General features: G+C 41.8%; 1 protein-coding gene, 1 long non-coding RNA gene and 1 pseudogene across 14 annotated transcripts; 2 read left to right on the top strand and 1 right to left on the bottom strand.

The window, feature by feature from the left end:
* The first annotated feature begins 160,185 nt into the window (after positions 1 to 160,185).
* LOC146805735 (uncharacterized) lies at positions 160,186 to 166,761 on the top strand. Its single transcript, XR_014967892.1, has 2 exons — positions 160,186 to 160,663; positions 164,978 to 166,761. It is a non-coding gene; the product is annotated as an uncharacterized LOC146805735 (long non-coding RNA).
* Positions 166,762 to 184,147: 17,386 nt separating this feature from the next.
* Positions 184,148 to 930,623, bottom strand: ROBO2 (roundabout guidance receptor 2). Of its 13 annotated transcripts, none has more exons than XM_085623028.1 (31): positions 929,902 to 930,623; positions 858,325 to 858,651; positions 452,977 to 453,134; positions 442,215 to 442,335; positions 432,178 to 432,316; positions 394,684 to 394,811; positions 358,787 to 358,911; positions 350,326 to 350,497; positions 323,035 to 323,240; positions 322,441 to 322,522; positions 320,413 to 320,578; positions 319,248 to 319,414; positions 313,384 to 313,505; positions 302,436 to 302,667; positions 286,936 to 287,060; positions 280,647 to 280,818; positions 259,738 to 259,920; positions 257,390 to 257,416; positions 256,234 to 256,281; positions 253,417 to 253,456; positions 250,864 to 250,994; positions 243,650 to 243,931; positions 243,189 to 243,314; positions 239,288 to 239,441; positions 233,440 to 233,700; positions 226,907 to 227,115; positions 214,458 to 214,640; positions 204,310 to 204,480; positions 200,461 to 200,709; positions 195,785 to 195,982; positions 184,148 to 187,088 (listed from the first exon to the last, which is right to left on the bottom strand). In XM_085623028.1, coding segments are annotated over exons 1-31 (4,761 nt in total). In that variant the 5' UTR covers positions 929,957 to 930,623; the 3' UTR covers positions 184,148 to 187,086. The 13 variants fall into 13 exon arrangements, with proteins under 13 accessions (XP_085479154.1, XP_085479153.1, XP_085479152.1 ...); XM_085623027.1 differs by lacking the exon at positions 256,234 to 256,281 and adding an exon at positions 256,661 to 256,729 and having other exon boundaries at positions 243,650 to 243,916; XM_085623026.1 differs by lacking the exon at positions 256,234 to 256,281 and adding an exon at positions 256,661 to 256,729.
* On the top strand, positions 339,296 to 349,067 carry LOC146805737 (anillin-like; annotated as a pseudogene).
* Positions 930,624 to 1,153,433: the final 222,810 nt, after the last annotated feature.

Below are 1,153,433 nucleotides of genomic sequence, written 5' to 3' on the forward strand. Positions count from 1 at the left end.
CCAGCCTCTCGTAGTCTGGTGATTAGTGTGCGGTGGGAGACGGTGTCGAAGGCTGCGGACAGGTCGAGGAGAATGAGGGCTGTGGAATGGCCCAGGTCCAAGAGGGTGCGGATGTCATCTGTGGCGGCGAGTAGTGCTGTCTCAGTGCTGTGGTTGGCTCAGAATCTGGATTGGGATGGGTCGAGGATGGTAAGTTCTTCGATGAATTGTGTCAGCTCTCTGTTGACTGCTTTTTTTGCCACCTTGGCCGCGAAGGGGAGAAGTGAGATGGGCCAGTAGTTTTTGAGATCGGTGGGGTCTGTCGTGGGTTTCTTGAGCAGGGGCCTCACTTTGTCGCGTTTCCAGTCGTCAGTGAAGTTGCCTGTTTTGAAGGTGGTGTTGATGGTGTGTTGTAGTTGGGGTGCGATGGTGTCCACTGCTCTGTGGTAGATGTGCGGGGGGCAGGGGTCGGTGGGGGCCCCCGAGTGGATGCCTTTCATGGTCACAGCAGTGTCCAGTTGTTCGTTCAATTGGAACTCATTGCGGGATTGACTATCAACTATGAAAAATCTTATGCCTTCCCATTCGGTCTCAATATAACTGACCAATTTATACAATTCGGACAACGTGAGATAACTATAGCCAATTACACTTTCAAGTATCTAGGGATACAGATATACAGAACAAAAACTGATCTCATAGAAGGCAACCTACACAAGGTGATCCGCTCACTGAGGGCACAGATAGCGTTCGGGACTTCACTTCCACTATCGATAGCGGGACTCTTGGCGATATCTAAAATGGTTATGCTTCCACTTCTATTGTACTATTTTGAAAATCTTCCAGTAGTAATCCTGAAAACTGTATTTACAACCCTCAATACATTACTGATTTCATTAATATGGGGGACGAGCCGCAGACACCTGAGCTTAACAAAGTTGCAACTTCCGTCACACGCTGGGGGAATGGGTGCCCTAGCTTTTTATGCAAACAGTTTGGCCTCACAACTGCAGTGGTTATCGTATTGGTTGGCTGGTCTTAACTTACAGGAAATAGCATTTTCAGACCGTACTTTAGCCAAAGGTACACTGCACAGACTTTTCTCCCCGAGTGGAACATTGCCACATGCAGTGGGTACGCTTCTCAGAACTGCATTTGCATATTGGAAATGGGCATTAAAATACACCAATATTCTCCCTAAATTTGGTCCAAATGTGCCACTATTAGGTATCCCAACTAACTTAGGCACACTCACCTCTCGTAAGTTAAGCCCCTGGTTGCAAGCCAGGGTAACAACCATAGGTATATTGGTATATTGGTGTTGCATTTCTCGCAACACCAATATACCAATATTCAATATATGATTGCACAGAGAGCGTATCTAACACCGCACAAAATACATGCCATTTTTCCTGCAATTCTGCCACGCTGCCCTAGATGCCCGGATCAAGACATGGCCTTGTAGCATATGCTTTGGGATTGTCCCGCTTTGAAAAGTTATTGGGAGGGTATACTATCTGTCTTAAAAGAGGTCATAGGAGAGTTCGGATGGTCTAAGATTGAGGCAAGTATACTAGGCCTATACAAAAGACGCTAAGAACTGAAAGAGCAGGCCAGATTCGCGGACTTAGATTTACTCCTTGCTATACGAGGTATTACTAGACAATGGAAATCCCTAAGACCCCCCACATTACTTAGTTGGAAGGAGGAAGTGGAGAGATGGGGACTGGCAGAAAGTGTGGCGATCCATAGAGAAGAAAGAAAAGGCATTAGAAAGGAACCAATAGCACTGCACTGGGACCAATTATTGGAATCTTTCAAAGTGTCTGACACGTTTACATTACAGGTTTATATATATGAGACAACCTGAAGTGAGCAACGACATCACTTGATAGTCACTAGGTTCCAGAGACTTTACTGCCTTCGATTGCTTGCAGTATAAATGCCCTCTCGCTACCTGGACTGTATATATGTTATATAGGTGAACCTAAAGTTAAATCCTGGATTAATCCTAATTTATTACTGAGTTTGTAACACCTCTGTTAAGGCTTGTCAGAAGGGGGTGAGGGGAGGGAGTTAATACAACGTATTTTATTGTGTAGATAATTTATTAGGAAATTCTACAACTTTTTATACTGTATAGCGTGAAGAAATTGTAACTACAGGGATATACACTATACCGGTACCAGAAGACATGGAGTCATTATGGCCGAGTGAGGGCACGATTTGTAGCGTATGTTAGAAAATATGAATACTACCTTGTCCGTATATATACACATGTCAAACTGTAATTGTAACATTGAACGTTTACTCTTTTTGTACTCTTCCCGGAGAAAATCAATAAAGTTTGTTTAAAAAAAAATGTATCACACTCATACAGCCACTCTTGTCCCCAGTCACTCACCCATAGAGCCACTCACACAGCCAGTCACACACTCATACAGCCACTCACACAGCCACTCAATCACTTGGATAACCACACACACACACACTTACACATACAGCCACTCACACTGCCAGCCACTCACTCATGCAGCCACTTAAACACCCCATTAGTCAGTTATACAGTCATTCACACACCTAGTCACTCACTTATATAGACACTTACTCACCCAGTCACTCACTAATACAGCTACTAAGATACGCACTTAGTCACCCATTGGGACACTCAAAGATTCTTTCTTATACATTTAAACACATACAGTGTATCTTTTTTGAAACCATGAAGGGTGGTTCGAATGATAACCTTTTGTTTTGCTTTGGATTTTACATACACCCCCGCAACACACTGCTTATACCCTCACATATTACCCACTGATGACATGTTCAGTGACATCACTGATAACAGCTCAAATTGCATCACTGATGACATCATCCAGTGATTGTGAGTGATTCCTAAACGTTTATGAGTGTTAAACATATATACAAAGTTACTATAAAAGTTAAAATGGTATACTTTGTGTAATACTATTTCTAACATATATTATATGAGTGGATATGTGACTGTGTGTATCCATGTGTGAGTTGTCACGAGGGTAAGGATTATACAAGTTCTCCTGAATAGCTGGATGATGACTTGCCATGGCACTGGACGGGCGGAACCCTGCAGGACTCTCAATCCCTTGTTTCTCACCTGCAGACCGCTGTGCAAGGCCAGGCGGGTGAAACTGAGACATCAGAAAATACCACCATCAAAGAGACAGAAAGGAAGTGGGAAACACCTCCCATAGGGGATAAGGGACGCAGCCCCATTAAATCCCCACAAGTCTCAGACACAAGGCGTAGGTCAGACGCCGATCTCAGGAATAAATGGTAACTTGATTGAGAGAATTGAGACGCAAGTCCCGCTAGAGGAGAAGATGCTGAAAAACAGGTTATCGGAGCAGACCGTCCCAGGGGAAGGCGACGAGGTGGAGATGCTGCGGGAGAGCGGGAGGCCACCAGAGCTACGCTGTGCCCCGCCGCGCTCCAGGGGAAGCGTGGCTCAGCCAGGTACCATCATGACTCCTGGGGAGGCATGGAAGATGGAAGGAGGGAGGATTCTCTTTAGGAAAGGTGTAACAGTATTATGGGTACAGGGCATAGATGCTTACTTCTTTTTTCTTTCTGCTAAAATATGTAAAGTATCCTGGGTGGGAAAGAACGGTGTGGGAAAGAACTATATGCTAATGGGCTATTTTTCCCCTTTTTATTACAGTAAACTTAAGGTTTTTTAAGTGAATTTCAAATATTTTTTTAATTGTATTTCTTAAATATTACGTCCATGTAACCTTTAGTTATTTCAATGAATTTCTAAGGTTTTTTAATGTTGTTTCCTAACTATACCATTCCTGCAACCTTTCTTTTTTTAGATCAATTTCTAAGGTTTTTGAATTTTATTTCCTAAATGTGACCACTCACCCTTGACAGTGAATGTGTGAGTGAGTGCCTGAGTGTCTCAGTAGGTCTGTGAGTGGGTATGTGGGTATCTGAGTAGGTCTGTGAGAGGGTGTGTGTCTGAATGCTCTCTCTTTTGCCTTCTTCTGTTCTGTTTGGCCTTTTCTGTTTGTTTTTCTGACCTATATTTTGCCTTTGATCTCGTTTTTCTGCCCTCTGTTTTGCCTCTTTCTGCTCATTGCTGACTTTTATTTTGCCTCTTTCTGCTGGTTGTTCACCATTGTTCTGCCTCTTTCTGCTTTTTTCTGAAATTATTCTGCCTCTTTCTGTTCATTTCTCACCTTTTTTTGCCTCTTGTGTTTAGTTTCTGATCTTTATTCTGTCTCTTTCTGCTTATTTCTGACCTTTTTTGCCACGTTCTTCTCTTTTCCCGGGACCACGGGAGAATCCACAAGACCCCTGCCATCCCAGGCGGCTCCCTGCCTCATGTGGGTGCCGGCACTGCTGCTGCACAGAGGGAGCTGCTGGAAAGGCAACTCACCTCCTTCTCTGTCCACATGACTGCGGGCAGGAAAAGAGATAATTCCTCCACTTCCAGTGGGCAGGAGCACTTTGACAGCTCCTGCCTGGTGGAAGTGGAGTGTTTGCTTTGACTTGGTGGGAGCTGTGAGCTCCAGTCAACCTAAAGCAAATAGATATGTCCTGGGGTGAACCAGCAGGTCCAGTGGTGTGGCGATCCTCAGGTCTATGTATGGCTCCAGTAGGAGGGCCATGCTGCTCCCCTCTCTTGATTTTCAATGGCCTGCCCTAGGGCGATGGTGGTCCCCTGGACCGAGAATAGCTCCCCTCCTTCAAAAAAAGGAAAAAAAAGCCATGGGAAGGTGGTGATCCTCGGGCGCAGGGGTCCATTTGGCCCCACTCCATATTTAACTTAGCCCTGGGGAGGTGGTGGTTTCTGGGGTTCGGGGGGGGGGGGTCAGTGAGGCCCTCCATTCCTTTGTTTTTTGGCCCGGTGAAGTTGTGGTCCCAAGGGCTTGAACCCGTCCTTGGAGGGGGGGTCTGTACTAAATAAAGTCCAGGGGAGATGGTGTCTCGGGGCTCAAAAGAGCCCATGGAGGGGGGTCCAGGCAACCCCCCTCCATTATATCCTAAAAGCCCTGGGGAGGAGGTGGTCCCTGGGACTTAGAAAAGTCTCAGGAGGGCAGGCCCATGCAGCCCCTCATTTTTTTAATCCTGCATGTCACTGGGACCAGGCCCACCCGAGGGCTAAACAGTAGAGAAGCGTGGGAGCCTGCACTTTTTTTTCGGCAGGAGCAACTGATCCAGCGTAACTCGAGCTGAAAAAGTTTTTGAAAATGCTTTTTTTTCCTGCGGGGTCCAAATTGGGCCCCAAGAGCATAGTTAGGGGATCAGCGTATTCCTACCCTGCTCCTTTTTCTTTTTTGTAAAAGTTTTTGTGTGACTCGACTGAAGCCAAATCTCAAGAAGACTGCCAGCACTTGATTGAAATGTTGGAAGACAATCGGATCTCAGCACTTGGACTGTGGGATCCTCGTAGGAGCCACGTCCCTATTTATACAATTACATTTTAATATCAAAAACCTCTGAATGTATACACTGATCTGACAGCGTCGGTGTGGTTGGCCGGTGCAACCTCATCTACTTTTTCTATCAGGCGGGGCACGCGGCAGGGCTGCCCCCTTTCCCCTCATTTATTCGCACTGGCTATGAAATCATTGGCTGCGTGGGTGCAAATCGATGCACAGGTACGGGGATTTGAATGGGCTCCGGGACTGTTGGATAGGATCGCATTATATGCGGATGATGTCCTTTTCTTTCTCACAACCATAGACAGGACGGGGCCGCGACTACTGCATATTATGCAGATTTTTGGGGATATGTCTGGACTGTATATGAATCCCCGTAAGTCCACGTTGTGGATTCTGGTGGATCGGACGGGCGTGGGCGTGTGGGTCTCCTTGGTTCAGCAGGCGATGGGGGGGGGCTGAAGTACCTAGGCGTGTTTCTGTCGGACGTGCCCGCGGTCTTATGGGAGCGTAAGCTGGTTCCGGTGTGGAAACAAGTACGTGAAGACCACAAGTCCTGGTCCCGTATGCCTCTGTCAATATATGGCAGATCGGCTATATTTAAGATGGTGGCGCTTCCCTGGCTCCTCTACCAGCTACAAAACCACCCTTATCAGATCCCGCCCCGATGGTTCCGACAGTTGAATGCAGCACTAGGGCAGTTCTTATGGGAGGGGGGAAGTGTGCGGGTAGCCCTGCGAACGTGCTTCTTGTCCACTTATTGCGGGGGGCTAGCGTCCTCTGACATTCACTCATACTATCAAGCCTCACATCTGCTGGTCCTCAATGAGTGGTGGTATGGTAATCGGGAAGACCCAGCATACGCGGTTGAGCGGCAACTTATGGGACACCACTCGCTACATACGATTCTCTACTCTGCACCGCTGCGGGGTTCGCTGCAGTCGGCTACAAGGGTAGTATTCCAGATCTGGAGGCAAGCACTGTGACGGATTGGGTGGTGGAACACGCTGACTCGGGAGACTCCCCTTTGGAGTAATGGGCGCTTACCACAGCTGGTGGCCCTGCAGGGCTTCCGGGGTTGGGATAACATAGGTATCTCGATCCTAGGCGATGTTATGAGGGGGCTGATGCTCAAATCCTTCCAGGACCTCCAGAAAGAATTCCTCATGCCATAGTCCCAGTTCTATCGATAGCTTCAATTTAGACACACCCTGTCCCCTAGCCTGGAGGGCTTGGAGTCCTTGCCAGAATTTAGCCCACTGGAGGCAAAAGCTTTTATGGGGGACCTGAAGGACCGCAAAATCTCCCAGATTTATCAGCCCCTAGTTACCCATTGCTCCCCCACACTACAGAAACTCCGGGGGATTGGGAGGGAGATGTAGGTCCTTTGGAGGAGGAGGACTAGACCAAGACCCTGGCTGCTCCACAGGAGGCGGCCATAGCAGTACGACTTCGCCTAGTCCAGTTCAAGTATTTACACAGGGTGTATTTTTTACGAGTGTGCCTGTGGAGGGCGGGGCTGATAGCCTCTCCTATGTGTCTTCGGTGCAGCCGCGAGGAGGGTACACTTATCCACACTGTTTGGCATTGTCTTTCCCTAGATCGTTTCTGAAGGGGGGTATTTACCTGTCTCTCTGAGGTATTGGGATCGGATCTCCCCCGCTCACCGCGGCTGACTCTGCTTCATGTTATGGAGGGGATAGGAGGCAATATTTATAAGCAACACCTAATGCAATTGGGCTTTACTATAGTGAAAAGGGACAAAGCCAGGGCGTGGATGACGCCGAGGTCCCACTCCGTGGCTGCATGGAAGAATGGCCTGGACTTCTGTATGGGACTGGAGCACCCCATCTTTGTTCCTAGGGGTGTCCACACAAGCACTACAAGCTTTAGAAACGATGGGCGGATTATCGAGACCTGCTGTTGGAACTGATATCAGCAACAGAGGCTCACCCTCTGGGATAATTCATGCTTACATATTCGGAGTGCGGAGGTGCTGTGTGGGTGGGCACCCGGAGGGGTGGACGCTCTGTTTTATTCACATGCTTTGGTCAGGTTATGAGGGCTTAGTGCAATCGGCAGGGGGAGGGTTGGGGCGGGAGGGAGTTCGGGCAACTTTCATATTGTTATCTATGCTTTTCTGTTCTCAATTGAAAATGTCAAAGTCATTATTCTTTTGTGATTGGATTGTGCAGTTGTCTCTGGGGTACAGAGCCCTGCCATATCTGTGCATCTTGACAAATAAAATGTGTTTGGAAAAAAAAAAACGAAATGGATTAACACCAATTTACAAAAAGGTCGTTTTCTGCACTAACAGCCACCTTTCTGCTAAATTTGGTGTAATACCATTCAGCGCTTCAGGCTGCAGTTGTGTCTAAAACTCCTATCGGAATTTACACGGCAAATACAAATTATTTCGGCTACCCCTTTTTCTTGGACCCCACTTTAAAGAATGCCTTGAACCTTTCCATGCACAACAAGAATCACCAGGACACTTTTTCAGGAAAACACAACTACATCCCGAACCACTTGACGAAATTACCCCAAATCAGGATAATGCACAGCTCTGATTGGTTTCCAACACTTCAGCCAGGAAGTATTAGCAGTCAGCTTGGGCCTCAACTTCACTGAATCCCTTCCCCCCCAAAAAAGTAAAAATAAAGAAAAGAGGGGAGGGTGGTAATACTCTGACCCTCAAGCCATGGTCTTGAGGTCCCTTTGCGACCCCACCACGCCCAAAAAGCACTTTAAAATTTTTTTTACTGTGAGGTCACAATGAATTTTCTGTAAAACAAATTTGAAAGCACAAGCGTGAGCTCCAGTCCTTGTGTTTAAAAAATTCTCCATGTGGGCTAAATCCTGGGGGCGTATGTAATAGTAGACAGGGTGCCACACAGATTCTCCGCAGCCCCAGGAACAGCCACTTCCCCTGGACAATGAAATCTTGAAATACGGGGTCAATGGCCCATACCAAACCCAGGGACCACCACCTGCCCAGGGAAATGTTTTATAGAAGTGTGTGGGTCCTTCGCTCGTGTTTATAAGACCACCTACATTGGCCAGGTCCTGGGGTCATATGTAATAGTATGTAGGGTGCCCCCCTTGCAGCCCCGGGGACTGCTACTTCCCTGGGGCAAAGTTTTATAGAAATGTGGGGGGCTCACAGCCACGGGGACCACTTCCTCCCTGTGGCATATTACAAGAAAGGAAGGGGCCGCGCAGCCGCCCCTACCTGAGCCAAAGATGGCCCTGGGAACCACCAGCCCCCAGGGCCAGCTCCTGCTATGTCCCAGGTTGCCCACAGGGCATACCTGTTTGCTATGGCTTGGCCAGAGCTTTACCATTCCCGCCAAGCCATAGCAAACTGTGCTCTGCTTTGAGCAAGTGAGAGCATTTTGCTCTCACTTGCTCAAAGTGGAGCTCCATGTCTTTGACACAGAGGGAGCTGACTGTTAGCAGCTCCCTCTGTGTCAAAGCAATGCCGGCTCCTGCAGGAGGCTGGGAGCCCGCAGGGACCAAGGGGGCCTTGAGGCTCCCCCACAGTCCCCATAATTGGTAAGTGCCCTGGGTGGGACCAGGGCACACACAAGTAAGGCGGGACCCCAGGGGATGGGTTCCCTGGGGCCAAAAAGCAGTCACCCTCCCATCAATTTATATAAAAAATGTTTTTTTTTTTAAAAGGCTAGGCCCCGGGGATGGGGTCCCCGAGGACGATATTGGCCCAGGGACAGGGGCACCCATCCCACATTCAAACCAGACCTGGCCTGAGGGATGGTGTCCCCAGGGCTTAAAATGGCCCAGAGAAGAGGGGGCCACAAAAAAAGAAAAAATTACCAGAAAGACGCCTGCCACACAACTGGTTGGGGAATGAAGTTCCCTTGGCTGCAGAAGGTCTATGTAGGCCAACTAGCACACCTGATACCTTCAGTAATTCCCAAACATGGGAATTGCTGCGAGGACTTCGGAGCCAACACCCCATTTTTTCACCATTCCACAAATGCACCTCCAGGTGCACTGCTAGTTGAGGGATGAACTCTCCTTGGCTCAAGAAGATGCTTGGGGGCCAACAAGCCCTCCTGTTAACCACAGTAAGCCCCACACAGTGGTACTGCTGAGAGGTCTGTGGAGGCCATGTCTCCTTTCCCCACCACTCTGCAAATGCACCTCCTGGTGCACTGCTGGTTGGGGGCTGAAGTTCCCTTGGATGCTGAAGTTCCCTTGGATGCTGAGAGCCCTCCTATTACCTCCAGGAAGTACTACAACGTGTGACTGCCCTGCCATAGCAAACGGCAGTGTCCTGGGGGTGGGTACCCCGGGACATTGCAGGAGCCGGCCCTGGGGGGGGGGGTTGGCGGTACCCAGGGCCATCTAGGGCTCCAGGAGGGGGGCCATGTGGCTCTCCTCCCAACTGTTTAAAGCCCGAGGGAGGTGGTGATCCCCAGGGCTGCTACGGACCCCTGTATTTACATATTCAGTGCCCCGGGGAGGTGGTGGTCCCTGGGGCAGTGGGGGGCAGGAGCTCCCCACACGTACTTTTGATTTATGTTGCCCTGGGGAGATGGCAGTCCCCGGGGCTGCGGGGGGGGAGTGACCCCCCACATTTAAACATTGAAGCCCCCCATCCAAAATGTAAAAATGCCCTGAGGAGGTGATGGTCCCTGGGCAGCACCTATTTTATTATTTTAGCCCCAGGGAGGTGGCAGTCCAACACTTCCTGGTTTGGAGTGTTGGCAGCCAATCAGAATGAAGATCGTGATCGGGAGGGTTCGCAAATTCTCGTCAGTCCTTAGATATCAGATTTATATTTCTCAGGAACTACTGAATGGATTTACACCATTTAAATAAAAGAGTGCACTCTGGACCAAGAGCTACCTCTCTGCCAAATTTGGTGTAATTCCATTCAGCAGTTCGGACTGCAGCCGCAACAAAAGTTCCTATATAATTTAACATGGAGAAAACGCGTTTTGGGACCCCCTTTTTTCTCAGCCCCAGCTTGACGAATCACCCCGAAACTTTCAAGACAGGAGCTGAACGGAGTACCCCATTAGTTTTGAAAAGATTGGTCAAACAGCGCCAAAGATATTGGCAAATCAAAAAGCGCTTTTCCTATGGAAACTAGGTCTTAACTATCGACCACCAGTAGGTAAGATAAATATGTAAATTAATTGCATTTATATAGCACTTACTACCAGTAACGAGGCGTCAAAACACTTTTTCTTTGAGTAGTATGCTAATCCAGAGCCCAAAGAATATCATTAGTGAATTAGTATAGGGAGATATGAAATTAATTTGAGCAGTGAACATGTGAGTGGTATGTTCCTTTACCCATCTCTTTTGTTTTCTGTTGGAAAGGACTGCTGTAGAATGAAGTGCGTAGAGATGAATATAACAGTTGGAGAAACAGCTGACTGGGTGGAGCAGTGGCTGGCACTTTATGTTATGGAATGAACTTCATTTCTGTTTCATCACGTCACTGTGTCTGTAGTTCGTACTTCTTCTGAGGAGTTATACAGCACTACATTTTGGCAACGATTTGGCCTGGACCATTCATTCCACCACACCTTCAACATGTTTTATGCTTCAACTCTCATTGTGATGTGAGAGGCTTCTACTTGACTCTTGGCCTTGAGTTATTATTATGTTTTTTTTTAAAGTAGCCTCATACTGTGCAGGACTTTTGTGTAAGACATTTCTATCCTCCGTTTACTTCTCTAAAGTTGCTGTGGGTCACACCGAATCTCTCATGTGTGTGCGCCTGTTTTTGATTTTGATCCAGCGTTTCAGTCACTAACAAATGTTATCATCTGGACCCAAATTCAATGCCCTACAGTCCCTTTCACGCTGGGTGAGTTTAAACCAAACTTACCAATTTGCTCATTTTATTTATACTTTCTTTGGCGGTGAAATCTTTATAAGTTAATCAAGGTTTGCCAAAATAATATTAGAATTTCAAAAATAGAATAATAGAATAATCTTATCATTATCTACTGGCGGTCGCCAGTAGATAGTTATAGTTAGGGCCGTGTTTCCATAGGAAATCTCAAAATTCTATTTTGAATAACTTTGGCGCCGGTTGACGAATCCTCGCAAAATTTTCAAAACTAATGGGTCGCTCTGCTCAGCTCCTACCCTGAAAGTCTCGGGGGGATTCGTCAAGCGGGGGCTGAGAAAAAAGGGGGGTCCCAAAACGCGTTTTCCCCATGCATTTTCCCATAGGACCTTTAGTTGAAGGTACAGCCTGAACGGCTGAACAGAATTACTTGAAATTTGGCAAAGAGGTAGTCCTCAGGTCAGGCATGTGCCTTTTGCATATATGATGTCAATCTGTTCAGTAGTTCCTGAGAAAATTGCATTTAAAAGCACATACATATCTATAGCCGTGCACCGTCCGCGCACCGTACGCGCACGGTGCGCGCACCCTAACGTGCGCGAGCGTAATTCTGATTGGTGGATTCATGACAGTCAACATTCGAATCGGTCGAAATCAGGAAGTGTCGGCCGCCATTTTGAGTGTTGTGTGTGTGACAGGGAAAAAGAAAGGTGGAGAATGTGAAAAGGGGGCAGGGTAGAGAGTTCCTGACCCCCTAGCCTTTGTCAGGGGGTCCCTGAAGGACCACGAAGGGTGAAAAAAAAATTTTTTTCATTTTTTTTAAATCGCGGGGAGCTAAAAACACAAGTGGAGAACGTGAAAAGGGTCAGGGTAGAGAGTCCCTGACCCCCTAGGCCTTCTCATGGGGACCATGAAAGACCTCTTAGGTCTCAAAAAAAAAAATATATATATATCGCGGGGTGCGCGCACCGGTGGCATAAAAATATTTAAAAAATAGATTAAAAAATCAAGTTTAAGTGTTTAGAAGTTGGTTGGCTCTAAAAAGAGCCGTTGTGTTCATTGAGTGTTTTTTGGTACCTACAAGTAAGTACAGATGCAGAGTCTAAAGTTCAAGAGGAAGACTCTGTTGCCTTCATCTGTGAAATGACCAATTAAGGAGGGGGACCCCAAAATAGTCCTAGAGGGCCAGACCAACGGGGTAATGAAGTCAAAAGGAATCAAATGCGAAATCAGGCCCTCATAAATATAGGGTGGGCCCAAAGCTAGGGTCCCAAATTCAAGCAACACTAATCAGGAGCTGAAACCACACTAGGAGATACATCAAACATGAAACGAACAACAAAGAGTTCAACATGTTGGTTTGATATAAAAGAATAAATTTCAAGTTTATTTAGTTATTTTTTCGTTTGTGGATACACATAATTCAAATAAACTGTTTTTATATATTTTGTTTGGAAAACAACATTTTTTTTATATATAGTGCAATTGAGTGATATAAAAATTGACAATACATACAATTGGTATATAAAACAGTGACATGTCCCACTCAACATTCAAAACATACATACCCACAATCATTCATCACAACTCAAAGACAGTGAACCAAAGACAGATAATTGTATGTATTGAACATCTTTCAAGGAGATCTGGATGCACTCAGAAGGTGTCTTTCAGTAGAATGGCAATATGAAAAGAAAGATAGTTGTAAAATGGAGGCTTACATACTTTTTCTTAATAAAAATAACTCATTGGCTGTTTCACACCATTCTACACTAAAAACTAGGCTGTATGTTTAAATTTTAAAAAGCATGTTTTGTATTGGTTCAGAAAAATGTGTTCCCACAGAACATTACTTTGGATTTGCTGTTAGGTTTGAAAAGTCAAGCATTCTTGCTCTTTGGATTAGAAACATTGTGTGCTGAACTTCTGACCTCTCTGCTCACACCAGTGTTCCATGACCTGTTGCTATGGTAGAAGGCAGAAGTCATGTTGGGGGTAGGGATCATTTGGAAAGGGTTGAAATTTGCAACCAATAGAAATGTGTGTTTCTATTTGAAAAAATGTGGGAAGCACTGTGATTTGAAGTTAACATGTATATGTGTGAAAAAAGAGAGGGAAACATTGCCATTTACTGGTTCTGCTGAGAGGTGTACAGTTCAGAGATTCTGGCTCTGATAATCTGCTGTGTGAGTGCCACATTTCTTTCTCAACTAACTACTTTTAAAGGTGAGTTATGAATTTGAGAGGGGATGTATGTGGTGCATTTTGATAAAAAAAATGTAAATGAGATTCTTGTTTTAAAGTTGTGTTTTACATTTTATGTTTTGGAAGATATTTAACTGCCTTGAAGTTGTCAGATATTATGGAGTATGTCTTCACCATAAGTAAAGGTGTACTGGTATCACCCGGGAATATTGTTTTCCGCCTAGAATCACACCATGAGTCTGTGTGCACAAAGGAATTGTTGTCAGAGATTTAATTTGTGGTGGTCTGGTTCTGTAAGACTTGCATTCGTAGGAAAGGGGCAGCTTGTTTTCTTGAACTGTGATGGCTAGCATTCAGCAGAAATCACTATCTCACAAATGAGAGGCAAATCCTAATACATTTGAAAACAACAGGGTAGATTTTCCTTCCACGCCTGCCATGGGTGAGGTAGATCCTACATGTTCCAAACTGCAATTAACCCTTACCCCACATGTACTCTTACATACATCTGTACAGTCTTCGTGCAGTTCTGCAAGCGTCCATGCAGATCTCTTTTGCACCTGACAATACACCGTCTCCAGAAGCACACTCTTAGCACACAGGCAGTTGCTTCTCCTGCACTCCCATGCTAAGTATTCAGCACTGTGTGGTATTTTAGATAGTAGTGTGTAACGCTAACACATTCAACATCACCAAGGGTCACTTCTTTTGCTCTAGTCTAATCACTCACTCAGGTTCCACATGCTCATGCTCTCAAGTAGCTGTTAGGACATGTGCGGTTTTCTGCCTCTCTAAACTATAAGGAAAATGTGTCAGGCTCTTACAGTAATTATCACTTGCAAAACCACAGCGGTAAATGTGCTTTGAAATTGCCAATGAAGAATCGTTTTCTGCCTAGAATCACACCATGAGTCTGTGTGCACACAGGAATTGTTGTCAGAGATTTAATTTGTGTAGCTTTTATTGTGTAAGACTTGCACTCGTACGAAAGGGATAGCTCATATGATATGTTTTGAAAAGCTCATAAAAAATACAGTAATATATTTTTTTTTTAGTTTCTTTCAGGTATTGCTGAACAAGACTGAAATAAATTAAAGATGCCTATAATATCAAGAAAGAAAAAAGAACAGCAACAACATCTATATTTGAAGACAACTGGACAAAAAAAATTAGTTGAAGAACCTCATGTTGGAAAAAAGAAAAAGCCTTCTGGTAAGCAGACTAAGGATTTTATTTTAAATATCCTCAAGCCAAGAAAAAATTAAAAAAATATATCCACTGGAAATAGTGTTTCAAGTAGAAAACAACAAGACAATCGACAGAATATACTAAATGCTAATGTACAAACAGAAGTAGGAAAGAATGACTTAAAAAGAAAAATAGATTTTAAAAACATTTGTAGAAAAATGTTTGAGAGAAGAGTGATGTTCAATTTGCTAAAGGATGTGAAAAAATATAGGAAGAAAGCCACATTTTATAAGAAAAAGAAACATATTGAATCAATTGTTGCCAAGGCTTTGGAATTAAAAAGAAAACTATTCATTTTAATTTTGAACAGGATCCGTACATTAGATAAATTAGTGAATGTAATGAAGTCAAAAAGCAAAAGAAAAAGAGAAGTGAAAAAAACAAACTTTTGTAAAGTGTTCTTAGGAGAATGGAAGCATAGTTCAAGTACTGAACCATTTTTTAATGAAGAGAGTTATCTTCAAAGTAATAGTTTGCTGCATGCAGTTGACACCAGTGGTTGAGCTTATGAAGTTAAGGATGGTTGTGTAATGGAAAAGGAGAAAATAGTTCCAAGAAATGAGGAAGAAGTGTTAGCTGATGAGGTTATGGGGAGACGTCCTAAAGCACCAGTGTACACTTGGAATTGTAGTAGTATTTGTACTGTACGACAGGAATCTATTGATAAATTTCGTGACTTTCTAAGAGAATATAGTAAAAAAAAAGTGTTAAACAGAAGATTAAGGTGCTTCAAAGACTAGATCCATGCAGAGTGAGAGAGAATACTGGTTTGCAAGGACATTCTCTGGCTTGTCTTTCTAGGCAAGTTTGTCAAAGTGTTTTTCACCATTTTAGGATGCTGGCTGTTCATCATACTGAAATGAGAAAGTTTGTGAGAAGATTGTATTTTACTAAAGTTACATGAGTTGAATAATGCTCTGTTCCGTGGATCTGTAACAGATGTGAAGAAGGTTTGTGAGGATATTGAGTTTTGTTACTTTGGTCCAGAGCAAGAAAGTGCAGGAAATGACACAGTTATTGAAGAAAATGTGGAAGAGAATGTAGAACTCACTGTTAGCAAAACATTTGAAGATCAAATGACAAAATTTACTATCATCTCTAATGAAAGACCAAATATTACTTGTATTTGTTGCCGGAGAAGCCATTACAAAAATCAAACAAGGAATGTTGATCTCTATAAAAAAAGTGAAAAAGAAAATAATTCTAAGTGGATGGATTTTGCTACATATTTATTTCTGGAAGATTGTTTTGATTTGGGTGAAGATCACTGTATTTGTAAATACTGTTGTAACAAGTTAGAAGAAAATAACATGCCTGCTAGAGCTGTACATAATAATTTAGAATTGGTTGATATTCCTGCAGAACTTAGTGATTTAAATACGTATGAGTCTATAATTATTCAATGTGTCCATCCGTTTCAGACTATAGTTCGTATGGAGCCCAAAACAGGCAAATTACCTCCTACAGATTTACAAAGAGGTTTAAAAGGAAGAGTTGTCTATTTGCAATTAGATTTAAAAATATTGAAAGAATTGATGCAGATAGTTTGGAAACTGAACCATTAGTTATTCTGGTAAATGGTGTACCTACAAAGAACAAGAAAATTTGGCAGGAGCTGGTGGATGTACGAAAAGGACAAAGAGCAAATTTATATTTGAAAAGAAATAATAAATGGTATGAATCAATTTATATGGAAGAAGATGAAGAAGATTTACTAGCAGACACAGGAATACCAACTGGGCAAATTGAAAAAGTGGATAAGTCAAAAGAAGAAGAAATTTATGAACATTTCAGCATACATCCTCTTCATTCTAAAGAAGTTATGGGAAACACTATTGATCTCTTTGAGATGAAAAAAGCAAAAGGAACTCCTGTGAGTGTATGGGAGGAGAGCTTGGAAGCTCGTTGTTTTCCCCAGCTGTTTCCTACAAGAAAAGGTGGACGATATGATGAACGTCCAGTACAGATTCCTGCTTCTAAGTATCGGACTACAAGATTATTTGCAGAAGATCCAAGATTTCGTCAAAGTATTCCTTATTTGTTCCATCTTTTATTTGAAAGTGACTTATCAGCACTATCTTATGCAGTAAATCACATCTTGAAAACTGGAGTACATCTACATAATGTGTCTGCAAAGGATTTTATGAACAAAGTGCAACAGCGAGATGATCATTTGGAATCTCAATTGATTAATCTAATGGCTTGTCAGCGTGGGATTAATGAATATTGGTACCGACGCCATGGAGAATTGAAATGTATGTTACGGAATTTAGGAACTCCTACATGGTTCCTTAGCCTAAGCTGTGCAGAGTACGCTTGGGATGATTTACTGGATTTTCTTCGAGAGGCAAATTCAAATATTGAAAATATCCAATACAAGACAGCAGGAGAATTGTGCTCATTGGATCCGGTTAATGTTTGCAGATATTTCAATCATAGATTTGAGGCTATGATGTCCTTCATCTGCAATTAAAAAAATCCCCCTCTTGGAGAAGTTGTGGATTTCTTTTGGAGAAAAGAGTACCAAGCAAGAGGTGCTCCACATATTCATATGCTGTTGTGGATCAAGGATGCCCCAAAATTTGGAACAGATTCTGATGATGCAGTTTTATCTTTCATTGAAGGATATGCAACATGTGCTATACCTAAAAGCACAGAAGAAAAAAACTTAAAAGAGCAAGTTTTACGTTTCCAAAGTCATCGGTGTGGAAAATACTGTCAACGAAAGTACAAGAGTAAAGATAAATTCTACACAAAATGTCAATTTGGATTTCCACGACCTGTTCTTTCAAAAGGAAGAGTAAACAGTTTTATGTCAGCTGTGCGACATACTATTACAAGAAAATCACCTAAGAATACCTACAACCTAAGAAGAAAAGAAGAGTCAAAATATATAAATGACTACAACCCAGTCATTTTATCCATGTGGAATGCTAATATGGATATTCAGTATGTAGCTGACAGTTCTATTGCTGTTGCTCGGTATGTCACATCTTACATCACTAAATCTGAGAAAACGGAATTGAAAGAAATGTGGGAAGAGATTTCTCACGAGAAGACTGTCAGTAAAAAGCTATACAGTTTCAGTTTAACGATGTTATCGCATCGAGAAATTGGCTCTTACGAATGCTCAGATAGGTTATCATCTGCAAGTCTGTACTCCAAATCCAGAAGAATAATTTGGGTAAGTTTAGGCCTTGCAGGAATGCGAAATCGGGTACTGAAATCTATTCGAGAAATTGAATATTTAGCAGAGTACGAACCAGAAAGTTCAGACATTTTAAGAACAAACATGTTGGACACATATTGCCCAAAGAGAAGTCATCATCTTGAGAACATGTGTCTCTATGAAGTGCCGCAGAACTACATTTATAAACGGATGCCACAGAAGACATCAACAATGGAAAATATAAAGTCATTGGTGAGGAAGGATGTTTGGTAAAACAAACAAAAGGAAGTTTGATTAATCACAGGAAGCTGAGTTGCGACACTACTGACAAGAAGGAATTTTACCACTTAGCACTTTTACAGTTGTTTAAACCATGGCGCTCAGAGGATGAATTACTTGGACATTTTCAAAGCTATGAAGATTCCTTTAATGCATGCAAAGATACCATTGAATGCAGTACTTTCACAACTTATGTACGAATGTTAAATGAAGAAATTGAACAAGAAGCAACAATTGCAGCTGAAGTAGCTAGAGAAAGTTCTCAAGACAGTCAAAGCTCTGGGACGCTCAGTCAAGATCCCCTAGGACAACCAATCGTAGAAAATGAAGCTGCAATAGCCATGACTGAAGTGGAAACAGCTATGAATCAAGCTCAGGAAGATTTAATAAACTTACCAAATTTGGAACGGCAACTGAATGATGAACAACAACAAATTTATGAGGAAGTCACAAAACAAATTGATCATGGATTACTACATGAAAATAAAGAGTGCTCATGCACATCATTTGAACCAATCAGAATGTATGTGAGTGGACAAGCTGGAACCGGAAAAAGTTTCTTGATTAAAGTAATTAGAAGCTACCTACAGAAAAAAACTGATTCAACTTTGTCTTGTGTTGTTACTGCTCCAACTGGGTTAGCAGCATATAACATAAAAGGAATTACCCTCCATCGTTTGCTAATGTTACCAGTAGGGTTTTAGGAGACAAGGGTACCCCGATATGTGAACCTGGGGTGATAATGAAGAGTTAAGAACAATGGTTCAAGTATGGCCCAAAAGGGTCCGATAGAAAAGGTGACCCAAGCAGGGTCACTTGTTTTTTAAGAGAAGTGAAATCAATTCCGTAGGGAGCAGGAGACAAAGTACATAAAGGGTCATGTAGGTCAAAAGAAAACAGGTATTTATTTAACCCCTTGCATGCCCGCCCCTTTCCCCGCCCAGTGCCGCGCTTTGCATTAGCGGGCGGAGTTCATGACGAGCTGGACTCGTCATGGGCACAGCGCCACCGCAGCCCATGACGAGTCCAGCTCGTCATGGGCACTGAAGGGGTTAAACAAAGTCAATTTTAGAATGCTCACATAATAAGAAAGCGTGGTGTGAAATAGTGATAGTAGTTTTAAAAAGACATCGCATTGACAACAATATAGTAGTTGAATTCCATAATTGATCTTTACAACTTATAAGGAATTCATGTTGTGGGGTGGTCGACGGCGTTTCGAACCCAATTATTGGGGTTCATCTTCAGGACAGTGGTGAGCATGTATTTTGAAGTTAAACTGCCCGTAAAGTTCCTAGAGTCTCCAAAGTGGGAGGCAGGGGCTTCAAAGGTTAATGATTTGAAAACAAGCAGCTTGGCAGTACATAGATCCGCCTGGAGAATATAATTTTCTTTAGAGGGGCGACAGGGCAGTGAATGGGAGCCTGAGGCCGAGCAGTCAGAGACGTCCTGCAGCTGTTGGGGCTGGCTGATGAATGCTTGTTTTTTCCTCTTTTAGTGTGTCCTCCATTCGACAGCACGCATCGAAAGAGGAAAAAGCCTCTTGCGATTATTTTTGTGCAGGAAGGTGTCCCTTCCTGCACAAGATCAATCTCCCCACCACGCAGGCATCCTTGTACCATGGTGCAAGGGAGCCTGCGCCGTCGCATGGCTGCAGTTTGTACGCCTGCGCAGGGGAAGCATAGAGATGCGACAAAATAAATCGTAAAAAAAAATTTAATAAAAAAGTTTAAGTGTTTGGATGTTGGTGGGCTCTAAAAAGAGCCAATGTGTTAATTGAGTGTTTTTTGGTACCTATAAGTAAGTATTGATGAGAGTCTAAAGATCAAAGGAAGACTCTGTTCCCTTCATCTGTGAAATGTACTCTTGCTCTTTGGATTAGAAACATTATGTGCTGAACTTCTGACGTCTCTGCACACACAAGTGTTACATGATCTAATGCTATGCTAGCAGGCAGAAGTCATGTTGGGGGTAGAAATCATTTAGAAAAGGTTAAAATATGCAAAAAAAAGGAAATGTGGGTTTCCATTTAAAAAAAAAAGTGGAGAACGTGAAAAGGGAGCAAGGTACGGAGTTCCTGACCCCCTACCTTTTGACAGGAGGTCCCTGAAGGACCATGAAGGGTAAAAACACTTTATTTTATTTAAAAAATCGAGAGGTGCACGTCGGGGAAAACATTTTTTTAAAAATGATTAAAAAAAAAAGTGTTTAGATGTTAGGTGGCTCTAAAAAGAGCCGTTGTGTTAATTGAGGGACAGAGGAAGGAAAGAATGGCAAAAATTATAGGGTGTCGCACGTGTGCTGCTGTATCTTGATCTCTATTAGGGGAATGCTGGTCTCCCCCAAAGCAAGAAGAGCATTACACGTATTGCACCGTATATGCACCCTCTCAAACAGAGGGTGTATGTCCAGAGGAGCAGAAGAAGGAGAAGCTGCCACCGCAGATGAAGTGCTCGGCTGAGATGCCGATGATGTACTCGGCTGAGCTGCTGCGGATGTGCTCGGCTGAGCTGCTGGAGGGTTTTCTCTAGCAGCTCGAGCATAAGCCACAGGATGTACATCCCTAACGTGCCTCATCATAGTGAATATACTAAAAGAGTACTTCTTTTTAGGATCTCCTCTTGATAAGACACAACCACAAAGAGTGCAGGTGACTTTGGGAGCATTGACTTTCTTCTGCCCCTGTGGAAATGTAAAATATTGCCAGATAAAAGAATCTTTCTGTTTCCTCTGTCTCTGTCTCACAAGAGTCTCCTGCTCACTCCCAGAAGATGACTGCTGCTCTGCCATTGTATCACAAAAACAGTTCAGCTCCTTCTCCCAGGGAATCAGAAGAAATAATAAGGGGAGTGGGTGTGGTGTTGGAAGTTTCTGGAACTGAAACTACTATAAACTAATGAAAAGTGTTGTTTCTAGATCACATGACTTACCGTGCGTGCACCGTATGCTTACGGTGCGCGCACGGTACAAGCACTCATGCGCGTACGTAAGATGCGCGCATGCGCGTACGGAGCCCGCGCGTCTGACGCACGCGCACATGCGCATTCGGAGCACGCGCGGATGCGCGTACGGAGCACATGCGTACGGAGAACGCGTGCATTTGCAAAAAGAACACGCGCGCATGCGCGTACAGAGCACGCACGTACGCATCACGAACGAAGTACGCATGCGCACGTAAATCACGTACGCATGCGCACACGGAGCACGTACGCATGCAAGCCACGTGCGCGCACCATACGCGTACCGTACCGTATACGGTAAAAACCCTATAAAAAATAAAAATGTTTAGAGATTTATAGAAAATATTAACTATGCTGTTCAATTATATCTAAAAAAATTTTTAAATAGCTGAGCCACTCCATATTGCAGGATACAGTAAATCTATAATTATATACATAGGTAGCATATTGTAAAAAAAATATATATATATATAATAAAACAATGAAAAATTAGCATTTAAAAAACCTTGCAAATTCACTAAAAAAACCATAGGTTTCACACACGTTATAGTTAGGAATTAGCATTTAAAAAACCTTGCAAATTCGCTGAAAAAACTATAGGTTTCACACACGTTATAGTTAGGAATTAGCATTTAAAAAACCTTGCAAATTCACTGAAAAAACCATAGGTTTCACACATGTTAAAGTTAGATGAACATTTCACTCGTAAAAAACCAATGAAATTCCCCCGTTATAGTTAGTTCAGCTAACTATAACTCGCGCGCCCGCAATCCACTGCTGATGACGTCACATATTACATCACTCATGACCTCGTCAGTGACATCACTCATGACATCACTGATGACATCTCAAATGACATCACTGATGACATCACTGATGACGTCATCCATGTGATAAGTTACCACATCTTCTCACACCCTGATATAACCTTTGATACACCGACTCAAAATTTAAGAGTTTCATTCTCAAAACCATACATACTGCAATACCAATAACTACATACCCACTTATTAACTCTTAGGTCTACATACACCTCCACTCATTCACCTGTACAGTCACTCATACTTACAGTCACTCCATACAACACTAAAAAAAGCATTTATACACCTATCTAGACACTCACACACTACCAATCATCCATAGATGTACACTCACACCTACTCAGTCATGCAAAAAATCACACTCCCATTTACTCACCTATGCGGTTATACACACTCAAGTTCACTTACTCATAAAAATAGTATCACATTCTTACGCTCTTATAGAATCATTGATACAAGCACACACTCATCCATACAGCCACTCTCACAATCACACACTCTCACATGTACCCACTTATATACTCTTACACGCATATATGCTGCCTTTCACATATGTAGTTAGTCACAAATGTACCACTGAGATAAACATTCAATCCCTAATACACCCATACATACACTCACTCAACCATACAGTCCATCACAGATGCACTCTTAAAACCATGCACCCATAGAATCACCCACTCACACATCTATGCATAGAGTCACACACACCCTACCCACACAAACACTCAGTAACCCATACAGATACTGACACAAACAATCAATAACTCATATAGACACTTATATAGGTATTCACAAAACCATGCCACCACTTACACACCAACATACAGAAACATACAGACATTTACACAGTTTAGTCACTAGTCTGCAGTAAGATACATTTAATGACTCACTTATAGAGTCAGTTACGCACAAAAGAAAATCACCCATTTACACACTTGTACAGCCACTCATTCTTCAACAGGCCTTTCCCTATATATATTAAACATATTAAAATTGTTCAGAAACACATACTCAATGGATGATGTCATCAGTGATGTCATCAGTGATGTCATTTGAGATGTCATCAGTGATGTCATGAGTGATGTCACTGACCATTTCATGAGTGATGTAATATGTGATGTCATCCGCAGTGGATTGCGTGCGCGCGAGTTATAGTAAGCTGAACTAACTATAACGGGGGATTTTCATTGGTTTTTTACGAGTGAAATGTCCAGCTAACTATAATGTGTGAAACCTATGGTTTTTTCAGTGAATATATATATATATATATATATTCAATGAAAAAAACATAGGTTTTACAGATGTTATAGCTAGGAATTAGCATTTAAAAAACCTTAGAAATTCACTGAAAAACCCATAGGTTTCAGGGATGTTATAGTTAGTTGGACATTTGACTCAGATAAAACCAGAGAAATTTGCCAGTTATAGTTAGTTGAGCTAACTATAACTCGCGCGCCCGCAATGCACTGCTGATGACGTCACATATTACATCACTCATGACATGGTCAATGACATCACTGATGACATCACTGATGATATCTCAAATGATATCACTGATTACATCATCCAGTGAATGCGTGTTTCTTTAAAATGTAAATATGTTTTATATATATATATGTCAAAGTGTATTGAAGAATTAATGCATTTACAAGTGCCTAAAGGAATTATTTTGTATGTGTGTGACTGACTGTATAAGTGAGTGATTGAACGTGTCTTACTGAATGCATGGGTTAGTGACTAAACTGTGTAAAAGTCTGTATTAGTCTCTCCATTGGTGTGTAAGCAACTGCATGGGTTACTGAATACCTACATGAGTGTCTATATAGGTTATTGATTTGTTGTCTGAGTAGCTGTATGGCTCCCTGAGTGTCTGTGTGGGTGGGTGGGTGTATGAGTCTGTGCATAGATGTCTGAGTTGGTGATTCAGTGGTTGTATGGATTAAAAAGTGCATCTGAAAAGGGCTGCATGGGTGAGTTAGTGTGTCTATGGGTGTGTTGGTGAGTGAATAAATGTCTCAGTGGTATATCTGTGACTAACTACATATGTTTTAAGCCACTATATGTGAGTGTTGGAGTATATAAATGAGTATACATGAGACTAAGTTATTTCAAGAAGGGTGTATAAATAAGTGTCTGCTTCTATCAGTGATGGTATAAGACAGTAAATATGTGTTAGTATCCGTAAAAATAAGTGATGTGGTATGTCTAAAAATAACGAAGTTGGTGTGTATAACTGTATACATGATTAAATGGGTATGTGATTCATTCTTTGCATTACTGACTAGGCGTGTGAGTAACTCTATGGATGAGTGGCAGCATGTTACTGCATGTATAGATGTATGAGTGCATATTATAGTCCTCTATAGATGAGTAACTACATGTATAAGTGACTGGATGTGTGTGTAGACCTAGGAAATAGTGAGCGCTATGTAGTATATGGCATTCTTCTGTGTATGGTTTCAAAAATAGCAGTTAGCATTTTACAATGGATGTATCAAAATTTATATTAGAGCATCAGTATGTGCATCGGATTGTCACGTGCATGGTGTCATCAGTGATGTCATTTGAGATGTCATCAGTGATGTCATCAGTGATGTCACTGACCATGTCATGAGTGATGTAATATGTGACGTCATCAGCAGTGCATTGCGGGTGCATGAGTTATAGTTAGCTCAACTAACTATGGCGAATTTCTCTGGTTTTATATGAGTCAAATGTCGAACTAACTATAACGTCCCTGAAACCTATGGTTTTTTCAGTGAATATAACTATTAATGACTCTAATAAAGGTAAACTTGTTTGTAAGTTACAATGCTTTATCCAAATAATGTGATTGCTCCTCAAGTGCAATACAGCTCGAATCATAAATCACCACACAAGAGAATATCATTAGCAAATATTATAGCAATAATGCATCTCAAATGTCAGCGCAATGAGTGAGGGAAAAGCATACAGACAAAAGAAAAAAGAATAAGTAATTTGCAATTAGTTATGCAAATTCATAATAATCATATTAACCAACTTACAAGAGCTAAGAAATCTGAAAAGCTACCCTCTGGCCATGAGAGCAAGCTAGACCCCTCAAGAAGAGTTAAGGAGCAAAGTCAAAGAGTCAGGATCAGCAGAACAGCAGCCAGCCCATGGAATAAAGAAAAAGAGCATCTCAGCTCTGTCCTCTCGCAAAGTAGGAAACGCACTCACAAATACCACCCCTTAGTACAGATAATTATACCCCAAATTCACTACAAGTCCAACCCCCATTCGATCCAACTCACATAGAGAAAATATTTTATTGGCTAAAATAAGTGGTGTCACACCACTCCTGACATGACTTCAGTTTCAACAGTTCTTTGTTATAACTATACACATCATTCAGCCTTCAGTAGTAGAGCTTCCATATCAACCCTCTGCCAGCTGTTCATATTCATCATCCAGGCAAAAGTATCGAACTTTATTATGAAATGTCCTCAGGCCCGCTCTGGAAGGAAGTTCCACTTTCGTTGTATTCATTGTTTTCTCCACACAAACTTGGCCATCATCAGAGGCACACTAAGAACAATTCTTAGCATAGATTTTCTCCCCTTCTACATTTCTAATATCACATGTTAACTCAAAAATGCCTTTCAGGCCTTTTCTGCAGGGCACCAGACTATACTTCTAGGAAAGACAAATACATGCATTAATTATCACTTTATAAAACTCTATAATCAAAGACAATTTGAACGCTTTTATTTGTTATCATTTTCTTTATGCGCTGCACATTTATTTTCTATTTATTAGGGAAAAATAAACTCTTGACGTCTGTCTTATTTTCTACATCAGTCATGTGCATTTGCGTCCTACTCCATCTCTCCCAGCATGCACCTGCGCAGTTTTCATCTTTTCCCTTTTGGTCTTATTCTATTAGTTTCACACGTTTCTTGATTAGTATTTGTCATACAGAAGGGTTCGATCGGAGCAGGTTTTATTTCGCGATAACCCTGCTCCATCAATCCCCCATTTGTTGGCGATCAAGCCATCATAAAAACACAACTCAAAAATCTGATTGTCATCATTTATTCCACTTAGAAAGCATTAGTTCTCTTTTGTTTCAACATAACCCCATCTATATCTTTTACTATTTCATAGATTTTTCCTCTTCTGTCTTCCAATTCTATCTCTTCTCTCTTTCTTGCTCTTTGTTTAGTATCCAGTGTCTGTTTCTTGCACTTCCAACTCTTAAATATTAAGATAAGCATTAGTAACCCTGTAGCTACAGCAATTATAGGCATTAGTATTTTCCCTAATAAGCTACTACCAAAGGTAGAAAACCAATTACCCACTGAGTAGGAACCCTTACCAAGTTTCTCCCAAGTACCATCAACCTTCAGTTCAGTTAAATCTTCCCGCAAATGTGTAATATTCTTAATATATCCCTTCAGATTCTTACTTTTGTCAGGGATATAAGTACAGCACTGTTGAATTTTCAACATGCTACAGACTCCACCCTCTTTTGCCAATAATACATCATGCACAAGTCTACTTTGTAAGAAAATAGATCTTATAGCAACCATTTTATTATCAATCATCAAAAGCCCTCCAGCAGTGTCTGTTGATAAACAATCAACCACTGTAGAGAATTTCTAATTTTATGTGAATTTATAATTACCCCAACTGAAGGTATCAATGCTCCAAATATATCACCCACAATTTTTGCAGCACTAATTCCCCTTTTATTTCGTGTTAATCCACATTTTATTTCATGACTTGTATCTACATGATACACTTTTGGAAAAACGATTCCCATATAACAACATCCGTACCAATGTGCAGGCAACCTATAATTGGCATTTTTACCACACAAATAATATATTCCAGGGAAAACAGGATCCGTACCACCTTTTATTCCCCAACCTCCCGTAACTCCGAAAACATGATCACACTCACTGGAACCAATTAAATAATTCTTAACTCTGTTTTAATCTTAGTAAGCAAAGCTTTCCACTATGGTGCCAGTCCAGAGTCACTGCAGTATGTCTCACCCTTCTTGTAATCACCTTCTCTCAAAAGCCCATGGAGGTACACAGGACTTTTGCTCAGTAGCTTTTTCCTTAAAACTCTGTCTTCTATCTTCTACTAAATTCATAAACTCAATCTCCTCTTGACGTAAATTACAGGTTAAATTATTACGATGTGCATATACAGTATCTATTGTTTTAGTCGTATGAAAAAATTCTCCCATACACTCAGCATTTTTGGCACTATTTAACCTGTTCATATTCTTTCTAATTGGCACTTCAGAAAATACTAAATCATAATTTGAGTAGTAATACTGCAGATTTCCTTTCTCATAGAACAGACTGGTTAGTACACTACATGAAACGCCATATGTTAAAGGTAAGTGATGATAGGTCACTCCCTCAGAAACACACAAAGGTAATTGTATGCACACATAACAATCTCTTGCATCCATACTATCTACGTACTCATACAGGAGTTTAGTAAAAACATTTAATGAAAAATCATTAATGACGTTATCTTGATGATATATGTTATCACTAGTTATCTTTTCCATATTAGTTTGTGGTTCTTCTTTAAGATTACCCACATCTACTTTTTCACCTAACACACTATTAGTAATATTATTTTTAGTAGGGTACATAAAATAAGGCACAACAATAATTAATGTTAACCAAACAAACATTAATAGTAAAACACTTATGAAGCAAGCATTAATACATCTACGTTTAATACTTCGGTTTTGATATCCAGTCTCTGTTAAATCTGCTTTTGCCATTTTCTATTGTAAAAATCAAAAAAATTGAAAAATCAAAAACTAGACTAGAACTATAACAAAAGAAACTACAAATAAACTGATGTATAGTGTATTCAATCACTTCTTTAAGCCTTTTTGCTTCACCCTTCTCTTTTGTTTTTTTATATCTTCACAGCCTTTAACTCAATCCCAGTGTTGATTTTCTGCACTCTCCAGAGTGATTTTTCAATTTTCTGCACCATTATCCTAACACAGTTCATTTAGGGTGGTGTAGCATTCCTGAAGTAAAAGCCTGGACACAGGAAGGCTGTGTATTGTAGATTTATTCCCATAAGAAGATCCCATCCGTCATCATACAAGCAGCAGCATCAACTGATGCTCAGCTCAAGTTACAGCAGGTTCTACATTGACTCACTATGACATGCATAACATTCTACAATAACATGAGTACAGCTAAATAAGGAAGGAAGCATGTCAACATAAGATACCAAGCTATAAAGGAGCTATAAAGGTGGACACACCACACACTTCACTTCCTTAACAAACAACAACGTATTACAACGAAATAAAATCAAACATAATCACTGAGATAACCAGGATGTTTGATTGACCTAGAGGAGCAACAAGTACTCCTCATCCCATTAGTATTTTTATCCATTTTCACAGGAGAAGTAATATTACCAGAATTTGCATTAAACCTTCCATCGAGTTTTCCCTTAACAACCACAACCTTAACAACGACAACTCTGTTTAGATTCCAAATGCGACGAACCTGAGTTTTGATAGCATTATTAAAATCTTTAATGACCAGAAGACGCTTCATGAATCAAGATTGAGAATTACCACCAAAACCAGGACGTTTAATCATGACCCAATCACCTACATTCAGTTCAATTTTTTTACAGCTTTCAAAATAGCTTTTCCTTTCAGTGGCTTTCATCTCTTCCCTCTTTTGTACATCACAACCATCACACACACTTTCTTTTCCCTTGGCTAATTCATACTTGTTAACCCAAGAAGGATCTAAACATGTATTAGGTACACTAACACGGAATAATATAAAAGGAGTTTTCTCAGTGGTGCCATGACGAGACATTCTGTACGCCTCCACTTTCTTAAGAACCTCACTTCTCCAATCGAGGGATAATGAATTTGCTACGGTAATAGTTTCTTTAAGCACTCCCAACCATTCCATTATATTCGGGATGATAAAGTGAACATGTTTTATGTACTATACCTCTCGAGGATAAAAACTCTTCCATTTCTCTTGAAGTAAGTTGCACACCATTGTGAGTTAGAATAGACTCAGGCATACCTTCTTTGGAAAATAACTCTTTCAAGCACTTAATTACCTGTGCTGAATCTATCAAAGACAAAAATAATACTTCTGGCCAACGAGAGTACATGTCAATTATGACCAAAAGAAACATTTGTAACCCAACATTATGAACATGTCCAAGAATATCCAGAGCAATGTCCTGCCAAGGACTTGAATGATGCTTCCTCACAATCATGGGTTGTACACGGGGAGATTTGGATTCATCACTCAAAGTGCAAGGAACACAATCTCGCACCACACGCTCCACAAGCTTGTCCATACCGGGCCACCAATATGACATACACAATCTTTCCTTGCTTTTCGTAAGACCCGCATGAGCTGAATGAACCATATCCGCCAATTCATTCCTGAGACTATTGGGTGGAATTAACCTGGTACCCCGAAACAACAAACCATTCTCAACAGATAACTAATTCCGTATATTCCAAAATGGTTTTGAACAAATGAAATTAGCTCTGTTCCTGTGGAGTCAATGGCTAGCTCCTCACTCCACATCTTCTCTGAAATTATATCATGATCGACCACACACACCCATTCATTACTTCCTTCTGACTCCTCACCCTCAGGAGAATCTCTAGGGATGAGACGTGATAACACATCAGCAACTCCATTGTCAATGCCCAGAATATATCCCAGTGAAAAACGATATTCTTGCGAACCAATGACCCATTTAGTGATCCTACTTGAAATCAAATTGAGACCTTTTTAGGTCTCGCCTGAGCCAGCGCATGCGCTGCACTGTGAGACATTTGGTAAGTGGGGTTTTCAAAGTGCTACCACACGCTTTTGCTGGTCTAGCGCTTGCGGTTACGCACACGTGCACGCGACCACCCGCCAGCTTTCAGCGCCCAAGGCGCCATCTGGAGCGAAATCACTTTCACTTCTGCTGAGCGCGCACCACTCGCATGTTTTTTTTTTTAACTTGAGGCGCGCGCGCGATCTCATTTGGGCTCCTGACTCACTTCCCCTTTCCCTCTCCTCCCCAGACCGGTCTCCGCCACATCTTTTGTGAGAAAGACTTGAATAAAGCTCCAATGACATAGGGAACGTGCACTGCACCCTTCACTGTGCATACGCTCTCCTATTACTCCTTTTCACTGCCCGCTCCGTTAACGCACATCACCATATTTACCACCAAATGCTCGCATTTTACACTCCCCTGCCCACTTCTGCCTCAATTGGCACCTCCCCTTCCAATCCACACCATCCAGCCTCTCTCGTGCACCCTTTCTCGCCACTGCCCCCCCATTCCCCCTCATTGAAATCGGTACTCCTTATAATTTGTTGCATCGTCTTACTGTACAGATAATGCTCCAGATACACCCCAGCCGCCATCTTGATAAAAAACAAACAGCCCTTTCCGGCTCCCGCCCCTCTTCCATTCTCTATCTTCTCCGCAGGTGACATTACTTCCGCACCTCAGAGCGCGAGCTTACCGCCTTCTGTTTTTTCGGGCAAGATTTTCCCTTCGTTCCTGCATATGAATAATGAGCATCCTTTCAGGAGGGGCGTGGCCAGTTTGTGTCATTTTGGAGCTGTGTAGGGACTAATCAAGGCAAACTTGTATACCCGTTTTCCTATTTATTGTTTAAGTATTGATCTAGATTACAGTTCATGTTCGATTAAATATGAATGCTAGTTTAAATACATGCTTAATTAACTGCGGAAAAAATCATAGGCATTGGCTGTTTGCAAATGGCGGGTTTGTTTGAGTGTCATGCCTTCCAGAAATTGAATTGTATTAAAGTTAAACCCTCTCTGAAATAACACATCAGCCAGATCGCCTCTCAGCATTTCATTATGCAAATTATGCAGATGGCCTGGCTACAATTTAGGCTGCAATAATCTGCTTTTCTTTGGCTGAGAAACAACTGCAACTATGTAGCAAGCAGGCTGCAGTTTCCTCCACCCTCTCTCTCTCTTCCTCTACCCTCTCTCTCTCTACCTCTCTCTCTCTTCCTCCACCCTCTCTCTCTCTCTCTTTCTCTCTCCCTACCTCTCTGTCGGGTGTCCCCGCCCTCATACAGACGTTATGAAGAGGACTCACCTCCGTGCCCCACTTCTCTCCCCTTTTCTCAGCCCCCGGATGAGTACGGGAGAAGAGTGTCGCAGACAGCGAGTAGTCTTTCTCTGAACTGGCCCTTTAAGGAGAACGAGGAAGGTGAAAGCCCCGCCCCCTTCGGAGACGTCGGCCAGGAGTTGAAGCCATTTAACCCGGAAGAGGACGTCTATGGAGAAAACGCCAGGAACCAGGAAGCTGAGGTTTCGGATGTGGGAGACGAGCGAAGCACTGTTAGCAGAGCCGAGAGAGTCGTTCCCAAAAGTTTTGAGGAGGACGCATCGCCCCACCACGGCCTCGGAGGGTTGTGGCTCCAACAGGTGCATTGCCGTTTCTATGGGCTAAGACGCGGGGAAGGGTTACGGGCTCCCCAGGGGAGAACAGACACTCAGGGGAAAAACCTTACATAGACTGGGCTGCTGATTCCGGGATTTCCCTTCTGAACCGCTCACTCTTGGGTGTTGGGATCTACCCCTCCCTCACATTGTGGGTCCTGCTGTGTGTTATCTCCCTGCACTTCCCCTCCCTTGGTTGCGCAAGTTCGAGAGCACCATGCCTCATACTGGTTTCTCCATTTCCCCTGTATGTGCCATGCCTGAGCCGGAGAACGACTCGAGGGACCCGAGATTGACTACAAGCCAGGAAGACCTTCTCCAGAAACCACAGTACCCCGGAAGAACGTCGACGGATGACCCAAGAAACCCCAACTCTTGATGTAACCTAAACCAACCCTTACGCATATTCAAACTCGTCTGGTCTCCTCCATGACCCAGCGTTTACTGACACTCTCTCTACCTCTCTTCCTCCACCCTCTCTGTCTCTACCTCGCTACCTCTCTCTCTCTACCTCTCTCTCTCCCTCTCTATCTCTCTCTCTCTACCTCTCTCTCTCTACCTCTCTACCTCTCTCTCTCTACCTCACTCTACCTATCTAACTCTCTCTCTCTCTACCTCTACCTCTACCTCTCTCTCTACCTCTCTCTCTATCTGTCTCTCTACCTCTCTCTCTCTCTCCCTCTCTCTACCTCTCTACCTCTACCTCTCTCTCTCTACCTCTCTCTCTCTACCTCTCTACCTCTGTCTCTCTCTACCTCACTCTACCTCTCTACCTCTCTCTCTCTCTACCTCTACCTCTACCTCTCACTCTACCTCTCTCTCTACCTCTCTCTCTACCTCTCTCTCTCTCCCTCTCTCTACCTCTCTACCTCTACCTCTCTCTCTACCTCTACCTCTCTCTCTCTACCTCTCTACCTCTCCCTCTCTCTACCTCTCTCTCTACCTCTCTCTCTCTACCTCTCTCTCTCCACCTCTATACCTCGCTCTCTCTACCTCTCTCTACCTCTCTCTCTCTACCTCCCTACCTCTCTCTACCTCTCTCTCTCTACCTCTCTACCTCTCAATACATCTCTACCTCTCTCTACCTCTCTACCTCTCTCTACCTCTCTATCTCTCTCTACCGCTCTCTCTCTACCTCTCTTTCTCTACCTCTCTCTCTCTCTCTCTCTACCTGTCTCTCTCTACCCCTCTCTCTACCCCTCTCTCTACACACCTCTCTCTACACACCTCTCTCTGCCCACCTCTCTACATACCTCTCTCTCTCTACACACCTCTCTCATTGCCAATAGGTCTTGCCTTTGGGGCCTTATAAGTGTTTAACCATGCAACAGTTAATGTTGTTGCACCAATGATATTGTGCTGCATAACTAAATACTTCTAAGGTCCCAAAAGCGAGACCTATTCGCTATGCCAATGCTTGTTATTAAATATTTCCACTAAGGGCTTGTGGTCAGTACAGACCTCAAAATCAATTCCCCAAAGAAATTTCTTTAATTTTTTAATGGCCCAAAAAACACAGCAAGAGATTCCCTTTCCACAACCGAATACCTTGTTTCAGGATCTTTTAAACTACGGGATAGAAACATGACGGTTTGCATACCAGATGGACCATGCTGCTGTAAAACTGCACCCAGTACTTTTTCACTAGCATCAGTGATAAGAATGGGTTTAATCGTGGGGTCAAAGCTCTTAAGTGAAGGAGCAGCATTCCATTTTTCTTTAACACTGGTGAATTCCCTTTCACAAAGTTCCGACCACACAAAATCAACACCCTTGTGTAACAGGCACCTCATGCTTACAGTAAAATCAGCAAAATTCTTCACAAATTTAGCGTAATACTCCACCATACCTAAGAATTTCATCAATTCACTTTTATTAGTGGGAGAACTCATATTTTGAATAGTATTAATCAGATCACTCTAAGGCTTGACCCGATCACCAGTTATATTGTGCCCTAGGTAATTTATGGAATCAGATCTGAATCTACACTTTTCCATTTTAATTGTGAGATTGCAGTCACACAATTTTCTTAGGACCATCCTTAGTCGAGAATCATGTTCATCCACATTATCTCCAAAATGAATATGCCATCCTGATATATGCATACCCCTGACAAATCTTTAAGCACATTCTCCATGGCACGCTGGTAAACAGACGAAGCTGAAACTAAGCCAAATGGCATTCTAATAAACCTAAACGTCCCAAAAGGTGTTATGAAAGATGTAAAGTCCCTACACGATTCTTCTAACTCAGTCTGATGATTAGCGGAAGTGAGGTCGATAGTGCTAAACACCTTTGCCCCTCCAAGTAAAACCAGCAGTTCTGTAATGTTTGGCAAAGGATAGCGATCCACAATCACACACTTATTTAGTTGCCTCAAGTCAATGCAGAGACGTAGGTCTCCATTGGTTTTTCTGGCAGCGACTACCAGAGCCAACCATTCTGTACCCTCCACTTCTTCAATGATGCCACAACTTTTGAGTTTGGAGATCTCTTTTTGCATATCATCCCTCACTGAAAGAGGTATGTTTCTTACCTTGCAACATACAGCATAATTTTTCAATTTAATTTTGTGTCGATATACTTTCAAACATCCCAACTCATGTTTGAAAACACCAAGAAATTCTTTCTTAAGATCATGTACAAACTCATTATCACCAGATTTCACCACTGAGTACACCTTATCCTTAATTTGAATGGGATGATCAGTATTAGGATCAAGAAACATACCTAAGTCACCTTGGTGAAGCCAAATGATAATAGTAGCACCCTTCTTGGATACATAAATCTTTCCAGATACCAGTCTGTTTTTATACTCAATCAGACCAACGAAATACCCATGTAAATTAATAGGCTCACCCCCATAAGTCAAAGGAGTGATGTCAGGCTTTATGAGTGAAATCTTGTTTTTCAATTTTGTAATATAAAATTAATTAGAGACAATAGTGATCTTAGCACCCGAATCAAATAAAAACGAGTGGTTTCCCCTTCAATGATAATACAATCAAAAGGACAGTACTTCTTATTAATTCCATTCTGAACTTGTATCACAATTTGCCCACATTCAAAATCATCAGCACATGTTTCAGTTTTCTCACCCTTGTAAATCTCCACATTTTTAACTCTCGGAACTGATGTACTTTTGCACATCACAGAAGAATGACCTTTTCTTTTACACTTAGTGCAGGTTTGACCCAATGCTGGACATTTTTTATCATTTGCGAGATGACCCGTTCTACCACATCTGTAACATCTTCGCTCTGTCATTTTTCCTTTAAATTCCTCTTTATCAAGGAGAGGCTTGTATTTACATTTTCCAACCCACTTTTGGTTTTTATCTTTAACCACATGTATCTTGACATATTTTTCATTGTCCTTTTTTATCACTGCAACACATTTCAATGAGTGTTCAATTCTTTTAGCTTTAGTGAAAAATTCTAAAGTAGGTTCATCACGCAGCCAAAGTTCTTTCCTGACTTTTCCCATGTTGCATCCAAACATAAACTGATCACGAATACGTTCATCAGTTAGATTTTCAAACTTACACAAAGAGGCAAGTTTTCTCAAATCAGTCACATATCCTTCTATAGTTTCTTCATCTCTTTGCGTTCTTTTAGCAAATTGATATCTTTCCAAGATAGTACTAACCTTAGGCAAATAGGGCTTATCAAGTTTCTTAATACAGATCTCATAATCATTTAAGTCCCTTGCTTCCGCAGATGTCAGATCAGGGAGATGATCAAATACATCTTGGCCTTCTGAGCCTAAACAGTGAAGTAGTAAAGAGGACTTCCTCTCAGCACTAAGAGAAGGCCCACAAACCCTGGCATATCTCTCAAACACCACTTTCCATTTATTCCATTGTATGGGAGGAACTCCAGGACTAGAAAGGAAGAAAGGTGCTGCCATAACATTTTGTATGGCACTATCTTATGAACACTCCAATTATCACAGACTGTAGTTGCTAAGTAAATAATAAATAATTAATAAATACTTTGCAATTTACAGAACACCGTAATAAAATATCAAAATTGCAAGCAATAGCAAACCCCAACAGCTAGTCAAAATGGGTGAGCATGTGGCGAAACTCCAATCCAGAAATGTGTGCTGAATTTATTCCCTTTAAACATGAAGCTTCGAGAACCATAGCCACTGTACAAACTGCATAGGAAGCACAAAAGTGCCCTTCTCATCTCTCAAGCAAGATCCATCCACAAACACCACAGAATCAGATTCTGGCAATGGTGTGTCTTTTTTATCTGGCCTTGGCTTTGTACACAGTTCAGTCACAAAAAAACTTCAAAAACCTCTAAGCTGATCTTTATCATTCAAATGGCTGGCCACTAAGGCTCATGCATAGAACATGTCCCCAAAATATCTACTAAAACTGTAGTGAAGACTGGGGTCTGCTTGCACACATTGCTATGTTAGCATAAGCGTTTTAGAAGTTAAACGCCATCTTGCCACTTTGCCGCTTTTGCACACGATACTACAGATAACTGTTATTATAAGTAAAACTGCTTGCTTGCATTTTCTTAACATGAGAAAGGTCTGTTTTTTACATCCCTAGACTTACACCGCGACCTTAGTCTGAACACTGTGTGCAAGAAGCCTGCAAGGTCAAATAACAAGGTATGCTGTTGAATTCAGGTTGATTGGCCCACGCTCTAAACACAACAAGCACACAGCTGCAAATATCTGAAACTCGGGTGCCTTTAATATTGCATTGCATGCATGATACTGGCACTTGGAGAAAACCTTTCCACCTACAGAGAGCGTTGCTGATCCTGTGATGTGATTCACCTAAGCTGATCTTGGAGGTATGGGGTTCCCCATTCAAACCTAGAGACCTTCTATTATTATAAAACTAGCTTCTAGCCAGGGGAGGGTGGTACACTAGGCGCTATAAGACCTGTTTCCACTATCATTATAATATGATTTCTCCCTTTGTGTTTTATGGAATTGTAACAAAGTTGATTGTTTTATTTCTAATCAGGTGTCTGCTTATGCTAGCCAAAATACTGCATCTTAGAGCACGTAGTTAAAATAAACATTTTAAACTTTTCCGTGTCTCTGATTACTCATGTTGGGGACTGATATGAGAATAAAAACGAAAGAGTGTTCTTGATTCCCACTATTCATGAGAGCAATCTAAGTCGCTTGTTCTGGGTTGTCTAATCATTGGTAGCTTTGCTGTAGTACGGAGGACAAATGAGACACTGATGCTAGCCGGATACGGGTTCTGGGTACTGAGGTGAGTTTTTTGGTACACAACAATTCACTGAGGTCCTGGTTTCCTGCGCCTAGTTGTGTGCATGAGCAGAATCCCTGCAACATGGCGCCCATGTTTGGTCTTTTATTCGAGATGCTTTCGTTGTGCTTATATTTTTCCACAACTCCCTCACTCCTGTTTCCGGTTGACAGAAGTGACAGATTAACCTACTTATATGAATGCATTATAGGTTCATTCAAGCTTGATAATTTAAAAGGTTTCTTTTTGAATTACAGACCCTTTTGGTGCTACAGTTTAATATAGATTGATTTTCTTCTCTACATCCTTATGGCTGAAGTTGCTATTGCAGCGCATAGCCGCGAACTGCTCCGCCGTCACCTGACGCAGTTTGGGGTGCCCGAGATGGAATGTCATTAATCTTTGTAGTGAGTGCTGATGCAGCGTTCCCCTATGAGCTTTTCTACACTTGGGTTACGTTTCCTGAAGTGGATGTGGATGATAACATGTTCCACTCTTACACTCCTACGGCAGTTCCTGTGAATTACACGCCATATAGGACACAGGAGATTCCGATTTCCGCATGGCAACATCGTATTTGGTTTAATGGCGCCCTCCCCCACACCGTAACTCCAGTTCGGTTAGGTCCCTTGTTCATTCCTGGGGCCACTTGGCCAGTCTTGGCCGGGTTCACACCTCATCCACGTTATTTGCTAGCCCCAGTGGACAACTTACATCAGCTACATACCGCCTTGATTGCGGTACATAGGGCTTTGGTGCAATACATCTCACACGATCTCCAGGTGGGGGCACCTGATGTTGCGACGCAAACAGTTGGACCGGCCGGGATTTCCATTAGTCCCGTCATGGTTAATTCGGTAATGGGCAAGTGCCCCCAGAATAAGGACGATATGCCTTATTGGCTTGCTGAGAATTTGACCAGCTGGAAGTAGTATTTCCTAATACGACTCCTGTGGAAAAAGACAGGATTATTACAATTAGTTTGCAGAAAGACTTAGTACCTGAGGCGACCGATTGTGAGAACTGGGGTAAAGTATTTGCAGCAGTCTACGCAAAGTGATTCGGCACACCATCTATGACTGTACTGCTCTTCGTAATTAAGCGTGTTCAGGATGAGCACGATCCGGAGGCGGCGGTCGAGTTGGGAATGAGGCTTGTTGGTGTGTTTGACGTAGTTGCTGATCTCATTCTTGCTAACGTCAAGGGAGATGCGGTTAATTTTCAAGTGTCGAATGAGCTGCGCCTCGTCGCCGATAAACCCCGGCAGTTGCCGAAGAATATTGCGGAGGCTTATAAAACCATTGGCCGCAATAGTTTGGGTGTTAAGCCTTTTGCTAAAATAACAGCACAGCCGCAAACTCAGACGGTTAAGTCCATTAAAGACGACGGTTCTGTTTATCCTAAACAAAATTGGAAAGCTAAAAAACAGGGGAAGCAGCAACCGAAACAGAAACAGGGGTCACGTCCTGCCTCACCAATACCAGTGTCTACTGAACGCACATATGAATTGCGTGATCGCACAATATTTAGGTCTCCTGATAGATTTCAGGTTCCTGATCAATGTTCTCCTCGTTCTTCACAGGAAACATCGGCCCCACAAGCCAGTGGAGGTGAACGCGGCAGGGGTCGGGGTGCCCCACAAGGACGTGAGTAGCTCCACCCGGCTGATGGTAAAGGCAAGCAGGACGACTTTCCACGTCAACGACCTCAGTTTACGAAAAATAAGGTTGCTGCACTAACAGCGAGGTATGCCACAGATAGTGAGAACACAGCTTTGGAACCTGACATGGGCACTAATGCTGCTAGACAGCGCAGCAGAGGTTACAATAGTGCGGCTAGCACTGCGTGCGTATCTGAAGGCGACAGCAACTGACACGTTCATTACAGTAGAAACTGCTAACATTAGAGTGGCTCCCCCTGACAGACTATAAGATATAGTACTTTTAATTGAAGGTGACATACAACGTACAATAAAAGGTATTTTTGGGGAAAATCTGACCTCTACATATGACATTTTGGTAGCGGAGGCGGACTGGCCCCCACCATTCGTTTTGGCCACTCCGAGAGGGGAGGAGGTAATCTTCCCATCTTTTGCACACACTGTGCCTAAGGAGCAGGCGCAGAACTTTGCTGAAGAGTGGGCTCAGGTGCTTGCACCGGCGTTGTACCGTACTCAGGTTGGTTGGGATAAATTTTCGCCATGCCATGAGATTCCGTTGCTGTCAATGCCACAGCCACAACCCCAATATCCCATGCACCAATAAGCGAGAGCTCACGTCATGGAAATCCTTGAACAATTAGAATATCAAGGCGTAATTGAAACATGTGTGTCACCTATGAATAATCCTCTTTTCACTGTAACCAAACCTGATGGGTCGCACCGCCTAGTTTTGGATTATCGGCATTTGATCTCTCATTGTCAGACGTGCGTGGTACAGAATACCCACAGTTCTGCCCTGGTTGATAGTCTTGTGAGAAAAAGGTTTAAGACCACACTTGACATTTCAAATGGCTTTTGTAGTCATAACCTGTCCTTTATTAGTAGTTAATGGACAGCCTTCACTTCTGGCGGCAAACAAAAGTAATTTAAAAGATTAGCCATGGGCTATAAAAACAGTCCAGGCGTCTTTGCCGCACGTGTCGTCTCTCTGTTGGAGAGCATTGACCCTGATGCGTACTCGTATGTTGATGATATTTATCTCACAGACGACGAATTATGGCCGCATCTGTGTCACATTGACCGCATCATTGTTATGTTTGCGGACTTCGGTTACAAATTTAACTTTGCAAAATCACTCATTGCAGAGTACACAGTGTTGTTTTTGGGCTATGAGTTCAACAATGAAGGAAGAGGTTTAGCACCTCACTTCCTGGAGAAATGCGCATGTTTGGGCGCTCCGACAACTCTGAAAAAACTCCAATCCTTGCTGGGTTTTTTAAATTTCAGGTGTACTTAATTCCCGATTATGCCCAGTGTATCAAGCTGCTAAATGCCTTGGTACAACCTACTTCTACCAAATCTTGCTGGCTGCCTGAACATTCAGCTATACTGCACTCTTTGCAAGCTGATCGTCTTGCATCTAAATACTTATTGACACGTGATAACCACACAAACCTCGTAATAAGAATTGCACCTGGCGCAGTGGGTTTCACATACTTAACATTTAATGAGGGTGACACAGTCCCTATTGCTTACAAATCACACTTGTACACTTCGGCTGAAATGCGCTTTTCCACAGTCGAGAAAGTATTGACTGCAGTCCAGATGACGATTCTGAAAGAGAGAGCGCTGTCGCAGGGGAAACACATGTTGGTTGTCACACTGTATCCTGCCCTTGAGGCAGTGACGAAGGCCAGTGTACCGAATTCTAAAGCTTTGCATCCATGTTGGATACAATGGGCCACTTCCTTGACATCTCCGGATGTCATGTTTATCTTTGATTCCTCATTGCAGACTCAAGAGTACTTGCATTATGAATTTGTTCATCCGGCTTCTCTGTCCATTCGCCCGCTTGAGGATTACCATTGTATCATCTACACTGACGGTTCGGCGCAACCGGCGAGGGGATCTAAGCATGCTTATTCAGCGACCTGCGTAGTAGTGGCTGGTACCATTGTGAATGGAGAATTCAAGTCAGATGTCGTGCACACGCAGACGTTAGGAGACTGTACCGCACAGTTGGCAGAGCTACGTGCTCTGGTGCTTGCAGTACAGTTTGCTGATCCCCGTGTGACTACTCTTATTGTAAGTGACTCTTACTACTGTGTTCAGTCTTTCAACGACAATTTATTCTTTTGGACTCTAAATGAATATCGAGATTCCAAAAGGTAGCACAATCAAACATAAAATGCTTTGGGTTTGAGTGGCAGAACTTTAGTCTGCCTCTCCTGAATGTAATTCATACTCTTGGTCACCAGCGCATAGGAAAACACGCTGTTGGTAACATTTTAGCTGATGAAGCAGCGAAAACTGCAGTGGCGACATATCTAGTGGCAACAGTTACAAGATCCAAAAGTAAGATTGATGATGACATCTTGGCAGCTATTGCTGCAACAGAGAAGGGAGGTGTTTACCCTAGAGCACGGGTACTCATAGTACAGCCCGCGGGCCGCCAGCGGCAAGGCAAGCCTTCCTTGGCAGCCCGCGGACCTTGCAGGCAACATACCTCTGTTTTTTTATATCGCCGGTTGCAGCAGCGCGGAGCTATGGGGGCCGGGCGATTCTTTTAAAAACCATTCACTTGTTAATAAGGCTTTGTTGTATTTCACCTCTTCTTAGCGCCCCTGCATCTCCACTCTGATTGAGTGGAGATGCAGGGGCGCTTTTGAGTGGAGATGCAGGGGCGCTAAGAAGAGGTGAAATTCAACAAAGCCTCATTAACAAGTGAATGGTCTTTAAAAGACCTGTGAAGTACTTGGGAGCGGCGGCTGTGTGTGTTCCAGGGAGGCTGTCTCAGCGCGGGGTGAGGTGACAGGGACTGCAGGGTGTGGTGAGGGGGGGCAGCAGCTAGTGAGAGCAGCGGGTGAGTTTACAGCGGAAGGAAGACAGAGTGCGACAGAGGGAGGGAGAGAGAGAGGGAGAGGGGGAAGACAGAGAGCGGGAGACAGAGAGGGAGAGAACGAGAGAGAGGGAGACAGACAAGGAGACAGAGGGAGAGGAAGGGAGAGGGAGGACAGAGGGAGGGATGGAGACACAGAGAGAGGGAGACAAACAGAGTGAGGGAGACAGAGAGAGAGAGAGACAGAGAGAGAGAGGGAGGGAGACAGAGAGGGACGGAGACAGAGAGAAAGAGAGACAAACTGATTGAGAGAGAGAGATAGAGAGAGGGAGGGAGACGGGGAGAGGGAGAGAGACGGAGAGAGAGGGAGACAAACAGAGTGAGTGAGACAGAGGGAGGGAGGGAGACAGAGGGAGGGAGGGAGACAGAGAGAGGAAGGGAGACAAGAGGGAGGGAGACAGAGGGAGGAGGGAGGAGGGAGGAGGGAGGAAGACAGAGGGAGGGAGACGGAGGGAGACGGAGGGAGGGAGAGGGACACCGAGAGAGAGGGAGACAAACAGAGTGAGTGAGACAGAGGGAGGAAGGGAGACAGAGAGAGAGGGAGGGAGACAAGAGGGAGGGAGACAGAGAGGGAGGGAGACAAACAGAGTGAGTGACAGAGAGAGAGGGAGACAGAGAGAGAGGGAGGGAGACGGAGGGAGGGAGACAGAGAGAGGGAGACAAACAGAGTGAGTGACACAGAGGGAGGGAGGGAGGGAGACAGAGAGGGAGGAAGATGGAGGGAGGGAGACGGAGGGAGAGGGAAGGAGGGAGGCAGAGGGAGGGAGAGGGAGGGAAGGAGACAGAGAGAGAGGGAGACAGAGAGAGGGAGACGGAGGGAGACAGAGAGAGAGGGACAGAGACGGAGACGGAGGGAGAGGGAGACAGAGAGAGGGAGACAGAGAGAGAGGGAGACAGAGAGAGAGGGAGACAGAGAGAGAGGGAGACAGAGAGAGGGAGACAGAGAGAGAGGGAGACAGAGAAAGGGAAAGAGACAGAGACAGACAAGAGCAAGACAGACAAGAAGGAGGGAGACAAGAGGGAGGGAGACAGAGGGAAGAGGGAGGGAGACGGAGGGAGGGAGACGGAGTGTGATGGAGGGAGGGAGAGGGACACCGAGAGAGAGGGAGACAAACAGAGTGAGTGAGACAGAGGGAGGGAGGGAGACAGAGAGAGAGGGAGGGAGACAAGAGGGAGGGAGACCGAGGGAGGGAGACAAACAGAATGAGTGAGACAGAGGGAGGGAGGGAGACAGAGAGAGAGGAAGGGAGACAGAGGGAGGGAGACAGAGAGGGAGGGAGACAAACAGAGTGAGTGACAGAGAGAGAGGGAGACAGAGAGAGAGGGAGGAAGACAGAGGGAGGGAGACAGAGAGAGAGGGATACAAACAGAGTGAGTGAGACAGAGGGAGGGAGGGAGGGAGACAGAGAGGGAGGGAGACGGAGGGAGGGAGATGCAGGGAGAGGGAGGGAGGGAGGGAGGCGGAGGGAGGGAGAGGGAGGGAAGGAGACAGAGAGAGAGGGAGACAGAGAGTGGGAGACGGAGGGAGACAGAGAGAGAGGGACGGAGACGGAGGGAGGGAGACGGAGGGAGAGGGAGACAGAGAGAGGGAGACAGAGAGAGAGGGAGACAGAGAGAGAGGGAGACTGAGAGAGAGGGAGACAGAGAGAGGGAGACAGAGAGAGAGGGAGACAGAGAAAGGGAGACAGAGAGAGGGAGGGAGACAAACAGAGTGAGTGACAGAGAGAGAGGGAGGGAGACAGAGAGAGAGGGAGGGAGACAGAGGGAGGGAGACAGAGACAGACAAGAGCAAGACAGACAAGAGTGAGGGAGACAAGAGGGAGGGAGACAAGAGGGAGGGAGACAAGAGGGAGGGAGACAAGGGTGAGGGAGAGGGTGAGGGAGACACAGAGGGAGGGAGACACAGAGGGAGGGAGACAGAGAGAAAGGGAGAGAGAGAGAGAGAGAGAGAGAGAGAGAGAGAGAGAGGGAGAGAGACGGAGAGAGGGAGAGGGAAGGAGAGAGAGGGAGAGGGAGGGAGACAGAGAGAGGGAGACAGAGAGAGAGGGAGACAAACAGAGTGAGTGAGACAAACAGAGGGAGGGAGGGAGACGGAGGGAGGGAGACAAGAGGGTGGGAGGAAGACAGGAGGGAGGGAGGGAGACAAGAGGGAGGGAGACAAGAGGGAGGGAGACAAGAGGGAGGGAGACAAGAGAGAGGGAGACAAGAGAGAGGGAGGGAGACACAGAGTGAGTGAGACAGAGGGAGACGGAGACAGAGGAAGGGAGACAGGGAGGGAGACAGAGAGAAAGAGGGAGGGAGACAGAGAGAAAGGGAGAGAGAGAGAGGGAGGGAGACAGGGAGAGGGAAGGAGGGAGATGGAGGGAGACAGAGAGGGAGGGAGACAGAGAGAGGGAGACAGAGGGAGGGAGGGAAACAGAGAGAGGGAGACAGAGGGAGGTAGACAGAGGGAGGGAGACAGAGGGAGGAAGACAGAGGGAGGGAGACAAGAGGGAGGGAGACAAGAGGGAGGGAGAGGGAGGGAGGGACTGAGACAGAGAGAGGGAGGGAGACAGAGGGAGACAGAGACAGAGGGAGGGAGACATGGAGGGAGACAGAGAGAGAGAGGGAGGGAGGGAGAGAGAAAGGGAGACAGAGTGAGAGAGAGAGAGAGAGAGGAAGAGAGAGAGAGATAGATAGAGAGAGAGAGAGAGAGAGAGAGAGAGAGAGAGAGAGAGAGAGAGAGAGAGGGAGAGACAGAGAGAGGGAGAGTGATAGAGAGAGAGAGAGTGATAGAGGGAGGGAGGGAGACAGAGCGAGAGAGATAGATAGAGATGTGTGAATGCTGGGTCTGGTGGCTCAGTAGACGAAGGCATCCGCTGCAGGGGCCTGTGTCCAACCTCATGGTCACAGTTTTTTTTTCCTCTAGCCCTGCCCCCTCCCCCACTGCCCCCGCCCCCACCGGTGCGGCCCTCGGCCACAAACCACACTGTAAATTTGGCCCCCGAGAAAAAGTTTGTGAGTACCCATGCCCTAGAGGTTTCCCTTCTAAATACTTTTATCATTTAAGTCCTAATAAAGTTCCCTATGTGAGAATTAACGACGTTGGTGACAGATTGGTTCCCAACGCAGACCGCAGGCCTTCTTTGATAAAAGCCGCTCACGAAGGTATGGCCTCGGCTCATGCAGGCGTCTCAGTGACTGTCACTATCTTACAACAACGTTACTGGTGGCGTGGATTGTATAAACAAACTTGTGACTATGTCCTTACTTGTGGCATTTGCAAGCAGATTAAATATTCAACTGCTGCGCGTCCACCTCAGACACAGTTGTACATATCTAATAAGCCACTTGGGTGCGGTCCTTTCTCCTCTGATACTGTGTATAGGTTTATCTTAGTTGCAGTGGATTTGTGCACACGTTTTCTATGGGTTTGGCCGCAAAGAAGTGCTGATGCTCGAACTGTCATCAGGGATTTGCGTGTCTTTGTAGGAATTTTTGCATGTGGTACCCTTCATTGGGACCAGGGTCCAGCGTTCGCCTCTAAGGCGTACAAGGAAGCCATGAGGTCTCTGGGGGTCCAAGTCAAATTTTCGTCTCCATTCCAGCCTATGGGCAATAGTGTTGTGGAACGAATGAACCGTGACTTAAAGCAATCCTTGACAGCTAGGGTTTTAGGCACTGGCAGAAACTGGTTGGCCCATTTGTATACCGTATAACGTGCACTTAATAATCTCCCAAGAAGGTCTCTGGGTGGGCAGACCCCATACGAAATGCTCTTTGGCATAAAAATGTTTGTCCCGGACTTTGATGCTCTAGACATGGCGGCGTCGGCCGCACCCTTTGACGTAGATGATCATTCTGCTGTGTTACAGAATCTACAAGAGGCTCGAGACAGTCTTGCAAAGGAACACTTGCCCTCCACAACTGATGCTGCACTTCAGATTTCGGTAGTTGGCTGGCTACCTCGAGTTTGTGACCTGGTCCGTGAGAAGGTGGAGAACAAGAAGGAGTTTGGCCCCTCTTATCGTGCACCTGTTCCAGTGCTTGGCATGCAGGGTAAAAGAACAGTCATTTTACCTCCACTTCCTGGTCGCAAGGATAACAGGTACATCTCCATTGACAATGTCAAACTAATACGAGTGGCCAATTCTTCTTAGTATGACTCCAGCGGTCTCTTGTCCAGCGATGCTGAGAAATTCTGTTTTGGCTCCGGCAAATACAAACAGGCCTGACATTGCCATCGAGATACATACAGTTACTAATCATTTATTGACTCCACCGGCTGGTGGTCCCCATGAAGATACTGAGTATGCCCATCCCACAGATGTGTCATTGCCTGGTGTGCTATCAAGTGCAGTTGACCAGTAACGTTTTTCATTTGACACTAATTCAACAACATCCAATGCCCCATCGAACATTTCTGTTTTTGCTGTTTGGTTTAAAAGACATTTTTTAACTCCCCCTTGGACTTACATTTGGCTGGTGCTCATATCTATTTTTTTGTCCATGTCGATTGGATTTGTGGTTGCCTTATTTCGTCTAGTGCATGGACATTATCTTAAAGAAAGATCTGCAATTAGAATAATTAGTGGAACTTTGGCACCCCACTCCTCATCGCACATAATGAAGAGGGACCAAACTTTTGTTAACATTACTGCCTGGCCTGTGCTAGATGGGATTGTGTGGGATGCTGTAAAATTTCAAATTCATGGCCCTACGGAGGTAATTAATGCCCCCAATGTACTTTGTGTTTCTATGGGGGACATTGTGAAACAAAACATACGCTCTGATGATTGGAATGTCCAAGCCGTTGAGGCTCTTTTTTCTGATTTGAAATATTATGCTGCTTTTTATGCTGAAGATTTGTGCTTAGACTCAGCAAATTATGCTGATTTATTTTGTTACCAATACTATGGCAATCATTTCCTGCATAAAGCTAATACATTTAGAAATATGGTTAATTATACACAATGGGAACACTGCCCAGCTCCCATTGAAGGTAGTTTGAAAACTCTATTGAAACAATTTACATATTTCACTGATTTTAGTCGATCCAATCCTGAAGCCTTTTATTTCAAAATGAGTCCTGGGTCTACTTCTAAAGTTAGACTCACACACACAAAATTATTGTATTCAAAGCCCTTTTTGGATCAATTGGCTATAGGGGGCTATGAGCTGTGGAAAGATACCATTGATCTTAAATCTCTTTGGGGTTCTAAACGCTGGCAGGTGCAGGGCACAGAAGCTTTACATCGTGCGTGCCTCATCCCTAACCACATGTTGTTTTTGAATTCTTCTATTTCACAAACTACTTGCTTTAGATTGGCTACTTCTAAAAAAATGTATGTCCCTACCATTCCAGATCTGGGTGCTTATCCTACATGGAACAATCACCCAGTTATGTCCCTTGATGAATTGCAGTCCCTAATTACAAGTACCTCCTTCAATATTTCCAGCTTGGATCCTCAAGGATGGTTATTATGGTAAAAAAGTTCTGATTCATGCCAACATCGCTTTCTGGGTCTGGCCCCAGGCTATACACAGGTTAGGGTGGACCCCCGTTTTGAAACCTCCCATTCTGTTACTACCTATTCAGTAGACAAATTATGTCAAAACTGGCTTAAACATTACACCTTAGCGTCAGTTAAACTTCATTTGTCCCAATTGACTGACAATGTTGATTTGAATGACTTTGTTAAAGGCCCTGTAGGAGGCAGGTCCAAAAGATGGGTTTATGTTATTTACAATGAAGTTTGGAAATTATCTCAAATTGAAACTGCTTCCAAATTGAGGGCTATTGATCAAGCTAATTTGGAAAAAGGGGTTGCTGTCATTGATAATAGCATTAATACCCTTTCTTCCAGAATTTACACATTAGATAATATTGTTTCATCTGTTGTAGATATTGTACAGGATGACATGTCTGTTTTATACCATGGTCAAAATCAATTGCAATCTATAATGCAGTTGGCATGGACTTTACAAACTTTGAAGGCTGAGAAAGTTCCCTGGGACTACATGAATACGTCATCTTTATTTTTTCCGTTTAATTTGACTGATAAACAACAATTCATGTCCATGAAGGATTCTACATATCCGCTTTTGCATATTGAAAAGTTGGAACCTTTACCATTTTCTGTGGCCGAAACAAACTCGACTGTGTGGCTTATTCATGGGTTAATAACACTACCTTTCCCCTTGTTTAAGTTCAGTTAATGTATGAAACACTATGTCTTAGGCAGATATGAACCGTTAGGTACCGCTTTTCTCCATGAAGTTTGGTCACTCCCATTCACATGCAGGTGCCTGAGAGAGGGTACAGAAGTTTATTTAAAAGGTGAGGAGTACACTTCTACACCTGATCACTCATTAGTTTGCAAAAATATACAATTGCATGGCGCGTGCAACGTTCACGAGGCCGAATTTGGCTTGCATTTTAAAGGGAAATCCTGTGCCAGCTATTACACCTACTTTCACATTACTAGCTTTCGGTAGTTATTTGCTTTTAAATAACGATTCGCGTTGCGGGATGCTAGTGGGGATTCCGTACATTGTAAGTGTCTCCCAACGTGTAGCTTGTTGCAAAAATGTGCTTTTCCCACCCCAGCATGGAACACTCGATATATCCATCTGGCCTTCCATACCGACCTTGAAAGCAAAGTTCAACAAGATGAGCAGAATAAGGGCTCTATTGTCCCAATAAGAAGCCGCCCTAACTTCCTCTCGTGAAACATTTGTCCTTCATGTGGCTAACACCCGCACCGAGGTGCATGCGCTTTTAAATACTGATCTCCCACTTCATTTCGGTGCTTTGATTCACACCATATTCAATGCCTCGTCAACAACTGGCTTGGTGCATTTTTTCAAAGTTGTGGGCTCTGGCCTTGTGACCTCATTCCAAACTATATTTGGTGTGATACCGGCATTTTTTCATTCTATTTTTTCCAGCATCTTCGGCGGGCTTCCATTAATCCTCGCCTTGGCTGCTGGTGTGTTGCTGTTGGTTTGTTTGCTCCGCACTGGCTGCACAATCTGTGTCACACAACAGCCTGCCCCGGCTGCTCCAACTTCGCACCCGGATGCTTGAATTCTATGGAACACTACCTTTGGCCTCCCTTAAGTGTAGTCTATGGATTGTCCTTCCAGTTCTCATACTTTACTTGCATGCAACCTGTTTTCCATTGCCTAGAATGTTCATTTGAATGGGCTCTGGATTTATGCATCTCAAATATGGCGTTTCCTGCCCCAGATTATGATCGACTAATGAGTCCCTTAGTGGCTCATGATTTGGACTATTCTGGTATCGGGATTATGGCCTGTGCGGCTGCGTGTGGAATCCTAGGAAATTGGGATATATGTGCAGCGGCCCATGACTTCCTGGCACAAAGTTATCTCGAAGAACATGCGAGTTGTCCTCTGATGGTGCTAGAGGTTCCGGCTATCGAAGAACATGTATGTTCATTTACTTTATTAGATTGGATGGCTGAATCCTTTGCTGATGATTACAATGACTTCCTCTTTGAGGCTGTTGCAACATACTGTGCCGATACGTTGATGGACTGAATTGGAAAGCGTCCATCTTCAACACATACTACCTCCAATTTTCATTTTTATTTTTATTAAAGTTTGTTTGCCTGACACTTTCGAACTTTTCACTACCAATTATCCGGTTTGGCTAAAATATGAACTTGGTTCTGTCTCACTCGAATGTGAACTCTGCGTTCTTACATTGCTTACCTATCTTGTTTGTGGTCCGATCAAGGGAGGGTGTAGTGAAGACAGGGGTCTGCTTCCACACATTGCTATGTTAGCATAAGCGTTTTAGAAGTTAAACGCCATCTTGCCACTTTGCTGCTTTTGCACACGATATTACAGATAACTGTTATTATAAGTAAAACTGCTTGCTTGCATTTTCTTCACATGAGAAAGGTCTGTTTTTCACATCCCTAGACTTACACCGCAACCTTAGTCTGAACACTGTGTGCAGAAGCCTTCATGGTCAAATAACAATGTATGCTGTTGAATTCAGGTTGATCGGCCCACGCTCTAGACACAACAAGCACACAGCTGCAAATATCTGAAACTCGGGTGCCTTTAATATTGCATTGCATGCATGATACTGGCACTTGGATAAAACTTTTCCACCTACAGAGAGCGATGGTGATCCTGTGATGTGATTCACCTAAGCTGATCTTGGCGGTATGGGGTTCCCCATTCAAACCTAGAGACCTTCTATTATTATAAAACTAGCTTCTAGCCAGGGGAGGGTGGTACAATAGGCGCTATAAGACCTGTTTCCACTATCATTATAATATGATTTCTCCCTTTGTATTTTATGGAAATGTAACAACGTTGATTGTTTTATTTCTAATCATATGCCTGCTTATGTTAGCCAAAATACTGTACGTAGTTAAAATAAACATTTTAAACTTTTCCGTGTCTCTGATTACTCATGTTGTGGACTGATATGAGAATAACAATGAAAGAGTGTTCTTGATTCCCACCATTCCTGAGAGTAACCTAAGTCGCTTGTTCTGGGTTGTCTCATCATTGGTAGCTTCATTTCATGTACTTAGTTTCATGAATGGCTTAGTGTCACAATTATTCTAGCATGAATAAATTGGACTGACAAAATAATTTCAATATGGACAAATAAAATATTACACATAAGAAAAACACAATTACAGCAACAACATTAGCAAAGAAATATCATCTCTCCAGGAAAGAGTGATATGAGTTTGGGGAGGCAACTAGTAGATGTTTGGCCAAGAAAATTAGATGTAAGGTGATCAAAAACACTATTACGGCAATTGAAGACTCGACAGGTAAAATAGTAGAAACACTAGAGGAGATCATGGAGGTATTCCGGGCTTTTTACGAGGGGCTATATTCTGAGAATATCAATACCCATGAGAGGCTGAAAGAGATCAATAAGGATCCGTACAGGAAAATGTTAAATGAAGAGGATCAGAGGAACCAATTATTCTGACCAATTACTCTGAAAGAGCTTGATGAAGCTGTGGGTTCTTTAGCAACAGGGAAGGCTGCTGGACCCGATAAGCTCCCGCTGGAGTTATATAAAATATTATCAGCAGAGATACAATCAGATATGCAAACAGTATTCCAGGAGGCACAGAAGGGGGGCGCTCCTGCGTTGTGGGATTGAGCCAGTATCATTATCTTCCTAAAAAAAGATAAGCCAATCTCACTTTTAAACTGCGATGGGAAGAACTACACAAAAATACTGGCCACATGACGCTCTCGAGTGATTACGCCCTTAGTCTAGGTCCACCAGCATGGATTTATACCAGGGAGAGGCACGGTCAACCACATAGGCAGAGTTACTGTATTGTTAGACTCTGCCAATGTACGGAAAGCGCCATGTGGTGTGATTTTATTGGATGCAGAGAAAGCGTTTGACTGTGTCTCCTGGGAATTCTTATGGCCAATAATGCGGTGGCAAGGCTTCGGAGCTGGATTTATTCAGGCAGTTAGAACCATGTATAGATCCCCAATTGCTCGGATCTGTGCACTGGGGCGTGAATCGAACCCTGTACCTCAGGGTGTACCCGACAAGGCTGTCCCTGTTCCCCTCTGTTATTTGCTTTATATATCAACCCGTTCCTGAACATGTTGGAATTCAGTTTAAATACACTTACCCGGAGTCCCTGGCAGGAATGGGCTGATATATTAGCATATGCAGATGATATAGCAATAGTATTCTCTGATCCAGCCACAACCCGAGTAGAGACGGAACAACTAGCCACAATATATGGGAGGAGCTCAGGCTATAAGCTAAACCGACCAAAACACAGGTTATATGCACTGATCAAGTATTTTTTAATGATCCTAGAGTTACGAAGGAGGCAACTTATCTGGGGGTGCGTCTAACTGCAAGTCTGGATACGATGGTTCTGTCCAATTGGGACCCCATGTTATGTAAGATTTCAAAGGAATTAGACAGAATGAGAGGCCTGCACATGTCGATGCTGAGCAGATGTAACTTCCTTAAAATGAATGTTTTGCCAAGGGTCTTATATTTTTTTAGAGCGATCCCTTTAGAATTTGTAGGGAAACAGATTCAGAAATTACAATCTATATGTAGCAGTTTTTTGTGGGCCCAGGGCAAACCCCTTTGAGCTTTGAAATGTCTGACCCTTCCACGATCACGAAGGGCTGGGCAGTTCCAAACTTCCAGTTCTATTACTGGGCATGTATGCTACAACGTATGGGAATTCTATTAGTTGGGGAAGGTGAGGATAGTGCAGATCTTTCAGATATTATTGAGCCCCCAAACAGAGAGGGGTTTGTTTAAGATCCTGGAGACAAGTTCTTTTAAAAAGACCCGCTTCAAGGTGGTCCAGGATGCCTAGAAGGTGTGCCTCAGATTTGTAGATATCTGCAGATTGGCAGGGTCAATTTTTATACCCCCACTGATGCCCCAGCATTACTTCCCGCCATCTTTTCGGATGCTATTATGGGCAGATGGAGAAGCAAGAGAATTCAGACCATTGGTGAATTAGTGGATATTAGTGGTGTTAGGGCATACTCTTCGTATAAGTCTAAGCACGATCTGCCTAAAGCTGATTTTTTTTTTAAATACCTGCAGATTCGTGATTATTTGTTAAAAAGAGGGGATATATCACACCTAGCACAGAAAAATGACTTGCTTGAAGTAGTGAGTGGTCGGGGAAGGATTGGTAACCTATATCAAACACTTATCACCACACAAAATGATGATCTAGAGGCACAGAATGCTAAATGGAACATTAGGCCATCCATTGGAGGAAATATCTTACAGGAGTCTATCACGTTAGCCGGTAAAGTTTTAATCTCCTCCAGTCTTAAAGCACAACAATATAAGACCATGTTTAATTTATATTATACTCTGGCAACAATTGTACGTTGGGGTGCTTAAAATGAATATAAATGTACTCGGTGTGGGAAGGATCAGGCAGATATAGTCCACATGTTCTCTACATGTCCAGAGTTGAAACAATTAATAAATATGATGCAGACCTTCCTGTTGGAAGTTACAGGGGCACAGATTGTGATAACCCCTGTAGTTATGCTACTGGGAGTTTTAGAAGATGATGTGTCAGCACAGGGAATGTATACATTTACATATTTACTATATATCGCGGTTGCAGTGGCTAGATTATGCATAGCATCACTGTGGAGGCAGAAAGAACCCCCTACCTTTGAAATGTGGAGCGGAAGGTTATATGCTATATGTAAACACGAAATGAGTTTATATGCTATTAAAGGGCTACAGAGACGGAGACTAGGTATCAAGATTTGGGGGGCTCTTATAGAACATCTAACACCAAATACAGATTATAATCTCTGGGAGGTTTTTATGTGATACTACTAACATATCCACTCACCCTTTGAAACAATCTATATATTTATAAATGCAATAGAAATTGGAGGAAGCATTTGACCCTCGTGTTTTAACTACTGAGATATTATTTTTCTCTTTATGTCTGGAATGATCAAACTGGCTTATTTTCTTCTTTCCTGCATTTTTTTCTGTATGTATTTTGTTTTTGCAAATGGCTATTGGCTAACCAAAAAAATTAAAAAGTAAAAAAAAAGGCATAGAGACAAAAGAATAAAGAATACGTCATTTGCAATTAGTTATGCAAATGCAAAAAAATCATATTAACCAATTTACAACAATTAAGAAATCTGAAAAGCTACCCTCTGGTCATGAGAGTAAGCTAGACCCCTTAAGAAGAGTTAAGGAGCAAAGTAAAAGAGTGAGGCTCAGCAAAACAGTAGCCAGCCAATAGAATAAAGGAAAATAGCATCTGACCTCTCTCCTCTTGCAAAGTAAGAAACGCGCTCACAAATCCCACTCCTTAGTACAGATAATTATAGCCAAAATTCACTACAAGTACAACCCCTAATCTATCCAACTCACATAGAAAAACATTTTATTCACTAAAACAAGTGGTGTCTGAATCACACTACTCCTGATATGACTTCATTTTCAACAGTTCTTTGTTATAAACTATACATGTCATTCAGCCTTCGGTAGTAGAACTTCCATATCAACCTTCCGCCAGCCGTTCATATTCCTCATCCAGGCAAAAGTATTTAACTGTATTATAAAATGTCCTCAGGCCCGCTCTGGAAGGAAGTTCCACTTTCGTTGTATTCATTGTTTCCTCCACACCACCTCGGCCATAATCAGAGGCACGCAAAGAACAATTAATAGCATTAGATTTTCTCCCCTTCCACATTTCTAATATCCCATGTTAACTCAAAATTGTCTCTTGGGTCTTTTCTGCAGGGCAGCAGACTATACTTCTAGGAAAGCCAAATACATGCTTTAATTATCACTTTATAAAACTCTATTATCAAACACACTTTGAATGCTTTTATTTGTTTTCCTTTTTCTTAGTGAAAAATAAACTCTCAACCTCTTTCTTATTTTCTATATTAGTCATGTGCAATTGCGGCCTACTCCATCTCTCCCAGCACGCGCTTATGCAGTTTTCATCTTTCCCCTTTTGGTCTTATTTTATTAGTTTCATATGTTTCTTGATTAATATTTGCCATACAGAAAGGTTCGATCCGAGCTGGTTTTATTTCGCGAAAACCCTGCTCCATCAATTTCTTCCAGCTTGCGCTGGCAACCTGCTTTCTGCCGGCACTTTGCCAAATGCGGTAAATCTGGTCAACTTTGCTGTGTGTAAGACCCAACTGTTTCCATCATTTACAGCTGATTCAACTGAGGTCTCTGTTAGTTTCCTCTGACATCAGCAACCCACTTCCTGCCAGTCTCGCCTCAGCTGCCTTACACACACAGCGTTCGCTTCAGCCTGCATGTCCTTCGCATTCCTGGATTTCCAGCTGATGCCAGCGGAACATGCTCCTTCTCTTGTGCCTCAGTCTGCTTTTGGTACTAACATTTGCTTTGATCTGCAATCAGTGTTTTTTATTCTACTTACTTCGGCTCTGCAATTACAAAACTGTACTGTTTCTTTGACCTGTGCTTATATAGAAGCAAATTTTGCTGTGTTCTGCATTCAACAGGATTGTTAACCGCTCTTTCTCTGCCTCGTGACATAATTTCCTGTCTCTTTGTCACTGAGACAGAAAAGGGACTGGTGGTGTGGAAGAAAGAACTGAACATAAAAAGAATTGCTTTATTTTATGTGTTCTTGTTGTTTTTAATAAATGTTATTTATTTCTACTGAAGGGATCTCGGGTACTCTATTGAGTACCGGTGAAACCATATTGCAAGATTTATTTTATTTTTACATTTATCTCTATTAGTCTATACCATGCAACCTGTTATTCTCCTAGTGTATGGTCCTAATGGAGGAAATTATTTAAAAAATATTTACAAGTTTGTGGTACCAATTTATCTACAGAAAGAAGAACATCTCTATTACTGCATAGTTTGGGCACGGTGTTGCAAAAGCTACTTAAAACTTTACCTGACATTGGTGGAGGTGATGGTGATGGTCCTTTATATTATTTTGATTAAGGCTTTGTTAAGTTTGATAATCATTTTCTACCACAAAAATCTATTATTTTAGAAAGATATTATTTTGGGTAGTGCAAACAAGCTGATGATAAATCTATTGAGGAAACTGTTACTGTGCTGCGCAAACTTGCTTCTACCTGTAAATTTTCTGATAACGTTGAAGAACGTATACGTGACCAGTTTATGTTAAAATGTAATTCAGATTACGTTCATGAAGAACTCTGGTCAAAAAATGATCCTAAACTCTCAAACGTTTTAGTGATTGTAAAACAGGTGGAACACTCCATTCAATTTATTAAGGAATTGAAAAAATCTAAAGAAACTGTCTCTTCTGTGAGTTCTGTTGCTATAAAATCAGCGAAACAAAGTGTAGAGGGAGGGAAAAGTAAACTGCTGTGTTTTAGATGTGCTTCACCTAACCATGTGGCTAACTCCAAAGATTGTCCTGCCTTACGCAGTGTTTGCAATTTATGTAAAAAGATAGGAAACTTTGCCAAATGCTGTAAATCTGGTGAAAAGTCTAAAACCAGAGTCAGTAAGGTGGGTCTAGGTGGTTAGCAGGATTTTATTTTGCATGTAAATTGTATCACTATTAATACCCTGTGGATACTGTTGAACTCAATTGTATTCACATTCCTATGATGATGGATTCTGGTGTGAAATTATCTTTGATTTCTGTCTGATTTTTCCAAACATTTTTAAGGAAAAGTTCAGTTATTTGATCCAAATGTGACCCCTTGCAGTTATAATGGGAAACCCATTGAGTTGGTGGGATATTTTGAGGCCAATATAACATTTCTAGGAAATGAAACATTTGGCAACGTGCACATGCCTGTGAATGGGGATACAGTGTTAAGCTGGGCCAATCAAAAGTTGCTGGGAATATTTCTTGATCCCAATTCTAATCCCCAGACACAAATAGGAAAAGTTTATACTTTTGGTGAACTTCTCTTACAGGAATATCCAGATGTGTACTCTGCCAAAGTACGGTATTTTATAGGATACAATCATCAGATCCATTTAAAAGAGGATGCAGTACCTGTCATCTGTAAAGTAAGGAATATTTCATTTAGTTTGCATGGGGCTGTTGAGGTAGAATTGAAAAGGTTACAGGGGGAGAGGGTCATAGAAACTGCTGAGGCTTCCCTGTGGATTGCCCCTGTGGTAATTGCTTCCAAGAGTTCAGGCAACATCAGATTGTATTTCGAAATCCGCCAATTGAACAAAGACGGTATTGCGGACAGATTCCTATTACCTAACATTACGTAGTGGATTAGTATACTTGGAAAAGTACTTTACAATGTTAGATCTTAGTGCCGCCTATCATCAAGTGGAGTTGTGTGATGAGTCCAAATACCTAACAGCATTCATAACACCGTTTGGTGTTTACAGGTATAACAGAATGCCGTTTAGTCTTTGTTCAGCAGTGTCTGCTTTTCAGAGACTCATGACCCGGTTGTTTGGTGAGGTTTCTGGCATGCAATTTTTTCAAGATGATATACTTACTTTCACTGATTTGTTGGAGGAACCCATGATTAAAAGCAGAGAGGTATTGGATATTTTCTGTTCTGAAGGGATTACACTCAAGTATGGAAACAGAAAATGTTGTTGTTTAGGAGACGTCATTAATGAAGAAGGTGTCAAACCCAAAGCTGAAGTAGTTGACAGCATTGTACAACTGATGCAAGCCACAAAAAAGAAGAGATACAAACTTTTCGGAGGATGGCAGAATTCTATGCTCATGTTCCAAATTTTGCTAAGTATTCTTATGCCATCGGGGGTTATTTAACAAAGGTAGTAATTTTGAGTGGACTCCTTTTCAAGTGGAGTTTGATGACACAAAACACGCTTTATCTTCAGCACAAACTTTGAAGAATTTTAAGCTAGGTTTGCTGTGTTGTATAATAACAGATACCAGTGTCAATGATCTTGGATGTGTACTAAAACAGATGAAAGGTGGAAAGGAAGTAACCACTGCATTTGTTTCTAGATCCCTTAGGTGTGGAATCACAGTGTTCCACCATAGAAAAGGAAGCTGTGTTTTCTAGTCTCACAAAATTCAAGCAATGTTTGTGGGGTGTGTGATTTGCTGTACAGTATGACTACTTTACAAAAAAGTGTTGGATTGTGTGTTAGCATGCATTTGCAAATGGATTGTTGGACAACAACATTTTCAATTTATGATAAAGTACATTCCTGGTGTGGAAAATAAGTCTGCTGATTGCTTGTCAAGAATAAGAAATGATATAGAAGATTCAGAGGTTATACCAGAAGCATGGTGGGTGGAAGATAATGTGAAGGTGTGCGCTGTGACGGATGGATGTGTTTCTGTACAGGAATGGTTAAAAGCATTGGAGTCAGATGAAGTGTTGAAAGGAGTATGTGATGATGTATTGTCAGTATTGGATACCTGGGCCCATGATGAAAACTTTAAAAGGTTTGATAAAGTTTATGGAGAGTTAGCTGTTGCTAAGAGTTTTCTCTTGAGAGGTTGCAAATTAGTACCGCCTTTAGGGTTAAGGGATCATCTAATCAAATTGTCCCATAAAGAACATTAAGGGATAAGTAAAACCAAAGAGAGACTTGGAACTGTTTATTGGTGGCCAGTTGTGGGTCTGGTAATTGAGAGAATAGTTAGAGAGTGTGTGTGATGCAAAGTGGCGGACAAGAGTTACTGCGAGTAAGACCGAGAACGCTCCTGGTACACCCCTCTACACCACATACATAATGACCAAGACCGAGAAGAAAATACCTGGAGGAAATCATATGGGAAGGGATTAACACACCCTTGCAGAAACTCAACCTCCCGTAATAAGCAGGCCTGTTTCTTTAAACAGTAGGCTGACACATCAACAGAGAAGAACCAATCGCTGCTGCAGAGAGGAAGAGAAAAAGTCCCCATCAGCAGTGAGGAACTGCACATGTCCGGAAACAGGAGACCGGAGGAAGGAAGATGCCTGTTCGATGAAGAGGAGCACCTTCAGATGCCAAGAGCCGGAAAAGACGCCGCGGACAACGAGGAACTGTAGACCAGGTTGACGCCACAGAACTGGTGAAGCGAAGACTGGTGGTCACTGACAAGCCTGCCGCAACTCAGGAGAGTTGCAGCGTAGCAGGTGAGTCAGGTTAACTGGGGTTGGATGGTTTTTACAGGGCAGAGGTAGGGGTATCTCACGGGAAGGGCACGGGTGGTGTAATGTGAGAGTATCTTATGTTTTGGGTTAGCATGTAGCAAGGAGTTCCGCACCACGTTTTCCTTTATTACACTCCCCCTTTTTTGTTCACATTAAAGACCCACATACAGAGTAAATGCAGCACCTCTGTTTTATGAGCATTTCAATCTCTGAGTTAATAATACTACTGACATTAAAGAAAAGTTGGCAGAATATAACCCACAGGGGTATATGCTACCTCCTTTCATGTTATAAGGTTTGTTTTGCTTTACTTCAACACATTATTTTCATAATTGTCTTTCTTACCGGCGAAAGTCAAGGTAAGGAGCTGAGCCTTCTTCAGGAGAAGTCAACCCTGTATATGGGAAACTCCTCAGAGTGAAAGAGCAGACCAACTCTCAGGTTTATTAATAATTTTTACACAGGTGAAGGGTGAGGTGAAGGGCAACATAGATAAACCAGAGAAAAACACCACACTTACCGCTACTCTTTCTCTTTCTCCGAGACTTCGGGCCCATTCCCCTCATTGAGGTTTCCTAAAAGGAAGAATAAAGAAGAAGAGTCAGTAACCACAACCTGTTTATGAGTGTAGATCTGGAAAAACATTCTTAACATTATTTTGTTTACAATCTGGACCTTTAATAAAGCATCACTGAGAATAAACAGCCGCCTCCTCGTCTATACATCCGCCCATCCCTCTCACAGTTACAAAATAAGAACACCTCCCTTGGTGTGCCGTGAAATAGCTAGGGAGGTTTAGGAGGTGGATGATTTATACATACTGGGACCACTACATTGTGGATCCATCTGTAAATATTTACGCTTTCCAGAGGGCCTGAAATTATTGTCACAACAGATGTTACCACAACCTCTGTGGTTAAGTTCCTTACTGAAGCAATTGCTTGAGAAGCCAACCCGAAGCAAATACTTATAGATAATGGTGTGCAATTTACTTCTAAGTTCATGAAAGAATTCTTAGATTCACGAGGAATTAGGCACCAAAGGTGCACCTTGTGCCATCCTGAGGCAAATGGCATAGTTGAAAGGTTTAATAGAACTTTAAAAGAGACTAGTCAAATTGCCAAACTGAAGGGGGTAGATTGGTTAGATGTGGTAAGGTGCAGAGTGGGGGAATATAGATACACACCACACACCACTACAGGTTTAAGCCCATTTGTTCAATTTAGAAAACGTAATCCACCGTGGATGGATTCATTTCAGAAGTATCATCCTGTAATAGCTAATCTAATGAAAAAAAGCAGTCAAACAAATGAATATCAGAGTGGGAGATGTGGTTAAAGGGATGCTGCCTAGATTTTTAGGTAGCTCATCTTCTCAAATTTTAGTGAACCTCGCAAGGGAAAGTCTTTAAAGGGGCAGTTCAAGTAGATGATGGACGAATTTGGGATTTCAACCATGTGGTTTTGTTGTCACAGAATTAAAGAGCATCTTTTTATTTTGCTGTTATCCTTCATACAATGCATTTTGTTTGCATATTTCATTTTTTTAAACATTTGCTACTGTATTATGAAATGTAGAACTTTCTCATGTTTTTTTGTTTATTTATTCTTTGGGTTAGGGTGGAGGTGTGTGGTATTTGTGTGTTATTTTTCACAGTGGTATGTTCCTTTCCAGCCTCTCTTTTGTTCTCTTTTGGAAAGGACTGCTGTAGAATGTTGTGCGTAGAGATGAATATGATAGCTGGAGAAACAGCTGACTGGCTGGAGGTTCGTGTTACAGAATAAACGTAATTTCTGTTTTATCACATCACTGTGTCTGCGGTTTGTACTTCATCTGAGGCATTATACAGCACTTCCGAAGGGTTTGCCTGGCGAGGTGTTGAAGTGCTTTTCGGTGGGTAGCACACTACTCCGGATCCCAAACAGGATTAGTGGGAAATTAGTATTGGGAAATATGAAATTAATTTGAGCGGTGGACATGGTAATCTGTTAGTTGGATTGAAAAGGATAGTGGAGGGATAGAAGAGGAAAGGTCTAGAATTTTGTTTTGCAGCTCATAGGAGTAGGAGGAGGTTTGGGATGAGGAAAGGGGAGTTGGAAGTGGGAAGAGTCAGAGGGTATGGTTTAGAAAGGCTTGTTTGGGATATCCGAATAGTAAAAGAGGTATGAGTTGATGCAAGGAGTGGTAGAGGAGGGAACAGTCTAGAAAGGCTTATTTTGGGGGTCATGGTAGTAGAATGGGGTTTGGGATGAGTCAGAGATTGGAGCTAGAGGACGTATTGAGAGAGGTATAGGGTGAGATATAGGGTAGTGAATTGGAGATGCTGAATTAGAAGTAAAGTATTAAATATAAGGATACATAAGCCATGGAAGGTATATGTATAAAGAAGGTAATAAATGTAGATTTAAGTTGTATTTAATAAACTCAGACTTTAAAGTGTTGCTGTACTTTAAGTTAATTTGTTTGTTTTCATTTTATTTTTTGCAATTCAATAGTGAAGCAGTTGTAGTTAAATAGTTCTGATAAAGATGTACTTATTTATGCAGGTACCTATATATATGTTAAACATAGAATATTACCATATGTTCTATGTACATTTGTAATGCAGAACTGATGAATATTTATAACTATAATTATTTTGCATGTTTATACAAAGCAATACACATTGTAGGTACACATATATAGTCCAAATAAATGTTTCTTTACACAGGGATATGCTGTATATTTATGTTTGAGTATGGTGGTTATGTGGGGGAGAGCCAACTCTTGAGTAGTCATCTGACGATAAAGTAGTTATCTGTGGATCTTATGTTTGGGGTAAAAAGTTCCATAGTTTGGTTGCTTGAACAGAATGATGTGCCACCTATGTTTTTTTAGGTTGAGCCTAGCAGAGTGCATGCACTGCTCTTTGAGGCATGAAGTTCTACTCTGGTGCCATAGACCACGCCTACCACTGTCCATTAATTCCATCCTATGCCAGTCAAAATTGCTTACTTTTCTTTGGCGAAATGCTGCTTGTTGTCCCGCCTTTGGGTGTGTTGTGATTTTGGTGGCGACTGCCCTGGTCACATGTCGCCATACTCATTGCTTAACATAGTGTGTGTTTGCCGCACTCCTTTTTTACGTTGAATGGTCCCGCGCTGTGCCTTGTTGTTTGCCTGGCTCTGCTTGTTTGAGCACTGTTTCATCTTTCTTCACGCACGCTGGCTGTCATTCATAACAATAATTTATGTACATTTCATAGCGGGGAGGGGGGCGATTACGCACCTTTAACAAGCCTGTTATTATTATTGTTTTTTTTTAGACAGGCTATTTTTCCAGTCAGGCTGATTTTCACGCTGGTTTTGGAAGGAACAATAAACCGCGATCTATTAAGATGCACTACAAACCTGCATTTCCCTCTCTGCCGCCAGTCCCTCCCAATATTCCAAAAAGAAAATTACATATTTTACTAAGGTTATAATTGGGCGCTGTAAAATAGCATAGGTTCACTGTAAATGTGAATAAAAAGGCGTTTTTAATGTAAGAAAACGCCTGGCTGAGATGACCTGCACTCACTATCAATTTCTTCTAAAAACAGACAGGGTAAAGAAATAGAATTTTTTTGTGTATCATGGGGTCAAATTTAAGGTGATTTTGGGAGGCCTGGAGTCTTCATAATTATCAAATGTTCTGAGGGCATGGGTGCTCCTTGCTGCATGTAAGTGGTTGTTTCTCTTCTCATGCACCCCAGTCCCCTCCAATGTGTTGGTTGTTTGCCTCCTTCCCACTCCTCGGAAAAGAGCTTGGTGGGAAGACATGGCCCTCGGGGGTAAAACACACACACACATGCACACACATATGCACTCATGCACATATGTGCATGTGCACACACACAGACACAAGCGCACACAGACACACACATACAGACAGACACGCACAGATAGACACAGACTCACACAAACAGACACACAGAGAGCCAGACAGACAAACAGATAGACACATAGACAGACACACAGACACACACAGACAGACACACACAGACACTGACACACAGACACACACACAGACAGACACACACACTAACAGACAAACACACAGACACATAGACACACACACACACAGACACACCGATAGACTCAGACACTAAGACAGACAGACACACACAGACACACAGACAGAAACACACACACACACACACAGACAGACACACACACAGATACACACACAAACACACAGACAGGCACACACAGACGGATATACACAGACAGAAAAAAACACACACAGACACACACACACATATGAACACACATACACAGACACACACAGACACAGACACACAAAGATACAGGCACACAGACAGACACACACAGACAGACACACAGACATACACACAGACAGACACAGGCACACAGACAGACACACAGATAGACACACAGACACACACACAGACAGACACACACACACACACACACAGACACACAGACACACAGACACAGATACGCAGACACACAGACAGACACAGGCACGCAGACTGACACACACACAGACACACACAGACAGACAGACACACACAGACAGACACACACACAGACACACAGACACAGATACACAGACATACACACAGAAAGACACACAGACAGACACCAGCACACAGACTGACACACACACAGACAGACAGAAACACAAAGAAACAGACAGACACAAACAAACAGACACACACACAGACACACACACAGACACAGACACACACACACACAGATACACACACAAACACACAGAAACACAGAGACACACACACAGACACAGAGACACACAGACATTCACACAAAGAAACACACACACAGACACAAACACACACAGAATCACACACACACAAAGAAACACACACACAGACACACAAACACAAACATAGAAACACAAACACACACCCGAAGGCTCCGGGTAACTTCACGTACATGGCTACTTGCCAATACATATCTTTTTAAAGGGGCCTTGTGAAATGCTTGAAACAGGCCCTAGGCACTTTAGACTAACATGACATCATAAGAGGACCCTCAAGACAGGTGGGGTTTCCACGTGCTTCACAAGATACCCAGACAGACACACACACACAGATAGAATCAGACACACAGACAGAAACACACACAGACACACACACACACACATAGACAGACACACACATACACTCAGATAGACACAGACAGACACACAAAAAGACACATGCACAGACACACACACAGATACACACACAGACACACAGAAAAACACACAGACAGATACACACAGACAGACACAAACACACACAGACACACACACACAGACAGACATATGAACACACATACACACACACACACACACAGACACACACAAACACACAGACACACAGACACACACAGACAGACAGACACACATACACACAGACACACTCACACAGACACACACACAGACACAGATACATTGGCATACACATAGACAGACACAGGTACACAGACAGCCACACAGATAGACACACAGACAGACACAAACAGACAGACACATACACACACACAGAGACAGACACACAGATACAGACAGACACACAGACAGACACCGGCACGCAGACTGACACACACACAGACAAACAGACAGACAGACACACACACACAGACACAGAGAGAGAGAGAGACACACAGACACAGATACGCAGACATACACACAGACAGACACACAGACAGACACCAGCACACAGACTGACACACACACAGACAGACAGAAACAGACAGACACACACAGACACAGACAGGCACACACACAGACACACACACACACACACACACACAGAAACACACAGACAGACACAAACAAACAGACACACACACAGACAGACACACACACAGACACACCCAGACACACACACACAGAGACACACAAACACATAGACACACACACAGACACACAGACACTCCCACAAAGAAACACACACACAGACACAGAATCACACACACACAAAGAACACACACACACACACATAGAAACACAAACACACCCCCGAAGGCTACGGGTAACTTCACATACATGGCTACTTGCCAATACAGATCGTTTTAAAGGGGCATTGTGAAATGCTTGAAACAGGCCCTAGGCACTTTACACCAACATGACATCATATGAGGACCCTCAAGACAGGTGGGGTTTCCATGTGCTTCACAATATACCCATGTCACTGTGCACATGGACAAGTCGGCATTATGCCCAGACGTTTACTTGCATCCTCATCACACACAACAGCCCCCCTAAAATGCCGTGTCTGGGAACAGGCAGCCACCGTTAGATGCCGGACAAACATCCAAAGACGCAACAACACACAGAGTTCAATGGACTAATTTAAAACCTGTGTGTTTATCCCTTGGTTACTACCCACTAATTTTATTCAAATATAATCCGATCAATACTCATACCACTCAATCCTAGAAATTCCATCCAACGGCCACTGTAGCCCAAGCAATAGGAACAATAAACTGTCAAGAGTAGAAGTAATATACAAAATTCTTTATTAAAAATATTTTAGACACATGTATATTGTACCATCAGTGCAATAAAACTTATATTGAAAATCTTGTATTTTAAAACATGCACAACAACGCAATGTGGGACACATTGGCATACCAAAACACCCAGGAAAACTGAACATATGCAGCTGAAGGCGATCTGTAAAAGAATTTCAATGCAGAAAAGCGCAATGCTCAAGAGTGTGACAGTGCATACACAGTACATGAAACAGAACACTGTACCGTGGAGGGGCACACAGGGGATACAACAGAACACACAGAGTACAACACAATACATCAAAGGTATCAGAAGAAAGAACTGCTGCAGAACTCTAGATACGGTAAGTAAATGGAATACAGAGCAAGAAAATTAAAGCCGTATGCAGTGACCTGTTGTTAAACACAGCATCCAATAATGAATGGAAAAACAAGAACAGAAGCACAGCAAAACATGCCGTGATAATACCCCGTATGGTGTAAGGTTAGGGACCGCGGCCTCCAGCATACTCTGGAGCACATCCATATGGACTGCAGCCCCCAGCACACCCTACCATCCATCCATACATACTGTGGTCCCCAGCACACTCTACACTCCATCCATACGGACTAAAGCCACCAGCACACTCTGCGGCCCCATCACACTCTACGCTCGATCCATACAGACTAAGGCCCCCAGCACACTCTGCAGTCCATCCATATGGACTGCAGCCCCCGCACACACTACAGTCCCTCCATACGGACTGAGGCACCCAGCATACTCTACAGTCCATCCATATGCACTGAGGCCCCCAGCACACTCTGCAGTCCATCCATACTGACTGCAGCCCCCAGCACACTCTGCAGCCCCCAGCACACTCTACTCTCCATCCATGCGGACTGAAGCCCCCAGCACACACTACTTTCCAACCATATGGACTGAGGCCCCAGCACACTCTGCTGTCCATCCATATGGACTGCGCCCCAGCACACGCTAAACTACATCAATAAGGACTGCGGCCCCCCAGCAAACTCTACAGTCCATCCATACTGACTGAGGCCCCCAGCACACTCTTATAAGGTCCCAAAGGCAAGACCTATTGGCTATGACAATGCTTGTTTTTGTATTGTGGGATTTTGAGGTGAGGTGCCAATCTAGAGTGGAGATTCCTTTGTTGAATGTATGTGGTATGCGGTTCTGTTCCATGTATCACTTTGTGTCTGATACAAAGTCACTTGAATGTGGATCTTCTGACAACAGGTAATCAATGTAGGGCCTTCAAGAAAGGGGAGATGTGAGTTTGTGGCTTAGATATGTAAGAGTATTCTGCCAGCAGAGTTCTGAATCTGCTGTAGTCTTTTCATAGTAGTTAAAGAAGATCCATGGTAGAGGCTATTGGCGTGATCGAGTTTAGACAGAACAAGAGATATAGTAGCTGGACCTTGTGAGTAAATTCCAGGTGGAGGGAGGATGCATTGCAGAGTTTTCATAGTAACAATGCTTGATCTTTCTAGTTTGTCCACTTGGGCATGCTTTGATAGCTTGGAGTCCATTTTAATCCTGAGGTTTCTTTCCTCCTTTAATACTTTAGGCGGTGTTCCCAGATGGTGAGGTCAGGCTGCGAGTGGGGCATTATATATATATATATATATAAAGCTCCAAAAACTTCACTCAAAGGATGAAGGAGACCGCACTCAGCAAGTTTTCTCGATGCGATTCTTTATTTCATTATATCGAGAATAATCAAAGCAGCAGTAACACCAGGACGCGTTTCGGCGTTCGCGCCTTTTTCGACTGAGTTACAATGTGCAGGTTACGTGAGCAATATTATATCCGGTTCACATGATCTAGTTCCGGTTCACTTTAACATAAACATAGTGAAAAGACTGAAAATACAGTTTTAATCGAACTCATCGCTCACTTGAAGAAATACTATATATATTTTTTTACATCACCAGTATATAATTTATAATTCATTATTACAAGTGAGAGCAGCATTTTTGGAACCAAAATAAATAGTTAGGCAGGCGGTTAGTTTCAGGCAACTTATTACTCTAAATGGATCAAGCCAGCCTAAAATAATTAATTCAGGATCCTACATTTAACCAAAGGTGAATATTTACATGTGATTCATCTCAACACAATTGAGCCCTGTATGGGCATACAAAGACAATGATATATTCAACACAATAATACAAGAAAAACACTCCTCCGTTTTAATCCCCAAATATCAAAAGATTATACCATTTCAGCGTTTACCTAGGTGACATGACAATTCCTCCTCTGTATTCAAACCATAAGGTGTTGTGGTTTGGAGGTCAATAATAAAGCGAGATTCTAATCTCCTCAACCTTAGTTCCCGATTTCCCATTCTGTCACTGACTGGGACATGATCGAGGCAGAAGAACGACAATAGATTTCTGTCACTATTGTGGTGTTGTGCGAAATGTCTCGCTACAGGATATGTAATGTCCTGTTTTTCAATTGCTCTGGCATGTTCTAGGACGCGCTTTTTTGTGGGGTGGATAGTGCTGCCAATATATTGCTTAGGGCAGGGACATGTAAGGCAGTAAACGCAAAATGGCGTATTGCAAGTCATCAATTTGTTAATTGATCTCGGTTTTTTCATACCGGGGACATTGTATGAGGATACCTTTTTACTGTTCCTACATGCCTTGCATTTCAGACAAGGGAAGAAACCGGAGACTTTACTGATTGGTTGGACAAAAGGAATAGGTTCATAGTGGCTGTTAACTAATTTATCCTTTAAGGATCTACATCTTCTGAAAGTTATTTGTGGGTAGGGTGGTAACATATCGCCTATGATTACATCTGTCTTCAATATGTGCCAGTTCCGGCAAAGAATCTTTCTCAGGGTATTTGTCTCATTTGAGAAAGTTGTAATGAATCTGCAAATTTCTGATGTTGTTCTAGTCTTAGCACGATTTGTGTCTAGTAGGGATTGTCTTGAGATATATATATATATATATTCACTGAAAAAACCATAGGTTTCACACATGTTATAGTTAGCGGAAATTTTACTGATAAAAAACCAGTGAAATTGCCCCGTTATAGTTAGTGCTGGCAACTATAACTCACGCGACCGCAATCCTCTGCTGATGCTAATAGTTTATTTAGACACTTATTTGCCCATGTCTTCTTCCATACATTTTTAGCTATACATATATTACAAATATTTTTTTTTCATAAAGACACATATGTCATCAGCAGAAGATTGCGGTCGCGTGAGTTATAGTTGCCAGCACTAACTATAACGGGGCAATTTCACTGGTTTTTTGTCAGTAAAATTTCCGCTAACTATAACATGTGTGAAACCTATGGTTTTTTCAGTGAATTTGCAAGGTTTTTTAAATGCTAATTCCTAACTATAACGTGTGTGAAACCTATGGTTTTTTCAGTGAATTTGCAAGGTTTTTTACATGCTAATTCCTAACTATAATATGTTTGATACCTATGGTTTTTCCAGTGTCTTTGCAAGATTTTTAAAATGGTAATTTCTAACTATAATGTGTCTGATTCCCAAATTCATTTAATTTGTATGGTTTTTTAAATGCAAATTTTTTTATGTCATTTTTTGTAAGCCTTTTTATATAATAATTTATGTACTATATCCTGCATTATGGAAAGGTTTTTTTTTTATGCATTTTTTTCCGTGCGCGCACGGTACGCGTAATTCCGCGAATTTCGCGGAATTTCGCAGACTACACCGTGCGCGTACGCTACGCGCATAAGGCGATTTTTCAAAAAAAAAAAAAATTTCATTTTTGCCCTTGAGGGTCCTTCTGGGACCCCCTGACCAAGGCTAGGGGGTCAGGAACTGTCGAGCCTGCCCCCTTTTCACATTATCCACCTTTTTTATTCACCCCCCTGACAGTGCGAGTGAGAAAATGGCGGCCGCCGCTTCCTGGTTTCGACCGATTCGAATGTTTACTATGATCTAACAGCCAATCAGAATCGCGCTCGCACACGGCACCGTACGCGTACGGTAAGCTTACCGTAAGCGCACGGTAAGCTGCCACAGATATATATATTGATTTAAATGCTATTTTCTCAGAATCTACTGAACAGATTTACACCAAACCTACAAAAGGCACTTCCTTGACCTGAGGACTACCTCTCTGCCAAATTTCAAGTAATTCTGTTCAGCCGTTCGGGCTGTAGCTGTGTCTAAAGGTCCTATGGAAAAATGCATGAGAAAAACGCGTTTTGGGACCCCCCTTTTATCTCAGCCCCCGCTTGACGAATCCCCCCGAGACTTTCAAGGTAGGAGCGGAGCGTAGCGCCCCACCTATTTTGAAAAATTCGCGAGGATTCGTCGACCGGCGCCAAAGTTATTCAAAATAGAATGTTGAGGTTTTCCTATGGAAAAGGGGTCCTAACTATAACTACCTACTGGCGACCGCCAGTAGGTAATATATATATATATATATCCCTCCAGAGTTTCCCAATGTTGACGCCGGCGCTCACTTTTGGGGCGGTGCAATCCTTCCGACAGGGAACAGTCGGTTTAAATATTTAGAAAGAACAAAGGCGCTGCCAGTCGACAGCACCCTTCGTGATATAGGAATGCACTCACTCATGTGCTTTAGTTTCAAAGGCGCTTTATTTACAAAAACGCTCCTTCACCCAACGCGTTTCACCTCCACCTGAGGCTTGATCCCGTGATCAAGCCTCAGGTGGAGGTGAAACGCGTTGGGTGAAGGAGCGTTTTTGTAAATAAAGCGCCTTTGAAACTAAAGCACACGAGTGAGTGCATTCCTATATCACGAAGGGTGCTGTCGACTGGCAGCGCCTTTGTTCTTTATAAATATATATATATATATATATATATATATATATATATATATATAAATATATATATATATATATATATTCACTGAAAAAACCATAGGTTTCACACATGTTATAGTTAGCGGAAATTTTACTGATAAAAAAACAATGAAATTGCCCCGTTATAGTTAGTGCTGGCAACTATAACTCACGCGACCGCAATCCTCTGCTGATGCTAATACTGTATTTAGACACTTATTTGCCCATGTCTTCTTCCATACATTTTTAGCTATACATATATTACAAATATTTTTTTTTATAAAGACACATATGTCATCAGCAGAAGATTGCGGTCGCGTGAGTTATAGTTGCCAGCACTAACTATAACGGGGCAATTTCATTGTTTTTTTATCAGTAAAATTTCCGCTAACTATAACATGTGTGAAACCTATGGTTTTTTCAGTGAATTTGCAAGGTTTTTTAAATGCTAATTCCTAACTATAACGTGTGTGAAACCTATGGTTTTTTCAGTGAATTTGTACGTTTTTTTAAATGCTAAGTTACTTTACGCCATTCGAGGTGTGCGCGCCCACTTAACGCAGTGCGTTCCGTGCACGGTTTTTATCAACTTTAATAAGCCCTGTACATTTGGTGGCCTTCGGCCACCAAAAGCACAGGGGGTGGGGTCAATGTGGATAGTGTTTTTTTTATTTCGATTTTATAATTTCATGTTGCCAAAATATAGTTTTTTTACTGATGTAATAAGCCCTATACGTTTGGTGGCCTACGGCCACCAAAAGCACAGGGGGTGGGGTAAGTGTGGATAGTGTTTTTTTTATTTCTATTTTTTACCGTACGCTTACGGTAAGCGTACGGTAAGCGTACTCGGCGAAATTGCCAAAAAAAAAAATAAAACCGTTTTTGCTCTTGGGGGATGTTTGGGGACTCCCTCAACATGACTATGTGGGAGGGAGTTGTCAAAACAGCCCCGTAACATGTTTTTGGGCATCATGTTTGATAAATAACACTCAGTGCGAGAGACAAAATGGCGGACGCCGCTTCCTGGTTTCGGCCGATTCGAATGTTTACTAAGATCTAAGAGCCAATCAGAATCGCGCTCGCGCACGCCACCGTACGCGTACGGTAAGCGTACCGTAAGCGTACCGTAAGCGGGCTCAGATATATATATTGATTTAAAGGCTATTTTCTCAGAATCTACTGAACAGATTTACACCAAACCTACAAAAGGCACTTCCTTGACATAGGGACTACCTCTCTGCCAAATTTCTAGTAATTCTGTTCAGCCGTTCGGGCTGTAGCTCTGTCTAAAGGTCCTATGGAAAAATGCATGGGAAAAACGCGTTTTGGGACCCCCCTTTTATCTCAGCCCCCGCTTGAAGAATCCCCCCGAGACTTTCAGGGTAGGAGCGGAGCGTAGCGCCCCACCTATTTTGAGAAATTCGCGAGGATTCATCGACCGGCGCCAAAGTTATTCAAAATAGAATGTTGCGGATTTCCTATGGAAAAGGGGTCCTAACTATAACTACCTACTGGCGACCGCCAGTAGGTAATTCACTTAAAAAAACCATAGGTTTCACACATGTTATAGTTAGGTGGACATTTCACTCGTAAAAAACCAATGAAATTCCCCCGTTATAGTTAGTTGAGATAACTATAACTTGCGCGCCCACAATCCTCTGCTCATGACGTCACATATTACATCACTCATGACATGATCAGTGGCATCACTCATGACATCACTGATGACATCATCCTTGTGATAGAGTGGCGGTCGCGCGAGTTATAGTTATCTCAACTAACTATAACGGGGGAATTTCATTGGTTTTTTACGAGTGAAATGTGTACCTAACTATAACATGTGTGAAACCTATGGTTTTTTAAGTGAACTTGCAAGGTTTTTTAAATGCTAATTCCTAACTATAATGTGTGTGAAACCTATGGTTTTTTCAGTGAATTTGTACGTTTTTTTAAATGCTAAGTTATGTATTTATTATTTGATTTTTTATTTAATTATTTTACAAAAACGACGTTTTAATTTTTTTTACAAATTTTTTTTAATGGTTTTTCACCGTGCGCGCACGGTGCGCGCACGGTGCGTGCACCCCGCGATTTTTTTAAAATAAATTTAAAATGTTTTTTTCTGCCTTCGGGGTCCTTCAGGGCCCCCCTGACAAAGGCTAGGGGGTCAGGAACTCTCTACCCTGCCCCCTTTTCACGTTCGCCACCTTCCTTTTTCACTCTTGCACTCAAAACAAACAAAATGGCGGCCGACACTTCCTGATTTCGACCGATTTGAACGTTGACTGACATGTAACCACCAATCAGAATTACGCTCGCGCACGTTAGGGTACCCGCACGGTGCGCGGCTATAGATATTTATGTGCTTTTAACTGCAATTTTCTCAGGAACTGCTGAACAGATTGACTCCATATATGCAAAAGGCACTTCCCTGACCTGAGGACTACCTCTTTGCCAAATTTCAAATAATTCTGTTCAGCCGTTCGGGCTGTACCTTCGACTAAAGGTCCTATGGGAAAATGATTGGGAAAACGCGTTTTGGGACCCCCCTTTTTTTCTCGGCCCCCACTTGACAAATCCCCCCGAGACTTTCAGGGTAGGAGCTGAGCGGAGTGTCCCATTAGTTTTGAAAATTTCGCGAGGATTCGTCAACCGGCGCCAATATTATTCAAAATAGAATTTTCAGATTTCCTATGGAAACACGGTCCTAACTATAACTATCTACTGGCGACCGCCAGTAGATAATATATTGAGAGAAGATATGACATCTATATTCTAATTTTACACTGAATGTAGAACTGTTGGTAGTTTCTCGGCAACTTTACCATGTGTTAAGTCTGTTGTTTATATCTATGCACGAAGTAGTCACTTTCTAGAGGAACTAGTGCATGTGTTGTAATTTAGCTACTGTTGTCCCTAAGCGCGTCATGTGATCAAGCTCGCGGACGCGAGTTAAACGCGTCAATGGCGGACACTATGTCCGATGATTTTCTTGGATACTACAATGCCGAATAAACCTGCACCTGCATTGAACTACCTTTTGTTCCTGATTTACTGAGCGAATTCTGTCTTGAGAGGTCCTCGCCAGATTAACCCCGCTTGAGATCGTATGCAGCGGGGCTGGAACAGTTTCTTGATATATATATATATATATATTCACTGAAAAAAACAAAGGTTTCAGGGGCGTTATAGTTAGGAATTGGCATTTAAAAAACCTTAGAAAATCACTAAAAAAAACATAGGTTTCAGGGGCATTATAGTTAGCTGGACATTTCCCTCGTACAAAACCCTAGAAATTCCCCCGTTATAGTTAGTTCAGCTAACTATAACTCGCGCCCCCGCAATGCACTGCTGATTACGTCACATATTACATCACTCATGACATGGTCAGTGACATCAGTGAATTTCAAAGGTTTTTTTAAATGCCAATTCCTAACTTTAACGTGCATGAAACCTATGGTTTTTTCAGTGAATTTCAAAGGTTTTTTAAATGGTAATTCCTATCTATAACTTATCTCTGAAGATATCATGTTTAATGATTTTAATTGGATTTCTATATTTTTCAAATTCAGTGTGTCAATTTCATTAATTATCTTTTTTTTTAAATACTTTTTTATCACCATTTTTTAAACCTATTTTTTCAATTAATTCTCTTAAAAATTAAAAAACATTATTTGAACTTAATGGGTTTTTCAAACATATTTTTTTATATTTTTCAAAATATTTTTTTAACTATATGTTCAAAACTGTATTTTATATATTTTTTTCAATGTTTTTGGATTCGCGCACCCTAAGCGCACCATTCCTGATCCATACGCGATAGCATCCGCGCATGGTATGCGTCGGGTACATGTTTAGTACGCGATCGCAATGCGACCGGTACGCGACTCCCAGCCTATACGCGACACGTTCGATGTACGTAACGCGACGTTTACGCGCTTCCGCGATGCGTCATCTGCGTCTATGACACGGTAGGTGCGCGGATCCCGCGAAGTATTTAACATTTAAAAAAACATATGTATGTATTTCATGTGAATATTAATTGAAGACAAACTCTAAACTAGTCTTAAAACTATTTTTTTTTTACATCCAATCCTATAAATTTTTTTAATTCAATTTCACGGATGCGCGCTGGGTGCGTGCTGCGTACGCGCAGGGTGCGCGGATCCCATGTGACCTGCAAAAAAAGAGATTTGATTGGTTCATTACACTTCTTCTTCTAACTATTGAAAGACCCCACTCATTTCAATCATTCTTCTTTGACCTTCTTTAGAGCACCATCTCTTTGGAGAGAAGAAGATTTTTTAGACTAAGTTTACACTTAGCTCTAACTTTTTTCAACCAAAAATGGCTTCAGGGCAGCAGGCATCACCTGCATCACCTCATACTTCTGAGGATGAAATTTTGCTGGAGGCACCACCCAAAAAACGTTTTTCTTCAGTGGTGTGAAAAATTTTTACTTTTCCAGAGGGGCAGAATAAGACCAATGCCACCTTGGTCACGTGCAAGATTTGCAAAAGAGTCCTGTCGAGAGGGGATCCTAACAAGAAATACTCTTGCGGCACGGCAAGTATGATGAAGCACATGAGGACCCTTCATCCGAACAATCTTGCACAAGAAGAGTGTGAGAAACACTCCTGCTCCTGCACCATCCACCTCATCGCAGCGGAGCACATCAAGAGTGCATCCATCAGCCCAAACCTTGGACATCCGTCCTCAATTTAAATTTTTAAAAGTGCTCTGCACTAAGTGCAATAAGACTTTGTGCGATGGTGAGCAGTCGATCGATCTGATCTGCCGCCGGCAAGAAAGTCACATTTGCTAGTTTTTTTGTTTTTTTTATTGTTCCCTGAAGTTCATTGTTTGGTTTCTCCTGTTTTGTTTTTTGCAGAAAAACCAAAAAAAATTAAAAATTGTTCAGAAAACCCCCAAAAAATTATAAAAGAAGAAAAAAGAAAAAAAAAAGTTCTTGTAAGAACTAACTTTCCTGGTTTAAAAAAAGAGCTGAATTTCTTTGTTAGTGTTAGTTTAGATGAATGTATGTGTAGTATGTAATAGACTGAATGAATGCATTAGTAGCGTATGGTGAATGTATAAGTGCAGAACTATGAGGAAGTACTGCAGCATCACACAGTAACCTCTTTAACTGCAGTGTGCTGTAGTACTTCCGAAGCACAGGGATGCAACATATGTACATAAATATGTTGCAAATCTATGCTTCTCTCTGCACGGCTGCTTAAACTGCAGCCATGTGGTGACACAGGCACCCTTGCACCATAGTGCAAGGATATCTGTGTCATGTGCTGTTTGTTTTTCTGCAAGAAGACACACCTTCCTGCACAAAAACAATGAGAAAATGCATTTTTCTTCTTCAATGTATGCTGAACATTTCAGCATGCATTGAAGATATACAAATGTGGAGAAATTAAAACAATTCTCCTTGTTGTGCTTTCCTACACCAATTTTAGAATGGTGCAGCATTCACACACATATCGAGATTTATGATTTCTGATAAATCTAGACATGTGTCTTGTTCTATGAGTATTAAGTGCAATCATGCACAACAACACTTATAGAACACCCTTTCAATACAAAGTGGTGTGCATGATGAGGTTATATTTACATGGAGTATAAAAAGTGCACAGAGTGCCTTTTCCTCTCTTTGTAAATATGAAAGAGTATCTTGCATGATAACTATGTTACAAAAAGTGACATATTTCCATTTTCACATTTCCTTGCGAATGATAGAAGGTAAGCACAGAGTTTTGTCTGCAAAGATGTTCAAAGAAGAATGATTGAAATGATTGCGGTCCTTCAACAGCTAAAATGGGAAATATTATGAACCCCTCAAATCTCTTTTTTTGCAGGTCACATGATATCTGATTATGGTCAGATTTCAAAGCTACATAAACAGAGTGTATTTAGAAACGTGTTTCAACTTTGAAGCTTCTTGCAGGCCTCTTCATTCTACATATTGAGACTTAGTTAAACTTACCTTCACAGTAATAGGAATAAAAAATGGTATACCTTTTTTTCTGTTTTTCATTCAAATATAAATTCATATAAATTGCTTATTTTAAAATTCGATCTGTGAAAGAAATTATAACATGTAATAATACATTTTTTACAACACAGCATAATTTCCACAAAGTAATTTTTTTGCCTTTTTTGCTGTTCTCCGAATATATTAAATTTCACTAAAAATAGTGAATTTAATCGTACTCATCACTTAACAGCGGGCAAAAAAAACACAATCTCAAAAATTGTTGAAAAAAAAAAACATGCCATTCTCAAAATACAAATCACAGAAATATAAAATGCACACAGCTAACAAAATGTTTTAACTTTAACTTACAAAAACTGTAAATGATGTCGCTATAAAATATTCACCAAATCTAAAGTTGAATTTTTGGAGGATGCCCCACGCCCACAACGTTTTCCTTCAGTGATGTGGACATTTTCTACTTTTCTCGAGGGGCAGACAAAGACCAATTCCACCTTTCTCATGCGCAAGATTTTCAAAAGAGTTCTGTTATGAGGGGATCCTAACAAAAAATACTCATGCGGCACAGCAAGTATGATGAAACACCTAAGGACCCTTCATCCAAACAATCTTGCACAAGAAGACTGCAAACAGATTAGAAACACTCCTGTTCTGTATCTGTAAAAAAGAATCACAAATAAATGTATATTAATAACTTTCAAAATTATACTATTCCTTTACTGTACAAACACATTTTATATAACTACTGACTAACAAACTATAGCCCTGAACCACAAGTGTGACAATGGTTAAAACACTACATGCATAGTGCATACTACTTTGAAGAAGTTCATGCCTTAAAGCCTACCTCACTAAAACTCTACATGCTAACTGACTAAATTATTACAGTACTATAAGGAGACACACTCGGTGAGTGACAGGGTGTTAGCTAGAAGAGTATGAATACTAACTAGGGAATTGAAGGTGTGAAACACAACTGTGTAGGTGATTAGAGGACTGCATCCATACTGCATAGGCATTTAGAGCAGTCCATGTGCTAAGGCCTGGCTCACTGCATGACTACTTGGGTACTGACTGAATGATTAGAGTACAGCAAGGAGAGTGCCTAGGTGAAGTTATAAGTGCTAGGCTTTTCGCACAGGGAATGGATTAGTACTTGGTACTGAATGGGTCACTAGAGGAGTGCAAAGGCAGTGACAAGATGTTTGCTGGACTGTATGGATACTGACTAGTTAATTGAAAGTGTGAAAGACAAGTGTCTAGGTGGTTAGAAGACTGCATGCATAGTGGATAGGGGTTTGAAGCAGTCCATGTGCTAAGGCCTGGGTCACTGGATGAGTACTTGGGTACTGACTGAATGATTAGAGTACTGCAAGGAGAGTGCCTGGGTGAATTTATTAGGGTTTGGCACAGTGAATGGATTATTACATGATGCTTAAAAAGGTCACTAGAGGAGTGCAAGGGGAGTGACAGGGTGTTTGCTGGAAGTGTATGGATACTGACTAGGGAATTGAAGGTGTAAAAGACAAGTGTATAGTATGTTAGAACACTACATGCATACTGCATAGACATTTGAAGCAGTCTATTTGGTACTTAGAAACTGACTAAATAATCAGACTACTTCTAGGACAGTGCTTGGGTAAAACTTTTACATTTTCAGTTCTGCCACAGTGAAGAGAATAGTACATGGTACTGTACCTTAGTGTCAAACCCTGACTCATTTTATCAATGCATAAGCAAAGACTTGCTTCTAATGCTACTAAAACTTGACAACATGACAGGTTTTAAAACAGTTATCTGTCAGCAAATACACGATGTTACCAAATGCTTCTCTCACAATCCTTACCCAAATGCAAACAGACTCACAGTGTGATTTTAGACAAGCAACACTATCCTAGGAGTTTACCAAAACCCATTCACTAGAAGAGTTAATGGTACTGCACACAATCTACATATTTAAGTACAGCGCATCAGTGTCAAAGCATGACTCATTTAATCAACGCATAAGCAAAGACTGGATTCTAATGCTACTAAAACTTCACAACATGACAGGTTTTAAAAAAGTTATCTGTCAGCAAATACATGATGTCACCAAATGCTTCTATCACAGTGATCCCAAATACACACTAACTCACAGTGTGATTCTAGACAAGCACCACTATCCCTAGGAGTTTACCAAAACTAATTCACTACAGTGCAAGTGGTAAGGGAACTGCACACAATCTACATATTGCAGGACTGCACTTTTCTGTCAAAGCCTGACTCATTTAATCAAAGCATAATCCATAACTGTCTTCTAATGCTACTAAAACTTCACAACATGACAGGTTAAAACAGTTATCTGTCAGCAAATACACAATGTTACCAAATTCTTCTCTCACAGTGGTTCCCAAATGCACACATACTCACTGTGTGATTCTAGACAAACAACACTATCCCTTGCACTATACCAAAACACATTTCTTCATCTAGAAGAAGTACTACATTTTAGTATAGAAACATAACATAACTCATTTCACAAATTCATAAACAATGACTGGTTTCTAATTCTACCAAAATATAAAAACAGCACAGTTATCTGTCTGCAAACACATAAAAAACACAAATGCTTATCACAGAATGGTTTCTACATGCACACACACAGTCAATAAGATTGTAGAGAAAAAAAAGTACTCACTACACTTTAGCAGGAGAAATACATTAGTCTGACATACTTCCCCTCACAATTAAATAACTCATCTTTCAAGTTCTTTTGTAGATTAAGAAGTATATCAGTCACTCACCATATTTTCTTTTACAGAATCTCTGCACTGTGCACCTCTCAGCAAAAACAAAGAATGGAAAAGTTTCCCTTTCATTTTCCACACATATACATGTAAACATCAAATCACAATCCTTCACACATAAACTCAAAAGCAAACACACATTTCTATTGGTTAAACATTTCAACCCTTTCCAACTGAAATACATTTCAACCCTTCCCCCAATCTGCCTTCTGCCTGTTATCATAGAAACAGGTCATGGAACACTGCACTGAGCACACAGGTCAGAAGTTCAGCACACAATGTTCCTACACAAGAGAGGAAGTGTGCTTCACTTTTCAACATATCAGCTAATCATATATAATATTCCTTACAATCTGTTTTTGTTAACCAATAAGAATCATACCTTTAAAAAACAGAAATATACACCCTACCTTTCAGTGTACAAAGTAATCATACAACCAATGATTTCTTGTCTTTTTTTAAAACAATTCTGTGGATCCGTGCACCCAACGCGATAGGATGCGCGCACCGCGCGCTTTTCGATGTTTTTTTTTTTTTTTAAAAGGGGGCCCCAGGGGGTCCTTCTGGGACCCCCTAAGCACCTCTAGAGGGTCAGAGTATTTTTACTCTGCCCCCTTTATATGTTTTACACACTTATTCCCCTTGCTTCTTCAGCCTCGCTTCTACCGAGGCAGAAAATGGCCGCCAACAGTTCCTGGTTTCGAATGTAGAGAGACACTCGACAGCCAATTAGCATTCAGCGCGCGATCGGGAGGGTGCGCGCTCGGTTCGGGGAGGGTGCGCTCACGGTGCGGGTAGGGTCAGCAGATCCTCCCCAGCCATAGATATTTATGTACTTTTAACCAGGGGCGGCTGGTGACATTTGAAAGTGGTGAGGCGTAAAATTGTCATACTGCACCGCAGTGAGCGAGCATAGCGAGGAACAACCGTTTGAAAAAAAGGGTGGACAAATGGTGCATTTTCTAGCAAATTTGAGAAAGCAGGAAGGTTAATAAAGCAATTGTGAAAGTGCAGTTATTACATTAATAAAGAGATGTCACTAATTCCCTATATGGTAAAAAATCCTAGTTCTAATATACGAGGCGGCCTAAAGAAACCTTTATCAGCAGCAAATAGACCACCAGAGACTCAAGCAAGCAGCAGTCAGGCACACAGTGAATTCTGGTGATCTTTCACGACTTTTTTTAGAGGAGACAGACCTACAACTCTTTTGTACTTTAGCACTAGACAACACAATATTGACGTTTCATGCAGTTGTATACAAAAACCGTGCCAGGATTATCGGCACAGCAAGCCAAAATACATTTTTTCTTTGGCACCTCCCTACCAGCAAAATAGTGACATTTACAGCTCCCAGATGCAACACAGTACCCTTTTGCTATCTGTTAGCACTGTAAGGCACCTGTCTTATCTCATCTTAAGGACGGCCTTTAAGTAAGGAAGGGCCTGCCCTTAAGCTGCAATGGTGGCATTCCGCTCTAACACAATCTAATATATTGCTTTGCCTGCTCATTATATGACTTGAATGAATTTCAATGACTGTAAACAAATGTCAATTTCCAGATTACCCAAAAGGGAACCGGAGCTGGTCCCCATGCAAACTGCACAGCCACATGTACAAATGAATCAAATGAGTCAAACTTTCATTTTAATCCTCTGTTTACTCTCTGTTTAATCCACTGTTTGTCACATTTTATCCATTCATTTTACACATTCAAATTACCCTGCAAGGGTTTTTTTCAGTAGCACAAGGGAGTGAACGTTTCCCCAAGTAACGATTTTAAAAATACCCAATGCATTTTGGGAATGTTCCCTTCGTCAGGAACATCTACAATATAATAAATACAGACCATCAGTATCAAAATTTTGTTCCAAAAAAAATTAAAAACCATGATTAAAAAATCACATACCACTGCATGCTTTATGTAAACTATGCCTTATTTATTACCATTTATATGTTCTACATAAAAAACAGCATAAGTTAATACCTACTGATCATCTATTGCCTGCATCATATCTCTTCTCAAACAACTTTTCATGGTTGAACGCCCTACAGCATTGTCCTTGTACCCTCATATGTCCTGAAACAGCTTTACCAATGCGTTAAATTACACTGTGCCACCTCTTGTTTACCAATCAATCCCTTGCCTTAACAAAACCACCTCTCTCAAAACAATCGATTGACATATGCTTACTGTGACTAATTTCTTTGAACTGCATGTCTGATGCCTCATGCACCAATAAAACAAATTCAAACTCTTGGCAGCGCTGGTAACGTATTTAATCCCATCTCCTTGTATTAATCTTTCTTCAAGACAAACCGCACTGCTGACAGTGGCAACTACTAACTCGAGCACGCTTAGTTTTAAAACACCCTCCAATTATCCACACGTGTGTATGTTAAAGCAGAGCTGCGTAACTTGTTCCACTTGACCCTGATCTTTCCCACTACCTTCCCATTAATACTACATGTCCCAGCATGCCCCATTCATCCTCCCACTTGCAATGCCCAATCACCCTACATGCCTGGTTTCAACAAAACACGCCAACATCATAGGTGCAAAAATGATGAATATACTGTAAATATCAAAACCGATTCTGCAGTGTTCAGTGCCAGTTTAACACAATGTCCGTTTTCACAGACCCTGCATGATGATGTCAACAGTGACACTCTAACAAGCACCGTTTCAACATATCTTCCTAAAAGGCTGCCTAAAAGGCTTAGGGAATACAAGAGTTTAAACCCTATAAAGATTAAAGATCACCAATCTTTGCCTTTCTTGCAAGCTTCACACGGCTACATTGGAAGTACTGAGAGGAAAGAGTGGCTCGCACCTACCTTGCACTCGCAAAGTACGGTGTTTTTTCAAAACTCGACTGGGGCGTAAGACTACTTTCCACTTCATACAGCAGAATTGTGAGAAGTAAAAGACGCGCGTCTTTTATTCAAAACACTCCACTGGAAAAAAGCAAGAAGGCGACTCCCCACTTTATGCGGCAGAACTCTGAGGAATTAAAAAAAACACACATGTCTGTTTTCCCCCCAAATATACGTTTGTCTGATATTATGATGTGGCAATTAAACAGGGGGCACATTGTAAAAACTGGGAGCGAATGAGCTGAAAGTGAAACCAAGGAGTCTCGCCCGTCGTCTGCTTAGACTGGCACAGATTAGCAGGAGCACAATTATGAAGTCCAAAAATAAACAAGTTTTAACCAAAGGCCAGGCCCCACGAGAACCCAGGAGAGCTTTCCCTAGCTAGGTACTATTCAGCAGAGGAACACCGAAAGGAATGTTCGCAATCTCTCACGGGACGCAAAATCAAGCAGGAAGACTCCATACTATATAATTAATGGCCGCCCCCATGCCCCAATTCTGCTCGGTAACTTCAAAGTAAACCAACCTGCTGGCTGCTGCGCGCTCGTTTCAAACCACCACGGCTGCAGGCGCCTTTCTTTTTCCGGCGAAAACAACAATTGATGGACAGAATGCAGAACAATGTCATACATTCACCCCAGTACAGAGATCTGGGCCTAAATCCATCGTTTTTTTGCTCACCATGCCATTCCAGTTTGAACCCAGCCATATGCAAATCAGTCTTGACCCTGTGCCCCATGGGAACAGTCCAGCCCGAACTGCCAAGCCAGGTCCTCCCTGGACTGGAAATAAGCATCCTAGGACCGGTTTCGGGCTTTCAGCCCTCGTCAGCCAGGATAGCCTGATTCCAGTGGCATGGAGAGCAAGGGACTCACGTCTGAGCATACCCTTCCCACTCGGGGTGACAAATGCAAAAACAACAATTGATGGACAGAATGCAGAACAATGTCATACATTCACCCCAGTACAGAGATCTGGGCCTAAATCCATCGTTTTTTTGCTCACCATGCCATTCCAGTTTGAACCCAGCCATATGCAAATCAGTCTTGACCCTGTGCCCCATGGGAACAGTCCAGCCCGAACTGCCAAGCCAGGTCCTCCCTGGACTGGAAACAAGCATCCTAGGACCGGTTTCGGGCTTTCAGCCCTCGTCAGCCAGGATAGCCTGATTCCAGTGGCATGGAGAGCAAGGGACTCACGTCTGAGCATACCCTTCCCCTCAGACGTGAGTCCCTTGCTCACTTTGCCACTGGATTCAAGCAAGCCTGGCTGAAGATGGCTGAAATGCCAGAAACCGGTCCTAGGAAGCTTGTTTCCGGTCCAGGGAAGGCATGGCTTGGCAGTTCGGGCTGGACTGTTCCCATGAGGCACAGGGTCAGACTGATTTGCATATGGCCATGTCTGAACTGGGGTGGCAGAGTGGGCTAAAGAACGGTGATGGATCAACCCCAGATCTGTTGACTGGGTGTGAGTGTTTGATTGGTTCTGATGCTCCGTCCATCACCACCCCCTTTTGTACCGCTTTGTTCGCCATAAGTTGGCAGGGTATGCTCAGACGTGAGTCCCTTGCTCACTTTGCCACTGGATTCAAGCAAGCCTGGCTGAAGACGGCTGAAATGCCAGAAACCGGTCCTAGGAAGCTTGTTTCTGGTCCAGGGAAGGCATGGCTTGGCAGTTCGGGCTGGACTGTTCCCATGAGGCACAGGGTCAGACTGATTTGCATATGGCCATGTCTGAACTGGGGTGGCAGAGTGGGCTAAAGAACGGTGATGGATCAACCCCAGATCTGTTGACTGGGTGTGAGTGTTTGATTGGTTCTGATGCTCCGTACATCACCACCACCCCCTTTTGTACCGCTTTGTTCGCCATAAGTTGGCAGGGTATGCTCAGACGTGAGTCCCTTGCTCACTTTGCCACTGGATTCAAGCAAGCCTGGCTGAAGACGGCTGAAATGCCAGAAACCGGTCCTAGGAAGCTTGTTTCCTGTCCAGGGAAGGCATGGCTTGGCAGTTCGGGCTGGACTGTTCCCATGAGGCACAGGGTCAGACTGATTTGCATATGGCCATGTCTGAACTGGGGTGGCAGAGTGGGCTAAAGAACGGTGATGGATCAACCCCAGATCTGTTGACTGGGTGTGAGTGTTTGATTGGTTCTGATGCTCCGTCCATCACCACCCCCTTTTGTACCGCTTTGTTCGCCATAAGTTGGCAGGGTATGCTCAGACGTGAGTCCCTTGCTCACTTTGCCACTGGATTCAAGCAAGCCTGGCTGAAGACGGCTGAAATGCCAGAAACTGGTCCTAGGAAGCTTGTTTCCGGTCCAGGGAAGGCATGGCTTGGCAGTTTGGGCTGGACTGTTCCCATGAGGCACAGGGTCAGACTGATTTGCATATGGCCATGTCTGAACTGGGGTGGCAGAGTGGGCTAAAGAACGGTGATGGATCAACCCCAGATCTGTTGACTGGGTGTGAGTGTTTGATTGGTTCTGATGCTCCGTCCATCACCACCCCCTTTTGTACCGCTTTGTTCGCCATAAGTTGGCAGGGTATGCTCAGACGTGAGTCCCTTGCTCACTTTGCCACTGGATTCAAGCAAGCCTGGCTGAAGACGGCTGAAATGCCAGAAACCGGTCCTAGGAAGCTTGTTTCCGGTCCAGGGAAGGCATGGCTTGGCAGTTCGGGCTGGACTGTTCCCATGAGGCACAGGGTCAGACTGATTTGCATATGGCCATGTCTGAACTGGGGTGGCAGAGTGGGCTAAAGAACGGTGATGGATCAACCCCAGATCTGTTGACTGGGTGTGAGTGTTTGATTGGTTCTGATGCTCCGTCCATCACCACCCCCTTTTGTACCGCTTTCTTTTTCCGGCAGCAACTGTGTCCCGGAAATAGGAGCTGCCAAAGTTGCGTAGGCGTAGCTAGCCGACTCCCCTGCACTGTGCGCCAGCCTTGCCCCTTACCATTATCCTGAATGGCGCTCCACTGACCGCGCCCTGGGCCTACTCCTTAGCGCCCCATTTGAAAGCCATGCCCTGCCGCTTTATTCAGCCACTCCCACTAGGCTGATGTCACCAGCCTCCTCGCTTGCCTCGAGGGCGAGGAATAGTCCTCGCCCAGCTTTGCACATGCGCTTTTGCGCAGGAAGCCTACGAGACAAGCACAAGAAAAAGATTTTACATAGTTTCACTGAAAATATGTAAAATCTTTTTTTTGTTTCACGGGGGAGCACTAAGCAGTGAGGCTTCTTTTAAAACTGCTCCATGGTGTTTATTGAACACCACAGAGCAGTTTTAAAAGAAGTGATTCATTCTCTCTCCCTTTGGTTTTCTCGATGCTGGTAGGTGAGGCAACGCCCCCTACGCCCCTTAATACCAGCCGCCACTGCTTTTAACTCTAATTTTCTCAGGAACTACTGAACGGATTCACACCATTTATGCAAAAGGCATGAGTCTGAACTGAGGACTACCTCTTTGCCAAATTTGGTGTCATTCCGTTCAGCGGTTCAGGCTGTAGCTGCGACAACAGATACTATGGGAAATTGCATGGGGAAAACGCGTTTTGGGACCCCCCTTTTTTCTTGGCCCCCGCTTGACGAATCACCGTGAAATTTTCAGGATACTGGTGGTAACTGAGTCTGACTAACCAATCCTAGAGCCAGTGCTATGTTAAAAGACACTCAGAATACAGTGAAAACACCTACATACACTAGGGAACACTATGCGTTGGGGTCCCCCTGTGATCAGCATGACCTCCCTGTAAGCCCCTAGTATATAATAGGGCAGGGGATTAAAACTACCTCTTAAAACGCGCCACAGGGCGTGTTTGCATACATCACCTCAGGCCCCGTCACCTCCCTTCACCACTGTGTAAACACGCCCTGTGGCCGTTTTTAGTTGGGAGATTAAGTCCCCTTGAATCCTGAAGGTCCCTAGGGTCCAACTAGCCCACTAGGTACCTCCAGTATGCGCCACAGAGCTGTGTTGCAGAGAGGTGTATAAAGCGGCACGGCCTGGACCACCTCTCTGCAATGCAGCTCAGTGGCGCTTACTGGAAGCACCTGGTGGGCTAGTTAGCCCCCAGGGGCCCTCATCGTGAGATCTGATTGGCTGTCAGTACTTCATCCAAGAAGTGTTGGCAGCCATCTTGGGACCAATATGCATGATAGAACCTCGTTAAAAAGCATTGCAGTTAATAGAAGGTTTTAAGACTTTAGTTACATTATAAATCAATTGTTGATGGTACCATACTCATTTTAGGAATTTGGTGTGTGTTCTAAGGTGATTTTACTATGTGAAAAAGCCTTCTGCTGTGATATCATGAATCATGTTTGAGAGAAAACTATTTTCTCATGATTTTCCCACAGAGGTTTGGAAGGTGATCTATAAGCTAAACTGAGAGCATATTTTCTGTAAATTCACATTATCTTTCTCAGTCATGTGAGAATGAAGTCTGACATTCTCAGTAAAACATGTACATCTAACAAGGGCATGTACTGTCAGTTGATTCCTTTGTGTTCTACTGCAGCTTCCCAGAGTGTTCCAAAGAACTAGAGCGCTAACAGTCCTACTGATGATAAACGTATGGCACACCTGAAGCCATCTTGATTGGAATAAAGTGGTAACTCTTAAAACATTTAATTTAAAAAGGAACTAAATGAGGGGGTTCATTTTGCCATAGAAAGTATGATTAGTGCTGCAGAAAGCAACATTAGGGCACATTTTGAGTGACTTCTCAAATTCTCTTCTATTTCATTACAAAATTCTGACATGCAGACTGAAACATGCACTTTGAATACCAGCAGCAGACTTCCCTGGTGAGCAGTAGCTTTACTACAGTGATCTAATGAGCAACTAGAGTGCTACCATTCAGAATTTATGGCAAATGTGTGACACATCTGAATGCCTTCTTGATGGAACCAAAGTAAACAAGCATTGAAAATGCAATAGGTCTCGCCCTCGTTTAAGTTAAAGCAATTCTGTTTGTAATTAGGTGGCTTTTTAGCTTTGCTTTTATTAGTGTTTTTCAAACTTTCATGTACATAACATGCATATGGATGTATATATGTATATGTATGCATGCAGTTATATTTGTATTTATATAGATATGCAGATGATATATATGAATGTATATATATACACACATACATATATATAAATGCAGATGCATATATATATACATATATATGTGCATATGTGTGCGTGTAGAGAGGTAGAGAGGTAGAGAGGAAGAGGTGTAGAGGTAGAGAGGTAGAGGTAGAGAGGTAGAGAGTAGTACAGAGAGATGTAGAGAGAGGTAGAGAGGTAGAGAGTAGAGGATGAGTAATAGAGAGTAGAGAGTGAGTAGTAGAGAGTAGTAGAGAGAGAGTAGCAGAGTGAGTAGTAGAGAGTGATTAGTAGAGAGTGAGTAGTCAAGAGTAGTAGAGAGAGAGTAGTAGAGAGTGAGTAGTAGAGAGTAGTAGAGTGAGTAGTAGAGAGTGTGTAGTACGGAGTAGTAGAGGGTGAGTAGTAGAGTAGTAGAGAGTGAGTGGTAGAGAGTAGTAGAGTAGTAGAGTGAGTAGTAGAGAGAAGTAGAGAGTGAGTAGTAGAGAGAGTAGTAGAGAGTAGTATAGTAGAGAGTGAGTAGTACAGAGTGGGTAGTAGAGAGTGAGTAGTAGAGAGAGTAGTAGAGAGTAGTAGAATAGTAGAGAGTGAGTAGTAGAGAGTGAGTAGTAGAGAGCGAGTAGTAGAGAGTGAGTAGTGGAGAGTGAGTAGTAGAGAGTAGTCGAGAGTGAGTAGTAGAGAGTGAGTAGTAGAGAGAGAGTAGTAGAGAGTGAGTAGTAGAGAGTGAGTAGTAGAGAGTAGTAGAGTGAGTAGTAGAGAGGGAGTAGTAGAGAGAGAGTAGTGGAGAGTAGGGGAGAGTGAGTAGTAGAGAGTGAGTAGTTTAATTTAAAAGGAACACAATGAGGGGGTTCCTTTTGCCATAGAAATTATGATTAGTGCTGAAGAAAGAAAAATTAGAGCACATTTTGAGTGACTTCACAAATCCTCTTCTGTTTCATTAAAAAATTCAGACATGCAGACTGAAACATGCACTTTCAATACCAGCAGCAGACTTCCCTGGTGAGCAGTAGTTTTACTACAGTGATCTAATAAGCAACTAGAGTGCTAACATTCCGAATTTATGGCAAATGTGTGACACATCTGAATGCCTTCTTGATGGAATCAAAGTAAAAAACCTGAAAGTATTTCCTACTGAAGAGACTGTAGTAAATGAGGAAATTAGGAAACTTCATAACAAATAAGTCTCCCAAGATGGCCACCAGAGACAAAAGAGCCCAAATGTAGCACAAATATCACCCAGATGTAGCCCAAGTATAGCCCAAAGACAAAATGTTCCAGAGTGTTCTAAAGAACAACTATAGTGCTAACAGTCTTACTTATGACAAAACTATGGCACACCTGAAGCCATCTTGATTGCAATAAAGTAGTAACACTTAAACATTTAATTTGCAAAGGAACAAAATGAGGGGGTTCATTTTGCCATAGAAATTATGATTAGTGCTGCAGAAAGAAAAATTAGGGCACATTTTGACTTCTCAAATCCTCTTCTATTTCATTAAAAAGTGAGAGAGTGATTGGTAGAGAGCAGTAGAGAGTAGAAGAGTGAGTAGTAGAGTCAGTAGTAGAGAGTGAGTAGTAGAGAGAGTAGTAGAGAGTAGTAGAGTAGTAGAGAGTGAGCAGTAGAGAGTGAGTAGTAGAGAGAGTAGTAGATTAGTAGAGAGTAAGTAGTAGAGAGTGAGTAGTAGAGAGTAGTAGAGAGCGAGCAATAGAGAGTGAGTAGTGGAGAGTGAGTAAAAGAGAGTAGTAGAGAGCGAGTAGTAGAGAGAAAGTAGTAGAGAGTGAGTAGTTGAGAGCAGTAGAGTGAGTAGTAGAGAGTGAGTAGTAGAGAGAGAGTAGTAGAGAGTAAGTAGTAGAGTAGTAGAGAGTGATTGGTAGAGAGTAGTAGTGAGTAGTAGAGAGAGAGTAGTAGAAGGTAGTAGCAAGTGAGTAGTAGAGAGTGAGTAGTAGAGAGTGAGTAGTAGAGAGTGAGTAGTAGAGAAGTAGAAAGTGAGTGGTAGAGAGTAGTAGAGTGAGTAGTAGAGAGTAGTAGAGAGTGAAGAGCAGAGTGAATAGTAGAGAGTGAGTAGTAGAGAGTAGTAGAGAGTGAGTAGTAGAGAGTGAGTAGTAGAGAGTGAGTAGTAGAGAGTGAGTAGTAGAGAGTGAGTAGTAGAGAGTAGTAGAGAGTGAGTAGTAGAGTGTAGTCAGTCAGTGTCAGTCAGTGTTAGTCAGTCAGTCAGTCAATGTCAGTCAGTCAGTCAGTGTAAGTCGATCAGTGTCAGTCAGTGTCAGTCAATCAGTGTCCGTCAGTGTCAGTCAGTCAGTCAGTGTCAGTTAGTCAGTGTAAGTCAATCAGTGTCAGTCACTGTCAGTCAGTCAGTGTCAGTCAATCAGTGTCAGTGTCAGTTAGAGTCAGTGTCAGTCAGTGTCAGTGTCAGTCAATCAGTGTCAGTCAGTGTCAGTCAGTCAGTGTCAGCTAGAGCAGCTCTGCTGACCTGGTTCTCTGGCTCTAAAGCAGCTCTGCTGATCTGGTTCTCTCCCTCTAGAGCAGCTCTGCTGACCTGGTTCTTTCCCTCTAAAGCAGCTCTACTGACCTGGTTTCTCTGGCTCTACAACAGCTCTTCTGTCCTGGTTCTCTGGCTCTAGAGCAGCTCTGCTGACCTGGTTCTCTGGCTCTAAAGCAGCTCTGCTGACCTGGTTCTATGGCTCTAAAGCAGCTCTGCTGACCTGGTTCTATGTCTCTAAAGCAGCTCTGCTGACCTGGTTCTCTGGCTGTAAAGCAGCTCTGCTGCCCTGGTTCTCTCCCTCTGAAGCAGCTCTGCTGACCTGGTTTCTCTGACTCTACAGCAGCTCTGCTGACCTGGTTCCCTGGCTCTAGAGCAGCTCTGCTGACCTAGTTCTAAGGCTCTAGAGCAGCTCTGCTGACCTCGTTCTCTGGCTCTACAACAGCTCTGCTGACCTGGTTCTCTGGCTCTACAACAGCTCTGCTGACCCGGTTCTATGGCTCTAAAGCAGTTCTGCTGACCTGGTTCTCTGGCTCTAGAGTAGCTCTGCTGACCTGGTCCCTTGGCTCTAAAGCAGCTCTGCTGACCTGGTTCTCTCCCTCTAAAGCAGCTCTGGTGACCTGGTTCTCTCACTCTAGAGCAGCTCTGCTGACCTGGTTCTCTGGCTCTAAAGCAGCTCTGCTGACCTGCTTCTATGGCTCTAAAGCTGCTCTGCTGACCTGGTTCTCTGGCTCTAGAGCAGCTCTGCTGACCTGGTTCTCTGGCTCTAAAGCAGCTCTGCTTACCTGGTTCTCTCCCTCTAAATCAGCTCTACTGACCTGGTTCTCCGCCTCTAGAACAGCTCTGCTGACCTGGTTCTGTGGCACTAAAGCAGCTCTGCTGACATGGTTCTCTGGCTCTAGAGCAGCTCTGCTGACCTGGTTCTCTGGCTCTAAAGCAGCTCTGCTGACCTGGTTCTCTCATTCTAAAGCAGCTCTGCTGACCTGGTTTCTCTGGCTCTAGAGCAGCTCTGATGACCTGGTTCTATGGCTCTAAAGCAGCTCTGCTGACCTGGTTCTCTCCCTCTAAAACAGCTCTGCTGACCTGATTCTCTCCCTCTAAAGCAGCTCTGCTGACCTGGTTCTATGGCTCTAAAGCAGCTCTGCTGACCTGGTTCTCTGGCTCTAGAGCAGCTCTGCTGACCTGGTTCTCTGGCTCTATAGCAGCTCTGATGACCTGGTTCTCTCCCTCTAAAGAGCTCTGCTGACCTGGTTCTCTGGCTCTAGAGCAGCTCTGCTGACCTGGTTCACTGGCTCTAAAGCAGTTCTGCTGACCTGGTTCGCTGCCTCTAGAGCAGCTCTGCTGACCTGGTTCTATGTATCTAAAGCAGCTCTGCTAACCTGGTTCTCTGCCTCTAGAGCAGCTCTGCTGACCTGGTTCTCTGGCTCTAAAGCAGTTCTAGTGACCTGGTTCTCTCTCTCTAAAGCAGCTCTGCTGACCTGGTTCTCTGCCTCTAGAGCACCTCTGCTGACCTGGTTCTCTGGCTCTAAAGCAGCTCTGCTGGCCTGGTTCTCTGGCTCTAAAGCAGCTCTGCTGACCTGGTTCTATGGCTCCAAAGCAGCTCTGCTGACCTGGTTCTCTGGCTCTAAAGCAGCTCTGGTGACCTGGTTCTCTGGCTCTAGAGCAGCTCTGCTGACCTGGTTCTCTGGCTCTAAAGCAGCTCTGCTGACCTGGCTCTCTCCCTCTAGAGAGCACTGCTGACCTGGTTCTCTGGCTCTAGAGCAGCTCTGCTGACCTGGTTCACTTGCTCTAAAGCAGTTCTGCTGACCTGGTTTGCTGCCTCTAGAGCAGCTCTGCTGACCTGGTTCTATGTATCTAAAGCAGCTCTGCTGACCTGGTTCTCTGCCTCTAGAGCAGCTCTGCTGACCTGGTTCTCTGGCTCTAAAGCAGTTCTACTGACCTGGTTCTCTCCCTCTAAAGCAGCTCTGCTGACCTGGTTCTCTGCCTCTAGAGCAGCTCTGCTGACCCGGTTCTCTGGCTCTAAAGCAGCTCTGCTGACCTGGTTCTCTGGCTCCAAAGCAGCTCTGCTGACCTGGTTCTATGGCTCTAAAGCAGCTCTGCTGACCTGGTTCTCTGGCTCTAAAGCAGCTCTGCTGACCTGGTTCTCTGGCTCTAGAGCAGCTCTGCTGACCTGGTTCTCTGGCTCTAAAGCAGCTCTGCTGACCTGATTCTCTCCCTCTAAAGAGCTCTGCTGACCTGGTTCTATGGCTCTAAAGCAGCTCTGCTGACCTGGTTCTCTGGCTCTAAAGCAGCTCTGCTGACCTGGTTCTTTCCCTCTAAAGCAGCTCTGCTGACCTGGTTTCTCTGGCTCTAGAGCAGCTCTGCTGACCTGGTTCTCTGGCTCTAGAGCAGCTCTGCTGACCTGGTTCACTGGCTCTAAAGCAGTTCTGCTGACCTGGTTCGCTGCCTCTAGAGCAGCTCTGCTGACCTGGTTCTATGTATCTAAAGCAGCTCTGCTGACCTGGTTCTCTGCCTCTAGAGCAGCTCTACTGGCCTGGTTCTCTGGCTCTAAAGCAGTTCTACTGACCTGGTTCTCTCCCTCTAAAGCAGCTTGCTGACCTGGTTCTCTGCCTCTAGAGCACCTCTGCTGACCTAATTCTCTGGCTCTAACGCAGCTCTGCTGACCTGGTTCTCTGGCTCTAAAGCAGCTCTGTTGACCTGGTTCTATGGCTCTAAAGCAGCTCTGCTGACCTGGTTCTCTGGCACTAAAGCAGCTCTGCTGACCTGGTTCTCTGGCTCTAGAGCAGCTCTGCTGACCTGGTTCTCTGGCTCTAAAGAAGCTCTGCTGACCTGGTTCTCTCCCTCTAGAGAGCTCTGCTGACCTGGTTCTCTGGCTCTAGAGCAGCTCTGCTGACCTGTTTCACTGGCTCTAAAGCAGTTCTGCTGACCTGGTTCGCTGCCTCTAGAGCAGCTCTGCTGACCTGGTTCTATGTATCTAAAGCAGTTCTGCTGACCTGGTTCTCTGCCTCTAAAGCAGCTCTGCTGACCTGGTTCTCTGCCTCTAGAGCGGCTCTGCTGACCTGGTTCTCTGGCTCTAAAGCAGATCTGCTGACCTGGTTCTCTGGCTCTAAAGCAGCTCTGCTGACCTGGTTCTATGGCTCTAAAGCAGCTCTGCTGACCTGGTTCTCTGGCTCTAAAGCAGCTCTGCTGACCTGGTTCTCTGGCTCTAGAGCAGCTCTGCTGACATGGTTCTCTGGCTCTAAAGCAGCTCTACTGACCTGGTTCTCTCCCTCTAAAGAACTCTGCTGACCTGGTTCTATGGCTCTAAAGCAGCTCTGCTGACCTGGTTCTCTGGCTCTAAAGCAGCTCTGCTGACCTGGTTCTTTCCCTCTAAAGCAGCTCTGCTGACCTGGTTTCTCTGGCTCTAGAGCAGCTCTGCTGACCTGGTTCTCTGGCTCTAGGGCAGCTCTGCTGACCTGGTTCTCTGGCTCTAAAGCAGCTCTGCTGACCTGGTTCTCTCCCTCTAAAGAGCTCTGCTGACCTGGTTGTATGGCTCTAAAGCAGCTCTGCTGACCTGGTTCTCTGGCTCTAAAGCAGCTCTGCTGACCTGGTTCTTTCCCTCTAAAGCAGCTCTGCTGACCTGGTTTCTCTGGCTCTAGAGCAGCTCTGCTGACCTGGTTCTCTGGCTCTAAAGCAGCTCTGCTGACCCGGTTCTCTCCCTCTAAAGAAGCTCTGCTGACCTGGTTCTCTGCCACTAGAGCAGCTCTGCTGACCTGGTTCTCTGGCTCTAAAGCAGCTCTGCTGACCTGGTTCTATGGCTCTAAAGAAGCTCTGCTGACCTGGTTCTCTAAATCTAAAGCAGCTCTGCTGACCTGGTTCTCTGTCTCTAGAGCAGCTCTGCTGACCTGGTTCTCTGGCTCTAAAGCAGTTCTGCGGACCTGGTTCTCTCCCTCTAAACAGCTCTGCTGACCTGGTTCTCTGGCTTTAAAGCAGCTCTGCTGACCTGGTTCTCTTCCTCTAAACAGCTCTGCTGACCTGGTTCACTGGCTCTAAAGCAGTTCTGCTGACCTGGTTCACTGCCTCTAGAGCAGCTCTGCTGACCTGATTCTATGGATCTAAAGCAGCTCTGCTGACCTGGTTTTCTGGCTCTAGAGCAGCTCTGCTGACCTGGTTCTCTGGCTCTAAAGCAGTTCTACTGACCTGGTTCTCTCCCTCTAAAGCAGCTCTGCTGACCTGGGTCTCTGGTTCTAGAGCAGCTCTGCTGACCTGCTTCTTAGGCTCTAGAGCAGCTGTGCTGACCTGGTTTCTCTGGCTCTACAGCAGCTCTGCTGACCTGGTTCTCTGCACTCACGATGCACGCACCAGACTTCACGAAAATATATTTAAAAATAATATACGTTTATTACAAGTACAAATATATAATTTTTATGAATATCTTAGATAATCTCTTGCCCCAATATGTATTTTAAAGACACATACATATCATTTTGGAACATAAATGTTTTCTTGCGGGAGTCGCGCACCCAGCACGCCCCAGCACATTTAGGACGTCACGCGCGACCCGCAACCGCACAAGCATCTCGTACCGTAATGCGCATGTGTCGCGAATGTGCGGGAGCAGGAGTCGCGGACCGGTCGCATACCAATCGCGCATATCACGTAATATTAAATGTATATGATGTAACTGAAAAACACGCAGCCGTCGCACACCGTTCCCGGATCCTTCACGACTTTTCTAAAATGGCGGCTAGAATGCGCACACCCACCGTGATGTGTACGCTTTGAGTGCGCGACTTCGAAAAAAATTGGAATTTTATTTTTTTAAAGAACATAATAGAAATCTATTAAAATAAAGAATGAAAACAAGAAAATTAATCAATATTTCAGTTTGAATTTAAAAAAAAAATTGGGGCAATTTTCAGAAAAATATTTAATGTTATTTAATGAATAAAAAATGTATAAATAAACAGTTAAAAAAAACTGTAGAAAATCAGTACAAAAAATAGGTATAACTACTATCACACTTAAAAATTAGCATTTAAAAAAGCTTTGAAATTCACTGAAAAAAACCATAGGTTTCAGAGACGTTATAGTTTGAAATTAGCATTTAAAAAAGCTTTGAAATTCACTGAAAAAACCATAGGTTTCAGAGACGTTATAGTTAGAAATTAGCATTTAAAAAACCTTAGAAATTCACAGAGAAAAACATAGGTTTCAGGGGTGTTATATTTAGCTGGCCATTTCACTCGTACAAGTGACGTCATCAGTGATGTCACTGACCATGTCATGAGTGATGCAATATGTGACATCATCAGCAGTGCATTGCGGGCGCACGAGTTATAGTTAGCAGAACTAACTATAACGGAGAAATTTCTATGGTTTTGTACGAGTGAAATGGCCAGCTAACTATAACACCCCTGAAACCTATGTTTTTTTCTGTGAATGTATATATATATATATATATATATATAGAAGAAAAACAGAAAAAGTCATCTTTTGCATTGTAATTTCAATGCTTTCTTATTCCAAAGCAATGTTTCAAAAAGTCATGAATAAATATGATAAAAAGTAAATAGAACAAGGTCTTAAATAAGGGTACTGTGACGTTTCACAGGTAAGACGTGAATATTTTCACAGAAAAAACGTGAATCGAGACGATTCCTTTTCCATCATTCCAACTTCAAATAACAATAAAAAACACAGTTTTGCGTATCGATACCGAAAATAAAAACTGCAGTGGAGCAATGGGCTGTACAACTACAGCGGACACATCCTGATATATTTTGTATCAGTTCTGATCTTGCAAGTGTTTTTTTATCAGCTATTAAAAAAAATACAATTTGCGGTCTAATGAATATCTTTTTATCGAATAAAACACATGCTAGCAACACAGTCAATGTATTTGCATTTTTCGCTCGGGGTTCTCAGCTGTTACTATCAAGTCCATTACCGGAGAAACACAGTCCTGGGAGCTGATAGGTACAGTTCATTGACAGCTGTGATGTAGGTGATCTATTGGGAGCAACCTCGTTGAACACATTGACGAACTTGCTGGAGTGTTAGTTTCGGTTTTGGTCGAGTGCACGCACCTCAGCACGGGCCCTTGCAATGAATTTGTTGTTTACAAAAAACGGAATGAAAAACTGTCTTTTTGTAATTGCAGCTAGACCGCGCTTAAATTCCCATTGCAGCGTTTTCAAGGCCGGTAAAATGACGCAGTTATAATTGATATATTAATTCACGTCCCATGTAATGTTTATGTTTTTTGCATATTTATACAGCGCGATCTCGACCCGAAGGTATTGGAGCGCTTTACATGAGCACCATATTTACATGAAACAATTAAGCACGATATTAAGTGATTTGCCCAGAATCACAGAATGTGGACCGACCTCGAGGCTCGAACTCTGGTTTCCAGCACCAAAGTCGGCAGCGTAGCCGACGGACCACATCCTTAATGTTTGAGTAAACTGAATAGACCACGCACACACCGATTTTTCTCTATTGTTTGTCCTAAATCGTTAGAGTTTTAAAAACACGACTACACTGAAGAACGGAAGTGTTAGTTTGATGTTATTCGAGTCATGCACCGTAGCATTCCCCTAACTGTAAATGTTGCTTGCAAAATTATAATGAAAAATATTCTCTTAATTTAATGACGGAGACCTCCCTTCAGTTCCTGTGGAATTGCATTGTGCTATTTTAGCGCCAGGCTGTTGAAATAATGAAATTATAATGAACTTTTTATTCATGTCGTGTAGATTGTTTAAATTAATTGAACAGAGCACGTACACAAAAACACACTTGAAATAATCGAAGTAATTGGTGGTAACAAGTGGTGTTGGGCGTGGTAAAAACCAATTAAAGGTGCAAATTGACAGCTTCGGATGTATGTATGTTCGGGACTCTGCCTTAAGCTGTTCTGTTGTAAGCTTATTGGAGTGGCCTGGTAGAGTGTGTTGTTGTGAGCACTGTGAAATAGTCCTTCATTGCGCCTCTCTCGGCCTTGTGATAATTAATTAGCTAAAATCTGATTCTCTATGGATCGAAATTGAAGAGCTGCGATGTTCCGAGTTCACCCCTGCAAAATGTGGCATAACATGTAGATTTTGGTGCTTACCACATCAAACGTACAACACACAAACCCACACAACAAATGTATCTGGGGAAAATTGTGGGGGTGCGATGTTTGCTGCAAAACTTGGACTTTCATCATGTATGGTAACAGTGCTTGCCACACGCATGACCACTTCAGAGGCTGCTCTTAATGAGGGCCATAGTATGTACCTGACTTACATTTTATTGGTGGTTAAGCAGGTCTGGACATTGCAGGAGCGGGGGTTCTTGTATATCAAACTTCAAGAATAATCATTAAAAAAAAAAAACACACCACCAGCACCCCATTGGTCGTATGCACATTTGTTAATCGCCAAAGGAGCTACCAATATACATTTATTTCCATAAAGAGTGAAGACCTCTTGGGACTTCACAGGAAATGACAACGAGAATGGAGGTCACGTACTGGGCCGCTGTAGCTTCCAGAAGCCGGAAACGCCTTATGGAAGGAAGGGAAACAGGAAGAGTTGGATGAAATTTACGAGTCGAGAGAAACCCGATACAGATACCTTTGCCTACAATGCATAATCATCAATCAATCATTCAGAACAATACTACAGTTGGAACTCACCTTGATAGGACTGGAAGTGGGACCTCGATTGTGAAGTTGTGATGCCTCTCCTGTTATTGCTGCACGTATATGCAGGAGGAAGAGCTCTTGGTACTGAAAATCAGCGGAAGCAGTGCGACGTGCCTAACTCTACAGAATCTTGCTGAGTTTTTATGCAACCCCATGGAATTCTGTAGAGTGAAATTCAACAGGTTCTGGCCACCTGTTGAAAGGAGAGTGTTTTAAGTGAGAACAGGCCCTCTTGGGGGAAGCTCAAAACAACAGAGGCTGTTGCGACGACCGGGGGACTTTACTGTTACCCACTGGTGCCCTGCCCTACCTCTCCAGCTGCTGCCGTTCCGGACCAGGAAAGCTGCGTTGTCCCTCGCCATTGCCGCCACTGCCGCCACTGTATCGCCCAGGGGAGACTACAACTCCCAGGCGCCTGAGCGCCCGTTGACGCCAGTTACGCGCCCGGAGGCGCACAAAAGTCCAAGGCTCCCTCCGCGTCACGGGACGCGCGCGGGCGGCGCCGGGCTAAGCCCGGGCAAAGGGCGGGCCGTCTGTGGCCGTCAGGGGCCGCGGGAGGCTGGGCTGGGCCGATTCTCTTGGTTCCCGAAACAAGGCTGTCAATTGCTGCTTCGTATTTACAAGAGGACTGTTGAGACAAGTTGAGGGAGGGGGCTTGAGGGTTATCCACCGTTTGGCACATTGAGCCCCAGACACAGGGACCCCATCTTCCAGGAGTCCCTGCGCTGACATCACCTGCACCTGGGTGCTCACTTTGTTTGCCCCGCCCCCTGAACACCTCCCTCCTATATCAGGATTAGTACTCACACGTTGAGCACACGGGAGCAGCCCGGGACAAGTCTGTGGCCGCCCGTGATTGGACGAGGTTGGACTGGACTACAATTATTGGTTTTCTGTCCTATCTTATTTTGGATCCCATCGTAGAGGGTATCCATCCATTAATACAGATTGTGGTTTCTTCTAGGTATTGTTTGCCTCAATATACTTTAATATGTCTTTAAGGTCTGGTAAAGATCGTACAGTTCAACTGCAAACTTCTAAGGGGATAGTTTCTGGACCGCTTGATGCCTTCATAACTCGAGCAACTGGGATATTAGAAAAAGAAATAGCAATGGCCGAGAAAAGACTTTCCCTAGATTTAGTCAGTGGTAAGCGTTCCTCTTTGGGTGCCCTTGCTACAATTTCTAGCCCTGTGGCTCAAGTCCTGTCTAATAGCTCATACTCAGTAGCGACTGAGGCACTAACGCATGTTGAAGGAGAAGGGGTGGGTTCTCTACATTCTGTAGACAATATTGATTCGAGCTTGGATGATACTCAGAATAGCGGAGATAAAGATAGGGGCTCAGATAGTGTGGACATAGTTAATAATTCTGAGTCTAATCCACCGGTAGTGGTTGATCCTTCGAGACAAACAGCCCGTAAAAGGAAAAAGGTCCAGAGCCGTCAGGGGGGGAGAGATCAGAAGTTGCATACGTTAAACGTTTCTAACAGTACTTGTGCCGTTGGTTCGCTGTTGCCCACTGCTCCGCAACTCCCCCCGGTACTTCCCAATGTATTATGCCCCTCTCTAATTCCCCTTGGTTCATCAGATTCATGCCCTACCTGTCTTAATAGCGATGAAATCCTGTTGGTAAAAATGGAGGCTATGTTTAAAACTCTCCTGCTTCCCGTTCTGGAGCGAACCAGGTTGATGACCGTTAAAATTGATGCTTTGGAGTCTGTAGTGAACACGAATATGCGCTTGCTTCAGAAGTTATCCGTCCCCTCCACAGTAGCGGGGGCTTCTACTTCTCAGGCAAGTAAAATTAAGTGTATAAACAATGATAGCTCTGGTAAAGCAACGGGGGTTGTAGCAAACAAATCTACAGCACTGGGGGGTTCTGGGGACAAAACTAGCACTGCTGATGTAGGTATCTCGGTGCAGGAACCCAGAAAGGCCACCTCCAAGTTAATTGCGCAACGGGTTCAAGCAGGCTGGTCGGACGACAGTGCAAACGTCGCCCCTAGTACCTCTTCCCAGCCTTCCTTAGGAAAGCCAGCCATTATTCGTAATTCCAATACCCATACTGGGGGGAACGCTACTAAGAATGTTCACCTTCGTACAGATTTACCCCCCGAAGCAAATCAATATACCATTGTGCTAACTGGGGTAGCACCTGTAAAGGAGGGTAGTAAAGAGACTGACAGGGACCTACGCAACAAAGTAGTATTCTGGCTTAATAAAAATCCCCCCCTCCCGCCATCAACTTCAACTGAAATTCTATTCGTGAGGAGAGTAGATTGGGTGGGTCATGGGACCAAAGATTTAGAGGGTGATTGTATCTTGGTATCGTTTAAGGACCCTTGGGTGGTAGAGTCTATTCGAAGGGAAGTAAGGTTTGCAAGACTGGGGGATGTACAAACTCTGGGGCTTGCTTACTTCTATCCCGAAAGACACTTTAAATTCCCATCAGGCCCCCCACCCATGAGATTACTAGATAGGAGGCGTCCAACTGTCAGAACACCTTACCTCCCCCAACACCCATTACTTTTCAATCGCTACGGCCCCCTTTCCGATCTAGAGGCCATTGATTGAATACATCCACCAACTAGGGTGAACAGTATTGTTGAGTGTTGTAGGAATGTGGTAACTAGGCCTGAAAGGGTGGAATCCTTCCCTGGGAATGCTGAAGAGGGGGGCTTAATGATAAACTTTACAGGGGGGACGGTTGAAGCGTCCGCTGAGCATATTATAGAGGCAACCGTGGGGGTGGATAGTGCACGTATGGTTCTCAGTCTGGAGACAAGGGCAGAACTAGTGAGGGAAGTGGAGAACCCTGCTATTACTGTGCCAATATATTTTATACAAACAAGGGAACCCGAAAAATGGCTAAGGACCACGGGTATCAATTATATATGTAGAAAACAATGGTCCTGAGCAGACACTAAATTTTACATAAAATTAAATATAGACCACAATGGGTTACTATACACATCCGATGTCCAGCCGGACAGGGGATTTTTATTTTTCAGATACTAAAGGATATGGTCAAGGATAATGAAAACACTACATTTATCGTGGGGCACAATCCTGCACCCTACAGCATGGGGAACGTGCGGGGGAAAAAAGGAATAACAATGCAGACAGTTTAGGACAAACAACAGTTACAGGCAAAGACTGAGAGCCGTTGCAACTTGCAGGCATAAATGAAGTTGTAGCAAGTTTGACAAAATAGAGACCACAACGAGTAAGCACAATGGATATTTGTGGCACTATTTTTAAAGAGTCGACGTTTCGATCCCAAGCTCATTGATTAACGGGATCATCTTCAGGACTAAATTTATAACATTTGCCTGGTTTTTAACGCCTGTCAGAGTAAAGAAAACAAAGAAAATAGCTTGTGTGAACAAGGGAAAACTTAGAACATATTAAGATTACTCGAAAGTTATAGCATGTCAGAAGGTCAAGGTTATCAATTGTGCACATGGAGTTGTGGTTAAAACGATCGTGCTCGGGCCTATTCCGGTCAAGTGAGTGGGGATTTGTTTGTGAGTGTGCTATGGCAAGCAGGATTTAATAAGTGACATTCAATGGGGGAATGATGAATGACTGGAGGTGTTTGGAAGTTTAAGGCATCGGCGGGCTACCTAGTTTCTACGTAAAAATGGTTTAAAAACTAGAACCACGTGAGTTATTAAAGGTGTGTGAATGTGCATTCCGATCGTGAGCGGCATGGGGGACAGTCGTATTTATTAAAAAATAAGAACCGGTATTGGGAGGACATGAAGTTATGAGAAACACGTAACCGGGGGTGTTAACCATTACGGAATGGCGCGTGACTCAGTGAGAAAAGTAAGTGTAACATGTATGCTTACCCCAATTGAGGACATAGGGGTATCACATATGGCAGGTCAGAGTGGAAACTGACAATGAAGAACAGCGTTGTTGCTTTTGGTTTGGTCGCTGTGAAAAAAGTTACATTGCGGTTGGATTTGGTGTGTCATAATCGATGTGGGGTTGGGATGTAAATGAGTCTAGGGCACATACCTTGCAGTTAAGGTTTCTATAAAACTTAGTGGGCGCTGGAGTGTGCTGCTCCTTGCCTGGATCGGCTGTTGGGTAGTTAGACTGTGGTGCAGATGGGCCACATTTCAATGCGCCAAGGTATTGCTTCAATATACTAATATGTTACAGTCCAAGCTTGAGGGAATTGAAAATAAGGGGAGGTTTTAGTCAAAGGCTGCCTAAGTGAGGAAAAATCCTTAAAACAGTCAATTACATCGGGGTGAGGGGTTGTCTTACCTGTGGAGAGATACAGCAATGGAGATCTCTGTCCTCAGCAACAATGTGCTGTGTAGTAACTGGCTCAATGGCAGGCACTGGGCGCTGGTGCGTAGTGCTCTCATTTAAATAGAGCGGGAAACCACTGAAGGACCTCAGAGGGGTGCCAAAAGGGAGGTAGGACTATGGATTGGTGATAGCTGTGTGTAACAGCGGTGGCCATCTTGGGTGAGTGAAAAACCAAGTGCGGTTAGTGTCAAGTGCAATGCAAGGGCGTGCGTAAGTGTCAATGTGTGACAAAAAAGGAGTAATTTACGCATTAACTTATTACAGTTATTTACAGAACATGCTTGGGATAATGGCCTGCACAATTGGAAGTAAAATTTGAACATGTACTGACGAATGTGGTATATACAGTTGAAAGTCAAAGTTTGTGGCATATACAGGTACAAGTCAAGGTTAAGAATTTTCTCAAGAGATCAACCAGAACAACCAATTAAAATCCAAGGTGTTGCAGTATGGTATTAGTCAATTCATAAGATGGTAGTCCAGTCCTCATTCCTATTCAGGCCATTTTTGATTGTATCAAAAAGGATTATTGCTTTTAGTTCTTCACGGTTTAACAAATGGGTCATGTTGCCTCCTCTCTGTGGCAATTTGAGTACCTTCAGAATCGTCCAGCGGATGTCATCTTCGTTGTGTTTGGCATCCGTGAAATGTTCCACCAGTGGTGCGTTGGGTGTGTTACACCTGATACGACTTCTGTGCTGTCCAATTCTTGTCTTTACTTTTTGTAACCTGGCCAATGTACAGTTTCATGCAAGGACAATGTATTAAATAGATAACATTGCAGGTATTGCAATTAGAGAAGGCATTCGAATTAACTGTAATGTTATTGGCAGTGAAACTTTTGCCTTCAATCGTAAAATCACAAACATTACAACCACCACATTTGAAATGTCCTAGGATAGGAGAAAGACCCCAAAAAGAATCAAGTGTTACATGGGGGACAGTGGTGGGAAGAGCTGCTCTTACCAAGAGATCTTTCAAATTTCTGCTTTTACGGAAAGCGAATAGCGGTCTTTCAATGCTAAGACTACCTGCATTACTGACTGGCCAGTGCTGAATTATAGACTTTCTTATTTGGTTGGATACTGGTGAAAAGGTAGTGACGCAGGCTATTCTTTCCAGTTCACGTTTGGGTTTGGGAGTCAGAAGTACATCACGAGGGCAGTACCATGCCCTTTTGGATGCATTTTTTACTATCCTCTTGGGGTAACCACGATCTTTCAGTTTAGATGAGAGAGTGGCTGCCTCTCTGAAGTAGTCTGCTTTGGAAGAGCAGTTGCGCCTGATTCTCAGAAATTGAGAATATGGAAGTGAATCCCTCAGGGCCCTGGGGTGGTTACTTCCGTATCTGAGCAGCGTGTTCCGCTCAGTGGGTTTTCTGTACAGGCGTGTGAGCAATTCGCCTTCAGAGTGGAAGATTGTCAGGTCAAGAAAGGCAATGGCAGATTTATCAGTGGAGATCGTAAACGATAGGCCTGAGCAGTTGTTATTTAACCAATGAAGGAATTGTTGTAGTGCACTGATATCATGTCTCCAAATGATAAAAATGTCGTCAATATATCTTCGCCATAGGCAAATGCCTGGGAGGAATGGATTTGTGTCAGTGAGAATGGAACCTATCTCCAATTGGTCCATGAACAGAATCGCTAAGGTGGGGCCAAAAATTGCGCCCATAGAAGTCCCTTTGATTTGTTGGTAATACAGGTTATCAAAAGTGAAAAAATGTCTTGTCAAACAGATTTCTAACAGTTGTAAAATGAATAGGGTTGGAACAGTATGGGGGCGGGGGCGGGAGTCAAGTGTCAGTACATGTTCAAATTTTACTTCCAATTGTGCAGGCCATTATCCCAAGCATGTTCTGTAAATAACTGTAATAAGTTAATGCGTAAATTACTCCTTTTTTGTCACACATTGACACTTACGCACGCCCTTGCATTGCACTTCACACTAACCGCACTTGGTTTTTCACTCACCCAAGATGGCCACCGCTGTTACACACAGCTATCACCCATCCATAGTCCTTCCTCCCTTTTGGCACCCCTCTGAGGTCCTTCAGTGGTTTCCCGCTCTATTTAAATGAGAGCACTAAGCACCAGCGCCCAGTGCCTGCCATTGAGCCGGTTACTACACAGCACATTGTTGCTGAGGACAGAGATCTCCATTGCTGTATCTTTCCACAGGTAAGACAACCCCTCACCCCGATGTAATTGACTGTTTTAAGGATTTTTCCTCACTTAGGCAGCCTTTGACTAAAACCTCCCCTTATTTTCAATTCCCTCAAGCTTGGACTGTAACATATTAGTATATTGAAGCAATACCATGGCGCATTGAAATGTGGCCCATCTGCACCACAGTCTAACTACCCAACAGCCGATCCAGGCAAGGAGCAGCACGCTCCAGCGCCCACTAAGTTTTATAGAAACCTTAACTGCAAGGTATGTGCCCTAGACTCATTTACATCCCAACCCCACATCGATTATGACACACCAAATCCAACCGCAATGTAACTTTTTTCACAGCGACCAAACCAAAAGCAACAACGCTGTGCTTCATTGTCAGTTTCCACTCTGACCTGCCATATGTGATACCCCTATGTCCTCAATTGGGGTAAGCATACATGTTACACTTACTTTTCTCACTGAGTCACGCGCCATTCCGTAATGGTTAACACCCCCGGTTACGTGTTTCTTATAACTTCACGTCTTCCCAATACCGGTTCTTATTTTTTAATAAATACGACTGTCCCCCATGCCGCTCACGATCGGAATGCACATTCACACACCTTTAATAACTCACGTGGTTCTAGTTTTTAAACCATTTTGACGTAGAAACTAGGTAGCCCGCCGATGCCTTAAACTTCCAAACACCTCCAGTCATTCATCATTCCCCCATTGAATGTCACTTATTAAATCCTGCTTGCCATAGCACACTCACAAACAAATCCCCACTCACTTGACCGGAATAGGCCCAAGCACGATCGTTTTAACCACAACTCCATGTGCACAATTGATAACCTTGACCTTCTGACATGCTATAACTTTCGAGTAATCTTAATATGTTCTAAGTTTTCCCTTGTTCACACAAGCTATTTTCTTTGTTTTCTTTACTCTGACAGGCGTTAAAAACCAGGCAAATGTTATAAATTTAGTCCTGAAGATGATCCCGTTAATCAATGAGCTTGGGATCGAAACGTCGACTCTTTAAAAATAGTGCCACAAATATCCATTGTGTTTACTCGTTGTGGTCTCTATTTTGTCAAACTTGCTACAACTTCATTTATGCCTGCAAGTTGCAACGGCTCTCAGTCTTTGCCTGTAACTGTTGTTTGTCCTAAACTGTCTGCATTGTTATTCCTTTTTCCCCCCCGCACGTTCCCCATGCTGTAGGGTGCAGGATTGTGCCCCACAATAAATGTAGTGTTTTCATTATCCTTGACCATATCCTTTAGTATCTGAAAAATAAAAATCCCCTGTCCGGCTGGACATCGGATGTGTATAGTAACCCATTGTGGTCTATATTTAATTTTATGTAAAATTTAGTGTCTGCTCAGGACCATTGTTTTCTACATATATTACTGTGCCAATGGCCCAATTTTCCAAAAGTAATGTAACAACTCCATATGATACACTAAAGGTAGCTTCCTGGAATGTGGCTGGGATCAAGGGTCGGCTACACTCTAGGGAGTGGTTGGAATTTATAGATACTTTCGACATTATATTACTCCAGGAAACTTGGGCAACGGTTCCAATCCACAGGGTTGGGTTTATTAATTTTTTTAAACCTGCAATTAGCGGTAGCAAAGGGCGTGCTTCAGGGGGGTTACTGATTTGGGTGAAGCAGGCCTTGGGATTCCATCTGTCCGAAATACTTGTAGAACATCAAGACCTTTTGGGAATTAAATTGAGTAAGGTTGTCCATCGGGACCTGATTATAATTAACATCTATGCACGAGGCCTACCTGGAGGCCGCTGCCCTGGTATTGTTGACGTAGTGGACAGGTATTTCGATGGGCTGGGAAGCGATAATCTTCTTGTTTTAGCGGGTGATCTGAACTGCACCTTTGAGCCGCTTCAGGCAGTTGGGGACAGTTCGGGGTCTGCAGAGGATGCTGTCTGGAACATTCCGGATTTATCAATTGATAAAATTGCTAAAGGGACCGAGGCTGCTTTGAACTGGATGGCCTTATGTTTGAAAGGGGCTTAAGGGCAGTTAATGGTCGCTCCACATCAGATCAATGCGCCTGTGATACTTATGATAATGGTCTAAGGAAAAGCCGCATAGATTATATTTTGTTAAAGTTGGAATTCTGGCAATACATGATAGACATGGAAGTGGTATCCCGCCCAGAAAGTGACCACAATCCGCTGTCACTTAGACTAAGGCTGCCGGGTATCAATAGATTGAAGGATCCAGATACTCTTAGGACAGGAGAAGTCGCCCTGACCAATGATCGAAGAAGGCTGAAATGGTCTAAGTTAGTGGCGGACGTCACTCTCTTCGAAAGTATCAAAAATTTGGTCACCAATACGGTGAACGAACCCATGCCCATTGTGTCTGAGGGGGCCGGTCTTGATTACGTTATTGAGTCTCACGAATGTTGTTTTGAGCAGCTTAAATCTCTTTTATCCATTCCATGTTCAAAAGGCCCGTTAAAAACACTTGGTTCCCGTCAGAAGTGGTATAATGGGAAATGTAGGGAGGCTTATAGTCAACTAGTTAAAGCGGTCAAGTCTCGGGCTATGATTGATGTCAAGCTAGCAAGGGTACAGTATAAAAAAACCCAGTGGGATGCTAAAAGAGAGTGGGAAGACAGGCACTGGTCCGACCTTTTGGATGCATCTACATCCAATAACCAGACTAAATTCTGGGAACTTGTAAAGTGGGGCAGAGACCCAGATTCCCAAACGCCTACAAATCATGTTTCTCCCGAAACCTGGGTGGATTTTTATGCTGCCCAATTTAGGTCTGAGAACTCGGAATCTTCTACAATGTTAAGTAGTGTGTATACATTGTCTGATCAAGGTGGGGTCCTGATCTTCACAGAACATGAAACTGAATTAGCCTTGGGCTTGACTCAGCGGGGGAAAGCACCGGGGATGGACTTAATCCCTGCTGACCTGTTTAAAGCCAACCACGAACTTTGGGTACCGTATATTACCAGGTTAGCCAATGCAATTGCCAAAGGTGCTAGAATCCCCAAGTCATGGAAGGGGGCTGAGATCCTTCCAATTCACAAAAAAGGAGATCGGTCCAATCCGGGCAATTCCGCCCGATTAGCCTTATTGATTCTCTTCAAAAGGTCTTTGCAAGGATGGTCTTAGGTAGAGTTCAGGGTTGGATGGTTTCTGAGGGCATCTTGTCTCCCATGCAAGCAGGCTTCAGATCTGGTACCAGCACCATCGACCAGGTGTTTAGATTTTGTCTGATTTACTGGAAGGTGGCGCTGTTGGGCGGGGGAACAATCTTCGCCGCGTTTATTGATCTGAAAGCGGCTTTTGACATGGTGCCGAGGGCTAAACTGTGGCGTGTCTTGAGAGACTTAGGCCTGCCCATGGAACTACTTGATTTAATTGTTAAACTGCATGATGACAACTTTGCAAGGGTTCGGTGGGGAGGTCAAGGACAAGTGACGAACAGCTTTCCGGTAACACGCGGGGTCCGTCAGGGGTGTGTTTTGGCGCCCACACTCTTCCTGTTATTTATTGACCAGGTAGTACATTTTTTTAAGGCTTTCCCCACTGACGCTCCTTCCCTGGCCGGGACGAGGTTCCCCATGCTTATCTTCGCTGATGACACTCTGCTCCTCTCTAAGACCAGAAGTGGTTTACAGCGGGCTCTGAACCGCTTTGAGGAGTTCTGTGTCATCAACGATCTGAAGGTAAACGTAGGCAAAACTAAGTTTATGGTTCTTACTAAGAAACTCTCGGTGCGGAGTTCGGTAAGCATGGGCGGGGTTAACTTGGAACAAGTTGAGCATATGACCTACCTAGGGGTGACCCTAGATTTTCGCTTACGATGGAAGGAGCAGGTGGTCGAACAGCAGCTAAAACTGGCCCGCTTAACTGGTTGTCTTCTTCGGGAGCAAAAGAGATCCATTACCAAACGTGTGCACCCAGCGTTAAAAATTTATGACACAAAGATTAATGCTGCTATTTTATATGGTGCGGATCTCTGGGCGTATATGGATCTTTCTAGCCTGTTTAAAGCACAGTGTAAATTCTTACGGAGTTTAGTGGGGCTACCGCAATCCACTCCATCCATACCTCTTTGTCTGGATTTAGGATGTAACCCAATAAATGAGATGGCAAGGTTCAGATTGGTAGCCTTCTGGAGGCGGATTTGGACTTCTCCCGACCTTGCCCTTTTTGCTAATGAACTTGCTGAAGTTAGGTCTATTGAGGGCTCCGGGAGAATTCCATGGCTACGTACGGTAAAAACCATTTTGGTTGAAATGGGAATGGAACAGCTGTGGGTGTCCCCAGGAACCAATGTGTTTCCCACCAAACAAGAATTTAAAGCTCTGTATTGGGCCTCAGTTCGACAAACCCTAGTGACTGCCTCTAGCTCTACCAGTCTAACAGGAAGGTTCCTGATTAATAAACTGGATCTCTCTCGCGAGAGTTACTGGGATATTATTACCAGGCCACTCGACAAGAAACTCTATCATCAGTTCCGGGTGGGATCCCTGCCTTTGAATTCATTCACAAAAAATTGGGCTTCTGGAGTAACCGAATTTTGCCAATGGTGCCCGGGCCATAAGGAGACTGAGGGTCATCTTTTATTTGCCTGTCCCATGTATCAAGACCCACGTAGAAAATGGATAAAACCTCTGTTCCAACCCCTTACCTGCAGTAGGTCTGCGGAGGCCATTCGGGTATTAAAGACCAATACCTCAGAGTTGTTCGTGGTGAGCATAGCGAAATTTCTTGGCTGGGTTTGGATCATTAGAGCTAAAAAACAGGTAGAAAAGATTTCTCCTCTGAATTATATTTAAAACATTATTTCTCTGATCTAACGTTGGACATTGTACATAGTATATTAAGACTGTTATATTTATTGTTTTTATACTTTTAAAATTATTTAGACGGGCTGTCTTTGTATTATTGGGATGTTTAACAAGGGTTTAAATTTATTGATCTTATTGTGTGTAAAAATATTCGTAAATTGGACAGTTTATCGTGATTGCAAAGTGTGAGTAGTTTGATAATTGGACCAAACTGTATGTGTTGATTTTGCTGTCTTTTATGATTTTATTATCGAAATAATGACTTGAAAACCTGAAACCTGACAACGAGAATAAACATGAGTTTAAAAGGATTATTTAACTAATTAGTTCAACTAGATTATTAGCTTATCAAGTATTCAAAATTAGTCATAATTCAAATAATCTAAAAATCAATATTTCAAAATAAGATAAAATACCACATTTGCAAGAATTACAAATAGTATCCAAAATATCAGGTGCAGCTGGTAAAGTTTGAAAAAGGTGGGCGTAAAATGAAGGCGCCAATTTCCTGTAAGTGAGTGAGCATGAGTAGGCATAGGCTTAAGAAACATGCAGGCTGTAGCTTTTGCTGAAAGAGAGCCTAGGCCCTGCAGGTAGGCATAGTATTTGGTTGACTGTACAAGACTAAAATTAAATCAACAGTTTTAATTTAAAAAAAAAGACAAGAAGTCAAAGAAGCTTGGTGGTGGGTACTTTTAAGACAAGTTTTATGGGGGGACCAGCACATCACTCTTGAAAGATGAACATGACGAAAAACCTGTATTATAGCTAACCCTTTTAAAAATATTCTCAAAGGGAACATCATTGTTCTACTCTTTGGCTCTGCAAAGCGATGTGGTGAAAGACTTTCAAATCATGTCATTAGAAACCACACACAGCCATTTAAAAATATCAGCCATGACAACGCCAAAAATCTGTTAAACTGCAAAAGAAAAGCTCTCCCTAAATTGCACATATTGACTTTCAGCAAAGCACTAAGAGACAGCAGTCGAATGTTTTGCGCACCGCTCTGCTGTCAGTTTTACAAGTCCAACCCTTCTCGTACAGCTTGTGTTCAGATTCGGCACTGCACCCTTGCTCTGCTGATGCACCTCCTCAGATGGTTAATAGAACCGGCAAGTTGCGTGCACCACGCGGTGTCATTTCACTAGTGCATTTGTTTTTAATTAGTGAAACCCATTTCACTGGCGGAATGGTCTTCTGACAGAAAATAAATGCTAGCGTACAGCACCAGGTAGTCGACGAGGGGAAAATCGACATTGAGGCTGGTGAGAAGTCACATTGGTCGCACATAATAAAATGCACACATATAGGCAACCCAAACTGGAAGAACATGCCAGGAGTTGCTGATAGAATTGTGTCACAGCGTCCTGTCCAGTGCTTGAAATGAAAAAATAGAAGTGCAGGTACTCTGTACCAGAGTACCCGCTTGTTTACGAGAAGTGCCGGTACTCTCCAATCAAAAGTATAGCATTTCTCTTGAGAAGTGCCGGTGCTCTCCCTCTCAAAATAAAAAAGTGCTGGTACTCTGTACTGTGCAGTACCGGCCCATTTAAAGCACTCGTCCAGTCAGCACTGACATTTAACACTGGAAGATAAGGATCAAGCTAGCTTGGAAAGGATGAACAGTGCTGGAGTAGTTGCTCTGCATTCATAGGGATCGTGCAGATAACCAGCTAGGGATTCACATTATCTTGACAATATGAACAGCGCCAGGGAATAGATTTCAGGGCTCAGCTTGCCTCCTTCAGCCTCTAATCCCACCCTCTCACAACTGATCATAAGATGGGGTAGGCTCAGTGAGGCCTGCTGATCCCACCTCACTCTGTGGCGAGTAGTGAGGGGGGGATGGCTTGGCTCCAGTCCCTGATGGACATGAAGCCCGTAGACTTGCAGGGCTTCAGGCAGAAATGCCCAAGGACAAACTTTCCACTCAGGCCATAAGAGGGTGGAGCTTAGCGCAAGAGGCAATGATTTTGCCGAGCTGATGACCTCAGAGGCCTCAGGGTTTGAGCTCATCAGCCTGGCAAATGGTAATTGATGCAAGCTTCACAGAGATAGCTCTGCATGGGTATCAGAGGACTCTTTAAAGAAGGAGTGTTTGGAATGCGGATGAGTTATTTTAAGTACTGCCCTAAAGCACACCATTCATTTAAGGACAGTGGATTTAAAAAAAACAATCATTAAAGTAAAAGCTATTTTGGAGAAGAGAATAAAGGTGGTGGAGCCCCAGAGCCCACAGGTGGGAACGTCCCTTGCTAAATTGCTGCAAATGTGTCCCATATAGGAAAATCACTAATGTAAATTAAAGAAGGTTTGGGTGAGAATGCCATTTAAATTAAACAACATTAGGAAATGTGTCAGCTTCACAAAACCAAATGAAGTTTCCTGATGAGAGAATAGGAATGCATTAGCATAAAGCCTTAGCATTCAGGCAATGGAGATTAGCAGATGGTCTTCTCAGTTGTAAGTCAGCAAGCATCTCTAAGATCTTCACTCTCTAGCCTGAGGAACACACGCTATAATAATTCAACAAAACACTGATTGCAAGTTCTCTCTTCATTGTCACTCCTGCAAAACAATGAGTCTTCACCAAACTCTAGGAGCAGCTGAATTCCCCAGCTTCACATGTCTTCACAATGGTTCAGACATAGCTATGTCCTTGAGTTGTTTCTCTGAACAGAGTCTTGTGGTTCAGACAGCTCATCCGCTGAGACGCACTTCCTTGCATCTTCCTCTCCTCCGGGTGAGAACCTTGTTACTATCAGTCGTCTAATATATCACAAATGCCTATTCGCTAGCTAACAGAAGACTTCTGAAAAAACATACAGTATCTGCAGTGGGACGAAAAAGAAAAACATCTTGTGCAACACAACTAAATGCGAGAACAAGCCTATTAGCCTTAAACATGTAAAGTCAACATTCAAAACAGCATCAGGATTTAAGCTAACTTAGTTCATTACAATATGTTAACTGAAGTGTTTGTTTAATGTGGGTAAGTGTGATTACCTACTACAAATTATGCTTTCAATGTGTGCGTATGTTATTTGATGTAATTTGTACTTTACAATTACATGTGTTTAAGTTACAGAATGATTAATTTCACTCCATCAACACACAGACTAACAACCATGCGCAAAGCCAGTAGATCTGGCACTGTCCGCAAGCCTTTGACAATTATTATTTTGTTTTCTTAGGGTTTTGCAAAACTTTATTTTTAGGGAGGCTGCTGGGCCCTCATGAATGTTTAAAAAAATAATTGGCTTAAGGCAAAAATATTTTTTGATCTCAAAAGAACACAAATGACCATAGAAGACCCTGGCACTGAAGGGACCACTTTGTGTGGATATGCTCCATTTGAAAGGGCAGCATGTCCTAACTCACAGAGAAGTTAGTCAAGTGGCTGACCCACTGTCCCAAGATTCATGCTGGAGTGGGTGGAAGAAAAATGTGCATGACACAACAGATAGAGAGGTTTGCAAAGAAAGACAGCAAGGTTTGCAAATACTGCCCTATGCTGGATACTGTAGTGGGAGGAAGCAACATGTGACGGTCACAAGAACAGACCAATGGATGAAGAGAGCTGTCTGAAAACCCCTTTAAATTGGTATTTTATACATATTGTATTAGTAAAATCAAAGGGGCTTGGCTAGAATCAATCAATCAATCAAGGAATTGTGAAGCCTGCTACTCACCCGTCAAGGTTTCAAGGTGCTGGGGGGGGGGGGGGGGGAGGCAGCTCCGAGTCAGCCAAAGAGCCAGGTCTTGAGGCTTTTACTGAAGGTGTGTAGAGTGGGGGAGTGTCTGATGTTGATTGAGAGCTCGCTCCATGTCAGTGTTGCGATGTAGGAGAAGGCACTTCCACCCACTCTGGCTCTATGGATGTGCATGGTTTGGGCGAGGGCGAGGTCGGCGGAGCGGAGGTTTCTCTTGGGTACGTGGATGGAGACTCTTTCATCGAGGTATTGGGGTCCAGTGTTGTGGAGGGATTTGTAGGCATGAGTGAGTAGCTTGAAGGTTACTCTCTTCTAGACGGGGAGCCAGTGGAGGGCTCGCAGGTGTTGGGTAATGTGTTCCAGACTCGTCCTCTGCATCCCATGGGATGCCGAGGACGAGTCTGGCCGCGGTGTTCTGGATGGTCTGGAGTCTGTGGAGCAGGGATTTGTTGATTCTGGCGTAGAGCGCATTTCCGTAGTCCAGTCTGCTAGTTATGAGTGCATGTGTGGGGCTCTTTCTGGATTTGGTGGATCCATTTGAAGGTCTTACGAAGGATGTGGAGGGTGCTGAAGCATACCAATACAAAACCAAACATTCCCCCAGTGTATGAGGTACACTTGTACAGTCACACCTCTTCTTATTACCTCTCTGAATGCCAAACGAGTTCTGTTTGCTATGGTCCCTTGCTCACTTTGCCACTGGATTCAAGCTAGCATGGCTGATGAGGGGTGTTACCCAGAAACCAGTCCCAGAATGCTTCTTTCCCGCCCAGGGTAGACCTGGCTTGGCAATTTGGGCTGGACTGTTCCCATGAGGTACAACGTCAAGACTGCTGTGTCTGAACTGGGGTGGCGAAGTGAGCTAAAGAACGATGATGGATTCAACCCAGATCTGTGACTGGGGGTGAGTGTCTAAACTGATTCAGCACTCAACCCATCATCTCCTTGTGTTCGCTTTGTTTGCCCTAAGTTGGCAGGGTATGCCCAGACGTGGGTCCCTTGCTCACTTTGCCACTGGATTCAAGCTAGCCTGGCTGATGAGGGGTGTTACCCCAAAACTGGTCCCAGGATGCTTGTTTCCGGTCCAGGGAAGACCTAGCTTGTCAGTTCCGGCTGGACAGTTCCCATGAGGCACACGGTCAAGACTGATTTGCATATAGCTGGGTCTGAACTGGGGTGGCGGAGTGAGCTAATGAACGATGATTGATTCAACCCAGATCTGTGACTGGAGGTGAGTGTCTAAAAAGTTTCAGCGCTCCGTCCATCTTCTCCTTGTGTTCACTTTATGGACCCATACACAGGCCTAACTTTCTACCAAGTGTAGTGAGTCTAATATTATGCAAAAGTATCCACAACACAGCATATCATCTACACTGTTATATGTATAATTGCTGTTGCCTGAAGTTGCTTGCAGTACAAGGTAAAATAAGTATTGATCTTTGGGCTATTGTCACACTATTACAACCTGAAACAAAATCTTCATTTCATTTGCTTCACCATAAATATAAGTATGTTCTGTGAGAGAGGCCCTGGCCACATGGAAGTAGAAAAGTGTATATATGTGCAGTAGAAATTACCATAGCTTCACCAACATCATACCTTAAATATTCACAAATAGAAGCTCTTTAATGTGCCGATGTCCCACCAATGAGTTACTTGGCTGAACTCAAGACTTCTCCCTTTATAAGGTACTGTGCAAGGACAATGCAAAACTTCAACCAAATGAGGCCAACAAGTCTCATGGCTTCAGGTGTTCACATCATACAATGTTTTAGCTGCAAAGGACTTCCACGTCGCACTAGTTTCAGTAAAATGTGTCTCCCTTCAAAAAGTTAATTATCTAAACCTATATGTAGGAAATGATTAATGTTTGCGTAGCGTCCTGCCAGATATTTGTCCTATCTGTTTTTGCTGACTGTAGAACTCTGTGCACTTTAAACCTCCTAACTAGTGGTAAAGTGCATGTACTCTTCCTTTCAAAATGATGAAATTGGTATACCCTAATTGACTTATTTACTACAGAAGAAATCAGGGAAGCCCTGGATCAGGTAGGCTATGCTGCACTGATTATGTTGGATCTCTCTGCTGCCTTCGATACGGTCCATCACGATCTTTTGATGGATCATTTGTCGGCATGTGGTATTCAGGGCAAAGCCTGGAAGCTAATAAAAGCCTTCCTAGCTGACAGAACACAAATTGTGTCCTTGGATACATTTTGCTTAAAACCTTTCTCCCTACCATGTGGAGTGCCGCAGGGGTCATGCCTTAGCCCCACTCTTTTTAATGTTTACGTATCTTCCTTGGCTGCCTTGATTAGATCTTTTGGCTTTTATCTTACTTCCTATGCAGATGACACGCAAATTGTTGTGTCTCTGCTTCCAGGACAGGAACTAGAAAAGAGTAAGAGGTTTCACGACTGTATGAAATCAGTTAATTTGTGGATGACACAGAATTGCCTGAAGCTTAACTCAGGCAAGACGGAGATCATCATGTTTGGAAACAATGCCAATTTTTGTACTCCCGATTGGTGGCCGGAAGAATTAGGCACCTTCCCTAAACCCACTAGGAAAGCTGAGAATATGGGAGTCATAGTGGATAACAAACTCAACTTTGCTGATCAGATAAATGCTGCTGCTTCAGCCACCTTTCATTCTCTTAGAATGATCAAGAAAATAATGTCTTTCCTGCTGGTGGACAGTCAATTTACAGTTATTACATCTCTCATTCTGTCAAGGCGGTACTATTGTAACAGCCTCTACCTGAACATTCAAGAGCAATACCTAAATAAACTCCAACTTCTGTAAAACATGGCAGCAAGACTGCTTAACGGCACACCTAAATTTGTTTCTGTTTCTAAGCAAATCACAAGACTTCATTAGCTACCAGTTAGAAAACGGGTGTTAAATCTGTATGCACCATTTTCAAGGCCCTCCAAGGAATAGGACCAGAATATCTGAAGCAGCAGTTTCAATAATATACTCCTAAAAGAACTCTTTGCTCCTTAGGAGCTAAGATGGTGACGGTACCCCCATTGAAAAAGCAATGTGGTGAGGGAGAAGTTTTATCACCTGTGCCGCAAGGGCCTGGAATTAACTTCCCTTCCATCTAAGAACTGCCACTGACCTCATGGCATTTAGGAAGGGATTAAAAACCTGGCTTTTTAACATGTAGTATCTCCATAATAATCTGCGCTCAGAGGGTAGTAGCCAGCGCCAGGACACCTCCGGGTAACCGCTGTGCTTCAGAAATATAAATAATATAACATAACCTTTAAGTCCCTACTTTATGGTACAAAATATAACCAGAGTCGGTAAGGTAACTGTCACTAGTGAAGTATAGCACCCATTCACCCATTGTGTCATCCACTATGGTGACAGTCCAAAGCATGGCTTCAAGTCTACCATTTCAGCCTGACAAAAACAGCTTTTAGCCATTTTGATAAGTCTGAACCTTACTTTTAAATATTAGGAACTCACCCCTAAGTAGGCCTTAAGCCAGGGTGTATTCATTTAAAAGTAGGGTATGTTAAAATGTAATGGTATACATGTCCTTACAGTGACTAGGCCCCAGAAGCTATTTTAACTTTAGCAAGGCTAGCTGTTCCATAGGAAAAGACTGGGATGCATTATTACATTTAATAATGCTATCTCCAGCTTGGAAAAAAAGTAATTTAATTCTTGGACTCTTTTCTAATATGTATTAGAAACCCAATTTACTGGTGAAGCTGGGTTTTAATAAATATTACGTAAAGATTACTTTTAAAAAGTCACCTTTTCCCTGCCGAAAGCATGTGAAGGCTAATTTGCATCCAGCTGCACTCCTTTGAGTGCTGAACTTTGAATGAGATGTGAAAATCTGCTTCCAGAGCAGAGACAAAGGTTTGAATGTGGGGAGGTATCTTTGTTCCTCTCCCAGGATGATAATTTGGTCAGTGCCCAATAACGTAAGACCTTCAAAGGGGTCTTCCCTGTCCAGGCAGATGTCAAATGATACCTGCACAAGTCCCTTCTATGTTCTCCCAGGCAGCTAGGCTCCAATCACTGAGTTGTGAAAACTGGTTTAAAGTTACCACAGAGGAGGGGTTGCTCATTTCTCTGACACAGCCACACATCTGAGGTGGGCACATTGGGTTTGCAAAAGGGAGACTTATTTTCACCATCTTATATTTAGACAGAGAAGGGAACTGTTGGATTGTTTGCAATAGCTCCACCAGGTAATGGGTAGGGTTACCCCTGGGAACTTTTACCCCATTACCCCATTATTTAAGAAAGACCCAGGAGTCTCCAACAGTCTCAGGCTGATCCCAGGCATAAAAGTAGCATCCCCGTACTCTGTACAGAAAACTGCAGGATCATAGGAAGATCAGAAGAGGACTGAACATGCTGTCTATGACCTGCAAAGTGACCTGAAGAAATTTACTTGCTCTCCCTCTTGTACAAAGAATTGGACTCAAAGTTCAAAAGGCTGGCTTCCTATACAAGCTAAAGGGACGCAACAAGCTACAAAAGGCCATTCCTGCAACTGTCCAGCTCACTAGTTCTGACTGCACCAGAATTGGTTCCAAGTCGCCCTTCCACATCCACTAAACAATGTAAAACTGAGCCCCGTCTGCAATGAGGAGACAACCTGGCCAGTCCTAGCCAGCTATACACCATATCCAAACTTAGCACCACTGAATGTTGCAGACCTTCATGCTCTTTGCACAGGTCTAGTTAGACTATTCAGATGCCCAACACAGTTTACAATGTGTACAAAAACAGCTACCCCAGTGAGGGTTGTTAGTTAGCTGTGTCTGCAATTAATCTAGTCACTATCAATGCAATTATGGGTAAAGTTTCTGCGAGACAGGAGGAGATTCCGTTCTGCATTGCACAAAAAACACAAACCATCATGAAACAGTGTTTCCTTATATAGGCCCCAAGACATTCTCACAATGTGCCTACCACATGGTATTGTTCCCCCAGTAGAAGACTGTGCAATTTGAGGCACAGTCTTTGCTGCCATACATACCATTACATATAGTACACCATCTATTGCTGTTTGCCTGAAATGCTAAAACAGATTCAATATGAATACAGGGCAGCCGCTGCCCTGGATTTATGGATGAAAGTCATCGGAAACTTTTGAGTTTCCTCAATTATTTTAAGTAATATTAATGGGGAGGCAGCAGCACTGACAGTATGCCAATGTCTCGCACAGGTTATTGTTGCAGACCAAGAGCACGAATTACCAAAAATTATTACTGAAACCTATACATCTAAGGTCATGAAGATTTGGGAGTCAGACCTAAGAAGCCTCAACTTAAGGGCAATTCTGGATAATAATCCACCAAACAGGCACCAGAGTTTTTACACAAAAAAGTGCTGGGACAAACAAAAAAATTGAGATAGAACAAAAACACGGGGTGATCTCCACAACCACAGCCCACTGAAAAACATTATAATTCACATAGCCATGATACACGTAAACAGACTGATAGGTATCAGTATCTTGATGAACGTCCTTCTTTTTCCTTTCAGGACCCACTCGGAGAGAGGACAACATCCAGAGCTCAGGCAAGAAGAGTATGTGAATCTGAGAAAGGACTCACAACTCTCATCTGGCATCATCATAAAAAAGGAAGAAAGTTTCCACAACAAAATCCCAATTCAGAAAGATGAAAGTGGCAGGTATTTCCACTAAACCTGCCACACATATTGAGAACGCATCTTCAGAACAAGATGCAGGCACTGACACTGATAGACAGAACAAAAGAGGTCATGATAGTTCACTGGAATCTTCAGGAGGTCCTGATTTCAAGAGCTACTAATGAATTTATTCAAGTTGAAACACCAGATCAATGGGTGAGACCTCCCGATAGACTGTATGATTTGGACATCCAAATTGAGGCTGACATACCACGTTCGAATAAAGCAATATTCTGGGCAAAATTAACAAACAGCGCTCAATCAATCAATCAATCATAACATTTGTAAAGCACACTACATACCCTGGGGGGGGGGTGTAGAGGCTGAGTCGGCTGTTGAGGTACGTTGGTCCGGTGTTGTGGGGTGCCTTGTGTGGGTGGGTGAGGAGTTTGAAGGTTATCCTCTTGTTGACAGGGAGCCAGTGCAGGTCTCTCAGGTGGAGTGTGATTTGGCTGCGGCGAGGGATGTCGAGGATCAGGCGTGCGGAGGTGTTCTGGATGCATTGAAGTAGTTTCAGGAGTTTGGCCAGGGCTCGTGCGTTTCCGTACTCCAGTCTACTGCTGACGAGGGCCTGGGTGACCGTCCTTCTTGTTTCGGTGGGGATCCACTTGAAGATCTTGCAAAGCATGTGGAGGGTGTTGAAGCAGGAGGAGGAGACGGCGTTGACCTGCTTCGTTGTGGAGAGGGTAGAGTTGAGGATGACTCCTAGGTTGCGTGCATGGTCGGTGAGTGTTGGGGTTGTTCCTAGTGCAGTCGGCCACCAGGAGACGTCCCAGGCCGAGGGGGTGGATCCGAGGATGAGGACCTTCGTCTGACATTCTCTTGGCTGAAATGGATTGGCTGCCTGAGTTTGTAACAAAAGATCCACAAGGAGAAGATGCAATTATACACCTTCAGTCTTGGGATAAGGACTCACCTTATCACGTTAGACACATAAGGTCCAGCCTATAAGTGCAACCACAATACCCAATTAAAAATGAAGGAAAACACCCGGTTAGGAATATTCTCTTACAATTAGAGTATCAAGGCATCATTGAGTTTTGCATTTCAGCAATGAAAAATTAATTATTTCTGGTAGCCAAACCGGATCATTCCTATAATTCAGTCTTAGAAAACAGACATTTGAACAGTCACACATTAACCTTTACAGTCCAATTACAAATCCCAAGCAGCACTGATAAACAACATAGAGCGATAAAAATACAAAACCACTTTAGACATTTCCTATGGCTATTCTGCCCCAATGTAGCACCTGAAAGCAGGGGCTTATCAGCCTTTTCCACTCTAGGAATCCAGAGAACATTCTGCTGACTTCTGCAGGGGTATCAAAACAGCCCTCATGTTGTTTTCTGCCTGGGTAACATCAATTCTACATGACAATGACTTGGAAGCGTTGTCTTATGTTGATGACCTATACCTCACAGACAATGACTTAAACATACACTTAGCCAGAGTAGATTGCATTGTTTTGGAATTTGCTGAGCATAGCTATAAATTCAACTTTCACAAAAAAAAAGATTGCTTTTCTCAGTGGCCTCTTCTTGGGATATGAGTTGTCTAATGAAGGCAAAAGCCTTGAATCACATTTCTTATAGAAATGTGCTCTACTTACAATCACCAAATACAATCAAAAAGTTACATTCACCTTTAGGTTTTCTTAGCTTTGGTAGAAGATACATACCAGTCTGTGCACAATGAGTTAAATCATCGTACGACTTAATTCCGCCTGATATTTCAAACAAACATTGGACTTCCGAACACACAGATATTTTCAGAATACTGAAAACTGACTTGCTTGCCTCTAGACACTTACACACTCGTGCCAACATAACTAACTTCGTGATCCACATAATTGCAGGATGCACTGGATATACACGTCACCTTTAACAAGGGTAACAGTATACCAACTGCATATAAATCGCATTTATACTGAAATGCATTTTGCATCAACAGAAAAAATACTGAATGCAGTTGAGACAGCTGTTATAAAGGAAAGATCATTGGCTCAGGGGAAATGCATAATTATGGTTAATCCTGTCACCAATGCAAGCTTACCTAATGAAGAAAAACCTAAAGCAAGATGGATACAAGGGGCCACCTCCTCAACAGCTACTGATGTTGATTAAGTCTTCGACCTTACCTTGCAAATGCAAGAGTTCTTCCAGTATGAACAAGAATACCCTCTGCCCAGTGATGTTTTGCCTCTTGATCAATATGATTTCATAATACATACTGTCGGTGCCCACAATTAGTACTAAGCAACAATATTCAGCTACTTGCGGTGTCATGAAAAATGGAGAATTCCATCAACAAAATCCTTTGCACAGTCCTTACAGGACTGTACAGCTTTAATGGCTGAACTAAAAGCTTAAATTCTGGCAGTAGAAAATACATTTCCTGAGCTCCCCACAGTTATAATGTGTGACTCTCAATATTGTGCCCAGTTCTTTAGTGAACATTTACATTATTGGCACTTGAATGGACTCAGAGAATCTAAAGGAAACACCGTCAAGCACGGATTGCTTTGGGGAAAGGTGACACATTTTAAAGAGTGTTTGCCACGGGCTCATGTAATTCACACACTTAGTCATCAGCATATTGGCATAGATGTTGTAGGGAATTCACTGGCTGATGAAGTCGCCAAGTCAATGGTTCAAACTGCTGCTTTTGCTGCAATTACTCATTCACACACGAGGGCGGATGATGATATCATGGTTGCTGTCAATGCTTTATACACTGGCACTTCATTAAAAAAAAGACGAGAAAAATAACCATCAAAATACTCTTACATACTGATGTGGAAAGCGTACACTTACACCCTAATACTACCTCCCTTGTCCACTTAAATCCAAAGGGGTAAAGGTAGTCGGAGGTAAAACAGAGAAGTTTTATTATTACGCTCCAGTGGGCACAAACCAACATAGGATTAGCATGTCTTGGAAGGGAATGAACACTTGAAACAATTCTCCTTTTGTATTTACACTATATAACAAACAAGTATGCGTGCAGACTCCACTCCCCACCCCTAATCCATTGAAAATGTCCTTCCAGTTATGCATACAAAAAAATAGCTAATCACACACATTTTCAAGGTAAGCAATGTGAGAGGAACTCGCAGGGCTTGACTAACTGCAAATTCTATTGAAACAGCCTATGGTGTCCCATCTTACGATAAGCACAAATGATTAACAGGGTGTAATTATTTTAGGAACCATTCAGTACTTTCCAAGGGCATGGCGAACAAGAATATGAACAAGTCAGCTCATACATGGAAAAACTCCACAGACAACGATGTACAAAAATGTCAGGTAGATACACAAATGGCTGAACTTGTGTTCATATCATACAACCTTTTTCTCAGTAAGTTCCCAAAACATACTTTTTTCTCACATTCCCAGGGTGGGTGATCATGTGATACCCAACCAGGATCGCAAGCTAGAATTAATCATAGCTGTTCATGAAGGATTAGCATCTGCCCATGCTACAGTTTCCTTCCTACAGAAACACTATTGGTGGCATGGTTTGTACAGGCAAACTAAATGATAAGTCCTTAGCTGTAACATTTGCCAGCAAGTTAAAAGTTCAACTGCAGTTCACCAACCAACAACATCCTTCTCATTTCAAACACATGTTTGACATGTGTCTATTTGAATCAATACTGACCTCTGAATTCAGAAGATGCGTTTAAATGTATTCTTTTGGGCATAGATCAATTTTCGAGATTTCTATGGGGGTGGACATATGAAGTAGCAGCATTTTACTCAGACAAGGGAGCAGTGTTTTCCTTTAAGGCTTACCGGGATATTATGGGAACCCTGGGTGTTGCTGTGCATTATTCCTCCCCCTATCATCCTGAGGGAAATTCGATTGTGGATAGGAATAGCAGTGACTTAAAGCAGTCTTTAACAGCTAGAGTATTAGATGCAGGTGGTAGTTGGATGCAGTCCTTGTATGGAGTCCAGAGAGCTTTAAATAATCTGCCTAGATGATCCTTGGGTGACCGGACTCCCTATGAAACCCTCTTTGGGATCCAGATGTACGTTCCAGATCTCGATAACCCTGTCGCAGTTGAGTCAGATATGCCTTTTGACATCAATAAACACTTCACTGTCTTACAGGGACCACAAGACTTCCAAGATGAGCACTCAAATGAAATTTCTAAACACTGTTCCACTGAAGACGTGAAAGCACAACCAGTAACTTGTGCCTGGAATCCTAAACTTGGGGATCTAGTTCGAGAGAAGATCACAAAAGGAAAATAATGTTGCCCGTCATACAGAGCACCAATGGCAGTCCTTGGCATTCAAGGTACCAGAACTGTGGTTTTTTCACCGCTTGCTGGTTGTAGAAACAGTTTATTTCCATTGATCTGATTAACCCCTACCATGTGGCTAATCCTAAACAGTAGGCTATAAGGACTCCCTGGTAGTTTCTTGTCTCCTCTCACTAACATACAGGAAATCCATCTACAAACACTAAGTAATACAAATATTGCTTCTCCCTGGCTGGGGACTTCAGATGCTGAACTTTGCTACTTCCTGTTACTACTACTGATACAGGATACACATCAATGTGAACTTACAGTTTTTTACTGCTATTCCTAACAACAAAGGTGATTATTACCAACCACCTTTTGAGGTATCCACCAGTTCTCCATTACCACATGAGGTTCCTGTTTTTGCACAGACTGCCACAGGCTACTTTGCAGATACTGATGATTTTTCTTCTGTTTCCTCACATACTACACTACATGGTGCAAGTGCATTTGTTCTTTGGCTGAAACAGACGTATCTGATTCCTCCATATTCCTGGATTTTGATTTTCATATCACTACTTTTCCTCCTCACATTGATTGAATTTGTCACAGTATTTCTCTTGCTTTTAAATTAGCATTACCTTCCAGAATACTCTCCTGTAGAACTGGTAGTGGAGGTATTGAAGCTTCATTCATCTTCACATAAAGTGAAGCTTTGATGGAATTGGGTAGGATAAGGCTCCATTTAATATTATTGTTCCTGTGGAAACTCTAAAGATTTCTCATGTGTTTAAGGTGGCTATGGATGAAATTATTACTCCTGGATCCATCTCAGATGAATGGGATTTGGACACTTGTTATCATCGCTAAGTCCATCACTATTTACACAGAGCTAGTACTCCATGTATAGTTTTAAATTACACACAATGGGAACATTGCCCGATACCATCAGTGGGTAGTTCAAACACATATTTGAAAAAGTTTGCATATTTTTCTAGTTACAACCCTTTAGACCCTGACTCATTTTATGTTTTGTTATGTTATGTTAGCCTCCATTTATAACGCTTACGGCTACTCGAAAGTGTCCCGGCGCGAAAGCCAAATGGTAGAAGAGGGAAAAAGAAAAGACCTAGCAGAAGATTACTTAAATAGCAGTGTTTTTAACTGTTTTTTAAACACCCTGAGGCTCTCAATGTTTTGTAATTCAAAGGGCAGGGCATTCCAAGCCCTGGTCGCTTTAACGGAAAGAGAGCTACCGCCTAACCTAGTCTGGCGGAACCTAGGAACCACAGCAAGGCAAGGATGTCGAGACGGCTCATAGAACGAAAACCGTCTCCTAAGGTATTGAGGCCCCACCTTGTAGAGGGCACCATGGACTAATGTCAGAGCCTTGACCCATAATCGCTGCTCAACCGGAAGCCAATGTAGATCTCGAATGTTCTGACTAGTACTGGATCTGCCTGGCATACCCAACAAGGTTCTAGCCATCACGTTCTGGACAATCTGTAGTTTTTTTTAGCTGCTATGCCGGGAGACCAATGTACAGGGTGTTGGCATAATCTAACCTTGACAAGATTAGCGCGTGAGTCACCATTTCCTTAGCCCTTTTCGGTAAAAGAGTTAAAAACTTCTTTAGGAGTTTCAGTGTGCCGAAGCACACACCCGCCAGTTTGTTAATCTGAGGCAGAAATCTCAAATCCTCACCAAACCAGACCCCCATATTTTTTGCTGGACATCCGGAAGAACTAGGCATAGGAAAGCCCACAGGCCAAATATCTTCTCTATAATGTGGGGGGAAGGAACCATAGAGGAGAACTTCCGATTTTTCCTCATTGCACTTCAATTGGGCCTTTGCTAGCCACTTAAAGACCTCAGCAAGACAATTCTGAGCAATGGTCGGAGAGGAGTCCATTTGACTCCACGTGAAGAGGAGCTGGGTATCTGTGACAACCGTGCCAGAAGTTGTTGGTGGGGCACGGTGTCGAACGCGGCAGAGAGATCTAAAAGCACTAATTCTGCTCTGCCGCCAGCATCAAGACACTCTCTAATAGCCTCCGCCATCTCAACCAAGGCCATTTCAGTGCTGTGGAATGCCCTGAAGCGTGACTGGGCAGGGTGGAGGGCACCCGAGGTCTCGACAAACTCAGAGGGCTGCTTATGGGCAGCTTTCTCACATACGTTTGCCACAGTTGGAAGAAGTGAGATAGGACGGTAGCTAGCCGGGATTGTGGAATTAAGTGAGGGTTTTTTCAGCAAGGGAAGTAGTGTCGCCTGCTTCCACTCAAGTGGGATCATAGCGGTCTGAAGGGACATATTAACAATGTTGTTCACTTCCGGGTTGACTATATCCGCAACTGCCGCCAGTAGCCTTGCTCGACATGGGTCAGTAGGAGGGCCTGATTTGAGCGATTTAAGAATAGTAGGGGGTGTCGGACAGGGGAATAGTAGAAAATGTAGCCAAAGAAGGGCACACTAAACCCGGCCTCATAAATTTAGGATGGAGCTGAATCTCCTGAGGCTGGTTGACGGGCCCAAAGGTATCCTGTATGGCTTTATTTTTTGTCAGTAAAAAAACTGAAAGCTGTTCGCACCAATCATTAGATCCAGGAGAGGTCCTCTGTTCAGCCCTGGGATCAAGGAAGCTTTGAACAATTGAGAATAATTATTTTGAATTATTTTTTGATTGGGCAATGCGCTCTGCAAAAAAATGACCTTTGGCAACCTTCACCATAGAGCAATAGTTGTTCTGAGCATTCCTAAGGGCTGATTTAGCTAGAGGACTGTAAGCCCGTCTCCAGACCCGTTCTAGCTTTATACATGCAGATTTTAGTTTTTTTAATTCCTTAGAAAACCAAGGTTGGGACGGAGAATTTCTTGCTTTTTTGTGACCAAGAGGACCAGAGAATTTCTCCACTGCTCCGGCCAGTCCTAAGTCTGCCAACTGCTTCCAGTAAGTCCCCTGACATATCTGGACGTGTATCGGCCAGGACCCCACCAAAAGCAGCCGGTTCAATACAAAGAGGAGGTCTAACCACAGGAGCATTCATAGCAGAAGTGGAAGGCTGAATGGACCAAGAAACTGGAATTAAAAAATGATCCAACCAAGTGGTCAAATACCATTAGCGGAAAATTAGAACAGATACCGTCAATAGTATGACCACCACTATGAGTGGGGGATTTGATCCACTGTGTCAGTTGGCCAAGTTCCAATGACTCATTAAGAGTATGAGTACCGGGAGCTTCTCTACAATCAAAGTGAATATTAAAATCTCCAAGCAATATATATTTCGAGTATTTTAAAGCTCTATGCACAATGGCTTCATCCAACATTTTGAGAAAAGAACTAGGGGACCCAGGGGGGCGATATATAAGCGTACCTCCCATCAGAAAATGAGGAGAAATAGTGAGGGAGAAATCCAACACTTCGCCCTCCATAAAATCCTGGGAATTCCCCTGCGTAAAAATCCAGTTTTCCCTATAAACAACCCCAACCCCTCCACCTCTCCCTGTTTTTCGATTCACCCTGGCAATTTTAAACACCATAGGGATAGCCAATGTAATAACCAGGGCGGAGCAATTATTTAACCAGGTCTCGGTTATAAATAAAAGATCTAGCTCGTTATCAACCAGAAGCTCAAAGATGTCTGACGCGTGCTTCACCATAGAGCGCGCATTAATCAGGGCTGCTTTAATATTTTGCCCGACCAAAGGGTTAGAAGGAGTATGATTGGGTAAGGGTGTAGAACCCCCCCGTGCGACGAAAACCAAAATTACAGTTCGGACAAATACATTCTATATTTTCAAGCACGGTCCAAACATGAGCGCACCTGCTCAGAGACTCACCAATTAATCCTAGTTTCTCCCTACTCCAGAACTTGCGCTCCGCAAGCGCCTGTGGTGGGAAGCGGGCAGCGCGGCTGGCGCTGGCCGCTACCGGGACGCGGACGGGCGCAGACGGGCTTGCCTTTTATCATAAGCTTATCCCATTGCCAGCAAAGAAAAATATGCTGACTCAAACAAATTTAATCTATTCAGATCCATTTATTTCCCATTTGGCTATAGAAGCCTATGAATAATGGAACGAAAAACATTGATTTAAAATCATGACACTGGCAAATACGGGCATTGCTGATTTATTTAGAGCTTGTCTGATCCCTAGACAAATGATTTTTCTGAACAACACAGTGCAGCAAACTACCTGCCTAGGTCTGGCTAATATTAAAGAAATTACCACAAATGACTTTCCCTCTATTGCACATTTTGCCAATTGGTAACACCTTGCAAATTTTATAGAACAGCTCAATAGTAATGGTGCAGAATGATACTTATAATTCTTCAATTTCAGGTTCAGATGGGTGGTTAGTGTGGCCAGTTGACTCTAATGGTTTTAACCCACATTTTTTAAATTCCACAATAGATTTAAAACTACCAGACCAGACCCCTGTTACATGCAGTAACAAGATTCAGGAGTGTTTACCACCTACAGAGTAGGAAAGTTCTGCCAGCAATGGTTACAGTATTTCACCTTATCAGCAATTAAAGAACATTTTTCTCTCCTTTCTGATGACATAGATTTACAAGATTTCTTGTTGGGTCCTAGGCACCATGTTCCAAATGGTTCATATATGCAACTTACAATGAAATATAGAACTTTTCTCATTAGGAAGCCGCTGAACACTAAAGACAAATTGACAGGATTAATTTGGAAAAAGCATTGGCTGTAGATAATGGGATGACTACATTGTTGACTCGTATTTATTCCTAATATAGTATCATCTACATTCGATATAATAATAAATGACAAGTTTCTCCTACAGCATGGACAAAGTCAGCTGAAATCGATTATGCAATTGAGTTGAACATTGCAGGTTTAAAATCAAACCGTGTGCCCTGGAAATATCCGAATGCAACAGAAATGTTTTTGCCTTACAATTTAATACGCATACAAAGATTAATGGCAAATAAAGACTCTACATACATAATCCTTAACATACAGCATTTAGAGGAATTGCCTTTTACAATAGCTAAGACACCATCTGCTGAGTGGCTGATCCATGGTTTTATCACATTACTAATATCAACATTTCAGTTTATATCTTGTCTGAAACACTTTCAAGTAGGCAGATATGAGGCTTTAAGGGAGTTCTACTCTTCGATCACAAATGTTTGAGTGGGGAAACTGAGGGGCCGATTTACAAGCCCCTTAAGCTACTTTTGCATCACTTTTAACATGGGAAAAGTGACGTAAAAGTGACGCAAGGGGCTTGTAAATATGCCTCTAAGTGTTCATCTGCTGAAACAAATGTGAAACTTTGTCCGGCCATTCATTAGTTTGCACAAAGGTGACACTTCATGGAAGGTGCAATGCATCAATGGTCAATTTGGTGTGCTATCTGAAGAGCGTCCTTGTCTCCTTAATTTGGCCAGTATACAATTTACAAGTTATTTGATCCTGTACGACCAATGTTTTTGTGGGATGAAACTGGGAGTGCCATATGCGGTGACTGTTTCTAGAGTCGTGACTTGATGAAATAATGGTTTATTTCCACCTACACAGGAGATGAGGGAATTTACTGTTAAGCTGTTAAGGTGACTGGAAGCCTTATTGTTTCAGAAGAACGTTGCCTGAACATCTGCTCCTGAAACTTTTGATCTTCAAGTTACAAGGTCTTCCTCTAAAGTACAATCATTATTGCACACAAACCTACCACAGCATTTTGATGAAACTGTACAATGCATATTCCATGCTTCAAATATCGCAGGAGTGGCATACTTTTTTAATGCAATTGGGTCTGGCTTTGTTAGCACTTTCAAGACAGTATTCGGAGTTATTTAAATCCTTTTCACACTCTATGGTTTCCAGCGTATCCAGAGGCAGACCACTAGTGTTATTCCTGCTTTTTGCTATTTTGGTCCTATGTTTGTTTCTCCGCAGTTGATATTCCACCCCAAAGCCAAATGGTGATGTACTTATCACATGCCGTGCTGTGTTGTGAATGTACGATACAGTGTCTCTACTCCAGGAATTGAATGACAATATGGTACTTGTTCTTTAGACATGTGTGGTTACACTGCGTGCATCATGTGTTCCGCTGTCTATGGGGCTCTGTAGAGAAGTGCCTCATTTTGCATAGTAAGCCCCCAATATTTGCCTGATGCCTGATAAGATTTCAAACTGTAAGTGCACTGGGTCCCTGCTAACCAGGTTTCCAGTGCCAGATCTCTTTCCCCAAACACTGTACCACGATCGGCACAATTTCAGCTACCCTGTAAGTCCCTCGTAAATGGTACCTCTGTTACCTAGGACATGGGTACTGAAGAGGGTTCTCTGGGGTTGCAGCACTGGTTGTGCCACCCCAGGACCCCTTCACAAAGCTATGCCTCTGCCATTGCAGGCTTCGTGGCTTGGTGCAGGAAAATTGGAAGAGTCAACATAGGATACAGCCCTGTGTTTCATGCCACCCATACACTGCATAAGATATAGGTAGGTCACCCCTACTGCAGGCCTTTAGCTCTAAGGCAGGGTTTACTATATCCTATGAGTGGGAATAACGGCATGAGCAGATATGTCCCTACAATGCCAACTCCATTCTGTGATGTTGTAAGTGAACAGGGAAGAGTAGATGGGCTGGATACTTGTCAACACATGTTTCCAAGCTCCAGGATGGCTTCAGTGATTTCTAAGATGTTTGGTACCAAACCTCATGTCTTAATAAATCCTCACTGATGCCAGGGTTGGATGTATTAATACATTCACACAGGAGACCCATTTAGAGGGTCCCCTGAAACATAATCAAACACTAGTGGGGTCTCTGGCCATTTTTTACCAGACTGCCACCACCAGACATGTTTCTGACCTCATGGAGTGATAACCAGCACTCTCAGAAGACAGGCACAATACTCCTCCTCAGTGACGTAGCTAGGGGGGCAGCACAAATTTTGAGGCCAGCAGCCACCCTTCCCGCTCTTACCAGCGGAATCCCCCGCTCTAACCTGCAGCATCGCTAGCACCCCCACTCTTACACACGGCTGCGGCGCAGCCGCTGCAGGTATCACCAGCACAGCCCCCCGGCTCTTACATACCGCTGCAAGGTCCGCCACCGGCAGCAACTAGTCTAGCTGCGCCACTGCACTTCCCTCAGGACAGAATGGCCTTACCATGCGGAAAGCTACAAAGGCAATTCCGCCTTTGAAATCCAACCCAGAAACCCCCAGATAGCCCACTTTCCTGCTCCACTTTTGGCATGAGGAAAAGTGGGAAAATCAGTTAGATAAGAAGGAGGGTCACCCCTCAGCCTGCATCACTCATAGGGCAGGGGAGGTGAGGTGAACACCTCTCATGAAATTCCACCTTCTTGAGATGGTTAAAAAACGTCCAATCAGGGCTAGGATAGTGCCTCTTCTCACAGGAAGTGGCCACTAGAGGATATAGACACCCCAAAGGGAACTATCCATTGGCTACTACCTGTCTCCCCTTGTAACACCCCCAAATTCAAATTTAGGTGACTCCCTGCTACTTGAACCTTAGATTCATCAGACCAAAGAAGAGCAGGACAAAGAAGACCCACTGCACAAGAAATTAAGCCCTGCTGTAGAAGAAAAAGGCACCAAACTCTGCCAGCTGCTCCAAGGACTCAAAAATCGTTGCCTGCTGTGTCTTCATGAACTGCAAGGACTCCAAGAATGCTGAAGCACCTACACCCTTGGAGAAATTTCTGAGGAGCTCCTTTTTTGAGTGAAGGTATTGATGGTATCACTCCCCTGCACACCACAGGCACCGACCCTGTGAAGCCTGGTTTGTTGACTTCCTGTCCCGCCTACGACCTCGACACAGCACCAAAGGAAGAAGAGGTACAACAGCTCTGGAGAGTCAGGTTTGCCCATCCACCAAGGTTGGGGATGCCAGGACCTACCGGAGCCACGGTGTACCAATACCCGGGGTACCAGACCCCAAAGGTAAAAACCATGAAGAAGAGTCCACTCCATAATCCCAAAGCACCAAAAGCAAGCACCCAACGAGTGGCATAGAGACACCCGAGACTCACTTCCTGAGTAGCCCAGCTGTCCTGAGATCACCTCTCTAATTTGGCAGCTCCTGACCGTTAGGACCCTAAAGACGCACAACACCCGGCTGACCTGTTCGCTCTGCACCCAACCCCACTGGCCCCAGCATCTACTAACCAGCTCTGCTCTCATGGTCTCCAGGCCTCTGCAACCTCCTTCTTCCAAGGAGACCCACCTGACTTACCTGTAAGTCCTCCTGTGCAGTGCATTTTCAAGTGGCCCCTTGGTCTTTGCATACCAGTTTCCAAGACCCTCAGCACTGTGCTCCCACTTGATCCGGGATGCTTCTGAGCTTCTCCTGCTGGAACTTTGGAACTGGTCCCCACATTGACCTAAAACGAGGAGGTGAACTTCGTGAAAACACTGCCTGTTATATTAATTTTTCTTTATTTTCCCCATTGATTCCTATATTGCGTATCTGTGCACAGAAGTGATATATTTTCCAAATGTTGAAAATTCGTAGCTCCGAAAGTACTTACCTTAGAACTTTGTTCTTAGTCTTAAAAAATATATGAGAATCAACTTTATTTTTGAGTATGTGTCTTATTTATTGCCTATGTGAGTACAACAAATGCTGAGCACTACCCTCTGATAAGCCTAACTGCTCACCCATACTACCACAAAAAGAGCATTAGATCTATCTGCTTTTACCTCTATGTACCATTTGGGGATTCTCTGGACTGTCTCCACAGTGTACTTCTTTTTAGTACACTATAAGCAGAGCCAGCTTCCTACACGCCCTATCAAGTGTGCACTAAACCTTGTATGTCTTGCAATGCAACTTGTACAATCTATGGATATGGATCTGTAAAAAATCAATTCAGAGCTCATCTTCGGTGGTGTCCTATAAGATTGCCGATGCAGCCCGATGCTTACTATAAGCTATTATCTGCAGCCAGCATGAATGCTTCAGCTCATGGCATCCTGGGATCTGGCTCTCCTACTGCAGGTATGCCATTGGCTATCACACCATGAGCATTGACTGTTTGGAATGGATATGACTATGTTTATCCTTTTGAATTTGCTCCTCAGGCCACTATGGATATATATCGTCTGTGTATGCAGGTTCCTTCCTGGATCTCTCTGACTCTCTGAACATGTAAAACATTTTGGAAGACTCCTAGATTTTTAATTCGGCCCCTTGTTTTTAATAGAAATTGCCTTTTACTTGTTTTTATTATTTGCTCGCTTTTACATTGACATTTAATTTTTAATGGCTTTCATTTGCTTTGGCTATTAAAGTACATTTATAACATTGTAGCCGACATTTTAGGTTAGTTGTACACTTTTAGCTGAGTCTCACTCTGGCCAAGGAGAGAGGTGTAGTTGGGCGTAACAGGGCCTGCTCCAAGTCTCCATTTTAGCTTCATGTTTTAGCTTAAAATAATTTTTTAATGGTGACTGCGCTTACATGATACTGTGCTGAGAAAAAATTATACATGTAGTTAATTTCTTAGCAGACATTATTATCATGTCATTTGCACACTCTGTCCAAGGGTAGGCACATAATACGCAATGTCCTTGTATTTATTTGTTCGTTTGGAGAAAGCTTTACGGCTCCAGACTAACTATCACATCAGCTCTGTACCTTTGACACAGTGCGATTGGAAGAGTGCTTTTATTATATAAACAGCCTTTAAGATTTACTCGAAAAACTGGTTATTATCCTGCATGTTGTCCATTAGTAAACAGTATGATGGGCAAATTTGTATGTCAATTGTTCTGGAATAATATTGTTCAAAAATACGATGTCTTTAGTGAAAAAGAAAGATGCGAGTACTTTTGGAATAAACACCAGTAATGCTCCTGTAGATTATCAAGGTCCATATTATGCACACCCAGGATTTTATTTTCTATCTGATGGAGCTTATTATAATGTTTATAACGGTACAGATGATGTTGCTCTAGGAGTTGGTGCTCCCTCTCGGCTTGCCTTGTAAGTACAGTAAGCCAAGTATGAGATGGGTTGAAAGAACGTTGACTGCAGAGTTCTGTGATGGAGTGACAGATTTGGAAGTCAAGAATTATAGTAATGGTATCACCTTTGTGTATATTCCTTCCTCCATTATTACCTTTGGTGGTACCGCAAAGTCAGGGGTGAAAAAGCTAGAGAATAGTTTGGATGTAAGCTGCAGATACTGTCTAACTCCACAGTAGCGGTTTTGCGCGACATCACCACCCAATTGGAAAGTATGCGGGCATATTCCAAGCAAACTAGTTATGCTGTTGATTTCATCCTAGCTAAGAGCGGGAGTGGGTGCACGGTTGTAGGTGACCAGTGTGTAGTTGGGATCATGAATATGGAAAAGAACACTACCCAACACATTTTAGACATCCTAGAAAATGGAGAGTGGGAAATGGAGTATGTCACTTTTTGGTGGATGGGGTTGGATCCCTGAAAAGGTGATTTATTTCATTGTGATTTTGATTGCTTGCTGTGTCCTGGTCCAGTGTCTCCCCTTATGTTGCTCTTATTGCACCACCCTTCTCGCTCCTAAAAGAATATCGATTCATGACACCTATGTAACGATTATGATTCACCATGAAATGTTGATGCATTTATGTCACAATTACCTTTTCCCTGCCCCCTACCTACACGTTATCACTTAACACCTACCCCTTTCCCCTTTTCCCTTCTGCACCTAGAGCACTGTAATATATTGCACTAAAATAATATTGAGCAACAGTGTTGCCTTCATGTGTTAATGCTTTGAATACAATCGCATTAGGGATTCTATCCCCTTTTTAAACAAAATAAATTGGATTTGTCCTCAATGAATTAGTTCTATGTATTGCTACTACTAACTATCGTTGATATAAAGGAGTACGTTAATCACCTCAGAGGCAGGAGTTTGAGACTGGTATTCTAGCCCAGGGTAACCTCAGATGCACAGCTGTGGCAGACAGCACAACCCATTAATGGTGTCACATGTGCCATGCTTGAGTCAATCTGGTATGCTTCTGTCGGTGCCTGTCTTACAGATCCCGAAACACTTGAGAACATTTGTTGAGGGTGTACCTGTCAATTTTTGAGCAACACAATTGAGCAATATGTAATTTCACAGCCCTTCCAGTGACTTATGTTATGATATTAGTACCCAGCTATGCATTTTTGATGAGCAGCATCTGCCACAGGCTGCAGGCTGATTTTGTGGCCTCACACTGCATTTTCTGTTTCAATACTGGGTGCCCCAGTCCCACCTGGGGCATCTACAGTTAGGGATTTTGTTGGGGGCCATGAGAGGTAGGCCCTCTTAGCCCCTGTCGGCTTTCTACAAGCCTTCCTGGACCAGCATAGGAGTGGCACCACACTTCTGCTCCAACCTTGATTAGTAGCAAACCTACTTGTCTTTGGCTACAACATGGAGATGGGAGCCTCTTTGACCTCTCCTGACTGTGCTGGTCATGTGCAGTAGGCAACATGTCGTAGAGCCCTGGCTCCCCAGACAAGAATACACGGTCCGGCAGTGCATCTGGCATTGGTCTCTTCTCTTTGGATTGGATTGGCTCCAAGGTATATGGGTTCCCATGTCAAGGAGAGATCTCAGGTAGGGGGCCTATACACATCCCCTCTGCATCCAAAATTAAAAACATTGGGTTGCACCAACCCACGGGAGGCTTGGCCTTTTGCACTGCAGAGCACTATGCACTTTATTCTACTCCATCGTCTGGTCCTACTGGAGACTATACTTTAAAGACGTATTTCCTGAGCCCCATATGGCAGATTCTCTTCATTTTGGTCTGGCTTTGCGATGGTGACCATCCCTAGTCACTGGGAGCACTTTCCTGAGGTCTCCTGGACTCTAAAGGGTTGTTTCTGTGGAGAGCTTGATTTTTCTGCTCCCTGTACCAGACATGTCCTCTGTTTGGCCTCTTGGTGCTCTCTCCTGCTTGAAGGGCATTTTTCAAAGCCCTACCACAGCCTACCATCAGAACACTTTCCCTGCTACGCTCCTCAGGAGCCTCTTGAAGGGTACCTGTGTGTCGGTGGAGTCATGTGTCAATCCACAGACGTCCCAGGAAAACCATTGAGGGTCACCCAACAGGTGCAATTCCCCATTTGTTCCTCATGGGGTGTAAGGAGGCAGAGCTACTGGCCCTGTATTGACTTTGTATTGAATTCTGTAAATACATTCCCAAAAAATCTTTGGCCATCCACCATGGGCCCAGCACCAATCCCCAAAACTGAGATCAAAAGCCTTGGAATCTGGCTGGACCAGAATCTTACCTTTAAAGCACAGGCAAGGAAAACGGCCGCACTATGCTACGGTTTACTGAGAATCATTCGCAAAACCCTTCCACTCCTACCTAAGATCGCAAGAAGACTAGTGATCCAGGCTCTTATTTTGTCCAGACTTGATTACGGAAATGCTCTGTATTTAGCTGCCCCAAAGGAGGTGATCTTAAAACTGCAGGTAGTGCAGAATTGCGCTGCTTACTGACACCCCTAACCGATGTTCAGCTAGACCTTCTTTACATGCCCTCCACTGGCTCCCAGTACAGGAGAGAATACACTTTAAGGCTCTCTGTATAGCCCATAAGGCACTGAATGAAGGAAAGCCTATAATTACAAACGCCATGATCCGCCCTTATAGGGCTAATAGGAAACTTCGCTCCAATGAGCTCCATCTTGCGATGTTTCCCAGGATCAAGAAGGCGAGAAGTGTCGGAAGGCTCTTCTCGCCAAATGTCGCCAAACTCTGGAAGGACCTCCCGCTACATCTACGGAGGGAACCGATCCATCTAAAATTCCGGAAACAACTCAAGACCTGGTTTTTCCCCTAAAGATCGGCGCCCACAGCAACGTATAACAGCGCTGGGATGCCTTCGGGTAGCCATGCGCTATACAAGTGCCCATACAATACAATACAATACAATACTCATCTTAGTATTAGGGGTCAGCTGAAGTTAAAGTCCATTGTTGCAGTGGTAACACATGGCTTCTCCTTCCTGCTGGGCATTCCTTCACCATCGTTCCTACCAGGTCCAGAATCTTCTTCTCAGTCTCTATGTTGTGCTGGGGTTTTTAGAAGGGGGTTGAAAGTTCTAGAATCCAGGCACCCTAGGCCAATCCTAGGGTGCCACATCATGACTCTACCCCTGTCCTAACCCTCCTGTACAGCATTCAGCGACATTTTAAGATATAGCTTTCAACTGTTTTATGTAAAGACCTTTCCTAGGAGCTCAGCTCTGCCCCCATTGACATAGTTGCCTGATCTTTTTCCACAAGTTTCAAAGGTGGGGGACCCTTTAATGTTTGGAGCCAGAGGTCCGGCCTTCCAACTTTTTTCCATGGGCTTGGTTTTTCCTTGCCCAGTTGCAGTGTGAGTTGTAAACTAGCAGATATAGATTTCCTCCACACCACTTTCTTTTCCATGATCTAGGTGAAGCACTGGTAATTACTCTATTGCGTGGAGAGGCCTTCGGTCCTTCGCTGGCCTGCAGAGTAATTAAATTGACCCAGTAGGTGGGACTAAGGCCTGCAACATGTTTATGAATGAACCAGGGAAATATGAAAATCCTCAAAGTGCCATAGAGAGGGAGGATATGATGAAAGGGTCTGTGGAACTGTACTTGGGATGCATGTTTATCCTAAGATTCATACCTCACTGCACCCTGTAGTCCTAAGTGGGGCAAACCAGTACTTTGGCTCAGATTTCACCTATAATGTGGAATTCAGTTAAGCACCACAGACGTTTAGTAAACATTGCAGACCTGCATTATGTATTCCCACTCACATTATAAGGCCTACCTCAGGTCAGCATAAACACTTTAAGGTTCCCTTCTCTGACAGGCTACCTGTGTGCACATGCCCTGATGCGCAAGATGGTAGTGTCACACGTGCAGCACGCATACATATGAACTCATGTGTTCACGTGTAACCAGCCCGGAACTTATTACCCCAGCTGCATAGCAGCAGCCTTCTCTTAGGAGGCTGAAACTGGTGGTTTACACTCTTAGTCCATTTAATGTGAATTTACTGTGACTGAGACTCAGGTAGTGAGACTTACTAAAAGTAAAAGATGGGTTGTCAAAAGTGAAAAATACAGGGGATTAAAGGGTCAGAAACCATTTGCTACATTAACCCATCTGTCACTCCCAAAGGCAAAAGGGGACACAGGCAGGACATTTTAGAAATGTACCTCAGTTGGCTGATCCAAAGACACCCATAGGCGCTGGCAATCTTTCTATAATGTTAATGTGCCACACATGTGTAGTGCTACATGCAAACATACATTATGAGATTGTGGTGACCATTGTCTCCATTTGTATTAATTGACTCCATTTTGAATGTACATCATTTTGTGCTCTTGTATGATTTTGTTTTGTGCCTTCTAGCAGCTTCAGAGCGGGATGTTCTCTTTTTTCACAACAAAGAGCAAAACAGCCTTGCTAGGAACAGATTGCGTGGGTTGAGCATTGAAAAACATGACAGAGGACTGTACTTTTCTGTCTCGGATCCAAAACAATGAGGCTTGGCCAGCTTTAATCTTGACCTCAACACAGACCAGTACGGTCAGTCTTGGGTTTGCAATAGATGAAGGGAGGGGGAATTTCTAGAAGTCTCTCTCCATGTTAGTAAAAGGTATTAAAGACAGAAAATCTTGGTGCGCAAACAAAAGCTCACCTGTGAAGTGGACGCACTGTCACAGGGACGTGCTGTCCTACTGGGACTTCTGGATGACTGAAAATATCTTCCCAGTCAAGCTGACCAGAATTATGTGTTTATCTCAATGGGTGATGTATAAGCTATACTTTTCATTGCTCTGTGATGTTTCCTTTTTTTATTTTATTTTTTTATTATTTTATTGCCACAAACATAAATACATTGTCACAAAATAAAATCAGTAATAACAAATCGATAATCATTCACAGAGCACAGAGGAGCATTAAAGGAAAAAGAGAAACAAAACAACCACATTATAAATATAGCTGCTTACAATCAGCGATATAGAGGATCACAAATAGCAGCTAATTATTTAAGAAAAATACATTAAATCCTTAATCCCATTGAAGACAGGACCATACCCTTCGAAATTTTAGGAAAGACCGAGGGCCTCTAGCTTTTACTAATGCAGTCTCCAGTTAAAAAATCTCCCTCAGCAAAGACCAAAATGTGTTAATGCTTGGAGACGCACTATGGATCCAAGAGCGAGCAATACATAAACGAGCACAGGCCGAGATGATAGAAGCGAAAGATTTCGTGAGACCACCAAGCTCTGAGAAAATTCCCAATACCAACTCATTCCCAGAGACCGGATTGTCATAGCCAACCCAAGTTGCAAGAGTAAGAGTTATATTAGACCAAAAATCCTTCAACATTGGCCATGTATTAAATATATGGTGTGAATCTGCAGCGCATTCTTGACATTTCGGACAGTGCGTTTTAGTAGTAGTTGGATTATTTGCCCAATTAGACATTCGCTCAGGGGTATAATAGACCATAAAAATAATTCTATGTTGCAGTAATTTCAGATTGACGGATGATACAGCTAAATCTATAGTTTGAAGGGATTCCTGTATTTCCTCTTTAGTTATGTCACAACAAAAAATCCGGCTTAATTTAGCCCCAATTTGTATGCCATTGTCACTCCCCCCCTCGATAAATTTTTGGTACATTTTACCTATAGTTCCTCGTCCACTAGTACCAAAAAATGTAGGCAAGATCTCAGAGGGATTAGATAATTCTGACAATCCCCAACCGCGAGTGAAATAATCCCTAATTTGTAAGTACTTAAAAAAATTAGTTTGAGACATATCGAATTCTTCTTTTAATGATGAAAATGTTCGAAATCCCTGTTCTTCATATAGCTGACCCACCCGCACCACACCCTTAGACTGCCATTCCTTACCAATCTGATCGTAGAATATATTGGGAAATAAACGATTCCCCATAATACAGTATAACCATGTAAGTCAGGTAATAGATATACCTTACTGATTTCATGGCATATATTAGTAATGTCCCTAACTACCTTAAACCGTTCCCGCTTGAAATACTTGGGATCAGATGATTTATACAGTAGAATGCCGGTAATAGGTCCACAAGCCAACTGGTATGAAAGCCAAGTAGGGTTAGTATTGATTCCTCTGAGTAAACTCTGTATACGCCCTGTGAATGCAGCCCCAAAATACAACTTAAAATCTGGGAGCTTAAATCCACCCTGCTTATATGATAACTTTAAGTATTGAATAGCTCTTCGGGCCCATCGATAGCCCCAAATAAAGCTGTCGACTACACTGTCAAGATATTTAAAAAAAGTTGATGTACGAAAAAAGTATAAGAACTTCGGGAGAACGTTAATTTTGACCACATTACATCTCCCATATGCTAAGAGGTAACCGATGCCAGCATCACAGCTTTGCCACTACTTTCGTCAGCAAATCTTCGTAGTTTAATGAAATAATATCATTGACTTAGCTGCTAAGACTAACTCCCAGATAGGTAGCTGTCCTTGTAACCCCGAGGGTTGTTGAGAGAGTGTCTAGTTGGAAATTTAGTATCGTCTGCGTTTTATTCACATTTAATTTATAACTGGAAAAAGAACCGAATCGATGTGCTTCATATGTTATTGTAGCGATAGCTTTAACTGGGTTAGCCAAAAAAATCGCAATGTCGTCTGCATATGCGTTTAATTTTAGATTCGTCTCATTTAAAGTAACTGGAGTGATATCACTATTTGGCATTAGGTGCTTGATAAAAGGCTCAATATATATGGCAAACAATAGAGGACAGCCCTTCCGTGTGCCCCTTTGAACTGAAGAAAGATGAAGAAAAAACGTTAAGTTTACTTGTGGCTGTTGGGCGATTATACAGCTTCTGTACTGCCAAGATAAACCTTTGGCCGAGACCTATTAGAGTCATAGATGCCCATAATGCTCCCAAGTCACCCGTTCAAAGGCTTTCTCGGCATCTAACATCAGCATCCCCATCTGCTGGCACAGTTGACCGGAAACGTCAAATGCAGCAATTGCCGTATTAATATGAGCAGCAGTATCTCTTCCGGGGACAAAGCAGTGTTGCTGCTCTGAGACTACTATATGTATTACCGGGGCCAATCGTACAGCAAGAATTTTAGACAAAAGTTTACCGTCAGCATTCATCAATGCTATTGGTCTATACGAGCTCATATCATCGATCGGCTTCCCCTTTTTGGGGAAAACAACAATATTGGTCGCGTTCCAGGAGGAGGGAACTTCTTCTCCTTGCATAGTAGAATTACACAACCTAAGGAAGATAGGAATCAATATAGTTTTGAAAGTTTAAAAAAATTCCACCGGGATCTTGTCCTCGCCAAATGCTTTGCCAGCTGGTAAGGCATTAATGGCTTCCTCTACTTCCCTCACATCAAAATCTTCTTCCAATGGCTCGGATAACAACGGGGTAAAAACAGACATATCACACTCCTGCATGTACTCTAAGACAGTATGCTGGTCAAAGCTGCCCGAGTTGCCATATAAGTTAGCGTAGAACAGCCTAAATTGTTCGACTATATCCGTAGCCCTGGTATAAGTCAAGCCGTCCACCCCTTTAATCATTTTGACAGTTCTAGCCCTTTGATCCGCTATTTGATTAGCCAATAGTCGGCCTAACCTTTCACCATATTCGTATTGTTTAGTTCTGTACTTATAATAATTATTAGCAACTTTATCCCTCAACCATCTCTTTAACTTGGCCCGTACTTCAACAACCTATTGGTATATCGACTGTTCAGCCACATCCTTTGCGGCAATAGCTGTAGCATGCTGGCGTTCCAGATCGAGACAAAGCTTTTGCTCCTGCTCCCACTGGCGCAGGCCCTGCCGATTTTGCTTGATAATATATTGTAAAGTGACCCCTCTAACATAGGCTTTTAGGCAATCCCACACTATTGCAATTGACGCTGAGCCCAGATTATTATCTATATACTCTTCATATATTCCACATACTTCCACTGTTTCCTCTTTGGAATCCCATCTGATTTTCCGGAAGTCCTTGAAAACCTGGCTTTTCACATGTCCGTTTGCTGGGTCTAATGTGAATTGCTAGCGGTTACATCATCTGATATCTCCTCCGTCGATCCAGTTCCGTAGCGCCTTGATGCCCCTGGGCTAAGTTTGCGCTTTATAAGATTTATATTCATTCATTCATACTCCAAATTACTAAGAAGGTGTCTGGGAAAATTGAAATCCCTAATTGGCTCCTGGACTCTTGGCTGTATCTGCGCTGTTAACATGACCGGGTTATGATCGGAAGTAATTTTTGGACATACTTCCACAAGTGCATTTTCCAAAATGGAGTAATTAGCAAATATCAGGTCAATCCTGGAGTAGTGTTTGTGTGACGAAGAGGAAAAAGTATAACCTGATACGTTTGGAAATAGCCTCCTCCAGGAGTCTTCTAACTGATGCAAGTGGAGAAGCTCAAAGATAGTGTAGGAGAGTAGGATCTGCACTTATGTTGCCCCCACTTTTTTTCTGATGTATACACTGGTTTCTGGCTATAGTCTGGCTGGGTCCCTGCTAATCAGGGCCCCAGTCTCTCTGTTCTCTCTAAACGACTTGGTGTGCATATTAGATGCACTAGTGATTGGATACTGTGATACCTTATGAGCCCCTAGTATATGGTAACTTAGGTACCTATGGCATAGGCACTTCACAGGCCTACCAGGGACTGCAGCATGTATTATGCCACCCCTGGGAAGCATTCTCAATCTGACACCACAGGCCTGCTACTGCAGCCTGTGTGAGGTAGTGTTAGCACTCCTCACAGAGATATAGGTTTCTACATCTCACCATACACACACATATAAACCTATTAGCCACCCCAATGGCAGGCCCTATCAATCCTGAGGGCATGGTGCATGGTTTACAATGTGAGGGGGTGCCTCTGCCTGAGCAGGGCCCCTCTGCAGCTACCAGAGTCTATTCTCTATGGCTGTTTGTGGATGCGGTTAAACCATATACTCTTAAGTGCATTAAAATGCTAACTTTGGAATGACTGCATCAAAACATGTCGTGTTTGGTGTCAAACAACTTGGAATCATACCCCCACATCAGTCCATGATGTGGGAGCATGATCCCACCCTTCTAGAGGGACAACATGTAAAACGACAGAAATCCTATAGAGCCCTGGCATCACAAAATGGATGCCACCAGCACAGACACTGGGCTGCCCTCCTGCTGCTGACTGAAACTCGCAGTGGAGGAAGCCCAACAATAGGCATCTTGTCACAGGGAGGTGTCACCACCTTCCAGACAGGATTTAGTGTATTGGGGCTTGGTGGGTGCACTTCTAGAGTGCTTTGAAGTCCTGCACTGGTGGAGCAGTAGGCTTCTCTGTGCATATGCCAGCTCAAACGGGTTCAGGGGCTACCTGTCCCTGCTCTGGCACAACACTGGACAAAGGGAAGTGAGTGTAACCACCCCCTACCCTGACCCTCCCGAGGAGTGGTCATAGAGCTAGTCCCTCCCCTATCTTCACTATAAGATAGCAAACTTTGCCATTGCAAATCAGATAACCCTGGACGACGCTCTACAAAGAAGAATCCTGGCCCTTCAACGTTCCACTATCTTTGGAAGACAGAAGAATCTCCCTTGGAGTCAAGGAGTGACTCCCCTGCTTGGCAGGCACCAAAAACCTTTATCAACAGTTGCCATCTTTCCCGCTCCCGCCGGAGTTCGAAGTCCCTGCAGCCCCAGAAGTGGATTTCCTGACTTCTCGATGGCCATTGTGAGTCCCCAGCAGAGCTGTGGCAAGTGAATCCCACGAGTGATGAGGAACAGCAATACCTGGGGACCGTGCACTATTGTCAAGTGCAACCCCTTAACGACGTTCAACGAACTTGTGCATTGGACCACTTGTGGCCCAAGCCTCCAGCAGGTCTTGCAGCGAAAATCAGCAGCCTACCCCATCCCGAGTGACCGTGGGCTCTTGTGAAGGATTTCCTGAAGCGGCGTCTTCGTGATCCCTTGCCTGTTGGCTTGTGGGTCCCCCGAAGACTTTCTTATCAACTCAAAGGGCTCCCCTGGTTGCTCCAGGCCTGCCCTCACTTACCCTTGCTGGGTGAGTCCCTCTGACCTTGCTGGTCTGCACCATCGACTTTCTTCACTCTACACGAGACTTGCAGTTGCTAAGACTTGTTGGCTCCAATTCGGTTGTTGATACCGCCATCAGCTGCAGACGTTGTGGGACACTCCGATTCCAGCTGCTGGTCATTGTCGAGCCTTCCTGGACCTCGTGAGCGAAGAGTCAAAACACCATTGATGACCTGAAATCACCCAACATCTGTGGTCATCCATCTTCCTGGCCACCGGTCACTGGCAAGTGACTTTGAACACTGTCCCTTCAATTTTCAGGTCTTCAGCATCTTGAATCCACCCTTGGATTCCACCGGACACTTCTCCAGTCGGCGCAAGCAGCAAGTCTTCTTTGGTCTCCATAGAAAACAGCAACGCGATTCAGACACCAAAAGACACCTATGCACCCGGCTTCCCTGGGTGAGGTAACTTGTGCACTCCGGTGCCCTAGTCTGTGTTGGCCCTTGAATTACTTACCTTGTAATTTGCTTGCTTGTAGACTTCCTCGAAGTACCCTAGAACTTTAAAGATCAAACTGCGACTTGCACCATTGTAATCAATAGGGAACCCGCGGCTGTGTTCACACACTGCACACGTCTCCCGTGGGCCTGTTACTTACCTGCTAAACACTGCAGTAGTGAAGCCCCAGCGATTCCCCAGGCCCTAGGCCTTGTCATTTTGCAAGTCGACACCATTTTTTTTGTATATGGTCTGGTACGCCCCTAGGGCTCCAGTCATATTTGTGCTTACTTTAATGTGAAACGTTGACATTTGAATGTGTATCTGGCTTCTAATCTCATAAAGAGATTAGTAGAGTGTGTCTAGAAATAAATACATATATATTTGGTATATATACATGTGTGGTGTCCTTTCATTTGGTAATTCAAGAGATTATAAGGTAAAACAAGCTGCTTTACATTCCTCTGAGACTTAGCCTGAAGGCTGCTCTCCACAGCTACCACTAGGAGAGCTTCCTTTAAAAGGTTGTCTTAAACCTATCTACCATAAGAGTCGAATTGGACTGGTGCAAGGTGGCCACTATAACTAGTGACCAGCATATGCCAGGCCAACTTATCACAGATAGCAGTTCTAGTTTTACACATTCTAGCGCGGGCAGAAGTATTGGTAGTGTCAATCTTCCTATCGAGTATACAATTAAAATCAACCATCACAATCAGTTCACCAGACCACTCCAGCAACTTGGAACTCAAATGATAAATAACATCTGGACAATCAGTATTGGGGCCATATACCATGCATATAGTAACCTTCCGCTCGTGGATCATGATTTGAGAGACGACCCTTAGGGTCAGCAAGTGATCGAAGAACAACGGCCTAAATTTTAACAGAGCCACCCCACGAATAGAAGTTGTTTGCGACGTACACACTATGATATCATATCCCAAATGCTTTAATAATGCTCTATCTTTGTATGCAATATGCGTTTCCGCAAGACCTAATATATGGGGCTTAAAAACACGTATCTCTTCCATTACTCACTGTCGCTTTCCAACCTGGTTGAGACCTGCCACATCCCAACACATACATTTAAATTCCAACATTAATTAATATTTGTAAGCCCAATCGGATCGTCAGTATCCAAAATATCATACTTCTCCCGCTAATGCTCTGCACAGGTAAGAATATCTAAACAATCTAAGTTGTGGCTTCCCCCCTCCCAAAACTCCCCGCCCTTCCACACCCTTCACCCACCCCCCAGTAACTTTGAAAAGGAATCGCCCCCTTCCCTGCTGTCCCATAATGACAGCATGCTGAGGACGCACTCTCTGTAGCCCCATCAGCCCCTACGACCTTCACCATTTCCAACACCGTACACCAACCTCCCAATATGACATTTGTGCCTCTGAAAAACAAATCTGATAAGCTAAGAAAGAGAAGAAAAGAAAGAAAATTCCTTAGAAGTATCAATAAGAGTATCAACAAAAAGTATCAATTGAAACAAAGTCTCTTTCACAGGTAAAGCCTCTCTTATAATCCTGTTATTACTGCATTAGGATTTAGGACTTAAAATCATTCCTTGCCGACTGTTTGCCATTTTGACAGGGTTTGTTTGGCATCCTGCTCGTTAAAAAAAAATATATTGTCAACCATCCTTTAAGATCATTAGACGCGCCGGCACTTGTAGAAACACCTGTGAACAAATGGTTTTGAAAGGGTCCATTAGTTGGCAAAGCTTCCAGCGCTTGTCCATAGTTACTTTACATAAATCAGAGCGCACAAAGATAGACATTGCATCCACCTTGACTGGGGCCGTTGGACATGCCTTAAAGTAAATAGCTTTGTGCAGGAAAAAATTACCCAAAAACACAAGGATTGGTCGAGCAAAGTTAGTTTTAGATTGGCTTGCCTGGAAGGTTGATAATGACAATGTCAATCTGTGTGCTCTTTGAACTTGAGTGTCCATATCCCAGTCTACTAGGTCCGGGAAGGCTTTTTGGAAGAGACTAACTATGAAAGCGCACAGATCGTTGCCTTCCCTGCCCTCTGGAATACCAAAAACCCACAAATTCTGGCGTCTCTGATGACTTTCCAGATATTCAAACCTCGGTTGCATTAACGTCAGTTGAGAGTCCTGTGTTTTTACAAGGTTGGCTGTACGCGTATTAGCTTCTTCCACGGCCGCTACTCATTGTTGTAGATCAATGACTTCTGAGGAAAGCTGGCCTACATTAGATGTAACCTCCGCCGGAGCTGTCGGCTTTGGCCTGTTGGTAGTATTCCTGGGCTTCTGCTCTCTGAGTACTCAATGCCAGCATAATGCCAGATAGAGGGGCCTCCTCTCCCATTAATTCCTGGTTCTTGATACCCGATGCGGGCAGACTTAATGATGGCACTACAGGGCTAGAGGCAGGGGAGAAAACTGAAGACGTTGATGATGCACTGATGGGAGGAGCTGATACAAACTTCTCAGGTACAGTCACAGAAACTTGCCGCTCATATCCACTCCAGCCCCTTCTCCGTCTCCCTCTAATATTTTGATAGGAGAACAGACAGAATTGCTGATATTTGATAGCCTTGAGATAATAGTTTTCACCTCACCCGGTAGATGACACCCACTTACGCAGCGGGCTGATCCAGACCCCAGCCTTAGTAGTGTTCGCAGAAAACCTCCTTTACTCGCCCCATTACCTCAGTCACTTGTTGCGTTGCCCCCCGTCCACGCCCTTTGCCACCCTTAGGCATCTTGAGAGTATTGAGATTTTGATTTTTAGGACCCTTCACCCTGCCTGGGGTATTGCATGGATTGCTCCCTGAGCCCTGTGCCAGATCGCGCTGCTCTGTATCTAACTCCATAGGGGTCCGGGCCGTTGAGATTAAGGCTGTATCTACAAGATTACCAAGTTGTTCAGTAAAAGCCTCTGGGTGATTAATAAGATCTTCCGCATGTGGTCTAGTATAGCCGATATGTCCGGCAGCTGTATCGATAGTGGTTATTATATTTACAGAGCGATCTTTCTCAACAGAGTCTCCCAATATAATACCGTTAGCCAGGCAGCCCACTGCTGGTTCGGCTGTCTTACCAGTTCCGGGGTAGTTGGAGGCATCAGTTGCAGCAGGAGTCGAAACATTTGTAACAGATGCGTGGCTAGTGTTATCCAAAATAAGCGAGCCAGCTGCACCGCTCCTACGCCCCTGCACTGCAGCGTTTAGCACCACAGCCATTGCAAAGCCCGGAATGGAATTCTCGGATCCGCATGTACAAAGTATTTCAGTCGCCCCCCCAGATTGCAGCAGCTTCAAGATGGGTTTCCAGAGTTGTGACCCGGACCCAGACCCATCCTCTGTTCTGTGCCCGCTAAAATTATCATCAACAGTCATTGCAGTATGTACAGCTAGATTTGTCTCACCTGATGGCAAAACGGCAATGCTGCTCTCATCATTATTCCCGAAAGCCTTGTCCTTATCTTTAACCACAGCTCTCGAAGATTGCCCGCGGAAATTGAGGCAATTGCAATGTCTGAAAAACCTGTAGCGGAGCCGAACGGAAAATCCACCGCACAGCGCGGCTTTCGTAGACCCTTCTCCTCGCTGTTGAAATGAGGCACATTAGTTAAGTTAACATGCGGGAAATGCTCATTCAAGCAAAACAGAGCCTCAGACACAAAACATTCTTTCCCCAAACGAGCGGGAGGCTAGCGTGAGTCAGTCGAGTCGTCAATAGCAGATCACAGGAGCATTGACGGAGGAGGCACAGAAAGCATCCTCACGCGCGCGGCTTCAATCCGCCATCATCCTTTTCCAAGCGTTCAATCTCTGTGATGTTTCCATGTTGTGTGTACATGCTCTTTATATCTGATTCTTACTTTTGACTGTGCTTATTTCTTGCATTGGACACTTATTACTAATATGTGCATGTGTTTTACTAATAATACCTGCTTGTCTTTTATCTCATGCATTTGACTGTTGGATTACTTGCAAGTGTTTTATTATTACTTGCTTGCCACATATATAAATATATATACATTTGCATGTTGCTTTACCTGTTTCATTTGACATCTGGGAAAGTCTTTCTGTTAGAGAGTGTTGCATTAATAAAACCCCTGGCTTTATTTTCAAACTGCCTTTGGATTTGCCTCATTTTGTGAGTGCTGAGTCTCCTTTCCAAGTGTTTCTTCCTGCTTTACCGAGTTTCTCATCTTGGGAGTGTTGAATTTCCTTTATTTGGGAGTGCAAAGCAAGACATTTTGGTAACAGGAGTGGGGCACAGTATGATTTTAAAAGGGAAAGGGGTAAATGTTTTCTAAATAGACTAATGCAGATTTCCAGTTGTCAAATATGATATTGGGGTTGGAAGACACCTCTTATGCATGTAGAGCAGATGAAGGGCAAGCACAGGCATTTAAATGTTTGCGGATCATTTCCTTTGAAGTGGAAAAAAAGTTTAACATTTCATGGAGAAAAGTTGGATTATTTTGAGTGCTTTTCATAGAATGTATGAAAAATGTTAGAAAAAGAATGTGACCAAATACAACAGTAGTTGATTGAAGCTAAAAACAATTCTAATATGTTAATGTGTGAAAAACAATTGTTACAAGATAAACAGGAGATATACCAGACAGCGCAAAAGCGAGATACCTTGTGTGACAGTATGAATACCAGACTTTTCAGATAGCCTGAGTGAGTCGGAAGAAAGGAATGTTGTCCACGCATAGCCAGTGCTCCAACAAAAGCTATAGGTTAATTCAGAATACCCACAGGAGGTTTTAATGAATTCTCTGCAGAAGTGATTTTAAACCTAGAAATAAATGTTGCAAAGTTTTGTACGCTCAGCACTGACCTCACTGTACAGGAATATTTTAGGAATTATAGAGAAGATAATTAAATAAGCCTGTAATAATTAGTGGTTCGTGAATGCATTTACAAGTATCCTACAGAGTCAGACTGGGCAGTGAATGATAAACCTTGGTTTACATTGAGAGATGGTATGCAGAGACTTAAGGAAGAAATGATGAAAAATTGTATTTTTAAACACGATTCTGAGTGGGGAGAGTAGCAGCAGTGTGCTTATGAGTAGGCAGAAGAGGCTATACAATATGCTTTAGATGCGTGGTCAATACAGGAATGAGACATTAAGTTACATGTGACAGCCGAGGGAAAGTATGGCAGTTTGAGTATGTGGCAAAAACAAGGCAAGAAGAAGGTGCTCCTGGACTATTGGACTAAAACATTGCCAGATGCTAGAGAGTGGTATACTGTCTTTGAAAAACAATTGCGGGTGTGTTACTGTGAAGTGAGGTAAGGAGTTGTGGCAAGATATGGGGAAAATGTTAGCACAAAGCACAGTCACTATGTATCATGTAGTTGCCTGCTGTCCCACTACTTCACTAAAATGCTGATTTAATTCCCTTGCAGACAAAAAGGCCAAAATCTCGGAAGCAGGGGTGGTGATGTAGGCTTCTGATTTGGTGAGAATGGCTAAATAGGCACACCAAAAATGTGGACACCTGGGAGAGAAAGCCACTAACAGGAAGGTAGAGCCAGAGAATAAAGGGGTGCATATTTTCCTAGATTTTATTAGAACTGTGATTCCTATTTGTCAGCATGCACAACACAGACCAGTCCCACAGATGGTGAGGGGCCAGTTGCAGAGAGGATAATTACCAGCACATATATAGCAGATTGATTGCATTGGGCCTATGCCAACTAGTTAAATATGTACATATTCAGCAGGATATGGAGGGTTAGTCAGAGAGGAGGCTGCCCCAGCCCTTCTTACTTTGTGATAGGAAGGAGGATTTGGCTCCACTAGCAGGAACCTAGAGGTCAAAGTGTGGGTAGAATCATTAAATCAACCCCCAGAAGTAGCAGAGATCATTGCAGATGGAAAAGACAATATTTTGTCATCAGACCAGGAAAAGGAGAACATGCGCTATCTGAAACATTTTACTTGCAAGAATAGTTATACTTGTTTCTTTCCTAGATCATACTGCGGAGTGTCAGCATGTTGAATGTCCTGCCCTGAGTGTGTTTGGTTATGTCTGAGAAGGGCCATGAGTGACCAGGAACCCCCAACCCTGAAGTGACCACCTAACAACGCAGACAAACACCTTTTGCTGAACCAACAAGATGATATTCTAGCACATATTGCTTTGCACAGGTCATATTGAATGTGCTAAAATGAGACTGACTCAAGCTTATTGCTAAAAATGAAATGTGAGTTCAGCTTGATAAAAATGGTGATTCCAAGACAGAATATATAAGACTGTCCTCGTACTTTTGATTGACAAATGTGAAAGGATATTGTTTTAAATACAACAGGAGGACCGTGTACATTCACGCGGTTAGGACTGATGATGTTTCCATTAAATCCAGTATTGCATACCCAGAGTACAAGAGAAACAGTTCAGCTTGATGTAGGTGGTGTTTTATCATTCTGAGATTTGTTTATTGTCTAAAACAGAATATATAAGCTTAGGCATTCTATAGTAGAAGTTCCAGGATTAGCTATTTATAACATTAGGGGCCAGATGTACAACAGTTTTTTGCAGTCTCAAATGGGAATTTGGTCCGTTTGCGTCTGCAAAATTGGTCTGTCCCATACAAAAAACATATTTTGCAAGTCGGTAGCCTTTTACCAACTCGCAATATATGGTTTGCAACTGGAAGGGACGTGCCAAGGGCGTGCCTTCCTAATAGCAAGTCTCACACCAATGTATGATTGGTTTGTGACCACATTTGCGATCGCAAAACACTAGCAGTTTACCACCTACTTCAAGTTGGTTGTAAGCCACTCACAAACGGGGTTCCCCAGGGGACCCTTTTCCCTTTGTGAATCGGTGTGAAAATATTTTTCCCAGGGACCACTGCCTGCCCTTAAAAAATGTAACTGAAAAGTTTCATTTTCTTTTGTCAAGGTAAATGGGCTGCATTTAAAAACAAAAGCCCTGTTTTAATTAAAAAGCAATCACAGACATGGTGGTCTGCAGACCACTATCACTGGGAGTGCTAGCCATTCCCAATGGAGTCGCAATTTGCGCTTGCCTCATGAATATTGATGAGGCATGTAATGTGCGACCCCTTTGGGAATCTCCAACATTTTCTGAGGCACTGTTGTACATTCATTTTAGCGAGTCTCAAATTGCAAGTCGCAATTCGGTGCAATTTGTGAGTGACTAAAGTGAATGGTCGACATCTGGACCCAGGACACTTATAGGTTAGTTATTATTAGATATACATGAGTTATTTTAGGTGGAAAGATTATAGCAATATGTGTTATTATTTTATTATGTCACTGTTTTAATATGTGCCCAATTTAATATTCATGCTTTCACCCAAAAAGTTGATTTTAGATATGCATGTAATGAGAGTCAAAGGTCAAGGGGTAGAGTGTACTGATACATGCAAATATATATTTTGAGAATGTGGAGACCATTGACTCCATGTGTTTTAATTGAATGGATATCATTTTGTGCTCTTGCATGATTTCATGTTGTGCCTTCCTGCAGCTTCAGAGGGAAATTTTCTCTTTTCACAGCACAGAGCAAAACCACCTTGCTTGGAACAGAACTCTGTGGGATATGCATATGAAAGCGTGAAAGAGGAATGTCATTCTCTGTCTCTGAGTCAAAATATGGAGGCTTGGCCACCTGCCGTCTTGACCTCGACACAGACCAATACGGTCAGCCTTGGTTTTGCAATAGATCAAGGGAGGGGGAATTTCTAGAAGTCTATCTCCGTGTTAGTAAAAGGTATTAAAGATGGAAAATCTTGGCGCTCAGACAGAAGCTCACCTGTGAAGTGGGTGCACTGTCACAGGGATGCTCTTGCTCTCCCATTGAAACTTCTGGATGAATGAAAAGGGCTTCCTAGTCAAGCTGGCCAGAATGAAGTGTTTATCTCAATAAGTGATGTATAAGCTATAAGTTTCATTGCTCTGTGATGTTTCCATGTTGTGTATACATTCTCTTTATATTTAATTCATGCATTTGACAGCGCATATTTCTTGCATTGGATGTCCATTATTATAATTTGCATGTGTTTTACTATTATATGCGTGTGTGTTATCTCATGAATTGGACAGTTGGATTACTTGTGAGTGTTTTATTATTGCTTGCTTTTACACATACATAAATATATATACATTGGCATGTTGTTTTACCTGTTTCATTTGACATCTGGGAAAGTCTTTCTGTTAGATAGTGTTGCATTAATAAAACCCCACACTTTATTTTTAAACTGCCTTTGGATTTGCCTAATTTTATGAGTGCTGAGTCTCCTTTCCAATTGTTTCTTCCTGCTTTACTGAGTGCCTCATCTTGAGAGTGCTGAATTTATTTTATTTGACAGTGTAAAGCAAGACCATATGGTGTCTGTCACAATTTAGCTATATGTTGGCATGACACACAAGAGAGCTGAGAAGTGGATTGGTGGAGTTCTAGGCAGAGATACATCATGAGAATATGTGCTGTATAGACATTAAAACAATGTGAAGCAGTTCAACATTTGCACACACTCAAGTTTCCCCATCACCAAATTCATTTCATATGTAGCAGAGCCACATGGCACTGCATTGAATGAGGTGTTGTGCCACACTGATCCCAGCATCAATTCCCTGTTTCTTTGTGCACAATGTACCCAAATTGTACACCTATTCAAAGGATAGTTAACACTACTCAGGGGCAATCACTTGCATCACTCATCATAGTCCGTGCTAATCACTGCTGTATTAAAACCACTGTTGATACAGAGATAGCTGCCATTCACTTATGATATACACTCACAAAATAGGTATGATATACTAAAGGGCACAGAATACGAAGGGGAGAATATGGTTTAGTCCCAAAAGGACAAGGTTTTATGGGAAGGGTGGCAAAAAAAGAACAGAAATACGATGGAGAAATGCTGGAGAATGGTGTATGGGGCATGGGTAAGGGTACTGACAAAACTAATGTAGGGGAAGCACAAGAATTATGGAAAATACAAGATCCTGTCCCGTGACAAAAAACTCGCATTCACTTAAAATATGTCCATGACTTATCTGCCACACTTGCTGGCAATTATGAATGTTCTCAGGGTAGCTGTAATTATTTTAATGAATGTGAGAGAATGTTTGGATTGGGTGTGATGTGCTATAGATAGGAATTGTATTTTTCTTATGAAGATGTGTTAGACTTGGCATCTTTTGGCGTGTTTCCCCTGAGTTTTTGCTCTCTGACCTCCCGTTTTCACTCTGTTTTTACTGTTGTAGTGTTTCTGCGCACTTTTCTCACTGCTGATCAATGGTAAAGTGCAAGGGCTCCTGTGGTAAATTGTGTTATGGATTGGTGTTTCCATGATTGATATTTGATGTACTTGTTAGTCCCTAGTAAAGTGCACTGAGTGTGCCAGGGCCTGTGAATCAAATGCTACTAGTGGGCCTGCAGCACTGATTGTGCCATCCACGTAAGTAGCCCTGAAAAGGTAACTCAGACCCGCCATTGCAGACTCTGTGCGCAGTTTGTATCTGCCATATCAACTTGGCCAGTGCACACACTTGCCAGTCCCTCACCTTCCCTTTTCTTACATGTCAGCTTAAGGTAGGCCCAAGGAACCCCTGTGGGCCGGATGCAGTGTATGTGAAAGGTAGGACATGCCCTGGTGTGTGTGGCATGTCCTGATAGCGAATTAAGGCCAATTTTGTTTTTCGCTATTGCAAGGGTACCTGTTCCCCATAGGACAGAATGGGGAGTTTGTTTATACCATCTTATGAACATAACTGGCCTAGGGAATTAGGTAGGAAAATAAAGTTTAGTATGCGTGAACTCAGAATCTAAAGATGCATCTTTTAGTGAAGGTGATTTTTACATTCTGTGTTTGAAAATACCAATTTTAGAAAGTAGGTATTTTCTTGCTCAGTCATCCCGTGTGCCTCTGCTGGAATGTGGATTGCCTGTCTGGGTTTTGGATGACAGAAGGCTGGGGAGCAGGAGTGGCTCCAGATAGTCTACGTGGGTCAGGAAAAGGATGAATAGACCGGGGCTTCAATTGGGGAAGGGGGAGTAGATTTCCTGGCACCTCAAAGGGCCTGGTCTGCCTCTGACCATGCTGTCTCCGCCTCCTGCCAGGAAGTCACACCAGAGAAGGCAGAACTGTTTCTGGCTGGGCACAGACACTCTCTGCCTAAGAGACCAAAGGATTTTGGGATATAAATATTGGGGCCCAGACCCCTGAACTTTAGAACTCTTTTGGACCAAGAAGACTGCCAAGAAGAAGAGCTGGAGAAGCTGTGAGGAGGAACTACCACTTTGCTGTGTGCTTTGCTGTGTTGAGTTAAAAAACAGGAATTCCCTATGTCGTTATGAGTAAAAGAGAATATACCTCTATCTAAACCAAAGAGTTAGATGCTAAAAGATCTAACGGTGTTCATCAACCACTGTGTGCCTCTATCAAAGAAAAACTTTATAAAACTTTATTAAAAACCTGCAAATCACAGTAACACAGTACAGCATACGTTTGCACAAAGAAACTCATTCGATTAGATCATGAGTATATGCAAGAAACAATTTTATTCCAAAAAGGATATTTAATCATAAATCAATAGTAATCTTCCTCCCAATATAGTTTACAATCTGAGCATATCGGAAGCCTAAAAACATTAAAAATCGAAAATCTTAAAAACATTAAAAGTTTACTGTGTTGGCCTGCACCTGCAGTGGCTGCTTCTGTCTTGGGCAGTGAAAGGACTGGACTGGACTTTCTGCAATCTACTTTTGTGAGTTTCTGCAAGGGCTTGCGGTAGAGCTTGCCCGCTGTTCAAGAAGTCTCAGGAACAGCAAAGACTTCAAGCTCTTCTGCCCTCAGCACTGGGGACTGTGTGTTTTGTACTGCAACAGAAGAAAAAGCAACTCGATGACGTCTACGACGCAGCTGCTGACTTCGTATCCTGAAGGCACTGCAGAGGGCACCGCCGCAACACCACACCGGGACCATGGTCTCACCAACGACACCTGCTGACACCGCCATGGAGTCCCTGCTCGCACTGCAACCTGTGGGCACTGCCCTCCGCAACGCCTTACATCACGGCGACTCATTGGTATCCCCGACAATGACGCTCCACGCCTAAATCTGCACCGTGGTACGAGGGCACCGCTAGTAAAGTTACATGATGCACCGCCCTCATCCCGCACCGCAGCCTTGGCCTGCCGGTGCCATCGACTCCAGACAACAGCGCTTCAGCAACGACAACGACGCTGATTGCACCGCAACCTGCCAGTACCGCGATGAGCACCGCACTCACAACGCACCGCGACCCTGGTCTTACCGACGACGCCATCTGAAGCCGCCACCGAGCCACAGCTCGCACCGCAATCTGAGGGCACCGCTGCACTTCGCACAGCAGCACCCAACGCCTGTCGACGTCAGCACCCCTGGCTTCAACCGAGAGGAGTTCGATATGTAACACGTGTGACTTCGAGGGCCCCGACGACTCCTGTCCCGACCTCTGGTTCCGGTGCCTGCAGATGCCGTGCTTTCAGAAGGTCAACAAGAGGTCGCCGACGGCCTGCATTTCTAAAAGGTACTGTTTGCGGATATTCCCTACATCGTAGCTGGCCCGCGACGCCGCGGTCAGCCAGAACTGTTTGGATTTGTTTGCTCACGACGCCTTGATAGCCCTGGATGGAGCTATCGACATCAATGAAATGTTTTCAAGCATATTTTGATAACTGAAGACTTTTAAGTACTGTATTTTGGATTTTTATCATTGTTGGTCTTGTCTTAAGTACATCAAAATATTGGATATTTTTCTAAACTGGTGTGGTCTTCTTTTGTAGTGCTTACACTGTATTACTGTTGGTTATGTGCAAATGCTTTACACACTGCCGCTAAGATAAGCCTGACTGCTCGTGCAGGGGTTATTTTAGGAGTGTAACTCCCTTATCTTGACTAGAGTGGTGGTTTCTGCCTGGCTTTGGCACATGCCCTAGCCTACCAAAAATCCCATTTCTAACAAGATGTTTGTGGGATTCTGCAAGCTCAGATACAAAAGCTTTTTGCCCAGAACACTCAGCCTCCACATCTTTGAAAACCTCTGCAGATACACAGAGAGAAGTGGTTGGAAACTTTGGGAAAGTTTCAGGGTCATCAAAGACACCCAGCCTGAGGTGGCGGAGCAGCGATGAAAGAGTTGGTGCCAAAATTTAGGAAGGAGCAACTTCACCAAAAGGGTCATTGTGTACACAGAGCTCTGTGGGAAGTGTGATCTCACATCGTACTTGTCAGACCCCATTCAAACTTCCATAGGGCTTGTGAGGGACTAACGGGCCACAACCGTGTCGGCTGAGGTAATTTACAACTACTGTTCTGGAGCCTGTCCTATTATTGCTTGCAAACTGGGCCAAGCACTTCCCTTTCAGAGCTTGACTCTCAGCGGTAGCGATGACAAGCAGTCACAGGTTTCTCAGGGAGGTTAGTTTGAGGGTACTTCAGCTTAGCACTCAACATTACACCTAGCAACCCCATAGGATGATTGTACTGCCCAGTGATTCTCTTTAGAAAAATACTAGAACTGTATAATCCCAAAAAGCAGAATACTACAAACAATAGTCACATTACATTATCTACCTGGTTTGTGGTGTGAATAACAAATATCATGCCATTCATTATTGGATCACAATATACGCACTCTAGCTCCCTGCCTCCCCTGTCCTTGGGTTTGTAAGGTTTTTTTATTGGGGTATAGTCTCTAGATTTAGATGCAGAGCCGCCTGAACGTCTCTTCTAAGGTGTTGAGTTCTTCAGCACCACAGTTGCCAGGTGCTAACTCCGGCATGGATTACCTTGAGGCAACAGTCTTACTTTTTGGGGTAGTGCTTCTCCCAACTCTGGACACTCTTGGTGACAGTGCAGTGTATGCTACTCACAGAGGGTACCTTGGCAGGTAACACAGAATTGTATTCTTTAGTTCTCGGTACACTGGAGTGTATGGTACTGGGTCAGTGATGCTGTGGTCATGCAGTCTGTGATCACTGGCACACAGTGGGTGCCACAAAACAAGTATCTATCCCAACTTCAGTCAGGGTGGCTAATTGGGCACACTAGACACAAGCGCCTTGGTGGCCATAATGGGAATAATATGAGACAGTTTGCTCTGCACACTTCAGAAATCCAGTGGATCCTCAGACAGTTTGAAGATAGATTTGTGAGCCTTATCATGCCAGTCACACAGTCTGTGAGTCTGTGCTGGACAGAACCCTGCACCAAGCTCCTTACCAGAACAGGTTGCATAGCAGTCCATTTGGTACAGTTAGCTAGCAGGGGTTATGGATTCTCGGTCTGACTTTGCAGAACCCACATAGGTTTGTTTCCCATTCATGTGTCGGTCTCAGGCTGTTTTCCAGACTCAGGGCCATATGTAGGTAAATATAATTTACCGATTCCTAAATACCGAACTTTACCGAATCGGTATTTATGAATCAGAAAGTTATATGTAGGTAATCATTCGGTAATAATTACCGATTCGGTAACATTCGGTATACAAGAATCGGAATTTACCGAATCGGTAAATACCGCGGTGGTATTTACCGAATCGGTAAAATCCGAGTTGGTATTTACCGAATCGGTAAATTCCGAGGTGGTATTTACCGAATCGGTAAATACCGAATCGGTATTTACCGAATCGGAAAAACGAAATCACATGACTGGATGAAACAGCCAATCCAGTGCAACCAAACTCCACCCAACCAGGAAGTGGCCACACCCAGGCAGGTGCAAACAATCAACAGACTCTGGAGAGGCTGGGAGTGCAGAGGAGAGGCAGGGAGCCAGTGCCTGATTGTGCAGCTCAAAATCACTATGTCCAGCCAGGAGAGACAGAGAGATGGAGGGGAAAGGAGGAGAAAGCAAAAATTTAGCCCCAAGGAACTCCAGGTGCTAGTGGAGGAGGTGGTGAAGCAGCACCAGAAGCTGTTTGGGAGGCAGTCCCTGCAAGTGCCAGAGTCGGAGAAGCGGACTATATGGCTTGGAATCCAGGCGCAGGTCAATGCTGTTGGAGTGACCCCCAGGGACATTGAGGTACTTAAAAAGCGCTGGTACGACCTGAGGATCGTCACAAAGAGGAAGATGGGGGAACTGCAGAAGGAGGCCAGCCGGACAGGAGGTGGGAGTAACAGGGCACCTGCCCTTACCGAACTGGAGGAGCTGGTGCAGTCCACAATAGAGCACGAGAGTGTCGTGGGGCTTGGGGATGCCGACAGCTCTGCCAGAGCCGCCACCCAACAAGGTAAGATAAATGCACAGCAATGTAGCCCCCCCTACCCCTATCCCACATCCCCCATTGTGAAATGAGTATCCCACTCCAGTCCATGTGTTAGTGCAGACTGGCAATGCATTATGGGAGATGTAGTCAGGGAATCCCCAACCATGAACTGAATAGCACAGAACAACAAGGCATGGTACACACATTAGCCAAAAGCAGGCAGAGGACAATGTGAGAGTGTTACAGAAATTTATTGTGATGCTTGCAATGCAGGCCTTCAGGTACACTGAGCTGATGTTGCATTTCTGTCCACAGATGTAACATCGCGCAGGACTGCAACAGGAGAGAGGGCACACCGGCAAGACAGTACAGGGCTGGCCAGCACAAGTTCTGCCCAGATATCATTGCCACAGCCAGCATCACCACTACCACAGCCAGCATCACCACTACCACAGCCAGCATCACCACTCATGCTTGAGTCACCGGCCACATCACCGCCTGCATTTGTGAGGTCGAGGAGGCATGCAGCTGCCAGGTTGCGAGTGTTGGAGACCTCATCTGACGACAGCAGGGGCCCGGATCCAAACACCATGCCCCAGGATGGGAGCCATGCCACTGTGCCCTCCACCTCAGAGGGAGCACACACGGGTGCCAGACGGCGCCGCAGGTCGCGGGTGTAGAGTCCACCAGCACACGTTGACAGCCATGGGGTGATCTCGGGGCTCGAGGGCAACATGCTGAAAATCCAGCGCCTACAAACAAAGGCAGTGATGTCAGTTCAGCGGCAAATGCGGGGACTGAAGTCCACTTTTGACAACATGGACAGGGGCATCAGCGCTATGGCGGTGGGGATGAGTGACATGGCAGCGGGCATGCGGGACATGTCCCAGTCCATCAAGCTGTTGTGCAGCAAATATGATGCAGACAGAGCTGCACGGCACCGGGAACGGCAGAGGAGAGACAGTCACACCAGGGCACTCAACCGGCTGGCAACTGCCACGTCACTACTCTGCAGGCGCTCAGTGGCTATGCAGGAGGGCCTGACACACTGCAGCAGCGACGTTTCTAGGGGGATGGTGCAGGTCACCAGTGCACTGGAAGTGCTATTGACAAGCCAGGCGGCCACAACTGGTGCTGGGGATGCTGCGGAAAGCATCGAAACCAGCAGCAGGAGCAGCATAACCCCCCCGGTCCCAGATACACGCAGGAGCAGCAGGCGGCATGGGGCTGCCACTAGTGAGGAGGCACAATCAGTGGCATCCCACACTGTAGCGCGTGGCCGCAAACAGTAATGCTGCACGGCATAGCCTAAGACAATTGGGTGACGTAACCCTGGACGTGCTAGCAGTCATTACGCAATGTTGCCAGAATTGCATTTTCTTGGTGTTGTGGCGTAGTGCCGCATTATTAAACTACGTCATGACATCCAACAACTGGCTGTGTCCCCTTACTTACTCAGAAATAGTTGCATGTGATCTCTGCCCGTCTCTCTCTCCCATCTGTTGCTGTTGGCACTCCAGCTGCGTTGGCCTCTGGCTGACCTGACTCATCCTCATTGTCCTCAAAATCTGTTAGTTCCACCTCTGTACCTCTCTTCGTGGCAAGGTTGTGCAGCATTGCACAAGTGGCAATGATCTTGCAACAGATGATGGGTGTGTACTGGCGTGCGCCTCCGCTCTTGTGGAGGCAGCGGAACCTGCTTTTCAATAGTCCAAACGTGCGCTCCACCACGTTGCGTGTAGATTTGTGTGCCACGTTATATCGTCTCTCACTCTGGGTTGATGGGTGTAGGTAGGGAGTGAGGATGAATGACCGCACGGCATATGCACTGTCGCCTAGGTGAGTAAAAGGGAACCATCAGTCACATGCCTCAATACACTATGATTTGCAAGTATCATGGGGCATCACTGTTACTTACCTAGCAGGTATCCTTCTCCAAATTCTCCGGCAAGCAGTCGTGTGTAGATCCCACTGTTCTGGAAGATGTAGGAGTCGTGGGTGCTCCCAGGAAATTTCACAACAATATCAGTGATGATGTTCCCTGCATCGCAGATTACCTGCACATTGATGGAGTGGGTGGACTTTCTGTTCCTGTAGATGTGCTCAGTGGCAGCTGGTGAGCAGATAGGGATGTGTGTGCCATCAATACAGCCAATGACATGGGGGAACTGTGCCATGTGATAAAAGTCAGTTTTAGTTTTCTGCAGTTCAGCCTGTGTGTTTGGGAAGCTGATGTAGTGGTGCATTCTCTGCATCATGGCATCCAGGAACTTCCTGAAGAAACGGGACAGGCAACTCTGGGATACACCGCCCACCGCAGCTATCACCCCCTGGTAACTGCCAGATGCGAGTAGATGTAGGCTGCAGAGCACCTGCACATGTGGTGGTATGGCATGCGCCCTTCTTGTTGGCTGGTCCAGGAGTGGGTGCAGGTCCCTTATCAGGTCCATGATGGTTTGTGGGTGTAGCCTGTACCTTTCATGTATCTCAGCGTCAGTCTGTTGGAAGAGTGTGATGCGCTGTCTGTAAATGCGTTCCTCCCATCTCCAAATCCTCAGACCTGCTGCCTGTAGACGTAGGCGCCTTGCAATGACATACAGAGCGGCCATGTTATATGCACTGTTGATGCTTACCACCTGCTTTCAATCTGTGTTAATTACCGACTCTTAATTACCGAATTTCATGGATTTCTTAATTTCCGAATTTACCTACATGTCTTTTTCCGTTTTACCACTTCATATTTACCACTTCATATTTACCGAATCGGAAAATATGTATTCGGTAAATAAGAATCGGTATTTTAGAAATCGGTAAATATGAATCGGTATTTACCGCTTCATATTTACCGAAAATTGGTTTTTGGCCTCCTACATCTCACTTGACTAAATACCGGTCGGTAACGGGATATTTACCGAATTTCGGCCGTTACCGACCGGTATTTAGCTACCTACCTATGGCCCTCAGTCTTTGTCTTGAGTAATGCTTTTCACAGCAGGGCTGTCTCCTATTTAGTGACCAGTTTGCACCTTAACTTGATACAGCTGCATCTGACAGTGATCAGAAAGTGAAACAAAGAGGCCCCTCTAAAGGACCCTTCACAACCACACATGGACTTGGCAGTCTCACACTTCACCTCTGCTATCTGCCAAATGGCAGTCTTAGGAAGTCTAATAAGCAGCCCTCTGTATTAAAAAGGCCAACATTTATTTTTTAAGGGAAGGGCTTGTCTGGATTCCCTCATATCAGAACATAAACAACATAACATTTAGTACACAGAATCTTATGAGTGATGTGGAATATGCGACTGTTGTTACAATTACAACATGTTGTTTCTTTGGCAAGTCTGCAGATAGAACATTGTCCACACTTAAAAGAACCCCTGTTGTATTTTTTGCCAACTGTGTTGCACCATAATTGTGCCTCGGTAGCTTGGACTCATAAGCAACTTAAGTGTTTGTCCTCTTCGAAATGTGATGGTCGCTTTCTTATAGGTATTTTGTGCAAGAATGTTGTACTCCCTTAATAGGTGCCAATGTCTATTCATTACCTTACTGATATAGCCGTATTACTACCATAGGGGAGAATTGGTCTAATCATCTCCTTTTTGAGGTGTGTTTCTAGTGTCTTGTGAGCCAATGTCTTTGTTCTCTCCACTTTTGCAGCCCTGCTGCTTGCTTTCCTGATTGTTTGTTTATCATAGCCTCTGATTATAAATTTCTGTTTAATATCAGCTACGTTTTTGGTAAAGTCATCATCCGTGCTACAATTTCTCCTGGCCCTTACAATTTCACCTTAGGGTATTGCTTGTAATTGGTGTTTCGGGTGGGTGCTGCTGGCATGTAATAATGCGTTACAGGATGTGTCTGTTCTAAACATCCTACTCATTATTTTTGAATCATGGATGTATAGTTCAATATATGTGGGGGTCAAAATTCATTGTGAAGGACATGTTGTAGGGGTTGTCGTAAATTGGCTGCGATTAAATTAGCGTTAGCAGAATCCATCTGGTATTTAGAGGCTATTTTGTACATTTTGTGGAATCCATTTTGTATTTCTGGCAGCCATTTTGTTTACCCTTGTGCTCTGTTTAAAGGACTGGTTATACTTAGACTCTGCTACCCTGCACATGCGCAGGAATATCTAACTGTCCATGCATCTGTTTTTAGTCTGTAACTATCAGGTTGTTCCTACCAGAGTCAGCAACTGCTAGCTCCTCCTTTACTGTCGACTGTGCATTTCTGTATGACCATCTATGTATGTAACTATTTCTCATGTATGCTTGCACCGCCATTTTTCTGAGCCCCTGTGTGGGTATAAAAGACCCATGGTTCTTCTACTCTGTGTGCTACCTTCATTCAGCACCACAGGGTGCTGGGTGAATGTGGTTCCACCTCATGAGGTATTAAACTCTGTATTTTCTATTTCAGTTTCTGTGCCAACTTCTTTCTGATAGTCTGAGGACTCTGTGCAGAGAAGGGCGAACCCCTTGCACTGGTAGGCCTAGCTGAGGCCTATTTTCTACAATTGGTGCCTCAACGTGGGACTCATCGGTGACTCGGATGCCCAAAGGATTGGTCGCGACGAAGGATTGGAATCTCGCTCTGGACGTGATCACTGCTCGATAAGACCAGAGTCTTGGCATCCACGGCGGCTTTTCCTTTCTTTCTGATCTGACCATCCAGGTGGCGCCGGTCCTCGACTGAGATCTCTTCTGTTGATTCACCGTGCAGTGACCATTTGGTCGATTTTAGAACTTGGCAGGATGAATCTGGACACCAAGTGATTGGTAAGTGTCCTTCTGCGGCGCTTGCTGTTGGTTTTGATGCCTGTGATTGGTAAGGTAGTTTAGTAACGCTTACTGTGGCTTTGAATATGGTATATTTTGTGTTGGCCAACTTGGTTTGTTTTGACATATGTGACTTGCAATTCACATAGGCAGGTAATGAGGAGAATTTTCTCTAACTGAATTGATTTGAACGGCACATCGTACTAAAGGTACCTTAAGTGCTACTTTGATTATAATATTGCATATTATGCACTATTTTTGGCATGCCTGTCTTTAGCACACTTCAAAGGATGTGTTGCTTTTGGAATGGTACCAAAATGAGACTTGATGAAGCACAACCGCCCCCCCCCCCCCCGGAGGGCACGCCTAATAGTGATATGTATATTAAGTATGGTCTTTCTTCTATAATGTACAGCGCATTATGGAATAAAAATACTTGTAAGTGGTGACTAGTACCCCGAGGAACTAAATATGTACATAAAAGGATCCTGGTCTGTGCACTTAGTAACATTCATAAGTGATGAGATGCAGAGCGTTTTTCTGGTGTTCTGCCAGCCAAATCTGGTGAATATGACTTGCAACTAGTATTTACAAATGGTTTGGTTTAAGTACAGTCTGTGGGCTGTCTTTTGTTTCTGTCTTAAGTGTTGATCTGTGGGTTAAATGTGTGTTTAAATGTTATGGTGTGGTAAATTGTGTTTTGGATGTTGCTAGCACTGGAAAAAGCGTGTGATTGAATGACTGTGAATATGTGAAAGAATTCTGAGAGTGAAATTGTTAAGGAGTAAATTTAATTTGGTCTCATCACCATCAATAAGTCGCAAAAGGAAATTGAGAGGGGTGTAGCTAGAGAAAGAGCAACCCCTGTGATTTGATGACACCCTTAATGTACAAAAGTATTAATGAAGAGTAATAAGGGACCGGTTAAAAGTTTAGCTTGCAAAAATTGTGGGTATTTCGAATTTGCAAATTGTTCCTATGCAGCTTAGTGTTCTTGGTGGTTCAGTGAGCCAATGTGCTGGGTCCACAGGGTTGTAGGTTCTAATTTAAGCTGAACCTGCTAATCTGAGAATTGAAAATAAATGTATGACCCTTGAAAAGAAATTGTATATCAAAATTAATTTTTCCATAGGGCAAATTATTGCAGTTTAGATGAAATTAGGAAGGCTTTTTGTCTTTGACAGCTTCGGGCTGTGCGAGGCAGATTTTGACCTTGCAGCCTGTAAGGTGGGGGCTAGAAATAGGAGCGACTGAACCAGGAGGTGAAATCACTGCTTAGAAAGCTTCTCTGACATGAAAATGTGTAATGCTTACAGCAGGACAGCCTTGGAGAGAGGTGGGGGCCAGGAGCACTCGCTGTGGCCCGGTTCTGTGCTGAAGGGCTATTTTTAGCTTCTCTGATAAGACAGGGCAGCTGAGGAACGAAACTCAAGGAGCCTTCCTCGGCCCTATTTTGTGCAAAGACCAGTTAGACTTTCCATAGAAAACTGTTTTTATTTTTTTTAAACTGTTGCATTAATCCTAGACAAAAAGTGAAATGATGCTCTTGCTTGAAATTTTAAGGGCTATATGCCTATATAAAAACGATTTTCCCATTGAGAATTAATTTTCTCAGTGGAAATTGTGGCGCAAAGCTAACATGGACTATCAGATAAGAGTTTTACCTTTAGAAAGTTAAAATTAAGATGACCTGTGTGTCAGAAGCGACACAGTCAGTTCAGCTGACAGCTGGTCATCATAAAGATGACCTACTGTCATATGGGGGTGAGTAAGGCAAGAAAATCAGTTATTGATTTTAAGCATGACAAATTAAGCAGGCTAAAAAAAAAAAAAAAAATTGTGTGTTTTACAATAGACTAAATTCAGATACAAAATGTCACAGCATTTATCTTTTGTATAGGGTATTCAAAGGCATTCACATTATACAGAACGACAGAGTTGTGTTGGCTTGAAAGGTTGACTTGAAAGGCGTTTGAATTCGACGCCTTTACGTGTCAAACAGCTGTGTCAGCAAGACTATTTCCATTCTCTGCGGACTCCGGCCACAGAGAACAGCTAAAGTCAAACACGGTGTAAAATGCGGCATTTCAGACTGCTGTTTTAAAAGTTAGAAATATAGTTTCATTATTTTTGATAAGCAGAGGACAGATTGACAGTAGGGATTTCTTTTGTTAATGCCTTTTTAAATAAGGATAAGAGTGGTTTTTGATGTTACATAATAAAAGTGGTGCAGATTTAAAATGATTATATTACAAATGTTATCTAACATAGGTGCATTCAATTCGTTTTTTTACTATTCATAATGCCTGAATCATGATGCTGTGACCTCCTAGCATCCAAATTGAATTTAAGCCATGCTATACAGCAATAGGGGGTCAATTACATGTGAAAATGTCACTTTATCCAGGCGTACAAAACTCATTTTTATAAGGGCATACATTACACATTTCTGATGCCACATCTCTGGGATATGTAGAGGACATTCTGGGGATGTCTATTATGCAAAAACATTGTAGGATATTAATTTTTAAGTGCCCTAAAAATCAAAGTCGAAATTGAGTAAAAATTCACTATTTAAATCCAGTCAGAGCAGCTTTTAAACTGCCTTAGGCTCAAGTAAATGCACATATGTAAGCATAAGACTTCATAAGCTGACATCTATATTGCTCAAGCACTCAGCACACTGATTTTAAATATACCTATGTACAAAAACTGGCAGAAGTTATTAAGATTACCTCTGAAATTGCTGGTAGACACACATTAGAGTGGGTTTTGCTGTTCTGCCTTCGGTCTCTAGGGTCACTTTGACTTGGGAGCACCGCATGACAACCTTGCATACAAGATGGAACAGCTGCATAGGTTAAAGGCCGAACTCCTACATTTAGAAGCCTGGCAGGGCACGGCTTCACATGAGCTTTGACATTTCGACATTTGAAAGACGAAATGGCAGGGGAAGAAAGAGGTTTTTGCTTACCTTTTTGGCAAAAGCAAGTTTTTGTGTGCACTCAATGAACATAGTATATGTGACCTCTCTTTAAAAGACAATGGCTCTGCCATATATATATGGTACCAATGCTTTTAGGGCTGAATTCAGGAAGCAATGGGATTTAGTTTGAATTCATGCGGCCTCATGTTGCACTAGTACATTTGCTAAAGGAATATGTTCTTTGGCTAGCTGAAATGTGCTATTTAGCTCCTCAGAGTTTGTTTATGCCCAGTTGCTACAAATTGGGGTTGATAGTGTTGACAGAATGAAACCTGGTACAGGTTTCTTACTGTCAAAAACTGGGGAGAGGAGGCTAGCTCCTCTACAAATTAAGGGTAGGCAAATTTATGTGTACTCTCTCTTTTTCTTAATTTCTTTCGAGCCTGTCTAAACTGTCTGTGAAATAACCATGAGACATTTAATTGGCTATTCAGTAATACTGTTTTAAACATTATTAGCATTAATAAAACGAATAAATATATGTTGCTATGTTACTACCCATCCTCTCTGATGGAATTATGAGAGGATGAGTAGTCTAGATTGCTGCTTCCTTATTTGATCTTTAAGGGGAACTAGCTGTGGGTAGTTTTTGTTTGAAAATTCTCAGGTGACAACACCACTATTGTTTGTTATTCTCATGCTACATACAGTTTTGCAAGGGCATTGCTAGTTTTATTAGCTAGTCTGTGTAAATAAACTAACAGTCCTTACTAGAACTGATGTTGCATAGTTTGGATTGTGAAAAAGTAGACTGCAGGGAAGAGGGCTATGCGATCCTTAGCAAACATTTTTGAGAAAAACATTGTTTTATAGGAGTCTGTTAGTCACAAGATGTTCCACTGGAGAACGTGTACCCATTATGTTGAAGTTTTTAGTTCTTTATGTAATAAGAATCTTTGTTAAATTAGCAGTGTTAGATTTTCCTGTTGCTCCTATAACATGAGAGCATGGTCCTGAGTATACAATGTAGGTGCTTTTATTAAGAAAAATCATTTTAGAAGTGTCTGCAGTCCTGTATAAGTAATGCAAAGTTTATGAGTATAACATTTCCTTTTTCTTGAGGGTCTTTAGAAATGAACACAGACTTCCTTGACTGCTTGGGATTGGGTGACGTATTACTCTTGTCAGTTCACTAAAGAGTTCCTTTTATACTTGCCAATAGGTTCAGGCTGTTGTTTTATTTACTCTCACATATATGAAAGTGGTTCCAGGGTGCCTTGTTAATATATGGGGTGTCCCTAGACTAGGAAGTATTCTGAGACAATCCTCTCTGTTGATAGATTATTTCTGTGCCTTGTCTAAAGACCTTTTGTTCTGTCCACCAATAGATATTTGCTGCTTTACAACCATTGCCAGAGGGGCGCGGACATCAGATCCAGCTTGAGGAGTCAGCACCAGTCCAGCTTGAAGTCAAAGTGAAGGTAACCAGCACAGGCATTGCTGGCAAACAGGACCTCAGTGAAGGTAGAAGGCCGGAAGCACTGGGATGAATGTACCCCTGCTACTATCTTGGGCGAAAGACGGGGTCACAAATCAGAAAGGAGAAATCGTGGATCAAGCTTTTGATGCCCAGCCGAGAGTCACAGACCGACCAGGAAGGCGAGAAAGTTTTTGCTTGAGGTAACCCCCTTTGAAACAAGGGTTGCTTCAGAGATCCTAGCATCAGGCCTCTGAATCCTGGTCCTAAAGTGGCTGTAAAGTTTTCACCTTTGTTGGCCAAGAGATATGGCCCCAACGAAAGAGCAGTGTGCCAGCAGAGCAATACAGGAGTTAGGGAAGGACTGGAGTTCAGGGTACAGGTGCTGTGTCTCTGGTGCCTGTTAGATTGAAATGAAGAAAACTGGTGCACTGCCTGAGACACTGGACAGGATCGCTGAGCGCATTTGCCCTGGTGGGTGATTGCCCTATCCTGAAAGAAGAAACTTTTCCCTTGAAACTAGGCCATGATTCCTGAGTTGTGAGTTGTGCAGCTCCACCGTGGGAACAACAAGAGCCTGCCTGTGAGGCTCAAACGGACACAGGGAGAAGACTCCCCTCTGGTTGGTTGTACAGCGGCTTTAATTTCCCAAGGACTTCTTTTTCTTTTTGTTGAAAATGTACCCCATTGATCGTCCCATTTTTGAGGAGGAGAAACCCTTTGCAGCTCTTCGTCCTAATTCTCATGGTCCTGTGTAGTTCTCCTGGTCCTCTGGATCCAGGATCATTTTTGTAAATAATATGTCTAACTGCTTTAATGTTTGTATTGGGTATAATGATAGATACTCTAGCCCTCATAAAGGAAACACTGGAAAATTCTAGCGAAAATGTTTTTGAAGTTGAAATTGATGGTAACTGAAATGCATAGGAGCCTTGAAAATGTTTTTACTGGATGGGTGTAGGATTTGCTTAGGACAAGAAAGCTAATAATTCTGTTTCTTATAATAGTAATTACTCTCTCCTGCTATCTGTATGACCCAATTCTCTGTTCCCTTTGTACTTCTGTTTATACCTCATACATACCCGCTTAACAATATTTAGAATGAGAAATGCCCACCTAGCAATGAATTAGGATATTTATGAAAAAAAAAATTTTAATTAAAAATTAATTTGCATATTTTTCATTTTCCTACTGGATTATGGGAGATGTCTTCAGCTAACGCTAAAAGGGTCGTCTGTCGTAAATTGGCTGCGATTAAATTAGCGTTAGCAGAATCCATCTGGTATTTAGAGGCTATCTTGTACATTTTGTGGAATCCATTTTGTATTTCTGGCAGCCATTTTGTTTACCCTTGTGCTCTGTTTAAAGGACTGATTATACTTAGACTCTGCTACCCTGCACATGCGCAGGAATATCTAACTGTCCATGCATCTGTCTTTAGTCTGTAACTATCAGGTTGTTCCTATCAGAGTCAGCAACTGCTAGCTCCTCCTTTACTGTCGACTGTGCATTTCTGTATGACCATCTATGTATGTAACTCTTCTCATGTATGCTTGCACCGCCCTTTTTCTGAGCCCCTGTGTGGGTATAAAAGACCCATGGTTCTTCTACTCTGTGTGCTACCTTCATTCAGCACCACAGGGTGCTGGGTGAATGTGGTTCCACCTCATGAGGTATTAAACTCTGTATTTTCTATTTCAGTTTCTGTGCCAACTTCTTTCTAATAGTCTGAGGACTCTGTGCAGAGAAGGGCGAACCCCTTGCACTGGTAGGCCTAGCTGAGGCCTATTTTCTGCAGGGTTGTCATTCAAGTGGCGCTTAAAGTCTTGTAACTGTACCATAGCATAAGTATATCGTCTATGAATCTGCCCCAGTAGTGTATATTTTCTGTCCACCGAGAACCCGTCCGGCCCCAGACCCTCTCATCCTCAAACCAACCCATGAAGAGGTTGGCATAAGAAGCAGCGAATCTGGAGCCCATCGCAGACCCACTGACCTGATGATACCACTTTCCTTCAAAGAGGAAGGTGTTGTTAGCCAATATCAATCTTATCATCCGAAGTAGCTTCTCTGTGTGTGACAATCATTGTGCTGGTCTTTTGTTCAAAAAGTGTGTAATTGCTATCATCCCAAACTCCTTCTGTATATTGGTATACAACGATACCACATACAGTGTGACCAAAATCATCCCCTCCTTCCACATAACATTACTCATCAGGTTGAGAACATGTTTGGTATCTTTGATATGGGATAGTAAACTCACAACTAGGGGTTGGAGAAAAACATCAACAAATTGAGATAGACGTTCAGTTGGTCCACCAATGCCCAGAGCAATCGGTTTTTCATGTGGAATGGTGTTTTTTTATGCCAGCGTGTGTAAGCATGGGTCCTTTGGATTGTCAACGTTCAGAAACAAATACTCCTCAAATGTAAAAGTCACAGCTCACACCAACTTTTGACATTCTGATTTATTTCATTTGATATGCGTAGTATAGAGTTGGTGTCCAGGGGGCAGTAACAATTTCTATTTTCTAAATGTTGTAGTCAGTTCTATTCATGATGACCACACAACCCCCCTTGTCTGCTTCCCTTAAAATCAAAGCTGTAAAACAGGGAGATCCTAAGTATACCTTTGCCTCTCACACGCTCACATATGACAAACAAGTGCAATATAGGATGTTTCAATTTCATGGCCTTGAAATGGTTCCCCTTAATGAGGGTTGGTAATCGAGAATTGCAGCTGAGACGAAGGGAAGCAATATGGAGCAGTATATCAGGGATTGAACATTGACCGAGAATTACCGAGAATTACACTATTTTTTGGGTGACTAATATCGCCATGCCCAGAGAGGGCATGTGTGGTACCATTTGAATACCTGGAATAGGGATATTTGGTCTCTATAACAGGACCTTTAGAGTATAGTTGCAGAAATCACAATATACCAAAGTAATATATATTTGGATGTTTCTCTCCATTTATGAAGTCTATTATAGGAAGTCACTACTTCTGAATACCTTCTGGCCCAGTTCAGACACGTGTGGAATAGGGATATCTATTTTTAGTGGAAGACATAAAAAACATAAAAGAAGAAACAAAATCTTCATCATTTCTTCCATGTTGCTTAATTGTACTATACTTTAACTTGACCTGGAAATACGTCTGCTTCAAACATTTTAAATTGTTTTGTTCAATCTTGTATTGATGTTTGGGGAAGTAGGGTGTATCTCCCCCCTTCTTTGAACACACCTCAAGATACTACTTGTGTTGGTCAGATAAACATTGATTATTGTGATTTCTATATTTGCGCTCGATACTCCTTGCACCATTCTCAGTATTTTTAGAGTATGGCTGCAGAAAACACTATATATCCAAGTAATTTTCATAAATTGTCGCTCCATTTATGATTTGCATTATATGAAGTTACCACTTCTGAATACCTTCTTGCCCAGTTTGGGCACATAAGGGCACTATTTGAATGTGGTTGCAGAAAACACTAAGTAACCACGTAATTTACAGAACATGTATTTAAATGACCCGAATCGGGTATCAGATCGCTTTACATAGCACCAGCTGCATTACATGAGGACACATTCATTTTTGTTAGGCATAGGTAGATAAGTGATTTGCTCAGAATCACAGGATGTTCAGCGTCATTGCTGAGACTCAAACCCAGTTCCCCAGATTCAAGGTCGACTGCCTTAGCCATTAGGCCAACTCCTCTCCCTCCTAGTTATCTTATATAATGCTGGGTGTTCTGACCTGGCAACTGTACCTGAAAATGAACATATGCTTTTTCATTCTGTATAGGATTCATGGAACGTATACAAATATAATATTGATAGAAACAATTGTGTTAATGCAGGAGTATATAAGGTAATACCTACACTAATGGAGGACTAACTTTTCTCACACTATCCTTTCCACAGAAGGATTGTATATATCTAAATAGCATGTTTGAGGGACTTAACAGCCCCTTTTTCTCACCTTTCTTTCCTTTTCTCCCCCTACCTTCTTTTAATGCATGTTTACGCACTCTTTACGCATATTACTCAAATAATGGACTTGGTGAATCAATATTTGTCTACGACCTTGATCCATTGAGGATACGCCTACCTATGAACCCGATTTACATGTAATTCGGTGTCAAAATATTCGAGACAGTGCTCCCCTATAATGTGGGAGTTCTTACTGTGCAAAACAATATATACATCTTATCATATATACCCGCATCATAGATAGAATTTTATATTGGACCCTTCTCCCAGGTTCAGGTAGAATAAAGCGTATTACGGGGTCTACATGGAGGAATATCCATGTTATGGATCGCCTGGATGTAGGTTCAAATCTATTATTTCGTTTAGATTAATCTTTATAACAGAATGGAATATGATTACAATTGTTATATATACACATTGTGGGGAAAGATTTTCCACTTAATTGTATACTACTTTCCTGGTACTCTAAGATGGCCACCACCTTCTCATCCCACATGATACTACTTCCTGGGATGGAGGACGTCTACTGTTTCCACACTACTTATTGTGGAAAGCAATGGTGGCCGTCAACCACGCCAGTCTCGCGTACTCTGCGGACCCACCGGATTGAATGATATTTACGGACTAGCTTGACCTACAGTAAGTATACCCGACATGATTAATTGGTCATAGGTTAATCTTTTGGGCATGCCCGGTAAACTAGCTTCACTTTACCTGTGGCACCTATCTGCCACAATGGCACACACCAGAGTCTGTCATGAAGAATGTATGGAGCTGTGACTTTATAACCATCCGGCTCACAGGCAATTTCTTCCCTACAGCCCTTTCTGCCACAATGGTGCGCACCAGAGCCTATCACCAGGATTCTGTGGAGCCGTGACCTTACTCGCCCGGCTCACAGGCGAATACTTTAATTTCTCACTGAGGATGGTAGATGTGGCCATGATTTATTGCCACTACTCCCACTATTACTGACGTGTGGCTACAGTGATAATTTAAAATACCACACCTCTGTGAATTATGGATGTTACAAATAATACTGTGCTTAGTGATGTATACCCCTGACACATGATATGTATTGTGGTAATTTTGATATTGTACAATTTTTGCGTTAAGCCCATGAGGCTATCCCTGTGATTTTGCTTAAGTGTGGACCTAGTCTGCGTCCGACCTACGTTTTTCGGCTAGCTAGACCACAGATATTTCTTACTTGGCTTATACGAGACACAGTATTTTTGCATATAAAATCTACCCATATGGTGCCGCAGCCCACCCTTTCACATAAGATTAGTATTGTTTTACCTTTAGATCTACTTATATTCCTGGGTTTGAGATAAGAAAAGAACAATGTAAGGTAAGATACCGGCTATGTTGCCTCTTATCTTAAGTGATATACATCTTGCGGGTACTACGTTTTCTTTAATAATCGTTCTCCATTGCAGAATACGTACTATCAATGTAGCATCTGATACCCTGGATTCTAACACTGCTTGGTCTTAGTTGACTGAGTGAGTATAAGACCTTCTCTCTCCCACCAGATCACAGACCAAATGGAGTCACATTGGATTGCATGCCTCCACTCATTATGTAAGAAGGCAAAAGTATTAGCAAGATGGGGCCAAATTACACCATATTCACAATTGATCTCTACCAGAAGTAGACACCTACTCAATTAGAAGCAAAAATCTCTTGATAATGATGGACACTCTTTGGGGAAACTTTAGGGTCAACTGACCCAGGTGATGGTTAGAGTAAAAAGCCGAATGAGACTCTTCCTAAATATATATTTATGTTGTAGATGCTTTGCCCTGAAGAAGTGATTGAAACAACACTCAACAAAACACGTGTTGGCATAAGGGCATGTCTAAGACGATGGAATAAAAAGACTTCTGAAACCACAACCTCAGCCTGGAATTTATGTGTGCTTGGAGGAACTGTGATTTCGACTTTCTGCACTCTGTCCTTTTGAGAAGGATTGGATGGCTCCTTCTCCTCCTGAAGCACCAGAGGATATATGGACTTTTTGAATAACTATATACTTCTAACTTTTCTTAAGACCAATTGGTAGAGTGCGCCTGTTGAACCTAGCCATTGCTCTCTTTTGTTTTAGGATCTGGCTCAATGTCTTCAACTTTAGGGAGGCTGGAACTCACACAGTCAGGTGGTGCACTGGAGTGTTCCAGTTGCTGCCCCTCTAGTGGTCTCTTTCTTAAACTGAATGAATCACAGAGTAATTTAAACGCAGCTTAGAAAGGAAATGAACAAGAATCCTCTGTAACCCATTACCCTCCTCTGCACCCATGTAATTAGGTAAATGCAACAAAAGTACAAGGATTTCAATGATGATAATTGTGGTTAGATACGCTGATTAGATCAATGTTGTACTGTCAGCTATTGCAGAAACTTTGCATGCCAAATTTCCACATGCAACTTCCTTCTCTACTGCTAGATTCTTTTGTACATGACACTACCTTCCGCCTTGATGGGTAAGGAAATCACAGACATCACTGCCCATGCTGCAGATTTCTTTGCACCAGCCTAGCAGTAGAGCATCAGCAACCACACACATACAGTGCAACGTAACGTTTACTGAACAGAAATGCCTATACAAGCACAGGAGAAGTCTCTGTTTCTTACCTATTATATATACAGTTCCAATGTTTCATGGGCTTACGTCTAACACAGACTTATTGAGGGGCAAAATACTGATGTAGATTTTCAGTTGGAATAGATATGATTTTTTTTTGTTCTCTAACATTTGCTGGCACGGAAATGTTTTGTTAAATTTAATCAGTTCAACCTGTGACTTACATTAGAGGTCTTCAGCCTGCACCAAATTCTTTTTCTCTGCAATAGATCTTTGCCACCATATTAGAATTGGAGCATCAATAAAAAGAAAATCTCAATAGACATCATTAATTTAGGTATTTAGTTCAGTCAATGATGAGAGATTTGGATCAGTTTGAAAACCTTTATTTATTGACAAGAGTTTAGTGTATTGTTTAGGTCTCTTTATTCAAATCAGTAAAATAAATCTGTTTAGAGAAATATCAAGAAAAGACATAGAATAATCAAGTAAATTACACTGTGTTCCATTAAGGAAATGAATCCCTTTTCTACTCTAACCTTCCAGAACACATAATGAGTCCTTTGGTAAAAGAGCAAGATTTAAAGGAGCATTGAAAAAGAATCAGGTTGAAGCTGAATTCCTCATGAAGAGCAGTGCAATTGCAGTAACAACTGTTCAAAGTTAAGCTAAGAAAACATTCACAGCAGTAGACATAACCATTGCAGAAAATAGACACCCACAAATCATTAACCGACAGAGATCACCGTTAGACGTAGGTCACAGTGAATAGCGTAAAAAGTGCTGAGGGAAAAAGGGATAGTCGCAGAAGAATGGCCTGGCCTGAACTGGACAGCACTGCCTGGACTGCCGACTGCCTTAATTATAACTAGGAACACGTATATTATAAGACATATCTAACAATCCATGCTGGTGTTAGGTCATCTTAAACTAATGAAGACAGATCATCTGGTGGTCTGCTGCTTCTTCCTTCATTCCCATGGTAAACGTACGAAGTCGGCAAAGCACCATCTAAAAGTGCCAACTTAGTTACTAAACTTTCATGTGTGTTAGCTTCACTATGTGTTCCCGCGAGAACACTGCAGTCTAAAATATTATCTATCCAGTATTCCACTGTGCAACAATGAACTATTCTAAAGGTAGAAACATTCTAGTTATAACCTATGATATTAGGTCATGAGATTCACATCTTCATGTAAGCATTATTGTTTCAATACACTATTTAGCATTCAGCATTGTGAATATGTGGCAGCTAGAAATCGAACTAAATACGATGAGAACATGTACCTTAGGCAAAAAGAAATACATTTTTAAAGTCAACGCATACTACAGAGATGGCACGTTTGAACACGTCAAGTTTGAATCATTTATCCAATCATATTGCACAGTTAAGCATTTCCTTAAAGCATGTATTTATTAAAGAATAAAATTAACTGAAAGATAGAAAATGAAAGTGGCCTAGTCTGGCCTAGTAGTTTAATTACAATAGAAATGAGTGTGTACTGCGAAAATCATGATACACGTACATTTTGCATTTTTAAGAAAAGGCACATTTTCCCTTGTTTCATTCTATGAAGCATTTTCATGTTAATGTCTAGTGTAAATTTGGGCATTTATTTCAGCTAAATTCTTCTACCCTATCACATTTGAATATCATTATCAGCTGATTCCTTCTATCTGTTTCACATAAATGGGGAAGATGCGCTTTCTGAATGTCACTATGGCTATTGAGTTTGCCTCTGCTTTAATGCTAGGGATGCACATAATTGGAAGGGTAAATTCAGTATTTTGTGTAGTACAGACATGCCCTGTCTGATGATTACTCCCATTCATATTTTCCAATTACTAATTGGCTTGCTCCCATGGGGCCTGCAAAAAAAGATAACAGATACAGTCATTACAACCAATCATACGACATCCAGGCAGTTTTGGGCCTCATCAAAACCATATGTATTGTATGGATGGGTTATCCAAAAGCAAGAGTCAACGAATGGTCTGGAATTACAGGAATAGATATATGAATCAAGTCTTGGGGTGTGTGAAGGTTTTGGGAATGAATCACGCTTTAAACACTGGCAGCTTTGTATCACTGTTACACCCATAGGTGCCATGAATTTCTTGTTAGCCAACAAGAGTTAGTTAATCAGACCTCATTAATTCAAAGACATGGACAAAGTGAAAGGAAGAGTCGTAGTCAGTCTTGCTCACTTTGGAGTGCATCTTCTCTCGAAACTCCCAGTTCCCATCAGTTGGCGATAATCTCGGTCACCATTTTCGGAGAAGATAAAGGGCCTTATTATGAGTTTAGTGGTCCTACTGCAGCACCACCCCCGCTGCACTTGCAAAAGAACCACCAAGCCCGTGGTGCGCCACTCACCGGATTATGGGTTGAATCCTGGGAGGGCAGGCAGTGCTGCAGTGGTCTCACGGTGGAGGCTGTGTTAGGCTCATAGGAGAGACTTAACAGCAGACCGCTGCTGTGACACAGCACCAAAACCGCCATATTCGCTGCGACAGATGACATCCACTCCCTACTTGACAGAGGAGAGACTGTGGCCCTCATTCTCCTGGACCTTTCCGCTGCATTCGACACAGTCTCACATTGTACCCTAGCCCGCAGACTCCATGACACAGCGGGTCAGACTCCCCCCTTCCCTCTCGAAACCCACACCGACCACCTGCGGAGTCTCCCAAGGATCCTCTATCAGCCCCACCCTCTTCAACATCTACACTGCCCCGCTCACATCCATCGTCAGATCACACAGACTCAACATCGTGTCATATACAGACAACACCCAACTTATCTTCTCACCCTCCAACGAACCCATCTCCAAAGACAACTTCAAGAAGGAATGGAAGAAGTCACCAGGTGGATGAGGAACAGCTGCCTACAACTCAACACAGACAAAACCAAAGTAATCATCATGGGCCCACATCCCAATACCAGGAATGACACCTGGTGACCCCCAGTCCCCGGGAGCCCTTCCACCCCCAAGGACCACGCACACAACCTCTGAATCATCCTGGACTCCGAACTCAAAATGGACCACCAGATCAACGCTGTCACCTCTTCCTGCTACCACACCCTCTGCCTACTCCATAAGACCTTCAACTGGATCCCCCTCGAACACAGGAAAACTGTCACCCACATCCTCATCAGCAGCAGACTGGACTACGGCAACGCACTTGGGATCAACAAGAACCTCATTCGCAAACTCCAGAACGTCTAGAACGCTGCCACCAGACTAGTCCTCAACCTACAGTGCCACTGCCACATTAGCCAACACCTACACTGGCTCCCCGTCAAGAAGAGAATCATTTTCAAGCTTCTCACCCAAGCCCACAAGGCCCTCCACAACACCGGACCCGCCTACATGAACCACCGCATCTCGTTCCACTCACCCCAAAGATCGCTCAGCTCAGATCTCCCTTGCAATGGTACCACGCATAAAGAAGACCAGAACAGGAGGAAGCTCCTTCTCCCTCCTTGCGGCCAAGGCATGGAACTCCCTCCCTCTCCACCTACGACAGACCCCAACGCTCCCCAAGTTCTTGAAGGACATCAAGACCTGGCTCTTCAACTAAACACTGTGAACTCTCAGGAGCTGCGCAAACTCCCTCCCCACCCTCAGCACCTTCAGACCCTTTTGGGTGAGTAGTTGTGCTTTACCAATCCCCTGATTGATTGATTGATTGATTGATTGATTGATTGGCATAGCCTCCAGCACTTTCCTACATGGTGTGGCATGTGCCATGTCGTGCATGCAACACTGTGCATGAACGGGGTGCATTTCCTTGGGGGCACAAAATGTGTTCCCATGCACCCCAGGCCAGAAGCAGCAGGGGCCCCCCTTAGTTGCATCTCTGCCACCCTTTACATGGCGCGCTCACAGCCATGAAATGGGCGGTGGAAATGCAACTCGGAATATGCTCGGCGGCATTGCAGTGGCACCGCAAGCATATTCCCGACCCTTTCCACTGTGTTACTGCCGCAGAATTCTGGATCCCTGCAGAGGTGGCAATCCTGTGGCTGTCTGACCGCCACACTCGAAATACAGCAGGTGGAGCTGCAGTGGTGGCGGTAGTCTGACCGCCACTGCTTTTATGCCAGTCCTAGAACTGCCAAACTAGAAATAAGGCTCAAAGTCTTAGCTGTTCACAACCACTAAATTGTAGATTGCTCTGTGGAGGAAAGATTGGAGGTGAGGTTTGATTCATTCACCATTAGATCTGGTTCTGAAGGCACATGGAGATAAGGGAACCCTTGAAGGTTCATCTGAGACGTTTTCACTGGAGGATTGTGTGTCTATGTTCCTCTTCTACATTGCTATAAAAAATAGAAGCTCCTGATGTGCTTAAATAAACTCTAAACAAAACAATGCTTATATTTTGATTATGTGATAGTCCTGAGTTAAAACTCACAGGAAAGAGTTTGGATATTCAGCTCTGGATTCCTAATAGTTATGTGTTTGAGTAGGTACAAGTCATTTCTAGATCATTTATTCATTACACATTCTGGATTTTTGAGAAGCTTGGGAATGTCTTGTTTTGGCACAATTTGATATTTTGGTTAATTTGAAACAAGACTGCAAAAAGTCATGAGGTTTGAGAATTATCATTTTCTCACAGTGATTAACTTATTGAATTTGGGGAAGAGACTAATCTTTAGGTCCAAGATATTTCCTCTTTATTGGCGAAATACATAAGATTTAGACAGAAATGACCATCAGTTCTTCTCAGGAAAAGGCTTAAGTAATTTCAGTTTGAACAGAATAAAACAGAGCATGAATCAAGAAAGAATGTAATTCATATTATCATTACTTTTCAGCTCTGTCATGAACACAACATTGGATTTCACTCGGAGGGTTCCTCGTAGCTGAAAGAAGGTCAGAAGGTTCACCAGAAGCTTCATATTTTCACATTTCTCTTCCCTTTTCCTGTGGTATTATGCCTCTTCTCAGAGTTAACTCAAATGATTGGGAGTTGCTGAAGACATTTACTTGGCGTCAGTTTTCACATTCTCAACCTTGTGAGGTCCCTGAAGTGTGGTAAAATTCATGACACATTGAACAGCCCAAGTAAATCCAGCAGACATGAGGTTCAAGAACTTTAGCATGGAAGAAATTGGAAAATGTTGCAATCTCTACAATTGGAAGAAAGTGAGGCCAAAAAGAAAAACAGTGGTTCTCCTGGAAAGCCACAAGCTTAACAATCCATTTTGTTTTCAAACAAACTTTATTGGGGTTTTGTCATACATCATATCATGGTTGACCGGCATGAATATGTTTGCAGTGTCACTCAATACTTCAGTGGAAAACACAGTCATTATTTCAACATTTTCAATTGTACAACCGCTATATAGTACAGTAGAAGAGTACATTCCTCGGGGAATGATCAAGCATCTATCCGACAATAGCAGTAAAACCATACAATTTGAAACATTTCAACATTAGATTACCCCAACCCTAACTAATGAGCTGTAATGTGGAATGGTAGTGCTATTATAGGATTAGTGTCAAAGTATGAATAGGGTTGGGGGATGGGGAAGGGCGATTGACAGGGAGGAAGCTCATTAACAGGAAGGGCATCAGTCTAAATATCCCAGTAGGGTCTGCTATGTGGAAACTGGGGAGGAAGCTCTGAACGATTACAGCAGTCTGGTATGCTCCCTTCATAGTGTGCATCTTTATAATCTTAATCTATTTAGGCCCTGAAGGATTCCAAGTAGTGATCAATTGTCAAAGTGATTGTATTTTTCTTGAGCCCATGATATTTCTTTGTATGCAGGACTCTGCCTCCAGTGCACAACCTCCTCCTGCCAACTGGCCCACCGTGGGGCGTGAGGTGACTTCCAGCATCTAGTGATTTGTTGTTTGGCAAATAGAAGGGCAAAATCCATAAAACAGGATAAGGTTTTATGTGTGGGTTAAACCCCACTAGGCAGTGCTCCACAGAGTCCAGTGGGGGGTAAACTTAACAATGCATTTACTATTATAAAAAACAAACATTGTGGGAGGGGCGGAAGCAATTTCAAGTTGGATTTCAACTACAGTTGCTTTGGTCACTTATTCTCAATGCCCACCACCAAAATAAAGGGAATTACTTGTTACCAAATGCAGGGGTTAACCCTAGTCCATATACATATCCTTGTCCTAATCTCCAAATAGCTATTCCTCTGGGAGCCCATGCGAGAGATTTTGGACATCCACTGAGCGGAATCCTTTTTTTCCCCCAACTTTTATTCATTGAATGGTTAACAATGCATAACATTTAAGTATACAACCAGATAGGCATAGGGAAAACATAGAAGACAAGCAGTATCAAACATGATGGTATAAAGTTAGGATGAGGAAAACATGGGAAGGAGCTGGGGAACCCACCAGTAATCCAGAGGAGGAGAGCAAGAAAATGACAATGCAGATGTGCTGCACAGGAGGGGTGCATAGACAAATTCCCCACCAACCAACACAAGTGAAACACGACAATGTCCTCAGGCAAGCGTGTAAAACCACTTAGGCAGATGAGGGGACACTAGTGGTGGTAAGATATAGGGGGGAGGTCGGAGGAATAGGGAAGGGCGGGAAGAGGGGTATTGGAAAATGGTCCTCTCTCAAGGGTCACCGTAAATATTTTGTTCTCCGCCGTCTTTTATTGGCCGTCTTTTTGTTGGCTTTAGGACTCTGGGCACTTTACCACTGCTGACCGATGCTAAAGTGTACGTTTTCTCTCTCCTACATAGGATTTACTTGTAAGTCCCTTGTAAAGTGTTATACCATATTTTTCATGGCCTGTAACTTAAATGCTACTAGTTGGCCTGCAAAGCAAACACAAGGAGATGATGGACGGAGTGCTGAAACTTTTCAGACACTCACCCCCAGTCACAGATCTGGGTTGAATCTATCACGTTCTTTAACTCACTTCGAAACCTCAGTTCAGACCCACCTATATGCAAATCAGTATTGACCCTGTGCCTCATGGGAAATGTCCAGCCCGAACTGCCAAGCCAGGACTTCCCTGAACCGGAAACAAGCATCCTGGGACCAGTTTCGGGGCAACAACCCTCGTCAGCCAGGCTTGCTTGAATCCAGTGGCAAAGTGAGCAAGGGACCCATGTCTGGGCAAACCCACTAACTTAAGGTGAACAAAGCATCCTGGGACCGGTTCCTGAGTTTCACCACTCATCAGCCATGATAGCTTGACTCCAGTGGCATGGAGAGCACAGGACCCATGTCTGGGCATACCCGTCCCACTCCGGGAAACAAATGCAAAAGGAATAATTGATGGACAGAATGCATAACAATGTGATACATTCACCCCAATGCCATTCCAGTTTGCCCCAGCCATATGCAAATCAGTCTTGACCCTGCGCTGAATGGAAACAGTCCAGCCCAAACTGCTAGGGCAGGTCCTCCCTGGACTGGAAACAAGCATTCTAGGACCGGTTTCGGGGTTTCACCCTGAATAGCTTGACTCCAGTGGCATGGAGAGCACAGGCCCACGTCTGGGTCGTACCAATCAGGGTAACAAATGCAAAAAGAACAATTGATGGACAGGATGCAGAACAATGTCATACTTTCACCCAATACAGAGATCTGGGCCTAAATCGATCTTTTCTTGCTCCTCATGCCATTCCAGTTTGAACCCATCCATATGCAAATCAGTCTTGACCGTGCGCCCAATGGGAACAGTCCAGCCTGAACTGCCAGGCCAGGTCCTCCCTGGACTGGAAACAATCATCCTTGGGCCAGTTTTGGGGTTTCACCCCTCATCAGCCAAGATAGCTTGACTCCAGTGGCATGGAGAGCACGGGACCCAAAATTCTGGGCATACCCGTCCCAATTGGGGTAACAAATGCAAAAAGAACAATTGATGGACAGAATGCAGAACAATGTCATACATTCACCCCAGTACAGAGATCTGGGTGTAAATCAATGTTTTTGTTTTTGTTTCTCCGAAACCAGTCCCAGGATGCTCGTTTCTGGTCCAGGGAAGACATGGCATGGCAGTTCAGGCCGGACTGTTCCCATGAGCCAAAGGGTCAATACTGATTAGCATATAGCTGGGTCTGAACTGGGATGCCAAAGTGATCTAAAGAACGATGATGGATTCAAACCAGATCTGTGACTGGGGGTGAGTGTCTGAAAAGTTTAAGCGCTCCATCCATCATCTCCTTCTGTTTGCCCTATACATCTGAGGTCAACATGTTTCGACACTTACCTTCTCTGTGGCTGCTTGGCCTTCTGAATTTTGACACATCTACAGGTCCTTTGTGGATAAACACGTATCCAAAGTTTCCTATGGACCAAGTTGTTTGAAACCTTTTAAAAGTCATATTCTTATTACATGTATGTTGGATTTTTGTCATTTTGGTGTATTACTGTGTGTTTTGAGTACAAGTACTTTACACATTGCCTTTGGGATAAGACTTTCTAATCGTGCCACACTACCAAGTGGGTGAGCAGGGGTTATCTCGAGTGTGTATCACCCTTACCCTGACTAGAAGCAAGGGTCCCTGCTTGGACAAAGGTACCTACCTCTGCCAACTAGAGACCCCCATTTCTAACAACACCTGTATGTATTTTTTTAATATTTTGGTTTGTTATCCTATTTTGGGCAACTGTAAATGTGTTTGAAGGCAGCTTGCCCAAATATTCATATCCAATATGCTGATTTAGATGTTTCATTAAATTTCTAAACTATCAATATTTCAGACATATGCATTGCACATTGGTACACTACTGCTTGTAAGTAGGATTGGCTGAAACAAGATTACAACACTTGAGTTTTGTGGCAATTAAAAAGGTAATAGGTAAAGGTATTGCTTACTGTCAACTCCGTACACAACGGTGTGGATTTTCAATATCCTCAATCAGCAGGATCAGGGGCACCAACTGATAGATAGGATTCATGGTTGTGAAGGTGAGTAAAAGTGAGTTTGTGCCTTATATCCATCCCAAACCACAAACTCAGGTGAGGTAGCTTGACAGCCACAGTCACGTTTATGGAAGGTTACATCTAAATCAGGCCCTTAGTCTCTTATAGATACCCTCTGTAACTTATCTCAACTTCCACTGTAAAGCATCATCCACCTGCAAAGTCCTACTCTGATTCAATCTACAAAGAACTATTAGACATCCTTTACAAAGATTCTTACTGGCACCACTGTACCACAAACCACTTGGGCCATCTCTTTAGTACCCTGTAAAAAAACCTTTTCTAAACCCCATCAAGATCCTCTATTAAAAGCTGCATTTATATCTCTCTCTTCAAATGTCCATCCAAATTACTCCTATAGAGGCCCAGTAAAAGGCTTTATTTAAAGCCACAACCAGCCCCCATTTTCAGATTTTCTTCCTCACCCCTTTGTGTAGCCTCCTTACAATGCTTATTACAACCCAACAAATCTTAGTCCTCACACCCTCTACAAAACTGTACCCAAACATTCTCTACAAAGGCCCCCCTTACCCTTTCTTTGAAGCACCGTTCAGAAATACTTATGAAAGCCCAATCAAGATATTCCCAGAAAAGTCAAGGGCTTCTGCCAACTGTTCAGATCATTTCTATAAAAATGCATTGTGCCACTTTTTAAAACCACATTCAAGTATCTTTCAAATCATAGTTGGGATTTTCTCTAAAAACTCACATCCAGCCCGTCTTGAAATCTCAATCCGCACTCACCTCTGGAAAGCCCTGTTTAGTCACATTTAGAAAGCCCAATCCATTTGCTACTGTTGAAAGATAAGTTCATTACCACTCTGTTAAGGGCTATACTCATTTAAAAATTCCCATCAAGTCCTAAAACCCCAATCTATGTGCCATTTTGAAATGTAAACGAAGTCTCCCTTGAAAAGTCCTATTCTGTTCCCTCTTTTAAAGTTATAACCAGTACACCTTCTTCCAACTTATAGTTGTCAAGTTTCTCAGGTTCATATGCAACACACTATAGGGTGTTTTTGCTTTCTCTGACTTGTACTCCTATTTTTTAAAAAGGCAAAGCAAGGGAGCAAATCCCAGAACGCAAAGAAAACACTTAAGCAGCCAGTCATGCATAGACTAGTAAAACCTGACAGGGTTGCATATCCCCCTCAGAACCCAAGTAAAAAGCCCCATTCGCCCCAATACAAAGACCCATTCCTCTTCAAGCCCAATCCAAAGTCCCGCCTTCAGCATAATCCAAATGTGCAGAGGGAGAGAAATGCTAGACAGCAAGAAAAGTGTGTTAGTCTGAGTTCATACAATGGTTATGTTTCCAATATATGCAAAATGTATTCATGTATAAATAGTGTTAAATATTATAACGGCCTGAGATCAAATTAAAAACCCAGACCATGTGGGAATTTTCCATGCTATATTTTCTTTCTTTCAAATATTTATTTGTTCCCCACAATGCACTAGTCCTAGCAGACAACACTATAATATTTAAGAAAGTCATCATATACCCACAATGTGATGAGTAAGGTGCAAATCTACACCAAAGAAGCATTGCCTATTTAGTTACCTGAAAAATAATCACTAGAATAAATACTACAGGTATCTGCTAAACCCATGTAATATTTAAGAACATTTTAATATTCAGGAAAAATAATAAAATCTTTAAATTATTTTGCTTTAAAAAATCCTGTCTGATAGCTTCTTTACTCAATCTAGGGTGCAAACCTTCCTTTTTAATGAAAAATTGTTTTTATATCACTTTGCCTATGCGTAAATGAAGATATGAGTATTAACAAAGATTTGATCAGGTTAACCTTGAGGTCAGAGAAGCATTCATACTGGTTGGATTCCAAGCAGGAAGCAACTTCCTGGTGGCCAAAGAGCCTGTCAAACCATACTTGTTGTTCATTGTCAAAATTCTACAATATAAAAACAAGCCTTCTAACAGGCCAACCCTCTTAGGAACTTGTTTGGCGTTTCAACCATGCTCTTCAATCTAACATCTCTTCCTAAGACCGGAACATTTGAAAAGAGCAACCTATTTTCAACTGTATGAAAGGTATCCTGAATTTATTGATGGATATACCCTTAAATTCCTAAAAGTAGATCGTGTTGAGCCTTATCGCATCAGAAATTTCAAGTAACTCCACAAATATACCCTGCTCAACCAAGGTTGAAGGCATACAGTTCCCATTCCTCCACTGAATATGATATGACCAACACTAAAAGCAGTGAGGCTACACTTGTACCACTGATTTCCATACGATCTGTCACACCATTTTGGTAGACTTTTCTATTTCATTTTCTTAATCTATTCTCCTATTTACACCAAATGTGTTTTGATTAGCATAGAGTTCTAAATGAATCAATGTATAACCATTACTGAAAAATGGTTACACATAAAAAGTGGGTGAAAATGTTTGCTAAGGATTGAGACAAAGACCACAACTGTTGCATACACACCATTTTAGATAATGTTTTACGTACAACAGAGTTGATAGGCCAGTGTTTCCTGCAAAGTGGTGCAGGTGAACAGGACAGTGGTAGTAGAGGAGGAAAGGAAGTAAATCACTCCTGATTATGGTGGAAATGATTGATGGGTATAAGGTAAACAATAAGTTATTTTGATCTTGGTGGTAACAGGTGCACTTATGGCACAAGCATGACCAGTCCACCTGTGACAGCACCTCAGAGTTTTCATTTGACAGGCATCTAGCAAGCACAGCGTCCGTGTGACAATGCAGATACCCAGCTGGCCCTCTTTTCTGCATTACTATTAACATGCTGTGAAAGTGGCCATCGAAAACCATTCATGGACATTCTTCTTGCACTTAAAAACAGCATTCATTGTTCACACAGCTAAGAGTTATTCAAGCCAACCCCAATCTAGCCATTACAGAACATCACCCTTCACTGTTTAGTAGCAATCCAAGACATATTTGTGCCTGGACTAGTCACAATGATTACTCCTTCATGTTAGGAGGTAAAACCTAGTGTGAGGTAAAAACAGTCGTTCCAATACTCTCAGCAATGTAGCTGCCCTAGCAACTGTCTACCTTTATTTCTCTGATGCCTGTGTGCTATTTATGTTTCCTCTTCAAGGATTGGGGAATGGAGACCTTTAGTAAAATAATGTATCCATCCTCAAACTGTTATTTTCTAACCATGAAGAAAATAGCTTCAGGGATAGTTATGGTGTACTAGAAGCTTAACGAGCTTCTGGAGTATTTCTCAAAATCTCATCTGGGCTAAGACATAAATGTTTCACATCAAAACCCTTGGTTACTTCCCCTAAAAGATGTAGCCTCTTATATCATGTATCATTACGTTGAAAATTCTCCATACAGTGTCTCACTATGCAGATTTTAAAAGTAATAAAGGTCAATAATTAATTATTTATAGTAATAGTACAGTATTATTTAATGACTCGCTATTCTATGATCACCTAGACATAAATAAATAGGTAATATAGGGAACATTGTTTAACACATTTTTCAAATTGATAGAAATTGGTAGAAATAGTTAATAGAAATATAAAATATATCTGGCAAAAATCATAATGAACTATTTGGTTTTCAAAAATATTTTATTTTTAGCTAGTGTTCCATGTACGAGAATTTTTTTTCGTTTTATGAATATCATTTTTTACAGAACATGAGAACTAAACTTGATAACTTTTTGGACAAAGACATGCAAGTGAGTTCAAAATAGTAATTTACAGAAAAAGAACAGAATATAAAACAAAAATCTTGACATGGGGAGTTCCCAGCCGTTGTTTCCAGCACTTCAGATATCAATGTCCTCAAATAAATGTTATCCTAAAAAGGCAGCACATCAATGCATACAGGAATCCAGCCATACTGAATGAAATAATTGTTTGTCTTAAAATTCTGACTCTGAGTTTTCAGCTGTTACCCAGTGTTCTAATGTTGCCTTCAGGCAAGCTGTAAAAAATAGTTAAATATGATAATGCAGTTTTTCTGATTTTTGAAATATTTTCCAAATACCAGAGTACTGACTATCGATTACACTAAAATAAATACAATAAAATAATGTTTCCTGTGAATTCTTTCAGTCTCTTTGCACTCCTAATCAGCATATGTTTTAACTGATTTCAACAGTGAATTCCATTTAGCAGCAGAAAGCGCCAATCCAAAAATGTAAGTTATTATAACTTAGCAATATTTAGCAGCAATTGACATATCTGTTCAATTGTTCTTGGGGAACACAGAGTCTGTACTATATGTTTCAATATCAGGAGTGGCACAAAGTATTCAATTAACTTCAGCTAAAGCAAACAATGCTTTTTGATTCAGGTATTATATATTCACAAGACAGTTGCACTTGTTGCACTCTCACTGTGTCATGTCTAAGTCTCACTCAAAGGTCTGCTTAAATTATACTTGAGATTTCATGGCCTTTGATTCATTTCTGCCTATATCCTCATTCATGTTATTTACATCTTCCATACCCTTGCTGATTATTCGAGCACAGTTATCATAGATTTTAAACTTGTAGCTTTCTCAAATAATTGTACAATATGGATTATAGACTGCATTGTTTAACACCGTTTTGCCAACAATGACACATGAGATGCCAGCAATATAAATGTAATATTTTAGAATATTACTGGAACATCTTTTGTGACAGGATTACCTTTCTTACACTGTCAAGTAATCTTTTCTTAAACACAAAATAAGTGCTGCCATAACATCCCTTGCCTTTAATGGTACAGTATTCACAAAATAAGACAGAATAAAGACAAAGAATGCTTCTTTTTTAAATAGTCAATAAAATAACAAAATAAATTGTGTTGTGGTTCCTTGGAAGCCCACTGTACAAAATAGAAAATTAAAGAAAACAGTATGCATCTACCTGATGCTGGAGACATTTTTGTTATATACAAATGACACCTTGTAAAGTGATATCAGCAAAATATTACGAAAAATAAATATACAAAAGCAGATGAACAATTTAGTGAAAACCATGGTACCGCACAGTTTTAATACTGACACACAATCACTTCCCAGTGGAATAGATAAAACACATATCAGTTTACTGGAATGGCTACACTAATTATATAGAATACAGAGAGTAAGGTGTTTAACCAAAGTCTATGAATTGTTTTCAAATTATTAAACTCCCTCTGTTATAATCTATGTATATCCCCTTTCACACCAAGCCTTTTCAAATAATTCACATTGCATCCCACTTCTTTGCTTTTTACACTTGAGTATGCCAACACACTGTGCTGGTTTATCTGATGGGTCAATTACTTATATTATATTACATGGCAAATTACAATTGATCTGCATTTTTATACTTGGTTTGTATGTTTTAATTTGCAATAAAATGTAATTTAGGTACTGCACTCCAATTGAACCTAGTCTACTCTGACAATTCTTGTATTTACAAATACGCAGATTTTAAAATTAATCTATTTTGTTTTGCATTATAAGAAAATGTAAATTTGTTTGCTGATTAGTAACTTAAAACGTAATGCAAGTGATATATACAATCCATTTTTTAGGGTTCTACGGTTTACTACTTTTTGTTAATACATTTGATTAAAATAACTAAAATGCATTGTTTACTATAAGAGACAATATCTTGGTGAAACACCTTATTCCCATTTCTTTATAGGATAATATTAGGATTAAGTTACATTGGGCAGATAATAAAACAGGTAAAAGTTTAACATCATTCAATGATCCATCCAGCATGGCTCCCTTTCACTGATATTTCCATATACAATGGAAACATATCTTCCCTCTTGTAAATTCCTTTACTTCTTGTAATTTATATTTGCATTGTCTCTCTTTCCTTTAAATGTATGAACACGCTCTTAGTAGCACATCTGAATCTGTTCCATGTCTTTCCAAGACAACCATTTGTTTTCATTGTCAGCACTGTCATCTGCCTATTTCTATACATCAGTGAGAAACCATCTCATGTACATCCAGCAATATCCAATAAAGCTTACAGTACATATACTCCTTTCACATTCAGTCTTTTTCTTCATCATGTCCCTAGGAGTAGAGTTTTGTGCTTATCAACAAATAAAATTGCAGTGCAAACTTTAAAACATAAAAAGTTACACAGTAAAACATATGTTATTATATGGCAACACCGCCTATTAATTCACATATATTACAATTGAACAATAAGAACAGACAATAATATGCACATTTTTAAAAAGAGGGTGAGCTTGCATAGCGATGCAACTAAAGAAATTATATACACAGGGGAATCCTTTTCATCCAGGAGGGTGAATTTCATGTGTCTCGTACAATCCGGACAAGAACGATTTAAGGTGGATGGTGTACTGAAGAACACAAGTTTAATATCTGTGGGATATGTGTGAATGTGTGTCTTTACATTGCATTTACAGTTCTTTAAAAGTACATAAATAAAGAAAATGTTCTTTGAACTCATCTTGTGACATCACTTTAATGAGTTCATACGTGTGGTCCTTCGGAAAAACTTGGAATGAATTGCATCAAGTACTCTGTAAACAAAACAAATAAAAAAAAATGTTAGGTAAACAACAATACATTATTAATATAAAATAATAATTCTATTATTACGACCCCTGTCTCCTTGTACTGTACGCTTGCTATAATGGTCATAGTAATAATCTAGACTACAACCTGTTGTGGGTGTACAGATTATCTCAGATAATGTTTTACACTGTACGGTGGTTACTTTTTACTACCTCAAAATGGAAAGATGATGTCAAAACCAAAGCATAGCAGCATGGCTCAAGTTATAGATTAAATAGCACCATCATAATTTGAATATCTATTCCGTCTTGAATAAATATTTTAGAATCATTTTAAGGTTGTTTTACCTGACTTTAAGTAGGAAATGTGAGTTATTATCTTAATATATCTTTTTCATGAACATTGATACTGTGAAATGCACTGCTAAAAGTGAGCAACAATTCGAAACCTCTATATTTTCAGCAATATGATTGCATTAAATGGAACAACAGTGTTCAAAACTTTGAAGCTAGTAAAAAGAGATAATTACAAAGATAAGCCTGACCATAAAGAAAAAACTTCATTAGTTTCATTGTTGGCATGACTACACTGAAATTCCATATGACATTTTTACATGTGATGAGTGACAGTATTACCAGTTGCATCAAAATTGTTCCATGGTTAATGCAGAAAATACCTTATAACAGGACTCTTATTGGTATTTCATGAAGCACATTGAACAAATAGAATAACAGCTGAGCCTATGCTGGTTGGGCCAGCAGAAACCTTTACCTGACCAGCGCACTGATATTGGTACATCGGTCAACAGATGTCAGACTGGTGTTGTATTAAGGGCAGATGTTTTTACATAATTTTTTCCTAGTTGGGACTTCCAACGAAAGCCTGAAGAAAAGTAACGACCCTGACTCACTAAGAGAAAACTCCCATTAATTAAGAAGTAGTATTTTCTTTTCAATAATAATCTCCCTTTGTAGGAATTTGTTACTGAAAAACAAAGCACTTTCTGTGGGGTGCCATGAACATGGAGCCCACAGAGCAAGATTCAGTGCCTTCAACTGTCTTCAACAGTGCCCTCTTATGGTGGCTCTGCAAAAGATACAGATACAGAGATGGCCACCCATCTAGAATATATTTATACATAAAAAAGGTTTTACTCTTCTATGGTAGTGGAGTACATTCCTATGCTGATCTGACAGATTACAATATAATTAGATTATTGTGTTTTAGGTTTAAAGCTATAATAAGCTATAAAACCCCGCCAAAAGGGAAACAGCCCTCAGCAGTTTAAAAATATAAACACTGATATACACCTGTGCAACCACAAACTAAAATGCCATTGAAAGAATTGAAAGAAAGAAAAGCGAGAAAAAAAACTGGCCCATTTTTTTTTTTTATGAAGGGGTCAATACAATGTACAATTATTGTATAAAGTAACAGCCAGAAAGACTTGTCTAAGATTATTCTGCTTTAGGTTAGTTGTTTAGGGATGTTGCTAAAATATTGTTTCTTCTTCCTTTTACTTCCTCCAGTTTGTGAGCTTATTTCAAAAGTGAAGGGTTTAGAACCATTTTTTAAATCTGCTGCAATTACTTTATATACTGTACAAAATATGGGACTAATAAAGTTAGATTTAATCTGTTTATTTATGGATAAAAATGGCTGGTTCCTAAGAATATTGACCAATAAATATAATACCACATAAACACATGGAAAAAGAATGGGTAAATCCCTTTGATATATCACTGCAAAGAAAACAACATGTTTTTTGTAGACACTTAAAAATGCAGACACTGACTATTTTGGTGGTTAACCAGCTGAATAGATAAGCACTGTTTTCAAAGGTTTTGAAAAATGCTGACAAAACACCACTGAAATTCACAAAAATCATTACTAAAAACAGAACAGCATAGGTATAGCCCACCAAATGATAAATAAGGCAAACTCTTCTGGTGGTCCCTATGGCAGGAAGCAGAAAGTATTTCTGCCACTGTCAGATGTCTTCCTCTATTTCGATGTTTCAGTTGAAAGTAGGAATTTTTAAACAGCAATCTAGCACTTCATGTGTGGGAGAGCCTAAAGCAATTTCTTAAAGGCTCACACATAACCCACATGTACTACATCGTCAGATGAAAATTATTTGTGTGCCTAGTTACACTGATATAATACCATAATTCCCAATTAACTAAAGTCCAATATGGTAACAGGCCCATTTGCAGCTAATGACCTTTCCAAAATCCCTCAACACCAGATCCTGCCAACCAGTCAAGCTGTGTTCATGTAAAATGGCTATTGAGACATTTTTCCTACAGTATCCAAAAGAACCAAGTCAGGCAGTGGTTTCTCCAGGAGCCTTCTCTTTAATGTGGTGGGGCCCATGAATGTCCAGCTTTGTGAGCTCAAGTCAACCCTCTGCTCTGATGATTATGTGTATTTCTCTAGTTTTCATTCTTTGGTCAATAACTGTCTTTCTACAAGATCACCAAGAGCTATCAAGTGAAACTTGAGCTTACAGTCAGAGTTTGATGACTGCAAAATACAGAACAGTCTGTAAAGTTGTCATGTCATTTGTTTTGCTAATATTTCTTAAGCACTGTAATTCTGTCAGTGCTGTGTCCATAGCAGCCTGCTCAGCATGTAGTCCTAAGGTTCTGCATTAACCACAACATGAACCCTAGCAATAGAGTTAGTATAGTGATCTATGCAGTTTAACCCTGGAGTAAAATGTTATTGATCCAATTATAGCATAACTTGCACCAGCGTAAATTGTGTACCTGTTGATAACATGGCATTTTTAGGATATATAGTCAGTTGCAAGTTACAGAGTTGAAAAATATGTTGACAACTGCTAGAAGAATTTGAACAACATAGGTGCAGTCTGTACTGTGCCACTGTGATGATACATAGCTACAAATGTAGAACAGAAACAAACAAATACATGATAGGCAGTGTGATATACTCATGTATATGTGCTAGCTTTTCCCAAAGTAGACACATACTACTAATACAAAGGAATGTAAGATGAGTTTCAAGCTTAAAATAATTGATAGAAGAATATGCAGAAAAATAAAATGACAAAACTAGGTTTGAGAACTGGCATATACATCATTTTTGCAACCTAATGCATAATGCAACAGCAGTCTACAATTCTCATCTTGCACCATAATAGTTAATGATATAGGAACGTTTTTAAATTTCATTTACTAAATTTAGAGTATCTATCCTCCTGCACAATTCTCAAATTGCAGGTGAATATGGCTGGCAAAAGATAGATAGAAACCAGTAAGAGGTTGGTACTAGAGACAGCTTTTTGGATATTTGCTAAATCCAGGAAGGTCAAGTGTTTTCCACTCATGCTGAAAAGGACAGTTTCAGAGAGAGTGATTTTGAATGCAAAATTTGGAAAATTATACGACAGTCATGTTGATTTTTGATGAGCAGAGACGGTTACTGGCCTCATTTAGTGTTTAGTGAAATGGGATAGGAAACTTCTATAAATTAGTAAGTCTTCTGCTATGGCAAACTTGTGGTTCCTCAGGGGGGCAATTAAAACCCATTGTTTTATATGTGAAAATAAGGTCAATGTCTATCCTTAGACTACTGCAATTATTTAGCTCATTTGTGCAAGCTATGGCTTTGAAAATTGGTTTACTGAGTACAGAAATGTATTACACATTTTTCTGAACTCCTAATCAAAGATAATCTGAGCTTACTTGCCGAAAATAAAAGAGATTAGTAATTTTTATTTGGAATTTATTTGAGGTTCCCAGATAAGACAGGCTAAAGGAATAAAAATGCATGCAAAATGTAAGTGTTATTATGTCTGCAGTCTTAATCCAACTGAAGATAACCAAATATACAGGTCCCCATATAGGCTGGAAAACATTGATTTGGTAGAATCCAGAACTTGTTGAAGACCTATAGAAACACATTCAAACTACCCCCCTACGTGTCTAAAGTATCTAATGATCTGGTGGTTTAGAGGGTACAAGCCACTACCAGAATCATTTTTGTTCTAAAAAAGATATTTGATATTTATTTTTATAAAGCATGACATTTGCCCAAGGGCGTCTTGGTGCTTCCTTCTGAAAAAACAAGATATACCATACCATATGGAAACCCACATCTTCTTAGAGAGATGAAAATACCCATGCAAAAAGCAATAATATATTCTCAAAAAATCATATTTGCTTAATATTTAATCTAAAAGGTGAAGTAAAATTGATCAGATTGACCTAGGAAGCCTTTTTGAGCAGTATGACTTCTATTTAATGTAGCTCCCAGTCTTAACCTCATTTTTAGGCTCGATTACCCAGCCACAACAATTTGAAAACTTTCAGATGCTCAGCTGAGTTTGTATGCAGCTATTAGTATAAGCTATATAGAATGTCAGTTTTTACTCATTGTTTAATTATGTTGTACGTACTATATATTGTAACATATACTTAATGCTACTTGATGCAAAACAATTTTTTTGTTGCATTTGCACTGTTTTTTTTTCATCCAGTGAAATGCAGTAATGCTAAAGTGACCTTTAACAAACATTCATGGAAAAAAAAATCAGATTGTGATTTTTTCATAAAAAGTAATAAAATAGATAACCTTCAATGCATACCAATTTTATTTGAACCCGATTTACAAGTGTTAAGGACACTTCATCTAAGATTCATTGCTAGACTCGGTGATCTCAAATATCCTACAGTGAAAAAACAATAAGAAATGTAATTGGAATTAAAATTGATATGGCATTATTTAGCGTATAAATTTGAAGATAGTGAATTTGTCACACTGAATATTCCGATTTCTGTATTATATTTTTTTTAAAAGCGTAATGGTATATGTTGAAATATCTTTAAAATTGCCTTTTGCATTTTATTTCATTGACTTTAGTGCCCTCTCTTCTATTGGGCGAAAGGCACTTGGCTCAAGTCATTGTGCAAAGTAGGAATGTGGGTAAAAATGGTGATACATTACTCCTGCCTTAATCTGTGCTCTCAGCTGTATGCTTTTTCAACGTGTGTTTATACCGCACAGTGCCTCTGTGATTTGCACTTTCACAACAATTCTCTGATAATCTAGTAGAAGCCTTTCTTACAGCAACTTCTCCCCTCAGGGTCACTAGTTCTCTTCATCACAAAGAACAGCACTGGAAGTATGCATGTATATTTGTATAGCACAAACCTAGCCAAAAGGCAGTGGAGGGCTGTGCAGGGTCAAAGGTAATGGTATAATCAACAAGAGGTAGGAAGGCAGCTGGATTAGGCCAGCAGCAGAAGTGTATTTTTACCATATTGTGATATATTGGTCTTGAAAATGGTGTGCCTTCAGCACTTTCCTATATTAGAGGAGTGTTGGGATGGTCCTGATGGATAAGAGGGTGTTGTTCCAGATTCTATGTGCATAGACGGAAAGGGCCTATTGCTTTGCTATTTAGTTAATTCACTTCTTTGTCTCCTGTCTGATGGTATCCTGGCTTCAGGTGTGCTGAGAGCCACCAGAAATAGTGAGCTTGTCTGCAAGATAACAGAAGTGCTGGATGTAATGTTCTGTAAATAATGCATGTGGTTTTGACAATGGTGCAGGCCAAAAAGGGCAGTGAATGTATTTCCATCAGTTTTGATGGAATCATATTTCTTTTGGACCCTGGAAGAAACGTGCTTTGGAGTGTAGAATGTCCTTAAGGGAGGCCAAAGTGGCATCTGGGAGGCCATGTGTCAGGTCATTACCATGATCCAGATGTATGAGTATGAGTGCTGGAACAATAGTTCTGAAGCTGCTTTCTGTAGAAACACTTTTACTTTTTTCCGAAGCGAGAACTGGTCCTGGGTTGTCTTTGTTTTTTGCCAATGTTTTAATTGAGGGCAAAGTTTGGTGTCTACAGTGACTTAAAGTGACTTGGCATTCTGTGAAAGTTGGGTTGTGAAGCTTTCAGGTTTCCCAGGTTGCTTGGTGTTCTTGGTAAATAATTCTATTTTGGTGGGGCTGAGCTTCAGGTAGGCACTGGACATCTAGGTCCAAGAGAGGAGTATGAAGTGTTTGAAGCATTGGATGTCTAGAGCAGAGGAGACTTTCAAGTTTATTTGTGTATCATAGGCAACTCCATGGCGGTTAAGGGTGGAATGGCTGACTGTGTCAAAAGCAGTTGAGAGGTCCAGCAATATCAGTAGGCAGCTGCCATCTTCATCCGTGGTCAGGAGGTTTACCATGTGTGAGGTAGCCAAATGTTTGCTACAGTGTGATATATCTGCAGTCAGATTGGTAGTTGTGCAGGAGCTGGTGAGCATTGATATGGTCTTGGAGATAAGCATAGACTGCTTTTTTGATGATTTTGCAGAAGTGTAGGTAGGTGATTGGACAGACAATTGTCATGCTGTCAGGGTCCAGAAGTGTGATTAAGGTTCTATGATGGGGACAATGCACTATCAATAGAAGGCATTTTTATTTGGAAGGGCTACCCGGCGGATGAGTAGAAAGGATTTAGGAAGAGGGTTGTGGGGTCACTGGTATAGGAGGGAAGGCAAATCAGAAAGAGGCATGAACAAGGGCTCTGCAAGCTTCAGGTTCTAGGTCAACACTTTAATTAGCTTTAGCCTAACAAGACCTCAATGCCATGGCCATTTCTGTGGTGCACCACTGTATCTAATCAGCAAATACATATCACCTTGGTAAGATCTAGTTTTGTACAACACTTTCGTATTCTAAAATATTCTTGGCTAGAGTCGAATTTTGCTAGTGGAAAAAAAATCAACTTACTGTTGAGAGGTTCAGATTCAGTTCTGCTTTTTAAATTAGCAAAATCAAGGGTAGTTTATTCACAGTCCATTCTGACAATCTGTCCGTCTCTCATGGCAATATAACTTTCTACTACTCCGTTTTAATACTTGGTATCAAAAGTTGGATCCCCAGTGTCATCATAGTGCTATCTGGCAGAGAGCAAACATCTTGTCTGATTTTTGTAGGCACCGTCTCACTGCAGCATTCACCACTGGCTGGACCTTCGTCCAAGCCAATATTTCTACTCCTGTTTCAATAACAGCATAGACAAATGGATTTTTCATGTTGTCCATGGCAGTACACACACACCTGATCATTCAATGGACCATACCACTTCTTGTTACTCACAGAGGTACCATAATTAACTCTACTGTCATTTCAATGATTTCACTCCATGTGCTAGTAGATTGCCATGTTCAGGCTTTTTTTATCCATTCATCCCCAAAACAAAGAGTTCCTCTGTGAAAGATTAGATTCCCCAAACTTCTCCACCTCAATAACCATTCCATTCTATTAGATACCTTATCTTAGTAGACTGTATGAAAAGGAAAAGCATGTGGGGAGTATGGTAGAGTGCAGTTAAGCTGTGGATATTGTACAAGGGAACTTCAGTGACAATTGTCCAGCCTGAATAGGGTGGGGTGAGTGTCGCTCTGACATAGCAGCCGAGCTGGAAATGGACCATCTAGTTGCATCAAGTTCCTAACAACAGAGTCAGTTAATGCGCCACCATTAAAACCAACAGATTGGATGGGGGGGGGTCTGCTTAATTCTCCTTCAGAGAGACTGACCTCTTTTTCTCTTTTTCATTATTTATGTACTTACAGAAGCTGATACTTTGTAGCAGTGCATTTGTTTTCTAAAAGCAATTTTGATGAAAAGACTAAACGTAAACTTTGCAGTCTACAGCCATATTTAAAAAGACAAATATTCAACAGCATACTTGTAGTGGGCCAACTTTTAATATTCTCACAATTAGACTAATTATTTGTATTTGGTAAAACACAGTTTTGCATCAGGAAGAAGGTAATATCTAGGTGATATTCTTGAAATTAGGGAGCCCAAGTTCTCCTGTCTTGCAGGAAATCTTACCCTTGGCCATGGAGAGAAAAGAGGAGATTGCTCAATTCTAAATAAAGTTAGTTAATAATGCAATTAAGAAAGACATTTATTTTATTGCATTAGTTGGTACTGTGCAAATAAAGAATTTTAGGTATCTATGAAATGAAAGGCATTCATTTTATAGTAATAGTTTGAACTGTATCAATTTTCCCAGAGAAGCCCAAATTATGTTTTTGCCAGTGCACTAAACCAGATTAAAGGGAACTTATTAGCATGACTATATTAAGTTAAAGTGTTGATTGGACATCTGTGGGCATAAGAATAGCCAGGAATGGAAAGTGTTTTGTTCCCCATACACACTCCTTAAGAAAATAGCCATGCTAATAAACTTTGCACAATTGATTTTATATCTGGTAAATAAGCTAACGTTCATTATTTGGGATGTACTTAGGAGAAGACAGCTTAATAAACATGTTATCATTGAAGTGTGTGCATTTGAAAACCTTGCAACTGAAATTAATATGTCTAATGACATCACTGGTTCTCATGCCTATTGTTACAGTCTCTCAAGTAGTAGATGCCAGAGCATACATCCCTACTTGTTTCCATTCAGCAGGAGGATAGTTCTACATAACAAACCATTAATATTAAAAAAGACATAGGTTCCATTGTACATTGCTTTCACCCAAGTGAAAAACTAGATTCAAAGTCAATCTCTCTGAGGGAGAGCATACAAGGCATCATATGATCAATAATCAGATCAAATTGTAATGCATTCACAATAGCACAAGAGGCTTTGCATGCCAACACATACACCTGTATGTTTTAATAGTTGCGAATATGAAAGAATCACATATTGGACACTCACATAATTCACCTCCAAACTGTCCTTGATTGTTTGTACCCATGTATCCAACATCAAGGAAATCATTAGCACTACGCTGGTGACTTCGCAAGATTTCTCCTTTTCGGGGTCCAGTTGATCCTTTTGAAGAAGCTGTCCCTGAAGAGCTGTGCCCACCGGGTGATGGAAAACAGGGTTTACTGTATGGCATCAGGGCCTCTTCTGCAAGAAAATGTAAACCTTGAAGTTCAATGCTTAGCCCTCGGAGTAAAAACTGCTGTAAGGTGGCATTTTGTTTGAACAAATTAGTCTAAAAATTTAATGAAATAGGACCCAATTTCACTTCAATAGTAAGCCGTTTCTTGTTTCCTTAAAAGATGACACAGTTTGCTCAACACCATCCTAAACACACTTTCTTACTTCCCACCTTCAAACTGGGTGGCTCTCAAGAAGAACTCTATATTTTGAAGTATATATGGAGAATTACTGAATGAAAGATGTTATATTTAGATTTGTGATCATATAAAATGTTCTAACATATTAAGAGATCAATACAAATACACCTGATTCAACCTTAGGTGCTGAAATAATGGAATTTGCAGCTGCAAAATGAAGTTCCTAATTCACAGAATCAACCCCCAAATGGGATTTACAGACATGGATATTCAGCCATTATTGAGGATTTTCTTTATAATCTAATCTACAACTTTGATGCTGAAGTGTGGCCATTTAAGTATAGGCATAGGTCTAAAAGCAAATGCTGATGAATATCCACAAACTCATACATTTGTAGATTCTCACCAATGCTTGCAGGTAGTTCCCCACCATGAATATGCTTGTAGACCTACTCCTGTGAAGATCAGAAATACATTTATATTTGGGGTGGCATAATGCAGGATCACCCTGGGGGTCTATTTATTTATTTTATTTTAAAGGTTTTATATAGCTCTGGCTAGACCCGGAGGTATCAGAGCGCTTTACATGAGTATAAGATCATAGTTGCAGGTTACATCTTTACAAAGGTTACACAGTTATTAGAGCATGGCAACATAGTTACTTGTAAGGTCGAGATAAACAATAAGCACATATACGTAAGGGAAAAAGCAGGCAAGGGGAGAGATTCAGGGGAGGGGGTAAGGAGCAGGGGAAGTAGACAGAGAATGAAGGAGGGAAAGAGGAGGGGAGGGGGAGAGACACAGCGTGGAAAGAGGGGGGAAGGGCGATGGGGACACAAACCGGAAGACGAGTCAAAGCTGCGTCCAAAGTCCAGTAAGCTGTGATCATAGGGGAAGTGGTATCATTTTCCCATCTCTATTGCAAGAGGCTCCCTTTACGCAGTGGACTCTCTCAGAGGGGTCTCTGAGACTCCAAGGCCTACATACTGGATCCTTCCCCAAAAAGGGGAGAGGGAGTGCTTTGGCAAGGGGGGCCATACCATACCTCAGTTGTGAGTGGCTCCCTTGGCGCTGTGGACTCTCTCAGCGGGTTCGCTGAGACTCCACAGTATAAATATTGGATCTTTCCCCAACAAGGGGAGAAGGAGTGATTAGTCAAAGGGCACAAAGGACAGGGCGCTTCGTGGTGTAGCAGGTAAGGGGAGAGATTCGGGACATAGGAGCGAGCATTTTACATGAGGAACACTAATGTTACAATTTTACAACAGTGACAAGTTACATAAGTATCATGAAAAGCATTTAAAGAACATAGGGGACAAGGTTAATGGAGCAAGGAAGGATAAGGGGATAGGGTAAAGGGGTAGGAGGAAGAAAGGACGTAGAGACAAGACGAGCAGCGCAGGGCAGGACTGGCACTGCAGGCCGCACCCCTTGCCGTGCACCCAGCATCGTGCAGCGGGGGCTAGTTAGGGCGCAAAAGTTCACAAGTGTCAGCAGGAGCTTCTGCATCCCAAGCAGCCGGCCAGACCTGCTAATTATGTGGCCATACAGGAAACCCCGAGCCGGGAAGGTGCGAGGGGCCGAGGCGGCCGGCAGTGCGCAGGCACGGGACGAAGCAATCAAGCTCGCGGGCAGGGAAGACAACCAGTAGTTTGTGCAGCACAGGGCAATGTCGACACCACAATTAGCGCTCAGTGCAGTTGGCGATGTTCAGCACATTGGTGGAGGTGTTATACTGCGAGGGCCCAGCATTACTTGTAGGGGCTCACTCCTGTAGTCCAGTCAACCTCGGTACTCGGTGAGATTTGCCAGCATTAATGAGATACCTGCTCCTTTGAACGAGTAGTAACATCTTCTTTGTGTGTACTGTTGTCGTGGGGCTATTCGTTGTCAGCTTGGGAATTCGGAGCCCTGGGCGGCCATCTTGTGGTTGGCACCGGCGAGGCACAGCACCTAGAGAGGTCGGTCTTGGCATGCAGGGTTTTCGCACTGCATCAGACTCAATTTAGGTTAATTTCATGAGTGTGCAAAGGAAGGGGGGCTCTTCGGCGTAGTTGGGATCGAGACTGAGCGTTTTTTTATTTTTTTAGGGTGCCGATTTTGAGGCCTTGGCGGCCATCATGGAGTCAGGCACAGATGAGAAGAATGGAACTTAGCCAGATCAAGTCTTTATTGGTAGGGGGGGGTCGCGCCACACTTGGACCGGGTCATAGGCTGACCCATGGGGTATTGAATCGCTTGCCGAAGTACTTACTGGGACGATCATTCCCAGAGCGATTCTGGTTGCCGTTTCTCTTGTTGGCGCAGCCATCCTGGAAACAGGCATTACTATGGAAACTATGCTCTGTCGCAGTGGGATTTCAACAGACTACGTTGGGCCACCACGTGTCTTACGCGATGCAGGGCTTATTCCAAGGGCCAACCCCGAGGCTCTCTGTACAGGCCTCACCGCACCCCCAAAGGGGGGGAGGAATCACACGCAGTGGGCTGGCTGTGATTTGGGTTTGATCTGGACCTTCGGCGATTTTTGCGCCTTTTCATGTAGGGGACCTCTTGGCACAATGTGTAATTACTGGCAGTAGCAGTCTTCAGTGCCGGTTATATGAACAACTCAAGCTGCCCATCCTTCCGCCTCCTCTCAATACACTCCCAGACGTTGTCCAGCATTCACTCAGGGGCCCTGGTGCAATGGGTTATCAATCTCCTCGGCCCCCCGGGGCCTCTTTCAGCACAGACTCTGCTTCTTTGTGCCGCACCTTACCCGATTGTCTGTCCTATGTGGAGGTGTATTAGTAAAACAAAATCCTCATGGAGGAATCTAAAGGATTCACAGTAAAACTGCTGTCTCACATTGCACTTCTAAATATGGAAATGCACCCTGTACATTTTAATGCGTATACACATTGAGAGCTCTATTAAATCCTTGAGTCTTATAAAGGCATACCCATGGAATTCTCTTTGAAGTCCATATCAGTAGGATATTTTCCCTAAATGGGAGCACACACTAATACTCTATTTTTTACTTTTATTCTTGAACATCTGAGAATCAGTCCTTATATTGTATGCATACAGTATTATTACATGTCAATCAATCAATCAATCAAACATGTGAAATTATGTACTACATTAAATGGTCCTAGTGAATTACAAAATGGTGCTGCTTCCAATGCAGATCACAGTGTTTCAGGAATCTGTAGTTTGGAGTATTCCAAGTGATAAAGAAACGCCTTTAGAGTAGACCATTGCTGGTGTGGTGAGAAAAAACACTTTCATTTTGGTCCACTGTTATATCAAAATCCACAGTCAAATAATTCATTAAGTGCAGATTATTTACAGGTGACTGAAGCCCATATTTCTACAGCTGCATGAGCTTAATGTACACAGTGTTTATTTTATTTCTTATTTTACATAGAGATAGTCCTACTTGGATGCCTTTTCAAAGTGAACTTTCATGAGTGGAAAGTTGATGTTACAGAGCAGAAAGATTAAAACAAATACAATAGCGATTAGAAGTTTGCAGGTTCTGGCACCTACATTTGACATGGGAGCACCAGTTGGGATGCAGACCAAAGGCAAGTTTAAAAGGGTGAATTTTATGGGCTTTTTTTATCTCCATATACATGGGTAGAAGCAGTGAGTTACAGAGGCATGGTTCTTGTAAACAAATCATTCTGCTTCTAAAATGTAAAAAAGAAAGTCTTATGAGCTGTTTATTTCCTTTATTTTTGCATACGTTGAGAACGTGGGCTAACTGGCTCACTGTCCCATATGTTCAATCCTTTTTATGCAGATTTATTCCACATTAGGTTTTCTGAAAAGTGTGGTGACTAGGTATTTGTATACACCAAAAATTATAGCATTGAATGGCAGGAAACATTTCGATTGTTATTCTATAACTATTAATTTTACACTTTCTGAAGAATGACCACTCCTAATAATCTACTTAATCTTTTTCTGTGTATAGTAAAACTTGCATTGCATTGCATGGGTACTCGGAATACATTTCTGCATGTAGATTGCATACATACTAATGCATGTGAATCATCAATGTGTTAGGTATGGCCATGAGATTACTTTATCAGGCATATGTTTGACTTTAAGGCAGCAATCTATATGTAAGTTTAATCTTTGCATGTTGATGTTTTAAAATATTTAATACTTTACAGAGAATTTAAGAAAGAAGCTGAAAATGAATTGGGTAAAACAATATTTCTAGTGACTGAACAACTTTATTTTTGGTATTAAATAGTTTAAATAACTTTTAAATTCAGTGTTTTACATATCAGAAACCATATGCAAACACACCTGAACCAAATGCCTGCCTATGTTGGCGTTCTGTTGAGCCCAGCCACTCCTGGGTTTGCCGCTGCCGTTCCAATGACGTCCTGGTATTGCATTCCATAGATCCCTTTGAATCCTCTATATTGCATGTATGCCTTTCCAGGGAGCTCCCTTTCCTTTGTGATGGCCCTCCAAGATTGCCACTCTGTTGACCAGGACACATTTGCTGTCGCAAAGCTTGACCTGGTGGAGGATCTGGTGGTGGTGGAAGATCTGAGAGGATAAGAAGAGGATTGCAATTTATGATTTTTCAGAAAGAATCATAAGGATCAAAAGCAAACAATTTTTGGCAGCAAAGGAAATGTAAGAAAGGATGATTAGGTTCAATACAAATATTACTACTGTCAACATACAAGGGTAGGCTTACATAGTAAGTTAGACCTCGATTAAAGCAATGATAATATACTACTGTGTACATACTAGTATTACTAAAGGATTCCATGATTTCATGCAGAAAAAGCTTCAGCTTGCCAATAAATGCAGACAGGTACTATAGTAATATGAATAGGCATAATAAAAACTCGATTTGGGATATTAAAGTACATTTCACAAAACCTTTGTCTAGAACCTGGAGGTAGTATTGTATGTCTTAGCTGCATGAAATACCAATCGGGTGCAACGTCAAGATATAGCAAGAACTCAACACCTCATTCTTTGCATTCATGAATCACACCCTCTCAGCAACTATGCCATATTCTCAGTTCATATTTCACTAAACAAAAGACACATCGGGAGATTGTTAGAAAACAGCCCTTCATAGTTCTCCTCAATTCCCACTTTTTCTAAACAGCCAAACCTGCTGCCTAATAATCTTCCTACCAAGCATATGCTTAATTACTTTTGACTTCTTATGTCCATCAGACATAATAGATCTGGTCTAGCAACCTCTTCCTTGATGCTAAATTTATGATATATTAACTTCTCCCCTAACAGAATGGCTCATTCCTACACTGGCAGGAGACTTTTCCCAAATGGGTAATGCCTTTCCTCAACGGCGAATATAACCAGAAAGCACAGTGCAGACACCTTTGAGCACTACATACTTACTCCTGCTCTGCCTACACTGTCCAACATCTTTGAGCTCATTTTTGCTTCTTTTGTGTGTTTGAAGTCATGTCCCACCTGACTTCAGGGCAAAACCGGTTTTGGGTTACTTGTGTTACAGTTTAAAAAGGACCTGGTCTTCCCGTCCAGGTTGAACTATTCCTATTGGGGCAAAGTCAACACTGATTTGCATATATCTGGGTCCAAACTGAGGTGTCATAGTGGGCAAAATAAATATGGTTGGGAATTCGATCTCGAGCTTTTGCCAGTGTTTAGGCTTATTGCAAGCATTTCTCCCATCACCCTGTGGTGTTGGACCTCATTTGTTTCCCACTTCCAGTTGAGAAACTCCTTCAAAAGTCCTTCCTAGCTGCCCCTTCAACATCTGAATGTGCCTCAAAACTAGTCTTGCCTGGAATAAGTTGTACATAATAAATAAATGAAAAAAACAGAAAGAGCAAATTTAACGCTCTGCAGTGTATTATACGTAACGCATAAATAAAACACAAGTACTAATATTAATAAATATTTGTATGCTTTAGTTATTGAAAAAGGTTGCATAGTCCAGCGTAAGTTGAGTCCATTTTAAAAACTATGCAGTCTTTCTTTTCAACCTTTTTTCGTAGTGAATCCAGTTTCCTTTGTCACATAGAAGCCATGGCACTCCCTTCTGTCCACCATTTGCTGCCATGCTGTATCTGAGTTTGCTAGTGGTTAAAGTAGATTTAGTAACTGAGAGAACGGGATGCTCTCTTCAAATGAGATCCTAGCACATAATGTACATTCCTGTAGATTCTACCAAAAGGGGCTCCAACTAAATGCAGGAAATATGTATGGAAGATATTTGGTATGAACGTAAAATAAAAGAAATACATATGTTTTGATTTTACAAGGATTTGGACCACTCTTAACAAAATACAAGAATACTTATGTAATTCAAATGCACATTGTGGGAAACAGTGAGGATGTGTGTATTTACAGGCCTTTATGTGTTGTAAATCCATATATAAATGTACTAAATAAAACATGCCACAAAAGGAATGTAATAAAGAGGCCAAAGGTGATACACATAGAAGCAGAGTTTCTTTGAATTATGATAATTACACTAAGAAGTGTCACTCTTTGTTGCTTTCATTGCGATACAAAATGTTGCTGCTTCTTTCAGGCAAACAAGGCTTAAATGTGCGCTTGTGTATGGTCTTGTTTGTGTGTTAATATTAGTGTTGTCAAATGTATTTTAGATGGTCTACATCATAACCAAGAAAGTCAAGGCATCAAGCAGTCACATATTTAAGGTGGGCAAGACAATTATTTGTGCGAGTTAACTGATATGGTCATGGGGTCAAGGACTCAGCACTGTTTATCTCTCTGGCTATCAATGACATAGACACTTATCTATGAAGTAACTCTCCCAAGAACATTACCTAATTTACAGAGGGCAATAGAAAATCTTCAGGTAAGTAGAAGGGCCTCACTTTCATTTTTTTAAAGATTACACAGTAAATATACAAATTGAAATTGGGATTTCTGGATACAGATGAAAATAAAAAGTGAGTAATCAATATTTTCCATTAGCTTATTATGAAAGAAGAGATAAAAGATGGATCCATGTTGGCGCCTACAAATCAAACTGTACTTGGCTTAAGGTATGGCTGATGGGCGGCTGTCTGTCAGGGTGACAGCGGACATTACCTCTATAACATTTGGTCACACTCCCAACCAAATGTACAGATCACCGTTGGCCCTACAGTGATCTATATGCTGTAATGGCAGCTCCAGAAAAGGCACAAAAGGTTTGCTGCTATTTTTCTAACAGTCGGGCACCAAACAATTTTTGTTATTCAGACTCCGAAATGGGAGTTGCTTCAAGAAAAGAAAAACACAAGTGGCCATCTCACCCTGGAAGCTTTCCCCAGGTTGTGGGGATAATTATCTTTTTGTTGTGATCATGAAACATGGACAGAAAAACAGGACATTTTGCCATCCTAATGGTCAGCTGGACTGAGGGTTCGGCAGACAGAGTATTTCGTCACATATGTGAGAGTACCCTTATCCACCAAATTCTAAGCCATACTCCTAAATTCTTCAGAACCATGATGGTGCTAGGTTTATGCAAACAATTCTTTCTTTGGTATCAACTTTTTTCAAATTCATGCACCATTACTGAGATCAGCAGGGTAACAATTACAGCACATTTCTGATAAAGGATTTGTTGGGAATTTGTGTTACAACACTGAGTAGCAAAACATCTACCACAATAATGTTTGCTAGTTTCATGGACCATCCATACACAAATAGGTAATCTTAATGTGGGATGCCAGTTTCAAAGGAAGAGGGAATGTAACAAAGTATGGACAAGAATATAGTTGCAACTGGGGAGCATGTCATCGTCAAAAGATGTCCTGGAATCAGGAGACCCAACTAAGCCTGCACTGCATTTAAATCAATGCACAATTTTGACCCAAGCTGCATAGCCTTTGAGACGTAACTGCAATCCTTCATACAATCTCCTCGACGTATGTCAACAAGAAGCAAATTTCACTCATTGCTCTGGGTTCTAGGTTTACAATTATATACGTTGAATGATATTATAATATATTTAATATCTTACATCATGTACACCATGTTTGTGCTGGCTTAGTGTATTATCCCACTACATTGTTTTCTACATGTGAATCACAACTGATGCAAAGTTCTACCTCTCAAATGTCAGAACACGAGCAACGTACTAATGTTGTTTCACCTAGACAAGAGCACCAATAAACTTACCATCTGTCAATGCATCCCTTCGATGTGGAATTGGAGGCTGCTCTAATCGGTTACCTTTGTGTTTCTTAGAAGGCCTGGGCCTCTGGCTGAGATTCAAGGCTGAACTGTTGTTACTGTCATTTGATAATGGACTGGTTGGTCGAGGTCTATGTGAAGAAGAGTAGCCTTTACCTACAAGAAAGATAGAAAGACCTGGTTAAGAGCTCTGTATTTGTAGTCATGATGTAAATATTATGATTTTGTTTTATGTAGCACTTCATACCGCGTGTCTACCATTTGTGTTGTAGCAACAGTGTTTAATTTTACCCAGTTAAGTGGCCTTTGAACTATAAAGTCTAAGTTAGTGTTACCAGGACTTGAAGCTTTAGCTTGCACACATCAGAGATGAGCATTAACTCACCAAGACATCTTTATCAGCATTTTAACAAAACTATATCAGATGTGAAAACATTACTTTCTATAGAATACAATTTGCAGATTTTGTACAAAGTCCAACTTAAGTGTCCACATAGTCCAACTTAGGTGCGCACAAAGCACCATTAACAAGGATAAACTGACGACCATGACTTAAAAGAATTAGGAATGGCTAATGTTTGACAATGCAGGTGCAATTGTGTATTTTCCGCCAGCCTAGAAAAATCTGTAAAGTCCCAGGATACACATTTCTACATGGACAATTTTTCACCTGTTTGAAATTTTGCATGCATAAATTTTGCGATTCTCAGATCTACTGGAAAACTAGGATGTTATTATTTTCTAGAAATACTCTTTATTTATGAAAGTCAGAAATGTACTCCACACTTAAGACTAATCCTGAGAGAATTTGTTTTTTGACTTTCATACATGTTTTTTCATGAAGCGTGATACATGGAATAGCTCGCCAGATGGAACATGCTTCAAATGTTCTAAAAGTGCATTTGCTTTCTTTCCACTTGCCATCCCAACTTCAGTATCTAAGTGCACTGCTGTTATTATTTGTCACCTACAGTTTGCCTTTTCAAGGGATTTTGTGAGATAGAAGATGGTCAATTAACTAAGGCATTTAAGAGTACATGAAATAGTACTACAGGAGTACTACTTCACATAATGCCTTTATGAATCGTCACTGAAATGTACTACTCATATTAGCACAAATGCAAAAAGAACACAATGTCTTGCAGTTTTTCTATCTGTATATGATCATTACCCTATACTCCTATTACACTTCCATTTTAGATGTTTTGGGGCCAATTCACAAAGTCATTTATGAGTATGTGAGGTAATATTACACTATCTTTCCAATTTAGATGTTTAGGCCTAATTTATAAAAGCATTTAGGAGTATTCAAAGTGGTACTACAGGATACACATACTCATAAATGCCTTTGTGTATCAGGAGTACTGCTTCACATTCTCATAAATGCCTTTGTTTTCAGCATAATTTGTTTTTCTCATCAAATTTCATTGTTCATCTATGTTCTACAGGCCACAATGAATGAATGAAAAAAATGTGAATATGATAGGTTATTTTTCTACATCTAGGTTCATGGTGCGATTGACTGTACCAAAATACTCAAATTAATAGATAATAATAATATTTGCAAGATTACTATATACCGGTATCTCACATTGGCCATTATAGATGCAAGGTAGTGGAAATGTCTACATCAGCAGTTTATCACAAACAACAGGCAATGGTGTTTTTTTGTTCTATTGGTTATTTATTTAAACAATTATGATCTGTTTTTCTTACCAGATCAGCAGGTAGAGATCATTTCATTTCTGATAAGAAATATCTATCTATAAGAAGTCCCATCTGCCTCTGGTGTGCTTTCACTTTTTTGTTTACATTTCTGTACTTCTTGACATTACTAAGGGCCAGATGTACGTAGTTTTGCGAACAGGGCCGTTTGTGACCACAAAAAGCCATTTGATATGTACCAAACTCTATTTTGCGATTGTGTAGTTGATTACTGAATCGCAAAATGGGTTAGCGATTCGGTATTAGGAAGGGGTGTGTAAGGGCATTCCCCAAATTAGCAACTTTCACTGTAATGTGTGAACGTTTTACAACCACAATTTGGTCACAAAATATTTGCATTTTAACCACCTACTTTGCAAACGGAAAGGGGTCCCCTGGGGATCTCTTCCCCTGTGTGAATGTATGTGAAAACATTTTTTAAGAGCAAGCAGTCATCCCAACTACTGCCTACTCTTAAAAAATAAAAATACAACTTTTCATTTTTGTTTTTTAACCCCTTCGCTGCCGCGGACATTCCGCTGCAGCGCTGGGGGGGGCAGGGGGGCAGCGCGGTGGGCCTGTGCTCATGACGGAGCCGCTCCGTCATGAGCCACAGTTGAGCTGTGCTCATGACGGAACGGTTCCGTCATGACTCCGCCCATTTGCGTTGTCGCCCCGCACAGGCGGGGAAACAGCGCCGCGCAGGCGGAGCGGCCGCCAACAGGATTGTCATGACGGAACCGTTCCGTCATGAGCACACGGCAACCGTGGCTCATGACGGAACGGTTCCGTCATGAGCGGGGAAGGGGTTAACAAATCACATTTTCCTTTAAGTTAAGTGGGTTGCATTTAAAGAAAAATAACTTTGCTTTATTTAAAAGCAAACACAGACATGGTGGTACATTCATGATTTATTGATCTAGAAACATCTGTTCACAAATATATTTTCTTGTGAAGAAAACTCTTCTCTGTACAGTACCATTAAAAATGAGGCAAATTTTATCCTGTTTCACTGGGACACAGCATTCCATCTTACAGTACATATGTGTACTATTAAACTGAAAAACTATCTGGAAGTTAAATATGAATGCGCACAACTGTTTGAGTGTTTGCACATTCACTTTGCCAGATCGCACACATTTCCACCCCAATCCTAAATTAGCATATCATTATTCTGACATGCTAGTAGACATTCACATTCATACGAGCAATTATGAAAATAAATATTCCATCAGTAGTGATTTTGTGAACCTGTATCTGAAGTTTTGTAAATTGCTGATTTTATATAGTACAGTGGAGTTTTGATAAGCAAAAGAGTATGAATAGAGCAGGCAATAATTTCACTCAAGCTCTTATGGTTTTCTCCTAATATCTGCCCGAGTCCCTGGTTGACTTAGACTTACTACAATTGTTTGATATGCTTACCCCCTGGTTTGACTCCCCGATTCACTCAACTCTATTGTAAATCCTTAAAATTGCTACTTGGAAAAAGAGTACATCAAGCCTGAGAGATCCAGTATAAAAGCAATGTAATGCGGGACAAAATAAGCCTTCAATTCACAATAAGAATCTCTGTGGAATATGGTTTGTGCTTTAGGAAGTAATTTTGGACTATTCACAATGTCTGTGATGATCTCAAACGCCACCAAGAAGGGGTACTTAGGCAAACTGATATTGTAGGTTCCAGCTTCATGATAAAACATAGTATCTAGGTAGTACTGTTACTACAGATCAAATAACATTGAGCTCTCATTTTATCACTAGGAAATCCATTATCTTCTGTGTAAAATTATTGCAAGTTTAACTGGACATAGATGTATCCACCTAGTAAAAGTTTAAAGTGACCAGAATGAGCATTACTTAGAAGACCTCTATGACACAATGTGAGGTTTTGGAGGTATGACTAGATGTTACACCTACAGCAACATCTTCTGGGCCAATACACACTTTACATAACACAAAACAGACAACAGAATGAGCAAGGACAAAAACCATATCACTAAGTTGATGTTTGTTCTATCTTGAACACAACCAGAAGTTAAATCTCTAGCCAACCATACCGCAAGTTTGTATTTAACCAAATGCACCAGTGAGTGAGCCTCAACTGAATCGTGACTTGCTAAGAATCACATGGAAATGAGATAGGAATTTTTCTGAGATTTTTACCTTCTCCATTCACTTCTGAACACATGGGGTATTCAATCACTTTCTATTGGAATGTTTAAATCTGTTTTTTTGGGCTTTGACCTTTACTATAAATTGTTCTTGTTATCTAATATGAAGTTGAGATTTCTCATTTATTTAACACCTAATTTCAATATACACTGTCTGCTGTTTGGTAAGCTTCTACTGACGGCATTACTTTTGATGGACTATACATTATTAAAAAATGTGTAGATCTTGGGTTGGCATGTTGTTTCATACTTTGAGTGGCTTTATTATTTTTTAGATTTACAAAAATGAAAGACTTAAAACAAAACAGGGTTGTCATATAAGGGTCATGTTATGCATACGATGGTCCCCCTCTCACAGAAGCTTCTGAATTTTAGATGAGAAGTGGCACTAATGCAGAACATCCACGCCTTACTACCTACTGAAGGAACTTTGAAGGAATTTAAGGTTATATAGCTTTTCAAAATTATACATTTTTGTATGTCTTTTTGTAGAAAACAATGCCATCAAAGACAATTTTGCATGATTACATTTCCTGTGATGTCAATAAAAGTCTCAAAGGACTTGGTGTTAACCCATTGTCTTGGGCAAATAATACTTTTGAGACAGACTTCATCATACAGTTCATTTTCATAAACATTTCTATCACTGACAAATATCTATCAATCAATATAGACTAATAGTCAAATCAAATCTAATTATTGACTGCACATTTGCTTATTTTGGTACCTATTGTTGTGTATCATTGAACAGTCTCATCACATAAAGAAGACGTTTGTGACAGATTGGATGTGACTATTTTGATTTGTAAAGATGTAAGAAAGTTCTGTAGAACAAAATTGGTTCAAAATATGATAGTTATATATATCGGATATTAGATAGTATAAGTGGGTGATGATATACAATGTAGTAGAATCTATGCATGTTCTCTACAATGGCATATTTCAATAGACCCTCCATTTTAAACTCTTCATGGAGTAGTCAATGTTTGGCGGCAAGACCCTTTATTGCTAAGTTTAAATTTCACAGGCAACAATTCATATAACATTTACAATTTTCTAAAATTTGACAGAGTGAGAATGATGCCTTTTTCCTACTGAACTACCTTAAAAGAAGACCCATATTATGAATAAATTACATAGGCAATCATTATGAAATTAATAGGGGAAAGTTCCAGGTTGGTTTGCATTCAATTAACTGTTTCAATTATATTAAACTATGCAGACAATGAATAGCACATGTAACACAAAGAATACTGAAATGAAAGAGTAAAAATGAAAGCCTTTTTTGTTAAAATGTCAAATCTGTTTGCATGGTTTGCAAAAAGCAAGTGCTCAAGGTGCACAAGATTTCACACAAAAACAAAAAGATAGTAGGTGGTAACTATTTCTGAATGGAACGGACTGTTTTTTAAAAAGTATTTAAAAAATATGACTGTTGTAATAACATATTTATGGTACTTATGAAACCAAAATCAAAAGTCTCTTTCTCTAAAATTGTATGTGTAAATAAAGTCTCTTAACCTACTTGTGTGCAGTTGACCATTAAGTGGTATTGGTCAGACATGTCAGATTTCAATTAGTCTTTGGGCAGTTACATTATAAACCTAATAAATCTTGTCAACACAGTTTGCTTATTAGGTTGAACGATAGGAGCATTGTCACTGTTTCTCATTTAGTTATCCCTTTGCAACAATACCTTCCACTTTTTCAGCACAAGTAGGTTCATCAAGTGTGGGCATACTTCTGAACCCTCCACCCTCCACAAATAACAGTTAGTTTTGACCCACAAATAATTGTTATCAAAGCTTCCAATATGGGTCCATCAGTTTTCAGGGTTTCCATCCATGCTTATATTTCATGTTTCTAGGGCTTCCAAGTAGATTGGTACAACTAAGGGTTAGAAGAATATAAATCTGAACATGGAAGACTGTTTGGGTCAACTGGCACAAAGTAAACAGTTCAAAACATCCTTACCAAACTTAAATGTACACTGATGGGGTACTAGCGGATCGTTTTATAGATAACCCTGAATTGTGGGCCCCACTTCTGACCAACATCCTGAGAAGTGTGGCAATTGTGGCAATTGCTCCCCAATTCCTGGTTGGGAGCAAATCTAATTTCCGTTTTTAGAAAAGGTAATCGGTCCGACCTCCGCTGTTACCGCCCCATTTCTTTAATAGATACTACTGGCAAAGTTATGGGCAGAATTCTCCTTGAACATCTTGAGGCATGGGTAACTTAGAAGGGTTTTTCTCACAAAACCAGTACAGGTGTAGACAGGATTTGGGCACCTCAGAGCAATGCCTTAATGTCCACCTGGTTATTAGTAAATATACCATGACGAAGAGTGGCTCGATTCACCTTGGTTTCATTGACTGAACCTTTGCATTCGACTGGATGGACAGAGGGAAACTCCGGGCCAGGATGTTGACTATAGGATTTGATTCTGCTTTGGTCATTTTATTGCTTCTATGCATAATGGAGTGATGGGTCAGGTGAGGTACAGGAAGAATGGTGAACTTAGTGACCAAATTGAAATGAAACAAGGTGTAAGGCAAGGGTGCGTATTGGCCACTTTTTATTCTGAATCTATATTAATCATCTTGAGGAGTTTCTAAATGCAGAAGTGGTCGATGTTACAAAGATTGGTCCTAGGAAGCTACCTGCTCTCCTATATGCTGATGATTGTTTTTTAATTACAAGAGCTGGAATAACCCTACCAAAACCATCAACTTGTTCCATATTTTTATAAATGACTTGGACCTAAAGACAAATACTACAAAGTCCCATGTCATGGTTATAGGGAAGACTTCCTCTTCTCTTATGACCCAATACGTTAATGGTGAGAAACTTTCCTGTGTTTCTTCTTTTTCATATCTGGGTGTTTGGATGTTTGGAGCTGGGGTCAGGGGCAACTGCAATGTGCGTGCCTTCCAGATTTCAGAAAATAATTTTTGTGCAGATTGCTGTCTGTCCCCAATAGTCTTCCCATACATCTCTGCCATGCAGAATTGGGACTTCCCCCGATTGTAGATTATGTTAAAGCAGCACCCTTTTTATTATTGAGAGTGATATGGGCTAAGCAAGAACCCCTGTATAATCTTGCCCTAATTAATGACTGTAAGACCTTAGACAAAGTACAGAACCTCCTGTGGTTACTCTAAGTAAAGGAGAATTTGGCCCTGTTGGGGAGAGAGGACAGTTACTCTAATCTATCTTAACAGCGTCTATCCCATAAAAGCAGCTCAAACACGATCTGTTTGCTATATTTTCCTAACAAAGGCTTGAGCATGAGTCCAAAAAGAAGTGGGTAACATAATTTTTACCCCTTAATACTTACATGACCCTGGTATAGCCCACTTCCTGGTCTCTTAACACAGTTCTGCGCACCATGATGCATAGTTTGACTCTTGCTATCCAGTATTGGCTCAGTAGCTTTTACATTTTTTTTTATTTTGTAAATTATACACTGTCCCCCCAACAACAGTCCCTGATTCCCTTATTGAGGCAGGCATTTGAATATTAAAAGTTGCAGACCTGTGTTATGTTACTTTTTCACTTTTCCAGTCGAAGTTTATTTTCCTGATGGTCTATACATTTTTATCTGCTGCCATCCATCTGAGGACGTTAGTGGGGAATTAAATAATTGTATCTGGCGTTTCCTTTAACTGGAGCTTTCTGATAAAGGAAAGGTAGCATTTTATCTATAGAGTAAAGTTTACTCTTCGTATTTTTATTTGCACTATGCACTATTTATTGGCTACTCATTCTATTAGATTGGGTTCGGTTCTGGAATGGTGAAACAGTACTTGTTTGTACTCTGTTCTTTTATAAAATGATGATTCTGGGCTGTGAATACCTTTTTGGCATGTGATAACTAACTTTCTTGTTTCTTTTTTTCTGTATGAATGTTTTACAGATTTTATTGTTTTTAATACATTTTAATCTTTGATTGAATGGTTATACTTTTTTCTATGTACCGAATAAAAGAAGATCTGATCCGATAAGGTTCTTTTTTTAAACTGCAATCATGTTACACATTTTAGGCAGTTTTCCTGTATGATATTCTCAGACTTAAAAGACTCAACCAGAAAACGTGCCTGTTAAGTGTCTGACATTACTAATAAATCGACCTTTAACAAAGCCATTTAAATGTTTGATTGCCACTATCTTTTTGAAGAAAACAGGTATGTCCCAAACATACAATGAATTACTATGAACGTACATGAATGTGGGAGATAGTTTATTTCCCATTCTACTCCAGTCAGGCTTCCATTTGAAGCAAATGATTGAAATTGCTAAATTGTAGTCTGAGGTTAAATTAAAATCCAGGCCAACAGCATAGCTAGTTATCATATCATTCTGACCCGTACTTTGGGACCAGCCCTCAGTTTGCTCAATAAGTTAAATTGAACCCTTAACTCCAAACCATTGTCAATCAAGACACATGCAAATCTTACTGAAGATTTTCTGACTGCTTGAACAGTTTATCCTTAGGACTTAACACATTTAAGGCTTGAATGTTAAGATGGAGAGCTAAATAGACTTAACTTTGAGGGTCTCCTGATAGACACAGTATGTTTCATTATAGTCCATGGGCCAGAGCATGTCCTTTACAGTGAGTAATAATAATAACGAATTCAAAATACAGTTTTAGCCTCACAAAAACATGTGCATCTATGGCACAATTACCATGCACATTCTTGACTGTTTCAACACTGTCTTATAGTACTAGGATCTAAAGTTGTGAACACATGCTCAAACACACTTTATCAGTTTATGAGCCCATACTGTAGGATAGACTGACACAGTTAACATATTTAATTATTCAGTTTGGTTTGTTGAGTTCATCTTACAAAATCTCAACAACTTTAAGTTTAATTGCTGAGCAAGACTAGATTTGCAAACGTGAGGAGAGAGTTTGTGTTATAAAGAGTGAGTGGCTAGGAAATGGTGTTAACACAAGTGTAAGAGAAAGGGATAATTTGATGATGGGTCTGTTATGGCCTAGAAAATCTTCCATCTACAAAGCGCTGCTGACAGAGTGTCGCACTCTGGTTGAATGTAGAGTGCATGTTTATCAGATAGAAATATATATGTGATGCTACTTCTTGTTGATAGACAATATGGCACAATACAGATCTAATGTCACTAAGATACATATGTATAAAGATGAGTAATAATGAAAACTATCAGGATGCATTTTAACCCTTGGTATGGAAAATGTGCAAACACACTGCAGCATTAGAAACAATGTAACCGTGTTCAAATGAGAAAGTTAGCTGCATTTGAAGGGATTTTCAGTATTTGATATGATTATCAAATATGTAAGACTCTTTTGCATTCTCCTTCAAAGGCATATATATTAAATGGTTTTATGTAAAACTTAGCTATCAAAGAGGAAGACGTCCCTATTTTCATGTACACTGCACACAGAATTGCTTTCAGATAATGCAGCACTTGAGTAATAACTCAAATCCAGAAATACAATTACTGCACATTATGATTTTGATCCAACATTTGCATCAACCAACAACAGCAAAAATGCATTTGTCTTTACGCATGAATTAGAAAATAGCATTTGGTTGGTTGGGGTAAATGTCAATGTATTATTGTCCTGCACACCAACAGCTCTTCATATTCTCACCCATTGCGCCTAATTTTCTTTGTTAATATTTTGGCTAGCCAATCCGTCCTTGATATACATTGATTACATTTGCATGCAATCCATTTGTCAAACACCCAATATACACAGTATGCTACTTTCAAAGTTATGGGTCAAATAAGAATACAAAATTCAATTCACACATGTTCATGACTGCACAATTCATGCTTACATGTCCACGAACAAAAGTAAACCATCTTATAAAGCAATGCACAATACTGCAGGAAGGTGATATAAAAGCTGTGTAGTGTTTTATACATAAACTTTTAGGGGCATGTTCAATAGCAAAGGATAAATGCTTTACTGTGAAAAAAATAATATAAGGCAGGGTAAAGCATAAGATACGGTCCTGCTTCTTATGACGACCAATACATAAAAGCAGAAAATATGCTGGCAGACAGTTTGATTGTATCATCCCTCACTTTAGACAATAGACAGAAAATAAGACAAGCTTTTGATTTCAGTGTAAATGTCCATTCACCAAATGCCATGCAAGTTAAATCAGCGTAGCTGCAAGAACCAGGAAAGCAAAGCTTCATAAAATTAGCAGCATCCCTCATGCTGAAAACACCAACTTTGAACATACAAACCTGTTCTTGTCAAGCTTGTTCCCTCCAGCTTAAACCCTGCTTTGTCTGCCGCTGCTACCAATGCTTGTGCAAAGCTTCCGCTGGTAAAAAGTGTTTCATCAGAGGAGCTACCTACACTAGACCTATGACTAGAAAAGTTACGGTCCTCCTCAGATGCAGAACCCCATCCGTTTACCATTGAACCTAGAAACAAAGGCAGTGGCGTGGGTGAGAGTCATACATGTATATCCATAAGAATTGCAAACCAAAATCTCAAAGGAGATAGAAGTCTTAAACTAGTATTAATTTGTTCAGTTCAAACACATCATAGTATTGTCACCTGTTAGTTTGTGAATGTGTGTTGAATATTTGCAAAAGGCTTTCACCGGTCACTGTACAATGTAGAAATGACTACTTTTTCCACAATAGTACAAAGAGCCAGAGACAGGAAGACAAAAAAGTACTTTAGTTATAGCAATCTTCCATGTATCTGATGAGTGCATATAAACATAAAAAATGTAAACATTATCTAACTGTAGCAGGACCACATAGTATTGTAGGTGTACAAGAATTATATACTAGTATACTAGTAGTGCTTCTAGGATATGACATGGGCGACAACTTAATAAGCTCCTTCTTACAAAGGGAATCAGGCTCCAAATTTAAAGATTTATGAACTAAAGTAGTTTGTCTGTTTGTAACCTTCTCTGGGACAAAACTGTTTCATTTCACAAACATAATAATTTGACTCTTAAAAATGAATTTCCCACCACTCAACTATGTTTCTAGTTTGAATCATATCATTATGAATGTAGCATATCGACACATTGGATGGACTGAAATTGGTAGAAAGTTGAAGGTATTGTTGATGGCACATATAAACCTTGCTTTAATTATCTCATTTTAACCTATTGCATCAATGAATACTTATGAATGACGCAACAGCACTGAAACTCAGAATTCTGGAGTATTTTGTTATGTCTTCCTCTTGCTGTGTATCAGGTACATTTATGTAATATCTGAATGCATATGTCAGTGCAGCCCACAGGACTTCCTTACATTAGTCAGTAGCTGATACGGTATATTAAACAGACATGTGGAGTGGGAGTAACTTTGTATTACCCCATACTTCAATCAACCTTCAAAATGGGTTAAAGAATCAATTTTCATTTGGTTATGTTCTTTACATAATTATGTACTCTAAAATATTACAGAATATGTGATGCCTTTCAGTGCTTCTAATCATTCTATTGATACTCATCAATGTCAATGAGAATATCCGATTTTAAAAAAAATAGTTGTAAAAACTGCCAACAGCCCCCTATCTTATGCACCCAACTATTGTTTTTTCAATTTAGCCCAGCTGTGTTCACCTTAACTATCTGTACAAATGAAAAGAACTTAAAGTGATATTTTTCGAACATGTTGTCTTGGTGTTTTATATTATGCATTGATTGATTGACTCAATTAGTCATTATGGACAAAATCCATATTGGCCTTGGTGAATTTGTTGGTGGGGTTCAAATGCAAGGTGAATTTGGTGATTTGTCGGGGTCTACAATGATCTAGCTGGGAAAGTCACGTAAGAAATAGGCCTAGTGTATAGTAATTTTGTGGAACTGAGATTGGATGTTTTTAACAGCTTTGTAATCATGCCATGATATAATACAGTAATAGATATATCTACTCTGTTGGGTGCTTCTGTAATCTCTTTTTGATAAGCAGAATAGGCATTTCCTAAAGTATTTAACAGTGCTTTGTTGTCATGTATTGCTGTGAATAATACACAATATTGAAAGGTTGCTGTTCTTCTTGTCTTTTTGACCTCAGATCTTTTCTTCAGGCAACAGCTAGGTCCATTTTATTGCTCAGATTTCAAGATATGATATTAATAAAAGACTCTGCACTATATTGAGCTCTCTATATGTAGGGTGTGTAGACCACAATTAGAGTGGGCAGAAAGAGTTGTACACTTGTATTTTGCCTATGCAGTGGGTGATACAGGGTTTGCCGTTTTTATTTTTGAAAAATACGTGCAGGAATATATGAAATGAGCTAAAAATTTAAAGTTAGATCAGTGAATTCAATGCTCCCCACTGACATATTATCTGATTTGCTGGTCACAAGTTTCAATTATTATTACTACCTGTGTTAACGTTATATGACAAGAAAGCGATATTGTGCACCTGTATATCTTGCTACTAAAATAAGGAGGGGTGTCAGTCCCAAGTAAATCTAGAAACCATAATATAGTCTGCTTGTTTTTGTCTTAACAGTTGTCCTCTAGGAAGGCTTAACTGTTGACATCTGTCAGATTAGATGGGATCTAATGAGCCCCCTGCATCTTTAATGTTGAGCTTTGAAAGTACAATCCAGGTATTAGGCAGTGGCGTAACGAAGGTTTAAGGGCCCCCCTGCAATGTACATGGAGGGGCCCCCGCTCCAGATTTAATCTGGAGCGCTCAGGTCTGAGTAGTGTGCTGAGGAGGCCCCCTGTAGCTCGGGGGGCCCCCACAGAGCAGGGGTTGCAGGGGGCTGTGTTAGGCCCTGGTATTAGGTATGCAGTTTTAACACAAATATTTGAATGTTTCAATTTAAATATTTTAAATTTAAATTACAGGTTTATGTTAGAATTGGGATTTCAGGAGCTCTCTAGTGCATCATTGGGTACATCCACCTTTCACGGATAGGCTATCAAAAGCTTAAAAACAATTTTCATTTGGAATATGTGAGTCTGAGTAATATCCATATTGAACAATGTGCACATGTGTGGGATTGAGATCCCATTAGAGAGATCCTACAAGATGTTTCTCACTACATCCCTGATTTCTAATTCCCAAAATGGAGTTTCATTGAGCAGGTGATATAACGTGAAGTTAACCTGTTCATTTATCGTGCACTAGAGATCTATAAGGCTGTTAAATTAGAGTATGGAATGTGTGTTGTTTAAAGAGACTGCAAGCAAAGTGGATGGCAAAATATGAGCATGCCACACCTGAACACAAAGTAATGCGGGACTTTTCTTTTGCATGGGAAAAAGGTCCATTTTTTGATCCTATGACTGGTGGCTATATCAACAAGCATTGGCATAGCCAATAGGTCTCGCCTTTGGGACCTTATAAGTGTTTAGCCATGCAACAGTTGCATAACTAAATACTTATAAGGTCCCAAAAGCGAGACCTATTGGCTATGCAAAGCGGCCGTGCGGCCGCGAAAGTGAAAGTAATCGTGGTAAAAGCGCGGCGCGCGCACCCGCGCACATGCACTGTAGCTCTAGGCTGGCCTGGTAGCACTTTTTAGAGCCCTCTCAATAAGTCTCGCCAGACCAGCGCATGCGCTGGGTCAGGCGAGACCTAAAAAGGCAGTGAAAACTACTCTGTGTGGTTTCTGGTTTTCAGTAGGCATCAGATTTAGTCTAAAACTGAAGTGTTTATTATTCTCATAAAATAGTTCGAAATCCATTAATGACAATATTGTAAACTGAAAGCAAATAATTGTAATAAGGAGCACAATAAACTAACAAACACATCATGTGATGTAATTAGGCTAGAATGGTCTGCCAGTGTTCCTCGGTTCTGTTTCAAAATCTCTGCAGACTCATGTGCCTTTTACGAAGCTTAGTGTAAAGTCTGAAAAGAAGTACACATCAGCAGAACTTTTAGTGCTTTAACTATATCTATTGTTATCCATTCGATAATTTACTGTGTTGCCTATCTTGTTTAGTTTCCTGAAAATCGTTTACCTTTTGGAGTTTGTTATTCAGTGATGAGTAGGACATCACTTTTGGTGTCATACAGGCTCAACCAAGTTGAGCTGATTGATTTTTCAACCACCTTGATTAACAGATTGATATAGAGTCGAGCTAGCTTATGGCAATGAAATAGTTTAAAAACCACTAGGTGTCATCCACATAGTTCTGGAAATCTTTTCTAACAGTCTCATAAACTGAAGAAGTGGTGGCACATACATCCTAAACAATAACATGGGTAAATATAACCCATTCATAACCCCGCTTAAGACCCTGGACGATAAAGGGCATACATCCGCAACCCTTATCTTGCGTTGTCTCCGACACCCCGCCATTATCCTTTTTGGGTCAATAGGTCTGAGTGGTTCAGGGGGTTGAAAGCGGCTAAGAGATTGAGAAACAGCAGCCACGTCACATTACCGCCATTTGTTATATCCAACATAGCTTCTTGGATCTTTTACTAGGTGATTCTGCAGACACAGGCACCAACCAAAGTGTGAACAAAACACAAGTTAAATGGTGCCTAAACTGAAAATACTTGTTTGTTTTATACCAACCACATTGTAGAGCTAAATCAAATGAAAAATAAACTGAAAATACACGTATGCAAATCTCAAGTAGTATTGACTTTCTATCACAAATAACCTTACCTAGAAATAATCGGCTGAGGAATAGCTGCATCTTCAAACCAGGAACACATTTTGTAACCATCTCCACCTCAGATAGGGCAAATCTAGCAGAATAAACACCTCAATCACTGCTTTGCATTTCAAACGATGCAGCCAGGGCCAGACTGGCTGAAGCAGGCATAGGGCATTTGCCCAGGAGGCTTGAAGGGTGGGGCCGGTTTTGAAGCAGTGGGGGCGGGTTCTGTTGCTGGGGGCCGGTTTTGCAGCAATGCTGCAATATCGACCCCCCAATAACAAAAGCAGCAGTGCTGGGGCCCGGTTTTGTTTAGAAGCACTCCTTCACGCCCCCATTCCCTACGGGGTGGGGGCCGGTCCAACAAAATTGCCAAGCCTGCTTTGGATTCCCAGTATGTACCAAGATGCAACCTTATTCAGGTTAGCGTTAGCAAAGAATTGACAGATTGTTTTCTACACCTGCGAATGGAGAAAATGTTCCCCCTCACCACTGCTCCGCTCTCACCTTTCTCTGCACTGCCGTGTTTATGCGCGCTTCTGCAATACCGCTGAATGTGATATTGTTCCCTTTTCAAAAGGCGATTCTTTCTGCTCTCAAAAGAGTGCTGATGCTTTTACTGCATATGTTCTACTGTCAATGCTTCAAGGCCATTTCAACAATGAAGCGACTAGGCTGCTGGGCCTCACAAATCCAAGTAGCACTGCATTGAAAAGTGTTTTTGAATAGAGCCCTTTATGCAAATACATGTATTCGAGCTCACATATTTTTTTTCCAATTCTGCGCCCATATTAAATGTATATCTCTTATATTTTGCTTTTCCGCATATTATCATATTCTGTCTCCTAGCTGTTAATTTATTAGTGCGTCTACCTATCTTTATAATACTTTGCATTTTGAATTTTTCAGAATATTATCATGTTGCTATCCCCTACATTTTAATGTATTAGAGTTAGTGTGATTGTCCTCAATAGGACTCAAATTACGATTATAGCGATGGTCAGTCTTGATCCGTAAATGAACCATAGCCACAGGGCAATGATTATCGTTTCAAGTTTAGAAAACAGACTGCATTATGGAAAGGAAGAGTGTGCGCACAGAAATGATACACGCAAACTGACCATACCATTTTCAAAAGAGAATCAATAAATGCATCTAGTTGTCTGATATCTCACTGCGGGAGTCAGGACCAAATTATATTTAAGCGTTTAATGAAAACTAAATTTATGTCACTTAGATATATTTATTTGTGTTTGCCTCTTCAGTCACACTGAATTCCTTTTATTGCTGAAAGCAGGATATTTGACAAATGTATTCAAGCTGCTAAGGCAGGAATGCACCCAGGTCGTTTACATAGTTGCCAGAATGTTGCTGAGCAGTAAAGTACTATGATAAAGTGGCATCTTGCTGTGTCTCTATTACATCTTCAGCACTAAAATTAAATTACGATCACTCATCAATTCATTTACATGTCGTTTTATGCTAAATCCTTCCATGCTGATGAATGCGTATCTCTGGATCCATTAAGCTAGAGTAAAGTCTGTGCTTTATAATATGACCCTGCTAATTGTTGCATTACCATTTTTATGAGATGCAAAAATGGAGAAGAGCCCCATCTTCTGAACACATTTTAGTGCAGAATTCACATTCTCTGTAATAAATGCAAGGCTGCTGGCTCAAACATAACATATATAGTAATGTGCATCCATAATCAAATCATTACATTACTGACCTCTAGATCTGTAATACTGTAAGTCTACCATCTGCCCAATGTCATCCTCCCTGGAATTTTGCTGTCTGTAACAATCGCACTGCTACAAAGATGGGCAAATCCTTCTCCCTTTGGAGCCAGGGTGGTACTGAGTTGGCAAGAATGCATAGGTCACCTCTCCACAGCTTTTGTTGTGCTAAAAATGCAGGTTAAAATGTCACCCAAATGCATGTGGGCAGTAACTCCGCTTATGGACTGCTCATCTTTTAACTTTGGTCTGGGAAGAAATGGTAGGGTCATTTGATTTGCCTCAAAAACCGATTGTTCAAAGTTATTACACTTTTTCTCTGCCTGGAGAAATGCAGGTCTCACATGCTAGTTCACCACAATGGGAACCTACTAGTTCAAAAAGCTAACAAGCCCAACTGCAGTGGCTTGGAAAGATCAGTATAGCATACCGGCTCCATGTTAAACATTTATTTGTGACTTAAAATTCAAAAATGACAAAAACAACATGTACATTTGTACATTTGTCAAGTAGAATAGCACACAGATCATGGAAGTGTAGCTATATGCATACAAGATGGAAAATGTTAATTCGGAGTATGAATATTGTGATTATAGATGGAGTTGGTGTATCATCAACACAATGTCAGTTGTAAAATAATACATAATGAGTTCAAAAGCTCTCCTATTTGGGCTAGGTGACCTCATAGATAATACTCACTGGGGCCCTGGCCAGCCTGATCTCTTATGTGTGGAAAAACATCAGAATGTGCATTGATGCTGTTGACATTAAGGCTGGTTTTATGATATTTATTACCTCAGAGTCTCCGAAGGAGGGATAATCTTCAGTTTAGGATAGATGACACAAATACCTTGTGCAATCTCCTCTCCTATAGCTACCATCGTGTACTGCAAGGACACCACGCACCCATTTAATCTCAAGCTACTTAAACCACATGTTATTTTAAAAGCTCTAATGGAAGATCCATCTGTGTTTCTCCACCATTTGTCTACATACAAATTCAGATGTAGACAGTGCTTAATTTGAGCCGGAGCTTTCCGGTGCTGAGCACCGGCACTTAATTGGTTTCCAGTGCTCGGCACCGGCACCTAATTGTCAACACCACACTTAGGGCAGTCTGCCACATGGTGCCGCTGGTCATGTAATTTAGAGACGAGCAGTATCACAGTTATTTAGGAAAACAATATACATTATAAAATTACTAACACCTGCCTCCCCAGCCATACCTTTAGCTTTGGGGACCTGGAATTATCTGAACTGTCGCATTAACATGCAAGAGAGATGGTTATTAGTTGTTTTGGCAGAGAGGACAGGGGCGATGGGTGGTGCAAGCTGCAGTGGCCTCCTAGTCAGAGCCCTGGCACTTAATATTTTACAAATTAAGCACTGGATGTAGATTTGTCGCTATCCATCTTATAATAGACAAGAATACTTTGACATCTGTCATTAGAAATAAGCAAGACCACTGCAAGTTAAATTGAAATATCATCTATAAAATATAGTCATTTTTGAGTTTGTCATAAATGTGAACCACGGGGCTGCCTTCTCCAAGTTAGTTTCTACACCTAAAACTTTGTTCATCAGAGACCTTCCACTCAATAGGACCAGGCTCTCCCAATTGAGTAAGTTAAGAGTCATTCTCCTCTAAGTACATTAACATATTTTTCAGTCATGCCAGTTCCAGTGTCCTACAGACACGAACTGTGAATTGTCACCATTAAGAAAAGTGGCAACCTCAATTTAGAGTCTCTTTTGCTTCCCTATTCCCATGCTTTGTCCTCAGTCTAATTTCTACAGCCATTGCAAGATCACACTAGAGCTCCGCCACAGACACACAGGTCTCTCATGTGCATCCACTGCATGAATGATGCAGATTGCAGGACACCTGCTCACCTAACTGGCTAGTGAGTGGGCAATATCCTGTTGTATGATCTTTGACTACCCAAGACTGACAACCCCTCCAATTCCTGTGAATGCCTGTGCCCAAAAGCTGACCAACCACAACCCACAACTCTAGTTGTGTTTGAGATTCACTTTACATCACCCTAGGCAGGCTCACCAGGAACTAGGGCATAGACAAAGGTTCTGACAGTGCTCATTGTCCTGGAAAACAATTTGGCTTGCTTGCAAACGCACTAGAAAAGTATAGTAACGTTCCAGAATTCAACTATTTGCTCTCCTTTTTTCTCACAGGCACTGAACAACTGATGGACTTACTGGAACTCAAACAAGGTCTTTCAAACTAAGAAATCTGTGGATGTCATGTGGCAAAGTAGTAAGAGGCCACACAAATTCTGAGGAAAATGTTTAATGCAAATATCGAAGCGTCAATGTGTCGCGCTCAAACTGATTTCAGGGACTTTCTGTCAACCCACAGAGAGACACATGAAAGTAACACATGGGGCTAAAAAGTCGGAAGTGGTACTGAAGGTGTCCTACTACAAGGCAACAAAAGTATCCTTGCTAAGTACATGTAGGAAATTATGGGATCAAATTCCAGGATTTACCTCTTAGCAACAAAAGGATCAATGTTTGGAATAATAGTGAAGCGATAATTATGGTAGCGAAGTTATTTATGCATGATTTTGGCAGACTGAAAATGAGGCAAGGAGAACTCGTATATTTCTATGCAGGCTCTCACAGACAAAGCTCAGTGACAAGGTGACTGATATGTACTACATAACGCTACATGTGTCTGCATTTGTATAGGATGTGTGCACAGTACAACAGTGGGTGTAAACTGGGGGGGGGGGGGCTGTCGTTTTAGCCCAGTTTTTCTATGAGTAATATGAATACATTTTACAAAAATTATATCTATTCTTCAAAGTACACAAGTCAGAGTGCCCACATGAATACTGTAAGCAAGGTGTTTTCTCACAAACAAAAGTTGCGAAAGGTAACTCACTGCTCATCTTATTTGTTTACGGTTCATAAAACAATGCAGTGAAAGTTACTTGTGCATCACATGTGGCTGTGGCACGTTGAGTTTCACAATTCCTGCACAACATTTTCTGCTCCAATCTGTCTCTCGCATTTGTAAATTAATTGAAATACACTAAATCCAATATTCATATTTATGCCTGCATGCCTTTGCCACACATGTTTTTACCTTAAATATGCTTTTACAATGCATGCCATTACCACGCATTGTTTTTATATATAAAAACAATGTATTTGTGGGGGGAGACCCCCCACACTCCCAACTTACCTTAAATCCGTGGTAACGGCATGCATTGTAAAGGCATGCACGTGCTAAAAATATGAGTGCTACAAAATGTGTGGTAAAGGCACAACGAAGTAAAAACCTCATTGTAAAGGCCGTTTCCTCATAAAACAATGTCTGGGCCTAATGAAAACAGGGTTTGAGGCCTTTCACTTAATGTAGGCCACTGATATCTGCTTTGATGATGAGTGTCCCTTACACAGTCTCTAATTGACACCACCAGACACCTCTGGATAGTGAAGGTAGAGCTCTGTGCATTTAATAACAGCAGTATTTGCTTTTACCAATCAAGATGCAGATGAGTATAGCTTTCTTTCCTTTTCTGTTGACCCTGTTGTACTACCTGTTGTCTTAAATCTATGGCTTATGGTTTGAATCGATCATTGCTAAATTGATTTACCCCAGAACATTAGGTGGATATGGCATTGCCCATAACAGTAAAGCAAGAATCACAGTGTAGAATATTGCCATTTTCTGTTCAGTTGAACAATCAAAATCACATGCATTTGTGAAATGCATTTATTATTTGTTATATCTGAGAAATAACTTTAAGGCTGCAATAGTAACACTGTAATGGCTGCACCTGTACCATCCTATTTTTCACAAGTACGACTGCATGGCTCCCTGATAGGTGGAACTAGTGTGTCCCCTTCAGTTAAAAATCAGGTTAAGTACAGCTCTGTTTAGGGTCTGCTTCTTTAAGTATTAGGTAGGTAGTAGTTTATTGTTGATTAATTAAAATCTTACAATATTAGAAAAGAGTAAAAACACCATGAGGGAAATCAATTTAACCATAATTATAAAATCACTAAACATTAAAAATAATTATTACATATTTACATTTGTGAGAATCCGACAGAGATGATATGATTAAAATATTACATTATGTCAGATGTATATTGAACTACTAATTTTGCCGCAATCTCAATATAGCACCACAAGCAGACAGTACCAGGGTATGTATATCTTGATTTTCTAAGCTTTAGAAGTACTGGTGACCTTGACTTTAAAACACCTGTATAGTGTTGGGCACACCCTTCTCAGTGGAGGCCTTTCTGGTTATGGAATGGAAAATCTGTACATATTGGAACTTTACATCTATATTTAATTCATAGCATAGATCTGCCTTGTTTAACATATTTTCTCATGTTGAAAAGAAAGAGCAATGCAAAACGTATTGTCATTATCTTTTAATATATTACTACCGAAAAGCTTTTACTGCATTCATAATGAAAATTCTTCAGAACTCTGAGTAAGATATGCAAAAATATGCGGAATTCATGCCTGTGGGGGATTATGCTAGGAATTCAGGCAAAGTGGCTTAACATACGGGTCTACTAATAAGCCAACACTCTGAATTCAAGAATTTAAACTTTAACTCTGCAGCCTTAGGTTGTGGCAGGATTTTTACTTGCAGTAGTGTAGCCGAGGTTGTTAAATCTTAATTACGGTGGCATGGAGTCTAGCCTGAGGGTCAGGGAGAAAGAAGACGCTGAATAAAGTAGTCCAACATTTAATTGAGCAAGGGCCATAGAGGAATCATATAGGAGCCGGTGCTTCATCACTGTCACACTGTCTCTTCCCTCTGTGGGGGTTGGTGGCTTTCGCTTTCTTGTTTTGTTAAGAGGGCAAAGTTCTGCAAATGTGTACAGCAAGTGATTCAGGGCTGAGGTGCAATCGGATGACAACATGGTTATCTCTTCCCAGTTAGCCATCCTGTCCCTAAGGTAAATTCTGAATATTTCGATTTATGGTCCACCCTCCAGACACAGTATTTATCATCAATAAATAGACTACATATAGCTCTGCACAATATGTGTGTGGGTTTTTTCTCACTATAACTCTACATGTCAAAGCCACTTTCTAATAATATTTGGCTACAACGAGTGTAAAAAAATCGTACATCAACAAATGTTAAAACACATACTGCTGTATTTAACCTCCCTGGCTGTTTCATTAGTTTCAAGTTTATTAATTTTAAGCATAGGTATTTAAAACCATAGCATACACCTTACATTTAACATAAAAATTATTCTAAAAACATATACATCAAACACATTTCATCAAATATTATTTTACACAAGGTATAAAAAAGGGGAAAACTTTTATAAAAGCATATACTATTTGTAAAATGTAAGCAGTTTTATATATATCAAAGAGAAGTCTTTTTATAATTGATTCCGGGTACCAGGAGCTATTTTGTATCCCTAAAGTGCACATGTGCTGTGCTATATTTAAAGTGCAGTGATTTTAGCAGTATTATGTCCAAAACAAGACAAGGGATTAAAACGAATCCAATATGGCAGAATAAACTTCACAGACGTTATACAATCTCATGTTTGATGAGTTGGAGTGTGCATGAATCTTTCTAAATTGATATAGACAATCTGACCTAATGGACAGAATGAAAACTATACTAGGCTCCCCCATATTTGTTTTGATTTGCTCTTGCAGTATAAACAACATTTACCAACAGTCCTATCAATCTTTTAGAGAGGGCTTTCCCTTCCTATGTGTAATCTGCAATCATAATCTGAAAGTAAAATGCGCCCCATAATGTGGCATGAAATATGAATGCAACTGCTGAATATATATATGTAAAAAAAAGATTCCACAAGGATCAGAACAGTACTGAATGTGATTAGACAGTACACCACATATGTGCTCAATTGACCCTTTTTCAGTGATATTGACAAACCTAACTATTGAAAGAAATGACAATTTACTTAGTAAATAGTTGTATTCCTTGAATATCAAAAACTGCATCTTAGAAACGTTACATCTTCCTTTATAATTGGTTGTTTCTTTAATTCAAAAAAATATACTTGCTCAATGTCAAAGTATTTTTCAAGTGGAATAATAGGCTTGCTTCGCCAGCAGTGTGAACTTCGCATGAAAGCCTCGGATAAAATTGAGTTTCCTTTCATGTATTTAAGCTTTTTAAAATGCATGAAATTTCTTATCATTTAACAGCTATGCAAACGTAGTACCAAATCCTGTTTTGCTTTAACTCCGTGTTTGATACTAACGCACTATAAATGTTAAAGAATTAGAGCAGCATGCATTTCTGAGCAAACATCCTTGCATTCAATATTTGCTGATTCTAGTGAGTACTCACCAGTCACAGAGCTGTCGAGATTGTCTGTGCTGGAACCTGGTGTATGTTCCAGACCTCTCAGTGGCCTGGTGACTTCTAGGTCTTCCTCTTCAATGTCGTCCTCTTCGTCATCTGCAATGCTGGCTTTCATTTCCGAAAGAAATGCTCCAGAAACATATCCAAGGGGTGGAACCGGAGCTAGAGGTGGCTGAGAGTTACTTTGAATATGCCTAAAACAGAAGAAAAAAACATGTGGAATGGACATCATTTAACAGCTCTCCATGTTGAACCCAACGGCTTGAATGAAAGCTTGGTTTAGGGTTACTCTTGCCATGACCCTGTATACTTTATTACAAGAACAGTATTCATGGAAATCGATTCAACAAAATGCCACGACGATATCAAGGGAAGTGGCATCATATGACCTATGACTCTGAATTACACAGGAATTCATGTCAAGGTGCCATAACCCGGATAATAATAATAAATAAAATTAAAAATAATAATTAACATTGTAGAAGTTCCATAAAGACAGCAAGAATAAAATAATAGCACCACACAGACACCTTTCTATCTTAGACATCACCAATGTTAGAATGCTGACATGATCATTGGCGGAGGGGCATAATACTAGCCCTCAGTTGTAGCGAACAAGTGAAAAACATGAGACAACCATTTTTAAGCAGTGTTCAAATGGGGATTCTTACCTCTAGTCTGTCAGGGCCACTCTGTGGTCATGGTAGCCCTCCCTTATGAAAAGAATGACCTCAAATGGGCTACCAACATTTTACCAATGGAGCCCCCCTAAACCAAGAGCATCCTCAGGTTTGGCAGCATCAGCACTTTTTGTCTGACTCCCACATTCACAGGCACTCACTCTCGCTAGCATTCACTTGAATTCATTTAGTCTCACCCATACGTCTTCACTCACTATCACTTAGAATCACCCTTACTCTAAATTATTCTGACTTATTCTCATTTATTCACTTATTCACGTCAGTCATTCACACTCACACTCTAACACTCCCTCACATTCATCCTTGTTTATTCCTCTCATGTTCAATCTCAATTACCCATTCTCACTCACTTAGTCATTCTTAATCTCACTCACTCATTGCCACTTACTCTTACTCACTCCTATTCAGATGCTGACATCCAATCTCACTGATTCTCACTGTCAATGACTTGCATTCACTTTAACTCCCATCTGTTCACTCAGATATACACAAATGCACACTGTCACTCTCACACGAACACATCTGACCCACATACATTCAAACTATTTTGTACTTATCGCTGCTGCCACCACACATTTTATTCCAGTTCCTGGTGCTCCATTTTGGTATTTCCCTATTAGGACATAACAAATTATTATTCTCTATTAGTATAATATAAAATGGGCATAAAAGTGACCTGCCCCTATGTTCTTGGCATTGATTTTGAGATCTCTGTAGCCAGGGGTCACAAAACCAGTGCCATAGGTCGCAAATGGCAAACCAAGGGCCACAGCTGTAAGCCCTGGTGACCTATAAATGGCATCCATATACATTACATCCTGTGGCACCTGTAATAAGTTGTACAGGATATCTATTAAGCTTGTTACAGGGTTAACCCATCCGCCAAACTCTAAATTAATCAGGCTCTATGTTCCAAAAGAAGTTTAAAACACATTTTGATATGTGGCTTCATTGAGGGCAGCCCTAAGGAAAAAAACATGGGAACTTAAAAAAGCCAATATGGAAAGGGAATAGCTCAAAGTTTTCTCCCTGCTCAAGCAAAAGAACCTCGCTGGATTATGGAGACACATAAACCAGCTGAGCGGTCGAGGGGCCCTGAGAGAAAATAGCGTAGCTGAAAAAGACTGAATGATATACGTGAAGCAGCTTTATGTAATTGCACCCACAAACATGGCCAGCACAGAGGGGACCAGCCGCGGAGAAGGACTAGCCGGTCTAGCCAGTGCAAAGCTAGGAGACATGACCATCAGCGCTGGCAGCTCGCCAATGGAAACTAGATCCCAGGATGCACCACACTGTACTCCTGCAGTATGGACAACCCCTCAAATGGTCACTAAGACCATTAAGATCATGAAGAAAGATGGGGCACCAGGGCTCAACAGGATACCAGCACCGGTCTTTACAATGGCTCCCGATTTCTGGGCAGCAACCCTAACTCCGCTCTTTAACTACACCTTCTTGACAGCCATAACCCCTGATTCTTGGAAGGGCTCAATATTGGTACCCATTTTCAAAAAGGGGGATTGACTCAAGCCATCAAACTACAGGCTTATAGCCCTGCTTAACATGGAAGCAAAGGCATATGCTCGCCTTCTACTGAAGGACTTGGAGAAGTGGGCCGAAGAGAAGAGCATAATACCCTTCTACCAGACCGGATTTAGGTCACAGTCATCAACCTTGGACAACGTATTGGCACTGACCTATTTACCATCTAAGGCAACCTTAAGGAATCATCCCCCACTCTTCTGCTGTTGTGTGGACTACAGCACATCCTTCGATAAAGTGGTTAGCAAAAGATTGTGGTGGAAGCTAGAAAACTGGGGCATTCCACCAAACCTCTTGAAAGCAATCAGATCACTCTACGAAGACACCTGGGTGAGGGTTAAAACCAGTGGCCGCACAGTGTCCCCCAAAATAAATACGGAGAATGGGTTGCAGCAAGGATGCGTGCTGGCCCCCATCCTTTTCAATTTATACACAACAGACCAGGGGGAGGACCTAAAAGGAGCAAATCTAATACTTCCCAGAATAGGAAGCGTGAGGTTGCCGGTGCTACAATACGCCGACGATACAGCATATTGAACCATACAAGGTTGAGCCTACAAAGAGCCCTACATGCATTAAATTGTTTCAACAATATGAACAACCTGACTGTCAATCAAGGGAAAACCAAGGTGGTCATTTTTGGGACTTATCATCGGAAGAAGTACGCACAATGGCAAATGGAAAATCTACAAATCAACACGGTGGATTCATATAATTATTTAGGAGATTGGCTGATGGAGCGGGCCAAGGAGAAGGCCCACCTGAAACAACTGTGCTCCAAGGCCAGCAAGGTCATATACGTACTAAAACAACTAAGCCATCGCTTGATCAGCCCGTCTGCTGGTCCAATACTAACTATCCTGAAAGCTAAACTATTACCAGCTATTAGTTACGGCCACAATGTCTTCCCCGTACGACTGTATGCCTCCCTCAACTCAGCCCAAGTAAAGGCATACAAATCTGTGCTACATATTACAAGGTCAGCCAGGAACGCAGGGCTAAGACTGGAGCTAGGCCTAGCAAGGCCAGACCTGACATGCCAGGGGGAGATTATTAAGTTATACATAAGGCTACTCAGAGCCCCGGTCCACTCTCTGAAATACCATCTGAGAATAATCGTTGAGGGGTCAGGCATGGCCTGGCATATCAGCCTAGGAAAAGCGCTTAAAACTTTGAAGATCAAGGAAGAAAGCATACCACGGCGGGACATCCGCCTGAATGCTTGGAAAAAATCCATTAAGTACATGAAACCTCCTTTGATCTGGACACTAAATCTCTTTGTTCAAGCGCCCACTTAGACCCTCTGAATAACTCCTGCAAAGCACAACCTTACCTAAGTGATGCTCTCACCCCACTGGCCCGAAGCAAAATCCTTTACATGAGACTAACTGTATTAGGAGTTGCCGATTTTAATCTTGCATGGGCCCGTAAGGGGGAATCTACAAATTGCAGACTTTGTCCCTATATGAGGGAATCCTGGCTGCATCTCCTATGCTGCTGCCCGAACTTTAATAATGACCGCTGGCGACTCCTGCGTCCAATCTGCATTACTAGTGGAATAGAGTAATGCAGCGAAGCGTCAGCTTTGTGTCCATCTTCCACCGACACGACGACACTAGCAAGACTGGCAAAATTCATCCATCAAATCAGGATTGCCCCAAAAACTGCCAATGAAAGCACCAAAACTCTGGTGAAGGACACCGCAAATCTGGCGAAAGTAAGCTTAGTGTCCTTAAAACATCCCTAGCCCGCCAGTCTAAGACAGCCCCAACACCTGCAAGGGCGAACTGGAATGTAAGAGCCGTTGTCCATTATCCTGTATAGCTGTTTACCTATCGAGGCTCAAAGGGAATTTCACGAAAGTGAGCAACGCCACACGGCATTGACTATAAACTCGGGGGAGGGACGATCGTGTTGTCACTGGGGTAGGGCGCTTAATTTTATGTAAGACAAACAGAAGTTTTTAGCATCATTGTTTTAGTTTTTATATGCTGATTGTTTTTAACTGTAATGATTTTAATTAATTGAACAGTTAATAAATAAGTAGAAATAAATAGAAATAGCTATGTGGCTGTGATCACAAGTATGACAGAATATCCAAGAAATGGGAGTTTGAAGAATTATCTGGGGTAATAGTGGCCCATCCTTTTAAATAAATCCTTACAAGTTACTATGTCTTCTATAGCATAACATGATGGCAAGAATATCCTGTCAACATTCACAATACAATTTAAAGACAAACTGGCTTTGTATGAAATTGCTTTCACTTTTGGTTTCACCGATTTGTTCTATTTGTTCTTGAACTCTACTAAACAGTCCCAGACAAAGTATGCTCACAATGCAGCCCCTGCCACATTAGGACAGACCAGGCATGACTAATAATAGCTATCAAATTGCAAAGTAATTGTAGAATTCTAGACTGCGATGTTCATTTACGTTCATGATTGATTGGTAATGTTGCCAGCAACAGTATTCTCAGATATAGTAATAATGTGTATGGCTTAGATACTGGTTTTGTCTGTTTATTGGGCCACTATCTTTATATATTTTGTGGCTATGCACTCTGCATTGGAAGGATGTGACATCCACCATTCTTTGGCCAATGCGTCACCTCCACCAAATTTCAATAGGACCCTTTGTCTAGTACACACCTTGCCTACTAACCAATGGGGCACCCTTGCCACATACTGTCTTGTCTTTAGTCAGCTTTATAAGCTCCATTAAAAATGCCTCAATGTAGAAATCCTGATCTGTCAAAACCAGCAATTACAAACTGGTCTCACATACTCAGATCATTCATAATCAGGTATACACTAATTATCAGTAGCTCCCATGATGCACAGATTGAGACATTTTGGATGTGAAGGTTCAAGGTTTGACCACTGCAAAGTCTCAAATTGTGTCAAATCATTACTTCCCCCCCATGGCTACTTGTAGAGTACATACTCACTGTCTTTCTAATTTTCACTGATGTAATGATTTTCACGAACATTAGCACTCCTTATCAATTCTATACATGTTGCGATATTTTTCATATGGAAGTTTTCCTTTATTATAATAAATGAAATGTGGAAATTTACATTTATTTATTTTTTAGTTGTATCTTTTTGGATAGGTGTTCCTCTCACATCACACAAATATTCCAAGGACTACCTGCTGATCAGAGAATATTGTGCGTGAAAAACATTTACTTCTCTAGGTCCTCCAATTGGACAATTTAGGAGCTCACATATAGGTAGTATCAAGGCGTGGGCCTGTCACATTCCCTTTGGCCAATTATTGTGTGGGCAATTGCTGTCTTACACAAAAGTATAGAAATGTAAAGCAAAATGAGCTAAGTCTAATAGAAAAACTAAAAGACTGTTTTTCATTATTATTGGCTCTAGTTAATATGCATTAGAGCATTCAGGTGATCAGATACTAAACTGATGATAATAGATCTATTAACATTGAACCAGTTTTGAAACAAAAAATCTCTGCTTGTCAATTAGATATGAAATTATATATCCATACTCATTACTTGATATTTTCTTTCTGTTGCAAAGGAATACTTACCTGTTTTCAAAATTACAATGATTGAATTATATTACTTATGAACAGGGCCACTGGAATTATGCGATTGTGCGGTGATTTCCACATAATTTTAGATTTTCCCCATTTGCCACATAATCTATCATCTACTGCATTATCTGCAGATTTTGACAAAACAAATTGTGTTTCTAGCTCAAATGGTTCAAAAGTTTCTAAAAATGGAGCAATGTGTTGCCACGCAGTGGAAAGCACTTTGTAAAGCTGGACTGGCCACCTTTCTGTTACTTATTGCTTTAATTGGGTGTTAAACTGGGACTAATGAGCTGCAACCAATGCTCATACAGTGTTACCAAGTTTAAAAATGATGAAATAATGAAGTAATACTGTTACAAAATGTGCCACATTATGCTACATAATTTTCCATTTCTTGCCACCAAATGAACTCATGCCTTATGCAAAATTTGGCCCTCTCCTGCTGCATAATTCCAGTGGCCCTGCTTATGATAGAGGTGATAATGCATCAAAAGGTATTTTGCAAATGGTAATTGAAAATTAAAGATTTTCCACTGTATTTCAGTAGCTATTAGGTGGAAGGTTGCTAAAAGGAATCCATATGGAGTACTCCTCCTGCCATCTTTGGTTGTCTGATGTAATTACTACTACTACTAGCAAGCATTACGTTTATTAGCAAACACGTATATATTTAGGTTATTAACTTTTTGTACAATCCAAGATAATTACCAGGCCTGCTTTGCTATATCAAATTGATATGCTCTTGTCAATTCATCAAGGTGAGCCTGAAGCATAGGCTGCATCTCCTCCCGTGGTGAGGGGGTCAACGTTGCTGTAGACTGTTGACCGAATGATACTGCAGGCGAGGAAGCCACCCCACGCACAGGTGGTGTTGGGACTCTCTCGTCATCTTCTTCCAGCTCATCCTCCATACCCTGGTGCAGGTATGTCTGAATTGGCAAAGGTGGACACCAACCATCACTGTCATACCTAAAATCATAAGGGTGCTTGGTTAAAAGTCTATTTCTTTATAGTAATAACAGGGGGAATATATATACATCTCAAATGATATTTATTCTAAAAAAAGATCAGAGTTGCTATTAATTTTTTTCTTTTGGCTTCAAAGAGTTATGTAGGAGTTGGACCAAGATGGACATTTTGCATTTGAAATAAACACTTCTCTTGGGTGTAAAATGTATTAGGCAGAAGTCCACAGCCCAATTCTAAAGAAATTAACTTTAAGGAGTAGTGTGTGAAAATCATCATCATCAAACTTTTCTCATTTTCTGCACAAACCATAAAAGCAACACAAATACCAACAACACCACAATACAAAGATAACATGTTAAAAAGTGTATAACATCCATCCATTTAAAAGATGTCATCCAGCAATATAAAACATAAACTAAAATCCAAGACACTCTATCCACAGATACTCACACATCTCGGCTGTTTGTCCTTCTCATTGCGGCTTTTAAAAAACTTGCTACATTCAAAATAATATCTGCAGGTAACAGTTGTAAGAACAGGAGAGTTGGTTGTACCTGCGAGCATTTTTTATGCTTTAACAAAGGGATATTGTACGCCTTCCTTGGTGCAGCATTACATTCACAAAACATTATAAAGTGCATAGTGTCCTACTGAGACTCTTTGTCACAGCCGCAGGACACACGTGTATGATCAGCTTGCCTGCCATGAGAAAAGGGTAATAGGTAGTGCAATAGATCCAGTCTAAATCTGGCAAGTAGTAGTGGCCATATTTTCTCCTTACAACTGTAAGTTAAGCCTCCATTGTTTGAACCGATTTCAACAAGATGTATTTGTGTACCATGGGCATCTGAAAGGCTACTTGTTCTATAGCCAAAATACTGTGCCGCATAAAATGTTCTCTAATCCATTTAGAGTCAGCCTTAAATATTCTCTTTGGGGTGCTGAAAAAATGTGACCCTTCCTAAAATCTGCATTGAATTCTTAATGTATTTAAGCCACGGAATATGATGAGAGTATTCGAGGGAGAGGCAGTCCTTCAACAAATCTTTGTTCAGCTTAGTTTCATTCCTTGTCCACATATTAATCCAAAGCAAGAATGGATGAAGGGCCTTTATATCAGTTACATAGCCTACTTCCAATTCTTCATGCACTGCATAAGTCGAGACACATTGTGAAACACATAACTGTTGTCTTAATTTTTTTCCCAACAGTCTGCAATTGCTTCTGTTTGATATACCCCCAAATATCACTCCCATAAGTCACTTTTGAAACACATTTAGCTAGCTCAACCTGCACTAATGCCCTAATAACTCTTCTACCCAACCTTGTGGCAAAATTAAATACAGATGTGTTAGCCCTGGTAAATTGAGCTTTTTTTTCATTCACCAAAGGGCTTCAGCTCAGGTTTGAATCAAACAGAATGCCCAGGTTTGAGAATGCCCTAGCCTTAGGTAGAATATGTGTTCCCAATCTAAAATGTTTTGTTTTGGTTGATTGAGAGCCTACAAGCATCACAAAAGATTTACTAACGTTAAACAATAAATCAAGGTCGCCCATGAAGGCAGCAAAAGAGTACAACGGAGGCTGCAGACTCCTTGCCATCTTTGACATTAACACTGCATAGTTTGCATACAGTGACACCGGCAAAGATCATGACCCCCACCTGTGGGCATTCCGCTTGGATGTGTACCACCAAGACTTGCTCAAGCTTATTAACATACAGAGTGAATACAAAATGAGGCCTCAATAAATCTCTGTATCACCCCTCTACCAGCTTTGAAACAACAGGAGCATTTCAAATCTTTTGTAAATCGTACTTATGCACTGCATTTGCAAGGAGGTCTCTGAAGAAATATGACATTATCTGGGTCCATCCCTATAGACATGATAATTCGCCAAAGTTTGTCTCAGTTTATCCGGTCAAAGGTTGAGGTGAGATCTATAAAAGCTAAATTAACAGAACCTGAATGGGCAACAGTTTATTTACATAAAAGCATAAACCGATTCAGGCATTGCTCCACAGCCTACCAACTAGGCCTAAATCCATACTACACCTCTAAAAAATGTTTTGATTGCCAGTCCACAACACTAATCTGTCCAGAAGGACCCTTCCCGCAACCTTAACCACTGAATCAATCAGTTAGAACTGCCTATAACATCAAGGGTTATCCTTGTTGCACTACTTAAAGACAGGGACAGTAACAGAAGTGGCCTCTGTTGGTGGGGATCTATCCCTAACTGCAGCATTCAAGGTTTGAGTCAAAGCGTCGGCCCAGTCCTTTATATTAACAATGCACAGGTCTGGTGGGAATCTGTCTGAACCTCGTGCCTTATTCTTGGTCAAAACTGATATTACCTTCTAAACTTCATAAACTGTGAATATTAGGTTTAAAGTCCCTTCCACAAACTGCCCCACATTACAGTCATTAGTAGGTATGATACTGTTGTGAATTCCTTCAAAATGGAAAACCCATCTGTCAGAAGTAATATGTGTATTACTAGAGACATAGGTCCCTACCAAAGAGCATGAAAAGCATAAGCACAGAGCCACACATTAGCGCTGTGTTGATGTAGCCAAATGGAAAAGATTGTATTTATTCAACATACATTAAAAGGAACAATACAGCAACAATCTAGAGGGTAGCATAGCAGGGTATGGAAATCTGAAGATTTCCAGACCTCAGACATTCACTTCTAAAAGTAACATTATCAATACATTTTCAAGGCAGTCACAATGCGAAAGGACAACTTGTGCTACACATAAATTATCACACATTTGGAGTCACGGTGTGGGTGTTGACGATATTTTGATCCCTGCTGAAAAGTAGGGGGATCATCATCAGGACAAGAGGTTATTTAGATGCCTGAGAGAGCCTGTGTTCCAAAAATCTAAGTGGGGATGGGATCCGTGAAGCTCATGGAACTGAGTAGAACCGATGTCCTCGGGGGGGGTATCCCTGTGCATCGAGGGAATATTCCGGCTGAAGTAGGGACAGGAACCGGTGTCCTGTAAGTGGAGCCCCCATCTTCTGTGTACGATGCACCGGAAGGGAGCAACTGCATCCAGCCAAACCGGGATGCAATTCCACAGGGATACTGTAACTTGAAGAACGGAAGATGGAAACGGAAGACATGTTGTCTTAGAGGAGGACCAGACACACATGTAGAAATTTCAGGGTACGCACCAAATAATTGCATTGTACAAGTGTTACTCTTGAAGCAAAACATGCAGGTGATGTATTGTTAAAAGGAAACATTCTGAAAAAATTCTTGAAAAAATGACATAATGCCTCTAAAACAACTCAATTAATATTTTCTTGGATTTAATGCGCTAGCAAAGCATTCGTTATAATCATTAGCTTACATAATTATGGTATTGTAACACATTTAATTCTCAACAGATGGTGTACTGTGCACTCTAATGTCCATGAAAGAATTATAATTGCTTTGTACTTCAACACAATTTTCAATGAGCAAAGAGGTACGAAAATTGAAGTCAACATGATCAATGGTTGCTGTTGAAAGGAAACAGTTATTTTGCTTTGGATAACCTCAAACTGATGCAGTGAAATACACTTCTTTAAAAATGTCATACTTTAGTCAAATTGTGAGTGGAATACACACAACATCTATGCCATTGAGTAAGCCCATTTTAGTGCAATTGTATTGTTGCTTGCATTACTATACAGTTGAAGATAGGACCTAGGAACCATTTGCCTGCCACTCATAGAACAAATAAAATGTATGTAATATCAACTCCAATTCACAGGTACCCCCCACCCCCCTTTCCAGGCCTCATTAAAGATGTCCATTTGCCATCCAATAATGAACATGAATTTGGAATCCAAGTTATTTCTGGACAGAATGTGTTCAATGTGTTCATAATTGTTGCATAATAACACCAATGTTTTACTGGAGTTTAAATTAAAATCTCTAAATTTTAAAATGACAAAATATTTCACCTGTTCTTGAATGATAAAAAACAGGTGAATGATTCTCCTATGAAACTACATGTTGCAAGCTATAGCAAGATAAATACTGTAACTCATCAAAGAGCAGATGTCATAGAACAGCATGAATTCAACCAATTTTTCCACAGAAATATCAAGAATAAGTTGGATACTTAATCTACACCACCTCAACTAGACATAAAAGTGGCATCCCCATGTTAATATGCAGCAGCATAGCAGTTGCTTTTTATGGTTTTAGAAATGTGTGCAATGCTTCCAAAGGAAAGTGGTATCTAGCTTTTCTTGGCTTTACTCTACAACTGTTGGTGTATCAACTATCCAAGACTGTGTGCTAACCAACATTTTCCAATAAGAGCATGTCACTCTCTCCTCTCTTATTTAATCCAGCATAGCTGATGCCATGCTACCGGGTTCAACTACAAAATATCAACAAAATCCACTCATTCCTACCCTTTGAAACAGGTAAAAAATGATCTTTACTTTTGTTAAGAATTACAATGAATAAAGCAATAGAGTACCAGTCGGGCTTTCACATTCCTCATTCCTTTCCATTGACAATGTGATTCATCATCTCCAGGTCCATTTCTTTACTACAGCCATCAAACACATAATCAAGCACAAGCAAAGATTATATTTGTAGATCAATATATGTCATATCAATTCCTTAGTTTTCACAGTTCTTTTAATGCTATGGGCCAATACACACTCCACAACGAGACAAGCTTTTTACCAGTTTGTTAAGCTAGCCTTTGCCATATTCACATCTGATTCATCTAATTGTCTGGGACCTTGCTTTGAAGTCAACACTGCTCATATCTCTCTTAATTTGAGAGAAGCCTCAATGTTAACTTTCTTAACTAAGAAGCTATTGATCCTTTCTTCTGCCATAAGCCGTTGCCCCTCAAAACACTTAGCATTCTTACTGAAATGTCAACCTGTATGCAAATATTCTCTATATGTCATGTAATGTCTTTCTCAAAGTCATTATCACTCATTTGCATATGCAGAAGCCTGCTTCTTAATGGAAATTGACAGTCCATCATATCCTCAAACAACATCATTATGTACAAAGCATCTATTAATAGGACTCATTTTCTTAAATCAGTTCAAACCCAAATATATAAAAAGAAATGTATTAATTTGCTATTACTTTTCAAAATGGTAATTGCATTTGTATATTTGGACTAAAAAGAAACTTCAAAGAAAGACGTTTATTCATTTTACTTCAATTTACATTAAGCAGCTATGTAAATTGTCAAAATTGCACTATATGAAAATATCAAATATAAAGGATTTAGAAAAAGGAATCAGTTAATACTAAATTATCCAACATCAGAAAATGTCACTGGTTTCATGGTAAACAAACCTAGATCGGCATTCTCATTTTATATTATTATATAGATGAGGAAACATTTTACTGCAAAAATACATGCTTATTAACTAATGAAAAATGAAGCCACTGCATGACCAACTTTATACTGCTATTCACATTGTCACTAAACCTGAAGATATGTGCCATAATCTGCATATTTATATGGCCTGAAATATAATTTTAAATAGATTGTTTCTTGCCTAGAAGGTTGCTATGTATTGAGAAGAAATAATGATCAACTTACCCCATATGTTGCTCCATGTTATAATGCTCTAACTCGGTGCCTGGCAGGGGCTGAATTGGAGGTGGTGGCAGGGGTACATTAGCCCAGTTAGAACCATTGTTTTTCTGTGATTTTGTGTTGTTTTTGTTTTTCTTCTTTTTGCCACCTTTTCCACCTATAATTGATACATTTCAGCACATATAACCTCACACCATTCCAATATCATGAGAACAGACACAAGATATATGATCACAATTATGGTGTGTTATATCTAAATCTAGAGGAGCCTAAACCAGTGTGTTGCATACATAACAAAACATATTAAAACTTAGCAATATAGATGTAATATTTGTTATGTTTTAATACATTATAGTTTTACAAAAGAACAAAGAACATTTTACAAACATATCTGAATGTTGGAGAAATTTTGCATGCTATTTTGGAAGTGTAGGTTTATTTTCCTTTGGGTGTGTGATGAATATGGTTTGAAGGGAAGCTGGGCATTCGAATAATCATGAAGTGCCACATGCACTTGACTCACTAACAGTGTTCTATTAGCGGTACATTGGCCTAAATAAAGTAAAAAGTGAAGTATAGAGGGAAAGAATATGACGTTTAAGTAACAATCAACCCAACACCATTGGCATTCTTTGTTAAATAAGACCTACAACAAAACCTGTACTGCTCTACAATGCTTTGGGGAGACATTGCTCAGGAATGCTACTTCTAGGTACTTCATTGTCTTTGAAAATGTGTTGTTTTTTTGGGTTGCCAAATAGTCCTTCAATGTACAGGTTTATTTCAAATGTAGAGTTTCACAAGGTAGCACTGTTTAAGTTGGAACTCCCGCTGATGATTGCATCCATTTCTTTTACATGAGGGCCTAAACAATTGCTTCTCTGACTATTGGCTAAATATTGTTCAATGTTCAGTTACAGATTGAACCAAAAAATACAATGGCCATATGAAATTAGATGACTCACATTTGTTAAGCTGTTGTTTATGCCCAATCAATCATCAGGATTCAGCTCTTTTCACTTAGCGCTTCCCAAACATTATAGAGCCACAACACAGTTTTTACTTTCGCAACCCTCTTAGCTTTCATCAACATTCTTTAATTTAATAACTGAAATTGTTTGCAAATCTCACGGCCTTGACCACACCCTTCATTATCAGACTTTGGCCAAAATATTGAACGGCACTGGAGTCTGTGGCTACAACACTTTTCAGAGCAGGGTGCTGGCCTGTGGCATTTGTCCACTAAAATCACAAGGCTTCTGCAACATCTTGATGTTGATACCTGCGATTTTTGCAAACTTGAGAAACCACTTATGCAGCAGACTGTGGATGTTGGACCTGACATCCTTGGAGAGGTTTCCCACCAACAGTTTGCCTTCCAGCATCCTGTTCTTGCTGACTTTATTTTTGCTGGCTTTAGTACTTTGTGCATTTTTACCACTGCTAACCAGTGGTAAAATGCGTGTGCTCTCTCCTTTAAACATGGTATCAGTGACTTACACCCAATTGGCATATTTAATCTACTTGTAAGACACTAGTAAAGTGGTACTACATGTACCCAAAAAAGCCTCCAGAGTGAAAAACTTTGGAGATTTTAATTCAGCATATTATGCATTATGCCTGTGTTACTTCAGCCAACTATTTGACATACACAAAATAGTGATGGAATGTCCTCACACACCACCAGGTGTCATGCTTCATAGGACTCCCCTTGCTCTTCAAAAATCGGTTTGATGAAGAGTGGCTTACACTCTGAAGCCAGGGAGGCACTTCTACTATACATGAACTTGTGAAATAAAGTAAAAACCAATGTGGTACGCCAATATGAGCTTTATAATGGGTGGGGTGCCACTTAGTATCAAAAATATAGTGTGGAGAAAAGGGGAAATAGCATCCCATCACCACTCAAACCATCAATATGTTTGTGCCTGTTCACTTAGAAGAGTCAGTGGTATTTGTCAGGACAGAACACAGGATAAGCAGGAGAGATTATGTGACTTGCCTAGAATCAACGGATGTTGAGCCAACACCAGGACTCAACCCTGGTTCCCCTGATCTAAAGTCGGCAGCTCTGGCCGTTAGGAAACATCCATATTTCTTAATTTAGGTGTGAAAGTTGTGCACAAGACGTATGGTTGTGTATAATCACGATTATTGAGCACATTCTCTGATGAAATTGCTTTTGAAGTAAAACATAAACCAAAGCAACTAATAATGAAAAATTTAACTGGAGTCCTGCTTGCAAATAATTGCAAGGGTTTGTTTTAAAAATAGACTTAGGGGTATTGTTCACCACCTTTGCACTGGTGCAAAAACAGGGCTAATCATTTTATATATTTCTTATATAATATATTTCGTGTATGGGGACTGTCACTGTTTCACATCTACAGCACCATAATCATCCATCCTTCTTTTTTAGCATCATCAGGTAGAGATGCCGGATACTTTGCAGACTCAGAACCACCAATTCACCTTTGGTGTTTTTCAGAATAATTTCCACAATCAGTTTGTTGCCAGTTATTTTTAAGGATTAGTTGCAGTAGCATTTTATGTTTTGAGGCCTAAGTTAATCCCCTTTATTGTCATTAAGGGCAATAGCCATTCTTAAGAACACTGAATAAAACTTGGAACTTCCCCATTCTCCTACTCATGCTTCTGGATGGTTTTTAGATTCTCTTATGTGCATATAGACATATGTTGTCTTTGCTTTTTATTGTCTTCCAGGACACAACAAGCTTCATAGCCTCAGCCAAAGTGCAGATTTCAAAGTGCCTGATATAGACAGGGCCGGCTTTAGCGCTGGTGGCGCCCGGTGCGACATTCACTTTTGGTGCCCCCACAAAACGTGACCGTCTCCTCGGATTCTCTAATTACCACCAGGCAAAAGAGCCCCTCATCTCTCCAATCATAAGCTATTGCTAAACACAGTGCCCCCACTGAATTTGGCGCCCCCTTCACACCCAGTGCGGTCGCCCCAGTTGCACTGCCCTAAATCCGACCGTGGATTTAGATTTGGCGGATGGGATACTCTATCACAAACGTGACGGATATCCCGCCCGCCGTATTGAATGCACATTGTAATACAGCGGATATCCGTCACGTTTGTGACGCAATATCCCATCCGCCAAGATCTAATCAGGCCCTAATAGTTTTTTCCTGGATATCATTTTTCAATCAAATAAACCAACGTTTCTTTCTAATGAAAACTAGAAGTGTGTGTCATATGCTTATTAATGAATAGTGTAGAATGGCACTGGCAATTTCTTTATACAAAAGGTATTTTCATTTATCGTGTATGCATTTAATCAAATAATTCTACACAAAGTGTAATATACAATGTAATTAATGGTTTTTGCACAGTTATGTTCTGAAAGCATCCATCATGGTATCAAGCACAATATACTCAGGAGGGGCTTTAACAAAGATTCATATCCGGAAGTGATGTCTGTTTACAAGTACAAACACATCGAATCAGGAGTAAAGGGCGTCCGAAGCCCACTTTATATATTGAATTGTTCACAATAGGTGTTGAAAAACAATAAGCTAAAGCTGTCTTTAGGCCAGACCTAAATCGGTGTTCTGAGAAGTGAACTAGGCTTCGCATGTTTATGCTAATAAGTACTAATAAAAGAAAGCCTAGGTTGGGTGTGTTGAACACTTGCAGTTGAACAAGTAGAAATAGCAAAAAGAAAAATCACAAACTATTAGGCATGCATTAAATTTTTATGCATGTTAATTGCACTTTTCGTTTAACAGGATAATTGCACAGAACATGATGAACAACAATAAACCATGGCATGCATGTGCTGAAGCTGTTATTCTGTAGTATTTCGTATCATGAAATGTACAATCGACCAAGCTGCTTACAACCAAATGATTTCTCTTTTGAGAAAACAAAACCAACCTGAGAGGCTGCCACTCCGTTCAGAGCTGTTGTGTGAGCTGGTGGTGCTGAAATCCTGTGACTGGTTGTGTGGCATTCTATTAGACAAGCCCTCAGCCAATCGGTAGTCAGGGATGTAAAGTAAGGCTAAGGGTTAAAGGTCAAAGGTCACAGTGGCGTCATGTGATTAGTTCACAGCACGAGCACATGCATATCATGCAGTTAGCGATCAAAAGCTGGCATGAGGAGGATAACTAGTTAATCTAGGAGACTGAAATGGAAAGACAGAGGGTACTGATTTAAGGAAGAGCACGAGGAATCTATTGCCGCCTAGACTAATGCAGGAAGGGTACATGTTATTAGTAGGGTATAATTTAATAGGATGTAACAGCACAACAGTCTGTACCACTAAGTGCTGATTTCACAACGCATGCACAGATGGTAAGAACATTATCAGTCAGAAAACAGAAACATGTACTTACCGTTATTTCCTTTGCCTTGATCTGGCAGAGAATAACCTAAACCGGTCAGCTCAGTTTTATGCTGCACTGAAGTTTTCCACTGCGGGTCAGGTAAGTCGACGGATAACTCGTGGATGCTGTTTGAGTGCAGTATCTGCGTAGTAGCATACGGCGTAGCCTGCGTTATCTGCCCAGGGCTGTTGTAGCTGGATTTGGTCGTGAAGTCGATGCTGCTGTAAATGGCTCCATCAGAAAGCATGGTCGAGGTTTTATCTCCTTGCCCTGGCACTGTTGGCAAAACATCTGCAGTGAGCATAGGGAAATGAAACAAATCAGTGATGCACAGGCTGCCTGGAACCACCAAGGTTCGAGATGAAAAATAAATGTGTCACTCTGAACGCTTGCATTTCAGCTGAGAGAGCCCATGAGCCAATGAAGGGGAGATGATGTATAACCGACGGCAAGCTATCAGCGCGCGTGACAGGCCTACCACGCGTCCTTCACGACTGGCTGCATAAAGCCATCTTTCCCCCATACCTTTAACTGTGAATGTGAAGTTTGCAATATTTCAAAACAAGGATATGCTTCCAATTGCTCATTCTGTGTCAGAACCAATAAAAATCTACAAGGGACAATGAAACATTTGAGGAGGTCATCACATTTCAATTATAACCAGTCCAAAACCAATTCTCAAATTACAGGAGTGAGAACACCAGATTTAAAAATTAATCCTGCATATTAAACCTTAAATGTCAAGGCTCACTAAGGTTTCATTTGTCCACTTTCATAACTTTGTTTACAAAAGTAACCGTGAATGAGACATCTTGTGTTAATGGTAAAGACAAGTGGCACAAAACAAAATGTACTGGAATGCAGAAGACACCTAAAAGGATACTGATATACAGCTAGTATAATACCTATGCACATGATGTATAGTGAAGATGCACAGTAAATGTGACATAAAACCACGTTGTAAACTGCATCTGTTTGAGACATAATATTGTTTTGTAAAGTTTGTAGACACCCTCAAGCTGAAAAGCCCTTATCTATGGTAATTGTGATATTTTCTAAAAAAAAATTTTGATTGTCTATTTTTAGAAGAACGCATGAAGCTATAGAAGGTAATTATACCACTAACTCACTCATAAGGAAATTGAACAATATTATAAAGTCACACTGTGTAATTTAACTCACATTAGACGTGTTTCTGCACACCAAAAATACATTTAGATGTGCAATCAAGTGTAGTTCTAAATTTATTCCACTCGTTTTTTTAGCAGTGACTTAAGAAGCGTTTCATGACCATTCAATTTCTATAAAAACGTTCGAGTTTGTGATTGGCTGGTGCATTTTGTATTATCGTATATGGGTACTCCTTTTTGTTAATCTTACATTTCCAGCAATTAAAATGTTGATACTGGTGGATATTCTACCCATGCAAGTGCATTTTTATGATTTTAAAATATCACCCATTTTGATTTTGTTCACTGGGATGTGCCATTTAGGTCTGTAAAGTCCGTGTCTGAAGACTTAAATTACACTTAGGTTAAAAAAAAATTAAAAAACGATTTGCGAATCGTGCCTAATATTTGAAGAATTCACATAAAATAATTTGAAATAGAAGAATGACTACAGAACTAATGCCATAGTTATTCATCATAAAAAACACAATCCTCTTTTATAAAGATGTGCATTTGAAAAATAGGTTCACAACAAATTTTGTTCCATAATACTGATTAAAATGCTGGAATGTTGAATGCTCAAAAAATATGATGAAGCAGCAGCAAGCTAAAAGTACTGGTATAGGATTGCGGCTATCAACATTCAGTTGAGGAAGTCAAATAAGCGATACCATCTTCCTCCTCCTGTGGCACGGGCATGCAGGAACAGTGCAAGCTCCATCCAGATGAAGGTATGGGGAAGACTACAAAGCCTGTGCCTCAACCTCGCCACTGAATCAAAGACTTTTTGCAGAGCTGAGGGAATGTTCTTTCAGAGAACCTGCTAGCAAGTTTATCTTTTATTGCTTGAGTTGATAGCATTTGACAATGAAGTGGCAATAAGGGACCAGTGGACTTGTGGGCGAGGTAGGGAGCTGTCAAGAGCCATGGTGATTTTTAAAGTCCTTTGTCTCCCTTGATGACTGATTTTAATTAGGGCATTCCTGTGGAATGTTATAATAATATTACAGCCCAACACAGCAGACTATGCCACTCATTAAAATCACAAATAAACCTTTATACTTTAAAAGATTTTTAAGTGAATAAATATCATCGGTTCATTTTTAAAACATCTAATACCATCTCTTCGAAATGGAAATTTGCTCCATTAAAAAGAATTGAGTGTAGTGCTGCAGTGGAAAGCAACACTTGGTATTTTTTCATGCAAGGAAGCTAAAAATAGCTCCTCACTGAAGTAATAATCAATGCACCTTAAACTGAACAAATTTACAACCGTGAAACACTTGCAATAATCAGGGTTGAGCCCTTACCCTTAACAACAAGCTACTCTTTCTAACTGTATACCCCAAAACATAACTCACTACCTCAAAACCATGAAACTTTACCTTGTACCCTTAATAATATAGCTGAACCACTCAATTCTTTACATTATATGCTAAACCTTTAAGCCCATAACTGTAACCATACACTTTTAACTACTTCCCTTAAACTATAACTTCCTAAATCATATTTGTCAAACCTTAATTCCTTAATCCTCTAACAAAAACCCTTAACCCTATACCCATTGAATGTACAACCTTAAACTTATAACGTTAACCTGTGCATAGCAAACGCTTACATTCAAATGCTATAACCCAGTCCCTAAACCAAAACTGTATACCCTAACCTTTGTTATTCCCTGTTAGACCTAACAGACTTAGGGTGGTCTTCCCCAAATTGATTGCCTGCTTTCCTCATATTTTTGCTGATTCTGTTTTGCTGGCCTTAGGACTCTGAGCACTTTACCACTGCTCAACAGTGCACGTGCTCTCTCCCCTAAACATGATTTGATTGATTTATCTAGAATTAGCACATTTGATTTACCTGTAAGTCTGAAGTACAGTGCCTTCAATGTGCCCAGGGCCTGTAAATTAAATGCTACTAATGGGACTGCAGCACTGCTTGTGCCACCCACTCAAGTAGCCCATAAACATGTCTCAGGCCTGCCACTGCGGAGCCTGTGCATGCAGTTTACTCTGCCATGTCGACTTAGCACTTAAAACCCCTTGCCAAGCCTTACACTGCCCCTTAATTACATATCAGTCACCGCTAAGGTAGGTCCTAGGTATCCCATAGGGCAGGGTGCTGTGTAATCAAAAGGTAAGCCATGCACTTTTAGATCTTACATGTCCTGGTGGTGAAAAACTCCCTAATTCGTTTCTCAATACTGAGAGGCCTACCGCTCTCATAGGTGAACATTGGGGATTCCTTATTACATTTAATAAGCTCTAATTCCTAATTGAGAGAAGGTAGAGTTCTCATGTTTAGCACATATAGAAAGCTAATGATAAATCCTCTTTAATGGTAAAGTTGGATTTCTCATTACTATTCTAAAAGTGAGCTGTCACCCAGCCCCCACTGGCTGGGCTGGGTGACAGCTCACTTTGTGTATTCCCTTAAGACAGCCACTCACAGAGGAAGGCTGGGTGTGACTACATGCATTTTCCTGGGAGGAAGTGAGTGAGGAGCTTGGCACAGCCTCACACTGAATAGGCTGGGCCCTGTCCACACACACAGGGCTGCAGTGAGTGTGGAGCCAGGGCAGGAGCACCTTGGTGCACTTCAAATATCCTTCTTTGAAGTCACCCCCACTTCAAAGGCACAGCTGGGTATATGTACTGGACCTCTGACCCTGCCAACTCAGTACACTTCTGGAACTGAAACCACATTGTCAAGACAAAGAACTGCTGTGTTAAGGACTGCCACACTGTTGGACTGCTGCTATGAAAGAGTGCTGCCCTGCTGCCTGCTGCTCTCTCTGCCTGAACTTTCACCACTTGACCCATAGTGGCTCCAAGGACTAGTTGACTAGCCTCCTGTTCTTAGAAGACTCACGGGCATCAAAGTCTTCCATCCTGCTCCTGTGTCTGATTCATTGGAGGTGGACCCAGGTGCTTGCTCCAGTGGAAACGATGCAACCTTTGCCGATTGGCTTCGGAACCAATGCATCTTGGAACTGGAGGTGGTGGTCCCTAGGGCCTGGGTGATCTGCACAGCCCCCCCATTAAGTGTTATTTAGACCCAGGGAGGTGGTGGTGGTCCCAAGGGCTGGAGAGGGGGCCGTATGCCTGCCCCATCAAGCTACAGCATGGTGGTCTCCAGGACTTGTAAAGCCCATGGAGGGTGGGCCCCGTGCACCACTGCCTTTTCATCAATAAATCCCCAGGAGGTGCTGGTCCCTGTGGCTTAATGGGCCTCAGGAGGGGGGCCCTATGTGCCTTTGTGCACAACACCTCCTTTTCCTTAAAAAAATGCCCGGGACCTTGCACACCTGGGGGCTGTATTCAAAACAATCACGGGAGTCCACGCTTGTTTTTGATGTTATTTTTGTCATGGATTCACAGCTTGCATTTTCACAGAAATTGTTTTTTTTCAAAGTTATTTTTGGGCCTATCAGGTTCACAGGGGGCCCCACCACCACACCTAGGGGATCAGGGTACTCCTATCCCACCCTCTTTTCTTTTTTAAAACATTTTTGTGGAACTCGGCTGAAGCTGAGTCCCAAGATGACTGCCAACACTTCACAGTTGAAGTGTTGGCAGCGAATCAGTTCTCACCATGAGATCTGTGCTTGAGTTCCATCCAGATATCGTTAATTGCTTTCTATAAAATTTCTCAACAATTACTGAATGGATTTACACTGGATAACTGAAAGCGTGATCTGTGAACCAAAATCTGTTTTCCTGCCAAATTTGGTGTAATTCCGTGTAGCGGTTCAGGCTGTAGTCGTGCTCAAATCTCCTATGAGAATTAACATAGGAAATCGTATTTTTTTACCCCCACCACCTTTTTCTCTGCCCCCGCTTGACAGCTCACCCTAAAACTTTCCATACAAAAGACTCACTATGACACTTTATTTTGGAAAATTTTGTGAAGATTCGCAAGATGGCACCAAAGATATAGGAACGTCAAAAAACGCTTTTTCCATAGGATCATGGTCCTAACTATTAACTACCTACTGGCAACCGCCAGTAGGAGATATATATATATATATAAATATATATTTATATATCCTTTTCATTATTGAGTCTTCTGGAACTCAAGACCCATGGAAGGTGGTGCGCATGCCGGCAGAGCATACCGACTGGAAATCCAAAGGCAAACATAGGTAGGTGCACTCTCAGGATGCAGCAAAAAGTTGTCACAGATATGCAGAATGCTGTTTAATTCACACGACGCGTTTCGACTGCCCAGCAGTCTTCGTCACTTGTGGGGGAACGTGAATGATCCAAGGGACTGTCTAGTAAGCAACAACAGAAAGTGAGTGCATCCTCCCCTGGGTGTCTCCTCTCTCCTTCGAAAAAGAGGTAGGGTCCATGTTTCCATATTATTGTCCTTGACCCATTGTAGAAGGTGCACCTGATGTTCGTGACTGTATCCATCCTCATAAGGTCTGTCTGTTTCCTGGAGAAGGGTATGAAGGGTGTCGGAATAAATTTACCAGGTGAACTGTCTCTCTGTGCTTCTCTTGGCCTTGCAGGCTGAGTTAGTGCAGACACTTGAGGCATCCACATTTTAATGGGTTAAGTGTGCTAGCTGCAGCCAGTCTGGGAGAAAAAACTGTCCGTTTGATGATCTTTTCATACGTAATTGAGGGACCTCAACAGGCCACAGCATATATGAATCAATCAATAGGCTCCTTGTATGCCAGTACTGAGGGGCCACAGTACACCATTTTACAAACTATGTTGGGTAGCTCATGGCAGTGGTGCGATCCCATGTCTTCATCTTTATTTGTAGCAAGGGAAGGGATATAGGTCACATTTCCTGATTCAGGTGCATGGTTCAACGCTCAATAATTGAAGTTTGCTTGCTGCACTGCTTGTCAGTCAGTATAGCTGCTCCAGTCTTCCTATGTGTTTTACAGATTTTGTATTAACCGTGAAAGTAGACTTTGTACTGACTAGCATGTTTTGGACATTGACTGAAACATTTAAAACTCATGGGGCTGTATTACACATTCTCGCTGTTTGCGCGCTATTTGGTGTATGTCCTGCCCCCAGGGCAGCCACGAACTGACGCTGCCCCATTCATGTGAGAACATGGAGCAGCTGCTCTGTGTTTTCACAGTGCAGGCGGCACGGCCTGCACTTCCAAAGGGCATTAGAGATCCCCTTGCAGGTGGGTGCAGTCACTGACTGTACCTGCCTGCATGGGGATGTCTGGGTGGGCCATGAGACACCCTTTACCCCCTGCAGAGGGCTGCTCTCAGGAGGCGCACTGACAGTGCGCCACCTTTTAAATGGCGCACTGTCAGTGCACCTCCTGAAGGCTTCTTTGAGTCTGCGCCCGCGTCTGTAATAAGGTGTGGGCGCAGGGTCAAAGAAATTCCTTCATTTGCCTAGGGCATGACCCTATGCAAAAGAGGGAACATTGTATGAAGGTAGAGCTGGCGCTTTAAGTACGCCATTGCTATATCGGTACCTTCTGTAATACGGCCCGTGGAATTATGTTTTGGTTTGTGAAGAAAAACTGTAAGGCGAACAAGATTTGACTGGTCAAGCACAGAACTGAAAGTCACAACACATCCAATACCTAAATCTCTTTGGTGCTGGAAGGCAAACTTACAACTTTTGAGAAGTGAGTTAAGCCGTATGAAGAGGAAGGATACCCCAGTAGAGGAACTTTCTGCCACGCGTGAAGAACGCAAAAGGAGTAAGTTCATAGGAAACCCAACTTACAAAACAAACAGGGGTCTAACGCAGGCCCATGCAGCCCTGTTGTGCAGTGGGCACCAAGGTTTCAGCGGGCCCCAAAACCTTCCTGGGAGACTGAATATCTGTGAGATACGGGAGTCTGAGGGGCCTCCATCACATTCTAAAGGGGGTGCATTATATTGTGTTACGCCACTGAAAACGAATACCTGTGATTTGCTAAAAAGTGAAAGCCCTCTTGGGCAATAAGGTCCATGCAGATATGTTATTTATATATTTTTTTTAAAGCACACATTTTTCAAGGACAATAGATAGTTCTTGTAAAATCTTATTTATGTACTTAATTATTCAGAAGACTCACCTCCTCGGCCAAAATTCCCGAGATCATTCTGTCCGCCGCCATTGCTGTTATTTACAGGCATACTGGTTGCTGGCCAGGAGTCTGCAAGCCAGGGGTAACTCGGGTCACTTGAATTTAACAACCCCGGGCGACTAAAGCAAAACAAAAAGGAAATGTAAAACAGGTGCTTTGATGAAAACGGCACATCTAGGATTCGGAAGAATTAATTTATTGTTTGGGCATTTCTAGTCAATCCTAAAAACAACTGAAAAATGTTTATCAGTCATTATTGTTATATGGCTGGGAGCAAGTTCTACTTTTACATCACACTGAAATAAATATGTCACAGGAAATTGGAAGAAGGGGTGGAAGTCAGACTATGAGACACAAAGGCTATGCTGTTGTCTGGCTCTTAATTACAAACAATGCAAATGAAAGGCCCAAACAAAGATTGTCCTGTATGATTAGTGATCATAATAAAGTGAGAGAATTCCCATAATGTATTTGCCATGCCTTGCCCATTTAAGTGTAATTTCTTCACTGGCAAATTGCAAATCTGCAAAACTGTTCTGTCATCAGAGGGTAATCAGATGTTACTACACATTCTCGAATGAGGAAGAACTGAGTGATATCGACTGGAACATGAGATTCGGTTCTAACAGCTGATTATGCGACGATAGGGCATATTTTTCAATACACATTCCTCCATCTTATAGCTGTAGGAATTTGCACTTCGGAAATCGCAGATACATGAATAATTTGCCCAAAACTAAGAATCTAAACTTTGGCCTTGTGTCTGACTTTAGATTTCCAATGGGACTCTGCATGAACGGCAATCATTATATTGCATATAACACAATTTAAGCCATGTCATAATAATGCTTGATGTAACTAATAATTTACGTGAGTATATTAAATTACAAATTAGTTTAGCAGTCAAAAGAACACAAACACGTTCCACTTTTTTTAAATTCACGTTAGCAGGTATTATACTTGTTTTATGCATGGTGAACATAACCCGTCCCTAATACTCCATATCGATTTCTTCAATAAGCGCTATATTTAGTTAAGGTGCATTATTTTTTCTTTCTATGGAACACCTTTACTGTAAAAAAAAAATAATACAGCCTTTATGCTGTCAGTTGGGTGTATATCATGCTTGAAAACAATGTTGCACAATTTAAAATCTTGGAGTATACTAAAATAATGATGAAACACGCACATTTTTTTGCTCCAGTCTCTTGAACTGTACAATAGTGAATTAAGATGTAACCTACAGGGGCCTTAATTACAAACTGTGAACTTATCATGGTAGACGTTTGAGGAAAGGAACACCAAAAAGAGGCCTATGTGCCACGGATGTGGATGGTCGGTTTGCCATCCATAGGAGAAGGCATGTTTTTTTGTGAACACTCAGCTCAAATCATTTATTAAAGGCCATGCCTGATATCAGGAGATAACAGATGTAAGAAAACTGCGGTCAGGTATCAAACAGGATGCATTATGCCACCTTATATGATAAAAGTATATATATATATATACACACATAATATGTTATGCCTATTATAATAACCTGCAAGCAATAACAGAATTTCAATTGCAAAGAACACTGAGGACCCGCTTCACAAAGGGACTTTTGAGGGCGGAGTCTCCGCACTCGGGGCAGAGACGCCACACTGCAGTGCGGAGATTCTACCCCAAGTATGTAGATTATGCCACGAGTGCAGATACTCAGCACCCGTCACTTTATGAGCTGTAAGTCCCTCTGTGAATCGGGCCCTGAATTTTCAACAAAAGGGGGGGGACGGATCCTAAATGTAGAAATGTTGAGATCCAGTCATTCTTGGGGTGGGGGTTCTAGCAGGGCCTATTTCCTCTGTTTGCCCTAATGTAACGGGTCTTCATGTAGAAATGTAACAAATTGCAACATGATCACGCATTTTTTAGATAGACCTCATCTACTGCAACCCCTAAGAGAAACATTTGTTTCCATGGTAACATCAGTCAGACGCGGCAGTTGCTCACTTGCCACATTAACTAGTCCTCATTAAACGTAATCACTTTTTGCGAACATATTGATCAAAAGGGAGATGGAAAGTTATTATGAGGGCCTAATTACAATCTTCATATTGGCAAAGTGGAAGCAGATGAGAATGTATTGGGTGGTGATCAGTTCTAAGCAGATTCCATCAAGTAGCCAAAGTTTCCGGTTGCGGCTTCATAACTCTGCTGCACATTCATCATCCATGAATCATTTATTCTGTGATCGATTAGGTGTAAATGTTCACTCACAGCAATTTAGTCGCAGCCAATAAGGGGTCTTAAACAACAGCAACTTCATTTGCTAATGTCTAATTAATGCAATAAACATTCTGCTAACAAATGAACACATTCTGTGTGATATTTACTACTAATTTCTTCTTAGCCATTTGGGAGGCATGAAACATCTGGACTTGATTCCTCTAAAATGCACAACAGATATATCATTATGCCCCGTGTTATGTCCTCTGGGTATGCCTACACGTGCTTTTATGTTCGGGAGGTTGGCTTTCAGGCAATTTCTTGTGCACATACCTTCCATTGCTCATTAGTCCTTCTCCTCTTTGAAATGTGACTGTTGTTTGAGATAAGAAAGGAAACAATATGTTAGAAAAACCAATAAAAATACGGAATACTAGACTTCTGCTTGCTAAAAATGTAAACACAACGGTGCTAGGTGTTCTGTATTTGCACTGGTGTGCTACCATGAGAAATAAAATTACTCCTAATTAAATGTTAATAATTACAATAAAATGAGCATAACAAAATACTTATATTTTCAAAGGATAAAGGGTTGAACTGAATACACCATTCGTAGTTGTCCCACACTGTTAAGATGCCTTGAACAGAAATCTCACAATACACTTTGATTTTGTAATTATAAAACAATTCTACTATCAGCTTGCTTCTGCAATTCATGTTTATTTCCAGTAATCTATAAGTAGATTAATTGATTAAACTTTGCTTTCGAAAGCTCTTCTAGAAGGACCTTCAGCCCTGAACTAATTGAGAAGATTGTAAACTATTTCAATCTTGCATGGGTTGGAGTCTGAAGACTGTATTTTAATGTGACCGTTCATTCTGGGTGCTTCCTCTCAAAAGAATTCATGCCAGCGTTGTCCTGCATTAGGGCAAATTCAATTGTGGATGCTGGCATCTGTGGTTCCAGCACCGGTATTGCATGCCAGAGAGGTTTCTCCGAAAAGAGACTAATGTAGGCCAAATACTAAATAGCTAAATGTCTCTTTTGGATTTAATACCTGCCAGTCAATGACCCTTGGGGTAAAACCTCAGACTGCTAGGCTAAGGCAGATAAAATAGTGCATTGCAGCAGACATTCAGTATAGCTGAGAGAATGGGCAGGCTGCAGAGACTCCTGCTGTCCGGTCAAGGTATAGCAAGGATATTATTTACAAAGGGCACACCCTTTGCACCTTCAGCAGTCACTGTATAGAATATAAAGAGTGTCCGCCCCTTGATGTCAGAATGGACTTAAACTTGAAGTACTTTGGCATCTAACAATAATCAAGCCACACGCGTTGTAACTGTAAATAGCAGTGCTCCCTCTGGAAGTACAGACATAAAATTAGAGGGTAGGACACTGCTTAACTACTCTAAAGTAAGTGAAACCGTTCATTAAACTGTACACGCCATTTTGTGCTGTAAACGCCATGTTGCTCTTTGTGGTGTAATAATGGACGTCTAGCCTTCACGGATACACTCTTTTATGAGGGAACAGTCAAGTCTCTGTTAAAGCCATGGGATTACAAAATATTTTTTGAATGCCGATGGGAAGCATTGCCATAATGTAGTGATTTTCATCTCACAGGTTGCACCAATCAGCAGGCCCTCAGAGAACCAGTGTTCTAAGAGCAACGCGAGCTAAGTGCTGTCATGCTGCCTGATAGGAACATATTTTATCCTTCCACTTAGTCATTTCATCCAGAAACTATGCTCTTGTTTTAGCTATTTAGTTACCTCTCTATTTAAACCGAATGGAATCCAAAAAGTACCCTTCTGCACAAACGTAATGAATAGGTTCGAAAACATGATTTTTCAATAACAAAAAAATATCCTCTGGGCGAGCTAGTTAATTGGCTGCAGTGGTTGCACAGAACAAAGTTAAAGGCAGAGTCATACTTCTAATGAGATCTGCTAGCAGGGCCGGACTGGGAACCAAAACCGGCCCTGGTAAAGTCCTCGGCCTGCCCCCCCCTCACCAAGCTCTTTGCCAGGACCGGTCTTCGGCCGATTTTGTTACAGGGCCGATTTTGAAGCTATGCTGCAAGAACGGCCCTGTAACAAAAACGGCCCCCAGGGGCCCAAAACCGGCCCCCACCCGTGCGGCCCACCGGGGGATTGCCCGGTGCCCGCTACTGCCAGTCCGGCCCTGTCTGCTAGAATGTTAAAGAGAGGATTAACTCTCAGACCCACTATTTAATAGGAGGGGTGAAAGCACAAAGCTTGGAAGCAGTGCAGACAGCTTGCTTGGTCTTCATCTTTGGGTATTGGTCTGATTCACATTTTTTTGTAACACAGGACTGCAGTACAAAAACATGAAATAAAGGGAGACCCAATGAACACAACAGAACGTGTGCAACGTATCATGTGTTATTTCCAGGTATTGCATTGGCGGCATTCCCCAGCATCATCTGACAGGCCATGCATAATGACATGTCTTGTAGATCAATGGGGCGTATTTTGCATAAACATTGTTGTCATTTCGTGCACGATATGATTTAGTAGCTAGTATTTGGCTATCTCTTACAGACCACACAGTCCTCTAAAAAAATAGAAATGTTATTGTTGCAGGCTTAGACCCCTCCTGCTTTTCTGATAAGCTATTTCGCAATTATTAAAGATGAGTTTTTAACCTTTCAATAAGTATTAATTCTAGGTAGATAATACACATGCACACATTAGAGCAAATCTTTAGTTAGTCCACCAATGGCGGACAGATTGACTACTCTCACAGCTTTTTTTTCTGAATGCAAATACAATTGGTATTGTTTAATATTGAATTCTTGTGCTTTACAAAGTGTTTTTATTTCTGGTTGGTAGAACAAAAGGCTCATGTTCAAGTCAAAGGCATGCAATTTACAATAATACATATTCATGCATGTTAGCTTGTAATTTGATGGATGATGACCGGCTATTGTATATAACTTTCAAAAAAATTTACCCCAGCAGCTATGGTTTTGGCATATATGAGGTACGCATGATGATGATGACTAATTTTTGCCACATGCCCACTGACCGCAAGTCCCACGCCATTTAATGCCCAATGTCTGGTCACATACAACACTCCACATGTTCTGGACCTACGAGAGATGTGATGATATGTGGTCATACCTCTCAAGTGTCCATTAGATTTTGGGATGTCTCTGATAAGGGATGTCCCTGATTTCAAATAAAAAAAGAATGTGTATTGAGCCCATCTCTGACATATATCTTTGTAAACATGCTACAATTCAAAATAAAGAAAACACACTTTGCCTGGATACAATACTTTTGAGTGGTAAGAAGGTTGTCATCTTTTCCAAATCATATTTTTTTTTCCATGTCCGAATTTCTAAAGCCAGCCACTGTTTTTTGTCCATTGATTAAGATTGTTCAAGTGGGCTGCATTCCATATTATGCTCTACTGCTCCAATGACTTAAATGGAAGAATTGAGAGGTATGGGTGTTGAGACTATCTCTATGCTCAATAGAGAAAGTCCTTCCATTCCAAAACTGCCATTGACAAGATCTGAGTGAAGAGTGTTGAAAGAGGGAATACCTGCTTTGTGCCAGCTTCCCTTCTTTATGCCATGTGAAACCATGTGGTGCATGGTTGTATCTGGGGAATCTGAGCAAAGGGTGAACATGAAAAACAAGGAGTTTGTGGCTTAACAATCAAACTCATGATGCTACATTGATGCTTCTGAATTTACAATTATTTAAGAAGCAACACCATATGGCTGAAATGTCTGCATACATTTATTCCCTCCCTCATATTATCTATGCCAGGTTTCAGAAAGCAAATTTAGTTTCATGAATTTACTTTTGAAAATAAGAGATGTAATGTTACAAAATGACAAGTGATTTCCAAAAGACCTATTTATAGTGTATTTTTTGTGAAGGATTCTTTACAAATGTCAATGTTATCCGGATTCAGTTTCCTTGGAAACCTGGTGGAGTATATCCAGGGAAAAAGGGTTGCAATGTTGGAAAATCATCAGAAATCAGTTCATAAACACCAATTCCCATGACTTTTCCCCATTCTCTAAGTGGAAATCCATAACAGTGTGGTAATACCGCATCCGGTTATAAACACAAATCATGGTATTGCTGAAACCGGCAGTGGGATTACTCGATCTGATTTCCAGAGGACCTCATCAAGAGAGACAGCCTTCATTGAACTGTAGCTTCATTTCGCAATATTGATCACTGCTGAAATGGCATTAACATTAGTACAGAAAATGAGTGTAATGAGATGCTGGTGAGGAAGTAGACTAATGGACAGTACCTGCAGGGGTGAAGGTGAACGACTGAACTGAAAAACAAGAAAGTAAGATTGTGAGTTACCAACCCTGGCCACAAGCACCATTGGGTGTTGTATTGCTTTTGGCATGCTGGGACCTTTTAGCTAACAGGCACACAGGAAGTCACAGAAGTTAACAGGAAATAGGGTGTTGCTGGCAAAAGGTGAAAAAGTTGAACCATTTCAGGCAATTGTATAAATTGATTATGGATTGTATGCTTTCCAAGTCAACATGTATAACCTTACGACAATTTGCCCAAGTACTCCTAACATGTCAGGGGTTTTACTTTTGTAGCAATAGAGATTGCATATTATGTTTGGACACTAATAAAAAAAACACTGATATTTGAATAACATATTTTTCATACACAATTAAATCTCTAGAAAAGAGACCATGTCAAATTGCAGACCTACTCAAATGGGATGACGTCTAAAAAAAACTCAAGCAAACCATATAGAAACAGTAGGAAGGGCCATTGTCAAATGTCTCCAGTGCTCACACATTAATATCCATGATTCATAGGTAAACCTCCAAGAGAAGAATAGAAAAAAAGACATGCAATTGGGAATGTGACACTCAGTGATGCCCATCCGTCTTTACCATTCAAATTAAAATATTGCAAACATAAGTATTTCTACAATTGTTGTTAGATTCTCCTTGCACTGTAAAAAGGCATGCTAATATAAACAATCTGTAACTTTCAGAACAACCACTTCCTTTGTATTGACAGGAGCTAAATTCTAAACGTTTTGCCATATTAATTCTGGTTCTTGTCGGGTGTTGATAGATGATGCTACTCCCTGCTCCCATAGATTGTCGAATCCTAGTTTGGCACAAATATATAAATATACACTGCTATATCTATAGCATAGTCTCAGTTTGTGTCGCTGTCCATTCTTTGCAGCATTGAGCTATTTACCAGAGTGCAGAAAAAAGTATTGGTTCCAATGTACGCACTTCCTTTCAGAGTTAGCACAGACGCCAAAATTTGCAGAACAAAAACCTAGATAAGAGGCAAATCTGCCGCTTTGTGTTTCTCTGAGGTGGGTTTCCAAGAAATGAAAGGCTCCTAATTGGCGACATAAAGGTGGATGTATTTAATAATGCTTCTGGAAACAAACAATTGAGCCGGGCAGATTTAGAAAGTTGGAGGTGCACTCAGGTAGAAGGGACCGCTCTCTACCTAAGAACAGGAAATAACCACATATCTCTTAACTGGTATTTATTTTGCCTAATTTATGTGGCACTCCAAGCTTGTGAGTGTTTGGTTTTGCCAGAAAATCCATCTTAGAAGTGATTCACCAGATGCCATGTTCTAATTTGAGCACAAGTTGTAACTCACAGCAGGGGGCATATCAATTTCATTCCTCAAAGAATATCTTTAGCAAGGATCTTAGAAGGTTTCAGTAACCCCACGTGTGCCTCAGAAGTATGCATTGGGAGACTGCAATGTCCTGTGGGGAATCCAGGATCCCCCAAAGACTCTGGGGATCCATGACACCCCACAGACTAGATATTTGGACCACAAGGTGTAACCCACAGCAGGGGAAAATACACAATTTACTACTCTAAGAGAATCTTTAGCTGTGATCCTAGAAGGTTCCAGTAAATCAGAAGAACTAAGTGGGAGTATCATGTCCTCTGTGGATCCATGACTCCCCTCAGACTGGATATGAATAGGCACAGTTATCTAGAGCAGTGACCAGTGATGTATATATTTAGATACACAGCACTATAGACCTTTTTGTCGGTTTGTTTGGGCTACTCAGAGAAGAAAGTGTGATCCCTTTTGTAAATTTTACCATCACCTTCCTGCCCAAACAAAGAGTGGCTATGGGGAATTCTAGTCAAATACCATTGGAACAGGTAAGGGTATAACTTCTGAGCCATGAGCAGAGCTAACTGTCGTGTGTATACAATCCAATATTTTATTTAGGGCATTTCTTTGTAATAAAACATGTAGCTCATATGCATGTTTCTTCTCTGTCATAGTTAACAAACATAGCAGTGTTTTGTATTCTTTCTGAAAGAAGAAAGAAACATGCACCAATATGAAGGCATTGGATCTTTCCAACAATCTCAAAGGAAGGGGCACAAGCGCACACAAGGCTCATTCCCTGTGAACAAATCACAGTGTAAGGGTACACCCATGTAAAGTCTGTTGCTCACACTTTACATAATTGTTACTTCACCATAACACGTTATGGCCTTCTTCCAGTAGTCAGTTTCATAATGCTCAGAAAACTACATCCGACATTTGTTGTATTTTGAAAGGGGGATATAGTACCTCAAACACTTTTGAAGAAATGGGTAATGTATTCATTCATCTTACCCGCATAATTGCTAAGACCCTTTCTCTTCTTTCTGCGCCAGTACAACCAGATGCTGAATCCCATAAGAATAACCCAGCATGCACCGCCAATACCAGCGATGAAGGCAGGTTGCTTGACCACATCTGTGATTTGCTCGGTTATGCTGTTGTTATTTTCTGTGATGACAACTTCATTGCGGCTTCCTGTTAAAAAAATAATGCCTTGTCAGTTTATAGTTAATGGGTTCAAAATACTTAATACTTTTGTCCGTTTGGGTTAGTAGCTACATCTTTTTTCGCACACAGTGTAATGTAGCTTACTATAACCGAAAAGAGCTGATATCACGTCCATTCAATTTAGGATGCAAAGAGGCCTCAAACGTTCTGAAAAGTGTGTGGGTGGGACATCCACCACTTTTTGTCAGATGCTTTGCATCCAAGAAACTCTAAATAAGGGACTATGAATTTCTTTGAACTTAATGTGCTCTTCCGTTGACTCGCATTCATTTTCAAGACCTGAAAAAAGAGACACGTCTAGATCCAATGAATGCGACACAGAAGAGTAAAGAAAGAATGCTAAGAGAACTTGGAGCAAAATCTCAAATGACTAAAGATCTAGGAGTTTGAAGTAGTGTGGGTAAGACACATCTTCTCACTGGCCTAGGAAACATGAGGCAGAGGGAGTGTAGTGAGCCCAAAGCAGTGTTGGTGTAACGGGGGCATGCATTAGAGTGTCAGGGCCATTGTAATAGACTGAGAAGGTGACCAACTAGGACCTTTGCATATAGAAAAGGACATGGAGCATGGTATATGCTGATTGATTTCGCCAGTAATAAGTATTGTTCTTATTTTTAAATAACACTCGTATTGCAAACATTCTACCATTAGTATGGCATTGCAATGCCTTATATTAACCCTCTGTATGAGTCCAAATCCTTTCTTTGCAACCCAGGGTCAGATTTAGTTTTGCAGAGGAGTGCAATCTCACATTCAATGAGTTATAGGCTCAGTTGCAATGATTTCCTGCGGGTGCAGAGTGGTTGTTTTTCGGTGTTTTGTGGTAAGCTACCACAACACACTGAGCTTTGTAGTTTGACATAGCAAGATGATAGTAGCTAAGCGTTTGCAGTAATTTTCTATTAGGGCCGAAGTTTATAAATATTAATGCTTAGTGCAGCCTTTTATTTTCAAACACATAGGAAATATTGTTTAATGCAGGCAGATATTATTGAGGAACAGAGAAGATTTAAGAGTTTTACTCAAGTATCGCAAAAATAGATTTCCTTATGCATTCATGCATTTGAAACAAATGAACTCACATTTATTTTACATTCTAACATTAGTGAGCATGGTTATGCGTTCACACAATAAACGAATGATGGAAAGTGCTATTCTGGAAAATGTGCGCATTCAATGAGTGCGGTGCCGGCAAGATTACTTGGCCATAAACAGACCCCATGTGAATTTAACTGTGAATCTGAGAGAGGACAGAGAACTCATCCCTCTGTTCATCTCTTACTTTAATTCTCAGTTGGTGAAAATGAGCTAAAGCTTCGTGTTTTTTAAGCGGGCGCCTGAGACATCACTGTAATGAACAATATGTCATGATTTTGCTAATGTTGTTAATAATTTGTGTGAATCAGCGTTCCTTCTGTAAATTCATCCAAGTCTGAAATTGCCAGTGCGACTTTTCACCCATGTAAATTAGCAATTAGCCCTGGCTCTGGGCAGAGGCTTTGTTTTAGTGCTTTCAAGGAATATTTTCAAAATAAACAACAAAGAAAAGGGAGGTTCATCTCTAGTACCTGTAAAAACGGGAAACCTATTAGGAACAATGACTGGTTCAAAGAGCAAATCTAATAATTCAGCATAGCCAGGCAATAAATAGCTGTGTAGAGAATTATACTGGACACCATATTAGAAGATTCTGCAGGACATGTGGGTAAAGGTGTGACTTGCTAAACTCGTTTATGTACAAGTTACTTCTTACCGGTGCATACAAAGTTTATCTCACTTTAAAATGCATGCTACCTCTCCCAGGAAAACATTTTCATCCTCTATGCAGCCACTAAAAACCTAGTAGCAGGTAGGATTCACTTTTGCTATTGGTTTGTAAATGTTACCAGAATCCCAAGATGGAAATATATTACCATATTACACATGTTACATACTATATATTTTTTATACTATCCTTATTTTGGGGGTAGTTAGATGGGCTCAAATTGAAGCTAACAATGAGCTCTGCTCGAATTAGAATGTTTAGTTTTTGGTTACTTTTCATACATTGTTAATAAAACATGGGGATTTATGTGATTCTGGGGCTACAACATTTAACACTTTTTTATTGTTTATATTGGTTCTATAGAAACATCACAACACGTGGCACATATTGAAAGGAACAGCACGTTATTCACTGTTTCATTTGACTCCAGAATACATATCGGGAGAACAGTTAATCTCTAAGGTTTTTTAAATGCTAATTTCCAACTATAACGTGCCTGAAACCTATGGTTTTTTCAGTGAATTTCTAAGGTTTTTTAAATGCTAGTTTCTAACAATGCCTACAGAAGTATGACATGTGAAGAAAGAAGAAAAAACGCACAGAAAGAAGCAAAAGAAATGTAGAAAGAAACAACAGAAGTCCACAAAGACGAAGAAAAATGCAGGAAGAAGCAAGACATGTGCAGAAAGAACCAACAGAGGAGCAGAAAGAGGCCTTGTTGCAAAATCATCCTGTGCCCACAACTTTTTCAGATGGGTACTGGTGGTAACTGACTGACTAACCAGGCCTAGATCCAGTGCTATGCTATAAGACACTTAGAATACAGTGAAAACTCCTACATACACTAGGGGACACTATGTGTTGGGGTACCCCTGTGATTAGCATGACCTCCTCCATAAGTCCCTAGTACATAATAGGGCAGGGGGATTAAAACTACCTTTTAAAACACGCCACGGGCGCGTTTGCACAGTGGTGAAGGGAGGGGGGGCCTGAGGTGACGTGTGCAAACACGCCCAGTGACCGTTTTAAGTGGGGAGATTAAGTCCCCTTGAATCCTGAGGGTCCCTGGGGTTCAACTAGCCCACTAAGTACCTCCAGTAAGCGCCACAGAGCTGCGTTTCACAGAGGTGTAAAAAGGGGCATGGCCTGGACCACCTCTCTGCAACGCAGGCCTGTGGCGCTTACTGGAGGTACCAGGTGGCCTAATTGGCCCCCAAGGGCCCTCAGGATTGAAGGGGACTTAATTACCCAACTGAAAACGTGCCACAGGGCATGTTTGCACACGTCACCTCTGGCCCCGTACCCTCCCTTTACCACTGTGCAAAGAGGCCCTGTGGCACGTTTTAAGTTGTGGGATTAAGTCCCCTTGAATCCTGAGAGTCCATGGGTCCACCTAGCCCACCACGTACTTCCAGTAAGCACCACAAAGCTGCGTTGCAGAGAGGTGGTCCAAGGCCATGCCTCATTTTACACCTCTCTGCAATGCAACTCTGTGGCACTTACTGGACATACCTGGTGGGTTAGTTGGCCCCCAGGGGCCCTCAGGATTCAAGGGGACATAATTCTCCAACTTAAAACACGCCACAGGGCGCGTTTGCACACTTGTGACATCAGGCCATGCCCCTCCCAGCACCACTGCGCAAACGCACCCCCTGGCGCGTTGCAAATTGGGGGATTAAGTCCCCTTGAGTCCTGAGGATCCCTGGGGGCCAACTAGCCCACCACTTACCTCCAGTAAGCACCACAGAGCTACGTTGCAGAGTGGTGAAAAAGGGGCATGGCCTGGGCCACCTCTCTGCAAAGCAGCGCAGTGCCGTTTACTGGAGGTAAGTGGTGGGCTAGTTGGCCCCCAGGGACCCTCAGGATTGAAGAGGAATTAATTCCCCAACTTAAAACGCGCCACAGGGTGTGTTTGCACACGTCATCTCAGGCCCCGCCCCCTCCCTTCACCACTCTGCAAACGCACCCCGTGGCGCGTTTTAAGTTGGGGGATTAAGTCCCCTTGAATCCGGAGGGTCCCTGGGGTCCAACTAGCCCACCAGGTACCTCCAGTAAGCGCCACAGAGCTGCGTTGCAGAGAGTTGCAAAAAAGGGGCGTGGCCTCTGAACATCTCTCTACAACGCAGCTCCCTGGCACATACTGGCGATTCCTGGTGGGCTAGTTGGCAACCAGGGACCCCCAGTATTCAAGAGGAATTACTTCCCCATCTTACAACGTGCCAGGGAGCGTGTTTGCAGAGTGCTACAGGGAGGAGGCGGGGCCTCCGACGTGATGTCGGTCTTTTTTTATTTATTTATTTTTTAAAGAAGGGGGGCTGTGTGGCCTCCCTTCCTTTTCTATTTCATGGGCCCTGGGGACCCCATCCCCAGGGCCTGACCCCCATTTAAAAAAAAATATATAAATATTACGGGAAGGGTGCCGCGTTGGCCCCCCTCCCATGGCCAATTCCGGCCCTGGGGACCCCATCCCCCAGGGCATGGCCAAATATATATTTTTTTATTATGGAGGGGGGCTGCGTGGCTCCCCTCCTAAGGCCTCTATTGGCCCCGGGGACCCCATCACCCGGGCTGGCATTTATTTATTTATTTTCTTTGGAAGGGGCCGCGTGGCCCCCCTCCCGGGCCACTTCTGGCCCCAGGGACCCCATCCCCCGGGGCCTGGCCATTGCTTTTTTACTTTTGTTTTTTCTGAGGGGGGCCGCGTGGCCCACCTCCTCAGGCCAAATATGGCCCCGGGGACCCCATCCCCTGTGGCCTGGCCTCTGCTTTTTAAAAAACAAAAAGCATGCTGTTAGTCCCGATAATTAGAATGCAGAGTATGGATGTATGACATGCAACAATCCATTCATTTTCAGAGTTATGACTATAAAAAACATACTGTCTTCTTATTGCAGTAGCAAAGAGCAAAACTAATTTGTTAAGCTAAAAATACTTAGACCTATAAGATATAATTGATTCTATTACCGTGAAAATGTGTGGCTGTTTACCACATTATTTCAGGAAACAGCAAATAGCATGTCCAAACTAGGTCAATATAGTAATATCTATGGGATAAGGGAACATTTATAACTGCCTACCAGGATTCTATTTGCAGATTTTACGATGTCTAGAAAATCTTTCACCTGTTCTGATTTACCTTGGAAGCTTAAAACTATGGCTCATGTTAAGTTAAAAAAAAAAAAAACTTTATTCAATTTTACATTAAAAGTCATAAAAGTGTACTAAGCTAACCCTTTTCAAAGATAAGGCGATGCGACAGACAATATATTTGGACCTGATACAATAAAACAGTCTCTGAGGTATATACAATTGATCAAATCAAGAAGTATAAACATGGCAAAAAAACATCATACACATTATAATAACTTTACCAGATAAAGCCAGTACATGTACAAAGTACAATACCTCCAGCTACCAGGATTCTATTAGAAAGTAGAGGACTCCTGGTAAAAATCGTGTCACATAGAAACCAATATTATTTGAAGATAAAAACCGTAAATATAAAATGCAGGTCTAACCTGTCTACATTTCATACAAGACAAGAGAGGCCTAATGAATCTATGTCGAAGAGAATTAAATCTCAGACAGATGAGTACAGTGTGCATAGTATTGTATACTGAGTGACTGTCACACACGCGTACTGGAAGATCTGATCTTTTGTAAAATGCCCCAGTCACATCCACTGATGAAAAATACCTAACCTAAAATAGGTTAGTAGTAGTCAATGGTAATTGCACATCCCTGGATGCAGATAGGGTTTAATGCCAGGTATGGACTTAACCATACTGTACTGTTGGGCAGAGGCCTCACGCTACGCTGCTACTCTGAGCAAGAAAGTCTTCTTCAACCACACCAGATCTTTCTTAACAATGTGATCAGAGATCAAAAAAAGCTCCCCGGTCTCCCAAAATTCTTGAAATTGGTCTTAATGTAGTGCAACCACGGTAATGTGCCCATTTAACATTAGCTCCTCCGTCACCCAGACCTAGAGTCAGAGTAAGAGTGGGCATAGCTGTATGAAATCTGAGAGATGACTCATGCCCAACTCATCATGAACAATCAATGAGGGAGTACCCTGTGCAACACTTAAGAGAACTCTCATAAAGGTATTCTCCATAACCTGGAGTGGGGCAGTTGTAGCATATCCATTCACAAACAAAACAAGCAGTAAGGATGCACTTAGCTTTATATATGTCAAGAAGAATCCTTATCTGCTTATCTGCTTTTGCCCTAGCGGCCGTAAAAAATCCTGTAGGCTGAAAACAGCTCTCTTAAAATTGACTGTATTCCTCTATATGGCTCATGTATATGGGCCATATTTATGTGGAGTTAAACGGTCTAGCAAACATTGTTGGCTGTCGCAAACCAGGTTTCGTAGAGTGGTCAAGAACGCAGCTGAGATAATTTTATCTGTGGTATCAATCCATTACAGGCGGACTTTTGCTAATTGCTGCAATGATCCATGCTTGGCCGCGTGTCTCATAGTAATGATGCACCACATGAATGCAGACTCAATCTCCATTTGGTGGACTCATCTGTTAAACATACGCCGTTGCTGGTTTAGACTGTATTCCACATTTCTTGAGCCAGTCAATATGCATGAACTGTAGCCATTTGTAACTGTGTTGAAGTTAGGTGGACTTGTCTGGTAATTATTATTTCATACCTTTGGGCTGGTGGAGTTGATTTTTTGTTTCTCAAGTAGCTTAATGTCTGGATACCAGAAATGAGAGTTTTCTGAGTTGCTAATTGTGCAGAATAACATTAAAATAAGTGGGAATTATTTATGAAGTATTATATATACAGAAAGTGTTGGACATATGATACTGTAGGATGCCATTCCTCAATCAGCTGCACACCACTGTGCCTGATTTTTCTGTGACTCAAATTTACCCTCAGTATGGATTTGACTCCTCTGCAAATCAGTTCGAGATTGATGTACCCCCTATAAATGAAAGTCTCCAGTAACTTTTTTTCCTAGACCTGTAAAAATAAGATGATAGTAACCAAAGATATGCTGAGTCATAGTAAACATTTCTACATTGTTCTTTGTACAGTGAATAGAATATGGTGCCTCAGGGCTAGAGCTGCCAACTTTAGAATTGAAGAATCAGGTTTGAGTCCCGGCATCGGCTTGATACCCTGGGATTCTGGACAAATCATTTTAGGGACTGATTAGGAGTATGGGGGTGTGGAAATCGGACACCCCCTGCAGTGTAAAACCCATGTGCACACCGCCTGCCAGATTAAGACTTTTTTGGCACTGAAGGGCAGTTCTTTAGCGGTTCCACAGCATACTCGCCATGGCCCTGAGGCAACAGGGGGACCTGTAGGGCCCTCTGTGCTCCCTCTCTGCCACAGTTTTCATGGAGTAAGAGCCACCATGAAAACAGTGGCAGAGAGGAAATTCGAAATATGCTTTGCGGACCTGCAGTGGTCCCGCCAAGCATATTGCAGACTCAAGACTGCTGCACCACTGCCTGGATTTTGCGGTGGTGCAATGGTGGTCAGACCACCCAAGTTGTAATAGATCAGTCCGTCTGCCAGTGCAGCGGAGGCCCGACCATCACCACCGCGCCACCATGACTCTGGACCGCCAGACTCATAATCAAGCCCTTAATCTACCTGTGCTTTAAATTAAAAAAAATTAAAATGACATTGTGGGACACGTTTGACCTGCATAACAAGGTAAAAAAATGAACGAAATGCTGTGATGTAGTAAACAACAAAGATAATTAAATAGAGGCATTAGCACATGAATAAAAACTTTATTTAAATTTCATCACACTTGCTTTTATGAAACTAAGTCTGACAGTATAATATATACATTATGTGTGCTTCCTGTCAGTGCCTTCCTTTTCATGACTCTAGTTCTGAAAAATATACTCCTTCCTTTCTGTGATGCTAAAGCTTCAGGTCAGTATTTGTGTAATTTTCATATAGAGTATGCAAACTCAACATTTTGTAGACACACTATTTCTGTAATCTGACATTGTTGTTCTTCATATTCTGTCATACAACTGTCACATCACTGCCATTCTATGAGTTCGAGTTAGTTTTGTTAGATCTATGTAATATGATTTAAACATCTACCTAAATAAATTGATTACATTTTTACACTTGTTTCCCATGTGCTTTGTATATTTGTACCTTATTTCTTTTCCTGTCAATTGATTTGTTTTCATTGATAAGAAAACGTCCCACAGCCCAACTAAATAATAAAAACAACTTGAAAAACGTTAACACTAAAAGTGGTGTACTATTTCAAATTGTAATCAGACTCGTAATTTCAGATTACCTTGTAAATCAATCTTGAAAAATAATTTTGCACTCAAAGCTGCAAAGAGTCTAGTGTGGGTTTTCTCTAGTACAGGGCTAGCAAGCATCTCGTGGTTTTCACAGGTAGGCTATACTTTGATCCCCTAAGGTATTTCTGATTGATCACCTAGAGTGAGGGGGAACAAGGTGGACTCTCAGAGTAAACAATGAAATAATTCGATTTGGTTGCATTTTGGAATGTGCTCTGTACCAATAGAAAATGTCACATGGTGCCCACTTCTAAGCATTGTTCTACTAATATAATGTTCAGTTCACAGATCTTTATACGGTTACACAAGAAGCCATGAAAGAACAAACATACATAGAATAGTTAAAACAATTAAAACAGACTTGTGCTCTAGATCATATCCATTAAAAAAATGACATCAGTGCAGTCTCCATGTCATAATGCCACTAAAAACTGAGCACTAAAAGACAGCCATTGTTTGTCGGGCCTTCACCACAGTTTTCAAAAATATTAATATAGTGATTATTGCGCATGGATACCTATTATACATGTATTTTTGCAAAAAACGAAAAAATGCAATTCGTGATGCATTTTGGGATGTGCTGTGAACCAGTAAAAATGTCAACTTGTCTCACTTCAGAGCATTGTTATATCAATTTCATGAATATTGAGCATGAATACCTATTATACTAGTTAGTTTCAAGTAGAGGTTAGTATAGGGTTGGTACAATATGTCAACCTGATATATCACTAACTGTTGACTCAACAACTTTACAAGGGGTTAGATTTGGTATTTCATCCAGCATATATTAAATCACAAGTCTTAAGTCTCCGGTTATCATGAGGTAGGAGCAGTTAAGGTTTCATGGCTACCTTAACACAGGCAATTTTTGATGTTTGCAGATCTGCATTGTAAACTTTCCCCGTGTCGATTTTGGCTGCTTTCAGTGGCCATAATCCATGTGGGAATATTGATAGCCACACAGTATTACCATGAGTCTCCGAAGCCTGGGTTTTTGAGTGGCTACCCAGAAAAATGCCCGTTTAGCTCTTCATTTGTGTGTCTTGTCCAACTCGTGCACGAAGGATTGTAAAATAGGACATGTAATAACTGTTTGGCATTACAGGATTGCCGTGCCAAGCCAAAAACTTTTTAAAAAACTGTTAAATTCATTTTGAGTACAAAGGCAGAAACATCTATAAAAGAGCTTTCAAAAACACGGCAGCATTGGGTTTCAACTGCAAAGCACAGGTAATTGAAGATCTTTTATTAATGTAATTAACCCAATTCCACATGAAAACGCTTGCAAAGTAATTTGAATAAAAGCACGGCAAGAAATGTGGAAAACTGCGGAATGAAAGATTAGCAAAACCCAAGTCGTCTGCCATTATTTTCATCAGAATCTTCACAGAATAGACCAATTCATTGTATTTGCTGACATTTTCAAAAGATGCCATGGTATGACAGTTCCCAGTGTTTTAGCCACTAGTGCTGTAGAGGAAGCCAGGTCTTATTAGATACATCCGTCATCGAGACATTCCTCGACTTACAAATACACCATAAACATGGCCACGAGCTCAAAGTAATAATTGCTCCTAGGGGGCTTAATTACAAAAATAAAAAATGCATCAACAATCCTACAGGAAATATGATACTCACAGATAACTTTGCGTTTTGTTTTCTGCTTTGTTGGCAATAAAGACCTTAAGCGAAGTAATTAAAAATGCACAGAGCAAGCTTTTGTAATCACTTTTCATTCAATTGGTAATAGCTATAAAGCTAAAAGCTGCAGAGAAGATTGTTGAGGCAGAGATTCTAGATAATTAAAGAAACAATTAGAAGCCTTCTTGAGAATAATTACATGGAAAAGGTAACTGCTCTCCAAGGTGCAAGTGGCCTTTTGCTGTCAATGTGTTAGTTTCCTTTTCATATATTCATTACTGAGGTACTCACTTCCCATATTCACTGGTTGGGAATTCTAGCAATCATTAGAAAGAAGGAGAATAAACACAAATTGACCTGTTACTTTTTAAATTACAGATCTAATTTTACCAAATGCCCATTTTCTGTCCCTAGGTGCCCTGCAAATGGTTTGTTTTCAGTCTTTCCTCTAGTGAAGAGTAGGATAAATTATAATGAAAAGATTAGCCTTTCATTAGAATGAAAGTGATACTAAAGTAAAAGAGGGGGGATTAAATTGGGCAAATGTCACACAAATCGTGGGATTAAGAAATTAGTTTTTGAAAAGCAGTCACAAGGAGAGGAACTGGTTAACAATTAAGAAGACCTCGCTAGGTATTTGGAGATAGAATTAACTACATATATGAAGTGGTGAATTTGACAATTTGATTGAGGAGCAATGATTTTCACAAGTGGAGCAGGCAATTCAGATAATGAGGGATGGAAGAGAGATGTGTAGATGTGCATTTACGAAAGGAGTGGGCCACTTCACATGTTGCGGGTACGTGGCCATTTACTTGGGTTTTAAGTGACAAAATAAGATGAGTGGGTGCACAAGTGTTGAAACTGAAAATGTTATCTTTATTCATCCTAATGTTATGTCACCAACAGCCAAGACATTCAGACCAGTAACAGCATACACCTTAAATCTGAATGGATTTCAACTATAATATTGAGATTCTAATATATATCTTAAGAATATAATACAATTTAATATATATATTCACTGAAAAAAACAAAGGATAAGGTGGTGTTAGAGGTAGGTGAAAATGACAGTGTGAGCATAACATTTTGAACTAAAACAGAAAACCTTGGGGATGCATGAAGGGGGGCACATGGTGCGCCCCCGCCGTCTGCATGCATGCCTAGCTCCTGCATGGCATGGACTCAACAGTCCATGCCATGAAAGAATTTGCTTTGGTGTTCCTGTTGTGGTGCCTTTTTCAAAGGCACCGCCGCGCAATCTGGCGGCCGGCCCTGTGGTGATGTGGGGCAGTGACGTGTCACCCCACTCCCACACCACCAAAATCGTATTCAGCCGCTAGGTGTTGTAAGCAATGTTGAGTATTTAGACAGAATCATCTCAACATTACAATTTCTACAAAAGAAAGTGTGCATCTGGTACTAACCTAAGTGCATGTGCGTGATTAGCTTCAGAAGATAGGGTATCTGAAAAGTTTTTACCACAGTATGAAGACTGGAGGTAGTATAGCCTTTAGCAAGTTCAAACCTTGGTTTTGTTTTATGACTAGTGTCTTCTTTGGACATGTTTTGCATAGACTGAATACTGTTCTTAAAATATATTCTTCAATACTCTGGTGTATTTCTCATGAGAGGTTCACTGTCTGCAAACAGTGTGGTACAGAGTAAACTCTCTACCCTTTTACAGTACTCACTTTTCTACTCATATCCACTTTATTTCTCATTGTAGGTTTGGTGACTGTGAGGGGTTTGATACTGGTAAAGGCTGTCCATTGTCCTTTGACACGATTTTCCCAGACTTTTGGCTTCTGACCTCCTGTTTATTTACTGTGTGCTCCATTTATTTTTTGCTTGTTTTAGGACTCTGGGCATTTTACCACCGCTGACCAGTGCTAAAGTTTGAGTGCTCCCTGTGTAAATTGTATTGGTGAATGGTTTAACCATGATTGGCATATTTGATTTACTATTTAGTGTCCAGTAAAGTACACCAGGTGTGCCCAGGGCCCGTAAATCAATTGCTACTTGTGGGCCTGCAGCACTGATTGTACCACCCAAATGAGTAGCCCTGCAAACGTGTCTCAGACCTGCCACTGCAGTGTCTGTATGTACAGTTTTAAACTGCTATTTCGGCCTGGCTAGTGCACTCACTTGCCAGGCCCAAACCTTGCCTTTTACTACATGCCCAATGGGCAGGGTGCAGTGTATTTAATAGGTAGGACATGTACTGGTGTGTTTTACATGTCCTAATAGTGAAATACTGGTAACTTCATTTTTCGCTATTGGGTAACATGGGGATTACTTTGAAATATCTTGTAAGTATAATTTCCATTGGGAGCAGATGGAGATCTGGAGTTTGGTGTCTCTGAACTCACCATTTAAAATACATCTTTTGGGGAAGATGGTTTAAAATTGCATGTTTGAAAATGCCACTTTTAGAATGTGGACATTTTCTTGCTTAACCATTCTGTGCCTCTGCCTGTCTGTAGAATACACGTCTGGGTTGGCTGGCAGTTGGACTCTTGTGCATTCCCTTTAAACAGTCATACAAAGGTCACTGAGGTATCCATTGCTTATCCTGATGGCCCATCACCAGGCTGATGGGCCTTCCTGAGCTAGAGTGGTGGGAGGAGTTGTCACTGACACCTGAATAGGGCTGTACCTGTCCTCCCACAACGTTGTCTTCCTCCATAGTGTGTTTGGCACCAGGTCAAAGAAAGGCAGGGTCTTGTGCACTACAAAAACGTTCCTTTGAAGTTGGCCTATTCCAAAGGCAGAAAGGGGACCTCTGACACCACAAAATCAGAACACTTGGAAGAAGAGTTGGATGCTGTAGGAGGGACCGCCACTCTGCCTGTTGCTTTGTTATGCTGGCCTGCTGCTTGCTGCTTCTGTCCTGTGATTGAAAGGACTGGACTTTGCTTTCTACATCCTGCTTCCAAGGTTCTCCAAGGGCATGTGAGTGATTGCCTTCTGTTAAGAAGTCTCAAGGCCATCAAAGACTTCACCTACCAGTGCCCGGGCTCTCCTGCTGAGAGTCCTGACTTGCCAAGTGATGCCAAATCCAGTTCCAAGGCCCCTTGAAGTGTAACCTGGTGACAAAAAGAGAAAACCCACACATTGTCTCCCAGCATCTAATTTCTCGAAGCATCGCTGCAGAAGATCGACGCATCGCTGCTACCTGCACTGAAGCATGGTTCCCGATTGGCACATCGACCACAGCTTTCACCACAGGCCCCAGCTCGCTGTCGTAGCACGTCAGAAAAATCACTGTAGCATGTATCGTGAGCACTGTGTCACCAATGTCCATGACACATGCTCCAACTCCATCGCTGCACCTGATTGGTGGCTGTGAAATCGACACTGCACTGGCTTTGGACTGGAAAATTGATGCAGCACCTGCTTTGCCACATTGACGCAGCACCTCTGGATTGTTGACGCATTGTCCCTTGATGCCGATACTTCATCGATGCCGCACCACAATAAGGAACTGAGGCTGCGTGTCTGGAAATCTATGCATCACCTTCCCTTCCAGTAAAGAATTGATGCATCACCTCCCCTGACAATAAGGAATCCACACATCACCTCCCCTGCCTAACAGTAAGGAACCAACGCATCACCTTCCCTCGCAGTAAGGAACCAATGCATCACCTCCCCTGTGGAGTACGGAACCAATGTTGCTTGCTTTTCTGGCGCCTCACCTTCCCTGCATCTGGCACCGTCTTTGAGTTTTTTGACGCATTTAAGGTACTTTGTGCTGAAACTAACGCATCCATTGAATTTTATGGACTAAACTTTCTTAATCTTTTAAAATATCTTGATTTGTGTATTCTGGATTTTAGTTGTTTTAGTCTTGTTTTAGTTAGATACATATTGGCTATTTATTTAAATTGGTGTGGACTCCTTTTATAATGTTTTCACTATGCTACTGTGTTTATGTACAAATGCTTTACACATTGCCTCTGAGATAAGCCTGACTGCTCATGCCAGGCTACCAAGGGGGTGAGCAGGGGTTATCATAGCTGTGTGACTCCCTTAGCCTGGCTAGAGTGATGGTCCCTACTCAGACAGGGTGCAAACCACCGTCAACTAGAGACCCCATTTCTAACAGTATGGCATTAGTTATATTACAAAAGTAGAGTATTTTGAGGAACTTGGTTTTCTCTGAACAGTTGAATACAGATGGAACACCATGTGCAGTAGGGGTTACTCATCTATCTTTGATTGGTTGTTAATTTGTACTCACTACCCAAGTAGTGTATGGTATAGGTAGGGTGACCAGGCGTTTCTGAGTTTCCGGGAAAGTCCTGTTTTTTTCAACGGCTGTCCCAGCAGATTTCGGCATATTTGGTTCATGTCTCGCTTTTTACAGAGAGTCAACTGAAAACAGTGAGAGGCACTTTTTTAGGTTTTCCAAAGCAGAGCTAGCTGGTAGCTTTTATAAGTAAGCACGTTTATAAACAGGTAAGATGCTGGTTTTAAAAATTACATTTTATTTATCAGCTTAGTACGTCTGCTGTGTTTCTATGTTGAAGAGGGCAGTTATTCTGTGCCACTTCGTAAATATAAAAGGACATTGCTTCCTCTAGTTTTGTTAAATGTACCAGTTTTTGGGTCCCAAGATCTGGTCACCCTAGGTATAGGGTCAATGTTGCGCATAACACAAGCTTGCTTCACCTCATGGAGTTGTATGTGTGATGGCTGTTTCATATTATTCTGAGGTATTTTGCACTTAGTTTCAGATGTCTAATGTAATACTCGTTTATAGAGCAATATGTTCAAAAGAAGCTTGGATGATGTAATCAGTGATGTCATCAATTATAACATAAGTGATGTCATCAATGATGTCATAAAACATGTCATGAATGATGTAATGTTTGAGGTCATAAGTAGCGCATGGCAGGGGCTAAAGTTGTTTAAGTTCAAAACGTTATGTTGGCACTGACATGTTCACTTAATTCTGTGAATTTCTAAGGTTTAAAAAAAAAATAACAAGATCTTATTATTACTCTTAACTATAACATCACTTTACCCTTTGTTTTATTTCAGTAAATGTCAATTTTCTTTTTCAATTGAAGTTAAAATATAATAACTATAATTCCTAACTACCAATTTCCAATTACAACGTTACTTTAACCATTGTTTTTTTTGTGAATTTCTAGCTCTTTTTTTTTTTTACGTAAAGTAATACTTTATTACCATACGTAAAACCAAACCCTGTGCAGAAGGTTGGTTGCAGGGCATGGCCTGTGGCCAGGCCCTGCGGTCAAATCATCGCAGCGCATGGTCAACCTCCTGCTGGGTGAGGAGGTCATACAGCAACCTCATCAAGCCATTATTTGGTCCAGGGGATCCCGGGGCTACTTGTTTTTTTAAAAAGGAGATGGAGTGTGCCCAGCCCCACCTCCCCAAGCTCATATTGGCCACATAGACCACATCACCCTGGTCCAACAAAAATATATTATTAGGACAGCTCCCCTCCATGAGCCTTAAGAAGCCCAGGGGAAACCATCCACTCAAGCCAAATATATTAGCATTAGGGGAGGAGCTCACGTAACACTCCTACACCAGCCCAAATGGCCCTGAGGATCCCATTTCCCGTGGCCATACTTTAATAATGGGGAAGGGGACACGTTGCCCTCCTCTTCAAGCCTTAATAGGCCCCTGGGACCTCAACACTCAGGGCCAAATACTTTTACAGTAGGGGATGGGGCATATGACCACCTCCCTAAGCTGATATGGGCCCAAGGAACCCATCCGCTATGGCATATTTTAATTATAGGGAAGAAGGGCATGTGGCATCCCTCCCGAGCCTCAAAAGGCCCAGAGAACCCCATTCCCTGCGATGACATACCTACTTATTTGGGGAGAGGAAGACCCTGGGGACCCCATCCCCTGGGGCCGATCACCATAATTAAGCAGAGGGGGGCCACACTGCCCCTTCCATGAACCTAATGTGGCCTCAGGTACCTAACCCCCGGGGCCAGATGTCAAAAAAAAGGGAAGGATCTGCACAACCCTCTTCCCCGAGCTTTAATAGATCAGAGCAACCTCCTCTCCCTGTCCTGAATTCTTGAGGGAAGGGAGCTGTGTATTATTTTAAAGGGAAGCGGGGCACATGGCCCCGCTCCCTGAGCCTTATTAGACCCCAGGGACCCCATCTCGGGGAACAAAACCAATAAAAGAAGGGAAGGGGCATGAGGCCACCCTTTGCAAAGACTTCTTGGACCTTTGGGACCCCATCCCCTGGGGCCAAATACAATAAAAAAGGGGAGTGCAGCCCCCCTCCCTGAGTCTATTTTGCCCCAGGGACCCCATCTACTGGGGCCTGCATCAATTATAGATGGGTCCCCCACCCACCCAGGGCACCTACCAACCACCATCTTGGGGGCTATGGGGGAAGCCCCAGGGCCCCCACATGGTGTGGGAGCCAGGATTGCTCCTACCCAGAGGGAGCACCTGTTTTTGCATGTTATTTGGATGTTATCAGTGATGTCACTGACCATGTCAAGTGATGTAAAATGTAAGCTCATAAGCAGTGTATTGCGGAGGCATAAGTTATAGTTAGCCCAGGTAAGTATAACTGCTGAATTCCACTAGATATATATATATATCCTACCAGCACCTTAATACAGCTATGTGAGGAGAGCAGCGATGTTACTGATGGTTACACACGGAAAGTGCAGCACACACGTTGCCAGCAATGAAATTGGAAAACATGACAATTGCGTTTTGGAAGTTTCATATTGAATGAACTTTTGAGCAAAATGTGGATGGTTTTAATTAGGCTTTACAACGGGTGACTGCTAAATAATGGTACTATGATATTAACAGCGGAAGGATTACGAAAACTGGAGTAACTCTTCTATGTTAATGAAACAAGCAATGCGTTCCTGCTAACAAGCGCAGCCAGTAAATAAAATTAAAGCTCCCAAAGAATTTGAGTGCAGGTTTTCCAGCACTGTGCTGCCTACATATCTTAGATTGCAACTGCATGTCTAAACATATATAGCAAATTCACTGTTACAGTTGAAGATGCCTCTTACGGGAACTGGATTAAGTACAAAGGGAGAGCAATATTCCTTTGTATTTTTCCCTATGGTGCAGGCCCGACATCTGTAACATTTGAGGAACCCATTGGTTCCTGTCATCCTGTTCTTCTCATTTCAGGACTAGATCACATCAGGATGTCTCTCATGTAAGTGGATCTTCAATAAGTTATTTGGGGTCTTGCTGGAACCATCTTACCTATGGTTGTATCAGAGAGAATCAACTGCCATTTTTTTTAAACTGCCATAGTTATTTTTTTGTGTTTGGCACTGTAGGTGGTAATTAGCCTGACCATATTTTCTGATTAGTGTGTATTCCTTTTTTTGTTGAACTAGATATGTTACTTATCTTTTTTTAAGCAGTATTGATCGATTTGGTATTATATCCTCATTGCAAAAATCTTTGTGTCATATCTTTCTGACGATCTATAATAATTTTTGGCAAGCTGCAATTCCTCTTGGCGCGTAGTAATTCGCCATAAGGATTGCTTGCTATTAAATGTTGAGTGTGAAAGCTGGATGCATTTAGAAGTGAGTTTACTGCTGAGCTTTTTTTTTTTTTTTTTTTTAAAGAGTTGAGTTTGTTATCTTTTACAAATATTTCCAGGTCCCAGAAATATTTTACATTTTTGAGAACTTCACCTGAAAAATGCAAATGTAAGTTATTTACATTAATGCATTTCATGAAGTCCTTGGCACTTTGTTCGGACCCGCTCCAAACAACAACAAGCATTGGCATAGCCAATAGGTCTCGCCTTTGGGACCTTATAAGTGTTTAGCCATGCAACAGTTGCATAACTAAATACTTATAAGGTCCCAAAAGCGAGACTTATTGGCTATGCCAAGCGGCCGTGCGGTTTTGAAAGTGATCGCGATCAAACATCAAAGCGGCCGTGCGGCCGCAAAAGTGAAAGTAATCACGGTAAAGCGCGGCGCGCGCACCCGTGCACATGCACTGTAGCTGTAGGCTGGCCTGGTAGCACTTTTTGAAACCCTCTCAATAAAGGCCGTCAATGTAGCACAATCAGATTACAACAGTATCATCCCATTCTTTGGAGAGCTCCACTTTAAGAACTCACTTCCCTCACCAGCCCAAGTGAAGACACGCGTAGCTGGGGGAGAAGCAGGCTCCCATCGTGGGTCCCTGGTTTTGATGATATATGCAGTTGTCAAATCAGAAATAATTGTTATATAGGCATTATTGAAACATTTTCATTAGTATTTGGATGTAATTCTAATGGTCTATTGCCGAGATAGTATTCAGTCGCTCTTAGTCCATCACCATGTTGAATATATATATATATAAATATATATAGCTTTCATGATATAGTGGTATACATTATTTTGGCCACAATATAATAACTTGGCAGGCAAGCATTGTTTGCCCTTGATATTCTGACATACAACCATCAAGATTCCAGGGGATTCTTTCCTACCATCTCGTGCCTCAGTAATAAAGATGAGTACAAACTATGAAAGATTCTATTAACTATTGAGATACAGATCAGAAAATTATTTTAAAAATGAGAGATGATGCAACAATAAAATGTATTTTGCCCTTGTGCAGCTAAAGGTTTCCATAATGAAGGCCCTGCACATTGACAACATACTTCAATAAATCAACAATGTGTTGTTATTATTAGCCATTGCCTTTTATTAAAAAAAAGCTTGCACAACTCCATAGTCAAGAGGTTTGGCGTTTATTATTGGACCTTTTTTATATACAAGCAGATGTTTGAAATGTAGTCAAGAGCATAGTAAGTCTTTTAAGGAAAATAATTGAAAATGCATTTACTGTTCAGAAAAATGTCTTTTGAAAATGTCGAGAGGCCTAAAGGCTGCCTGCTTTGTTGCATGATGTAGAAGCCATCATTCAGACTCAGCCACAATAGTGTGCGGACTGTTGGAAAGTCAAAAGACCATTCACCCTGGATTCATGGTTCCCTGCCTTGCCTGATCTGCAACTGTGACAGCAAGGCAGAGGTCTCCTGCATGTGAAATCTTTGGCGACATTTGATCAAATCAGTCACAGCAAATAAAATGCAGAAAGGCATCTGATCTGTCCTGGCAGTGGATGAAAGGTACAAAAAACAAGAATAGTACTGGTACTTGTGAGGAAAATGTCCTCTATGCAGGTACTTGTTCCAGACAGCATTCTAATAATATGTCTTTGTAAATTGTTTCCTTCACAGGAGTCAGAGAGAACAATAGAGAGAAAAGAAAAGAATGGTATTTTCATTTGCATCTTGTTAGAGTCAGAAAGTGAGGCAAGAGCTACGAAAACCCATAAAACCTGTAATAAATCGAAAATAGGCCATGCACGTTTGTTTGGGGGGGGGGGGGGGGGGGTGGGGGTAGCCATTGATGCTTATTATAATTTCTAACAATTTTAATTTCAATATATTATTTTATTATATCTCATGATTTAAAAAAAAACGTGTTTTCTATGGACACGGTACAAAAACTCAATTTATAAAAACAAAAACAGGCATTTTGGTGCAACTCACAATTTTATTTAATTTTGAACATCTCTAGTCAGCTATTTAGATTCTGCAGCTTGCCATTTGTTTCTCAAAGAATCTGCACTGAGAATCAGCGAATCAACTAAGAATTGAAGAAACAAATGAAATAGCAACATCATTGCTGAGAGACAAGTCTTTAGTGAGAATGGGCCCTTAGTGATGCTATGCGGACCATCAATAAAATTGAGTTCTTGCAGATCTATGTGACACTAAAGGTCAGAGAAATGGTTATATCCAAAGCAGTGGGCAATGGAAATAATGTGATTACCCCCTGCCCCCCCCCAAAATCTGAATTTTGATTTGGTATTTATAAACATTTTCTATAAATTTCCCAGTCTTGCCACATTTCTAAGGGTATGAAAAATGCTGGAAGACCCAAGCAAAAGTGTTGCCAAAACTCCAGGAATGAGCATGCAATACCCCTATTTTTAGTGGAGTGAGGAGGAAGCAACATTCACATGCAAAAGTATACAATCCTCTACTGGGTATATTCTGCAAAGGTTAGTATACAGCCTTGCGATTAGAGGGAATAGTAACATGTCAGGAAATTTTAAAAATACATCACACCCTAGGGTGCATTTCAATCTTTTTAAAGAGGACAATTGTTGTAAATGTCCATTATGCTATGATGCGAGCCCAGCAATAACGAGTATGAGCAATTTGTGTGATTTGTGTCCAGGAGCTGCCAGAAAAGTTGAATGATACCATTGGGTATCAAAACCTTTGTGTAATAAGAGCTGCTAACGTTAAAGGAAAATCATTGGGTGCTACTGATATCATTAGTGTTGTAATAGTAACCGCATCAGTCAAGATTACATTAGTAACCACCATGTCCAAGATTACCAGCAGTGATCACCTCAGTGCATCACGAGGGTTGGCAGCAGTAATGTAAAATAAAGGCTTGGTCAATTTGGAATGCCTACACACAGGTAATACATGTCATCAACAGCTGCAGTGCCCCTGCACAAAATTATTTACATTAGTAATACATTTCTGCACGATTTATCACTCAAAAGGCACCTTTAAATATATTTTTAAAATACAGTCATTGTTCTCCAAACATCGGCTTATGAGTATACACACATTTTCGTCTTGGAATACACAAAATTGGCATTCATAGAGCAAAAGCAACTAAAAGGCATGCAAAAAGTTCCAATTCAAAAAGCTAGAATGCACACAGGAGAGCTAGTTAGGCACCTGGTGAGTTAACTATTATTTGTAAAACACAAAGGATTACCTGAGGGGAGAAAAAGAAATATAACTGAGGTTTTGGATTAAAGACAGAAGTACAATTTGGGGTTTTGCCGAGTGGTATGTTCTTCTAAGATTTTAGAGATTGAACAGTACCACACTTCCATCTAGCAAACAAGGGATTGTATTAGATATATACAAAAAGGCACTTGTAGCTTACCAATGATTATAGGTTGCGGCTCACTTTTTACACCGACCCCCGCACTGGTACTTGCAGCAATCTCAACTTGATACTGAATGCCGGGGAATAAACCCCCAATCACCACAGATCGGATTGCTGCATCCACTGTTTTGTTGATGTGGAAGCGCGTCTCATTTCCAAGGCACCAGATCTGCAGAGAAAAAGAAAACAGGCGCAGTCGTATTAACACATCATAGTTCAAAAACTATACATACATGGCTAAATTCCATTAAAAAGTCAAATATTGATATCTTAGGTGGCATGAGCTGCTTCTATCGATAATCCTTTTCAGTTCAATTCTAAAAGCAGAGCAATTTAAAAAACAAGCATTTACAATGCAATGGTCTCGGCATTGTTAAAGTTAGAGCTATTGGCATTGCTCATGACATTATTTTAGTTTATGTTTTTGTTTTTAAAACGTTTAAAGAAACGTCATTGGTATTTACAATGTCAATAGCTTTGGATCAACACTAGGGTAGATGGCTTGGGGATGCTTGCTGGGTCGTGAGAGAGATATTGGGGAATGCAAGGAAAAGGCAGAATGGAAAAAGAAAGGAAAGAGGTGGAAGCGTATGGTGGGGTTTTATTATTGTAATGTTCCCAAGTCTGGAGTTTAAGGGAGGGGGAATTACAGGAATGTAATGTATTAGTGAGGTTTCGTTGATGATGTTTACTGCAATGTTATGAAGTCAGGTAGTCATAGGCTCCAATAACCAAGTAGGCAGGCGGTTTCAGTATTTAGCAGAAGGATCTTTCCAGTTAAGAGAATATAAACGTGTTGCCACGGTAAAACTGGAAGACAGGTTGTAGCACTAAAGTGACAGTAGTTTGGTATTTGGGGGAGGAGGGGGGGGAGGGAGACACGGTAATGGCATATTCACCCGGGGAGGGAAGGCTCAAGGAAGGGAAAGAGTAAGTTTGTGGCTTTGGAGCAAAATTGGGGGGGTTTCACATGGGGGGGATTGCAGGAGTGTGAGGGAGTCTAGGGAATGAAAGGAAAAGGCTGCAATGGAAGATAAGAGAAAGAGGTAGAAGCATATGGCGGGGTTTTGCAATTGCAATGTTCATAAATTGGGATTAAGGAAGCGGGAAATGACAGGAGTTTAATGTATAAGTGAGATTTGGTGGATAATGTTTTCTGTAATGTTATGATGTCATACTACAAACAGATCTTAATCAAGTGCCTTCTTTTGCTAGCAAAGATTGGTGACATATGGGTTCTTGTCAGCACGTCCAGTAACATCTGATAATTCTTCTATAACATAAGTGACGTCCACATTCCATTACCAACGGGCATACTTTTGATGATGCAAACGTCTGCCAATGGCTTTGTAACTTTAAGCAGACCAGACAAGGTCGATGCAATACAAACCTTCACCCTAACCACATCCAGCATACACACTACGTACGGTTTCAAGGCAACATCATCGACGCATTCACACATGTCTAGGGAGTGCAGTTATATACATAATTCATGCATAGTTTGGACGAGATGAATAATTATAGCGTATTTAAAATACCTTTAGGGAACTTTGCAATACAGACAAGTCTGCATATTGAAGCCTGGTGACATCAAGACATTTGTCAGCGTTCCCCGTGCACATTACACACTACGAGCTAAAGTAAGATTGTCCCGTTGTTCTTCGGACACAACTGGTGAAAAGGGTTTTCACGCACGCTCTGCCCTTGTGACCGCAACACTAAAGACGGCTGGCAGCATCGGATCTTCCTGTGAAATAAAACTATATTTACAAACCCAGCCGCGAGGAGACCGTCGAAGAACAGCGAAGGGAGCGACGAAGAGAAACTGAAGAGGGACCCAGGTGAGAGGGAACCGTAAAGTGTCTGTGGCATTCGGGGTGCCATTTTAACACCAGCTGCACACGGGTGTGTGTTCGGATGTTGGCGCTATGCTGCTGGTGGTAATTGAATCATGCACTTTAGGCCCAGACTTATGCTTCTGAGGAATGTCTGCAGTGAGACTGCACGGGTGTCTCGACGCCCTGCACCCCGGATTACTACTGTTACTATCGGCCGGGCACGCAGTGTGAGCTACGCGGCATGTCTGCAGACACCTCAGCAAAAGAGGGCATAGGAAAGGAACACGAGGGAGGAATACAACGAGGCCTGGGAAAGTCACGGGCGCCACTGAAACGGCTAGCCAACAAATGTCGGGTGTCTTCTAAAAAACCAAAAATGTAGGATAAATTATAAGTCAAACATTTTACCGGAAATAAACCCATATACTGTTGTGATCAAATGTTGTCTCCAAGAGCGTGTCACTGCTCGAAACCTTATAATACCCAGTGAATACACGGAGACTAACAGAAAGTCAAGCTTGTACAGTCAGATACACTCAGAGACAGACACTAGCACAACAACACGGCGCCGAACGGATAGATCGTCACGGGCAGACGACAGTAAAAAAATGGCGGATCGAAGCTTCGAAACTTTTTCGGATTCGGGGGCGTGTTCCTGCAGTTCTAAAAGGGCGTGGCTAAAAAGTGGAAAGAACCGCAAGGAACACGCCCCCGAATCTGAAAAAGACGGAGCCTATTTGGAGGGACGGCTCTCTCCTCCAATGGCTGGCCTCCGTTTAGGAAGCCAGCCAATGGAGGAGAAGCAAAAAGAGAGGCGGGCTAAATAGCCACTCTAGAAAACATTAAATCTTCCGACTTCCGGTTCTGCCTTCGGCAGACCGGTAGTCCTCGACCTAAAAAGGGGGCAATGGTTTCTTGAATAGCACTGGCTTTTGTGGAAGAGAACAATCATCAGAGGATGCAGTATGACATGTAGGTTAAATGCTTCCATTATCCGCAGAGGTAACAAAAAGGCGTTAATATCTATGAGGCCTATAGCCTTTGTATCCAGCTGCTCCACAACGCTTCATTGAGCACAAAATGATATACTGTATCATTAGAAATCTTCTAAATCTACATATTGCAGCTACTTTTCTGTAACTTCCTTAACTCAATTTGATACGTTTAACTAACTCGTGAACAAACACAATGCACACACATAAAAAGACAGAAATGTGCTCCCACGAATACACTTAAAGTCTACACCTCTAAAAATGTTAATCAAGGAAACTCCCTGTTTTAAATTCTAGAAATAATTTTTATTCACGTGTGCATACATGGAGGTTACACAAAACGCCCGTAGATGACTGTCACAAAGCACAGTGCTGCATTTACCATTCACCCAGCCAACAATTACATCTTGAGTTCTGCTTAGGAATGGCGCTTGATGTCTCTGTAATTTATATCGAACATTACACAGGAATAGACCTGCAGAGAACCAAAGATTAATTGCCCTGAGGTGAATATTGACCAAGGTGAGGATGAGGTCAACATTAACACTGGGGTTAATAAATCCTGGTCTTCTATTGATGATTCCAAACAGAAAAAAATGAAATACACGCTCAAACGGCCTCTTTATTGCTATTTCCCTGTAGTAGCACCCCTCTGCTCATGTTAGCCAGCTGTTTATGTGTTGCTAAAACTGCGTGTTGTAAAATAAAAAAGAACGTAAACATAATTTACGCATGCAAGTTGTAGAGCTCAAAACATATCCATACAATTGTACATGCCGAATTTATAGCGGTGTGAAAAATACCTCTGTACACCAAACCACAACTACTGGCAGGAAAGGTAGGTGTTACAGCTGTCACACATTCTGGAAACAATGAATCAAGTCGTTGACTTGTGCATCATATATTTCTTGCATTTTTTTTTATTCTAATCACTTTTTTATGAGTCGAATGTCTATGTCGTTCAAAGCTCTACTCAATAAAAAATAGAAAATGGAATTCTTGCAATCAAATAGATAAAATTGTTATTCATTGCCACTGGTATTGGAGGCATCCATAATCTCATCTGGTTTACCCTATTCTTATGGATGAATAGATGCACTCTTGAAAGCCTCAAGTAATTATGATATAACAGATCAATTTTAGCACTGTGATTTCAAGAATGATGTGCTGTGATATAACATTGTTAAGGAAACAACATTGTTTTACCACAATGGTATGTGGTTCTATTGTCTTCATTTTAGGTCAAGAATTAACCCATGGACCTAAAAATATGCAGCACAATATTCTATAGGTGCATGAATGGGTGTGCTGTATTTTCAAGCACCATCATCACAGGCAGTATTTAGGGGAAGAATGGAAGGAGCACAATATTTCGGGACCAGACCTAAGGACTAAAAAGGACACACAATACATACAGGAACACGTTGACTGAAAAACATTAGGAAAACGTAATAGATTCCGATGGGTATCTATTCCTGTTTTAATCATGTGCAAGGAAGGTAATAAATACAAATGTAAAATACCATCCCCAGCTTATTTTTAACTGAAGGGGCCCCATAAAATCTCTTCAGCTGTATAGGTTATGAAAGTAAAACCTAACCAGCCACTGTAACAACCAGGGGTGTTAAATAAAGCTCAGAGGCAAATTTGACTACAAATTTCACAGGGAGTGGCCGGATACTCATCTCCGTTGGACAAAAGCTAGGGCTACAACCATGTTGATAATTCTAAATAAAAGATTTAAATAATTATGCACAAGCATTTATGATCCAGCAGTAACTGAAAAACATGTCCAAAACTTCAATTTGAAATTACAGTTACATAAGACGATGCTAAAATAATGTCAAATTATGAAGATATATTTCGATAATTTTTTATGATAAATTTCATTTAGGTACATAAAATAAATGGATGTGCAGCACAGACCAACACTGACAAGAATAGAAATATTATTGATTTTTGGGGAATGATAGCATTATGTTAGATTCTAAACAGTAATTAAAAAGGAGGATCATTAGATTTGTATGCAAATGAGGTTGATTCATCACCTTATTTTTTAATGAGGTGTAAAGTAGCATCTGCCGAGGTTATATTAAAAATTAGTACTCGCAAGGAAGTCCTTGCTCACCGAGCAGTGTCAGTGATGAAGAGAATTTGGAAAGATAAAGAAGATAAAATGTGGCAGAGGCTTTACAAGTCGGTGACTAATTAGCAAGTACCAAAGTACAACCATAAAACACATGTAGGGAAAGACACAGGTATTACATTGAATTGGTTCTCCCGTCAACACATGTTGGTCAGTAATAAATTTGCAATTATTGCCCAGAAAAAGGTACGTTTTAGCAACTGGTCTACCTATGGGTACCTTATTCAGTTTGTCTTTAAGAGGATGAGAGCAGTTAAAAATATTCTATTCCTGGGGTTCAGTGGACAGGTGGAGTAGCCCAGCTCTTTTTCAAAGTCTTCTTGGAAGATTTCTTGCATTTGGAACCTAAGTTGCTTTTCACTAAAATTGTTAAGGGATGCTCAACTACAGTTTGGTCCTACCCTAAAAGTGTTCTTATTCAATCAAAAAGATGTTTGCCAGTTTCACCAAAGAGCAATCTTAGGGCTAAAATCACAATCATAAGTATATGTGGGAATATTGAAATATTCTAACAATGGTGAAAATGTATTCATGCTGTTGTCAGCATCAGGTATATTTGTCTGTGAAACCTTTAAGCTTCATGTTGTGTAAAAGTGCACTACACAGATTCATGCACCCAGTGCACTGGTTGATGTATGCAGTGCACAACTATAGTAAATAAATATATACACTGTGGCCCTGTGAAGGGAAAGGCACACAGATGAATTAAATCTGTCTATTTGCGCCCAGCAACTACTTTTCCTCCATCTGTCAACCAGGGTGCGTATGTGAGTAGTGTCTAGACATTGGTGCCTTGATGTGAGTTGCCCGTGGCTGCATGAGTGTCCCTGCTTGGATTTCTGTGCATACAAGGATGCCTATGTGTATGTTGGGCTGTGTGCAGAGGTGCCCATAGATATGTCACCGTTTCTTCACGTGTGCATCTATGCGTGCCTCTGTGCATGACGTATAGAAAGATCAACCTATTGGCTTTGTCAATGCATAAAATACATCCACTCGACTACTTAACAATCACCCTTCCTTTCCTTTTTTTGATCATCCCATGCAATCAGTGCAACAAGCGTAAGCATACTTGTTCCTTTTGTTCTCCAAGTAGAACATGAGCATAAAAATGAAATAAGTTATATTCCACATAAAAATGAAGTAAGTTATGCTCCACATAAAACGTGTCTTACTACTGGCAGTCTGTTGTCGCCGAATCCCAATAAGAGGCGCACAGATGACGCTAGAATGAATTGGCTCATTATTATTTTAGTTTGGCTTACCTGCAAACACTTTTACTTCCAACAATAAAGCCTGCTGGTGGTTACCTTGTACTCCTGTATAATTCCGTTCTGGTGCTCGGAGGGGGGAGGGTCCCAGGAGATGCTGATGCTCGTGCTGTTGTGGTTGCCGACTGTCAGGACGGTGACAGACTGTGGCGGGGCGCTAGGCGCTGCAGCAGGTAGATGAAAAAACACAGAATAAAGACATTAATCTAGTTGCCAGGTTGTTCCCACTGCTTAAATAGTGGGAGAATACGCAGAGAAGGTGGAAAGTTCACCGTCCCCAGGGGCCCCCATATGCATACACTGTCGGGAGCTGACAATTTTGAAAAATGTCCATCCAGCGAGAAGCCTTGCACTGAATGAAAATGCAGCAGGTACAGGAGAAAAGCAATCAGTCAGTATCTCCCTTGAATCTCTGGCACAACAACACGCTGCCTCCTCGTTCGTGCATTTATCAAGCATTCGCAATTAACGCTTATGTAGTTGTTTATTATCTGATCATTTTTCTGTACAATGATGTGTTTAACTATCTTATCCATGTCATTTCTGTTGCAAATGTATGCCACGCGCAGGAAATCATTCACTTAAACTGGCTTTTAGGAAGAGAGTGAAAGAGCCATTTAATGAGTGTTGTGAGTGGTTCTATCAGGCAGATATTTGGCAGTTCATCACGGATGTGTAGGACATGTCTGTCTTACACATTATGCCTTGCATTATTATTCAGTCACAGGCATGTCAGTCCGGTATGTGCTGGGCTCATTCCATGTGCCTATGTGTATGTATGTATTGGTATACCGCACCACAGGGACCTATTTAGCTTTGAGACGTCAACAACATTGACGTCTTTTTTCCATCACTGAGTACATTTTCTGAACCTGAAGCATGTGCACGCCCTAGTAACTGCCCCTAATACCTTGGAGAGTCAATAAACACCCATATTGGCATCAACACTGACAGTGATACTCACAGCCGGACTGGGAACTTAAAACAGCCCTGACAATTTGGCGGACCAGCCCCATACCCGGGGGGATACAGAAGTGTGCCCTACTGCTTTTGTTACTAGAAACCGATATTGCAGTGCCGCTGCATAACTGGCCCCCAGTAACAAAACCAGTCCCCGCTGCTGAAACACCAGCCCCCACCCCTCCAGCCTCAAGGAAAAACGCCAGATGCCCACTACAGCCAGTCTGCTGTGGTGATACTACTGGTGAATTGCCATTTTGTCCCATTCTGCTCACTTCCCTGGTACAGATGTGTCTGTAAAGACAAGCAGCCACATCCCAGCATGGAAGGCACTGGGCTGAAGTCATATCTTCCTTCAGTAGGCCAAGCCAGTGGCATAATGAAAAATGAGGCCCCTCTACAGAATGTTGAGAAGGGCCACTGAAACTCTCATATCTCACAGTTATTCTTAAGTAGCCAAACATCATGATGTGCGCTATTGTTTCACTCCACAGTAACAATAGAGGTGTCTCCAGCATCATTTTTCTGCAAAACGAGAATAGCGGCAATGACTGATGGAAGTTATGCCTTTGCCCAGTACCTAATTTGTAAATAAATAAGTGCTGGGACCCTCATCAAGAGGCCCCCACAGTTTGCACCACACATTGCCGCTGTACTACTAACAATCCTACTGCTAAAAGCTAACAATTCAGACAGTTCAAGGCCGCCTAAGCTTTGAGAATGGCTTGGGAGGCAGGTACTAGTTTTTTTAATGTATATTGAATTAACAAACAACTGTTTTTCTGCTCATCTTTGAATTGCACAAACAGTGCCACCGTGTGGCAGCTGTCATAAGTACAAGTCCTGGCAGCTATGAGCTGGTGCCAAGCACCGGAAACCACCGCCTCAAATTAAGGACTGTTTTTGCCAATTATACTTGCCATGGTTCTGATGATGGTGGAAATGACTAGTGGCAGTGGTATTAACAGTCCTGTCCTTTGTGCTGTATTTGAGGTGCCGGCTCCTACTTTTGGCCAAATTATGTGTATGTCAAAATAGGGAGCTAGCTCCCTATATCTCAGTTATCATCTGAGTGATATTCATCTGAACTTCTACTCAGCCAACAATTCGTCTAGCAGTAACAGCACAAAGCAAACATCATTATACATTCATTCTGCCAATCATACTTTATGTCCTTCAAGAAATAAACAAGGCAATGTAGCAGTGGCATCGAACAGTAGGGTAGGCCTGGGCGGTAAATTCCGCTCCGCTCACGGAATTTGGGTAATTTCGCGTTCTACGGAGAACGCGGAATTGCCCAAAAATCTGCATTCCACAACTTCGCGGAATTTTTTGCTTGTTTACGTTCTCAAAATGCGTGTTCGCGAGATATTTCCCTCCAAGCACGCAAACAGCGATCACGAACAGGAAAAAAGCATTGCGAACAAGAAATTCCGCATGTTTGCGGAATTTCTGCATGTTCGTGGAGATTTTTACCATTTCGTGGAGATTTGCATAGCGCGACTACGCAAATTCCACCCACCCCTACAGTAGGGCGTACGAAACTGAGACTGCCATTTGTCCCAAATGTGCTTGGGGTGGCTAGCTTTGTAAAGTTAAGCACAAGATTTGGAAGTTACAGCAGTATAACACCTTGTGCAAAACAGTAAATACCACATTAGAGCATGTGAGCCTAGAAAGAGGCCAGGGCAACAAAAAAAGAGGCAAAACAATTAAAGGCAACAGACATCTAAAAACGTTACAGATTACTTAATGTTTGCAACCTGAAAAAGTGATTTTCATAACAAAGTAATGAATGATTCTAAGCCGTTTGTTGATACATTTCCTGAAACTGGAGTTATGCACCTGTAATTATTATTCATTTCGAGCCTATTCACAAAGGCATTTTGGAGTATGAATGGTAGTACTGATACAGATTCTTTGGCATAATCCTACATGATCTTGTGAATTGGCCCCAAACATCTAAAATGAAAATAGTCATATACAGTATAAAAAAGGACTGTGACCTCTTTACACTTTTCCTAATACAGAGTTGGACTTTTCAGGCCAATGTTCAACTACATGTAAAAGTACACAAAACAAAAAAGTACTCCTGGAGTACCACTCCGGATACTCATAAATGCTTTCGTTAATCAGCTCCTTTGATTTAAGTAGTGCTTGCTACCACATACTTTACCATATCAGTTGAAAGTAATATTTTGTTTGCTCATTTTTAAAGATATTTGAATTATCTTATGTCCCCAGTGTTGCCCTCTCGCATGCTACCCACATGGAGGTTTGCTAATGAGTTTAAAAACTAATCAGCTTAAAATCAATCAATCATGTTGGAAGTAAATGTTCTGTATGAAAGAAATTTTATGATAGCAATCTTAAGTGTTATTAATTATATTAATTATACCACTGATAATTAGATATGTATTCCCTTTTTTTTTTAAAGAATACAAAAGTCTTTTGTGTTAAAATTGGGACCGCAGCAGATTTGTTTCTGGATTTTTTGTTTTATTTTCTTTCATTGCTTTTCCTTGTAATGATTTTAAATAAACAATACCATTTTGAATGAATGCCACATGGAAGCATTGAACATAACAAGCGTTATCAATGCATATTTACATGTAGGTGTAGCTAGCAATAATGGCTTCATCCATGAACCATCGACACAGCAACAGCTACCCGACTCAAAGAACCAGGTTACTGGTTAAAAAAAAAGCCACGAAGATGCAAGTACAGTACACAACCTCAGTTTATTGTCCTCTATATCAACACAGTCCCCTAGGAAGGTGCCACATTTTAAAGCTCTAACACAGCTCTATTTAGAATACTTCAGATAATGCCAGTTCAAAGCTAGTGCACAATATCACATGCAATATGCTAGGAAGCTAGAGAGAATAAACTCGTCTAAGTCGAGTTCTGATTTGTATCTCTCTATGAAAACTGGCACTGGAGATATAAATTAAAGCACTTGCTTGACAGTGCTGCAGTTATTAAGTACAGCACGCTGAAAAATACCATTTTTAAACCGTTTTCTCATTTCCCTTGTTGCTGCATGGTAGAGAACCTCATGCCTGATTCTTGACAGGTCAATTATTCCGGCGCTCAAGCCCTTCCTACAGATGTGCGAGAACCCAAATCGCTGCTCATCTTTTCCAGATACAGCCAAACAGAATTCCATTTGTTACCTTCACAAGGCCAAAGAGGTTGGAGATGGATGTACACTGAACTGTGACAAATGTCTGATCCGGGGAAGCGATGGGACTCTGGCGAAATTAATTTTTGCAGAGGGGAAGGAACAGTCCACATAAAATTCAACCAGGTGAAGGTTGGGACTTTATGTTAGGAATACACTTTCTGATGTGCATTAAAAGTGCCCACATCACTCCTCCAAATTGTTTTCTAAGATAGCACACTGACTTTTAAAAGATTATTTCTCCGATAGATTGCAGTGCAATAGATCAGTTCTCTATTACAATATAGAGATTTTTTCATGTGTCCTTGACGAAAAAGAGCCTGCACAATGTTCCTGTAGCAGTCTCCTGAAGAGTTTTTTAAAGCAGATATCAGCATAAGGCCATTAAATGTATTAAATGTGAGATTGACACATGCATTTATTGCACCGCTTGTTTTTTTTTTTTTATCAAGTTATGTTTGGCAAAGAAGAAATTCATCAGTGGCAACCGCATTAATGAAAAGAGGCTGTGCATGGTAACTGCCACCTAACACACACCAAACATTATTTTGTGCTGAAAAACATCAGGTTTGGTATATTTATTAACCGATAGCAACTCATTTCAGAAACCAGATTGATTTGTGTGTGTAGGTATTTTCATACTAAAATTGGGAAAATTGGCCTACCACATACCTCTCGACAATGAGCATGGGTGAGAGGTTTGGGAGCAGGGAGTGGAGGAAGGCTTTTCAGAGTGGGTGACCCTACCAAGGTCTGCTGGAGGGAGTTGGCTTGTTGTATAGGGAAGAAGAGTCGGATGAGGGCGACACGCTCCAAAATGAATGTGAGGTGAAAGTTACGTTTAGATTGTCTTTAGTTGTTTCTCTTCTGTGTGATATTGTGTACTGTAAAATCAGACAAAGTAAAGCCACAGAAGGGCATGCTGGGAAGCTGCCATCCGGCAGAAAATCAAATAATATCCCTGCATAACGTCAAATGCTGCACGTTTGCCTTTGTTTGTGTTTATTTATCACTATGTATCTGGAAACAATTAAACTTTTAGCTCCTATGATTTATATGATTTGTAGGTTATGGTATTTATTGTAATTGCAATTTTCAAACCAGTAGCATTGTCAATCTTACGTCTACATTTACTTCATTGTAAAGGCTAAATAGAATTCTCAATAGTACGACACTCCCCATCACCTCAAGTGAATAAACCTACAGGTCAGAGGTTACCATTTAGAAAGAATTGGACTCCACCTTTTATCCATTAGAGACAAAGATAGTAGTAACATCAAGTCGCAGAATACATGTCAAATTTATATGGGTAAGCTCTCGCCGCCATGCACGCAAATTAGGGAAGCCACAGATAGAAACTTCTACTCTTGTCTGTCTTTGATATCCCTGGCAATTCCCTTACTAACCCAGGTCTCAGGAGTCATACAGTAACAGTTGGTGCCAAACCCTAAGGGCCATATGTAGGTAGGGACACATTTACCACTTCATAAATACCGAATTTTACCGATTCGGTATTTATGAAGTGGTAAATGATATGTAGGTAATTGGTCGGTAAATATTACCGATTCGGAATAATTCGGTAATTACCGAATCGGTATTTACCGATTCGGTAATGAGGCATACCTTCCCATTGATGGGAAGGTATGCCTCATTACCGAATCGGTAAATACCGATTCGGTAATGGGGGGAACACATGCAAGGGTGGCAGGGTGTCACATTGACACCCTGTTGCACCCCTGAAACGGCCATGTGTGCACATGTGGCACACATACATGCCCGAAGGGCATGTATGTCTGCCACATTGCACACTTGTAGGCGCTATGAAATGCATTTCACCATCCATACTTTATTTACCACCAACTATTAGTTGGTGGTAAATACCGACTCCAAACATCACCCACACACTCCCCCTACATCTCATTTCTGTATTCGGAATTTACCGAATCGACAAAATTACCGAATCGGTAATTTTACCGATTCGGTAAGTTCCGAATACAGAAATTGTCCCCCTACATACCAAAAGCCAAAATACCGGTCGGTAACGGTATAATTACCGAAAATCGGCCGTTACCGACCGGTATTTGGCTTCCTACATGAGGCCCTAAGACACTTACAGAACTCTGTAACTAACAAAAATACCTATATTTCCTAGTCCCGGTGGTCAGCAATGTTCATTTACTAAGTATTAAGAAGAGCTTAAAGAGATTATCCTGTGAGGTGTACCCTTTTCTTGAATTTATCAGGCACTGCTAAGTAGATCAAACCAGAGCATAATGTCTTGAAGAAAGCTACTACACGATCAAATTTTCACCGTAGCACAACTTCAGCATATTCCCTGGGAATGCAGAGATTTGTTGCTGGTCATCATTACACCCGACTTGACATGCTGCTTGCCAGATAATGAAGAAGTTGTTGAGCACAAGCAAATTCTGCTGGATGCTAGAAAAGCATTGAGATTGCCACCAGATTCAGGCATAAAAGTTTGCTTCTAGTAACCAGAGTTTGTGGTGATACTTACGGCATTCTAAGAGAGTCCCGTCAAGGGACTGCCTATTGAAAGATGAACTCAATGGCACCAAAAACCTGCCATATCCCATACTCTGCAATGACTGTGAAGTGGGAGGCTGAAACTAGGATTCATGGAGCCATTCTGTCACTGCCCTCCCTTTGGTTATGCCTGTGACCATGAAAGCTAAGAGTAACAGTAATATTCATTACCAGTATGTGATACAATCCATCACCCACCTTATGAATATATATATATTTTTTAATTAAATTACTGCTAAACAAGTTTACACTGTGAGATTACTTGGAACATCATGAGGTGTTATTCCACACATTCACTCTGACATGGAAGGTTCAATTCCATTTTCATTATTTGCCACATAATAGTCAGCATATTCAACTACTGTATGCATGTGGTATTTGTATAGCAAAAACCTAGACAAAAGGAAGCAGGTTTCCAAGGCTATGCAGGCGTAAAGGAAGCGGTTAGTTGTTATAACAACTGCTAACATTTTTCTTGGCAGCACCACCAGATAAAGAATAGATAAAGACCACCAGATAAAGACTGAAATAGTTGCCTTTGTCTGCAGCAGAGAACATGTATTGTCACTTTAATATATCTTTAGATTAGGAGAGTCCTTCTACTCTCCCCGCAGATATTCAAGAGCAGAATAAGGCCTCCTGAGAGGAAACGCAGCTGACAGGCCCCACTGCGGAGGAGTGCAAATGGAAATGTCACTCCTCCCTTACTGACTGGAAACACAGGTTGACTAGAGAGATACAAAGTGATTTCTACTTTTAGAGAATCTTCATTTAACTTCAGCAAAAGACAGTTAGAAGTAGGCAGTCAGCAACTTAAATCAATTTAGAAAAGGACAGGCAGAAAACTCTCCAGTGTGGAAAGCGACTCTTACAGCTAAACACCTGCTGTTTTAATTGCGACTAGCAGTGATGTAATACACACACGCACGCACACACACCAGTAAAAATAAATGTGGGCGAAAAAATCATGTTACAAACGCACATTTACCCATTTATTCCTACAGTGCACATTTGAAATTCCTGTTTACAACTACATGAGCGTGGAATTCACAGGAGAATATCATTGCTTACTGCCTCACATACTGTATTTTACAATAACTTGACTCACCTTATGGTTACAAGGTCTCTTCACTGTGGTTTTTACAATATTGCCTAAATGTAACCCCTGACATTCTGGTTTTGTTTAAATACCATTTATTAAAACAAATAGAAAAAATGTCATGCCATTATCTATCTATCTATCTATCTATCTATCTATCTATCTATCTATCTATCTATCTATCTATCTATCTATCTATCTGTCTATCCGTCTGTCTATCCGTCTGTCTGTCTGTCTGTCTGTCTGTCTGTCTATATTACACAGTTGCAATGCCATTGTGTAGTCAAGTCAGAGTTTCCACAGGAAAGGCCATTTATTTTCACTAACTTTGACAACATTTGACAAATGTTCATGAAACTTCCCCAAAAAGTTTATCCACCTCAGCTCCTTCTTGGAAAGTTTTGGGGTGATCGGTCAAATGGTGGCTAAGCACATGGGGGCGGGCGGTGCCAAAACATTGATTTCCCATGTTAATTCCCGAAAAAAATGCAATAAAACATTACACCACCTTTTGCAAAAAGTTGGAACTTTAGTCATAAAGTGTGATTTTTGTTATTTGCAGTAAATCTGTTCAGCCATTTTTTGAAAACTCTACACTTAAATAGGAGGTTGGGTAGTCACGAAGGGGTTAAAAAGATAGTGATATCTGTATCTGGACTATTGATGTCCAGATATGCTCTGACTGACCCTTTTTGAGGGGTATAGTCAATCATGATTGTCTCGCCACAACCTGAATAATAGGTTTGTGGCAGTCATTACAAGACACAGTGTCCATGTGTCCTGAAGGTGACTTAAAACAATATAAGGTGGCATGGTGAGGCCACCCTGATCACCAGGGGCAGGGCTGGAGGGTCTTAGTGAGATCCTCACTTGTTTGGCTGGCAAGAACACTGCACAGGTTTAGCTTCAAGTCCACAGAAACTATAGGATGGTGTCACAATGATTGTATGAAGTCATCAGTAAAGTATGAACTGGTGAATTTCAGAGACTTTTAAACATTAGTTTTTACCATATTTTAATATCTATCTATACCTTCACTTTAACCTTTGGATACACACATATCATTTTTGCCAAAAATATTCTTTTATCTGAACAAAAGATCTTAAATCTTCATTTTGGCATTGCATGATACCTTTTGAAATGTCTTTGTTCACTGGGAAAATTAAGGAGGGACATATAATCCTTTATTTACAGATTTCAATTATATTACCCATTTATTGAAAGTTGAACTGGAAAATGTTTTCTGTAGCATATAAATCTGTTCAATTTAGAAAAACAGTGCCTCTGTTTCAATAGGGAGACAATACTGATGTAATACTGTGGCTCCTTTCATCGACATACAGTGACACAATCCTCTTTCAGGCACCTACTGAAGATGATGAAAGATACTCTTGTCTTTAAGAGACAGAGGACACTTGCTTCCAAAGCTTTGAAGTCCAGCATGATGAAAAGGATGGCATTGAGTGCTACTTTTTGGAATGGCTTAGCAGAGGTCATCAGATTTGCCCGCCTGCTGCCAAGGAAACTAACTGGACTAGTTAATTTGGAATTGTAAGCAGACTGATAAATACATCATTGACACGTTTTAGATTAATGTTGTGCAGCTGTGAAGATCACAATTAGCAATATGTCAACATGCAGCAAAAAAGGACAGATTCCTTTTTGGCAGCATTATTTTTCTATAAATGACCAATTATACTGTCAAAAGAATTGCTAAAGTTCAGTTCCAACAACAAACTTGGTATGTTAACATAGCAATTGCAGTTCTATGCCAGTTCTTTAACCTCTTCCTGAGCCTGGAAAAAATTCCTCTTAAGTAGAAATCAGCTAGGGTCAAACACATATAAAAAAAAACACTGTAGACCCTAAAGTATCAGCAAATTTCAGACCCGTTTCGCTACTGCCCTTTCTTGGGAAATTTATGGAAATGCTTGTGAATTCCCAATTTCAAGCTTTTTTGGAAAGTTATTCCATAATTGATCCCACACAATCAGGCTTTAAAGCCTCTTTTAGTACAGAAACTGCATTGGTGGAAGTCTTAGACAACACAAGGCTCTCCTTAGATGACGGGCACTCAGCAATGCTGGGGTTTTTAGACACTTCTGCATCTTTCATTACCATCTCCCACTCAGTCTTAACTTAAAGACTAGAGTAGATAGATGTCGGATGAAGGCCTTGAGGTGGCTGAGGAATATTCTGAGTGAGCGCACCCATGCGGTACAGCTAGAGTCATTTTGTTCTCAAACCATAGCTTTGGACTTGGGAGTGCCACAAAGTCTTCTTTGAGCCCCACACTTTTTAAAATGAATGTGGCCCTTCTGGCCCAAATGATAAAATCATTTGGGTTTGAGGTCATCTCTTATGCAGATGACACTCAACACTTTACTCAATCTAGACTCTACTAAAGAGAAATTCCGGAACTGTATGGATAAGATCGCTTACTGGATGCAGTCCAAGTGCCTCCAGCTAAACAGAAGCAAAACTGAGATTGTGCTCTTTGCAAATGCTCATTCTTTGTGGTCATAGGACTGGTGGCCTCAGGGCCTGGGCCCAGCTCCCACCCAAAGAGCAATAGAAAAAAACCTGGGAATCTTGGTTGATGAAAATCTCCCTATGAGGGAACATGTGATTGCGTATTTTGTTTTGGAGTCATGAGCCTCCTCAGGAAGCTCTTCAAGTGGCTGCCATTGCAGAAATGGAAATGCCTAGTCCAGGCCCTCATAATTAGCTGCCTGGACTATGGGAATGCCCTAATGGTAGCCTTGAATGAAGTACTGTCTTCCAAACTGCAGGTGGTTCAAAACGCCGCAGCTCAGCTAATTAGTCATATTCCACCTGCTTGCCCTCAGATCTCTCCACTGGTTGCCCATCAAAAAATGGTCTGTGTTTAAACTTCTTTGTTTGGTCCACAGAGCCTTGTATGGAAGAGGGATACTCTATCTGTAGCGTAAATTACAGTGGTACATACCTACTCTGTGTGTTGGATCCAGTGGCAAATTCTTGTTACTTCCTCGGTGTATTTGTACTATTAAGTATGGTGGGTGCTCCTACTCACACTTAGCACCCGGGCATTGGAATCTGCTTCCACTGCATCTCAGTGTGTGTACTAACTTTAAACAGTTTAAGAAAACCCTCAAGACCTGGCTCTCTTAGCTGTCTGACACCTTTCACTCTGGGTTTGGCCAATCTTTGGAGCTGCTATATCGCCAAGAGAAACCAGCTGGGTGGACACGTGTGCTTTACAAGCAAACCTAACATAACATAACATGTGTGCATAAGTAAAACTTCGCCCTCTATATTAGTTATTTTCTTGCTGTGTTTTCCTCAAAGTAACCAAAACAAAAAACATAGTAGGCAGAGCACATATCAATCAATCCATCCACCCACCCAGTCCCTTCCCATCCATCCATCCATCCATTGCGCTGCAGCATCCATCCATCCATCGGGCTACAGCATTGTAATATAATTATGTCACTGGCCAGGTAGCACTAGATGAAATCTCCAGTTTGCTATTCATGGGTGTAGAAAATTAGGTTACTGGTTGAGAGGGTGAAACCCCATATAAGCAGCAACCACAACTCCTGTCCAGGTGAAGTCACAAGCAACCCCAAATTATAATGTACTTAACACTCAGGTAGCTTGGCATAAAGCTGACAGCTTAAATTAAAGACAATGTGTAAAGTATTTATACAGCACTACAAACGTAATAAAGGGAAAATCCCACATCAATTTTGCTAAATAGAGTCAAATGTAATAGATTATCGGAAACCAAAATGACAAAGATCCAATTGGAAGAACCAGAGATATGGAATTATAAGATTTAAGTGTAAATAGTGCCTAAAAGCATAAAGCTCCATTTGTGGATATCTGGTCAGAGCATTGAGGATGCGTCGCGGTTTTGACGGAGCTGTGGGCTATGATGCAAGGTCATTGTTGAGGATGCCATTGAAGGGGGGCTTGTGATGCAAAGATGGCATTGAGAATGCATCGCACAGCGGCTGTTTCAAAGGGCTGGGATGCGAGGTCCTGCATCAGGGATACATCGCAAAGTGGTGGTTCTGATGCAGAGCTGTGAGAAGATGTGTCCAGCTGCATTGGTTTTGCCCACAGGAACATAGCTTGGCTGGTACAGCATATATCAGGCCCACTTCCAAGGGTCCAGGAGTGGAGTGGCACCACTTGGGTGATAGAACTCACAGCAGTCCAGGTGCTGGGTTCAAGGAGGTTGGATCCTTTTCTGTTTCTCTGGTTCTGATCAGGAGACCTGCAGACTAGCCCCTTGAGTCACTCTGGTGATCCTGGGTTAAATATGCTGGTCAAAGGCTTGTCTCTAGAAGCTTCTCCCCACTTAAAAGGCACAACTGGGTATAAATATTGGACCTCAGACACCAACTCTTCAGTACACTTCTGGACCTGTGGATACTCTGCCAGAAAGAGGAATTGCTGCTCTGAAAGACTACTACCCTGCTGTGCTGACCAGCTGCCCTCTTGCCTGGGGGAGAAGGGCTTGACCTGCATCCCTTGAACCCAGAATCCAGAGTGACTGAATGGGTTAGTTGACTGGCCTCCTGAGCTGAATCTTTGGGGATGCAACAGGCTTCCAACAACCTTGCAACTGCACCTGAACACTGATATCTGTGAGTCTTCCTTGCCAAGTGGTGCCACCTCAGTTCTGGAGCCTTGGAAGTGGGCCTAAAGTGTTTTACCAGTCTCTCCTCTACTGTGCAGTGCAAACCTGAACAGAACCGAGGCATCGCCACTGCTACATGGATTGGACCCGTCACAAAGACCTACATCACAGCACATCGGAACCGCCACTGCGTGACACATCCTCAGCACAGGCACTCAAATGCCTTATCTACATCAGCCTCAATGACAATGATGGACTCTGCATCACAGCTTATTGGAACAGGTGCAGCGCCTCAACTGTGTGATGCATCTTTGATGTCAGACTTCCCATTGCAAGCCCTCTTTGATGGGATCCCCCACGACGATGCATGACCTTGAATCTCAGCCTCGCCTCATCTCAGAACTGACACATTGCTTCAGCATACACTCTGCAAACAAGGATTTAAGGTACTTTGTTCAGCTGGCCTAATTGGGACCCTGTAGCCGGCCCACGCTTCATGTGATTGGCCTGAACTTGTGACTTTGTCGAATCAGACTTGACCAGATATTCACAGTTGGCGCTGTGAGTGTTTTGGTGCTATTTTAATCAAAATCTTTAAAATTCCATATCTCCGGTTCTACTAATTGGATGTTTGTGGTTTTGGTATTGTTTTATTTATTAAAACAAATTCTATGTTTCTAACTTGGTGTTGGACCCTTTTTGAGTGGTGCTATTCACTTTATTACTGTTTAAATTATTGCACAAATACTTTATACATTTCCTCCAAGTTAAGACTGACTCTGTGCCAAGCTACCAAAGGGCTGAGCCCTGGTTAGTTTAGGGCTGGCTTGTGTTTCACCCTGACAAGGATTCTGTTTGCTGCTTGACCAGGACTCACACCCCAGTCAACCAACCACTCAATTTCTTAAAAATTCTAATCTACCTTTGGACCATTGTTATAACAAGCTTTTTTCTAGAAATCTTCATGATAGACCTTCTGCTTTCCATCAATATATAATTGTTCTGTATATGTACCAAGAGTGTTATAATCTACCAAATAGCATGCCATCAATTAGGCTTACAAATAACCATTCTTCGTATACCTCACCCTTTCTACCCACTGCACATTTCCTTTGAATTTTCATCCTTGTCCTTTCCAGTTTTCATCAGAAAACTCAAGCACATATCGTGCATTCCTTTCATCATATATTAACTGGCACTGACAATGTAACCACTTCAAGATGGCCACTGCATGGCCTGTTCCTATCAGTACACAGTTTTCAGTTGCTGGAAACTCACTATCTGTTTATGGAGTCAGGCTCATGGGAGTTGATGGACTGCAAAAAAACCTCCAATAGCCCACTTGACTACGATCACATGCTGCACATTTGATCTGAACTGTTTGCATTGAGGTCCCCAGTTATACCAAAAGAATAGATGGAATAAATGTGTTGTTCACCTTCAATTATCTTATTGCTTGACAAGGTTTGCCACCATAAGATGGCCACTTTAACGTACATAAGCTATGAAGCCTGCACTCATTGCAAACACAGCATTTCCCCCATGGAGAACCTGCTGAGCAACTAGCCACTCCTTGTAGACGTACAGACCCATTGTAGACCACAGATAAGACTAAAGGTTCACAATACACTCACAAGGTATGCTGTTTCCCCGAGACCTCAACTAATTACCTGGATTCTTGAGTCTCATAGCCCATTATTGATCTACCCCCCTCAGTACATATCTGCACGATTTTCTGTACATGATCAACCTTTAGAAGCATTTCTCATATGAAGTCTACAAAGCATGACACATCCTCTTCTTTAGATAGTGAGGTCTATCCCAGACCACCAATTTCACCATCCTCCTTACATCCATGCTGACATGCCGTCGTTTTACATTGCCCAATGATGCAAATATCACAATGCTTAATCTCCACACATATGATTAGCAACATGACCATGCTGACACCATGGGTTGACACCTCCTTGACAGGCTATTCATGCAAATTAGTATATTCATCTTCTTCTACAGGATGCTATAATTTCACTATGCCTATTAACTACCTGGTACGACGTTTGGACAATTTAAAAGCAACTCTGTCTCATATACCCACATGCACAAAGTAAATATGACCTTTAAAGTAATGCTCTTCTGAGACACTGCTACAGATTATCCCGACAACTCTTCCCAATGTTTATTAGAATATCATCAAACATTTTTTCACCTTCTTGTGTTGTTGCAGCCATGAGCCCCCTCCCTAGCATACTCCTCAGCATCTGATCTTCATTATAACTGTGTACCCATGCTGATACCGGACACCTATACCCTAATACACCAGCAAATTATTAAGCTTTGTCTAGAATCCATGACACATATTTAGATCGAATAGGACCACTTTCAACTAGAGATCTACTCCTACCCATAGTATTCTATCTTTATGCTAATTTCTTATCCATATACATGAGAACATATACTATACAAGGAGTATACCACCTCCTTCATGGAACTAAAGCACGCATCTACAACCATCACTGGTGCATGCTCACTACTATGACTTTTATGCACACCATTTCTTGAACAATCTTTTAGCTGTGTCCAATCCAATTGTGTGCTTACAGTTAGAGTGAGTCAAATCTCTCTTTTATTGCTGTATCAACCTCTAGTTAATTGAACATCGGATCTTTAATAATACAATATGAATGTTTACCTCAAAATGCTGGAATATTGAAACCTCTGAAAACTCTATTCCATTCACAACATAATACCGAAACATCAATATAGTGTGTTGTGATTCCAAATCAAATAGAAATATAAGTTTAAACTTCCAATATGAAATTTCAGAGTAACAAGCAGGAGCCTTGAGTAGGTCTTCAGGTAAACATATGTGCATGCGTCTTCTAAATACATTTTGATAATATATATTTGAAGAGACATAAATATGCAGTGATATGTCACCACAGATACAGAAATTGTCATCTAAATAATAAATATTTTCACTGGAATTAAGATACATTTTTAAAGTCAATGCCTCCAAACAATGAAATAGATTTTTTACAATTGTAATCAACTCTAGTGTTGTTTTCATAGGTACTTATTTGCAGTATGTTTCAGTCCGCAGGTTGGGACTAGTTACTAACCTTCTTCTGTGGTCCGGGCTGACTTTGAATCACTGTCAATTCCTTGGAACTCATTGAAATAGGGGCGGACTTTAATCTCATATGTAACCCCTTTTTTCAAATTGACTATGATAGAGCTTCTCTCGGTGGGAACTTTGACATCCATGTTCTGCCATGCTGAAGGAGATGATAGACCTGACATCTGACGGTACATTACTCGGTAGCCCTGGATGAACTGGGATTGGCGGTCAACCTGACAACAATAGTGTAAAAGAGAAGTTTACTTGTGTATGCATGTAAATAAAAGTTTTGTCTGTTTGCCAACACATGAAAAGACAACCACAGAAATACCTCTTTTTAGAAATGATTTCGATGTTCAGCATTAACAGCATAATTGAAACGATATATGAAAATAATGCACCCTTTCTTTCGAGGGCATATTTTTCCAGAGCATTTTCTGGGCTAAATGTTTATGTGATAAGGCGGAGCAGAACCTCCTTTCGCTCTACAGCAGAGAACAAACACATGAGTTTTGGAAAGAAAGCACTTCGGATGATTCTTATTAAACACATTTGTAACTAATAAAATTCATTTTCACATTCCCAGGTCCCCAAAATATTCATAACTGAGTGACTACCACTTAAGCTGCTGAGTGTGGCAGGAAGGACCTACAATTACATCAACATCATTACATATGATCATATTTAATGGCTATCCGTCCATCTGGCCTTTGCATACACATGTAGTTTCTTGATAAACTGCTTTATCTCCCTATGGACCCTCACAAATCATACCTCCAGAGAAAAGTCTGGTAAAAGAACAGGACAGTGATTTGGCAGACTTGCTCATGCACATAAGAACCTACAAAGATCCAGAGAAGAGTCCTATGTAAGAACAGGACACTGATTCAGCACACTTGCTCATGCATATAATTACCTACAAAGACCCAGGAAAGAGTCCTGTAAAAGAACAGGACCGCGAGTCGCAATTAAGGAATGGCTTCCCATTCATTCCTATGGGCCTAGAGGCCCATAGGAGTGAATGGGAAGACATTCGCAATTTGCGAGTACCCATTAGGTACTCACAAATTGCAAATGCAATTTCAAGGGTGCAAGGGTGTCATAAGGACACTCTGATGCACCCCTGAAATGAGCATGTGTACACATGAGGCGCACATACATGTGTGCCACGTGGCACTTTGAAAAAAGCAAAAAAGTGTTTTTTTCAAAGAATTCGCAAATTACCACCAAGTGTCAGTTGGTGGTAATTTGCGATTTCTTATGTCATATTCGCACAACGTAGGTGCTTTCTACATCGCAATTTGCGATTTCTTAAATGCAATTGCAAAATAGAGAATCGCAAATTTTGTGATTCTCTAATTTGCAATGCGCTTTTGGGATGTTACATCCCAAAAGGCCTTTTCCTGTTGGCAAACAGGCCGATTCTGAGAATAGGCCCATTTGCGAACTGGAAAAGAGCTTGATACATATGCCCCTAGGATAAAATAAATCTCTCACTGGTACTTTTAACCCCTTCGCCGCGGCGGGAATTCCGCCGCGGCGCTGGGGGGTGCGGGGGGGCAGCGCGGTGGCACTGTGCTCATGACGGAGCGGCTCCGTCATGAGCCACGGTTGAGCTGTGCTCATGACGGAACGGTTCCGTCATGACTCCGCCCAGTTGCGTTGTCCCCCCGCACAGGCGGGGAAACAGCGCCGCGTGGGCGGAGCGGCCGCCAACGGGCGTGGCATGACGGAACCGTTCCGTCATGAGCACACGGCAACCGTGGCTCATGACGGAGCGGTTCCGTCATGAGCGGGGAAGGGGTTAATGTTGGTCCAACCCAAAGTCAAGGGTTGGTCACAATCTTTACATCACTGTCTCTTTGATCAAACATTATGCTTTAGTGTTTGGGACTCACACATAAATGGATGGATGTAGAGCCATATGAGAATGACTGCAAGGGAAGGGACTAAGTCCCCACCAACAGAAGTCGTACCTGGGAGAATTATCAAATGTAAGGAGTTAGAAAACAAATATTGTTTTTGATTTACCTTTTACTTGGACCATAGGTTATTTAATTTAATGGATTGTTAATACTGTATTCAAACTCGTAGAGTAAAGATATAATCATATACAAAGAAAAGGTTCTTTCAAGAATGTGTTTCCAGAAGCACGTGCATGCAGTTTGCTTTAACAATTTCGAACAATCTAAACAGGAGAAAAATAACAACGATGTAGAAGAATAACAGTCCAAAACAAACGCGTTGTGTCCTTGACAACAGACTAAACTAGGACTGTAGCACATTAGGAGGTTTGGCCTTCTGGAATTCAAAAAGAGACACATAAATGGCACCGTGTTAATCTTTGATATCTTTTGTTTGTGATTATTTTAAGTCAGGCATGCTGGAAAGCAACGATAAAAGGGTTTCAACGTTGCTAGAAATTTTTCCTTTATTTTCTTCAAACAGCTTTTTATGTTTTCTTGGAATATTTTATCCTGTTGAAAAGTGCGTAAATTAGCACTACTCTTCTAAACATTCTGACCCCGATTCCATATAATCCGCCTGCATTTGGAACTCTAAGACCGGCTAGATTCCTGCTGTGATGTTTACAGTTTTCCTCATATCATGGGATTCTCACAAAAAACCCTACACGTGTAAATCTGAGATTTCCATGCATAGGTCCAGCCATTAAATAGCTGATTTCCCCAACACCTGGAAACACATTGGCTTCTAGTTGTGTTGATGTGCAACTCTATTTTTGTTTTTTTTTACAGGGGAAATCTTTACCTATGTAGAACCTCTTTCCTTTATATTATCACAAACTATGATGGTGTTTTCACCAATATTTTACAATGTTATGTTTCTTGCTAATCACACCTAACATAGATTGAATCTATCTAAAAAATGTTTGATGGTTTGCCAGTAGGCACAAAGTTACAACATTGTGTGGATTCACCTTCCTTCAATGTCCACCTTAGATCATTACCCTGCGAACACCTGCATTGTCTATCACACTAAATTCCATCCACCTGTATGAGTAAACATTTGTGAACTCCAATTCGGCATCACAGAACTTGCATTTGTCAATGTCGTTTTACACATCCAAGTTAAACTTCGATGCACAATTGTTTGTGACTACTAGAGGCTGAAAAGGGAGTTGTTGATAAAATACATATGGGCCTCTGTAGAGTACGTTCTTGGCTGAAGATATAGTTTGATAATGAACCCTAGACACTTGAATCCATTTCATCTCTTAAAAAACTCGAGAATTGGCATTCTGTGCTTTCATTAGCGGTGATCAGCCAGTAATGGCACTATTTTACAGGTCAAAGAAGAAAGGGAAGGGTACATTTATAAAAGAAACACCGAGGTGTCAGCTCTGAAGCCCTGCAGTATATGTTACAACACTTTGCTAGCATTTTGTAAACATCCCGACATTCACTCTAAGCCAATGTATGCACTGGTAGAGGGACATCACTCACAATAATAGCTTGTTAATACAGAAAGAAGCAAGCTGTGTTTTTAGGACGAGCATTAAGCAGCTGTTTCAACATGAAGGGAGTCTGTAAATCAGGACAGATTGTTTTTACCCATGTTTGGTTTTCATTAATTAAATGTGTTACAGATGTGAAGGCCATAGGATTAGGGTAAACATTTGCATTTAAAGCCGCTACCCACTACCGTGTGTGGGGTGTCAAGCTAAGCTTTGCATTAGATAAAGAGACAAGGTGAAGGTATGGCCTGCAGGCTCTACATCTTCATGATTTGTTTTATTGACTGCAAAATTAAGAATTGTTTGTGTTGTTAGTAACAGGTGACAACACTAAGGACCCTTTTACAAGGTGCCCCAGTTTGTTGGGAGGTCAATATCGCATCCATTACTGATGGCGCAGGGTACAGCATTTAGCATGTGCGGTGTTGCTCCTCATTCCATTTTCACACCTGAAAATGGGGAATAATGCAGTAATGCTGCTCGTTGTACTCCTTTCTGAGCAACAAGCCTCTGGATGTTTCTTCTTCCCTGAAAGACCTATGACACACATTAACATATCAAGTTTCAAGTTTATCTTATTAAGTGCTCAGTTAATTAAAACCTTCGGGCTTGTACAAAACCTCTACATGAAAAACAACATAGTAACACGAGTTAATAACAAAAAACATGATAAAAGGTAAGGAGAAAAATGCCAAATTACTGGGTGCCATAGGTGGCCGATATAGCCTTATATACATTTCTGCTACTGTCCCAAACTATTGTCCCAGGCTGGCTGCTGGTTATACAATATCACTGCTATGCAGGTTGTAAACAGCACTTGTTCAGGGCCTTAGGTTAAGACTTCCGATGCGCTTCCAATTTTCTGGTCGAGCATGATCAGATATTTGTGAGTCTGCGGCTGAGCTGCATGTCCGTTGCGTTAAAACAGGCTAAGATCGCAGGCCTCCAGCGGCGTAGCACCCTCTGGGTCCGTACTGGTCTTAGAATAGATCTCCAATCTTTTAGGTTGGATTTGCAAATACAGATCTGATGGACATGATCATATCAACATGTATTTGTTAAGGGCACATTCACCCATGGGTATCTTAGCACTCAATAACAAGGGTTTATTGTTACACAACTCAATGTTTCTAATTTGATCATCCTATGAAGGATGGAAGTCGAGTGGACCGACCAAAATTAGAACCTGGGACCATGAGGCCTAAAATAGATCCATGCTGAGAATGCATTGGTATATAATGCAAAATCATTACCCATTGTAGAGACATTACCAAGACATTATGATCAAGAAAGTATGATTAGGAAAAAGGTATTTGACCCAAGCACCTTACTTCATGATGGCAACCCCAGTATGGCTTGACAGAATGCTCTCTTAATGGAACAGCAAAGAAACTGCTGAATGCCCTGCACTATACATTCCAAGAAAAGTAGTATGATGTTCCAAGCAGGCTGCCATTCCTGAAGCTGCAGTCAGGGCCAACGTATAGTAGGAAACCAGGTCCTATAATATGCATGTCCACAAGCGCTGCCCGCCTACACTAACCTGAATCTTCCATTACCACCAGGTGGAGCAGTTTGAACATTTCTCATTGCGTTTTTAAACACATTATCATTGGGGCGTGAATAAAAAAACTCTTGAATAAATCACACCATCCTAAAATAGCTAATATCGCTATATAATGGATTAGTTAAAAAATGATTCGCAGCCTATTGAGAGAAAGAATAGTTCCTCCTGAAAAAATCCTCGGATTTCAAAAGGACATTCAATAGCATGCCACTATCATCACAAAGTAACATTACATACAACCAACCATCCATGTCTTCTCTTCCAAGATGGCGTAACGAGGAGCATGTTTCTATAATGTAGTCTAAAAATCCAAAATGAATTAATTAAGAGGTCTTGATCAACTCTGATGGAATTAATAAGGCTCCAAAACCTCATCTTTGTAAATAGTTAAATGATGCGATATTTACAAGTAATTGAATTATTGGTGGTCAGGCAAAACAGTAATAGGTGGTTACTTATTATGAAATTATGTGTGCTGTGTTGGCTACTACATAGAATTAAAAGTAATCTAAGAAACATTTACTAGATATCAGTCTTGATTTTTGTGTCATTATGTGACTATATAAATAGTTTATTCCGAGATGTTGATGACATGTTTTCAATAGAATAAAATACATTTTTGTATTGAGATAAGGTGTTCGTGGCATTCTCTTACATTCGTTCCAGGAGCCACAACTGCATTGTAGTGGCTTTGGGTCACAGATCACTAGAACACAATTTCAATCAATCTAGTATCACACTTTTTGAAAGGGGGCACTTTTTCCCTCCAAAATCACATTTATCTCGATTAATCAAGAATACTAGAGTCAATCCCAATATTTTCCAGAATTCTCTCGTGATTTGAAATGCTTCCCATCTTGTAACTTCTTGCTCTCCACCTTACGTTTTATTAGCATTTGACAAATCTTCCAGTTCCTGCTAATCAGTTCCTCTTATTAGGATTCATATCAGTAAAGGATCTTATATATAACTATAGTTAATATGGTGAGCTGAATAACTGAGCAATTGATACTCATCTGCACCCTTCACCACAAGTCTGGGCATAATAACTAGATAGAAGAGATGAAGGGCCATATGTAGGTAATTTCTAATTACCGATTCCTAAATACCGAAATTTACCGATTCGGTATTTAAGAATCGGTAAATAGAATGTAGGTAAAAAAATTGGTAAATTTTACCGAATCGGTAATATTTGTTATTACTGATTCGGTATTTACCGAATCGGTAATAAGGAATACCTTCCTAGTCATTCCTATGGGCCTGGAGGCCCATAGGAATGAATGGGAAGCCATTCACTATTACCGATTCGGTAAATACCGAATCGGTAATAGGGGAAGCATATTCAAGGGTGGCAGGGTGTCACATTGACACCCTGTCGCACCCCTGAATCGTGCATGTGTGCACATGTGGCGCACATACATGCCCTAAGGGCATGTAGGTCTGCCACATGGCATCTCTAGAAAAGCACACAATTGCTTTTTAAAAGGTATTGGGTATTTACCACCAACCTGTAGTTGGTGGTAAATAACGAATCCTTAAAACAAAAATGCACTCGCTTGAGTGCTCCCTATTTTACCGATTCCTTATAATAACGAATCAGTAAATTACCGAATCCTTAAATCCAGCCTCCTACATCTCAATTGCCTAAATACCGGTCGGTAACGGGAAATTTACCGATTTTCGGCCGTTACCGACCGGTATTTAGGTACCTACGTATGGCCCGATATCTCATCTCAGCTAAAGCATCTGCAAGAAAAAAAATTGAAAAAAGGGAAGCTGATTAACAGGAATTGTCTCATCCCACAAGTGTCTTCTTTTCATTTTCGAAATACCTTACATAGTTTACTTGTCAGCTTGCCAATGCTATGGTTCATCTGAAACCTCAGTAGATCTATTTCTGAATTGTGGTTGTTTTTTCCTGAGAAGCCATCACTCTATGGGTTGATAATCTACTGTCCCCCAAAATAATCATTTTTGCGGAAAGAAGATTCATTTAGAGCTTGTTTTTTCTGGAAATGCCATCTTGTGCATTTGTTTGCTACACCCTCTCGCGTGTATGTTTTACATGTTCAAGTTAGTGGAAGAAACTATACTGCAAGTATCCACGTTCTAAGAAATAAGAGCAGTGGAAAACAAGAAAGACTAGCATTGAAACAATGTTAACATCAATTTCTAATGAAGAATAATTAAACACTGATTTAGGAGCTCAGTTTTTCACTTTGCATAATGTCAACAAGCAATGAAAACATAAGATTAGCATAAAACACTGGACATTTAAATATGGCTAGCGAAAGAGTAAGACAATGAACACGTGCACCAACCTGCACTGTGTGTGTGATGAAATTAGACAAGTATAACTGTAACACTAATACTTTAAAGTGGGCATTCTTTTAAATGTAACTCTCACTAAAATAGGGTTGGAATCTTCAATGGCTATTATATGATCGTTAATGCCCACATAGGTGCAATCCTGAAAATAATATTTAACATTTTATTGAAACTAGCAAAATGACCCTAGCACAGGATTCTCTGTGTTTTCTTCCGCAAATCCAAAGCAATAGAGACAGTTAGTGATTTCACCACATGGATTTTTCCACTGCCTGTTTCACAGCTTCAATGCATCACTGTATATTCTCACTACACTGAAGTGAATGCTGTCTCCAGAGTATGAAGAAGGCCCCATTGAAGTAACTGCTCCCCTTGAGCTGGTTTCCCTCCTCCTTTCACACAGCCTATCAATGCCACAGCATTACAGTGTTAGCCCCACCTGTCAACCGCGAGTGATGTCTAGCCACACAACCCTGTGTGCAGGTCTACCAAGGCAACCTTATTCACTCGGCAGACACCACGAGGCTGGCAGGGCCATGTGGTTGTTAGGTGCTTCACCCACATCCTATTCCCATTTCTCACTTAGGTGAATCTCCACTGAGAATTCATTGTGCAGGGTATGCCTCAAGTGAATTCCCAGCTAAGCATTCACTTGCTATGGATAAAATCCAGACACAGCAAAAGCAAACTTACTGCATCTATCAATTCATCCATTTAAATTCAACTGTTGCAATATCAGGCAGAAACTTTTTTTCACCTTGTTTTCCTTTGGTCCATTTGAGATCGGTGCAAGGACATCCTTTTGGGTTGTGCCTTAAAAACTTCAAAACAAATGGTATATAAAGCTAACCACAGCACTCTTACGGCCGCACACTACTGGAGTCTGAGGAGCTCATTCTGTAACTGATCATCACTTCAAGCAAGCGAGAGTGGCGAATGCCGGGTGCATCCGCCCAGGGCTCTGAGCCCGATGTTTCCTCTGTGGGATCGTTGTTGAGAAAATGTCAAGTTGTAACTTTTGGACTCCATTGTTTTCTTCTCAATTCTTCTTCATCTCATGTCATGAATAAAAATCACCATTTAGAAGCGGATACATTATTACATAAATCTCTTTAACTGCTCCAAAGAACTGAAGCTCTGCATGCCCCCCAACTGTGGCTGGCTGAGAAGAGCCCAATTAGTTACAGTCTGAGCACACGATCCAGAATACACTTGGGCATGCAAATTCTCAGCCCTTAATCTCCAGTGCAAAATTCCCCCACAGCATCGCCTTCAGCAATTGTTCCATCTGTGTTAAAAATCTTAAGAGTGCACCAGCAGATAATGAACATCTAATTCTAATTCCAGCCCACCAGTTACAAAAATGAAAAACAAATTGTTTTGCATATAGCAGACTTATTTTTAATTACAGTCGCTGGGTGATTTCCGTATACCATGAAGCATATGTGAATGCTCAATCAATCAGAGGGTGTGATTGGCAGAACATCACAGGGCGTCTTGTTTTAGCCCAAGGGGATATCAACATTCTGCTTCACTGGGGAATTGTCTCTAGTAGAAACAGTTTAATCCTTTTAAAAATACCATATCATGTCTACTTGGGTGGTTTTTGGTGTTTTTTTTATCATATTGTAAGACATGATGTCTCTACTCTTAAAAATGTTTAGGAGGAGTAGTCATGTATATGTCTGTAAAACAGTATGTCTTTTTACGAGTTTGATAGTCGTAATATTCAATGTGTTGGTGTCAGAGTTTTAAACTTTTCAGATGGCACATCATAATGCCAGTCACCGTCCACTGGATTGTTCCTCATCACAGGATACTCAGTATAGCCAGCATATCAATGTGAATTATTTTCTAAGCCCGTTGTATGGTATTATAGCTGCATTTATGTAGCGCTCTTTGCTCTAGATGAAGCACCAAGGCGCTTTGAGGAATATTGCTTCACTACAATTCTGCAGCAATGGTAAAATATGCTCAAAAGATGTTCCTCCTCTAAAACATAAATTTGATCAAAACTTAAATTGTTAAATGCATTTAGAAAATATATTTTCAGAAGCCTAGTTTTAACTTGTTTCCCTTTGGCTGTATCAAGATGAGTTCCGCTGAACGCATATTTTTATGAGCCTGTACTGTTTTAGATAGCACGACTCACAAACAGGTACACCTCGCCTCACTGTTTCCGAGCCGAACTGTCTGAAAATGAAGCTCTTAGTCTGCCAAATAGCAGGTTGAATGAATTGACAGGGGCTATGGTTGAGGCCTTGGGCCTCATCATGACACCGCCTCTTGTGTGATTTTCAAAAATATGTGGTCTGTACCAGATTAGGATGACTGTACACCATGTCACAGTGACAAGCATGTACTGTGGTTTGGGGGAACTTTAAAATCCTATTTTTCCTATGTAAGACTTACACACCACAAAGATAATTTAGGTGTAGGACATGCTCTATCTAATTAAGGGACTTGATTATGAGTTTGGCAGTTCTTTTGTGTTCTTATGGTGGTGCCAAATAAGTAGGGCCCCCTTAGTTTTCTCACTGCCACAGGTTTCATGGTGGGCTCACCACCCTGAAATCTGTGGAAACTCATAATATGCGTGATGGTGCCACAGCAGCACAGCCAGAATATTGCATCCCTTAGACCACTGCGCCACCACAAGGGATGGTGCTCCATGGTGGTTGCAGTGGTCCTATGATGGTCCGACCGCCGTAGTTGTAATACAATGGTGAGTCCACTGGTGCGGCAGTCCCCGACCACCACTGCACCTCCACTCCAAGTTTGGCGGTCCTATGGGGCGCCAAACTCATAATTGGTCGCTGACTCTCTGTATTATTCTGTATTCTTTCAACTGCTGTTTGACTTACTCTGGGAAGGTGGGATAATGTGGAATGCTGGGTGCAAGTACAAAGTACGTCTACCTATTACAAGTGTTCGAATAGTTCCTTAGGTCATCGATGAGGGATGAGTCATGTGTAGTTAGAATAAGCTTCCTTTGAGTGTGAATCGTCACTGGAATCAAGAGTAGCGTATGCCAAGTGCAGGGTGTTCCATCAGTAATAGCACAGTGTGAAAATCTGTCCAGAAACAAACATTATTTCCACTTATCAGCACGACTAGTATTTCTGGAAATTACAGAGGTGCAACTCTAATAGTAAACAACGCCTGGCAATTGTTGGAAATGTCTCCAGCTGGCTTTTGCTGCAAAGAAGTGAAGTGGAAAATATATTCTGTTGGGAATATTTCAATATTTTTTAGACATCTTTTGAATTTAACAGAAAGGTGCTGCCATAAATCTATATCTGTCCCAGACAATTGCACGCTATTTACCAGAATTATCTAATTTCGGGCACTAATGAGAAGTCATTCAGTGTATATTTTAGTTACTTTTTATCTAAAGCTTTTGAAGGTTTGGAGTGCAGAAAATAACTGAAGAAAAAAAAACTACTGCCTGGAAACATGTATGCTGAAGCTATTGCACTAAGAAATAAGAATCAATCATGACAACTGAGGTCAGGAACGTTCATTTTAATCACGAACCGCGAACGAGCGGAGGATAGCAGTGCTTTATGGAGAACTTACCGTCCAGGTAACTTGAATAGTTGTTGGGGTCAATACAACAGGATTGTGTAGCCGAACAATTACATCACCCAGTTCTTTTTGTACTTGTCTGTGGTCTATTCCCTGTGCTGGAGGACTGATGTCTGCCAATAAACATATAAAGTGATGGTTCAGAAAAATACAGGAAAAAAAACATTGGCAAACAAATTAGGGTTAATTTTAGGCCACTATACAGTAACATACATTAGGACATTCACATCAGAGGGTTCTTTGCATCCTTTATCTGCAAAAGCATATGTCCAATTGATATTGATACGGATTGGGATTACAATTATGGAATAGCAATGTCGACACAGGTTTATTTACATTTCCTGAACACTAGACAGAGTCCAACTCTGTGGCCATGGGGTCAAATACATATCCTTGCTGTGACCACATTAGTCCACTGCAACATCAGACCTGGCATAAATATATACTGTTACCCACTGCACCCACACCAACCAGTGTTCTGGTTGGCCATTGAAAGTGTAGACCAGGCATCAAATGTGGTGGAACTAGCTCTGCTGGGGCAGTATACCATGTTTCAATCAGATCTCTGAAGACTGTAGGTTAAGCAGGAAAAGATTAAGGGTAACAGCCATAAACAAGTAATGATAACCCTGAAGCAAACGAAACTAAAGTCAACAGCCTTTCTCTTTCCACAATTTACAGCAATGTGACTCAGTCCCTGTACCGGAAATATGACTCTTGGCAAAAGCTATACTAGAATCTTGTTCATTGCAGAAGCTCACCATGGGGAAATACTTTTACGCAAATCTTATTTTTCTCCTTCCTTAAGCACTCAGGGCCGGCCCATCTACTACGACAAACAACAAAGAAAATCTCACCCTCAAAAATGCCACAGGACTTTTGGATCAGAGTATGTGGGATGGTCCTACCTCAAAGCAAAAAGTTTGCTATAAAAGATATTCGCATTAGATGTATACATGTAATGCACATACATATGATCCGTGCTATAAAAAGGGATAGGAAGAAGAAGAGGTAGATGTTGGTAGTGGGTACATCTTGTCCCAGTAAGGAGCACAGAGAATCGAGAAGACCAGGACATTCATGGGGTGAGGTAGGAGACTGGTGGTACTGAGGAAGAGGGGGTGCTCCTCAGACTGTATTGCAGTAGTGAGTTTATAATGTTATGACGCACTGCTTGATAAGAGGAGTCTTCAGCTGTGACATGAAACACCTGGGCTCATGTCTCCTCCACTCATTCATTTAATTTGTCGGTTCCATTTTGAAATAAAATCGCCAGCGCTCTCAGCCAAAAGCGAGGGGAGTAGGAGTGAACGGCAGGACATCCGCCATGAGTACGGGTGACGTCTTGCTAGACGCACAATATGAGATTCAGGCAGAAAATACATTATTATTAATCAAATTTGACCATTACATCAATCTTGTCTCACTAGATTACATACACGTAAAAGAATAACAAAAAAACTATTTTTTTCCACGTGTTGCCTGTATAGCGGGATGTGCAGTTTAGCAACATGAAACACTGCACATTGTATAATTTTTAGGTACGAGTGGGGAACTAATTTCCTCATGTCTCACGCTTTTTTTTTTTTTTGCAGAGTTTTATATAGCGCGAACTTGACCCGAATCCAATCAGGTATCAGAGTGCTTTACATAACACCAGTTACATTACATGAGGACACACATTCATTTTTTGTTAGGCACAGGGAGATTAAGTGATTTGCCCAGAATCACAGGATGTTTAGCGTCATTACTGAGACTCGAACCCAGTTCCCCCAGGTCCGAGGTCGAGCGCCCTAACGGTTAGTCCAACTCCTCTCCTCAACCTCCCATCGAACTTTCTATATTTGCGCAAAACCTTTCCAGACATGTAGACTTTCTTTTAAGAGTACCAGGTTTGGCATCTTTAGAGTAAAAATGTATACATTTCTAAGCGGGGTATGTTACTGCCTCAAACAATGGGCCTCAGCTTTTGATGTTGATGGAAGTAAATCTCCCAAAAACTCTACAGTGGAAACAGTTCAGACAAAGTCTGCGAATACTCCCAAATGTGTACATCCCGTCAAAACTTTCAGCACGTTACCACACACAATAGGTGATTTATACACACAAAAAACCTCCTTGTGTAAGGCGCCTGCAATCCCCCCCAAAAATGACATTTGCATGTGCAAGTCAGAGTAAACACTGAAATAGCTTTGCGAATGAGGCCTTTACAGTTATTTTAACAAAATACCAAGCGTGGAAACTGGCAACTGTCCAAAAAACAAGCCCAATCTGCTACAGTGAAAGAGAGAGAGCACATTCCTCCCATGCCGAGGACTCGACACTCATTTGCATTCCTGTTTTTCTCAAACGTGTATCACCATCTAGGCTTCTCTGTCCAGGAATTTAGGAAACCATATCTAGAGAGACTATCTGTTTGCAAGACTTTCTTCTGCTAAACTCTACTTTCGCATCTCTTTCTTCAACATGAGGCGAAGGCAGTGCCCGCTGCAGACCTGACCGCAGAGCTTTCCTCGATCATATTGAGAAACACAATTAACTGTTAAATGATGTACAATCTTTTTTACAGCCTCGACTGTTAAACACTAAGCAATCGAGTGCACACAGGACATGTTCATTTTGTGATGACTAGCAAACGTTTTGTTGGTGAAAGCCACAAAATAGAACACCTAATTGTAAACTGCTGGTGAGAACTATTGTATGGGAAGTCGTGTTATGCAGTCCTTTAAGTGCATAGTTAAGGGCCAAATGCTAAACAATTAATTTATTTGCAGCATGTAATGTCACGAGTCAGCAGAAATCAATAGGAAAACTGCTTTATTTTTATGCACAGAAAGTTATCTTTAAGTATTCTGTGTTTCTCATTTGGATCTCATGTTATAATCAAAAAATCTTCTAGGTTCATCAGGATAAAAAATGTACATTCAGACCCAAAAACATGAGCATGCTTACCACATTTATTCAGTAAATTACCATAACTATGTAGGGTTTTTGAATGAACTGAAGCCTCTGAAACAAATACCTGCCTGTCTTATTGATCAGCTAATTGAAGTATCAATCTGACAAGTTCAGCTGAAGATTTGTGTGTTAACAGACGGATGTCGCTGCCCGCTTAAAAATGAAAAAAAACAAATCCCGCTGGTCTTTACAAAAGGCTAATTCATCCATTAAGAACCTTTTTCATCCTGATTATTATTAAAAGAAGCACCTGCACTTGGCTGAGCATATCAGCAGCTACTTCTTCAGTTAATGGGATTTCACATTTGCAAATCATTGTAATTACCTACAGATTATTCATTAAAGTATGATTCATATTATGGGGCCACCTGTTTTATCACTTTCTGTGTTGTTGAAAGCAGTTATTTAAGGTATCTGAGCGAGGCGGTAGATAATAAGGCATTACACTGATAATGCAGAGTGTAAGCGAGAAGGCTGAACTTCAGTTTCACCGATGCGGATGTTTTTTTTAGAAACCTTTCATGGTGCTGCTCATAAAATGATATATATGAAATGATCTGCACTTGTCAGTCATTTCATGGCATGAATCGCAACCCTGAAGCAGACAGCTGGCACTATTCACTCAAGATCCCGCAGAGATTGGGTAAGCAAGGTGCTCACATTTCTCAGAAAAATGTTGTTAAGTGCCATTCAAATCACACTGATTTTTAAAGGGCTAATGTAGCAGAGCAAGATGTATTGAGAAGGGCATTCATTTAATGTCAGTTTCAAGGATGGTATTCGGTCACGTGCATAGTGAGGTAGCACTCATGTGCATGTCTTGTAAATGCATGCCTGGTTTATAGTTATATACAAATGCTTTTTTTTACAGATGAGCCTAAAGATACCAAGGAGGGTGCAGGATACACAACAATATGTGTAATTCAGAAACACCATGCCTCACACATTTTGATATTAAGATTTCCCAAGAGAGCACTTGTGTTCAGGTAACATGATTCTATGAGCTTGAACATGCGGTAACAGCGACGGAGGATGGGAAGTAGAAAGTTTTTTTTTTCTTAGCTATCTAGGCATTAGGCAAGTCTAGTATTTGTGGGGTTAGATTACCTTCTGACGTATTTACGTGAAGAACAAGAAATGTTTCTTAAAGAGGAATCTCTCTTCAATGGGGGGAGGGGGGTTAGGAACAATATGTGACCCCTCTTGGACTCTTAGAGAAAGAGGCCAGAGGCATCTTGGACTGCTTTTAGTGACTGAGTATGCTTGAATGGAAATTTAGCTGTGCAGCATAGTCCACTGTATAAGTACCTCTATATTTCTAGGGGGGTTAGTGATGGACATATGAACCCAAAAGGCTTTACTTTTGCAAAAGCTCTGAGTAATCTTGTTTATTGTTAGCTCATACTAGATGGGAAGTTTTAAAATGAAGAAAGTTAGGATAGGCAAATCTGTGGATGAGGGTTCAGTGCCAAAAGGCATTGTAGTTCATTCTTCCCATGGTCACCATAATTATGGTATAGGTTTAGACTAGCTGCTGTGTTTTTGGTTTGATAATTCTCTTGCCACACTGGCTCCACAATCTACTTAAAATACTTCAGGTGTGGCTTAACACTGAGGAATACACCTAGCAAAATCTAATTGATCTATTTTAAGGTATTCACTGCAGTATTCATGCAATTAAGAAATGAGAATTGTTTGCAGAGAGTGAATACTTCCCTAAAGAAAAGGGCAGGGTAAGGGCTTTGTCTGCATCCGGAAATACAAACCACATACATACATAAAACCATTCAACAGGTTAGTAAGAGTAAGCCATTCTTTGTCTTAAAAAAGTTTTGCTTCACCAATCCATGTTTACATCACAGACACTTTTAAAAAATTAGGCCTAAAACTATGCTTGGTAGATACTACTCACCTACTCCGCTTCCTGCCTCACTTCACCTTTTGTAACCCACACAAACCACCCTCAATCAACCTTGGAACTAGTAGCAGTATCTGTCATCAATAAACTAGCAAGCAATAAGCCAACGTGACTTCCGCCATCATGCTTTCAATTACACCTTAGTGTGATTAATGCTTCTACAAATACTATGTCCCCTGCCAATGACTCCTACTAATCAAAACCACAGTCCGAATCCACCACAAACTGCATCTTAACCAAGACAAACAAGAACCCTCCTGTGTTTCTCCTGCCACTCAAGAAAAGAACAAAGCACACCAAATTGAGTTGGTTGATACCATAAAATGTGTTCTGCTTATCATGGTCCTAATAGGTACCTGGAGTATTTCATCCTCTAAATTAATTAAAATGTATTTGTTCACTGAGGGTTCTCCACCACCCACATTTGCAGGGATGAGAAATATAGTGTCAGAGTATCTCTAATACCGGAAACGTAATGGAACATGGGTGAATCAAGTACCAGAGTTTCCTTTCCTTTCAATGTCTACTGTTGAAGATTGAATCCTTGTACACATGGTTGCTTAGGCCAACATAATTAACAGCACCACTGGATAAAACATACTTTTTGACATTTGGCGATGTCGACATGCAACCTTTATCTTTCTACCTTATGCATTTTCTAGGGAAATCTGATCTACACTGGAGTGAGTGTTCGATATAAATGTAAATTATTGTATTTAATCAAGATGGGTGCACTAAGAGGCAAAACCAAACAACCAACAAAGGAGACATACAAATGAAATTTAGATAGCATCATATTTATATTTTATGACCAGGTATTAAAAAGAAAAATATGCAGTTATGAAGAAAGGGAAGTGTGTACTTTAACTGCCTTCATAGGGCGAAGTGAAAAAGGTTATCTAGTTAAATGTGAAGTAGAAGCATTAATAATTTAATGAATGGATAACATAACACACTATGTTTTTTGTAGCACAATTACCTTGCGTCCGCACAGGATCCGACATGGTGCTGGGGTCACTCAGACCCTGGTTGTTGATTGCTCTCACCATAAAAAGATATATAGTGTTGGGTCGAAGTCCTTTTACTGTATAAAGTGTGGTCTTCACATGGTTAGCCACTGTCTGCCAACTGTTGCTGACTGATTGACTGTTATTGGAATAAACCACAAAGAAACACCTTAAGTTCTGCTTGTTAGGCTTCTGTATTAAGTTTCAAAATAGAAGGATTTGTTATGCTTTGAAAAACGCAATATAACATTGTTTTGTAAGATCGGGTTAGCAGCAATCCCACATGACAGACTCAAAAAGCATACACGTGTCAAGATCTCTAATAATGCATGTGTATTTTCTTATGATCAGCAAAAGAGCACCCAAAAAACACACAATTTGCATCCTTGTCCCATTACAAACTCAACCCATACATAATACAGTCCCCTCCATTTTAGATTTGTTCTATGACACATATTCAGTGATCTTAGAAGTCTTCCTGAATAACACCCCAGACTCCGGCTCCATTTGCTTTATCACTGGAACATAGTTCTCGTGCACCTATGAGTGTCACCATCATTGTCTTCATTAAAAATCACACACAAGGGGAAACTGCTTAAAAGAAAATCTTCAACGTTCTTAATTCAAGTTCCAGCTTTAAAAAAGCATTTAGCTTATGAGCAATATTCTGTAAAATATCCCCCATTTCATCCATTCCAATTCATATATGTATGTCTTCCATAAGATGCTTTTTGGAGTGCTTTACTGCATTTTATGGTCAATGTCATAATTCCTGATTAGGACGCTTTCCAACCAACTAAAGAAATTAAAATGCAAATGTTTTTAATAATATGTTTTGATACGGTGTTCATTATAATATGCAAGCATTACTTCATGAATCACAGGATATTTTTCAATTCATTAGCCCCTTGAAAACATTTGTCGGAGTGTAATATTTAAGTAAAGGTGATAGAGATAAGCTCCACTTTGTGCTTTCAAAATTTTAATAAACATCAAACTAAAATGATGAAAACATGAAAGACCTATTAATAAGTGCACAAGGTTAATAGCAACAGGCGGTGATAATACCAGACAATCTGAAGCTAAATGTCAGCTACAACAAACTAGGAAGTGTCTGGGATGACATAGTTCACATACCTGAAAGCTTCAATGATATATGAGTTTACTGGCAGGCTCCCTGGTGTACCTGCCTGCCAGGACAAGGTGACACTGTTCTTCGTAACATCAGTGACTTGAGGTTTGGACGGTGGCCCAGGAAGGTCAATTAAATCATAATTTTTATTGAATATTGCTGTCCCTGGTTCTGTAAGGATTACAAAGCCATAGATCATTTTATTGGAAGCCACATACCAGAGTTTACTAACACAAGCTTAGTTCTATATGCAATACATTAAAAATAATATGGAACATTAAGATTCACTCCTAAAAACCAGTACTAATAATTTTCTTTTGTGCTTCTATAGGAAAATCATCATATATGATTTCCTTTTGGGTTGATAAGAAAGGACACACACACCTGCTTACTTTATCAGGGATCATCAGCGTTGCTTTGTTCTCGCTATTTGAACAATCATTTGGTTCAGGCCCAAGAATTTACAACAGTGAGTTACTGAGTTCCATTGAATACTATTGGTGTTGTTATCTGTACAAGCAAAGAAGTGAATTATGGTTTCTTGTGTACCTAAAATACTTGAGGGTTTTATGTACAAAGGGGCAGACCCCTCACACTCTGATTGCCCATTCCGGAATGCAAGTGCAAAATAATATAAAAATAATAACACAATTTAATTTGTGAATTTTAATTTACACCACAATAATACTGAGCAGGTGCCTTTAGTAATGTACCCCAGAGCTGCAGGTAGGTCTATCAGTTAATGAGCTTTTTAAATATATGTTTTACTGACTTCAAGTACTGTACATTGGTGGGTTATTTTGGGATCAATTCCTTCTCTCTGATTTGCTACTGTTTTTTTAAAGGTTCCAATGGAAGCAATATTTTAGGGCCAGCTCTCCTTGGTTTAGATGTTCACTTAGTTATCTACTAAGTTTTACCACTTAGGAAACGTTAGACATGTTTTTCTTTATTCTTTACCACTCTAAATTGCCTTGTTATCTTCCCTATGGCTCTAATGCTGTTTTTTATTTAAAAGGAAGACAATCAGGAATTTATTAGCAATGATCTTCAATTTCTCCTTGTCGCAGGAGCAACATAAAAGAAGGACATTTAAACTTCTTTAACATCAGTAAAAATCTTCCTTTGCCATATTGAATATTTGTATCTGTTGATCCTGTTCTTCAGCTCGGAAAGTGTCAATATGCATGTTAAAATACAAACATTTCATCATCTTATTAAAATATCAGTTGCACAGCCTATCATTCTTCTTTACAGTGCCCTCCCCACCCCACTTGGGTCTTATATACAGACCTTTTGAAGAGGTAATAAAGATTTTAAGTTTATAGTAAAGAGTGCTTGGAATATGTGACAAAAGTAGTCAAGAGTGAACTATTCAACAAATTAATTAGTCAGTTTACTTTTTACAAAAGGTTACATCTCGCCTAGTTGTCGGTTAAGCCATAATACCACGCCTGATCCCACCTACTTTCTCCTTTCATAGACTAAAAAAGTGTGGCAGTTTGGTTCTTGTCTTTTGACATACTACATACAAACACATACAATGATAACATTGTGCGCATGTGTTAAAACATATCTCTCTCTGTGACAAGTGCAGTCAGTCTATTCATGCAAACACTTTCATTTTAGCTCAGCCTGTAATATTAAGACGTCTCTATGGAGATGTCATTACTTTGTGCCAATTGTACTTTGCAAGGTGAAGGAATGCCATTCTAAGATTCAAGCAAAGGTTCACGAGGATGACAATGGAGTTCATAGATCTTTGAACAAGTAATGCCGACAGAGTTAATCAAAGAAGGAAAAATCAATCATGATGAAATTATCTCTATAAAAAATTATAAATTTCTCCCAAAAATGACTGCAACATTTAGTCAATATGTGCTAAATAAACCATTAATAGAACTGCTTATAACATTAAATATTACTTTTTTAATTGCCATGCTCCTTGTTGGATACATAAAAGTCACATGGGCATAAAAGCATTATAATTTATTAATTATAATATGGAATTCAATCAAAAGAAATCACTGTACCTGCAACATCTAAAACAGCACTCCACGAGGTCTCCCCGCTTGAACTTGTGGCCACACAAGTGTACGTGCCCGAATCAGAGGCCTGCACACAAAGAAGATAATACAGGAGAGTTTCCATAATGTTTATATTTGTTCTTTTGTTCAACCAAGAAACCTCTTGTAGACATGCACATTTGCCAAAGCATACCATTGGTAACTGTTTCTACTGATGAGAGTAACCATCACATTATATACCCATGGCACAAACACACAGAGATCCATCAATGTTTCCATGGGCACAAAAAAATATAACCCGCCCCCACCACCACTTATGAATATGTGCAAATGCTTTCATATTTTCATAGTAGGAAGCATAATGCGCACGAGGAGAAACACAGATAAAGGACAGATCCTGGATGTGTTAAATTGCAGGAAATCCATTTTCTATATTCTTTGGGAATCTTGTGCGTTTGTCACATGTAAGCCTGTGTTTTATTTAGTAGGAATTGTGCATGAAAGCAACATTTTTAAAAGCATGGAGCCCAATTTGTGAGCACTCATCGTTCTGATGAAGGACGTCCTCCATGCAGTACATTGTAGGTTGTGTAAACTCACCCGTAGAGCCTTGATCTGCAGAGAACCTTGCTCCAACATGGAAATTCTACTATCTCGTCCCAGGAAACTGAGTCCTTCCTTCAGCCAACTGATGCCTGGGGCTGGTTCACCAGTTGCTTTGCACTTGAGCACAGCAGTTCCATCTACGGCCAGTGTTTGATTGGTTGGACCCTGAAGGATGATGGGTGGAGGTCTATCTGTTGAAACTAAATCAAAGCACAAAACATCTCAAAAAGCCACCCTACTTTTTTATCGTTCGTTGCTGCCACAAACAACACACTTTCAATTATGCCATCTATGTACTGCAATGTTTTTAAATAAATACCTTTTATATTTTATTTATTTATTTAGTTATAAATTTGTGTATATCGCAAACAAGACCCAGGAGGGTTTCAGAGCGCTTAAAGTTGGGGTAGGTAGGATACTAAAGAGGGACAGGTGCAATTGTTACGTATAGTTTCAAGACGAGAGCATGATAACAGCACGATGCAAAGCATTTAAAAACAAGACCGGACGGATCCAATAATAGAGAAGAATAGACAATGTACACAGTACCAGTAAGATCAAAGCCTGCCAACACTAATAATCACCAGATTACACAAATGTAAAAGACAACGATTGGGTAATGGGAGAGAAACATTCCATATATATATATAATACAAGGATGTGCAGTGGTCTGCTCACACTGTTAATCCCAGGAGTATAACTGTGTAATGGACAGTCATAGCATCGGAGAGGAGGGCGATTGCTATGTTATTTTCACCATTGTGTATAAAATGCACAGTCATTGAAACTTCACAAATTACAACATAACATTTGCTAAGTACAACCTAGTGATATAGAGGGTTGGGACAAGTGTTTGACTAACCATAGCCTAAGAAACCTCCTAAACTTTCAAATCTCTGATTTCATGTTAGGAACATGGTTAAGCGTATCTAGGTCTTGAGATTGATACATAGAGAAGCACCTCCTCAGTTTATTGCAAGGCCTGACAAGTAAACCAACAGCTAAATTTAGAATACATAAAATCCAGAGAACACTATGAGTGATAATCCTGGTTTCCAACAGAGCTCTATTGAATGGGTAGCCAGTAGAATGAACCCATGATGAAAGAAATATGGTTGTACTTTGAGGGCCAAGTAACCCTCATGATAGCTGAATTGTGCACCAGTTCAAGATGATTATATACATTATGTGCAGTCCCCAATGCTGACATAACTGCATCGAATTGCAGTAATGTAGACTGTACAATGTCACATGCCTGGTCTGATTTCTTGACTGCCTCTTCCTTTCAGGGCCCAAACATGTGTTTATTGCCAAAGCAAATCCAGTTGTTTCACAACCAAATCTCCTTTTATTCAAAACAATTAAGCCTACAGATGTCTCCTCGGACTGACAGATTATCGTAATTTGATTTGGCAAACCTTTTAGCTGTGCAAATAATCTCCTATAATTCTTCATATATTGAGCCCAAACTCATAAGGTTGTAAGTGCATTTTGATAATCAAATACTTTGACAGAGGGTGACTCATGTTTCTGTCATTCTAAGTTTCACATTGTGATTCCTGCTTGGACGCTTGTCTGGAAACACAAGCATTTTATGCTAAAATGCATCTTTATTCGAAAAGTACAACATATGCTAAAGGTTCTTGGCACTCCTGAAATAACATATTTGCAAAACAGACACTACAATCAAGGTAGGAAAAAAGAACAAACACAGAAGAGTCTTGACATGCACAATAGAATCAGTCAAGGCTCATAAAATACATACAAGTGCAAGATTTTTAAAAGAAGCAATAATAGTGTTCAAAAAGCCAGAACTAAAGATTGCTGTGGAAGTTCAGTAAAGAGTGTCCCTGCTGCATAGCTAGAAGAGCATATACAACTTTAGCTGCGGCTACTGAGAAATCAGTGTCTTCAAAAGTAGTAGTCTTTGTCTTAGGAACATCCAGTAAGATGTGCTGTGTTGGGTGAAGAGGGGGAATAAGTGTACAAAGGATGGATTTAGAGGTATGAAAGTCCAGGGTTGCTTGGTTTATAATTATGTACATAATTATCATGAACCTGAATAATTTTCTGGGGCTTATAAGGAACCAGTGCAAAGCCCGTAGAATATGTGCTGATAAAGTCATAGCAGTTGTGTCATAAGATGAGCTGTGGTCCAGTGTTTTGTAAAAGCTGAAATCTCATTAACGTCTTGACAGGGGAACCGCGCTAGATTATTATGTCATAGTCCAATCTCAACTGGACTACCGCTTTGACAACTGAAATGCGATCAGTCAGAATATATGATATAATTTGTTTAAAGATTTTGACCTATGAAAACCAGCAATCATAGACTTAGAGTGTCCAGGGAATGTAAAAACTATCATGCAGAGAATTAGGGTTTCCAGGATAAGATAGAAATCAAAGAGTATCCAGGGAATGTTTGAAATCAGTGTGGCATTCTGGGTTGTAGTCCTGACTTACAGGTTTAGGTGGTGAGCCAATTTCCTCTGGTCAGATTTCTGGGTTCCATTTGGTAAAGTTTTGTTTTTGTGGTTAACAGTTCAGCTTTAGCAGAATTAACTTGAGAAAGTTGGAGCCTTCCATCATCTGACCATAGAAAGGGAGGACAAAATGTTTTAGCTTTGTCTTTGTTTAAAAACTCAAAGGGTAATTTGGCATCATAAGTGTACAAATATATTTCTGAATGAAATAGTTTCGGTAGCTTTGACAATGATAACATACATATGTTAAAAGGAAGTTTTAATAGCATTGAACCCTGGGGGATTCCACAGCTAGTAGTCTTAAGTTTGGAGCTGTTTGCTGGTAGGGAAACTGTTTTATATTGCTCAGAACTTAACCCATTCCCCAGATGTGTTCTGTAATGTCAACTTCTACGAGTCTTAAAGATAATGTTGTTGCTAAAAAAGTTAAAGCCCACTTAGAGGTGTAAGAAAACCAGCAAGCAAGCACATCTCCATCCATTATGCGCCTGAGGTCATCCAAGACCAAGGGGACATCAAGTTTAGTAATACGTCCTGGTCTAAAGCTAATTTGAAGTGCATTTAGCAGTGTTTCCCAGTGGATATATGTCTATAACTGGGTAAAGACGCACTTTTCCAGAAGAATCCCTAAGTAGGGTATCAGGGAAGTTTGGAAGCAGTTGCTCATTTCATGTGATGACAGGCATGCCATCCTTAAAAGTGGCTTAATGATTGCTGATTTCTATGCTTTCGGAATTATGCCACTATCAAATGAGCAGATCAACAGCCCTTGAAGAAGAGATTACCTGAACAGGGTAAGCTGTTTTTATATTATTCTAGCTGGACAGAGGGGAGCCAGAGAGCTAGAATGGATAAAGGCCCATTTTCAGTAATCGTTCGAAATTGATACATGAGACTTCTACTTGTCAGGAGTTTAAGACATGGAGGAATTATAATATCAATGGACTCAACTATGGATCTGGTAGTAGAGCAATTCTGATTTATTGGCCTACATTTTCAACCTTAATTCCATGTCTATTGGTGCCATCAAGATATCCTAATAAAGATCTCCTGACATCTTAACCAGATATTTTATTCATGTATACATTATTTTGTCCAGGATTGTGTTTTTTTAATAAATACTTTGAATTTAAACTTGATGATCAATATTTCAAACAAACACCACTTTTTAAAAAACATTATGCATACTGAGAAGCAATTCGAGTTATCTAATACAATAAGGGCCAGATTATCAGTTGGCCAGCAAAGAAGGCACACTAATACTGTGTGTGGTATTATAATACCAAGAGGTACTGCCACCTCTCTGAAAGGTTATTACAAGTGTGAGAGCAGAAATGGGCAATTTCATGTGTGCTCTGAATACCAGGCCATTTACTGCATGTTTTTCCGTATTTCAGGTGCTTTTCAACTCACATATTCCACCTACTTTAAGCAGGAGATAATACAGGGTGTAGTACTGCCCCTGGTGAACTGCATCATTACGCAGGGTGGTACTGCCACAGAAAACGTGTGGAAACCTGCAGAACTACCACTCAATACAATTATGACAAGACCTTTAAGCCTTAAGTACTGGTTCTTGGACCTACTGAAACATCCATATTTAATGTTTGTTGACAATCTTTTCGAGTGCTTAGGTGTTGAGCTACACAAATATAGAACATGTAAAAATGTGTGCATTTTCCTTGGATACCTTCATTCTGAAACGCTTAGCAATGAGGAGAAATTGCCATCCATAGTCAGACAGCAAGAATAGTTATGCATATATTTTCTATTTTCGAATATTCCATTTATTTACTCAGAGAGCCTGTGTTTATAGATGTGTGTGCTTTTGCATTGTGGTAACCCTGCTATTGTGATGTACAGTCAAGCCTGTGAAAGACCCCTTGTAGACTTTAAGTTCAATAAAACGGTGCTGTCCATCTCCAGCCATAAGGGACTGAATAGCAATCAATGGCCACGTCAAGAGAGGAAGGAAACGCATGACGTTGTTGACTGCGCTGCGTGGAAGACGCGCTCCAGACAGAATGACTGGTGCGCCCAGGTAAACAACAGCGGCTGCCAAACCGCTGCATATTCCCTGAAAGAAATGCACCCATTGCTGTGCTCTGACACCTATCATGTTCAGGAACTGCATTTAGTATGTTTTCATCAGCGGAGGGACATCAATCATGTCTGTGCTTCGGTCGTTTCGTTTCAGGGAGCACAGACTGATTAAAACAATCTTTCCTCCGGTGAGGACTGTATTAGTCCTAGGACGCTCCATCACCCCGCGCGCTTCAATAATGCATCCATGAGCTGCTGTAGTCAGTCCTACCTACAGCCTAGACCAGGCGTTGCGGATATCAACCATAAAAATGAATGATATTGAGAAATTCAAAGTAAGGCAACACGGGCAAGAAAAGCCAACAAGAAATAGAAAATGCACTTCCTCTGCCTCTGAAAAGGCCATGGAAAGCACGAATTAAAAGTCCAGGTTCCCCTTTTGCTAACACGTTATTTCCAAAATCAGTCGGTGAACAAAAACATCTCCCCCGCCATCTGTTCAGTAAAGAAGTGCGTGTTTTTCCAGACTGCTCATGTGTAAGAGACACAACAATTTGCTGACTACGACTCTTTCACTTATGAATACAGATGCAATGAAAATGCGGCTGCAGCTTTTCATAGCTCTGATCAGCAATATCTCTGTAAAGTGAGTGAAAATATCCTATCTTAGGATTCAGTAGCTTTGATCCATTGAGTAAATATTTGTGGGCTGATCTGAAACATCTTTATTTACTTTGTCTGTGAGAATTGCTTTGGTCAGGACTCAGCCCAGCATTACAAATACATGATGCATGTATAGAAGATCACTTTATTTATCCAATTGGCTCAAATGCATATAGTTATTTTTGCAGTCTTATGTAGTGTGAACTTTGCCCAAGGGCATTGGAGCGCTTTATATGAGCACCAACTACATTGCGCAAGATCAGATTTCTTTTTTTCACAAGGAGATTAAGTGATTTCCTCAGAATTTTAGGATGAGGAGCCAAAGTTGAGACTCAAACCTGGTCCCCCAGTTCTAAATTAAGCAGTGCTGGCTGTGCTGCCACATTCTCTCCCCCAAGGAGACAACATAAGTACATAGGAGCGTATAAAATATTTTGCGAGAGCAGAGACAAACTCTTGATTCATAGAATAAAGAATTGTACCCCAGTTAATGGAGTTCCTTTATATGTAGGTTGTGCTAGTGTGGTGTAGCCTCACTTTTTCCTCACAAAAGGCTAGGTGAGTGTGTCTAGTGTTCGTGTATTGTTCTATTGGGAAATGTTGCTCAACATCCACACATTCGAAAGTTTAGGAGTATTCAACAACACTTTATGAGTAGTTCCCTACTCTGGAAATGAATGTAGATGTTCTCGTGGTAGTGGAGCAATAAGTGTGTTGCAAGGGGGGCCCGGGAGGGAAAATATTGAAATCCAACAGTAATGTAGGGAACAAGGTTTTCTGAGGCAAAAATATTTTTTCTGAAGAAACAAGCGTGCATATGCAAATATACTTATGCATTGATTTCATACACAGAGCATTGCGTCCTCCAGATGGAAATGCTCACACATTTGAGGATTCATGGGTAGATATGCTCAAGTTATTGGAGAGCTTAATAATGCATGGATGTACTTATAATTTAGAAAAGCAGTTCTGTTATTAAAACATGAATTAACTAAGAATTTTAGTTACTAAATTAATAAAACTAATAGCTATCAATTTCAGATTATGATTCCAATGCCTTATCCACCACTTTTTATTTTTATTTTTATTTTACAGAGTTTTATATAGCGCGAACTTGAACCGAAGGTATCGGGTATCAGAGCGCTTTACATAGCACCAGTTGCCTTACATGAGCACACATTCATTTTTTTTGTTAGACACGGGGAGATTACACGATTTGTCCAGAAGAGTTCACCAAGCAGTCAAATTGGTTGGGCGAGCCTGGTAGTGCGGCTGCTGCGGAGTGGAATAGAGCGGGGGCGACGGCGGGGGGTGAGCAGCGATTTTCTCGATTCCCTTGGCAAACTCCTTTTGTTGGTAATCAGGAGAGGGAGAACGGATTGCAAGGACCTGGCCGACCACCGCAATTGCCCCACAGATAGAACACTGTTACACGCTGCCAAAACTGCTGAGTGGAAGTGCGGGTCAAGAGCGGGACCGGAGAGGTGAGGCAGCGAGGGAAAAGGTTGGTGGTGAGACTGTGGTGCGTGCACTCCCTGTGTGTACACTTCCCGCAATTGAGCAGCACGAATCAGAACACTGAACACTGAAGATAAGCGATTTACAAGCACTGTCGCAGGAAATTTGATTTTTTTTCCCCCCAATTAAGTGATTAAGCGCTTAACTGTGTGGTGGCAGGAATCAACCAGGCAAACTCGATACCCAGAGAGAGATGACTTCTAGGAAATTACGCTCAGGGCGTGTGCTCTCCTCCTCACCAAGCCATAAACTAAGAAGATCATTTAGCGGCACTAGACAATCACAGCATCTCTGCTACAAATCCCACCCTGTTATAACAGCTGTGGTCCAAGTAGGCCAGACGTTTAATTTTCATCTTGTAACGCCTTCAACCTCTTCTTCATTGCCTCTTGCGGATTAGCTGGAACTTCAAGGGAGCCATGCTGGGTGCCAGGTGCAGTCTAGAGGAGGGCCCCGGTCTCTGGATCAGATTACTGAAAGAGTGGAGGATGGCTCCAGTGAGCAACCGTTTGACGTACCTCCCGGTGCTCGTTTGGATTCTGATCTTCTTGCCAGCCAGCAGAGTCAGCCAATCACCTTATTAAACAGGACAAAGCAGTCAAGAGATGACAGCATGATTGAGATTATATCGGTTGTTTCACCAGCTCGGGCGGACTTCTATAAGGGATCAGGCAGGGACGGCGGCCCGGATAATCGCCTTGGCGCTCCCATGGTGGAGAAGGCAAATTTATGTGAAGAGTCATAACCAGGGGAAGACTTTACACTCCCGGATATTGATATAGAAGCTCAAAAAGGGGATCGGGGAGACCATTTTGACTGTCGGTATATGGACAATCAGTTAATGAGGTGTCACAGCGGAGAAAATACTCCAATTGTAAGCTCGTCTCCTAGGCATCTTTCTATGCCTCTCTTATACTGTAGCACAAGTCATCTGATTAGTACCTCTATGGAGTCTGCCCATGATGTATTCTTGCCTGATTCTCAACCGAAATGTGGAAATGAGAGAGAGGGTGCGCCCTCAGAATACCTTGTTTGTATTGAAAATATTTTAAACTCCATACTGTCCTTATTAGAAAACTCTGTACTGAGTTCTGACCACATATTGGAAATGATTTCTGTAATGCTATTTGAAGTGCAAAAGGTAAATAAGTCTGTTACCACTAAACCTATCCATACGATCCTCCCTCAGATGGGAGAGCAACCAAGTGATAGGCCTGCACCTTACCTCCCCTCGGGAGAGTCAAGAGACGTCTCCGTACAGGAAGGAACTCCTCTTTTCTTGGTGCACCCCATGGCTCCTGTATGTAATCTTTAAAAGGAAGAGATATGTTTAAGTACATTATTTGAGGAGGCCGAACTGAGTCCCCCTTTGGAGAAGTCCATCTTGAAAACCTTCCCTCTGTGTAAGAAGGGTAGAATAGGGGGTGCCGGAAAAATTGAGAAAATCAGGGGCCATGTCAAGCAAACTAAGCGGAGGGGGAGGCGTCAATCTCTCCTACTACCACTCAGGTGTACTCCCCCACTTTGCTAGGGAAGGGAGGACAGAAAGTAGGTAAGAGGGATAGCCTAGTATCAAAACATAAAGGGGAAAATATAAAAAAGAAACATAAAAAAATGAGAAGATTCTCCAAAAAGAAAGGATCAAAATTGCACTTTTCCCGGTTTTTGGAAAGCCAGATTGATACCCATTTAATAACGGAGAAGGGAGGCGCTAAAACATCATTAGCAGATGGCAACCCAAGAGAATCCATCAGAGCGACTATGGCATTAACTGGGAGTTTGGGGAACTCTGGACCGGGAGTATTTCCTCCCACCCAGTTGTCGCAGTCCCTCCAAGTAATCCATCCCTCCTCTAATGAGTTAGCAGATCCATCGGGAGGGGAAATACAAATTGGTTATGGGGTCCCCTCACTGCAGACAGGGACTGGGACCATAGACTCCACTGATCCCCGGGTGGACGGTAACCTAGAGGGAGGGCCCCAAGCTCCAATTATCCCGCAGGTTGGGCCGAATAGAACCCATATAGGAACCTCATCTCCATCTGATAGAAACATTGGGGCCCCAACTCTTAACACGGTTTCATACTCGAATATCCAACACTAGGGTGGGACACAAGTTGCCAGTTTTACGGATAGGGTCCCTTTATGGATTCCCTGGAGAGATGCCCCAAAGAAAACTAGTGGGGTACGGACCGGTTTATCTCCCTGGGTGGATTTTATCTGGCTATTTGACAATGAATCCACTCCACTTGGCACACTACCGAGATTTTATCACCAAATAAAGTAAAAACAGATAAGCGGGGGTTTCTTTTGCTTGATAGCATCAGAAGCCTAGATCTTGTTATTCTAAATGGGAAAGTGCCCGCAGACAAAACAGCACATTTTACCTTTCACTCTCAAGACACTCAGAGCCTTTTAGACTATGTGGTTGTTTCCTACCAAATGTTTGGGGCTTGTGATGATCTCTTTGTCTGCCAGGCGATATGGAGCGACCATAGCATAGTGGGTATGACAGTGGCTTTTGATCTACCCACACTGGATTTGGGGAATGCTGGTCAGGGCATGGCCACCTTTAACAAAGCAAATGGTCGGTCCTTTTTGGATGCAAAAAACATGTTTGAACTAGGCTCGATTGTGAAGATGGCATATGTAGAACAGCAGAGTTTTACTCACTTTAATATTATACCCTTCTTTAAGGCTCAAATGGAGAAGATTTGTAATTTAAGCTCTACATCTTCTGAACCTCACCTGTATAAACAGGATATGTCCCATATGACATCTTTAAAACAAGAAATAAAAAATCTCGTCCGAAAACAGCATATACATTTCCTCACTGGTCGGCAGCAGGAAATCAATCACCTTAAGCGAGTGAAAAGACGTTTTATGCTCAGCAAAAAAAGAAGGGAGCTTGATGCTAAATGGATTGGGCTGAGGGAAGCCGCACGGGCCAAAGACTCAAGAAAGTATTGGCACTTGATCGCGGAATACTGCGACTCAAGGCAGAGGGCTCCACCCATACCAATTCCAGAAAAGGACTGGGTGGATTACATCTTCCTATTATATGGAAATAATAGCCCAGTTCCTGCCGTGATGACCGATGGGGTTAAACCCACGTTTACTGAATTTACTGAATTTGGCCCCCTGTCAGGAAAGGAAGTGGTAAGTTATATAAAGAATACAAGAACCTCCGGCGTACAAGGGCCGGATGGAATCTCGATTGCACTAATTGAAATAGAGCCAGAAGCATGGGGTGATTTTTTAGAGCCACTTTTTGAATATTGCTTTCTTATTAATAAAATCCCCTCCTCTTGAAGGGGAGCATTATAGTCCCCCTGTATAAAAAAGGACCAAAAACGGTGTCGACTAGTTTTAGACAGATTGCCCTCCTGGATGCCTCAGGCAAATTATTTGCAAAAAGCATATTATGCCATCTTTAACAATGGGTTTATGATCAGAATATTTTTCCACCGGAACAAGCTGGTTTTAGAACGAACCTTGGATAATATAGCGGTTGTTCAGACCATTGTAGAGAAATATGTTTTTTCCAGAGGAATGCCAATATATACAGCTTTTATTGATTTCTCCACGGCGTTTGACAAAGTGGACCGACAGATGCTGTGGAGAAAACTTGTCCTCCTTGGCATACCATATCATCTTTTGGGTCTGGTTATGGAATTGCATACAGACACCTGGTGCCTGGTTCTGATGGGAGGTTCGAGGAGGTTATCATGTAAAATTAGAACGCATAATGGGCTCAAGCAGGGTTGTCTATTAGCACAAGTTTTATTTTCTTTGTATATTGCTGATCTCCCAGCCGCTCTGAATTCTGTAAGGGGGGATGCCCCCAAAATTGGTACAATGCCCGTCGGCTCTCTATTATATGCAGATGATGTTGCAATATTCGATCTAATGCCTACTGGCCTGCGACGTCTGCTGGATGCCCTAAGAAAATATGCAGAGGCTCACTTCTTGAAAATTAATATCGCAAAAAGCAAGATTTTTGTTTTTCGTAAGAAGGGGCTTAGAATAAGGAGATGTCTAAGATGGATGCTTGGTTATGAAAGACTGGAACTGGTTGACTCGTACCTATATCTAGGAAAGGTTTTTTCCAAAACTGGCCGAGATTTGGAGCATATTAAACACTGTGATAGTAAAGCTGTCTCCCAGGCAAGTGCATTAAACAGATTCTATAAAATTTGCGGGAGACGCCATTTTGACCATGTTTTATCTGTTTTTAAGGTCAAAATCCCTCCCTCATTAATATATGCTGCCGAGGTGTTGGACATGAATTATTGGCTTTCTTTTGATAAGGCGGAGGGACGAATCCTGCGTCAAATTTGCAATTTAAACTCTTTGGCAGCCCCACATATACTGCGCCTTGAATTTGGATTAGTCACGTCCTTCACCTTACCCCTGGCAGCGGTTCTTAGGTGGGGTAACTCCCTCATTTTGGGAGAGGAGGGTACACTTAGGGCTGCCCTGAGAATATACATTTTTGACACGCTAAAAGAACAATGAACGTTTGTTAGGTCTTTTGTATGTGCAAATGATACATTCGGTCTTAGTTTGAACTCCGCTTCACTCATGTCTAAATCTGTACTGAAACAGCTTTTAAAGAAGTTGAGATCCCCTATCAGTTTAGCGAGAGACGCGGCCTTAAGCCAGTCCAGGTCCAGTAATGAGGCGTTCAGAGGGAGTGCTTTGGGGAATAAACCACAGTCTTATTTCATTAGGAATATCCCTCACGGGATTAGAAGTCTGATACTCCTACTGAGATTCAATTTGCTGCATCTAAGAGATGTCACTGGTATCTGGGATAAAACACCTAGACAGAACAGAATTTGTGAATTGTGCCAGCTGCAAATCCAAGATCTAGATCATTTTTATTTGTATGCTCAAAGTTGCAAAGTACCAGGCGAGTGTTGTTAAAGCCAGTTTTTTATCAAATTTAATATTCACTCTGCCCAGGCGGCACAATCTTTGGTTTTGTCCCCTCCGAATGATATGGTTTGTTTTAAGATATGAATGGGTAAAAGGGAAGGGAAAAGATAATTAAAACAAAGTGTGCAAAAAGTTATATAGTAACTCTAGATAATATCCCAGTGCTGCATTAATGGAAATATATATAAAGATAAGAAAGAAGCTAACAATTTTTATTTACAAAATATTTTTTCTTTTTATTATATAGTATTTTCTATGAATAGATAAATATTCCTATAAGCTCTTAATTTGTTGATACAAAAAGTATGTACATAGACAATAATGATTTCTAAAATGACTGTGTTATTTGAGTGATACACAGAATTATGTACATATTCTGACAAGTAACATAACCAAAAGTATATATATATATATATATACATGAAACAGGAAAAAACCCTAGTGATGATGACTTTCTTCACACTTCACACAACGCGTTTCGGCTAAGCCTTCATCAGGTGTCCGTTGTTTGTGATTTAACTAAACAAAAACAAATCAGTTTATTTACAAACAAATTATAATTATCTAGAGTTAATCACTGTTAAAACTCAACTAATGAGCTTATAGCACACATATACATATTTAGCATGATACAAAAAGTTTAAGATTCCTGACTGTCAATGTCAATTTTTTTAAACATTTCTGCCTATTTTTTAGGAAATTTTCTTTTACAGTAATTCAATTGTCATGACATAATATCGATTGGTTGGTCATTTGATTGCTTTATGTATTTAAGCACTATTTACACATCTCTCAACATGTCGATATAAGAATTTTATTGGTCGTTATTTGATTGCATCATGTATTTATAGCATTATTTGCACACCTCTCAGTATGTTTGATAGAAGAATTTTTACAGCAATGTATAAGGAAGAATATTTGTATTGTATGTAAAGTTTGTCTTTTTTAAATCTGATGGTGTGTTTTTGTGGACCTCCGCAGGAGTTCCATAACAAAATAAATAAATACATTGGAAAAATTGGAATTGGCCCAGAATCACAGGATGTTCAGCGTCGTTGCCGAGACTCGAAGCCAGTTCCCCAGATTTGAGGTCGACTGCCCTAGCCGTTAGGACAACTCCTTTCCCCTTGATTTGATTTTAACATATTCTGGTGAGGATAAAACATGGCAATGATACCTACCAGCTCTGAGCTTGTGACATCCTACTATCTTCACTGCCATGGGGCTCATGGAGTCTCTATGAATTCCTTGAGCCCAAGAGATGGAGATACTATTGTCTCAACCATACAAAGGAAGGGACAATGGTGTTCCTTATGCCACCCTCAGCAAAGGTTTCCATACAGTCTCCTTCATTTCGCTTAGACCAAATATTTTACCATTAGTTAGTACAAACAATTCTACAGTAATCAATAACAGTCAATGCTGTTCTGAGAGGATGTAAGATAAAAAAAAACATTTACTAATAGGGATGGCTATAAGGAGGAGTTGCCTATATGAAGATGTGCATTGTTGCATTCATCGAAATGCACAACATAGTCCAGAGCATGCATTGCACACAGAAGGGTTACTATGTAGAGTCACTAGAAACTACAAGTAGTGGTGGTGTAGTAGCAAGAGAATGTAGTCACAAAGTCTGCAGTCTGCAAAATCACAGGCTATGCAAATAAAAAATGCAACTCATATTTATATAAAATTTAGATTGCCAGTTGGAAATATCTATTTAACTCACAAAGTGCAAATTTAAAAGGAAGGGGGGCATGTATTGGCCACAACCTTCCAATTTTCTATGCAATGTCCAAATCATTTGTCACAAACCATTGATCTGTTACTGATTCCCAGGAGGGGGTTTTAGATATTTGCAAAGTAGAATCTGTGTCAAAGGGACAATTTTGACCATGTGAATGGTGTCTCTCAGCATTGGGGGAGCAGATACCAGTCTACAGGAGCACTGCATTCTTCCCTCATGTCATTTACTGAAATCATCTTTTATTTATGAAAGCAGTCCCTGACCTTTACAACAGACAAGGGATGAACTAAAAATAAAAATGTTGCCATTTTGTAAATGTGAGTGCGGGGATTGTAGTCTACTGTCCCTCAAGGCTTACAACATTGCAGTCACAGTCATTCACAGGGAGTTATAAAAAGAAATCATGGCACACAAATAACGATGAGGCAGGAGCTGGTGCATCTCCATGTCAATAGGTATTTTGCACTGAGGCCGTTAGCATGTGGCAAATTGCAAAACAAAGCTAAGACTGCAAAGTTAGTGTGCAAACACCACATTCTTTGTGGTCCTCAGCTTAGGTCATAAGGCCCTTGGTGATTCATACTGGAAGAAAGTCACAGTCCATTTTAAAATATAATTGGGCCGAGTATAGACTTACTTGTAGCATATATGTTTTAGTACAGTGTGGTCAAGGCATGTCAGTTGTAAGACAGTCTTACAGAAATACAGTTTGTAGTGTGTGTTGTCATATATTTCCAGCCACTATACAAATGAATGAATTAGGCTGAGGTATATTCAGGAGAAACTGAAAGGATGGGAGGTGCAATATTACACCAAAGCAGGTCACAGGTAGTAAGACAAAAGCCAAACATAACACTACTGTGAACACACAGTATACCACTGTGCAGTCTGAAAGGACAGGAAACAGATGTACCACTTATTGATGTATTTCTACAGCCCAAGTCTTCCTGTCAATAACGGGTCAAGCAACTCTGTCCTTCTGAGTGGTTGGAGACACAGCCTCCCAAGGGCAGCATGAACTAGCAGTTGAGATGAGGCTACTACCCTTATGATCTAGTCTTGTGCATCATGCAGGCAATTTCCTTTCTGGAGGATAGCTCCAAAAGAGGGTCCACCAGTATAGCATCCCTGGAGCTACTAAACCCAAGCCTTCTATTGTGAATACTCATCTTAGTCATCATTACATCAAATGGAATTTGGAACATTAGTTTGTGTAGAGCTCTCTGGGTTCCTGCCAAGGCAATTGATCCCGGGGAGCCCACAGAACTTGGATTGTGTTGCTAAGAAGAATGAACTATTTACAATTAGTTGTTCTCCTGTTCATTCCATCTGCCCTGATGCCTTCTCGCTTGCAGTTAGATGAAAGATTATTCCTCACAAACCTACTGTTATTTAAAGATTTCAGTTTTGATCATCCATTCGTCTGCACAATTAAACTCTTGCACTGTACCCACTGACTGTCATGTGCATCTCATGCAGACACGAAGAAACATTCCACCCACTATGGACAATCTACAGTTAACCCACAACCACTAGGCAATGTGTGGCACCGTCAAGTAATGGGGAGAGAAGGTTCATTCATACAAGTCATTCTGCTGTTAGTAATGCTACCTAGTCCTGTGACCTAATCACCCATCTGAACACCCACATTCATACTTTACGAAGTAATATCCTCAAAACAAGTGCAGAACATGGATGTATAGGTAAACAGATTGATCAGTGTCCTGTTCATAGTCTCTGCATGCAGTGCACTATCATCTCCAGAATATAATGCATCATTGGGAGACTACTAATCTAGATAAGCCTGCAGAATGAAATTACCAGCATATTCTATGATACACACACACACACACACACACGCGCACACACGCACACACACACACACACACGTAAATCTTAGCTTTATAGTGGATTATCCTTTGAAATGGGAAAGTCTAATTCATGTGTATTTCATTTTTTGTGATTTTGAATATTGAAGTCAAAACAATTCAAGGTTACAAGAATGTTCTGGGCTCAATACTTCATTTTTGCTTTACACCAAACAGAGAGGCTAAAAGGGCAGTGAGACATTTCATGGAGCTGTGATTCAATGCAGTGAAGCTGTGACTTGCATATCCTGGCTGAAATGGCCTGCATTTTCACATATTTTTAGTTGTGTATAATATATGAACACGGTTTACTGCTTAATAGATTAAATTGCCTGTGGACCCATTTTAATAACAGGAATGCCGTTATAACCCTTTTAACAAAAGCATCACAACCACCCCTATCATAAACAATATTGCAAAGGCCCCCTAAAACACATAGAAACTGTCTCATCTCTGATTGGCATATTACACCAAACAATTAGACCATAGTATATGGTGTACAAACTGCACCATGGCATGGAAAGTTAAATGTCACCTATGGACCACAGCCCTTATAGGGCCACCCACTAGTGTGACAAGCAAATTATGGTTTCAGGTCTTCCATTGTAGGCTAACTGTTGCTGTGTAACATGAAGTGCAACCTGCTAAAATGACTCTTTTCACAAGTAAAAACCTTCTCTTCTAAATATTACTAAGTAGCAAAGAAAGAAAGAAAGGTGGGAGCAAAGGCAGAGAAAGAATAAAGTTGACCAGAGCAAGAAACAAAAGAAGAATTCAAGAAGGGGAAAAAGATAAAGAATGACAAAGCACGGAGGAGGTAAAGTAGGGTCTATATGTAATAAATAAATAACTTAATGAGCTAAATGAAATAAAGAACTAGAACAACAGAGAGAGAGATCGACAGCAGTAGAGGCCGAGTGATGGAGCAGGGATTGGCAGTCCTTCAGGGCAAGAAAGTGAAGCCGGTCGCAGCAACTGTGCCACGGAAGGAAGATGGTCAAAAAGCAGGCACTAAAGAAAGCACGCTCAGACCAAACTAATGAATCTTCTAAAAAGTGAAAGACTCCTTCTGCAGAGGAACAAGAGAATATAAACCCACTGTGGTCTGCAGGCTCATTTGACTCACCAAAACCGGGACCCTCATCCATTCTGCTGGCAGCAGAATGTAGTGTTAGACAAGATGCTCAAACAATCTTGTCTGTAGAATCTAGAGTTCAGAAATTAAACAACCAGGTGGTAGTGAAATCAGTGGCTAACATGTTTGAGATGATTCCAGATCAACTGCCACCCCCTCTTTCAGAACCTGTGAAGATCCAAAGTGAAGGCACCAGTGCAGTTTGTATGCAACTGTTCAATCAGCCACATGCCACAGCAAGCTTATCCAGTGCCACCCACCTGCGAATGGAGCAGGAGGCAGAGATAGTATTGCTTTGTAGATCATTGGATCCCAAGAATCTGTGGATAAAGGCGAAGACTAAGGAGCAGAGCTTTAGAAGGAACAGTCCAGTGGAAATGCAGGTGCCATCTAGTGCTGAGAGCTTGCAAGTCCACACCCCGAAAGGCCAAGGGATAGAGAAAAATGCTTAATTGCTGCAAATTACGGATGACTCCACAATATCTGACATGGATTCTTTCACTCCGGACATCCTCGAAGATAATCACTTTCGTAACATTTCTGAGAAGCGCTGGGACTCCTCCCTGGAAATTCTCTTGAAGGGCTACTCACCAGAGAATGATTTAGATACCAAGAAGCACACCAGCTCACCTTGCAAAGTCTCCTTTGCCTCACAAACTGAAACCATACTATCCACAGGTTATAAAGAGGGTAATTCCATATCAAGCATTTCTTGGAAGGCTTAAAAAATGAATCTGATGAGCCAGACAACCACCCAGAAATAGAGTGGAATGGATCACTTAATAACTCTGCCATAATAGACCAGCTCTTCAGGGGAGTGCTGCACAGTGAGAAATCTGAGAAGCCAGAAGCAGAAGGAAACTCTCAGGATGGGCAACAAGACTGTCTTCCTCCCTTCTCAATCTTTTCACCACTTGGAAAGTCTCACAACCTTGAGTTTGTTGTCACACCATTGAACACTGTGGTGTCTAGCTTGCCTGAACTCAGTGAAGCTTCCGACAATAACACTCCTGCCACAAGCACCCCAGTCCCCTCTTACACTGATGCTGGTCCCCCCCTATTGTATTGATGCATATAGATCTCTGCAGGTCAATCTCGCACAAACCGGGGTTGAGGGTACAACACCTGAAAAGAAAACCTCCCTTCTGGGGCTCACTGTAGGGACACAAGAAAGCGCGTTGGATAGCGAGAACCTAATCCTGAAGGAAAAGATCAAGCTCCTAAATGAGGAGGTAACTGCTTTTCTGCGCATTGTTAAGCAGACAAGCCAGGCATTGAATTGCTGTGTTGATGAAGAGAATGGCAAAGGGTCTCGGGAAGAGGTAGAGGCTGAGTGCTTGCTGCTTGCGTCCTCAGAGAAGCGTGTCTCACTGCTGAACATGTTGACACGTCTAAAATCTGCAGAATCTCCAGGGTCTGCTTCGCTCCTGTCTGTACAAGGACTAAAACCAAGCTGTGGCTCTGTCACCATTTCTAATCTTTGTTGGCCCCTGAAAATGGACTACTTGTGCACAGTGATGAACCATACAGCAAAACCTAGTTACTACTTCCTATAACTGATTCGCTTTGAATCTCATTACACAGTGGCCACATCCCTTGCCAGCGTACAAGATGCACTGTGCCTAGATGCCATCGCGTTCCCTAATTCAGTAACACTAAATGATGCTTCTTCTACCTTTGAAATTGACATTTAGATTTACAGCCTGGAACATATTGGAGTTACACCCACAGTTGACAAACGCAAATCTTCCAGATCCAAGATCTTGCAAAAAAAGCTGCTTAGTTCCAGGAAAACAATTTTTGCCTCACCAGCCTTCAGTTCTCCTACTGGCAATTTCCTGTTAGTGGGGTCTCTTACAGTCTCACAGGAATCCCTTCAGAAGACCACATTTCCACTTGATAAGGTCTTTTTCCTGTCGCCTCTAGGGGGAATATTTTCCATCTAAAGTTGCAGTGCCAGAGCCATTCCAATGTGCATCACAGTGGATTTCTGACTATGTTCAATGACGTGAGTGGGTTTGGAGCCTGGCACAGATGCTGATGTGTCTTATCAAGGAATTACTTGTCATACTGGACATATCCTGACCAGGAGAAAACCATGGATCCTCTTGGACAAATCAATATCTTTACCTGTACTAATCCCCAGATCGAGGCAGCCAACTGGGAGTTTTGTGCCCGTACTAATAATCAGGAGTGGATTACAGTGCGCCCTCAGCAAGAAGATGACAAGGAGACTTTGGGGATGAAGTGCCACAATAACCTCTGCGTCACCAAGAACTGGCTGTCTGCTGACATGAAGGAGGAGAGAAACAAGTGGCTAGAACTCCTGAACCAGGCATCGGTGGACCTCAGGACATGGCGTACCACATCAGACAAAGTAACATTGTCTCCCCAAATCTCACAGACAGGAACTGGCATGTCCTTGATGCTTCAGTGTGGACCGAATGACTCAGGCATATCCGTGGCCACCAACTGGGAACAGTCTGATGCCACAGCAACTATTTGAGAAACTGAGTGTTACACCCTTGCTATCAGTTCCATCTTGCCGTACTCTAAAAAAGTATGCAGCATATATATATATATATATATATATATATATATATATATATATATATATATATTAGGCGGTACAGGAAATCAATTCCATAAAATCTTCAAAGGTTCAGGTGTGCTTTCGCCTCCCCACATGGTCAGCATATGCTTCGCGTGTTTTGGGGGTGAGACACTACTAGAGTATCTTGCAGAATCTCCGAGAAGAGACCTATCCTTCCAGATTGTGGGACACTCTACATGATTTATTTATTTATTTAATGAATTTTCATAGCGCCTGAATCATCCCAAGAGGGGTATCTCCGCGCTGGGGCAGCGTTCTTCAGCCAGACAAACACACCTCAGAAGAAATAGGTTTTTAGCAGCTTCCTAAAATGTAGGAGGTTCTGGCACTCACATAGTTGGCAGGGAAGTTCCCCTGTCCATGTTTGGAAAGAAGGCTGGCAGATGCAGGTGCAGTCACAGGAAAGTTTTTCAAACTCCCTGAGATTGGTACTCTGTTTAACAGATAGTCGAAGTGGAACGAGGTGATTTGTTTCTAGTTTTCTTTTTTGTAGACTATGTTGCTTGGAGGATGCCACAATATTGTTATCTTCCTGTGGCACTGGTTAAGGTTCTTGATCACGCTGAAGCTCACAAATTTGCAGGTTATAGACATTTATTTTCTGCTGCACTCTTCAGAGGCAGAGATCCTTGAAGAAGGCAAGTGTCTAATATATTTGTTGCCCATCTCCTAGGCACTGGTGTTATTTTGGTGTGCGTCCCGCCCAGGTGGCAACAGGATAGCGGTGTTGTTTCTTTTACCTTTGTTCTCCTACTTCTGTGATTCTGTTGACTTTTTCCACGTATTCTCAATGTGAACCGGTCTATGCCTCGTATTACTAATGTAGCAAAAGGAAATTATGTAAAACATTTGTAATATCGCCATTTGATCAACTGTAACAGAGAAAATAGAATGTTTAATATGAACAGAGAAAGAGAGAGAGCAACCGAGAAAGAGTTCGAACAACTGAGTAAGAGTGAGAACATCAGAGACTATGAGAGAGTGAGAAATTTCCACAGTAAGAAAGGCAACAAAGAAAAAAAAGTTTTTATATAACCATACAGCTCAGGGTACAGATACTAAACAGGGAAACATTACCGCTTGAGCGTTTTGGTTATGCTACAAATCCATTCTACAAAAAATTGGATTTTCCACACCTAGGTTTTATAGTACGTTTATAAATTAGACTTTTTGAGAAAGACCAACCATATATGAATTTCAACTACTGCAAAATGCTCTCTAAGCTCAAGCTATAATCAGAAAATTACCACACAACTCAGCACATTTCACACTCTGATCCTTTCTGAGATATCTGTGTATTATTTCCACTGGAGACATAAGGATAAAAAATGTGAAGTGGAAGCTTTATAACTGATATATTCCAGCACTCATTTCCTCCAGAATGTGTTCACTCGGTGTTAAAAATTCATTGCAGCAACTTGACGGTAAATCATACATAAATATTACAATTGTAATAATGACACACTGCCTGCAGAATGGTGAAACATTCAGTACTAGTCTCAGACAGCGGTGAGGCAAACCAATCAAATGCCTGAGCAGGAAGCCTTCAATTTTCATGGACGAGGACACTTTGCAAACCAGAGTGCACAAACCAAACAGAAATCTTAAGAAAAATTAAAATAAGTTGGCAAGCACCTTTCATGGCCTGATTTTTTTTTAATCTATGGGATTCTTGCAGAACTTATTTTGACCATTTTTTGCATCCTCAAATTTGGTCCCAGATTGATTGTCAGTTTAGTACCATGCAATACAGCAATGCTGGATCTCTATTGTGCCACATACTCTGGTTCATTCCCCCATCCAGAGAGACCAATTAGATTCCAATGCATATTTTCAAACAGCGTGACACAGTTCCAAATTCCAAGACTTGTATGATTTTCAAGACAAAAGCTATACATTAAGAATTCTTATATTGACATTTAACAGCAAATCCCAACTAAGGTCCTCATTATGAGTGGCCGCTTAATTCCGATGGGGACAGTAAAGCAATTACTGGTCCCACTGGAAATATGAGATCCGCGAATAACCTAAAGAATTCTGTTACTGAAAGCAGTCAAACTATCTGGTTAAAATTCCAGGAGAAAAAGGGAAATACTGGAGAATCCAATGAGGAATTTCAGAATCCACTAGTAATTCCCCATTTAAGAAAGTGACTCATGATCTGACTTGTAATCTCCAAGTAACTTCATCCCACATTCAGACTTTTCAGTATTCCAACAATTGATAACTTCAGGGTTGAGATTACTGGGAGGATTACCGCGACACTGAGAATGAAGATTTAACTGTTTTAAGAGGCAACGTAGCAAACTCAGATATCATCAATTATGTAATTATGTGTAGATTCTTAAGAAGGAATAAGATTTGGAGGTGATGCTTTGGTAAATAAATGAAAAGTCACGTAATGTATTTGTTTGTTCTATAAAAATTGATGAAGGCTAAGATAGGCTAAATGCCTTGTCTCTCTAAGAACGGATTGTTTAGCAGTGGTATATTTGAACTCAATTTCTGCAACAGATATTAAAAATACAGCGTTACTGAAGCACCAGGCAGGTGTAGCTATTAACAGCTCAATGTCTTTTCCACTAATGTATGACAGTTCTATTTATTCCATTCACCGGGGTTGTAGTTCATCAGTTAGTGGCAGTGACAGATATGAGAAAATATTGCCTTTAAATTCATATTAAATGAGCTTTTAATCTACTTGCAAATTTGAGATGTGCGAAAATGCATCATGTTGTCATGCACTGGAAAGGGAGTTCAAAGTGGTCACATCAACAAGGTCAGAATGCCATCTCTGAAAGGCCCTTCGAAGCCAAGATATTGCATGTAAAACTACAAGGTTAAGCAAGAAATGATCTCTTCTTGTCACAGAAGCAGAGATGTTCAGGAAACAAAGAGAAGGAAGCAATTCTATGCCGAAAATAGCTCTGTGCATGTGTTTGACCTCTCTCCATGCATCTGTCACATGTGATGAATATGTTCCTGTGGAAAGCCCCATTATTCAGCATTATACATCTTTTCTAACTTTTATTGTCTATGTGCATCTCTGAGGAAGCAGTAATAGGCCTGTGCACAAACCGCAGGCCTTAATGGTGAAAATTCATCATAAACAACATACCATTAATGAGTCAGTCAATGCAAGGAAATTAAACACGGCTATCATTGGAAAGGTAACTGACTAACCAGCTAATCCTGCGTCACTTCCTCGTGTAACTGATCCCAAGAGCAGCTAACTAAAGCAATCCTGTCAACAGCTAGGCAATCTTATCATACTGCAGCACTCTTTAAAATTTCAGGGCTAAATTCTAATTCATGGCAAATAGGAGTTTGCACAGAATTAGGAATTACAAGCTGTGTTTTCTTCATGGTTATCTGTTATAGTTTATGGTAAATCAAACATGCCGAAATGTATTATGGGAGAAGTCCCAAAAAAGGCAAAACGTGGCATTTGCTAAAAATCAAATATGCGTGTTAGGCTTCATTTTCATGTTGAAATTCCAGATTGCAAGGAATTTACGACAGCTGTCGAACACCTTATCCTGGAGTAATGATATCTCCCTTAGTGTGGTAAATACCCCCCACACTACTCTGCCCAATGTGTAATGGGGGCCCATGGCATGGGTATTTCCTTGTTTATTTCACAGACATTGTCTAGAAGCCATCGCCTCTTCCAGACTCATTGGCGATAATATCTAATCATAGCTTATGTAACTATGCCTATGTGTTTGTTATTTAACAAGTATTCGTTTGCAAATACTGCTACCACTATGGGTATGCAGTTCCTCTCTTTGCCACTGTAACAGTTCTTCACAATGAGAATACTCCTGGATAACACCCCCAGACACCCCTCAGTCTTATTTGAGGTATACAAAACTGCTCAATAAAATAGATAAATTGATGACACCGTTGCAGCAGGAGCCAACAGAGATGGGGTAAATATAGGAACCCTGCTTCTCCAAAATGTCTATAAAATGGCCTCTGTCGGAAAGGAAAATGTCCGGTAAGGGCATCTCAGGACCCTCCCAACACAAACCGATCTGCTCCCTGCAAACTAGTGGCAGTCACTTTGCCATAAACGAGGTAGGGGTGATTTGTTCAGTGATGTGATAACAAAAACACCTATTATTTAAACTTGATCATCCTAGAGGGGTATCGCAACAACCAGGCTGAAAGGTAGTTTTGTCTTGCTAAGGACACGAAGGCAATGTGACTTTCATACATCAAGGATATTTTAGGCAACAGGCATTCCGTACCGCAGTCAAAGTAAAGCATTCATAAAATCATAGCATCCTCTGCTCAGTAAGGATTAATAGCTATGGCTATAGGACCAAACCTTTATGCAAGCTAACTGGCTCAATGCCCCAATATACAACTTTTAAAACCTTATTCAGTATGGAGGAAGCTGGAAAAGATGTGTGATGCCACAGTGACACAGTGTATGTAATCCCTCTATTGTAGTAAGAGTCAGCTGTGAGGTAACTTATGGAGACCTTTGCATTCAGGAATTGGCCTCTGCTATCCACCAGACAGTTGAAAAGCGGAGCCACGTATACATTTAACTTCCTGACCGTATACCTGTACACACAAGTTTAAATAAGAATCAGAGCTAGTGTGTCCTAAGAGAAGTTGCTAAAAGGTTTTCTTCATATTAAATACTGCAAACCAGATGAAAACCTAAACGCATTTAAGAATGGGGAAGTGCGTGTCCTGGTTCACTGGGTGCTGCTTATTTCCAACCAGTATTATGTGGATGTGACAGATTGCTGAGGGACGGTGTTGAAAGCCACCAAAGATTATGTAAATACCGTAGTGTTAAGGCTCCTTACAAATTAACTATAGCTGTGATGAGGATAATGGTTGACATTCCTCCGGCACAAGCTGCAAGCGTCTACTGATTTATTATCTACTTCTGTCTGGGATATATTTTTATCGAAATTGTGTCAGCTCATGAATCGGTGACGACGTTAAGCCTTAAGATGGCATAGGACAGGGCACAGTAGCAGGGGACAGGAGCATAAAACTGCACATGTTAATTTTGTTTTTCTGTCTCTTTTTCTTTTTTTTGTGCTATCCTTTGCATCTTGTTCACTTCGGTGGAGAGGAAACCTGAATGTTTATGGTTCTGTGAGAAAGCATCTGCCTGTTTCATGAGTCATTGAAAGTCACTTTAATGCTCTCTGTAGACAAGAGAATTTTCTGAGGTGTTGTTTGTCAGAAGAGATGAAGCTCTGAGAGGCCAGAGGCTGATTGCATATTACATTATTAATGTTGGCAGACTTAATCTGACATAGCCCATGTGAAGCTGTGATATGTAGAAGGCTGTACAATGTTAGAAATAAGCTTTGAGTGAGTCAAGAAGGTGCCTTCATCTTGGAGCCCTAGAATTGGAAGACGCATCCTTGCTGAGGATCAGCACAAATATCCATTTCGATATGATACACAAGCAGCATATCAGAGGGGTGTCAATATATTTCCCCCCAGCATGTCCAAATGGCATGGGACAAGGCTGCATGTTACTTTGTGTTAGCAGCAGTGCAAAGTTATTTGCACATAATGCATAGTTATACCTTGTTCAAAATCAGTGAGCATGATTCTCTGATCCTCTGCTAGCCTTTAATTGAAAATATTTTAAACAATCAAACGTATTTCTCTCAAAAACTGTTTCAACGATTTAAGTGGAGGTTCAAAGATTTTTGCTGATGCTGATTGATTCATCAGAAGAAGGGCTTTATTGTACGTTGAAGATTTCTGCAGACTCCTTACTGACAGTGTATGATTAGAAGTGACTTACAGGCATACTAATGACAATGTTAACTGGGGATTCCAATGCCAAGGTATTACCATGCCAATCAAATCAAAAACTTGGAGAGGAAGTAGATAATTTTTGTCATATTCCATTAAGCTCTTGCAATGCAGACGCATGGGCATTCTTCTTAAAATGTTACTGAAACTTCATGACATAAATACTATCTGGAGGACAATGATTTTAGACTGTCTCACTTGATATTTGGGATACTTTAGTCTTTTTAGAACAGTGGTCAAATACTGCATTGTACCCGAAAATGGTAAAGTCAGTGCAATTTGGCCAAATGACAAATAGAGAAGCAAGAATAAGAAGCAAGAAGCATATAAAACCTTTGGCATTAAAGATACCTATGACTGCAACCCATTACATGGGGATTTGCAGCCAATTGTGCTCTTCCGATGCGTTTGATAAATTGGATGATCTGTTACTAGGGTCTAAGCTGTACTGCTGGTTTGTAGACTGCATTATGGCTTTCAACTGTGTAAACCAAACTCTCCAGTGAGCAAAGTTATGAGACTGTGAAATTGTTGAAGGTTTTTTTATGCTGATCAGAAAGTCGTACCTTGATGTGGTTACTAGTTCATAGTTAAGGGATTGCCAACAAGACATTAAATTACTAATAACACTTGACAATACAATTTAATATTGTCTTTCTTTAATATGCCTATCTCTGATATGCCACCATCATGTACGCAAGTCCACTTCCTCCAAAACTGGAACAGTCAAATTTTGGCATGCGTATACTTGGAAATTTCAGACGCAAAATGACCTTCAAACAGCCGTAAAGCTTTTTGATTCATATGCACATAAGCTAGGAATTCCTCCAACAGAACTACTGTATGGGCTTGCATCGGCACAGGTAGTCTTGTAGTTTGTTTGAGCAAGTAAATTCATACACTTACTAAGTATGCTGGACAATATGCTTCTCAAGCTCATAGCTAACACAAAGTATTCAAGCATTTGAGAGCCAGGCATAAGTCTGGTCATACAGTGATACTGGGTAATAGGACTATGAATAAAACTCCTTTCACTCATTTTGGTCAAGAATTTACATTATTCCAGTACTACCAAATTATAGTTCTAATGGGAACAAAAGCCTGGTACAAATTTAACAGATTTGTTGATTCTGCATTAAGGCACTTCGAATCACTCAAGTATATTTTATTAAATTCTATTAATATGTTTTTTTCTTCTTACAGTTCATGGTTAAACATTTCAAGACATTATTTCCAAGTATCACTCAATTATGAATGAAACTCTCACATTATTTTGTAAAGGAACATTCCTGACTGTTTGCAATTGCAATGCCTTTGGCAATGAAATACACCTTAGGTGTCAACAGTGAAATAACCTTTTAATGGATGATGTTGAATTGCTAGAATTATGTTTTACCTATATTAATATCTTCAATGGTATATAAAGTTTAGCAGATTATTTAAGCTGTTAAACAACCCATAATAAAGTATTGGAAAATGATAAAGGGGAGTCATTTTAGAACAATGAACCTGAGAGCTACTTCTAAAACACACCATGCATGAATTGATCTTCATTACTCGAGGGAGTGTTCTAAAACATTGGCATAGCACTAAAACAAGAGGGGAGATGCAACTCCAACTGCACGTTCATGAAAATGGTGGAACACTCAATTTCTGTGTTCTCTATGCAGGAATCTCTTAACTATATGGTAAAAGTAAAATCTTTGTGATTGTGTGAATATTTCATGATGAAATATCTAAAAACAGTTTTAATGTTATGTCTGTCCACAACAATTATGTTTTCTCAATTACTGTGACTGACTATTAAAGGAGATTGTGACACCTTTAAATTAAATATAATACTGAGGAGAAAGTGGTGCTGGTCTTGATTGATTAACAATAAGACAGTTTTATTTCCCTTTGAAAATAACATTCTGAGCCCGAGTCCCTTTTTTCCAATCTACACCAACAAAGCTTGAACAATTTGACAACACCTTTTTACATGACAGGATTCCTCAAAGTATTTTGATCAATAGCAGCTGAGGAAAGGGAAAATGGCTTTCATTCATGCAACTTTATTTGTAATATAATTTTGTATTTTAACACTGGAATTTTGCATTGTTATTTGTTTGAAATAACATTTAGAAAGGTCAACTCAAACAAAAAACTTGACACAATTACTTGTGTATGCACCATACAAACTGGTAGTACCAACAATTAAGAAACCACATTGTTGCGGACTGTGGTGGAAGGAGCATCATCCCTTCTATAATGAGTGGTGGAGTGCTGCTGAGCATCCTAATCCACAGCAAAATAGACACCAGATGCAAGAAAAGGAAATGATCTGCTCAAAATCAGTCTTACCAAGCTGATCACATGAAAGCGTTATCCAAGTCGTGCAACAGCATGTAAAACGTGTATTGTTCAATAGATGTGGCACAAAATAACATGGAGGTATACATTCTTTTTATTTGAAAGAAAATCCACACTTACCATCTGTAACTTCCAGCTGAGCTTTTGCCAAAATGCTTCCAGCAACAGTGAGTGCCTGGCATATGTAGTATCCTGAGTCTGCTCTTTGAATATTGGTGATTGTGAGATCTCCTGTTGGAGACACTGAGTACCTGCTGCTAGGTTGGAGGGGCTGGTTTGGAAATAATAGATTCTATGGAAGCAAATTGAAAAATATCTGTGAGCATTTATTACAAAGGTCAATTAGAAAGAGTAATTCGTTGGAAGAGCAAAACAACATTTGCATAAAGGTACATTATTTTTCATTGCAGTCTCAGAAAAGTCACAATTTAAGCTCAGTAGTAACATTAGATATCCTTTTGCTGTGCCTGTATCTTTAAGTGAATAATTCTACATAATGCTGTTGTGGTACTTTAAAAAGACCCCATACCTAATTCTCTGGCTCTCCTTCAATCAATAAAATCCACATATTACACTTGTTGCTAGAAACCAACTCACTGGTATTCATTTAACTAACTGCTGAAGAATGACATCTTGAGTGGACACGGGGACTTATTATGTTCCTGTAGCAGGCAGATGTCAGCAGTATACTTGTGACACTGAGCTATTGCAATGGCTGTTTTGTGGCAAAGCCTGCACTCTAGACATTATGGAGCAGATTTACAATTCAGCCCAATATAAATAGAGGGAAATATAAAGAGTAGAGAGGCGGGCATCTGGATTTGAGTTTCTTAGAATGACACCACTATCTGTAACAAAGGAGACCAGTGTAATCGCTGTGTCAAACATGAAGAGCTGGGTGTTTCATTCATTAACCTAATAATGCTTACATACTCAGTGTACCAATCTTGACTGGACATTTTAGTACACTGATTTCAGTACCGCTCACCAGTGTCTATATAATTATGGAATTCCGATACATAGCCATTTCCGATTATTTATATGTGTTAAATAAATCAGTCACTGATGGATGAGAATTATTTGCATAAGGCTGCTCTCCAGTAATGTACTGACACACTAATTTGGCTTCAGTACATAATTTGTCATTAATAAAGATCTTATAGTAGCAGATATAAGTCATTTGTGGATACAAAATGCTAGATAATTTGGTTAACATGGCAGTTTTTAGCATGACCTTTAAGGAGCGAACGCCAACTGGTTTTATTGAACAGGCAATGAACTATAAAAGCCACACTGACTTTCACTCTTGGGCACATGCTCAATAGCTTTATAAATTCAGGCATGACAGGTGCTGTGAAAATTCACTTTTTGCTCTTGGTCCACCAGAGTCCTCATCTGTAATGTCTTCAAGAAAGTACAGTAATTGCTTCAAATATGGTCTGTCTATTATGAGGTACCCCTGTTCTCTAGATAGTGGGATAAAGGTCATTCTTGCTGGTAGTGAAGACCTGAACCTTCTGAATGATGAAGGTTGCAGCATTCTCCTATTCAAACATTTGTGAAAGAAAGTAAACTGAGCAGTGTGGCACACAGGTGGTATATGAGAAGGTTTCAGAAAAGAACGTTATATGGATTAAAAGATAACCAATGAGCGGCAAACCATTTAGATCCTTTTCTCGTAGCATCCAAAATGCGCTATTTTTTCTAAACAGACGGAATGGAAAATGCTTAAAAATATTCTACAATGAACTTTGACCTTAGATTAGGATCGCATTTAGAGCTCCTGACAGTAGCACCCAGGCTAACACAACACAAATAAACAATTAAAGCAATCCCATTCTATTATTACTCCAATTTTTGTTTAGTTCGATGTGTTAACACACCATTTCATAGCATTTATCTAATGGTATATAAAGTAATACCAACGTATACGTGTTTGCTAAAATAATTGTATTTAAGAACACCCACTCCAGCCTACGTGTACATGGTGACTTATGGAGACGTTTCTTCGCGAGGCTCAAAATACCTTAATTCATGTAAATTGATAAGCACGTATGACCACTCCTATGCATTAATGTTGTATACAAAATAGGAACTAGTTTGCATTAATAAAATATAATCTTAACTAATTTGCACTTAAGGCTCAGCAGTCGAAATTGTCTAGAGAAAAGTTAAAACAAAACCTTAGGATGGTTTGAAATGAGTCCCCAGGCAGGCTAATTAATACCCCTGCTATCTCTTTTCTCCTTTCTTTTCTGAGAGATTTCATGTTGATCCACCTAATAAGTGACTCCAGTTACAGTAAAGCCTTTGCAACTGGGTCTGTTGTGTTCATTTGCTGGGTATCCATTGTGTCACACCCTTACCATCTGGGCACATTTTGAATTGAATTTGGGCGAGCACCTCTCTTGGACCCAATGTGAAATTAAGCATATCATTTATGCATTGTGAACAATTTTGTTTTTCAGTATAACACAGATAGTACACAAGTTAGCAGCTGCTCTTTTGTGTTTAACAGGTGTGGCTGTCAATCTGAGATGCAACTGTTCACTAATCGCATAGCCAATGTGTCTATGGGCCCTAGTGCAAGGAAGGAACTGTGCTCATGGCTGCTATTAGAACTACATCCAGAATCTCGGTTCAGTGTGCTCCTCAGGGTCCCGGTGCCACTGCACCTGCCCCAACCATGCAAACTACGCCCTGCACTTCACTTCTCCTGCATCTCAGCTGCTTTGGCTTTTGGAAATGAACTTAGGCAAATGGATTTAAAAGCTAGATGGACAAATGCCTAATATGCTCATGGAACACCATCCCCAACAATGAAAATGGAAAGTGGCTTTTGATTGACATTAAATGCATTTGTATTGATTAATCGTGTGCATGGTGGTAATTGAACACATTAATCATCAACACAATGTTACGTAATACGGACGCACTCAATTTAAAACCTATACTCATCAAGTGGTTGTATCAGAAATTGCTGTCAATGTACAATCTTAAGTGTGCTTGCCATTGTCAGAGTGTGAGGCCTGTAATGAAGCTTGCCCAACACTCCATTAGGCTGATAACATTAAACTGGTAAGCATGTGTTCCCTCATTGCGTTCCAACATTTAATCAGGTTTGTTATTAAGTTGCACTTTCCGTTATATAACAGAAAGATTTAGTGTATGGTTTTTTTTTTGCAGGCGAAGAAAAAACGTGTTTCCTGGCATCTGTTCCTGTTTGGTCCAATTTGTTTTCAAGATTTGTAATTAATAGTGTTAGCACGGTAAAGTCAGATGGTGTTAACATTCATTTAAATACAAAAGACACTTTCACCTTAAAATGATTTTACCCTTGAAGTAAGTCCAGTGCTACTGAAATGAATGGATATTAACACTGTTCAATTACACTAAATGACTTTAATCCTGCAAATGATGCCACACTTTAATTAGAAGCTCTTCTCTTTATTACAACATGATGGATGACCACTTTGCTGGAATCGAGTGTGACACGATCAGCCCACTTTACATATACATTAACATGTTATTAAAACGCTTCTACAGGGAGTGTTGTTGAATTGTTTGTGTGCATGCCAGGCCTCTGTGATTGAATCACAGGAAGCTGTTATATTTACTTCACGAGCAGTTTTGCTCTTCATTTTCTGTAAGTGATGGACTTTTTTCCACACTTCAGGTATGAACTTGAAACTGACTCCCAGTACTTTGCTGCCTCCCTCTGGGGTCAACGTCGTGAATCTATTATTGGTCTAAAATTCTGTAACTTCCAGGTTATTGTGTCTAATTTGATTATAGCCAACTCGTCATGCAATCACGATTTAAGTTTATAAGACTAACATTAAAAAACAAAATTCTCTTCGCTAACAAGAGCAGAATTACAGGATTGCATGCTTCAGGTTCAGAGGGGTAGCAGTACCCGACAAAATGTGTATATGTGCTTATCAAACACTGTGCAAGCATTGGCCCTTTGATAAAAGGGGGCCTACCAAATTGTACATATATAAATGCAATCACTATTATTACTGATGTTTTAGATTTTATTTAGGTCCTGACAACTATTTGCCCTAGCAAGGAATCTGCAAATTCTATCGGGTAACATCGGATTGTATAAAAGTTTGCAGACCAGGTTACACACAATTGTTATCCAGCTCCTATTAAAAAGTATAAACATTTAGTGGTATCCAGATCCTGACAGTTTAGAACTTGGTCAAGTACTCTATATACACACAAAAAAAGTTTGCGGACTGGAATTTCTGAAGAAGTTCAATTCCATATATTTTATTCACTCAACAATCAATTCTGACTTCAAATTAGGTAATGAGATGCATGAAAATTGAGTCTTTTCCCTTAAGTTAATTAAAGATCCCTTCTCAGCAACCCCTTTTGTTATGTCCTCGGTCATGGTTGGCCATCTTCCAATAGCATGAGTGGGTATGGAAGTGAGTAATGGTATGGAAAGAGAATAATAAAGTCATTTTCCATCTACTGCAACTAGTTGTAAAGATTATTTTATAGTATTCACCTCAAAATCTATAGGTACGTGGTTCCATGTCCTAAAAAGTAAAGGAAGTAGAATTCGGAATCACTTAACGAGGTAGAATTCTTAAGATGAGCCCAGATAAACTATTCATATATACATAGGTAAAACAAATACAGTTTCAGAATATGGGGCTAGCAAAGCATCTCAAAGTCAAGCACATAAATACATACTAAAATATAAACTTACCACTGCCCATGATTATAAATGTTGTCTGGAAAGTTGCTCATAATTGACTAAACCCCACAATGAAAAAATAATATAAACCTAGAGTAATCTAAACTGCATTCTGATTTGACACCTAATTAATATGCAGCTATACAGACTGCCATTGACTTCATCAACATGCTGCCTATCGCTCTCTCTCAATGGCAGTCCAAGGGTGTTTAAAGTTTTTGGCTAGTGAACAGTCATTTTCTCTCCGGTTCTTCATGAAACACTTTACATGTCAAATTTGTAAAGGTGCGAACAGAGTCAACTGAGCACTTTTCAGAGAGGGAAATCCTGAAGCAAAATGATATCTTCAGACACAGGGAAGCTAAAATATTTCTTCCTATGCTTCGTTAATCTTGGCACAATTGACAATCACAGGCTGCCAGCAGTAATTTTACAATGTAGAACCACGCGCCCCTACACTGAATGATAGAGAAGGTCAGGGAGAAAGTACAGTGATTGGAACTGCGAGACTGCTGATTCAGAGGAGAAGACCTAAGAAAGGACCCCCACATCATGGCAGGAAACTCTTTGTGTCAGGGCTTTTTTCTCCAATGACAAATTAAAGTTTTTTCCCCCCAAGTTAATGTTTATAATGTTTAGACACTTGTCTGTAAAACATGAGTACATAAATGCAGTTTAAAATTGTACATTAAAAATCAACCCCATCCCAGCCACCTCCCAACCCTTCCAAGTACAGGATCTTCATGGTGATCATACACCAGCACAAATAATCTCTTGAGTGTACAATATCGCTATGTATCCCTTCTTTCCTTAGCCCCCTAGGATTCAACAATATCCAGCTAAATAGTTCTAGATCTAAGATCCTTACATTACTAACCAAAGTTTATTTTGAAAAAAAAAATACCAAGGCACATGCAACATCTAAAAATTCAATATTCAACAAAAGTGCAAGTGCTTTACTGTGATGTTTTATATCCTATTTTAAAATTACGCGACAAATCTTATCAAAGTGAAGGCAATCTATTAAACGATGAATCTTAACATTTTAAAACCCACATGTGCAGTTATTCTCTGTATCCAGAAAAGCATTACATTTCTTGGTCCTTAGATTCTGAACATTAAAAGCCACCTGGAATTTTAATAGTAGTAAACCTACATGGGCATCTAGAGCTGCGGATTTGTACGGGAACACCTTCCAATTTTCCAGAGATTTCAGCATATAGTTTGCTGAGGGTTTGTTCCCCACATACTCCATACCAGACAATCTTGACTCCCTTCTAGTGGTCATATTTAATTCACCTTTCAAAGGGTGAGAGGTCTCAGCTATCTTACATTTCTCCATGTTTAGGGCCCCAGCGATGTTACCTAATCTATTTCTGGCCTGCACCACCCATTGTAGCTAACTCCTTCCAATTTCAGAAGCACAGAGAACTGATACCTTCTGTACCTCTGAGGAGCAGAGATTACCCCAAAATCCCAGGGTTGCTTTGTAGGTTATGAAATTCCAGGCCTACAGATCCCCTTCCAGTCTTATTGCCGGGCTCATGGCACTTTTTGGGAGACTTAACAATTTTTGCAAACTCTTGTTCACACACCTCTGCCAACCTCCCTCCAAACGTAGGGACACTATTACAGCCCCGTAGAAACATTGAGTGGGGGCCATTGCATTGTAGGCTGTTAGAATGGGGTGTCCATGATGAACCACCAATGGTATTCCTAAAACCAACTAGGCCTCATATAGTTGAGGCTGCCTGCGTCTCGACCAATTCTTTATTAAAGGCCCGATTCAACTTTTTTATGAACCTCAAACATAGATATTTGTAGGAGTATATCACCTCCACCATCCTATTACCAAAGGACTACTTAAACAGCTTGGAGTTTCTGCCAAAGTGGATTATTTTTTGTTTTTTCCAAGCTCACCTTAAATATGTTGACCTCACATTAGCTGTTAAATCTATTCAGTTTCTCAGTAGGCTTACTTGGGTCAGGTCTTAAATTGCCAGATCGTCTGCATAAAGGAGACATGTCTGCCCCCTATTTTCAGTTAAAAAGTCTGGGTAGCAGCCAGCACACCCAGGGGATCTGCAAGAAACAAGAACAGCATGGGAGTTCCAGACGCAGCCCTGCCTTAACCCATTGCTTAAAGGTATTCTTTCTGATAAAGCCCTGTCCAAGTCAAGCTCCACTTGGGCCCTATTCTGAGAGTGTCGTTCTTGCATAATTGCTAATAAACATAGGGGGATATGCTGCTGTCGTAATTTAGCCCACAGTATACTATGATCCACCAGATCAAAATCCGAGCTAAAGTGAAACAAACTCCCTGGTGTTTCCTTCGCCTTTTGCCCCAGGGCCTACAAGCTGCAGTAATGATCAATTGTTGAGTGGCTACACTTGAAGCTCCCTTGCTCCATTGGGACTATTTCATTGCACTTATTCCAATTCTTTAATGAGATGAGAATGATCTTAGAGTGCAATTTTCCATCAACATCTAGCAGGCTTATCAAGCGGTAGTTACCAGGTGCATCCTCTCCCCTTTTTTATGTATCTATCTGATTATTGCACCCTTCCAGCTAAGCGGAAATGTACCTGACTCTGTTATGGCTATAAAAATCTTTGAATAGAAAGTTGCCCACAACATAGGATTAGTCTTAATTACAATTGCAGGGAGATTATCTGGCCAAGCTGCTTTGGTTAAATTTAGGGAGATTATCACCTTGGCTATGGATTGAGCAGAGAAAGACTCAAATGCCTCCTCCCCAATTCTGGCCAATTATCCCTCACAATTATCTCCCTGGCATTATAAATGTTACTTAAAAAGTTACCCAATCTTTTTCTGGAACCGCACACCTAACCAGGAGAATCGCATTGCTACACCCCCTCTGAACTAACTTCCAGAATTATCTTGTATCCTCGTCCTGGAGGATACAAATAATGAGGTCCCAATTTGACTGATAAAAGGCATGCTTCTAAGCCCTAACCAGGGCCTGATACTCCTTTTTTTTTTGTTTTACAGTTCTAAACCTCAGTCTTATTTGTTGGATCAAAGAAGAGTCTGGCCCATCCTACTTTCCTTAGCTCCTTCCTAGCAAGTAAGCACTCCTTATCAAACCATGGCTGTTTTGACAATTCTTTTTGGCCTCATTATTACATGTCCATACTAATGGGATCACATGATTAAATACCTCAGCAATAGTTTCGGAGTGCCATTCCAGGATTGTTAAACCGGAGGCCCCAGCAAGCTCCAGCTCATTTACCAAGCTCCAGCTCATATTCCAGTGACAAAATACAGCTCTGGGACTTTGATTTTTGAGGAACAAAAATCATTGCTGAGTGGCCACATGAAACCTTGCAGCCACTCAAAAATGTTTCAGTGCCTTTAACAGAGCCTCTATTTTGACTGCTTTGCTGAAAGTGCAGAGGTCTCTGGTTGTCTGGTGGAGATCTCGAAGTATGATGGGCAGTCATGTTGGGCCCTTGAGAAAGACGTCAAACATAGCTAAAAAAAAAAAGGAAAGTCTTGACAACTAGACCAGCATACAGAGAGGAAAGATGCGTACCAGTACCCCAGAAAATGAGGTAGTTCCGCGGATTTTCCCTTATTTCTCTTATGTTTAACCTGCACCACATTTTGAAGTCCAGTCCATGGATAAGCTCATCAAGTTTAATTAAAGTAAGGTCAGACATAAAAATCCAAAATTTCTTCAGAAACATATTGGCACAATTACAGAGAGAGCTTGCAAAATGAAGGTGCATGATTTACACTCATTATTTATGACCTCTTTGTTAATCTTTGCATACCTAAAATGTGGAGATGTAACTTAGGTGGCACCACAATGTAAACAATCAAATTATTGCAAGGTGCCTTACCTGGCTACCTTCCTTTTGCCAAAAGACAGCTGGCTGTGGGTTTCCTTTTGTTTCACAGGGAAATGTCACTGTTCTTCCTTGGGCCATTATCTGGTCACGGGGCCTCACAACAAATTGAGGTGGGGCTATAAAATAAAAGAAACAGATGTTAATTCAGCTGATTTTCCCAAACAAGAGGTTAGGTGCTACCACTCATCTAGCCATCCTTCCATTCATCCATTTGCCTATCCATTCAATCCGCCTATCCATTCAATCCACCTATCAATATGTCCTCACAAATAGAAAATCATATACACAATTAATGTTTGTTCGTACATCATCAAGGTGGGGTTAGGGGGACAAATTAACGTAGCAATATTAAAATCCTCAGTTAAAAAATGTAAAATGGATAGTGTGATGCAACATTGCTAGATTACCTTGCATTTATAGATGACTTCATGAATTAAATGTGCAGACTATTTCCAGGATTTCTCTTCAAGTTACTACAGAAGCATTGATAAAACTGAGGCTGAAAATGCATATAGGAATTCTCTGCTCACATATTTATTTATTGATATGCAAATTGCTGACTCTTCTATTCTATATTCCCAAAAGGCGAAGTATACTGGATTTTAGGATTATACTGACTGTTTATTATAAGTGCCAAGTGTAATGGACAAAGATTAGCCGGTCATGCTATCTTACTTCCAGTACTACTTTTTTAATAGTTTTATCTCATTGTCTTAAAGTATATGTATTTTCTAATACATGCATATTGTTAGAGACTAACGTTAACACAATTTTAGATTTAGTTTTCCATTTACAGTTTAATACTAGGGCACTTTTTTTCTGCATGCTAGAATATGAAATTTGGTTATACAAGAACACATTGGCAATATATTTCTCCTGTGTGGTCCATGAATTCATTCATTGTTATGTATAATTCAGTCCTCCGGGGAACCCTACATTTTTAAAGGGTGCAGTCCTTTGTGTATTTAATAAAAGACATAATGGCAATCCTAATATATATTTTACCAGTGCATCTTTCAATATCAGAGTTAGATTCACCTTAAAGCAAACTTTTCATCACATTTAAAGTGATCTCGACATAAGGGATACATCAAACAAATTCTGAAAAATGAGAACCTTCTGATTTCAATGGGAGAAAGGGAAATTCTTCTAACAAGAAACAGGATTTACAAGCAGAAATCTAATTAGTCATGTGCAAAAATCTGCCTGCTGGCTAACTATAAGAAATGAGGCATGAATAGTGGATGGGGAAGGTGGGGTAAGTTTATACTGGTGAGTAGCAGGAGAGGGCAAAAGAATATGAACACATACAAGATAAAACTTTGTTGATACAAGCAAACAGAGCAGACTCTAAGCAGAGGTAGCCTGTGTGGCTGCGCAAGACCTTTCTCCATTGCACCAGCATGGGACGCGATGCTACAGCTTCCTTCAAATCTTACTTCTTACTTCTCCTGTACCTCCTCCTCACTAAGTTAAGGCATAAGAGTGACAAGCAGAAGTAGGTATATTTGCTTTATTTCTTTCTGCACTGGAGGTTGTCTAGCTTAGTTTTGCTCCTCTTGATATACTGCCATACCCACAAGGTAGATCAGTAATACTTAAAAGTATGGACTGGTGGCCAGTTGTGGCCCCCTTTGTGAACAGCAGCTCTGTACTGATGTTTACTTGAGAGAGCACTAACATTCAAAACAATGTTAAATAAATGGGCAGGAATTTATTTACATGCAAACTGAAGTATATAAAAAAAAGAGGGAAATAGGGTGTCCTGCACCACTTAACTCTAGGAACCCATTCATTTTTAAGACATCTTGCAATAAATGTTTAAGAATCTGATAAAGTCTCTTAAGCATTTTAAAAAAAATTAACATGCAGAAGCGTTTCAACTTTGTACATCAGATTATATCAGTGCATTGAGAATTATTCTATAAAAGTGATTAGCAGTCCTGACGAGGTTTATTTATTTTTGCCAGCAGAGATTCAAAACAATAAGCTTCATATTAATGTAAAGGTTAATAAGTCTAGTAGGCAGTAAAGCTTCATGCTGCAAGGGCCGGCTAGACAGGAACTTAACTAGTTGTGTGGTTTGAGGTGGCTCAGGGAGCAGCCTTCTTCTCGACTAACAATCATCCTCTAATTGTTTTGTCCCGTCCCTAAAAAATGCATGTCCACTGCTTCATACTGAAGATGCACAAATACCCCTTACATAAAAAGTCACTTGCTTGCTATATTTGATGTTTATTGTCAAGTCAAGTCAAATAACTTTATTCGATTGTAAAATTTAACAATCATAAAAGCACAATACATAGATAAACATTTCACAGATAAATTGTTTAAAAAAGCTGTCCAATACTTATGTATGATGGGCGGACTATGTAAACAGAATGAGTAAAGGCATCTAGCAGAATAATCAAGTTTAAGAATATAAATAATTTGTTCAAAGTTAAAAATCATTAGGGAATAGGACAATAAAAACAGCATAATTATCCCTCCATACTTTTCCTGAAATTAATAGCTAGTTTTAGAAAACTGCTTACATATAAAGTACAATCACAGTTCAAAAGTTGAAGGAAATAAAGTGCTGGTTTAATCTGTGTAAAATGTAGTTTCTTTAAACAAGGCTTTAGATATAGCCTTCGAGGTACTGAATAATAAGGACAAAAAAATAAAAAGTGCTCCAGATCTTGCGGAGACTTTCCGTCGCAGCCGCAAGCAGGTAGCACTTGTCCACGATGGGACCCTCTTGGTACAGCCAATAGGAGGTGGAACAGGTCAAATCGGAACCTGGTCAACAGAAATCGTTCGTGGCCAGATATAGGCCACGAGAGATATGGTTCCAAATGTAAACATGTTTTAAGTAGAGCGTGTTTCCTGACACTACATTTCATAAACTCGGCCTCCTCCCGGGCAAGGTACCTGGTTGTAAGAAATGCTTTTTTTTACAAATGTGACATCAGCTTTTGTTATAGTGGATGGGGTTAAAAACAGGGCTGGCCGTCCAAGTTCGGTAAGACAATCTTTTATATATTTCAGCCATGGGACCTTGAATCTACCATCCCAGGTTAAGGCTTCTCTTAATATATCGTTGGTAAGGGGTATATCATTATTCAACCAAGAATTCATCCAACAAAGTATGGGATTTGCGGCTAGTCTATCGCTTAGAAAGGGCAAACCTAACTCCTCGTGAACCGAGAAGTTACCAGTGCCCCTAGGCAGCCTTAGGATCTTCTTTAAGAAATTATTTTCTGTGACCTCTAGGTCTCGCGTCTGGCTATAGCCCCAGAGTTCACTACCATAACTGGCAACTGCAATGCTCTTTGCTTGGTATAATTTAAGCAAGGCCGCCACCGGCAAAGCTCTCTGATGCCCCAAGGGGTGCCCGGTCACTGCAGAAATGGAGAGCCTCTATTAAGCAGAGTGAGGTGCATGAAAAGGGGTTTCTGCCTATTAATATAGCTGGGAGAAGAGTCAGGTCTAGGGTTGCCTGCTGAAAAGGGATTCATTCCCATCCATCCTTAAGGAGAAGGGGAGCTGGTTCCATTCCAAGCGGCCAAGAACCGAAAATGACCTGCCCTCTGGTGGTCATCCTAGAACTCAAGATTTCCAGTAAATGGGCATTAGAGGAGCGGAGATGTCTCTTAGGTATGTTGAAAACAATATTCTTTCTAGTATATGGACCTCTACATATTATATAAACATTGCCTGATAGAAGATCCCAAAAGCCCAGATCTAAGGCCCAGGAACCTAGGCTTCACGTGGCATCGATTTGAAACTTTTGCACGATAAGCAGCAGAAGCCTGTTTCATGCCCCGGAAAATTGCCTTTAAAATAAAAACATCCAGCTATCTACACACCGTTCAGAAACCCATCTGACTTTGCTTATGCCAGTACGTATGATTGACCATGTGCTCTTATCTCTATGCATTCCATTTGCTTAAGTAAATTTTTCTCTCACAACTTATACGATGTTTGCCCCTTTTGTTATTCTTGTAAAGCACTTTGTCACCCGAAAGGGTCTTGCTTGCGCTATATAAAGCTCTAAATAAATAAATAGAAATAAATAAATAAATAAAAGACGTGTTACCATTTTGCACTGCAACTAAATTCATTAAATGAATCTTTGGATTTGTAAAGTGAGGACAAAAATCTGATGTTGGCTGTTTCTACTTAACAAAACAGAACCCACCACCAACAGTATCCACAAGTTGTTGTTAAGGTCTTAATTTACCTTGTATGTTAAATCATGGGGAGCGGGGATTGGGGACGAGGGACGGTGGTGATTACATTTTGGTTTCACCCCCTTATTATATCTGAAGAGGGAAGCATCATTTTCTAGTGCTGTGTTTTTTGGACCGTTGTGGTTTTGGAAATTAATTTACGTGTTGTTCTGCTGTTCCACACAGGGTCGGACTGGGAACCAAAACCGGCCCTGTCAAAGTGCTCGGCCAGCTCCCCTGGGGGTTGGGGTTGCGGCCGAACTGTTTGCCAGGGCCGGTTTCGGCCGATTTTGTTACAGGGGCCGATATTGCAGCATAGGCTGCAAAAACGGCCCTGTAACAAAAACGGGCCCCCATGGGCCTAAGACTTGCCCCTACCCTGGCGGCCCACCAGGGAAATGCCCAGTGCCCGCTACGGCCAGTCCGGCCCTGGTTCCACATGGGCTGATTCGGACTTCAATGCTCATTCAATTTGCAGTGGGCTTAAACCTTTTGCTTTTCTGTTCTGATGCTGCATTATTTGTACCAGATTTCCTTCTTCTGCTGGATTTCGTGTCCCCTTTGCATTTCAAAATGTGGTTGGGAGCTTGTCATGTTTCATAACAATACATCCAGCGATAGTTGCATGTTTATATCTATGAACATGATTAACATGACATTGTTTTCTGTTCTAATTTCACAATGTTTACCTTCTAGATCTCCAATGTTTATTACTATCCTGTCATTGTTGTCAATCCATTCATTCATAGTATCATTTAATGTAATTTTTTAAGGTGCTTTGACATAAAGTGCCATATAGCACCACAACTGAAGAAAGAAATAAAAAGGCCATCTGGTGCCTAGCCACACCTACCCTGAAGAATACTAGGGCTCAAGTTACATACCCGGCGCAAAACCCTCTTTACTGCATGGCAAACACCTAACTAGATTCAACCAGCTCAACTGGCAATGTGCCCAATTACACAAAAATGTATTTATCCTCATTGCCGGTGTGAGCAATGACAGAGCCTGTGATGAGGAGACTGCATTATTGAAAGATAGCACATCGGGTTGAAAACTGTGGCTCCATCTTTCATTAAAAGTGGACCGGTGACATGAGAGGGAGATGCCAGTGGCGGTCCATGCCTCTTTGCCTCTCCTCCCCTGTCTGTAATAAGGGATGGGAGCAAAGGCAAAGCGTCCACTGATTTGTATGGGGCCACGCAGAAGCTTTCTGCTGAGGATGGCAACGCTATGGAACTCTTCTCCCCATGGCCCTAAGAACTGCTCAGGCCTCCGGTCCTCTAGGAAATCTCTCAAGACCTGGCTCTTTAATCACTGAGGAGCACTATTTTAAGATTCCCATCCCCGTCAGCGGCCGCGCAAAGAAGCACCCGGCATTCGAGCGGATTATAAAAGTGTTGATCAAGTCACTTTCCCAAGCAAGGAGGGCACTGTCTGTAACACGGCCCCTGGTTTTGCCACATAGTTTTATTTCTTCTCAAGTCCCGCCATTCTGGCTGCGCACTAGACTAGCAAAGATGTATACAGATTGGGTCTTTGTTTTGTTTATATAAAGGTTAGAAGAATGTGAATGGCTGGTTTACCAAGGAATATGTGTTGTTTACCTATTTTTGTATAAACATTTGGGACAGGACGGTTCCTATTTACTTTGCCTGCAGAAAGTTATTCCAATGAAACAAACACAGGAACCACCAAGCGGAAAGTTTATTCTGTGAATGCTTGTGTTCACTTAATAGGGGCATAAAATGAAACCTGTTGAAAGAAATCAGCCCAGCTGCAGCGCGAGGCGACGGGTCTTCTTTCCTATCAAACAATTGCCATGCATTGCTTTCAAAGCTGTACTAAACGGGTTGAACCAAAAAGAGTAGCCAGACTGGGGTTAAAGCACATTAGCAAGTCAAAGACAAGAGCAGGGGAAAAAGGTTACCTTGTGGATTCCTTGTAACCAGACATACATATGTAAATCTCCTGAAAAATATGATTAGAATTCCTGAGCAGTCCTCTCGACCCGCACCGTTGTGAGGATACAGGAGACTGTAAATTAGATTTGATTCCTGCCAAATGATGCTTTGATACAGTGTTCAGCTAGCACGGACTTCAATCACTGTCATGCGAGAGCTCTGTTATGCTAATCACGGGCTCGCGAGGGCGAGAAGGATGCTATGGAAATCAGATGCTTGAACATGAATGGAACGCATAGGCCACGTACAAGGTGGGCTCTGGGATGAGGGGCTGGGAGACCTAAAGGTTAATCACATCATGTTCGGAGCTGTATTCACAGCCTTGGAGAGAATTCTGTAGCGGGTACTGAAATGAGGATAATGGTGCAGGGGTTAAGAGTATTGCAATGTAAGGAGGTCTGTCAAAGGTGTGCCATTATGACTCGCAGCATACTATTAGTTCACCTTTTTCTGACTAAATGCACCCTGGTGCTGTTATAAGGGGTTCTGTGCCATAGGACATTGAAGATGGCACGGTACAGCGTCATAGTTTCAGCACTTAACCAATGCTGTAGTGATTCTGCGCATATCACACCACCTCCCAGTGTCTTAAATTGGAACCATGACTAAGGAAAATGTGTGCAGTGGGCTTTTGTATTAATGTGTGTTACCTCTCACCACCAATATCTTGCACCACCTCTCTATGGGACCACCTTGAGGCACATGGCCACCATATTGTTACATGCAGAAAATCAGATTCATTTTTCACTAATAAACACAAAAATATTGCAGTATACAGGCTATTTCAAGTATACTATTGAGCATAATTATGGGGAAGTTATCATGCAGTTTTGAAAGCATCGTACAGTAGTTTTTCTTTTGTGGATTACTAAAAAGGTTATGTGGTTCAACCCCTATGAGCTTTCAATAAGTCGAACTGATTTCACCCCACTGCATTGATTACATCACTTTTCAAGAATAATTGCAGAAGACAAAAACAATCAGTGCCTCAAACATCATGACCTCAAAGTGTCTTTCAGCAAAAACTCCAAATAAGATAAAGTTCAACTAAAATAAATAGATAACACCTTCACAATTGTTACCCTAGTATAAGTAAACTGCCATTTTATTTAATAAATGTATTAAAAGCTGCCTAAGGGTCTGCTTTAAAGCAAAGGTGACAGATATCCCATCCACCGTATTATCAATCAATCAATCAATCAGGGGATTGTAAGCGCGCTACTCACCCATGAGGGTCTCAAGGTGCTGAGAGGGGAGGGGAGCAGATCTGTTTAGCCAAAGAGCCAGGTCTTGAGGGTCTTCCTGAAGGTGTTCAGGGAGGGGGTGAGTCTGATGTGTGCCGGTAGCTCGTTCCAGGGGTTGGCTGCAATGTGAGAAAAGGATCTTCCGCCTGCTCTGGCTCTGTGGATGCGCGGGGTTTCTTTTGGGTACGTGGAAGTTGATTATGTCATTGAGGTATTTGGGTCCATTGTTGTTTAGGCATTTGTAGGCGAGTGAGGATTTTGAAAGTGACTCTTTTCTCCATTGGGAACCAGTGGAGACTTCGTAGGTGTTGGCTGATGTGTTCGTGTCGGAGGATGCAAAGGACGAGTCTGGCGGCGGTTTTCTGCATTGTCTGGAGTTTGCGGAGTAGGGACTTGTTGATGCCGGCGTAGAGTGTGTTTCCATAGGGCCATGTAGATGTTGAAGAGGTGGGGCTCAGTGATGAACCCTGTGGGACTCCGCAGGTGATATTTGTGGGGTTGGAGAGGAAGAGTGGGAGTCTGATCCTTTGGCTTCTTCCAGTGAGGAATGATCGGATCCAGTCCAGGGCTGTTCCTTGTATGCCTGCGTCGTGTAGTCTGGCGACTAGTGTGCGGTGGAAGACGGTGTCGAAGGCCGCTGATAGGTCGAGTAGGATGAGTTCTGTGGAGTGGCCTTGGTCCAGGAGGGTGCGGATGTTGTCTGTGGCGGCGAGTAGGGCGGTCTCTGTTTTGTGGTTGCTTCGGAATCCATATTGAGACGGGTCGAGGACGGCGTTCTCTTCAATGAATCGTGTCAGTTTACTGTATTACAAGTGCATTATTTATATCCTATGGCACTTGCAATATGGTGGACAGGATATCTGTCATATTTATGATGTAGTATCCCATCCACCAAACTCTAAATCAGGCCCTATGTAAGCAAAGCCAACAGAGCCCTGTACATTTTCAGCATAAGAGGTATTCGTAACAATAGCATAATTAGTAAACTTTTTAAATGCAAAGGCCTAGCCAAAATCACCTTGCCAGACTGAATTGATTTTCATCAGGTGCATGCTTCATGCACCTCCTATCACACTGAAGGCTCCCAAAGCAGATGAAAATTAAAAAAACCTGAAAACAATATGTAGCTGGATGATGGCCACAACCTAGCTGTATTGGTACACAGCATGTGCTATTTGTTAGAAGGACGCTGGTTAGTCACTGACTAGTAACCAAAACTTTTCAGTCACTTCTATGACTGCGCTACTTTCTCATTCCTCCTCAGCTTTACTACTTTATTGCCTGAATCCTTTTCTTATGACAAGTTATCATTCTCCAGCTGCCTGTGATTTTTTCCAATACATAATATGCTTAGAGTGGAATATAGATCACCCCTTATGCTTATGATTGAATGGCTTTATTGCCTTTCTCAATTGCTCTTGATTCAATGCCTTTCTTCCCTATTGTGTGTGTCACACCTAGGAGAAATTTGTTCTCACAGTCTTCTGAGTGGATGACTTCTGTCCTTCCACTGATGACTTCAGGGACTCCTTTCCTATTTTGAAATTAGTGAGCACTCCATGTGAGTGCACATGTTTCCTTTCTCCTTGTTCCTCGGCACTCTACCTGCACACGTTTATGTTCCTTTTCTTCCCGCACTTCACAGTCCCAATCCTCATTTCAAGTTTTGTATTTATTTATTTTTCATGAGGCACTGGCATCTGCAAAGTGTTACCTGGCTGCTCGTCATCATTTTATTGTGTGGCGCACACTTCTTTGTAGTACAAAAGCAACCCTATGCACATGCACACATTGATGACAATGTTGGAATACATTTTCTTTAATTAAAACACATCGAAGGATTTCCAGCCTTGCATCATTATGCACACATTCACATGTGTATGCCTATGAAAAAAAGCAATGGCAAAACCAATAGGATAGTCATTTGGAGCAAATATCTATAGACTTTGCCAAACCTAGTTTGTTTTGACAAAACATTTTAGCAGTGAGCAATAAATAGTATAGGGAAGATCAATTACCCTGCTCCTATTGCTCAAGACTTACCAGTTGCTTTCCATGGCTAGCCCCTCTAATCCTCTCATCAGTCTCCAGAACTTCTAAAGTTTGTCTGTAAAATGCTTGAAGTAGTCCAACTGTCGTCTATCATCCAAAATTAAGGGAATTCCCGCAGAATACAACTTCCTGGACGTCTATATATATATTATTGGAAAGTCTTTGTCGCCTATTAGCAATGATTAGCCCTAGAACCAAGTACTAAATACACTCTCCAGTCAATTGAAATCCTGTGTTTGTAGAGACTGTCAAAATATTTTAATTTTAAATATATTGTTTGATAATTATTATCTGCGGTATTCTGAACATTTCCATCAAAATAATTGTCACAGATAAGAATACTGTTTCTCTTATTCCTAATCATCAGATATTTTCATGTGTAGTTAGAATACCAAGAAATACTGATACATATGTTCTTATGGAATCTAATTGCTAATCAAACAAGGACTCTTCACATGTTTCTAAAAAAAAAAGCCTGTGTATTTAGACAATGTATGACTAGACTGGAATGCCAAAGCTCTGGAAATAATTATTGCATGCCATTTTTCTCAGTTGAAGAGATTTGCTATAATCCAACATTGATTAAGTAATTCATCACTGTCATGAACCCAAGTAAGTGGAGATGCACTCATGCACTATCCAAAAGGTAGATGATGAAAGCTGACCATCAAGGTGGCTTTATCTTGTGGTCCCAGTAAGGTTTTTGAATTTCTGATAACAATAACATCCAGGTTAAGTGAATTCAGAGACAGGGAATCATTTATTACTTTATTTACTTTAGTCAGCACTGAAAAGACACCCTTACCAAATATGCATCGATGTAGTCATTTAAAAGGAAATTGCTCTTTACATATATGCAGTGGATTACAGAGATCAAAACACTGAGGTGAAAAGAATTCTGGGTAACGTGTGTGGTCAATCTAGTTTTAAGGAATGTTCCAAATGTTTGGCAAAGGGGATATCCCCGTGGGTCTATTGCTAACACAGCAAGTATGTTGGCAAGGGTGTGCCAATACTGAGAGGAGAAGAAAGAGGTTATTTAGATAGGGGAGGAAAGACATAATATATCTTGGTTTGATGGAGTTACAATTGGTTAGGACATTATTTTGGCACATACACTAACTAACAAAGTTACTGAGTTAGTGTATGGGCTCTGGAAAGCATGCATTTCTTAAAATAGGGGCCTTATTGTAAACCTATATTGAGGCTCAGAGCTATTCACCTATTTTACACAATTTCACTTACTAAAGTGCATACATTTAACTCAGAATTTCTCTGAGTTTAGTGAATGAGCAAAGAAAGAACAGCTCTGAAACAGAGAGGTAACCAGTGTTTACCGTATCTGAGCTGAGCAGTCCACACCGCATGCACTAAGAGTCAATCTGACTAACATGTGTGCACTTTAGACAGTGCTAGTGAAGAAAAATAGACATTAACTCTGCTTTGAGCAAGTACACACCTGCATGTCACAGACCCTCATGCATGACTCATCTATGGTTGTATTTAGGCACAGAACAGTATCATTACGCAACCTATGGAATTAAGTGAGAATGAAAATATGTGTAAATCCAATACAAATTGTGGTTCAAATCCTACAGAGGTCAAATCCTACAGAGGTAGGATTATTTTTGTGTGAATTGGGCATCTTTTATATTATGCCAATAGTGAAGGAGCAGAATTGGCGAACACAAAAAAACAGGTATCTTACAATCTCTTTAATGGAGTACAAAGCGCTCATACACCATTAAAAAACAAACTCTGAAATAGCTAAGGATGAAGCCTATTCCAGGTGAGTGATTTGGTGCATTGTTACTATCCGACCTCAATAGACTAAATTGATTCAGTCAGTGTTTTCTAAACTAGACAGTGGTGGCTTGTTCTAGTGACTGACAACTCATACACACCCTTTTACTATCAACAGGTAAATGCCAGTTACAATAGGACACTGCATTTACCGACACTAATCATAGAGGTAAGTGTGTTTGAATTTAAAATACAATATAAGCCAGGGTTTTTCATATTTGTAAATGAACAGACTTCCTACACATAATGATGGGATGTCACTTGGAGTGGACTACACAAAATGGGAGGCTACAAACTTGATCTTGAGTAAGTTGTATTTCCAATCAACACAAAACAGGCCAACATATGAACTATAGAAAACTACTTGAATTCTATAGGAGAGATCAAGATCTATATGAACCATCAGTAAATATGATAGAAATCAGGAATCAGTGTATTTCCAAAACAATGGTAAATGATGTTCCAGCCACTTCATAATGGTTCCCAGGTTAGCATAATTATGTTGACTCTTTGAGTAATGCAAACAACTAGCAAAAAATTGTTTCAGTTTGCCACATTATTTTACTAAAGTTTGCTAGCTTTCTTGCCAGCTAGCTGAATGTGAGAGAACTCTACAGTAAAGACTATACTCTACATTTGTCTTAATTATAAAATACTTCTACGGAGTTGCAGGTGATAACGCTTTGTGCTTTTGAAATAGCATGTAATTACAACCTTTAAGATTCTTAGAAATGTATTTATTTGGCGCAATGTTTACATTGGCTGGTTATTTAAAATTCAACACTGTATTACAACATTCTAATTAAATATGTCAGTAACAAAGACACATATATAATTGCTTGCACTGCTACTTGTAAAAGTTACAATCTGGCAACTTCCATTTTCATTTTTTAAATACTGTTCTAATTTCTTCCAACCAACTTCCTAAGGTGGTCTTAGAAGACACAATTTAGTAGTGGCTGAGTCTCTGCACATGTGCAACGAACGTGTGTGGCACCAGAATAACTGAGAGCAAAATATTAGTGTTATCTGGTGGATAAATGATGCCTCGGGATATATAATACACAACGCAGTTCTGAATAAAGCAGTACATTGAGCAGTCTGCCAACTGTAAATATTCTTGCTGTAATGTGGGTAACATTCAACTCTATGTAATGTGGAATTTCGAAGGACATAGCATTACTCCTAAGTCTATTAAAGAACAGATTAATCATTGGTGGTTCAGGGTATTCGAAGTATGTTAAGGACGTCACTCAGTGTCTCCAGAGTAGAGCTGTTCCACTCGGTGATATGTACAGAAAATGTATGTTGCAATCTAAGAGAGATGCGGAAAACCATATCACACACATTGTTTTGTATTAAAAATATATATTGTTTCCTGGTTTTGTGTAGCTTGTTGAATTACATTAACAGCAGTTATGTTAATAGTCTGGATCATTCTTGCTCTATAGGTATAACGATGAAAGCCGTTGCTATATATTAATCTTAAAATTCTAATTCCAATGTTCAACCTAAGATCTGTTTAACTTTCTGAATCATATTAATTGCTTCATCCACAATTAACTTCTTATAGCAAAAAACGGTCAGATATGTTCTATTCTGCTTAAAAAAAACTGTGGTGGAGTTAACAAAAAAGATAATCGATTGTGATGAACAATCATGGGGTCCATATATTTAACAGTCATTAAACAAAAGTCTTTTGTTTCCTGAGTGTTGTGCATTGCTTAGATTGTATTCATCTCAATGAAAACTGAGAGAAATGAGTAGTGGTGTGGAAATTAACATTACAGTGCCCGATTCTCAAAACCGATGAGTGCAAATCCTCAAAAAGTGGATGTAAATACCGAAAAAAGATGTATGCATACTTTTCCAGGCACAAGACTAAGCTCTAAAGGTAATCTACCTTTACTTAGCGAGCACTAGTACGCATTACCATTAGTACGCATTTATAACTTCGCAGGATCTTTTTGTATGCATGTTTTTACTTAGCATGCCTTTACTTAGCATTTACCGTTACTTCGCAAAGTACTTTACTATGCAGACTATCTACATCGTTGTTTGGAAAAGGAGGCACTTCCATTTCCAAACAACGACGTGCAATTATGACGACACATTAAGCAGGAGAAGAGAGGGACCACGGATGAAGGGGAAGAGAGGGACCATGAGGAGAGAGCGGTAAGTGGGTTGTGTACTTTTTAGGGTTGTGCAGGGGGTAGTCTTTTAGGTTGTAGTGTTTTGTTTGTGTAGTGTTTATTTTAGTTTTTGGGTTTAAAGTAGTGTTGGGGGTCGTGAAGGGTAGGTTTTCGGAGTAGGGACAGGACAGGGGGTCAGGGGAGGGATGTTCAGGAGGTAGTGATTTAGGGTAGTGTAGGGGTGTTTGAGTAGTGTAGGATAGAGTTTTAGGGTTTAGGGTAGTGTCGGGGGGTCATGCAGTGTAGTGAAAGAGTGTAGGGACAGGAGTGGGGGAAGGACATTTAGGGGGTAGTGATTTAGGGTAGCGTAGAGGTGTTTGAGTAGTGTAGGGTAGAGTTTTAGGGTTTAGGCTAGTGTCGGGGGGTCATACAGTGTAGTGTAAGAGTGTAGGGACAGGGCTGTGGGAAAGGGGAAGGACATTTAGGGGGTACTAATTTAGGGTTTAGGGTAGCGTAGAGGTGTTTGAGTAGTGTAGGGTAAAGTCTTAGGGTTTAGGCTAGTGTCGGGGGGGGTCATGCAGTGTAGTGTAAGAGTGTAGGGACAGGACTGGAGAAGGGGGAAGGACTTTTAGGGGGTAGTGGTTTAGGATAGTGTAGAGGTGTTTGAGTAGTGTAGGGTAGTATAGAGTTTGAGGATTTGTGTAGTGTAGTGTTCCTATTTGTAAATGTGAATGTATGAAAAAAGTGGATGGAATCACCCACCCAAAAGACATATTTAATTTATTAAAAGCATGTTGAAAATATTAAAATACATTAATGATTACATGACTTTTTTTTAAATTTAAAGTGGTTTTAATTACATTTGCTATACTCCCACACCCAAAAACCATAATTCCCTGTCATCCCGTTCCAGGGGATAGCTTCGTGTTAGAGATTTTTTGTACTTACTACGTGCAGTAAAGGAGTTCAAATGGTATGCGTATTAATTAAATGCAATGAAAACGCATTATAAGTACATTTAAATGCATTCGCAATGTAAATGATTTCGCAGTATAAACTTGCGAAGTAATGGTCATTGCGAAGTAAAAACTTCATAATAATGTCATGCGTACTAATGGCTAGCAAAGTAACGTCATATATTCAGCTCTAAAGTCATTTGCCTCGTTTTGCGCACACTGTTATAGCATGATCTACTGATCATTCAGCACAATACACCTACTCAATACACCAACAGAGTGTGGGTCATTATCAAATGTTCCCAATATTATCCCTATGGGCTTCACTTCTTTTAAAGACGTTTAGAACATTTGTTGACTTGTAGCTGAATAATTAATTTGAGGCAAATGGCAATCTTTTTCAGCTAAATAAAAGGACTACGTAAAGCAACAAAAAAAGGTTCAAAGAACAGGGAAAGTCTGAAGAAATTGTTTTAAATATAAAAAATGCATTTATTATTTAACTATAATAGCCAATGAGATCACCATCATAAACACAATAAGGAAAATAAAATAGCACCTAAAAGTTAAAACAAGGTTGGAAAGCCATCAGCATCTTTAATGAACAATGATATAGTCAGAAAATCATATACAATTGTCCAGTCCACGTTTAAGAGAGAAATGTCAGTATGTGCACACTGTTTATATAATGTAGCTACATTCCTCCAAGGGATATGACTGGACTCTCATACAGCACAACGTGTAATCAGTGGTAAGTAGAGTTTGCAGAGCACAATAGATCTCAGGGGTGAAATAAGAAACATTTCTTGCCATTTCAAAAATGTTCTCTAGCATAAGCAACAACATTGGTACACAGACACACACTTCAAAATAACCTCTTTTTTTTTCTAAATCAGCATGGAAGTAGCCAACCCAAGATTCCTGGATATGTACACTTAATTATTAAAAAAGATTTTCTCTGTACCAACATTCCATATCTAATATGAGTTCATCCAAGCAGGTTAATCCTGTTATTCAACTTCACTGATAAGAAACTGAAGTGACATGCATGAGCAGAATGTTTTGTGAATTACATATAGTGGTCATGCAGGCAATCAAAAACACTTTCTGGAAGAGCTATATTGAAGTCACAAGTTTCAAGCAAAGCCATACAACGTTATGAAAAATGACAAGCATCATTACTGGATTTATTGAAATCAAATGTTTGCACTAAAGCTTTTTCTTTGCTATAATGCTGAATTTGGTTCTAACAAAAGTAGCTAAACTCGTTCACCTGCTTACACCCTAATTTAATATTTTCCTATGATTAGAATCTCCTGGTTGAATCACTGAACAATTTCAATTGTTCTCAGTTTTGAAAGCAACCCATTTGCACAATTCGAACAGTACAATTAACAGAATTAGAATCTGAAAATATAGATTCCTGCAGAAGGTGCTTAAATACATGGACATGCTAGATTTTCAGTAGAACAATATTTTGGGGTTAGGACTGAGACGGGTGAGGTAAAGTGGGGGAACCATGCAATATGCATCGAACACCAACAAAGTCATAACTGTTGGTATCCATAATAATTCTATAAGGAGCTTCTCCTCTTATTGCACATATACTTCAAATAGGAGGTTAATTAGTGTGCTTCTGTGGTTAGTGAAAGTTGTAGTGGAAAGGATTTCTCCAAGAGGGAAATATGTATCCCATAGAGAAAAGAGCGATGAAAAAAACTGTTAAACTGGTAAAGCACAATTCCACCTTGCTTCTTTATGCATATTGTGCACCCTGCAGACACACCTCAATGCATGAAGAAAAAGGGAACAGTTGTTAATCAGCAGAACCAGTTTACAAAGATTTTACTCCAAGTAGAAGTTACTTACTCTTTCAGTACCCCTGGCAAGCCCATGAATTCCTACAGTAAGCCCAACGTACTATAACATACTTATGAAATCGATGCATAAGCAAGGAGATCTAGATTAACTCCCAGCAAAATCTTCATGAATCAGAATCAATGCCTCCCATAGAGTTGCACACATATCAAGAGGAATGGTGTAGAGTATTGACTTACGTTGCAAATGAATCCCTAACATAAGATGAGTGTTCAGGTTCTTTTGAGTGAATGAATGTACCTCCTGTTTGACTGCTCCATTCAAAATAAAAGTGCTACAGCACTACATTATGACTGCAAAAAGCAAGTTTGAACACTAAGGGCTGCTTTCAACCATCCAAAAAAGCACTGTATTAAGTCTGTTTCATCTAACTTCATACCTTGTGTATTCTTGTTAGCTTTTTTAGTACTCCTCTCTGTCCAATGTATTACAATCATGATACAAAGTTACCAATTTTGCCTCTGACTTTATGCAAACATGTAACACTTTGTGGAGTGAAATAATGAAAGAAGAAAATCCTTAAGTTAATGCTGTGTCCTTTATTTGATTTCAATAAATAATTATATAATATCTTTCAGGCTGCACGATACATAGGAAACCATTTCCTATTGGAGATATTTAACTAGGAGATACATTTTAATTTTAAAAAAAGTACTACTGGGGGCATAAAATGGACAACAGGAGCTAGGTGCTATGGAGTAATCCTTCTTTGAGATGTCAACAGTAAAGATAATTTGCTGATGAAACAACATTATCCCCTGACTAGAAGACATGAAGTCTTCTGGAAGATCAAAATGATGATGCAAGACTTTTGTTTCCAGATCCTAATGATTACTGCAACACATGATAATAGATGTATGGATGTATTGCTTAAAATTTAGGAAGTAAGGGCCAGATGTATGCACCTAGCATTTTGCATTTCTAAAACAGCGATTTTTACCGAATCACTATTTTGGAATTGTAAAACGATATGTATGTAGGAATTGCATAATATTTTGACAATTTCTTAATAAAGCCTAATAGCGATTCGGTAAATAGTGAATTGTATTTGGTATTATGATTCCATTCATTCCAATAGGCCTACAGGAATGAATGGTATTGCATTTGCTAATTTGCGATTACCAAATTGGAAGCAAATTTGAGATGTCATCAGCGATGTCATCATTTATGAAGCTGACCATGTCATGAGTGATGTAATATGTGACGTCATCACCAGTGTATTGCAGGCACGCAAGTTATAGTTAGCTCCACTAACTAGAACGGGCGAATTTCTCTGGATTTATATGAGTCAAATGTCCAACTAACTATAACGTTCCTGAAACCTATGGTTTTTTCGGTGAATTTCTAAGGTTTTTTAAATGCTAATTCCTAACTATAACGTCTGTAAAACCTAGGGTTTTTTCAGTGAATATATATATATGTGTATATATATATATATTCACTGAAAAAACCATAGGTTTCAGGGGTGTTATAGTTAGCTGGTTTTTTCACTTGTACAAAACCATTGAAATTCCCCCGTTATAGTTAGTTCAGCTAACTATAACTCGCGCGCCCGCAATGCACTGCTGATGATGTCACATATTACATCACTCATGACATGGCCAGTGACATCACTCATGACATCACTGATGACATCTCAAATGACATCACTGATGACATCACTGATTACATCATCCAGTGAATGTCTGTTTTTCTGAAAATTAAATATGTTTTATATATGTATATCTCAAGGTCGATGGAAGAATAAATGGGTATATAAGTGTCTAAATGGATGGTTTGTTTTTGAAAAATTGATTGTGTAACTGACTGATTAAGTGTATCATAGTGAATACATGGCTTAGTGAGTAATGTTTAAATATGTAAATATCTGTATCAGTCTCTCACTTTGTGTATAAGTGGCTGCATGGGTTGGTGAGTAGCTACATGGGTGTCTATATAGGTTATTAGTTGTTTTTTTGAGTATCAGTCTGAGTTTCTGCATGGTTCGGTGGGGGGTATTATGTAGTGCATAGGTGCATGAATGAGTGACTCACTGTTAGTATGTGTTGAAGACAGCATGTGTGCAGGACTGTATGGGTGGATGAGTGTGTGTATGGGTGTGTTAGTGAGTGAATGACTGTCTCAATAGTGTCTTTATGAGTAACTACATATGTTTTAAACTAGTATATGTGACTATTGGTGTATATAAGTGAGTATATGTGAGAGTGAGAGATTGAAAGAGTTCCTGTAGGAATAAGTATGTGTTTCTATAAGTGATTGTTTAAAAGACTAAGTATGTGTAAGTTTCCGTAGAAGTAAGTGTGGTGGTGTGTGTATAACTGTATATGCAAGTAAATGTATGTTTGATTCTTTATTAGCATGAGTGACTATGTGTGTGAGTAACTCTATGGATGAGTGGCATTGTGTAACAGGATGTATAGGTGTATGAGTACATCTGATGAGTGAGTACATGTATGAGTGACTGTATAGGACTGTTGGTGAATGAGTGGATGTGTATGTGGATCTTAGAATTACTGAAGAGGTTGTTGTAACTGGTATTGGTATGTCCATTGTTTTGAAAATGTTAGTCTCTATTTTTGAATGTGTGTATCAACGGTTATATTAGGGTGAGAGGAGGTCTGCCACTCTATCACAAGGATGATGTCATCAGTGATGTCATCAGTGATGTCATTTGAGATGTCATCAGTGATGTCACTGACCATGTCCTGAGTGATGTAATATGTGACGTCATCAGCAGTGCATTGCGGGCGCGCGAGTTATAGTTAGCTGAACTATCTATAACGGGGGAATTTCAATGGTTTTGTACAAGTGAAAAGTCCAGCTAACTATAACACCCCTGAAACCTATGGTTTTTTCAGTGAATTTCTGAGGTTTTTTAAATGCTAATTCCTAACTATAACGTGCCTGAAACCTATGGTTTTTTCTGTGAATTTCAAAGGTTTTTTAAATGCTAATTTCTAACTATGCCTACAGAGATAGGACATGTGAAGAAAGAAGAAAAAATGCACAGAAAGAAAAAAAAAGTGCAGAAAGAAGCAACAGAAGTCCTCAAAGACGAAGAAAAGTGCAGGAAGAAGGATAACGTGCAGAAAGAACAAAAAGAAGAGCAGAAAGAATCCTTGTTGCAAAATCATCCTGTACCCTCAACTTTTTCAGACGGATACTGGTGGTAACTGAGTCTGACTAACCAGTCCTAGAGCCAGTGCTATGTTAAAAGACACTTAGAATACAGTGAAAACACCTACATACACTAGGGAACATTATGCGTTGGGGTCCCCCTGTGATTAGCATGACCTCCTCTGTAAGACCCTAGTATATAATAGGGCAGGGGGATTAAAACTACCTCTTAAAACAGGCCACAGGGCGTTTTTGCACACGTTAACTCAGGCCCCGTCCCCTCCCTTCACCACTGTGTAAACACGCCCTGTATCCGTTTTTAGTTGGGAGATTGAGTTCATTTGAATCCTGAGGGTCCCTAGGGTCCAACTAGCCCACTAGGTACCTCCAGTAAGTGCCACAGAGCTGCGTTGCAGAGAGGTGTAAAAAGTGGCACAGCCTGGACCACCTCTCTGCAATGCAGCTCAGTGGCGCTTACTGGAAGCACTTGGTGGGCTAGTTAGCCCCCAGGGGCCCTCAGTATTGAAGGGAAATTATATCCCCAATTTAAAATGTGCCATAGTGCGTGTTTGCACACGTCACCTCAGGCCCCGTCCCCTCCCTTCACCACTGTGTAAACGCGCCCTGTGGCTGTTCTAAGTTGAGAGATTAAGTCCCCTTGAATCCTAAGGGTCCCTAGGGTCAAACTAGACCACTAGGTACCTCCAGTAAGCGCCACAGAGCTGCATTGCAGAGAGGTGTAAAAAGGGGCTTGGCCTCAGAACACCTGTCTTCAGCGCAGCTCCCTGGGGCATATTGGAGATGCCTGTTGGGCTAGTTGGCCCTCAGGGACCCTCAGTATTGAAGAGGAATTAATTCCCCAACTTACAACTCGCCAGGGGGCGCGTTTGCAGAGTGCTGCAAGGAGGGGGGGTGGCCTCCGGCACGATGCCAGTCTTTTATTTATTTTATTTTTTTAAGAAGGGGGGCTGTGTGGTTCCCCTTCTTATTCTAATTTATTGGCCCTGATGACCCCATCCCCCAGGGCCTGTCTCCTAATTATATTTTTTTACCCCAATCCCCAGGGCCGGCCACTGGTTTTTATTATTTTTAAAAAATATATATTTATAGACACACCTAGGACATGCTGGACAAACCGTACGTACCTATCACCATGACGATTTGAGTGACATTCATTCAAGGCGACTATGCATACAATGAATCCACGTGGAATGTATTAACACCACTAGTGAAGCTCTGACATGTCTGATGCCCTACCGTGCCTAATCCCGGTAGACACCCTTGTCGTTTATTTATACAAACATGGGTAGCTATTGACAGGCACATTTAATACACATGCACACCAAGCCATTCAAAGGGGATTCGACAAAAATTCGACCAAAACTATGTAAGAAACCCCCCTCACGGTTAATAAAACACACATCCACTGCCGAATGTGTAATACTTTTTATTTTACTCTCTGGAAAGGGGATGAACATCACTTGAGAGTCACACCGCGCTCCTGGCAGAGCCCAATGCTGTGTTACACCCACCATTGCCTGCCGAGTGCCACACACCTCTGTGTTGTATTCCACCAGCTAGTGCATATGCTATGACACTCTCTAGCCCATGTGCACTGTAACACCACCCCGTGAATATGTCATGCCACACTTGTCTTCGCACGGGTTATATTGCCCCATCTAACGTGCCTTCCTCTATGCCTATGTTTTAACGCACAGTGCTATGCCATACATATTACAATCTGGGATCCATATCTTTGTCACCGTGCATATGCAACGTTACACTCCTCAGCACATATTTTTTATACCAACTTTAGAGACTAGTTAGGTTACACAACACTGCCCTGTGCATATTACACTCCAAGGCGCACATCGCATAGCACGCGCTAGTGCCTGTGCTATCTCGTGCTCTCCAATGAATCTTTCATTGCGCACAATGTATTGCATATTATATTTCACGCCCGGTTCATCTTATATCATAACTTTTTGGTGCATAGTTTATACCATACACTATATCTAGTTTTCATTTTTAATCATGCTCTCAGGACTATGTTCTATATAACACTGTGTTCACCTACCCTTTTCACGGGCATTACATTTTGCGATAGAGGGTGGAGGGTCAGGGGGTGTTTCTGCCAAGTGAGCCCGGAGTCACAGTCACAAACGTCCTCTTCTTCCTGAATAAAAGTGAGATTATGCTGCATACTTGTTCATATTTTAAGTAGTTCGCACAGACACACGTTTTAAAAACAATAAAGTTCCTAATACCCGCCTTCTCTGAACAGTTAGCTTGCTGCCCCATCCCCCTCCTCCCTATCCTCTGTTGTGTGAATCCATGGACTAGCCTCCTCCCTCCTGCCATGCATGGTCTGATGTGCTGCCACTGCCCTCAATTTAGTATGATGTACCAGTCCCCTCCTCCTGCCCTCCATTGCCCAATTCTATGCCCCATCATTGACCTCCTGCTTAAACTCTGTGCTTAGCTTGCTGCCCCTATTCTCCTTCCCCCTGCCCTTCGATGTCTTTGTGCATGCCCCTGCTCCATCCTTTTTGCCCACCATGTTCCATGGACCTGCCACTCCTATCTACTCTGAGTGTTCTGTTGAGCTGTCACTCCCCTCCCACCTGCCTAGCATTGTCAGATGACTGTAACCTGTCCCTGCCACCTCCACCCTGTCTGTCCACATGCCATGCCCCTATCCCCTTCCTCCTGTCCTACATGGTCCATTGTACTGCCACACCCTTCTGCCCTCCCTGGTCTGTTGTGCTGCAACTGCTCCTCCTGCCTGCCATGTGCGGTCTGTTGTGAGGCCCCTTCCCCTGAACTTTCTTGTCTGTGCACAGGTCCTGACCCTCCCTTCTATCCTCCATCATCGAGAGGCAGGTTTGTGTAGAAGCTTATGTTGTTGAAACCTTGGAGTCCTTTATAATTAGCTAATATTTTTCACACTTTTTTATAGAGTAGAGATCTGTGCCAAACTCCTATCGTGAGTAAGGCTGACACTTTGCAGACCATTCAGTGACTGTGGAAATTAGGAATGTTGCTTTGCATCACTGTAAAAGACCTTGAACAATTGATGTTAGGAAAGTGGTGAAGGGAGGTTAAATGTAGAGGCATTAAGTGCACAAAATGTGTCTGTGAGGTTTTGGACAGTTGTATATAGTGGCAAGCCTTGGCATTTACAAGGTTGGGAGGAATGATTTGGTGAATATTGGGCGCTACAATAGTGAGGCTGAATTTGTATGAATATTCAATGGCGTATAATAGCCACTTTATTTGAATGTCTGAATGAAAAGGGAGAAATTATTCACTGTGAGGAAGAAGGTAAACTATCATTATGATTTTACTGACACCAATGCTGCCTAATATATCACAAATAAAATATTTCTTGCAAAACACAGATGCATTATCAAGCACTATGTAAATTCAATATTTATATTTTTTAATCAGACGTAGAGCCCTTTTCAGAAGGCCAAAAACATATCTAGTAACATTACAATGAGATTCCCTAAATTAACATTTGCTTGCTTTTCTGACAGGTTCTCAGTCAAATGTAATATTTGGGAAAATGTGCAGATGTAAACTGACCTACAAAATAATTTGCAGAAGTACATTTCCAAATGTGCATCTGAAAACCAGCCAGTAGTGACTTCAGATTATGTGTGCACATAGATGCACATTCTGGGGGGGTTGTTTGACTATTAACGTTGTACACAGCTAATTTGCTGTAGGGCCTACTGCAACTGCACATTTCCAACAAGGTACTTAAATTGAACCAAGCTCAGATGAACGTGCAAGTCAGATAGAAATCAGTTCCCTCTAACATGTCATACAGCGACCCATTGTGCAGCTGTGCTTACTATTAACTTGACTGCTGATGGAGAAGATCCAAAAAAGGAGTTATCTGTTGGCAGACTTCATCAGTATCCATGTTTTAATTTGGTAGCATTCCCATGAAAGATCATGGCTGCTGGCGAAGAACCATATGAGTGCACATAAATTCAATACAGGTTAAACCACGCTCATGAGATTGGGTGCTCTTACGGTATGTGGGGCTTTTTTTGTAGTTGTTACTTAATGGAAAGTTGTGCCCTCCTTTGTAAGTGGCCTTAATCTGCTTTTTAGACAGAAACGAAGACTAATACTGGGGATACTTTTTCTAATGTTTGAAAAACTAGCCTTGAATGCACACAATTGCAAGTTGCTAATTGTAACAAGGGTTAGTTACTTGTAGCATGTATTTATTATTGTAAGACATTGGAGTATTAGGGGGGACGAGAACCCACCTCAAATATTAATCCCAATCCTTATCAGGGTTAACCACTAAATTTATTAAATAAACCTGTGCTTAACCCTGAGGCAGCTTGGCTCAAAGCAGTCAGGCTTCACAAAGAGGTATTGTGCAAGTTAATTATGCAGCCCAGTAATAAAGTGAAAACACAATAAAAGAAAAATCCCAAACCAATTTAGAGCAATATTGAATTATTTAATAAATGAAATGGCACCAAAAAAACCAAACATCCAATCAGTCAAACTGAAGATATGAATTTTAAAAGTTTAAAGTTCAAAATAGTGCCAAACAGTGTTAAGCGCCAACCGTGGTTGAATGTTACAGTAGGTTCAGGCAAACTAAAAGGCTGACATAATGGATTGCGGGTTAGGTTAAAAGACCAGGTTCTGCCAGGTAAAAAGTTTTACTTCATGGCTTAGGGCCAGATGTACCTAGCACTGGTCGCAATTTGTGACCAGTGTGGTAATTTGTGAACCGACCTGTGTACTAACAGGTCGGTTTGCAAATTACTGAATCCTAGTGGACCGCAATTCAGCCTTACTCATTTTGACCCAGCAGGAATCACAGCCATCACAGATAAAGTGGCCTGGTGTGTTCAGCAGACCACAATGTCTGTGACTGGTTTTAAATAATGCAATTCTTTTTTTGTTTAAATATAACCCATTTTCCTTAAAGGAAAACGGGATGTACTAAAACAAAACCTGAAATTTAAGTAACATTTAAAATTAACCACTGCCTACTCTTAAAAAATATTTTTTTCAAAAGTCTCAAAGGGGAAGTGGTTCCTTACCACTACCTTTCAGTTGTCAGATACATGCCAATTCGATTTAGTATTTCGAAGGGATAACCTAAACACCGCCCTTCTAAATAGAGAGTTTGAATTTGGTCGTAAGCCTAAATTGAGATTTGGTAATGTGTTACAGATTCGCCATTTTGTTTTGTACATAAGAAAACAACTTTTAGCAGACACAAATTGGCCAATTCTGCAAATCAGGCCATTTGCGACTGCAAAATTCTTGAGACATCAGGTCCTTAGTCTCTGGAATGGAAGTCAAAAATCCTCAGTGGGGCAAGGTAGCAGGCTTTAGCAGAAGTGGCTTCCACATCCTCAGATAGCCACTGGACCAGGTCTCAGTTAAGCCATTGACTTTTAACGAAAAAGTTGGCACACAGAGAAGCCCCTCACTGACAGGATACATTTTGTGTCTTCGCCTATAGATGATTTCTACATTGGGACTTAGTCACTTTTTTTAAGCTCTAATTCTTCTAGCTGGATTAAGCGGCAGGCTGTCCAACGAAGTCAGACACATTTTCAGCTAGTCCCATTAGATCGAATTTGCTGCTGCAGAGAAGTAGCGGAAGAAAACTGACTGTTTGGACAAAGGCAATACACCCTTGTCGGATTGGCTTGGCAGGTTGGTCCCGGTTCCCTGTCAGTTTTCAGAGCAAAAAAGTTGTCCAAATGTTTTTAAGCCCCAGGTTTCAGGAAACTTTACAAGGAGTATACTTTGACACCAGGCAAGAGATCATGACCTTGTGGACAGCACATGGGAATTAGGATTCACTCTAGCAAAGGCCAGCAATAGGCCCAGGGCAAGGCCAGTTGGAACTAGTTAACTGGGCAGTTGTAGTAAAGGCCTCTGGAAGCTCATTGTGCCCCTGTTGCTCAAACAGGAGGTCAGCCAACTGAGCTTTAGAAGCACTTTTGGGGTCCTGGGTTCATGGCAAGCAAATCCAGTCTTCCTTCAGAATTCAGACACCAGGGCATCCTTCTTCTGATCTTCACATGTTCAGAGGTCTTAACCCGTTCCGTGCGCGCGTCGGCCAATGGCCGTCGCGAGCACTACCTCACAAGTGCTGCACACGTCAGTTGGCCGACGCGGCCCCGCCCACTCAATAGAACTCCCACACCTCGGCGGTATTTGCGCCACGGTTAAGGAGTTAAGAGAAGGAAAAAGGAATTGCGACATTTATGCCCAGTTCCAGCCTGTGGGTGGGCCACTCCCTAATTCATGGGGTAAAGGTTCCCAGGGCCGACTCCACCCACTTTTGCAGCATGTACACAAACTAGTTCAGCTAGAGAAAGCAAAAATCTGGGGGAATAAGATGCAATAGATAACCGTTTCTAACAATTATCATGTTTTCTAAGGCAGTATTCTGTGTTTGATTGCAGTTTGCTGCCCTAACTAGATGATGGTCGATTACAATGATTCCTTGAGAAATTTTGCTTGGCACATGTCCAGAAAATCTTTATGACTCCTATGCAGGAACCACTGAAGTAGTCACTGCTATTAGTAATAGAACCTGGGGATGGAAGTGTCTGGAAGTTAATCACACAGTCTCTCAGAAACACAGATGTTGAAACTAGACCCATGGAGGGCGCTAAGAATGCTTCTGACACCCTAAGTAGCAACCCAGACAAGTGTGTTGAGGTTAAGACGGCCATTCAAAGAGACTACAAAGGTTTTGTCTTTCAGTCAGGAGCATATAGTGGCATCGGCCCACTCCCCATAACAACTAGAGTGGATATTCATGTTGGTGATATGAGAATAAGTTCACCATCCTAAAAATCTTCCTCTTGGTGATGCTCGTTTTTTGGGGGGCTACGTTTTGACACCGTAGCACAGAAAAATACAAAATACAGAGATGCTCTCGAAGTATTTTTTTTGTGTTACAACCTGCTTAATATTTTAACACATTGTGGGGTTTAAAATATTGTGTGTACGAAAGTTAAATGGTAGAAGCACACTGCTGGGTCTATGATTGTGTCTGGCATCAAAGGTTCATACTTCACACTTAGGATGACTCTCTCTCATCCCTGCCAATATGGCCTTAATGCCAGGTAGTGCTGAGTGCTCCCTCCCACCCCCCAGGATTTTACATTTTTACAAAGGTCATTTGAAAACAGCCATTACTTTTCTTTCATATGCCTTCTCTATAATTCTAAAGAAATCAGTCCATATGCAAGCCATCTGTCCATTGTAGGCCTCATTAGAAGTAGTTGAATTTCCTACGGAGCCATAACTCTGGGCGAAAATCAATGATCCACAATTCCAAGTGTCTCCAGGTCTGGAGTTGTTGGGACTGTAAACTCCAGATGCGATAATTCTATGCCGAGAGACATCTGTCCCTTTTCAAGACTGCATGGGCTGAAAGCAGCACAGCCTGGCCCTTGCCCAACCCTTGCTGCAGCAAAGAGGGAGTAGACATTTCTCCCAAGGACAGGCTGAAACCTGCCCTGACGCGCAACTCCCAATGGTCCTTCAACTGACACTTTACGCATGCTCCGAGCGGGCAGAATGTGTCAACGGGTTTCTCCCCTGAATGATTAAAAAACACATTCAAAAGAACCATGTAACTCTGGGAATTGTTCGTTATTCCACATTCTGGTTATAAAACACATAGTGAATGGGTTTCGGTGCATGGATACCACCTGGACTCAGGAATTTGGGCCTTTTGTTATCCCTGCACCAAAATCTGGGGAGCTCATAAGGAGGGTCACTCTAGGAATGACTGGATAATATACTTGTGCAAATTTGTCACTGCACTAGTCTTCTAATGGGATAACCAGTAGCGGTCCGTTGAGGGAGTTCGGTGGGGCAGTGAGGCGGGGCGGGGGAGGGGCAGAGTGGGGAAATGTAAACACCAGAATATGGATGAACGGAGGTAAGTACACATTTAAATAAATAAAACAAATTCCTTTGCGTGCGATGCATTGATTACCTCCGTTCATCCATATTCCGGTGTTTACATTTCCCCACTCTGCCTCACTGCCCCACCGAACTCCCTCCACGGACCGCTACTGGGGATAACCCGTTTTTTGAAATGCAAAAATCATATTTTTCATTCCAAAAAGTAATATGTAATTTGAATGAAATCCACTTACACAGGTACACTGTAGTTTCAGTGTTTGATCTACTGCATAAGATAAAAGCCTTAATACTTCAAATACTACATACCAGCACTGTACTTACGTTTATTTTTTTACATTCAGCCATGTGCAATAATAAGCAAAATGCACATTCCGAGCAAAATAGTCCGCCTGGGTTTCCACTATTTCTTCAGTCAGAGTTATCCTACACTTAGGAAATATGTGAAAACAGTATTTTCATTTCACAGATCATTGCAGGCGCCGCAGATTGGAATACATTTCTGATCCGAGCCGAAGAAAACCAACACTGCTTACTTGAGGTCATTTCCTTTTAAGAATACAGAACATCAAGGTGTTCCAGGTCATTGTCTTTTATGTTTGGCTGCACGCACAATTGTATTTAACTTGTAACCGTTCGCTCTCCGTTTACTCACATGCGCACTCTCCATTTCCTCCTCTCTCTCTCTCTTTGAATACGTCATTAACAGAAGAGTTAGTATTCCAGCAGTTGTCTTTGCAATTAATTGCCGTAAAGCAGGGAAAAGTTCGGAAATCAATTTCGTTCCATTGCAGGCCTTGTGGGCGGGGTTAGGGCGGGGTTAGTGGCTGCTGCGCTAATGAATTGCTTAGCTTAGTGCTGTTTAGGCTGCGTGTGCACGGAAAATGAAGCTCTGCATAAAGCCATGCTAAATGGAGAGAAGGGGGACTACTTACCAACAGGGCGAGCTGGAGACAATAACAATGGCGTGAAGAAAACATAAAAAAGAAATAAAAAGAAGACATTTGTCACATGCCTGATCTGTTATGTTGCATTGAAATATGGACAATTCCAAAATATTCTAAACACTCTGATGGCAATCCAGCCAGACCCAAAAACACTTCAGAAAACATAATTGTAATCTTGCCTGTAAGTCAGCAGTCTTTCTATGTACGAAGAAGGAACCGAGCAGATAGGCATCAGAGAGACCATTTAGATAGGTTAATACGATGTCATGAAGTACTGAGGCAGAGTTTACGAGTGGAGTAAAATTATTTTTAAAACCTGTTAAACACATTGAACCAAGGCCCAGACTCGGAGATGTCGGGTCAATAAAAAGAACACATTGTCATCGGATTTGAAGAGAAATTGAATCGAGACCGTCAGTCAGAACTCGATGGAGAGTCCCACTTAAATTTTATCAGCACTACTGCACGCGAGCATTAGCCCTGTGCCTGGCACACTCCAGATTTGTGGCACAGAGAAAGCAGAGGAAAATCGATCGGTCTCATTCCATCTTGGCAGGGTTCAGCGAAGCAGAGTTTTAGAAGGCAACTCTCTAAATCTGCATGACTGGTGCTTATCCAGCCAGCCACTCACTACTACCCTGGAGGCAGAGGCACCTACACAGAAAGAATCCCACTCTTGACTATCTATTGTAGCTGTGCACAAGCTGTGTGTCAGGATGCGGGTTGACACAAATATGGGTCAAGACCAGAGGCGCAACTAGAGCCAAATTTCGGGGGGGGGGGGGGGGGCGGTGGGGGGGGGATAGGAAAATATTTCGGTGGGGGCTGAATCTTTAAGCAATAGGCAGAGTGGAGCTGCAGGGGCTCTTAGAAGGGGTGAAACAACAGCAAGGCCTCATTAACATCCAAATGGCCTTTTAAAGACCTGTGAAGTGCTCGGGTGCGGCTGTGTGTGTGCCCGGAAGCTGTCTCAGCCCGGGCTGCTACACACGAAGGGGGGGGGGGGGCCTTTGAGTCCAATGGGTGTTGCGCGCCTGGTCAAGACACAATACACCTGCAAGGTGGGAAGATTCAGGATGAGAGTTTTTTTGTGCGCAGTTTTTTATAGCGCGAACTCCACCCAAAGGTATTGGAGTGTTTTACATGAGCACTAGTTACATTACACAAGGGCACATTCAGGTTTAGTAGGCACAGGGAGATTAAATGATTTGCCTAGAATAACAGGATGTTGAGCTGTCGCCGAGACTGATACCAGGTTCCCCAGTTTCAAAGTCGGCAGCTCTGGCCTTTACGCCACATCCTCTTCCCTATGGTGTGGGTACTCCTAGCTGTGCTTGTTGGGTTTTGGAGCAGTTGATACGCCCTTGTAAAACATATTCACAAACTCTAACATTAGGAGAAAGGGCGTGTGCTACGTACTTAGCAACCCGCTACCTTCTGTAAAATGGTACGTTTAAGCAAGATATGCCGGCTCAGAAAATTATTTAAATGTTTTAATAGATTCTCACTCTATACTAAATTGCTATATGTTTGGTTACAATATAAGCTCCACACTGGAGATATCCCACTCTTCCACTCTTTGTAAAATTGCTTTAATATTCTCTTGAGAAAAAAAAATATTTCACATAAGACAATTTTTTTGTCTAGGCTGCTTCATAAACCATGTGCATCTATTTTCTATTTGCCCCTAAGAAAACAGCTTTGTATCTTTGCCATCCATATAACTTCCCTTCTCCTTTTGTGGCCTAGTTGTCTACACCTCTTTGTTCTGATCTCTCAATCCTTTCCTGCCCGTGCCACACTGATACAGCTACTAAAGTCTCCTCTTTTTGTATGTGGCGTTGCCACCCTCTCTTCATGGTACAAATGTTTCAAAGCCTCCCACCACTGATGCTTGAACACTTTATCATCTAAAAAACAGACTCATGATTCTCTGGCCCACAATTTGTATTCTCTGGGAGGCGCTTATTGACTTTTCAGTATATTTGCAATGTAAGCTCACTCAGGAAGAAGTTTGTGAAGATTGTTGTAGGGCATTCATCACAGGTTAGAGCTTGATTATTAGCTATGCCTATATATTATAGCTGATTCTGCTGTCACCATGAGTCCATGTATTTAAAAAATATATATAATACTCCCTTGGTTAAGTAGCTTCTACCCCACCCATACACCTTTAAGGAGTCATGATAGTGCAGACTTAGAGGCTGATGAGAAAAGGTAAGTTTTTATGCCACAAAATAAATTAGGATGTCACCATCAAAGCTGTCAAAGAAGAGAAACAACATAAAACACCCTATGGAGACAACACTGCAGTGGCATGTGCATTAGATATCAAAGCCTCATCTGCCTAGAAATGGGGGGAAATGTGATGTGAACAGGAACCTGGAGATTTTGTTTGACTGAAGATAGTTAATGATGGTTACGCAGAACTTTGAGTCACTATGGTGTTCTTCCCTTCTAAGATATTAGCTCCTAACGCATAAGTGTTAAACCTAGGACAAGCAATCAAAATCAGCAATGTGTTTACAAATATCACCACTGTTCAGGTATAGGAAGTAGGGGATGGTGATCAAATTAATCAGCACTCAGTCCTGCTGAAATGTAATGGGAAAAAAGCAATATAATTATTGGAACATGCAGATTTTGTTGGGATAAGCAGCCGCAGTCAAATCTCCTTCCTTCCAGGAAAGATTCCAGGTGATGTCCCAGCAACTTTGGGAAGCTGGCTGTCAGGCAGACACCGCTTTGATTCAACAGCAGTCCTCTGAGTATTCTGTGGAATACTTCCATCTTTGGTCAAACAGAACTTGGAATTGGAACAACAAGTGGATCAGTGGCTCCCACTTTTATACATTGAAAGGAGACGGAATGTGGATCCTCAGTCTGAAGTTGCAGAGCAGCTTTGGTGTGGTTCTTCTTTCTTTCAAGTGCCCTCTACAGCCTGTTCTGCAGACACAGCCTCTGTGTAGAATTATGTTCCTCTCAATAGGATAGTCTCCAGTCTAGTTTACCCACAAAAGAGGCAAAAAGGTGATGTTAGCTTCTGTACCCTTGTTAGAGAGGCCCTACCTAAAAGACCTTTCTCACCATTAACAAAAAGACTGCAGTCTGACTCTCCACCCTTACTGTACCCATCTACCAAGCAGCTGTGCTCAGGAAGACTAACCAGCTGCTCCCCTCCGGAAAATGAACTTTCTGCATTTCCAAATGAGCCCTGTTTAATCTTTTAACAGTTCAGTGTCTAGGTCTCCTACCTCAAACCTTAAGAATGTCAGCAATACCATTTCACTTTCTGGAAAACAACCTTCCCTGTTGAGCACAGCAACAGCCCAGGGGCTTCCAAAATACAATCTGCTGGCCTCATTATGCTGATTCACTCATACACAAAATGCATGTGCCAGACAAGCCACATACACCCATGTGAAATATACACTTTGGATATTGGGGCTAATAGCTGGGTTAGTGCATAGAAGCGGAACTTTGCATGAGTGGGCCAGAGGGCCCTTGCTTCAGTGCCACTGTTACAAAAAAGGTCTGGTCACAACTACTAATTAACAAAAGATGGTACGCTACTACTACCGCTCTTCATGCTATGCCCAAGCCAGGGACAGCAGTCCACCATCAAACAAGGCTATGCTTGGTGTATGGATCCAGGTCATAGGACAGGTTTTTTGTAAATTCCAGTTAGGGTAAGTGGGTCTTCTCTTTTTAAAAGTTTGGAGTTGTTGGCTCAGACCCTGAGCCCATTTCAGATGTAATACCTGTGGGGAGGAAGCTTCCCGGTAAGAAACTGGTTCATTCTAGTGGGCCGTCCAGCTCCAAGTAAGCAAAGTGCTTGCTCTCCAAAGTGCTTGCTCTCCAAAGTGCTTGCTCAACACTGACTGTAATTACGATAGCTCTTCTTGCTACGGTCCAATCCATTGGAGTTCTAAATTGGGCATTTCCTTATGTCAAACATGAGGAAACTTCCCTGGATATTCCTAGAACTGTATGCAAACTGTATGTAAAATACTGCTACATCACAAATAAGACAGGGACACCCAACATTTCTCCTGACCTGACCATGCAATGTGCCATTTGCTGTGGACACTGCAACACAAAGCCATAACATCACCAGGATAAAAATCAAAATGTGCACAAAAGCATAGAGCTCACTCCTTCACTGCTCCACTTAATGAAGGAGCTGAAAACATATGTCTTTAGCAAGAACATTATCCTTCATCAGTGAAGGACAATATGCTAGACAATAATTATTTCCCCACTCTAAACAATCCTCAGTGCTTCAATGTACCCTCCACTATCTACAGTAGTAGGTGCTTTCAGGCAATTCTTATGCTCTATAAATCCAAACACATAAAAATATGCACTATACCATGATTGTAGTGAATGCACAGCTTTTGAATTTTATAAGACCGGTTGCAGTTGGTCAGCATTGTTTGAAAATGTGACTAAAGTTAGTTTAACTATATTTTAATTAAAATTAAAGAATGGAAAAAAATAAAAGTTCTTCTCCAAAATCTGTAAGGAGATCTCTTGGTATATCTTGGTGAAGATATGTATGTGACAAAACATTAGGTTTAGGCATTTTCTAACCCTTTGCTGTCAATTTCTTGTGTACAGCTGCCATAAAAAATAATCCTTTAAGTTGCAGGGAGCTAACATTCCTATTAGGGGGAAATAACGTGAGCGTCTCTGTTGTGCCTGGCTGAGCACAGCCTTTGCTGTATTTGCTTTAGACAAACACTTCCACCACCTTGCCCTTGTAAAACCCCAAGATGGAATTTTGTTTTGCTATGAATTCAGAAAATGAAACAGAACTGTGACCACGCATTAAACGGATGGAAATGGATGTGGGCCTCCCGGGTCACATGCCCCTTGTTCCAATAAAACAATCCACACAGACTCTGAGCATTTGATTTAATGTGTGTAGAAGAAAAGGAGTTGGAATTATGCTAAAAATGTTTTTATTAACCTTTCGCAGCTCTGCTGAGAGGCTTCATCATGCACCACTAAACTGTGAAATAGTATTGGGATCCGGCGTGGCAGGGTGTTGCTTCACTTTGTGGATAAGAGAGAACACCATTTAAAATCCTATTCTATTTCCTGAAATGTGTTTCTCTGTAACCTTTTCACGCCCAGCCATCGCATCTGTGCCTCGTTTCAACCGATCAGCGCGGTGCACTGCTGTAGGTCAAAGATTACTGGCTAGTGTCAAGTCTACCCCATCATCTACATTTAAAATCTTTGGCCTCTTTTCTATTGGAACTTTGGGGTCCTGGTGTTTTTACAACAAGGGTTATATTTATACAGTATTTGAAATTAAACTATAGAAGTGCAAGTACTCCTTGTCAGAGAGTACCTGCTTGTGGCTGAAAAACGCTGGTACTCTCCCACTTAAAGCTTTGGAGCAGTGCTGAGAAGTGCTGTCACTCACCCATTTAAAGTTGTAGAGCAGTGCTGAGAAGTGCTGGCATTCTCCCATTTAAAGCTTTGGAGCAGTGCTGACATTCTCCCTTTTAAAGCTTTGGAGCAGTGCTGAGAAGTGCTGGCACTCTCCCATTAAAAGCAATGAAGCAGTGCTGAGAAGGGCCGGTACTATCCCTTCCAAATTACAGAAGTGCCAGTACAGAGTAAGCGATAGGTCCAGCTCATATTTATTAAGCACCGGTTCTATTTAGGAAATATGGTGTGGTTTCTTTTACAGACAAATTATGTTTTGCCCCTATTCAAATGAAGTCAACATTTAATCAGTGCTTAATTTGTGAAAGAATAATATCCCGATACTCTGTTCAAAAGCCCATGGCCGTTCCAATTAAATGCTGTCCACTGCATACCAATGCAGTGCGGCCTTGAATCCACCTCAGGCCTCTTTAATCTACTACCATACGCAGTCTGACATTTTAGCTCACTCTTGTATGTTCCTGCTTTCTCCCTTAGTGATGGGATTTTCTGTCATTCTCATTGTTTCCCATTTGGGTGATTTTCCTACTCTCCTGCTCTTATAAATGTCTGATGAGGAAAAATAAGTGCCAGTTCCCAAAAATAAGTTCCCATGGCCTCCAACAGTAACCACTGGCTCAAGATCAGCCCTGAACATTTTGCTTGACTGCCACTAATGCAGAACAGTATTTCCACCATAGGTATAACTTTGGATCATAGCCCCTCAAATTTTGAGGCTCTGCATCTTTTTTAAAGTGGATTATATATTGTTACGGATCTTGAAATTTCCACAAGAATGTACATTATTTTCTACCATTGATTCGTATCTGTATACTGCACAGGAGTTAATTCAAATTTTGACATTACTGATAATAATAAAAACAAATTATTGCAGAAAGACATAGCCGTATCTATCCAGAGAAATTTCTAGACTGTTCTATGGTAATACCAACAACTTTCTTGAATTTGGTAACATTACACGGAAGTGAAAAGATAAATAGTATCTGTTTAAATGTTCATTGTATAGAATTTACAGTCATTTACCAGAAGCTGCTACTGGCATTTGATGACATATCCCAACACTGGCCATTCTACTTTAAGGGCTGTGATCATGTTTCGTGGAATTCAGAAGAATAAATTGATGGGGCTTTCCAATCGCTATGATAGCTTAAATAATTCACACCCCATAGAAGACAACTGCATTAGCAATATAATGGGTTTTTCCACTATGCACATTTTATAATCTTCATGTGTTCTGGAGCTTGTTTTTAAAGAGTGCGTGAGAGAGTGTATCCATCCAGAGGTTCGCATCTTTCATTTGCACTCAGCTCTCAATGGTGCTGAGAGCCTGCAGTAGATTCCAGAAGCATAGAAAAAATGATTTAAGATGCTATCTTTGGTAAGGCTCTCTTTGGTAGGGCTAGCTATCAACAGTGAGCTTTCAACCCAAAAGTTCCCTGTGATGGAGTTTTTTAGAATTCTTTCGATTGGATGTGTCTCCTGTAGAGGGGTGTTGGTAGGGACTCACCTATAGAGTAAATCTATCTTCTTTCCTATGACTATCAGTTATACAGTGATGACAATATTCCCCTATGTATGGCAGACCTAAGGCAATACTTTCTAATTTGGGTCAACTTGCTTCTCATCTCATTGTGTGTCAAATAACATTACTGCAAATGCTTCTGAAGAATACTCTCTATTATCTCAGTCAAGGGAAGGTATATGTGAACGGCCCTTTCAGGTCTGCATAAGGAAGCTATTTAGCACATTTACCAACAGACTACTGATTTCTAGTTGTAATGCCACACAAGTCAGTAATCTCTCCAAATGTCTATATTGTATTACTGTATTCCCATGTAATATAAGAAGTATTTGTTTGAATGTTCTGTCTTCATGTCAAGTCACTGAATACTTTCATGTCACAATGGTCAATGGATCTTATATCTCAATATACAGAAAAAAGTAAAATTATTAAATGGAAAGCTAGCCATCAAGAATGCTCAATGCAGAAAGATTCAATGGGTGACCAACAGGCATGTGCCTGCAGTTCTGAGTATTATTAGTGTGAAACTGCTCAGAGAACATAGGCGTACCAGAGGCAATCAATGTCATTATACATGTGTGCACATGGTGTGCTCATTCAGCTGGCTGCATGCAAACAATAGAATGTGTATGTTATTTGATACAGCTTTTGCACCCACCGCGAACTGTAAGGGAAGCGGAGGCTTCAACTTTTCCAACCCGATTCTCAGCCATACACGAGTAGGTACCCTCATCCGCACTAGTAGCCTTTTTGATTCGTAAGGTGTAATCATCCTTGATATCGTACCTATACATCAGAACAAGAAAGAAATTAAAGTCAGGATACGCTGGAAAATTTCAATGTCAAAAATGTGCAGCTTAGGGGTTACACTCAGGATCCATCCAGAACACATCTTCCACAGCTCATATATTAGCTTGCATTAACTAATGCCATTAGACATTCATCTTGATGACATTTTTATTGCTCTTTGCATTACTTAAAAACTTTACAGCCGTAAAATTAGTATTACTATGTTCACTTAGTATTAAGGCATCATTAATAATATCACTTTGCTCTTTAAAGTATGGCACAATGACAAAATAAGGCAGCCAGGCAGAACCCCACTATACCGGACAGATCAGATCCATCATCTCTGAAGGAAAAGCATGCTTATTATAAGCACACTTTTAAAAGGACAAACCTAATCTATTCCTTTGAAATGCAATACTCCCAATGAATTATTGTTTTAAACCATATTTAAGTGAATATTTCGCATATTTTTTTAAATATATTTTTTTCTTCTAAAACTTCCCCAGTGTTAATAACTGCCTGCACTATGTTCTTGTACATGATCTATTTCACACTAAAATTTCTCCTGCAAACATGAGTCAATTGCAGACAAGGACTTTTGTGCAATCACACGACATACTTTATGCATAAATAACTAATTTAATATTTATCTTTCAAAGACCTTTTCGAAAAAGGAATTCAGCTGTACCTAAATTTGAATCCAATACATTCCTGCATTTTCGTAATGCAAGAAACATGTCACACAACTCGGAAAAGGAGCTAACTATGCGTTACTGACCTCAACTAACTACTGGCGTAACCAAAACAACCACGTGTTTAAATACATTAATGACCACATGATTCCCATTTCAAAGGTGGTTATCATTTTACTTGTACAGATATGGAAATATGTATTCAATAACCAAGCAGGTCGTCTTGATCATCAATGGCCATCCCAATTATCTGAGAGCACCACTTAATATAAACCAATGTATTCCTACTTTCATTATCGCGGTTCTATAGTAATTCTACTTAACCCTTCCTAACAATAGAGCATGTTAAGATGCAGAAAGTTATTATTCAAACATTGTAACTTGGAATATCACTAATTTACCAATCACTGAAAGGGATTGTCTACTTTCATCTTGTTGTTCGTTATCGGACAATCCATAAGGTAATAATGAATAAGGTATGCACAATCGGGGCCACCTCAAAATGCACATCCAAATCATCTCCAGCTTACTATGCAGCAGCCCTTTTCGAGAGCATGAATTGCCATTGAGCTGATAACAACCAACGTAATCAGAATCCTCTGTAGAATTGAAAATTCTCTCTTTTTGCTCTTGAAAATTTTGATTGAGGACAAACTTCGCTACACAACCATCAGGGCTTTTTCTCTTGGTTAGTCTGTCTACTTTGCTGGCACGTTATAGCTCTCAGGTGGCTCTTGAGAGAAAAGCACTCAAATATTTCAATATTTAGAGAGTTCTAAGTTTTGGTGTGTCATTTTTTTCAAGTATGCATTCTCTGTAGCTGGTGCATGGTTGTGAAATCTTTTCTACTAGTGATTTGGCTTGTTTCAGAATATCTGGCATTTGACTGACAGTTCAAGATTTAAAAAGGTTTCTAAAATGCCAATAGTATGCTATTTCTCATTAATAAAATGTTCAGATGTTTTTCCTTGTGTTTATTTATTATTTGATATTGTATTGCACCCCACTATTTAATTTATTGATGGACTCAACTTTTCCCTTTTTGTTTTGTTTGGGGCCTCATCACTGTAGGGCTGAGCAGTGCTCAATAATGGTAACATTGTACCACATAGGCAACTTTATGATCTATATTTTCCAGAAACTTATTTCCACAAATAAAATAAAATCCACCCTAGATTGAACTACAGGATTCCATATTATTCATAAAATTGCCAACTGACAGTTGCTGGTTCCAAATATATGTCAAGAAATATGTCTTTATTATCTTTCAAGTCATGCCTCGTCTATTGATTCTAGATCACTACAGCATATGCCTACCCCAAATTCTATGCTTGTGCACCCTCATTAGATCTCTGGATATTAAGGTAAAAGCAGATGCAGAAGCAGATTATTCATACAACTACTACCTATAAGTAAATACCTCTTGATAAAGTTTAAACATGTACTTGAACAAGTAAAGCCATTCCTATAAAGCATTATATGGAATTAACTTTCTTGCCTTGAGGAGCTATGGTGACTAAATTTGTGAAATGCTTTAATTAAAAAAAAATACCCTTTGAATGAAAAGCAAATAAAAACACAAGAACATGGTAAAAATGATTGCACAGTGTGAACCAATAATGCAAATGTAGTAGCTCAATGTTTTACAATTACAAATGGAACAAATCTGATGTGAGTACAAACAAGTAAATCGTACAAGGGCATGTTGCCAGTTTGTGTTGTGTGTGTACATATTCAGCTATGAAAGTGATCAGTCAACACAAGGAACAGCCAATTAAACAAAGGGAATTGATTAACATCAGTAGAATATGACACTTTGATTTTCAGTGACTAAAAAATCAGTCTAAACCTATCAATTTGGAAAATCATTTTCCTCAGAATTTGGTTCATGCTATATTCACGTTTTTTCAATTACCTACTTGAGGGTATTTACTCATGTAAGGCTAATGTCTGTGTGTGGAGTACATATGTGACTGTTTAGAAATTCTGAAATAATTTAATGATGTGTCCTAGGAAGCTGGGCTGGCTATTGCTCCACAAGTGCTTACGCATCTAAGTGATCAAACATAAATGTCACAGGCATACACCCATGGAGGCATAAAAATAATGCGCAGTGGAATTTGCTATTTTGTGTCCCTAGATAGAGTGGATAATTTAGCTGCGGGGATCACACGATTACCACCTCCCAGTAATTCCTGCATTTAACCAGTATGAATCTCAGACCTATCCAGGGTGAGAGTGTGCATGCAAAATCTTTGTAAATACTCACAAAGGTGCCTATTTGTGGATTTTGACGTGTTCATCCTGGCATTTCCACCATTAAACAATCAAATAGGTACTTATGTGGAGGTTTGATCAAACATATAATTACAACACAGTGATATAATATGATGGAGATACATCCACTAAGAAATCTAAATTCATGTTTTGTGAGTAACAAATACTAATTGGTAAGCATAAATTAAGGTTTTCAAACCCTTCAGTTCAAAATGGGAGGGCAAATACATCTATGAATTAGGTTTGTTGAGTTTTACATAAATGTAAATTAAAAACAAATGCACATATGAGTGTATTTTATGTTAATTAAAATGCTCTTTTCCTTTTATGTTTTACAAGATAAAAACTAATTTCAATGAATGTCTGTCCCAGCATGAATCCTGGTATATTTATTCAGATGTATGTTTTTTTCTTCTACAAATGATGAATGCAGTGTTGTTTTCTTTACTTTTCCATTTAGTGCATGGAACTTTAAACAATAGTGAAAGGTGCAATTGATAGGAGCGATACATTTATAGTAACTGTCTTCCTAACTGTTGTTCTGGTTCAAAATGACAGTCTTATAGCACACATCTTAAAGTTTGTCTCTGTTCCCTCCATTAAGAGAGTGCTGGCTGGATGTAGGTTTTCTTGTTGTCCTTCAACCTTCAAAATACAATATAATATAACACAATACAATAGACTGTAATGTAACATACTATATCATTAATTTAATTATAGCATCTGAGCTGATACAAACATGCATAGAGGAACAATGACCAGCTGAATGCTTCTACTTCACTTCCTCTTATGTTTGAATGATGATATCAATTAGGTAACTGGACTCCATAAGGAGAAAAGACAGGAAGGGAGTTCAGTTGCAGCTAGATAGTGCAAAAAGTAGGTAAGTAAAACCAGGAGCGAATTAGGACACATTTTATTTGATGATTAGAAATCTGTACAGCTTATGAGAGGTTCCTCATGCATTTTCCTAAACCAGATAGATCCTGGCTAAAAAGAGGACTTTGGGAAGGTATAGTTGTGTGAGTTTGGTGAGATCTCTCAGCGGCTCTTCCTACGTACGTTTATGAGAATAAGTGGAAGAGACCAGTAAAAGAACCAATGGCCAAGCATATCCTTAGAATTTACCTCAGTGAGTGTAGTGCTTATGAATGCCACATCTGTAACTATAATCCAAAAATGCAAAGAAGTGTTGATGGAACACAATCTATTCTTTAGGGGAATACTGTAAACATGATTAAGGACACAGGTCCCAAAATCATCAGAAGACCCTAAGCACCCATATTCTGCTTTGAACAAAACAATGATGAAAGCAGGAGAACTTTCCTTTATTATATGTAACACAACTAAACTGCAGAAAAACATTTACATTATTAAATCCAGTTGAATGTACATCAGCACCATAGAAAATTGAACCTACAGTACTATACCCCGGCTACAGGGGTGAGCTACCATAAGTGTTTTCATTACTAGAGGTTTAGCCTCCAAAGACAAATCTTTTGCATTTGCGTTGAGGGTAATAAGACTCTGAAGGCCCAGAAGGTTAATCTTAGATAACAGCAATATCTTATGGTTTGGGCATGAATGGATGATTATCAGTTGAAATAATCAGTATGCTAGTGGTTATATAGATTGGAAATTAATTTCACATCAATATTCTAGAACACCATATTTTATGCAAGCATGTTTTCATACCTCAAGCTACTATATTATCCTGTATCCAACAGAGAAAGTATACCATTATCTATGCTCAACTTTCACTACTAGGAATTGGACTGATAGTTTAGTGTCAGTGATAACTAACATCACAAACAAATATTTTAGTAAGATGAAGTACCAACTATGCAAATTTGAACAGTCACCTACGCCTAATTAATTTAGAAGGCCAATTTATTACCTCGAAATTCAATAAACTCTAAGCCCAAATTTTTGTTTCTAAATATAAGCAAAGTAGTCGAACTTTGTCAGTAACTCAAAAACAATGTAGAAAGAGGACAGCCTATTGGTTTTTCTTGACATATCAGTAAGATAAAATAGGCCACTATAAGTTCCTGTTCTGGATAAGAAAAGAAAAAACAATATACATGATGGTGAAAAATCTGAATCCAACATTTTTTGTAGAGTAGTTTGAAAATCCAGAGGGAGGGCATATTCTCTAATGCCTTAACCCTTTCTATGCTCATAACGGAATGGTTCTGTCATGAGCATAAGTGCCAGTGTGCTCATTCCGTCATGAGCACACATTAACAAAATTGTTTTTTCGCCCCGTGCTCAGCGGCCACCTAGGGAAACCTACCAAACCCACACATTTCTGAAAACCAGACACCCGGGGGATTCCAGGGAGGTATAGCTTGCGTGGCTCCCCCAACGTTTTCTTACCCAGAATCCCATGCAAACCTCAAATTTAGCTGAAAAAAAGCACTTTTTCCACACATTTTTGTGTGGGAAAGTTGTGGCATCACCGGGCTGAACACATTTTCTACCACCCAGTGTTCTCCCGGGTCTCCCAATAAAAATGGTGCCTCACTCGTGTGAGAGGCCCAAGTACCTGCGACAGGCAAGGGCCCAAAACGTATTGAGGCGACATCAAAACTGCCTATCACAAAACAACCTGGTTTTGCAAGGGGGATCACCTCTTTTTTTCGCCCCGTGCTCAGCGGTCACCTAGGAAAACCTACCAAACCCACACATTTTTGAAAACTAGACACCCGGCGGATTCCAGGGAGGTATGGCATGCGTGGCTCCCCCAACGTTTTCTTACCCAGAATCCCCCGCAAACCTCAAATTTAGCTGAAAAAAAACACTTTTTTCAAACATTTCCTACCACCCAGTGTTCCCCCAGGTCTCCTGATGAAAATGGTGCCTCATTCGTGTGGGACGGTGTGTAGAACAAAGGTCTAGTAGAGGCCAAAAGGGTACTCAGGTAGCCGGGGGCTACTACTGATTTAAAAGTAGTGTTAGTCAAATAAAATAATACAAGGAAGTTCCAGAGGGACTTGTATACTCAATATATATTGGGACGCAGGGTTTGAAATGACAACTCATTTATTATCTGCATAAATGGAGTTATCATATACTTCAATAATAGTTCTAGTGCTCACACATAAAGTGGACGTGGGGAAGTGCAGGTGACATTTAAAAATACATCGCATTGAAAAACAACAACAATAATAATCTTCAAAACTCCTAAATCAATTGAATAAATTAATGGAGTTTTTGTTGGCGAGGTCGACGACGTTTCGATCTCATAAAATTGAGATCATCATCAGGACGAGAGAGTGTGAGCAGAAAGAATTGAGGAAGCTGTAGCGATTTAGGCAGCACCAGGTACGGTTAGAGAGGGCATCTGGAGTTAGGCAGAGTGCCTGTCTTGCACCGGAAGTTGTGAGAGCCGCCTGTGAACGTTTAGTTCAGTTCGGGAGTCCGTAGTGATACGGGAGAGAAATGCTTTCCGGCTGGCGTTCGAGGTCCTTTACTTGAGTCTCGTGGAAGCAGTCAGTGGTGTCAGCAGGGGAATTAATCCACTTGTGTCGGAGGCCCAAGTACCTGCGACAGGCAAGGGCCCAAAACATTTTTTGATAGGCAATTTTGATGTTGCCTCAATACGTTTTGGGCCCTTGCCTGTCGCGGGTACTTGGGCCTCCCACACGAGTGAGGCACCATTTTTATCGGGAGACCTGGGGGAAGGCTGGGTGGTAGGAAATTTGTGTCAGCCCGGTGATTCCACAACTTTCCCACACAAAAATGTGTGGAAAAAGTGATTTTTGCAGGTAAATTTGAGGTGTGCAAGGGGTTCTGGGTAAGAAAAGGTTAGGGGATCCACGCAAGCCATACCTCCCTGGAATCCCCCGGGTGTCTAGTTTTCAGAAATGTGTGGGTTTGGTAGGTTTCCCAGCTGGCCGCCAAGCACGGGGCCAAAAACCCAGGTGACCCCCTCATGCAAAACCAAGTTGTTTTGTGATAGGCAATTTTGATGTCGCCTCAATAAGTTTTGGGCCGTGGCCCGTTGCGCGTACTTGGGCCTCACACTGAGTGAGGCACCATTTTTATCAGGAGACCTTGGGAAGCGCTGGGTAGTAGAAAATTTGTGTCAGCCCGGTGATGCCACAACTTTTCCACACAAAAATGTGTGGAAAAAGTGATTTTTGCAGCTACATTTGAGGTGTGCAAGGGGTTCTGGGTAAGAAAAGGTTGGGGGATCCACGCGAGCCATACCTCCCTGGAATCCCCCGGGTGTCTAGTTTTCAGAAATGTGTGGGTTTGGTAGGTTTTGCCAGCTGGCCGCCAAGCACGGGGCCAAAAACCCAGGTGACCCCCCTCGCAAAACCAGGCCATTTTGTGATAGGCAATTTGGATGTCGCCTCAATATATTTTGGGCCCTTGCCTGTCGCAGGTACTTGGGCCTCCCACACGAGTGAGGCACCATTTTTATCGAAGACCTAGGGGAATGCCGGGTGGTAGGAAATTTGTGTCAGCCCGGTGATGCCACAACTTTCCCGCACAAAAATTAGCGGAAAAAGTGACTTGTTCAGCTACATTTGAGGTTTGCTGGGGATTCTGGGTAGGAAAACTTTGGGGGATCCACGCAAGCCTTACCTCCCTGGAATCCCCCGGGTGTCTAGTTTTCAGAAATGTGTGGCTTTGGTAGGTTTTCCTAGATGGCCGCCGAGCACAGGGCCAAAAACCAAGTTGAACCCCCTTGCAAAACCAGGTCATTTTGTGATAGGAAATTTTGATGTCACCTCAATACTTTTTGGGACCTTGCCTGTCGCGAGTACTTGGGCCTCCTACATGAGTGATGCACCATTTTTATCGGGAGACCCGGGGGAACGCTGGGTGGTAGGAAATTTGTGTCAGCCCAGTGATGCTACAACTTTTCCACACAAAAATGTGTGGAAAAGTGATTTTTTGCTGCCAAATTTGAGGTTTGCAGGGGATTCTGAGTAAGAGAACGTTGGGGGATCGATGCAAGCCATACCTCCCTAGCATCCCCCGGGTGTCTAGTTTTAAAAAATGTATAGGTTTGCTAGGTTTCCTGTACAATATAAAAATATAAATAACATGCACACTACTACATTTCCCTAGGTGCCGGCAGAGCTAGGGTTAAACAACTACAGCCAGGCACTTTGCAAAAAAAAGTGTCATTTTTCACACTGAAAATGTGGTGTATCCACACTGCATTTTGGGCCGTTTCCTGTTGTGGGCTCTAGGCCTACCCACACTAGTGAGGTACTATTTTTCTCGGAAGACTTTGAGGAACGCGGGGTGGGTGGAATCTTATGGATCCATGCAGATTCCAGAACTTTCCACCATAGAAATGTGAGGAAAATGTGTCTTTTTTGACAATTGTTTAGGTTTGTAAGGGATTCTGGGTAACAGAACCTGGTGACAGCCAGTCAAGTCACCTCATCCTGGATGCCCCTGGGTGTCTAGTTTAAAAAAAATGTATAGGTTTGCTAGGTTTCCCTAGGTGTCAGCAGAGCTAGGGTTCAAAAAGTACAGCTAGGCACTTTGCATAAAAAGGGTCATTTTTCACTCTGAAAATGTGGTGTGTCCACCTTGCCTTTTGGACCGTTTCCTGTCGCGGGCACTAGGCTTACCCACACAAGTGAGGTACCATTTTTCTCTGAAGACTTTGGGGAACGTGGGGTGGGTGGAATTTTGTGGATCCACGCAGATTCCAGAACTTTCCACCACAGAAATGTGAGGAAAATGTGTCTTTTTTGACAATTGTTTAGGTTTGCAAGGGATTCTGGGTAACAGAACCTGGCGAGGGCCAGTCAAGTCACCCCATACTAGATTCTACTATGTGTCTAGTTTTCAAAAATGTATAGTTTTGCTAGGTTTTCCTAGGTGCCGACAGAGCTAGGGATAAAAAACTACAGCTAGGCACTTTGAAAAAAAAGGGTACTTTTTCACTGTGAAAATGTGGTGTGTCCACGTAGCGTTTTGGGCTGTTTCCTGTCACGGGTACTAGGCCTACCCACACAAGTGAGGTACCATTTTTCTCGGGAGACTTAGTGTAACACAGAATTGTAGAGCAACTGTTATTACCTACTGACTTTCGATGCATTTCTGCCTTCCAAATGAAAGACAATGTGTATAAAAGAAGTCATTTTGAAAAATTACTTATCATTCTCATGCTAGTATGGGTACTCCCAATTTCGTAAATGTGGAAATATCTACTGTTTTTAAACTCTATATTTTGTTCCCATTTCAGAAATACATGGGTGTCTATCATACCAATTTTTCCATGTATACATTTTTCCCAAAACATTGCTATAGACCCAGTACATAATAAAAACCATTGCAAGACACTGCTCAGTTATTGGTTCTGTGTTCGTCGGGTTCTTGGTGAACCTACAAGTCCAATATATCCCCACAACCAGAAAGGTCCAGCAAATGTCACAGTATATTGCTTTCATAGAGCTGTCATAATTAGAAGTTGTTACAGGTGAAAATGTTGACACAAATGGCTGTTATTTCCAACTAATTTAAATTTTTCCTATATTTAAACTGTTAGTTTCTATGAAGAAACCTTGAAGGATCTACACAAATGACCCCTTGCTGAATTAAGAATTTTATCTACGTTTCTAAAATGTATAGCTCTCCAGGATTCATTATTGCTTTCATACCCATTTCTACCATTAACTGGAAGGAGGTTGAAAGCACAAAAAATAGCAAAAATAGGCTATGTCCCAGAAAAATACCAAAACTGTGTAAAAAATGTGGTTTTCTGACAAAAGTCTGCTTGTTTCTGAAAGCTGGGAAGATGGTGAGTTTAGCACCACAGCCCCTTTTTTTATACCATTTGCAGGGAAAAAACAGATGCTTTCATCTGGAGCCCTTTCTTCCCATTTTTCAAAACAAAAACTAAATTTAGAGGTATTTTGGCAAATTTCTGGGTCCCCTCCAGGAGAATCCACAAACCCTGGGTACCTTTAGAATTCCCATGATGTTGGAAAAAAAGGACGCAAATGTGGCATGGATACCTTATGTGGTCAAAAAGTTACAGGGGTCTAAGCATGAACTACCCCAAATAGCCAAAAAAAGGCTTAGCACAGAGTGGAAAAGCCTAGCAGCGAAGGGGTTAAATATGAGCATAGCACGTTGGCCAAAAGACTGGAATTCTAGTTTTGATTCAGGCATTCCAGACATGCCACCCATCCATTGGCAGTATATCATGGGCCCAAAACTCCAGACATCATCTTCAGTGAAGAACCTGAAATTCTGGTTTATCTATGAGCTCTGTATGCAGAATCAAAAATGAGAGTTTGAGAATTCTCAACTGACACAAGCCTTAAGAAAACATCAGGCCAGACCAGAATGCTTAGAGTTGAACCTCCCTGATCAGAGGGGAACTATGCCTTATGCACAGGGTATATTGCATCTGTACTGCTAAACATTAGCAGATAGAGATAGAGGCCTTCAGAACAATCTATAAACTGAGGTAATCATCACATTTTGTGGATACTTCCCTGCTACACAATTATTGGTGTTTTTGTTAATGCACTTTAAGATTCTGATGACAACGCAGAAAGCAATTTGCAAAAATGACCAACATTTACTCAAGTGAGTTTACCGAGCCAACCTGCATCCAGAAATAGAAGTTTTACTTCCTTATTTAAACCTGGGTATAGGTGGGCAAAATCAGGAAGCTGCATTCTTACTGTCATTTAGGGTAGATTATTTATTCAACTTCTAACAGCTTTCAGATCTGAAGAAATAAAATCTTGGATTGAGGAAACATCCATAGACGAATGGTTTTTGCAGGGCCTTCATTTATCATGAAGGTTAGATGTCAATCATTCTAAGCAAGCATCGCTGTGCGATAGTTTGCATCATATGCACTAACCAAATTCTTGGGAGGGAATAAGCACATCTAGAAAAAGCCTAATATCATATCATAACATAAGATTACGAGTTGGTGAGATACATTTAAGTATTCAATTTCACTTAGTTTTGTCTTTTCTACCTTTATGTAATGTAGTTAAAAAGATGTATTTGTATTTCCTTGGATAAGTCTGAAATTACATTAGGTTATAGACTATAGGAGTTGCTGGAACTATATTGATCTTCATCTCCTCAGATTCATGATATTTTACTGTGTCTAACATTCAATATCCATTTTTTGCTTCGTGATTTAATGCAGCCCTGTCAAGTTTACCAGGTCCAAGCGTGATGTTCTGTTCCAGTCCAGGTTTTTTCTTTAAATTCTGGGACTTGTAGTCTTCTTTATTCCATTATAAAACGGGACTACAAGTCCCAGAATCCAAAGGGAAAAAAACCTTGACTGTAGCAGCGCCTCACGCATGAACCTGCCATCTGTGCACTTGGTATATACAGAGTATGGCGCTCCATATTTTCTGTATTTATGCCATAATTAGATCCAAATTCAAAATTATATCCCTAACCCACATGATCAGGCTGACATTTTCTCAATTTCCAGGATTATCATTAAGGTATTTTAGCAGTGAGCTTTGAAAGCAAAAGTACAAGGTGCATGATCCCTGTCACAATTATGCAAAAATTGTTTTATGAAGATATTGATGACATACAACTAATTGCATTGTTTCTCGTGCTAGGAAATATATTCATACCCCGACCTTTCTTTTGATGTAAGCTACAACCAATTAGTTTAGGGGTTTTAGAGAAATCATGCCTCGTGTAATGGCATGAAAGGGACACAAGCACAGGTAGTTAAAGTGACATAGAATATATTCCAAAATTACAACTTCATTTGTTTACACTTTTTCATTCTGGTTGCCTCATAATACAAGCTCATATTAGACAAGACATGCTTGTAGTGGCAAAATTAACTTTTTCTCCAAGATGTGTCCAGATAACACTGTTCAATTTTATTTCCGAACATGCATCTACTTTCAAATGCCTGGTATTTTAGACAGTGCAAGTCACTTTAATTAACCTTTCCCTTCTGGTGTCTATCTAGGGCTGCAAATAAACAATAATGGTTTATGCATAAAATCGTGTAGCGATGAGGCTCAGCAGTCAGGTGGTGGCAAAACGACCGGCCTCTTTGGCCAAATATATTTTCATAAAATTGCCATCTTCAATGTTTCTACAAGCTTTGTCAATGTGATACCTTATTTTCTAAAGCAAAGACAAACGAGTTCTTTTTTTAAAGCAGATATACCCACCTCTTCCCAGCAGTCGGTCATTAATTAGAACTAGAGGTTCATGAAAAAAAAAAACGAATTGCTTGCGAGGAAAAGGTAACATAAATTAGGTGATTTTGATTGTGAAATGTGGCAGGCAGTGATTCGTGTGAATGCCTTTATTGTTACTGCTTTTGATTCATGGCAGCTGTACAATGGTGTGCTGACAGTCCCTTCCATGCAGACACGTTTTTTTCTGATATGAAACACTGCTGAAAAATGCAACCCAATCAGATACGGCCTATGGATAGACCGCGCTATCATCACTGTACCGTGAATTGCGATTGATTGGTAACCAGCTGTGACAAACTGAGAAAAAGAGCCTTGTTCTTATAAGGGAAAAAAAAAGCATACAGACAGAAAACGAAATTGTGTCAAACCAATTCTCGTGTACAGGAGAATAAAGATTGAAACTAAATATGTGCGTTAGTGCACTGCGGAGACTTTCAAACGGGAAATATGATTTCACTGTTTCCAAGCTCGTTTTTTCAACACAAATTATTTTAATGATTAAATATTTTACTTGGAAAAATTACGGCCCTTGGCCTCATGCAGTCACACTTACAGAGCTGGAGTACTTAATTTCTCCAGGTGGTTTCAGGTGTTGGGCACTTCACTCTTTTTAGGGGGCCGTGACTTAGATTTAATTATCAAACTTTGATCCAAAGCAAAAAAAGAAAGTCAGCAAAGTGAGAAAGAAGGAGGAAGAGTAGGATAAAACACAGTAAAAAAGGGGAAAGCGGGGGAAATAAGGAGAAAGTGGGTAAAAATCTGCAAGAGTGGCAAAGTGACAGGAAGAGCATGGTGGTTAAAGAAAGAGGCATGAGGTGGAACCAAGATTAGGCAGGCCTTTTAATCATAAGCAACCACGGAGGGGGCTCTTAAGGAAAATTCGGTTTCCTTCGCCTAAGCACTGTTAAATTCCCCATAAAAAACAAAGAAGAATAACAAATGACAATACATGATCAGCAGGTGACCAGACCAATCTAGACACTCACTTTAAGTAAAAAACCTAGTGGTCCATTCCTAAACTGCACCCACCTCTACTGCAAAACACGGGACAGTGGTCGGTTCCGGCCCTCCTTCATGTGAAAGTCAAACGTTTACCCACAGCATTTCAGACATTACAGGAGAAGTCCAATTTGAGCTCACTAAGGGTTCCAGGGTACAGTCCAGGTCCAGTAGCAGCTGATCAGATGGGCCCTTCAGGAAAAACTTGTGAGTGGGGGAGATTGTCTCCTGTCTCCTCCCTAATCAATATGCGGCCACTTACCTTCTCTAGACACTCAAAACTGCTTCTAAAGAAGCTCCCCTCCCACTTGGTTTGGAACAAACCTGCCTGGTGGAATAAAGGTTTGCTTTCTCCAGGTCTCACCTTACATTTACTGGTGAAAGGGCAGACCCATCAAAAGTTAATGAAGTTCCTTGGTCCGTGCTAACTGGATTCCATCAAATGAATTGAGAAACATTTCCCCTAACCCAAGTCAGTGTCTTTGCTCTGGGAGCAGTTTTTAATTCTCATTAAGGGCAAACACTAGCTGGGCAGCTGCTAAAGAGCTAAAGCAAATTAGCCTCCAGGAGCTTCAAACAGGAAAAAGATAACTTTCTGAAAGTCACTTTCCAATATTAAAATCCACCATCACCATTGAATTGAGATTTTAATAAATATTTAAAATACTGGTGAAACTATTTATGTAGCTCGTCATAAACACTAGAGAGCAAAATTAAAAGATAATATTGCTTCCAAGATTTTCTGTATGTGCTAGCCAAAAACATCTACAATAAAAATAGCTTTTGGGTGTTAGTTACTGTAGGGGCATGTTAACCCTATATTCCTATAAGTCCCATTTTTCAATACCATGCATCCGACCTTGTGGGCTCCAAGGCCTACATAGCGGTGTTATTAAAATTCAAAAGGACAGGTTTTTCTCTGTCAAAGGGGTTATTTTGACAGGGCTGGCAGCAGGGTTAAAAGGCTGCAGTCAGGCTACAGTGGTAGGCTTAAAGTCATGTTTTCCTTGTCACACTAGTGGGTGGCACAATAGGGCGGCAGTCCACAGGTGACATTTAACTTTCCATGCCATGGGTGTGTTTCTGCACCATATAGTATGGATTTATAGGAATGTTAAATTAGCCACTTGGGAATTAGACAATGTAATCATGTTTTTGAGGTCAGAACACATGCACTAGGCCTGATTAGCAATGTTCAGTGCACAGAGTAAAAAACAGGATCAGTTCATCCCACTTTTTGGCACATTACAAACATGCAGGAAAGAATAAAGAATGGGAATGAATGGAAACCCAAGTACATAAAAAAGTACACACTTGAGTAGGTTGCAAGTCTTACGTGCTGGCAATTGATATTTTCTACTTGGTGTCTAGCTTGGATCTCAGACACTTTCATTAATGGTCCTTCCCACACAGTTACAGTCCATATCTTTTACAAGGCACATTTGACCTTTATTACACTGTTTCAATTGTACAGCAAGCAGTTGATTTTGTGTTCTGGAGATTATGTCAGTTATGTGCATGACCCTAGAGCACTACCCTGCCAGAAAAAAGTCTGAGAACAAGCAATACATGAAAGTGCTAAGTACATTTAATCCAGATACTTGCATTACACATTTGCTCTTTGTGAACATCTCAGCTGTAGCCTTCAAGACCATCAGCATATGTTGTAATACATTAATACTTTTTCAGAGCTTTCTCAAGAATCTCACGGCCCATTACTCCCACCCACTTGCTAGAATGAGATAGGCATCAGCTAGTAATATTTTAACAGCATATCCCTTACATGTATCAAACATGAGATAAATACCTTGCATTCTAGCTTTACACCACGTCTAATATATTCTAAGCCACCATAAGACTTTTTGACATTGTTCAGAAATAGAAGCTAATTGGCAATCAAGAGAAAGGTTTCTAAATCATAGAAGCAGTATACATGTGCATTCATTTTTTCAAGGAAAAGTATATGCTCACAAGAGTAAGTGATCAGCATCAGATGGAACATTAGTTGGTACAAGCAAAGCAAATTATGAGTACATTCTATATTTTGAGAGTAACTTACATTTTAGGATGATGTGCTTCCTGCCTAGGCCTTTGCATGTATCAGAATCATGGCATGCAGGACTGTCTCGAAGGATTTTGATACTCTAGGCAAGAATGATGTTTGCACCTCGCTCTTGTTTTATCACCCAAGATGTAACATGTCTGTTTAAGGAGATCATGAGTCACATCCCACAGAAGGTAGCACCATATGTGTCTACCTGTGCAGCCTATGTAATGAAACAAACTGTGCAGTCAAACCTAACTTACACGGTTCACGTTTGGTGAATCTCTTGTCTGCCTTATTTAGAGTAGAATTTGGTAGATGCATGACATCCTCCAAAAACTAGTGATGCCCTGTCTGGTCTATTTAGAGTGAATACATGCGTAGATGGAACATCTGCAGATGTTCCTGAATCCACCAACCTCTAAATAATATCCCTAGTCTTTCATCCTAGTAAATGTAACCCTTGTCTTCAAAGTGGGTAGTAACTTTCAATTAACAAAATTGAAAACAATGTATGCTAAATCCTGTGCAAAAGGTCAGTAATATGACACATTCTTATTTCCTCTTTTATACACGCTGATCGTTCTGTCTTCAACTTAGCAAGAGCCTTGCTGGGCCGAATTAAGCCCACAATTTTGGCATTACATTTGAGAAATGCATTTGGCTTGGTATCCCTAGGGAAACTGCACATAAAATGAATTAATTCTTCTTTCTTTTAAAACTCTTTGTTCTTGTGGCCTACCACAATGAAAAACAACCACTTATGAGCGTTCTACTAAAATATCTACAAGTAGCAAACGGTTTGTCACATTAAATTTCCTTTGCATCAGTGCCAATGGAAGTCTTCGGGAGCATCTGTTCTGCAGGTGTGTGGTGGAGCAGCATGTGCCTGTCTGTTATACTTAGACTGTCATTGATCTGGGAGATGTCTGGGATAGGACCAGTTTGCATTTTGCCAAATATCACAGACAATGAAATGTTTTGAATACAGCAATATTCTGTTTAAATGTGATCAGACTGTACTAAAAATGTAGAGTTATGCAGAATTTTATTTTGAAAAGCAATAGGTACATATATGACTGGTCAGGTAATCTGATACTGAACACTATAGATTGTTGTGAGTCTCGAAAGGCTTCATGATTTTAATTGGTGTGTTGTTGGATTGAAAACAAGTGTTGTAAGAAAATAGAAGGAAACAGAACTGCAGCATAGGAATATAGTCAAGCTTTCCATAACTCAACCTAAGAATTGGTTTGGAGGATGTAACTGCAGTTCGTATTTCTTTTACTATCTTACAGTCATTTCAACCTGGCAATGCATGCAAAAATAATACTATATCCGACTTTTTGTTCATTCGCAGTAAAGATGACACCTTCACACTGTTTTATTGTTTCAGTGAAGCCATTTTGCAAAGCCTTGATAATGACTAAATGGATCTGACTGACTTAATGCCTTGGAGTTGTAGGATAAGCAGCACTTTCCTGGTTTTATGGCCGTGTTCACTGCACCCTAAATCAGGCATTATTTTTTAAATAATACTCTGCTTTTTCTAAGTAAGAGCAATGCAAAGTGGGTTGTTCATCATTTTCCAAAATGTAAGTCTGATTTTAATTCATATTAAGTTATAATGTACCAAGGTTGGTATAAAAACTGAAATTTACGAAGGCTATTCTACTTTAGGCTGTTTTATCTATTCTGCAGTTTAATTAATTAAATGCATCTATATTGAAGTGTATTGTCTGAAAAAGTGCACTTTATTTTCCCAGTAGGATTGAGTTGCAGGAGATTTACAAAAAATGCATGCGCCATGTGTTTTAAATTGACATATATTTGAACATTGCATTATAGGCTAATGAGAAATAATCAGTGTTTATGGCAACTTGAATACTAATAACAGTGTTGTGAAAGGACACACACACATATTATTTAGCAGAATTAAGTGTCTAGCATGCACTTGATTTAAAACATTTTAATGTTCAGAAATGTGCCAAATTTTAAGATAATTGTGTTCCCTCCACAAACTACAATGTACACATATGCAGCAAAAACTGAACACAAATCAGGAAATTCAGATACGTCCACAAGAACACAAAACCTACCCATTCATTAAAAAGAAAGAAAGAATAGTTTGCTCACAACGAATGAGCAGAAGAAAACAAGAGAATTTGCAGGCCAGTAAAAGTAACGACAGATTTAAGATTTGTTCATTAGCTTGCACCAAAGCAAAACATTGAAATACAATTTTCAATTATGAATGCCTATATGGAACATCAAGATATTCTGCAAGAGTCTCTGAAATATGTCAACACTCACAAAAATCCTTGTTAGTTCAAAATGTGTATTTTGGGTTTGGGTACACTATCTTGGTCCACACATCAATACACTATAATCATAGATTTACTGACCATTACATTCTCATAATCATATACAATTAGAAAATGTCTGAAATTGTAAAATATTTAGCCTTTCTTACATACATTCTTCCTTTAAAAAGTGTGACATAGATGATTGGTCGGCTGATAGATGGCATGAGCAGGCTTGCTCCATTAGGGAGGGAAGAGGTGTGGAGCCACGGCCAGGGCGACTGACTCCGGAATCTGGGGTTCGATCCCCCGCGCCGGCGGCTGATTACCATGTGATTCTGGGCAATAGCTTGCTTAATCTTCCCGACGGCCCCCAGCGCCTAGAGACCATTACGGGTGATTGTTCGCGCTTTACAAATGTGGATATTATTTCATTAGGTGTAGGCAAACCACGCTAATTCACTACAAACGACATGTGATCTTAAATTTAGTTTAGATACTGCACAAATAAGAACATGACACACAAGAAAGTAGTGTTGCTAACATTTGTTTTGCGTTTTAATTGTGGATATGTAGATGTCTCCTTGTGAATGCATGTATACTAAATGTATATACGAAAACTAATGTCTTCAGTAAAATATATGCATTTACCTCAGTGAATAATTAACACTCACCAAATAATATTCCTGGGAATCTATTGATAATAATGCAAACATGATGGGATGGTCATATTCGGTTTACACAAGCCCCTTACAATGAAGCACTTGCAGTTTCTCATTTCTTAGAAGCTGACAGCTCATTTAGCTTCATCCTTTTTGAGAATATTCCAAACAACAAGTAGAGGAACTAGATCAATTACTTGCTGCCAGTCATATTTGCTCATTTTAACAGCATTACGTTTATTCCAAAGTTTAGTAAGAAAGTTATGCATTAAAGTAATCCTTACTAAGGCAACATTAATGCAATGCTCTCATTTCATTATCATATCTCGACCCCCTTCATTTTAAACACAATATTTATTTCATCAGCTATAATAACATTTCAAAACCTGTAGCATGCTTTAGAATCCTATATTATCAAATGTCTTTGCAAAAAAAGTGCTGCATATTAAAAGGGCAGATTTCATCTTAGTGATAAACTTTATTGTGCAAGTTCTCTATTCTCTAATGATCAGAATAAAGCCTTTGACTATGAATTAAAAAAATTAAACACACATGCTATATAAAAAAATCTTAATTACAGATGGTATGGTAACAAACTATATAGTGGTACCTTTTGCATGTGCAATTAAGAATCAACACAGGAAGCACAACTAGTAAAATATTTAGATGAGCAAATCTGACTTTCACATGAAATACCACAGATAAATGCATACATGTGTGAGTGGGAGACAGAGAGAGAGAGAGGCGAGAGACAGAGAAAAAGGGACTTAGTAGTTATTTATATCAGTGGCGGCTGGCACAGATCGGGGTGGCAGAGAGTGAGGTGACGGGGCAGAGGATGGGGGGCTGAGAGTAGAAAAGATCTAAATGTCACTTACCTCCTCGTCAGCCGTGTCTCTCCCCCGCTTCCCTTCCAATGAGTCCGGAACGGAGCAGGAAACACACAGGCTTCCCCTAAGCCAATCAAAACACTGCATTGCAACGTTGTGATTGGTCTGAGCACTGTGGTTCAGCACTCAGACAGGCAGTGGGAGCCTGTGCCTGTTCCTCACCAGGCTGTGTATTACAGCCTGGTGGGGAACATGCAAAGTGCGCATGACTGTTAAGCCGGGCCAAGACAGCCGGCCAAATCATCATGCGCACTTAAGTGCTCACAATGACTCCCATGATTTATGAGCAGCCTAGCCCCGCCCTCCAAAACTGCCTCAGCAGAGAAAAATAAAATAAAAACAGTGTACTGTTATCGTTTTATTTCTCAGTTTTTGCACTGCTGAAAGCAATGGGGTAACACTTCTCCACCTTAGCGGAGAAGTCTCCACTGATTTTTATGTGGGTAAAAAAATAAGCTGTGCCTGCAGAACCTCTGCACATTATGCTTAACTACTGCATTTGTAAATGATGGGATTATGAAGGGAAGTACCTTCTAGGAGTTACCATAAAAATGCAATGTGAGGCACTCATAACCATTTTTAATCCATTTTCACATCTAAATTTGCTTATAAATTAGCTGTGTTGCTTGGTGCAGAAAGTAGAGTGGGGAGTACATTATAACCTGTTCTCAAAAGGAAAGCATAACAAGCAAAGTCTGTAGTGGCATAGAGTGAAATTTTGGAATACAAAACAACAGTGTTCATAAATGGTTCATAGTAGCTCAAGACTGCCATGACATATGATGTATTTCACTCCAAACTATTCTCTCATACTAACAGTGTACTTTGGGCCCATTGCAGCTTGTTGGAACCGTAAGATCAATATTTGTGTTTCTATATTTAGGCTTGGTGTAGGTATATTATGGTCTGCTAGCCTACTTAGGAAAAACTTAAAACCAACCAATTTGCCTCCCTGGGTTAAAAATAGCAAAATAGGTCAGAGAAGGTCCAGTAATATCAATGAATATTCCATACAAATGCACTGCATGTAGGACTGATATCTCTGCACAAGGCCCATACACAACCAAAGCAATGAACAGTGAGACAATTTATATACTGAAGCTTCAAAGGAGCATGTTAGAAATTGGGGTTCTGGTTGGCAGAGGTATGCACCCTGTCCAATTCGGAACCACAATCCTAGTCTGGGTAAGTCAGGTATACACCATAAACTAACCTGTGCTCACCCTCTCGTAGCTTGGCACAGAGAAGGCAGGCATAACTTCAGAGGCAATGTGTAAAGTATTCATGCAACACTTCAAACAGCAACGCAGTGAAAAAAAAACGAAAAGACTCCACACCAGTTTAGACACATGGATTATGATTTGATAAATAAAACATTACCAAGATGACAAAAAAAGCAGTCCAGATATTAATTTTTAAAGAATAAATGTGTCAATAGCGCTCGGAAGTAATACGTGTCTATGGGAGTTATCAGGTCATGCTGGACCGGGTTAATTCAAGAATTCAGGCCGACCGCGATGCAGCGTGAACCGGATACAGGAGCCACGCAAGGACTTCTGAACAAAGTACAATGCTCCTAGTTGCAACAGTGAGATGCGGGTGCAGCCAAGCAATGCGTTGGTGTTGATACACCAGTCAATTTTCTCATGCAACAATGGTGATGCACCGGTTCCGAACACAAAGCGCCGGAGCCGAGATGCTTTGGTTCTGAAGCCGATGGACCGATTTTCCCCACGCAGTCGCGGGGATGAGCTGATCATCTTTCACTGCAGCAGCGGTGATGCAGCAGTTCCGATGTGCCAGCACTGGAGGTGATGCGCTGATTCCGAGTGCCATCCATCAATTCTGCTTCAAGCAGCAGAGGATGCGTCAGTTCCACTGGAGCAAGCACCTGGATCCTCTCCCAATGGACTAGGCACAGGAGCAGGAGATGAGACTTTGATATCCCTGAGACTCAAAAGAGGAGGCAAGACAGCATGCCCTTGTAGATCACTTTGGGTTCAAGCAAGAGTCCAGTTATCCCTCAGTGGGGTAGAGGGCAGCAGAAAAGCAGTTCTTCCATAGCAGCAGTCCAGCAGAGTGGCAGTACTAGTAGCAGCACAGCAGTCCTTCACCCTGGCACCATTTCTTCACAGTTCCAGACGTGTCTGATTTGGTAAAGTCAGAGACCCAGTACCTATAACCAGTTGTACCTTTGAAGTGGAAGTGACTTCAAAGAGTAGCTTTAAAGTGCACAGACGTTCTCCTTTCCTAGCCCTGGCTCCAGGAAGCTATGCAGCCCATTCAGGTGTGTCAGATCCTCCCTCCCAATCTGTCCGTGGTGACCCATCAGGATGCAGATACCCACTCAACCACACCTAACCTGACCTAACCTTCTTTTATGTGTGGCTTTCTAGAGGGAATGCACAAATTCCTACTGTCACCCACCCCAGGCATGTATTGGTGACAACCTGCAGGCATTCAGGGCTCTAAGAGCAGAGAAATGCCATCTTTCTAAAAGTGGCATTTCTAAAAGAGTAATGTTAAATCCAACTTTCCCAACAAAGAGGATTTATCATTGCTATTCCAATGATATTAAACATGACAGAGCTACTCCTCCTCAATCAGCAATTACAGCTTATAAGTTGTTCCCAATGTTAACTTATGAGAGGGGTAGGCCTCACAGTAGTGAAACACGTATTTGGGTGTTTTTCACTATCAGGACATGTAAAATCGAGAAGTACATGTCCTGCCTTTTATGTACACAGCAACCTGCCCACTACTTAGGCCCTTCCATGGAGGTGACTTGTATGTAACAAAAAGCTTGGCATGGGTTTTTAAAGGCCAAGTTGACATGGCAGTATAAACTGCACACACTGGCTCTGCAGTGGCAGACCTGAGACATGTTTAAAGTGCTACTTGTATGGGTGGCACAATCAGTGCTGCAGGCCCACTAATAGCTTTTCATTTACAGGCACTGAACACATGTAGTGCACTTTCCTAGGGACTTATAGGTAATTTAAATATGCCAAGTGGGTATGAGCCAATGTTACCATTTATTTTAAATGTTTTATATAGCACGAACATGGACAATGAGAGTATCAGAGCGCTTTACATATGTTCAGAGAGCTGATACATATGAACCAAGAAATAGAAACAAATGGATACTGAAGTACAAAAGAAATCAAAACAATACAAGCCAAAAGCAATAAGGTAATAATTGGCTCAACAAGAGGAGCATGGGGAGATGAGATCCTGGTATCTAGGGCATAAATGTATTCATGAGTAACACTTTAACTTCTGTTTTGAAAGAAGCAGGTGCTGTGCCATGGGCGGAAGTCAAATTGGAATTGGTTCAGAAGGCAGAATTGTTCAATGTGGTCACATAGTTAGCTGTGAAAGCATTTCTCAAGGAGCTTTACCAGAGTTGGAATGTTGGAGACAGGGCGGAAGTTGTTAAGGTCTGTGTGGTTGCTGATTTTGTTTTTAGGATGGGGGACACCTGCCCCGACTTTAGGCAGTCAGGAATGGTGCCTTGAAGTAGAGAGGCATTTACAATCTTGGCCCAGAGTGGGAGTAATGATGGTTTGATCTCATTAAAGAAATTGGAGGGAAGAGGGGCATTGAAGTGGATTGCAGGTTTCAGCATTACTAGACCATGTGGCTTTGTTTTCGTTATTGAGAGGGTGGAAAAGAGTGCACAGCCTTCTGGGAGAGTGAGAGGTTGGAGTGAGATAAGGGAAGACGATGCTCTGAAGTCCTCTGCAGTTCAATTCTCATGTTTTTTTTATCTTTTAAAGAAAAAACGAGGCAAATTCCTCACAATTTGGCGATGGACTGGATCCAGCTTGGGAAGAATTGGGTAGGCCATTTGATTGTTGTTTAATGAGTTCAAATGTTTTTGGGGCCAGTTTCTAGCATGATCTAGTTGTATTCTAAAGAAGTTAGTTTCCGACCTTCTGATGCATTTGTAATATGAGTTCCTCAGTGATCTCAAATGCGTGAGGTGTTCAAGGGACAGAGAGGATCACCACTGTCGTTCCGCTAGTCTCAGGTTGCGTCTTTCTGTTTTGCTACTACCATTATACAATGGTTTCAAGGTTTTCGAGGGCAATCTTTTTAGTTGTAGTGGTGCAATAGAATCTAGAATATTCGTCATGGAACTGGTATAGTGGTTTGTAAGATCCTGGACATCTGACATGTCTCCGGGTGAAGGCAGGATGTTATTACTGAGAGATGTCAATTCTTCGAGGTTAGTGTTTTGCATGTGTAGAGGAGAGAGCACATGCATTTTAGCACTGGTTAGTAGTGATAAAGTGCTCAGAGTCCTAAAGCCAACTGAAAAGGTCAGAAAATAAAATAGGAGGAAGGCAAAAGGTTTGGGGTGACACTTCAGAGAGGGCCATTTTACAACAGGGCGCGTTCACAAAGGCAATCTGGGGCATGCTAAACTCCTGCAGTACTTTTTTACGTACTCTAACATGCTTTTTTCAATTACCCCCAAAACAGTTAAATGGGGAGATGGACATTTCATGGCTGATTCACAAAGGCATGTAAGAGGACATAAAAGAAAACCTGAGTAGTACTTCTTCCCTAACTCATAAATGCTTTTGTAAATCATCTCCGAAACCTTTAAAACATACCTCTTTTAAGAAAAAAAAATTGTGATGGAAAAACCTTGTGAATAGTGCGCTTTAGAATCCATGGACAGATTCTTCTATTTAAACAGGATTAACTGACGGATTTTCAACTAACTTAGTCCCTCCAAGTCATGTGGATGGCATTTGAATTATTATATCGCTGTAACTATGATTTTAATGATGATTGGGTTTCTGGTTAGTATGGGAGTGCATGCTGAGTTTGATTTAATAAATATTGTACAGACCTCATGTACTAGTTGCCACTACTTACCTAAATAATCTACCTTTGTATTCAGCTTGTTCGTCTCTTTGAAGGCCCTACTCTATAGAATTTATTGCACTGATTTAATGATTTCATAAATTATGTACCCCCCTCAAGTCACGGTATTTATAAGGCGCTGTTTCAATGTAGTAGTTATCATACCATTGCAAAGTTTCTGACAGTTAATAATATGCCTGGGAAACACTGGAATAGCACTGTTTTTAGGTTTCTTCAAAATGGTATAATCGGCTCATTTGGCCAAATGTTCTCAGGTAGTTACTTCCTAAGGGTGCCTGGTATGGCTGAAAAGATAGGCAGTTAGCAGATAATTCCCAAACTGTGAAAAATGAAAAAAACAATAACCATATATAATGACTTCTGCAACATTGTTAACCCCTTCGCTGCGGCGCGAATTCCGCCGCAGCGCGGGGAGGGTTTGGGGGGGTTGACGGCGCCGCTGTGCTCATGACGGAGCCACGCCGTCATGAGTCACGGGTGAGCTGTGCTCATGACGGCGTGGTTCCGTCATGACTCCACCCACTGCGCTAATCACCCGCACAGGCGGGGAATTAGCGCGCGTGGAAGGAGCGGCCGCCAACGGCCGCAGCATGACGGAACCACTCCGTCATGAGCACAGCGCACCCGTGGCTCATGACGGAGTGGTTCCGTCATGAGCGGGGAAGGGGTTAACCACATATAATAATATTTACTTTCTTATGATAAACAAAGGCGATTCCATACCCAAATGGACAAAGGCTCATGCATACCACATTCATTCACGTTCAGTTTCCGTAGAACATGCTATTACAAAAATATGGATGTTTCTTCTACACTGTCTGCAGAAAAAACTAATTTCTGTTTGATGATAAACTTAGGATACCAGCAGCAATGATGTCATGATAAAATGTATGAAAAAGTTGCATTTGATCAGTATATTCAAAACATTAATTGCTACTGCCTCCCCCGCTTCATAGTTAGCAACCCATTTTTCAAAGCACATTGTACAACTAGATCTTGGTATTTGAAGCACATCTATGTGGTTGCTTAATTAATTTTCAGTTCATGTTAAAATGTATTCTTCTATAGTGTGAGCTAAGATGAGCACTACTACACAGTTATTAACTCATTTTTCATTGAAAGGTCAGTCATGGCTAGGAATTGCAGTCATAAGCTGAGGACATCGTTAAATGCTGTCCTTAGGATGAAAATATGTAATCTTGTAACATGTCTCCATGGCAATGCAACAGGAAGCTAGGAAACAACCAATATTTTTATTGGAAATTCATCTCCTTATAGGACACCCGGTGTTAATGAGGACTGACAAGATTTATCAGTTCATTTATATATAAACATCAAAAGCATCATAATACCGATTACTCCCCTCCCTGAATTGAATGAGTTGGCTTGAAAAACAGTTTGATGTGAGAAGAAATAAATGTTAATAAACTACATTGGACAGTTATGCATAGTTATGGTTTCAGAATCAGGAACAACTGTATGGAAGGGATAATTCCCATGTAATTTGTTTGAATAAATGCATTTGTGCATGTTTTAGTTGTGTCTTTTTCTCCACAAAATCGGTCCCTGGTTTGAACAAGGCATTTTAGAAAAGGCAGCCTAATTTTGAGAGGAAGATTTATTTTATGAAGCTGCAATGCTTGATTTTCAGACGAATTTCTTTGTGGGAGAGTTCCAGGGCAGTGAATATTGATGCTGTCTGACTTTTCATTTTAATATTTTGCATTTCTAAATCAATCAATCAAATCAATCTACTACCTCTAATGGAGTCAAAAGCTAGTAGTTCAGGAAAAATGTGTCAGTCAAAGTTTTTCAAATGTTATACTATGCAGTACCATAATGCAAAATTAAGAACAAGTAATCCAATGACCATTCTAAACAGGGATTTTTGATGTAGATCCTTCTTAACAGATGCGTTTTTGGAACAAAGGACGCTTTAAGTCTCATTCACAAATGTTTCTTCCAGGGAGAGATGTGACTTATTCCTGGACATAGAACAGTAAGTCAAGAGTGAGACAACAGTAGTTTAGTTTAGTTTGGGGCAAATACCCCATGAAATAGTACATCAAGCACAATACAAATCAGCACAAGGAATACATTATATATAAAATTCTTATAAAAAAACATAATGCAAAAATAAATTTTATAAACGAGCAATAAAACCGTAGCTAAAAACAAGTATATGTAAAAATTAATTACTGCCCCGCTATAATGTGTATATAACCAAAGGCATAATGAGTGCCACTGGATTTTAATGATGGGATAAATGGCTCAAATATACTCTACAGGGCCTACAAAGCAATTACAATCCATTACATCAGGAACACACCTGCCGGGGCACCCACTCTCAATTACGCAAGACCAGAAGGAACCTCCAGCCTGTAACAGTGGTAACATAACAAAAGATCCAGAAGTAGGACAACGGCTGGCATTTTTATCCGAATGCACTGAGATATTAGTTCATTCCAAAACCAAGAAAGACATAGGCTCCATCACCGATCAAAGCCCCCCACTTAGTAACTTAGAGCCCTCAATTCACTCACAAAGGGCGCAGCAACCTCCAGGATGGTTGGTGACTTCAGTCCCACAAAAAGCCTTCCCATCTGCGACAGAAAGTGGAGACCCACGGAGATCATCGCCAGTGTGTGAATCGATTAGACCAGTGATCAATAATCACTTTCCCCTAGCTCAGCCTAACAATGAAGGTCACACTAAAAGGTGCCTAGGAGAGGATCAATCGACCAAGCTGGCCCTCTTCCCACACTATCCGTCGGAAGGGAGGCACGACATACTGAATCGATCCAACATACTAAGGTTACTTCAGGCTATGCCTATTCAGTCAAAGCTAACCTCGGATGACATACTGAGTGCGGAATTTAAAAACACCCCAGAGGGCCACAATGGGAGAGAAGCCACTTTTCTAACATTAAAAACAACTTCACAGGCAGAAGAAATACTAGACTGTAAGGACATCCTCGAGGGATGGGGCATTGGAATTTCAAAAATACAAGCATCAAAGTACCCAGCTCTGTTAAGAAAGCCACATGATCCATCTAACCCAAAAGCCCACCCCTATAGTATACTAAGGGGAACTGGGCCCTTCCTCCACCAGTCACAGATAGATAATATAAATATATCTTGCTTTCACTCTTCATCAAGGGGCATGACCAGGAAAATAGTAACAGGACAATCAGGGGGTGCACATCAATCTGACCGGAAACGAGTTCCCCACATTTGGCCGAGCAAAGCCTTGGCCTACTCCTAAGCAGTGAGAAGTGGGCATTAGTGCCACAACAACTGATAACTTTTCGGTCATGGAATGTAGCTGGACTCTCAGGACTTCTAAGCTCAAATACAGCAAAATAATTGCTATTGGCATCTGATGTTCTCTGTTTCCAAGAAACTTGGTCACAAACACCTTTAACAATTGCGGGCTTCCAAGGGATGCACCACGCTGCTAAGAAAATAAACATCTTTGGGAGGCCCACCGGAGGCCTGTCAACATACCTCAACTTGAATATGAAAATAAAAACACACTTAATTTCAATTCAAGATGAGATGCTTCAAGCGCTCGTACTGGAGAGCACCAAGTCTTCAGCGCCCTGCCTTAAAATCCTCCCGATTAACGCCTACTGAAAAGCTTTGGCTCAGATCGAGCAAGACGACTCCGCCAGCTGTGCGACAATTTGGATCAAATCATTTGTGATCATGTTAACCATGACACAAGGATTATTTAACACCACCTGCTCACCTCTAAATCCCCTAAGCACCCAAATAAATAACATTTAAAGGAAACATGGCCTACAATCTCTACAGATTTTAGCAAACAGCCAAGAATCTTCATCTCAACCCTTGAAGACTTTCAGGGGAATAAGTACCATCGACTACGTTTTTGCTTTGGCGAAACTTACAAATCACCTGGTGAGCTTTAAAGTGCATTCCTCTAATGACAGTGACCATCTTCAACTTCGCATAAACTTTAACATTAATCACCCAAAATGCATAGGCCACAAGGTGCTGAGTACTTCCTGCAATGATGAAAGACTACATCTAACTCGGAGCCATGTCAACCTACGGAACCTAGCATCTTGGAAAGCTGCTACAGGACAGTCCTTGCAAGCCCAAAGTGGCGAATACCTATTATCTCACTGGACTTCCATCACTAGGGGCATCCATGAATTACTTCATCCCCAGACAGGTCCTAGGCTACATCAGTTAAAACCTATTATTAAAAATCAAACTATCTTGGCGAGCTCACGGCACATTCGCAAGCTGACAATGGCACGTAAGAACACTTGGAATGAACAAGTCAAAGCCGACCTTACCTTTACTGCACAATAGGGAAAGCTTGCCTGACTAAAATATTGGCAGTAAGGATGCTGGCATTACCAATCAAAGATTTTAATCCTAACTGGCCGCTGCTCTCTAAAGTTGTCAAGTGTAGGCTCTGCGGCTACAAATTGGAAACTCTTTTACATCTACTGTGCAGCTGCCCGACGTTGCCCGACTGCTGCCAAACCTTATTAAAGCCACTCTTCTTAATTCACGGTGTAAGAACATGTAACCCTGAAATGAACTGGATTTTTAGCACTATGGTCCCCCTAGAATTGGCAAGAATAGGCACATTTTTTAAAGCTGTGCAGGACTTCCTTAAAAACTCTCAACAAAGCACTGAGATGATCATGAACCGTTCACTTTTAGATCAGGGACATTGATGCATAGTAGAGTTTGACCACGCTGTAATTAAGTTCTCTTTTTAGTTGAAACTTTTATCCCATCTTATGGTGGATTTTTAACTTATTTTTATTTGTTATTTCCATAATAGATAAGGGAAAGGGAAGAAGGTAGAGAGAAAGCCTGAACATCAAGAGTTTTTTTAGGGCACAACAAGCTATCTACACAATATGGTCTTGTAAGGAATCATTATTCTCTTCTGCCTTTGAACAATCATGTTTCTTCTTTTTAAATGTTTTCTTTAGTCATGGTTTTAAGTAATCTACACAATAAACTTCGTATTGACTGACTGACTGGCTACTCTACAGGGAATGTTGGAATTGCAGGGTGCATGCATTACTTCGAAATGTGAGACCCGCCCATTTCCTTATAAACCAGACAGACAATAAATATAACAGTAAGTTACAGATACTTACAGAAAGCTATTCGTTTATCATATGATTCGATTTTAAAAGTGGCCACCCTTTGTGTACAAAAATGAATATCCTTTCAAAGTTTGGACATTAATTTAAACTGAAACTGGATAAATCGTCAGATACTCAAATTTACAATGAAAGTAAGAAGAGCAAAAGGTGAATACGAGAATTTCAGAGACTGCTGAATAATTCCTTTTCTACTGCTATCCACCACAACCTTTTTCCTACTTGCAACTACCATCACTGCCCAGTCCTAATGACAAGCTTCACATCAGCCCAACCACACACCCAATTTAGAACTCCACCTTTTATGCAGGATCCCTGCATGGCTCCTCCCCTTTCAGCCTTCATCTGCACCACATACTCTAGAACATGGGTACTCACAAACTTTCTCTCGGGGGCCAAATTTACAGTGTGGTTTGTGGCTGAGGGCCGCACCGGTGGGGGCGGGGCAGTGGGGTGGAGGCGGGGCTAGAGCAAAAAAAAAACTATGACCATGAGGTTGAACACAGGCCCCTGCAGCGGACGCCTTCGTCCACTGAGCCACCAGACCCGGCATTCACACATATCTATCTATCTATCTATCTATCTATCTATCTATCTATCTATCTATCTATCTATCTATCTATCTATCTATCTATCTATCTATCTATCTATGTCTCTGTCTCTGTCTCTGTCTCTGTCTCACTCCCTCCCTCTGTCTCTGTCTCTGTCTCTGTCTCACTCCCTCCCTCTGTCTCTGTCTCTGTCTCACTCCCTCCCTCTGTCTCTGTCTCTGTCTCTGTCTCACTCCCTCCCTCTGTCTCTGTCTCTGTCTCTGTCTCACTCCCTCCCTCTGTCTCTGTCTCTGTCTCACTCCCTCCCTCTGTCTCTGTCTCTGTCTCACTCCCTCCCTCTGTCTCTGTCTCTGTCTCTGTCTCACTCCCTCCCTCTGTCTCACTCCCTCCCTCTGTCTCACTCCCTCCCTCTGTCTCACTCCCTCCCTCTGTCTCACTCCCTCTCCCTCCCTCTGTCTCACTCCCTCCCTCTGTCTCACTCCCTCCCTCTGTCTCACTCCCTCCCTCTGTCTCACTCCCTCCCTCCCCCTCTGTCTCACTCCCTCCCTCTGTCTCACTCCCTCCCCCTCTGTCTCACTCCCTCCCCCTCTGTCTCACTCCCTCCCCCTCTGTCTCACTCACTCCCTCTGCCTCACTCACCCCCTCTGTCTCACTCCCTCCCCCTCTGTCTCACTCACTCCCCCTCTGTCTCACTCCCTCCCCCTCTGTCTCACTCACTCCCCCTCTGTCTCACTCCCTCCCCCTCTGTCTCACTCCCTCCCCCTCTGTCTCACTCCCTCCCCCTCTGTCTCACTCCCTCCCTCTGTCTCACTCCCTCCCTCTGTCTCACTCCCTCCCCCTCTGTCTCACTCCCTCCCCCTCTGTCTCACTCCCTCCCCCTCTCTCACTCACTCCCCCTCTGTCTCACTCACTCCCCCTCTGTCTCACTCACTCCCTCTGTCTCACTCACTCCCTCTGTCTCACTCACTCCCCCTCTGTCTCACTCACTCCCTCTGTCTCACTCACTCCCTCTGTCTCACTCACTCCCTCTGTCTCACTCACTCCCTCTGTCTCACTCACTCCCTCTGTCTCACTCACTCCCCCTCTGTCTCACTCCCTCCCCCTCTGTCTCACTCCCTCCCCCTCTGTCTCACTCCCTCCCCCTCTGTCTCACTCCCTCCCCCTCTGTCTCCCTGTCTGTCTCCCTCTCCCTCTGCGCACTCTGTCTTCCTCCCCCTGTCACCTCACCTGCTGCTCTCACTCTCTGCTGCCCTCCGTCACCTCACCCTGCTGTCCTCCTCACCCTTTGACACCTCACCCGCGCTGAGACAGCTTCCGAGAACACACACAGCCCCCGCCGCACCCAAGTACTTAACAAGTGTTTTAAAAACCATTCACTTGTTAATGAGGCTTTATTGTATTTCACCTCTTCTTAGCGCCCCTGCATCAGGGGCGCTAAGAAGAGGTGAAATTCAACAAAGCCTCATTTACAAGTTAATGGTCTTTAAAAGAAATCGCCCGGGCCCCAGAAGCTCCACGCTGCTGCAACCGGCGATGTAAAAAACACACAGGTATGATGTCTGTAAGGTCCGCGGGCCGCCACGGAAGGCTTGCCGGGCCGCCGCCGGCCCGCGGGCCGTACTATGAGTACCCGTGCTCTAGAACCTTTAACAGTTTTCTATTGCTTCATAGCTAGGCTTGTGCAATACAGGACACACTTCTATTCTTGCTCTCAAATGGTCATAAAATCAGAGTATACTAGTATAATTGTAAAGATTATGTGTGAAGATCTAAAAGTGGTAGGTTTTCTCCAGAAAATGATTCATGTAATTAATTTTATGTGAAGTATTCATTATTCATATGTTGTACACCTGACAGCAGTATCATGGGAAAATGATACCAAACAAGAAAGGTTTCATGGATAAGTCAACATGGATCGCATAGCAAAATGGTCGTAAATTACAACACCTTTTTAAAATTATTTAGCTGCTCATACTGTTTACAATGTTGAAAAAAGTTGTCTTTCATTTTCACTGCTATATTGAGAGATATGATCAAATTCTACATACAATACAAATTATACATTTTTCAACTGCTATGGGAATCACCTATGTTAAAGGTAGTACACTCTAGAACTGGTGCGGTAGCCTATTCTAATTTACACTCAGACTATTCATCTCGTCAGAATATGTCTGCAAGTGAAATTTGCACTTCAAGGTTGCAATTTTATTAAGGATGTCATTACAGAGAAAAGCCAGATGTTTGAGGCTTGAGTGCACACACAAGCAGTGCATACTGACGATTGTGGATTGATTTCAAGGTAACTGAAGAGATGAGCTAACCCAGACTCGCATTCTGCTGGAGAGCAGCCAGTTCAGAATTCTACTGGGTAAAGGATTCAAATACTTATTATAATGTGTCATAAATTTCAACTTGTAATTGAACATCTCTTCAATAACCCAGAGGAGAAAAAATCATACTCTGTAATTACAAGCTGTGCAGCTGCCCTCTTATGTTTGGCTCAGAATTTTAAGAACACAAGGCACTGCACAAACTCTATTCCTATTTAATTAACATTGAAGCCAAGGATATGTCATATACCTCTTTCAAACACACAAGCGTGTGCGTGCGCACACACGCACACTTACTTGAAAAATACACTTCACATAGTATTTACAATTCTTATTTTAAATCATATCTCATCTGTTTAAGGATCACTACAAATCTGTGGTAAAATATGTAGCATACTACAAATGAGCATGTTAAACACTGGTAGTACAAAAGCTATTTTAGTCACACCGCAGACCTGAAATTGAAGACTGAAAGGGTTGCGGCATTTTGTACCTTTATGTTCTAAGTAAGGATCCCTTGGTTTAAATATATTTTGCAGTTGCTGTGGTCACTCGACAGAACCCTTTAAATTTTAAGTGCACAACTCAGCATCCAGCTGTTAAAAGTATCTTGGCATTTTTTCACATGGCTATTTTTATCTACAAAAATAATGTAGTTACTGACTGTTCAAATTTGATTTTGGTCTAGAATTCAAAGGCATAAGAATGCTTAATATTCTGGCAAATGCCACTCACACATAGGTCAGGTCTTTCTTTAGTTAAAAAAGTCAAATTTTATCAATATATACCTTTTGGAATTTGATTTTTTGTTTCTTTCATTGGTGGGTATTCATTTTTTGCTTGTGATTTCCTCACTGTTGGCACAGTGGGTATGGTATTGCAATAACAGCTTTGAATATAAATGTAGATTTAAAATCACAATGATAGAAGGCCCACAGAGAGGTGATGTGTGGAATAGATGTTTATTCAGACAGAGATAGACAGAGATAGGGTGCCTAAAAATGTGTTGAAGGTTGAGACACTAATTGCCCATGGAATGATAAAGGTATTGAGTTGTATTATGCAGAATACTTAAAATAAAAGTATACAAAATAAACATTGTTATGTGAATTATGAATCCATGGTGCTGATTCACAAACACTGCATGTTCGCAGATAATTAGGTAAATGCTGTTACCTCCGCTGCATTTCATATCCTTAGCCTGATCAAAAGGATCTTACGTTTCATTCAAGCGAACTTGCAAAAAACAGTAGTTACGTCTCTGGTATTGTCCAAGATCCATTACTGCAACAAGTTTTAGCTCAATGCCCACCAGTACAAACTCAATAATTCACTGCCCGCTTACTCCTGAAGATTCCAAAATACCAATCTGTCTCCAAGTCTATGAGGAAGCTTCATTGGCTCCCTGTCAGACAGAGGGTTCTTTTTAAAGCATTCTGTACTGCATACAAAGCACTGCACAATCAAGGTCCTGACTTCAAAAGGAAGAGCTTTACCTAGTATATGCCAGCTATTTCACTGTGTTCTGATCTGCCAATTGGTGGTAGTGCCTAGTTTTAAACGTGCTACCTGGGGAGGAAGAGGCTTTGTGTTGGGAGCAATAAAACCCTAGAATGCTCTCCTCTCTACATTAAAGCCATGGCAAATATTTTGGCTTTTAGAAGAGCTGGGAAAATATGGTCGTTTTCCTCAAATTAGTTTTTCTATATATTGTAGGGCTTACTACTGCTATTTTCAGTTAGCACCAAGACACCCCAGGGCATTAGAGTGATCTAGAAGAATATATAACATAACAATCACTTGCACTAGTGCAAAGCAGATGTGAGCTAGCAATGTGAATAAAGCTTTTTTTTTATATGTTTCAAGGGTTTTGCACATTTATGATAGAAAGGGGAATGATTATTAAACAAAACTCCTTTAGTGGCCCTTATGCTTAACTTCTACTACTCTTCCCTAATTCTGAAAATTCAAATAATATATGTTTCTAATGAAAACAAACCTTAACTGTGTTACAAAACAGGGCTGAAAATATGGAATGAGATGGAAAAAATAGCAAAATAGAAGGATAATCAATAGCTTCCTGAAATCTTTAGACATATTATAGAAAGTGCAAGAGCATTTAAATGGGTGTGTGCACTCCCTCTCTGCACCCTGTGGCACAATGGTATTACAGAAGAGCCGGCTGAGGTATGATGGGCCACTTATTTAATACCGAACACACACTCACAGAAAGTACTGCATGCAAAACCAAAAGGGCATGCCCACATTTGCATGTAGGCTTTGTTCCTGTACCCTATTAATGACTTGTGCAAAACTGCAAAGAAACCATTGGGAGACATACTGACTGTGCGTCGAATAGAGGTGGCACATTGTCAATATGATCCAAGGCACCATTTGGAAAGGGGGAAAACTGAGTCCCAAATAACCCCCAATATCACCCTGCAGTTGGGTGCAGTCACTCACATCACCTACCTGCAGGAGCATCTGTAGTCTGCTTTGAAACTGAGGCTGTGTTGCTTCATGCACATTGGAAGGCAGACAAGAAGCTTCAAAAAGCAGGTCCACCCTTCATTACTGCGCTGTTCCCTGTGCATGTGCAAGCTCATAATTGCACTTGGAAGGGCACACTCATTGTAACAGGCGCACTGTCCCGTTCCGCACCCAATGCACCCAGTTACAGGTGCAATGTGATAGAAACTGTAGCCGTGTGCTGTAAATGCAGTACAAGCCCTGGTCCACCTACTCCTGAGCATAAAAAGCAGGGTGTGCTTTAATTGACTACAGGTAATTCTGTCTTATACTCACGTTTTTCAAGGGCCAGTGCAGGCACAGAGATAACAGGGGTTCACTCAGGTGCCTATAGACATAGCAGTTGTTTAGATAACTATGTGTTGTATCAAGAACAGGATGCACAGCTGTAGAACAGGGTGTATACCTGGAGGAGCATCATTAATTCACGCATGGCATACTAGTACACCAGTTTTCATGCAACAGCACTGTCTAAAACATATCAATTTAACTGTGAGTTAATGTATCTGTGGTGGATTGCACAGCATGGAAACAAAGAGAGGCAATCATTGCTGTCTCTTTTTGCGTTGGCCTTACTGCAGAGCATGCATTATTACACTAGAGGCATTTCAAGTTAAGGAAAGTGCAATCACAGAAAACAGGAGCACCACTGGGCCCTGCATGAATGCACTCGTTCATAACACAGCCTCTGTGTTCAATAGAGCTACTGCTGTCCACCTCTGACTTCATCTATACACTAACATTTTGGGCAGTAGTGCATGAGCTGTGGGCTGCACGGATCAGATACAGAGGGGCTAGCAGCCACTACTCTAAGTGGTCTATTCACAATGGTATTTTGGATAACGTAAGTTAGTGCTTCTGTAGTACTCTTTTATTTACTCTTGTGAATTAACCATAAACCTCTAATTTTGGAATGTTCATATACATGGAGTTCAAATAGAAAAGACTGTGTTCTCTTTATGCATTTCCTAATAGGGAGATGGGCATTTCAGAGCAAATTCACAGAGGCATATAAGAGTACCTGAAAGAGTAGTTATATAGCTTGACTCCCTATACTTATAAATGCCTCCCATGGTTCCAAGCAGTGATGTCTGTCGCTTTTCCACTTATTCAAGAAGCCCCAGTTCTTTTGAGGTAGGAAATGTGCAGGAGTCAGCAGGGGAGTAGCTTCAGGGGGGTGTTACTCCCCTAAAAAATGTAATTCCTATTAAATAGTTGGGTGCAGGTGCTTACAGTCGAGTATGGTGAGATGTCTGTCGGATTTCACAATTAATTTTTCTATTCACACCGACAAATGCGCACACACTCTCTCGCCCTCTCTGTTCTGAAAGTCTTCAGAAATGTTGGCTACTTTACAAAATATTGTGTTTTTCTCACTTACTACCCCTACTAGTTCACAGTCATATCCCTGTCCACTGCCCCTTTAGTTCCTCTCATGCACCCTGCATGTCTTATAAAGTATTTTAACATTATAAGCCAGCGTGATTTTTGGAAAATCTGAAGCTCATGCCACACCCAGTCATACTGGGCAAGCTACGCTCCGGGTAGTCAGTGTGATTTATTTAAAAATAGGCACAGCTCGCTTCCGCACCTTTACATTGTGCTCATGAGACCGTTTCTAAACTCATCCCTCGCTAAAAATGTGTATCCTTGACTCGTTCTTTTTCTAGAGCAATACCAGTGGTGGCTGGTTGAATTTAAAAGTGGTGAGGCACCTCTCTTGTATGCTTTTAACATGCAGAAGCGTTTTATTATTGTACATCAGTTTATAGCAGTATATTGAGAGGCATTTATTAACACATGCCTCTCTATAAACTGAGGTACTAAAGGGTAATGTGCCTGCATGTTAAGAAATACAAAAGAGCACCTTTAAATATGTCAGTTTTGGATGTGGATAAAACAAACATTTTGCTGTCGTGAATATATTATTTTTGCTGGGGAAAGTAAAGTTCCACTTACCAAGCATCTCGCAAAACAAGTGTACATTGTGCAATGGTGAAGGGAGGCCTCGGCCTGGCTGCTCTACTAATGATGACCCCAGGCCGCTTGGCAGCTGCAGGGAGTGGGAGCTGAGGCTGCGAAGAAGTTTCGCTGCTCAAGCAGTCACCAGCACAGGTGAGAGGAGCAGCTTCACCTCAACATACCAACGCGTAAGTTCTTCATTCTTCAACCACTCCTTGATTCCCGGCCTCAACGAGCTACTAGACTTCTCCCCCAACATGGCTCCTGAGCACCACCCACTCCTACATTTAAACCATAGGCCAGTCATCTACTTCCATGGAGATCTGCTGACTTTGCCATGGGCCACAGAAATCATGCCCGAGGGCAGACTTATGCCCACCTCTTTTGGTGTCACTGCACCAGCTTCGGCCTTGAGGGCGAGTTAAACGTCACCTGGCACATGAGCAATAGCACCCACTTCATCTTACCTGATCCTCCTGCTAAGAAAAGACAATTTTGAGTGGCTAACTGCAAACACTCTGCAGCCGCTAGCGTTAAGTTGCTTGTTGTGCTCCTTCTCCCACCTCCAGTGTGAATGGCAGGTCAAAACCCCCCCGCCACCCCCATTTCTCCTTAACACCAGCCGCCCCAGAGCAATACAATACATATCTAAATGGTGTATATAATCATATGATCACTTGTTTGTGTAGAAGATTTTTAAGCTTCAGTGTTAACCCTTCCATAAACAAGAAAGTTGAGTTTCTCCAATAAAAAAACACTCTAGAGCAACACAAAGAACGCGCACAACACAACGTAGTTTTTTTAATGCAGCATAAATCACCAAGTTTAAAAACATATTTCGACAATTTAACAAAAGACAAATGTTAGGTGAAACTTCTTACCGTCCTCTTGGCAAATCAGTGTCATCCTTTCTCCATCGCACAGTTGGCTGAGGGTCCCCCTGGACTTGACACCTAAATTCCACTGCCTCCTCCTCAAGAACGACCTGGTTAATTGGTCTCCTGAGAAATGTGGGCCGTTCTGAAAAAAATAAGGACCATAAACCTATTGATCACATACAACTGTATGCTGTGCAGAGGACAAAAGAACTCAGAACCACAATGAATCAAACAGAGCCGGTGACTATTTTCGCCATATTTGTAATGGTGCACGTGCCATGTATATAGGGAACAGTTCGTAATATGTTTCAAGAAAAACACATTTCTATGATTCTACATTGTGTCCAGATGTTGAAGTGTGAGGCTTGCATTAAAGGGCCACACTGTGAGGTCAGGGGACCTGAGCTCAAAGCAATTAAAGAGCTGCAGCAGCAGCTATCAATGTAAACTGTGAGGGGGGATTATCTAAGCCATGCAAATAAGTGACCCCCGTTGCTTGTGCACCTATAGCATGTTGCAGATATAGGCACATAGGCCAAAGTTGTCTTTGGTGGATGCACCAACTTTCCACCACCTATGAGTTGGTGCAGTTATTTATTGCACGCCTGCAGGGTTTCCTTGAAACGAAAAACTTAGAAAACCAGAGACTCACATGAGACCTCCCCCACTCCAGAAGAGGACCCCACAGGTTCTGCTAGCAGTGAAGTACCCAGCAGTGGTTTAAAAAAACAGTTCATGATTCATTGCCTCTGTGCCTGCACTAAATCTCTGGGGTACATCAAGTGCTGGAGAGAGCTCTTTTTATGCAAGGCACTTCAGCTAATGCAAGGCCTGACCTGTGAGTTTTACTAACTGTCCCAGGTATTCTTAACCTGGAACTGGAGACAGGAATCTGCTTTATTATTAAAGTCACATATAACTCTAGCCTTGTGTAGGTTAGCAGGGCCAGACTGGAAACCCAAAGCCCCGGGAGGCTGGAATTGCTTGCTTGCTGCTTTTGTTACTGGGGGGGGGCGATATTGCAGCACTGCTGCAAAAATGGCCCCGTTAACAAAATTGGCTGCCACCATGGAAATAAACAGCCCCCACCCTTACAGCCTCCGGGGAAAACGCCTGATGCCCGGTACGGCCAGTCCAGCCCTGTTGGTTAGTGTTGAGTGTCAGTCACTCTTCATTGTGATGGGAGGATCTGTTCAACCAGTGCTACTTCTGAGTGCATGGTAGCACTATTGTCAAGGAAGAACCTCTTATAACAAGGAGACATTTCAAAAGAGTCAGAGAAGGTCATCTTTAATTAATCTGATACCAGTGGTACTCCTGGAAGCTATGTGGTAGGAGAAAAGATTACTGTAGTTATTTGTCAGTTGTTAGCAACTGATTGGATTAATTGTTGTCTTGAATTATCAATCATACAAAAAAACAGGGAAAGTCAGGACAGATGTGAAAAAAACAAATCCTAAATTTTCTCTGAAATTGAGTGAGTAATGCTGTCACCATGGAAAAACATAATAAGCATAAATGTACTTTTATGAAAAAAAACATTGAAATCGCACTGAAAAGTAAGACCAAAACATGTTTGAAACTATAGGGATGATGGTAATGTTATGTGCACCACAAACAAGCCACTACAAGCAACAGAAGAAACATATTCCCAATGTTTTTGCACAGTCCAATTGCTAATTACAGACCTGCAGTGTGATCAGACAGCCTACTGCTGCTAGTGCTAACATATTTTCTACAGGATTAACTGGATTTCAATCACCTGTATAATTTGTGTTCAATGCTAATCTCTCAGGAGACAGAAAGCATGCTCCAAGTTCATGCAACACAAAGCTGTCTGATAACACAAAGCTGCCTAATGCAACTTAAACGTCTTTGGAAAAAATGCCTTTCAGCATGTGAAAACATTGACGTTTTTGATGACTTATTGTTGAGTAACTCTGCTCTTATTATTATCATGGAAAATGTGTTTATAGTACTTTGGTGTCAATACAAGAGTGACAGGGAGATAAAAAGAAATCCAGAGGAAGAAGGAAAGCTTTTTGTAGGTGATGTATTCTTTCTTACTTAAAGTCCAAACTTAATGCTCATGCTGTGTTCTGTTTGGGGGTCTTTATGCACTTACATGAATTTATAGTGCTCATGTGTTTCTGTGAATGGGCACGTTATTTGTACCCCTGTGCAAGACACACTCATAAAATGAGCATGACACAGGCCTGACAGAATGGCCTCAAAATAGGCATTTGTGTTTTATTTAAAACACACATTTATTTTGGGGTCGTGGCAGATAGACACTCAATATTAGACAGCACAATGAAAAATGTAAACACGAATAGGGGAAAGTGCCACTTGTCCCTTCCATAATTTCTGAATATTTGCTGGGACTTGCTTAAACATTTTAAGAACAATAATTACCATAGCACATCTGGTTAGTTTAATCCAAGTATTTTAATATCTACGGAATGGTATTAAATACCTTTATTACAACTGCAAACTGTACTTACTTTGTGGTGAAATTGCCACATCTGAAATTAGTATGGCATGATATTTCTTCTAAATTATATTTTATGTTAGATAATGTAATCTAACTTTAAATCTGTTTGCTTAAAGAGAGAAAGCAATGCCTAGGTCTGATTAGAATGGAGGCATGTATGTTAGTGAACCCTTTTATCAAAGCCTTAGGGGAAATTCTCAATACCACCTTGCCCCTTAACTAGATCCTTTAGCTTTATTTTCTTGGCAATGATAGTCCTGCTTGTGCCTGGATAGCCTGCCTCCACTTGATACCCTTATGGGTGACAGCAGTACACTGTAAATCCACCTTACTTTGCTTCTGACTAGCATCGTGGCCCCTACCTCAACGCTAACTCCTAACACGTTTCTCCTTTTAATAAAGACAAAAACAAGTAGGATTCTTGCTCGCAGGGAAAAACATCAATATTTTTCAATTCACAGCAAATATCACATCAATTATAGGTTCCTGTAAGAAACTGAGTTATTTGAAGTGAAGGATGTGAGTCCTTCACAAGTAATAAGTCTGCAAGTTTCTCTTTACTGGGAACTGGCTTCCTCATTGTAGCACTTGACTCTCTCAGGGTAGCAAAGCAGAGACGCCCAAAGCCGACACAGGTTAGGTGGTGTCGTTTAATAATCCCAGCTCGCTGGTACACAAGACTCTACGAATCATTGTCCAGTGAGTGTTTTTACTCATAAAAAGCAAAATTACTTTTATGACTCACACACCCTGCTAAATATCATACATTAATTTACGAATATATACAATGTGGTAGATGGAAATGTAATTGGTGGCACCCTCATAACACTTTACAGCCCTAGCATGTCCTGAATCCTATAACCACAATACTCCCCCATACCTGATGCAAAATCACAATACACGGGGGAGTCGTTAAAAATAAGACTGGCCAATTGGCTTTGTTACTGCATCACTAAAAGCAGCAACATATTCTAATTGACCACGGCAACACAACTGAAATCAATATGGACAGTATCATCATGCAATATATGTTGTAAACCACCATGGAATTCTATGGGGTTAATACTAATATTCAGTAGCTTTCCTTATATTGTAAACCTTCCATTGTTAACAATTACCATTGTCAATAAAGTACTGAACTGGATAACATGCTTCCCAGAGTCTTACTTTTCCTTTCACCAAGCTGCAACTGCTGCTCTAGGTCCCACCCATGTAGATCCCTACACTATCAAGTCCATTTGCAAAAGCTTTAAAATTAAGCAAAACCTCTCTTGGGGTCAGGGTTATAATGCCATAGGAGACTTAGAGCCAGTTTTGGAGGACATCTCTAGGAGGTTACTGCACTTCCTGCAGCCCCACAGAAACATTAAGGTACCTCTGCTGGTGCCCCTGCTCTTCTCGGGGCACCAGAGAAGCCAAAGATCTCTCTGAATTTAGGGTGCTATCCTGAGGATTCTGGCGTGCTCCTTTCCCTCGAGGAGTGAATAAATGATTTGCAACTTTTGTAGCAGGGATTACTTTTTGGTTCTATACCAACCAGCTTTGCATTGTGCATCTGATTTTTATTTGTGCTTTTGTGGTCCCACCTGAGGCACCCACAAGTTTTTGTGGGTCACTGGGCCTACAAGGAAACCCCAAGACTCCCAAGGCTACAGTTGGCGCCCTCGCACCCAGCGTTCTTCAGTTGGCCTGGTATCTGTCAGCATTAATTTCTGTTCCCACATATGCGGGAGTTTGAAATCTCTCTTCAGCTCCTACAGGAAGAAAGGAGCAGTGCAGCTGCCACTGCCTGCACTACCCGTAGACAGAGAGGAGACAGGCCTACAAGACCCTGAAACACTGGCACAGGGGAAAGGTGACACGCCCAGCCACATGTCTTCAGTCCTGGGAATGAGGTCCTCTGGAAATATTGTTAATGCCCCAGCCCCAAGGGAGAAGGGGGCAACCAGGGAATATTTAATGCTCTTGGGAGTTGGTCCCAAGAACTCCCCACCCCCCCAATTCCAGTTTACCTCAATCAGGATGTGCCTGGGGTTTGGCCCTTCCTGGAGGAGCGATTCAGAAATTAGGCAAAGCACCATGCGCTTTGTTCTCAGCCTGGTCCCTCTTAAAACCAGCCTACTTCTCTTATTTCTCCTGTCCCATATGGCCAATTCCCGTATGAAAGGTGTTGTTTCATTCTTGGTGGCAGGTTTAAGCCACAAGGAGCATTTTGTTTAGGCCATCTAGCCTCTAAAGGCTACTTTTTGAGAACTTGATTTGTGTTGTTCCCTGCTGCAGACCGATCTTCTGCCGATGCTCCAAGCGCTCTCTCTGGGAACCGTCAATGGCCCAAAGTAGCTAACTGGCAGAACACATTCCCTGCTCAACTCCCCAGGTCCAACAATCTCCTGGCTTCTTAAAGGCCATCTGTGTGTCTGTGGCATCTGAGGCCAGTCCACAGACATCCCAGAGGAACCAATCATGACCACCCCCAGCAGATCCATTCCCCCAACTATTCCCCAAGAGGCATTAGGGGGCCAGACCTTGCTGCCTATATATTTTGAAACACTTTATATACAGAAGGAAGTGTTTTAAACATGTTTGTCTGTGGAAAGTAGTTTTAAAATAGATCCACGATGGTAAAGATAATTGAAGTATGTAATTGGGACATATCAAAATCAGGGTGCTTTGAAGATACTGGAAGTGAAGCATAAACAAACATTTCTTATTACAACTAAAATCGTAACCCAGGATGATTTTCATTGTACCACAATAGAGAGTGTTGAATATAAGGTAGAAAAACGTCAAATAACCTAAACGTTGTTATTAATTTTTAAAGCTAAACAAGTGAAAATATGTGTTAGACCTGGCATTATTGGCGTGGTTTCTCCTGACTTTTTCTACCCCTGTATTTTTGCCACTGTGCTGGATTTCGTTTTTGCTGGTTTAGATGCTTTGGGCCCTTTGCCACTGCTGATCAGTGTCAAAGTGCAAGTGCTCCCTGGGTAAATGGTTAGTGTGATTGGTTATCCATGATTGGCATATGTGTCTTACCAATATGTCCCTAGTAAAGTGCACTAAGTGTGCAAGGGCTGGTAACTCAAATGCTACTACTAGTGGGCACTGATTGTGCCACCCACATAAGTAGCCCTGAAAAGATGTCTCAGGCCTGCCACTGCAGTGCCTGTGTGCAGTTGTTAACTGCCATGTCGACCTGGCCAGTGCACCCACTTGCCAGGCCACACCTAGGACACCCCTATGGTAGGCCTAAGGTACCCCCTGGGAAGGGTGCAGTGTATGTGAAAGGTAGGACATGTACTAGTGTGGGTACCATGTCCTAATAGTGAAATACTGCCAATTTCGTTTTTCACTATTGAAAGGCTATCTTGCCCATAGGACAGAATGGGGAATTCTGTGTAACATGGTTACCTGCATATCTTCCCATAGGAGTGAGATAGAAAATTGGAATCTGGTATCCCTGAACTCAGAATTTAATAACACATCTTTTAGGAAGGATGTTTTTTAAATTCTGTGTTTGAAAATAGCACTTTGGAACGTGGCTATTTTCTTGTTCAACCTTTCTCTGTGCCTCTGCCTGTTTGTGGATTGACTGTCTGGTTTGAGAGTGACAGGGGCAGGGGTGGCTCCAGGAGACTGGGTGAGTCAGCACTAGGCTGAATAGACCTATCTGCATTTGGAGTGGTGGGAGGAGTAGCACCTGGGCCTGAATAGGGCTGTGTCTGCTTTCCATAATGGTGGCTCCACTTCCTGCGGTGTGTCTGATGACCCTGGCTCACACTCACAAAGGAAGAAGTTGTGCACTGGCACAGTGCACCCAGAACTGATTTGGACTGGGTCCAGGACCCCTCACACATAGAGAACAAAGACTTTTGGGGTATAAAAGTAAGAGCTGAAACCCCTGAACTTTAGATCATCCTGGAATTCAAGAGGAACCTTAGCCAAGGAGAAGAGCTGGAGAAACTGAAGAGAAGGACTGCCCTTGCTGTGTGTTCTTGGGCTAACCTGCAGTTGCTATTCTGCCAAGGAAAGGAGAAGGACTTTGCTGAGCGCTTTGTCCCCTGCTTGAAGAGATCTCCAAGGGCCTGAGGAGAGCTGGCCTCCTGTTTTGGAGTCACAGGAACAAAAGGACTTCACCCCCAGCTCCCCCCTGAACTCTGCCGTGTGAGTTCTGACATGCCTAGAGTGCTTGACCCAGTTGTGGGACCTCAGGAGGTTGTTTGCTGTTTTGGGAGCTGGGAGAAGAAGCGTGAAAAGATCTGCAAAACCCGCCACATGGCTCTTCTTGTGGCACGTTACACCGGCGCACCTCGATGGCGTGAGAAGATTCCCGTGACATCGCCTGCCGCTGCAAAGACCGTCGCAGTGCCTGTCACCGCTGCAAGAATTGTCGCATCGAGGGGTTGCGGCTGAAGAGGACCGATGCTGCGCATCATCGCCGCATCGATCGCAGTCGCATTCTGAAGATCCCCGCATCGAGATGTTTTCCCAACGCATCACCTACAGACAGGAACCGGCAATATGACTCAACGTATCCCTCCCACTACAGACCGGGCTTGATGCAACCTGTCCGCTGATTGCAGCGGGGCTGTCGCATCGCCTCCCCAGGGTCTCAGGAGTGACACATCTCTTTGTTTTCCGACGGTGTAGCTGTTTGACTTGGGAACCTTTGTTGCATCGCACCGGATCGTCACAACGGATCAAAGCGCAATTTTGTCACCTCGCACCGAAGCGCCATCGTGTCGCATTATCACCAGAGCGCAGGAAGACAAGATGCATCACCTTCTCTGCGACCCCTTTGTTTGCTTTGCGTTACGCATCTCAGGTACTTTTGTGAACAGTCACATATCCATAGATTTCTATGGTACAAGTTCTTGTACTCTTTTTAAAGTCATATATTTAACTGTGTATGTTGGATTTTTGTCATTTTGGTCTTCTGTAGTTTAGATAAAGATACTTTATTTTTCTAAACTGGTGTGATGTCCATTTGTGGTGGTTTCACTGTGTTACTGTGAGTGTTGGTACAAATACTTTACACATTGCCTTTGGAATAAGCCTGTCTGCTCCTGCAAAGCCACCAAGGGGGTGAGCAGGGGTTATCTAAAGAGTGTATCCCCCTTACCCTGACTAGAAGCAAGGGTCCCTATTTGGTCAAACATACCTACCTCTGCCAGCTAAAGACCCCCAGTTCTAACAATATGTCATTTAGACATATGATGAATCTTCTGTTGACATCTTAATCATCTGACTGAAATATGTTAGAAGAAACTCGTTTGTCTATAGCGGTCGCCAGCACATAAAAAGTATGTCGATCAATAGTTTTTACTTTTCCTTACTGGATTCACTGATTACTGATGGATTATTAATTTAAAAATATTAGAAATGGTCTTTAATGATGCAGAGCTTTACGTGCTGGCTACTGATTCATATTTCAAATATCAAAGTTTCATTAACAGTCTTGAGCAAGGTTGCGGAAACCTTGATAACATGCGAGGGCCCTCTACAAAATGTCCTTCTCATTCACAGCAACATTTACTAATCTGAAATACTGAGTGTACGTCCATAAGATCACTGAGGCAGAAAGAGAATATAAAAGTACAGGTGGATGTGAGGAGTTGGAGATAAAGTAAAATGTTGTTTGAAGCCCTTATTTGTTACTTTGAAAGTAAATGAAAACATGATTGGTTTATGAGGTTGTAGAGTACTTTGCTGTAGTACATCAGCTCCGCTTCATTCTATTGGACATGTACACAATCAGTGCCAATAGAAGCATTTGGTGTTTTTGTAAGTAAAATCAAAGGGAAGACACTTTAGCTACATCTACATTACTTAAGTGCTTCATTAAAAACTTGACAGGAGCCGAAAATCTAGTAATTTGCCTAATTTCACTAAGGGGTAGAAACTGGCTTGCTTTTTTGCCATGCCACGTCAACTCAGTACAAAATAAGTTTAACATTAATGTTATCAATTTCCTAAAAAGGCATATGTCTTGCAGTTTTCGATTTCTGTATTAGTTTGTTCTCCAGTCAATTCATATTATAAACTATACATTCAGTTCAAGGCTGAAACATGGAGCACGTGGAATTCATCTAATAAGTCAATAATCAAGTGCAGGTGATAATAGGGCGTGACCTGCGTTTATAGTAGTTGCACAAGAGATGGCTATTTCAACATATACAGATGTAGTGTTTGTACATATTCTAAAAATAAAAAAAATATCCACTTTTGAATCAAAACATAAAATAAACACATAATAGTATATAGCCTACATTTTTATATGCAGATGCATGTTCTCACTTTTTTACCAGATAAAAAGAGCCTATTTACCTGGAAAGTGGGGTTTCCCACTGGATGGAACTGACACACTGTTAGCAACATGAAGTTATTTTTCATTTTTAAATAGGGTAGCATTTCAATTTCTAAGGGTAACAACACATATTTTATCATTGTAATGCAGAGCTATGGGATTTTTTTTTTGTCATGCAGCTATGCAGATATGCTTTCAACTGCAGTTATTTTGATACTTAATCTACTTGTATTCTTACCGCACAGTATGGCAACATGTCTATAAAATAGCACTACAGCTTGAAATCCGTTTCTTCTGTACTTGTATCCCTATTGATTTTCCCTTGTCTATCCATGACCTTTCATCTGGAGTCTACAGCAGCATCGCTAATGGTGGATGCAAGCGACACAACTGAACAGTCTCCCACAGTAAGGTTTCCTAATGTCGGCTATTATCCAGTTACCCACTTCATGGCTTCTGGCAGGAGTTCACTTAGCTAACCTCCCTCTATATTTATTCTCCCTTGGGGGCAAATGATCTTTATGACTTGTTGCTAGCTTGTTACTGTGCATCAAAGTTTGGGGACCTGTAGGGATGTTCAGTAATTGACTATATTCTAACTCGAGAGTATCAAGATTGGAAGTAAGATTCTTTCATCTGCACTAACTACCTGCCACATCTCTGCAATTTTGAAATAGCAGTTGAACACATTTTATTTTTTAAACATATTTGAGATGAATGCAAATGCTAACATGAAAGTGTTTTTCACCTTTCTTCTTGAATATTTCCTTTCTTGCTGGGAAATAATATTTTGCAGTCATATGTTTTTCTGGATGACAGTAGACACTTAACGTGCCACTTAGCTATACACTTCAAAAACTGTCAAAACGAAAATTTTAAAGAATGTTTAAATTCTAATTTTGTAATGAAGCACGTAGTACACGCTCTGTTTAAATAAAGTTACCATGGGCAATTACACTCATCTTTACAGCGCCCCTCTTATTTTTAAGCGTTAAGGCACAATTTTTTCTATCAATGTAACTGAGTAACAATTACATCATTAAACTGTTTTGTGAGAATATAAATTATTGAGCCCCAACTAAAAGTTCCCTAGAGCAAGAGCAAGTCAATCATTTAATTAATTGCTTGGTGTTTATGGAGTGACGCCAATAATCCTTGCAAAAATATGTCATTCACTAAGAACTAAGTACATAGCAACTAATCTTTCTTCAAAGGAAAATGTAAGGAAAGAAACAGTACCAAAAACTGTCAACTCCGCCGGATCGCTGTCTCTTTCTCCGACCATATTGGTTCCGACACAAGTATACATTCCAGCATCACTCTTTCTGGTATTGGAGATCATGAGTTTTCCGCTGCGTATCTGAAATATAAAAAAACATTTTTTTGTAAAACATTTGAACTTTTAGACGATAACAATGCTATTTTACTTTTGCACCACTGTGCAATAGGGTAGTTGTCAGCAGCTTTGATATACGTATTTAGGAATGTATGTACAATATTGAATATAATGTTAGAGGACCCAAAATAGAATATTTACCTTTTAAGCGAAAGGAGGGGCGTTTAATGGTACAGCCAACCTGGTAGATGGGTAACCTCATTGCTTTTACCAGTTTGACATTATTTTTATTAATAAAAAATTAAAATATTGTGCAGATTGGATCATCTTTCATTCAGTGTACATTATCATATATGTTGTTATAGTTGCATAGGAGGACACAATGGAGTCAACTTGATATCTCCTAATTTTAAAAAAAAGACATTCCAGGTTAATCTTTCATAGCTAATTAATGAAATTGAGACTGATAAATACTTAATTATGTTATGGCGCAGGCAGTGGTATAAGGTGTCCGCTGACACTTTTAAATCTACTTTCGTACCTCCCGATTTTCTCCCCTCTGACTCCACCAGTTCGGCTCTGTCTAAATACAATGATGCCTTGATCACGGCGGTCAATCTAATTGCCCCTTTAAGACGCTGTAATCGGCGCTCTGACCGCAGGCAGGAACCATGGTACTCTGACCTATTGCGTGCGGAGAAAAAGGCCTGCAGGAAGTTGGAGAAAGCCTGGAGAATCTCACGCAGTATGACCGATAAAGATCGCTATGGCTCAGCCATGAGACTCTATCAGAAAAACATCAGAGCTGCCCGTAAATCCCACATTGTCTTCCAACTGTCTGAGGCTGGCAACGACCCTAAACTACTATACCAGGTTCTTTGCACATTTACCAAGCCCGTCGCCTGTGACAGTCCTGAAATGCTGACCCAAAAACTGTGTGAGGATACCGCTGGTTTTTTTGCCAATAAAATCGATTCCATTTATCGTAACATCTCCCAAATAAGCCCACCTACTGAGGAGACGGTCCCCTCTTTTAGCCCCCAGCCCGGAACAGTCGGTGCTGCTTCCGCTACGCTGTCCTCTATTCCCGAGATTAGCTTGGACCAAGTCAACTCCCTGATCGGGACTATTAAATCAGGCAGCCCAGTGGATCCTGTTCCTGCCCGTGTCATGCACCTCATTGGGAGTGTCCTCAGTCCTTCCATTCAGACGGTGATCAATCGCTCTCTCTCTGAGGGACTGGTCCCCAGGGAGTGGAAGGAGGCCATGGTCAAGCCTATCAGGAAAAACACCTCCATCCCCTGGTCTGATATGACTAATCTGAGGCCTATCTCCCTCTTGCCGTTCATCAGCAAATTGATGGAGAAGCATGTGAATCACCATCTTTCCAGCTTTATTGAGCAGGCCGGCTGTCTGGACCACTCTCAGTCGGGGTTCAGGCCCAGGTATAGCACCGAGACGGCTCTCCTCTCCGTCACGGATGCTATACGCTTGTCCCTGGACAGAGGGATGTCAGTGGTGTTGGTGCTGCTGGACTTGTCCGCAGCTTTCGACACCATATCCCACGCAATCCTCCTTACCAGATTAAAGGAGATTGGTATTGATGGAGCCGCCTTGGCGTGGTTCACCAGCTTTCTCTCTGAGCGTACCCAGAAGGTGAATATGGGTTCCTTCAGCTCCCCCTCGGCCAGCATCACCAGAGGAGTCCCGCAGGGCTCCTGTCTCAACCCTACGTTGTTTAACGTATATGTCTCCTCTTTGGCTAACATTGTGAGGTCTTTCGGGTTCATGCCTATCTCCTACGCTGACGATACGCAGCTGCTGTTCACTTTTAAAGACTTTACCCCGGAGATAAGACAAGCTTTCTCCAACGGCATGACTGCGATCGCCAGCTGGATGGCCCAGAACTTTCTCCAGTGTAATGTGGGAAAGTCTGAGGTCATGCTATTCGGAGGGGCAAAAACCCTGTGGACCCCTGACTGGTGGCCCCCCAGTCTGGGTCAGGCCCCATCCCCTAAACAGGTGGTGAAAAATCTGGGGGTCCGTCTAGATCATGATCTCACCCTTGCTCATCATGCCAGCACCACGGCGGGTTCCTGCTTTCACATTATTAGCCTCCTTCGTAAGGTGTTCCCCCTTCTACCTGACCATACAAGAAAGACCTTGGTCCAGGCCCTCGTTTTGAGTCGCCTGGACTATTGCAATGGCCTATTCTTAGCAGCCAACGAAGGAGTGCTTAATAAACTTCAGGTGGTTCAAAACACTGCGGCCCGCCTGGTGACCAATGCCCCCCCTAGAACCCCATCCTTGCCCCTCCTTAAGGCCCTCCATTGGCTTCCCATCCGGAAACGGGTGGAATTCAAGATTTGCTGTGTGGTGCACAAGAGTCTTCACAACCTCGGTCCACATTACCTGGCCGAGAAATTTGTATACCACCGCCCCTCCCGCATTCTTAGGTCTAGCAATCAGCTATTACTTCAGGTTCCTAGACATAACAAGACCAGACAAGGAGGTCGCTCCCTCTCCATCATGGGCCCACGTCTGTGGAACAGTCTTCCTCTTTCCCTCAGAGATTGCCCTAGCCATCTAGCCTTCAGGAAACACCTTAAGACTACCCTGTTCTAGTTGGAGCGCTGCTCTACCTGTTCCTTCACAGCACCGCGCGGAGATACACCTTCGGGTGTGATGCCGGCGCGTTACAAGCCCATAAATAAATAAATAAATAAATAAATAAATGTATGTTCAGAAAGATGCAGAATAAATTATAAAATCCCTACAATTCCATTCTAAGTGCATGAACGTGGCTCTAATGGTGTGTCCAGTTACATGAAACCTGTTTCCAACGTGAAATTCCTACTACATCTAGTTGCCAATCCTGCCTTTGAAGAAGCTCAAAGAGTATCCTTGAATAATGTCTCAAAAAGTATCAACAGAAAACTGATGTGACTGGCAGGGAAACTCTGTCAAGGACCCGTAAGTTGACTGTCTTTGGATACTGTGAGAAATTGAGTTGTTGCTCTGGTCTGTCAGGTTCCTCAGTAGACGGACTTCTATTAGCAGCCTTGGAGTGATGGGAAAATCCACAAGCCCAGGTTTTTACTGTTCTTGTCTGCCAAAAGAAGGGGTGACCCCTTCTGGTAGCCATGATGCCACAGAGAAGGGAACGTTTAAGCACATAGTGCCATCCAGAGGGAGGAATGAAGATGAAAAACCCAAAAGGGAAAAATCTTTGCTGGCGATTGGAAACTCCCAGGAGACTGATGAGGACTGGTACTGGTGGTAGAAGACCAGGACTGCAGCAAGGCTCAGAAGGAGCAGACAAGGCTCAGAAGGGAAACAACAGCAGCAAGAATCACCAGCAGGAGCGAGGAAACACCAGCAGGAGCGAGGAGACACCAACAAAAGCGAAGAGACACCAGCAGAAGCAAAGAGATACCAGCAGGAGTAAAGATACACCAGCAGGAGCGAAGATACACCAGCAGGAGCGAGGAGTGTTGCAATGCAAGGAGAAAAACAGTTCTGCTTCTTATATGCCAAAAACACAGGAAGTGACAGAGGAAGAAGCGATACTGCCATGATGGATTGGGAAATCCTTACAGGAATATATGATAGAGCCTCCATGTTGGATTGGTTAAATAAAACCCTTCCCCAGGAATTCTGGGATGAAGAAACTACAGAGAAGAAGAATATGGTCCCTAAGGAGAGGAATGCATCCAGCCCACCCGAGGCAAAGAATGACCTTCTGCAGCCTCTTGCAGGGCTCCCCAAGCTGAAGGTAAATGTTACGATGTCCTGCTGGATAACACAGGATGCCAGAGAGGCAGTGGAGTGAGCCGAGGGTCGCAGCATGACCCGTTGCATGACAATGAGAAAGCAGCAACCACAATCCTTGTCAGGGTGAGGCACAAGCCAACCCTAAATTAACTTGTGTTCAACCTTCAGGTAGCTGGGCACATAGCAGTTGGGCTTAACTTAGAGGCAACGTGCAAAATATTTGTGCAACACTTCAAACCATAATAAAGTGAAAACACCACACAACAAACATTGGTAATGCATCAGTTTCGCCAATGTGATGAATAAAGTACTCTTGTTATCAATTATCGTCAGAGAGAAGGAAAGAGCTCCCTAACGAATAACACAGGAGTGGAGAGGATGTGGCGCAGTGGCCAGAGTTCCTGACTCGAGAGTCGGGGATCCCGGTTCAAGTCTCGGTAGCAGCAACATCCTGTGATTCTATGCAAATCACTTAATCTCCTGGGTGATAAATTGATATATGAATATGCTGCACGAGTAAAAAGTGAAAAGAGGTAAGACTGAATGAAAAAATAAAATTATTATATGAATAGTTCCACAAAGAGGATGTTAATGGTATTTCGGCACAGGGAAACTGGTAAGAAAAGCAGAGGAGGAACAACTATTGGTCGATGCAGGAAAATATGCTACAGCCAATAGAAATTGAGGAAAAGTAAGTAGCACACACAGAAACCAATGAGAAGCAAGGAAAGAGAGGAGGCAGGATCACAGTCCCTTTTAAGTTTATATTAAAAACAATAGATTTTGCAAGCGCTGTTCAAAGAAAACCTAAAAAGGATTCCACACCAAGTTATTAAAACAGAACTTTCTTTCATAAATAAAACAAGACCAAAACAACAAATAGCCAATTAGTACAACTGGAAACATTCAAGTTTTTAAGATTTTAGTGAAAATAGTGCCAAAACGTTCAAAGCATCAACTGTGGATATCTGGTTATCCCGGACCGGGAAGAAGTCCCTGATACAGGCCAATCGCAATGGAGCATGGGCTGGCTACAGGGATCCAGTTAGTCCCGTTGATTAAAGTATCATAAATCCTAGATTGTAGGGCATTGCGAGGGTCCGCGTCAAAGATGTGTTGCGTAACCGAAGCGATGCGTCGGTTCCAAGATGCTGCGATGAGAGGTCTTGCATCAAAGACCCAGTCATGGGGCTTACGATGAGAAGTCCGGCATCTAGGATGCAGCGTGCAATTGAAGCAATGCGTTAGTTCGAAGGAGCTGCGATGCAGAGTCCATTGTCAATGTCGAGGCTGCTGTCGAAAAGAGATGAAATGGCCTGCCCCAAAGATGCGCTGCAGTGGTGGTTCCGATGGGGCTACGAAGGTGATGCAGGTCTTTGCAACGGGATCCAATGCATGCAGCAGTGGCAATGCTTCTGTTCTGCTCTGGTTTACGCCATGCAAAGGCGATGCAGCAGTTCATTCTGGATCCACAGAAGCTGGCAGAGCACCTTAAGCCCACTTGCAAGAGTCAAGGACTGGGGTGGCACCAGTTGGCAGGACAGACTCGCATATGGCAGAGTCCAGGTATAGGTGCAAGCTTGCTGGAAGCCTATTGTGTACCTGGGGCTTCAGTCAAGAGGTCAGCCAACTAGCCCTTGGAGTCACTCTGGGTTCTGAGTTCAAGAGAATGCAGATCCAGTCCTCACCCAGTCAAGAGGGCAGTAGGCAGCAGGTCAGCACAGCAGGGCATCAGCCTTTCAGAGCAGAAGTCCAACAGAATAGCAGTCCTTTCTGGAGTGCAGCAGTCCATCTTTATGGCAGAGCATCCACAGGTCCAGAAGTGTACAGAAAAGTTGGTGTCTAAGGTCCAGTATCTATACTCAGTTGAGTCTTTGAAGTGGGGAGACATTTCTAGAAGCATACCTTTGAAGTTCACAGGTACCCTGCCTTCCTGGCCCTGGCTCCAAACTAAATACAGGGTTTTTGCAGCCCTTCATGTGGTGGCAGGACACAGTCTATTCAAGTGTAAGTAGGGTTGGGCCCAACTCCTCTCTCTCATCCTGCCAGTGATGGTATCCAGTGATACCTAAACTCCCAATTGTGTGTGGCTGTCTAGGAGGCATACACAAAGCCTGCCAACTACACCCAGTCATGCAACCCGGAGAGTGGCTGCAGGCACCAAATGGCAGGAAAATGCCAGCTTTCTAAAAGTCAAGAAACTGTGATAAACTCAGTATGTAATTATTCAATAAACATCTTTTGATGAGATCAAGTAATTTAATTCACTTAATCTGATTTTCATTTATAACTTTTTCATATTTTTATTCATTTTTCAAACACTTTACCATATCATTCAGACAACAATTCTGTGTCAGGCCCATTATTTACAAACCAAACTAAGTAAAGTTATCATTTACTGGAAATCAAGTATTGCAAAGGAAACGTAAATCAAATACGTTGTCTACTAGGGAAGAGTGAATGAATTTGGTGCTTGGGACACAGTTTACAAATATTGTAGCCTATTGTATCAGTGCGGTGCTCAAAAGAGAAGGGATGTTATTCTTACATCCCTAACCCAGAGGTAAACTACCTGAGAACAGATCTAATAGTACATGCACTGATATATAAACACAAATAAGAGTCATCCAATCTCCTTATGTTCTCAAATCTTTGTTACAAATAACAAACATATTTGATTTACTTGAGAAGTGGTCTCCTAGCACACGCAATGACATATAAACACAAATAAGCATCATCCAATCGTCCTTTTGTTCTGCAATCTTTTCTTTAATTGGATTCGGATTTCTCTGCCAGACAACAACTGTTTCGTCAATGGGTGTGTCACCCTACGACTTTCTCAGGGCTATACTCCACAGTCTCGCACTTACGCTAAGTTAGTGTGTGCGTCCACCTCGGGTTCGAGATAGAGGTCGTGGATACTCTGGCCTGTACAGTGGTGCAGGCCTTAAACAGTGCGATACGCCTCTATGCCTATGCCAAAGATTGTACAACACTGCCATTTCCTTTAAATTAAACAAATGTATATGACGACGACTTAACGTAAGAGCAAGACTTTCTTCTGTGTGAGTAGATCATGAACGGTTGGTGGCAACTTGTTATTTCTGTGAAAAATAATAGTTTAAGGTGTTGGCCAAGTGTATTTAATCCAATTTAAATTTTTCTATGGTGTTGCTCATATAAATACTTGTTGAGACGCGCTAATCCATTTAATTCTCATCAACATTTTTCTGCCTTACAAATCTAATCGTGATTGTTTGCTGATCTCCAAAATGCGTCCTTGAGTGCTTCTTTGCATGTGCTGTTTTTGCAGAAAATGCATGACTGCTTACAAATGAGCTTTGGTTACAATGTTGCAAGATCATGGACAGATAATAAGTGCACTGATCAAGAAAAAGAAACATTGTTCTGTGAAGGTCTATGATCCATTACTACTGAGACTCAAGTTTATTGCCTTATTCTCGAGGAAACAGTTGCATATAAGCACAAAGCTCACAATGTATGACAGGCGTGGAGGGCACTGCTGAAATTGGCCCCCACATACCTTAGCAACAATGTAGCTTTAATATTTATTGTTAATTTGTGGATTTCTATACATTGTAAACAGACTGCTATATATGAACAAAATTATAGCCACTCAGTCATACAGTCGCAGGGTCATGTAGGCAGGTGAGAACAGAGCATGCAAGTAGCTCTTGAGGATGCATTTTGGTGAGCAACAAACAATCGCGATTAGCTTTTTAAGGCAGAAAACTGTCGAGAATTAAATAGATTAATGTGAGTCTCAACAAGTACTTATACGAGCAACACCATAGAAAAAGAATAATTGGATTAAATACACTTGGACAGCACCTTATACGACTATCTTTCACAGAAATAACAAGGAGGCCCCAACTGTACCATGATCTGCACACAAAGCAGAAAGCATTGAGTGATATTTTCTAACAACACAGCAGAAATAAGCCCAAGGAGAGTTGAAGAGGTATCAGGTCTCTATAATTTAAAGTAATTACAGTCCTGACACAGTAATAATACAAACAATCTGATATTCACTTTATTCATCATTTCACAGAACCAACCAGTCAGGATCCTGATGAAAACCCTAAACTAACTGTGAGGTTCAAAACGCGTCGACGACTTAACCTGGGGAGTTGCTACAACTAATGTGAGAACCTAATGTAGGCAACCTTGCAAGAGACATTGGAAGCCTACGCTAACAGAATGTACTTTCATAACCCCCTTGGGACATTTAAAATTAGAGGTCAACCAGAAGATTATTAATAGACACCTCAAAATTTTAAAACCATAAGACTGGTGTAAGCTTTATTTTGAAATTTTAAAAGTTTGACACTGTTTGATACATGTTTAAATAACAAATATATTTGATTTATGTTTCCTTTGCAATACTAGATTTCAGTAAATGATAGGTTTACTTAGATTGGGCTGTAAATAATGGGCCTGACACAGAAATATTGTCGGAATTATATGGTAAAGTGTTTGTAAAATGCATAAAAATAGGAAAAAGTCTTAAGTGAAAATCAGATTAAGTTAATTAAATTACTTGATCTTATCAAAAGATGATTATTGAATAATTACAGACAGGGTTTATGTCAGTTTCATGATTATTACAGCAGCTCAACCTAGCTGATTAAAGGGTCCAACCCCCTTGTAAGTGAGCTTTCTAAAAGTGGCATTTGCAAAACTGTAATTTAAAATCCAACTTCACCATAATTTAGGATTTTTCATTACAATTCCAGACACCCCAAACATGGACTGGGTAGCTGTTCCCATTTGGAACCTGTTCCCATTTGGAAATTAGATCTATAACATGTCATAAGGTAACCCCAATGTTAGGCCATGGGAGAGATAGGCTTTCAAGTATTGAAAAACGAATGTAAAGAGTTTTTCACTACCAGGACATGTAAACCTTAAAGGTACATGTCCTACTTTTCAAATACATTTAACCCTGTAATTTGGGTTGTCCAGGGCCTACCTTAGGGCTGACTTGTATGTATTAAAAAGGAAGGTTTGGGCCTGGCAAAAGGTTTACCCTGTCAGGCTGATATGGCAGTTTAAACTGAGCACACACAGGCTGAAATGGCAGGCCTGAGACATGCTTAAAGTGATACTTCAGTGGGTGGCACAATCAGTGCTACAGGCCCACTAATAAAAATTAATTTACAGGCCATGTGCACAGTCACTGCCACTTTACTAGGGACTTGCAAGTAAATTAACTATGTCAGTTGGGTATAAGCCAATCTAACATGTTTTAAGGATAGAGTAAAAGCGTTTTAGCACTGGTTAGCAGTTGTATTAAGTCATAAGGCCAGCAAAAATGAAGGGGGGGAACCACACCAAGGATGCCATGTCTAACACTTAGCAAAGGTAATGGAGCAAAAGGATACCCTTCATTTGCAAAGCTTCCGCTACTGTGTGTAGAACGCATTTGAAAGTGAAAGTTGAGAAATCTGAAGAGGAAATAAGGACGGGAAACCCAGAAAGCTATCATACATAATGAATTGATGAAATATATTGCATCTAAAAAATGTAATTAAACATCATTCAAGCAAGCACTACATAAAGGCATAGTATATTGCCAGGTCAAGCCTGAAATACATAGCATTCATAAAATAAGGTAATGAAAACAGAAACATTATCCAAAAATTAATTCAAGCTGCAGATCCAGATGATAAATAGTGTCTTAGTTCCTCACTACTGAAGGGTCGCTGTTTAGCTTTGCATGGGGCCTGAATATATCCTGCTTTCTAATTGGATGAACACGGGCAAGACAGACTAGGCAGTAATGATTGACCTAGTTTTTAATGCCATAGAAACAGCGTATCTCTTCATACCTGCAGTGTGACACGAGTCCAATACAGACAATGATGGACCTATTTACGACTTATCATGCTAAAATAGGTTAACTGGTTTTCAAACGCCCAATATACTAGGATGGGAGTTTTGATTAATTATATCTCATATTTCATTTTAAAATAAATTCTCCAGGACCAGAGACTGTCAATTCTTAGATGTTTTAACCCAGCATTAAGATGTCTGCCATGGATTTCAAAACTTGAGATGAGTTGACAATTTCCTACCAAACGTTTCAGCGAACCATGAAGAGTATTCCATTTTAGGAAAATCTGAGGCTTTCGGTAGACCACACAATAGTATTGCTATGTGAGTTTGTTTGAGCAAGTTCCGCTTGGTACACATTTTTTTAATGCAAACTGGAGCGCAGATCTGAGAACCAACTCTTTTTCCAAACCTACACTCCAAAACAAAACGCCCATCACAAGAATGCAACTTTTATACATGATTTGATTGAATAAGACCACTTTCCTCTTATTGGATATATTACCTAATCCTAAAGAGTGTTATTTTTTTGCGAAATATTGTAAATCATGCATGGGATCCTAAAGAAAACAGAGCAGCATTTTTTCACAAATTCTTAATTGTGAAGACATGCTTGATAGTACTTCTTATAACCCTTGGATTTCCTAAGCTTTCTTTCTTAAAAACAGCATTGATATCTTACTTAACATGTTAAAGGAGACACCTACATTGAATTTCCATAACCATTCAATTTGTATGTTCTAAGGAACTACTTTTAATGAAATTAAGTGCATGCATTTTGTTTAAGAAACAATTAAAGTGGAAAAATTGTAGTGAATGCTTAACTTATGTCAGGAACGGCTAGACTCGTGGCAGATAATTTGCCTAACCACTGAATGTTACTGAGTTACATTTATCCTGAATTGTATATGAATGTGTCTTTTTTGTGAATCCTGACATTAATATAGCCATTCGAAACCCATACCGGGCACTTCTGCAATAAACCGTCAACTAATATTAAATTAAAACCTAGAAACATGTTCTTGCTTCACTTACACTTATTCGCTCCTCTCTGTCATCTATCCGAACTTTATCTTTCTTCCAGTAGATTGTCGGTTCAGGATGTCCTCGAGGTGGCTGGCACTCAAGAATTGCAGGTTCCCCAGCTGCCACAACCACATCTGTAGGATTTTGCCGGAAGTCGTCACGAAGTACTATGAGGAAATATGGAAAAGTGCTTTGTAAATACAAGGGTCAGCAAGATTTTCTAAAGTATAGCTTGTTACTGCACAATCTACATATTATTGTATATGTGTTTTCCTAACAAAATGACGTTGGATATATGATTGATTTTCAGAGGGAAGAAGATGAATGCCCTAAAGGGCATTAAATAGAGGAAACCCCAAACAGAATGCAGTTTTCCTCCTAAATTAGTGGTCCCTGAGAAGATGCTTTTAAAGTAGTCAATAAGAACATTTGATGATAGTCTACCAAAGAAATTATACTCATTCCAGGACATAATTTTATCTAAATTACATGGAGGTTGGCAGAGTAGCACTGTAGTTGAATAGTTTGTTTCTGGGTATAAGGCATACTGAATGAAATGGGCTCACAAGAAGCAGCTGATCAAGAACCTGAAAGCATTTAGTTCGAACAAATAATGAGGAATTCTGAACAAGAACCATTCGCACTTGGAATTGAAGATTTCCCCTTAGCAGTCAGAAGGTACCCTGCATGCTTTAATAGATATTGGAAATGGACCAAATTGTCTGTCTGAGGACGGTAGCATTTACAGTGAGATGTGACCAAAACACAGCATTTGTGATATCCTCAACCCTTCAACAGTGCTTCCACAAGACTTCCTGGTGCAGTGCATCATCATTACCACACATACTATTATGCAACTGACCTGCATACTGTTCCATTATGACCTTCTAGCTTGGAAAGTGCTATCAATGATGATGCAATGTTTGGGTGAGACATTCATAGACTCCACTTACTCGGTATTATAGGTTATGCCTATTTTTACCTTGATGGTGCCTTTGATCTCAGCCTTCCAGGGCATTGATGTTGCCAACACATTATTTAATTAATAGTCAAGTCAAGTCAAAGAAGGCTTTATTCGATTGAGTAAACAAACAATCATAAAAGCTCAAAGTTTAAAAACATTCTTACAATTCATACAAACATGGTTCAGATAAGAATTACATTATTGGTTAAATACATAAAGTTAAAAAAGATATTCAATTTAGAAAGCCTTCATACAATAGATTTAAAAAGAGATCCATAACTCATTAAAAACAATTAAATACACCTTTGTTTCCTTACGCTCAGCACCTTTTTCAGAAAGATTGTTATTCTGAAAACGCTATGCTCATTATCTAGATATTGGAGAGCCAAGAAAGCAGGACGGCATTGACGTAGCCCGCAGTGATTCAGGATAGGTACAAGGAGAGAGCTCCTGGGTGCAGAGTAAAACTTACAGAAAAAAGTAACATGTAACGTTGATTGTAGTAAAGTATTATCACAGGGGCATAGTTGGAGGTTTTGAGACCAGTCATTCCTTGTGGGAAAAGTAACTAGCCTATGAAAGACCCCCAACCTAAAACGAGTTAATACAAATCTATCATGGGCACTAGGTACAAAGGTTAGGTAGGGTTGAATATTAAAAGTAGTTAAAAAACCATCAGATTGCACAGAACTGTGGGTTTTAAGATCTCAGATACAAAATTTAATCAATACCACATTCGCTCCTATGTATAGCCACTGTGGTAATATGACCCACAGGCACTGTTACTGTTGTATCTTTGCAAGAAACACAATCTTTAAAGCTTTTGCCCTTGACTGCATTGAGTTAGGACGAGTTGTGCTTCACCATACTACCAGCAAAGCCTGGCTTGCATTTTGAGTGAGGACTAAAACATTAAAGAAAAGCCTACTACAGGGCAAAAACACACAACAAAACCTCACTTTAGGTATACAATGCATCAATGCGATAAATAATCGAATGTGTGATGATTCAGTGCACTTTTGAGTGGTTGAACGTTACACCAAACAGCCAGTAGCATCAAGCGAGAGAGAAATACCCCTGGTTGGAGCCAAAGCCCACTCTATGCATATTTTAAAGAACTAAATGTGAGTAGACTGATGTGATGTGTTGTCAATTCAGGCATAATTATTGACACACTTAAGATCATCATTACCAAGACGTTCAAATTCGTCTGTATTTCACTTATATCCTATACCCACCCCTGATTTGTAAGATGGGGTTGGTATAAAAACAATAGGTATAACCTTCACAATTTCATACTAAGAGCAACAGCCATTTAATATTAAAAGGCAACAGATAGACTTAAAAGTGGAATGTACTACATGACCACATAAAAATGATATATTGTATGTTCGAACCACTGGATTTGTTTCAATTGATGTTCATCCTACAGTTCCTTAAACACAGCCATTGACAAAAAGTACCGTGTAATTGTGAGCAGATTCTTGAACAGAGCAATAATGCATTTACTGGTGCGGGCGTGCTCTTCGGCATACAGAATTTAGAGAAACCTCTTGAATTATCGCACCTACGTGGCTCAAACATGTTACTAAAATGGAGACATGAAGGCAATAAAATGGCAGCACCTGCGAAAACATGGCCTCATTCAGACACCCTTCTGGTTGATGTTGAGTACTGGTGAGAAAAATGTATAATTTACCTCCATATTTAAAAGGTGTAAAGGAATCTAAGAACTGGTCCATATTTAAAAGGTGTAAAGGAATCTAAGAACTGGTAATGATGCTCCAGGCATGGCGGGACAGCAGAAATAGTCTTGTCTCACAATAATACCCCTAATCCTACTTCCCAGTACAACATCTCTGAGGCTCGAAAAATCTTTATAGGATTAACATTTACATGATGATTACAAATAACCATCTGTCTGCTGCTAGTCTTCCAATCTGGTTCATGTCCCCGGAGCCCCCATTGGATGGTCTGAGCAGCTAAGCTGGAAGCAAGATTTGGAGGGCTGTCAAGAGGCTGAGAGTAATTGCATTATTTTCCCACTAGCATCCGGTTCGAAAAAAATAACACAATGAACATCTGAAGAGAAAAACGCGGTGCATTATTATATACCTTGCACGTGGAATGCTACAGACAAGAACAACAGCTACATCTGTCAGACTGGTCCAAGGGTGCCGAGCAATATTCCCCCTTATGTAGCGTTAAGACTTTCATATTCTGAGTCGCAGCCAACTTTATTACTATTTGAGCTGCAAGATCAAACTATAGGACTTTTATAAGTGCAAAAGCCTAGTAGTATTATTTGTCGTTGACTAGGCCAGGTCTGGTAGCTTAGTGGACTAATAAATCCCCTTCAGAGATCTGTGTTTGACCCCAAAGCCACCGATTTTTATCCTGTCAGGTTTACTCAGCCTTTCATCCTGGCAAGGTCGATAAGATGAGTGCCACTGAGTTGGGTAACAGTAGAACATCTGCTATGTGTGAATAGTGCCGAGAGCCCATCTACGCGGTGAATGTGTGCTATGAAAATACATCTTTTGTGTTATGTTAAAATCCCTCATCTGGTTCAGCTCTCTAGTTCTTTTTTATTTTAACATCATATTTATTTCCATGTTGTGTTAGGGAGACATTTACATACTGTAATTCTTCTGCATATGATATCCTATTATATACATATTGTATTTCTGGTCCTACTATACAGACGTATCATAATTTGTACATTGAAATTATTATCCAAGCTGAGAACTGTATGCACAATCTTTACAATGGCATTAAACTTTTTGCTGCCTCTCAGTATCATGCCAGTAAATGAAAATGTGTAACATTAGAATCTATGAAAAAAACACAAACTAAATAATTGTCTGGGCTCCATGCAAGTTAGCACGTTTAAAGAACGAATACTTATACGTTCATCTTTCTAGGTCTTGTCACACTTTCCATTCCAAACTGCTTTACTGACAACAAACCTTAAATAACTCAAAAGTTAACCAGAGGAAAAAAAAGTTGGCACAAAATTCAGTGCCCTGACTGCTGCTAATGGAACATTCCGATAGAATGAGGAAAGGTTACATATCACTCTGATAAGGTTATCTATATATTTGCACTAGAGCAAACACGATAATCTTGCTGAATACAATATATTTGTTGTGTCATATCTGTGATGATCAAGAAAAAGCACTCCATTTATTGACAGCCTAATGACGTATTTGTGGTATAGACTAATACAAATGGAGGGGGCCCAAAAGAATCGAATAACAAATCGAAGATATAATACATCATTTCTTATTTTTTGGTTTTTTAATGTGTATTTTCAACTAAACATCAAAACATTTCCAGTGTAACATGAACAATCTAATTTGCAAGAGTGCTTAACAATCAGTCAAATGGGCTTAGTGATACATAGATTACTTGTTCAAGGCTCTTAGTCAGGTATTTAATAGTAGATAGCGATGCCAAATGTAAGTACCAGGATTATATCAGCAGCTATCCAAGTCCTTTCTGAACTCCCTCATCAGACTATTCAAACAGCCCTTCAAATTTTAAGCAATGTAATTTCAAGTCGTGCAGAAAACATACCTCCCTCTGTTAACGTAAAGAGCATTGTAAACACCACCTAGACACCAAACCACGCAGCTGGCACTGTTCTTTTGCTCGGCAGAGCACTAAAATGTGCCTAAATTATAACTGCCTGCATGATAGGAAATGCGTTTACAGCATCATTAGGTTTAAGAGAGAAAGAAGGATGAAATAGCAGAAAGTGAAAGAAAGAATAGAAAAAGAGCAACGAATAATATATAAAAATATAAAAAGTATAAAGTTAGAAACGAATAATAAATGAAGAGAGAAAAAATATTGTGAGTTTTCGACATGATTTTCGTGTTCAATTTATGTATAAAGCTTTTAACCCAGTGTCGAAATTCAGAGTTTACTAAAAACCTATATTCTCATTTGTGCAGACGAGAGGTGCCCACAGTTTTCATCCACAGCACAAATCGTCTCTCACCTTTTATTCGACTTCGCCTACCTTCTTCCCTCCCACATTTTCTTTGCAGTGTTAGCACTGTGCTGAAACTTGATATTCTGTTTTCTAGCTAATTTACGTGGCTACCGATGTGCACCGCATTTTTTGTCACTTTGAAACAGCTTAATTTTTGCAGATTTGCAAGGAAAAGTATGAAAAGAATGACGCTTTCCTACAAAAAATACTTGCTTGTTTTGGCGCCAAAAACGTTCTAGCGTTTCTCAGACGTGGGAAAGCGTTTTGGGTGACCGTGGGCAGTGTGCAACATTAACTGCCTCTTAAAAGTCATGGTTTCCCTCAGAAAACAAAAGGCATAAAAGTGGCTGACCTTCAGATTTTTTTTTAAGTTTCCAAGACAAATTTGTAAGTGTCCAGAATGAAAAATTTCACACTTTCTGCAATTAAGTCTTTTCCACACAGAATGAGTGCATCGTGCACATCCCACAGAGAAGCCCTTGTGAGATGTCCTTATAGCTCTAAAAATCACCTTACATATATTTTTCAGGTTTCTACGGAAATCAATGTAGTCTATTCCTACAATATCACAACAACCCCTCCTCCATACCATCCCCTTCCCTCCTAATGAATTCTGAATGCTGCATTTAACATTCAGCAATCTCATTACCTATCTGCTATAAATCCTCAAAAGCATCACTGTGTTTTGACAGCCAACCAAGGGGAGAAGAAGCAATAAGCAAAGCCAGTTTTTTTTTATGAATGCAAATTTCCAAAAGACTACATTTAAATGAATTTTAAAATCCAAGACTGAACATGTGACACCCATTTTAAAGAGCTAGGCTTTTGAAAAAAAAATTGGCTAGAAATCAAAATAATACATTGTTTTTTTGCGACACTGTTGATCATTTGAGCATGTGGCTTGTTATATGCAGCATCAGTAAACAGTTTAGCAATGAAGAATAATTTCCTGGAATTACGTTTAGAAAGTAATACCTCATTTAGCTTATAACTATCAGCAGGGTTGGCATTAGCTGCTAGTTCCTGCTAGAGATTCTGCAGTGGTCATTCTTAGCATTGGTAGATGCCACAGAAGCTCAGTTGTACTATCAGTAAGAGACAAGGGCACCACTGATCGCCCACATGTCTTCCAAAACACAGTTACTGCACTGTGGCTTCTGCCCTTCCTTTGGTCTAAACCATGGGTACTCACAAACTTTCCAAATTTACAGTGTGGTTTGTGGCGGAGGGCCGCTCGGGTGGGGGCAGGGTCAATGGGGGAGGGGGGCGGGGCTAGAGCCAAAAAACTGTGACCATGAAGTTGAACACAGGTCTCTGCAGAGGACGCCTTCGTCCACTGAGCCACCAGACCCGACATACACACATCTTTCTCTCTCTCTCTCCCCCCTCCCTCTCTCTCTCTATCTCTCTATCTATCTCTCTCTCTCTCTCTGTCTCCCTCCCTCTCTCTCCCTTCCTCTCTCTCCCTCCTTCTCTCTCTCTCTGTCTCCCTCCCTCTCTCTATCTCTCTCCCTCTCTCTCTGTCTCACTCACTCTGTCTCCCGCTCTCTCTCTGTCTCCCTCTCTCTGTCTCCCTCCCTCCCTCTCTCTCCTTCTGTCTCCCTCCCTCTCTCTCCCTCCCTCTGTCTCCCTCCCTCTATCTGTCGCCCTCCTCCCTCTGTCTCCCTCGGTCTCCCTCCCTCTATCTCCCTCTATCTGTCTCCCTCCCTCTGTCGCCCTCCTCCCTCTGTCTGTCTCTGTCTGTCCCCCTCCCTCTCTCTCCCTCTCTCTCTCTCCCTCTGACTGCCTACCTCTGTCTCCCTCTCTCTCTGTCTCCCTCCCTCTCTGCCTCCCTTCCTCTCTGTCTCCCTACCTCTCTGTCTCCCTCTGTCTGTCTCCCTCTGTCTGTCTCTCCTCCCCTGACTCTCTCCCGCTGCCTGTCTCCGTCTCTGTCTCCCTCTGTCTCCCTCTCTCTGTCTCCATCTCCCTCTGTCTACCTCTCTCTCCGTCTCCCTCCCTCTGACTCCCTCTGTCTCCCTCCCTCTGCCGCTCTCCTCCCTCTGTCTGTCTCCCTCCCTCCCTCTTTCTGTCTGTCGCCCTCTGTCTCCCTCCCTCTGTCTCCCTCCCTCTCTCTCTGTCTCCCTCCCTCTCTCTCCCTCCCTCTGTCACCCTCTGTCTGTCACCTCACCCCGTGTGTGTGGCAGCCCAGGCTGAGACAGCTTCCCGGGCACACACACAGCCACACCAGAGCACTTCACATGTCTGTAAAAGACCATTTGCTTGTTAATGAGGCTTTGTTGTATTTCACTTCTTCTTAGCGGCCCTGCATCTCCAATCTGACTATTGCTGGAATCGCACGGCCCCCCTAGAGCTGTGCCTCAGAGTCCGTGCTGCTGCGGCGGTGTTTGCTGATACTCTTTAAAAAAAAATGTTTAAAACACAGGTACAATGTCTGCAAGGTCTGCGGGCCGCCAAGGAAGGCTTGCCGGGCCGCCGCCGGCCTGCGGGCCGTACTATTAGTACTCGTGGTCTAAACAATATGCAGGGTTGCCCAGGGACATCAGTCTTGATATTGCTGAAAATCACATTAGACGTAATGAATTGTTCAGCAATAAATTACTCTTTCAAACAAGGGCATTTCCAAATTGCATCCGTGATTAAACACATTTTCCCAGGGTCAATGCAGATTTCCTTCTGGTCTTGCACTGATTGGCCCGTTTCAAGGCACTGAAAGTTTTCGGTAAATAGAATCGACCAAGGTGACATAATAAGATTTTCTTACAATCACACAAGCTGCCACCCTGAAAAAACACATTTGAAAAACAAGCTTATGGTTAAAAATCGTTTTGCTAGTTGATACATTACTGACCTTTTCTTTTAAAGACACTTTTCAAACAATATGGAAAACATTTCTATTAACCTATGTGGGTTTATATTTTTTTCACATGTTACAGAATAAGGGATGCTTGAGGTCTAAAACACCTCCTTTGTAACGAGGCAAGTAAAAAAATGCAAATGTGTTCTTTGGGTGGTGTATAGGAATTAAAAAAACAATACGGTTGGTAACCAGAAGTATGTAATGCTAATTTGTTAACTGACACTGAATTATCAGATCTCATGAGCTAAATGATACACAGAGTTTGATATCTAAGCTTACAGCAGATAAAATATTGAGAAATTATTATCTTGAGATACCTGAGAGATGACGTGTGAATTGTAAAATAAATAGATTTTGATTCATGCTAGACCCAATAATACTAAAATGTAGGACTTTTTTGTAAGGAGGTTGTCAGTAGCGTGTGGGGGCCGTCAGTTATGTCACAGTTAAGTATGAAAGTCATATAGCGTGAACAACAGATTTTTGCTGATGTCAGTAAAACCCTTAAGCTTCTCTCGCTGGGTTGGTGGAAAGCATTTCCCACCAAAAATGGCGCCATCAATAATGCAGGTATCTGCTTTATACCACCACGAAAAGAGACATCAGAGATCCAGAGTGCGGAAAGTAGCATACAAACACGGTCTTTTTGCTTCGAATTGGAGAGTGCCCAAATATAATGTTTTCACGTGGTCTGAAAATCCTTGCATTGGAGATGTTTTCCCGGATATGCCTTAAAGGCCAATCTCAGAAAATGTAATTGATTAAACGTCTGTCCGAATAAACCTTAAAAAACAAGGTCAAACCAATGGGAAGAAGGTAAATGTGTTTCTCTCTGTTCACTGTACCTATAGCCTGCAGCAGTCCTGCACCAGGGTTCGCCCATCTTAGGTAAAAATGAGGCTAGTAGGAGAGCAGAACCTGGTAAGTAAGTGAAGGGACTTCTTTTATATCTGCAGCAAGCGATCCCGCACCTAACACCCATCTTTTTGGAAGGTCTGTAGGTGCACACCATAGACTCCAAACCAAAATGTGCAAAGGGAGTATGCATAAATGTGCTGTGTGAATGCATTCATGCACAAAATAATTTTCTTCCTCCCTGCAAATGTGACAATTGTAAAACTCTTCTGGAATTGGACCTAAGATATATTCCAGAGTGTCCTAAGGCTTCAGAATACAAAACTGGACCCGTAATTATGGTTAGAAAAATACCCATAATGTTATATTCTTTGAGGTTCTTTTATCTTCTCTTCAACCTTGCACTACTCCCTCACCTTTATGGTGTTCTTTCACCGATGGGGATTGTGAGAGGTAAATTCAATGGGGAAACTAAGGGTGCACGACACACATCACTGTCTCCCTTCTCCCTACGCGTCTTCACCCATATACGTGCTTTCAGACTGAACATTCATATACGACTGATACTTTTCCAACTTTCAGAACAATGGAACGTGCACTGTGTTGTTGGGAAAAACGGAAGCAACTGTCATCATGGAACTGCTGCTTTTTGCTACTGTGTCTGCATCGCATAAAAGATGGCTGCTAGAATGCTAGAACGACATAGGGCATATATGGCAAAATGTCACCTTCTTCAGACCTCCTTAAATAGTTGCTCAGGTAAGTTATAAGTCCTAGTTTGGTTTACCTTCCCACAACCTGATGTGAATCGTATAAGTAAAATGCCTCTGAATGTACAAAGAACTCTCATGAATAGTAGCCAATTGAAGTCAGAATTAAACTTCTTTCCTTGTATGAAGAATACATTGAATACAAACAGGATAGCAAGTACTTTTAGCTACATCTCTGACACCCACTTTACAGTTCAGTGGAAATCCTCTTTGTCACCCTTTCCCATTCTTGTAAATTTCATATGGAGTTCAGTAATGAGAGACTCGCACATATGTCAGAGGACTCAATATCACAACTCTCATGTCATCCTCAACTGGAGGGTGTTACCATCCCTCCACCCATCTTCACCCTCTGAACAAGCAAAGAGTATCCCATAATCATCAGTAAGATCATCCACCCTGAAAAATGTTCTCCCTTTCCAAATATATTTTATCTCCATTAATTTCAATGCTCAAAAAGGTACGATGCATGCAAACATGTATCTACCAAGGTGATTGCAAACTGTGAATGCAGACAAGGTTAACTCCGGATGGCTGCAGTGTAGAAACGGGGAGCTATATGTTGATGCACCAGTAGCAATAAACAGAGAAGACAGAGCAGGGTGAGCAAGGAAATACCTAAAGCAATGTGAGTTTTCCATTAAAATTGTTATCGTCTGATCCCTGTAATTTCACATTTCCAAAACTATCCACTTCAATAAGTCTATTGAGTCATTCACAGCTTTTATGCTTTGGCCCAAGACCCAGGAATCCATTCATAGATGGCCATATCAGGATGTCAATGAGTAGTGCAGGCAGTCACAACAGTACTTAATGCCTTTAATCTCTTGTTCCCTGAGAAATTATTTTAACTACTACATGTTTTGATTATGGCGTTAGTACTTGATAACACTCTATCCAATAATGGAAGAGTCACGGTTCCACCAAAGGCAGTGAGGTCACACGAGATGCTGATATTTCAAGTTTCTCTTCTTTGATGAAGATGGGGTTTATCCAATCCCAGGAAAAGTAAACTCACTGATCGATAGGAACTTAAATGTTAAACTGTTAAACTAATGTCTATGTTAAATTGCTCTATATTTAATGTGTAATGTATGCAGCTCCCAATTAATCACTTAAATCCTGTTGGAAATGTAATACAGAACATAAAAAACAAGCAGTCGTAAATAGAATGCCATATTCCCATATCAATATTTTCATGACATTGCAGTACATATTACAAAATATAAATGTACCTATGGGATGCTGGCTGATGGGACATCATAAGGTGAATTACACCCTTTCTTAAGCAACATAATTAACTCTTAATGAGCCTCTTCCTTTCTCAAGTAAATTCAATTTTATCTGATCTAAGGGTTTATGGTAATGTTGAGCTCATTAAAATGTTAGTTAAAACCCATTAAAATTCACACTGAGAGGTAACAGCTTCATTACAGTAATATGTTGAAAGGGGAAAGAGAATGCTTTATTATCACTTAGATGTTTCCAAAAGTGAATGCATTTGCATAATGATCAGGTTCTCATGATATTACAGTGGTACTCAATAATTAAGCAGCAAAGTAGTTAAAAAATGTTGTGTGAGCGTGAATGTATGTTATCTAGTTCAGGCCCTTTTTGCTTTTGTCTTTCTTTTTTTTTTTTAAATAAAACATTCTTTCACATCAATGCAGTTTCCAATGGTGAATAGCATATATACTTATCTTTTTGAAGTTCTATGGCACACCGAAAAGTTACATCCACATTGTGTGTGTGTGGATGAATATAATCTGTCTCTATAACTATGAGTGGTGTACAATAGTCCTTGGCAGACGTATTGTGTCTTCAATGTGCAATAAATGATGTGTTACTTTGCCAAAGCCACAAATAACCAGTATTACCCTGAACAAGAAATATAGGCGGGTGCTTTCCATTTTAGACAGCCACAGTTTACACTTACAACTTACAATGGGTAGAGCTCTCCAATTCCCCACAAGCCCAGATATTTCAGCAATGTGATCCACTGGGCACTAATGTGCCTGACCTGACAACTGGGAGTTAGGTGTATGTGGTTTCCTCCTGGGGGGCACTTTGTGGTTCTTGTGGACCCAGGCACATATGATGGGTCTCTGGGAGAGCTCTCTAACAACATTCAAAACAAACAAAAGAGAGGTCAAATTTTGGGCAGTGTCCCCTTCTAATAATAGAACTGTGATACAGAAAAGTATCACATCACAAGTGGTAGAAGAAACTGGCATCGTGTGCATTTGAACTTCCCATATGCAAATTCAGTCCTCCATTCAGATAGAAAACTAATAGAGTGCACTGGAGCACCAGGATGTAGACCAACCACCATTAATTAAGTGACAGTGGATCCTGCTTGGTGGAACTGATAACCAAGATGACCCTTAAACTGATGCCATCACCCATCATGTAATGGTGGCCCAAATATCTGCAAGGAATTATTATTAGCTGGGGGATGACTAGTGTAAAAGACAAGCCAAAAGAGGTTCCCTACGATGGATTCATGGGAGAAAATCGGAAATGAACACTTATTTGGAGATATTCTCCAGATATATACTTTTACAGCACAGTCCTCCTTCATTGTCTTTGAGTTAGCCCGAGTGTGCAAGGCCTACATATCTATAACTAAGCGTTGATGAAATAATAGTCCCTACACCTATTGCAACCAAAATGATGACCTACTTCCCAATACAAATAACAGAGTGGTGGAGGAGCATTAGCAGCATGTTTGCAATACTTCAAAATTATACCTTTTGTGTAATGTATATTGTATTTCTAATTCACTGGTGATTACATGTGTCACTGTTTCTGTATGCTATTTAACAATATGGTTTGATTAATCAGAAGAGAGAGAGAGAGAGAGAGAGAGAGAGAGAGAGAGAGAGAGAGAGAGAGAGAGAGAGAGAGAGAGAGAGAGAGAGAGAGAGAGAGAGAGAGAGAGAGAGAGAGAGAGAGAGAGTGTGTGTGTGTGTGTGTGTGTGTGTGTGTGTGTGTGTGTGTGTGTGTGTGTGTGTGTGCGTGCGTGCGCGCGCGCGCGCATCTGGCTGTCTTTGCTCACACACTTTGCTCACACACTTATGTTGAATTTAGGAGATAGTTCCATTTTACAAGCTTGGATGATCTACTGATCTGGGTGGGTCAGTATTGGCAGACTGCATTGTACACATATCAATATTATAACATTTTAAAGCACTCAATACAATTGAAGATTCGCAGGATTGGAAGAATTGTTTGGTCAGAAGCTAGGGGCCACGCCCCCTTATCGTTTGCCCATCACAAACAGTGTCTGTCAGGCTGAGCAAAGGTCGGCCTGACAGATACTGTTCATTTTTAGGTAAGTCAGCCAGAAGCCAGACATGCAATAAATGTGCAGTCTCCTGGCTGCCTGAGCTGAATTTAGCTGGGCTGAGAATGTCGCAGCTCCTGTGGGTGTGACCTCCTCAGCTCTGCATAGATCCTTGAGGCCCTGCCCCTCAGTAACAAGGGGTAACGTCACTCATTGACTTGCTTTTGGGCACTTCAGTTTTAAACACTGAAGCGCCCAGGGTCACGTCAATCAGTGACACTTTGCCTCAGAGTGGGGTGGGTCAGCAGTCTCACTGATCCCATCCCACTCTGTGACAACATAGTAACTGCTGCCTTCCCTCACTGGCTGACCTTAGGTCCGTGTGATTTTTGTATTTTTATAAATGTTTGGTGCATGCGTGTACTGTTTGAAATTTTACAATTAGTGTAGTGAATGGATGTGTGTGTATGCATGTGTGTGAATGCATGGTTATGAGTGTGTATATGTGCGTGTGTGTTCCATCCACCCCCCTCCCTCCTACATTTACCAGCCGCCACTGGGTGCATGAACGGTGAGGAATGGGGATTTTAGAGTGTAGGGGATGCAGGGGACAATATATTCCCAATTTGGAGTGAAAGTTGAAGATTACATCAGATGCACGCCTCTCTGACAACATGGTGCACACCACAAAGTCTCTTTGAAGCACATTTGCATGTACCACACACTTTATCCAGGCTCCAAGGCCTCTCTGTTTTCTTTGTTTTGTTAATTATTTAATGGTGGTTACTGGGGTGATGAGACGCTCCAAAAATCGTTTGTCTGTCAAGTCAAGCAAGCCAGCAGTGACAGTAACATACGAATAGCATCTTAGGTGAGGCACAACACCTCAGTGATCACAATTGAGTAATTAGTAAACTGAATAGGTCTTGAAGCCTGTCAGAGTTCACTCCTTGAGCTGCACAGCTTCAAGAAAATACATGGGGTGTACAGCGTGGCTTCAGGGAGACATGATGTGTCACTATGTTTGACCACTGATGTTGAACAGCACAGCGACCGATATAACTCTAAAGTGGTTAATTGCACAAAGAATAAGGCTCAAATCCCAGCTTCCCCACTTTAACCTAAATTGTGATATCCATGGCACATCGCTTTACTTAAAAATGTACAGTTTTCCACAACCACCAATTTGAGAGAACATTGAAGTAATTCACTTTACCTCAGTTCTGTTCATTCTTAACATTTAATAATATTATTGTCCATATATCTACAATACATAAAAATTGGCATCTCTTGTGCAACTCTTGGCAACGATGTTAGGGAATATGGAAATTCTTCAATGTTCCAAGTTTAAAACAAATACTTTTAATAAATGTCACTCAATTCAGTCATAAAATCATATTTTCTCAATGAAGACTGTTAGAAATTACCATCTCTTTTCTGGTGTATCCCAGGCCTTGACTGGTTTTGCTGACTCAGGGACTTTGTGCACTTTATCCCTTCTAACCAGTGGTAAAGTGCATGTGCTCTCCCTTTCAACATGATTAAATGGACACTAGAATGCGGTATAAGAGTGTACCCAAGGTCTGTTAGTTAATTTTCACAAGTGGACTGCAGCACCCATTGTGCCGTCCACTACAGTCACCGTGTAAACATGAGTGCAGGCCTACCATTCGTAGTGACGTTTTAAACTGCAAATTCAACCTGCCAAAAACCCCATTTTGACAGGCCTAAACTCTTCTTTTAAATATTAATAAGGCACCCCTAAGTAGGCCTTACTTACCATAAGTCAGGGTGCATGGTATTTAAAGTAGGACATGTAAAGGTTTACTGTTAAGCACCTCCTTAAAGTGGAAAGGCCTAACTGTAGCAGGGTTGGCTGTTCCATAGGAAAGCATTGGGATCGAATATAACATGTATTAATGTTATCTCAGGCTAGGAAATACCTGCAAAATACATTCTTGAACCTTTTGAAATATCAATCAAAAGCCCGATTCACTTGTGAAATCAGATTTTTGGTAAGTATTTTGCGAAAGGAACTTTTAAACATTTACCTTCTCCCTACTTAAAGTCTCTGGAGGGCCACTTTCATAAGCTACAGCTGTCACGTGGCAGGTGAATAGCTCACTTGATGAAACTGCTCCCAGAGCAGGACAAAGGCCTTGGGTGTAGGAAGGAATGTATGTTTCTTTGGCAAGAAGACCACTGGGTTGTGCCGAGGAACCTGATTAAATTCAAGTACACTGTCACAGGTGAATGTAAGCTGACACTTGGGCAGGGACCTTCTTTGTTTCTGCCAGTCAGGCAGGGACCATTCCTAGTGGGAGAGGAGCTGCCCCAAAAACTGGTCTAGAGTGATCACAGAGGAGGGGTTGCTCATTTCCCGTGTCATAACTCTGGAGTGGGAACACAAGCTCGCACAGGGAAAGAAGGGTTCTGCAATCTTAATGTTAGGTAGAGAGTGTCACATGGTCAGGATAGGCCTAGCAGAAACACTGCCATTTACATACTGACGATTCTTGAGTTGCCTTTTCTTTGCACACAATGAGTTTTGACATACATCTGCATGTGTGTCAATGCAGGATAACGTTCTCTGAACTTGCACTGCTTACATTTCTACTTCATGGGTACACTATCACGACACCTTGATCATTTAGTACAAGGGATAAAGTTCACTGTGCAAATGTCATATTTGTTGTCTAGTTGGCGACGCAGCTATCCAACAACAATAAACAATTGCGGCCGAAATAGGGGTTGCGACATGGCCACATGGGTACTGTTATCATTAATACACAAACACTTTCTTGCTTAGGTAGAGGAGCACTCAGCTGACACTGTGAAGTCACTACATGCCGGAATTACAGCTCAGCTGATTCCTGTGTACCAACACGAGGGATGTCCAGCTTCATACTAAGGCGGGCAGCTTGATAACACTTACCCACAGGTAACAGGGAGTTAGTCCACTTCACAGGGATTTGGCAGGTGACCCAACCAGGCAAGACTAGATCAGGCAGCGCTAGGAAGCAGTACAACTATGCACAGTACATATATGCCTGCACATATTCACTGTCTAAGCACAATGGTGAGAATGTTCATTCTTTTCACTGTTAGTGTGATGCTAATTAAGCTAATATGTTTCATTCTGCTAATCAACACAGTACACATATTTTATGCAAGAATCACAATGCACTGGGCCGACTGAGTGCCTATGCAGGGTTTGATAAATGGGATACAATAGGGATCTCTACAGTGGGCGATGTGTGGATTAAGAGCAAGAAAGCGTTGTTCACTGAACTCCAAACTAAGTATCAGCTAGCACCATCAGAGGGTTTGCGGCATATCCAGATCAGCCACGCCATTGACTCCGCCCTCCTTAAAGATACTCCCCTTCCTGACTACTCTCCTCTGGAGGACAGGCTCTTTCTGGATCCTATGAACCGCAAGGCCATCTCTCTTACATACAAGAAATTGATCAATAATCGAACCAATCCGATGGCAAAGCTAAGGGTGAGCTGGGAAGCTGATCTGGGTGAATTAGCTGACGAAGACTGGACGGAGGCGTTGTCCTCACCCGAGAAGTAGCCATCCCGATGCGACTCCGCCTGGTCCAACTTAAAATTGTTCACCGGTTATATTATGATGCTATACTGCTTCACCGACTGGGAAGGAGACTTGATCCACTCCGCCTCCGACACTGCAATCAGACGGGTACATTCTTACATATTTTATGGGACTGCCCACACATACAACAGTTCTGGACGGACGTCATCAGACAACTGACTAGGACTTGTGACAAACCCATCCACTTGACTCCCACACTGTGTCTCCTAAAAATCTGGGAGGCAACTGATCTCACACAAGCTGAACAATCCTGGGCCATGATGGGGAGGAGTTTAGCAAAACGGAATATTGCTCAGAAGTGGGGCGTAGACACCATACCACAGCTGAGAGATTGGGCAATAGATATGGACCATGCCTTGATTGCAGAAAAAAACAATCTATAAGGGGAGGGGATGTCCACGCAAATGGGATCATAAGTGGGGGCGTTGGAATAAATATAGGGGAGATATATGTGTTTCTCCGACGGTGGAATTGGGGAGGGAGAAACTCTTGGAGTTAGATGAGGGAGACGACGAGACAATGGGGACAGTCAGAAATAGATAGGGATTGATGAAGTTTTCTGCCCCAGGGACATAAAGCGGCCCGCCTACTGACTGTTGTAATGTTGTTTAAGTGTGTTCCTCTGGGCTCCTACTGGATCATCAGCTAAACTGGTAATGCTGTATTTATGAACATTTTGCTTAAGATGTCAATGTAATGTCATAATTGCTGCTCATTGTTTCTAATAAAAATGGTTTAAAAAAAATAAAATAAAAAAAAAAGAATCACAATGCTGCAATAAATATTGTAAAGCCTAGCTGAGTATTTCATGTCTACTTCTTTGGGTATGCATGAGAGTCCAAGCGAAAAGATTCTAGATCTATTACCACGATTTCCTTGGGTGGATCAGGGTTGTTGGCTATAAGGTTTCACACACATTTGTTGCCCAGGAGGGTTAGGGGTACACATGGAGCACTATGGCTAGCAGAGACATATAACAACAGATCCTGAGAGTGTGCACGGAATATGTCTGGCACAATCCGGATGTTTATGATCTCCAATGAAACACACAGCTTTATCAAGGGAGGTACAAGCCATACGACAAGTGGAACACTGGGGGATTGTTAGCAGTAGGGAACACAGTAAATGCTGCAAAGTTTGGTAGGGTTACCCCTACAAACTTTTACCCCATTGGTTAGGGAAGAGTCAGGAGTCGCCACAGGCTGGTGTCAGGCATAAATGTAGTACTCACAGTACCCTCCTCAGAAAACTTTCTGGACCTGTGGAAGAACAGAAGACTGGACCTGCTGTCTGTGACCTACGAAGAGCCTAGGCTTTCCCTCTTGTACCCAGGACAAAGAAATTGACACCAAGGAACATAAGGCTGGGCTCCTGTTGAACCTACAGTGAAATAATAAGTTACAAGAGGACTATTCTACAGCTGCCCATCTGACCAGTTCCAACTGGATCTGTCCTGGACCCTGCTGTTGGCCTCTGCTGGAGTGCAGCCTGCCCCCTAAGTGCTGTCTGCAAGGTCCTGGACCCTTGGCTGGTGTCAAAGTGGAGTTCTCCTAACATGCCCTGAAACCTGAGAAATTTGTAGCTCCAAAGACCTGCGGAGGTCCAGAAGTGAACTGCTAAGATGATCCGATGACGGTACATTGCCACTGTGCCCATGAGTCAGGTTGGCTGCAGCAGCAAATCTGAATCAGCGGGACATCTAGCCTCATGGAGCCCTCTTCAGCTACAGATTTGTCCTGCTAAAAGAATCTAAGCTCCAAAAAAGTGACTGAATCCAAAGGTGGATATCTTCACTGGGCGGAGGTGCAAAAGGACCAACAGGCAATGGACCTTCCTTGGGTATGAAATTCAAATATCTCCCACTGAGAACTTTCCAGCCAAAAGTCAACAGCCTCACTGAGACTTCATCCAGCAGCTATCTGACACTGTGTAGCCATCTTCAGCCGCAGCCTGCTTTCTTGCCCGCTGAGGATTTTTGACTTCCATTCCAAAGACTAAATACAAAGGTAAAAATATAAACTGTGTTGAACCTGGTTTCTTATAAGACCCATACATCGATGTCAGCCTTAACTTGCACAAAGGTTGATGCTTAATTTGTTTTGTTGCTATTTTTTGCCATAATCTTTAAAAATACATTATTGCAGTTTATTACTGTATTTTTGTCCTTTTAGTGTTATTTTATTCATTAAGATTTACTCTATTTTTCTAAATTAGTTTAGTATTTTCTTGCGTTGTTTTTTTACTTTATTACTGTTTTGTAATTGCAAAAATACTTTACACATTGCCTCAAAGTTAAGCTTGTCTGGTCTATGCCAAACCTACCAGGGATCGAGCTCAGTGTTATTTAGCGACTTTAGTGGTTCACCGTGAGAAGGGTTGTGGTTTTTACTTGAAGCAGGTACTCACTTCCCTCAACTAATACCCCAATAACAGAGACACTCACAAATGTTGAAGAAATACATTGATTTCGTTCTAGAAGCTCTTTATCATATTTCTCAGGATATTTGTTGCTTCTTACATCTTTTGTTGTGTCGGTTCATGCTTTTTCTCCTAAAGCCAAGCCAGACTGCTATCTTGACTCTCCCCAAGGCTGTCCCTGTCTCCCCAGAACTTTAGCATCTGCTACGGCCTTGGTGGTTGCACATTCAGTTTTTTATAGCCAGCAGTACACTGCACGTATTTCTGGGTGGGGCATTCAGCAAAAAATTTGAACAAACACAAAAGGTAAATGTCCACCACCCGGAAAAATACACAAATTCTGCTAAAATAAGGATTAGGTTTGCAGCCAGAATGGGAAAAGCAAGTGAAGACCGACATAACTAATGTGGGATGGAGGGTGTTCCTTCTCCATAGGCAAAAAGAAATTCAATGGTAGAAAAATTGTAGTTACGGGTGTTAAAGCAAATCTACAAAATATTAACCCATACAAACTAGCAGAGTTGCTGGGAAATGTATATCTTTTAATTATACACACCAGAGTATTTTAGTACAGTCAGCTATTTCTTGGACACACTGAATTCTTACAAAGCCGGAATCTCCTCTAAATATAGCAATTCTATGGGGGCAGAATTCAGACTTTCCCTTCTAATGCTTGTCGAATCTGCCTTAATTTTGAAAAAATCAGACATGTTTTGACACTAAAATCATACAGCACTGTGAACAACCATATCAATATTTCAAAGGGCAAAGGCCATCACTTCATTATATGAATGATTCAAATGCTGTCAGTCGCTGCAACATCAACATATCAGAATATGAAGTGACAAGATGTGTGACAGGACAGCTTCACAACAGGAAATGTGAAATGAAGACATGCTATTAGATTGCTTGATTTACATTCTCATGACCTTGATTTGCATTATTGTCATTTAAATTTAATTATACTGTCTAAGGGTGTGAGTTTGTTGGTATTGAGATGCACATTGTAATAGAGGAAAGGAATGTGAGAATTAGAGGAGAGTCATAAGAGGAGTCATACTAGTAAAGAATCATCTAGTTCATTAGAAATAGAGGGCACATTTCCAGAAACAAAGCACACTTTACACATGTACTAATTCTCAAATTGAATTTGTGCATGCTTAGAATGTGCTCTGCATACATGTATGTGCTCCTGGTGCAGAATCTGCACTAGAGGGAAGGCCGCACATGAAGCAGATGCATATTTCAATGCGTGAGACCCCGCTGTGAGGGGCACAGTGCAGAGTGGGATTACTGGGTCACAGCAGGGATGGCTGATGTATTTGTGCCTAGTGTTCCGGGGTTCGCCCTCCTTTGCAAACTGGGCCAAGTGCATCCTTGTTACACTCAAGTCTCAGGGTAGTGAGGGTGAGCAGTCAAAGGCTCCACATGGAGGTAGTGCGAGGGGCAAGAGCCCAGAACATAACAGACACAAACTTGGCTAGACAGTCTGTTTTGTATCTTTAGTGAAAAAAGTACTTTAATCTTACAGCAAAAAAGCATACTAAACACTACAATGATAGTTTAGTTACATGGCTGCAATGCTCCTACAAGTGCTAGTGGGGTGCTACAGCCTCCCCAGTGCCCTCTCTCCTCTCATAGCAAGTTCCCAATATCTGTGGTTACTTAGGCAAGGATATGCGTATAGGCATTGATTAGGCCCAGGTGCTGGTCACTATCAACTGCCCGAATGGATAGTTTGTAGGTCAGTTTAACAGTCTTTATGCCTAAACAGTTCATACCTTAAAAGGCTAACATTTGAGCAGCAGGTTTCACCTTTACATGAACGTGGTTCAGCCTTTCAGTTTGTGAGAGTCCGTCCGTGTGGTTCCTGCTCAATGGAGTTTAGGACTGGCGGCGTTGGTGACCTATGTCACAGTCACCAATGGGCAAGCCTGGACAGCTCTCTTATTCCCTCTTCCCTTAGCCCCTGGCATTCAAGAGGTTGTCAGGCATGCCTGGTGGGTGTTCATGTTCGGCAATTACAGCATTCAGACCGGTGCAGGTAGGCACTCCTCTTCAGCTGGGGGATATCTGGGGTTGTGGCCTCTGGACTGGTGCAAAAGGGTGTTCATCTTCAGCAGTTGAGTTCTTTGGATTGAAGCAGGCCGCTCCTCACAAGTTAACAACATGGGGAGTCAACAGCAATAACAGACCTTTGGGTTCGGTGGCAGGAATACCATACAAGACAATGACACTCTGATAGATATCTTCTTCATGAAGCTCATATGTGTGTGTGTATGTATATGTATGTATATATATCAGACTGGCCGCCCACTCCTGCACTTTTCTCCCCTGTCGGGGACTCACGTCCTACCCCAGCTGTCTCCTGCACCCTTCTCAATGTGGAATGTTCCTGCCCCTTCCTCAGGGTATCCCTCTCCTGCACCTTCCTCCCCGGTGGGAATCTCACCTCTCACTCCCACTGTCTTCTGCATCCTTTTCAATCCCCTGCCAGGGCTCTCCTCTCTCTCCTGCACCTTCCTCACTCCATCCTCTCCTGCACTCTCCTTCCCCGTAGGGGGTTTAATCTCCCAATCCTGCTGTCTCATCCACCCTTCTCACAGTGAAATATTCCCCTCCCACTTCAGGGTTCTTCTCCCTCATCTGCACCTTCGTCACACGACCCTTGCCTGCACCTTCCTCGCTCTCCGGCCTTTTCTTTACTGTGCTTCCCCCACACCCCAATAGGGCTCCTTTCTTGAACTACCTGGCGCTATTCTGTCGAAACACCCAATCTACTTTATCCACGTCTATATCCTCCTCAGACTAGTGAATGCACTTTCACACTTAGTGCTTTTCTTTTCTCTCACTAAATGTTTATCCCTACGGGCCCACCAAGCCCCATGCTGCCATAGTTGCCCGCGCCTACTCCATTCTCTTTTTCACATTCCACCGCCAAACCAGGAAATCACCCCCCACCCCTCCCATTTCACCCTTTCTCATTGCAATACATCTGCTCCTGGACAATATGGCATACATTATTCTCCTGCACACTTCTACACATCTATACTTGTCATTTTGCTTTTCTTTGTCTCTGTTTCCTACACTGTGCTGCATAGATGTCACGTGTGGCAGAACAGACAAGTTGCTCCTCGCCAGGAGCCAGGTGAGGCGAGCGGTGCCCAGGCACCTTTCTACTGCATATTAGCACACAGCACAGCTTTGCATCATTTTGTAGCTTTGCACAACACTTACATACCTTTCACCTGCTCTCAGACACTGCTCACCCTGCACACTCACCCACCATTTACTCTGCATATTCACCCTGACATTGCGCTAGCAGTCAGATACTGCTCATCCACCGCGCACACAGTGCTGACTCTGCACTCACACACCTCCCACCCAGCACTCGCATTCCTCTCACCCTCCACCCACACCTCTCATCCTGAAATCAAATGGCTCCTCCTGCGCTTACACTATTGACATACTGCTCACTCTATACTCTCACACCTCTTACCTTGTACAGGGTAACATCTCTCACCCTGTACACTGACACAAATCTCATCTGCACTGAACACACATCAATCACCATGCATTGAGGCAATTTCTACCTACACTCACACTTACCAACTTTCATTTATGCACCACTCACCCTGCACAGAGAGGGGACACACCATTTTTCCTGCACTCATACACTGCTCCCACATCTCCTAATTTATTATTAACCCCAAAGGCAAAACCAAATGCATTAACCAATACTTGTTTTCTCTTGTTACCAGTTGGCTTCCTATTTATAGTAGTAAAATAGCAGAGAACCACACTGAGATATACATGTTGAGGTCTTCTCAGAAATCCACATGCTGTTTTTTTTCTCCCAAACATCATGTGCTGAAATGCAACGCGCCAGCATGGGAGTGGGTGAGAGGGAGGAAGAGGTTTATTTTTAAACGAGGCACAGCACGATCGACGTGGAAAGAAAACTACAGAGATGCACATTCTGCGACGCTGCCGCCACAGTGTTGCAATGGCGAGGAGCAGTTTATAAGGAAGATAAAGTGGTCCATTTCTGAATGAAGAGATGGGTTGGCGTGCATAAAATCATGGATACATGTGGCTCTAACATGTGCTGTAAAGCTTCCCTCTGTTGAACACAGCTTTCATTGCTTATTCTGAGTAGGCTGGTAAAACGATCACGTATTACTGCAGAGATAATACTAAAAACATTTTTTTTTCTTGGGTTTTAGGGCATCATTTCAAGTTGCCCTGGTCTTTGGAACAAGGGAAAATGATTTAATCGGCCATGTTTAACCCAGATGCGAGCTGTAAAATTCAGAATGTTGTGTTTTTCCTGAACAAATTGCGCTACCTTATACTTGGTGGAATTTGGCGGAGAAAAGTGTTTGATCTCTGCAGTATTTCAATCAAGGTTGAAATCAAGGCCTACATATTATCTTTATAAGTAGTAAGGAAAAGCTTCATTTGTGATTTCATTTTATTATCTGTTCAAAAAACATGGTGATAACATCACCACCTCGAATATATCTGAAGTAATTCATAGGGATAACGTCATTTATATGAAATACGGCAAATGAACTCAATGGCACAAGTGCTGTTGCCTAAGTCAATTCTTGAGTGCCCACCTATTGGCAGTCAGAGTCTGACCACGCCCTGTCTAAGGTTCATAGCTCTGGCCACGCCCTGTCTAAGGTTCGTAGCTCTGGCCACGCCCTGTCTAAGGTTCGTAGCTCTGGCCACACCCCTTCTGAGGTTTAGAGGAGTCACCTCCTCATGTCAAAGTTAGGAGCAGGCCAAAGGTGAACAGTATCAATGCATGACAATGTGCACCTCAAGGTCCCACAACTAGGCACTGCATAAAAATGTGCCAGGCAAATACATTTTGTATATAACTATCATCTAAACAGACTCAAAGTTTTTATAAGGTGTACTATTTTCTAGAGAAAATACTCTTTTCAGCCAGATAGATGCTTATAGTCTTGTATCTCTTTTTTTATAATTAAATAGAGCTCATACTAGATTTATCAAAACATCATTATTCACTGACGTATAGAAAGCATAGGGAAATATCTTTGATGACATGCACAATTTGACTCGGTATAAAGTTACCAGATGATTCCATGTCACTCGCATCACCATGTTCCAGGTCTTGGCTTTCCTTTTTCTAATAACTATTTTCAGGTGTACAGGGCCAATTTGCTTAGTTAACGTGAACCAGGAATACATGAATACAAGAGGTTTTAGAGAAAAGCTCAGGACTAGCAAAAGGTGTCCTATATGTCATGCATTCATCTGGTAATACAGATTCAACAGATTGTAAGTACATGTGAATTCTCATACAATTGACTCCTTTAGATACATGTTTGACACTTTCACAAATAAAGATCATTAATAAATATGCAACTTCTACAAAATCTGCACACAAAAAAATTAAAAGGTCAATTCGTAAACATTGGAAATGCAATGATAAGAGTAAAAATAGTTTATCAGCCTACAGCGAGCGATTTATTTAAAAGCACTAAATTCGTATTTTTCCTAAACTGATTATTCTTCACTGAGTGTTGTTCGTTAAGAAAGCAGTTCAACTCACCCCCTGATGTCTGAAATTGACCTCAAAGAGTGTTTTGCAGAAGCTGATGAAGCAGTGTTAATCGCCCCTGCCACTTGCAAACACATGGCATGGTTGGCACCCGCTGGACCTTAAAAGGGCTAATAGGTGAGTGTAATCCCAACTCGGTGTGAGGCCAAGAAACAGTTTGCACAGTAAAAACAGCACATAATTGCATAGTACTCTCACCAGAACACAAGGAAGCATACTTCCAGATGGTACACACAATTTCCTTCCCATGTATAATATTCACTTTTGTTGTATAATTATTAATAGCTCCATCTAATAAAGTAATACGTAAAATGGGATATTCAGCGGGGCAGTGAGTTTGTTTTGCATCCGTTTATTCAAAATAATCCCTAATTTAATAGTTGTTATTGCTTAAAAACAACCATTAGTTGCATTCTCATTTAATGCAGCTTTTTCAACCATTAAATAAATGACATCTATTCACATCCAATGCTTTGACTTTCTTCCACTCTGGGGTACAAGGTTAGATTCCCTTTCGAGAATTAAGAGATAACATTTTAAATGAAAGAAATCAAAAACTCAGGAGAGCAATTCATGTGAAGCAGGAATAAATGTTAGAGATTCAAAAAAGGAACATTACAATTAGACATTTTCATTTCAATTTGAAGAATGCCAAATACATATCATTCAAAAATTTCAAATTCTGAACCAAAATGTAAAGACTCCCTTAGCTCTAGGAGTAAGAAGGCATCTACCAAATGGATGAGTAAGTAAATAGTATATTTGCAAGGACGAGGAGCTAGCCTAAAGTGCCTCTTAGATGTGTGGTAATGGAAAGATTCCATGCAACATCTCCACTTGATGAAATGCTGCACGCCTTCGAATCCATATTTCAGACTGTCAAACATTGGTTATAGTGTGTAGCTTGGCAGAATGAGCTAGGGCATTGTGACATGTTTGTTTCACTAAACCAAAGACCACCTCTTACCCATATCTTGAGAAGGGAGAAGACTCCGGGCTAGCTCCTACTAATGATAACTCCTGGACAGGGCTACTAGGATTAGTTTAACTCACAATGGTGAAGCAGTTATAATTTAGTTCAGTCCTATTTGGAAACCTACAATGGTGATATGACTTTTGTTCCATATGTAAAGGATGGAATGAAATTCGTATCTGCCAGTCATCTTGCTAATGTCAAACAGGAATGCCGTGACCCTTGATGTCATCATTTCCTATATTGTCAACTGTTATATATCCTAAACCTGGGTTCTTTCCAAAATTATTAATACACCAATATGCACACAACTATAGGGCCTGTCTCATCCTATCTCTAAAGAAGGGACCCCACATTTCCCCAGCCGTAAATATGTCACGCTGGTTGGTGATGAAACAATAAGTAACCAAAACCATCTGCCCAAGCAATAAAGCCTTCTTTTATTACTCAATCAGCAACCTCTTAAGAGTGGTTCCTCTCTCTTGACTGACCAGAAGTTATGGCCTGACCTTCTTAAACCTATTGGCTATTTGCTCCCCAAAAATTATTTTGGGGGGTAAATATGTTGATTTCTGAGGTTCCTACTCTGGAAAGGCATGCAGCTACGCTTTCAGCATTATCCTGACAAACATTCTCAAACAAGTAACGTCCCCTTTTGTCATCTCCACCTATGGATTACAATTGGGCAAATCTTATGAAACACACTATTTGTCTCATCTTCTCTTGTCTCTATTAGGACATTAATGCAGCCACACAGGGGTGTGACATTTTTATAAAAGAAAAAAACAAATATTACAAACAAAACACCAGATACAGAATAAGTCTTCTGTCCTTACCTTACATTTTACACTTTTCTATGTCCCCACTATTCTGCAAATTCCAAACGCTTTAGTTATATGCCACTATTAAGAAGTTCATAACTATAAAAAAAATCATGTGCTCTGTCTGGATTAACTGAACCATTCATAATACAGCTTTATAATGGAATAATTTGTGTTCGTCATAGTTAAAAAAAAAAAACGAATTATGCCTGTGCCTATTATGACTATGCCAATTTGGAAATCATTCACATTACAATATGCCAGTAGCAGTTGAAAATCCTTTATTCAAGAAAAAACGTCATAGACTGTAAATCCCTTGATTCACAAAGTTGTCGAAAGCTGGTATAATAGTACACTGACATTAATAGGATCATTTAAAATACATCCTTGTTAGACAGAAAGGAATGCTATAGAAATCTTTGAAACTAGGCTTTGTTGCAATAAAAGAGTCATATGTCAACAAGTCTTAACATGATTTATATGAGAGTTCATTTTGTAGATTATTATGAACTGATAATTCATATATACAGACACAGAGAGCCAAATACTCCAATGTCTGTACAAATGTATAGATTAGGGTACATAGCTACAGACTGGCAGAGCAAGGTTTTATGATGTTCAGCCACAATAAAGTTTTTACAAAATTAGATTTTTCATGGATATAGTTACCATTTTTTTTTAGTTCTGTCAGCTTGTGGTTATGTAGTTTAATTTCTTGTTCTGAGCAGCTCTCATACAAGAGTTGTCTGTCTATGGAATTAAAAAACCAATACAAAATCCCCAAGCTAAAAAGTAATAGGCTTGCACCTGTAGAATTACTTCAACTTAATCCTACATCTCTTGTACTGACCCAATTCCTCGAAGAAAACAACACCCTGTACTCGTCCCAATCCGGATTCCGCAGCAACCACAGAACCAAAACCGCCCTCATCGCTGCCACTGACGACATCAGGGCACTGCTGGACAACGGCGAAACTGCGGCCCTCATCCTCCTGGACCTCTCGGCCGCCTTCGACACCACACCCTACGCACACGCCTCTACATCGCAGGGATCCGCGACAAAGCCCTGGACTGGATCACCTCCTTCCTCCCCGACAGAACCCAGATAGTCCGCCTGCCTCCATTCCGACCCTAAGCCACCAAGATCACCAGCGGCTTACCCCAAGGATCATCCCTCAGCCCGACCCTCTTCAACATCTACATGACACCACTCACCAACATCATTCGATCACACAACCTCAACATCAACTCATACGCCGAAGACTCCCAGCTGATCCTCTCCCTCACCAAAGACCCCACCACCGCCAAAACCAACTTCCACGTAGGAATGAAGGCCATCGCCGAATGGATGAAGAGCAGTCACCTGAAACTGAACTTGGACAATATGGAGGTCCTCATCCTTGGCTCCACCCCCTCTGCCTGGGACAAGTCCTGGTGGCCGGCCTCGCTGGGAACTGCGCCGAAACCCACCGACCACGCACGCAACCTGGGGTTCATCCTGGACTCATCTCTATCAATGACCCAGCAAGTCAACGCCGTCTCCTCCTCTTGCTTCAACACCCTCCGCATGCTTCGCAAGATCTACAGATGGATCCCCACCAGAACCAGAAGGATGGTCACCCAGGCCCTTGTCACCAGTAGGCTGGACTACGGCAACGCCCTCTACGTGGAAACCATGGCCAAACTCCAGAAGGGACTCCAACACATACAGAACGCCTCTGCACGCCTCATCCTCAACATCCCCCACCACAGCCACATCACTGCCCACCTGAGGGACCTGCACTGGCTCCCCGTCAATAAGAGGATCACCTTCAAGCTCCTCATCCATGCTCACAAGGCAATCCACGATGCCGGACCAGCAAACCTCAACAAGCGACTCACCTTCTACAACCCCAACTGCCAGCTCCGCTCCGCTGACCTCGCCCCCGTCCCATGCATCCACCGAATGACCACCGGCGGCAGATCATTTTCCCACCTCGCCGTCAAGACATGGAACACCCTCCCTATCCACCTGCGATAGACCCAGGACCTGCTCACCTTCAGGAGACTTCTCAAGACCTGGTTGTTCGAACAATAGCAGCCCACCCTCAGCACCTTGAGACCCTCACGGGTGAGTAGCACCCTCTATAAATGATTGATTGATTGATTGATTGTAGATGTTCCACTTTTTAAGGATTCAGAAAGAATCTCGAGGATATTCCAGAAAATCTACAAAAGTTACATATTTCTAATAATTAAATTTGTAAAAAAGTATTCTTGCCTTAACACATGTAACTTCTTCACAGAGGGACAGTATTTTTCACACTGGTAATACTCTACTCTAAAATCCCTACTAAATGATGGAATGGAGGAGGTTAGTCAATTGCTTTCTAACTCTAGGACGTCATTTCATTGCTGCCTTTCCAAAAGGCAAATGTGCATTTGGTTCTAATGTGGATGCAACCAAACAATCAGTAAGTGAATACAGACAAATTCACAAGTACTCACATCAGAAGGAAATGAAAAACCCACTAATCTATGCAAATACAACTCTAACAATGTGTCAATTCTGCCATACAGATTTTTAATGCACCATGTTTTATGGATAGAAACTTAACAACGAGCCCTCCAGATTTGGCATTATGATGGTATAAATCAGCCATACTTTTCCAAAATGCATCTTTAACAACTGCTTTGGTGTTACTATAGATCAGGGAGGGGTTGCTCTAATAATATGTGCACTAGAATGTCTAGTGTGGACAAAAAGGTCCATAATTATGTCCAACAGATGCACAGCATTTCTTATTGAGAACATCTGTGACAGTATATATCTATCTAACCTATCCATTCCTGTTCACCCATATACGCTACTGTACAAAATCGTATGACAGGTTTAACATATAATTTGGATTTTTACCGTTTTCAGTATCTACTTTTTTTTTTAACCCCTTCGCCGCGGCAGGGATTCCGCCGCGGCGCTGGGGGGGTTTGGGGGCAGCGCGGTGGCGCTGTGCTCGTGACGGAACCGCTCCGCCACGAGCCACGGTTGAGCTGTGCTCATGACGGAGTGGTTCCGTCACGTCTCCGCCCACTGCGCTAATCGCCCGCACAGGCGGGGAATTAGCGCCGCGTGGGCGGAGCGGCGGCCAACGGCCGCAGCATGACGGAACCACTCCGTCATGAGCACAGCGCAACCGTGGCTCATGACGGAGTGGTTCCGTCATGAGCAGGGAAGGGGTTAATGTAATTTCAGCATTTATAAATAAATGTACTACTGACTCACATCATTTAGTTACATGGCTTACCTGAAATTCATCTGTCTGTTTTATTATTCATTTTCAAATCAAAATTTTGAAAAATATTTTATGTGCTGTCACCTGTACCAAAACATGTTTATTTACATACATTTCAAGTATTTTTAATCACAAAAAACATATGCCAGTCACTTCATCATTCAATCACTTTCAATATTTCGTAACAGGTCTCTACTAGTGAATGATGATTGTTCATAGGGATATCATATATTAAATACCCCTATACACAAATTATCTGAAACAATATACAAGTCATTCATAAAAAGAGATAATGTAACTGACTGCAATGGCCTATGATCCGGATTAATATATAAATTTGACTTGCAACACAAAATCCTCTGCTGTCAGGAGGAAATACTATATCCACTAAAGCTATCTCCTCAAACAGAATACCCCTCTAGTGTATTCTCATTCTATATAAGCAACTCTTGATATCCTAGGATTTAACAATACCACCCACCTCTGAATAACACTCCGACTTTTCAACTTCTTCCTCAAAGGAAGGATAACAGATGTATTATCAATACATACTTCCCTATTAACCTGGACAGACTAAGCAATCTTTTCTGTTAAGTGAGGCTTCATTCATAGCTAGCTTAGTCAATCATGAAGATACAGATGGTTACACATGGTCAGATTAAGAGAACACTGGTAACATATAAAATCAATGAAAAGCAGTGATTCCTTAAATTCCTCCTTAGGTATAATTTCAAGCCGATTCTTGTCTAAAGAATAATGAATGTCTTGCTATAATAGTATTATATATGACAGGATTCTGAGTTACTATACTCTCTTAATCAGGACTAAATATCTTTGAAAGATCCAGTGCCTTCAGGATGGTTGTGACCATGGTATCAATTACGATTGTTTGGAACAATGTGACCCCCTCAAAGAACATTACTGACAAAGAGCAGACCACCGTAAGTCATACTTTAATTTAGCATATTTAATAAAGTGTGTGAATTAACATAATATATAATTTTTCTTTATTGGCTGTTGCAATTGCAAGACGTTTCCTGGCCAAATGCACATCTATGTTTTGTCTGAAAAAGACTGGTAGCCATGAAAACCTGGCAAACAAAAATCATATAACTAAAAACATCAGATATACATATTTTCAAGTGTTCAATGGATATACCCATATGTTGGTGCTAAAGTATAGCATGAGAGATATCAAATACATTGATATAATTGAGTTATTATGCTGATGTTGTTGTAACCAACTAGTACAATGTAATTACTTCACGTTGCCATGATCTATGCATATCACATAATTGAGAAATATTGTATAAAGGGACTAGTTTCCATAGTAACAATGAAACGTATTGATTTCAGCTCAAGGTACATTTATTTCTCTATTAACTGCATAAAACCCCACGCAGCATTCCATTAAAAAAATCAATGTAAGGAAACAAACTTTGGAATGATCATTACGCATTTCATGCCCTGCCATGCTATTAGATGCTTTGCGTTCAGGAAATATTAATATAATGTAACAACATCCCAATAGATTGTGCGTACGATTAGTGAATTATTTATTTGACGTTTGCTACACGTATGCTCCAGGGGAGCGTGGTGACATGACACCTTGCAGGCTCCTGCTGATCCCTCAATCCTGGTGAATAAAGATATTGCCTTTACTGAACCAATTGCCTTGTAATGGTAGAAATCATCCCAATTACTACTAGCCTTTCTCTATAATTATATAACATCGTGCATAGTTGGCTTGCTCATAAAACTGTAATCATTTGCCATTAAGTTTGAAAACATGATGCAATGCTGAAATTGCAATAATACCTTCAAATTACAGTGAAGAGCACCAGTAATCCTCCAGAGTCATCACCTCCATATTATAGCTATAATATGGTTTTATTAAAGCTTTTAGTTACATTCAGAAGCTATCTTGTCTGACACTGAAATGTTCTACAGAAAGTGCTGCTTCTGCAGTAAAACTACAGCTAAACACACTTCCATGACTCATAATCCTAAAAAACTATTACGCACTTGTTCATCCTCTCACATAATTAATGTATACAGCAGTATTCACATGCATAATTGCCATACATTAATTGGGCTGTTAATGAAAGATGGCCCATGGCTACAGTGACCACCACACTCCATTATGAACACTTTATCCTATCCTGGGATTTGTGTTAATGACTAATACATATTGGGTATTGTAGTCTTGTTTGGAGTATACTGACCGCACTGGACTAACTTAATAGTTATTATTTTCAGGTGAAAAGTTTTGGACTTGAAACAGTGCTGATATTGACATGAGGTGGGGAGATCACCTTATTCTTGGATGACAAACTGGGGAATACCACTGACCCTGCGAGTGTTATGTCTAAAGGGATGCAGCCCCAGTCCAAAAAAAAGTGAGGGTTCCCTATTCCACAGTTGAAGTATGTGGAATCATTGAACTGAACACTGTCGGAGCAACAGTTCGAAGAGTTGTGTCAGCACAGTGAACTACAAGGATGTGTGTCTACCTCAGATGTCACCATGCATTCTCTATATCTAGAAACACACCAAAGTCGCCGCCCTCCTAAAATAAATCCTCAGCCAGCCCCAAAGTACTCAGAAAGGCTTGATTACCCTCATGGGTGACCAGCAATGCTCTACAAATCCACCTTACATTACACAGCAAAAGAATAAATAATTCAGACTTTGAACAGTCATTTCAAATTTGAGGTCCTTCCCAATAATTTTCCTATTTATCTTCAGATTCCTGAAGCATCCATTGAAAATCCTTTAGTTTACACTCCATTCAGGTAGCTTACATGGGGCCAGAACACATCAGCACACCCACCCAAGATATTGCAAGGGAATATGGTCTTTACTGCTCCCTCTCCACTTAGGGCCTCCAGGCCGATTACAAGCAGACCCATTGTGCCTTAGTGGTTGTGCAAAATATGATGGTTTTGGCAATGATTTGTGTACTTGTCCCAGCATGCTCCAGAATAATAGAGCTAGGGAAAATTCTAAAATAGTTGGATATAGACGAAATTGCACACACACTTATGTGACCAACATGACATCCCGAAAGTCTGTGGAACATTCAAGAACTCAGTACTCAAGTCAAGACTCGCTTTTCACAAGAGTGCAATAAAACATGAAATGCTTTGCTGGACACAGAACAAATGTGATCGGTGTAACCTCAGGGGCACAATGTTTAGTATAAAACTCCACTGGCATAAAGTCAAAGCAAGGATTTGTGCCCAAGTATATGAAAATTGTTTAATAATTGTGGAAGATGCAAGTCCTTCCCAAGTAACAAGTCCAAAATCATGTCAGGTCAAACACACAATTTCAATAAAGATACCAGGCCTCAACACATGGAAGCTATAGCACAGACCATATAAGCTGAACCTAAGGGAAAGTGTGCAAAGTATTTAGCAGTACCAGAAAATTAAAAAGTTAAACCACAACACAATAGTAAAATATTATATGAAAAATGACACCAAAACAACAAAAAACTAAAACTCACTCAAGGGACCTGGCAATATGAACTCTTAACGTTTTAGGGCAAAAAGTGCAAAGGAAATGTACAGTGCCAATTCCAAGTCACTGACCTTGGTGCAATTTCAAGCTGACCCCGATGGAGTGGATTTTGGCTACCCCAAGCAGGTCTGACTTAGTCTTTAAAATGGAGGTCAAAATCCTCCAGCTTGGCAAGGCTATGGGCTGTATCTGTTTTACTTCTCTGGAAGTCGGACAGCCATTGGACGAGGACCAACTGAAACTATAGCTTTTGGCAGGAAAATTCAAATGTCACGCTCCAAAAAGTAAAACATTAGTGGGGCCAACTCTTCCCACTTCCACTGCATAACATTTAGGTGTGCTGCAGACTATACCCCGTGCACTATTCTGGGTAAAATCCATCATGCCAGCAGCCTTCTGCCCTTGGACATTTCAGGTGTCCTAGTCAGGGGTCCCCTCCTCCTAAACCGAAACAAACTGGTTCGGGGACCAGGTTCCTCTGCCTCTGCACTAGTGCGAAACTGGCTACTGTTAGCCCATGGAACAAAGGCCTCTCTTCCACAGGTCCCCCCTGTACACTTAACTATGAATGGGCAGCACTCGCTCTGGTCCTTTTTTAAGTTTATGAAGTTCATGAACTACCCCAGCTGCCCTTCCTGAACGGAACAAAGCTACATACCTCACACCCAAGTGTTTGTACCAAACAACCTAAGCCATTGTTTCTTGTCTGGGAGTGGTTGCTATGCCTCATTAATGGGAAAAACCGACGGCCAGCCGCTAGCAGATTAATGCTAATTAGCATACAGGAGGTTTAGACGGATAGAGCTTTTCAAAGGTTACTTTTCTTAAACCTGAATCATTCCTGTAGCTTATCCCAAACCCAAGTTAGCAGATATAGTATTTTATTCCTAACTTTTGTTTTTCACATGGGATAGATACAGCTTTTTAAAGTGAAAATAGCCTTTTAACTAGAGGTACATTGCAACACAAAATTTTGGCATTTGCCACTTATAAATACTATGTATTCTATCTTGTGGGCTTTAAGTCCTACTTCAGGCGGGTTGTTTAATATTTAAAATAGGGTTCTTTCCTGTGAAAAAGGGTTATTTTCCCAGGTTTATCTGCAGGTTGAAAGGCTGTCGCAGTCAGGCTACTTTGAACCATATTTCTTTCATCACCCAGTGGATGACAGAACATGTAGTGCAGTCAGCAGGTGACATTTACCTTCCCGTGCTATTGGTGTGTTTTCTTGCACCATATACTATGGCTTTGCTGGGTATTTAAATATTCCAAGTGGGGATTAGCCATTTTCAGAACAATCGGGAAAAAAATGGTTGTGATCATGCAGAAAGATGGATTTTCTTACACCAGGTATATCTGACGATGTCTGCATGCACCTGAAATACTAAATACAATTCTATCGCCAATTATCAGGAACAGTGCAATGATTATCAGAGTATTTAAGAACTTTTTGTCTCCAAAAAATTGCATTTTTGGGGGACTTATGAAGTAATTTGATGCCACCATTAAATTCAAAGTTAACATTCTGGTTCACATGAATAGGAATTAGGGATTTTACACTAAAGTGTGCACATATAAACGTATATGGTAGAATTGCAACATTTGATATATTAGTATTAGGGTTGGGTTTGTGGGCACTTCTGAATTAGACCTCATGGCACACGTCCAAATGAGCCCCTTGACCCTCCTCCTTCAATGGTCGACCCTCCTCCTTCAATGGTTGATTAAATTAGCCACAGTGTGTAGGTAACAATGACCATCTGTTAATGAGCTCACGGGTATCCAAATCGTGGGCATGCACAACTACAGAATTCGGTTTGTGGGCTTTTCTGAATTAGACTCTCTGAAAGATAAGTGGTGGCTCTAAATGAAAGCATTGGCTCTGTCTGCCATGACTGGGCTCTCATAGCTACGTGGACCAATGGATCCACTCTAGAGGTCTATGCTTGACCTCATGGACACAGGTCTGAGTACAAATGAGCCCTTTGACCCTCCTCCTTCGGAGGATGATTACATCAGCCCCAGTGTGTAGATAACAATGAACATCTGCTAATGAGCTTCAAGGTGTCCAAATTGTGGGCATGCACATCTTACAACTATACATTTTATGTTATGCTAGCATTTGAGCCAATTCACCAAATGGGTGTTACACACTTTTGTAAATGTCGGGATATGATTTATGTCACGTTACACTAGAATGATTTTCAGTACTTAACAAAAAATCATTTGAACTATCACATAATGTTCTCATAAAATTGATTTAACTTTTCCAACATATCTTCAAAAGTTGGCACATCCCTCCATATATGTGTTGTCCAAAATTTGGAACACCTCCCTTACCTCCGGTATTTTTCCTGATTTATGAAAGCATGCCACTATCCTGGCCCTTAAGAAAAAACCCAATGGTGATTCAGGGGAAATGTATAATTACAGACCTATTTCTCTGCTGCCAGCTCCAGCAAAAATGCTAGAAAAGGTAGTGCAGTGACAATTGGACAATTTTATCGAGAGCCACAGTATCTTGCACGTTACTCAATCTGGTTTCCGTGCTGGTTTTAGCACAGAGATGGCATTATTAGAGGTGGCTGATTCAGTGAGGATGGCGTTGGATTCAGCGGCATCAGCTATGCTGGTGCTCCTGGATCTATCAGCGGCATTTGACACGGTAGACCACTGGTTCAACGTCTCTTGGGCATCTGCATTGGGGGTACAACCTGGCTTGGCTGAAGTAATTCCTCCATAAGCGCACACAAAGGGTGGCTTTACAACCATATCCTATTGTAAGCACTTATGGTGTGGGGTGCAGCAAGGGTCGGCCCTAAGCCCGTTGTTGTTCAACATTTATTTGGCCCCATTATGTTCACTGATAGCCAACTGTGGTGTGAAGGAGATTTCCTACACCAACGCTACCCAGTTGGTATTTCCTTTTAACAACCAGTCAGAAGACTCTTTTAAGAGCTTCAATGGCTGTCTAAAAGATATTGCCCTTTGGATGAACAACAACAAACTTAAACTTAATAGCGAAAAAACAGAAGTGATGTTTTTGGGGAAAAAACAGCCCCCTGCTGCTGACCTGTGGTGGCCTGTGGAAATGGGCTTACCACCAACTCGAGAAGGTACTGCCAAAAATTTGGGAGTAAAGTGGGAGGCTGACCTATCTTTTTCAGCTCAAATTCAGCAGGTGACAGCTGCCTGCTTCGGCAGATTGAGAATCTGCCAAAAATTTTACATCTGCTGCCGGAGAATTGTCATCGGGTCATGGTCCATGCCACAGTAACTTCTCGGCTGGACTACGCGAATGGCCTCTACTTGGGCTTGCCGGCCTACCTTGTTAAGAAACTCAAAATGGTTCAAAATGTGGCTGCGAGATTGATTAGACATGTTCCATTTCGGCATCATATCTCTCCGCATATCAAGGAACTGCACTGGTTGCCGGTAGCCAAAAGAATCAGATTTAAGGCCTTAACCCTAGCTTTCCGGTCAATCCATGGAACTTGCTCCAGCTATTTGAAACAACAGCTATGCGCCTACAAGCAGTCTCGCTCATTGAGGTCTAATTCTCAGAACCTGCTCTGCACTCCACGAGTTAGGAAAGCTTGGTTGGGTGGCAGATCTTTTACAGTCGGGCATCCACGTTATGGAACTCCCTGCCTAATGTTTTGTGCCAGATTGTCTCTGAATTGCAATTCAGGAAAGCAGGCAAAACATGGCTTTTTAGCCTAGACTAACTTCCTATGAGCCTTGGCTGTTGTGTGACTCATGGTTGCCACCTGTTGCTATAGCGCCGGGACACCTCTATTGAGGTAGCTGTACACGCTCTATAAATGGCTGTATTATTATTATTATTATTATTATTATTCAATGGGATGCTATGCACATGAATGGATATGTGGGTAAAATGTATTATATGTGAAAACGTAATCAAATGAGACTCTATAACAAACATTGCTTTGGGCATCCTTATATCAAAGTTTAATTAACTGAATTATAACTACCTTTTCTCTAGGGCATGTGCAAACTGCTAAATTATTTCATAATGAACAACATCATGGCATTGTATTACATTAGTTAAGGATCCAATAATTAGAAGATGTATGTTTCGACATGAACCAAACACAATTTCCTCAGTAAGTGAATTAATATCTTGGCAAGAATTGCATGTTACCAACGTGATGAAATATTGCTTACCTATTTTTTTTAAACCATCTTTAACTAAGCTTGAATGGCCTATTATCTGTTTTTGAAAAAAGAGAATGCGAGTTTTGAGCTGCACCTCCACAATGTGAAATAAATGTCCGTGCAAAATTTGACATAGGTTTCCTAGAGAAGATTTCTCAGAAACAAAAAACATCTATTATAGATGTATAATAAAGGTACTCAGCTCAGTGGGTTACTGCTTTTGTCATAGAGATCCTTTTCTTACTTGCAGTTCATAATTTAAAATCGTAATATAGCACAGTGAGCAATGAACTGCCAAAGAACCGCATGCAAACTGCATGATAGTGGTTAGAAAGTTATGTTTTTTCCCAGTCTTTCATTATCCTAATGCTGCTAAAAAGGATTGTTCTAAGTAGAGATAAATTATTATTAGTAAAGCCAACCCTAATCACAGTTTTGCAATTTGAATCATGAGTTTGTGCTTATCCAGACCAAGTAATTTTATAATATGCCTACCAGTTTAGATGACATTTGAGCTTTGTGTTATGTAACATTTTATATACACTGATTTACACATGTGTGTATCATTGCCTCTGTATGTGATGTAAAGTGCTCCTACACTGGTATGAGAGGTGCTATAAAAGAAATTAAATACATATGGAGAGACTATGGAAAGATGAGGGGCAAAGTTGCAGAATGATTGTGAGGGAATCTGTGGTGGAGGAGGAGGTCATCGGGGAAGCGCCCCAAAATATTGTTGAACTGGCTGCTACCAGTGCTAAAGCTAGCCGTGCTGTGCCTCTAATATGGGTGGAGGATGCTAATGTCCTTCAAAACGGTCTTTCATTGTGTTCTCAGCTTCTTGGCTGTGCCTAACAGTGAATGTGTGCACTCATAATATATTAAATTCATGTTTCTTGCTTGACATCTTATTTTTTGTGTTTTTTATGAGCATGTCTGTGGTTATGACTGGATATCCTAGTGCACTGTAAGGTCATCATTTAGTATTCTTTGAAAGCTGATACAGTTGAATAAATAATTACAAATATGTTGCAGAATGCACCATATTTGCCATTTTTTCCAAATGTTCTTTCGCCAAACCCCGCCTTATAGTGGTCAGTGTTCCTCACTATGCACCTAATGGGGGCTGATCTAACAAAATTTGCCAGGGCTACTTTGTGTTCCCAATCTGGGCATGCTCTTAGAGTATTGAATCCATTTCTAGGAACAAAGCAGATATGTGTGTACACGACTGTTCGTGTATTTCATCAGTGATGTCCTCAGTAATGTCACTGACCATGTAATATGTGTGGTCATAAGCACTGCATTGCGGGGGGTGCAAGTTATAGTATGTTCATGTAACTATAACTGATGAATTTCAATGGTTATGTATGAGTGAAATCTGAGCCTAACTATAACGTTCCTGCAGACGATGAAGGGTCACAAGAAAACAACAGGCAGCCAGGGCTAAAATGCGGACCCCAAAGGATACAAGGAGTCACAAAGAAATGGAATATACAGGAAAGAAGTGACTCAAACAGATGGACTTAAAGAACAAAAATATATTTCCTACCCAACGTTTCAGTTTCTGCCTTCCTCAAGTTGTATAAAATGGCTTGCTCAGTGGCTGCACAGATTACACTGCTGGATTTTCAAAAAGCATATGAGATTATATACACATACACATACAACCATTGAATATTGGGAACCACGATCAGCTGAAGGGGGCGGAGTAAGCACATTTCCCATATGCTACTTCTCATTTAAATATAATTTGTTGTTTTACAGTCTAACAGTATATGTAGAATATATTATCTCAAATTAATTCCATTTTCGATCCCCATACATAAGATTACAGTAGCATATGTCTTATGTAATTTTGACAAAACATAAGAGAGAGTGAGAAATTATTAAATTGTGTAAGAAATTCATCAATGTCTTAGTTCATCTGCTCGAGGAGCAGAATTTGTTCCCTGTAATCATATATATCAAAACAGGACTTTCTGCCTGACATGGGTTTAGGCAACTCCGTGGAGAAATAAAAAAATCAACCATTAAAGTATTATTACACTGCTCGTTGTTTTAATAAACAGAGCATTTATTTCACCAGGACTTGCTTGATTAAAAGGGCCTGTGCCAAAAGGACATATTCCGATATACAGAGAATCTGATGAACAAAATGAATCCATTTTGGGAATTTGGGATTTTTTAAAATGCATTTACATATATAACTACACTCCATGTTGTTGAAATGTGTCCTAGCATAATACAGAGTTCATGTTTCTAGAGGAATCTTAAAGCGCTCCAGAATGTCATACCTGGAAATGCTCATTCTCTCACCCTGAAAGAATCCCAAACCTGACAAAATAAAAGACAAATTCAAGCAGCATTTATCACCCTTCATATCTCTAGGTATTTATTGAGTGCAAACCTCACCCAAAGCTAGCACGGCACTTACTAGCAATAAACGCTGAGAGCCAAATAGTAAATCACGCTGTGAACAGGGGCAACAGTGAAGTTTGAATGACTAGGGTATAGAATTCCATAGACACACGCTGCCCAGTGGTCATAAGGCAGCAGAGCAGGTCTCCAATCTGTGATTGTAGCATTACTAATCACAAGTCCGTATTCAAAAGTAGTGAACAAATGTTTACAAGCATAATAAGATGAATCATGAATCAGTACATTAGCCTACAAAACGTCACTAGGAACGTCACCAAGGGGCCAACTGGGAAAGGAGCACTTTATATGGTCTCAAAAAGTAGCACACACACAACGTAGCTGTAATATAGCCTTATAGCCCGCCGTAGCCCTGCTACGAAGGGCTATAAGGCTATTAGAACATTCTGCCACTAGAGGGCAGAATGTTCTACCAAAACAAAGCCCTTCAGGGAGCGCGAGGGGATTGAAATCCCCTCAGGCTCCCTGAAGTCTTTGTTCACAGCCAGAGCTGTGAACAAAGACACATTGGAATGTTGGTGCTCCGGGCTTATACCGGCCAGTATTAGCCCGGAGCGCTCCATTGTCTTCAATGGAGCTGCCAACGTTCCAATGTTCTAATCATTCTTAAATCAAACATTTACAAGTATGGAACGCTTTCTCGGATGACATAGTAGAAAAGAACCTTTCTGCAGGTACCAACATGAGGCATGGCATATCTGTTGATGGCTTAGCTACAAAATCATGTTCTCCTTTTGAAGGGGTTATTTCCAGGACCATTGGGGACTCTGAAGGCACATTAAAACCAATACACCAGAGTTAATACATGAGATAAGTGGTTACATTTCCATTATGCTCAATGGCAGGTGCAAAGGTGCTGATTCACACAGGTTAACGTACACTTTTGGATTTGTACGTTTACGATTGTTGGAAATTCACAAAGGTATTTTAATAGTAGTATATTTACGACTGCGGAGTGTACGCACCTAAAAAACTAGGACTTTTTAGGTGCGGAGACTTCACAGTCATTAAGATATTACTAGTAAAATAAAGTAATTTGTGAATAGCAAACAGTCATAAACTTATATCAAAGTGTAAGTTTATATTTGCGAATCAGGCCCAGAGGCTCTAAGTATGCTAATACCTCCTAACAGTCAGAGCTAGTGCAAAATTTGGAAGGCGGGCTGAATGAAACGTTGTGCCTTTTTAGCATGGCCGAACTGGGAACAGAACCCATCCATGGCAATTCTGCTCGACCGGCCCCGGGTGGGGTGGGGGGTGCTACTCAGAAGTGCGGGTGGGGGGGCAATTGGAGGTTGCTAGTGTCAAGCACTGCAGCCGCTTTTGTTACAGATACAATATTGCAGCACTGCTGCAAAACCGGCCCCCACGGATTAGAAACCAGCCCCCACCCTTCCAGCCCAACAGGAAAACGCCCGGTGCCCACTACGCCCTGTCCGGCGCTGCTTTTTAGCAATACATAGCAATACATTGGATAGGAAGTGAGCAAACCAATAAAGCAGAAGACGTGGGTAACTTTTAGTCTGAATATGAATCTAAATACCTGCAAACGTAGTCTAGGTATATTGGGTAAATTCTACAACAACAAAATTCCTTCACAAATTCCAGTCTGGCCTACTGCTTGACATGTCCATTTTATTGTTTCCAGTAATTTCAGTTGCCTTGTTCCTTCAGTGACCTTTCCTGACCCCGATGCATTCTTCGCAGGGTATGTGCAGCACATCAACATTGATCTGTAGGCAAAGCACTGTCACACCCAATCGATAGATCATTCCTTCAGTAACAGGACTGACTATTGCTGAGTTTTGCTTTCAGATTTTATTTTCCACTGATCAATAATCCTTAAAGGATGCATTGTAAATCGGGGCGCAATTAGTACCTGTCTGCCAGCTAGTTATTAGCACAGTGTAATTTTAAGAGCAGGTTTTTAATTTTAAAGGTCCTTTGGACATGTTCCAACATGTGAAAGGCTTAGTGAAACAATCTACTTAGAATGAAAAGGGACAGAATAAAAACAGCATTGCAGTAATTACGTCTCAAGTGATGTCTTTTTTCTACCACCACCTTTCTATTGACAATCAAAATAACATCTACTGATTAAACCCAAACTCTCATTCAAATCAAGCTAACAACTCAATTAATATTTTTAGCTTCATCATCCTCCTAACTCTCCAGTAATTTAATTTGAATTAGAAATGTAATCTGCTTCTGCTCTACCGTACCTCCAACTTTTCTACACGTTTTGATTACGGGCACATGATGGGCAATGGGTTTTGCTGATTAGGATGTCTACCTCGAAAACATGTCTTTAGTTGTATTTCAAAATAACCATCAAACCACCCGAGTTGCAAAAAGAAATCTAGGTAATGCTAAAGGCTATAAAACCCAGTGGGTGTGAAACATGACGCTATTCTTCACCACTATAGAGCCAATTGTGGTAGAGAATTAGCAACATAAAACAAACAAAAATGAAGCAATGGCAATATAAAATAATAAAAGCATGAACTCCATGAATGGCTTGTGGGCTGGATTCTCACACAGATTCTGGTGTTTTTGGCCAAACAGTGGCTTATTTAGCAGTTTTGTTCATGGCCGTGTGCCAAAACAGTATATTGGATACTCTCATTTCATAGTTTTAAACGTGTTCCTGAATTTTCCACAAAAATAAGAAAACAAAGTAGGCTTCGAAACAGTCTATGGATAAAAGTCTCTAAATTATAGTGGATGGTCCAGACACGAGAGGCAAAAGCAATGTGTGTGAACAGTAGAACTCAATGGAAAGGCAGTCTGTTGTTTCAGTGTTAATTATATCTCACTGGCATTTAGTGAGATTCTGGCACATGAAAAAAAGAACCACCACAAGCATAGGCAATCACAATGTTCCTGTTAACAACAATCCCTCCCAATGAAGTAGCTCGGACACTCTGATTTTAAACAGTGGACAAAGCAAGATTGTAATTCCTATGTAATATTGTCCATAACATTTAAGAGTCATATGAAAGGGCAGGCACATAAGGATAACTTTGCTTTACTTGTCCATAAAAATCCAACATTATAGGTTATGTTCTATCAAAGCTCCTTTTTGAAAAATAATAGACTTTGAAACGTTTTATCCTAATAATTTAAACATTTGCTTAGTATATTAGCAATATGCCACTTATTTTCTTCCAATGTATCTTTATCAAGCTTGAGAAATCTTGATTGTATCTGTTTTGGGACCCCTGCAGGCACATCGGTTGCCATATCTCCAAGACCATGACATTCAAAGGCAGGGTATAAAGTCCAAACCCTCAATGCACACATTTCAGAAGCAATCCTCCCTAAAAAGCACGCTCTTCCCTACAGACTGAGGTCCAAATATCTTGTTGTCTTAGGAGACTACCTTTCCATTTCTGGAACCATGTCCTGGAATCAGAGATTCCAATCAAAGAGAGAAATAGCTCTCCCAAGGTTCCTTTGACAAGCAGTATGGTAATGCAGGGACCAATGTTTTCATTTTCTTTCCCTCTGCAGTTGTTTTTTTTTGCTACCTTATATGCCAGGTGAGGACATTTAAAGAAAATGCCAAGGATTACATAAGTGATGCAGTGCTAATGGGTGCCACTATTCATTGCCCCTTGCAAATCATCTACAAGAATTAGGAAGGTTAAATAAAAAATAAATAAAAGAATAAGACAAAGCTTTCACAATTGCCCGCACATAAGCAAGTAAGTTAAGCATTATTGTATGGATGCTGAGTTTTAAAACAGCCCAGTTTATCATATACATTTATTGTTTTACACTGAGTTCTAGCTCACCAGTTTCCTGATTTATATCATCAAACCCTGGAACAAAGACAATGAGCCTATCACGTTTACTTACAGTGAGTCAACAAGTGATAGCTAATTTAGCATAGGGACACTGTTCCTATGGCAGGATGCAAAAATGTCACCCATGCTCGAGGGTGCAAAAAGTCACCCGTGCGACAAGAAAAAAAGGGGTGAGGAAGTAAAAAAGAAGAAGAAAAGGAACAAAAGACATCCTAGGTAAAAGTGACCCAATAGTCAAGTGGAACAACCATTGGTGTTTCCTCTGTTGCCCTCACACACCCCAAGAGGTGTCATGCTTCATCATCGGGCAGTTGCTCCTCGTGGGGCCGGCGCTGCAATTCCCCACGGGTCCCCCGAAGGGTCTCTTTGTCGGAGATCTTTTAAAGAACTGCCGGATGGTGCATGTGGGTGTGTGGGGTATGGGTCTAAAGAAGGGTAAAAAAAGGGTGCGTGCAAGGTGATATGAAAATATATTAAATAAAGGGTAAACTTGAATCGAATGTATAAATTGTATACCCTTTGCAGATCAACTGCTACATAAAATCTTGTCCAAGAGGCACACTATGCCCAGGTGTCAAAAGGTCATAGGTCAACATGTTTCGCGCCTGTGTCGCCATAAGGGTCGTTGGCGCTTCTTCAGGACCAGAACTAAAATGAATAAAGTGCACGTGAAAAGAGTTGTTACTAAACCCTTAAGATCAAACAGGGCAGGGCAGTAACCTGTATACCTAAAATGTGGCTACAGCTGCATGATGAAACAACGCTCCTGATGAAAACCTAGGAAACAGGAAGAACATAAATGACAAATAAGAACATCAGTAACAACTTGATGACTTATAGTGTGCCACATCTGTGTGCGCATCAATTATATCAGACAATAGGCAAACACGGGCTCAGGAGACACATATACATCCGGTTGGGCCTGACACAGTGCGATACTTGTAGACATCCCGTGTCAGTTAGTTGTAGTGTTATTGTTAGCACTCGTAACCCTCCATTTGTCCTAGATATCAAATGTGCAAAAAGGTGTCACAGCAACTAATGAATTACTACAGATATTGCACAGCCCTGTATCGGTACCAAAAGGTGGTAAATTCTCAAATGCGCTTACCCCGCTGTTTCGTGAAGGAACCTCCACTGGCAGAAGCCAGAGACGCCCGCACATTACCGGACTGGAAGAGCAAGAATAATGCACATAAAATAAAAAAAAATTATTATTGAGGGAGAAGGAAACGCGGCACACACTATAACGTGCCAGTAGCTCGCTATGTTCCAGGCTCTACCATCCAAATCTACTTACAGGATTCTGGTGCGCATGCGCTGTGTATTTCTATCTACGCGCATATGCGCCTCAGGTGAACTTGCGAGGACAACCCGGAAAGGGTTTCCGCCCACTCCTCCCCTTACTTCATAAGAACCGCGTCTTGCAATCACATTCGTAACTTCCTGGCAGACGCACGGAGGGGGTAGGTGTAGAGGAGGTAGCACCCCGGCGAATCCTGTAAGTAGATTTGGATGGTAGAGCCTGGAACATAGCGAGCTACTGGCACGTTATAGTGTGTGCCGCGTTTCCTTCTCCCTCAATAATAATTTTTTTTTATTTTATGTGCATTATTCTTGCTCTTCCAGTCCGGTAATGTGCGGGCGTCTCTGGCTTCTGCCAGTGGAGGTTCCTTCACGAAACAGCGGGGTAAGCGCATTTGAGAATTTACCACCTTTTGGTACCGATACAGGGCTGTGCAATATCTGTAGTAATTCATTAGTTGCTGTGACACCTTTTTGCACATTTGATATCTAGGACAAATGGAGGGTTACGAGTGCTAACAATAACACTACAACTAACTGACACGGGATGTCTACAAGTATCGCACTGTGTCAGGCCCAACCGGATGTATATGTGTCTCCTGAGCCCGTGTTTGCCTATTGTCTGATATAATTGATGCGCACACAGATGTGGCACACTATAAGTCATCAAGTTGTTACTGATGTTCTTATTTGTCATTTATGTTCTTCCTGTTTCCTAGGTTTTCATCAGGAGCGTTGTTTCATCATGCAGCTGTAGCCACATTTTAGGTATACAGGTTACTGCCCTGCCCTGTTTGATCTTAAGGGTTTAGTAACAACTCTTTTCACGTGCACTTTATTCATTTTAGTTCTGGTCCTGAAGAAGCGCCAACGACCCTTATGGCGACACAGGCGCGAAACATGTTGACCTATGACCTTTTGACACCTGGGCATAGTGTGCCTCTTGGACAAGATTTTATGTAGCAGTTGATCTGCAAAGGGTATACAATTTATACATTCGATTCAAGTTTACCCTTTATTTAATATATTTTCATATCACCTTGCACGCACCCTTTTTTTACCCTTCTTTAGACCCATACCCCACACACCCACATGCACCATCCGGCAGTTCTTTAAAAGATCTCCGACAAAGAGACCCTTCGGGGGACCCGTGGGGAATTGCAGCGCCGGCCCCACGAGGAGCAACTGCCCGATGATGAAGCATGACACCTCTTGGGGTGTGTGAGGGCAACAGAGGAAACACCAATGGTTGTTCCACTTGACTATTGGGTCACTTTTACCTAGGATGTCTTTTGTTCCTTTTCTTCTTCTTTTTTACTTCCTCACCCCTTTTTTTCTTGTCGCACGGGTGACTATTTGCACCCTCGAGCATGGGTGACATTTTTGCATCCTGCCATAGGAACAGTGTCCCTTTGTGAAATTGAATGTAGACTTTGGGAGCATGGACACTGGACCTTGAATAGCTCCTTGGCCCCCCCTCTTTTATTTGTGATATATTATGTACGGCGGTTCAGCCGAGGGCCATTACTATCTCTATCTTCCTTGTTGTTTTCCCATGGGCAGACAGGGGACCATTACCATCTAATTGGGGACCTGCTCTCAGATCCAGCATGGTTAATTGACCTTGTGGGACTCCGTAATGTGGATTCCGTATCATTAACCCCCCTGATACCTTTTTCTAAAAACATTTGTTTACACATGATATTGCACAGGCAGTAATTTGGAGGGTGTGTTAGGGTTCATATCCTTGAGACACCTGTCTAGCCTCCCTCCTGTTTTTTGTTTTTTATTTTATTCTATAGAACTTGGGTCAGTTGAATTTACAGGAACGGGCACCAGCAACACTGACCGTATGCTTACTCCATTCAGCACGGGGCCAGTCCCGGCATAAACTAGTTGTGACCTATGTCCATGTGATAGGACATTCAGCGCGATTAAATCTGGTTATGTATCTACGGCATATTATCTAGAGGGATCCCTTGTTCATCACCGCTGCCTATTTAAGGACTATTCCCTTTAATTTGCCGCTGACAACTCAGATTATGCGCATTCACACTGGTGCGCATGCGCTGTGTATTTCTATCTACGCGCATGTGCGCCTCAGGTGAACTTGCGAGGACAACCCGGAAAGGGTTTCCGCCCACTCCTCCCCTTACTTCATAAGAACCGCGTCTTGCAATCACATTCGTAACTTCCTGGCAGACGCACGGAGGGGGTAGGTGTAGAGGAGGTAGCACCCCGGCGAATCCTGTAAGTAGATTTGGATGGTAGAGCCTGGAACATAGCGAGCTACTGGCACGTTATAGTGTGTGCCGCGTTTCCTTCTCCCTCAATAATAATTTTTTTTTTATTTTATGTGCATTATTCTTGCTCTTCCAGTCCGGTAATGTGCGGGCGTCTCTGGCTTCTGCCAGTGGAGGTTCCTTCACGAAACAGCGGGGTAAGCGCATTTGAGAATTTACCACCTTTTGGTACCGATACAGGGCTGTGCAATATCTGTAGTAATTCATTAGTTGCTGTGACACCTTTTTGCACATTTGATATCTAGGACAAATGGAGGGTTACGAGTGCTAACAATAACACTACAACTAACTGACACGGGATGTCTACAAGTATCGCACTGTGTCAGGCCCAACCGGATGTATATGTGTCTCCTGAGCCCGTGTTTGCCTATTGTCTGATATAATTGATGCGCACACAGATGTGGCACACTATAAGTCATCAAGTTGTTACTGATGTTCTTATTTGTCATTTATGTTCTTCCTGTTTCCTAGGTTTTCATCAGGAGCGTTGTTTCATCATGCAGCTGTAGCCACATTTTAGGTATACAGGTTACTGCCCTGCCCTGTTTGATCTTAAGGGTTTAGTAACAACTCTTTTCACGTGCACTTTATTCATTTTAGTTCTGGTCCTGAAGAAGCGCCAACGACCCTTATGGCGACACAGGCGCGAAACATGTTGACCTATGACCTTTTGACACCTGGGCATAGTGTGCCTCTTGGACAAGATTTTATGTAGCAGTTGATCTGCAAAGGGTATACAATTTATACATTCGATTCAAGTTTACCCTTTATTTAATATATTTTCATATCACCTTGCACGCACCCTTTTTTTACCCTTCTTTAGACCCATACCCCACACACCCACATGCACCATCCGGCAGTTCTTTAAAAGATCTCCGACAAAGAGACCCTTCGGGGGACCCGTGGGGAATTGCAGCGCCGGCCCCACGAGGAGCAACTGCCCGATGATGAAGCATGACACCTCTTGGGGTGTGTGAGGGCAACAGAGGAAACACCAATGGTTGTTCCACTTGACTATTGGGTCACTTTTACCTAGGATGTCTTTTGTTCCTTTTCTTCTTCTTTTTTACTTCCTCACCCCTTTTTTTCTTGTCGCACGGGTGACTATTTGCACCCTCGAGCATGGGTGACATTTTTGCATCCTGCCATAGGAACAGTGTCCCTTTGTGAAATTGAATGTAGACTTTGGGAGCATGGACACTGGACCTTGAATAGCTCCTTGGCCCCCCCTCTTTTATTTGTGATATATTATGTACGGCGGTTCAGCCGAGGGCCATTACTATCTCTATCTTCCTTGTTGTTTTCCCATGGGCAGACAGGGGACCATTACCATCTAATTGGGGACCTGCTCTCAGATCCAGCATGGTTAATTGACCTTGTGGGACTCCGTAATGTGGATTCCGTATCATTAACCCCCCTGATACCTTTTTCTAAAAACATTTGTTTACACATGATATTGCACAGGCAGTAATTTGGAGGGTGTGTTAGGGTTCATATCCTTGAGACACCTGTCTAGCCTCCCTCCTGTTTTTTGTTTTTTATTTTATTCTATAGAACTTGGGTCAGTTGAATTTACAGGAACGGGCACCAGCAACACTGACCGTATGCTTACTCCATTCAGCACGGGGCCAGTCCCGGCATAAACTAGTTGTGACCTATGTCCATGTGATAGGACATTCAGCGCGATTAAATCTGGTTATGTATCTACGGCATATTATTTAGAGGGATCCCTTGTTCATCACCGCTGCCTATTTAAGGACTATTCCCTTTAATTTGCCGCTGACAACTCAGATTATGCGCATTCACACTGGTGCGCATGCGCTGTGTATTTCTATCTACGCGCATGTGCGCCTCAGGTGAACTTGCGAGGACAACCCGGAAAGGGTTTCCGCCCACTCCTCCCCTTACTTCATAAGAACCGCGTCTTGCAATCACATTCGTAACTTCCTGGCAGACGCACGGAGGGGGTAGGTGTAGAGGAGGTAGCACCCCGGCGAATCCTGTAAGTAGATTTGGATGGTAGAGCCTGGAACATAGCGAGCTACTGGCACGTTATAGTGTGTGCCGCGTTTCCTTCTCCCTCAATAATAAATTTTTTTTTATTTTATGTGCATTATTCTTGCTCTTCCAGTCCGGTAATGTGCGGGCGTCTCTGGCTTCTGCCAGTGGAGGTTCCTTCACGAAACAGCGGGGTAAGCGCATTTGAGAATTTACCACCTTTTGGTACCGATACAGGGCTGTGCAATATCTGTAGTAATTCATTAGTTGCTGTGACACCTTTTTGCACATTTGATATCTAGGACAAATGGAGGGTTACGAGTGCTAACAATAACACTACAACTAACTGACACGGGATGTCTACAAGTATCGCACTGTGTCAGGCCCAACCGGATGTATATGTGTCTCCTGAGCCCGTGTTTGCCTATTGTCTGATATAATTGATGCGCACACAGATGTGGCACACTATAAGTCATCAAGTTGTTACTGATGTTCTTATTTGTCATTTATGTTCTTCCTGTTTCCTAGGTTTTCATCAGGAGCGTTGTTTCATCATGCAGCTGTAGCCACATTTTAGGTATACAGGTTACTGCCCTGCCCTGTTTGATCTTAAGGGTTTAGTAACAACTCTTTTCACGTGCACTTTATTCATTTTAGTTCTGGTCCTGAAGAAGCGCCAACGACCCTTATGGCGACACAGGCGCGAAACATGTTGACCTATGACCTTTTGACACCTGGGCATAGTGTGCCTCTTGGACAAGATTTTATGTAGCAGTTGATCTGCAAAGGGTATACAATTTATACATTCGATTCAAGTTTACCCTTTATTTAATATATTTTCATATCACCTTGCACGCACCCTTTTTTTACCCTTCTTTAGACCCATACCCCACACACCCACATGCACCATCCGGCAGTTCTTTAAAAGATCTCCGACAAAGAGACCCTTCGGGGGACCCGTGGGGAATTGCAGCGCCGGCCCCACGAGGAGCAACTGCCCGATGATGAAGCATGACACCTCTTGGGGTGTGTGAGGGCAACAGAGGAAACACCAATGGTTGTTCCACTTGACTATTGGGTCACTTTTACCTAGGATGTCTTTTGTTCCTTTTCTTCTTCTTTTTTACTTCCTCACCCCTTTTTTTCTTGTCGCACGGGTGACTATTTGCACCCTCGAGCATGGGTGACATTTTTGCATCCTGCCATAGGAACAGTGTCCCTTTGTGAAATTGAATGTAGACTTTGGGAGCATGGACACTGGACCTTGAATAGCTCCTTGGCCCCCCCTCTTTTATTTGTGAGCTAATTTAGCATCACATGATTTAAAGATATGACTGCGTTTCTTGGATATGATGCACGTTAAATGAATGAAATGAGAAGATTTGTGTGTTTCATCTCAATCTTTAATGAGGAACTTCTCAGGCGTGTGCAGTAAAAATGCACTTTCAAGATATCTCTCATCAGAATATTATCTGCAGTAATAGAAAACTCTAAAATGATATGTGACCCGGATACAATGCAGCCGTCACAGCCAGTAGCCATTCAATATTGACAAGTCAATATCATGAAGGCTTTATACTTAGTACCCCCACACTATGGTTTATGTGCTTGACTCTTATCTCACGAGGCAAAACTGGCTTGTGTGGACAGGACGTTGTGTTATCACAGATCATTGCTGAAAGGTCATGCACTCTACTGAAACACTGCTTTCTAGACTTTCTACTAAAAGGGAGATAACCTGTTCCCACTGGTTATGGCAAGCAAAATATTTTTCAAAAAAATTAGAATCATTACATTTTGGAGACAGAAAAAAATGTGAGGAGCTGCATGAAAGATTGAGTTAACTTGTTTTAGAAAATAATAGTTGACTTGGGCAGATCGAGACTAACTAAATTAGTTTAACCCCATCTGTGCCCCGCCCTTTCCCCGCCCTGTGCCGGGCGTTGAATTAGCGGGCGGGGTTCATGACGAGATAGTCTCGTCATGGGCACAGCGCAACCGCGCTCCAGGACGAGACTATCTCGTCATGGGCACTGAAGGGGTTAATGCTCAATATATAATAAGGACTTTTCTCCCACCACTCCCTTCACAGATTTCAAAAGGACGCTAAAGTACGAGACTTCAGAGAAACTTTTTGAACTCTTTATACATACCAGAGGTTTCTCAACTATGTGACTCAGATTAAATACAGTCAGACTTGAAAATCAATCGGCAGGACACATTTAAAGGTGATTCACAGGTTGACTATTGACATTGCTTTCTAACAAGAGGATCACACAAAGGACACAACGTGATATCTTTGGTAAGAGATGGCCTTAGACCCTTTAAATAATTGCATGGCATGGGATGTAGCAGGTGTATGACATTGTTTAGGAACGAGCATATGCATCCTTGACCTTTGACTCCTGAAAATTGAATGTGCATTATCCCCATACGAAAAGAGAATGTTAATATTCACTGATGGCTTATGTGTGATTAACTGGCATCCAGAGATAAGAATTATTTTAAAGTCACTATTTGTGACGATTTGTAACTTTTTAGAGCGTGCACTAGAAAGGAAAAGGGGAAAAGCAGGGCTCTCCTATCCTGTGAAGGCATAACAGTATGCACACATTTCCATACATTTGTCAAGCATAACCAACTGATGATATAAAATGTACACCTGTCAATAGTGGATCAATGCATATTCTGAGAGGGTTTGCTGTGCAGGTGCATAAAACAATGGCATAGCTCCTATTTGAGGAATATACGTTGTTCACATTTGTGCATTGAGCCGATTAGGAAATTTTGGTCACTGCATTTTTGTAATTGCTAGTTAGGTAATAACATACATTTTGTAAAATCAATCTGCTTATGACCCATTAGAAACAGCTGTGTTATATTACAAGGAAAGTAATGTTGCGCTGTTGTGCCGCTAATGGCAGCCAAGCGAGAGGACGCCATGCCAGATATGCATTGGAATCACCGTTTTAGGTCCAGTGTACTACTCTGGATACCAGCTGCCAAGCGCCATTGACCCTTGACTGAAAACAGAGAACATCATTATGAGCTTGTCAGAAGTAATTTTTAAAATTACCCATGATGCCTGAGTCAACAAACCCAAAACACTAGTGGAAGAAGCTACTCTGAATATTTCCCTCCAAAAACTAAAAATAAAAGAAATCCTCCCTCAGACTTTCGGATCCCTAATTGTCCCCCTGCAGGTCTTGTGCAGCATTTTTTATGTGTTGCTTCTGCGAAAAAAAAGCAATCAATTTTAAATGCATCCCCTGAGCAGTGATTGAAAACACGTGATTCTCGCCAAAACAGATTTTTCTAGCTGAAGCCAACAAGGTACTTCATTTTTTCCCCGAAATTGCTCACTTTTTCAGTGAGCCTGAATCACTCAATAAGGGAAAACAATAAATCAAATATAGACAAGCTGCTTTTTAGAATGCAGGTTAATGCTCTGAAAGTTCCATTCCTCACTGGAAATGACCTCATTGATTTTAGTTCCAATCCTTCACTGGGGATAAAAGAGATAAGAATCTCGAATGTAATGTACCTGTGTATCAGCACATATCCACTTGGACCTGCAAAGACAAATTACATTTTATTTCTGGCATCCTTTTCTTTGAGTAGCTGTGGTGGGATTTTTTTTCATTGTTTCTTGATGACACACTGGTGCCCCGATATAGACGTTGCATTGTTCATTGTCCACTAAAGATGTACGTCTGCATCACTGTTCAGTGGAGTATGTGGTCAGATAAGTAGCTTTTTATATATTTTTCTTTTGTGCTTGGAAGACTGTAAAATACATTAGAAGTGGTGTTTTGAATTGTGACAAGGCAATAATTCTAGAGGGAAGAAAAAGCAGAAAAACTAAAGAATTTCTTGGTTGTGATAAATTTAAACTTATCTTGTCATCTGGACTGGTTCCACAAAAGAAATCAGAAATTCAGAGAATGCTTATCTGACTAGGAACACTACCTGCCGTTAATGCAGAAGTGCATCTTCTATTGACCACGAAATCTCTTTCTTTTTCTGTATATATATAAATATATATTAAAGAGCGTGAGAGAGAGAGCTAGAGAGAGACTGAAGGGTGGTTTATTGTTTTCTTAATGATTTTGGCCAGGTTCAAAGAATCAGCACAAAACTTTAAAAAAAGTTTCTTACATTTGGGTTTTTATGGTAAATGTAGTGCATCTCTATCAGAGTGAAAAGTGGAAGAGATCAAGAAAAGAGACTTCTGCAGTTTGAAATCCCATTGGATACTTAGCCCTTCACTGCAGACAAATGGCTGCAGTTAATGACTCCAAGCTTGATATGAAAAAAGTACTTTACTCTAGGAAGTGTATGTGCTTAGATTGGTGTAAACCCATTCATTATTTTTCAAGATATTAGCTATGAGCCTTGAAGGGGAGATATCTAAACAGTTAGTCAACGGATTGTTCGAGGACCATCCTTCGATCCAAATTTTAAAAACAATTGAATTTGATTGGATAGAACCCGTTAAAAAGCTTCTGATTGGCTGACAGAAACAGAGAAAAACTGTTGTGATCACCATTACAAAACTGAGAGCATTGGTACTGGAGTCTTGAAAAAAACTAAAAGGCGATGAGAGGGTAGTTAGAGTATCCCCTGTTGTCTTGACTAAGCTGGGAGTCCCAAATGGACCCTTTATGGTTAAATAAAAAAGATTGCCCTGGATTTTGCAAACCCTGAAAGTGGTTCCCTGACCTTCAGCATGGCTCTTAGTTTTTCAAACCCTGCCTCGGGCAGTGAAGAACCAGCAAGGCCACTTGGGCCCGTATTAGGATTCCCAGAACTGGAACCAGATCAGAAAACTAAAAAAGTAGCCAAACAAGTGATCTAGATTCTCTGTGATTGTAAACCTCTATAGGTGTCTACAAACTCCATTCAAATGAAGAAATAAATACAATTGAATAAATAACTAAACAGGAACCCGTCAATTGTTTGGCTGACAAAAACTGGGGGTGGCATTCCACTGTAATATGGGTGCAGCTCCTGGCATTAGGCCAGTCCTGTAGCGCACCCATGCTGCGTACGCCTCAAGGGCATGCACAGGGGGGTTTGGCAGCCTGCAACAGTTTTGGCCCATGGTCTGACCTGGCTGAAAGCATTGACCTAATGTCAAACTATGCTGCACATGGGGAAAGGTCATTTTCAGGCAGGTTTGGCTGGATGTGGGGCCAGGCTCTACAACCCATTACCTCTGTACACAGCCAAAGGCCTTGTGCAGCAGGAAAGGGGAACAATGCAAAAAAACTGGATGTAGTATGACATCAAAATCCCCTAAACATTTAATGGGAAAAAAGGCAGTGAGCAGCGGGGGTTGTCTGACAGAAGACAGAGTGGAGGGTTCAGTCATAGGTCAGCTCGCACGGCCATCCCCTGATGTGTTTCAGCCAAAAGCCATGGCAGGGGGTGCAACCATCTCTGCACAGTCAAATAATTTCAAAGAAGTTGGATGTACCATACAAACCTAAAGAAAAATTACGGAAAAGACAACAATTAAACATATGATTAAGAAACTCTCAAATTCACTTAAACACAGACTGTGAATTATGTGCTATATTGCTATCATGTGTTTAACATGTTCACAACAAATATCATCTGAAGATGAGCCTGCTCTTATTTCTTATACTATGCCTTTCAACCACTCTTCATAAAGTGAACCAAATATATTTTCAGACAGAGTTTAGGGGTCAATACCACTGCTAATACATGTCAATGGTCCCTCATCTAATGTCAAGTGTCAATTTGTGGCAATCTTGCTCTCAGGGAGTATATGTGCTGAAAGCACTGCACATGGTTATATCTGTACTTCACAAAACACCTTCTCATCATCTAGGATAACATGTCAGCAGAAAATACACTGCTACATGCCCAATGCTACCAGCTAAATTGAGAAAGTGAGAGAGTGAGTGATGAAGGGTGCATTTTATAAAGAGATTAGGAGAGATTGTGAGGGAGAAAATGGAGATGAAAGAATTAAAAAAATAACTGAGTCACAGCTAGAATATAGAAAGGGAGCAAAAGGGAGATGAAAAAAATTGACAAACTGACACGCTGTTTCATGTTATTGATTCGCTCATCCCCCGATGTACAATTCATTCGTTCATTTTTTAGGAAAGTCTTTTTCAGATTTCTACATTCTGCATTCCCTTGATTGCACAGAAGTGCAGCCGATATAAAGTTTAGATTTGCAAAGAGAGGAAATAATGTCTATGACAAACACATACAGACAATGAATGAGCTAATCCATTTCAAGCGTTCAATACCAACAACTGAAATATTGAAGGGAATTCAGTTAGAAAACAGATGAAAAAAGACATTTGTAATTTCATCTGGAGGAGGAAGCTAAACTTTTGCATCTATATTGGCCCCTATAACAGATATTACATTTAAACGGATGAGTTGGTTTCCATGTACAGTTTGAAAAAAAGGTATACAGAAAGAAAGGGAATCGCAAAAGAAATGATAGGGACATTCAGAAGTAATGAACAAAACTAAGGATATCAGAAAAAAAAAATATACCAACTCTAAAAACCAGAGAGCACAAATACAAAAAAGCAAATAAAAATAGAAAAATAGCTATCAAAATTTAAGATATCATAAAAATGGAACACATGAGGACCACATCAGTGAACAAAATTAAAGTAGCAAAATAGGGATTAAATTCAACAGTCATAACATCTGTAAATTGGAGTAGGAACAATACTGTTATGACAGGAACTTCAGCCTCAAAACACTATTCAATGTGTAATTGACATAGAAGTATTGCTTTTGGGTTACTAACAATCCCATAAAGGGAACAGAGGCACTGTGGAAACAGAAGCAAACCTTATTTCGCTATTCACAGCATCACACACACTGTACTACAGGAACAAACTTTTTCTCATTATATCTAAAACAACTATACAGAATATTATTAAAACAGCAACAAGACATGTTATGACTAACATGAACACATTCAACACCCTAGTGCCTACTTCTCTGCGCTATACTATGACAGCATGAAAGGTAGAGAAACTTGCAGCCTGGAGTTAGTTTCTTAGGGAGAAGAGACACACTGCATACCTTGCTGACAGCAAAGGCTGTTTTTATTAGCGGAGGCATGGAGACAGTGTTCCCCGTGAAGGGTAAACACCCACTGCAGAAGCAGTCAGTCGGTCTTGCTCTGGGACCTGATTTATCAGCTTCAGTCTTCAGATGAGATGTATCATCTGTGAAGCACGAAATGCGCCAGTAGGAGGTGTGACCGTCTCTGGCAGCATGTTATGTTATGTTATGTTATCCTCCATTTATAGTGCTCACGGCTACTCGGAAGTGTCCTCGGTGCGGAAGCCAAATGGTGGAGGCAGAGAGGGTCGGACCAGGCTGGAAGATTACTTGAATAACAGAGTTTTCAAGTGTTTTTTAAACAGCCTGAGGTCGCCTGTGTTCCACAGTTCAAAGGGCAGGGCATTCCAAGCTATGGCTGCTCTGACAGAGCGGGAGCTGCCTCCCATTCTTACCAGATAAGAGCTAGCTACAGTGGTATATTTGTAGGTATACGGGCGCCACTAAGAAGAAATTCACTAATAAGTATTCAAGATATCTATATCCGGGTGACGGTGCTAGCAGGGTGGGGAGAACCATTAACCTCCTCAAAATTCTATCTTTGTGACCAAGGTCAACAAAAACGTACAAAATTTATATTCAAATCCCCAGCACTCGTCCAAACAGTAACTTTACAAGTGATACATCAAGATACAGCAATAAGTACAACATTTCAGAAATGCATATAATGTCTTTTGTTCTTTATTCCTGTATGTCTCCAGGCTGAAAGATCTCTTAAAACAAAGGCAGCCATTCTTACCAGGCGGTACCTGGGAACAAGAGCGAGGCATTGACCTGTAGAACGTAGATGTCAGGGCGGCACATTAAATGTGAACCGACCTCTGAGATACTGAGGCCCAGCCTTGTAAAGAGCACCATGGGCAAGCGTAAGAGCTTTGAACAGAATAGGTTGGTCAACCGGGAGCCAGTGCAGATCCCGGATATAGAATGACGTGATAATCTGTGTGAAAGACCTCTCCTGACAAGTGGTCAAGTGGTAGTTCTTATATTAAAAATCTTATCAGAAATTGAAATTTCCGGCATAGGTTTATGAATATCAGACATAGATGATGGGCTTCAAGGTCTTCACCCTAAATGTTACCTTATGAACATCTAAGATAAAAGGACGTCAATTCAGACTATATTATTTTGGTTACATGTCAGTATGTGTTCCCTTTTAACCTTGACACAATGTTGAGTAGACATTCGACCCAGATGAATGTTGCTTTAGATGCTGTATCTGTATCATTAATTGAAGAACTTGATGCTATCACAGTTCTTAGAAAGTTAAGCTCTGGCAACAACTGTGTTAAAAGGCAGCCATAACAATGATTCTGCATAAATCAGCGAATATGGTGGTGTAGACTGATAAGTTGAGGAAGATGGTGGCTTCCACGGACTAAGTGGGGACTACATAAGATGGAGTTGGTCCTTAGGGACTTTACGTCAGGGCATGTCCCCCTGCCCTGAGTACGCAACAACATTTTTATCTAGTATTAAGATTTTTATGTTGGTCCTAGTGACACGCTAATCTAAATGTGCACACACATGTGAGCTCCTGTCATGTGACTAGGGGTGGTGCACCAACTATGTCCTCATAATGGACAGTGGATTACCATCCTTCCCCTTCATATAGAATAAAAAGCATTGATGGCAGCATTCCATGTTTACTGAAATTGATATTGTGCTCAGAACTTTTTATCTGTATTACTGACCAGGTGCAAAGTTCCTCTATTATGTGTACTCTCAGAACCTTGTGCTGGCATCCTTCATGTGTGCAGTAGTTGGGCACTGTGTGTGATTGAGCCAGATTACTGAAGCCAGTGGGATCAATTTTAGATTACCCTGGCAAGACAAGATGGAGGATGAGGACAGCTTCCCTAGACAGTAGATTGCCTGCATTCCTGTGTTTCACGGTGTTTATCCAGACAGTGAAGTGAAGAGGATGGAAAATGGACTACCTTTACAAATGCAGTGAGGATTTCTTTTTTAGCAAGGGATTTCTGATTAGTTCTTTATGAGCACTACCATTTGATTGATGGTAGGGATGAGGAATGTGACTACAGTTTTCATTGTGCTAAGTGAGGATGTTTTTAGGTCAGGCCTACTCTTTAGTCTAGCTCGGATTGTTATTTCAGGTAGGATGATGACAGTTAAGCACAGAAACCTCACACTGTGCAAGTATTGTGGATGCTTCAGTCTAGAGAGAGTCCCCAGTGATTCCTGCATTGAGGTGCTGGAGAGCAGCCTGAGAAGGACACGTGAAAGGAGAACCAGCCCAAATCTTTTCTGAAGTTTACAACAGTGGAGTTACATCCTGTGTCTAAAAATTATGTATAGAATTTGGACACAAATCACCAATTGGTTCTAATTCCAATTCCTTCATGACCAGGGAAGGGAGCGCTCCTCAAATACTTGAAGCACTGCTATGAGACCATGGTCGTGTCTGTCAGCCATTCTGCCAGAGACTAGCTGAAATGACAAAGTTTGCACTTTCTTTCAAGAGGATCTGTCTGAGTGCCAAGAAGTCCGCCTGTCTGACAAAAAAGGGAATTAGTATGTCTGGTTTTAAAGGAGGACAGACTGTGTAGGAGGAGGTAGGCCCAGTGTGCCCCCACAACAGGAGCAAATCCATAGAGAGCTGACTATCTGAGAGTGAACTAAGAGTGACCCACGCTGAAGAAGATTCTCCTTGATCTCTCACACCCAGTTCCTGGAGGGAACGGCTACAAGTATCTGTGTCTGTTTTCCAAATAAGGGCGGCACCTGCTGTGATTACTGTATCAGCTCAATCGAGTGTGCTATTGCCAATTGACCCTCTCTGGCTTCAATTACCTATGTCAGGTCCAGGCAGGGCATACAGCCACATAATGTCTTAAAGAGCAGCAGCGAGGCCCATACCTGCTTTCAGGTGCTAAATACACTGCACTGCAGGACTAAGCCACCCACCTTGTTGAAAAATGTGGCCCAAACCTGGATGAACTGCAGCCCCCTCCACCTCCCACACACACACAAACAGAAGATTAGATATGTTATGTTAATTACATGCAATATTAAAAATAACTTACAATAAGGGACAGTTATTAGTAAATAATGAAACTTGTATATTAAGCACTTAATTAGTTTTCATTTTTTTAAATGATTAATTTGAAAATGTCTTATTAAATATAAGCACTTTAGAAAAGGATTACAAATTACACATGAGTTAATGCCATTGAGTGTCATCTTATTTTGTACCGCTAGTAAACATTTACACATTATTTGGATAAAAGAACACCTACCTCCTAAAACTCAATAAATGTGCTAAAATTTAGAAGAGTGAGTACATAGGCAGGCCACTATCTAGAACATTATAGCACTACTAGCTAACTTTGGCTGATGCCACTATACAAATGCAAGCACAACGCAGCTTTAATGAGATAAAGAAATTTCAACAATAGTTAGTATAGCTATGAAAGGCAAAGTAAACATTAGATCATGTTATCCACAAATCCTAGGAAGGAGTGCAAATGGTCAAGAAGACAAACAAAAAAAAGGCCAATTTCCTTTTAAGAAAATCATGCTGCATTTTAAAAAACGTTTACATTTCTTCAGAACACAATCACATGAATGGTGGTCTGCTGAACCTTGTAGGCCACAATCCTTGTGGTTTAGGCCAATAGGAGTAATTAATTTTAATTAGGTAGGGCAGTATGCAACCCACTCTGATTCCTTATTTTGCACACTGAGCGATGAATTGCTAATCCAATTTAGTACATTTGGCCTTTTTATTTTCTTATCTCTTTGTTAATTGCATTTTGGAACATTTTATTAGACAGGCATGTTATTTCAAACCTATCTATACCTGCTATATGTGTTGTCATGTTAAACTTTACAAAATGATTAAATAAAATAGTTTCAAAGTGTGGATCATACACAGTTCTGTGAATGCACTCCCTAGTGGTCACTTTGGAAAAGTTGTGGCAGAAATTAATACAAATTGTTTAATAGGTTGAAAACAAAGCTGTATAGTAACTCACTAAGAGGCAAAGGTCAGCCACAAGAACATCATAGATTTGAAAATACTTCCAGCAACAAATATACGTAGTATAGCAAATTTAATGTTGACAACCAGAAGAATCAATATTTGTCATTAAGTGCGCATACGTTTTTAGATAATGTGTGTATATCAACTATATAGTTGAATAACTGTCAATTCCCTTTCCAATAAAAATAGTCCAACATGATTCAACTAAACATTTACAGCAAACGTGTAAATGAAACAACTAAATCCTTGATGACAAGAAGCCCAATAAAAACAGGCCAATATCATTCTCTTTCAACACTCATCCTCACCAAGGGATCAATAGAAACTTCAGACCATACACTCAGCATTTTCAGGCTACAACTCCTCGTTGTATGTACTGTAGTAGGATGCAGATAAATTCAACAAAGGAAGAACAAAATATTGTTAAAATCGCTTTCGTTCATAAAACAACAGTTCGGGTATTCTCTAACTGGTGTCTTTAAAGCTTAAATTCTTAGTATTTTGAAGGGTTACATAGAAAGCATAATGATCAGATAAATCTCATCTTTCCATGCTCCACAGCATTTCCCCATGTGAAATATTTCTCAAAAACAATAATTTTAGGTCACTTCAAAAGCATAGTACACTTTACAGGAGCCATCCTTTGTTGGGGGTCATGTTCATTCTAATGCAAAAGAATTAAACGATGGTACGACATGTATTCTTAATGCATGCTGGTATGGCCTTCTATTAATGTTTCCTTCACTGGAGTGTATGGAAGAAATTTGGAGTGTATGGAAGAAATTTGGAGTGTATGGAAGAAATTTGGCAATGTAAATAGTCTTTCAAAAGTTTGCACAGAAACCAGAAAAATCTGTACAGAAACCAGCTTAAAATCTGTATAAATGCCTAACGGGTTAACAATAAAAATAGAAATGTCAGCAAGAGAAAACCTTTTGATGTTGCATATTTTTCCGAAACTAATTACACAGGGCCTGATTCACAAAGCTAACTTACAATTTTCTGTAAGTCTACATTTTTTTTTGTTATTCACAAACCACAATTAATAGTAAGTTTACATCTTCAAAGACTTTGCATTCGGGGCGGGGAACTCTGCACATAAAAAGATGGGTCTGTCCTATCTTTTTATCTGTGGAGTTCTCCACGCCGACTGAGGAGCCTTCGCAGTCATAAACTTACTAGTAACCTGTGGTTTGCGAATACCAAAAAAATGTAAACTTATAAAAACGTGTGAGTTTACCTTTGTGAATCACGCCCACAGAGATACTTACCCCGCAAGAACTGGTGTATTATGCAATTATGGCTGATTTATTTCTCGATTTTCTAGGCATAGAAATTATATAGTGACCACACTGCAACGGTAGTTAACCTGTAGTACATGTCACAACTGCTAATGGAAGAAACACTATCTCTAAGACACAGGCTGCACTAGTCAAAGGAAATAATAAAATGTATCATCACTGTTAGAGCAGTAAAAATGCCATTAACCCATTTAACAGAGCCCCAGAATGGAGTGGTTGCAAGTGGTCCGGTGTTTGAGGGTCATCACGTAGCTGCAAGAGAGCAAACTCTGGATTGTTCAGATTGGGATATCCCAACATTTCTTTAATCTGGGCTAATATCTCAGACCAATATGGTGTAATAACGGGGCAATCCCACCAAATATGTTTAAAGTCTCCAAGCAACCCAAAGCCCCTCCCGCACAAATCAGATATATTAGGGTAGCTCTTCCTGAGTTTTGTAGGAAATAAATACCAATCATAAAGAACTTTATACTATGCATCTCTCAACCCTGGGGAGTGATTGAATTTAGGTACATCACCCCAAATCTTGTGCCATTACTCCAGAGTGATAGTCACCCCAAGAATCTGTTCCCAAAAGTCCACATGATGGGGTCTTGATTTGTAAGTGGTGGATGGCAGGAGGGAGTAGAGGAATGCCATATGTCCCTGTAAGCTGATTTTTTATAATACATGTGGTGAAATAGCTTTTTAGTCTTCAAGGGAGAGGTTGTATCTTGATGTGCCATGATTGAGCCCCTTCACTTAAGAACAAAAGCCACCAAACCAGTATCCCAAAATGTGTTGCTGGCTTATGTTTGGTAGCTTGGACTGAGCAGCAAAGAAAATGTCGAGAGAAATAGGCAAGCAAGTGTGCATATACCAAAATGATCTAAAAAAATTGAGTTTAACAAATAGCTTAAATAGCCAAATCTGTGGTGCGACCTAGCGTATTTGCGAGTCTCTGTGGCCCATCTGTGGAGCACACTTTTGAGAAGACCCCTGAACTACCCTTTAAAGAACTCTCTTAATTTTCTGAAACTGGACCTATGCAAGTGCGAAATGGGCTGATAACAAAACATTTTTGACCAGTGCTGTTACATTCCTTGGTGGTAAACATGAAAGTGCTTGGTGCAAACACATTTTCTCACCCTATTAGAAAAAGAGAAATGCACAGGTGGTAAAGCGTAACTAGAATGCTTGTGACATTTTTGTAGTGTGTTGTGGTAGTGATGTGTTGCCTTGCATTTTGTGCTGTTGTCTTTTTTGCCGTGCATTATTGCATTGTGCTGTTTTTCTTTTGCACTCTTGATGTGTTGCCATCTGTTTCATTGATTTTGTGCCTGTTATGTTTTAGTTGTTCCGCTGTTTTGCTTTATGTTATTGTGTTCTGTTGTTTACTATAAAGAAAAAAATGCTGCTAAATATCCAGCGCAAAGCAGCACATGACAAATAACCCTTTACCACTGACTAAAATCATAAATACTAGTGTTCCGGCTCTTAATCTTTTTAAGACATCAGTCACTACAAAACTGTGGCAGGTCTTAAATTAACACTTTCAGTGCTCACTTTATGTTATTCAACCCAAAGAATTCTATCACTTGATTTCCGATCACCTTCAGGCAATTGAAGGTGTCACCCTTCACTCGTGTATTGGAGGGTCATGTTTACCAATGGGTGCCGCCTTAGCCTTACAGAAGGGTTTTGCGCACTTCCATCTGCATTACCAATTGCCGCCTGGAGTGGGGGGGCGAGTGCAGGAAGAAGGGAAGATGAAAATACTGCCTGAATTGGAAGTTTATTTTGTGTTCCCTCCACCCATTTGCCTTGTAAGTCTGAAGTTCATAAATTTTACACTTCTCGTACTCTAGGCCTTTCAGTAATTATCACATCGACACACAGGCGCTCCATTGGCTCTTTAACAATTCTTTGGCAATTTTTCATCTGAACATTAAATATAGTTTCCTGGTGAAGTAAGAGAACAGTCAACAGACATTTTAGATATTTTTAAATAACAAAATATTTTAAGAATTTCAAAATTATGCTGTGATTGGCCAGGACAAAAAGAACCAAAAATTCGCGATGGAAGAAATACAACTGGCGGTAGCAACCAGAGCAGTTATTGCAAACTGAAAAGATTTGCTCCTGCACAGCAGGCCAGTTTATCTCATTGTTAGTAATAAAATCCTTCCAACAAACAACACCAGTGATATATATTTTTTCCTGTGGCTTCCAGGATCTATTACACTCGTTTTACATTTCAGTTACAGAATTATATCCAAATCCTTGTTTTTACCATGTTGTGCATATCCATTCAACACCACGAAACCTAAAGTATTACAATAATAAAGGGTTTACCCGGCTGTTGCTAACAAGTGCGCAGGCAAATGTAAGCCATTAATCCCCTGTCTATTACAGAGACATCTTTGTGTAAAAGTATCGACGCACATTGGGTGGAAAAATACATAATATCTATTTTTAAGTAGAAATTCTAGAATCTTCTCCATGGTGCTGCTTTAAAAGTTTATGAATACTGCACATTTAAAAAAAAAAAACTTTTTAGCATGTAGCTTTGAGAATGGAAATATTGTGCACAATAGGAAACCGTTTTGATATCAGGGGATAGCCTTCAAGGCAATAGGCCAGCAGGAGAGCACAAGGATTAGCCCTAATTACCTCATGTTTCACCTTAATTAACTACTGATACAGAAGGTAAACTCTGCTGGATCTATGCAGAGACCCCAGGCCAATGGGCAAGCTATCTGAGACATCATTGTTTACACATGCTAATCCCTACTTTAGAATTCCCCTTAAGTCTCAGCGAAGCAGAATTGAAGAATGCACTTTGCATATTAAATAATAGTAGCGCAAAACACTTTTTTTTTTAGCACAGCATCAACACAATAGTACTGATCCCTAGACGTAATGGAAAAATGGTTATATTGATGATTATTTCCATCATGAAAGATAGATAGCGAAGGATTAAAAATGTACTTATCTGACAATAGCAAGCCCACACGTTTTCCCTGCATTAGAAGGGAACACAAGGCAAATATTTAATGAGTCCGCTTCAGAAGAATCCTATTTCAAATATTTACCCAGATTATGTATTTAGTTTGTATGTGCAACCATGAAGTTCGTATTCAAAAGATATTACTATATATGATGTGGGATTGCATTATACAGGCAGTACAATCATAGGAGTATAAGTGCTAAATGTGGTGGTGCATCTGGAGAGGAAGGGCAAAATGGTGTTAAACATGCCTCCTCAAGAATAACATTGTACAATGGCTAGAATTTAACTGCATTGGCTATGCATCTGGAACATGCCCATTTCCGCATCTGGAAAGAAAAAAAACTTTTCCACAATCCTGGTCTTTTTCAAAGGTTCCATTTCTGAATTCTGGTTCCGTACCCAAACCGGCATGTTGCCGTCACTCAAATAGAACTTGTGACAGAGGTGGGTGACTTTTATATACATTCCCATCACAAAATGGGGAACATATATAGATTGCAAACAGTGCTCTGAAACATTCAATTATCGATTCCAGAATGAAATAATCATTCTACATGGTTCATCTTAGTGATGTTTTTGCACTTACACCTTAGATGTGTACTACAATTATATGTTTAACATTCTTATCATTGGGGGTGTTTGATATACACTACAGTTTAAGGGCCTATGTAAATGTATGTGATGTCAGCAGAATTTAAAAAGGAAAAAACATGCTGCATATGCACAGAATCAGGAGTTATAAGATTTTGCTGTTGTATACAGAACTTGCTCACATGCTAAGTGCCGGTTTTGCGGAATTTCTATGTAAACTACTTGTTACACTCAAAGAACGGCCAGAATCCGCAAATGAGGTATAAGGTTTATCCAGAACAGAAAGTGCATCTGTAGGGATCAGCATCCCTGTATCAGCTTCCAGGTCTCAAAGGTGACCTTTAAAATGCTCTCAAGTTCAGCATTCTAAAAACAAACACTGGCTCCCCATTAACCATAAACAGGCAAATCAAAGTCAAACATAGGCTAGATTAAGCTGGTTGAGAAAAAGGAGAACATGAATAGTGTGAAATGTAAAGAATAGAGAGAATGTGCTACAAGTGTGTTCTTAAATCTAGGTTTCTGAGTGCTACTCGTTCGGACATATACAATTGCATATACAATTGGTTGTGAGCATCCACAGATTCCCAGGTTCGTGGTTTTTCATACAATTGTTTATGTTAAATTTCACCCTAAAAGTACTCATTCATTCACTCCTATGAAGGACATGTTTAAATGTGTATTCCAGTGGGGAATGGGAAGGTAGTTCTCCCACAATTAGTGGGAGTATAGGCAAGGGCTCTCGCAAAAAGAAGAAATTCTATAGAGAAATAGATTGTCTGCAGGGGAATGTAGATGTACATTTGGCATCTATGAATAGATATACACGTAAGTGTCCTTGGGAATCTATGACAGTCTCAGTTTCTACTGCAACATTTTGTGAACTACATATTTGCAAGTGAGTTTTGTGACTCTAGAACTGTTTTCAACACATCAGGAAAAATAATTAGTTTTATGTATGGAATTGCTGTCATGACTTTTGGTGTCTATATTCTAAAATTGTAGTATGGTTGGACAGAGAGCTGACTTTATATGATTTGAATAATGCACTAATGGTATCAAATATAGAAAAACTATGAGACAAACATAATGACTTACAGCCTGGTTGCAACTGAGGCTACCAACAGAGTAAAATCCAGCGGCAGCTCCTTATCAGGGGTGTCGGGGTGCAGCTCTGACTCCTGTGAGGCGCCACTTACCTCCCCTTGCCACAACTGCTAATTATTTAACTGAACAGTGTTCATGAAAACACAACTTTTGTTTTTCATCAACACTGCCATTTCACCAGTTAGTTCTCTCAGCATCGTCTGTAGATACCTGATGTTAGGAGGAGGAGGGTGCTGGGTATGGTCCAGTGACAGAGTGTTGTTTCAAAACACAGCATTCTGTAGGTGGATGTCTGGATTGCACATGTCTGAAGATCATAGGTCAACTATGATCCCCTTACACAGGCAAAATGTATTTTATTTAGCAGATTTATTCTACATGCCTTAGGCAGCTTAGTATATCTGCTAAAATGTGGCTGTCAGAGCACACATCAGTGCATCCCTGAGGCCAATAAGAAACCACACAGAACAGTGAGGCAGCATCACCGCCACTCTCCCGTCCTCTTATAGGGTGCCGCTTTCAGTCCTATCAAGAAGCTGAGAGGGATTGAGGCGGGTCCTCCTCTTTTCAAACCTGTCCTTTCTGCTCTGTCCGACTTCTAATTGGGAATTATGGCTTGCTGGTTCCAATGTCCAGTGCTAGATTCCAGTGATTCAGAATGAATGAGATTGAGTGAAAGTGTGTAAGAGTGTGTTTGAGAATGCCAATAACAATAAAAAGTGAGTGAGAATCTGAGTTTGAGAGTATAAGTGGAAGTAAAAGTGAGTGAGTATGAGGGAGTGAGTGGAGTGTGAGTGCATTTAGGAGTGAGTGATAGAAGATTGAGACAGGGCGTGGAAGTGAGTCAGGGCCGTATCTATCAGTGGCACAGCAGGTGCAGTTGCACCAGTGCCCAGAGTCAATGAATATCAAAGAGTGACCATGTGTAAGAGTACTTGTAAATGAGAGTGAAAAGCAGTGAATAGGAGTATGTTCGTGTGTAAGAAACAGTGAGTGGGAGTGAGAATGAATGAGATTGAGAAAGTGTAAGTGTGAGGTAATGTGAGTGATGGGGAAGAGAGTGAATGTGAGAGAGAATGGAGTGTGAGTGAGTGAGAGTAAGCGAATAAGAGCATGGAGAAGTGTGGCTCAATGGTTAGAGCGGCAGATCTCGATGCAGAGCACTGGTCCGGGACCAGGGTTCGATTCCCGCCGCGGCAGGGTCTCGGGCTATAAATTCCTCGGACCGGATATTCTCGCCTCAGTGCCTATTCTAATCATGGGTCCCACGCTGCAACTCTGGGCAATAGCTTGCTTAATCTCCACAACAGCCCCAACAGCGCTGGGATGCCTGGCTTCACCATGGGGGTGCCCAGGAGTGGACACTTCACACGGAAAGCCAGGAAGGGTTCCTTCAGCGGTATGAGTACAGCGCTGAGATACCCCTAGGGGTGGTTCGGCGCTATATAAGCACATACACATTTACATTTACATTTTAGGATTGTGAGTGTGCCGCTGGCCATTCCATACTCAATGTAAATCTGGGCTTATGGTGGCACCCAAAGTAGCATGCTGTCGGTGATATTCGAGATCATTCTTGGCATAAGGAAGGGTACCCATGGGAAAATGCAGACCTGACATACTAATTATTGGCATGGGACCCCAGTGGAAAAATGCTGGCACTTGCATACTGGAGGAAATTCTTGGTCTGATGATGATGATGATATGGGGCTTATTAAGCGCTCGAATGCCGAGGCGTCTTGGCGCTGGTGTGTGTATGCAGCAACTGAGACACGCTGAGACTACTCGTGTGTAAAGAGCCGCGTTTTCAAGGCTTTCCTAAAAAGCAATAGATTGGATTGCAGTCTCAAAGCCACTGGCAGTTTGTTCCACAGTTTTGCTGCACAGTATGACAAGGACCTTCCCTCCCATCTGGCTCTTCGAAACTTGGGGATACAGATCAGGCCAAGACTAGTAGATCGAAGGTTTTGCGCAGGGGTGTAGAGCCTAAACATTTCCTGGCTGTCATCTGAGCCGCCTCCATAGCGTGCCTTATGCACCAAACAGAGCAACTTGAATTCTATTCTCTGCTGAACAGGGAGCCAGTGTAATGTCCTTATTCCCTGTGACGTAGGATGGCCCTTGGGAAGGTTTAAAAGTAATCGTGCCGCGGCATTCTGTGACGATTGCAGTTTCTTTATCTGGGTTTTGTCAATACCCAAGAATAGCGCGTTACAGTAATCCAGTTTGGACAAAAAGAGGGCAGCCATTACCGTCTTTTGTAAATTGAGAGGGATAAAGGGAAAGATCTTACGAAGAGTCTTTAACAGAAAGAAACTGAATGACGTTAGACTATTAACCTGTGCCGACAAATTAAGCTTGTCGTAAAAAATGACTCCAAGATTCCTGACCTTCCCGAAGGGGCGGGGACATTCACCCGCCTCCGGTGACCACCAGGAATTGTTCCACAGTGACATTCCCTTACCAAACTCGATCACCTCTGTCTTTTCCAGTTCATGATGTCCTTTAGACAGCTTTGAAAACTGGCAGCTGTGATCTCAGGCTTGTCCGATAGGGATATCACCAATTGTGAATCGTCAGCATAGGATACAAATGTGAAACCGTGCTTCCTGACAAGTCTTGCTAGTGGTGTCACATAGACATTGAACAACGTCGGGGACAGGGCTGATCCCTGTGGAACACCACAGGGCAAATTGAAGCTGTCAGATTGTAGACCTTCCCAACTCTGGCTCTGTTTCCTGTCCTCTAAAAAGGAGGAAAGGAGGGCCAGGGCCGACCCCCCAATTCCCCTCCCCCGTAGTCGCCGCACCAACAACGTGTGATTCACGGTCTTGAATGCGGCAGACAGATAGAGGAGAGCGAGAATCACCCTGCCACCCCCGTCCACCACCTTCCAGATCCCCTCTGAAGCCGCAATCAAAGCCGACACAGAAGAGTGTCTTGGTCGAAACCTATGCCGCGTGGGATCCAGCAGCCTATTAGTGTCTAAATGGTTGGTCAGCGACTTATTGACCGACTTTTCAAGGACCTTGGCTGCAAAGGGTAGGCCCGAGATGGGACGGTAATTTTTATGCTCTGTGGGGTCTGCTCTTGTCTTCTTCAGGTTGGCCTGATGCACACTGTCTTCCAGGCCGCAGGGTAGATCCCAGATGCCAGAACTTCCCAGTGGCCAGGTGCATGATAGCAGGGGTGGAGGGTCATTGGGTGAGCCTGATTTTATTGATTGCAGAAGATCAGTTACTTCATCTGCCAAAAGTGGTTTAAAACCCGTTAACCGAGAGTGCACTGTCTCCGTCCCAGAGGATGATGGGCTGTTATCTGCCATGAGGTTTGACGAATTGGCCAGATCATTGTATATCACTTGCACCTTGTTCTGAAAAAAGGTGGCAAGCTGATTACAAAAATCCTGGTCAGGTTTAAACGTATTTACCTGCTGTGGCTTGGCTAGGAATTTAACAGATTTAAAAAGTTCTCTGGCCGAATTTCCTGCCGCTTGGATCTCTCCCGTAAAATGTGCCCGTTTTGCTTCAAGAATGGTCGGGGGGCACTTGTGAGAGTATGCTGCCTCTGGGACATTGGAGGTAAAACTTGGCATAAGGAAAAGCAGCCATGGCATACTTGGGCTGAGGGTTGGGTTGGGGGGTGTACACCATGATAATGTTGCCACTCAAATACTGGAGGTAATATTTGACATGTGCATGAAATGTGGTATATGGGCAGTATCAATGGCACAATACTGCCACTGGAATACTGTATGTAATGTTTCGGCACTCAAGGGTACTCATATCAATGTTGGCACTCGCACAAGGAAGGTAATTCATAACATATGAGAAGCTCTCAAGGCAATTTTTTTAACTATGTGAACTGCTGGCAGGTATTACTCCTCACCACTTTCAAAGATCACCAGCCGCTACTGGTAAAATCACCAAGCCATCACTTTTGCAGATGTTAGAACTACCAGAAAGGGGAAATCATAGCATTACAAACTACTACTAGATGGAGACTTAGTTCAGTAGTTTGTGCAGGAAGATGGGCTTTCATATGGGGCCTAGTTAGGAATAACCAGGGTTGCCCCTGTCACACTTTTCCACATGTATAGAAGCTTCTTGGAGTTTAGCTACCACATGCAACGACCTGGGAGTTGTTATATCACCTTCTACAAAGTTGCACCGTCCGTGCCTAAATCTGATGATAACCACAAAGTCATTTCTAGGGTAAGAATTTGCATCAAAGGTTGGTTTACTATCGCCAGTAGCTTCTAGTAAGGTGCCTCCTGCTAGAATGAAGCAACTGGCAACATCCTATAGGAGATGCCCATAGCCTTTTCCTACTAAATTTTAAATCATGATCTAATTGTTGAAATTCTACTAGATCTGTATTATTTTCTGAAATCTAACCAGAAGGCTAAAGCACTGTCATCTGAACTTCTCCCTGCTCTAAAACCATTTTTTTCTTTAACAGTTGGCAGGATAAATGCACATATATTTGATTTCTTCCATTTCCATATACTAATGTCATCTTTTGATTCACAGAAAAGGAAATAGATTTGCGACTTAATGGGGGAAAACTATAATCCATTTTTGGTTGCTATGACACTTAAATGCAATGTCCTGTATAAAGCTTATACCAATCATTTTTAAAGAGAATAATTTAACATCTAGACAGCTTTAATTTTTCTTTCAACCATCAATACTGCTAGGTGACCTATTGGCTAATGAGGTGAATTGAATTAGCCCAAGCAATTAGGCAACCAATCTAAACTGTCTGAAACACTCACCATGCGCCATTCTCCTTTGTGATTTTCTGTATGTATTGATCAATGGCATTTACGTTAGATTTTGTACAGACTTTAGTATTGCTTAAAATCATATTATATTGTTGCACTCTAATCCCCTAAAGAAGGTTTACTGTTTAATTAAATAAACTGTGCATCCATACTTCTATTCTTGGCGTCTAATAATCGAATGAAATTTGATTTGGAGGGTATTCAGCAATGCCACAGCCACCATTCACAGACGATTGGTCAACTGGCTGCATCTTGTGTAACAGAAAAGAGGGAAATATTCACAACACCAGCTGAAAAAAAGGCTAACCAAATATCTTCCCGTTCAGTGGAGGTGTCTCGAGGACTGAGAACTTTCCCTGGGACCTCACTTTCTCCACATGGATGACAAACGGCCATTCATTGGAGGACGGTGCAATTTCACTGGTGACTGCTGCCCATCACGGATCACTGGCCCATTTCACTTGTGGTGTCATCTTACGCTCCGAGCGATATTCATAACTGCTTACTGGCTTGCAAAACTGTAAAAGATGCCGAAGTACAAATAGAATTCGCCCAGCTTTCTGTTCGGTAAAAACACACAAAAATAGACCTAACTATTTACACTGAGGAGGTGAACAACATGCATAATGTATAGCTATATTAAGAGCGATCGATCACAGGTGATGGCAAGATGTTTTTATATTAAAACAAAGATTAGATCGCCATTGCGTGAAAAAATTCAAATAATAAATACTTTAATTCTGGCTTCCACTCGTCAACAAATCGCTTGAATTCGCTCTGCCTACTAGTCTGCAATTTATTTCCTCTTGTATTAAGCATTAAATAAAAACATATTTACATCTACTAAAATATGCAAATGTACATAATGTTTTTATATACATCTACTTTTGCCTTATTTTTTGTAAATGAAAGTGTGGAGAGAGCAAAACGTTCGATAAAGCTGGATTCTTTTTTATTGCGGCACCCCCAGGGAAGAGTTTTTTCAATGGCTAATGTTGCATCCCTTTCAAACTCTCTGCACATCCACAGAAAAATTGTACATTTCTATGTTTCACAAGTAAATATCCCTTGATGCATTCCTCGTTTGCAAAGGTTGCATATAATGTTTTCCTATGTTTTAGGGTGCTTCATTGCTAATAGATGGCACCACGTGTAGCAAAGTGCCTCCTGAACATCCTCACATGCCCATGATATGTCATATAAACGTTCTACAGGGTCACCATTGGTTTCCAGACTCAGATTCAGCTAACCCCTATTGTCTTTAAAGAATCCACCAGTAGTATTATTTCTGATGCAGATTACACACAGGTCATTTGTGAATTAATGTGAACGATATTCCTTATCGGAAGGGGCGCCAAAGGCAAGCCCGTCTGCGCCCGTCCACGTCAGGACGGCGCCAAGCCCCCTGCTCCATCTGTGAGGTACACGAGAACATATCTGGCACTATGGAATGCAGGCAAGTCCAATCTCTGTAAGACCCACAAACGGAGCACCAACTCAGAGTGTTATAAATGTCCAGCATGTAATTTTGTTTTTTACAAAGATTCCAATGTTCAGCAAGGTCAAGCTACTCTCCCGACAGTCCCTGCAGGGAAAATTGAAAGGCAGGTTCCTGGGAGGGCAAATTCCTGTGTCGTACTTAACTCAGTGGGGTGTGTAGTACTTAACTCAAGGTCCCTTATCAAAAACAAATATGAATTTGCTGAATTCATGATCCAACATAATCCAGACATCACATTTCTTACAGAGACCTGGGTAGATAGCTCCTCAGACCCAGACCTCAAAATTGTTATTCCAATGGGCTATAATATCAAAAGACTGGACCGAATTGACAAAAAGGGCGGGGGGATTGCGATTGTGTATCTTAGTTTGATCAAAGCAAACTTTCAGCCCAGACCTCACCTGGAGTGTGAAGTACTTAGTTTCAGTTTGAAACTGAACACATACACTTTTCAGGGACTTCTGATCTACCGACCACCAGGGCCTAGGACCAACTGTTTCCAAAAGATTCAGGACTTACTGGAATCATGTGTAAATTATTCAAGCTTCACGATTGTGGGAGATTTTAACTTTCACCTAGAGCTTAGAAATAACTCCGACATGGATCATTTGGTGGATAATCTTAAGAGCTTTGACTTAAAGAAGTTAATAGGAGAACCCACTCATCATACAAGCCACACTTTGGACGGAGCTTTTCCAAATAATCAGGAACTAAGTGCGGACAAGGTTCTGCCTATAGTGTGGTCAGACCACAAGGCCATTTTTCTTTAAATTAAGCTTTCCCCCAAAAAAGCCCTATTTAACAATGGACTTAGAGCCCTCAAGTTTCGGCCCTGAAAAAATCTCAATGTTGACGAATTGAAGGAAATTCTTTCTAACCTGAACCCAGTCCCAGATAACAATGTGAACAAAGCAGCAATAAACAAGACTTACTGGTTAAATCAGCAGTCCTTGAACCAGAAAAAACAAAGAGTCATAGGAAAAATCCATCAGCCCCATGGTATTTACAATAACTAAAAACATTTCAACTGAAATGTAGGCTCCAAGCGCGCAGGTGGAGAAATTAATATTGCCTGGAAGAAAAGATTAAGTATAAAAATTACTCGTGAAGTATAAGGAACTAATTAAAGTAGTGAAGTCTAAATACTTCACTGAAAAGATAAGCTCAGCTAAAAATACAACCAGGGAGCTATTTAAAATGGTAAGATCTTTGTCAAACTGGAGCAACATTGGTACTTCGAACCCTGATCAATCCTTCTGCAATAAGCTGGCAGATTTTTTCCAGTCCAAAGTTAATTCTATCTTTCAAGATTTTAATCTTACCCAGAACACCTTGGGTACAGGAGGTGCTCTAACTCGTGCAGATGAACTGGATGTGCAACAATCCCACAGGGGACCAGCTATCCAACAATTTGGAAGGCTCGCCTTTTTCACTAAGGAAAAAGTAATTAGCCTCAGTGATTCCATCAAATCTGGGGCTCCCTCGGATCCCCCCCCCCCCCCCCCCCCAAGTCCTTAATCTGATCACCAGCTCAGTTGCTGGCCCACTTATGGATTTACTGAATGAGATACTGGCCATAGGGCAGTTCCTGGCCACATGGAAAAAGGCCTCCATTCTGCAGCTGGGGAAAAAACCCTCTCTGGTCCCAAAAGATGTGAAAAGCTATAGGCCTATATCTTGCCTCCCCTTTCCGGCCAAGATATTAGAGAAGGCAATGAATGAGGAAATGTTATAATTTCTAGATGCCAATCAGTTGCTCGACTTCTGAGCAAACCACTGTACTTAATCGGATTTGGGAGCAGCCTCTGAGGAACTGAAAATGGTGATCAACAAGGGCGGCAAAGCTGCAATGATTTTATTAGATCTATACACCGCCTTTGACATGGTTCACCATTCACTGCTCATAAACTGGCTCAATTCGCTAAGCTTAAGGAACTCCGCACTGGCTCTGCTGAGCTCGTTCCTAGGTGATAGGCATCAGCTTGTGGAGATGGGAGACTGCAATTCCTTCCTTCTCCCTCCCTTGTGGGGTGCCTCAGGGGGTCTTCCCTCAGCCGCATGCTTTTTAATATTTATGTTACCCCCGGATTAATCTCATACGCAGTTACGGCCTTGCTGTATTCTCCTACTCTGTTGAAACACAAATTATGGTATCTATATCATCGGACATTAAAAAAGAGGCAAAACATTTCTGGAGCTGCATGTCTCAAATTGCAAACTGGATGCAAAGAAACTGTCTGAAGTTGAATTCAGAAAAAAAACGAGGCCCTGCTTTTTGGAAATGAGACCACCTTCTGGAATTCGTCATGGTTGCCCTCGGATTTAGGCCCTCTACCCGGGCCGGCTCAAAAGGCAAGAAACCTAGGTGTCATTTTGACACCAAGTTTTGCTTTTCAGAACAAATAAATCAGATCACCTCCTCTGGCTTCTTTGCGCTTAAGGTCCTCAAAAAAGTGTCCTGTTCATTCCTCTGGACCTGCAAATGACAGTGATGATGGCACTTATCTTCCCAAAGATGGACTACTGTAATGCTTTGTATTTGGGCCCCCATCATAAACATCTGGTAAAAAAACTTAAATCTCTACAGAATGCAGCTGCCGGAATGCTTAACAAATGCCTACGTTTACGTCTATATCCCAATCATTGCATGGTTTGCACTGGCTCCCAGTTAGGAATAGGATAATTTTCAAGGTCCATAAAGCCCTTCATCAGATCGGTCCAGTATACTTTCGGGAACTGCTTTCTTGGTAAACTCCTAGAAGGCATATTAGATCCAGCTCAATTCAAATGGTAACTATTCCCAGAAAAAACAATGCAAGATGGGAGAGGTTCGACGTTTTCCTTTTGCGCCGGGTAGCTTTCAAACCCATTGCCACCATCCCTGCGCTCCCAACCCATCCTGCTGCAGTTTAGGAAGCAGTTGAAGACTTGACTCTTAACTGAATCCTTCAGCAAAGCTTAGTGCCTCTTTTCCAACCTGGCTGCCAACTCTGGCGTCTAATCGCTAGCGCTAAGACACCCCCGGGCAATTGCGCGCTTTATAAACCAATTTTACATTACATTACAATTCCATACATCTGCATTAATGAAGTCTTACTGCGCTCACATAAACATTTGTTTCACATACCAAAAACACATTACCAATCTCACTGTATTTATGTTGTCACCACATTAATGGGATTGCAAAGAAACAAAGCCTGTGCTATATTCTTCTGAAGGGAAATTGCTCTTCCCAAAACATTGATGTTCCTACTGCTGGTTATTCACACTAATACTCATCTATTCCAGGGATAAGGATATTTGATCATGTTATGCCACCCCTTACTGTTTGTACTGGCCAAACCAGGAGGCACAGAAACCCTTAAATATCACCCAAAACAACTTGTAGGTATTTAATCTATGACAACCTCCCTGACTCAGCTTTAATATCTGTAAGTCAAGTAGAAGATCAAATTGACTTCTGTATCTTTCTCCAACATAAAACTCTAAAATAATCAATTTCTTGATTTGCAGCAAGACCCCAAAACACACTGTTTGGCGTCCACTTTTCTGATTTCCATAAACATTGAAAGACATCTTCAACAAATCCACCCAATTCACAACCAGTAATCACAGCCCCTTCCCATTCTCTTCTGCAGCCTTTCTTTACTTCAATCTCCAATATATAAGTTGTTCCATTCTATGTTCTGATTGTTTGTTCAGCACCAAGCTACCCTCATGTCCAAAAAACAATGGATTTAACTTAGATCTGTGAATGATTTATTTGTTCACATTCTGTCCATCATCTGTTCTTTTTGCATGTGTTGCCTTAAGGGGTAAGGGTATTCCCAGACGTGGGTCCCGTTCTTTTTATGCCACCAGGTACTAGCTAGGCTGGCTGATGAGGACGATACCCCGAAAACAGTCCCAGGATGCTTGTTTCTGTTCCAAGGAGGACCTGGCCTGGCAGTTCGGGTTGGACTGTTACCATGGAGGGCAGGGTCAAGACTGATTTGCATATAGCTGGGTACAAACTGGAATGGCATGGAATGCATAAAAAAAAAAAAATGTAACCCGGATTTTGACTAGGGGTGAATGTTGGACTTGTTCAGCATTTCATCAATCATCTGTTCGTTTTGCAGTTGTATGAGGTATTGTACAAATACTTAACACATTGCCTTCTAAGTTAAGCCTGCCTGCTATGTGCCAAGCTATCATGGAATGAGCACAGGATAATTTGGAATTGTGTTGTGACTTACCCTGAATAGGATTGTGGTCCCTACTTAGACAGGGTGCATACCTCGGCCAACAAAAGACCCGATTTCCAACAGTAGATTTTTCATTTTCATCATAGAGTCTGGTTTGAACACGGCGTAACAGTGGAAGACAGTTCCGTAGGGCAGCGGCTTTTAACTGCAGATATCTGATTCACAGAATCAAGAGAGTGTCCTTCTGTGATTGTAAATCTAATGGGTTTGGTCAGTATGCAGGATAGGACCAGCTTGTCAATATATGCAGGAAAGTGCTCGTTATTTACCTTGTAGCACAATTTTTCCTTCATGTGGACAATATGCAAAACATCGCCATGGGATACATGTTTAGTTCTTTTCGCTCACCAGGTAAAAAGGATCTTAGCGATTAGAAAATGGTTTAAAGAAGGTTTTTCAATCATACCTTGCTCTATGAATTAGGATGTCAGGTTGAGCAAGTTGAGGTTGATTTACTTGAATGTATGAAGGCTAAGCACTTTTTTCATTACTCTGCATATACTTTATCTGTATGGATCACACCAAATGGGAACTATTGAAAAAGCTCCATGTGTATGCAGTCATGAATGATGACTCTCATACTTTTAATACCACATCACCCACATCTTTAGAGTGGACCTGCTTGGTAGCGAGAAACATTAGTTGGAACCTTAACTGCTTTGCTCTGATGATCAGTCTTAGGACCAGGAAGTCATTTCATAGAAATAAGGCCAGAAGATATGACAACACTTTTCAAACTTCCACTAGATAATCAATGTTAACTGAATTTGAGTTGGCTTGTTATTTAATTCTGGTATACTCACTAACAACCAACAAAAGAGAAAGTGCATCAGACCTCCGAGTGCCTGTGAAAATACAAAAATACAATAAAAATTCACATTGTCGTTCTTACCCATGAACTTTTTCTAGAGGAATTGAAGGCTATACCCTACTTACCAAAACAATAAGTATAAAACCTTGTGAATAGAGTACACAACATATTACAGATATATTTAGCCACTGAAAATGCCATATGTGTCTGTAACCGGCTTATAAAAAAACAAGAGTAAATATTAAATGTAGTTTTATTTTGGAGAAGCCTCTAGAAGAGTTAAGACACGTGTCGAGTGTTTGAATACACTGCAAGAGGAGTTTTGCATACCTAATTAATTATTTATGAGTTTACTACAATACGTAGTGAAAGAGCACTCAAATATACAAAATAATTTTAAAAGACTCTGAAATGCTGTGTGCGAGGGGCTAGGATTATAATTTTACCCTCATTACTGGACTTCCTTTTGATTTCCTTTTTTTTTGTGAATAAATTCTCAGTTCCTTTTCACAAATAATGGGATAGAAATTCAGTCTGGGGCTGACCAATGCCTCTATAAATCCATGTCTACACTGCAGACCAGCTTTAAGTTAGAATAATGGATGAGCATGTCCTTGACTTTAGTTATGATCATTCCAAGTATTTATTGGTATTTATATGGCACAAGTCTAGCTGAGGACCGATACTGCACTGTATGTCAAGGGAGTTCTGGGAGATGATACAAGAGTGTCCACATCAGACGGGCATATGATTATCTGATTGACAGAGTGACATTAGAGATCACTTATTAACAAATGATTTATATTTCAAACAAATGTACAGTTTAAAGCAGATCGAGGCTAAAAATCTGTCAATTTTAATCCAGTTCCAGTACTGGTATTAGAACCCAAGTCACAAGTTTGCAGCTTATCTATTAGACCACATTTCCTCCCAGTACCTAATTAGAGTCCAGTGGCATAGATAGACCTACTGGCACTATTGCCACCTGGTGCGGACCCTTAATTTGCTGCCCGGTGCAGGTAAGAGCAGGGTGGGTGGCGGCCGACAGACAACTTGTTCCCGAGTGGGGTGGTGCTCGACAGATTGGGGGGGGGACCCCCTAGCTACACTACTGTTTGAGTGTGTGATTGCTGGTGGGGACCACCGGCATTCATTCTTGGGGACCAGCACTTATTTTTCCTTATCAGACATTTCCTGAGAGAAAAAGACGGGAAAACACACAAAGCAGAAAAATGGAGGGAGAGAAAGATGGAGAACTCATCACAAAAGGAGAAAGCAGGAACCAGCAAGAGTGAGATACAGGGGCAGGGAGAGGCTAGTAGCAAATTAAAGAGGCAGGAGGTGGAATCCAGACCACACAGCCTTGGTATTGGGTGCGCCAATATTTAATAGCGCCGCTGCTGTCTTCTGAGTGGAGTTTTCGGCACCGGCACGGAGTCTGCTACAAATTAAGCACTGCTTCCTCCCAATTCCATCTGCCAGATACCCAGACAATGTATTTCAAATAGTTGAACTGCTCCTCACTAAAACATTTCAATTACCAAAAGCCACTCCTCCTGTGCGGGCATCAAAGCAGCATTGAAATTTTCATGACGGCACTCTAAGGACAATTTCAGATTTAAAATTGCAATTCGATTTTCAGTATAGCCTCTTCTGGCAAGGAGGCTACCACTTGAGTTTTCGCAAAACGCTTTCTCGAACAATCAAGCGCACAAAGCCATCCATTGCTCATGGGCGAGGTCCCATGTGCCATTCATCCTGGCTCCGTCGCCGTAAACTGACTTTGACCCTCAGCGTAAAATGGCCGCATCTCCTCGGTACCCGGGCTCTTCCTTTCAAGCCGGGCTGAATGGCCTGTCTGGAGGAGCTTTTCCATTTCTCCTGCTGGGCTCGCGATGTTACAGATTATGACAAATGGCAGGATAGTCCATTTTTGATTGACTAAAGTACTTTGAGCATGCGGGAAAATGCGGGACATTCATCCTAATTGGCAGCGGACGAGGGCACTTTAGCTATTGTGTCTGTAGATGAAAACAATTTATCCAGGCCAGGGTCAAAAGGTGAGGTCAACAGTATAGGATGGTGATGTTATTATCTGACAACGGGTAATCTTATATAAACTATGTCTAAAAGACGCATGGCATTGTAGGCACTCAGAGAAATGGCTATTAAAGATGGCGCCTGGACGTGCTGACTGGACATACCAGGCGGATGGAGAGCCCAAGGTTTCCAAGCAATCACAGACCGAAAAGGCCGAATGCAGAAGGTGTGCAGCTCCATCAGAGAGCCCTCCTAAGTGACAACGTATTGCATTACCAGCAATCACTCCCAGCGCCAGTGATTGGGACAGCCACGACCACAGGGGGAAAGAAAGGGTCAAAAAGGTAATTGGAAAATTAACATTTTATTTATCCATTCATGTGTAAAATTAGACTTACTTTGGAACTGAGCTTGATTTCTTTGTAGGTATTTGCCTCGCCTCCTTAAATGTATGTTAAAGGCTTCACTAGAACCACCCTAAGCATCTCAGGGGGGACCTGGGCAGCTTATGTGCACCATTGATTTTCATGGATTTCAAAACAATAGGCGCCTCAGCGCAAGGAAGAAAACACGATGTAAGATGGTGACTCAAGAAGTCAATTCCCCTGTTCTTTGACCCTGGTTCCTGCTGTGGCGTGTGCTCTAAACAGTAAAAAGCTGATGGCGCTCAGACTGTTGCTAGGCCCACCAGCCTTTACTGTCACCATGGATGGGATACAATTTTCCCTCCAGTACACACACACACACAGATACACACACACAAAAGCCTTTTGTCGATGCAAACACTTCCTTCCATAAATGATATTGATATGAACGTGTTTATAAAATATGGTGCCATCATCTCAGTATGCTGGCGCACAGCTTGTTGGCTCTGTTTTATTATGTTGAGAGAAAATCAAAATCTTTCAGATTATTTTAATCCTCCTTTTATTTCGATCAAAGTGCCCAACTCCTGAATGAACTGAGATGTAGGTGTTTTCAGTCCATAAAGAATTTAGGGGCCTTTTAAATTTCTCATGACACTTTTCGGCCTGTATTTTGCAAAGGTGTCATATCTCCCTGTGGGGTGGTGGCTCATCCAGTTGTGCAGAACTACTACCAAAAGGTGCAAACTGCCTCTGTGACGGGCAGGGACTCATTCCAGTTTCCAGACATCTGGGCTCTTCATCAAGGGTGGGTGGGAAGCACAGCTTTATTTGCAAAAGTGTATGACCATGTAATTCATTTACCCCACTCAAAATCTCAGTGGAGTTTTCCAGTTTGATAGCACAATGTTGGTGCTACGAGGAAAGCCGCTGTCCATATTACAGCCCTGTACTGGGGTGAATGTGGGTGATGTGTAAAGTGGTACCAATGTGACTCCCGGTGAACCATCAGCATTAGGGATAGCCCTGAGGAATCTGATTCCATCTGAAGGAGGAGGCTACCGAGCTCTAATCTATGGAGGGCGTCAGACAGGCGCCCTTCATTAGGGTGAGATAATTGCACCCAGCAGTTCACATATGCACCAAGAAAAAAAGAACAGACTGGAAGGAAAAAGGCGGACTCTGCCTCTCTCCCACACCCACCTTGGCCAATAGTGATTACTTCATATATCAATTAATGGGAGCCTTCAGGGTCTGCTCATCTGGAAAATCAATATTTTACAGTAAGGGCCACATAGATAGCATAGGTCATCGAAAATTAAAACAGTATTGATAGAAACAGCTCTGGTCAGGACTAGGTTTACTTCTTCTCTGGCCATAGTCCTCAAATTCCATTCCGGCCCTCATGGAGGCAAGGAGTACTCGTGTATCACTGTGTCACAACAAATGAACATGTACTGAAGTCTACATTTCAGCTACAGTGACTCCTTATGTGATGTAGCACCTCAAAAGACAAACACGTGCTCATTTATCACTGGCATATTTAAAACCCCCTCTTATTTAAGCATGGTTATGCGCTCATCAAAACAACATTTCAGCATACATCCATATACTGTGCAAGTTCTCATACCTGGCTGAATGTTGATGGGGAATATTTGTTAATAGGCACTCGCGGGTTGACACTGGTAGGTGCAGTGCTGTGCAGTCTGTACTTTCAATGGATTGCGCCCACATTGCCCCTATATATGTGCATCCATAAAGGCTTGGCACCCACCTCCTTACTTGTACTTGGTCTCTACTTTTTCCTGCTGTAAGCATTAGAGGTGCAGTATCACAGCTTCTATGTCACTCTGTGCCCAGAAACCCCCCAATAAGCAGAACACATGTCACTATGAATGTCAGAAGCACGTTTTCCAGCATGCCCATTGAGAGCGCTGCACCTCTCTCCTATGGTACTCATCGGCTGTCTTCGCAGAAGGCTAAGCACTTTGCAGCCGTGCTTCCCAAACTGTGGGTCGCAAGCCGATGTTTGGTGGGTTGTGAAAGTCCAAACTTTAAAACATGAGGCCTTTAAATTCTGTATTTATCTTGTCACATTTGCGTGCTTCAAAGAAAGAGTCAATTGTTAGGCTATGTCTTCTGAAAAATTGCTGCTTCTGTTTTTTACCATGGGATTGATGTTTACAAACGCCTCTCACTTTGCAGTCAGGGAAAGAGAAGTAAAGTGAATTATGTTACATTCCTGCTGGGGTACAGTAAATGTGAAAGGCCTGGATGAAGGATGTCATTTTTTTGTAATACACACCAAAATGTAAATTCCTGTAAATTAACTATACACATTCAGCCTTTAGGAAAGCAGATATGAAGCACTTTCTTTTGTAATTCTGAAGTGTGATGGAAACAAAGATTTTAATAGGACCAAAACATATCAAGACACTTTACTTGGTGATGCACAAATGATAAATATTCACTGAAACCCAATGTCCACACCAGTGGCGGCCAGCATGGCTCGCGGTTAGGGGGGCGGGCCCGGGGGATCGCGTGGGGGTGGAGGGGGATAGCGGGAGGGGGGTCATGCTTGTTGCAATCATTTAAAAAAAAATTAACTTACCTTGTCGCCGGCCGGGTCCCACGTCTCTGCTCCTACTCTTCTCTTGCACATTGAGGAAAAGGAAGCAGGTCCCGCTGACCAATCACAATGCTGCATAGCATTGTGATTGGTAAGCACCCAGGCTCCCCGGACTAATCACAATGCTGCAATGATTGCAGCATTGTGATTGGTTTTGAGCGACGTGGTTCGATGTTCAACCAGGGATTGGGGGCCTGGGCATGTTCTCCATGCAGGTTGTAATGCAGCCTGCATGGAGAATGGGAAATGTGCGCCTGACTGGTTTGGGCGGCCCAAGAGGACCGACAAAATAGTCACCTCACAATTAGGAGTGGGCAAACCAATCCTCTCCTGCCCTGCTCCGAGCAGAGCAGCCTGCCCACCCACCCGCCCGCAAAGCAGCAGGAAGCAGCATAAAATGATAATAATGCAAAGTTATTATCATTTTATGTTTCTGCTTCCCACTGCTTAAAATCAGTGGGGAAACACTCCTCCGTCATAGCGGAGTAGCCGCCACTGGTCCACACATTATCGTTTGTGTGCAATATCGTTTTATCAGTAGAACCGTATGTCTGTGCGAATTTAGAAGCCATTTCAATTAAAAATGTGCTGTCTGTAAATGACAGTACACAATCACACAATGCTTTATTACATAAAATAAAATCAAACGCCTCATGTAAATAAGAGTTAGGTGGGTCACAAAAGTTCATCATCTAAAAACTCGGTTGTGGTGAGTTAGGGGGGCGCTGTTCTACAGTGGTATAGTGTTTAGCTGAACCACCCTGGGTGGCGCTTTCCAGGACCTTGGCGTACACCCTCCGTTAATTGTGCACTGTTTAACTCATACCTAAAGTTTAGGAGGGAGTTCTGCTCCCCAGTGGATGCTTTGTGATGAGGGCCACGCCTCATTGGCCCAAGGAATGCCTGAACTAAAATGAAGGAACACCTTGTGAATAGGATAGGGTGCAAGTTTCAGTGTAAAATAGAGCATTCTTGAGAGGCTGCTAGTCGAGCGCTCAGTGCTTATTTTAGCTGCATTTGATTTTTCCCTTGTGTCCGATCCCCCCCTGCACCTGAACCACATTTTTAGAATCATTTTAGGAATCTTCAAAAAAACGGAATTATTTTAAAATCATCTTTAGATTTATCCTACTGAACGCTCCTACCCTCGTTTGGGCTGTGAATTCATTTCTCTTGGTCCCTGATCCCTGGGTGCTTGTTTAGACCAGGTCCAGGGCTCGATCCCATTTTGGCGGCCATCTTAGGTGGGGTCACATTGGACGACCGGTCTAGTTGCCCTATAAAAATAGCCCGTTATGGCTCCGCGCAGCGGACGCGCGCAGGGGGCGCGCCGGACTTGCGCCGGAGTTTCGCCAGAGTCAAGCCCGTCTGTGCCCGTCCGGGCCCAGACGGGACCAGGGCCATTGGTTATGCCCGACTCGAGCCCCCATCTAGCCTCTTCGGTCAGATACACGAAGGAAGAGCTTTTATCTTATAGAACACCAAAGCATGTCACATGCTGCTATACCGCTAAAGGGGGAAAACGTTTCAGGGGATGCAGAGTCTGCCAACCGGATTTAGGAGTAACTATCCCCACTACCCTGCGTCGTCTTGCCCTGCTGAATTGCAGATCCCTTCCCTGCCACGCTACGGAGATTAATTCCCTTCTCCTGGACCACAAGGTTGAAGCCTTGTTTCTCACTGAGACTTGGCTATCTGACGCCTCGGGTCCGGATGTGGTTACAGCGCTAGCGCCGGGATATTTGATCTACCATCTTGACAGAGGCGCAGGGAGGGGGGGAGGCTTGGCCATTATCCATAGGGAATCACTGGGCTGTAAAGCATGGGAGGCAGGGGTGAAAGATTGTGAGAGCTGCCAATTTTCCCTTAAATTCTCCCCTACCTGCACGTTGACAGGCCTCCTAGTTTATCGTCCACCTGGGAGTGTGGGGGAGTTTACATCTTCGCTTATGGAAACTACCACTCTCCTGGCCTCAGCTTCGTCCAACTTTATTCTGTTGGGAGATCTCAACTGCCATTTTGATGAGGCAACTGACCCAATGGCAACTAATTTAATGAGCGAGCTGACCGCCCTGGAGATGAATTTGATAAACACCGGGCCCACACATGTTAAAGGGCACCTTTTGGACCCCTTTTTTACGAACATGAGGGGTTTATTAGCTATGCCCCCTCTCGTTCTTCCCTGGTCTGACCATTCACTGATCATGGCAAACTGGGAGGTAAAGGAAGATGATACCCTCCCGTCCAGGAAATTTAGAATAGACAGGGCATGGTCAAGGCTCCCGGTAGAGGCCTGGAATGCCCGGTTGGAGGGCTCCCAGCCTGAGAAAGGTCAGGATCCAGTGACTGCAGACGCTATGATGAGGAACTGGCTGACCAACGCAGTGGACCATGTGCTTCCACTCAAGAAGATGCTTATTAGGGATAAGAGAGTGGGGTCTGCCCCATGGTACTCCCCAGAGCTTAGAACCCTGAGAAAGAACTGTAAACGGGTGGAGAGACTATGGAGGAAGAACCCAGAGACAGAGAGCAGGGAAAAATACCGTAGGGAATTAAGGACGTATAAACTTGCTATACGCGCAGCAAAGGCCTCCTTTTTTGGGGAGAGAGTGAGTCATGCTGCGTCCTCATCCAGGGAAGCCTTTCTAGTGATGAAGGAGCTTCTTAAACCACAGGATCCCATTCTTGTCCACGACAGACCACAGGAAAAATGTCTGGAATTGGCCACTTACTTCAAAAATAAAATTGACACCATTATTAGTTCTCTCCCTCCGGTGATGGGAACCCCGACTTCGTCTGAAGACTTAAGCATGTCGGAAAATTTATTGACGTCTTTTGGCCCCGTAACCTCAGGCGAAGTACTGAAGGTCCTCGGGAGCTTGAAGAGTGGCTCGCCTCGAGACCCAGTCCCAATGCGGTATTTAAAGCAGGCTGCCCCATCGATAGGAGAGCCTTTGACCGATTTGGTCAATCTCTCCTTCGCTCATGGCACGGTACCGCCAGACTGGAAGAGCGCAGTCGTTAAAGCGCTTCTGAAGAAGCCTGGCTTAGATCCACAGAACTTAGCCAATTTCAGGCCCATCTCCTTGCTACCAGGGATTAGTAAGGTTGCCGAGAAACTGGTTAACCGCCAACTGTCCAACTTTCTCGAGGAGAATGGTCGGTTGAGAGACTCCCAGACGGGATTCCGACCGGGTCATGGAACCGACACGGCCCTGCTAGCAGTTGTAGAGGAGGCCAGAAGCACTTTGGATACAGGGGGGTCAGTGGCAGTGATCCTCCTGGACCTAAGTGCGGCCTTCGATACTGTCAACCATGGAGTGTTGACACAACGCCTAGCAGAGACAGGAGTCACAGGAGCGGCCCTGGAATGGCTGGCCTCTTTTCTGGAGGGGCGTACCTTCGAGGTTTGGGAAGGCAACGCAAAATCTCCTCCCTTTCCACTTCACTGTGGGGTGCCTCAGGGCTCATCCCTAAGCCCCACGTTATTTAACGTGTATATGGCACCCCTTGAGGGTGTGGTGTCTCCGTTTGGCTTTAAGACCATAAGCTATGCGGATGACACTCAGCTAGTGGTGGGTCTGACACAGCTGGAGAAGCAGCCTGAAACGCTCCATTCATGCTTAAGAGAGGTGTTTGACTGGATGACCAGGTCATCGCTCAAATTGAACGGCTCAAAAACTGAGCTGATGATCTTGGGCCACTCAAACTTCGCCCTCTCGCCGAGCAGCTGGCCCAACTGTATGGGCACTCCGCCTGACCCAAAGAAGGAAATTAAGAGCCTGGGGGTCTGGCTGGAGCCTGATCTGTCCTTTAGGACACACGCCAAGAAGATCGCTGGCGTGTGTTATGGACTGCTCCGCTCGGCCCGTAAGGTTCTCCCCCTCTTACCGGAACTCTCCCGGAAGCTGTTAGTCCAAGGTCTAATCATCTCACGCCTGGACTACAGTAATGCACTCTTTCTCGGAGCACCGGAATCAACGTTCAAAATCCTGCAACAAGTGCAGAACGCGGCAGCCAGGCTGCTGCGGAACGTTCCGGCCAGGCAATCAGCCAGGCCCGCTCTAAAGGCACTCCATTGGCTCCCGGTCAAAGAGAGAGTGACCTTCAAAGCCCTCTGTATTGCTCACAAGAGCATTCAGGGGAAAGGACCTGCTATTCTGAAGGACATGATTCGGCCCTATAAGCCCACCAGAGCCTTACGCTCCGATAATAAACACCTCCTTCAGATAAAGAGAATTAGGAGAGCCCGTTCAGGTGGCAGGAGCTTTTCCATCCATACTGCACACGCCTGGAACTCCCTCCCACTCTCACTACGCTCTGAACCAAACCTGCTCAGGTTCAGGAAACATTTGAAAACTTATCTATTTCCAGAATAATTCTAAATCTGTTCTGCTTCACACAGGCAGCTTGCTCTGATTCTCTATAAGCGCTGGGATGCCTCTGGGTAACCGTGCGCGGTACAAAATTCGTTAATAATAATAATAATAATAATAAAACGAAAGCACATTTTGTAATCATGTGATGTCAGCTGATGTAATTGAAACAGTAACATTGCTCTTAGCGCTGATGTGCACAGTTGAGTGCAACCGGAATCGGCAGCACCCAAGTCCTTGTGTTGCTCGTATTGACAGAAGCTTCAAGGACCTAAGAGTAATTACCGAGTGCCCCTGGTTTCTCAAGTCACACTTGGCAAATCAATGCGCGCGCTCTTCTTTCTCAGTAATTTACAAACCCTTCTGCCTAGCGTGCGATGCATCACGTTTTTGGCAGGAAGGGTCCCCATTAATGAATTCCCAAGTCAGGGAATATGCTGATGGGGCTTTCAACAACAGCACTGGGGGATGGATGTTTAAAGATGACTGTCATTACACTAACGCGAGATCTCGGGGCGTCTGCCAACTGAACTGTAAGGGGTGCTGGCACAGGACGCCTGTCGGAGGCATTCTTCCTGCCACTTGATGCTTTCTCACCCTTCTCGCTCACGCCCTCTCTCCCAGCTTAGACTAATCCCCCCACCTCCCCCCAGGGAGTGTAAGCTTTAGCTATCTTTTTGGCAAACACACATGCTCCCGTCTAACGTCAGAATTACATACTGCTGTGTGACTATATCATGTGCAGGCCACGGCAAACCAATCACCAGCTGTTTCCAGATAACCACAGCAGAGTCAAACTTTGACTAACCCTCCAGCTATCACATCCGGTGTTTGTGGCGATTATTTCAACAGCTGCAGCCTTCAAAGGCAGGAGAAATTCGCACAGTTAAGGGCTGTGATTCGAAGATTGTCTTTCGCCGGTTCCGTAGATAGATATTAGAATAACTTGAAAGGATCCTGCCTTTGTGTCGGCCTAGATCCGGTGCATCCCACCGCTTTCCACACATTACACTCGACAACTGAAGCGGATATGCCAATGCCATATGTAAAGTAACTTCATCTGCTTGAATGAATTTCCATACCATTGGTAGCTGAGTTTAGATGCAGGCCCATGTGAAATATCTGCTACGCCGGCGTAATCTTGCGTAGTTTCTAGCATTCTGTGTTACAGAAAATTACACCACATGGCGTAATTACAAGTCAATTCAAGTAAAAAATCTTATCAACTAAGCATAGGAACAATGTGAATGAACAGAACGTTCACTTGTGTTTTTGTTTCATTTTTTAGCGTGAAATGCGTCCTTGCATCCGAAATGGACATGAGGATACATTTTGATCGAAAATATAGCTCTCAATGGCAGATTTGCATTTCACATAATTTTTCAGAAATTGGGTTAATTTGGCAAAAGGAAATTAAGTGAACTCCACACAAAACAACTTTATAGCATTCAAACCTGGGGCAGAAAAAAAGGGTTTTACCTGTCCTGCACAACCTTTGGATTTCCAAAAGACTGGACATTCCAATGCGTACATCTCATGAAGGAAAATGGCAGCTGGTGCCATTGATTTTGAAAACGTTTCTTGACACTAAACCATGTACAATATCTAGCGGAGAATGCATACGTTTCTTCCAGTGGGACTACTACTAAAGCCAGACCAGTTTAGATGTTGCAATGTACATGCCAATGTTTGCATATTCTGGTTGGACCTGACATCCTTGGCATGGTTTTTCCCTGAATTTTTACCTTACAGTCTCCTGTTTTACTCGCTTCGTTTTTTCTGTCTCTAGGACTCTAAACACTTTACCAGTGCCAAACAGTGATACAGTGCTTGTGCTCTCTCTTTTAAACATTGCAACATTTGCTTACACCCAACTGGCAAATGTTATTTACTTATAAGTTCCTAGTAAAGTGGGACTACATGTACCCAGGGACTGCAGCATTTTTTGTGCCACAGACTTAAATAGCTCTTTAAACCAGCTGCAGCCCGTGCATTTAAGAGAGGTGGGCCCTGGCGGGGGGTGATTTCGACAGACGACAATGAGGGAAAATGTATTATTTATTTAATGTCCCTTGTGGTCGTCTTTCGAATCCCCCCTTACCCGCCCCACCGATTATACCTGCACAGGCCGCTCCTGCTTTAAACATGTCTCAGGCCTGCCATTGCAGCCTGTGTGTGTAGTTTAACTGTCAATTTCGACCTGCCAAAACAAACCTTTTGCCAAGCCTACACCTTCCTTTGTAGTACATCTAAGTCACCCCTAGGGTAGGCTCTAAGCACCCCCCAGAGCAGGGTGCAGTGTATTTTAAAAGCTGAACATGTACTTTTAACTTTTACATGTACTTGATAGAGGAAAAACTCGAATATGTCTTTTCTCTACTGAAAAGCCTACCTCTCTCATAGGATAACATTCGGTTAGCATATTACGTTTTATAAGTGAACTTACAGTTCGGAGCAGTCAGGAATGTTGAGTTTGGTCTCTAAAGATTTGTAATTTAAACCCCTCTTTAATAGTAAAGTCAGATTTTAAGTCACAATTCTGAAAATGTCAATTTTAGAAATTTGGATTTTTAGCTCTAAACATTTGGTGCCTGTCCCTGAGTCACATGACTAGATGAAGCTGGCAGTTAGAATTTGTGTAGTGCTCCCAGATAATCAGACAAAGGGAAGATAGGTGTTGGCAGGAACGGCCACCCTAGCTTAACGAGGGGGCGGAGTTGTCACCTACCACACTAGCACATCACAAAGGCTCTGCCTGAGAACACTCACAAAGGGTTTAAAACTAGTCTATGGTGACCCCAGACAGGACAGGGAGGGAAGAAATTCCAAGCACCTCTGGGGGTGGAAACCTCCAGAACCTTCTGCTACTTCAAGATGGGCACAAGGTATAAATATTGGACCCTCAGACCCAACTCTTCAGTACACATCTGGACCTGTAGAAGACTCAGAAGAAGGACCTTAGGTGCTGCTTTGCTGTAAGAAGGACTGCCACTCTGCTGCCCTCCTGTCTAAGTGAGAAGGGCTGGACCTGCATCTTGAACCCAAGAGCACAGAGTGCCTCCAGGGGATAGTTGGCTGGTCTCCTGACCAGAGCCTCAGAGACAGAAGGCTGTAAACACCTTGAAGCCAGCATCTGGACTCTGGCACCACCCCAGCCCTGGGCCCTTGGGAGTGGGCCTGAAGGTGCTATGCCAGCCCAGCTGTGGTCCCAGCAGAAATGATGCATTATGATGCATCGCCTCAAAACTCTGCATCAGAATCACCGTGCAATGCATATCACTGGTACTACTGACTGGATTTTTGTCATTTTAGGTGACAAATAATTGGTTACATTTTACTCTATTTTTCTAAATTGGTGTGGTATCTTTCTTGTGGTGTGTTTCACTTTATCACTGCTGCACAGATACTTTACACATTGCCTCTAAGTGACCACACCCTTCCCCAGGTTTCCCAACATAACTTGAGCTTCTAGTGGGCTGAACTCAGGGATTGTTGTGCCCATTGAAATGTGTGTGTATTGAGGGAGTGACGTAGCTGCAGGTACTTGTAGAATTGAGAGGTATGGAGAGTGTATCATCCCTGCAGGTCCTGGAACATCCTAATGTGGTCACCCACCCAGATATCTCCCAGTAGTGATATGCCGATGTTGTCCTACTTCCTCTTTTTTAAATTGAAAAGGTGTTTTATAGAGTGCCATGTCAAGTAAGAGCTGGTCACTTTATCTTTGAGACACATGCAACTATGTTTATATTTTCATTTTCATAAATTGTTCAGACAAACAGAAACATTCATTATGATGTACCTCAGGAATGTATTCTTTGTTTTTATACATATCACATTCCATGCACAACTAAGTTTAATGTCACATAGTTTTAGATGAAAAAACTTAGTGAATGAAGCCTTGCAGCAACTACAAATCATCTGATTGGAATGTTCTTCAGCTATTACAAGCTCCACCAAACTGAATTGAAATTGTTTTAAGTGCATACAGAGTGATGACAATTCCCTGTCACAAATGTGTAAGCTGGTTATGGATAAATAAGGATGTACCTTCAAAAACTCTTAGTATGTGGTTACATCATAAGATAAATAACATAATTCAACGGGTGATATGACAATGGGGCCAATAACTCAGCCAGAAGTTGTTGGAGATGTACATGAGAAGAGAAACTCACAATCCAATCTTTGGAAGTCATACATACTAAAGAGCAAACAAAAAAACAGAACCCAAGCAATATTGTAACTTTCGTGAATATTGCAAGAATATTTTTGCTGTGCATGTTAAGTAAAGCATGAATTACTGTCATTATAATCTAGTTGAAAATTAATATTTTTGTTTTTAAAAAAGGTGCAGGCTGACCAGCTTCCCCAACAATAACGTTTAAAAAAAAAACAAGTATTGACAAAGCTGATAGGCTGGCAGACCATGACAGACTTATTGGCATTGCAAATGGTTGTTTACTTCTTGGTGGCATATATAGGACAGTATAGCTAGTCATAACATATAATGAAAGAAAATAAACTGATTGAAACACTTGCGTGGTTGACTTGCAGAAGATACTAAGAAGAGTAGGTTAATCTTAATCTATTAAATATAGAATTATAAATGGAGAGCTGTGAATAATGAAGATTTGTTTTAAAACTGAGGGTTTCCTAAATATATCAGACACACAATGAGAGTAAAATTCGAGTTGTTTATATTATCACTCAGAGCAGTGAGTTGTAAAACATCTCTGTTGTTTTATGGTATGTAAGGCTTGCACCTGCTGAGCTGTGCTCAGATAGAGGAGTTACAGGGAGTGGAAGCCATACATAACCAGCAGTCATGCCTATCAGTCAAATCATTATACAAAAATAAACTTGTACCTGGCATCCTACTATCCTCACAAACAATATATTACAATATATAACAATATATAGTTTGTTGGGCTTTTTTCAAGTAAGTTAAATACGCGTGGTGTATACAAACTGTGATACTAAACTACACTGTGATTCAATGGAGGGTCGTAAATGAATAAATGAATAATTGACTATGATTGAATCAGAGCAACTACTCGAGTTACAGATTGCTTATGGTTCGTGATAAATGGGTTCCTAGTGAACATTGTGTTTGTGCTTCTGTTCTACTATACTCAGCATTACTCCTTCCCTCCCAAACACTAAAAAAAAAACTGGACTTCTGTCACCACCCTTTGATTTACCCTTCCTGATCCAAATAAATTGAAAACAAGTCTGTTGCCCTGCCACTCACCTACAGCATCTAAAATCCCTGAATACAAATGTATTTTTAAAAATCGAGTTCCTCCATCCCACTTGCACCATCCTGTGTATATTCCCTCCACAATTCCACTGAATCTGTGCTCTTTGCTCTCACACAGAGAGGAGGGCCGATGCTGCACTGACAGCAGCTGTCTGAGAGCTGCTCATCAGTACAGCAGGTTTTCTCCTCTTGGGGTGGTTCTGTGAAGACACATGCCTGTGACAAAAAAGGCGATGGTCAGCCATGGAAGACGTCCACCTGCTTTATCCCACATCGCTCGGGTCTGTGAAGACTAGAAAGATTCAGTTGAGTCCATCAACCACCATTTCCCGCCTATGCTCAAGTCTCTGGGACCCAAGCAGAGTGAAGAACACATGGGAAGTGAGTTCTTATCCCGTGACATAACAACAGCGGTAAATAACCTTTTTTCCATTGTTGACATGCCACACCAGCGAATAAACACATCTTCATCTAGCTATTCAGAGGCTTCCAGTGGGAACCATGCTTAATTCATATTATACATATAGGCAAATTAAATATAGACTGAATATTATTAACAAGATTGACATTTGTGTAAACTTATGAATTACAGAAAATGCCACAAAACTACAATAGCAGTTGAATAGATTTTGCCAGTTTTGAAGACGGCGTGTATTTCCTAAAACTCAACATATGACAAGTCAAATAAGGATGCAATGAACATTGTCCTCCATAACAACTGATCAACTACAGAGTAGCACAGCTTTGCAAACTAATTCGGGCTTTGCTCTTCTCCTTCATAAGGTTGAGTGTTCCTTCATATAACCTGATAATGAGAAGTGCCTTCTGCCTTAAAACACGGGGATCAGCCAATTGCAACACAGACCTATTCACTCAATCATAGAAAGCTGCCTTCCTTAATTCTCGAGTAGATTTATATTGTTGTCTGGTTATTTTAAGTACATAAACCGCTAGTACTTGCCAAAATTGTGAAATAGGTGGGACCTTAGGAAGACTTATTGTTGTGAATACCCCACTAAATAGAATTCTTCTGCTTGTTGTCTGAAGATAAATGAGAACAGAAAGAAGAGATGAGGCATGAAAGAACTCTGAAAGAAATATCAATGGTGAAAAAGGAAGTGTGAAAGAACGAATGAGAAAGAAGGAATAAAAGACTGATTGGAAGAGAACAAATGGCAAAGAGGGAGGCTTGAAGGAAGACGAAATGAACAAGAAATAATACAAGAACAAGGAAAGAATCATCCAACCATTATCCCTGTTGGTTATATACAAAACCTGCACTGACTGACCAAGTCCTAAGAAACAACCATGTGTGATGAAATGCTGAGTTAATTTATATGTGCATTGATATGTGAACATAAATGAGGATAGTTTAGAATAATTACAGTGTTTGAAAGTATGCTTCACATTTCAAAAGATCTGGGTTCTTACAGAAGGTTTGTTTTTACAAGGGGAGATACTAAATGTTTCGATTGTTTGCACAAAGGTACAAAGAACAACAGTAATTGCCATATCCTGCAGCAGAAAAGAAAGTGTGTTGATTCCACATAAAGCCCTTGAATTTAATGTTTAGCTGAAGGATTTGTTTTTCATCCCTGTGGATCAAGTGCCTGAGGTCAAGATTAGGCAGGAGTCATGTTTGAGCAACTAGAGGGAATCGATTTATTTTACTTCATTAATAATTAAACAGCTACTGAAGAATTCAAGTGATTAGAATTAGGTATACAATTGTTTCAGTTTAATTTTTGGTTTCAATTTCAAATAATATTAATTTTCAGGACACCCTGGAAATAATAACATAGAGACACTACTCGGAGTACCTGATACTACTGGATAGACACCATAGACTGACAGAATTCACCAAGGCAATGGTTCTTAACCTGTGTTTCGGGGACCTCTGGAGGTCCGTGAGGCATTTTCAGAGGAAACATTTTAAAAATATTTACAGATCAATAAGGTGAATATAAGGAGCAAAATGTAGAAGTAGAAATTTGAAAACGTTCTGCAAATGTGAAGGATTTTGAAAATGTAGGCTACAAATTAAGTTGGTCTCCTCAGATTGGTTTGTGGGTTGAGTGTAAGTGCATCAAATAAAATATAGAATTCATGATGGGTGACCTCAATTGAATTTAGAAAAGCTTCAACCTTTCCAATAAACGTTAGATTTTTTTTATTTTTGCTTGTGAATGTATCTATTTGCTGAATGCATGTTTCAGTGTGTTTGTGTATTACTTTGTGGTTCAAATCCTCTAAATTGATTACTTTGGCCAGGGGCCTTGGATTGATGGCCTCTGGATTCCGATAATGATTCAGCAGCGGGCTCCAGTTTCAAGTAATGATTACATGGAGGTCCACTTAAGTCAAAATATTACATACTATTGTATTAAGGCATTAAAGTTAGGTAATAACACCTTTTTTAAAAAAAAAATTATTTATGAATTTTTTAGTCACAGATAACAACAGGAACCAAAAAGCATACATAGCACAGACAAGAAAAAAAGAGAGAAAAAAGAGAAGAGCAAAGATAAAGAATGAGAGGAGAATATCAAGCATCAAAACTGTGAAAAATAGTATATACAGATTGATCATGAACATAGTATTTGTCCAATCCCGATTGAGAATACTTATAGGTGGATTTACCAATAATTCATGACAGAAATAAAAACAGAAACAATGAAGCAGTTAGTCCCACTGAAGGCTTGACCAGGCCCTCCCGAATTTCACCCTTGAGTGTAGACCCCGAGCTTTAGCTACTGCCAACTCCATTTCATAAACCCCCCTCAATAATAACCAAAAATGAGTAATCTTGGGACACAATGCGTCAATCCAAACCCTACCAATACACAACCGGGCAGTAATAATGATGATTGAGACTAAGGAAGTGGATAAATAGCCTGGGTCTGCTACCAGGCCCAATACTATTTCTTTCTCAGTTAATTGAATTTCCTTGCCAGCCACCCTACGCAATACACATGTGCCATCATACCAAAACATAGTTAATCGAGGACACGTGACGAACATGTGTCTGAGATCAGCAGCATGACCATTACATTTAGCGTTACAACAAACAAATGATGGACGGAATGCTGACAATGCAGACATTCTCCCCCAGTCAAGAGATCAGGGTTAAATCCATCATTCTTTTACCCACTACGCCACCCCAGTTCAGACATGGCCATATGCAAATCAGTCTTGACCCTGTGCCTCATGGGAACAGTCCAGCCCGAACTGCCAAGCAATGTCTTCCCTGGACCGGAATCAAGCATCCTAGGACCGGTTTCTGGCTATCAGCCGTCATCAGCCAGGATAGCTTGACTCCAGTGGCGTAGTGAGCACGGGACCCACGTCTGGGCATACCCATCCCACTTAGGGCGAAAAACGTTACAACAAACAAATGAGGGACGGAATGCTGACAATGCAGACATTCTCCCCCAGTCAAGAGATCTGGGTTAAATCCATCGTTCTTTTGCCCACTACGCCACCCCAGTTCAGACATGGCCATATGCAAATCAGTCTTGACCCTGTGCCTCATGGGAACAGTCCAGCCCGAACTGCCAAGCCATTTCTTCCATGGACCGGAACCAAAACTGTTGTTTTTGCATTTGTCACCCCGAGTGGGACGGATATGCTCAGACGTGAGTCCCGTGCTCTCCATGCCACTGGAACCAAGCTATCCTGGCTGAAGAGGGGTGAAACCCCGAAACCGGTCCTAGGATGCTTGGTTCCAGTCCAGGGAGGACCTGGCTTGGCAGTTCGGGCTGGACTGTTCCCATGAGGCACAGGGTCAAGACTGATTTGCATATGGCTGGGTTCAAACTGGAATGGCATGGTGAGCAAGAAAACGATGGATTTAGGCCCAGATCTCTGTACTGGGGTGAATGTATGACATTGTTCTGCATTCTGTCCATCAACTGTTGTTTTTGCATTTGTCACCCCGAGTGGGACGGGTATGCTCAGACGCGAGTCCCGTGCTCTCCATGCTACTGGAATCAAGCTATCCTGGCTGAAGAGGGGTGAAACCCCGAAACCGGTCCTAGGATGCTTGATTCCAGTCCAGGGAGGACCTGGCTTGGCAGTTCGGGCTGGACTGTTCCCATGAGGCACAGGGTCAAGACTGATTTGCATATGGCTGGGTTCAAACTGGAATGGCATGGTGAGCAAAAAAAACGATGGATTTAGGCCCAGATCTCTGTACTGGGGTAAATGTATGACATTGTTCTGCATTCTGTCCATCAACTGTTGTTTTTGCATTTGTCACCCCGAGTGGGACGGGTATGCTCAGACGTGAGTCCCGTGCTCTCCATGCCACTGGAATCAAGCTATCCTGGCAGAAGAGGGGTGAAACCCCGAAACCGGTCTTAGGATGCTTGGTTCCAGTCCAGGGAGGACCTGGCTTGGCAGTTCGGGCTCGACTGTTCCCATGAGGCACAGGGTCACACTGATTTGCATATGGCTGGGTTCAAACTGGAATGGCATGGTGAGCAAAAAAACGATGGATTTAGGCCCACATCTCTGTACTGGGGTGAATGTATGACATTGTTCTGCATTCTGTCCATCAACTGTTGTTTTTGCATTTGTCACCCCGAGTGGGACGGGTATGCTCAGACTTGAGTCCCGTGCTCTCCATGCCACTGGAATCAAGCTATCCTGGCTGAAGAGGGGTGAAACCCCGAAACCGGTCCTAGGATGCTTGGTTCCAGTCCAGGGAGGACCTGGCTTGGCAGTTCGGGCTGGACTGTTCCCATGAGGCACAGGGTCAAGACTGATTTGCATATGGCTGGGTTCAAACTGGAATGGCATGGTGAGCAAAAAAACGATGGATTTAGGCCCAGATCTCTGTACTGGGGTGAATGTATGACATTGTTCTGCATTCTGTCCATCAACTGTTGTTTTTGCATTTGTCACCCCGAGTGGGACGGGTATGCTCAGACGTGAGTCCCGTGCTCTCCATGCCACTGGAATCAAGCTATCCTGGCTGAAGAGGGGTGAAACCCCGAAACCAGTCCTAGGATGCTTGGTTCCAGTCCAGGGAGGACCTGGCTTGGCAGTTCGGGCTGGACCGTTCCCATGAGGAACAGGGTCAAGACTGATTTGCATATGGCTGGGTTCAAACTGGAATGGCATGGTGAGCAAAAAAACGATGGATTTAGGCCCAGATCTCTGTACTGGGGTGAATGTATGACATTGTTCTGCATTCTGTCCATCAACTGTTGTTTTTGCATTTGTCACCCCGAGTGGGACGGGTATGCTCAGACGTGAGTCCCGTGCTCTCCATGCCACTGGAATCAAGCTATCCTGGCTGAAGAGGGGTGAAACCCCGAAACCGGTCCTAGGATGCTTGGTTCCAGTCCAGGGAGGACCTGGCTTGGCAGTTCGGGCTGGACTGTTCCCATGAGGCACAGGGTCAAGACTGATTTGCATATGGCTGGGTTCAAACTGGAATGGCATGGTGAGCAAAAAAACGATGGATTTAGGCCCAGATCTCTGTACTGGGGTGAATGTATGACATTGGTCTGCATTCTGTTCATCAACTGTTGTTTTTCCATTACATTTAGGGCAGTATGACTTCGAGGAGACCTGCAAGGTAGTCCATTTCGAAATGACCTGCGGGGTATAATAAAGCATGAACATGGTACGATGTTGTTGCAGCTTTAAATTAATTGAGTTAACAGCAGAGTTAATTATAGCCATTGAGTCAGCAACTTCTTCTGTATTAATTTCCATTGTAAACATGTGAGTGAGTTTGGCTGCAATCTGCGATCCGTCACTTCCACTTACAGACCGAAAACTCTGGTATATTTTCCCAATCTGACCCCGGACAGATGTCTTGAAGATAGCCCGCAGTAGCTCTGAAGTACAAGGGAGGGCAGATAAGCCCTTCCCTTGTATAAAATAGTCCCTGACTTGCAGGTACTTAACAAAAGAGTTGTGGGATAGCCCAAATTCCTCTTTTAAAGAGGAAAATGACCTTAAACCACATTCATCATACAGCTGCCCTAACCATGTTATTCCACACTGTTGTCACATCCTGCATACCGAGTCCGAGAATATGCCCGGAAACCTAGGATTGTCCCACAAAACAATAAATTCATGGAGATCTGGTACGGCAACATTTTTACCGATATCTTGCCAGATACGATAAATGTGTCTAACTATCTTAAAACGGACTCTCTTTAAGTAATTAGGGTCCGACATGTAGTGTAAGAGAAACCCAGTGTTTAGACCATATGCGAGCTGGTATGCAAGCCATGTTTTGACCACATTAGCTCCCAAAAGTAAACTCTGAATACGATTCGGAAAGGCTGACCAAAAATAAGTCTTAAAATCAGGGAGAAGGAAGCCTTCTTGCTCGTATGTCAGCTTTATATATTTAAGAGCTAACACCTAATGTAAAAACCCGCATTTAATGTGATGTTTTGGTTACGGATTAAAGCTAGGTTATGGTTAGGCCTACAATTCATAATCTGCACACAAGTCAAGCAAACCATAACTTGCAAACCAATGCCAATGATATCACCCTTAATTGAAACAGATGAAGACACAAATGTTTAAATTCATCTTGCAGATGAGATTACATATCACATTACCCATACCACTTTGACAAAGCAACTATGAATGCTTTTGGGTGTTGATATATATCTGCCAATAAACCACTTATAGCATCCTAGTTGGTCTGTGTCTTTTTCTGCGCCTGGATGCGTATTGGAAAAACTGGAGTGTTGTTGATAGATATCTATCTATCTATGTATCTATCTATCTATAGATAAATATGTATATAAAAATGTGTGGTCAGTTAGCATTTCTTTTGGTATGCGAACTTACGGTTTGTGCCCCCTGAGCTCATTTAAACTACGTGAATTAGCAGTACATTTACCTCTATAATATAACTTCTTCATTCCGCACCAAAACAACTTTTTAAATGCAAATATTTTGTTAACTAGTAAACAGATTTATTCCAAATTAAGCAAAGTCACTTGCTTGAGTAAATTTGAGTAAAGCTCTAGCTCCCTGCCAAATTTTAGGTAATTCTATTCAATTGTTTTTCTAGATCAAGATGCAAAGAATCCTATCGGAATTAAAATGACATTCTTGAGTAGAAGGGCATAATTATTTACTCTCATAGGCTTGTGTTTACATTTGAAGAAAAATTCAAGCTTTCATGAAAAATTAAAGAATGACTTTTGTGAGGTTACCACTCTTAGTTTCTGCTAAGTAATTATGGAAATATTTGTGAAATGCATCTTATTCCCATGCAAAAACGTAGCCCGGGCACATATTTTCTAGGAGTACATTTGCAACATCTTAGATTATCCGTGGGGAAAATGTTCTACATCCCATATTGCACCATCAATTTTGGGGGTGTTACATCCACTTAACCAACAAGATTTAGGGTTTACCCTTCCCTGGACAAAAATAAATATCTGACCATATCAGGGAAAGGGTTATGGCTGTTGGGTTTGGGAATATCTTTAAAAAGTACAGGTGTTCACATACGTACACAGGCATTCCTTTCTGAAACTCCTGCAACCTGTCTTTCAGAAGATATTTCCTCACACATAATATTACAAAATGGTTGTCTAATACTACATATGACCTCTTTAATGACCGTAGATGTACATTTAGTTTGAGCTGCAACATTTCAAGTTTAATGTGGAATGGCGACACAACTCAACGTACGTTCCTGTATAAAAATATACAACTGACTGAATCGGATTTTCTGATTTGCATGGGGAACTAAAAGGGGCCCTTGCACAAATGCCCAAGCCAGCACTGCTCTCTTTCTCTTCTCGCTCTCTCCATCTCTTCGGTCCATTCTCCCTATCTGCTCTCTCTCTCTTGAAGCGCCCTGTGTTTGCTGCAATTAACAGTGAGGAGATTAGCAAAGTGATAGAGGCACCAGCAGTGGGCCTTCACTTTCAAAGTCGGCCCGCACTGTCTTTAGATCACCAGGAAAATGGCAGGTTGAATAGAAGATCATACTCTCTGGGCATATGGTGCACCTCGAATGAACTGGAGGAATCCACAACTTGAATTTTTGGTTGCTGGAACATTACTTGAGCATTCAGTATTAGAGAAGTGGCCCTTAAGGTAAGTACTGTTATACCAAAGAACCTAATAATACAGTGCACATGGTGCTCATTCAGCAAAACAATGCTTAATGTCTATTATCTAAATCAAACCGCTCTCCTAGGCAGTTTCATCTTAAGGATTTTAGAGGTCCCAAACAAAACATATTTTTTGGGGGGCCCTGTACATAACAAATGTGAATTTTATTACCCATTTTAAACCCACATGATGCCAAACAATACTAAATTATATGTTACATTTTTGACAGGGTCATACAAAAACAGTTTAAATGTATCTTGCCTGGGACCTCGACAATCCCTAATATGACACTGACATTGAAAGGCAGAGTTAATGGCAAGGGTGGTAGAGACGGAGAGAGATTTAGACAAAGAAATAGAATAGACAGAGGTCAAATAGAGAGAAAGCTTAACTTTCCAAAAGGCTCATTGGAAGGTGGGGACCTTGAGCAATTGCCCATTTTGCCCATGCCTTAAACATGTCTGCTCCTAGGACATACATTTACCAGCAACTGGAAGGGGGGGTGAAAAGACCGACAGATGTCTATAAAATGTCATGTGAAATACCAGTTTTTTCCTTTCCTAAGTCTCTGAGAGAGCAATGAAATTCTTTTTTATGCAAACTCAGTACAAAAGCTTAGATCATCCTGAATAGATGTGGAGGACAGACTATCAGGAGGAGAGACTATCCGCTCTCAAGAAAAACTCTGCCCACACGACTCTTAAGATGACATTTTTACTCAAAAGTGAATATTTAGCATTTTTTTGTCCTTCCTGATACTTCCTTAGATGATACTGGTAAGAGTTTTTTTTAATTTGTTGCAACTATTATAGCTCCCCCGTCAAGGTTTGCTGTCTGGTCTGTTTGGGAATTATCTGTTGAATATGAACCAGAATTATGTGATTATGCATTTTGAAAAACTTGCCAAAATCTAAGAGAACCAGACATTAAGGTGGTGACAGAATTCAGATGTATGATCTTGCCACCTTCACCAACTCCAGCTCTACTTACGCCTACGCCAATACAGTGCACATTGTGTGCAGTCAGTCACTTCCAGAATTTCTATCAGGATATAATAACAAAGACAATATCACACATGAAATGAAATGCTTACACAGTGGATTTCTATTTAAAATCAGTTTCAAAAGAACAGTCATTCTATCCCATTTGAGCCTTGCAACTTGCGTATTCCACTGCAAGTGGTCATAGCACAATGACATTGCAGATTTCAACTGGGCAACAACCATATATTGCAAGTAAATAAATCCCTAAATAGTTAAGTGTTCCACTCAGAGCTGACATTGCAAGTTAACCTTAATTCAGAATTACCAGAGCAAGATCCCCTCATCTCTGAAAAGTTACTTTCAGGCAGATTCTCTCAGTTTGCATCGACATATTAAGGTCACTTTGTGATTTACAGCCAATTTACTATGGTAGTAAAAGGCCACAAATTGAAGAACTGTGATAAAGTACTTAAGAAGCATCATTCTTTCTACCTCAAGCCAAAGCTTGACATTTATTCTCACTGCAGCAAGAGAGATCATCTATAAGCATATATCTACCATAAACATGAAAGGGAATCTGGCCTTGTCCTGCGTTTTGGGGGAAATGGCAATTTTTGTTACTCGTAAAACATGCCATGTGTAATGGGGATCTCGGAGACGGAAGCTGCAGAGATATGTCTTCTGGTGCTTAATTTTAAATGTGTAATCCTGTACAATTTTCCCAAAGGCATGAAGCAAAGCAAGATGCATAAAAACATTGACCTTGCAAGCCGATAAGGACTTCCTGCGCCTATCTAGTCTCCAGCAGTGTGTGTCACAAAGTGCCTTCACCAGTCATCTCAGCAATGAAAAACTCAGGAGTTGATTTTTTGAGGATGTATAGGATATTATGTAATGTAAATAGTCGAAAGTCATTTACTCTCAAGAAATATAGGCAATGTTCTGCCAATGTTTCTTGTACATGGCAGTACATGAATTTTGTCTGCAATGACAAAGTGAATACATACAAATAAAAATAAATTAAAGCCATGGCTCAATAGAACAACTAATTAAACTCAAATATTATTTATTGATTTACATTTAGCCATGCATTCTAAGCATTGTATATGTATTCAGGGGTTCCCTGTTTTGCTCCCCAAGTCCTAATTCAGTAGAATTAGTGTTTCCTGTTCTCCATCCCTTAAGTTGACATCACTGTCTCCATCCTTTTCCTTCTGGAATATGGCAGAACTGTAGTGCGGCCATTTTCCCTGTTTTAAAGTGCACTGACACGCCTTGAGGAAAAGTTGTGCTGTATAAAATATGTAAAATTAATTAAATGAACAAAACAGCATTTAGTAATATAGCGACAAAAGTATGAATGACATAGTCTTAATTTGCTACATTTTTCTTTTATCCAGTATTAAAGAATAGACCATGGGTCCTATTACAGTGAGACCACGGTCTCTGTTTGTGTCGCAGTGCACCTTTAAATAGGTGTACTTGGAGCAAATAAGGACAATGCGGCTATTACAGATAATGCACTGCCACCAAGACAGCTGCAAACTCTTACAGCTCATAAGTGAAAGATAGACTGGCTGAATGATGCAGTCGGTCCGCCTTTCACGGTTCCGATGGCACCTGTCCTGCACTTTCATGGGTAAATTCCCCTGTAGGTGGGTTCAATGAGTGACTGCACCTGCCTGCATGGGGGTATCTTGGGGTCCATGGGACCCGCCATTACCCTCCAGAAGGGCGGCTTCAGGGGGGCACTGACTGTGTCCCACCTTTTTGTGGCGCACAGTCAGTGCAAACCAAGGGGCCTCTTTGCCTCTGCACCCGCATCCATAATATGGCGAAGAGGCAATGTGTTTTCCTCAACACCCCTTCAGGATAGTGTCAGCACTAGCTCTATTACAGAAGAGGCCATGCAAATGTCAGAAGTTGATGTGTTAAATGTGTAAAATGGTATTGCAATATGTTTTACTGTATATTTTTCGTAGTCAAAAAACATTATTCAATATCAAATGAAACATTATCTTTTTGTTATATAACCTTTTCCCAAGCAGCAACAATAGGGAAAAGGGATGTTCTCAGTGTGCACAGATACAAATGTTAGGTTATATGACCTAAGGCATCCCCATAAGCACATTCAATACCATTAATCTAAACTATTCTAAACAACCAATGCTACATCAAATAGACATTAATCATATAAAAACTTGGTAGTAGGATCATGCTACTAAAAAGAGTCAGATGAAAGTTGCTTACCATATACAGAATTTACAGATGACAGAAATATGGCTTGGTTATTAATCATTCATTTAGTTTGATTTTTATTAGGAAATGATTCTGTATTAACCTCAGCGAATTCACATTAATTGTTAAATGCAGTAGTGGTTTCTACAGATATCATTCCTCTACTGATCTAAAGAAAATAGACAAATACTAGGAAACAAGTCTTTAATATCTGATCATCTTTCTGAACTTAATTAAAGCTGCAAATTCATGTATACTGCATTGTGCTGCATTTCATAAATGTTTATGTTCCTCAAGAAATTTGTGTGCATCCATTTGATGAAGATTTAGTGCTATTCTATCAAACTGGATAAACATTCTGAAGGTATACTGAGCCATATGCTGAATTTCTGTGGTATAAAGTTTAGTATTCTTGTGGGAACCTTCTGCAAACCTTTGACTAGCACAACGTCATGCTCTGTTGTGGCACATTTAGAGTCTAGTATTCTGTAATACAAGGGGGCCTGCAACGTCTGTGTAAAAGGCCAGTCTCTAATTTCCTTTTTGCAGAGGAGTTGTGATATCTTTAGTCAGCTGTAATAAAGAAATATTGTAGCTGCTCTACTTTAATAAGTAATTACAGTTGAGTTCTGACATCACAATGCCTCCCATCAGAGCCAGCAGCTAGGATAACTGAGTATAATAAAGGCTACAGTCTGAGGAAAGAAAAAGGAAACCGGTTTCTCCTTTTTCTGAAGGTTTTCTAAGAATTAAAAGTGATCAAAAGAATGGAGATATTTTTTTGCATCATGTTTTTCCCATTCTGTGGGTCATTAACGAAAGGACAGAATCTCAGCTATTTTCTACATAATACATTAAACTGATTCTAATATAATTTTGTAATTTACCTTTTATTCTTTATGTCTGCAGTGAATATGAAAGAGCATTACACCGGTGACCAAAGCAGTTTGTAGGAAGGGTGACTCAGCCTTTGCCTTCTTCCTCTATATCATCACAGTACTCCTCAGTGACATGAAATGTCCTTTTAATGTACGGCAGGAGATACTTTATCCCACATTTTAAAGAAAATAAATATATGGAAATGTGCTGCAAAGAAAAATTAATTACATTCATTACAGGGCCAGACCATTTCTAAGAATGATGCCTAACCAAATAATACTGTTCCCTTTTACAAGGATAAATATAACCTAGATCCTCTTTAGGCTAGGAAATCCAAAACAGGCCTAAATCCCTCCTCTACCACCTGCAGTGTAGCTTGGGCTTATAACTTGTGGAGATGGCTTTTATCAACAGTCATGACCCGCAGCAAAAGGCTGCTATCATTAGATTATTACTATTAATGATATTATTATTAAATCAGTGCAGCAATAGTCGAATACCAAAGCTTAAAACAAAATTAGGCATTTCTGAGGATCCATGTTTATGTAAAACAAAATAATCCAGGTAAAAAGCGTGGTGGTGTGCGTCCTGCGGTTTGTGCATCAATGTATTCCACAAAGAAAGGCTGAGCAAATATGAAAGCGTCCTTTCTTTCCTGTGCGTCTCTGCTACTGAATTCCACCATTTCCCTTCCCTTCAGCCATGCTTCACGGTCCATCTGTTCAGAGGTATTCAAACGTGTGATGATCGGGCTGGGAAGCGGCGGGAGATGTGTCTGCTGCACACTTGCCTCCAGAGAACTACAAATGTCAGGGAGATGTAGAAATAGCAACTGTAAGGAATCATCAAAGGATTCTGGAAGTTATGGAAGTCATCATTTAAGAGATTGTCATGCAGAGCTCATCAGCTGAGAAGTCTCAGAAGATCTAAGCAATTAGCTTGAGACTTCAAATCTAGTGGTGGTCTCGTGAGGAAGGTGGGTACCCCTAAGCAATATGAAGAGGAGCAAGAGAATAAGAATATCACATATTAAAGAAGGAATTAAAATGACTCCAGTGCAAAACAAAAATTTCTTTTTAATAGACCGTGAGCCTTGTGATCTCAGTCTTTCAGACGTCAGAGGAAAGGACAATTAACAGAGCAAGGTATATCACACTTGCCATTTGCTGCTGGACTAGTAAACCAGAAGAAAAAAGAAACACATTTATTTTCAGCACTGGCTACTCACTGAACGTGTGTCTGTTTTCCCACCCAAATGATAAAAAGAGCAGTTTTGCCTAGAGCATTTCCTAGGACCTATTCGGAAACTTTTGCTGTTTAAATAGATATATTATGCAAATAACCGCATGTGTCTCATTCAAATCAACATTTCTCTTTAATTCTGTCTTCACCACCTTTGATGGTCCTTCAAAATGTTTGGTTCTATACTGATTCAGAAAACGTAACCATTTTTAACTTATTTAAAAAAGCATTGTTTTCAACAAAACATACATTGAAGCAGAGCAACAATAGCTTATTTGGCTTTCTCTTCCCATGCTTTCCACTTTGGAGGACCATATGGCAATGGAAGTGACTCCTTAAGTTTGAAAAACAAGTGAGTAGCACAGTAACTATTCTAAACTAGCTAAAACAGAAGACCAGAAGAATCAGCACTCAAGAACAGAGAGCTTTACAGGAGTGAATGTGCTATGGTTTGGGTAGAGTAAGCTGGCAAGCTGTTGCTGCCTACCTCTTGAAGGGACTAGAAAAGTCCAAAGGAACTCAGTTTCCTAACCAAGATACATTTTAGACTTCAAAGTACAAGATCTATCCAGCGCATCACAGATGCACAATCTTTACACAAAAGTCTGTGTAGAAGGCATGAAGCCATGATTTGATGCAACCAAAGTAAACTATATCTTTTCTGAAGGACAAGTAGGTATTTTGGAAAATAAACATGGGCGAATTCAGTTTTAGTCATTTCTAGGACTGTACTGCTACCGAGTCAACAAAAGAAAAAGTCAATTGGGGGCAGCTGAGCAAGGGCCCAAACACTAGTACAAATATGAGCATAGTAGTGACAAGAACATTTTTCAGATTTTGCTTATCCAAATTGGAAAAAGTTGAATTTTCATATCCAGATTATTTGCTTTATTAGGCACCTTTTTTATATAGAATATCGAGTCACATTTTATTATGGGAAATAAATTAGCTTGAAACAGACTGCAATCCACGCAGATGTAAATTATTGTAGACTAAATATTTAACCAATGCTCATGAATTTAGTTAAAACGTTTTGCTCTGGTTCAAGGAATCCCATGAGCTTTTTCATGTCGATACTCCGAGACATAATGTACATCATATCTTATCTGAAAATATTGATATGTTAAGTCTGAAAGCAATTATTGGTCAGAAGGGAAAGCAGAAAGCTTTTGTAAGCAATTTCATGAATTGAATAGAAATATTCCAAGGCTGGTCATTGGCCTTTGCAGCAGAATGAATTCATGATTTTGTGTACAATTTTGTGCAGGATTGAAGATCAGCCAGGGGTGGTGGGGAGGCTGATTTCATATTCTCATAATCCATGAATACATGACTGCATGATGTTCAAAGAATGACCAACCAGCAACCTTGGAAACCACAAGGAGAATGCTCTTTGTGCTTATGTTTAGCCAATTATAGCAACGCCGACCTGGAATTTGGTAAAGGGGGTTAGAAGGTAGGATAGCCATGTTATAGTAAGTGTGAGAGTTCCAGTAAGTTGGCATTCTGGCCACAGGACCATTGTCCCTGGGAACATTAATAAAATAGTACAGCTAGAAGACAAGTAAAATGGTTCAAAGACCTGGCACCCAAACAGGAAATCTAAGAAAGGAGGGTGGCCAACATTTATCAATAAGATAATGGAGAAGACGTTAGAGCTAAGATGGGCAGAATTATTTACTTATGTGGCCACTGAGACGTTAGAGATATATCCAAGTGTTTTTTTTAGGTTCATATTAGTTTTTCAGGTAAAGGTACTGAGAAGGCCATTTTGTGTAAGTTACGCTTTTTGTCAAATAAAAAGTCCTTACATCAACCTAAATATTTCAGTGTGGGTCCCTTGTTGCATTCTCTAATGACATACTAGTGGCCCATTGGAAAACAATCAAATGTCAAGATGAAAAAGTTAAGGCATTCCATGTTTGGCATGAAAAATTAAATGACTACAACAAAAATGATTTCAGCAATAATTTGATGATTTCTATGTTGGCACACATTTTTGGTTTTGAATTATTAGCACAATGTATATACCATCCATGGATAAGAGGGAGGGAGGAAGAAACGTAGGTTAATCTTAAAATAGACTTCAGCTTAAGTATTTTTGGAAAGACTAATCCAAACCTGGATATCGTTCAGTGACATTTTCCTACTTGAGAAGGAATATATTGTTATGAAGGTAATTATAATTACACTAATGAATGATTACTTAGTGGTAATTAACAATAGACCACCATATTCTTGTGGACCTCAAACTGCCGCAAGGTGCCTCTACTAGCTGTGACAAAACGATACACACTGAAACACTCTAGACAGACAACCACAGTGAAGCCAGCACCCTTTCAAATCACAGCGCTCTAAGCTTTGAACAATATACATATTAACACCCAAGCAATTAATACACCACGATCATGCTAATCTACATATGATGGCATACTCATGAGATCCCAAATTCTCATGGATCAGACAGACTCAAAAACTGATGGTTACTGAATTTCAGAAATTTGTTTTATTCAGTGGAACAAAACCATCAGGAAAAAATCCTTTCCTATATCAGCATTTATAAATGTCTACTCCTTCACTTTAATATTCACATTCAGTAATGTCAGTCAAGTGTAACTGGACAGTTCCAGTTAATATTCTATTTATATACAGTTTTTTTCACAACATAATATCGGAGGTCATGAACTAATATATATGTGCATTTAAAGTTTTAAAGTCCATACGATTAAAACAGCTCAAATCCACAGTTCATTAATATATAAATCATTCTAATGAGACAGCTGTTGAAAGGTGTAATTAAAGGGAGTTTTCTGGGCTCAGTATTTTGTTTCCATAATTATCACAAAGCTTTCTTTTTTCAATGAATTTCTTGCTGTAATTAACTTCTCACCACCAGAAAGACATGCCCTTCTTACTCATGGTCTAGATGCAAAACATTTAAAGTGCAGTGTAACCTACATTTCACCTCTCCACTTAAGCTGCTGGATAAACATAGGACTTATTTATCTGGTACACTTAAGATCTTTGCTTTTATTGCTGCCTCATCCATGGGCAACAATTTAATAAAGAGAGCAAAATAATATTATTCAGCAGTAAATCAAACTGAAGAAAAGTCAGTCCATGGAATTGTAGCTGCCTGGGGAGAAAGGTTTTCTTTGATATGCCACCCAATGAAAAGCAACCGTGGTGCTTCACTCTCCTAAAGAAACAGTTTTAAGGCAAATGGTATGAGCAGGATCTGCGAGACACATGACCGAGGCTGAAACCTTTGCAGTGTAAATATTTCTAAGAGCATAACTTTATTGCTCAGAAACATGCGTGGATCATGCCTTTATTTAAAATTAGTGATGTTTATCAATGGATGGGTAGCAACGGAAAGAATTTCATATTTTGAGAGACCTACCACTAACAATATTTGACTTCCAGCTGTTTGAGGAAGCGGGAGAAGAGAGAGGGCAACAGAGTGAAAGCGATAGTGAGGAAAGTGAACAATAAGACAAGGATAAAATAGGGACACATTTTTTCTGTGCAAGCCCTGACTAGCTGCAGATGATTGGAGATTTTGGGGGAACTATATTACATTGTCTACCACTACTTCAGAGGCACTAAAACATCTCCAGCTACATCCAAAATGTAAGCTTAGTATAACAAATATTCTACAACAACTTCAAAGACGATATCATCCATACTTTTGCTTTATTGTTAATGTTATTTGTAATTATATTTATAAGGGTTTTTTTAGTATTTCTATTTACATTGGAATCATATTTTTGTGTGTGTTGATATAAGTGTACCTTATTATTGTCAATTTATCTAGTATAGTGACCCAACTCTAATGTGTAATTATTATGTTTAATTAATGTAATATTTTCCTTTAAATGTTTTCATTTTAATGTATTTGCCACATCCTTAATGACCTAACTCTACCATTCACAAAAAGATGGGGGTGATATGTTTGAGAAATGACATTGAGACCCACCAGTGTTCTAAAACTTTTGGTGTGCCCCTTGAATCCTTCACCAGTGATAGAGACAGAATCCAGGAGATATCAGCTGCTATAAATGCAGGTGAGTGGGTCATGAGCTGCTATGTGAGCAAAACTAGCATCTGGTTGCGAGCTCTGTGTGCTCCTCAGCTTTTATATTCCTAGACAGTCTCCTCCACCTCTACAGGAACCACAAATAACTGGATTTTGGCTCACTAGTGATTTTATTTTTTTATACTATATTATTTTTTAGATGTTTCTCAAACTCCTAGGTCTTAAACCTTTGTAATCATTATTTATGCAAAGTAACCTGAATTTAGGAGACCGGATTGTGACACTTCATTATAATCATATCTATTTATTGGTCACAAGCATTAACCATTTTTTTAGAAATAGACGATCCAATGATACATTCTGTACTGCATTAAATTGTTTCAATTGTTTCACATTTTATGTGCATATCCACGCACATTAACTCAATGCAAACATTATATAGTGTGTTTAGCTAGTGGCTCTGATTTCATTTTGTTTAGTGCTTAACATCTGCTTTCACTGAGAGGCAGTACTTCAGTAAGATTACCATTCTCATTTGATGGGGCCCTTTGAGTTTCTACTCTCAGATAACATCAACATGTATCAATACACTGGAGACACAGAACTGTCTTTGAAGTTCTCCTCACCTCCAGACATACACATTTGTTCACTGCTTGCACCTGACCTAAACCAGAATATCCAGTACCTACCTAATTCATATCCACAATAAAGCAGAATTCCTGCACAAAAGGCAAAATTAATCCAAACATGGGTCAACAACATGATCTGTGATAGAGTCAAACCCCAACATTCACCCAATGTCAATTCTATCAGATTCATTCTGGATATCGATATCACCTGCAAGGAAATCCTTGCCAAGAAAACAAAGATACCCTTGTGTCAGCTTTCTCCACTAAAGAAAGTGAAAGAAATTCTCCCAGAAAGTGACTCCAGAACTGACTTTCAAGACATCATACTCTTGTATAAGGTATATTTGAAATACCAGACTCCACAGCCTCTCAGGCTCCACACTGGCTCCCTTTGAGGGCATCTACCTGCATCTGCATGCCACATTAAAGGCCTGAAGAAATATGACAACATCATGCACATCCACGTGGAACTCTAATGGCTGCTTTTCCCACCCAACACTATCTACAAATCCATCAGCATCATGTACAAAGTCACAACAAACAGCACACTTGCCAATCTGCCAGTCGGACTCACCATCTTCAGTGGCTTTCAGCACACCCACCACCTGAATGCCAGTAGGCCAGAGAGAAAAACAAAAACAAAAAAAACGAGGAAGCCGGCCTCATTATCCACCTATGCACCCAAGATCTGGAATAACATCCTGTATGAACATGACTGCTGCAATTTTGGAAATAATTGAAGACACACCTGTTCGAAGAACACTACATCATGATGAACAAGTTTTCTCTTAGAAACATCTTACCCCGCCAAACATGTGCTGACTTTTTTGGAGACCTTGTCCAGAACTCTACTGTTTTTCGGCTAGCTTTGCACTATATAAATATCCCATATATACATACATTGTGAGACCAGTTAGTTGTATTATTGCACTGCTACATTAGTGTATTGTGTGTTGTGTTCTGAACTTTCCGATGATTTAATTGCTGAAAACAATTTAAATATAATATATAGATGATATATTACTAAATATTCTGGACATACATTTTCAGTTGACATCTATACTTTGTGATTGTCATAACTATGATACCTATACCTGCTGCAGAGACCTCACTTCAGTTGTGCCATGAACATACCCAGAGAGTCATCTATGATTAGGTGAGGCCCACCTTCTGGACTGAGAATCTGGATACACACTTTTACTCTTTATGAAAGTCCTGTGGCCCCTATAATTACTCACTCTAAAGATAAAGAACCTGACCTGACAGCTAGAGAGTGATAAACAGTATTAGTACAATGAACGTAGGTGGTGAAGCATAGATTTAAAGAGAAGATGATGCAAGAGGGACACCATCATTTTATTAAGATGTTTTCATATGGTACCACAGCATGCCATGGGCCACATATATTATACATGATGTGTCCTTTTGTTCTATGTACCTACTGCCACAATCAGCAACTCTTTGGGACAAATGGGGCACACAGAACAGAAAACAGAAAAATTCCACTTTCTAATACCTACCATCACCCGCTTGGAATGTATTACTATTATTATTACTGCAATTATTAGTATTGTTAATAATAATGAAGATAATGATAATGATATTGAGGATGATGATGACTTGTCCCACCACCTTTATCGATGAGAGAGGGAATGTACAGATCCTTCTGAAACCCAAATGATGAGCATTCCATACTACCACTTTCTACCGTAGGCAAGCATTACTAAGTATCTCTTAGTCTAGCACTTTACCTCAGCCAGTAATTGTTATTCCATAGAAATGCTTGTGAGTCCCTTCACAGTTCTGATCTCTGCAAGCAAAGGGTAATATACCAACATTTTCTAAAATATATCATGTTTCTTTCAACTCTGTTTTGCACATTGATGTTGTATGTGGCTGGACATGGTCTCTGAAAAATTGTCTAACTTTTATTTTACTAATTCTTTATACATAGCATGCCTCTCATCCTCTGCCACTGCTTTGACCCAGTAACTACAATGTCTAGAAATGCACTGCCTTTATGCCATCTACAAATAGTACAAATGTTTTATTAGAGAATAATTTTCCATTTAAGAACCAATCACTCAGCGTTGAATTAGCACGTCTTTCTATTCAGTTTCGCGGGTTGGCCCCTGGCCACCACTGTCGGCTGTTTTAGCAGTAATCGAGACACTGCAAACATAAACACATTCTTTCAGCCGTGCACTTACAGCTTTGTCAACGTATATCTTGAAGCATTCAAAGAAGTTCATCAAGGTGCTGAAGAACACCACGCATGTGAAAGAGACAATGAGATCACAAGACTGGAATAAGGCAGGCCTGCATGTGTGGTAATGTCAAATGTGCCATGCATACAAATGTGTTAGTGTATACACAACATTCAGACCTCCAAGGCAGTCAGTCACTCCTGCACTCTAGGCTAATCTGAACAAAGTTTTGTTATTTTTACTGTCTGGGTTTACTGTGTGATTCTTTTTTCAATTTAACAAAATCCCTCTTTTCCTCCAGACTTCAACCACCAGTGAGAACCACTCCCAGGAGGAAGGGCGAATGATCTCATTCTCAGTTAAAAGCCAGCTATATTGCTTCAGAAATTGGCCAGCAGGACAAGGGTATAATCAGACTAGCCTCTGATCCATTCATTTGCTCAAAAATAATTTTCTTAACTGAATGTGCAATACAAAATGAAGGCTGACATCTTGTGCATATGGTTTGAGGAAAGAAGCATGCTACATACACCTCCGCTTTTTTACCCACCAAAGGACTAGGCTATGAAGCATATTTAGCAGCGGTCTCAAAATATATATATCTTTGGGAGTGTAATTTGTACTTTTTTACATAGGTGTCCATGTAATGTGAAAGGGGTGCACATTTAAACTAGCAGATCGCTTATAAGCCTAAATGAATGTCTTTTTTTTTTTTACTTTTTACTTGTAAAGTTTTTATGAAATCTCACCGGAACGACACGCATGGGTTTCTAGGCACTACGTTTATATGGAAGAATGTGTGAAACATTATGCTAAGCCTTATTTTTCTATGATTTTTTTTTAAACTGAAACAAAACTGAAAACTCATGGATTCACAGAAAGAGTACATATAAGGGTAGGCGCAACGGTTCATACAGTGCAAACATGATGCTTTAAGGGAGCTTCAGCATTTGAGCACGGTATTCACCACATCTGGAGTCCTCAGACTCAAAGAAATATCTGGAGAATGTTAGATGGAGGGCTCTCCAAAAGAGCACTTTTGTGAAAATGAGCTGGTTAAAACGTTTTGAGATGCGACCCTACATCTTTAATTTCGTGATTTATCAGGCAGCACCAGCCAAGAAAAGCAGCTGTGCCTCCTCCAAATGTACATATACATTTTTCCTGGTGTTTGTTCGTATTCAAGCGAAATAGAAAACGGTAAGAATAGAATTTACTTTAAGTTGCAAACCCTCTGATTTTACCTCCATATCTATGTTGTTTTCCTCTGAAACACTAATAGATCATTGAAAAATGAGCCAATGTAACCATCATGATGATTTTATAACAAAGTTCAGAAGAAACCTTTCTTTCACTATAGTTAACATAAAGATGATTATGGCTCTTGCAGCAGGCAACCTCCTCTCTGCTTGCAATTTTGTTCTGTGTATGGGCAGAGGCCTACTACTGCAAGTGAACTTACTTTGATCCTTTTTTGACATTCACCAAACAGGTGTAATAGTACACAAGTAAAACCATCTCGGGGACACTGGTCGTGACTTTTTAAAGTCTTCCTAATCACCCTGTCCAGAATAATAAATAATTTAAATTCTTCACAGTGGGGTTGGCAGTCAAATGCACTTTTTTCATTCAAAAAGAAAATTATTTCCTGCGGAAAAAGTCCCTCTACAACACCTCTAGCAAAACTGGGTGTGATCCATTACTATTCCCATCCTGAAAAGAGAGGTAATCCAGCCCTTGATTAGGTTCACTTTCAGAATCAAACTAAAGTATGCTTCCGTCAATATACAAAAAAAAATTTAAAACGACACTTGCATATAACCTCAATAACTCAAACATTCAAATTAGAGCCCTCAAAAAAATAGCAAAAATAAATGGCAAAATGTTTTTAAAATTCTATACTTTTAATCCAATAAAACCATTATATAATACACAGAGCAATTATTAAAACCTAGTACATACAACCATTTTAGAACATATATTGCACAACACAAAAGGAAGAATTGCATCCTACCAAACAATGGGTCCTATCAGGATGGTGGGTGGATCGCCCCCGCCAGGACGGCGGTAGCCACCGACGGTCCGGCGGGGGCGATCCACCCGCCATCCATGTCAGAATGACCCCCGCCATATTTGGATGGCTGGGGGGTCAGCGGCGGACGGGAAGACCGTCCGCCGCTTTTCCGCTAGTCGACGAGTCGACCGGGCAGAAAAGGGGCATAATATGGCGGCGGTGTCTGCAAGACACTGCCATCCATATTATGATGCATGCGGAGGAGAGCCTTTCCATGGCGGCAACGGGCATGCGGTCCTTCCTGTAGGGGGCCCATGCGGGCCCCAAGAGTGTTGGGAAGGTCTGGGGGTGCACATGGGGGGTACCATACCTCCTGCATTTGCATGCTCAAGGTGGCAGGCACCACGTGGTGCCTGCCACGTTGTGCATGCAAATGCACTACATGCATTTTGTACATTGCTGCGGATGCTGCTTACAGCACCACCCGCCGCAATGTACAAAAATGCGGGATGCACCCGCCAGTGTGGTGGGCGCATCCTGATCTGTATGGCGGGACCGCCGCACCTTTGGCGGGCAGTCCCTTCAGCTGTTGTGGTGGCGGGCGGACTTTTCGGCCGCCACCGTAATAGACCCCAATGTGTATATTTTTAGCATGTACACGTCTACTTTAGTTTGTCACTGAGCACTTATGAAGCATAGTTTTCATATAAGAGTGCCTAAGCCCATAGATAATGTCACAGTATCTTGTTGACATGTTTCGGTGGAGAAGATATATGGCATCCTCCTTCTTCAGGACTAAATTAAATAATAATCTACCTTACAATTGAAAACCATATCACAACATCCAATTATGATTCAATATATTAAAACCCTGGCACTCCAACTCCGGACTTTTTTATGTTTCCAATACTCCAACTTGTAACTTTCTATGGCTTGTATAAAATGACCAAAACATTTGAATTTGTATATAGTTTATCAAGAAGATATGTCATCATCAGCAGCCATATTCTACCCCTCATCTGTTAATTTTTTGTTAAAGCAAACACCTCTCTAGAGGAGTGCTGGAAGGCTATTTATATCCATGTGAGTCCTTCCTATGTAGACCTATACTCACTCCACTTGATAAATCCTCCCGGTTTCACATTCGGGGCAACAATGCTCAATTTGTTGCTTGCTTGGTTCCTTGCTGGGGCAAAATTAACAAAGGTTAACTTTCTGACCATTTGCAGTGTAGGAAAAGGTTTAAGTGTGAAAGCCACAGGAGTGTGTGTGTTTACAAACTTAAAGGGCAAACAATGCCCAGTAACATCCACTTCTTACTTGGGGTTTAATATTGAAATTTCTTCACATCCACAGTTGTAAATCCACTTACTCCTGCCAGGAATCATTTTGTACATTCCAAGCAGGTATAAATCAGGTACTTCTGGCCATAAATCTAAGTCTACTGCCAAATATCTATCTGCAATGTGTCCAATAAATTAGTAATTCCCTTGTGTTAGATATTACAATTGTTTTTAGAGGCCAAAAACAGTATCTCTTTTCCATGGCAGCTATTATTTTGAGTTTCTTCTTCTTAATATCCTGTTTATTGGATGGTTAAACCTTGTTTTTTTACTTCTTGGCTTACTTTAGGTTTCTGATGTTGCTAAACAAATAATAGATTTTCAGAAACACACCATCATCACATGGCCTTCATCTCGGTCTAATGAAGATGATTAGTAAACATATCTATCTCTGCTTTAAATTCTGAGAAATGAAAGAAAGCTCAGTCATGGTCTCCTACACAGTTCAAATGCCAGCAAACATAATTGTATAAACACTAACAATTTCTCAGAATCTAGATATCTGTCATTTGTTCCCATTAAGGCCTAAATTCAAACATTGTTATCATTAGATTACTGGGTTATGTGTCTATTTAAGTTGGTTGCTGGGCTCCTATATGAAAGAATTAGCATGGACAGCAATTAGGCAGTTCTTATTTGCTTTCTGTTTTAAAACAAACCAATGTAACTAAATGTTGGCTTGGTTATTATAAAAGCATCATCTGTCCTTGCCAATATGCTCTTCATAAAAAGCTCTCAACACGTCAACATAACAATCTCTTAAACATGGATTAGAACTTCAGATTGTAGATTTCCTGGTCACTCTGGTGAGTCTTTTGAACCTCAAGGAACTGCAAATGTACTCCAACCTACAAGAGCAAGATTTAGCTTTTTAAGAAAGAGATTCGTTAAATGAACATCCAATATTTGGGAACAGCGCTTCGACAGAAGACCACATTACATAATGTCTGGGGGTACATAATTGTGCCTGGCTGATTCAGTGCAAACTGAACAATTGCACAAAGATCGGTTGTTCAATGCTTGCAATGTAGCACATATCCTATATAATGTTCCACATTTCACAATGTCTCAGTGGTGCATAATTGTGCCTGGCTGAGGAGCATAAGCTAAACAACTGTACCAAGAGAGATATACAGTGCTTGCTCCAGGTATACCACACAAAAATTATAATGTTTCTCAGGCACATTTCTGCTATAGGCACTGTTCGAATCACAAGTACAGGGAGCAGTCAATTGTGGTAGTTTATTTGTGAGCTCACTTGTGATATTAAAGTAGCACCAACAAAAAAACAGAGACATATCAAAGCCTGAGCACGTTTTATCTAAATTTTGCACCCACCAAATATGTATTACTTTAATGAACCATTATGGTGTGGTGCTGCTGTAATATTCACCAGTACTGTCATTGTCAGGAATATCATTGCCAACTTATCAACCCACAAAAATATTGTGTCATAAATATCATTTGCAAAGAAACCACCCCATTGGAGGTAATAAAATCTATACTCAATAAGGGTCATTTTTGTGAACAAGATTTATGATACTATCTGTATGTCAGATGATATTTTTGTTTTGACCATCAACAATCCTTTTACCAGTAACCAATGGCTGAGAATACAGAAGAAAGTTCTCAGCCATAACTGACATTTGTAGTTGGTGCATGAAATAGGAAAATATTTAAAATGTGCAAATAAACCGATGTGACAATACTAATAAGGCCAAATCAATTCTCTATGGCACGTAAAGGGCATAAATATATTATTTAATAAAAACGATTGCTACAGCTATAGTATTTTGTAAATGCAGAAAATCAGAGAATGATCCACTAGATCTAAATGGTCAAATTCTTTTTTGATTGAATTCAGAGACATTTTTAATCTACAAAAAATTGACATTGCTGGGGAATTTTTTTGCAGTATTTACAGTACAAGGAATTTCATTCAGTCAATCTCAGCAAACAAGTACAAAACAGTACTGAGCCATGGCAGAATATAATAAGGAATCTGGATCAATAGGCAACTGGTTTCCTAGTAAAGTTACATCTTCAAGTGATGGAGCGCTAACACACAGGTACGATGAGTATGTACTCCGTGGAAATTCAGAATGTGATGAATTAGACATACAGGCCATCCTGACAACAACTTGAACAGCACCTTAACAACAAGGAACAACTTCAGTGCTTATTTTCATTTACAAACTTCACATAATGATCCTCTCCAATAAACCTAAAATGTCCTATAATAAGAACTGCACTAAGGCCCCTTTTGATTGAACTCTAGTATAAAAACTGATTTATTTCAGACTATTGAATAGTTTCTATTGCAATGAAAACATGAATTGAAGGCCATTAGACAGTGTGTCTTCTTGAAATCATGGATGAGGAACCCTCACAATTTACAAAATTGCAAGTGAAGAAGCAAAAGACAATGCTGGGAAAATGAAGCAAGGAAGGCACGTATAACTTTTACTATTGAATGGTCTGATCTTATTAGGAATGTTTCCCAAAACCTTTGTCCCTAATCCCTCAGGAAAGTATATTTCGTATTCAAATGCTATAAGTCAATCAAGCTGGCATTTACGAATACTGAGGAAGCAATAGGATGCATACCAACTTTTTCAGTAGTGGAACCCCAAGGTCTGAAGTTATCCCCAGTACCACAGATTGCAATGCATAAAACCAGTGTTATTTCAACAATCAGAACATTTTCGTGTTTATCTAATAAATAATTGAGAAAGCAAGAGCCATTAATGAATTCGGCACTCTGAAAATGTCCTGAGCTTGCGAGACCTGATCGTCAATCCAGAAACTCAGTAAAGCTTTTGGCTTTTTAAACTGTGTTACTGCCAGTGAAACCAAAGGATTGGTAAGAGTTCTAGGTATATGCCCCTTCACTAAAAACCAATGACTCTGTAGAGGTCATGTTAGACAAAATAGTAAAATCCTAAAGGGCATTCAGAGGTCCCGGATATGTACAGCCCTTAAGCCGAACGCCTGACACCGTAAAAGTCCTGAATATGTGAACTATGACAGTTATTTCCAGGGAATTAATTAAAGTCCTTGAAATGTAAACAGTGAACGTGATAAAGCTGTAAACTTCCTTGATATGTTGTGCTCAGGGTAACTCAGGGTCACTGTAAAGTTAAAGGATGTGCAAGCTGCTACAGTTAGGCATGCTGTCCCATACCAAAGCATCACCTACTTCTTTCATATTCCTAGGGAAATTAAGTATCACCTGGTTTTGTCACAAGCTGACATTAACTCCCACAAATTGTTTTAATATATATTGTTGAAAAGGCTTTTATTAATGTAACACATTAATGCCAAGTTGAGGTCTCAGATATGTAAAGAAAGAACATGGACAGATTTTCCAGCATTGCAGAGTTATTATGGCCATGTGTGCTAATGGGTAAAATGAGCTCACTTTTTTTACCCCCATGTTTACTTTTTATACAATGATCTCTCAGTAAAGACAGCCAAAATGTGTTAAGGGAATATTATTAGATATTTACCCTGATCAGCCTACACTATATTTGCTGTTCTTCATTTGCCTATGGGCTTCCCAAATGTCATGCCAGGGAGCAGTTAAAATTCCCCTATGTATGTGATCCAAATGAACTCAATCGCCCTGCGGCTGCAGTACTGACATGATTGGGACTTATTTTTTCAGACGGAAGTACTGTATATAGATTCATTAGGGATAAATCTGTCAGACACCACCCTGTGTTTGACCAATCACCAATGAATTCGACCAACTCTACTTTGAAAAGAGACATTTACTTGTTAGTAATTTTACATTATTTAGAAGAAGAGCTTATTCTAACTATATATATACTAAGATAATAATATGTTTTATGGCTTTAGGTGGACGTGATCTTCATTTCGATATTCTTTTTTTATCACACATATTGCTGGAATGAGACTTCAGATTTACATCTCCATTACATAGTGTGGAATGTAAAGGTCTCAATTTCTTTTTCACTAGAATTTGGTGTAACATTTAGGACAGACATGGTGATTTGAAAATTGTAGGTTCTCAGATGTTTTCAAGTCACAAACATTTACGTGTGTCCAGTAGTCAACCTAGCCTCGCACATTCAATATCTGGATTAACATATTACCTATGTTATTTTGAGCAGAGTTTCTGACAAAGGTTGGTGTAATTTTCTCTTGTTTGCTTCTGCTGCATATCGCCCATTAAATGTTAAGGGACATCCAATTCTAACATTCTATGACTGCATTAGCACAAAATGTGTTGCGATTGTTATGCAAGAACTTATGTTATGGTGGCATGATGTCTTATTTGAAAATAGAATAATAACCTAGCAGTGTTTTTATTCTAACTGACCTCATATTCAGCATTCAGTCTATGTGTGGAGGAAAAACATCTATCAGATTGTACAGTTTTGAGACATTATTGATGCTCAGAGCTTGCATTTTATTTTACAGCCTGACAACAGAAAGCTTAGCCTCCTTATTTACAGCATACAATCTAATAAGGCATTCAGCTGTTACTGCCCTGGTGATTGTGTTAGATTCCGTATTGGGGTTTGCTACAAGTCAATAAAATATCTTGTGAACAAAACTATTGAGAAATTGTAAATGCTGTGTAGGAATATCACTAATTTCTAACCTCTTTTCCTCTCCTTACTGAACATGCTTCAAACGACCAATCACTCCTTCCTTGACTTCATTCCTTCATATTTACCTCCATCTTTTGAACTCACCATACCTCATGGACCTTTATCATGTCTTCCAAGGTTTCATTAACACTTCCTTTTATCCCACTTCTTGTCACATTTTTCTACCATAGTTTATTTTGTTCTTCTTTGCATAATTATATTTCTCTTTTTGTTTTTTTATCTTTTATATTCTAACCATTGGTTTGAGATGTAATACACTCTCTTATGTGTGCTACATTTGTAACTGACCATAATGCAAGTACTCAGATTTTCCTTATGGATAAAAGATGTATTCAAATAGTGATCTCAGTGGCTACATACATGACTTAAAGCCTTATTCACAAAACAATTAAAATAAGGATGTGTCAATGCATTGTTGGTATATTGGTGATTTTAGAAACCAGAGAATATTACAAATTAGTAGATACGTGGCTCTGTGTGAGATGGAATATTGAAAATAAATATTATCATCTAATACCCCAGTAAACGTTTGCATACAACTTCGATTGTGGTGAATCTTACTATGTACAAGAATGATGTTATAGTTTGTTCATTCAGAATACATTCAACTGGAATAAATTAAATATTCAGATGTCATAATAAACACTCATTTAATAATCTGTTTTATCATGTTCTCTAACATTTCTAAAGCACATCTAGGCCATATATGAACTTCTGCAGCTAGTGTGAAATTTACCAAGAACAACTATTGAAGGGAGTCCTCATCCAAATCTACTAAATTGAAAATATTATCTTCTTTTTCTTTCTGAATACTAAGTAATCATTGATTGATTAAATGGACACAGTAGGCATGAAATTGCATAGATTAGATCAAACATCAGAAAAGGTATGTAAAAGCACATAATCCTTAACACACCCTAAAGATGGGCACAACTTTATTCAGAAGGTTGCCTCCTACTGGCGATATTTTCTTAGACCAAGATGTCTAAGAGTAGGAATAACACTAGAGTACCATGTGCATATGATGCCTTAATTTGTTATGAATCGAGAAATGGACATAACTCACACATTGACTGAACACCACTGTGAAGAGTTCAGCACTGTTATGATATGTTTCTACACAGGGACATTCTGAGACACTCTGATGTTTGTGTGTTTTGGAGATTGTTTATAAACTACTTGTCCCAAGTAAAGGCAATATGCCATATTCACAAACAGAGATGCAAATAACATTCTGAATTGCACATGAGCAACTTATGTTATCAGAAAAGCAAGTGTTATTAAAAGAAATCCATACACATATAACATGTCTCGCACAGTGCATATTTCTAAGGAATTACATTTTGAATATGTTGAATTACGGGGATTTAGATTTCAGTACTCGCTCATATAATAACAATCGTAATAATAATACCAATAATACCGAAAAGAATATCAGCAATAATTATATTATTCATCATCATGTTTTGTCTTGAGATGCAACACAACTTTGAATGTTACTATTAATATTCATGCTAGAGCTTCAAAAATAGATGTATGCTAAATATGTTTCATGGCTCTTCTTCCTTGTTAATATTTCCTTCCATGGATTCAGTTAGAGCTATATTAGCTCCAGGTTTATGGCCATATTCCCACCTAATTCCTTCTTCACTGTGGACAGTGTTAGGATTTGCTTTAAAACGTTTTATTTGCCATTATGCATGACTCAATAAAATAGATAAGTAGGAACATAAATTCAATGTAGACACAGAGAGAGCATGTATACACTCTTAGAGATCCTTTTTATTCTCATCTTAGGCTATCTGAAAGAACTAAACCTATTATCAGTCACTGGTACAACCCTCTGTAGGATTCAGCCATTAAAATGGCAAAAAATCAGTCTTAGTACCCCACACATCACTTGCAATACATTAAATGTGATGTTTATTTTATCAACAGATCTAAGCCACTGAAGAGTATGGTCTCATGTACAGTTATGCCAATTGTTATTCTGTTATTCCTTGAACCTTTGGATAGGTCTCTGCCCTAACAAGCATTATTAAAACACTTTTAATATAACTCTATTTTTAGATTGTTCAAACACATCCATTCATTTTTTTTAAAAAGCACAGTCTTTATAGAAGATGTAAATATTAGGATCCTATGTATATTTAAAAGTGTATAATGTGTTTATTCAAATATTTCACAAGAACATTACATTGTTAAGCTTCCCTAGTGTGCGGTGGAGTGGAATACAGATTATACAGGAACTAGACTAAGGATAGGGTGCAATGCTTAAATGATGAGTCTGTATGAAAAATCAATAACAATAACTGTTTTGTTTCGAAAATGGTAGTCTTCGTGCTTGGACTCTGTTGCAGAATAGAGCCCTTTCATCATCTACCATTTATAATGGTGTAAGACCATACTTATGACAGCAGTTGCCTGGTTGTTGGGCCAAAATAGAGACATCTGTAGCAAAATAGGAATGGAAGGAGAGCTTCAGTACCACAATAAGCAGACAGTTTCAGGAAGGAAATTAGTAGTAAACGTCTGAATTCCATACTTTGGTCTATTTCTTTACAAGGTAACTTTGAAGCCGTCATTTATTCTTATATATCAGAGTATCTGGCATGGCATGTCATGTTAGGTTTGGCTCAATCACTTCCGTCTCACTTTTGGGAACTTCTGAGTTCCATTATTTGAGCCATTTCATCACAAGGTAACTTTGAACCCTACATTTATTCAGATATATTTCAGTATCTGGCCTGGCACGTCATTTTAGGTTTTGCTGAATTACATTAGTTTCTTCTCCTGGGAGATTTTATGCTTCTTACATCTGGTCCCAGGAGGAATGGGCTTATATTCATTGTGTCTGGATAGCTGTTGATTACCTATGTGCATGATCACAGGTTGGGGCCAAATGTAAAATGATCTTCTCTCACACACAGAACTACAATGTTCATGACGATCCATACAAGGATAGGTGAAATGGAGTTCATCCTAATTGCACATCTCTGAGACCTACACCAGTGTTTCCTGTCGAGTTCAGGGATTCATATTGTTACATGCAGAGGGAATCTAAGTAGGGAATTAGTCCATAGCACTATGGATCTGAGGGTGTAATCAGCATTCAATTTAAGCCAGTAGTCCAACACCACCCTGTTCTATCAAGTCAGTAGATTGCTGGTAACTTTGATGTTGCCTTAGTTTGCATTCACATGCTTTGTTTCAAGTGACTTCTGTGTCCATATCCTTAGCTTCCCGTAGAATTCCCTAGCCAGAGTAGCCCCAGGTAGCACCAAATAGGATCACTCGCTAAGTAACAGCATTTAGAGGATGAAATCACACTATTTCTCAGGAATGCTGTGAACACAAACAGCAATCAGCCATACTGTCAGTACCTTCCAACTTTGCTTCAGGTACATGCAAGACAGAATGTTTTAAAAGCACATTTAATAAAACATTACAGATTTATGTCCCACTGTCTATTTATGAGGACATAAGGAATTTGTTGCCAGAGAATGACTACTAAATAGTACTAAGATTTTACTTCTTATTAATTCACCAATGGGTGCACAATCAGCATTTGGACTACATTGAGCAAATAGCACCTGCTTGATATCATACAGGGAGCGCTGCCAATCCAGCACAGTAAGCAGCATAGCACAAAGTCACTTTCATGGTTCAGAGCTCTGTGCAAGCAAGCTTGGTGGCATATTTCCAATTACGTGTGCGATGTCGGCTACAAAGCCCAGAAAGCACATGTGCTTAAGCCATCATGCATTTGATATAATCTTGTAAGTCCTCTTTGCTGAATTACACTTTAGTTCATCTCTTTACAGTCCATCTTTTTTCATAGTCTATCACTTGTACAACCTATGGATTTACAAGATTTTCAACCAAATATTCATAGAAATGCATAACACACAACTTAGAAATTAGGTTTTCGTATATATGGCAACCAAAATATTGCAGGCAAGGAGACAGTTTTGACCAAAAAACACTTTGTAAAACTCAGAGAACTTGCATTTCTATGACCAGAGTACAGGTAATGAACATAGTTAACATTGTCAGTTGAAAGAACGTCTTAGCTCATGCGTTGCCTGTAGAGCCATAGAGGACTCGCTTCGTAAAGTAAGGTATGGAAGTACAGTCTATCCAGGAAAAAGTCAGCCTTCTAATATTATTTGAATGAATGTTAATTGATTATCTCTTAAATGATCCAAATCTAAACAGAATAAACTTGATGGTATGTATTATCTAGAATATGTATGGCAATAACATATTTTGTACACTATAATATTTCCCAGAGACTTAGAATGACATTTCATTAATAAAAAAGAACCTTAGTACATGGTAGAAAACAGACCAGTAAAAACAGTATGAAAGATTTAAAAACAAAGATCAATGATAAATAATGAAAATAGTGTTAAAACATTGTGGTACAATAAGAGAGGTGCTGTCACTTACCTAGTATTTTCATAAAATCAGCCAGGCACATTATCGATAAAGAAGTCCAAAAACCATGAGTCACCATGAGAATTGACAGGGATCCGAAAGTTGTGGGGAAAAAAACATTAAAGGACAATTAGTATGTTGACAGCAGATTCTCATGAGAAATAAAGTAGAAATCAAAGAAATGCATCAAAAATGCTATGTTTGGTTGCAAAAGTTAAGAGTTAATGGGAAGACAGATAGTCACAAGGCTGTTAGTCATCATAAATACATATGATAAATCCAGTGTTTCAAAACCAATCTTATATTTATTGATATATTCAAATCTAAATGATAATTGAACATTATTGTTTCCGAATATACAGAAATGGGGCAATTAGTGTTCTTCTCATAGGAGGTCACAAAGTACTTCATCCCTTTTCACAGCATGCTTGCAAATTACTTGAATACAATCATTATCTAACTAACATCAGGCAGAGGGCCGCCCAGGTGGGATTTATCCAATGAGAAAGCAATTGAAAAAGCTTACATTGCAGGGAATAACATTTGCCAACAAATAACGCTATTATTCTTGATTGATCATGACAAAAGGGGAACCAGAGAGTTTAATTGTGTCTGCTGGTTGAATGAAAACAATTCACAGATAATAACAGACCAAGAGAGACATAATTTAGCAAATCCATGTTTTGAAGTTAGTTTATTTTATCTGAAATTTTCTGAAGCCCAAGCTAATGACTCATGCAGAGGTCTTCACTACTAATCAATATGTTTTGATTCCCCAGAAGAGCACTGAAAAGGACACAGACAATAAATAAGCCCTTCACAAAATATAAAGTACAGCTGGTAAAGTAGGGCATTTGTAAAAAGATGTTCAAATACAGATTTCAAACCTTACTTAGTTTGGCTGCATCCAGAAACTATGCAGTGATATTTTAAGGCACTGTATTATATGTGGAGGGGAGAGAGAGAGGGATGAGAGGGGAAAGAGGGGAAGCAAGAGTGAAAAGACAAGGAATGAGAGAGGGTCAGGAGGAAAGAGAGAAGGGACAACAAGAGGGAGGTGGGAAGGAAAGAGTAGGGGAGAGAGAAATTTACTAAACGTGAAAAGAATTTAAAATGCAATAAGCTATGCTAGACCCAAGCTCAGGAGAGTACAGCCACCTCTTTCTTTGAAAGAAGGGCCACATTATGCATGTTAAATTAATAACGTATTGCTTGTTAAAGAGCATTGGATGTTTTATAAAATAACAACTTTTACACTACACACTATTTTAATCATAGCCTGTGATGAAACACTGTTCGGTTTGTGAAAAAGTCAGTAAAACCAAGGGTGCTGACATTAGGTAATATGCTACCACAAATATGAAAAAATAGCAAAACCTCTCTCCCCTTATAGACCATTCTTATTATCTTCTTGAGACCCTGGATGTAGATATTAACTGGAGAAATAGGCTGCATATGCCAGCTGTTATTGACATACGCTACCCTGCCTTGTCATTGACAAGTATTGGGGCACTGACAATGCATGATTAAATAAATAGCAGAAGGGATTTATTTCAGATTCATATGTGCATGGCTTGTACAGTTTACATTCAGAACTTTGTATTTATTTCAATATTGGTGACCTTTAACCCTAATTTTAGATCTTAGCAAAAGAAGGTTGAAGCATCCCTCTGCTAATGTATTGCTACCTTACGCCCAACCATCAGGTACAAACTCAGCTGAAGGTGGGTATGGCATCAAATGGTTAAGCTCTGCTTCCACCACTGGTCTAAAAAACACCAACCTTGTAAGATTCTGCTGTCAGCATAACCAACTGTTCAGAGCTAATGATACTCCTTTGCCGCCTCCTCCTCCTCCTCCTCCTCCCGCCCTTTTTATGGGTCTAGGGAAATTTATAGCTATACTGTTTCTCTGGTATGAGGGACCTTACTAACATCTTCCAACATTAGAGATATCCTGTTGATTCATTTACTGATTAGCTATAAAACTATGCATGCATGACAGTACAGAGGTAATCTCTTGGGCTCCCATGAGCTCGTACGTTCAATGAGAGGCAGTGTTTCACTGGGTTTGATTGATAGGAAACACTATCTGAAGAGAAAAAGACCTCATCACAAGAACAGCTCCACTAGACCACAGAAGGCCAACAGAAGAGAGGCAAGACAAAGAACACCTGGAGGCAAACTGGGAAAACAGAAGTAAAGATACTGAACTACAGCGGGGGCAACTTACAGAAACTTGCCCAAGACAGAAAGAAGTGGAGATATTTTGTTGCTGCCGTACAAGCCGGCTAACATAATGGGAAGTAAGTAAATTTCAACAAAAATACACAAAAGCTGTGGAACATAGCCAGGAACAGGACAAGCAAACATATATTATCCGTTGCATTTTTGGGGCCATCACATATGTCATCACAAATTAAGTTGTGTTCTCAGTGAAAACTTTACAATTTTCAACAGGCACAGCGCCATTCACCCAATTTTTACTTAAATCGAATGTGACCACTTTAAAACCATTTTTTAGTAATCGAAAATAGCAACAATGTTCGACATTCTGTTTTCAGAATTCCTATAAAACAGGTCTATAGGAGTCCCCCATATATTTTTAAAGCCATATATGAAGATTGCACATATCACACTTTGACACTAAGCTAGCCAAGTTCCTTCATGGAAGCACTGAACCTCATTCCTTGTAATATAACAAGCAAATTGATCTTGTCATATAGGAGGCAAGTCTTTCTTGACACACATGAACGAGTATGGGAATGTCTCACATTTTGTGTTTTTTTCAGTGTCTAACTAATTAATACGGTTTCTTGAAATGCACAACATAATTCAAGAAAGTGTTTCTAAACGTGAAAGTGTGTGAGGCAGAGACACTGCATGCTATCGAGGTATCTACACTCTAACCCGGAGATACAGCGAGTGGTGGAGCAGAGAGAAAGAGGAAAGTATATTGCACTAGAAAACAATGTTAAGTATATGTCTTGCACATCAAAAATGTCCTAGCCCTCCTGAACTTCTGTTCTACTTTGAGATATACCCAAGTGATTAGGCATCTTATCTAACAGTATTGTTAATCTGACAACATTCAATTAAAAGACTGCTAAAACTATTTTTGGAAAAAGAATATGTGATTTTTGTCATGCAAACAACGAAATATCAGTTGCTATTGGATGAAAGCTTTAACTTTCTTACAATTAGGGAAAAATAATTGAGAGAAAGATTCCTGGGCTTATTGTGTTTTATTGTACAGTAACAATTGCAACGCTCCTCAAAATGTCATCAACAATAAACTGCAAAAGTCTTCACATCAACCCATTAATAGAAGTCCGTAGAGCAACAGAATGGAAAATCCTACCTCAGATGTTATTTACACACAGCTGTGCGTGCTTGTGCGAGCTTTTAACAGCCCTTTATTGGCTTATTGGATTAAGGCGAGCTTACCTTTTTGAAACCAACATTCTTTACGAGAAAGAGTTAAAACAAACTGCTGCAGTTTACCATCCTCTTTGTCATATCTACCGAATTTCCGTAAATTGACCTTTTTGGATTGCCAGTAAACTCCTAGAGCAAGTCACCTGCCAGTTCAACTCCAAGGACTATTCCCACAGAGCATCTGCATTTTCTGTTTTTCAGTGAAGCATTCTGAATCCTATGCATAATTTAGTAACCTCTTTTAGAGGCTTTGTTTTGTGGCACACTCTGTTATTCCATGTCTGCTACTAGCTCGAAATTTAAAGGGCCATTCATGTACAACACAGCGTAGAATAAACTCTATTATAAGAAAAATTACTATACATTATTTTTCCACCTTGCTTACCACTGACTGTAAATGCATACTTAAATGTATTGTCATTACAAAGTGTGTGGAAAAGTACATGATATGAATAGAAATTTTACGACATTGTATATGGGGTAAAATGCAGACCATGATTGCTTAAAGGCCTGATTAAATTCTAAAACCCTCATTCCAATGGGGCAGGAAATACTAATGCACTTTTGGTAATTCTAAGTTACGACAATACCGAGGATTAAAGTTGTTCTCGACTGGGGAATGGGGAATTATTATGGAAATGGGAGTTTCTTCACTGGATTCTTATAGTAATTCCTCATTTTAGGCCGTTAGCCCATTTGTACATTTCGCAGTTGAAAGGTCATCGATTCTGTTTTTCCTTTGTTTCTTGTAATCATGGCAGTAACTTCAGTTATCGTTTAAACAAGCATTACCTGCAGTGCCTGAAAGAGGCCTTTTGTAGTAGTAAGCCATTATCCCCTGGATTAGCACTGCCTTACACCTATTGCCAATAGGTGTTCTTGCCTCCTAATAATGCCTGGTAATCAGCTGAGGCATCAAGAGGCAATCTGCCAATCACCAGGTGAATCCAAAGCTCCAGAAATTAACCCAGTAAGTGGTTCAGGAAGAGGCTTTTTACCCAATACCTGTTGACATCCCCCAGTTTTTGACTAAGAGAGAGTACATCTTTCGACGATGCATGCTAAGTCCTAGAAGCATGAACAGAAGCTTCTGTCCCACCACTTCTGAACTGGCAGTGATTATCATGGTCTGGCCAACTAGGTCTCCATCCAAGTTCCCAATGCGTGATTTGCCAGCAACACTCCAAATTTGTGCACAATTAAAATCTGGCAAAACTGCCAAACAATCATTTACTATGGTGTCAAGTGTATTCAAAACTGCAGATCAATTCTGCCGTAATGTTTGCTTTTATTACTCTTTGTTGTTTTCCAGCCGCCATTTTGCAACTGTACGTGGACACTACCCAAAAACATGTATTGTTACCTTTCTGACACATTTGTAATTGATAGAAACTTTAAAAATGTTTTACTCAACCATAGTTTTGGAAAACTATGTACTCCACAATTACACCATTTTACTTTCCAGATTTTCCATATATTGATTGTTGTAGGATACATGTTAACCAATAGCTCGGTATCCGGAACCCTCAGTCTGTAAAGTAGTAACTGCATGCCGAGTGTGAATTAGCAACAAAGATAAACGGTTTGATGTTTTTTGTAAAAAACATGATGAAAGCATAAAAAGAATAATGGCAGACACAGTTTGTGATAAATATTTTGCATTGTGTAAAAAGTGGAAATTTTTCGATAGAGTAAGTGCTCATTCTTGGGGTAATTCTAACCACATCAGCATGCTAGAGTATTTGGTCCTTCACAAACCTTTAGTATTACTTCTAACTACATCTGTACACTCTAAAACATGGTTTCTTGGTTATTGTGTTTTGCATATGAAATGATTTTCATAAACGTCCTTAGTATTTTCGTTAGTAACAAGTTAGGATTATCCAGTAATCAAAACAATGACCTGCTCAGCACCATTTAAACACTTGGAAGTGATGATAATTAAAAAGGTCTTGGAAACATGGAAAAAAAAACTTAGCGAGTGCAGTAAGTGCCCAATATAGATTTTGACTGATTTTTTTCATCCAACTTCCTTCAATTGTTCGACTGGCTCCATGTTTCTTGTATGTCCCCTTTCTTTCTGCAGTGAGGTTACAGCTCAGCTTTGAGGTTGGATTCCATTTTTCATTATTTTACCAATTGTTAATGAGGGTGACCTATCTGTTTGATATTTGACAGGATGTGAAAGGGTTTTCTGAGTTGCATTAATCAAATGGTGGAGCTCTTCCTTTTAGTGCGACCATTGATGCTGGGACCAGTTCTAGCCCACTTTAAGTGTTTGTCTGAATAGTTTGTTTTTTAGAAATGTTTTTATTCATGTGTGCTCAGATTCTCCTCTCTAGGTCAGGTTTCGATCTTTTCATATCATGTATTACTGCACTGTGCTTCTTACAGCCTGGATTCTATATGATGTATGCACTGGTTAATTGAGAGACCATGAGAAGTATGGTCTGTTGCTCTAGTTTTTAAATGTACACGTATACCTCCGGTATTTGCTCAGGTAGACTATCAATGCATGGTGCTAAGGACTTTGGGGTCATTATAATGGCGGAGGGCCCGCCACCGCCTGCCGTGCGGTGGTGGGCCATCTGACAGTCAATTTCCCCCGCCACATTAAGAAAGGCGAGGGGAATTGTTCCGCAAGCGTGGCAGGGACAAAGACCGCCCGCCACGCTTCCTCCACAGGCAATTGTTACAATTGCCTGGTGGAGTTGACTGGAACTGTAAAATGGTGGCGGTGCCTAGCAGGCACCGTCCGGCCAGATTACAATGCTTGCTTCAGCCAGCCTTTCCACGGCGGTGAAACTGCCATGGAAAGGCTGGCGGATATTGGATTCGGGGGCCCGTTGTGGGGCCCCTCTTTTTTGGGGGGGTGGTGGTGCACTGGGGGGGTACCCATGGTATCCCCCCAACATTTCCCTGCACTAAGTGGCAGGCACCACGTGGTGCCTACCACGTAGTGCAGGGAAATGCACTGCATGTCATTTTAACATTGCGAACGGTGCAGCAGCCAGCAGCACTGTCTGCAATGTTAAAGCCCCGGAGTGTGCCCGCCATCGTAATTCAATCGGCGGGACCACCACATGACTGGTGGGCGGTCCCAACCATCGCAACAATGGTGGGCGGACTCAAGTCCGCCCGCCATCGTAATGACCCCCTTTGATTTTACTTTTGAACTCTTCAGGAAGTCATTGGTATATTTTTGTGTTCAAGTCAGCACGCTTTAAAATGAGCTTGTTTGCATAACTTTGCAATGAATACAATCTCTACATAATGTATATTGGAGGTTCCTTGTAGATTACAGTAAAATATTTCAACTGGGCAATTACCAGTTATACTGCCAACTCCTCTCTTTATTAACGGTTTTAGGAGCATTTTGCATTCTTAGCCTTTGGTCATGAGTAGTAATGTTCCCCACGGTTCTGGAACACTCAAACGAAATGAACTTCAGTATGGCACAATATCATATTTTTAGTTTAAGAATCATTCTGTTTGCGAAGTGTCAAAGCCATATAGGAATAAACACATCCAACTATATTTTGATTTTGGCTTGATTGCCCAAATTATTCTCCCAGAATATTTGTAACCAAGTATCATCAATGTAGATCTAGAAATGAAACTACTGTTGTTCAGTTACATTTGCTGCTGGACATGGAACCATAGGAGTGAAAGAAAGAATCCCTTTGGTATACAAAACTCACCTCATGCACAGATTAATTAACCTGTTTAATCCCTCTAGTGACCTAAGTGGAAGCCTAATTCCAAAAATAGATTTTAGTCACTCTTCTGAACAAATAATTGTAATCCAGAAAGAGAATGAAACAGGCTCACCATAAATTGATGCGCTTTCGGTGACATCATCAGATATCAGCAGTTTTTTTGCTTTCATGTGTTTAATGTGTTGTACTTCACACAGTGAAAACATTGTACGATGGTTCCTCGAATTAGCAAAATAACGCCAATAACAATAGTAATAATAACAATAATGCGAATATTAATAAAAAACATTTTATTACTTTAAATAGGTCATTTATTTCTGACCATAATGTCTGATATCAGATACAACTTTAATATAAAGCATTATAGATGCAAAGCTTTATTCAAATGCAACAAAATATTAAACCTAGTGATAATTTCAATGTGATGCTATTAGCCATTTTGTATTCCATGTGTAAAATATTATTTAATCATTGAAATAGGAATCTCTACATACACCCTGAAGATAGTAACTAACCGATAACAGTGCATAACTATTTCAATAAATAAAACATGCGAAAAGAATGAATAGTTACAAATTAAGAATGCATGAATTAATGAACACTTTAAAAACAATTAATTAAAAGAATCATCCTGGACCACTAAATTCTAGTTATATGGAGGAGAAGTGAGATAAATGACAACATTGTTCTTGGAATTTTCAAACTATGCCATCAGAAGTGACAGGTCACATAACAAAGGAAATGTATCTTGTAGGTTCATCTGTGTCAAAGCCCTTTATTGTGAATGGTACTCAATCGTATTTTCAGCTTTATAGTTGCTTCCTGCAGTGCCATATAGATGATCCATCAAACTAAAGCAGCACAGACCACTGTACAAAGCTGCTTCCTTAAGGCAAGGCCAGATGAATTAATATATGCTTTCATGACATGCAAAGTTGTTACTATTGTGCTACCAATATATCACAACCAGAATACTGACTTCCAAAATATGACGGTAAGCAAATAGGTATCAACTAGTATGCTTTCCCAGCTCCGGTTGTGACCATGATACTTAGATATAAATATTTTCAAGGTACATAGATGTAAAGTTAAGAGTAGTCTATACTTCTTTACAACTTATTACCTTCACAATATTTGTGTAGTCATTTTGATATAAATATTTTTTTGCTAAATCTTCCGACATACAACCACTACACAAAGGAAAGGAAGAACTCCAAGACAATCATTTTCTGCTCACTATGAACACATACGAATCTAAGCATGATATAAACATCACATTGTACATATTAACTGACATCATAGCATGAAACAGGAGTTTTACATCTGAAATAATTTGGGAATAAAAGTTGTTTCATTAAATAAATACATCTGTACACAGCACCTGAGTGCTGAAAGCCCTAGTTTGAAGGTTGAGATGTGCACAACAGAGCTGCAAAACACACACATCCTAGTTTCATAAATGTGACTTGTGTCCACAAGAGAGCTACACCTTGAATACAAAAGCTGCAGACTTTCTTTACACATCCCTTCAACCTGTGGGTAACTAGGAGTAATGTGTGCAAACAGCACTATGGTATGTGTTCCATCACTTAACGGGTGGAAGAGAAAGAGAATGATTAATTCAGCAAGTCCCTCACCCTTCTTCCACAATGGTAATCCAAACACATAACAGAAGGCAGGACATAACGGGCTCATCCTCTGAAATGCACTAGTTATTTTTCAATAACCAAGAAGTGTAAATCGTATGTTGAGGCTATTAAAATTTGTGCAATCAACAAGAAGGTGATAATGGATGCTTGAATTATTCTTAGCCACTGGTTATTTTTCTGTGCCGCATACCAGCCCATGTTTTTTTCTACCACTATGCCACTCAAGATAGAGGCTCGCGATACACAAATCAGTCAAGGTTATGCTCACATAGGAACAGTTCATCCCAAAATGCCAGGTTAGGTCCCCTCCAAGCAGGAACGCAAGCAACCACAGACACATTTGACCCTATTTAGGCTATATAAATGAGGTATCACGCAAGTCTTGTGGTATAGTGAGCACCAGACACATGCCTGGGCATAGTCATGTTGCAACAAACAGAAATCTTCCAAGCGTATCTACGTACTTACGGACACGTATGAAAAAAGAATAACAGACACGTATGAAAAAAGAAGAACACTATGGTTGAGTGTGAGTGGCTGATTGGGGCTGAAGTTATTCAGAGAAGCGCACTCCTCCCGAGCCCCGATCAGCCACTCACACTCAACCATAGTGTTCTTCTTTTTTCATACATGTCCATTCTTCTTCTTAGACACGCAGTCCACACACCTTAGCGTGTGTGTAGGTACTAGTTTTACTGTTTTCACCTTTCACGTGGCACCACATCTTTTGCCACTCACTTATTTCCATGGTCCTGAAGAAAGCCCCTCCTACATTCTCCTGCGGGCTGAAACATGTAGACCCATCACATAGCCAACTACAAGATAGTTATTTCTTTTTTAGTTGCATCACACATACTTTTTAACCATATCCTGAGCCGCCAGTAATAAACATAAAGAGGCAAGAATTCTCAGAGATATTTTTAATTCACACCACATCACATTTCTGCACCACACCAGCTCCGCAGTAATCAGGTGTCGTAGCACAACCGGGGGCATTCGGCCACCCGGTTGGGACCTCAATGATGAGGCATGACACCAACTAGGTTGGTGTGTGAGGGGTCTTTTAACAAACCCAGTGGATTCCAAACACTGCCTACCAGTGATAGTGCCACACATAGAGTGGGTTCGTCCATCATTATTTGTCCTATATCTATAGTAAACAGACTGTGACAAGCGTGAACAAATGTTTTGCCCTATGGACCTGCACTCACAACATAAGGAATTAAACTGAAATTGTCAGTCACCTATACTGCCCTCCCCACATTGAGTACACTAACTTTCATTATCAACTCAGCCCTTGCATTCTTTCCCAGATGTTCAGTGGTCCAAGAAAGCCTGTTGCAAAAAAACAGCTATTCTCCCGCTCAGATTGTTAGGCATTTTCTGATTTCAATTCTAGAAATGTGTTGCAGTAATCAGTTGTGCTTTCTAATTATACCCCTTCATGGACACAACCTGTGACAAATAAAACAAGGAAATCTATAATTGCTACACCACCTGCCTCTGACTTATGAAAAAGACAAAGGTTCTAAGACTCACAAAAATCTTTTTACACACTCCCCTACACAAATGTATGTGCACAAACACACGCGAGATACTAAAATACTTAAAAAGATTGAATATTGTGTTACATACAAAAAACATTCCTTCAAATCCCAAAACATTTTATCTATTCCATGTAAAAATCTTTTAAATTAAAAAGCTCTGCACTGTAATTGTTTTACATTTGAATCAGTATCATGGGCACAACTTGATTTTGTATAGAAGCATAGCATAAGATACACATGTCTCTGTTAATTTTGTTCTCAAATGGAAATAGAACAGACTAGCTGTGATTTAATTTCCTTTTACTTCTCTAGAATTAGTCATGCAAATGATGTCAAATATTTATACACACGCATTTACAGGAATATACATCTGTATTCATGTTGACTGACTGCAATTTTGCTCTCATACAGTATGGTAATGAGCTCTCTGAAAAAAATATATATATTGGGGCTTCTTATTTATGTTATTTATTTGAGAAAGATCATTTGTCCCTGGAACATTAGCATGTGCCCGAGGTGGAAAAAGATTGTCTTATTGGACTTTATGTATAATTTTGTTTTAAAAAATGTTAGCTGACAGTTCTCGATACCTCAAAATTATTTTTCAAATTCTAGAGGAAAAACTCAATGCTTTTCAAATGCAGCTAAACATTATGAAAAACATCCTAGCTTAAAGAATTAATACACGATTACATCATGATATGTGTGACCTCGTTTACATACATAAACCCTGATTAAAAACAATACATTTCGTGGTTCACACTTTTCTCAAAATTAAGTTATACATTTTTTAAACGTCATAATTGCCTATGTTATGATAGGTGGTATCCGGGATAGCGCAAAATTTCGCATAATAATGCAAACTTTCTCATGTAAGCTCATTACTAAGTGACAGATGGCGATGGTGTATGTACATATTAATAGAATTCACATTGATCTTCCTGGATGTTTGACTTCATCATTAGTCATCAAAAAGCAAACCTTGTAATTGTCCACTACTGAGTCTTGTTACTGCAAAACCTGTGAAATCAGCAAATAAGACGAGTCGGTGAGTGATGTGTCTTCCAATTAAAGTAGTGTACTTGTACTTTTTTATTCACTTCTGTAGAAAATTAGCACGTGGCCAAGTTGAGAATTTCAAAATCAGAGGGATGTTCTTTCCCATTTAGAATATGGAGGCAAATGTATCTCTTAATTATATAGGGCAGCTGTGTATTCTTTACTGTCTTTCAGCACACCAAAAACCAGACATTTTCTTACAGTGTTGTAAGAGTTATTGGAAGGGGTAGCTTGCAAACCAAATTCTCCTAGTGGGTAAAAACCAGGGGCAAGTCCAATACCACATTACAAGAGGAAACTGGGACACATTAAATACAATATTTCTCTTCCAAGGTAAAGTAGTAATTAATGAGCAAAGTATTAGATCACATAAATTAGCTCTTCGCTATTCTGGAATGAGCCCCTGGCATCTCGGAAGGGATCACCTGTATTAAAACTGCATTCAAGAGGAGTGATGGCAAAAAGCCTTTCTGCTAGTGTTACGTAACAACAGTCGGTTAAATGCTTTGGGGGTAGCTGGAGTGCATGGTACTTGTTAGGGTAGTGACCGTAGTTTATGGTACTTGTTGTAGTTGGCATAAGCCATTGATATTATGCAAGCCACACACACATGAATCTAAAATGTATTAAGGAAAACCACTATGTTTAATCTTGCAATGAGGCAAGAGAGCAGCAATTCAGTGCTCCTTTCACTTCATGTGTAACTGGTGTAAGGGGGCTCACAGTAATATCCTAAAGCAACACGCTAGACTTTTACGTTATTGGAGTGGCATATACCCACAGTGTATTATTTGAATAACAATAACAAACTAATTGTTTAACCCTTTCGCCATGGCGGGAATTCCGCCGCGGCGCTGGGGGATGCGGGGGGGCAGCGCGGTGGCGCTGTGCTCATGACGGAGCCGCTCCGTCATGAGCCACGGTTGAGCTGTGCTCATGACGGAATGGTTCCGTCATGACTCCGCCCATTTGCGTTGTCCCCCCGCACAGGCGGGGAAACAGCGCCGCGTAGGCGGAGCGGCCGCCAACGGCCGTGACATGACGGAACCGTTCCGTCATGAGCACACGGCAACCGTGGCTCATGACGGAGCGGCTCCGTCATGAGCGGGGAAGGGGTTAATGATGTGGTTACTATTTAGCTATTATGACATTTACATACCTGTACATATATTGTAACATTATAATCATATACATATTAGCATTTATTGTGGTTTGGAACAAGCCTTATTTGTGAGTGAAAAGTCTTGAATAAGTTCCCCAGCAAAGAGGTAGACAAAACGTTGCTGAGCAAACAAAATATCTACAACTGTATTTTGTTAAATACCTTATTTACAGGTAATGTACTTACTTCTGGATTAGGTGTGAATTGCTCTTGAATTTCTAGTTGCAAGACATTCTTACTCTAGGATACAAGCTTGTGAATCAAAAACTATTTTTCCTGAGAACAGGCATGATTTCTCTTGGAAATTCATGAGCAAATAACACCGAAGGACCTCTGTGCAATTGCAGAGATATTTTGGGTGAAAATACTGCACCTGCAGTATCAACTCATAACGCACAGTGTGATATTTATCTGGTGTGATATTACCCACTCCTTCCACAGTCCACATGTCGAGATGAGGTATGAGATCCTGGTCATAGGTTCTCCATCTGACTACCATTTTCTCTTTTTGGTCATTTTATGTAGTACAGATGTTGCCAGGTTTTGACCATGTAATGTGTCTAGGGAAAACTGGGGGTGTATGGCCAATAATACAAAACTTGGAATCCCGATTCAAGCAAAAACTTGCATTTGCAATTGAAGCAGGATTTACATGAAACTTGGAATAAGATACTAGGCCAGGATTTGCAGTTTTTGTTTTCCAGTCTGATCTAGTCTCCTCACTTTTAGGTCTTACCTTCAACAAAACTTTTAACTTTCTGTAGGCAAAAGCACCATGTGGGCCATACCGAAAACTTATTGCACTTAAAGTCCATCCATTGTTTGCCATTAATTGGCCTTATTGTCACTCTCATTTGCTGGCTTCCTATTCAATGGTTTGCCTTCTACTTGTGTTTGTCCCTCCCCTAGAGGACAACCTCTGACCTTTTGTATTCACTGACTTGTATCCTTGCTGTCCTCACATTTAGGGAGCAGCTTTTGTCTTTGTCTTTCTGCAATCCATGAGAGTATTTTGTTTGCTAGCTCTCTTTCCCTAGTGTGCTACTTCCCCCCCAACTACAAACCTCCTCTGCACTCTGTGTTGCTACCCGCTGCCCTCCACTTCCTCTCTCTTTTGCATGTACTTCTATTCTATGCCTGCCCCCTAACTCACTTGTTCCAAGTTACTCCCTTTCCCTCCAACCCAGCTTTTCTTTTTTCTTTTTTTAATTAATCTCTTCAAAGCTCCACTGATACTTCCCCTCCAAATCCCTGTTACTTGCTCCTTCCAACCCACTCCCCCACCGCTCCTTAGTTGCTACCCCACCCTTCGTTGACCCCAAAATGTTTTTGGGGGGTCTGTTAGCTCCCATTTGTTGCCCGACCTCTCCACTAATAATACATTTGTTTTGGCTCAAGGGAAAATTATGTTTTTATTTACTGCTCCACTTGGCGTCCGCCAAGTTGGATCAGTAAATATAAAAATAAATATCATTCAGTGTGTGTGCGCGTGTGGTGATGCATGCACCTGCTTGTGCAGCCCTCATGCATGTGTGCGCCTAGTGAATGATGCTGCCGAATGGCATCATGGTAAATCTATGCGCACTGTACAACATTGTATCTTTTTTCTTTTTTTTTGTTGGCACTATACAGCATTTGCAAAAAGCATTCTCCTTTTTGCTTGTACTTCAAAAAAGCACTGGCAAAGCCAACAGGTCACAAAGGCAAGACCAATTAACTTTCCCTGTGCCTGTTAAGTAAGCTATAACCATTCTCCAGATTTTTTTGTGCCTCGTGTTTCTGATCACTAACTATATTATCATTAGAGTCATTAAAGTATGATTCACAATTAAATCGTGAATTTTTTTGGGACATAGTAAATGTGACTTGCGAAATATAGTGTATGCCACCATTTGATAATGGGTAGATTAAATAATCATGCAACTTAACTAAGGGCAACACATATAAAACTGCATTAATTGGACTAACGTGATGGTTACACGATTGACACGTTGAAAATGCTGTCATGACATTTGGACTACCTTCAAGTTAAACAGTGTCAATCATAAAGAGAGAAACACTATCAGCGTAGTATTATGTATAGAGGAATTCCTCCCTAACGGATAAGCAAGTCAGGTGTAAATGCAAGTCACAAACACCTATGAACTTTGTCAGCTAGTATGTAACAAAAACTGAGAGAATGGGAATTATAAGAATATTTGGTCTTAGTGCCCTTTCATGTAGGTTCAGATGTTAACGCCACTCATAGAGGATGAGGCAAATGTTATTTTCCATTGTTCTTAAAACACTAGCACAGATATAAAAGGGTTTTAGATTATTCTTTTATACAGGTTTGTATAGTTTGAAAAAAATAAAAATTGCATGTTTTATTTCTAGCATAGACAGACTCCATATAAAGGTCTCCCTGGGTGAAACTGCACGTTCATTCTACCTCGGTGTGCCCAGAAACAGATTAAAATAAATATGAATCACGATTTTCCAAGAGACACGTTCATGCTAATGATATTCTCACCATAGCACAAAGAATGAAAAGAAGATCTCTCAAATTAGATCACATCTGTGTATGTAATAAAGAGTCATAAAAATAATGTTTCTAAAATGAAACAAATGTATCAAGTTTCAATAGGAACCATAACTGGAGAAAAAGAAAACACTCAAGCCACTTTAGAAAAAGAGATCTACTATGAATCAAAAGCTGAAAAAAAGATGTTCAAACAAACATTTAAATGTGCATTTGCCTTGCACATATTTTTACATTTCACACATGCCTCAATAAACATCCCCTTTAAAAGAAAATTTCAACTACTCAAGCACTCAGAGGCGGGCACGAATTACCATATTCATCAGGACTTGTATTACTCCATTACATTTACTTTTAAGTACCATTCAGTGAGCAAAGTCTTGACTGAAGGTAAACTGCCAATTTTCAGCTTAAAGGATACGAAGTTTATACAAAAAGTAGAATAAATCTAATTTATCAGCATAAACAACTTTAGTATAGAAAGTCTAAAGCACACAAGAGACATGCTGCAGGAATTAGGTGGTCCAGTGTTAGCTCAAGTCCCCCAAAGAGATCTGTCTGAGTAGTTAGAATCTAGCTGATCACTCAAAGGGATTATTGTATTCAATTTGTTTTAATAAAAACTAAATGCTTCAGTTGGCAAAATTAGAGTGACTGGGGAGAGGATGTGGCCTAACAGCAAGGGCCGTCGACCTCGAAGCTGCGGAGCCAGGTTCGAGTCTCGGCAGGGACGCTTAACATCCTGTGAGTCTGGGCAAATCACTTAATCCTGCCTAACAAAAAAAAGTAATGTTCCATCTGTAATGCAACTGGTGCTCATGTAAAGCGTTCTGATACCTTCTGGTCTAGTTCACGCTATATAAAAATACCCCCCCCCCCCCAAAAACAACAAAACTGTGGTGATAAGCTTGACAACAAACACCAATCAGAATGTTGTACAAGTTTTTTAAAATATAGTTTACTACATAATTACATCTGCAAAATACCGGAATTGTTAACAATAATTTCAGACTTTGTAGGCTCCTGACATTGGGTCTTGGGAAGAAATACATATGCAATTCGAAATATGAATATAGGGCCAGGCACTCTGCAGTGTAAATGATTTTAGCAATCTGGGAGTCATTTTTAATTGAACGGGTTCCTGGCAGTCCCAGCTGAATAGCTCATATCTTAAACTCTCCAGAGTGGGTGGAGCAATTTTCAATCTCCCAAGTCCCATGGGGAAACAGACTATCCCCCCCCCCACCCCTCCTCCTTTTAAACATGTGAAGCGCCTGAGTGTTCCAGTGCCACGTATGGGGCAGGAATTTGGGGGAATCATCACAAAATGTCCCCTTTCCAAACAGGAAATTGCATATGCGGCAGGTTTTTGCACCTCCCCCTGTCTAGCTTCAGCTATATCGTCCACGCGTACCTAAACCAGCATTACATCGCAGATAAGGTGTATTTGACCACTTTGCTGTTATGGAAAAGTGTATGGATTAACCCTCAGCTGACACTTTGTAGAGACCCCATTCTAGATTGCCTCAGTTTGGATAAGGGGTACACTATCCCTTGGTTGAACTATATCTCAAAAACATTTCATGCACTGGGTCTGTCTTCCTTATTCACAACCCCTAGGAGTAATAAAAAAGAGGATAAATTATGGGTTAAGTCACTACTCTGCAATTTAGTGAAGAAGAAAGATTACAAATTGAATTAGCAAAAAGCTTAGTGTTGTATTTCAGTAGGTTCTTTGCCTTTGCTGGACCTGCTTTCTACCTCTATTTAGATCTCACACACTGGGGAAAAAGATTTCTTAAAGTAAATAAGATTTTTTTTTTTAAATAAACAGATGTTTCTAAATGTGCATGTGTGTGTTTATGTCCATGAGTGGATATTATTCACAGTGCTCCTTGATCATTTTAGCTGACATAAAAAAGGCGTGAGAAAAGGGATACTTCAGGCTGTATTGAATGCACTGTTTTGGAGGCTAGAATTGAGAAAAATCAATAAATAGGTACATTTTTGTCCGATTTATGCATGCTTTCAATGAAATTTTAAACTATAGAATTCACTTTGCAGCACTACACGTCACAGAGCGAAGATTTCTGATGGCACACGGAAATAGATGGTGTCTTCATTTACAATAGAGTGCCACATCTCTTGAAAGTGATGCAGAATTCAATGATACACCAAGGCTGGTCTACATCTTGCATCATCTTAGTTGGCATTTTGTTGGGGCCTAGAAAGGTCGAAAAAGGACTATTTTAGAGGGCACAGGGACTTTGTGCTTGCATCTGTAGTGAAAGCCCAGTGACACAGTCATTGGGTACCACCTGATCTGTAATGGTCCTTTCAGATTCTGTAATAACTGTTTGTGTATGGCTAAACACATATGTATATTCACTGAATTGGGTTCATGTGGGCTTTTCAATTAGGATGCAAGATTTCACTAACTACCCTTTTTGATATGTCACATTTATATATTTACACAAGATGTAGCACTCTCACAATGTAAACTTCGCCTTTTTTAATACAATTGTTCCCCTGTCTTAGCAAAACGTTATCTATTTGATCGTGAGTGGGAAGCAAGAGATAAAGAATTCCCTCAGACAAGGGTGGACCCACTGTTAGAATCTTGTTCAAGATAGGTGTAGGCCAATCTGGCTGGGGTGTGGTTAGGCCGTATTGCCTATCAGCTTATAGTGTGTCCTGATTGGCGTAGCAGGCAATTGGGATTACTGCTTGAAGTGCGCAGGAGCAGGTTTCTTAATAAGGCGGTAACCTAGGTGAGACTCACAATTCTGAATTGCAGTGCAGTGTGGGTGATTGAACTGAACAGTTGGGAGGGATTTATGATCAGTATTACTAGATGGGAGTGTTAAATGAAATGGAGGGTCTTTAAAGTGAATTTGATCTAAACTATCACATGATGAGAAATGCTGACAGAAAGAAGCGATTGACTAGACTGGTCAGCAATCATGTAAAAGGTGGGTATGAAATAGAACTTGGGAAATTGAGAATTCAATGAGGTGGGTAGGGCTGCTGTGTGAGATATAGATTGCAGTGTAGTTTGTAATGTTATCCATTACTTCTGGAAATTTGTAAACACTTATCAATGCTTAACCTGAATGTGCTCGCCGATTCTTTCCTCCAATTTAGAGGTATACATCATAATCTTTGCTTCACTGAAGAAATAATATGCCATGTGAAGTCCAATTTGATGCAATTGTTCTAAAACTCAATGATAACATTTGAGGTAAACTGTGAGGTCCAGAACATTATGTCCAAAATAAAAGTGACACGCCTACTGTTAAGGGAAATGCCTAGCCCGAAATAAGACATTTCTGACACTTGGGAAATTGAAGATAACTTTTGTATTCCTGTTCTCTATTGCTTTTCTATTAAACATGTTAAATACTGTAATTATTGTTTGTTCATTTGTATTTTTTTTTGTTTTGTCATATGAATCGTAAATGATACTCCATGGGCTTATGTTCAACAGATTTTTACAGGTTATCTGAATACAACATTGTTTAGACACAAACAATATGGCACTAAAATCATATATATAGTCAATGAATGTGAAAGAATAGTCCAAAAGTGTGATCTTAACATACTGTAAAGTTTTTGCAGAGGCGATACTCAAAGCTTGTGTTCTGATTAAATTATGTGCTGCTTTGTTTGGGTGTCAATTTAGACAACTTGAAGGTACACCCAATTGATTACTGTTATATGGACATCAACAGATTCGTACATTGCCAGGAGTTAGAGCCATCAAATAATTTTATGCTGACATCAGTTGCCTCCCTGACAGCTCTAAGATATGAAATAACAAGCAGGCAGTGTCAGCACTCTTAAATCAAGCCCACGAGCCCCCTTGGCATCATAACCATGGCAGCTTGTTACTGCACAGCAAATGTCAGTCCAGTCAATGTGGAGAGGGGCTGTCAATTCCCAAGCTCCATCTGCCCTAATAACCGGCCTCTTGGAAATGCACATTTATAAAGATGTTTTCGCATTGACCGTATATTAGTGGGAGATATGTGGAATTAGAGGCGACCACTTGCTGGGGTCAGGAAATAGAATTCGCTAGTGCTGGTATCTTTCTGTACAGATCCTGGAGGACTGCTCTTTTCCTGTTTTTGCAGTGTCCAACAGCAACATGCATGCCAATTTAAAAAACAAAAGAAAGGAATGATGCATTTTTTTTTTGTAATGCTAATTTCTGTTATGGCAGTTTCACCTTCCAGAGTTGTGTAAAACATGCCACATTGATCATGGAAACTTTTTTAATGCATTACATTTCCACGGGAAATTGAATACTACAGGAGACGAAAGGGTTGCTTATAACATTTTAGTCTGTAAAACTAGGTTCTATTTAGTTTATTTTTTAAATGCGTTCTGAACATAAAATACATTTCAGATTGTGACACAGTGACAACGTCCCAGTTCCACTGTGTACTCTGCTTTACAAATACCCTTCTGGTGACCGCCTTGAAACTCAAATAGAAGGGACACTGACATCCTGTAAAAGGAAAAACACATGCTTTATTTATTACTCGGCAATCTCTGGGGTTCTAATGCCACTCTGAGTTAGCATGCTGGTAAAATAAATTATGTACCACGTTACAGTTCACTACAGGTACAAATGGAAAAGACTATGTGCAAAGTTCATGGAGTTATTTTCTGAAGTTTCCTCTACAGAAGTCAGCACTGCAAGACAAATATCAATTCAGAGGTTAAGCATCGATTTATTCATTACTCTACTAACATTCGGATTTTAAATAATATTTTTCATAAAAGTCTGTGGTGGTTCATTATTTTTAAAGCATCATCTCTAACATTGAGGTATCATGAAGGCAGGGGCACTTATTTTTGTGGGGGGCACTTATTTTTGTGGCAATGACGATTTGGAGGATCTGTGTTGCGACGGCCTGGATAGATGCAGACCACCCCCCCCCACCCTGTTCTCCCAATGGATTGCTAGACTAGTTATGACCTGCCATCTTGAGAAGGCTATTTATGCCAATAAAGGCTGTAAGGGACAAAGGAAGGGACTAGATATTTGGGAACCTTTAACTATATGGCTGGACCAGACCAAGCGATAGTACTAGTTACCTAATTTAAACTTTTCTACTTCGTTCTTTTCTTTAACTTAAGGGTCTTTTTTTTTTTCCTCCAACATTTGCTTATTCTTTCTTGACAGCTTTGGATTATGTCATATTTTACTTTCTCTGTTATTTTTCTTACAAGGAAACACATCTGTTTACTTATTGTATTATTTGTCTTTTGATGTCTTTTTTTCCTATTTTGTCCTCTGTTCTCTCTTCTGTAAAGGGGGGTGTGGAGGGGGGATCCTGGGGGGCTTGAAACCGTCCTATCTCTGTATACATTATTTTGAGAGGAAAATTATTAAATAAATAAAAGGAAAAAAAAGAAAAAAAGTAATAATTGTGTTAAAAAAAAAAGAATTATCATGAATGCTGGTCATAATACCGTCATTTTGTATGAACATATATTTTCGTGCAGACTAGATGTTGCTACAGACATTGACATTATAATTCACACTTGTGTCATCACAACCATGGAAAACAGGGCCGGACTGGCAATGCTAATCAGCCCTGGCAATTGTGTTGGGGAGAGATGGGAGGTGGCAAACACCGCTTTTGGTACAGGGGGCCGATACTGCAGCACTGCTGCAAAACCGGTCCCCTGTACCAATAACGTCCCCCACCGGTCCATGGGAGTGACAATTAAATCTACTTTTCAAAATTGATAAGTATGCACATATTTCAATCAAATGTATTTAGTATAATTAGCCCATGTGGTTGTATATACATAGGTCGTAACACTTGAATGCCCACTATTTCTCTACATGCCAGATGCCAAGACCTGGTGGTCAAAAGTTATATAGTGAAAGTGAAGTTATTTCTTTCTATGGAGCAAAACAGAAACACCACCATTAATGTCAATGCAAATTGCTTTTGAAACAATACAAGAAAATTGACTGATGATAGTTCCCATGTTGACTAAGAGTTTGTGTTATTTGGGATTGTAAGCAGTGATGTACCATCTGGAACTGGAAACACAACTTTCCATACACTCTTCTACACTTACATTGAAGTCTCAATATGAGCATGCAACGAATTCTATTCTCAGGAGAATTAGTTCGATTCAGCAAAGTATTTTACATTTTTTCTACAACCTCGGTTCATAGAGAATGGTACTATGGACATCAGAACTCACTCACAAAGGTTGAAATATACACAAAATATTCGATGCATAAAGTATTGCCAGACATTTGCATTATTGATGATTGTTAAAATATTCACATACATTCCCTTCTTGTTTATGCATAATTTATGCATTTGGGAATCTATGCAAATATATATTCAGCATTTTTGTGCATTCCTAGATCACACATTTGCTGAGGGATAGGTGAATGCACTATACATGTCTGCATAAAGTATCCATGCTTAGGGCCAGCAAATTTGAGAAATTCTATTGATATTATTTACTTAATTAGTTTCTTGAACTGTAGAAATGTAGCTGTGCATGATACCCTTCATACACACTACCCGAGAGAACTGTTATGATTGTTTCTGTCTCACACATTTTCTGGACCAGTTGTAATAGACTTATTTAAGATGACCAGATATTTTTTGTTAAAGGCATTATTTAAGTGGCTACAAATTGACTACTTTGTGGTTGTCCACCTAATTTCTATTGCAATCTTTTATAATTATTTGAAGATCTATATGTGAAGGAAGTTGGCAGCGAGTTAGCAGAATCACCTCTTTTTGGGCCAATTATATTTTCTTTAATATACTCATATGAAACTACAACTCCAACATTTGTTAATAGTAAATATTTGCTTTCATGGGGCCAATTTAGCTCTGGGTTTGCCAGCTTTCAGAAATTCTGTTCAAGCTGCAAGTAAACAATAACTTCTTGTTTGAATTATATGAAATTAGTTTAATCCATTTCATGTTTATAATGCAAATTTAACACTCTCCTCACATTTTATGGTTTTATTTGTTTTAAACAGGATCAAATGTAGGCTGTAAAACTAAAAAAAAAAAAAAAAGATCAAGGACTGCTGCAAGGATTCACAAAGCCACACCATTCGTCTGATGCTTTCAATAGTATAGGCTCCCCTTTGCACCATCAGCATGAAAATTCTGAAAATTCACAACCCCCTCTCCTTTGTACATTGGAAGTGACAATTAAATCTATTTTCCCAAATTGAGAAGTATGCACAGACGTTAATCAGATCTATTTAGGATAATCAGTCCATGTGGTTGTATATAAACGGGTTGCAACACTTGAATGCCCAATATTTCTCTACATGCCAGATACCAAGACCTGGTGGTCACAAGTTATAAAATGAAAGTGATCCACTGCACCAATTTCTTATTTCGGTAGAGTTGACTGGTGTTAATGATTGTGCCCTTGATAGCTTTTGTTCTTTATATTTTACTCTAATCTCTGTCTCACTACTTCTTAGGTTTTTTTTGTCAATGCATTCACCTTTTGTAGGAGTAAGGAAGTGTAGTTTCAACAACTTGGTACTTTATTAACATTTTAATAGAAACATTTTTAGCAAAAAGAATCCTACTTCAGACTGGCAATGACTGATACAATATGACCATGTCAGAGATTATGGGTGGTGTTTTCAGCACCGAAATGATCAATTTGATGCTCGAATAAATTGTGACAGATTAGTACTACAGAGCTGTTATGGCAACATGGGTGTGGTAAACTGCTGTATATATATGAGCAGAATATATTATTTTTAAATAAACACATTTTTTCCCTAGAATGTAGGTGTTAGTTGTATGTGCGGATTCAGAAATGTGGGTTATAATAACGTGGGGTATTGCCCTTTTCAGTGGAAGCATATGCCAAGGAAACAATTTTGAGTCTGATGTTGTAAATATTATTACTTTGATTATAGCCTATAAAATGTAAGAAGTGATCAGTGTTTCAGACTACATGAATCCAGAAATAAACATTATTAATATCCATGCAAAGTGAGATCTGAGCACAAGATGCTCCACTTACTCAGTAAATGCTTATAAATTATGTTCTTGATTTCAGTATCCAAAAACCATTTGCTACATCAACACAAAGGCTACCTGATCACCTGAAATCAGTCATACTACAAGCTGACAGTTGTTTGCGGATTCTTGCTTTAGAATTTGTATTCCTTACAAATAATACATGTTGAAGAATTACCTGCAACCACTTAAAGATTTCATCACTAGACTGCATCTTTCATCATTTGTCCAGGTGGTTAATGGTGTTAATGTCATCATGTCATTTTTATGGATACACAGATAGATTAAAGAAATGAAAATGTGGAATATGAAAAAAACTAAATATGGGTGTGCCGACAAGTGTTGGTCAATAATGTGTTTATGTAGACAGTTCTGACAATATTAGAAATATTCTAGTAAGTCTCCAGTCAGTGGTATCTTTGTAGTAGGATTAGAGTTTATTAATCAAAAAAGTTTTCCTTAAACAAGTTTTTTTTACACTCCTATATTATAGGCGAACCAGCCAACACGTGTTTCGCCCTGTAGTTCTTGTGCTGTCCTGGGGCTTTTTCAAGGCTGGATATATTAGTGATATGTGTTATAAAAATTATCATTATTTTAGACAAACTAGATCGACCCATATGTCCATGCGAACGGATGTTAGCTATTACCTTGCAACAATTGTACACATGGAACTCATTTTTAAGTAAAATTCTTTGTTCACAAGCTCTTACTTTGCGTTGGTTTAGTCATAGACAAGAAAGGGTATTGAATTAAAAATAAGGTAGAGCCAACTATCCATAATCAATTGCAGCAATACATTTCGATTATTTATTCTAAGAAAAGTGTAGCCCAAGGGATATGATAATTTTGTACTCAATTCAGCCGAAATGAGTAATACATTTATTCATTAATTTCAGACATATCATATCACAGAAGTTTATTATAGATACGATGCAAAGAAAGCAGTGGTTTGTTATTTATATAAAGGAGAAAAACAGTGACAATTGAGACCCCCCCCGTAGTGAAGTCACCATAAACAACCCTATATTTAAAGGGACATATAGTGACTTCTAGTGGTTCTGCTTCAATAATCCAGACCAAGAAACAGATTCTTCTCTGTTGCTTTATTTAGACTATCCTTAGGAATTGCCAACGACGTTTCGACGCTACTTGAAATGGGAGGGTCTCTTCAGGACAGGAGTTCCCTGGGGACTATGGAGCACCTAAGCACCAGGTGGTAAACACAGACTTGGATGATGGATTATTTCTTCTTATATCATAAATGTCAAATACCATGTATTAGAACATTGGAATGTGGAGCACTCCATTGTAGACAATGGAGTGCTCCATGCTTCTACGGGCCGGTAAAGGCCCGCAGAGCAACATTCCAATGTTTTACAAAAGCCTCTCGAAGCTCGAGGGGATCAAAATCCCCTCGAGCTTCAAGAAGCCTTTGTTTAATTTATTAGAAAATTCTGCCCTCTAGTGGCAGAATGTTCTAATAGCCTTATAGCCCTTCGTAGCAGGGCTATACCGCTATTAAAGTCCTGCTGCTTTTGTTAAAGTCCCTCGCCTTCGGCTCGGCCCTTTAACGCTGCAGCGGGCCTTTAATAGCCGGTATAGCCCGCTACGGCGGGCTATAAGGCTATAGTACAAATGTTCATCAGTTTCATATACACGGAGAGAATGCCTGTAGGTGTATAGTAATACCTTCTTAGTTGGGTAAACCCTGTTGATCGTGATGCCGTTTTTGTATGTTTTCAAAAGCGGTTTGTCAAGGGGTGTCAGGCGGAGTTTGGATTAGAGGCCGTCAGCGTGTTTTCTGATTTGCAAGCCTGGGGTGTAGCGCTGTGCACGTTCGCATCTCCCAGTGCAGTGGAATTTTGAATATCACCTTTACTTTTGGGTAGATTAATCAATGTAATTTTGTACATATAATGCAAACATAACTGTTTGTTTCCTTTTTTGTCTCTGTATGTCCCTGTCTTCTGTTCATGTCTGAACTTTATACTGGTTATTATTTTATCATTTTCTCTTTGGTAGGTTATTGTATGTCAAATTTATATTTGAATACGAATTTCTATGTTAACAGTTTTTAATACTCATATTACTTATATATTCAGCCTTCAAAAAGCCCCAGGCATGCTCACCAACTAGGGGGCAAAACATGTGTTGGCTGGTTCACCTACCCTACCCTACGTTCCTCGATTCCAATAAAGTTTTCTTGATGAATAAACTCTAATTCTACTACAAATGTTCCATTGACTGGAGGCTTACTCGAATATTCTTAAAATTGTCATAACTGTCTACCTAAGCACACTATATTAGGGCCATTCTTGTGGGATGGAGCAGCGTTGCCCAGACAGCTTATAATTAAAGCCATTAAGGGAAGCGTAGCCCCCAAATTGTACCCCTTCTTTTCTTTGAGAATTGGTCGATATCTAGTTAGATTGTCTCGCAACAAATCAGGTTGGAATTGGTATCCTAATCATGGAAGTATGTGAAGGAACTGTGGATTTAGTCCACACAGTAAATGTCACTGTAGTGTTCCTTGATTTTACACATAGGAGAGTGGTTGAGCGGAAAAGAACACTATTCAATAATTTAATTACCTCAGATCAATCAGTACATTTATTATAGAAGTAAATTGAAGCTGATAGTAAACAAGGAGAAAGCCTTTTGGCATGATGAGGCATAATTAACTAACCACCTAAGTAAAAATGCCCCAACAGTGCAACAGGAGTTTGAGCACTGTTTTGCAGTCCAGTGGAAGTCTCATGATACAGAATGTGCCTCAGACCTTTGTGCAACCTTTCTGTTACACCCATTGTATTGGTGCAAATTTAATTCTTGGTCCACATCTACTTGCCATTCACGCTTTTGAATGTGGTGCCAGGCAAACTAAGGAACTATTTTACTTCTGTGCCTATGCCTCATTTCAGAAGTATAGCAGGTGCTAAAGTGTTTAAAGGATGTAGTATCCCCCTGCACTCAGGTGATGAGGTGAAAAGCTAGTGCGGGCCAAGGGTGGCAAGTGGAATTGGCAAGTCGGGTTCCAGAGTCCCTCCATGGCATGCCTCGGGGACCTTGCAACCTCTGGTGATTCCACCATAAGGGCTGTAGTTATTACAACACATGCCTTGGTGCAGTGTTTCAGTCCTCCTCAAGAGAGAATGGGAAATAAATAAAAGCAATGAGTGATTAGAATATCCCCTCAAGTTTATATCCAACACTGACACTTTTTTATAATGGGTACCGTGCCATAACCTATCAGTGTTGACAGCAAGGGTTTACAGTCATGCCAAAAAAAGTAATAATGCACCCCTAACAACATCTAGCCTCCTTTGCTTGACTCCAATATTATATAAGGTTTCGAAGTCAGATTAAATCATGTGAGTTTAAGACAGTGTCTTGAGCATGGAAATCGGAATTCTACACAAACATAACATTTACTCACATTGAATATGATGAGGTGTTTTTGTATACATGTGTGTGCTAACAACATAATGTCAACTCTCATAGAACAGCCCAGAAACAGGTCATTAATAGGTACTAAGATAAAAAAAATGCTATGTTAATTCCACGTACAAATATTCTGTACACGAGGTTCCCTTTTTCCAAGCATCCTAGAAGATAAAATTGCACAGTGAGATAGCAGGTCTACAGTGATGTGCTACATTGCATGTCGCCAGTGTCCATGACACGTTACTGCAGGCTGCTGGTGTGTACTTCTGAAGGGATGCGTGTATCAATCAACACTCCCATCCATGAGGTGAAGCTTAAAGACAAGTGACCCCAGCTGTCATACGTGACACCTTTAGTCAAACATGGCATTTGTTGCTAGCAATAGCTTGTATGCTGGGCAATAGTGGGGGGAAACTCATACTAGAGAAATGCAAAACTACAAAACCCAGAAAGCCAAGCATTGTTGGATGATAAACCACGAAAGGTGTACACCCAGGCTCTGCTCTACCTTTTTACCCAATGAATACCTCATATTATTTGCACTAGTGCGCATTTGGAAATATCTCTCTTGAATTTTGACTTGAATTACAATAAAATATGTCGAGTTTACACGACGTTGCCACCCGAGCGACACAATAACTAGAACCCAATGCTGTACGCAGTTCTGTTCTAACCTCACTAGAAATGATAAAATATGGAAATCTTTCGTGCCTCCACTAGAGGGCAGATCTTCCAAACTCCAAACAAAGGATGCGAGGTGAGATCCCAAGAAATACAGAAATCAGTTCTGCAGATGGACCGGAATATTGTTACGGACGTGCAATCAGAGCTCTTCACGCCGCGTTCCCTAACAGGAGCAGTTAAGAACAAGAAATGGATAAAATGGGGGGGGGGGGGGGGAAGGCCTACATAATTTTATTTTTTTCAAAGCAGGCGCGCGCGGCCCTTTTCACACAGGTGCTAGCTGCGCGAAGAGCTCCTGCAGTAACTACAGCAATTTGTATGTCTCCAGGGGCAAGTGCTCGGGAATCTAGCATTAGCGCCGGGGAAGGAAAGCCAGGCACGAGACAGAGACAGAGTGCACGAGGCAGCGTCCCCGCGCGAGGCTGCTCCCCCTCCATCTGTCACAATCACAGTCGCTCCCGGAAGACCCTCCACAGAAAGGCCCCAGTAGCTAACGAGCGAATGAGGGGGGGAAAAGGTGCAATCCGGAATTTCACAAAATATCAGAAAAATGCCATCTGTACAGGCTAGCGCACCATCACAGGACAACGGCCCACTGTTCAACTGAACAATTGCTCCCAAAGGGACCTGCTTAACTTTTAATCCGCTATTAACAAAACAAAGGGGGAGATAGAGCGGGAATCCCTTTAGGTAACTGCAGGTCCGCTGAAGGTGAATGCTTGCTGCGTTGTTTGCTTTTGTTTGTGCTGAGTAGAGGTTTCCAGGCACGCACCCCCCGTTGCTGGACATCTGTCTTGTCCGAAGCGGAGATCTTGCTAATGCTAAGTCCAGTGAGGTGAATACCATTTAAGCGCAATTTAATCACAGAAAATCGATTCCAATGCTGCTTCAATAAGTCATAAAAGGGTCTTTTTTTGATATATGCTTTGGTGTTTAGTCTCACCTCAGCTATCCCGTAATTAAAACAGTGAAATGCTGTTCCTGCTCGAGAAACAACGGAGGCTAGGGTTTGTGTTTATAAATAGAAAAATATGAAAGTGCATGCCCTATGTTAGATATATACACTGCTGCAGCATAATGACCATCGAAATATAATTAAAGAGGCATTCGCTCCTTTGTAGAATGTTTAATAGCAAGCCGTGCGTGCTCATTGTCTGGGGCAACATTTCTGCTCGCATAGAGGAGAAGAAAGGCAGGCCCTGAAATGATTTTAATTTAAAAATGACAGCCTCACTTGTAAATTATTAATGTATGCACAGTGTTTTCAGAGGTGAAATCGCGGCTCCATCCAGGGCAGGGTTATCGGCCATCCGTGTATAATGGCTTCCGGAGCTTGAAAAGGACTGAACGGCTTCTGTGGCATCGTGAAAGGCCATAGGGGATTACGGGTACCACACCAGGGAACGGCAGCCACGAGCACGCGTTGTGTGTGTGTGTGATGCGCGTTTACCTTGGGATGCTCTTGAAAGGAAACCTGACAAAAGGTAAATAGCGGCAGAATTCTGAAGGTACACCTGGACCACAGCTTCACAGTAAGTAACACAGCACACATTAGCATTTGCAACCCAAAACATTTTCCATAGTCATTAAGAAAAAAAAACAGAACAACTGGGTCTACACCACAAGGCCATTGGAAAGGAATTACCCAAAAAACAGACGTGTTTGGGGCATGAAGGAGAACCACCGATGGGCTAGTGTGGTCAATGTGCCACAAATACCATACCCAGAAGTACAGAAGGCACAGGCACTTTTCCTTATATTTAATCAAGTCTGGCAGTCCCCTAAAGAAACCATGTGCATAGTTCCAAGACATTACCTTAGAACAGAATTCCAGATGTGATGCTGTTAGACCTTTCATACTTAGGGTGGCCGTTCCTCAGACTTTTGTCTTTTACCTCCTGTTTTTGTTGGCTTTAGGACTCTGAGCACTTTACCACTCATAACGAGTGATAGCGTGTATGTGACATTAGAGTATACCTGATTGGCATATTTGATTTACTTGTAACCCCCTTGTAAAGTGGTATAACATATACCCAGGGCCTGTAAATCAAATGCTACTAGTGGGCCTGCAGCACTGATTGTGCCACCCACGTAATTAGCCTTTAAAACCTGTCTCAGGCCTGCCATTGAAGTGCCTGTGTGTGCAGTTTACTGCCACTTCGACTTGGTATTTAAAACTACTTGCCAAGCTTTAACTCCCCTTTTATTAAATATAACTCATCCCTAAGGCTGGCTCTAAGTAAAAGGAAGGACATGTACCTTTATGTTTTACATTTCCTGGTAGTGACAAACAGCCTATTTCGTTTTTCACTACTGTGAGGCCTACCTCTCTCATAAGCTAGCATTCAGAATTTCTTAATACACATTTAAACTGTAATTCCTCCTCAGAGAAGAGTAGCTTTTTTTTATGTCCTTCATGTCTGCCATTCACTGTAAATAAACAGGCAATTTCTTCACTTATACAAATGACAGTATTTACGCAACTTTTGAGAAACATCCCCTTTAGATTATATCCCCTGGGATCAGTTATACTCCCCAACAGTAGGTCAGAACTAGGAAATCTTGAACTCTGCTCTGTAGAAGAAGTAGAAAAAACTATGTATGAAGTTAAGTCTGGATCATCTCTTGACACTTGCCCCCATTTTATCTTTGCTTGTTTTGCTTCCATATTGAACTCTTTTTAATGCAAATTTGTAACCTATTCTTGTCTACCGCAGAATACCCTGATGCCTGGAAGCTAGAATCAATGGTCCCTTTAGCAAAAGAAACACGGGCACAGATGTTACAATTCTATTAAACTACCAACCTATTTCATTGCTTCCCTACATGTTGAAAGTTCTAGAAATGCTAGATTATGCACAGCTTACTGCATTTCATAAAAATAATAACTTGTTACACCCTTCTCAGTCCAGATTTAGAACTAACAACAGTACTGAATTTACTTTACTTTCCATACTTGACAATATCAGACTAGAGATAGATCAGGGCAAGGCCGCAGTCCTGTTCTTACTTGATCTGTCCACTGAATTTGACACAGTGTTTCACTAACTATTGATAAAAAAAACTTTCTGAGATAGGCATTCACTCTAAAGTCTAAAATGGTTCAGCTCCTTCCTGAGTAAGAGAACTCAATCTGTGCAGCTGGGCACCTTTAGGTCATCTCCCCGTACGTCTAAATGTAGAGTTCCTCAAGGCTCCTCCTTGAGCCCTATACTCTTCAATGTGTATGTATTGTCCATTGCAATCATTGTCAGGAAATGGGGATTCAAAATCTGTTCTTGCGCGGATGATACCCAACTGGTAATTTTGGTAGGAGACAAACACCAGGAAGCTAGGGAAAATCTTATTAGCTGATTAACGGAGGTTTCAAGCTTTTTGAGAGCACACTGCATGAAATTAAATGCTGAAAAGACAGATTCTGCTTTATGGTAGAGCTCAAAAGATTTGGGACTCCTCTTAGTGGCCATCTGCACTAGACTCAGCCTCTGAGCCTAAGAAAGCAACTAAAGTCCTAGGGGTTCTGATCGACAACGACTTATACATGTGAAAGCAATTCAAAGCTACATGTGCTAAATGCTTCAGTATTCTCAAACTCTTGAGAAAACTCTTCTGCTGGATACCCGTGGATTTGTGCAGAACTGTGGTCCAGGCTCTGTTTGAGAGTTGATTGGACTGCGGGAATGCTCTTTATGTAGGCATGGTGGATGATCTATTTTCCCGTTTTCAGGTAATCCAAAATGCAGCAGCCAAGCTCATTGGTAGTAAAGATAGATTCAGTTCAGCCTCAGTCTGCGTCAAAACTCTTCACTGGCCACCTATGTGCAAACAAGTGAAATTTAAAATACTCTGCCATACACACACAGCACTTTATAAATTTGGCCCAATATTGCTACATTCTAAACTGGTATTCTACAAACCATCTCGCAATCTGAGATCCCAGAATCTAGCACTAGCCAAAACTATACATATCAAAAAAGTAAGGACAGGGGGTTGCTCCTTTTCTTATTTAGCAGCAGCCCAAAGGAACTTAGAGCCCCTTGACATCCACCTTACGGATGACCATATTACCATCAGAAAAAAAAAAAAACTTGGCTGTTTGCAGATTAATACCAATCAGCTGTACTGTCTATCCTGGTAATACCCAGCCTTTGACATTTAACCTCTCAAAGATTTCAGGGCTGCAATATCCCCTAGGGGATGAGTGTTGTGCTCCACAAAATGTTTCATATCTTTGCAATGGTACTGATAAATCCTCCTAACTGGTGAAGTTAGATTAAACATTACTGTTTTAGAAATGTCACTTTTCCGAGCGGACCAGATGTAGGTAAATTGGCGGGGTTCTGACTTTGACGAGCGTCTGACTATAAGCAGAACTTCCCGCTGGCAGAACCATGGAGCCTAGGCTTCAGCTATGAAACATAATTTACAATAGGATTACCAGGTGGTATGAATTCTTACTGCACCTGTGTAGGCATGTGCGACGGATGCACTGTATAAGAGTTGGTATTAGTTGATCAACTGAAGGAGTGGCACTAGGTATCACATATATTTTACACTAGGTCCTGAAGAATAGCCGAGAGGGGTAGGCTAGAAACATGTCAACCATTAGGATTTGCGAGCATTAACCCCATGATTCCTAATCTTTTCCCTTGTTTTTTTAACCATACCGACTAGGGGTCAGAATAAAGCAGCATCACCCACTAGCCAGGTATTTTTAACGCACACCTGCCTTTACCTCACTCCTTGCTAGCAGATTCACCTGCCTCACATAGTAATAACATTCAGTGCTCCCGTGTAGTTCGTCTGGTCACAGCATGCCCCGTTCCGTAGCGGAACGGGAAGGGCCCTATGATGAAGCATGCCACCAAGGTGTAACCCTGGTGGGTGAGGGTTTTACTAAAAACTTTGTTTTTCCCAAGTGAAGGAATAAACAAACTCCAAACAAAAAAAGGCTGGGTCCCTTTATTTTGTTCACTTTTACAAATTGGACATTTCTCTGCACTTACAATTCTGTGTGCCTGACAGTCTGTCTCCAATACACATCTAGGGTGAGTGAGAGCTACACTTTGGGCATTCCCTCTAGACAGCGACAACACAGGAAGGATAGGTGTGTCTCAGTGCCCATATACATATATCCGTATTGTGATGGCCTTGCTTGGGCAGGATGGAAGGGAGGGGGTTAACACTTTAATTGAATAGGCTGGGTCGTGTCCCCACACAAATGCCTGATTATAACCAACAGACAATACTTGGTTGAAAGGGATCCTTGTGCACTTCAGAGAGCTGCTTTGAAGTCACCCCCACACAAAGGAACTTTTGGGTATAAGTACTGGGTCTTTGACCCCCTCTAAAGTCAGATACTACTGGACTTGTAACTGAAGCTTTTCCATAAGAACTGCTGTGCTGCTTAAAGGACTCAAATGAACTGCTAATCTGGAAGACCCGCCTTTCTGTTTGCTGCCCTGCTGCCTGCTTCTCTCTGACTCTGCTGAAGGAGAGCTGGACTCTGCCTTAACTCCAAGTGATCTTTAAGGGCAGGTTGGCTTGTCTCCTGTTGCTTGAGACACAGGGATATCAAAGTCTCTACCCCTTCTCCTGTGCCTAGCTCACTGGAATTTACCCAGTGTTGGACTTGGCCCTTTTTGCAGGGTCATCCCTAAAACGTTTGCCTTCCTCCAGTACTTTTTGTGACCTTTCATTGGTGGTATTAAGACTCTGGGCACTTTATCACTGCTATTCAGTGTTAAAGTGCATGTGCTCTCTATGGTAAACTTGGTAAGATTGATCTACACCTGTTTGGCATATTTAATTTACCTATCAGCCCCTTGTAAAGTGGTATTTCACACACCCTGGGCCAGTAAATTAAATACTACTGGTGGGATTGCAGGGCTGCTTGCGCCACCCACCAAAGTAGCCTTTCATACCTGTCTTAGGCCTCTGCCATTGCAGGGCCTGCGTGCGCAGTTTTACTGCCGCTGTGACATGGCACATCAAGTGTTTGCCACGTCTGTGACTCCCCTTTTACTACATATCAGTCAACCCTAAGGTAGGCCCTAGCTAGCCCTATGGGCAGAGTGCGGTGTAGGTAAAAGGTAGGACATGTGACTTAACTGTGTGGCATGTTCTGGTAGTGACAAACAGCCTATTTGGTTTCTCACTGCTGTGAGGCTGTCCTCTCATAGAAATGCATTGGGGATTCCCTGATATGTTTCAGTGGTAATTCCGGGGTGGGCACCTTTAATTTCACTAACCGGAACCTGAGGAGTGGACTCCCACCTTGCTCAGGACGGGCGCCATCGCGCTTTGAAGGAGGAACCCCATGAGTCGCCGGAAGTCAGGCAGAGACGAAAGCCTGGTTCCGGGCGGGGCTCCCATGAAGGAGGAAAGGAGCCAAGCCGACAGAGACTTCGCTCCATATGAGGACGGCCCTCCAGAGGCTGGAAGCCAGGCAGGGTAAGCCTGGTTGTGGGCGGGGCAAGGCAACAAGGTAGAGCCGGCGCATCTCAGGCTCCTCAACCTGTGATTTCCAAAGGAGAAGAACCGGAGCCTCGCGGGCTCCATTCCACGACTTCCTGCCTCACCCCACCTGGTAGATGGAGAGGTGGGTCAACAGTGATAGCCGGTCATGGCGAGGAGACCGGAAAAGCCTAAAAAGAAGGTCCCGGGCCACAATCACCAGGGCAGTGGGACCTGAGAGAAGCTTTCCATGAAGGGGGGGAGGGGCGCTTGCCCGACGTTGGCCTGATTGCTCTGGGCCGCTGTTCTCTGAGGTGGGGGAGCATAAGAGCGGTGTCCGCAGCTGCGCCGTCAGATCACAGGCAGCTGCTCTGTTTAGGGACACAAGCCTTTGGGTGAGCCCTGGACCGGCATGTTATGTACAATGCTTGGGGGCCCTAACAGTGAGGTTTAGTACCAGTGCCCTATGGCCAGATGGGTACTAGGTGATGTGCTGAGGATGTATATGTGTAATATGCTATGCAGATTATTTATGATGTTTAGGCCTAATGCCTGGTGCTAAGTGCACCGTTACCAGTAGTTACTGGATGTCCTCACAAACTATGATTTATGCACTGACTATGACAGTGGCCCAATTGGCCTGGTGATTTATGCAAATACCTGTAAAGTCATGACAATTGCCTGGTGGCACAGCATATATATGTGATTACGTTCTAATGCGTTTTATGGAGAATACAAAGGCTATTTTTACATAACCTTGTGTGGAGTTTCTTTTGTGGTGTGCCTAGTTTGTCACTGCTTGGTGAGTGTGTTGCGCAAACGCTTTACACATTGTCTCTGGGATAAGCCTGACTGCTCTGCCAAGCTACCAAGGGGGTGAGCAGGGGTTATCTTCAGTGAGCAACTCCCTTGCCCTTGCTAGAGTGGTGGTTTCTGCCTGGATTAGGCGCATGCCCTAGAATCCGGTGCATCGCTTCACACATCTTGACTCCGGCACCCATCTTCGGATCTGACTCAACACCTTGACTGTATGGAGAAGATCGACATCAACGCATCTCATTGTTTGTAACCAGGAAAGGTACTTTTTCACTGAGGACTATGCAGGTCCTGTAGCCGGCTGGCACTCCATCGCGGTCAGCCCAAACTTTGGTACATTTGTCATACATTTTTGCGGGAGCTGCACAGGCAAAAAAAACAGATGTTTTTGCTGTGAAGTAAAGGACCTGTTTACATTTCTAGATTTGTGGTGACTTTTTGTTTCGTAGAAGTGTGATTTTGGTGGGTGCATTTTTAAGATTTGCATACGTTTTTCATACTGGTGTGGAGTCTCACTTTTGCAATTTAAACATCAGTGACGGCTCCTCCGCTAGGGCGGAAGAGCATTGCCCCACTGCTTTGCAGCAGTGAAATAATGGAAAAATAAAATGATAATAACTCGGTCATTATCATTCAATTTTCTCCTGCTGTGGTAGCTTTGCTGGCGGGGCAGGGATGCTCTGTTGACAGAGTAGCAAGGGTAAGTGTGGTGGCACACTGTAAGTGCCCATGACTGTTTGGCTGGCCATCTGGGGCCGGCCAAACAGTTTTGCGCACTTTGGATATTTTCCACCCAGGCTGCATTACAGCATTTGCAGAGAAGATTCCCAGGCTCCCATTCCCTGACTGAGCGCTGAACCATAGTGCTCAGACCAATCACAATGCTGCATGCATGGGTACTTCATGTCCTGTTCTGGCTGGGAGAGATGACGGAGGGGAGGCGAGGTGAGGAGGTGCGTTTTTTTCTTTTTTACAAGCCCAGACCCCCACTGCCTCACCACTCCCTGATCTGTGCCAGCCGCCACTGTTAAATATGGCCCCTAAGATTGCTTAAGATAAGGGTATTTCAAACAATGTTTCTGCATACAAAATTCTAGGAACGAACTCTGCGATTTTATTTGGAGTTTCTGTCTTTTTGTGTAATTGAGCTTTCTGTTTCACAATTGTTGAGCAACAGTCTGTTGAACAATTGTTCAGGATAAGTTTCTTCAATGCTCTGGAGAAGAAGAAATATGCTTCACACAGAAGCTATAAACTGACAAGTGTCATGGCATAGACACTCTAAATTTCTATCTTTTATAGATAAAGAGTAGGAAACAACATGCACTCAGAATGTCGGATCATCAAAAGTGGCATATCTAAGATCTGGCAGGTATAAGGGAATTATTTGCCTTTAGTCCGTTTTTAGTCGTCCTGAAAAGAGCGCTGTTCTGACTTTGTGCATGCATTCTGATATGGGTGATGGGCAAGAGTAGGAGTCAATTTTTGTGCTTATTATCTGTAACCTATAGGAAGTTGGTTTCATCGAAGCATGATACTAGCTATCTTAGTAAACCTGAAGATTCTTTCACATGCATGGTGTTATGTTATTCTCAGATATTTTTAATAAGCTATAAGAAAATCTTATCATGACTAGGTGAAATTGCATTCATCATTACAGATAAAATAGTATCCAAGAATAAAATATTAGTTATCAGTTAAATCATGACAACTTTTTGAAGAGTCTCCATTAATCTCAAATTCTTCATTGTCAATGTCTTTGGCTTTGGCTATATCATGAATATCCCCTGCAAGCTAATGAGCAATGTTTGATGTACAAGTTATAATTGCCATAAAATGTGTGGCTCTCCAATGTGTCTTGAAAATACTGTTTTCATTCACTATTAAACTGTGAAGTACCACTTGACCTAGCCTCTGGAAATCATTTTGGTTTTGGAACCCTTAACAAATAGATATATAGAGTGAAATATTGAGTGATCCTGACTGTTAACATGAAATAGCTAATGCCAAAATCATAAGTTCACATAAGTCTTAACAATGAGTATGAGGCTTTCTCAAGATGTGTAGTTCAATGAACAGTGGCAAGCAAGTGAGTATATAATAGGAACTCACACTCAGTCATACTATCCTATATTGTTCACTCAATACATTTTCTATGGGAAGCCAACATCTCAAATCAATCTATAAAATATGAGTATGCTTATGCTCTAGAGAATACTACTTTTAAATGATTGGTTAAAATAAATTACTTTCCTAATAGGTCAAGCATATTTCTATACTAACTTGTACAAACAGTAAAACCATATCAAAATGGATCATAGAGATTTTCATATAGACATGTCCTACTGTTCATTCACACAGTGAGTCACAGTCCTTTAATCGTATCGGAAACTATGCAAATTGTAGAAAGTCATCAGTATTTCTGCAGCCCTACACTTACTCTCAACCAGAATGTATAGGATTAAAGAATAATTTCCTGGTTATGTTCCAGAAGTCAAGTAAAATTTGGTAAACAAATGAACAAATAACTACACTTTATTGGATCAATTGACAGTATAAAGCAAACAATCTAGTCTAGAGTCAGCGAGGAGAGACACAAATATGTGCTAGCCCATTTAACTATAGTTTCTTTAGTATCTCTACCGAGCAAACATTTTATCTCATGGAAGAATGAATTCCTCCAAACATCCTAAACATTTTGTTGTGTTTAAGCATTTGTTATGTATAATCTGCACTGCTACACTGGTCGTTTCTTGACAAAGTCTAGAGTGCAAATTGGATGGGAAAGTTTTTAAAGCCTCTAATTTAATTGCAGCCCATTCTTTTCCCCTGTGAGCACCAATATTTTGCACCCTAAACCTACTACAATGAAAAATCTCACCAACAACAATTACTAGGAGAACAACATACAGATGGTGGTGTTATGGAAAAAGTAACCACACAGCACAATACATAGAATCCAGGTGTGATTTTATGAGTGATAGTTCAAATAACAACCGTTACAATCACCAAAATAAACATTTTCTGACAAAGGATAGAACATTTAGTAAAAATATCTTTATTGGGTTCTCAACGCTTCTGCAAACGCAATGTGTTCATATTGAACGTTTTCAGACGAAGAAATTGCACGTGGCAGCTGGTAAATCCTCCCATGTAGAAATAAGTTTGTTAAATTTCCCTACATTACTTCATCAAGGTCCAACATGTCACCTGACAGCTGCTTGAGAGTGCAACAATATACACTGGTGTATGGTGTTGTAGATGACAATGAAATAGCACACACAGGTGCAATAAGTTCTATGGTGTTATCGCTGAGCATGGTGCTGTATGGTGTCATTGTGTTGCCTTGCTTCCAGTGAGGTACTGTGTGTCTGCATCGGCCTGTCTGTTTGGGGGCTGCCGTCTGTTACCTGTAGATGGTCTGCAATAAGCAGAAAGAAAATACATTTGATTGATCTGCTGAGTAAAAGGCTGAGATAAGTGATTGTGCCCAGACAGAGTTATTACATTATGTTTATCACGTTTCCTCAAGGTACTATGTAGTGTTTCTGAAAGTCAATGCATATACCAGAGGCATAAGGCTTCACGTGGGCTGAAATAAATTATATTTAAGGCTCCCTGTTTTCCTTTTTTACTGATTTTTACAGATAAATACAGACAGAAAATCATTTATTTTCTTGGCTGTATTTATTTTTAAATGTGGATAAAAACGGAAATTGGGTGCTTTTTGAGTAATTCCAATTAAACTTTGCCATGACTGCCAGGCCAATAACTGTGTGGATTGATAGGTAAGGGGGTTAAAAAAAGTAATTAAACAGCAGTAGACATGCACAAGGCTGATACTGAAAGGTGCATATTTTCATATACGTGCATTGATTTATCTTCTACGGGTGTTTATATCACTGATGCCTAGCAGGCATTCAAGTATGACTGCATATTTATTGGTTGAATAAATGTGGAAATATATCAGTTTCAGCTTTATTTTTTTTCCACAAAACCAATAATAAATATGGATAAATATAGATAAAGTTAACAAAAAATAAATATGGATAAATACAGACGGAAATGTCCAAAAAATAAATACCATGAAAACGGGAGCCCTAATTATATTACAGGATCTACACAAGTCATCAATGACCTGTTAACACTGGCAAAGTCACATACATGCCTGTCAGTACTGACATGTATCCTGAGATATAGTTACAAGGTTCTTCATATTGTATCTAATGGTTATAAAAGACAATCAAAACCTCGAGCATGAGATCACATTTCGTCTACAGCTATCATAGGTTAGGTTATGTTTCATTTCAGAACAACACGATTTCCAGTCCTTTACCGATTTTAAGTATGTGGAACATAATGTGGACATTGTGTGGGCTGGCAAACAGGAAGGGGACATACATATGAACTAAAGAAACCAAGGACTGAGGGAGAGTCATCGCTTGCATGATTCAGAAGCTAACTTCCAATTGAAGATAGAATGCATGGAAACCCACATCTAAAATACATTTCTAAGAAATATTCAGTTTCAGCAATCTACAATACTCATAACGTGGATCATTCAAGCATTAGGTTTGTTATCTATCATTCAGTTCTACAAACCCTGCTCTAGAAGCAAAAAATGACCACTAGAAGAATAGAGGTTGGTAAACAGACATTTTTTTCAGGACAAAACATGTAAAAAATGGTACTTTTAACATTAATGACTCATCTCTGGTGAAACGTGTTCTGTAAATTGTGTGTTCATTAAATTTGCATTGTGGTCTGTAGTTCAATACATGTGGGAATTCAGAAAATATAAACATAGATACCTCTATGCTAAACCCCAATTATAAAAATGGAGTAAGCTAACACAAGATTTAATTGGATCTCTGAACTCTTCTGCACCTTGGCAAAAAATGGTGCAGAAAGTGTCAGATTTTGCACCACAAAAACTTGCTATTTTTAATTGGCGTGTCACAGTTGTAATATGTAATTCATAGACCACACACACTAAGGCAGTCAAATAATAATGTCACTTCCTTAGTGTATGTCCATTTGTGGACTTAGCTCTGAAAAATTGTAGTTATCGATGTCAAGTCATTAAAAAAGGAATCTAGTGTACAAAAGAGGTTTGGATCACAAACGTTTGCAAATAGCATATAATACTACTCTAAGAGCGGCATCATGTTCAGAGCAGAGTCCCAGAGTTCAGTGATAGCCTGTGAGCCAATTTAACAAAAATTCCCTATGTGTGTAATGCTTGAACCAAATAGCTAAAATTGTGAGCCTGCAAATCCTTAGCTTTGAGGTCATTGTTTTGACTATTGCTTAAAATATATGTATGTAGAATGGACCTTGGCTATGCCTCTTTCAACCACTGGCTTTCTTCAACCAGTCTCTTTTAGTTGTTGCCTTGATACTTTGCCAGTGGCATTTTGGCTCAGCCCAACAGGGCACTGATCTATCTCATAATGCTACTGTCTGTTTGGATATATCCTTTGGGCTTCAATTGATTGTTTGCATTGAACTGCATAATGGATTATTTTACATTTGAAGACCTCTCAGTCATTTTCTGCTGGCTCCTATTCCTTTACATCACCTTAATGCGCTAAGCCTGCATGCAATAGCTCATTAAACCCAGGCCTTTTGGCTTTGCCAATGCTTGTGATAGGCTGTAGATTCCAAACAATGTCTACCTTATAAATGACAGCCAATAGGTGTTCTTTGGTGTATTTTAATTGCTGGTTTGTTGATTTTTTGTTTCAGGTGGTTCTTACTGTTAGGATTCCTTGGCCTGTCTTAAAGACTCATTAATATTCACTAAGGTCTCTTGCAGATTAGTTTGTTTTACTTTGCTGTCCTGATAGCATGTTGTTTGATTTATATTTTTGTATTTGCAAAATAAAGATGAATGTGAGTATAGGCTTACTCAATGATACAAGGACATATAGGCCCTGTATCAAAAGTATCTAACAATGTATCAAATGTTAGCAAACCGTTCCCTGAAAAAACATACCCTTTGCCAATGTTTCTGCAAAGTTGGTTACGTTTTAAAAGCAGGAAAAAAGTTTATAAAACCTTGAAATCATTTTTATAAAGCACATTCATAGTGCTTCAGTTCTTGGCAGCACAGTCTGTTATGTATTGTGTTCCTTAAAGACCCTGTGAGTGTACGTATTACATTTTCTGCTTGAGTATACAGGGCCTGTGCCTGTTTAGTTGACATTTTCTAGTATTTTTGGCAGCCTGGTACGGTTGGATCCCATGGCATTGTTCCCTATGAAACTTTGACACCATTTAAAATGATTGATGGCAGGGAGAGCTCTTCTGTTTTGGCAAACAAAGTTTTTCACACAGCACTCTAGCAAGAGGTATACTCATTACTACTTAATGTTAAAATGCCATATTGGTTTGACTTCAGTATTCATCATGGTAAAGTATTTTCTCTGTGCGTTGTGAAAATAGAAGAATATGTGGATGAAAGAGGCTCGTTTAGAGATTAGGGCCCAATTTGCCCTAATCTCCACACCTGTGAAATCCCTTCATTTACGAGTAAAATTCCAATTCCTGATCCACGGAATCAGAAATTGTGGGCATTAGCAGTCATAAGAGGGATTTATTACCCGGAAATGCTCAAAAGCATGGCAGAATTTCACTGTAAGCAATTTTTTGCATAGGTTCACCTTCAAAAGTTGCAGAATTCTCACAGAATCACCAAACATTTGCACATAGTTACCTATACTGTTTACAGTCAAAGATGTACTCATTTCAAGTGCTTGAGCAAATCTGTTTTTAAAGTGCGAGGGAACACTAGAAGAATTAGAGGGGTGTTGGTGAAGTGGTTTCCCCGCAAGGAAAATCCCTGTCCCTGAGATGATATAAATATTTTTTAAAAGATACAATGTGGGAATGCACAATGTGGGAATGCACTTTAGTGATATTTACATATGCAGAAGTCTGCATATACACATTTCCATTTGCCTAGATATTACACATTTGCATACTTCTGAGAAGGTGCAAACCATCTCTAGAAAATGTATTTTTTCCTTGATCTACTTAATATTAAAAATATAGGTATAATTGTTAACCTTTCCTCCTTTTTGTGACTCAGGCATTATATATTCCACAAAATACACCACAAAGAAAACCACGACCTTTTTGTGAAGGTGAACATTATTTTAGGAAAATAGTTTGTTTATAGGAATATATTAAATAGTACAAAAAATGTGTTTAATAAGTATAATTAATGATCTATTTAACTTTGATGATCTTCTGAGATAAATATTTTCAAATGTACTTGCAAATTCTACAGTCTATACAAGCGACAGTGGCACTAATGAGGGTCACATATATCTGTAACATAAGAAATTAGTCAAATAGATTATATCATCCACTCAGGCTGTCCTAGTTTTCCAGGACACAACACCATAAAAGCTTTATTTTCTTGAACTACCGCGGAATGTGTGAGAGTTAAGGTATGTTTTAAACTCTTTAGTTAGATATACCTTTGCCCCACTGATACACAAATAGAGACTGCATCATTGTCTTCCTTAAGAGTATACATTGGCTATCACCACAACAGTCAGGTATTGCCATTGAAATAATGAAACAAATTCTAATAGAAGGATCGTTTGGAGCTGTGTTAAGAGTGTATTAAAAGGCACTGCAGTAGAGCAACACCTTGTTTAAAAAAGAAACTCTAATGGAGGGAACTCTAAAGTGCTATCTAATCAAAATCCAATTTACTCCTCTTGAGGGCAGGGGGTGTTTCAAGGATCAAAATGGAGACCCACCCACTGCTTAATGACTACGTAAATTAGGCCAGACTATTTCGTGAGAAAACATTTTACTTATGAGAATCAAGGAATATTTGCATTTAACATATTTGAATGTTCTAGAAGCCTACAACTGATGTTGATTGTATTTATGACCTCTGGCGTCATTTGTGAATCTGTTAAAAATAATATTTTTTCTTTTAATACAGGACAATAAACATGAGAGTAGATTTTTGACATCCAATGTCAGGATTTAGTGATTCAAGTCCATACATAATTCTTTTGGTTCCAATTTATTTGTAAAACCCACTTTTAATGTCTGAGTCGTGTCTATTTTCCTAAAATTATGTACCCATTTTATATAGTCACATGGACCTAATTAACAAAGCAATTGTGAAATCACTTCATTACAGGTTTTTGCTACATTTTTCTTCAAATTTCTCCTTCTTCAGGATTGACAGAATCCCCTGAAAAGTGTACTGAAAGTGTATGCAAGTTGTATGTTGTTATGTGTTCACCTATTGCCTGCAGCAGATTGTCAGCAATGGAACTAATTTGTATGACTAACCATACCTCAAAGGTACATTTGCACGGAAAACAGTCCTACATGTATCAAAGCCTTACGTAGTTCTCTGAATAAGTAGAAAATATATATTAGTATCTACATAGTTAAAATGTTACAAGTGTTCACCACATTTCCCACTGACAATCTCTTTCTGCTGTATTTTGTGCAATATGATCAGACAAATTCGTCAATTCTCTGAGTAACAATTTTGGGATTTATAACTGTGAATGCCACTTTATGCAACAGAGAGTTATTCTTTCAGTTGCAAATATTTTTGTAAATCTTTTACTCTAGCCTAAACCTTATTACCATCGCCACTATTTGTGACTTTTCAAAGGCATTCCTTCATCTCAGAGACTATGGGCCAGATTACGAATATAGCGGACAGGGTTACTCTCTCACAAACGTGACGGATATCGTGTTCACCATATTACAATTCCATTATATCCTATTGAACTTCTTATATGGCAGATGGGATATCTGTCACGTTTGTGACGGATTATCTCATCCGCCAAACTCGTAATCAGGCCCTAATTCTCGTTGGTCTCTTATTTCCTTTGTTTCTGTAAATTGGTCCACACAATAAAGTCCATACAATGAAGTCCATACAATAAAGAGTTGCATATCACCGGATTTTGTCTGTACATTTAAGTCTTGTTGCACACCTTTTCAACTGCTTTGTGGCACAACATAATCAAATAGATTAGCAAAAGTGTGCTGTTTAATACAATTTTATCCCCAATACATAACTAGCTATAGCTGATCGGGTTGATTATTACATATGAAAAACAATTCTGCATTAGTGTTTCACAGCAATACAATCTGTGCAACCAATAGGGAAGATGTAGCAATAAAACGTTCAGGTATTTATTTGGATACAGCAGTCCATATTACTGAAGTGCTCCGAGATGTAGTGGACATTTGGACCTATCTTTTGTGCCACCAATGACCTTTTGAACTATGCTTGTAATACCAAATATAATAATCACATTGTTGCACATTTTGCATCCATGTAATCTCAATTGGATAGTCATTCTCTTACTTGCATGGGGGTATGGTTCCACCTAAATAAGGGAATTCCTTTCCCATTGTCATATACTGATGCAACTGCAGGGGCAAACAGGCTTCTTGCAGGTGCACTGACTATGCACCACAGAAGAAGAAATGTACACTTAGTGCGCTCCTGCAGATGCCTTTTGGGAAGGATATGGTGGCTCCAGGAACCTCCAAGCACCCGCTTCTTCAAAGTATTCCTGTCCTTATGCATTTAAAGGCAGACTGGTTAATTCAAACTATGAGTCCATATTTCAGCGTTGCACTATCGTGCAGTTGCAAGATTCTGTCTGTACTGGAGGCCGCATGGGGATGGGGTGGGTCCTTATAAATCAGGGAATGCTGGACCCTAGAGTAAACTGAAAACATTGAGAATGCCTCCCTTGCTGAGATTTTAATAATGCTTAAAATACAACATAAACAATTCTATCGTCTTACATGAATACATTTATTTATTTGAAGAGTTTTATATAGCTCTGGCTAGACCCGGAGGTATCAGAGCGCTCTACGTGAGGATCAGCGGGTTACAGCTTACGAAAATTACCTCAGTAACAGTTACAGTTACAAGTATAGGCTTAGGAGAAAAACATGAGATTACACAATATAAGTTATTAGCGTGTAGCCAAGATACGTGTCTAATGGGGAATGGAAGGTGGGGGGAAGGTAAACAGGGGAGAGGAATGCAGATAGAGTCAGGTAGACCGGAAGGGGGAAAGTACTTCAGGGGGATCAAAGCAGTCAAAGAGAAAGACAGATAAAACCCTGAAGAACCATGAGAAACAATGTCCAGTGTCTGGCTGGGTAAGTGACGGCCGCAGGGGTGATCCAGAGCCAGACTCCTTTACACATTTTGGTAAAGAATACAGCATACATATAAGCAGGTTCATCTACACTTTACTTATTTATTTACCTATTTAAAAAGTTTTATATAGCGCAAACATGATGCTAGAGAGTATCAGAGCGCTTTACAGACAAGTTGTGGAACACATAAGGTAGACAATTGTGGGAGAAAAGCAGCAATATATACAAATAACAACTGGTATGTAGTGCCATCCTAGAGGCAGGTATTAGGACCCAATAGTTGCCCACTAACAAAAGTAAGCAGCGATGCATGAAAGGAAGAAAGAAGACATGCAGGTAGAATAAAACAAGAAGAGTCATTACGAGACAAGATGAGGAGGAGCATGCCTTGGGCTCAGAGGGGCCACCAGATCAGACTGGAGGGACAGAAGCTTCTAACTTCAACTATGTGCTCGGAGGAGCCACCAGAGCAGTCAGGAAAGACAGAAGCTTCTAACTCAAAGAGGTGCTCAACAGTAGAGCTTTCACTTGCTTTTTGAAAGACAATGTTGATGGAATCAGTCTAGTTTCCGGCGGTAGGGAGTTCCAAATTCTCTGGGCACTTGCCTCATCATTCAAATATACTGGAGACAGAACTTGCTTTTGTGTAATAATGCACATGGTCTCAGTCTGTGAAGGTGCACCGGATGAGGACGTGCCCAGTGCAGATGGGAGCCATATTATTATTTATTATTAAGACTTGTATGGTGCAACAAATCATCCCCAAGGGGATCCCTCGGATACACCAGGTTATATGATAAGGCTCAAAGAAGACATTTTGCCTGCCACTAGCTAACATTCTAAACTGTAGTGCGAAGAAGGCTCAATAAAGACAGGTGTATACATAAAACAGATGTTTTAGAAACAATCTAATTATTTTAGTACACATAGAAGCAACCCTTGTTTGTAGAAATGGTTCAATATGAAAAAAAACTATAATCTTGACCTCTGCATCATCCGAAAGGTTGTAGTCTAATAAATGACAGCTAAAGACTGGAAGGTTCTGTTTATTAAAGAATAAAACACTTTCAACCTTCATGTTGAACTTCAGCAATAAGCCTCCTAATCTTTTGTGTATCCCTTAATTTGATCTTGATTTTTTTAAATGTGGATCTATATGAATTCTGAGCATTGGGCTTAATGCTTCGGGGCTCAAAGATAAGAAAGAAAATCTGTTTTATCAGCAGACTGAAGCTAAATCCGCCTGTCCTTTTACAGGCCAGCTGATGACTACATCCAGCAAAGCGGCTCCTAGGAGACCCGGATGCAATATTGAGCCCTGTCTGCCGGGACTCATAGCATGTGCGCAGCCCCCCTCCTTTTTGCAGGATTACATAAAGACAACCCAAAAAAATCCACAATCTGCCTGCAAAAAAGTTTGAAGGAAGATGCCTCTGGGGCTTGGGAAAGGAGATGAAAAAGTATCTAATTGCCTAGATCAAAGCTGCTTTTGCTTTTAAGATCATGAAAGGGTTACTAATTTAAAACGAGTCTCCCTTGTACAATACGGTTTAGCAGACACCTCCGGGAATTAGCAAGGCTGGTGGCAGAGACCAGCCAACACATACATCAAAATCAGTGAGTGCTGCTCAAAACCTTAAAGTAACCCCCCAAATGAGAGCCTTCCTCAGGCAGAAAAGCGGCTAAAGCGTGGCACGATGAGCGATACACCGGCTTTCCAAGCAGAACTCAATTTTTGCCTTACGTTCAGCGGAAGCTTTACAATGTACGTCTCTTCCAAAAGGGGTCCCCACTGTGCAAGTTATGATTAACTATACTGCGGAGAGTTTTAACAACACAGCTGTTTAATGGCCACTTTGGAAAGCCCTATAACAAGGCCCATATTAAAGCTGTTTCTTCAATTTGTACAGTATTATGCTACAAGCTTAGCCACTGGTTCAGTATCTCTGCAGTACAGTGGGCTACATGCATTCATTTCAGCAGCATAATGTAGCGCGCACACTTACCTGCTTCAATTGACCTAATAAAACACCAAAAACGCCCCGGAGTCACACAGCAACAAAGCTATCACGCGGCTACATTGAACTGGATCACATTTTCCAATACAAATAAAGAGAGAATGGTTCCTCCAATTTTGAGACCCATAAAACACTTATTACGTATAAAAGCCAGCTATTTAGCTATATTGGATACTATGAAATGGTGTATGAGAAGGCGAATGAGCTCGAAACCCCAGTGATGGAAAACCATCCAATTCCGCTTTCAAATAGTATAATAACCTTTTAAATCATGTTTGACATCTGTAGGTTGAGTGGGCTGGCAGCCCTGTAAAATCTATGTGGTAATATTAAACCCCTTTCTGGAGCAGTAATCTCATTGCTTTGTCTAATGGCTCGCACTTCACGTGGCCTGCCAGTTCCCGCGAGACTTCTCTGAGCCTGCCTCCGCGAGCCACTGGTTGCTAATGTTCCCCATTATGAGGAGAGCCGAAAAAGGGCCTCGAGGCACAGCTAGAGGAACCGCCGGCAGCCAACCGTCTGCCGCCTCGTTTTTTTTTTAAAGACCATAAAATATGCACGCGTGTTATAAAGGGAGTTCTTTGTGCTTGGAAAAACAATGTGACGTTGCTACGTGCCCTGCTCCAATAGCTAATCTGACAAGCCCCATCTGCTGAGCAGCCCCTTTATCTTCCAATCACTCTAAATCTCGGAAAGAAAGTGGACACTCGAGGCATATGTCCGCGGCTTATCCTGACGCTTAACGAGGGGTTTCATTTGTCGATCCAACTGGGGCGCCATGGTGAAATGCCCCTTAAAAGTTGTGGAGGCGTCCCATCAAAGCACAGAACTGGCTCCTAAGCAATTGACTGAGCGAAAACAACCCACGTACAACATAATTCACATTTTTCAGAGATTAATTTCCAGACATAGGCCAACGAAGGTGACTGACTGGATTTAATGAAATGATGACGCAGGTGTAAAGTGCTACTTCCCACACAACCTTTTCCGGTTTCCGTGACATCATGCATTTAAGTTTTACCTTGTACCTCTTTTGTCGTTCATATACACATTTGTATGCGTTTGCATGTATGTGTGTATTTGCAGGCGCGCAAATGTGTTTTTAGGTTTGTATGAGCTTGAGTGAATGCGTGTACATACGAATGATTGTTGGTTTATCTTATAAAGCAAGGATTTCCTTTTTTTTAATTCTCGTGTGCAATGTTAAATACGCAGCATGTTAACCTCTTCAGTGCCCATGACGAGCTGGACTCGTCATGGGCCGCGGTTGCGCTGTGCCCATGACGAGTCCAGCTCGTCATAAACCCCGCCCGCTAATGTAACGGCCGGCACAGGGCGGGGAAAGGGCGTGGCACTGAAGGGGTTAAACCCGCTTCCAAACTAAAGATTTATATTACCTATTTAACAATACACAAATCACATGTTTATATGTCAATTAGGTGAGGGCAGCGAGGAAGTGTAGCCAACACATTCACATATACTGTTCCACCCAATCACTGATTTTATTTCTGACAATGGCAGGGGGAGGGGGGGGGGAGGAGGTGGATGTCTGCCTCTGCACAGTTAAATCACTTCTCCACAGATTTACATTTTATTGATGAGCATGGAACGTGCCTCAGATCAGCTACTTAATTTGTTTTGTTGGAAATTGGAGGTGGGTGGGCCACTGAAAGCTCCAGCAAGGCTTGACCCTGGAGCCTGGCTCTGGCTCAGCTCGAGGTCCAGTTGGAACCTCCAGCGCATAACGGGCCAAGCCTTAATGTGGCTTCTGTCTGTCTGACTACCTCCCCGTACCCTGTGTGTGGCCTTATAGCCACAGCTGTCGACTCTGGTACAAGGAAACCAAGTCTGCGTCTCGTATCCGGCTCAACATCCTGAGATTCTGGGCACATCACTTAATCTCCCTGTGACCACAAACAATAAACAGTGACTTTTTTTTAAGTAACTGATGCTTCAGATCGAGTTGGTGCTTTATAAAAACTGCAGAAAAATGAACAACAGATACAAACAAATCCTTAACATAAGAAAAGACATATAGATACCCATTTAGTAGCTGATTTGTACAAAGTGAAACACAACATAAATGAACCTCATGATCATATTCTAAGTACAAAACAAGAGGCTATATTTTTTCTGCCTCTGGTGAGAATATAGCAGCAGGCACTGCTTCGACAAGTGAATTCCTTTGCTTAAGTTGCGTAGCAGATCACAAGAGGATGGATTGCATCAACATTATATTATTGCAACGAGTGGTGAGTTAATTCTTGCAACGGTTATCCGAAGATCGAATCGCGATAAGACGCACACTGTCTTGCATCCTTCCAACGTTGGCATGTTCAGTGCCATTACCTGTGGGGATTATTTACAACATTCAGAAATAGCTGGCATGCTGATTGTATGCATATATAACCCAATTTATAATTATTGATTCAGAGATGGCACAAAGCGGCTCTTGGCCTTTCAGGTGGCACATCACTATTTCATTGATCTTGGATATAAGACTTGGCTCCGGAATATGGGTGCTCAACACAGGAAATAGGGCCTGATTTCGAGTTTGCCAAATGGGATACCCCTTCACAAACGTAACGGATATCCCATCCCCGTATCACGTGTGCCATAAGATATAGTGCACTTGTAATACGGCAGACTGGATATCCTACACGTTTGTGATGGAGTATCCCACCCCGAAGGTCTAAATCAGGCCCACAGTCCGCTCTTGGGACATATGTAGGTAGTGATAACATTTAAAGATGCACACGGCTCAAATTGTACCTTGCAACTTTGTGCAAGTGAGTGATATTAATTGAATAGCACACGCCAGTAAGGGAATCCCATCTATTGTAGGGAAGAATTTGGGTGTTCATTGATGCTCATGAATGGCGCTGCATTGAGAGCCCTAGATACTCAAGTCCACTATGTAAAATTTGATACTGTCGATCTGTTTGATCAAGTTACTGTTAAGAATCTGGCAACATGTACCTACACCTGTGTTCTGCCTCTACCCGTGTCTTTTCTAAGAGATGATGAAAATATCTGTCTGTGCCGCTGTCACTCATACATCTTTGCACATAGTTTCCAACTAGGGGAAGAATGAGGGAACCAATGTTTATTTTCATCTATAATTGTCCAACATGATAAAAGCAGAACATCTATTCACACACATATATGGGAGAACTTCAGAGGTTTTCGTGGGCCATTCCAGCCCCTTGGAAAAATGCACATAATCTCTTGACAGGTCTGTGAATACAGGTGAAATAGAACATTTACAAACATGGGTGTAAGTTTGAGGAGATACTGCACAGGTGCATACAATGTTCATGAGAAAGATCCACCATTAATGTGGACTTTTATCATTTATTTTCCTGTGATATGTATTGGTGTGTGGTTGGGAAAGAAATAAAGGAGCGTAACCCTGTTAGCTCCTCATCACTTTCCCTAAATTGGAAATGCCACATTAATCGTAAATGTTGACAATTACTGTCAACTCACCTCCAGGATGGGTCTTAATCCATTATGTACTTTGAACAGGATTAGGAGTAAATATGTGTTACTTGTGTTCAATGTGTTTCTCATTAAACATGTGTTGATAAAAGGGTTTTTTGCTTTATTATAATAAAGCAAAAAACCCTTTTATCAACACATGTTTAATGAGAAATATTCCATTGCCCACAAAAACATAACAAGTATTGGGAACACTCGTATGCCTGGCTTGCATCTGACTAAAACAATGAAATCAGTCTGCCTCAATGAAAACAACAAATATGATTGTTTAATATATGCAATACATTTATGAGAAAAGCATGTGACAATGCAAGGACAAAAATGGGGCTAAGGTACTCATCGATGTTATGAGGATCAACATGTTTCAAAGTCTTAACATTTTTTATATATTCATCAGAACTAAACATGGTACTATGTTTTCACTTACAGAATACCAAACATATAGTGGGTGTGGTCCTTCTTTCCTATTTCATAATTGACTGAGCTAATTAATCAGAATATGCCATTCATTCATATTCTGTCATTCACATGTTCTCTAAAACATCATGTCCTTGAAACAACAAATCAAATGTTATCGCAAAAAACTACTTGTACACAAAGGGCCATATGTAGGAAAAACGTGTTTTGCGATTCTCAAATTGCGATTTTTAGGGAATCGCAATTAGTGAATCGCAAAATGCAATGTAGGTAGGATTAGCAAAATATTTTGCGAATCCCACCTATTCCTTATTTGCGAATCGCAAATTGAGATTCGCAAATAAGGAATACATACCTTGCCATTCATTCCTATGGGCTAGAAGGCCCATAGGAATGAATATAAAGACATTCTCAATTTGCGATTCTCAATTAGAGAATCGCAAATTGAGAATGCAATTTCAAGGTTGGAAGGGTGATCAATAGGACACCCTTTTGCACCCCTGAAATAAACATGTGTGCACATGTGGCGCACATACATGCGCTAAGGGCATGTATGTGTGCCACATGGCACTTTGAAAAATGCAAAAAAGTGAATTTTTCAAAGATATCGCAAATTACCACCAACCTGAAGTTGGTGGTAATTTGCGATTCCTTAAGCCAATATCGCACAACTTGGGTGCTTCCTACATTGCATTTAAGGAATCGCAATTTGGGATTCCTTAAATGCATTCGCAAAATAAGGAATCCCAAATTTTGCAATTCCTTATTTTGCGTGTGGGTTTTTGTGTGCTACATAGCACACTGCCCAAAATGTGATCGCAAATGCTGAAATTCTGCGAATTTCAGCATTTGCGATCGCAATTTGACTTCCTACATATGGCCCAAAGTCTCTATTCTCGTAGGTTAGCCGCACTTGATTTACTATAGTGTTATGATGAAATTGATCATCCCAGTTCTATAGCTTGGAATAAAGGAATATCATCCATGGAAAGTACATACATGAAGTTCACAACCACGAATATAGGATGTGAACCACACATTCGAAAATGAGTGAGAAGCAAATGATGTTACAGTCATGTGTGTGACACAGAATTCACAGTAAGTAGCTAATCCCAATTTGATGATGATAACAGCCAACCATTCTGGTGGTAATGCTTACAGCTTTGTATTGTGAAGTACTGCCAATCAATCAATCAGGATTTATAAAGCGCAGCAAATCACCCGTGAGGGTCACAAGGCACTGGAGAGCCTGGAGAAAGCAGTGAAAAATGAGGCACAAACATGAGAAAACACTAAGACAAACAGGGAAAAGGACAGAGAAATCAGAAAGAAACAAGGCAAAACACTCAGAAAAACGTCGGGAAAGGAAGGCAAAACCAGTAAAAAAATTAGGCAAAAGCAGGAGAAAACACCCAGAATTGTTTTTTGCAATGCTAATGCCCTCATTTTGAGGCAGCTAGAGAGGTATCGCATGGTGTACAGGACCCCAGGCACATGTGGGTTATCCTTTGTTCCCATACCTGGATTTAAAAGGTTCAGGAATACTTGGCCAATTTCACCAAGAGTTTTTCCGCATCCAGTAAAACAGCTGTACTGATATTTCCAGTGGAAAAATGCCCCCAAATTGGGACTCTGCATGTGTTAAAGGACACATTGTTCCCAGGACCACATATTATTCCCAGTTCCATCACCTCTTACTAATAATCCCTGGATTCAAGGGTGGAGATAAAAGCCAACACCCTCAATTTGGGCTTTGTATGGCCCCCTTGCGAATTTTGGGCAACGAGTAAGGAGGACGCATCTACGATCCAAGCATGGATCTTAATGATTTCCAAATCTAGAAACTCAACTGCAATATAACAGACAAAGGCCAAGTAGACAGAAATACATCCAAGGATTTCACTGTCACATATAGAGTTGGAATGAAATGCAGCTCTTGGTGAAAATCTTCTTTTGGAGTTAATGGGATTGTTTGTATTTGGCTTGGTCGGTCGGTCGGTTGGTCGGTCTCTCTCTCTCGCTCTCTCTCTCTCTCTCTCTCTCTCTCTCTCTCTCTCTCTCTCTCTCTCTCTCTCGGGCAAAAGGGAATGCAAAAAAATGGATGGAATGCATTTCATGTAGTCAGCAGTAGCCTACAGGGTAAAGCTTCAAGCTTTTCAATCACAATGTATTATTAGTAATACAACTACTTAAGAAGTATTAATCTGCCTTGGGCAATTGTAAGGTTACCCCTTTCCATTCTGACTTTTAGAAATGTGCTGGGTTTATTTGAAAGGTAGATTAATCCACAAATATTACACAGAGTACCCCCAAAAAACTGGAAGATTCCCACTAATCTTCACTCATGGATCCCATTTTATTGAATGTCAGTCGAAGTGCAGAGGGGATTATGAGCAAACCAGCATAAACACCTCACAATATTCTCAAGTGTGCAATCTCAAACGTCCATATATTTTCCACTTTAGGGGTGCACTGGCATGTTTTCTCGACAGGCAGTCGTTAATCAAACACACAGGAATTTAGTTGCCCAACTTCTCTGAAAAAGGAGTCACAGAAATGTGACATTTGAAACTTCTTTTCCCAATACAACCAACATTCAGCTTGGTTTACACTAATTTCAGTAAAAGAAACAGAATTTTAGGCTAGGCATTGTTTTACACTTTTCAAAAAAGTTTTTAATTGAATATTTTTACGCATTTAAAATACTGTTGTCTGAGTGCATAAAACATTTGTTAATTAAGACATAATTTGCATTTGTCCTAAGGTGAAATGCCATATACCAAACCAGCAGTAACCTGCTTCAATTTTTCTCCACAACAATGGCTCTCAATACATATCTAATAATATGTTAATCGTGATGGAATGGGTGAAACGTGATTACATTTCTATTTGGGTGCTCTCTGAACAAAGATTTTTTTTGTATTTAAAATGATCTCATCTGCTTGCTCTCAGAGGGTGTCAGACCTGTGGATGTCACATGATCACACAAGAGCAAACATGCATGCCAATTAGCACTGAATAGACACAGCCATAATGAACTCTAATTATGCTTCAGTGGCAGCTCCAGTAAGGCGTAGGTCTAGCTGCTTTCTGCCTGTGGTGTAGATATGCCTAGGAGCTTCAGCAGACACGCTCTGCCTACCTTGCCTCCAAGTCTGTCGAGATTCAACTCTTCATTTCACTTAGGCTTGTGATTCTGGCCATGACACAGCTCTCAAGGGGATATGGCTTCAACACAATCTTTCAAACGTTGATGCTCAGCTATAAAACAGCTTCAGGAGCTCATATCCGATATCTTCGTTTTTGTCACGGGTCTCAAAAAGAATGACACCACTGAATATATTTTCTCAACCCAATTCTCCGCCAGTGAAACCGCTTGCCTAGTCAGTGCGCTCAGCCGGGTTTGTCTAGATGCAATCTGCACTGAAATGTTGGCAAAAAACAGCTGGGTGCACGAGAGCAGTACTAAACAGGCACATAACATGGTCTCTGCCCCACAAGAGTGCATGGGCAGCACTATTATACAAGAGACAACTTAACACTCTTTCCATCATGAAAGTTTTTGCATGTTTTATAAGTTTAACTGGTAATATGACCCATGTCGAAATGACGAAGGACGTAAAGAGTTCATTTCATGCTAATCAACATATGCATACTTGATTACAGAGATTGATCCCTTTGGCAAACCCATAGTTTTAAATAAAAGTGCCACCTACATATCTTCCTTTCATGCCTATATTACCTAAGGTACACATAAACATTTATAGGATATGTTGTTTTTGCTTCGTAAGATCTATCAACATAATGTATTTAGTTTGGGGATATTTTTTTTTTTTTTTTTTTTTTTTGAAACCGTTTATTACAAAACTCAAAAAATATACAAAGATGGGCCTACAACCTTCCGGCCGGCCGCTAGTAAACAAAAGGAGCATATGATACACATTGTAGAGCGCGCGTTGCGGCTGAGGAAGATGCACAGGAGTTAGCAGCGTTGATAGCCACACCTTCCGGACCCCACTGTACGGTTTCATTTTAAACTGAAATAACAACCAGAAAAAAACTAAAACCACAAGGCAATCTACAATCAGAAATAGCAGCATGTGCTCCCCGGAGAGGGGGACCCTACCAATCCATAGGAGTATCAAGAAGGGGAAGAGATCAGGATTAGGGCTGGGTAAAACTCAATGCCCGGAACAGGGAAGATGGGTCGGCTACGGGGATGGGGCAGGCGACGGATCGGGCAATAACGGTGGAGTACAGATTCCCCCGCGGTAGGCGTTCCAGGGGCCCCAGACTTTCACCCATGTCCCAGGCTTACCTCTCGCAACATACACCACCTTTTCCCGAAACATGCACCAATCCATATGCTCCTTCCAGGCCGAGACAGTCGGGGACCTCTGAGATCCCCACAGTTGAGCAATATCACGCTTGGCCACCATATATCCCAGAGTCACCCACCACGTCTGTGGCGCCGAGTAGTCGGTAGGTTCCCACACATTCAACAGGCATCTCCTCGCTTCGGGTAGCAGCACCACATGCGTAACCACACGCAGGACCTCATGCACACCACGCCAGAATCGCTCCACCTCCGGGCATTCCCACAATATATGCAGAAAGGTCCCCAAAGCGCCACACCCACGCTTATACAACCCGTCCACAGCATAGCCCATACGCAGAAGCCTCGGCCCCGTCATGTAGACTCTGTGGAGTATCTTGAGCTGGACGAAGCGAAGGCGGGCCGGTATGGCCACCTCTTTCGGGGAGGCCACCGCAAGGGTCCAGTCCTCGTCGTCCAGCTCCAGTCCATCGGCAACCCAAGCCTCACGAAGGGCAGTCAGCAATCCCGTGCGGTCATTGATCAGTTTTTTGTAGATCAGTGAGATCGTGCTGTCCGGAACGTGTCCATCCAGCACTCTATCCTCAAGGGGGGAACACTCCGGGATGGCTGCAACGTCCGGGAAGACGGAGCCCAGTGCATGACCGATCTGCAAATACCGAAAGTACTCCCTGCCATGCAAGTGGAACTCCGTCTGCAGCATCTCGAACGTTTTAAATCCTCCCCTCGTCCAGAGATCCCCCACCTTGCTAATGCCTATCATGTCCCACTTCTCGAAGCCCTTCGAGGTCCACAGGGAGCCCAACTGCTCGGACGCGTATAGTGGTGACGCCCGGGTCAGACGATCCTTCCACCCCATCGCCACATTAGCCGCGTGCCACACTCGCACCATGACACGCGTGGGGCCGGTCAGCCGAGCGTCGGGCGTGCTGGAGTAGAGCGCTCGATTATAGTCCCCACCCGGGATTAGCATCTTATCCATTTCGAATGCCGGGTTTAAAGCGGGCCCATACAGGCCGTGATTAATCGCAGCCAGCTGGGAGGCCCAATAGTATCGTTTGATATCCGGGAGGGCAATCCCGCCGTCATACCATGGGAGCGTCAGCTTCGCCAGGGCGATACGCGGCCTCCCGTCCCAGAACAGGCGGCGCTGTAAACTCTCCACCTCACGGAAGTAGCGCGCTGGGACGGGGTCCATAGTATTCTGCAAAGCGTAGAGGAAGCGCGGCAGAGACATCATCTTAAACAATGCCGCCCGGCCGAGCGGCGAGAGTGGCAAGCGCCGCCAGCGCGTGACATCTTCCTTCAGGCGCTGGAGGGGGGGAAGCAAGTTCCGATCATACCGGGCCTCCGGGTCCAGAGTAATGAAGACACCCAGGTACCGAAATCCCTGCGGGGCGATCTGGATCGGACAGCCCCGCGGGAGAATGGGCGCCTCCCCAGAGAGAACATACACGCATGATTTAGCCCAGTTGATGACAAGGCCGGAGTTACGACCAAATGAATGCAAAACATCAACCAGTACTATAAGTGAGTTACGTGGGGAAGCTAGGTACAAGAGGATGTCATCAGCGTATAGGGATACGCGGTCCTCATGCTCGGGGGTCCAACGGAGACCACGGATGGAAGGCTCCCACCGCAGCCACTCCGCCAGGGGCTCCAAGGCAAGCGCAAACAGGAGCGGCGATCAGGGGCAGCCCTGCCGCGTACCCCGGCCCAGCTCGAACGGAGCCGATACTCTGCCGTTCACCACCACCTGCGCCAATGGGCCCGAATACAGCTATTTGACCCAACTGATGAACCCTGCGCCAAAGCCAAACTTCGCAAGCATCGCCCAGATGTATGGCCATTCAAGCGTATCAAACGCCATGGTGGCGTCCAGGGATGCCAAAATGGCCGGCTCCCGTATGTACTGAACACGTGCAAGCACCCCATGCAAACGCCGCAAGTTAAGAGTTGTGTTACGATGGGGAATAAAGCCGGACTGATCCTGGTGAACCAGTTCGCCCACCACGCCGACCAGCCGATTGGCCAGGACCTTGGCGAGAATTTTAGGCTCCGCGTTCAGTAGCGAAATGGGCCGATAGGAGGTAACCCGGTCCCGAGGTCTCTCCTCCTTGTGGATACCACGATTGTAGCCAGACGCTGGTCCAGCGGGAGGGAGCCCACCGAATGGGCCTCCAGGAACATCGATCGGAGATGTGGTGCCAGCGTATCCGGTCTCAATTTGTACAACTCGATGGGGAGACCATTAGGACCCATGGCCTTGTCGGAAGCGACCGAACGTATGGCGAGGGCGATTTCGTCGGAGGTTGGAGCGGCGTCCAACGACACTCTGTCCTCCTCCGAAAGGGAAGGCAGTGCGATATCCCTGAGCAGGGTACGGGAATCCTCTTCAGAGCGGGAAGACACCGGGGAATACACCCCACGGAAATAGTCCGCGAAGCAGGAGACAATTTCTTCCGGCTCAGTAACACACACACCGTCTGTTTTCTCAATCAGCGGGACTACACGACTCGCTCTCTCCTTTTTGTCCAGCCACGCAATCAATTTACCAGCCTTATCACCCACATCATACAATCTCCCCTGTTGCTCTCTACTGAGGCCCCTGGCTGCCTCCGTGACGAGGGCCCTATAGGCCGCTTGCTTGAGTTGGAGGACATGTAATACGGCATCCGTCACCCCACTTTCTAGATTACCCTCCAACTCGGTTATCTCAGCTTCCACCCGGGTCACCTCCTCCCGCTCGCGCCTCCGGGTGTGGGAAATGAGGGACAGGGCCTCTCCTCGTAGTACTGTCTTGAATGCCTCCCACAGTGAGACAGCCGAAGGCACGGACCCCACATTCTCGTCAAAGTAGCGCTGGAGGGATTTAATCAATTCAGCGCGAATAGTGGGGTCGCGCAAGTACCAGGGATTGATCGGGACCACCCTACCCTCACCCCTCGGAAAAAGGTCCAGGTGTAACAGGAGCGGGGAATGGTCCGAGATACCCCGTGCCAAATGGCGCACCTCTCCCACCCTCCCAACATAGGCCGCCGGGACCAGGACATAATCTAGTCGTGAGAGACTACCATGGGCCCCCGAATGGAAGGTATACTGTAACTGCGTGGGATGTTTTAAACGCCAGCAATCCACCAATCCCAAAGTGTCCAATAGACCAGAGAGCCACGCTTGGGCCCGGGGGAGGTCCCTAGGGGGGTGACGATCCACAGTCCCGGAAACCACCGCATTGAAATCCCCCCCCCCACCACCAGAATCCCCCCCGGAAGGCCAAGGAGGAGGCGCCCCAGGTCCGCAAAGGTAGTCGACTGCAGCCCCGGTGGGACGTATACTGACACAAAAACCACCACTTTGCCCTCCATCCTTCCCACCAAGACCGCATAACGTCCCCTGTCGTCATGGAGCACCTCATCAATCTCCAGCGGAAGCGAGCTCTTAACCATGATGCCCACACCCCTTGAGCCAGACGTAAAGCCCGAATGGGCCACTAGGCGATAGCCACGCCGATTCATGGCGCAGAAGGAGTTGCCAATGAGGTGTGTCTCCTGCAAAAAAACTACATCGGGCGAGATGCGCTTCAAGAACTGCAGGACCACCCCACGTTTAATCCTGTCCCCCAGTCCATTCACGTTCCAGGACAACAGAGTTAGTTCCCTACCCCCCCATCATAGACAAGAGCCACCATTCGTCCCCCCGAGAGCACTATAGAGCTAGCACTATGATACTTTTGCCTTGTGGTGAAAACAAACAACGCCCCCCCATCCCTACCCACCCACCCCAACAAAACTCCCCCCTCCCTGCACCCCTGCATGAGCCCGAACAGCCCCCCCAACGTGCAGTGTGCCTGTCGCCCCATATATATAATAAAAACTAGCTAAGCCCCCTAGAGGAGGAGGGAGAACCCCCAAGAGACCCCATACAACCTTCATAGGAGGGGAAATTATACAGACAGATGCTTAATCGAGAGTGGCAACATTTTTGTCCAGAGTGAAGCCCAACATCACCCCCTCAGTCCCGATCCAGTGTGCCGTCCCCCCCCGCCCCCCAGATCACGATCCCCAGACAGAGTGTCCAGCCAGTCTCCGGCCGCTTCGGGGCGATCAAAAAAGTGCGTGCGACCCTCTACCTCCACTCGCAGCTTGGCTGGGAAGAGCATTGCGTATTTAAGGTTCAAGTCCCGAAGACGGCGCTTGACGCCTTGGAAGCTCAGTCTCTGCTTCTGGACCGCTGGGGTGAAATCCGGATAAAAGTTCACCTCCATGTTGTCAAGCTTAACCGGCCCCAAAAGTCTGGAGGCTTGCAGGATAGCGTCTCTGTCCCGAAAGTTGAAATCCGGGCAATGAGGGGCCGCGGAGGGGCTCCGACCTTCGGCCTTCCCCCAGGAACCCTGTGGGCCCGCTCCACCGCGAAGAATTTACTCAGCCCCCGTGGCTGGAGATGGGTAGCGATCAGGTCCTCCACAAATAGGTCCGCCGCCGCTTCCTCCCGTCCCTCGGGTACTCCGATGATGCGGATGTTGTTTCTCCGGGCCCGACTCTCGGAGTCCTCCAGGCGCCGATCCATAAGCGCGCTCGCCTGACTAAGCCGGCGCACCTCTGTTTGTAGCGCCGCCACATCAGTAGTAAGGCCCGAGGCGGTGTGGGCCAAAGAATCAACTCGGTCGTTGGTCTTGGAAAGATCGGCCCTCACCAGGCCAACATCCACGAGGACCGAGTCGATCTTCTGTGCCAGTGTGTCGAACCGCTGGCCTACCGAGGCCTTCATCTCGGCAATGGCGCCCATGACATCCCGCAGAGTCAGATCCGTGGGCAGGTCCGGGGCATCAGGAGGGTCCTCAGGGGATTTGTGCGGTCCGCCGGGAGATCCCTTCTGGAGGGTATAGCGGTCCATACTGTTGGCCTGATGGGTGGTGCCACGCCGGGTCGGCTTGGTCTTTGCCCGGTCTCCATCTTGTTTGGTGGCCATGGCCACTAGTCTCCCGGTCGCACCAGTCACGTCGTGAAGGGCAGGCAATCAGGGCCACAAGCCCCGGCGGGGTGGGTCACAGCCGGCGGGCAGGCCAAGTCTCCCAGCGAGACCACACCAACGCAAAGAGCCCCGCGACCCAACCCTGCAGTGATTGCAAGGGGGTGCGAAAGCGAAAGCGCGGAGTGCGCGACTCGCCAGGCCCGGCCCGCCGCTGTTGTTCACTTTGTCACTGGGTCACCCCTCAGCGCAAATCCGGGGTCTGGCGAGGAGAAGGCCGCAGACTTCAATCGGTGCTCACTCCGGTGTCCGAGGTCCGATTTGACAACGGGAAACGGGTGCCACCTCAGCTCAGGCTCACCAACACATTCCCCTCATCCGAGACAGGATAAATTCAGGATAGTCGTGGGAGGTTGCGGAGGTCCTCGGGAGCCTCGCACCTACGCGGCCATCTTGGTTGCGCGCTAGGCTCCTCCTAGTTTGGGGATATTTAAGCTTTTCTTTGCACCTCGAAATGCCTTTAACAAGTATTGTGACAAGACAGAAATAGCACACAATTAACTGTAACTGAAGTAGAAAGTGTTTTCTACATCAGTGCAGAGTATACAGACATGATCCCTCCCACCCAGATGTCACGCCCAATAATGTGCCCCTTCACTGTACCAACTAGGTCTCCGAGCACAGAGGCAAAACAAATGACGGAGGTACAAAACAGAGCAGCAAATCACACCGAAGGAAAACAAGGAGCAGGCTGATCCCACCCACAAGAGTGGTGTTTACAAATCACAAATTAGGAAGCAAAAACACCCATGCACCATTGATGTAAATGAAGAGAACAATCTCCAAAAACACAAATGAAAGTGCTACTACGCACAACAACAAAGAAAGGCCAAAAAACAGACAGCAGGCAGGTTCGCTACACCTGTACAAAACAAGAGGTTAATCATAAATTGAACAACATAAATAGAAACAACGAGGTGTAACTCATGGGGATGAAAAAAATCTATAAATATTAACAGTATTATAAAACTCATTGTACTTTTGAGACCATAGTAAATTCAAGTTCTCCCTGTGCCTATCTAGTTTACATTTGTTCACAGTTTTGGTTCATAAATAATTGAAAAAGTTTCAATCACTGTATAAACAGCTACGGTTCAATGGACTGAGGTTGCTGGTCATAACCCTGCTCTCAGAAAGGTAACATATGTACTGGTAACGTTGCCCCTATAGAAGTCTTGCTTACTGTAATGGGGACTGCATTCGATTTTTTTTGGGTTCATAGTATACCGCATTCACTGCAACAGCCTAGCCAACTGCGTTCTTGAACTAGCCCTCATATCATCTAGAAACAATTTCACGCTTGGTCAGTTTTGAAGTCAGTGTTTGATCTTTGTAAAAGAAATCAACATCAAAAACACACAAAAATGGCTTTCAATGAAATAAAGCACAATATAGGGAAGCTAATGGCTTGTCATCAAACCAAATCACCTTGAACTGAAATATTAAATTTTAATATGTTCTGAGAAGATTAAATGTTAGACTGACAGCTCCACAGCACCTTTCAGTAAACAATGGTGGCAAGCGAGTCAGTGTAAAATAAAACATGGAAATATGTCTGTATATTAGTTTACAGGGCTGGTTCGCATGTCTGCTCAATCAACTTGACTCGCCTCTCAGCACGGACTGTCAATTATACTGAATTATGTCCATCAGTGAGGCAGGTTTAGAGAGAATCCTGCCATCAACATTGTCTCAATGAAACATCAAAGCTTTCTTTTGCCTATATGATCTCAAAGTAATTCTTAGATGGGGCTCCTCATTCTGAAACAGTGGATTGAGCCCTCCCAAGATCCTGTTAATGATAAAGATTGCAGAGAGATTTTTTTTTATTACTGCACAATACAACACCCTGTTCAAGATTTGGTCACAATGACATTCAATAATAAAAACTGGCTATATATAACTGTTGTTCAAGACAATTTGGGAATGTAGGTAATACATAGTGAACTGGTATTTTTTAAAATATTTTCATGTACGAACTGAAGTGCTGTTTTTTTGTGAAATTATGCAAACTAATTGAACATATGAGAACCAGGGGAAAATGACACCATTTTAATCCAGAGTACATACACATTCTTATTCACTACACTGCTATTTTTATTTTGATAAAGAGTTACATTTTGAATAGATAATCTGAATACATTAGATTAACAAGAAAGGCCGATGACTGAACCAAAAGGGGCACGCTAAAATCAAATCTCACTTCATCTTTCAATCATGCAGGGTTTTGAAGACTCAAGAAGTTCTTCAGTTGCCACCATTATACAAGTTCTAGTTCATAGATTCAATTAGACTACACCTTTCAGAGGGCATGGTTGAACAAATATGTCTTCTGATTTTAGGTGTACTTCAAGTGACCACTGATCTTACCACTATTTGCAACCAATATGATTTTATGGATCTATTGATATAACTTGAGCACTCACTACTAAGTATGATTGTTTCTAGAGCATCATATGGACGAATAAGCACACACTCATCAGTGTCATGCAGTACTGCACACTTCAGCTTGATTACTTCAACATACTGAATTCTTTAAAGGTGGAAGAGATTATGTATAGGGACCATAGGGTACACACAGAAAGAGTAGCTTTTTGGAGAGCTCCAAAAAGGAGTAGTGTGGGTCTCATTTAGTGTTGTCAGCGAACAAGGAACAGGAGTAGCAAGCAGGGGTTATATATCTGAAGGGTTGGAAAGAAAAGCTCCTTTATGCTTTCCTTAACAAAAACAAGGTGGGTCTATCTTTGAGTTTAGAAATGAGTGGGTCCAGAGCTTGTGGTCTTGCATTGGAAAAAGTCAATCCTTCCATTTTGGTATGTAGATTGAATTAACATGTGTTCCAAGTGATTGTCCGAGGAGAACATACCCTTGTATTAACATTGAAGACTATTGCTGTAGACGTAGGTTAAAGTTGTTCCAGTCACATATTTGTATGTGAGTTACGCTGCTTGACCATTTGTGGTGTACTCATATGAGTTTTCATTGCTGTCCTTCCCAAATAGGTCTTTTTAGGTCAGTGCAAATAATGCTCATGTTTGTATCTGTATGCATTTTTAGGTTTTCTTTATTACATGAGGCATGTGAGACAGCTAGAGCCGTCTCTATGTCAGACCTCAAAACAACTCCATACGCAGTCCATGCATCATAAAAGTCCAGATTGTATTTTTCATGTGCTACTGTATAAAAGAAATGTGTCACTTGAAAAGATATAGCCAGAAATAATCAAATCATAGCACTGTATCTTTATTTTAAAATAAACTTAGGAGGTAATCACATCAATTGAATACAGTAGGTATAATGGCATTGAAATACAACCAGATAGTCTGATATATGGTGCATTACACTTTGTCCTGAGGTATTGCAAAAACTTGTTACAAAGAAAGGAATGCAGGTCAATCAGGAGTCCCCATATATACTTTTTGAGCCTGAGAACAATAAGTTCAATCTAGACATCTAATTATTTCCATGGGAAGAACATGTCAAACAGAAAAGGCGTTGTGTATTCTGTACTGTCAGAACAATTCTGCTGCCTATGAATGTCTGCTGAGAGAATGTCTTCCTATGAGAAGACTGTGACTAAATATATCCTCATGGGTTTATTCAAAGTTAAAACATAGGCCAGTGTTTTACAACTGAAATGTTTTAAAAAGTTATTTGCTATGAATTTGGATTCCAAAAGACGCCTCTGGCAGTAAGCACCCTATAAAACATGTGAAATGTCAAGGGGATTTGCTGTTGTAAGATAATACTAACGTAAAAAAAGGCAATTGTTATACTGGACGTAACATTGTCCTTAAAGTGCTATTCGGGAAAGAACTGAGATGGCTTGTAGCTTATCCTGTAAATATAGTTATGAAACTACAAAAAATATATGATGTATACAGTAACACCTTTGCAAATGCAGTTTTTACAGCAATGACTTAGATTAATAAAGACTTACTATTTGAAATAGTTGCCTGTTTTAAAGGCTGGGGACGTTCCTCACAGAGAATAAATATGGGGCAAAGTTATGAAGTCATGCATGAGTATGTGTAGTAGTACTACAGTATTGCTACTTCACGTACTCGTGTAACCTTTGTTAATTGGCCCCAAAATGTCCCATCTCCCTATCAGTAAAAATGCAAAGAGAGGACAGGTCATTCTATTTGTACTAAACACCTGAATATTCAGATTTTAGATGTTTGGGGACCAGTTCACAAACACATTTAAGCATATGTGAAGTAGGAGAATTACTACTTCACAAACTCATAAATATCTTTTTTAAACGGCCGCTATATTTCTATGTAAACATATCAGTTTATGAGGAATTACTGCATGCCTACCAAAATGAGCAATGGCATTTCATACTTATCATGCACACACACTATTACAGACAATTATATTTTCTCTGATACCCCATAATTTTCTACAGGCCAAATCTTAAAGTTTGAATTAAAGTATTTCAACAGTATGACATTTCAGAATAACATAGTTTCAGGTTTGTGAATACAAGAAATCTCTCACTTACAGCAAGTGACGGTGTTTACCTTGGATAAATAAGATAATATATGATAATTTACCAAGTTTGCAATTTATATTAATTACACTTAAAGATATGCTATTGGGATTTAGTATAATGAGGTCCAGTGGGAGGCTGAATCCCAAATATTTTTCTGTGCGACTGTGAGTTACTTTTGGTGGACAAGTTAAACTTACGAAGAGGAAAAAAACAAGAATACGGTCCCTTGTATCCAGGTCTATTTAACGAAGTTATTCTCAGGCATAAGCATAAATTTACAGCTGAAAATACCTCATTTACACAAGACAGGAATTTAAATAGGGAAAACTAGCGGGCATACACCCATTTACTGCTGTGGAGTTCTCTGCCATGAGTGTAAAGAAATCCACAGTAGTAAATCACACTCAAGAGGTGGGAAGTGTACATTCTAAGACATGGTTTGCCTTGGACATTTTTGAACCCCTATAAACCTGACTTTTTGGGGGAATTCCCTACCCTGATCTCACCTCTTCCCACAGTGAAATGGAGCATGTAGTAGGGAATATCTAATCCTGAATATCGACGGGACAGAATACCATTAAAAAAAGATCGGGGGACAAAATAATTAAACATAAGCGCGTATAGTGAAGTTATGATTTACTAATCATAGCTCCACATCAACGTACCTTGAAGATCTATACATCACCAAGGTATGTATATGTGAAGTTACGTATAGAAAATGTATGGAAACTCATCTTTCAATATTATGTCCCTCAATATTGTTTAATGATATTCTGTACCATCAATATTCAGGATTCGATTTTCCGAGCTACACCTGAAAAGGATGGAGATTTACTTTGATGGAAGTAGAGAAAATCACCCCACATTTCCTGGGCATGTAGGAGAAAAGATTTCTCATGGGGAAAAATATTTTCCCATAGATAAAAATGTGAATTTGTTTAGGATGCTCCATTTAACATTTTGCAGAACTGTACGCTATGTAGAATTATGCATAGGGGAAAACTCTCATGTAAGAGTTGTCACTTCATATTACATGCAGTATGCCTGGAAACCTGTGCTTTGTGCAGCTATCTAGGTGTTTTATCAAAAGTATTTATGACTAACAAAAAAGAAAATTACTTTCATGCAGAAATATTAGTCTCCACCCATATTTGTAATTTGAATCTTGGGAGTGTTTTGATACTGTAGATTGCTGTCTAAATTGTTTTATTATGGATTTGTTAATTTAAAACCACCATTAAAGTTGACCTAAAGCTAATTTTAACTGTCTAAATTAGTCAATTAGAAGAACAATTATAATCTTTCTTGACCAATCTCCTAATTTTGTCAGCATGGAGCAGTATGCATAATTATGTCTGTCAGGCGCTACAAATTCTAATAAAAGCACTAATAATTCGACCATTGTTATTTTCAAAAGAGAACAAGCACATAGATTGCAGTCAAATAATCAATGTTTTGGAATTATTGATTTTGTGAATTTATACATTTAATAGCCTGATGGCAAATGCATAATTTTTGTTTTATTTCAAATGTTGAAAAATGCAGAAAAAATGTGAAAACATTTTTCTTCTGAAAAAGATTAATCCTATTTGGAAAAAGAGGAAAGAACTACATCTGTCAATGCATGAATCGTCTCTAGCAGATGCTCATGAACTTTTTCTGAATTGTAAACTTTTTAATTATTTGTAAGAATTTTAAGCTACATTCTTTTTTGCACAATAAGCACCCATTTCTATTTTTGATAATTCACATTTTAAAATGAAATAACTCTAAATAGACTAAACACCAGTTTGTATCTCCATTAAATATATTTATTGAATATTGGGAATGCTGTTTTTAGGGTTTTATTTTCATCGAATGCCTTTAATAACTATATGCTGCACCTAGACAAAATTTGAACGCTTGGCTTAGTTCACTAAGCAGCTTGTGCCTGTGTGCCTAATAACTATGCTGCTGATACAAATTAAGTGGAAACTTAGAAAAAATGAAATGTAAACTTAGGATGAAGTCCTTATTAGCAGATAGTTATACTATCCATCTGCTGGCCCAAGGACAATGAATTGGACAAACAAATACATCATACAGAGTATTCTTCTCCATTTGTGATTTATATAGATGAAGTTTATAATTTGCAAAGAACACTGTGCACATTTTTGCAGTATTTATAATACGAGAAACGTTTGGGTAGAACACTGTAAACTTTTATGAATCACTTGAAGACACATGTGGCAGGAGCCCTTTTGATGACAAAGAACTGTGAAAAACCTTTTCACAAAATCACAGAGATGCCATATATATCAACTTCTGTGCACACAAGCCTTTTTACCCAAAAGGTTTGCAATATCTTGTTTATACTGATATAATCATGGCTAAGAACATTTTATTAAAGATGAACAGAACCATTAGGATACAAGTAAGGCTATTGTAAGAAAATGGGTAATTAGTTGTGCGTTATTATGTGTGCGGGTGAAGTCCGAGGTCCTGCAGGCAAATCTGGCACGGGGGCACCAGACCGTCCCACCAGGCCGCCCCTGCCGGATCCGTTCCTGCCGTGAGCTGCTGCAGGTGTTGACCCCGGCACCAGGAGACCGCAGACAGCAAGCAGTATCGCAGCGTTTGTAGCCTTTGGTGGCGGTAATAGGGACCCTGCCCTGCAGAGGGGAGGAATCGATGGGCGCCAGTAGATAACAGCAGCCTATACGCCGAGCCCAGGCTAGGGAGCTCCCGGGACATGACCACCGCTCTCCTCTGTGGTGAAGTCCTGAAGCGTGTTGCGTCTGCTCTAGAGCGGTCTCCACCTCAAGAAAGATGTCGGCAGAGAGGTCGTGTTCAGCACTTACCGAACCTGTGAGAAACGTTCGGGCAGCAGTGCCGATTATTAGGATATATAGCGTGTGGTGCTGATGGCTTACGGAGCTCTTCTGTTACGCGGCCATCTTGTGCTGCGGCAAGCTCCGTCCCTGATATTTTAAGCGAATTTCTAAGGTTTTTTACATTTTATTTCCTAGATGTAACCACTAATATTTGACAGTGAGTGTGTGAGTGAGTGCATGAGTGTCTCAGTAAGTCTGTGAGTGGGTGGGTGAGTCTCTGAGTGGATCTGCAAGTCAGTGTGAGGGTGTGTGAGTGGGTCTGTGAGTGGGTCTGTGAGTGTCTGATTGATCTTTGTTTTGCCCTCTTCAGCTCTGTTTTCCCTTTTCTGCTTGTTTGTCTGGCCTCTGTTTTGCCTTTCCTGCTCTTTTTTCCTGCCTGTTTTGTCTTTCCTGATCGTTTTTGTGCCCTTTGTATTGCCTCTTTCTCCTCATTACTGACCATTATTCTGCCTCTTTCTGCTCCCTTTTGACCTTTATTCTGCTCTTTCTGCTCATTGCTGACTTATTTTTCCTCTTGCTGCTGGTTTTGACCTCTATTTTGCGTCTTTCCACTCGTTTTTCCCAAACTATGTTGCCTCTTTCTGCTTGTTGCTATCCTTTATTTTGTCTCTTTCTGCTAATTTTTCCCCTTTATTTTGCATCTTTCTGCTTGTTTCTCACCTTTATTTTGCCTCTTGCTGCTGGTTTCTGACCTCTACTTTGCCTGTTTCTGCTCGTTGCTGACCTTTATTCTGCCTCTTTTTGCTCATTTCTCACCTTTGTTTTGCCTCTTTCTGCTTGTTGCTAAGCTTTATTTTGCCTCTGTCTGCTCATTGCTAACTTTTATTCTGCCTCTTTCTGCTCATTTCTGACCTTGATCATTATATGCAATTTAACCCCGAGGAATTGGTGGTCACCAGAGCCAGGGGATCCACACCCCCCCCTAATTTTTTACTTATAGCCCCGGGTAGGTGGTGGTTCCTGGGACAATAGTAAGCCCTAGGAGGGGGGCCGTGTGCCCCCTCGTTACTTTTTAAAATAGGAATGGCCCTGAGGCCTGACCCACTTGGGGGCTCTTAACAAAACAAGCGCAGGAGCCTTTTTTTGTTTTACATTTTTGCCACAGACTTGTGGCTTTGTCAGTTTCCACAGCAACTTCTTTTTAAAGTGCTTTTCGGCCCTGTCTGGGTCACTTGGAGCCCCCAGAACCACAGTTAGGGGGTCAGGGTGTTCCTACCTTGCCCCCTTTTCTTTTTTTCTAAACGTTTTTGAGGAGCTCGGCTGAAGCCAAGTCCCAAGATGACTGGCAACACTTCCTGTTTGGCAGCCAATCACATTTCAGCAAGGGGACTGTCGGCTCCTCGGAGGGTAAGCATCCCTATATATACACATTTTTATTTTGCTTAATATTTCCAAACCTGAACGGATTAACACCAATTTACCAGTAGGTCGCTTTCTGGACCACCAGCTACCTTTCTGCCAAATTTGGTGTAATTCCGTTCTGTGGTTCGGTCTGTAGCTGTTTCTAATTTCCCTATGGGAAATAGCAAGGGGAAAATGTGTTTTGGGGTCCCCCTATTTCTCGGCCTCCGCTTGATGGCTCACACCGAAACTTTCAACTCAGCCGCTGAAGTGAGTGCCAAACTAGTTTTCATGAGGGTTCAGCAACCCAAAGTGCTCCCTGGAATATGGTCGAGCCCATTCTGGTTTTCAGGGACAGTCTCAGATGATGAAAAATGACATGAATAGTATGTGTGAGGGTCTACAAAATAAACAAAGATTGTGGATTTGTGAGGATGAAGCTTCAGATGTTGTGAAAATTGGATACTTTTTGGTGTTATTTACATCTATTATACAAGCAGTAGAGAACCCAAAGTTTTCCGTGGGGCATTTGCAAATCACACTCATCTGGCCACTCGGTCTCCTACAACTGAATGTCAACATCCGCAGTACCCGAAGTGGCTGTGCAGGACAGGGCATGGTCATCAATTCCACTTTCCCCCAACATATTCTCTCTGAAAGGCCCTCGTATGTCTTTTGGGCATGATTTAGGAAACAGTAAGGTAGCATAAGTTTGCGCCTGCTCATTACAGAATACTGTATCCCTCGGCCAATCGTTGGGATGGGACCTATAAACCAGGCCCTGGATACTCTGCACATCACAAGCACCAGAAGAAGTATGTCTAACAGTTGTCTATTCCTAGGAATATTTGTTACAAAGCCCAATAATAATGTAAGCAGAGTACAGTACAGCGAGGAGCCCCTGATCTCAGAGGATGTCACTTTTATGCCTAGTTCCAGCCAGTGGGTGGCGGACACCTCTTTCTCTAACCCTAAAACTGGTTCTGCTCAGTTCCTCCCTTGATCCTGAGTTTATGTCCAGCTAGTGAAACAAAAGCAGGAGCAGGAGTAGTTTCTGGTTCCTTGGAGTGTGCGGGGGGCAGGTTACTTTGAAGATTAACCATGGCAGACCACAGCTCCTCCCTAGCCATTCTGTCTGGAATACCCACTTCCATCTACACCCTGCCCCCTTTTGTTCACTGCCCGGGCTCAATACATATTTTCCAGTTGGAGAGTATTTCTCTAAATGCTTACAATCCAAATGTAGCATTTAATAAATGTAACAATGTAGCCCAATGTTTTCCTATAGCAGCAGACATCCTTGCTACAGTGAGAATTGTTTTGGGGATACTTCACTGCTTGGACATGTTCAACATTGATTTCTACATATACTACTGTTAAATTTCATGCACACTGCAATAAGGCCTACATACGGATGACTAATTAATATTTTAAAGGAAGGTTTAGGTCTGCCAAACGTGGTATTGTGAAAGTTCAAATTTGCAGTTTAAAACTGCCAGAGGAAGGTTAGCTGTGTTCAACTACCAGGCTGCATATGACAGTAGTCTCTCCTGTGCAGGCTGCACCGGATGCACAAACGTAGTCTTGTATAACCAGCCTAGCGCACCTTAACCTAGCTGTGTCACAGAGACCTTATCTTAATAGGCAGACACAGACGGTACACAAGTGAAATCCAACTACCTTGCAATTACTATGAGTGAGACTCATGTAGTAAGACTCACCCACTGAAAAGTTTTAAAAAACCGGGTGATCAAAAAGCAACAAATCTTGGTGTACTAAAGGGGCGGAAACCATTTACAACAGCAATGAAACCAAAAAATAACTATTATTATATTAATATTGCAAGGTGGAACAATAACCACTTAACCGAGGCCCAGCATATTTACTGGTTAATAAAGATGTGCTTAGTATGAAAGAGTGGGTCATAGTTAAGGCCTCAAATGTAGACTTCCTGTCAAATGCATAAAGCACTAGCACCCATATTACAGAAAGCGCACACCAAAAAATGTGCGTTCTCCTCCAAAGTTGCTCTTTGGCAATGTGAGCTCCTGAAAAATGAAAGGTGCAGCAGATCAACACAGCATTACCGGTAAATCGGCTGCTGGATATTGGTGTGCAAATGACCTCCTCAACTGTCGTAAAGACCAATAAGGGTCTCTGCAGTCCAGTGACGCACTAATTTGCACGCAGTCCCTCATGAACCCATCAAAGTGTGTGTTGTGCATACTCAATTTTTATGCTCTGGGGCATGGTGGGGCTTGTTACACTGGCTTTGTCTCTTCATGTTCACTTCTAGCCTCCTTGGGAAAGGGGTTAGGTATGTTCATCATACACCTTACAAAGGGGGTTGGAGCACAATGACCTTCACTTCCTGATTGACAGATATTCCTGTGTCCCACCTAGGCCTCTTTCACTGTGTTTGCTGAGTAAGAAAAGCATGCCCACAGGCAATTGAGATTAACTTAATCAATAGAATGTAATAGATTGATCCTATAAGTTCTTCAATGATGTCACAGTTTATTTTAAACATTTATAATGTGGTTCAAATATGAAAATAATCAATATTTCAGTAAACTATGTTTAGCTGCATCTGCTTTACACATATGGGGGAGAAATGGTGTAAAATAGATGTTCTTATGTTTTTCTCATAAGTGCAAAGTTTTTGTAAAATAGTCCCTGTATCGTTATAACTGTAAACTATCCAAACATTTAGAATGAGCCTTTTGTTGCAAATGAGAACCGTCTTATTTTTTAATCTGTATGATCTCCCATTAAGAATACATGCGAATAATCATGATACATAGACCTCTCAGAGGTTTGTAAAAAAATTTATTGTTTGGCCCATATACCAGAGGTTGGGAGGTGTGATAAAAATATACAGCTGGGCATTACAGAAGAGTCTGACATAGCTCTGCTTTAATACTGAATATATGAGAGCACCATTCTGTGCCCACAGGATAAAAACAGAGAATTACATGATTTGCATGGGGGTTCACAACTTTCAAATCATGAAGCCCCTGCTGAGCCTGGCAGCATTTCACATTATGGAGGATGCACCAGATTGCTATTTGAAGGAGGGTAGAATGGGCTGGGGATGCAATGAGGTGACTAAGGGCCCCTGGACCCTCACCAAGAGAATGTGAAGAGTGCAATCAAAGAAGCTTTCCACAAAGGGGCTTGTCTTTGCCTTCTTCACCCCCCTGGCCAAGAGGCTCATTCATACAACTGATATTGTCATTTTGGTACAGTTGAGCTTTTCTATATTGTATCTGCTTCATTTTAGTTTGAGTATGAAGGTTAAATGAATATGAAAGTAGCCCTATATAAATCCACTTCTTTGGGAAGTTCAGACCGCTCCCCAATGAATAGGCCTGCCTCCAGGTACGATGCATGATGCTATGGGTTATTTGTTAACCACACTGATCAAATGGCGCCAAGGCTAAACATTGAGCCGACACAAGCATTTTGAAAAGATCCGTTCACTGTGGGTACAGCCAGGTCTTTCACAGTTTTCTAACTTTCAGAAATGTAGGTTTGGTCCAGAGGTATATGAGGAGCATATGTCAAAGCTTGGAAGCTTCTAGAAACATGCTCTATCGTCTTTTGTAGCACACCTCTTACAAGGGATTTCCAGGTGCCCCAACTCAGCAGAGCGCAATGATCTCTTCGGTGCATACCAATTGAAACTGGCATTCTAAAACCAGGAGACTTTTGATATATGGCTTTACCTACAATGGTTTATGCCTTAAACTGGATTGGTTTCCTCAACAGGATTGTGCTTTTTCTGAACCAAACAACATTCTAGAACAAGTGTAGGCAGTCCGCACACCCGCATAGAGCAGTGGCTAAAGTTGCCACTCTTTGAGGGTGTGCAGCAAACCTTATGTAAACCCATGCTTTATGTATGGCACATACATTTAATACATGTTCAAACTAATGTCCTGCATGTATTCGCACAGCAGGGCCCTTTCTTTACAAGTTAAGCAGGTTACACAAATGTTGACATAGTCAACATCTCCTTTTTTGAAACGACCTTCCCAGTGCTGGTTAATGCAATGCAAAATAAATGAGACGGGAAGAAATAAATTTAGTAAATTAACACACTACTGTCACGAATCAAATAGCTACATAATATTGAAGTAGGATGCTTGTGTCCTTTTACCATGTTTTAATATTCTCTTACATTCCACACACCTTAGATTTTTCCAGGCATAGATAATTTGGCATTATTCTGGGAGACTGGTGATCTTCTCAAAGCCAGCCATTATTCAGATATTTGGTGGTTTGGAACACTTCAAAATGAAATGAACACCAAGGACAATGTTTAGCTAGATGATTGGAGTACAGTGTCATTACGGAAGCAGGAGACACACTCACGCATTACAGCATTCGCTACAAAAGTCGTGAGTAAGGTCTTCACTGCCAGAAGGTAGGGGAAGCAGAAGAGTGCATAGGAATGGATGAGTGGGGCTTCTCTTTCTGTGACCTTGGCACCAATACTACAGCTCATACTGCATACGTTGCACCTTAACTGTTCGTGAAGCATGCCTTGAGATAGGCACACTTAGCATTCTTTGTTCAAACACAAGGGTGCAACATGAAGTGAAACTGAGAAATATTTGGAGGATCCAATAAATAGTTTCAAATCAACGCAGCACAGATAAATTCGTTCTTTGATACCAGCAACATCCTTGAACGATTTTTGAGTTATGTTGTTCTCAGCTGTAAACGGTGTATTTGCACTGATGAAAATTTCAAAACTGAAATGTATTTGGAAAATATTTTTATTTCTCTCTGCGTCGTACTCCAAGAGCTGTTATATAGCTCATATTTCAATGTGTCAAGCAGAATGATCATGCAGACAAAAAAATAGTTTTCACTCATGTAGAGCAATTCCAGTTAGTTGCTGCTTACCTTCGCAATCTTCTCCTCACAGCATATCAATGTAAGTGTTTTATTTTATCCTCTGCAGGAAAGCTTCAGAGTTCAGCAGGTTAACAATCCACCACTACAATCTGGAATTGACTACAGACGATTTTGTCTCTTACACCTAAATTACAAACTTGTTCAGAATGAAAATACATGGCTGTTAGACAAGAACAATCTTTGCAGCAGTGGTGGTGTTCTTAAACCTGGCACCCAAGGTAGGTAAATGTTATCCCTGTTGTGAAATATCCTGACAATCTCAAGCAAGGCAATGGTTTTTTTCTGTAATCTATAATGCAGGCAAATTAAACTCTCATGAATAGTTGATATATGTAGGCTCTTTTGGTATTTAATTTTTTACCATAAAATATATGTATTTCTTGAATATACCAATCAAATTCTCTCTAGGCATCCAGGAGGGAAAACATTTTTTTAAAAACCAATGCTGTGAATGCAGCATTACATAGTAGAGGTGGGCAACCCGACAAATTAACAGGGAGAGCCGAACCAAGGGACTGGCTCAGATCTTAGAGTCCGTACACGAGCTGAGCCTGGAAAACATTTGCTATGTAAATCATACAACAAACATCTAGTAAAATATGATAAAATCTCTTCTAAATTCAAAAAAAGTGGATTTCTTAAACATGTGGAAGCATTAATAATCAGGCACATAATAGCTGGATCCGGAGAAGTACTTATTAAAAATAATAGTTTTCTACAAACAGTAGTATGAATTCATATATTTGAAACTGCTTTCATACGAGATAAAGAAGAAAGAAGTGTTTTGATGGAATAAAGTATTTGCTTAAGGTCACACAATTTAAGGGGGAGCCTGGATGTATTCAGGTTTTCTGGTTTCATTTTGCACAAATCAGGCAGGAAAAAGGTTTCTATTTGTCTTTCCTCAGCTTAAGGTTTTGTTTAAACCTCTTAGTTCATTTTCTGCTGGTTTTGAATACTGCACAAACTCAACCCAAAGGGTGAGCGCTTTAAATGAGCACCAGTTAAATTACACAAGGTCACATGCCTTTTTTTATAGCTACAAGCAAATTAAGGGATGTGCCCAGAATCACAGGATGTTGATCCAATTCCGAGGCTCGAACCTCGTTTCTCAGTTCCACAGTCGGCAGCTCTGACAGATTTGCCATGACCTGGGTAGAGGGAGGGAGGCAGGCAGGCAGGCTGAAGCCACGTGAAAGCTCGGCTCAGTATGGGCTTGAGGTTCCAACTGGATCTCGAGCTGAGCCAGGATTCAAGTTCAAGCTTTCTTAGGCTCGCCCACCTCTATTGCATAATGAGAAGTACTGCTCTGATTCAGAAAAAAACACATTTTACAGCTTTATGTAATTAAAGTATATTCAAGAGTAATCTAACTTACATGAGAAGTGCACCCCACAATTTACTGATCAACAGAAAAACATCTTTGATTCCCCTCTATCTACATTTGGTCTCTAAAACCTGAAGGAGGGTCAACATGTTGTATCTGAAGGCCTGATTTGGAATACAATGATGCATTTCATGGTTGAGATACGATTACAGCAGTTTGATAAGACACGCAAACAAATGTAGCAGTTTGTAGACCATTTAATATTAATAAAAACAAGACTCTTCAACCAAATTGATACATGCAATGTGGTACAGCATATCACACACTGAACACGCTGGAAAGGCCAAATCCTCAACCTGTCTTTTCAACATCACCAATAACTCAATGCAAACCACCCATGCCACTGGGCAGGACTGACCACTTTGCCATCCCTAGCTCCCTGCTCAGCGTCCTACCAACAAACCAATGCCAACACAAATGAAAATACCAAACCTTAGACAAAGCCATGCTTGAACATCTCTCATCCTTCAACTCCAATTCTTCATGCCAAACCCTTCTAAACAACTTCAAAGTAAAAAAAAAAGCTATGTGAACATTAATGCCCCAACATGAAAGTTCTAGCCCTCACAGATTTTTCTGACATACTCATCTCCTTCAAAGCCACATCTTACAATGATGATGTCTTGCTATAATCCTTCACCAAAGCTCTCTCTGGTAAGACTCTCCCTTGTCAGCTACGTGCCCATCATTCACCTACCAGTCATCGGCAAGATCATTTGAAAAAGCGATCTATGCTCAACTCCAAGATCACATCAATGCTACCCATCTCCTGCAGGACTACCAGTCTGACTTCAGATCACACAGCAGCACAGAGACCTCTATCTTATCTTGCACATTGTAGATGATGCCCTCTTGACCACAGATAAAGATGACCCAGATCTCCTGATATTGCTAGACCCCTTAGCTGCCTTTAACACAGTTGAATATTGCATTCTCATACGCACCCTGAAGACTTCGACTGGGATTCGCCAGCGATGACCTTTATTTGTTCTTCTCCTAGCGGCCCATCCGACTCTAGATTTTTCCCATGGGCATAAAAAATCTCTAGGTGAGCCTGCGTTGTTGTATTTTTTTTTAAACAAAAATAGTAAACAATAGAGCTTCCTCTTCTATTACTCGTTGACTTTATGCTTGTCTTTGATCATGTACAGCACTACAGAAATACCAAAATATATACATACCACTGTCTTGATATTATAGTTGGAATGTGGCAGACAGTCCTTCATCAGGGGTGATCTACTATAGCATTTGATTTACTCTATTGATGGTAGTTATTTCTGAAAACGTAAATTTATTTTTCTACCTTGATTTAACCCACCCACTGATGAAGCCAACATAGCTTGTGACCATCGCTGGTGATTATGATGTAATAGCCCCACAAACAGGTTTACTCATGATCAGTAGAAATCAACCTGTGCATTACTATTTTGGTGTTATGTAATTTGGGTCATGTAGCCAAGTGTTCAAGTCTATTATGATTAACAGGTTGGAAACAGACCAACCTTGAAGTGAAAGAAAGCTCCAGAGTGGGAACAAAAATCTCTATAGACAGCTGAGGAACAATAGTAGAGAAGTGTTTTGAAGGTAAGATGGTCATTAGCCCTAATATTCTGCAATGTTATTTCTGAATTCCCAATGGGCTGTGGGTGATGGCACTCAAAGTCCATCAGGTGTCTTTAAAAGATCACAGCCCCACCTCCACCACCCCTTTGGGGTGATCCTGCTGATCCTAAAGGGCAGATCAATCTTAAGTCAAATTCAGTTAATAGCATTACTCATTAGGCAACAAGCTCTGGACACTGATGTGCCACTGGTCAGCTTAGCAGTCTTAATGGCCACTCTTCACAAGTAGTTTTGAGCCAAGTATGAGAAATAATTGATTTTACGTATACCATGCATAACTGGTTTGCGTAAGGTACGGATGGGAAAGACAGCTGAATGTTAATGTGGTTCAACTAAGCACACCAATCACCATTCTATCCTCAAACATGCCAAGATTGACTTTGTGGCAGAAATTCATTCCTAAGAAAGTCTTTTGAGCCTGCAGTACACACAGTGGTGACATGCACTGCTTCCACCTCCAAGCATGATGGAAATTGCAGCGTGGAGCCTAACAGCGATTATAAGGTGAAAGATAAATCTGTGTTCTGGGCTCGCACAACGTCATCTGGCAACTATCCTGCAAGAAAGGACCAGTTAGCATGGACTAAAACAAGTAAAATTACTTCCCTTAATAAATTTGTAAATCAGAGGATACAAAAGCAATTCGATATGTTCTTCAGAAGGTTAGACAAAATTAATCTCAGTAGTAGCTCAATTCAGAACAAAAACTACCCTATTAACTCATTTTCTATGTTTTTCAAGTAGCCCAGAAAAAAACGAACCATGATTTGATAAAGAATTTGATAATGAACTGGCAAGTAAATGGTCAAGATTGCTTACATCTAAAGAAAGTGCATATGCACTAACTGGTTCTTTTCTTCTACCCTTTGTTGAAATATTATGTATTCTTTCCTTTTTCCTGCATAGGATTTAATCTTAAAATATTCTTCTAACACTTAGTTTAAACATGGCTGCTTCCCAAGGAGTATTTTTATCAGCTTGAGGTGATGAAGGCATTTCAGAAACTTGCCAATTGCAATTTGCATCTGATAACACCTGCAGAAAGGTGTGGTGCTGGTGAAGGTATGCTTTGCAATTAATGTCATGAATATTCTATTTCTGAACATGCTGACACAGTAAAATATGTGCTCTCGCGAATGTGAGCGAATCACAGGAAAATTCATTTTCACCTTGCCTTGTGTATCCATCCTGCGATATTCCACACGGAAAGGAGTCTAACTGTTCACACGTATCTATGATGAAACTTGTCATAGTAAAATAAATGTACTGACAAAATATCATAAATTCTGATTTCCAAAAATACTGGGCATTTAAGAGCAAGCCTTTTTGTGATTAGACACTACTACCCTGGCTCATGTAGATACCATGTACAGACCTTGAAAATCATATATTGCTCCGAAATTGTTATTTTGCCAGATTACGGATGCCTGAACTGGTGTTCCAGTCAGTAAGGGATTCTTTCAGTTCTGACACATAAACATTGAGTCATTTACACACATCCTGTCAAATAGTGATATTAAAACAGTTGCAGCCCATTACATCATGTGACACAACTTTAAATTATGATATTGAAAATAGAACATTCAACATGATTATCAATTGTGATGAGATTATATTGATAATACAGTTAAAATACTGCTTGAGCAATGTAAAGACCATGAGAAAGACCATGCTTGTACTATTCTTAACTATATATATATATATATATATATATATATATATATATATATATACATATACACACAAGATAGACAGATAGATACATACTTACATACATACATACATGCATACATACATAGATAGATAGATAGATGTGTGGGCTGCCAACACTTATAATATTGACACTCAACAGGATGTGTTCAAATGACAATGCTTAAGCGTCAAAAGGGAAATAATTTCAAATATATAAACATATATCATCCAGGTACATAGCTGTGCAGTTAAGTATTGTAAACATGTACATACTTGTATGTGCTTACCTTCATAATATTGTGGTCGTTGATATTTTTGCTATGCTATTTTTGTAACAAACTAATTAATACTGGCTAGATTGGTACCATACACATGTAGGATTATAAGTGTTTTTACTACAAATATATTTACACGGCTGTTATCAACCAAGAATAAACTTGAATAAGAAAATTGCACGTGCACAAAAATAAAATTTCCTCTAAAATATGCAAACATTGAAAATAAACAGACCTTCACAGGAGGTGAGATACAATTTATATAATGTCATCGGACTAAAAAGCCATAGAACAAAACTTATTTTGCATTTAGAAAACACTCTCTACTCTTTTTGAATAGCATTTTGTCAAAGGGACTTAAACAATGACCAAAATATAATAACATAAGCTCAGAATTTGTAAAACAAAGAAAATGACTGAGCTTCTATCAGAAAAGAATCCTAGGTCCAGGATTCCCAATGTCCATTGAGGAGAATCTTGACTTGTTCCTGATTCCTGGAAGCAACAGACCAATGTCTGAGAGGCCTATTATTTTATGGGTGACTGTACACCAGTCAAACATAAGTATTAGAGTACAGAGTCTTTGTACTGTGGACTATCTATATGACTGAGTTAGAATATTTGCGAAATGTCACAGTTATTTTTTATTTTTCTTCATATGGAAAATATTGGGGATGTCTTCTGCTATTCCAATATTTATACTAGCAAATTAGGAGCCTATGGATATTTAGCACTTTTGTTTCAGTCACTAGAAATTCCTTCTCTCCTATCGGATATGCAAAATCATGGAACTTCTACACTTATAAGCTGTTTCTCTACAATAAAAGCAGGCAGGTCCTGCCTTTGTAAATCCGTATCAGATTTTTCTTGGCGGATATTTTCTCGTTTTCTGTGGGATGTCTGACTGAGGCTAAATGGTGAGAGAATTTTCAAAGAGGCAAATTTGACCTTTATCGTATGTGGTGCTCGCCTTATACTGTAAACATGCCAATTTCAAGGCCTTGTGAAGTAATTCAATGCCATCAGTAGGTGGCTCCTGGCAGTTTGGGCGTGACTGTTTCCATTGGGCATAGGGTCAAGATTGATTTGAATATGACTGGGTTCAAACTGGAATGGCATGGGGAGCAATACAATTATGGATTCAGGCCCAGATCTCTGTACTGGGGTGAATGTATGACATTGTTCTGCATTCTGTCCATCAACTGTTCTTTTTGCATATCCTCACTAGACGCAATGAAGCCTTGAAACATCCCAATACTTTCCAAGACTTCAGAAAACATGACTCATTTAGTCTTGCTTTTTGAATACTTGCCTCCTTGAATGATTCTTCCAAACTTAAATATGTACATTTTGGGCTAATTTAATTTCTGCTGGCAATAAGCCTGTGTGGGCTTTTAAGCTGTCCATGACTCCGTCATTATATACCTTATTATTACACCTTGCAGTGCCAGCTTGTATGTGTGTCCTAATGGTTTTATACACAATGTTGAAAGCATTGCACTACAAAGTCAACTTCATGACCTTTTGTTCCAGTGCAAGGCGTGTGACGCCCTTTATACACTTCAAAATATTAAAGTAATATCTGTAGTGACAATACTGTTCACTTTCTGTGACACTTCCATATCATTTTACAATGCACAACTCATCGTTAATCTTCTACTAACAATATGTTCAGGAACCTCTGCTTTTATGCCAGGAACCTCAGCATTTATGACATTTTTAGTCTTCACAATATGTTTAAAAGTAGTTATGTCTGCAATGGTTTCAGTATATTATTGGTGCTCTAATGATAAGGTGAAGACAGCAGTCTAAAGCAGTTGATAGGCAGAAAATGAATATTATTATGAGGTCCTGTATCCTTAACATAGTGTGAAGAACATAAAAGCCCTCTGATTACTTTTGCCAAAATGTAGTGAAAAATAGACTGCAGTTGTGATTGGCTTCCTGTGAACACCAAGCCCTCCCATAGATCTTCTCTGTCTCTTTTTCATTGGCTTAGACATTACAGAGCTGGCAGTACGGCTCTTGTGGTCCTTATGCTTCAAGTAAGGTATGCTACGTGATCTGAACTAATTTTCTTTGATTTACATTCATTGTAAATCTTTGGTGTCGACCGTCAGCCCGGCCACCAGGTATTGCAAGTAATCACTTCAATAATCTAAAGACAAGCTGACACTCCCTTGACAAGAATAAATTAGGGTTAACAGCAACATCTGTTTATAAAGTGGGAAGAAATCAACATATTTATTCCATGTATTTGCAATTTTCTTTAGTGGCGAATCGGTTTACATGCAATTATTTAAGTAAATATTACAGTAAAGTAAAAGGGGCATATATTTAAGTTTTCTTATTTAGGTTAGAAAGCATATGTACACTGCATAATTTGTAAAAGAATAAGTGGCAGGGCTAAAGTTTGCTCAGAAGCCTGTGGAAGGTGCTACTGAATATTGGTGTGCCGAATACCAAAACTGCGTAGTGTTCTTTCCACCTCTGGCCCCTTTCATCCACCACCAAAGACTCTCTGCCCCTTAATCTCACACTTACAGCTTTTTCGTCCCTGCTTCCCCCCTTGGTCCATGGTTTTTCCATCTGTCTCTTCCTCTTTCTTTGTGTATTTTTCACACTCTTGCTCTAGGTCAACATCTGATGAGGAAAAATAAGGGCTGGTACTCAAAATTAGTGCCTGCGTGCCCCACCGGCAACCAGGGGCTCAAATTAAGCCCACTGCTTAAATACACAGTTTAAACATATGGCAGAAAGTGGAGAACAAGCAGTGTTGTCGTAACTGTCCTAAGGTACCCCCTAAGAATTACTTTCAGGTATGGGACAAAGAGAGAAAAAGCAAACAATAATCACAAAAACCTCTCAAGCAACCTATATTGCTTTAGTGAAGGCTGACAACAGCTCTACGGGGCTATCCACAATACAAACTGCAATATCAATGTCCTTTTGTTATTTTTTTTATTAAATTATTCCATACTTTTTTCTTTCATTTGTGTTCACATACAAAAAAGATAAAAGATTAACATATTTTTTAGTAAAAACGATTTTTTACATGATTTTTCTTTTGCAGCGATTTCATCAGTTGTGACAAATTAACATATACATTATTTTCTCATTGCAGACAATAATTTCATTATTTCATTATTATCACATATCTCCTAAATTATGACCCCACTTGCATACTAACCTGACATACCAAGCACTCTCATTCATTCTTCATATATAATCAATACCCAACCAGCTCACATACACCAAAAATGTCGCGATAAAGACAGATCGTGAACAGTCTCCGTGGCTGGGTTGTAAGTTGGGTATCAGACATCCAGGTCAACGTACGTTTTGTTGGCACACAATTGCTTTAAAGCCACCTTCTTCAGGACCACCAATTTTAAATATGAAGGTAGGTAGAAGGGAATCTGAAATAACGAGACACAATGTTATCTAGGGATGCTCCTCGATCAACTATATTTGTGAGATCCTTGAATTTGTAGTGCTTCGTGGTTTGTGAAAAAGTTCAAAGAAATTAGAGAATTAACATCTTGTGAAAAGTCTCTACCACCAACACCACTCTAAAAGTGCCATCAGAGAAAAAGTTCCAAAAAAGAAAAGATTTTTTTAACGAGATTCAGAATCAGTGACTTATGTATGGGCCTAACGTCCATAATCATGCTCAGAGGACTACCCATGTTCTAGGAAGAAGAGAGTCCAAACAAATATAAAAGCCCAAAATTCCTATTATATCCCTAAAGATTAGCAGAGAGTGTAGCTTAAGAGAACTGTAAAACTTACATCTCTACATCAAGCTTTAAATCTTTCTCAGTCCGTGGGAACTGACTCCCTATGTGATATTCAAACTGCAACTTCCGGGTTCAAGAGGCAAACGCCTGCTCGGCCCACTCTGTGGATCATAGAACAAGCATTCAGGCAAGGGCTTTAAAATGGAAACCAGAAGCAGTGGTATACAAGCAGAGAAACACTGGTTTCCAAAGCAGGAGAAGGATACAGATGATAGATTTTAAAAGGGTAAAGAAAGTTCTTCTGGGACTCTTGTCGAGTCTGGGTGCAACAGCTAAAATCCCAGGTCGTGACGTAGTAATTAACATCCATAATAAATGCTAAACAGTAGGCAACAGTCTAAATTTTTTAAAGGTTGAAAACTATTAAGTCTAAAACAGTTCGGCGAGCAGAGTCATGGAAAACAGATTGCGGCGCCATTTTGTATATACACTTTGATTTATAGGGGGCTTCAGAATGCAAGTTTACCACTTCCAGGCCGAATTAACACACAGAAGGGAGCATCAGCTCGCAGCCATCTGTTTCATCGCGCATGCAAAGTCATGAAAAATGCATTGTTTATTTTACTGGATGTGAAAATGCGATGCCATATAATATCCGGGGCTGTGAGGGAAGGGTAACCTGTGGCCTCTGCTCGCCATTAGCTGGAGATTTATTGAAAGAGTTAGCCAGACTCCACTCTGGCTCGATATGCAGCGATCGAGCAAAGCCCATAGGTGACGAGACAGAGAGAGGACAAGAACTCAGTCAAATGACGCCTCTGGGGCTTTCCAACATATGGCCCATCAGTCAAGGGTCAAGCCACCACACACACTGCATGCACTTTGCATAGACATCTGCATCTATAAGTGGCTGGTCTGCTGCTGCCCGAGCACTAATGCCCGAGCGACGTTTTCAGCACAACACATGAACTATTATGCTGTTTTTCTCGCAAACGTTCAAAGGCATCATCTTGTTTTATAGCGTGCCTGATAAACACGTTGTATTTCTTTATTATAAAATAAAAATGAAGAACTTAGATCTACAGACTTTAAACTAGGGGGCAGATTTACAAGCCCCTGGCGGCACTTTTGAGTCACTTTTCCCATGTTAGAAGTGACGCAAAAGTGGCGCAAGGGGCTTGTAAATCTGCCCCTAGGTCTTTAGCGGATAGGATGTGGCTTAAGGGCCAGAGCTGCCAACATTGGAACTGGGGAATCAGGTTCGAGTCTCGGCATCGGCTAAACATCTTGTGATTTTGGGCAAATCACGAAATCTTCCCGTGGCTACCACAAATGAATTAGGGTCGAGTTTGCGCTAAATGAAATTGCAACAAAACAAAAAAGAGAGAGAGAGTAAGATTGTTTGTGGTGAAACATTCCTTTCAGAACCCACGCTTTTCTTTGTTGGCTTCCTTCTCTCTCTGTTCTAACAGTGGGTGCAAATTCGGCTGTGCGAAAGTTGCGCCTCGCCGCATTCCTGGACTGCTCTCTAACCTGTGCCCTGTAGTGATAAATCAATGATTGCATTTGATAGCCCTGCCTGCATGCTCTTTGAGACCAGTGCCCTCTGGGCGTGAATGACCTTCACTGTGACCTCTCGCTACCCCTCAATTCATCTGTTTCTACACATGCCACAGCTGATGTTTTTGCGAAAAATAAGTTTCCAAGCTAGAATCTGTAAGTATCCCTCCTTTTCTTTTTCCACGGAAACCTCTCTGAACCTTTAGTCCGAGAGTACATCTTTCTCATACCTCAGTGTATCTTTTTTTAGCATCTTTTGAACTGCTGTCAAAGTTTTCAAGATTTGCTGATACTGTGCCGCAGGAAGTTATTGTCACACAGCTCTCGTGTTTCCAGGATGTAGAAAACACACAAGTCAGTTGCTCAGTATAACTGGCCTTCTCTTTAAGTCATATTCTTTGGGTGTCTGAGTTCACCACTAAGAGCAAATGACAGACACTCGGATGGCTGGATTCAAAATGCCGCCGGCAAACAGGAGAATTGGGATATATTTACTAGCGCCATGAAAACAAGGAGAACAGGACTTCCCGCTGACCTGTGATTTTACAATATGATGTACATATTTTTTGACTGCCTACCTTTGCAGCAAGATAAAAACATGAGTATTTCTAATGAGTGTTGTAATGAAAAAAAAACTCAATAAAAGTAGTTGCTGGCGTTTTATTTAAGGATGTATTAATGAATTCTTGTAATTCTGTAAGTGTTATGATCTTAAGTTTAAGGTGATGTTATATCTCCCTTTCTCTCTGTTTTAGTGCAACTGCAAGTCTTTTATGTCTGCTTCTCTCTAACTGAGTTTCTGATATGGTTAGTCTTGCTCCACCTATATGTATTGTGAAAAGTTTCTATGTATTGGCTTTTAAATCAATTAAAATAGAAAAACATAGTTGCTCTAAAAACAGACTGATTGGTATGACCCAACATGCTTGCTTGGTGTTGGATTTGTCACCTTTGTTTTGGTTTCCTAGAAATATATATTTGCTAAACAGTAACGCTCTATGCAGATGTTTTGTGCACTCATTATGCCACCAAAAGTCATAGAGGAAACCATTCCCGCTCAATTTAATTGTGCAGAGCTAATCTTTAATTATCTCGGTGCAGCCACTCCATTCATCATTACAATGTATCCACCCATAATTAGCCTTTCTTAATTGTTTTAATTGATGAATATATTATGCATAAGAATGGCCATAGAATGAAAGAGGTAAATCACATAACGTTATTACTTAATGAGTGATAAAATAATTTATGAGTAGGGTCTCAAGTGAAAAAAAGACGCCAACAAAAAGGCAGCATGCTTATTGAGTGAGACTGAAATCTATATAGGGTTCAAGGGTATATTTCAAAATGAATAATGTGTTAATTTCCCAAACTATGACAAACACTTGAATTTGAAACAGGTTATTGTAAAACTACTGACATCACCTGAAGATTATTTCCTCATGAAAGGTAGGTGTTGATCCTGAATTGAAATAGTGTGTTTCTGAAATAAATCTTATGATGTGGGCCTTAATAGACCAAGTCTGGTCTGTCACCTTATCCCTCTCTTACAATATTAAATAGTGTACCCCTGACCGCTATGCTAACTAGGGAGGAATAAGAAATATCCTCATGTGGGACATCTCCTCATTGCAGAAGCCTAAATTCCAAGCATATTACCTAAAAAAGAAACCAACTAGCGGCTGACCAAGGTTCTACACCTCTACTTCTTAAATAAACGATTAAATATATTGTCCGTGCAATCTCGTCCAGAGTACGCCACACTTATACTCCACTGGAGAGCCAGATAAAGTGATTCAAAAATTGAAGGACGGTGCACCAGAATAAAGTTGAGAGACATCCGGATGTATTCCAAAATATATATTCATTTATTGATGTCTCTTAACATTAAGATTTGAACATCAGCCAACGCGTTTCATTCCAAAAGGAACTTCATCAGGGCAAAATTCATATGATATAGTCATCATCCCACTAGGTTCCAGTTACAACAATTCTTGTAGAAACCAAATCCTTTGTATTTCACCATCAAAACCTCATCAAAAAATATATAAGGTGGCTCAAGTATTCAGTAATTGTAAAGAGTCCTCGTCAATGTCGACGTACGAACGTATTTCCCCATAGTGAAACTATTCCAAGCATATTGCATGATGATAGTGAATCTCTATTAGCTACCACATCAAGACCCACGTTTAATCACCGAGACAGCTGAGAATTTCACAACAAGGCCATGTGAAACAAATATATAAGGGGCTAATTCAGATCACTGCTGCCTCTTATCTTTAAAGGTATACGAGCCTAACATGTAGATACAACCAACTTTTCTTCAAATCCCCTGTAAAACTACATTTTCACGTATGTGACCACATCTGTTATTCTTGCAGGTAGGTATGTTACTATAAGCAATACATTTTGCACAGGGCTATATGCTATTCAGCTCACAGGCTTATCATGTATAGCTTTTTTTATTGATAAATGAATTAATCATATAGGATGATATTTCACTTCACATTCTTTATATTTCTAATATTTCCATGTCAGATCAATCTACCCACTTGGCATCTGAACTTTGTCATTTGGGTATTGAAGCTGCAATACACTGAAAGTTGAAGAGAAAATAGGCAATGGTTGCATCGGAATCTGCCAACTAATCCTGCTAGGAAAGTGGGACATTCAAACTAATTAATATTACTTCAATTTATCATATATTTTATGGCAAAATTACATCACCACGAAGGATTTGAAAACAGAATCTAAAAAGTATCTGAACAGAAGAAAAATAGGGTTCACTGGAAACTTCACATGTAATGTGTGTTAAAGGGAATTAAGTGAGTCAAAATGTTCTTAAGTCACAAAGATGTGAAGATGGTTCTACAAATTCGTGTTTCTCATATAAAACACAGTTGTTTCAAGGTACCAAATGACCTTCATTCAATCGGTCACAAGGTCAGGCCGAAGCAGGGAGGGTGGGGGTACCAGCCTGCTGTTACAGAGGTGTATACTCCAAAACATTGATTATGTAAAACCCAACATCGAATTCTGGCACAATGATGATGCAATATGCCAGGTAACTAGCACAGTCAGATATTACAGAATATTGGTACAATGTTCGGACACAATGGTGACACAAGGGTGCATTCTGACATGGTTATGGGACATTATGCACAGTACTAAACAGTTAATGGATACTCTTTCAGAGTAATGAAGTACTGGGGCTCCATTCTTTCTTTTCCTATCATAGGGGCCTATTAGCATGGCGGGCGGATTGCGTCCGCCGGTCCGCCCGCCAAAACACCCCGCAGGACGGCCTTTAACCCCCCGCCACATTAGCATGGCGGGGGGTACCGCGGCAGACGGAATGACCATCCGCCGCTTTTCCGCCGGTAGGCAATTGTCACAATTGCCTGCCGGGCGGAAAAGGCCTCTAATATGGTGGCAGGGCCTTGCAGGCACCGCTATCCATATTATGATGTGGGCGGTGTTTGGCCTTTTCATAACGGAGACTCCGCCATGGAAAGGCATGCGGGAATCACTTTGGGGGCCCGTTGTGGGCCCTCGGGGAATGGGGGTTTGGGGGGCTGCACTTGGGGGGTACCCATGGTACCCCCCTACATTGGCATGCACAAGGTAGCAGGCACCGCGCGGTTCCTGTCACGTTGTGCAAGCCAATGCACGACATGCATTTCCAACTTTGAGGCGAGTGCAGCTCACAGCACCGCTTCCCACAATGTTGGATATGCAGGATGCGACCGCCAGGGTGGCGGTCGCATCCTAATTGGCATTGCGGGACTGCCGCACCACGGGCGGGCGGTCCCAGCACCGCTAGGGTGGCGGGCGGACTGAAGTCCGCCCGCGATCCTAATGGACCCCATAGTATGGCACACATTATCTTTGTGAAAAGAAAAAAGAGCGGAGGGTACCTTATTTGAAAATCACATGAATCATGGTGTAAAATGTATCTCAAGACTTATTAAGGGAGGAGCATTGTGCCCATCTATACTAGTGACTAATAAAAAAACATCCCCCAAAAGTCTGGGATATACATGTTATATAGGTGTACATTTTTCTGTTTCAAAAAATAATTTTCTGACAGTAGTGTCAAAGGTGAAGACAAGGAAATAGTGTTTAGTGAAATGTGTGCATGCCGTAGTCTCGTGACAGTAAATGTTAAATAACATTGATGCACTAAATTACAATTTCCAGTCATTATTTCAGGTTCTATTATTTCTCAAACGAATCCCTTCCCAGTGCAAACACTACTCCTGCATCGAATCAAGCCGCAAGTAACGGAATCGGGAGCACTGGCAAATACTGGGTAGTTCTCATATCAAAAAGATAAGATATGAACTTGTGTTCTGGATTTCACGATTAAAAGCGCCTCTTCTCAAAGTCACGGCATGTTCTTCCTCTGAATATAATTCCACCAATAAACATAAATGGTTTACAAGAACATCTGTCTATATACCAGTTACTCTGCAACCCATAGCCTTTTACAAGGCATTTAGGGTTGTAATTTTTTTTTTTAATATGATCTGGTGATAGCATATGTCTGTTCATTTGCTTAAGACATATTAAGCAGCAGACAACGTGATGTTTACAAATACCCAAAAGCTTGTATGTATTGAAGTTCATAATTTTATATGAAACTGGCTTGGAAATCAGTGGATTTGAGGTTTGAAAATCATGGTTTCCACATTGTGCTTAGAGTAAAGAATTCAATGAGTTTCTGTACCCCACACAAGGGTATTAACTACTACAGCAAAGTGGGGTCTCCATTCAACAGTATGCGAAGATGCAGGGCCTTATTACGAGTTTGGCGGTGCATTGAACCAGATGTTTCTTGTGCAAATTTTATGAACAATTTCTCACGAATGTTTTCTCAAGAACTACCAACATACATGTAATCTATAAGAAGTGTGTGCTTGGGATATAGAACTTGTTTGATGGCTGACCTATTGATCAACATTTAGGGGTTGGGGGTCATTCTCCCTAACTTATAGCACCACACTCACAGAGCTGTAGACACTAATGTGTGTTTATTTCCACTTAGCGCCATCGCCCTAAACAGATCACCCACAGGAACAGACCATTTGCACCGCCATTAGTGCAGAGGTCAGTTGAGTACACTTTATGGGACATGCATTGTGGCCGAGAGTGTTCAAAATATCAAATATCGTCTCAGTCTCATTTTTAAAAACTATAAATTATTTTTTCTGGTTAGTTTTAACTTGATGTTTTTATCATGTTTGTAATACAGGCAGCATGATAAACTCCTATATTGAACTGCCAGGTTTATAAACATGAAATGATTCCAAGCAACTGTAACTTTTTAAATTATTTAAACATAAACTAGTGTAATTGTGCAGTGCATTTTATAGTAGCAATGATTTTAGTGCCTTGAATTATGATTGCCTCGAAGTACAGGGAGAAACCACGTGAGCATTTTATTGAGTCATTAAAACCAATCAAACCAGCATCCCTGAGTTTAGAGCAATTGAGGTGTGAAATCACTGTTCATTAGTGTTACTGAAAAAAGAAAAAGGGCTGAAAAGAAAATATATACAAAGTACATATCACTTCTGAGCTAAAGTCGATGTTGAGTAGTCCCCAAGCTTAATTCAGTTGTAAAATAAAGAATTCCTTATTAGGCCTCTCACACAGTGCTTTATTTGTAAAATAAAAAGTTCTGTTGCCCGAAGCGCCACTCAGACACCCACGGCCGTTGCTATAAAATGTCAATGTGCCGAATACCAAGGGTACGTAGTCCTGAATCCACTCGATGGCCTCTTTAATTTGATACGAGACACTCCCTGCCCTTTTATCTCATTCTTACAGGTTTCTACTTTTTCCCTTGGTGACAGATTTTCTGTCTTTCTGTCCCTCCATCTTTCCGTTGTGTGCACTTTCCCCTCACCTGCTCTCAGAATATGTCAGATGAGGAGAAATAAGGGCCAGTGGCCCCTCCAGCAACCACCAGCTCAAATTAAGCACTAATCTCAAATATTTCCAGAATTCCAGTGTTGGGTACATGGTATTTCTGAAGGGACATGCGCAGTATATTCTGCAACATGTTTCACTTACAATGTTGAGAAAATTGTTTATCTTATAAAATGTGTTCACTAATTTGCATAAAAATTGAAACATTTGCAGTCTACAGTCTGAATATTACAAGTGTCTTGAGCCATAAACTCCAGTTCCATCTAAATCATTACTAACAAATCTAGTATGTTTGGTGATTGTCTAAAATTAAACCAGAAATTGATTAATTCATAGAAGAGTTTTTCCTATTCCTAGCTGCCCATAATTCAAATGGTAAGATCTCAAGTGTTTAAAATATGTTGAAATGCAAACTATCTTAAAGCCTAGATGGGCCATAACGCTTTAATTCTGTTATTGAGTCATACCAAAATGCAGGTATATTTATATAAACATGAATTGCTTTGCAACTAGGCTCAAAACACAAACCCATCTACTTCAGAAAGTTTTCATTAAAACTTGGCCAGTGGAGCTAAACATTTTTCGAAAATGCCTTGCGTCTGGGTAAAGCTCAGGATGGAAATTATGTTGGATCGTGGTAGTTAAAGTACCAACCAGCTTTGCCATGTTTTAGTGGACTACAAATATAGACCTGGTTAATTAATCCCTAAAATTTCCCCAAATGCTTCATTATGTATCAACAATCAATGCAATATGGCTCCCACCTTGTTGTTGAGTGAGATGACATTCTGCCAACCTCAGCTTTTCTCCTGTGCTTCTTATAATTAGTGGAAGATGGAGCAGATATATATACAAAAAATCTAGAAATCTTCATATCAAAGGCGGTAAATTCCACCATGTAACCTTTTTTGCATGGACATTTTCTTATCTCAGGGCGTAGGCTCACACTGTTATCATTCTGCTGTTGATAAACCTGGCACAATTGCAAAGAATGATAGGAACCCTGGCTACTAGAGGTATTTGGCTAATCGTTTGCTGTTTTGAACTAAAAGCGGTTTTCCTGTTTATTATGAACATGATTTTTATTTTCTTTATTAAGATAGGTTAAAATCGATATATTTAATTAATTTAAAAAAAAGCAAAGGTTGCCTACAGAATATTAGTATGTGCCAACATATACATACATGCTTAGAAACAGAATTGTGCTGTAAAATGGAGGCAAATACATGGTTTTAAACGTTTTTACAAATTGAAAAAATAATTAAGTGACAATAGTTGTCTTTTGGATAGAGTTGATGCTCGCAATATTTTGCTCCTCACTATGTCCTCACCAATGATGTTATCTTCACAATTCCAAACATGCTCAGGCAAGGTCGTTTTATCTTACAGGTTTCATGCTCCATGCTTGGAAACTCTTGCTTTTAAGCTTACTCAGGAGATCAAACATCTCTAATGTTACGTTTTTCCTGCAAAGTTGGGAGAAGATGGAAAAACATCACCCTTCACAAAGGCTGAAGAAGATTCCCAACATCAGTGCTTCTATAACAAGAGAAGTTTATCTTTTCCTGAAGGCAGTTCCCCACAGCCAGAACTATTGCTGAAGATGCGCTGATCTGAGGTTATGGGCGAATTGGCTGCTAGTGGGAGGAGCTTAAACCGCTACCATTGAGAGCTGCCCTTAGGTCTGCCTTGAAGTAATAAAGTGCTGTACAGCAACTACATGGGAACTACACATGTTTTTCTCATTCTGCCATAGGTCAATGCATTAGAACTTCCTGATGGCAGGGAAGGAAGGTTCATGTGGACCGAGCAGTTGTGGCCCACTTGTGGATTTGAACAGTAGTAGGATTTTGTTCATGGCCTGTTTCATGTCATTTTTCACTAAACTTCCCCATATTTAAAAAAAATACACAACATTGTGACACGTTTGACTTCACAAGGCTTCTTATTTTGCAATATGGAAATCTATACAAATAACATAAGCCCTTTCCTCTTTTGCGTTCTGAAGTCAAGTTAGTGCCTTTATCATAAAATTAAGCACTTTTGATACATTTTCACTGTGCTCAGTAAAGTGAAGTAAAGTTTGGAAGGTGAGTGTGAAATTTCTCCTTAATAATATATTTTTTTATTTTCGTACATTTCCTGACAATGATCTCCATTTTGTAGTCCTGGACATAATGGCTGCTACCATTACTTCCAATTGCAATCTTTTTTATTCAAATCAGAATGAAGAAATGTTGACTGGATATGGAGGTCGAAGCACGCTGCTGGCGTCTCAGAAATGGTTCCATAGAGATGATTGCACTTTTTTAATATTTACATTAACTCCAAAGTAAGGAAGTGTTCACCATGAGATGGTTCAGCCATGTTGGTATTGCTGTGCATTTCTGAACATTTTTTTCTGAGTTCTTGCCCATCGTCAACAGGAAGTAGTATTTCATATTCAGGGTGATTTATTTCACCCCGTTGGAATATTATCTTAGTTCCTGCAAGACCCATAGATTTGTTTTTATTTCAAATGTTTTGCTTTGTTAATGCTTCTAATTTATTTAGACTTACATCATCATTTAACTAGTGTTAAATGCTTTTACACCAATTTCCCTTAAAACAGAATCAAGATGCTGAACATTTCAAATATTCTACTCCACTGGCAAATACAAAGAAAATGAGGCTGCTTAATGACTATGTGGCCCTGGAAACAAAAATTCACTTTAAGGTGCTATTTTTCTTCACACATTCGTCTGGCAGAGAAGTGCAGGCTTTGCTGAGGTTGATAAAAAACAAGTTACTATGATGTATCTTGCATGCACCCTAAGATGACATTTGCAGTGACAATAAAAAAACAATCTTTGTGAATTGGATTTATGGCCGGGCAAATTTGCTTCCACTGCATAACAGGAGCCACTGATTGCTGTCTGAACAGGCAGGAGGTGGAAGCTTTGATTGATAAATGTGTTCATAACCAAGCTGTGAAATCGAACAGCAGGTCACAAGCCAACATCACCTAATGGCGAAAGAACTCTGCACATTATGAACTGGGACTGCTCCTCTTCTTCAAATAATGTGGTATTGGAAAGCATTATTTATATATAATTGCATGTGTTATGACATGGCCTATGCTTGGGGGAAAAAAGTGCAATTTAATGTTTGACTGTACACGGGATATCGCATTACCCAGAAGCAGTGCTTGAAATGGAAAAATAGAAGTGCAGGTACTCTGTACTGGAGTACCTGCTGGTTACTGAGAAGTGCCGGTACTCTCCAGTTAATAGTATTACATTTATCTCGAGAAGTGCCGGTACTGTCCCTCTCAAAATAAAAAAGTGACGATACTCGGTACCGGACAGTACCGGCCCATTTTGAGCACTGCCCAGAAGAGAAGTACAGTTGTTGTGTCGCATGTTAGGCTAACGTAGGTAGCACTTTTACATAATGGCATTTGGCAATTTGTTTTGTACAGTTTTAAATTAGTTTGAGATTCAAATTCATTCACTTTTATAAAATCTAATGATTGTAATCAGAAAAGAGAGAGCAACATGGAGCACAGAGCTGGAGGTGAAAGACACTAGGAAGAGAGAGAGCAACACAGAGTAGGAAGAGGAGAAAGCACACAAGGAAGACAGCTGGGAAACACATGCATTCATGGAGTGTTTACTCAAAATGAAAATAGCGAACGGGGGGAGAAAAGCACACCTTTCAGAGAGTGTAGCACGGAGCGGGGGGGGGGGGGGGGGGGGAAGAGAAAATACCTGCAAACCTGTGGAGAGCTTCGCGAAAAAGTTAGTAGTTCCTTTAAAGTGAGCAGTGGAAGGACACAAGTAAAGAGAATATGTTTCAAAGGAAGGACAAACACCTGATGTATAAGACAAGCCATTGAATAGGAAGCAAGTAAGATTGACATTAAAGCCAACCAATGGTAATCAATTGGCTGGCTTTGAGCCTCTGTAAGTTATTGGTAAGCCCAAAATGGATCTTTTGCCACCAGGCAGCAGGTGCTATCTCGCTGGCTCGACCTAAAAATGGTGTCTATTTTAATCTGTGATTGGTTTGCATTGATTGGGCATGCTTTTCAACAATATGTATCTTCAAGAATATTGTCTCGTAGGCCCTGTCTTGCTGGTCTATAAATAAATGTGCTTACAGAATAATAGATATGTTTACTAAATGTGCTTATTTGTGAGTATACAGTGAGGGCCAGAATGGGGAATTCCGATACCAAGCTTCCTCCCAAGGGAATACCACCCTATTTACAATCAGCTATGCCCTTTCTGGGGTTCACTTCTGAACAGAGCACAAGACCATACTCCTTAACCCAATTCTGTTGCTGCATAACCAATCAGTTATCAGACAAGTCCCCTACTTGATGCTACCCCACCTTCCTTCTTTAGTTTCCAATGCCTTTGGCAAAACTGCATCAGACGCTGCCGATATTCGTTTCACCCAGTCTCACTCACACACCTGTCCATCCTCAGCCTCTCCTCTACCACATACGTCACCCTCCTCTCTACAATTCCTCTTTGATTCCACCTAGCACCAGTTTCTAACAACAATCTCTTCAATACCCCTTCTTAATAACATTTCATGCAACATAACATGTATGTTCCAGTGCATGTTCATGCCTTGGTGCATCTTACTTATGGGGAACTAAACTACCTCTTGGGTGTCTAGGTACTTGCTAAAAATAGCACTGCAGACCTTGTATTTTTCCACAAGCTTCTTATTCCTTTTAGATGGCTCAGAAGGATGCAAGTCTGGCTCTACTTTGCAAACCTGGCCTCATTCTTCCCATTCAACCTTAAGTCTCTTAAAATGTAAGCTGGTTTACATGCTTATTTTGATCTATGGCTGATAGCCTTCCGCGTTGTCTGCACCAGTACCTCCATTTTACAACAAAAGTGCTAAACTGAATACTGGATTAAAACGAAGACGAACGTAGATATAGCTTTAATGTTAGGTTTACACAAATAGTTTTACACGATCATCATCAGATGTTTTGAAAACAGACTAACATTTCATGAATGTGCAGATACCTGTTGGTGTAGGTTTGCAGCTTTCCGACACTTTATTCACTGCCCTAAAAGCAGTGGCGGCTGCTACTTAACATGAGTGGCGGGCAGGTGGGCAAAAAATTAAAAATAAAAACTGACCTGCAGGCCGGCCGCCACCTTTCGGTTCTCTTCAGTCGACTCCTAGAAGCAGGAAGCACACAGGCTCCCCTAGCCAATCACTGCGCTGCTGTCACCAGCATGACAGCAGTGTCGTGATTGGTCTGAGCACCGTGGTTCGGCGCTCAGACAGGGATTGGGAGCCTATGCATGTTCTCCCCCCAGGCTGTAGAGAACTTTCTAAATACGCATGACTGTTTGGCCGGCCCAAGACTGCCGGCCTAACCATCATGCGAACTTAGAGAGTGCCCACCACTCCTCCCCCTCTCTGGCCGGCCCCGCCCCACACTTAAGCCAGTACAGACAAATAAAATGATAATAACATTGCACTATTATCGCTTTATTTTTCCTTTTTGAACTGCTCATGAGCAGTTGGGCGGTGCTCCTCCGCCTTAGCGGAGCTGCCGCCACTGCACAGTGGGCCACTCTGCAGTGGTTAAGCATGCCTAGAAATTCTCATTCGACGACAAAATCTTGCAAATGTATGAGGGTTACTGAATGAGGTTAATACCCAGAGAAGGCCATATCGGTGCATCACACTACAAGTTTGATTGATGCTTATTTTAAAATCAGGCACGCAACCAACTAAAAGTGAAGTATTCTTTTTTTTAAAACAGCTCATGCAAATGAGTATGCTAATATGCAAGTGTGTCAGAATCTCTTTCCAAGAACTGGGGTTTTAATTTGTGTCACCACAGGCAGCGTGGGCCGTGTCAAACACCAAGTTTCCAGTCTTTAGCTCCTCTGATTAATTTGATGTCAGCAGAGGGAGAAAGCAGTGCACTGTCTGAAAGAGTCGGAACCATCTGCTGAGGTCATGTGTGGTCTGCCGGCTGATGGCAACAGCAGGATAGCAGGTAGGCATTTAAATATGGCGGCTCCAAACGAAGAAAAGAGACTTAAACTACAGGGATTCATCTGGTGACAGTATTACAATTATTTTTGGGAAATATTTTCCACTGGAGGGGTCATCTCATTTTAACGACTGTGAGGTCTGTCAATAGCTTTCAGGACGTGGAGATTTTCAGTGAAGGACACAGTTGATTGACAGGACAGCAGCCACAGTGGGAGGGAAATGACATGGTTGCAGATATAATTGGGTACGGTAGCACTTGTCAGGGCTTCATGATCTCGGCCAGTGACAGGCAACGTCAATCCGATGTCCAAATCTAGGCCATTCGGCCAGTTCAGTCCTATTACGCAACGCAATGAGATTAGAAACATCTCCCAATATTCCCTCTGCCCGATTTACAAAAAAAAACATTTCAATATTGGATGCTCCTGCTTTAGCGTAGTTTTATGCTTTAGTGAATTTGCAAACCTTTGTAGTGCACAACTGGAAAGCTACACCAGTCACGGGTTTCCAGGCGCACAACTGCCCCAACAGTATGACTTTTCAGGCGGCAGCATTTCTCCAGTATGGGAATGTATGCACGGTACAATATTGTGTTATTAAAAGGAAGCACAAATGTGCAATTCCAGGTTTTTCTTTGTAATGTTCTCTTTTTTTATCTCCCACATTATGCTCTGGAGAAAGGTCTTTCCTTTTACCCCCTAATGTCGAGGTGTTGCTTTCCACTTCCCACCTTGGAAAGAAATTTGCCTTCGCCCTTGATTTAAATCCCTGATTGTTTAGCAGTGTGTCTGAGAGAAGTTTCTGAATGCTCTTAAACATATTTGTGTGTGTTCACAAGCTTAAACAGCAGACCACACATTGAACAATCCACTTCCCTACCCTGACATGCAACGCATTACTGTGCAATAACATACAAAATAGGGCTATATTATACAGGAGTGAACTCGTACACTCCTTATGTCACTGGGTAAGTTGTCTATGCATTATAAGCACCTAAGAGGAAACAGTAGGAACAAGAGGACCGGTTACAAAGTCAATGGTAGCCATGTGCAATTTAATTAAATGCAGCCCAATATGCTTTTGTAAAAGTGCAATCGAGTGCACACATGCCCCTAGGGCATATGTGTGCTTTACATGTGCAACTATTTTTGAGGTGTATTGCGGGGCCTTATACCCATAGCCATCCTTGGTCGCTATTTTGGAAATGTAAAACCAGCCCATTGGTACGAATGGCATGGGATTTCCTAATTGCAATTTCCTAATAGCGATTCCTACTGTGTAGGAATTGCTTTTACGAATTCGGTAATTTCATACATATCATTTTTCATTTCCTAAATAGCAATTCTTATGGAAGCACTATTTAGGAAATGAAAAATTGTATTTTCGTATATCTGACTATTATTCTGTTATTTGCTTTCTGGATATGGCAAGAAAAACAAAAACGATGGATTGCTTACCATTGTTCCACTTCAACAGACTTGGTGCCACACCACGATTTATCCTATATACGAGCCTCAGAAATGAAACCCACAAAGGACATTCTATTCCGAGCCGAGATTGAGGGCTAAATTTTCCTGTCAAATGTGGCTTTGCAACGTCATTACCGGCTCATCAGTGCAATCTGCCTAAAGCAGATTCATATCAAAGCATCTTCAGAAAGCTCACCAATGACGATCAGCCGCCTTCCACATAAAAATTAAAACGGCCCCATGTCACTCAAAAATGACATTTCTTTGAATTTCTCCTCATGATGTGTTTTAGCCCAAAGGCAGATCTGACAGGCACCTTATTAATTCCATCCCAAAAATAAGGTGGTTTTGGAAGGAAGAGCATTTCAATGAGAAGTCTCCTTGTTAAAATGCTGCATGCATATGATGCATTCCAGGATTAGAAGGGACTGCAATATTCCCCAACATATTATCTGTTGAAAAGCAGAGGAATCTAGAGCTATGCTTATTGTTTCAGTATATATGTGCAACAGCATCTATAATAGGCCTCTGGTTTTAGTTCATGAATATTGCACACTGTGCCAATACCTTGATATTCAGCAGTATATTGTTAGTGGAAATGACAACAGACAACTTGAAATGGGCACAAAGGGCGAAAGAGACACTGTGGTCAAACACCATTGTGGTGAGGAAATTAGATTCTGCAGTTCCCAGGTCATTCACTCATGATGTAAATGTAAATGTAAATGTTGTAGACTTGTAAAGCGCACAGCTGCCCCAGCAACGGGGCGTCCCGGCGCTGTAGACCGCTGGGGAACCCGTCCTGGCTTTCCCTGTGAGATGGTCCCTTACTGGGTATCTCCAAGGTGAAACCAGGCATCCCCGGCGTCTGTGGGGGGCCGTTGTAGAGATGAGGCAAGCTTAATGCCCAGAGTTGCCGAGTGTGTTCCTGGTTAGAGTAGGTACCGAGGCGAGAATTATCGAGTCCGTTTTGACCCTGGTCCACGACCCTGCCGCGTCGGGAATTGAACCCTGGTCCCTGGCCGATTCTCTGCTTACGGGTCTGCCGCCTCTAACTAGTGAGCCACTCCAGCCTTCCTTGCATGGTCATCAGTTTGTTTTAAATATTTTCTTTTAATATATGTAGGGATATTGAAATGCCTCTGGAAAAATTGCCTTACAGTTGAATAGGTGTCCATCACGAGTGAATATGTTGAAGCTGGCAGTATGCACTCTCCCAGTAACTGAACCCGAGAGTATACCCACTGTGAAAAACAGCAGCACATATTGGTTCACAACACTGTTCCAGTGAACCAGATTTTCCTATGGCTCACTCAGAAAACTTCAGTGTATTTTTTCACATCAAATTCCTGGCATGAGAACTTTTTCTGACCTGCCATTCACTGAATGCCAGCAGCTCTCCAACAATGGGGCGACATTACTTGGGCCCAACCAACCACAGCAAGTCATAAACACAGAATACTTAATTAGATGCCCTCAAATCTTGATCTCAAAACGATTGCTATGTAGAAATGCAACTTCCATACCAAATGGTATACTATCGACATCAAAAAGCCTTCCATCAATATGATTGGAGCATGTCTCTTATCCTCATGCATGTCATCCAAAGATTGTCAGATAGAAAATCCTCTGCAGATGCACCAAATAACCTTTACAAAGTTCACCCCTGCATTATTGAATAATCTTCATATATATATATATACACACATACATACATACACATACATAAATAAAACTGTGAAGAGTCCAAGTAAAGATAGAGCTATCTGGAACAAAAGGGTAAAGCCACAGATTAGAAAATGCATCTGACAGGATTAGATTTCTGATGAAGACCTCAGAGATTTGATTGCCCACGTTATAAATTGAAATGTATGGCTTCAAGTCATGCTAAGGAGTGTATTCAAACTGTGCTAGAAAAAAATGTCAATGACTGCTGAATAATAGACCAGATATGACTATTTGGTCCATAGACATCATGTCTGCATTTTCACTCCATGCAACTCACTGCATCCTCATACAAATAACTATCGAGCATGCAGAGTGCTTAACACAATGCGAGTTTTCCAACTGGTAAAAGTATTAAGACCTGGGTAAGACTTATTAGAATTTTTGCCAACTCCCAAGAGAAGGTAATGTACAAAAAAAAACTTGAATCAATCCATGCTATCAAGAGCGGATGAAATATATGCTTACCATGAAATATTACAACATAGCAAAAATTGTACATATGGACCTTACGGTCAGATAATGATGTGCATGAAATCTTAATATCAATATCTCCAGTGGAATCTTGGGTAATACATATGTCCAAAACGACATTTTGGGAGTAATACAAGACAGCTGGCAATCAACTTTAACACGTGTCAGCTATGTGCATTCCCATTGTGTCTAATGCTGGTGATATGGTGATGTACTTTCCACTAATGCTTGATACTGGAAGATTGGACCACATAAAAAGAAATGCATAAGGGAAAACGTTTAGAATTTATTTTCCCAGCATCAACAGAGAGCTAATCCCAGTTACAACAAAGACACACATTGTCATGTTGCTATCTCATTAACAAAAGAACTACAATTATATGTATTGTTAAACTAGTGGATTCTAGTGGGAAGTGCATTTAAAGTGTCTTGAAGGCTACTTTAGAAAATCCTAAAATTAAGCCTAAATTGCAAGAGTTCTGGGGCCATATTCCACAAGAACCCCAGGTGCACAACCTCTGACCTTCATTTTGTATTCACTGACTTGTATCCTTCCTATACTCACATTTAGGGAACTGCTTTTTCTTTGTCTTTCTGCATTCCATGAGAGCGCATGTGTTTGCTAGCTCTCTTTCCCTCGTGTGCCACTTCTCCTCCAACTAGAAACCCCCTCTGCACTATGTGTTGCTATGCCCTGCCCTCCACTTCCTATCTCTCTTGAATGTACTTGTATTCTAGGATGCTTGTTTCCGGTCCAGTGAAGACCTGGCTTGGCAGTTCGGGCTGGACTGTTCCCATGAGGCACAGGGATAAGACTGATTTGGGTCTTAACTGGAGTGGCAAAGTGAGCTAAAGAACAATGATGGATTCAACCCAGATCTGTGACTGGGGATGAGTGTCTGAAACATTTCAGCGCTTCATCCATCATCTCCTTGTGTTTGCCCCGGGTGCACAACAGGCATTTGTGCCAGCTTTCTGTACCCCTGTTGCACTTTGGTATTACAGTAGGGACTGCAAATGCTTATACGGACCCTTCTTTAATATAGATAGTGCTGGTGCACATACAGCGTCAGTGCTATTGTTAGTGAGTGTTCCCTCATTTGCATGGGGGCGTGGCCCCATGCAAATGAGGGACTCACTTTGGCTCTGCACCTGCGCCGTATTATCTACATGGATGCAGAGTCAAACATGCCTTTAGAATGCGCACTTTTAGTGCCCCACAAAAAGGTGGCACACTTTCAGTGCACCTTCTAAATGCAGCCCTCTATAGGGATAAAAAAAAAAAGCGGTTCACATGGAACCCCCATGTATCCACTTGCAGGCGGGTGCAGTCTTTCACTCCACCCGCCTGAAAAGGGATCTCTGATCCCTTTTAAAAGTGCAGGCAGGTTGCCGCCTACACATAGAAACATAGAGGAGCTTTAAATCAGCTGCTCTGTATTTCTCTTGAATATGCTGCCATGGGGGCAGCGCATTATACCTGTAAGGCACACTTTCCATGTTTGCACCCAGCGCACCTGCTTTAAGGTACAGCGTTTCGAAAACATGGAAAGTGCGCCCTATCTGTATTATGGGCCCATATGTATAAAATGAGATAAATTAGACTAAAGAACTTTTTATTGTTGCTGGAATACTCATTCTGTTGACTTGGCCTTCAAGTGTACAAGATCCACTGGTAAGTTAATTTTTTCAGATATAAAAAGAAACCTTCCACTAAGGAGCTTGGAATTTCTCCAACCTCCAAAAAGCATGTAGAACTTTGAATACTGTATCAAATTTTTATGGCACCGACAACCCTATCAAGCAAAAGCAATTAAGATGTAAAAGGAAATGAGAAGAAAAATACAAATCAGTGGGGCCTTCTCCACCTATCCACACATACAAGAAGTCAGGTATGTGACAAACAAATTATTTTTGATAATCTAAACATAATATAAGTGATACTCTACTGTGTCTCCCATCTTTCTGGGCAAGTGTGATATGAATATGTAACATTTCGTGTTACATATTGTGCAGTGCTTTCTTCTATGTAACACATTTCATATATGCTGTCTTTATTATCCAAGTGCAGTACAACTTAGGAAAACAGTGAGTGACTGGGTAAGTGAATGAATTACAAGATTGCTGGTTGGGTCCTCATTTTGAAATACAGATTGGTTTCCACTTTTTATTAGATATAGAAAAGGATCCAAGTCAGTGTGGGGAAAGGCAAAAACAAAATGGGACAAGCAAATTGCCTTGTCATCAGTGGATTGGGAGTGTTCCAGAGGAAAAATGTTATTTTGCCTGGAGTACTAAACAACCTAGCACTACTGCACCATTACTGTAAATACATGAAAACCCACTCTAGACTTTTTAAGGTACATACAATACATTGTAGTGGATTCTTGGTTACACATTTGTCTTACTTCTCCATCCTACCCCAGGAGCAAACGCTAACCTTTAAACAATTGTTTTGTTGCCTTTGACACATTTCTTTGCTTTTGAACAACATGTATGGTAGTGCATGCTGACACAACCTACAGAGAAGAAAAACAGTTTTTACACTGAAAGAGCATTGCATTCATCACCATGGGTGCTTTGAGGAGGGTTATCATAAAGTAATATCCCAATGGTTTTTTTTTAAGCAACTTGGAAGAAACAATATTGCTGGTACACAGTCAGGTGTGAGAAAACTGATGGATTTTTAGGGTAAGATATTACAGCCCCACTGACTCCCATACAAGAAAAGCGGTGAGATTTTCTCTATTCAAGCCCGTGAGATTAAAATGGAAGTGAGCTATTGAGGGTTACCTAGAGGGCTCATAAACTAATCTTAAATCACTGGAGTGTTTAACATCGGCTTAAAATTCAAATGATACCTTTGTTCTTTGCCTTTTCTTGTGATACAAAAATAGAACTCCTGGAGGAAACTCATTCCAAACTTCTAATAAAAAAAGGTTAACACAGGAATAAGGATGTCAATGATGTCAGATATAAAAAGTGAAGATTTCAATATGATATCGAAATTAGTTCACTGTTTGATTCTGTAAGACTTCTCAATGGAACAAAGTTTGTAGTGGGGTAAAATGGAGAAAATCAATTTTGCTGCTGGTTTATCATTAACATGAGCAACTATTTAGCTAACACGTTACACCATGCAGACTTTGTTCAGATTTGGAGCAACTAGTTTGAGAGCATATTTTGCTTTTTTTTTAAATTATATTCCTGATTATATCAGAAGAGTATTAGTGACTAGCATAGGTTGCTCTTGGTTTTGTCATGCATTAGAGTGTTTTCATTCTGTGAGTATGTATGCTATCTTATGTTAAATAGATGTATTGACCGGTGGCGGTTCCTCCGCTAAGGCTGAGGAGCGTCGCTCTACTGCTTTGCCGCAGTGAAATAAAAGGAAAAATAAAATGATAATAACTCGAGGCTATTATCATTTTATGTTTCCCTGCTGTGGCAGCTTTGCGGGTAGGACGTGGCTGCTCTGGTGACAGAGGAGCAGGGGGAGGAGTGGTGGCACACTGTAAGTGCGCATGAGTGTTTGTTTACCCACCTGGGGTTGGCCAAACAGTCATGTGCACTTTGTATGTTCTCCACCCAGCCTGTAATGCAGCCTGGGTGGAGAACATGCACAGACTCCCATTACCTGGCTGAGCGCCAAACCATTGCAGCATTGTGATTGGCTCAGGGGAGCCTGGGTGCTTCCTGTTCCATTCCGTCTGGGAGTGGCGACAGAGGGACGACAAAGGAGAGACGCAGCGAGGAGGTAAGCTTTTTAAATTCTTTTTTACACCCCCTTACCGTGCCGGTTCACCACCCCCATCCATGCCAGCCGCCACTGGTATTGCCAGATATAACACAGCAAATATTAAAGAAGGCAAGGAAAATGGATGGGCTTGAAGTATGCCAATGAATGTTGTGTATTCTTTAATTAAATATATGTTTGGTGGTGATAGGTTATTGGGCTCCTGCTACTGTAAATCTGTACCCACCATGACATTTATGTTGGTGGTTAAACACAGTCGACAGCGTTTGAAATGCCCCTGAAGAGGCTTGCTAATGCTGAAGAATGGCAATTGCTCAGAAACACTTGTCCTGTAATGCAGAGAAATAACAGCACTGCCAGCAACAACGTATGGTAAACACTTTCTTATCTGTTAGTTACTGACATTATCAAAACTATATTTACCAGAATGCAATGGGGAACTTTTACTGAGACACCAGCAGTATGCTTACTCGATAGGCATGGTTTGTGCCTGCACTGGGAAATGCAAATTAGTCAAAGGTGGATCAGGTGTTTCAAGCAGCCATTTCACCTTACACTGTCCAGGTAGCACCTAGCCCGACTTTCAATGGGGGGCAGAAATCCCCTACAGTCGGGTGCAACAAGTGACTGTTGTCACAAACTGTGTGATGCGTAGGGTATTCTGGGACTCACAGTTCTCCTTTGCAAGAGGCACCTATCTGTGTCACGCAGACAGTGCACCTCCTAACAATCTCTTTGTCTCTGCTCTTGCATCTGTATTATATGTGGGCCCACAGCAAAAGATTCCTTTATCTTCAGGGGGACACATTCCCAATGCAAAAGAAGATATGCCCCCTTATAAGTGCTGGCATACATTTGGCACTATAGCACAAGTTGTTTTATGGACGGGACTGAGCAAGTGTCTGTGGCCCCTTCAGTAATACCAACGTGCCCTAGGGGCACAAAAAAAGTCAGCACTCGGCAATTTCTATAATATGACCCCAGATATTAGCAGCATATGTGTTACTCGACAAACCCTGTTACCACAGATAAAAAGTAAAGATGTGGTGGTAGCCACAACATAGAATGCGAACAAAAATCCTGCATTTGTCCAAGATCCTATAATAAGTATTTGTTCCATTAGGTTTCCAAGAAAATGCATTGCTTCACATTTGTTATACATTAAAAGCAAAGTAAAAAGTAGTTTGAATGGCATATTGGAATTGATTCACATAACCTAGCTTGCAACAGTCAAACATCTATTCCCCTTAGTTTACTCTGTTATTTGGAGCCAATTTTGCGAATTCTGGGTATTCCCATAGAAAAAGAGGGGTTTTCAAAGAAATGTATGACTGTTACTGACTTGCAGGAATACTACTAATCCAAAGTGTACTCATGCAGATGGTCCCCTGGGTGGAAATGCTGCATATTTAAATCATGCAGAAATGTACAATTGCACATAGGTGCTTAATATTTCTCTCTACACTAAAACCTTTTTTCCAAGTCTGGAAACTGTTCCACTAAATCCTCATTGAACACGATTCTAGTTTGTTTACCACCTTGGAAAGACACTTACAATAAAACAAAAACAGTAGTGTTATGTTTTTCCATGCTAGGGGTTCAATCAGCAAACTTTTGTGAAATCCTAAATCTTATCAGTTTGTCGAAGTTACCTACAATTTTCAAGGAGAATTTTCTTTCTCATCTTCCCCCACTAATGCCAAACTTACAGACAATGGAATATTTGCTGATTTCAAAGCATCTGAAAAGTATATTAATTCAAATTCTTCAAAAGAGCATATAGAATTCCGAAATGCAAATTGATTTTTTGCACATCTCAGTTACTTACACTGCCTGCCGAAGTACATGAATACTAAAAACTCACAAGTGTGAGGGTATCCACAAATTTTTTGAGGAACATTTTCACCTTAACTATGGTTGGAGCGTTACTACAAGAAGGAGTAAGTCTTTTTCAGGGTAAGAATGAATTGGAAACAAACTTGCATTTGGTGAGGAGTTATGGAAGGTACTTTGTCAAGAGGAAAAGTATTTTAAAAAAGGGTAAAAATGCAAATGCACTTCTGTGATATTTGCTTCTGCTGAAATAGGAATGCACATTGGCCTATGTAAAAAATAACTACACATGTGAGTACGCTTTGTAATCTACAACAGTCACAGATTTTCAGGAGCACTAGTAGAATTACTTCTGAATTCTAAGAAAGTAAACCATTAACTCAAAACAAAGGCATAAGATTGTGTAAGAAAATTTATTTTTGGGTGTATTGGGATGCAAATATACATTGGCTGTAAAACAAGTTTTATGACATGCATTAACTGCACTGTGATGGGAAAAAGGCCAACATCTGAGGGCTTGACCTAAACAGGATGTAATTGGTCTATTATTTAATAAATACAAGAATTTTGTGAAAAATGATTTTCTGGACCCTTTTAACAGAAATCACCTTTGACACTCAACTATTTAGGGACATTTAGCAGACGCCAAGTGACAACCATGGAAGCGATTAAACCCACTCTTAAAAATATCACCCTACCCATTGTGGATATGATTTAAATATTTTTATTCGCTTAAGAAATGCCTTTTTAATAGGGAAAATCTTTCTACATTGTTGAAGATGGTGGGTTACCGCTCCTGCCCGCCTCCCATCCATATTCAAGACAAGCTCTGAATAGGTACAATTTTCATTTCCAGCAGAGCTTTCAAATCAGATGTTCCATGTATTTGATCTGTTATTCACCTACTGGTGTTCTTTTCTGTCCCTGTACACATTAAGTCACCCGAGAGTAATTGTTGAGGCAAGACGAACGCCACCGCCTGCAAAGTAATAATAAAAAAAAGGTCCTTCCTAGATTAGTGCAAACAATATCTGGCTGCTTTTTACTAGAATCCCAATTTCACTTCATTTAAACATGAATGATCCTGGGAGTTGTTGAGATGGTAATGATGTCAGCGTCCCTAAGGGTGAATAGGGAAAGAGGGTCAGGTTTGATATCAGTCAGCAACATTAGCTATTGCTTGCCAATGAGTTTTGACATGACATTCAAACGAAGGATGAATGCTTTTCAAAGTAAGCACAGACAAAGCAATATTGAATATTTAATTTCCAGTGGCAAAGGGGTGAGGTCCCAGCGCTCCCAGAAAGCTAATGGTCCTGAAGCAGAGTGCCAAGATCGTAAGGAGGGAATAGCCATGCAGAGCCTTGGGTGGCTGTAAAAGGGCGGACGCTCAGGCAAGAACAATGAAAGAGCAGGACACTGGCTTTATATCTTGAAATTGTATCAATATGAAAAAAGAATGAGATACAGGTACGAAACGCGTACTGAGTGACAAATAAGCATTGACGTTAACATAAATTTAGGAAAAGAATTCATTTCGGGTTTTTTTTGCATGTTATTCTTACATGCATTTCTGAATTTCAAGCATTCAAAGGAATTTTCAAGGACGTTTTCATTTTAAAAAGTTGCAATTTATCTGACAGACATCACTTCAAATCGGAATGACTGTGACATATTGAACAATAGTCAATCACACAACAGGTAACCGGATGGTATGTCGACTATACCTAAATGTAAGAGAGAGTGTAAAATAAGGGTGTGCTAATGATCTAAATGATACAAAAAAATATTATTTATAAAGACGAAAACCCTCACTCACGGGGTGACATACTTCATCATTGGGTTCACTCTTGCACACTGTGTCCGCAGGGTACACTGTGTGGGCTATAACTCTCCCGCAGGAGAGGAGCAGGAGGTGTTTTAATCCTCCAATCTGCATGTGCGTGAGGGGCAGAGTGCAAAAAATAATAATATAAGGGGGTGAATTAAAACTATCTCTACAAGGGACACAATTGTTTTATTCTGCTGGCCCAAGTGGATAGAGTTAAAAAACAGTATGAGGAATAGAGATATGGATGTTCCCTATTTGAATAGGTCTTTATAAATAATATTTTTTGTATCATTTAGATCATTAGCACACCCTTATTTTACACTCACTCTTACATTTAGGTATAGTGGACATACCATCCGGTTACTTGTTGTGAGATTGATATTGTGGAGAGGTACCGTGGATGGTAGATAATGTGGGACATTATATTGAACAATAGTACCAGTGCTTTAAATATAACTCTCTGTTGCCTTAGGAAACAATGAAATGTTAGCATCAGCACAATACATGTTCACTTTAAGAGCAAAACTTTAGCAACACATTTTAAAATGCATTTGTGAAATATTACACGAGGTGACGATTGGGCTGTAGGCATAAGCATGTGTTCACATGCTCTGTGTGTGCCAAAAAATCCCCTTTGTCGTTTATTGAAACAAACAGGTCACGTTGATCCTGCTCATCATACACACCCTTCAATATGCTATCAATAATTGCATTGGTTTCTAATCGGCATTTGTGGTGTAAAGTCCGAAATGGTGAATGCGCCACAAGGTGTGATATAACATGCACCGTCTGTGCTAGAAAACGAATTGTTAGATGATATTCTTAGTAATGAATTACATAGTGGTGGAAGACTTGCAAGAGATAAAGATGCACTGTCTATTACAAATATAATATATTTTACTGCCCTTATTTTTAGGAAAATAATTTGTAAGCGAATGAATCGCAGGATGTCTAGACACAATAGATATAACATGTGGCGCCTAAGCATGGATGACAAATAAATAAATAAATGAATGGAAGGAGGGGTTCGACTATACACAGACAGACATCTGTGTAGTTTGTCATTGTCAATGTGCCATTGTTGCTGAGTTCTAGCAATAGGACAATGTGTTTCAGTGGAAGCGTTGCTGCCATGTCAAACGCCAAGCAATGGACCACTTGGCATGTGGTTGGGGTGCAGAAAGGCAGGGTGATTCCCAGGAAGTAGCCAGAGAGCCTGACTCCTGGCATCCATGGAGACACTGCAGTGTTTTACTGTAAAATGATTCACCACCTGCCTTCCCAGCCACACATCATTAGCCAGGATGGCACAAGGGAGCAATGGAATACTGTGGCAGGAAGGCAATAAGTGCAGCAGGATGGAAGGCGACAGACGGCGATGCTCTTAGCATTCTTAAAAAGCACGGAAAATAATAGAGCTGTTGTCAGAATGAAAACACAGGAGAAAATATCAAGAGAGAAAAAGCACTTGCTTTCAATCAATTGCACAGTTGAAGGTGCATCTTAAACTCTTTGAATTTTAAGTAAATGCATGAGCGGCGCAGTGTTGGTGACGGCAGATGTTTCCATTTCAGGAGTGGAGTGTGCTTTTGACTGTAACCACCGGCATTCGGGAGCACTGCTCATTTTCCGGTCAATACTCTTCCAAAACACATTTATTTCCAATTAATTTCAAATTACCCTCTTGCCAAACTGAACAAAATGGAATCCTCAAAATGGTAACTCTGGCATCTCCTCAAGGGCCGTCTTACCACGGTTGCTTTTGTTCTTTCTTCTCTCGAGGTCTGCATCGTTACCAATTGTGTCAAAATATTCTAAAAGTGACAATTCATAATCACCCAAAAACAAAGAGTGATCTATTTTTTAACCTCCATAAATGGAATGTGTTGGAGGACTTCCTCGTTGAAGGCAAACTCCTCCATCTGCTTCCTGGGTCTCAGTGACACAAGAGCCCCAATATCTGCCTCAAGGAATCTAATGGAAAAATAAACCAATGCAAAATTCATGCACCTAACAGTCACCTATGCGCTTGGCGCGGCCCAGCGACTCCGACGCTACCTTGCGTATCCTTTTATTATCGCTTCACACCTTCCCATGGGGAAGCCCCCTCCCCCCACCTCCTAGCACTCATCTTTGTCCTCTGGGAAATTTAGGTTAATATTACATTTGTGCAGCAGTGTATACATTTTTCTATTTATTTGAATGCATTGTAGCATGAAAGATTGGGGGCAATGCCTTAGAATTACGTGCACCAGCAGAGAGGTCGACTGCACTGCATCAGGGGAACATTGCTTAGTACAGTACAGATCTCTTATGGGAGGGAGATCTCTTATGCCAGGAAGAATAAGTATTTCAGTGGGATCATGTATAAGCAACAATCATGATCAGAGGCTGAATGGTAGGTTTTCTCAGACGCCATGGAGAATATAAAACTTATAAAGTGAAAACACTGAGATAACTTTCATTTTTGAGAAAGCAATAGAATAAATAATTAGTGATTTTTCCATTTCTCAAGGGCTGCAATTATCTATAGCAAAATTAGTCTCTGGCTCCTGATAATGATTGTACATATTAAGAGGGTGTCCTCTGTTCACACACATTGGCATATTGCAAATAATCAAGTGGGGTTTCATGGGGATGCATAGCTCGATAAAGAACTTCCATCACCAAGGGCTTAGACATTATTGGTTCAACTGGTACAGTGGCACCAGGATCGAGGGGTGAGAGGGACCTTCTACCTCAATTACGAATGCCATATACCACCCACAGTTCGAACGAGGCAGCTACACAAAATCAAGTTTTAGTTTGAATATTTTTCCCTGGCTGCCTCTAGATGAATATTTAAAGGAGGAGTTTTCTATTTTTCTAGCTGCCAAAAAAAGGGTGTTCTATAATTCATAAATTCCACGTGTCCTGTTAATCAGGATGTACATTTGGAATCAGAAATGCCTAGTTTTGCCCATCTAAGTAATAATTAAGTGTGAAAGCAAGCTTGTAACGGAGCAGGCCCGTTCCAAGATGGCTGTCCCCATTGGAGTGCCATGAGACATTTCCCATCACACACCCATAGTGCCACATCCCAAGGGCTACACAGATGTATTACTGTGCCTGGTTACCCATGGTGCACCAACAATTGCCAGTAGAGACAGAGGGAAGGCCCAGATGCTCCAACATTCACCTGACCACCCTGATGCAAGAAAGTTCAAATATCATGGGTTCTCTGAGAACGACAGCAGAATAGGCCTTATTTTGGTGATAAGAGCCTGCAACAGAGGTTGTGTCATTTGCATAAGTGAGTGGAGTGTGAAGAGTAACACAGAAGCACTTCTGAAAGACAGATTAGCAGCTTGAACAATAAGTGGAGTGTGTGAGAGAGAGTAGTGTGAGAGAAAAGCTGTATCTCCAAGTCCTAGAGAACAGAGACACTCCATAGGAGGTGAGATGCCCATGGCCACAACATATTGAGCACCAGGGGTTTGTCCCTGCCACACAGCAGAGGCAGGAAAGTGTGTACCCTCAGCAAAGGTGCTGCAAGGAAACTCTTATGAAGACAACTGCAACCAACATTTTTTTTTCCCAAGAGCTGCACAGGCCCAATAGTTTTTCCCCCATTGGCCTTTAACACATCAGGGTCGGAGAGTGAGGAGGAGTTGGAGTGGAGTGAGTTGATAGACCTAACCCAATAGGAAAACACCCTTGTGAACTTTAAAAAACACACACGCACACACAGCATCAAGTCCATTATTATAGCCGGAGATGCAACATAAATGGGGTTGAAGCAGAGTTGCAGGGGGTAGGAATTGCATCAGCTACACTGGAGAGACAACATGGCAATGTACCATAGACTGAGGTTCACAGTTCATCAGCAGGCTTGATCATGCAAGTAAAAGCCAGGTTAGTGCTTAGGCACAGCAAATAGATTAGCAAATGGCTGTCCTCCCTAGGGCAGAGAATTTGGAGACCTTATGAAGAGCAAACTTCATGGGCTCCTCTCTCTGGATTGTCCCAAAACTATGATTTCACTTTGTGGAGGCCTTTGGATGAAGAAAGGGGACATTGGACTGGCCAGGGAGCTGGTAGAGTAATCATGGGCAGCTTAAAATAACCCCAGTATAGGGCAGTAGAATAACAAACTGACTTGTAATATGAGGGCCATGGAGTGATACTTTTCTCTGACCTGAGACAATGTCTGAATGTCGGGTTCTAACAGAAAAGATGTTCAAAACATGAGGAGAACCTGCCATGATGGTCATTCCGTATGGCAGCCTATCACGTTGCAGAAAAAAATGTAATGGGAAATTTCATATTTTTTCCTAGACAGACATGGAATTCATAATGAATATAACACAGTAAGGACCAGCCCTGTCTTAATGAATCGGCATGCTGGGGCCCCACGAGCATAGGGGCCCTATGCAGACTAGAATTTAACACTCATTTTCAAAAAATTTTACTCCTGTGAGTGGTTGTGTAGAGAGGGCCCAGTGCACTGCTTTGCTCGGGGGCCTTTAATGCGGTTAAGACAGCTCTGGGAAGGATACTTGTGTGACACTGTGGAGGGGACGATAGTGGCATGGTTCTTTTTCCTTTAAGAGTTTCTGGTTTTTGTGCTGCACCACGAAAGGCTAAAATATGATTTTTTCTTTCTGTATCACAAATTGGGAATTTCAGCAGATGTTATCACTGTGCTCACTCAATAGTGGAATAACAGAATGTCTGGTATTATACTTCTGACATATTATTGCCAAACACATATTAGTGCATTTGAACCAATACAAATGTTTAAATCATACAAGGTAGTGAATTAAAGAGAAAATATGCTTGGGTGATTTTAATGTTATGCCCAGAAAAAATATCTACAAAATTGAAGCACGTTCACACAGTTTTGCGGAAACAAGTTCACCATAATAAAATAATGCTTATTCGGAGCATGCCTGGTGAGACAATGGAATAATGCCAATGTGAACAGAATTGAGGTCCTGCTAAACATAATTAGGACAGACTACATACATTATGTAGAAACCAAGGATATACTAGGGGACAACAACAGATTCTTTTGCACATTCAATTTCTTATGAAGCCGGAAAATGCTAAAATAAAAGTTAAGACGAGGAGCCTGTGGTATGGCTGTCCTCAGAAAGATTGTCACTGTCTGTGATTTCATATCAATGTATTACATTTTTAGATAATGAAATGGTTCCAATGAGTAAAGGTTAAGTAATAGATTTGCACTTTATACTTTTGTTCATGAGTTTGTTTTTACAAATGTTTATTATTCTTTAAAGTGTTTTGTAACATAAAGAATTGAACCTGCATATTGTATTTACCATAATCAAACAAATACATTTCACACATTTTTTTTTTAACATCTTCATTTGATGGACCAACCCCCAATTTAATCTCAGAATTACAGAATTTCAAACATAAACTATTTTCAAAATTTTTTTAATTCTGCCAAATCCGAATGATGGCCTCTGGAACTGTGCGACAGATGAGGGGTCGTTGGAAAGAATAGAGGTTCAGGCAGAGGGGAAAGAAAATCATAGCTCGGGTAGAGGAGAGGTCGAAATATACCAAGATGTCTTCTAGCCAGTAATAATTTTCCTTAACTGTTGTCCATTATGTTGGCTCCTCCAACTTTATTTTCTCGACATACTTAATGCAATACTTGAGATCTAATACATATTTTCTCTATAGTAACTAAAATGTGTCCATCACCCACCAGTGAGATGACTCTGGGGTCTTTCCTGTCACATCCGTGGGCTAGTTGCCCCAGCAATGTGCAGATGCAGGGACTCAAAGATGTGCATGCAATGATCAGCTACCTACAATAATTACTTAGATGACTGTGGCACATCTCTTTGAGGTGACTAGACGCTATATAAAGAACCCTACATAAACCACTGAGATACAAAATGTAGACCTCTGTTGCTCAGACTTGTAAAACTGGGTAGGTGACCAGAATTCACTCACTGAATGGCCAAATCTCTACAAATCAGTTAAATAGGAACCAACATTGATTTGACAATGTGTAGATTAAGTCCACATCTTGGGCAATGCTTTCAAAGACTAGATGTACAAAAAAATCCATTAGTAATTTGCAGTTTCCCTCGTGTGACTTTTTGTTAGAGCTAATATATAAAAGGTCAATCCACAATCTGTAAAGCTGTGTCTATAGTGGAACATTTTACGTCTTTTTGAGAAACTGTGGCAGCCACAATATTCTTCTACCTGAATCTACCACAACCGATTGCAAACAAAGAGAAAAGTTAGACACAGAGTTGGACTGGCTGTTTAATCCATTGGGCGTTTTCCCGGAGGCTGGAGTGACTGGAGGCAGATTTATTAAACCCCAGGGCTGCTGATGGCAACCCCGTCACGTTCTCCATCCACCTGAAGTTCATTGCAGGAGAATGAGAGAGAGAAGAGAGAGAGAGAAACAATGAATGAATGGAGAGTGCATGGATGGGTGAAGAAAAGAGGCCACAAAGGAATAGAAAGAGGCTGGTTTGAACATTCTTGGCAGATATGCTTTTGATTTCCAGTCCAGGTATGGAGAGAGAGGAAGGGCCAACACCACAGAGAAGGGGTGTGTGAGAGAAGAAGGTGCAGCAACACAGAGAAGGGGTGTGTGATGAAGAAGGGGCAACAACACAGAGAAGAGGTGGGTGAGAGGGGAAGAAGCAATAAGGAGAAGGGATGAGTGGGTGGAAGGGGGCGAGGAAGTAATAAAGAGAAGAGCTTTGTGGGAGGAAGGGGCGAAGAAGCAATAAAGAGAAGGGGTGGGTGGGAGGGGACAAAGAAGCAATAAAGAGAAGGGGTGGGAGGGGACAAAGAAGCAATAAAGAGAAGGGGTTGGAGGAAGGGGGACGAAGAAGCAATAAAGAGAAGGGGTGAGCAGGAGAGGGAAGAAGTAATAAAGAGAAGGGGTGGGTGGGAGGGGAAAGAACCAATAAAGAGAAGGGATGGGCGGGAGGGGGCTGAAGCAATAAAGAGAAGGAGTGGGTGGGAGGGTGAAGGAGCAAGAAAGAGAAGGGTGGGTGAGAGGGGGAAGAAACAAAGAGAAGGGGTGGGTGGGAGCAAGGGGGATGAAGAAGCAATAAATAGAAGGGGTGGGTGGGAGGAAGGGGGAAAAGCAATAAAGAGAAGGGGTGGGCGGGAGGGGGAAGAAGCAATAACGAGAAGGGGTGAGTGGAAGGAGGAAGAAGCGATAAAGAGAATGGGTGAGTGGAAGGAGGAACACACGGAGGAGGGGTGGGAGGCGAATAAGCAACACACGGAGGAGGGGTGAGTGGAAGGGGAAGAAGCAACACACGGAGGAGGGGTGGGTGGGAGGGGAAGAAGCAACACACGGAGGAGGGGTGGGTGGGAGGGGAAGAAGCAACACACGGAGGAGGGGTGGGTGGGAGGGGAAGAAGCAACACACGGAGGAGGGGTGGGTGGGAGGGGAAGAAGCAACACACGGAGGAGGGGTGGGTGGGAGGAGAAAGAAGCAACACACGGAGGAGGGGTGGGTGGGAGGGGAAAGAAGCAACACACGGAGGAGGGGTGGGTGGGAGGGGAAAGAAGCAACACACGGAGGAGGGGTGGGTGGGAGGGAGGGGAAAGAAGCAACACACGGAGGAGGGGTGGGTGGGAGGGGAAAGAAGCAACACACGGAGGAGGGGTGGGTGGGAGGGGAAAGAAGCAACACACGGAGGAGGGGTGGGTGGGAGGGGAAAGAATCAACACACAGAGGAGGGGGAATGGAAAGAAGCAACACACAGAGGAGGGATGGGTGGGAGGGGAAAGAAGCAACACACAGAGGAATGATGGGTGGGAGGTGAAAGAAGCTACACACCGAGGAAGGATGGGTGAGAGGGGGAAGAAGCAACACATGGAGAAGGGGTGGGTGGGAGTGGAAAAAGCAACACACATAGAGAAGGGGTGGGCAGGAGGGGAAGAAGCAACACATGGAGAAGGGGTGGGTGGGAGGGGGGAAGCAACACAGAGAAGGAGTTGACGGGAGGGAGGAAGCAACACAGAGAAGGTGCGGGTGGGGGAAAGCAACATGGAGCAGGGGCAGGAGGGGAAGAAGCAACACGGACAAGGGGTGGGCGAGAGGGGGAAAGCAACACGGAGAAGCGGTGGGCGGAGGAAAGCAACATGAGAAGGGGTGGGTGGGGAGAAAACAACACGGAGAAAGGGTGGGCGGTAGGGTGGAAAGCATCACCGAGAAGGGGTGGGCGGGGACGACACAGAGAAGGGATGGGTTGAGGTGGAGAAGAAGTACCTCAATCACAGTGCGACCATGGATGGACACTAATAAAGAGGAAATAATCTGTGCTTTGTCCAAGCGCCACAGAGCAAAAAGGAAGTGATGCCCAGCACATGCTGGCGAATTAGAAGGCAGCAAAGGAGAATGACAATAAAGCCAAAATGTTAAGCAACGAGTGGGTTCCAAGCCCTTTACTGTAAACAATACCGCTCTCAGCGACAGCGCATTGCTTGTTGGAAGGTGAGACCTTATAATGTTACAGGAGCATTGGTATTATATTGGTTAGGCAGAGTTATGAGGGACACCTTTAAAAAAATAGTTACCTATTGTGACATAATAAATGTTATTTTGTGGAAATAAAGTGACTTTTATGGTAAAATTGACAACAATATGAGAATGTTAAAGACTTATAACAAAACGTTAAAAAAAACTATTTATTGGAGAAGTTGTGGCATGGTACAAAATCAGGAAATGTTTAATAATATACAAAACAATACTTTCATCTAGAAATTATAGCATCTTGTGACAGGATTCCAGAGTTTAAATGCACAAAAACCTACAGGCCTTGGAAATAATCAGTGACTTTCAGACACTGGACTGGACCATTATTGTTCTTACAATTACTCACACAACATTATGTGTATTAGCCATAGTATTCCAGAGGCAAATTACAAAAACAATTTATTTGCGTTGCCCTCAAGATATATAAGCAATTATCAGGGAGTAGTTGACATAAACCCTCTACTGTCCATCTCTTTCTTGTTGTCGGGATGATGATGATGACTATAACTACTATGATTGTAGCTAATATAATTATTCTATTGTGTTTATTGTTGTTATTATTGCTTTTGCTTTGCTGTACTTACTATTTGTGGCAATACAGCTAATATAATTACATTAATTATAATTAGAACATTGAAATGTTGAGAGCTCCATGGATGACACTTGAAATGGATCTGGGCTAATAACTGCTGTTATAGACATTCTGCTCTAACTTCCAACGCTTGTCTGTCAGTTTCTTCCTGTTTAGTATAGAACATTCTACTCTTAGTGGTTGGATGTTTTCATAGCGTCATAGTCCTTTTGCCCCTGGCTGTAACTGTTTGTAAAGGCCCTCTCCCTCGTTATAGGTCCTCCACTGTGGCTGAAGCCAATAACTCAGGTCCTGGGCCTTTAGCAAATGTTTCAGCCCTTGCTTTAATATTATTATCATAATTATTATCATATTGATACACTAGCAGCTGGCTCTCTCTTTCACTCGCATAACTTACAACGCAAAGATCGACAGGTGCGCATTGATCATGCTCAAAGCAATATAATGGCTCCCCCTTCCCCTTCTTCTCTCACTCCCTATCTCCTCTTATCGTTCTTAACTACACTTCTGCCTATTGAAGTTGGGTAATTCTGCCAGACCAATCCTAACCTTGGAACTACTATGTGACTTCCCTCTTTTGTATTACCTTATGTCACTTTATGTATTATTATTTACTTTATGTATAAATTATTTTATGAAAATTCAATAAAAACCTTGAAATTAAATATTATTATTATCATCATTGTTCTTATCATTCCAACTCTATAACAATACTAAGTACAACCAACATCAGTACAACAACTTCTAGCAATCACAGTAACAACGACCACAACAACGTTGTAGGGCAATTAATGGAAGTGATAGAAAAGGGGGTAGATAGACAAGAAGTATATTTAAGTTTATACAATACTCCTCTGCTTGCATAGTATAATATATTCAAATGGCAGTAGCACATTTCCTCATGTGCTATCCGGCAAGGGAGCATTGCATTTAAATTAACCCTGGGCAAAGCACTACGCTACGCTCGCGTAGTTTGCGAAGTTTGCGCTACTTCGCACTATGCGAATTGCACGTAGCACAGTACAAACACGCGTAGCGTAGCGTAGCTTGGTGCAGCAGTTATTTTTTGCTTGCTCGCGGTCCTCAACGTCAAGTTGGCGACCGCGAGCAAGCAAAATGACATCCCGGCGAGACTTTTTCTTCGTTCGCGATCAGCAACATCAAGTTGCCGATCGCAAGCGTGGAATATAAACCTCTCGGTGAGATTCTCAATGCGGGGAGGTCAGGTTTCTCATTGCGAGTGGTCGCGTATGCTTGCGACCGCTCGCGATGAGAAACTACCAGTCCGCGTTGAGAAAGCTGCCGCTCGAGTAAAAATCTACTCAAGCGGCAGAAAACTACAGCTCGCACTGTGCAAGATGCCGTTTTCAATGATTGCACAGTGCAGGATGCTTGTCCGCACTGTGCAATCATTGAAAACTGCATCTTACACAGTGCAAACAGGGTACTACGCAGTTCACGAAGTGCTACGCATAGCTCGCGTAGTGCGAAGTGCTACGCGTAGCGCTACTTCGCGAACTACGCCCAGGGTTAATTTAAATGTGCAATGCTTTCAAAACACAATTAGATGCCAACCCGTTACTTTATTCTCCAGGATAGAGGCAAAGATTATTTCCAAATAAAATGCAATGCGTTTTCATAAACTGTTGCACACACAGTCTAGCTCTGAATCTATTTGTAATTGATTTAGAAGCACACAGTCATCTACTACGTGTCCCTGGTAAATCTTATTTTTATTAGCTGGCTTGCCTCATATGGACTATAAAATGTTTTATTAAATTTGTTTTGGAATTTGCATGTAACATTTACTCATAAAGCATGGTTTCAGTAGCTTTAAACACATGAAACTCTGCCTAGCAAAGCTGGAAACAGAAGAAAAGGAGTACAAATAATCCCAGTACACAGTACTGATTACTCCGCTTGCAAACAAACAGCGCCACTGAAATACTTTAAAGGGACAAAAAAGCAGAGACATGCCCTGGCAATATTGCAAACATGTCTAGGCTAAATCCATTAATGAATTTTTTATAAAGAAATAAGAGAATTGTCTGAAAAGGAACCAGTTGGCTCTCACTGGTCCCTAAGTGGCAGTAAATGGTATCCTGTGTGGGCTAAACAGAGGGCCTTGTGATCCTCTTGCATCAACATGTTGTGATAAACAACATCTGGACCTGAAGGATGGCTCTTACTGTGCAATATTGATCCAATTAATCATAACTATGGCTGTGGCATATGATGTTTTGTCTCATACTGCTGGTGCCATCAGTGACTATCCTAAACACTGCCTGGCACACCCGTCATAAACAATTGGTGATTAGCTCACATAGCATTGTGTGTGAAAGTAGTTTCCTAAAAATGCTTGCACTTTATTTTCTTATTGCAAGCGCAATCTAACATTGCCGGTAGAAGCAAGTAGTCATGCCAGAGTACCACGATCTTATAAAGAGGAATTAAGTGTATGGGTACTGCAACCAGCATGAAAACAAGCATTGGAAAAGCTAACTGGTCACCGTTTAAAAAGGCCACTCAATTGGCTTTGCCAATGCTTTTTGGCACTGACACGCAAGCTCATGCATTAACAAGCATTAGCAGGCATAACTGGCAATCTTATAATGGATATATATTAAAGGAAACCCAACCCAATATAGTTGCTGATGCACAAGCATCACAGCCGCTGTGCATGCCTGCATCATGAAACATGTGCACGTATGCGTCACAGTGTGTGCATAATGTGTGCATCATTATGCATGTGCTTCATGACAAACTTGCGCATGCTTCATGACATGCGGCGGCCTTTTTTAATTTAACCTTTCAACATGGCAGCTGGCATTGTTAAAATAGTAGATGAAATTGTAAAGAAAAACAAAATACAAGTATGCGCAAGGCACCGAAAATGTGAAGGGACTAGCAGCATTTTTAAGCCGTTTGGCCCTCATTAAAAATAAATTGAGATGGGTAGCATGGGAGGATGTAGGCGAACTGAAAAGATGAAAATAAACAAAAGAAAAGTGATGGAGACCATGAGGGGACAAAAAAAAAAAAAGAACTTGAGGCAGCTTAGGCCAGAGAAACTGTAAGAAAACGGAAGAACTTCCATGGAGTGCTAAAAATATAAATAATGAAACCGTGCCCTGAAGTATGCACCAGAAGGATACAGCTCATCCAATCAGAAACCGAAATGCTCCTGGGTGGGACAAACTCAAAAATAGGGAGAAAGGGCATCAAATCAAGAGCAGACAACTGAGACAAAGAACAAAGCCATCAGATCATGAGCAAAGGGATTATCTGAAACCTACTCTTTGTATATGTTATGTATCAAAAACAATAGCTCTTGCTAAAGCGGTCTGTAGTAGAGAACTAAAAATAAATGCCAACTTCTTTTTGCCTATAGGGGTTGTGTTTGAACATCTGAAGACTGTCTTCCATCACAAATGCTGAAGGAAGCACAGCATCTCCTGAAGCTCTTTTGCTTTTATCTATGACTGGTGCTGATGAAAACAACATTTTCTTATTAAAAAAGGTGTATGAGAAGGAGGAAGAGTGGGCAAAGGATGGAAGAAGGTGACAAGCAATTGTGTGTCTTTGCAAGTCAATAAGTCCTTCGGCAAAGCAAAAAAAAAAACAAAAAAAATCGGATGGTGATATTTGTCGTCCCAATCCTCTATTTTTGTTACTGAAAAAAACCCACTAAATGCAAGAGACAAATCTGCCCCCATCCATAGCAGATTCCAATGGCAGATACATGGGTTTAGACCTAAACTGGGCTTGTTGTACCATTACAATCGCTCAGTGGGGGGATGGACTTTTCCAGCAGCGGCTCCTCTGCAATGGCGTAAGAGTGTCACCCCACTGGCTCAAAGCAGCTGAAAGATAAAACAATATTTTATTATTGTTTTATTTTTCAGCTGCCGCCTGAGCCAGCGTGTGCAGGGAGGGGCAGAGTGTAGGAGGGAGGAGGAAGAGTGGTAGATGTGCACTTTAGGTGCGCTTGTCAGTTTGGCTGGCTGTGTCAGGCCAGCCACACAGACATGCACACTTCGGTTTCTTCAACCCAGCTGTATTCCACAGCCAGGTTGGAGAAATAGCGCAGTGCCTGAGCGAGTGTTAATCCAGCCCGTTCAGGTCAATCCCCATGCTGCTCTCATGCATGAGGGCAGCGCAGGGATTGGATGGGGAGTCAGTGATGCTGTCCCAGGGACTGCTGGGTCCAGGAACAGAGGAGCGCAAGGCGGCGGGCAGCACCAGGTAGGTTTTTTTTACCCCGCCGCACGCTTCCTAACCTTGGGTGGGTAACTCCGCTCCGCCAGCGGAGTTTACCGAGATTTGCCTACCCTGCGCTCCATGGCAAATGCGAGATAGGCAAAACTCCACTCCCTCCCCCCCAAATACTTTAAAAATAATAAAAAGAAGGAATTTACCTGTGTTTCTGCTGCCTCCCCTGCCTGGCCACTCTCGTGGCTGCTGCTCTCGCATCCTTTTTCATTTAAAAACACTACATTTTATGTCTTGCGAGTGCGCATGTGCACGAGCAAAACGTACAACATAGTGTTTTTTTCAATGAACAAGGACGTGAGGCGGCGATGAACAGCAAGGAGAGCGGCAGGGGAGGCGTCAGAAACACAGGTAAGTGCCTTCTTTTATTATTTTTTAAGCATTTGAGAGGGGGGAGCGGGGAGCGGGGAGGGAGAGGAGCTGAGCTATGCATAGCTACACTGAGGTCTTTTCAAACACTGTGGAGCTACGCGTAGAGGCACTACGCCAACTCCACCCACCGCTAACGCTTCCCTCAGCCCCCTCCACTTTATAGTTTATTTGGGGTATGCTGGCCCATATATTACGCATTGTGACCTGGGACACAGACATGCAGACACAGGCAGGCGAAGCAGGACTCTCCCTCCCATGAAATCCACAATACTCCCCGGACAGCTTTCAGGAACCAGGGGCATATCACACTTTACACCGTACAAACACCGCTTAACAATTATCCTACGTCCATCAATAACAATCCAGTTTCTTTATAAATGTAATCTTTCTCTGAAAGCCCCCATTTAACAAGCTACAGGAGGCAAAGTCCACCTCCCACTCAACATATAATACCTGCATATACCCCAGTGTCTTTTGCTGGACAAAGGCCTGTTATATTTTATTATTACACTCGTATTAGAAAGAGTGAACTTATTGAGCGAGTTCCTTTGAGGAAGACGTGTGCCATGATACTTCATCACTCGGAGGCCATAACTCAACATGTCTCTTTCTAATCTCTGCAGACTGTCTTGCTTGAAACCACACACTTCCGAGGCACCCTCCTCTGTCCACAGCACGTATCCATTACAGCATGGTGACACCCCCACGACCTCGGTGGGTTCACATTGAAGGCAGTGGACTCCAGATCCTTGGAGCCCTTCTCCTTTGTCAAAATATGGAAAGACGAGGTGGGTGTAGCTGGATTGCACTCCATACTATTTTGACAGGGTGAAGTGGATTAGCTAAACAACAGTTCATGCATATTTAAACAGGAAGAAAAAAGCTCTTTGGGATCTGCAGCTTTAAGTGCATAGCACACCAGATGGCTGCAGTTTAATGGACCTTACCATTATGAAAGCAGAAGTAAAAAAAAATCAAACAAAATGGAAGCTCACAAAATATTTCCACTGGACCCATGCCAGTTCCACCACTCACTTTGTGTCTTTGTGCACAATGTCACTCGACAGGCCTTCGCACACATGTTTTAAAATGCTTAGAACCAAAACTAAAATGTGGTACAAGGGGAAACCCTCTCAACAAAGGAAACACAAGTTAAAACTGTGTTTTAGTGAATATCTATCGGCCTGAGACACAAAGCAGTCTATCAGAGAAAGAAATCTGAATACTTATGTCCTAAATGGCATAAAAGGGATGCCGTTTTCTCCCACAGCTTTAGCAGACGCAAAATGCCTTAGTTAGTTGCAATTGCATTCTTTATTCATACTGTTTTTTTATTTAGGAAACATGTGCCCACTGGATGGAAAGGTATGTTTTTAGTTTTTCCTGTCAGACGCACATTAGAATAAAGTACACAGTTATATACAATTGTCCACAGAGAAGAAATGAATAGGGGACCTTGGAAACAAGGATTAAAACTACATTATTGTTCAAATTGAGAACCTCTTTTTATTCTCTCTTCATTATCTCAGTGAAAGAATACAACACACAGTCTCAAGGCTGGGACAAACCTAAAGGCCGAGTCACAAGGCTTTTTCTAAAAATATGTTAGGATTACACGTATGTAAATTATGCAAAGCGCAAAATTACTCACGTGTTTCGGTTAAATGTCGAAATCTACAACTGCTTAATTACGCAGACAACAATCGTGAAACATGCAATGTAGAGAATGAAAGGAAATAGAAAGTGTTTCCCATTCACATGGCACCGTCATGAAAAACAGTGGTAGTGGAGGAGTGGCCAGCAGCAGGCAACGCATGTTGTGTATTGCACCAAAGGGAATGGATTTTGAAAAATTCAGAAAAGTTTCGAAATCCACTTAGAATAGATCATCAAAATTAAACCTAAATAGACCTAGAATACATTTGCTAAATGGAGGGGTGAAGCGCACCAAGCCTAGAGAATTATAAATTCCTAAACCTAAACTTGTTAACAAGCGCTGAAGGTACAAATGAAGAGTTAGACTTCTCTATTAGAAGACAAAATTGCTAACATTTTCTTTAAAAGGTTGAACACTTAACAATAATAATTTGTCCAAGGAGACTGTTTTAGACCTTAAACCTGCTTCCTGATATATCTTGTTCCCAAACATGCACTTGTTGCTAGCAGGAAACGTTGGAGACATCTGTACATAGACCGGAATACTCTATCCTCTCTTCAATTAGCCTGGATTTCGGGTACTTTGGGCCCTTGTTTTCAAACGCTGAGCTGAAGCCAGGCCACAATTCCAATCCACTGAAATCTACTTCCGGTGGTAGAGTACACTTTCAATGACAAACATTGTCAACCACACTAACTAGTACTTCTAGATTCTCTGCTAATGACCCAGAATATTTTAGATGCAGTTATGTTCAATAATAACTTAAAGCATAAAATTCATGTCGGTATGAGGTTATCAGATTGCTCTTTGGAAGTATTACGTCTTTTGTGGACTCTGGGAGAAGCAGACAAGTCTGAGGTCAAATGAACATACTGGCCTACACCCTTAAAACAAAAATGTGTGTAAGAGAAGTCTAGAATTGGAATCATGGTGTCCAGGTTTCATGGAGTCATCTGATAGCCCTCTGTCTTTTTGACGTGGTGTTTCATCGGAAGAACATCAGGTGGAAAGACCAATATCTTTGAACTTCTGTGATTTCTACTCAGACTATGCCCAAAGTGGAAATTATGCTAAATGGCTAATCAGGCAACGGAAAAAAGTATGCAGTGTCTTAACTTTTTTTCTCGGGCCTTTCTCCGTCAGCCCCATAAGGCTGCATGGCTTCTAGAATAATGTGCACAGCCGTGAACATCATGGGAATATTTTTGAAGAATGATGTGAATTAGAGATGAGTGAGCCAACAAATTAACAGGGAGAGCTGAGGCAGAGTCACGCCACGGGTCTGGCTCGAATCTTGGAGCCCGTGCACGAACTGAGCTCTGGAAATGATTGTTCTGTAAATCATACTGTAAGCAACACAAAAAATATGATAACGCCCCTTTAAAATTCAAAAAAGTGTATTTCTTAAACATGTGGAGACTTTGACATTTATAAGTCATATTATAGCACTGCACTGAGAAGTTATTTATTAAAAGTGATAGTTTTTAAACATAAACCTTTTGTGAACATTATAATCTATTAAATCAAACACAGTAGGTTTTTGTACACATAGGCCCAGATTCTTGTAGCTGTCAGACAATGCAGTGCAGCACCCACAGAAGCTGCGCTGCTTTGCTTGACAGGGAGAGCACCACATTCACAGAGATATGGCACTCTCCTTCCCTCTCCCTAGCACCGGCGCCGATTTCAGCCGCCGTGCGTCAGGCACACACCTTAGTGCCATAGCACTAGGGCGCATGCCTGAGTCTTCCCTAGGTTTTTTACTGGAATGGTACCCTTCCAGTACAAAATATTATGTGTAGACGCTCTTGAAATAGTTTCCTACTTTGTATGAGTGCTGCATGCAAAATCAGAAAAGAAAGGGGAAATGACAATTCTCCTTTTAACTGCTTACCAGCGGCGTTCTTGGCGCTAAACCCTGTCTGCCAATGTTAGAGGATGGGATTTAGCATAAAAAAGCATGGGTGGCTGTATGGGAATGCCCGTGTGCCACCCATGTAACATCCCAGTGACGCAAAGTAATGCAAAGCAGCATTTCGTGCTGCTTTGTGTTACTTTCCTATACAAACCAAGGCAAATACCAATTTGCGCTGGTTTGTTAATCCCAAAACATATGTAGTTTTAGGTTTGTTTAAGAAAAGTAACGCTAACCAGACGCTAAACATTAGAGAATCTGGGCCCATGTATTCTGAACTCACATGTTTTAAAGTGCTTTCATGTGACAATGAAGAAAAAGTGTTATGGTGAAATAAAATATTGGCCAAATATCACCAAATTTAAGCAGGAAGCGACAAATTATCTTTGTTTTCTGGTTTCACTTTGTACAAATCTGTCAGTAAATGGGTATCTACTTGTCTTTCCTTATGTTGTTATGGTTTTGCTTTCACCTCTGTGCATTTTCTGCTCAAGAGCACCAGTTCCGATATGCATTGTCATCATTAATTTTTTATTGGGATGGGGAAGAATATGTGATTTGCCCAGAACCACTGCATGTTGAGTCGCTGTAGAGACTCAAACCTTGGTCCTCAGTTCCTAAGTCTCCGTAATGCCACGTCCAGGATACAGGAAGGGAGGCGGGCAGAAGCCACATGAAAGCTCAGCTCGTTATAGCCTTGTAGTTCCAACAGGACAGTGCGAGGTTTAATGCTCGAGCTTGGCTCAAGCGTTCAATGGCTCACCCACCTCAAATATGAATAGACTACACCACTAAAATTGGCAGGGATGCTAGAAACCAGCCTTTCTATTTACACTGTGTATGCACTTCATATTTTGCTCAACGTTCAAAACTTCCAACAACGTAATCACGGTATCACGGTATCACCTGTCAGTTATACTGAGTTTTTATACTCGCCACTTCATTTCAGGGCCTTCTAGCCCAGATCTCTATGCCACCCGTCACATTGATGAATATTCCTTTCTGTTTGGCATGTTGCAGAATATTTTCATGCATTACTTAGACACTTACATTGGAAGAAATCAAACCAGCAGATTAAGTCAGTCACAGTCCATCCAATGGAATTTACATTAGGTTCACAAGGAAGCAATCAAACAGCAATGCATTTCTTCTTCAATCCAGTGCATCCATCGATAATAGCAACAGTCAACATCTCATGTTTTCTAATTATATCTCTGTTCATCAAGAAGACTGATATATTTAAAGCTCATGAAATTTTTATTAGCAAGAGCACAGATACGAGTATATTTTATCTTCTCTCCAGGTCTTTATCAGCTTCTTGTTTGTATGCTGGTATGCCAGAAAAGCAGTGACTCAAACTCTCATCTCCTACACTCCAAGACTTTCATCAGGGAAATTATATTTGTTTTTATATTAATCGCAAGTTAATTAAAACACTATTTATTTATCAATGAGATGTAAACTCCTTAATGATTCTGCAGAGCACATAGAAGAAAATCCGAAGAATACTGTATAAAAGGTTGCCCATAAACAATGGCTATGTGGCTGCTCTGGAGAGCCAACGTCGACCAAAGGTATTATTAACCTAAGTTGAAAGAGGTTTTGTGAAATTACAATCCGACAGGAGACGCACATAGGAATGGGCTTTTGGTCACATGCCAAAAGTCCTTTTGTATGATTACCTATCTTTAATGCTGTGCAAAAAGATTTTGGTTCTTGTGGTAGGTGTTGTGAATAAACTGTGAGGAAAAAATGCAGAAATATTTCAATGATCCCCTCTCATGAAGTGTGTAGAGTGCAAAAGTCAAGGACCACTACCAAATGACGAGCCTTTGATGCTTCTGTCACTTGTGTAGATTTACAAAATCTGCACCCCTTTTTTAATCACAAATAACGCATCCACTTGTATATCTTGTGTGTTGGGTAGATGTCATTGACAGTACATCCTCAGGTGGTAAGCACCTTCTCCACTGTTGCACCAGCACATTTCACTTTACAGTGCTTGCAGACCCACTCTACAGACTGCAATGAAGAGCTCTACCAGGTGTACTAAAAATTGACACAGACCCAACTCCCATCCTCCGAGGACATCACATCCTTATTTGTTACATTTTGCGGCCACAAAACAAGAAAATTGTGACCAAAAAATAAGACATTTGCAGTATTTTTGAGGCAGACACAAAATGTGCCTCTAAAAAAAAACACTGTGGCCCAGCCAGCAAACCAGAACCCTGCAGGAAGTGTAAGCTGTGGAGCAGAATGTCTGATACCAGAGACCGTGCAGGTTAAACTTTGCACTGCCTCTAGTACCATCCATCTCTGTCCTGGCGTGACATACATGCTGCTGGAGAAAGCTGCGAATGTACCCTCTGCAGCCATCTTAGTTTAAGGTGTGAGAAGTGCGGACGGGGCTACTGTAACACGTCCGTGCAGCAGCATGGGTTTCGTGGCGCTAAAAAGGAAAGGAGAGAGACTACTCAAGGAACCAGGGTGCTCACATACCTGAAAACACCTCTCTCCTGCCCCTTCTTTTATTGACTCAGCATGGCAGCACAATGAGGGGAGGGCCCCATAAGTTTCCGACACTTTTGTAATGATTTAAAGATTTTGCTTGAGCTTTTCAAAAATTGCGAGATTTTTTATTAAACTTCTAATTTCACTTTTAAAAAAAACACATTACAAAATACCAACAAACCTGGACCTATCAGTGTGACACTTAACTTTAACAACTGCTCCAGTTCAATTAAATACATTTCAAACTACCAAATGCAAATTATGGCCGGTTGCATTGGCTTAAAAAGGATAGTAAACTATTTAAATGAAGGTATAAACTAAAATGAACATAATCATCAAAGCAGAGGCTGAGCAAGGCTGCATGAGTGTGCAGTTGTTGGCATGAGGTCCTGGCACAAGCTCAGCTTCATGGCCGTTGATCTGGTTGATAAAAGTAGCCAGACTTTAGAGCTCCTCTTCTGGAGAGCAAATTCATCTGGACGATGGACAATACGCCCTTGACGTGTTTCTCTATATAAACCAGAAGTATTAGCAATGGGGGGAAACTGAAATACAAAATCGTTGCTAAAATGGAAATCAAAGATAAACATGCATTGTGCAAGTAATATTTCTGCATTATTTCCTTTATACATACCTACAGTTCCTAATACCTGCAATGGCATATTTGAAAAGAAAATGAACATAGACGTGTAATTAGCGGAATATAGTGTGTATTGAGGGTAATGACATAACAGAGTATACACACTTAAACCATTACAAATTCTCTTTTTCAATGTTGAGTATGACCTACACACATTTGTGTTACAGAACGGTTGTTTCACCCCTGATACATTTATTTTAAAAAATAGTTCTTCCCTCCTTTGCACTGGGAAAGTCATCATGCATGTGATAAAGGTTTGCTGCTCTCCCAATATATGTAATATGTGTGGACTCTAGGACCCCCACTTAAGGGGTGGTTTCAGAAAATGCACCTTTTTTAGTAGACATGGGCTGTTCTCATAACCCTATGGGCTGCAATTTGCCCCAGGCGGATAATTATTTACTCAGAGTAAACACAGAATAATGATCAAAGAATTGTTCTGTGGGTAGCAAAATGTCACCCCATCACATTGTGCAGGAAATCTGTAGTCTAGCCCATGTACATGGCAGAGGGGAGCCAGTTGAACACAAAGGAAAGGCTGTGATCATTGTTCTCAGAGTATTTCAGAGAGTATCAAGGAGGATTGTATCAAGGTCACTATTTCTGAGAAGTTATACTGTATTTGTCACATTTTTGTACCCTATTTTTGCTGGTATTAGGACTCTGTGCATGCTGACACCGCCAATCTGTATGAGCATTCTGTCCAGTGCTTAATTTATAAAAAAAAAAAAAAGAGTGCTGGTACCATAGCTCTACTCAGAAGCTCTTGGCACATCAAATACCAGGGCAGATAATCCTAAAAACACCTCATGCCTCTTTAATTGACAACCTTACACGCTCTTCCTCTTTATCTAACTCTTGCAGGTTCCTGCTTGCTACTTCCGAGACCATTTTGGCGTCTTTCTCTGTCTTTCTGATCTGTGTGTTTTCAGCTCTGTAAATATCTAATGCGGAAAAATAAAAGGCAGTTCCCAAAAATAAGTGTTGTTGCTCCCCGACGGGCAACTACCAGCTCAAATCAAGCACTGGCTCTATCCCTAGGTACTGTCAAAATTGGTGTAGTCCACTTGGTCTATTTCACTTTCCTGCAATGTCATGGTGGATTGCACAGAAAATTCGCTAGTGGCAAGGGAGTTATATGTCGGACTGGAGTGTGTATTTACCTAGCAAAAATGGAAACCCGAAAATTCTAAAAAATAAATCTGGGATGACCATGCAGAAAAGGTGAATTTGCCACACGTAAGTAATAATATTTGACAGCTTCAGTGCATTACAGTTTCCTTCAGGTGCTTAAAAGAGCATTTTAGGAGTCCCAACGTGGTGACGTTTAAAGAATAGTTCTATATGGTGGATTTCAATTAAAAATTAAAACTTCAAACATTCCACTCATTTACATCTATTGGACAAATGGCCAGGATCTCACAATACAGTTCCACCCTATCTTTCTATTCATATAACATCTACTGAATAAATTCTGTGCTGCGTTTACTGTATTTCAATGATATATTGGAAGAGGGCCATAGGCAGGCAATCAGAATATTATGCCTTCTGTAACTTCCTTGAAAAAAGCTCCATAATCCATCAAGCTCAGGGCTCCACTGAGATGGACATGTAATCAGCTGTAGAAAATTGGTAGAAAGCACCAATAGGTAAAATTGCTGGTCACTGCAGAAAAGGCAGTGATTTTATTGCACTTACATACAGTCCAAACTAAGGAAAAATCCAGATGATCAGTCATTTCACAGTTGGCTGGATGCTGTCCTCCGATACTATTTGTAAAATTGTTCAATGACCTACCTACACGTTTGAGTGAAGTATGATTTTTTTCCATTCGCTTTCTTATTATAGAAGTCAAAGAAGCCGGCTTCAATGGAAGAGAAAATATAACAGATTCCTTTTTCCTGTGCAATGTTCATCCCACTACTAAGAAAAATCAATGATAGAAAACCACGTAGTAGAGAAAAAAAATTCCCATAACAATAATGAACTAAGTAACACTTAGGATAATATGATTGCAAAAGAATAGCACACTCAATCCAGAACAGAATGGGCTTTTTATATGAAGTCTGAGAGTCCCAAAAAACACAAATGTTTTGATGTAGTGTGTCTACCCTGCACAGTTTGTTATGACAGAAGGGCCTACTCTCTCTATTCTGCATTCACAAAGCACACCTGTTCTGCTGACCTAGCTCCCTGCATTCTTTTTTGTTTTTATTTTGTTGTCCTAGAACCAAGACACTTATGTTTGTGAACCAGTGCTTAATAAATATCAATAAAAGCACTTCAATTAATACACTTATGTTTGTGAACCGGTACTTAATAAATATCAATAAAAGCACTTCAATTAATTCAATTTTTCTCTTCAATTGCCAATGATTTATAAGAGGCATTTACTCATTTTCAAGACAGACGTTCTCGTAGCAAAGATGGCAAGGCTCACTGCCAAGTTGTAAGTCCAACGAACATACATTAGCACCTGTGCTCCATCTTTGAGGAGAACACAGTGTAGACGATGTAATGAGGTGATCAAAATGTGTTCTCCTAGAAAAGGACACGAGAAGCTATATTCTGGTTGTGACTCTGGGTGAAATCAACTGCAACTGTAGACAGAGAGAAATACCAAATACGAAAGACAGAGGGGGGAGAGAGATAAAGAGAGAGATATAGGGAGCATAGGGATGGGTTATCAATGAAGTTCACAAAAACTAAGTATCTTTGCATGAAACTCAACTTCCTGAGAAGCTCCAGAGGACAAGAATTGTGGCTGAGCTTGAGTAGGGTTCCACCCTCCCCATTCAACAAACCAGTTTCTCACACCAATTCACTTGGATTCCTCCTGGACAGGAATCTCATCCTCCAGGAACAGATTGCTAAAAAAACAAAGACGACCTGCCACCAGATAGCTCTTCTAAAGAAAGTAAAAACATTTCTTCCAGAAAGCGACATCAGAAATGTTCCCAGTTTTCACATTAAACTTCCTTAGGTCCACATCATGTCTCTTCTAAGGCCTGAAGATATATGATCTCATCACCCCCTTAATGACGGAACTCCATTGACTATCCTTGACAGCCCACACCATCTTCAAAACCAGCTGCATCTATCACAAAGCCATCACGAACACCAGCTCCTCTACCTCCCCTTATCTTACAGAAAATCTCATAATCTCAAGTAGCTGTCAACAGCCACTGCCAGGACACCATAAGACTGGAGACTAAGAGGCATAAAATGAAAAAAATCAAGGCAGAAGGCCTTTTCCATCTTTACACTGACGATCTGGACCACCATCCCCATATCTGCCAGGACTGCCACCAAACTTCTACAATTTAGGAACGTGTTGAAAAGCACCTTTAGAGAAGATTACATCACAATAGAGCGGCAGAGCACACTTATGTTGTTTCTAGAACCTAGCTACTTCTCCTGTCATTCATTGACAGTATGCAGTTAGTCTAGGTTTGCACTATACAAACAATGCATATATACATGCACACCTGTCCCCGTTTATCATTTGTCTCTCAATTCTATCCATGAAATAAGCAATTAGAGTTTCATCCCACTGACAAAAGGATTAACACTTAAGCTGAAGTGACGACAAAACAAAATGAGCAATCTTCTTCTCAAACACCTCAATGCTATCATCTCAAATATTCTTTACAGTCTAGCCACCACCACAATCATCATACTGATTAATTTAAAATGCATTTATGTGAACACCTGACTTCCCCTGCACTTTACATCTGTAATTTTTACAACCAGGGTACTAGCTGAGTCACCGCCAGAATGCCCAAACAACAAATAGTCACCTTATGCACCGACTAAAAAGGAGTCAATTAGGTTACCTGCCTCTAAACATTACTTACAACAACAGAGCTGGCTGCATAAAAAAGGCAAAGATCCATTTTGCGCCAGTATGCCAGTGCATAATGTGTTCATGACACACACCTTGCCAACCTTTTCTTCACAATCACTCACTGCAATCTTAGCTAAGCCTGTCACTTAGCTATTCTCCAACTTCAGGCACGAGGTCAAGGGCCAAATGTTATTTGTGGTCTATGTGTCTCTTGAAATCAGTACCTTGTCAAGACTTGTAAATATGTGTGCAGGGCCACAAATCTCTTGCTAGCACAAGAGGCATCATGTTAGAAATAGGGTTTCTGGCTGGCTAGGATATGCACCAAAGCCAGGCAGAACCCACCACTCTAGGATGGGCAAGTCAGTTACACACCAAAGATAACCTGTGCTCACCCTCTGGTAGGTTGGCACAGACCAGGCAGGCTTATCATCAGAGGCAATGTGTAAAGCATTTACGCAACACACTCACACAGAAACACAATGAATACACCACAAAAGCGACTCCACGCAGGAGTACACAAAAATAGATTCTATATTGAAACGCAATTAGGACCAAAACAGCATGTATCCAATAAGTACTTAGTACATAATGCTAGTTTGTAATGGTAAATCACATTTTTCAGAGTGAAAACATAAATCACAGCACACCTGTGCTCCAAGAAAATTTTACACAGCAATTTCTGTGTTATAATCCCAACAAGTCCTAAATGATAGGAATACAGTGAAGACCTTTCCAGTTATGCTCATCAACAGATATCACTCATTAACCTGTAGCCAACAAGGCAAAAACAATAACATTTATCCCCCATATACTGTTTAAAATACGCAGGTATACTGTTTAAGATGTGCAGACTTAACGTTTAGCAAATAATTGCAGTGTTTGGAGAACTCTTGCACTCCTCTTGGGTTTATTATGGTAGTATCTCATGAAGGAATGCGGGGTGAGCCTTTAAGATCAGTAAGCCCCAAAGCTTGTGAGGGTATGTGGGACAAACATCTATGTGTCACTGCGTGGGGCCCAGCGATGTCAGGGGACCCCACGGGCCTCCACTCAGCAGCACAGTACCTTTTATGGGTTTCCAAGCAAGGGGGATAAGCCACCAGTATTGGGGCTCTTGAGGCAGCAGTCCTCCTTTGGCGGCGCGTGGGGTTGTCTCTCTTGTGCCTCTGTGGCGGTGTAGAAACGATCATCTACTTCCTCCAGGAAAGGTGAGATGGACCGCACTGGGACAAGCTCTTCTCCCTTCTGGTTCACAGCAAGGGACGGGTGCAGCTGCAAGATGTGGAGTTTAGCTCCCTGGAGGTGAGTAGAGGCCGTGCTGATCTGAGGTGTCTATGTTCCCAAGACAACGCGTGTAGAATAAAGGTGGTTCGTTGGCTCGCGCCTGCACTGTCTATGCATCACACGTTGGGAAAACACTGTAAAACTTGACCCAAAGCACTTGTCTTTCAGAGTTGGGGCAGGATGAAGTGCTCCACATGCGTTGTCTAAAATGTTAGGCACTCACCACGCCCTGTCTAAAAAACAGAGAATCTCACATCACGGATGGATTAGAAAGATTACGTTGCCGGCTAAGTAGTGATGAGGCAGAGTCTTTTCTAGTACTGAGACTATGGGTGAACAGGTGGCAAGTCATCAAGCCCTTGGAGATCACTTGGGGGCACACAGGGAGCAGTAGGCAGCCAGGCCAGCATATAAGTTACGTGGAAGAGTGGCAGGCCCTCAAGTGGCCCTCAAGTAGCCCAGGCCTCTGGCAATGTGCAGTTTGTAGAGCCAGCAAAGTCTGGTTACAAGTCTCAAGCAGAGTCTGAAAACATGAGGTCAGAGCCCCAGTATGCAAACTCAAAATTGTCTTTCATCAAGGGGTGACTTCAAAGGAACCCTTAGAAGTGCACAACAATCCCTTTCAACCCAGCCCTTGTTCCAGATGATCAGTAGTGGGTAAATCAGCCCTTTGTGTGAAGACAGGACATGACGTATAAAAATGAAAAATTGTATGAACCACCTCTCCCTCTCCCAGCCCAGGAAGACTATCAGTATGCGGATGTATACCCAATCACACCCAGCCTTTCCTGTTTGGTGGCTGTCTAGAAAGTATGAACCAAGGGTAGTTGTCATCCAGCCCAGGCGTGTATTAGAGTCAGGCTGCAATAAACACAGAATCATAAGCACAGAGAAATGCCCACTTTCTAAAAGTGGAATTTCTAAAATAGTAATGTGAAATCCTACTACACCAGTAAGTAGGATTTATCACCACTATTCCAAACATACCAAACATGGCAATGCCACTCCTTTCTGATCAGGAATTAACACTTAAAATTAGATAAGGGAATTACCAATGCTAGCCGATGAGAGGAGTAGGTCTCACAGCAGTGAAAAACAATATAGGCTGTTTGTCATTACAAGGACAAGACACACATAAAGGCACATGCCCTACCTTTTACTAACACAGCATCCTGCCCATAGGGCTACCTAGAGCCTACCTTAGGGGTGACCAATGTGTAATAAAAGGGGAGTTTAAGGCTTTACAATTAGTTTTAAAAGCTAAGTGAAGGTGGCTTTAAACGGCGCACACATGCCCTGTGGTGGCAGGCCTGAGACGTGTATAAACAGCTACTTCGGTGGGTGGTACAAGCATGCTGCAGGTCCACTAGTAGCTTTTAATTTACAAGTGCTGGGTATATCCCTTTACAAGGGACTTACAAGTAAATAAAATATGCCAAACAGGTGTAGGAGAGAGCACATGCACATTAGCACTGATTAGCAGTGGTAAAGTGCTCAGAGTCCTAAAGTCAACAAAAGAAGGTCAGACAAATAGCTGGAGGAAGGCAAAACGTTTGGGGTTAACAATGCATAAAGGGCCAGGTCCAACGCAACCCCCTTCCACCCTAAAACCAGGGTAGACTAATCAATACCTTGATGGGCTTCCCAGCTCAGAGTGGTAGAACATGGACCTTGGTCCACTACTTCAGGGGCACATGCCAGTTCTACGCCTCTCTGAACCCAGTTGGATCCCTCTGTGTATACTTTCAGGGCCCAATAAGCTAACCCATGGAGAATCCTAACTTTAAGTTGTTCACAGATGCATCCCAGTAAGGAGGCAGTATCACCATGGCCGAAAAAGTGATATGGCCATTCCACCCCTTGGGTCTGGCTTCTGTTCCCAACCGAGGGAAAGGTCTGTCCACAATGACAGCAACCAACAGAGGCCATTGACAGCTGTCAGCGTCCAGAACCAGGCCCCAGACCACTCAGGGGTCTTTGTCCTCTGTGGTTTTTCAGAGTGGAGAGGGGAGGTAGCCCCAGGGGCATCGCATCCTTTCTGCACTCCACCTCCCACCAGTTCAGGGGTGCTATCAGCCTAGGTTCTGTACTCTTAGGCTGGACAGGGGTTAGGAGTGAGTCCTTCCTTCCTCCTTCTTGGCTTCCATACCCTCCTCTGCGGAATGGTGCTGCCAGAAACCAGAACTGGTTGGACGCTAGTATCAGTTCTCCTGGCACTATGGGGTCTTACTCACTGGATAGTCTCCCGGTACCGACTAAACTCCCCTCCTGGTTCCCCCTTGGGGTACTATCCAGGTTCTGGGTAGGGGCATAGGGCATCCTGGGAGTTTGTAAATGTACTTAACAACAGACTAAAGTCCTTTGTTATGTGCATATAGTGAGTTATGTGCACCAGATGTGATACATAAAATACCTTTCTATAAAATACGTTGAACTGTCATAGAAAGTAGCAATTAGTAACTGGTTGAGAAGTGCTCTATGCAGCATAAGACATTATTAAATCAAACTTGTTTAGGCCTGTGATTGTATTTATATTCTAAAACTATATTGTTCGAACTTACGAAGAATTAAAAATGTATAGGAAGCATTTAACTCGAAAATCTGAACAGTTCCAGAATACAGCCTAAATCATAAAGTGAGAGAAATTAATCGTGTGCTAAATAAATTAGAAGCAGAACAGAAGCTTTTTAGAATACCGATGTTTTGTAGAACGTTTTGTGTCCAGTTTGTGAAGACCATGATATCATCAATTGTAGGGAACACCCTCAAAAGGGTCCTACAGTTGTTGACTGTACCACGTGACTCAGTGATGGCCGGAGTCGCTGTGCATATTCATGGGGGCTACCGCGGGATTCCCGCACACAGATCGGCACTGCCTGGAGCCTGGGCGTCCTCCCGGGGCTGATGGATTCCGATTAGCGCCCAGGGCTGTCCCAGCAGGCTGCCCGCGAAGGCTCTAACTACATTTGATTAGTTCCAGGCCTTCATTTTAGCGAGTCATCACCCCCTTAAGAGCAGATGATGCCCCCCTGGCTGGAATCAATGTGAGTGGACCTGCTCATAATGGGCTGGATTAATGATGAAAAATGCCTCGTCAGCCTGCAGGCGCCTGGACATTTATCACCCATTGGGTCTGCCAACCGGAGGGTTGGCCCCGACTCGTCAGGAGGATGACTTCTCTCCCTGAACCCGATAGCCTCACAGCCAGACATCCACATCCGGGAAACCCGCGGCTCGCGCTGCCTTGTCCGTGACATCCGTCCCCCCTCCCTCCATGAATGTCAATGCAGGCTCGCGACAAACCTGCTGCTGTGGGGCCCAATTCAAACCCGTTGTCGCCTAAAGTGCGTCCCACCGGCTGATCTTTAACAGCATTCAATTAATAAATCAGTCAGAAAGGGTAAGGGTAAAAACGGTGTTTGGAAAGGCAGCGTGCCCCACTATCGAGGCAGAGAGCTTACTAATATTTATCAGCGAAGGAGACGCCCCATCAAGCCACAAAAAGAAAGAGACGGAAGCATGTGATGGAAAAAAAGTGGTATTCCTCCTAATCACTTATGGCACTGCATGTGCAATGTGGACTAACTCTCTTGGAGTTTATTGGGGTACAATGACTATCTGGTAAATACATTAGAAGCAGAACAGAACATGTTTATGTCAGGCGCTGATGTCAGTTTGCCAGTATGAGTTTATCACGGATTAAACCACCTCTCGGAATTCACAGGTGGGGTAGAATCCACAATCTGTATTACACAAACTTTTCATTGAGGCAAAAAAAAAAATGCAGGGCTAATCCATAGCACCAACTTGCTCTTTATTTACTGAGAAATGTAGCACACGATATTTGCTCCAGCGCAAACACGACAAAAATGTTAATACACTTTTTCTTTTTTACATATTACGAAGCGCAGAAAGTAAGTTGTCCCCACGTTTTAACCGTGAAAACTTAGACAATCTTTGGGGCAAAAATCAAAGATTCTAGTTTTTAATGCAAAATCAGTTTTCTGGTTTTCTTCTGTTTTCAAAGGGGCTGCTCGTGGACTATGAGCTGTGGGTTAAAAACATCACGACAAACGCGAATATGAGCAAACTTGTTTAACAATAATTCACTATTTTCAATTTTGTATGCCAGGTGCTTAAACGATTCTGCAATATGAACTGGGGCAATTGTTTGATAAAAATCCTTATTACAGAGGAGGCATCATATTGCAAAATTGTAATGGGCAGCTATCTACCTCAGCGCAAAATTGCAGTAACACGGCCTCCGTTGTTTTCTGGAACATTCCTCTGTACGTCTCCGTAAAGCCACAGTAACAATGCTGGTTCCAGTGTATCGGAAAGCGCCCGCGCTGCCACAAGAACCGGTGAATCACTCCCATCAAGAAAAGCGTTACAAAAGCAGACCGCTTAGTATCGCCGGGAAAACCCCGCTTCATATTTTACCTCTTATAAAAATAAATGGCCGTGTCCGCCATGAACGCAGGGGACGTTTAATCATCATTTTGGCCATGCTCTCTCCAATGTACAGGTTGAGGAGGAAGGGGTTTAATCAAGCATGTTTCATAAAACATTTATCATTCGTGCAAAGGTGGGGTGCAGTTAGAATTTTATAAGAGCATAAAATCGACCACAGTCCTTCTCATAGGAATGTATATAGGATGACCTTTGCACTGTTTTTACCCACACACAACTCTGATTCACTCATGTTTGTGTTGACTCATTTGCAGTTCAAAGCAACAGCAATAGGTCGTGTAATGTATGCACTGAAATGACAAAAAAGTGAGTTTTTTAAGACCACGGCTCATTCAGGCTTTGCTTTTAAATGAACTTTCCGCCGTAGAAAATATAGTTTGATTTACCCTGTAATGTATGACTAACAATCTCTATAATAGGCATTCTAGAATGTTTCTTTGCTTAATGACCACATTTTGGGTTTTTGCGATTTTTTTTTTACATCATTCACCACATGTTCCCTGCAAGGTCTTACATCCACTGCATTCTGTATCCTATTTATTGCACAGACTACATCATCGCTAAAGGTCCTTTGTTAGCATTAGTTATAGAGTAATTTGCATATAGCTTATCTACCCATCGTAGCATATATTTATGTCAGATGGTGACGGGATGAGCATCACTATGTCTGAGGTGAAGAAAATAATGCCATAGGTGCTGCCAAAATGCCAACAAGGACCACAATACCCCCGGGTACAGGACTGGCTATCACTATGCCTAGGAGGCCACACCCCCCCCCCCCCAAAAAAACTCACATTAAGCCCATCACAGATGAACAATTGATACTTACTGCCGCCTGTCAGGTGAGGGCCTAGATATTTGCATTTCAGTCTCCTAGTATTTGCAGTAGGCAGAGCCAAACTGCTTCAAGGCAGGGGGCTCGGACAGACTTGACAATCTTGTGCCCCCCATGAGTGAGGAACCAACATACTTGAAGAGCAGTGCTTTAAATGGGCAGCTACTGTCAGGTAAGGAGTACTTACACTTTGACAATTTGAAAGGGAGAGCACCAGCATTTCTCAGATAAGGTGCAGTGCGTTTAATGGGAGAGTACCGGCACTTCTCAGTTACAAACAGGCACTCTGAGGAAATAAGTGCACATTCAGAATTCCATTTCAAGCACCGGGGAAGACTGAAGGACGGTGAATGATGGTAACCTGGAAAAATAAGCCTTCCATTGCTTTAGCTTGAACGTTCAGAACCCGGAGATCTCTGTAAGATACAAGCATTAGAATTTCCATTGTTTTTCACCTTAAATCGCAAATGGATAACAACAAAAGGGTGTACTATGTAAAACAGCATTATTATGATAAACAGAGAATTCATTATTTATGTCTCTCGTGCAACATATGTGTTGCACAGTGCAACATAATGTCTAGATGTTAGATCTCACGGTGCAGGCCCTGGCGTTTGGTGGGCAAAACCATATCTGCCTCTTCATGAATCCACATGACCCCTGAGAAGACTTTCTGTTTCTTACCCCGATATGTTCATTACTCGTGAGTTCATCTGCTTGTGCATATGCTTGGATATGTGGCTCGACCTCTCCCTTGCAGACGTAGGTTGCAACCAAATATCCATCACAGGAGGTTTACGTTTTCTAATGCCTAAGCAAGCTTTCATATCCATGCTAAGGCGCCCCTCACTCCATTGCACTGTCCCAGGATCACAATTTTCATAACTCTTTCGGCATGGTATATAAACCGGCATTCCCAGTGGTTGCGTGCAGCGACTGGCAACTTAAATTCCTTCATCTGCACTCGTTTCTTCATCTACAAATTTCCTGCTGCTATAGTTTGGTTAGGACTGGACCGTGTGAACGAGCATTCGAAGGACGAGCGCACAATTTTTCAGTGTTCAAGCTCCACTTCATCTAGCCTGGATTTTCATGTTTGTATCTCGTCTTAACTCACTGCTCCAACAGGACCCGACAGGACCACTTTCAAAAGCAGTCTGTATTCTGTGACCTACTCTATAACTTTTATTGCAGTCCCGCTCTACATGTTGGCACTGACTTTGACATCCTCCGGAAGGATATGATCAGGGATTAGTGTGCAGAAGAAGGATTCAGCCAATGCGCTAAAGCTTTACAACCTCAGTGTCTCAAATGTGCTTTTATGGTACATCCATAACGAAATTTGTTTCAAGACCTACACAAGTTGAGAATGGCTGTACAATTGCATATGACAAATACAAATGTATGGTTTTCTTACTCTGGAACATTGCAGTCAAGTGGTCATATTTCTACATTATGCCTCAAACAATTTTTGGATCACTTTTTAAATAATCAAGGCATTATGTAAACACAATTGAAATCTTGCTCAGGTGGATTGCAGACTAAAAATACATTGAGCGGAGAGTCCAGCTGAATCCTGCACAAGCATTCACAAGTATTGCACACCAATCCTACAGCTTTTTTGGAGGTACTAATGTACTTGAGACAGCCTCATAATTACCCAGCATGGCCATCTCTATCCAAGTATCCAACATTACTTCACTTAAGTTACTGATCTGCTCCTCAAAACTCAAAGACTGTTCTTATAGGTCAGGCACATTTGTGGGCTTTACCACAAACATTGCTGACCAAGACCGGAATTAATGACCCTTCTTGAGAAAATGTTTGAATAAAGAATGTGAAGGAATGCAATGCAGCATTCAGAAATATAGGCCTTATCTTTCAAATCTTGCTCCAGTAGGTGTGCACCAAAGGCCACCGTTCACCAGATACAACTGCACATTTTTTTATAGCGCACGCCATGACAGTTTACATTTTGTGTTCGTCTTTTGTTCAGAAGGTAACAGAGTGAGACAGCTTTTACTTAATATGGCTTCAAGTGGTACGTGGGTCAGCCCGACTTTGTGACTGACAGGGCCCTTCAGAACACATTTATTTCTTCAGGCATCATCATCAGAGGGTGCACAATCCATCTGAGCTGGATGAAACATTGACAGGCAATCACCTGCGAAAAAGAAAGCAACCTGAACCAAATGGCATCGTCCCCTGTGCAGAAGCGGATGTCAGAGTGGATAAATGCCCCATGTTATGTCTCACGTGGGCTCTCGTTCACCTCTTTCGGGATTTACCATAAGCGCGAGAGGCTCACGACCTCGGATTTTTATTTTTGTATCTTTAAGAATTTGCTGTTGTACTGTTTAAATGGGTTATTTAAAGAAATAAAAGTCCACAAGCAAGCTTTTCATGTAGTGTGAGCAGAAAACATCAATGAATGGGAGAGTCATGCTTAATGTAACTCACCACTTAACATCTTTTTTATGAGGCGCTGGCACGCTGCTGTTAAGAAACGATTTTTGCACCATGAAATGTACCCAAGGAAATGGAGGTTCTTAAATAAATGAATACACCGTTTCCTTTTGTCACAAGAGCTTAGTAATGGAGCTCTAGGGACAAGTTTATTTTATGGAGTACATACAGGCTACAGAGGAAACGCAGACCACATCCTTTCGAACACAGTGAGATCTTAAAACACACTTGACATTCATTGTATACTGTGCCATACTCCACACTTCTGCAGGCTCCAAGTTGATGGAGGGCCTGTCCTAACCAGACAGCTCTTTCTAGAGTTTTAAAATAGCACTTAGATATTTATTTAAGTGTTTCAATTAAAGTCATTGCATTAGTATTACAGAATATCTTTTTTTATTTTCACTTTGTTTCAACAAAAGTACAATAGAAATGATTCTCTGATGTGCACCCAAAGGAAATTGAACTAACCACTGCTGGTTGCAGGTGGTGGGATCCCAGGTGTATGCATCACATGCGTAAGTGATCAGGCTACAGCTAGTAAGAGCGTTGCGAGGGTAAGTGCTCTTTTCACAGGAATGCATGCGTGTGACATGATGGTAACATAACTGAATCGTGAAGATCAAACTCAGACTTTCATCCTTCTGGAGTTGAAAAAATTAAAACCAATGAGTTCAGTGATAAACAGACCAATTTATCGAGTTACGAAATTGCAAAAGTATGTGGTTGCAAAACTATCAACTATTTTACAAATAGTTAATTGAGCCGTTTCTGAATGATTGCAAAATGCACTTTTTCCAATGCTGAAAGGTTGTTAAGGCGAGCATAGCATCACCGATCTTAGCTATCTGTGTGACTCCTAAATGGAAAAGAATGACCATCGTGTTTGGTACATGAAAAACCCAGGGTTAAAGTTAAATTCGAAACTCTCATGATATTTGGATTCTAAGGCATTGCCAAAGGGGTCCATTTGATGTTGTCTGGATGAACACAATTTATACAGACCATTCGTAAGGCTTTTTTGTAGTTTGATTGTGATTGGCACCTAACAAATGTTATTTAATAAGAGCCAAAAGCTCAATTTATTGGTTGTGGAAATACTATTTAAAACCTTAAAAGAAGCACAAATGAAAGGCAAAATATATTGATAACTGCTGTAAAATCACAACAGAATAACAAGGGTCCATTTATGCCATTTACAAAGATATAAAACATGGCTTCCATGCTCATAGGCCTTTGGCGTTTTATACAAATCCTGGCTCTAGAAATCACAGAGGTGAAGGAAAGAGCAACACCCTGCATAGTAGGGTCTCGGTGATTGAGCTGCAGCCAATTCCAGCCTACTGCCACCACGCTCATGTGACAGCGCAGAGAAGACGAGCGCACTCACCCAGCCTGACCCTTGGCTCAGTTCTGCAGACGGTTCGGGCAGAGTGATTCTCTGAAGCAAAGCCACCACCGCACCCACCACTCGCTTTTTATGTTATGGGCAGGAATAAACATATCACCCATAGAGTTTGCAATTTCAGTAGTACTAAGAAGATCATTGTTTAATAACATTGAGATGAGACCTCAAGGGCACCAATGAAGGAGAAGGTTTTAGAAGATGGCACAACTCTAGACAGCAGTTTTTCTGAGAGGGGTGATCCACCAGGAAGACAAGAGACATTGGTTGTCGAACGCGTTTTTATGGTTATGTGAAAAGAAATGAGGGGGGGGTGAACAGGTGATTTTATTTATATTTCTGTGCAGGGCTGCTTATGTGGAAACACCAAGAAAATGAACACACAATGACAAAGCCAAAAGGTGTGGGTTTAATGTGCTAACACATGCACCATTAGCATATTAGTGTGCAATATACGAGGGGGAGCCAGGAGGAGACGACAGAGTGAGCTATAGTTGTGAACACTGAACTGAAGAAGGAAGGATACCCTCAAAGAGCCAATAGCATTTGTTGAGAAGTGAATAATCTACGTGGCTCAGGCAACAAGTGCTTGGCAAATTCTCCAGACAATGGCTGAACGAGGCTGGTTTAAGAAAGTCATTCATTGAAAGGGAGGACCCAAGCCCACTCTATGTACATTGCAAGCAATCGATTTGTTGGACAGATTCATTGTCAAAACCATTGACAGAAGGCATGTCTTTTCCACCCCAAGCAGTGTTTTCAAACTTATGGGCCATAGCTTGTCATAACAAGCTCCATCCAAATTTGCTTCTACTGTTTAGGAAACACTTTGAAATCAGTCAAATATATTCCCATTGTAAAAAGGCCTCCAAAAAGTCTAGATGTGGTACATCTGTCAACAAACACCTAGAAGTGTCACCCCCACACTCTTTGTGTGTGTTTATTTAACTATTGTATTGTCACTATGTCTATATTGATTACTGAAAAATCTCTTTACAAAAACATTGTATTCTACTTTCTGCAAGTTCAAATATGTACCCAACGTCACTGAAAAATGAAACGCTATTATTAGAACCAAACCTAGCTAGTGGAGTGACGCAATATCGTGATTTGGAGCACATTTCGTCACCTCGTGTAGCAAGTCTTATGAAGGAGTCTGATGTCTGAATTCTTGTAGCAATGCTGACAGGGCACTGAGCGTGGAGAGGGAAACCAACATCCTACATCCCCGTTCTGCTCAGGAGGATAATTCAGGTGTCTGTTTTCACAAAGTATCATATGTAATTTTCAACTGAAATCAGATAGCTGCAAAAAATATAAGAATTCCCTAAAGGATATTATTTTACAAAACCTCTTTAGCAGAGGTTTACAATTTGATTGTACTTTAATTTGATAATATTGTATTTTTGCCATTGAAACACAGGATACACACAGTTACATTTTATCAAACAAACTGAAGAGAAAGACAAAGAAAAAAAGTGAAACTTGATGACTAAGTGAAAAATATAATAAATCATGGTTTCAAAATATGTGTCTTCTACTTCTCTTCAAAAAGGAATGAGGCACCAGCAGGCGAAGTTCCATGTTAAAACTTTAACACGTTTTGTTTATCCGGCTTAGAGATGTGTTCGCCAGTGCCTGTCTTTCCTTCTGAACACTGAACAAATAGTCCTATTCTCTTTGAACATGTAAAATTGTCCCCCACGGAGACCTCATTTTGCGAGTGGTCCTAACCAGTAATTAATAAACTATATTCTTTTATTTTGATTTCTCCAATCAGTCTAGGTTACTGATCCACCACTCCTTTCCCTTACAATCCTTTCCCATTAGCTCATTTGAAAGACTGGTTGCCATCACTGGCATCAGAAGTCCCAGTATCTCAACTGCTAGTTATTTACAACCCATGACATTATTAACCTATTCGGTTTAGTCTCCACAATTTATCGATGTATTTATCATGCATGTATTTCTTTAGCATCTCAAATTGCTTTAGAGATGTTACACACAAGGATTATTTATGAAATCGTTGGTGTGTGCAAAAGAAAGAACATATACCTGAAAGGGCAGATAGTTTTTGAGAATATTTGAGTGAAAACGTACCCATTCTAGTGACATTTGGACTATATGAAAACTCCTTCAGGGACCATCGGTTTATATGCGCTCAACACTAGGGATATCTTTAAGGTGTGCAATTTCAAGGGCCTGAAAGGAAGACAATGTGAAGGACCATACCCTATTAGCAGATTAATCTTAAGAATGTGTAGTCCAAACCACTCAAGCTACTAAAACGTGTGTAGAGTGTCAAATGGTGAACATAAAATCACATGTTACAAAAGTGGCTTGTAGCCGCAGTTGAATAAAGAAAACAAATGGATGTCAGATATGATGAGTCCGATAAATACTAGAAATTTCTGAAGGAAAAATTTAATATTTCAAGAGCCAAATGGATTGTAGAGACAATCATTTTGAATAACGTGATTTAAGGAGCGAGTGGCGTAACAAAACTTGAGGGGGCCCTATGCAAAGTACATGGAGGGTCAGGAGCTCTCAGGCCAGGGTGCTGTGCTGAGGGGGGCCACTGGAGCTCAAACCCCGCACTGTGGGGGCTTTGTTACGACACTGTATGGTGCCATTTGGAACCATGAGTATCTCCCACAGTGTGAGGTACAAAAATACCAAGAACACACATGCAGAACATCTTTTTGGGTCGCTCATGATAAATTAATGAGTTGTTGGAAAACAAAGTGTATTTTGATATTTGCGCAACCATCAGATGTTTCCTGATTGAATTTCTGTTCATGAATCTGTGCCACATGCTATAAATGCATTCGCTTAGCCAGCGGGTTTTTGATGCCCGAAGACACGCTGACCTCCAGTTCTGCACCCGTGCTGTAGGCGCAGTTCTGTTGAACACTCTTTGTGCTCTGCAGAGATCCATCCATTCACCTCCACATCAGCAAGAAACGAAAAGCCACAAATTTTAATGGAGCACGAAGCCACAAGGTTGTTGCCTCATAAAGAACATTGCTGTGCTATAACTCAACCCAGGGTGGTATAAAACAATACTCTGGCATATAGTTGTAAAGTTTGATAGAACCTCAGCACACCTCTGTCAAAGAATAGATCGATATGTTTCTAAACCGCTTTATAGTCACTACAAATAAAACTACTGCAAGCTAATATGTGAAACATTGTTTTCAGAATTAGTAAGGACACTGGTGGAATCAGATTTTTACCTATTGGTCCTACATAACATATCACGTTCCCACAACAGAACCAGGCGTCTGTTGGTACAGGCTTATATGTGTAATACTAGCCACTACAGAATCGTAATCCAGTTGCCTAACAGCCCCACTGGCTCCCACGGTGAGTGGGGACCTCAAGCTTCTGGGGGAGCCCTCCGGCACTGGGCACGGGCAGCGGACGCCTAGCCTGAGAGCTCCTGAGTGGGTCTGGAGTATGGGAGAGGGGGCCCTCAAGCTTCGTTACGCCAGTGCTGTAATTGTGTTCATATCCCCAAAAATCCTTAAGTGCTTGACAGGGTTTTTTGCGCGCCTGTTGAAATGAAGAGGCTTATGTTTTTTTGTGTGCATGCCTCTCAAAGGGAAAAGGGACATTTTCTGGCTAATATGATATTTTACAGTGCAAACATATTCCATGTGGAGAAATCTGCCAATGAGGGATTGAGAAAATGAAAGTAAACACAAGATGCTCCTTTGCCAAAAAGAATTCACCAGTCCAACCTTGATCGAGTCAGTGTTCACATAAAACTGTGGACCAGGATTGGCGTCTACCACAAATAGGTAACAAGCATTGGCATAGCCAATAGGTCTCGCCTTTGGGACCTTATAAGTGTTTAGCCATGCAACAGTTGCATAACTAAATACTTATAAGGTCCCAAAAGCGAGACCTATTGGCTATGCCAAGCGGCCGTGCGGCCGCGAAAGTGAAAGTAATCGCGGTAAAGCGCGGTGCGCGCGCGCCCGCGCACATGCACTGCAGCTCTAGGCTGGCCTGGTAGCACTTTTTGGAGCCCTCTCAATAAGTCTCGCCAGACCAGCGCATGCGCTGGGTCAAGCGAGACCTAAAAAGAAAATGGGTCATTTTAATAATAGTTTTGCCTGGGGAACATAAAAGAAAACAGGATTTTCACAAGTGTGCGTTTGTTTGTAAAACGGCAACCACAGCCATTTAATATGATCCATGAATACATTCAGAAATAAGGTTTATTACAAGGATCTCCATTTCTGAAATTGTCAGCGATGGATGCCTGTTCCTGCAGAGTGACGTGTGACTGAAGCACGTGTCCAATTACAGAAATGCTGGAGCTAAAACACAACACTCCAATACGATCTCTTGGATTTCCGCACAGGAAGGAACCTCTCATTTTCATTTGCAATTCCAATGGGCTTCCATCTTCAATCAGAAAATCCCATGCCTTTCCAGACTCCAGGCTCGTGATGAAAAGCTGTGATGCCTCACTGGCACAAAAATATGTAAAGAAAGCAGATGCAAGCTGTGCGGGGAAATCACTCCACAATTAGTGATGGCAGCTCAGCAGGTGCAGGTGGGTTGTCCAGTGGTGGGAATGCCTCCAGAGTCCTATTTCATAGCAACTACCTCATAAATAACATGGCCAGGTTCACTTGTACAGTATGAAAAGAGGTAGCCAGGATATGCTCGTAGCACATGTTCAGAAAGTGCATGGGCAAATGCATAAAAACAACATAGCAGTGAAATATGATGGACCTATCGCTTTTATTACATATTTATTAAGGTTATGCTAACAGTGTATGCATTAGATTTCAGAAACCGCCAGAAGAAACAGGGTGCAATTCTGTTTAAGGGAGATTAAAACCGTGAGCCTCTGATCATTTATGGCTCGATAGAGCCAGCATAAGTTTTGGAAGGACAATTTCGGCCAGATCCACAAAAATCAAGCTGCATGGGCCAAAATGCACAGTAGATGCTCAGCCACAGTTTTTGTGGCTGCAGGTCCTGATTGTCAGACTGGCTCTACAGCCAGTGCAAAGAACAAACTGCACTGGCATCTCTCTCCCAGTGGTGGCTCCTCCGCTACGGCGGGGGAACGTCGCCCCACTGCCTTCAAGCAGGAGAAGAAAGGAAAAAAGAAAGGATAATAACCTAACGTTATTATCATTTTATATTTTCCTCCTGCTGCGGCAGCTTGCGTGAGAGGGCAGGCGAGGCTGAAGAGCAGGGGCCGCCAAAAACAGTCATGCGCACTTTCCCTTTTCTCCATGCAGGCTGCATTACAGCCTGCATGGAGAACATGCCCACCCCTGCAGCCCCTAGCTAAGCACCATGTCACAGCGCTCAGACTAATCACAACACTACGTTGCAGTGTTGCAATTGGTCATGGGAGGGAGCATGAATGCCTGCTTCCTGTTCCTGGAAGACAAGAGCAGGAGCAGAGACGCTCTGGACCTGTCAGAAAGGTAATTGTTTTTTTTAAAGATTGTTGTGACCTGCGCGCCCTCTACTCCCACCCCCTGTGCCCCACTACACCCCCAGCACCCAAAAGCCGTGCCAGCCACCAATACTCTCTCCTGGTCCTCCATGGATAATGAAGAAGCCGACATGAACCTGCAGTAAGTGCCAGCTTATTTGAGAAATGCATTAATGGAGATGGAGGCCTGTTGATCACTGGAGGTGTGGCTCCTCTTTTTCACATCACCTATGGAAGAAGCATTGACAGCTGGGAGTCTTAAAGGGCTTATACCTTGGCAATTACTAGATTTACATTTCTAAATGTAAAGTATTGGTGGGATTGTAAGTCAGTCCTACACCATCCTCCTTCTTCAATGTATGTGAGCTGTGAGATGTAGGTAAGTGATGTTTCTTTACATTGGCTGCATTTGGTTCCAAGCAGCAGACCTGAGATTCACCAGTTCTGTTGCAGATGGATGGAAGATTCACTAGCGGCATTTTTACGGCATAGATCTCTGTGAATGAGGACTGCCCATTATTCAGTGCCTGCTCACCCCTAGGGCTGTATTATGGAAGTGCCCATGGGGGGGGAACTGGCGTTTGCACCCACTTTGCATGCCCTGGGGCACTTTGGTATTACAGAAGGGACCGCAGATGCTTGTGCATCCCCTTCTGTAATATTACTGGTGCACACAAAGCGCCAGCGCTATCATCAGAGAGAGTTCCCTCATTTGCATGGGGACATGCCCTCATGCCAATGAGGGAATCTCTTTGCCTCTGTGCCCATGCTGTATTATAGACGTGGGGGCAGAGGCAAAGAAGCTGACCGTGCACCACGTAAAAGGTGGCTCCCTGTCAGCACTGGCCCGGATGGCAGCCCTCTGGAGCGGGAAAAGGGGTTCCATGGATTCCCCCAAACAGCCCCTTGCAGGCGGGTGCAGTCATTCACTGCAGCTGCCTGCAAGGGGATCTCTAATCACCCTTCAAAGTGCAGGCAGGTTCCCGCCTGCACTGTAAAACATGGAGCGGCTTCAAAGCAGCCGCTCTGTTTTTCACAGGAATATGTTGTCCCCAGGACAGCGCAAGTTCGCGGCTGCTCTGGGGCAGTGCATTCACTTTAATACAGCACATTTGCCTTGCTTGCGCTGGGTGCACCTTTTAAAAGGTGCACCTGGCAAAAACAAGCAAAATGAGCTATATCTGTAATACGGCCCCTGGTGTATTTCCCACACATGCAAAATATGTATTGGGTAAAAAGTGCTTGTGCAAAGCAATTTCCATAAATATCTTTTTTTGCCCAGTCATTTTGGAAAAAATGCACACTTCATCATCATCTGCACTATGGTGGATTGGGTAAAATGACTTATGATGGCCATATAGCAATGAACACTGGTTATGGCGCTAGTGCCAAATATCAAAACCTATGCACAAACAGCAGTGCAACAAAAAACATCACCAGTGAGAAGAAAGATATTGGTTTTAAAAAGAGCGATTGAAATGGCTGCTGGACACAAGCTCAACTGATGGGGTTATTTAAGACAATAGTGCAAATGCTACATTGCTCTTTATGGTGGAGTCATAACATTACATTTTGCCAGTGGTGACCACGAAAAAGGACACGAATGAACCATTTTATAACAGAAAACACGTGTTACAGATTTTAATATGAATTAAATATATTATTAAATCAAACTATTTCTTATATGAGGCACTCAAATTGTTAGCCAACTACCCATATAGCTGTACTAGCTGTTTATTTTAAGACCATCTTTGAAGCTTTAAAAAAAAATATCACAGTTCAAAGTGACACTTTGAAGCAGATAAATTAAACGCGTTTTTTTACACAATTATCGTAAATATCCATAGCAAGGGTGTACATGGTACAAAAGATAAGCGACACAGCAATTCAATCGTCTTTCTTGAAAAAATATGATAAAATGTAAGCCCCACGTATTGATGTACTCATCAATACGTGAGAGAAGGCCAGGCTATAGGAAGCTCGTGTCCAGCAAGTAGCCAGCCGTGAGGCTACAAACAAGGGCTGATGTGTTTATCGACAGTCTAACCGTCTCGTGCTCACTCTGCTGTTCGGTCAATTGGAAAAGAGCCGCCATCTTAATGCTGCTATCTGTATTCTTCATCCAATTACAAATCGGCTCTAGTTAAGGGACCTCTGTTGTCTTAACAGAGTTCTCTGCAGGGGGAAATCTAAGCAGATAGATAAATCCTCTCGCACAGACGTTCTTTACTTTAAAATGTTACAGTTTCAAATATGTAAATACATTTGTATGCAAAGAACATGTCTATCTGTGATTTTATATAGAGTATGTCGCATACGTAATACCATAAAATAACACATCTACGCATAAATGTATATACTTCTATATGTTATGTCACAACTGACGTGGCAATGAGGGGACTGACCATGTGAAATGTATGTAATTTGCTTTTGCGTAATTATAAGAAATATCAGATGATTATGGGAAATGCAGTGTTATATTTTAGCGTGAAATGGGTTGTCACATCAAAACATTTGGAGATTAAAAAATATCACACAAAAAATTAGTACAAACAACATTAACTGTTGTTGACATTGTTTTCAGGCTATTATTTTCCAGGAAGTGTGATGTAATCATACAATGTGATGTAATGGCATAATTTGGGGAATTTCAAATAACGAGGGTAACAAGAAATTCCGGAAATTACATAATATACCTCGGTGTAATTTACATTTCTCCAGAGCCTAGTGACCAGACACTACCATACCTGCTGTGGCTACCTGAGTGCTCCATGACAAAGTACCCCGTCCACCACTAAATATACTGTACGACCATGTCCAAGCACATATAGAGTAGAACCAAAGAATTTAAAAATCTGGATAGTCCACTGTCCAAGTGAGTTGTCACCGGTAAAATAAAACCTAGCTGGTACCAGCAATTTCCACTTCTCAAGCCAAAGGAACATTATTCTCCGTCTTTACCTGCAACAAAAGCACATTTGATGTTCTAGGGGGGCTGTCTGGTACCCTCCTCACCCAGTATGTGTTGAGCTGGGTGACCACATATCCGTACTAGAGGACCAACCCTTTGGAAAATGATGCCGACTTCAAGATGTGATACACCTTTACATTTCAATTTCAGCCTTTACCTTCCTCCGGTAGCCATATTGGTGAATTCCTCTTTGTCTTCAACTAACTCTGCTTATTCTTTGTAAGGTAACATACAAATAAAAAGGGGGAGGGGGCATTTATTCATGCTCTCTGTTCCTACCTGCTTCACCATTTGTGCAGTACACCATTTTTCCTAAAACAAACTCAAAATGCCAACTTTACAATACAAATACAATTACATTTCTGAATTAAAACGTATATTGTATTTAGAGCAGTAAGCAAAATCCATGACTATCAAGTCTCTTGGTTGCAAGGAAGGTACTTTCCTATGAGGCTAGAAGAAGCAGGCAGATGCGGAAATAATTTCTGTTTTTCCTTGTTGATCATTACTGCAGAACTCCCAAATTGCAATTCAATAAAGAAAGACATTACAACAAGGTGTGCTAGATCTGTGAAAATTAGCACGTTGATGCAAAATGCTCTACTTTTAGTGGTAGCCTAGAAACTGGTGTAGGTGTCACGCTAGCCTCATGTTTTCCATAAACATTTATTATAAAAATGTATGCATAAACACCAGTGACTTTCGGTCCAAATCTATTGGTCTGTTCAAGTATCATTCGCATTTTACTTCCGTACAGCATGGGGCATTGGGTCAGCGCACAACAGTCATGAGCTGCCCTGTGGCGGCTCCTCCGCTAAGGCAGAGGAGCGTCGCCCCACTGCTTTAAAGCAGTACAATGGCAAAAAATAACAAAAGTTATTATTATTTCAGTACTCCAGTTTCTGCCAGGTTAGGGTGGGGTGGGGCTGGGCTCCCCGCGTCACAGGGAGGAGGAGTGGCTGATGTTGCACCTAAAGTGCGCATGACTGTTTGGCCGGCCGTCTCATCCTGGCGAAACAATCATGCGTACTTTGCATGTTCTCCACTGAGCTGTAATACAGCCAGGGTGGAGAACATGCCCAGGCTTCCATTCGCTTTCTGCGCTCTGAAGCACAGCGCTCAGACCAATCACGACGCTGCTAACAGCAGCGTCGTGATTGGCTAGGGGAGTCTGGAAGCCTGGGTGCTTCCTGTTCTTGCGAGGAGATACGGCTGCTTGTTACAGCGACCAGCAGGTATGTTAAAAAATGTTTTTTATTTCCTAACCCCCACCACCTAACAGCCACCACTGTAGCTACCATTGCTGTGAGTGACTGCATTTTACATGTGCACATTTGCCCAAAAATTGTTGATTAGGTGCCAAACCTCCTTTGCCAATCTCTGCTTTCATTTCAGTTTTTATTTCATGTTTATTCTTTATTTATTTTCTTTGTGTGTCCTTTTTCTTTTTCAAACAAGTGCACCCCACCTTTAGGAAGTGAAATATTTCCTTTTTATTGCTTATACATTTTTAATAGCTATTGCACATGATTGCAAAAAATTAAAACATTGGAAGCTTACCCAAGCCTCGGCCAATGTGTTCTATTATGGTGTGGTTTCTTCACAATACCTCTTTCCCTAACTTAAGAGATCAGCCTTGGAAGTCGAACCTGGCAGCAGTGCCATTGCCCTCCTCTCTCGGTATCAGACTCCTGCCCTCATCTTCATCCCTCCTCCCTCAAGTGACCCAATTATCTTTAGCTGGGTTGACTCATGATACTCGTCTAGTTCTGAGTTCTTAATATCAAAGAAATGGAACCTGCATCGCACTGGAAGGTGTAGTCAAGTCAAGAGAGCGAATCAAAGAATATATATGCGAGGTCCATGTTTGTAAAGGTGCTTTACCAGGGAGGCCCTGGATGCTGATGCAGTGAGTAAGATTTTACCTAATATATGTAGAGGCATTGAGCACGAGTAGTTTCTTCCAGGTGCCATTTTTGATACATAGCTACAGAAATATTTAAACGTTAATTAAGTTTACAATATGATCTCTAAAAACATGCAGAACATGAAATAACCAAGCTAGACGTAATGCGTCAACTACTCTATACCGTGTAATGCCTGAAATGAGCATCCATGCATGCTAGCGAGCATTATTCGTTATTCAATTATGTTTAGGACATGGCACTTGTCAGTAGTTTTAACATGCTTTAATTTGTGCTCAAATAAAAGGTCACATCAAACTACAGCACAACCCTTGAGGATGTTTTTCAGAAATCATAATTGAGATTTCTATACGATCGTTCAAGAATATTTGCTTTGTTACAGTGTTGTCTTTTTTCCAATTAGGACAGTTTGTAGTGGTTTTCATTACTTGATAACATTGGTTACTAATGGCAATAATTAAAGACCACATCCTTACTTCACCCGGGGCACACACTACAGATATCCAAAGCAGAAACCCATTAAAGAAATGTTTTTCACATTTTGTCGGAATTCTAGAAATTTTCATGTGAATCTTGAGATTCAGTTAGAGATGGATGAAATCATCAGACCTCCCTGTCAATGAGAAAAAGGAGATACAAAAATGGAAACACAAGAGGGATAAAGATACTGGGAGGTAGGGCATCCACACTAATATATCAGTCAGGGAGAGCGGTTGAAAATATTTGGTAAGTCTTCCACAATGTTACCAATTGCTTGTTTTGTTCTTAAAGGGATTTGTCTTTAAATTAATCTATACACACCTTTGGAAGTTTCAGAAACTTTAACGAACATTTCTTTGAAACCACAAGTGTAGTTCTGATAAAATAACTTTTTAAAAGCAGAACATTGTTCTATAAAGCTTTAAAGACCAAATCTAAATTGTTTAGAACTTCAGACTTACCTCCAACCACCTGAGTGATATATTAAAACACCTACAGCAAAATATTCCATCTAGATACAAGATTATATAAGTTAAATTAGCTTTAGCAAAACCATAATCCCAATGTATGTCATTATCCTTGAAACTAGGAACGTGCAATTTCCTTGGTGACCAACACGTTCCGTAAAGGGCTATGTCATTAATGACATGGATATCTTCATCAACCCACTAATCATAAACAGCCCTGCACGCAACAATGGGAGATGTTGAGAAAAAGAAGTATCAGAAGAAGAATGGGAGGGTTTATGGCTGATACCCAGAAGACGACCTCTACTGTCCAGGGACTGAAAACTTGATATAGAATCATGTTTAATTGGTACCACACCCCAAGTAAACTCAAAGGAATGTCCCTACATACTAATGGGATGTACTGGAAGGGATGCAGAGTGGAAGGTTGAAAACACATGTGTGATGGCTGTGTTGTAAGATCAAAATATACTGGAAGGCAGCAATGAGCCATATGAAGAAAGTGGTGTTTCCCCCGATACCTCCCGAGTGCCTGATGACGATTCCAAGCTTTTGCCTTTTACACTACGAGGATCTCACATTACGCCAGTGAACCGTTACCGCCCAGATGCTGCTGACAGCTAAACAAGAATTTGCTGCACCATGGATGAAATAAATTGCACCAGACATATACTAGTCGAGAAGACTTTGGTCTCTTGTGGTCATGGAAATGATCACATATCATCTACACTACATGAGGAAGAGAGGGGCGTACATTATGTCAAAAGTGAGCATCATTACGGCAGATGGCATAATGGTATTGTGAGATTACTGTTGTACTGCAGTGGGGGGTGTGGGAGACCCATGTTCGATTGTGATATAACGCCTTGTTGCCTATGGGAAACATCATGGTTCCAATTGTTGGTCAGTGTTGAAAAAATGCTATAAAAAGATTTACAAAAAAAGTTTTTTATGATATTGAAATGCAGGAAAGGGACCTATTTAATTTTTATAGAGCTGTCTGATATGATTGCAACAGGCTCGCAATGCCCTGTGAGGCGAGGAACCCTGGAAGCTGTGATCAGTTTAAGGCTGCAAATACAAGACACAAAATTAACTCAACTTCATTTTAGCACTCGTCAGCTTCCCAAAGGTCTAGCTTTGCATACACAAGTTGGATAAGCTGGTACCAGCAAAGTGCAAAGAATAAATTAAGCAACGATAAGAGATTAGCCATTTTTAGCTAAAGATTAATCATCCTTTCCACAGGGACCACGCGGAATAATTATGTTATCCCACTGCAAGTGGACTGCTCTGATCCATTTAATGCAGTGCTTAATAAGCAAGACATAATCAGGCATTTACAGATTAAACAATAACAGAGAAGAAACAGGATAATAAAGTGATAGGGAAAACAAAGCATGCGGTTAAACAAACGCAATCAATCCAGTAAAAGCATAGCCAGGCTTAATCTGCTTTACAGGGGAGGCAAATGACGGTATTATCTACATGCATGGCCAGTCTTTTTGCCTGCCATATGCCAGCCTAAGTACATGAAATTGCAGAAAATTGTATGAGGCGATCAACATGTCTGGAGCCTTGAACTTTCAAGCACTGGAAAGATTTTGCTCCGAAAGAAGAGGGATAGCTTGAAAAGCACCCTCTTGGGCAAGGGAAAAATCCATGCTAGTCTTGAGGGGGCTGTAAAGTGCTCAGCACACCTGTGGCTTTGCATTGAAGAAGGGCATGTGTTTGGATTTTATGTTTTCTTGTTAACTTGCCTGTGGAATAGACATCATGGTGTTGAACTTGAAAGGACAAAGAAAATCTGTGATCCCAGGCACCATGGAAACACATTTATGTTGCCTCCATGGTCTTCACATAGGGCAACTATGGTCTCAGTACTGAACACTGTAAACAATATTAATTTTCATTTTGATGCTTGATCCATATCAGATGTCTGTATTGAAACGGCACATGGTTGTGTCTGTTTACGTAGTTATAGATACAACACAAGAGCAGCACTTAAGTGGCAGGAAGACCAGCAGTTTGAAGTGGCTGGTCCACCTGTGACTGCAGTCGGCAACCCAGCTTGTGTTAGAAAGCTGGACACAGATTTACCCAGACCCGACGGACTCACTAATAAATCAGTTCAGGGTACCAGAGGGTCTTTTTAGACACACCACGTCACGTACTTCCCCACACACCCGCATGCACAACTACGGCTACTCCACCAAAAGATCTCCGACAGAGAGCCCTCTTGTAGGGCCCGTGAGGGACTGCAGTGCCACCCCCACGAGGAGCTTCGCCCTATGATGATGCTTTGCACCCGCAAGGGTGTGTGAGGGCACTTCGAACACCACCCAGGAGTATCTGGCCTACACCACATCCACACTCACGAACCTCTACCTAACTTTCCCTGTTGCTTTGTCCCTTACCCTTTAGGCAGTAGACCATACCAGCACTGTCTCTCTTAGGAACTGTTACCCTATTGTACGTGTAGTTATCTTTGGAGCATTGGTACAGGACCTATTCTCTAATTTTTGCTCCTTGTCCCCATCTCAGTGTGTGTATATCTTTACTTTTGTACCTGCATCTGCAATTCACGAGGAGTTTGACGTAAATGCGAAATGGCATGATCTGTATTATAAAAAGTGGCTGGTCAAAGCATCTGTGGCTCCTTCTATAAAAACAAAAGGGCCCCAAGGGCACAAGAAGTGAGCACAAATGCCCACTGAGCCATAGGGCACGGACAGTAATAAGACCTTAGAAGTACTTTGCAAAGTACCTGATATTGATTCAGATGAAATGTCTTCTAAATGTTTTCAACAACTCCTTTCTGTTCACATTTTTTTAAATACTTAAGAAAGCAGAAAAAAAACTGTTCACAATTATTCTGCCAAACCAAGCACCTAAACATCATCCATGGATATCAATGTAGGTGTTTGAATTTCTAGGTATCTGACAAAGGCTCCATGGCTAAATAAGTGGCAATACGTTTAAAAGCCAATCAAAGATGAAAATATTTTTTCTAAGTTGAACTTCTGAAACCTTTACAAAGCTTATTATTTGCTTCTATATAAAATCCAACTAACAGTAATAAGTAGCTGCAAACCCTCGTCCCATACATGATGTATAAGCCCGCACAATGGTCTAGAAAAAGCAAATATTGTATTTAATGTTTAATATTTTTAAGTGAGAGTATCACACATTTCTGATACTAAAAATACAGGATATTAGCAATGGGTCTGGGGGGGGGGGGGGGAGGCACCTGTGAGTCTACACTGTGCCTAGAATAGGTTCAACTAAATGTTGCCGGCGCTGGTTGTGGTAGTAAGCGATAACACCACACACTATGTGCCACAGCTCAGTCAGACCTTTATTTTCTTAGTAAAAGTCTGGCCTTGTTATCATAATTCATATTTGCAAAGCTCGAACATATCACTCCTTAAGGTTTCAAGGTTCTGGGGGCCATCTGGGAGATTAAGGGAGCTATTGCCCAGAGTCACGTGATGCTGAGCCGCCGTCAGGGATCGAACCGTGATCCCCATGCTCCGGAGTCAGCCGCATATATAGGTTATCAGTCCTTTTCAGCAGAGTTCATTTAAAGGTCAGCAGTGAAGATTGCCCGATGATGTGGTAATGGTTCCTCTCTTTGGTCTTCTCTTTTAAACATACAGCTTTCCGTTCAGAGTCCCTCGGAAAGAATAAAGTAAAACACAGGTAAGTTCTTTACTTCTAGAATTATATGATTATCCTTTTATTCTTTCCTGTTTTCTGCCTTCCTCTATCAAACTCTTCTTTTTCATCTGTTTATCTCATTTCTTTTTTCCTGTTCTTTCTAAATTTAAGCCGGGACCAGTCTCCTTACTGGTCTCTCCTAAGTATAGTGTTCTTCAAACTCTCCAAATTTTGAGTTGGTAATGTGTTAGAAATTGGGTCTCTCTAGTTGGCAGAGGTTTGCATCCTGTCCAAGCAAGGACCCAATTTGTAACATTGGTGATCAGTGGTGAGGATAGGACTTGGGGTTTTTCAGTACCTTACAGTAATTTGATGTTATCTGTTATGTTATCTGAATTTATATAGCGCTCAGCTGCCTCAGCAAAGAGGCGTCCGGCAAAACACTACACTATAATCCACATCTAGACCAATTCGAATCAATTGTCTCTGATCCGTCATTGGCATTTTGTTCCTATCCTCTTCAATTGACATTTTTAATCTTTCAATTCTTCCCAATTGACGTTTTTGCTTTTTCCTAAAATCATCTCTCTGATTGGTGGTTTTTCACCTGCAAGAGCTGGCCAGAATTGAAGGTTTCAGCATGGCCCAGCTCAAGGATTTCTGCAAGGAATTTGTGCTTCCTGTAAAGAGCAACACCAGTAAAGTTGAGCTTCTATAGGCACTGAGAGCCTGGTCTGAAGCCCATGCTGTGTTAGATGGCAACCCAGAGGAGTGAGAGGCTGAAGAAGAGCTGGATGAGGAGGGTCGTTTGGACTAGGGTGTAGGAGGAGTTCTTGGGCTGCTGTCTGTGGAGGAGGAGGGCAGCTTTCTTTCCGGAATTGGGGTTCCTTCCAGGGATGAGAGCAATGTATCATCCAAAGGCCTGTCCCCAAGGAGCTGGAGGACAGGAAGGAGGAGAGAAAGTTTTAATTGGAACAGACTAAGCTCAAATTGGAGAAGGACAAAGCCTTAGAGGAGAAAATGCTAGCCTTGTAGCTGAAGGAAAGCAAAAAGAGATTTGTCATGGAGATGTAGGAGAGCCAAAAGTGATTGGAAATTGAGGAGACAAAGATGATGTTGGCCCAGGAATGGAGCCTGAGAGACCTGGGCAATAAATCCAGACAGGTGGAGTCCCGCAGTGATGGTGGCAGCATTTCTTCCGTGCCCTCTGAAAAGATGTTCCACATACCCAAGGGTTTGGTGTCTGATTTTGTGGTGGGAGATGACAGAGACAGATGGTTTGAGGCCTATGAAATTCCACTCCAAATGCAGAAGGTCCCTGAGGCAGACTGGGGGGCTAGCCTTTGGAGACATATCCCTAGGGAGTGATAATATGAGGTAACCCCCCAGAAGGAGTCCCTAATCGGGAAGTTTTGTGTGAACCCAGAGAAATATAGACAGAAATTCAGGGATAGTCAAAAGATTTCCCAACAGACCTGGGTAGAATGTGTGGATTCTTTTTGCAAGGCACTGGATAGTTGGGTGAAGGGCAGTGAGGTAAAAGATGATCAGGGGATGTATTATTTGTCTGCAACAGAGCATATGTTCTGTCTTTGTTTTCCAGATCTGCACCAACACCTTGTTGATAGTAAGCTCACTGACCCAGGGGAGCTTGCTAAGGAGCCATACCACTGGATCAGCACCAGGGTCCACAGGAAGGTCTAGGGGGTTCATCACAGGGGTGGGAACGGTCCTCACCAGAAGAAGAGGAAGTGGGGGCAAAAAGAGCAAGGAGTTCTCTAAAGGGCCCCAAACTAGGTCTAAGGGTCAGGGTTCCAAGCCTTCTGCTGAAAAGAAGAAATGGTTCCCTGCCAGTAAGCCTGCAAGGAAGACTCCCATGAAGCGCTATGAGTGCCAACAGGAACAGCATTACAAAGGGCACAGCCCTCCACCGTTGGGCAGTCACTGAGGTTGGCTACTTGAGGAGGAGATTGCCTCAGATAGTTTGGGAGGAGAGTGTAGAGTTTACCCGAGTGTCCCTGTGTGATGGGGAGATGGTACAGAGAACCCACATGCATGACAATACTAGGAAGTACAGTCAGTGGGTGTCCATCAATGGGCAGAGGGTGGAGGATCTGAAGGACACAAGAGGCAGCCTGACAATCGTATGGTGTTTTCAGAGCAGACAGTCCCTAACACATTCCACCAAGTTGTTGCTGCTGACCACCGTGAGAAACACTATGCTGTGGCTCTGGTTCCCTTTGAGGGGGGGGGTCTCAGGTCTGCTGAAGGTAGCTGTGAGTCTGTTAATGCATGTGGATTGTCTGCTGGGCAACAGCCTGGAGCACACCATCTGGAAGTAGGTGGAGCTCAGGTCACACTTAGAGATGATGGGTTTGCCTGAGTGGGTGAGCCTGACCATCCAGTCCAAGGCAGCTCGTGAGTGTGGTCAGAAGGACATGGAGCCTGGAAGAATGGCCTAGGTACCTGCCAAAAGCAGAAGGGAAAGGGGAGTGGGAATCCTGCTCCTGAAATCCTACAGTCTGGAAGAAGGCAACATCTGAGGAGGACGCCCAGGTATCAACAGAGGAAGAAGTGGCTGAGCTGACCACTGGTCTCAAGAAGGAGATCCCGCCAGGGAGGAGTGCCCTACTCTACTGGATCTTCAGCAGCAGGCTGAGGCCCAGGCAGCTGGTGACACCTCTAGGCAGCACCTGATCTACTGAGAGAATGAGCCTAAGGTTCCTGAGTCTGGTGCAACACGTATGCTGGTGGTTTTTGAGCACTTTAGGACCTTTCTACTGGGTTTGGCTCATGGTGTGCCACTGGCAGTTAATTTAGGGCAAGAAAAGACCTGTGACTGGCTTGTCACCCACATTTATTGGCCTCAAATGAAGAAAGTCTCAGATGCGTTCTGTAGGTCCTATCCTACCTGGCCAGGCTAGTAGCAAGTCAGGGGGGAGGTGTAAGACCCACTGCGACCTTTCCCTGTCATTAGCACCCCTTTTGAGCAGGTTGGCATCAACATTGTGGGGCCTCTAGATCCCAAGACAGCCATGGGCAACAGATTTATTCTATGCCACCCGGTACCTAGAAGCTATCATTCTAAGGACAGTGACTAAGCCCGACATGTCCAGGGGACTGATGGGGATCTATAGCCTTGTGGGTTTCCCCAAGGAGGTGGTATCTGACTGGGGTACCAACTTCATATCCAACTACATGAAGGCCATGTGGAAGGAGTGTGGTGTGACCTATATGTTTACCACTCCTTACCACCCCAAACGAATGGGTTGGTTAAAAGGTTCAACCATACCCTCAAAGGCATGATTACGGGTCTACCTGAACCCATGGGGTGTAAGTCGGATGTCCTCCCGCCATGCCTTTTGTTTGCCTACAGGGATATTCCATGAAAGATGGTTGACTTCGGCCTTTTTGAATTTCTATATGGGCTCCCTGTGAGAGGACCTCACAGTTTGTCTAAGGAAGGCTGGGAGCAAGCTCCCAATAAGCCACCCCAGGATGTAGTTAGCTACATGCTGCCATTCTGCAACCAGACAGCCCCCTTCTGGATGGTTGAGATTTAGTCTGGTAAAAAAGTGTGGGTAATGGAGCAAGTGAAGCCCCAGGGCCTGCAAGACTGTTGGTCTGGGCCTTATGAGGTAAAGGAGCGCAAGAGTGATGTCAACTACTTGTTGGACCTCGAGACTCCTTGGAACCTTTGGGGAGTCCTGTATGTGAACTACCTCAAGCCTCACTTTGAGAGATCTGAGATCAACATCCTCCTGGTTACTCTTATCTTCCGAGGAGCAAGAGGGGTCATTGGAGTGTGTCAGCCTCTCCCCTACACAGACCCCAGATCAACAGAGGAACTGCCGCCAGTTGCTAGGGCAGTTTTCCTCTTTGTTCTCCCTTGCCCCTGGACTCACTACATGGTGTACCCATGATGTTGATACTGGGGACAGCACACCTGTAAAGAACAACATTTACAGGCTGCGTGATAAGGTGAGAGCTTGCGTCATGGAAGAAGTCTCCAAGAAGCTGGCATTAGGGGTTATTGAGTCCTCAAACATCCCATGGTCCAGCCCAGTGGTGTTACTTCCAAAGCATTCCCTTCTGGGTGTCACACCTGAATTCAGGTTCTGTGTAGACTACTGTGGGCTCAGTGCAGTCCCCCAGAGTGACGCACACCCCATCCCAGAGATGATGAGCTCATAGAGCAGCTTGGAGCTGCCAAGTTCTTCAGAGTCAGCACTTTGTACTCAACATCTGGGTACTGGCAGATTGCCTTGACCAAGGGGGCTAAAGAGAGGCCAGCGTTCTCAACACCAGAAGGCCAGTTCCAGTTCCAGGTCATGCCTTTTGGGTTGAAGAATGCCCCTGCCATCTTCCAGAGGCTGGTCAATCAGGTCCTGGTTGGGTTGGAGAATTTCAGTGTTCCCTACCTAGAGGACATTGCGGTCACCATCTCTAGCTGGGAGGACCACTTGAACCACCTCCAGGAAGTGCTTCGGGCTCTGCAGAGTGCAGGCCTATCAAGGCCAGTAAGTGCCAGACAGGGCAGGGTTGTGTGGTCTGCTTGGAACACCAAGTAGAAGCTGGCAAGGTGCAGTCCTTGCAGCCCAAAATTGACATATTTCTGACTTGGAAACTCCCCAAGACTCAGACAGAACTTCATTTTTGCTGGCTTTAGGATTCTGGGCTCTTTACTACTGCTAACCTGTCCCTAGTAAAGTGGAATTTATGTGCCAGGGCCTTTAAATTAAATGTTAATAGTGGGCCTGCAGCACTGATTGTGCCACCCACTCAGTAGCCCTTTAAACATGGCTCAGGCCTACCACTACAGAGCCTGTATGTGCATTTTAAACTGACATTTTGACCTGGCAAGCAAACTTACTTACTAGGCCCAAACCTTACCTTTTATTACAAATAAGTCACCCCTAAAGTTGGCCCTAGCCAGCTCTATAGGCAGGGTGCAGTGTATTTAAAAGGTAGGACACATACTTTTGAGTTTTTACATTTCCTGGTAGTGAAAGACTGCTAAATTCATTTTTACTACCGCAAAGCCGATCTCTCCTATAGGTTAACATTGGTATTGTCTTAAAACATCTTTTTAGTGAAACTTCACATTGGGAAAATATATAGATTTAGAGTTTGGTGTCTATTGACTCACAATTTATGGTGAAGTCAAGTTTTAAATCCTAAGTCTGGAAATGCCAATTTTGGAAGTTGGCATTGTCTTACTTTAACCAATCTGTGCCTCTCCCAGTCTCTGAATACACATCTGAGTCGGGTGACAGCTGGGCTTTGTGCATTCCCTTTAGACAGTTACACAAAGGGAGAAGGGGTGTGGCATTTGCATTCTGATGGTCCATCACCAGTCTGATGGGCCTTCCTGAGGTAGATTGGGAGGGAGGAGCTGACACTTGCACCTGAATAGATCTGTGCCTATCCCCACACAAAGAGCTACATACCCCACTGTAGTGAGTCTGGAGCCAGGGTAGGAAAGACAGGAGCCTGGTGAACTTCAAACACCTATTTGAAGTCTTCCCCACTTCAAAGGGTATAAGTACTGGATGCCAGACACCACCAAATGAGAAATTTGCTGGAACAAAGAATATTCTGTCTGGGAGAAGAGCTGCTGTGCTGCAGTGCTGCAGGAGGGACTGACACTTTGCTAACTGATTTGCTGTGTTGGCTTGCTGCTTCTGCCTGAGAGCGAGAAGGACTGGACCTGTTCTGTGCACCATTGAACTCAAGTTTCTCCAAAGGCTTGTTAGTGTGCCTCCTGTTCTCTGAAGTCTCAGGGTCACAACAGCCTTCTTGCATTCTGCTGGTACTGCTGGACTCTGCCATCTGTGAGCCCTACCCATGCCAGAGGTGCCCCATCCAGCCCTGGGTCTCAGGAGTGGGTCCTGTAGCGATTTTCTGCAAAAATTGATGCAGTGAGCTCTTTGCACTGATTGGAACCGACGCAGTGCTAATTCGACAATGACGTGGCTCCAGACTGCAAGGTTCGACGGTGATGCAGTGCCAATCCTTCAACACCGAGGCTCGACTCGACTGCATGAATTGGAACTAACGCATCAAGTCCTTGACGCCGATGCTTGCTTCTTTCCAAGGTATCACTTTAGACCCATTTCTAGAGGCAAAGATTGTGACGACATAGTGAAAGTAAGGTGTTGCCTTAGGAGGACTGAAGGTGTTGGCAATTTTAAAGGTGGTAAAAATTGCTAGCTAAAAAAGGGAATGTCAGTAACGGGGAGGGTGGAATAGGGCACATTGTAATAGAAGGGAACTATACATGTCCCTTGATAGGAGGGAGTTTTAGAGGGAGTGTGGAGTTTGTGATCGGAAGGAAAAGGCCTGCAAAAGAGAACTGAACACACACTGTTGCAGGACTGGTGGAAAACCAAGAGTCAATCTGTGTAATCTCTTTAGAAGATGCAAAGGTAAATGTTTAATATGCTGCAGTTGACAAAGCATTTTTTTTCTGACTGTCTGAAGAAATAAGGAGGTTGCAAGAAGGAGCAGTGTCCGCAGATGACAAGCCTGAGTGACGCAACTGCTGCATGTGTGTAATACAAAGAAAAGTTTGTTTAAGCAAAATATTGAGAGAAAGCCAGCTAGATTTGCATTATTGAGGAATTTAGTAGACCAGAAAGCACTGGTAGTCAAAAGACTGCATAGTCCACACAGAGCCAATACACTTTCCACTCCGGGGCGCATGGTAGCCTTTCTAGGATTGACTACTTACTCACTCTGGCTGCGCATGCCTCATTGGTGTCTGAGGCCAGGCACATGGCGCGTGGCATATCTGACCATTCGCCGGTGTGGGTCAGGCTGGATCTGGGTCGGGAGGGAGGGGGAAGGGTGGCCCCTATCAACCCTTGGTATTTCCGAGACCCCAAGATGCGCAGCGCGCTGGTAAAGACAGTAGATAATTTTTTCAAGGACAATCAGGGATCCGTGGACTCGGCAGTGTCGCTGTGGGAAGCATTTAAGACCGTGCTGCGAGGGGAAGCCCTCTCCCTTGTAGTGGCTGCCAAGCGGCGGAGAGATGGCGAGGTTTTGCAGGTTGAGGAGGAGATCGCGGCTTTGGAGGGAGCGCTGGAGGAGGAGGTTACAGAGGCCTCACTGCATGAGCTGTGCTTGAAGCAATCCGAGTATAAGGACCTGGTGACGAATGCCGCTAAGACCCTCGGTAGGGAACAGCAGGGCCGTCTGTATGATGTTGGTGACAAGGCCGGGAAACTCCTGGCTTGGCTGGACAAAAAAGAACGGGTCAATAGAGTAGTGCCGGAGTTGACGGGAGAGGGGGGAGAGGTGATTGTGGAACCTGAGAGGATTGTGCAGTGTTTCTCGGACTATTTCCGTATGGTTTATGCCTCAGTGTCGGACAGGCCGCCTGAGGACTCGCATGACCTCCTGCGTGATATTGCATTGCCCTGTCTCTCTGATATAGATAGGGACGATCTAGATGGTGACGTAACGGTCGATGAGGTGGCGGGGGCTATCCGCGCGTTGAACTCGGGCAAGGCCTCGGGTCCGAACGGCTTGCCGGTCGACCTGTACAAGCTATTTCCGGATAGGGTTGCCCCTCACCTGCGCGCCATGTTCGTGGAGGCGCGGGGGAGTGGGGCCCTCCCGTTGGATCAGCGACTGGCGACGATTGTGGTTATACACAAAGAGGGCAAACCCCGAGATAAGTGCGCCTCATATAGGCCTATCTCACTCCTTAATGCAGAGCCGAAAATTCTGGCTAAAATCCTGGCGGCCCGTTTGATCAGGGTACTCGGTGACTTGGTCCATCCGGATCAATCCGGATTCATCCCGCACCGTAACACAGCGTTAAATCTTCGGCGCCTACATGGTGTAATCGCCAGGGCGGGCACGCTGCGTGAACCAGCTATTGTGGCGTCTCTCGATGCCACGATGGCCTTCGACACGGTGGAATGGGCATATTTGTGGGCCGTGTTGACCAAGTTCGGCTTTGGCCACGGTTTTGTGAGCTGGGTGAAGTTGCTGTATGAGGGCCCTCTTGCGAGTGTGGTGGTAAATATCCGGGCGTCGACTCCGTTTCAGCTTGGGAGAGGTACTCGGCAAGGTTGTCCCCTGTCGCCATTGCTGTTCGCCCTCGCCCTTGAGCCGCTGGCTGCGTGGATACGCTGGCACCCGGATATACGGGGACTTAGATGGTCCCCTGAGCACGAGGACCGTATATCGCTCTATGCTGATGACATCCTGTTGTATCTTGCCTCACCCAAGAAATCACTTATAGTGGTCTGTGACATACTCACATCTTTCGGTAGGAACTCGGGTCTCGTTATCAACTGGAGTAAATCGTATTTATATGTTCTTAGTGGCGAGGTTCCACCGATCCCTCGAACTTGTTCGATCCAGGTTGCTCAGCAGGGCTTCGTGTATCTGGGGATCTTTATCTCCATGGATTCTGCCGTGCGATATGAGAGGAACCTGCTCCCCCCCCTAGCGCGCCTGAGGCGGGATGTGGAGGGCTGGCGGAGGCTGCCGCTCTCCCTCGTTGGGCGTGCGGCCCTGTTCAAAATGATGTCTCTTCCCCGGTTCCTCTACGCGCTGCAGAATACTTTGGATTGGGTACCGGCCAACTACTTTCGGGAGGTCGAAGGCCTCCAACGAGCTTTGCTGTGGGACGGGCGGCCGCGAATAGCTATTGCAAAGTTGACGCTCCCATGGTACGACGGGGGTATTGCGCTTCCAGACATCCGACAGTACTATTGGGCCACCCAGCTGAGTGCGATTAATCATGGGTTTTATGGCCCGGCCCTCAGCCCTGGGTATGCCATGGACAGGTGGTTGCTGCGTGGTGGTAACTATTACAGGGCGTTGTATTCGCGGTCCCTGGACTCGTCCCTCACGGGGCCCACTGGTGTGGCGGTGCGGGTGTGGAAGATGGCAACTGACTCGCTGGGCTGGAAGGATAGGCTCACCCTTGCTACCCCGCTGTTTGAATCTGAGAGATTGGGTAGGCTTTGGCACACAAAAGGCTTTGACAAATGGGACTTGATCGGCATCTCCAGGGTCGAGATGTCCTGATTAAGGGGAGGGTGAAGTCCTTTGAAGAGTTGCAGAAGGAGTATGAGCTGGGGCCATCTGAGTTTTTCCGCTATATTCAGGTGCGTCACGCCCTCCGATCAGTCCTCATAGAGGGTGAGAAGGTGCCTGAGTCCTCTCCTTTGGAGGACCGGGTCCTTGATGGTCATATGCCCGAGAGCATGATCTCGCTCATCTATAAGAAACTGATAAACGTCCGGGCGGATATGCTTCTGGGGTTGAGGGACCAGTGGTCTAGGGATGGCCTCGAGTTGGATGACGAGGATTGGCAGTCTGCTGTTTCCTCTCCTAAGGAGGTTGCGATCCCGTCGCGTCTGAGGCTGGTGCAGCTTAAAATACTGCATCGAGTGTACGTGACGGGGCCAAGGTTGGTTCACATGGGATTCTCGGAGGACGGCCTATGCAGGAGGGGATGTGGTATGGTGGGTACTTTCCTGCATATCATTTGGGAATGTGGTGTCATCACGGAATTCTGGCGGATAGTCCATGCAGTGATGGGGGAGGTAACGGGCATTACTATGCAGCCGGAAGCGCGGTGTTGTCTCCTGAATGTCTGGGGGCCCACTGATCACAATGCGGCGCAGACCCAATGGGTGACTCTGGGCAACATGGTCGCTAAGAGAGATATAGCGCGATTGTGGGGATCCGTGGGCCCCCCCACATTGACCGCGTGGAAAGAAAATATGGACTGGAGTATGCTAAGGGAGAAGACGGTATATTGCGCTAGAGGCCGCCCTCGGAAGTGGCACGCCATCTGGGGGCGGTGGAACCAATACAAGGGGGGAATTTGTCTTGCCCCTGATCTGGATCCCCCCGAGGAACAGCTTTCCTCCTAACCTTCTTTCCAGCTCAGTATGGTTAATGGACTTCTTTGGCCCCTGCTGTCCCCCTTCTTCCTCTTTTCACGGTACTGTAAATGGTAGATGATTGGGGTCCTGCCTCCCCTGGGGGGCTATCACCATGGGCATTCAGTGTTCTTGCCTTGCTGGGGGTTGTTGTGTGTTTTGTGTTTTTTTTAAAAATGGAATCTTTGCACTCCTCCTTCACTGTACTGTGGACGCGTCTCTGTTCCTCTTTACCGAAGCTGCCGAACCTCCGGGTTGTCGGCTGAATAGCTGTGTCCAGACTTTTGAAAATAAAGGTTTTTAAAAAAAAAAAAAAAAGACTGCATAGTGCACCACAGGAGGGACTATGATATGTAATGCTAGCGGGATGGATCAGAAGTTGGCAGGAAAACTCAGTTTGATATAATCTATCTGTTGATATTTGCTATGATCAGCAGCTGAAATGTGGCATTATGACTTGGTGAGTTAAATGCTCACAGCCGATAATTACTATGCTTGACAGATTACAAGTTTGGGCAATAGTAGCACTTTTGGGTCTGGGCTTGAGACCACTTTGGCCGTTTCATCACTCTCTTGTTTTAGACAATTGTATGCCAACATTCATACATATAGGGGGCTTTTGGTCAGCCTTCTTCATCCCTTGGTCTGTTTAACTGGTATTACAATTTTGCTTCTACTCACCAAAGTATACATCATGGGGCAATGGTTCAGCAGGCTTCTCCAACAGGTAGCACGTGAGCTACTGGTGGCTCTCCAGCTACCTATAAGTCGCTCTCCTATGTGCACCACAGCTTATTAAATTAGAAGCTTTTGATTAGTTTAATTAATATATGTATATCATTAAAAGTGAAAAATGTGTCCATCTTCACCAATCATAAGCTGATATTTGGAGAAAATTGCCGGAATCTTCAAAATATATTTACGGCTGATATTTGAGTGATAAATCATGTGGTTTTGAAGAGACATAATACCAAAATTATTCGATTTTTTTTTTTTTTTTTTTACACTTCTGCTGGCAACCATGGCTCATTCACTAAGGTGATCACTGCTAGTAATCTTGCATATGGTGGTCAATAACATAATATGTCTGATCTGGTCACTATAACAGCGCATATTAGTAGCTCGGGATGATTGTTTTGGGAGTTAGAATCGGATTTGCGATATCTGGCATAATACATGCAGCAGGGTTGCAATGATCAAAATGTACCATGCGACCACTCAGGGGGGCCTGTCGCTGCCCAGCATGGAACATTACTATTTGGCGGCACAGCTCCAATGGGTGGCGCGCTGGCTCAGTGCGCGAAATCTTAGAAACACGGCGTCACATGCACCCGGGTACACCCACCCTCAGATAGTAGCGCTCTTCCACCCTACCAGACAAGGTAGCACACCTACACAACTACTGTTAAAGGTGGCTTATCAGTGTTATAGTCGTTGCCTTCGCCTTACGCGCCAACTTATACTATATGCACCATCTCAGCGGCACCCCCAGACGACACCAAGCGATATCTAGCGCGGAACTTATATCATGGGAAGAGGCAGGCATACTAATGGTGGGTGACTTATATGTTGACGGACAACTTGCCCCCTTCGAGGACTTGACGGAGAGCCCTGGCCTCCCACAGGGGCAGTTCCTCCTTCATTCCGCAGTGACTCGTACACTGAGCGCACACTGGGGAAATGTGATACATGAACCTTCTACGCATCTTACTATACAATATTTACATGAATTAGGGACTGGTCGACACCTCACCAAGTGGTTTGCGGAGTCCCTCAGAACACACGCGGTGCCACCACTACTCTCTTTACGCGCTCGCTGGGAGGTGGACCTCTGCCGACCCGCCACGGAACATGAATGGGGCTATATACTTGAAGGACCCACGCAAATTCCTTGTAACATGCGAATCCGACTCATCCAATACTATATCCTACATAGGGCTTACCTCATATTTCAATCGTACAGACACCAAATGTGCCGATTGTGACGAACTAGGGGCGGACCACTTGCATATGTTGTGGTCCTGCACAGCCATACAGTCATACTGGGGGGAGGTTACTAGGAGGCTAGCACAGTGCACGGAGGGAACGCTAGACTGGACGTGGAAGGTGTGCATTCTGGGACTATATTACAGATATAAGAGACATAAGGTGACGTCTAGATACATAGATCTAGGATTAGCAGTGGCCAAGCGATTGCTCACACGCCGCTGGAAGTTCCCTGATCCCCCAGTGGCCAAGGTCTGGTATCACGCCCTCCTGTGCTGGGCACAGGCGGAGAGCATTGCTCTGCGCCGCGAGGACCCAATTGGGTTGCACAAGCAACCACTAGCACCAGCGTGGGATGCTACATTAGCGTGTTTTCGATTGACAGATCAAGACCCCGACATGGTAGCTGACAAAGCAACGAGTGACGATGAACAGGTAGCACCACAAGTGGCGCCCCTTTAGCTCCCCTAAGTTGCAGATACAGGGCACGCGACTGATCATGCTCCCTGACGTCCAAATATTACAAATCAGACATATGGACATGGGTAATTACAGCTACACATTAACATATCACTAATCTAATGGCTCTTTTGACTAAGTGTGTATTCACATGTATGGTTGTGGCAGATGGGACACATTATTAATCAACATCATACTATGTATATTGTTACCAGATGAAAATATTTTATATGTTTTGCATTATGTTTTCTCCCCCCCCCCCCCCCCCCCTTCATCTTTTATGTACCTTCAGTGCATGTTCATTGGACGGAACGTCACAATACCAGGCACTGTATATGCAATTTATTAAAATGATAAGTTTGTACATTGGCATAACAAATACATTGCAATATGTAACGATCTTTTATGATGAAAGGCATAGTCTGTTATGCTTTTAAATGTCAAAAATCATAAAATGTCAATAAAACCAAATTTAAACAAACAAAAAATTAGTAGCTCGGGATGATTTTCATTTAACATAAGTAGCTCTTATTGTAGAAAAGGTTGGAGATCTCTGGGTCAGCCTGTTTCAGCCATAGGCTCTCTTCAATGTACATTACAGCATTTTTAGCTTGTGCACATCCGCCTAAAAAGTAGTCCAGTTGAGTGTGAAAGTTGGTCAGCCAATCTCTGCTTTCATTACATTTCTTCTTTTTAGAGGGGCATGGCAGCACAAGGCACAACATGGCCAGTCTGTCATTATTTTAACCCCATTGCTCGTTTAATGTTAATAGCTGACAGCAACTTATCACCCATCATTTTCGCTACCACTGGTGCTGAGCAGCGCATACTTTGGAGTGTAGCATGACACAAGATATAATTGTAGAATACCTGCAACTAGTAGGAATGCATGTGTGCATAGGTTATTGTAACAGAAGTAAAATATATCACAAACCCAATATTATCACTAAATAAAATATTTAGGGATCCCAAGCCACTGTACACATCAAATACTGGTTTGAGAAACTTGCTGTTGCAAGGAGTCTTTTTCATGAGTAAAATCACTGCAAGGCAGTGCACGAAGCCAATGACACGCCCATGGAGGCTTCTATACAGCACACACGCTTGCTTTGTGTCATAATGGTAGATGAGATCTGCACAAGGATTTCTGGCACAGTTAAGGCATAAAATCCTTGAACTAAAACCCAGAATGAAATATCTTATCAAAATGGGTGTCCTTCATTAAGTTCCGTGACAATAAGGCTTTGCTGCTGCTATTGAACCGTTGCGGGATGGAAAGTGGCATTATGAATGGCACTTTGCGCCACAGTAATTTATTTTTGCAGTCACTATCCATTTAAGAAGAGGCTCAGTCTTGGAGAAGCAAGCCATACAATACCTGTGCATTCTGGAAAATATTTTTTAACCTTGAAAGACACTTAACGAAATACAAAGCTTGGTGGACTGCTAACTGGCATCTTCCCTGAGTGAATTCACTACATCAGTTCTCTCTGTCTATTTACCTGACATCTCCTCTGTATACTGAGTTCATCAAACATCGCCTCTCCTCTGATTAATGGCTAATTTAGTATTTGCCTTGCAAATGTTTACCAGCAAGAAGACGGGATAAATACCTCGGCTCTGACAGGAGTGATGGCCGCTCTGACTGCTGCCCCTATGGACTGGTCAGTGGTGGCTGTCCCTAAGGAAGTGCGCCCGGCTTGGGTTTCTGAGAAGACCCTTTGAAAGGCAGCATATCCATTTTTAATGAGCACAGTGCAAAATCAATTAGCTGGGGCCTCAAAAGAGAAAATTAATAATCACATCTATTTGGCATTTGCATGAGCCAAACAGAAATGACCTTCAATGTATATCACACACATGCTATTACTTTGGCTATAGGGGACTAATTGCCACCAACATTAAAACTTTAATATGAACACAGAATATTAAAATAAATGGGTGGGAGTGATAATGTTTAAAGAGTCATTCACATTAAATACATCCCTATAGAGGCTAAGTACATATGGCTAATGCTCTTACCAACCCTTTGAATAGCACATGCCCAAACTGATAAAGCGCTCTGCACACACACCAAACAAGAACCATTGAATCACAGTGAGAACCAACACACACCAAACTACACCAACTATTGCAATACAATTACAATCAATCATAAACATGAAATGTTTAACACACCCGCGCCTACTGATGATCCTACTCAAACAAAAAAACTGCAACCAGGATTAAAAGGTACTCAAACCTGACCAGGCTGCGAGGCAGTAAAAGTGGCAATACCGCACTATACAAATGTCACTTAACATAAAACACATGTATAATACTCTAAGGCTAATCAATTGGATGTCAAATAACATTTATGCTGACCAGCTCTTTAATATGTCTATATATCTTAATGTATAGGTGGGAGCGGGCAGTGCAGAAGGGATACTTCCCTGGCATCACACAAGAATGTGAGACTCGTGTACCCATGATAGGTACCGATAATGGATAATCCAGATTTTGAAGAATAATTGAGTGTAGGTATATTTCCTAAAAATGATCGTCTGAAAAGATACAGAATTCAAACAGTAATCTATCATGGAAAGGTGTCCAGTCTAATGTAATTATACGACGAGGAGTTAACAATGTACACATATTGAGCGAAGCTTAGAGTATGGGCCAACGCAGAACGACAATGATCTTGCATCAGCAATGCAGTATAACAGTGGAGCAACGCAAAATGCTGTTGACCATCCCCATGGGAGAACCTGGGGAGGGACCCCTGAGATTCCCATATATCACAGATAATCTGAGGCCTGAGACTGAAAGTGGGGGGCACTGAATGGAGGGGCTGCCAGCTTTACGGTTCTAGTATAGAAGGAATCCTGCATTCGAAAATCCCTCACTGCTGTATCATGTTATGGATTATGAGCAAGTAGAATCTGATCCGCGTTCAATAGAGTGCTTGATTATTTGTTAATTGCAATGTTGTTCCAGGATATTGCAGAAGCAACGTGCAAGTAAAGGAGATCAATAAGAGATGCAAACAGATCAAGTGCCACTTTACACTCAAGCATAGCTTTTTTTTTGGGTCGTGCAATACGGTGTACATAAAGGGAATAAAATGGATCCTTGGAGCGTTAAATTTCTCAGCAGGCCTAGACCAAGCTGGCGCATTCCACATCTTGAAACCACACTGGCTGGCATTAACTTTTAAAGCGAGACTTTCTCTTTTAAGTCCAGTTATCCTCAGTTGTACCGATCAATGGAGACAACAGTGTGCCCCCATAATTGTCTCTCCGCTGTCAGCCAGAGAAGGGAAGAAAGGGGTGACATTCGTGACATCCCACCAATCATCCCTCTGGAAAATTGATATTGTCCTATCTGGTGAACAACACCTAGGGAATCGAGAAGCCATGCCAGACATCCCTGAACACTCAGCTCTCATTAAAGGATAGAAGCCACCACACGGTTATCCCCCCCATCAACTAATCAATAGTGCACTGACTTGTGCCTCACTAGCGAGCTACTGCGGCGCACTTCCCGCCCGCCAACCGTATAACAAGGGCCAGATTCAGAAGCTTTATTTCCTCTTTTTCCCTTTAATAAGAGAGTGATTACATGCATGCAGCATACTTCTCTTATCATGTACCTTCAGGCCATCTCATTATTTTTGAGTAAGGTACACAGAAAATGAAGCAGGGTCATCAACCTAATGATTTCTTTTGAAACAAGACATTATTCCCTTTTCTGTTTTAAATTAGAGTTTTATATGATTCTGGCTAGTGCTGTGTGGAATGTCTAAATGTAGTTCTTGAGATATATATATATATAAACATATATATACACACACACATATATAAATATATATCTGTAGATATGAGAGAGAGAGAGCTCTCTATAGGAGAGAGTGAATATTTATATATTTAACAGGTTAATGTGTAAGGTGGTGGTGTCCAGAAACGTGACATGGCAAAATAGGACGAATAAATAACGCATGAAACTTGTGCATTTTTCACATTGTTTATTTTGGGGCAGTTAGCTTGGAAAAGCAGTTATCCCCAAAATGCATCTTACAAAGGCTACCAATTGGATTTAGAATATTTAGGCTTTGTTTGCCTTTTGAGAATAAATAGATAATAAAACAGTGGACAATGGTGACAGTCAGTGGGCTTAGGCGATTCTGTGGCATAAGATTTTACCACATTATTATGGATTTACTGCATTTGCTGCATAATTTGCAAAATGTGTAGATTTCAACAAAAATATTGTTTTAATCTCAAACGAATTGATGTCTCCCTGAACACAGTATAAATTATCTAATATGCAATTGATTCAGATAGACTGTGTTCTTCTCTGTTTTTATTGATTTATCTAATTGGCTGCCAATGATGAAGGTCTAGTCATGACTAGTTGTTTTCAGTCTTATTTCCGAAGGTCACTTATTCCAAGTTACAAATGCATTCTTAAGAGCAGTGCCAGGCCGCCTTAAGCCAAGTCTGAATGGAAAATGCCCATTTCACCATGTGGCCATCATCTTGACTGATATGTCTGAGAGCTATCACAAGAATAACTTTGCAAGAGTACTACTGCATTGTTTATGTAAATTTGGCAAATCCATTGGCTGTGATTGTCTCAAATAGAAAAAATAGACTGCAGGAAAACAAAAGAAAATAACCTTCATGTCTCAAAACGGAAAGAAAATATTCTTGAAGTTTTAAGATGTCCAGGGGACATCCAAGGTCACAAGGAACAATCTTCTCCACATACAGATGAACCACTATGGACCTTAAGGTATGGCTTCCTGCAGACATTTTTAACAGACTTATAATATAGCTCTTTGGAGAATACAGTATAATACAGATAGGCAGTAATAGGCTATTTTTACCAATATTGTGTGGGGAGGGGGTCATGATTCACGAGTTTTGAGTGGGTTAGGATAGGCTCTTCCTGCATCATCAATGTCAATAAATAGCATATCACACTCAGTGGACCTGCATGCGTGGTTTATTCCAGGTTGTTGTTCCATGTGCATTAGTTAGGAACAAAGAGATTTAACCTTCTGCAAAGCAAAAGGTATTGAATTCATTCAGTGACAGAGAATAACAGTACCTATGGTGTGTATACCCTGGTAGTTGTCTTCTATAGACTGATTCTACAATGGAATCTGTGACAAACATAGCATGCATTCTTAAGTCAATGTCACTATACTGTGGTAGAATTTGACTTTTGAACTGCAGTGATACATGAGTGAATGTGTTCAGAAGTACACTTTTTCGCAGGCAGGCAGGCAGGCAGGCAGGCAGGCAGGCAGGCAGGCAGGCAGGCAGGCAGGCAGGCAGGCAGGCAGGCAGGCAGGCAGGCAGACAGGCAGACAGACAGACAGACAGACAGACAGACAGACAGACAGACAGACAGACAGACAGACAGACAGACAGACAGACAGACAGACAGACAGACAGACAGATAGACAGATAGACAGATAGATAGATAGATCATCCTTAAAGGACCCTGGTGCATCTGGATGCGCACACGTGTTTAGCCCTGCGCTCATAAGCGGTGAGCGAATGGGCGGACCCACCAGGACAGAATTCTCTTTGTTTTGGGGTCTGGCTACTAATGGCGTAACATGCAGTCCATTAGGCGTGCCATTCTCCCCTTTGGTTCACTAAATGGAGACAATCAATACCTTAATGGGGATGTTTGGAATCATCCTTACGAGAACGAAACTGGCACATTACAGCATTTTTCCGGCCCGTGCATTAAGTTCATTACATCTTCTCATTTGAATTACAAATTTCATTTCTCTGATCAAGATGAGGACAGGCCCCTCATTTACAAGCTCAGATTTTTGCTGTGTTAATGTTTTACAGAGAACTATAAAATTAATGCAGTGAAGAGACACCATGTCACCCCATCAGTACAGGAGAAGAGATAAGATCCCAAAATCCAATAGCCCTCGTGATACTCGGTGACCACGATAAAAAAGCAGCAAGAAGTATTAAGTAAAAAAGGGCAGGAAGTTAATATATGCTATTAGAGCGTTTAACCTTTGTCACAGTGCAAACTCGGTCTACGTGGGAAAATGTGTCATCTAATTTCACCTAATGAGCAAAGGCGCATTTACCGTCTAAATGAAAAGCTGCAGATGCAAAATCTGGTGTAATGGCTTCACAGACGAAATTAAAGAAAGGGAAAGTACACGAATGTTTAAGGCTGCACGGTGCCTCATTCAGTTAAACTCTCGCTGCTGACATCTATTGTGACCTGCAGATCACTGGCTCGATCCAGGCAAGACCTACTCACACGTCCATCGTTTAAAGGTCGATACATTGAGTATCATTGCATTGGGCAATAGAACACAGAGGTAACCGTTTGGAGTTTCCTTGGCTTCTGCAGCGGTCATATCACGCCTGGTAGTGCGGATCGCAGAGGTAGCAGCCATACTGGATCCCAGTATTCCCAGGGGATCACATGTTGACCCCCCACTGCTCCATAGACAGGAATCAGAGCTGCACATAGATTCCCACATGCAAACCTGTGACTGCAGTGCATGCACTGAGGATGCATTGGTCCTTGTGGGGCCTCGAGGATTGGTCACCAGTCAGACTGCCTCACTTATTTGTCGATCTGGCTGGTAATTTATGTTACTGACTCAATTGTGAATTAGTAAAGAGGTCCTAATATTTACAGTGAGCAACAAATACTTGGATCGGATGTGCCATGTGTAAAGCACGTTTCTACTGGGATTAGAGAAAAGTGCCCTCATGAAAGGTTCACATACAGATGTGTAGACGCAAATTATATATGTAGTGTGCTGGCATGCAGTGAACTGTTTCTATTTCCTTGATGAATATATTAGACATTCATGCTACCTCTATAAAGTAAATAAAGATCAAATCGATACAAAAACATTTACGTTGCTAACATGTTCCTTTATCAGCCGTGTTAGATCTTTTCATATCAATGAGGACAGTTGTCATACAATTGAACTCCTGGCAAAGGTAAAATCGTCCTTGAATAATAATGACTGTCATCAAAGATTTCTGATGTGTACTAACAGGAAAAACTCGTGTGTGATTTACAAAGAGGCGCAGCTGCGTTCTCACACTTGATATCTTCAACCAAGTGAAATGTATAATATGTGGTTATCTTTTCACCTGATTTCAATGGACTGTGCACGAGGCAGGCTGCCAGGCAGTGGTGCTTATGTGAGTTGTAAACACATTGGAAAAAAATGTGGCCTAGAAGCTAGGGCTGCCGGATGTGGTCCCTGGACCCAGGTTTAGATCACAGCCTCGGTGCTTGACTCAACATCGTGTGATTCTGGGCAAGTCCTGTAATCTCTCCGTGCCTAAAAATATGAAATGTAATGTGTGCACTGTATGTGTGTAATCCCCATTTGATGTACACAAACTTGTGGACCATCTTCCATTGTCCCCATGAAATGTACACCACTTCGTTGTGTTCTAACTAAATGTTGTGATATAAATACGAATGTATACATACACATACAAAAAAGCATGCTTACATGAAGATGTTATGAGGCAGTAATATGGATAAATTATTGAGACAGATATTTTGGGGGGTTGTAAGGTTTGCAGCTTTACATCTCAGAGTTAACTACATGGGATGGAGGTGCTAGAGAAGCCAACTGGAAGGATACGATGAGGTGGGTGTCTAAGGGAGCGATGGAAGCGGCATGAAGGTAAACATGGCTGCGTTCCTAGTAGCAGGACAGACAATATATACACAGACAGATATAATAAATGTGAAACATTCCTGCCACATTCTCTCTTTGTAATTGCACCCTCTGGTTAAGTTTACAATACACATTTGAAGAGTTAACACAAAATACCATTTAACATGCAGTTTTGCTCATGTGGTCAGAGGTTCTGAACCAGGGGCGACTGATGATTGTCCAAGAGTGCCTGATCTTAGGCAGATTTTCAGGATCCCTTGTCCCAAAGGAAATAATCAGCACTTAGAAGCACCATACATAAATGTATGTTATATTAATATACTGCAAATCTGACAAAGATCCTCCCCTCGTGGGCCTTCATTGGACACCCCTGCTTTACACCATATATCACGGTGTCTCTGTGCTGCAGATATGAACTACCACGATTTGCAGCCTTGTGTATCACTAAGTTATTTTTCCACTTTATAGCGTTCTTTACATGGGGAGCACATAATCAAATGGTGCATTGAGGAGAAGTGCCCGTCTAATGGCAAACATTGTAATCATACCCCTGATATGCTAAGGTACAGATTTGTATGGCTTTGTTCTGCCTCTTGAATGTCCTTGGGTTCCTTTATTCTTTAAGGGTTCCCTCAAAGGACCACAATCTGAGTTCTCTCAGGAGTATTATAAAACTATTAGAGCAATTCATTAGCTGGTGCGAACCTGCACACATCAATGACCCGTCGAATGTGTCTGATTTGCGTGTGGTATTTATACATAAACACAGAGCATTAGGTAACATATCCAGGTGGATGTATAGGGTATGTTGAACAATTTGCATACGGGTCATTTCTGCACTGTTCACATATTTCCTCCTTTGTTCCACTGGGTTTTACCGCGGCTTCCGGTTCAACGATCAAAGATATGTTATCTTGCATTCGTCATCCCCTGCTCTAGTATGCAGCCCGCGTGAACCCTTGCAAGGATGTTATTTAAAAAACCAAATGAACCTCATTGCAAATGAATGTGAATGCTATTAAAGAAGCCATTTCATCGGGGATGAATGACCTCTTTTAATTGATTATGGATTTTGCTTAAATCTATTGCGCTCCGAGAGGAATTGCTTGGAGCAGTACACCATAATATTAGTATCTGCTCTTATTACACTTTCTCAACATGCACGGCGGTGTTTTAGTGGCTGAGGAAGCCGCGGTCCCAGCTGCAGCTGCATTTTGACCTGCCAGAACTAAGTCCACAGAAATGGTCGATTTTCACTCATATAATATTCATGGCTCTTTGATTTTTAATGGCTAGATGCATTTTGAGAACCTCTGCGCTTTCTCCTCTCGGCCAGGGCACACAACATGTCTTCTTCCATCACTGACGAGTTATGAAGAGTCGAGCCTATCACGTTACAAGATGTAATATAGACTTGGACACCACTTTAATAAACATAACCAAGTGACTCAGATGAAATGATGATGAATGGAGGCATCCAGAGCCCTAACGCCAGCAAGAAAAGAGGGGCGCTCCTGTCTCCTAGTAGGAAGTAAAACCCAGCCATAGTAGGGTGCAGTGGGCCCCTTAAAGCCCTGGGTCTCATGTGACTGCACTACTGCACTATTGATAGCTCTCCCCCTGGTGGCTTCCTACCGAAAGAGAAGGCATCAAAATAATAATTTAAAAAAAGAGTCTGCTGCCTACTTGTCTGAGGTACGAGTTGTTGCAGAGAAAGTAATTTATGTGAGGTAGTTGGCATTCTATCTCCCCTCATATAACATTATGCTTTTAGACGCGCAGCCTATGAAACAACCATTAATTCGGTGACTTGCACTAGTTTGGCCAATATGCTGCACATTATATTTCCAGGGAGTAACACCTCCACATGCACAAAGCCTTTCCGCCAGTGCTTAATTTGAGCCAGTGGATTCTTGTGCTTGGCACCCGCACTTAATTGTCAACACCGGGGCTTTTGACAGTCTGCCACAAGGTGGCACTGTCTGGCTAATTTAGAGAAGATCACCACAACAGTTAATTATTAATTCAATATACATTAAAACTGACTACTACCTGCTGCTCAAGCCATTCTTATAGCTTTGGAGGCCTGAAATTGGCCGATTTGTCACACTTGTAGCCGTGTGATGGTTAGTTATTATCATCAGCAGCATGACAGGGGCAATGTGTGGTGCAAGTTGCAGTGGCCTCCTGACAAGAGCCCTGGAACTTTTTTTGTTTTTTTTTTACAGATTACAAATTAAGCACTGCTTTCCGCTCATGGCATCATCCAGGGCACTCACCAATCGAGTGGAAGTGTTGGCAGGTTGACAGATCACCACCTGCTGGGTAGACATGGAATTACAGCCACTGGTGCTCAAGATACTGCCTGTGATATACATGTCGAATATGGTGCATTCTTTATTGAATTCTGCATGTCCGGCATTTATGAGCCAATTTTCCTTCACGAAAGTTGCGACCTGCCAAATTGAACTGTGGAAATTTGCGTGGGTCAGGATATGAAACTGACCGCAAATCTCAACATCCTGATTCCAGCGCTAACATGAGCGCGCACAGGGATTACAATTAATGGCCTATTCGTAATCAGAGCCTTAGTATGTTACCTTTTTAATATGATTTCCACGTTCCTTAATACAACCTGTTCTATCGCAATTAATTTTAATATGAGTTTCATTTTACTAGGACAACTGAGTGCATTTCTTTTTCTTTTCACTTAATTTGAAATCAAAGCATTTATTGCTTGGGGTAGCCATCCATTCAAGGCCTGCCTGCTAGAAGTGCATGTGACCTGCTGTAAGTTTAATTTCCAAAGGGGAATACTTTGGGATGAATCATAGCGCATCTTCCCAGGTCCTTCTGGCATTAGGAGACAGTGGCAGGGTCATCGTTCATTTACAGGAAGGATTTTAGTTCCCAAATAGCATATATCCCTGCATGCAGAAATAACACCAGCACAAATAATTCTGCCTCCAGCTGATGATATGTAGGCTGCTAATGGACTTGTTGCTTGAAGGCCCTTGCAGGCATCATGTGCCCAGATAGCCCTTCAATGAGCTATTATTTCTTAATGATAATGCGTTCAATCTATCGCAGAAGCACTAAATTGCTAAATTAGCAAATGAACCATCGGAACATTATGTTGTGCCTGCTTTTTAAAGCACGGGGGAACACCATACCAAGGAAGTTAAAATCCAATTCAAATTCATAATTATTGCGGCCATAATGTGTTTTTCTCAGAAACTAAACAAACAGCTCACAGCTTGGGGACTTGCACGCCCTAGGCAGTCACACATCACTTGCACTATATTTCGGAGGAACACATGCTGTGAAGCTTTCAGAGCGAGAGTTGTAATTAGCAGCCCCCATCAAGCCACCAGAGTCCGTTTCCTTTACCTGTTTGTGTAACCAGCTAACCAGCCAGCCATGAAACGACGCCTTAATAACATTTCATAGAGTCACTGATTCAGAGGAAATCAAATAGTACATACAAAGGACTTATACTCCTAAAGCCAAATCTTGTACGGCCCCACAGCCTAATGGAAGGAATTACATGCTACATGAAGGTCTGCATGTTCAGATCAGGGAAACACAGGGCACTGCAGATAGAGACTCCATGAACATAATGGTAGCTGGCAGTCACGGGCGAATGTTTTGAGGAACTGACCTTATATATGGCATGCACACGGCTGTCTTGTACCCATTCAATTCGCTTTACTCTATTGCTTCTTTTCTTGTTTAACAAAAAAATTAGACTGCAGCAGGCTACTATGAAATATTCTACTTGAAGTTTTATGCACAACTCTAATACTCTTAAATACTTTGAAATTATGACTAATAGCTGAGCAGCCTCACCCTATATAGCAGATGCTATGGATATGTTAAAAGAAAAAAGATGGACAGCAAGCTGCACCATATGTGTTCATTTTCAGAGGGGACATGACCTGACAGTTCAGGTTGGACCGTTCATATTGGAACAGGACCAAGACTGATTTGCATATGGCTGGTTTCTGTCTAAAGCAGTACAGTGGACAAAAAGCGATAGATTTTTAGTTGGCAGCTCCACACATCTCCTAATTTCTTCACTGTTGGAAGTCCAGGTGGGGCTTTTGGAAGCAGAAAGAGTGGAGGACACGGTAGAGCAACAGCCAATGTGCTTCTCTGCTGCACATTGGAGACATTCGCCAAGGCCGGACTGGGACCCAAAATCGGCCCTTGCAAAGTGCTTGGCCAGCCCCCCAGGTGTTTGGGGTGCGGTCAAGCTGTTTACCAGGGGCGGTTTCTACCGAATTCGTTACAGCAGCCGATATTGCAGCTATGCAGCAAAAACTGCCCTGTATCAAAATCGGCCCCCAGGGGCCCAAAACCGGCCCACCGGGGAAATGCCCAGTGCCGGCTATGGACAGTCCGGCCCTGACAGTCGCTCCACATTTGAATTGGGGCAGTGGGCAAAAATGGAATGGACTTGATTGAAGCCAAGCCAGTGTCCAAGGCTTTTGCTAGCATTCCACTCATCATCTTTTGTTACATTAATGTGATGTATAAGTTGGTCAAAGCTCACCACCCAGCTCTGAAGAATTTTCCTCCTTCACGAAAAAAAACGAACTCCTGAAAACGGATCTCCTTAAGGCCTCCTTGGCTCAATCTACCACTCCGAAGGATTTGTCATCTCATATTCTAGCAACCCCACTCATTGGCTCATCTAAGCTCGCCCTCAAAAATAACGCATCCTGGGCCACCTTCACAACCTATAGCGAAGAAGCTATTCTAAATACACTCACGTCCTTGAACCCCTCCAACCACTTCTCAGACCCCTCTTCCTGCAAACTACCTCAAAGATCTCATACCGGCGCTACTGCCAATTTGGACAAAGATTATCAATGCCTCCTTAGTCCAAGGAACCATTCCTGAAATTCTCAAAGCGGGACAAGTCTCCCACATCCTAAAAAAAACGACAGCTGACCCCACGGACCTAAATAACTACCGACCAATTTCCAACATCCCAACTCTGGCTAAACTCCTAGAAAAATGTGTTCTCAGCCAGTTAGATAACCACATCACTAACTTCCACCTGCTCAACAAATTCCAATCTGGCTTCCGGGCAGGACAAAGTTCTGAGTCGGCTATGACCCACATAGTAGATGACGCACTAAGAATCCTAGACCAGAACGAAACCTGCCTACTTATCCTGCTTGACTTATCCTCGGCCTTCGACACCGTCAAACATGAAAATCTTCTATCTCTCCTGCAATACAGAATGGGCTTATCGGGGGTCAGTACTAAATTGGTTTACCTCTGTCCTACTGAATAGATCCCAAAGGTTCAAGGTCAACCAACCTCTGTCCACGACCGCCCCAGTCACATTAGGAGTTGCGCAGGGATCCTCCCTCTGACCTACACTGTTTAATCTATTCATGGAGCCACTCACAGAGATTCTCGGCTCATCAAATATCCACTTTCACATATACGCAGACGACACGCAACTATACTTAAAGATAAATTCTCCAGATGACATCAAATCTCTCAATCTAGCTTCACAAAATACTCAGTCATGGTTGACTAAAAACCACCTTAAACTGAACGCCCTGAAAACTGAATTCTTACTAATCAGCCCACCTAATCAACCATCCAACATACACGAATGGCTTAAACAACTTACAGCATTCAACTGCCAACCTCTTATAATTGACTTAGCAAAGTCTCTGGGAGTAACTTTGGACGGTAACTTAAACATGCAAAAACACATCAGTGCCGCAGCAAAAGGAGCAAACTTTCAGATGAGCACTCTGAGAAAATTAAAACCCTTCCTCCCAGTAACCGACTTCAAGATGGCAGTCCAAGCACTAGTAATTTCCAGACTAGAATATGGTAATGCAACTCTCTGTGGCCTACCTAGATCTACAACTGCCCCCCTAAGAGCATCACTCAACTCAGCGGCCAGGCTCATCACAGGCTCTAAAAGAAATAGCCACATCTCCCCTGACTTCAAAGCGCTCAATTGGCTACCCTTCGAAGCAGAAATTCAACTAAAGATCGCCTGCATGACGCATAAGGCCATCCATCAAAACACACCAAGTTATCTGGCCCAGAAACTGGAGCTTTCGTGTGGAAACAGATCATACAGGAGCGCCAGTAACCTTATTCTGAAGCCTCAAAGGTTTGCCAAGAAGAAAACATATAACCGCGCTTTCTCTGGTATTGCTCCAAGGATCTGGAATGCACTACCCCCGGAAATCAGACTCAACCCCTCAACTGTCTATTTAAAAAAAGAAGTCAAATCTCTTCTCATGTCGAAATTTACTTAAATATTGACGCGGACTCTTAGAACAACCAGCTGGAACATAAGACTTTATTCCGAAACACTATGTTTCCCTTGCATATTGTCTCCTTTGTTAACTACTTCTCTTGTAAAGCGCTTTGATACCCGCAAGGGTCATGTTCGCGCTATATAAAACCTTCAAATAAATAAATAAATAAATACATACCAAGACATGGGTGCCATGTTTTCCCTACCATTGTATACAACCCGCACATCACTAATGAGGCCATACGATGTTGAAGCCTTTCTGGAGCTACTTGTCTTCCCATTCAGATTGTATGTGAGCTGGTAGCTTGGTGTGGAATGTTCCTCCCGGAGTGAGACTAAGTTTGATTCGCATATGGTTGTTCCCCATCAGGAGTGGCACCGTGACCATAAAAAAAAGCATTAGATTTTGGACCGACGTGATTGCTAGTGTCAAACATACTTGCAATCAGTCCACTCATCACCTTTTGTTGCTTTGCTACAGACATGTCATTCTCTGACCTCTATCTTGACTTCTAAAAATACATTACTTTCTGACAAAACACTATAATTACTTTAAGACATTAGTATTTATATCACTAAGAGGCTAAATCCAAAATCTTAGTGCTCATACTGAAGTTATGAGGCAGGGAAGGTTCAGCAATTCTATTGAAAGGTGATTTTATTTAGACACTTGACACATGCCTGGAGAAAAACAGCTCTAATCAGACTGCTGATTTAATGGGCATGCCTTCTTCGAAAGAGCTAATGTCTAAATATTGTCTATTAACCAGGGCATTCTGCACTCCTTCTCTCCTCTCCTTATCTAGTTCTTATACCAGTTTCTTTAAAGTTACTATTTTCTTCTCCTATTTTGTAACACCCATTGTCTTTATAATTCTAATTCCTCCATTCCATAATGGCACCAGTGCATTTTTTGTTATTTCCCTTCTTACAACAGTAGGAAGCTGATGAAGCATTTGGAGGTAAGGCAACATGGAATCACATCACAACTGTCTTCTTTCACACTGCTGGAGGCTTTGTAGTTCCTGTCTTCGTATTTGTATATTCCCTGAACTTCTTCGCAAGATTCTGAACCCCTCACATTTGCCCTTTTTTCAGAATAACACTTGCATACGTGAAACCCTTTTGAGATTACTAACGAGAAAACAAGACATCTTCAAGAAATTGTAGTCTGCTTCCAGGGATGTATCCTGTTTTTCTGCAAGGTATTCCCCTGCCGGAGTCTGGTCCACTTGAATCTGGTTTCTATTTCTCACCCCTATCGAGATGATTATTCATGCGTTTTACCCATTTAAGGAAATCTGAGTGCCTTAGGAAAATATTTTGCCTTTCATTCAATGGATAAAAAAAATGCTAACCTCTCTAAAATGGCCGCCACATAACAGACAGACTCCTCTGTTCCTGAAGTCCTGGTATCATCATGGGCAGGAAGCCAGCCCTGGAAGTGCAGGAGCTTCATTGTTTATTGCACTGATAAAGGTCTAAGCCCTGTGGCACTTCTCTTCCTAGAAACCCAAAATGAAACCTCATGCTTTGTAAGACCCCGCGATTAGAGGGAAAGAAAACTTAAGACTCTAGGAAAACAAACCATTCTGAGAAGTCCTCTCTGTTCTGTTACTGTGATTCTACAAGGTCCCCTCTGTTCTGCTCGCTTGTGTCTTAGGTCTCTTGTTTTGCCCGGTGTTCCTTCTCTCCAACACCGTGAATTTCCTCTCCCTCTCAAGGTTAGAAAACCCGATATAATTTCTGAAGGGCTAACACCAATTGAGGATTAACCACACGCTGGACTTGCTGCTACTTCACAGCAAAATCATGCATTAATTCACCCTCTCTCCCCCAATAGACAAGAGTGCCTGTCAATGGGTGCATTTCCCGTCCCATTTGCACCCTAGATTTTTTCAAAATGGCTTCTGTCTGGGCCTCCTCGATCCCCCAATGCCATGTTGCTCTCTGGTACAGCAACCACCACTGATAAAAGAATAAATAAAATAAAAACACTTTGTATAAAACATAGAGCAACATATGTGCAGACAGAGAACAAGGGGGTATTGTTTTATTTATCCTAAAACGAATTCATGTAATACTAGATGCAAAGTTTATTACAATTCTGTTTTTTTTAAAACTGTGGAATAACTTGATAATATAAGGTGAGCATTTCCCATTGACGGTGCTATGAATTGCATTTACTTTCACATAAAGAAATATGCAATACCCACATCAAGAGCAGAAAAAACAAATTTGTCTGTCTTTGATAAATCTGTGAATCACAAAACGTGGATTAATTATATAGAATTATCTATTAAGTTAGGCTGCGGTGTTTTCTATGTGCATATTTTTTATGTCCGTAAATTGTGCTCAGGAAGCAAGCCATGGCTAATTCACTGTTCATTACAATTGTTAATTTCGCCAACATAATAGAGTACCCACATTTTTCTCACTGCTCATTAATTTATGAAGACTGATCATTGTGTTCAGCTCTTTCACAGTCAATATGTAACGTGCTAGTAAGCTCATCTTAAATGAAAAACGACATGTCTGGTTCCAGAGATCTGCTTACTCTAGTAGTTTACAAACAGATCCATCTTTTTCCCATTCCAATAATCCTTCTTTGCAGTCGTTTCCAATAACACACTTTGCACATTTTTGTTTACCAAACATCTGCAATAGAAAAACATGATACTGCAGTACACTTTATTCCAGCCTATTTGTTCAAAGAGTGGCATAGTCCCCTTGTACCTATCAAGCTTGCATGAAGACAGAATGGCGTCAGTTTCAAATTCTCAATATTTATTTATTTCATATATTTTGGGGTAAGCTCATGAAACTGATCTGATTAGGGACACCATCTATACTAGTTTTAGGACATTCGCAGAGTTTGTATATGAAGTCCATTTAAATTAACTATAGGTATCTATCTGGAATAGATCCTTTTCTCCTGAACCTACATGGACACCCTTGCTCTCAGAGTGGTCAGTCATTAAGGGCTACTGGACTTTGCCTCCCTTTCTCAAAAGCATGATGCGTGTCTGTCAAGTTGAGAAAAGGTCAGCCTGACAGGCACTCACCATATCAAGCTGAGGTAGGCAGGTGCTTTGCATGCACTAAAAGGCAGGCGCCTGGCAGCCTGAGCCAACCCTTGCTGAGTTAAAGATTTCATAGCCCTGAGGACGTGACCTAATCTACCAAGCAAAGCGCTGGGAGGTCCTTGTCCTCATGACAAGGGGGAGAATCACTGAGAAACCACTGCCAATGGATGACTGTCCTTCATTGACCCCTCATCACAGAGTAGCGTGGGATCATCAGGTTTCCCCCCACTCTTGAGGAGTAAGGGAAGTACCTCATCTCATTGGCTGACCCATGACGAAGCCCCCTGGAACCACCAAGGCCTTTCTGCTTCAACCTCACCACCCAATGTCACCACCATGGCCAAGTAATGCTTGTTGAATGTTGGATGCATATTTGTATGTATGAATGTATGTGTATCTGTGTGTGCATGCTGTGAATGGGGTTATGTGCTCGTGGACGGTGGGTGTATGTGTGTGTGCATGTGATTGGGTGGGTGTGAATGAGTGAGTGTGCTATTGTAAGGGGATGGCTGGAAGTGTGAGCCCGCCCAACTTCTGCTGCTCAATAGAGGCCATGACTGCTTGCACTGAAACAAAGAACAGTGACTTATAAAGGAGCTACAATATACACTTTAAAACGCTAGCTGGACAATAACCTCAGCCAATTAAATTTCAAGGTAAAGTAAAGGTTACGTAGGTTAAAAACACATACGCTTGTACTGTAGCGTGGGTGTACTTGAATAAATATTTTTTGCAGAGCCTAGTGTAGATAACTTCACTCAGTCATTGCACCTGCATGCTGAACATGGATGGTCATCAGGCTGCAGGGATTTGTATTTCACCACAGTCTGCAGAGTTTCAGCATAAAAACACAATAGATGCTGCTCTGCCATGTCGCCTCTTTTCATGTCCCCCAAAAAACCCTTTGTAGGAATATCTGTAGGGGGAAAGGAGGCACAGTGTGGGGCTGACAAAAAGAAGAGCAGATGGCAATCTCTCAGCATCAGGTGGATTCAACCCACGGTAACTTCAGGCATAAACATGTACTAAGCAACAAAGTGATTCATCTCAGCCATTGGAGCTCCCTAAACACTGTATTCCAGTCCATCATTCTTCACCCACTGCATTCTAGACAAAAAACAGCCATGTACATTTAAACTTGCTTCTGCTCCAACTCCAATAGGTACAGTTCTGCCTGAACTGCCAGGCCAGAGCTCCGCCAGATGGGAAACATGCAACTCCACATCAGCGGCGGCCTACTTGGTCGTCATTGTGCTGTCCAGTTGTGCTGTAAGCATGGGTCCAGTGTCTGGGCATAACAACCATCAGGCCTGGGGTATCTACTGCAACAAACAACAAAGACAGAAGTAATGCTTGAATTAATCTGAGCAACTGGTGATTACAGGAACCAAATTACAGGCCATTTCGCTTTCTTGAGTTCTAGCCTGGAACCCACCCAGACATACTTCCAAAGTCTCTAGAGGCATGTAGTACTGACCGAAAGTCTGCACTTTGGAAAAGTAGTTTAAGTAATAGCATATAATAAATGTTGATAGGAATAAGTTGCATGGACAACATTTTAAAATAGAGACTTCCATATTCAGCCCAGACTCAAAATAGAAATAGAGAAGCTACAGGTCCCTCAAGGTAGAGTTCTTCAATCACAGTGAAATAATCAATAATCAATTTAAAAAGAACATTCCAAACATAGAAACTCTATCTTGGTGTTTGTACGTCTGAGAAAATAGGTGGCTCTTAAGGCAGTAGCTGAGGTTTTTCCGCATCATTAAAAAGAAGATACCAGTATAAAACAATGTAATGTCAGAAGATTACTGCTGCCAAAACACATTCAGTTCTGTAATCCTGTGTCCTGGTACCTAGCTTCTTGTTCAGATTACGTAACACAAGTGACACCTGAGTAACTCCAAAAGGCAATTGGTCGCAGCATACCATGACATAACCAATATTCCATGAGAAGAGGGATGTGAGGGGGAACAACCAGTTTAATACCCATCCATGAAACTGACAAAGAGCAACCGGTTTAATACCCGCCCATGAAACCGACAAAGAAGAGCAACCAGTGTAATACTCATCCATGATACGGATATAGAAGAACAACCAGTTTCATACCCATCCATGATATCGACATAGAATAACAACCAGTTTAATACATATTCATGATACCGACATAGAAGGATAACCAGTTTCGTACTCATCCATGATATCAACATAGAAAAACAACCAGTTTAATAAACCACCCATGAAACTGCCATAAACGAACAACCAGTTGAATAACCATCCAAGATACCGACATAGAAAAACAAGCAGTTTAATAAGTATCCATGATACTCCCCTAGAAGAAAAAACTGCTTAATGTCCATCCGTGTTACTGACATAGAAGAACAAGCAATTTAATAAGTATACATGAGACTGACATAGAAGAACAACCAGTTTAATGCCCATCCGGAATACAGACATAGACGAACAACCAGTTTAATGCCCATCCGGAATACGGACATAGAAGAACAACCAGTTTAATGCCCATCCAGGATACCGACATAGAACAACAACCAGTTTCATACACATCCATGATATCAACATAGAACAACCACCAGTTTAATGCCCATATGGGATACCGACATAGAAGAAAAACCAGTTTAATGGCCATCCGTGTTACCGACATAGAAGAACAACCAGTTTACCCATCCATGATACTGACATAGAAGAACAACCAGTTTCATACTCATCCATGATATCAACATAGAACAACCACCAGTTTAATGCCCATATGGGATACCGACATAGAAGAAAAACCAGTTTAATACCCATCCATGATACCGACATAGATCTTCATGATGTTATGCTCTAGAACCTGCTTGCTTTTTCTGTCTAGCCTCAGATTTCACATTGACCTTCAGAGAAAAAGGAAGCTGAAAAATGTTTGATTGTTACTTAAGGGACCTCTCTGCGAAAGAAAGTTTATTTTCAGCAAATATTCAACTTTTTCCTGATTTACCAGATGAGGAGAAACACATTCATGTAACAGCCTAATGCATTCAGTCAGGTGGAATCGGAAGTGTATGATCAAAATCGGGATCGCACCACTAGCCTCACCTGTAAATTAAATAGATATTACCTCTAAAGATGGGTTATCTGTTGTGATTCCCGAAAAATTTACCTTCTCACCTCGTATTATAAATTGAAGGCGAAAAGGCAGCACTGCAGATTTATGATTATTATTTCTTTTTGACACCGTACACGGAGACCACTCTGGGAGACAGTTTGTCTCCACTGAATATCGCGGGCACCAGATGTGGTGGCCGACATTGGCCTGAAATACTGTGATGACAAAGAAATATTTTATTCTGAAGTTCTGGAATTGACAGTCCTAGCCTATTGAGAAGAGCAAGAATGTTATCCTTTTATACATCAGAGACGATGCATCACATTTAGGAATTTTTTACGTGATTAAGCCCTGAAGAAGTCCTGAGAAGGGACGAAACGCGTTGGCTACATCTTGAAGAATTAAAAAGAATAAAGGATTTGAAAATTGAACTATATGTCTCCATGAAACTTCTTGTGATTAATTGTAATGAGAAAACGAATCTTATTACTTAACTCGAGTCTGTGATATAGTGTGTGCAGATCATCCTGTTGTGAATGATTAATATTTCTACCTGGCTAGATAGATAGGCTAGATAGAACGACAGGCGTGGGCGGTGGCATTGCCATTGTTCATAAAAATGACATGGACTGCCGAATCCTTGGAAGTCCAATAGCAGACTGTGAGAATGCTATGTTCTCCATTGAATTTACCCCCTCACTCACACTCTCAGGTCTCCTTATATATCGCCCCCCAGGTGCGCCAGGCCAATTCTGCAAAACCCTGTTAGATACAGCTATGGGTCTTGCAAATACTAATGCGAATTTCACGCTCCTCAGAGATTTAGATCTACACTTTGACGATCCTTCCATCGCGATCACCAGTGACCTCGTTTAAGACCTTGCCTCCTACCATCTCCAGCACAAGATCTTCCAACCTCCTCATATTAAAGGGCATCTTCTCGACCCTATCTTCTCTAGACTGGAAGATCTAGAAGGTAAACCTCCGATCCCCCTTCCTTGGTCGGACCATTTCCTAGTTCCTTTTCTCTGGTCCCCCGTCACCACAGGATCAAACACTCAGTTGTCTTAAACCCTTAGCCGCCCCTGGGCCAGACTTCCATTAGAAGATTGGTCCTATACACTTGGACAGTCCCCACCCGCCCCTGACCCCAACCCTGTGACTGCTTATAATAGCTTTACCTCCTGGTTCGATGGCTCATTAAACGTAGTACTTTCGAAAAAACGTATACAGAAAAAAGCCCGATCTAACAAATCAGCATGGTTTACCCCCGAATTACGCTTTTTAAAACAACGCTGCAAAACATTGGAGAGGTTATGGAGAAAAGACTTCTCCCACACCAAGAAGCTAGAATATAGAGCAACTCTATGAACTTTTAAAGGGGAGATTAAGAAAGCCCAAGCTCTATACTTTCAGGCGAAGATCGCCCTGGCTGTCAATTCTCCCAGGGAAACTTTCCGGATCGCAAAAAAGCTACCTGAAGTCCCTGATCCACCGACGATTCCCGACCCTACCAGTCGCCGGTGTAATGATCTTGCACTATTTTTTTTCTCCAAAGTGCAAAACATTCTTAAGCTCCTTCCTTTGAAAGCCAATGCCTTTATCACTAATAGTATAACCCTAGTCGAGCCGAGAACGCCCCCCTTTTGGAGACCATTACCCCTTTGACCCTGGATTCCTTCCTGCCCATTTTAGCTTCTGTGAAAAGTGGATCGCCCCTTGACCCCGCACCCCTTAACGTAACATATGAATCACATACTCTCTGCTTTCCTTGAGTCCCACGATCTACTCCATCCATCGCAAACAGGTTTCCGTCCACGCCAAGGAACCGAAACCGCACTGTTAGTAGTGGTAGAGGAATCAAGAAAGATTCTCGACTCAGGAGGCTCATTAGCGATCATTCTTCTCGACCTTTGACACGGTGAACCATCACATTTTGGCACACCGTCTCAGGGACAGAGCAGTGTCGGGCCAAGCTCTCTCCTGGCTTCTATCTTTCTTAGAAGGAAGGTGCTTTCAGGTGTTTGAAAATGACATCTCTTCAGATCCCCTACCCTTGCAATGTGGAGTCCCTCAGGGTTCTTCCCAGAGCCCGACTCTTTTAAATGCTTATATGGCTCCATTGGCAGACGTTGTTGCCCCTTTTGGAATCCCTTTAGTGTCTTATGCAGACGACACGCAGCTTGTCATAGCCTTGAATCAAGCCGGTTAATAAACCTCTGACCTCCTCTCGTGTTTAGAGGAAGTGGCTAAATGGATGAGCCTTTCCCATCTTAAGCTCAATGGCGACAAAACCGAGCTGATGTTGCTCGGCAACCATATGAGTACTAGCCTCAAGAACCTCTGGCCAGCTTGTATGGGTCCAGCTCCGGCCCCAAAGCCTGAAATAAAAAGCTTAGGCATTTGGCTTCGACCAAGACCTCTCCTTTAAAACCCAAGCTAGGAGGACGGTCGCGTCATGCTTCAGCCTGCTTAAAATGCTTCGTAAAGTCCTGCCCTTGCTTCCTCTTCCAGCTAAAAAACTATTGACACAGGCTCTGATTCTATCTAGGATTGACTACGGCAACGCCCTTTATCTGGGAGCTCCCACCGCAGTGGTCGCTAGGGTCCAGATTGCTCATAACGCGGGGGCGCGACTGCTCACTGGCATCAGCCACCGCTGCTCGGCGAAGCCCGCTCTGCGCTCCCTGCACTGGCTCCCAGTGCAGGAGACAATCCACTTCAAGGTCCTGTGTGTAGCCCACAAGTCCATTTGAGGAAATGCACCTCCCATCATCAAAGATCTGATTCGCCCATATAAAGCCGCCAGAAACCTTCGCTCCAACTCGCTCAATCTGGCAGAGATGGCTAGAATCAAGAGAGTTAGAAGCAGGGGCATGCTTTTTTCATACAATGCCGCCAAGCTTTGGAATGCTCTCCCACTGTCCCTTCGTAGGGAACCCTCCCATCTCATCTTTCGGAAACATTTGAAAACCTGGCTTTTCCCATAATTCTGGATCCTCCCTTTGGATTTCAATCTGCTTAGCGCTGGGATGCTTCCGAGTAGCCATGCGCTTTATATAAACTAATTTCATTTCATTTATTCATTTAATTTCATATAAATTCATGAAAAAAGTAACTGTTGGCTTAGAGTCCTTCACACCTCTGTTTATACTTAATCAAGTTGCGAGCAGTCACTAAGAATAAGGAACTGTGAAGGAAAAGGTAATGAACCCCCCCAAAAAAAACCCACCTACCATAAAACAGATGAATGTGTTCACACCTTCAATATGGACTGGTCCATAACATTTTTAGATCTAGATAAGAAACTGGTCTTCAGATGTTGAAATGTGTTCCTGTTACACATGGAATTTCGTCTCGTGTAAAGCACAGCAAACCTTACAGCTTACAAAAAAAACTGAGGGCCTCGGTTTAGTGACATTGTCCACTTGTACAGCACCCTGTGGTCTTTAAGGACAGAGTTTCTGGAGATGTTTTTTTGTTGTTTTTTCTAAACATAGAGAGCTTCCTTCCTTGTATGGTTGTAAATTGTGTATCCCAGTTCTGCCAGCTGCAGCCCTGAAATGACAGCAGTTCATGAATCACCGAGGAGCAGGGACACTGCAAACAACTGTCTTCCTTTAGCAACTGGCCTCGGTGACAGCATCAATAGGAAAACACATTAATGGTTTAAAATGCTACATTTTCCCCATTTACATTGAGGAAGACATGAAACTATTCGAGGAAGGCTGCACTGTGTTATCATTAAGACCTGCAGCTGACATTGCTGGGGGTGTTTTTTTCCCCTCTCTGCTGTCATCACTCTTAATCTCTGACTAATAGAATTCCATTTCCCATCAGAGGGCAGGCCTGCACTGTGACATGGTGCCAGTGATAAAGTATTGCACCCTTTAAAAACTCATTTATAGATTACTTTCATTACAATCCACAACTCGCCAGCTTCCTTGGGGAAACTCGTATGCTCATTAGGACCATGTGATGTATGATACTAATGTTGTTTCTATGCAAACGAAGCACCACATGGCCGGATTACACCCAGATTCTATGGGGCGTCCACTGGCTCTCTGCTGGTTGGTTCCTCAAGCTTCTGTATCTGCCAGGTAACATGTGCGAGATCTGTTGATTAGTCCATCAGGCAGCCTGTAGTTGAGGATGCTGTGTTGCCCACCATTGACAGATAGGCCTCCGCCAGTCTGCTTGACCTGCCAGTCAGTTCTTATCGACAGCCTGAGCAGGACTTTTAAATAGATCATAAACATGATGGGGCTGCATCAAATCATAATGGGATGAGACTAAAGACCAGATTTGGAAAATGAACACATAATCTGTTCTGTGAGGTAACATTTGATTTAAAGGGAGAACAACAGAGGCATATGTGATCGAGTAAAGAAGAGTTAGTCCACATCCTCTCACGGCTACAAAATAAGCTGGAGATTGGATGGACATTTGGTTAAGGATTTTATGAACTGGGACTCAAGGAGAACCCGGAGAAAGGAAGAAGGAATGGCGGGAGAGAGGGATGGACATATATTATACACACACACACACATATATACACACACATATTATATATACACACACATTCAGGCCTAGATTTACTAATGGTTGTGTAGGCTCTTTCTATAGTTAACAATCACTACTCAAACTGTCCTACTAGAGGTCACTCAATTTATTGCGTTTAACCAGCCTTCAGCGCAGCCCAATCCACTGGATCATACAACTGATACATCCAGGAGCATAAAACTCTGCTTTTGCTTCCCTGTTTCACATTCTCCAGAGGTTGCTTTAAACTACAGTAGGTGCAGTCTCCATTCCTTTACCGGATATTACATTACCAATATGCCACACGCTGCAGGTTCTCTTTGCTTGACTCACTAAGATTATGTTTTTTTCTTACATAATATTACATTTTCTTTGCTGACTGGAAAAGCAAACAAATATGTCAGCAAATACTTAAAAGGTTTGTGTGAGTAATAATGTCCAGGTTATGGCTGATATTACCACTATATACCTAAACTACTCCCACACACTGCACACTTTCAATTGATCAGAGGGAACATAGTTGTCCATCTTCCTGTTCCTTCACATCCAACCTACCCGACAGGCCCCTCGCTATCGGTACCCCATTTAGCTACGATCTGAAGGCAAATTAATTTTGTAAAGAAGAACAACATTACATGATCAATCCTCCTCCTGCCCTTTGGTGTGCTGTTTTGTCTTTGTATATCAAGATCTTTTCCTCCAAATTGAATTGTACAATAAGAAGGAGGGAAGACCTGTGAAGATGGGAAAAAGAGGCACAGTATTTAACAACATAATGTACTCGCATTGCTAATAACATTCGCGTCTAGCTACCTTTGGAGGTGGCCACTTGAAGCCATGTTGTCTTTTGATTCACGCTTGGAACCAGAAGATCTCGATTCACGTAACAAGTCCCTCAACTCTGTTCTCTTGTGTAACTAAGGAACAGGGTAAAACATTATACGCTCATGCAGAAACCCCCATTAGCTTTTAAAATGCAATACCCTGCCATCTTCGATAATGCTCGGTGTGTTATCGATGTGAACGCAAGGCACAAAAATAGCTCCCTGTTCAGAACTAGTGACTGAAAAAGTGCTAGACTGCTAGTCTGCTGTTATATTTCCATAAAATTGCCAATCCAGATTCTTACACTTAGACATTGTTAATGGCGAAATGCATTCTAGGTGCTCTGTAAATGAAGAAGTAAATACTTTCTTTAAATGACTCACATTGGAATTATGATTGGAGCACATACTTTCAGTCTGGAATAGCTTCACAAGTTGTAACATTTGAAACAATTTCCTGCAGTGGGTGTGAAGGTATGCATGCCATATAGAGTAAGTCAGACAACTGCTGCATGTTTAAGTACCATTACAGTACAAACCCTGACGTGTAAAAATGTCTGAAATGTTATCATTATCTATAATGGTTGCTTTAGTTGCTCTCATTTTAAAATGCTGTCATTATGCCTCAAAGAACCCTATCCTTTCAATGACAACGTAAGCGTGCATGTGTATGGTGTACAATTTTGCACTTGATTGTTCTTACGTGCATCCGAATACTTAACATCTCACTATGATTAGATTCATTTTCCTTGCACTTAACCTAATCATAGAACGCCATATAGCAGATTAACCAGAAGTGAGACAATTTACTGTACTGTAGAGTCACTGAACATACATTTTAAATTGACCTCTTCCTGCAGTGCTACCACCAAGTTTAGTACTTAAAATTGAGAAATCGAGCTAGAAAATATGCCTATATTTAGGTTTGTCTTATTAAAACTGCTGTCATTTTTTTAAATATACATACCGAAGGGGATTTGGTTCTATCCAGAGATGTATTTTTCTGCTCTCTCCTTCTGGCTGTTGAGTGCACCTTTCTGCTTTCTATGAAGTAAAGTGCTTCCCTTGCTATGTACGAGGAACTAACTATATTACATCCCAAAAGTACTCAGAACCATTACAAAATAATTAAATTATCTCATAGATACAGAAAGCCAGGATTTTTTTTTTCAATGCGGCAGCTGTTATCGATATTTTCGTCAAGACTTAAATGCAAGCCAGACCTACCAGCTTTGCCAATGCTTACTTCTATTTAGAATTCAGGGAGGCGAATATTAATAATATGCAGCCCTAAAAGGGGTAATCGGTTATATATTTCATTAGTATGCTTTTGAAAATGCACACATCTAAATAACAACTTCTTAAAATCTTACAACAATGGTGACAGACGAAGCAAGCCTAGTTTTAAGCCTGCACAGACCAAAAACAAATTCATGGGGATCTGGTAAACCAAGTCTCTCATCAATGTTTTCCAAACATCCACAGCTTCCTGCAATCTTCCATCCATTCTAGTAAATTTCATCTTAATTTCTTCTGCCAGAGCCCTTTCACCAACGTCTTTAACTCAGCTCTTCAAAGTGGGAACCCTGGTGCCCAGCAATGTAATTATAATTCAAGTCTTTGCTAGAATTAAGGTGAACTGTACACATCTTTTTTTTTTTACTTTACATTTTAAACTGACAGCATTTATGTCTAACAAGCAATTCTGTCGGAGCAAGTGAATTGTAATCTATATATGTGTACTGTATCTATTTGCAGCCTCTGTTGAGTAGTCCTCTATCATAGGGTTATTCCATACTAAATGAAGATATATGGCCACTAATCCCACAAACATAATGCAGAATACAGTCCTTTTAGGGTTAATCTTGTATACTAGATGCTTTGCGTATGCATGTTTGCGCTCCCTGCCACTGTCCATCTGAGAAGTCTGTCCTACAATCAGCCTTCAACTGTGCATGTGAGCTTGATTGTTGGTTTCTTTTTCCTCTCTTAAGGCAATATAAAGTATGGTGATAATGCCATGTCCCAGGTCTGCTGCTACTGAGAGGTCCGTGGTGTATTCTGTATGTTGTCCCAGATATGTTGAACAGTGTTACGTTTGGAAGGATATTGTAGAAAATGACCTGCATCCACCTGAAAGAGTTACATGGCCATTCCCAGTGAAGTCCGAGCACCTATCTCCTTATTAGTTAAATAAAGGGAAAATGGCTGGGAACCCAGCCTACATATCTGCCTTAGCAAGAACTATCTCTCCCCATTTCATTTCTATGATCAGAATCAGAAAGCCTGAGCCCTACTGCTGGAGTGAGCCCTGATCCCAAAGAGGTGCCCTATGGGTCCCTGATCCTTGGTTGGCATCAGTGGAAGCTACTCCAAGAAGAAAAAGTTGAAAATCTCGAAGTTAGGTGCCTTGCTGTCTTCTACAACATGAACAGAACTCTTCTCGCTGGACTTCAGAATGTAACTGTTCAGTGGGACTAACCTGGCCTGCGATCCATTGTGGTCCGCCGTAACTTCTGACTTTTCCCTGGGTTAGCATGACCAGGCGACTACAAGAGGTGCTTTGTACTTTTAGGCACTATTTGTTTTACTAAAAATTTTCAAATGGAATATCTTCAGTTCTACTAGTTGGATTTTTGCTGTTCTGGTATCATTCTATATATGAAACTTTACTATATTTTTCTAAATTGGTTTCGGATTTTTCTTGTGTTGTTTTTTTACTTCATTGCTGTTTGTGTACTGCATAAATACTTTACACATTGTGTCCAAGTTAAGCCCGACTGCCCTTGTGCCAAGCTACTAGAGGATTAAGCACAGGTTGAGACTTTTGTGGTTCACCCTGACAAGGATTGCGGTTGTTGTCTGAGTGGGGCTTCCAACCCCCCTCAACCAATAAACCAATTTCTTTCAGGACCAATTTGGGTATATTTATAGTAGTACATAAAATGGTCCCTGTGTTTTCTGAAACACACAGGAAACCTGAGGCACAGATATGTCATTTTGGCAGGTAAAGTATGTGGTTTTGACTATTCAATGTACACATGAGTGAATGAGAAACAGCTACTGAAAGTAAAATAGTACTAAGTAACTCAGTAAATCCCAATTTCCTTTTTTCTTACCTATTTTGCCCACATACCTACAGAAAATGAATAGTCTTAGCAAAGCGTATGCTCTTCTTTTTGGGAAATGCTGGCACCAAAAGTAAGAGGCAGTGGAGACACACACTCCTGTCTCCTGTGGGGAAATGTTATGTTCAAAGTGATACTTGAAAGTCACAGCAGTTAACATTTTTAATTAGAATACCTTCATTTATTTCATGAATCTCTATAAAATAGTAATGCCTATGTGGGATTCCACTGAAATATTTAGGAAGCACGCTAAAATAAGCGGCTCTGGTCTCCAGAGAGTCTTGGGTAGCTTGCAGTTCAACCTTCATGTTCTTTTTGAAGCAGCATTTGCCGGATAGGGTATTCGGTAATTCACATGAGAGCAACCACTCCATTCACAAGTAGCCATCATTACTTTGTAAGACTTTACACAATTTTGTTCAAAATGGTTCGCTGCATATTGAAATTAGTATCTGTTGCCCACATAGTTTCTACCTTCACAATTCAGATTGGTACATTAGGCAGATTTTACAACACATTTAAATAGGAATCATTTTGCATCATTATGGAGACACCACACAAAATGGGGCTGTCTTGTGTGCCTGTCAGGGCACGAAATATAAAATAGAACATTTCTTTGTGTTTCCATTATCACCGGTGTGTTGAGACACCAACTTATTGTACTGTTTGAATGTTCTGGATTTCTTCCTATCTTCTATACCTTCAATAGAAACTTTGCATTGGGGTCTTTGTTATACTGCATGAAGCTTAATACAAACTATAGTATTAATAAGCTATGGTGCGTTAACCTGTTGCATGCTCATGACGAATTCAGCTCGTCATGAGTCACAGTGGAGCTGTGCTCATGACGAGCTGAGCTCATCGTAACGGCTGCAGCCCGCCCACGCGCGATTAAATCCCCGCCTGTGCGGGAGAATTAATCAGTGGGCGGGGTCGTGACGAGTAGCACAGCTCCACTGTGAGTCATGAGCACAGCGCCGCCGCAGCCACCCCCCCCCCCCCCCCGCGGGAGAATTACCCCCGCAGGCAAGGGGTTAAGATTCCTATTTATTGTTTTGTTTGAATGTTTTGGATATCTTCGAATTTGTCAACTTTATGCATTTAATATGCCTTCAATGGAATCTTTGCCTTATGGTTTTTGTTATATTGTATAAAGCTGAAAAAAACTAGCCGATTAATACATTTAAGAGTACTTCTTCTTGGGTGAATGTGCACATTTGATCAGACAAAAAATACTGTTATTCACAGTGCAAGAAAGCCAATGGTTGAACTGGGCTGACCCCTCGCCCCATGCTGTATGCCGGGAAGGGAACAGAAGCAAAATGTGTAGGACAATTGATAGGGCCAATGGATGAAGTGGGCGGACTAAAACCTTTCTATATTTGTATATGATTTCACTTTTTTATGCAGTTTCCACAACATCAAAACCAGTCTCTCAACCAGACCAAAAAACACAGATTTAAAAAAATGTTTGTCCAAGTTAATTTTTGTTGCAGTGGAATGCTCAGTTCTGTCAGTGGATTCTCTAGTGGGATACTCAATCCAAGCTCAACTAAAGGATGAAATGGCCTTTCTTTGAATGCACCTATAGCAATATTCAAATCAATTGGGAGTCTGAATGGCTCCCTTTTACTGCTGGCATCAGACAATGAATGAAAATATCACAGCCAGCAGCTGAAAGAGCTTCCTGTGAGCCCTGAAAAACGCTTGCATGTATTCTATAGCCAGGTTTATTCAAGCACAAGCTTCATAGAGAAAATGTGTTTTTGTTAGGTGTTTTTGATTACATAACACATGTACACAAAATGTGTTGCTTCCTTCCTGTGTGAACTCTATTTTTTTTTTTATTCCAGCAATGCATCTGCATATAAAGTTCACAGTAATTTAAAAAAGAAATGCTTGGAAATCCGAACAGCTGCCGATATCAGTTGAACATTTACCCTCCTATTAACGTCTCTATTGTCATCTTGAGGTGGCGGTGAAGGGTTGCAATTCCTTTGGGGGGGATCCGTTCTGCAGGGTTGGTGTACTGGCTTTATAAAGGCAGCCACCAAGGACTGGAATCCTCTGTTGAGATTAAGCGTGGGGTTCATCACTTATTGCCTTCCCCAATTAATGACCCTGACCTGCAGTGCCTGACCCCGACCAGGGCTTTTGCTTTGACAAATAGTGATAAAGGCAGAGCAGATTAAATGACTTCGAGATAGCTGATCACATGCCTAGGAGTAAAGGGGGATTTCATCAAGGCTTGGATTGTGATGCGCGTGGCAGGTGCACTGACATCATAGAGGTGCCTCATTCATTTGCCTCCGCATTCATTTACTGCACGTGGTAAGCGGCGAAAAACTGCATTACACCGAATATTGCTTTAATCAGAATCATTGGACCCAAGAAAAAAAACACAACTAGCTCTGGGCAATCAAAATACAACATGAATAATCAGGGTGTATCCAACATTGCCTATGATAAACAACATGCTATATAGCGGACCATTACAAAAGGCTGCGTTTTGCACGGCTGTCCTGAAAAAAACCGAGGTGCTCTGGGATGACTGGTGACAGTTAGTCTCTAGTCATTGTGACTTTAATGGGGGGTATGTTTGCTATAACTACATATATGTATTTATATTCTCTGAAAAAAAGCATAGGTTACAAGGACGTTATAGTTCGATTCAGATTTTACACATACAAAACCATAACAATTCAGCAATTATAGTTATCTCAAGTAACTAGAACTCGTGCCCTAAGGTAACTATAACTCATCAGATATTACACACACAAAACCATAGAAATTCAGCAGTTATAGTTATCTCATGTAACTAGAACTGGTGCCATGCACAGTTTTCACTGCAAATGTTGCAGTGATACTATCAATTATGTCATTGAAGATGTCATGAGTGATGAAATATGTGGGTTAATTAGAAGTACATGGTGAGGGCCAGAGTTAAATTTACCATAGGGCCCGAGTTATAGTTACTTGAGATAACTATAACTGCTGAACTATAACATCCCTTTAACATTTCTTTTTTCTAGTGAATTTCTAAGGCTATCTATATGTATATATATACATACTATTTTATGTGTTCACGCATATCCTCATTTAAAAAAAGAATTTCCCAGGTCAGCCGCTTGAATATATTATGTATAAGAAACAGTGCTGCACTATGTTTGCATGTTGTGATAGCTTAGAAGTGGTCTTATACACTATATTGCTCCTTCTATTTGTAACATGTGCTAAACAATCAAGTGTCTACTGAGACACCCAACAGCAGTTGCTACTATCACATATTTATCAGCTATCTACATTTGCTATGCAGAACTCTTAGGGCGTCCAGCCCGGAAATAAAGGTAAAGGGAGACAGATTTTAGGTGCTGCAGTTTAGGGCCTAGAATGGACCAAGAGTCATTAACTCTATCTATTCATGTCCAGAAAACTAGGTAAGCACACAATCAGCATTACAGGTATAACTGCTAGTAGGTTCTAGGGTATGTCCTGCTACAAAGTATGAAGAATGCAATTACAGTACTCCAGAGAATAATGCACATCTGGTTATTTCATAACCACTAAATGCAGGACAGTAACTCTAATCTTTCTGATGGTTCTCCCAGTCTCAACCTGATACAGTCTATGATACCACAGGCCAGTCCACTACCAGATACCTCACCTTCAACAGTACAGGTCTATAATGTATTAAAGGTCCTGTGGAACCTTGTTTAGGTCTTGATGGCACAGACACAGGCCCTACTAACCCACCTAACTTACCACTCAATACTAACAAGACAGGACAGCAAAGACTGATGAGGTATGCTTCCCATTGCTGGTCGCCAGGGGACTCTAAATACAGTCAATGCTGATGGTCCCAAATAGTCACTTAGCCTGATCAGCAACCACCTACTATGAGAAAAGAATGTTTTAACACAACCCATCTTGGTAACTTTCCTTAATTACTGTCTCATATCATCAATCATATAAAGTAGGACTGTAATGTAGTTTATATGGACAGATCTTCGATTCTTACTCACCCACTCTCCACACCTGTAACTTCCCCAAAATCTAGAAGATCACAGTTTGGACAATATCCTGTTACAGGCAGCATAGGAAATGAGACTGAGAACATAAAAGAAAAAAATAGCAAACATAATAAAGGGAACCTGCAGAGCTAATCATTGCTGGCAGCATACTACAAACTATAAAATAAAGTGTCTATCACTCACACTTCCTCAATCATCACACCGCCAAATGCCACACCTCATAACATGATAATCACACCCCAACGGTCACCACCCCCAACCCAGAAACACTTCCCACATTTGTTCTAAGCAAAACAACAAACTATCAATCATAAGCCCACATGGTGTAACAAAATATCCATGTGGATAAGCACTTCAGGGCTGCACACAGAGGTATTGGATTGTAGCATTTGTATAGTTCTTACTATCTCACATGTAAATAATGTGCATCTTTCTACAGTTTTATATCCTCAGATTAAATGCTATCTCAAAACGGCTCCACACACTATCTTCCTAAAACTCTGCAAGAATAAATAACCATGATTAATTGAAAACTATTGTTTCCTTCTCCTTGCCTTCCATTCTCTTAATGCCTCCCCTCCTGGAGTATATCTTGTTCCAAGTCACATGATTGTCTACCTTAGCCTCTGTTATTATTATACTCCTGCTGTTAGACCTGGCAACTTTTGGCATGGTTTTCCCTCTCTTTTTGCCTCTGACCTCCTGATTTTGACTGTGTGCTGCATCTAATTTTTGCTGATGTTAGGACTCTGGGCACTTTACCACTGCTGACCAGTGCTAAAGTGCAAGTGCTTCCTATCTAAAATGTAATGGTATTTGGTTTCTCAATGAATGGCATAATTGATTTACTAATAAGTCCCTAGTACAGTATACTATGTGTGCCAAGGGCCTGTAAATCAAATGCTACTAGTGGGCCTGCAGCACTGGTTGTGCCACTTGCATGGATATCCCTGCAAAAATATCTCAGACCAGCCACTGCAGTGTCCGTGTGAGCAGTTTTGAACGCCATTTGACCCTGGTAAATACACCCACTTACAAGGCACAAACTTTACCTTTTATTACATGTAAGACACCCCTAATGTGGGCCCAAGGTAACCTTATGGGCAGGGTGCAGTGTATTTAAAAGGTAGGACATGTACTGTTGTGTTTTACATGTCCTGGTAGTGAACTACTGCTAATCTCGTTTTTCACTACTGCAAGGGCCTATCTCTCCCATAGGTTAGCATTGGAGCTGCCTTGTAACATCTTACAAGTGTAACTTCCAATAGGGAGTGATGGAAAATTGGAGTTTGGGGGGTCTCTGGACTCACAATTTAAAAATACATCTTTTAGTGAAGTTGGTTTTTAAATTGCAGGTCCAAAAATGCCATTTTTAGAAAGTTGGCATTTTCTTACTTTAACCATTCTGTGCCTCTGTCTGTAGAACACACGTCTGGGTTAGGATGACAGTTGGACTGTTGGTGCATTCATTCTAGACAGTCACACAAAGGGAGCCGAGGTCTGACCTGCATATTCTAGTGGCCATCACTAGGCTGATTGGCCTTCTTGAGCTAGAGTGGCGCGAGGAGCTGACACTTTCACCTGAATAGGGCTGTGGCTGTCCTCACACAAAGCCATATTCACCCCCTGTAGTGTGTCTGGAACCAGGACAGGAAAGGCACTACAAAGACTTTCCTTTGAAGTTTGCCCACTTCAAAGACTGAAACGGGTATATGCACTGGACCACTAACACAATATACTCAGAACACTTCTGGGTTGAGGACATTCTGGCAGGAAGAGCTGGATTGCTGTCAGGAGAGACTGCCACTTTGCTGTGCTGGTCTGCTGCGGATTCTGTCCTGGGAGTGAAAGGACTGGACTTTGCTTTCTACAACTTGCTGCCAAAGTTCTCCAAGGGCTGGAGTTAAGTCATCTCAGGGCCATCAAAGACTTCACCTGCCAGCACCTAGGCTCTCTTGCTGAGAGTCCTGTCTTGCCAAGTAGTGCAGCATCCAATTCTTAGGCTCTTGGAAGTGAGTTCTGGTGATTCCAGGAAGAAAATCCATGCATCAACTCAAAGTTTCGTTCGGAATCAGTGCAGCACCAAAAAAAACTTGACGCACCACTGCTGCCTGCACCAGAGCATGGTTTCTACTGTATACAATGTACGGGGCTTACAATGCAGGCTCCAGCTTTTTGTTGCAGCACCTCTGAAGAACTGCCACTGAGTGAGTCCCAAGCACCACATTACCGAAGTTGGTAACACATCGCCCAGATTTAGCAGCTGTACCTGCATCAACGCTGTAGAATCGAAGCAGCGCGACTTGCCTTTCAAAGCATCATTTTGCGAAAAAGGGGGTGGTGATGGACAGAGTTTCTGAATGATGCAGAATACTCTTACCAAGTCAAGAGATCATGGTTTTAATCCATCACCGTTTTTTAGCTCACTGCACCATCCCAGCTCAGAACCTGGCTACATGCAAATTAGTCTGTACCTGTCCCATTGCATGATGGGAACAGGGCAAACCAAACTACCAAGCCAATTCTTATACTGGGAAGGAAACAAGCTTCCGGGGACCGGTTTCTGGCATCACAGCCTTCGTCGGCCCGGCTTGCCTGAATCCTGATGGTGCAATGAGCAAGGGACTCACGTCTGAGCATACCCTCCCACACTGAGTGTGGATAAAATCAATTTGGGAAAAAGGGGGTGGTGATGGACAGAGTTTCTGAATGATGCAGAATACTCTTACCAAGTCAAGAGATCATGGTTTTAATCCATCACCGTTTTTTAGCTCACTGCACCATCCCAGCTCAGAACCTGGCTACATGCAAATTAGTCTGTACCTGTCCCATTGCATGATGGGAACAGGGCAAACCAAACTACCAAGCCAATTCTTATACTGGGAAGGAAACAAGCTTCCGGGGACCGGTTTCTGGCATCACAGCCTTCGTCGGCCCGGCTTGCCTGAATCCTGATGGTGCAATGAGCAAGGGACTCACGTCTGAGCATACCCTCCCACACTGAGTGTGGATAAAATCAATTTGGGAAAAAGGGGGTGGTGATGGACAGAGTTTCTGAATGATGCAGAATACTCTTACCAAGTCAAGAGATCATGGTTTTAATCCATCACCGTTTTTTAGCTCACTGCACCATCCCAGCTCAGAACCTGGCTACATGCAAATTAGTCTGTACCTGTCCCATTGCATGATGGGAACAGGGCAAACCAAACTACCAAGCCAATTCTTATACTGGGAAGGAAACAAGCTTCCGGGGACCGGTTTCTGGCATCACAGCCTTCGTCGGCCCGGCTTGCCTGAATCCTGATGGTGCAATGAGCAAGGGACTCACGTCTGAGCATACCCTCCCACACTGAGTGTGGATAAAATCAATTTGGGAAAAAGGGGGTGGTGATGGACAGAGTTTCTGAATGATGCAGAATACTCTTACCAAGTCAAGAGATCATGGTTTTAATCCATCACCGTTTTTTAGCTCACTGCACCATCCCAGCTCAGAACCTGGCTACATGCAAATTAGTCTGTACCTGTCCCATTGCATGATGGGAACAGGGCAAACCAAACTACCAAGCCAATTCTTATACTGGGAAGGAAACAAGCTTCCGGGGACCGGTTTCTGGCATCACAGCCTTCGTCGGCCCGGCTTGCCTGAATCCTGATGGTGCAATGAGCAAGGGACTCACGTCTGAGCATACCCTCCCACACTGAGTGTGGATAAAATCAATTTGGGAAAAAGGGGGTGGTGATGGACAGAGTTTCTGAATGATGCAGAATACTCTTACCAAGTCAAGAGATCATGGTTTTAATCCATCACCGTTTTTTAGCTCACTGCACCATCCCAGCTCAGAACCTGGCTACATGCAAATTAGTCTGTACCTGTCCCATTGCATGATGGGAACAGGGCAAACCAAACTACCAAGCCAATTCTTATACTGGGAAGGAAACAAGCTTCCGGGGACCGGTTTCTGGCATCACAGCCTTCGTCGGCCCGGCTTGCCTGAATCCTGATGGTGCAATGAGCAAGGGACTCACGTCTGAGCATACCCTCCCACACTGAGTGTGGATAAAATCAATTTGGGAAAAAGGGGGTGGTGATGGACAGAGTTTCTGTATAAGAATTGGCTTGGTAGTTTGGTTTGCCCTGTTCCCATCATGCACTGGGACAGGTACAGACTAATTTGCATATAGCCAGGTTCTGAGCTGGGATGGTGCAGTGAGCTAAAAAACGGTGATGGATTAAAACCATGATCTCTTGACTTGGTAAGAGTATTCTGCATCATTCAGAAACTCTGTCCATCACCACCCCCTTTTTCCCAAATCGATTTTATCCACACTCAGTGTGGGAGGGTATGCTCAGACGTGAGTCCCTTGCTCATTGCACCATCAGGATTCAGGCAAGCCGGGCCGACGAAGGCTGTGATGCCAGAAACCGGTCCCCGGAAGCTTGTTTCCTTCCCAGTATAAGAATTGGCTTGGTAGTTTGGTTTGCCCTGTTCCCATCATGCACTGGGACAGGTACAGACTAATTTGCATATAGCCAGGTTCTGAGCTGGGATGGTGCAGTGAGCTAAAAAACGGTGATGGATTAAAACCATGATCTCTTGACTTGGTAAGAGTATTCTGCATCATTCAGAAACTCTGTCCATCACCACCCCCTTTTTCCCAAATCGATTTTATCCACACTCAGTGTGGGGGGGTATGCTCAGACGTGAGTCCTTTGCTCATTGCACCATCAGGATTCAGGCAAGCCGGGCCGACGAAGGCTGTGATGCCAGAAACCGGTCTCCGGAAGCTTGTTTCCTTCCCAGTATAAGAATTGGCTTGGTAGTTTGGTTTGCCCTGTTCCCATCATGCACTGGGACAGGTACAGACTAATTTGCATATAGCCAGGTTCTGAGCTGGGATGGTGCAGTGAGCTAAAAAACGGTGATGGATTAAAACCATGATCTCTTGACTTGGTAAGAGTATTCTGCATCATTCAGAAACTCTGTCCATCACCACCCCCTTTTTCCCAAATCGATTTTATCCACACTCAGTGTGGGAGGGTATGCTCAGACGTGAGTCCCTTGCTCATTGCACCATCAGGATTCAGGCAAGCCGGGCCGACGAAGGCTGTGATGCCAGAAACCGGTCCCCGGAAGCTTGTTTCCTTCCCAGTATAAGAATTGGCTTGGTAGTTTGGTTTGCCCTGTTCCCATCATGCACTGGGACAGGTACAGACTAATTTGCATATAGCCAGGTTCTGAGCTGGGATGGTGCAGTGAGCTAAAAAACGGTGATGGATTAAAACCATGATCTCTTGACTTGGTAAGAGTATTCTGCATCATTCAGAAACTCTGTCCATCACCACCCCCTTTTTCCCAAATCGATTTTATCCACACTCAGTGTGGGAGGGTATGCTCAGACGTGAGTCCCTTGCTCATTGCACCATCAGGATTCAGGCAAGCCGGGCCGACGAAGGCTGTGATGCCAGAAACCGGTCCCCGGAAGCTTGTTTCCTTCTCAGTATAAGAATTGGCTTGGTAGTTTGGTTTGCCCTGTTCCCATCATGCACTGGGACAGGTACAGACTAATTTGCATATAGCCAGGTTCTGAGCTGGGATGGTGCAGTGAGCTAAAAAACGGTGATGGATTAAAACCATGATCTCTTGACTTGGTAAGAGTATTCTGCATCATTCAGAAACTCTGTCCATCACCACCCCCTTTTTCCCAAATCGATTTTATCCACACTCAGTGTGGGAGGGTATGCTCAGACGTGAGTCCCTTGCTCATTGCACCATCAGGATTCAGGCAAGCCGGGCCGACGAAGGCTGTGATGCCAGAAACCGGTCCCCGGAAGCTTGTTTCCTTCCCAGTATAAGAATTGGCTTGGTAGTTTGGTTTGCCCTGTTCCCATCATGCACTGGGACAGGTACAGACTAATTTGCATATAGCCAGGTTCTGAGCTGGGATGGTGCAGTGAGCTAAAAAACGGTGATGGATTAAAACCATGATCTCTTGACTTGGTAAGAGTATTCTGCATCATTCAGAAACTCTGTCCATCACCACCCCCTTTTTCCTAAATCGATTTTATCCACACTCAGTGTGGGAGGGTATGCTCAGACGTGAGTCCCTTGCTCATTGCACCATCAGGATTCAGGCAAGCCGGGCCGACGAAGGCTGTGATGCCAGAAACCGGTCCCCGGAAGCTTGTTTCCTTCCCAGTATAAGAATTGGCTTGGTAGTTTGGTTTGCCCTGTTCCCATCATGCACTGGGACAGGTACAGACTAATTTGCATATAGCCAGGTTCTGAGCTGGGATGGTGCAGTGAGCTAAAAAACGGTGATGGATTAAAACCATGATCTCTTGACTTGGTAAGAGTATTCTGCATCATTCAGAAACTCTGTCCATCACCACCCCCTTTTTCCCAAATCGATTTTATCCACACTCAGTGTGGGAGGGTATGCTCAGACGTGAGTCCCTTGCTCATTGCACCATCAGGATTCAGGCAAGCCGGGCCGACGAAGGCTGTGATGCCAGAAACCGGTCCCCGGAAGCTTGTTTCCTTCCCAGTATAAGAATTGGCTTGGTAGTTTGGTTTGCCCTGTTCCCATCATGCACTGGGACAGGTACAGACTAATTTGCATATAGCCAGGTTCTGAGCTGGGATGGTGCAGTGAGCTAAAAAACGGTGATGGATTAAAACCATGATCTCTTGACTTGGTAAGAGTATTCTGCATCATTCAGAAACTCTGTCCATCACCACCCCCTTTTTCCCATTTCAAAGCATCATTGACACTTTCCGTGGGCGCCATTTCCTTCATCAAAACCACACAACAGTAAGGAACCGAGGCAGCAGGTCCGAAATGGCGCATCACCTCCCATATGACAGTAAGGAACCGATGTCTCACCTTCCCAGTAGCAGTAAGGAACCAACGCATCAACTACTTTTTTGGCACGTCACCTCCTCTGTGCCTCGCATCGACTTTGATTTTTGACGCATTTAACGTTCTTTGTCCTGATCAAGCACAACCATTGATTTTTAAAAACAATCTACCACAAAGCTGGATTTTTGTCATTTCGGACTTATTTATTCAGATAAATATTGCTATTTTTCTAAACTGGTGTGGACTACTTTTGAAGTGTTTTCACTTTGTCGCTGTAAGCATTGCCTCTGAAATAAGCCTGACTGCTCGTGCCAAGCTACCAAGTTCACGAGCAGGGGTTAATCTTAGCGGTGTGACTCCCTTACCCTGACTACAGTGAGGTTCCCAACTTGGACAGGGCGCAAACCACTGCCTACTAGAGACCCCACCTGCAAACTGCTCACATCTCATTTCAGAGATCACAATCTACCTTTTTGGGCAACATACGCTTGCAAGCTAACAATTCACAATCTCCTGTAGCCTGACTATTCATTACACCATTGTTTGAACTCAAATACTCCCCTCCCCCACAACCCACCGGCTGAACACACCTAGCTCTTATTTAATCTACCACAAAGAAACTGGAGAAAATGCATGAAAATATTTCATTGCTAACACTAGATAAATCCCAATAACCAGTAACAACTGGATTACCACTAACCTTGGATTCCAGAGTAGCATGCTACTCATTATAGCATGCTTCAACATCTCATCAGGGGTAGCACTGAATAAATGCAATTACAATAAATTACAATGTGCACCCTGGCCAACCAAGGCAATAGTTCAACCATTTGGCACAGATCTATTGTCTAACCAGCCAAAAACCTACAACTCATTTAAATCGACAAACTGACAACACACCTCCACATAACAAAGTCGGACACTGATCAGTGATGGAATATTTGGAAAGTCCTTCCCCGGGCAAAGGGAGGTGCTGCAGTGTTAAATTAATGGCTGACTGTGAGCTCTACAATTGCTAAATAACAATGACCAAAATAGTCATCAATGCACTGAGATACCATTCACTTCAAGGTTGGGGCAGGACTGAAAATGTGCTTGGACAGGAGGCAGTGGCTCTGTCGAATTTGGGCCTCTTTTAGAAAATTCTGTCCTTTCTGTAACAAGTGTGAAATCCAGAGGAGGATCCACTGACGGAATTTCCTCCATAAATTACAATTATACTGGAGGAAATTCCACTGGTGAATTCTCCAATAGATGTGCACTTCCCACAGAAATCAGAGACATTTTCTTTAACATTCAATTTTAAATCAATCCCTTGACCGTGCTGAAGTCATCATCCAATACCAGGTAAACATACATGGTGAAAGACTAGCACAACTGTTCACATGTTTATTTAAACAACAGCACAAACAAATGGTTTCTTCCAATGCACCCCTGCATCTTCTAGGCAGAGGTGTGAATGTCATTTCACATTGGTACTTTTTGTTTTTATAAAGCTGTTTTGTGCATTAGTGACCCATGCAATTTTCTAGTAAATAAAGGCTGCCTTCCCTTTTGCGGGAGGGGAGAGGGAGACATATTTAATACGTTCCAGATGTGGCCTTGAAAGTTATTGAAGTACACAGTAAGAGGTGCATTCTAATAACAAAATTATGATAATACAATCTGATTATAATGGGAAACAATAAGCAGAATAATACTGGAAACTCAATTACAGTGGCAGCTCTAGCTGGGAGGCACTGGGACTCAGCAGCATCTGGTCCTAAAGCATAGTAAAAATGACTTTTGAACCATAAAGTCGCATACTGTTTCTAAAAATAACAATTCCATGCAATATCCTATATTAAAATCGAAGACGCATGCTTTTGTTTCGCTTGCACGATTCCATTACTGTAAGGTACATCCTGGTCTGAAACATGAATAAACTAATGCGGGTACCAGGAAGAGTCTGGTGGTGATGTGTACAATACTTCAAGTAACTGTGCTGTTTCACCCAAAACAAAGAATTTTGCTCATAATACAAAAAATATGCCCCTTGATGAGAAAAGCAGGTGCTCTGCTGTTGTTGCTGGACTCCTCCATCTAATATATGACCTTTGTTGAGTGCTCAAACAATCTGACATCTGTTCATATACGTTTCACCCCCACAAAAGGGTCTGGAAGCGGTTTTATCAGCATGTCCCTTACACATAAAAACACACTAAGGCTGCAAAACACAATAATTGCACACAAGACAAGCAATGAATGGGAAATATGGAGTTATTTTTCAATTCATTTCTCCATTTGCCTCCCAAGTATGTTCCTTTGTTCTCGATGCAAATGGTCACCAGCTCATTCCGCCTCGCCCGGGACAGTTATGTCACATCACTTGACTAATACGCATGCATTTGCCACTAAAAGACATTTTAACTGAGAGCTGTCACATCCGTCATCTCCACTCGGGCTGGTTAAAATTTTTATCTGCCTTCTTGAATTAATTTCAGCTTGCCTGAGCCCAGCAGGGGACTTTAGAGTGCCCGCTTTAAAACCCTCCTTTTAAAGAGCGTTATCTCATTTGGATGGGTTTTTTAATATATGTACTTTTTTTTTATATGTATAACAAAACCAATGACGGGGATAAACATTAGACATAGAGAGGGGATTTGTGAACAATATCAATCTTTTCTTTCAGTATTCTGTCACTTTAAAAAAAAAACACTGTTTAGCAGTTTGCAGCACCCTGCTGAGATCAGACAAACTTGATACATTTACACTGCAAGCACAAGTAAGCAGCGTCAAACAGGAAAAAAAAAATCACTGAAAATAAAAATCACAGAAAATGATAGAAATTAAAGATACTTTCACAGTATATCACATGCATTTCTCATGCCTGAAAATCAAAGCGGAGCACGTGTCAATAATCTATTTCTCATAAAACAATCCTTCCACAGCGAATATTTCCAAGCAGCAAATTCTTATATTGCTAGTTGAAGATGTTCAAGCTGTGAATTGAATGCGAGGGATGTTTGAGGTGCCGCAATTCCAGCAAAAATGATCTAAATCCCTTGATAAGATGTGTAGCCCCACACTGACCTGTGGGACTATTCACACACTGGTGACCGGCGTCCGCGTCTTGATAAATATAGTGTTTGTCAGGTTGGAGGCCATGAAAGACTCTGTGCAATCATAACACGTGGATGCTCGCTGGAAGAACCAGCCAAGAGGAGACAACTAATCCCCAAAGGCACTGTATATAATCTGAACTAAATGCTAATGCGAACACCAAAATTGTGTATTATATGTATTTCACTCTTAAATTTAATCTACACGCTTGATTTCTAGGAGTTGAGCAGTTTATACAGAACATTCTTACATCTTCCTCATCTACCACAACCACAACAATCAGCAAGAGAATGAATACCTATAGAGTAAATGAAACATAATTGAATATTGTAAACATTGAGCAGTAGAGTGTTCTCAGTCCTGTTTTTAGAAAAATTTACTTTCTTCATCAGACTGTGGTGTCTGTAACAAGATTGCCTTTATTCCAGCTTACTTTTCTAGTGCAATGAAAGACTGCCTGTAGGGGATTGAATCTAGTTCATGTTGTGCTCCTCTTTTTTCACAAAATGACTCCGAGGCAAACAAAGGTATGTAGGGTGGGCAGACAAACACACACCAAGGTATTTATAGGTTGTCACCAAAGGGAAATGGTTAGCCATCACCTTCTTTACACCGCAGTTACTAAAAACTAATAAGACGCCAGTGTGAATCCCTGGGGAAGCAAAGTCCCAACATCAGGAAGCAATCTGGCAAGAGAAAAAAAGGAAGAACATAATTCAAGCAGGAAAAGCCTACTCCTGATCACACTGAATAGTATGTCAGTGGTGCAAAAAGCATGAATTCATGTTGATACAATTTATGTACTTTAAAAAGTAGAATACTGACAAAATAGTAATGACATTTAAAAAGAGAAATTCAAAAGGTTTCAATAGGTTGGACCAGGCAATCAGAATTACAGAAAAAACAGTAGAGTCTGAGAACAATTATGAGATATTATAAAAAGATTTTTTTCTGGATAGTGATGCATAAGGAAGAGGGATCATATGCATATGTTTTCAGGGATTTGGACTTTTATCTACTCTGGCGCACCACCCCTCCAATCACCTTGAGTCCTTAAATATTGCTGACCACCGCAAGCACACTTTCTCTCTCTCTCTCCGTATAGTTTTAGTTGTGTGTTTCTTGCACCTCACATACATTGGTAAACTCTGGACTAGCAAATCTTATCACACCTGCAATTCTCTGTTACCCATTCTCCATTCCCAACAAACTACTGTTTCGCCCCCAATATGTCAATTTAAGTGACTTGGGGACATATGTATCAACATCTCCATTTGCGATTCTCAAATAGCGATTTTTTGAGAATCGCTATTTGAGAATTGCAAAACGGGATGTATTTAAAAAATTGCAAAACTTTTGCGATTTCTTACATTTCCTTAATTGCGATGAGCAAATTGCGATATCACAATTAAGGAATACCTTCCCATTCATTCCTATGGGCCAGGAGGCCCATAGCAATGAATGGGAAGTCCTTCTCAATTTGCGATTCGCTATTTGCTAATTGCAAATTGAGAATAATTTCAAAGGTGCAAGGGTGTCATGATGACACCCTGATGCACCCCTGAAATCAGCATCTGTGCACATATGGCGCACACCACATGGCACTTTGAAATATGCAAAAAAGTGCATATTTCAAAGAAATCGCAATTTACCACCAACTTGAAGTTGGTGGTAATTTGCGATTTCTTAAGGAGAAATCGCACAACTTGGGTGCGTGTTACATTGCATTTAAGAAATCACAATTTGCGATTTCTTAAATGCTTACGCAAACTTAAGGAATCGCAAATTTAGCGATACCTTAACCCCTTCGCTGCGGCGCGAATTCCGCCGCAGCGCTGGGGGGGTTTGGGGGGGTTGACGGCGCCGCTGTGCTCATGACGGAACCATGCCGTCATGAGTCACGGGTGAGCTGTGCTCATGACGGCGTGGTTCCGTCATGACTCCACCCACTGCGCTAATCGCCCGCACAGGCGGGGAATTAGCGCCGCGTGGGAGGAGCGGCCGCCAACGGCCGCAGCATGACGGAACCACTCCGTCATGAGCACAGCGCACCCGTGGCTCATGACGGAGTGGTTCTGTCATGAGCGGGGAAAGGGGTTAAGATTGCGTGGCTGTAATGCCTCATACATCTCCTTTTGCGATTTTGTATTCGCAAACGCTGTTTTTTTGCGATTCGCAGCGTTTGCGAATACAAAATCGGTTAATACATATGCCCCTTGGTTTCTCTAAGCTGGTTTTACTGCATATGCTAATTTGATACAACAATGCATATTTCTCACAATCCTTAATTCAAGCTATACTTCTTTACTCAGACACTCTCTTATGCCAACAATAATGATCAAACAATGTGACACAGCACTTAGAAATATTAACTGTTGACAAGGGTACTTTTTTGTATGAAGCAAATAATGTGCCGTAAATTAATCCTGATATTTTAATTAATAGAAATGGATCAACACTAAAAAGGTAGTCTAACATCCTCATCCTCCAACAAGTGCGCATTTTGTGTTGGACAGAGTAGGCATTATATAAGAAACACATAAAATAAAAACAGATAAGCAAGTATCTAATTAAACACGATAAAAATGCAATTAAAAGAAGATTAAAGATACTCTAAGCACATTTCAAACAACCCAAGCTGCTTTAATGTTCTAAGCATTTCTTTAATTTAGTATGGTAAATAGTTATTGCAATCTTGCATAGGTATTTGGACTGCTAACTGTTAGCATTAAAGTTGTTTTTGAATCTATATCCACACTATTTCTGTTGCTTAGCATAGTCAAAGAGAAACTAAATATTAGGGTTGACTTGAGGAGGAATACAATTAAAAACCTGGATAACAAATACACATCTTTATGACTGACTCTTCCTCAGTTTGGCTTTGATGCCAACATTTCATTTTTAGAATTATAGGACTATCAGATTAAAATCCTAGTCAAAGTTATTGAGAAGCCTTGAAATTGTTGTCAAAACAGCTTTTGCTTGCATACGACGCAGTAATGCCTCTGAAATCATATGTTGCAATTTATTTCATTATTTATGTTTTGAAATTACAATACTTCAAAAAGAAGCATTTTATAATATTTTAATATCAAAGAAATTCTTTCGAGGAATGTATCACACCTGATTTTCTTTAAGTGTCCCAGAGCTCAAATGAAACAATAAAACTGTATTAATGTTTATTTTTCTGTGAGTTAATTTTAATGAATATTACTCAATGTTAATGAAAAACTCTGCTGTGCTTAGACCTGCCTTTAGTTTAATCCCAATAACCCGATAAAGCATGTGTTTGGGGGCACTACATGTGTTGCCGAGTCACTTAGCAGTGGCCTACGGGGGCCCTGCTTGGGGCCCCCAAAGTCCCTTTCTGTCTGCCTTTTCATGGCCAGACAGTAGGAAAGAGCTATTATTACCCTGCAATGAATCCATTGTAGGGTAAGAAATCAGACAGCCATCCCAACTACATCTTTTATCCTGTCGGAGGCGGTGGTCCTACCCCCAGACCTCTGCGGTCTGACCGGGTGCACTGTAATGCAGTGGTTGTACCGATGTCCAGGATGGCGGGTGGGGGCCGCGAGGTACGTGATATACTCACCTCACTGCGGGGCATCTGTGATGGATTGAGGACGGCATTGCATGTGGGGGCTCATATAGAGCTTTAAATTATAACTGCAGTAAAGACAGTGCACCATCCATGGTATAAATGAACTCTAACTCCCATAATGCCACAGACATCGTGACCATTGAGGGGCGTGTCATTGCTAGTAACAGCGATATGGGAGAGAGGCACGCATTCTTTCGTCAAAACCTCTGATGAAGAAGAAATTCGAAACGCGTAAAGCGAGACGAACTAACTGCTTTCCTGCATGTTACACACCGCCCGAACCATGAAATAAAGGTTTAGAGGTGAACCTGCACAGCTGTTCGATTGATTCCTAAGTGTGTGGTAAACCTCAGAGCAAGATTTATTTGCGGCAGCCCAGCCGTAAGGAATGCACCACCCCAAGATCACTGGGGGCCACGAGGTACGCGATATACTCACCTCACTGCGGGGCATCTGTGATGGATTGAGGACGGCATTGCATGTGGGGGCTCATATAGAGCTTTAAATTATAATTGCAGTAAAGACAGTGCACCATCCATGGTATAAATGAACTCTAACTCCCATAATGCCACAGACATCGTGACCATTGAGGGGCGTGTCATTGCTAGTAACAGCGATATGGGAGAGAGGCACGCATTCTTTCGTCAAAACCTCTGATGAAGAAGAAATTCGAAACGCGTAAGGCGAGATGAACTAACTGCTTTCCTGCATGTTACACACCGCCCGAACCATAAAATTAAGGTTTAGAGGTGAACCTGCACAGCTGTTCGAGTGATTCCTAAGTGTGTGGTAAACCTCAGAGCAAGATATATATATATATATATATATATATATATATATATATATATATATATGTGTATATATATATATATCTCAACGCTCCAAGTTGCCCACAGTTGAACAGCACTCGAACACGGTTAAGAGGTGGCAAACCTTTTATTCACAGGGTATAAGCAAGCTCTGATGGCAGTTTCAATCAGACAGTCACTGGTGTGAGAGCCTGACGCATTTCAAAAAATGTCCTTCCTCAGAGGCAATCCTTAAGTGAATGCGTGCACCTGGTCTCTTTTCATAGCGCTGTTATCACGCCCCCTGGTGGGCCTGTCCAATGACAGCACTGCACTATGGGAAACGTAGTCCAGGTAATGTATACTTTCGATAGTGGCACTAATTTCTGTCCCAAATTTAACAGCCCTGGATGGGCCACCGTCAGCAGTGTCCGCTTCAAATCCCATAACCGTGTTCCACATAACGGCTCAGCACATTCCAAGCCACGCGCCCCCATTGCTCCGGGGTGGTGCAAGTTCAGCGGCTGGGCAGCCGCCCCAAATCAACGCTCCAAGTTGCCCACAGTTGAACAGCACTCGAACATGGTTAAGAGGTGGAAAACCTTTTATTCACAGGGTATAAGCAGCCTCTGATGGCAGTTCCAATCAGACAGTCACTGGTGCGAGAGCCTGACGCGTTTCGAAAATTTCCTTCCTCAGAGGCAATCGCTAAGTGAATGCGTGCACCTGGTCTCTTTTCATAGCGCTGTTATCACGCCCCCTGATGGGCCTGTCCAATGACAGCACTGCACTATGGGAAACGTAGTCCAGGTAATGTATACTTTCGATAGTGGCACTAATTTCTGTCCCAAATTTAAAAGCCCTGGATGGGCCACCACCAGCAGAGTCTGCTTTAAATCCCATAACCGTGTTCCACATAACTGCTCAGCACATTCCAAGCCCTGCGCCCCCATTGCTCCGGGGTGGTGCAAGTTCGGCGGCTGGGCAGCTGCGCCAAATCAACGCTCTAAGTTACCCACAGTTGAACAGCACTCGAACACAGTTAAGAGGTGGCAAACCTTTTATTCACACGGTATAAGCAGGCTCTGATGGCAGTTTCAATCAGACAGTCACTGGTGTGAGAGCCTGACGCGTTTCGAAAAATGTCCTTCCTCAGAGGCAATTGCTAAGTGAATGCGTGCACCTGGTCTCTTTTCATAGCGCTTTCTGCAGCAGAGAAATTGCAGTGGATCCATATGATCCGTTCTGACTACCTTGCCCAGCATTCCATGCTCGTTCACGCACGAGCGGTCCATACAGGGCGGGACATCGTGTGCATATCAAGACGTCAGGACGTGCACTTTCAACATTGTCCACGCCTCTGAGGAAGAAGTTTCACTTCGAAACGCGTCAAGCAATAAGGACGCTGTTGGACTGCCTAAGCTAGCGGGGTGCTGGCACCACTTGTACCATTAAAGGGTTTTTACACCATGATGGCGTCAGAGTGCTCCCTACATCAGGGCAACCTCAGGAGCAACAATTAATAGCGGCGGACCGGCCGCTGGGACAGCACCACCTGAATATCGTTGGGGGCCCGGAGAACTAAAATATGCTGGCTTTCATCGGGGGACGCTGTGCTGGATTAATGGTGGGACCAGCATCCTGGGACCCATCCACGGGTCTTTTTGCAGCAGAGAAATTGCAGTGGATCCATATGATCCGTTCTGACTACGATGCCCAGCATTCCTTGCTCGTTCACGCACAAGTGGTCCATACAGGGTGGGACATCGTGTGCATATCAAGACGTCAGGACGTGCACTTTCAACATTGTCCACGCCTCTGAGGAAGAAGTTTCACTTCAACAGCGTCCTTATTGCCTGATGCGTTTCGAAGTGAAACTTCTTCCTCAGAGGCGTGGACAATGTTGAAAGTGCACGTCCTGACGTCTTGATATGCACACGATGTCCCACCCTGTATGGACCGCTCGTGCGTGAACGAGCAAGGAATGCTGGGCATTGTAGTCAGAACTGATCATATGGATCCACTGCAATTTCTCTGCAGCAAAAAGACCCGTCCTGTTGCAAGCCTATGGAATGCCGGCGATTATTGCAACAAATGGCGAGAAAGGGAGCCGGAGGAGATATACACCTTCATGAGGCAAGTTCCTGATATGGGCGCAACATTGCCATTGAAAGGGTTACAAGCAGCAAGTTTGTGCGTACCAGCGAAGCCTCACTGACTGTACTTACCGGCAACACTATTTCTTGCCTACGGTGGAGAAAATGTAAATTTGACGAAACCGTGATTTCACCAGGGCTGGAGGTGAACTATGGGATGTGTAGTACATCAACAGTGAGACTATTTCTTAACGCACCTGGGACACTACGCACACGTGATGACAAATCCTTTGAAAAAAGCAGTATGCTGAAACGCGTCAGGTGCATCATGTGACGCTTGTACCTACGCCAATGAAAATAAAATGTGTTGGTCAGGAACTGGGCTTGACGCATTTTTTTCTGGACATTTTTTTCTGGATATATATATATATATATATATATATATATATATATATTCTGTTAATGCTACATGAATTTTGAATCTTTATAGCTCCCAAAATTCAATACAAAAAGAAGTGTTTTGGAATTAGCTAGGTAAAGGTGGGAGAACTTCAGGACGAAACTGAGCTCCTTAGTCACAAGGCTATCCTCAGCCATGTTGGATTAATATATCCTCGAAGATGCTGGGGGATATTGTGTGACTGATTGTGGGGTCACTTGGCAATTTCCCATACTGCTAACCTCCTCACATTGTAGCAAAAACAGTGCTTGACAAGCTTGTACATTAAAACCATCCTTGAAGAAAAATGAGGAGGCAGACTTCATCATAATAGTTCTTTACCTGGAGGATTCTAGAAGAAAGGTTATAAACTCTGATTCGTTGACCACCAGTACCAGATTCAAAGACTTGGGAAAGCCAGTTTCAATTCCTTGATTTAGTCAACATGGTTTATTCGATCACCTATAGTGAACAGCTGACTATTCTCTAGGGGAACTTGCCTCCTGGAAGTAGAATTCCAAGAGTTTGGAGATAGCCCTGGACTAGAGGAGGACACTGCCCAATTTACTGGGCCTCAGCTAACTTGTTTGATTAGCAGAACACTGTTGAACACCAACACCAATTGTGGAGAGATCCGACAACTGACAAAGGCTATCCAAAACAGGAGCCCTGGCACTACAGGAAGTAGGAGGAGGCACAATGTGAGTATGTGAGCATGGGTTAAGCAGATCTTAAAAGGCTGGTTTTAATTTGTTTTTTTAAGCAAACTGAACTAAATTTATCTCAATGCAAAAAGCCAGAACCAAAGAGGCCAATCCAGATGAATTACACTCTTGCAACTATATAAAGAGTTCATTTTACTTGACCAAGTTTGTTTTGAGGGATGATTGTCAGGTTTGTGGGAAACAGCTAGGATGCAGGCTCCAGAAGAATGGATGAAATAAGAGCATATATTCAACCAAAGTGGTATCCTGGAAAGTTTGTTCCAGTGCCCTGTGCAGCACTGGGCTTTTCTTTTTTCTACAAAAGTGTTTAAGTCGTTATCCTGACAATAAGTGTCTTTATGCCATAGGACCTTCTCGAGATCCAACAAAGTGGATATTTCCGAACGAGGAAATCTTGAGAAGCTGAGTCACTAAAGCCAATCTCTCATTGAGGGCTCATTATCTGCTAGCATTTGTTTTCCTTTACCTGCACAAGCTTTTCCCACTATCAATATCTCCCTTCACCTACCAGTAGATTTTCCAATAACTTGTTACCTACAGCCTTCCCTATACTTATGACCTCCAATGAGGGCCTAATATCTAGCCATAAAAGGGGGAAACTAAAACGGCACATTGCAATGTTTACTGGCAAGTTTGTTCCCAAACCATTTTTTAGTGAATCAGATCACTTGATGGACTAAGAGACAGATCAATAAATAATTGTGCTATTTGATACTTTAGGGATGATTGTTCAGTTGCCCTTTAGTATTTCAATATGACAACATAGAGAAATGTTATTTATTGGTTGGTGTTCTCTCTACAATAGGCATTAACATTTCACTACTTCTCATCATTTACTTACTAGCAACAGGCCTGATATGTAATGGAGTAATTTGTTACAAGAATGAAAGAACAGCAATAATCCTCAAAGGCTAATGCCAAAACGTCTGCCTACGGTTAAGCGAAAAGTAATAACATTCGCAAATCAAGCCACCTTATGAAAATGTTGCAGAAATTATTCTAGTACGACACTTAGCATTGAATTCTCATCAATTTTGTCAAATGTACAAACTAACATTAATGTTTCTTTTCTAGAATGGAAATATTATAATGACTTCTCACCGTGACTTAAATCAAAAATGAGTGATGTTGCAGGCCATCTGCCATGGTGAGAACTAAACAATTGAAGGGAGAATACAAAATGGAAATGTGCTCCTGTAATTGTGTTTGCCACTGACGCTCATTTCGAGGCACGAGGCAAGAGCGAAGGTAACTACATTAGGAGCACCCACTTAAAACATTTCCAACTCTGCCATCTGGTAAGTTTACAACAGTTATTGTACATTCTTATTTAAATGACAATACAATCAGTCACTGACATGAAATTAGGCACGCGGGGACCTGCAGATGTAAACGCCTTCTGCCTGGCCACCGGCAATCTAAGTACAAAGTTCAGGACACCTCATTTGTCCCCCCACATGGCCTAGACACTGTGACGGCTCTGCTGGTAAATGAAGAAAAATCGTTCACCTGTCTTGACTCAAGAAAGACTTGTGGGTTTCTGTACTGCTAGCACTTCGTCCATTGGACAAGTTCCATTTGTGAGCCCAAACAGCATCACAATGTTGTCATTACTGGACACTTGCATTTGTTGTAGAAAGTGTTTGTTTGGTAAAAACATAAAAAATACACTAAAAGGCGGCAAACGGTATAATACACCTGGCCTTGTTCCAGGACAGTATTTCCATTTCGATTCCATCACCAGCCTTCTAGCATGTCTTTCTAAAATGGAGACAGTATACATCATTGTTTACGTTGGTTTCTTAATCTGACACAATTATTCAAGTCTTTCACCCTTCAGGTAGTTTGACATAACACCAGCCTTCATAAAAAACAAAAACACTTCTACTTTGCAAAATTGAAATGGTTGGTCTTTGCTTACTATAGTTGTATGGGAATCCCGTACCAAGGGGTGAAGTTCTTTCTTATTAAAGGAATACATCCAGATTTTAACCACACAATACATTGCACTAAGTTATAGATTCCATTCAGGTATGGCATGCTACCACTTGAATCAATATCCAATAAAAGGTAAAAGCATGACAAGTCGATGAATATGTGTAAATATTGTGTACGTAGTGAGATAGTCATACAACGTTAACGACGACGAGACACGCAAGATCATGAACTCCATCCACTCAAGATCACCGTCAGACCCCTGCCCACACCACGTATTCAACAAAGCAGACGCAGCCATAGCACCCCAACTACGGAAGGTCATCAACATCTCCTTCGAGACAGCTACATTCCCGGAAAGCTGGAAGCACGCCGAGATCAGCGCCCTCCTCAAGATGCCCAAGGCGGACCTCAAGAACTTCCGGCCCATCTCCCTGCTCCCGTTCCCGGCGAAGGTCATCGAGAAAATCGTCAACATGCAACTGGCCCGCCACCTCGAGGACAACAACATCCTAGACCCGTCCCAGTCCAGATTCAGACGAAACCACAGCACCGAGACAGCACTCATCGCCGCCACAGACGACATCAGACGCCAACTAGACAATGGCGAAACATCAGCCCTCATCCTCCTGGACCTGTCAGCGGCCTTCGACGCGGTCTGCCACCGCACACTAAAGACTCGCCTCCAAGAAGCCAGAATCCAAGAAAAGGCACTCGACTGGTCCACGTCCTTCCTCTCCGGCAGATCCCAGAGCATCCGCCTCCCACCCTTCCGATCCGAAGCCAACGACGTCATGTGCGGCGTACCCCAGGGCTCATGCCTCTGCCCGACGCTGTTCAACGTCTACATGGCCCCCCTCGCACAAGTGGCCCGCCAGCATGACCTCAACATCATCTCCTACGCCGACGACACGCAGCTCATCCAAGGACCCACACACCGCCAAAACCAACCTCCACGAGGGAATGAAGGCCGTCGCCGAATGGATGAGAAGCAGCCGACTCAAGCTGAACTCAGACAAGACGGAGGTCCTCATCCTCGGACCGACCCCCTCAGCTTGGGACGATACCTGGTGGCCAACCACGCTGGGAACAGCACCGACACCCACTGACCACGCACGCAACCTAGGATTCATCCTCGACTCCTCCCTCTCCATGTCGAAGCAGGTCAACGCCATCTCTTCCTCCTGCTACAACTCCCTCCGCATGCTGCGCAGGACCTACAAGTGGATCCTTAACGAAACGAGAAGAACGGTGACTCAGGCCCTAGTCAGCAGCAGACTGGACTACGGCAATGCACTCCATGCAGGAATCCTGGCCAAACACCTGCGACAACTGCAACTCATCCAAAACACCTCCGCACGACTCATCCTCAACATCCCTCGCCGCAGCCACATCACTCCCCACCTGAGAGACCTACACTGGCTCCCCGTCGACAAGAGGATCACCTTCAAGCTCCTCACCCACACACACAAAGCACTCCACAACACCGGACCAGCCTACCTGAACAGCAGACTCAGCTTCCACACCCCCACCCGCCAGATCCGCTCCGCCAGCCTCGCCCTCGCCACCGTCCCCCGCATCCAGCGAACGACCTCCGGCGGTATATCCTTCTCCTTCCTCGCCGCCAAGACCTGGAACACCCTCCATACCCACCTACGGCAGACCCAAGACCTGCTCACCTTCAGAAGACTCCTCAAGACCTGGCTCTTCGAGCAGTAGCGGCACCCCCTCCCCTCAGCGCCTTGAGACCCTCACGGGTATATAGCGCGCTTTACAAGTACTTGATTGATTGATTCCTCGGTCCTGTATAAACAGTTGGTGGAAAGTAGTTCTGAACATCAATTGTAGACAAAACATAAAACCAACAAGCAGTGCTTAATTTGTAAGATTGAATACGTAACTACAGAGGCCTCTGTCAGCGCTTCCGTACACCAGGTTTGGCCTGGTCTTCATTCGACCTCATGTCTCTTTCTTTCACCTCTCTATACTGCCTTTCTCTTCATGTGACTCTTGCAGGTTCTATTTCAACAATGGTTTCTGTCTCATCACTGTTTCCCTAGCTGATGATGGAAAATAGACACCAGTGAGCAAAAAGTGAGTGCTAATGCCCACCAAATGCAACCACAGACACCACAAATTAAGCACTGCTCCGAAGTTGTAAGCATACTAACATGAAAATATAATAATAGGAATCTCTAAATTTACTGGTGGACATTAAAAGAAAGGGTTTACAATAGCAATCCTTTCCATAAAAGGCAGCATATAAGTGCAATGCACATGTATAGGGGCGTATTCAATATATGCATTATAAGGGAGTATAGCAAGTATTCCTTTATCGATAAATTCAATGTGCACAGACTATCACTAGGGAAAGTATATATTTTCATTTCATAACAGAAGGAAATTACTCTGCACAAGATACTACTTTAAACATTAGTTTGCCTTTTTTATTAATTAAATCTTTACACTTAGAGTTCATGAATTGTGGCTCGTTTAAGTTAAGTACAAGTGTTACATTTGTCGATACTAAAATGCCAGTGATAGAGAAAAAATTCAGACCTAGCCTAACACAATAAAACAAATCTGACCTTTCGGTTTTGAAAGGGATGCAAAGCTAATCGCTTGTTCTGCGATGAAACTGGGCGGACATGTTCCAGTGGCAGGCCTCCCCTGCAGACTAGCTCAGCATTGTCATTGTCTCCCTCCCCGGCAGACAGTAATTCAAAGCCATTGAGCAAAGGGATGCCCTAAAACTCACCCACCCCCCTCTGCCTCCGCTTTGGATTTCCACATGCACAGAAACTCATGAATAAGCAAACAGGTGCGAGGGGCAGGGGTCTGGCAAACTCCGCGAAAGCGCGAGGTACACGTGTCTCGTGCTGATTACAGCGCACTGCAGATAGAAGCCGACAAGCCCAGACAATGGGGAGGGTCAGGAGGCGGCGTTTGATTTGCCTGGCTCTCGACACGGACGCCGCGTGAGAGTTTGCAGACAGGGAACAAGCGACGTCCTCGTCCCCCGTAATGTAAAAACAGTGGGGCAGCGAGCTTGAGGTACATCTGGGACGCAGTGCCCGCTTTTCTTTTCTTATTAATTACTCGCCATGCAGCGGCACATGCCAGTCTGCATATATTACACAACCCTGGCCCCCTCACTGTTCGAGCCACGGAGAGCTGTTTAACACCAAGGGCTTCAAAAGAAAGGAAATCGTTTTATCGAGCTTTTAATTTCATCAGAAATCATTCATGTGGAATGATGAAATTCTGCTCGACGGTAGGGCAGGAAAGGAAGAAGGCATAAAAGTTCTGCTTGCTAGACAACGGGCCAAATAGGGCCAAATGGGGCCATAATGAAAACTTTGGCAAAGTGGAGTGACCGTGCCGCTTCAAAATAAAAGGTTGTGACATGTCTGGGCAAATGAAAGAGGCGAATTTCTATTTGAAGGATGAAATAATTATTTATCTTCAAAACCGAAGATATATTTCCATGTGAGTTCAGAGCCAGTACAGGTGATCTTATAAGTACCCGTGTCCAATCAGTTGTTTTAGGTTTAATTAATTTAAATAAATAGAACTGGAAGACAATTCCTTTTTTGTTTGAAAAGTATCATTTAGTTTAAAGTTAGACAATATACGCTTGTTTCTTTTTAATAAATGTGGATTTTTCATAAAGTACTTTGAGACATTAGTAGTCCCTGTCCAAAAGTGTTTCAGCGATCTGCCAATCTTTGCATCATTTGTGAACAACTAGTAACTTACACTTCTTTCCCACACCAAACATAGCCTACAATCAGTATATGTCGAATGGTAGGTACTATGTGGTCCAAAAAAGTTAAAGTAGAGTGGATAAAGAGATAAGTAAATTACCAAGTGGCGAAAAACAGCAACCTGTAAAACATTAATGCATATGCATCAAGTGTGCAGAAGGTGGAAAAAATCACCACCATTCAAGAGGATTACTAATGAAGTCCTGCCAATTACGGAATACATCCAAATTCACTACTAATTCTGAAATCCTTTCCTGAGACAATCTGCTTTGGTATCCTTGTGAGCTTTCTCTCACTTAGTTGCTGCTATCCTTTGGTACGAAGATCAAGAATAATGCCAAAATTGTGATTGGGTGGCAGAGCTAAGATACTAGACACGATCACAACAACAACATGGGACCAACATCTGTATTACAGAACTTTGACTTTCTGTTGTGTCAGAACAAATTTACAACCTATTACAATGGTCAAAAACATGTCCTTGGCCATCAGCAGTGCTCACAACTCTTGCATTATCTCCATTAGTCCTGCAATGATTCTTGCAGGTCATGAATACATCCCTCGCTTTCAGTCTTGTGTTAGACAAAAGTATATATGTTCACTTAATACCATATATCGAAATAACTCATTCTGACCCAAATGATTTTAAAAGCTGCCACCCTCTCTTTAACATTAGCTGACGAGACGGGTAAAACAAAACAGATGTAAGTAGAGACAAAGAACACCTTCCACAACTACAGGCAGATTTCATTCCATCTACACTTTCCTGCTTTCCTATCTCCTCACATGTTCAGTTCAAGCCTCTCTGATTGATGCCTAGAGCAGTCATTGGTTGGGGGTCCACCCTTTCCATACTCAAATTCCACCACTCCACCCTAACACATCCACTTTTGAAATTACGGTCACTCTTATTTCATGCCTAGATATATGAAGCAACGACTAAAGGCTGGTCATTCTGACTGCAAGCAGACATCTTGTGGAACGATTGACCTGCTGATCGAGAGTAGACCATTACAGACAAATATTACCTCAACCAAATCAATGTTGTGTTTTAGCTTACCTGCCAGCACCACAAAACCATTTGTGGTGAAAGGTGTTTTCTAAAAGAATGGACTACTGACCATACCACAACTGCTACAATGGAGCCATGCTAGTACTCCATCTGTTCGCGTATGATGACAAGAAGCAGGTGACTATAGTGGTATGTGTGCGGTTGAGAGGGGTACTGGGTTGGCGTAGGCAAGGACTTATGCTGGGGTTTTCCAGATTGCATGGTGATATCAGGCAATGTTCTAGATGTAATCTTTCTAGCTAGGAGCTCCTGAGTGCTCCTTGTTGGATGTGCAGGGGCCCTAGGACCACACTACAGATTCTAGGAGCTAGCTCGGCCTTGCATATTGGGGTGTAGGTAACATGTCCCAGTAATGCATTATAGTATTCAGTGGCAGAAAATCAGCAGTGACTAATTTGCAAAAGAAATGTAATGCAACATTTCCACACAGAGTTTAGCAGAGAACATGGTATCATGGCAATGTTTATCAGCATGGTATTAGAGTAGTACAGGGTGTTAGTACCTTACAACTGCTGAGTTTGGTTTCAGTCTGATATTGAAATATTACAATTCAGCATACTAATTTTCCTTGGCATGGATCATACATAAACGAGACCATTCCTTTTGTAAGCAAGGAAACAGAATGAGGTTATTGTAATATATAATTTGCCCATCACTGTATCATTTTCTTGCTATGCATAGATGTGATAAGTGCCAATAGCTTAAATAACTGGGTTCAAATCTAGTAGCTCACTGCTATGATGTAGCAACATTTTTTTAACAAAAGCAGGTACCTACTGTTGCTACGTCATAAAGGAATTCCAGACTGCTCTGTCTGGACTCTCTATGAGCATGTCAGAGAAGCACTGGAAACTAGGGAGCTCAGGTTCTGGAGTAGAGTACGTAGAGAGTGGTGGAGGTAAGATGCAGAAGGCCAGGTTCGGTTTTCTTTTTTTTTACATTTTGGAAACTGAAACGAAGCTATGTTATGTATGGCACTCCATTATTTCTCTGTCTTGCGTAGTAGTTGAAAACAGAGGCAGATGATTTAGGGACTCTTAGAAATGGGTTCTATAGTTGGCAGTGGTTTGCACCCTGTCCAACTAGGGACCCTCATTCTAGCCAGGGTAAGATAGTCACAAAACTAAGATAACCCTGCTCAGACCCATGGTAGCTTAGCACGAGCAGTCAGGTTTATCTCAGGGGTAATGTGTAAACATTTGTACTCACACACACAGTAACACAGTGAAAACACTACAAAAGGAGTCCATGCCAGCAGCCAATATTTATCTGAATAAAACAAGACCAAAATGACAAAAAGCCAACACACACAAGTCAAAATATCACCTTTAAAAGATTAGGCAAGTTTAGTCCATGGAAATCAATGGATGTGCTTGTTGTAGCACAAAGTACCTAAGATGCGTCAAAAATCAAAGACGGTGCAAGGAGCAGGGGAGGTGAGGCACCAGAAAATCAAAGTGATGTGTCAGTTCCTTATTGAACAGGGGAGGTGATGGGTCGGTTTCTTACTGGCATGGGAGGTGATGTGTTGGGTCCTTACAGCTAGGCAGAGGAAGTCATGCGTCGGTTCCTTACTGGCAGGGGACGTGATGTGATGGTTACTGGACATAGGCCTCGGTTCCTCACTACATGGTTGGGTTGATGAAGAGTCATCATAGAGGGATGATCCATTGAAAATTCAGACGTGCTGCGCCGATGGGGCAGCAACGATGCAGGTACTGCGTCAATTTCACAGCATTGAGGCAGGCGCTCCGTTGATTCTTCAGCTGTGAGCAGGTGCTGTGTCGGAGTTAGAGTCAGAGTGGGTGCCACGGCCAGCAGTGACATGGTGCTCAGGACTCATGTTGCAGCAATTTTCCTGACACGCTGCGACGGCATGCTGGGGCCTGCGATGAAAGCTGTGGTTGATGCTTCCATCGGGAACCACTATTCAGTGTAGGCAGCGGTGAAGCGCAATTCTTTGCTGGGAGGTGTCGCGAAAATAGACGCTGGGAGTCGATGTGTGGGTTTTCTATTTAAGATCATCAGGTTACACTTCCAAGGGCCCAGGAACTGGATTTGGCACCACTTGGCAAGTTAGGACTCTCAGCAGAGGAGCTCAGGCACTAGTAGGTGAAGTCTTTGATGGCCCTGAGACTTCTTAACAGGAAGCAACCATGTCAAGCCCTTTGAGAACCTTGGAAGCAGGATGTAGAGAGCAAAGTTCAGTCTTTTCACTCCCAGGATAGTAGCAGCAAGCAGCAGGCCAGCACAACAAAGCAACAGGCAGAGTGACAGTCCCTCCTACAGCATCCAACTCCTCTTCCTGACAGAATGTCCTCAGTCAAGAAGTTAACTGATTTTGGGGTGTCAGAAGTCCAATACCTATACCCCTTTCTGCCTCTGAAGGAGGTAAACATCAAAGGAAATTCTTTGTAGTGCACAGGACCCTGCCTTTCCCTGACCTGGCTCCAGACACACTACATGGGCCTTTGTGTGGGACAGGCACAGTCCTATTTGGGGGTAGCGACAACTCCTCAAACCACACTAGCTCAGGAAGGCCCGTCAGCCTCAGCTTCCTTTGTGTGACTGCCTAGAGTGAATGCACAAGAGCACAACTCTCAGCCAACCCAGACGTGTATTCTATAGATAGGCAGATGCACAGAATGGTTAAGCATGAAAATGCCGACCTTTTTAAAAGTAGCATTTTCAAACACGCAATTTGAAAACCAACATCACCAAAAGATGTATTTTTAAATTGTAAGTTCAGAGATCCCAAACTCCAAATCCCTATCTGCTCCTAATGGGAAATTGAACTTGAAAGATATTTCTAGGCAAACCCCATGTTACCATATGGAAGAGATAGTCTTTGCAATAGTGGGAAACAAAATTAGCAGCATTTCTCCATTAGGACATGTAAAACACACCAGTACATACTATTCCTTTTAGATACACTGCATCCTGTCTATAGGTCTGCCTTGTGCCAACCTCAGGGGTGACTTACATGTAGGAAAAGGGGAGGTTTGGGCCTGGCAAGTGGGTGAACGTACCAGGTCGAAATGGCAGGTTAAAACTGCACACACAGACACTGCAATGGCAGATCTGAGACATGTTTGCAGGGCTACTGATGTGGGTGGCACAATCAGTGCTGCAGGCCCACTAGTACCATTTGATTTACAGGCCCAGGGCATACCTAGTGCATTTTAATAGGGACTTACTAGTACATCAAATAAGCCAATCATAGATAAACCAATCACCAATACATTTTACACAGGGAGCATTCGCACTTTAGCACTGGTCAGCAGTGGTGAAGTGCCCAGAGTTCTAAAACTTGCAAAAACATGTCTGAAAAAATAGGAGAAAGAAGGAAAAACCTTTGTGGGATAGCCCTGCAAAAAGGCCCAGGTACAAAAGGTACCATACACAACAAAAATAATAGATGGGAAAAAATGAATAACGGCAATGTTTTTCACCTTGGGATTATGAGTGACATAAAACAACTTATGCTTCACTCTTGTTGCCTATCTGATGTCACTCAGAGCAACTCGGTAAAAAACATCCCTGTAATTCACTGTTACCCAACAATAATTCTAAATATCATAGGTGATATTGAGCATTAAGGAACAAGGTGTCAGACTTTGGGAGTATTATCTTTATAAAATGCATGCATTGCGGATCAATTTCAGGACTTTAATGGACATAAATAAAACCAATAGGTGAAAAAGCATATGCTCAACAAATTATTCTAAGACATAGCATTTCTTCAGGAACCATAATAAGGGTCAGTTTTGGCACTTGCTGCATATAATGTCTCTGAAACGCTTACCACATCTAGCATTGTTCAGAAGGGAGGTGCCCTTCTAATGCAACTAATTTTAATATTCCTGCATTTGTCATGCAGTACCTTCTAGGGCAATTCAGAATATGTTAAGCAGACAATGCAGCTCTCCTGGGATGAGTCCTAAATACTGCATGACGCCAAATCCATTTGCAACATGGCAGCCGCCTTGGGTTTCACAGTATATCAATCTTGGCCCCATGTGAGCTGCGCTGTTTTAGTCAAAATAATGCACGCATTGAGAATAGATCCCTGCAAAATATGCGAGCAAAGGCAGCAATGTAGGACAAGGAGCTTGGCGTCTATATAGAGTCAAAATAACAATGTTTCCCTGTTTGATGGGTTAGAGTACAACGATGTTCAAACTACTGGATACCGTGATTGAAAAAAACCATAAAAGCTGCTTGGAATGGTTACTGTGCTGCATTCCCGTGTTGCCAGAAAATCCATTCTGGCATTGCAAGGCATATAATCCTTTGAAATAACAAGAAAAGGAAGCTCTCTTCTGTAACAACACATTTTTTTCAAATGTGTATATGTGCTCATCGATTGCCATTTTGTGTAGCAGAACCCCAGATGGGATCAAGGGATTGCTTATAATCTGGGGGATTTTGAGACATGATGTAAGACTGTGTACATCAAGTGGGGGTTAACATTGTTGAATTACATTAAACATATTTGCATTCAGGGGTGTAGCGCACGCCCCTGTGGCTTAGGTGATCCACAGTCAGCATAAGGCCTAGGATGTGGCCTAACGGCTAGAGGGGTCGACCTCGGAGCTGGGGAACCAGGTTCTAGTCTCGGCAGGGTCGCTCAACCTCCTGTGATTCTGGGCAAATTACGTAATCTCCCCATGCCTGTGTCCATCTGTAACGCAACTGGAGCTCATGTAAAGTGCTCAGATACCTTTGGGTCTAGTTTGCGCTTTATAAAACTAAAAAAGTAAAAAATAAACAAATAAAATATCTAAAAGTTGCACGAGTTCCAGGACCTCTCAGCACGTCCTTCGGTGGCGGCTCATCGTTTTACATAAGGCTACTGTTTACCATGGCATGTCACACATTTAGGCAGAGGACGATTAGGTGAACTGACCAAAATCATACAAATTTCAGTTTAGTGCTAAAGTTGTTAGCCTCACATCTAGGCAGGCAGGCCCCAGCTCCACCCATCTTACTTCAGTTTTTCAATACAGAGAGTAAACTCCATCAATGTATCATGAAACGGCACTATACCTGCATTTCTTTAGAAATTGCAAACAATAAACAATAAATGCTGTGCTTGGGGGAAAAACATGGCATGGCTGGTGCAACTCATTCCGCCCAAGGATGCAGCGGCATCGAACAATCATTCAGCCAGGCTGCTCGGCTTGCCTCTAATTTATCATGGCTTACATCTCTTGCCTGCCAGTGGAGCCGAATTCATACGTTATTGTCCCAAACCTGTCACTTCCTGGACTGCTTTTTAATCTTCCTCCCTGAATTACATTCAGAAAGGTCAGCGCTATCCAATTAGAACCTTATCAAAGATGCACATGCAGCCTGGATCGGGCTTATCGAGAACGGGCCATAAATCCAGAAATTGCACATCACAAAGTGCCATTACCATAATGAATAACTGGGGAAATAAAGAAATGCGACAAAAACACCTGTGCGTTGACCAGGGGAGTCATTTGGCGTTGCTGTGTGCTGGTGCTGCACACAGCAAGGCCGGCAAAGGCATGGATGACTTTAACTGAGTTGCAATCACTCCCATAGCATTGGCTACAACAAATGATTTCACGTCTGATTATTAACAATGTAACAGAGATTGTTTTAGACATTTTTATTATATTTTGTGCATAAAAGTGTATCAAAATGTGTATTTTTCTTATCTAGCACTTCCGACGTGAGAGGTATTAGGGCGCTTTAATTTTAACTTATCTACCCCTTACAATTATCAAGAATCAGGGGAAACGTGGAACAAAAGAAAATAAAGTGGCGAGATAATTGGAAGGAATACAGACAACAGTTCTTTTTTTCTTTTTTTTTTTTACATCAATTACCGTTGGTGCACATTTGTTTTAGAAATAGACAAATCTATGGGATTTGTACTGTCTTCTGAATGTAAGAATAAAGTCCTTAGGTTTTTTTAATGTCTCCAAGGCTTGATGCCAGAATTCTTTTACCACACATGTAGTATGACATGAGTTTTAAAAAGTCAATTGAATAAAAGCAAATAATGGGCATCCTTTGCTAGAATTCCTTTAGTTTACCTTTTGCACCGTGCAAGCATTTGTGCTGTCACAATCTGCATATGTACTTGAAATGGATGAAAGCATGTATCAATAAATAATATCAACTAGGCGCTCATCACCTCTGACAAGGTATCCCGGCTTAGCTGGACTGTTTCCATGAGGCACAGGGTCAGACTGATTTGTGAGTGTTTGATTGGTCCTGATGCTCCTTCCATCACCACCCCCTTTTTTCCCGCTTTGTTCGCCATAAGTTGGCAGGGTATGCTCAGACGTGAGTCCCTTGCTCACTTTGCCACTGGATTCAAGCAAGCCTGGCTGAAGACGGCTGAAATGCCAGAAACCGGTCCTAGGAAGCTTGTTTCCGGTCCAGGGAAGGCATGGCTTGGCAGTTCGGGCTGGACTGTTCCCATGAGGCACAGGGTCAGACTGATTTGCATATGCCCATGTCTGAACTGGGGTGGCAGAGTGGGCTAAAGAACGGTGATGGATTAAACCCAGATCTGTTGACTGGGTGTGAGTGTTTGATTGGTTCTGATGCTCCGTCCATCACCACCCCCTTTTGTACCGCTTTGTTCGCCATAAGTTGGCAGGGTATGCTCAGACGTGAGTCCCTTGCTCACTTTGCCACTGGATTCAAGCAAGCCTGGCTGAAGACGGCTGAAATGCCAGAAACCGGTCCTAGGAAGCTTGTTTCTGGTCCAGGGAAGGCATGGCTTGGCAGTTCGGGCTGGACTGTTCCCATGAGGCACAGGGTCAGACTGATTTGCTTATGGACATGTCTGAACTGGGGTGGCAGAGTGGGCTAAAGAACGGTGATGGATCAAACCCAGATCCGTTAACTGGGTGTGAGTGTTTGATTGGTTCTGATGCTCCGTCCATCACCGCCCCCTTTTATCCCGGCTTAGCAAACCTGTAACTCTGGTTTACATTTATTTACACACTTGGCATAGTGGATGGTCTTTAATGATCAATGATCCTATCTAGGAATATGTTGATAACTACAATAGAGACAACACAGAAGCAGGGCAACCTGCAAATCAGTAAATAAGTTACCTATGGAAGATAAGAAAGACCATAGTTTACAAGTTATATCTCCTTTACTCAACTTTCTCTTATGGAGCATTTGCAACCCTAAAGACTAAAAACTCACTATAGATTAATTAGTAAAAAAGTCTTATTCGGCCCCTAGATGTTAAAGAACTCATTGATTTCAGTTTTAAAAATCCTTTACCAATAAGTTCTCGCAAACTATGGCAATTGAAGACGTGTGCTAATTGTGTTTTTTTCTGTTAATATATTCCTTTTTTTAAATTTCGTTTTAGAATTCAACTTATTGTACAAATATGCATCTTCTCTCTGGTTTCTGATAAAGTATAGAAGAACATGGGATCTCTAAGATCACTGACCTAAAGCCACAAGGTGGCTTACTTGTCAACCTCTGCACCACATTAACTCGTGAATGAGTTTCAATGAGAACACAAACCTCTATTTAAAGGAATTATAATGGGTACTTGCTTCGCCTTTAATAGTTTTCTTTAAAAAAATAATCTGTATGTCGGGATATACAGGAATAGTGTCTCAATGTCGGGTAACACTCCCATCAAAGTAGCAGAAACAGCTGGAAACAGACTTTTGTTTAAAAAAAAAAATACACACACGTACGTCAGGAAAATATGTATTTTCATTCTTTTGTCTGAATGCATTCCGCCCCTCAGCTCCATGCCTTCATGTGTTGCTGTCACAGTGTCACTTGCCTGGAAATGCACTGCCTCAGCTGACCTAGAAAAAAAACCAGCACAGAGCGCAGAACAAAGGAAAATAAAAGAGGAGCAATTCCTGGGTTAACATGGATGCAACGCTCTGCTCACCAATGATGGCGCCAAAATGGCTCAGCTTGCACCTTGACTTGCTGTTTGTAACCTGTGGAAACCCTGGCATCCCTCCCAAATGCAGTTTGTCCACTTAGTTGCAATTACAAATTATGGCACTGGAGATCTATGCATCTAAGGCTGTCAGTACAGTTGTCAGAAGAGCGTAATTGCTGTGCAAGCCTTTCCGGATTGGCTCCTTGTTGATGTATGGAACCGCTCAATTCCAGAACTGTCAGAGTGCTGACACCGTCTCCAGTTAATGACGCCGCATCATCCCTCCAGCTCGTTTACCTGCTGGCCCGCAAACAAATGGATGCTGGGAGCAAGAAAGGGAAGTAAGCGCAGGATACCATATTTATCACAATCACTAGGATCCATAGCGGAGGAAAATCAATTTCTCTTAATCGAGTAGAGTGACTTATTAAGGGCGATGAGTCCTGGCAGGGTAGCTGTACTGATTTGATTATGTTAGGGAGAGAAATTAGCAGCAGCCTCCTCCACTGTCATTTTCTTTTGTTTCCCAGCTCTCGGTTGTTATTGAATTATTACTGTATGAGAGCTTTAGTAAGCAGGTCAGGCTTTGATCAGCGGGAGTACAGCGAGGAGAGCGCTGAAAAGGGTTCATAGGTGTTGACAGCTGGATGCAGGAATTTTCACAATATGACTACTGGAAGGTAGATGAAGGATAATTGAAAGTGCATAGTAAATGTTTGCATGTCTGTGAGACACAGCAGTACTATCTTGGGCACAGGAAGGCCCAAATTCAACGGTTTAATGAAATGATACCGCGTGCTCAATCCACACGGGTTGCGCAGTCACAGACAATAGATGCAGTCTATATGTGTGGCTTTTCCATGAAAAACTGTGGATTGTACTTCTTTTTTTATAAATTGATGTTACAAATTCTAACAATATTGGCTATAAAGTGTGGATCGCATCTTGTTCATTTGAGATAGTGATCTCAATGTTTAGAATATACCGCAGAAATTCACTCTTCATACTAATTTGTGAAGCACATTTGTTTATTTTAGATACATGAGGGACAAGGAGTGATTATTGCACAGAACATTTCTTTATTATACAACATCAGTGGAGGGAAACTAGCTGTCCGGTCAGACTTTCAAGATAAACCTGCATTCTATGACCTTTGAACCAAGTCTGACTCAGTCTGGTCAATTCGTAGGCAAAGGATATAGCTGGTCCCTGAATGTGAACTTTGTGACAGCAAACATCTGTTGCAAAAAATATTTAGTAAAGCTTATTGCTTAAAAATAATATCCGTGACACCACTTTACACCTGTCTAGGTCTCAAGGTGTCCAGATCTAACCAGACAATGTTGCATATGGGTGGTTAGTAACAAACTGGTTACAGGAAAACAAAAATGTTAAACTCTTTAGTTGGCGAAAACCCTAGTAAAATCAATGCCTTTACTGCAATACCTTTAATTGAACCGGTCAAGACTTCTATTGATTGACGAGGAGAAACTCGGACTGATACAACAACTTGCAATACCGGAAAGGAGCCCTTCATTTAGTTAATCTTCAGAGATTGTGTTTCAAGATTGCTGGATCAATTGTCAATAGAAACACATCCTTTCATTAATACCACTCAACACGACAATGTATTGACTCCAACAGAACACACAGTGGTGCATTACCAGACACACTGGCAACCATGTTAACCCAGCCAATACAAACGGGACTAGTGTCTTTGTCAGTTACATATGTTGAAGGGCGGTAATGGGAATTATGCCACTTGGCAAGTGGAACTAAGATACAAGATAGTTAATAGTCACAAAACAGTGGAAAACTACTGAAGTGGAAGACCTACACAAAGTAGTGCATTTGGTACATTAAACTCTGAGATGTAAAAGATGGAGGTAGCGTTAGAAACAATATTTTGTAAGACTCCAAACAACAGTTAGCCCCCATCTGCAGGCTTCATATCTGGAGGCACATCTCCAAAACAGATATTCTAAAAGAATTTGGAAGATGTTTTTTTACTACCAATCCTATGTAGAGAGGTGCAAGTATTCTATACAGTTAGCAAGAGAGGTGGGACCTCTCCCTGCACCTCAGAGCCTCACAATCGCTCCAGCAATTCAGGAAGGACCTCAAGACATGGATGTTCAACCGATAGAACAGGCAGAATTATCTGAAAGCACCTTGAGACCCTCATGGGAGAAGCATCCGTGCTCTACAAATCCTGATTGATTGATTGATAGTTAGTTAGGTGCCTTGAGTGAGTAAACGCATCAGAAGAAGTGGACATATTTCAGTGGGTTTGAGACTCTTGACAAAGAGGCAATTATATACACGTGTCACCATTGAAGGCTCAAAGTATCAAACTCAAATTCTTCACAGAAATGGTGATTATATGTTACCAGGTTCCGTCAGGGGCAAAGCTAGAAAAATTATTAATCAACCTAAAAAAGTAAATGGGTAAAACACAAGCAAGTAATCCTACTGGAAAAGCAAACATATTTTTGGGCCATTTTATGTATTGTACAAAACAAGGGGTTATCCTGTTTCAAAGCATTCACAATCTTGCTGGCACGGCAACTGAGAAATAATGAGACACAGACAACTGCTTACTTGAAGAAATACACAGTCAGAGCTTGGGTCTTTATAACCTATTAAACATGGTAAACCATAGACCAATCTGTTTCACCTACAAGTGCAGAGTGATCATCGACCATAAGGAGTCAGTGTTGTGCAAGCAATAAAGCTAAAAGCAAACATGCATAAATATGTAAACAGGGTTGCATTACAACCATACAAGGTCACATCTAGGTCCACCAAATGAAGGGATGTATGATGAAGGACATACAGTGCATATGCAAGATAAATGGGTGGTAGAATCTTCTGTTAATTTCATATGGAAGTAGTACTACAAGAACACTTGAAAAAACGTGTGTCAAAAATTACAGTCTTCATGTTTTTTCAGCAGTCTTTCAATCAATCCATCATAGCATTTATATTACCCGTGAGGGTCTCAAGGCGTTGAGGGGATGGGGGGGGGGAGCTGCTATTGTTCGAAGAGCCAGGTCTTGAGAAGTCTCCTGAAGGTTAGAAGGTCTTCGGTCTGCCACCATGTCTTGGCGGCGAGGTGGGAGAATGATCTGCCGCCGGCCGTAACTCTTCGGATGCGGGGGACGGTTGCGAGGGCTCGGTCTGCGGAGTGGAGCAGGCGGGTGGGGGTGTAGAGGCTGTTGAGATACGCTAGTCAGGTGTTGTGGAGTGCCTTGTGTGCGTGGGTGAGGAGTTTGAAGGTTATCCTCTAGTTCATGGCGAGCCAGTGCAGGTCTCTCAAGTGGGGTGTGATGTAGCTGCGGCGAGGGATGTCGAGGATCAGGCGTGCGGAGGCGTTCTGGATGCGTTGGAGCTGTTTCCGGAGTTTGGCCGGGGCTCCTGCGTAGAGTGCGTTTCTGTAGTCCAGTCTACTGCTGACAAGGGCCTGGGTGACCGTCCTTCTTGTTTCGGTGGGGATCCACTTGAAGATCCTGCGAAGCATGCAGAGGGTGTTGAAGCAGGAGGAGACTGCGTTGACCTGCTTCGTCATGGAAAGGGTGGAGTCGAGGATGACCCCTAGGTTGCGTGCGTGGTCGGTGGGTGTAGGGGGTGCTCCTTGTGCAGTCGGCCACCAGGAGTCGTCCCAGGCCGAGAGGGTGGAACCGAGGATGAGGACCTCCGTGGTCAGAGTTCAGCTTCAGTCGGCTGTTACTCATCCAGTCGGCGACGGCCTTCATTCCTTCGTGGAGGTTGGTTTTGGCGGTGTGGGGGTCTTTGGTGAGGGAGAGGATCAGCTGGGTGTCGTCGGCGTAGGAGATGATGTTGAGGTCGTGCGACGTGGGAGAGCGATGCCATGCAGATGTTGAAGTTTAGTCTTTAGTACTTGGGATCAAATATTTTACTTGGCACCATGAATTTTGCTTTTTCTGCCCTCATTTGACCAGACATGTCCATGAGGGTGAAGTTAATACAAAAAGTGGAAGAACCTGACAAAACTTTGCACCGGCCGTTAAGTGTGGCAACATGATCATGTACCATATAAACAACGAATGCTGGGCGCTTGTGTGACCATAAAGGATCGAGGTTCAGATTCATAACTTGGTTGAGTGTCTTTATTAACCACGTTCTGTTCTCGTATGGTGTGCAACCACCAGGGATCAGCGATGCTACAATGCCGAAGGGGTTACAGAGTCAACAGTGGTGGTGCTTAAGTCCAGGTTTAATTTAACCTTCAGCACTGCAGGCAGAGGCCCATCTCCACCTGAAACAATGAAAATTCTGACCAACCTCTATCCTCTACCACATGCTACAAATCAGGGAAAAGAAAGAGAGAGCATAACATTGATTTACTAGTGTGTCTATAATGAACAGATCCAGATATATCCTCCACATTTTAAAACTTTGCTGCTATGAGGTCATCTACTTGGAGGTTCACAGACACTCTGTGTCAAAATATCTGTGTCTGATATGTAGTGACAAGTGGGAGAAGTACCAATGGGCCTCTCTGAATAAGCAGCTTTATTATTTTGTTGGGGGAGGGAGAATAAAGAGAGAGAGCACAATATAAATCTACTCGATTTTATTATATGTATAAGTGAAAGTGTGAAACGAGTTTTCAGACCCATATATTTATCTGCTCAATTCGTCGAAGCTGTAGCTTTTAAAAAAGAAATTCACCACTTTCGGACCTATATGTTAACAACTGCTAAAAGTATTGTACATTATTTTCTCCTTAAAATTCCATGCATCAGATTGGTGGAACAATGAATGATGCCCAAATATATTTGTAAAACTAAAGTTGTCATAATGGAAGATCTCTGAATCTTTAGATGTACATAATGTGTAAGTGCTCTGTTAGTCGACCTTAAATGTCCAAACATGTCATGGGCCTCATCATGCAACTGATGTGTGCCAAGCAATATAGCTCTGGTTCTGGACAAGGTTACCAGAGTCAGGAAATCGTGCAGTGACCTTTGGCCAATGACTAGTGCAAACATTACATACATGTATGTATGAATGTATGCATGCATTGACACTTGTATAGCGCAAGCCTAGCTGGGTAAAAAAAAGAGCACTGAACATAAACAAAAGCATCTGAAATGATACAATCATTAATGGGAGGAAGGCAGCAGGTGAATTCAAATGTTACAGGGGATAATGCTCAATGAAGAGGTGTATCTTCAGTTTCATCCTAATTTACAGGCGGGGTGGTGCAAATTTATATACGTAGGGGTCCAGATCCTGGATAAAAGATGGAGAAGGCTGGTGTACTGATTCTTTCCTTCCTACATCTTTTGTTTTTTAGCCAAGAGGTGTCCTGGCTCCTAGTGTGGAGAGGTTTGCCAATGTGGTTACTTTCTGGCTGGCGGAGACCAGAAAAGAACCATTTTGAAATTAGGCACCTGGTACAAATGTTGGTTGAAAACTGGTGCAAAAGTTTCCAGGATCAATATAAAATTTCCCCAAAAAATGTGTGATCAGGGTCCATACTTTAACGACTTTAATAAAAAAATAAAGTACAGCAATAGTACGATGAATCAGGTTTGGGCTCAAAGCGATCCTTTAAATCAGGTGAAATGGAAGTAAAGCTAGCTGAAAATTTAAACTATAAAACATTGCAAGATGATTGCATTTCATTTTCAGTAAGTATAACAAAACCTGGACTCTTTGAATATCTAAACGTTACAGAATATTTCCAACTCTTGCGTCAAGGCGCCTATGGACAAGCAGAGACTGCTTTTCTAGGAGTCACATCTCCACCAACCACCATCCTTTCATTTTTAATACAACACAAACTCTGTCACAATCCACCTTTTGACAGTAGTAACTAACCCCATTGACTTCGAAGATAAATGTGAATCTGATACAAGCAGACACCTTACAGCAAAAGCCCCAAAAATTAATCAGGAAGGGTTAAGCCAGCATTTGCCACTGAACCTCGGCTCATTTGATTGCTTATCAGGCAATAATCACCACAGGGCATTCGGGGGCTTTATCTCCTGACTCCGAGAAATTAAAGCAGCAATATATTGTGTATCAAGTCACATTACAAGGTTATTAAAAATCAGCATTCAATCCTATTGGATTTTGAAATTACATCCTTCTAATAAATCACAGTAGCCTTATCTCTGGTGAGCAAACAAAGCACAATGACACAGGGCGGCCTCAATTTCCCTGCTCGGAATGAACCCAAACCCTGCCACAATTAGGCCTGTTCACTAGTTCAAGTAAAACACGCATTTTATTGATTTCTTTCCATTTTAATATGAGTGCTGCTTAATCCCCTGCACGGAGTGAACGAATCACCGGCCTTCCGCAAAATAATGAATTTATTTATTGAATGCTTTACAGAGCTGATGGTATCTCTTGCCAGAAACACCAGGGACCTTGCCAGTGAAGTGCAAAAAAGCACGTTTTTTTTTTCTTTAAATAAATATACACAATTGTGGATACTTTGGAAACTGAAGAATATTTTATTACCGTCATCAAAATAAACAATTTGGTTGTCGAAGATTCTTGGGTTTAACAAGAGATGAAAACATCAGCTAAAATGGAGACAGAAGGGCCCATTTTATTACTGAGCTGCTGCTATTCAAAAATTAATATTCAAATTCGGTTTATGAGCTTAAGTAAAACCAATTAGTGAGCGAGGCTTTCCCTATTATTCAGCATTTTATAGATGGGGGGATCCTCTGGACACCAGATGCAAACATGTTTTAAATGAGGGGCATTTTCCTTTAAATCATCTTCAAACTTCATTGCAGAGCCGGCCTGTGACAGAGCCTGAGAGCTCCATCCTGCTCAGCAGCTACAAGTCATCACGAGGCTGCCTCTAATCAGGTTACCTTGCATCTGCCTGTCACAAATAACCTAGTAACAACTGAATAGCCCGCCATAAATCTTTCAATTAGAATGCATAACTTTATTAGCACAATATTCAGGCAACTGATCGCATTATATTGAAAAAGAGCTTTCATTTACTCTGTCATTTGGGGGTCAAATGAATGCAGTGTTTAAAAGTGGCATGGCGATTCAAGTCATGGTACCTCCGTGCAAACGTGGTAAGATCTCAGATGTTTAGCGCCGCTGCAAATGTAAGGCTCCCTCAAGATGCCCGGGGTCGACCCCCTGAAGGCACACCACTGGCACGCCTGCCATTTTACATCAGAATAGCCTCTCAGCATGCTTTTCAAAAGCAATATACATCGGAGAGGGTTTGATTGAATGTTTGTGTTCTGACGTCCAATTCTGCAGTCTTTTTCCGTGTGTTTATATGCAAACCTTACATGCAGCAAAGAGCGGAGATGTTTTTAAAGTTGTGTTGTTTGCAAGGCGAAGTAATTGTGTAACACAAAAATCTTTTAAAGAAGGTCATAAAGTGCAAAGAGTAGTGTAAAACGTGTGATAAGCCGATTACCACACAATTAACAGGGTTTGGCTATTTAAAGAAGTGTTCTATAACTGTGCACTGTTCAACTGGCCTGTTGGGTACAGTGCAGCTTTAACCTACAGCGTGAATACACTAAAGCACTACAGACTCACACTTTAGTCACACAGAAAGGGGGATTTATTTTTACATGTCCTATTAGATTATAAGGCCAGTATACTGCATAACCTATTTATTGAAGGTGCCATCTGTGAGTATTCAAGGTGCTTTCTGTAAGAGGCTACCTGAGCGCAGATTCAAGGTTTGGTTAGACAGTAGTCCTATTGTCTCAACCAATGTGCACACATTTACACATCATTTCACATGTAGCCACCCTCTTACCACAGCAGGCCTAATTTCTTTAAAAAGGCAGGCACTGTCGGTTATAACTCAAATTTATTTAATCATACACTTACAGTTTGTGAGACCTAATAAGTGAGACTAACTCACAGCAAAATGATGAAAACCATAATTCCCAAACAAAAATATGTGAGGTGCTGGGGGTGACGGGAGGGGAATTGAATGGGTGCTAAGCACATCAGCACCCACTTTCTCCCAAAGTGTGTTCAAACCATCCAGTTTACCCAGTTGGAAAGAGTTTACTGCTTCCTGAATAGACAAATGTACGGGCTATCAAGATGTTCCACAGACAGTCCATGTACACTTTATTTTAGCCAGTCACATGAGTACAACCTACATGGTCCCACAAAATCCTCTTCGGGGGATCCCGTATACAACAAAAATAGTATTGCAGCTCTCTGTAACTCTTATGCTAATCCTAACAAAGCTCTCTCGTCAGGGTCATATTACAGCTATTCTTAACATTGCCCTCTTATGAAAGGATGCTTTCAACTATGCTTCGCAGCCTATGACGAGGGATTTCAACCTCTGTTTTTTTTTAGTCCGGAAAGAGATTATGTCCTTTGGCTAACACAGAAATCAGCGTAAAGTCTCAGATGACACCAGGAAAAGTGCATGGAAAACCGCTCATCCATGTATGCTTGTAGTTCAACATACAGGGAGAGGAGTTCAGTACAGTCAGCCCACTTTCCGTTATTGTCCTTGAAGGATAGTAGCGAAAACTCACATGGTAGTATCAGTGTCTACGGTGCCAATGTGAAGGTTTCATCTAAGTTCAATTACCAGCTATATCCTCATGCTATAGAGATCTTGTTTGCAACACTTTACAGCAAAATTCTAACTGGATGAAGTCAGATCTGCACTGACAGCTGGATATAGGAAACCCAGACATATCTGGATATAGAAAACCTAGCCAGAGGGGTTCACCTGCACAACCATCTCCACTTCTCCCCACAACAGACGTACGAGACTGCTTGGGGGAGCATGCTAGGGTAAAAATTCCATTCAGGTTTACTAGACTCAGACAAGGAGAAAATACATCTTAGAGCTGGAAGGCCCGATCAGTGGTTGTCAAGCCATTCAGAGTGCAGTGAACCAGAGACAAGATGTGGTGCTGTTATTGGGAAGAGACAGTGTACCATATAATTTCACCCTAGCACAAATGTAGAATTGTGGACATTGGTCGATGTCCTTTCACTTTTTTCAACTCCACTTTCGGGTGGGAGATGACAGCACAAAACGGTCTGATTTTCCATTCTTTGTAGAATTATTGTCTATTTGGGGAGTCTTTTATGACAACCTGCAATAAATTCATCTTTTCCTTTAATAATTATTTTGCCTCCCAAGAACATATTCTTCTACACCTATTCTGCTCTATCTTCCAAGAGGTTGAATCATTGAGGATTGCTCTATTCCCTACTTATCATTGTCCCAGTTGTATGTCTTTTACTCTCATTGCCTGAAGACTGGCATAGATTCAGTGCGAGATGTCAGTAGTTCCCTTTTAGAGAATTCTATTCTGTTTTTTTTTGTAACATGGAGATGATGGAGACGTGGATCTTTCCTATCATCTCATATCCACTTCCCTCCCTGCTAATTCTTTTTTAGCCTTCAGTTGTCTTGGAGATTGAAATGCTAGGCATCCACCGGTTAGCTCATCTATAGACCTGACTTTGACAGTCTATGTAACCAAAAACATTTTCCACTCTTAATTTAACAATCTTTGTTGGGACTCGTTTGTAGCTTGGCACATATCAAAAGGTGATAACCTTTGCTAGAATGAACATAGTTTGCTCCTGAAATTTTGCAATAAAGTGATGGGCTGACATAGAGATACCAGTATCAAGTTTTCGCCTCTTAAATGCTTAATTTTATTCTCAGCTCGACCCCCCCCCCCCCCCCCCCCCCATTCCCTACTCCTATTCCCACTGAATCGTCTGCCCTACAGTATGGGCCATGCAAACATTTTCTCTTCAAATCTGTTCATCGAGAAGTTGCAATCTTATACCACAGCATGGAGACGTATGACAAACAGTTCACTGGTGTACATCTTGCATTATAGTTTACACAGGTACGAAGACAATGTTAACATTGGACATTACATTTCCAGTACCATAGAGGTTAGGAGCGGAACTGTGCCTTACTAAGAGCCACTAGCTGTGGCAATAGAAAGGAATGATAAAAGAAGAATAGGGAGGGGGAGAAGGAACAAAGAAGAGGGAGAGCGAGGGGCAGGGTGGGCTCTTCTTTAGAGGGGGCCAACCATGCACCATTTTAAGGAGATGTCAATAAACCTTTCTTCTGACGTTGATCACATTACTTTACTGCCTAAGGCAGGGGTCCCTTGTTTCTGTGCTTTAAATGTTCCATATTTTTCAAGAGAACTTGTTACATAAATTTGTCAACATGGTGCACTTTGAAGCAGAGAAAAAAGATAGCGGCACAAGCACCTCACTCTCCTGAAACTCAAACTCACCAGAGCAAGATCAGCTGCATGGATGTATGTAGAGAAGGACTCTTATGCATACCTATGACAACCGACATTGATCAATGCAATCCTCAACGTATGAATTCTATGTCCGCTTAGCTGGATCTACAGTCCTATAGGAGAGCAACCGGGCTCTGTCTCAGTCAGTGTTTTCCCTTTCCTTTAACAAAGAGAGGATCAACCATATTGTAGTGATCATATGTCCTTCCGTCAGGGGTAGGGCTTTTTCCTGGCACTAGCACAATGGGTTTCGATAATGGGTATCTACCATGCTGCGATGTGAACTACACTTGTTCACTCTCACTTCCTGTGACAGTCTGTACATGTGGGTGCTGGAGAACTAGCAGTTTAGCAGAGGGCTTTCTAATCAGATGGGGCAGCATACTATTGATGGAAGTAAACACATGTTCAAATAGGCTTATGCGACTAGTGGCAGGATGTCATTCCTAAAGGCTGACCCTCTGTTCTTTTTTTTTTTTTTTTTGAAAAACCTTTATTGACATTTCAACCAATAACAAGTATGGGCCTACAACCCCCGGGGCCGGCCGCTAAGCAGTCAGAGTAACAGAAATCAATATTCATCACAGGCAGCACCTCGGGGAGCAGAATCTCCATGCTAGTGTACTCTCGGCCACTGAACAGCCCAAGTAGGAGACCAGGATACAAAAGGTTTTCATTTTATAATAAGAGAGGATGGAAGGATCAGGTGCCAAACAGTTTCCCAGCAGCAAAAAATGGCAGGCAGAATAATAAACGTCAACAATAAACAGCAATTTATCTAATCAATGGCGCTGAAACAGGAAGTTCAGGATGTGGAGGAATATCACGGCCATTTGCGCCTGCAGTCCCCTGCCCTAAAACCCAGAAAACACCACGGAAATTGTGGCACACATGAAAACGCAGTGATTAACAACAAAAGAGTTCTACCATGCTGATCCCAGAAAGGAAAGACAACGAAGAATAAGAGAAGAAAAAGGAGGCCATGGAAAAAAAGGGTTTAAAGACTAAAGGATCCCCTCCCCCAACCCCCCACCCTGCACCTCTGCAGATGAGTACGGCCCCCCCCCCCCCAGCAGTGTGCCTGTCGCCCCGGTACCAGACCCGAAATATAGAAGAAACAGAGAAAGAGGAGTAAGGAAAGAAACCCCACCAGACGGGGGGGTAGAGAAAATATTAATAAACTGGAGGAGGGCCTTCAAAACATGCCCCCGGCTTCTCCCTCCCGCACAATATGTTTTCCCCCAAAGCAAACAATAAGCAACACAAAATCGATCATGTCAAAGAAAAATGGGGAGCATTATGCGCCTATTACACTAACAGTTATGCCGTGAGAGCACGCAACCCCTGAGCCCGCCCGCCTATTAGATGACCACCTCTGAAGGATCAGCCTTATCCTTGGCCACTCTTTGCGAATCTACCCATGCATACCCATCGACCCAGTGCCATGTCCCATGTTACCAAGAAGAGGAGCGTCCAAAAAAGAACAGGAAGCGACACACACAGGTAGGGTGGAAGTCTCTGAATACCAACACAGTCAGCAGTATGGAGGGTCGTCTTTCCCAGTGCTGCCCCAGGATCTGCACTGCACACAGGGTCCAAGAAGGCGGAATCAGCCAGAGCAGGCGACCGTTGCTTGAATATTGCCTGGGTCGCCGGAGGCCGCGCACGGGACAAGGCCACCACCCCCCACTCAGGTCCAAGACCTCCGGAACAGACCAGACCCACAGCCAGCCGATCACACGTTAGTATACTGTCCGGAGTTTCCAGCCGGTCACTATTCACAGGGGCGGCCACGACACTGTCCTCCTGTGTGCAGTGTAGGAAGTCCCTGTGTACCTGGGGACAGGCAGGCAGCAACTGTTCCGACGCTGATGCCACCCCATCAAGCTTACTCCCCAATACCCAGGCGCCGTGAACCAAGGTGGAATGAAGGGCACCGAGAGCCTCGAGAAGATCACCATACCCCAGCACAGCTCTCGGCGCTCGCTCCGCTACGCTCCTCATAGTCGCACACTTCCAATCGTGTTGCGACCCAGCGTACAGGATGGTAGACTTCGTCCTGTCAAGATGGCCGCCGGGTAGGTCCAATCCAGATTGGGACCAGGACTCAGGGACAAGCGCCTCAGGTTCCATGTCACTGGAAACAGGGTTTCGGGGGCAGGCAAAAAATATATCCGGTGTGTGGTCCCGGGCAACAGCCATCCCCACCACGGACCTGCGCCCGCGAAATCCGGGAGCAGCCCGCAAGAATCAGAACGAGTTACGGGCGGCGACCGGGCAGCTCACCGGCGAAGGCTGAGGCAATCACCGGAGAATCTTGGATTAGCCACCTCGGGCATGCACTCGTTCCGCTACGCTTAGTGGTAGGAACAACCACGGCGAAATGTAGGCCGATATTCGCACCGCTCCGGTAGTCCGACTCCACCCAGTCACCAAAGGCCGCTGTTGTTGAACTGCCGCCCGGCCATGTTGTCCACTCGAGGTCCCGGTTCCAGGGTTGCACAGGCCGCAAACTTCAAATGGACATTTCTCCGGCGATACCGCCGCCAGAAACTTCGGAGTCACACGATCGGTTGCCGCTCTCATTCACCAACACGGGCATATAGCGCAGGCTAAGGATCTCATGCAGGATATCTGTGCGGGGCGCGGAGGTTCACGGAGCCGGGAGCCTACGCTGCCGTCCCGGTCGCCATCTTGGCTCCTCCCTCCTCTGTTCTTTTGTTGACTTGCTTGGGTAAATCCTCAATATTCAGATCGGAGAAGACCCATGAAGTTATAGTGCTTTGATTATTAAATCCTCCAATTGCTTTCATTGCGTCTTTGTCTCCATCCATGAAATCTATCCTTGCATCTATGGCAGGTTGTGGTCTCACTTAGACATAATTGGGACAGTTTACACAGGAATTGCATGGATGATGTGGGGACTCTAATGGTCCTCCTCCTAGATCAACCAGCGTCTAAGAGACAAGCTATAAAGTTTGGAGGCTGCAGAGTGCCTATTGGACAATGTAGAAGAACTTCACTGTTACAGAGAAGTGGCGGAATGGGATTATAAGTAAAGAATCAAAAACATTATTGAAAGATGTAAAAATATAATATATTTATCAATTGGCACATACAATGGGATAACTATCAAGGTCTGCAAGCCTTTTTTGAAGTTGTTGGCTCTATTTCTCTCTTCTCAGCTCACGTATTGGAGACAGACCGCAGGGACCACCAGGGAAACAAAAGTAGTCCTGGCAAAAATGTTCAAACCAGCCCGCTCCCTTCACCACCTCACCTTTCTCATTCTCACTTTCTATCCATCCATTCTCACTCTCAGCTCTCTCTCTGCTCCCTATCTGACCTTCTTCCACTCCCTCACATCAGAATCCCCCACTGTGCCTGCTGATATTAACCTGGGGAAAAGAAGAAATTGACAGAAGTGCCAGTAGAGACATAGTCTCTACAAAAGCACAAAGGTACACAGTTAACAAAAAAAAAAATCACAAGTGACTATATTGACAGTTAGAATGAAACAAATGTAGACAAATTAATGTATTCAATTTCTGTTTGTGTCTATTCCTGGGTGTTTTTTTGCACAAGGTACCATGCATATAAAGAAATATATTTATGCAAGGAGTACTTGTATATACATGTGGGGCAAGGCTCCTCAAGGATGAGAATTAACCTGCATATTTTAACATAAATCGCCAAACATATCATTGCCTTAGCTTTTGTTCCCATTTCAATTCTATTTTAGAATTCTGCTACCATTAGAAAACATTCATTTCCAAAGCACTGCTAGTGTTGTTCCTGTTTGCAACAATCCATACATACGTGGCCCTGTGAGATACCCAAGATCGGATTTCAGTTGTGTCAATGAAACCCCTAAACAAGCATTTTGTAAGGCCCCTTGGTATGTCAAGTATATCATTTTCACAGCGTTTCTGACAGAAGATGATATATTTAAGGAGGCAAGTGAAGACAGCAAGCTCACATTACCCCTTGCTGTGCAGCTGCTACACGCCTAATGTTATGTTCCTGCCCCTTGCAGCTGAAGCAACTCTACCCGAAGTGAACATCTCATTCTGCACACACCTCAACCCTCCGGAAGAGTCATTACTTTCAGCCTGTCTCCCTTTAGGACAATAAAAAACTACATGTGAGCAAATTATTCTCCTTACACACTGCGTAATTTTTGAAAAAATACTCACAGTATGCAAAATACACTTCAATGTGAAAGGTGTTTGTAAGGTCAGACCCTGCATACAGAAACCACATGAGATACTGGTGGGTGACATCAGTTTTGCAGTTTTTGGGGGTCTTTTGCTGCTCCAACTAGTCTACCGTGTATCAAAATTAGATGAAAAAGAGCAAACACGAAAGGTGCGTTATTTAAAAATTACGCATAGACTAAGCTCACATCATGAAGATTTCTCATGAGTCTTTGTAAAATAATCGTTCACATTAATAAATATCAGGGAAAAAAAAAATCAGAAATTCTTAGGATATTTACTAGCGCAGGAAGATGCAACAGAGAATAAAGGACCAGAACATAAATTAATTGAAATGGAAAAAAAAAGAATTGTTCTGATGTCTCAACTAGGTTTAAAAAAAAAGGGGGGGGGAAACAATTGCCAAGTGGAGGCAGATGACAACATCACACAGAACACACTCAGAGTGGCAGTCGACCAACCTCCATCATTCCTTGCATGGTCTTTAGCCTAATCATCAAGTTCTTCCTTTATAACCATTTCTCAATTATTGAAGATTTCCAGACTGTTTCATTGCCTCGACATCTGGGATTAGCCAAGCTGGAGCACATTAAAGTCCATCCTCATGTGCTCATTATGAGCGAGTTTGTCACTTATAGCACTATTTAAATGAAAATGCCTTCCTTTGTAGTTTTGCAGGGGCATTACTTGTACACGACAAACCAGAACAAAAATTGTAACAGTTGACAGTTTCACATGAAAGTCACTTTAATCACCTTACATAGCAGACACTCTTCTCATTTTAATGATGCATTTCTGGCAATTTCGAACAGTGTTTCCAATTTGCAGCACTGTAGCCAGACAGGTAGTGCAACAATATGCTGGCGAGGCAAATATGTTATGAATTCTCCTGTGATGGACTACACCAAGGCCAGATGTCAGAGACGTGGCAACCGATAATTTGTCAGTAATTTTCTATCCAATGCAAAATCTGTGACCTATTGAACTAAATAAATATGTTTAATCAGTGCCTGGTCAGGTTATCAATTAGTGCCAGAGGGCAAGCACAGTGTACTGTCAAATAGAGGACACACTGCTGCTTGCACCCATGTCATGGGTGGGAGGTTATCTGCATGGACTGTAGCACAAATCATTCCATGCATCTTCAACAGGGGCTTCAAACTCAAAGTCAAGAGGAATGCTTTACAGTCAAATCAGCTGCCATTATCAAGGAATTTATTTTTTAAACAAAATATCGGCCCACTACAGAAGTGACATTGAAAATACTTAACCGTCCAATGAAGAAGTTGCGCTTTCGACTGATTTCAAGAATACACTTGGAAACTACATCATTTACATTGAAATTACAGTGTTTCACGTCTAGAAACTCCGCAAAAAAAGTACCAACATATACATCAAAAACCATAAATTGACTATCATGCAAGTCAGTAAACTAAATAGTAGCAGGTATGTAGGGAAACAATAGACACATTGATTCATAATTTGCAATGCAAAATGGGGATTTTATTAACACTTTATAAATGTAATGATATTCTGGCCTTCTTTCACATCATTTTAAAAATAGGTACGCAGCTAAACACCTGCTTTAGAATTTTGAGAATTGAGCACTTTGAAGATGGTGGTTTATGCCTGAATGCCAGCAATTAACTAATAAGTCCTACTCTGCAATGGGATATTGATGTCTTACTTTGGCTCTGTCCAGCAGTGGCAGCCATGACAGAAAGCTCTTGAACTTGTTTATTCACACTTGTTTAATCCTGTTTCCACACACTGCCTCACTGCCTTTGGGGCTGGGAAGATGGATGAGGGGAACCAAAGCCATGAGGAGCTGGGGGTCAAAGTGTCACTAGATCTCATTAACTACATCACTCACCACACCATAGATTCCAGAGGTCACCTCAACTGAGCGCGCCACAACAGGGACATGGCTGCCTGGCAGAATCGGTTTCTCGTACTTTGCTTCGTACACAATGAAATGTTATGTGCTATTGTTTTTATGATCCAACAATCTTGAGTCCTCATATTGACACAAAACACTCACAGCTTACATTACTTTTACTTTAATTGATAGGTTTCTTTCTTTTTACTTTGTTCTTCTAAAAAGGTCAGTGGCACTGAAGAGAAATCAACATACGGAATGTGAAAGCGTAATAGCTATGATCAAAAACGAGCATTAGAACAACACCTGGATGCCCTCACGCTACTGCTACCCATTTAGAAGATCTAACAAAGGCACTGCTAGCCTTGTTTCTAGGAATTAGCTCTCACTTTCTAAAAAAGAAGATCCTTGGGTATACAATGTATGGAGGCTGATGTACAATAATTCACGCTGCTAACCTTATTTGTAAGAATAGGAACTATCTAATGATGTTTTGCGATAGTACCATTACAATGGGCTAGATTCACAGTTTATAAAAAAGTTGCAAAGTTGATGCCACGTGCTACTCCTTCGGATGTCCAAACAATTCCAGGGCACACCAAGGAAATGTATGACAGTTGTAGAATTACTTGAGAACTCCAATGCATACGTATTTATGCATATACAATTGTGACTGGTGAACACTTCTGGATGCGTAATTTGAACTCAAATATACATTTGCACATTTCTCTTTTTGGGTTTCTCCATGGGGAACATAACTTTACCATACAATCAATCGATTTTAGTTTGTTCCCTCCATCTTCTATCCCTGAAAATGCAATGGTATCTGTCCCTATCACTCCTAACTCTGGAATTGTCAATTCAGAAATTCCACCAATTTTGGTAAAATGCCTGTATTAGCAAATCCCACTGGCAATAGTAAGGACTGACGCTCATCCTTGTGTGAATCAGAAATACGAATCGACAAAAAGAAATGTAGGTGGTGGTTTTTCCTATCACCAGAACTCTCCAACTCTGGGTGGTCTGTCTACATGTTATTCCAGTCATTATATCAGGTCCACTATGAAACTCAATGAGCAACACAAATGTGATCAAATGGTCCATGACACACTAGCCAAGATGCTGCTTATTCTCGTGTAATGTTCTTGTTGTGCACTATGTAATCTTAGATGGAGAAAACAATACATATTTATTTAGTTTGCCTTACTACAATCATACCAGTAAAAAAAGGCCACGTTCTTGGTACAATGAGAAAATTGAATGGAAATCACACTGTGAACTAAAAATAGGCTTGTGTAAAATGTGTGTTTAAAGTACACATTCTTGCAGTATATCTTCTGTTACTTCATAGCATGAATCATTACCTTACATGTAAATTTCCAACAGTTACATTCCAATGGACAGGTAATTTTTTTTGTTCATTGTTCTCACACGTTTTCTGACCCTGAGAGAGGGATGCTATACATTTCAGCACTTTCCTTTAAAATTTGTGTCTCTAAACATAAAGAGCAAACATATAATTTAGAATAATTGTGTGGGGTTCACTCACTTGGGAGACACTGCATTGGGGCATGCCCTAAACAACAGTGTAGAAGCATCCTTTGCTAGCTTCAATAGGAGGTAAAATAAGGTATAAATATTGCCTGAAGAAGGTTCTTCTTACAGTGCTCTGACACACAAAGGAGGTAGCCAGCTTCACACGTGCTCTATCCAGTTGATTCAGATCACTGGCAAACATGATGAGTTCACACACTATTGTATGAGAGACACTGCAACGCTGCACTGCGGTCATCATGTGCAATGAATGAGCTCGCAATGGCTGCTATCACACTGCCAACACTATGTTTGCATTTGCTTGCTGTCCATCAGAGTCCACTGATAGAAACAACTAATATAGTCCCATAATTTGCATTACCTCTCTTCTAGGAGAAATGGTAAGCCACTGCTCTGAAAACAAAGTGATTGTGAGGAGTTTGTAAACAGAGGAGCGCTGGGTGAGCTGTGGCCTTGTCTCAAAGATCCTATCAGCTAGCCCCTGTAAATGTGTGAGTCCTGCAGATTCATTTTTTTCCGGCTAGTGCTGTCAGCGACTGAACTTGTGACCTTCATGATTAGGGTCCTGCCAGGTCAATATGGTTGCCAAGGAAACCAGGGTTTGTTTCAATCACTTTGCCATACAGCAGCGCATAGTTTCTCCACAAAAAATAGTATGTGCATGGTACTTTTCCAATCCTGAGGAGACATTCAGTATAAACATCCTAATAGAGAAAATAACTATTATGTTATTGTATGTGTTTTTCCTAGTTTTGCCTTATTTTTAAATTTGTTAAACAGTAGAGTCGTGTAATTGGACTTTAGCATCATTCAAACAACATACTCTTCATTCTGATTTGTTCAAATGTCCATTAATGATTCTATTTGTAGTAACAATTTCTCCCAATTACAAATCACAAGGAGTTTTATTAGTGTAAAGGCACTAAAGGACCAATCGCCCATTAAATATAAATGCAAGAATCTAGCTAGGCCTTTGCTTTTCCACAGGAACTCAATTAAAGTATGTGTTCACAGAACATAATTCAAAATTATGGGTGGTGTAGCTGACATGTTTGCAGTGTTGTAAATAACAGATGTGACTATTATCTAATTGAATAATACACAATTTACAAACCTCAGGATGGTAAAAGGCTGAGTTGGCCTCATCAGAATTTTGAATTCTTGACAATTATTTCACCGTGGAGTGTTAACTCAATGACCCATCTTGCGGTTATTCTATCTTGTTAAGCAAGCAAACTCTCCAAAATGCTCTCTGTTTAAAGTGCATCTTATTTTTGCTTTCATACTCCCTGACACATCCTCATTGATACGTTTTGTAATTTGGATCTCAATCAAGCTTCTTATTGGCTGATCTGTCTTTCATTTTAATTTCTATTTTTTTCCTAAAATGTGTGAGGGTCAGAAGATGAAATTTTTAAGTGCGACAGAAACTTCTGGTTGAGAATCCGGGGACACAGTCTCTGCGTGATATAGTGAACAATGTTCCTTATTTAGACAGAGATGTCAAACATACCACAAAGAATAGTTCCAAAAGCATCAAGTCATCCTGGGCATGAATTTTCAGCACTAGATAATTCATACATAACTTTATATGTAGTTTGTGCATTTGTATAGTTTTCAGTCTATGTAGTTGTGTGCAGAGGGTTCATTCCTTTAAGGCATGACAAACAGATCACTCGTATAGAGAAAAAAAGTAGTTTTTTGTTTTCACATTCACATTAATTGGGCACACAAAGATGCACAAAAAATAAACCACACTTTAAATGGAGTGTAGTTGCAGGATATTATGCATGGTCACTTGTGCACTACTTTGAATACAAGTGTTGATGTTGATAAATATGATGCCAATGCTTATTATAGCACACTCACATACACAAACTAAATCACATCACTATTATCAAATTCTCCCACCATGAAAACTCCATGAACCCCGACTCAGAAATACGTGATCACATAGGCTTTGCAACCTAGGCCTGCAGTAACTGATTAACAGGTCCAAGGCGGGATGGCACATAGCCAGCAGACAAATGCACAAACCGGAAACTCAGGTTAATTCCCCAGATAAGTGCAGCAACACCACAATGGTCCACGGAAAATGGCCCCAATAAAGCACACTTGGCCAAAGGGGTGCGCACATTCCCAAAACACCATAAAGTCAATTGCCACATGGAGTTAGGAACATGCACTCAATCAGGGCACAGCACACACAGTACATGCAGTGATCACGCACTCCTCATAACTGACATCTAGACACATTATCCACTGGCCCACATTGTGTCGAGGCCCATCTACATTTGTTATCAGGGGCATTTTATTTACGACTCCACAGACAAGGCCCTCATTCTTTTACAAAACAAAGATCGCTAGATGTTATTTTATAACACCCAAAACTGCATAAAACTCGCTTGGATTGATTGTACTTTGAGACAGTCCTGTAACCCATTTCTGTAAGCTGTACTCCCAACCAAAGTGTTTAATTTAAACAAAATGTCCCTGTTTTGCCAAACACCTCTTGTCCTTTGTTTTTTCAAGGTAAATTCATATTCGAGCTACATTTGTACTAGGTAATCATTGAATAGCTCAAGGGAAGATTGAGAAAGGGGACAATAATACTGAGAGGTGTATATTTTGAGCTCTTTTCATGAAGTCTAAATAGGCCCACTTAAGAAAATACAAAGGCAAGCAGAAACAGCAATTGTTGGAAATAAAAACATTAGTGGGATTTTTTGTTCTTGAAAAAGCATTCTGAGAAAAGAAACCCCCTATTTGAAAACATAATTGATATACTACTATGCTGGAAGGCTCTTTAATATCTATAACATCTATATATTAAATTTCAATTATCTGGTGTAGTTGAAAAAGCGTATTTCCTCAGCCTGAGCAAAGCAGAGTCCCAAATCCCGCAAGAATTGAGGCAAAGTGTGCAGATCCTGTTAGAAATTGCTTTTGTATAAATACATAGGCACAAGCAATTGTAATTAATGGAGGCCATGGTTGATTTGAACTGTTGCAGAATAAATAAAGATAATTTTATTTAGATGAATCTCTGCTTATATGCAGCTGGGAATATCTCTTAATCAAAACAATGTTGCTGTTTGAAAACATTAGTATCACTTACAAAACATGTTGATTTATATTTGTCAAAATACACTCTTTCTAAAAAAGAAATGCCTTTATTTGGTGATTGACGCAGATTTTGACCAATACAGCTTTAAAGACGCTGAGCCAGATCTCCACACCTTTAGAGTTTTCATTGATTTGTTACAAAACAGAAATCAGTGATATAATCTTGTTCTCTGCTTTATAAATACCTCTACACGTGTCTTCAGGGTACCTAGTCTAGAGTCCCTGAACCTAACGCATTGTTCCCAGGCCTTTTCCTTCGTTGATGTATTTTATGTATTGGTGTGAATTTCAAATCTAAATTGGGCTTTCGTGGTCACATAAGGGCAAGAAATATAGCACAGCAGCAGCAATTACACTTAGCTAATCTAGCCAATTTAGTATCCTTCATCAAAAGGTTTGAGCTCAATAACCAAGAGTGTAAAGGAACACTACCTTTATAATCTGCAAAATTCGCTCAAGGGAGAGATTACAATCCTTCAGTGACAATTAGAAGAAAGGAATTCAGCCTTCATTTTATAAGAAAATGGTGCTGATGACAGCCCCATTTGCAATGAGCCACGTTCCGAGATATCCCATTTTTAACTTAACTCTATTGAATTGTCTTAAATTCGCAACATTCCCTCTTCTGATTCCACTTGAACACCACAAGTTTTGTTTTGTTTGTGTGAATACTTTTTGAGATGCAGAACCTTTGGATGTTAATCAGTGATCACTTAAGTTCTTATCATGTTTTGGCTAGCAGAACAGGGTAATGAGCATATTGAAACAGTGCACTTGATTTCCACCCATTTTGTTGTGTAACAACATATAGCTTCTCTGGTGATGTTCCTAGTTTTCCAGCAAATATATTGAATACTTAAGGTAGAAAAACTCAGTCTTGTTTCTAATCACTGAAAAGTGGCAATATTTTTACAAAAGGAAATTCTTATTCCCCAATTTAATCTGTATTGTGGTAATATTCTTGAATAGCCCGTAATAAAACCATTAGGGATACCCTACTGAGCAATTCTGAGTCATGCGAGAATTGTGTTAACACAGACAAAACCATCCCTCAAGTATACAAAGCTGACATACTAGGCTGCCCTTGGGCAGAGATAGTATTCTACCAAAACCAAGAAGGCCACCAAATTGTTGGATGTGCCACATCCCTGTATAAAGCCAGCTTGTTACCAGTTGATTAATTCCCTAACATTTGCATCTGATTTAAAGCTTCCATTCCTGGGGAGGAAAAAGCCAATAAGTGGAAGAGCTTGCATTCAAAACCCCCTTTCCCCATACTTGGAGGCAATTCTGTTTGCAAAAATATTTGCTGTTTACTATCAACTAATAGTTAGACACTTATGATCAAGATGATACCTAGAAAGTCTATATGTAAACAATTGATATATTTCCGTTAAAATAGGTAAGCCAGTGTGTTCTAATTTTATATTTTCAGTTAGAAGCACAGCATTTTCTAAGATAGAGGAACCACCGTTTTAAGTGTCATTTTGTGTTGTAGTCTATACTATTGACTAGTGGCAGTCAAAGCTTTCCATTTCTATGTATTCTTTGCTGTCAGTCAAACAAATAGAAGCATCTTCGAGTTACACAGTATGTGGGTCAAGCGGACTATCATGAAAGCAGACTTTTCGGACCTCCCATAAGCCTTAATCATATCAACTCAATTTTGCCTGAGTTAATGCTGCAATGCACTGCAGCACACCTATGAATTGATAAACAATGTTTACATAAAGACTAGAGTTTTTGTTTCAAACCTTGAAAATGTTAATTTGAAAGGGTTCAATAACAAGACTAGAGGCAAAGGTATAAAGAGTTTAGAAAGTAATAATGTATAAACATGTACCAACACCTGATACAATTCTTAAAACCGTAAGGAACAGAAAAACATTAGCACAAGATGAAAGGTAGTCTCACCTAATAAGTCTCCCAAATTATTACAGAATGAAAGCATAATGGAAACTGGCACTTTTGTAGATGCCAAGACAATTAGATGATATTTAGGAAATCGTTGTACAACTAAACTGAGTTTAAAGAGAAGATGTCGGAAGCAGAGGTAGAAAAGATGATGTCAGAAAATAGTCTAATTGAGACGCAATGTAACAGTACATTATTGTATTGAAGGCAAGGTGGGAAGTGTATAGTTGACTCAGGTAAAGCAGAGTAAAAAGGACAATGGCATAATACCACTTTCACTCAAGGGAAGAAGGGCGAAAGGAAGTAAAAACACGGACAACAAAATAAATAAACCTGACACTTTCTCTCACAGCTCAGACTGATCAATAATCTAGATGGAGAGATAAAGTTTGAAATGTTCAAAGATATTATACACACTTTAACGAAAGTACAAATCTATCACGGTAAAAGGGGTATTTTAAATGCTGATGCAGAATGATCCTATGCTGGCACTTATGATAAATCAACACGGTAGGATAATTAATATTTTTACAACCAGCCTTGGCAACAAACGCAATTCCCAATGCAGATGATGTGTGAGGGGGAGCCTGAAGGTATACTCTACACTTGGCACACAAGGGCCTTAATTGGCAATCTACAACATCCGAAACGTTTCCTGCCATACACACCCAAAGCAATCAATGAAATAATCATTGTGCAAACTGATGCAAGGGCTTTATTAACCTGGATGGGCCTTATCTCCATGGATATTCAAGAATATGGCAATGCCTAAACAGGTCTGGGATATCCAGCATCAGTATATGAATACAGCATGAAATAGCACATGTGCTTATCAATACCTTTAGCCATTGAATTTCTATTTGCATTTTGTAGTAGTGTCCAGACCCGGTTTTGTTACTAATGTACTCAATAGTACACAACTGATCAAGGGCTGGGTCAATGCTGCTGGAACTGAAGCCTGGGACACAAGTGACACATTGTTCTCTGTAGAGAAAGCTTACCTCACAGAGCAGCACTCTAGTCTCTTCACCTCTACTTCTCTTACATGGAGGACAAGGTTACTTGATTTCATAAACTATGTTGCATAAAAAGACCCAGCATGTCAAGCTACCATGACGTATGCCTGAAATTTCAGAGACAAGTTATTCAAGCTGCACCGGTCTACAAAATATTTCAAAAGGCACAATTAAAGTCCCACCTTTCTTAATTTGCAAAAATTGCTTCAATTAAATACTAACATTTCTGACACTCACAATAGACCATTGCCACATGTGAATCTGTTCACAGTATCGGATTGAGTTCAATAGACCTCCTGGGCTTCCCCATGCTGTTGTTCAATATGCAATTCAGCAACATGACTCAGAGTGCCTGGTTTATATGCTGGCAGTGGAGGAAGTCCATCAAAACACCAAAGAAATTACCTCCCAGCCAACATTATGGTCCTCCCACCTGATTTAGGGGTCGGTCGGACCATAGGTTTGATAACAGTGGAGATTACTCCGTCTCCAGCATGGTCAATCCCCTCCAACAGCACTACAAAGGAAGGGCGTCGGCGGTTTGGCTATATATCTGCCCATAGATCCCATGGTGGGGAATTAATTTTTTTACATTTCAAAAAGAAAATGTCGCCTTGGTATTCTCTTTTTGAAAATAGAAAAAAGTTGTAGGTTTGTTGGACGGCTACGTCATGTTAATAAAAAAGAAAGGGCAGTAGGGGTATTAGCTGTGCACGGTGATGCTACAGTAAGTTGACAGACAATAATATTTGTTTTGTCTATGATAGTGCTCCAAGGAATTTGAACAATGACCACCCCTCGTTGTTAGCAGGGTGCAGACAATGTCCACACTCATATAACACAAAACAGAATTCAAAGTCCTGAGTCTCAGTCACAGAATCAATATCATGATAAGTCCAAGTAATAGTCTTCTCAGGTAGGCTCAGGACTTTGAATTCTGTTTTGGGCTACGTCATGTTGACAGAGCTGTCCATTAAACTCACAATTCATTTCCAGCAACCGCTGTAATGGCGGTTCCTGAAAATGCATGGGATGTCGGCAAGGATAGCGGACATCTCGAAATATGGCAGGCAGTGTACCCTCACCATGGCGTGAGTAAAGTACTCCACAGTGGCAACAGTATTTTCTGTCCGCCGATATATATACCAGCCTCAGAGAGTTAACACTCACATGTGGACATTGGCAGCAATCTGAAGGTATCAAGTTTGAATCCTGACACAGTAAGCTATTTTAGAGCATTTATACATAGCAGGAGCGTGGTATGAATTGCTGTACACAAAAAAGCAAGTAAATCTGTTAGAAGCCTAGTCACTAGTAACCACATCGGTACAGGATACTTTTACTCATGGGCAGGCAGACATCAAGATAAGTGTTCCTTGTCTTTGGAAATGGGCAATTTATGCCAACAGAAGATATACCTTGGTATAAATAGGGAATTACTTATCCATGTGAAGGAGGGAAACTCTCAAAGCAGGAATCAATAAAACAGTGCACAGACTAATTTAGCAGCTCCCCACTGCAAATAAAGCATTATTTCTATTTCCCAAAAAATAGGGGTTTTCACTCACCCGAATCCATTGACTCCCCTACGAACTGAACAGTTTAATAGATACTGCTGACAAAATCGAAAAGCCCTTTTTTAGTTAACCCTTTCGCTGGGGGCAGCGCGGTGGCGCGGTGCTCATGACGGAACCACTCCGTCATGAGCCGCGGTTGAGCTGTGCTCATGACGGAGTGGTTCCGTCATGACTCCGCCCACTGCGCTAATCGCCCGCACAGGCGGGGAATTAGCGCCACGTGGGCGGCGCGGCCGCCAACGGCCGCAGCATGACGGAACCACTCCGTCATGAGCACACGGCGACCGTGGCTCATGACGGAGTGGTTCCGTCATGAGTGGGGAAGGGGTTAAAAACATGCAAGTATTTCTCTGAAAACTAGTGCTAAAAATGTTAACTGTTTTTACACAGAATCTGGCATTTTTTTCGTTCATTATGTTCTACACAATGTGCTTAATATACTGAAGAATTGTGTTCCCCATGTCTCCCAGACAATGATCAAAGTCCAATTAGTAATGCTGTGCACTACGCCAGGATTGCAACAATACACTGCATGGGGCACTGGTACCCACCCACCGTATCACAACTTCTGTGCCATATTATATATCTAATTAATTTGTTTAATGTGTTAATAGATTTCATATGAAGTGTCAGGTTTCAGGCACGAGCTGGTAACTATACTATTGCTAAAAGTTGTGTTACGTTTCATCTAAGAAAAGACCGCCTTATTGTCATTATTTGTACAGAGGTTGGAATTACAAGTTTGGCAGTATATAAGATACCCACTAAATACCAGGTGCATTAAATACCTTGCCCGTCAATAAATTTCTGCAGGTTAAAACTGCATTCATTTGAAAGGGGAAAACAAACCAGTATTTTACCTTAACAGATGGATTTCGGTGCTTTAAGCATCAAAATCTCCATGCTTTTCCCAAGGAGATCTTAAGAGGTGCTATTTTTCATACATTTTGGACCCTAACGCCATCGGTTTCAGGACCTATGCATGTTAAATAAATATATATATCAAAACTCACCAAATGTACCGTAGCTTCTTCTAATGCTATTTTACCACTATTTCTTTCGCAATTAATTCTCTAAAAAAGATGTGCATTGAGTACAGTTTTTCCTGTATTTTGTGACAGGTAGTTGAGATGAGAAGCTATTTGCTCGTGACACATGTTTAATTTTATTGAGGGGCTCGCAGTTTTGCAGTAACTAATCTCGTTTCACTTCGTGCACCAAATTCACATGCAAAGTATTGTATTTCTTTAATTCATATTTTTCTTATATAAAAAACACACAGGAATTCACAGAGCACATCGACAGAAAACCACTTAACACCAAGTAATTTAATATGAAAGCATTCATTCATTTATGCACTTGTATTTGAATTTGTATTCAATGTCTTTGAATATTAAAATAATTGCTGAATATCTTTAGTAAAGTCACTCGACCAGTTACATTATTTTTACAGCATTAAATAGAAATAGATTTAAAAACATTTTTCAGAACTGGAAACCCTTAATTTGTGTTGCATGCACCAAGTACCTTGAAATTATAAAAAATTGAACAAAATGGATGGCCAGTTTGCTAAACAGGTTAAAGTTTGGAGAACACCATTGCCAGTCAAGGTTTTAATGTTGCAAAATAAATCCAAAATGTGTTATACGTTAATGTTTAAAATAAAAAAAAATGAAGTAGGTTTGTGAAATTGTCATCGTGTGGGCAGAATAAAGATAGATAGATAGATAGAAAGATAGATAGATATCTGAAATAATAAGATTGGATACCTTAATGTGCATTCATTTTCAATATTTAATAAACAACATCACTTCAAACGTTCATGTGCTTTCAGAACAATTTAGAATGGAGATTTGCTCATCTCAACATTCTGTGAGCTTACCATTGCTTTGCAGGAACTTGCATTCCTCTCACTGAGACAAGCTTTGACATTTACTCTTACAGCTAAGTGGATCATGGCAAAAAAAGAATAAAGCAATACATAGTTCATTCTTTTTTAGCTGGTTGCTGAAATACTTATTATCAACTTGGCATAGGGGTCTCAAACGTTAACCTAGCATGCAGGAGACATGTACAGGGGTGTGGAATTTAATAAAGTATCTACTTGTCCATGGGGCAGGTTGCTTCATAAATCTACTTGTCCTGTAACAAAATCCACTCGTCCCTTTTGTTGCATGTAATGCTGTGACAAATTATGGCAGCAATCTCATTATATAAGAGCTCCGAAATAGCCTCTCTGATTATGCCAGGGCTCCTTCCATAGTAGGGTTTGAATACTAGCAATCTGCCATGTTTCCGCAGATCTACATACTGGCGCTGAAATTAATGGTACGCAACAGTTCCAGGGTTGGAATGCCCTTTTGAGTCTGTGCAAACCTACTAACTTGCATGTTTTAAGGGTATTCACCAACTCGTCTCTAATCTTTTCCCATGCTGAGAAAGGTTGGAAATTTACTCCTGACAATGGAAGATATAAAACTTCTACCAGGGTTGGGAAAAAAATGGTTGGAGGGAAAGTGAACTTGCAAACACTCAGATTTTCCCACGAGCACATCTACACCTGCAAATTTGCTCAAGCTAAAATGCTGTCAACAAATATTTTCTAGGAGTACTATTTCTTGGCCTACTTCTGTAAAGTCTTGTGAATTCACAAATGTTGTATATCTGCACTTAATGCAGGGACATGAGTGCACTTTTGAGACTTTATTAAATAATTGGGCCCCTAATTAGGTCTGGCGTCAACCATGATCTTTTGAGTTTATTAAAATTCTGTCTATTGGCTAGCTTCATTGTGAGTGACAGCATTCTGTTCTTTCACAAGGAGCATAATCAACACAGTTGTTTTGTTCAGTGCCATGAACTGCTGTGGCAATGTGTATGCTTTTTGAGACCAAAACTATTTTTGCGTTTACCAATGTTTGTTATAATGATGAGGACCCGGCAGCTCCCACACCAATAAGGTTTAACAAAACCCATGCCAAGTCGCGCATTAACAAAATCAAAAGGCTGACCAACAATTTCTGACCTGTTGGCTTTACCAATGCTTGTTTATTTTTATGTTCCATAATCTTATTGAAACTGGTTACAGTGACTTATCATTATGAATATTTTTTGGAAATACTAGCATATATCAACATATTTTACTAACTGATGCTGCAAAAAAAGGTACCTAAAATGTTACCGTAGTTTAGTAAAATGTTTTTGCAAATTCTTGTGAACATTTTATTTTGAAAGCAAAGAATCATCAATCTTGCTTTCAAGCTTCTGCATCTAATCAGAGAGCATTCTGGGAGCAGTATACATAGCCTCATATTGCTAAACATTGAAAACGTGTGTACACATTTTTATACTGGAACCACTGACAGTAGTACTGTCTGATCTAACAACATGTACTTTGATCGCTCACCCTAATAATAAAGGTTTTGCATTAATGAACCATAAATACAAGTTTGAACAGCATTAACACATGGACACATATATTACCTTAACTGCAGGCAATGCCTTTCCCTGATCCATAATGTGGTACTGTAAACTGGCAGTCAAAGGGTTTATGATGTAGGGGGTTGGGCCTACTTGTCCCAAGGACAAAATACACATGAAAACTTGTTGCCCTTGACCCCAAGCAATATGTCCCGAGCGTCGGGCTAGAGGAATTCCACATCCCTGCATGTAGCAGATTATGTTTCAGACTTAGCTACTTTTGGAGGCTCTGTTCTCGTAGGATTGATTCCACGTAACCCTGCTGTCTTTCGAGAAGGAGCCGCTAGTGCCTCTTTCTTTAGCCCAATCTCCTAGCTCAAGCCCCATTGTGTTCACTGCAGAGCTACGAGGTAGAAGACCTTAGCATTCAAAAGTGGTGCTTTGTGTTGTGATGGAGTCTGAAAGTGATGCTGAAAATATTATGTTACTATCAGAATGGTGCATGGGAGAAAGAGTGGTCCATGGAATGCCTTTATTCTTTGCTCACATGAGCAGCATGGGTGTAGTAATAAACATTCAAATCAATCAAACATTTGTTGAGCGCACTACATACCCGTGAGGGTCTCAAGGCGCTGGGGGGGGGCTGCTACTGATCGAACAGCCAGGTCTTGAGTAGCCTCCTGAAGGTCAGCAGGTCTTGGGTCTGTCGTAGGCTCAGTGGGATGATGTTCCAGGTCTTGGCGGCGAGGTGGAAGAAGAATCTCCCGCCGGTGGTTATTCTTCGGATGCACGGGACGGTGGCGAGTGCGAGGTCGGCGGAGCGGAGCTGGCGGTTGGGGATGTAGAAGGAAAGTTGTCTGTTGAGGTAGGCTGGGCCGGTCTTGTGGAGAGCCTTGTGTGCGTGAATGAGGAGCTTGAAGGATATTCTCTTGCTGACGGGGAGCCAGTGCAGGTTTCTCAGGTGGGGGGATGATGTGGCCATGGTGTGGTACGTCGAGGATCAGTCGTGCAGAGGCGTTTTGGATGCGTTGCAGTTGTTTGATGAGCTTGGTCAGGGCTCCCGCGTAGAGGGCGTTTCCGTAGTCGAGTCTGCTGCTGACGTGGGCCTGGGTGACTGTTCTTCTTGTATCTGTCGGGCTCCATCTGTGGATCTTGCAGAGCATGCGGAGGGTGTTGAAGCATGCGAAGGAGACAGCGTTGACTTGATTGGTCGTGGAGAGCGTTGAGTCGAGGATGATTCCCAGGTTGCGTGCGTGGTCGGTGGGTGTCGGAGCTGCCCCCAGTGCCGTCGACCACCAGGAGTCATCCCAGGCTGAAGGGTTGGAGCCGAGGATGAGGATATCCGTTTTGTCCATGTTCAGTTTCAGTCGGCTGATCTTCAGCCAGTCGGCGACGGCCTTCATTCCTTCGTGGAGGTTGGCTTTGGCAGTGATGGGGTCCTTGGTGAGGATCAGTTGAGTGTCGTCGGCATAGGCGATTATGTTGAGGTCATGCTGTCGGGCGACGTGTGCGAGCGGGGCCATGTAAATGTTGAACAGTGTCGGGCTGAGGGAAGATCCCTGGGGTACGCCGCAGATGATCTCGGAGGCTTCGGATCGGAATGGGGGAGGGTGGACGCAATATGTCTCACTGTGAAAATTGTGAGCTCAATGGCAGAGTATGAGAAGCTAAATGGATTTTATGCGTGCTTATTATCTCAGATAAGTTTCAAAATCTTGTAAATGAAGGATTTTATTCACCTAATTAACACATCTGTTAATTTCTGCTTTCTTTGAATTAATTAGTTATATCAATGTGTGTGTGTGGTGTGTGTGGGGTGTGGGGTGTGGGGTGTGGGGTGTGGGGTGTGGGTGCGTGTGCGCGTGTGTGTGTGTGTGTGTGTGTGCGTGCGCACAAACGCACGTCCCACACACAAACAATTGGCTTTGAGGATTAGTACAATATCAGGACATGGTTACGTTCATTGTCATTCTGTAGCCTTTGCAGGAAGTGACACTACTGGTTTCCAGTGAAACACATCTATAAAAGAAGAAGCCAGGCAATAGGCCTTCATTTACTATGATCCATCTGCACAGGAAGTGCTATCACTTACTGCTTTCTCCTCACTTCAGTCAACTCCTTAGGTTATTCCACCACCAAGGCACTCCTATCAAAGACTGGACACTAAAAAAGGCATTGTCTGTTATGGCCAGGAAGAGTCTTGGCCCAGAACCCTTATTTTCACACAAAATCTACAAACTAAGATATAAAAAAAGTGCCTCCTCAGCATGTATACTGTCAATACCTTCAATAATATCAACACCAAGACCTTACACACTTTCGCCCATCTTGTAAATATCCTACACACCTTAAACTACAGAATACACTTTCCACATTAACGTTCTCTCAGTACCCAATGCACCAAATATCACTCACCTCATCACCTACCACAAGTTTATTGCCCTCTTCATCACAGAAATATGGTTCACCCGTACATCCTCACCTATCCTAGATGTCCTTTTTCCCCCCATAGGCTACTGCATTCATCTTGGAGACTGGGTACATAAGTAAGGAAGACCTAACTATCATCCATACATTTTCTTAGTCTTGCAGTCTCGGCAAGCAACTGACGCTCAGCTTAAAGGAACTATTGAGATTCCACTTCCCACCGTCTGCATTTCAGACCACCACATTCCATCTAAATCTACAGCCCCCCAGACAGAACAAGGACTTCACTGATAGATTATAGGGTGTCTTTACCCTCCCAGACAACACACGGTCCCCCCAAAAGAGAGCCATCCTCCACTGCCTTGTCCACACAATCAGTATGCTACAGCCCACCACAAAAAAGCAAACTTAAAAGCTAACAACCTCGATTTCATCTATAAAACATCACAAGCAATTTACTTAAATCCACCCATGCTTCTGGACTGGGCCAACCAGCTCACCATCCCCATCTCCCTTCTCAGCATCCTGCCAACAAATCAACCTAAAGAAGAAGACCAAACCTTCAAATCCTTCAAAGAATTCACCATTGACAACCTGAGGCATGTACTCATCTCTTACTTTGCCAACTGCATGTTGTAACCAACTGTAGTTTTTTAAGAAACTATGTGAACATACATGTTCCAATGATAATGCTCAAGTGTAAGTCATAACCTTCAGCACACTAGTATTTCAAAAAACGTCACTGACAATAAACACTCGTTGACACACAGGAAAGAAAATGGAAGAAAAAAATTACTCCTTATGATCTCATGATACTAAAGTGTCTCTGTGTCATATGAAACAGCGTATCAGATCAGCAAAGAAAGTCCTATCACATCATCAATGAAGCCACCAACAGAAGCGGAAAACTTTTGAAGACAATCAAACACGGCACCAACCCTATCTGAAACACCTACCTCTCACTTGACAGACAACAGCAACACTATCAACCTCTTCTTCAGTGAAAAATGTAAGAAGAGCCAAGAACACATAAATAACTCCAAGCATGCTTCTCCTCTAATGCCCACCCCTTCTCATAAAATACCACAATGTTCATCCTTCAAAGCCCTATCCTCACAGAACTCTGACATACTCAACTCCCTCAAAGATACTTATAAAGATTGTCTTACCCTCATCTTTATCTAAGCTCTCTCTAGAGAAGCACACTCACTCCTGCTTTACCATTGTCAATGAATCCTTCACTCAAGGCACCTTCATAGATGATCTCAAGATCTTGAAGGCCAAATCATTGCAAAGCAGTCCCTGTTAAGCTCTAAAATCGCATCAATGTGAAAAAAAACTGCCTCCAAATATTGCTAAATCAGTCAACATAGGTGACCATTCAACCCTCATCTACACTACAGAGTCTGAAATGGAATCCCCAGCAATAATCTTCATTGTTTCCCCTCCTACTTTTCTAATCAACACCAGTGTATTCACATGGGCACTTACAGGTTTCAAAAGATTCCTATGATCTCCAGAGTACCACAGGATTGCTCACAGTCTCCTGTTACCTTTAATCTCTTCATGGAGCTTCTTGGGGCTTTACTTACAAATAACACCATCAAGATTCACCAATATAACAACTTTACACAACACATCTTGTGAGTCTCCTTTGCTTCAGACGTCCAATGCCTCAAACACTGCTTGCACATTACCCAGACCTGAATGTCCAGTGCCTACCTGAAGCTCAACTCAACCAAGACAGAATTCCTATTATTAATTGTAGGAAATTTTTGAAAACACAACATGCAGTAACAATCCACTAACTAGCTACTCTGCCCATCACTTGTTGACACTGTGCTTGCCTTTGAATCTTTAAAGCATTCTGCTGCCTTTTGGTTAGGTTCACCCTAAACAAATACCACACACATACATGCATACATACATAAACAATGGTAGGCCATTGTATCAATCTGCAACATTTATTTGTCTGTATATATGCTTGCATGAATTCTTCCATATGATGCCAGGTCCTTTGTCCTTTGTGTGCTAGCACAGGCATGTCACATATTCTCAAAGAAGAGTTGGGGGTTGAGTAAAAGCTAATTATACGCTAACATAAATATAAGTAATGGTCAGGGTTTTAATTGAACAGCTGCCTGCATGGAATAAATCAATTACCCCACATCAGCTGTGATCGCAACTTCTCTTTCCTCAACCTAGATTGCGATGCTGAGAAACATGCAAAATTTTAGCTAGAGTTTTCACAGCCACAGAGATTCTCTGTGCCAAAAGAAGACAAAATGGCTTAGAGAATGCTTACATCTGTCATGGCATGCAGATCATCATCACAGCCTTTCATACTCCTAAGATCACTAAATTGAGTACTGTTGAATATGCTAACTGTAATACACATTATCCATAGAGCTTGGGTACTGCCACCACTTAAATGTATTTACTTTACATACATAGTTGGTTATTATGTATTACCTCAAAAATCAATAGAGTGATTATTGTTAAATTGCAACTATTTCAGCAGGCAAATTCTCCATTTGTTTCCTGTTTTTGCTGAATTGTTTATGGTCATTGTTACGTTCTTTCACTAGCCTTCATCCAGCTTTCTATTTTCGATAATAATGTCAAAATCTGAAAAATAGCTTTATGAATATTGTTTCGCAAGCACAGGGTCAGTAGTGGTAAGTAAAACATATTACCTTAACTTGGGTTATTTGGCTGTAAAGATTATTAGTAAGCAATGTGCCTCAATACCCTTAAATTCATATAAAAATTATGAAATCCCCACATCAGGGTTAACATCAATTCAGGAGGAATACAACATTTAAAATTTGAGGATCTTTCTCTTTAGTCACTCATGCTCCTACAGTCTCAACTCAATTGGTAAAAAAGCAATTCAGCAATGACTGGTTACAACGGATGGTACTCAGTTCTCATTAAAAGAAAATAGCATTAGAGTGCCAGGTGTACATCTGTGACCCAATAATGTCACATTGCTTTGTTGAGTAAGGCAGAACCCATGCAAACTGGGCCATTCTTCATCCTATATCCAGGTTAGATATGGAAAACAGCATGTGTTCAAATGCCTCCAGCTTTATGAAAAAAATTACTTTTGCCTGAATCGTTGGTCACAAGAGCCCACATTTGGCGAGGATATTCAGGTTTACAAAATGATAGCACAGGGAGTCAGACATATGTTTTTTTTTTTAAATCATGGATTATTCTTAGTGAATGATTTCTTGTTGGCATTGTGCAAAAGGTGGTGGCCAATTCAACGGTTACCTCCTCTATGAAAGATTCATTGTACTATCTGAAGTGGAGCTCTACACTGTACTACCTGAAGAGAATCTCCAATTAAATCTGTGCCACAAATATTGCCACCCGCATCTGTGCCTTGATGGTGAGTATGGTGGTGAGCATAACATACAGAGCAGATTCCAAATACAATGGGCAACACGCTCATAAACATCATATAACACATTTCTATGAGATTAGTTGCCTCAGCATATTGGGAGAACCCTGGTTTTCAGGGTTTCAAGTTTGTCTTATTTAAACATTATGAGATTTTCCAAATCATCCAATTAGAAGACAGGTGTGCAATAGTACATAGTGTGGGGCCAAACATGATTCTATTGCAAAACACATGATTAAGATTTTATTGAATGACTGGGCATCAGAAAAAAAATTCTAATCCATTTGCTTCAAAATCATTTAATGGAAAGAGTGATCAAATAAATCACAGATTGTGCCATGCTGATTTATAAGACTGTCAGCATGAAATCTAATTGCGGTTTAAGGTGAAATCTTACCCAGAAATTGAAGCAATTCCTCTTATTAATTACATGTTATTGCTGGGTTACAGAAATGCAGCAACCCTGTGGTCTATTTTTTCCAATCCTTCCCTGAACAGTTCACACTTGAGAGATGCTGTCACTATATCAGCAGTATGAAGCCAGCACTCCATGGCTCAAACTTCTGTCACACAATCAATAGCTGACTTTTATCAATAGCACAAATGAAGCCCACATCAATAACAACTCACTACTATATTTTTCTACAAGTTACTATATGTTCTAAGGGTGTTGTAATCTTGCTTGATTTTGTGTGTGTGGCTTAATCTCAATAAGTATGCTTTGCAACAACGAGTTATATAATGTATTATCTACAAAGCTTTGGAAGTTTAAAGGATTCAAAGAATGCATTAACAAATCACAATTTGAAAATAGAGCTACTTAGTCACACATCAATATCATAGCATCAATATCCCTGGTAAAAGGGTGGAAAAGTAACACCAACTCAACACAAAGGTGATTAAAGTAAGAGGTCCACATTTTGTGGCAGTTTCGTAGCAATGTTTTTAAACCTCTTCTATGCCCATGACGAGATAGTCTCGTCATGGAGCGCGGTTGCGCTGTGCCCTTGACGAGACTATCTCGTCATGGACCCCGCCCGCTAATGAAAGGCCCGGCACAGGAGGGGGAAAGGGCGGGGCACTCAAGGGGTTAAGCAATAGGTGATAAAAACTTTTTGATACCTGCGAGTAGCAGATACGTACAGGAAGGTTAAAATTAGGGAACGTGAAATTATGAGGGGATATTCCCTCGCGATTGTAGGTCACCACTGAGATTGTTTAATAAAAATGGGAACTTTTGCTTGGTATTCAACTTATATTTCATGAGTTTGCATTTCAGTGTTTGTGAGGTCTCTTGGTTGCAATGGGGTGTAAGTTGTTTAAGAGGGGGTAGATGCAGCAATAGCAGTTTAGAATATTTAGTGGTAGTGGATACTGCATGAAGGTGTCAAGTATTTGGGTAATATAAGAAGAGACTGAGTAACGACCAAAACCCCACTAGCAAGAACTGAATAATACTGACATTTCTGAACTTTGTGTTTGCGATTCAACATTGACACTGGAGCTGTTCAGAATCTGAGAAATAACATGAATAAACAGCATGCATTATCTGTAGATGGGAGGCAGTGATATATTAATTTTCCCTATCGTAATAAATATCCTAGAAGAATTTAAAAAAAATCGATAATATGGATCGACAATGAATAAGAGGTAGATTATTAACCAGTTCAAAATACTGGCATGGTTACAGCATTGAAATTCTGTTGAAGACTCTGTCCGTCCTTTAGAGGAGTTCACAGTTACCTATATTTTAGCATGTCTGCTTCTGTGCTTATTGATGGTTCTTCCATTCAGCATCATGAAACTTCCTCCTCAAATTGATAGATGGAAGCACCCATGTTGGGAAGGCCAGCTCCGCCATGCCTAAAGGTATGGAGTAGCACATCAAAATAGGAGGTCATGGTGCAAAGTGGGGACAATAGTTACTCTGGCCAGTGGCAGAGGGAATGTGTTGGCGGGGGGCCTAATACAAGTAAGAAAAAATCAACTCTAACTCTAGGATCCCTACTAAAAGTCAGCTAGAAAGAGAATGCAGAAGAATCCCAAACAGAAGTGGTTGTCACTGCACCTGCCACACTACTTATAGCTGTCCCCGACTCTGACAATGATTGATCATAAAAAGAATAACTGTTTCCCACAGCATTTGAAACATTACATTTTGGACTTTTGTAGTGCTGTAGATAGCAGGCTAGTATTTCCCAACTGAACAGTACTCAGTGTGTTGACTTTGAAATTATGAAAAGCAGAGATTGCCCTGCAGAAATTCTAGGCAGTGGCATTCAAGCTACACAGGGTTTAGCCCCATGATAATTATTACTAGCAGACATCTCTAATGATCCTTGCTCTGTATACATTCCAAATGAAATTATAGTAATTCCATATAGTACCTAGGAGCAACTTATTTAAATGAAAAACAGTACTTGGCACAAATAGCATGTTTTATTCTAGGAAATGTAACAATATAGTTCGAATCAAGTACTCGAATACTACTTATACCCAAGCAATTATATCCTTGTTTGGATCTACCTCCAAATCCTGGTAATATAAAACACAAATATGATACTATAATACACATTTCAGAGATGATACAATTGACCCATTTTGTTTCAACCAACTGAGCTATGGACACACTATTCACATTGAAAGACTATGGGCCAAATTACGAGTTTGGCGGACAGGGTTACGCCATTACAAATGTGACGGATATCCCCTTCGCCAAATAACAATTCTGCTATAGCCTATGGAACTTGTAAATACAGTAGATGGGATATCCATCAGATTTGTGAAAGAGTATCCCATCCTCCAAACTCGTAATCAGGTCCTTAGTTATTTTCTCCAAAATGACTGGTGCTAAAAAGTCAGGTTATTTACAGCACATTTCCATCCCCATCCGGAACTGATGCTGTAAATCTGTGAAAAAGGCGCATTTTCTCAGGTTATCTGCAAGAGAGGAGGGAACAGCACTAAGCCAGGTCTCATGTTTATAAATATACACCCCGAGGGAGGCTGGTGTGATGTCTCAACACATTTTTACTGGAAGCCACAGAAGTGACAGCATGCAGGAACAAAATGATGTGGACAGCATATTTATCTCTTCCCCTTCAGCATCAAACATACCAGTAGTCATAAATGAAATTGTCCTAATAAAAAACAATATGTAATGCTTAAGATAAAAATGTGTCCTACATCTGGAAATGTTACTGTTGGAAAAATGTTGAACTACGAAAATAAATAGTTGAATAATGTTTGAGAAAAAAACTTGAATCTAATCATTTAAGTCCACGAAGTCAAAATAAGGGGAGGATGCTAAAAATGACAGGTAACCAGTATCTTTATTCAGAAGGATGTTTGCACGACATTTTCATTGGAACTGAAAGAAAGAGATCTGTAGACATTGCACATTAGCAGTTGCTGAACATGCACCTAGCACTCCTCAGGGGAACAGTGAAGTATCCCAGGATTGTGTATCTTGCATTTATGCACATCATCCCTTACTCAAAATAAACAGAAAGAGCACTGTCGAAAATATTTTTGGCAAAAAAAAATGGCTTCTGTGTAAAATGTCTATGACCCTTCTCAGCAGCCATATCCTCTTTTGTTACCACTTGTACTTAGAATGATATAGGATCAATTTTATTTTTATTTTTTAGACTAACCATGATCAATATATTTGGACAAGGTACCTACATTTGGTAATCCAGCAATATGTGACCTATAAATAATGCAGAGAATTCTCTTTCATCCGATTATTTCAGTTCAGGCCCCTGCCTTTAAAATGTGAGGGCAGACTGTGCCGCACAGTCACAGAATTCAATCTGGATTCCTAGATCTGGAATTTAATTACGAATCTGATGTAGTTACCTCTTTATAAGCCTAGTCAGAATCTACTTCTGCGCGTTTACACTGCACAAAAACAAGGTAAATCCCAGTTAATCCTTGAAGACCTTGTGTTTGGCTCTTGAAAGTAGAAAATCAGAAAAAAAAAGAAAATTAAGGTTTCATCGGTGACCCGAGACTGTTGAACCATCGGCTCTTGGGTTGGAAAGCATTCGGCACCTTATTTAATCGTCTATTGCTGCACAGGGACAGCTCTGAAAAAAAAGGAAAAAATAATCTGGGCACTTCATCAATTTTTCATGAATTTTCATTTAGGCCAGAGCCCCCTCTTACACCGGTCGATAGATCAAGCTGCTGTCACATATTTAACACCTGGGGCTGGGCCTGCCATCTCAGGGGACGTCCAGGGACTGTGGCGGCTCTAGACGAGTGGCTGTCTCAGTATGCAGGAGGAGTCACCCCTGCCCTTTATGCCACTTTTGCAGGGCACCAGCGCGTTGTGGAAAGAGGGCCCAGCCATATTGACTAATACCAGCTTCGCAATTGATGCTTTTTCATGAAAGAAGATGGTTCAGGAAGGTTTGTGCTTCGCTGATATTCAGGGAAGCGTTTACATGCAGAACATTTAAGAAGTCCATTGATCGCTTTACCCAAAGGAATGTCATATCAATTGATAAATTAAAAAATGAATAAGAGAAATATGTATTGTACAATTTTTCACATGCTAGGTGCATGCAGGCCCACACACAAAAATACCTCTGAACATCACAAAACCAATCGCTAAAAGTAAACTGGTTGCAAAATGACACATGACATTCCAGCACAGGCCATGATGCCTCAGCTGTTAGAATAACTATGTGATCCTGGACACACAGTGCACCATTTTTACAAAATGTACATGGGTTCATGCCTCCTTCTCCTATAGCAACCTGCTATACACCCAATGATTTAGACTTCTATAGTCTTCATTGCCACCCTGGCCCTTGACAGGATTGAACCTAGCAACGTTTTCATGGTGGGAAACTATATCCAAAAAGGATCGTTGTTTGCCCACAAGAAATATAATTTTCTTCAAAGAGAAAGTAAAAAAGAGTTCAAGAGTATATGTGCTCCTGTCTATAGCGTGTTCTCCATGCAGAAATGTTCAAATATACATTTGTGTGTTTTTTTTTTTTTATGGGCATGCCTGTGAGTTCTCCTGGGAAAGTTTGACAGGCAAAGATTACCACAGTATTCTTGGAAATTTCCACAGAAATGGGACATTTCGCACAGTGGGTCACTTAGGGACTAATGCTCGCCAAAAGAAACATTGCCCGGCGATGGGGAGCGCCGCATCCTCCTACAGTGGGGGACTGGAAAAGAGACTTGGATTGGGCAATGTTTCGGGAAAAAACAGTGTATGTGGCCCGTGGATGTCCAAAGAAATGGACCCGTGTTTGGGGTTTGTGGAATTCCTACCGAGGAGATATATGTCAACCTCCCCTCGTCTCCAGTAACGAAGATCCCCCTTCACCCTAGACCTTCCAAAGTATACTCTGTATAACGTGTATTACCAACTGTTCCCATGAAGCCCGATGTACTACTTCCTCTGAAATGTGATTGTAGTGCTGATGTCTGTTTATCAATAAAACGTTTTACAAAAAGAAATGGGACATTTTGCCTAAAAGCATAAATTCATTACTTCTTCAGGGGCACTTTCATGAAAGTGCCCCAAAGTTTCAAAGCGAAGAATAAAGCTTTTGTACATAATATGTTTCGACTTTTCACTTAGGACAGGCAGACTGTGATCAAAAAAGGCATTCATGGCTTGTGTTTATCAAATATTACTAGTTTCAGGTATTGCAGCATTTCAACCTGCTCAACGAGATTATTAAACAGATTGGCTAGAGGACTAAAAACAGGATGATTCAATAAGCCAGTATGCGTCTTCTGTATGGTTACAATAGCAGCATTGAAGAAAGTACATAAAAGAAATACTGCACCTGTATCACTCCATGAAAGAGTCTGTTAAAACAATGTATGCAGTTTCTCCTATTGAGCCCTGTGCCCACTAACCCAATGATCTGATAACATTTTTAAAGGGGTGTGGGTGGAGAGTGTGTGTGGTGTGTGCCAGTGTGTAAATCCCAATTAGAAAAGAAAGTTAAAAACACAATTGCCAGGCCTTGTAAGAACCAACCTATTTGATTTCTTCTGTAAAGAGATTGTACAATGGAACATTTGAGACATGAGTCCGTTTTTTCTCAAGCCATTTATACACTACTGTGGTAATAACTTTACAGTGCAATAGTAAATGTGTGAATCTGTGTTTGTTAGCACACTTGTCTGAAATAATATGTTATTTACACAAATAAGGACGCATATTAAAATATAGATATGTATGTATGTATAAAGAGAGAGAGCTGGGGATGAGATAGAGTAGAGAACAGAGAGCGCAGTAGAAGGGCTGCTAGTGAAGGGGTGAGTGAGGGATACACTCTGGACCCTTCTACACAGGTAACCTTGACAGTTAGCCTTAGGAGTCATGTGCTGAAGCAGACTTTTTTATATACAAAATTTCAGAAACTTTCTGAAAGTATATTTCGTTTGTATTGAGTGATCGGAAAATTAGCCATTTCAACTTCACTGAGTCCAACAGATAAAAATTGTTAGGCAGATAATGCCTTTATCGCCAAAGAATATGTGGGAAAGTATTGCATGGAAAATGTTTCTGTCCAGCCAAAAATGGATCAGCAGCTTGGAAGCTCTATTTATTTAGAAATCTGTTTATTAAGTTTGCCATCAGAATCATACAGTACATCTCATATTGGCAGAGAGCATAGTTACATCTATTGCATGGTAAAGGCTCAGGAACACATCACATATAATCTTAACATTTTGTACCAGATGAGTGGCATGTAGCATTGTCCAAGGCTATAGCCTGTGAGGCTATAAGTAAAGCTATCACCACGCGCGGTTTTGCGATCTCATCACTTGTGGAGAGTATCATACCGCCGTCTCTGTTAGCAGCTTGGCAGCTCTATGAAATGGAATGAAAGTTCATCCAGTTGACAACATTTGGTTGCGAAAGGGTCCAGAGCATGGGCAACATATACTTCCAGGTTTTCTGACTAGAGAATAGGTATGGTTGCACGAAGGAAAGTTTCTGACTGCATCCGTCACCCACTGATGGATATAGTATTTACAGATCGCATTCAGTTACTGCAAAAACAACATAACCCAGGTCTGCCACAAAGTAATGTGCAAGCCTAATACGCTACAGATTTGTAGCCTCTGTACTCTCCTGTATATGTAAGCACCGAGCAGTGGAGTACAATATTTATTTATGCCCCTAGCCTAATGATAGACATTTTGTTCGATATACAGTGGACATTTAATGCGGTCACATTAATGCTGTTATCAAGATAGAGTTGGATAAAGGACGGGGAGCCCACTGACATCAACAGACCCCTTTACTGAACAGTGATACACTTAGAAATGGATGCACACAAGTGCAGTGTGTGTGCATGCCAATACATTGAGTGTTCACCGCAGAGCACTTACAAGAGCTGTGCTTGTAACCTGCTCTTCCCCAACTCGTATTTCCCAATTGTGTGACAAGTTCTACAAGCCCAGAGAATATGGCGGCTCATTTGTAAGACATTTGTTTCCAAAGAAACCATGTGTCCATATCTTGTAACTCTGGCCCTGTGTTCTGCATCTGCTGCAGGCCGTGGGCTTGCCAATTAAGCAAGTCCAGTCTAACAAACTTAACAAATAATTCTTAAGAACTTAATGGAGGTTCAACATTATCATGCATGGCTTCTTTATACATTTACATAATCTCAGTTACCAGGAAGCTACTTTGGGAACAAAACAATAGCCAGACTGAGGGTTCACTCCAAATCATATCAGTGAGGTCTGAAACATAGGTCAAGCTTGTGATAAGGAAAGGCTTCTTGCATGGATAAGACGAAGCCATGTTGGTCACTATGAAGTGTAGCAGTGTCACTGCACGTGTCCCAGTGAGTCTTGGTCAGAACCTAATCACCCCCAAGTCACAGCGCTCCAGACACCTAAACAGACCTTCATGGAAAACAATGAAAACATTGTTTTGGAAGATTAAAATGCTTTTTACACTGTCCATTGAAGAGATGAAACATATTAGTCTCCAACATACTAGGCAAACAATATGGCATAGTGGTCTCACGTCATTAGACTTCTAAATATTGTTGTGCGCATGTTACTGTGTGCACTTTGGTGTCTTGCCCAACCTATATATAAAAATGTGATTCTAAAGGGTTGCCCTTATGATGAATGAATGTTTCTTTCTGTAAGGAGGTGAATAGTGTGTGTCACTAAGAGGTCTCCTGTAACAAACTGGATGCTTCTAGTCAAAGATAAACAGAACCGAGCTTCACGATAGCCAGACACAAAGCAGAGCCTAATTCTGTCACTACAAGGGTCTCCCTTTAATCCCCAGAGAGATTACTGAAAGAATTCGGTCAGCTAAATTTCAAAGCTACAAAAACAGTAATACAATCTGGTGTCAGGTGCTCGATTCTGAGCCACACGTTCTGGCCGTGTTCCTACTCTCACATACCCCATTCTATGGTCTTTCCTTAAAATACACAGCCCCTAAGCCCTCTTTTATTTGCTTTGTAACTATCTGCGCCGAGGCCTTTAGATCATGCGTGACCACTCACCAGCTGTGGTGTTTGACACTTTAACTCGAGTGTGGCCATAGCACAACTGTAGTTTAATGTCAGGCACTAAATTTTGACTTGGCTTCCTACAACCCGCAAGATAAATATTTATTTAAGTAATATTAGCTGCTGTCTGGACTCCATGTGTGAATTCTCCAAATGGCCACGTTCCTGTGGCCAGATGTTCATAAAACGTCTTCAGTTTCATTGGTTCCGCCATCTCAATATACTACATCTAATTTATTCATTGAGCATTTCACGACTTTACAAATAGTTTGACCTTTAAGCTCTGTATAAAAAGAGTGACACGCTCACAGTGTTATGTGATAACCAGTTTTATTGGATGACTAGCATCGACTGTCCCATCAGATGGCGGTTTTGGAAAACAGGCGACTCAAATGGGGTCAAGCTTGTCTGGCAGAGCAAAATGGCCGACAGACTAGTTTATATTTCAATGGAGTCTTTTAAAAAGGTTACAGCTAGCAAGGTGGCTCAGTGAGGTGAATAAATTCTGAAGGCCACAAATCAGAATCCCAGCAAGGCAGGCTCAGCCATCTTTCCTTCTGAAATCAATAAATTGTGTATTAAAACTGGGTAATAACAACTTATGTTATTTACTGTGCCCAGCAATGTGAGAAGTATGATATGAAGAGCTAATAAAAAAAAACCTCTATGGTTCGTAAGATCCATGGTATAATAATGGGGCTCCAGTTGATAATAAAAATTTTCAACAGAAGCTTAGCGTTTTGCTTGGCATTGATGAACAATAACAAAGAGGAGTGGGAAATAGCTAAACAGTGTACTCTCAAAATAGGATAACCTAGAGTGTGCCAGCTGCCTCTAAAACTTGTTCAGTGAGCACATACGAGTTTAGAGGAATTTTATTATGGTGTTGCGAGAAGCGGGGAACCGTTTTGTAAAGCAATGTCAACTGTAAGGGACAAAATGCCAATGACAATAGCTATAGGAAGTGGTGAGGCTGGGAACAGCCCCACTTTTATGGGGGGTTACCAAAGGGTCAATGTCCCAGATGAATAAAATGATAAGGAGTTTTATTATAAATGGGACCGTAAATTCAAGAAACACAATAAAGACTGCTACATAATGTGACACCAATTGTTTTTTAATGGTAGTGTAAAAAGGGACATAGCAAGTAAAAACAGTGTTGAAATATATTTGCAAGAAGCGATTTGAGTAATATTTATGAGAGCTATATACGTATTCGGACTTGTAAGGGAGACTGAGAGAAACCAGGTTTCCTTAGCAAGTATGTGGCTAATACAAGGCCTGTGGAATCTATTACTTCAAGAAATACTGAACGGATCAAACAGGGATTGAACCTCTTACAGCATCCAGCCCAACAGATATTTCTGCTCAATAAAAAAATAAAAAGATAAACAATCCTTGGACTGGAATATCATTCCAATCTTCAGGGCTATTGCCTTAACAAATACCACTTCTGAAACACGGGCAAACCCAATGAAAGACGTGATGATTGGGAGAGTACATATATCATACCATGAGTAATGTTTCATGATTTCATTTTTTTGAATCCATACAGGAATCATTTTGCACCCCTAACGTTCTGAAATTGGGGTAGATGGTCGGTATCCAATTCTTATTGAGTCTGGATTGGGGTCTGTTACCGATTAGCGTATTACACTGAACAATTTTGGCTGGATGCACTAGAACAGTGGCTGTAAGCAATTATTCTGCTACTTCGTGGGAAACTGTGCAGCTCTGGAGAAGCTGGGTTGCATCATCCTCTGGCATAAACTGGAGATCTCGACTTCTGAGAGAGAATTAGTGTCAGTGTTGAAATTGCTGTGTCTGGATTGTCAGAGGGAATTGTATTACATTATGGCAGTTGCAGGGCCATACAGATGCACACTGCCTTTCTTCTGTTCATGTCTCTCAAATTCCTAGTGTATCAATGGATTAAAATGCATTTCTCTCTCCAATAACAGCTCTACTGGAACTTTCTCTGTATACCCAAATACTATGGCTTGAAGATGCATGTCAATGTAGCTCTTCGGAGGCAAATGAACATATGGGAAGTACTTTGTCTAGTGAATAATCTTTCCTAACCTTGCACCGCCAACTATCTTCAACACTACGAATTCCTGAACACTCCTTAGTTTAGTCGTGTTGGGATTCTGGATCTATTCTGACGTCATTTGTCCAATGGCATTTTGATGTTTTGGAATGCTGCACAAGCCCTTTATTCAATTTGAACATTCCAGTCCTCTGTTTACCAATAATGTCTTTAAATTATCAAGTACAATTGTAGCTAGTTCATATGACTGTTCAACAGAATCCCTATCATCTTTAATTAGATATGTCAAATCAGATATTTTAGAAAATTGCTAAATAGTTCGGTAATGAAAAAATACACTTCTAATCCAAATGAATGGCATTCTAGGGGTGAAAAAAGAGATTATGTTCCTCTGTCAAAAGCAAAATCAGACGGAAGAAATACAGAAAGCCCACTGTGCTTGATAGCAAACATATGATTGGTTATCTATTTGTCCAGAATGTTTGAGTCTGGAATCAAGATTTACAATAAATGAGACCACCGAAGGCATTATCGATTCAAGTCAGCTATTGCATGAAACCAAACAAACTAGTAATACATGGCTAATGAAAAATATAGATCAAACATTAACCTGAACTGCATTGCACTTTTTTGTCTTCAAAACTTTCATCTTCACAACATGTGCAAATGTATCCTATCTGCATTTTAATTGGCGTCTGCAAGCATTTATTTAAGATGCAAATAGCGGCATGATATGCGATAGATCATGTTTTTAGTGCCGTCTTAATTATGCGACTAAACAGTGGCGTACTAAACATTAGTGTGAAAAATTATGGACCCATGTATTTAGTAAAGTTGAAACTAATTTAAGACGCAAGCATCGTAAATCTTAAGCTACTAACTTATAAGTGCAAGACATGCTATTAAGACTTCCCTTATTAACAATGAAGTGACTTACATGCTACTTCCAGAGATGCATTGCGGCTCACAGCTTCACCGAGATAGTTCCTGGCTACGCAAACATAACTTCCTTCGTCAGGTTTGCTTCTGCGTCCATGCACAATGCGCAAGAAAAACAGGGATCCGCTGGGCAACAGCATCCGGTGCGAACGAGGGTCATCTTTGTCTGTCTCCACTCTCTCAGCATCTTTATACCATTCAATGGTGGGCGTTGGCCTACCTTCCGCTTTGCAGTTGAGGGTTGTTGGCTCACCTTTGGAGACAATCACATCTGATGGATGTTCAACAATGCGAGGAGGAAAGTCTTCTTGCCGGAGACGAGATCCTACAAAAAGAAAGATTAAGAGAATCAGTATATAGCGTAGCCGACTTTTGTACATCACAGTCAGTCAGTCAGTCACATGTATGCGGGAGTGTATCTTTGAACGAAAGCGGCTACTTCTTTTCTTGCCTCAAAACAGTAAATTGTAACTTTTACATTCACTCTAATTAGCATGAATTCACTGTTGGAAGGAAGCCTGTCCTCTACTTTCTTTGGACATATAGATTCAATTCATAGCCCTCCAACAATAATGATTTGTAGAAATCAACCCTAAGGTAAACACATGTGGAATGCTTATTTTTAAATTGTTGCTTTGTTAGAGAAAATCATCCTCAGAAATACATTGCAGAGACAATAGCAGCCATCGGCACAATAGATGAGCGAAACATTTGACCTCAGAATTGTTGTGCTGTTCAGATTCTGGGTACTACCTCTTGAAATTCAAATGTAATATTGAGTCATCAAAGACCACCAGAAACTGTTATGAAATAGCGATCTCATGGCGTAAAGCTCTTGTACCCAACTGCTGAAGAAGCTTCTTGGCATGGATGCCAATGGTGTCAACCTATAAAGTATGAGAGTATGCAGCAGTTGCATGAACCAAGGGAAGGACCAGGCTGACAAATTCATCAAGTGCACTACCATGGCTTATCAATAAAGTATTCTGCTTTTAAATGCATCCGATATTGCTCGATCGCATGCTGTTAGATACTGTACCACAGGGAGCTCATAACGTATTAAGCAATTGGGTATTTTGTCATTAGATGAACCACAATTAGATGAACCACAATAACTCAATCAGAAAATGTGTCATGAAGAAACTTTTCTATCAGGGGCAGAAGTCAACAGAGGTGACCGCGGAGTTGCTAGCCCAACTTGCTGCAGAATCTAGCAGCATGTGTTCCCCTCTCAATTCTCCATGTGAGCCCTGGGAGGTGATATGTCTAGCAACAAGCTGGAATTATTGCCTTTTGGGTCGTAGTCTTTGGATACCATCTCTACTGTGAGTAATAAAGCAAGCAATGTACATGGGAACAGAAACTTGCTGCATTACCCATGGGTGAAAATGGTGGACTATGAGCTGAGTTTCCCGAGCAGAAAGAAGACTTTCTGTGGAAATGCAAAAAAATATGTGCCTGTGGGTGAAAGCAGACAGAAAACATATTTTGGGAGCATGAGGTTACAGGTGATAAAGCTAAAGGCAGCCTTATGTGTGGGCAGAGCAAGGAGGCGTGCTTGTGGGGGAACGCATCCAGAAAACCTATTGTAGGGGCCATGAGTCAGGGGTGGTAACAAGGGAGGAGCAAGAAAATTAAAATACCCTACACGTTGACCATATCTCAAAGACACACAGTAAGCGAAGCAAGGAAGTTCGACCACCACTGCTACTTTTCAGGAGGAGAGCGTTCGTGCCGAGGGATTGTTCTGCTCCTAAGAACTATTTTTCTTCTCTTTTGTACCTTTCTTTTCACTCTCATTCCTGCTTTTTCTCACTGCCATATTTTTTGATCCCTCACCTCTCACTAACTTCTTTCCATATTGTAAAACAATTCTCTTTACCTAAGACTGTTGCCCCAGTGCTAGAACTCGGACCCACCCACCTCTTACCTCTTTCATGGTATTTTGGTAAAATGTTAATTATCAGCTTCCTCGTAAAGAACAAACAGAGGGGTCCTCAAAAATCAGTAATTATGCATTTGTGGTGGCATTCTCCCCCCACCCCCTCCACCCTCACTATAGCTGCTTGCGTTCTGTACGCCACTGAGTGGTAATGCTATATGCGTTGAAAATGAGGCTATGCTGCAAACGGAAATGTAAACAGCCATTAACAATGTCTGCTTCCGAGTTGGTTGTTAGAGAACTCAAAGGCACCTACAGTGTGCAAACAGAGAAAGAGTTATTCATAGTGAAGAGAGGGGTACCCATGACTTAAACCCGATGTATAACTTAGGCTTTTCCCCAAAAACCGGATATGAATTTCTATGCATCATATTAGAAGTAAGAAAATCTACAAATAATTTCTTTTTGCCAGACAGAATAATGGCAACATTTTATTGCCCTTCAGCAACACATAGATGCTTTTAGCAGCAGAACAGGATTCTTTAGGAGCAGGAAGCATTTGCAGTGACGAGAACTGGAAGTCATGGGTTATTCATTGAGGAGGTGATGTACTGTACCCAGAACCTTAATAAATAACTCATGCATTGCAAATGATGTCTCTACAAATCCGTCCAGTTTTCCATCATCTTATATTTGTTGACGAAAGCTCTATAGAACATGTGCAAGGCACAAGTTATTTTATGTAAAAATGTGCAGTGTCGGACTGGCCTATAGGGAAATCTGGCAGTGCCCGGAGGGCGTGTCTGACAGGTCAGTGTGTGGGCCGGTTTTATGACAGTTTGTTGGCCTGTTTATTGACAGTTGGGACGGTTTTTACTGTCGAGTTCCCCGATACTCCCACAAATCTTGCCCGCAGGAAGCATAAATGTATACAGTCTTCCATAACGTGCTAAATCCCTAAACAGCGTGCCTTTGCAAGTTGAAAACTGCCCCGAATTGTAAAATCCGGACACTTTTGTAGCTATCTGATAAACTATGGAGACACATTTTTTTGGGTGCCATGCCATCTTTTTGTCCCAGTCCGACCCTGAAAATGTTTGTGGCTTATGAAATACACTGTGCAAATATGAGTTTATGGATGATAAACTATTGGAAGCTGCCATTCCTTCCAGGGATGCATGTATCAATGTCAATTCTATTTTTCCGATATGAATCAATCACCTTCAACATACCTAATTAAAATCATACTGGTAAAAAAAAAAAGTCTAGTAATTGAGCGACTTCTGTTGTGTGCTCTGTGTATTTTATTTAACGCCATAACATTTTACATCAGTATCATGTACATTTTTAATTCAATTGTTAAAAAAATGGCATGAGATGGCTATTAATAGAGGTTAATATCTGTAATATTAACAATAAGGATCATAACTCTAAATATATGCAAGTTTTGTTTATGCGTATTAGACACTTTCCATTAGATCACTAAACAGACTTGGCACTTCATTATTTTAGAGGGGGGGGGGGTGGAGTTACTTAAACAACTGATATTCAAGTGTTTAATCTTCACATTAAACGTCCTAAAATGTATGTCCTTCATAACGTACAAAATGTGTGTGTCTGTGTGCATGTGAGTGTTCTGTGTGTGTATAAAAAATATATACGATAGATACACACTCCTTTTAGGCATGTAACAGTAATTCAACACATTTTTAACAGTAGTATTTTTCTAGAGAGTTTCTAAGTGTCCATAGAGGTTAACATGGACCTAAAACGATGATGCAAATATATTTAAACACACTAACCCATTCGATCAATTTCAGTTCAATAGGCTACACTGAACAGAGGTTTTTCCTTCAACTCAAAAAAAGGAAAAGGCAATTGACAGTCAAAACAATCATGGATCATTTGAGACAAGATCTACAAGAAAGTAAAGGTTTAATGTTGGACTCAAGGAACATGATTATAAATATGATTATTACATTCTAGGAGCTTGTATGCAGCACAAGGTTCTTTCAAGATGCATCGTCAGTGGTGGTAGTGAAGTGCCTTAGCTTTCAGAGACCTAGATTAACAGTTATGACCTTTGAGCTTTCCATAATGCACGATGGTTCACTTGTTGGTCAGTTGGAGTGCGGTGGCTTTACACCAGACTTGTATCTCTTAAAATATGTGGTTGGCAAGAAGCATTCCCCTTAAGATAAATGGTTTATTTTGGGAACATATTTAGTGATCAGGTTATGTAGGACATTTTACAGTGATTTTGTGACTGTACAGTGAATCGTTGTGATTTTGGGCATCAGGTCAGTGAAGCTACATCTCAATACCGGTAAGACTGTTCAGTTTGTTTACTCTAACGGCTGAGTAACGCATGCGTAACAATGGTCAGAAAGTTGTATACCGCCAGGCCTGTTCCCAGCTTTACTCCTTCTGAAGGTAATTCGGTTCCTAACACTTAGCTGTGGCCGGTATTGGAGTAGGATTAGGTCTTCGTTTCTCAGTCATGGATGCTTCGCATTTATGAACAAAACCAGCTATCATATTGCCCTCTGGAACACATGATCCATGCATAAAAAGTGCTACTAAATACGTGGCAACACTATCTGCGAGAGGACAAAAGATGTACAAAATCACTAATTGCTGAATTGCTGAATCTCCTGCAAGCAGATTCAGACATTTTTGCACCAATCGAGTGTTCTTCCAAAGAGGATTTACTATTTATATTTGCAATCTGATCTCCTAGCAAAACAGATACCTTTTAAAGAAACTGCATTCACAATATGACCTAGCACCCTCTAGGTGTTTGGTAATGGCTATTTGTGTGCATGGCAACCACACTGATTGCTACAAAAAATCTGACTTAAGCAGCTACACAACTTTGGAGATCAGGAAAAATAAGCAAATCGCATATTGCTAAAGCCACTACAGTTTTGAAGGAATCTAATTGTATTTTGAATTTATAAAGCGCATTAAACCAAGACATCAAAGCGCTAAATCAGCAGAAGCATACGAGGAACAACCAAGGCAATTTAAGTTGTGAGAATAGCCAAGTCTTCACAGTCTTGTGGAATACAGAGAACGAGGCTATACTAGTGATGTGCACAGGGAGAGTGTTCCATAACCTAGTAGTTGCCACTGAAAAAGCACAGTCACTCCATCTTGCCTCCTTATAACGAGGAACAGTGACTTTCATCTGACCAGCCGATCTCAACTTTCTGCTGGGAAGATACCAATTGAAAGCAGTTCTAAATTGTAGGAACCCTGCTGGTTAAGGGCCTCAAAAACCAGACACAGGGATTTCAACATCAGCCTATTACTCGCTAGGAGCCTGTGGAGAGTCCTCATTCCCTCCCTCACCGATAGATGTTTAGGAACGCCCAAAACAAGCCACATTCTGGATAACCTGAAGTTAATTAAAGGAATACTGGTTGGCGTTAAAATTCAAAGCATTACAGTAGTCAAGGTGAGATGTTATGAATGTAATGACCATCGATACTCTTAGCTCCTCAAGCTCCAAAAACATGTCCTATTAAGCTGGGGGTCAATTTTTGAAAATCACCCCCACGTTTTTAGCAGAGATTCTAGGAACAGGTACTAAGCCGCAAGTCTCCAGCCACCAGCGTTCAGATCAAACAGAATTCTCTGCTCTGAAGACGACAATCTCGGTCTTATCGGCATTCATCTTGAGCCAGTTCTCTAGCAACCAGGTGCTGACTTGCCCCATGCACCACCTAAACATGTCGGCTACTCCTGTTTAATCACCTAATATTGGTAGGCTAATTTGGGTATCGTCCACATAGGACACTAGCTGAAAGCCGAAGGTACATCTTAGTTTAGCCAAAAGGGCCACGTAAAAGTTGAACAATGTGGGACTGAGGGAGTACCGAAGCAGGACACCAAAGGAAGCTGGAAAGGTTTAGATCTGAAGTCTCTGCAGCTCACTATTTAGGTCCTATTTGCCATGAAGGATTCTAGAAGATTGAGGGCAGAACCCCTCAGCCCACCCTGATTCAGTCTTTGCACCAATTGCAGGGGAGAGATGGTGTCAAAGTCTGTGGATAAATCTAGCATAGCGAAAATAGCCGCATCTCCTTGATCTACTTGGAAGCAAATTGAATCTGCCGCTGCGATTAGAGCATATTCAGGGCTGTGGTTCCTCCTAAAGTGGTTCTGTGAGGAGTATAAAAGCTCAGAATCTTTACAAAACTGCGCTTATTCCTGACTTGTATGCCTTTCAAGAATTTAAGCCGGTATGGGCAACAAGGAGATAGGTCGGAAATTTTTCACATTTCCTGGATCCCCGTTACATTTGTTATTTCAGGGGAATAACAATAGCTTTTTTCCATCACTGGGGGTAAACTCCTGACTCCAGCACCTGGACATACACCTTCTCAAGAAAAGCAACAATAATATCTGGTGCAAGTTGAATCACTGTAGGCAGACAGCGATCATAAGGAGAACCTGAAGTAAATTGTCCCAGGAGCGTTTTAATTTTAGCTGCCAACTGAGTCGTGAAGAAGGACAGTTAACCATTAATGGGGGGGCTGCGCCCAAAAAAACATCTTCCATAGATGCGGGCACTAGGCCATCCTCCACAACTTGAAATTCACAGAGAATCTTCAAAACCTTATCCTCAAAGAATGAGACCACCGTATTGGTGAACTCTCAAGAGTTTTCCAGCTCCTCTTGAGCTGGCGGTAAAGTCAAATCTCGTACCACCTTAAACAGCTCCTTAGATACACGGATGGCAGATCTTATATTAAGGGAAAAGTATGAGGATTTTGCTTCTTTAATAGCACTCATATTTTTTATTGCCTCTTTGTGTTTGTGCTTTTCTTCTGAACTACACACCAATCTCCACCTCTGTTTTTGTCTACGGCATTGCCTTTGGAGGTCTTTCAAACTCTCTGAAAACCACGGGACAGGGACCTGCCTCTGTTGTCGGTCCGTGAACACTAACTCCTCTAGCCTGAGAAGACTCAAGAGCTTTCTTCAATTCCCCACTGGAGATTTTATTCCACCTTCTATAAGTGGCAATCTTTAACTGACAGGTCCATAAAGTTGGTAAAAATACCATCCAGCTATATGGGTTGAAGAGGTCACCCGTTGGAAAAAAACAAAACTGTTCATCAAATCCAAAAGAGCTCTACTGTCATTACAACTTTCTTCCAGATAAAAATGAAAATCCCCCTAATGGTGAATTTAGCCCAGGAAATGAAGGGTTCCAGCACCTAATTCCAATTTTAAATAAACTGTATTCTTGGCCCAGGAGGGCGGTATATCAGTAACCCCAAAAAAAGTGTGGTTGCTCCTAATTTTAAAAAAACACACCTCACAGGTGGACGTGGTCTGGTTCAAACGAGCAACTCCACCGATCTCCTACAATAATGGCATGGCCACCCTCCCCCCCTGAACCCAATCTAATCTCACCATATTGTAGCCAGGAGGCGTGGCTGCTACCAAGTCAGGTCACGGATCTTCCCTTGCCCAGGTCTCTGTTATGAGCAGACAGTCCAGCTTAGTACCAACTATCAATTCACAGATTTAAGTGCTAAGTTTAATCACAGAGCGGGCCTTGACCAGCGTGCAGCAAAGAGAGAACGTCCCCTCAACTCCCCCTCCAAAAGACATCAACTCTACTTTCCCCCTCCAATCTCCAAGACCCAGTTGCACCAAGAGGTGATCAAAGGGTACAATGTGCCACACCCCTCACTATTACCCATATGGAAAAATTCCAAGGACAGTGATTTCATAGAATATAGTATAGAAATAAACCACTTTGTACTATAAATAACATAAAATATTTGACATAGTTAGCAATATAGAATACCCTTATTGAATAAAGTGTCCGTGAAAATGGTGAAATGATCTCTTCTGTTTGTTCCCCCTTACAGATGGCAGCCCAATTCAGTGTCCTTCCTTTGAGCTTCAAGTGCTGTGGTATTATTTGACTATGGAAAAGGTAAACCATCTCTGAAGAAATAACGACAAGATAGAACTGGATGTACATTGCAGGATCGCACGGATAAAAGTTTACATAACAAAAAATAAGTGGGGATAAGAATAAAATATTATAGGATCCGCCCAGGGTGTAGTTTTTAACTGTCTTTTTGCTCTGCTTTCAGATCATTGTTGCACACACACACCCACAACTACTACTACGAATGACCTCCCCTTGTCTGCCTAACACTTCAAGAGCTCCCATCCGTTGAGGGTTGTAGCCCACACCACTAGCTCGCGGGATTGCATGGGAGGTATGATGAAGAAGGACACCTAAGGGTGACTGAAGGCTTTTGTGCCTTAAGTTGACTGGGTTACAGACATATCAAACATTCCCCCTCCTTTCATTCTCTCTCAGATATATTAAACACAAGCATCTTGTATTTATTTTCAGGTACCACCCCAACAACAATTGATATTTAAAAAGAAAACAATGGTGCCGATAGTTGGAAATCTACAGTTTCTTAAATAAATATTAGAGGAAGAGAGACATAAGGTTCCTGGTTCTCTGAGCTAAAATAACACATTTGAAGAATATGAAGGGATGTGCATTGTGGCAGGTTAGTCATCTTCAAAGTCACATGTGGTGCTTAAAATATGCAGGGGCAGACATTTAATTGGCAGAGGAAATAGGATTGATGTAGTTGATCTGGCAATGGCACTCCCACTTCTGGCTGCAAGTATGTAGGATCATGCAACACATGGGGACATCTGTGCCCATCAACTAGCCAGAGCTCCAATAGAACAACAGCCAGAGGAAATGGAAAACTAGACATTTTACTTGATTGTTATTCATCAATTTCCAACAACAGTGACACAGGAAAACTAAGGTAGTGAAAAAAAACACTTGCTTTCCACAATACTAAATACTCATTTATTCCACCAAAGTCTCACATTGAAAAGTCTGCTGATGTACGCCATACACTTAGAAGATATTTTACCCGGCACTATCCCATTCTAAATTGCTTATGTGAGATCCCTAATACCACCGTCCTGTTGCCTATGGTAATATGAAAAACCCAGGCAAACAAGATCCCAAGTGTGGGAAATGTAGCAATACCACTGAGAGCAGTCAATAAGTTGCTGTAAACATCTGCTGTGAGCTGCAGGTCAAATGTTTGAATCCTGTCAAGGCCAGGTCAGCCATACACCATTTCAAGGTTTGTAAATGCACTGATACCAAGATAGAGAACATACAAAATAACTTATTTACAGTGTTTATACAAGACTGTAGTATTGCTATATAAATAATCATTTATTTTAATTACTTGTTTCAGTCTAAATAACACCCATGTTTCTAAAAGCTTGGAGATAACTTTATGAAAACCAACCCCCCTCAAAAAAAAACTCGAAATAAAAACACCATAACAATACGACAAAGATTTTAATGAGCATAGTCAAAATCCCTCATTTACATTCATTTATGTTGAAACCAAAACACCTCCACTTACATTTTATTTTGAAATAGTCTCAACTGGCCTGTCAATTAATATAACTGAACAGGTGCATCATGAAAACAGAATTATTTTTGCATGGTTTTGGAATTACTTCTATACAGCGCTTATATTACTCGGCAAGGTGTCTAGGAACATTTGTTTGACAAGCGGGAAAGTATCATGTGCAATAGCCAGGGCCAATGGAATTATGTGTAAGGGTAGGGACAAATTATGCGGCGGGCTGAGAAAATCATGTGGGAAGAAAAGACATTGTGCCGCTTTATGCAGCACAATTTGTGATTGTATTACTTCATTGTTTTGCCATTTTTGCACTTGCTAGCACTATCTGGACATTTGTTGCACCACATTAGTACCTGTTTAACACCCAAATAGAGCAATAAACTACAGAAAGGTGACGAGTCAACCTTTACTGTGCACAACATGTTTTACTGTGTTTTTACTAACTTTTGAACCATTTGACCTAGAAATAAAAAACACAAAAATTGTTAACGTCTGCGAATTATGCTGCACATGATGGATTATGTGGCAAATGCAGAAAATCCCCAATTATGCGAACATCGTTGCAGCCGCACTAAATGCTCCTACATGCACCTTTAATTTTTTTTCTTTGCAGTATAGGACCATACTATGTTTCAAGAAAACAAAAGCGACAAGGCGTACCCACTATGCTAAGAAAGACAAATTCTCATCACTGAGTGTGGAAACTTTCACATAGGAGGTTTGCCTATCAAAGCATTAAATAAAATGGGTAGGGCAGGCTTGTTAGCTTTAAGTCCACCGTACTGCCCTTACTAGGATGTTAAAAGCAGAGTTAATGCAAATATTAACAATGTTCATCGATTCAAATGGTGGTTGACAAAATATAAATGTGAGGACACTTATGAGAGTTTCCGTAAAAAAAAAAAAAAAAAAAAAAAAAAAAGGGTCCATTTACATTTCCTCTATGTTTTGCCCTCAGAAATAATAAAAAAGAAAAACTGCATTGGCGGTGTGTGTAGATGTGTGCACACATGTGCATACATGCCATTTGTGTTTATTAAATGCACTTCACTAGCAGGATTTGAAACAATGTATTTTTCAGCCGGATTGTCAAACAAAGGAATGGTTTCAGGATATTCCCAAAGGGCGCAGGGAATGGCACATTGCCACTGCACTGCATGAAAGCACACAGCACGGAGCACGAGGCAGGGTAGCGTGCAGCTGATGAAGCAACTGAACAGACTAAATGCCCCCTGGTGATCTGTAATACAAAGAACCGGGGTATTTACCAGTCCAACAACTTTATGGATACAGTATTTTCCTACGTTCCCCATCTCATATCTATTTAAATGATAATGATTCGACGGGACCAGTTTGCACCATTCCCTGCTTAAAATAATTGACTATCACTTTAAATTCCCATTCCACAATTGTCACGCTGCGGCTGAGCAGCACGACTATGCAATGAAATGGATCCAACTATGAAAATGCAGGGTAATGTGTTTTTTTTCGCGACTGCAAAGGCTGATAGAAGTCGCGAAATCCGCTTTCTCAGCTGTAAACAAGATAATGGGAGAGCCACTATCCATATTTTGCTGCAAATGGAAGATTATCGTATCTGCAAGACCTTCAATATGTTTCCATATTTTTTTTATTATTTCACAGAGGCATAGGCAAGCTTTCATATGTATATCTATAAAATGCCTTAAGCATTTGTCTGTTTTTTTCTGCTTAGTACTTTTAGTCAATATGTGTAGACAGACGTTCTACTAAATAAATCATGCAGACACCATGGTATTGCAAGAATGAGTCCTAAAGTAGAAATGCTGACCAACTGCTTTTGGAACCCAGAATTCTCTCTCACGGTTATTTTTGCACATAAAATTAAGGATTAGCTGAAGGAAATTAAGGTAAAGTTTAATTCAGTTTAATTAATTTATTTGCATCTGCGCCATCATATATAGCTAAATTAAAGATTTTTTTAAAAATTAATCTAGGACCTTTGACAATGTTACCTGACAAAAGAAAGCCAAATGCTATGCCCGTATTGATACGGGATACTAGTCCTAGTTCTAGTAAAATTATAGTGCCAAGTATTACCATGAAAGTGTAAATATCTATTCATTATGGGTTAAAACCATGGATGTAGGCTTTTGGTAGTTTACATATTCCTTCATAAACAGGTTTAAAGCTATTAAAAGCTAAGAAAATTAACTATCTCGTCTTCATCATGGATGATCACATAAAACCAAAAGTCGGCCACAAAAAACAGTTGTGAGAATGAGAATGATGAAGCATCGCATCGCACTGATGGTCAATTACAGAACTGGCTAGTACGCCAGTGTTGATTTCTGTATTTCTAGCTGATTGGTGGTCTTCTTACAGGTAGCCCAAAATTCAGGAGTTAAACTAATCATACCATTAGGTAAGGAATTCAATCGCATCTCCTCCCTTATATCCACAGATTTACTTCAGGTACCAAGTTGACTTCTGCTTAAAGATGGATATTAAGAAAAAAAGGATCTTCGTAGCTGTGTCACAAAAGAAACCAACATTTTACACTGGTCTAATGCTTCTTCAGTTGGGGTCTGAGAATGTAGCTTGATGGCTACTCCATTCGCCCTGTTACCAGTGCCACTGGCTAAAATGCACTTGCAATACAGCAGACAGTATATGCGGCATGTTTAGGATGGAGTACCTTGTCTGCTAAACTCTAAATAAGGCCCAAAATTAATTTCCGGTACCATAGATGGACAGTGGAATTCCATTCTATCAGATAAACATATATATCTTCAAAACATGTTCCCAGTCATTCACAATAAAATAATTTTTACTAAATTGATAATTAATCTCTTTCCTATTGAGAAAGTCTGGAATCTCATTTCCTCTATTGGTCTGTCTAATTGATTCTCAAATAACTCTTAAAAAGGTACATTCACATACATAGGAAAATATAGCTCCATCTAGGTTTCTTTCCAACTAAAGGAAACCATCCCAAGGGGTTGAAACCCTAATCAGAAGTAAAAACCTTGATTCTTGGACTTAAATTGTGGGCTAGCCTTTAGATCTTTTCCAATTCAATAATTTTTCTTTTTTTTTCTTCTTTCAGAGTTTTATATAGCGGAAACTTGACCCGAAGGTATCCGGTATCAGAGTGCTTTACATGAGCACCAGTTGCGTTACACAAGGACACATTAATTTTTATTAGGCATTGGGAGATTAAGTGATTTGGCCAGAATCACAGGATGTTGAGCGTCATTATCGAGACTCGAACCCGGTTCCCCAGATTTGAGATCGGCCGCCCTAGTCACGAGGCCACATCCTCTCCCCCTGTATAAAGTCAAATTTAAATGCACTGTTTGAATGTTGTCAATGCACAGCAAACCATTGAGGAAGGAGTTTAGCATAATGTAAGTAATACACTGCTGTATGAAAAGGATGCCCTGAGCAAGGTGATCGATCAACCAGTGTTGAGCCAAGACTAAAAAGCTTCATGACTGAACCAACTTCTTCACTATTTAGCAAAAGCGTAAATTAAATTTATTGGTGTTGGTTTCGGAGTGGCCAAGAAACAGTGCTTTGTTTTAGCAAAGATAATATTCTATACATTTCAACAAAGACTGAACTTTTGGATAAACAGGAGATTATCAAACTATGATAGTCTAAAGGAAATTCCAATAGTGAGTTGAGATAAAATCCACCGACCATTGAAAGAGGCAGGCATTGCACTGTGGACCTGGTAGAATCTCTGCAGATTGCCACATGGGAGGTAAAGTCAAAGGTCAGTACCACACTAGAAACATGGGAATAGAGTTGCCATGGTCATGTGTTCTCGGACCTCAAAGATAGAAATGGTTACAGACAGAATAGAGACACTAATTGGAACAAGAACATGCATGACACACTGTTGGGCAGGAAGTTGGGGAAAAGTGAATGAACAAGGAGAAATGCTTTGAGGAGGATGAGGAGCGAGTGGTGATATAATTACCTTTTTATTAGTCTGTCAGAGGGAAAGAGTGTGTGTGTTAACGTGTGCTTGCACATGGGCAAATGTGCAGCAAGCATTATCCAACAAATGTGAGAGCAACTCTGAGTTTTGCTATGGACCCCTCTATCCGAAGGCGCAGGGTCAAGACTGATTTGCATGTGGCGGGGTTCAAACTGTAAATCCATGGTGAGCAAAAAACCGATGGATTTAGGCCCAGATCTCTGTACTGGGGTGAATGTATGACATTGTTCTGCATTCTGTCCATCAATTGTTCTTTTTGCATTTGTCACCCCGAGTGGGAGGGGTATGCCCAGACGTGGGTCCCATGCTCTCCATGCCACTGGAGTCATCCTATCATGGCTGATGAGGGGTGAAACCCCGGAGCCAGTCCTAGGATGCTTGTTTCCAGTCCATTGAGGACCTGGCCTGGCAGTTCGGGCTGAACTGTTCCCATTGGGAGCAGGATCAAGACTGATTTGCATATGGCGGGGTTCAAACTGGAATGGCATGGTGAGCAAAAAAACTATGGATTTAGGGCCAGATCTCTGTACTGGGGTGAATGTATGATATTGTTCTGCATTCTGTCCATCAATAGTTCTTTTTCCCTCTATCCGAAGGAGAGAACTTCTTGGAGAAGGAGCATATTCATACAGGACTATGTATTATTGCTTAATACTTAATTTAATGAATGAATATTGTTGACACTGGTGGGAAATGTTTGCCTTTATAATCTTTCACTATTTTGCAATTTAAGGTAAAAATAAAATGAAGGACATCATAGCAATGAATATGTTTTTGCTAACATATGCGATTTAAATTTTGTTAGCACATACATTTACTAACCTAATAGACAGTGAGAGGTGCACGAATACTTAATTCCTGACATTTTCAATCAAATATGATAGTTTATAGATAGTGGCAAGATAATCCAGCATACCATGAAATTGTGCTTTTGGCTCATCATTTCAACAGCTGGTCACAAAATCCAAAAGTCAAATCTTAGCTAAAACCATGGGGAAGAAAATAGACAAATTTAGTTTTCAAAAGAATAGAATACTTCTTTGGCCAGCTCAAGCCCTCCTCGGTGTTGTGCTAAATCACATCAGTTTGTAAAACGAATTTGTAGACAATAGCTGAAACTGCAAAGGCTAAATGAAATCCATGGAGACCAAAGGGCAATGCACTGAGGTCCATACCCAAGTGTCATTTCATGGCTCATTCTGAAATGAATAACACGCTTCCCTTCCACTCCCCGCCACACCCCCCGTATTTCTCAATCATGTACGGTGTTTATAGTGGCAACGTTTTTGATATGGACATTATTTGAGAAATAGTGTCTTTCAGGATTGGAGGATTTGCATGGAAGGATATAAATGTGATAATGGTAATAATAGCATAGGTTTTTAATGTAGTGGAGTTCTCCCAAATATTGGGTTTGATAAGAGAATGTAAACTCTCATCTCCTGATGTTTCCCTTACGAACAACTTCATGATTTGTATTCGTACCATATTTAAATAGCACAGAATAAATGATAAGGGCAGTGGACGTATTTACATAGAACTACGAGATGAGCAAATTATAGATAGGTCTTGATTTTAAGGAGTGACAAGATTTTCAGCAATTTACCATACTTTATGTGAGTTTCATGCTTACATTTTTGACTCCCTTGATTTCCATAACGCTCATCTAAGTGTGTGCACGCACTTGGTCATCAAGTAAAACAAATGGCCTACAAGCGTAGCTTTCAATGCTTGCCAAATGACCTTAAAGATGCTAGTGGCCTCATTAGCGAGCCTGGCTTATATATTACAAGTGATCTTGAAGCCGCAAACTCCTTAATTAAACAGCAAACTTCTTTTTGTGTTTCTGCAGATAGTGTTGCATGATTCTCGCATTCATCATTTAAGATAAAAAGGTATAAGGCCAATAGAAGATCCATCCACAGCAGTTGTGGCTGTTTATCATGGATAAAACTATGCAGCGGCCCCAAGATAATTTGTGTTAGCAGATGGAAAAACAATTTGTGTCAGACCGCCCGTACCCTCCAATTTAAACAAATACAGTATCCATTAGAATCAACGTAGAATACCACATTTACTAAAGTTTGTGTGGTTGTCTACTCAGAGATCAGCATGCGGGCCTTTATAGTGGGAAGTAAATAGACACGATCTTTTGCATTGTGTTGCGTTGCATAGGTCCCTCCTCCTCTGAGTACCTTTCCATCTCTGTGCAACCTGTGCAGGCCTGTCATACTTCACATATGACAAGTGGTACACACCCGGATTCAAACTAAACTCGCTTGACTCTACCTTGAATGTGCAAACATGTTCATACCTCAAGTCCTATGAATCAATCAATCAGGTAATATCTGTAGAGCACATGGCTACTCTACAGAGTGTCCCGGTGCTGAAGGCTCATCAACCACTGCTCCAAAAAATAAATTAGAAGACACCGTTAAACAACCAGGTTTTTGTGCTCTGTATAAATGAACTTTCATCTTTAGTGGCACACAGGTATAGAGGAAACGGCCGGAGCAGAGAAAGAGATACCTCCCCATTTCTTCTTCTTGATTTTTGGCCCCACAGTCAGCACATCATGTGTGAGTTTAAGGGCCAGGTAGCCGGGACCTGACCCCTAAAAAGCTCTATGGGCCAACCCAACTCCCTTGAACTGAACTCTATCTCGAACTGGCAGCCAGTGCAATTCCGCAAGTGTATGATTTGAGTTGTTTTTCCGAATATTTTGAAGGAGCCGGGCTGCAGCATTTTGCACCAACTGGAGTCTCTTAAGTTGGTGCAGTGGGAGACCCCAATGCAGGGTATTGGCATTATCCAGCTAAGAGGTTATGAGAGCATCAATTACCATCTTCTGGCAGTGAGAGGGAAGTAGGAATACAAACTTTCTCAAGGATCTAAGAAGGCCAAAACACATTCCAACCACACTGTGCACCTGGGAGTTGAAGAACAATTTATTCACGCCCTAATAGGAGTTCCATCAGGATGTGCAGCGTAGGTTTGCAACAGTGGAGAACATGGAGTATTGATAAATTCAGATGAGTGTCGTTAAGGGATGGTTTAAGTATGGCCAGAGTGAAGATTGAGATGCAGAGAGTGGTCATCAATGATCATGAGCAAATCTTAAATTATGAGCATGCAGACCATGTCTAAAGCATTCAGAGAGTGATTGTGGGTATTTATAATGTGACTTAGGGCCTGATTATGAGTTTGGTGGTGTGGGAGCAGGCCGCCATGTCACCATCAAACTTGTCTGCACCCCGCCTGCTAGAATACAAGTTAATTTGTGGTCTGGCGGGTGGTGCTCTGGCGGTGCCTCTTAGAAAGGCACCAGAATGGGAGAGCCAAAGCATGTTCCTGCATGGCATGAATTGGGTAGTCCATGCCGTGCAGGAACTGGGGTTCCATGAAGATGGGGGGGCAGGGCACACCATGTGCCCCCTGCATGCATCCCCTGGCCCAGATACAACAGTTTCTTCACAGCCACACTTTTCATGGCGGTGTGGAAACTCGTAATAGGCCTGGCGGTGCAGCAGTGGCACTGCCAGCATATTGCAGGCCTCAGACCACTGCGCCACCGCTGAGGGATCACAGATCCTGGTCAGTTGCTGCGATCTGACCGCCAAACTCATACTACTGAGGTTGGTCTGCCACCGACTGCCAAACTCATAATCATGCCCTTTATCTTTACAGAGTAACTGAGTATGTAGCGTGTGTCAGCAGATATATATTGTGGCATAGTGGTCAAATTATTGCTATTGTTGGATTAAGCGCACCTGAGAGAATGCAAAGCAAAGATAAATTACTTTTTCAAGGGTGCGTGCCTATGAGCTATTGGGTACACACTGATCATTGCTGAGCATGCTCAGAGTTTGGAAGAAGATGCACAGACCGTGGCTGAGAATTACAGAGCATAGTGGTAATGCTGTACAGGGAAAGACAGTGTGCACAAGCATGGCTGAGAATGAAAATTGTTACGAATGCAAACAGCATGTCTGAGTGTTAGCAGAGCGTGGCATAGGAGGTTGGTATTGTGTATTTGGGGGTGCAGAGCATGATTTAATGTAGGTAATGTGAGGCCAGGGGTGTGTATAGTACGGCTGAAGATGTACTGAATACGCCTGGAGGTTTGCCTAGAACATTTGAGGGTCTGCAGACGTCACTGAGGGTGTGCAGAGCATGGCTAAAGGCTTTCTGCACATTGATGTGGGTACTCAGAGTGTGGCTGAGGATATGTGAAGTGTATCAGAATATATGCAGAGCTGGCTGAGGGTTTGCAGTGAGACTGGCAGTATACAGTGTTCGTTGAGGGCTTGATTGAGATTTTGGAGAGCAGTGCTGAGGTTGAACAAGCCTGAGAGCACGATAAGGTCACAAAAGAAAATTACAGATTTTATTGATTAGCCACTTTTTACACAGTTATAACAATTCAAACAGACATCCCATCCAAATATAAATACTTACATTTTGTTATTGTATCTAACATGAAAATTTGCCACAACTATAAAATAAAACTAAAGAAAAAGTTGGAGGGACAGCTGTTTTCATTTTCAATATGCCGGTCATAGTCACACTAAGATCCACTTGTCAGAGAGATTTGGCATCTCATGGTAGCCTCCATGTGTGTTACAAACTCAATGTGTGGGCGAGTGATGCCGACATTCATCTATCCCGATGGTCATTGCTAATCCAGGGAACGGAGGCAGCCCAAAAGGCAGCACTGCTGTCAAGGGGGACAGGACGACACAACGTGGCGACATAGTGGATGGGGATCAATGGCCAATATGGACGGTAACTGCCAAATCTGGCCAGCTCAACCATGAGCCAACTAAACCAGCTGGCTGCTTTCCAATCCAGAGTTCAGGTCCGATCTTTGTCAGTGCCACTGCTCCCCGGCACTCCAAACTAACCACCTGTCAAGAGTTAAAGCTTTCCCCCCTCACACACAGTAGCTGTTCGGTCACTGGATGAAAGAGTACAGGGTGAAAGCATCCCTACAGCAGCAAAAAAGCAACCTAGCCATGCCAGAACTGTGGGGCAGCTTGCTCAGCAGCCCATGTTGGATGATGTCCAGCTCAGAGCCTCCAAACTATCTCAGTAAGCTGGCAATAAGACAGTGGTGGAGGCAGTCAATGGTATTCACATGCTTAGTGGAGGTGCTACCACCCTGCTGCTGCCATCTTGATCAAGGATAATGTGTATAACTGAGTGTGTGAAGTTTTTAGTGGGGGTGTGCAAAGTAAAGCATAGGGTTTTCAGGGCTTTGAGATTGCAGGAAACAGGTGTGCAGAGTACTACTTAGAGTGGCCTAGTATTTAATATGCATAAAGTAGCCCCAAGTGTGCAAGAATAACTGAGGGTTTGTAGAAGAGTTTGTGATATACAGAGCCTAACTGTAGATATGCACTGCCAATAGTATTTCTGGGGGTATTCACATTGTTCCTTCCATTACTCAGAGTGCGGCTGAGGAGTCCCCGAGCAAGGGGAACAGTTCAGTAGCATGGATGGTGCTTCAAAAAGCTAGGCTAAGACTAAACAGCATGTGACTGGGTGTCACAAACCCTTGTCGAACTGGAAAAAAGGAACATAACTGGAGGTGTTCGCACACCACAGTTGAGAGGGAACAGGGCATAGTTAAGGGGATGAAAAGGACATGTAGGGTGTACAGAGCATAGCTAATGGTGTGCAACATATGACCTAATAAGTGTTAATCATAGCTAAGGATGCAAAAAAATGGGACCTGAAATGTGGAGAGCAGGGTTGGTCTTTTAGGGTGGGTGTATGGTATGGTATGTGCAACACACTGCATGCCTGTCCGTGTGTGTGTTATAAATTACTATCATATGCATCATAGTGGAAGTGCTAAATTATGACCATTCGAAAAGTTCTGCCAAAGTAAACACTCTTTCACTCTGTCTCTCTGCCGAGCTCAGACATAGGAAACCACTCATTATTGCAATGGGGAAAGCCAGGTGATGGAATCAACAGTCAGACTCCATCCAGTGGTCTTTACATCAGGAGCAACAATGTCACTGCTGCAATGGCATAGCATGCCTAAACTTTAATGGCAAACTTTTCTAATGCAAATGACAAACATAGTTGGATCATATCTACGTTACTTTATGGGCGTTAGTTAAAGCTGTAAGGTAATACAAAATCCATCTAGTATCGTGTGGAAGGGTTAAATCCAAAACATAATACACCAATCAAATTTCTTTCTCACATGGGTCTGACTGATCAAATTCCACAGGCTACTTCTCTTCTGTATATGACATTTTTTTTTTTGATGTTGCGACCCTTTCTGTTACTACCTAGCTCTAATTTAAGCCCTATATGTTTGTATCCATTCCTTTGCTTTGTCTCTTTACCATTCCAATTGCTTGCCGTTAATTCTTTAACAAGTACATTTTCACACCAAAGACGAAGGAGAGGCATGTGGTCTCATAGAAGCCACCTTTTGAGCGCTTTAAAATAACTAATCCCACAGAGAAAAAAAGGTGCAATGTTAACAAGCCAAACATAAGGGCACCATCGTCATCTACTCAGCAGATTAGTCTGGATTACATTCTAAAAGGATTGGCAAAGCTCTCATGTTACGCTCTTCTGAGTAGAACATTAGTTGGCGGCCATGCCATAGGAGTACTGCAGCATATTGCCGTCCTAGCTCACCCCCTAACTTCTGTCCATTGCTGACTAACTGGAAACTTAAACCACAGTCCCTGCGCCCAGTAAGCTCTAGAACTGATTGGTACAGGAAGTGTTGAGATCAGGAAATCTATTGATAACTACATGTCGCATTTTTCAGACGCACACTATGAATGTGTGGCACTGGCATATTTACATGACATATCTACAAGAGGATTATACGGTGAACTTACGTGGGAATCATTTTAGAAAAAAACAAAGGTGGGCGACTAGCTATACCAGTCTCCACCCACATGTCAGTAAACTAATAACACTTCATGCTGGGCTTAAAATATATTATACATTTTTCCACAAAGACTCGCTGTACGGACCCAAAACATTTTTTTTAAATTGTTTTTTTTATTACTTTTCACAACAAGTAACTTATAAAAACATGCTTTATTTATAATGTCAAATAGAGGTAATCATAAAAAAGATATAAAACCTCTACTATGAGTTACTGAAGTGATTTTTTGGATTTTTTATTACACAACCATGACTTATGTGTCATAGTAAATATGTTGCCAACTAAATACGTATAACACAACCCTATAACAACACTCAAAAACTGGCAATTAATTTCTTGGAAAAACAAGAGATTTGCAAAGTGAGAAGGGCTGAGGTGAGTTTGCCTCTTTTTTTCCTCCTAAAGTAAGTAAATAAATGAAGTACTAATTAACATTATGGCATTGATAAATGGACAGAGAGATTAGAGATACACTCGATATCCAGGTCCTCCCAGATGGACTGTCAAAATCACATTAATTCCGATCTCATCGGAGCATCTGCTTCTCCCATAATCCACTGCCCCTTGGTAGGAGCAGCCCAAACTCTTGTGACTCAATTCGATTTATATCAATCTAATTTCTCTTAATCCAATTTGTATTCCAATCTACCACCGTCTAATCACTTAAATCTCCAGCCTCCATCTGGTAGATTCTCTCTCAAAATTAGGCAAGCAGATGCCTTTGCAATTGTTTTCCACAGCCAGGCTAATTAGGCTCTTACAGTAGCCGATACAATGCTTTGAATATGTACGTGACTTTCCAAAATTGGCCCTTTCGATACAGACATTACGGCGCAGGAGGGCCATTTTGTCTACCGGTCCTTGGTTAATTTGCATAACACAGCCGTTGAGGTAGCTTGCAAGTGAAGCAAACTGATTATAAACGTTGCGCACACGGCTTTCTTCAGTATCTGCAGACTGAACACCTTTCGAATACTTTTTTGTGACATAAAGGAGAGCTACACACTACAGTTCTTTTTGTTAAGGAAAGGAAAAACCCTGGCTTTTCTACTACCCTCGCATTTAATATATCACGTCAAACTAAATTGATTCCTCTCCATTCCACACAAAAAAAACACACTCATTTTCATAGTTGTATATTATTGTGTATGACAAGCAATAAACCCCACACCCTATGGTTATTGCCGGGTTCGAAAGGTTGCACTCTTCTGTGGTAGCCCAGTGATAACTCACAGGGGGTGCTGTAACTCACTGTTATCATATAAAAAATAGCAAAATGTCTTAGCTACGCGTATATTTTGTACAGAGGAAGACAGGTCGGCTACTTTAAACAAATTGAAATAAACATCGTGTGTGTAACTGATGAAGAACTTTAAAATACTTAAACCTTTTTTGCATTCTCTTATATTGACTTTTGAAAATCTACTAACTGTGTAATTAGTGTATTTGTGCTTTGTTGGTGCAACACATCTCGAGGGAGGGGAGTACCAGTGGGCTTGTGTGTTCAGCAGTTTATTTCAGTGTTTTGATTCAGGGAGCTCCTGTGGGCTTGCTATATGGGTGCACGGATGGTTGGCCATGGGGACATTTAGACTGGGCTTTGAGCTAAAGGTATGCTTAGGAACTTCAGAGACTGGGAAGGGCCCTGACTTATGCCACCGCACACGCCTCTACGACGCCAGAATCCAAGAGAAGGCCCTGGACTGGACCTCCTCCTTCCTCTCCAGCAGAACACAGAGCGTCTGCCTCCCCCCCTTCCGCTCCGAAACCACAGAGATCCTCTGCGGCATACCCCAAGGCTCATCCCAACGTTGTTCAACGTCTACATGGCACCACTCGCCCACATCGCACGACAGCACAACCTCAACATCATCTCCTACGCCGAAGACACCCAGCTGATCCTCTCCCTCACCAAGGACCCCCACACCGCCAAAACCAACCTCCACGAAGGAATGAAGGCCGTCACCGACTGGATGAGGAACAGCCGACTGAAGCTGAACTCGGACAAGACGGAGGTCCTCATCCTTGGATCCACCCCCTCGGCCTGGGATGACTCCTGGTGGCCGACTGCACTAGGAAGACCCCCAACACCCACCGACCACGCACGCAACCTAGGGGTCATCCTCGACTCCACCCTGTCCATGACAAAGCAGGTCAACGCCGTCTCCTCCTCCTGCTTCAACACCCTCCGCATTCTTCGCAGGATCTTCAAGTGGATCCCCACCGAAACAAGACGGACAGTCACCCAGGCCCTCGTCAGCTTTAGACTGGACTACGGAAATGCACTCTACGCAGGAGCCCCGGCCAAACTCCTGAAACGGCTTAAACGCATCCAGAACACCTACCAACGCCTGATCCTCGACATCCCTCGCCGCAGCCACATCACACCCCACCTGAGAAACCTGCACTGGCTCCCTGTCAACAAGAGGATAACCTTCAAACTCCTCACCCACGCACACAAGGCACTCCACAACACCGGACCAACGTATCTCAACAGCCGACTGAGCCTCTACACCCCCACACGCCAGCTCCGCTCCGCAGACAGCACCCTCGCCACCATACCCTGCATCCGAAGAGTGACCGTCGGCGGCATATCATTCTTCCACCTCGCCGCCAAGACATGGAGCACCCTCCCCATTCGCCTGCGGCAGACCGAAGACGTTCTGACCTTCAGAAGACTCCTCAAGACCTGCCTCATCGAACAGCAGCAGCTTTCCCCCCCTAGCGCCTTGAGATCCTTGCGGGTATGTAGTGCGCTTTACAAATGCCATGATTGATTGATTGTGCACCTCTGTGAGTTACTCCGCTTGTGGAATTGCTTGTTACTTCTAGAAATATATTCAGTAAGCACTAGTCCCAAATTGCAAATCGGTCGGTTTGCAAGAAAGGTGTAAGCTTATTTTTAAAGCTACTATTCGATACACATCTATAATAATACTACGTGCATAACATTAAATAGCAAATGATAGCCATAGCATTGCACACACACAATGTGTCAACATAGCACAGATATGCCACACAGTTCAGAACCACTGTGCTTACAGCTGCATTGTCCAATAAAATACACCACATACTACCCAACAAAAGAACTCGTGAAGACAGAACGCTGGACTTACATCCAACAGAGTCCAAACGTGAAATTAACTGGATACCAGAAAACCCAATAGCACATGTTCCCACATATAAACATTTGCAGAGCAAAGAGCACACATAGGAGCATAGGTTAAACATAAATGGTGTGGGAGACCAGAGGGTTGTTCCAAACCAAATTCATAGAACTTTCACACACAAATCATTAACGTCGACACATTCAAACCTAAAAACATTCCTGCTTACTCTCTGAACTATTTGGAAGGTCATCCCAAGACTACTGAAAATGTTACAATACAATACAAATGACAGTCAGAATGTATGCTAATCAAACATCAATTACAATAATAACAGAGAACATTTAGGAGAGAGACTAAAGACTGCATAATATGGGGATCATTGTCTTTGATATTATTGTCTAACACATCAATAAACCATAACATTTAGCAAAGGTTGGGACTATATTTAATAAGTTTAGGCACGTAGGGCCAGATTTAGAGTTTGGCAGACAGCTGCCAACAACAGGTGACCGTCCTCTCCACCTTATTTATTATATAGTCCTCTCTACTCTCTAAATAAGCCAGACAGCACATCGGTCTGTTTTGGTGGGTGTCTCACATCTGCCAAATTCTACATCAGGGCCATAATCTTGTGGAGTACCCTTTCTTTGATTACATCTGCCGCATATTTCATATGTGATGTGCCAGAAAATGCCAAATGTCAACCATCACAGTTGAAGATATTTCTTCAAGAGGTCTATGGAAGTTCATGGAACAAGCATCTTTTTTTTAATTATTTCTGTATTGTCCGCCTAAAATCTGTGCTAGAACACAAAAGTGGAGCACATAGACTATAGCACCTTCATATACGTTGCACCTCTTTAATTCTTGTTTGTTCCTTCAAGTTAATCCAGGCCAAATGACGCAAATTATTAGATTGTACTACTCCCACATCAGAGCAACGACAACCCTGTTTGCACGTAAATATCATCTGATTAAATGTAGAGAAATATGGTTCAAGCATCGGTCTCAGAACTAATCAAGAATGCAATACATGTTATATTCGACTAACAAAAGCTTTTTCTTAACAATTTACTTCGAAATCTCTATACAGTGCAATATAAACTTACACAAAAAGTGTCTATTTAAAATGGTCTATTACTTTGATGCTAAAATACCTATTAATCAATTATCAGGATTATGTGAGTGAATAACATCACACTACAGTGTGTTTGTGGGATATAATGATCATCGCTTAGCTTACGGATCACCTTAGCAGAATAGGTTTGCATTTTGCATTAATGAAAATCTCTCTCAAATGCACACATTTTGTGTATTGGTGTATATAAATTCCTTTCTATGCCTTCAGTCATTTTTGTGTTATTCAATTACCTATTCATTGACATATTGTGAGAAAGTGAAATATTAATTGGGATGGATTGGTGCCCACCACAAGCATTAAAGTCACGGTCCTTTAGGTACCGTCAAAGGTTTCTGTAATTTAAACGTGAGCTCAATCCCTGGAAGCTATGGCACAGAGCAGACTGGAATAACAAAGGAAAATGTGTAAAGAATGTATAGGTTCCAAAATAATTAGGAAGTCCAAAACACAATACAATCCAACTCCAATCTATACAAATAGAGTTGAATTTAATTAACAAAATGACACCAAGACGACAAACCTCCAATAAGTTGAACCAGAAATTTGAATGTCTTAATGATTTAAGAGAAAATAGTGGCAAGAACTGCAAAGCTCCAATTGTAGTTAATGGACGCTTCAGACCAGGACCGAGGCATAATCTGAGGCCGGTCAGATATTTTTTGCAGTCAGTCCCATTGGAGCTCTGAAGCAAAAGTTATGAAAAACTTCCCAAACTTATTTTGGTGCCCAAACAACCACAGAAGTGCACTTCCAATTCCCCAAGTCTTAAGGGCCACTTAGAGACCTTCACAGTGTCAGGCAGAATTTAACAGCAAAGTCAGGTCCAGTAGCCAATCGTTAGCAGGGATTCTTCATCCAAATGTCCTTTTCAGACTTTATGTTCATTAAGCACAGGGATCAGCCTAATGATCCTTGAAGATCTTTCTGTCCTTGGATTTCAATTGTAAGGGGGTCCAACCTCCTACGTCCTTCTTGTAGGTCACCGATTCCAAGAGCAGCAGGATCAGTCCACCTGGTATCCTTTTGCAAGTCCATCAGTGTTCTGATGAAGTTGCCACATTTATGCATGGCACCAGGTATGGGAAGTGTGCCTCCTGAGCACTTGCTAACCAGTAGGGTAAAAGTTCCAGGGGGAAACCTACCCAGTTTTCAGTAGCTCCTGAAGATGGTTTAAGTCTTCTGTCACACTAAACAGGATTTTCAAGGCTGGGAGTGTATGTGGCATTGTCATACGAAAATCATTAGTGTTCTCTAAATCAAATAGTAAAATCGAATTTGTGGAAGCCCTGTACCCACAATAAACCAGCAGGTAGAAGTCTGATAAGGACAAATGCAGGTTCCTTTTCAGTTCTATATTTTACATTGACAATTAAAAGCATACCATGTATTGACAAACCCACACACAGTTTAAAAGTTGGAGGGGGTTATAGAATATTTGTGTTACAATCATCCCAAATTTCTATTTGATGGTGCCACACACTTCCTGTTTCATGGTGAGTTCTGAACCAGTGCCATTTAGGAAACATAGACTTAGGTGTGTGTATTGTCTAGCTTGAATTCCATGACAGACTATGTGTAATAAGATCATTAATTTCAAGGTTCCTATATGTATGACACAGCCTTTCATTACTCTGCAGTTGATAAAAGGAGTACAACTGAGTTGAACTGTCTGAGCATCTAATAGGTTAGAAAAATAAGTATCACAATGAAAATAAACAATTAGTGTATTTATCTACTAAGTTGGCATAATGAGATTGATGATCAACCTGTTTCATGAATACCATTTGATTTTAAGATACGTTAGATATGTTCTTCATCAGTTTTTACCACTATTTAGCTTTGTGCAGGGCAAACGATCTACCGCTCTGATGGAAATACATTATTTTGTTAACAGGAATTACACAGTTTACATAATTGTGTGTGACTGAAAATTGATTGAAGTGTGATTATGTGATTAAGAACAGGATGACAGACATAGAGGCATGACATGCAATTTTAACAGTATGGCTAAAAACACTACATTTTTTTTTTAATAGTAGTTAAACAAAACCTTCCTCCAACTTATTTGGTGTTAGCAATTCTTTTCAGGATCTACTTAGAATTGTTGATGTTACAGTTGTGTACACTGTTGGTCCTAAGTTAAAAACAGGCCTGCCTGAACAAGTGGGAATCCAAAAGGGCTCGACATCTTCAGTAATTTAATGCATTATCAAAAATCAATTAATTTAAAAATAATTGTAATATTTCTAACACTAAAAAGGTGGAAAACTTAGGAGGAATTCTAAAAAAAAAAGTAAAATAAAAAATATAAGCATTCTAAGAGAGTAATCCTTTTAAAATGCCAGAAAAACCTTGGAGTATTGCTATAAGCCACCATTATTTATTTTGGGTAGGCGTGTAGCAACACATTCTTACTCTTTTGTTCGCCTTTTAAACTTTCATTGGTGTACCTTTTTTATCTGATACAACCACTTGTTCTCTCATTTCTTAGTTTGCATTATGTTTTGCTAATTTCATTTAAATTAAACGCAAAAGCATGGATCCCAGTTTGTTGTGAATATGTCATGCTATTAGAATTAGTTGCACGCTCATTCAATAGGTGTCAAGTACCTACACCAAACTGTAGCTTCCACAGGAGCCGATGCTTATTCCTCAATACCCGCCGACCCTAATTGCGAGTTTCTACACTCACAAATAGGAGAGAGGGGGAAAGGGGAGTTGGAATGAGAAAGAGAGACTGCACTGCTTGTCTTCTTCTGACTGGATTCTAATCATCTTGGTGTAGAACCCTATAACAAATAATATCATGTAACCACAGTAGTTTACCTTCTACCCACTATTTCTTCCACTACTACTCTTATGTTACCTGTCTTCCCACAATGATTCGCCGCTCTCTTGATAGTGCAGATCGATACTACTTGTTCTAGCTTTATTCTACACTGGTTAGGTGTTAGTGATGTCTTGTCGGATTCTGTAAGACAAACTGTATGTAATTTCTGTCAACTAATAATCCCAACCTCCGCTTATCCCTTGGTTACCTTTCTTACACCTGAACCATGTGTTTAAGTTTTCCTTCTATACTTGTTCTTTTTTGTCCTAACTGCCTGATGTAGTAGAACAGTTCAGATAACCTTTCTCTTCTTGTATTTCAGCAATGACGTCGAGGAGGAGTGAAGGTAAGTACAATATATATATATATATATATATATATATATATATATATATATAATTATATCTACGTGCTTTTCTATTGTTCTGTCTTGTCTTTTTATTCAATTATTTTCTATATCCAATGTAGACTGGCGAAATATCCTTATGCAAATTGCCAATTGCCTCCTTGACTAATAGGTATTATGTTGTCTCTATTTATCCAAACTAATGCGGAAATTCTGTCCCTTTAGTAAGAGAATTCTTCTGAAGCCTCCATAAACCAATTCTCTCAAATTGTAAGCAATATTGTATTTACAGTTCATACAAAGAATTATTGTACGAAAATAAGTATTAGCACTCTAGGGTGACTTAGCTGTCCATCTTCTCGCCACCAGAGCCCAAATATCGCCGAAACTTCTCAGGAAGGCAGCGCTCTACTCAAACGCTGCCTTTTCTCACAGGAATACAGTTGAAGTGCGCAACGGTACTCGCGAGCGGGCACTATCACAGCTGTGGTCGCTCGCGAGTAAAAAACTAGACCGATAACCTCTGCATCGGTCGAGCGCGGCCATCTTGGAATTCTGCGACCGCGTTCTTAATAGAATTCTCATCAATAGGGAGACCAGAGTCAGGGGAATGACTCGGTGCAGCCTCCCATAGAGGGGATGTGAGTACTGAGGCCTGATCTGGCGTCTTTCTTGCCTAGGTGCTCATCTGAACCTTTCACTCCTGACAGTAGGTCATAAAATCGATCTACATCTGCAATAAGCTAGTCATTGCAAACGTAATAGGGGAAGTAACATGCCGGATGTAATTTGTATAATAATCTAACTTCTTTGTTTATAACTGCCCATTTCTTAGCAAGATAACATACAAGACATTCAAGGATGCAAATAAAATTGTTTTCATAAATCATTCAAATTTTACATATTTAATACCAAGTACATGTGTAATTGTTAGCATGGATGAGGCCAGTAACAAGCTAGGCAATACGGAGTTGTTCCATTCTGGAGTTAAATGCATTCTATAGGAGATTTCTCTTAACATACACATAGTATTAAAATCTGCTAGAATCAAAATGTATTTGTACTGGGTTGGCACCGCAAAGAAATTGAGGATGTTTTTGCAAAAGTTAGAGTAGACTACCTATGGGAGAGTGCATACTGTCCAAAATGAATGGAAGAAAATTCACAGGTCTAACAGTTGTAGAGTACACACAAGAACATGTATGGTCTACTGAAACCTTCCGCTCACGTTTTAAAGTTTAAAGTCATGCGAAGTGTAAACATTCCTTTATTTTTATTATTTTTATTGCCATTTTCACATTTTACATATTGTACATCATACAGATCTTTCAAATAGTTATGTCAGATTGTACATCCAATAGTGGTACATATCAACTGAATATACCGGTGATTCGTCACCGGGGAACATAAACAACGTACAGATTTATTGTGAGGTGTATACCCTGTTGTCTCAGGTTCCAGATATGGCACAGAAACTGGGGTGTAACGCAGGCATAAACTAGGGGACGGGCATGAAAGAACATATCCAATTACGCTGGCGAGGGTATGTAGCGTCATATGGGTAAGGCACCTCTGTGACTCATGATTGCCTATCCTGTTTGGGTCGACCTAGAATTGCGATAGCATAACTGATGCTGGGGCTTGTTATGAGATCATGTGGTCGGAATTTCGAGAGATTGGTTGGGCAGGGTCTGTGACTGCGTGTGCAGGGCCGACGATGTGGGCTGGCCGTCTGTTGGATCTGCTCCCGGGGATAGCTGCTTGAACTGATATAATAGCATGGCCCATTCCATTGATATAGGGCGTTTGCGGACCCCTCTCACCTCCTCCTCCCGCAATGTCTCCTCCTCCGCCGCCGCCCACTTGTGTGTAGCTCCCACCCAAGCCGCCAACGGTGGACCTGTGGGGGAACGCCAGTGCATGGCGATGCTGCGTTTGGCTAAGAGCACCGCAAGGGAGAGGAAGCGAGTCCGCACCCTGTGCTGCTTACCTGCGCGAAAGATGCCAATGGCGGTGGCCTCCCATGTGGTCATGCAGGTTAGCCCTGTGAGGGTACCTAATGCTGTGTGAATGTGATGCCAGAAAATTTTAATGATGGAGCAATTCCAAAACATATGTTGGAAATCTGCATTCCGTTCATGGCATCTGGGACATAGGAACTGAGTGTCAGGGTAGAACCGTTGGAGGCGTGCAGGTGTTAAATAGGCCCTGTGCAGAATGTAGTATTGAATGTTCTTAAAGCGTGCGTTTCTAGAGACCTTCTTAGGGTATTCCAAAGCTCTCCCCCGTGTAAACATTCCTTTATTTAAAGCTTTTGTTAACTGAATATCTTAAACACACATTTAAACTCTTTCTGATGTGAATTAAAGTATATCATAGGCATTGCTTATTAGGGATCACCATTTTATATTGAAGAGCCCAGTCTTAGGGTTCTTGTGAAAACACATTAAGATTCCATACTTCATTGAATCAATATATTGTGATGGGTCTTAAAAACCAAGCAGAAATCAGTGAACCAGTCAATAAAGAAATAAAAATTACAAAATGTTGTATCATTTTCATCAACTCAAATTAAGCCCAGGTATTCAAACATACAGAAACAGAATAAACTATAATTCTCAGCAATGGACACTAGGAAACTCTTTCAGACAACAACATTCAATAATACTAATATTACTGACAAGCACATGGAACACTCAAATCAACAAGTTAATTGACTTACAGAGAATATCATTTAAACATACAGAACGTATAAATGAGAATATAGTGTACATGTCTCTACCACATCACAGTGCTAGATAAGTTTGCATGTACTGAGGTAAACAAATGTAAGTCTTCCCAACATCTACATGGCCAGGCTTCTGTATGGCAGTGTAAGATTAGAGAGCAACCTCAAGCTGCCTCAACTCCTTGGTAGCAAATTAAGGAGAGGCCCAAAAACTGCTTTATACGTAGTGAAGGAGAGCGCACCATCAACAGGGATGTATATTGTGTTAAGCACTGGATATCCTTTAACCATACTTGAAAGTATGCAATTACTGCCAGATGGAGTAATTAATATAAAATTATCCTATTATATATTGTTGTGGTAGGGAAATGAGTTGTTAATGCCGTAAGAAGAGCAATAAGCATTGTAGATAGAATGTAAAGGAGGACAAACCGAATAGTTATTTTTATTCATATATCATTTAAAAGCTTCATAAGTGGACTTAAGACACACTGTGGAGGACACATCCCTAGACAGATCTAGACATCATGGAATCATTCCAGAGATCAAATCACTAAACATAACATTTAAAGCAAATGCTTTATGACCAGTCGAGTAAGTGTTGTAACATCTGTTCGGATGAATAACTGGATAGGTATTATAAAAAAAAGAAGCAGTAATTGAAGATCGACAGTAAAACGACAACCATTAGTCAGTGCAAGAATACAGTAAAAGTGTATATTATCAGATGAAACAAGAAAATTCACATTAACATAAAAATGAATTGTGTTAAAAATAGAGAGCAAAAACATATGGAACGTCATTTCCACATCAATGGTGGAGATAAAAAACTAATACATTCGTTAAATAAGATACTATTGCAAACTATAGAAGAAAGAGTACTAGGAAAATAAGCTCCATTCAACTTAGAATTCCAACATGATCTTTGTTTCAAACTGTCAGAAAAAATATACAGACTCTATTGGCCTGCTAGACACTGAACATTCGTTTCCAGGTAACAAATATAAACAAAACATATATAAAACATTTGCCATCTACATATATAGGGCTTCGAGTAGACTTGCATTTTAATACAATTAAGGCCCACTGCGTTATCAGGACAACCGAGTCAAGGTTGAGGTGTATATTCATTGGAAAATTGTCCCAAATCGAAGTAACACAAGTTAACAGGACCCCTGTGAAGCCAGTTACTTAATATTCATGCTGACAGAAAAGAACAAGGGATTAATCTTGTGGAATTACCATTTTCATTGAGGGGCTCAACTGAGCCCTGTGTTTCAGCTCAGGAGCAAGGCGGCTCCTTCACAGTGGCATTTACAGCCCTCATTTATCGAAACATTGCAGCTTGTTCCAAACTGTCATTAAGTGATGAATAATGAAAGACCACCTCACTTTTAGATTAATCATGATGCGCCCTTGGTTCTTCCTTGCTGAAATAGGTTGTCTAACCATTGCGTTTGCCTTATAAGAGGATAAAACAATTAACTTTTAATTATTTTGAAATATCCGTTGTAAAAATAAAATAAAAAAAGAGATGAAAGCAGTATCTGGTTGATTCCGAACATCCCTAATGCAAAACGTAATAAAATGAAGGCTTTTATTCTGTTTAATGTATATATTTGTAATTAAATGTATTTTTTACGAGTCAAGAAAATACCAATAGTGGAATACAGTTAAGTGAAGTTACTACTAATTCACAGACTAAATACAACACACAGGGTAACTATTTAAAAAAATTGTACACCTTTGGTATGCGATCTCTGTGTGTTTACAACACTGTTATGACTCTATGTCGGATGAGACCTCAAAAGCAGCTTTGTTTCCAACCAAAGGCTGCACTTTCATAACAGCGCCAGTGCCAAACAAACAATTATCACTGCCAAAGATGATATTCAACACAACAGCTCCAGAACTGTATTTTGTTTAGAGTCAGGAAAATACCAAGACTGGGGTACAGTTAAATGAAGTTAATAATATTTCACAGATTAGGTACAACACGGGGAAAACCATTGCAAGATTTTACACACTTTTGGTAAGGGATTTGTGTGTGTGAACAAATGTTTAGGTTATTGGAGATGTATAACAAAAATGTAAACAGAGCTGAACCAACCAAAGCAAGTTCAGCTGAGCACACAATGCACTGCGCATTCTTTTCCTTTATTATTTCTATTTGTTTTCATTATGCAGAGTCCTATAAAAACATAGACTGGCTCCTTTGCCCTGGCCTGCATTTAATTATGACTGAAGGCTATGATTGTTTATGACTTGTGACAATATGTGATGTCACAAACATTACATTGAAAGTGAAATGTTGCCTTCCCCACCATAGACTAGAATTGTATTTGCTATTATATTATATATATATACACCAAACTCCCTCTTTCGAGAGAGCAGAGGCCACACAGGGGATTCACCTTAGGAAGCACTTTATTGGTCATTGGCGAATGCATTTCGGCATATCATCAGCCTTCTTCAGCGCCCAAGTGTCCAGGAGGTTTGCAGCAAACTGATGGTAAGTCCTGCCTCCTTTTTGTTCTTAATCCAAGCCTGCACCGCCCCCTAATTGTCCGCTCACCTGTGTGAGTTCACATTAGTTGAAGTGAACTACAGAACCCAGAATCCTTTTGTTGTGGATCCGGGTAGATGGTGCGGGGGGTCAGATTGACGCCCAGTGGTTGTGCGGGGGTGCAGGGAGTGATGCGTGCAATTAAAACCATTTACCTGCTTGATAGTTCCCAACAAAGCGCCTCCTCGGGTCTCCTAACCGCTTCAACCCCAGAGACCAGGATTCCTTGCGGCGGGGGCAGCAGTGACAGTGCACACCGCCCAGCATGAGGTTAATAACCTCACAACTGCCTTATCTCTTCCCGATATCCTCGGTGGGCCCAGAGCATCCAATACCTTGGAAAACATACGAAACTATATATATAAATTCAGTGGCAAAAGCCACTGTGTAGTCACGTTTGAGGTGTATTTTACATTACCATTTATACATGAACATACAAAAGGTGAAGGGAGGAATGCTTGCAATAAGTCTAACCACTAGCAATTGCTTGGGGTATCATTTCAACCCATTGTTGTTTTGCCCATCATGCTACCACAGATTGGACCTAGCCATATGTAAATAAGTCTTGGTCCTGCTCAAATAGGATAAGTTCAACTGAAATTGCCAAGTCAGGTCCTCTCTAAACTGGAACACAAGCAACCCAAGACCAAATTCACCCTGATTGGAGCTCATCATGGGGTGCAGTTTGTGTCCAGTGGCACAGTGAGCCTAAGACTCGCATCTTGACATGCCCTTGGCCACTTAGGGTATTACATCAAACACAAAAGTTGACGATGTGGCCGAACGGCTGGAGTGGCTGACCTCAAAGCTGGGGAACCGGATTAGAGTCTCGGCAGGGATGTTCAACATCCTGTGACTGAGCAAATCGCTTAATTTCCCTGTGCCTAACAAAAATGAATGTGTCAGTCTGTAATGTAACTGGTGCTCATGTGAAGTGCTCTAGATACCTTGGGGTCCTGTTTGCGGAAGAATGCTTGCAATAAGTCTAACCATTGGCAATCGATCGGGTGGCCTTCCAACCCATCGTTTATTCGAAAACACGTATAAGCAAATTGGTTTTGGTCTCTCTCCAATAGGAACAGTTCAACCAGGATTGCTAAGCCAGGTCCTCTCTGAACCGGAACAAATGTTACCCACACTATTGCTGGTGGTTGGGCAAATTGCAAGCTACCTCCCAACACCTTTTGTGTGTTTGATGTAACAACCTAAGTGGCCAAGGGAATGCCAAGACGTGGGTCACATGCTCACAAAACAATCTCACTAAACAACACTAGCACAATTCAATAATTTAATAATACAATTTATTAAAATACACCAACACAATACAGAAGAGCACAGTACAACTCGATTCTGCTATGCATTTGCAATGTGTTGTCTTATTGTGGTCGTGCATGGTTTTGTGATCTTACTGTGTTTGCTTTATTGTATTATATTGTGGTATTCTTATGAGCATATTGTTGTAGGTATGTTGTCTTATTGCACTGTTTCTGCAATATATTTTGTTTGTGTTTTATTGTGATTTTGTCTAACCCTCGTGCAACCATTGTTTTTTGTGTTTCCTGTATTTGGTTTCTTTTGTTTTATTGAGTTAATTCCTGTTGCGTTTTATTATTTTTGTTCACATTTAGTTGTAATGCCTTATTATTTAGCGCTGCTGTGTTGCTGTCCCACTCTGCTGTATTGATATTATATTTTCGCTGCTGTGTTATGAATCTTCCATCAGATGCGCCATCAAATGCAGCTTTATTTCCAACCAAAAGTTGCATTTTCATAACAGTTCCAATGTCAAACAAACACTTATCACAGCCAAAGTTGCGAAAACACAGCTGCTCCAGCTTTACATCTTTAAAGGATACCGTCAGCGTAAAATGAACCACAGTCATTCCCTATCGACCTTCATGTAACCCTGTCCCGAGTGTGACTTTCCCGGTCTTAAAGTCCAGTATCCTGCCCTCTTGTGCATTACAGTGTCAGTGTCTCTCTTTGGAGTCTACAAGACACTGGAGTTTAATATTTACTGTGTTGTTTAAACCCTTCCACTGCTGGGGTGGATGTTCCCCATTGTGTAAGCATTTTGTGTATTTATTTGCTCGAGGAAGTCAATACTTGGGGACCACATAAGAGATGTCTCAGTCCGACATTTCCACACCTTAGGTCAATATTGTGCCACTTTAATTGCTGCATAGATTATCCTAGGATCAGGGCTTTAAGTGGACCGGGTCCTGTCGGTGCTCAGCGCTGGTAGTACTAAAAAGAAGGTGTTGAGACGGGTCCCTATCGGGTTCTACATTTTTGCCCTCACCCTCAGGATGAAACAATATAATAATCTTCAGGGCCGGACTGGCCGTAGCGGGCACCGGGCAATCCCCCGATGCGCCGCACAGGTGGGGGCCGGTTTTGGGCCCCTGGGGGCCGATTTTGTCACAGGGCCGTTTTTGCAGCATAGCTGCAAAATCGTCCCTGTAACAAAATCGGACGAAAACCGGCCCTGGCAAAGAGCTCGGCGACACCCCTAAGCCCCAGCCGAGCACTTTGCCAGGGCCGGTTTTGGTTCCCAGTCCGGCCCGGATAATCTTAACTCTGCAGCAGTACCGCCCTTCACTGCTTTTGATGCAACTTCAAAGAAACTCGCTATAGTTCTTTCACAGTCTCACTATTTTAGAACAGAAGTGTTTTCATATTATATACAACGAAGTCAGAGTTGTTGCTTATGCAACTAACAGCCATTGACAAAGCCAATATTCCTGGCTTGTTGTGTGTGTAATGTTACTTGTTGTATTATATATGTGGATGCAATGGCAAAAGCAGAAAAATACCAGTTGTGCGGCACACTGCGCTACGCACAGATTTGTAGTTTACATGTTTTAAGCCACGCCCTTAATTACATTGGCCACGCCCCTTTGAGAGACAACCCCAGTTTTTTCATCCCACTTAAAGCCCTGCCTAGGACCATATAGGAATTAAGATGAGATATCTTTCCTCATGTGTTTAGTGTCTAAATATTTCTAGTCTTTGCTTATTTCACCATATTATGGACCCCGCTCATCACGGAAAACACACATGGAATATTTCTGTATGTTGCCCAGAGAAGATTATGAGCCAGTCTCAATGTGCGCATCTTGGTACCACCACAATAGTGTGAAAAGTTGAGTTTGAGTTTAAGACAAAGGGCTTGAAGACAGGATTCTCAAGACAAGTTTGTTTTTAGGAAAAATGACTTCAAAAGGTTGCATGTTTAAGTCATTGACCAATTGCAGAGAACAGCCAAAATTCCAATATATTTTTCACAAACAGGCAAACATTTTACATCTATGTTCCTCTATCAAGTTGTGAATTAAAAAGGATAAAATAAAAAATCCCTTTTGTGACTCGCGGTGTATTCTGGCCGTTTGGCCCTAGTTAAGGAGTTCGGATTTCCACATAAAACTAAAGGATAATACCTGGTGCACGAGAGTCGGAGTGAGGGGGGGGGGCGTTTGTTCCCATGGTCTCCCCTGAATCAGTATCCTACAGTTTACACGACATCAACCCACAAATATACATCTTCGCTACTATCTGTACAAACATATTCTTCAAAATTACGTCTCACACTTGCTCATGATCGTGTGGGGCATTTTGTATGAGCCCTTCACAAAAAAAAGTGTTGTTAAGCAGTCGCTTAAAAGCGCATTATGGCCACATCTTGGCAATGACAGTCCCGGCGCTGCCCCACGAGCCAGGGATTCAGCGGAAGGAGTGAAATCGCCCCGATTCTGAAGAGCGTTCCCTGGAGTTCCCCCCATTCTCTTGAAGTCAGCTAAATTGGGCCTGCCGCGGCTCCGCTCGGATATTTGCAGTAAGCAGTTCAGATATGAAAATGACTTGATTAATGGCTCCGTTCACTCCTTACTGCCGAACGCTGGCGCGCGCCTCCCCGGCACGGTGGCTGCTGTGAAAACACGTGTTTCAGCAGTCAGAAGTGAAGTCCTTGCATTTTTAGATATGAACCAGGCCCCCGGGGTAGGAGTGCGGCAGAACGGCCGGTCTAAATCAACCCGGACCTTTGCAGAAAAACACAGACCTAAAGGAGAACCGCGACACTCTTTTGGCTACGTCCTTGGATTCAAAAATATATTTGAACCGTACAGCACCTTTACAGGAAAGGAAATATAAAGTCACTCTTGAAGGTTTGTAAACGCATCTCGCACAGATATATACACAAGGATGCTATGATTTGCTTTGGCACAGACAACCTTGCCCTACGGACGATTCTTAAAGAAACATTTACGGGCCATAAGTTTACATGCCAAACATTTTTTCTCGGCCTCTGTTTAGCTCCTGTCGGAAGGCCGCGATGCTATCACCACCCGTAGAAGGTTCTTTTTCAAGCCACATCTGCTGGCTGGAATTCAAAGGGCCTTGGATGTCCAAAAAGAATAAGATAAAGGTACCCCTATCATGCCAGTAGTTTGTACACATTGCAGAAAGCACGCAATCGCAGATATTTCAGCTCAACCCAGGTAACCCATCAGGGGTAACACGCGTTATATAAATGCAAACCCTTTTCCCTCTTCTATCCATCCGCTATCCTTCTGAATACAAATAACTGACTAATACCCACCACTCCAATTACTTTTATATTTCACTATACTTATTCACCACTAATCCTTTATGGGTTCCGGAGTAGCCTGCTACTCGCCGAAAAAAGCGCTTCACCACCCAATCAAAGGTAACAAGCACTATATAAATACAAACCTTTTTTCCCTCTTCTATCCCTCCGCTATCCTTCTGAATCCAAATAACTGACTAACCTATCCACCACTCAAATTATTTTCATATTTCACTATACTAATTCAACACTAATCCTTTATGGGTTCTGGAGTAGCGTGCTACTCGCCGAAAGTGCTTCGACGCCTCATCAGGGGTACTAAGCGTTATATAAATGCAATTACAATACAACAATACAATGCAATATGTGCTCTGATTTTTTTTTTTTATTCTGTAGTAAACCGAATTCGATGCTATCCTACTTAATTCTGGAATGGTATCTATCCAGCTGGGCATGCTTGTTAGAAGCAAAGCAGTGCCATTGTTAAATATATACGGTGTCAGTCAGCAGCCAATCAGCAGATACAGTAACATATTTTTCGTTCCAGAACTAGTTTTTTGGATTAAAAGAAAGTAGTTTAATCTCACAACAAAAGGCAATACTACTCAGGCAAGTCGGTGGATACAGATAGAGTGTTGTAATCTTGCTTGTGATCTTTTGTGACGCGCTGTACCCTCCTCCCCACTAACAGAGTTCCCCAGTGCCCATTAACCATAGAGGAAAACTGGTGACGAGACACTGATTAGGCACAGATCTCTTGCAGAGCTCCTCCAAGGCATAGATGCACGCAAAAGTTAAGGTAGCCCTCATCTCTTGTGTTTACATGGTTATAGTCTTGTTTGGTGTGCTGTTTGTTTCCTGCTGGCTGTTCTGAACTTGGTGTCTCCTGCTTTCCCGGGGCCGGGCTTGGCTCCGCCCCCTACACCCGCTGTCTTGAACTTACCGAGGCTTCTCCGGTTACTTGACTCGGTCGGCCGGGCTTGGCACCGCCGGACCACAACCCCCATCATTCCTAGGGGCAGGACGCCTCACAATCACGCGCCAGGAGGCGCTTAAAGGCGGGCTCGGTCCCTCGTCCCACGAGGACGCGCGTGGGACGCGCCGGGCTACGCCTGGGCAAAGGGCGGGCCGTCTGTGGCCGTCAGGGGCCGGAGGAGGCCGGGCTGGGCCACCTTGCTAAGATCTGCACCATTCCATTGGACTACTGACTATTTACTTAAGGTACTGTGGGATGCAAAGGGCAGAAGGATGTTCGTATAGATGAAACATTGTCATAGTATAATCGCCTCTACCCCAATCCTATATTATTGGTTCGATATACGTTTTTAATATTGTAGGTACTGAGGTGTTTTGTGTTTACTATTTGCTGCCCGACATTTGTTTGACCCAAAAAGCACTCTTGCCCCAGCAGCTGCAATGGGAAAAACTAGTAACAAATCTCACCCAATGACTAGGCAGCATGCTGCCGCGACCCAATCCCTCCCGAGTTTAACAGCAATCGATAAAATGCTTCAGAAAATTATTGGGGTGGTTGCGACAGCAATAGAAAATACGGAGAGGCGACTTTCGATTACTCCAGCCTGCCCTCCACCACAGCAAGAGGGGGGATTACTCGATAGCCACAGTTAACCCATTAGATTGTAGTTTCCTCCGTACATCGTCTTTTTCTGAGTTACCCTGTGCCCAGCCTGTTACTACTATTGCCACCAGTCCCACACTGTCTAATTGTGCCCCGCAAGCTTTGGTGAAAAATGTAGCCAACTCTCGACCAAAAAATAAGAAAAGTAAAACCCAAAAGATCGTACCCGTACAGATTGCCGACGATCCATCTACAGTCCCTGTAGGAACTCCTATCTGGGCCACACATTTATTATTAGAGTTCCAGTCCCATATTGAACAGATTATCGGCTCTCTTATTAAACCTCTGATATGTAAAGTGGATAGATTAGTTTCTACGCTTAATAATATAGATCAAGTAAAGCTGAAAATTGTGACCCAATCAATAAAAGAAGTTCACAGAATGAATTTGAGTATTACGAATCCTATCACACGAGCTGTCGATGGTGTAGAGGGGCACTTTGCTGATGGGCAAACTCTAGACAACCTAGAATTAATTGGTGGTACCCGAGTATTGCATAGCAGCAATAACAGTAATAATAGTAGCACAGTCCCACCAGTTCAACAAGCAGTAGGTAACCGTTCCCCGGGCCCAATTACGCTATTGCCTAACGATAGGAAAGGAACGGGTGGTTCCTGTACAGTGTCTAGGGGTGGAACTAGTACAGGGACACGAAACCAGGAACGACAAGTCCCGGGAAATACAGATACAAATATCCCGTTAAGGGGTCAGCCTATCGAATTGCCCACCATAAATCTACCCCCGGAGTCCCTGCCTTATGTTGTGGTACTCACTGGGGTTCCCCCTTTGGCCCATGGGAAAAGTGAGTACCACAGTGATCTAAAAAATAAATGCATACACTGGCTAAGGACTAATAGACCCTCACCACCCAGTCATTCTGGAGAAATTTTGACAATTAGGAGAGTTGACTGGATTGGGCTTAGACCCAAAACCCTTACAGGAAACTGTGTGATTATAAATTTTAGACACAGGAGTGCTGTGGAATTTATATGTAATGGGTTGCCTGTCTGGTCGAACACTCAAATATTTCCCCTCCCCCTTTCATATTTCTACCCAAATGCCCAGAGGAGACTAGGTTGGGACACGAATTACCGACAACGGGGGGTTTATGATAATTTTCCCCATAATATCTATCAGGGGACGGTAGCCGGGGAGGGTACAAGTTCATACTCTCCCTTGCTCTCTTTATTCCCCCCAAAAAATAGGTTCAGTTCTATTGAACTGGTTGACTGACGCCCTGAGGGATATCCCCCCCATTTCCCCTATGGCCAGTGGCATAGATGGACATACCGGCGAGTCAAAGGGTAGGGCTTCTCTTTCCCCCCAATTGAATTTTAGCACAAATTACCTTCTAAACAACGAAGTTATGATGCAACGGGGGGCACTAAAACAATCTGTAGAGATTATTGCCCCTAACGATCTTTTATCTCCTAATAAGACCACCGTAGGTGAATTCGAGCATAGGGATCAGATTTCGGATCTTGGGAACTATATTGGTATGGAAAGAGTACAAAGTAATCCAGTAAGAACTGAGGGCCCCATAAAAATCCTGTCTTGGAATGTGGCTGGAATAAAAAACAAATTGCCGCTACCCGAGTGGGGCTCCTTTATGGCTCTCCACGACATTTGTTTGATGCAGGAAACCTGGGCATTGGAGGAGAGTGTTATGCCTGGGTATGTTACCTTTGATATCCTTGCTTCAATTGGGGCTAGGGGGAGGCCATCGGGCGGGCTAACAATATGGGTGGCTACGCATTTGGGTGCCAGGGTTGTACAAATGCACCTTAACTCCCCAGATGTCCAGTGTGTACTTCTGACCCCAGAAAATATGCCGCAGTTGGCTATAGCGAATATCTATTCTAGACCCACTAAGTGTGGGCGGGAGTCTGTTGCAGTTGATGTTCTCAAAAACTGTATCCAGTCACTTGATCCAACAACAGCACTCGTGATTGGAGGAGACTTCAACTGTCAGTTTGAGCCCCTGGCGAGCCCTGGGTGGGATGAACAGGACGATGAAGATCAGCTCTGGCATGTTCCCGAACCACAGATTACCCCTGTTAAGGCCTGGACTCCATTGGTCCTGCAACTACAATCATTTACCCTTTCAACTTCTTTGCGGGCATGTAATGGGCGGGTGGAGCCCGATAGATCTGGGTCAGCTACGTTTAATAGATTACACCAAACCTCTATCATTGATTATATAATGATGGAAATTAAACACTGGGACAGGCTGATGGATTTTAGGGTTGTCCCAAGGCACGATGGTGATCATAATGCCCTTGTACTATCATTAAAACCTGGCAGCTTTGGGCTGATAAATCCTTCGCCCGATATAACAAGTGCTATTCCTCCCTACATAATAACTAACAACAGACGTAGGGTTAAATGGCCACTTTTACAGAAGTCCTCTATTCTATTGGCGAAAATCTATAACATAGCCATTCCCTCGATTCTTGAAATGGGGGATGACGCCCACAAGGGCAGAGCAGTGAAAATCCACAAGCAATTGGTAGAGAATCTAGTGGATATGTTCTGCCCTGTAGTTGCGGCCAAACCACCACGGGTGAAGCTACATCCCTGGTACGATGCCCCTTGTAGAAAGGCAAAAAAAGATCTACTGGTTGCCATTAAAACCCAAGATAGAGTTTGTACAAAGAAATTTCGACTTCTCTACAAAAAGGCAATTACAAGGGGTAAGAAGGACTGGGAGGATAAGATATGGGAAGAGATGGGATCCGCGCTCAAGCGTAGGGATACTAAGTCATTTTGGGCTACCGTTGCAACAGTCACGAATGGGGGTGATAGGGCTTGTGTCCCAAACATCGCGTCATCAGTGTGGGAGGCACACTTTAGTGCTCTATACGCTAGTGTTGAACTGAACACTATAATTGACCCAAATAGTAAACCCCGGAAGGAAATGGGACTAAAGTGGCCGGCTGCCCTACCGCTTGGGATAGATGGGACACCTTATCCGTCGACCTCCCGGGGCTCCCCCCATGAGTACCGATTGGAGGGGGCCTCAGGCAGACAGCGGAATAAGAACCAAATTAACATTGGGGATGAGAGGTACCCCGAATGCCCCGAAATTGTAACCCTGAAGGAGGTTGAGTCAGCAATAGGAAGACTACCTCCCAATAAGGCCCCTGGCCTGGATAAACTTCCAGGTGACCCTTTTTGTACACAGCCAAAAATATGGGCACCATACCTGGCTGCTCTGTTTAATGAGATTTTATTTGGAACTGATATCCCGGGGACATGGTTGGGCGCTGAGGTGGTTCCCATTTACAACAAGCATTTGCAATGCAATAGGTCTCGCATTTACACGAGTTTGAGCTTTTGGGATTGTAAATGACAATGCCTGTGATTTATGTTTTCGTCTTTAAAACATAAATAAAAGGCAATGTCATTTACAATGCCAACAGCTTGAACTCACGTAAATGCGAGACCTATTGCATTGCAAAGGCTTGTTCTAGCTTTGGAGGCCTGGAATTGCCACACGTTCAACGGAGTGATGATCAGTCGTGTATTGATGCCGTCATTGTCAGCTCTGGCAGAGGCAACCAGTGGTGCATGCTGCAGGGGTCTCCTGATGAGGGGCGTGTCACTTCTATTTTTATTTTTTTTACAAATTAAGCGCTGGTTGGGACTGCAATTAAATCCATCAAACCTCAAATGAATGGTTCCTGCCTCAGTCCTCTCTAGAATGGGCTACTACATATCCAAAATTCAAGTTGTCCCTTTAAACACAGCCCTCAACACTTACTCTCGTCTGATATCTCATGCTAGGAGATCAGACAACATCACTCCAATTTTGGTCTTTTGGCTTTCTGTTGAGTTGATTAAAAAAGGCTGCATTGCTCATAAGTCTGTATGCGAGAACCCTCCCATCTATCTGGCTGATAAAATGGACACCTTAGGTGGATCACACACACTCTGGTACAAGGAATGGATTGTAAATTGTAATACGATTACAGCACCAAGAAGCACTGCTGCAACACAAAGATGTGTCATCAAGGCTGGAATTCATGCAACATGTAGAAGAAAGATCACAACACAAAGACAAAAGATCGTGACACCCACTGGGGGAATCAGGACACCTTCCTAGAAGAACGCTCCTGTCAGTGGCTTCCCTTCCGTCTCTCGTGTGGAAACACTTACTTTGAAAGAACACAACATGAGAGCAGGCCATCATTTGCAGTTATAAAGCATCGTTTGGGTTCTACAGGTGTGGTGTTAAATGCCGCTGGAATCACTGTACAGCAAGCCTGCCGTGGATTTCTCTCGTGCAAGTGCCTAAGAGTCAGCGACTCGTCTCTGCTGCTGAAAAACAGTCTCGAGTCAACCCCTGTTCTGCTTTCCTCTTCTTTCTCTTGATTTGTTTTTACTAGCAATTTAATGCTTGATCATTCGAGGCAATGAGGTTGAGGGTAATTTACGTTATCTGGAAAGTATGAGGGGTGCTCGGAGCCCAAGCGCGAGGCACATTCCACTGCTAAAGCGCCATAGTAATGTAATGAGACTCCAGTCAAGTGCGACTACTAATGGAGAGGAACATTTTACATTCATCTACCTACCTGAGCCTGCATAAACTCCGGCAATAACTTTTAGAAGGGGTGGCGGAAGGGGGAGGAGCAGAGCGGAAACTAGAAGGATCCACAGCTTGGAACATGCTATGTCCCCACCCCCGACCTGCTGACACCACATTCTTCCGGCTGTGAGGGGCGAAAAAAATTAAACACAAGAATGCAAGGAAAACAAGTTATTCAAAGCACGTACCCCTTTGTAATGCCATGACAGCAGCGCGTCCTCCCTCGCTCTCTTTAACCACAGACAAACATGCACGCACGCGACCGGGATTTAATGAATTGAAGTCGAGGAAGCCCCCTTTCATCTGTCTCTGGCACCACTAGGAATGTCAACAAGCAAAAGAGAAAGCAGCTCCACATCCGGGCCGGGGAGAAGACCTGCGAGGGCTGCCCGCGCATGCGCGGTACATGTAATTTTTGCGTGTTCTGCAGCTCGTGCCCAGTAGCGGCGTGTGAGGACTTCAACACCGCCGGACTTTTAATGAGTGCTGCGCGGCTCGTGCGGCCCAGGGAGGGGGCCGCCAAACAATACAGGAAGTCCGGCGGGAGCCCACCCCGCCTTCGTGAATGGTGCATGGTGTGGACAAAGCAGGATTTCAGGTGGGGCTCCTGTGAGCAAAACGGAGCCCCGCGTGTTGCTGCAGTGACCGGCAGGAAAATCAGAGGAGCAGCGCAGAGTCCCAACAAGAGCCGGTAAGTGCTTGGAGCGCGCGTGCGCATTTTAAATAGCATGAGGCTGCCAAGGACGTGCGTGTTGACGAAAGTGAAACTGCATGCTGGCTTGCGAGGGAAGCGGGACAGGAGATGTGCACGCCGCGTGGCTGTAGGCGCGTACACCAACTCAAATCCGCCAAAAGCCTGCGCGTGCACATCTCCTGTCCCACTTCCGAGGCAAGTCAGCAACAATAGATCTCGCTTGCGAGCAGCGCTTCGCGCTGCGTTCGCAGGCGAGACCTAAAAAGGGTTGTCCGCTAACCCCATCCAACTATAGGCCCATCAGCCTTATAGATACAACCCAAAAGCTAATGTGCAGGATTATTTTGGATCGGATCTTGAGCTGGATGGAGGAAAATGAAGTATTAACAACACTTCAGGCAGGATTTAGGTCAGGTATCTCTACTTTGGATCAAATATTCCGCCTTCAGGTCTTATTTTGGAAAACTGCAATTGTGGAGGGTGGCAGCCTCTACCTTGTGTTTGTTGACTTGCGGGCGGCATTCGATCTTGTCCCCAGGGCTAAGTTATGGGGGGTCCTGGCAGACCTGGGACTCCCGCTCTACCTTCTGACAGCATTAATTAGATTACATACTAATAATTATGCTCGGGTTAGGTGCGGGAGGCATGGGGATTTATCTAAACGCTTCCCTGTTTTAAGGGGAGTACGCCAGGGTTGCGTCCTGGCTCCAACGCTATTCAGCCTATATATAAATGGTCTGGTTGATCATCTGTCTGGTATTACAGATAGTGATTCTCCCAGACTAGCGACTGGGAGAGTGCCCGCTCTGATGTTTGCGGATGACACTCTGTTGCTATCCAAAACATCATCGGGCCTCCAGCGTACCCTGGATGGTTTTGTGGCGTTTTGCGCCTTGCGGGGATTGGAGATAAACTTGGATAAAACCAAGTGTATGATCTTCAATCCCCCGAGGCGGACACGAACGAACCCTGTCCTTAACGGGATCCCTTTGGAGCGAGTCAAAATATTTGTCTATCTAGGCAGAACTATAACAGAAAATTTTGAATGGGGCCCCCAAATCTGCCCTTAAACTAACACAACTGAGCGGAGGTATTAGCAAATTTCATAGGATATCCGATCTTAAACCGGTAGCCCCGGCCCTAGAAATTTATCAACTCCAAGCAAGAATGGCCTCAATCTACGGTGCTGAATGGGGCCACAAAAATATTTCCAGTCTTTTGAGGGCGGAGCAGAACTTTATGAGGAATCTGGTAGGCTTACCATTAAGTACACCACTCATTCCCCTATGCTTTGACTTGGGGCTGGAGCCGATAGATGAGCTTGTAGCTGTAAGACCTATGCTATACTGGAAGAGGTTATGGTCTATTCCAGAGTTGGCCCCCTATAGAGCTGAGTTCCAGGAGATCTGGCCCAAATTAAAAAACCAAAATATCCCATGGTTGCTCCATATCAAAGCCTCTAGTAAGAAGTTAGGTATTTTACAGATTTGGGAGACCCCTGAGTTGTGTTGCCTGGGGATGACGAAATCAGATCTTCAAATTCAGATGAGGCGGCAGAACCTGTCAAATCTACAGAGATCCGTAACATTGGGCAGGTTGTCTACTGAGTTCCTCTTAGTAAAAATGGAACCCCGATTTGAAGAACTCTTAGACGTAATACAACCGCCTCAAGCAAGGAAGTTGTACCTTCAACTCAGGCATGGTAGCCTACCCATTAGGCATTTTACTTCTAAATGGGTCAAATCAGAAGGGGAAGCCTGTCCTATATGTAATTATAAAAGCGAAGATGTCCCCCATGTTATGTTTTTTTGCCCTGCATATGCTCGAATTAGGAAATGCTGGTTAATCCCAATATGCAGGAACCTTGGATTTCGCCATTTCGCACAGGCCTGCCGGGTTTTGATTTATGATACCCATCCTCCTATTGTCTTTGCTGTATCTCGCTTTCTACTTAGTATGTGGCGCAGAAGACAAATGTTCTTGTAAATATGTGATAGATAGTTTCCTTTTTTTTTTTTTTCTCCCTCCAATTTATTTTTGATAACTACTGAATTTAATGTCTTTTTAATACCTCTTTTTATCCTGTTTTTTATTCTTCGTGCTTTGTATGTATTTTATCTGCACTTTTATGGTCTTTGACCGAAATAAAGTTATCAAATGATGAATGTTTGTTGTACAGACCACAGTGTGCTTCTCCAGTCTTTAAATTCACACACAGTTCTAGGCACAGTGGTTACCTGTAGTCTGCAATTGAAGTTTGGGTGGTACACACAGATGTGTATCATGGCCCTGGTCTGTCAGCAGCAACTCTTGCAATGTATGGGACACAGTTGTGGTCTCGTTCATGACTAGACGGCTGTGAGATTTCAGCACATTGGTTATTCTCTTTGGCAGCGGTGGTTTCGCTGAGTCAGCTGAAGACAGGACTCTGGCCTCCAGGAGGATCTTGTAAGGGGGTCATTGGCTGTTTACGCCTCTGGGCCTATCAGAGGTTTCACCTCAGCAGTGAAGAGTTTGGAGTCTAATGTCAGCAGCAGCACCAGTCTCTCATTCACACAACAGACTGCAAATCTTACAAGTTGCTTGGCACTTGTTAGACAAATTGGAGTTTACTGCAAGAATTGCACAGGGAGACCAAGGGGATCCTAGCACACGAGCCACTCCAGGCTTCACTCCGTCAAAGTCACTCATCTTGTCTGGCAGTTCTCCATGCCGAGAATAGGCTGGGCTTCACATCCTGGACAAACTTTCTACTTGCAGGTCCTGGCACACTCCATTCCTCTTTCAGCAGGCACTCAATCCTCTAGGCTCAAGACAGAGCTTCAGCTCCTCCAGCAGACAGAGCAGACTTCAGGTGATGTTCCTCACCGGTTAGAGAATGGCTGTCATGAAGACTCCAACCCCGTTCACACAGTAGTCCTTTGTGTACTCTGTGGAGGAGTCCCTTACTTGGTCATAAAGAACTTTGGGGCATATCAACAACAACGGGCGATAATTATATCTAAGCGCACTTAGCGCTAGGATAATTATCGCCGGCTAGCGTGGATTTTTATCGCTGAGATAGCGTGCTATTAGCAACGCTTATCTCAAAAGCGATAAAAATCCTAGCGCTAACTGCCTAACGTGAGATTATCGCTGGAAACCCAGCGATAATCTCACGAAATGTGGCGTTAGCTTGTTGATAGGGACTCACAAACTTAGCCATGATATCCTCCTTCCATAGGATATCATGGCTAAGTCAGTCCTGAAGCAGGCGTAAGGAAAGTAGCGATAACAGGGGTTATCGCTACTTTTCCTGCCACTATGCTTCATAGCGTGGGGCTTGATGATAGGAGAAATGTCATTTAGCGACATTTCTCCTCTCATGTCAGGCCAGGAACACCCACTTTGCATCTCATTAGAGATGCAAAGCTGGGCGTTAAGATTTCGTAAGCTAAAGCAAGGTTTCACGCGTTAGTGTGACCTTGCTAATTAGGCGATAAAATTATCGCCGCTTTTTAGCCGAAAACGGCCGCAAAAGCGGCGATAATTTTCTTTCGCCTCGTTGTTGATATGCCCCTTTGAACTGGAACAAAGCAAATGATTTGGATTGCACTTTTATACACATTTTTGAGGCAAAGGAAGTGGATCCACTGACAAAGGTTTCAGAACCGGTTTTGGTTTGTTAAAATTCAAATTCCATTTTCTGGCTATTCCTCAGACACAGTTTTTAGGTTTCGCCTACGCAGGGCGCATGCGCTGCATAGGAAAAAAAACTTTTGAAATCGATTGAGTTTGTGTCCCAAAAACGTGCACGCGTTGCATTGCATTGAATGGCAACGCATGTACGTTTGGCGATTCCCTTGCGGGGGCGCACGGGAAACAGGCGCAGGCCCCCTCCTCTCTCCCCTCCCCCTGCGGCTAGCGCGAGGCAAGCGCACGTGTGCTTGTTTTCAACTGCCAAAGAGTGAGTTAGTTATAAAAGCCTTGTGTCCAGCTCTCCCCTGCAGCAGGCGTTGTCCCCAAATGTAAATCTACTTTAGACAAATCCCTTCGTAAATTAATGGATTTTCATGGAATAATATAGCCTTATAGCCCGCCGTAGCGGGCTATACCGGCTGTTAAAGGCCCGCTGCAGCGTTAAAAGCCCGAGCCGAAGGCGAGGGACTTTAACAAAGTAGAGGGACTTTAAAAGCCGGTATAGCCCTGCTAGGAAGGGCTATAAGGCTATTAGAACATTCTGCCACTAGAGGGCAGAATGTTCTAACAAAACAAAGCCTTCAGGGAGCGCGAGGGGATTCAAATCCCCTCAGGCTCCCTGAAGCCTGTTAACAGCCAGAGCTGTGAACAAAGAAACATTGGAATGTTGGAGCTCTGGGCTTATACCAGCCATTATAAGCCCAGAACACTCCATTGTTTTCAATGGAGCTTCCAACATTCCAATGTTCTAAAAGCCTTTAAACAGTCACATTAGGATCTGAAATGATTCTATGGAAGTCCTTCCCAGGGTTCCGTGTCTTCCTGGAGGTTGTGCCGTGGGCGTGACCGAGGAACAAACCAGCCCGAAGAGAGGAAGCAGACGGGCAGACTTTTGGCAACTGCGAAACATTAAACTGTTGCATGGCAAATAGAATTTTGTTGCACTACTTACAGTGAGCTTATTCTCTACATAATGGCACATTCTTGATGCTCATTTGGCTTTTCCTCCTTCACGGTGGCCCATATTTACGTGCATTGAGCTTGATATGGTGAATTTTAATTCTTCCTTCTTTATGGCCCATAATTAACGCATATTGATTTCACTTCCTCAATCATTAGTGGACCTACTTATTGTGAAGTAATTTCTACATGCAGTGATTCACACATGGCGCTTCTTTACTTGTAGAATCCACTATCCCTTAGTGGATCCTACGAGCAACTACCTGGGTGGCTCACCCCTGGCACCCTTAATTTTTGCAAACTTCCTACCTCTGGGTGAGACCCTACGCCATTTCCTGGACCCGTACACACACGTGCTTTCTCCACCCTCTCTTCCTCCACCCTCTCTCTCTCTCTACCTCTCTCTCTCTCTCTACCTCAACCTCTCTTCCTCTCCCTCTCTACTGCTCTCTCTCTCTCTCTACCGCTCTACCTCTCTCTACCGCTCTACCTCTCTCTACCGCTCTACCTCTCTCTACCGCTCTACCTCTCTCTACCGCTCTACCTCTCTCTACCGCTCTACCTCTCTCTACCGCTCTCTCTACCTCCTACCTCTCTTCCTCAACCTCTCCCTCTCTACCGCTCTACTTCTCTACCTCCCTCTACATCTACCTCTCCCTACCTCAACCTCTCTACTTCTACACCTCTACACCGCTCCCTCTCTCTACACACCTCTCTCTACACATCTCTCTCTCTCTACACACCTCTCTCTCTCTCTCTCTACACCCCTCTCTTTCTCTCTCTACACACCTCTCTCTCACTCTCTACCTCTAAGTGGCAGCTGGAGCCTGATAGCACTGCTTGTCCTTTAAAGAAAAGGAAAAAAACAAGCATTGGCATAGCCAATAGGTCTCGCCTTATAAGTGTTTAACCATGCAAGAGTTAATGTTGTTGCACCAAAGATATTGTGCTGCATAACTAAATACTTAGAAGGTCCCAAAAGCGAGACCTATTGGCTATGCCAATGCATGTTGTGTATAGTGATGGCTCTCACATCAGTTAGCAATGATAGTGGCTCCATGCAAGCGTATCCAAAACAAGGGCACAATGAAGTGTGAGATCTCTCCACTTGGCTGTCATCAGCTTTCCTGAAGCAGTAACAAGGGACAGGGCCTGCCTAGAAACTTCCCCACTCTGAACAACATTCTCACCCCTACAGCGATAGACATGCAGTCAATAGACTTCCGCTGTTCAGAGAGGCTGTATCTACCCTTCACCTTCTGTCATACTAAACTAGGCGATATTCAAAATGGATCCCACTGGTCCCCATACTCAGGTTCTCTTCACACACAGAGTCCTACTATGAAACCAGTCCGATGCGCGCACGCACACACACGCACACACACACACACACACACACACACACACAACCACCCCCCCACAACCCCCACCCTCCCCCCCTTACGATCTGGGGTTCAAGTGTCAGCAGAATTTTAGACACGAGGGAGTAGCCTGGAAATTAAAATAGCCCCTACTTTGAAATAATGAGCTGATGCCGCCAAGCAAGTGAGTTAAACCCTCCCTAGAACCTTGTCCTCCTTGCCTCTTCCAACCATGCATCTATCCATCCATTCTTTCACCCTTCGATCCACCTGCTGGTTTCCACTATTTCAACTTTACATTCTGTAATCCATTCATTTTTCATCCATCATTCAATCTTTCCCTATTCCGTCCATCCATCCATCCATCCGATCTGCCACCCATTCCTCCACCCACCCACTCTGCCATTCCTCCACCCACCCAGCCAACCATTCAGCCACCAATGTATGCGTTCTGACATCCATCCACTCATCTACTCTGCCATCCATCAACCCATCCACTCTGCCATTCATCCATCAATGCATCCACTATGCCAGCTGTCCATCCATCCATCCGTCCGTCCGTCTATCCATCCACTCTGCCATCTATCCATCCATTCACTCTGCCATCCTTCCTTCTACCCTACTATCCATCCACCCTACCATCCAGCCTCCCTGCCATTCATCTACCCTGCCACCCATGCATCCACTCTGCCATACATTCACTCATCTTTTCACCCATCCTTTTATTCTACCATTCACCTATCCACCCATGCCTTTGTTCTGCCATCCTTTCACCTGTCCATCCACCTATCCATCTACTCGGCCGTCATTTCACCTGTTTATCCACCTATCCATTCACTCATCATCTATCCGTCCCTTTACTTTTACCATCCTTTCACCTGTCCATCCACCCTTCATTCACTCATTCACCTGCATACTCATTCATCCATACTTAACTTTTTTTTATCCATTCTTCCAATATTCTTTCTTTTTTCCCCGTTCTATTTACCTAGCCCCCTTTCGTCCTTACTCCTTCTTGCTCTTCTATTGACCCTGTATTCCAGCGTTAATGAGGGTCTTTTGTCTGCCCAGTTGCAGACACGAGAAGCCCAAAAAGAACCACAGCCCCACTGTAGCTGCTAAAGCAGGGGGGGGGGGGGGGGGAGGGGGTATAGACACACTTGTAGTTAGCAATCTCCCTGACAAAGAGAAATAGGTCTGGTCATACCAAAGATTAATAAAACTCAGAGCACAGCCAGCGCTGCCTTATTGACTTACCCAGAACCTGGACAGTAGTCCCATGCATGCTATGAGGGTAAGCTTGGTACGCCCTCCCAGGCCTCAAAACAGGTTCTGGACCTCAGATTGCTATGGAAAGTACTAGTCCTCAATTACCACTTAAGATTAGCAAGGTGCAAGGGCTAAACATAGTCAGGATATCAGTTCCACGTGCAGTTGAGCAGTCAGGGCTGGGGTATAAGCCAGTTTACCATGCAGGGGACTTTTCTGTTCCAACATACTGTCAGAAATTCCAAATGTGCAACATGTGTAAACATAAAAAACAACTTATTTTGAGGGTATTAGACATGAGACACACCTTAAATGTAGTCATGCAGCTCATGCATTTGGTTTCAAAAGGTTCCTTGTTGCACAGTTTTGTGCAAGTGGAACCCAGTTCAGTGTGTCCCTCAGGGTCACATGTAGTGTGTAAAAACACATTAATTCTGTCTATAGACCACCTGGATAAACGCTGATTTGCATACCCGCAGATGTGGGTGGAAAAAGATGAACTATGCGATTCCCCATCCCAGGAAATCTAAAACATAAGTCATGCTAGAGGCTGAGCACAATAGGCGGAATGATGTTTGCAGACAGTGGGAGCCCTCCCACGTCCATGGTTCAACAAAATGGAAACATAACACATTTACTCTTTCTGCTGTGGAGTACAAACCTTGTATTTTATGGGTCGGTGAACTGTTTGACTCAAACGACAACAAGTTGTTAAGGAGTTATAGTTGAATAGAAGTTCGGATTTTAGGATCTCTTCCCTATAATGATATATGCTGACAAAGATAGTGCTAATCCTGCCTATACCACAAGACCAAAGAGAGTTAATCCTTTTTAAATGTGCTTTTCTTTAAAAATTGTCAGCACTTTTAAAATGCTAAAAGCTTGCATTAAGTGCTACAAAAAAAACGATATTGTCGAGATATTAAAGAATACTATGTGTAAAATCAAATAACGTAAACACTTCCAAGCCATATTTATATGCGAGGGATGGACGACACAAGATGAAAAGTGTAATAAAAATCAGATTCGTGGCAGCAACAGAAAAGATAATCAAGTAGACAATTTTGTGCTTTAATTGTTTTAAAAACCATAAGAAAAGTATTTTGTTTGTTATTTTGTTTGGCTTACCAAATTCCTAATTCTGCATTTCATTTTCTAGACTTAAGTGGAAAAATTAAGCCTTTCAATACAATAAAAAGCCCAAAGTGGCCAAATCACAGTAGGAGGTGAACAATGTCAGTTGTGGAGACCTTGACATACAGAAAAAAATTATAATGAAGCCCCAGAGACTGCTGTCCTACAGGCCTGCCTAGTCTAGGCACACTATTGAATGTCCAACACTGTCAACACTGTTTAGCACAATTACAGATATGAAGCTGATGCCAGCAAGTACCAAGGGCTGCATAATATGGCCTATTTTAGGCAGAGGTACATGATTAGTCCCAAGGCATATAGATCCGAACAACTAATTGAGATGACAGCAAAACCCCTTGGAAGATATGTATTCGATGTGACACAGGACTGGCTGGATATAAAATACATGTTTGTTGAAATCCAAGCAAAATCCAGCTCTCTTCAAACTACAACCAAGTAATCGTTAATATGTGGAGAAATATGGAGAACAAAGACAAGCCTGGTTACCTCGGCACAAACAATTTCTTATCACTTTGTGTTGAAATCAATAACGCAATTTGACAGCTAAAAAAAACTTGGCCAGAAGAAACAACAGCTCCGGATGTGATTATCGTTGACTGATTTCAATCAGTATTATTTTCTGTGAAGTAGTTTACGTATTAATGTGAAAAAAATGTCAAGCTATTTAAAACACGTAATTTCAAAGTAAATAGGTCTGGTCCTGGCAGCCTTGTATTTTTTCTTTTACTTCTTTTTGTTTTGCAAACTTATACAATAGTTAGTACATTTATCATAATGAAAAATGCTGTCAGTTAAAGTTGGAGTGCAGTTGTTTACAAAAAAAAGGGAAAAAAATATAAACCAAAAAAAGACCATCTAAAAATAAATAATAAAAATAACATAAAAAATTAAAATAAATACAGGCAGAGCAGCACTTGCACTAAAGAGGGCGACTTTGTAGTCCGATGAGCATGTGTGCAAGAGCAAACTGCGGTCACTCACTGTGATAATAGCCAATGGCTGACATGAGCCGATCCCTTACCTGGGCACAAAATGTGATTGACAGATGAACAGACCAAGGGCCGAAGAGGGGTGATCAAATGCATATTAGAGGTTGACAAATGGTTAAAGGCACCTCTAAGCCAGACCTAAACAGAAGACCCTCAGATATAACATATTTCATTTGGCTCACTAACAGACAATGGTGGTATAAACAGCACACTGAATCTCTGCTTCTACCACTGCCCAGTCAACAACTTTCAAATACCCTCCTGGACTAATGGTTACATCTTATTGAACCATTAATCACAAGCATTGATGTCTCATCCCTCATGAGAATCATTGTCACAGTGATGGTGCACCATGTCATCATAAATTCAGCCTTCCACAATTTATTTCTTGGTAAACAGAGGCCGATTTATTGCCCGTTATTCCCTCTTGACATACCTTCAAGGCCAACATGACACACTTCCAGGCACATCTAAGAGCTACGGTAGTCAGGCTTTCTGCATGCCAAACACAATGAAGTAAGAGGTATCATCCCCATCTCAATAACGCAGCTCATAGAAGCAATCTTTCCCCTCTTTGCATTACCCAACATGGAGGTGTTGTTTAACACTAGCAACCATTAGTTGTCATTCAGTATGTTTTCTGGCATCACAGAGTGACCCAAACTAATAAGTATCCAAAATCTAGTTTAAATCCTTCACATTTCTCTACACCTCACAAGGAAGTGGTTTTAGCATTGGGCCCAAGAGCTGACTAACTGTACCTTTTGCAGGGCTCAAACGAACATCCACCTCATTCAACATGTATGTTATGGTCCACCTCATTCAACATGTATGTTATCTGTTAATAGATTCCTGGCAATGCGTTGCTAGCCTAAGGATCTCTAGATCATCTCTCAAATGACAAGAAGACTAAATATGAACAAAGGTGAACTGGATTTCATTCAAACTCTTGAGAGTTGAAAGTTCAAGAAAAGAACCTATGGTAACCATTGAGAAAATCAACTTCATCTGTGGGCACGGAACTTTGATTTTACCATATTGTAAGATAACATGGCTCCAGTATCCTGTATTATTTCATTTGTTCCACGTTTTAACCCATCTCATCACACAATATTGTTTGTTTAAAACAACATTTTTTAAGCAACGGTCTTTTTCAAAAATATTCAACATAGTACTCACTCACCAGCAAAGAGCATACAACGTACTGCAAGCAAAGTCACAAAAATGAAATATAGATTGAAGATTGGCACACAGAAAAGCTATCCAGACCTCACATACAGGCAGAAGGCAGCACTGCATTCTGGCTTTTCCAGCTTATCTCCATAAGGGATTTACCTGGGAATCTACATACAAAACAACGTTAAATGTGTAGGGGGAAGTTATTTGAAGCCCTGGGCTAGTCTAAACAAGTCTAGTCGTCTTGTACTAGTTTAAAGGCGGTTATTACCAAGCCTTAGCCTTAATCTCAATCAGCAGAATGGCATTTGAGTAGATATGTTGTACACAGGGACGTATATCCAGGGGAGTGTTACACCCCCTAGTAAATACATTATCTGATGCATAGGGGCTGATTATGATGCTGTCGGAAAGGCTACGAATAGCATCATAATGTGCTGGTCAGATTCCTTTCCGCCCGCCTCATTACAATATAGGCGGTTGGAAAGGAATCTGACCGGTTAGTCCAACTGGCTTCCGAAGGGCTCGGAGAGCCCGTCCGTCAGTCGGAATGCTGTCAGTAATCCCAAGGGCGTCTCTTTCTGCATGAGGGATTACGATGTCGGATTTCGACAGCCTTTCAGTGCCGGTCTTTCCGACACAGATAGGCTGTCGGAATTCGACTTTGGGGGCCCTCAGCAGGGCCCTCATTGGTGCACAGTCTCTGGTTGCAGGCCAAGGGGGCACCTATGGTGCCCCCCCGTTGATCCCTACACCCCGTGGCAGACACCCTGAGGTGCCTGCTGCGGGGTGCAGGGATTAACTGCACCTCCTATTTTACAATGGGAGCATGTATTCTGGCCGGAAAACATGCTCCCATTATAAACTATAGGCATGCACCCAAACAGTGTTCGGTCCCATGACCAAAATGATGTCGGGCGGAGCAAACTCCGCCCGACATCTTAATAGGGCCCATAGTTCGGTACAAGTGCTTTCAATCGGGTATGGTGAGGTGTCCGTCGGATTTCATTAGAGATTTTTCCATATACACAGACATAAATGCACACACACACACTCTATCTTCCCGTTTTGAAAGCCTTAAAAAAATATTCTCCTACTTAGTAACCCTACCAATCTGCACTACTCGCCCTTTCCACTGCCCTTAAGTCCCTCTCATATACTTTAACATTAAATGTCAGAATGATTGTTGGAAATTTTAAGCTCACCCTCCCCAATCTCACTGACCAAGCTAAGCCCCTGGCCATAGAGAAACATGGTGAAAGAGTGTGTAAAATGTAGATCATATTGAAGTATTCAGGAGGTGCTTGCTTTAAATTGCACCTAAAGCAAGCATGCCTAACATGGCACACACAAGAGGAGAAAGGTGCCACAACAGCCCAATGTTAAAAACAGAGACAAAGGAAGACTGACTGGTGCTATAACAGCTAGGACTATTCGTGCAATTAAAGCATTCAGTCATAAGATACTGTGGTCACGTGATGTTTATGTACTGAATCATTTTATAACTTTAATTGTGGGAAATTATTTAGCATGAACCTACGCCCCTGTGGCACTGTATTACTTTTCATAGGACGGTTTTTACATTCTAGAACATACAAACTACAGACACCCAGATGAAATCCATACCACGCCTTTGAGTAAGATAACAATATAGGTGGAAGATGCATAACAATTTGCATATAGAAAGGGGCTGAGAGAGGACCAGAAATGAAATATTTTACTAAAACAGCTAGAATTAGAGAATCATTTTAGATCTTTGAGAGGAGGGAGGTTTTTTGTTCTTTCCTGAAGGATAGGAATATATTGATTGTTCCTGAAATGTCGGGCACATATGGATCAGATGCATTTATTCACATACATATTTGATTCAGGTAAAAGCAAGTACATGCCCCAGTGCAATCAATTTCCTGTTGTGTGACTCTTGCATAATCTGGATTAAAAAAAAAAAGCTTTCAAAACGTAGGCACTCCAAGACCATCAAGTGTAGGGGGGGCTTTGTGCATACACTCGTGCATGCATCTTTATATATCAATGATTCTCTTAAAAGAGTTAGATTAATACATTTTTCAGCATTTCTCCATTTGATATTTCCTATAAGAATATATATCTGAGCTAATGTGTTTATTAGAATTTATGTCGCTGTGTTAAGTGCATGTTTACTTAACAGAGCAACACAAAAGCCATAAAACTGAAAGTCAAATTAGTAGACCGCATAGGATAGAATAAGACAGTTATGCCAAAAACATGACAGAATCTGGAGTTAACACCCTGTAATATGACATGCTAATTAGCAGCAAGATGCATAATTGAATTGGTGGTTGTATGTTAGTGATTTTGGCATAGTAATCCTTGTTAGTAGGAAATCAGCAGTAAAAACAGATGAAGTTGTTACATTCTTTGTAATATACATGATGTATTGTGGTTTTAAATGACATTGGACACAACTACAGATCTGTTTATGTTAAAGGAGGAAATTAAACCAATTAATATTTTCTCCCTAGACATTAGAAACATTTTTCGGTGGTTCAAGAAATTCAAATTTTATGGGTATAGGGAATGAGGGTAAAGGATCACCATTTAGCCTTGGGTGACAAGTTAGAAGCATGCCATTAATGGACTGTCGACTTCTCAAATGAGGGCGGAAACCTGGAGGGTGCGGATGAGTCTCCCTGTCTCCCAACTCACGCTAGTGACCTTGTCACTTATTTAACGTTACATATTACAAGTATTAATTACAAGTTTGGTGTTTTATTGCACAAAATGCAGTGCTATAAAACCCCATAGTTCACAGTGAACTGTGAAATATAGGAACTATTTTCTGGTTCCCAGTGAAATACATGTTTCTTCTTCATAATGACACCCTCCCAAACCACTCTATAGATGTTAACTTTTCTCAAGGCTGGGAGGATTATGCAGTAAAACTATCTAAATTATGTGGCAAGGTTATCAAAAATATGCGGCAAAAAAAGGCAAATTATATAGCGCATTTTCTGATGCTATTAGTTTAATTATTTGAGCTAGAAACATAATTTTTGTGACAACTACAAATTTTGTGGCAAATGTGGTAAATCCATAAGTGTGAGGTAAAGGATGTAACCAAAGAAACTCATCAAGTCACCGACCCTCACCATTGTCTATTGTTTTATCAAACATCTGTTCATGAAAGTTAAACCAAAACATTTTAATTTCATTCAATGCCAATTGTTGGTCGCACGTACAAGAAAACAGCTTTTTCAAGCGGACTACCAGGGCCGGACTGGCCATAGCGGGCACAAGACATTTCCCCGGTGGGCTGCCCGGGTGGGGCTGGTACTGCGTCCCCGGGGGACCGTTTTTGTTACAGAGCTGTATTTGCAGCATTGTGGCAATATCGGCCCCGTAACAAAATCAGCCAAAACCGGCCTTGGCAAACAGCTCGGCCACACCCCCAACCACCCAGGGGGCTGGCCGAGCACTCTGCCAGAGTCGGTTTTGTTTCCCAGGCCGGCCCTGCTGACTACTCAAGAATAAACAAGTGATATGTGAATACATAACGGGGGATTTGTCAAATATTGACCAATATTTCCATCTCGGGGTTCTGGTAACATTTACAAACCACTTGGCCCTCGGTCTAGTGATGCATGATGTTATCAGAAGCCATCAATGACAATGTTAGACCATATGTGATGTAGCCTTGTTTATATTGTGCTAATAAAATAATTTGTATTAAAATAAACTTTCAACCTGGTTTACTTACACCCTAACCTCTCTGAGCCACAATGTTGACGATACATGCTCTGCTTAGACATGGTGTAATCTTTGAACAACCTTTTAGAAATGTGGAAAAAGCAATGGTATCTCAGGTTATGATTCTTCAGCAATAGAAGCACAATCCTAACCTCGAAGTCGGAGAACAATCTACAAGTGGTGGGAAGGTTTCTGGAGGAAGCATGTCCTGAAAAAGTATTTTAATCACAATTTAAGGAGGACGCTGGAAGTACAATTCCAAGGTACTTTTTTCCGATATATTTATGCCCAATTATCAATTAATTAAAAAGGTGTAAATGCTTGAGACATATAAGTAAGTGATAGATCTGTTCATTTATAGACTTTACAGACATAGTTTTGAACTTTGGAGCATCAGAATGCTCATTAATTTCAATCACATCTAAGATACAACTTTATATTTATGGGTCACATAAGCTAAAAAGATCTTTCAAATACTTTCAGTTTACTAAGTCTACACACGAGGGCTATATGGAGTGCACACACTACTCACAACCCTGGAAGTGGATGCAACTGACCGTGGGAAACCACAAATAGTACATTTGTGAGTGGGAGCACAAAGAGGTTGGATTCAGGAAGAGAGGAGTCATGAGGGCAGAAATTGTTTCTCTTAGCCTTTGGCCGGCTACAAATCATGTGTTATTTGTACAAACTCTGCCCAAATTGATAATAATGAGAAAAGTTATAGTTCGTTGTCTTGGATTGCTGCATTTGTCACAAAGATGCCAGGATTTAAGGGTCAAATGGCTTTCCTGGTCAAAAACATGGCTTATAGGAAAACAACGCCTCAAAAGCGGCAGGACAGAAGAATGACTGGAAATGTAGTGAATGGAGCAACATTCACGCAAAAATAATAGAAAGATCCCGAATGGGTAAACAAAGGCTTTTGTCATACTTAAGCTCCACACCATATATAGTTTGTGCGTACAAGTAAGGAGAGCCATGAGCCATCTGGATGGGCATGGCAGCCCTTATATGGTGACCCTCAAAAAGTCCTACAAAAAGAAAATAGTTTACATTAGAATTCTTTCACACAGGTTACTTAATTCCGTTCCTCACAATTAAAAATCATTTTACATTGAAAAATCGAATCATAACATGGTTTATGGCTCGCACAAAGGGCCTTTATTGGAAACACTAGATTCGAAATAGATTTTATTTTTACTATTGGGACTTAAGAGAATTAAAGAACAAAATGCTCTTATCCAATCGCTGCAACTCAGAATGCTTTGCATGCTGCCTCATGTGACCCTGTGTGATCTTTGAACGTGAAACTCGTAGAGGCCACTTGATGACCTTTTCCTAGAGGCTATATACATACAATGTTTACACTGCTCTAATTATTTTCATGTAGCATTCCCAAAACTCATATCAACATTGCAGACTCCATTATTCACGGTGCATGCCTTTAAAAACGACTGCTTCGGCATATAAATAAATCATCAGAAAAGAAAAACAAAAACAGGTTTATTTCTGCTCCATTCGAGAACGACAACATTTTACAACTTCTAGAGCGCAGGACGCCCCAAAACGTAAATTTGCCTACGTTTTAATGACCTGCTTGTGTGCTGTTTGAAAGAATGTGGGAAGCCCCTCTATGTTGCAAATTGGCAGAACCAGAGGGCGGGTCCTGGACGGCCTCTTTTACCTCTATTAAAAGCAGGCGGTATTAATCACTCCATTTTAAAGGCCCCTGACGGTTGCTATTCATTGGGTTGGCCATTGTGACTAAGGCGTGCTATGAATAACCCTCAACCCCGCCTTTGTGGCTCTGAGTAGACTCTTAGCAGCACTGCTCAAAGCCTGGAAGAGAATTGCTGGAAGAGGCTAGGAAAGCAAAAACAACGGCCATTTTGAAGCAAAAGTGGGCATATTAGAGTGAACTTGTGATTCATTGATCACGCCACACTGTGTCACCTCCTCTCTCTGCCTCAATGCACCCTTCACTCACCCTGGTGGGCGTGTGGAAGACAATCTCTGCTCTCCCCATAGCAACGGTTGCACCTCAGCAAAAAGCCATGTTTTGTGCTCGGTGGGGGGCAACACATGAATGTTTGGGGCACACAAAACCATGCACATGTTTCTTAGCACTTGATGCTCAAGTGGTTAGATTTTATTTCTTTTTTGTTTGTTTGCTTTTTTTTTAAAAAAAGGGAGAATTTGAAAAGCCCGAAGCAATTAATTCCTGTATTATGCAGGCAACAGAGCCCACAGCCCTCTTATAGGCCTGTGTAGTGTAAAGTGCCTTTGAAATGGTTTCGGAGTGCGCATAAATGCTCCTCATTTAAGTATTTGATGACACGTTTCTTTTTTTGTTTCAAGTGATTTTAATGGAAAGTTTCCTTTAGGAGCAGGCGTCTAAATGTGCTTTTAGGTGCGAGAAGGGGGATTAGGTGCCTATCTTTCAACCCCTTGGGACTTCGCCAACCAGTAAGAGGCCTGCATTAAAGAAACAAGGTTTAGACATACATAAGAACCTGAAAAACGTGTACTACAAAATACCTATTTTCTATTCGATGCTATTTCACAGCATTGCCTTTTACTAGAAAAAAATCTACTTACCTGTAAGGTTTATTTCATAACACAAGTCACATATTTACATTGCGACAGAGTTAATTTATCTTGAATCATTTTTGGATGCCCGTCTTCTTTGCAAAGATTGCATTATAACAATAGAACCCATGACTTTTAATCAATGCCCCCCCCCCTTCTGACGTAAATAAATATAAATATTCATTGTAAAAACTATGGGGCAAATTATGATGCAGCCCTAATTTCGGGCCGCATCGTAACCGGCCCCTTGGTTTACTTTCCAACTGCCGCATTACAATGTTGGCGGTCGGAAAATAAACCGTCCGGTCATTCCGGCTGGCTTCCGATAGGCACAAGGATCCCGTCGGCCAGTCGGTACCAGCTCGTAATCCCAAAGGGCAGGCCTTTTCGCCCTTGGGATTACGATCTACAGTTTGCAGCATGATTTCCATGCCTGCATGTCCGACATGGAAACCAGCAGGAACCCTTTGGGTGTGCGGCCTCCGGTTGGGGGCCGAGGGGGCACCCATGGTGCCCTCCTATTGATCCATGCAGGGATGAACTGCACCTCCCATTTCCCTATGCGAGCATGTATTACGGACGATTTACGGCCATAATACATGCTCCCATACGGAAATATAGGAATGCGACCCAACAAAGTACGGTTGCATCCCAATTAGGCGGTCGGGACCACCGACCAGAAGTCGGTCTGTCCCAGGACTGAGATGCTGTTGGGCGGACTAAAGTCCGCCTAACATCATAATTAGCCCGGATTGTTTTCCTGTTTCATAACAATATCCCAATTTATTAAAAATTGGAAACTATATTCAAAATTTTGGCTCTCCATTTAGATTGAATTCAAATTGTTAACTGTTCACATCTGACTATTATTTCAATCGAAACATAAATATGAGATGGTAGAACTTCTCTAGACCCACCCTTTGGACCCACAATAGATCCTATTATTTTAATATTGATTGATGAACTGAAACGAAAAGCAATATTTAAAAATGAGATATAGCAGTGATGTTCAACTCTACACCAAGTTGCATCCATTGCTACAATCAGCCTCAGAATAGGATTCAAATGTCAAGTAAACCCCATCCGATAGGTCACTATTGTTTAGTTCAAAGATGACCGATACTTTACACATTGTTTTGAGATAAATGGTCATCTCTATGACCCATGCTGTGCCTCAAATAACACATTGGTAAACTGGTTTCAAACATCATAAACTTTATTTCTATCTTAAAGCTGAAACAACCAATTATACTCCCAGCTCATACTTATGACTGGAGTCCTAGCAAATTTATATTGACGAGATAATACACAATGACCATGGTCACCGAAAACAACATTTTCTATTCTTATAATGTACAACTGCCATTGAATGCAAAAGTGCATAATAAATCTGCTTCAAACAACAAAGCCACTATAAAATACACAAAAAACCTTTGAAACAAATGACCAGTTTCTTAAAAAATACAAAGAGTCATGTTTAACAATAGGGCGAATCATTGCAATCACTTTGTACCTGTACAGTGCAGGACTTGGCGTTGTTACAGTTAGTAAGTGACCAAAACGTCAGTAATTTTGAATCACAGTAGGCCAAATTCAGAGTCTTGTCTGTGAGTCTGTGTCTCTTACTCCCGACTAAGGTTTGACTTTCTCCTGGATTTCCAAGAGTGAAAAACAATTTCTGAAGGAAAAAAAGCTTTCTGGTTTTGGCCCTTATTGATCGCTCCACTCGGTATCCCACCTCCTCCATCCCTACAAGTACATGATTTAATCCATGGCACAACAGCATGGTTTCCTAATGACTCCTGTTGAGGTGAAATGCCACAGTGTATAGTTTTCAAGCCCAATGACCCTTGAAAACCTTCTTCGAAGTTGGGTCGAGCCCTTATGATTGCAGGTCTTGAGTGCCGTTGTGGCAATTAGCCTAACTTGCTTATATGAGGCAATCACCACACTGGAACTGGAGCTATAAAAACATGCTCTCAAGCAGAAATCACCTACATTATTTTCTGAAATATGTTTTCACTGGCGTGATTACTGCTGTGCTTGTCTTGAAGTGAGGATTTGCAAAGTTTGCTAAATTCAATACCTAAGCAATAGCAGCCGTTCAACATTTGTTTGCCCATCCAGTGGCTGACGCACGATGAAATCTACCTGCTTAAGGGTGCTTGAATGTGCAATGAGATAGAATAAAAAAAAATACAAGTGGCATTCAGGGCACTAGTGTATTTGTAGCCAATAATTACGCTCAGGCAAATTACCGGTGTTGCAGAATCTAGAATTTCCCTACAGGGAAATGATCACCTCACTTGGTGTTTTGCATATTGGAATGGGGAATAACATGTGGATGCTGTTTTTTCCACATTGGGAAAACTGCAAATACGCCCATTGCAAGGTTTAACCTGTTGAAAATTGTGTAACCCAAACCACTATGGGTCTTTTATGTTCACTGTAAACGTGACAGAACTGAACGACAATATCGCGAAGAACCTCAAAGAACCATACTGTTGCTCACTCTATACTCGATTGAGTCCATTCACAGACTAAGAACATGCCTGAATAGAAAACAGGGTTTCACTGAGCTTCTAACCACAGCCAGACTGGGAACCAAAACCGGCTCTGGCAACCAGCTTGGTCGCCTCCGATAACAAAAACGCCCCCCCCCCCCCGGAACGAAACCGGCCCCCACCCTGGCGGCCCACCGGGGAAATGCCTGGTGCCCGCTACATACAGTCTGGCCGTGCTTCTAACAGAGGAGAATGTTAGATTCTTAAGCGGACTGTGACACTCAGGGGGCAGCTACAGAAACTATACTTTTCTCAGAGATAGTTGGGAAAGTCGATGAACCATAAGTGGGTGGATGGGAGAAGGATAGCACCATTGCAACCAGATGTATAGCTACACTTGTGCACTGACCTTCCATTACACAAAATGTACACCAGGGCACACATCCCATTCACTACTCTGGAATAGAGGCTTCCAGGATCAATGGTAAACACCAGACACATGTGGACACCAACTCTGGGGCTGCTACTGCACAAGTTACAATATGTAAGAAATATGCATTTTCACAAAGTGAACTAAAGACACAACAAAGGCCCTTTTTTTTGTTCATCGGTACCCATGCTCTCATTGATGGTACAATGGCTAGTGAAAAAATAAATCTTGGCAATTCTCCTGCAGAGAAAGAGGTTTTCAAATGACTGCTTACTCTGTTTTGAATTATCACATCATAACTTTGAAACGGGACTCTGAAGAACAGTAGTAAAAAGTGCACACACATAAAGAGATATGATGTGCAGAGGATAAAACGTGACTTTTGGAGCAGGGCTTCTAGCGGGCGCTCCGATGATGTTATTTCGGTATTTGGTGTTTATATTTTACAGCTGAAGCACAGGGCCTGTGGGACATGCTGCTCTTGATTAAGGTATTTCAAGGCAGGCGGCCGGTCCCTTGGGAACCCTCTGTTTACTCCCTTAGCAACACCTGATGCAAGGGGAGCGCACATGCAACAACATGTTTGCCAGGATTACAAAGATGCGGCAACAGGTGAGCCGAGATGGTAAACAAAGAGAAGTACATGGAGTAATAAAACTCTCATGATCAAAATAAACAAATGAACTTAACAGGGAAATACTTGATCCTTTTGTTATATGGACAATAAGACAATAGAAGTTGGTGTCTGTGTGTGTGCACGTGTGTTTGTGGGCTTTACAGATAGAAATCATGGCTGTCTGATAGAGGGAGACAGGTGTGAATAGAGGTGAGCAGCTATGAAATGTGTAGAAAGGTTTGGATTGAAAAGGGAGGGCAAGCGATATGGTTGTCATGTAATTAAAAAGGCTACATTAACATACAGGTTGGGATACAATTTGGTTAACTTTCCTCAACACTATTTTCGATACTAGCTTTAGAAGGGTAGGGGGAGGCCTTGCTCATGTGACGTCAGAACACAAACAATGGGTGGGGAGTTTCTGTGAGGCTGCGCGGAGGCGCCTCTCACTACACAACCTTAGAAAAGGAGTAGGCAGCGCTACCCCTAGTAACTGAGTCTTTAAGCCAATGGGGGACCTTAAATAGGTGGCGCATCTTTACTCCAACATCGAGACTTGGGATCATGGGACAGTTGGTTATCAGGATGCGCTAAAATCATAATGGCTCGCTACCAACGACATTTAAGGGCCAAATGACCAAGTGGTTAGGAGAACGTGTGAAAGAGTTACATTTTGAATTAGGATAATGAGAATTGCATTGAGAAACAAAAAAAGCAGCGGAGATCAAATATGGGACGCACAGGAGTCAGATTATATAGCAAGAGAATATGAAGAAGGTGTAACCATAGCGATAGGAAAGTAGTACGTATGACAAATATTACTTGACTGGATTTAATGACCTTGCGCGATATTAGTCTAGCAGAAGGGTTATCACCCTGTGAGATTTATTGCAGGTTAGGATATTGCATTTCTGCTTCAAATGTGCAAAATTGCAATCTGACTCCTAGAGAAAAATGACAGAAAAACTCAAAAATTGTATATTTCGCTACCAAAATGCTACTTCTAGTCAAACAGGCAAAGCTGCATAGTATTCAAAGGTAGTATTCCATAGAGTGAGCAGTGCCAACACCAATTAGTTGTGCAGTTCCTCATAATGTATAGAGCATGTTGTCTTAGTTACTGCTCACATGGCCATAACAATATCCAATGTATTTACCTAGTAGGCATACCTGGTGTAGCACAATAGGACTCATTTCTATTGAGAAGTTCGAGAGGTACTTAATAGGTGTTGTTAATATTCCCAATATTGAGATCAGACTAAGAGGCTTATAGTTACAAAACGACTCCCAGAGATGGCTTATGTGGAGGAGACCACCGCGATCTTTCTCTAGACCTTCTTCATTGCCCCTGAAGAGCTTTATGTAAAATCAAGCTTTCGGGTTCTTCCAAAACAAGTGTTAATGGGATTGGTCTCATAAAAGATCCAAGGGCAGCTCTTTCTGGAGTACTGGAAGATAAATGCGCCGTACACAATAATAATCTTAGCACTATACATGCAAGACGGCATGGGGGAATTGGGAAAGGAGGCAAAAAAGAAACCTGCTCCAGATATTCTAGGGGTGCAGTTTATTGATGGTGCAACTAAGTTGGAAACTCTAGCCATATCCCTGATGTGGGCTTTTAGCGTGCTACTCCATACATCTTGGAACGTGAGCTCACTAGAATGAAAATGTACTTCAATTCTCTGCCACTGCAGGATAAAAAACGACATTATATTGCCCACTTCTGCTGGAAATAATTCATTATTCTCAAATTTTGTGAAAGTGAGTTTTCGGGGCCCAAGTGATAGAGCATCTTCTAACCTACCCATGGAGGGCTTTGAGAAATTCTTGCTTGCAAGGGCCACCATGTTGATGGTTTGGGGTTTGAGTCAGACAAATTCAAGGCAGTCAGTGGCTAGGGACCAACCCACGATGCAGAATCTGGATGCCAAACCATCTGGTTTTGTTGCCCCAGTTACTGTAGGCGATTATCGGTTGGCAGAATTGTCACTTTTTTTAAATTCACTTGGTGCAATATATAACTACCTTTATGCACGCTGCCTTTTCTTTAGGTCTACTTTGTGTGGTGGTGTCGAGATAAAACCTAGCCAGGAAGGTATACTCAAAAAACCTCCTTGTGTTAGGCGCCGCAAGCTACTAGAAGCTTAGAAGAAAACAAAAAAAGTGGCTCTCAAATGTGAAGTCTGACTATAGACATCCTTGTACTGACAGACATTTTTAAACTACTAGGACAACACTTAGACAATAAATTCTCAATATTTAAGTACAAAAGCTCTGAAAGGAGGCAATATTGATATGTGATCAATTTGTGTGACATCAAAGCTAAATGACACCACTGCTCAAGACATTACATATTAATATCAGATGATATATATATCCCAATTATTTCAGGTGAAGTAATGAAAACTACAACTCCCAGACTATAGTCTTCTGAGCAATGGAAGCCTCGGACGTGAGAATCGGTGAAAGGGTGACCAGGAGTGAACTGGCAACCCTAGTAATAAGCAACTATAGGAGAAAACATTCCCGGCCAGTGCCTACAAACTGATCTCTTTCAAACATAACTCTTCTTTCAGAGAGCTATATCAGGACCAGGGTTCTTGATTTATTCCCAAGTTTAAAAAAAACGACGCAGAATAAATTATGTCTTCCTCTGTCGTTCCTGCAAGCTGGTTAATTGCATTTGTTTCATATATCTCCAAACAGCCTGCTACATTAATTACATTCTGTAGCACCAAGCTCCTCTGCTACACTCTGTCACTTCTACTGAGCACTTAAATTGTATCCCTCTGAGCTACACGCCATGTTTCGGCACTTACTCATAATTACATTTGTACCATCTAATGCTGAGCACTTCTCTGTGCATGGTTATGGTATTGTGAGATGTGATCTGTTTGTCTTTGCCTGCGGAAGGGGGTTGGTGCACCGACCGTGCTTGTCTGAATGTGTTTCGCTGGAAGCCTCATGAGCTACCCTCCATGAATGTTTGATGCAGAGCTGGGGGTGGGGCCAGCTGCCTTTGACCCGGCTCTAATTGCAGTAGGGAACACCAGCAGCAGCAGTGCATGGATTAGCGCAGAACTCACACGCGTGGCCAATTTTCCTTGGATTCGAAAGATCTCGCTTGAATTCAATTTGTTATGTAGGTTTAGACTGCACTTGAAGACCACAAACAAAGGTGAACCTGGCGATTGAACGCCGATTTACATGTTGGTGGATAAACAGCCCCTTTTAGATGAGTCGGGCTTACGGTAAGCCCTCTCAACACTCTGTTGTCACAGATTGCCCATGGCTGTCAACAGAGACCAATATGCTCTACTTGTAATAAATACACCCACTCTCCACAGAATGATACAGTCAGAGACAAACATCAAGAACACAACAACAAGAACCTTGTGTGGGTGTCTTAACCACAAAGTAGCTGGCGTTACTAAGAAGGAGTCAGGGAAGGCAACTAACCACATTCAACAGCAGTGCATGTAAATTTGCCACTTTTTGTTAAATCTCGACCAGAACAATGCTGTGTTACATGTGCACAATAGACACAATCTTTACCTGACCTGAAAATTAATTCAATCCTGAATAACGCATAGGTCGATGTAAGGTAAGTGATGCCTTGGATCAAAAGACACCAGCCCAACTACAAACTGTTCAAGTCATACCAAACAGGCAGTGTAAAACAAAGCAACAAAGAACAAGGTGCAGTAAAATGGAGATTGGGGTTACTGGAACTCCACCACCCTCAGTGTAACTGGCCATCTGACAGTACTAACATGCAGCCAGGCCCCCTCAAGGGTGCACAAAGTGTCTTGGTAGGGTAGTGCATTGCAATAGAAGGCCCCTTTCTGCACAAGGGCTCTTGTCGCACCCTTAGAAACTGCAAAGTAGAAACAGGTGAAATCAGGAAGTAGCAACATTAATCTGCATCTCTACAAAGTATCATGGCACCTACCAGCTTCGGCAGTTGAGAACCACTGACATCTAACAATATTGAAATAAGTAGACTGCCGAGCATAAATGTGTCCAGACGGATCAAGCAAAGACAAAGCTGTGGTACAAAGCAGAATAGAACCTCCAGCCTGAGCAGCTGGGTGTACAGTAATGGGCCAAGCAGCAAGTCTGAAATACTTGAGGGTCAATGTCTCCAAGTCCAATATCTTTATCAGGCAAACAATTTACATCCGAAATTCTCCCTAGAGGAGTCTGGTCACAATGTGCACTACAACTGCAAGCATACACACTTGAGGGAAATGTGTGGATGCAAGTAGAAACCGTTTTCCACTCAAATACCTGGATTATAGATATGTAGGCCCGTTTATAGCAGTCATTTTAAACCTAAAACACCTCTAGGTCATTTCGCTTTGCATTTAATTGGAGCTCACCTTTCTTTAACCATGGGATGTCTACATACAAGTGTCACGAGGTGTACGCAGAACTATTAAAATGTGGTAATGTAGCAAATACAGGAGAAAATATAAAGCTCAGATACAATTATGGCAGGACCAACTCAGCCTTTTAAGCATTCTGGGGAAGGACAAAATGTGTACTGTTGAGTTGGGTTATGATGCTACCCGCCATTAAGCAATGGATAATAACTAAGGTGACAAGGGATGCAGGACAGCACAGGTGATTAGAATTCGATTCTAGAGAGAGCTGTGCAGTGGCACCAATAGTAGGAAATGGTTTCTAGCTGACAGCACTGAGGAGTCAGGACACTGCTGTTGTAGCACTTCCGGTGGGGGGGCGGGAGGGGGGTTGGTGGTGGTAATGGTGGTTGTGGCGACGGTGTTGTGTGTGTGCTCAGTCCCACAGAATGCTAAGCTGATACTTCTGCTTGTCTGCCCACCCACAAGATGAAAGGCTTCTCGTACAGTCATTTACCCTTTCGCAGCTTACTGCCACCACCACAGGAAGAATAAATCTGCCAGGGTGACCTTCCAAGGCGGATATCACGGGCATAAGTGAATCATTCCGACTGAAGTGCACTGGGCGCGAGGAACAAGGCAAACTGCAAGCAACACATTCAGCCACAGGAGAGTGTGTGAGGGCAAATCCACACACTCACATGAAAGCAAACAGTACAGAAAGACAACGCTTCAGCCATAGAAGCATCACAGTGATTGGCTGTGGAATGGAGTGTACGCTCCGGTACCTAACCTCACCAATGGATCACTTTGTGTGACCCTGAGCAAACCACTATATACCTAGTTTGTGCCCATCTGTAAAATTGAGAGAACCTCCAAATTGGACAAATGCTGGCGTTGGGTCCTTTTTAAATGGTTAATTGGTCCATGGACTTCTCATAACACTTGTTTGCTCTGCCCAACTGTAACGGGCCTAGTATGGTAGACGGTTACTGTATGTGTACACCGCATAACATGGAAAAGTATTTCTGACATAATTCTGTTGATTTCCTACAAGACAGACAGGGCCCCAAACTGACAGAGAGAGGTGAATAGACAGAGCGAGAGAAATCTTGATTTATGAAAGGAGGTTCGTCTTGGAGTGACACAGTTTTGAGCAGCGAATCTCCAACTTCAGATCTCAGCTTTCCCGCGACTAAGCTGTGTGATCTTGGGTCCGCTGTTTCACACAGTTTTCGGTGTGTCCAGGCACACCATGAAAACCGGGAAACGAGCATTTCCTCGCGGCGCATTTCAATCTATGCACATCGGGATCTGTACACTAGATATATGTCTCAGTGGAGACGTGAACCGATCTCCCTCTCTGCAGTCACCCCAAAGAGATGGGTCATGGCTGATGTCTCTAATGCCGACATGCTCAATACATAAAGATCTCTCTCATTGAAAGTAGATCGAGTTTCACCCCACGGTCACATCCTCTTAAAGGTCTATGATCTAAGCGTAAAGGGAAACTTGACTCGTATAGCTCCTCGTTGACTCCACTGTCAAATCAATGCGCTTGCCATAAAAGTTCTTCAAAGCCTGCTCCCCGGTGTGAATTTCTCCCAAACCCTGCAAACGCAGCCAAGTTGGCAGTATCCGAGCTTGACAGAACACTAGGACCCAGAAATCCAACAAGTCTAGCGTGTGCGCGTGCAGATAAGAGACATTTTCAGGGGCTGCTCCACTAAATGGATCGACCACCTAGCTTTGTAGGTTTTTTGTTCTACGCTGAAACTGCAGTGCTGGGGACCTCGACCCTACGTCATCTGGAGTAATATCACCAAACCATTGACTGATTCACTCTTAAATTGTGGCTGCAAATTACTCTTTCACTGCTGTCCCCACACCCAACTGCTGAGACAAGCATTAGAAGGAAATACTCTCCCTAGCTCCAGTGTCCCAGACATGTCTCATCTCAAACCCAATGAAAGAGAGACTGCCTTCGCAGTCTGTATCCTACATTAAAGTTCAGCATTCTAGCCTTGAACAGTATATACAACCGCAAAGACGCTATGCAACCAATAAACGAGATGTCCATCTCTGTTGTATCACGCTTTGTGACATGTTTGGTGTTGTCATTTAGCAGTGCACAGTAAATATTATGTTTACTTTTTATATGTTATTAAAAGTTACCCGTTTCAGGTTTGTTCCCCAGCACACGTGCTGTTTCACGGCAGACGCTTTACAATAAGTGCAAACGTACATTTTCAGACAAAAAAAAGGAAACTTACCAAACACCTGCAAGCACACACAACCACAGAGCAGGAGGTGAGTTAGCAGATCCATGTTGTCATATTACACACAATCCAGAATCTGAGGTAGCACAATCCCAGAGCGTCAAGTGCTAACAAGTACCGGGGAGGGGGAGGCACGTGGGGGCTTCGCTAGGAGCCGATCACGCAGCAGGTAAGTGATCGCAACACCTCCACAGCGCCTTGAGCGAAGCGGTCAGAGCAGGACAGCGCTAGATCCATAGCACTACACAGGTTGCCTCCATCCACTCCGATTCCCAAATCCCCACATATCCAGCCCAGCCAACGCAATTTCTAAACTGCTCCCCTTAAAATCCTTGGTAATCCAGAGCCAGGTGTTTCCTCCAAGGCCAAAAAACATAGAGACCGGTTCCTTAAAAAGTGCACTGCGAACTTCTCAGAAGGCTGCATGAAACAATTCTGTTTTTGCCCTGTTCGTAGACAATCAGCCGGCGCAGCGAGTTTCTCACTAACTTGCACCCAGGAGGGTGAGGGGAGGGAGTGTGTGTGGAAGTGCCGGCTGCCCAACAGTTTGCTGAATGGAGGCAGGTGCCGGCAGAGGGGCGGGCGCTGCTCTGGGGCAGGGTCGGTAGGAAGAGTGTGAAACAGCCCCGCTCAGCCCAGGCTTCCCGTCCCTCCGCTCGCACTGCTGCTCCCCCTGAGCCAGGCAGTGGCAGCGGCGGCAGCAGCCTCCAGCCCTCCTCCCCTCCTCCCCCGCCTCGCTCCCGCAGGTCACGTGGCGCTCCCTCTCTCGATGATCCCGCGTCGCATCCCGAGAGGAACTTGCGAAGGGGAGGAGATGTCGGATCAGCCAAGTGGCAGAGGCAAGAGGAAGGCGGGGGAGCGAGGCGTCGAAAGCATCCTCTGAGCGCTGCACACCGCAGATCAGAGAGCCGAGCCGTCCGGGGATAAATAACCGCACACAGCCCTCAACGAGAGCGGATGATGTGCTTGGAAGAGGGAAACGAGCACTTATGGCTTGGTCCTCTTTTCTTGCGCCCGTCCCCCTCCTCCTCTACCCCATGCATGACTGCATATTAGTTCCTTCGTGACAGACAGGCCATTTTCTGGCAGTTTTCAAGCTGATGGCATTCCCTATTGTTCAGAGGTTCTGTACAGGTACACGAGTTGTGAAGCGACTGTTGGTGATGGTTCTCCGCCACCTCACAGACACGCTTTAGTTATTTTAAAGGCTCTCACACCAGCAGCGGCTGAGCCTTTCGTGTGTAGGGCGGGGGTCACCAACTGCAGAGGAAACGAGCCCATTGCGTTTTACACAGAGCGCCATGTGAACTGTTGTCACCGCTGTGAACGCCGAACACACGGCGTCACAAACAGCAGCCGCCAAGGGATGACAATAACAGGCGCCAAAAGCGAGAACAATGGAGCCCACCCCGGGCAGGTAGAGCAGCAGCATTAAGAGCAAAGGGGTACGGCATCTGCCGTGCAGTTTATGTAAATAGTGTGGATGTCGAGCCACGTGTGATCACAGGCTCGCTGCTTCCCGGGGGCGCCGATGATTCACGGCGGGGAGGCACGCACTGGCACGCGGCCGGGAGCGGCGCTTGCATTACAAGGCTCTAGTTCCCCCTGCTGGAAGACCTGCTGCTTTTGTGCTTTACGCCGCTCCATGGGCTGGGATCGCAGAAGCTGAACCAAACCTGTCTGCGCCGAGGCAGCGATGCCAAGGACAGGAGTCGACAAGGGGAGTCGCGGCCATGGGTGCAGTGGCGACGGGGCCCAGAGGGGCAAATTGACCCAAGACAGTGCTGTATTGTTCCTACCCATCAGCAGTCAAAAGGACCATTTTCCTCGCCTTGCACCAGGGCCCGTGGCACCCTTGTTATGCCACTGGTCTCGAAAGACGCGGGAGAGCCGGGAGAAATTCCCTGGGGCAGGGAGCTGCTCAGGTCAGGAGAAGAGTTGTTTTTGGGGAAGGGTAGCAGAGCATAAGGCAAGCTTGATGTTCCGTTTGTGGTCCAGATACATTTCAATAGCACGAGGAAATAAAACGGGTACATCCAGGTGAACGCATTCATGGCAGATTTTAAGGAGTTCCACATGATGTATTTTTAAACGCACATAATACAAATGGACTAATTTATAAAAACAATCAGAAATTCGAGAATGGAGCAGGGGTTGCAAAATCTATGCTGAAAATAATTGAAAAGGAATTATTGATCTTTGAGGAAACACAAACCTGAAGTACCCCAATCCAAAACTTGGAAAGTCGCTCCTAAAAGATGGCTCAGCGAGTTTAACATTTGCAGCTAGCTGTCCTGTGATCTAATCTGCAGCCTTCTTTCCTTCCTAGGTCGGTAAATTGAGTACCAATTACTTTTTCACTAGTAACGCTTAGTATTTGAAACATTTAGAAATCGCAGGTATGTTCCCATGCTTCACATAAAAGCTGCACTTTTTAGGTCTTGCCTAGGCAGCGCTTGCGCTGTCTCTTCTAGACATGCTGTATTCAAGATATGGGCATGAGGCTTCGCACACATCTTTTTCAAAGTCAAAGTCAAAAGAACTTTATTTCGGAGAAAATCTCCATAAAAGGTACATAAAATGGCAGTTTAAAAAGCATTTAAAAACATACATACAAATAATGATTTAAAAATGTTAAAACATTAAAAGGAAGAATAACAAGACATCTATATATCCGCAAGTTACATCAGTAGTGCACAATTTAACCCGGTGCAAATTAATTCAGGTAAGCATGTTCAGATACCGTTTTCTCGAGTGCCAGAAAGCCCCCAGAAATTTGGCCACAGCAAACACAATATGAGTAGCCATTTCAGTCTTGAGAATTCTGAAGGCTTCATGACACCTGGTGAAACCCAGATTCCTGCAAATGGGAATGATCCATTTTCTGCGCGCCGCACTATAGCCCGGACAAAAAAATATGATGTGCAGCTCTGTTTCGTCACTTACTCCACATGCCGGGCAAGTGCTGGGTGCAGACTCGGACCAATGACTAGTAAGTGCACGGGTTGGCAAGGACCCGTGCCTCCATTGGAGGTAAAGCTTCCTGATTAATACAGGGTAAATATTTTCCAGGGTTAGTTCAAAACTGTAGGTATTTTTAATGCAGAGAAATTGCTCCGTTAGGGTCCCTAGAGTTGTGGAGGAGTGTAGAGTGGAAACTTTAGAGTTATAATACAATTTGGTTAAGACCTTTTTTGGGAGCCTGGGGCAAGCATCCAGAGGGTCATTCCAGAGAGTGTCAAGACCTAAACCCACCAAACTGCTTCTTACGAACTTGAGCCAGGCAATACTCCCCGAATTTGGAAGATTAAGGACTTCCTGCAGGCCCTGTCTATAGTGGATTAACTCTGGCACCGCCCAGAGTCTGCGCCAGTAGATCAAAGGGCGGAGCGCCAGTTCTTCTTCCAGGGGTCTGATGCCTAAGTCAAGTCTTAATGGCACTAGGGGTGTGCTTGAAGGGAGGGCTACTAGGCACCTAAGAAACCTATTCTCCTCTTTAGTCAAGCTAATCGAAACTTTATGGCCCCATAGTTCACTACCGTATGTTACAGCTCCTCTGGCTTGCACCCTGTAAATATGGAGCGGAGGACCTATGGGTTTAAGGGTTGACCTATTCTTCCCCGCCAGCTTTAGTATCCCACCCACGTGTTGTACTAGTTTTAGCCTTGCCTTTTCCTGATGCGGACCCCAACCCATTTTCTCGTTAAGAGTTACACCTAGATATTCGAAGGTGTTAACTCGTTCTAACATGTTGTTCCCTATGCGTGGGATGCATCTTTTTAATTGGCTTCTGTCCTTTGTAAATGGCGGCTTTTCGTTGGCTAGTAGGCTCAGTAGTCCCTCCTTGGTGCCGCTTTTTCTCTTCTTGTAACCTCCCATGAGGACACCCCCCTGTTACATGTTTTGTTACGCGGTATGTTTTAATTTACTGCCTCTGAGCACTATTTTCTAAAATGCAAACATTTCTAAAATTGCTCCTCGGTATCCTAACTGTCAGTGGACACATAGCAACATATACTCTTCAATTCCACAGACTAATATCTTTCATCCTTTCCTTACTCATCCCTTACATAAACTCAGATGTGAATGCAACCAATCAGGAGTGTGTGCCAAACTATCCCTCTTACCCTTACATCTCTGCAATTTTTGCAGAACTTTCAACATCTGCATTTCTATAACATTTTCCAAGTCCTTATGATGATATATTTGTGCACCCATTACCCCTCAGTCATATATATCACTTAAAAACCCTAACTGGACATATCACAGTATCTCCCATACTCCTCAATGTCACACATGCCCCCACAACCCTCTGGTCTGAATTATTTTTCCTGATCCCAATGTGCACTCTCTCAATCTCAACTGCCACCTAACTTCCCCTGTCCTGGACTCAACGCCTCGCCTCCACACAGACTCGACGCCTCGCCTCCCTTGTGCCAACTGGGAACTGTCCTCACCTTAGCACCTCTATGATGCTGTGCATCCTCTACTATCTACGTTTCCTTGGTACAGTTGTTTGGGGGTCTGTGGGACTCCGTGCCTTGCCTGCGCACCTCGCGTTTGACACTGTACTTTGGATTTATGCCTGTAACAATGTCGTAATAACCCAGGTGGAGCTATTTTGTTTCTACAAGTTCTATTTTTGAGGAAACCGTTTTTAAAGTGATATCTGGATACATGTATGTCGGATTTTTGTTGTTTCGGTCTTGTCTGGTTTAGATAAAGATACTTTTTTTTCCTAAACTGGTGAGGTGTCCATATGAGGTGTTTTCACTGTGTTATTGGGTGTTTGGGTACAAATACTTTACACACTGCCTCTGGGATAAGCCTGTCTGCTCGTGCCAAGCTACCAAGGGGGTGAGCAGGGGTTATCTAGATTGTGTAATCCCCTTATCCTGACTAGAAGCAAGGGTCCCTTTTTGCACAAAGGTGCATACCTCTGCCAATTAGAGATCCCCATTTTTAACAAACGGACTCCCTTCGCCTGTTTTATCGACACATCGCTGCAAAAGATCACTGCATCACTGCTGTGTGCCCTGAAGTATAGTTACCACTCGACGCATCAATCACGCTTTTCACCGCAGGCCCGAGCTGGCAGTGACAGTGTGTCAGAAGAATTACCGCAGCGTGAGTCTCGAGCTCCGTATCACCAACGTCCATGACACCTGCTCTAACTCTGACACAGGGCCTGCTTTGAGGCTGAGGAATTGATGCAGTGCTTGCTTTGCGACTGTGAAATTGACACAGCGCCAGCTTTGCGACTGTGAAATTGACACAACGCATGCTTTGTCGCTATCGCATTAACGCAGCACCTCTGGATTTTTGACGCATCGTCCCTGGGCGTTACCTCTTCGTCGAGACTGCAGCGCAGTAAGGAACGCATCACCTCCATTGCCAGTAAGGAACCGACGCATCACCTTTCCTGCCAGTAAGGAACCAATGCATCACCTCCTCTGTGTAGTTAGGAACCAATGCATCATTTTACTTTTCCTGCCCCTCCCCTGTGCCTTGCACTGTCTTCGATTTTTGACGCATCTAAGGTACTTTGTACCAAAATGAATGCATCCATTGATTTCTATGGACTAAACTTGCTTAATCTTTTAAAAGTGATATTTAGGCTTGAGTATGATGGCTTTTTGTTGTTCTGGTCTTGTTTTATTCAGATAAATATTGGCTATTTTTCTAAACAGATGTGGAATCCTTTCATAGTTTCTTCCACTGTGTTACTGTGTGTGTTGGTACAAATACTTTACACATTGCCTTTGAGGTAAACCTGACTACTTGTGCGAAGCTACCAAGGGGGTGAGCAGGGGTTATCTTAGCTGTGTGACTCCCATACCCTGACTAAAGTGAGGCTCCCTACTTGTACAGGGTGCAAACCACTGCCAGCTAGAGACCCCATTTCTAACAAAGACATTATTGTTACTGTACATTGTAGCATGACAGAATGTTTGACTCAATGTTGAATGTTTGCTTTTTGACCTTGTGACCCTCCAACATCGATCAACACATCATTCCATTTGTATAGGAAAGGATACGAATATCTCTTCATAATGTTTTTGGAACGGGACATGTTAATCGGGATTATTACGGACTCTTTCTTATAAGCTACAGTGCAAATTAACAAGTATCAAATCTTTGACGACCATAATGAAAGTAAACATTGTGGCATGAAGAAATGTTTGATTTAATATTTATCTTTACACTGAGACCAAATTACCCCGAACTGCACTCAATATATTACTCCCTTTGGGGCAGTGCAGGACATTAATAACTAACCATAACATTTAAGTATTGGAACTCATCAGCTGGTTCTTCTTGTGTAACTGTTATTTCAACCAAGTCCACTTTGGAGTAAAAAAAATAAAAAAAATATTTCAATACAGATAACCATTACTAACAAGGCAGGCCCTCACACAATATGGTTGCCATTCTCAACGATGGAATATCACAAGCATCCCTTACATAACTTACATAACTTACAACACCCCCACCACAACTCCTAAAGGACATCGTATAACATAGGGGCAAAGGGGAAACCCTCTACCACAGGTTTAGGAGGTTTACCTCCTCTCACTTGAAACCACTATCGGTGCATAACTGGCAATGATTATGAGACTTAGACATCCTCATAAAGAGTAGGCTTGACCGTATCCAAGTAGGCAGTGTGAATGGTAGAACACACAGAATCCCACTCATGAACGTTTACGAGGCTGTACTAAACTAAGAAATCGTGGCTACAGGACTCCGACTCCTCAGAGGTGCTAGGCAATATGACCCTCTCAACAATAAAAGTTAGAGCACGATAGCTTACATACACTTCATAACGTGTATTTGTAAAGCGCATGTTCATTCGTAGGCATCTTGGCGCTGAATAACAGATGTTTATTGGTACCCAACTCAATGGTACAAATGTTTTCAATCTCTGATGGATGAAAGACTGAGTGTACTTGTCAGGATTTGAACCTGTGACCATGAGGTCGAACATAGGCCCCTGCAGTGGATGCATTAGTACACTGAGCTACCAGACCCAGCTAACCTACTTCAGCCCCTAATGGTTTAGACCGACATGACATTGTCTGTGAATGAGTCAAGACCAATTCCAAAATGGCAACGTGGTTGCTCGTCATAAACAACTCACATGATAGCAAAGGTACTTAAAAATGCAGACTCGGGATCGGCATCCCCAGAGGCAGACAGCAGACTTATCCACACCTGAAGAGACCAAGTTCCCCATGACCTGCACTGAAAAAGGTTAGAGGAAAGATTGCCATCTCACTCAGATGATAATGGCTCTCTCCTCCAATTGAATTAATTTCACATAAAAAAATGATTTGCTTTCCTTAATACTAGTTTTCCTGGGTAGCACCGGTGTCTTAACCATCTCACCAGCTATGGAGACCTCACCGGGTCTGTCCACAACCTGACACAGACCAGTGCTAGCCTATGATAATTTAATTAGGGTCCAGTTAACTCGCAAATTAATTTGGCCGATAATCACTAGCATTCTACCAGATCATTGCCATGTAGACCCTAAGGGGTCCGTTCATGGACCCACAGTTACCAGTGAGGGCCCACAGTGTTCTGATTACGGTATATAGCTGCTACACTAAAAGTACATTTAAGTATTTGAAGTTCTTGCATTTTAATGATTCGCATAGTTTGTCAAATTTGACCTTCACCATCTCATCCTGACCCAAAAGGAAACGACAATGTGTACCAGGGAACTATCACTTTTTAGTTTTACTTTAGGTTTTATTTTCATATACATGACTGCTGATTACCTCCACCCATTTTTGTCCTTCCCTTTAGGTTCAAACGTGGGAGTTTTACATAACAGGTGTAATAATTATGCATGTAAACTTGTAGCCACAGTATAGTCCCTATATATGCATTGTCTGAGAACAATATCATTTTTCCATTAGAATTAAGAATTAAGTGACCACCACCATAACTGCTTTAACCACACACAGGTTATGGAAGGTTCTAAAATAGATGACTTAGCCCCCATTACCTTTGATCTCATATGCCATATATTCTAATTTATTATGGTTTCACTATTGTCCCCCAACAGACCACACTTTCTATCCTGGCATAGCTCTTAATAAGCTAATCGCCAAAAGGAGATATAACTGAATAAGAGGAACATTTGCATTCACAAATTGAACTAATCATATTATAGTACAATTGAAGAAGCACTGGTCTCCTGGCCTCTACTCCTACATAGAACTACTTGATCTTTTTCCAGAGTTAGAGAGGGGCATAGATTGTGCATTCTGAATGTGCATTCTGAATGTACATTCTCGATTACCACAGTAGCTTTACTGGGCGATGATTAGAACATGTTATTCTCTGCCCATAGAGCTTACAACCCATTATTAGGCTGGCCCATAATAATCTTGAGCTACACATGAATTTGTGATAAGATCGGAAGGAATACACTTGTTTCTTGATTCTTGTTTTCTTTTCTTTTTATATACGTGTATATCACAAACTATCTTTTTTTAACCAAACCAGTCACAGAAATATGATAAGATTAGATATCACATGTGCAGTGGGTACACAAAGTGGAACTCACCGCACTAATCAAAATGCCTATATGTGTCTATGAATGATATGTGCATTATCTTTCAGCCTTGAAATAGCCCTGGGCCTGCTGGCCATAGAAGGCGAAACATGTGTTGGCTGTACATTTATAGACAAACGTATTGTCTTCAATAAACCCATCCGTGAAGTCTATCTGCAAGCCAGTAATGGACTTTTCTTTGAAAAAACAATAGGGGAAGTGTTCTGAATGTTATTCAAGAAATTACGAATTGTGGGTGAGTCTCTATACTAACTCGGGATTTAAAATGGCATACACTTGTATTGAGTGAAAGAATACATTGAAATTGTTGATTAGATTATTTTTGATGAAAGCACATCCTCTAAAAGAAGTTTAAACAGCTGAGGATTTGTTGGCCCTACCCTCTCTACACATATTTTCAATCTTATTTTTGCATTAAGAGCTGTACTGAGTTTCACAAACCTCCCACCAAGGACACTGATTTGCAGCAAACATACTGTTTTATACAACAGTTTTAGATGACATGGCTGCTTAAGTTGTAACCCTGTCTGTAATGTAGCCAATACGCATATATGCAGCAAAGAAATCCTGAAGGATGTACCCCATTGCACATATGTCATGCCTAAATGATTGAAAGTGCCTTTTGTTGTTAAATGAGCTTTAGCCAAGTAAGGTATCCCAGCAAGTGATCTAATTGGTTGTTGTGTTCCACCATTGTTGCTTACCCTTTTTCACAAAAAAGTGTTCAAACATTTTAAATTGTCCTTTTTCTCATACATTCCATGTGTTATAAGCAGGGTCACTGGAAATATGCAAATCTGAAGCTGCGGCGTTTTCCGAATAATTATGGTTTGCCTCATTTGCCCCATAATCCATCATCTTCTGTATAACCTGCATATTTTCACAAAAAAAGTTTCTAACTCTAATTAAGTTACTAAAAACTTGAGAGCCTGTATTCCCACTATGTTGAAGGCCCTTCACGAAGGTTGACTGGTCATCTTTCAGTTGGTCATTGCTGTATTTGGTTTTTAAACAAGTCGCATAATTACCGTGGCATTAGCTATTCGAAACAAAATAACCCATAGTATAACTGAAAAGTGTATTGTAAGTCACTTCAGAGTAACACAACCTTTGCACAGAAACTCTGCTGCCTCATCCCTCTATATTGCCATGCCACTCCTTTTTAACTTCCATTATTCACTACACGTACACTTGGAGATAGTATGTTAGTTCATATATATTACACCAAGATTACAAGTCCCAGAGGGCAAAGGACAAACCTCGGCTGATTGAAATGCTCAAATATGGACCTGAGAAACTTGAGAACAATGGCATTTGTTCACATTAGTTTTGCATTGAAGTATGAGCGGGATTATCATTCTACATAACGTCTCAACACAGAGCATGGTCAGATACCCCACTCTTTGTCTCTCTCTTCTGTTGAGGCAATTGTAACGAGGAACTTGGTCAAAATCGAGATTTGCTGCGCTCCTCCATCGAAAAGGAGTTTCTTGCTGCTGGTGCGAGGTGACCCCAATCTTGAGGGTATGAAATTCATGGCAATTTCAATTTTCAATAGCATGTGTTGTCCAGCAGCATTGCTCCAAACCTTATAACAAGTCCAACGGTTTTATATGTACTGTTTCGACCCAGCTACTTTAAAAGAAGTTGTTGTCCTCTTCAATCTTTCAATTTCTGGCGTATGTTTCTAGGCAAACTACAAATCAGGCCTCTCATTACAGAAAGGGAATTCGGAAGGAAGGAAGTCTTCATGAATAGTGATCCCCCTATGGCTGTCAAGCAATGACATTTGTATTTTAAGTTTACATTTATTTATTGAAATTTGAAAAAATTGGAAAATCATACAGAGGCATAAAAAAACACAATGCAAAAGATAATACAATCCACATCTGATCTTGTAGCAAAGAGAAACATATTGTCATCTTAACATTTGAAATAGAGAAAGCACATACACTGCCATGAGTGAATTACATCATGAAAAGCTCTGCCCCTGCAGCAAACCAAGAATGTTAACAACCCACCCACCCCATCCAGTAATCTCTGTAACACATTGAGCAAGTCCCATTTCTTTGTCTTTGGCATCACTAACTAAACAGTAGAAGTTGGTGGATCTTTCCAGAGGTTCGATAGATCCAACACTCTTAGGTATTTGGGTTGGGTAATCTCATTGAATTCTGACGAGAGCAGCTTTAGGAATGGGCTCCATATTTTCCGAAAGGAGTCGGTGGAATTATTCAGAGTAGCTGAGATAAGTTCCATCCCTAAGATATACCATAGCCTATGTAGCCAGCCTGTGTGTGTAGGAGAGGTGGAGGATCCCCAATGGGACAATATGTTTTGCAGCGCTGCCCCCAGTGCCAACCCCATTTGAAGTCCTCTCATGCTCTTGAGTGGATATGTGATTGGATTGGGAAGGCCTAAGACAACATAGACATGAAGCCTCGGGATCTGTGTGTCGAATAGCTCATCTATCTTATCTAAAATTGTGGTCCAGTAGTTAGTCAACAGTGGACAATCTCACAGTATATGTAATGTTGTTCCCTCATTGTCGCAGCCTCGCCAGCAAGTGGGGCTTCTATGTGGATTGCCTCTATGTAGGCATGCTGGTGTGAGGTACCAATAGGTAGCTATTTTCATGGCTTTTTCTATACTAGCTACATTCCGAGCCGTGTGTTTTGCCCTATAGTAAATCCCTTCCCAGTCTTTATGTGTGGGGTCACCACCCAATTCTCTCCCTCATCTCCTTTGGCTCGGCGTGGCTTGTGGATGTGGGTTGTGTCTAATCCTATCGTACATTTCGGAGATCAGTCCATTATCAGTGAGTTTAGTAATTAGCCATTTCTCATATTTAGTCAGTCGGCGGCACCCCTGCTCCCTCATCCCTTTTTGAAGTAGCCAGTGTCTCAATTGCAAGTATCGCAATCGCTCGGATTCGGGGATCCCGTATTCAAGCTTCATCTGAGAAAATGGTAGGACTCCTGAGAGGTCAAATAGATGACCCACAGAATGACAAGAACTGTCCAGCCTTGCTGTGTATGTTTTATCGGACATTCCAGGTGTAAATTCATTGTTCCTAAACAGGGGAGTCAAGGGAGATGGAAAAGTTGTAAGTTTCTTTGTTGTAGCCACCCCATCCCAGACAGACATCACTGATTTCGTGATTGGAGACACCATCAGACTGTGTGGGCGTTGGGCCATCTTCAAGAAAGGAACCTTCCAGAGAGGGTTTCCTGCTAGGGCTCGGTCTTGAAAAAGCCATAGTTTTTCGTATTCTGGCCTTGCCCATTCCACTAAATACCGCAACGGGCCACTTTGTAATGACTGAGGAGATCAGGTATCCCCTATCCCCCCATGCTCGGGCCACATATATCCTAAAACTTTGCTCATCCGTGGTCGTGCCCCCTCCCAAATGAATTGGTTAATGTCCTACTGTAGCAAGGCGATCACTCCAGGAGGAGGCAATGCTGGTAATGTTTGAAACAGATAGAATGCTTTGGGTAAAAGGGACATTTTGACTGCCGCTATTCTCCTAGCAGTGAAAGATGATGTTTACTCCAGACGCCCAAGTCTTTCTTCGCCTGTCGTACTAACTTAGTGTAGTTCAGCGGAGTTGTTTGGCGCACTGTTGCCGCTAAGTCCAATCCCAGGCAGGGAATAGAGTCCACTATGTGGATTCCGGACAGCCATTCTTCCGTAGGGGTAAATGTAGAAGACAATGGATTTAAATTTAAGATGAGCGATTAACCACGTTGACTCGAAAGCCTGACACTCGGACGAAGATATCCAATTCCGCAAAAAAGGCGGGCAGTGATTCCCTCGGCTCCGTCAGTGCCGCTATCACATCGTCTGCATAGAGGCTGATCGGATGTTTTTCTCCCCCAAATGGAATCCCACGAATGTTAGTATTATCTCTGACCCTCTGCGCCAAAGGCTCAATGTATAGGGCAAACAGCAAGGGAGACAACGGGCATCTCTGCCGGGTTCCCCTCTGAATGGCAAATGGTCGTGATGAAATGCCATTCACTCTAATAGATGCTGTAGGTCTGGTCTAGCAGCAGCCCACCTACTCCCTGAATTTCTCCCCCATTCAGAATTTGGTCATCGTATGACCAAGGAAGCGCCAATTGACACGGTCAAATGCTTTTTCGGCGTCGACCATCAGCAAAGGCGCATCTATTTGTGTTTGGTGGGCCTTGTCAATGAGGTGGAGTATCCTCTCAGTATTGTCCCCACACTGGAGAGATTGAATAAACCCTGCCTGGTCTGGCTCTATCACATTTAGCATGTAGGGGCCTAATCATGTAGCGAGTATTCCCGTAAATATTTAAAAATCTACGTTAAGTAGAGATATTGGGCGGTATGAGCTACATTGCTGCCTATCTTTACCCGGCTTAGGAAGGACCACTATTGCCACCCCTAGCATCATCTCTTGGATCGGATTCACACTCCCGAAGGAATTGAACAGCCTCACCAAAATCGGGGCTAAGATGTGGCAAACTTTTTTATAAAAGAGAGCAGGGAACCCGTCTGGACCGAGAGACTTGAGCCCCCTAGCCGCGAGATCGCTGTGACGACTTCCTCTACCTGGATGGGAGCATCCAACACTGCTGCCTGGTCTGGTGTGAGTGTGGACATAGTGATAGATTGGAGGTAGGCTAAGGTGTCATGTTCCAATGTAGCGTCTGCTGCATATCATTTTTCATAGAACTCCCGGAAAGTGTGGGCTATCTCTTGATCCCCGGTTGTCAGCCCCTATCCGCCTCCCCGTAACGAGGACACCTGTGTCTGTTGTCCTTGGGCCCTGAGCCCATTAGCCAAGAGGCGGCCCGTACGGTCACCCCCTTACCTAATAAGAGTGTTTCAGTCTGGCCGCCTCTGCCCTGTCCAGGTCTATCCCAGCTAACTGTGCCCTGGCTGCTTTCAGTTACCACCAAACCCTAGGCGCCCCAGTCCGACTATGAACTCTCTTAAGTTCTTGGACTTGAGCGGATAGGGATGCTCTCAATTCCTTGCGCTCTCTATTATTGGCCGCTGATAATGCTATTAACTCCCCCGTACCTCTGTTTTCATTGCTTCCCAAAGGGTCGTAGTTGCTATGTCTGGGGTGTCATTGAGGGTGAAATAGTCCTTGATACATTTAGTCGGTTGTTGCTCCACTGTTTTCCTGTGAAGCATGTTTTCTTTAAGTCTCTAGCAGCCAGCCAGGCAGGGGCTTGATGCAAACAATATATTTGCAGTTAATGCGTCGTTATCTGAGAGAGCAGCTGGTTCGATGTTCACTGCCTTGACTACCCTGTTGATCCCTCCCGTACCTAAGAAATAATCTATGCGCTCATAAGATCTATATGCGTGGGAGAAAAAGGTGTATTGTGTGGAGGTTGAGTAGGCCTCTCTCCAAATATCTACTAGACCCATCTCCTGCAGCATTTCTTCCCCTCCCTTGACATTTCACCCTTGTGGGAGTAGGGGGCTTGTGATCTGTCCTTACTCGAATCCATTACCATGTTTAAGTCCCCCCCCCCCCTATTAATGTCATGCGGTTATGGAGGGCCATTGCGTCCGCTTAAGCTGCTTTAAGGAAACTCTCCTGCCCTGAGTTGGGGGCATATATTGAGCATATCACAATGAGTTGGGATCCAAATTGTATAGTGTAGGCCAGTAGTCTCCCCTTTAGCTCGGCCACTTTCTCTTTCACCAACCCCCTACAATGATTAGATAAGAGTATAGCCACCCCTGTTTTCTTTTCTCCTGTGGAAGAAAATTATTGCTGGAGAAATGCTCTCAAGTGCATGCGGTGGCAATTCTTAGCAAGGAGGTGTGTCTCCTGTAAAAGACATATGTCGGCCTCTTCATTTTCCAAATAGGACAGGATTGCACGTCGTTTGACAGGGTTATTAAACCCTTTAACATTAAGTTTAAGTATTTTTACTTCCTCAGTGACCATAATAGATAACAACAAATTGATCTAGTCCAGCCCTTGGGGTGTGCCCCTCTCCCTTGTGTGACGACTCTCTCCCTCTATCGAATGAAGCAATGTGTGCCAGTGAGCGGATTCGTGGGAAAGTGTTCCATAAACACCCGGGACCTCCTGCAAAGAAAACAATATGGAAACCGGACACCCTCCCCCCCCCCATCCTCCTCCAACCCCAACAAGCAAACAATAGTTACCCCCCGTAATAGTCCAGGAGCCACAGTTGACGTCCGTGTCTCCTTGGTGAAACAGTTTGTGAGGTACATCTTGTGGCTTTCGATGTTCCCCCGTCGCCCCCCCCCCCCGGGCAGCCCCCCAGCAAAGCTCTGAACCACTTATCTGACCCGTGAAATACATCAGTCCCCAGCTCTGGATCCGGATTCAGCAGACAATGAGGCCAGCACCGCTTGGCGTTCCTGCAGTATAGTCTCCGAGTAAGGCTTGGAAGAGGCCTCCAATCTTTTTCTTCCACCGACACGTTGCCACTCTTTGACCCTTTGGAGCCCCACTGTCTGATTCAGTTGACTGAGGACTATCAGTGCCCAGCATCTTGCATGCTTCCTGGAGGGACCTAATGTGCTGCAGTTTGCCATCCCACTTGAAGGCAATACGAAAAGGGTGCCCCCACGAGTAGGAGACGCCTTAGTTGCGGAGGTGGGTAGTGACGGGTCAGAAATCTCTTCGCTTTTGCAATGTTATCGCTGCCAAGTGGTTGCATTTCCCCTGCTTTCCTCAAAAGGAGTTCTTTAAGTTGGAAATCTGGGAGGAAGGCCAAGATGTCCGGAGGAGGCGCTGGCGCCTTCCCCTGCAGACCGACGCGGTGGGCCCTGTCTATTTTGATTGCAAAGTCTTGGGATTCCTGTAGTATGTGGCAGAGCAGGCCCTGAAGAAATTGAGTTATGTCTGTGCCTTCTTCTTTAGATGGAACTCCTTTCACGCATATATTATTCCGTCAAGAGGTATTTTCTAAGTCTTCTGCGTGAGATTGAAGTTCCATTTGTTGTGCTTGAAGGCGGATCACTTCCTGCTGTAATTGCTCCACTTCTTCATCCCGAGACTGTTGATGGTCTACCATCATGGCCACTCTCTCGCCCACAGCATCCACATCTCATCGAACCTCCTTCATCTCGTCAGAGAAATCTTTTTTGAGGGCTTGCAAGTCATCTCGCAAGGTTGAAAATAGTTGTGCCAGGAATGCATGCGTGACCGGCTCCTCCAAATTGCCTGTTTCCTGCCCTCCTGACGTGATCAGGGAAGCACGGCCGTCTCCTGCGCTCAGCCCCATCGTCATGGCAAACATATCTTTGACGGTCCTGTCCTTCTTTGTCCGTGTCGTGGACATGTCCGGAGCGCTTTGCAGCTAGGCACGGAAGACAGTGGTTTACGGGTGCCACCCGTCGTCTGTGACAAGAAGTTGGGCCAAGCTTGTCCCAGTCCTCACCCTGTCGGGAGCGGAAATGTCTAATGTGGGGGCCGTATAGCTGAGGCTTCTACTAGAGAGGCGACACTCTGCCTCACTCCAGCCACGTGTCCTGGGGCGCTTATGCGCTGATGCAAGGCTCTATGTGTGTACAGCTGCGCAGTAGGCCAAGTCTCTCCGGGCGGACCCTGGCAATGCTGCTCCAACGAGCCACGGCCAAGCAATGTCTTCCTGTGGTGCACGTGCTCCCAAATATCTCGTGCCCCCCGACAAATAGTGTTCTGTGGGGCTCAGGAAAGCTGTGGGCCAGATGGCTGCCAAAATAAATGCCAAATCTGTGTCCCTAATCACGGGGCATGGCCCGGTGTATTGCACAAACCTATGAGTGTGTCAAAGGGGCACCCCCGTGGGTGTTGCTGCTCAATCTAATAGGGATTTCAGTCCGTTGTCAGCCTCCTCTGCCTTCACATAGTTGCCACCTCTATGGCGGACGCCATCTTGAGAATCCGAACACTGTGTAGTGGTGGTAGCCTGGGGATCAGCACACTGGAGAGGGAAGCAGTGTGTAGGAAGCAGTGAGCTGGGTCACACTTCGTGTAGCAGCTTGCCAAACGGGATACCACCCTTGTTGCCTCCTCCTCCTGCACTCGGTAATGGTCGCTCGGTCCTGGCTCTTCCCTACGAGCCCTGAGGCTAGGCCCCCCAAGGTAGCTTAGATCGCACTGGAGTCTGCTGTCTCTTACGCTGCCGCAGGGGGGGGCTGTATGCCAAACGGAGGACTCATCCGGTTGACCCCCGGGCTGATGGGTCTTTCATCCACCTCTTTGCTGCTCCCAGGGCCTATCACACGCTGCAGGCCCGAAGTGAAGTCGGGCCTGCTTACACCCAGCAGTGGGCCAGGCGCTGTCACCCAGGCGTCTGTGTGGCCATAGGAGCTACGCAGTGAGTCCGTTGTTACATGCCGGCGTCTGAAGGGTCTCCGGGCTCACACCGCCCTCTGCACAGACTCCGTAACTTGCTGCGGGCGGCGAACATGGATGCGGCGCACAGTCCCAATCGCCCAGCTGGCACAAGCCTCACACCGGTAGCCGCACACCGGTTTTCCTTTGCTGTAGGCCCCACTGTCAGGCACGGGCGCGTGGGGGAGGCACCTCACGACTTACCTGTCGACTCCGGTCACCGCTGAGGGCATCCTGCGGTCTTGCAGCCTCCCGAGATCAGGTAGCTCTGGGATTGTCGCTCGCTCACCAACCTGGCTATGCAGCCGTGGCCACCATCTTGGGTCGCTGGATTGTCGGTAGAGCCATGGGATATCTCTGCCCAGTAAGTCTACCATGTTACACTCACCTTAAAATCATCCAGGTTTGCAACATGCATAGAGCAAGTCATATATTTCCTGCCATACAATTTCTGCTCTCCTACCCACCCAAACACCTCACTTTGCAATGCTTATTCACTGAACTTACTCTACGCTGTCAATATCTCCATCACCCACTCCACTCCACTACACTCACTCTAGAGTTTTACCCTGCTTAAGTCCACTCGACCACTACTTTCACATACTGCACCACTCATTCTGTTCTTCCCAACCAACCTCTTAACCTGTTAACTCCACCACTAACCCTACACACTCTAGCAGCACTGGAATCTCATCCCACATAATGTAAGAGAGCGAGAGGGTAAGTGTGGTGTGCGGGATAACACAGGTGAGTTGTGTCACCCCGCACACCAAACTTTCTCTCTCATGCAGCTTACTCCACTCTTCTCACTCACACCATCTTGTGCATTGCTCACCACACTGTCTGTCACTCGCAACCCCTATAAACATGAAACACAAAGACATATGTCAACACAAAATTAATTCTCTTCAGTAGAGCAACATGGTTTACCCTGGATTGCAAACCTATTTAGCCCTGAATGCCAGAAGATTAGACCTCTCCATGAACACAAACAGAGAGAGAAACTAGCCTGAATGTTATTCACTAATCACAGTTCAACTTCACCAAATTATCACAATGAGCTAAGCTATCTTAAATGGAAAATGCCACCCTCCAATTCAGACCATTAGAACAAAGTGATACAAAACTGCCCAAAAAATCCTTTGCTAAACACCACTGTGTAACAATTTGCACTTCCCATCTCTTATTTAACGATCATGCCTTCAAAGCCATAAAGAAAACTAGCAATAATTCAAGTGATGGATAGGACCTCTGTCCAGAAAGGATAATCATTTGGATGACAAGGTTTCCTTTCCTACCTAATTTCCTTGGATCAATGCAAATGGTATCCATGCTTCCATCCCTAAGGTCATGGTCTCAAGGGACAGAGGATGAGCAATGTGGAAGTAGGACACCAACCCCTAGTGTAAAAGCGACCAGACTGAGTGGAGATGAGCACTGACAAATTGATCCTTGCCACTCTAGGTCCAGCATGGACTAGGAAGTCCCTGGAACTAGAGACAAAAGAGCAACAGAAAAGGATGTATAAGCAAGCTGGGCTACCCAGTGGAGATAAAGGTGGGTCCTGGGTGAATTCCTCTGAGTATGAACTGGAGGAGCTGCAACTGTCACCAAGGAGGAAAGGGAGAACCTGTCTTTGGAAACCCCAGTGGAAGCAGTAGGACATAGCCACCCAGGAGAGAAAGGTGCTGAGTCCATAGGTCATTCCTACGAGGCGAGGATCCAGATTTTTTCCAGTAATTTTAAAACATTACACAAAATGTTGTTTCACTTGCTAATCATTGGTGTCACTATGTGAGACACCTATAGGTGAGTGACATCTATGTGTCTACCAGGCTCCCAACCTTGAAATTCCAATTGAAACCACCATTAGGCTTGAGTAATTGGGGATTGGGTCACAGTCTAGTTGCCAGCAACTTCATAAATTCAAATGGACTCAAGGGGAAAGTTAAAGTGTACTCTTTGATAGAATTCAAGAGTTAGGTATTAAGTGGCTACAATCCACTACAGTGACCATAGAAGACTTTTTCAATCACACCCTACTGGAAAATTATGTGGGCACACTCCCTATTAGTATCAGGTGATGGGCAAACCAACACCCCTATGTGTCCCTATTGGAAGCCATTGATGTTGCCTGTGCCGGCCACATAGCACCAGAGTTCAAAAGTTACTCTGGTAAGCAAATGTATAATGTAGAAGTATTGGCTCCATCCTATTAAAACAGACCTATTCAAGCACAATGTGGTTTGCGTTCCATGCACACAGTTATTAAAAGGGATTCTATAACCCCTGATCAATACAAGGGGGAGAGATGTAGATAATTTGTGAGCATGGTGGATTCAAAACTCTATTGCTTGATCACCATTATTCTGCAAATTAGGGGCTGTGAAACAGAGCAAAGGTTTTTTCCCCCCCATTTCCTTGAAGAGTTCATACTAGGGACTGATAATCAGAAGATCCGACACTTCTTCCAGTAACAAGTGTCCCTAGATCAGGGTCACAGCCCCCCTTTTCCCATCACATCTTGACAAGCAACACCTTAAAGACACAAAGGTAAGAGGGAATGAAGGAATGAGAAAGTCCGCCAAGGTCCAGTATTAGTTAATCTTGGTGCCAATGAATGTAACAAGGAATCTACTTGGGAACATCACTGATATTTCTGAATAGTTCAAGGTGAAGGCCGAACCTTACCTCATGCTTTCCATAATGCTCCATCAGATATCAACCAAACACAGAATTGGCTTATTTTTATTAAAGAAAGAGTGTTGTTCAATGGGGTATCCCCAAGACCCTTATGCAAATTCTGGTGCCTGTCTTGTTTAGACTATAGGTGCTCTAATTTGGCGGATGCATTGGCAGGGGACGCAGAAGACCTAACAACGTATGATTTATCAGTACTGGTGGCCAGGTGTATATTCTGAAATATGTACCTTTTATTTGAGATGCCCTAAATGTCAGTTATACAGTACACAAATTAAACCAAAGCACCCTTAAAACTCCCTCTGGTCATCAGCATGCTTTTCCAGAGCCCACTTACTCTAGAAATCCTGTAGAAGTAATTCATACATATTAGTCCTAATGAACTAGGCCTCCGGTTACCTATAAGCCAAGTACCAATACTTTGACCATTGTGCAGTCTATGATTTAAGTGTTTTCCCACTGAGAGTCTTACACATAATGGCACTCCTCCTGTTTCCTGGCTGATGAAAATTGATTTAAATCCCCTAGATTGGAACTTCTTCATATCATCCCCAGAACACCTGTCCAGTGGAATGGTACACAAAAACCATGAATGCATCGCCCAATAAAACTCTACAAGCGGGTAGAGGAGGCTGGAAAGCATGCTTCCATTAGAATTTTCTGCAATATGCTGTCACTCTCAAAGGTTTACAGGGTTTTCTCCTTTTGGACATTGAGCCTGATTTACTATTCAACAGACGGCCCTTTGTTCTGCCAGGGAGATGTAGTAGGAATGTATAAATGACCACTAGGCAGGTGGTCATTAATAATGCATTGGCAGAAACTTCCATCATGGCAGTTCCTGCAAATGCATTTCGCTGTTTGGTTCAGGGCTGAGTCAACATGACACGCCCTGCACCTAACAGTTTTATATTTTTATTTTCAAAATGAAAATCCCGAAACAGGATTTTCTTTTTTGAAAATAAATAAATATCCCTACTCGCTATGGGAATCTTCTCCCATGGTGAAGGGGGCAATTATATGTTTTTTTTATTGTTCCTCACCACCACGGTTTGCCTGGCAGTGATGAACAGTAAAATAAATGGATATATATGGCTGCTCATCCTAATTGGGTGGGCGGACATATAGCCATTTCTCCAATGACCCTTAGGCCGTCGGAGTGGTTTGGGTTTGGTGCTGATGGAGAAGTCACCACCGTAGAAAACCTATGATCTGTCCATATCTAAATTGGGTGGGTGGACCATTATCTTGGTGGTATAGGTACTGCGTCGCTGTTGCAATCCAGCATCCTTGGTCTTACTACTTCAGTATCTTAAATTAGGCTTTGCATCATGGGGGTCATATGGCCATTGGCCAGGAATTATCCCTAAATCATGCCCAGAATCATTGGTGCCTATTAATTGAATTTCCCTTCCTCTTTCCCAAAACTCTTAAGACTGACAGACCAGATCCAACACCATATAAAATAGAGCCATGCAAAATTCCCATAGAAAGGAGAAAAGCAATTCAAGAGGGAATGGGAGGTCTGTTGGCTGCAGGAATTAGCCCTTAGTTATTTCCTGTTGGTCACTTTCGCCTCTACACTGATCATTCTCCACTCACTTGGTTTTTCCCCTTCCAAGGACACCAACCAAAGTATCCTTTGCTGCTTTCTTGCCCTTCAACCATACTCATTTACCACAATCCACAAAGAAAGTTCTCTTCACACCAATGCAATGTATTTAACAAAGCAGCAAATGCCTTGTGAGAGAGTGCGTGATGGACCAGACCCTTGCCCACATCAAGACAATCACAAGGATGACTATTATTCCTTTCCTACCTTTATTCCCTGACAGAATCCCAATTGTATCTTTACTTCTCCTCTGCAGGGTCTGGGTCATAAGGGATGAAGACAAGCAATGCAGAAAGAGGAAGCCATCTTCTAGCAGTTGTAGGAGCAGAGCTAGTGGTGATCAGTAGCCCCACCCCTGGATGGCTGTGAGTTGCAGACCCACTTCGAAGAGGAAAGACACAGAACTAGTAAATGTAGAAAGACACAGCCACCAGGAGAGAGAAGTGCTGAGTTTCCAGATGCCTCAATCCCAGAGGCAAACCTTGGCCTCAGGCAAGTGTCTGCCTTGAGATGAGAATGACTGCTTAAACACAGGATTGAGGTAGAATGTCAAATACCTTCCCTGCTCACTCAGTGGTAAGATGTAGGTTGTGTTCATATTCCATTTTCTTTCTTTATTCACTTGGAGTTGGTATCATCGAGGTGTGTCTGGAACCTCATTGGGAAACAGGTTTGAATGTGTACGCGTATTTGCTACCTAGGCAGTGTGGTGATTGGTAATTTCAGTTATTCTATGCTTAACTAAGTTATTTTTTGGGGGGTAGTCCCTATACTCTCCGGAAGAGTGGGTGGAATTGCGAGAAGTCCTGACTAACCCGAAGGAGAAGGCCACACAGGTTTTTTCTTGACTTATGACAGCATCCACATGTAGAACAGAGGTTCTGAGTGGCTGAGTCATCAGTATAAACAGAAATGTAAAATTATGATATGCTAGTCCTACAATAAAGAAAGAAATCCTTTATTGCTTCTGATTGTATTCATGCTCATGTGATCGCACAGTGAAGAGATAATGGGGGGAATAATACAGTGTGTATGTTAGAGTGGCAATGGAACAATGTGTAATCATTTATTATTTAAACCTCCTGTCCATAATTAATCAGACAGGGAAAAGAGGGAATCATATGATGTTCCAATTGCGGTATTCGTCAATGGCATTTTGACCCTTTATGGTTAAGATTTGGGTCATCATCAGGACATTAAGTATTCAGGCAGCAGGAAGTCATGTACTGTCACAAATAGAGAGTAAAATGTAATTTAAATTATTGTAGAGGTAATTATTGTGTGGATAAAAAGTAAGTGTGCCACTGTAGGCTACTTATTGAGTCAATATGAGCAGAATTACTCTGAAAAAAGAGGGAAAATAGGTTAAAGATGGTGCATGATCACAAGTCAGATATAGGTAATTAAGAGAGGAACATCAGCAGCAATTAAAGTTCAAACTTACTTCCGGACGTGGTGGTAACCCAAGAAGTGGGTTAAGATATTGCTCTAGGATTAAAATAATTGACTTCAGGTTCATGATGTTAGTCAGTGATTGGATCCGGAAATTCATCAAAATGAAAAAGTACCTACTAAAAGGGAGGGTTGTGCACTTAAATGCACAAAATGTGTCCCGAATGAGTCTTGATTGCCTTCAAAACAAACTATAGGAGTCATTTCAAGCCTCCATGATAGAAGACAACAGGTTTGGCCAATTCATGTAATAAATGTTCTCACTTCAGTTTCATACATTGATAAATAATTGCTCATAACATCTAGTAAAATAACATAATCCACACTTTGGTGAATGAAGAATCCCATTCAATACACCGAACAATTCTAATACAGTAATTGTCAATCAAAACAATCAGTACATAAAACAGCAACAAACTCAGTCACACAATGGCGGGACCACAAAGAAAGGCAGGGCATCAAAAAGTTTCAAAGAAACTTTATTATTGAGCTACAAGAACATAGAACTAAAGCACACCATGCAATGACTCCCGAGTAAGGGCTATGCCTGACACTATCTTACACATTGATTGAGTGGGTCTGACGCGCTCGTTGTGGAGTCAGCAGCTGTTTGCAGAGCGGAGCAGGAGAGGCGGCGGTGGCGGCGGCGGAGGCTTGTGGTTGCAGCTTGAAAGTAGTGAGCCGAGCGCGGGACCTCCCGCAGCCATCCGGAAGCCCCTGCAAAATATTTGTGAAAGTCAAGTGCGGCTCCGGCGGCAGCTAGTAAGTACGATTTGCGGCTGTTAGGGAGCGGAAACCCGAGCCGCGAGTGGAACCTTCCGCGGTTAATGTTCATCGGCAAGCACCCGTGAATACTTATGAAACCAATTGAGGGGGGTCTGCAGTTGTTTTACACCTACCTATATTGACATTTACATGACTGCCTGCCTCCCTCCCCTTGGAGCCTGTGTGTTAGAGCCCTCAGTGTTCTACAAAATGAGTTTGTAGGGCAATTGCTGAACCTGCGTGAAGCGTGAAGCATAGCAGTTTTGGCCCCCCTTCGTGGGGTGCAGGTGAAAGCAGCCCCACAGGCTTTTCCTAGGCATCTCCCCTCTTCAATTTGGTGCAGGAACAGGAGCAGAGAGGAGCACATTACATATTTTACACTTTCTTTTGAGAGGGAGGTGGGTACCGCAGGTGTCAGTGGTCCCACAGGCATTTCCAGGTATTTCTCTTCCCATCTTGGTAAAAAAAGAATAGGAGCAGCGAGGAGGACTCTATATTTTGCACTTTCTGCGCCTGTGCTTGCAATTGCAATTGTTCCCTGCATGTGTGGTTTTATACCAGCTGTGGTTGGGGATTCATCACTGAGGTGGATGTGGTGACAAAGTTAATGATATGAAGGCGGATTAGACCGTGTGCGGACGTCTATGGCAGCATTGACTCAATATTGTCCCTGCTGGGATATATCTAACAACTACATTGTGACAGATACGCTGATATCAGCATATAATTACAACATACTAGTGTTATACAAATACTAAGATATAACTGACCACAATACAAACAAACAAGGTAAATCATCTGGAAAGCGCTTAGGGAAGGAAAGAACACTGGGCCCTCCTACTAGACGAGCACGTAAAATGCAAGCACCTAAAGTGTTAAAAAAAAGCTAAAGCACAGTTAAAAGGAGCAAGTCAAACTTTAATGTCTCCAATAGCACGGATGTTCGAAAAATCTATAAAAATACCACATAAATTTGATTTTATGAGAGATCCAACAGGAGCCCTTATGTCAATGGAATCAAATGTAGAAATAAAGCAGTTACAGACACCGATTAAACCAACCAACATCTTGGAAAGAAATACACTAGTAGTTGGTATAGAGTGCGAGTGCGACTACGATAGCAATACATAAAATAAGGATTTAGAGGGCCAAATAATCGAACAAAAATTGGATTTGGACAACCCAGTATTGCTACCCCAAACAGAAAAGAGGGACTTGGATACAGAAGGGATGGAAATACGGACAAAAGATCTACCACAGGTTGATAAGCCTTTGATCCCAATGACTGCAGGGGTTCCATTACCATTAGAAATTAAAGTTGAAATAAGGAAGAAAAGTGAACCAGCAAACGACTACACATTACATAGTAACCACGAGCTCAAATTAAATAATGACGATGAAGTCATGCAAGAAATGCAATCCCCAACTACGGATATAATAAACATGGCATTGGTGACAAATACGCCATCAAGAAAGAGTGGAGAAAGAAATGTGGAATTGAGTTATGAAAATCAAGAGTGTGACACTCTTAACCAGTCAAAAACAGCGATTAACAAAAATAGGGGTGGCAATGAGCAAGTGGTAGTAAAAACTGAATATATCGGTAAATATAATAACTTGGTTAAAACAAAAATTCAAACAGAAAACCAAGAAACTTGCCAGGATGGCATAAACACTCCTATTAGAAAAAATGAAATACCTATTAATCAAAATTTTAAAAATGCAGGTAATCATGACCTAGGATCTATATGGGATATATTTTATCACACATCAATACTAACTCTAGAAGCACTGACATACCAGTTGAATAAAATGGACACCCAAATTGAAATACTTGGAGTCATGGCTAATGCAGTCGCCGGAATTGATCATAAATTAGCTGAGCTAAACAACCTAATAAATAAAGCTCAAAAAGAAGCAGCCTCAAATTATTTCGATTGCACATGTACACCTATAATAAACAAACTGGCACCTATTCCGGATGTAGTAAACATCATATTGGAAGATGTTAAAGACATTGTGCGAAAAAACCATGAAAATCAAAAAGAGGAGATATGTTGCATTGACAAAAAACCCTCGGCATCTGTAGTGGGAAAAAAAATGAAGCAAATTGGTGACATAATCGATTCTAATGTCGTGAACAAACTAAACTCAGAAATAATGCAGAGGAAACAACAAGAAATAAATAGCCTTGACTTCCCAGTACAGTTGAATAAAGTAGGAAAGGATAATGAAGACCTAATAGCCTTTGAAATTACAAAGAGACAAAGAAAAAAATTACGTAAAGCAAGAAATAAGGCAAAAAAGGAAAATGCATCAAAAATATATTCCAAACCGGAAACACCGGCCGATACGATAAAACAAGGAAAAAAAGAAGAAGGAAAAAAAGATTGTGATGTATCAGGGAGTCAGTCTGCAAAACTATTGGAAACAAATGGAAAATATTATGATATATTTACAAAGCCTGGGAAACATCTTGCAGACTTAAAACCACTCCCTACAAATACAATTATATTAACGGAAAATACTGATCGAAAAGGTAATGTAGTGATATTAGAGGGGAAGAAATCCCAAGAGAAAGATGAAATATCTAGATTAAAAGGAAATGGCTGGAGGAGCCTAGCGCGCATCCAAGATGGTCGCGTGAGCACAGGGCTCCCCGGACCCTCGCTGCTCCTCGGAATCTATCCTGATAATATCCTGATGTGGTTTATGGAATCTGGGAGATGAAGACCGGCTGAGCACGTATCTCTTTTCAGAAATTGAATCGGACCTGGGAATCCTGAGTTATCGTTGTTAGAACTTTTGGGACCCACCCGACGGAGGTGCCCGGGGCGAAGGTGAACCCTGGAGCCGTGTCGCAATTGAACAACAGCGGCTGCGGCGCGGTGCCAGGGGCCGCTCGACCACTTTCGGTTTCACTTTCGGATTAGGGGGCTGGCCGGCGGAGCGCTTGAGGTGGCGGGGTGTATCCTTGGCCTCTGCACAAGGCTTTGTCTCCACCTGCCACTAGAGTGCCTATCGCCTTGGGTCCCCCCGCACCGCCATATTGTGGTCTCGGATGAGGCGCTAGTCTCCGGTGCCGGTGCCTCTGCTACTTTGATCGGCGGTCCCCCTCGGTGTCCGTGACCACATGGGGGGCAGGGGGGACCCCGAGGGGCGTAAGACTAAGGCCTCCCTCCGTGGGGGATCGGTCCAGACCAACAACATGGACCGCTACACTCAGGGCAGAGGCTCCCCTGGAGCGGCCGGTCCCCCCCCGGACGCCACCGGTGGTGGCACGTCCGTCTCTTCGGAACTTTCCCTACAGGATATCATGGGCGCCATTGATGGCATCAGGGAAACCATCGCCACGCAATACGAGGCCCTGGCCCGTAAAATCGACACGGTGGCAATTGATGTCACCTTAATACGGGCGGATCTCTCCAAAACAAACGAGAGGGTTCAGGCTCTCGATGCGCGGACCTCTACCCTTGGGGCGGATGTGTCGGGCCTGCAGGCCGCGCTTGGTGACATCAAGGTGGTCAACGATCAGATGGCCCGGCGGCTGGAGGACTTCGAGGGACGGGCCCGACGCAACAACATCCGTGTCATAGGCGTACCGGAGTCCTCCGACGACCGCCCGGTTGACCTCCTGGTCGAGGAGCTCATCCTCCAACAGTTGACCCCTGCTGGCTTGAGTAAGTTCTTTGCCGTGGAGCGGGCCCATCGAGTTCCGGGCGGTCGACCACGGCCGGGGGCCCCCCCGAGGCCTATCGTGGCCAAGCTGTTTTACTACAGAGACCGGGATGCGATTCTGCAGGCCTCACGTGTCCATGGCCCGGTTCGACATGAGAACTCATCCATTAACTTTTATCCGGACTTTACCCAACTTGTCCAGAAACAGCGGATGGGATTCCAGGGGGTGAAACGTCGTCTTCGTGAACTGGGCCTAAAGTACTCTATGCTCTACCCTGCAAAACTCCGAGTGGAACATGAGGATCGGACTGCCTTTTTTGACTCTCCTGTGGCCGTGAGTGACTGGCTGGACTCGCTGCCGGACAGAGGTGGCCGTCCCGGGCCCTCTGCAGGTGCCAACGGTGACGGGTCCCCTTTGGAGTGACTTTTGGTCCTTGATTTTGTCATTTTGTACTGTTCAGCTGGGTTGTACTTCTTTGGTTCATTGTGTCTTGCTAGGACCTGTGTGGGGGGCGGGCGGGGTCGGGTCCCTTTCCTCCTCCGGGGTCTTTTCGTAGAATGGGGTTAGTTGGGCGACAGGCACACTGCAAGTTGGGGGGGTTTTTTGGCCCGCAGGGGTGCAGGGTGGGGGGAGTTGGACGTGGGGGGGGTGGGGGGGAAGGAGGGGTTGTTTTGTTGTGTGTTTTTTGTTTGCAGGGCGAGGTATTGATTTTTGTCCACCATCGGGAACTGTGCTGCTTACTGGGGGACCTTTGATTTCTTGGAGGGGATGGGGGGGGACGGGTTGAAGCTGATGTCATGGAACGTCAATGGGTTGGGGGACCGTATCAAACGGGGTGTAGTACTGCAGTATTTGCGTCGTCTGACTCCTGATGTGGTGTTTATCCAGGAGACGCATCTGGTTGGTAATGTCTGCCATGCAATGAATAGGGGGGGATACCGCCTCGTGGCTCATTCTGGTTTCACAACTGGCTCCAGGGGGGTGGGCATTCTCCTGCGATCCTCACTTCCGTTGGAGATCACCAGGGTAGTCTCAGATGACAGAGGGCGTTATGTGTGTCTGACTGGGAGGTGGGAGGGGCATTCCCTTGCCCTGGTCTCAGTTTACGTCCCCCCGGGCCTCCAGAACTCCACCTTCGCGGACTTGGGTCGAATGCTGCTTGAACTTCCGGACAGTCTCTTGCTTATGGGCGGGGACTTTAATTCGGTGGTCTCAGGTGACCTGGATCGTCACCCACCCAGGGCCCTCCCCGCTGCCCAGGCATGGCTAGGTGGTCTGTTGGAGACCTTCGGCCTGGTGGATAGTTGGCGATTAATGCATCCGACCCAATGTCAGTACACCTTTCACTCTGGGGCACATGGGAGTCTTTCTAGGTTAGACTATTTTCTTATGCCCGCGGCTCAGACTGGTCGAATTCGAGAGGTCAGGCACCTGGCAAGGGGTATCTCTGATCATTCCCCGCTGTGGCTGCTCTTTGACACCGAGTCGCGGTCTGCAGGGCGGATCGCCCCCATTAACCCGTGGTACCTGCGAGACCCTACGACTCGCGATAGCCTGGTTAAGGCTATGGACCAATACTTCCTTGAAAACGAGGGGTCGGTGTCGTCTGCAATGTCCCTGTGGGAAGCCTTTAAAACCGTAATCCGCGGACACGCCCTCTCCCAGATAGTGGTGGCTAAGAAGCTTAATAGGGAGGCAGTGGTGAAGCTGGAGACTGACATCTCGGGGCTGGAGTCGGCCTTGGAGGAGGGTGTCACTCCGGACGGGCTCCATGCCCTCAGCTTGAAACAGTTTGAATACAGGTCTCTTGTCACTGACGCTGCCAAAACTATGTATAGGGAGCAGCAGGGTCGATTGTATGATGCCAGGGACAAGGCGGGTAAGTTGATTGCGTGGCTGGACAAGAAGGAGAGAGTGAATCGTGTGGTCCCGGAGCTGCGTGTCTCGGATGGAGTGTGTGTGACTGAGCCTGGTGAGATTGTGGAATGTTTCGCCGACCACCTCCGGGCCGTGTACTCCCCGGTGACTGATAGGGATGAGGAAGACTCTTGCCTTCTACTGAGGGATATTGCTTTGCCCAGCCTGTCCGTCGAGGACCGTGAGCAGCTGGACGCCCCCTTGTCGGTAGATGAGATAGCAACTGCGATTCGATCCCTTCGCTCGGGCAAGGCTATGGGTCCCAACGGTCTACCTATCGAATTATATAAGTTGCGCCCGGATAAACTAGCGCCCTTCCTCCGTCGTATGTTTCAGGAGTCCCTGGAGGCAGGTTCCCTTCCTGTCGACCAGCGACTGGCCACGATAGTCGTGATCCCCAAGGAAGGTAAGCCGCGGGACCGCTGTGCCTCCTACAGGCCTATCTCACTGCTAAACGCAGAGCCTAAAATCCTGGCTAAAGTCCTCGCCAATCGTTTGTTGAGCGTCATCTGCGATCTGATTCATCCTGATCAATGCGGCTTCATCCCGCATCGTAACACCGCCCTCAACTTGCGGCGTCTTCATGGCGCCCTCGCCAGGGCGGAGTACCTCTCCGAACCGGCCGTGCTGGTTTCTTTAGACGCCACGATGGCCTTCGACACCATCGAGTGGCCGTTCCTCTGGGCTGTCTTGACCAAATTCGGCTTTGGGGAGGGATTTCTTGGCTGGGTGAAGCTTCTCTACACGGGACCCATGGCTCAGGTGGTGGTTAATGGGCGGGTCTCTCGGCCCTTCGCGCTCGGTCGGGGTACGAGGCAGGGATGCCCGTTGTCCCCTCTGCTCTTTGCTCTCGCCCTGGAGCCACTCGCTGCTTGGCTCCGCTGGGAGCCCTCGATCAGGGGGATCCGGTGGGCCCCGGGCTTCGAGGATCGGGTCTCGTTATATGCTGACGATATTCTCCTGTATCTTACCTCGCCGCGGCAGTCGCTTAACGTTCTCTTTGATGTTCTGACTTCCTATGGGAGAAATTCGGGTCTCACGATTAACTGGTCTAAATCCTGTGTCTATCCTATCTCTGGTGGCCCTCCTCTCTTGCCGCCTCGGCTTCCGATCCAAGTATCTCAGGCCGGCTTTAAATACCTGGGGATATACGTCTCGTTGGACCCGGTGGCTCGCTATGAGCAAAATCTCCTGCTTCCACTTCGGCGTTTGAGGGAAGACACGGCTCGGTGGTGTAGGCTGCCCTTGTCCCCGCTGGGTCGGGCAGCACTGTTTAAAATGATGTCCCTTCCCAGATTCCTCTATGCACTTCAGAACTCCTTCGATGTCATTCCAGTGGCCTACTTTCGGGAGGTGGAGAGCCTGCAGAGGAGACTGGTGTGGGACGGACGGGCGCGTATCGCCCTGGCCAAGCTTACTCTCCCCTGGTACGATGGGGGCATCGCGCTTCCCGACATTCGCAGGTATTATTGGGCCTCGCAGTTATCGGCCATTAACCATGCCACGTATGCGCCTGGCTTGAATCCGGCGTATGAGATGGATAAATTCTTGCTTCCCGGTGGGAATTATAACAGGGCGCTTTACTCTCGCTCGGCTGGACGGACCCTGACGGGCCCTACTAAGATTGCGGTGCGGATCTGGAAGGCGGCCAATGTAGCCATGGGCTGGAGTGAGCGACTAACATGTGCTACTCCTTTATTTGCCTCCGACCGACTGGGAAGCCTCTGGACGACGAAAGGGTTTGACCGTTGGGACACGATTGGTATTAGTAGAGTGGGAGACCTATGGAGGAAGGGCGCGGTTAAGACCTTCGCGGCGCTCCAGAGCGAATACGAACTCACGGACAGGGAGTTCTTCCGATATGCCCAGGTTCGGCACGCCCTGCTCTCCGTCTTTGGAGAGGGGACTAAGATCCCCGCCTCTTCGCCCCTCGAGGACCGCATACTCGATGGTCATGTCCCCGACAGTACTATCTCTTTAATCTATAAAAAACTTATTAATAATCGGGCTGACCTATTGGTGCGCCTTCGGGAGGCGTGGACGGGGGATGGGGTGGAATTAGACGACGAGGACTGGCAGTCCGCACTGTCGTCCCCTAAGGAAGTAGCCATTCCAGCCCGTCTCCGCCTGGTCCAGTTAAAGATTCTCCACCGGGTGTATGTGACGGGTCCCCGTTTGGTCTCGATGGGATTCTCGGAAGATGGGCTCTGTAAGCGGGGATGTGGGCTCAGTGCCACCTTTCTCCATATCCTTTGGGAGTGCCGCGAGGTGGCGGAATACTGGCGTCGGGTTCATGGGGTCATGGGACAAGTCACCGGAGTTGCGCTGCTGCCGGAGGTGCGTCGCTGTGTCCTGAATGTGTGGGAGCCCAATGATTATAACGCGGCTCAGACTCGGTGGGCGGCCCTGGGGAACATGATTGCCAAGAGGGAAATAGCGCAGCTTTGGGGCTCCCAGCGGCCTCCCACCGTGTCAGTATGGAAGGAGAACATGGATTGGTGTATGTTCAGGGAGAAGACTGTGTATGTGGCCCGTGGTAAACCCGGGGCATGGGGTAGAATTTGGTGGCAATGGAACGCGTATCGGGGGGGTATCTGTACTCCCCCCCTTGTGGACACCGATATTGCCTTGTCCCCCTTACCCTTGATAGTTCCTTGCAACTTGTTGTAATAATTGAATATAGATGTTCCTCTCCCGTTACCCCCCCCCGATCTTTCAGTACTCCTTCCTCTTGATAGCTAATTGAAGGTCCGAAGTAGAGTCCCCCGGATGTAGCCTGACCCACGTTTTTTGCCCTTATGCCTCGCCTTTTGTTTTTTAGTTGTTATTTATGTTAAATTTATGTCTCCTGCCTCCTTCGAACTATCCGGAGTCAGTTACGGGGCTGGGCCCCGGGAGTCGCCTACTGCCTTAACTAATGTACGATCCTTTCTGCAGCTAGCGGCTGGCCCTGGTGGTTGTAGGCCCATGCTTGTAACTGATTTATTGTTCAATAAAAATGTTTAAAAAAAAAAAAAAAAAAAAAAAGGAAATGGCTGTGTACTAACAAAGGAACTTACGTGTGAAATCAAAAGCGACCCGATCAAAAAAACGAGATGTCTAACCTCCTTTGATCTTAAAACCTCACTAATTAGCCAAAATGAAGAACAAAAGCATGCTGGTCATGACCAAAATAATCCATCAAAAGTACGTTGGAACCTGATACATCAAAAAGATAGTCTAGTTACACAAAAACAATAGATAGAGGGAACTGAGAATAACTCTACAATATCAAAAGAAACGATTGAAGATATGAGGCATAAACTTATAAGGGCTGACCTAATTATTATAAGAAACTGTCATGGTAAACAAATTATATGTAAGGAAAATCAAGCTTGTGAGGGACAAAAGAAAGAAACGTTGACTCTGAAAAGACCTGCTCAAATTACTCTCACACCATTATTTGACTCACGTGGCAACCATGATACTTTGAATAGAGGAAATATCCTTCGGCTCTTTAAATCTGTACCATCATTAGAAAAAGTGACAACTGAAGATATCGATTGTGTAGGCTTTTCACAAAATCCTGATGGCATACAACCAATAACATGGCTAATTGTAAATACTGATTCTATAGTGGACCAAATCATGCAAGAAGAAGAAGTTTTTCGCAGCTGGGGGATAACAATTAGTCAATCAGCCCCAAAGGTGTATCCAACTCCACTTATAAAAGAAGAAAGTCCTATGAAAAGATCAAACAGGATAAAAGACGATTTAGTCTATTCTATACTAAAAGATCCCCTGGGAAAAATAAACTATGATGATGAAAATTCCATGGATCAAGGAACAGATAAAAAAATAAAAGAAAATAAAGGAATAAATGAGAAATGGATTTTGACAGCTTTGCATGGTAATATCGAACAATGACAGAATAGATCACAAGATAAAACAGAAGAATTAAATACAGATATTTTAACAATAGGAATATGTTCATGGAACATAAATGGTTTATGTAAAAAGATAAAAAATGCCCAAATAGATTAATTAACAAATTGTTATCAACTTATATTATTGCAGGAAACCTGGGAAATTGATCCTCTTGTTCTACAAGGATATAAAGGATATTTCATTCCTGCAATAAAACATTACAAATTTGGACGTCCGTGTGGGGGCCTGGCAATATTCTTACTAAATTGACCTGAAAGTTGAGCATAAGCAGCTAGACACGAATAATTCTAACTTCCAAGCTGTGAAGTTGAACAATTTAATAAGTAAGGAAAAAAAATCAAAAACTGTAATATTAATTAATATATATATACAACCTAAACAAACATCAAGGAAGGAGACGTGTGGTGCTCTTACTATCTTGTTGTTGGACCAAATAATGGAAGACCCGTCTGCAGATTTTATTGTTACAGGAGATTTTAACATAAACCTGTTAATACAATTCATACGGGACGATTTTATACAGTCCCAAAATCACCAATGGTTAATCCCAGAACAAATACTTGATCCCTTAAAAAACGCTAATCAAAATCTAATTGGGAGGAACTTCATGATGGACATGGAAGCATTGGGACTAAGAATATTAAACGGTAGATTTGAGTCAGATATACCCCCAGCTTGGTCATTTCAGTCTCATCAGTATAAATCAAGAATAGACTATACAATGGTATCTATAAATATCTTTGACAAAATAGTTTCTTACCAGCTAAAGAAGGTATTTGATAGCGACCATAGTCAACAAATAGTCCAAGTGAAATTGTTATGTTCGGAACATCAAAACTACTTAACCGTGCAAGGACAGATCTGTACTACTAACTATAGAAAACTTAAATAGAAAAACAAATATGGGCGGTATGAAGGAAAAGGCACGAAAACTAATTAAAGAGTGTTTTAAAGATAGCATTGTGTGATCTGTAATCGAGCAATGGGAAAATTTCACACAGAAAATAGTTGAACCGTATGATACCTCTTTTCGTGTTTAAAAAAACCAAATGGTTCAGAGGGAAAAAAGGGATACTAACATCAATTTCCCACATACAATCAAAAAAATCAGACGGACCCGCAATAGACTTAGGAAACAGCTGAATAAGCTTCCAAATAATGAAGATATACAAATACAACTAAAAAATGCCAACAATAAATTGAAACTAATTTGGAACGAAAAAAATAAAGTCAAGCAGGAATTGTGGACCAAAGTCTTCTATTCCAGTATTCAAGCAAACTCAAGGGAGTTCTGGAAAGTGATTAATGGACTAACTAGGCCGAATAAATCTGTGGTTACATCCTCCTTAAATGAAGATGAATGGTTTGCATATCTTATAAAAATCCTAAATCCCGTTATAGAAGCAAATATTGAGGAAGCCAAACCAAATATTAAAGAAAGCAAGCAGACAATAATGGTTAAAACCGATATAGAATGTGATTCAGAAATTTATACCTCAGAAACCCAAGTCGCAAAATTAATAAAGAAGCAAAAAAACGGAGCACCAGGACCCAATGGCATCCCGTTTGCTCTTTATAAGGAAGAACCAGATTTCTAGGCTATATATTTGACAAAGGTATTTAACGAAGTCGTACGAACGGGGCTGGTTCCAAAATCATGGAGAGGGTCTTTAATATCTCCTTTTTTTTAAAAAGGAAATTGGCAATTACCGGAGAATTACCGTTTGATTACCCTCCAAGATACTGATGCAAAATTGTTTGCAGGGAGATTTTACTATCTAGTTTGACAGACTGGGTAAAGGATAAAAGGATATTGCCCCCGAATCAAACAGGGTTTATCAGAGGCTTAGGAACCTCCACAAATATACTGATCTTCTCTGTATTAATGGTTAAGTCACTTTTAGCTAAACAGCCTTTGTACTTTTGTTTCGTTGACTTCAGTTCAGTAAATAAACTTTATTCGGTACATGAATATGACCATAAAAGTACATTAAAAAAAAAAATCCCCCCAAAAAACCCATAAATATAATATAATCCATACAGACATAAATTAAAACATTATACATTTCTGGGCTCTAATAGATTTAGAAAGAAAAGTAGCAGTGAAAAAACAAACATCAGGATAAATCCGGTTAAAAATCAGTTCCATAGCATGATTAACCTTGAAAGCCCCATATTTCATAAAAAGAGGTTTTAAATATACAATACGCCAAGATAGATAAAATGTACATATAAGAAGAAAGTGCAGAGTGCATTGCTTTGATGAACCATCACATTTACAAGGCCCTTCCGGGTGCGTTTCTATGTTTGGAAAAGCCACCAGGTGGTGTATAATTCCTAATCGCAACCTAGTTAATAAAAATCTATGCAAACTACGTGTAATCAGGCCAAGATAGAGTTTAAATCCTTGATAATTATTAAAACGGTTATAAAAAATGAGCAGGGGAGATTGTTCTAAAATAGAGACTCGCTCACTGGCTTTGTGCCTTAAAAAAGTAAGCCTCAGCTCACTTTTAGGTGTGTTATTAGCAGCAAATGTGTTTGTAAGAATATTAAAATTAAATATATTTTGGAAGGAACTATACACAAATTTTAACCATGGTATTTTACAGAAATTGTCCAGGAGAAGACAATCCTCAATTACAGCTCTACTAAAGGTAGACTCCTCTTTCCGCCAGATAGAATGCCATAGCGTTAGGGGTTTTAAAGACACCAGGTCGGACAAATAATTAATTCCGAGTTCCTGGTGAATAATCTCAGTGGAAGCCGAGTGGGGTAGGCAAAGGAGTTTTTTGAGAAAGCGGTTTTCCTCTAATTGGATACACGGGTGCGGGTGGTAACCCCACACACCCGCACCGTAGAGGGCAGTAGACGCACTTCTGGCCTGGTAAATTTTTAACATATCACCAATGCGTCTATCTCCTAACTTATTGGCAAATCTAAAAATACCAAAAGCGCTCTTCGTCATCTTGGCGCGAACGTTGGCAAATTCTTGGGACCATAAATTGTTTTTACAAAAAGTGATCCCCAGATAGCAAAATGTGTCCACATTTGATAATTTCTGGCAGTTAATATAAAAGGAGGGTATTTTCTTCCAAGCATGCCCACAAACCATAGTGTGTGTCTTTTTAATATTAATAAGTAGCTTCCTCTCCTGTATAAAATTTAGAAAACTTGTTCATTAAGCGTTGGAGACCAATTGGGGTCCTGGATAGCAGCACGGAATCGTCCGCATATAGTTACATGGGTACGCTTATCCCTTTAACCTGAGGAGCGTCTGACACAACCAATTTTAGGGCTTCCTCGAACCCATTAATGAACAAAGTAAAAAGTAAAGGGGCAAGAAAGCATCCCTGTCTAATTCCCCTTTTAACATTAAACATAGGAGTGCACTCGCCCTTCATACCAAAACGGACACAACTTTGGAGTTTAATATAGAGCCGAGCCAAAAAGAAAACAATGCCCTCCGGAGTGCCAAGATCAAGCAGGGTTCTCCACAAGATTGCATGATCCACCAGATCAAAAGCGCTGCTTAAGTCGGCGAAGCAAAGATATAGAGAACCCTGCTTGGCCCGAGTATATTTCCCAATCAGGAGATCTAGATTTAGGCATTGCTCAATGGTTCCTCGGCCTTTTCGAAAACCATACTGAGCGGCTGATAAAATCCCCTTTTCCTCTGCCCATTCCTCCAGTCTAGCCATTAAAACTCTGCTCAGAATTTTAATGGAAGAATCAAGCAGGGAAATTGGCCGATAGTTTTTGACATCCGACCTATCACCCTTTTTGTGAATTGGTATTATTATTGATTCAGCCCATGAAAGAGGGGATTCATTATTAACTGCTATATTAAAAACAACAGTGAGAACCGGACCCCATAAAGATACATCTGCCTTATAAACATCGATAGGGACTCCATCCGGGCCCTGGGCCTTCCCCCCCTTACTATTGTTAATGGCTAGCACAACTTCCGATATAGTAATATTAAGGGGTAAAATCGGCCAATAGTTAGTAAACGGTACCTTTGACCTGGTAGGGTCAAAAATACCAATAAAATGAGAGACCCAGGACTCACTGGTTACGTTTGAGGTAAGTACCGGGATGGATTCATCTTTGAGGAATGGGGAGTTCACTGTAGCCCAAAAAAGAGCACAGTTGGACGTAGCTGTTGCCTTAATCAGGCTTTCCCAAGCATGTTGTTGCAATTCCTTCTTCCTACGTTTAAGGCAATATAATATTCTGATCTCGCAGCACGGATCCTCACCCGATCCCTAGGCTTAACTGACAAAGCTTGTTTGAGTCTCGTTAATAGGGATGTACATGCATGGTCAAACCAACCCGGGGCACATTTAAACTTTACATTTCCTATCTTGGTAAACAAAGTGTTAATGTGATTATTCATACTATAGAAATTACTCAAAACACAGTTAGAATCATTATAAAAATTTAAAATATTATTAATATCGGTTAAACAGGTGGTTACCACTTTAGTATGAAGTTCCTTACATTTTGCCCCTTTCCATCTTAACCTAAAACCATTTGGCGTGCATGGAACAATGTTATCAACAATTTTCCCCTGCACGTTTAACATACTGGGGTCGATAGCGATATATAGGATGATAAAATTGTGGTCACTCAGACTAGACTCCACAATAATAGGGGCCTCACAATAAGGTGCTAAAGTGGAAGAGACCAATACATGGTCGATTGTAGTGTTAGAATTCCTGCCCGTAAAAGTAGGGAGGGTGATACCTTCCGTTCTTTTGGAAAACTGTAAAATTTCCAAGTTCAAATCTGCCATTAAACTATTAAGCGATTCTCCATATGGATTATGCTGAAAATGCAAATCCTCAGTCCCTGCATTATTAGTTACCCCACAAGCTTTAGATGTAGACTGGGCGCAGGTCGGGAGGTTAAAATCGCCCACCCACAAAACATCAAACAAAACATTGCCCTCTACACTCAATTGTTCAATAACAGCAGCTAACTCCATAACAATGGAGTTCCTGGTATTGTCAAAGATGTTGTTGTAAAAGTTGACTAACAAGATATTTTGCCCACATTCGACCCGCAACCATAAAAGCTGGACCAGGGTCCCTACTTGAAGATACCTTTCCACTGTTAGGGGTAAGTTAATAGAAATCAGAACCAGGAGACCCCCTTTGGCTCTTCCTGAGGTGGAAGCTACTGCTGGTAATTCAAAAGGGGTAAAGCCATCAAAACCTTCAAAACTAGTGTAGTTGGTACACCAAGTTTCTTGAAGACAAATAATGTCACCGAGCCAATAAAATTCTGCCATCCTGGTAAGTCCCCTTTAGCAATAAATCCCGCTATGTTCCAACTAACTATCCGTAATCCTCTTCTATTACTGGGGTGTTCAATAGTTAGGGAAGTAGGGTCTGGTATGGAGATGTCATCACTGGATGTAGTCGCTAAACCTTCAGAGATGGACTCCCCGCCAGTCGGTATTATTAGTGGATGGGCTTGGGCTAACCCTTCAGATACAGCACAATCTGGGGTTATCTTTTCTTCATGGGAGACGCTACCCGAACTAGGTCAATTAATTAGTTCCAGATTACTTAAAACTTGATATCGATTTGAGACAGGGATCTCCCCCCTGAATGGTAAAGATTGGCCTCTGCCTGGGTATCGGTGCATACATACTTCCCAGGCTTTACCATCATTATCTACCCTCTGCTCAGACAACCCACTATTTTTTGAAAGATATATCATCTGTGCTTCAGGGGCCGAGTAGTAAAAATAATTTAAATCTCTTATTACAATTCCATTGCTATCCTTATAAAACCGAGTGTCACAAATGGTGCTCACTGCATGGGGATCTTTAAAGTTGATAATAATAATATCACCCGATGTGAGTTTCGAACTATGGCCCAACCAACTTGCCCTTCTTACAAACAGAATTTCCCCATTCAAATTACTGGGGATAGGTCTATGTAGATTTAGCCAATAGATGACTTTATTCTTCAACTCCCGATGCGATTCTAATTTACCTTTTTTTAATACTGGGACCCCAATCAATACAGCAACATATGGGAGTGATTCCGGTGGAAGATCTAAAACCACCGAAGACGGTTTACCTGGGGTATCATAGTTACTACTAGAGTTCCTAGTAATAGGGAGGTTCGGGGTACTACTACATTTCCCTTTCTCCTGGCCGTTCTGTATACTATTATGGCTACCTTGCTGCTTAACTATTTTGTCAACAGTAGGTGATATCACAGGCGCCGTTGTCGGATAAGGCCATGTGGCTTTAGGGCTTAGCCTAACTTTGTTCTGTAACTTAATTATATTCTTTAGGGTGCAAAAATTATCCAACATGACTTGTTCCACCCTATCTACTTTTAAACATAATAATTTGATACGTTCCAATAAAGGAAGAATCAAAGATCTCATCATATGTTCAACTGATGGGGATGTGACGTCCGGTTTCATGGGGGCAGGTATTTCCTCAATGTGTCCCCCAAAATCTGTTAAGTTGGATAATGTAATGGCCTCGATATCAGAAGCATTCGAGCAATGTTGGGTAAGTGAACTAACTTCCGAAGGGGCAGATTTCTTAACCTTAGCTATAGTAGGGGTTTTAGGGTTCCTTACTTTTAATTCGTTCTCCCCCTTGTTCTTCTTGGATTTGTTTTTATTATTAGACGATCTTTTGGGCCGTGGCTGAACATTAGGAGTTACTGCACTACCTATGTCAGCATTCACTGTCCCTCCTTCTGTAGTTAACTGACTTTCACATAGACTAACCCCCGACCCTTCAAAGCTAGCTTTACCTAGCAGAGCGGAGATTTTATTACTTGGCTCGTTAGACCTGGTAGGGGTTTTAGCCAAAGATAATGGGCCAACGGACGAACGTCTGGAATACAGGGGTTCAGAAGAGAGGCGGCGTTCAGTTATGGCTATCTCGTGTTCGAGAAGCAAGGCTGCCCTGATCATAAACTGATCTAGGGTGCCAGAGACCGACCCACGAACCCCTGTACATTTCCCTTTCACGGCCATAACTGGGCACTTATACAGATACACAACGCTATAGTAATTGGCAATAGAAAGCTCACTCAATTATAGCACGGTATAGGTGCCCCACATTTACTCACAAGAGTTCAAATGTTCAAATGTTCGGGGGCGGCCCTGCCCGGCCTCCTTCGGCCACTGACGGGCACAGACGGGCCCGCCCTTCGCCCGGGCACGTCCCGCGCGCGTTCCGCGCAGCGGCCTCCGACGGGAATTATAGGAGACGTGAGATGCGGGGCAGGAAGAGGAACCAGCCGAAGGTCCAGGTGAGTGCTGGTACTCGCAGTCCTGCTCCCCGCCTTCACAATCAAGCGGCAAAGGTCCAAAGATTCCCCACAGCTACGAGCGGCTCCCGCGAAGCGGGGGCCGCGAGCCGTAAAGAGCAGTCAGGAGGCGGGGCAGGAAGAGGAACCAGCCGAAGGTCCAGGTGAGTGCTGGTACTCGCAATCCTGCTCCCCGGCTTCACAATCAAGCGGCAAAGGTCCAATGATTCCCCACAGCTACGAGCGGCTCCCGCGAAGCGGGGGCCTCAAGCCGTAAAGAGCAGTCAGGAGGCGGGGCAGGAAAAGGAACCAGCCGAAGGTCCAGGTGAGTGCTGGTACTCGCAGTCCTGCTCCCCGGCTTCACAATCAAGCGGCAAAGGTCCAAAGATTCCCCACAGCTACTAGCGGCTCCCGCGAAGCGGGGGCCGAGAGCCGTAAAGAGCAGTCAGGAGGCGGGGCAGGAAGAGGAACCAGCCGAAGGTCCAGGTGAGTGCTGGTCCTGCTCCCCGGCTTCACAATCAAGCGGCAAAGGGCCAAAAATTCCCCACAGCTACGAGCGGCACCCCGTTGACTTCAAATCGGCTTTCAATTGTGTGAACAGACATCGTCTGTGGAGAAAACGTAAAGACCAAGAGCATTCCAAACTTACTATTGAAAATGATACAACTACTGTACACTGATACTTGTATCAGGGTAAGAATTGGTGATGGTCAAACACTAACCAACGAAATACTTACGACGGTAGGACTAAAACAAGTGTGGGTCCTTGCACCACTGCTATTTAATTTATTGTAGCAGATCTCTCAACCGCATTGAACGAGGAAAACGCGCATCCGCCTAGATTAGCAGATAAACAGATATCTAATCTGCTGTATGCAGATTATGTTATTCTTTTAAGTCAAACCAAAGTTGGGTTGCAAAGGTTAATAGATCGTATATCACTGTACGCAAAAGAAAATGATATGGTGATAAATGAAACAAAGACCAAAGTAATGGTAGTTACAAAAAATACAAGGCTTAAAAATAAATACAATTGGATGCTGGAGGGAATTAGATTAGAACAAGTTGATTCTTACCGGTATCTTGGAGTTATATTTAATGATAGTGGAAATTTTCTTCCGCAAAAAAAAGAAATTACAAGAAAAGCTAATACTTTGATTGCGGCATTTAGGATTATTCAGAAATCAATAAGTGACTTGTCTTATCACCCTTTACTAAAGATCATTTTGGCGAAATTATTACCCACCCTGACATACGGTTGTGAGGTACAAAATGGGAAAGACGCAGAGATTATTAATAACGCAGTTTCAAAAACTTTTAAAATCTTATTTTGCCTGCCGAATAATGCCTCACAAGCACAGGTGAGGCTCGAATTTGGGATAAATAACCAGCTACTTGCAAGAAAAGGACAAGCTCTTAAAGTCTGGAATCGGATAAAAAACGATCAAGAAAACCAAATGTCCCAGCTATTATGGCAGGCTTGGTCTTATCTAAATAAAGGGAAGGAAGAATTTGGTGTAATATCGATTTGGGAGAATACTATTACCCAAAAAAGTTTAAAAAAAAATAATCAACAAATTTATTAATCATCTGTCGCTGATAAAAGACAAGGATATACTTGTAAAAAGAAAACATGCATGGCCAATTATAAATGGATTTATCAAAAAAGAAGTCCAAGAATATCTTGAAACAACATGGTCGCAGAAAAACTAGAAAGTCTTTATCAGAGCACGCTTTGGCTTATTGCCGGGTTTATGCCATTTACCCACATGGAAAGAGACTGAAGAGAACACTGAATGTAGGTTATGTAAATGTGGCCAAGAGAACATTATACATTTATTATGTCTTTGCCCCGAGTTAGAAACGGAAAGGAAAATTATCTTAAAGAGACTATTAAATGACCGTGGACTAAGGACATGTAGGCAAGCATTGATGGCATGCCTAAACTCTAAAGATATATTTATGATCTCTGCATTTGTAAAATTTTTAAGTGCTGTTGGTAAAAAACTAGGGAGTAATATTTGAATTATTTTTTTATTATATCCCAAAATATACCGTATATTTTATTTAAGTAAGACATGATAGCAATCGTGTATATAGTGTTTTAAATCTTTTATATTTGATGATATTTTAATCACTTTTTGTAAGATTTTAATTAATCAAACAAATAAATAAAACTAAGACTCCCGAGCACTGTGATGTTGCTACATTGCAGCAGTAAGACCAATGCAAACAGCTGCTTTATTGAGTTATTCACAAGAGCCCAATAGGTCATCAAAGTGCAACAAAAGGTGTTAAGTGGCTTTGTTGCCAGGAAAAGGGAAGCACTCCTACAACAAAATGTTTTTTGCCTGTGTCTCTAAAAAATGTGTGTCCTTGAGCTGCATACCACTAGCAATAGCAACTAAGCCTGCAGGAAGCAGGACAGACAACCTAAATTCCTTAATGGTGAACCAAGGTGCCAGCGACAGGTGGTTATTAAACAAAAAGCCACAGGCGTGCCTGAGATCCTGACTTTACTGGAGGGAAAGATAGGACCCTACACAACATCTATTGTACAAATACACTAAAGATAGCAAAGATAGGGTGTGCATGCTGTAGCCGCAGAGGAACCTAACATTTGCAGTTTGTAACTCACCAGTTAGCCAAACACCGTACTGCCCCCACCCATACATTCGACAAGGTAGCAATACACTTCTTTGAACCGGACACATGATCAAGTGAAGTGACAGGATGTACATGAGTCACCAGTGGCTCAGCTCCAAAATGGGCTACATGAGCCTTGTTGAGGGGTGTGCTGTGACACTGCGATATGGCTTATTCTTGGCTTGAAAAAGGTCATACGCAGAATGCATCAGGTGCCAGTGCAGACTGTGTACTTGATACTGGTGTTTTCAGAGCACAAAAATACTGATACACCTGCCCCTTGCATGAGCTTTATGTGCTCACATATATTTTGTGTGAATACAAATGTAATGCAGAGAAGCAGATGCGTTACAATTGTGTACCCTCTGAAATGCCTACACATTGCATGAAACAAGGAGTACAGGCAGTTGTGGGATGGGCAAATGTTGACACCTTAAAAAATAAATGTGACTGTTAAACTGCAGAACTACACTAGAAAGGCAACTCTGATAAATCCAAAAGCACATGACCTTTAAAATCCTAAAATTACATTTTTATTTGCACAGTTTATGTGGGGTGTTTTATTAATGTCATTTTGTATATATTAAATGTGCTTTTGTGCATTTTTACTTTTAGGGTGCTTAATGGTGTTAAGTAGATTCACATTTGCAATACATTGGACATATGGACAGCCTATAACTATTACTTTTGCTTATAAATGTGGAAATTAAGTTTACGGACATGGAAGCAGTGAAAACATCACCGGCCACAATTGCGCTGTGCCTGTTGGAAATAGGCAAAAATATCATTTGACCACAACAGTGATGCGCCAGTTTACGCTTGGAGGAGGGCTATGAGGAAATAACTTGTGCTCCAGCCTGAAAATACATTCAATGTCCTGGTAGTCTCCATTTCTTCAATTGCCTAGCACTTCAACTCACTTGGAGGTACAACAGCACCAAAATGTGCTGTTTCAGACCCAGTGTGGCTATCACTTTTGTCCACTGTGCAGCTTAAGCTCCTAATGAAAATATGGACTGAGCAGGGTTGGATTGGGATTAAAAATCGGCCCGGACCCGCTAAAAAAAAGTGGCCCACATTTGCATATTGCCTTTCAGCAAAACACTGCTTCGGCGACATTTTATAAAAAAGGGGGGGTTAAAAAAAATTGACAGATTAGTTTACACTAGTGAAACACAACTGAAAAAAAGTGAGGCCACTTTTGCTCAGGCCCCCTGCCCCGCTCAATCTGCATACATGAATGGACCGGTCCAGCGAGAGAAAGGGAGTGACACCTCTGATAAAAAGGAGGTAATGGACACCCATCTGCCTCCAGAAAGGCCACTCAGGCACCCACCGGGCCGCTGGCGGCATCCAACAATGCAGAAACCACCCTAATTGGCCCCCAGACTGCTCAAAAAAGCAGCCCACAGCTGGAATTTGCATACCACCCCCTCGGGCATTGCCCGAGTGCCCGCAGTCTGCTGGGACTGAGGCACACCCGGAATTTTACCTTGGGAATCGGGCCCAGATTTAAATATTCCCCCTGTAATTCCCCATTTTTTTGTGGACCATGTGGGCCTAACTAGTCATAAGCCAGATATTCTCCTTCTTCTGAGATACCTGTACCCAGGGTACAAGACAAGGGGACACACGGGTAGATGGCGTCTAACCACTAGCAACAGAATCATATGTGTAAGGTCTTATGATCTGATGTCACTTCTTGTGATGTCATTTCCTGTGGGGTCATGGGTTTTGATGCCAATTTCTACGATGTCACGCTCCGTGAAGTTATGTGCTTTGTGTGCTGTTATGCTCCATGAAGTCACTTGCATGCTGTCTAACTTAATTAATCTCCCCACTTCTTTTTTTGGGACTCGTGCCCTGCCTGTACCCCTGGTATGAGTACATTTGTGTGGGGGGGAAACTGACCTACTTCCTGGGACACTCGTAATGCCGGCGCAAGTCAGACACTGAGTGCAGTGCATAACCATTCGGTTTAGAAATTCGTTCAAAACAGTATAAGGAACATTGCCACTAACCATGGATGGCAAAATAAAGGGCATTGAACCAAGCAATGGGCACCACACTTTACGGTCCATTTGCACATTACGACAGCTAGCTATATCTTTAGTCTCAACTAAAGGAAAGATAAAACACGAGGCCACAGCAGAGTCTGGATAGGTTACTGCACAGCTGTCCCTCAAATTCGAACTGGACACAGACCACCCCGGACTGACCATATTGGTGACTCATGCTGGTCCTAACCCCTTTCTACACACACCTGCCCTGACATCAAGGAAAGACAAGATGCTATATACAAAAACTCACACTCACACTTACTTACACACAATTCCGTGTGAGAACGAAGTTCGCAAGTATCCACAAAGGTAGCCGTCAGCATCTGTTAATGACAGAAATGAAGAGATGCATAATCGTGGTGAAACCCTAGTTTCTGTTTGTAATTGGGTGGAGCAGTGAACCTGCTTCGATATCCCCTTTCTTACATACATAATGATCCTGGCATTGTGTGATTCTCTTATCTGAACAGCTGATGTAAATATGTTTTCTTTTACCTGGAGAAGTATGATCTCGGGCAGCAGGCTAGCGCTGTGCGAGTGACCACAATATTTCATTCATTGTTCAGTTCATCCATTCATCTGAAATTGGCCGCATTTCCCGCGTTTTGATTCAATGTCATCACAGCATTGAAAGGAGCATTCCCGTGACTATCAGCGGCTGATGAGAATGCATCGGTAATCACCAGCGCCTGGATAGGACTTTCTAAAAAGCAGTCGAAATGGACAGCAATGCTTTGTTCCGAGCAGAGAATTAGGCATGTAAATGAAATGCAAATATGCCTTCTGATGCTAGCGCCCGCAGACCACCCACTGTGTTTTAGAACAGCGTTCCAGCGCTACCCACCCCTGACTAGAATCAACATCACGCCGTGAATGATATTTAAAATGTGGACCTAATAGAAACGCTGTCTGTTTACATGGCAACTCGGTGGTTGTCGTTCCAGGACAGAACGAGTTCACTTTCACTTTAAACAGCCCCTTGGCCATTTTGCAACCGGCAACGCATATTGTATCTGTTAAGGTGATATTGACAACTCTTATGTGAAGTCTCACCATTTCTATTTCATATGATCACGCGAAGTTTCCATATGCATCAGTAAACAAAAAACTTGTAACATGAAAGAAACTCAAAAAAACAACAGGAAGAGCAGCATGGGAGTTATAATACAGAATTTGAATTCGAGCCTATAATGAATGAAATACTTATGCAAGCACTTTTGGAGCAGGAAAGCAGCCAATAAAAGTGCTTAATTAATGCTGATGGGGTGTGATCTTTAGACCACCAGGATAAATCCTGGCAGCGCCAACTCAGCCTTTCATCCTTCCGAGATCTGTAAATCGAGTATCATTAAAGCGTGTCCATTCTATAGGGCCATTGTGGTTAGGGAGATCTGAGGTATAAGACACAATGCAGCAAGCCATTAATGACTGGTGTGTGATGAGAATGCTAGTTAGGCAAAAATGGCCTGAAAGTGTGTTGGGCTGAAATTATTAAAATGCCCTGAATTGTATGCATATTCTGTAATTAAAAACGAAATATATGCTAAGTACATGCCTCGTTAGGCTTTGGCATTGTGGCCTGTGCGCTCAAAGCAGAGCAGATGAAAGTCACTTAAGCGCTTAAATTGGGGGTGGAGGTGCGCGTGCGCCATACCAGATGGACCCCTCTTCCTTGGGGCTCCGATTAAACTTGGATTTTCTGTCCACAACGGTAACTTCGGAACAAGTGATCAAAGGTTTTCATAACCAGACCCACAGCCCTTTGATGTGCCGTGCAAACACAGCCGAATGAGTAATTAACCCAAGGAACGTGGTTGGCTTGGACAACACTGTCCCTGTTTTATATACTTTGCTATTGTAGCGTGTAAACAAAATTGGATTGATATGTTTAATAAAAGGTCCAGTGAGATTTAATGCCAAACCCCAACACAGTGCGTCCAATAAAATTGATTTACGATTTAACCAGATGAAATCTGTCTGTTGTTCGTCTGATATATTGGACAGTTTTTCACAGTATTAAGGTTTCCTGGCACTCAACGGTTACATTACGGGCTCAATCGCAAACGCAATTGCTAATTACCGAGTGCATTCGTTGTGGAAATTAGCATGTGGACAATTTGCACCCAATTTTGAGTTGCTGACTGCAGAACGGTGCTATAACACAATTCTAACCTATTTTCTTCAGGGGTGCCCAACATTATATATTGTGCTATTTACCCATACCTCGATTTCCTCCGGGTTTTACTTTTATCTGGTGAAAATTGAGAGGCCAAACACCATGAGGTACCCGATTTGTGATTCTGTTGCAGGCACAAATGGGCGTTTGTGCCTAAAACAGGAACAGTGGCCTAGTTTTAGTCACTTGGTACTATGTGCCCACCTTAAAAGCAGATATTTGTTCAGCTAACAACTGGCCAGTGACGTAACAAAACGTGATGCCGCCCCTGCAAAATATGCTGAAAGGGCCCCTCACACTCACATCAGTAGGGGCCGAGGGGGGCCCCCATCCTGTATGGGAAAGCCTAGAGGGGCCCCCTCACTGCGGGTGGCTGCAGGGGGCCTTAGTTACGCCCCTTTGGTTTGTATTTGGAATGTGGGCAAGTATAAAGCTAATAATTACGCACAACTAAATATTAAGTGCTTACTCCTGATGTGTTAGCTTCACGTTACTAGAAACCATTAGCTGTTTTAGACTAAGGGCCCAAGTATGAGTTCTTTGTAATAGTCAGATCCATGCGTACACTCCTGTTTACTCATAGGTAGGAATTACGAGTTCGAAAGTATTAAATGCACCGGATAGTTATCATATGCGTTAAAAACTTTAACCTTCGAAATTTAAGAGGAGAAAAACCACACAGTAAATATGGTACCATGTGGATTTTTGATTCCAAGTTATTGCCCAGAAACTCATAATAGGTGCTATTTATCGCACATGATGAATAACAAACCCCATGGTATTATTTATCAGGTGCGATAAATAGCACCTACACTTGTAAACAGGCCCTAAGTAGCAAATATATAGGGGAAGATAAAGGTAACGTCAGGACAAGGCCAGCACCCTCCCCAGCAGCTCAGCTGCTCCGTCCACCGCGCCAGCACAGAGTCTTCCCACCGTACAGGGTTCGAGCCTGCTGCTCATCAGGTCTCGTTTTGTGTCTGCCCTGTGTCCGTTCTTCTCTGCTTCCCTGCTGCCCCTGCATTGCCCGCGCTGTTAGTTCCTCTGGGCTATTTAATTTTATTTAATTAGTGTTCTGGTTCTGTACTTTCCCCTTGGACCCTCGCCACTGTTCTATTGTGTTTTGTTGGGGCTGACTCCCCTCTGCCTGCTTTCCTGCCGCTGCTGTCCCTATGGCCCACCCCCTACCCAGCCATGCTCCCACCTCCCGACCTCTGCTCCCGCCCCCCCCTCCCCTATATATGGCGACCGCTGCGAGGTCGCGCAGCGGACGCGTGCAGCGGGCGTGCCTAAGACAAGCCCGTCTGTGCCCGACCGTGCCTGGACCGCGCCCAGCGCCATACCCCCTGACACCCGTGCGCGCCACAACACCCGTCACTGCTATGACGCCAACACCCTCCACGCACTCAACGCTGACCGAACCTCCACCTGCTTCCAGGCCACCCCGAAGTTCACCCATGGACCCTTCACCTGCCGAAAGTGCAGCTACACCAGCCAGCGCACATCAGCACGTCCTGCCCTTCCCACCAAAGCAGGCCACAACAGTCTCAGATTCATGCTACTCAACACCCAATCAGTCCACAAGCATGTCGTCAAACTCTGGGACCTTCTCGATTCAACGTCCCCGGACGTCGCCTTCCTGACGGAGACCTGGATGAACGCCTCCTCTGCACCAGACATAGCCATAGCCATCCCGGACGGCTACAAGATCACCCACAGGGACCGAAACAACAAGCCAGGAGGAGGAATCGCCATCGTCCACAGGAACACCATCAGAATTTCAACCAACATCGAAGACTCCCTCAGCATGTCGAACACCTACACTTCCAGATCCACGTCGATCACAACACCACCCTCAGAGGAACCCTTGTCTACAGACCCCCCGGGAGCCTGAACACAGTTCAGCGACTCCATCGCCAACCTCATCAGCATGCACGCCCTCGCCTCCACAGACTACATCCTCCTCGGAGACCTGAACTTCCACCTCGAGAACCCCAACAACAACAACTCTACAACCCTGATCGACAACCTAGCCAACCTCGGACTCAAACAGCTCGTCATGACACCTACCCACTCCGCCGGACACACGCTCGACCCCATCTTGGCCGCCAGCAACCACATCACTTTCAGCCACACCACCGAACTCCACTGGACCGACCGCCACTGCATCCACTTCTCCTTCGAGAAACACACCACGCACATCCAACTGCAACGAATCCCACACCGCAGCTGGAACAAAGTCACCAAAGACTAGCTCCTCACCACACTCGCCCGAGACCCTCCATCCGAGCCCTCTGACACCAGCGCAGCGGCCCACAACTTCAGACAATGGATCGACGACTGCGCCAACACCCTCGCCCCAATCAGGAAACCCTCCAACAGGCGCACCGACATGAGAGCCATCTGGTTCAACACCGACCTCCAGTCTTCCAAACAAACCTGCCGTAGAATCGAGAAGCAGTGGCACCAAGACCAGACAACCACACAGCCCTCAAGAACGCCAAACGCAACCACCACCAACTCATCCGTTCCGCCAAAAGGACCTCCTTCAAGGAACGCATCGACAACAATGCACACAACAACAAAGAGCTCTTCAGCATTGTGAAAGAACTCGCCTCCTCCAGCTCCAGCACGAATGACATCCCACCGTTACAAGAACTCTGCGACTCCTTGGCCACCTTCTTCCACTGCAAGATCGCAGACATCCACGACAGCTTCGACACCCAGACACCGACGACAGAAGCTGACACCCCCGACCCAACACCCACCGAACACACCGACCTGCTGGTCTCCTGCCACGTCTATAATGAAGACACCATCAAAATCATGAACACCATCCACTCCTTCCGACCCCTGCCCCCACCACATCTTCAACAAAGCAAGCTCCATCATCACACCACAACTCCGAAAGATCATCAACAGCTCCTTCGAGATGGCCACCTTTCCGGAGAGCTGGAAACACGCCGAGATCAATGCCCTGCTCAAGAAACCTAAGGCGGACCCAAAGGACCTCAAGAACTTTTGACCCATCTCCTTGCTCCCTTTCCCGGCGAAAGTCATTGAGAAGACCGCCAACAGGCAACTAACCCACTTCCTGGAGGAGAACAACATCCTGGACTCCACCCAATCTGTTTTCCGCAGCAACCACAGCACCGAAATTGCCCTCATCGCCGCCACCGACGACATCAGGATCCTACTGGACAACGGCAAAACCACCGCCCTCATCCTCCTGGACCTCTCGGCCGCCTTCGACACTGTCTGCCACCACACCCTATGCACATGCCTCCATGACGCAGGGATCCATGACAAAACCCTGAACTGGATCACCTCCTTCCTGACCGGCAGGACCCAGAAAGTCCGTCTACCCCCATTCAGATCCGAAGCCACCACGATCACCTGCGGCGTACCCCAAGGATCATCCCTCAGCCCGACCCTCTTCAACATCTACATGGCACCGCTCACCAACATCGTCCGAGCACACCACCTCAACATCATCTCGTATGCCGACGACACCCAGCTAATCCTTTCCCTCACCAAGGAGCCGGCCACTGCCAAATCCAACCTCCACGAGGGATCGAAGGCCGTCGCAGAGGGGATGAAGAACAGCCGTCTGAAACTGAACTCTGACAAGATGGAAGTCCTCATCCTCGGCTCCACCCCCTCCGCATGGGACGACTTCTGGTGGCCGGCCAAGTTGGGAGCTGCCCCGACACCTACCAACCACGCACGCAACCTGGGTTTCATCCTGGACTCAATGCTCTCCATGACCCAGCAAGTCAACACTGTCTCCTCCTCCTGCTTCAACACCCTCCGCATGTTCCACGAGATCTACAGATGGATCCCCACCGACACCAGAAGGACGGTCACCCAAGACCTCGTCAGCAGCAGGCTGGACTACGGCAACGCCCTCTACGCGGGAACCACGGCCAAACTCCAGAAAAGACTCCAACGCATACAAAACACCTCTGCACACCTCATCCTCGGAATCCCCCACCGCAGCCACATCACCGTCCACCTGAGAGACCTGCACTGGCTCCCGATCAACAAGAGGATCACCTTCAAGCTCCTCACCCATGCCCACAAAGCACTCCACAACGCCGGACTGGCATACCTCAACGAACGACTTACCTTCTACACCCCGAACCACCAGCTTCGCTCCACAGACCTCGCACACGCCACCATCCCACGCATCCGCCGAACGGCCACTGGTGGTAGATCATTCTCCCACCTCGCTCCAAGACCTGGAACACCCTCCCCATCCACCTGCGACAGACCCAGGACCTGCTGACCTTCAGGAGACTTCTCAAGGCCTGACTGTTCGATCAGTAGCTGCGTCACCCCCCCCAAGCAACTTGAGACCCTCACGGGTGAGTAGCGTGCTCTATAAATGTTCTGATTGATTGATTGATTGGTCAGAGAAAGGGATATGTGGATGTTTCGAACAAAACCTAATTAAAGTGTGAAAATAAAATATTATAATTGATGTGAGAGTCACCGTTTTTTAGTGGAGGGGCAGGTACTTCTGTAAGGAACTCCCCACTGGCAATGTTATCTCTGGTTCCCCCCTAGCCACATAGTGTATGTTGATGCAACCGCAGGAGGCTGCATAAGGCTGTAGAAGATAAAGGTGTGGGGGCTTTGTCTCAGCACCCTGGGTTGTAAAAGAACTGGTTAGATATCGGCCCACCTGCTGCTGATATCTCGCTCTTGTCCTACCTCACCTATGATGCTTTTTCTGACCCAGCCTGCCCGTTGCTTCTGAAACAGACTGGAGCTCTGGAGCTGGGAGTCTTGACCGACAGATGTCTATCGTGGTCGATTTCTGCCATACATCATGAGAAGCAAGTGAGTTTGAATAGAACTGGTGGGGGCTCCTGGCGATGGGAGGATCTGCCTAGTTAGAAGCAGACTTTATGTCTGATCTCTTCAGTCCCTACAGTTATTGTCCTGCAACTTCACCCCACCTCTGTGCTTGAGGATTAGCTGAAATGGAGCAGGGACTGTGGAGTGCAATGCAGGAGGTCATAAGTCATACCTCTGCTTTCTAAAGGAGGTGGCCATCTTTTTCTCATGATCCTAACTAAAAAACTAGACCACTCAAGACAGTGCCATATTGGGATGTGAATTCATACAAGACCTAAGATGGCCATTTTAGGACCTCCTTCGCAATGCCCGTTTAATGTGGATGGGGCAAGCACCATGAGTCAAGAGCCTTATCAGAATCATGAGATTTGTAGGATCATTGCAGATCCATTGTGCTTGACCTCCGGTTTTTAGCTTCTGAAAGCAACTGATATGTCCTGTAAATCTCTAAAGCAAAATTTGAAATTACTGGGGAATTTGATATTGTATTCCTGATTTCACCAGTATTTCCTCATGTGTTACGACCCTCAGGGACCAATCTATGATAACATGGTTCCTCTCCACCCTCTCCCAGAGACACAGATACTCTAAGTGTCAGTAACTCCAGGGGAAAGGGAAGGACAGGTCCAATTAATACTCATCTTGTAAGTGGCCTCTTGGTTTGGTCCCTCCTGCCAGCTGTTTTCAGCCAAACGTAGTACACAGGCTGTTAATCTTTGTGTGGAAGGATTACAAGGAAATGGAACCGGAAATAATGTGATCTGCAACCTGAAACTGGTCTTTTGTGAATTTAGCTGAAATGAAATTAACATTGTATGTATGAAACTGTTATAATGTAAAGTGAACTTATACCTATTTTGTTAAGTTTGCACTATATAAAATAAATAAATAAATGCATAATAAACAAATAAATAAAACACTGGGATGGGGTTTACGGTGATGAGGTGTGATTTCAAAAGAGAGGTAATCCTAATGATTTGCTAGTGATTGCTGATGAAGAAATCCAGAAAGAAATGACTCTCAACTCCCGACAATAAGGACCGCTGACCACGAGTGGCAATGGGTGGTAGCCAGAAGTCCATAGTGTACAGGAACGTACAGATCATTAGGACATTAGTGCATTGAAGCTCTTGGTTACTGGTCTGGGTGAAACTGGTCTCCGAAATGGGATCACTAAATCTGATTTCCGAGTTGACTAGATAGATGGCAGATTCCTTGCCCAAAACAGAAAACATGTATGCTCAAGCTGCCTGTGCCTTCATGTACTGGAAATCTCTACAGCCACTGATTTCAAGAGCAAGCCAAGACTTGCTGTCTATATCCCCATCAGGAATCAGCACTTGCAAAAGGGAGGACACCCCATCTCCTTACAGGAGTGCTAGCAGGAGGGCCTGAGCCCTTGCAGGAGGGGGAAAGCTGGGCCACTTTATATGAGGGGCTCTGTCAAGTGTTGCAGTACACTGAGAAAAGAAGTGTTGAAAAAAGGACTAGGAATTCTGTGAGAAAGGAGCCTTGACTGGGCGTAGGGAATTACCCAATCATTTGCAAATGTATACAATATGACTAGCACCTCACTACTACCTTCTAAAAATCCTTGTTCACCTGGGAAGAAAACATTTGGAATGAAGAAAACTCTTCCTGAATCCTGGAAGAAATAAGACTCAGGTACTCTTTATTCCCGCAGGCACAAATGGACTGCAATTGCTTTCCAAGAGTCAAATTGCTGGCCTCCTGTTACCTGCTACAGAGACACAAAAAGCGGGAAGACTGCTGTATCTAAGAAGGCTGAGCTACGACTGGGCACTGGACCATGCTGGAGCCCATGGCTTGAGAAAGACCAGGTGCCCAGAAGCCTGGCATTAGTACACTGGGGACTCAGGAGTGGCCAAGATGAATGTTCCAAGCATATGGTAAAAAATAGTGAATTAGTAAATATTCCTCTTTTGGATGACTAGGACAAGGGGGCGAAACTTCCTCAGGGAATGAGTACACCTGGCAGGCATGAAAACCACATCTGTCCCACTCATGGCTTTTTCATGCTAAAATTAATTCAGCTGTGCCTTGCCATAAGAGTATATGGCCTTGTGAAGTCCTCCCAGCAACAGCTTCCAGTCTTGTAACTGCTGGTGGATTTTGAGAACCAAACAAAGGACTAAATCGGAAAGTAATACCTTGGACTGGGGTAAGTCAGCACATCTACCCAAGTGGTGAAGCAACATAAGCCGCTAGGGAATCCAGGTTTGTCCTGCTTGGAGCTTTTGGCACTAAAACCAGCCATTTCCACAGGACCTTGCATTGGCATATCTGATTTATTGGATTTTGATGGCTCCAGTTTCCTGCCATGCCCTACATTAAGCTCTAAAAAGTAATCTAAGTCCCAGTGTAAAAACTTTGGCCGGCCTACCCGACCCTTGTTCCATTATGGTCTGAAATTACATGTAGGGCTCACGCAGCTATGCACTGTAATTCTGATTTGAACGTTGTGTATTCTTATGCTTTTTCCCCCAAAATTAATTTATCCTTTTCCCCCTAGCCAATTTTAGTCTATTTGGTGCTTTTTTTGCTCATGAATTTTTTTTCTATTCTTTAAATTGGTTTGAAAATGTTATTGTGCTATTTCCTTGACTTTAAAATTGGTGGTACTGCTTTACCCTAACATACATTCCTCTGAGGAATTATGTGCAGCTTATGCCACAGACACCATGGATTGTAGTAGAAATGTATTTTGACCTAACTAGCCTGTGTTTATTACGTTGATAGTGGTACCCCCTATCAAACTAATAACTCACTTTCTGACACATACCCCCAACCTTTTTCAAACCTCAGCAACAGATATCCTCTTAAATGCCATATATGTGCAAATGATTTCCCAGCATACTTTTTTCCCACAGAATTTTATATAGAATGAACTTGACCCAAAGGTATTAGGTATCAGAGTGCTTTACATGAACACCAGTTGCATTACATAAGGACACATTCATTTTTTTGTTAGGTATGGGGAGATTACGTGATTTGCCCAGAATTACAGGATGTTGACCATAGTTGGGGAGACAGGAACCCGGTTCCCCAAAATTGAGGTTGATCGACCTAGCCGTTAGGCCACATCCCCTCCCTTTCTGTTGAAATTTGCCTCAGGTTTTTAGAGAGCATTTCCTTGAATCCCAGAAAGATTGTACAGTTTTGCGCATAGCACCCAGGCAAGAATTTGTGTTATCCTGTGGTCTAGTTAATTAAGACTAAAGCCTCTTGTAACATAAAAATATGGTGTTAATGAATTTTATCCTATAACTCCCCTTTCTTACCACTGTGAGGCCTTTTTTGTCATGAGACAGTAAGTGGTTACCAGGCTGTATGTCTGGAGGGTACTTTTATGTACCACTGTATCTAGAGCGACAGATACATATGCACATCATTTGCAGAATTAAGTATTCGCTTTGTACTTCTGATTCTTCAAAGTTTACTATGATGAATAGTCAAGACATTCTCCACGAGGTGGTAGTTGGTTTGGAAATCAGATATGCTGTGACACATTAATCAAAGACAGCATTTTTAATGTCCAATCCTTAATATTATTGCTAACAATAATAGCTTTTTACATACTGTAAGGAAATGCCTCTTTTTCCATGATAACCCCTATTTATTTTGGACTGATGCTGTTGTTTTGTAGACTCTGTATACTGGGATCCTTCATGTCCTTCATGTCCTCTGTCCCCCAAACACTGGTCAAATTGGCTAAGAACCCTAATTGTCACATTTAACTTACCTATAAGCCCCTAGTATATGATACCCCAGGTATCCAGGGCCTTTACGCTAAATGTCACTAATGGAATGCAGCATCAATTGTGCCACCACTAAAGTGACAATGCAAAGCATGTCTTCAGGCCTGCCCCCCTGGCCTTAGTGTGCAGTTTTACAACTGCAATTTACCATAGCAAAATAAACCTTCCTTTATAATACTTATAAGTCATCCCTAAGGTAGGCCCTAAATGTCTTTAGGGCAGAGTGTATGGTATTCAAAACGTAGGACATGTGTAATTAAGGTTTACATGTCATGGCAGTGAAAAATTTCCAAAGTTGGCTTTCACTGTGGCAAGGCAGGTTCTCCCATAGTATAGCATTGAGTTGCATTATAACCCCTTATAATGCATAACTTCAGTTTGAAAGTAGCTAGAACAACGATTCAAGGTCTCAAATTAATAGTGATATAAAATCCAATCTAATAGTTACGTTGGATTCTAAATTACTATTTTGAAATACCACTTTTAGAAAGTTTACCAAACAAAGCAGGGGTCGGGCACATATCAGTCAGCAAGACTAGGCCCCAAAGATTGTATACAAGAAAAAGTGCCAATGCTGACGATCATTTAACACTGACAAAAGCATAGAATTTTTTGGGTGCGCAACTCAATTAACACGGCCACCATTTACTATTTTTAAATTATTCTGAAAAAAGGAATAGGTCATTTATGTTCAGCAGAACTGTGCACTGTGAGATTGTTGAGTGCCAAAAAGGGATGTCAAAGTCAGTAGGGTTCCTGCGGTTAACTTTTTTCTTCTTCGTCAGAGAGTTTCCTTCATCTACAAGCCAGTGCCAGGCATAAAAGTGGCACCCCTGGGCACCTTCTTCAGAACACCTCTGGAACAGTGAAAGATAGAAGAAGGACTTCCCCTGCTATTGAGCCTGTAGAGAGAGACCCAGAGGACTTGAACTTCTCCCAATGTGTACACAGGACTTAGAGTGGATGGACTCCAAGTGCTAGTTAGCTAGCCTTCTAGTAAGCTCCTGGAACACAAATGTTGCAGAAGCTCACATCTCTGCTGTGCCCAGCTGACTGGTCCAACTGGATTTGTCCTGGACCCTGCTTGCATCTTCTGGGAGATTAAGCCATAACCCTCAAGTGGTCTCCAAAAGGTTCTGAACTCTTGGCTGATGTTAGAGTGTACTTTGTCCCACTTCAAAATTGAAAGACTTGATGCTTAGAAACTTTTTCTGAACTTTCCTCCAAAAAGATTCAGAGGCTACCACCGGGCAAAAAGTGAGCTGCAACTGCCATCGTAGAACTGCCAGTCAAACTTAACTTGCTGGTTTGCCCCACTGAAAGCATCCTGACTTCCAGGAAGGTTTATAAATCTGAACATAAAGAAATTCACTGGGACCAACGTTGAGCAGATCCCCGATGATGCCTTTTCTTGGCCTGACTTCAGACTTTGCATGCCTGAAGTTTCCCTTTCGTCGACGTTGAGAGCCGCGGCTCCTACCAAGGACCCGAACTTCAGCTTGCCGCTGTCAACGATCTTCAGATCCAGCCTACAGCCCAACCTGCTGACAACCTCTTCGATGAGGATTTTTCTCCAGAAAAATGACTAAGTCCAAAACTTTTGACTTTGACCCGGTCTAGCATGACCAGATTCTCGTGATTGATGCTTTGTGCTTTTTGGCTAAAGTTTTTTTTTAAATTATGCCTCCGGTTCTACTAATTGGAATTTTAACATTTTGGTGTCATTTTATTTAGTAACATATCCTGTATTTTTCTAAATTGGTTTAATATTTTCCTTCTGTTGTGTTTTCACTTTAGTACTATTTTAGTACTGCATAAATACTTTACACATTGTCTCTGGGTTAAGCACAGGTTTATTTAGTGACTTTAGTGGTTCACTCTGGCAAGGGTTGTGATTATTTTCTGTGGTGGGTTCACCCCCCCCCCCAACTAATACATTTCTTCTATGTATAGAAACCATGCAAATCAATTCTGCCACTCTTTTACTGCCTGCATAATAACAAACATAGGAAAATACATTTTCTTCTAATTCATATTGCCAATTCTTGTCCGTATGACTGGTCATTTAAGCTGTGAGTGACCCCACGTCAGTCCAAATAGTAAAAAAACAAATATTTTGGTTTGAGCTCTATTTTCAGTCATCAGATTGTATAAATTGGAAAAACACACATTTTTATTTTAAAACATGATGTTAAGTGTCCTGCTGTTATTTCAAGTGAACTGCAATATTTAATTCAGAAGAGCTCCAGTAGTGTGAGGCCTAGAGTACTTTAATAATTTGTAGATTTATGCTCCAAAGAGGAAGATTATGAACAGGCGCGTAGCTAGGGGGGGGGGCGGTGGGGGCGGACCGCCCCAGGCGGCACTATATTTAGGGCGGCGGCCTTTATGATTTATTTAGGGACACAGTGTCACTAAATAAATTATAAAGTCCGCCGCGGCCGCAACGGCGCGTGCGGCCGGGCGGCCCAGTTTGAGTGCAGCAAGCAGCACGCTGCGCACTGCACGCACTGCCCTTGGTTGTAGTGCTGAGTGTGCCAGTGCGTCAGCGCCTGCTGCTGCAATTGCCACCATAATGATTGAGACCGTTAATCTGCCCGCGCGGCGCCGCCCGCGTATACTGGTCGCATCCCAGCCTGCTGCCTGCTCCAGGGCCGTCAATCTTGGAGAGCGCGCGCCAGCGCTACCAATGACGGCCCTGGGCTACATTTTTGCCCGGCCCTCGCAATGAGAACGTAGCGGTGACGCGTCACGCGCTTCACCACTACGCACTCTCGTGAGGACCTTGTGGCCTGGGGCAGTCTGCTCTGCTGCGTCCGTGGATAATTCGTTTTAGTGCAGTAGTAGGTAAGAGAATGTGTTTCTTTTCTTTTTAAAAATATGCGCGCAGGCCCAGCAGGACACGTACTTCGTGTGCGCTTCATTTAAATAGTTTTTATCATTATCATGGCCGATGCAGGACAACAATAAGACAATAAAAGATGCCCCAATAACGCTGGTGATTAATGATCCACTGGAGAGCAATTATTTGTCTGTTAGTAGTTTTTAAATGCAGATGAACTGTATTTTGTGTGGAAGCTCAGTGGGTTGCTGCCTTTGCCACAGAGATCCTTGTGTTACTTGCAGTTCAGAAGGTACAATCCTAACATAGGACAGTGACCAATGAACTGTCACCAAAGAGCTGCATACAAACATGAATGGTATAGATTTGTTTTGTGATATAGTTAGAACTTCCTCAGTCTTTCATCATTCTAATGTTGCTAAAATGAGTATGTTTGGGCAGAGATACATTTTTATCAGTAAAGCTGACCCCCATGGAATACTCTTTTAAATCCTAAGGTTGTGTTTCCCCAGACCAAACCCTCTCAAAATATACTGCCCACCAGTATGGATGACATGTGATTCCTACACCTTGTAATCCTCATTGGCTTATGTGACATTCCCTGTAGACTGATTTACATACTTGTATGATTCATTGTCTCTGTATAATGTGTTCGTGGTGTAAAGTGCTGACACACTACACTGATATGAGTAGCGCTAAACAACAAATGCATATGAGAGAGGGGCTACGGAGCGATGAGGGGCACTGGTGGAGGGTGGCAGTGAGGGAATCTGAGTAGGAGGTAGTTGGAGGGGCTGTGGAGCGATGAGGTGCACTGGTGGAGGGTGACTGCAGGGCTCGAGTCGGGGTACCAGGCGGGTGGATGGCGTCCCCTCACTTATTTTAACGGGAGCTCGATTACTGGAGCAAATGGAGCCACACATTTACTCTTTGGCCTCTCTGGGGCGAGATCGGAGCTCATTCAGAACGCTGCTCACGCGCTGGCTTCTCTGATGCAATTGCATCTAAGGGGTGAGCGAGGGGAGGCAATGAGTCTGATGGTGCAAGCCACCTTTCGTGACATCACTTGCTGTTGTGGCGTCAGCGTCCCCCCACTTCTTTTTTTAGGACTTGTGCCATGGGTGACAGTGAGGGAATCTGAGGAAGAGGTCATGGTGTGGAGGGGGAGCTAGGATGAGATGAGGAGCACTGGTGGAGGGTGGTAGTGAGGGAGTCTGAGGAGGAGGTCATGAGGGGGAGAGGCTACAGAGAGATAAGGGGCACTGGTGGATGGTGGCAGTGAGGAAGTCCAAGGAGGAGGTCATGAGGGGGAGGGGCTATGGGGAGATGAGGGGCACTTGTGGCGTGAGGCAATCTGAGGAGGAGGTCACTAGGGGGGCCATGGAGGGATGAGGGGCACTGTTGGAAGGTGGTTTTAAAGGTATTTACGGAGAAAGAGCTTATTAGTGTGGGGCCAAAAAAAGACTTTCGCATCAGCGCTAAAGCCGGCCCTGTCATGGCCTTTCTGTTTTTGTTTATTTAATTAGCAGTCGGGTCATAAGGGCTACTGTGGAACATACTTTAAAGTGTGTGCTAATTATATTTACTGCTATATTCAATGTTTTAAGTTTGAAGGTGATTTTACTAATGTTTTTACCGGGAAAAAGCAAAGTGGAGCCCGATGGTGCCTGATATGGGGCTGGGGCCCAAGGTCAGCTGTGAGATAAGGTGCACTGGAGAGAGGAGTAGTGGATAATCAAGCCTGTAAGGGAGAGCGTTGCCGAGTCCGGGGTCAGGTGGAGGTAGTAATGAAGAGGGATTCTCCCTGAAGGCTCGCACAGAGGGAGCCTGTAAGGGAGTGCGTTGCAGAGTCCGGAGTCAGGTAGAGGTAGTAATGAAGAGGGATTCTCCCAGAAGGCTCGCACAGAGGGAGCCTGTAAGGGAGTGCGTTGCAGAGTCCGGGGTCAGGTGGAGGTAGTAATGAAGAGGGATCCTCCATGAAGGCTCGAACAGATGGAGCCTGAGTAGTATTACTTGCCTGATACTCCCACCTCAGAAACCTCCTCTTCCCATCAAAGGAACATTACATGGAAAGTGATAATATTTAGAAAGAGATTTGGAAAAGAGTGAGTTCTACTGGTTCTTATAAGACTAAGAAGAGATAAAGGAGGGCCCTGAAGCAGGCCTGCCCAGACATATATGCGACAAATCGAGCCCGCAGTGGCTCACCCAAATACACCCTTGGCCCACCCAAACAAAAATTCCTGGAGCCGGGCCTGATGTGTGGCAAGAATATTTGTGCATGTTTGTTGTGTGGCATTGCTCTGTGGTGGTAACTGTTTTTAAGCTGCCTCATCCGTGTCATGTATGTGCATGTAAGTTGCATGATCAAGGTAACTATTAGCGGCGATACTACGTGTCTCTCGGACCTCTTTGAAGTGCATGGCCCCCCCAGGGGGGGGCGGCAATCTGAGGGATAGCCCCGGGCGCCACATGCTCTAGCTACGCCACTGATTACGAAACTCTACAGAATATATGTGAAATAGGCAAAAGTCTGTTTAAACATGACAATATTACTCCACCCTTAAAAACTTTCACTGGCTCCAAAGGGAACAGATAATAAAATTCAACGAGTGCTGTAATTTCAAAAATTCCTTTTGAAGAAAAGGAAATATCTTTTTACCCGCTATTTTAGATGAAATGGTGCAAGTCTGATCAGCATAAATCCTGGAAACAGAAACACAGGGAGAAAGTCATGAGTGTTAAGGGATGTCATACTTGGAGAGTACTTCTTGAGGTCATGACTCACTTTAGCATCTTATAATACCAACCTACAGACCTCCACAGCCTCCTCATGCCAATTGACACCACCCACGACCCTTTGTTCACCGCATGGGAACAGCTCACCACACAGAGCACAAAGGCCATCATGCACTCTATCCACTCTGGAGCACCCACTGACCCTTGTGCCCACCACGTCTTCAACCTCGAATGCAAGAAAATGAGCAGCAAATTCACCACAATTCTCAATGCATCAATCACCATGGCCACCTTCGTCGATCTCTCCTCAAGCAGTCCTTCTCTAACACCAGCGATCTCAAAAACTACTGCCCCATCTCTCTGCTGCCTTTCTCCGCCAAAGTCCTGAAGAAGGCCAGCAACTGACAACTCACCAAACATCTGGAGAACAGCAACCTGCTGGACACCTGCCAGATTGGCTTCCACGCCAAACACAGCACCAAGACCACCCTTATAACTGCCATCAATGACATCAGAACCTTTCTCGACTGGGGAGACACAGCAGCTCTGATCCTCCTCAACCCCTCATCAGCATTCAACACCGTATTCCATCACAGCCTCATCAAGAAATGTTGCCACCTCGGGATCCAGGGAGATGCCCTCAAATGGATTGCATCCTTCCTCACAGGACAAACCCAGAGAATCCACCTACTACCCTTCACGTCAGAAACCAAGAGCCTCATCTGTGGCAACCCTCAGCCCAACCCTTTTCCAAACCTACAAGATGCCCCTGGCCAACATCGTCAGAACCCATGGCCTCAACATCATCTCCTACGCACCTGACACCGAGCACATCCCCTCACTCTAAGAAGACCCCTCCACCACCAGAACCAACTTCCACAACTGCATCAGGGCTGTCACCGAATGGATGAAGACCAACTGCCTGAAGCTCAACAAGGACAAGATTGAAGTGCTGATCTTTGTAAACAACACCTCCCTGTGGAATGACATCTGTTGGCCCTCCGAACTCGGACTCACACCCACAATGACAGACCATACATGTAACCATGGCATCATCCTGGACAGCAAAGTCTCCATGAATCAACAGATCAATGCATTTGCCTCCACCTGCTTCCACACCCTGTGCATGCTTCGAAAGGGCTTCGGGTGACTCCCCGTTGACATCAGGAAAGCTGTCACCCAAGCCCTAGTCACCAGTCAACTCGACAACAGCAACAGCAGCAGCAAGCAGGAATCACCACCCAACTCCTGAAGAGACTCCAGACTATACAGAACTCAGTTGCCATACTCATCCTCAGCCTTCCCAAACAGGACCTGCATCAACCCCCAGCCTCAGGAACCTCCACTGGCTCCCTGTCCAGAAGAGTTGCCAATTCAAGATGCTGACACATGCCTGTAAGGCCCTCCATGACCTAGGACCAGCTTGCATCAACCACTACCACCAACCCACCAGACACCTGCCCTCCACCTCCCTTGCTCACACTCCCCACATCCATCGAAACCACAGCGAAGGAGGCTCCTTCTCCTACCTCGCTGCCAAGTCCTGGAATGACCTTCCCCTCCACCTCCCAACAGCAACCTCTCACGGAATTCAGAAGGGGACTCGAGAATTGGCTCTTTGACTGATTGCAGCAGGATCTTAGCGCTTGGATACCCTCTTGTGTTACTAGCTGCGCTCTACAAATCCCGATTGATTGAATATAATACATGGGGTTGTGCAGTCCCCGTGTAAAAGCTCATCAACATAGCCAAGCTCTGGAACCTTCTGCCTCTTCATGTTCGCCTAGAGGATGATCATCTATCCTTTCGGAAGGAATTAAAAACTCATCTTTTCCCTTGAGGATGACTCTAAGTGGGAAGTGCTGCTAATAGCGCTGGGATGCCTTCGGGTGAGCACGCGCTCTATAAATGTTTCATTCATTCATTCATTCATCTCTATTTCCTTTATTAAAGGTCACTCGTGATGCACCTAGTAGCCTGTAATAGTCGCTCAACTGTAATAATTTATTGCAGTAAGTACAGATGTCACAGTGCCTTCTGCTAGAGCTAGCAGATAAAGTAAAAGGCAGGCCAGAGAACATAATTAAATCTTCAGTTTTTAAACAAAAATAAAACTTGTGTTTTCCTTCTTCTCTATTTTCGCAGATGAACAGTGATAAACAGAAAGAGGTATTTATGACAAAGTTTATTTTTTTCCACGCTTTAGGTAATTATAGGAAAGATAGAATCTTCCTGCATGCTTCTATTCATTTTGAGCGGCAGCATTTTTTTTTTTTAAATCTGACTTGTATTAAACAGATACTGATATTTTTTTCACAAAAGTGCTTTTGGTTGTGTCTAATTTTGCACTAGAGAATCCAATTTTATTCTTCATGTTTGAAACATCCTATTTCACATTGAAGTGCAACACACCAAGGATTTAAGTGTTTTTGATAAGGGTGATTGTGTGGCCCTGTATTATAAGGAATAAAATACCCCATGCCAAACTTTTTAAGGATGTTGCAAGTCACCATGCAGTTCTGTGACCTTATATAGGAATTTGCCTTCAGCCCAGTTCCCCTATATGGTCACAGAATTCTTTTGTGACTTGCCAAATCCTTAGAAAGCGCTGCATGAGATTCTTTATCCCATGTATTAAAATATGTTAAGAGAACACTTTGGCTCATAAGCAGACTTCGATAGAACCACAAACCACTTCGTCTAGGGATAGGGTTTTTCACTTTGCATAAGAGTTCAAGAAGCTTTCACCATGTTAAGTAACATAGCTCTCTTTAGTCCACAGTTATGATAATAAGCGAATATTAATGTACCCTGCTCCAACACCTTTGGCAACATGCTTAGCAAAATACAAAACAATAAAACAAGTAAATAAATATGTTTGCCTGCTAATATATGGCAAATATGGCAAATATGGCAAATCTATTGCGCATAGATCTTTTCTACGAAGCTTTACCACAGGAAGCCGGATACAGGAATGATCTTATTTTGCGTCAAACTTTCTGATTTAAAAAGCAGAGAAAACTTCTCTTTTCATTACCATATTAAAATAAAGAGCTGCTTTGCTCCGTTGTCCTTAGTTTGGAGAAAATACAGTCAGTTCTGTTTCCCATCACGCAAGCTGCGAAAAGGTGCAAATTTAATTTGCTCCACATTTTGCATTGGCGCTAAACATTGCCTCCTATTGCCTATTCTCTGTAATGTCCAAATTAATTTCCAGTGGCAGAGAAGAAACTTTCTGCTGGCAGCTGACACATACAATTACACCTTAGGCCACAAACACATTTCAACAAGATTACAATTGATCATGGTCATGTACCGACTAATAACAGTTTCATGTTTATGGCATGATAAAAATATATAACAGGACCGCCACAAGTAACTAAACATTGCTTGAGGCCTGCAAGCAATTAAACATTATTCCAAAATGAACATTTCATGTGCCTTATCTGCAGAAGGCACATTAGGTTATTTAAAAATATATCATGTTTGAAATCCATTAAAGCCGCTTTCTTCTCATTTACTGTTGCTAATCCTTTGTGTTAGCTTTACATGAATATGAAATTGCAAGAAAAGTGGAATCTTCTGAAAAAGAGATGACGATGCACTTATTTCCTCATTAGAATTTAAACATGCACATGATAAGTGGGGCCTGGGTTTTAAGGCACTCCAGCTCGGGTATGTTTGTTTTTCCCTATTAACTTGAGGATTGGAAACATTTGAGTAGTGAGACTACTCAATTGCAACCATAACCGATATTTTTTGCAACTGTCAATAACATTCAATGTAGATGCTACAATTATTTATAGTATATGTATTTTTATCTGCACTTTCAATTAAAAAAAAAAAAGAACTTTTATTTGACCAAATGTAACTTGCGTTCAACGTTTCTGATAACTCTTTGACTTTTAGCTTATTGATTCATACTTTAATACACTGATAGCAGAACATTGTTGCTTTGAGATCTACAATAGTAGATAAGAGGCATAAAGCACGGAAAGTACCACACCACAGGAGAATAGATTCCATGGCAACCATTACTCTCCGCTTATTTTGGACCACGTCAACCCATTTGCTCTGTACCGGATTATACCCGGGGCTAGCATTGGGGGACCTGTCTTCGGCCCCTCTAGCCTGTAGAGTGAACAGGGTCAGCATTAGCACCTGTCCCTGTACTGCATGTGTGATGTTTTTTTACAGAAATATTTGTGCATTTTTTTGGCTTGCTTTACTAGCTTTCTGTAATGAATGTGTAAGAAGCACATCCTCTATTGCAGTCCATACAGCCTTAATTCACTGAAAGGCAAACGGCTGCTCCACCATGTTGGCATGACATTTGCTTTATAGGTGAAAATCAGGGACACATCAGTTGTTTCTGTTCAAGAATCTCTGCTTGAATTTAATGTTCACAGAAAGAGGCGCAAGCTCACACTGCTTCATATAACGAAAGCGGACATGACGTGTGGGGAGGATGGTGGGGAGGGAAACATTTTATAACTTAGAGAGGTTGGGAACAGCTGAGTGGCCCTGTGGCTTGGTTTGAGGTGCTAGGCCTACAATTATTTTAGTCTGCAGTCCTGTTTGCTGAGGTGTGGCCCTCTGCTGATAAAACACATAAGCAAATGGAATCAAGTGATAATTTGGCAATTTTACAAAGTTGCTACTTACTGGAGGGTAGAAGATTTCACCAATGGAATGTTGTTGGTATATACTACAGTTAGGCCCTGCAAGATAGTTAGTGTTGAACCTGACCTTCCCTGCTGGGTCACCCCCAAACTATTTGCTTTCACCCCTCCTGTTTTCCAAATTAATTTGTGTTACCATAAGATGCACTTTACCACTGATAACCAGTGCTAAAGTGCTTGTACTCACTCCCTTAACCATGGTAAAATTGGCTTACACCTGATTGGCACACTTAATTTGCTTGAAAGTCCCTAGTAAAACAGTACTACATGTAGCCAGTGCCTGGAAATTAAATGCTACTAGTGGGCCTGCAGCACTCATTGTATCACCCGCTAAAGTAGCATTTTGAAACATGTCCCAGGCCTGCAGCTTGTAGACCAATTTTAAACTGCCACTTTGACATGGCAAAATAAACCTTTTGTGCCAAGCATAAACCTTCATTTGTATTACATAAAGAGCACCCATAACCTAGGCCCTAGAAGCCCACAAGGTAGGGCGCATTGCATTTAAAAAGCAGGACATGTGGGTTAAAATGTACATGTCCTGGTAGTGAAAAACTCCTAAATCAGTTTTTCACTAATGAAAGGCCTATCTCTCCCCTTGGATAACACTGGGTTACCTTATTACATTTAACATGTACTAACCTTTGATTGGGAGCAGGTATAAATGTAATGTTTAGTCTCAAATGAATTGCAATTTAAAATCCTCTTTAATGGTAAAGTCACATTTTAACTTAGAATTCAGAAAATGACACTTTTGGAAAGTTGACATTTACTTGCCCTAACCATTAGTGCCTTCTGCCAGTGTCATGGGTCTTATGACTGTGAATGGCTCTGCTGTTGGGGTTGTTGTATTGCTTCCAGACGGTAAAAGTACCACCATTGGTGTCACATAAATTAGATATCATTATCTGTGGCAAAAGATTCGGAGTTCATCTATTTTAATGCCTTCAGTTATTCTTAACCTAAGGATATTTTTTTATAACTATGGGGAATAACTAAAAACATCCCTTCTTTATTCTCACCATTTTCTGAAACTGCTGCTGTTAACATGTCTGGCAAGGTACTGTAAATTGAACACGGCGGCGGGCGGTGAATCTTAGGTAGTATTGCGGTGACCGATCTTTGATGAATGTGTGACTACAAGACAGCACCTTAATTCACAAGACCCGCATGGTGCTTAGTGGCACCGCCCAGTAGAAATACTACTGGATCAATAAGGAAAATAGGTGAGTGCAATAGGCCTCATTCTTTTGTTTGCATTAAATAAATTGCCAAACGATAGACAGGGACACCAAAGAGTAGATAATCTAGCCCTGAAGAAGGCCCCAGACCCGGAAGGGCTCACGTTTAGGGCCGAAACATGTTGATACTTTAAAGTGGGTACATTTGAACCAATTGAAATTAAAAGAACCCCATTGAATACACAGATTTGACCTTATACCCCAGGTACCCTAGGAATAAAGCAAAGCATTTGGGTATACCTGGAGGTATTTTTAAATATATCACCTATCTGGTTCCCTGCATAACCAGTATAAAATGTATATAAGAACTCCCATAACATCTTTGGTTGAGTCCGCCCAGGTAGTACCATCTTACCTGGGTGTGGAAAGACGCCAATGATGAAGCATGTCACTATTAGTGAGTGAGGTCGTCTTCTCCAATATCTTTGGATACTCCAACACCTATAACGGTTATGTATCAGGACGAACCTGTTGTATAGGATCTCTTGATATAAAGAAACTGTTTCTGGAAATCTGTAGAACATCCTGGGAAACAGATATCAGCAGTTGCTCTTTGTGATAATATTATACCTGGGAGACTGCAACTGAACTGCTTCTCTCACTCTCCCGTGTGGAAAAAAAACCCTGTAAATTGAAAGACTGCGAAGATGTCTTCCATTCTGAGAACCTCAAGCGGCCAAGGAGGAAATGCATGTCACAATCTGCACCAGTATTCAAGTACTATCTGAAAGCATCTTTTTGAACCCAGATATTCAAAGTAGACATGAAAACTCCTCTCTTCGCCATCCTATTTTAGTTTGTTAGTAAGTCTTTTGTGCAATATACTGGGTAGTCTTCTTTTTTATATTAATTCCAAGCAGTTTCCTGTGACTTTCCTCTCCCTCTCAAGGGTTGGCAGCAGTGTGTCACAATTTCTGTTTAAGGGATTTTCTTTCAGTTCAGACAAAATCTGTCACATAGCTCTTTTCACTGTACTAAACCGCAAAAGTGGCTGCCTTGTGCTCAGTTATCTCAGTTATCAAACTAAATGCTAAACATGCTCCATTACTCGTAACACACATCAAATGAAGTCTACAGTGATATACCGCCATCTGCCCCACTCCAGATCTCAATTTCTGCTCCCCAAGCTCGAAGAAACCTTTCCTTAGGTAGATATGTCCTTAAAGGCCTGGAAACTAATGTTTGGTCAAAGGTGGGTGTGGCAGGTGTCGCCCTGAAATGGCTCTGCTCATTTCTGGAAGACCGTTCCTATCAGGTCTGGGAAGGAAGCAACAAGTCTCCATCTATTTCTCTCCAGTGGGGGGTGCCGCAGGGCTCGTCCTTGAGCCCGACATTATTTAATGTCTATATGGCCCCCCTGGAGGATGTGGTGACCCCTTATAACATCAAAATCATCAGCTATGCTGATGATACTCAGCTTGTGGTCGCCCTTCCTCAACTGGTGGAGAACCCTGACTTGTTGTACGCATGTCTGGCGGACGTCCACACCTGGATGAGCAGTTCAGCCCTGAAGCTGAACGGCTCTAAAACAGAGATCATGCTGCTTGGAAACAAAGTGCCACCACTGTCACCTTCATGTTGGCCAAGCTGTATGGGCGACTTTCCAACCATGAAAGAGGAGATCAAGAGCTTAGGAGTCTGGCTGGAGCAAGATCTTTCCCTCAGAACTCACGCCAAAAGAACTGCGGGAGTCTGTTTTGCCCTGCTGCGGGCTGCGCGGAAAATCCTTCCGCTTCTTCCTTTTCCATCAAGGAAGTTGTTGATTCAGGGTTTGATAACATCTCGCCTTGATTACAGCAACAGTCTGTTTCTGGGCGCCCCTGAATCGACTTTTAACAAGCTTCAGCAGGTGCAAAACGCGGCAGCTAGACTCCTTATGGGTATCCCCCGAACAGAATCCGCCAGACCCGCTCTCAAGGCACTGCACTGGTTACCGGTGCGGGAGAGAGTACAGTTCAAGGCACTGTCCATCGCCCATAAAACATTCCAGGGCGGCGGGCCTCCTCTTTTAGGGAGCCTGGTAGTACCCTATAAAGCGAATAGAGCACTGAGGTCTGACCAGAGGTGTCTGCTCCAGGTCCCGAGAGTAAAAAGATCACGCACGGGAGGGAGGCGATTCTCTGTGCATACAGCAATGCTCTGGAACTCCCTCCCATTAAAACTCCGAGCTGAGACCTGTACCCTGCGTTTCCGCAGAGGCTTGAAAACACATCTGTTTCCCCTGTGAGTCGCTATCTTTATTCCATGGTCCCACGGTTGATGCACTGTTCATAGCGCCGGGATGCCCCAGGGTAGCTGTGCGCTTTATAAGTTTTAATAATAATAATAATAATAATAATAATAATTCTGCCTAATGTATAGGTTCACTTTGGTCTACTGGCTACAGTCACATATGTGAAGTAGAAATGTTTGACATAAGATCAATCAGGGATGTGAAAGCATGTTCAAGCACTTCAGTTATGCTGAGGTAAATATTATTTATTAGGCTGTAAAGGTAGCACATATATTATCTCAACAATGGGTTTTTTCAAAGTAGATAATCTTTCCAAAGCTACCGAATTAAGGTTTAAATCCATATATGATCACTTGGGAAAGTGTTGCAGACAGGCTACAGAAAACATGTACTTTTTAATATTACGTTACATTTAAGGTGCAAGCTGGAAACGTGTTTCCTTCACTTCTAGATCCTGCAAATGCAATTTTACCTGTGACACACAGTACTACATCACCTTTGCCAGGCCATTTTGGGTTTAGCAGCTGGAACAAAGAATAACACGTGGGACACAGTGGTTTCCACACCAATTTCTACATATTAATCCCCATTTGTTGGTGGTTTTCTCACCCATTCAGTACACCTGCTTTATGCAGTGTTCATGCAACATAATCACATTGCCACCATTAACTCTCAGTTACTGGCATCATAGGACTTACTGGGCCACTTATAATGAGTCCCTAAATGTCCATAGAGGAAACCCATTGGGAGAAACATAGCCAAAATATGGATTTTCTCACAAGAACCAGCCCTAAGGCGTTAGATACTTCTTCTTCCTTAAAAAAAAATAAATACTCATTTGATAATCAAGAACATTCCCAGCAAGTTATGCTGCACGTGAGTTGAACCTTTCCTTTATAATCGCATCCTTTCTAAAAAATATATATATTTTTGGCTTACAAAGCTAATGGGGTAATTGCTTATTTTCTTTGCCTAAAATGAAGGGTTTACTGCCCCCGTGTGGTCATTTTGAAGAAAAGCAATATGCTGTGCTGCCTCAGGCAATTTATCATGCCCGAGCGACGGATTGATTCCTCATAGAAGTATTTGACCTTTTTGGGATCAGGCTCGTTGGGCTTTTTGGGAGCTCATTCACAACTCACATCAAGAATGTGGCTTTAACACACCAAGTTCCAACATAATGTGGTTTTTGTGTTGGGATTTTGTAAGGAGAGTTGCCTCTGTAATTCCAGATACAGAAGTGAGTGATCTCGCAAATGTAATGCATAGAAACTCACAGTGTGTGTCGGCAATTTACTTCCAACCCATTTACCACGTCTTCTCTATCACGAGTGATTAGTTCTTTAAATTCCTTTACTGTAGTTCTGCAGCGCATATGGCATCCTCAATCATCATTGTAATGTAAATAATGTGATTACCATATGAATCACAATTTAACACCAGTATACATCAATTATATTTGCTCATTGGTTGTGCAAATGTTATTACAAATATCCCTGATATGGTGATATGATAGTATACATACTGGATGCATACAAGTTTTAGAACTGACCCATCCAGCCCTGAAATAGTTAAGCAATTTACCCTGGACTAGAGAAAGCATGTACAGTTTGTCTCCAAGGGTGTTCCACTGAATCCCAGCTCCTTGGATATGATATTGTACATTAAAATAAATGCGGATTTCCTGACTGTCTGTGTCTCACACAGTTGCGTCTCTTGAAGTGATTTTAGGAGGGGGGAAATTGGGCCATAGAAAAAACTGGTGGGCCGCCTGAAGAGGGCAATTGTAAAGAGTGCACACGTATGTGTGTGTGCTTATATACATGTTTGCTTAAATTATATAAACCTGGCTTTGTATGCATGTGTGTAGATATCGTTATATGTGTAGATACACAAAAATAAACACATACATAGAAAGTCAGATTTAAACATTTTAAGCAAACACTGTTTTGCAGTGAAAGGTAGATGGACAAATAAATGTGTGGGTGAGGTGCGCTGTTGTGTTACTCGGTGTTGCCTCCTGGCACCTTCAGTGGTGGGGCACAGGGGGTCCAGTTAAAATAGAGCTGGGGCACAGGCCCCATCTGACCCACTCTAGCGATCCCACTGGACCTATACCTTTTATGGGCTTATCTATTACCAATATCTAATTAGACTTTATAGAAAGTAGCGTGACAACCCTATCATACATCTCATTTAATTGGAGTCAGTCAGTTTTCCACCTGCGGGAGTCTAAAATGCAATGCCTCAGATTCATTAAAAAAAGTAATGAATTTACTTACATCTATGTTTGAGTAAGCTTACAATTTTACAATCATACACATTTCGACGTGTGTATGAGCAGATAGTGTAAATGTATAAATATGTAAATATTGAGTAAAAGTGCGTTTTACTTACTACTTTTTTCTTTTTTTTCCCACGAAATATATTTGTTCTTGGAGATTAACCATTTTCCGACCCTTCCACCAAATTTTGTTCGTATTTTCCCCACCAATGAAAGTTAATTTACTCTAGCATAAAATTACACAAACTGATATAATTTGACGCGTGAGTAAATTAACTTACCAGTGTAAATTCACATTTTATAAGATGCAAATTTCAATTAACACTGATACATCATGTCATATGTTTTCTTTGCTTCAATTTATGTGAGCAAATGGTTTGTGATCCTTGTCCTATGAATTTATCAATTAAGCTTTGTTACTAGTCACTTAGATATGTAATATGTTACCATTTTTCAACAAAGGAGTTTTTGATAAATGTGTATGGTTTTACAGTACACGTTAATGTGTTCGGTAGATACAGAACAGTTAGAAGTCATAGAGAGAAAAAACTGTTTTGTCACATATGAGGATGCCCCAATCTGGCATTCTTCTCTGCAACCCACGTACAAGTCAAATGTAGATGAGGCAGAAAAGTTCTAATTAAAAATCCCTCTTGAAATTCATGTAATCTGGTTTAAACCGAAGGACTGGGCTCAGGTAATTTCACTCCTGCTTGTAGTTCTTTGTGACATCAGTCATGCAGTTTTGGTCATAGGCTCCTGTGAAAGTCATAGTCGATGCAAGTTTCTCTAAGCAACCTTGGACCCAATAAGCTTTGTGCACAAAAAAGAAGACTTTGAATTTAGTTCCCGCCTTCACTTGGAGCCAGTAAAGAGCTTCAATAGTCACTCTAATGTGGTTCCTCAACCATAGCTTCATGCACATTTGTGGTGACTTGGTTTTGGAGCGTCCTGCTGATGAGTTTCTTTGAGTATCCAGTATTAATGACATTTCAGTGATCTTGGCATGCCATATCATCAGCAGTGCTCTTTTCAATGCAATTCAGTGGTCTATCACCAGAAGAAGAGCTTCTGCAGCATGGAAAGCTAGACGTTGAGGCTCTTCCGACATTGAGTATTGACATAGAGGATGAAGGAGAGTTTGACATTGGCCGGGATTCCTAATTTTCTCACTTTTGCAGTTGTGGAAGTAATTAGACCTATGTTTGAGGGCTAGATGTACGGTAATCGGTCTAGTAGAACTCTTCCATTAGGCATGACCCCAACTGTGGCTCAGTTCATGCCTGGTACCTTTCATTCACCCGAAGCACACAAGGTTTAGGAATGCTGTGATGCTATCTTTGCTTGCTGACTCACTAGATGTGGAGCTGGGTGTTATCAGTGACCTTCTGAAATTTGTGAGGGGAAAGCAATGAGGATGGGATAGCTATCACACAACTCAGAATTCGTACAACAGACACATTTCTCTGTGCACATGGAATATAAGTCAGCCATGAACTTGTGATCAGTGCCCACAAAATATAATCAGTGCGACTCACAATAAAAAAAAAAAAAAATTGATCGATTTGGTCTTTTGGTACGTAGTACACTGCCTTCCTCTCATTTTTAAATGTTACTCGTGGAAAAATGTTCAAATATATTTTGGACATACTAAATAATTAAAAAAATATTTGTTTATATGCTTAACAATTGTTCCACATGTATTGGCATGGGGCAATTTCCGTTCTGTAACATTAACTGTTGCAAAAGATATTTGCTCAGTCCTTCTTATAGAAGCACCAGGGCAGTGCAGAATGTACATGTTGTTTGTAGTGCTCCAGTTCAGAAACTGTGTATTGCCCACAAAGTGCAGAACGCGTCAGTTTTGAGGTTTTAATCGAGAAGCAATTGTCCATCAGAGCAACAGGACAAAAAAAGCACAAAATACCTCCTCAGTCCAAGACCATCTGCAAATGTATCACGCAACGATAATGGCACAGTTGTAATCTTATAAAAAGAAGCACAATGCCCTGAAGGGCCTTCTCACCCAGGCTGAATGACACCAGAACCACAAACTAGCACTTCGAACAAAGGTTGGGCAATAGGAATTTCCACATAAAGCCCAACCAGCTTCTAAAATTTTTTTAGCAATATGTCCATATTATTGGAAGTGCGCGCCCCAATTTATTTTATCCTAACGAGAATGCCATATTCCCTCATTCTAACAACATTGGATTACTTCCACCCAAATTGATTTATCTTGTTTCTAAATGTAGCTCTTCTTTTCTAGGTGTTAAGAATATTTGCCGTTGATGTGATAGATATGCTGTTGGGGACAGTGCTTGAAATGGAAAAATGGAAGTGCAGGTACCCTTCGCCAGAGTACCTGCTTGGTTCTTGGAAGTGCCGGTACTCTTCAATTAAAAGTATTTCGCCACTCTTGAGAAGTGCAGGTACTCTCCATCTCAAAATAAAAATGTGCCGGTACTCCGTACCGGACACTACCGGCCCATTTAAAGCACTAGTTGGCACCTTAATAAATTACGGGACTAATTTTACTCCTTTGCTGTTTTTTGGTGCTTTTTCACTTTTTCCCAATTTCTTATCTAATGATACATCAAATGAGACAAAGGTTTTCAGTTTTTGACATGTTTTGATTGCAAAGCATAGTAAACAGGATGTATGCGTTATTAATAGAGCCCAATATTTGTGTCCACCTGTTTATGGTAAGTCTCATGTCACAAAATAAACAGTGAAGTTAAACTTTATGTTGTTGGAGCCATATTCATGTACACTTCTAATAACCAAGTTTTGGACAACTCGTCCTTGATAGTGAATCTAATTCGCAGGGTGACATTGGTTCCCTTTTCTTTTTCTCTTTTTTGTAGCATCACATAATATCACCTGCTTCTGAATGCAACTCCGTTGTTCAAATGTATTCACCCCTCATGTGTCTCAGAAATATTATTAACATTACTGTATAAGATGCACAAGTTCAAACGAGATTCTGACAATTTTCCATGCCATAAAAGATTGGCACTGGGTATTGATCAATCTTCGTGACAAATTCGCCGTTTTTTCATAGTCACCCCCGATTTCTCGCCTTTTTCTGGACCGTTTTTGATAATGTTAGGACTCTGTGCCAATGCTATTCAGTGCCACAGTTTGTGTGCTCAGGCCCTACAACTGGCTCACCCCATTCTTCTTTTTAACTGTTCTGTAAGATAATTGTTGATGAAGCTTAAAATGCACCTATTGTGTGCAAGTTAAATGTCATAAGTGTGCTACAGTGTGTATTTTCACCACCCACATTCAGGACAGAAATATATGCCTACCTGAAGCACCATTGAGCTCTGTGTGGGCTGCATTTTAAACACACTGCAGTGAACAATGGCAGGCAACAATGCCTCTGCCATGCAGGAAAGGCCTATTTTTATATATTCATGAGTCATCCCTAAAGTGTGCATCTTAAGTCCCAAGGACAGGGTGCTACTATGCTCTCACAGTGAAATAAAACCCAAAAGCTATTGCACTTTGTAGGCTCTGCGTACTAGATCTTGAACAGATGTGCTAGGTTTTGAACAGCCCTACATGGGATTCAAATCTTTATTATGCATCTTTGCCTGGAAAATGCTAGGAAAATGCTTTTTAGTTTCTTATTTGATTTTCAAAATCTGATTTAAGTTCATGTCAGATTGTGATAACTTAAGTCAAACTAATTTCAAGAGCAAAAGGCATGGTGCAGGTGTTGGCGGGGTAAGAGGGGTGTAAAAAAAAAACATACCCTCTTACTGCGCCTCTCCTCCAGCATCCTGCCATCGTCTCTCTTGGCCGATGTTCCAGGAACAGGAACCACCCAGGCTGAGGCTCCCCATAGCCAATCACGGCGCTACAATGCAGTGTTGTGCTTGGTCTGAGCACCGTGGTTCGGGGCCCAGCCAAGGAATTGGAGCCTGGGCATGTTCTCCACCCAGGCTGTAATGCAGCCTGGGTGGAGAACATGCAAAGTGTGCATGAATGTTTAGCCGGCCCGAGACGGCCGGCCAAACATTCATGGGCACTTAGGGAGAGCAAACCACTCCTCCCCTGCTGTGTCAGCAGAGCAGGCTCTTCCCGCCCGCAGAGCTGCTGCAGCAGGGAAAGAATAAATGCTAATAACCACGAGTTATTATCATTTTATTTTTCCTTTATTTTACTGCTGCAAAGCAGTGGGGCGACGCAACTCAGCCTTAGCGGAGGAGCCGCCACTGAAGAATTTAGCCATCTGACCCCGCCCCCCCCCCAGAGCTGGAATGCACATTCTTTGCTGGGGGAGGTAGCTCTTGTTCAGAGGACAATAGCCTAACTCTAAGACTAGGAAGGTCAAATAGGTGTACATGGCTGGCCATTAAGCACCAATTAACTATCTGGGGGTGTACAGAAACAGTTGGCAGACCAAAGGCAGGTTTAACACTGCCCTTTTTGACTTGGAGATTACAGGAAAGGCTTCTCCTATTCATTCTAGGGCCTTCCTAGACGGACAGACTTCAGTCAGACTAAAGGAGAACTACTGTTTTGCCCTTGTCAGATGGGATGAGACTTCATTTAAAAAGGGGAGTGGCAAAGGAGTTGAAGACAGAAGCCTTGTGCAGAAGGGTTTTGCCATATTGAAGCGGGGGTCCTTGGTAATTTTACATTAAGGCAAACAGGAAGCACTGCAAAGGAAAGTGAGGGGACTGCAGAAAATAGGATTGGCTGGTGGAATTTCTCCAAATACTGGCTAGTGCGCATAATAACTGTGGCACCTCAGTTTCCCCCTCCCCAGAACATTTCTAGACCTGTAAAGACTGCATCTAAAGAATAAGGCCCTGCTGGATGAATGCGACTCAAAGACATCTGAATTTTATGGTAAGAAATGACTTTAAGCCTCCTACCTTCTAGTACTAGAAAGAAGGCTCCTGACTTCAAAAGGAGGAGCTGGCAACAGAGGACTGGACCCTGGAGGAGCCTTCGCTGGAGAGTTATTTAATGTCTGGGAGCCTGGCCTGAGGAGGTAGGGAATGCTGGACTGATGAAATAGAACTTTCCCATCAGTTGGAGAAAAGTGGATCTCAGCTATTTTTTCACCTTTAGAGGACTGCAACAAGGTGTTGAAGCTTACCCAGGAAGGTTTCACTCAAGACGGGCATGAAAACCGGGTTTCAGCCTGCTCAGAACTTTATGCCGCGCTGAAAACGGGGTCAGCGGTCCCTTACTGCGAAAATATCGAGCTTTGTGGTGCTCTGCCCAGCTTCCAGGTAGAGCTGGGCAAAATTAAAATTAGATCTGCATTACTTGTGTAATTTGGGGAATTTCACTTTATGCTTGCTATGCTAGATTACTGAAATTATAACATTTTCCACTGTTGCTTTATTACGTGTCATTTGTGGTGAAAGTTTACTGTGAGTGCATGGGAATAACATGAGCAGTCAGGATGCGAGATTCTGTTGCTCATGCCATGTGTATTTTTTGTGCTACATGTTTTAGCTGCAAAATGTCTCCTCACATCAAAAATTGACTCAAGGATGCATTTTGTGATAAAATATAGCTCTAAATGACAGATAATCAGTTTGCATAATTATGAGTAATTTCACATAATTTCCCCAAAATTTCATGTAATTATGCAAAAACAAATGACATGAATTTCGCAAACCCCTACTTCCAGCCTTGCCTATGTGAAGGATTTTGACTTGCATGAGTGTAATTGAGTCTGAACGTAAAATCTTGGGTCGGTCCAGGGCAGCAAAAGTATTCAACCCACAAATCAGCCTCAGTGGCTAAGAAATCCAGCTTTACCCCATTTTAAACCCCTGGCCCCAAACAATGGGCTCCAGCAGGAGTCAACAATTATGTATCCAATTTGAAGGGACCCTCTCTAGCCTTAAACCTTGTATTGCAGGAAGACTTTGACTTCCATTTCAGAGATTAAGGGCCAGATATGCAATGCTATTTTCAGGTTGCAAACAGTCCGATTCACAGAATCGGGTCGATTGCAACCGGTATAAAAGTATTTTCCCATGTAACAAACCCTATATTGCAATTTGGTAACCTATTACTGAATCGCAAAATGGATTTGCGATTTGGTATTTTGCAGGGGTGTGTAAAGGGTGTCGCTTTCTAATAGCGACTCGCAGCGGTATGAGTAAATATTATGCGACTGAAATGCAGTTGCAAAACATTAGCATTTTACCGCTTACCTCAAAAAGGTAGTAACCCATTCACAAATGAGAAGTGGTCCCCTAGGTACCCCTTCCCCTTTGTGAATAGCAACACATTTTTTAAGAACAGGCAGTAGCCTCATGGACCACTGCCTACTCTTATAAAATGAAAATAAAACTTATAATTTTTGTTTTTGAAACACATCCTAAAATGTTACTTCATTTGAAAGCAATCACAGACATGGTGGTCTGCTGATCCCAGGAGGCCACCACCCCTGTGATTTTAGTGATTCCCAGTGGGTCACGAATATTAATAAAGTATGTCAATTTGCAACCCACTGGGAATTGCAAACAGTGTAAAACACACTCTAATACATAGTTGTTTGTGATTACCTAATAACAAATCACAAAAATCTGCTATTAGGTAACCACAAACCTGAATCTATGTGCATCTGGCCCTAAATCCGAAGGTAAAAGCTTTGACAAGGATGGCTCGCTTCCTGTAGCCAAGGTCCGTTATTTTACTGAACATCCAGATATACTATTGGACCTCCCAACTGGCAGTCATCAATCAATGGGTACAACGATCGCACAACGATTTGGCCTATAGGATGGATAGGTTTCTACTGGACACAAGGGGCTACACATGGGCACTATCTACTATCCCCTGAGGTAATACACTCACGGGCCCCATGGCACAAACAGTTAAACTCTGGCACAAAGTACACACACGGCTGGGGTGGCATAATAAGATAGCTCAAACCACGCCATTCTGGGAGAGTGAGAAACTGAGCTGGTTGTATAACAGTACCTGCTTCAACAAGTGGGACCTTATAGGAATCTCAAAAGTGGGAGATCTATGGGCAGAGTTGCTGACCCACAGTTGGAATACACTCTTGTCACAACCAAAACATTCAGATATCTTGACTCCGTGACTTATCAAAAATAATATATAACTCCCCCGACCCTCTACAATGACTTTGTGCGCACTGGCATGGTGACTTGGGGGATCTGGAAGACGAAGACTGGCAAGAAGCCAATGGTTCCCTAAAGTAAGTGGCCATCTCCTCGAAAGTACGTCTTATCTAACTCAGAATTCTGCATAGATCCTACCTCCCTAAAGTTAAGTTGGTTGAAATGGGTAAGGAGGTTACCGCAATATGTCAATGACTATGTGGGCAGGAGGGTACATTCTATCACCAGTTATGGGAATGTTTGAAGATCAGATCATACTGGGAGGCTGTGATGACCATAATGACACAGGTGTGTGGAGTGGACTTAATGACACAGGTGTGTGGAGTGGACTTACAGCCCGAGCCAAAATGGTGTCTCCTTAACATATGGGAAGCAACTGATCTGAGTCGCAAAGACCAAATATGGGTAACACTGGGAATGATGATTGTGAAGCGTAACGTAGCTAGATATTGGCGGGTGCAAGCTGCACCAATTCTTGAGGAGTGGGAAAAAGAAATGGATTGGTGCATGATCACCGAAAGGGCAGTGTATGAAGGTAGGGGTTGCCCCAGGAAATGGGAACAGGTCTGGGGTAAATGGTACACTCATAGGGGTGGAATCTGCACTGGCCCTCGGTGCGCCCTAGTGAAGCCATCACAGGGGGTAACATTATCAATGGTTTGGATGGTGAAATTGTTGGGACGCATTAATCTTATGGCTGAACTCGGTGCAAAGTCTTGTGACTTAAACTGTGAAAATGCATGACTACTATATAAAAATGACTGCATTCTACTTAAATGTATATTTCTTATAATAAAATGATATTACAAAAAAATAGAAACCATAGAAATAATCTCAGTATTTATGGCTTACTGGAAAATGTGGAGGGTAGGGACCCACTACAATTCTTCAAAGCATTTATGCTGAAAGTTTTGAATCTTCCTGTATCTACCTCGCTCAACATCCAGCATCTGCTTCAAGACCAGAAGTGTAATTATTTGGTTTTTGGAACACACTAACCTCATAAAAGTTCTCAACCCCGCGAAAATAAAGAAGCAAATAACATGGTCCACACATACACTTTATTTCATTCAGGATGTTGCAAAGATTTTGACAGAGAGGCTTAAACAACGCTCTATATGTCCTCATTCATCCTTGCTGTTTTAGAGTAACCTATAAGAACAGCACAACCACGTACAAAGATCACGCGAGATTAAAATCTGGTATTCATCAATGCAGAGAAGATTTAATGGAATAGCTAAAATGTTGACTACTCTTCTCTACAGCTATAGATTATTTTCATATATGTGGTTTTTTATATCTACTTCCTCCGATTAACATTTTCTTTCCCTTACAGCATTTCTCCATACCATGACATATTCCCTGACGTTCTGGCCGTCTGGATTTTTCTCTGTCTTCGTCTTGTCTTTTATGGTTTCCCCCACACCCTGTGCTCACACAGATATTCTTCCCCTAGGTATGTCTTACAGTTGTCTGTTTTAAGGCTTTTTCTGTCTTTTTCTTCTTGGTTTTTATCTGTTTAGACTATCTCTTTCTTGTTTTTCACATTTTACTTCTATTTGCATCCTCCCTCCCCTTTCTATTTGTACTTTGTATTTCACGAAAGTCTCTTTTCTTTTACTTCACATTACGTATTTAAATTTCTAATTTATTGTTTATTAGGTAACATTAACCAGACCCTCCAGTTTTTCGCGATTTCGCGATTCACGAAAAAATTGCGAAATCAGCTGAGAAGCGCAATGGCCGCGATATTTTCCATTTCGTCCTCGAAAAAGCTGTCCCAGCTGCAATTTAAAAAAATTCCTATTGGATGTATGCAAACACCTAAACTACGTGTTTCCATACAGCATTAGAGATATGGGGCAGAGTGAAAGGTACACAAGAGAACCAGGCGAAAAGGCACATGGGGTCTGTAGGAGAGTAGGATCTGCTTCACATGGGGACCCCCACTTTTTACTGATGTAACACTGTTTTTCGACTTTAGTCTGGCTGGGACCCTGCTATTCAGGGCCCCAGCCTAGCTGCTTCCTCTCTAAAATGATTCCATGTACCCTAGGTACATAGCAGATTGGATTCTGAGGTGCCCTTATAAGTCCCTAGTATATGGTATACTATGTACCCAGGGCATGGGTATCCCAGAGGCTTACCAGGAGCTGAAGCATGTATTATGCCACCCCTGGGAAGCCCTCCAAAATAACACCACAGGTCTGCTACTGCAGCCTGAGTAAAGTGGTGCATGCACCCCTTACTGAGGTATAGGTTCACTATACCTCACCATTCACTGCACATAGAAACCTATCAGTCATCCCTATGGCAGGCCTTATCAATCCTGAAGGCAGGGTGCTTGGTTATATGTGAGAGGGTGCCCAGGCATGAGCTGAGCCCCTCTGCAGCCTTCGGAATCTTTTCTCCGGGGTGGTCAGTGGTGCAGCCTGACCATATACTCTTAAGTGCATTATAACCAAACGGTAAATGCTAACTTTGGACTGGCTGCACAGAAAAATGTCGTGTTTGGTGTCAAACACCTTGGAATCATACCCTATGATCCCACCCTTCCAGAGGGAAAGACATGACAGCACCGGTATATCCGGTACCAACTTAACTGAGCCCTGGCATCACAAAATGGATGCTGCAGCCACAGACAAGGGTCTGGCCTCCTGCTGCTGACCGACAATAGGTTTCCTGTCACAGGGAGGTATAACCACCTCTCAGACAGGCCGATGTGTATTGGGGCTGGGTGGGAGCACTCTCAGAGTGCTTTGAAGTCCTGCACTGGGGGCACATTTGGTGTCCCTGTGCATAGTCCAGCTCAAACCGGTTCAGGGGCTTCCAGCCCCTGCTCTGGTGCAAAACTGGACAAAGGAAATGGGTGAAGCCACCCCTCTTTCCAAACCCTCCCATAGGTGGGTCCCTAGAGTTAGTCCAACCCCTTACTTAGGTATAAGTAAGGAACCCCTGGCAACAGGACTTTAGATATCCCTGGACGAAACTCTGTAGCTGAATCCTGGAACTTCGATGCTCTACTCAAGACTAGAGAACTGAAGAACTCTCCTTTGGGGTCAAGGAGTGACTCCCCTGCTTGGCAGGCACCAACAAAGCATTTTGCCAGTCTGCATCTCCGAAGCTCCCGCCGTACTCCGAAGTATTTGCAGCCCAGGAAGAGGATTTCCAGACTTCTCAGAGGCCGACCCTAGTCCCCAGCAAAGCTGAGACCCGCAGCCCTCGTGAGTAATGTGGAACCGAAACTCCTGGTCACATACACATTTGCAAGTGCATTGACTTTCCAACGTCTCGCAAAGTCGTGCTTTGGGTTACTTGTAGCCCACACCCTGAGCACCATCTGCACCAATGATTGTGGGCCTACACTCCACGAGTGTTCCGTGAGCCCGCTTCTTGCATTTCAGCTTGAGGCTCCTTTGCGATCCCTGGTCTGTCGACTGGTGGGTCCCTGTGAAGGCAACTTTGATTTTCCTTGGGCTTCCCTGGTTGCTCCAGACTTGCCCTGACTCCCCACCACGTGGTGAGTACCTCAGACCTTGCTGGTTTGCACCAAAGCATCTTTCTCCTTTCTGCGTGGGTTGCTGTTGCCAAGGCTTGTTGTATCCAATCCGGGCACCAACGCTGCAGCACTCGACATCCTTTGTAGGACAGCTCGAATCCAGCTCCTGGTTGTCCTTGACACTTCCTGGTCCTCGTGACTGAAGTGTCAATCTTCACCTGAAACACCCGACATCGGTGGGCATTCGCCTATCGTGCCCCTAGTCACTGGCTAGTGACCCAGACTCTGTCCCCTCCGTTTTTAGGTTCTTCTCGACTTTAATCCAGGCTTGGATCTCTTCGGACATTTCGCATCTTCCCGGCAGCATCACTTCTTCGCCAGCTCCCATTGAAAAAGACGACGCAACCAGACACCATTTGACACCTATGCACCCGGCTTCCCTGGGTGAGGTAACTCGAGTACTCTGGTGCTCCTGTGGGTGTTGACCCTGGAACTTCCTAAGTCCAAAAGGGTTTGGTCCCAGCTCATTCCTAAGTGTCCCTAATCTTGAGAACTTTAACTGCGACGTTCCCCATAGAAGCTAACGTTTCTCACATTGCACACGGCCCCCTTGGGTATCCTGTGTCACTACCTTGGGTGGTTCCTTGGGGTCCCTGCAATTCTACAGGCTCTAGGCCTTGTGTCTAGTTAAGTTGTGGTTCTTATACCACTATGTTAGTATATGGTTTGGCTCGCCCCTTGGGCCTGACGTGTATTTGTGCTATTTTACTGTAACATTTGAAGTGTAACTTATGTGTTTAGACCTCTAGCCTCATAAAGAGACTAGTAGGGTGTGTTTAGAAATAAATACATATATTTGATATATATACCTGGTGTGGTTGTCTTTCATTTAGCCATTCAAGAGATTGTAGACTGGTAAAACAAGCTGCTTTACATTCCTTCGAGACTTAGCCTGAAGGCTGCTCTCCATAGCTACCACTAGGATAGCTTTCGATAAAGGTTGTCTTTAACCTATCATCAATAAGGGGTTGTTTGGACTGGTGCAAGGTGCCCACTATAATTAGTGGGCAGTATATACCAGGCCAAGTTCTCACAGGGTCCACAAACATCAGTGGTGAAAGGAGGGAAAGAGTAGTGGGGAGCTGCGAGAATGAAAGGTAGCGTCTATTGCTGTTTTTAATTTTAATTATCGTTTCTTCTGCCCCCTTGATAATGCTGTTGTTGTGATGCAATGTCATCAGGTAGTGCCACTTGCTGGTAAGTTGCTAGAAATACAGTGAAATGAACGCATGTTCGTCATCATATCTCTCCTTCCTCCATACACACTGCCACAAGCATAGTCAACGCAACCAGTCTCTGGTTCTGTATGACTAATTACACAACAATTTAAAAAGCACTTACAAGTTATTATATTTGTATTTAATTCTTTAATACCACTATTCTTTCTAATGCAGGATGTTAGAGTGCTTTGCATCACACCCACATATTAACAGAGACAACAAATCAAATACATGTGACTCAACTGTATATCAAGTTGCATATGGAAAATAGGGTTACAAGGTGTAAGAGTCCCCCATCATCCATACTGGAAAGCATTAGGCTGTATTAGAAAGATTGCAAGGTACGAGGTGCAAGTAACAAAAAGATCTCTGTGCCAAAAGCCTGGGGAGGTGGGAAGAGTCTTATATTTGGGATGTAGACTGCACACACACATCACTTGTAAGTCACATTGAGGTGGGGGCTGTATTGTATAAGGGCTCACACCCACCCCCATGCCACTGCTTTGCGTAGAGCAATATTCTTTTTATTTTATTTTGATAATCTTTGTATTGGTACGTAAGATTACTGAACTTACAAAAAACACGTACATTGCATCTCCCATCTCTTTTTAAGGTTACAACAGATCCATCCTATAGCATATTACAATAATGCAATATTAACTAACAGTGAACAAAACATTACACGTTTTCCCATCTATAGGCCTCAGTATATCTGCCATGGCGTAGAGCAATATTTAACATCCTTACATTAGCCGTGGCAATGCACCTCCACCCACTACGAACCTGTGCCCTAGGGCACCTGAGGAAGAGGTGTCATGCCTCATGGGTCCAGGAGGCAGCGGTGCTGAGCAGGGGTGTGTACATGGGTGCTAGAACATCCCAGGGAGAAATAGGACCCCCTGAAACGAGGTTAGGATTGGAGCTGAGCTTCCGTAGAGCGGCAGAACTTTAAACATGCCTATTTTAAAGTGGAATACTCTGCTAAAACATTTTCTATTGATTTAAGACTGAAAATGAATGATTATGAGTAAAATAAAGTGCCACAAAAATGCCTCTAAATATCCATATTTGTGCCGCTAAATTTGCTAATCGATGCCTCAATATCCTGAGAAGTCTGATTAACACTAAGCACTGTTTTATCCTACCACTCCCGTGCTGTCATCATTCAGAGTAATCTCATGGAACTTAAGGGTTTAAATAACCCAATGAAAAGACTAAGAGTTCTCTCGCACTTATCTAAATTACATACAGACTTTGCACTTCCTCAGGAAACGCATCTAACTGATACTGAGGTTTTAAAATTGAAGACAAATTGGGTTGGACATGTATTTTTCTCTCCTGCTGTACATAAGTAAAATTATACTATAATTGTTGTTAACAAGAAACTGAATTTTACCACTATTTCCCATTCCACAGACACAGAGTACAGGTGGAATGCAGTTGATTTGTGTATGGTCCCGGTGGTAAGTGACTATTTTATTATGGAAGGTGATTGCAAATAAATTGCTAATCCAATTTTGGATAAACTTTCCAAAGTCAAATTTATTCCCTCCAAAATGCATAAAGCCTTTTCTTCAGCCATAGTGCAAAAAGCTTTGATTGACTCATGGAGAACCGCTAACACTGCTACAAGAAAATATACCATCTTTTCCCCAGTACAAGGTACTCAATCCAGAATTGATTGTATTTTTACCTCCAAATCAGTAGCTCAAATCTAATAAATTCTGAAATTGGTTCTATTTTGATTTCTGATAATTCTCCCGCTATTGCTGACTTTGGTTTGTTACCAATTCAACGTCATCCAAAACTATGGAGATTTAATAATTGCCTTCTTTTAGATCCCTTATTAACACGCAATTCACCAACTTCATTGATGAATTCTTTACACTTAACACCTCACAAGATGTTCCAATGCAAACATTATGGGACTCTTTTAAAGCTTTGGCAAGAGGTTTCATCATTCACTATGTACATAGAGAAAAGCTGAAAATGCCTCAAAATCCTTATTGGCAGAAATCAAAATGTTATAACACACATCCTATCATTTCAAATCTCCTGACACTCTTCAAGACCTTATACAAGCCAAATTCCATTTCAATAAATTATCTACTGAGCAAGCTTCTTCAATATTGCTCAGACAAAATGCTAGATATTATGGTAGGTAGAGAATTATTTAAAAGCCAAACAAAAACGTAAAAAGCTTGATTCCATTATGAACTTACATAACCAAATACTTATTTTCTATCTTCTATACATCTTTAAATACTCAGGAAACCTCCCTGTCCATTTCCCATATCTCTACTTACTTAAACTCCATTTTGAAACCTTCTTTTAAAGACCAGGACTTTTCCTGCTTGGAATCTGACATCACCCTTCAGGACATTATTACAGCGGTCAAAAAGCTGAAACCCCTAAATCTCCAGGACCAGATGGATTCACGTCTACATTTTATTCTCGCTTCTCAACTCTCTTATTTCCATGGCTCCTCAAAGTCTTATAATTGTTTTTGCTCACTCTCAAGTTGCTTCTAGTACTTTTCAAGAAGCTGTTATTTGTATAATTCCTGAAGAATGTAGATATTCACAACATTGCAAAAATTACCACCACATTTCCCCAGTTAATGTTGATTATAAACTTTTCACCAACATTCTTGCACTCAGATTGGATCTCATACTCACTCATATGATTAGTCCAGAACAAGTTGGATATATAAAAGGGAGTCTTTATTCTGATAACATGAGATGCCTTTTTAATGTCCTTGGTAGAGCTTCCTGACGGTCTCATGAATTTCCTGTCATCTCGTTAGATGCTGAAAAAGCACTTGACTGAGATGATTGGCCCTTTATGTTTCAAACTTTAAAATACTTTGACTTTGGTCTGAAAATCTTAAACCTTATATCTTTATTATACTCCAATCCCAAAGAAGCAATCTTTGCCTAAGGTATGACCTCTGTGTATTTCTTCTTACAAAGAGGAGTACGTCAAGATTGTCCCTCATCACCTCTTCTATTTATAATAGCGTTAGAACCATTTTCATTAAGAATAAAACAAAACAAACATATATTCCATTTTCCATAAAAAGATTCCCACCTCAAACTATCAGTTTATGCTGATGACATTATTTTTTTATCTTTCTAACCCATCTAATTCTATTCCTGCCTTTCAATCTGAAGTTCACCAATTTGCTATTATCTCAGGATATCAACTAACTCTAGATAAATTTGTGATTTTACCTCTTAATACATTTTCTCTACAAGAAGACTTTAGGGATATAGGTTTTGCATGGAGTCCAACAGAGATTAAAAATTTGGGTCTGTGGATTACTAATTCTATTGAAACAACTCTCACATTAACGTTGGAAGACGTCATACAAAGAATAGGAAATTATTGCAATAAATGGAACCCTCAATTTTTATAGTGGTGGGGTAGATTAAGGTCAATTAAAATGAGACTCCCTCCTTTGCTGATGTGCCCTATTTCCATTCTCCCTGTTCATATTCCATTACAATTCTACAAAAAAAGTAGATTCAGTTCTTTGCAGTTTCTTAGGGCATAAAATCATGCTCTTATGTCCTGTCACATTTGAAACTTCCTAATCCTCACGGTGGGGTAAGTTTTGACAATATTTCTAAATTTCATGAAGCTTTTTGTTTCAAAAAATCCTCTCACTGGATTCAACAGAACAATGAATTGCCTAGACCTTAATGTTTCTTCATTGAATGCTCATCTATTTCTCCCTTCTCTTTTCCTGAATTGTTATCCTTTTCGTCCAAAAACTAGTTTTCTTTCTCATCCCTCTCTTTCATATTCATGCAAAGTCCTGAAACCTCTGCTTTTTCCAATATCCTTTTCTCGTACTAACATTTTTAACTCCACCCCTTGGTACAATAAACATCTTAAAATAAATAATAGAACTTTGTTTTGGAAAAATTGGAAGGATAAAGAAGTTAGCTTCATGAACCAATTAATTCGTAATGACAACTTCCTTCCATTTTCTGCAACCCAGGCACATTTCTAATTAACAATCATTCCTTCTTAAATACACTCAATCAGCTAAACACATTTAAGATTCTAATTAATCACTACAAGATTATAAAATCTGCTTTTATTTACAAACATCTTATCTGTTTCTCCAGAATTACAGCCAAATCTAGTTTAGAACTGCAATTGGAAAATGGTTTGAATGCTTAGTGGTCTACTCAGTGCTGGATAAGATTTGGTCTCAATTACATGCAGTTTCCAGAGCAGCACATTTTACTCAAGACTAGAGAACTGAAGAACTCTCCTTTGGGGTCAAGGAGTGACTCCCCTGCTTGGCAGGCACCAACAAAGCATTTTGCCAGTCTGCATCTCCGAAGCTCCCGCCGTACTCCGAAGTATTTGCAGCCCAGGAAGAGGATTTCCAGACTTCTCAGAGGCCGACCCTAGTCCCCAGCAAAGCTGAGACCCGCAGCCCTCGTGAGTAATGTGGAACCGAAACTCCTGGTCACATACACATTTGCAAGTGCATTGACTTTCCAACGTCTCGCAAAGTCGTGCTTTGGGTTACTTGTAGCCCACACCCTGAGCACCATCTGCACCAATGATTGTGGGCCTACACTCCACGAGTGTTCCGTGAGCCCGCTTCTTGCATTTCAGCTTGAGGCTCCTTTGCGATCCCTGGTCTGTCGACTGGTGGGTCCCTGTGAAGGCAACTTTGATTTTCCTTGGGCTTCCCTGGTTGCTCCAGACTTGCCCTGACTCCCCACCACGTGGTGAGTACCTCAGACCTTGCTGGTTTGCACCAAAGCATCTTTCTCCTTTCTGCGTGGGTTGCTGTTGCCAAGGCTTGTTGTATCCAATCCGGGCACCAACGCTGCAGCACTCGACATCCTTTGTAGGACAGCTCGAATCCAGCTCCTGGTTGTCCTTGACACTTCCTGGTCCTCGTGACTGAAGTGTCAATCTTCACCTGAAACACCCGACATCGGTGGGCATTCGCCTATCGTGCCCCTAGTCACTGGCTAGTGACCCAGACTCTGTCCCCTCCGTTTTTAGGTTCTTCTCGACTTTAATCCAGGCTTGGATCTCTTCGGACATTTCGCATCTTCCCGGCAGCATCACTTCTTCGCCAGCTCCCATTGAAAAAGACGACGCAACCAGACACCATTTGACACCTATGCACCCGGCTTCCCTGGGTGAGGTAACTCGAGTACTCTGGTGCTCCTGTGGGTGTTGACCCTGGAACTTCCTAAGTCCAAAAGGGTTTGGTCCCAGCTCATTCCTAAGTGTCCCTAATCTTGAGAACTTTAACTGCGACGTTCCCCATAGAAGCTAACGTTTCTCACATTGCACACGGCCCCCTTGGGTATCCTGTGTCACTACCTTGGGTGGTTCCTTGGGGTCCCTGCAATTCTACAGGCTCTAGGCCTTGTGTCTAGTTAAGTTGTGGTTCTTATACCACTATGTTAGTATATGGTTTGGCTCGCCCCTTGGGCCTGACGTGTATTTGTGCTATTTTACTGTAACATTTGAAGTGTAACTTATGTGTTTAGACCTCTAGCCTCATAAAGAGACTAGTAGGGTGTGTTTAGAAATAAATACATATATTTGATATATATACCTGGTGTGGTTGTCTTTCATTTAGCCATTCAAGAGATTGTAGACTGGTAAAACAAGCTGCTTTACATTCCTTCGAGACTTAGCCTGAAGGCTGCTCTCCATAGCTACCACTAGGATAGCTTTCGATAAAGGTTGTCTTTAACCTATCATCAATAAGGGGTTGTTTGGACTGGTGCAAGGTGCCCACTATAATTAGTGGGCAGTATATACCAGGCCAAGTTCTCACAGGGTCCACAAACATCAGTGGTGAAAGGAGGGAAAGAGTAGTGGGGAGCTGCGAGAATGAAAGGTAGCGTCTATTGCTGTTTTTAATTTTAATTATCGTTTCTTTTGCCCCCTTGATAATGCTGTTGTTGTGATGCAATGTCATCAGGTAGTGCCACTTGCTGGTAAGTTGCTAGAAATACAGTGAAATGAACGCATGTTCGTCATCATATCTCTCCTTCCTCCATACACACTGCCACAAGCATAGTCAACGCAACCAGTCTCTGGTTCTGTATGACTAATTACACAACAATTTAAAAAGCACTTACAAGTTATTATATTTGTATTTAATTCTTTAATACCACTATTCTTTCTAATGCAGGATGTTAGAGTGCTTTGCATCACACCCACATATTAACAGAGACAACAAATCAAATACATGTGACTCAACTGTATATCAAGTTGCATATGGAAAATAGGGTTACAAGGTGTAAGAGTCCCCCATCATCCATACTGGAAAGCATTAGGCTGTATTAGAAAGATTGCAAGGTACGAGGTGCAAGTAACAAAAAGATCTCTGTGCCAAAAGCCTGGGGAGGTGGGAAGAGTCTTATATTTGGGATGTAGACTGCACACACACATCACTTGTAAGTCACATTGAGGTGGGGGCTGTATTGTATAAGGGCTCACACCCACCCCCATGCCACTGCTTTGCGTAGAGCAATATTCTTTTTATTTTATTTTGATAATCTTTGTATTGGTACGTAAGATTACTGAACTTACAAAAAACACGTACATTGCATCTCCCATCTCTTTTTAAGGTTACAACAGATCCATCCTATAGCATATTACAATAATGCAATATTAACTAACAGTGAACAAAACATTACACGTTTTCCCATCTATAGGCCTCAGTATATCTGCCATGGCGTAGAGCAATATTTAACATCCTTACATTAGCCGTGGCAATGCACCTCCACCCACTACGAACCTGTGCCCTAGGGCACCTGAGGAAGAGGTGTCATGCCTCATGGGTCCAGGAGGCAGCGGTGCTGAGCAGGGGTGTGTACATGGGTGCTAGAACATCCCAGGGAGAAATAGGACCCCCTGAAACGAGGTTAGGATTGGAGCTGAGCTTCCGTAGAGCGGCAGAACTTTAAACATGCCTATTTTAAAGTGGAATACTCTGCTAAAACATTTTCTATTGATTTAAGACTGAAAATGAATGATTATGAGTAAAATAAAGTGCCACAAAAATGCCTCTAAATATCCATATTTGTGCCGCTAAATTTGCTAATCGATGCCTCAATATCCTGAGAAGTCTGATTAACACTAAGCACTGTTTTATCCTACCACTCCCGTGCTGTCATCATTCAGAGTAATCTCATGGAACTTAAGGGTTTAAATAACCCAATGAAAAGACTAAGAGTTCTCTCGCACTTATCTAAATTACATACAGACTTTGCACTTCCTCAGGAAACGCATCTAACTGATACTGAGGTTTTAAAATTGAAGACAAATTGGGTTGGACATGTATTTTTCTCTCCTGCTGTACATAAGTAAAATTATACTATAATTGTTGTTAACAAGAAACTGAATTTTACCACTATTTCCCATTCCACAGACACAGAGTACAGGTGGAATGCAGTTGATTTGTGTATGGTCCCGGTGGTAAGTGACTATTTTATTATGGAAGGTGATTGCAAATAAATTGCTAATCCAATTTTGGATAAACTTTCCAAAGTCAAATTTATTCCCTCCAAAATGCATAAAGCCTTTTCTTCAGCCATAGTGCAAAAAGCTTTGATTGACTCATGGAGAACCGCTAACACTGCTACAAGAAAATATACCATCTTTTCCCCAGTACAAGGTACTCAATCCAGAATTGATTGTATTTTTACCTCCAAATCAGTAGCTCAAATCTAATAAATTCTGAAATTGGTTCTATTTTGATTTCTGATAATTCTCCCGCTATTGCTGACTTTGGTTTGTTACCAATTCAACGTCATCCAAAACTATGGAGATTTAATAATTGCCTTCTTTTAGATCCCTTATTAACACGCAATTCACCAACTTCATTGATGAATTCTTTACACTTAACACCTCACAAGATGTTCCAATGCAAACATTATGGGACTCTTTTAAAGCTTTGGCAAGAGGTTTCATCATTCACTATGTACATAGAGAAAAGCTGAAAATGCCTCAAAATCCTTATTGGCAGAAATCAAAATGTTATAACACACATCCTATCATTTCAAATCTCCTGACACTCTTCAAGACCTTATACAAGCCAAATTCCATTTCAATAAATTATCTACTGAGCAAGCTTCTTCAATATTGCTCAGACAAAATGCTAGATATTATGGTAGGTAGAGAATTATTTAAAAGCCAAACAAAAACGTAAAAAGCTTGATTCCATTATGAACTTACATAACCAAATACTTATTTTCTATCTTCTATACATCTTTAAATACTCAGGAAACCTCCCTGTCCATTTCCCATATCTCTACTTACTTAAACTCCATTTTGAAACCTTCTTTTAAAGACCAGGACTTTTCCTGCTTGGAATCTGACATCACCCTTCAGGACATTATTACAGCGGTCAAAAAGCTGAAACCCCTAAATCTCCAGGACCAGATGGATTCACGTCTACATTTTATTCTCGCTTCTCAACTCTCTTATTTCCATGGCTCCTCAAAGTCTTATAATTGTTTTTGCTCACTCTCAAGTTGCTTCTAGTACTTTTCAAGAAGCTGTTATTTGTATAATTCCTGAAGAATGTAGATATTCACAACATTGCAAAAATTACCACCACATTTCCCCAGTTAATGTTGATTATAAACTTTTCACCAACATTCTTGCACTCAGATTGGATCTCATACTCACTCATATGATTAGTCCAGAACAAGTTGGATATATAAAAGGGAGTCTTTATTCTGATAACATGAGATGCCTTTTTAATGTCCTTGGTAGAGCTTCCTGACGGTCTCATGAATTTCCTGTCATCTCGTTAGATGCTGAAAAAGCACTTGACTGAGATGATTGGCCCTTTATGTTTCAAACTTTAAAATACTTTGACTTTGGTCTGAAAATCTTAAACCTTATATCTTTATTATACTCCAATCCCAAAGAAGCAATCTTTGCCTAAGGTATGACCTCTGTGTATTTCTTCTTACAAAGAGGAGTACGTCAAGATTGTCCCTCATCACCTCTTCTATTTATAATAGCGTTAGAACCATTTTCATTAAGAATAAAACAAAACAAACATATATTCCATTTTCCATAAAAAGATTCCCACCTCAAACTATCAGTTTATGCTGATGACATTATTTTTTTATCTTTCTAACCCATCTAATTCTATTCCTGCCTTTCAATCTGAAGTTCACCAATTTGCTATTATCTCAGGATATCAACTAACTCTAGATAAATTTGTGATTTTACCTCTTAATACATTTTCTCTACAAGAAGACTTTAGGGATATAGGTTTTGCATGGAGTCCAACAGAGATTAAAAATTTGGGTCTGTGGATTACTAATTCTATTGAAACAACTCTCACATTAACGTTGGAAGACGTCATACAAAGAATAGGAAATTATTGCAATAAATGGAACCCTCAATTTTTATAGTGGTGGGGTAGATTAAGGTCAATTAAAATGAGACTCCCTCCTTTGCTGATGTGCCCTATTTCCATTCTCCCTGTTCATATTCCATTACAATTCTACAAAAAAAGTAGATTCAGTTCTTTGCAGTTTCTTAGGGCATAAAATCATGCTCTTATGTCCTGTCACATTTGAAACTTCCTAATCCTCACGGTGGGGTAAGTTTTGACAATATTTCTAAATTTCATGAAGCTTTTTGTTTCAAAAAATCCTCTCACTGGATTCAACAGAACAATGAATTGCCTAGACCTTAATGTTTCTTCATTGAATGCTCATCTATTTCTCCCTTCTCTTTTCCTGAATTGTTATCCTTTTCGTCCAAAAACTAGTTTTCTTTCTCATCCCTCTCTTTCATATTCATGCAAAGTCCTGAAACCTCTGCTTTTTCCAATATCCTTTTCTCGTACTAACATTTTTAACTCCACCCCTTGGTACAATAAACATCTTAAAATAAATAATAGAACTTTGTTTTGGAAAAATTGGAAGGATAAAGAAGTTAGCTTCATGAACCAATTAATTCGTAATGACAACTTCCTTCCATTTTCTGCAACCCAGGCACATTTCTAATTAACAATCATTCCTTCTTAAATACACTCAATCAGCTAAACACATTTAAGATTCTAATTAATCACTACAAGATTATAAAATCTGCTTTTATTTACAAACATCTTATCTGTTTCTCCAGAATTACAGCCAAATCTAGTTTAGAACTGCAATTGGAAAATGGTTTGAATGCTTAGTGGTCTACTCAGTGCTGGATAAGATTTGGTCTCAATTACATGCAGTTTCCAGAGCAGCACATTTTATTCAATGTTTTTTTTATATACAATAAATTACTTGTTACTCCTATACTATGATATAAAAAGAAAGTTACTATGCAGGACGTGTGCTGGTCCTGCAATGCACCTCAGTATGATTTGTTGTTTCTTTATCCGCATATTCATGCTTTATGGTTACAAGTTTGGGATCAGCTTACTAGGATTTTTAAAGTCAGCATTCCAAATACTGTACATAATATATTCTTTGGAAGCCAACCCCAATTTGGTTTAATCTAACACACCCACCTCATCTACTCAACCCTTTAACAGCTGTAGCTTTTCAACAAATTACTTCTAACTGGAAAAACAAAATACATTTTTCATATCAACCTTGGTGGCATGCTGTTTGATTTAATCATTGATTAGATAGATCCTATGTACATCCAACTTCCTTATCTCTCAAGAGAGAATGAATGTGGTCACCTTCAACATTGTTTCTTGACAATTCAAGTTATTATAGTAAATTAGTTGGTATTCTTGCTCAGGAGGTCTCCAAACCTCGATGAAATGTTTTACGTATTTGTATCACTTATTTGTAGTGCTCACAATGTTTTGTTTTATACACCTCCATTTCAGGCTTTTAGCACTCTTATATCATTATTCTCTTCTCTCTCTCTTTCATCTCTTTATGTTACTTACTTCAAATGTTTTACTGAAATTTTATGGGATTAGTGGAGAAGTGTGGCTCACTGGTTAGAGTAGGCAGACCTGGAAGCAGAGGTCAGCCCGGGACCAGGGTTCAATTCCCGGCTCGGCTGGGTCTTGAGTCCATAAATTGTCCATGGACTCGATAATTCTCGCTCCAGTGCATACTCGATTCATGGGTTCACACTCTGCGACTCTGGGCAATAGCTTGCTTAATCTCCACAATGGCCCCTCGTGGCGGGATGCCTAGCTTTCACCTTGTGGATGCCCTGCTGGGTTATCTCACAGGGGAATACCAGGACGGGTTCCCTAAGCAAGCGCTTAGAGACCGGTTGGTGATTTGCGCTATATAAATATCTGCACATTTACATTTACATTTACCTATGCCATTAATCTATTATCATTTACAAGTTCAATAGTAAACCATTACTCTATCACTATTTAGGACTATTGCAGTATTAAACACAGCAGTCTGTTCCATCCTTCATAAATGTTTCAAGTATTTTGACTTTCATTTGAGATACTATTATCTTAGTAGGAGAGAATAACTAAACTGAAAATAGTCTCACCATTAACACTAATCTCATAAAGTATACTTGAACACTAGCCAAATGCTTTGCACTACGTCTTTGTAAGATGATATACCCTTTAGAAATACTTTTAGAGAGCCCATTATGATACTTTGTACACATGTACTTCCATATTAGCAGTTTACATCAATTTCAAAACACTTAAGTGACATAGCTGCACTGTATCATCTTATACCAAGAATGCATCACCTGAATGATTTTAAATGGTTGTTGGAGAGCTTATAACAATCTTGCATTTGCTGTGGTTGACTCAGAGGGAAAACAAAAGTTAACAAAAATATGCTCTTTTTATACTAAAGACATAATTTTGAGTAGCATTTAAAATAACCACAAGACTGATATCATGAAATTCTCAGGAGAACTCCCATTCTCTATTGCTCTGCCTCAAACCAGTCATTGCAACCGATGGAAAAGCTGAACCTCACCTTCTTAGGTATGCATATGGGCTCTCCCTCTCAAGCTTCATAGTGATCAATGATCAAACTGCTTCTAAGTTTATTTTGTTTGTCCTTACCACTCCTCTACAACCATGACCACCCTTCTCATCAAAGTGTTTTGAGGTGTAGTGGCTGCCATGATTTGCAGTGAGCGAAGCATAGTCTCCTCCAAAAGAGTTTGGAGGGTTCTTCGGAACCCAATTTTGAAAGAAGAGTGCATTTTGTAGCATGACATTCATATAGTTTGTTAAAAAGATGTATGTACTGAAGGGAAACTTGTGAAATATTTTAGTACTTGAATTGTGTACCAAGCAAGGTGGACCCTCCCTAGGAGTGTTGTGGGGCCATCTATCCCAAAAATGTTTGGAAAATTGGTGGCAAAACAGTTCATATTTTAGCACCATTTCCCTAACATATCTAAAATGCAATAAGTGAGAGTCAGTTTTGAAAATGCAAATTCACTTGACTTATCATTTATTAGCATCTTTCACAATTTCTGCATTTTCATTAAAATTTTCCATCTTGCCCCTTTCAAGTAGATTCACGGTCTCATGTTATGCATATTAGTCTTATTGGAGAGAGAGAGAGGGTGGAACAAAAAAAAATAAACATCCAAAACCTACTAAATGTCAGGAAATGGACATCAAAGACAGATGGATTTCAATCTGTCACACAGCCATGCTAAAGGTTAGGTTAAATAGTTCTTGAATATTCAGACATTAGATGGACACATCTATTTTAAAGAATAAACTTAGACAGCAGTAGTGATTATTGGTTAAGTATCAATGTATAAAATATTTTTGCATTAATTTGTCCCAAAGCATAAGTTTGTCACTGTTGGAAAGTGCCCCTTTCTGACATGGTCACCCCCACTTTTGCCTGGTATTTGATGCGATTGTGATTGAATTGCGCTGGGTTCTTGCTGTCCAGGGCCCCAGTATCAGTGCTCTTTCCCTAAAACAAGGTACTGGTTCAATTGTTCCCCAATTGGCTAGACCTTTGGCATCTCTGTAAGTCCCTAGTAAATTGTACCCCTGGTACCTAAGGCATGGGCACTAAAGAGGGTCCCTAAGGATGCCACTCTAAGGGACCTGTCACCAAACTCATGCAGCCTACCATTACAGGCTGCGTGAAATGCTGTGAACAAATGTGAATACATGATATGGCACCCACCAGCCTCTTAGTGTGCTGGCTGACTGATATCGTATAGCCTACCACCACAGACATGTGTCTGACCCCCTGCAGGTGAGAGCCCACACTTCAGACGCCAGAAACAATGCCTGCTCAGGAAGAAGGTGTTCACACCTCCTCCAGCAGCATGGCTAGTGAATCTGCATACCAAGGCCAGGGACTTCAAAGCCCTTGGCATGTTTGATAAGTGACCCGGCTTATCCCAGGCCTGGGAGATGCCACCCCCTACCCAGAGTCTCATCTGGCACCAGGACAGGTGGGTAATTAGCTATGCAAGGGGGTGTGCTGCACTACCAGCCCAGTCACACTTCTAAGGTGGGGTGCCTGATGTGCCCCATGAAAGAAGGATTCCACTATCTTGATCTTGGTGGAATTAGGAACTCTGGGACAGGGTTATGCCCACTCCCGACAGGAAGTGGTCATATAGGAGGCATACTGACACCAAAGGTAACTAGCCCATTGGCTACTACCCTTCACTCTCTTAACACCTCTAAATTCAGTATTTAGGGGGCCCCCTGAAACCAGGTACCCAGATTCCCCTGACAAAAGAAGAATAAGAAGGACCAAGAAGAGCTGAAGAAATGAGAACTGCTGGCTACTGGTGGTTTTTGGCCCCAAACTCTTCCTGCCTGCCTGCTCCTGTCCAGACTATCATGATAATCCGACTCGTCCTGCAGCTGTACATCCTTTTAAAGCCTTGGAGGGCCTACAACACTTTGCCAAGCCGTCAGCATCTCCCTTGAAGTGGAGAAGCCACTTCCTTGCAACCTACTGGCACTGACCGCAATGTCCGGTTCAGTGTTCTGCTGTCCACTGGGTCCACCAATGCAGCAGCTACCCTGGAGAAGGTCACCATAATACAGGAAGTCACATCCATCTCTCCACATGTGAAGATTCTAGTACCAACCGAAGGTACCCTGTACCGATACCCAGGGTACCGGACCCCTTACAGCGACCAGAGCTTGTTTGAAGCACAATCCGGACTCCAACTCCCAAACTACTGACTAGCTATTGAGGGACGTCAGCATCACTGTTCCTGCCCCCTTGTAGGTCTATCAGGTATAACCGAGAACTGTGAGTGCATTTGACACACAGGCCCAGTCGACTAAACCCTCTGCACCTGAGCTCCCAGACCCAGGTCCACGACAACCGACTGTGCCCCCTGCTTCTAGTGCCCTCACAAACTAATCACCCCATTGGGAGCCCCAGATTTGTCCCCCTGTGCAGCCAGTTTCTAGCTGCCCCCCTCTTTGCCTATGGTGTAGGTCACAAGCCTCCCAAACCATCCAGCATCTCTGCACCCGGACACCCCAGGGCAGGTAAACCCGAAATGCTGATGGTTTGTTGGACCTTGGCTCACTGCACCTTAAGTCCAAAAGGGAACCAAGAACACAATTACAAGTAACTGTATGGAGTATATGTTTCTTTCTCCATAGGAAAGCATTTCCGTGTAAAAATGCATTTGTGTTACAATTATACTTACCTGTAAACATTAATATCTTGAAAAGTACTTACCTAATAATGAACTTCTTGGTGTTAAAATATATAAAATCAAAATTGGTCTTGAGTTTCTCCTTGAGTGTGTGTCTCATTTATAGACTCTGTGTGTGTTCAACACATGCTTAACAGTACCCTTTGATAAGCCTAAATTGCTCGCCCACACTGCCACAAAAGAGAGTATTTGGTATTATTAGATTAAGCCCTGTACACCATTGAGGGTCGTCTGGACTTTATACATAGTGTACCTCATTTTGGTATACTACATAAAAAGCCAGCTTCCTACAGTCAGCATATGAAAACATTTTGCTTTGAAATACAAACTTTTCATTTTGGAAATATAAACCCAGTTCTCCAAAATATAAGTTTATTTGGTTTAATGGAAAAAATACAATATATGTCTAGTGCCCAAGTTTTATTTTTCATGTTTATCAAGTACTGGCATGTACCACTGCCACACACAGGTACATGCTCTTTTAATGCCATCTCTTGCCATGTATGCCCACAATATGCCAGGAAGTGACACTATAATGCCAATACCATCAATATAGAGATTGTGGGATTCAGCATGTCATGGATTCCCACAATACATGAATGTAGGAAATTCGGTTAGTGGGTGTGGGGGAGGGGGGGGGGTGAACCCCTACTAAAAAAGCAACCATCTTTCTTGTCATGGTGAAACACAAGCAAACCACAAATTACCCTGTTCTTAACCCTCTGGCAGCCTGGCACAAAAGCAGTCAGGATGAATTTAGAGGCAATGTGTAAAGTGTTTATGAGGCAAACCAACAGTAATACATTGAAAACACAACACAAGAAAAATTCCACTGCAATTAAAAAATAGAGTAAATTGTAATACATTATTTGACACCAAAATGACATAAATCCAATTAGTACAACCGTAGATTTGCAATCTTTAAGATTTGGGTAACAATAGTGTATAAAAGCACAACCGCCAACTGTGGTTATCTGGCCATGCTGGACCGGGACAAAGTCACAAGCTCAGACCGACTGCAATGGAGCAAGAGCCAACACCAGGGACCAAGGTAGGCATGCTGAACAAAGTACCTTTAATTCTGGTTGCGGAGCTTTATGAAGTTCTGCGTTGAGGATGTGTCACATAGATATGATTTTCTATGTCGAGATGCACCAGTTCCCAATTGAAAGTTATCACTTATTAAATATAGTATTGTAGCCCGGTGTTATCCTATGAGAGGGGCAGGCCTTGCAGTAGAGAAAAGAATGGATTTAAGAGTTTTTCACTACGAGGACATGTAAAAGTTTAAAGTACATGTGAAACTTTTAAAATAACCTACGCCCTGCTTTATGGGCCATTTAGGGCCTACACTAGGGGTGATGGATATGTACTAAAAAGGAAGGTTTAGTCCTGACAAAAGGTTTATTTTGCCAGGTCGAAATGGCAATTTAAAACTGAACACACAGGCTTCAATGGCAGGCCTGGGGCATTTTCTGAAAGGCTGCGTAAGTGGGTGGCACAATAAGTGCTGCAGGCCCCCTAGACCGATCTCAAACCTTTGATAAATATCCTTATACCTGGGTGTGTGGGGGGGAGAAAGGGTCAGCCAGTTTAGCAAGACCAGTTTCCACGTTGCAGGAGTGTAGATACAGAGTTGAGCATATTCCTGGATGTCACAAACCTTTGTTCAAGGTCCTGACACTTGGGAAAGGGCAGGGAAAGTGTTACCCAGGTTGGTAAGACTAGCGTCCAGGTTGCAGGAGTATAGGTACAGAGTTGAGCATATTCCTAGAAATGCTCAGGCCGACTGTCTTTCACGTGTGTCCTTGGAGTGACCAGAGGTGGACAAAGAGACTATGCTGGCCAAAGAGCAAGAAAGAGAGGTGGCTTGGTTATCTGACATGGTGGAATGTGCGGCTCGAGCATTCACAGTAAGGGAGAGGAGCGAAAGTGTGGACTCAGACAGAGTTTTGAAAGTCATGAAACAGATGATGGTGGAAGGGGGGCATAGAGCGAGTACTGTTTTCCCCTCTGTGAGACCGTTTTTGAAAAGTTTGGACAAATTGACTGTAAGTGGTGGCTATGAGAAATGACAAGTTTGTGCCACCGAAGGGTTTGAAGATTAGAGTTTTCGAGCTGGCGCATGAGTGGCATCTCGGGTAAATCTTGACGAAGAAAAGAGTGAGAGAGAACCTTTGCTGGCTGGGTATGGATGACCAGATCATGTCATTGGTTGAGGATTCTGTTATGTGCAAAGAGAGTCAAAAAAGGCTCAGGACTGATGTTCAGGCCATGCCAGGGCATATTGTTATTCCTAGCAAGCCATGGAGCACAGTATGCATGGATTTTATTGGGCCCTTACAAGGGATGTGAAACATAGGTTTATTAATAGCCTGGAGAGACCAGATCCTCCCTAGCCAGCCACAATCCCACTAATCACTGTATAATGCTGCCCCCCAGAGAACATTAGAACAAACACAAGTTCCACAGTTCACCCACCCACCAAAAATAAGTTTTGCAATCCCCAAGCTTCCAGTACCACATTACTACAGTACAATAAGACACAAATATGTGCAAATAGAAACACATTGCAGCAGCATTCAGCAGATGCATTTTTTGTTTTTTAAAGTTGTACTTTTTTCTGAATTTGTATTTTGTCAAGAGTTGTTGTCCTTTTCATTGAAAAAGCAGTTGTATCTATGCACCAATGTGAGAATGCCTATGGTTAATATAATCTAAGAGCCTGTGTTCTTGGATATGTTGTTGGCTTGTGGGATGTGATTTGTCAAGAATTTCTTGTCCATCTCTTTTGTTCTTTGAAATTACTCTATTATTATGTTGTTAGTTGGTGAATTTCCTCTTCGTGAGTTCATGTCTGTTTTAGACTCTGTTTTCATAGGTTCCTGATTAAGCACTTCATGTATGCTGATATAAGAAAAGAATACTACATGAAGATGAAATATGTTTAGAAAGCTATATGAATGCATTTTTACAAACAAAGTCTTTCCTTTCGAAATGTAAGTCTACTAAACATTACAATTTTTCTACTTCCATTAAACATTGTGTGTGCTCACTTGCATTACAAGCAAGTCTGAGATAAAATTAAACACAAGAGAAAGACAATGTTGAATATTGGGTAATTGTAAACCTCTGCCACTTAGTTTAGTTCTTATTGACTCTTGGCAACTTCTTTGGATACAAACATGATGAAACACAATTAGGATATGTAAAGTTTCCCTCCTCAGTATCCCAGATTGACAGGTTCATTAGAATGAGCAGCAGGCACCACTGCCAGGTTAATTTCAGGCACTGTAGACATTTTCTGTTCTGAAATTGGAACATTTGGGGGCCCATTGTCAGAGAAATAGCAATTTTCTCAAAATTAGACTATAAATGCATACTATTTAGCAAAGAATCTGATAAAATACGTGTATTATCAGGGCATGACACATGGGATTTAAAATGATCCTAAGCTTCCTGAGTTCATGTCAAAACCAAAGGAATGAAAACTGAGCAGCTACCAAAGCAGTTTTCAATTTTAATGTTTGGATAAATGCTGTGTTGCTGTGTGAAATGAAAAGTGTTATTTCTTAGCATATAGCAATAGAAAAATATAACAGACATTGCAAAGTAGACCTAAAATATTAATTAGTTTTTTGCTGTGTGTTCTCTATAGGGATGAGGAACAGGGCCGGACTGGCAGTAGTGGGCATCAGGCATATCCCCGGGAGGCTGGGAGGATGGGGGCCCGTTTGCAGCAGTGGGGGGCGGTTTTGTTACTTGGGGCTGGTTTTGCAGCGGAGCTCCAGTAACAAAAGTAGCAGTTCTTCACACTTGCACAGCACCACCACCACACGGGGGCTGGTCTGACAAAATTGCCAGGGCTGCTTTGGGTCCGCAGTCCGGCTCTGGTGCGGTATTTACGTGTTTATAGATTTGGATGGATTTTTTTAAAGGATCTTTCTATTTTTGAGTAGTCTGTAAAGTTTGCGACATTAAGTTTTGAGAGACGTTGGAGATATCTTTTGTTCGTGAAATACATGTTGCCTGATCTCAAAGTATTAATTTTTTCAAAACTAGTCCTGCAGCTCTAACTTTCACAGTAATCTGAGTCATTTTACCTTGAGATGAAGCTTTGTTAAGATGAATCAACATTCACCACCCTTCAAAATAAGTATACAGAACACATAATGAACATGAAAGAAATCCTATCCATAATGCTGAATGACCATTCAAGGGTGGATTACATTTTCCGGCAGTCATAATTATTATTTCATTAAGTTGCAGAAATTCAGAGATTAATGCATTTTCATTATGTGTAATGCATATGGTGATCAACCTAGAAAAATACTATTTTAATACTAGTTCAAATAACGGCATTGAGCACGATATTACTGTTTGGTTGATTGTATGGAAGTTTGGGGGCTAACATGCCGTACACAGATATGTTAAGAGGGCATATTTTAGATGATCGCTTAAGTTAATTATTTATTTTGTTATGTTTGTTTGTTGAATTAATCCATGAATTCCTGAAGCAGTTGATTGTTGAAATGAGATGGTAAATTAAGACCATCTTAAATTAACTTGATATTTATAGCTTTTAATCTTGGTTTGTAATGCACACTTAGTGGGTATGGTAGTAGGGGATGTGCTGAGCTTACTGCATTACGGTCTGCAGAGTAGATGGGGTTTAAAGATAAGAATTAGGTCAAAATGGCATCTGGAGTTATACTAATAACGTGTAACAAATGAAGAATAACATAATATGTTTCATCTGCCTTAAGTACACTATTTTCTGAACAACTATATAGTAGAGGAAACAAGTTTTTTCAAGTACAAGTAAGGCTTTTGTATACTATGTGTGAGAATACGCATGTTGCACTATAAAGCTAAAGATAATTAAGATGTGTGTGTGGTACCAAAAGTACAACCCCTTTGAGGAAAGGTAATAATGGACATGAATTGTAAAACAGTATGTAGTTTTACACCACAAAAATGTATATGTGAGATGATTTACACCCTAGGGCGCTTCAAGGAAAGAATGGGTGGATAGCGGCACATGAGGTATAAAAAAAAAAAAAAAAAAAAAAAAAAATGTATAGGTGTTGGAGTTACAATACAATTGAAGCACAATATGTTAATTGTTATTGTACACTTTTATGACATTGAAATATGAACATTTACTTTCTGTGTGTGTTATGGGTCTAATTAATTTTAATACATAGAATGGGCAGTAATGCTACTTTCTTCTCTGTGCTGTCTCAATGAATGTTTTATCATCTCTGGCTCTGTTGGCTACTCTTTCCCATATCTGTGGGTTGGGTTTTGATGTTTACATTGTTGTAATAGGTTTGATTTATTCTATGTAAATTCGTTTTGTAATTTCATGTGTTTTTAATGGTTTGTATTTTATTAATTTACAGCCCTGATGAAGCTCATTGTGTATGAGCGAAATGCGTAGACTGCATGACTGTATTTTCTATGAAGACAATTGGATGAGCAATAAAGTATTATGTTGGACTCCAATTGTCTCAAGATTTTTGGAGCATTGATTTTGGAATCACCAAACAATTTTTGGGACGTTGCCTCTCCATTTGTTTATAGTTTTACATATTTGTGGACATATTCTATTGTTTACAAAATACATATAGTCAGGTTTGGATTGGTTCCTATGGATTGGCCCCTCTGGATTTGGATTAGGCTATTTGGATTGGCCCCTGGATGGCTTTGTTGTCTGTCTCCCTTACTTGCTCTTAACTTGATGGCTTTTCAATGTATTCCTGTGTATATTCCATCCAGGAACATTTTGTTCTCACAGGGTTCTGTTTGGTAGACTTTTTTCCAGTGCTGATCTTGCTTCCTTCAGTGAACCTTTTCCTTTTACTGGTAGCACCCCATGGAACCCCTGTGCTTTCTTGCTCTCCCACCCTTGCGCTACTTTCCCTTCAATCTACCTTTACTTCTTTTCTCTGTGTTGCTTTCAACACTACCTCTGTTCCTGCAAAAAAAAAATCTACAACACACCCGTCTCCCAGATCCTGTCGCTGGCCACCCACCCACCTGTCTGCACTGCTCCGACCTGTCTGGAGCAGCTTTTAATACTGCATCTGCTGGGCAGGAGCAATTATGTGTTTCCTTCCCGATAGGAATATGGCTAGGGTGAAACTTTTCTGCTCCCACCCAGCAGGAGTAGCTTTCTAATGGAGCACATAAAACTGCCCTGCCCAGACTCTCGTAGACAGGGATAAAATATTGCCCCGGGGATGGGGTCCCTGGACCACCATCACTAAACCAGCCCTAGGGGATTGGGTCCCCATGGCAGAGGAAAGACTCGGGGAGGGGGGCCGCACGTCCCCGTTCCCAATTATGTTTATCGACAAGGGGATGAGGTCCCCCTTCACTAAATATTTAACTTGCCCCAGCGGAATGGGGTCCCCCTTGTCTGGAAATGGCCCGGGAGAGGGGGGCCACATGGTTCGGTACCCAGGTCCTGAAAAAAAAAAAATGGTATAATGGGGCAAAGTAGGGGTACCCTGAACCCCTGTACCTTGTGTGGGGATCCCAGAGAGATACCACTTTGGCCAAAATAAAAACAAAATGGGTTTCTGCGATCACGTGGATGTCACATGGAAGCCAGCAGGGACTCCTGCAGCATTCACACAGGAGCGCATGGTCGCAGTCAATACCACGACATACACAGTCAAAGGCCGTGCATGTCGAGATTTGGCATATTTACGTTTTGTAATAAAATATTATTTTATGTTAAAAAAACATAGAAGTTCACAAAAAAAACAAAGGTTAAAGTAACGTTATAGTTAGGTATGGTAATAATATTTAACTTTGCTGAAAAACCACTAAGAAATTCACTAAAAAAAAAGTGTTGTTATATTTAGTTGAAAAAATTCAACATTTTAAACAACAAAGAACCCTGAAATTCACCAGTTATAGGTATCTAAAGTAACTTAACTCACACCCTTGCCATGCACTACATATGACACACATATTACAACACTCATGACATGTTCTATAACATCATTGATAACATCACTGATGACAACAGAAATGACATCATTGATGACAACGCTGTGCATGGTGAGGGTGCAAGTTATAGTTACTTGAAATAACTATAACTGGTGAAGGTCAGTGTTTTTTTAGTTTTAAATGATAGATCAATAGAGAGATAGATAGATAGACAGACAGACAGACAGGTAGATAGATAAAGCGGGACAAGCAGCTTCTGGGCTGCTCACAATCTTTAAAATATTTAAATTTACCTTCCTAACATGGGCGTCTGCCATTTTTGATTAGTAAGCTAAACCTGGCCGTCGGCATCAAGATACATGCCTAGGCACGTCACAATGAATATGTCATCACTAACACTTCTCAGTGCCTGCATGTGCTTGTGTCGCCCATTTTTGTATGGGTTTTCTTTATGATAAAACCCATTCTGAAATTGCCATTACAGCTGTCTTCTCAAATGCACGCGCATCCGACTGAAAAAAGTATTTTGCTAAGTAAGCACTTTTGAGCCGAGACCTATTGACTTTGCTTATGCTTGCTAATTTATGGATTGTGTCTATCAACAATATTTCACAGTTCATAACTGGCAATCTTTGCAATGAAAGAGTTATGGCAAATTATACAAATATTTTTATTTGTAAATAAAGTTGTTGATTCCAATTGTTTCTTTGTTATTTCATATATCTTTATATGGTAATGTTCCACTGTGCTGAATGCATTCTCATTGCCCATGTTTAAAACACACATCTAATGTATCTGGTATTTAAAAGGAAATAGGCCTCAGTTTGGGAGATCTGCATGTATTAATTTGTTGAGTGTTAATTTTTCGTCTGTTTTGTGCATGTTACCAGCTGCATATTTCATCCTGTATTAAGGATGCCGTCTATTTAACTACATAATTCTGTTTTTAATACAACGCATATTTACCTTCTATTTTAGGACCACACTTCCACTCTAACTGTTTATATTTAATATTTCAACGAGGCTCTTCCTATTGTAGAGTATCTTGAAATTCGTTTTCCAGTGCAATATGTCACAGACGTTTGTTTAAACGTAATTAAATTAGACATAAAGTTGAAGTATGCTTGTGCGCTGAGTGGATGCGTATGTTCTGATAACATGTTTAATTAATATTTGCAAATCCCTGATGTAAGGGAAACATCGGGAACTTGACCTGGAAATTATGCACTTCATTTCTGTGTGATCCAAAGCTACATGTGATTAATGTGCAAGACGGTACACATAATAATTTGCTTAAAACATATTTCACTGAGTCACTAGAAATGAAAAACCACATGGACAGTGTGCAGTATTAAAGATATTTAGGGAAAGAGATAATGGACCACACAGTATATAACTGACAAGGGATGATCAAAGTTTTAGCATGTTTTATTTATTAATGACCTAAGGTAAAATTCTCTAAGAAGACTGAGAACAATTATGCAGTCCCCCCAAAAAATCACTCACAGTGTAAGGAAAGAGGCAACCTTTATTACTGTATCATAAATGTATGCATCTCATACATATCACAGAACTGCACATGGCATATTGGTCTACGTTTCAGAAATATCACAAGAATTAACCAAAATTATATGAAAATAAGGTTCCGGAGGAAGGAAAGTAAAATAATGTGATAAATAATTTTACATTTAATTTGGCTGTTGCCAAATTTTAAGATGTTTGAAAGACCATACCTAAGACCTTTCATTTGATTTAAAAAAAATATTTTTACCCTCAAATAATTTAAATAATTGTTCAAGCTTACAAAAATGCCCACATCAAATCTATCCATATTTGCCTTGGAATTATAATTGTAATGACAATCTTAGTTTTCCATTTTTGGTTGAAAAGTCAAAATAAATTAAAAAATATAGTGATAATATTTAAAATTTAAATGTAGTCATAAAAGATGCAATCAGCTATTTACCAAACTCCATTATCAACTTTGATATGTTAAAGCATTTTCTCTTCATAAATATCTCCTGAATATTTTGATTTCAGTTGCTTTTTAACATTATGCTTTCATTTTTTTAAAAGGTGATAGATCAAATTTAAATTAAATTCACAAGTGATTCTCTGCCTGATTAACAGAATCAGAGGAGTAATTCTCTCCGTCAATAGTGAATATACAGTATACAAAATTATATTTATCCTCCTCATCAAAGTGAAAGGGATGTCTAATCATTCCTTAGGAGCAAAGGAAGATAATAGAACATCCAGTGTCTCTGTCAGTCTTCACAATTGATTGTGGACCGTCACCTCTATATGCTTTAAATCAACTTTCAACCGATTATGGAAACTCTTCGGACTGAATCAGTTTTGGAAACATTTCTGACCGAATTGGGTTCTGTGACTCTGAACATTTTTCGGTCGGACTCACATTGACTTCAATGGGAGCCTGTGTTCCAAACGAGAACATAGACTCCCATTGAAAAACAGGGGTGGTTGGGGAAAACCTTGCACACTGTGGCGAACACCTCGTGGTACCTGCCACACTGTGCATGGTTGGAAAGAGGAGTCCCTTGGCTACCACCAAGGGCCCCAACCGGAGGCCTACCGGTGAAGGGGTGCCTGCCACGGGCCCCCAAAGTCAGATTCTGACAGCCGTTTTGTGTCTGGCAGACCGATTTGAAACAGCTGTCAGAATCGAACATCGTAATTGTTCGGTTGGAAAACGTGTCCATAGAGCTGTATGATTCAGCTCCGAACGACTCAGGCTGTCTGAATGCTGATCGGAACTGAATCGGTTTCCTTGCATCATAATCGGTCATTTGGAAATGTATCCAATTCGGTCAGAAACATAGGTTCTGAATCGGATTCGGACAATCTGAATCCCTTTTGGAGCCTTTCCAACCGACATTGTAATTGGCCCCAAAGTATTGTGTTCTGCTGTAGCCTTGAACATTGTGGAGATAACAACTATAACAGAATGCAGTTTTTGTCAATAATGAGGAACCTTCGTACTGAATACAAGAAGACACTAGATCTAAACCCTGTATTAAAATTTGAAAATCAGAAGGTCTTTTTTATTGAATATATAAAATAATCAGACTTATTCTCAAACTAATGTATTCATGACAGTCTCTAAACCTATAAACTAGACCTTATCAATGAGATCAAGGCTACCACAGCCTAATCTCTTGACTTCGATCACCTAAGAGAACTGGAACTCACTTCTTTACAATCAGATACACTCTTTAACTTTTAACCCCTTGAGTGCCCATGACGAGATGGTCTCGTCATGGGCCGCGGTTGCGCTGTGCCCATGACGAGACTATCTCGTCATGAGCCCCGCCCGCTAATGAAACGCCCGGCACAGGGCATGGAAAGGGCGGGGCACTCAAGGGGTTAAAGAATGCAACCAAAAGAATCAAACACGGAATAATTCCCCAAAATACTCTTTCTTAAAAAATACTGCTGTAAGAAAAGAAAAGGGCAGAACACAGGTCTCTGTTTCTTTTCTAAACAATCAAACAGAAAGAATGAGTTATTATCAAATTGCCTTCAGGTATCCAAAGTATCAAAAATTCTATATTGATGTATTCAAGATCTCTCCCTGGCTCTCATGTAATGCGAAGATTTCCATGTCCGTATTTAACAATGACTAGATCTGAGCAGTAAACAACAATCTTCAAAAATTTGACCTACAATTCTTAGCTTTCATAACTGGGATGGAGTCCTCCAAAAATAAGCATCCTCACAAGTTCAGCCACCTACCACAACATTAAGCAACATGTCCTTTGAGCTATTAATCTTTACTCTTGCAACAAAAGATGACAACACATAACATTCCACAAACTTATCAATTAAAGAGAATGCCAGATTAAAAGAGAACCAAAACGTGAAACTTCAATTTTCCAAACAAACCTCCCTATGGATATCCAGAATTAAATGAAAGGAATAACCCTACAACCATTACTATTTGTCCAGGAGACAGTTGTCACTCTGCAAAAACATTTACCCCCTAAGAACTGGGATATTGGCACTAGGGTAACCAAGACCTGTAGAATAAAAAGGAGTATGGGTTATGTCACACTAGACAGATAATAAAGTTAATAGAATTAGAGATTCAAGTGTGCAACATACTGCTGAACACTGTCTCCACTAAAATCAATACTCTTCAAACATAAGTGAGATCACTTTCTTATGGAAATACACACTTTATTCTCTGATCACCTAACAGCACCCACTCACACACTAACTTGTTTGACCAATTTAGACCACTCAACACCCAGACCCAAACATAATTAGGCCCCTCTCACTGCTTAGTACAGTAGACATTGGAATTCTCAGCTCAAACACCACTCCCTGTGATCTAGAGCATCTCGATCCTTGTGAACATAAGGAGAAAGACTGCTAAATCACAAGGAAGAAGCTTTCAATGAGTCAACCTCATCCACCATCATGAATCCTCCCAACCCAACACCACCCAAATGTATTATACACAAGTGCAGATTAGCAGCCAAACACCAAACTGAATTTATAAACCTTATTAAAAAGTAATAACCTTGACCTGCTAGTTCCAGTGGTGGAGGCCTGGCAAAGCTAAGCTTCTGAAACAGTAAAGAACTTATTTATCTCTTCAGGTTTCTCTATAATTTAATTAGATAGAATAGAAAAAATTAGTGTTGGCATTTTGCTTATTCATGGAGATGGACTTGGATAGAAGAGTATGTAAAAAAACGTTTTCCCTCTTTTCAAAGCTTAGCAATACAAGTAAAAAGCGAGAAGACAACTTTCATTAAAATTCACTCCTTGGGACCATACTACTTATGTGGAACCTCTTGTTGAGTTCATAGCTCATAAAATCATCTCCTCAGAGAAAAACTATTTCTAGGGTGACTTTAACTTGAGCTGGGAAGATGTGAAGGATATGATAATCACCCAGCTATCTTCATTGCTAAACAATCATGACCTGATATAACCATGTATAACCCGAAAACATAAAAGGTTTCTTTCAAGAACCCACAATCTCACTGGAAATAATGATACAGGCATCACAGGACGTTGTTCTGATTGCTACCTAAACCTCTTAAACCTTCTTTCCTTATTGATTGCAAAAGAGGACGATGTATAAGACCGAACAAAGGTGAGAGATCTCAAAAACATCAATCCAAACCCCGTAGAGCGCTCAGTCAACTCCACCGTATAAATAATTCCAGCAAATCTGAATACTAAGATATCACTGAACACAATACTGATACCATCACAGATACCTTTTGATACTCTTGTGTCACACAAATAAAAGAGGCTGAAGAACAGCAAGTCAGCCCAATGGTCCTTGAAATAATGCACTGAAAAAAGGAAAACTTTAAGAATGGCAGAACAATTCTGCTGTCATAACTCGACCACACTAAATCTCAAAAATCTAAAAAAGAAAAGGAAAAATACAAAAAGCAAATCTTTATATCCAACTCAACCTCCATAATAAGGAAAAAACAACCAAGCCAAAACACACCTTAGAAAGCTGTTCAAGATGATAAAATAACTAATTATGACTTCTAATACATTAATTGTGAATGAACTCAAGGAGAGATCTGAATAATTTGCCAACTTCCTTGAAAACAAGGTGAAAATGTTTGTAGTCTCATTTACCATAGATTCTTGATAGGAGTCTAACTATATTCAAGTTAAAAAACGAACTCCACTCAGTGTCCTGAAAAGTGGCTCAAACAGAAATCCTGGATCACTGGCAACGCCATGACATCATCAAGCTTCTCTAAGTCAAGGGAAAGCTCCAGTCACTCCTCTATTTAGGAAAACAGTATTATAGACATAGGATCTGAACAGCTGTAGCATTTACCATTTCTTGGAAATGTTTTAGAAAGCTAAGCATTGACACAGTTGAAACAATTTATCACTGACTTTAAACTCCTAGATGAATGTCAATCTGGTTTCAGAGAAGCATGCAGCACAGAAAAAGCCTCACTAAAAATTACCAATGGTAGCCTTAGCACACTTACCGGCGACTCATCCCACCTCATTCTTCTAGACGTTTCCACCAACTTTGACGCACTATACCATCACACACTACTAAATATCCTAAAGGAGAAATGATACTTTCAAGTATAGTTCCTCATTTCATTGACTTTGTATCTGGAAAACAGAGGACAAAGAATAAAAATAGGCAATGCTTTTTCAAAACCATCATTGCAAGTCCAAGATCTGCCACAAGATTCCAAACTGTCTACACAGTTTTCAATATACATGTAGAATCCCTAACCATAGATTAGAAATTCTGAATCCACAATTTCATTTCTACACTGATGATATACAACTACAAAAGAACATCTAATCACCAAATGACATCTTAGCGGTAGCCAGCATGCATGAAGAAGTGAAAACATGGATGATGCCTCTCCTTAAATGGAACCCTCTGGAAACAGAATTTCTGCTTATCAAACATCCAGACTACAACATTCCCATAGAACAAAGGCTGAACAATGTTGTCTTTTTATAGTGTGTAAAAGCACTGTACTTTGTATTGAATAGACACCTCAACTTACAAGCACATATAAATGCTCTAGCAAAAAGGAACATCATATCAATTGAATCTAATACCATACATGATACCCCTCAATCACATAACACAGGTTCAAGCGCACTTGGATTATGTCAATTCCCGTTCTGCAGTTCCCAAACCTCACCTATCCTCACTCAAGGTAGTGCTACCTGCAGCAGACATGCTCATTCCAGATTAGTGTCAATTCAGTCACTTCATATGCTCCCCCTGTTGATATCACTCAACTGGCGTCCAAAAGGTGCTTCAAACATGCCTGCATTGTATAGAAAGCAGTAAGCAAAGCACTCTAACTACCTGGCTCACAAAATTACCATCTTATGCAGTCTATGCTCCCTGAGAAGCACACACAACTCACCATCCAGCCTGCTGCTACAAACACAGCTTTCAAGAAAGAAAAAATATGGAAACAATCCATCCCAGGAATTGCACCCATGGTATTGAACTCCAATACTCCTACCACAACACGTGGTAGCTTCAAAATCTTCGAGAAGGAACCAAAAGAACTAAAATTACATTGCAACATTTCTCCTAAATAAAGTTCTTCTGAAAAGCCATTACAAATGTGTCTCACATGGGCAAACTATCTGGGATAGCTTGAGATCACTTTTGGTCCAAATAATATTTCTCTCCCTAAGTATATTTTATTGCTCTTTTGTGCATAACACATTAGATCTTATGTTGTACTATGCTGCCAACATTTGCAAAGCACCCTGGCACTTATGTCCAGTTTAGTTTCCTCTAATAAAACAATAAAAAAATAGCTATGTTAAATATTTAAATGAAAGTATACATGTGTTTCAAAAATATTGTGCAAAAACAATATTTCAGAAAAAATATTGAAAAGAAAAATGGTACTCAATAAATGGAAAGACACCTCCAAGGCAAAGTTCAAGGGATGGCTCAATTGGGTGACGTACCTCAGAGGAGCGGATACAGTGGCCCTACGAGACTCTCCATGGAGACAGCCCGGCAGGAAAATGTGGGCATCCCTGGATAAGTACCTAGACCCCTATGACCTGCCCTGAGAGGCCTACTATATAAGACCCGGATAGCAGCCCTTTTTAGACAGAGCGAACAGGCTAACCCCCCCTACATGAGTTATCTCTTCTCTCTCTGCTCTGTTTTCCTTTTCTCTGTCCCTCTCTGTGCTTCTGTGACCCATACGAGGACAGTGGGTGGGGGGCAGCCAAAATAGACAAACTGTGCCACAACTTACACAGCCAAGTGGGCTGCCCTGTAACAACAAGCCATGCAAAGTGCATGTTTTTATTGTTATGTTTTTATGTTATATGTATGTGATATGTTTTATGTTATAAGTCATTTGCATGTGACAAAATAACAATAAAAATCTTTTGAAATTAAAAAGATAATGGACACAATATCGACATTTCATATTTAAATATAGGCATTTAAGAAAGATCCACATAAAAGTAAATTTAAAAAATGTAAATTATCTTTTAAAAATAAAAATATATATATATACATATATAAAATGTATATATGGTCGTTATGCTGTTACCTGATGCACTTTGCACTTTGCATGTAGAAAACTCAAGGAAGGAAAAAAAAGCAATAAACATGAAATGAGCAACTTTAAACTGACCTGGATCTGCTATTTGGTGTGCTGCCTTTCTGTGACCCTCTGGGACTTGGTGAACATTTCTGAGGGTTTTACACGGAAAAATCCTTTCCCATATATATATATATATATATATATATATATATATATATGTATATATATGTATATATATATATATATTGAAAATATCAAAAATTAACTTTGAAGTAAATGTACACGAAAATGCTAAAATTAATATGACGATAAATACAAATATTTAATAAGAAAGTGAATAATTAAAAAATAAACTAATAATAATTTTCTGTACACTACATATATTCATGGAAATAAGTTATGCAATATAATTATTAAATCACCAAATTGATAACAAGAACATACATTACTCAGTCTGAAATGTGTCAAACAATAAATCTGACAAATTTAGAATAAGCAAAATAAACATAAAATAAAACAAACATATACTTTAAAACTAAATAAAAAATACAATAAGAATACTAAAACAAATGAAAAGCAGTAAATGAAATAAAAAATGTTAACAAAATATTAATAAACAATACTAAAATAATCTCCAATAACTGTTAAAAAACAGATACAACTTTAGTGAAAGAGGTAACATATTTACAATTCTCGCTCTAATTTAATAACTATGAAAGGAGTACTGATAGCTACAAATCACACAATTGTAGCTTCCTTCAAACAAAATATATAAAAACCTATACAGAAAATAAATTCAAAGGTACTATTCCCACTCCATCTTGAGCAACAGCAGAGAAAGTATTGGACTTCAGAGGGGAAAAATATACTATTCCCATTTCAACCTAAGCAAAAGTAAGGCAACTGTTGAACTTTGGAGAGGCCAGATTTACTAGTCCTACTCTGACATGAACAACAGTAGGGTAAGTGTTGTACTTTGGTGGAGTCAAATTTAATATTCCCATTCCACCTGTGGAATAGGAGGGAAAGTGTTGTACTTTGGAAGGATCAGATTTACTATTTTCACTTTAACATATGAAACAATAAGGAATTATTTTTAGTTTAGAGGGATAATATTTACGATTCCCTAACCAGTAGCAGACAAAAATCTATTTTTAAAATTCTTTAATTTTTTATTTATTTATTTATATTAAGTATTAGTATAACATATCAATGTAAAATACTTTAAAAATAAAAAAGTAAAATTCCTAGATAAAACATAAAAAATAACAATTACATTTTTTAAACTACCCAATTATAAATACATATTAATTAAAATGTGTATCTAAATTAACAAAGTATATAAACGTAACATTAAATATTAAAACACATAACTCAAAGCACCCTGCCCATGAATCTACCTAGGGCCTACTTTAGGCGTGACCTACATGTAGTAAAAGGGGTGTTTAAGGCTGGGCAAGTTTTTTGAAATGCCAAGTCAATGTGGCAGTAAACTACTTACACAGGCCAAGCAGTGGCAGGCCAGGCCTGAGACAGGTTTGAAAGGCTACTTCAGTGGGTGGTGCAGTCAGCACTGCAGACCCACTGGTAGCATTAAATTTACAGGCCATGGGTATGTGGAATACCAATATACAAGGGACTTAAAAAGTAAATTAAATGTGCCAAACAGGTTTAAACCAATCATACTGTGTTTAAGGGAGAGAGTACATGCATTTTAGCACTGATTTGCATCAGTAGAGTGCCCACAGTCCTAAAGCCAACAAAAAGAGATTAAGAAAAATAGGAAGAAGAAGGCAAAACAATTGTGAATAACCATGCAAAAAGGTCCAGGTTCAACAAGAGCCAACAAATCCTTGTGCATCCTGTAGAATTCAGAGGGGTATCCATTGGGGCCTGGGGATTTGATGTACGGCAGGCCTGCTATAACCTCCTGAATCTTATCCTCTTTAATGGGAAGATCAAGCTGGGACTGTTGATCCAGACGTTGTAAAGCATTTTTCGCGAGGTCAGCACCAATAGCAGCAGGAACATGGTTGCTATCGGAGGTGTAAAGTGGAACGTAGTAGGGGAGAGGTGTGGCGCAGTGGCCAGGGCGGCTGACTCCGGAGTGCTGGGCTCATGGTTCGATCCCCGGCAGCAGCTTAGCTCAGTACCATGTGACTCTGGGCAATACCTCACTTAATTTCCCCGACGGTCCCCAGCGCCGTGAGACCCTTAGGGGTGAATAGCTTGTACTTTACAAATACCGGATTTAGATGTATTTTAGTAGGAGCGGAAGGTCTCCAACACATTCAGGGAGTGTGTGGGGGTGTCAACATTGTGAAGGATGTCTAGGATAGTGTGGGATGCCTCTTGCTGGGGAGCCTGCAGAGCCAAAAGATGACCACCTTTTCCCTGCTCCACAGCGGAATTGTTTAAACAAAAGAGGGCTTTTTATGCAGCACTAGTGTAGAGGGAATTATGATTATGTTTGGCCCATAGAAGGACCCAACCAGTTGATGAGGAGGTTGCAGAAGAGTACTGTGTGAGTGTGCCGATGTTGTGCTCCAAGGCCTCCCATGCTTTGAGAGCATTTTGCTTAGTGTAGACTGTGTCCTGCATTATGTCCCCCCCGATTATCTCCCTCCCCACTGCTCAGAGGTCCCTAGGAGAGGCTACCGGTTCCTGATTCTGGTTTAAGTACATTTGGAGGTGACCACAAAGGGATTGCCTTTCATCTGGCAGTTTATTATGGGAAAGGGTCAGTTGCCACTGCTCCAGAGTGGGGTCGAGTCAGGCCCAAGTGCAGCCACGCCTGGATTGCGTCATGATCTGACACTCTAGAGGGAGAGATGGATGCATCAGTCAGGTGAGCCAGCGTGGGTGGAGATAAGAAGAAATTGTCAATCTGCATGCAGGTGCCATGGACATAAGAAGTCAACATATAGTCTCGAGCCCGGGGGTACCACAGCCTCCAAAAGTCTGAGAGCTAGTCCTAGTGGAGACCCCAGTCTGAGTAGGTGGGAGAGAGAGGGCAGTCAGACTAATCAAGATACGGGTCGAGTACCAAATTTCAATCACCCCCAGGAATGGACCTGGTGCAGGAGTGTTGGTGTAGGTTACGGGCTATGGCATCAAGGGTGTCCTGTTTGGCATGGACCGGAAAATAAGTGGAACCAACCAAATAAGTCTGACCCAAAAGAGATGCCCTGCAAAAAAGGTAGTGGCTGTGAGCAGCCAGCCCAGGTGATGGTGGGTGCAGTGAGTGGGAGGGCTGGTAACGGGACATGGGGAGCGCTTTGGTCAGGAAGAAGAGTGAGCCAGGGAATGGGCATGTCTGCATGGGCCCTAGAAGTGAAGTATCAAGGGCATAAGCGGGAGCCTCAAGGGGACAGGGCACCCAGGGAGGAGAGAGAGAAGAAGGCACTGTGATATGTTATGTTACCTTGTTTTATAGAGCGTGTGGATACTCAAACACGGGCTTCCAAGCACTAGCAGGCATACTAACGGTGACTAAAAGAATAGAGGTGTCTTCAGTTGATTTCTAAAACTCATAAGATTGCATTTTGTTCTCAGGTGGATGGCAAGGGCATTCCAGAGCTTCGACACCAACTAGGTGAAGGACTGTCCTCCACTCCTGGCCCTTCTAATTCTTGGGGTGGCCAGGAAAAAGCGGTTGTTCGATCTCAAGTCTCGAGAACTAATGTGCAAGACAATTAGATTTTTTAAAGTGTGTGGGCCATGAGCATATTTGATCTTGTGTGCTATGCACATGGCCTTAAACTCAATCCTTCTCTTAACTGGAAGCCAGTAAATACTTACCAGTGCAGTGCGCGCTGATTGAGATTTAGGAATATTCAATGGAATGCAAGACGCAGCATTTTGGATGATCTGTAGTGTTTTTACAACTAGGCTGGACTGGGCAAGTGAAGTGAGTTGCAGTAGTTGAGTCCTGAGAGCATAAGGCCCTTTACAACAGTTCTACGTGTTTTGGCCGGGAGCCATTTCAGTGTCTTCCTCAATACTCTTAGTAGGCTGAAGCATGTGCCTGCCACTTTTGTTTGCCTTGGGGGCCATAGTGAGACCATCATTCAATAGAACTCTAAGCTCTTAACATCCAGTGTGGGGGGGACGGGCGATCACCAATGCATAGAGGCCAAGTAAGGTGGTCCCTGAGAGATGGCCTATTCCCCACCACCATAACCATTTAGTTTATGCCGACCGGAGGCCATAGTTATTGACTTGTTCCAGTCAGGTGGACAGGTTCTCTGCAGTTTGATTGATATTACGTGTCAAAGAGACAACAATTTGGGTGTCATCAGCGTAAGACACCATGCTAAAGTCACCACACTTGAGCTGCTGAACATCTGACAGGTAAGGTGCACCAAAGGCAAACCCGTCTGCGCTCATCCGTGCCTGGACCGCACCCAGCACCATGGACCTTTCATCGATAAGACGCCAGCACCCTCCTCGCCCTCAACACTGGACACCACGCTGCCTACCACCTCGCGTCACTGAAGGACACCCAAAGACTTTTCTCCTGTTACAACTGCAGCTGCACCCTCAATCACCTCAGCACTTCAGCTCCTCCCACCATCCAACTAACCAACCTGACCCGCTCAGCTGCATCCTCCTCAACACGCGCTCCATCCACAAGCACACCACAGAAATCTGGGACCTCCTCGATTTCGTCTCTCTGGACCTCACGAAAACCTGAACAAAACCCTAGCTCTGGCCCAGACATTGCCACTTGCATCTCCAACGGCTACAAGATCACCGGCAAGGACCGCAACAGCTGGCCATGAGGAGGCATCGCAGTCGTCCACAAAAATACTGTCCGCCTGACCACCCACTCTGATGACCCAACTACAACCATGGAACACCTCCACTTCCAGATAAAGACCAATCCCAACACCACCTTCCATGGCACCCTCGTCTACAGACATTGCGGCCCCCACCCGCCTTTTACTGACACCATCATCAAATTCCTCACACCCCTGGCTCCCACATCCACCGACCACATCCTTCTCAGCGACCTCAACTTTCACCTGGACAACCCCAATGACCAGAACACCACATTCCTCCTGGAGAACCTCGCCCACGTTGGGCTCAAGCAGATAGTCACCTCTCCAACCCACACAGCAGTACACACACTCGGCCCCCTCTTCCCCGCCAGAAAAAACATCACCCACAGCCACTCCCCCAAATTCCTCTGGACCAACAACCACTTAGTGCATTTGTCCTTCACAAAACCCACTGTACACAACCAGCCTCACCGCCTACCCCCCACTGTAGCTGGAACAAGGTCACCATTGAACATCTCACTGCCTCCCTCAGCACCACCACTCCATTGACTTCCACCGATGCTACTACCTCAGCATGTAACCTGCACCGATGGATCTTCAATTGCTTTGACACTCTAGCACCCTTCAAGAAGGCACCCGGCAAGCAATACTCCAAGAAAGCCAGTTGGTTTACCCCCGCCCTCCACTAGTCCAGGCATACCTGTAGACAACTCAAGAAGAGATAGAGAAATAACAAACCCTGGAAATCACCACAACCTTCAAAGACGGCATCACCACACATCACCTTCTCAAAACCACAAAGAAAACGGCCCTCCAAGACAGAATCAACCCCAACTCACTCAACAGAAAAGAACTCTTCGCCATCATCAATGAGTTTGCCAGGCCCATCAGCAAGACCATAAACGTCCCACCCTCCCAAGACCAGTGTAACAAACTTGGCACCTTCTTCTACCATGAGATCAGGCACATCTATGACAGCTTTGACACTCAAGACCCTCCCACAACACCCATCACGCAGCACCCCAACAGATCCTGCTCAACAGAACCCTGCTCACCACAGACAACACAATCAAGACCATAGAGAGCATCCACTCTGGAGCCCTCTAGGACCCATGCCCTCACCACATCTTCCACAGAGCAGTCACCTCCATCACCCCAAGCTTTGCCACACCATCAATCGCTCCATCGAGACAGCCACCTTCCCCGATGACTGGAAACACAATGAGATCACCCCTGTGCTTAAGAAGCCATCTGCCAACCTGACAGACCTCACGAACTTCAGACCCATCTCCCTGCTCCCCTTCCCAGCCAAGTTCATCTAAGTGAATCACATCTTGGACATCTCCCAATATGACTTCTGAAGCAACCACATCACTGAGACCACACTCCCCGCTGCCACCGATGACATTTGCTTCCTCTCCAAGCAGCCCTCATCCTCCAGGACCTTTCGGCCATCTTCGACACCGTCTCCCTATGCACCCTAATCATGAGACTCCATGACTCCAGCCTCCACAAGAGGGCCCTGAACTGGAGCCACTCTTTTCTCACCGATTGAAAACAGCGAGTCAGACTACCATCATTCCTCTCTGAACCTACAAATAACAGCTGTGGAGTGCCCCAGAGCTCTTCCCTGAACCCCGCCCTCTTAAACATCTAAATGGCTCTGCTCGCAGCCATCACCACAAACCACGGCCTCGACATCACCTCCTACGCTGACACCCTGCTGATCTTGTTCCTCACCAAAAAAGCCACAATTGCCAGATACAACTTCTACAGCGGGAAGAAGGCCATTGCCACATGGATGAAATACAGCTGCCTCAAACTCAACTCAGAAAAGACCGAAGTCCTCATTCTGCGACCCACCCCTCAGTTTGGGATGACTCCTGGTGGCCCGCCGCATTGGGAACCCCCTCGCCAACACAGACCACGCACGAAACCTCAGCATCATACTGGCATCCATGCTCGCAATTAACTGCCAGATCAACACAGTATCCTCATCTTACTTCCACAAGCTTCACCTACTTGATAAGACATTCAGATGGATCTCAACTGAATCCAGGAAGACGTCCCCCACGCTTCTATCAGCAGCAGACTCGACTACTGCAACACACTTTACACCGGCGTCACACAGAAACACCTCCTAAAATTACAGTACGTTCAAAATTCCGCAGCCAAACTGGTCCTTAACCTCCCCGCCGCAGTCACATCACTAAACACCTTTGAGGACTCCACTGACTCCCAGTCAACAAAAGAAACACTTTCAAGCTCCTCACACACACCTACAAAGCTCTCCATGATGTAGGCCCAGCATATCTGAATCACCGCCTCTCATTCCACGTTCCTACGAGACACCTCTGCTCACCCAACTGGCCCTCGTCACCATCCCACGGATCCACAGGACCATACCCAGAGGAAGATCCCTCTCCTATCTCGCTGCCAAGACCTGGAACACCCTGCCTCTCCACCTCAGGCAATCCCTGTCTCTGACCCAATTCAGGAAGAATCTCAAGACCTGGCAACCTCATGGGTGAGTAGCCGTGCTTTATAAACCCCTGAATGATTGATTGATTATGGGCCTTCCCTGACATGAAAGCATTTATTTTTTAGGAAAGAGGACAACCATTCAAGTGCTTTTCCTGCTATCCCAAGTGCTTCCAGGATATGGAGGAAACATAGCAGAAACTTCAGGGCAGCGCAATGACCCAAGGACATATTCAGGAAAAGAAATAAGGCTTCAAGGGGGACGTGACTTGTTTTGAGGCTGAACATCACTGAGAGCAGAATGGGGCTTAGGCCCAGCAGACCAGAGATTAGTGACTTCCTCCAACCTACGGTGCCCATCCTGTGGAGTGCTGGGTGGGGCTGCATCAGCATGATGAGCCTGAGGGTGGGGACCAGCCTGATCACCCCACCTCCACTTCCAAGATAGCCACAGAGTCCAGAAAGCCCTACAGCTGTGCAGGGTCAGTGAATTCCGATGCCTTATTAACATGCTTGCTGAGCATCGTGGTCGGGTCAAGGAAGCCATACTTAATGTTCATATTCCAGAGGCAGGGGTGCAGCTGGAGGAAAGTCTTCCAGAGGGCCATAGTCGATCGGGAAAAGTCTTGCACTATTTAAATTTTGTGACTATCATGTAATAGCAGTCATGGATAGTACCGCCCAGCCCTGCTGGTGTCGCAGGAAGCAGGCAGCGATTTGGCTGGCTGAGACTGGTCCTGCGGGTGCCAAAACTGAACATGATGCACCCTCTGGAATTCCAGCTGAGCTCATCCAATTCCACAATCTTCTTCTGGAGGTACCATTGATCCTGCTCCCAGTCTATTGACCATAGAGAGGTGTTGGTCAATGCGGTCCAGGTGTGACTCTGCCCCGGTGAGGCTGGCGTTGAAGGCGGTCAAATCTTGGCAGATAGACTGCACATCCGTCGAAGATCTGGAGGTGTTGTTGACCACCACTTTCATAGTGGTTTTGAGGGCAGACAACTCCTGCAAAATGGCATCCAGGGCACTATCATGCCAAGAGGCTGCATTCTTCCCATTCATGTTTGCCAGCCACCGCTTTGCTAAAAAGCAGTTGCCTTGAAGGTTTTCACATCATTGGTTGTTAAGGGGGGCAGAGATAACAGCATATGAGTGAGTTGATGAACAAATCTGCAGCCTCTGCATGCCTAAACGTGAGGGGCTACAATCAAGAGTGCCAGCAAACAGAATCAAAGAAGCAGAGCAGGGCACCGAGGCAGGAGGTGCTTGCCCCCCACATGATACAAGGCAAATAAGTGGAGCGTCATCTGGAGGTAAGGCAAGGTGGAGAGATACCCTCCACAGGACTGCCTAGAGAAGTAGAGAAGGCTGCACTAAACTCCAGGCAGTGGCAGGTGGTGACCCTGGATGCAGACAGTGAGCCCCTTGCCAGTGATCCAGATGACTCACTGAGCTGGCCCCCACCATGTGGCAGGCCCTCTGGGTATAGTACGCTGGCAGAGATAGAAGTGTGTGGGGGTTAACGGTGGAAGGAAGCCTCCAGGCTGCTCCCAGATGCAATCATGTGGATGAGCACGGGAGAAGTGAGCGTTGATATGGCTGGAGTCTAAATGTTCAATATAGGGCCACTCACCATCAGCACAGCATGAGGAAATGCAAAACAGCACCCAAAGTCTAGGGTCCACACAGGCAAATGAGGCCAGTGTCTGAGGTGGGCCGCAAGATGCACTGGTGCCACCTTCTTTCACACCAGGAACAGGGAGGCCAAATCCTCTTTGTGCGAGGACATGAGCGCAGCCAGCAGCTTCCGCGACAGACACCAAAAAGCCAGTCCACGAGACCCCACAGACGTTTCAAGAGGTCCACCCCAAATGGCCTACCCTGAAAAGCTGCACCCAGGGCCACAGTTTAAAAAAGGGAGGGGGGCCACAATACAGGCTGCAGTCACCAGTAGTGGGCTGAGGAAAGTCCCATGGACCAATGAGCATGGGCTCGGGTGGCGAGACCTTGTCCCACAAGGGGCCCAAGGTTGAAAGAACAGCCTCTGGTGCCCCACCTGGCATGGGGTCCTACACCAGAGGGCATAAAGAAGACCACTCCCCAAGGGGGGGGTCTAATTTGTCCACAGGAACAGCACCAGTTCCTGGCCTTAGAGTGCGTCACTGTTGAAGCCCGGGTCGGAGGGCTGTGTCTGGGACAGTGAGGCAGCAGCTTTCACTTTCGTGCCTTGAGACCACTGGGAGACAGAAAACAGTGCCACCGGGTGTCCCGTCACATCAAGGGAGGCAATCTCACCTTCAGTGCCCCATCCGACCCCCGTCAAGGAGCCGCCATCATCCCCAAGCATCAGGTTACTCTCCTTTGTGTATCATTTTTAACATTTGTTAATTTAATGTGGAAATCTCCCCCTAAAAAATCTCCTGACAATCCTGATTTAATAATCATAGTCATTAAATTATACAGAATTAATCGAATGAACTGCATCTCCTAAACCTTGAGGAAATGTGTAATTGATTGAACATTTATATGAAAAACATACTCACTAACCAATCCTATGAAGGAGCTAAATCAGTGACAGACTAGCAAAGTGACAGCTATTTTCCAGTTGTTTTTGTGAAAGAGATAGCTTATTCCTCAGCTCCTACACATCCTGCAAGGGTCCCCTGTGCTATCACACACAAACTCTTGCAGCATGACATGTGGACTTTAAAATACAATGTTCTCTTTGTTTTTAGCATAAGAAACAAGCTAAATGGTACCATATGAAGATTCGAACATTATAATCATTCAGTAATCTGATGAAATGCTTCTCATGTAAGGGAGCATGATGTATGGGAAGACTTATTTAAGAGAGGCTCATTTTGAAGGCGCAGATCAGTAAAGTAGCAAGCGGATAATGCCTCGGTCCAAGTTCCCAAAACCTTTTAATTTGCCTGGGGTGTTAAAGAAAATGGAATATGCCTCCCTGCTACCTGTCACAAAGAGACTCACCATAGGGTACTGTGTAGTAGGAGAGGCCATGCTTCCATAAGCCCTTCCCCCCCAATTTCCCTACTCCTGATTGATTAAATGTTAGTTCATCCCCTTATTTATGTCTTAAGAAGGCATGCACGTTGTAACACCTTAAATTGCATTTCCGACCTACAAAGAGCCTACTCACAAAGGCATTTTGGAGCCTGTGAAGTATTGCTTCTGTTGGACCGTTTTATGGATTCTTACATGCATTGGTGAGCTAGCTTCAAACCATCTAAAATGAGGATAGAATGGGAATATTCATTTACATTTAGTACAAATAGAAAAGATTGTGCCCACTTGCTCTTTTACGAATACGGTTCCCTATCATCTGCGCTCACAACACGAGGGTGCAGCGGACGGACAATGGCTGCAACAGCACCCATCGCAGTGCTTATCAGGGCTTATTGGCCTTATGTCCTTGTAACTATCGTCACAACCCCATTGGGGTGTCACTCTTGCCACACATAATCACCTTTGATCAGAACAACAATAGTTAATAATGCTTGCGATGTATGTCAGAATATTGACGAAGTATATTGCCGTGGTTCCATTCTGAAACCGTGCTGTGATGCTTCTACTAGGCTGAACTTTGTGTGTGTTTGCATTTGTCCTGAAGAAGTCCATCTCATGGACGAAACACGGTGGCTGTCTTCACTGCAAATATGTGAAATTTTTTCAAATTCAAAACCAAAAAAAGAAAAAAGAAAATAAAGACAAGATTCACATCCCTGTTCTTGCTTTTGTATTATTGTTGTGATGCATCTGTACGCGTCATACTGTAACCTATCGTTAGTTCTTTGCACCTTGGCAGCAAGTGCTTGTAGTGTGCGCACGCACTGATAGATATCTGTGTTTTTGCACCTCTTGGAACAACAGGTCAGGTGCAGTCTCTATGGTTGCTGCCTTTTCACGTTTGGGAGTTACTTTGCATGGCATATCAGAGTGTGTAAAAGGAAACTCCTGTAGTTCTGCTTCCCATACTCATAAATGTTTTTGTGACTTGACCCCAATGTCTGTTTGGATGTTGATGACTGAAAAGGTGTAATTATACACCTACTCAGTAGCATAATTGTTATTTTTGTTCTATTTAGTCATACACGCTGTCCACACTAATGCTAGACACATCAGGTGATGTACTATGGATACGGGTTTCCCAAATAGGAAGTGAGTATCTCAGGTACATCTCTGAAAACAACACGTTTTATTTACATTTGGGACATTTAAAATACCTCTATATGTCAGCTAAAATCAGTGAAAAGTATGCAAATGGTGAGTTAGGAAGGCAATCAGCAAGCACTTTTTAACATTATAATACATCCTTTCATCAGATTTAGATGTTTGCAACATAATCAAGTAACACAATACTGCCCTATGCAAGCAGTGCAAATATGCACAGTCGACAGGACACAGATTCGCAATCGTATATAATTCAGTAGGTCTAGCAAAGCAAGGCGCAGTTGCAGCTCTTAAACTCAATTATTCAATATGTATGTGTGCATTCATTTGTCTCCGAGATTTCAGCAGGTTGTGTAGAATTTCTTCACAACTTTTGAAAGCGCAAGAATTATTTCAGAGACTTGGGTAAAAGTACATTGAGGTCATGCTGAAGGCTTTCCCTTCCTGACTGGCCACAGGAAGTGACATTTATGATACATCTCTTCAATGTGTCAGGTAGTCTGTGCAATAATCATTTGATCTGCTCACTGCTTTATGCATGAAACACTGGGTCAAATAATCTTACTAAAGCTGACATTAATTTGTACTTTTCACAGTTGTGATAGCAAAAAGTAATGACTGTGTCCCCGCAACTGTATAAATAAAGAGGCCCATATTATTATATCTAGGCTTGTGGGTGTTAAGATAATTAGGTTAGCTATAATTTCACAATACACTACCGATATTTTTATTAAATAATGTGACCAATGCTTATTAGTGAGGTAACACGAAAATAAGCATGTAGCAACAGCCAATCAAATAGGGATGCTTACTAAAAACGTCATTGTTTGCCGTGAGGATATTCTTTGAAGCTGATATATCTCAACGTTTTTGCCATTTGACGTCTTTGCCATGGGAGCATGCAACCAGAAAAGGATGGATGCACATCATTTCCTCCCCTGCTGTCTGTTTGTTTACTACCTTCTCACAGCTCTTTCCTCATTTTACATACCATTGTCTTGGTATGTGTAAGCATTTTGTTTACTACTTAATTTCACCATCTCCTCGTTTGTACTCTTAAGTCATGCTTTTTACCTTACCTTTTTTTTAATAATGAATGATTTTATTGTACATATATAACCCCCAAACCCCTTAACTTTACCTAGAACACTTTCCCTTACTCCTGGTTGCACCCATAAATGTACATCCTCAGCCTTTTTCCCTGATCCCTCCTTGTCCTTAATCACCTTGCTTTTAAACTTACCCATACCTATTATTCACTTTCTTTTACACACTTAACCTCTTACATTTCTGCCTTATCCTTAACATTACCCTTAACATCTTCCTTTTACATTCCTACATCCTTACCCCCTTACACTTACCCTTTACCCATAACAGATTGACCACACCCCTTTACCCTTAGCCTCTTTCCCCTTACAATTACTTACCTTTATATTCTTTAGCCTTACACTCTTAACCCGTTACCCTCTTAACTTTAGCTATAAACCTTTACCCTTCAAACCCTACACCTTCCAATCTTAACACTACACCCGAAATGTCTTACGCCATGCTCCTTACCCTTAACAGCTAATGCCCTTACCATTAACACCCTAATATGTAACCCCTTACACTTCACTCCGTAACCTTACGCAATATATGTTTACTTAAACACCCTAAACTTACCCTCTCACCTTTACACCCGTTCTCTTACCCTTAACCCTCATCCCTTAATTCTTCACCTGTACCCCCTTAACTTCTTCCGTTACCTTTACTCCCTCAACTCTTAGCATCTTACCCTTATTCACTGACTAATTTACACTTACTCTTAACCCTTTGACCCTTTACACTACCCATCACCTTTAACCTCTTCAATCTTAAACACTTACTATTAACTTCTTTCCTCTTACTCTTTGCCCCATTGCTTTGCACCCATGCCCTGTCCCTAGCACTTTCCCTATATTCCTCTGCATTTACCCATTTCCCTTTACACTTTTAACCCCATACCTTTTCACCGTTAATGCCCCCCTCACCTCAGACCTGTTTCACTTTACTGGTCTTTGATGACATTTTAGTCCAAAAGGAAATGCCCACAAGGCATTGGCAAGGCAGTGAAATGCATGGAAACGAATGCTATGCTGTCAAAGAGATAACATATCTTTGAAAACGAACACTGCACTTCTCTTTTATTGCCAAGTGTACTTTGTGCATTGAAGAGATACAGCACAAAGAACAGCAGAGCTACTATTCCAGCCACTTTGTAAAATGTGAAGTTCTCTGGAGAGCGGTGGTTAAAATCGCAAATATATCCAGCTAAATCCAAACCATAAATGCATGAAATTAGTAATTAGTGCAATTTGCCCAGTTTATTAATGACGAGACAGACCTCGTCCAGGATTAATGTTACCCAGTGGACTTTCATTACTGGTGGCATAGCGTAGCAAGACATAAATTGGTCTTCATGCCCTGTTACAGTACTTGAACCCAGCCACATCCTGCAATTACTGTATGCTGGAATCATTTAAGGCGCACGGCATGCTAGCTTCTCTTTAACAGTGGACTGTAACTGGGTGATAGCATAATGTATATTTATTTAAGGTCACTTCTATTTTCCTGTTCACTTGTTTATTATTTCAGCCATGGAGGCTTTGTTTAAAAAACTCACATGCTGACCCTGACTGCCTCTCTGCTGCCATGGGGACCTGCTGCCTGTTGTTTCCATTCATCAACGAAGTCAATTGAAGAGACATGTTTGCTTTCGCTAGGTTATGCGTCTGGCCTGCACACACGTTTTGGCTCGTGTTTGTTGGTCGCAGCTGTTTTATTTTTGGGAAAATCAAATATCAGCTTTCATTATGCACAGCCACATTTCATGAGGATCTTGCACAAACCAGAAGTTGTTTTTCACTGAGCAGTAATAATGGATCGATAATGTAAAGTGCCTGAGAAAACAGTCAACATTTGCTTTTGGACGAATTAAAGAGAGGCTTGTTCAATAACATCTTCAGACTATAAATTGAGTCTGCACAATGAAAAGCAGAAGGAAGAAGGATCAACTGTTGGACACAAATAACTATAGTTTGATAAGCAAAGTATATTTTTCCTTAATATGTCGTTGACAGAATATTTTTTTTTCCCAAAATGAATTGTTATGTGGTTTGTTGTATTGCATTTATGATTGTATTCAATGGCTTGAATGAAGAACCGCAGAAGAAGAAAAGTAAACTGTGTAAACACCAACTGTGCATATCTAGTCGCACCTGACCGGCATAAAGTCACAAGTTCAGGCCGATCACAGTCACTATAGACAGAGACCATATAGACACCTAAGGACTTTATATCAAAAGCAAGTTCCAAGACCACATTTTAAGTTGATCGCTACGTGAGACTTACAACCACTGCTTGTGACATTCATCTGTGTTGCTCTTGTATGGTCACTAGTGAAGCACTAAAATGAAGATGAGTTTCTTTCACTCAGGAGATAGCTGGCTTTGAAAAAAACATTTTGATATGACTCATGAAGTGCATTTATTTATTTATTTATTTATTTATGGGTTTCTATAGCGCTGGAATCGACTCCAACCGGAGTATCTCTGCGCTGTGATACCAAATAGAGTCTAAATAAATATGCAGATGAGGGGCAGGGTCTAGATTTTATCAGTAAACAGCAGAGTTTTCAGTTGCTTCCTGAATTTTAAATGGTCTGTGCAGAGCCTGAGGGCCAGAGGCAGTTTGTTCCACAGTGTGGGCCCTGCAACAGATAAAGCTTTCCCTCCATGTCTGGTTTTTTTTGCACGAGGTACTGCCAACAGAAAATTCTCACTAGATCTCAACGATCTGGAGGGAGTGTAGGGGATAAATTTCTGCTCCAGGTATGTAGGGCCATTTCCGTTTAAGCATTTATGGATAATGCAACATATCTTAAACTTGGCTCTTTGTCGAATGCTCAACCAGTGTAGTTTCTGTAATAGAGGTTTTGATGCTGTTCTGGGGGGAGCATTTAGGACAAGGCGAGCTGCCGTATTCTGGACCACCTGGAGCCTATCCAGAACTCCTTCATTAGCAGAAAGGAGCAGTCCGTTACAGTAGTCAATACGACTCAATATAAGGGCTTGCACCAAAGTTTTTCTGAAGGAATCCGGTAGCAGTGGAAATATTCTGCGCATCATGCTGATGGTAAGGAAGCATGAGCCAGCTACCATGTTACTGTGCTGTTTGAGGGAAAGGTCGTGATCAAGGCGTATCCCCAGATTTTTGACAATCTGTTTGGGCTCCGGAACAGTGCCAAGATCAGATGGCCACCAGTCAGGAGTCCACAGTAATTTGGCATCTCCAAACAGCATTACTTCCGTCTTGTTGACATTGCACTGTAGGAAGTTGGTGGACATCCACTGTGCGACGGCTTTCATGCCAGCGGAGAAGGAGTTTCTTATTTCTGTGGTGAGATTTTGAAAGGGAAAGAGGAGCTGCGTGTCATCCGCATATGACACGGGGATGAAACCAAATTTGCGCATCACTCTTGCCAGGGGTGCCACGTAGATGTTAAAGAGTGTTGGGCTCAAACAGGAGCCCTGTGGCACCCCTTTCGTAATCTCTACCTCAGTTGATCTGTATTCACCCATGGTGACAGTCTGGGTCCGATCCGTAAGAAAACTCCTTAGCCAAGCAAGGGCCTTGTTCTTGACCCCTACGTTCGACAACCGGTCAATGAGGATGTTATGTGACACGGTGTCGAACGCGGCTGAAAGGTCTAATAACACCAAAATTACCGAGTAGCCTTTGTCCTGAAACATATGCAGATCGTCAGTGACAGACAGGAGGGTGGACTCTGTACTGTGTTTCGGCCTAAACCCAGATTGAGAGTAGTCTAGGCCGCCAGCTTTCTCAATGTAGCTGGATAACTGACGATTTACATACTTCTCAGTGAGCTTTCCCAAAAATGGCAGCAACGAAATAGGTCTGAGATTTGACAAATCAGTCCATGGAGTTGTGGTGTTTAAGCTTTACTGTCACAAACAGAATAAGAAAAGAAAAATGTTGGTGTGCATGAATTGGCAGGGACACAGTGCAGTGCAGGCAGTACAGCAAGCGACAATGGGGGTAGGCTCCAACCTTTCTTTGTGACATTTCTGGATGATTCATATAGACTTTGGGAAAATCAAGTAGTTGACAGTTACACCCACTTCAGGTTTGGCTGTAAAACAGCAAGCATGTTGTTGTTTTAAGAAAGTAATATTCAAAATGACTGTTGGGTATGCCACTTACCATGCAATTTATGTGTAACTTCCTAAAATATTTCAGTGATGAGAGGAAATTGTAGTTGAAAAAGGACAGCTATAGGAATAAAGATGGACCATTTTATAGATTTCTATAGATTAAAACAAAAGCACAGCTTGGTCTAGGCATATGGTCTTTTGGAGAGAATACACGAATAACAAAAGAAAATATGCAGGTAGCTATTTGAGGTGGGTTCTCTGGGATTCATTTTATGGCCCACTCAAAGACAGAGTTTATGCCAGTTGAACAGCCCCAGGGATCAAAGTTTAGAGAGTTGATGTCCTCATTGAAGATAAAAGTTGGGGAGGCTGTACCCATGACTCAGCACCAAGGGCCTGCTTTACAAAAATAAGTGTAAAAGTACGGTCGGAGTCCTACCACTTCACCTGAGTGTATTGTTACTCTTTTTTCCAAGTCACAAACCAGCTGTAATCGTCTGCCTGGAAAGCTATGCCAGACACACATTTCCTAAGGTACAATTGTACCTGTTGTGATCTTTTTTGACTGCCTACACCCCCCTTGTGTGGAAATATACACACAGTACAATTACACACAATAGGATCGGCAGCTACACGTGCAAAAGCACATTGTTCTCTTTTATGTCTCCACAGGGAAATAATTTTTCATTTTTCCACATGGATAGCGTGTAGTATCCTGTCCATGTTTATGTTATGCCATTTTCACCACATTGTCAGCCAGTGTGTTTGTGCTGTGTGCTGCATGGAATCTTGGAGTAATGATGCGCTTCGGAATGTTGGGAGCCTGTGAGGTGAAGTGACAGTTGAGAATGGGCTGAGCAGCAGGCAGGCGGCTCCTGGTGGGGCTGCTCTACAGAACCTGTAACCTACTTCAATAAAACATCTTAAACTACATCCTACCTGCGTGGACCTCTTTACTGCATTCTTTTGTCGACGAGCTGGTGACTACCTACGTAATACATGAGGATCTTAGGGGCCTAGCGAACAAAAGAGGACCTGAAGATGAAACAAACTGCAGAACGGACAGTCACAGGTTACGAAAAGAAAAAGAGGAGGTATCCACAGGAAAGTAAAAACTTACGAAGAAGAAACAAGGTGTTCTACAAAGAACAACAAAGACGTCTACATGACAGAAAGAAATTCCTCACAGAAAAGAAAAGAAGACAACAAGATACATGTAAAGATGAAGCACTGCGCCTCTCAGCCCCACCAGTGTCATCACCATCTGACAGCCCTAGCCCAGGCGTGCTGTGCTCATCTGGTTTACTTTCTTTGGATTTAGAATTTTACCAACTGTGATTCTGTCATCAAGCCCAGCTTCATTCTGCTTGTCAACAAGGATGGGAAGAATTCAGCAAGTGGCGCAGCGCTAAGGTATACTGACTATTATACTGTATTTGCTGCTGGCTACAATTTCCAACTACAGTGCTCCGGTGTTTGGGAGACGCGCAGCTGATTCATACTAAAGTTGTCTCCCAGATGATGTATTTCTACGGGATGTCTACAGGTAAGTTCTTTTCCACAATAGGAGCGCCTACTCAACTTTATGCCTTCGTGCTGATCTGTCTTGAGTCTGTCAACTAGGGATAAACTGTTCTTGACATCGCATGGAAGCTGTTATGTTGCCCTTCCTTCAACTTTTGCATTTTTCGCTCAATGTGTGCTTCTTGCTGCACGGGGCCGATCATAAACTGTTATTTGGGGTCCTGTGTAGAGAACATACCCTGTGGTGAGTTTCAACATGTGTTTTATTGCCTACCACAGTTGCGTGTCATCCGTTGTACCGATTTAACGGCTTCACTTTGGCACAACATTTTCAAACTTTGTGGTGAATGCGTGCTCCTTATCTCATGGTTGGATTCACGCGCTGTCCCATAGGTACCCTCTGTGACGTCTTGTTCGAACTCCGCTTTTGTTGCTGCATGACACCTGCCAGCAGCAACGCGCCTTAGACCTCCCTGCACTGCGCAGGGTATGTGCAGCCATTTTCATGAGTGTCAGATTAAGTCTAGTCTTTAGTGCTCGGTGCCGACTAGAGGCACGTCCGCGTCTGTGCATAATATTGACATCGGATTCAAATCTACAGAGGTCTCCTTAAATGTGTTCACTATAGGTTTCCTTACATCCTCGCCGCATGCTGTCTTATGACTGTATAAAACTCTGGACATTGGATGCCTATGTGTGGGCCCACTAGCGGAAATTTCTTCTTTAGAGTACACCTGCATCCCAATCAGCAACAGGCAAGCTTTGCTCACAAGGAATCCTGGCATTTTTACAAGTACTTGGTTTTGACAGTCGCAACCTGGGTGATCGGCAGTTTCTCTTTCCACGCTGGATTTTAGCTGTCTGTGTTCAAGAATCTTATTAGTCATAGTCCGTTTAGGGCTATATCTTCAAAATATGTATGCTCACAAACTCTGGTGTGTGTCACAAGGCTACGGTGACACGCACACCCTAAACTATAACAGTTAGAAAATAAAATGTTAATGCGTGTCAGTATCTATGCCTATTGTATGCTTGGCTATGATTACGCAGCTTTCATTCATGTTTTTGCTTTTAGGTGGTGAAGTGAGCTAAAGAACGATGACAGATTCAACCCAGATCTATTACTGGGGGTGAGTGTCTGAAATGTTTCAGCGCTTCATCCATCATCTCCTTGTGGCTGCTTTACAAATAATTGTGACCAAACAGCAGTGGCTGGTGCAGGTAAGCGCGGCGGAGCAGGGCGGGCGGTGCAGGGCGGGGCGGGGGGATGTCGACAGACAACGCAATTGGGGAAATTAAATAAATAAATAGGTAAATCCTATTCCGTCGTCTGTCAACATCCCCTCCTCCTCGCCCCACCGCCCTACTGTGCTCACCTGCACCGGCAGCTGCAGGACCACAAAATAGTACATCTGGCTTCATATTTTAGTTCTGGTGCATAGATTGTATAATGACATGAACAGGCTGTTATTTCAAGAATGGAACGGAAGTAGTTAGAAAAGCAAACAAACAATCTAAAAGGAAGGACATTGTTTGAGACACTTGCTGAAAAGGCAGCCTTGAGCAAGGGTTAATTTCTGCAGGGGTGGCATATCTCAAAGACTAAAGCATGTTTTCTCCTACGTTGTTGTCAAGTCTACCTGTACAAAATTAGCAGTTTTAAACCTATATTTCACACGAGGGAGCCTCCCACTACTAACAGTCCATTTTTAATTATTCAACACTTAAATTATTAAAAGATGATCTTAAAAGGAATGGCACTCTGTTACTTGTTCGAGAAATGAGATTTGCCTCAAAGCATATGCCACAGTATATTAATAGGCAAAACGAGTAACTATGTTATGACGTCAGATCTCTGCCTTTATCCCCTCTCAGACAAAATTAAGATTTCTCCTGAAAACGAGGAAAAGGTGTATTTCAATCCTTTCTGGGCTTTTTCCATCATAAGAACATGACAGCTGTGCTGTGAGTCGTTATAAGCAGAAGACCCATTAGATGATTTTGAAAAGTGAATGGACGAGATAGTCCTCCCAGCCCCCACTCCCCTCCCCCGGCTAAAACAACAATTATCCCACTGCACCAGCCCTGCGACATCCCCATTCCAATAGCATCTTTTCTGACTCCAGGCATCCAGCAACACCTAATCAATCACTGGATGGTTGCAATGCCAATTAGGACACCGGATTGTGGCCTCAGTAAACACCACTAAGCACCTCGCATTCCTGCCACGCCGACCCTGAAGGTGCACGCGGGATGCAACACTGTTATAATTGCTCTTTCTAACAAAATGCAGTTTCCCCGCTATTCTTTGCTAGTCGAGGGCGCCATGTTCCTTCCTTTGGAAGGACACTTACATTGTAGCTGATGCCCTCACAATAATAGCAAAAAAAAGCAGAAGGCCTCTGAGCAGCTTTCAAACTGCACGCACATTGCAGAATCTCTCCTCAGCAACACTCTATTTTAAGGCATTCTTCCCACACAGTCACAGAGCAGTTTTAATGACCCCAGCACGCTGGCAAAATAAGGGAATGCTTGAAAATAGCAGCGAAGGAGGCACATATGCTGAAGTTTCATTGAACAATCTCCCCTTTTCTCGAGACAAAATGAAGGGGCATGGTTGCCAGCCCCTGCACTGTGCAGAGAGTCTCTCTTGAAAGCTGTACACTCTCTGCATACAGATGCCGAGCCTTCCATACTGTTCATCTCTTTGAAAAATCTAATAGAGTAAAGTGGGCCATGTTAAGTAATATGCAGCCTCAATTGTCCTTTACAAAGCATCCATTTTGCAAATGTTATAATCCCATGAAGTTATTGATCATAGAAATAATGCGGTAAGATGGAATAATGCTTTATTTTCATGAGTTAAGGATGGCTGAATTATGCATGAGTGGCAAAGTCATGAGTGCGCTGCGCGGGGTCATTCCTGATGAATGGAAGTAGAGCTTGCAAAGCATCTCACCTTCATTAGAAAGTCCATCTCTGCCTCCCAGATGAGTGGCTTTCTGAAGTGCTCTTTCCTCCTATTTGACTCCATGGTCTCTATTTCAATATTTACTTATTTAAACAGAGATTTTTTTTTTAAAGGCAAAAGTTGCCCACGCTTTTTAATAAGGTGTGCAGTTTGGAATGGAGAAGTTGACAATGTTGATGGTTTATGAGAAAGTATGGATGAAATTACTTCTTGAAGTATTTTGTTTCCTCCAAGTTAAGATTTTAATTTGCACTAATGTTTTTCGTCATACATTCTTCGCGTACTTTCACACGAGACTTACTACAGGCAGCAGCAGCCCTCACTAAGGGCGTGAAGCAATATGGGCATCCTGTTGGAACTCTGCTGGATCACCCCATTTACAAAGCCATCCCAACAGACACCTCTGCGTATCTAGCTGACATGCGCACCCTCTTTGGTAGCTCTCGGCGTCACCGCAGCCAGTACACCATCAGACTGTCGATGAAGACAGACCATCTATGCACCTAGGATCTGGCTCGACAGCCCCATATCCATAGGGTTACCTCAAAACTGCTCTAATTTAGGAACGAGATTAAGACACAGCTCTTTAAAGAACACTACATCACGGGGCAGTAAGAGTCCCCTTTAGCTCTCACAAACCAGCTATCCCTCCAATCACACTTTGGCGGTGTCTTCGCTTTGAACCTTCTACAGCACACTGCTGCCTTTCCACTAAGTTCATGCAATATTATCACCTCAGACATACAGACCTGGGCCTGATTATTAGTTGCATGGTAACGAAAATTCATCCAATGTCCGCAATAGGTGCCCAATCCACCACTCCATTAGTATGTTGGAGTCAATTCCACTGTGGATTCTCCTTTGCTTTTCTCATTTGTGTAGAAGGATGTTTAGTGTCCCAGCTCTCAAAATCATAACACAATGCATGTAGCTGCAGAGTGTAGTTCTTCCCTAGGTGTCTCTTGGCACTATTGTCAGATAAAAATATGTTTAGTGTTACCCAACTTATTGGCACTGTTTTTATCAACTCCGGAAGCCTCAAAAGCCAAGTGGGCCTGTGGGATTTAACTAAATTGAGACTGTTATAGTTTAGCAATACCCATTTTCTTGCTAGGCTGCTTTAACTATGATAGTTTAGCAATGCTTATTCTCTTGAGAGATAGCTTAGACAATCTTACAAACATGTCACAGTGCCTTTCTGGGAAATTCTAGGACAGTTTGTATTTGGGGGCTTGCACTATATTCAGGCTCTACACACATCTTCTGCTGCAGATTAGCACTGCAACATTTTAGCAAGATCATCAGCACTGTCTCTTCAGGAAATTCATTCTTGAAATATTTCCCAGCAGTGATCAAGTTTGTAGGACCCAATTAACTTGAAATCCTTTAAGTTACAGTTATCATTCATCCTAATAGTTCTGAGAATCTAATTGAGCTCTGCAACGTCTGATTGTGCCGCTTTGAACAGTTATTGATAGCTCCCAGATACACCCTTGCCAAACATGGCAACCACCCTCTACATATATTTCATGTCATGATGATTATCCTGTCCAATTCTTGCCCTGTGGTTTAACACATCAACAGATATTCCCCTTCAGATTTGTTTAAACAATGTATACATTACAGGTAAGATCAATCGATTCTTTTTGACTACTAAAATATTGGTATTATATTAATTATGTGCACAGTAGCCACCTTGACACTGAGCAAAGTATCAAATGAATGTTATTTTTTTCGCCACCTTGACACGTTAATGCCTCCAGACAATCTACAAAAATAATTGCACTAAAACATTTTATTGTTTCTGCTGGCATGAATAAACCTTTGTTAAACTGGTGCTAAAAAGAAGTATGCAAACATTCTCACACTATTTTTCCACAAGGACTAGAATTATCTTTCCTAGTTCGGATCTAGGGAATGCTAAACTATCACATTCATGAAATCTGCTATCCTCCTTTTAAAGGCGGGCACCAGAAATGACTGTAACAAATCAATAGACTGAGAACTATGTAAGTAGCATACTAGCTGGAATTCATTTGAAACACACACCATTGATCCAGCTTTGAGCCATGGTCTCATGAGGGCTCCTTTGCATCGTCAGAGTCTTATCTCACAAACAAGCCATGTCAACAGCTTAGAAAATCAGACTCAACATCATTGCGTCAAAGTTCCAAACCGTGGTGTATCAATCAGTAGCCAGTATTTAGCTAAGCTATAACCTGGATAGGTTGCAAGCCTTGATTTAATGGGCAAGAACCAAACCTGCTTTAGGTCCTTACTGCTAAGTGCATTGACTTCATAAACCAGAAGTTTGATAGTTGGAGCGAGAGTCACAGCTGCCTATGAGTACCGTTCCCTGCACCACAAAACACCTGTGGCTAAATTTGAGCAACCATCCAGTTATTTTAATCCATTGGATTACAAATCAAGAAGGAAAACACTGTTAGTCAAAACTACAACCCCCTCCCCCTTATCACCTAAAGAATTACACCCAGTGAGTGTTGTTTCACTGATGCGTCTCACTAACTGTGTTAAAATGCCCATGTTCTAAGGTTTACATTGGGAAACCTGAATGAAAGGTGAAAACAAGAATGTGTGAGCACACAAAATATATTAGTAATGAAGTAGAGAAATCTCCTGTGGTAAAATATTTGCCCACTCAGTTTAAATGATCTCATAACAATGTCTTGTTTCTTGTAGACAGAAAATATATGACGGGTAGTCAAATGTTTGAGAGACTTATAATAATGTTATTCACTTCATTGCTTTCATAATTTTAGAATTGTAGTATATTGGTTTGTGCAATGTAATCAGTCAGAGGATGATATAGGGAACTGCTACTAAAATATTGTTGAAACATCAAAAAACAGTTTAATATATATCAACTAGAGGCTTAAACAACTAAGGGGCAGATTTACCATTCTGTCACACAGCGCAACACAGCAAGACAACTTGCTGAGTTGCATGAATGGGAGAGGGCAGAAATGCTCCATAGATAAAAAGATATGGAGCATTTCTGCTCTCTCCTTGCTCTGGTGCACTGTGTGCTACCTAGTGCCAATGCAGGCACCTTGGTGAAAGTGTGACCTCGTTTCTGGCAGGATTGTTTTTGTAAAGGAAGGGACACCTTCCTGCACCAAAATACTCCTTAGAGGCATATTCCTTTATCTGTGTGTGCTGCAGAATGCAGCACACATGGAAAAAGGAATAAACAAGGGGAAATAAAGATAGTTCACCTGATTATGCCTCTGTTGGTTGGGCACACCAATTTGGTGTGAATCTGGGTTTACAAGTCTTCGTTAATCTAGGTTTACATCAAAATACATGGGTGGATGCATGGGAGTACACATTACTTTGTATTTACTAAACCATGCAAAACCACCGAAAGTGGCTTTGTGTGGCTTAGTAAGTCCCAGTAAAGGACTTGATTTGCCTTGCAACACCTTGCGTCATGCAAGGACAATGCACATCCTTAGTCACTCTACCCCTAAATTCATAGTAATAGGTATATAAAGTAATCATGAGAAAAGACTACGTAACCCAATTCAGACTATACTAAAGTGTCTTAGGCAGTTTTCAAGCCAGGGTCTTTGGCACACAGACACATATCTGAATACAGATGGGAAAGCACTATAGAGCAGGTTAAAATGGTCACCAATGATGGCTTGTTTGTCCATTTCAAACCTTTGATCAGATAATATTGCTTGCATTTTTGTTCTTACTCAACCGTATCTAACGCAGGAGTTGAATGGTCTGAGTCTGACTTCCGTCTATATATTTCCATCTATATATAAGTTCTACTACAGTTTTGACAACTGGAATACTTTGCGAACGTTTCAAGAGTGCCACAATAAATGCTGCAATGTAGTAGCAGGGATTTGGCTAATCTTTAAATTACATCGCATTATAGCTTAGTGAACAGTGACACCTTTATCCAAGACTGAAAGTAGAAAAATTGTTTTTGTGCCCTGGTCCCTGAACCACATGGAATATTATTTTCGTGCTGCAAACAGTGACATTCCAACATTTGAATGGCATCATGAATGTTTACAAGCATGCAAAGTGGCACCGTCGAGTTAGCATGATCAGATTTATCATGGTTTAGTTATTAAGTACATCTAACAAGACAATTTATTAAGAGAAAACATATTCCACAATTTAGGTAATAGTGAATGTTGTAATAAGAAGTACTGATATGAAAAGATAGATTTTGCTCAATAGTTTGTTTAGCCAACCACTATTTATTAGTAAATGATCATTCAATTGTGTAAATCATACATGCCATGTATTTTTGATGATCAAATACTGCATGAGTATATCGTTGTTTGATGGTATAACTATTATATGTTAGGATATTATTGATAGTCAAACATTGTATCAAATACAGTATCTGAAGGACATTAATGCAGTTTGGCATACAGTTGTGTGGGGAAAAGCACTAGGCTGTTGGGTGGAGTGCAGGTTCACAGTATGTCTGTCTCACTTTAGTCATGATCTTTGAACTATTTTCCACACATTTGTTTTTGTTTGTGTGGGCATATTTTGTGCTTTGTCTATTGCTCTTCTTTACTCCCTAGAAAGATTTATCCTATAGCTCATTTTCATTTCGACAAACTACAACTAATTGAGGGCATTTAGATTATTTATTTTCATGCTGTATTGCTGCTTTCTTGTGATTTAACAGAATGCCACTCGTGCATTTTCTTTGAGGATTACTTTGTCATAGGAGCCTAGCTGCCAAAGGAAACTCAAGGAACCCCAATGGAAAACTGTTTTCTACTGTTGACAGAAATGTGGTACATAATTCAAGGGCAGTGTTTGTCACAAATCTGCTGAAATTTATAGGGGTCATTGTTTGGTACAACACCCCTAATAATCCCTTAAAGAGAATTTGTTTTCTGGTGACTTAATTGTGAAAATGTTGGGAAGCAATGTGTATTATGTCTTTTCAAAAGCAATCTTACTCTAGCCAGGTAAACTGCCATGCCATTCAGGTCTAGCATAGAGAAACATTTTGTGTGCAATGTCTCAAATTCAGTGGCCAGTCCTCATTGTGGATAGATATCTTGGTTTGACTTGGTTCACAGTCTTTTTTTAAGAGAAGTCAGAAATCTGGGCTGCATCATTTTCTTCATATAGTATATGTTGGTTTATAATATTTAAGGGACTCATTAAAAAGCACAGAAACAAACATCAATGTATGTAAATTATGACTTCCCATGCATAGACCTACTTCCTGATGCTTCTGTGGATGAACCAACCACATTTGAAAGTATTATGAAGCGGTGCATTACAGTGTGTACGCTTTTTCCATTTTGTATTCCTTATTTAGGAGTAGATTTACAATTGTAATGGGGTTGTAAATTTGTAAATACCTACAAGGGTCAGAATGTGTTGTTATTTCCCTTCATATGTTTGTCTTGTCTCACTTTGCCACACACCTAACCTTTCCTTTTCTTGCCTCATCCCCTATATTACCTGAAGGAACACCTTAGGTTGCAGCAGGGGCAAAATGAGGTACTGGACTCCAATTGTATCAATTGGGTTACTTTACCTCTGCTGCTCTAGGGGGGGTCTGCCGACTAGTCACCCAAAATTGTTCACTAAGTACACACCATTATCATTTATCTTTTCAACAAAATATTCTTGACAAAATATCAACTACGAAAATATTGTGAAGATAATTATAAATAGGTAAGAATAGATCTATGTACCTTGAATATACGTATATCAAGGTACATATATGTTGCATTAAAAACAGTAAATCTCTACCTACCTATACATACTTCACTTGACAATATAGGTGATATTTTAAATTCAGTATTCTGGTAGAATACCTTTAGGGGATGATATGGATCGAAAATTCTGAGCTCAGCAAATCATAGAATAATGCTCAATAAATCAATATCTATTCAGTGCTTTCTGTTAATTAAAGACTACTGTATTCTATGCACACAAAGTAATTCTACCCAAAGAAATATGGTAGTGCTAACTGCTACTTTTAAATGTACAGTGATTTTCACACTAGACTTGTAATTACATTGCGTTCTTCCTGTTGTCTTCAAATTCGAATCGTCCTATAAACTCTGAGTATTAGTGTGCCTTTTATGGTGAGGTTTGGTATCATGGTCTTGCAAATCCCACTCTTGTCTGAGTCTCTTAGAAAAATGTCCTTCCATTTCAGAGCTTGCTTCAGTATTCTTGCAGAGAGAGTGCTCTGGAGGGGTTACGGTTGGGTTCAGTAGCTGCCACAGGCCCATTCAACCCCCTCCCCAAACAAACAGGGGATCCCACTAGAAGTCGATTCAAAAGGAAGGCTCCATCTGTATGTGATGTTGGAATATGTCCTGGAATTAGAGATGGCCATGGAGCCTGCATTGCAGAATCCGTGGGTCACCGTGGTGATGGTGGCAAAGGTGACAGCATGAAAGTGAACTCTACAGGGCTTCACACTTAGTGGAACTTGAATCTGCCAACTGCTATTTCAGCTTCGAAGGGTTGTGCAGTCTGTTTTTTTAGGAAGATTAAGAAGAACTTCCAGGGCATTCAAAGTTTAGGTCAATGAGGCTCCCATGTGCAGGTGTCACCAAGGCGCTGAGCAATGACCAGATCTGTCTTGTTGGGGGTGAGCCTTATAACTACACAGGCAATACTGAACATCATTCAGGGATGTGGAACAAGCACACTTCATGCCCAGATTCGGACAGCAAGAGGCACAATGGAGGCCCAGTGGTGTAAGGGCTCTCCACAGTTTTTAACAGCACAGTTCCTTCTCATAGTGCAGTAATTATAAGATAATAAAGGTATTGTCCTTCCTTTGGTCATCTTCTCTTCTAGGCTGCTGGGCTGGGATCTCATTCAATCAATTTCCTTCTGCAGAGGTACTTCCAGTATGTCTTTTCACAGCAGCAATTATAGGTTGCTCTCTTGCATCATTGCCTCAGCACTTTCATCAAACGCCTTATTCCTCTGGTTTTGTCCTCTCACTTAGTGGCAAGATGGCTGTGGGGGCACCAGCTCCGGATCCCAGAAGTCCATGAGGTGTTGACTCTTTACTATAACACATATTCAGACTTCATACCCAACTCATGCTCAGTTTTTAGACACGGTTTGTGGATTACACAGGCTCAACTCAGGGTTAAGATTCTGGTAGTTCCTGATTTTTTGCATAGCGCTCCTAGACAGCTCAAGCCAAAACCTTTGTTCTTCAGTTTAAACAGAAAACAAGAAGGAATGGTAGAGATAGAAGTTCCATGTCAGAGGAACCCAAAGTAAAGGCACAAAGGAGATAGATTTCTCTTCACTCATCTCTTTCTCATCTTGTTGGAGATAACACCTTTTGAGAAGAAAAAAGCAGGAAGGAGGCAGAGACTAACCACACATTTCAATAGTGCTTTCTGTCTCTAGCTAATTACACTAGACTATGCTTCACTTCTAAGGCCCTAGAAAAGTCTTTGAAGAGCTCTGCAATTTACATTATGGTGTGGCAAGTTCTTTCTACTCTACCTTTTACCCCATCTACACAGGTGATTTAAAATGTATTCCTGTATACTAACAGTCTGGCACAGCACACTCACTTACAGCTCATCTTGCTGTTAGTAAAAAGAGCAAACATGTACGTAACATTCCTGTGACAAATGGATGGAGGAAAAGATCCAGTTACAGATGACTGGCAGATCACTAAAAACAGGACAAGCTGGTCAGAAACTCTTGCTATGCAGATAACAGGAAAAAAAGGCCTGTCCTGTAACTATGGTTAGTCACTGTCATCACTGTTAGTCCTGTACAGATTGGTCTACTACCGTTATTCAAATTTAGAAAAGGAGGGATGCACTAGGTGTTCCACTCCAGATGATATAGCCAGGCTCTTGGTCGCTGTCCATTTTACTGTGAGTCCTCCGCACACAAAAAGCTGAGGGTGCACTGAAGCCAAAAAGAAAATCTATTCAGAGGTTTGCTACATTACAAAGGGAATTTCCCGTAGTAACAATACCCCAACATATTTACCATGGAAAATTGTCACCAAGCTTTCCTTTTTCTACAACATTGAGAGCAATTTCAAATAAATTATGATACAATTAATAATGATTTTTGAATTTTGAACTTCCAATTTAAGTTTTTGAATGATTGTGATGAGAAGCAGGACCATCGTGACTTTTAAAAATGGCCCAGTTAAAAAAAGAGTTACATTTCTATTTTATATACCTTTAATCCAAACTATGTGTTCTAGACAACACCCTTAAGAAATGAAAGAAATATTGAACTGTTAATTTTGCACTGATGCTTGCCAATTTTTCACCTGTCAGCAATAGATCATTCAAATGACTGATCAGTACTGAAATGTATTTTCTCACTGGACAGTCAGTGCAAATGAAATTTTTGCATTGTGTACCTGAAAAATTGCCTAGCAGAAAGACAAATTTGTCATTACCAATATAAAATTGAACCTTCACCGGTGCAGTGTATGTGATATAGTCTCTAATGCCAAAATATGGAACGGAAGAAAGATAGGATATGCACACTTATTTCAAATAAATAAAGAGTAGCATGGGTAGGGAGCAAAAAATAAGAACAGTAAGATTCCAAAACTTTGCCTTGATGCAGTGAGATTTTGGACATTGTAAATATACAACAGATTTATAGTTAGATTTCATGAAAAGGTTGAAATTTTACATTATACGTGATAGATCGGGATGCATGAAACAGAGAGAAGTGTAGTAGAAGCATTGTAAAAGTGTGCTTTTAAAATAAGATGAAGCAAATACATGTAGAATAACATTAACACACATAAATGGAGTTCCACTATGTAAACTTGTGCTTATGAATGGGAGTTTGTGCTAAAATGAAGTGGCTTAGTGATATGGTGCCTATTTTTAATATGTGTCATTTAGAGAAATTGATGCAAAAGTACATAAACAATGAAATAGAAACTTGACATTATACAGAATGTTATTAGATATGTTATAGAATATGAAAGCATTCAAACAAGATTAGAATTTTGAACTTTGAAAAACATGCATTTGAAAAATGTGTGGTCTTAGGATATTTTAATATTAGACATTACTTGGAATGATATTTGTGAAAGTTTATATATTATATGTGAATTCTTTTCAATTTATCACAATTAAAGTAGAGTTAAAGCTTATTTAATTTAACCATGTGATGCTAACTTAAAGGCCTTCTTTTCGAGATGCTTTTCACTGGTATTGACCTTTCCCTGGATTGCATATAAAGGATCATTCTTTGCTAAGATGTAATGTAACTTGTTTGTTCTGTAACCTAAAGTTCTTTGACATAATACATTTCTTTTTTAAATGTTCACAGCAAATTGTTCCTGTGGGAATAGAATTATAGCTAAGGCTGCAAACTGCAACTTTGTATTTTCTTTTAGCAACACTAGGTTTATGTGGACTTGCAAAGTTTTGTTTCTCATGACAAGCATTGGAAATTAGCTTGACGTTTCAATTGTCTTAGGTTACATGATGTGACCATAAGCAATGCGATGCCCTTTCGGAAGTGGTGTGATGCTACGCCACTTTACCAAATAATTTATAAAAGAAGAAACACTAAGGGAAGGGCAACGCAGACACATTTTCCGTTTTGCCTTTTATGCAGATGGATATTACTTTTGTGTTTTACGCACCACGCGACTGCAGAATCTTTTTGCCTTTACGCAGACCGCTTCTAGACTCTCCTTTTGAGATGCTTTCTCTAGCATGCTACATCGCATTATGGATTAAAATGCTACTCAAATTTTTGAACTTTTGCTAACTTTGGACTGCCTAGTCTATGCTTCAGTCGGTGGTATACGGATTGAGATTTTATGCTGAACCATTCTTAAGATCGTATTCATGCTTTGCCTATGGACTCACCCTTAATGGACTCTAATTGAATCCTTTCCATCCCCTTAGATATTGAGCTGCTAGTCTACAAATTACCCTTCTGCCTATTTGGTAGGCGGACTGTGTGAATTCTGTGACTATTCTTGATTGGAAATGCCTGCATAAATGCTTGGCATTATTATTAAAAATGTTATATTTTTAACTGAGGTGCTGAAGCAATTGCTGATTATAATGAACTTTGCATCTCTAACACAAAAAATCTATTTTATTCTAAATTGCCTCAGTCTATTCTTTGATCCTTGTTGATTCCTTATTTGATGATGTAAATGCACTGTAGAAAGAAACAGCAAGCCCTAATGGAACATCAGGTGTTGTTTCTCTTATTTTGTGTAGCAACTTTAGAGTTATTGGTATGTATAATTCTTACTCATCTTAACTTCTTCAGGAAGTTGGGACTTCAAGCTGCGATTCTTTATATTTACAGTATGGTTTTGAGAGTGGTGTATCTAAATTTGACCTCGAATTTGTGAGTTGGCTGTCAATTATCAATCCTCATGGGACAGCTAACAGTGAGATTAGACACCCTAATTTCCAACCCTCTTATCAGTGAAGAAAGACTCATCAGCGGATCATTGCCTCTGTGGTGAATGATTTCAATTTCAACATCTAATCGTAAAAGAGCCCAGTATGATTGGAAGAGTAAATGAGTGTAGAGGTAAGTACAAAGCGGAGAAGAGACGAAAGGAAAAAATTGCTTCCGCTGGATCACCTCCAACGTTTAACAATAATATTAGTGATGGGTTAAAACCCACTGGGTCTCTTTACAAGTCAGGCAAAATTAAATTAACACATTTCTTAACTTGACTCCACCAATTGTAAGTGGTTATTTTTTTTTGCGGCCATGTTTATCGGATGGGGACGAATCTGACCCAGACTTTGCAACAGCACCTGTCAAGTCTCATGCAGCTGCTTTCCCCGTTAAAAAGCATAGACAAAAATAAAGTCTGCTTCCCTCTCCTACTCACCACACTCCCTCCCTTATCCCCTACCCAGCACACCAACCCTGGCAGTATGCTATCTGTTCAGAGCAGAAGACAAATGTATGTGGCAAAACCACATGGAATAGGGGATTCTGTGTGGTTTTATGGCCGAAAAAATCAGCCCCATGAAAGTGATTCCCCATTCCGTGGGGTTTTACTCGAAATTGCTTGGTACTATGATGAAGATAATACCGCATGGAAACAGTAAAATCACATGTGATTTTACTGTTCGATAAAATTACACCAGTAAGATGTAACTCGTAATTAGGGACACTATGTCTAATAGACAAAATTAGGATCCCCTACTGATGATCCCCAGTTAAAACATTTTCATACTTCATAAGATGAAAATGAGATTTAATTATGCATAGGTATTTATGTGATACATAATGCTCTCTGCTGAAGCGCATGACACTGTTGCTGGCATCAGGGTAAAAATAGCCATTATAAATGACGATTAACCTTGCCAAGTGAGATGTTATCACATGAGAATAAATGGCTTCACATAAAGCGGGCAATAAAAGGTTTCATGCGACAGGGAACAATATAGTCCCCTGGCCTTCCAGAGGTTCTAGGAACAGATGTGCCCTTTAAATCAGAATTACACTGTAGAAGGTTTTAAATGTTAATGCCAGTGATATTAGTTCTATCAGGTTCAGCTCAATGCCTATGAAGGTGCATACAATAGAGATCTATTTCTTAATTCTATTTTGTACATTTTTCAGTTTAAACGATGCTTTTTTTTAAATTAGAAATTCATAATTAAATGAACTTTTCCTGCTGATGTATGCCTTACCAAGCTCATGTTTGAACATCCCACCTTCCTTTTGTTGAACACGAGAAATAGCAGTTTCCACTCGTCCTAAACTTGTTTTTGAATGGCGAAATCCGCTTGAAACTCAATGTGACCTGGAAGGACGGCCTTAAACATCGAAGACTGTCCTGATATATTTTATGTAAATTGCATTCACTGCTGCATACAATTGAGTGTGTTTCCAGGGAGCAGCTGTAAAATATCCTGAGTGAGTAATTGAAACTAGTATGTTACCTACAAAGAGTCGTAAATGCTTAATTTCAGAGACCTCACAGATGATGGTATGCCATCCATCTATGCTGTGCTATTTTAAAATGTTCTATCATTTGCATATATATATATATATGCATACATATTGGACTTGAATATATTACATAAAATATATGTTGAAAATTATAAAGAAAAGAGTTACATATTAGGAGGTGGTCTGGCAGTTGGAGCTGGACTGCTTCTATGGATATTCATCGCGACTGATTTGCATATGTTTGCTTCCTGTATAGAGTGTCACACTTGAGATGGATATAGTTGGCAAAAAAAATGTGTCTGAAGGCATGATCTACGTGGAGAAGAAGGGGATGATGTATTGACTTTAACTATTGCTGAAACTGTGCACTTGCTAATTCTTGTCACTTGCATTTGGGATTTTATGAACGTCATTCTTACCAATAATACTGCCAGCTCGTGCTGAATAGACGAATGAGTAAAGCTTCCAAAGATGAGTGAGTATGTGCAGAATGTTTTAATATGTAGTATGCACACTGGGTAGATAGAGTTCATGTAACATGAAGGACTAGTGTAAAGAGACTAGTTAGTAAAGGGGGGTCTGTGGTAGCCTTTCTGCGTTGCATAGTCAAGGAGCATGGAAAAGGGGAGCAAGCGGTGTGGAGTATTGGATACTAGAGGTAAGGAATGTATTTTGAGGAATTACTATGGTTACCAAAAAAGAGGAAATGTGTGTAGGAAAAAAGAAAAATGGATTAAAAGATAAGCAGTGGTCCTCTCAAGACGAATAATGAATGCCCAAAATACGAGGCAGGGGAGAAAGAGTAGATATGATGCCGTTCTGATATGTAGGTAAATCCGTATTTGTATAGGGCGAACTACTTACCCTTACGGGTCTCAAGGCGCTGGGGGACATTGGGGAAATTAAGCGAGCTATCGCCCAGAATCACATGGTGCTGAACTGAGCTGCCACCAGAGCTTGAGATAGAACCGTGAACTCTGTGTTGCGAAGTCAGCTGGCCTGGCCTCTGCACCACACCTCTTCAGGTAAGTAGTAGACAGATTAGTGAAAGTGTAGTGAATGCGCTCGTGAGCAGCGAGTTGCTGCCTTTTTGCAGGTATGCATCATAAATAAATACAGAATGCCTCTCAGTTATGCTAACAGCAAAGAAGTACCTGTCCATGAAATTTTCCTTTTCTGAATTTTGCAGGCTTACATTTCAATGCACTGTTTTGTAAGAAGTTTACCACAACATAACAGCATATATGAAATTGCTCAAAATCATTCTGCTGATCTTAACCTGAAACAATGACAAAATAATCGACATTTACAGATGGGTTATTAAAAAAAGGGGCGGGGGGATTGCAATGGGCTTTGTAGGCTTTTCAGAACGGAGCGCCCCCAGAGCATGCTTGAGAGACTTGTTGTGTGTTTTCTTTTTTTTCTAATTAATGAATACTTCTAGAAGAAAAACATGTAAAACGGCTCTGCTGTTTATGGTTTCTCGATAATGTCCACAAAAACACAACAAATCTAGCAAATGCAAGTTATGTATTGCCAAAAGGAGGTCTCTCTGGAGCCATGGGCGAAGGCACTGCATCAGAGCAGGCTTGCAGACTCAAATCCACTGGAGCTAATCGTATTATGGTGCTGGCAGGGGCTGCAAAAGCTCTCTTTGAAACAAGCTGCCGATTGCAGTTTTTGGCACTGTAGCCCATGGACTAGTTTATAAGAACAGTGTTTATAAGAACAGTAGGTTAGATAACAAAATGGTATTTAAATAGAACCGTTGTGAAGTTGTACACAGTAGTGTCCCACACTGTCCATCATTATTTTTGATAAATGTGCATGGGTTTCAGAAGCAGATGCTTCGGGCGTGGATTTATTTTGATCACAGACATTTTAGCTCTAGGATTTGGATTGTCTGTGTATTATCGTGCGTCTGCCACTGACCTCCAAAGCCAAACACAGGCCATTTATTTTAATTGGGGTCACATTCGGTCAGTCACTCTTCCAGTCCTACCCTCCCAACAGTGCACATTAGAAAAAAAGTTAAGGATGTCCTACGAGCATTGGAGGCACCAATGACAGGTTGGTGATGAATTATCACCAATTAGGGCAGCAATTGCTATCCTTAGCTTGCCCGCTGGGTTTCTAGCCTTGGCTAAGCTACCTTTGCTGCCAGGGCAGTGGGTAGAAGGGGTGTCAATAGACCCTAATACAAGCAAGCACAATGGGTCCTCTGATGGATGGTTGGCTAGAAACAGACAAAAATTGTCCATGACCAATGGGCATGTCAGGCCACTGGGATATGGTGACCATGCGTCCCGGATTTGCGGGCCATTCCTGGTTTTCACCAGCTGTCCCGGCAGATTTTGGCAATTTTGGCTCCTGTCCCGGTTTCTAGAGGCGGTCAACTGAAAATGGTGAGAGGCACCTTTTAGGTGTTCTAAAGCTGTGTTAGTTATCAGCTGTTGTAAGTAAGCAATTTAACTAACAGGTATGGTGCTGGTTTTAGAAATTAAATTTTATTTATGCTCTTTGTGCCTCTTCTGTGCACCTATGTAGATGAGAGCTGTCATTCTGCGCCGCCCCGTTGATATAACATTGTAGTCCTTCTTCTATTTTTGCAAAATGTCACGGTTTTTGGTTCTCAAGATCTGGTCACCCTACACTGGGTCCCAGTGCCACTGCCCCTCCTGCACCATTGGCAGCTGTGCCCGCGTCTCTCGGTCATGCAGGCTGCACCAGGAAACATGTAAGAAAGTAGTAGGAGAAGATGTGGCGTTACGGCCAGAGTTGCCGACATTGGAACTTGGAGCCAAGTTCGAGTCTTGGCATCAGCTTAACATCCTGAGATTCTGGGCAGATCATTTAATCTCCACTGCCTAAAACAAATGAATGTGACCTGTGTAATGGAGCCAGTGCTCATGTAAAGCACTCAAATGCCTTTGGTCGAATTCGAACTATATTAAACAACCCTGGGCGTAGTTCGCGAAGTAGCACTACAAAGTGCACTTCGTACTACGCGAGCTACGCGTAGCACTCCGCGAACTGCGTAGTACCCTGTTCGCACTGTGCAAGATGCCGCTTTCAATGAATGCACAGTGCGGACAAGCATCCGGCACTGTGCAATCATTGAAAACGGCATCTTGCACAGTGCGAGCTGTAGTTTTCTGCTGCTCGAGTAGATTTTTACTCGAGCGGCAGATTTCTCCACGCGGACTGGTAGTTTCTCATCGCGAGCGGTCGCGAGCATACGCGACCACTCGCAATGAGAAACCTGACCTCCTCGCGTTGAGAATCTCGCCGGGATGTTTATTTTCCACGCTCGCGATCGGCAACTTGATGTTGCTGATCGCGAACAAGGAAAAAGTCTCGCCGGGATGTCATTTTGCTTGCTCATGGTCGCCAACTTGATGTTGAGGACCGCGAGCAAGCAAAAAATGACCGCTACACTACGCAAGAGATCGAAACATCTCATGAAAAGGCGCAGTTTATGGTTGGTAACCTTATCCATGTTGAAAACGCAGGCAATTCTCGTTATATACACCATTTACGAAAATTGTGCATATCCAGTAAAATAACCTGTTATCCAGGACAAGGGACAGCATTTTGAGACGTATGGATAGCCTACTGCGTTTTAGAAAAGCGCTGAGATCTGGCTGTTCGGTAATTAGTTCTGCCACTTAGGATTAGGGAGTAGTGGACAGCGCCAGGACACCTACTCGGTAATCGCGCGCTTTACAAGTCACTATAACAAAACATAACATAACATTTTGGACGCCCCAGGAAGAGTAATATTTTGCTCTTTTAAAACCCTGGCAGCGGGTCACAATTTGATGGTTCCAGATAAACTGTGCCTATAGATAGAACAGGGATTTTACCTGGGTACGCATATTATATAGAAACACAATGGCCCACAGAGATCCCTTTTAGGTAATTTTTTATCAGTTACAGGTCATAGCATACATCCATGTCGATATCCAAAGAGGTCCAAGCCTGATCAGTGGCACTTACTAAATTCTTTTAATACAGTGTTTACAAATATTTTGATGCCAAGAAACAAAGACAAGACAACACGTTTCCTTGTACCGCTTGCAAAGCTTTTCAGGTAACAATCTTCTCAATTTTTCCCATAGTTTAAGTGCTGCAGTGATCAAGTGAGTTGCCAGTGCAGTGCTTAGCTGTTGTATCATCAACAAGAAGAATAAACATCCACAGGAAAAAGAGGTGAAAAAGGGGAATACCACAACCCAGTACATTCTTTCAGTGTCAAAATGGCAGGAGGTAACTAATGTGGTGGTGCTATGTTTTGAGGCCATTCACCAAAGACCAAGACAGATTACTTTATGTCAACATTTTAACCCATTCCTTAGACGTTCCATATGTCCTCATTAGGACAAGATTGTCGAGGGATAGCTCTAATAACTCCTTCATCGTAAAATATGATGCAAGGACTCAGCCGATCAACAATGTGCATGAAGTTAAAAAGGGCAACTGATGACCCAATTTCATGAGTGTGAAATTTACTTGAGGTCTGTGTCGTCCACTTCATCAAATTATCCAGAGTTTATCATCATACCATAAATCTAGATCTCAAATCTCTTTTCCTTTATTTCCAGGTTACTTTGATGTCATCGGAATTGTTGTAACAAGCCCTTTGTGTATATGCATTTTCTTAAATAGACTAATTAGGGAAACTCTGATGGTGATAAATAGTGAATGTAGTCTGTATGAATATTTTACATTGTTATCAAACATATGTGCACAAGTGGATGCTGATTCTCAAATATTAGATGGCAGTGATGCACAGTATTTCCTGTATCATGCTGAGTATTTCTCAGAGGTTTCTTGTCACTGTGTTTGGAGGGTCCAAATATTTGTATAAACCATATTATATATAGATCAATTTTTAAATGCTCCTTTGTAGGAAAGTGCCTCTTTTTGCATGGTTAGCCACACTTTTTGCCTGCTGCTTGGTCTGATTTCTAACTGTAATTTCACTGGGTCCGTGCTAACCAGCTCCCCAGTGCAAGATCTCTTTCCAAAAATACTGTACCACAATTGGCTTAACTTCAGCTACCCTGTAAGTCCCTAGTAACTGGCACCCCTGATACCTTGGGCATGGATACTGGAGAGGTTCCTCTGGGGCTGTAGCACTGGTAGTGCCACCCGATGGCTCCCTCACCAAGGCTATGCACTCTGCCATTGCAGACTGCGTGTCTGGCTGCAGGAAAATCCAAAGAGTCGACATGACACACAGCTCTGTGTGCCATGCCACCCATGCACTGCATAAGGTATAGGTAAGTCACAACAACTGCAGGCCTTTAGACCTAAGGCAGGGTGCATTATATCCTATGTGTGGGCATATCAGCATGAGCAGCTATGCCCGACAATGTCCAGTCCGTTCTGTAATGTTGTAAGTGAACAGGAAAACCATATAGAGTACATGGGCGTGACACTTGGCAACACGAGTTTCCTAGCTCCATAATGGCTTCACTGATTTATAAGATGCATCGTACTGTTAGACCTGGCATCCTTGGCGTGGTTTTCCCTGACTTTTTGCCTCTACCCCCTATGTTTTTGATGCTGTGCTGGATTTTGCTGGCTTAGATGCTTTGGCCACTTTGCCACTGCTGAGCAGTGTCAACGTGAAAGTGCTCCCTGTGTAAATTGATATTGTTATTGGTTCTCCCTGATTGGCATATTTGTTTTACCAGTAGGTCCCTAGTAAAGTGCACTGAGTGTGCCAGGGCTGGTAAATCAAATGCTACTAGTGGGCTTGCAGCGCTGATTGTGCCACCCACATGAGTAGCCCGGAAAAAATGTCTCAGGCCTGTCGCCGCAGTGCCAGCTCGCAGTTTGTTAACTGCCATGTTGACTTGGCAAGTGCACCCACTTACCAGACCCTACCCTTCCGTTTCCTTGAACATAGGAGACCCCTATGGTAGGCCCAAGGTACCCCCCTGGGCAGGGTGCAGTGAATGTGAAAGGTAGGACATGTACTGGTGTGTATAACATGTCCTGATAGTGAAATACTGCCAATTTCGTTTTTCACTATTGAAAGGCTATCTTGCCCATAGGGCAGAATGGGGAATGCTTTGTAACATTTTACAAACATATCTTCCCATAGGGATAAGATAGAACATTGGATTCTGGTATCCCTGAACTCAGGATGTATTAACCCATCTTTTAGTAAGGATGGTTTTTAAATTTTGTGTTTGAAAATAGCACTTTTAGAAAGTGGCTATTTTCATGTTCAACCTTTCTACGGGCCTCTGCCTGTTTGTGGATTGACTTGTGTGACAGAGACAGAGGATGTGCATTCCCTGTAGACAGCCTCTAGGGGGGAGGTGAGGTGTGCCTGGCCTTTCCTGGATGACCCAGCCCTTAGCTGAATAGACCCTGGCTGCATATGGAGGGGTGGGAGGAGATTTACCCTGCACCTGAATGGGGTTTGTCTCCCTTGCACAATGCTGTCTCCACCTCCTGTTGTCATGTTGCACCTGCGAAGGCAGAACTGGTTTGGACTGGGCTCAGAGCCTCTTGCACAAAGGGATCCAGGGCAATTTGGGGTAAAAGTATTAGACCTAAAACTCCTGAACTTTAGACTAATTTTGGAATCAAGAGGAACCCTTGCTGAGGAGAAGAGCTGAAGAAACCGAGGAGAATTACTGCCCTTGTTGTGTGTCTGGGGTTGGCCTGCAGTTGCTGTTTCTGCCAAAGAGAGGAGAAGGACTTAGCTGTGTGCTATGTCCCCTGCTTGAGGAAAGTCTCCAAGGGCTTGAAGAAGAGCTTGCCTCCGGTTTTGAAGTCTCATGGACAAAAAGGCTTCACCCCCGGCTCCCCTGAACTTCCTTGCTGGGAGTTCTGACCTGCCAGGATGTGCCTTCAACTGTGTTGGGCCTCTGGAGGTTGTTTCCGCTGTTGGGAGCTGGAAGAATCCCAAGAGAAGTAAGAAAGCCTGTTTTCGACACCGTTGACGCCATCGCTGTGACGCCACAACCTTCACCGGGGCCTGGGAAGCCGCTTGTGAAGTGAACAACACATCTTCCAGCCTGCTCCACAGCTCCGATGCCCTGCGATGCCCGCTGACTCCGGCAGTGATCAGCCATGTCCGACGCCAGCACTCGCATTGGGCCAGTGCCTGCAGCTTGTTATCGCGGCACCGATAACCGGCAAGGGTGACTCAAGAAACTTGCCAACGTCGCATCATCACTGGAGCTGACTTCGGCCATCTTCGATGCCGTGCATCGTCACCGACATCATTTTCAAGGCACTGTTTGTTTGGGGGTCTGTGTGACTCTGCGCTCGATGCTGCGATCCTCGCAGGCGGCACCGTACTTTGGATTTCATGAGGTCCTGAGGTCGCAATAGCCCCAGTTGGTGCTATTTGATTTCTACAAGCTTATTGCAGTATCCGTTTAAAAAACATTTTCCTGAGTATCTGTATGTTGGATTTTTGTTGCTTTGGTCTTGTTTAGTTTAGATAAAGATACTTTATTTTTCTAAACTACTGTGGTGTCCTTTTGTGGTGTTTTCACAGTGTTACCGTGAGTGCTGGTACAAATACTTTACACATTGCCTTTGGGATAAGCCTGTCTGCTCAAGCCAAGCTACCAAGGAGGTGAGCAGGGGTTATCTAAAGTGTGTATCCCCCTTACTGTGACTAGAAGCGAGGGTCCCTATTTCAACAAAGGTACCTACCTCTGCCAACTAGAGACCCCCATTTCTAACAGGTACCAAACATCTTGCCTTAATAATTGCTCTCTGATGGCAGTGCTGGATTTATTAATAAATTCACACCGGAGACCCTTTTTGAGGGTTCCCTGAAACCTAACGGAACACTAATGGGATCTCTGGTCATTTTTCACAGCCTGCCACCACCAGACATGTTTCTGACCTCATGGGGGGAGAGCCTGGGCTCTCACAGTATAGAAACAATACCTGGTCTGGGCGGGGTGTTTCACACCTCCTCCAGGACAGGATGGACTTTCCGGGCGGGAAACTTTAAAGGCAGTACCACCTTTAAAATCCAACCCAGGAGCCCCCAGATAGTGGGGAAGGCCAAGCTCCCTCTCCTACTTCACTTTTGGCAGGAGGAAAGGTGGGAAATTTAGATAGATGATGAGGAGGGTTACCTATCAGCCTGCACCTCCGCTAGGGTGGGGCAGGTGAGGTGAACCCCTCTCTTGAAATTACACCATCTTGAGATTTTGAGAAAACCTCCAATCTGGGCTAGGGTAGTGCCCCTTCCCGCAGGATGTGGTCACTAGTGGGTGAAGACACCCTAAAGGTAAGTAGCCCATTGGCTACCACCTGTCTCCCCTTTTAATGCCGCTATATTCAATATTTATGTGGCTTTCCGAGACCTGAACCTCAGAATCCATGGACCTAAAGAAGACCAAGGAAGAAGACGTGCCGCTGATCCAGGAACTGAGCCCTGCTGCAGAAGAAACTGGCGCCAACCCCTGGCAACTGCAAAAGGACATGACAACTGTGGCCTGCCGTCCCTACCTGAAACCTGTGCAGCCTCCAGTGAAACCCAGAGCCCTGCCAGCCTTTTCCAATTGCCTGGGACCTGCCTTTGGACTAGTGGTACTAATTCCTGGCACGCCGCATGTAAAGACTGCCACAAGGGAAGACCGACATGGACGATGTCAACGTGATTCACCTCGTCAACTAAAAGTTGCAGCAGCCAAGGCTTGTTAGTCACCACTCCGGTAACCGGCCTCTTCAACGCATCCACCAGCCTAAGGGATCATCACAGCGCCTGCGACCGACTCTGGAAACAGCCCGGCTCCTGTGAGGCTGTACCCACTGTCTGATGGCGTCAACCGTGTCGACTATGTGAAAAGCCTACAATAACAAAAGACATGGGTTTTTGCATTCAAGATCTGCACATCCAGCTTTAACGATTAAGATCGTTCTCTTTTTTAAAAAAAATAAAATTTTCTAACTTCGTTTTTGGGAATCTTTATTGATACCACATTGCTATAATTGTCAACACAGGGCTTATCAAGGTCTGATACCTGTTTCCTAGACTCGAAGGGGAACCTTACTTACAACACGTTATACGGCTCGATCACAACGTGTCCCAGGCTGACATTTAAATGCTTAACAAGAAGATTAACGTGGACACTGATTAAACGGGGTAAGAACTAAATGTAATAATGACTTCAATTACTCATGTGAGCATAACAAAACTTACATCTATATTAGGTCTCTGGCTCGACATTTGTCCCTCTTTTTTTATCAGAACTAATCCAGAAAAAGATGGATATACAATCCTCAACTCTAATCCACTTAGGAGACGTAACTATGATTTGCTAGGTGAGAGGAATATCTATAACGTTAAGTGCTGTTCACAAGCTTTTCATTGCACTATCGGTGTCTTGGTGGTGGTAGATTTCTACGCATTGAGTTTGTTGGATTTACTTTCCGAGTTCCATCATGGTGTATAGAAGAAATTGTCTTTGTATTGCTGACACGCAGTTTGTTATTAACCAGATCTGGTCATGTGGGATATTCATTATATCAAGAGGATACATATAAAGGTTGTTTAGAGTATTCTAGATCCACTCATGACGATGGGCTAATCACTTACATTGTGTTGTATTTTATAATGTAACCAGGATGATGTTTCTTTGTTCGTAATATGAATAATGCTTTATTTATATTCATGGGTTAATCATCATGTGTTTTCCTGTTTAAATCATCTCACTAGAAGGTTGGAGTTGCGTTTCCCACGTCTGTGAGTTCTAAACCGGACCTGTATAGGGACGTGGGAAACGTAACTAATGACAGAATGATACAATGGATATTTACATTGATTTTCACATTCGAATTGTTGTATCTAAGGGCATCTCTATGTGTTTAAATATTGTGGTGACTTCCACGGATCATATTCGATTATTGTACAATTATTGTTTTATATGTATTTTCCTGCAGCCTTGAAAAAGCCCAGTGGGCGAAACGCGCGTCGGCTGTCGCTGCTCTGCGTTGTTGTTTGATGATTAAAAAATCTGCAACAGGACCTGATTGGGAAACTTCTTTATATACGATTGCGAAAAAGGACACTTTAACAATTGACTATTGTTCATGTTGCCTAGGTTTTGACCAAACCTTTGGATTATAGTGATTCTTCTTGGGTGTGCTCAGGTGTAATTTGACTTTGTATGTGAAAAGCCTGCTGAGGCAGAGCCCTAGGCATTTGGTTAAAAATCAACATACAAAACATTTATTCACTGTTGAATGAAGTTCTTAGTTTCTAAATGTATAAAGATACCACTTTATTTTTTTCCAATTGGTCTCAGATTTGTTCTTGAGAGTGTGTCTCACTTATTGCGTCTGTGTGTGACAACAAATTGAAAAGTCTAACTGCTCTATCACAGCATCACAAAAAGAGCATTAGAATTATCTGCTTTTTCCTCTGCACACCTATTGGGGATCCACTGGACTTTCTGTACTTCAATTTGGTGCGCCCATTTTCTTTACTTCTGTGAAAAACGTTGAGTGAATAGCTTTGGGAGAAGATGCGCAGGTTCATTGAAAGTCCTGTGGTAATAACTGTTGTTATGCCACAGCTTGAACTGATGAAAACCAACTTCAAATATGCCTCTAGAAGTGTGCTGATCATCAAAACTAGGGCTACTGCCTACCTAGGTGGATTTGACAGGAAACTGGGTGTTGTTTTTGACATCAAATATATTTTTACCATCAATTCAGGCTTCCTAAAATCTTCAATTTTCACAAGTATGCTTTATCAAAAATGTGCCACTTGATAACACTTCAAGAATACAAACAAACAGTACAGTCACTATTAATGTCCAGTTTACAAACAAATAAACCTCTTCACAATAAACTAAAATAAATCAGAGCCATCTACATCATCTCTAATCTTAGGTAAAATGATCAGCCTTGGGATCCTAAATATCTTGGCTAAAGAATTATGACCAAGTTAAACATATGAGTGCTATGTATGATATGGAAAGATGTCAATCGGAAAGCTCCAAATTACTTGTCAGACATCTTCAATTTTTCCTGATCTGCCAACACTCTGTGTTTTGGCGTAGATCTCAAATTGTTTATCTCAAACGTTGCTAATCAAATTTGGTGGGCAATCATTTTAAGTAGAAGGAGTCACGCTCAAGAACAGTCTCCCAACAGACCTAAGACTTATCAGCAACTTAGGCAGTAATCACAACATCTTCTGTGTAAACTGCAAATTTGAGCAACATATTGACTCAGTTGCTCCCTTTTTGAAGTCTACTTTATGAATCCCCCTCACTCTAGCCCTCCAAATCTAATAATGATGTAATGGACATATCTTGTTGTTCACCTATTCTCCGTAGGCATTACTGTAGCACTGTTAACTGGATCTTTTCTATGTGTTTCATTGTTTACTGCACCTAGAAGTTTGGCTGCTAGCTTTTACACAAAATAAAGAATACAAACTGAATTTATAAGGACTTATAGTAACAATTTTTCAGCAAGAATACCTTTTTAATGCACATCAGAATGTATAATAGGGAATAGTGATGCCATTTGCACAGTTCAGCATACTGAAAGTTTTCCCCTTTTGGTAGCAATATCAATTCAACTACTCTCCTAAATGGCCATCCTGGTGCTAACCAAACAATTCAGGAAATTAGAAAAACGGTAAGGAAAAGGTGCAAACACGCCCTTTACATTTTATAGAACTGTGTGCAGAATGGGAAATCCCCATTACCAAATATTTTAGTTTAGGAAAAAAGGTACTGGATTGTCCTTATTTTTACGATCACTTGACAAAACAAAAGTATGCTCTTGAAGAATTAGAGAGATCTATGATATAATCATCTTCGTCGCAGGAGACATTAGACGCCTAGTGCTGTCCTGTAAAGTTTTAGAGAAACACAATTAAGACAAGCCTTGAATAGTATAAGAAGAAGCATTAATTTGAATTCTTCTTTTTGGGAGTTGAGCACTGATTCCAAGCCCCTCTAATCGACTGCACAATAATCTAGGTGACAAGCCTATCTTAATCAGGGAAGCATGTCTAAAGTTTACAACGCTGATATTTCATTGCATCACCTAATAAGCTTTTAATTCTAAGGTCCTCATTTTGATGTTGGGCTGGCCACCACCGACAGGCCATCTGCGGCGGTCCGCTCGCAATCCAGGTTATTGGTCCGACTGCCGGATTACAATACCGGTGGTTGGAGGGATTTTGTCGGGGGGAAGGCCGTTGCCTCCGACAGGCTCAAGGAGCCCGTCGGGGTGGAGGTCGGACACTAATCCCTACAATGGAGGTGATGCCTGTGCAGGCACTGACATAGGGATTAGGATGTCCCTTTCTCACTGCCTTTTCCTGGTGGTCCCACCTCCATGAAAAGGCAATTGGAAACAGACTATGGGAGCCTACAAGCAGGGCCCTCATGGGCCATTGCTAAGTGGCCTGGGGAGCACATGGTGTGCTCCCCCAAACATACATGCACTGTGTGCCAGGCACCACACGGTGCATGGATGATTAAAAAGTGCCTGTTTGTACTGTAGTTTATGCCACCCTTTTTATGGGCCACAGTGCAAGCTGCAGTACAAATGGGCACATTCCGACCACTGTCCTGGCCGATCTAGCCTAATCGGGCAGGTGGGACTGCCGACTCATTGTCGGACTGACACCTATCTGCAGTGATGGCAGCCGGACCCTCTTCCGACCGCCATCGTAATGAGGGTTTATATTCCTTAAAACAAAGAGCGAGAAACAGAGAGTTCTAGATCCTCTTTTACATGTTTACATCACCTTTTTTTTTTGCAGTTAATTATGAAGTCCTATGGATGGTGGCTTTTCTGTATTTGGAAAAGTTAATTGCTTTCAAAATCTTGTTGTGTGAAATTTCCAACTTCATTTATATGTACTAGTCTGATCTAATTTAAGTATATTGCAGTGGTTAAAATGATAGAAATGTAGACATACCATTGATTTGATTATTGAGCAATGTTTTCAGTTGTGTGTCCTCTATTTATGAAAAGTACAAGTCTGTTCTTATTGTCTCTTAAAATGTTGATTCTTTGCAAGTAGTTTGCCCTTTTTTACTCATAAACAAGTTCAGCCTAACTTGTAGAAATATGATTGTTAAGGCCTGAGTGAAAAACTATCTGACAACTAAAACAGAAATTAGTTCTGTGAGGAATCACAGGCTCACTGTAGTTAATGTGGCTCAAAAATCAGGGCTTTCAAGGGAGAATTCCATGTGGTACATGTGCAACAACATCAAAACAACTGTAAAATTAAGATGTTAAGAACTTAGGGTCTGACTTAGTGTTAGTCAGATGGGGGCTTCATCACAAATATCTCAGATATCATGTCTGCCTTATTACCAATGCATTGGGATATCCATTACATTTTTGAAGGAGTTTCCATTACCCAAACTTTAAACCAAGGCCTTAATATTTCCAAGCCAGATTAAATAGTGAAACTGATTTTTTTGGACAAGTAGATAATCATATAACATAAATGCTTTTTTGTCTATGTACCCAGGATCGTGTCAGTTTTCAAAGAGTACAAGTCTATTCTTTTCGTCTCTTAAAATGAAGATTCTTTGCAAGTAGTTTGACCTTTTTTACTCATAAACCAGTACAGTTTAGCTTGTTGTAGAAAATATGATTGTTAAGGTGTGTGTGAAAAGCAATCTGATAATCTAATCAAAACATAAACCAGTTCTCTGACCAATCACTTTCTCACTCTACTTAACTTGGCTCAAAAATCTGGTTTTCCATAAGAGAAATCCATGTGCTACATGCACAACAATATCAAAACAACAGCCCAGTTAAGAAACAATGAACTTAGGGTCTGATTTAGAGTGAGACAGATGAGCACTCTATCACAAATGTGATGGATATAATGTCCACATTATTACAAATGCATTAGGATAGCCATTACATTTTTGATGGAGTACCCGTTCGCCAAACTTCAAATCAGGCCCTCAATATTTCCAAGCCAGATAAAATGTGAAAATGTATTTTTTGGGACCAGTAGATATAACATAAGGGCCTTTTTCTCTATGTACACAGGGTTTGGAACCATCCCCGTATCCATTATGACTGCCCCAACCCTGCTCCAATTTAGAAACCTTTTGAGAACACACCACACTACAGGGTAAAACTTAGAGGATTGTCTCAGTCATAAAATGTTCTTTCAGAATAAGAACATTCCCGGAGCTTGGAAATATTCAGCAGGGAAGACTGTATCTTGTAGTTCAGAAGTGTTCTGGAAGATGAGATATTATTTGAAAAATCCTGATGTAGCCTTAAATGTCACACAAGAACATGAAGATGAAACCATTAAGGTCTTATCTTCTTCTGGTAGGCTTCAAAACATTTTTCAGGCCTCCAAACAATATTCATTTCTACATCCTCACTTTTCAAAAATATTCTGTATCTGTTTTCTTGACGTCACAAGCTTCTAAACATTCAGGAAAGTGGCTACGATGAGGAGTGAAGAGATACTTTCTAAGATGGCGACTGCATGCCAATCTCTGAGGAGTGCAGTGGGTGTTGTAGCTACAATCAAGGATATACAGGCCGAGAACATGGAGGCAAGAACTTCCAGCAGCTTGGAGGCCAAACGCCTAGGACTCCGAAAAGGAGTGTATGCGTTGAAGAACAACACGAGCAGGAAGGTAGAAAATGGCCCACCTGGCCCGAGAGAATTTTGGAGGACCAACTGCAGAAAAGAAGCTCTGCAGTCAAAGGCATTCAGCCACTGGACCAAGGAAAGAAGGAGTGGACATCAGATACCCGGAATGAGCTCAATGGGGCACTATACCTACCCTGCAGCAATGAAGGAGGATCTGTTGCGGACCCTCACACCATAGTCCCGGAGGGACGTGGTGACAGGCAAGTGTTGTGAGCCTATTTTTCACACTGGATCAAACAATAGGATATTAAGTAGAAACATTGAGAATGCGGTAGTGTGCTGTAGCATTACAAGGGTGCAAACACCACGTTTATTAGGCATGAGAGTCACCTCACAGTACTCATGTTAAAGTCTCACTGAGGGTGAAATGGATTACCCATAATGGTGGTGATGGAACTGATGCTATGATAAAAGACCATTACTAAGAAGGGATTCTTGTTTCTTTAGCGGGTTCCCCGAATCTTCGTGTGGTGCATGAGAATGACATTGGAGTGATCACTAAATGACTTTGGAATTTGATAGAAAACAAAGAAAAAAAACACTTGAGGTGCATGGTTTAAATAAGCAACTTATAAAGCCAATTGCTAAGTCCTGTCATGATTGTTGAACCTCACCACAGAAGTATTGGTCTTCTTAAACATTATTTTCCCACACATAAAAAATGGTAAAGGTGACTAAACCCAATCACCCCAAGCTCAATGCGATTGTCCATGTTTGCTTAAAACTTTCTTTTTCAACCCAGAAGATCCAGATAATTCTATTCCATTTCCTGCAAAAAATGCCAGTGGGAGCTGCAACTGTTAGGTTGCTGACTTTTGTGGATTTTCCTTCATCCTTTACAATCTGACTTTTGCAGCAAATTGGGGACATAATTTGTGATAATTTGAGCAGTAGGGGATCTACACTGTGCGGTGGAATGACTAGTGTTGGTGCTCTCATTTTATTGGATCTAGAAGCGACATTCAATACCACTTACCATCCAATCCTACTATTGATATTGTCGGGTCTCCTGATACTCTGTAATGCTTTATATTGCATTTCCTCTATTTTGTATGACATATTTCATGTGGTCCAACAGAATATTTTTTCTCTGTGCAAGGCCTGTGACCTTGGGAGCACCTCGGGGTTTCTGGTTATCTACTTTGTCATTCACTTTATGTGTCAGTCCTTTAGATTACCTAGTGAATTGATTAGGCATTGACTTTCTTCATGAATGCAGATAACATAGATTATTTTCAAAATACAGTGTGAGGAGGATTTGAACACCAAGTTGCCTCCCTTGGCATTGGGTGCAGTAGTTAGAATAACCCCATATTGTACGCAGCCAAATCAGAGACTTTGCTGGTAAAGATTTCTCCTAAAACCTGGGGTGCTTCCTCACACCTTCTGTCCTTGGACCTTGTCCCTGCGCTGTAAAAGTAGTGAGAAATCTTGTGGTTCAAAGAGAATCAGACCTTTTCTGTCTGCAGACATTGCAGCTATTTTTTTCAATTCTCTAAAATTTAGTTAAAAATTCCTTAACGTATTCCCTGTCAAATGCCCCTTTTTGTACGGTAACTCCCATTTGTTGCTGAATTCTTTGCAGCGTCCTGGACTCTATACATTGGGGACCAGACGTTCGGTGCTGAGTGTCAGAGAGTATGTGCTCCGAAGGAGGAGGCACCAGAGTACAAGAACTCAGACGCCTTGAATCAAGATTGATCATCAAATATAATACTCTACATCCTACAGGTCACAATGTTGATGAAGAATTGGCAATACATTTAGGGTGATTCGTGCACGTGAGACGTGCGGTGTGTTTGTTCTGAATGAACTTAGGCATGATTCTTTGTCTATCTATCTATCTATCTATCTATCTATCTATCTATCTATCTATCTATCTATCTATCTATCTATCTATCTATCTATCTATCTATCTATCTATCTATCTATCTATCTATCTATGTATATATATATATATATATATATTCAGTGAAAAAACCATGGGTTTCACACACGTTATAGTTAGGAATTAGCATTTAAAAAACCTTGCAAATTCAGTGAAAAAACCATAGGTTTCACACACGTTATAGTTAGCTGGACATTTCACTCGTAAAAAACCAATGAAATTCCCCCGTTATAGTTAGTTAAGCTAACTATAACTCGCGCACCCGCAATCCACTGCTGATGACGTAACATATTACATCACTCATGACATGGTCAGTGACATCACTCATGACATCACTGATGACATCTCAAATGACATCACTGATGACATCATCCATGTGACAGAGTGGCAGACCTCCTCTCACCCTAATATAACCTTTGAAACACACATTCAAAAATAGAGAGGTTACGCGGAAGTGTTGGGGCGTGCCTGTTATGCGCATGCGCGCGTGCGCGTGTCTTTTATACGCGCATGCGTACTTTTACCGTAAGCGCTCCGTAAGCGCTCCGTAAGCGTAACGTACGCGCACGGTGGGTCATGGGATCAAGAAACAACACTTTTGATGGGTTTATAGTACTTTCAGTTCTAGAACTCTCCTACACCACACCCATTCCCCTCATTTCTGCTTGTGATCCCTTAGGAGAAGGAGCTGAGTTGTCTTTGGGATACGATGGCAGACCAGCACTCCTCTTCTGAGAGTGAGGCTAGCAGCACCACCATCAGGCAGAGAAGGAGGAAACAGAAGAGCTCTTTTATATGGGAGTATTTTTCTTTTCCTGAGGGCCAGAAAAAAGTAAATGCTGCTTTAGTGACTTGCAAGCTTTGCCAGCGTGTACTTTCTAGAGGTAATCCTAACAAGAAGTATTCCTTCGGGAATCACACTATGTTAAGACACCTTGAGGATGTACACCCTAGGACAAATGCTCGACATACTGGAGGAAACCCTTCAGTAAGTCGACAGAGCACATCCACAGCAGCTCAGCCGAGTCCATCTTCGGCAGCTCAGCTGAGCCCTTCATCTGTGGGGGGAGATTCACCTTTTTCTGGTCCTCTGGAAACTAACCATCGATTTGCGAGGGTTACAATGAGGTGCTCAAATTGCCATGGTCTAATTGTTCGTGGGGAGACCAGTGTTCCCCTAATTAACAACAGAATAGACCAGCACATTTGTCCTACCAGCTAATATTCCCATTCTTTCTTTCCTCTGTCCCTGCATGAACACAACGGCTCTTTTAAGAGCCAACCTTACCTCTCAACTTTTTTTAATTTTTTCTTAAAAACTTTTTTTTTTTTTTTTTTACCGTACGCTAAAAAACAATTACCACATTACAAGGTCCTTGAGGGATTAATAATGAAATACTGAAAATCTGTTTGAGGAGAAGTGGAAAAAAGGGACCATCAAATTTCTGACTTACCTGACCCACCCAAAAATTTAATTATCAATTTAAATTTTATTGAAATTGCTTGAAAAAATGGTTTTATTTTTCGAAAATTTTCTTTCTCAATCTGAAAAAAAAAGAAAAAAGTATTAATATTTAATAAAACATTTTATAATACAGTACACGTATTTACATATTTTCCAAAAACAATTTTTTGCTGTTTTCAGAATATATTGCATTTCACTATAAATCGTGAAAGCAATTGCATTCATCACTTAACAGAGGGCAAAAAAAAAATAACAATCTCAAAGATTGTTTTAAAAAAGCCCAGAATCTCTTCTCACTTAAACATAACATTAAAGAAATGCAAAATATTAAAAAAAATATCATCTAATAACAATAACTATTTCTAAAAAATACCGTCTGACAATTTTGTTACAGAAGCATAATCACAAAAATAATATATCTCAAATAACTCCACAATACATCTGGTTACCTTTCCTTTAGGCCAAATGGTAATTTTAAAATTCTTTTTTGATTAAATTTCCAATGGTAATCCAATAAAATTCCAAAATTTAAATTGTACAGATGTTACCGATTCTCTCTAAAATTTTGGTTTCCGAAAGATTAATTAGGAATTAAATAAGTCCACAATACAATTGGTTACCTTTCCTTTAGGCCAAATGGTAATTTTAAAATTCTTTTTATTTGAAAATTCCAATGGTAATCCAATAAAATGGTAAAATTGTTTTGTACAGATGTTGCCAATTCTCTCTAAAATTTAGGTTTCAGGAAGATTAGATAGGAATTTGCTAAATCAAAAGGCAAACGTTGCTTAAAAACCAATTGACAATCATTACACATTGTCCAGCCTTTTTTACATTTTAGATAAACTGTGTAATGACCAGAAGTTACAGTAGGTCCATCATGGAAAATTATTGCAACTGTTACAAAAGTTTTTCCTGAAATTGATAATTGCTGTCCTGTAAACTTCTTTATTAAAGTATCAAATTTTGAACCATCAGCTCTACATCGTTGCATCATTAAAATTACATACTGTCCGTATTCCTTTAAAATTAACGTTGAAAACATGTCAGATTTACACTCACCGCATTCCATGCTATGATTAGCATCTTTAACTAATTTAGCAAAAGTGACTGTTTTACTCTCTGGCAATGTTAAATAAATAAACCTTTCAGAATCAACATTAGAGCCACATGTATTGAAACAGTTTTCACAACTATGTTCCCATTTATAAGAGAGACCAAACATATTTTCTATTTGTACCCCTTCTTCTTCCAGTACCTGAAGAAAATACATCAAGAATTCCTGTGCATCTTGCTGTACATTTTGAGAAAACTGTGTACATCCTGAACATACATCTAAAAGTTTTCTAATTTCAGTAGCACTTTCTATTTTAGTTTTATCATTACTCAGCTTTTCAAAAAGGAGACTCAACTCAGAACAGAATCTTTTTCTCTGATTTACTATTATCTGCTCTTGCAAACTTTCAAGATAAAATACAACATTCAGCACTACATTAGCGTAGCAGTTGACATCAGAGCTATTTTCAAAATGACAACCAACAACCTCTTCAACATTTTCCTTTTTCTTTTTGCTTGCAATTACATCACTCTTCTTTTTTTTTCTCCTCTCTACATCCTCATTACAGATATTCTCAATTCTCCTTTTTCGAGAAACAACACGTTTTTCCAACACAGGATACTGACCTAAATGAGGAGCATAGGTTCTTCTTAATCTATTATACTCCTTTACACAATTTGCATCAGCACTAACTTTTGAGTCATCAAAGTCTATCATAAATAAACCAGATAATGTTTTCACTCGTGACAAAGCAACATAAGCCATACCTTCTTTGAACACAGTTGAACCAATGTTCACAAAAGCACAATCTACAGTCAATCCTTGAGACTTGTGAATAGTTACAGCATATGCTAGAGAAAACGGAAACTGCTTTCTTTGTACATATAAGTCTTTCACAAGCATGAAATGAACTGTACAACGACAAATGTCTATAACTTCTTCTATCTGATCAAATTTTATTTTTAAACATTCAATTCCATCTTTTTTCTGGTAATTAATAAAACCCACAACTCTTCCCATAGCTCCATTCACTAAACCTTTTTCAACATCCAAATTTCTCCTTAAAAATACTCTACAGTTCATGCAAACATATAGATTTTTTTCTAATCCAGCAGTTTTGGAAATGTTCTTCTCTAGTGAATCCAATTTATTTTTCAGTTTGCCTGTTAATGTAATAGTAATTCTTTCATGCTGAATTTTGTCCACTGCTTCCAATTTCCTAATCTCTTCCTTTCCCAATTTCAAAAGTTCCTCATTGAATATTGAGCATTCACGTAGAGTTGGCATTAAGCAGATTACACTTTTCTTTTCTGCAATGTTCTTGTATATTTTCTCTGCAACTATTTCTTCCTTTGGGAATAAATTATGTAGCAACTGACTCTGTAATGCTTTCGTGCCAGCTTCAGTGAGTAGTCCAATTCTGATATCTTTCAGAATACTTCCATATTCTTTATCATTTGCTTGCCTCATATTAGTAGTAAGTTCCTTGTACTCAAAGAAGGACCAAATATTTGCATTACCAATGCTTCCCAATGACTTCTTTGTGTCTTCATGTGTCACAGTATTAAACACTGGTTGTCCTTTAACTGGAGTAAGCTGTAGAAGATCCCCAAAAACTATGGCATGTTTTCCACCAAATAACACGTCATAGTCTCTCCTTAGAATTTGATGCATTCTTAAATGCACAAAGGCAAGCATTAAGTTTGATACCATGCTCACCTCATCAATAATGAGAACTTGCATCTTCTTCAATACTCTTGAAACTTCCAAGCATGCTTCTCCAGTTAGCTTGTGGTATTCTATTTTGTTCTCATGCTCCACTGGTAACATTAGCAAACGATGTAAGGTGATTCCTTTTATGTTATATGCTGCTAACCCAGTTGGAGCAGTAACAACACAAGACAAAGTTGAATCCGTTTTTTGCTGTAGGTAGCTTCTGATGACTTTTATTAAGAAACTTTTTCCAGTTCCAGCTTGTCCGCTTACATACATCCTGATTGGTTGAAATGATGTGCATGAGCACTCTTTTTTTTCATGTAGTAATCCGTGATCAATTTTGTTTCTGATCTCTTCATAAATTTGTTGCTGCTCTTCATTCAGTTGTTCTTCCAAATTTGGTAAGTCTATTAATTCTTCTTGAGCTTGATTCATAGCCGTTTCCACTTCAGTCATAGCTATTGCAGCTTCATTTTCTACGATTGGTTGTCCTAGGGGATCTTGACTGAGCGTTCCAGAACTTTGGCTGTCTTGAGAACTGTCTCTAGCTACTTCAGCTGCAATTGTAGTTTCCTGTTCAATTTCTTCATTTAACATTTGGACATAATTTGTGAAAGTACTGCATTCAATCGTATCTTTACATGCATTAAATGAGTCCTCATAGCTCTGGAATTCTCCAAGTAGTTCATCCTCTGAACGCCATGGTTTGAACAGCTGTAAAAGTGCCAAGTAGTAAAATTCCTTTTTGTCAGTAGTGTCGCAAGTCAGCTTCCGATGATTTATCAAACTTCCTTTTGTTTGCTTCACCAAACATCCTTCCTCACCACTGACTTTATATTTTCCATTGTTGATGTCTTCTGTGGCATTCCGTTTAAAAATGAAGTTCTGCAGCACTTCATAGAGACACATATTTTCAAGGTGATGACTTCTTTTTGGGTAATATGTGTCCAACATGTTTGTTTTTAAAATATCTGTACTTTCAGGTTCGAACTGTGCTAAATATTCAATTTCTCCCACAGATTTCAGTACCCGATTTCTCATTGCTGCAAGGCCTAAACTTGCCCAAATTATTCTTCTTGATTTCGAGTAGAGACTTGCAGAAGATAACCTATCTGAACATTCGTAGGATCCAATTTCTAGATGCGATAACATCTTTAAACTGAAACTGTATAGCTTCTTACTGACAGTCTTCTCGTGAGAAATCTCTTCCCACATTTCTTTCAATTCAGTTTTTTCTGATTTAGTAATGTAAGATGTTACATATCGAGCAACAGCAATGGAATTGTCAGCTACATACTGTATATCCATGTTAGCATTCCACATGGATAAAATGACTGGGTTGTAGTCATTTATATTTTTTGATTCTTCTTTTCTTTTTAGGTTGTAGGTATTCTTAGGTGATTTTCTTGTAATAGTATGTCTCACAGCTGACATAAAACTGTTTACTCTTCCTTTTGAAAGAACAGGTCTAGGAAATCCAAATCGACATTTAGTGTAGAATTTATCTTTGCTCTTGTATTTCCGTCGACAGTATTTTCCACACCGATGACTTTGGAAACGTAAAACTTGCTCCTTTAACTTTTTCTCTTCTGTGCTTTTTGGTATAGCACATGTTGCATATTCTTCAATGAAAGATAAAACTGCATCATCAGCATCTGTTCCAAACTTTGGGGCATCCTTGATCCACAACAGCATATGAATATGAGGAGCACCTCTTGCTTGGTACTCTTTTCTCCAAAAGAAATCCACAACTTCTCCAAGAGGTGGATTTTTTTTATTGCAGATAAAGCACATCATGGCCTCAAATCTATGATTGAAATATCTGCAAACATTAACCGGATCCAATGAGCACAGTTCTCCTGCTGTCTTGTATTCAATGTTTTTAATGTTTGAATTTGCCTCTCGTAGAAAATCCAGTAAATCATCCCAAGCGTACTCGGCACAGCTTAGGGTAAGGAACCATGTTGGAGTTCCTAAATTCCGTAACATGCATTTTAATTCACCATGGCGTCGGTACCAATATTCATTTGTCCCACGCTGACAAGCCATCAGATTGATCAGTTGTGTTTCCAAATTATCATCTCAGTGCTGCACTTTCTCCATAAAATCCTTAGCAGACACATTTTGTAAATGTACTCCACTTTTTAAAATGTGATTTACTGCATAAGATAATGCAGACAAGTCGCTTTCAAATAAAAGATGGAACAAATAAGGAATAATTTGTCGAAATCTTGGATCTTCTGCATATAGTCTTGTAGTCCGATACTCAGAAGCTGGAATCTGTTCTGGACGTTCATCGTATCGTCCTCCTTTTCCTGTAGGAAACAGCTGGGGAAAACATCGAGCTTCCAAGCTCTCCTCCCATACACTCACGGGAGTTCCTTTTGCTTTCTTCATCTGAAACAGATCAATAGTGTCTCCCATAACTTCTTTTGAATGAAGAGGATGTATGCTAAAATGTTCATAAATTTCTTCTTCCTTTGACTTGTCCACTTTTTCAATTTGTCCAGTTGGTGTTTCTGTGTCTTCTTGTAAATCTTCTTCTTCTTCATCTATATAAATTGATTCATACCATTTGTTATTCCTTTTCAAATACAAATTTGCTCTTTGTACTTTCCGTACATCTACCAGCTCCTGCCAAATCTTCTTATTCTTTGTAGGTACACCATTAACCAGAATAACTAATGGTTCAGTTTCCAAAGTATCTGCATCAATAGTTTCCATATTTTTTTTCAAATCCAAGGGCAAATACACCACTCTACCTTTTAAACCTCTCAGTAAATCTGAAGGAGGTAATTTACCAGTTTTGGGCTCCATACGTACTATGGTCTGGAACGGATGAACACATTGAATGAGTATAGACTCATATGTATTTAATTCAGAAAGTTCGGCAGGAATAGCATCCAATTCTAAATTATTATGTACAGCTCTGGTCGGCATTCTATTTTTCTTCTAACTTATTATAACAGTATTTACAAATACGCTGATCTTCACCCAATTCAAAACAATTTTCAAGAAATATATATGTTGCAAAATCCTTCCACTTATAATTATCTTCATTTTCACTTTTTCTGTAGAGATCAACATTCCTGGTTTGATTTCTATAATGAGTTCTGCGGCAACAAATACAAGTAATATTTGGTCTTTCATTAGAGATTATTGCAAAATTTGTCATTTGATCATCAAATTTCTTACTTACAGAGGGTTCTACATTATCTTCCACATCTTCCTCAATAACTGTGTCATTACCTGCACTGTCTTGTTCTGGACCAAAGTAACTAAACTGAATTTCATCAGTAACCTTCTCTACATCTGATACCGATCCACGGAACAGAGCCCTATTCAATTCATCTAACTTTATTGCTGGACTTTTAGCAAAATACAATCGTCTCACAAACTTTCTCATTTCAGTATGATGAACAGCCAGCATCCTAAAATGATGAAAAACACTTTTACACACTTTTCTAGATAGACAAGCCAGAGAATGTCCCTGCAAACCAGTATTCTCTCTCACTCTGCATGGATCTAGACTTTGAAGCACCTTAATCTTCTGTTTAACACTTTTTTTACTATATTCTCTTAGAAACTCACGAAATTTATCAATAGATTCCTGACGCACAGTGCAAATACTACTACAATTCCAAGTATACACTGGGGCTTTAGGACGTCTCCCCATAACCTCATCCGCCATCACTTGTTCCTCATCTCTTGGAACCATTTTCTCCTTCTCCATTATGCAACCATTTTTCACTTCATAAGCACGACCTCTGGTGTCAACTGCATGCAGCAAACTATTACTTTGAAGATAACTCTCTTCATTAAAAAAAGGTTCACTACTTGAACTATGCATCCATTCTCCTAAAAACACTTTACAAAAGTTTGTTGTTTTCACTAGTCTTTTCCTTTTGCTTTGTGATTTCAGTACATTGACCATTTTATCTAATGTACGCATCCTGTTCAAAATTAAAATGAATAGTTTCCTTTTTAATTCTAAAGCCTTTGCTACAATGGCTTCAATTTCTTTTTTTCTCTTATAAAATTTTGCTTTTTTCTTATATTTCTTCACATCCTTTATCAAATTGGACATAACTCTTCTCTGAAACATTTTTCTACGAATCTCTTTAAACGCTGTTTTTCTTTTTAAGTTAATCTTTATTGTTTCTGAAGGTATATTTGCATTAACTAAATGCTCAATTTTTTCCTGTTGTTTTCTATTTAAAACATTATTTCCAGTACAGACATTTTGTACATTTTTCCTTTTTTTGAAGATATTTTTAAAAAAATCTTTTGTCTGCTTACCAGAAGACTTTCTCTTTTTCCCAACATGAGCATCTCCAACTAACTTAGGTCCTCCAGTTGTCTTCAAATATAGATTTTTTTTCTGGTTTTTCCTTAGTCTGGATTTTGTAGGCATCTTAAATTTTGTTCACTGCTCTTCAGCAATACCTGAAAAAAACTAAAAAAAAATTCCTTTATTTCATTTAAATATATTACTATATTTTTTATGATCTTTTCAAATCTTAAAATACTATGTACCCCTTTCCTACAAGTGAAAATCACAATAAAACCAGCACAAATTAAATATCTAAAAACAATTCCTGTGTGCACACAGAGTCATGGTTTGATATTAGGCAGGAAACGAAATTTCTTTGGCAATTTGAAAGCACACTTACTACTCTTTTTTTGGCAAGTGATAAGTACTTTTACAGTCTGACACATTTTCAATCCACTTTTCAGATTCTGAAAACAGCACATGTCCAAACAGCTTTTTGAGACCAGGAACATGTGTAACCTGGGTGAATGACTACACTCCAGCAAAGGCAACCAGCCTTAGTGATGTTGAATGTATTTGCATTACTCACTGCAACCTCAAACCCCACTCGGTTGTGAATACTATGCATGATTCTACAGGATAAGCAGCTGGGTGTGTGCTAAGAGTCTGCTTCTGAAGAAAAATAGCTGCCCCTTTCCTACCAATGCAAATCTAAAATTACCAGAGTAATACGCAATAAATCTCTGTCAACAATTCCTCTTTGCACACAGAGTCATGGTTTGATATTAGGCAGAAAACGAAATTTCTTTGGCAATTTGAAAGCACACATACTACTCTTTTTTGGCAAGTGATAAGTACTTTTACAGTCTGACACATTTTCAATCCACTTTTCAGATTCTGAAAACAGCACATGTCCAAACAGCTTTTTGAGACCAGGAACATGTGTAACCTGGGTGACTGACTACACTCCAGCAAAGGCAACCAGCCTTAGTGATGTTGAATGTATTTGCATTACTCACTGCAACCTCAAACCCCACTCAGTTGTGAATACTATGCATGATTCTACAGGATAAGCAGCTGGGTGTGTGCTAACAGTCTGCTTCTGCAGAAAAATAGCTGCCCCTTTCCTACCAATGCAAATCTAAAATTACCATAGTAATACGCAATAAATCTCTGACAACAATTCCTCTTTGCACACAGAGTCAGGGTTTGATATTAGGCAGAAAACGAAATTCCTTTGGCAATTTGAAAGCACACTTACTACTCTTTTTTTGGCAAGTGATAAGTACTTTTACAGTCTGACACATTTTCAATCCACTTTTCAGATTCTGAAAACAGCACATGTCCAAACAGCTTTTTGAGACCAGGAACATGTTTAACCTGGGTGAATGACTACACTCCAGCAAAGGCAACCAGCCTTAGTGATGTTGAATGTATTTGCATTACTCACTGCAACCTCAAACCCCACTCAGTTGTGAATACTATGCATGATTCTACAGGATAAGCAGCTGGGTGTGTGCTAAGAGTCTGCTTCTGCAGAAAAATAGCTGCCCCTTTCCTACCAATGCAAATCTAAAATTACCAGAGAAATACGCAATAAATCTCTGTCAACAATTCCTCTTTGCACACAGAGTCATGGTTTGATATTAGGCAGAAAACGAAATTTCTTTGTCAATTTGAAAGCACACTTACTACTCTTTTTTTGGCAAGTGATAAGTACTTTTACAGTCTGACACATTTTCAATCCACTTTTCAGATTCTGAAAACAGCACATGTCCAAACAGCTTTTTGAGACCAGGAACATGTGTAACCTGGGTGAATGACTACACTCCAGCAAAGGCAACCAGCCTTAGTGATGTTGAATGTATTTGCATTACTCACTGCAACCTCAAACCCCACTCAGTTGTGAATACTATGCATGATTCTACAGGATAAGCAGCTGGGTGTGTGCTAAGAGTCTGCTTCTGCTGAAAAATAGCTGCCCCTTTCCTACTCATGCAAATCTAAAATTACCAGAGTAATACGCAATAAATCTCTGTCAACAATTCCTCTTTGCACACAGAGTCATGGTTTGATATTAGGCAGAAAACGAAATTTCTTTGGCAATTTGAAAGCACACTTACTACTCTTTTTTTGGCAAGTGATAAGTACTTTTACAGTCTGACACATTTTCAATCCACTTTTCAGATTCTGAAAACAGCACATGTCCAAACAGCTTTTTGAGACCAGGAACATGTGTAACCTGGGTGAATGACTACACTCCAGCAAAGGCAACCAGCCTTAGTGATGTTGAATGTATTTGCATTACTCACTGCAACCTCAAACCCCACTCAGTTGTGAATACTATGCATGATTCTACAGGATAAGCAGCTGGGTGTGTGCTAAGAGTCTGCTTCTGCAGAAAAATAGCTGCCCCTTTCCTACCAATGCAAATCTAAAATTACCAGAGTAATACGCAATAAATCTCTGTCAACAATTCCTCTTTGCACACAGAGTCATGGTTTGATATTAGGCAGAAAACGAAATTTCTTTGTCAATTTGAAAGCACACTTACTACTCTTTTTTTGGCAAGTGATAAGTACTTTTACAGTCTGACACATTTTCAATCCACTTTTCAGATTCTGAAAACAGCACATGTCCAAACAGCTTTTTGAGACCAGGAACATGTGTAACCTGGGTGAATGACTACACTCCAGCAAAGGCAACCAGCCTTAGTGATGTTAAATGTATTTGCATTACTCACTGCAACCTCAAACCCCACTCAGTTGTGAATACTATGCATGATTCTACAGGATAAGCAGCTGGGTGTGTGCTAAGAGTCTGCTTCTGCTGAAAAATAGCTGCCCCTTTCCTACTCATGCAAATCTAAAATTACCAGAGTAATACGCAATAAATCTCTGTCAACAATTCCTCTTTGCACACAGAGTCATGGTTTGATATTAGGCAGAAAACGAAATTTCTTTGTCAATTTGAAAGCACACTTACTACTCTTTTTTTGGCAAGTGATAAGTACTTTTACAGTCTGACACATTTTCAATCCACTTTTCAGATTCTGAAAACAGCACATGTCCAAACAGCTTTTTGAGACCAGGAACATGTGTAACCTGGGTGAATGACTACACTCCAGCAAAGGCAACCAGCCTTAGTGATGTTGAATGTATTTGCATTACTCACTGCAACCTCAAACCCCACTCAGTTGTGAATACTATGCATGATTCTACAGGATAAGCAGCTGGGTGTGTGCTAAGAGTCTGCTTCTGCTGAAAAATAGCTGCCCCTTTCCTACTCATGCAAATCTAAAATTACCAGAGTAATACGCAATAAATCTCTGTCAACAATTCCTCTTTGCACACAGAGTCATGGTTTGATATTAGGCAGAAAACGAAATTTCTTTGGCAATTTGAAAGCACACTTACTACTCTTTTTTTGGCAAGTGATAAGTACTTTTACAGTCTGACACATTTTCAATCCACTTTTCAGATTCTGAAAACAGCACATGTCCAAACAGCTTTTTGAGACCAGGAACATGTGTAACCTGGGTGAATGACTACACTCCAGCAAAGGCAACCAGCCTTAGTGATGTTGAATGTATTTGCATTACTCACTGCAACCTCAAACCCCACTCAGTTGTGAATACTATGCATGATTCTACAGGATAAGCAGCTGGGTGTGTGCTAAGAGTCTGCTTCTGCAGAAAAATAGCTGCCCCTTTCCTACCAATGCAAATCTAAAATTACCAGAGTAATACACAATAAATCTCTGACAACAATTCCTCTTTGCACACAGAGTCATGGTTTGATATTAGGCAGAAAACGAAATTTCTTTGTCAATTTGAAAGCACACTTACTACTCTTTTTTTGGCAAGTGATAAGTACTTTTACAGTCTGACACATTTTCAATCCACGTTTCAGATTCTGAAAACAGCACATGTCCAAACAGATTTTTGAGACCAGGAACATGTGTAACCTGGGTGAATGACTACACTCCAGCAAAGGCAACCAGCCTTAGTGATGTTGAATGTATTTGCATTACTCACTGCAACCTCAAACCCCACTCAGTTGTGAATACTATGCATGATTCTACAGGATAAGCAGCTGGGTGTGTGCTAAGAGTCTGCTTCTGCAGAAAAATAGCTGCCCCTTTCCTACCAATGCAAATCTAAAATTACCAGAGTAATACGCAATAAATCTCTGTCAACAATTCCTCTTTGCACACAGAGTCATGGTTTGATATTAGGCAGAAAACGAAATTTCTTTGTCAATTTGAAAGCACACTTACTACTCTTTTTTTGGCAAGTGATAAGTACTTTTACAGTCTGACACATTTTCAATCCACTTTTCAGATTCTGAAAACAGCACATGTCCAAACAGCTTTTTGAGACCAGGAACATGTGTAACCTGGGTGAATGACTACACTCCAGCAAAGGCAACCAGCCTTAGTGATGTTGAATGTATTTGCATTACTCACTGCAACCTCAAACCCCACTCAGTTGTGAATACTATGCATGATTCTACAGGATAAGCAGCTGGGTGTGTGCTAAGAGTCTGCTTCTGCAGAAAAATAGCTGCCCCTTTCCTACCAATGCAAATCTAAAATTACCAGAGTAATACGCAATAAATCTCTGTCAACAATTCCTCTTTGCACACAGAGTCATGGTTTGATATTAGGCAGAAAACGAAATTTCTTTGTCAATTTGAAAGCACACTTACTACTCTTTTTTTGGCAAGTGATAAGTACTTTTACAGTCTGACACATTTTCAATCCACTTTTCAGATTCTGAAAACAGCACATGTCCAAACAGCTTTTTGAGACCAGGAACATGTGTAACCTGGGTGAATGACTACACTCCAGCAAAGGCAACCAGCCTTAGTGATGTTAAATGTATTTGCATTACTCACTGCAACCTCAAACCCCACTCAGTTGTGAATACTATGCATGATTCTACAGGATAAGCAGCTGGGTGTGTGCTAAGAGTCTGCTTCTGCTGAAAAATAGCTGCCCCTTTCCTACTCATGCAAATCTAAAATTACCAGAGTAATACGCAATAAATCTCTGTCAACAATTCCTCTTTGCACACAGAGTCATGGTTTGATATTAGGCAGAAAACGAAATTTCTTTGTCAATTTGAAAGCACACTTACTACTCTTTTTTTGGCAAGTGATAAGTACTTTTACAGTCTGACACATTTTCAATCCACTTTTCAGATTCTGAAAACAGCACATGTCCAAACAGCTTTTTGAGACCAGGAACATGTGTAACCTGGGTGAATGACTACACTCCAGCAAAGGCAACCAGCCTTAGTGATGTTGAATGTATTTGCATTACTCACTGCAACCTCAAACCCCACTCAGTTGTGAATACTATGCATGATTCTACAGGATAAGCAGCTGGGTGTGTGCTAAGAGTCTGCTTCTGCTGAAAAATAGCTGCCCCTTTCCTACTCATGCAAATCTAAAATTACCAGAGTAATACGCAATAAATCTCTGTCAACAATTCCTCTTTGCACACAGAGTCATGGTTTGATATTAGGCAGAAAACGAAATTTCTTTGGCAATTTGAAAGCACACTTACTACTCTTTTTTTGGCAAGTGATAAGTACTTTTACAGTCTGACACATTTTCAATCCACTTTTCAGATTCTGAAAACAGCACATGTCCAAACAGCTTTTTGAGACCAGGAACATGTGTAACCTGGGTGAATGACTACACTCCAGCAAAGGCAACCAGCCTTAGTGATGTTGAATGTATTTGCATTACTCACTGCAACCTCAAACCCCACTCAGTTGTGAATACTATGCATGATTCTACAGGATAAGCAGCTGGGTGTGTGCTAAGAGTCTGCTTCTGCAGAAAAATAGCTGCCCCTTTCCTACCAATGCAAATCTAAAATTACCAGAGTAATACGCAATAAATCTCTGACAACAATTCCTCTTTGCACACAGAGTCATGGTTTGATATTAGGCAGAAAACGAAATTTCTTTGTCAATTTGAAAGCACACTTACTACTCTTTTTTTGGCAAGTGATAAGTACTTTTACAGTCTGACACATTATCAATCCACTTTTCAGATTCTGAAAACAGCACATGTCCAAACAGCTTTTTGAGACCAGGAACATGTGTAACCTGGGTGAATGACTACACTCCAGCAAAGGCCACCAGCCTTAGTGATGTTGAATGTATTTGCATTACTCACTGCAACCTCAAACCCCACTCAGTTGTGAATACTATGCATGATTCTACAGGATAAGCAGCTGGGTGTGTGCTAAGAGTCTGCTTCTGCAGAAAAATAGCTGCCCCTTTCCTACCAATGCAAATCTAAAATTACCAGAGTAATACGCAATAAATCTCTGTCATCAATTCCTCTTTGCACACAGAGTCATGGTTTGATATTAAGCAGAAAACGAAATTTCTTTGTCAATTTGAAAGCACACTTACTACTCTTTTTTTGGCAAGTGATAAGTACTTTTACAGTCTGACACATTTTCAATCCACTTTTCAGATTCTGAAAACAGCACATGTCCAAACAGCTTTTTGAGACCAGGAACATGTGTAACCTGGGTGAATGACTACACTCCAGCAAAGGCAACCAGCCTTAGTGATGTTGAATGTATTTGCATTACTCACTGCAACCTCAAACCCCACTCAGTTGTGAATACTATGCATGATTCTACAGGATAAGCAGCTGGGTGTGTGCTAAGAGTCTGCTTCTGCTGAAAAATAGCTGCCCCTTTCCTACTCATGCAAATCTAAAATTACCAGAGTAATACGCAATAAATCTCTGTCAACAATTCCTCTTTGCACACAGAGTCATGGTTTGATATTAGGCAGGAAACGAAATTTCTTTGTCAATTTGAAAGCACACTTACTACTCTTTTTTTGGCAAGTGATAAGTACTTTTACAGTCTGACACATTTTCAATCCACTTTTCAGATTCTGAAATCAGCACATGTCCAAACAGCTTTTTGAGACCAGGAACATGTGTAACCTGGGTGAATGACTACACTCCAGCAAAGGCAACCAGCCTTAGTGATGTTGAATGTATTTGCATTACTCACTGCAACCTCAAACCCCACTCAGTTGTGAATACTATGCATGATTCTACAGGATAAGCAGCTGGGTGTGTGCTAAGAGTCTGCTTCTGCAGAAAAATAGCTGCCCCTTTCCTACCAATGCAAATCTAAAATTACCAGAGTAATACGCAATAAATCTCTGACAACAATTCCTCTTTGCACACAGAGTCATGGTTTGATATTAGGCAGAAAACGAAATTTCTTTGTCAATTTGAAAGCACACTTACTACTCTTTTTTTGGCAAGTGATAAGTACTTTTACAGTCTGACACATTTTCAATCCACTTTTCAGAATCTGAAAACAGCACATGTCCAAACAGCTTTTTGAGACCAGGAACATGTGTAACCTGGGTGAATGACTACACTCCAGCAAAGGCAACCAGCCTTAGTGATGTTGAATGTATTTGCATTACTCACTGCAACCTCAAACCCCACTCAGTTGTGAATACTATGCATGATTCTACAGGATAAGCAGCTGGGTGTGTGCTAAGAGTCTGCTTCTGCAGAAAAATAGCTGCCCCTTTCCTACCAATGCAAATCTAAAATTACCAGAGTAATACGCAATAAATCTCTGTCAACAATTCCTCTTTGCACACAGAGTCATGGTTTGATATTAAGCAGAAAACGAAATTTCTTTGTCAATTTGAAAGCACACTTACTACTCTTTTTTTGGCAAGTGATAAGTACTTTTACAGTCTGACACATTTTCAATCCACTTTTCAGATTCTGAAAACAGCACATGTCCAAACAGCTTTTTGAGACCAGGAACATGTGTAACCTGGGTGAATGACTACACTCCAGCAAAGGCAACCAGCCTTAGTGATGTTGAATGTATTTGCATTACTCACTGCAACCTCAAACCCCACTCAGTTGTGAATACTATGCATGATTCTACAGGATAAGCAGCTGGGTGTGTGCTAAGAGTCTGCTTCTGCTGAAAAATAGCTGCCCCTTTCCTACTCATGCAAATCTAAAATTACCAGAGTAATACACAATAAATCTCTGTCAACAATTCCTCTTTGCACACAGAGTCATGGTTTGATATTAGGCAGGAAACGAAATTTCTTTGTCAATTTGAAAGCACACTTACTACTCTTTTTTTGGCAAGTGATAAGTACTTTTACAGTCTGACACATTTTCAATCCACTTTTCAGATTCTGAAATCAGCACATGTCCAAACAGCTTTTTGAGACCAGGAACATGTGTAACCTGGGTGAATGACTACACTCCAGCAAAGGCAACCAGCCTTAGTGATGTTGAATGTATTTGCATTACTCACTGCAACCTCAAACCCCACTCAGTTGTGAATACTATGCATGATTCTACAGGATAAGCAGCTGGGTGTGTGCTAAGAGTCTGCTTCTGCAGAAAAATAGCTGCCCCTTTCCTACCAATGCAAATCTAAAATTACCAGAGTAATACGCAATAAATCTCTGACAACAATTCCTCTTTGCACACAGAGTCATGGTTTGATATTAGGCAGAAAACGAAATTTCTTTGTCAATTTGAAAGCACACTTACTACTCTTTTTTTGGCAAGTGATAAGTACTTTTACAGTCTGACACATTTTCAATCCACTTTTCAGAATCTGAAAACAGCACATGTCCAAACAGCTTTTTGAGACCAGGAACATGTGTAACCTGGGTGAATGACTACACTCCAGCAAAGGCAACCAGCCTTAGTGATGTTGAATGTATTTGCATTACTCACTGCAACCTCAAAACCCACTCGGTTGTGAATACTATGCATGATTCTACAGGATAAGCAGCTGGGTGTGTGCTAAGAGTCTGCTTCTGCAGAAAAATAGCTGCCCCTGTCCTACCAATGCAAATCTAAAATTACCAGAGTAATACGCAATAAATCTCTGACAACAATTCCTCTTTGCACACAGAGTCATCTTCTGATTCTATGCAGAAAACAGTATTCCTCATTTATACCAGTACACCTTAATTTATGGTGAAAACATAGTCCATAATATTTTACATGTTCCTTACATTTAAATTTCTCCCAAAACACAAAATGATAAACACAACTTCAACAAAAGGAATTCCAATTCTATTAGTCATTTCTTAATTTACCACATACATCCCCTCTCAAACTCATAACTCACCTTTAAAATTAGTTAGTTGTGAAAGAAATGTGGCACTCAAACAGCAGATTATCAGAGCCAGGATTTCTGTTCTGTACACCTCTCTCCTCTCATCAGAACCAGATAATGGCAATGTTTCCCTCTCTTTTTCCACACATATACATGTTAATTTCAAATCTCAGTGCTTCCCCCTTTTTTTCAAATGTAATCACACATTTCTATTGGTTGAAAACCAACCCTTTTCCAAAAGTACCCTTCCCCCAACTTGACTTCTGCCTGCTACCATAGCAACAGCTCATGGAACACTGCTGTGTGGAGTCAGGTCAGACGTTCACCACACAATGTTTCATTTCCAAAGAGCAAGAGTGCTTGACTTTTCTAACCTAACAGCAAATCCATAGTAATGTTGTTTGGTAACACATTTTTCTGTACCAATACAAAACATGCTTCTATAAATTTACACATACGGCCTAGTTTTTAGTGTAGAATGGTATGAAACAGCCAATGAATTCTTTTTATTTTAAACAAATATGTATGCCTCCATTTCCAAACTGTCTTTCATTTCTTTTTCCCATTCTACTGAAATACACCTCCTGAGTGCATCCAGATCTCCTTTGAAGATGTTCACAGTGTGGATTGTAGGGCACAGCTATGTCTTCTGGAGTGAAAAGTATGCAGAGAAAACAGGTATGGTGAGAGACCTTGCTTTGCCAAATGTAGACATTAAATGGATTGGTCAGAGAGGGTTAAAGTGGCACCAATTGATGCCATTGGTGAAATCATTCATGCAAATCCAACACCCTGACCTCATAATAGTGCACTGTGGTGGCAATGACCTAGGCACTTTGACTGGGGTAGGTCTGGAAATGCTTATGAAGGAGACCTTTGCACAACTGTTTTCACTTTTCCCTAAAACTGCCTTTGCGTATTCTAACATATGCCAAAGGCAAAAATGGAACTGGTCCAATCATTTTTGTCCACAGATTGACAAAGCAAGAAAGCACGTCAACAAATCTGTTTCTGCTTTCCTCCGAGACTATGGTATGGGTTCCATTTACCACAACAACTTGCGTTACGACATGCAAGACATTTATAGAGGAGATGGTGTACACTTCACTGATGAAGGGAACAGAGTCTTCCTCTTGAACCTTAGACTCTGCATCGGTACTTACTTGTAGGTACCACTAAAAAATCACTTCATTAACACAACGGCTCTTTTTAGAGCCCCCTAATATCTAAACAGTTAAATCTGAATTTTATTTCTTTTTTTATTTTTTTTTTCTACCGTACGCGTATGGTAAGCTTACCGTACGCGTACTCCGTGATTTTTTTTTAAAATTAATAAATGTTTTTTTCGTACTTTTGTGTCCTTCTTTGACCCCCTTTCAAATGTTAGGGGGTCTGTAACTCTCTTCCTTGCCCCCTTTTCACGTTATCTCCCTTTTTTTTCTGTGTGAAACACACGAAATGGCGGCGACACTTCCTGATTTCGTCCGATTCGAATGTTTACAGTCATGTGACAACCAATCAGATTTGAGCTCGCGCAAGGTAAGCTTACCGTACGCGATATATATATTGATTTAAATGCTATTTTCTCAGGAACTACTGAACAGATTTACACCAGACCTACAAAAGGCACATCCTTGACCTGCGGACTACCTCTCTGCCAAATTACAAGTAATTCTGTTCAGCCGTTCGGGCTGTAGCTCGGACTAAAGGTCCTATGGAAAAATGCATGGGGAAAACGCGTTTTGGGACCCCCCTTTTTTCTCAGCCCCCGCTTGACGAATCACCCCGAGACTTTCAGGATAGGAGCGGAGCGTAGCGCCCCATTAGTTTTGAAAATTTCGCGAGGATTCGTCAACCAGCGCCAAAGTTATTCAAAATAGAATTTTCAGATTTCCTATGGAAACACGGTCCTAACTATAACTATCTACTGGCGACCGCCAGTAGATAATATATATATATATATATATATATATATATATATATATATATATATATATATATATATATATATTACCTACTGGCGGTCGCCAGTAGGTAGTTATAGTTAGGACCCCTTTTCCATAGGAAATCCGCAACATTCTATTTTGAATAACTTTGGCGCCGGTCGACGAATCCTCGCGAATTTTTCAAAATAGGTGGGGCGCTACGCTCCGCTCCTACCCTGAAAGTCTCGGGGGGATTCGTCAAGCGGGGGCTGAGATAAAAGGGGGGTCCCAAAACGCGTTTTTCCCATGCATTTTTCCATAGGACCTTTAGACAGGGCTACAGCCCGAACGGCTGAACAGATTTACTTGAAATTTGGCAGAGAGGTAGTCCTCAGGTCAAGGAAGTGCCTTTTGTAGGTTTGGTGTAAATCTGTTCAGTATTTCCTGAGAAAATAGCATTTAAAAGCATATATATATGTGGGCGGAGCCTAACCACACATCTCATCCTGAGATCTGATTGGCTGTCAGCACTTCATCCAAGAAGTGTTGGCAGCCATCTTGGGACCAATATACATGATAGCACCTCATTAAAAAGCATTGCAGTTAATAGAAGGTTTTAAGACTTTAGTTACATTATAAATCATTTGTTGATGGTACCATACTCATTTTAGGAATTGTGGTATGTTCTAAGGTGATTTCACCATGTGAAAAAGCCTTCTGCTGGGATATCATGATTGAGAGAAAAATATTTTCTCATGCTTTTACCACAGAGGTTTGGAAGGTGATCTATAAGCTAAACTGAGAGCTTATTTTCTGTAAATTCACATTATCTTTCTCAGTCATGTGAGAATGAAGTCTGACATTCGCAGTAAAACATGTACATCCAACAAGGGCAGAGACTGTCAGTTGATTCCTTTGTGTTCTACTGCAGCTTCCCAGAGTGTTCCAAAGAACTACTAGAGCGCTAACAGTCCTACCTATGATAAACGTATGGCACACCTGAAGCCATCTTGCTTGGAATAAAGTGGTAACTCTTAAAACATTTAATTTCAAAAGGAACAAAATGAGGGGGTTCATTTTTCCATAAAAAGTATGATTAGTGCTGCAGAAAGAAAAATTAGGGCACATTTTGAGTGACTTCTCAAATCCTCTTCTATTTCATTAAAAAATTCTGACATGCAGACTGAAACATGAACTTTCAATACCAGCAGCAGTTTTCCCTGGTGAGCAGTAGCTTTACTACAGTGATCTAATGAGCAAAAAGAGTGCTAACATTCTGAATTTATGGCAAATGTGTGACACATCTGAATGCCTTCTTGATGGAATCAAAGTAAAAAACTGAAAGTATTTCCTACTGAGGAGACTGCAGTAAATGAGGAAATTAGGAAACTTCATAACAAATAAGTCTCCCAAGATGGCCACCAGAGACAAAAGAGCCCAAATGTAGCCCAAATATCACCCAGATGTAGCCCAAGTATAGCCCAATGACAGAATGGCCCAGAATGTTCTTAAAAACAACTAGAGCGCTTACTGTCTTCATTATGACAAAAGTATGGCACACCTGAAGCCATCTTGATTGGAATAAACTGGTAACACTTAAAACATTTAATTTAAAAAGGAACACAATGAGGGGGTTCATTTTGCCATAGAAATTATCATTAATGCTGAAGAAAGAAAATGAGGGCACATTTTGAGTGACTTCTCAAATCCTCTTCTATTTCATTAAAAAATTCTGACATGCAGACTGAAACATGCACTTTTAATACCAGGAGCAGACTTCCATGGTGAACAGTAGTTTTACTACAGTGATCTAATGAGCAACTAGAGTGCTAACATTCAGAATTTATGGCAAATGTGTGACATATCTGAATACCTTCATGATGGAATCAACGTAAAAAACTGAAAGCATTTCCTACTGAGGAGACTGCAGTACATGAGGAAATTAGGAAACTTCATAACAAATAAATCTCCCAAGATGGCCACCGGAGACAAAAGAGCCCAAATGTAGCCCAAAATCACCCAGATGTAGCCCAAATATAGCCCAATGACAGAAGTGTGCAAAACACTTATTATTTAGTGTTTTTGCAGTGTTATATAGTGCAGACTTGTCAGGTATTGGAGTGCTTTACATGAGCATTGGTTACATCACACAGGCACATATTCATTTTGGTTGTAGACATGGGGAGACTAAGTGATTTGACCAGAATCACAGAATGTCGAGCTGAAGCAGAAACTTCAACCTGGTTCCCCAGTTGCAAAGTCTGCAGTTCTGGAAGTAACACCACATCCTCTCCCCTAAGTGCAACATTTAATCAAGTGGTCAACTGGATAAAAAAACATAAAGATACCAAATAATTTAAAAGTGCTTTGTCGCTATTTGAAAACTCAGACAAAATGTCCTTATTTTAGTCTTTTAGAGCACTAACCATAATTTTGATGCCAATAAGACCCTCTCATATATGTAATTTCTAAAGGAAATGCTCTAGGTATTACAGTTTTGATTACATCAAGATGATGTCAGGCGTTCCACACTTTTGTAATAAATATAGAATGTTAGCAATCTAGTTGTTCATTGGGATACTGTTGAGAGGCAAAGGCCAGGGGCACGGACTCTGAAAATTGAAGGCAGGTAGGAGAGTGCAAAGGCAACAATTTAACCACACTGAGCAGGCAGGAAGGGCCGTGGAAGCACAACAGACTATGGAGGGCAGTGGAAAGGGGGGCAGGGGCAACAAACCAACAATACAGGACTTGCAAGAGAGGCTGTTGGAGGGAAGATCTATTACGGGTCAAGGAAGCTAGAGGCGGTCCCCAGAGCCCCGGGAGCCACCACAGAACTGAGCAGGAGAGTGAGTCAGGGACAAAAGGGGCACCTTAATTTGAGCCGGGGTGCCTAGGAACGCTTGCTCCAAAAATGAAGAAAACAGACATATGAGACATGGAATTGGTGGCAGAATACAATGGCAGTTTAATGAGAAGATACAACTTCAAAGAAACCGCAGAATAGAGACATAAAGTACAAAATACAGAATCCAGATAATCATACAGCTGTCATGATATTCTCTGTATCTCAATTAATGTACTGACAGAGAGAGAGAGAAAACACATCTATAAATGCATCATGAGAAACAAGTTACACAAAGGAAAATGTTACCTAGGAACACTCACGTTTACTCTTAGAGCAAGCATTCCTGCAATTACAATACAAAATCTTTTAAATGCAAAAGTAAAGAGAACAATGGTTAAACATAACATGACATTTCATATAGGTAAAATAGAATAAGATACTTCAAGCAAAGCAGAGCAAGACATTTTAAGCAAAGGAAGACAAGAGCTCCCAGCTCTTGGGGAAAACCTGCACAGCCTGTTAACCTACATACAGACGGCGAGGTAGTCCGTCGATATCTGTGGGTGCTCCCTTTTTATATCATTTTGTGGGCTCCTTTGCATGCTACATCTACCTACGTATGCTACCCAAAAGCTTCGTCTGCAGATTTTACCAGACATTTCGTCATTTACCCACTTAATGCTGACAATGGACTGGGTGAAAAGGTCAGTCTCTCAGGCCAATCGCTTATCGTAAGTTCCATAGAGCAAGCAGAAAATAATGGGTATTGTACGGGAATTCAATATATTCATGTACAAAATCTCCTCAGTTCTCCTAACTTGACGCTCTGCGGTTGCCACTTCCTTAAAAGCGGGAAACCTGCCCAGGAAGCAAGTACCAGTCCAGGATGCAGCCTACTGTATGTCGACAGCTTCAGTGGGATGTTGAACTTTGATACCGAGCACGGAGCACTCGGGTAGGGTGGGGGCTACTAGTTTGGAGCAGAAGGCCTCGCAGACCTGCCTTCAGACTGCTATACACTAAAATTGCAGAGCTATGGTCAATTTAACAAAGAGGCCTACATATTGAACAGAAGGGCCTACACAGGGGTTTTATGCTGGCTGAGTGGTAAGGATGTCTCAGGATAATTATATAGCAACACAGGACCCGCTGGTCAATTTAATACGGCCTACAAATGCGGCTGGCAGGGCAAGGACAAGGGTCTCATACTTCAGGTGTGGACAGAACGGGCCAGGGGCCCCCTGTGATACAAAATCTACCCTCCTTCAAGGCTGTGGCAATGTAATAGACCATTGTGGGCAGAAGGAAGAGACAATGGTAGTACAACCATACATGCCAACAGACCCGATTCAGCCAGGAAACGTCCAATGTTTTTAAGCTCAAATGGGCTTTATTTGATCTGTCTCCTGTCTACAATATCCTCTTTTTCAATGTAACTCAAAGGGGAAAATCAATACCCCAGTTTTTTTTCAAAATCTCCCTCTTACCAAGTTCAAAATGTTCGCAAGTATGGTACATTGGATCATGGAAGGAAATGGGATAGGGACATGGACTTGGATAACAGAGGACAAGAGGGACATGGAGAGGTGCACCAAACTGACACTGCAGGGCAGGCATCAGGGTTTGCAGCAGCACAATACACCACACAGGGCATGCAGGACGGGAGTGCAGCACAACAATCCATAGAAAGCAAGAGGGAGGGGACAGGACCATGCACATGGACAACAGAGAACAGAGGGGCAAGAGGCAATGGTAGCTAGCTGACCATAATGGACAGACAGGAGAGAAAGCTGCAGCATTACAGACCATAAAGGGCAGTAGGGATGGATCAGGGGCATTACAATGGAACAGACAAGCCAGGAGGGAGGGAGTAGGGGTCTTCACATGTAAACAGAGGGCTGGGGGCAAGGGGGCAGGGCAGGAGCAGCAAGATAGCCATGGAGGTCAGGCAGGATGGGCACTAGAAGCAAGACACACCATGAAGAGCAACAGTGAGACTGTGATGGCATACACACAGACCATGGAGGGAAGGTGGGAGGGGGTCAGGGGCTGCTAACTGACCACACAGGGAAGGTGGGAGGGGCCATGGCAGCACAGAAGACCAATGGCTATGATGGGCAAGAAGGAGGGTGCAGGGGCATGCACAAAGGACGATGGAGGATAGAAGGGAGGGTCAGGACCTGTGCACAGACAAGAAAGTTCAGGGGAAGGGACCTCACAACAGACCACACGGGGCAGGCAGGAGGAGCAGTTGCAGCACAACAGACCAGGGAGGGCAGAAGGGTGTGGCAGTACAATGGACCATGTAGGACAGGAGGAAGAGGATAGGGGCATGGCATGTGGACAGGCAGGGTGGAGGTGGCAGGGACAGGTTACAGTCATCTGACAATGCTAGGCAGGTGGGAGGGGAGTGGCAGCTCAACAGAACACTCAGAGTAGATAGGAGTGGCAGGTCCATGGGACATGGTGAGCAAAAAGGATGGAGCAGGGGCATGCACAAAGACATCGGAGGGCAGGGGGAAGGAGAATAGGGGCAGCAAGCTAAGCACAGAGTTTAAGCAGGAGGTCAATGATGGGGCATAGAATTGGGCAATGGAGGGCAGGAGGAGTGGACTGGTACATCATACTAAATTGAGGGCAGTGGCAGCACATCAGACCATGCATGGCAGGAGGGAGGAGGCTATTCCATGGATTCACACAACAGAGGATAGGGAGGAGGGGGATGGAGCAGCAAGCTAACTGTTCAGAGAAGGCGGGTATTAGGAACTTTATTGTTTTTAAAACATTGAGTCTGTGCGAACTACTTAAAATATGAACAAGTATGCAGCATAATCTCACTTTTATTCAGGAAGAAGAGGACGTTTGTGACTGTGACTCCGGGCTCACTTGGCAGAAACACCCCCTGACCCTCCACCCCCTATCGCAAAATGTAATGCCCGTGAAAAGGGTAGGTGAACACAGTGTTATATAGAACATAGTCCTGAGAGCACGATTGAAAATGAAAACTAGATATAGTGTATGGTATAAACTATGCACCAAAAAGTGTGATATAAGATGAACCGGGCGTGAAATATAATATGCAATACATTGTGCGCAATGACAGATTCATTGGAGAGTGCGAGATAGCACAGGCACTAGCGCGTGCTATGCGATATGCGCCTTGGAGTGTAATATGCACAGGGCAGTGTTGTGTAACCTAACTAGTCTCTAAAGTTGTAATATAAAATATGTGCTGGGGAGTGTAACGTTGCATATGCACTGTGACACAGATATGGATCGCAGATTGTAATATGTATGGCATAGCACTGTGCGTTATAACATAGGCATCGAGGAAGGCACGTTAGATGGGGCAATATAACCCGTGCGAAGACAAGTGTGGCATGACATATTCACGGGGTGGTGTTACAGTGCACATGGGCTAGAGAGTGTCATAGCATATGCACTAGCTAGTGGAATACAACACAGAGGTGTGTGGCACTCGGCAGGCAATGGTGGGTGTAACACAGCATTGGACTCTGTCAGGAGCGCGCTGTGACTCTCAAGTGATGTTCGTCCCCTTTCCAGAGAGTAAAATAAAAAGTATTACACATCCGGCAGTGGATGTGTGTTTTATTAACCGTGAGGGGGGTTTCTTGCATAGTTTTGGTCGAATTTTTGTCGAATCCCCTTTGAATGGCTTGGTGTGCATGTGTATTAAATGTGCCCGTCAATAGCTACCCATGTTTGTATAAATAAACGACAAGGGTGTCTACCGGGATTAGGCACGGTAGGGCATCAGACATGTCAGAGCTTCACTAGTAGTGTAAATACATTCCACGTGGATTCATTGCATGCATAGTCGCCTTTTAATGAATATCCCGTAAATCGTCATGGTGATAGGTACGTACGGTTTGTCCAGCATGTCCTAGGTGTGTCTATAAATAAATATTTTTTTAAAATAATAAAAAACAGTGGCCGGCCCTAGGGATTGGGGTCAAAAAAATATAATTAGGAGACAGGCCCTGGGGGATGGGGTCATCAGGGCCAATAAATTAGAATAAGAAGGGGAACCACACAGCCCCCCTTCTTAAAAAATTAAAATAAATAAAAGACTGGCATCGTGCCGGAGGCCATGCCCCCTCCGTGCAGCACTCTGCAAACGCGCCCCCAACAGGCATCTCCAGTATGCGCCAGGGAGCTGCGCTGCAGACAGGTGTTCTGAGGCCAAGCCCCTTTTTACACCTCTCTGCCACGCAGCTCTGTGGCGCTTACTGGAGGTACCTAGTGGTCTAGTTTGACCCTAGAGACCCTTAGGATTCAAGGGGACTTAATCTCTCAACTTAGAACAGCCACAGGGCGCGTTTACACAGTGGTGAAGGGAGGGGACGGGGCCTGAGGTGACGTGTGCAAACACGCACTATGGCACGTTTTAAATTGGGGATATAATTTCCCTTCAATACTGAGGGCCCCTGGGGGCTAACTAGCCCACCAAGTGCTTCCAGTAAGCGCCACTGAGCTGCATTGCAAGGAGGTGGTCCAGGCCGTTCCACTTTTTAAACCTCTCTGCAACACAGCTCTGTGGCATTTACTGGAGGTACCTAGTGGGCTAGTTGGACCCTAGGGACCCTCAGGATTCAAATGAACTTAATCTCCCAACTAAAAATGGACACAGGGCGTGTTTACACAGTGGTGAAGGGAGGGGACGGGGCCTGAGTTAACGTGTGCAAAAACGCCCTGTGGCCTGTTTTAAGAGGTAGTTTTAATCCCCATGCCCTATTATGTACTAGGGGCTTACAGAGGAGGTCATGCTAATCACAGGGGGACCCCAACGCATAATGTTCCCTAGTGTATGTAGGTGTTTTCACTGTATTCTAAGTGTCTTTTAACATAGCACTGGCTCTAGGACTGGCTAGTCAGACTCAGTTACCACCAGTATCCGTCTGAAAAAGTTGAGGGTACAGGATGATTTTGCAACAAGGCTTCTTTCTGCTCTTCTTTTTGTTCTTTCTGCACGTTATCCTTCTTCCTGCACTTATCTTCGTATTTGAGGACTTCTGTTGGTCCTTTCTGCACTTCTTTTGTTTCTTTCTGTGCATTTTTTCTTCTTTCTTCACATGTCCTATCTCTGTAGGCATAGTTAGAAATTAGCATTTAAAAAACCTTTGAAATTCACAGAAAAAACCATAGGTTTCAGGCACGTTATAGTTAGGAATTAGCATTTAAAAAACCTCAGAAATTCACTGAAAAAAACATAGGTTTCAGGGGTGTTATAGTTAGCTGGACTTTTCACTTGTACAAAACCATTGAAATTCCCCCGTTATAGTTAGTTCAGCTAACTATAACTCGCGCGCCCGCAATGCACTGCTGATGACGTCACATATTACATCACTCATGACATGGTCAGTGACATCACTCATGACATCACTCATGACATCTCAAATGACATCACTGATGACATCACTGATGACATCATCCTTGTGATAGAGTGGCAGACCTCCTCTCACCCTAATATAACCTTTGATACACACATTCAAAAATAGAGACTAAAATTTTCAAAACAATGGACATACCAATACCAGTTACAACAACCTCTTCAGTAATTCTAAGATCCACATACACATCCACTCATTCACCAACAGTCCTATACAGTCACTCATACATGTACTCACTCATCATATGTACTCATGCACCTATACATCCTCTTACACAATGCCACTCATCCATAGAGTTACTCACACACATAGTCACTCATGCTAATAAAGAATCAAACATACATTTACTTGCATATACAGTTATACACACACCACCACACTTACTTCTACGGAAACTTACACATACTTAGTCTTTTAAACAATCACTTATAGAAACACATACTTATTCATACAGGAACTCTTTCAATCTCTCACTCTCACATATACTCACATATATACACCAATAGTCACATATACTAGTTTAAAACATATGTAGTTACTCATAAAGACACTATTGAGACAGTCATTCACTCACTAACACACCCATACACACACTCATCCACCCATACAGTCCTGCACACATGCTGTGTTCAACACATACAAACAGTGAGTCACTCATTCATGCACCTATGCACTACGTAATACCCCCCACCGAACCATGCAGACACTCAGACTGATACTCAAAAAAACAACTAATAACCTATATAGACACCCATGTAGCTACTCACCAAGCCATGCAGCCACTTATACACAAAGTGAGAGACTGATACAGATATTTACATATTTAAACATTACTCACTAAGCCATGTATTCACTATGATACACTTAATCAGTCAGTTACACAATCAATTTTTCAAAAACAAATCATCCATTTAGACACTTATATACCCATTTATTCTTCCATCGACCTTGAGATATACATATATAAAACATATTTAATTTTCAGAAAAACACACATTCAATGGATGATGTCATCAGTGATGTCATCAGTGATGTCATTTGAGATGTCATCAGTGATGTCATGAGTGATGTCACTGACCATGTCATGAGTGATGTAATATGTGACGTCATCAGCAGTGCATTGCGGGCGCGCGAGTTATAGTTAGCTGAACTAACTATAACGGGGGAATTTCAATGGTTTTGTACAAGTGAAAAGTCCAGCTAACTATAACACCCCTGAAACCTATGGTTTTTTCAGTGAATATATATATATATATTACCTACTGGCGGTCGCCAGTAGGTAGTTATAGTTAGGACCCCTTTTCCATAGGAAAACCTCAACATTCTATTTTGAATAACTTTGGCGCCGGTCGACGAATCCTCGCGAATTTTTCAAAATAGGTGGGGCGCTACGCTACGCTCCTACCCTGAAAGTCTCGGGGGGATTCGTCAAGCGGGGGCTGAGATAAAAGGGGGGTCCCAAAACGCGTTTTTCCCATGCATTTTTCCATAGGACCTTTAGACAGGGCTACAGCCCGAACGGCTGAACAGAATTACTAGAAATTTGGCAGAGAGGTAGTCCTCAGGTCAAGGAAGTGCCTTTTGTAGGTTTGGTGTAAATCTGTTCAGTAGATTCTGAGAAAATAGCCGTTAAATCAATATTTATATCTGAGCCAGCTTACGGTGCGCTTACGGTACGCTTACCGTACGCGTACGGTGGCGTGCGCGAGCGCGATTCTGATTGGCTCTTAGATCTTAGTAAACATTCGAATCGGTCGAAACCAGGAAGCGGCGGCCACCATTTTCTCTCTCGCACTCTGAGGGGGGAGCTGATAAACAAATGCCAAAAACATATAAAGGGGCTGTTTAGACAGCGCCCATGCACATAACCATGTTAGTTGAGTCTTCAAAGATCCCCCAAGGCAAAAAACGGTAAATTTTAATTTTTCGAAAATTTCGCCGATTACGCTTACCGTACGCTTACCGTACGCGTACGGTAAAAATTTATAAAAAAAAAAAATTCCACACTCTCTCCACCCCGTGTGCAAATGGTGGGCGAAGGCCACCATTTGTGCATGGCTTATAAGAGCACAGCATTTCCCCAAAAAATTTCAACAGATTACCTATCACAAGGAAGCGCATAATATGTCCTCCATGTGTGCACGGTGCGCGAAGCGCATCGTGCGTACATGGCCCATCTAGCGTAACGTGGGCACGGCACTAACTGCGTAAAGTGGGTGCGCGGTGCGCGAAGCGCACCGCGTGCTCACTGTGCGCGCACGGTGCGCGAAGCGCACCGTGCGCGCACGGAACGAACTGCGTTAAGTGGGCGCGCACGCCACGAATGGTGTAAAGTAACTTAGCATTTAAAAAAACGTACAAATTCACTGAAAAAAACATAGGTTTCACACACGTTATAGTTAGGAATTAGCATTTAAAAAACCTTGCAAATTCACAGAAAAAACCATAGGTTTCACACATGTTATAGTTAGCGGAAATTTTACTGATAAAAAACCAATGAAATTCCCCCGTTATAGTTAGTGCAGGCAACTATAACTCACGCGACCGCAATCTTCTGCTGATGACATATGTGTCTTTATGAAAAAAAAATATTTGTAATATATGTATAGCTAAAAATGTATGGAAGAAGACATGGGCAAATAAGTGTCTAAATACAGTATTAGCATCAGCAGAGGATTGCGGTCGCGTGAGTTATAGTTGCCTGCACTAACTATAACGGGGGAATTTCATTGGTTTTTTATCAGTAAAATTTCCGCTAACTATAACATGTGTGAAACCTATGGTTTTTTCTGTGAATTTGCAAGGTTTTTTAAATGCTAATTCCTAACTATAACGTGTGTGAAACCTATGGTTTTTTCAGTGAATATATATATATATATATATACCAAAAAAATCCAAGGATTAAAGTCCAAGTTAGGTGACTTTGTCAGTGACAACATTAACGTTTTGAACTAAATAAACCACAGAAATTCACCAGTTATAGTTAGCAACACTAACTATAACTAGTGCCCCACCAAGCACTGCTTATGACCTTCACATCCGACATCACTCATGACATGTTCTATGACATTATTTATGACATTACTGATGACATCACTGAGGACATCATCTAAGCTCTGATTTCCCCCATCCCTCGTGCCTGGCACTATTTTTAAGGGTGGGGTCATGCAGCTGTCCTCCCCGGGCCGAATTGAACCACAGAAACTCCATCCCCCTTGGGCTGGTGCAATTTGGAAGGGGGAGGGGGCAGGCATCCCCCTCCCCAGGCTGAATTTGGCCCGAGGGACCACATCCTCCTGGACCTGGCACTATATTGAAGGGGGAGGGGCACATGGCCCCCTCCCCAGGTTGATTTAGGTCAACAGGGTCCAGCAGTATATTGAAGGGGGGGCCCCCTCCCCAGGTCTATTGTTGCCCAGGGAACCCAATCCCCCACAGTCCGGGCACTATATTGAAGGGGGAGGAGGGCACACGGCCCCCCAGGTCGGTTTCAGCCCCGGGACCCCATCCTCCTGGGACCCAGCTCAACTAAAGGTGAGTGCTCTGGTGCCTACTCAGGGCTCCCACCACATTATCGTAGTAGGCCACAGGGGTGCTCCAAGGTCCCCGTGGTTCCAGCTTTCTCCCTCCATCCAGCATTGCTTCTTCCCACAAGGATCAGCTAATAATGGTGCTCCCTCTGGGTGGGAGCAATATTTAGATCTGTTTCCCTGTTGGCATCATTGCGGGCAGGGAAACAGATCTAAAGCCTGCTCCTAGTGGGTGGGAGCATTTTGGAAGCTCCCACCAGCTGGGAGTGGTTAGTGTTTGCTCCCGCTTGACAGGACATTTAAAAATGTTCCCACCATGCGAAAGCAAACATCGGTTTCTTTGCCTGTGCTGCTACCGGCAGGGAAGCCTTTATGTGCCGGGGTGGCCAACCCGGTATTTAGCTGCTGAGCCAGCCCTAGTGTTAGGTTCTGCAGGGGCATTAATGGCTCAGGGAGGGGGCCACTTGGCCCCCTCCACATTTTTTGCAGTTTTGGCCCAGGGGTGGAGTTCCCGCAAGCCTTTTAGAAGCTCAGGGAGGGTAATTGCATGGACCCCCTCACCATATAAATTATTTTTGGTCCCTGGCGTGGGCCTCCCAGGCCTCTTCAGACGTAGAAAGGGGGGCCACCAGGCCCCCTCTCCACTAATAATAAGATCGCTCAGGGGTGGGCTCCTCTTTTCCTCTAATGGCTCAAAGAGAGCTGTTATGCATCCTCTTTCCCATAAAAAATATTCCCCCCCCCCCGGGGTAGGCTCCCAGGGCTCTTAATGAATAAAGGCAGCCAAGCCACCCTTTTTCTTCCGATCCTGCAAGAGTCTTGCAGCATTTTTTATTCTTTTTTGGCCCCAGGGAAATTCCCTCTGGGTTCCCCCATGGGACCTATGGAGATTACGGTATCCCTACTCCACCCGTATATACCTTTCCTTTTTATTTTCAACTTCAGGGCAGGGAACTAAGTCCCTGGGTCCTGTTATGGCTACGAGCAAGATTTGTTTCATGTAGCTGGCTGCCAGTCAGGGTGCTTGCTCTCACTGGAGACTGATTCCCGCTGGAGCGTAATGGCCCGAGGGAAGCAAAGCTCCCTGGACCAATCAGAGCTCTCCATTTTTAAATTGGCACTTCCGCAAGAGTCTTGGAGACTCTCGCGAGCCCAGCTGCCAAAATATACAATTATGTTTGGCCCATCATTTCCCAACAACTGCTAAACTGATTTACACCAAATAACAAAGAGTGGACCAAGTTCTAGCTTCCTGCTGAATTTAATGTAATTCGGTTCAGCAGTTTTAGATATAACCTGCCTTAAAGAAGTCTATAGAAAATGCATGGGGATTTTATGTTTTGGGATCCCCTTTTTTCTCTCCCCCAATTTGACAGATCATCCTGAAACTTTCTAGGAAGGAGATGAGGTGGGTGAACTTTTTATTGGAAAGTTTTGTGAAGATACGTCAATCTGGTCCAAAGTTATTAGCAAACCAAAAAACACTCCATCTGTTGAAAAGCAGAGCTAACTATAATTACAAAGTAGCGACCGTCCCTCAGTATATAAATACATATAAATATATATATATATATATTTAAACACATGCACATATACTTAATATATATATAGAGAGTGAGAGACACAGAGAGAAAGAGAGAAAGAAAATAGATATATATTTAACTGCAGCTTTTTCATCAATTTCTCCTCCTGATATACTCAGGCAGGGGACTGTGATGGGCTCATTTGGGCACATACCCACTATCCAGTGCAATGACTACGTTAACTCCTGGTTCTTGAAAGGCTCCTTTTATTCAGTGTTCATACACAATTATTACTTACTTATGTGTTTGGGCACTATTGCCTTGATCACGGACAATATAATCATTCAATACATCCCTGTATATTCAAACCAGTGCAAACATAAAAAGCAGATTGTGTTACCATCAGATTTGCAAACAGGGTTCCATCTTGGAGCGGTTCTGGTTCAATATATTTTCTCTACATTTTCAAAGTTTCATATAGAATTGTTTTAACATTCAGGAGAAGCATCACTTGAAGTCTAGTCATCAGAAAAATACCTGGTTAATTGTCCAGGACTGGCTAAACAACAGTGAATGAATGAATGAACATGCATTTTTATAGCGCATGGCAACCAGAAGGCCTCCCAGCACTAGGAGCAGAGTCATCCAAAGAACTACGACTTCAGGGAAACAGGAAGGTTTTAAGAAGCTTTCGTAAGGACAAGTGGTTATCCTCAAGGCGGATGTGATTAGGTAACTGGTTCCACAATTTCGCTGCATTGTAGGAGAATATGCGTCCCCCACTCCGGGACCTTTTTATCCTGGGCACAACTGCCAGGTGCTTATTTCCCAAGCGCAAGGATCTATTAGGACGATAAGACGGGATAATGGACCGGAGAATCGGTGGACCCTTTGAAAACAAGGTCTTATGGACGATACACAATGCTCATTGCAACAGTAACTCATATCAGGCCCCAACGAGATAAGCTTCCTGCTATAATAGCAAACAACAAAATCAAAATGGAAAATCTAGACAGAAGAAAGTCTACCTAATCTTTTTACAGTTTGTAAATATTCTTAATGGAGAGATGTGGTTTCCCTAAAACGTATGTGGAGATTTCAGGACATGGCAGAGACGTCCAATTAGAAAAGTTAGGCAAGATGTGGGTCTCTGCAGGTAAGTTTGTGAATAGCATTTTCTAGTATGTGAGTAGCAATATTGTAGTATTACTAAACATACTATAAAGTGCATTTTGTGAATAGGCCCCTATATGTCATGCACTAAGGTAGAAGCCTATATAGCTAGAGCAATGTTATGGTCAGTTTCATCAACTGTGCCTCTGGCAAAACTACAGAACTCTAATTCAAACCATGAGCGTTTATATGAACTATATTATAATTCAAACAAGGAAAGAGCTAATCTTTCGAATGAAAGCGAACAAAGGAAAAAGTTATTCTTTTAAAAGGACCCTCACTCACCCACCTAGTTGGTGACATGCTTCATCATAGGGCACCAACAGTGGCACGAGGGGTATGCACACTTCAGAGGGTGCTGAGAGGAAAACCGTACGTTTGCGGTTGATTTTGTGGCACAGAGACGGGTGTACCTTAGCGTGTGCATACCCCTTGAGCCACTGTTGGTCCTGAAGAAAGCCTTGCAAATTGGCAAACAGGCTAAAACATGTAGACCTCGATTTCATTCACTTTAAACACTGCGTGGATGTCACGGGCCAATTATTACCTCATAGGACATCCTTCTTGTTTTTAATATTGCCTTATTACTCCATTATAAAGGTTTAGGGACTAATAAAGGCAATTTTATCTCACCACTTTTCACTTTGCACCACCAATACCCACTCCGCTGTAATCAGGCGTGGTAGCACACCCGAGAGGCATTCGGCCGCTTTGGTGGGGACCATATGATGAAGCATTTCACCAACTAGGTTGGTGAGTGACGGTCCTTTTAAAAGAATACCTTGTTCCTTTGTTCGCTTTCATTCGAAAGATTAGCTCTTTCCTTGTTTGGAATAACTGGGAGTAATTACACTCTACCCTTTCTCTCTTGATGTTTGATCATTAACTATATTATAATGGCAAAGTGATCTGTAAGAAGATGAGAAGAGTTCAGGTATGACATATTATCATAGCAATTTAAGGGTTGCAATCCAAAATGTCTGGAGCTCAGCAGGGTCAAAAAATGATTTCGTTATTTTGCAACAGGTTATATCTTGAGCTGCATAAACATTTGATTAATACATGTAGCCTTTTTATTACAAGCGTAAATGCCCCTTATGGGTGTGTCTGGGATAACAGTTTCAGCCTAACATTACAAAAGCAGCAGAATATAACCTCAGAAGCCTCATTTGGACGGTGCCCCAAAGCAGGCAGTTCCACGTAAGTACAAAGATGATGTGTGATTGTCACTAGTCTGTTGTGGGGAGGTAGGCACCCACAATTTCTTTACCATACAAATTCCACATGTGTGTACAAATTGGCTAAAGGAGAGGGTCTATATTGTCTGGATAAGGTAGCGTAGTCAATCGAAGGCAGTTTCACTCGTGTCACCCCACACACACACACCATCAGCTGAAATGTCCAGTCATTCCCAACTCAGACTTCAGTTACAGTGAATCAGTCCCATTGTTTGAGATTCATTCTGCTTCGTAATTAAGGTCTGCTTCCGTCCTTGCGGGGTCTCCATCCCATCCATGTGGGATAATCACACCTGTCATGCAGGGAATGGTGGAGCAGATATTTGTGGTCATTGAGCCCGGTGATAAGAGAGCTTCCTATAACCCAATCAAAGGAGAGGGAACAATACTTTACACTGGGAATCTTCTTGGAATTACCAACAAGTTATTGTTTGTTCCAAAATAAAGTTTTTGGGTGATTTGGCATGCACAGTCCGCATTCTAATTCCATATTGCGGAAGGCATGGCTGTGGTAATTCACCTGTTAGTAATAAACACAGAGTAGCTACAACAACATTTGAATTAAAGCGAAATTATAATCCTCATGTATCAAAATAACTTTATAGAAAATCATTAAAATGTGACCTGCAGCTTTTTTCACATTTGAGATGAAGGGAATATTTCAAACACCTAGTTAACAAAACCCATGCTTCTAAAATGTTTCCACATCAACTTAAGGTCGTATGCAGATCACATGATAATTTATTTTGAGCAAAAAGCCATACCAGCATGGAATTCACTTACTCTGTTTGCACCGTAGATTGTACAGCCTTTGTGTGCCAAAGGCTGAAAATGGCATACGCAACAATATCCTTCAAGCAGGTAAAACATTTAAAAACACGATTGAAAATGTTAAATCACAGCAGCTTTTGCACGCCTGAGTGGCCATATACATTCACTGAAATAAAAAAAAATCACAAATAAATGCATTTCTTACATAAGAACGTTGCATGCTACATAGCCATTCACGTGAGTCTGTAATAAAATAGTTTTCTTTACACCTAAGCAGTAACGAAATCACACAATGACAAATCGAAATACTTCTGTCTTTGACGTTTTACAGAGTTATATGTTCCTAAAGCACCAATTTTACGAAAACCTTGCCATTCAGTTTTTTTACTCTCAGATACCAGAGACAATTCCCGTCCATGTTACATCTCAACACCAAGAGGCTTGCAGGTCCCAAATGCTCCGAGATTTAAAAGTCCCTGTGATTTTAAATGGCGGCTGCGAGGCCGTAACCTTTTGCTCTAGTAAGTTAAAGTTAAGTGTATCCAATTTCAAGTTGTTAACCTCCAAGCCTGCTGCATGGCTCAAGCGCCGCAATTCTTTAAACATTGGTATTGAAAATTGTGGCGCTAGATAGCATTACCACCAGGGCCCCATCAGACTAGCACCTCTCCATTCTGCCTCGCACATTTCAATTTATATCCGAGACATCTCACATGCTTCGCACGGATGGCTGTGAAATGACCAAAAAGCGAGAGGTGAAAGGGCAACGCAGCCCTACGCCTCTCTCAATTGAGAATTACTTGGATAATACCTTTGCCTGTAAGCTCGCGAGAAAAGCGCATACAGGTAAACGTGTTCAAAAGCATAAGCCAATCTCTGCGATAATCATAAGAACAACACCTTTTCAATAGGTGAAACTTAAATTAAGCGATTTTTTTTTTTAAAGTACAGAAAAAAGATTTTATGTGTTGTATGTATCTAAAGGTTGCCCATACTATAGTAGATTTCCGTGGAATGAAAAATAAACGACCTCTTTTTTGGATTCGATGCTCGAGTGTTTTATTTTCTTTTTCGCTTCAGTGTTCTCACGAAGGAGGAATTCCTCCCGGTCTACTGTTTGCACCTGTCAAGCGCCGCTTGGCTCTTGATGATTGCGTGTTATGTATGCGCGTCTGAGTCCCGTATTTGCTTTCCCTCCTGTGCCGCTCATACTAACAGTGTCACTGCTGCTACTCAATGAACCGGCAACTAAATTTGTCCTCTACAATAGGCCGAAGATCAATAACTAATTTTGAAAATGGATTAGTTTGCAGCAGGGAAGTAGACACACTGCCGAATCTGGCCAGAGGATGTAATCAGCCAGTAAATGGCAGTATTAGTGCAACAGTAATGGCTCAGTAATGGCGAAAAAAAGAATGTAGGCCAATTGAGCTATAAAGCCCCTTCAGAAGCGCGCTTCCACCTTGCCAGTAAACCACACGCGAGAATAGGACATTCTTGATGTACACCACACGTTCTCTTTTTCTGACATGTGTTGCATTGTGGCATCCATTTTATTCAGGTAGAGGTAAAGGTCCTGGGATCGTCCTCACAGTCACAGGAGAGGTAAGCTCCAGGAGTCAACACTTTTCCAACAGTAAAAAATGCTGTGGCTCCGAATGTGTTTTAATCAGTAACTATTCATAGACTGACATTTTCTGACTTAGAAGTTGTTCACTGGAAAAGCATTTCAGGCAAGTCTGTTGGGTTGTATGTCAGAATATTGTATGCAAAAATTTGCTCTGATAGTAATATTGTTTCCTAAATATAGTTAATAAAAATATTGTCCCTCTGGTTGTAAATTTTCCATTACTACCTCCAATGGCTCAATATCTTTATAGACATCTAGGACACCATATTCATTTTAGAAATATTCTGATGTGACTATTCTTGTACAGCACTATCTACTGAGACGCACGTGTCATATGAATTTATTGAGTGCGGATATTTTTCGAAAGCTATGTGTACTCTTTCACTGACTTTAGTGAGCTAGACAACAGTGTGTGGAATAATATAATCAAATAGTCCAGTAAATGAATTGGAGACCACAATATGACATTCTTCTTTGCAACCCTCTTAAAAGCTTATCTGATTTATAGAGGAGCCCAGTGCTTTACATGGAATGAAAAAAGGGGGAGGGTCTCTAAAAGGGGTGTGGCCTAAGAAGTGTAACTAGTTATCTTTTCTAACAGGAATGGCTTAGGTAATTAAGGGCGTGGCTTAAACATGTAAACTAAAGTTCTCTGCTAGACACCAAACAGGTATTTTGGTGCCTCTCAAAGCTTTCTGTAGTTGCATCCAGATAAATATTACAACTGTCACTCCAAAAAAAAGACAGAATTATTGGCCTTGCCTATGGTTTTTGGCTGTTTGGTAATGAGTAACAGCAATGATTTTGTTTTAAATCATTAATATTATGTTTCTGTTCTAAAAATATGAGAATGTGAACTTAACATTATTAAGATCTGTAAATGTAAATGTCAAGGTACTTATAGAGTGCACTGTCACCAGATGGCCACCTTGCGGTGTTGCCTTTTGCGGTTTCCTGGTGCTGATAATCATACCACTGTAGAACCCCTCCTGGCTTTCCCTGTGAAGTGTCCACTTCTGGGAACCCCCAGGGTGAAGCCAGGCATCCTTAGTGCTGTTGGGGCCAGTGTGCAGGCTAAGCAAGCTATTGCCCAGAGTTGCAGCGTGGGGCCTGTGATTAGAATAGGCACCGAGGCGAGAATAGACAGGTCTGAGGAAATTGAGCCCGAGCCCCGCCGAGGCGGGAATTGAACCCTGGTCCTTAGCCAGAACTCTGCTTCAGGGTCTGCTGCTCTAACCATTGAGCCACACTCCTCCTCTGTGGAAGGGGTTGCGGTCGTAGGAGTGCCTCAGTCACACTCCTGTTCTTCCCTTCACACCACTTTCTGCTGCAGTCCATGTTAGACGCTTACACGCTCTATCTCCCCACATTTTATTGAAATCTACCAAGTGTATATCATATCTCTTTCTTCTTCAGCATCCTATTTTCTCAGATCTCTTTCACTTCACCACCCCACAAACACACAACGCACCCACTCACTTCTAAGCAAATAATTTTGTTTTACATTTGCCTTGTCTATATTTGATACCTGCCTACTTCTTTCACACACATTTGCACAGAATCACAAGTGCAAAGGATACACTAGACCTTTGCTCTGTGTGCTCTGCAGGGACGCCAAGTATTGGATGCCAATGCATTCTGAACACTTTTTTGACCCAGTGATAGACACTGTGACAAATTCGTACTGCCAGACCTCTCAATCGTGGCACGTTATAAACACCTGGAGGAGACTCAGTTCAAATATGTACTGTACAAGCGTATTATGCTGCTGGAGAAAAAACTAGGCAAACAAAACATCCTGGAAAAATCAAAGCCTGACACTATATAAACCAGTTATGTGCCGGCCGCGCAGCGGACGCGCGCAGCGGGCGCGCCGCTTGCGTGCCGAAGGTGCGCCTAAGGTAAGCCCGTCTGCGCCCGTCCGCGCCTTGGCCGCACTTAGCACTTATGACCCCTTTCTGTTTCACAGTCCGGGCAGTCGGTCCCGTATCTGTTACTCTAGTGATATGCTGAGAAAGCTCAATAACTCTGGCACACCCCAGCATGTCGTCGCATCATGCCATATCACACTGCTTGCCAAGCACACCTGCGTTGTCAAGATTGTCACATTTCTCTTCCCCTGCTCATCCCTTATAAACGTTTGGTCTCTCCTCCTCATGCTCTTCCCACCGCAGAAGTGACTATTACACCACCGCTGAAGTGTCTCCTGCTTAACACCAGATCGTTAGTTAAGCATAGCACCGAATGTGCCCTGCTTATCGACCAGAGTGACACTGACATTGCTTTTCTGACCGAATCCTGGACTGATAGCGCTTCCGGACCTGACCTTATTGCCGCCTCGCCCCCAGGCTATAATCATCTAACGCTTAATCGTCCACTCAGAAGGGGTGGAGGCTTAGCAATTATTTATCGCTCCCACCTGAAGGTCACTACTACTGACACCTCATCCCCGGAATGCGAAGCTCTGGACTTTCAAATTCAGTTTTCACCTAAACACGCGTTTAAAGGCTCGCTTTTATATAGACCTCCAAGCCCCAAGTCTAAATTCCTTCTCTATTTAGGGAAGGCACTGGAACACGATATTAATAATGCCAATACCACCATTCTTGGTGACTTCAATTTCCATCTGGAAGCCATCTTAGATCCGGACACGGCCCAACTTTTTAGCCTTATGGACTGCGCCGAACTCTCCCAGGTAGTGCAGGGTCCTACACACAAGGCAGGCCACACTCTGGATGGCATTTTCACTAATAATTCTAATCTGACCTTTTCCAGTTGTCTCCCACTTACCTGGTCAGATCATCAGGTTGTATTTTTCCAGCTTGCCTGTCCCAATTCCACTAATCCAAATCCCACTCGTCATACTGCTCTTGTTAGGAAATGGAACAAAATCCATGAGTACGACGCTATATCTACCCTTATTGCTACTTTCCCCTCCCTTTCACCAGATCCCAATACAGCTGCGGCGTCTTACCACGGCTGGATTAAACAAGCAGGAGACAAACTCGCACCGCTTACCAAAATCCGCTGTACTAGAAGCTCTCCTACGGCGCCCTGGTACAATGCCGCTCTCAAAAACAAGAAGCTGGAGTGTAAGAAATTGGAGCGTCAATGGCGTCGGCATTACACTATGGAGGACAAATACAGCTATAGAGCCTCCAGTTCTCAATATAAACTTCTACTCCACACTTCTAAACAATACTTTGCGGACAGGATTACTAAATCTAAAAATTCATCTAAAGAACTGTTTCAGATCGTATCTTCTCTTTCAACACCCCCTCTTTCCCCGGTTGTGGCAAGCCAAGAACTCTGTGAGGACATAGCCGAGTTTTTCTTTAATAAAGTTAGCCACATCTTCAATTCCTTTTCCCCTTTCACTAATGATATATCCGTACCAGTCTCCCTTGGCTCTACTTTTTCAGCAGCTGCTGAATTAAACAGCCCTACACTTATGTCCTTTGCCCCCATGACCACCACAGAAATTATGAAGCTTATCACTAATGCCAAGTCTGGCTCCCCTTTGGACCCCAGTCCTGTTGCCTTTATTAAAATGGCTCTTCAGCCAACTGCCGTAGCCCTTACAGATATTTTCAATAACTGCTTACAAACTGGTATCTTTCCATCAATATGGAAAATAGCATCCATAGTTCCCCTTCTAAAGAAACCCTCGCTTGACCCAGGCAATCCCAACAATTTTAGGCCAATTTCCCGTCTTCCCCTACCGGCAAAAATACTGGAGAAGGCCATTAACAGCCAATTGAGCACCTTCTTGGGCACGAACAATCTCCTTGACCCCACTCAATACGGCTTTCGAAGTGCTCACAGTACAGAAACGGCCCTGCTAAAATCAACGGATGAAATTAAAACCTCCTTAGACCAGGGTGGTCACGCAGCACTTATTATGCTTGACCTCTCTGCAGCCTTCGACACCGTGAATCGTGCCACTCTTCTTGCTAGACTGCATGAGATCGGTGTCGGAGGCTCAGCATTGGAGCTGCTCTCATCCTTTTTAGCGGGGAGAGTAAGCTCAGTTGCCCTGGGAAAATTTACGTCTAAGCCATTTAGGCTTCCTTGTGGGGTGCCACAGGGCTCCTCCATCAGCCCCACGCTGTTTAATGTTTATGTCACCTAACTTGCCCCACTGATCAAGTCATTTGGTTTCTCCCTTACGTCATATGCAGACGATACACAGATCGTGGTTTCTCTCTCACCCCAGAATGTTGCTTCTGCCCCTCTTCGCTTCAAGGAGTGCATCGCGGCGGTAGGCTCCTGGATGGCTGATAACAGTCTTAAGTTGAACACTGATAAGACTGAGGTTGTTGTCTTTGGCAACAACCCGGTTTTTTGGAATCTTTCTTGGTGGCCAGATAACATGGGCTTACTACCAGAACCTACATCCAAAGTAAAAAATTTAGGCATTTATCTTGATGATAAATTGTCTTTTAAGGACCAAATCAATACCATTGTTTCTTCCACTTCCCATCTGCTTAGGACTTGCAGGAAGTTGCTCCCCTACCTCCCCAAATCCTGCCAACAGACGGTCATTACATCTCTTGTTATGCCTAAATTGGATTATTGTAACAGCATTTATCTAAACTTACAAGAAGGCCTGTTAGGGAAGTTACAGCGGGTCCAGAATACAGCAGCAAGACTCCTGACCCAGACTCCCAAATTTGCGCCCATTAAGGATAAAATCAAAGAGCTTCATTGGCTCCCGATCAGGCGCAGAATTCAATTTAAATCTCTGTGCATAGTCCACAGAGCTCTATATAAACTGGGCCCACAACACCTTCAACAAAACATCACTTGGTATTCCCCTGCTAGATCTTTACGCTCTTCTGAAGCCAAATTGGCTACGGTCCCCTTCATTCGTAAGGCTACTTGGGGCTGCAAGCGCTTCACCTTTGCAGCCCCCAAACTTTGGAATGATTTACCCCTTCGCTTAAGATCGATTGATAATCATCTTATGTTCCGGAAGGCCCTCAAAACCTGGCTTTTTACTCTCTAGCGCTCCATTGTTGTTCCCTCACGGATTCTGTATTGACAAAGCGCCAGGACACCTCCGGGTAGCAGCCGCGCTATATAAATTAAATTAACATTAACATTAACATTAACTTAGACAATGTAAGATTAAGTAAACCAAGTGAAATATAAATTGGAACCACATCACTGACATGGATTACCTTAACATTTTTTACATTCATATTCCAGAAATTGATTACTGTGTTTGCTAGCCAACTTAAGGACTTGAAAATAGGGTAGAATAAGGACCTGCTTCAATGTCCATTTATAGTTAATTCCATGTTTAATACCCAGAGAAACCCGGTCCATTTTAAGCCCTAAAGGAAGCTGGAATTTTCAGATTCTTTGTGAAGTAGAAACAGCTCTGTTCAGAGCTCATCCTTGGGATAAAACAATCTTCACTAAACAACAGAAAGATAGCATGATGTTTCAATGGATATTTATGATAAATCATAATGTAAAATTCATAGAGTTTAAAATGTGTTATGGAAAAAGATGTCACAACTGTGTACAATAAATGTAAATTAATTTAATGGCAATTATTACAACATTTATGTTTCAATTAAAATTTGAGTATTAAACTAGTTTATAATTAAATAATATATATGTAGTGTTTTTATGTTTTTTAACATTAAATTATATGTATTTACATTTTTAACTATTTGAAATAATGTAATTTAATTTAATATTTTTTCCTATGAGGATTTATGTCAATTTCATACCTCCATTATTGTCTGTGGAAGGGTTTTGCAGGACCCGTGCTTGGCATGTGTACTGCTGGAGTTTCTACTGTTTTTGTGTTCCTCGCATTAGAGTTTCACTTGCAAAAATACATATTATATTTCTTTGAACAAACATACAGGTATTCATCCTGTGAATACAGATTGATCTTCGTTTACGTTCTGCATACCAACACACAACCTGTGCTCTTTTAAATTCAATAAGGAGGATGTGCTAAAATCTACATTATACTTCTGCAAATACTTCTGAAATATTTCACTTTGGCTCTGTAAAGAAGAACATAATAGTTCACCATTATATTCCAACACACAGGAAACTTTTAAAAAAAAGTTTCATCCAGCTCTGCTCCTTCCTCAAAAGTTTTGGAGTCAGAGGAGAAAAGTGGTCCCAAAATACAATTTCCCATACACTTCCAATAGGGAATTTTAGACAGTGCTGCAGCCAAAACATCTGAAATTAATTACACCCGATTTGACAGAAAGGGTCATATTTACCCTCAAAGTGTGTTTATGTGATTTGTTATAAATCCATTCAGTAATTCTTGAGAAATTAAGGTTCAAAATGTATAGCAGAATTCACATTTGAGATTGATAAACAATTGTATTGATTTTAAAACTATGAACAGCCATGTGATATCATTGGATGAAGATGACAAAAGCCCAAAAATATTGCAGTGACCTGGTAGACATCGTCATGACCTATGAACCCAAAATGGTTCAACAATTTCCCCCAAATTCTGGTCAGGGAATGAATGGAGTACAGAACCAGAGATTTAAATACTGGTAATGGTATATGAGTGCTTAGCCAGTTCAGGGCCAGAAGTTGAAGGTTCATCTCATTAGTGACGTCTTGTTAGGGGAAATGGAGTCGGGAAATGAAATAGAATTCTTGCTGATTTATTTATTTGCTTACGTTCTCCCCTTTTCTGAGACTTTCCCCCTTTTAGGACACTATGGGCCCGATTCACAGAACTAACTTAAGACAAATTCCTAAACTTACTACCATTTTGGTATTCACAGAAGGCACTTACTCATTTTGGTATTTACAGAAGGCACTTACTCATTGATGAGTAAGTGCCTTCTGTGAATACCAAAATGGTAGTAAGTTTAGAATTTTGGCTTAAGTGAGTTCTGTGAATCAGGCCCTATTTGTCCCGCTTCATTCTACGGTTGAGTAAATCTATTGGAGAAATGTTTATTTTGATATTTCTTATTTGCTCATTTGCATATTATGAAATAATGAACACTAACCTTCAAGTCCGCTGATGTGCTGCAGCTTGCCTAATGTTAGTTCTTCATTGGTATGCCCCATATCGGGGTACCTGGCTAAGTGACAGTGATTACCTGGTGTAAAACACTCAGGGGCATATGTACAAGCACCTATCACCACTACAGCGTCACTTTTATCAATGTTACGAAAGGGGCTGTGCCTTATTTACAAGGCAGCGTTAAGCCTTAATGTTTAACGCTGCATTGTAAATAAGGACCCTTTCACGCTATGGTTAGCGTGAAAGGGGCATGCAGTGGGTGTTGCGGTGGGCGTTCCACTGCAACACCCATTGTATTTGATACTGACCCCTATGTACAAGGGTGGCGTACAGGAGGCAGTGCCAAAATTAAGACCAGGAAAACCCTGGTCTTAAGTTGGCGAAACGAGGATAAATGCATTATTTCTCCTTGTTTTTGCTTTTTCCATGTGTGCTGCCTTGTGCAGCACACATGGAAAAAGCAAAATGCCATGGATTGTTTATGTATAGGAAGGTGTCCCTTCCTGTACATGAACAATCCTTTAAAAAATGCAATTCTGTGACTTACATGTGCGCTGCATGAAGCCGCACACATGACAGGGACATAATAGCATTTTAGCATTGTTTATGTGCAGGAAGGGACACCTTCCTACACATAAACAATCCTCCCCTGCATGCAGACACCCTTGCACTATGGTGCAAGGGTGCCTGCGTTGGTGCTAAGTTGCTAAACTTAGCGCCATCACAGGGGGAACACAGGCTGCACCATATCCTTGTAAACGTGGTGCAGCCTTGCGCTTCAGAAGTGGCAGAGAGAGGCGTTAAGCCAGGAAGGCTAACGCCTCTCTCTGCCACTTCCTTGTACATATCCCCCTCACTGTTTAAGAGCCTACGCCCATGTGACAAACCAGGTAATGGCAAAGGACCCGTTTTCTGCAAAAGGGCGTTTATCATAGCGTGCCATCTAGGACTTTTCGTTTTTTTTCCCCCAGAGTTTTATATAGCGTGAACTAGACCCGAATCCAATCAGGTATCAGAGCGCTTTACATAGCACCAGCTACGTTACTTGAGGGAACACATTCATTTATTTTTTGGCATGGGGAGATTAAGTGATTTGCCCAGAATCACAAGATGTTCAGCTTCATTGGCGAGACTCGAACCCAGTTCCCCAGGTGCGAGGTCGAGCGCCCTAGCGGTTAGGCCAACTCCTCTCCATTTACTGTCGTCAGCTAAATTCTTAGCATTTCCCCTGATTCGGATATCTCGCACTGTCATTTGTGCTTTCTCCTTCTTGATGACCAAAAATGAGAGTTCTCTGTTATTATCTGCCTGTGCAGAGTCTAATCACGTAGTCTTTCAGGAAATGCTGAAAACTGGTTATTTGCAATGTTATTATCCTTTTAGAGTTAGCTTTTCCAGTCTTTGCTAGAACCAGGTCATCCCCATGGGTATTTGCGCAATAGACAAATATGATAAACAATTAAATTACATACATTTCTACCATACAAATGTATGAAAAGTAAAGTGTACAGAGATTGACTAAGAGACAGTGAAATCTTGAAGTAGCAATCTATATTTGAAAATTAGTAATTTGACATCAGGAATGGAATCTGAAATTAATGATAAGTATTTGTGGCACTTTAAAATGTGTAACACTTTGCAAAAAGCTTTGTGATTATGGTATCTTTTGGAAGCACTCTGAAGTTGCCTCTTCACTGCCTGAACAGTTTTCAAAAACAAAAATACATAACCACAGATAGAAATGTGAAAGCATCATTTTTTAATTTTAGTTTTAGTTTTTATAATTTACTTGAATGCTTTCCAAAAGCAAAGGTGTTATAACAGTGCTTAATTTGTGCCACTGATTTCCTGTGCTCGGCACCGGCACTTAATTGTCAGCACTGGCACTTATGAAAGTCGACCACGGTGTTTGTCTGATTTAGAAATTAGCACAACAACAGTTGTTTATTATTTCACTCTGCATTAAAATGACTGTTACATGCCGCCCAAGCCATTCTTACAGCTTTGGAGGCCTGGAATAGTCTGCATTGTCAAATTTGTAATTGTGTGATGGCAGTAGTTGTGTTAGTACTGTCTTTGGCAGCGCTAGCAGGGGCAATGGGAGGTGCAAGCAGCAGTGACCTTCTGGTGAGGGGCCAGCACTTCATTTTTCACAAATTAAGTACTGGGTTGTAAATTGATTGATAGCAAGCGTAGCCCTATGGGTCCCTGCTTAGGCCCATATAACCTAAATCCGGGTCAGAAACCTTCCCTGTCATGGCCTGCAACTGTTGGCTGAAAGTTTCTTTTATTGTTGCGGCTCCATTTTGCCAAAGCCATGTAGATTAAAAATCATGCTAAATTTAAGAGGAGGATGTCACCCAACTAAATGTCTATCAGTTTTGTGTTCATAAAATAAGGAATTAGAAAGGGGCGAGGCCCTTAGCATTCAGAGTCACCACCCTGCATGTTCCTTGCCCTCTCCTTGTACAAATAAATATCGATGTGTCTGATTAAAGTGATTTTTTGGCTTTATGGAATCTATTGATAAACACAGCAATGCCTTTGATGGAATTTTTGTGTAGAGATTATGAAATAAAATAATTTTAGGAAATATTATTTCTTTCAATATGTCATTTCAGTGGAGCCCCTTACAACCCAAGTTATTACCTTTCCTATTTTTCAACTATTGAAGATCACCTTCCCAATTAGGCGTACAATTTGCGTGTCATTCTACGGCACTGCTTAATTCAGATAGGCACACCTAAAGCTCTAATACAACTCTGATACTTGACCAATCTAGTGTACTCAGAACAGAGAAATTTTTCTTCACTCAGAAAGTAGCTCTTTGAAGCTCGTTCAACGTGGACAAAACCGAAGTGGTGATTTTCTGAGAGAATGCCTCATCGTGGGACTCAACCTGGTGGTCGACAGATCTTGGACCCACTCCCGCACCCAGTGCCCAAGCAAGAAAACTTGGAATTATGATATACAGCAAACTGGACATGTCCGCCCAAGTCAACACAGTTGCCTCATCCAGGTTCAACATGCTGAAAATGCTGAAGAATATCTTTAAGTGGCTACTGAACAACAACAAGAAAACAGTCATCAAAGCCCTAATCACCAGCAGATCGGACTACAGGAGCATCTTATATGCAGGAATAACCAAAAAACTCATAAAAAGACTGCAGACCATCCAGATCGCAGCAGCCAGGCTAGTCCCCAATTTCCAATGCTAGCCTCACCTAAGGGAAGTTTACTAACTCCCAATACAAAAGTGCGCTCACTTCAAGTTCCTCACCCACATGAACACAAGACTTCACAATGCATGCCATGCCTACTGGAATAGGTGTGTACCATTCCACCATCCTTCCAGGCACCTCTGCTCTGCCAGACTTTCACTAGCACAAAGTTCAACTATACACAAACACAGATCGGGAGCTTCTTCCTTCTCATACATTGTTCCTAAAGCTTGAAAAGAACTCCCACAACACAACTGAGTCTCCTCCTCCATTTTTGAATTCTGCAAGAAGCTGAAGACTGTACGTAAGCCCTCCAGAGGCTAGGCTCACACACCCGGTACAGCGCCAGAATACTCTCATGGGTGATAGTGTGCTATAAGAACTGCAGGTAACATAATGTTAATGTAGCTGCCTCTGCATATACAGCCTGGATTGATGAGGCTTGCCTCACTCTTGCTCCAAAAAAAATGTTAATCCCCAAGAGGCTACATCCCTCAGCACCATGGTATTCAATAGAATTGAAAACTCAGAAGCTTAAATGTAAACAATTGGAATGGGCATGGAGGAAGAGCTACGCCCCTTCAGCCAAGGATACTTATAAACAAAGTATTCTGTGCTATAAACACTTGCTGACGGAAACCAAGAGAGAGTTTTTTGCAAGCCAGATCAAACTTGCGATTAATTCAACAAAGGAACTCTATAAAACGATAACCAGGCTAGCGCACCCTTTACCGACTCTCCTTACACCTACCAAGGATTTTTGTGAAGAAATTGCCACTTTTTTTCAATCTAAAGTGGCAGCAATCTTCAACACTTTCAAAAATCCGGTTAGTGTCAATCTAGGCCTCACCGACTGTCCTGATTTAAAACCCTCCCTAGATATCTTTCCGCCCATAACATATCAAGAGACGCTCAACTTTTTGCTAACGGCAAAATCTGGATCACCCATTGATCCATGCCCAGTGGCAGTTGCAAAGTTGGCACCCGAACCCATAGCTTCAACTTTGACGGCGCTTTACAACGCTATGTTTTCTCGGGGACAGTTCCCAAATTGTTGGAAGGTAGCTTCAGTACTTCCTCTACTGAAAAAACCTAATCTGGACATGAACGACCCTAATAATTTTCGTCCTATTTCACGCCTTCCCCTACCGGCTAAATTGGTAGAAAGATATTTGAACACTAAGTTAAGTATCTTCTTGCGTGATACCAATGCCCTGGACCCCACCCAGTTTGGCTTTAGAGAAGGACACAGTACCGAGGCCGCTCTTCTGAAATCTACAGATGAGATCAGGAGAGGGTTGGACCAAGGTGGTAAGGCAGTGTTGATCCTGCTGGACCTTTCCGCGGCCTTCGATACGGTCCATCATGGTGTTCTAATGGACCGGCTATTGGCCAGTGGTATACGGAATAAAGCTTGGTCTCTTCTAAAGTCCTTCCTCTCTGACAGACGACAGTCAGTGGCGTTGGGTGACTTCGTCTCGAACCCTTTCTCTCTTCCTTGTGGAGTCCCACAAGGCTCTTCCCTCAGCCCTACGCTTTTTAACGTGTATGTTGCCCCTCTGGCCCCGTTGATTGAATCGTTTGGCTTCTGTCTTCCAACTTATGCCGACGATACTCAGATTGTAATATCTATGTTACCAGGTCAGGAGAGGGTGTCAGGGGAGAGACTACATGATTGCATGGGGGCAGTAGGAGACTGGATGTCTCAAAACTGCCTCAAACTAAACGCAAGTAAAACCGAGGTGATGTTAATCGGCAACAATGCCAATATGTGGACTCCTAGTTGGTGGCCTGAGGCCATGGGTTCCCTCCCAGTCCCCTCCCAGAAAGTAAAAAATCTGGGGGTAGTGTTGGATGATTGCCTCTCCATGAAGGCTCAGGTGAACGCGGTTGTCTCTACCACCTCGTTCGTTCTCAAGAAGTTGAGGAAAGTGCTCCCGCTCCTGCCTGCTGAATATAAACTTACAGTGGTTACAGCATTGATCATGTCTCGCCTGGACTACTGCAATGGTCTTTATTTGAACATGCAGGAGGGCAACCTCTGTAAACTCCAGATGCTTCAAAATTCTGCAGCCAGGCTGCTTACGGGCACATCGAGATCTACCCCAATCTCGGGCGCAATAAGAAAATTTCACTGGCTGCCGGTAAAAAAAAGAATCCTTTTCAAGGCCTTATGTTTTGTTTTTCGCGCCTTGCAGAACACAGGCTCTCTTTACATGAGACAACAATTTTGCTGGTATGTGCCGGCCAGAACTCTGCGCTCCCTCGGAGCTAAACTTATCATTCTACCAAGTATACGGAAAGCTAAATGGGGTGGGAGAAGCTTTGTGGCGGGTGCAGCCAGGGCCTGGAATGAATTGCCTTTTGCCTTGAGGAACTCTAACGATCTGCTTTCCTTTAGGAAAGCGCTCAAAACGTGGTTGTTCTGATTCTTCCGTGTGCTAAGTGTTGGGAGCTTTACAGCAAGCGCCGGGACACCGTAGGGTAGCTGTGCGCTATATAAGTTTGCCTAACATAACATAACTATTAAGCCTATTATATATAATAGATTACAAATATGTTTTAGTTGTAAGATGGGTTTAAAAACTACGTTTTTTGTTGAGTAAATAAAAGATGATTGGTGTACTCTAAAGACTGAGTCGTTTCATGCATTTCTTTTTATTTTAAACTCTTTTATTGCAAGTTGCATAGTAAGATACAGGTACAAACAAATAGCGTATCATCGGATCACGACAAACAATACAGTCATGGTATTAAACATCACAAGTAGTGCATTCCCCGCCCCCACCCAACTCAGGTTCACTGGACGGCAATTCCGTTAACTCGCTCACCTGTTCTGACGGAGAGGTACAAATATTCCCTCTATACATATTCCAGTTCCCCCAAACTTTATCCCACTTTTTGGGGCATCCTCTATTTACATAAACTGCTCGCTCCGCCAGCATACACCAGTCAACATCATGTTCCCATTCTATTATCGTTGGCAATTCTGGGACTCCCCATTTACATGCAATATTTCATTTCCCAATCATGTAACCCACTGCCGCCCATAATTGGTCCATGCGACTAAAGTCAGTGGCATCCCAAATGTTAAGTAAACAGGTCTTAGGGGACATGGGCTGGGTACTCCCACACACCTCTTCAATCACACCGTTTACAGTGACCCAAAATCCTTGAATGCGGGGACAGTCTCAGACCGTGTGGAAAAATCTCCCCACACCTCCGCATGCAGTCAGCCTCAGTAGTGCGATCCATCTTAAGTAAGATGATACTTGTAATATAGGCATGGTGTAGTATTTTGAGCTGAACCAGTCGCAGTTGCGATGGTATGGCCACCTCCCGTGGGGAGGATAGCGCTTCATGCCGATCCTCTTCCTCAAGTTCCCCCAGGTCAACCTGCCAGGGAGCCTACAGGTTCACCAGAGGGTCTGGTGAGTTGCTGATTATTTTCTTATACGTGAGTGAAATTACTTTAGTGTGCATGGGGTCAGCAAGTAGTCTATCTTCAAGCGGTGCGGATTCTGGGATGTCATCCATCTCTGTAGTTATTGCCTGCAAAGCATGGCGGACTTGTAAGCTATTATCCCAGTAAGCTGCGCACATGGGCGCGCGCGCAGCACCATTTTTCCAGCGCCCAGTGTCTCTCGTGGAGCGCACACGTGCCCTAACCTAAATAGAGGAAGAAGTGGATGTTTTGAAGTGTGCCTCACGAAAGGCAAAGGTCACGCTATCAGTAGAAAGTCTGCAGAAATGAAAATGCCTTGTCCTGAAATGCGTGTGTGTAAGAAAGTGGAGGAATAAAAATGTCTTCTCCTGAAATATGCGTGTATTTAAATCATGGACAAGTTTTAAACACACATTTCAGGAGAAGGCATTTTTATTTCTTCAGACTTTCTACTGACAGCCATGATCTTTGCCTTCCACAAGGCACATTTCAAAAACATCTTCTTCAGCCTCCCTTTCAGATAAGGAACAGGATATCTAATCATCATGTGCTGATCATCCCCCAGGGGCAGCAATACAAATGCTAGCACTACAACTGAAGAAACGTCATGGAGGGGTGTTCATTTGACACGAATTTTAAAGTAATTAAGACTGTTGTAATGGATGGAGTAATTTTCTGCTTCCCTATAACTACCTTGTTGCACACAATAATCAATATCAGTGAAAGAATGTACAAAGGAACTTTAACCAGTCAACAGCCCCAGAAGTCCAACATGGTGCTACCTTTGGTCGCAAAGAATGCTTGTTTTAATTGAATTGGATTTATATAGCGCTTAGAACCCCTGACGAGGCGTCAAAAATATTAATCTTTATATTACGTAATAAAACGTAGTTTTGTACATCAAAAGAATTCCTAAAAGGGGTGCATGCGAACAGATGTTTCAAAGACTGTACAGGAAAGATGAGTGGAGGAATAAGGAAACTTTATAGGAAGTTGTTTGCATAAAGAAAATATGCTACCATAAGCCTTTTTTAAATTGCTGAACGTGAACAGAATCAGAGGTAGAGGAAAGAGGTAAACATTCTGGCTGATTGGGTACTTGAACAACTCTTATCCCGCCCTAAGGCTGCTTGAAAAAGCTACATAGATAACTGATAAGATAGAGTGGAAGGTGAAGTGTAATCCTTTATATGAAGCAATATAAGTCCATGTTTTCTGACCTACCTCTCGCTCATGATCCATTACTCCCTCGTTCTTTCCCCATTTTGCACTTTGAAGTAGTCTTGGGCAGCACAACAATTAAACGAGCACCCATCATGCTGTATTGTTCTCCTCTTCCACCTCATCTCCCTTGTTCGCTTGGGATAAGCCTTAGGATAGCACATGTACCACACAAACTTCCATAATGCCCTAAAAGTTCCCTGTTTCCTCTCCACATCTTCTTTCTCTCTCCTGTCACTTATTTCCTATTTCTATTCTCACACAGCACTTGGAAGCAGCTTAAAGACTGCATACAGGCTATGCAAAATTCTAAAATCCTATGACATTCATCTTTTCTCTCTCTCGTTTGGTGACAAATATGTGAATATCAAATATTTATATTATGTGTAAGACTGACATGTAACCATTTAGCAAGTGCTTACAATTTTGAAAGTTGCCAAATGGAGACACAAACATTAACTTCTTGCATGCTCATGACGAGCCCAGCTCGTCATGAGGCATAGTGGAGCTGTGCTCATGACGAGCTGGGCTCGTCATAACGGCCGCGCTCCGCCCACGCACGATTGATTCCCCGCCTGTGCGGGAGAATCAATCAGTGGGCGGAGTCGTGGCAAGCTCAGTTCGTCATGAGCACAGCTCCACTGTGCCTCATGACGAGCTGGGCTCGTCACGAACACCGCGGCGCCGGCGCTGTGGGGGGATTACCCCCGCGGCGAAGGGGTTAAATAGTCAAGCTTGTATGTAGTTTGCATTGGGGATTGTTTTGTGCTTTTGCAGTGCCAAAAGCAATTTTACTTTGAGGTACAAAAGCCCCGTGTTTCACCATCATCGGTGATGCCATGTCTGCTGGAAAACATGCCTCCCATAATCTAAAATATATTACAGCACATCTGATACAGTGGGTAAATTACAATATCTAGTACTTTGGTTGGAGCCTTTGTAGAAAATGGGATGTACTGACATTGTTTTGATCCCTATAAATGTTTTAAATGTATATAGGCCAAAGTCTCAGGTAAGACAGACAATTATTGGGGGGATAGAAAAACTACTATAATAGTTGTCAGCCAATTACCAATTGACATGTTAACAGCCAATGTTGATTAGATGTGACATGTAAGTTGTTGCCCACAACCCACCAGAAGTTGAGTAACTTCTTGCTCTGAGGGTTGTATTCTGTGCAATACAATCGATGAATGGAGCCTAAAGACAGAACTGAATGAGGAGTTATCTTAGATCAGATATCAAAATACTCAGGTATGTTGTTTGAACTCATATTTTTCCATAACCGAGAGATTGTAAAGTGATCCATTGCTGCAGTATCTTTAGCATCATGTTGGATGGGAAATTATTTATGTTTCACATGTGCAGCGGTGGCCGGCAGAGGTTAATGTGGCAGGGCAGGGTGGGAGGGGGTTAAGTCGACAGAATAGTATAATTAAATAAATAAATAATACATATTCTCTTGTATGTCGACTCCCTCCTGCCGCGCCGTGCCTCGCCTAACCGCACTTACCTGTGCCAGCTGCCGCTGCACATGTGACTATTACATGCAATTATTACATGCAACTAAACTGAACAAAAATGTGCCATTTTTACTTTGATTTCCAAATAAATCTTTGGAGGGAGAAACACCACTGATTTTAGTATCTCATGTGCTGCACTCACTTGCATTGTAATATTTAAAATCTTTGGTGCACATAGCCTAGGCTGAAGTGCACAAAGACCTTTCGTTGCCGTGCACAAAGAAAAATAAGTAGAGGGAACATTGCTTGTATGTATCAAAACATTCCACGCGCAGACATTTGGTATTCTTTTTGCAACTCCACAAATGTGAGTATTTTCCCCCCTTTAACCAAATCACTCCCACATGATATACCAATGGTGTCCCATTTATCAAACCCCTTACTATTACTGAGCTTGCCCAGTAGGGCTGCATGCCAAACGGGCATCATTTGTGTCAGTTTATTGTGCCAGCCTAACTTTCTAGTGGTGGAGTGCCATACAGCAATCGTAATAGTCGTGGGGCCAGTGAGTTATTGTTTACATGGTGTATTATATAGTGTCCTTCTGTATCCCCCGGGTCCCATTTGCCACTTGTCCATCCGGCATGTGGGTCTTTCTGCGCACCATGTACCCATTTATTCATTATAGAGAGATGTGTCGCTCTGTAATAGCTTCGAATGTCGGTTAGGGCGATACCCCGTCATACCAGCCCCGGACCAATTTGGGCCACGCGATGCTCGCTGGTTTCCCATCCCATAGCAAGACACGGACTTCCCCGTCTATTGACTTAAAATATGTCTCAGGCACTTTATAAGGAGTGTTCTGTAGTGCGTATAAAAGGCGAGGTACGGACATGATTTTATATAGTGCAACACATCCGAGTTGTGACAGGGCCAGTGTCCACCAATGGCGGATGTCACTTTGCAACCGAGTCAGGGGTCCCAGTTAATTGTGATCATAAAAAAGGGACTGGTCAGCCGTGGTGTAAATGCCCAGGTAGCGAAAGCCGTCTGCAACAACCTGGGCCTTACATTCGACCGGTAAGGTCAGCGCTTGCCAATGGAGGAGGTATATCACTGATTTCGCCCAGTTTACCACGACCATGATTGAAGCATATATGAAGTGGAGGAGCGTGGGGAAGCGACGTATAATAAGATGTCATCCATGTAAAGCGAGATTCTGTCCTCCCATTCGTTGGCCCACTTCAGTCCCCGTATCAATGGGTCACCTTGTTTCCAGCAAGGTAGGGGCTCCAGGGTCAGGGCAAAAATGAGAGGAGACAGTGGACAACCGTGACGCGTACCGCGGCATAAGGGAAATATTTCCAATAGATGCCCATTAACCGCCACCTGCACAATTGGTTCCGTATATAAAAGTTTGACCCACTCAAGATACTTCGACCCCAAGCCCATTCGCTCAAGCACAGCGAACATATACGGGCATTCTACGGTGTCGAAGGCCAAACGAGCATCCAGGGAGAGTATGCAAGCATCATCCTTAATAGTGTTTTGCCTGGCAAGCACGCCATTTAAACGGCGAAGATTGAGCGAGGTATTACATCCTGGCATGAACCCTGATTGGTCCGGATGAACCAACTGCTTACCATTGGGAGCAATCGTGTGGCTAAGACTTTGGCCACTATTTTAGCCTCCACATACAACAAAAATATCGGTCTATACAAGGTAACCTCTTCCTCCGGCTTACCTGTCTTACGAATCACCACTATGGAGGTCACCCTCTGATCTCTAGGCAAGAAACCGATGTCTCTACTCTCCAAGTACATGTCTAGGAGATAGGGTGCAACTTTGGAGGCGGTGACCTTAAGAAGCTCAATTGGGCGGCCGTTTGGTCCTCCTGCCTTTCCGGATTGTATCGCTAGTATAGCTGCAGCTCCTGTATATTTTGGCCCGGTGATGCGCTCTGGCAGTAGCCATCGCGAGGTCTTTATCCTCCTTTCATTTCAGTTCCAAGATGTGGCATTCGGCAACATCCGGACTACCTATCAGGACCTGTTCCCACACCAGGATCTCTTGTTCGAGCTCGACTAAGGGCTTGGCTTTCTCTTTCTTGTGGCCGACTGTCAGGGCAAGGGCGCAGCCCTTGATAACGGCTTTATATGCTTCCCATAAAACCTATGCCGATTGAACTGACCCCACATTTTCCCAAAAATAGAGCTCAGTATCTGTAATCAGGGCAGCCTTGATATGCAGGACTTTGAGGCTCCATGTACTAATTGTGATGGATCTACGAATGGGCGGTGTGTGAGTTATGTATCGCGCAGTAATGGGGGCGTGATCCGAGATACCTTTCGCCAAGTTGTGAACCTCACTTAAATGATGCCATGAGTCCATCAGAGCAGGTATGTGATCAATTCGGGAGTTATTTCTGTGAACCGTTGAGTAATATGTGTATTGTTTAACCTGCGGGTGGGATGCCCTCCATACATCAGTCAAACCCATGGCTACGAGGAAGTCAGCCAGCATGCTTTTTGTGTTCCAGGTTCCTCTAGGGGGTCTCTGTCCAGCTGGTCACACAACGTCATGTTGAGGTCACCCCCAATGATTATTTCCCCCTTTGGTAGGTCAAGGAGTAGCTTACTCAGATCAAGCAGGGCCAAGTTGTGTAGAGCTGGAGGTATATACACCGATAGGATATTTATATCTCGACCTTCCCAAGTCCCCGATACTGCCACAAAGTGCCCATAATCATCCACGTGCGTCTGAGTTACAAAAAATGGGACATTTTTCCTCATTAATATTCCCCCACCCCTGGAGCTGGTGGTGAATCCTGCATGGGACACAAGTTTATAACCTCATTGGTTGAATACCTTACAAGTTTGTCCTACGACATGGGTCTCCTGTAACAGGACAATGTCCGCGGCCTGCCGCTCGAGATATTGAAGTACCAACCCCCTGTTTAAACTTGTCTCACAGCCCGTTGACGTTCCAGGAGAGTAGATTTATTTGCGCCTTGGTCGGTACATCCATCAGTGTAGTGGTATCAGCCATGGATCCGGCAGGAGACCCTATGGTGGGTACCTATGTCTGGTAACGTAAAGGTATCGGTCAGTTGTGTTAGCGCGGTGAGCCAGCGTGGCGAATGCGTAAGATGGTATAAATAAGTCTGGTATAAATAAGTAAGTGTTAACAAGTAATCAACATAAGTCATACCCCAAAGATAACCTGCGTTATGCAAAAGACCAAGAAACCCCCCCTATATCTTGCCTCTCCCACCCTCCTTCCCTGCCTCCCTGCAAGACGAACTGCAAACTACCCGCCACCCCAACTTTGCAGAGCGCCTGTCGCCCTCCCATCCCTATATCAGGGAAGACGTGGACCATCGCTTCCCAATCCCCCTATCATCATGCATTTCTTTCTTAGTGATTTGCTAAACCAGGTTCAAAATACAAAAGTTATACATTTCCACATCATTGAGAAAATAATAGTCAGTGGTGGCAAGCTCCCACCTCTTAGAACCTGTGACTTTCTCACGGTTGAGATTCGCTAGTCAAAGGCACCCCTACCATGCTGGTGTTATTAAACATAACAGCTGCCTTTGATACTATGTCTCATTCAAGGATGATTCAAAGGCTGTATGAAATTGGCTTCTCTGTGTGTGCCTCGAAAGTGTTTCAAGATTTCCTTAACAACAGAAGACCGACTATTTTGGTAGGCACCTTTAAGTCTCACACTTTGTTAATTGGGGAGGTGCCACAGGTCTCTTGTTTAAGCCCTACTTTTTCAACGTCTACGTAGCTCTCCCTGCTACTATAGCCAGATCCTTTGGTTGTGAAATCATATCATATGCTGATGATACACTGTTGATGATCTCCTTTGATAACAATGGGGAGACAATTATGGAGCAGTTTTCCAATGACATGGAGGCCATCGCGGGTTGCATGGCAGGCAACTGCCTACGATTGAATGCCAACAAAATGGAGATTATCTTATTTGGCAAAGCCCAAATATGCTAGATTCCAGACAGGTGGCCATCTAATTTTGGCTCAGCCCCCTTTCCTAAGCAGGTAGTCAAAAATCTTGGCATTAAAATTGACCTGCCACTTTCTATGAAATACCATGTTACTGCCATAAGCAACAGCTGTTTTTTCAAATTGCATTAGCTGAAGAAGGCTTTCCCTTTTCTTCCACCCTGATCCAGGAAAACTTTAGTCCAGGCCATTAGTAAATTGGACTACGGCAATGCCTTGCTTACCACTACAACTGAGAATTTACTAGATAAACTGCAGTAGTCCAAAACATGACTGTGCGGTTTGTTTGCAGTCTTCCTTCCGGCTCCACCTCTGAACCTTTATTGAGAGCACTAGATGCCTGACCTACAAATCCCTAATGGGCAATGGTCCTGCTTTCTGAGCCCAGAAACTCCAACTCTACTGCTGTACCAGGAACTTACGATTCTAAAGATAAAGCTCTACTGTCAGTTCCCCGAATTCGCTTGATGAGATGCGGAAGAAGGTCTTTCTCCTACTTAGCACCGTTTTACTGGAACAATCTGCCACTCCATGTATGAACTTGTTCTGACTTGTCAGTTTTAGGACAGCGCTGTTTTAGGTACAATGTTCTGTGTTTTGACTGTACCTTTCCTTAGCGCTGAGATACCCCTCCCATGGTGGTTCATGCATATATAAGTCATATTAACATAACACAACAAGGTTGATGATACTTGGGGGTCAAGAACATCCCATGAGACTGCAATGCAAATGCATAGAATGGAGAAACCTTGGCGGGGGCAGGCACAAGCAAGATAGCACTAGCTAAACACTTCAGTTTACAATTCACCCCCGACTTGTGCTCTGGAAGAGACACCTGTTTCTCTTGCGGTTTTGGTTATCTGCTTCTTGTGTTAGCACTGTGTTCTACATGTAATGGGGTGGGTGAAGGAGTTACCAATGGAGAGTACAGTACTGCTGAAGATCCTAGAGAGTCCGGGCTGCATTGTATATAGTGCTATTAGTGAAAATGTAATAAGCAGCTGTGTTATTGCAATTCATCTGTGGTGTGATGATAGCATATGCACTGTGAGCAAAATACAAAAGGCGTTTTGGCTTTGACCTTTTTGATCCTTGTGGAAAGACAAGAAATTTTTATTTAAATCATTTATGGCAATTGTTGAATGGAATCAAAAAAGAACATTCTTGGGAATTCTGATGAGATGATGCTACAAATGCACCAGCTAAATCCCACTATAAGTGAGGTAGGCAGTCTGCAACTGAGTCTTAGACCAGATTTCAGGTCTGTACACCATGAGAAGATGTTGCCTCGCACATAGTATGTTGATAACATTGTGAGCCCAATTACGATGTAAGTCCGAAAGCCTCCGACCGCAAGTTGGAAGCTTTCCGACTTACATCGTTGGTTTCAAATCCGACAGCCTTATTATGATGAAGGCTGTTGGATGTGAAACCGCTGGTTGGACCTACTGGCTTCCGATGGTCTCACAGAGCCCACCAGCGATTTGGAGGCCGTTCACAATCCCCTATGTACGGCGTTTACGCCGTGGAAATTATGATGCTGGTTTCCATGCAGAGCTTCCAGACAGGAAAAACCTTTTGAAAAGTGACTTTTGGGGCCCCTAGCAGGGCCCCGTTCCCACTGTGGCCTCTGTTGGAGGCCTGGGGTGCACCTATTGTGCCTCCATGTTAATTCCTGCACTGTGTGGCAGGCACCATCAGGTGCCTGTGCAGTGGTGTAGAGATTAACAAATAACACAATTTCTCTATGGGAGCTTGTGCTACGGCTGGTTTACGGCCGCAGCACAAGCTCCCATAGAGAAATGGGAGTGTGCGAGCAAACCATCTACTGTTGTATCCTAATAATGCGGTTGGGACCACCAACCGGAGGTCGGTTGGTCCTGATTCTGCAGCGGTGTTGTGCGGACGCAAGTCCGCCCGACATTGTAATGAGGGCCTGTGTAATGCGTACATGTGCAGCTTATGGTTTCCCACCATCACCCTTCTCTCTTCTTCCCAGTACATTTTTGTAGAATGTCTCCTACCATTTCTGCATTCTTTTCTGCTGGATGATGATGAGCAGCAGTGTCTGACAGTGATGTTGATGCAAGTCACCCTGCATGGGATTAGCCCAGTCCTTCATCTTCATGGTGCTGAATGCCTCACTGTCCCATGACAATATTCTTTACTCCATCCTCTTTTGTCCTATCTAGGTGTCATTTGCTATTTTATGGCGTGCCCTTCTTTCTCCATCTGACTACTTTTCTAGGGTACTGACCCTCAATGACATGCTTTTTACATAAACGGTTACCCAGAGAGTGTTTCTACCAGTGAAATGATTGAATATGGGTTTGAACTTTCCAGTCTAT

Source organism: Triturus cristatus, chromosome 8 (assembly GCF_964204655.1).
Source record: "Triturus cristatus chromosome 8, aTriCri1.1, whole genome shotgun sequence".
Lineage (NCBI taxonomy): Eukaryota > Metazoa > Chordata > Amphibia > Caudata > Salamandridae > Triturus > Triturus cristatus.

Excerpts from the sequence above, each read along its gene's own strand:
- ROBO2 (XM_085623026.1), bottom strand. The coding sequence starts at position 929,956 with ATGGATCTGCTAACTCACCTCCTGCTCTGTGGTTGTGTGTGCTTGCAG. Across the intron at positions 280,819-286,935 it reads GAATTATACAGGAGTACAAG|ATCTGGTGCCTTGGAAATGA; the intron begins GTAACCACCAGC and ends TTTTCTCTGCAG. Across the intron at positions 195,983-200,460 it reads TAGGCAGGCATTTGGTTCAG|AAGAGGCCCTGATGCCATAC; the intron begins GTGTGTTTGCAT and ends ATTTTCTTGCAG.